The following is a 1,072,271-nucleotide window of genomic DNA, read 5'->3' on the forward strand; positions in this document are numbered from 1 at the left end:
AAGAGTCCTTTTGCAGCAGAGCAAAGGGGACCCGAATTAAGGTGGGGCAGAGGGATGAAGGTACATCAAGGTGGTGAGCTTTCCAGATGCAAGGGCTCCCAGCATGCCTAGGACCAGCAGCATCAGCCACACTTGGGATATTGTGAAACAAGCAAATTCTCTGGCTCTACCCCAGATCCACTGCGTAGGCGTCCACATGTCCTTTGACATTCAGAAGCACTTGTCTGTCAAGGAGGATTTAAAAAACACAGTGTGATGACTCCGGTCCTGTGTCCAAGCATCAAAATAGGTCCGACCTGTGGGGACGTAAGTGAGACCTTCGGTTTAGAGAGGGCTTTGCCCGTGACCTCTCCGTGGTTATGGGAAGGGCTGGCCAGTGCCACCTCCTCTACCTAAGTAGTCACAGTGGCATTGCTTGATGTTAAGGCTCTTTTTGCGTTCTGATTGTCTCTCTGTTCTTTCTCTAGGGCGCAGATGTCTTCAAGCCTCCAGGGACACTGCCCCTGCTTTTAAGAGCCCTATGGAATGGGTCTATTGTAAACGAGCCTTTTAAACCCGGACAATTCTCCCTGCTCTTTTTCGCTCCCCCAGCCCCTTCTTGTCTAATGCTTCACTGTCTCCTGGCTTGCTGAGCTACTCTGTCATTCTGGTGACTAATCACGCTCAGAAATTTTCTCTTCAAAGAAACCCTTTGGTATGAGCAGAGCCTGTCCCTGAAATTCAAAATATTAGAGACAGGGCTGTTTTGAGGATCTAGTCGCCGAGGAAACATTCAGAGGCACAAGGGTCTTCAAGACTCCCTGAACTCGGTGATGTCATCTTTCTGGCCACGGATCACTCGTGCTCCTGCATTTTTCCACCTGGGAGGAGGATGCTGCTTCCTCCCTGTGTGTTTCACCTGGAGCTCTCTCTGCCTGGAATGCTATTTCCCAGCTCCCCAGCCGCCTCCAGGCTGCTCCATGTCCCCACCTGTGTGGTCTCGGTGGGCACCCCTCCATCACCGTGTGCCATCCGGCTATATTAATTGTTGATTTACATGTCCCTCCCACCCTGGGTTCTGGCTTTTCATCTTTACACCCTCAAAGCATAACAGAGTGTCTAGCTCATACCGGAGGCACAGTAAATATTTGTTGAATGAGTCAATGAAAGAAGGTGTGGCCGGGGACGAGGCTGGCTTGGGGTTCGGAGGTGGAACGACGGCCTTTTCAGCAATGGAAGTGGGACAGGAACTCGTGACCTGCAAGTTTTACAGCCAGGTCAAGAACTGCTCTCCATGCTCAGGTGTGTTTTTGTGTGTCTCTGAATTACTAGCAACACCCCAATGAGCCCTTCTGGTAAAGTGTAAGCCAGACACCCCTCCCCGCCTTGCTTTATGGGCTAGCATTGAAACCTGCCCGGTATTATTCTGTCTAAAATGCTTGCACAACACTGACCGTAAAGTGGGCTTGGTTGCTTATTTTTCACTTTTATGGTTGTTTTATTTTTAGTTTCAAAGGCAGTTCAGTAAGCTTTATTCGCTGTCCATTGAGAGCGCAAGAAACAATAGACTCGCCCCTAGTGTGAGTGGAATCCACCTGCTTGGGTTGCCAAGGGATCCTCAGCCTTAGGAGCATGCACTCCTGTGGTCTAGCTACCCCCAACAAGTCCCATGACAATACAGGGCTGCCAAGAACACCTGAGTTTAGAGGACTCATTCCTTCCTCCCTCAGCTTAAATAGTCTATCCACACAAGGAGGAAGCAAAGACAGACCCCTGGGACCTGAGAGTCCATGACACATGTGCTTGCTGAGTGGACACTTGCAAGCGTCTTGTTGTCCTTTCCCAGTGACCTTGTTGATGCAAACAGACTATGATAGCAACCTGATTGGCAGGTGGGCTTGTGGTTGATCTATCAGTTCTCCTCCACTGAAGATCCTCTGCTTATAGTCTGCGGATCACCTTTTCCTCCTTTAAAAAAATACAAAAAAACCGCAGCAATTTAGTTCTCAGTCTTCATACCCCCAATCCACACAGTGTCATCCCTCTTCTTTATTTCCTGCCTCTATTTTGCTGCATTGACATTAAATGGTCATTGCTGTGTCTTTTTTCCTGGGATGCCTCAGTGAGATGTGATGGCGTAAAGTCACATTGTTACAGAATAGCCTTTCCTGGCTATCACCACATTTACTATATAAGAAGGTTAAACCCACAGTCCCAGCAGCTCAGGAGGCTGAGGCAAGAGGATCATGAGATCGCGTGAGATCGTGAGTTCTAAGTCAACCTCAGCAACTGAGCAAGGTCCTAAGCAAGTCAATGAGACCCAGTTTCTAAATAAAATATAAAGAGGGATGGGGATATGGCTCAGTGGTAAAGTACCCCTGGGTTCAATCTCTGGTACAAAAAAAAAAAAAATAATAAGAATGAAAGAATATCTACTAATACCTAAGAGTATCTACTTTGAAAATGAACTCAACATTTATTTCCAGCCCTTCCTTTTTCATGATATGGAAACATTGCTTGGATGATCAGAAATCTTAAGAAAGCCACACATCTGGATTAAAATCATGTTTCTTCTCTCTAAGCAGAAAGACTGTAGCCAGCCTCTCTTGCAGTGTTAGGGAGGGATGCTCTAATACCATGCTCCATTCATCAAAATGTGATAACATGCCCGCAGATAAGATGGAAATAATCTGAAGATGAGTGGAAGTCCTAGAAATGATGCTCTCTGAAAGAAGGGAGCAGTCACTATATTTTGGCTCTGAAATATCTCCAAAGGCTCATGTGTTAATAGCTTGGTCCTCAGTGTGGCACTATTGGGAGGTAGTGGGAACTTTAAGAAGTGAGGCCTCGTGGGAGGCCTTCAGGTTATTGGAGTTGTGCCCTTGACAGAGACAGGATCCTGGCCACTTCCTCTTTTTCTTTGCTTCCTTTCAGCCATGAGGTGAACTGGCTTCTTTGGTCATGTGCTTCTGCCATGATGTGGTACTTTTCCATAGGCCCAAAAGCAACAGGTCAATCAGCTGGGGCCTAAAACCTCTAAAACTGTGAACCAAAATAAACCTTCCCTTTTATAAGCTTATTATCTCAGGTATTTTGTCACAGTAACAGAAAGCTGACTAACACAAGTACCAAGCCCCACTTTGCCTCTTTCAACCTTTCCTAGGGCCAATTTCTACTTGTTGAGTTACCTTTGACTTAAGAGGTTTCACTGGATTTTTTCTGGTGTCTGCTATATTTTTGCTAATTCCCACAACACTACAACAAATTTGTTTTACCAGTTAGAATCCAAGAATGACTCACACAAGGCAAAATATTCCTGAAATTATTAATATCTTCTCAAGTTTCTATGTTGTGTGTTTTGCATTAAAGCACACTCAAAACCTGCTGTGAACTTGGGTTACCACTACCATTTAATCAATGTAATTGATCAAAGTCACTTTCTACACAGAAGCAGATGCCTGATTGCAATGAAACATGGCAAAACAACAATTTTTAACTTTATTATGTCTATGTTCTTCATTTCTTATGGGGTACTCAAGAATAAATCTGTAAATATAAAGTCAAGTTCAAATGAAAAATACATTAGTTTTGTCTTAGTGACAATAAAAAGGTTTTAAATTTTTTAACAACCACAAAATGGGAACAAATTTATATAAGAAATACAGTTTTCCTTTAGTGTCTGTGAGGCACATCAAGATCTGTGGGTGCTCAAGTCCCTTCTATAAAAGGGCATAGTGTTTGTATAGAACCTATGCACAGCTTCCCACATACTTGAAATCAACCCTACCTGATTTATAATCCTGAAGACAATGTAAACTCTATGTAAAAAGTTTTTAGACTTATTTGTTTAGAGAATAATGACAGGAAAAAATTCTAAATATGCAGACAGTATTGGCATCAGATCTGCCATTTTGCTCCCGCCAGTACTCCCCCCACACACCATTTTACAACCTAGATTGCTAGCCCTTGAACTTCCTAGTCAAGTCATTGCGCCAGATTGTTAGCCCATGAACCTCATCACCAGCCAGAGGTGCAATTGCTATTAGCCCACAAAATTCTACTATTTAAGAATAGCTCCACCACCATTTTCTCTCTCTCTCTCTCTCCCTCTCTCAGCCTGCGGGCAGACACTCTGCCTGTTCACTTAATAAAATCTCTTGCGTGAGTTCCGTGTCTGCAGTGGTTGCTGCTTACACATAGAACCAAGAGTGCAGGCTTAACTTCATTTTAGACCCAAGGTTGGTTGAATCCATAGATAAGGAAGCCACTGATAGGGAGGGCTGACTGCATTTGATTTCATTTAAAAATATCACAGGGGCAACACCATGCATTTAGTCTCACATTGCAAAGGACACCATTTCTTGCTCTAATTTGATTCAGTTCCCTTTCTGTTGTGTGCATGTGTGGTGTGTTGTTTTTCTGTCTGGAAGATGACAGTCTGCAGACTTCAGTGACATAAGTTACCTGAACAATTACCTGGAGACGTTCCTGGCAGACAGGGCTATGTTGGTCCTGCATTCCTTCCTTTACCACCATGAGAACACTATGTTCCCTTGGGAGCCCAGGAAGACCAGGTCAGGTCATATTATTTTCACATGTTCTGTCTACTACTTAGATATCTGAAGAATTGAGTTTTCCCTCCCACACTCTCCATTGAAGGGAAAACCAAGCCTTGTGATTACACCATTCAGTTCTGCTCTTCTGCCCCTCGTAAGGTTCAGGGTTTGATATTTCAAGGAAACAAGACAACCAGTTGTGAAAAACTAGTCAATTCTGAAATAAACACTGCCCATGACATGTAAGGATTTTATAAATTCTAGCCTATGACCAAATCCCACCTGAAAGAATGCAGTCTGACTGTACTGGGTTGTGCTGGTGGATCTACAAATAAGTTATAAATTCAGTTATTAATCATCAGGCAGCTTCTAAAGAGACACAATCATCTGCTGTCTAATTTTCAGTGCAGTTTGATGGGCCATTGTGGGAGGTTCTAGTTCTTTCCTTCATTGACTACAAATCAGAGATGGTCGAATGCTTGCAGACAAAGTTTCAGCCAAATATTAATGCTGCAAAGATGCTTTTTACCTAGCTGGAAAGTGGTGGGCCCACCCAAATGCATTGTCTCATTTTTCTCCTAGAGGGCAATATATAAATATAGATCTAGAAGATAATGACTGGGGGCAAGGTAGTCTCAACTAGAGTCTTGTTGATTCAAAATATCTCAGGGCAGGAAATGCAATGAAAGTAGTCACCTTTATGGTCCAGTCCTTACAGATTTGATACATTTGCTGTTGCCCAAATACCAGACATCTAACCTGCCTAGGTCAAACAGTAGTGAGTCTGAAGTGCAGTTTCTTTCCAAGATTTCCCATTTCTGAGGCTCACGCCAGCATCTGCAGCATGGTTTGGACGACCTTGAGGCTCTACCTCTTCTCTTGTTCATGGTCATGACCACCATACCTGAATCAGGAAGCAGTTCTGAGTCAGTTCACCTGCAGATAGCTTTTCTCCCTGGTCCTCCACTTAGCTGCTGGAACAAGTTTTGCAAATCGCATCCTGTAATTCAATACAAATTCAATCTCCTGCTTAAGATCTCCATTAGCTGGCTTCATAGTTGCTTCTCTCTTTCCTCTCTGTTTTCCACAGCATGATCTCTCTGTTTCCAACTCACTGTGCTTGCACTTCACTTCGCAAGTGACACTAGATGTTTGCCCTTAAATAATTTCTTGGGTCTTTCCATATATTTGCAGTGTTCTCTCCCCTACATTTATGGCATCTCCCTGAGACCCGAACAAGTCATTCAATATGTGACTTTCTTTAATTAGGCTCCCTTTTTCATTAGCTCTTCACTCTTCTTCCTTCATCCTCTAAGTTTTTAGTGTATTGAAATTTGAGTGAATATTAAATATTTTCACAACTGTGATGTTTGGTATTATAATTATTCAAAAATTTTTATCTTGTGCACTTGAAATGTATCTCAACCAAACTCCTCTCCTCTATCTATATGATAGGAAACCTCTGGAAGTCAGAGATTATGTCTTCTATTGTTTTTTATTCCCCAAATTTCATGTTTCTATTGCATTCATTCAACAAATGTGCAGAAGTACAGACGCTGCAGTAAGCTGAATGAGGGAGACCAGCCCAGCCTTTGTCCTGAGGAATAGAGTAGACTTATAGAACAAATATCCCTGTGACAGAAAGGGAGTTAGGCACATGGTTTTCAAAGGAACAAGAAAATCACACGTGATAGCTTCACAAATAGAAGCCAAAGCAAATAGTGCATGACAATTAATGGCAAGAGAAATGCGAGAATTGAATTCAATTGCATTCAATTATTTATTTTGAACAACTACAGGATGCCACAATGCATTTAGGATATACAGGAGACTGGCCATTTGCCTAACTCTGTTGACCTCCTCTATCCTCTTAAAATAGTAGGACCAGCCTTCTGGGGAGCTGGCAATGTTGTCTATCTTAATTTGACTCATGGCTGCACAGGTGGGTATGTATGCCAAAATTCATCAAGATGTACCTAGGCTATTTTTATTTTATTTTTAATTGTAAAAGAAAAATGGTAAGGAAAGTAGAAACTTGGTTTTGGGCATGTCTTGTTATTCCAAGAAATTCCCCCAAATCAGCCCTGTGCTGATGCAAGTTGGAGATGTGTGTGTGTGTGTGTGTGTGTGTGTGTGTGTGTGTGCATGTATGTGAGCATGACGCAAACATGAAACTATCCAAATGGATTCTTGTCTCCTGCTGGGCATGTAAGCCTTGGGGTAAGTGTTTCTTAGAATGCAAAAGGGTTGGTACCAAGCCTGAAGATCATGAACTGGCTGCTCCTTAGAACAAGCTGGAGCATTATAGACAAACAAACAAATAAACAAATAAATAGTGAGCATTAGCACCTGCCCGCAGAGACCCTGCTTTAATTGATACGATATGATGACAGGCACTGGTATTTTTTAAAAGTGACCCAGCTTTTTTTCATACACGGCATGAATCAGAATCTCCGGAGAGTTCCATCCCCTCTTTATAGAGTTAAGGAAATGCAATTTCACAATGTCAAAGCCATTTGCCTGGGGCAGTGTTCTTGGGTGCTCATCTCAATCACTCAGAGAGCATGTCCAGCTTACCCAGGCCTGGGAAGAACCACTGCCCTGAGGTTATGAGGGAGTAAGTGGTCAGAGCTTGGAATCAAACCCAAATGTTTTGATTCCTAACCACTAGTTTGTTCCACTTCATCTCCTCTAAATGGAGACATCGTTATTGGCAGGAGCTTTTGAAATAAAATTGGAGCCATTGCTTTAATCTAAAATTGAACTCATTAAAGCAACCCCCCTGACTGGAAACATCAGAAAGAGTCCAAGAGGGTGGAATTTATTCTTTCAACATTTTTTTTTCTTTTTGCCATGATTAAACGATGCAAAGCCCTCCCAGGCCCTATTCCCTCTTCCTCTCCTCACTAGCCTAGTCCCCTACTCCCATGGATAAAACCTGCCAGTTGGCTTGTACTCTTTTGTTTGTTTGTTTGCAATATCCACAATCTAACAGTGCTGGGGACTTGAACCCGGGTCTCGAGCTTGAGAGGCAGGCACTCTACGTGATGGGCTATATCGCCAGCACTGGCTTATACTCTTGACTTTACAGATTTTGGGGGCATTACTCTGGTACACTTACATTTTTTTAAAGAATGTATTTAAGAAACCAGTAAAATGAAGAAAAAGTTAATCAGCAAAAGACTCATGGAGACACTGGTATATCTTGAATCATCTACTTGGAAAGGGCATTAATGAGATCTTGGCATACTAATTTAAGACCTCCAGCAATGTATGAGCTGCCAACTCACATGACTTCAAGATTATCTCTAGTGGTGACTTGAAATCCAAATGGAACTATTGAAGACATTGAATACAATGTCTGTTTTTAACAGCCTCACTCCCGTTCAAAGGAAATACGTTAGTGACTTCATGATTTAGAAGCAAATGTGAATAACTTTCTCAGAAATCCATCATCCAGATGGATGAGCATAATCCATTTGCCTGCCGCTTTTTACCATTTCCTTCTTTCAAGATAATCAGGGCAATTTCACCATTCCCATGAGATGACTGCTTTTTTCTTAATTGTATCACTTGTTTCTAACAAGGTGTGCAACATATTCACAGAGAAGAGAAAGACATATCTATCAAGTTTTGTGCCGACATGGTTGGATAAGAACATGCAGGTGAGAGATGGGTTCAGGACAGTACTCACCTTATTTTGGGACTGGCAGGTGGAAATTAAATTGCACTGCAGCTTTGATGCTGAATAACTCTCTGCAAACAGCTCTGGTCTGACGTGGAGAAGAAGTGGCAGGAAGATCTTTTCTTTAGATACCCTCTTTCTTCCTTTCTGACCCGGAGGAGAGCAGTTTCACATTTCTTTCCAAGGCTAGCCTCCTTATCTTTATTCCCTACCCACTCCCATCCTCCTTCCTCCAGGGACTTGTATCTCAGTCAACTTTTTTCTTCATCTCATCAATGCCTTGCCTCCATTGAGGATTTCATCTTTACTGAAAATGTGAACAGTCCACTTTGAAGAAAAAGCGAGCAGACGCAAGCACAGACCAAACTGAACAGATAAGTCATGGTGGATCTTTAGGACCAAGCTTCCTCATTTAATCTCCTTCACTTGCTCCCAGGTGCCTGCACACTTGGAGATCTCAGTGCTGCTTGAGAAGGACTCAGCTTGAAAGTCTCTCCTCTCGCCCTCTGGACCACGTCACTTTCCGTTGGCTCAGCTTTTCCTTCACACTTGTGCATCTTCTTTCTCAGGATGTCCTGCCTCTGACTCTTGGCTTTCCTCTTGTCTTTTTGCATATCCTCTGTTCTAGAACTCCTTCGTCCTCAGGATTTCAACTGTCCTCTGGGTGGAATGACTTTTAGCACAGTCCACCCGCTACAGTCTCTTCCTAAAGGTTAATTCCATGGTTTTAATCATCTTCTAAATGATTTCACTTGAGAGTCTCTGCTTCCTACCAGAATTCACCAAACCTCGTCTAAAATACTAATATCTTGTTTTTAGTATCCTCATTTTGGTAAACGCTCTTTGACCTCTCAATTATTCACTTTCGTAAAATTTGGCTCTCATTCTCCTTTTATTTTGCCCTTCCCAGTGTGGTTAAATCCATACTCTCTTCACGTGGTGGCAATGCTTCTCCATACTGGTCCCATTCCTCCAGATTCTTACCCTTTGGGACATTTTAGACCTTTGGGACACACACTGGGGCATTTGTTTTTGTACATTGTCATCTGTATAACATTTCTTCAACTAGATAGCAAACATAGCAAAGCCTTAAGCCAAATAAGCACATTTTAGTATTCAAAAATGTTTTCTTATCCATTTATTTATTCATTCATCCAGCCAATACCATCACGTGGCACAAAGCGATGTTTTGGTCAAATGGAGACCACACGTATGATAGTGTTACCATGAGACTGCAGTGGACCTAAAAATTCCTCTCACCATAATGTCCTAGTGCAGTGCACTGCTCACATGTCTGTGGTGCTGCTGGTGAGCAAACCTACTACTCTGCCAGTCATATAAAAGTTCAGCACATGCAATTTTGTATAGTGCACGAAGTTTAATAAAGATAATAAATCACTATGTTATTGGTTTAGGTGTTTACTACTAGACTTCTTATTGTTACTGTAGATCACACTCCTACTTTTAGAAAAATGTTTACTGTAAACCAGGCACAGAGGTGCGCACCTGTAACCTCAGAGACTCAGGAAATTGCAAGTTCAAAGCCAGCCTCAGCAACTTAGTGAGACATCTAAAAACAACTTAAGGAGACTCTGTCTCAAAATGAAAAAAAATAAAAGATAGGGGCTGGGATGTAGCTTAATAGTCAAGTGCCCCTGGTTCAATCCCCATTACTAAAATAAAACAAAGCAAAAACAAAACATTTACTGTAAAACAGCCTACTGTGTGACTAGGACAGCCTCCTGCATCTCAGGTTTGCTACATCTCCTGATCGCATCGTTTCCTCTTATGCTTGATTTAATCTCGTGTTGTTTTGTTCAACATGGCCCTAGGAGCAATAGGCTACACACACACACACACACACACACACACACACACACACACACACCATATATACTAGGTGCCTAGGTGTGTAGCAGGCTACAAGATTTGTACAATGACGGAATCACCCAAGGACTCACTTCTCAGAATGCATTCCCATCAATAAGTGATGGCCATATTTATGCAGTTACCAACTGTCGGGTAAGCTCTGTTAGCTGTTGGAGTGTCCATGTGAATACAATGTGGTCAATCTGTGAGCATAATGCTCTTGTGGGTTCCTTACTATTTATTCATAGAGGAAGAAAGCAAAACAAGAGTTTAAGAGGACAGTCATATTCTATATTCTGTTCTATATTGTATGTTAGAAAAGCACGAGTTGTTTTGTTGATTTGAAACCAAGGATCACTTCTTACCAGCTCTTACCTGCTCTGGGACTGTAGTGCATCAGTCCATGAGGCTTGAGTTGAGGTCTGTTTAGAACAGAAACCAGGATTAGACATGACTGAGGGTTCCTGGAGGAAATGCCTGTGAAGGATGAAAGAGGGAGAAGGAGTGGGTAGGAGAGTCCTCACACCATGATGTAGGTCTGGATCCCATGAAGGAGAGAGGAATGAAGACGGGTTGGATACGGAGCACTTGGATTCCAGGGCATTGCATAAGTATTTGGCTGGGTTAATGGAAGTCCTCCAGCCCAAGTCAGCTGTTGGGGGAGCTGCACCCCACAGGGCTGGCATCTGTGCTCAGCCATTGGGTAGGAACAGTTGTCAGGAAGTGTGGCTCCTGAGGATGTGGATGTGGGTCCAGAGGGCAGCAGCTGGGGCCGCATTCAGCTGTGCTCCCTGCAACAGGACACCAGCACGGCACGGCCACCTTCATGCTTCTGACTGATTACAGCAGAAAACTTGGCAGCCTTTGGTTTAAATCAAGAGTTGACAAACTTAAGGGGCAGATGGCAAATGCCGTGGGCTCTGTGGGCCACATGATACCACTGCCACCTAAGAGCCGCCATAGCTGTTATGTAAATGACTAGACCTGACCGTATTCCAATAAATCTTGACCCACAAGGGAGGCAGGGCTCAGGGTTTGCTTGTCAGGCATAGTTTTCTGACATCTTATTTTAGTGAATAAGGAGATATTTTCCTTACACAATGAGATATGTAGAGGTAAGAGGACCAAGGTGACACTGGATGGTTTGGTATGATTTCTATTCTTTTTGCTTTATTTTCAGCATTTAAAAAACAGGAATGACTTTCCAAGACCTCTCCCTTACATCAGGGACCAAATGATATTCTCCAGACTCCTAGTATTAAAAAACTAAATAACTCATTAATCAAGTATTTATAGAAAAGCTGTTATATGCCAGATATTATTCGAGCTGCTCCTTTATTTAGCAAAATAGAACAAAATCTTTGTTCAAATGGAGCTTACATTCTAGTGGAGTGGGGGAGACATGTGCTAAGCAAAATAAATAAGTGAAATATGTAGAATAGATGTTAGATAGTAGAGATGAAATAAAGTTGCTCCAGGAGGTGGTAGTGGGAGAGATAGTATTTTAATTTGGGTGGGTCAGATAGAGGATTAATATCCAGAATACATAAAGAATTAAAAAAACTGAACACCATATACAAATAATCCAATTAATACATGGGCAAGTGAATTAAACAGACATGTCACAAAAGAAGAACTACAAATGGCCAATAAGTATGTGAAAAAAATGTTTAACATCATTAGCAATTAGGGAAATGCAAATCAAAACTAGATTTGCTGAGATTTCATTTCACCCCCATGAAAATGGCAGCCATTCTGCAATTATTACAAACATTAATAAATGCTGGAGAGGATGTGAAGCAAAGGAACACTTTAACACCGTTGGTGGGACTGTAAATTAGTACAACCACTGTGGAAATCAGTATGGAGATTCCTCAAAAGACTAGAACCAGCTATATGACTCCTCAGGATACTGCAGTGGTGCATGCATACCGATGTTGATAGTAATAGTACTCACAACAGCCAAACTATAAAACCAGCCTAGGTGTCCATCAGTGGATGAATGGATCAAGAAATGGTGGTATATATACACAGTGGAGTTTTATTCAGTCATAAAGAAATTATGAAAATTATGAAACTATGTCATTTGCAGGAAAATGGATGGAACTAGAGACAGTCATGTTAAGCAAAATAAGGGAAGTCAGAAGGTTGTATGTTTTCTCTCAAAAGTGGAAGCTACAGAGGAAAAGAAGATGAAGATGAGGGGTAATCCCATGTAAAACAAAGGGAGATAAGTAGAATTGAGGAAGGGGTTCAGAGGTGAGAGGAATGGAGGGAGGGAGAAGCACTGGGAAATGATATTATGTAAAGTATATTGTTACATTGTGTGCACGTACTAATATGTAACAAAAAATCTCACCATTATGCACCATTATAATGCACCAATAAAAAATAAAAAAATGGGTGGACCAGAAAAGCTGTCACTAAGAAGGTGGCACTTGAATAAAAACAGCTGGGATTAAGAGAATAAGCCATGCAGATAAGTTGGGTAAAGATGTCAGGAGAGGGAGCATCTTTCACATGCAAAGGTCTGTTGCAAGGAGATTGATGTGGCTGAGGCAGAGTGACCAGCAGAGAATGAGAGACAAGCAGTCAAGGAAGTGAGTGGCCAGGTCCTGCAGAGCCTGTGGGCTTCTGGGAGGCTTTGGCTTCTACTCTCAGCAAGGTGAGAAGGTCTGTGACTGCTGAGAGCAGAGGAGGGACATAGTCTGATTTACATTTCACGGACTCACCCTGAGTGCTGTGCTGAGGTCACATACACTGGAGGGGGCGACAGGAAGAAAGTGCTAGGAGGCTTCAAGCAAAAGATGCTGCTGAGATGGACCAGGACTGCAGCCCTGGAGCTAGCAGAGTTGGAGGACTGATTGCATATAGAGCATGAGAGGAAGAGTGGGTAAGGGGGGTAAGCGCGTGGCCTGTGCACCTGGAGCACCTGACTTGCCATGCACTTATGTGACTTGATGGTTAACCTTGGGGGTCAACTTGAGTGGATTGAGAGAGGCCTAGAAAATGAATCAAGCACACTTTTCAGTGTATCCGTGATGGTGCTTCCAGAGATGATTGACATGTGGGTCAGCAAACTGAGTAGGGAGATTCACCCTGAATGTGGATTGCATGATCCCATAAACTGGGTGCCCAGTTGGCTCAACAAGGGTAAGAAGGGAGAAGATTGCATGCATGCATCAGTGGGTGCATCTTTCATTGCTGCCATCATGCAGACTCTTCCAGATATCTGCTTCCAGACTCTTCTTTACTCATTCTCCAAGGGCCTTCCAGGTCTTTGACCCTAGACTAGGGCTTCATCATTGGTGCCTCTTGTTCTGAGGCTCCAGTTCCTTGGACTGAGCAGCTGCTGGTTTTCCTGGCTCTCTGGTCTGCAGACAGCCATTGTGGGACAAACCAGGCTCGAATTATATTGGCCAATCTAATAAATCCCCTCTCACTTGTATACATTCTATTGGTTCTATATTTCTATATATCTGGAGAACTCCAAATAATACCACAAGATACAGACTGACAGGCAGATGCAGTGAAGAAGCTCAGGAGGACAGATTTGGGTATATTAGGTTGAGGTTCCTTATTAGTGATACCATGGGGGATGCTTCTGTCTGGATTAGACTAGAAGCCCAGGCTGCAAATGTAAATTTAGATACTTTCTTCAGATGGTTGCATATCATTAGTCAGGTCACCTCTTTCTGCAAACAAGGCAGAAAAAGCAAATGTTAACCCTTTCTAACTTCTATAGAAAAAGGCAACAAGAGAGAAAAATCAATGTCAGTATGTAATTTCTCTTCAGCTCTTCACATACAAAATAAAGATTTTAAAAAGTCAACTTTCTATGATGATGGTGGAAAGGACATGAGGTAAGCTTCAGAGAGCTCCTGACATGTCATGGTTCTTTAAATATGTGTGTTGCCCTTCCTTCCCCTTCTGTGACCTGCGATGTCGTGGTCAGTCAGTCGTTAACTCAGTCCATAAAGCTTATTTTTGGACTTCCTCACTTAACAAAAATGGGGACACTGCTATTTTTAATGCTCTGTTATGGTAGAAGACAGGAACTTTTTCTTTTCCCCCAAAGCTACAGCTTTTCCACAGCCAGACAGGTCAGGTGGAGTTTTAGGTTTTGTTTTCAATTTTGCATTTCAGTTCTGTGCATTACAATGGGGGAAGGATTTCCAAGTTCTTGGTAACCATTAACCACCGCAAGATGGGCCTGACTTTCCCCCATCCTCCCTCCCAGTAGAGACTTCATTGGAGAAGGTCCAGGAAGACCATTCACAGGGGAGGGAGTCTGGTGGAAGGCCAAGTGGAGCATGTGTGTGGGCCTCTTTGTGGAACCCAACAGCCTTCCAAGGAAAGGTAACTCCAAAGAAGTTATTGTTATTCTCTGGGGAAGAGATCGCTTCACCTCCAAATCTGGCAGAAAACTCTGTGGTAGCATTGTTAAGCTCTTTCCCAGCCTTATCAGTTCACTGATATTTGCTTTACACTCCTTTCTCCCAGGGCATGGATAAGGCCAAGATGTTTGTACAAGTGTATACTTTTAGAGGGGACCATAAAGTCTGGATTCTGATATAATATTGTTATGTCACTTATTTGAAATATGTCAGGAATAAATCTTATTAAACATGTTGGTCTGTATTTCTAGACATGGTGGCCTTTGTGTGTGTGTGTGTGTGTGTGTGTGCGTGTGTGTATTAGTTGGCATGAGATGCCATAACAAAACCAAATAAACAGGGTGGTTTAGACAAAAGAAATTTTTTTCCTTACTGTTCTGGAGGAAAAAAAATTCCTCAGCAGAGCTGGTTTCTATTAAGGTCTCTTCCCTTGGCTTGAAGATGGCCTCTTTCTTGTTGTGTCCTCAGATGGTCTTCCCTCTGGGTTACTATGTCCTTATCTCCTCTTTCCATAGGGATCCCTGTCATAGAAGATTAGAACGTAGCGCATGACCTCAGTTCACCTAAGTACCTCCTAAAGTCCCTGTGGGAGGACTAGAAATAGTACTGGAAGGTAGGACTTCAACACATGAATTTTGCAAGGACATAATTCAAACCATAAAAGCACAAATATACATATATATGTATGTGTGTATGGGTACACACAAATATACATTATATGTATATTTGTATGTGTACAATGACTTACTATAACTATTGTATACTAGAGTATACAATAAATATATATAAAATGAAATAAATGTAATAAATAAATGAGACACTCTAAATTATATATATTTATATGCATCTCTTAAACACACCATACGTGCACATTCACTGCACACACAATTGAGATACTGTCCAGTGTGTACTGGAAACTTCCTTCTGTCTGTACAAATACCAGGCCGCTTACTGCCTCATGTAGTCTCCCCCAGAACTATAGACATCATGTTCTCTGCTCTGCCAGGGTTTGTTGTCTGCATTAGTTAATTTTTGCAAAATGCTCTGCAGGGCAGGCTCCCTGGGCCTTCTAGCCTCACCATGCCTGCTCAGGAGGAGGAAGTCGCTCTGCTGCCAGGGCAGCTGTGGAGTCCAGCAGCAGAATCTTCAGGCAGAAAGGCCTCCTGGGACAGGGTTGCAGAGGGTGACGGGGGCTCCAAGCTTTTGTTTCTCTGAAATTCCTTTGGTGGCGAGAGGAAAAGTGGCCACAGCAGGGATCTCTCACAGGGTGGACTTCTGTTTAGGCTGAGGAAACAGGGATCCAGCCAGAGACCAGGAAAAGCCCATGCTTCTGGGTTAAAGATAAACTAAAAAGGTATTTTAAGAGCTAGCTGTGGTCCACTGGGAACAATAGATAAGTTTAAGAACTGGGGATTAAGCCAATTCCATCTCTGACTAATTTTGTGAGGAAACTATAAATGACATAAAATTTGGCAACAGTTGTAGACTTGCAAAGAGGTTTCGGAGACAATCCTGACTTTTCCCTTGGTGCCTGGTGAAAATGGGCAGAGAGCGTATCTTTCACAAGAGTCCACACTTGACTCATTTGGGTTGACTTCTCTGTCAACGTTTGGTCAGTTTTAAAAAAATCCTATGCAGCTACCAAATTCTCTAAGTCCTTGCTCCTGTTCTATTGTTCTGTTTTCACTACCTCCACTTCTCCGCTGCATCCTTTTAGACTCAAATTTAATCTGTTTTTTTTTTTTCATCTCCAGCACTATTCTTATCAGGATCACAAGAGGTTTCTTTAACATTAGCTCTCGAGTCGATTCTCATCTTATGCAAAGCATCCAAGACACTGAAACGCATTCTTCGTTTGGCTTCTGGAAGGAACTCTTGGGTGTTTTCCTATCTTACTGGGGACTCCCAGTCTCCCTCGCTGCTTTCTTATCGGCTTCATCTTTTGATGTTGGGACAGCCCAGTCTCTTTCTCCCTGCGTACCTTCACTTCCCAGGTAATCTCTTGAGGTTCATTGCAGGACACGTCTCTGACCATCAACCTTCCACATCCTCCTCCTTACTTGACATTTCTATTTAGACTTGAGCTGGACAAACTGAACTTAATAAGTCCAAATTCAGAGGCCCAATTTTCCTCTCAAATCTTCTCTTTTTCCCAGTCTCATTTAACAATTTTTACAGTTGCCCAATACAAAGACCTGAGAATCTCATCTAACTCTTCTCTTTTCTCTCATGTCCCCAACCCATAACATCTAATTATGTAGTAAATTTCATAGGCACCATCTTAAAAAATATATCCTAAATATGTCTGACAACTTTTAACCACCTTTAACTGTGACATCCTACATTATTAAGCCTCATCATCTCTGTCCTTGATTATTTTAATCACATCCAATACCATCTATCTTCTTTGACATTTATCCCCTTATTTCTGTGCAGAAGAGTGAGAGTGATCATTTCTAAATGTGTCATCCACCTCTATTTAAAACCCTCTAGTGACTAAACTCTTTCACTGGTCAATAGGGTCCCACCCAACTTTGTGGACAGGGTCCATCACACACCAGTCTGGTCACAACCTCGGCCATGCTTCCACCTGCCCAATCGGCTCCGGCTTCAGTGACCTCCTACCTATACTTCAGACAGGCTTAACACATTCCCACCACAGGGCATTTGCACTAATTTGCCTGCTTGTCTTAAAAATTATTCCCAACCTCATCCCTGCCCCCAGGTAACTCAATAGCTTGCTACCTCTTGGCCTTCTAATGAGTTCTCAAATATTCCCTGCTCAGCAATATACCCTTTGTGAAATATCAGTTTCCACTGAGCACCTGCCTTCTCCCTCCTCGTGCTTTATATTTCCTGGTAGCTCATATCATCAGGACATATATCCCAGTTACTTACTATCTATCTACCTCCACGAGAATGTAAATTCCACACTCCTGCTGATTTATATAGCACTTAATGCAGAATCTGTGGCATAGCAGACCTATCTTGTTTGGAAGTCCTTTGAGAAGTTTTGCTCTCACGAAAACCAAAAAAGTTTAGGTGTTCAAGAGGGAGGTGGGGACAAAGGAGAATTGAACAAATGCAGTTAGGGGACATTATAGCTGGCTGCATACTGACGGGAATCATCCAGTGGACAGGGAGGATGTGATGATGTAAGAGAGGGGACTCACTCCTGGTGCCAGAAGAGGGGACAAGGTCTACCGTCTAAGAGTTGTGATTGGTCTTGATTTGCAGTCATGAGAGCTTATCCAGAGCCAAAAGAGAGGCAGCAGAATAAATGGATGGATGGGCATCGGGGCCAGCAGTTGGGTAGACATGATAGTGGAAGAATAGGAAATTTCTCTTCTAGTTGCTACTTAATAAAATAAATGAGAAGCCAGAAATTAGCTTAGGGATACGAGGAAAGGGGAGAGATCAAGCATTTCAGGAAAAATGAGGCAGGAAATAGACATCAGGATGGTGGGAGAGGAAACGGGGTCTGATCACACAGAGTCCTGGCCTGGCAGCATTACGGCCCATTGAGGCCTGTGACCATGAGTTCAGTGTGGACCCAGGCAGTGTACTGCTGTGCTTTTCTTTGGTCCCCTCGGCCTGCCTGGAAGCAGGTCTGGAATTGGCCAAGAGACGTTTCTCAGGGTTGCACTCAGGGTTGGGCACCTTGTCCCTGGGACTGGCCCTGCTAGTTCCTTGGGCGACTTACAGAACCAGCACCCCAGATATAGATGATTTAGATTAAGGAAATTCCTTTGCTTGCAAAGAATACGCTGCTTCCCTGATACTATTTCACACTAGATTCAAAGACATTTTATTGCAGGAAGAGATATAGTCTTTAGCCTCCGTGATTCTTCAACTCGGCTTAGAGGCAGGGTTTGAACATTTTCAATGACACTTAAAACATGGTACCTTCTTCACTGCCCACCCGCTGGGACGGCCAGTCCCCATCTGGAAAGTGATTTATTCTGTTGAGTCAACAGTTCATTGAAAAGCCTGAAATGGTTAATGCAGCTCTTTCTGGGGCTTGTGGCATCTTTTCTGTGCCAGGATATTGCTTACTTTATTGAGAATTGAAAACTTTTGTTTTCCCCATATGGTTGAGGAAGTCCTGAAAGACAGATTCGTGTTGCCCAAATTCCCTTTCTTGTCCCTTCTTCCCCAGTAGCAACTGAAATTATTACTCAACTTCCTGACTCTTCTTTACGTGTTACAGTCATATTTGGAAAAAAAATTAAAAAAAAACAAAAAAAACCCCTTAAAGTCAAGGGCCCAATGAGGAGGAAATGAATGAGCCTTATTCTCCTGAAAATCTTTTGCAACCTCCTTGTGGCCAGTACAGGGGTTGCTGGGTGCTTCTCTGTTGGTCCTGAGCTGCTCTTTGGCAGTGGGAAGCTACTGTGCCCGTGGTCACCGAGTGGCCCTGGACACGGGGCTGGGGTTGTGTCGTGCTCACCAGCGTACACATTCTTGGCTGTATATTTCTACGATGCCCAGGTGCAGGAATCCCCCGGGGGCTTCCCCACAGAGCCGTACTGTGCATGTCTTCCATTCGATCACATCCTGTACTCTTTCACACCTCCCCTCTCTCAAGTCTTCCCTGATAATGCCAGGCAGGGACATTCTGTTCCAAGCTCATTAGTTAAGAATGTTACCCGGCTGCCCCGAAGAGGGTTTTCTCTGTGTGGGCTCCTCCCAGTTGGGCAAGGAGATCTAAACACCGGCTGTCTACATGAGGCCAGCTCAGGACTGCATTTCCTCACCTCCGTCAAGACACTAGATAAAGGATCCCTTACATCCCCAGGGAATTCACAAAAATGTCCAGGGAAGGTTATCTGGTAGGCAGAAGAATTTGACCAGTCCCTGGGATAGCTATCTTTGGATTCATTTCTCCAAATGGATCATGATTTGGCTTCATCCCACTGGAGAGAGTAACCCTCTAGTGCATGAGTTTGGGGGAGGGTGACCTTCCTGCCTGCCCACAGTCTCCTTGCAGGAATCTCTGGGAAAGCTGAAGGGTCAAGTGTTTGACTCACAAATACTTATCAAGTGCCTACTGTGGGCCAGGTGCTGTACTTTAGATGAGTGACTCTCAAATTTTGCTGCATTTTATATAGAACTGACTGGAAGTGTGCAGAAATCCTCATTCATGTCCAAGGTACTGTTCGAACCAAATCCGTCTCTGGGAATAGGACCCAGGCATCAGGACTTTTTAAAGCTCCCCAGGGTATTCGCAGTCAAGGTTGGAGCCGGTGCTTTCTGACAGTGCTCCTCAGCTTCCCACGGGCACCTGGGGTCCCGTTCAAAATGCAGATTTGGATCCATAGGTCTGAGGTGGGGCCTGAGATTCTGCATTTTTCTAATGTTCTCAGGGAACGCAGAGGCTGCTGATCTGAGGACCACACTTCAAGCAACAAGCAATAAAATCACTTTATTCCTGCCCCAGAGTTTTCACAAAAGCAACTCTTTTTCTCCCTGGAACCACCTCCCTGGAATTTCCCATCAAGTGTGACGCCTCCTCCTTCAGTCCTTCAGGTTTCCCCTAATCGCCCCCAATGGAGGCATCTCTCTATTTTCTGTATAATTCTCCATCATTATACTCGGTTAGCTTACTTTCTAGAATTATTACAACTAACAGTTATTTATTTCCTTGTTTGTTCAATGATTTCTCCGTCATATTCCACAGAGTTCATACTTAGTGTGTAGTGAGATGTCTAACACAGAGCAGGAATTTGGGAGGAATTGGTTATGAAGGACAATAGGGGAGACTGGTCAATATGATTAATTTTTTTTTATTTTAGTGCATTATACTTATACATAATAGTGGAGTTCATTTTGACATACCTATAAATGCAAATTATATAGTTCCCTCTATTTAAATCCCCAGTAGTTCCTTTTTCCTTTCCCTTCTCCCTGCCCCCAAATGCCTTCAATTTAGTAAATAAAATCTAAAAGTTTTAGTGAGATAATAAGCAAACGTGATAGAGTAGCTTCAATTATGTCTCACCCAATCCTTCTCCTAAGGCTCACTTTGATTTATGAAATATAGTGCAGTTCCAGACACTCAGACCTCTATCCCAAAACAGAGCTTGAGGAACAGTAGGCAAACCTGTGGCATTGCCTAAGGAAGTCCTCTTATTCCTACAAAAGGATGAATCATCAGTTTCCCAGGGTTATCTTTTCAGGTCACTGCAGCTCACCAAGATAGCACTCAAGGTAAATCATCAACAGAGAAACGCCATAAACGTCTCAGAAATTGAGGTAACCTTGAAGCTGGTTCATTACTAACCTGATACCATATCAGAGGCCTTAACTTGCCAAGGGCAGCATCTTGTCCTTCTCCAGATCTGGGACTTAGATGGCAAGCACACCAATAATCTTGTTTCAACTCCTTATTTTAAGTTCGAGTTGTGAAAACACGTGCATAAAGTTGTACTGATTTTCCATGGACGGTGCAGAGGTCAGAGATATTCCCTGATATTCATCGGGGCCTAAGTGAAATAATTTAGTGGGAGTGAGAGAAGAGATGCAAAACTTAGCAAGCTGCAGGAAGATACAGAAGGGGAGGAGAAGTGATGTTGTTCTATCCCTTATTCCTAAGGAAATGAAATAACAGAAAGGCTCACTGACTTAGGTATGGGCAGTGCAGGCCGGGGTAGCGTGGGCCGGAGGAGGAGGACCAGAGCATCTCTGTTCATCTCAGACTTCAGTCCACTCAGGGGTACAGTTTCTACCTTCCTCAGTTCACTATCAGGGATTTATGTGATATGTTGCTTTAGCTCTTTCTAAATAGGGTATAACCGAATTGCAAGCTTATTTTAGTCATATGCATTCTGAAGGTAATTAATGATTGTGTTTGCCCTTAGTATTTATTTAGTTCTCATTTTGAGAAATTGGCTGTCACCACTGACTTTCTCCTGGCTGCTGAGAATACCCTGAGGGCTGTGCAGGCTGGTGGCTGTGCCTCAGTGAGGCCTCTTTTCCACATCAAAGAACAATAAACAGGGAAATGGCCAGAGGCATGGGGTGGTATGTAGGGACAAGCACACATGTCATCTGTGAACTGGGGGACTCTGCTTGGATTGGTGCAGAGACATTTGTTCTGATCCACGTGTGGAAAAGGGAACTTTCGATGAGATTATTCATCTCTTGCTCATGTTTCTAAGGCCTGGAAGTCTCTATGGTGTCTGGAGCCGAAATGTTCTGTGTAATTAAAACCTCTGGAAATTTCTAAGCATTAATACAAAAGAACATGCAGAGGAGTTCCAGGAAATGTTTTAGGATTCTTCCTTTGGCCAATCCGTTCCAATCATAAGAGATAGAAATGAAATTTATTCTATTGTGGGCTCCAGGATAATTTTTGAGGGTTAGGAATTTGATGATGTACAGTGTCTCCCCAAATTGGCAAAACTAAAGAAGCTTCTTTGAGGAAATAGAAGTCACAGCATCGCAGCTCTGGGTACCGCTGGTGTGGTCTCACCTAATGTGGTCCTCCTGAAAGAGGCATGGTGACATGTCTTGTGCAGAATGGAAAGCCCAGATCTTTAAGAAAAGTCATCCTTCATTGGTTCAGATTTTAAAATCCTTAATTTAAACCTCTGTATCACTCTGATTTCCGTACATTTGTCTTAGCTCATGTTTCTGAAGCAATGCAGATAAGACTCCTCCTTCTGTCCACTGCACGTTCCTTCTAGAAGTAAGCACAGTTTCATTTGGTGAAACCAAAGACTCCTTCCCAACAACAGCACTCTGGTCACTTGAGCAGAGATAGAAGACCTGTGTTGCTGAGTGTCCTCTCCTATACGTGGAATATAAATGATTGCTTCTTGTATGGTAATTGCAGGATAATTCCAGACACCTCCTGCCAGGTGCCCTTCATCCATCCATTTAGGCAATCACTTACTTGCACAATTGTGTATTTTCTGAAATTTGCTGAACATAAGCGAGTTCTTACCCCCTTGTCACTTCCACAAAGCGTTTGCTTCTTTAGTTACACTTGGTTTCAGGGACCTGCTTCCAGACAAGCCTCTCTTCTGCTGACTGTCAGTGGGTGAAGGACCAGGTTCACAACAGATGACCTCAGATACAGAGGAGAACTCTCTTGTAAGAGATGAAAGAAGACGTAGCAGTGGATTCCGTAGAGAAGCAGACTGACTCAGGGAACACGCAAAGGCCTCAAGTCTGAAAGAGCCAGGCAGCAAGTTGCCCTTTATTGAAATGTTTTCAGATGTGATGGAGGAACTTTCCACACTGGCAGCATGAACTTTATGATTTGATTCATTTCTTAAGGGTCTGTGGTTTTAGTGGTCCTTATGCCTTTAGAATTAAAATTTTTCCCAAATTTTTGGTCTTGTTTTCATTCAGGGTAGGGAATAAGCCCTTCTCTCTGCCATACTTTGAAATAGAGTCAACAACCCTCTGTGTTTGACCAAGGCAAGAATTTGGGCTTTACCCCGTCGCAGGCCTAAGAGCTTCACCTTACATTGAATCTTGCTCTTCTTTTAGGAATGTCACAGTTTTAGGTCATCAACTGATTTTGAATTAATTTCTGTATGTGATGTAATATAAAGTCTTACTTCTTTTTTTTTTTTTTTTTTTTACATGTGGATATCCAGTTTTCCCGACATTGATTACCAAAGAGACTATGCTGTGCTTACTGGGTGGCCGTGGTACCCTTGTCCAGCACATGGGCCATTTGGTCTATGTGACAGTTTATTTCTGGGCTCTCTACTCAGGTGCACTGGTCTATATGTGTTTGCCTTGATGACAGTCTCGTGCTATTTTCATTACTGTAGCTTTGTAGCAGATTCTGAAATCAGGTAGTGTGAGCTCTCCAACTTCTATTTTCAAGATTCTTTTCTCAACTCAAAGTCCCTTGAGCTTCCATGTGAATTTTAAGAGGAATTTTTCTGTTTCTGAAAAAAAAAATGCTATTGAGATTTTGTATTGAATCTGCAGATCACTTTGGAGGGTATTGACACCTTCTGATTTTCTTTCAGCAGGATATTGTAGATTTCGATGTACTGGTCTTTTGCCACTTTGGTGAAGCTTATTCCTAAGTATTTTATTTTATTTGTTGATGCTATTGAAAATAGAGTTGTTTTCTAATCTTGCTATTGATATTCTATTTACACATGGGGATAGCAGGTAGCGAGGCACAGAGGCACAGAGATGTTAAGGATCTTGCCTCAGTAGTTGGGTTGTGATGTTACCAAACTGCAAGACCAGAATTTGAACTTGGGCACTTGACCCCAGAACTATTCTTGAGTGACCCAGCATACTGTCATTGTGGAAGAGGACCTGTCCCTGGAGGGCCTTCAGAATGGTGAATTTTGGTTAATTGACAGTGGAAAATCAGAAATACTGTGGTTTCTGCAATCTCCTCCCTGTCCTTCCTTCACTTTTACTGATTACCTTTCCCCAACAGTTCAGTATGAAAGGGAGACAGGTTGTAAACATCAGACCTTCAGCTCTCAAACTTCAGAACCTTGACAGAGATTTATAGCCCATTCTCTTTGGAGCGACCCTTTTCCTTCCTTTCCTAACCGGACTGTGAATGGCTCTTATCTACTTTTGTTCTTTTCTATTTTTTTTACATTTTTCTTCAATTTCCTAGAATAATTTCAATAAATAATTGGAAACTGCTTTGGAGCCACAGCAATAATTTTTTTTTAAACTGAACTTTGTAATAGCGACTCTGGCATTTTCTTTATTATGGATATGTCTGGACTGTACAAGGATCCCTTTGTATAACCAACCTCCATAAACGGATGGGCCAAACAGAGACCTCCTTTATCTCTGCCACAGTAGCAGTGACCTGCCTCAGGAGCGTGACATCAGTTTAATAACCCTCGTGTGCTCAGTTATCAAAGGTTTGGAAAGGGATGTGGAAATACCCTATGTGGCATCTGTTCTATTAGACAGGCCTCTAAGGACTCAAAGAGGACCCCCAAATGAAGGCACTGGACATTCTGTTGGAGACCTAATTGAGGGCACAGTGGGAGAAACTCATGTCTCTTCTTCTCTCTCCTTCTCTTCTCCTTGGGCTCCTGAAAGTCATTACGTTTTATGGTGGGTGTTCATTGACCTCTTGTTTTCTCAGTTCACTTGTGAGATCCCTGAGAACATCCACGGATTCTGTTGCTTAGCGATGTGTTCAGCGTTTGTTGAATGGCAAGCTGATCTTGCTAATTGCCCCCTAGAAGGGTCCCAGTTTCCACTCACCATAGCAAGAGAAGTGCTTATTTTTCAAGGTCTTTATCAGACAGTGTATAAGAAAGTTGCTTGGCCCTGGTGAGCATGATATTGAGAATATGGCATCTCAGTGAAGTTTTTATTTGGTTCCTCCTACTGCAGGGTGCATATCTTATGTGTTTACGAATCCGTAGAGATGGATTCCTTTGTTGATCTTGGTCATGTTCGTTTGTAGAATTTCTTTATATGTCAAGGAAATTTTCCCTTTGCTTAGAATGGGGTGTGATTTTTTTCCCCCTTGATTTTCTGTTCATTTTGAGACTTTGCTTATGATGGTTCATCAGGCAAAATTTATTCAGACTGGTGAATATTTTCTGTTATAGTTTCTGATTCAATATGGGCTTGGGTTTATACTTGGGCATTACTTATCCTAAGGATGGAGATATAAGGAGAAGATACAAAGAATGATATATCTATCTGTCTATATCTATATCTTTGGATAGATTCATCCTTATCCATCTCTATATAGATATAGATAGATATACATATATATATTCTAATATACACACACACGCTTTTCTTCTAGACTTTTATGGTTTTATTTTTTCTTTTGTGTGTAAATATATGTGAATCTAGAATTTATTTAAAGGTAAGGTGAAAAGCTAGAAAAACCTCCTGTTTTTCAAATGTCTCTGGTCATCCCAACAAAATTCACTTTCCTTCCTGAATTGAAGTGCTAAGTTCATTACATACTCAGTGTGGGCTTCTTTCTAGGTTTATTTCTGGACATTCTCTTATCTCCCACTGATTGACCTACTGACGCAGCAGTCCCTGATGATTTAATACTTATCATGTTGAATTTTAATTACAAGATTCAGATGCCCTGGTTTAAGGAATATATGACAAATAATGAATCATAAATCATAGCAGTGAGAAAGTTTTATGTTAGTGATTCCAAACTATACCATGGAATTATCTATAGAAGTAACATAGAGGATTGCTCCTTCCAGGTTGGGTATAGTAGCCTGCTACAGGTTAATGCTTTCATTGAAATAAAAATCTGGATATAAATTTTAAAGACTTCATATTTTTAAATATATAAGAAACTGTGAACAATTAGAGTTGAATGTGCTAATTTCCAGTGAGGAAATGTTTCTGAGGGCCACTGATGACATCCAGTTGTTTTTGTTTTGCACTCTAGGGGCTGTGTTCTGGGGCCATGTGGAAAACTGGTGAATTCAGATAGAAGATTCTAAAAGGCAGAGTCAAATCTCTCACAGGCTTGTGCTTGGGAAAGAAAGTGAGCATTAATCTGAGTACAAAGCTACATTTTCCTTCAAGATCTATGGCATATGACTGGATAAAGAAACTGTGGTATATATACACAATGGAATATTATTCAGTCATAAAGAAGAATACAATTATGGCATTTGCAGGATGGAATTGGAGAATATTGTGCTAAGTGAAATAAGTCAATCCCAGAAAAGCAAAGGCTGAAAGATTTCTCTGATAAGTGGATGCTGATACATAACCAGGGGAGGGGGCAAGGGAAGAAAGGAGGAACTTTGGATTGTGTAGAGAGAAATGAGGAGAGAGGAGGGGGCAGGGAAAGGAAAGATGGTGGAATGAGACAGACATCATTATCCTATGTACATGTATGATTACACAAATGGTGTGACTCTACATCATGCACAACCATAGAAATGAAAATTTGTGCCCCATTTGTGTATGATGAATCAAAATGCAGTCTGTAAAAATAATTTAAAAGTCTTTGGCAGATTTGGAAAACACTTGGGCTGGGAGACTGCAGAGGTAGGTTGGTACCTATGGGGGGCCCAGCTGAATCTTAAATTCTTTGGCACTAAGTGCATAGAGACTCTTCAGACTCTCAATCAAAAGGCCAGAAATTCAATGCCCAAGGCTCTGAGGCAAACCACAGTTCAGTTATGACTGAATTAGCCTGATCAAAACCTCACTTTGCCTCAGAGGAAAGGAGGCACACTCTCTGTTGGAAGGAGACAGTTTCCAGAGTAGCTAAGGTTCTTGAGCATATGCCTGGAAAAATATTCAAAAATTAATAATCATAAAAAAAACAACAATGGCAGATGAACAGCCACAGTAAATGCAGACCCCCAGTTGCTCAATATATGGTACCAGGCAAGGTCTTCATTCAAATCGTGATTATTACACTTGAGAAAATGGAGCAAGAAGAACACTTGAATGTGAGTAATTCAGCTGGTGAGTCAGATTTATGAAAAAGAATTGGGGAGATACTTCAAAACTCAAGGACTTAGCAAATACCAAACAGGATAAACACAAAGGGGCAAATTATAGTCAGATTAATTAAATTCAAAAATCTTAAGATCTTTAAAGAAGCCAGAGGTGAGGGTGGGGGTATCTATTTCCTTTAGAAACAAAACAAAACAAAACAAGAGTAACACTGAGAACTTCATTCATTGGAAGTGAAGAAAGCCAAAAGGCAAATGAACAACACTTTTAAAACAATGACCAGTCCAGAGGTCTAAATCCAGTAAAGATATCCTTCAAAAATGAAGTAAGGAATTTTTTTGGAAGGACCCTCACTGAAATTCTAACTTTTGATATCTCCTCCTAGAACTCTTCCTATTGCTTCCTAATCTTGACAGATGTCACCCAGCCTACCCAAGTTATCCAAGCCAGGTAACATCCTGGTTTATTCCTTTTCTTTCAGCATTCATATCCCAGGCCATATTCTTCCTTTTTAAGCATCTTTACAATACTCATTCTACTACTAAAGATTTTTAACTCGATATTTGCAAAGTTTCCTAATGCAACTTCCTTCTTCAGTCTTAGGCTTACCAACCCATCGCACTTTCAAAAATACAAAACTGAGCATGTCTCTGCCTCACTTAAAAGTTTTTCATATACTTTCCTTACCTAAGCCCAGAGTCCTGAGAAGGATGTGGAAGATTCTTCAAGGACTAGATCTGTTTGCTCTCTTTTCTTTTCTTTACCCACTGGGCTTCAGACAGACTGAACTGTTGACATCCAAGAACTGGCTCGGCCGGTCATGTCACCATGGCTGTGCTTGTCACTCCACTTGGCAGGCTTTCTTGACCTTGTCTACCTGTAAACACACACGGTAGTCTCCCTTTTCCATGGTTTCACTTTCTGCGTTTTCGGTGCCACACAGTGACTATAGCCCAAAAATATTGAGTGGAAAATTCCAGAAGTAAACAATTCACAAGTTTAAAATTTCATGCCATTTTGGGTGGCATGATGAAATCCTTCACTGTCCTGTTTGCCAGCCCAGGGCATGAAACACCCTTTGTCCAAGATTTGCACGCTGTGACTGCTACCTGCTTATTAGTCACTTAGCAGCCCTCTTGGTCGAAAGATCAACGGCTGTGGAACTGAAGTGCTAATGTTCAAGTAACCCTTCTTTCACTTGATAGTTTCCTCAAAGGGCAAACTTTTACAGCAGTATGTTACTATAATTTTTTAGTATATTACTATAATTTTATAGTACCACTAAATTTATAATAACAAAATCACTGTGTTTTTTAAAATTACCTATTGATGTTAATCTCTTATTGAGCCTTATTTTATTCTTTTTTATTTTTTGGTACTGGGAATTGGACCTAAGGGTGCTTTACCACTGAGCCACATTCCCAGCCCTTTTTATATTTTGGAGACAGGGCCTTGCTAAGTGGCTGAGGCTGGCCTTGAACTTGCAATCCTGCTTCAGCCTCTTGAGTTGCTGGGATTACAGGCATGTGCAATTGCACCCAGCTTACTGAGTCTAATTTATTAGTTCAACTTTACTGTAGTTGTATATATATAGAAAAAGCATAGTGTACATTGGATTTGGTACTATTCAGGATTCCAGTGAATTCCTTGGAACATACCCCCCCCATAGAAAAGGAGAGGTTACTTGTAATCATTTTCAAGGCATAGCTTAAACATCACTGTATGCATCCTTTCATGAACTATTTCAAAATCATATAGAAATGATGTCACTTCTTACATTTATTACTTTAATCAGTAATTATAGATACTTAACAGCATGTCCACACACTCTTCTATCACTTAACGATACAATGCTGAACAAAACAGATAAAGTTGCTGTTCTCTTGGAGTCTGCAAACTAATAAAGAGATAAAGACAATTAGTAAAAAGTGAAATATGTAGTCTATCAGTTTGTGATTAAGACTAGGGAATCAGATGAAGCAAAATTAGAAGATTTGGGGTGATGGGGAGGGGTTGCTATTTTATATTGGATGGCCAGGAAGTCCTATTGATAAGGTGACATTTGAAGAGGGACTTAAATGAAATAAAAGAGCGAGCCACGTGGGTATTTGATAAAATGGCATGCTGGGCAGTGAGCCTGATGATTTCAAACACCTAGTAGCAAGTATGTGCTTGATGTTTTGATGGAACAGCAAGGCCATTGTGGTGGGAAGCAAGGTTAATGTGGAGACTTGGAAAATGAGAGCAGAGGGTCAGGAACTCTAACCTATTCCGGTAGTACGGGAGCCACTGGGAAAACTCGAGTAATGCTAACATGGTCTGCCTCAGGTTTTAAGAGAATCCCTCCAGCTGTGTTGAGAGTAGACTGCACCTCAGAAGAGACAGCCAAGGGCCAGCTAAGGGGCAGGTGTAGCAGTCCAGGAGACAGATGATGGAGAGGTAGCAGCGGAGGAGATGGGGGAGAGGGCTCACTCTCAGGGTATGTTTTGGAAGTAGAGCCTGCAGGTTTTGAATGTGAGATGTGAGAGAGGGACACACACACACACACACACACACACACACACACACACACACACGGAGAGAGAGTGAGAGGAGCTTAGAATGACTTGAGTACCTGGAAGCTTGGGGTGCTGATTCCTGCCATGTGGGATCCAGCAAGGGTGAAGCAGTCCAGAGACCCCCACCCAGAAGACCCTTACCGCGATGAAGCAGAAACCCTCACTATATTTGCAACACATAAGTTCCTCTTCTTCAGAAATCTTTCTATCAGCAAAAAACTTCTGCTTGCAGAGAATATTGTGGTTGGTATTTTCCTCTTTTTGTAATTGCCAGTTTTGCAGGAAAAAAACCACAAACAAAAGAAAACAAAACAAAAACCAAAAACAAACAACTTGTGAAACCGTGTCTGGTCTAGGGGGTGGAGCAGAGAGCACTTGCCATGTGAGCCTCCAAGCCCCACTGGGCATGAGGCTCAAGGAATTTCCAAAATCTTTGTTCAGAGAAGAATTCTTAGGTGAGAGCCACCTCTGAGCCCTGCAGTCCATAAGCCCGCTTCCTGAAAATTCCTCAGGTGTCCAGCCTCTTCTGTCCTCCATCAAGAGGAATGGCTTTTATTCAAAAGTTATCGATGCATTATAATCATAGATAACGGTGGGATTCGCCAGGCCCTATTTGACAGGCATAACACACAATTTGATCGACCTCATTCCCCAGGACCTTCCATGCCCCACCTGCTTCCGTTCACTCTACTGACCAGGAGGAGCAGCTTTGGGTGGGGAATGAAGTTTGGGGCATATTAAATTTGAGCTCCACACTAAATGTCTCCGAGGAGATCTCACGTAGACAGTTGAATAGATCAATCTAGAGTTCACGTTAGAGACCTGGGCTAAAGGTCTATGGTGCACAAAAATCTGGAGTTGTCTGTATGAACAGCCACGATAATTCAGTGGATTTATTTGTTTCCACATGTGGACTCCTAAGTAAACTATAAGCTCCTGAAGACTGGAAACTACACCTGTACATCTTATTTGGCTTTGTGTTCACACCAATTAAACCAACGATCAATAGATGCTTATTGACTGAGTAAATGTGTGCATGGCTCCATATGCTCCCTTCTTCCCTTTCTCCTTTGCATCTTTGTTTATTCCTCTAATTTCCCTCTTCTTCAGTAAGAAGGACACATCTATTTTTGCCACCTAGGACACCTAGTAGGTCCGCAATCTTTATTTGTTACATTGAGCTAATTCTCTCATACTATGTTCATCTCAGTTTGCATCTGTCCTTAGGATATACTTTCTGGATGGACAAGCACAACTATAATTTTGAGATGTGCTTCCTTACCGACCACATTTGCCCCCATCTCTGGGTACCTCTTAAGTAAAAGGCAAAATTCAACAAATGAGGAAAAAATAAGAGATATTTATTCAAAACCCACATGGCTAATTTCAGCATGCTCAAAAACTATCATATTACTATTTCTTCTATTTTGTGGTATCCCATAGTTTCCAAAGATCTTTTTACACACTACTTCCTACAATTTTTTAAACCAGTCTGTGACAGAGGATCAGAGAGGATATGACTTGCCAAACAGCACATGATTATTAAATGGTAGGACTTGCATTTGAACCTGGTCTTGGTGATCCTAATTCTTCACATTTTTATCTTTCTGGATATTTCCACAGTCTAGAGCAAAATGTTGAGTTTTGAAGTTCTTCTTTTGGCTGAAGACTATTAACATGTGCTCCAACTCTGAAACATGATGACTATTTAAAGCAATATAGAAAATATTTATGGTAAAATTTGGAAGTGGATTCTTCATGCCTATTGGGATGCTATTATCAACAAGAAAAACAATTAAAAGCTAAAGATAACAAGTATTGGCGAGGGTGTGGAGAGATTGGAACCCTTGTAGAGACTGGTGAGAATGTCAAGTGACACAGCCACTAGGGAAAACAGTACTTCAGTTCCTCAAAAGAAAACTAGATTAGAATTGCCATATGGCCAAACAATGCCACTTCTGGGCATTTATTCCCTAGATATGAAATAAGGATCTCAAAGAGGTATTTCCAATCCCATGCTCATTGGGGCATTATTCACAATAGCCCAGGAAACAACCTAAATGCCCACTAGCGAGTCAATAGAAGAGCAAAACGCGCACACAAACACACAGAATAGAATATGATTCAGCCTTGAAAAAGGAAGGAAATCCTGCTGTGTGCAGCAACATTGATGTACCTGGAAGAAATTACACTAACCAAGATAAGCCAGTCACAGAAGGAGAGATACTGCATGATTCTACTTATGTGAGGTCTCTGAAAGAGTCAAAGACATAGAAGCAGAGATAGGATAGTGGTATTAGGGAGCCACTACTGCAGTGGCATGAAGTTTGAGTTACTTGAGCTGCTTATATTCTAGAAACCTGCTCTACCACAGTGGGCCTGTATTTAACAACACTGTGCTGTGCACTTGAAGTTAAGAAAGTAGATCTCAAGTTTGGTGTTCTCATTACAATTCTTAAAACCCCACAGTTAAATACTACTCAGCCTTTAAGAAGGGGGAAATTCAGTAATTTGTGATGACATGGATGCATTTGGGGGATTTTATGCTAAATGAAGTAAACCAGACAAAAATAGACACTGCGTGCTCTCTCTTCCAAGTGGAATCTAATAACGCCCAACTCGCAGCAGTGGAGACTGAAGGTTGTCAGAGGCTGGGAGAGAGGGAGGGAGGGAGGGAGAGATGCAGATGGGATGGTACGAGTTTCAGCTGGACGGGAGGAATGGGCTTTGAGACCTATCACACAGCCAGGTGAGTATAGCCACAAATAAGGTACCACGGATTTCAAAATAACCACGAGAGTAGATTTCCAATATCTCACCATAAACATGATGAGTAAGTGAGGTGAAAATGTAACTTGCAGGATTAAAATCAAGCATACGTGTGCACATTTGATAATGCTCTACTGTGGGACACCATGCTGTGTCCCCTAAATGACATTATGATTTGCCAATCGCATATAAAATGCATAAATTAAAATAAGCAAATAGAGAAATGGAGGTGGTTTGCAGTCCATAAATGGGAATGCCACTTGTGTACCACCCGTGGGAAATGCCACCAATCTGCCAAACCGCTGGCAAACATTTAGCCTGGCAGTGTGGGCCTGGGCCCCAGTCCAAGCCAGGGGCCTGAGACAGCTTCGCAGGGCTCTAATCCTGCTCTCTGTCTTCACGTTTCACCTGCCATTTCTCAGACAGGCTCTGGAACAGGACGTGTCAACTTCTGCCTGCTGAGATCCATTTCCAAATTGTACAGCTGACGTCATTGTTTTCTCCTTCTGCACCAGCTAGCGTTGCTCTTTGCTCCCCGTCCCCCAAGGTGATGGCCTTCTCCCATCAATACTTCCCCTGTGTGTTTAGGGTAAAACGCTGCAGAAGAGATGGGTTTGGAATCACGCCTCTGTTCTTCCCGGGGACACTCAGAGTATTTACAGATTCTCTTAAACGCGGTGCTTGAAAACAGACTTCAAGGGGCCTCTTTGGGTTATTTGCAAGATGCAGACAACATGGTATCCGCCCACGACATGGAGAAACCAGGGTTTCAACGTCCAGACGTGCCTCCCTCTCTCTGAGGGGGTCTTCACCAGCATTTCTACTCCCTTCAGTGAGAAGACACGGCTCTATGTGCTAAGCGTGCCCCCACCGCACAGCTGGACCGCTTCCACACTCTGTGCACAGGACAGCTGGAGGGAGACCGGCGTGCCCTGGCTTTGGGCTCCCTGGCATCACAACCCACCCAGTGCAGTGTTTTCCCTGGGAGAAGAGCTGAGGTCTCTCTGCGGTGGCTGCAGGACCCATTCGGCTGATGGAGTCTGCCCCCACTGAGGCACCAGCGGGCAGTGGGCTGGGGATGGGACCCCTGGTCACCCTGGAAGCTCAAAGCTCTAATCACAGTGGAACATCCACCCAGCCTCTGTCTTTCTCTCTGTCCCCAGTTTCCTTGTAGGTGTGTCCAAACTTGGCAGGCAAACTATAAGTTTGAGAGTTATGTCATCTTCTTGGTCCTCAGTGTCACCCTCCTGTGTGACAGCTGCTGTGGGTCTCTTTTTGTGGGTTATTCAGGTCAGAGTAACTTCTCAGGCATTGAGCTAAGATAGCTCGCAAATTGCCAACCTGAAATGAGTGACAAAATGATCAACTGTCATATTAAAGGGTTTACTGGGGAGTAGCAGGGGACTTCCACCTGGGATGTGCATGCTATGGGGGAACGTGTGCATCTGAAGAGGCTGGGGCAAGGGGAAGCGTTCTTAATTTTTCTTTTTTCTTTTTTTTTTAAAGGAATCCATATACAATGGAATATTACTCAGTCTTATAGAAGAATGATATTATGGCATTTGCCAGGTAAGGGATGGAGCTGCAGAATATCATGCTAAGTGAAATAACACAATCCAAAAAAAAAAAAAAAAGTGCCAAATGTTTTCTCTGATATGCCATTTCACAATAGGGGGGTGTTGCTAAGGAAAAATAGAGTTACTTTGGATTAGGTAGAGGGGAGTAAAGGGGAGTGGAGGGGCATGTGGGTAGGAAGGATATTAGAGTGAATTGGACATTATTACCCTATGTGCATATATGACTATGTGACCAGTGTGATTCTACATCATGTACAACCGGAAAAATGAGAAATTATACTCCATTTGTATATGATGTATCAAAATGCATTCTACTGTCATGTATAACTAATTATAAAAATTTTTTAAAAAGAGTCTATATAAGTCATTTTTTTTTTTTTTTTTTTTGTACCAGGGATTGAACCCAGAGGGCTTAACCACTGAGCAACATCCCCAACCCTTTTTATTTTTTTATTTTTAGACAAGGTCTCACTGAGTTGCTTAGGGTCTCACTAGATTGCTGACGCTGACCTTGAACTTGCCATCCTCCTGCCTTAGCCTCCAGAGTCAGTAGGATTACAGGTAGGTGTCACTGCACCAGCTCAGGTAAGCTCTTTTGAAACAAAAACTATTAGTTACAATATCTTATCAGGGAGTTGACGTTCGCCTATTGGTGGAAAGAGCCACTGGTAGCCAGTGTCCCATGTAAGGGCTGACCTGGAAGACTGGAGATTTGAGTACTTCCCTGGGTAGTTCTTGTCATGGGCACGTGTGCACGAGGGCCCTTTCAACATGGCATCCTGGCTCTGTTTTGTTAGGGTTTGACATAAGTGGCTCCATTTTGGTAATGGAAACTTTTTAAATTATTAGGGAATCCTTCCATTTTCACAAAAGGCTTCCATTCAATCATGTCTTCTGGAGACATGGTCTTCAAGGTTGGAATCGCAGTGCTGTCCATTGTAAGGTGTCCGTGGTAGAGACCCAGTGGTCTTGGTTGGGACGGCCTGGGTAATTTCCTCCATGGATGTTATCAGATGCAATCACACCTCTGCAGCTACAAGTGGTTCCTTCCACAACCCAGGTGGCACATGGCATTGTGTGGCATGTGCTCTGCTGCTGTGGGTTTAGAGGGCTGGGGTTGGGTTGAGTGTGTTTGATGTTCCTTGTCTGTTCTTTATAGGGTTGTCTTATGCAGTTGTTAATCTCATAAGATTAATGGAAACCTCAAAAATCAAGTTGGCCCAATGGATTCTTATTGTCTCTAATTCCCACATAATAGCTTGGCCATTACACTGGAACCTGCTACTTACCTGAGTTTTTCTAACTAAGTGGTTTCTGCCTTCACAGGTAAACACTGGGTCTTGGTGGAGACTACTCCATATTTGTATGATCCTTGGGTGTAAGGGTATTGCTTTCCGTGATCCAGCTATCCCACTTCTGGGTGTACATCCAAAGGAAAAGAGATCAGCACACCAAAGAGATACTTTCACACCATGTCTGCTGCAACACTATTCATAATGGCTAAGATATGGAGTCAACCTAGGTGCCTATCCATGGATGAATGAATAGAGAAAATGTTGCATATATGTGCAATTGAATATTACTTGGCCATTAAAAAAAAATGAAATCCTGTCATTTGCAGCAAAATGATGCAACTGGAAAACATTGCTAAGTGAATAAGTCAGACATGGCAAGATAAACATTTAATGTTCTCATTCATAAGTAGAAGCTAAGCAAAGTTGACCTGAATGTAGCAGAAGAGTGATCATAATAGGTTGGGAAGTGAGAAATGGGATAGATCAAGGGAGGCTGCATTTGATCAATGCATGCTGAATGCATGTGTTAAAAGGTTACATGGAAACCAATTAATAGGTAGAATTAACACACGTGAATCAAAAATTTAAAACTCAATTTTCATTTAGAGATGTAATGGACTTTATCTGGAATTCTGAGCACTAATTACCCATTTACCCTTGCTTAGACTGTTTGGCATTATGTATCTTTCTCTCTACTTGCAAGATGAGTATCTATAACTCACAAGATGAGTTTTTACCAAAACTCACAAGATGTTTATGCCTTAATTTAATTTCAGCTAAAATCTTTATCACTTCTTTTTAAAATTAATTTTAAAATTTTCTTCTAATTTGTTATGCATGACAGTAGAATACATTTATGCATTTTTATAAATCATACATAATGAAGTATTATTTCTCATTTTTCTGGTTATACATGTTGTAGGATCACATCAGTCATGCAGTCATACATGTATATGAGATAATAATGTCTGTTTCACTCTACTGTCCCTCCTACCCACCATCCCTTCCCCTCCCTTCACTCCCCTCTACCTAATATAAAGTAACTCTATTCCTCCCTAGTGCCCCACCTCATTGTGAATTAGCTACTGTTCAAATGTTAACAATTTCTCAAGGAAATATCTGCTAATCTTCTACTATTTTTTTTTTTTGATCCAGAGTTGATATCAGCATCTACATTTGCCCCTTTTTCTCTATGTCTGGAGTTTTCATTTCTTACAACTGCAGTAATGTGTTTCCCTAGCTCATGTTTATTTTTGAAGAAGAACTTTGAACCACTTTATTTTGTTAAAACATCAGTAAATATTGGTCATACAGTGATAAACCAGCAACATAAATGGAGCCAGTAACTATTGATCTTAAGACTCCTGAAATATTTTCCAATGGATTTAAATTTATAAAAGAGGATATTAATTAAGAATTCTTGAATGGGAGAGAGCTGTGTGCAGTCACCATGTTTATTATTATTTTACCGAACATCAGAAAAGCAAGAGAGACCCGGGATTCAAAAACATGCCATTGCTATTTCCTCTTGAATTTTTCTTGGTAAGTAAGTTGTCTACTTGATAGGAGGTCACCTTTCTAAAAGTTTGTTTTCTTCTTGGATCTAGCTGTTCTCATCATCATTTTTCACATGTGGATTCCGCTTGTCCAAAATGATGATAGAGTTCCTTGGTGAATTTTTTCTTTTCTGTCTGGAACAGTAACTTCAGTTCTCAGCACAACCACCCCGGAGGCAGTTTTCTATTCCTTGAAATAGTTCCTCCTAATTATGAGACATTTCTCTTGGATTTCTGTGTGGGATGGTATTAGGACAATTTGTACATTCACAAAGGTTAACATTTAGGTAACACTATGGTAGTGCTTTAGTTAGCTTTTTGTCACTGTGACCAAAATAACTGACAAGAATAACTCAGAGGAGTAAACATTTATTTTGGCTCACTGTTTCAGAGGTTCAGCCCATGGTCAGCCAACTCTATAACTCTGGGCCCAAGGTGAGGCAGGACATCATGGTGGAAGGGCATGGTGGAGGAAAGCAGCTCAGGACATGGCAACTGGGAAGAAAAGAGAAAGCCCCATTCATCAAGGCACTATTAAAATATGAACCCCAGAGTCATGCCCCCTGTGACCTACTTTCTTCAACCACATCCTACCTGCCTACAGTTTTCTCCCAGTTCATTCATATCAGTGGATAAATTCACTGATTAGGCTACAACTCTCCTAACTCAATCATTTCACCCCTGAACACTCCCGCATTGCCTCCCATGAGTTTTGGGAGACTCATCATATTTAAACCATCACAGGTAAGTAGGATAAGAGTTTCCCAAAGATGTGTGCATCCTAACCCTTGAAATTTGCAAATATTTTACCTTACCTGTCCAGAAAGACTTCACAGGTGTGATAGAGTTAAAGAACTTGAGTTGGGAAGATTCTCCTGGATCACACAAGTAGGCTCAGTGTAATCATAAGGGTCCTCATAAGAGGGAGGTAGGACAGTCAGCAGGAGATATGACTTTGGAACAGAGGTTGGAAGGATACAGCCATCAGCCAAGGAATTTGGGAAACTTCTAGAAGCTGGAACAAACAAGGAACAGATTATTTCCTAGAGCCTCCAGAGGGAATCTAGCTTGCCAACTGCCTGCTTTTGGTTCTGAAGACCCACTTTGAACTTCTGACCTCCAGAACTGTAAGATAGTAAGTGTGTTATTTGATCCACTAAGTTTCTGTTCATTTGTAACCAGCAGCAGTAGGAAGTGAATGCAAGCACTCTCACCTACGCACTTTCAGCCTTTGTGAATATCACAGCGACCTTGTGTCACATTATCCCTGTCACCTATAGAGGTGAGCACATCAGAAACATGGAAGGTGAGATTGACAGGACACCTGTTGGAGCTGGAACTTGAATCCAAAGCTGCTATCGAGGAGTCCCATGGTCTTTTCATGATGATACACTGACTGGTGGAAATCCTTTTGATTTATTCAATTAACTGGTAGAAGGACATGTATTTATCAAACATCAGTTCAGGCTTACCAAACTCTAGAAATGCATATTAATAGGTGGATTTAAAATATTCATCATTTTTTTAAAAACCAGGTTCTTCTAACATGTTCCTGGAAGCAGAACATCATTCCCTTGTTAATTCCTTCTCAGTGATCTGAAACTATTCTAGACTCTCGAGTAAGGAATTGCCAGAGAAGAATCGACACAGCCTCTCTCCCAGAAAATTTGTGGCATAGCCGAGATGACAATAAATACACAGAGACTCTTAGATGCACAATATAAGAGAGTGTTAGCCTAGTAATAATATGATGAATGTTTAGATCCCTTTATGACCTTTGCGAGGATCTGGAAGGACCACAGTAAAACTTTGCTTCACATTATCTAGTTCATCCTCTGCACCAGTATCTTTCAGAGATCCCATTGTGGTCTTAGCTTTGTTTACATTTTTACAGAACATAAAACTTCTGCAGACCTGCATTTCAAATGATGTTGATCTTCTTACTTTTCATGGAGTTGCTTACCTCTCATTTTGGTCAATGTAATTCTTTGGACATAAAAAAAGAATCCATATTAAATTACAACACGAGTGGTATGTCTCTGACATTTGTTACAAAGAGTAGACTTTTATGACGCATAACAGTGGGACAGGCACTAATGAGATGTTTGGGTCCTGTCTGGGTCCCTTTGTCTAAAATTGGGCAAAAAGACATTTCTGAATTGCATATTTTTAATTTAATATGACTTTTTAATAAGCTCTCTCTTGCTTCCTTTCAGGACCTATACTTTTGTCTTGGGGGAAATTTAAGAAACACAAATTTCTGATTTTATTGGTCTGAGAATTCACAGAAAAGAAGCTAACAGGAAACGTGGGTTCCTTGTACAACAGCATCTTATACCTTTAAGAGTTCAGTGTGACTAGAAGCATTTTCCAATGGATCCCTTTTAAACTTATGTTAGCAAAGAGTGCGGAAATTTTTGCTTTTATTCCAACCTGTATGAAAGTCAAGAACCTGCTAAATTATCCTGGGGTCTGTGCAATGGCCCCTGGTTCTTTCATGCATAGTACCCCATGAGAGGATATGAAGTTCTCCAGGAAAAAAAGTTATGTTATTCCACTCTAATGAAAGAAATATATATGAAGAAATGAAGAAAATATATATATTCAGGTCAAAATACAAATGTAAATAAATTATGATAGATACATGAAAAAAAACACTACCACTTCTTGAAAGTTTAAGGACTGTACAAAGTTGACCTACAATGGGAGCTAGCTTAGATTTCGTACACCAAAGGGAATTTCTCTGTTTGCTGGTGTATTGATCCAGTGCTTGGAAATTTATAACTGTGTGAATTATGTTAACAGTTGGCCTACTTAAGAGAATTTAAAATATTCTTGTGAAGGTTAAAAGTCCCTCTTCTATTTTACCTTGGTGATAGATTAAGATTACTGGATCCCTCCAGGTATAGAAGAAGGTTATTAAAGATGGTGCTCCTGTACCCAGCCTCCTCCCCAAACACACAAGATAGATGCACCAACGTGTACCATTCAGGGACTGGCAGGGATCATTCTGTATTTCCTGTTCTATGGAAGCACCTCCCTGCTAGTGGTTCACCTGAAAGGGTTGAAAACAGCAGTGGTATTTTAGGGGACTACCCTGAAGATGATCACAAGGGACTGCCTAATGAGTGTGAACTCAGCAGACATGGTATTGGACTTCCCAACTTCCTATCTCAGTGGGTCTGCTCCACTGATTCCCTGGGGTGGCCCTTAACCCGGAAGGGAATCTGATTGCAGTAGTCAAAACTGTGCTCTTATCTGAAAGCTTCCTTTTAGACATTGGCACTCCAGACGCTCCATAGGCCTAACAGAGTAACTCTACCAGAGGCACATTATCATGTATTCCTCCTAATTATTCTAAGAGAGATATACTGTTAGGATTTCCATTCTACCCTTGAGGAACAGGGGATGATTGATGTTGCCTTAGCTTCAGTTTCAGGGCTAGTGACTGGAGTTGAACATAGGACTGCTGGACCCAAGACACATGCATCTAACCACTGGGCTTGACTGTCTCTATGGTTTCAAATGTAGCTTAGACTACAAGGTATCATCTATCCCCCACAAAATTTAAATTAAGAAGGAGAGAGACGCTCACCTACTTACTAAGTTTTTCCACTAGCTCATCCTCCAGGATAACCACAGAAACTTACTTTGTCGAATACTGTTATTCTAGAAGTTTTCGGAGCCACAAAGCCTAAAGTACAATGGGATCGAGTTAAATAGAAGCAGTAAAGCAGAAATCTGTGGCTTACACCCACCAGTACATTCCCTGGAAGCCCAGGCTCCTTAGTGAACCTTCCTGGGGGGGTGTCCGTTCTTCTTCCTGCCCTTCCTGTTGTGTCTGGCCCTTCTGCTCGCCTCTGCACTGCTCACCACAGCCAGCCCTGAGTTGGCATTCTCTTGCACCTTCTAGGCTGGTGCTTTTCTTCCCTGCTCCGTGTAGAGGATGGATGACATCCCATTCTTTTGTTCCTAAGTGAACAAAAGAGGTCCTGCTGTGAGTCCTGTGTGTTCACCACTTTGGTTTCCATTTTTTAATGGTCACAAGTTCTCCAGTCTCCAGGCTGGTTTCCTGAGGGGGAATCTGGGAAGGTAATGCCACCCAGTGCTCTGCACTGAAGTGAGAGCCCCAAACCCAGTCCTGTCACCTAGTGTCTCTCTGCCTGTTAGGAGTCAGGCCTGGGATGTTCAGGAGGGTCCCCTGTTCCAGGAGCTTTGTTCTGCTCCATGTCTGGGCTGCAACCCTCAGCCTCAGCATGTCTGGCCACCTTCTCCTTCTTAGGCTGCTTGGTCCTGCAAACGCCAGGGAAGGCCTGACTTCTGGGTGGTGACGTCACTTGGGCCCTGGGATCTTTACGTCCTTCTGTTCCTCCTCATGTTTTCCCTGCACTGACCAACTGGCTCTTCCACTGGACCCTTGCATTACTCTGAGAGCTGTTCTTTCACCCATTCATCTCCCAACTGATATGGTAGGCATGTTTTTCTTTCTTTTTTAGACAACTGATTTTTATTATCATCCTCTCCTTAGACACCGTGCTCTGTGATTACACCAAAGGAAGTGATCTCCATCCCTGTAGTGAAAGCTTTGTAGTGATCAGCTTTGTGCCTCGGGATGGTTTCTTGCTCCATGGAAAGGGCTGCAGGTGGGGTGTCTCACTCTGATTGTTGAGCAGGGTAATCCTTTAGCAGGAGAAGGGGAAAACATTGAGTACCTATTTATGCTCATTTTTCCATCCAAAGAGAAGTCATAGCTCTTTATATCTTTGTTACCCTTGGTCTGATTGAGAAATGGTGCATATCATGCAGGGTCTAGGGGGGATCCCAAGGAAAGGGCCTGCCAGAGGCTTGGCAGCCACCGGTGGCTGGTTGTCAGCATAGTGACACCTTTGTCGTTTGTGTTTGCCTAATGGAGTGTATTGCAGATTGTATTATCCGGCATTACCAAATCAAATCTCATCAAACCTTTAAGTGGCTGCAGAGAGATTGATAAGCTAACACTAATGATGCTGAGGGAAGGAGGAATGGTGGAGCTTGCTCTTCTGTACCCTTCTATGCTCCCATCAACCAATTTAGGAGGCAGAAGTGGAAATATTTAATATGATATGAGATATATAAGATGAGAAGTCTGAATAATAAAAAATTCAAAATAGTGGAAAATACTGTTTGACACATGGTTTTAAATCATTAAGAATGGCTCTCATTGGAGGATATGAATTGGTGCTTCAAGATGTCAGTCACCAGAATTAGCAAGACATTTAAAAACCAAGAATCCTAGACATCATGAAGAGCATTTTAAGTGGGAGCTAAAACCTATTTTCGTACCATTAATGAACAGAAAATAAACCATTAACAAAATAATACCCAAAAATAAGAAAAAGAAACTACTTTAAAATATATTTCACTTTTATTTTTATCCCTTTAAAATTTTGGCTTATAACACATAACATAGGTGTTATAAATATAAATATATGATTCATGTATGATGATATATATGTGCATTTTTTCAATAGTTTTGTGTCAAAAGAAACACATGATCAGACAAGATTCTGGAGTGGTAAGAATCTACATTGTGCACAAGCATAGAAAAGAAATGATGTACCCCAGTTGTGTACAATGACTCAAAACGCAGTCTGTAAAAATTAAAAAATAAACAAATAATTAAAAAAGAAAGGGCAGCATGTTCTTAAACTTGTATTCATAAAAATTTTAAATTGTTACACGAGGTGAGAAGAAATTAACTTTCTTACTGTTCCTTAATGTTTAGAAATTCTTCTAATTTCAATGATATCGTCTATTCAGGTTTTCCTCTTTAAAAATGGAAATGTAGCCGGCCAACTTCATCTGACTAATACAGTCCCCACCTTCAGGTGCTTTGACTTCTGACTTTTTACTTGAAGATGGGGTGAAAGCAATATGCATTCAGTAGAAGCAACACATGGAGTTTGGGATTTGGGTCTTTCCCCGGGCTGGTGACACGTGGCCCCACCCTCCTGGGTCAGCAGCTGCCAGGCAGCCCCGCAGTCAGGATCACAAGGGCAAACAACTGATGCTTCCCTGCTCTTTGTTGCTAAGCCAGGATATTCAGGAAGTGAGGCAATTAAATATATCATTGATTTTTGGTATTTTCAACTTACGATGGATTTATCAGGATGTAACTCCATTGTAAGTAGAGGAGCATCCACACCATGAAACTAAGTCTGGGCTTATTCTATCTGACCCTGCGCCTCCTGCTGCTCTCTGATCTCAGCATCCCAACAAAGTCCTGGAAGCCCGCCTGGCAGGGCCTGTTCCCATCCCCCTCACTCCCAACCTCCTCACCTACAATTCTCCATAACTTAGGGACTGTTTGTTCCTCCCTGGCTTCCTTCTTCTTCAAATACTCTTCAGCTACATCCAGACCACTCCTTCCTGCACAGACCTTCACAGGGTTGACCTGCTGATCTACTTGGATCTTTTCTCACTATTGTCTTCTTATCAAGCCCTTGTTTGGCCACTAGATCCACTCCTTTTCCCTTGTTTCATGCATCCCCTGGGCATTTATTTGCATCTAATATGCTATTTCATTAACCATCTTAGGCCTGTCACCTTCCAGCAGAATACAAGTTCCACAGACAATTTTGTTTATTTCTTGTGTACACTGGCTGAACTCTACCTGGCACAGCATGAGGGCTTAATAAATATTAGTTGAATAAATAAATGAATGAACAAACTAATGGCATGGTATTATAGTGCTATGCAAATTAACTATTTTAGTTTTATATAAAAAAGGGAGGTTTGATTTACCCAAGCACCAGGACTTTTTGGAAGGGTTCAATAGTATCATGCTGATGCATCTGCAACATATTTGAGTAAAGGGCAAATGATTTCAGTAGAAATATTTTGGACTTTCCACATGTAAAATATTGAATTTAAATTTTCAGAAAATGTTTTTAGTGGAATTCTCTTTTGATACATTTATTTTTTAGAATATGAAAAAGACTGTAGAATATTCTTAGAATAAGTTTGAGCATGCAGAATTAAAAATAACACATGTTCAAAGAAATGATTTTATTGGTCTTTATGGCATAGAAAAGCATTTCAGTTAGCTTTGTGTCGCTGTAATCAAAAGACCTGGCAAGAACAATATAGAGGAGGAAAAGTTTATTTTGGCTCATAGTTTCAGGGATCCAGTCTATGATTGGTTGACTGCATAGCTCTGGGTCCAAGGTGGGGAATAACATCACAGCAGAAGTATGTGGTAGACAAATGCAGCTCAGGACGTGGCAACCAGGAAACAGAGAGTGCTCTGTTCACCAGGGACAAAATGCAAACCCCAAAGTCATGCTCATAGTGACCTACTTTTTCCAGCCACACCTTAACTGCCTATGGTTACCACCCTCTTTGTTCATAGCAGTGCATTAATGCACTGATTAGGGTAAAGCTCTCATAACCCAATTGTTTCTCCTTGAGAATTATTGCATTGTTTCCCACATGAACTTTTGAGGGACTTCTCATATCTAAATTATAATATTCTGCCCCTGGCACCTAAGATCTCACATCCATCTCATAGTGCAAAATCCATTTAGTCCATGTCCAAGAGTCCCCATAGTCTTAACAGTTCCAACATTGCCCAAAAGTCCAAGTCAAAAATCTCATCTGAGACTCAAGGCATACTCTTAGATGTTTTTCCCTTACACAGATCAAAAGAAATTTATATATATATATATATATATATATATATATATATATATATATATATATATAATGTACTGGCAAAGATTAAACATTTCCATTCAACATGGGAGAAATAGGGACATAGAAAGAAGGAATGCAACCAACATAAGACCAAAATTCAGCTGGGCAAATTCCTATAGCTCCATGTCCAGCATCTGGGGCACATGGAAACTTGATGTTCCCTACAAAGGGTTTGTGTAGCTCTTCCCCTAGGACCTTGATGGCTGCAATCCACATGGCCTCTCTCTTGTTTCTGCTCAATTCCTGCAGCTTTCATAGGCAGACCTCCCACATGACTGGTATCTCTTAATCTTGGGGGTATTCACTGCATCTTAATTTCCTTCTCATGTCTTCATGCATCACCATCTCAGGGGCAGCCCACAAGGACTCTGGTCCTGCCATACTTTTCCAAGCCTTCCAGGCCTTCCTTTGAAGTCTTGGTGGAAGTCTCCATGTCCCCCTAACTCCAGCATCCTGCATTCCTACAGAACCAGCACCACATGGTTGATGTCAAGGCCCACCACCATCTCAAACAGTAGCCAAGACTCCTGAGACCCTGACTTGCAGAAACCTCTGAGTGCCTGAGCATGGTGAAATAATTGCCTAGGTCCTCCTATGCAAGCTGGGTACTCCCATGGTCTCTTCTCAAAGAAATTTTTACTTTTACTTCCTTCAGCATGATATGAGTGTGATCTTTCCAATTCCTGAGATGACCTCAAGCCTTCTTTCCTATTGTTTCTGGATAAAGTACTTAGCATTTCTTTATTGACTGTAATCTCTTTAACAACCACACCTTCCTTAGCCCCAATTTTACTTGCACTTTACTGGCTAAACTTCAAAATTTTCATATATTTCTTCTCTGTTTTCTTGTCCTTATTATCTGGGTAAATTTGACTAAAAGATGCCAGCAATATCCATTCTATTGCTTGAATGTTGTGTTGCCTTGAAACTTTCTCCACCAGATTAATTCGTATATCTCCTTTAAATTCAGACTCACAGATAGTCTCAGGACATGGGCAAAAAATGTAGCCAAATTCTTTGCCAGGACATAACATGAATGGCTTCTATTTTAATTTCCAGTAAAGGCTCACTCCTCTGAAATCTCATAAGCCCAGTTTTAACTGTTTACACTCTTGTTGGTTTTGAGAGCTCTCACCAGAATTTCCCATTAAGCTCAACTTAAAATACTCTAAAGCTTTTCAGCTTGCATCTCTAACTTTTCATACCCCACCAACCCCCACAAGGTCAGGTTAGTCATAGCAATTACCACCTCTCAGTACTAATTTCTGTTTTAGTCAGTTTTTTTACTACTCTAACCAAAAGACCTGACAAGAACAACATAAAGAAGAAAAAATTTATTTTGGCCCCTGGTTTCAAAGTTTCAGTCCATGGTTGGCAGACTCCCTGGTTCTGGATCAGAGGGGAGGCAGAACATCATGGTTGAAGGGTGTAGAGGGGGGAAGCAGCTTAGAATATGACAATCAGGAAACACAAAGAGCTCTATTTATCAGGGACAAAATATAACCTCAAAGTCATGCTCCCAGCACCTACTTCTGCCAGCCACACCCTGCTGCCTATAGTTATTGCCCAGTTAATTCATATCAGTGGACTAATGCATTGCTAGGTTAAGGCTCGTATAATCCAGTCATTTAACCTCTGCGAATTCTTACACTGTCTCACATATGAACTTTTGTGGAACTCCTTATGTCTAAACCATAACAGAAAGTAACTAGATGGAAACTCACTCAGGTAGTCCTAGAAGTCCTAGATCTTAGAAAAATTAAATTCCAGAGGTGCCATGGATGTAATCCAGTGAACAACGTGATTGAGAAAATGCACTGAAACAAGAAGATACTTTTGGGTGATTGTAGAGATACAGTCTAGGTAATGCCAATTTTAAGAAGCAGGGAACATGTGGGAACCAATTCTTACAAAATAATCTGTCCATCTTTTTGAAAGGCAAAGAACTGAGGAGGTGATTGTAGGACAGAGTTTTACCGGCAGAAGATAAAGATCTTTTATCGAAAGATAGTCAAAACAATTATAAAACATCAGAGAAAATTTTGACATTAAAATAATTAAATAGCACAGGTATTTCTTTCTCTTCTGGATCAATCTAATTCTGACCTAAAAGTAATGGAGGAAGCAAGAAGTCACAGAGATGATGGTGACTCTGTTCCTTCCTCTGCTCCATTGGGGACACTCTCATCCATAAGGAGGGCCTTCAGAAAACAGGTCATGCATTAATTATCATCAACTGACGGTACAACTTGTGGGACAGTGTTCTAAGACACAACTGAAATACTAAAAAGAAAATGGAAAAGAACCAACCAGCTTCTTTCCTTTGGCCCTAAGCAGATACACAGCATCTTATTTTCAGCAGCTCTTATAGAAAAATCGAGTTATAATGGCCTATTGAATAATTAGCATCACTTTTTTTTTTTTTTTTGGTTTTTCTCAGGTAGAATCATCAGTTATAGGATATACACTAACTTTATTTGGACAGCCTTGATGAGTTGGCATAAATTCAACTTTTATGACATTGTGCATGTATTAGGTTTTAAAAATGTATTTATGCCTTCAGGATTCTCTAAAATACCTCTAAATTCCTCTAAATTAAAAATACCTCTAAATTCTGTTTATGATGAATATGGCTTTCGATAATAATCAATAATTAGTTATCATATTTCAATGCATAATCTTTGCAGATTTTATGCCAAATAGTTTTGCAAGGAAGTGGGGTACAACCATATGTAAAAATTTTTTAATTGTGCCAGTATTACTTAAAAATTGTTTATTACTAAACTGCTTTTGGTGACTGGAGGCACAAAATGCTTTGAATACACATGAATGCAGTGGCAATGATTATATGGTAAAATATGGTATTTGAATTTATGTGGAAATTTTCTTGCTAACTTTCAGACCCTTGAAAGTAAGGGCTATGTCTAATTCATTTTCCTTCCTTGGTAACTTTGTGTTTGCACATGGTAGGTGCTCAGAAAGTATTCCTTAGTTAAAAGACTGAATCAACCAATAAATCAAAGATTGAATTAACAATGAGGATCAAAGGCATGCTCTCTGTACCTTAGAACCTTAAAATATAAGTGTGGAAACAAAACGCCACCAAGTGAAGACACGCCCATGGAATAGTGCCAAGCAGGTGGCACGGGTCAGTTCTAGGGAAGGACAGCAGAGAGGCCTCCTGGAGGAAACTCTAGTTCAATCACTGACTCTGAGTTAGAGTTCAATCACTGGAGAAGTTGAAGGCGTATTCCTAACCGGATCATTTTAGAATCCAGTTAGGAACCCTGAGAGGAAGGTGTTCAGGTGGGTTCTCAGGATAGTAGGGATCAGTTTAGCAGAGGAAAGAAAATAAAGGGCAGGACTAGGAAGCCAGAGAGGAGCCTGGAGTGAGACTAGAAGGTCTAGAATGCCAAAGAAAGGGGCTTAGCTTTATCCAGTGGGCAGCAGCGAACTGTGTAGCTATAGAATTCATTCAGTCACCAGAGGCTTGTGGATTCCAGGCAGGATGCTAGGGATCCAAGTTAGGGACACACAGGGACAGCAGTGCCTGACATGGAAGTGCCCCAGGTGTGAATGAAGGTATGGCAGTTAATTCTAGCTACGTCTACCTGGCACCCGGCGCTGCCTTTCAGATTGGACATTGCCCACTGTGCCCAGGCAGAGAAAGAAAACAATAGCAGGATGCAGAAGGGTCCCCGATACTCAGTTCTGGGCACCGCCTCCAGGCAGCTCATCTCACTTCCAATCGCCCAGCATTTTCCCATCAGCCGAAATCCTGACAAACTGGTCACCAGAAAACTACAGTGATGCCAATTAGACCTATTTTCCAAGGGCTCATCAAGAGTCATGCAGAAAATTTCTAAAATGTTCTCGAGTTCTTTAAAAACCATAAGGGAAAGTCGACCTACTCCTAATACTTCATACTTAGGACGTCAGACATCAGTGTTGCCTTTCTTTCCATCAAAATATACAGAAAATAACTATGAGCTCTTTAAATTTAGTAACTGTTAAAATGAACGAAGACCACATGCAGAAATTTTGGTAGCATCAAGAGACAATAAATAACCAATCTAATTTATGGCAATGCAGAGAATTATCAGAGCATTTTCAATGTGGATTATAAGATGCTTGCTTTCCCTAGTGTTTGAGCACAGTGTCTCAACTTTTGAGTAAGAATAAACTATTTCAATTCTACTGTGTTTGCCAAGGAGACACATTAGCCCTCACTGGAAATTTAATTTATCTTACAGTGAACTTTAGGAAGAAGAATCTGTTCAGAATTCAATGTGAGGGTAGGTGGGAGCTTTGCTTCTGCTCAGGGAGCTTGCGAGTTTTTCCCTGCTGAGTTCTTGAGCCTCATCAGCTCAGTAGAGTCATAGGATGTCATGCCCTTGGACTGAAGCCATTTAGAATAATCCAAGCTCAACATGACTCCATAGCTGAGGGGAATGGAAATGGAGGAGCCTGTCTTCATGCGAGGGCTGACAAAGGGAAGTGGCTTTCCCACTTCTGCTGAGGTCTTGTGTTTGAAGTATATTTAAAGTCAGGGGCTTTGTCCTGCTTCTGCTGGTTCAGTTGGACCATTCTGAATGGCCTCACCTGCCCATCCTAACCCAAGGCCTTCAACAAGGACATAAAACCAACTCCCAATGGTGATGGGCTCTTCTCTAAGACTCAGGTTTACAACATGGTTATCCACTCGTAGGGACTTTTATTGGTCTGTATCCTTAGCTCTCCAGCATTTGCCCTACCCAGACCTCAGATTCCACGAGTGACCTCCTGGGACCCCTTGCTCCTTCCTTGCTCTGACCCCTGGTGAAACCTGTACTGTGGGTCTTTCACCTTGACTACCTGGGCTCTCGACTGCTGGCTCAGGCTCACCTCTGGACATAGCTCTCTCCCAAACAGCTGTTGGATTTGTTAGTCTTGACCCAGACTTTGACTTCCTTGCCGGGCTGCTGTCCTCAGACGCCATACAGCTGTATGAACTTATTAAGGAGGGTTGTGAAGTCACTTCCTTGGGAAGTTTCATAAGAGAGGCTGAACAAACTTGCTTAGATAGTATGAGTCTAGCCATGGACTCACAGATTGCCTTATAGTTTTAAGATCCTTACCAACACTGTTGCTACAAACCACCCACTGCTACCCTAGAAACAAAGACTTTCTGTGAGTTACAAGAAATTTCTAAGAACCCCATCTCAGGTTCAATTTCGGACTCCCCATCACACGAGATACGTTAGGTATGTGCAGATATAGGTCTTACCAATGCTGAAAGAAACATGGATCCAAAGCAAAGCCCACAAAAATGAAGGACTTTTACTTCTCCTAGAACCATTAAATATTTCTAGTAAGTAGTCCCAGTTGGCATTCCTTTCACTCTTAGAGGGATTTCTGAACACGTGATGGTATTTTCCTTTAAGTAGTTTTGGCTTGGTTTCTGTTCAAGAGATGGGAAACAGACCTGTCTGAAGTAAGCCTTCCACATACATCCATGTGAAGGAGAGAGATGTCAAACCTTCCATAGATAAACTCTGAGGATAGAAAGATGTACAACGAGAGTTTGTTTGGAAAACAAAGGACAAGATGAATCAATGTCAGACATCAAAGATCAAAGACTGGGAAGACCAGGCCCTCGCGAGGCTGCTCCGCATCAGCCCAGTGTGGGATGCACTGATGTCCTCAAGGCGGGAAGAGGCAGGCAATGGGATCAGCTGAAGGAAGTCCTTTCCCTTTTCCAACATGTCAGCTGAGCATGCAGGGATGCCAGGCCTGAGTCCTACTTTCATGTTGGACATCTTCCATTGTGTCCCGGTAGACAGAAAAAATGGCAGCGTGGAGAAGGGTCCAGGCTCACCCCAGGAGCCATCTCCAGGCAATTCATCTTACTTCCAACTGCCCAGAGCTTTCCTATCAGAGCTGAAATCCTAACCCTGTGGCAGGCAGACAGCCTGAGCTGGGCGTTTCCTTCAGCAGCGTTCATTCCTGGTGTCTTTTCAGGGACCCTGACCCAGAAAGCCACCTCAATTGGTAAGAGGTTAAAAAAACACAAACAAACAGGGGAAACAAACTGGGAGATAAAAAATTCTTGTGCCCTGGGGAACTCAGAAAGGGTATTTGGAGCACAATTCACACTTGGGCCAGCCAGCTCTGTTCTTGCTGATAAGTGGTTTTGAGAAAAACAAATGAATTCATATCTGATAAACCAGCACATTGATAATACCAAATTCCTTTGGCCTTTCTAAAGCTCTATCAGGGAGGAGGGACAGATTAGTTCTCCCTGTGCAAAGGCCACTCGAGGCAATATTTACTGTAGATGATGGAGTGGAATGCTTTTTGGTTTAATTAGTTTCACAGGAATTGTACCAAGTGTCCCTTCCCAGGAATAATTAAGAGATGCCTTTATGTCTCTCTACCTACTGTTAGAATAGCAGTTGATTAAAATATGTCTCAAGAGAGTCCAATCACATGTGGTCTAATCATGAGTAAGAACAGCTCAGTGGATCCCAGGAGAATTTTTATAATTTTCAATGTTTTTGAGGGGCAGACCTAGGGTTGTTCCTTCCATTATGTCCTCACGCATATATACATACAAACATAAAAGCTATTCTCCTTGGTGTCCTCCTCAGGTACCTGGCAACTCAGTGACCTTGACAAAAATGGGTAATAAGAGACTGGGGCAGGATTCTGAGTGCTCTAGGTCAGAGACCAAGTTCTTCTGAATTTGCATCCAGACTGAGCATTCACCATGTCAGTTTTTCTTTGCTACATTAACAGCTAGAACATTAAAAGTCAAAAATCCCTGGAAAACCTAATGCCTATAAGCAAGGCTTACATCAAGTAGAAAGGGAGCGCAATTGAACAATTCTGCATGCCTTCAGAGCAACTGAGGATTCATTTAAACCAAAGATGATGTTTAAGTTGGATTTTAAGATGGATAGGAAACAAGGCAAGCGAAGGTTCTTTTCCAGATATGCCCAGCACAATGGAGACAAATTTAAGTGTTTGTTTACTTCTCATTCATTCATTCACCAGAAATAATTACAAAGGCACCAGAGACATAAGGATGGTTAATATTATAAACTTAGTTGCTGCCATGATACAAAAGCATGCAGTCATCTGGAGCCTTCTGAGGGCTTAACACGCATGACACAGTTTGATCAATACAGTAGAGAGCTAGGAAAGGGGCAAGGGATCGTAGCAGCATGTAGTGGACAGATATGGGAAATCAGGCTCTTCCCCTCTGCCCCTCCTTCAGCCCTTCCTCGTCAAAGGATACAAAGTGGATGTTCTGTTACTGTTTGCACAATAAGCTATTAGCTTACTTCTTAGAGTTCCTTAGAATTTTCTGGTATAATGCTAGTCAAGATATTCAGAACCAAGGTTATAGTTATCCTCCTGCTCTTTCTCTGAGTCCAAATGTATGGATCTTTCTGAAACTGCGGATTCATATTGGTTTCCATTATTCAACACGAGTCTTGGCACATGGCTCTCTCACTTCACACGGCTCTGTGCAGCTGCTTCAGCGTGGTTCTGAGTCCCGCAGAGCAGCCTGCGGGGTCCACGGGGGAATGCAAACATTGCCCCTCTCTCACCTGCGGACACTCCACTTAGGACTGTGGTGGCAGATGCCTCTCTGCATCTTGGTTTCCCTTACTTTTAAATAAGTAGTTCAGGCCAAGTGAACTCTGAGGTCCTGTTTCACCCTTTTACATTCATTATTTCCCTTTTCGTTCATTTTCTAAGAGATAAGTCTTTGAAATCAATGGTGCTTTTGCATCATTAGAGGGCAGACTTCCCTTGGAATAAGAAACGAAGGAGGGTTTTGAGAAATTAAAATATTTGATCTGAAGCACTGGGTTCCGCTCTTGGTGGGTAAGCATCAGGGTGGGGGAGGTGGAGAGGAAAGTGAAGATGATGAAGGAGTCACTCATGGACCCCAGAGCAAGTCACCAAATTCCTTATCACTAGCAGTGTGTGTTGAAGTACGGGTCACATTATGAGATCACAAATCATCTTATTGAATCATAAATTTCATTTTATAATGAAATAATATAGAACAGAATAGGAAATAGCATGCATTCTGAGTAAAATGAAGCAGTGCTTTGTGAAATTTCGTTTCATGTAAACATGAGGGGGTATGTGCACAGAGCACAACATGAAATTTATTTCTAGTAGTACACAGAGGTCGACGTGAAGAAATAGTGAGCTAAAGAACCAGATGTCATTCTTAGGGTTAAATGTTTAAAATAGCCAGGCACAGAGATGCACACCTGTAATCCTGTGGCTTGGGAGGCTGAGGCAGGAGGATCACGAGTTCAAAACCAGTCTCAGCAAAAGCGAGGCACTGAGCAACTCAAAAAGCAACTCACCGAGCATCCTGTCTCTAAATAAATTACAAAATAGGGCTGAGGATGTGGCTCAGTGGTCGAAAATGTTTAAATTATTTTTGCACTAATATAGAAATGGAGTCTAAGATCTGGTTGAAGCAGTCCAAGATATCCACACAGATAAATCAGAGGAATAAGCATTACAGACCTCTTATTCCTGAGGAAATGAAATGTAGTCAATTTCATCCAGACACCAATATCTTCTACCTGGGGACCTTTGGTCCTTTTCTCCTCTTAAGTCCCTTTAAAAATCCTAATAAACTGAACATTGCCTTTGCTGTCAGACTTGACTTCATATCAGAATTCTACCATCCTCTAATAGTGACTTTGGGAAAATTAGCCACTTTCTGTTCAGTTCTCTTATCTTTAAAGTTAGGATAATCGAAACTGGAACAGAGTTATTTTAATGACTAAGTTGGCTAATACATGTTTGGTCTACTCTCTGTCACATAGTACACTCTCAATAAATAAACAATAATTCTCAGGATGGAAAGAAATTTAAATAATTTTCTCCTCCTCCTAACCTAAAAAGTCCAAGTGCAGAACAAGTCACATGAGATCTGAAGAACTACTCTAGAGATGAATCCTGAGCAAGATACAACTTTATCCTCATCCATCCCAGAGAAAATTTTAGTAGGTGAGAACAATTAATTGATGCAGATAGGAAACACTAAAAGTTGATTTCCGCTCATATTCACTCCATCAAGCTGCCTCTTCAATCTGGTTAATGGGGCTATATCGCTTCTGGGCTTCCCAGTTGCAAAACTAAAGAACATGATGTCTCTGTACAGGGTGAGCAAGTGAGTGGTGACTTGGAATCAGTTTCTGCCCTTAAAGGGATTCTGTTTCTCACCTTGTTCTGGGTCACAACACTGAAGGATTGTGTGAAATGTCCTGTTTGCATGCAGTAACTTCCAGAGTTCCCCTGTCCAACGAGCTCCAAACAGGGCATACTGTCATTTTTAACATGAGCATTCAAAAGTCTTTGGTTATTTGTGAAAATCACCAATTGGAGGTGATAAAATTCATGTGACATTTGTGAAATATGGAACATCCCTTTTCTTGAACGTCATCTTGAGTCTTCTCTTGGGGTCAAGAAATCTGAGGGAAACTAGATTTGTTATTTTTGCAGAAACTGAGACCACAGATGGGTATGTGCCTGGTGACTGGATTGATGGATTGTCTAAAACACACAACAGAGTGGAACTTTTGAGTTGAAAGAGAGACCATCTACAATGAGTCCTTCATTTCACAGATGAGGAAACAAAGCCCATAGACATTGGATTATCTGCCCATTATTGTCATTGATTGGTGCATGGCTTAAGACTTGAACTCACACATCCAGTTTCCAAGCCCTGTACTCTTCCCACTGTATAGAGTTCCAACAATGGGTATAAAGTAAAGGCAGTCTTTATAGTTCAAGGTCATGGCAGGACTATTTGGAATTGCCTTCATAAAGCAGGCAGCTAATTCTCACTCTGATCATAGGGCAGAATTTCCAGCAGAGGCAGGAAACTGGGCTTTCTGCCACTCAACATCCTATATTTCTCTTGAAAGCACAAAAAGGTCAGATTTCCTTTCTGAAGGACGTTTGACTATATGTTTCAAATACTTGGTAAATGATCATGACCTTCAACCCAATGACTCCACTCCTAGATTTAACCATAAAAAAAGAATTTGGAAGAAGGGAAAGATTTAGTTACCAGGATGACATGACACTGTTTTTATAACAACAAGATCCTGCACCCAAGAGCATTGTTTAAATGAGCTCTGATATATTTATATGGTAGTTTATTTTATTTCGTAGCCATAAAAATGATGTTGTACGAAAATAGCATCTAATAACCTGGGGAAATGTTCTTGATATATTACTCAGGAAAAGCCTCTTAAAAAAACAGCATGTACAAAATGATTCTAATTTTATAATAAAAACTATATTTATACCTAAGTCTGTTTAAATTAAGGACTCAGATGAAATATTCCTATATATCGAAGGGGAGAGGCGAAATGACTGGCCACTAATATTTTTGTCTTTAGGTTTTGCTGGATTTTCCCAAAATTTGAACATGAGCAGACATTATTTTTGTGAGACTGAAAATATTATTTAAAGCTAAAGCCTGATTTTTTTCCCTCTCAATATTCCTCTGCAATAACCTCAAAAGATGAGGATGTGGAGTAACATTTCAGAGCTTTAGTGATGATCACAATGATAGTATCACCGGGAGGGACATAGTCAGAAGTGTCATGACACATGATAGCCAAAATCCTTGGGTCTATTTTAAGCAACATCAAGCACCAGATTTTTTAAAAATATGATCTCTTCTATGCTGATTTAAGGTTATAATCTCAGTTTTTTAAGGATAAAAGTGTTTATTCAAATAAATCTTCCAATTTTTATCCCAGTTATTTGCAGATGGACTCTATTTAGTTGAATTTTTTTTAAGAACAGGTCCCAGTTAGGTAGCAAAACACCCATGACCCACCTATCCATTCCCACTTTCCACTGGAAAAAAAAAAAAAAAAACCACTTCAGTCATATGATTGAAGAGAAGCAAAGTCAAATATGTCACATGTTTTGGCACTGCATAAAAATCCCTTATTCATTTAATTTGAAAAGCATCTGAGCTTAGACATGTGAGTTCAAGTTATGCCATGTCATGCAAACGGGAAACTAACCCTGGAGTATCTTTACATTTATTTTCCTAGTACCATGCAAGATACTTAGTGGAATGAATTAACAGCTGGCACGTGTCGCCTGGAGGGCTTGCCATTCAAATACATGTTGGGGGCTTATATCTGCTATGGCACTAAAGTCGGGGACGCAAGTTAGTTGGTGACTGGGAAGTTATAAGCCAAAAATAAATGTTATTTAAAAATGCATCACTGTATACTCTGGGACCAATCCCGTAACTACATCAAACTCAATTAGTAATAATGAAGCTAGACAAGAGTAATTTATCATCAAAAGGTAAGAATTATAGCCATCAAAACTATTCAACTGAGATAAAAGTAATAGAATTCTAAATATCTGTACATTTCCCTTTGCTATAGGGTGTGGGCACTGCTGATGAGAATCTCTAGTTTTTGTTCAATATGGGATTGGCATCCTCAGTAAGACCCAGTACAAGTCTGCTCTTGATTTACGAATAGGAAGTTTGCATTGCTTGTCATGCATTACTTAGCAGATTAGTGCTAAGTGCCTCACTGTAAAATCTGCAGACTTGGCACTCTCACCTGCCTGTAAGAATTTAGGAAATGCCTCTCCTTTTAGAACATTGTTTGAGGGTCTCCACGCTGCCAGGTTCACCCTTTCCATCACATGAGGTCAGGGGATTCTAATCCTAAGCGGGGAAAGGAGGAGTAAGAGCCTCATCCGTTGGGTCACCAGGGCCCTGAGCACCCCGGGGTGCAGGCAGACCTCTTAGGCTGCATGTGAAGAAGGTTACACAGCTACGAAGCTTTCCCTGGTTTCTCTTCGCTCTGTTCTGATTTTCCGCCTCTCTCCTGCTCAAATCTAAGCAGTGACAGAAACAGAAGAGAGCTCTGGACGCCACCCTGTTCCAGTGCTTTTGTCTCTCTGAAGGTGATTTTTCATTTGCTGGGTTCTTTTCTAACTCATCGCTTGTCTCCAGGACTGGCTTCCTCTTCACGCCCTACATAGCCCAATTCCACAGAAACAAGGGGAGCTTCAGGATTTTAAAACAGAAGTAGGTTGGAGCCTCGGAATAGCCTTCACCTTCAGGGAACTGGTGATTACAAGACAATTCCTAACTAGCCCCGGGGAGAAACCTCGGAATCCTAACCACTAGACATGATTGGAGGTTTTAAGAATCAGCTGGGCTTGATGTAATCGGGTAGAGGACGCGAATTCCAACATCTGAAGGAGCTTTGCATGGCCTTGAAGGTTAACAGTGGCTTGGCTTGTCCCATGTCATCTGACCCTGATGATTTACATGTCTCCCACCCCAGGAGAGGCTGATGGCAAAGGAGCAGTGGCCCGGAGGCCTCGTGATCCTATGGGCAACAAGAGGACAGCGGCGGAGGCCCTGTCTCCGAGCTAGTTAGGGATACCAGGCTGGAGGACGCCCCCGTCACTCCTGCATTCTGCAGGCTTCCACAATCGCCAGGGCTGCCCAGGCAGAAGGAGCTGGGCTGGCACCAGTGGATGTTGGAGAGCTTTGTCTTTTCATTTTAAATTTGTTATTTGTTCTAATTAGTTACACATGACAGTATAATGCACTTTGATACATCATATGTAATGGAGTATAATTTCTCATTCTTCTGGTTGTACGTGATGTAGAATCCCATTGGTTGTATAGTTATATATGTACACAGGATGACAATGTCTGGCTCATTCTACTATCCTTCCTATCCCCATACACCTCTCCTCCCTTCAATTTCCTCTACCTAAAATAACTATTCTTTCCTAGCCCCCATCCCCACTGTGAATTAGCATCCACAAATTGGAGAAAACATTCAGCCTTTGGTTTTGGGGAATTGGCTTATTTTGCTTAACATAATATTCTCTAGTTCCATTCATTTACCAGCAAGTGCCATAATTTCATTCTTTAAGGCTGACTAATATTCTACCGTGTATATATCACTTTTTTAAATCCATTCATCTGTTGAAGGGCACCTAGGTTGGTTCCATAATTTAGCTATTGTAAGTTGAACTGCTATAAACATGGATGTGGCTGCATCACTGTAATATGCTGATTTTAAGTCCTTTGGGTATAAACCGAGAAGTGGAGTAACTGGGTCAAATGGTGGTTCCATTCCAAGTTTTCTGAGGATTCTCCATACTGCTTTCCATAATGGTTGCACCAATTTGCATTCCCACCAGCAATGTATGAGTGGACCTTTATCCCCACATCCTCACCAACATTTATTGTTGTTTGTATTCCAGATAATTGCCAGTCTGGGGTGAGATGAAATCTTAGAGTAGTTTTGATTTGCATTTCTCTAATTGCTAGAGATGTTTTGTCCCCTTCCTCCACCTGCCTTCTCTGCTCCATGTGACCTCTTGGAGGTCCTCCAGGTTTCTCAACCCCCTTCCTGCCCGAGTGTGCTCTCAGGGAAGGTGTTGATCTTTGCCTGACATCTGAGCAGAGATGAACTGACCACTATTGTAAATGGAATTATCACTTTCATGTTTACCCCGAAGGGCACAGAGAGAGAGGTTTCTGGAGAGGCTGGAGTGAATACTTTCGGTGGAGGGGACTCCCCCAGACTCCTTGAAATCACAAGATTGCTGCTTTCTTGAATAAGGTTGACTCTAGGGCGAATGGTGGAAAGGTTGGAATATAAATTAGAAACCATCACTGGCTGTCTCCAACTGTCTGTTGAAAACTTCCAACAAAGATCTCTGTTGTTTATTTTTCCAGAGAAGAAACTGGGTTAATCCAGAATTCCTTTTGCCATATATTTACATACACTGTCCTGATGATAAGAATGTAGCTGGGTAAGTTGCCTAAATGAGCTGTTCCTCAGTTTTCCTCATCTATAAAATGGCTACAATACTAATAATATGGTCACGTGTTGCCTAATGAAGTTTAAGTCAATTAAGGACCCTGGAGAAACAGTGGGCCACAAGGTCAGAGTGGAGCTGAGGACTTCTTGCTGTACAGTGATAACATAGTCACCTTAATGTCATATGCTATGCATGACTCATGTATTTGTGGTGGTGCTAGTGCCCATCACAGAAAGCACAGTGGTCTAACTATGGGTAGTACGGGATGCCTGATAGGGTACTTCGTGACTGCCCTGGTCTATGCATTTACTGCAGCGTACTTTCTATGGTCACTCTAGAATGGACTTCATCTGAGACTGAGAATATATTTGCCGTATTTCACCAGCAGCCGCCTCACGTCTCAAGTTGACCAGGATGCCTGACTGCGTCAAGAGGCTGCACCAAAGATTGACCCAGGCCATTGGGGTTTTATAAAAGCACCGAGGGCCCTCCCACAGTGACAAAATCACCCGAAAATGCAGTTCTCACAATGCATCTCCACCGTTAGGCAGTGCCTGCCCGCCGTGCCCTCTTACAGGAGATTCTGTGTGATGGAGAGGGTAAGGCGCGCTCCATACAGTGCCTGACAACAGACATTACCCTGGAGTCTACTTACTGCTCACCTCTACAGCTTGAGGTGGAAAGAATTAGGACCCAAGTTTGGAGTGGCGCTAATAAGTGGGGTTTTAACCTTTGTTTTGGAACTAAAAGTATAAAAATTAAGTAGCAGGTCATCTGGTCTCACTTTGGGCATTTGGACACCCAACTGGTAGAGACTCATTTCTTGGAGCCCTTTGGGTTGTGAGATGGTTCTCTTACTCCAGGGGATCATGTGGGGTCATGGTTGCATTTAATTTTTTGTTTTGGTTTGGAATGTACCCATAGAGGTTATTTTGGGTTTGTACAATATTGTCCACTGTACCAAACCAATAATGAAATTTTCCCTCAGTACACAGTAGTTTATTTTTTATTTTATTTTTTAAATTTTAATTTATTTTAATTGTAAACAAATGGGATACATGTTGTTTCTGTTTGTACATGGAGTAAAGGCATACCATTTGCGTAATCATACATTTACATAGGATAATGGTGTTTGATTTATTCTGTTATTTTTTACATCCCCCCACCCCTCTCACCCCTCTTTTCCCTCTATACAGTCCCTCCTTCCTCCATTCTTGCCCCCCTCCCACCCCCTTTTAAGTGTCATCATCCACTTATCAGTGAGATCATTTGTCCTTTGGTTTTTTGAGATTGGCTTATCTCACTTAGCATGATATTCTCCAATTTCATCCATTTGCCTGCAAATGCCATAATTTTATTATTCTTTATAGCTGAGTAATATTCCATTGTGTATATACATATATATACACACACAATGTATATATATATATATATATATATATATATATATATATATATATATATCACAGTTTCTTTATCCATTCATCAATTGAAGGACATCTAGGTTGATTCCACAGTCTGGCTATTGTGAATGGAGCAGCTATGAACATTGATGTGGCTGTATCTCTGTAGTATGCTGATTTTAAGTCCTTTGGGTATAGGCCGAGGAGTGGGATAGCTGGGTCAAATGGTGGTTCCATTCCAAGTTTTCTAAGGAATCTCCACACTGCTTTCCAGAGTGGCTGCACTAATTTGCAACCCCACCAGCAATGTATGAATCTACCTTTTTCCGCACATCCTCGCCAACACCTATTGTTGCTTGCATTCTTGATAATCGCCATTCTAATTGGGGTGAGATGGAATCTTAGTGTAGTTTTGATTTGCATTTCTCTTATTACTAAAGTGGCGAACATTTTTTCGTATGTTTGCTGATTGCTTGTAGATCTTCTGTGAAGCGTCTGTTCATATTCTTAGCCCATTTGTTGATTGGGTTATTCGTATTCTTGAGTACACAGTACTTTAAAAAGAAAGGAATGGGAGGAAGAGAGGACACAAAGAAGAAGAGAGGGAGAAGACTAAGGGGAAAGATGGAGGAAAGAAAGTGAAAGGAAAACAGATGTCTGAGGACGGGCAGACCAGCCTCTGTTCATGCCGGAGACCCTGTGGGGCCTGGTCACGCTGCTTGGCTGATGGGACCCTAGCTCAGGTCACTCTTTAATGTTGCAAATATGCATTTATGTCTGTCTACCCGGCTAGGTTCAGCTTCCTGGAGTCTCTAGAATCTTCTTTCTTCCCCAGAATCCAGTGCAAGGGTTAAACAGGTATTCATCACCCTGGTAGCTAGTTACTTAAGTAACATTTGGTTACAGAGAAAGGACAGGAAGCGCAGAAGTGAGGGTTTGTTCTAGGGATATCATGTTACTAGCAGCATGAGGGTTAAGTGGCATCCTGGAGGAGCAACCAGAATGCGGGCACCTCCTGGGACTCAGGACAGCCCTGTATGCGCATGCGCGCCGATTTCTTGTGGCTGCAGCGCACAGCTCTGGTGTCTATTTTAAACAGCAAATTCCAGTGCTACCAACACCTGTCCACAGCCGTTCTTTGCTTCCTCTGACCAAGCAGGTGAAATGGGCTGCGAGGGTTGTGATGTGGTGGGAAGGGACCTGCCAGTCTATTCCACCCAGCGCTGGGAAGCCCACGATCTCGCCAGCGCTGCCCACAGAACACGTGATCAGCAGAGCTTCCGGGCCGCAGGGAGCTTTCCTGAATTGCTGGTGCCATGGGATTATACATCAAGAGAGTGAGAATATGAGACAAGGTTAAAGTAAAAATGCTCACTCCTGAAACAAAGCATGACTCGATATGGTCGTGCCTGGAACGGTGCAAGGTTGCATCTCAAAGGAGCCAGCGAATACTCCCATTCTGCAGCCCTGCTCACTCCACCTGTGGTTACAACCGGCTCTCACACCCAGTAAATCTCTAAGCAACAGAAGACTGTTACTGGTGAGGAAAGGGCAGAAATATTCACCTCAAGAGAAAAGTAGCTCCCTAAAGCACCAATCAGAGCTGGTCTGAGTCAGCTGGTTGGACCTATTTATTTTATTTTATGATTTTACATTTTATTTTATTCCTTATTTATTTATTTTGGTACTGGGAATTGAACCCAAGGGTGCTTTACCACTGAGCTACATCCCAGTCCTTTACTTTTTTTTTTGAGACAGGTTCTAAATGGCCCAGGATGGCCTCAAACTTGTGATCCTCCTGCAGAGTCATTGGGCACTGTGATTACAGGTGTGCACCACTGTGCCCTGCTTGTTATTTTATTTTATATCGGCTTTCTGGAGAGAAGAAAGCAAAAACCATCCCATAAGGGACGAGATCCCAGAGAAAGGAGGCAGGTTACAAGAGACGGATTGTGAGATGGATTCTGAAGGTAACAGCTCAGAGCTGAAGTGCTGTTTTGATGAGTAAAACAACTTCTACTTCTCCTTTGAGAATCTGTGTCCTCCTTGTCCTGGATCCTGCCTCTTTGTGAGGGAGAGAGGAGCGGTCATCACAGGAAGTCACCCTGACTGCTTACCGCCTCCTTTTACCCAGGCTACATTCTCTCTCCCCCAGCTTCCTGGGAAGTTGCTGTCCCAGCACCTGCCTCCCTGGTTAAGTCAGCTCCCTCTCATGGAAACACGTCAGTCTTCCCAAGCTTGGGACCCACTGATGCATCTTTATCCCTTCAGATCCCAGTCCCTGGTATGTTGAAGAAATATTTTTTGCAAAGGGTCATATAATTTCCTCTGATAAAGCACAGTAAAGAAAATCATTTTGCCATGTATCTGATTAGTTAAGAATCCTCAAACTAGAACTTTGTAGAACGAACTTTCTAATTTTGTGACTATTCAGTGTAAATGGCAATCCTTGATATAGACAGAACAAGAAAGACTGAAGCTTGGGCCAGGACCTGTAGTGGATGCTGTAGTCTAGATCTTCAATGTCCCTTCAAGGCTCCAGTGTTAAAGTCTTGGCTGCCAGCTTGTGGTGCTGTTGGGTGGTGGTGGGATCTTTAAGAGGTGGAGCCTACTTGGAGGAAGTGAAGTCATTAGGGGTGTGCCCTTGAACGGGATATTGAAACCTGGGTCCCTTTCTATTTATTTTTGCTTCCCAGCCTCCACAAGGTGAACGGGTTTCCCTTGCCACATGTTCCTGCTATGACATCCTGTGCTGCCACAAGTTCAAAGCAACAGGATTGCATGAGCATGAACTGAAACCTCTGAAACCACAAACCAAAATAAACCTTTCTTCCTTTTAAGCTGATTCTCTTAGGCATTTTGTCACAGTAACAGAAAGCTGACTGATAGAGTGAATATGATACACCAGAAGTCAGTGTTATTGTGGCTTAGTATATTTCTCCCTTCTTAGCATGAGGTTTGAAGTTAGTCAAAAAATCAATACTTCCTCAAAACTCCCAATAAGCTGTACTTGGCATTGACAGCTCTGGTTAGAAATGAGCTGCAAGGGAACCCAATTCTTAATAATGTCAGAGCAAAATGGGAAGTGGATGCTTTAGTAACACAGAGGTCTCAAAACCAAAATTTATCCTGGTTAAAGAGAGTTCTTTAACCTTCTGAGGATCCATTCTTCTTCATTCAGCTTTCCTGACAAGTTGTCATAAAATCATTATGGTGGGAACAAGTATTCCTATTAGCTCTTTGGTAGCCATAACAATTACAGTACCAGCAAACCTCTAGAGTGGGTCGTTTTCCTTAATACTACACCCCCAGGGTAGCTCTTGTTTCAAGTGGTTTAAAATGAATGGGGGGCGGGAAGGATGAGCACAGACAGAACGTGTCTTCCTCCCGCTCTCTCATGCTTCCTCCTGACCCCAGCACCTCTGCATCATCTTCCTGCTGGGGACCCTCCCACTGTGCATTCCTGAATTCTTCTTCTTATTGATGCCTGGAGGCCTCTGTTCTGCTGAGAATGGCATGTGAAAATGACCGCTTGGTGGGACCGCTCCCCATTGTTAGGGAGACAATAAAAGGATGTCTGATAAGCATCTCACCCCAGATTTTTCTCCAGCCAAAGCACATTGTCGGCACAATTTTCCAAATTTGCATTCTACCTGTGGCTCCACAGAGCTAACCAAGACTCCTTGCCAAGAGAGGACATTGTTCCTTCACTTGTAGGGGCCACAGGCACTTACCGGGTTGTTTAGGCATTGTCTTAGAGCTGGCTGATTCTCACACTCGTGGCAGGCAACTATAAATCTCTGGTTGTGTAAAGGACTTTTGAACTTTCTCAGTGTTTCGGGAAAACCCATTGGATTGAGAAGTATGTGGACAGGTACAATCCAGTCCCTGTTCCAGAAAGGGTTAGGCTTAAATAAACATGGAAGAAACGAGAACATTTTTTAAAAGGTAGACTGGAAATGATGCTTTATTTTATGGAAAAGTCACTAAAGGGAATTTTCTCAGGCTCTGATGTCTCAGCCACGCTCTTTCATTGGAGGTATTCGACAGAGGCTTAATGCCTATTTTCAAGAATATTTTAGAAGGTTATGTTCATGTGAGTTGGAAACTACATTAGATGGCTTTTTAAGGCCAACTGCAACATCTAAATTTTCTGTGACTCCTTTAAACTAGAGCTTCCCTCTATATTTAACAAATCTGCAAGATCTGGTGACTGAAACAAAGCTCTCATTTATAGTGCTCTGATTATTAGAAAATTAATTTTTAAATATCAAATGGGCACAGGTGATTTGGAAGTTCAGATCAAGAGAACATTCTAGATGATGAGACTAGGAAGATTCCATTAAAGAAGTGAGACTAAAGTCTTCTCTGAAAAAAAAATATTTACCCATTTTGCCTATGGCTTCTATTTAATCACATATCCCAGGATGATCAGAAATCAACCTAGAATAATAGTGCCAATTGGTGCTTCTTAAGTTTCTCAGAGAAACAGAAGTGAGCAAAAACGTGGAGGATGATCCAGAAGGCAATGTGCAGGACAGCTAGAACCTTGAAAGGGAGCCACCCTGGGGAGAGGTGGTTGATGGACAACCTGCGTCATTGAGAGTCTTGATAATGATTGACTTAATTACATTCATACCCTTTAAGCTTAAGTATTTTCAAGCTAATAGTTACCAAAGTAAGAAGAAACAGCAAGAGGAAAATTAATGCCTTAGAAATTCTACAAGGGACGGTGATGGCAACATTTTGACACTTGTTGAGAACAGCTAGTGTGGGTCTAATACATTGTGAGCAGTAAAAAAGAATTTCAGGGATTGGACTGCAAGTCTGCATTTTCTAACATTGGGTAGACATTAAATTCCTCCATTCTCTGTTCACCCTATGTACCGTATTTTTGATTAACAAAATCAATTCCAGTGACCCTTAAATAACCCAGATTCAGTGACATACATGACTCCGATTCTGTTGAAATTAAATGGATGAAAAAAAAATTCTACTCAGCCTCTTGTTTGGATTGTAAAGTGTCTTCTCTAGGTCGCTTGTAAATGTTTTTGGTAGAAGATTCCTTTTATTTAAAATGTTTGTACGAGAATACACTTTTGTTTAGAAACCAAATATCTGTTAAAATTTGGTTTTCTCATAAAATATGATTTTTACTTGAATTGCTATTCATTTTAAAATTAGAATAAAAAAGACACACTTCCCATTTTCTTTATTCCGTAAGTAACTAGGTTTTGATGGCTTTTTTTTTTTTTGTCCTGATTTGTTGTTGTTGTTGTTGAGGCAGAAGGAAGCAAAAATCAATGTATAATAAGTACCCAGCTACTTGAGGAAAATTAAGGAGTTTATAGTGATTTCAAGTGCAAGGACTCAACCTATTGCTAATGGCTCTTTTGTATATAAAGAAATGAGGCTTGGTGCAGTTCTTCTAAACACTTCCTGTCTTGCTACAGAAAAGGCTTCCACAGGTGAACCAATTAATCATTGATATCTAACTTATTAGTCAGAGTACAATATTTAGGGTAAGAGATCCATAATTGGGAACCAGGGAAATATGGGTAGTGTTCAGGAGAAGTAGGACCTAATTTGATCTTTGAGATGAGCTTCATTCTGAATAAGAGCAAGGTCAACAGATACTGGAAAAAGACTATTCATGGGCCAGTAAAACAACAGCAACAAAATAGTTGTTTGATTAAACCAAGAAACAGAAAGCGACATTAAAAGCAAGCAAGCAAAATCCCTTGCAGAGGTGCTCTTGTGGAAGAGTGGGCAGAGGGAGCTAAGGAGTGGTCAGCTGAGGGTGGGCCCTGAGATGTTGGCAGAAGACTGCACTGGAGAGGTTGGCTCTGGACTGAGGCACCCTGGGGGAAGCCCAAGTTGTCTTTATTTCTAAAAGACATTCAGAGCAAAAATGCCAGCCGGTCATCTGGAACTTGACAGCCTGCTTTCCTGACTTATGGTAAAGCAGGCTTTTGCTTTGAGCTCTCATTTTTCATTGCACATATCATGTACTTATTACTAAGATGTAGCAGCTATTTGGGATGATCACTAAGAGCAGAGGGTCAGATGGGGTTGAAGTCCAGGCTTGCCATGCATCCCCCAGAGGAATTTATTTTATTGGCCCACTTCCCAGTTTCCTCATACAAAGTGAGGATGATGGAGATAATAACACCCTCCTCATAAACTAAATGTGTAAATAGAACATATTTAGATTTGCATGTGTATTTATATCTAGCTGCTATATTTTGGATATAAAATGCCCTCTTGTTAAAGTCTTGGTCCTCAGTGTGTTGCGTTGCTATTAGGAAGTTGTGGAGCGTTTAGGAGTTTGGGGTCATGAAGCTGTGCCCTCAAAGGGAATTTTGGAACTCCACTGCCTTCCACTTTCTCCTTTCTTCATTCCTGGCAATGAGGTGACGTTGGACCCATGTGCTGCTGCCATGATGTTCTGCCTTGCCACAGGCCCAAAGGACTAAGAACAGGACCATGGACCCAAACCTCCAAAACCGTGAGTCCTAATAACCCTTTTCACTTTTTAAGTTAATTACCTCAGGTGTTTGTTACAGTAACTGAAAGCTGACTCAACACAGTAGTTTTTAGAATAATAGCATCGAAGAAGCAATCAATTGCTATCAACTATGACTATTTTATGGTAGCAAAATTGGTCCTAATTTTATGTCATAACTAAATGCTTAACATTTGTTGTATATACAAAGAACACTATAAATTGTAGGTCTTAGGTTTAAAAAAAATAGGTTTAAGAACCATTGAGCCAAAAATAGGAAGTAATTATAATTTTTGTTCAAAAAGTGTTGTGGGGAAAATGAGTTTTCAGGAACATGAGTTTGCTTTAATCTCTTTTCCATTTCTCCTCATGGTGTACATTTTACCTGAACAATCTTATCCAGCCCCATGACTTCACTTACATATAATATTTCTTATCTGCTGACCTCCCAATTCCAATACAAATCTGACCTTTGTCTCTAGTTTCTAGCCCATATATCTGGTGACCTACTAGAAATCTGCTAGTTTTTAAGGAACTTAGTTGCTTTGGTTCAAATCTATCACATGGATAATTCTAATACACTGGTTTTCTTTTATTTCCTTTCCTTTCTTTTCTTTTTCTTTTACTTTTTTTTTTTTTTTTTTTTTTTTTTTTCAGTGCTAGGGATAGAACCCAGAATCACACACATGCTAGGCAAATGATCTACCACTGAGTCTCATCCCCTGCCACTGGTTTTCAGAATGTGATCCTTTAGCAACATCACCAGAGATGTTAGAATGGAGATTCTTAAAACTTACCCCAGTCCTGTTGAGTCAGAAACTCAGAGCAAAGGAGAGCCCAACAATCTGTGTGCGGGGGGATTTTTTTTTATTGCAAGATTATTATTATTATTATTATTATTATTATTATTTATAGCAAAAGCCAAGTCATGATTATACAATAAGGACATGTGTCCATAATAAAGAGATTGATGGATTTACTGACTTTTAAAAGCATGACTCTCTTCTCTTTCATTTTTAGACTCACTCATTTTGCCCACAGACAATATCTTATCTTGGTTTTTCTGCTGTGTTTTTTCTTATTTCATAATCGACTATATTTTGGTCAGTTTTTTTAAAGTAATAGTGGCTGTGGTCTTTTGCCGCTTTCTTCTTGCTATGATACACCATTTTTCTTACGAGGATTTCAAAGGGTGTGGAAAGCCGCTCTCTAAACTGGATAGTGGAACATGTTTAACCATGATTGGGCTATTGCTGAAATAATACCTAAGGCAACTGTTTTCTGGATAAAGTGATTTAGCTGGCAGTGTGTTTGTGAAATATGAGAGTGAAAATCTTTTATATATATATATATATATTTTAACATATATTTTAATATACTTAAAATTTATTTTTAAAAGCCTTGCAGGTGATTCTGGTGCATTATGTGAGAACTACTGTTCTAAAAATAAGGCTAACCCTGGTTCTAGATGTGCTGTGTGACTCCCTCAGCTTCCCATGAAGTTTTTAAGTAGAAAACATCACTGTGGTGAACTAAAGTGAGCTTGCATGGGAAGGGACCAGACTCCTAGGACCAGGAGCACCTACCTGGTAACTGATGAACGGCGCGGATGAAGGCCTCACCCGGGGGCAGGACAGTGGGGCACATTACAGCTAAACACTGTTCACAGTCCTGTTCTCTCAAGTACATGGCCATTAGCTTCCTCTCCCTTGTATTCTTAAAGAGTTTCAATATTTTTAGTGAGATTTTTGAAAAATTATAGAATTATGATCATAAATCCTTTCAAGAGGTTGAAAAAGTTGATTTTAAAAGTTAAAATAATTTGCTTAGACTTTCTAAATCATGAGCCTTTGTGTCCCTTCAAAACAACTTTCAGTCTCCAAAAAATTGGCTGGGCAGATTAGATGAGGAGATTATTTATATAATATTTATATAATGAGGAAAACTGGAGTTTTTCCAAGTATATCTTAAAATATTTGAAAAGTAGTGTTAGATGAGAATTAGGTTGTTAGATGAAATTGGGCTTTTAAAAATATTTTTATTTTTATACTGTTAAATTAAAACTTAGGATCACAAGTATTCTGAAAGATCCTGTTTTCTGAGTCTTGATCCTTTTAGATGCCCATCTTTGCAAGTCATCTGCCAAATGATTTTCTGTTTGTAACAGAAACATAAGAACTTAAAAACTTATTTTACTTAATGCAGGTTTTAATTGGGATAGGTAGACTATCTTTTAAGATGATAGTACAGAATATGGAGAATTTGAATTAAATTATACTTTGTTTTCTGATAATTAGAGGAAAGAGGAATAATAATAATCTAATTATTTTACAATAATTAGAGGAAAGAGAAAGTTAGCTTAAGATAAATTTAGTATGATTAATTTTACAGAAGCATTAATCCTAGGACATTTAGAAATTTGAAGGAAATTATATAACTGGTTGTTTTATTTCCTCTTTTCTTTCTTTATTTTTAATTTATTTTCTTAACTGTGACTCATGTACTTTGCTTGGTATTAGCTGTAAAACTGAGTAAGACACTGTTCCTGCTTTCAAAGAATTCATCCTCAGGGTGGAGGGGGTAAGACTATAAAATAATGAATGCAACATAAAAAGTATAATTTTAGGTGTTTTTTCAGATTATTGTGGTGACAGTATTATAGAGAGCATTGATTGATTTCATAACGTGTTCACAGAGCTATTGAAAAAATGGTGTAGAAGTTTCACGTTTCTTGATATTAAAAATATATATAATCTTCATTGAAAGTATAATCAAATATGCAAGGGTCATCAGGAATTTCACGAAAACCAACAGCAAGAGTAAGTATCAATAAAAATTACTGGTACAAATGATAAATAATAGACTGAATAGAAGAAAAAATTGAATTTATTGTTCACATTCTATCCTTGGAGTGAGTGGAGATACTACTACATTTATGAAATAAAAATATAGTGCCAAGATGAAAAAGAGCATTCAGAAAAGATTTTGAATTCTTGACAAGTAAAATGTGATTATTAAATTAAAATAAAAGTTAAAAGAAGGTCTGGGAGAGAGAGGAAGATAAAGATATGCAAAATTGAGAAAAGCAATTTCAGAAATGTGTGAACTTAGAAGGATTCTATCTGTGTTGTAAAAATTACAAGAGAATGAAATTCAGAAAACAAGAGAAGACAAAGGCCTGGAATTGAAGAGAAAGGGAACTTATTCAGGTGTTCAAAAGAATTACAGGGTATCTACTATGCAGTTCACAAAGAACACATTAAATCAAATTTGACGTGATTTCTATTGCTCTGAAAAAAGTAATTTCAAAATTTAACATTTTATATTTAGCTACGTGTAATTAAGAAATTAGACTTGGACTGACTCATTCATTTAAGTGACTCTTTATTTTCTTCAAAAAAAAAAAAAAAAAAAAGACCAAAATCTTAATAAAGGAAAAAACTAAATATTTATAAACTAATAACATAAATGTGAAGCAAACAAAATTTGTATGTTTTTGAGGAATTTGTGTGTGAAAAAGTCTCATGATTCAAAAGAAAAGAGGTTTTGTTTATTCTTATTCTTTTAACATTTTTTAAAATTTCAGTGGCACAGACTTAGAGACATGGAATTTATTTTCTCTCCAATCATACTAGTTCAACTTATAGTAAACAATATTTTCAGCCATCAAAACAATCTATATGCTTTTTTTTTAATCAGTTTTCTTTTTTATGGGTCCCGCTTTTAAATAGAAACACTTAATCTTGTCTGTAAATTCTTTCAATAGATTAACAATGGTTATTTTAAAGTTGGTGTATGATAAGGGTTTCCGGATCCCTGTGGATTTGTTTCTATTGTGTTTTTCAATCTTATTACTTCTTTTCCTCCTCCTCTTCCTCCTTTCTCTCCTTTTCTTCTTTTTTTTAATTAAAAATCATAAATTTACATAGGGCAATGTTGTTTCATTCTGTTATTTTTTTCCCTTTCCCCCCCACCCCTCCCACCCCTCTTTTCCTTCCATTACATACAGTCCTTCCTTTTCCTTTTCCTTCCATACAGTCCTTCCTTCCTCCATTCTTACCACCCTCCTTATCCCTAACCCTAAACCTAACCCTAACCCTAACATTAACCCCTCCTATCCCCCATTATATGTCCTCATCCGCTTATCAGTGAGATCATTCGTCCTTTAGTTTTTTGAGATTGGCTTATCTCACTTAGCATGATATCCTCCAATTTCATCCATTTGCCTGCAAATGCCATAATTTTATCATTCTTCATGGCAGAGTAATATTCCATTGTATATATATGCCACAGTTTATCTATTCATCAACTGAAGGGCATCTAGGTTGGTTCCACAATCTGGCTATGGTGATTTGAGCAGCTATGAACATTGATGTGGCTGTGTCTCTGTAGTAAGCTGATTTTAAGTCACTTGGGTATAGGCCAAGGAGTGAACACAAGCAACAATAGGTGTTGGCGAGGATGTGGGGAAAAAGGTACACTCATACATTGCTGGTGGGGTTGCAAATTAGTACAGCCACTCTGGAAAGCAGTATGGAGATTCCTCAGAAAGCTTGGAATGGAACCACCATTTGACCCAGCTATCCCTCTCCTTTTCTTCTTGAATCATTTATTGCCTCCTCAATATCTAATTATTCTTTCTTGAGTACTGAACATTGTTTATGAAAACTTGAAGAATTAATTTGAGTCTTAGGATAATGCTGTATTTCCCAAGATAGGATTTATGTGTGTTTTTAAGGGATTGAAATCTTTCCAGTGCTGGGTTTCAGTTTCATGCGATTCCTGGGTCATTATTTTTCCTAGCATATAGCTCCTCAGAGTCCTCGAAGTATCAGTGACTTCCTAAGACCTATTCAGCTTGCAAGACCTGAGCTCTAAGTTTTATCTCAGAACTTCTTTAGACCTGAAAAATCTAGTTCATCTTCTCAGCAATCTAGGCTTGAATTAGAAGCTACCACCAAGGGCAAAGCAGGCCCAGATTCGCTCCTTGGGTCTCAATGACTAAGATGACGTTATTGGAAGTAGAGCTTCCCTTTGGGGGCTTCCAGTTAAGAGAAAATATTCTACAAAAATCATAAAATCTTATATATCTTCAGTACAAACAACAAAGCTTGATAATGTAGAAGTAATGACTTCTGTGAAAGAATTAAAAAGAGGGAGAGGGAAAAAAAAATGAATAATCATGCTTCCTCACCCCTGGGGTCTATGTGTAAAAAAAGTGGTCACTTTGAGTAGAGGGAATGGTTTGAAGGAGGACAGGGCATGTGACATGGCCTGTTTCAGAAATGGCCAACCATTCTGGAGACTGGGACAGCCCAGTGAGATGGATGTGGTAGGCAATGTGGCAGATGAGTGCGGTCAGGGCCTGAGCCGCTAGGTCTCTGGAAGTCCATCACCTAAAATGCACTAGCAAGGGCAATGTGATCTCACAAGAAGAACACAATGAAAAACAGATAATTCTTCCAACATTTGGCAAGCAGAGTCTGTAAGAGGCAGAAAGAAGCTCCTTGTTGGCGTATGAGTTAATTTCAATATGTGATTCAAATTAGATGGGGTAGAGGAATTCTGAAATGTTGATTACTTTGGCACGCGGGTCGTGGAAAGATTCAGTAAGAGTGTTATGGTTTAGGTGTGAGGTAGTCCCTGTAGCGCATATGTGACTGCGCAAGAAGACGTGGAGGTGAAGAGATTGGGTTAGGAGAGCCTTAGCCTAATCAGTGCATTCGCCACCTCATAGGGATTAACTGGGGGTAACTAGGAAGGTAGGGTGTGATTAGAGGAGGTGGGTCATCCGGGGAGTGTCTTCGCGAAGTATATATTTTGTCCCTGAAGAAAGGGGCTCATGCTCTCTGCTTCTGCATTATCAACTGCTTTCCTCTGACACACACAATTCCACCAGGATGTTCTGCCTCACCTCTGGCCCCAAGGAATGGAGTCAGCCATCTATGGATTGAGACTTCTGAAACCATGAATCCCAAAATAAACTTTTCCTCCTTAAAATTGTTGTCATCAGGTCTTTTGATGACAGCAGCAGGAAAAAAAAAAGTGACTCAAATAAGACAATTTATTTAAAGCTGCTCTTTGTACCATGTTCTTGAAGAAAAGTTTTAAGCATTTTGTCTCCATGTGTTGCATGCATTATCTATTTTCATTCAGCCTAGATTATCATTCTTGGCATTCTTTCAAAGTTAGCATACAGATCGTTTTAACTTAATACATGAAGGTCAACATCTGCACCATGTTAGCCAAAAACAATACCCAAGTTGGAACAGCTCTACTGCCCGTCATACCCAGCGTGATTGTTGCAAACTTGGTGCTAGTCTGATGAGCCCTTTAGATTATGAACAATTTCAGGTCTTTCCTCTTCTCTGGAAAACATACTAGTTTTTGTTGTTGTTGTTGTTGTTTTGTTTTTGTTTTTAATGGCTTCCTCATATGACAGTTTTTAGGTTACTAAGAGTTTCTGGCAAGTGGAAGTAAAGCCCACAACATAATGGAGGTACAGTCAAGTGTGTTTAACAGTCAAGTGTGTGTTTAAGTCCTTTTTAAAACTCTCATGTTTTAAAAAGGAGAGAGGGAATGAAGGAAAGGGAGGAGGAACAGGAATAGGAAAGACAGTAGAATGAATGGGACATAACTTCCCTTTGTGAATACACGATCAATGTAACTCCACATCATGTACAACCAGAAGAATGGGAAGTTATACTCCAAGTATGTATAATATGTCAAAATACAATCTATTGCCATGTATAACTGGCGGTAATAAGAACAAACAAAATTGTTACAAAAAATTTGTTTGTAATAAGAACAAACAAAAAACAAAATCAATAAATAATTTATTGAGAGGCGGAGGTATGGATCCTTTTCTTGATTTGTAATTAGAGTAGTTGTGTGCGTTCATTTTCTCATGCAAATGATTGATAGTTCAAAGGCTAATAAGTAAAGAGAGTACCCAAGAAACCTGCAGAGCTGCACCGCAACATGGAGACCGCATGCTTACAAGCAGAGCTGGAGATCTTTGGTAGCTAGGCTCACTGCTACCCAGATTCCTCCAGGATGATCTGCCAGGACACAAGGTGAGCGAGAACGTCTGCAGCCTACCCTGTTATTGAAACCAGAGTTTGTTTCTGCCCACAGGCAGGGTCTGCACAAGTTGCAGGTTTCTGCAGCCAAAAACCTTTCTGGGATCTTCTGTCTCTCGAATTCAAATCCACAGACCACAGTAGGATTTACTGAAGAGCAGAAATAGGAGCTCAACTCTGGCAGTGAGAGGAGGGGCCGCGAGCAGCTTACCCCCCTCTGAGTCGGTTAGCCCAGGGGTTTATACAGCACCTGGTTCACTGTTCTTCTGGGTCCAAACTTACCCTAAACAGGGTTTGCAAGTGTACTAATTTGGACCAGATTTATGCTAATGAGGGCTTGGAAACATACTGAGGCTGTTGGTCAATCCTCGAATCCCACCTTCCGTTCAAGTCCGCCCCACTTCCATTTTCTGCAGGAGGTCAGGAAGCAGGAGGTTGAGGTTGTCACATTGTAAGGGGAAACTAGCCCAAACCCAGAGGCAAAATAAACGAAGACTACTGTCTTCTGAGAATGCCCGGGAAAGGGACGGATCCCTCCCCATTTTAGTCAATTTATTGACATAAAAATTACTCTCAGGAAAAATAGTCTTTGTCAAAATTGGGCAAAGTTGCCTAAAAACCAGCACATAACAAATACTGAAGTCCCATGAATCCAAGGAACCCTTGGGTAAGGGACACTTTCAAATGAAATGGCTTCTGAATTTTGCCCATGTAGGGGTGCATTATTGTTTCCTAAGACAAAATATGTGTTGGAGAAAACAGTTCTTCTCCTGTGTTTGGTGATTGTTTTGGAGCGTAGGCTTGCAGTTAGTTGTCATGGCCAGGAGTGGCATTATACTCCTGGATCCCTGGGCTGGCTCCACTGAGCACCCTTGAATTTGAACTGCCCTAGAAGACACAGCTGTCCCTGGTGGTGCACAGCTGGAATCCCAGCAGCTCAGGAGGCTGAGGTAGGAGAATCTCAAAATCAAGGTCAGCCTCAGTATGTTAGGGAGACCCTATCCCAGGCCTTGGGAAAACTCCATTTCCCCATGTGGGTGGGGTCTCCCCTCTGCTGGTGGGTTCTCCCCTCTACCTGGAAATATCAGGAAATAAGGAGGAGCAGGGGAGAGAGGGCAGGCCTGCAGGAGGCACTACTATGTTGTAGGTGACGGGAGGAGGGAAGGAGTGGCCAAGGCTGTCAGCAGGGCTTCCTGCACACCAAGAAGGGGCTGCGGTGGCAGCTCAGGGGCCAAGGGTGGTCTTTGTGAAGAGGATGTGCTGGTGGGAGAATCAGCAGGCTGGCCAGGACTGGACAGTGACCTCAGACACTGGGGAAGGTCCTCAGGAGTCAGCATGGAATCTTCCCAAGGCTAAGACACACCTGCCCCTCATCCTGTCCCAGAGATGGGGATCCTAGCAGACCTCATGTAGAGCTGTTAAGAAACCACACCAACAGGAACAGGAAGCTGAGTGATTTACACCCATCTCTTCTACAAGCATTGAACAAACTGCACAAGTCAGCCACAGATGCCAAACCAACACAGAGCCAGGGGACTTGAGCATGCACTCACACTTCTGGGGACCAAATTCTGAGAGCCAACGTGATCAGGGTTGATACATGCTGAGTCCTCTCTGTGAGTTTGCAGATGGCCTTCCTCCCTGTGTCCTCAGCATGGCATTTCTGGGAGACTCTGCCCAGTAAGAACACTGCTCACATCTGGTCAGGACCACCAAGATGGCCTCATTGAACTTTATGACCCCCGTGAATTTTCAGCCCTGTCTCCAATGTAGGCATATGCCGAGCTACTGGTTAGGGCTTCACCATAAGGACTGTGAGGGGCGAGAAGGCAGTTCGCCAAGCACATTGTTCTCTTTCCTCTCCAAACATCAGGCCACTGGGAGAAGTTCTGGGATGCCAGCCCTCAGAAGACCCCTCACTTAACACCTGGGTAGGAAGGCCATGTTGACCTGCACCAATCCTGTGAGGAGCCTAATCAATTCCAGTCCAGTGGGGCCACTTTCATCAGTGTGATTCCATTAAGGGCCCTTGAATCTCCTCCAATCCAGTAATGTCACTTGAATGTCTAGCAAACCTGTGGGGCAAGTTCCATCAATCCCAATCCTCTGCAGCCTCTGTAATCAACACCAGTCACGTGGGGACAGTTCCTTCCCTTGAGTCCTTTCACTAAGGCAAAGGGGGAGGTCTCTGACCCTGTCCCTGGTAGTTGACCACTTCTGCTCTAGGTTCTCAGGATCAGGCCAAATTATGTCCACTTCTGAGTGACAACTAAGAAAAAATTAATTTTATCAATTCAATAAAAAAAACACTTGTGACAATAGAAAGACTTGTGGAAACCAATCTCTCCCCATGACAGGAAAGAAAATCCAGAATACAGCAGTGGCCTTGACTGCTGCCAACCTGGGAAAATTCAGAGATGGGGTCCTGGGCCTGCTCAGCTGCCAGCAGCTGATCAGAAGGTCCCTCAGTAAAGGAGGTAGATCTGGACCTACCTTGCTGGCTCCTAGCTAGTGGAGGGTGCTATGCCTGGCCAGGCCAGGCCTCCTATGCAGCCTCCTCCCTCAGCTTGGTTTCCCTGAACCAAGGGGCAGGCAGGCTGCATGGGGCTCCTTCCCAGGGAGTGCCCAGCACCCGGTGTGTTTGTGCAATGGTGGTTCCTCCCAGCCTGAGGGTCTCATCACATGTTGGTGTTTACAACATGAAAGAATTCTGTTTTCTTAAAGGAAAAGTCCTCTTTTGTTGAGGGGATCTCGCCTGGCAGAGTGGCTCTGTGTCACCGAGATGTCGGGGACGGCCCTGGAGGCCTGTGCAGGTTTCCATTCCTGCCACCTTCTTCAGCTCTTTAAGGAATTGACTTTGAGACGATCAAGAAGCTGCTTTTGTCATGTGCCACCTGTGGGAGGCCCTGGGGTTCAACATGGCCTTGGGCTACAGCTCCTTTCTCCCGGTCAGCATCAAGCTCCGTGTGGTACTGGGAGTACTGAGTCTGGCCATGGTCTCCCACGGGAGTGTCGAGTCTCTGGAGACCAGGAACCTGGTCCAGACAGAGCAGGTCCCTCCACATCAGGTTGGAATGAGAGACATGGACAGCTGAGGTGGGGATGTCCAACACCCAGGTTCAGATGAGGCGATGAAAAGCCAACAGAGCCCGTGAACAGGCAGCGGGCCTCCTGAGACTCAGAGGTATCTGCATATGCACACTGGTCTTAGGACGTGCTACGTGTCCTGATGCTCTTCATATAATAGCTCTGGCGTCACCATGGAAATGAGCAGGCATACTATGGACTAGCAAGGTCATCTGGAATGCTTCTTAGTGTGGCAGTGACAGAGGACATCGCCATGCCTGAACTGGACACACATGTGCCAGGGTGCACCTTCCTTTGCCACTCTACATCCTGGAACATGCAAGGGTTTCCCCTACTGCCTCTAAGCTATCCCTCTTGGTCCCAGTGCTGAGTGACATCACCTCTGCCCAGGCCCCTCAGTCAGGCCCGCCCTGCCCACTGGACCATCTCATCCTTCCCTGCACACAGCATCATGAAGATGATGTCATAATACACTGAGGTCACCCACGCCTTCTCAGAGGTAATTTCCCCAACAGGTGCCACCTACCCTGCCCAGTCCCTCCCCGTCCACAATTCTCAGAGAGGGATTCCTACTGGCCAAGGTCACCAATTAAAGTCATGACTACACAGACTCAAGGCATGAGACTCCCTCCACATCGTGCAGGAGAGTCTGTCTGCACGAGCTCAGAGCAAGCACATGCTCTCTACTGGCTCAAGGTCACTGAGAACCATCTCTTGTGGCTCAAGGCTGGAGAGTCTCCACTTACACAGCAGAGGCAGGACAGAGGTCCAGGCCTTGGAGACAAAGGCTTGCTGGCCCCTGCCCTCAGCCTGAGACCTCACCTTTCTCTCCATCCCTCTACATTCTAATCTTTGAACAAATAGTTCAAAGATTATTAATCTTTATAAACTGAATCTTAATAAACTGAAACCAGTTTATTAAGAAACATCTCAGGAGAACGGGGGAAGGGACAGGGGCAGGGCAGGGTGAAGTGTCCCAGGCACAACAGTCTCTGAGGTCCTCGGCACGTGGGGCGGAGGAGACAGGCCGTCAGCTGGCGGTGTGTGGCTCAGCTCTAGACTCTCGGAAGCATACTCTTCATGGCTGTGGCCCTTTTCTCTCTGTGGCACTGGGGCCACTTTGTGCTGACCCTGGGGCAGGCAGCAGCAGAGTCTTCGGACACAGGCAGCGATCCTCCTCCTCACCCACTCCCAGGCAGTTGTGTGTCCAGGGCCTTGAATGTGGATGTGTCCAGGGAGGAGCAAGTGCTGCTGTCTGTCCTGGACCACCTCACGAAGACCATGGAGGAGTTGGACAAGGGGAGGCCAGAGTCACACTGGGAGGAACTGCTGGCGGGGGTGCCCCTGTGGGTGGGCAGCACAGAGGAATGGAGGGCAGGCTGGCACCTCAGGTGGCCTTGTGCCCTGGCTGTTGGGCCTCTTCAGGCAGGGGATGCTCGCAGGGCAAGGGGAAGGTGCCAAGGACAGGCTCGCTGGCCCTTCTCCTGGGGAGGACAGGGACTTCAGAAAGGACCTCAGGGCATGGGCCAGGCCTGAGCCAGGGAGGCACAGGCTGGCCCTGGAGCGAGCACCCTAGGCCCTGGACTTGTTGGCACTTCAGGAGGAGGTGCGTCGCCATGGCCGCATCAAACTTCCTCTTGGCCAGAGACACCCAGGTTTGGTAGTGATGGAAGCCCATGTTAAACGGCATGGTCAGGATGGCAGGGTCTGGGCGTCCGGGGAAGGCCTCGCTGGAAGGATGGGGGACACAGGGCTCCCCATGCCTCAGCCACAGGTGCTGTAAGACTTGCTTGACTGTGGGCCGCTTCTTGGGCTTCACCTTCAGGATCCAGTGGAGGAGCATTCGTGCTTTGGCGGGAAAAGAGTCAGGGATGTGGAACCTTGTGGAAACGATGCTCATCAGCACGTCCTGAGCAGTGGTCCCCTGAATGGCCGGCTCCCTGTCAAAACATGAAATAGAGAAGGACACCCAGGCTCCAGATGTCCCCCGAGGGGCCCTCATACTCTTTGTGCAGGACAATTTCAGGGGCAAGGTGTGCCAGAGTACCCCAGAAATTTTTGAGCTTCTGCCCAGCCGTGAACCTTGCACTGGCGCCAAATTCGACGAGTTGGATGTGGCCCACAGCGTCCACCATGATGTTCTCTGGCCCCAGGTCTCGGTACATGACACCCTTGTCAAGGCAATAGGCCACGGCACACACCATCTCCCTGAAAATTCTCGGGCCACCTCCTACTGCATGCCACCACGAGGGATGCGCTGAAGTAGCAGCTCCCCACCTGCGTGCTCCATCAAGATGCACAGGTTCTCCTGGGTCAGGAGCACCTGAAAGACCTGGACCACGTTGGGTGTTCCAGCCTCTTCAACAGGTAGTGATCAGAGTGGACCGGCATGTCCCACGTGTCCATCTTCAAGAACTTTACCACCACCTGTGCCCCAGTCAGGCAATGGCAGGTCAGGAAGACCTGGCCAAACAGGCCATGCCTGATGGCCCTCAGGACCTCGTACTGGTCCAGGAAGACTGGCTCACCGCAGAAGCCAGGCCCCTGTGACACTACACTAGACTCACTACTCTAGCTAAACACATGCATCCTAAGCAAGAACCCCACTCAGGATGCTAGCTGAAAAAAATAACCAGCCAAAACACAAAGCAAATCAAGAAAAAACAAGACAAAACAAAAAACCCAAATCAAAAACCAATATCCACTCACCACAACCACCAACCACCAACCACCAAACCCGCTAACTATCTGGGAGTCCGACAGGTCACCACCAAGAGCTTCTTGTACTTATGGACAAAAACCCAGCCTCAGACCCCTGCTTAGATACCTGCTGTGGGAAATGTCCTCACATGGCTCGCTGTGAGGTCAGAGCATGGAATGGCCAGTCCTGCCTGGACATAACACCCAATGGTCACCTCCCATGGGGGTCTCCAGAACCTTTTCCATTTTCAGAATATGAATAACAAAGACTCCACATGTTTGTTTGCTTCGGTGGGGTATGGAGACTGATATTGACCTGTTTATACGTTAAAATGTGTCCACTAGTTCAATTGACTTGTCATTTCAAATCTCCATGTTTCTTATGACTTTGGACTGAGGAAGACCTTATCATACCTTCATTCAAGGTAATCAATTCTTCTCTCTTCAAAAAATTGTTGTCAAAAGTTTGGCAGCACCCCATTCACTTTTCATACTACAACAAGATGTGATACCAAAACAACATATACATGCACACATACATATTTTTATGCAGATATCTTCCTTCAGGTCCTTGTAAATTTAGCGTTGTGAATATGTTAATTTACTTTATAATTTCTCAGATATTTAACTTGCTTATGTTTTATCCTTTTTTCCTGTCTTTCAAACAGAGTTACACTGAACATCTTGAACATGAGTCCACTTCTTTGGCATTTAAGAATAAATATAAATGGAATTGTTGGCTCAAAGGACATTTTGTTATTATTATATTTATTTTTTGGCATGGCTTTTTAAAAATATGAGTAGCATATGTTAGCAAGGAGAGGAGGATTGGGCCCCACCCTTGGTGTGGTGGCAGTTCATTACTTGCACCTCACACATGAGGTAGGGCCTTCTTCAATGCTGTATCCCAGCCTGCGAGTAGATCTTCTGTGTTATCATTGCACATGGGCACACACCAGCTCACACACACAGACATGGGTGCACACTCATGAATGATAACTATATGAGTTGACTCTTATGGTCAGTAATTTGTGGTCATTACTTCACAATGTATACGTGTATCAAACCTCACATGGCCTATCTTCAATATATGCAATTTGTGCTTATAAATGTATTTTAGTAAATCTGGCAGATGTAGTCTCTGCTTATTTGTCTCATAAGGATTTATTTCCTCAGTTTTTATTACTTGAATACTGGGGTGGAACATCTCCCCTTAAATATTTATCAACTCTACTTTTTTCTAAGATACTTCTACTATCATTCTTCATTATTTTTCTGAAATAGAATCTTTGTATGAAATCCATTTGTTCCTTGTATATGGAGTACATGACTGTTGTTCAGTATTCTTATTTGTAATATGAAAATCTAGGCTTTAGGATTTCAGTAAGAAGTAGACATGCTGAATTTATTGCATACCATCTACTTAATAGGTTCTGAATAATGGGAACAATTCATTATAATGTCATGTGAAGCTTAAGTCAGATGCCCTGCATACATTCTCACCTGCTTTCCCACTTGGATTTGGTGGCATGATTGTGTTGACTTTTCAAATAAATCTTACTTTCATTGATGTGGCCATCTTGGTGCTTATCTTTTGCACTCCTTATGTCTTTTGTTAGGATTTTACCAAGGTGAAGGAACCCACTGACTTGGGGACTCAGCATGTGAAAAAACTCAGATGCATGTAAGCACACATGTTGTAAGGTAGGGAAGGGAAATCTACACTCAGATTGTGTGGGCTCAAATCCTGGTTCTCTGTGTTAGTAAATGTTTATGCCTCAGTTTCCCCTTTTGTAAAATGGGGAATTAATAATATTCTCTCTTAATGATTGTGAATATTAAATAAAATCTATTAGTTATCTATTGCTGCAAAAATCGGGAATTCAGGAGTGCTTTGGTGTGTAGTCCTGGTCCTGGGTCTCTCAGGAGGAAATCAAGTAGTCATCTGGAGCTGCAGTCATCCAAGACTTGAGTAGGTTTGGAGGATCCACTGTCTAAATAATCACTTGCATGGCTGGGACATCAGCACTAACTCCTGGCAGGTCTAAGTTCATGGTCACATGGATCTCTTTCCAGAACTTGAGTGTCCTACCAATATGGCAGCCGGCCTCCATGTGACCCAGGGAAGAAAGCAAGGAGGATGTGGCAATGCCTGTTTGACCTCAAAATTCTTGTGCCATCATTTCTACCAGCTCCTTATCATTGGAAACAAGTAGTTAATTCTGACCTACATTCAAGGAAAGGAGAGTAAGTCTCTGCCTGTGGAAGAGAAGAGTGCTAAAGTTTTGTGGACTTGTTTTCAAATAACTACATGACATACTGCATGTTATACACTCAGCAGAGGCAGCCTGTGGGAAGAAGTCTAGAGATGCTAGCCACTTGACATTGTAGTCATCATCATTACCCATGGCATTATCATGAAGGGACTGCAAATTGTGTTGTGGTGGTGGCTTTGGGGGTGCCTGTGAAATATGGTTAAAAATGAGTCTGCATGACAAAGTGGAGTCAGATCAAAGGGCCCAGAAGATCTTGGTGGAGTGATTTCATTTTTTTCAAAAAATTCTTGCTTTTCAAACTGGGCTATTCCCAGGGCTCTGGGCAGGGGGAGCAAGTCACTGAAGGCAACAGAATAAGCACACACCATCTCCACTGAAGTGCTGCTGTGTTTGAAAAACTTCATTTGAAAGAAAGCTAGCTGCATTAGAAAACAGATTTTTAGAGGTGCTTGGATCTTAAAAGATGAAATACGAGATTTAAATGTAATGTTGATATTCCAATGAGCTGTTTTGGATGGTGCCCACTGGTCTTAGGCAAATAATTAACTTTTCTCTCCTTCTTTCTCTTTTAAATTCCATATTCTTTCCATTAGTGGAGAAATTACATGACTCAGTTATTTTGATAAAGAAGTGCTGAAGGATCTGAGGCAGGCTAAGATTTTCATACTTCCGACTAAATTATTGACAAAACATTTTAGAAGAAAAATGACAAGTATTCAAATTTACACAATAAATACTAAAGCCCTTGCAAATACCTAATCATTATTTATAAAAGTTAGGATAAGAATAAAGAAGAAATCTATGTATGAGAGTAGTTATTCCAGAAATAGAAGATGGTATATCCCTAAAGATCAAACACTCTGTATTACTAAGAAGACCACTAATTAATGAAGGAAGGAATTATTTTAATATATATTGAGGATAAAATTGGCTCTGTGGGGAAAAAAAAATCTCATCCCTAGCTCCACCTTATATTACTTAACAAGATAAATTCCAGATTCATGAGATAAGGGTAAACTAATGAAATCATAAGAAACTTAGATGTGTATTTACTTGCTGTCTAGATTGGAAGGAATTTGTATATATAAAAGGACTGTCTAAGAAAGAGAAACCAACAGATGCATCTACGTAACTACTTACTTCTTTAAGAAGTTGCACATTAAGAAATGCAAAATAAACCACAAATACTGACAGATGATATTTATCAAGTACCAACTACATGTCAACCACCATACCTGGAGCTTTGCTGTAATATCTTACTCTTAATCCTCAGAAAACACATCAAGGGCTCAGGATTATTACCTACACTTAACAAATGAGAGAACCCAGACTGCAGAAGATTACATCAGGAGTTTACTTCTCTGGCTGCACTCTGAATCACACAGGGAGCTTTAAAAGGACGCATGCTCAGGCCATATCTCAATCGGTATTGCTAGGAGTGGCACCCGGTCATCCAGTGCTTTCCCCAAGTTACACAGCTAATAAATAGGGTTAGAGCAGAGATTTTTCTGCCTCCTAAACATTTGGACTTTTCTCTATAGCCTGTGAACATTTTCTTGAAAATATATCCTCCAGATACTTGTTTCTCAAGGTTGCAAAAACCTAAAAGAAGGCTTCACTTAAAGGAAATGAGTTAGCTTCCATGTATCAGCAAAAACATTTGACTTTCGGCTCTTTGGGACTGGCTGATTTCACTTAGCATGATACTGATATGTGGAAGCTAACCCACAATAAGGGGGAAGGGAGAAGAATAGACATTTGGACTATTAGACAAAGGGGAATGAGGGAAGGGAGGGGGAATAGGAGAAGGAAAGACAGTGGAATGAATCTGAAATACTTTTCCTATGTGCTTATATGAACACATCATAATGAATCCTACCATCATGTGCATTCATAAGAATGGGGTCTGAATTAGGATAAGATATATTCCATACTTGTGTAACTATATCAAAATGAATTCTGCTGTCATGTATAATTAAAAAGAACCAAATTGATTAATTAATTCTTAATAATTAATTCTTAATAATTATTAATTAAAATTAATTGATTGATTTTCTTTAGAAAAACAAATTAGAAAATACCAAAGAAGTCAAAAAATTTTTTTAAAAAGATGAGCTTTTGGATAGGAGGATCTATTTGTTGATTGATTTGTAGCACAATCTCTATCATTTGTGTTTTGGGGTATCAATTAAAAAGTCACAGGGCTGGTATGGATGGTGCTCTGAGAGTTCCTTCAAAGCTGGGCACTGAAAGAATAATAGAAATTATAGGATGATTTGAGAAAAGATTGCATTGTGATGGTCTCATAGTTTTGAAACAATTAGAGTGCTTAGACAAAAAAGATGTTTGCATTAATCTGCTTTCTTTGGTTTCTTATCACCTTTACAATTTCTTCTTCCTTAAGTGACAATATAGAAAAGCAACTTCACTACATAAGTTTTAGAGGCAATTTTTTTATTGGAGACAAATCACCTAATTTTGATTCCCAGATAGAATTCTTTATAGCTGTGCAATTGTAAGTAAGTTACTGGATTTCTCCTTAGCTCAGTTTCTTCCAAAGTAAAATGGAAATAATAATAGTATAGTAGTAACACTTCACAGGAAATCTCTCAAAACAGTAGTGGCTTAGGATTGTTCATGGTCTCCCTGGGTAGCTCAGGAGCGTCTTGGTCAGGCAGTTCCTGCTGAAGGGTTGACTTAAACTGGGGTTGTAGTCATCTGACGGCTTGAATAGGGCTGGAGGATCCACTTGCAAAGTTCAATCACGTGAATGAAAATAATGGTGCTGATCATGGGGAGGAAGCCTCAGTTTTTTTCACAAAGGCCTCTCTGAGGGCCTGCTTGAGAGAACACATGATGTGCCATCTGACAGAGCAAGTGACCCAAGCGACCAGTGGGGGAGTTAGAATTCACTTGTGGCTAAACGGTGAGGTTACACACCATCATTTCTGCAGCATTCCACTGGCTGCACAGAACAGCTCTCATTCAGTGTGGAAGCAGCTCCAGATAAAAGGGGTAATTGGGGATCATATTGGAGGTGGCTGTCACATTATGAGGTACATACCTAGGCATGGTTTAGTCAATAAGGAACTGCATACACAATGGTGGTCTCATAGAATCAGGATACCTTGTGACACTGTAACCTCCTTGGTTTGTGTAAGCATGCTCTCTGATGTTTGTACAATGACGAAATCACCTAAAGATACATTTCTCAGAAAGTGCCCCTGTCAGTAAGTGATACATGGCTATATATATCTTTATAGGTAATTATATATCACTGTATATAATATTATATAGCATTACCTAGATACATGTATACACACACTTCACACTTAGAACAACAACAAAAAAAACACATTTATATAACTAAATCAGAAATTCTAGGAGTGGGTTCTGGGCATTAGAATTAGTAGTTTAAATATCATCTCTGGTGATTGTATATGCAACCAGTTTTCGAGTACCACAATTCTTTCCCAATACTTACCTCATTATAAAAATCAACCTTGGAACTCTAGTTGAGAGGTTCTCAACCTTGAATACACAATACAATCAACTGAAGAGTTTTTTAAAACTCAGATGTCCAGGCTTGACCCCAGATCAATTACAACAGAATCTATGGGTCATGAGACTAGGCATTGATATTTTTTTCTCAGGCGTCTAGGCAATTCCAACACATAGCCAAGTTTCAAACTCACTGGGCCAGTTACTTAACTTAGAAGATCGCATTAAAATTCCCTACATTTCCTCAGAGAGCTGAGCACTACATAGGCATGCATGTCCTTGGACCTAAGCTTACTTGTTGAAAACAAAAAGAAGACCTTTGACTCACCCTAATGTGCTCGGAATGCTGAAGATGGGTAGGATTGTACATCATGGCGCCAGTTGCTGTCTGTCCGTGCTTCGCATCTGGCAGATTCAAGACTCCAGCATGTCAGCCAGGCTCCTTTGGCCAGGATTTGCCTTCATGCAAGAGTAGAAACCTCCAAGGCATGTGATCACAAGGCCAGGAAAATGTCACCCATCGCCAGAGAAAAACCAGCTTTCTATTCAACTAGAGTGAATGGCACACGAAACCAATTTAGCCAAAGAGGTTGGAAAGACATCAAAAGCATCTTGAGATGGCCATTCTGGAAATAAAGGATGCACCTGGTCATGTCCCTAGGCACTGTCCAGGTACAGAACATGCTCAAATTAAAGAAGATGGCATTGTCCATCAGCTGCTCCAACTCTGCTTTTGTAAAAGAGCATGAGACTGGTGTAGCTCAATTACAATTTGGGGAAAAACAAGCAATAAAGAGCAAATGGCAGCTGTATTGGGCCAGAAAAATACTAAGTGAATGACAATTTCTAGTAAACTACAGCATCAGACTAGACATAGAAAACTTGTGGTGTGTTGGAAACATCTCAAGGCTCTTTGCAAATATTTGGGATTCAGGGAAGCTCTTAACAGACTTTGCCCATAGCTTTCTCTCCACATCTAAACCTATGTTTGTTTTAAGTAAAGCTTAATCCATGTGTTTCTGATTCCTATAAACAGAGCTCATCAAAGTCTTTGTTTTGAAAAAATATATATTTAAAATTGAAGATGCCTTTGCTTTATAGCCATTTTAAACATTTCTCCCTCTTTGAAAAGTGGCTCAAATCACATGTCTGCCAAGTTTAGAGCCCACTCAGTTTTGTGAATCAAGAATTCTGACGACTGTGCAGGATTTAATTTTTTCACCCTTGCCAAAAGCAAATACATTGAGGTTTCAAGGGAAGACATTCAACTATTTTTTCTTAAGTGACAGACGAGAAAACTGTTATTGAGGTCCGTAAATACCCATGGGCCTGTCAGGCTGGACATTTCTCTTTTTACATTCTTACCCTCACATTCATTCCTTCAAACAAATCAAACTCTACATTTATTATGGAATTGTTTTTCTTTTAATGTTCAAATTCATTTTTAAAGATTGAATTTGGGGTTCTTAATGAACTCAGAATATAGGAAATTTGCCCATCCATAGATTCTCAGTGTCCCACCATCCCAATTAAGGAGCTTGTAAATGCATTTAAAATATAGTCTTTCTAACTCTTAGGGACAGTATCTGTTTGTACTTATTTTTTATTTTTTTAAAATTTGTTCTAATTAGTTATACACGACAGTGGGATACATTTACACATTTTGTTAAATCATACATAAATGGAGTATAATTTCTCACTTTTCTGATTGTACATATTGTAGGATCACATCGGTCATGCAGTCATATATGTACGTGGGGTAATAATATGTTTCACTCACTATCATTCGTTCCCCTTCCTTCATTCCCCTCTACGTAATATAAAGTAACTCTATTCTTCCCTAGCCCCAACCCCCATTGTGAATTAACACCTGCATATCAGAGAAAACATTCATCCTTTGGTTTTTAGGGTTCAGCTTATTTCACGTAGCATGATATTCTCTAACCCATTTACCTGCAAATGCTATAATGTCATTCTTCTTTAAAGCTGAGTAATATTCCATTGTATATATGTGGAATATAGATAACACATTTTCTTTATACATTCAACTGTTGAAAGACATCTAGGTTGGCTCCATAGTTTAGCTATTGTGAGTTGAAATGCTATTAACATTGATGTGGCTGTGTCACTGTTGTGTGCTGATTTTAAGTCCTTTGGGTATAAACCGAGGAGTGGGATAGCTGGGTCAAATGGTGGTTCCATTCCAAGTTTTCCACACTACTTTACATAATGGTTGCACTAATTTGCATTTCCACCTTTTTGCCCACATCTTCACCAATGCTTATTTTGCTTGTATTCTTGATAATTGCCATTCTGATTGGGGTGAGATGAAATCTTAAAGTAGTTTTGATTTCCATTTCTCTAATTGCTAGAAATGTTGAACATTTTTTCATATATTTGTTGATTGTTTATCTTCTGTGAAGTGTTTGTTCCATTCCTTAGCCCATTTATTTATTTGTTTGTTTTTTGGTGTTAAGTTTTTTGAGTTCTTTATATATCCTAGAGATTATGCTTTATCTGAGGTGCATGTGGTAAAGATTTTCTTCCAATCTGTAGACTTTCTCTTCATGTTATTGATTGTTTCTTTTTCAGAGCAGAAGCTTTTTAGTTTGAGTCCATCCCATTTATTGATTCTTAATTTAACTTCTTGAGCTTCAGGGGTCTCATTAAGGAAGTCAGATCCTTGGCCAACATGGTGAAGATTTGGGCCTACTTTTTCTTCTAGTAGGTGCAGGATCTCTGTTCTAGTGCCTAAGTCTTTGATGTACTTTGAGTTGATTTTTGTGCAGGGTGAGATAAAAGTTTAATTCCATTTTGCTACATGTAGTTTTCCAATTTTCCCAGCACTACTTTGTTGAATAGGTTATCTTTTCTCCAGTGAATGTTTTTGGCACCTTTGTCTACTATGAGATAACTGTATTTATGTGGGTTTGTCTCTGTGTCTTCTATTCTACGTGTCTGTTTTGGTGCCAATACCATGCTGTTTTTATTACTATAGCTCTGTAGTATAGTTTAAGGTCTGGTACTGTGAAGCGGCCTGCTTCACTTTTCTTGCTAAGGATTGCTTTGGCTATTCTGGGTCTCTTATTTTTCCAAATGAAATTTCATGCTTGATTTTTCTCCTTCTCTGAAGAATGTCAGTGGAATTTTAATAGGAATTGCATTAAATCCATTTAACACTTTTGGTAGTGTGGCCATTCTGACTATTAAATCTGCCTACCCAGGAGCTTGGAAGGTCTTCCCATCTTCTAAGGTCTTCTTCAATTTCTTTCTTTAATGTTCTTTTGTTTTCATTGTAGAGGTCTTTCACCTCTTTTGTTAGGTTGATTCCCAAGTACTTTATTTTATTTTATTTTTGAGGCTACTGTTAATGTGGTAGTTTCCTTAATTTCTCTTTTAGTAGTTTCATTACTGATATAAGGGGCACATTTGATTTATGGGTACTGATTTTATAGTCTGCCACATTGCTGAATTCATTTCTAGAAGTTCTAGAAGTATTTTAGTGGAACTTTTTGGATCTTCTAAATGTAGAATCATGTCATCAGCAAACAGTGATAGTTTGAGTTCTTCACCTATTTGTATACATTTAATTTCTTTCTTCTCTCTAATTACTCTGGCTAGAATTTCAAGGAAAAAGTTGAATAAAAGTGGTGAAGGAGGGTATCTTTGTTCCAGTTTGTAGAGGGAATTATTTCAATTTCTCTGCTTAGAATTATGTTAACCTTGGGTTTAGTATATATGACTTTTACAATGTTGAGGTATGTTCCTACTATCCCTAGTTTTTCTAGTGTTTTGAACATGAAGAGGTGCTGTATTTTGTCAAATGCTTTTTCTGCATCTATTGCAGTGATCATATGATTCTTGTTTTCAAGTCTATTGATGTGATGAATTGTGTTTATTGATTTCCATATGTTGAACCAACTCTGCATTCCTGGGATAAACCCCCCTTGATCATGGTGCACTATCTTTTTAATAGGTTTTGTATGTGATTTGCCAGAATTTTATTGAGAATTTTTGCATCTATGTTCATCAGGGATATTGGTCTGAAATTTTCTTTCCTTGATGTATATTTGTCTGATTTTGGTATCAGGGTGATATTAGTCTCATAGGATGAGTTCGAGAGGGTTCTCTCCTTTTCTATTTCATGGAATGATTTAAGGAGTACTGTTGTTAATTCTTCTTTGAAGGTGTTATAAATCTTGGCTGAGAATCTGTTTGGTCCTGGGCTTTTCTTAATTGGTAGGCTTTTGATGAACTTTTCTATTTCATGACTTGGAATTTTTCTGCTTAAATTGTGTATGACCTCCTGATTCGATTTAGGTAGGCCACATGTCTCCAGAAATTTGTCAATGTCTTCAACATTTTCTATTTTATTGGAGAATAAATTTTCAAAAGAGTTTCTAATTATCTTCATTGTGTCTTCAGTAATGTCCATTGTGACATTTCCTTTTTCATCACATAGTTCAGTGATTTGTCTCTTCAGTAGTGTGGCTAGGGGTTTATCAATTTTATTGATATTTTCAAAGAACCAACTTTTTGTTTTGTCAATTTTCAATTGTTTCTTTTGTTTCAATTTCTGTGTGTACTTCTTAATAACAAAAGAAAAAGAAAAATGTTTTGAGCTTGTGATCACACCTCATATGGGAAGTCCCAAAACTGACTTGCAGAGGTGGACACAGCCTTGACGTTCATCTTCATGCACACATACTAAATTTAGAACTGATTTGTTTGGAGACATAAGAACAAGAGGGGTAAGAATGTAAAAAGGAATGTCTGTGCTGAAGACCCATGGGCGTTTAGGATCCCAATAACTGTTTTCTAACTTAAGAAAAATGTCTTTGCTTCCCCACCTCAGTGTGTTAGAATGAAAGGAAAAGAGACCTGGCAGGTTAATTGGGCTGAGCCAAGGTTGTACTGAAATATTCAGTCAACGAATAGAATCTAAAGAATTGATAGATGTATTTATCTGTACATTTATGTGTCCTGCTATTTGGAATATCTTTCTTTTTCTTGATTAAATTTTTAAATTCTAGATACCTGGTTTGGGTCCTCAGAAAGTGGGAAGGACTCAAGTTCAAGACAGTTGTAATGAACTGTCTTCAAGAGTTGGAATAAATATTATTTTCCTAGGTGCTATAACTGTTTCAGAACTGACATCCAGATGAGCAATTTGGTCAACACCATTTTTTTGTTGATGATCATTCAATGGTGGTGTGGGGACATTTGTACAGGAAACAGAAGGCGTAGTTTTTGCCCTTGAAAAACTTAACAATCAGGAGAGTTTATAAAATGTCACTGTCAGACATAAAACACAACACAAAGGATTCATCCATGACAAGGACAGATGTTCAAGTGACTCAGGACTTGAGGATGTAAGAGGAAAAACATCAGTAGAGAGATTCAGTGACCAGCCACAGGTTCTACAGTGCTCTGATTAGCAGTACATTCCAGTAAACCTTGGGCATGATTTTTCACACAATATTTATTTCTGAAAACGTCATGGCCTCTAAATCCCTCAATTTTATGCAAGTAGTCCCATATTTGACACTTAAAGAGATAGCTAAGTTGAATATGGATGCAGATAAAGACATACTGTAATGCTTGTTTTTGGTACCTTGGTTTTATTTTCTATAACAAGGTTCAGTATCCACTGTATCTACTTAAATTGATTCAAAACATTTATATCTTATGGATCCATTTTTAAGTGAAACTTATGAAGTCTGTTCATTATGATGGTTTTACATTTGATGTCATATTCAAGCACATTATTTTATTTTATTCTATTTTGCCTATGTGGACGTTTTATCTCAGGGCTGGGATCTTAAACTGTCTATCATAGGTATAGTCTGTAGTTGCTTCTTGAAGAATATTCAGAAACTTTTTATTAATGAGGAAGAAAATCAGATATTTCTAAGAGAAGAGTTTGAGTACTTTCTCTGGGTGGTTGGCCTTAATTCAGTTTGCCATTTAGATTCTGTTTCTACAAAGGAGGGCTTTCATTTGCCAGAAACATGTGGAAAGGGCAAATTCTTGAAAAAAGTTATGGCATTTGCAGATAAATGGATGGAAATGGAGAATATCATGCTAAGTGAAATAAACCAAGCCCAAAAAACCAAAGACCAAATGTTTTCCCTGATAAGTGGATGATGATATATCATGGGGGTGGGGGATGGGGGTGAGAGAAGAATGGAGGAACTTTAGATTACATAGAGGGAAATGAGAGGGAAGAGGAGGCAGGGATATGAATGATGGTGGAATGAAAGACAGACATCATTACCTTAGGCACATGTATGCTTACACAAATCGTATGAATCTATATCATGCACAACCATAGATATGAAAAGATGTACCCCATTTGTGTACAATGAATCAAAATGCAGTCTGTAAAAATAAAGAAATAATAAGAAAATAAGAAAAAGAGATTGAAACTCAGTATTAAAAGTATCATTATTCCCAGTGGCCCAGGATACTGAGACAGAAGGATCAAGAGTTCAAATCCAGCCTCAACAACTTGGCAAGGCCCTAAGCAACTCCGTGAGACCTTGTCTTTAAATAAAATACGAAAACAGCTGGGGATGTGGCTCACTGGTTGAGGGCTCCTGGGTTCAATCTCCAGTACCACTCCCCCCCAAAAAATCATTATTCTCAAGGAACTAGTTATCATTGAAATTCTACTGTCAACTAGACAGACCAGGGAAGCAGGTGCACCAGACACACTCTGAGTAGTGAGCAGAGTCCCACGAAGGTACTTGATCTCCTGAGAATTTTTACATATGACCTACCACCTTCCCTTATGGCATCTGCCAGATCTTAACTGAGAACTGTTATGTCATCAGAACAGGTGAGTTGGGTCTCTACCTTGGGTGGGACAGCACACCATATTCTAGTGCTCACCATTAGTACTGCTCCAAAGGAAAAAGTAAGCGTTCATCAATAAAAGCTAGATAGTGTGCCAAAGTTGAGGTTTAAATTCATTCCAGGGATCAACAAATATTGATTCAGCACTCGCTAACCAGATGCCAAGCACCATCCTAGGTAGAGTGGGTACTTTGATGGGCAAAGTTTTGGGCTCAATGAAACTAAATGATTTACTTGGTGTTTCTTTAATTTAATATGTGTTGGAGGAATACCAAACCATGTCAAAGCCTAAAAATCACTGCAGCTAACTCCAGATCTTTTTTTATTGCTCTATTTCTCTGTAGAAATTAAATATAAGAATGCATAACAAGAGGCATGTTGCAACTCATCTTGTTCAAATGAATTATGGGTTAAAACTAAAGCTATATTTTGATCCAGGTCATGAGGTATTAACTCCCTATAGTCCAAAAATCAAGTTTCTATTGTCTAGTTTTGGTGTGGTGAGTTATTTAATGTCATTGAGCCTTCATTCAAAATAAAATGCCAATAATTCTTGCCTAGTGCAGCACTGTTGGTTTATCTCTCAGTCTTTCCCTTGCCCATGTCTTCTATAAAGTCTTCCAAAGCTGAATTTGAGAGCTGTGCCTGGTGGCACAAGACCGTGGTCCCAGATATTCTGAAGGAGGAGTATTTGAACCCAGGAATTCGAGGTCACATGAGGCAACATAACCAGATCCCATCTCTTAAAAAATATGCTAAATATGTATTTCCCAGCCAGCCTTGCCGCTAGCAGCGGCCATATTATGCAGCTTACAGATGCAAATGGAGATGTAGGTACCTGAGGAGAGATGTCAGCTGAGTGGGGTGGAGAATTCTGGGAAGCTTTGACTTTTGTGATAAAAGGGGATGCAGCTAATGGTGTCACCTCTCACTCTTTTCTCCTATCTTCCTTGAACGCAACTGTGATATCTAAGGTATGACAAAGGTGCTGATTATGTGAAGAAAAGCCGAGGACAAAATCCAGCATACTAAGAATGACTGAATGAATCCTAGGCCATGTTACTGAGCAGCTGACTTGATCAGCAATGACCCACCCTCGCTTTCCTAGTATATTGGAAATACACCACCTACCCTCTCTTTATTTAGGCTCCTGTTAGTTTCGTGCACCCAAACAGATTAGTGGGTGGTCACCATTTCTTCTTGAATTTGTTGTTAGGCTTTCACACAAAAACGACATCAAATGCATATTTCACACTCTCGATTTCATGTTCTCATTTTGTATATGAAGAACCTTGGGCTTAAAAAGGCTTAAGGAACAAAGCAAAATTATCTCAGGTCCTCCAATTGCATAGATTATGGTCATACTTTCTGACATGCTCCCTTCTGAAGCACCCAGAGTGTGTCAAAGCTCTTAGAATAACTCTAAGCATCTGTCTAATCCTTTAGTATTTAATTCATTTTCAAAAATTTCATCGATCTGATTCCCAGGGTAAGCCAGTGAAATAGATAATATTAGCATCCCTGTGTTACATACTTCACATCTTTCTCAGCCACTACCGCCACTTGGCTCAGCAAGGCTGCCGTGATGGAGTATCGGTCCCTACTTACTGTTCTTACGATAAGCTTACGCTTTTTCTTTGCTTTATGTTTCTGTCTTAGTCTCTCTCTTCTCATCCCTTATAAAATTCCATTTTAATCCAGTAGGGCACAAACCACAACATCAGAGCAGACGTCAGCTTGGCTGAACTCGAGAAGCTCTGGAAAGCTCACTACAGAGACCATCCTCATTGCCAAGGTCACTTATTAAAGAAAAAATGCTTATAGTGTTAGGCATAAGATGTTATTAGAGCCAATCCTGGCCAGGAACAACTTCTACAAGGGTGGTGACTTAGATTCTGGAGGTTCTGCAGCAGCCCATATTTTTTCTACCAAACATGCTCACTTAAAATAAATCTGTTTGCCTTTTCTGAGCTAACTCAATCACACCTGCCTCTTGCACTTTTAAGGTGGTGACTAAAGAGATAAAACTCACACTGGTTTATCAGGAATTGATTCTATGCAAAATGTAACTTACCAATTCAGTTTAGACATGGAGCTAAGAAGTCACTTACTTGAATCTATCCTATGAAGTCTTGCTACTCCACACTTGCTACCCCAAGTGTGGTCCCTGGACCAGCAGTATCAATATCAACTTGGAGTTTGTTAGAAATGCAGAGCCCCAGGCTCAACCCCTGACTACTGAATGAAAATCTGAATTTCAACAAGACCCTTGGGGATGTGAATGTGCACTGAAGTCAGAGAGGGTTGTCTGTCACGTGACTGCTGTGCTACAGCTGCCCATAATTCAGTTTATCCTAGAATATACAGCCCTGCCAACTCTTTCATACCTTCACTATGCCACCCAAGGCACTTCTCTGACCAAAGATATACTCTCCTTACCCCACTTTCTTCTTATTATTCAGAAACCTCAGTTGGTGCTTCATTCACTTTCTAGTGAATAGGCTTGCATTATTTATCCTTCCTGATAAGATTGGGATTGAAATTCAAAACAGATTTACTGAGATTGTTGGTCCTCAAGTACCACTCTGACTTATAAGGTCAATTGGAAATGTCACAGGAAAGCAGGCAGAACTGTGGCATGCCAAAGGTGGGGGCAATGTTTGTAAGTATTTTTGTTTGTCAAATTTTATGCCATTCACATTTTGGGGGTCCACATTTCAGGGTTGTTAGAAGGGGTAATATTATGGTTTAGATATGAGGTGTCCTCCAAAAGATCGTGTGTGAGGCAATACAAAAAAAAGTTCAGAGGTGCGATGATTGATTATAAGAGCCAAATCAGTGCAGTAACTGTAGGCAGGTCGGGTGTGACTGGAGGAGGTGGGTCACCAGAGGCATGCATTTGGGGTATAAGTTTTGTCCATAATGAGGAGAGTCTCTCTCTACTCCCTGATGGCAATGTCCTGATTCCCTTTCCTGTACCATACTCTTCCACTATCATATCCTGCCCGACTTTAGGCCCTGAGGAATGGAGTCAGATGGCTATGGACTGAGACCTCTGAAACTATGAGACTCTAAATAAACTATTCCTCCTCTAGTTGTTCTTGTATGGTCTTTTGGTTACAGTGACAAAAAAGCTGACCAAACAGGTGGAGAGAAAAATATGAATTAGTGCAAATTTAATAAATTTTCCTTTAACCATTGTGTAAGATCATCTCTTCAGTTCACACTTAGGCCAGGGAAATGAGGATAAAAATACAAATGAGACCCAGTCTCTGTCCTGAAGCTGCAGATGGTCGCATGGAGGCAGAGCTGCATGCAGATTGATTCCAAGGGCCATCAGTCACATCCCCACTTATGGGAATGGTGCTGGACCCCACAGCCTCCCTGGGGATGCACCACTGCTGATGAACAGTGGAACAAGGCAGAGATGCACCTAGGGACTCAGGTAGCAAAGGAGGAGGACACCTAATTTCTACTGAGTGAAGTTGGAGTGTGTGTGTGCATGTGTGAAGCATGTGGCCTGGTGTGGATGGTATATATGTCTTCATAAAGAGGTGAGCTGTGCTCAGGCCCGTGTGTGTGTGTGTGTGTGTGTGTGTGTGTGTGTGTGTGTGTGTGTGTGTGTGTGTGTGTGTATGTGTGTGTGTGCTGGAAGGATAAGTGGGAGTTAGGGGCCAGACAGGCTATTTATGCCTGAGCTCTTATATTCTGCTCCCATCCATCTTTTCTCCCCAGATTCTGCTGAAACCATACATGCCAAGTCCTGGTGTCTCCACCGGCATCAACCTCATAAGAGATTTAGTCACCCCCTACCTAGCCCTTCCCAATCCCTGTCCCAGTTGACAGTGCCTGTTTCACTTAGTAGCTCAGACTGTGAACCTAGGGATTATTTGAGACCTTCTTGCTCCAATTCTCCACCCGATCCACCCACAGAACCCGTTCCTGTGGCTTTCAGTACGCACCTAGATGCTGGCCACCTCTCCCAGCCTCTTCTCCTGTCACTGGCCCAAGGCTTTCTTCCTTCTGTCTTGACTATAAAGTCTCTCCTCCTTTCCCTCTTGTGAAGCATCCAGTTTGAGACATCTGATAAGCACTTGCAGATTTTAACCTTGGAAGTAAAGACCAGAGATTTGAGGGTTGGATGATTACAGACATTGGTTTAAGCCATGGGATAAAATGGATTCTTTCAGTAGGCTCATGAAGAATGGGAAAATAAACCGCACTCAGCTACTCCAAAGTCTTGAAAGAACATCCCTCTTGTCACTTTGTGTAGTGACTCAGTAGTATAAATTTCATTTCCAGATCATTTCAAAGGCAATGACTGTGATGAGGACCAAGTCTGTTGATGGTAGGAGCAGGTTACAGGGATTTTAGAATTAGTTTGTACCTATCGTGTCCTCTGGAATATACTCACATTTATGCTCCTGTCTACCCAGCATTTGAACCAACAGTAGTGACCCTTCATTAACACAGGGGTAACATCTCTGTTTCATTGCCACCCATTGATTTCCATAATTGCCTTAAGATATGGCTTCACATTCGATGAATAGGAAACTGATTTTTGAAAATCTTTAATAACAAACATTACTATAATTTGGATTTTAAATGTCCCTCAAAGGCCCAAAGGTTGAAGGCTTGGTCCCTAGGGTGACACTACTGGGAGGTGGAGGAACTTTTAGGAGGCGGAGACTGTTGGGTGGTGTTTAGATTATTGGGCTCATGCCCTCAAAGAAGACTGTGGGACCCTGGTCTCTTCCTCTTCCTCTCTATCTCTTTGGTGATGAGGTGAGCAAATTTGCTCTGCCATGTGCTTCTGCCATGATATGCTGTCTTGCCACAGATCCAAAAGCAGTGAGTGGGACCACTCAATCATGAACTAGAATCTTCAAACCTGTGATCCAAGATGCACCTTTTCTCTTTATCTTGGGTATTTTGTTATCGTAGCAGAAAACTTACCAACAGAGAAATACATTGATTTGATTTTTAGAGTCCAATTGCCTTTGATATTTCTGACATTTGACACTACTAATTACATCCCTTATCATGAAGCCCCCTGCTGTCTCTGGGATATTTATCCAGGTCATTCTTTCTCCTTCTGTAGTCTATGTCTTTCTCAGTGAGATCTTTCCAAATTTTAGACATTTTTTTCTTGTTTGGATTTATGTTTTCTCTCTGGGCTCTATCAAACATCTCACAATTTCACAGTCCCCAAATCTGCAGCTCCATCTCTGACTACCCTTTTCCCCTGCTGCCTCACCTTGTCTTATGGGTTTGTATTTTGCCTTCTAACAATCCTTTGGACAGTGCCATTTGAATGTCATACTTCATTGCTCTAATTCCAGCATGTTGTGAAGCTGACCACAATGTTGGCTCCTTTTCTTGACTTGTCTATTTTCATCCAGGGAGAAATCATGGCATGAATAAAGAATGAACTAGTTTTCCCTTCCTCTCCACTACTTCTCCCATTAGCCACTAAGCTCCACAGATTTGTCTTTTTAAATGCCTTTCCACTCACCTTTCTCTTTCCATTCTCTCAGGTGGGCCCAGGCCCTTGATATCCCACATTCAGTTAGGGCCCTGGACCCAAACCACATATATTTGAATTCAAGTTCTACCTTTTACTATGCGACCTTGAGCAAGTCATATAATGTCTCTGAGTTCCAGCTTCCTCACTTGTCAGGTGGAGATAATAGTGGTATCTATCTCAGTAGTTGGAGGACTAAATGAATTGGTAAATGCAAAAACTTGATAATGATTTTCCCACATTTAAGTACTGTTATCAGCATTGAGTTTTATTACTATTAGTCTTTGTGTAGTGTTTTAATATTTCTATTTGCCTCCCAATTATTCTTTACAGCCTCTCCTTACATCTCTATCATCTCCCTTAAATACTTACCACATGTTACTCTCTTACTGCAAGTCTATAATAGTTCCTTTCATTTACAGGAAAACTGCTCTATCTGCTTTTCAAGGGACCCCTAGCTTAGTGTCATCTCGAGTGGTCACCCTTAATTCTTACCCTTCCCAAATGTCTCTTTAACCTGTACCCCAAGCACGTGTGGTGCAGTGATAGGAATGACAAGGAGACAAAGGAAGCCAGGCTGAACTGCCAGAGATCCAGTTTAGTTTCAGATGCACGTGGAGGCCCATCCAGCTCAGGGTGAACTGAAGCAAATGACATCTCCCCGAGCTTCCGTTCCATCTGCAAAACCTTAAGAGTAGTAATTCTGTACAGGTTGTCATGGGTACAAAATCAAATGACCTACCTTAGCTGAAGTCCTTATGGGAAAGAGTCTGGATATAAATAAAAGGAGCTGATCAAATAGAGTAGAATGAATGGAATGTAGAAAATGAGCTTCAAGTGTGTGCAAACACGTGGAAGGTACGCAGAGGTACCTGGAATGCTTGTGAAGAACCCTGAAGCTGTGTGCGCGCCTGGCATGTCTGTGGAGAGCTGGTCTCGACCCTCTCTGCCTTCCCATATTAAAAGCCCAACTCTGACCTTGACGTTGGGGAATATCTTTTATTCATCTCAGAGTTTTCCTTCTTCCCTGGAATATCTATGTTACATATTGTCCAGACTGCTAATTTAGAAAGTATAACGAACTACCCTTCGTTATGGGTAAATTTTTATGTCTGCGTGTTTAGTCTGTCCAGCTAAATTCTATGTGCTTCTTGAGTAAAGAATCAATGTCTTCACATTCCCTCCGTATGGAGAACAGAACTTTCCAAAAAGCAGCACCCCACCCCCAGGTTTAAGTGTTTAATTTAATGCACTGTGGAAGAAAGGACCTTCACCATGCCGATTGTTATGTGATGTGAATGACATGAACCCAGGGGCACCTCTCTTCCTCTATATGGGGTTTTGCAACTGTCTGGATGGCAAATGCACCCCCGAGCCATCCCCAGCACTGAGTTCGTCCAGGTCACTCTGGGGTTGATCAATGTGGAGTGTGCAAAGTCTGGTTGTTCTATACTCTAATTACACCAGCTTTCTCTTCAATGGAAAATTGGATTTAGCAAAAGTCTCACTATGAATAATACACAAAGCTTTTTAAAAATAATCCCTAGAAACTCTTTCTTTTCTCATTGGCAACTTTGATTTGGGTTTATATGGATTTTATTAGTCTAAAATGAGAGGCACTCACAGAGCTCTACTTTGCTGTGCTATTCATTTCAAAGTGCAGGCCACATAGATTTGATGTACCATAAGTAATCCTGTTATAATGTTTAGGTGGCTCGAGCTAACCTGGGCTTTCTGTCTAAATCCATTAGGCAAGCTGCCCCCTCCTCAACAGGTTTACCTGGTGACAGTGCTCCCCCCGAGCCACACTTTGTGCATCGCCCTGGTGGGGGCGAAAGGCCATTCTTGACCTTGCCTCCGAGATATGTTCTATAATGAGCTTCAACAGTTATTTCCAGGAGCCCCGGGCTACCTGAGGGAATTTTGATCCACAGTCTGAGGAACGTGCGCAGAAAGGTTCTGACCACTTCGTCTTGGGCGTTGCTGCTCAGCTGGAATAAGATTTCTGGTACTGACGCTTTCCCTCGAGGGTGAGTTTGCACACAGATCAGTAAGTTAGAGGCTCAGCCCTTTATGCACTAGTTGGACATATGATAAGAATAACACTTACGGACCAACAACTCCATAAAGACGGTGCTCATACTAATACTAGTGACACAGACAGCATATTAGTCCTTATCCCAGCGCCACTTAGAGACCACTAGGCACCATTCATAGGCCACATCGATTGCACAAGGTCAGATTGTACCTGATTATTAGGATTATATTGTCTCCCAAGACTGTTCCTTCAAATGGTGTTTTTGAGGGCTCAGTTGTTGGCTGATCAAGGACAAATGTTTTCTAGCAGTTTCTTTACTTTGAAGGAAGTGCTTTAGTAAAAACTACTAACCATGGGTAACAGCTTCATGGGGAAATAAGTCTTTTGAAACCAATTTTAAAATCTTCGGACTCAGTACTGATTACCTTTCTATGTGTGGAGGGTTTGGGTGTTGGTTAGTAAGGGGCTTAAGGAGCTAGATGTGTTTAATCTTCTGATCTAGGCAATGTTAAATGGGTGAAAACTTACATACAGGTTCATTAAATTGTATACTTAAGACAGGAACACTATATTTAAAAGTTATCTCTCTCTAAAGACTTTTCAAATTAATAAGCCTTAAAAATGGTGACATCATTTGCTGGAAGCTTAGATTCCTGATTTAAGATCTTTCTTCTTTTCTAATATGAGTGTTTTATGCTACAAATTTCACTTAAGCACTGCATTAGTTGCAATTCCTACATTTTTCACATACTTCATCATTTCATTCTGAATACTTTCTATTTTCCTTTGTGAATTCTTCATTAACCCATCAGTCACTTAGTAGTGTTATTTAACTTAAAACTAATTGAAGATTTTTTCCAGAATTTTTTTTTTTTTTTTTTTTTTTTTTTACTTTTAATTTGTAATTTGCCTCTGTTATGGTCAGAAAATATTCTCTTTGTACTTTCCAATTGCTTTAAATGTGTTTCATGGGCCAGAATATGATTTTTGGTCCATATGTAGTGGCTAGAAAAGAATGTGTATTCTGCTGTTGTTGAGTGGAATGTTCTAGATGCTGCTTAGATCGAGGTGGTTGACAGTGTTGTTCAGGACTATTATATCCTTACTGAGTGTTTCTACCTATGGTTTTTTTCCAGTAACTTGAGAACAATTGAAGACTCCAACTGAAATTGAATATATGTCCTTTTCTCCTTGTATTTCTGTTTTTCTTCATATATTCTAAAGATCTATTCATAGGCACATAGGATTGTTATGTCTTCTTGATTAATTGACTTCGGTGTCATTAAGAAATGGCTCTTTATATCTCTGGTTGTTTGACATTAATATACACGACCCTAGCTTTCTTCTAGTTAGTATTATCTTTTTCTTCCAACTATAATCTATGTGTCCTATGTTTGAAGTGAGTTTTTTATAGGTAGTATACAGTCTGGTCTCATTTTTTAATCTAAGATGATAATCTGCTTTTTAATTGCTATTTAGACTATTTGAATTTAATGTGATTACTGATATGGCTGGGTTTAAATCTATTACTTTTATGTTTGTTTTGCAATTGTCTCAGCTCTTCTTTTTATATTTTCTCCTACATATCTGCCTGTTTTCAGGTTCAGTGTTTTTATAATTGATTTTTATCTGTATCGTTGGCTTACTATTTACAGATATTTGAAAACCAGTTGTTGCCTGAGCACCTACAGTATATGAATTTAATCCATTACAATTTACCTTCAATAACCTACAGTTGCAAATAAGGTATATAATTCTTAAACAGCACATTGCAATTCCTAACTTCTCATCTTTTGTGTCTTTGTTACCATGTATGTTATGTTCTTTGTGATATAAACCTGCAGGAAATAGTTGCTATTTTTGAGTTGGACAACAACATCTTTTACAATGATAAGAAAATTTAAAAAGTTTTAAGTATTAACTTTCATTTAAGCATTCCTAGGCTTCTTCATTTCTGTGTTTATATTTAAATTTATACCTGCTATCATATTTATTCTGCCCTAACAACATTCTTTAACGTTTCTTATAGTCCAGCATAGTTGAAAATGAATTTTCTCAGTTAGTTTTTGTGGGGTGGGAGGCCTGGAAAAAAATCTTTATTTTGTCTTCATTTTTGAGGTATATTTTCACAGAGTAAAGAAACCTAGATTAAGAGTTTTGTTTTGCTTTTACTTTCAACCATTTAAAGGTGCCACTCTGCATTTTGGAGGGCTTAGGTATTTTCTGACAAGAGTCTTTGGTGATTCTGGTCTTTGTTTCTTTGTTTGTAAAATGTCTTTTTTTTCTCTGACTGCTTTCATTTTGCTCTTTATTTTCAATTTTCAGAAGTTTTAATATGGTGTGTTTAAGTAGGTGTGTTGATGCTTGCTGTTTGTACTTGGGGTTCTCTGAGATTCTCCAATTTGTGATTTATGATTTCCTCTTATTTTTAGAATATTCTCAGCCATTTTGACTTCGGTCAACATCTATGTTCAATCTCTTAGGAGGAACTTTTCCTTAGACTTTGAGTCTTTTAGTTGCCTTTCATCTTCAGCTCCCTGAGGGGTTCAAGAAAAATTACAATTTTATGGTTTATCTAGATTTTTCGTAGAAGGGAGAAGAATTCTTGTTAATTATTATTTGAATCAGAAACTTCAAGGCAGTAACTGGCATGTAATACTCTCAAAATCGTGGAGATTCTGTGCGTTTACCCTCCTTGCAAGTTAACAAGGTAATTTGCTCCCATTTCAAGGATGTTGATCACAGGTACACAACTTCTGGGTTGCACAAGTTGAGATTGCTGGTCAGAATGATTGAAATATTTAAAGTATCATCATTTTTGTGGCCACTTTCCAAATACCAATTTCCATAATATAATAAGAAAAAGGTCAGATTACACCTGCATATGCCATGGGGTTATGTTCTAGGGGATGCCGGAAACCAAAATGTTATAATGAGCATGAGCATGTCTTCCCTGTGCTCTAGAGGGGGACACTATTTTCCTTTCTAGGAATATTTCCTGTACAAATATTCTCAAAGAGATAGTCCAGCACACAGGCAGTCACTGCCTCTGCTGTTAAGGCAGACAGAATGGGAGGGATCCACAGAATATTGTCTCCTAATAGAAACAGGATCTCCTGGGCGGATCCATTTTAGATCATGGGTGATTTCACTCTATTAGCAAGCAAATTCTGTGTTTTGCACCCTAGCATGCATTTGCATTTGTGAAATGATATTCCCTGTAGGTGTCTCATGTATAAGTGAAAGTGCCCAGTGCTGCAGCTACCATGGTGATCAAAACAGATAGGGTCTCTATTTCTCTCAGCTGACAAAGAGGATCATTGGAAGATTTCAGGAATTTACTAAGCCATACAAAGTCTTAGTGGACTGAACTGCTAGTCAGGGCAGAGTTCAGATATTCAAATCACAATACATGAATGAATTTACATCCCTTACTTTATTATAATTTCTTCTCTATTATGAATACCTCTGTATGAATTTTAATCCTTGAGTGTGAAGATTTAAGAAACAATTATTATGTGGTTTCCCCTGGTTCTTTGCTATAATTTCCTGTTGATTACTATGCAGGTAACATGAGAAGTGTGTATGTGAGTGTGAGAGTGTATTAGAGTGTGCATGTGTGTGTGTGTGCACGTGTGAATTTTCCTTTAAAGATGTTCCTTGATCCCTGTCCACTTTGCTTTGTTTGAAAATGACAGTTCATTCTAACTTTTCCATACCAAGGTAAAAAATGGCCTGATGATTTTCATCTGGATTTTTGCCACATCAAAAAGCTTCAAACCATTAGGCATAGCTTATAAATTCTGATATTTTATCACCACCAACCTTTACAGTTCATAAAATAGATACGGCGCTTCCTATTTCTGTCTATGAAGGTGAGAGATAATAACACTGAAGGAAGTTTGGATTTTCAAATGACTTGGAACCACAACCATATCCTGAACAGTTTCTCATCACATGTGCTTTTCAAAACAGACACAAAATGTAATCTTTATTTTTTAATTGCCAGGAATAGGAATATGATGATATTTCATCTCTGACAAAACATCACATGCTGAATTTGTTCTTGCACCCCCTCTAAAATAATGCCTTCCATGTTCCCCTTGATTTTCAAATTCCATGAACGTGTATACATACATATATTTATGTACATACACAACATAGAAACTGTATTTATTTAGAGTGCTCCTAAATTATATATCCCAAGTAGACATTTCTGTGCTGAATTCCAGGGTGCTCGAGCTGGGGAGGTCATTGTCAGTACTGACCTTTGACTTTGGTGTTGTGTTTTACCAGCACTCAACTGAGGAAGGGCCAGAGATCAACACTAAAATCTGTGTGTGCTGTTTGATTTAAATTTGAAACTTGGCACTTTATATCCTCCTGTGCCTGGTTATTATTCTTGGAATGCAAAAAGGTACATGTTTTGTAATTCTCGGAGGAGTTCCTCTATAGCTTTTCCAGAACCTAAGTCCGATTTCACTTCCAGGGCTGTGTTCCAAGTCCGAAAATTCATCTTTTAGCAGCTCTTAGACAGATGAGTGCTATTTTTGAAATCCATACAGGCTTTCCTGTCTACTTGGGTCTATTTAATGGTCTAGGGAGCTACTACAGAAATACACTTGATGCATTTGTTCTTCGCTTGCTGCTGAGAGGGCTCTGATTCCCATCCAAAATACTGAAGTGGTCTTGGAAAGGAAAGAGAGCTAATTCTTTCACAGGTGCATCTAGTCAGCAGTTCTGAACTTCCACAGCATCTGTTTTGGCATTTATTTGGAAACTTAGGCATTGCAAATAGCAGTAGGATGCACCAGGATACACCTATGCAGCCTGGGAGAAGGAAGAAAAAGTTAAATACCTGACTAGTCTTAATGACACATGCCTGTGGTCCTGGGGACTTAAGAGGCTGAGGCAGGAGGATCATGAGTTTGAGGTCAACTTAGGCAACTTAGCAAGGCCCTAAGCAACTTAAGTGAGACCTTGTCCCAAAACAAAAAATAAAAAAGGAGTGGGGATGTGACTCAGTGGTAAAGAGACCCTGGGTTCAATCCCTAGTACCAAAAAAAAGTCTATTCACATGATCTGATTTTGCAGCTGATATGTCCTTGAAGGAATAGAGATAGATTAAAGACTGGGAACTCTGTAATAGGAAAGCATAGCAGAACAACATTCTAGTTAAGTGAAAACCTGCTCTAAGTAATCATTTGGTTTACATCTTTTATAGCTCACTGTTTTTGAAATAATTTTAGTTACCTGAAACTCACATACCTGAGACTCCTTCTAATGAGGGCATAATTCAAAGTTGCAAAATGAACAAAAAATATTGTTGCAAGCTAAATGCAATATAAAAGTGTTCATGCCCAAGAAGTTGACTCAGAGGCAAGTCCTGTTCAAGATCTATTTATTTGCAGTTCATACACAATGCTTAAAACTAGCTATCTTCACTTGTTTGTATTAGCTAGCCTGGTTGCCATAACAAATACATAGACTAGATGGATTAAACAACAGAGCTTTATTTCCTTTTACTTCTGGAGGCGGGAAGTCCAAGATGAAGGGGGCCACAGGCTTACTTTCCTACTGAGGCCATCATCCTTGGCTTGGAGATGGCAGTCTTCTTTGGTCTGCTTGTGGTCTTTCTTCCAAGTTGTGCAACTTGTCTGCTTTCAGATTTGCTCTTCTTATAGGAACACTTATAAGAAGACACTGGTCAGGCTGTCTTTGAGCCCAATAGGTCACTGGTCATATTGAATTTGGCTCCACCCAAAAGACCTCATATTAACATAAGTAACCTCTTTAAATATCTTATCTCCAAATAAGATAAAATTCTGAGGAATTATGGGTTAGGAGTTCGACATATAAATTTGAGGACATGCGCGACACCATCTAGCCCATGATATTGTTCAGGGCGGGCTTGAAGATGAAAATAGAAACTGTGACTAAAGAAAGATAAAGCAATAATTAGGTATGTTGAGAGTAGCAATATGCAATCGTCCAAAGGAAAGAACAGAGATAGCGAATTTATTTTGAAAGCTGCTATAAGTATATTAAAAACTAAGGCTGTAAACATCCTTCTGTCAGCAAATCCTAAGATCATCTTGATGTAACTGCAAAATTATAAGTGGGACATCAAGAAAATGTGAAATGTTCACCCCAGGGAACTAGTGAGCTCTCAGAAAAACAGACAGAAATTTAAGAGCAAACACTGTCACTTGGACAAATCATTTAAACGGCCTGAGTGTTTCTCATTGATATCTTGAGAATAATAATATGTGTGCAGATTTCAGAGATAAGGAATTCATGAATGGGTAAGTGATTCATAAGCCTAAATATATTCCATAGTGAATAAGATCAGAGATCCAACCAGAGGCATGAAAATATGTATTAAATAGAATTTACAGTTACAAATCAATTGATCGAACAGGAAATAATTTAGTTTATAATAAAGTATACCCTTAGTTCTCTGGAAATTTTATTTTTTAAACTTACAGGGCTTAATGAATACTTATGGCTTCCCAAAAGGAAGAATTCATTGTAATGAACTTACTTAAGGCAGAGCATAATTGTTAAAATAACAAAATGAGATCCTTTTGCTGTATCCCCCTGTATCCAAGTCCAAGGAGAGAAGACATAGGAAGTTGCATGATACAGTGGAGAAAGTTCTGTCCTGAAATCAGAGAAATAAGATGTGGATTCAAACACTGAAACTACCTTGAATTTGGTTTTGTTTTACTGGTTCCATTTCCCTTCCTTAAAAATAGCGAGCCACCTAGTTTCCATGATGTCTGCTAATAGTAAAACTGGATGAGAACTCATTTCTCTCTCCTTTGCTCTCACTTCATAGACTTGGGGAAGATCTGAAAAAGTTATTTCTACTGATTTATCAATTCACAATATCCTTCACCAATTTGCAGAGAAGGGAAGGTGAAAACAGAGTACCAGGAAGCATGGTCTCTACCCACATGGCTTTTTGTCTTGTGGTGGTGTCCTGGCTCTTTAATTGGGTTTTAGGTATCCACTCCCTGGGTAGGGACTTCCAGGACAACATATAATTGTCATATCTAAATCCCATAATGGGTAGGTTGCCACTTGACACTGTTAATTCCTCCTCATCAAGGCACCAGATCCTGCCCTCATGTGTCAGAGACCTGTTAATCTGTGGTATTTAGAAGCAATCAAATAATCTGCCAAGTCACTGCATGCTTGCAGATTGCATCCAGAAAAACATGCCTTTAAATGCTGTTGGTATCCAGCCCATAGGGGAGGGTGAGCATCCTCGGCCTTTCTCCTTCAGGTTGAAGAAAAAAGACCTCCTTCATGTTCGAGTTACACCTAAGAATTCCTCTTTGCTTGAAGTCATTAAAAAGTTACCAGGTGTGAGAACATAAATTATTTATTCCCTTTACCCAGAGTAGCTAAGGATTTCAGGGCACACCAGAAGTGGTTAACAAACAAGGATTTATTCCCTCCGCTTCAAGCTCTAAGCACTACCAGCTTGGGTATGAGAAGACCTCAGTGAGGTGGAACTTACAATCTAAGAGTGAAAGAAGAGCATGCAGCACCAATGTCAGGAATTCAGAAAATAGGACCAGAGCATTCACAGCAGAACCTACAGCAGAACAGACTTAGAACTTTCAAAGGTGATTCAGAGTGAACACACCAGGGACCAAGCTCATTATTCCCATCTCCCCAAGACAATTTCTCTTCCAGTTCACCCAGGCCAGAAAATGTGACTTCTCCTATGAAATTGGTAAATAGGACCCTCTCCTAAATGTTTCTTCAATTCTATTCCATCCTTCTGTTTTTATTATCATAATTGTGGTTAAAGCTTTGCCTCTGGTGATACCAATCTCTGAATCATATTTTACCTACTCAACGAATTATCTAAATAAAATAAAAACTCAATCATTTTGCTCCTCTGTCTAAAACCCTTAAATAGCTTCCATTTTCAACAATGAAAGTCTAAGAAAGGCATATAAGACCATCCATTACCTGACCCCTTAAATGTGGGCACGCCACTCCCTATTTTTATCCTCTTGTTCTGGCTTTAGAACTTAAGCAGTACAAGTTCATTCGTACTTCTTTATACATTTTTGCATGTCTCATCTTAGAAAGGCATCATAAGTGATGGTCACTTTATTGCTTATTAGGTGTCTTATAATAATTTTATTCACTGTCTGGAACACACACATTCTATTTCTTTCACTTGGACATCCATTTATTAAACTGAGAATTTAGGTTCTGGGACATATATTGGACCCCAGGCTAGGAAAAAGCCAACACCAATCTTTATAAGGCAGCAAACCATTTTCTACCACTATAATCTTTTCACCACACAGGCAAAGTTGTAGTAAGATAAAATGATTCATTGAGGGTACAAATTTAGAAATAGCAGGGGAACAATGTAATAACTTTTGCTAAGCCTTATGTGATGCAAAGCATTTCCCACCAGAGACATAAACTAAACCAGTATTGGGGTGGGATGGGGGGAGGAGATGGAAGAATTGTGAGCTACTGTCCATGGTCCTGACACAGATACACACCACAACTCAGCTGTGTGGGGCCACAGGCCACCTTCCATTTCTATTATCCTCCAGCATTCAAGGATCAATACTGTATCAATACTGCTAGCCATAGTTTGTTGAGTAATCAATGGTTAGATGATTTTTGTTAGAGGTTGAATTATGTCTCCAAAAGAGATATATTTAAATCCTAAACCCTAAAAACTGTGAATATGACCTTTTTTGACCTATTTTGAATATGTAATCGAAGTTAAGAAATGATCACATTGGATTAGGATCAGCCTTAATTCAGTGATTGACTTTATTATAAAAAGAAGGAAATGTGTTCACAGACAGAGAAGACCATGGGGAACAGAAGCAGTGACTGGAGTGAGGCACCTACACGTCAGGAAGCAGAAACTAGAAGAGGCAAGGACGATCCCTTCCCAGTGCCTTGCCTCACCCCATATCTTGATTTCAGATTCCCATCCTTCAGAACCGAGAGAGAATAGATTTGTTTTAGTCTGACTGATATGTGATCATTTGTTGGAGTAGCCCCAGGAGACTAACACAACTCCATTACAAATATCCTTAGGACTTTTTATTTTTGTGTTACTTTGCAGCCCCAGATCTTAAATGATTATCCTTCTTCCAGCTCTAGGTTTTGGTGCATTCATTATTAAGCATAAAGGAGGATACTGCACTGAAATACCATAATGCCTAGGAAAGAAGGACCTAAATGAGACATTGGTTATATTTCCCTATTACTGCTTCAGTTAAGGTAGAAGAGCAGGCATATCATTCATTTAAAGGAATAAAATAGACAACTCCATATTCTTTGAATGTAGTAGTTATTTGTAGACAATTTATAGAGATCTTCCTTTTCTACTCTTTTGGATCTCACCACTTAGACAATTCTATGACTGTTAGCAGTGATTAGTGTCTGCTTATCACTGTATGAGAGTGGTAGGTAACAAGAATGGGAATTACCTTTCAAGACTGTTTTCCCAGGTGCCTCTTGTACTAGAGGAGAGCTTAGTGAAGAAATAGACAGGGAGAGAAGACAGTATGATGGACATGCCATGCTTTGCAAATTGTCAAGGTCCCTTGTGACTTGGTTCCTCTTGACTGCAGTGACAACAAGCTATTTTCTCCCCCTCATAGTCAGCAGCCAAGAAGGTTATCTTTGTTATGCTTTTGCTTATGTATACTCTTTTGTTATTTATGAGAAAACACAGAAGTCCTGCCTTTATTACCTCCTCAGCTGGGTGTGTATGTGACCAGGAGGCATGCACTCAAAGCTCTGATTACTGGTGTTGTCAAAACATCCTATAGAGGATACAGTAGAGTTTCCTGTTCCTTCAGAACAGCCAGATTGAGTTTTCAGACAATGTACTCTGGGGAGACGATCCTGATGGGCGGCACATGGACTGAGAAGAAGTCCTTTGTATGACTGACAGAGCGCTATCTAATGCTTAGTTGGTTCTTAGTCTTAATATTTTTAAGGGAGGAAGCTTTTCCCTATTGTAATCCTCCTAGAGATTTCAAAACACATTGTCTTTCCCAGAGTAAACACAGAAGATGTCTCTGGAGAACAATTTCCTGAGATGAATTTTCTGGATGGAATTTTGGAACCAGCATCTAAATCCATCATATATTCAGATTAATTCCAATGGAGTTGCTGTCAGCTAGGGGTACTAGTTTATTAGAATTTGATATGCAATTTGAACCTCCATTGTACTCATTTATTTCATGTCTATCATTTGCAAATACATATAGTGAAGCTGCAAACTTTATTTCAAGATTATTTTTTATTGTAGTTCATTGAAATAAGTAGTGATCAAAAACATTTGGCTATAATTTGTGAGAATCAGTCTAGAATTTTGCCCTTTACTTTAGGTCTCTGTACATAAGCAAAATAGTTTTTTTCTTTCCAAAAGTGTTTGTTTGTGAGGTAAACAAATTACTTGTTTAAAAAATCTTTCCTTTGGTAAGATTACTTTTTATTTGAGGATGGTGTACTCTGAACCGTGGTGGGATTGTGGCTTTTCAATGAATCCAAAAACAAGTCATAAAGATTTAAGTTCAATAAGTTCCCTTCCCATCAGTCATTTCCAAATTTGAAAACTTGCCATGACATTTTTCTGCTCAAAAGCCTTTGAATTGTCATGTCAACTACTGATCACTTAGCCACTTAGAATCTGTTTGATTGCTCCTTGTTTGATTGCTCCTGTCTATATATGCTCCTGTCTGTGTGTCAGAAAGTTCTGTCTCTTGCATTTGAAAGGCAGCTTTTCACCAAGGTGAATATGATTTGTGTGTAAGGGCATAGCTCATGTTCAAGGAGAAGACAATTAAGAAAATTAGTCTTGTCCCATACCCAGAAAGGAGCACCTTGGAAAATGGTTTGCATTTTATTTAATAAAGTTATAGCTAATAAGCTTTGTCTGGGATAAATATCTAGAAGAATCTGATGAAATTTCACTAAAAACTTAATAAATTCACCCTTATGGACAACATGCACAGTCAATCTTACAGGAATGAATTCACTTTTCTATACTAAAAGAAGTATCACATTCATAACAAGCTTCATATCAGTTCTTGCCAGATCTGCCTCAGAGCATTCTTGCTTTAAGAAGACATTGAGTCAGACAGTCCTGACTACCGTATTTCAACTTAGAATTTTTTGACTTGATGGTAGTCTAAAAACAATACATATCAGTGGAAATCACACAAGTTACTTTAAATTTGTATACCCTGCCAGGATCTGGTGTGTGGTGTGATCTGTCCCTGTGACTGCGATTCCCCATCAGCCTTGTGATCCGAGGGGAAGAGCAGGGACTATACAGCCTGCAGTGTTCCTGGGCTCTGATTAGGTATAGGTTGGGTGTATTGGATACATTTTTGACTTACAGTATTTTTACTCTACCATGGGTTTGGGGTCACATCTTCATCATTGCATCAAGGAACATCTGTTCCTGGAGTTCTGGGAGCTGAGCTTTGAGAACACATTTAGTGCCTGGAGCATACCCAGAGGAGAGAGGCCGGGGCAGTGAGAACATGCCCACTCCAGCCGTGGGAAGGAAAGCCGAGTCATTTGGCATGTTGAGTTTGGGTTGGAGAAAACACAGAAAGAACGTGGAAGCGGAGCAAGGCAGTGGGCCAGGTTGCTGCAGAAGGGTTTATCCTGTGTTACTTTCTGATTTAGAGAGGTGGCAAGGGATAGAAAGGAAAGAGTAAGAGCTGAGAAGCCAAGCACTGGATTCATCATTCTAGCACTTTCCAGTAGTGTGGAAGCAGACCATTTAACCTATCTGAATTTTAATTCCATTATCTGTAAATTAAGAACAGTTGCGTTCACATGGAGAGGATTAAAAGACAAGAATTAAAACTGCCTGCCTTCTGGCCAGGCCCCATCATTTCAAAGAATTAGAACAAATATCCAGAAGGTTCTGAGAGCTAATTTTGCTCCACTGTAAAAAGAAAAAAGAAAAAAAAAAAAAAAAAAAAAAGACCTTTCTTATACTCAAGACATTCCAGCAATAGAGCAGGAGTGAATTTGTTCTTGCTGAAGACATTTCACCCATTCAAATGACTGTAGGCCCAGAAGAGTGTTTATTTTCCTAACTTAGCAATCAGACATTATTTTAATTGCTCCGGACCAAAGGGACATTATCATCTCTTTAAAAAAAAATGAAACTGAGATGTAAGAATGCAAGTTCTATTTTTAGGAACAGATGAAAACTCATCTTTATATTCCCTTGAAAGAAAGAAATGATCCTCCGTAAAGTTCAGAGAGTCCCTGTGGAACACTGGATCTAAACCGTTGCACTGCGAAGGCCCGCGAGGGCAATTCATATGCCACTAATGCTACATATATGAATTTCATTAATATTAAAAAGTAAATTGCTGCTATCTCTCTGAGGATGAGCTATCCTTCCTTGGTGACATCGGGAAACCTTCCTGCGTGCATAATGGGAAACATCGTGAGAACCGGGATTCTACATATAAAAATAAACATGCACTGTTGGGTGCTCATCATATTGTTCAAGGCAACACATGTATTAATAAATTAAAGTAGTGTGTACATAACTAAAAGTGTTGTGGGTTTTTTAAAAAAGATTCTTAATGAACTTATTAAAATACAATAAAAAGGGAGATTCTAAAACATGACTAAAGTTACAAATCACACTTAAATTAATGTCTTGAATTTCTTTCTGGATGACAAAACTTGTTTTCCAAATTTAGTGTACACTGTAAAATCTTGGGAAACTTATCCAAGAATCAAGACAAATCCACCAGTGCTCATAAATAATATGAGATGGGGAGAGATCCAAGATGGTGAACTAGACAGAGGATGTGTTCCTTGTCGCTCCATAACTCCGGTTTCAAGCAGAGGATATCTGTTTCTTGGTGAGGCAGTTTTTGCTGTTTATTGGTCCCCTGCTGTTTACCGCATTTGTCTACTGTGATCACCTGCAGTCTGCCAGCATATCGACTACTTTTTGAGTGCAGATTGCTCACTGACTGGCGCCTACCAACCATCATTTGCCTGCCTCTTGCTTTTCCATCACTCACTGCCCAAGGTTCACCTGCCAATCATCCGACAGCGGCCAGCAGACTAACTGCAGACCGCCAGTGGAGCACCAGCTGCCTGCTGTTGCCTGGAAGTTTACTGCCACTGTTCCTGCAGGTTTGGTTACACGTGGCTGCTGCCATTTTGAGACAACAGCCAGGACCTGTAGGACCCCTGGCCAGACTGACTGATCCCCATCTCCAGGACCCCTCAGCCCAACCAACCACTCACTGCCTCCAGGGCCCTCAGACCAACTGACTGTGCCCTACCACCAGGACCCCCAGACCAACTGATGGCACCCGCCTGCAGGAACATGCAACCAGACCAGCCACAACCCACCTCCAGGACCTCCAGCTGACCACACCCACACCCCAATCTGCAGCTCCCCTTTTGCCAACACATTTGGAAGCCAGAGTGGCCATCTTGGATAATCCTGGAAACTGTATCTCCCATTTTTAGGTGGGGCAAATCTCATCCTGAGATGCCTGCTGAAGACTGGAAGTTCGTTGTCAGGTACTTCTCATGCATCAAGGCTAAGGAAGACTGGGAGGTTTGAATACTATATAACTGTTACGGTGTTTTTTTTTTTTTCCTCTCCTTATTGAAAAATTTTGCTATTAGTTCTTTACTTTCCTCACTCTCTTTTCCTTTTGTTTACCTGTTCCCTCAGAGTCTTTTTCTACCTTTTTGCATGCTAACAACCAATTTCTTTTGATTACACTCTCATTCTTTCTATGATCTAGAACTTCTATATATTCTTTTCTTACCCCATTTACAGCTACATCCTACACCCATCCCCATCCTCTTTGTCCTCCATTAGAAACCACAGACCTTATTGCAAATCTATTTGTTATACAGAAGACAATAATTGAACTCATTCTATTTATTATGACAATATTGTTTTTTTATTGTAAACAAATGGGATACATGTTGTTTCTCTGTTTGTACATGGAGTCAAGGCATACCATTTGTGTAATCATAAATTTACATAGGGTAATGTTGTTTGATTCATTCTGTTATATTTTTTCCCTTCCCCCTACCCCTCCCACCCCTCTTTTCCCTCTATACAGTCCTTCCTTCCTCCATTCTTACCACCCTCCTTATCCCTAACCCTAAACCCAACCCTAACCCTAACGCTAACCCCTCCCACCCCCCATTATATGTCCTCATCCGCTTATCAGCGAGATCATTCGTCCTTTAATTTTTTGAGATTGGCTTATCTCACTTAGCATGATATTCTCCAATTTCATCCATTTGTCTGCAAATGCCATAATTTTATCATTCTTCATGGCGGAGTAATATTCCATTGTATATATATGCCACAGTTTCTTTATCCATTCATCAACTGAAGGGCATCTAGGTCGGTTCCACAATCTGGCTATGGTGAATTGAGCAGCTATGAACATTATGTGGCTGTATCTCTGTAGTATGCTGATTTTAAGTCCTTTGGGTATAGGACTGGGGTAGCTGGGTCAAATGGTGGTTCCATTCCAAGCTTTCTGAGGAATCTCCACATTGCTTTCCAGTGTGGCTGCACTAATTTGCAACCCCACCAGCAATGTATGAGTGTACCTTTTTCCCCACATCCTCTCCAACACCTATTGTTGCTTGTGTTCTTGATAATTGCCATTCTAATTGGGGTGAGATGAAATCTTTGGGTAGTTTTGATTTGCATTTCTCTTTTATTACTAGAGATGTTGAACATTTTTTCATATATCTGTTGATTGCTTATAGTTCTTCTTCTGTGAAGTGTCTGTTATTCCTTAGCCCATTTGTTGATTGGATTATTTGTATTCTTGGTGTAGAGTTTTTTGAGTTCTTTATAGATTCTGGAAATTAGTGCTCTATCTGAAGTATGAGTTTCAAAGACTTTCTCCCACTTGGTAGGCTCTCTCTTCACATTACTGATAGTTTCCTTTGCTGAGAGAAAGCTTTTTAGTTTGAATCTATCCCAGTTGTTGATTCTTGCTTTTATTTCTTGTGCTATGGGAGTCCTGTTAAGGAAGTCTGATCCTAAGCCAACAAGTTGAAGGTTTGGACCTACTTTTTCTTCTATAAGATGCAGGGTCTCTGGTCTGATTCTGAGGTCCTTGATCCATTTTGAGTTGAGTTTTCTGCAGGGTGAGAGATAGGGGTTTAATTTCATTCTGTTGGATATGGTTTTCCAGTTTTCCCAGCACCATTTGTTGAAGAGGCTATCTTTTTTCCATTGCATATTTTTGACCCCTTTGTCTTGTATGAGAAAATTGTATTTATTTGGGTTTGTGTCCGTGTCCTCTATTCTGTACCATTGATCTACCTGTCTATTTTGGTACCAATACCATGCCGTTTTTGTTACTATTGCTTTGTAGTAGAGTTGAAGATCTGGTATTGCAATACCCCTGCTTCGCTCTTTCTACTGAGGATTGCTTTAGCTATTCTGGGTTTTTTATTCTTCCACATGAATTTCATAATTGCTTGCTCTATTTCTGTAAAAACATCATTGGGATTTTAATTGGAATTGCATTGAATTTGTATAGCATTTTAGTAGTATGACCATTTTGACAATATTAATTCTGCTTATCCAAGAACATGGGAGATCTTTCCATCTTCTAAGGTTTTCTTTAATTTCTTTCTTTAGTGTTCTGTAGTTCTCATTGTAGAGGTCTTTCACCTCTTTTGTGAGATTGATCCCCAAGTATTTTATTTTTTTCAATGCTATTGTGAATGGGGTAGTTTTCCTAATTTCTCTTTCTGAGGATTCATCACTTACGTATAAAAATGCATTGGATTTATGAGCATTGATCTTGTAACCTGCTACTGTACTGAATTCACTTATGAGTTCTAAAAGTTTTCTGGTGAAATTTCCAGGTTCCTCTAAATATACAATCATGTCATCAGTGAACACGGGTAGTTTGAGTTCTTTTCCAATTTGTATCCCTTTAATTTCTTTGGTTTGTCTAATTGCTCTGGCTCGAGTCTCAAGGACGATGTTGAATAGAAGTGGTGAAAAAGGGCATCCCTACTTTGTTCCAGTTTTTAGGGGGAATGCTTTCAGTTTTTCACCATTTAGAATGATATTGGCCATGGGCTTAGCGTAGATGGCCTTTACAATGTTAAGGAATATTCCCACTACCCCAATTTTTTCTAGTGTTTTGAGCATGAAGGGATGCTGTATTTTATCGAATGCTTTTTCTGCATCTATTGAAATAATCATGTGATTCTTAACTTTAAGTCTTTTGATATGGTGAATGACATTTATTGATTTCCAGATGTTGAACCAACCTTGCATCCCGGAGATAAAACCCACTTGATCGTGGTGCACTATCTTTTTAATATATTTTTGTATGCGATTTGCTAAAATTTTGTTCAGAATTTTTGCGTCGATGTTCATTAAGGATATTGGTCTGAAATTTTCTTTCCTTGATGTGTCTCTGTCTGCTTTGGGTATCAGGGTGATATTGGCTTCATAGAATGAGTTTGGGAGGGTTCCCTCCTCTTCTATTTTATGGAATACTTTGAGAAGTATTGGAATGAGCTCTTCTTTAAAGGTTTTGTAGAACTCGGCTGAGAACCCATCTGGTCCCGGACTTTTCTTTGTTGGTAGGCTTTTGATGACCTCTTCTATTTCATTGCTTGAAATTGATTTATTTAAGTTGTGTATATCCTCCTCATTCAGTTTAGGTAATTCATATGTCTCTAGAAACTTGTTGATGTCTTCAAGGTTTTCTGTTTTGTTGTAGTATAGATTTTCAAAATAGCTTCTAATTATGTTTTGTATTTCACTTGTGTCTCTTGTGATCTTTCCTTGTTCATTCCGAATTTTAGTAATTTGAGTTTTCTCCCTCTTTCTCTTTGTTAGTGTGGCTGAGGATTTATCAATTTTCTTTATTTTTTCAAAGAACCAACTATTCATTTTGTTAATTTTTCCGATTGTTTCTTTTGATTCAATTTCGTTGATTTCGGCTCTGATTTTAACTATTTCCTGTCTTCTACTACTTTTGGTGTTGGTCTGCTCTTCTTTTTCTAGGGCTTTTAGCTGTAGTGTTAAGTCATTTATTTGTTGATTTCTACTTCTTTTGTTGAATGCGCCCCATGAAATAAATCTTCCTCTAAGTACTGCTTTCATAGTGTCCCAGAGATTTTGATATGATGTGTCTTTGTTCTCGTTTACTTAAGAATTGTTTTATTTCCCTCCTGATGTCTTCTGTTATCCATTCATCATATAATAGCGTATTATTTAATCTCTTGGTATTGGAGAAGTTTCTGTTTTTTATTCTGTCATTTATTTCTAACTTCAATCCATTATGATCTGATAGAGTACAAGGTAGTATCTCTATCTTCCTGTATTTGCTAACAGTAGCTTTGTAGCATAAAATATGGTCTATTTTAGAGAAGGATCCATGTGCTGCTGACAAGAAAGTGTATTTGTTCTTTGTTGGATGGTATATTCTATATAAGTCGGTTAAGTCTAAATTGTTGATTGTGTTATTGAGATCTATGGTTTCTTTATTCAATTTTTGTTTGGACGATCTATCCAGTGGTGAGAGAGGTGTGTTAAAATCGCCTCGTATTATTGTGTTGTGATCTATTTGATTTCTGGAATTAAGAAGGATTTGTTTGACATACATGGATGAGCCAATGTTTGGGGCATAGATATTTATGATTGTTATGTCTTGCTGATTTATGCTTCCCTTAAGCAGTATGTAATGTCCTTCTTTATCCCTTCCTACGAGTTTTGGCTTGAAGTCCACATTATCTGAAATGAGGATGGATACTCCAGCTTTTTTGCTGTGTCCGTGTGCATGGTATGTTTTTTCCCATCCTTTCACCTTTAGTCTATGGGTATCTCTTTCCATGAGATGAATCTCTTGCAAGCAGCATATTGTTGGATTTTTTTTTTAATCCAATCTTCCAGTCTATGTCTTTTGATTGATGAGTTCGGGCCATTAATATTCACGGTTATTATTGTGATATGATTTGTATTCCCAGTCATTCGACTCATTTTTGTTTTTTGACATGATTTGGTTTCTCCTTTATTTGGCTATTCCTTTAGGCTAGTTCCTCCTGTTGCTGATTTGCATTGTTGTTTTTTATCTATTTCCTCATGGAATATTTTGCTGAGAATGTTCTGTAATGCCAGCTTTCTTTTTGTAAATTCCTTTAGCTTTTGTTTATCATGGAAGGATCTTATTTCGTCATCAAATCTGAAAGTAAGTTTTGCTGGGTATAAGATTCTTGGTTGGCATTTGTTTTCTTTCAGGGCTTGGTAAATGCTGTTCCAGGCCCTTCAGACTTTTAGGGTCTGGATTGAAAAATCTGCTGATATTCTTATTGGTTTTCCCCTGAATGTAATTTGATTCTTTTCTCTCATGGCCTTTAAAATTCCGTCTTTATTTTGTATGTTAGGTATTTTCATAATAATGTGCCTTGGTGTGGGCCTGTTGTAATTTTGTATATTTGGAGTCCTATAAGCCTCTTGTACTTGGTTTTCCACTTCATTCTTCAGATTTGGGAATTTTTCTGATATTATTTCATTGAATAGATTGTTCATTCCTTTGGTTTGTTTATCTAAGCCTTCCTCAATCCCAATAATTCTTAAATTTGGCCTTTTCATGGTATCCCATAATTCTTGTAGATTCTCTTCATGATTTCTTACCATCTTCTCTTTTTGGTCAACTTTGTTTTCAAGATTAAATATATTTTCTTCAATGTTTGAGGTTCTGTCTTCCAGGTGTTCTATCCTATTGGTTATGCTTTCTATGGAGTTTTTAACTTGGTTTATTGTTTCCTTCATTTCAAGGATTTGTTTTTTTTTTTTTTTAAGTATCTCTAACTCTTTATTGAAATGATCTCTTGCTTCCCATATTTGCTCTTTTAACTGTTGATTGGTGCGATCATTTAATGCCTGCATTTGCTCTTTCATCTCCTCGTTTGCTTCCCTGATTGTTTTAATTATGTACATTCTGAACTCCCTTTCTGACATTTCTTCTGCTGTGCTGTCATTGGGTTTTATTGATAGAGTGTCTAGGTTTGTTTGGGACATTTTTTTCCCTTGTTTTCTCATATTGGTCACATGTCAATGGGACTCTGAGATATTGCAGATTTCCTCTATTGGCTTATAGTGTCCCTGTAGATTTCCAGTGTATCACCTCCCAGCCTTCAGTAGCCTGAAGTCTTGGAGGAACTTGATAATGCAGTGCTTCCAAAGAAAGCTGCCCCTAGCCCGCTACTGGTTCCAGGGCTTGGTGCTGGCTCTGTGCGGAAAGGCTTTCACTGGGGGGCCTGCTCCAAGAAGCTGGCCATGTGGGAGGAGACCAGCACCGGAGTGATCAGGGCTACCTGGGGAAGACTCTAGCTGCCTTGCCCTGCTCTGATAAGCCACCCCTATCTGGGCCTGCCACCCAGGCTGAACTTCACCCGATGGGGGAGACTCACCCTGTGGCTCTATTTTAGTCTGAGTCTCTCAATCCCTCCACTTCTTGAATCCTGGGTTCTGGAGCAACTGGAGATGCAGTCACCCTCTAGTCCACCATCTTGGATTGCCCCGTGGAAAGAACCTGCGGCCAGAGGGGCAGGGCTGCCTGGAGAAGTCTCTGGCTGCCCTGCCCTGGTCCCAGAGGCTGCCTGTGGGTCAGAGCTCTCCACTGGCTCCAGGACATGTGGCTGGCTCTGTGTAGAAAGGCTCTCACTGGGCAGTCTGCTCCGAGAAGCTAGCCTTGAAAGGTGGCTCCCGCTGGAGGGAGCCAGGCTGCTTGGGGAAGTCCCTGGCTGCCCTGTCCTGGTCCCTGAAGCTGCCTGTGGGCCAGAGCTCACTGCGCTGGCTCCGGGACTTGCAGCTGGTTCTGTGCAGAAAGGCTCTCACTGGGGGGCCTGCTCCAAGAAGCTGGCCGTGTGGGAGGAACCCACCACCGGAGTGAGCAGGGCTACCTGGGGAAGACTTTAGCTGCCCTGCTCTGCTCTGATAAGCCGCCCCTATCTGTGCCTGCCGCCCAGGCCAAGCTTCACCCGGTGGGGGAGACTCGCCCCATTGCTCTATTTTAGTCTGAGTCTCTCAATGCCTTCCCTTCTTGAATCCTGGGTTCTGGAGCGACAGGAGATGCAGTCACCCTCTAGTCTGCCATCTTGGATCCGACAATATTGTTAATGTCCTTGTAGGAGCTATTTGGCTTAGGGTTGCATGTTGTCTGATCTCCCCTTAAAGAAAAGGTTTTGGAAACCTATAGGGCCACTATAAGCCTATAGGGGGAAATCTGCAATACCCCAGATCTGCACTGCTAGAAGGGAAGATACATGAACAACATGAAAAAACAAGGGAAGAAAATGATCCAAACAAACCTAGGTTCTATATTAATAGAATCCAGTGACAGTATGGTAGAAGAAATGTCAGAAAAGGAGTTAAGATTATACATAATTATAATGATTTGTGAAGCAAAGGATGAGAAAAGAGAGCAAATGCAGGCAATGAATTTTCACACCATTAAGCAGTTGAAAGAACAACTGCAGGAAGCAAAAGATCATTTCAACAAAGAGATAGAGATTCTCAAAAAAAAAATGCAGAAATCCTTGAAATGAAGAAAACAATAAACCAAATAAAAAACTCAATGGAAAGCATCACCAATAGACTAGACCACTTGGAAGACAGAACCTCAGACAATGAAGACAAAATATTTAATCTTGAAAATAAAGTCGCCCAAACAGAGAAGATGGTAAGAAATCATGAACAGACTCTCCAAGAACTATGGGACATCATGAAAAGACCAAATTTAAGAATTATTGGGATTGAGGAAGGCACAGAGATACAAACCAAAGGAATGAACAACCTATTCAATGAAATAATATCAGAAAATTTCCCAAACCTGAAGAATGAAATGAAAAATCAAATACAAGAGGCTTACAGAACACCAAATGCACAGAATCACAACAGATCCACACCAAGACACATTATAATGAAAATGCCTAACATTCAAAATAAAGATAGGATTTTGAAGGCCGCGAGAGAAAAGCATCAGATTACATATAGGGGGAGACCAATACAGGTAGCAGCAGACTTCTCAACCCAGACTCTAAAAGCTAGAAGGGCCTGGACCAACATATTTCAAGCTCTGAAAGAACATGGTTGCCAACCAAGAATCCTATACCCAGCAAAACTAACCTTCAGATTTGAAGATGAAATAAAATCCTTCCATGATAAACAAAAGTTAAAAGAATTTACAAATAGAAAGCCTGCACTACAGAATGTTCTCAACAAAATATTCCATGAGGAGGAAATGAAAAACAACAATGGAGGTCAGCAAAGAGAGGAACTACCTTAGAAAAAAACCACTCAAAAGAGAAACCAAGCCAACTTAAAAACCAAAAATAAGCCAAATGACTGGGAATACAAATCATTTCTCAATAATAACCCTGAACGTTAATGGCCTAAACTCATCAATCAAAAGACATAGACTGGCAGAATGGATTAAAAAGAAAGACCCAACAATATGCTGCCTGCAAGAGACTCATCTCATAGAAAAAGACATCCACAGACTAAAGGTGAAAGGATGGGAAAAAAACCTACCATGAACATGGACTCAGTAAAACAGTGGGGATTTCCATCCTTATTTCAGATAAAGTGGACTTCAAGCCAAAGTTAGTCAGAAGGGATAAAGAAGGACATTTCATACTGCTTAAGGGAACTATAAATCAGGAAGATATAATATTCATAAATATTTATGCCTCAAACAACAGTGCATCCATGTACATCAAACAAATCTTTCTCAGTTCCAGGAATCAAATAGACCACAACACAATAATTCTGGGTGAATTTAACACACCGCTGTCACCACTGGATAGATCTTCCAAACAAAAACTCAACATAGAACTCAATAACACAATCAATAACTTAGACTTAACAGACATATATAGAATATTCCATCCATCAATGAGTGAATTCATTTTCTTCTCAGCAGGATATGGAAACTTCTTGAAAATAGATCATATGTTACAACACAAAGCAACCCGTAGTAAATGAACAAAAAATAAATACTGCCTTGTGTTCTATCAGATCATAATGGAATGAAATTAGAAATCAATGACAAAACAAACAGAAATTACTCCAACAGCTGGAGACTAAATAATATGCTATTGAATGAAGCATGGATAACAGAAAACATCAGGGAAGAGATTAAAAAAAATTCTTAGAGGTAAATGAGAACAATGATATGACATATAAAAATCTCTGGGATACTATGAAAGCAGTATTAAGAGGAAAGTTCATTGCATAACCCACATTCATTAAAAGAATAAAAAGTCAACAACTAAATGACCTAACATTATAGCTCAAAGCCCTTGAAAAAGAAGAAGAGAAGAACACCACAAGTAGTAGAAGACAGGAAATAATTCAAATCACAGCTGAAATCAATGAAATTGAAACAAGAGAAACAATTCAAAAAATTGACAAAACAAAAAGTTGGTTCTTTGAGAAAGTAAACAAAATAGACAAACCCTTAGCCATACTAACAAAGAGGAGAGAGAAAACTCAAATTACTAAAATTCGTGATGAAAAAGGAAATATCATAACAGACACCATTGAAATACATAACATAATGAGAAGCTACTTTGAAAATCTATATTCCAACAAAATAGAAAATACTGAAGACATCGACAAATTTCTATAGACATGTGATCCTCCCAAACTGAAACAGGAGGACATACACAACTTAAACAGATCAATATCAAGCACCAAAATAGAAGAAGCCATCAAAAGCCTACCAACCAAGAAAAGAACAGGCAGGACCAGATGGATTCTCAGCTGAGTTCTGCAAGACCTTCAAAGAAGAACACATTCCAATACTTCTAAAAGTATTCCAGGAAATAGAAAAGGAAGGAACCCTACCAAACTCATTCTATGAAGCTAATATCACCCTCATACCAAAACCAGACAAAGACAGATCAAGGAAAGAAAATCTTTAGACCAATCTCCTTGGTGAATATGGATGCAAAAATCCTTAACAAAATCCTGGCAAACCGTATCCAAAAACATATTAAGAAGATAGTGCACCATGATCAAGTGGGGTTCATCCCGGGAAAGCAAGGTTGGTTCAACATCCATAAATCAATAAATGGAATCCATCATATCAATAGACTTAAGGATAAGAATTATATGGTATTTCAATTGACGCAGAAAAGTGTTTGACAAAATACAAAACCCCTTCATGCTCAAAACACTAGAAAAAATAGGGATAGTGGGAACTTACCTCAACATTCTAAAGGCTATATATGCTAAGCCCATGGCAACATCATTATTAATGGAGAAAAACTGAAAGCATTCCCTTTAAAAACTGGAACAAAATAGGGATGCCCTCTTTTACCACTTCTATTCAACATCGTCCTTGAAATAGTAGCCAGGGCAATTAGACAGACTAAAGAAATTAAAGGGATGTGAATAGGAAAAGAGGAACTCAAGCTGTCACTATTTGCTGATGACATGATTCTCTATTTAGAAGATCCAAAAACTCCACCAGAAAACTTTTAGACTTCATAAATGAATTCAGCAAAATAGCAGGATATAAAATCAACACACATAAATCTAAAGTATTTTTATGCATAAGCAAAGAAACATCTGAAAGGGAAATGTGGAAAACAACTCCTTTCACGATAGACTCAAAAAAATAAAATACTTGGGAATCAATCTAACAAAAGAGGTGAAAGATCTCTACAATCAAAACTACAAAACATTGGAAGAACAAAAGACCCAGAATAGCCAAAGCAATCCTGGGCAGGAAGAGTGATGCAGGAGATATCACAATATAGACCTTAAACTCTACTATAGAGCAATAGTAACAAAAATGGCATGGTATTGGCACCAAAATAGACAGACATGGAGATAGACAGGATATAAGACATGGAGACATACCCACATAAGTACAGTTATCTCATGCTAGACAAAGGTGCCAAAAACTTACAATGGAGAAAAGACAGACTCTTCAACAAATGATGCTGGCAAAACTAGAAATCCATATGCCATAAAATGAAATTAAACCCCTATCTCTTACCCTGTACAAAACTCAACTCAAAATGAAACAAGGATCTAGGAATTAGAGCTGAGACCCAAATAGAAGAAAAAGTAGGCCCAAATCTTCATCATGTTGGCTTAGGACCAGACTTCCTTAACAAGACCCCCATAGCACAAGAAATAAAAACAAGAATCAATAAATTGGATAGATTCAAACTAAAAAGTCTTTTCTCAGCACAACAAACAATCAATAATGTGAAAAGAGTGTCTACAGAGTGGGAGAAAATCTTTTCCACACACACTTTAGACAGAGCACTCATCTCCAAAGTTTATAAAGAACTTAAAAACTTCACACCCAAAATACAAAGAACCCAATCAATAAATGGGCTAAGGAAATGGGCAGACAATTCACAGAAGAAGATATACAGGTGATCAACAAATATATGAAAAAGTGCTCATCATCCCTAGTAATTAGAGAAAGGCAAATTAAACCCACCCTAAGATTTCATCTAACTCCAATTAGATTGGCTATTATCAAGAACACAAGCAATAATAAGTGTTGGTGTGGATGTGGGGGAAAAGGCCCACATACCTTGCTGGTGGAGTTGCAAATTGGTGCAGCCACTCTGGAAAGCAATGTGGAGATTTCTTAGAAAGCTTGGAATGGACCAACCATTTGAACCAGCTATCCTACTCCTCAGTTTACACTCAAAGGATTTAAAATCAGCTTACTCAGTGATGCAGCAACATCAATGTTCATAGCAGCTCAATTCACAATAGCTAGATTATGGAACCAACCTAGATGCCCTTTAATTGATGAATGGATAAAGAAACTGTGGTATATATACACAATGGAATATTACTCAGTCATAAAGAAGAATAAAATTATGGCACTTGCTGGTAAATGGATGAAGTTGGAAAATATCATGCTAAGTGAAATAGGCCAAGTCCAAAAAAACAGAAGCCGAATGTTTTCTCTCATAAGTGCATGATGACATATAATGAGACGGAGTAGCAGGGGGAAGAGAAGAATGAAGGAACTTTGGATGGTGTAGAGGAAAATAGGGTGGAAGGGGGTAGGGAACAGAAAGATAGTAGAATGAAACAGTATTACCCATGTATATGTATGATTACATGAATGGTGTGAATCTACATTGTGTACAACCATAGAAATGAAAAGTTGTACCCCGTTTGCGTACAGTGAATCAAAATGCAGTCTGTACAAATAAAAAAGATTTTAATAAAAAAAATAAGATGACTAAAATTAGGTGAATTTCCCCTCTAACAGAGAAATTTATCACATTTTCTTCCTGAAAAAGGAGTTGCTTGGAAAACCATCTTCTTGGCCAACCAGTTGGCTTTTCTGAATTAACTTGAGATTCATGACCAGGTGACATAAGAGCATCATTCTTAAGTATGAACAGAAACTCAAACTATTCATTAACCTGTTCCACCTGGTGTGAGGCATGTCAATCATAATCTTAATAAACACTGGAAAATAGGAAGAAAATTCTTGTGAACATTACATAAATCCACATATAGAAACGGATGTGGATTATTATCTCATCAGTTTCTTTACACTTTAAGAAATGTTATTTTAATGAAACCAAAAGAGAAATTTGCTCTCACTTTCATAGGTAACTTGGGGGGGGGGGATGAGTGGGTCATTTTGAGATTTTAAAATATACTTCACCAGATTCAAAAGTTAACTTGAGTTGAGAGAAGTTAAATAATTTCCCCCTTTTGCAAAGGTGATAAGTGGTAGAACTGAAACTTACTCCCAAGTGACATTGTTCAGAAACACTCTGTTTTTCTCCTCCTCTCTTTCCTGCAAACTTATCCAACCCTGTGACTAACTTCCTGTCCTCTGTTTCACTTCTAAATATCCATTTCCTGGGGGCTCTGGACTTGTGCTCTTTGGACACCACTTCCATTTCCCCAGTGTAAACACCCCCTGAGGGTCGACAGTTCCCAATTTCCATCTGTAGCAATGACATGTCTTCTGAGTTCAATCTCTGCGTTCAAACATCTTATAGACCTCACGAAAGGTTGCATAAGCCTGGTTTGTGCACAAGCTGTAACACACCCCCTCCAATATTACTGTCTTAATAAATGGCACCTCACCCTGGGTAACTGCTCAGGATATGACTGTCCCCACATCCAATCCACTTCTGTGTTTCAGAGAAAAAGGTCCTGAGTATTTTTTTAATCCACCCAATTCTGTCTCCCAGCAATGAGGATCAGCAAAGAGAATGCTGGATGGAAGTTGAATCATCTCATCTTTGAAAGATGTGATGGGTTCTATATCCTGTCCCCAGGAACTCATGTTCATGCATTTGCTAATTTCTGCTAAGAACTTGCCTTCCCTACTTTCAAAAATTAAGAACTAATTTCAAATTTATGAAGGTAAAAAATAATTTAAGGGTTTGTTTTTTCTTCCTAATCCTTTTCTTGTCCCTTTCCAAATCAGACATTTTTTGTGTTTTCGAGGCCCTTCCAAATCCTTACTGTAGTCATCTCAGCTCTTTTACTCCTGAGAAGGCCTTTTCTAGTCCTTCCTCAAATCAGAGTTCTCTAAGATGGCATTTTTTATTATTGTTCTTTAGGTATGAATGTATTTTATAAAACCCCGTACGTGAAGACATTTTGTTTCAGGGATTTCTTTATTTTAGGGAAATGTAGTTCATTGTTGGGAAATACTAAATAGCCCAGAAAAATGATAAACTGTGGTTAGAATTATGAATTAACAGGATGTTATGAGAACTTGTTATTGGGTCAATCTTATACAATCAATAGTATCTGTGATAAAATAAATCATGATCCCCCAAGATGTCCACATCCTAATCCAGAACAAGCAAGTGCTTTCTTGTACCAAAGACTCTGTAAATGTGATCCAGTAAAACATATTGAGATGAGAAGATTGTTCATATAGGGCCTACATGTATCCTCAAGCATTTTTATCAGTAGGAGATTACAGAGGAAGAGGAAAAGCCAATGTGGCTATAGAGGCAAAGTTGAAGCAACCAGTAGATGCTGAAGTGGCAAGGAAGAGATTCTCCCCCAGAACCTATGTAGGAAGTACCAGTCCTGCTAATTTCCTGATTTCTGTCCAGTAAAATTAATTTTGTTCTCCTGGCCTCCAGAATTGAGACAATACATTTCTGTTGTTTTAAGCCACTGAGTTTGTGGTCATTTGTTATAGCATCCCCAGGAAGCCCATACAGTCTGCATGTCGTAGAACATGCCAACTACAGGCCCTGAAATACAGTAAGTACTCAGTTTTTGCTTATTGTCATTATTATCTGAGCCACCCAAATTAGGGGGAATCTGTCCTACCTTTAATGGTATCCACAGGAAGAAGACGATCCTCCTCAGAAGAAGAATTCGACTAACCCTTCTGCTTATAGTCAGTAGCAGTTGATTAGAATTCATTGTGTGCCTGTGTTATGGATAGGATGTGGGGGTCCTCAGTGATTTGGTTTTATGTTTCTGGCACAGAAGGGAGTGTCTGGCACGTAGGAGGCACTGCATTGTGAATGATTAATTGACGGACTGACTGAATGCGCAGATTCAGAATTTATTATTTATCTTGTTCACATAGCAGTCCAGGATGAAAGCAATAGCCCATCAACAGAGATGGCAAGTGTCTCTTTGGAAGGGGCACTGAATTACAAGGGAAGAGACTTTAACCAAATCACTGCACAGCCTGAAAGTACTTTTTCTATGTTTTCCTCTGTAAAATAAGGGGAACACAGTGGATTCACTAGTTTGTTTTTACAAAAGGTTACTTATTGACTCCTCTGGGCCAGGCACTCTTATGGGATCTGCGAATCTAGCAATAAATAAGACAATGAAATTTAAACTCATGAAGCTTAAAACCCAGGAAGGGAAGACAGGAGAAGAAGAGCAAGTCTAGTGGAGCTCGTGGTCTGACTGGGCATGCATGGGACGATACGGCGGGAGACTTTAACTAAAATCTGGAAATAAGGAGGAGGCAGCCCGGCAATGAGCTGGGGAAAGTGCTCCAGGCAAAGGGAGAGGCCAGCGACGGGCCCTAGGGTGGAAGTTTTGAGTCTTTCATGATGGAAAGGAGGCAAGGGAGGCAGGAGAGGACAGGGCAGAGGTGAGTGTGGCCCAGGATGACAGCCCAGGAGGTTCAAGGAGCCAGATCCGGGGGGCTCTTAAAGAGCAGCGTGGAGAGACGGGCCTGGAGGGTTGGAGCAGGGAGCCGACTTCCGCTGGGATCTTTTTCAAGGTCGTTTTTCGTGAGGGTGGCTGGGACGCCAGTTGGTATGTCATACACCACTGCCGGTGTCCAGAGAAGCTGGATGACAGGCTCCAACAGGGCTGAGACGGCCACGGTGGAAAGAAGTGGACGTGACTTGATTGGATATAGGATCGTGAAAAGGGAGAGACCGAGGATGATTCCTAAATATTTCAATACCTTTATTTTATTTATTTATATTTATGCAGTGCTGAGGATGGAACCCAGTGCCTCGCATGTGCTAGGCAAGTGCTCTGTCACTGAGCCCCAGCCCCAGCCCTGATTCCTGAGTTTCTATCATCAGTAACTAGGTAAATCATGGGCTAGTTTCCTAATATGAGGGAAATAGGGAAAAGTAGGAGATAAATCAGTTTGCAGAGTGGATCCTGTTAACATTTAAAAATTGTTCAAATGGGTGGTTGGATATGCACTGAGGAGGTCAGGGTTAGACAGGGCCGGAGAGGGTATTTGGAAGTTAATTGATATATGGATATTAATGCACTATGTGATGCATTAGTTCCTTCAGGCTGCAGTAACAAAGAATGCAAAAACTGGGATGCTTAACCCAATAAAAATATATTATATCACAGTTCTGGAGGCTAGAAAATTGAAGTCAAGTTGCCCACAGGGTTAAACTCCCCTAAGAGTCTAGAGAAGAATCTGTTTCGGGTCTTTCTCTTCACTTCTTTGGCATTCCTTGACTTGTGGACATATCCCTCCAATCTCTGGCTCTGTTTTCTCCCAGTTATTTGACTAGAACCCACCCTAGTGACCTCATTATAACTCCATTACATCAACAAAGATCCTATTTCCAAATAAGGTCACATTTACAGGCACTTAGAGTTACGGCTTTGACAACTTTTGCTGGGAATGCAATTCAGCCCAGAAAAGATGATATTTAAATGCACAAAACTGGAGGAGGTTACCTGGGAGAGACTTAGGTGAACAGGTGGTCCAAAGACCTGGCCTTGGAGTGCTCTGGCATTTAGGGAGTAAACAGAGAAGGAAGCCCAGGGAGGAGAAAAACCGGGAAAGCCTGGTCTTTCAAAAGATGAGTGATGGGTATTTTAAGGGAGTAGTGGTTAAGGGACTTTTTTTAAAAAATGAGAACATTATTAGATTGTGGGATTCGGTGCTATGGGAAGTTGATTTTACAGCCGAGAAGAGTCAAGTGCAGGAGCTGCACCCTGGAGGTGGGGAGAAGGGGTGGGCTTGGAGGAGCTGACCTTTGTGTCCTCTGCGGCCCATCTCTGCTCTTGCAGCAGAAGAGAAGGCAGACTCTCCAGATCCACCGATGGGGACGAGAGATCTGCTGATGAAAAGGAGGGAGAGCTCTCTGTGTCCTCTGAGGTCCTGGCAGTAAAGCCATTCACTGAACATGAGACAGGAAGAGGGGCGTAGGTGGCACTCATGAAAGAGGCGAAGGGGCAGGGGAGGCGTTTTGGAGAGTGGGAAGGTGAAAGGACATGCACGGGACTGACCTCTGAGATGCCTTCCAGTTTGAATTCCTTGATTCCAGCCAACGATAGGGCTAGACGGGCAGAAAGAAGGGGCTATGGTCTCAATGTTTGTGTCCTCCACAGACTCATATGTTGAAATCCTAGCTCCCTGGACATCGGTATTAGGAAGTTGGGCCTTTGGAAGAAGAGTAGGTCATGAGGGTGGATCCCTCATGAATAGGATTAGTGCCTCTACAAAAGAGACACCAGAGAGCCCATTCTTCCCTTCCAGTATGGGACAGCACAGTGCAAAGATGCCATCTAAGAAGTGGGCCCTTACCAGACACTGAATATGCTGGCGCCTTGATCTTGGACGTCTCAGTCTCCAGAACTGTGAGAATACATATCTATTGTTTGTAATATATCCAGTTTATGGTATTTTGTTATAGCAACCACACCCGACTAAGATAGATAGATAGATTGATCTCTTCGATCTGTGTGTGTGTGTGTGTGTATGTCTGACTGAAAGTTCTCTTTCTCTTAAATATATAGCATATATTAGATATGTTTATATGCTGTATTACATATACAAGTATATATGCATATATATATATATATAATTGGTTGGTATAAACTCATTGGTTGGAATGATGAAATTCAATAGGTACCTTGGAAATCTCTCTCACTTGCTTTCTCCATCTATCAACCTCTGTGCTTTCACAGAGTACCTTATTAAAAACTGACTTGCAAGCCTATTTTATATATTAATGGTATTGACATTAGCTAGTTGCCATGTGGTACTTTCTTAGGTCTACTTTTAAAATGAATCCTGGCATGATTTTTGGTTCTGATTTTTATATGTAATTAAATCTCACATTGCACCGTGACTTTTCCCATGGGGTGTAGGCAGACGTGCTTCCCGTAGGGCAGCATTCGGCTTTCTTTTCCATTTCTCAGACTTGCTAGCGAACGACCTCTTGTCTCTTGCCATTCTCGCGGTGACCCTCAGCTGTGTGCGCACCTCCCTGAGAGTGGAGCAGCTGACACCTGCATGACATTGCAGAACATGGGAAGGGCACAGAGCCAGATCCACGCGAGTCGTCCAGTATTTTCTGCTCTTTATTTTTCCCATAATGCCACACTCGGCTTCCTCATCCATCCCTCAATTTTTCAGTTAAGACTGACTTTAGTGAAAAATTGACCAAACAAAGCAAAATTTAAAAAGGCAAAGCAGTAAGAGACAGAAAGCAGACCAGGGGAGTGTGTGGACAGCCATCTGTTTTTGGTGTGTGACGGCTGTCAGATGCTTGGAGCGCAGAGAGAAAAGCCCATGGAGAAGCTGAACCGTCCAGCCCAAAGCTCTCCGCCATGGTGGCAGCAGGCTTTGCGTCCAGGACCCGGAGAGGCGTTTCACTGTCTAAATTTGAAAGGCTGTCCTGTAGGGAATCTCCTGGGGCCTGAATAAGTGCCCGAAGTCCTTGTCACATTTCACTCCATCCATCCACCTAATGCAAGCTCTGCCACGCCCCCTGGGGAAGAGCAAGTCTGCCCTTGGGATGAATTTCAGTGTTCTGCTAAAGAGAGAGTGCAGAAGCAAGCAGGCATGACATGTGCGGCCTGGGCGCGTGCATTTCCATGCCTGTCTCCAGGGTGGGAATGCCTGGAACAACCCAAGTTTATTGAGCATCTACTTTTTACCAGGCACAGTTTCAGAAATGGGAACTCTTGCTCCTGTCATTGGGTTTTCCTGAATTAGGCACTTCTTCTTTCAAAAGCAAATCCAATGGCTCTCTGCTCCATAGTTTGTAGGCTAATTCCCTCAGCACTTAATTCACCCTGTCTGGTGTGCTGACATTTATGGTCTCATCATTGTATGTATCCCAAGTTCAACCACTGGTTTCCGTTCATGTATTTATTATTATTTTGATAGTTATTGCTATAATTTCCTGCTGAATGAGCAGGATGGCCTAAAGATCCTTAGTGACAATACCTCCTCTATAATGTCACCAGGATTCTGTCCCTCTTGTTTTGCTGTACCCGCTCTCTGTCCTCCTTGTCTCTCTCTCTCTCTCTCTCTCACACACACACACACACACACACACACTCACACACACTGCATAACATACCTGACTTTCACTCATCAGGCTGCTGCTCTTTACCACATTATTCAGACACAGGCCACAAAATTCCTGCCCTTTCTTTTTGCGGACTTAGCTGCTGTAGAATGCTCATGGTCTACTGTCACGTACGATTTTCTTTCTTTTGTGGAGTAATTGCAATGGAGTCATGACTCAATCCTCACTGACATACCACATTGTGAGGCTGACAGATTTGGAAAATACTGGGACTCCTACCCTTCCCAAAGTTGTCTTTCTGGTCTCTTGTTCTATTATCCCTCCCATCAGTTTCTGTCTGTGCTTGGAGACTCTTTGCCCTACTTAATCTGGTTGCATGACTAGGGGTAAGAAGGAGACCGAGCGAAAAGCCCGTTGGAGACGAGGAACACGATGCCCTCTCTTCACAACAAATTGGTGAAACACTAAGAAAATTCTTACATCAGAATCTCTGCACCCGAAACTTCAGGAGAAGTCAAACAGAGTTCGAGGAAATACAGGGACTTTGAACTTTGAATCATAATTGACCAGCGTGTGTGGGATCCGTTTTAAGTGGTTCCAGTGGAGCACAAATCTGGTGACAGAAATCACGCATCGGATTCTGCCCCTGGTTAGCTCTGATTGCTTGCGTGAGCCTTATTCCCCGGGACGCTCATTCTATGAACTGTTTCTCACACAGAAGACAAAGAGATGCCCGGGGTGACGCACAGAATGTAACTCTATGGGAGGGTGAGGTCTGGGATCGGACTGGAGAGAGTCTGAATCGTAGAACTGATAACCCCAGATCCAAGGAGGCAGCTGCTCAGGCTTCACTGGGGCCCAGCCTCCTGCCCTTTCCATGGCACCCTCAGTGGGCCTAATGGGCATGGGGCCCTCTGCCTGGGTATTTCTGTGGTCATCGTGCTTGATCTATACTCACTCATTCACGTAAATAAGGTCAGCTGGTTTCTTGTGACTTACACCCATTGCTCTTACCTGTCACTCTTCTCTCTCTGTCCACTCCCTTCCATCTTCTGCCCTCCTCTCACTAGGGAGAGGCCACTCCAGCCCTGGCACCGGCTTGCTTCTTTGGTGACGCTGCCTCGATTTCGCTTTGCTACCCCCTTGGGTACTTCTCTGCTTCTTACTGCTTTGGTGTCTGAGCCCTTCAAACCTTTGGAATTTGCTTGATATCTGCGTTTTTCAGTATAACGGTGTGTTTCCTGCCCTGAAAAGCGTCTGCTGCCCCCGGGGTTGAGCGGTGCCCACCTGCAGGCCATGTGCTCTGTTTTATCCTGATTCCACCTCACACAGCACAGCTGTCCCCTTGCACCTTTGCTTTGGTCCCTAACCTTGCAGTCCCTGGGGAATTCAGTCCTGGGCCACAGGGCCAAGGACGTCACACATCACATTCCTAGTTCTCTCTGGGCCCATCCCTATTGTTAGTTTGTTCTCTTGTCTCTGGTCACTCTGCATGACCAGAGTCCACACAGAGCAGCTTGGCCTCAGGGCCACAGCAGGTACATATTGTCTCTCAGATCTCTGTGGCCTTCCTGTGACTTCGCTGACTCCTCTCAGCAGGCTGCAGGGGCCATTTGTCTTGTCCTGTGGATTTGAGCAGAAGGAAGTAGCTTCCTGGTGGACAGGCAGCATGAGACCAGCTCTCAGTACAGCATAGATTCTCGCTCCTAGCCTTTTCTACTCTCAGCTTCAGATGCTCTTCCAACGCTACCTGTCCATCAGCCCCTTTGCTATGTCAGCCCTTCCTTGCTCACCTGAGAAATCTCAATAGCAATTCCAGACTTAGCATGCATGGGAGGTGATGCCTGTGGAACCCAGTCTGCTGGCCGGGGCTGCAGCAGAAGGCATTAGCTCTCACTTGCCTGCTAGGCGTGAAGCTCTCATGCATAGGTATTTATTTTGGTATGTTTCAATTCAGTCTAATTTGGAAAAGTCATTATTATGGGAAAAATAACATTCTCTTATTGAGTAAAATACTGTCCAAGATCCTAGGATGAGAACATGTGGTTCTTACCTTCAGGTAAATAAATCTTCTTATGAACATATATAGGCAAACATACACACAGAACATCCCGTTATCCCTGCGTATCTGTGGGGGATTAGTTCAGCAGCCCTGGTGACCAGAATCTGACTGCTCCAGTCCCTGATATAAATGGCATAAAATTTGCATGTAACCCATGTGGTTCCTTTAAAATCACCTCTAGATGACTTGGAATAATTAATGCAATATAACTGCTATGTAAACATTGTATTATTTAAGGAATAAAAACAAGAATAGTCTGTACATGTTCAATGTGAAAATTATTTTCCCCAATATCACTGATGAGGGATTGCTTGAATCCGTGCATATGGAGCCCACGGATAGAGGGCTGAGCGTGTGCCGCTATGAAGAGTTCACACACCCCGCAGCACAACTCACACTTGTGTCAGTGTGACGGCAGCTACTAGGGTGACTCAAAAGAACCACTTTGTAATCAACTGAAATTTTTAATTGAAAGGGGGATTTTAAGTTTTAAGTACTGCCCGGTGGTGCTTTCCCTCGTCGACAGATCTGTTTCCTGTCTCTAAGGTCATGTGATTCCCAGCGATTTGCTCCAGAAGTCCATCACCCCTTCGCCTACGTCAGCCCGTCCTTGCTCACCTGAGAAATCGCAATTGCCATGCCAGACTTACTGTGCAACTGGAGGTGATTTCCTAGGTTCACACCCAAAGCTTGTGGTTCTGTCCCAGAGTCACAGTGTGCTCCGTACCTTCCTCTTCGAGATTCTTTTCGGTAGCGCAGAGGCTATTGGCATGCACACCTGTCTCCACCTTCCACTGAGACTCCTCAACAGAAGGTGCTCTGGGTGGTCTCCTGTCCTAGCACTTGAATGTACTACCTGGAACTTGGCAGACAGCCCTTTTCCACTGAGTGACTGCTGAGTGAACGGCCGATCGTGGTTGATTTGTCAATCCCGTCATGCCATTAAATGGCAGCGTGGGTCAAACCCAAAAGCCATAACACCTGGCAGCTGATATAGACCCAGCCTGAGCATGTCCACAGGAAAGTCCTAGAAGGAAGATCGCCTGCCTTCCCTGCTGCATGATGGTGATTTTCCCCAGTACTGTTTCTTGATAATCCTGACATGTCCCAAGACCCATTTAGATTTGATTGATTTTCCAATCTCTGTTCTCCTTTAAGTTTCCCATAAAGTTGTCTGCGAGTGCTTAGAGGCCTGGTGTCTATGGTTTTGCTTCCTTCAACCTTTGCAGGGGAATTTTTCTTTGAATAGGCGGATCTGTCAGCGTGGCAGTTCTGGTGAGGCGACTGTTTTGTGAGGCCTGGATTAAGAACATTTAGTCATTGGTACATAAACTATGTTCTTTTCTGTCATTTCAGGGTAGGAGTCAATGAAGACATTTTAGTCTCCTTAATAAGTTACAGATAATCTCTCTCTGAGTGCCTGTTTTTCTACCTCTAACCTGGCAGCAACTCAAGCTCGCTTTGGAAAGAGTGATGGCTTGTTTGTGTTGGTATTAACTCTATTTTGATAGGCAGCACAAGTTTGTAATTCAAATTGTCGCCGCCCCCTGGACTTGGTACCACGTGTGCCTCTTCTCTCTCCCCAGTCATGGCTGTGGTTATCTTGTCTATTTCCTTGTATAACATACTCTGTGGGTCTCTGCACTGAACTCCTTGCCTTGAGCCATTGCAAAAATTGAAGTTGGGCTGCAGTCAAAGTCTGCACTAGGAATACAAGGTTTCCCAAACATAGAGTAAAAGAGTTTAAAAACATAGTAAATCCTAAAGGAAGTTTAAAGGACTTAGTCGTTTGAAATCTGTCGTAGGCCACCAACCAGGTGTCGCTACTTTGTTTTGCTTCGGTTATCAACAAAACCTCTCTCTGGCAAGAGTCTGCTAAGATAGTCTCCATTATTTCATGCATATGACCATAATAAAGATGCTTTGTAAAATTCGTCAATAATTTCTATTTTGGCTTTCATTGGTTTTACCCCTCCTATTAAGTAAAGTGAGACCTCTACATTTCTCAGAAAAGAATGAAAAGGTCAGGATATATGAATATAAGGAAACCGTCTCCACGTTAGGCTGTGAACACTCTATATAGCCATGACTTTTCTTTGAACAGAGCCCAGAGCAAAGGACCTTTCCAGGATTTGCAGTGGAGGATCCAGAGTATCCTAGGGAGTAGTCTGGCAGACTTTATGGCAAGAGGCCATAAAGAAATATTTCAGGTGTGAGGGCCACATAAAGACTCAGTCACAGCGTCTTCTTTGCTCTCCTTCCCTGCCCTACCTCCAGCAACAATTTGAAAACATAAAATGCATTCTTAGTTCATGAGATCACACGGAAACAGGGACTGGGCTGTCTCTGGCACCAAGGCAGTATGGTGACAGCCTCTGTCTTGTTCCTTGAGAGCACGTATGATCACCGATGTTGTGAACATGCACCAGAGGATGTTCGCAGGGGGCATTTAGGTGGTGACTACCAAAAACCTGGAAGTGGGTGTTTTTACTCTTACTTCTGTGAGACATTTTACCTTCTTTTGGTGCTCAAATTAGATAAATTTGTTGACCTAAAACTAGGCACTTAAACCCTTTTCTCAACAAAACAAGATATAAAAGCACACACATGTACAGGAATTGAAGTAACACATTAGTAACCTTAGAATACGCTTAGCATCTGGAAATGTGCACAGATGCAAACAGCTCTCTAATACCAACCAGCCAAAGCAAGCATATTGTAAGTTATGTTGTCCATGCTTTCTCTAGTGTTCCTGTTATATGTACAAGTCTATGTAAGTATTCACAATCTATGCATGTGTGTAGGACCAAATGTAAGCAAACCATCTTTAGATAATTTTGTATTATTTCATATCTATTTTGATTTCATCCATTTTAAATATTTTCTGATATAAGCCAGGTGCAGTGATGCATGCCTGTAATCCCATAGTTCAGGAGGCTGAGGCAGGAGGATTGAGAGTTCAAAGCCAGCCTCAGCAGATTAGCGAGGTCCTAAGCAACTTAGCAATGAACCTATCTCAAAATAAAAAATGAAAAGCTCTGGGGATGTGGCTCAGTGGTTAGGTACCCTGAGTTCAACCCTGGTACATACACACACACACACACACACACACACACACACACATCAGAAAAAATATCAGCAAAACTTTTTTCTAATATAAACATTGGTTCTTTGAAAACATGATAGTAGGCAGTATTCTGTCTTAACAAAATACCATCATGTATTGATTTTCTGTTAGTGGTTTCTACTATAATAAGTGACACTTTAAGAAACATCTTTAAATTTGCACAATCTGGAAGTTGTTTTTTTAAAAATGGGAGTTTTGTTCTCTTGAATTAAGTTCAAAGATCTCACAAATATAAAACTTGAGGAAAACATTAAAATATTCATATTAGGATTTCTTGGAAATTTATGTTAATAGGAAAAGTGGAAGAAAGTTTGGCTGCTTTTTGTAATAAGAGGTAAATAACCTTGAAAAATTAATCGTGTTTTTCTTTTTTTGTACAGTACTGGGGAATGGAACGCAGGACCTCAAGCACGCCAGGCAAGCGCTCTACCACCAGACTTCATCCCAGCCTTACTAGGTTTTTCTTACTCAATGATTTGCCAAGGTCTTCATGGAAGATTTTTATGCAGTTTTCCTTTTCCAGGTCCAGATTCCTTTTTTCCAGTTGGCTTAACCTTCCACTTCTTCTCAATGAGCCCCGTAAGCCTATATATGCTTAAGGTGCGCTAAGCAGCAAGTGCTAAGTGTGTATGTGTGCGCCCGCGCACAATCTGGATTAAGCCCGGGCCCCAGGCATGCTAGTCAAATGCTGGTTCTTAATCTCAGGTTACAATGAAATAATGGTGATTGGAAATTCAAAATTCAAATTAGTGGAAAGAGTACAACATCTGCTATTATTGTCTGTGCCAGCTAAATTTGAGTTCTACGGATACAGAAACTTCTACTAACCAAAATACCCTGGACTTAAACCTGGGCAGTAAAAAATTGATGAAAAAATGCAAAATTTGAACTCTTAGCTATTATTTGTCATGAAAGCTAAAAATACAAAATAAGTTCAAATTTCTTAAACATCATAACAAAAGCTCCAAACATTAATCTAATGTGTTATAGCCACAACAATGAGAGTATCTGAGGTTAAATGCTATCAATAAAAAGAATAAGAGAACTCGCCGTAGGCAGGAACAATTGACTCATGACCATATCCAGGAATCTAAAATCACATGCAGCCTGAATGATCAGATGGTTTTATTCCCAGGCCATTGTCAGAGAATATTTCATTTCTTGTCCAAAAAAAAAAAAATCCACCTTGTATAAAAGGAAATTGTGAGGTCCTTTGGGAATCCAGAGGGATGGAGATGATCCCTACACCAGGTGCCAATTCTGAACAAACTACCATAATCTCTCTTTCACTCATTCTTCATTCCATTTTATGTTCTGCAAAGTAATTAGAAAACTTTGGTTTCTATGACCACATGTAAGGAATCTGAGGCTCAAAGAGGTGTGTGTCTAATCCAAGGTCCTACCCCGAAAAACAAATGGACTCTAGATGCCAGATTTTTAAGAAAAAAATTAAATTAAATTAAATTAAATTAAAAATCTCTGCTATGTGGCAGAATTTGAAGCAACTGTTTGGAGCATTTCCCTGAGTGAGGACTACTCTAGTGTATGCTTCATGATTTTGTACCATTCCAACATAAGAGAGAGACTTTGGGTTAATCACTTTTTTTTGGTTTTTATTTTTACAAAGTACATTTTGATTCATTGTACAAAAATGGGGTACAACTCTTCAAATGTATGGTTGTGCTTGATGTAGATTCATACCACTTGTGTAATCATACATGTACATAGGGTAACGATGTCTATCTCATTCCACCATTTTTCATACCCCCGCACCCTCCTCCCTCTCATTTCCCTCTACGTAGTCTAAAGTTTCTCCTTTCTTCCCAACCCCATTTGTATCATCATCCACTTATCAGGGAAAACATTTGGACTTTGGTTTTTTTGGACTTGGTTTATTTCATTTAGCATGATATTCTCCAACTCCACCAATTTATCTGCAAATGCCATAATATTATTATTCTTTATGGTTGAATAATATTCCATTGTGCATATATACCAGAGTTTCTTTATCCTTTCATCTGTTGAAGGGCATCTAGGTTGGTTCCACAATCTAGCTATTGTGAATTGGGTTGCTACAAACATTGATGTGACTGCATTACTGTAGTATGTTGACTTTAAGTCCTTTGGGTGTAAACCAAGGAGTGGGATAATTGGTTCAAAAGGTGGTTCCATTCCAAATTTTCTCAGGAACCTTTTTTTTGGTTCCTCAGAAAGCCACTGCTTTCCATAGTGGCTGCACCAATTTGCAACTCCACCAGCAATGTAAAAGTGTGCCATTTTCCCCACATCCTGGCCAACATCTATTATTGTTCGTGTTCTTGAAAATAGACATTCTAATTGGAGCAAGATGAAATCTTAGAGTTGTTTTAATTTGCATTTCTCTAATTATCAGAGATGTCGAACACTTTTTCATGTATTTATTAATCACCTGTATATCTTCTTCTGTAAAGTGTCTGTCCAGTTCCTTGGCCCATTTATTGATTGGGTTCTTTGTATTTTTGTTGTAAAGTTTTGTAAGTTCTTTATAAATTTTGGAGATTAGTGCTCTATCTGAAGTGTGTGTAGAAAAGATTTTCTCCCATTCTGTGGGCTCTCTTTTTACATTATTGATTGTATCCTTTGCTGAGAAAAATCTTTTTAGTTTGAATCCATCCCATTTATTGATTCTTTCTTTGATTTCTTGTGCTTTGGGGGTCTTGTTAAGGAAGTCTGGTCCTAAGGCAACAAGATGAAGAGTCGGACCTATTTTTTTCTTCTATTTGGTGCAGGGTCTCTGGTCTAATTCCTAAGTCCTTGATCCATTTTGAGTTGAGTTTTTTGCAGTGTGGTTTAATCACTTTTAACAGTGAAAATTCTTGGAAGACCAAGAATTGATGGAATGCCCATAATGGTACTTTTGGTGTGCTGACTCCAGCCCTTCTGAAAGCTCTGCAAGATAGAGGTTCTTCTTTCCAACATGCAGTGGTTTGAGGCAGGTAAATAACTTGCCTGAGGTCCCACAGCTAGAAAAGGTACTTGGTACTTGGTATTCAAATCCAGGGCTCCGAGAACAGCCTGTTCTTACCTCTTTAGGGATGACTCCCAAATATGACTTCCCTTCCAGGAGTAAAACATTCACACCTTTAACAGAAACCACCTAACTGGCTGAAAATGCAAGATAACTGGCTATGAAAATTTGATGACCAGTGGAAGGAGAATTTAAGAAACAGGGGAAGCACATTTAAATGAACTGTGGAGATGACAGTGTTGGGGTGTGTGTGCATGTTTTTGGGGATGGCGTTGGTGGCATTGTTGATGGGCAAAAGCCCCAGCAAGTTATGAATTCTCTTTTGACATCCATAGTTTCCTCTTCTATAGAAATAATAATTCCTTCCTTCCTAGTTATTGTGAAGAAGGGAACTGAAAACCACGCTTATTGGATACCAAATAAACACTGTGGCTACCTCAGAAGGTTGCCTGTGGCCAGTCCTCTGGCTGAACAGAATCTATTTTTCACTCCCTACTGAATCACCAAATCTTTGTCATGAAAGCAAAGCAATACAACGTTTAATAACTTATTCTTCACTCCTGTGATGGGCTAAATGTTTGTGCTCTTCCCAAGTTCATATGATCAAATCCCAACCCCCAAAGTGATGACAGTGTTGGGGTGTGTGTGCATGTTTTCGGGGATGGTGTTCAGAGGTGGAGTCTTTGGAAGGTGGTGGAACCACCATAAGAGGACTTGGGCCCCAAGGCAGTCCTCCACCCTTCCACCCTGTGAAGTTGCAGTTCAAAGAAGACCACCAACGGAACAGACCCTTGCTAATCAGTCAGTGTCTTGCCCTGTTCTTGAACTCCCAGCATCCAGAACTGTTTGGAAAGCCCCTGGAAGAAGTTGTCTGTTCTCATGATCTCCAATTCCTCTCCCTGACCTCTTCTCAAACCAGCTCTAGCCAGGCTACTGTCCCATAACTTCACTGACTCTGCAACCTGAACTCCATGTTGCTAAATCCAGTGACCCGTTCTACACTGTGATTCTATTCAAGTCATCTGTGACATTGTGGGTCACACCTGCCTCCTTGATTAACTTTCTTCTTTGGTTCACAAGGCACTTCATTCTGTTGGCTTTGTTCTTATCCAACTGGTCACTCCTTCTGCAACTCTTGGGCTGGTCCCTCTTCTACCCAGATGATGGATGTTGCAGTGACCAGGGCTTCAACCATGTTTTTTCTCCCTCTACCAATTCAATCCCATGATGATCTTATTGAAAGGCCAGGATTTAAATTCCACCTAAATGCTGACAACTTCAAGAACATTGATCCATTTCACACCTTCTCCTAACCTCCAGCCTCACCCAGCCAGCAGCCTACTGGACATCCCCCCATGGACATCTAATGGGCATCTCAAGTAGAATGTATCTGCAACTAAAATTCCAATGTCCCCTGTCCCCAGAAATCTGCTTTTCTCCATTGAAGTTGATGGCCATTTATGCTTCCCATTGCTCAAAATCAAGACCTTGGAATCACCTCTGCTTGCTTCCTCACACCTTATACACAATGCTTAGGGAAATCCTGTCTTTAAAATATACTGTGATCCAACAACTTCTCAGCACCTCTATTGCTCCATTGTCTCTCACAAGAATTATTACTACATCCTCCAGATTCCACCTCTGATTCCTACACTGAAACTAGAATGATTTTTTTTTTAAAACATGGGATGGTCACTTCTCACCTCCTCTCAACCATTTGTGATGTCTTTCCGTTGTCAAGAAAATAAAAGCCAACATTCTTAAAGGATCCTATTAGGTCCTTTGCTTTGGGGCCCAGCTCCTCTGTCCCTAGTTGTTATCACTCTCTCTCCATTGCAGTCACACTGTTCTTTGCACTTTTTAAGCCCAGACACAGTTGCCTCAGGAACTTTGCTGTAGCTGCCCCTTGCCTGGAGCACTCTCACATTTATTTGGTCAACTCCCGACCTCCTTCAAGTCTTCATAGGATTGTCACCTTCTCCATGGGAATTTTATTTCTTTGAAATTGTTTCATTCACTTCAAGTTATAAGGAAGCCCTTCGGATTCAAGAAGCTCTGATCTACACACACCGCAGACGGACTCCGGATGCCCGCCCACCCATCACCTCTCACCCTCCCAACGCCACAGATGGAAGCCGGACACCCCACCTGTCAGTTCACCCCACTCCTCCATGCTGACTCATCATGCCATTGCTGAAGCTCCCCAGTTTCTTTGGATGCTGGTGCAGGCATTTTGAATTATTCCAGAAGGTGTGGCCACCATCATTGGAAGGGTGTCTCCATTCCTGAGACACATACAGGAGACTGGAGGCCCTTTGACAGGTACCTCTATTTACTCACATCCTACACCCTTCCCCATCCTCTTCATTCACCACCAGAAATACTGTAAATAATGATCAAACTCATCCTGTTTATTACAATAATGTTAAAGTCTTTATAGGGACTATCTGGTTTAGTGCTGCATTTTGTTTGTACTGGGTGCTGCTAATATTGATCTCTCTTTCAAAGGAGAGGAACTGGAAAAGTGCAGGTTCACAATAAGCCTGCAGGGTGGAAAATTCAGTACCTCAGATCTTCACTGCTAGAGGGGGAATATACAGAAACAATGTGAAAAAAACAGGGGAAGAAAGTGTCCCTAACAAACCAAGATGCTATTTTGATGGAATCCAATGACAGCACGGCAGTAGAAATGACAGAAAAAGAGTTTAGAATCTGCATAAATAAAATGTTCTGTGAAGCAAAAGATGAGATAAGAGAGTAAATGCAGGCAATGCATGATCACTCCAATAAACAGTTAACAGAATAAATGCAGGAAGCAAAAGAACACTTCAATAAAGAGATAGAGATTCTGAAAAAAAAAAAAAAAACAGAAATACTTGAAATGAAAGAAACAATAACCCAAATTAAAAACTCAATAGAAAGCATCACCAATAGAATAGATCTCATGGAAGACAGAATCTCAGACAATGAAGACAAAATATTTAATCTTGAAAATAAAGTTGAACAAACTGAGAAGATGTTAAGAAATCAGGAACAGAAACTCTAAGAATTATGGGTTATCATGAGAAGATCAAAATTAGGAACTATTGGTTTTGAGGAAGGCATAGAGATACAAACCAAAGGAATGAACAACTTGTTCAATGAAATAATATCGAAAATTTCCCAAACTTGAAAAATGAAATGGAAAATCAAATACGAGAGGCTTACAGAACACCAGGTGCACAAAATTTCAACAGATCCACACCAAGACACATTATAATGCAAATATCTCACATACAAAATAAATATAGGATTTTAAAGGCTGCTAGGTAAAAGAATCAGATTATTTATTAGGGGAAACCAAAATGGATATTAGCAGATTTCTCAGCCCAGTCCCTAAAAGCAAGAAGGGCCTGGAACACTATATTTCAAACTCTGAAAGAACATGGATGCCAACCAAGAATCCTATACCCAGCAAAACTAACCTTCAGATTTGAAGATGAAATAAAATCTTTCCATGATAAACACAAGTTAAAAGAATTTACAAATAGAAAGCCTGCACTACAGAACATTTTCAGCAAAATATTTCGTGAGGAGGAAGTGAAAAACAACAATACAAGTCAGCAAAGGAAGGAACTACTCTAAAGGAAGAGCCAATCAAAGGAGAAAGCAAGTCAAAACAAAAATAAGCCAAAATGACCAGGAATAAAAATCATATCACAATAATAACCCTGAATGTTAATGGCCTAAGCTCAATAGTCAAAAGACATAGACTGGCAGAATGGATTAAAAAGAAAGACCCAACAATATGCTGCCTGCAAGAGACTCATCTCATAGAAAAAGACATCCACAGACTAAAGGTGAAAAGATGGGGAAAAACATACCATGTACATGGACTCAGTAAAATAGCAGGGGTCTCCATCCTCAGATAAAGTGCACTTCAAACCTAAGTTAGTCAGAAGGGATAATGAAGGACATTTCATACTGCTTAAGGGAAGCATAAATCAGTAAGACATAATGATTTTAAATATTTATTCCTCAAACAATGGAGCATATATGTACATCAAACAAACCCTCTCAATTTTAAATATCAAATAGACCAAAACACAATAATAGTGGGGGACTTTAACTCTCACCACTGGGTAGATCCTCCAAATAAAAACTGAACAAAGAAACTATAGAACTAAATAATACAATCAATGATATAGACTTAATGGACATTTACAAAGTATTTCATTCATCATTGAACAAATATATTTTCTTCTCAGCAACTCATGATCCTTCTCCAAAATAGACCATATGCTATGCCACAAAGAAACCATTAGTAAATACAAAAAAATAGAAATACTACCTTGTGTACTATCAGACCATAATGGAATGCAATTAGAAATCAATGATAAAATAACAAACAAAAACTATTCCTACACATGGAGACTAAATAATATGTTACTGAATGATGCAAGGATAACAGAAAACATCAGGAAGAAATAAAAAAATTTTAGAGGTAAATGAGAACAATGACATAACATATCAAAATCTCTTGGACACTCTGAAAGCAGTGCTAAGAGGAAAGTTCATTGCATTGAGCTCATACATTAAAAAAATAAAAAGTCAAAAACTAAAGAACCTAACATTACATCTCAAAGCCTTAGAAAAAGAACAGATCAATGCCAAAAATAGTAGAAGACAGGAAATAATTCAAATCACAGCTGAAATCAATGAAATTGAAACAAGAGAAACAATTCAAAAAATTGACAAAACAAAAAGTCGGTTCTTTGAAAAAGTAAACAAAATTGATAAACCCTTAGCCACACTAATGAAGAGAAGGAGAGAGAAAACTCAAATTACTAGAATTCACAATGAAAAAGGAAAGATCAGGACAGACACCACTGAAATACATAATATAATTAGAAGCACTTTGAAAATCTATACTCCAACAAAATAGAGAACATTGAAGACAGTGACAAATTTTTAGAGACATATGATCCTCCCAAACTGAATCAGGAAAACATACTCAATTTAACACATCAATTTCAAGCACCAAAATAGAAGAAGTCATCAAAAGCCTACCAATCAAGAAAAGCCCAGGACCAGATGAATTCTCAGTCAAATTCTATAAGACCTTTAAAGAAGAACTAATACCAATACTCCTCAAAGTATTTTAGGAAATAGAAAAGGAGGGAACCCTTCCAAACTCATTCTATGAAGCTAGTATGACTCTGATACCAAAACCAGACAAAGACTCATCAAGGAAAGAGAGCTTTAGACCAAATATCCCTGATGAACAGAGATGCAAAAATCCTTAATAAAACACTGGCAAGTCACATATAAAAATATATTAAAAGGGATGCAAGTTTGGTTCAACATCTGGAAATCAAGAAATATAATTCATTACATCAATAGACAAAGTTAAGAATCATATGATTATTTCAATAGATGCTGAGAAAGCATTTGATAAAATACAGCACTTCTTCATGCTTAAAACACTAGAAAAAAATAGGAATAGTAAGAACATACCTCAACATTGTAAAGGCTATCTATGCTAAGACCACAACCAACATCATTATTAATGGAGAAAACCTGAAAGCATTCCCTTTAAAAACTGGAAGAAAACAGGAATGTCCTCTCACCAATTCTATTCAATATCGCCCTTGAAACACTAGCCAGAGCAATTAGTCAGACCGAAAAAATTAAAGGGATACAAATAGGAAAAGAACTCAAGCTGTTACTATTTGTCAATGACATGATTTTATATTTAGAGGATCCAAACAACTCCACTAGAAAACTTCTAGAACTAATAAATGAATTCAGCAAAGTAACAGGATATAAAATCAGTGTGCATAAAATCTAATGCATTTCTATTCATAAGTGATGAATCCTCTGAAAGAGAAATTAGGAAAACCACTCCATTCACAATAGCTTCAAAATAATAAAATGCTTGGGAATCAATCTAAACAAAACTGTAAAAGATCTCTGCAATAAAAACTTCAGAATGCTAAAAAAAGAAATTGAAGAAAACCTTAGAAGATGGGAAGATCTCCCATGTTCTCAGATAGGCAGAATTAATATTGGCAGTATGGCCATTCTACCAAAAGTGCAACGAATACAGATTCAATGCAATTACAATTAAAATCCCAATGACATTCCTCATCAAAATAGAGAAAGCAATCATTAACTTCATCTGGAAGAATAAGAGACCTCGAATAGCCAAAACGATCCTGAGCAGGAATAGTGAAACAGAGGTATCACAATATCAGACCTTAAACTACACTACAGAGCAAGAGTAACAAAAATGACATGGTATTGGCACGAAAATAGACAGGCAGACCAATGGTATAGAATAGAAGACACAGAGACAAACCCACATAAGTACAGTCACTTCATACTAGAAAAGGAGACAAAAACATATAATGGAGAAAAGATAGCCTGTTCAACAAATGGTGCTGGGAAAACTGGAAATCCATATGCAGTAAAAGGAAATTAAACCTCTATCTCTCACCCTGCACAAAACTCAACTCAAAATGGATCAAGGACTTAGGAATTAGACCAGAGACCCTGCACCAAATAGAAGACAAAGTAGGCCCAAATCTTCATCATGTTACCTTAGGACCAGACTTCCTCAACAAGACTCCCAAAGCACAAGAAATCAAAGCAAGAATCAATAAACGAGATGGACTCAAACTAAAAAGCTTTTTCTCAGCAAAAGATACAAGCAGTGTGAAGAGAGAGTCTACAGAGTGAGAGAAAATAGTTTTCACATGCACTTCAGATAGAGCACTTATCTCCAAAATTTATAAAGACCTTACAAAACTTTACACCAAAAATACAAAGAACCCAATCAATAAATGGGCCAAGGAACTGGACAGACACTTTACAGAAGAATACATACAGGTGATTAATAAATATCTAAAAAAGTGTTCAACATCTCTAGTAATTAGGGAAATGCAAATTAAAATGACTCTAAGATTTCATCTTACTCTAATTAGAATGGCTATTATCAAGAACACAATAATAGATGTTGGCCAGGATGTGGAGAAAAAGGCACACTCTTATATTGCTGGTGGAGTTGCAAATTGGTGCAGTCACACTGGAAAGTAGTGTGGAGGTTCCTCAGAAAACTTGGAATGGACCCACCTTTTGACCAGTTATCCCACTCCTCGGTTTATACCCAAAGGACTTAAAAATTAGCATACTACAATAAAGCAGCCACATCAATGTTTATAGAAGTTCAGTTCACAATAGCTAGATTGTGGAACCAACCTAGATGCCCTTCAACAGATGAATAGGTAAAGAAACTCTGATATATATACACAATGGAATATTATTCAGCCACAAAGAATAATAATATTAAGGCATTTGCAGATAAATGGATGGAATTGGAGAATATTATGCTAAGTGAAATAAGACAATCCCAAAAAACCAAAGTCCAAATGTTTTCCCTGATAAGTGGATGATGATACATAATGGAAGTGGGGGGGAGTGAGAGAAGAATGGAGGAACTTTAGATTATGTAGAAGGAAATGAGAAGGAGGAGGTATGAAAAATGGTGGAATGAGACTGACATCATTACCCTATGTACATGTATGATTACACGAATGGTGTGAATCTATATCATGTACAACCATAGAAACATACCCCATTTGTGTACAATGAATCAAAATGCAGTATGTAAAACATAAAAAAATAATTTAAAAAAAAACAGAACCTGGGAGTTACAACATACATCATCTTTTTTATAGTGCGAGGTTAAGATTAACAATTTTTCTAGAAAAGAAGTGTTCACTATTACATTAAGTAAGAATGCAAGAGCTGTAGTGTTAGGTCGTTTATTTGTTGAGTTTTACTTCTTTTATTGAATGCGCTCCATGAAATAAATTTTCCTCTAAGTACTGCTTTCATAGTGTCCCAGAGATTTTGATATGATGTTTCTGTTTTCTCATTTACCTCTAAGAATTTTTTAATTTCCTTCCTAATATCTTCTGTTATCCATTCATCATATAATAGCATATTGTTTAATCTCCAGGTGTTGGAGTAGTTTCTGTTTTTTACTCTTTCATTTATTTCTAATTTCAATCCATTATGATCTGATAGAATACAAGGTAGTGTCTCTATCTTTTTGTATTTGCTAACATAAGCTTTGTGGCATTATGGTCTATTTTAGAGAAGGATCCATGTGCTGCTGAGAAGAAAGTGTATTCGCTCTTGGTTGAATGGTATATTCTATAAATGTCCGTTAAGTCTAAATTATTGATTGTGTTATTGAGATCTATGGTTTCTTTGTTCAATTTTTGTTTGGAAGATCTGTCCAGTGGTGAGAGAGGCATGTTAAAATCACCTAGTATTATTGTGTTATGGTGGAATATTACTCAGCCATAAAGAATGATAAAATTATGGCATTTGCAGGCAAATGGATGAAATTGGAGAATATCATACTAAGTGAGATAAGCCAATTTCAAAAAACCAAAGGACGAATGATCTCGCTGATAAGTGGATGATGATACATAATGGGGGGAGGGAGGGGTTAGTGTTAGGGTTAGAGTTAGGGTTAGGGTTAAGGAGGGGGGCAAGAATGGAGGAAGGACTGTATAGAGGGAAAAGAGGGGTGGGAGGAGTGGGGGGAAGGGAAAAAATAACAGAATGAATCAAACAATATTACCCTATGTAAATTTATGATTACACAAATGGTATGCCTTTACGCCATGTACAAACAGAGAAGCAACATGTATCCCATTTGTTTACAATAAAAATTAAGAAAAAAAAAAGATTGAGTAAGGAAGATAGAGAAAGCTAGGTCAAAGTATGAGGGCTCCATTTTCTATGACTATTGCTTAGAATTCTCCATTTTCAGTTTCTTAACTTGTTATAAGAACCATGGTGGGTGGCCGGAGCATGTCATTTTTGTTTGAGGACTACCTACTATAAAGAATGTCAAAAGAAATTGTTTTTCTTGCTGGGCAAAGTGGTGGATGCTTGTAATCCCAGTGATTCAGGAGGCTGAAGCAGGAAAATTGCAAGTTTGAGGTCAGCTTCCACACTTAGCAAGGCCTTAAGCGACTTTGTTAAGACCCTATCTCAAAAATAAATAAAAAGGGCTGGGATAGAACTCAGTGGTAAAGCACCCCTGGGTTCAATTTCCAGTACCTCCCCCAACAACAACAAAAAAAAGTAAGAATGCAAGGACATTAATATTTTGAGAACACAAATACTCAAAATATAAGAATAAGGTTAATAGAAATTATAACAATATGTACAAAGCAATAATTTTGAGCTTTCAATTTTTGTAAAAACCTTATCTCTTCTCATTTATGTCTGTTCTTTTTCATCTAGATTTGATTGTAACTTTAGTACAGGGTAGTGACTAACTCTCACAACTGAATCTGGAAAGGCTGACTTTCATAGCGCCTGGTTTTTGATTGTAGTTAGTAATTCTCTTGAAGTGTAGGTCTCAGAGACCTCAGAGAAACAATTTTCATATTTGGTGAATATAATAGAAACTCAAATAATAGCAATTTCAATAATTATAGGAGCAGAGCTAATGAGAGAAAAAGGTCATCTTAGTTGTGGCTTATTGGAGCAATATTACTGTAATGGAACCACTCTGTTTAGTTTTGACCATAAAAAATACATAAATAAAATAAAAATATTGATCTAGAGTTGTTTTAAATAAATGAAAATTTTAAATTTAAAAAAGAAGCTCTGATCATGTATAAATTATTTTTGAGTCTTGTAGGTATCTTTTCTTAATAGGTAAATTATTCCCCATATTCTGAATGTATACTTCATAAAACATTAAAATCTTCTTAGATAAAATTAGTTCATCTCTTTTTTGTCATAAAACCCAAATGGTTAGTTGTAGAAGTTTTAGAAACTTTGCTTCCCAAACAAATCCAGTTCTGACTCAAGAAATTGTTCTTTGCCCAAATCAACTTGCTGGACTAAGTGGTATTGACCAAAGAAACTTTCATCAGAAAAATAAAGATATTCCAAATGATGTTTCAAAACCAGTTTGAAAAATCACTTTCATATGTGAATAGGAGGCATAACAGATCACGTAAGGGGGAGAAAATCTCTTTGGGATTTCCCAGGGAACTCTTAGAATACATTGGGACTGCCAAATGGTTTTCCGTTGGTATCACTGTCCAGATTTAAGGGAGGAAAAGAGACAAAGTTATATATTTAACTACAAAGAGAAGAACCCCTTGGCACTATTAATAGAGCTTTTACAAATGAGAGATCAGGATCCAGATGTGTGGAAAGTCCTAACCATCTATAGTAATCTAAGGAACTTCCTTCTTTGGTTGCCAATTAGAATATAAAATAGTAATCTTCCTAACACAACATGGTCAGCTCGAGACATTATGTGGTCTGTCCAGATTTTCCTTTCTTTGTTATATCCAGGAATATATTATCTTTGGGATGTCTTCAATGTGTGTACATTTCTGTGAAAAGGAAATAAGTATATTCAAAAAGAGTTACTAGCATACATCCTTCTTGAAGCTCTAGGTATGCCTGTATTACATTGCCTGGTTTTTCTAGTCAACATTCTTGTGTACTGAAACAGTCACTTTGAATTTCATTTAATCTAAAAGCCAAAGTCTTTGCCATGGGGAGATTATGTATAGGACGTGGACACAGCTGCATAGCTGCATAACTAACAGCAATAACCAAAGTTAAACTGTTCCTTCTTCTAGGCATTCTTACTAGAATTTCTCAGTAGTGCCTAAAACTGTGAACTTCACTGGAGGACAAATATATTTTTATCCCTTTCTTTGATTGTTAGTGAAGTTCAGTGGTTTTCCATGTTGTGAACTAGGTCCAGTTTCACCTTTAAAATTTTGTTGATACCCTATGTACATTTTCAACTGAATTTTCATTCATATTTCTTTTGGGAACTTTCTTTCAATAAGTAAATAAAAGCTTATTCTTAATTTATTTTAAAATTGATAAATGGAAATGATATTATACATAATATATGAATATATTTATGGTGTTCAACAGAAAATCTATGTATATAAATTATTTATATAATGAATAAATATGTACACATGCACACTTTATGGAATATCTAATTAATAGATGCATTTCTTCACATACTTATGTTTTTAAGATGAGAACATTTAAAATCTATTCTTAGCAATTTTCAAATTATATTATATTGTTTTTATCTACAGTCACCACAATGTACCACAGAACTCTTGAACTTACTCATCCTATGGAATTGAAATGTTGTGTCTTTGGACCAACACCTCCCTAAGCATCTGGAAGCCAGCTTGTCACTCTCTGTTTCTAAGGGATTGACTTTTTTAGATTCCACAGATGAGCAAAATCATGTAGTGTTTGTCTTTGTGTGCCTGGCTTATTTCACTTAACATAATATTCTCCAGGTTCAACCATGTTGACACAGATGGCAGATTTCCTTCCTCTCTAACACTGAACAATACCTCGCAGTGGACATAGACCACATTTTCCTTATTCATCCACTGATGGATGCTTAGGTCAACCGGTCAACTCGACACCTTGGTGATCATGAACACTGCTGCAAGGAACATGAGACTTGCAGATCTCTCTTCAACATACTGATTTTACATCTTTGGGATACAGACCCAGTAATGGGATTGTTGGACGGTGTGTTAGTTCTATTTTTAATTTTTTTAGGAAGGACCCTCCCTACTGTTTTCCTTAACAGCTGTGCTCATTTACATTCCCACCAATGGTGTGCAAGTGTGCCCTTTTCCCCATATCCTTGCCTATATTTGTTATTTTTTATCTTTTTCATAAGAGCCACATGATAGGTGTGGAGTAACATTGGGATTTTAATTTGCGTCTCCTTGATGATTAGTGATACGGAGCATTTTTTGTTTCATCTGTATTTTCTTTCAAATTTATGCAGGTTCTTTACCTCATAAAGAAACTATTTATTGAATATCTGAATTTGAAGTTCTCTGAATTTTGTTTATTTTTTGTATGAGAGTTTAAAATTGTAATATACTCCCCATTTTTTTTTTTTAGAAATCACACTTCTCTAATTCTTCCTGTTGTATCTATTCTCTGTTCATTTCCTGCCTTGCAATTTGATGAATGTAATCTCTTATTTTCTCAGACTTTAACTTATGTCTAACTTCCTAATACATCTGGGATTGTTTTGAATCCCTGTGTGAACTAAGATCGAAACTGCAGTTTTAAAATAGTAATGAATTGTCCCAGTATTTACCAAGTCTTCTTTCCTTTCTCCATTGATGAATGACTCCTGGCAAGATGGATTTCATGGGACACGGAAAGCGCATCTGGGGCCTGCGTGGTCCTGCATTCTGATCTCAGCAACTTCATCCTTCTGGACTTTGGTTTGCTCACCTGTGAAGAGAGATGCTGGGATTTCACTGTCAGAGTCTCTGTGAGGACCAAGTGGGAGAACACAGGCCGAGTGCAGAACAACGTTCTGGCAAATTCTTTTAGCACCACTGGGCAGTGTGGATAGTGATCTCATCCCCTGATGAGGCACAGTGATCCTGGATCCTTGAGTGATCCTCAGCCCTTACCTGGCGTGGCCTCCTCCCCACGTCTCCCTGCCCTGGTCACATTCTGACTCATCCTTTCCCGTAGTCGGAGGGCACCTCTTCACTGGACTATCTCTGAGACATCCAGGTTTCCTCCTGCCTCCTGCCTTTCCTCTTTCTCTTCCCTCTCCCTGGCTGTTTTCCCAGATTCACACTTGGCCTGCTTGATCACCTGTCCAAAGTCTTGGTTTGGCCGTTTCCTCCTCCGAGGCCTTCCCTGGGCGTCATATTTAAGATAGACCTCCTCAGCCTCCTCTCTCTTCCTTCTTTGTTACTTTTCTCAATAGCACAACAAAAACTTCCTAAGGGTCAGAGTCCTTGGCCTGCACTGTTCTTTGCAGGGTCCCTGGGGCTGGTGACACTGTTATGCACACATTGTACACACTCCATACAGTGCTGCTGACTGAAGGCCTTATTGAACTTTCCAGGTTTTATTGTTTGCTTTGCCTGGCTAATGATAGGGCTGGAGGTTGGGTAGCAAACCCCAGAGTAGAGGAAGTGAGAAGGGAAGTGGCAGGAGCATCTGTCACCTTCTTCAGGGCATGCTTTCCTTGGTAGCACCTTGCAAAAGCCTCAGCTACGCATAGTGCCACCTCCCTCTCACGCCTGCTCCCTGGGGAGGGGCCTGGTGAGAACCACTTGAGTGGACGCAGGCGAAGCAGCAACCTGGGCAGCAGAGGCCCGTCACCCAGTGCACGTCTTCCGAGTCTGTGTGTCGCCTGTAAGAAGAGTTAAGAAACACGCCTGCTTTGTTATGGCCCTCAGAAATGAAGCATTTGTTCTAATTTGTCAAATGTCATAAGACGAAAAACCCCTATTGCTTAATCCTTAGTAATTCTATGTAGCTTTGTTTTTAAAAGTTTTTAAGAAACAAAGATTCTTTAAGAAACAAAAACAAATGTTCTTAAAGATTTTTAAAAACAATCCTGATTCTCAGACATGGCCTGTCTTTTTCCTCAGTGTGGGACGCCACAGTGTTTGGAAACAGAGAGTCCCATTAATTTTTCTGACATCACCTGCATTTGTGATGGAAGTTCTTTGCAGGACCATTTGGAAAGCTGGATTTACTCACTGCTTCCTGTTTACACACTCACAACGGGCTCAAGAGGCGACTTCGTACTTCATTCTAGTGTCCTTCTCAGAACTGTGTTTCCCTAAGAGGACTGGAGTGCTCTCCTAAACTGTGTGAGCTGTACTATCAAAAGCCTTTCACATCAATCCTCTGACTTCTGTGGACACAGAGACACAGGTTCCCAAAGGCTCAGCCCTGGGCATGTTTCTCTCTGTGTCTGAGCCACCTGTTCCCAAGCCCATTCAACCTTGTTGAAGGGATCCTCTTTTGAGTCCATATATCTCCAAGTGATTCAGAGCAGAGCTCCTTAACTTTCTTCCTGATTCCTATCTCCATGGATGACCAGAAGAGCCTTACCATTAAAAATAGGAAGAGGAGGCTGTGTCTGCTCTTAGACTGGGAGTCTTTTATAACCCCTCTTGGACTTGATGCAGAGCAGACACGCCAACGAGAGTATTTTGCTGTTGCCTTGGCAACCCCTGACTCACTGACTTCGAATCAAGCCCAAAGTCCTTAAATCACTGACGTGAAGGTAACATCCTTCAGAATGCCCCTTTGGGCCCGTGCTTGCTGTTGGTCACCCAGGGGAAATGCATTTTTGATGAACTTGAGACAACCAGTGATCACTTGCCCGTGCATGAAGAAGCAGGCACTTCAAAACCAGCATGCCTTGCCTGGTACAAACACAGATGAGTCAGATGTCTCTTGGATTCAGAGGGTGAACACTCATTAAGATTTAATAAACCAGGCAGCAGCATGGGCCCTGTTTCACTGACTAAGAGGTTCTTGGTGTCATATTGATAAATGCAAGTTCGTTCTGTTCTCTAGAAACCATAAAGCGAGCTACAGACTTCTTGTTAACATAGCGTTTGCAGGGGCACTTTGCTTTCCATGGGTTAGATCCTGCCTCAACCTTCAATTTCTGATTGGGTTCTAGCAGGAGAGACGTTTGTCAGTGCAGATAAAGAGAAAATAGGCCTTTATCTACTGGACCTACGTTGTCTGAGACCTATTTTTCAACTCCATGATTGTTGTCGTAAAAGACATAAAAGAATCACAGGAGACAGGCTGGGGTTCCAAGGAGACTTAATTATATGATTAGCATGAAGTCACATGATGAAGTAGTGTTGGAGAAATAGCCCCACGGCCTATTTGCCTATTTGCATGGCAGGGAGGGACCTTTGAGGAAGCGATTGCACCAGAAAGCTTAGAGGTCCAGGTGAAGAACGCTGGATATGGTCACCATGTGCATGTAACCAAACCTGGCCCATGCACTAGGAGAGAGCACTCTTAAAACAGGAACTGAAGACAAAAAAAAAAAGGAAGCAAGGGTCTTTGAGAAATACAGAGGTAGCTGCAGAGCTGTTCTGAGGTCTTGGTGACAATGAAAAGCACCTACTAGGTATGGGGAAAGGAACCTTCTCTCCATGTACAAGTGAGACACAAAGATCACCATTTGGGCACCTGCAGATCTGAAGCTGAGGAGCACTTTGGACCAATGCTCTGGCAATGGACTAAGGTGCTGATGGGCACAGGCAGCAGTGGACATCTCAGGGACTAGTGAGGACAAGCAGGGTGGACTCTGGGCAAGCACATGTGAGAACCACCCAAGGAATTCCAGAATAACCGGGAGAGATTTGGGGTGTCAGGGTGAGGTCGCTGTTGTGCAAGTAGGTGCAGTGAGCCAGTAAGTTTTACCTGATTACTCAACGTTGCCTTATTTGTACCCACACATTAGAGATTTTCCTGAGCTGAGCTGAGCATGTACGAAGAAGATAGTGGTGAGGCAGTTCTTTCCAGGATATGGCTAGTCAAAGAAGGAGCAGGCTGGGTGGAGAGAGGTGAGGTCGGATGGGCAGGACAAGTGAGGTGCATACGGTGAGCCTCATTTTCCATCTCCCTGCTCTTTATCCTCATCAGAAGGTTCCAGTTACTAAAATGACTCAAGAGAGATATAAACCCCTGGACTGAAAGAGAAGGAGAACAAAAGGAAACCTCTAAATGGAAGTTAGGTAACATCAATCAAGTGGAATATTGCTCCCATGAAGTACTGTGTTGACTTGCAGCAGACACTTCCAAGTGACCTCAAGCTCTCTCCTGATTATGGTCACGCTCCCTTGCTGGCCAAGTAAGGCAGAGGTTGAGTGGCTGATTGCAGAGTTTTAAAGTGGAAACTCGGTTAATCCTGCCACTCTATTAACAGTGACATGGAGAGACTGCTTCTGCTAATCAAGAGGACACCCAGAAAAGGATTCCACCTGCTTAAATACACCCTGAAAGCTTTTTTTATCATCTGATATTCTTCTGCCCAAATCATATTTATGTGAATATAATGATCAGAGACCTGTGAGAATATGGGAATTGAGCCCTTTCCTCTCTACTGTGCATGCCACAATTGAAAAATACCTGGGTTGTTTTTTGCCAAAATGTCACTTGTTTTCAGAAGATGTATCCTTAGAAGATTAAAGTCAATGCAGGGAGGAACTTGGATAGGTTATGTCATCCTCTGATTTCCTATATTAGATCCAGAATCAGCTGTGTTTTTAGGGATATTTTACTACTGAGCTTTTGGGATGGAAAATCAATTGCTAAATTGACATATTCATTCTTCTTTGAGATATGATTGAGATAAAAGAGTAGATCTCACCTATAAATAAGAGCTCAGAGAAAGTATTTTGTTTAATTCATTATGATGAGCTTCTGCCATTCATATGAAATTATTTTACATATTCCATGTATTAAAGATAGTAAAGAAGGTAAAGATAGTAATGAGTGACTTTGACACAAATTTACTAGTGCTGGCAGAAGACACAAGACCCTGAGTTTAGTGTCCAGAATCTTCTATCACATGCACATGCATTCTTTGTGTCAGAAGGAGACAGTCTCTATTTTCAAAAGACTGTTGCCATAAAATGTCATTGTAAAGACTGTCTCAAATAAAGGCAGTCAATATGCTCATAAAATGTGCAGAATATCAATCAATATGCTCATAATAAGTGCAGAACATGAGGTTGCAATTAATAATTTTCTCCCAACCATACACATATTTACTAGGTGAGCACCCATATCAAATTGCATGAAGTAAATGTAATAAGTTCCTCAAAGTAACATTATAACATGAATTTTACTTGAAAAATAACCTTAATTCATATGTTGTTAGGGTCCTTTTCTAGTTAGTATTTTAAGACATCTAAATGTATAATGATATAAAGTAGTATTTCTCTTTCTAAAGTGACGAGTCTCTATTTGAATCGAGGTTATTAATAAACTTAGCAATCAGGTAGCAAATGAGTTGGAGAAGGGCTTTTCAGAATACAATTATAAGAAAGCCTTGAAAAGAAATAGGTAAAATGACCTTTTTAAAACACTGATGTGGATGGACAGAGAGCAGCTTAAACCAGTAATCAGATGGAAGGTTATTTGTTTTCCTTTCTGGAAAAAAAGTTGTTGGGCTGGACATTGGGCAACAGTGAGACACAGGTGAGGGTGGGAGGTTTTTTTCAAGTCCACATGATGACAAAGGATACCCCAGGAATCCAGTTGTGAACAAAAGGAATTGGTTCAATGTAGAGCTTTCCAGTGACAAATAATAGCAAGTGTGTGTGTGTGTGTGTGTGCGCGCGCGCGCAAGAGCTAGAAATAATTGGTGGCCGGAATGCGTGTTCTTATGTTCCTTTTCACTTTTCTTCCTCATGATTTCCAAATTCCAAGCCAGGAAAAATAATAATCCTAGAAACTCCTAGACATAGAATCTATTTAGATGGTTATGCTTCCAACCTCCAGAATTTGACATAATTTTAAAGACTGGGCTCTAGAAGCTAAAATGAATTTAATCTCTTCCATTTACCTGATGAGACAGATGTGTGGACCTATGGCTTTTGGTATTTGAAATGCTGAGATAATATCATTATAATCCATGATGCTGTCCATATTGACCAAGATAAATATCTTTACATGTTACATATTTAGTATGGTAGAAAGCTATTGTCAAGAGGTGGACCTCGGCTGGGTTCTGTGGGAACTCCCCTGGGGTCCCCAATAAAACTGGAGTGCAGTAGAGGTACAGTGTCCTTCTGAGAGGATCTACTTCCTCCCTCAAGAGTTGCCCCTTTCCTTTTTACTATTCCTTCGCTAAACTCATTCCTGTTACAAAAAAAGAAAAAAGAAAAGAAAAAGAAAGCTATTCCTTGCCCTTTTCTACTAAATTAATGATCACAAATAAATAAATGAATTAAAAAGTAAGATTATATGCTGGCATCAAATTACATGAGCATTTGTAAATGAGATTCCCACTCCTCCAAGGACAAAAATGTTGATTCTAGAGGCAAATCATTCAGAATGAAATCTTCACTTTACAATGCACTAGTGGCATGCATGAGCAGCTGGCTTTACCTGCCTGTGCCTCTGTTTCCTGTGTAATAGAAACAGTAATCATTTTTTCTACAGAAGGTTGATATGTGGACTGGGTTCATATGTATATCATGTTTAGAACTCTGCCTGGTGTATGGGAAACACTCAATGTAAGTTTTAATATTTCTACCTGAAAAATGGGAGTTTTTCCTTTTTTGTTTCAGGTCAGAGTAAAGTTAAACTTTGGCAAGCATAAAAATGTTTACAGCATGAATTCTGTAAACATGATGTCAGGTGACAGACACATGATATACATTTGTGATGGGCTGACAGATCTGACTCCATGAGAATGTTATAGGCCAGACTCTAAGGGAAATGACTAAACAGACTCCATTTCGCTCTGAGACTCCATGTTATGTAGGAAATAAGCTTCTCCCATGGGAACACTCCACCTCTGTGCCCATCATCAGTTACTTGGTGTGACATGTTCAATAACATACAATGGCAACTCCTATGTAATAAAGAATTGTTCTCTTTTGATTCCTATTGCTCCTAAACAATGTACCATGTGAACAGTGATTGTGTGGATGTTAGTAACCATTATTTAGTTTGTACCTAGGTAAGGGTCATTTTGACCCACTTCTCCCTCTGTCGATGATCTCATGATGTTAGTTTGTAATTTTGAATCATAGCAACAGACACTTATGATTGATGTGATTTTTGGTATAAGAACCCCTACAACCCTGTGGTCGGGGCTGTTCTCCCAATAGCCATTTTTTGGGGCATTGTGTGAGACAGTCAGCCAGCCGGCTCAATAAAGACTCTCAAATTTGAACTTCTCAGTGGTGATCGGTCCGTTCTTAAGTTGCACCCCATAACACATTCAGTCATTATTTGTTGAATGGAAGGCTACATGAGGCGGATGCGTGAATGAATGATGCTCACACTCTTGACCACATCCAATAACCGGAGTGAAAATTAAAGGGAAGAGGCCAAGAACCATTCTGTATGAACCAGTGCTGGTGGGATCTGTCGTCACCCCTGCTCCTGTCAGCCTCGACACCCTCCCTTCTTCAGACAGCCTCATGTTGTTTTGGTCTTGTGATGTTGAAGCATCACAGAGACCAGCTAGATAGAAAAGGACAGATCCATGCCCTGAGCTACTTGGTTAATTAAGGTGAAAAGGAAAATGTGCCCATTGCATAACATCTTTGACATTATAAGAGAAGGAAAGTGAAAGTCTAGATAGTATAAGTCTCTGCAGTCAGTCTCGTAGACCAGAAGGCCAAGGCATTTCGCCCATGTTCTGATGCAGAGTTCATTCCTCCTCCCCTCTGGGTGAAGTCTATTTGCCATGTCACTTGGTTGGAAGGCTCTTGAGTTAGAAAGGCCTGTCTCTGGGGTGCGTTTTATTTTTATTCCACGTCATTGCTCAAGATGTTCTCTCTCACTGCCTGATGGAGTGAAGGCTGAGGTCACCTAACAGACATTTTCTGACAAGTCTTGGCAATTGCTTGCTACCTCACCAAGGCTAAGCTCTGAATAAAAGCCATGTGCAAATAGATCCCATTTTGGAGTGGACTCTGTGCTGGGAATTAAAATGCTATGACTCCTGGGTATCAAGGAGTGGGAGGTGATGCTCAGCAGCGGAGTGAACTTAGCATGTGCAAGGCCTGGGGTTCCACCCCCAACGCCCCCAGAAAATTATATAAAAAGAAGGTGGGAGGAAAATCAGTAGAAAATAGCACGTCAGAGACCTTTTCTAAAATGAATAGCATTGCTATTTCTATTAGAAAATGAAGAACCGATTTTCTTCTTAAGGAAAATTAACCCATTGGAAAAAATTAGTTCCGACTATTGAATTAACTTGAGGCCCAACGTGCCTAGTTCATGGCTACCTTAGTAGTTTCAGAAAGATGTGACCACAGAGTAAATGGAAGAAAAATTTAAAAGGAATTGTTCTAGATGGAACGATGGGCAAAAATGATGTGTCTAAGGGAATGTCAGACACAGACAGGTACTGAGGGAAGACGGTATGAGGACATGGCGAGAAGATGGTCATCTACGAAACAGAAAGGCCTCCCAAGAAATGAGTCCTGCCAACAACTTCCTCTCAGACTTCCAGCTTCCAGAACTGCAAAGATATGAAGTTCTGCTCAAGCCCTCCAGCTCTGGAATTTGCTGTGGCATCCCTCGCAAACTAATACAGAGACAGAAACTAAAGATATTTAGAGACAGAAAATCAAGGACTCAAACTTCCATGATTAAAACTGTCCCGAGGGTCATAAAGGAGAGTAGAAAGTCCTGATAAAAAGAAATGATGCAGGCTGGGGATGTGGCTCAGTGGTGGAGCTCTTGCCTAACATGTGTGGGCACTAGGTTTGATCCTCAGCACCACATAAAAATAGACACAAATAAAATAAAGGTATTGTGTACATCTACAACTAAAAAATATTTTAAAAAAGAAAGAAGGTCATATTTTTACACTCAAATTGCTACTGTTTAGGTTTGCACAAATGCAACTTTATTAATCTTTCTGAACGTCAATTTACTACTCTCTGAAATGGACTATGAAGGCTCTGGAAGAAACTACAGAGACTTCTATTTACTATGAATCTGGTCTGCAGAAAAGATGTTCTAATGGAGGAAACAGGGATGCTAGGGAAAAGAAAAAAAAAAGCAAAGGAGTCATCCCAGCTAAAAAGGGTTTCTGACAAATGGGATCAGAACTTTTTTTTTTTTAATTTAGCTTTTAATTTTTTACAGACTGCATTTTGATTCATTGTACACAAATGGGGTACATCTTTTCGTTTCTATGGTTGTACACAATGTAGATTCACACCATTCGTGTAATCATACACGTACACAGGGTAATGATGTCTGTCTCATTCCACCATTTTTCATACCCACCTCCCTCTCATTTCCTGCTACAAATTCTAACCCTGCACCTAATAGAAGACAAAGTAGGCCCGAATCTTCATCACATTGGCTTAGGATCAGACTTCCTCAATAAGACTCCCAAAGCACAAGAAATCAAAGCAAGAAACAATAAATGGGATGGACTCAAACTAAAAAGCTTTTTCTCAGCAAAGAATACAATCAATAATGTGAAGAAAGAGCCCACAGAATGGGAGAAAATCTTTTCCACTCACACTTCAGAGGGAGCACTTATCTCCAAAATTTATAAAGAACTTACAAAACTTTACAACAAAAATACAAAGAACCCAATCAATAAATAGGCCAAGGAACTGGACAGACACTTTACAGAAGAAGATACACAGGCAATGAATAAATATATGAAAAAGGGATCAGAATGTTATTGTTCAAAGATTAAAATGTAGACTGATGAAAAGCAAGGGAAGACCTCACGCTGAAGGCAAGGGCCCTCCAGCCATCCAGTCCAAGGCCTGGACCTCTGTCCTGCCTCAGGAGTGTAAATGGAGATCACCGGCCTTGAGCCACAATAGATGGGACTCAGTGGCCTTGAGCCAGTATAGAGCATGCACTTGCTCTGAGCTAGTTCAGACAGACTCACTCGCTCTGACCTGATGTGGAGGGAGTATCTCCCCTTCAGTCAGTGTAGACATGAATTTAATTGATGACCTTGGCCAGAACTAATCCCTCCCTGAGATTTGTACACAGGGAAGGGCAGGTGGCACCTGTTGGAGAAATTACCTCCAAGAAGGCGTGGGCGACCTCAGTGTTTATGACATCATCTCCATGATACCGTGAGCAGGGAAGGATGAGATGGTCCAGTGGGCAGGGCGGGCCTGACTGAGGGGCCTGGGCAGAGGGGACAAGACTGAGTGCTGGGACCAAGAAACGCAATGTGGTGTGGAGGGAGTTGTGGAAAGTCTTGCCAGTGCCAGGAAGGAGAGCAGCAAGGGAAGGGGCACCCGGGCAACGTGCACCCAGCGCTGGCATGGCAGGACCTCAGGCACTGTCCCATTCGGAAGCATTCTAGATGACTCCCCTGGTCCATAGCATGCCTGGTCCTTCCCTTGGTGACACAAGAGCCACTGTAGGAATAGCATGAGGGCAGGGAGCAAGTCCTGAACTCACAGTGTGCACGTGCAGACACCTCTGCAGGGCTCGGGAGGCCTGCGGTCAGTCCGCATGTTCAGCTGGCTGGTCAGCGCTCCACTCGAACCTGGGTGTTGCACAACCCCCATCTCAGCTGTGCCTGTCTCTCCGTCCACTGCTCGGCTACTCTGTCTGGCACCAAGGGTCTGGACCAGGCTCCTGGTCTCCAAAGACTCAACACTCCTGTAAGTGACCACCGCCAGACTCAGGACTCCCAGCCCCAAGTGGAGCTTGATGCTGACCTAGGAAAAGGAAGACTGGCCCAAGGCCATGTCGAACCCCAGGGCCTCCCACAGGTGGTACGTGACAGAAGCAGCTTCCTGATCTTCTCAAACTCCATGGTAAGAGCTGGAAGAGGAGGCAGGAGTGGAAACCTGCACAGACCTCCAGTGCCACGCACGACGTCTCAGGGACACAGAGCCGCTCGGCCACTGCCCTGCCCCTCAACAAACAGGATTTTTCCTTTCAAGAAAACAATTCTTTTATGTTCCCAACCACACCAAGTGGAGAGACCTGCTGGCATTGTATGAATACCATTGTACGACTACACCAGGTTCCTGACCACTCCCCACGGAAGGAGCCCCATCCAGCCTGCCTGCCCTCTGCACCCTGGAATTCAAGCTGAGGGAGGGGGCTGCGTAGCAGGCCTGGCCAGGCACAGCACCCGCCACCAGCTAGGAACAGCAAGGTAGGTCCAGATCTACTTCCTTTACTTAGGGACCTTCTGATCCGCTGCTGGCAGCTGAGCAGGCCCAGGACCCCAGCGCCAAATTTCCCAGGATGGCAGCAGTCACGACCACTGCTGCTGTCTGGATTTTCTTTCCTATCCTGGGAGAAACTGGTGACCACAAGTCTTTCTATTGTCACAAGTGGTTTTTTTTTTTTTTTTTTTTTTTTTAATTCAATTGAGAACAGTATTTTGATTCTGGTCACTCAGAAGTGGACATAATTTGGCCTGATCCTGAGAACCTAGAGCAGAAGTGGTCAACTACCAGGGACAGGGTCAGAGACCTCCCCCTTTGCCTTAGTGAAAGGACTCAAGGGATGGCACCGTCCCCATGTGACTAGTGTTGATTACAGAGGCTGCAGAGGATTGGGATTGATGGAACTTGCCCCACAGGTTTGCTAGAGATTCAAGTGACATTACTGGATTGGAGGAGATTCAAGTGACATTACTGGTTTGGTAGAAATTCAAGGGCCCTTAATGGAATCACGTTGATGAAAGTGGCCCCACTGGACTGGAATTGATTAGGCTCCTCACAGGATTGGTGCGGGTCAACATGGCCTTCCTACCCAGGTATTAAGTGAGGGGTCTTTGGAGGGCTGGCATCCCAGAACTTCTCCCAGTGGCCTGATGTTTGGAGAAGAATGAACCAAATCTATGTGATGGGCCCCTCACAGTCCTTATGGTGAAGTCCTAACCCAGTAGCTTGGAATGTGACCATATTGGGAGACAGGGTCTTCACAGAGGTCATTAAGTCCAACAAGGACATCTTGGTGGTCCTAACCAGAAATGAACCATGTCCTTACTGGGCAGAGTTTCCGAAAAGTATCATGATAAGGAGTCAGGGAGGGAGGCCATTTGCAAGCTCAGAGAAAGACCTCAGCAGGTATCAACCCTACCCACACTGGCTCTCAGAATCTGGCCCCAGAATTATGAGTACACGTCCAAGTCCCCTGGGTCTGTGGTGATTTGGACACCCTGACGCAGTGGGGAAGTCGGATCAATGCTTGGAGATGAAAGTCAATCACTCAGCTTCCTGTTGCTGTTGGTCTGGTTTTTGACATCCCCACATGAGGTCTGCTAGGACCCCAGCTCTGTGAGAGAATGAGGGGCTGGTGTGTCTGGGAGGCCAGCCTTGGAAAGACTGCATGCTGACTCCTGAGGACCTTCCCCCTTGTCTCGAGGTCACTGTCCAGTCCTGGCCAGACAGCTACTTCTTCCACCAGCACACCCTCTTCACAAAGACTATCCTTGGCCCCTGAGCTACCACTGCAGACCCTCCTAGGTGTGCACGTAGCCTTGCTGACAGCCTTGACCACTTCTTCCCTCCTCCCGTTACCTAGAAACATACTAGCATCTCCTGCGGGCCTGCCTGACTCTCCCCGCTCCTATGCATTTCCTGACATTTTCAAGTAGAGGGGAGAACCCACCTGCAGGAGTCCCTGCCTGCATGGGGAAGTTGGGTCTTCCCAAACCCTAGGACAGTGTCTGGCTAACATGCTGAGGCTGGCCGTGACTTTGAGATCCTCCTTCGTAAGCCTCCTGAGCTGCTGGGACTCCAGCTGTGTGTCACCAGGGACAGCTGTGCCTTGCGGTGCAGTGCCAATTCAAGGGTTCCAGTGGAGCCAGCTCCAGGCATCCAGGAGTAGAATGCCACTCCCGGCCAAGACAATTAACCTCAAGCCTACACTCCAAAACACTCACCAAACACATGAGAAGAACTGTTTTGCCCAACGCATGTTTTGTCTTAGGAAACAGCAATGTACCCTACCTGGACAAAATGCAGAACCCATTTCATTTGAAAGTATCCCTTATCCAAGGATTTCTCATTCAAGTCATTTTGGGGACGTCAATATTTGGTATACATTGTCTCTTAGGAAATGGCCCAATTTTGACAAAGACTTTACTTGCCAGAGAGTAAGTTTTGGGTCAATAAAAGAAGGGACTTAATGCAATTGTGCATGTGTCTCAGTGAGAAAGAAAACCAGACATTCTTCTCCCAATCACATTAAACATGTAGAGAGCGATCACATGGACCGTTGTGGGGCTGTTTAGCCCAGTTCCTTTCTTGACTTGGAGTGCTTATATCCCTAGGAAGATATTCCTGCCAGGTGTGGAGGCACAGGCCTACAATCCCAGTGGCCCAGGAACCTGAATCAGGGGAACTGTAGTTTCAAAATCAGCATTAGCATCTCAGAGAGGCTGTAAGCAAGCTACTGAGACCCTGTCTCAAAATAAAGATCAAAAAGTGTCTGAGTTTCTTGGCTCAGAGCTCAAGACCCCTTGGGGTCAATCCCTGGATCCAAAACCCAAAAAGGAAAGAAAGAATGAGAGAAAATTCAGGTGAGTGTGAGAAGTGAGTTCACATTCTAGGCTATGCATTTGCAGTGTTCATTAAAATTCTGGGACTCTCAGATCGCCATGGGGGTGTTGAGGTAAGTTCTCTGGGCTGCTTGGCGGGGAAGGTGATTCTTACGTGATGCACTGTGCTGTGAACCTAGTGTCCTGGACTGTCCAGTTGAGCCAACGAGACTTTCCAGTGGTCTCCCTCTGGGCAGAGCATTTATCTTTGAAACCACATTGCGGTGCCATCTATGAATAGTTCCAGGGTGTCCACTAAGCTTGGCCTGGACTCAGATCCCCCAGATTATGTCACCAAGGCAGACACTTTCATCCCTCTGGTACAAGTTTCACCAAAACCACTCCAACTGAGGTAACAGAAGGGCCATGAGACCAGCACCCTAGTCCAGGTGCTCGGCCGGATCTCGGCAGCTTTGCTGTGAACAGGCAGCACATTGGGGTTGTGGGAAGGAAACTGCCCTGGGGATCTAATCTGAGATCGGTGGGGATTGTGCATTTGTTGACCAGGTGTAGGGAGAAAGCTCTCTCCTTCCCAACACACTGGTACGGAGCTGTTTTGTGGATTTTAATCCAGTTTCCAATCCCTGAGTGTCTCCGGGGTAAAGGTGGAACAGTGCCATCTCAAGGGAAGAGGGGCTCCTCTGTGCCATGTGTCCCCAAGGGGACATGTGATTGTTACTGCAAGATCTGCCAGACTCTGTGCTGGACTGCTTGGCTTGGACATCCTCCTTCCATGGGGTCTGTGGGCAATGCGGGCCAGAGGATTACCTGCCCTCTTCCACCACCCAGACACACAGCAGGCTCCCACCCATACCACCCACAGAACATCCTGCTTCCTGCTCTCCCAGGCCTGCCTGCGTCAGGCCCCCTCTCTGAACTCTGCAGGTTTCTCTCCTCCTCCTCCTCCTCCTCCTCCTCCTCCTCCTTCTCCTCCTCCTCCTCCTTCTCCTCCTCTTCCTCCTCCTCCTCCTCTATGTGCACATTCTGGTCTCCCAAGGGACCAGCAGTTAATGCAGGAGGTATTGCCCTGCACTGATCCTTCTTTGGCATCATGGAAGTAAAGAATGCTCAGAGAACACTCTTCAGTCCCAGAGCATGGTGGAATCCCTCACAGCCGGGCTCCCTCTCAATACCACCGTTCAAGCACCTGATTTCTGATGGAGCCTGTGACTGACTGGGGTCTGGTGAAAACACCAGTGGCTGCCACTCACCTGTCACCTGCCCAGTAGCTGAGCAAGGGGCCTGAGGCGGTGGGCCTGGACACTCACTGTCGTTCTCTTGTTCTGTGTCTGCCAGTCAGCATCCCGCGGGCCCCAGAGGCTAGAGCAGGAAGAACACTTCCATGTGGCAGGAACTTGGACACTACAGCAGGAGGGCCATGATGCAGGTGGGGTGGGCTGCTGGCTCTGGTGCAGAGGGAGGAAGTCAGGACTGGCAGCCCTGTGGGAACTCATAGCCCACCACAGAAGCCACACTGACTCCGCTGCATCCTGCTCTCCACAGTGTGAGCCAGTTGCGGGTCTACCGTGTTAGTTGGCACGTTGTGCGGCCTGCTCAGAGTTGACACTCTGGACTACACACCTGCCTGGGTGAACCTGCTCCCCTGAACTGCAGCAGCCTCTGCCTTTGACTTGAGAATGGCTTCTTATGAGGGTGAGATTAGGGCCCATGGTAAAATGTTCCTACAGGCCTCGTTGACCTTGGAGACACTTGGTGGCACCCCTGAAGTCAGTCCTCATCCCCACTCTGAGCTGGCACCCTCTTTCCACTGCAGAACCTGTGAGGGGTCCACCTAACCACATGAGGATGGCTCTCCTGCCCGTGTACTGGGACGTCTTCCCACACAACAGGCAGCAGAGCCCAGTGGCCCCAGACAGGCAGATGGTCACGTGGCCAACAAAGTGCATGCCCAGGACACAAGTGGTCAAGGACTGCAGGGAAGCACAAGGTGCCGTCAGCGTGCCCACAATCCTCTGGGGCTCGAGTCAAAGCTGCCCTGTGCTTCTGGGACCACTGGCTGTGTGACGGCAGGCGCCCTCCTTTGGTCTGGAACATTCCTGCAGCCGCAGCTCAGGAGAGCAACACTCCTGTGCGCAGGAAAATCCCCTGGGGGTCACAGTGGAAAGGGACAGTTTGGGCCACTTGTGCATGGAGTTCTCTGTGCCATGTGTCACCCCCTAGGCATTGTTTTGCAGCACTAGGAGGGACAATCTCCGCCAACCCCGTCCCTTCCCCAGGCTCTAACACAAGAGAAGATGGAGAGAGAGAGGGGACAGGCAGTAGGGGCTCAGAGTTGAGATGCTGCCCTGCCACTTGCAGGAGGTCACCAGGCGCCCTCAGCTCCACAGTGCCACTCCTGGTCAGCAACACGGCACATGCCCAGAAGAGGGGCTGGGGCGGGAGGCTGCCCACAGGGAGACGGCTGGCCGAGGCTCAGGCACATGAGAGCTCTGATGGCTTTGGGGTATCCCAGTGCCAAGTCCACTGGGCTGTCCTGGGGCCTCTTTGGTACCTTCAAGACTCTCCATGGTACTTTGAGCCTGCCCTACGTTTAGACATGCAGAATGAAGTTCACGACACCCAAACACTCCATGGGGCACGCTCATTCCTCAGAGGGTCTCGTCAGTGACCTGAAATTCAGACTGGAGGGCAGCTGCCTTTTATGGTGCTGGGTTGGCAGCTCTGCCTCGGAGGAGGGGCTGGTGGGATGAGGCAGGAGGGGCGAGCCTTGGAAGGCAAATCTGGGGGACACAGACTGGCAGGTCCAGCCTTCACTGGCCTCTGCAGCCTCCCAATGATGCCTCATGCCCAGGGTGTGCTGATGACAGGGATAGTGACTCCTACCCAGGACTTCAGAATTCCTGTCACTCAGCAGGTACTTGGGGGCTGGGATCCCGGGTCACACGTTACCCCTGGCAGGCAGTTAACACTGGGCCATTTTCACCCCGAGTCCTGGGCAGGTGGCCCTGGGACTCTCTGTGTCCCTTCAGGTGCAGATGTGGCCAGGGTAGCAGCCGTGCAGTGACTTTGTGAGCTGCTAACCTGTGTCCGTGCTGGAGAGGGATCCCTGCTGCCGTCCACGTGCATCAGCCAGGATCAGGAGGCACAGGCACTGGCCCCTAAATAGCCTGAAGGATGCCAGTAGTGTGAGTGGAAGGGTGGAGCTTCTGTCTGCACCTCGCTCTGGGACTCCCTGTCCTTAGAGGTTACAGACACATGGCTGTCAGCAGGACTGCCAGGACACCACTGGCTGAAAGGAACAGAGGGGTGGGGAGTGCAGTGTGGACAGGCCTCCTCCCCGCCCCTTCCTCCCTTTATGCAGGGTTCATCCAAACCCTTAGGCAGGTGCCGTCGGACACACCAAACCTAAACCAAGCCCGGGATCTCGATGCTGAGACACACTGACGGCACGTGTTGGTCCTGCTGAGCTTGGGACCCCAGGTTGCCACAGGGAATGGGCCAGCATTCCCCTCGCTGGCATAAGATACACCACAGTTGGCAGAGACCCCAGATGCACTCAGGGGCCAGAGCCTGGGCTCCGTTCGTCTTACCCGAATCCTTCCAGCAATGTCTACCCGCGGGAGACTTTCTCTTGTTCTTTAGGGCAGCAAGTTCCTTCAGGGTACCAGGTGCTGCACTTCTAGTTTATTTGGAAACTTTTGCCTAAATTCCTCTGGTGGGAAGGGGTTGAGTGCAGCGGATGCCATCACAGTGGCTGATGGTGCCCTGCAGGGGAAAAGACGGAACTCTACTGACCTCGACGGAAGAGGAGGCCAAGGTGAGCGACAGAGAGACAGCAAGCTGCCCAGCTTGGCGCAGAAAGTGGACCAGTTGTGCTCAGCCAGGTGGACATAGGATTGAAGTCTCTATGGGCACTAAAGTTGCTGGAGAGAGCGGCAGACTGGGCGGCTGAGGGAGAGGGCAGAGGGCACTTGAACAACATTGTTATCTGGATCCACGACAATGGGCTACCTGTGCAAAAACGGCTTTGACAAAGGACTGACCCTGCTCTCAGGGAGCAGCCTGGACTCCGGGTTGCAAGCCTCAGGATGGAGGGAGGGTCCAGCCCACGTCCTGCCCTCCCTGCCCCGCTGTCTGTGCCTCAGCTCTGCCTGGAGCCCAAACCCCTGGGGGTGCTTCTCCGCAGCCACTAGGACTCCTGGCTCGTGCTCGGCTTTCTGGCAACAGTGATGTCCCAGGAGTGGGTGGCTTGGTTCCTTTCCTCCCTCCTGGCACTGGACTCCTCCCCAGCTGGAGTATCTCAGGCCTGCCCTCCTTGAACATTGGATCTCCTGTCTCACTGAGCTTACCTGATCCATCTTCCCTATCACACAGCACAGGCTCCTCTGTGGTACCATGGGGGCAGGCGTCCTGTGTCCCTGGACCCCAGCCGCTCAGTGTCACTACATGTGTGAGGTTTTCCAAGCCAGCAGCTGTCCAGATTGCTGGCAGATGGTCAGACCTGAGCTACCAGCCTCTCAGGAAGCTCGGTCTTCCCGCGTTTGCCCCAGCGAGGTACTGCTTGACCTCCAGGAGGCGTTTCCCCTGACGACCGCGCCCGCCCTTCCATGATGAGGAGGCCGTGCTTTGAGCTCTGCAGTCATTTCAGTGTCCCCCCATCTCTTCTCCTCCCAAAACAGCTGGTTGTGCAGGGTATACAAGCCGCCAGGCATCCCTAGCTTACAGGCCCCTTCCAGTGCCACCCTATAATCTGGTAGTGTGAAGTCAGGTGGAAATCACAGGTTCTTCACTTATTTCATGAAGTAGCGTGTCATCAGCGTTTCATGGTTGAAATTGATACCTGGATTCATGGGACTGTGAAGAACCCCAGGACTCACGTGGCCATGTTCCCTTGGGCAGAGGGGCAACACTGCACAGTCTGAAATTGACAAGATGGTTGTAACAGGACTATAATGTGTGACCTCCTGGTGGTTGTCCAAAACGATTGCTCCTGTGGGGAGCTGAGCCTGCACCTCAGTACCGTAGTACTGGCCTGATAAGTGTGAGGCCTTGAGTTTGATCACTGGAATGTCCTTCCTGCAAAATATAAAAGGACAGTGTTGGGAGGGATTGAGTTCAATCACTCTTCCTCTTCCATCATGTGCAGATTGAGCAACAAACTGCTTTGACCTTGAGCTTGCCAGTCTATAGAACTGTGAGAACTTAAGTCCTGCTAATCAATCACCCAGTCTAAGGTATTTTCCTCCAGCAGCATAAGGGAACCCCATTATTGGGAAAGCCTCTCTTTTTCCCCCTTTGGGAAGCACAATTTGCTAGTTCTAGGATTCTTCTTTCACGAATTGTCCTCTATCTCTTTCAATATCTTAACCCCAGTCTTTTGCATTCCAGGGCTTCTGGGGAGAAAGCGGTGGGGACCCTGTTGGGAAATGATGATGACCCCTTCCTCCTGTCAACCCCATAGCTGTGCAGCCTGAGCTCTATAGTGTCCCAGGGAACAGAGCATTCTGTTGTAGGAAAACAAGGTGAATGAGGTGTTACCACGCCTTTGAAGCTGTTCTGTCAAGAGAATAACTTGAGTGTAGGTGTGAAGCTGTCTTCCATAGACAAAAGTCATTAGAAACGTGGAGATTTGAAATGACAAATCAATTGAACTAGTGGACACATTTTAACGTCTAAACAGGCCAATATCAGTCTCCATACCCACCAAAGCAAACAAACATGTGGAGTCTTTGTTATTCATATTCTGAAAATGGAAAAGGTTCTGGAGGCCCCCATGGGAGGTGACCATTGGGTGTTATGTCCAGGCAGGATGAGGCCATTCCATGCTCTGACCTCACAGCGAGCCATGTGAGGACATTTCCCACAGCAGGTATCTAAGCAGGGGTCTGAGGCTGGGTTTTCGTCCATAAGCACAGGACACTCTCAGTGGTGACCTGTCAGACTTCCCAGATAGTTAGTGGGTTTGGTGGTTGGCGGTCAGCAGTTGGTGGTTGGTGGTTGTGGTGAGTGGATATTGGTTTTTGATTTGGGTTTTTTGTTTTGTCTTGTTTGTTTCTTGACTTGATTTGTGTTTCTGCTGGTTATTTTTTTCAGCTAGCATCCTGAGTGGGGTTCCTGCTTAGGATGCATGTGTTTAGCTAGAGTAGTGAGTCTAGTGTAGTGTCCCACAGGCCTGGCTTCTGCGGTGAGCCAGTCTTCCTGGACCAGTACGAGGTCCTGAGGGTCATCAGGCATGGCCTGTTTGGCCAGGTCCTCCTGGCCCACCATTGTCTGACTGGGGCACAGGTGGCGGTCAAGGTCCTGAAGATGGACACGTGGGACATGCCGGTCCACTCTGATCACCACGTGTTGAAGAGGCTGCAACACCCAACGTGGTCCAGGTCTTTCAGGTGCTCCTGACCCAGGAGAACCTGTGCATCATGGTGGAGCACGCAGGTGGGGAGCCGCTACTTCAGCGCATCCCTTGTGGTGGCATGCAGCAGGAGGTGACCCGGAGAATTTTCAGGGAGATGGTGTGTGCTGTGGCCTACTGACTTGACAAGGGCGTCATGTACCGAGACCTGGAGCCAGAGAACATCGTGGTGGATGCCGTGGGCCACACCCAACTCATCGAATTTGGCACCAGTGCAAGGTTCACTGCTGGGCAGAAGCTCAACAATTTCTGGGGTACTCTGGCAAACCTTGCCCCCAAAATTGTCCTGCGTAAAGAGTATGAGGGCCCCCTGGGGGACATCTGGAGCCTGGGTGTCCTTCTCTATTTCATGTTTTGACAGGGAGCCGGCCATTCAGGGGACCACTGCTCAGGACGTGCTGATGAGCATCGTTTCCACAAGGTTCCACATCCCTGACTCTTTTCCCGCCAATCACCAACACTCCTCAGCTGGATCCTGAAGGTGAAGCCCAAGAAGCGGCCCACAGTCAAGCAAGTCTTACAGCACCTGTGGCTGAGGCATGGGGAGCCCTGTGTCCCCCCTCCTTCCAGCGAGGCCTTCCCCAGACGCCCAGACCCCGCCACCCTGACCATGCTGTTTGACATGGGCTTCCATCACTACCAAACCTGGGTGTCTCTGGCCAAGAGGAAGTTTGATGCGGCCATGGTGACGCACCTCCTCCTGAAGTGCCAACAAGTCCAGGGCCTAGGGTGCTCGCTCCAGGGCCAGCCTGTGCCTCCCTGGCTCAGGCCTGGCCCATGCCCTGAGGTCCTTTCTGAAGTCCCTGTCCTCCCCAGGAGGAAGGCCAGCGAGTCTGCCCTTGGCATCTTCCCCTTGCACTGCGAGCATCCCCTGCCTGAAGGGGCCCAACAGCCAGGGCACAAGGCCACCCGAGGTGCCAGCCTGCCCACCATTCCTCTGGGCTGCCCCCCACAGGGGCCCCCACCTCAGCAGCTACTCCCGGTGTGACTCTGGCCTCCCCTTGTCCGACTCCTCCACGGTCTTCGTGAGGTGGTCCAGGACAGACAGCAGCCCTCGCTCCTCCCTGGACACATCCACATTCAAGGCCCTGGACACACAACTGCCTGAAGCGGGTGAGGAGGAGGATCGCTGCCTGTGTCGTAGACTCTGTGGCTGCTGCTCCGGGTCAGCACAAAGTGGCCCCAGTGCCACAGAGAGAAAAGGGCCACAGCCATGAAGAGTCTGCTTCCGAGAGTCTAGAGCGGAGCCACACACCGCCGCTGACGGCCTATCTCCTCCACCCCACCTGCCGAGGACCTCAGAGACTGTTGGGACACTTCACCCTGCCCTGCCCCTCTCTCCTTCCCCCGTTATCCTGAGTTGGCTTTTTTTTTTTTTTTTTTTTTTCATAAGTTGGTTTCAGACAAGTGGGATCAGACTTTTTGTTCAAAGATTAGAATGTAGATGGGTGGAAAGAAAGGTGGGGCCTCAGGCTGAGGACAGGGGCCAGCAGCCTTCCTCTCCCTGGCCTGGACCTCTGTCCTGCCTCTGCTGTGTAAGTGGAGACTCTCCAGCCTTGAGCCACAAGAGATGGTTCTCAGTGACCTTGAGCCAGTAGAGAGCATGCGCTTGCTCTGAGCTCGTGCAGACAGACTCGCCTGTACCCGACCTGATGTGGAGGGAGTCTCTCCCCTTGAGTCAGTGTAGTCATGACTTTAACTGGTGACCTTGGCCAGAAATAATCCCTCTAAGAGAGCTGTGAGTGGGGGTGGGGAGGAGGGGAATTACCCCTGAGAAGACAAGGACGACCTCAGTGTTTCATGACAGCATCTTCCTGAAACCGTGAGCAGGAAAGGAAGAGATGGGCCAGGGGGCACAGTGGCCCTTCTGAGGGGCCTAGGTAGAGGTGACAGCACTCAGCACTGGGCAAAATAAGGACAGTGTAGAGGGAGTTGTGGAAAGTCTTGCCAGTGACGAGAAGGACAGTGGCAGGGGAAGGTGCACCCAGGCAACATATACCCAGCTCTGTCATTGCGAGGTCCTCAGTTGCTGTCCCTTCTGGAAGCATTGTAGCATGCCTGGTCTGGCATGGCAGGAAGAGCATCAGGACAGGGAGCAAGTCCTAACATCACAGTTGCACATGCAGACACCTCTGCGGGTCTCAGGAGGCCTGCTGTTCATCCACACATTCAGCTGGCTTGTCACTGCCCCACTTGAACCTGGTGTTGGACAACCCCCACCTCAGCTGTGCATGTCTCTCCATCCACCGCTTGGCTGCTGTCTGGCACCAAGGGTCTGGACCAGGCTCCTGGTCTCCAGAGACTCAGCGTTCCTGTAGGTGACCATAGCCAGACTCAGGACTCCCAGCCCCATGTAGAGCTTGAGAAAGGAGCTGTAGCCCAAGGCCATGTTGAACCCCAGGGCCTCCACAGGTGGCACGTGACAAAAGCATCTTCTTGATTGTCTCAAAGTCAATACCTTAAAGAGCTGAAGAAGGTGGCAGGAATGGAAACCTGCACAGGCCTCCAGGGCCATACCCGACATCTCAGTGACACAGAGCCACTCTGCCAAGCGAGATCCCCTCAACAAAAGAGGACTTTTCCTTTTGAGAATGCAGAAGTGTTTCATGTTGTCAACAACACCAGTGGGGAGACCTGCGGTTGGGATGAACCACCTTTGCACAAGAATACAGCGTTCCTGAGCACTCCCTTGGAAGGAGCCCCATCCAGCCAGCCTTCCCTGTGGATCAGGATTCCACCCTGAGGGAGGAGGCTGCATAGCCAGGCCTGGCCAGCACAGCACCCTCCTCCAGCCAAGAGCCAGCAATGCTGTGGGTCCAGATCTACTGACTTTACTTAGGGATCTTCTGATCGACTGCTGGCAGCTGAGCGGGCCCATGACCCCAACTCTGAGTTTTCCCTGGGTGGCAGCAGTCAAGGCCACCTTTGCTATATGGAATCTTCTTTCCTATTCTGTGGAGGAACTGTTTTCCACAAGACTTTTTTTCTTCATGTTGCAAGTGTTTTTTATTTAATAGATAATGTATTTTACCCTGCCCTGCCCTACTCCTCTCTCCTTTCCCCCATTCTATTCAGATGTCTCTGAATAAATTGGTCTGCAGGGAGTGATGCTACTCACCGGAAGCCAGAACCATCTGTCACGTAAGCACTGAGCATGAGGACGCTAGTAAGGTCCCCAGGAGAGCTTGCACGTCGTTTCCAGTTTGTTTACTTTTGAGGGAACTGTCCACTGGGATATGAAGAATTTGCACTTTAGACAAGGAAGATCACAGAAGGCTTCAAGGAGGAAGTGAAATCAATTTTTTCTCTTGCAATTTGTGCAGATAGACTAGAAAAGGAAAAAATGGTGGAGCAGATGTGTTTCAGATAATAGCAAAGATAAAGGGGTAGAAAAGGCAGTATGTGTCCCAAGGCATGGGATTTGCAATTTGGCACCCTTTACCCACAAAAGACAGCACCTTGAGGACTAGTGTGGTGGATTCATTCTTTATAAGCCATGATCCTGAAAATCAATAAGGTAATTTGGCTACTTGTTGAAGACAAACATTAATAATCAAAAGCCGTGTAATTCTACTACAGCAGGTGAAACCTTTTATCCAAGAGAAAACATTTCTTTCCACTATTTCTGACCTGGATTATGAAATCTCCCTCTTCTATTCCATCCCCATCGACACTTGTGATTATTTGCACTACATTTACCTTTGCTCAGTCTACAAAGACAATATTTGCCAAAGAAGTGAACAAAATAAATAAGACTTCAAAATGATGACTTTTAGAGTTTCAAAATACCAGTCCCATTCCAACTAGTATTCGAGGTATGAATCTTGATAATCTTTCATCAAAATAGAAATCTTGAGGCCTGTCATTTGGCATTGCCACGTAGGTCTAGTTAATCCATTCAATGTATCTTTGAAAGCAATGGCTGTATTTTCATATGCTTTTATTGTAGATTCACCTTGGCTGCAGGTATCTGTATATGAGATATTATTGTACCATCAAACTTTCACAGATTCAATCGACAGATACTCCTTGGATTTCTCCCATGTACAGGTACAGAATTAGTTCTAGGGAGAAAATAACCACAAGATAATTGATGGTGATACACATATATTTCGATTAATCTTGATAGTTCCAAAACCTGGCCAGCTGCAAAAAAAAAAAAAACACATTTTACTCAAATTGAAGAACTGGTAGAGAGGCTGGGATTTTGAAGATAATGAAGGAGAGCAAATCATATATTTATTGAAATAGCACTGCAGGAAGAAAGCAGACCTTTGACCATTAGCACTTTTACCAATGAGGGAGCAAAGAGGGAAGTGAAGCATATAAATCTCTAATTAATGCACATTTGTTACTTGTTAGCAACCTCCTTCATGAGTGAGGCTGTTGAATGTAACTTCATTGGAAAAAAGAGAGAGAGAGAGAGAGAGAGAGAGAGAGAGAGAGAGAAGAGAGGAAGGCAGCAGGAGACCAGCTCATAATCTAGAGGTTGGTTTTCCAGTTAAGGGTAATGAAGAGGCACTGGAATCCTAGGCTGTTAGTAAGATGTGAATTACATTCAGTGAAAAGTATTTTAGTAGTCATCTCCAGAATGCATTTCAGAGGAAGGGAATTAGGGAAAGCAGCGAGGCGAGGTTTTGATCATCTGAGTGTGAGCTGATTGATGGGGATGAAAGCAAGCATGGTGGAGATGTTGGCACAAAGATCAAATGGGACTGCAAAGTTTGGAGAAGAGTAAAATAGGGAGAACAAGGTGACCAGGCTGGTAACGGTGCAGCATCAGGGGGTGGGAGGCTGCCTAGGGGACAGGCTGCCTCAGTGGTCGGTTAGGTGACATCCTGGAAGGACGGGAAGCACGCTCGTCAGTGTCTTACAGCTACTGCTGCTGTTGTTTTACAGTAGTTGAAGTTCACGTGCTCTTTTGACAGGTGCGCAAATTAAAACTTGAAGCTCCTGATTCCTTGCCTACCTGCTGACAAAGAGGACTAGTTAACAGAGCTGCTAGCCTTTTTTTCTACAGCACTGTCCTGAAGGACTGTGGCTTGATCTCTCACAGTCTCCCACAGCTAAATCTTTGACCAATTCTCGCCATCAATTGAGTAAAATCGGGCCCTTCTTTTGCATTTATGAGTGATCACACTCTCTCTGCTGTGTTGAGTTCCCAACACCAGAAAACGGAACCAAGGGAAGAGCTACCTTGTGAAGCAAAAGAGTAATCATCTTGAAAAAGAAATACATGCTCAAGGAGTATGTCAACTTGGTGATATTTCCCCAGCCTTTCAAAACCACGCAAGGATCATGACAACCTGTCTCCCCTGAGTCTGATAGTCTAGGCCATGGAAAGAGGAACAAGTTAGACCCAGGAAAACCGATTTACTATCTGAGATTAGTCATCTTTCAGGATGAAGACCTAAGAAAACTAAATGAATTCCGAACATTTTCCAACTCTGTAAAATGAGATTACTTGAAATCTTATAAGAAATTATATTCTAGGGTCCTGTTCTTCTTATGTCATTGCCCTGCAGTAAACCCCGGCTACGTGACATTTTTTAAGCCATTGCCCATATGTAGGTATGTAGGTGAAAGAAGACAACATCTCAGCTTACCTTAGGTTTAGCCTAAACCCTGCTTCACCTCCAGGTCATTTTAGTTTTAAGGAAGGTTGATCAGGCAATTTTGGCTAAAGTGCTTCATAAACCATAAAATGTTTCAAATACCAAGGCTCTTAATAGGAGAATTTTGTTAGAAGTGCTGCATTTTTAATACATAAGCAGTGAATGATGTCATGCTAGGATAGCAGAAGAGTCTGCAAATGATGATTGATAGTGGCTGATAATCATTTTAATTATGATTGATCGTGACCATGATAATAATGGTCAATAAGGACAGGCTGGGATAAAAGCCTACTTAGACATCCCCATTATGGATTTGGACTAAATCAGGAAGCTGCTTCTCCAACTAGAGAGTGTGGTGTCAGTTCCTGGGCTCTCTTTCTTCAAGCAATTCAGCTTTCCAGTCTGGTCAGGGAGTCATATGTCACCCAGGGACAGCAGCTCTCTTCTCTGCAAGTGGCATTTTGAACCAAAAACTAAACTATGGGTAAGAGGTCTGATCTGCAGGATTCCTGTCTTTGCTCCTATTTGCTAACCTCACCTCCCTTCTGTGGCTGAGTCTGCATCCTCTGCTACAGTGCGTGCTTCCAGGAGAGAAGTCCTGGGCGCACTTCCGGTTCCCTCCATGGCTTTGTGACTTTAGAGGAGCAACAGAGAGAAGCACCCCTGCCTTGGAGACACGGTGCTTCCCCTTTACCTCCCTCTGACAGGCGCTGTCAGCCCTGGAAAGCTCTGGAAGCTCCTCAAAACATAGACTTTAAATAATAATTATAATTAATCACAGTAATTAACTTCCATCAGGGTGAGTCACCTATAAATTAGAGCTTCAGTGATCATTTTTTTCCAGGTTGCCCTTTAACATTTCCTTACCATAGTCTCACTTCTCTTAAGAAGTAAGTTGCATTTTAAAATATATTCTTAACTTTTGAAGAGAGCAGAGAGAAGTATTCCCATCCTGTATTTAATGCATTTGGAGGGTTGATATTGGCACAATAATTTTTTTCCTTTAGCCACAAAGAAAAAAAGCAGTACATGCTTTATAAAGTAGCCTGATATCTGTGATTATTTCAATACTGATATTTTTGCTTTTAAATTCCTTCCCAATATTCAAAAGGGCAGCTTATCTCTATAAAATGTTTCCTTTTCCCCTGTCCAATAACACATGGGTGGGAAGTCAAAACCTTTGTGTTTTTTCTTTGAAGCTACTGCCCCAAGCCAGTAAAAGCTGTTTCATCAGCTTTGACTTTAAGTATTTTTCATTTCCCCCTATCAAATTTAAGGTTTGTGCTCATGAACAAGATATCTGTCAATAATCATGTTTTCAGCAAATGGAGCCAAAGTTAATTTATTCAACACAACAAGATGTTCTCTTGGTCTTTTCCGCTGAGACTCATTGCCCAATTATTTCACATTCCTGTAGTGTAAAATAAATGTGTGAGATATTGCTGAGGTTATTTATTTTTCAAAATTTAATAAGAGGGAGGGGAAAGACCTTTCCTCCTAGGATAGGAAACAAAATTAGACTTGACAGTGATACATTATTTATCTTCTTAAGTGTGAAAACCTTCCACAGAGCAGGCAGTTGATTCTCTGTGCATTCAGGTGACTGAGTCTTTCCTGGAGCCAAATTAACTGTCCATTTCTCGCAAGGTTTCATTTACTCTGGTTTGATGACCACATATAATTATATCAGTTTTTTTCCTCACCCAATTCCACCTCTCCATATCCCAGACTTTAGGGAGCCTATCACCTGCTTGAAGCAGGTAAGGAGAAAGTGAAGAGTCGCAGACCCCAGCTGGGCTGAGGGACATACGGTGCTTCATCTGCTTCTTGAAACTGAGTCAGATAAGTTTCTTTTCCTCTCTCCCCATTTCTCACACAGCCGCAGGTGATAGATTCTCTTACCCAATAGTGTAATGCCAGGAAAACGATGATAAAGATAAAAGACAACTACATCTTCATCTAAGCACCCCCCACCAAAATTTTTTTTTCATTATTTTGGAGACACTTGAAGGCTTTCAGAATTCTTCTATTTTTCCCTTGCAGTAGTCCTGGGTTTGGTTTAAGTGGATGTATTCTTATAGCCAGAGGCATAACAATGGCCTCTGCAGGGCAATCAATTAAATTCCATTTGGAGAAAACAGAACATTATCATAATTAATATTAATTAATTAATTTATATTAACTTTATTTTTTTACAAGAAACTTAATATTATTCAGACTTAAACAAAGATATTTCTAGACCTTGTACAAATAGAAAAGTCTATGGCAAAAGGAGATAGTAATTAAACAAACGGGAAGAGACATACATCCGCTCTCCTTTGAGAGCTTGAAGAGACACACTACTCTATATCAACCCCAATAATAATCTTTAATTTTTGTCTCCACAGATCCTTAGCCTGGATCATAGTCTTTTTTGTTTTTTTCCTGTAGGGGATGGATACTGGGGAGAGGAATGGTTACTGATTACCAGAATTTTAATGAATGCAATGCAGGGCCAATTCTTTTTCTATTATTTGTTCTTCTTAGTTATAAATGACAGTAGAATGTATTTTAACATATCATACATCCATGAAGTACAACTTCCTGTTCTTCTGGTTGTACATGATGTGGGATCACACTGGCCACGTATTCATATATAAACATAGGAAAGTCATGTCCCATTCATTCTACTATCTTGCCTATTCCCATCGCCCTCCCTTCCCTTCATTTCCCCTTGTCTAATCTAAAGTACTTCTATTCTTCCCTACCCACATCCTTATTGTGAGTTAGCGTCCACATGTCAGAGAGACCTTTTCGCCTTTGGATTTTTGGGATTCGCTTATTTCACTTAGCATGATGGTCTCCAGTTCCATCCATTTACCAGCAAATGCCGTAATTTCATTTACTTTATGGCTGAGTAATATTCCATTATATGCCACATTTTCTTTATCCACTCATCTTTTGAAGGACACCTAGGCTGGTTCCACAGCTGAGTTATTGTGAATTGAGCTGCTATAAACATTGATGTGGCAGCATCATTATAGTATACTGATTTAAAGTCCTTTGGGCATGTACCAAGGGGTGGGATAGCTGGGTCAAACGGTGGTTCCATTCTGAATTTTCTTGGGAATCTCCATTCTGCTTTCCAGAGTGGTTGTATCAATTTGCAGTCCCACCAGCAATGTATGAATGTAATGCATGACCAGTTTTGATGAGAGAACCCACAGGGTCTGAATTCACCAGGTTCCTCCTCTGGGTGATGGTTTGTTGATGTGAAGATACAATCCTGTCACTACTGGTAACTCTGGGTTTTAGGAGCTGCAGCAGAATGGGATCTGCTATCGTGTGGTTAAGGAAAAACTGATCTGGAAGAAAGAAGATTGGTAAAGGAGGCAAGTACAAGATGTGGTTGATGTAGTTGAATTTCAACCTGTAAAAGCAAAGCTATGTACCTTTTAAAATGACTTTCATAACAAGTCTGGAGTTTTAAGGTCTGGGGTAAGATTTCATTCTTGGTCCCGTTTACTTAGGATATAATCCAGATAAAAGATGGTCCTGAGAGAGTCAATGAAGAGTAGACCCATCTCCAAATCAATCTAGATCTATTGTTATCACTTCCAATTTATTAGTATCATGGATTTGCATGTTAAGTAGCAGCAGCAGAGTGAATTAGGATATTTGGAGAATTTCACACTTGCAAATTTTAAATAATACTAAAATTAGCTTTTTCCTTTTAATGTCTGTATTAGTTCATTCTAGTTATACACATCTTTGGGGTTCATTTTGCCATAATCAGACATGCATGAATGTAATGTGCTCCACTTCAGTCCTCCTTTTTAATTTAGAGGTACTTTCTCTTTTCAATACTATTAAGAGTTCCATGATTTTTTCTCATTTTTCTCTAACTTCCTCTCATCCTAAGCCCTTTTCATCTCATAATGACTGATTCTTAAGCCATTTTAGATTCAATCAAATGTTTTCTTTTTGGAAGTAATAGAATGCTAGATCTCTTTGGAGGTATACATTTTATTATCAATTTTAATTTTGTATTTGTGTCTGCACTTTAGATTTTCAACATTGTAGGGTTTTTTCCTTTTCCGGTGAAGTTTTTGTCATTGCTAAAACAGTCAATACTCTTTTAAAAAATCAGCAAAAGAATTTCTACCTATTGCAACCATGAGTAAATGACTTTCCTTCTTCCCCAAGTTAGTGATTTCATCTGTCAGTCATTGAAAATTATCACATATTTCAGGTGGACACAAAGACAAAATGTCATGGTTATTAGGCTATATGGCCCACCTTTTCCTTTAAGGTGTTCATTTGCTTTGTTGGTTTTGTTTTCATTTTTGGTCTTGAACAAAGCACTCAAGAAATCCTTGATGTGGAAATAAATTTTTTTATTAAAATCCTTTTTATTTTTACAGACTGCATTTTGATTCATTGTACACAAATGGGGTACAACTTTTCATTTCATTTCATTGCACATATTGTAGATTCACACCATTCATGTGATCATACATATACATAGGGTAAATACTGTTTCATTCTACTCTCTTTCTGTCCTCCACTCCCTTCCACCCCATTTTCCTCTACACCATCCAAAGTTCTTTCATTCTTCTCTTCCGCCCATCACCTCCCCTCGTTATATATTGCCATTCACTTATCAGAGAAAACATTCAGCCTTTGGTTTTGGAGGGGGAAAGGCACACTCATACATTGCTGGTGGAGTTGCAAATTGGTGCAGCCACTCTGGAAAGCAATATGGAGATTCCTCAGAAAACTTGGAATGGACCCATCATTTGACCCAGCTATCCCACTCCTCGGTTTATACCCAAAGGACTGGAAATCAGCATACTACAGTGATGCAGCCACATTCATGTTCATAGCAGCTCAATTCACAATAGTTAGATTGTGGAACCAACCTAGATGCCCTTCAATTGATGAATAGATAAAGAAACTGTGGTATATATACACAATGGAATATTACTCAGCCATAAAGAAGAATAAAATTATGACATTTGCTGGTAAATGGATGAAGTTGGAAAATATCATGCTAAGTGAAATAGGCCAAGCTCAAAAAAACAAAGTTCAAATGTTTTCTCTGATAAGGAAATAAATTTTATTGGGGTTAAGACTTGTCATTTGTAGGGATGGAACAGCCCAGGAGGATTCGCCAGAATCCTTCCAACTCCCCAGCCAATGGTCACTGTGCTGCAGAGCCTCCCCTCTCTGCTGGCCTAAAGACAGTTGTCAGCAGGAAACGAACTACTGCAACCTCCGATTCCATGAGAACAGGGTCCTGTTCACACAATGGCTCCTTGGCCTTCCCAGGGAAATCTCCAACAGGCCAGCATGGAGCACTTCACTTGAACACTTGGCTCTCATAGAAAAGAGAGTAGCTCTGCTGTCAGTTCTTAGGGAAATAGAAACAATTCCAAAGGAGCAGAAGAAAAATATAAAAATCCATTTCTAGATTTTGTCAGTGTTTCAAAGGGCCAACGTTCAATGTGTCCTCTGAGATCCTGGCTTAATGAGGCCTTCCTTCTTGATTGAACCAGACACCAATGGAGACAGAAAGGGTGCCTGAAAAGAGACCCATTCCTCTCCCTCTGTTCCCCAAATTCTCTCCTGGTGAGTCTCAGGAGGGTAAGTATGTTAAAGGTGCAGATAAATGTAAGCTGATCTAGAATGTTCTCAGACAGACAAGATTCTCTCAGAGTTGTCTCTCATACCAAATATTACACATCCCTCAAGCATTTCAGTTGCATATGACAGAAACCCAACTCAATGTAGCTTAAGCAAAAGAAAAAAAGAAAGTACTCACTGAAAGTCTACCCGGGATTGGATTTGGAGGCCTTCCTGGCTAGTATTTATCCTTACTCTGTTCTTACATTGACAGACAGGTCTCCTGCAAAACTGAGCCTTTGTAGATCCTCAAACTTGTGATTCAGAGAAAGAAGAATTATCTCCTCCAATAACACTGGTAAAGGTAAAGAGAGATCTCTGGATAGCCTGGGCAGTATCACACACCCATCCCTCAATCGATGTTTCGACCAGCAAGATGATTAGCCAGAGTCGACTGTCCATTCTGAAGGCTGGAAAGGGGTTGGACCTGAGGATTCCCTGAGTCACTTGGACTGAAAGGTGTGATGGAAAATTGAAAGACCATAGTTCCCAAAAGGAGTATCAGCCATCTAGAAAAACAACCCCTGTGTGTGTGGAGAGACCTTGTTGGGTCATTCCAGGGAGAACAGAATGTTCTCATTTCTTAAAGAAGTAGAGTCCCAGATGAGGTTGGCGAGAATCCTAACATGAGCTGAAATGTGGACCTGCAGATTAGGCTTTGGACGCACTTGATTTCAAGCCATGCCACTGCATTATACTGAAGTTTGGGGCCATGACTCATTGGCGGGAAAATTTTATGTCACTGTACCCTCATTCCCTAGAGATAAGTAATCCTTCTCTCTATGACAACTTGGCCATGGATTCTAGAATTTGCACCCCTATAGAGCCCTTTTATCATTCAGCATAGCCTACTCTTTTCACAGAAGGGGAAATGGACTCAAGAGGTGAAGAAATTTGGCTAATGTCACATTGTGTAAGTCTATTGTGTCATCAGGCCAGAATGTTTATGAATCAGGACTCACTCTGCTGGCGTTCAGTCTGAAGGAGAGAAAAGCATATCTTTGCGTGAACCTAAGTGACTGGGCAGAGGTGGTCATGGTGCTGGGAAGGAGTCCAGACCAGCAGGCAGAGCAGTCAGCAGAAGAGAAGGCTGTCAGGGCGGACTCCCTGCCTGGCCATTAGGGAGTTTGTGCCTAGGCTTGTGGCACTGAAGAGGACTCAAACTCAAACCCAGGTCCCATGAGGTCTGAGCAAGACTGTGCTCTGGAAATGCTGAAGTAGCAAGCCGATTTTCAAATTGAGCTCTTGCAGGCCATATAGCCTAACTCGTAGAGCGGCTGCCTCACATGCTGGAGTCCCGGGTTCGAGCCCCCAGCACTGCGGGATTGCGGAAATAACAAACAAATTGAGCTCGTGCCCTATGGAGGAAAGTGCAGGGCCTGAATTCCTGGAAATGAGGGTCTGAGGTCCTGCTCCAGGTTGAAGCGGGAGCCTGACTTGCCCAGGATCAGAATGTCAGACCGCAAGCTGATTGCCATATGAAAGTTAGAGTGGTAGCTGAAGTCAGGTTTTAAATGCAAACGTGGGAACTGAAGGGAAGAAGCATGGGCAAGTATGTTTTCCCCAGTGAAATGCCAGTTGTCCCTAATGGCTCACCGTCTCTTCAGCTGTACGGCCGACTCAGTAATAACCCTCGTGTCCATTGCACTCTGATGAGGGCCGGTGGGAGGAGGAGGTGAAAAATGTAAGGCTTTTCACTAGAAAAAGAAGAAATTTGGGGGAGATCATGAAGAAAGACAAAGATGTAGAATTGCAAAGCAACTCAGGGCAGACTGGCAGGGTGGTGCCAATCCACCCATCAGAAGTCAACATTAAGCACAGACAGAGGAAGAAGGGCATTTTGGATTGGCCGATCTCAAAATGCAAAAGGTATAAACCCAAGTTGAGGTTCACACTGTACAGCTTCTTAACAGACCAGAAATCTACCAGAATCATGGAGCCTTGCCAAGCTTAATAAGAGACACCAAAGACACACTAGGTCTGAAATCAAAAGAGGTGACTGGAAACTTGGATTAGGAATGATGTATAACCTTTTTACAGATTTGAGAAACTAAAAGCGGAAGCTCAGACTGAGTTCCCAGGAAAACATATGGTGACCCAAGGGGTAGAATCCCCACCAAGAATAAAGACAATAGAGAAAAACTTAACTAAAATTCTTCAGGGCTTCAGGAGTGCTGGAATTTGCAGTTCAGGATTAATTTCACATTGTAATCAACTTTACTTATCTCGTTTCTAAACTGTTTAGTTTCATCTTCGGGGAAATGGGGTCAGAAACTGAGCTCTGCCCCCGCCCCTCTTTTTTCTGGGACAGAGCAGCCCCCTGGATATGGGAAATCTTTGGTGGAAGTATCAGCAATTGAAACAAATGAAATATCTCTGTGACATTCATAATTAAACTTTCATATCTTTTACCACAAAAACAATGCTTGGAGCACGGGCATTACTGGAAACTCACGAAATGAACCCTTTTTGTGGGGTCAGTGTTTACTATACTCCTGATTGTTTCAGAAAGAAAACTTCATGAAAGGAAATCAAGAGCATTTCTCCAACTCCACGAGTACTGCAATAACAGGAAACAAAACTCCTATTTCTGTAGTTTGCCAGATAAGAACTCAATAGTAGATTTTTTTGAAGACATGTGCTGAATGCCACTAAAGACGTATAAATTACCGTCCACTGCACGGTCTTGGCTGAATAACTTACATTATAGTTTCTATTTCTGGTGCAGAAGGCTCACATACATCTGTCATTACTCCAGAAAATGGCAAAAAGTGACAAGTTGGCAAAGAAGAACTTGTTGTTAACAATGTAGTCACAGAGTTGCTCTGCCCCCAAAACATCCAGACCTTAAGTTTAACTTACCAAGAAGTTAGAGGCAATCGCTGGTAGCCCTTTTAGAAGATCAGAGCTCAAAGGCTCCCCAAGAGCAGAAGAAATAATGGCAGAGAAGCTAGAACCTACCAAGAGTGAGGGAAGAGTGCTCTGTCTGTATGTGCCCCTGACACTTTCTGGAAACACAAGATTGAAGCAGAGATCTTAGTGAAGAACATGAAGCATTCTGACCTTGAAATTATGCTTTCCGTGAGCACTCAGCATAAAGGTCAGGTGTTAGGAGGTTGAAGTGTAATCAGTTGAAGAGTTGCCCACGGCGGTCTGCAGTCAAGACTTCTATGTAAACTCGAAGCCATCTCTCAATCAGATCTTTGATGAAAATTAGAACCCAGGGGCCTTAGATGGGATTTTTTTATTTGCACCTTAGGCAAGGAAGTGGCTTACCCAGTCTAGGGCATATTTACTTATGACAGATCTTATAACTTAAGTAAAATAGCCAGTTGGTCTATTTCAATACACTTCACCAATTTTTCACCAGTCCCGATGCACTAGCAAACATGACCAGTGAGGTATGTGTGTGTCTCATTTTAAAGTTTATATTCTTCAACAGTTTTGAAAAAGACCAGAAAAGTGAGGTCAGAAAGCCAGCAGGTCCTTTAAGACACAATTCTCTCAAAACACACCTTCTGAACACATGTTGATATTGAAAATGTATGTTGATGGATTCTTTAGGTTATAACGTGAAGGCTCTTTTGTGGTCCTGATCTTCAGCTTTTCAATCGTGAAAACTGATCATTGGCTTCCTTATTTGTTAAGACATCATTGATGTCATCCCTTGTTGACAAGGCTCAGAGAAAAGGATTTTTAATATGTACTTAAGTCAACAGTTGTGAAATGTTACTAAGACCATCCAAGTAGCAGAGGGTGAGATTAGTATCTTTGTTGACTGTGTAGTGCTACAACCTCTAAGGAAACCGTGAAAGATACACAATAATACACCAGAACCCAATCCCCAAACCCAGAGGCAGGCCCTGCTAACATTTCGATGTGTTTTGTTATACATTTTACTTCTGCTTGTTCTAGACCACATTTATCCACAATTTTGCATCCTGATTTTACTTTGCTTAACTTTATACCATCAGCAGGTTCCTGTGCTGTTAAAATTCTGTGTAAAGATCATTTTTTATGAAGGTCATACCCTTTCCCATGGGTGAATAAACCACATTGACACATCAAGATGTTTTTCAGTGTTTCTTATTACAACTAATTTTCTATAAAAATCTATGCAAATAAATCTCTTTCCTTTTTACTTGTGATTTATTGTGATGCTTTGGAATAAAATTGTAAGTTATAACTTTTATAGAATTCTTGATACCAGTTGCCAACTTGGTAAATAGAAGATTAGACTGATTTACACCCTGATAGCAGTTTTTGATTGTGCAAGAGACAATGTGCTTAGTATTCATTAATTTGGTCGTGGTCTTAGGAAAGTTCATGCTTATGCTAAATAGAGCATTTATTAATGACAAACGATTGGAATATTTTTGTTTATGATAAAATGAAGGAGCAAGCCATTTTTAATATACCAGAAAATGCTGAGAATTTAAAAATACAATCCAAATTTATGGCTGGGGAGACAGGGTAGGCAATTTTTCGAAGTTCATTTCTTGAATAATAAAAATAATTCCTTCTATTTGCAGCCAGCTTCACAGACTGCCAAATATGCTCATAAATCACCTCTTACTAATCACCATGAACTTTAACAAACTCTTCTGAAATAATTCAGGGCCTACCAGAAACCTGCACAGTCAGTCACATTCAAAAATAGATCACAAAATTGCCTTGCATTGTAAGTTTATTTCCCTCATTAGTTTTAAATTTTATATTCCCAGGAAAGAGCTCTCCTCTGGCTAAGGAATAGGTTGTGTGGCACAATGCCTTTACTCGCAGGTAGGCTAGGAAGTCAGGCCTAGGAGGTGGGCTCTCTGGTGCCTGCAAACACACACACGTCTTTGCATTACTTTCATGTCAAGGACAGGAAAGAGAACATGTTGCAGTTTCCAGAACACCAGGCACATCCCTGCCTCCGGGTCTCTCTGCTCGCTTTCCTTTAGCCTTTAACGTTCTGCCCCTGAATGATCTCCCTCCTTCTCTCCCTTCCTCTAGGTCTTTGTACAACAGGCAGCAACTGAAGTAGCACCCCCACATGGCCCTATTTGGAATTGCAACCACCAACTTTGCCCCAACAGCAGAAGTCCCTCTCTGTCCCTTCTCCTGCTTCATTTTTCTATACAACATCTATTACTATGGCATTTGATCCTTTGAGTGTTTTACTTGATTTCTTGTTTTTGTCTGTCTTCTCATATAAAAATATAAGCTACTTGAGAGACAGGATTTTTGTCTGCTGTATTCCCTGCAGAGAATCAACATCCACTTACTATACAATGAATCAAAATGCAGTCTGTAAAAATAAAAAAAATAATTAAAGGAAAAAAAAAGAACTTAAAATACTATTCCATGCAATGTCTGACCATGCTAAATATTCAATGCAAAATAGAAATAAATTTCATTTTTTATATTGGGTAAAAATTTTTAAAAAGAATCAAATTAAAATCAATTAGTTAGAAGCACACTGATACAGAGATGAAATAAGAAGTTCTTTTTTATGGCGAAAAAAGCTTGGAATTTTCAAAATATTGAATGAGAAAAGAAAAATTGCACATCAAAACATTGATGGGTCTCTGTTGTTAGTAACCCAGGTGAGCTTCATAGACAGAAAATCAATGAAGCAGGCAGCCTATTTGCAAATAGATGCCGCTTCCTTTCTTGCAGACATCCTACTTGGCTTATGAGTCAGTGCCAAATTCAAATTATGTAACTAGTCCATTTTAAAAGATGGAGAACATAATCTCAGGAGGCTGAGGCAGGAAGATTGCAAGTTCAAAGCCAGTCTCTTTAACAACATAAGCAACTTAGGGAAAACCTGTTCCAAAATATTTTTTTTAAAAAGGGGGGAGTTGGGGATGTGACTCAGTGGTTAAGTGCCTCTGGGTTCAATCCCCAGTACCATAAAATAAAGTAAAAAGTTGGAGAAACTTAGAATGTCGACGCTCTTGAACTTTATATTTTACTGGAAATGAAAGAAAAGGAATGCATAATAAATAAGGAACTCATGTTGAACTTAATGAAATGCCCATTTTCAACCCCCAAAATAAAGATTTCCAGAGAAGAAAGGACAAAAGTGAGGCGTTGACCCTGGCGAGATGAAATGCAGAGAAGTATTACAATTGAAAATTTCAGTCAGTGCCAAGAGAGATCAGCTCGATTTGGAGAAGTTAGGATCGCTTTACCTGTCTCGTCTAGACCACAATGAGATAAGAGGACAGAAAAGGCTGTCTTCATGACGTCAGGGGGTATCCGCCTAGCTCAGCTTCCTGGCGATGCTCTGTCATTGTAAGCATCCCTGAACAAGTATACCAAAAGAGGAATGAAAGCATAGCAATATTCAAGGTATCCCTTTATGCTGTTACGCCCACAGTGAGCACACTCAGGTACTTCTCCCAACCCCAGACCAGTCCACAAGGACCTTTCTTGAGACATTTTGTGTTTACTTATTGTTTGTGGTTGTTAAGACAACAGGCATGTCGGATCCAAGGACGGCTTTCTGAGCATGCTTTCATACAGTGACATGGTAGCAAAATAATTCCAAGTTATCATTAGTGGTAACACTGATTACTAGAAAGAACATGAAATTTTGCATTCACCAAGGGGTATGTCCTGAGCATAGCAGAGGGAATGGCACCCAGGTGCTTGGGGACAATTTTCTCCTTCGAAGGCAGCAAATTATCCAGGGCTTCCCACACCAAGATGAGCAGTCCTGGAGTAAGGCTGGGAGAAAGACATTCTTTCTATCTGTATGGTATGGGTAAGGGATAATCGTGTGTATATTTCTAGCACCCTACCATTTTAAAGACAATTAAAGAAATTTGTTTTGCCAAATATGCATGAGGAGAGTCTGGCAATGTCAACCAGAGATTTGGAAGATTCCAAGCATTAATGTTCGGTGCAGTTTGTACACATTTTGGACAGGGCAGAACTATTTATTTTGAACTTCCATGTCTCCAAGCAACCATACACTACAAAGCATTTTAGAAAAGCCTTCTGGCAGAGGCTAAGGAGAATTTTCCATATATATGAATACTCATGGGGAGATAATGGGCACAAAAACCCATTTCAACTTCTGCCACTTCTTGTACCTGATCTTACCTTAGAAAGAAGTAGCGGGGGTTGAGCTGCATGCACTGGCTTGCTCTGCACAACACCTTAGGAGAGTCAGATTTTTCATCTTTTGACACGTGAAGTAATTGCCACGTTATATAAACTGCAGATGCAAAGCTAAAGTCTATCTCAACGAGGGGCATTTCTGAGTACTTTTTTTTTTTTTTTTTCAGACAGTTAACCTTTTGGGAAAAGTGCCCTTTAGGCTAAGCCTTTTTATATTCTTTTCCTATATTCTTTGGACAAGTGAAAATGTCTGTTTGAGAATATCTATCAAATTCCAAACTGGTTGGGATGAATGGGGGAAGATGCTACCAGGCTTGAAACCCATGGGCTGTTTATTGGTAATTTACTTGGTCCTTGCAGGTAGATTTTCTTGGCCTTTCGGTTGACCAAGGAATGAACTGGGCAGTATTATTTCACCATTATGCAGGGTCACAAGACTAGGAAGTATAATTCATTCTTGATGTTCTGATGCTATTTGGGCAACTCTCAGTCAATTGATAGGAACTCACTTTTGAGGTAAATTTCTAGTTTGGCAGCACTTGTATTTGGACTTTTTGTCTGTCTGACCATGCATATTTTGAAAACTTTTATTTGCACCGGGATCATCCTTTCAACGAAATTGTGTCTTGGCAACATTCTATGTCTTATACTAAACAGAAAACAATTGCTACAGTTAAATGCAATTCAAGTTTTCTAGGGAGTCTTAAAAATAAAGATGCCATTAGCTGAAATCCTTGCTAAGCTCAGAGCCTCCTATGGGAAGCTTGATGTATACTAGCCCTCAGTTTATCTAACGCCTCATGTTCTGAGTCTAAGCAAATCTGGGGTGTGATTCGTCTGGGGAGATCTGACTACAGGGGGAGAATAAATCCCAATGATGGTAACATGAGCATTCTAGTTTCATGGTGTTCTACTTCTCGCTGCAATCTAACACTCTGGATGCACACGAATGACGCCTGCCTTTCCCCTTGCACTGGCAAAATCTGATTCCAGAGTCCACAGAGTTGAAAAGCAGCCTCTGAGCCATGGCAGGTCATTTCTCCAGGGCTCTGTCTCGTGGTCACACTGCTGGTCTTCTCCTCTGTGGACAATTCTCAGACAGTGCCAGGGAGACACTGTCTATTCCAAACTCCTCCAACGCTCTGTATTTTAGTTCTAGAAAGTTCAGAAGCTGTGAGACACTGAAGATGGATGTTGGGGACAGTGTGTTGATGACGGAGCGGAGGGGACACTTGCTTTGCGGACGAGTCTAGGTTAGGAAAGAGAGGTTCTATATTTTCTATAGACCGTCAGCAACATTGCTGGCATGCCAGCATGAGGGAAGGAGTAGGATTCCACGGAATGGAATGTTTGTCCAGTGATAGCCAAATTTTAGAGGATGAGGGAAATAACAGCTCCCTATCTATATTAACTTGGATTGGTCTCCACCTTATCATTAATCACTGCTCCAAACAAAGTTAATGGGAATGTTATGGCTCAATTTCTGTGGACTGGGGAAGCTTATCAATGGGCCTGCCATTTCCTAGCTACTTGTGGAATTTATCTGTGTCAAATGAGTTCACTCAGGGATGTCATGAACATGGTAAATTCTGTCCTGACAGGAGGACGAAATATTAGAAAACATTCACATAAATTTGAAGTGGGAGAAGGAAGCTCCTAAAATTCACCTTCTTCCCTCCATTCCGCCATGAACTTCTGAAGACATAAATGGACATTTGTATTTATAAACACCAATATAGTTTATATTTTTATAAACAAATAGTTTACAACATTGTTTTTTTTTTTTTTTAAATACAGGTTGCAATGATGTAAGGTCACCTCCTTTGAAGAAAAAAATTATATGAACTGTAATTTGTGATAATTTATAATTTATGATACCATACATTGTCATAATTTTATAATCATAAATTATAAACTAGAAATGCAATAAAATGTTGAATGAAAGATTAACAGGCTAAGATATTCACATATAATCATATAGATTCTCAGGGTCAGTTTAGTATGTTATCCAAATTTAGTGCATTTTTGCTGTAAAAGAACTTTTGATTCCTGCAAGGAAGGAATAAGACCACAGCAAGAACCCTGTCACTAAATTGCAAAGGAAAGCAAAATTCAGAAAACCGGTTATAGAATCAATTTTTCCAGTTGAGGATCCATTCACTAAGTTCACTAGACTGTCTATCCTGTGTTTCACTTAAATGTTTTTGAGCAATAAAAGTAAAAATCAAATAGTCGAAAGAAAGTAGTAGCGTTACTCAAAGGAACAGCCAACAGTCATGCTGTTTGTCCTCAGTAAGTTCTGTGCTGTTTACCACGTGGTTTATGGCACCGAGAGACAAGATAGCTTTAGTCATTTTACACACTACCCTGGGGTGGGGTGGGGTAGAAGGATTAGGCAAGAGGACACCTCACTAAAGAATGTCACACACCCAGCCTTCCCTTAGAGCTAGTGGGGGACTTTTGCATTTCAATTTAAAAGACCAATAAGTGACTGTTTGAGTCAGTTTTTTTGATTGCGGCTGTGACCAAAAGACCTGACGAGAACAGTTAGAGGAAAAATTTATTTGTAGGTTTGTGGTTTCAGAAATCTCGGTCCATGGACAGCTGGCTACATTCCTCCAGGCTCAAGGTGAGACATCATGGTGGAAGAGTTTGGCAGAGGGAAGCAGTTCACATGATGATCAGAAGCAGAGAGAGACTCCACTCACCAGATACAAAATATATACCAAAGGCAAGCCCCCAGGGACCTACCTCTTCCAGTCACACCCTATCCACCTTCTGTTAAGACTCAGTTAATCTCATCAGGGGATTAATTCACTGATTGTATTAAAACTCTCATAACCCAATCATTTCTCCTCTAAACCTTGTATTGTCTCACACATGAGCTTTTGGGGGACACCTCACTTCCAAACCATAATACTGTTTTAGTAAGCTTTTTTGCTGCTGTGACCAAAAGACCTGACAAGAACAGTTAACAGAAAAGCTTATTTTTGTGGCTCATGGTTTCAGAGGTCTCAGTTCATAGATAGCCAGTTGCATTGCTCTGGACCCAAGGTGAGGCAGAACATCACGGCAGAACAGTGTGATGGGGGAAAGTGACTCAGGATATGACCATCAGGAAGAGGAGAAAGAGGGAGAGCCAGCTCACCAGGCACAAAATACATACCCCAAAATCACATCCCCAATGACCCACCTCTTCCAGTTACATCCTGTCTGTATACAGTTACCACCTAATTAATCCCTATCGGGGGAATTAATGCATTGATTAGGTTAAGGCTTTCCTAACCTAATTGTTTCACCTCTAAACTTGCTAGCATTGTCTCACACAGGAGTTTTGGGGGACACCTCATACCTACACCATAACAAAACTTTCAGATTGAATCTCTTAAATAATACAAAGATCCATCAAGCTCTCTGGAGGGACTGAGTGATAAAAAGTAACTAAAGTCACTGAGGTAGCTAAATTTTCAAGTTTCTTAGGGGCTATAAAATGGTGCCTTAATCAACAACTCTAGATAAATAAATGTCTCCCTCTCCTTCATTTTGAGTCTTATTTCCCCCTTTTTATTCATAAAAGTGTGTGTGTGTGTGAATAGAATTTACTTTCTTATAATTTAAAGTTTCTTTGAGAAATGTTCTCCTGGTAAATAATATCCTAAAATATTCTTTGGTATAGGATACATTACTAATAATTTTTCTAGAATACTTAGAGAAGACTTTTTGTGTTATTTTCAAGTGCTATTTAATGATTTAAAAAAATGAATAGAAGTACTTCTATTTAAAGCTAGGTAACCGTGGGCATATTATTTCAACTCTTGAGCTTTCATGTCTTTGCATATACAAAAGAGGTTGGTGATTCCTACCATCCAGGGCTGTCATGAGGATTAAATTGGATAAACTATACACATTCTCTAGTACTTAGATTATAATAGGTGCTCAGTACTAGTTCCTTCTATAAACCATTCAATCCCAACCTATATTTTAGCTTTTGTTGATACTGTTAACCAATGTATTCATCACTAGTGAATCTACTCATCAAAGGATGAATGCAAATTGTTTATGGTAAAACATTTTTATTTATAGACATTATTAAAAGCAGTCAATTAAATGTGCCTTAATATTATTTTAATATCATAGAATACTTAATTAACACTTTATCAAATTCTAATACACATAAAACAGCATGGTCCTAAAATAAAAATAGGCACATTAACCAATGGAATAAATTAGACAGCCCCAAAATGAACCCATGTGTGTATGACAACCAAATGATTTTTAACAAAAATTCCCAAAATACACAATGAGAAAGGGACCAGTTCATCAATAAATGATGTTGGGAAAATTGGATGTCAATTGGATGAAATTTTACCCTTATCTTACACTAGAAAGATATAGTAAAAGTGTATGACATATAAGGAAAAACAAGAGATCTCAGCTATGGCCTTCAGGACTTCTGTACCTCCACATCATCATGATTTTATTCTCTACATAATATATATGCCTTTTTCCCCAAATTAACTATTTCATGGTGGAATCATCAGGTTGTAGCTTCTCGGGGTTTCAGAGTTTGCAATCTTGCTTTCATTTTGAACTTAAGCTCAAAATCTGTCTCTTTCTGTTACCATCTCTCTCTCACTCACACATGTGCACCCCCTCTACATGCTTTCACCTTTGTTCAGGCATCTTTTCCTTCCAGAATTCTGCCCACATTCCACCAAAGGCTCAAGATCCAGCTAAAACACTTTTTCCTCTGTTAATTCTTTGGTGGTGGTCTTAGTCAACAAGTGAAGGGGCTACTAGATGCAGGGTACCAAGCTATGGAGAAAAGAACTGGGTATGTGAGACCTCCAAGGAGTCTGACAGATAATCAGGAATATAGACAAGTAGGTGAATAAAAGATCACAGCTGCTGGAGTAAGATTTGGAGGCCATAGACTTGATCCAAATGATCAATTCAACTACGTCAAGGTGGTCAATCAAGGAAACATTTAAAGCCAAGGGGATCATGAACCTGGCTCTGGATACACAGATATGCTGTGGTGTACACAAGTAAGTGTCCATCGAGTAGGGAGGATGTAAATGAGTGGATGTGGATATTCCTCACAGAGAGATCTGTATGTGCAGACACACAAGCTTGAAGCTTCCTGACATGTTTGAAGCTGCAGGAAGTGGATGGGACTGGCCCAGAGGGGTAAGACAAGAGATCATTTGGGGAGGGGAAGGCATGCCAAATCCTAAAGGTTTTCTATTCATTCCATCAAGACTGGATTTTGTACTCAAGGGAATGGGGAGCTACTGGAGCTGTTTATATAAGGTAAGAAAATGAGTCGATGCACATTTTTGGAAAATGTCTGGAAGAAGGATAGAGGAAGATAAGATTGGAGGCAGTGTCCAGCTTGGAGACTGTTTCACTTCTTTGGTCTGGAAATCGCTAACTTTCTCTTCCCTGAATTTACATGGTGCTGATGGTCAGTACCTTTTATTTTACCATTTGACTGATCTCTGGTGATGATACTCCTAAGAATTCTCTCTCTACAGCTAAATTGAAAAGGGCTCTGAAACTCCTTGGATTGTCTTTTGGTACTTGCTCCACTAATCTTCTACAAAAGGCTCAAACACACACACACACACACACTCACACTCATGCACAACTCCTAGGACAGGGAGAAATACAGAGAAAACGGGTAGGAAGTGCTATTCATGGACAGATTCCATAGGTCTCCACAGTGGTTTATAGCACACAGCCACAGTGAATATTGCATACACTTATAAATAAACTCTTGAAAGACACTGAATGGCTAGAAACCACACTAGAGAGTTGTAATGTGTGCACATTGTGTTTTTTTACCCTTTGGTCATTTCTTCTATGTAACCTAATTAAATTTGTACATTTGCATATAAAACTCCCTGGTCACCAAAACTAATATTTCAATTTTGACTACATAAACTATGACTTAGCCTTAAATACATTTCCCTCCATCTTTCAAACTGAGCTTTTTTGAGCCTTATCAAACTTGGTGGTATTTGCATTTGAAAATATTTATTGTTTAGCTTGCAGAATATGGGTTTTATTCAGACCTATTATCTGCAAGGACAAATTGGTCTCCACTGGATATATCATCTTAATTTAGAAAAGATTACATTGCAGGGGTATAAAGGAAAAGGTAATATTTAGTAAAATTTTCTTGAGTGATTGGTATGTTAAAGAAAGGGAAAATTCCCCATAAGTTGTACCAGTTTTTATTTTATAAATCATGGAATTTTAAGTCAACAATGTTGATTAAGAGAAGTGGCAGATCTCTGCTTTAAAATACGTTTTTCCCTAACCTAACACTTTTTCCTAGCCTAAGGGAATTAGCCCCTAAATTCTTGGCCTAAACCTAAACATAACAAATTTTTTCACTGACCTTCAAAACATACTGCAAAACACTGTAAAATAAAATCTTGCATTGCTATGGTGATAGGTAGAGGTCTAAATATTTGTGGTTTTAAAATACATATGAATATATGTGTCTACAGGCTAGAAATTTTACCTAATTCTTTAATAATATGGCCATTTTATGAAGTTATCTGTGTTCTTCTGAAAAGGTGCATGTCTGTTATCATGAACATTTTGACAGTCTGCCAAACTATAGTTAGAGGAAAGTATGGGTCAGTATGTACATAGACAGGAAGGGAAAAATGAAGAAAGTGAAAGAGGAGGAGGAAGAGAGTGAGAAGGAGAAGAAGAAATAGCATTGGAAGAAATGTTTTTCACAAGTGAAAAAAGTGGAGCAAAGTCCTTGATCAGCAGAAGGGGAAATATCAGAGATTGAAGTATCACAGAAAGTGAAGACCTCATGGAATCCAGAGCACGGTAGCTCCCCTTCACATCTGCCCCACCAGTTCTGGTGTGTGCTCATGGACTGAAAAGTGAGAAACTGAAAACTGCCTTTCCAAGACTCCCTTGCAGCTAGGCTTTCTGGTCAAGGTCTCTGCTAGTGATCAGAGGCAACAGGGGAAACACGAACGTAGTATAAAGGAAAGTGGGAAGCCAGCAGCAACAGGTTGGGCGTCCACTCTTCTAGTGCAGGTGACTTAGGGGACACCTGGCTCTGGAGCCATCAGTCCAATGGTGACTTCATCCTTCATCCCCAGATTATGGTTCAGGCCACATGCTCTGAGAGTCACATATTAGGCAGTGACAATCTGAGTCTTGAATTGCAGATTCGTTTAGGACAATGGCTTCCTGATTCCCCAAAATTTTAATAGTGGAAGAAATAGGGCTTGCTCTTCTAGTATCTCACTTTCTGTTTTGAATCCTTTATTGAATGTAATAGGTAGAATCTTTCTGTCATCTGTAACTGAAAGCTAATAGACATCATTTTTACATTAGGGGCCCTGAAGGAGTCATGAAAAAAAATGATTGTATCTAGCTTAGGGGATAAAACCTCACCTTATCTTATCAGAGTACAGTTAGGCATGTAGGCATCAGTATTGGTAAATGTAGTCAGTTTCACTTTTCAAAAGTCAACTCCACTTCATCAGCAACTTTCCTGAATATAATTCCTAATAGTGAGTTTGAAAAAAATAAAGAAAAACTTGAGCAGAGTACCAGGTTAAAGCTCACAGGCCTTATTTACTGGGCACAGAGTGTGGTTGGCTGTAAGTTAAGAGGAAATTTGAGCAAATTTAGTTTCTTACTTTATTATTAACTTGATCAGAAGTTGGAAATATGTGCAAAATGTATTTCCACATATGGAAAACTGACAATAACAAATAAGCAGAAGGCTGAGACATCACAAAAGAGAAAAAACTCAAGCAGAAGATGCATATCATATTCCTAAATATATCATCCAAAGATAAGGCAGAAACAGCAAGAACAAATAAGTTACGCATGAAGAAAAAATTAAAATAATATTATTACTTTAGATTTCAAAGCTCATGATGCACTGAAATGAAAATACTTTATTCCACAAATGGTGTAAGAAAAATGGAGCATAGTAATTTCCTTAAAGTAGCTAAGTCACTCTGGAAGCAAATGACCACTTGCAGATATAATTAGATGTGTTCTTCACCATGTGGAATTCATAGAGAGGAGCTGGGCTAACACTAGAGGAGTGGGTAGTAATTCTCCAACTGGATGCATAGGAAATAAGGGCAGAGCTTCCAGAGTTGGCTTAGAAGAGTTAGTGGCATAGGTACACATTTGCTGAATGTGCTGCTTCTCTCAATAGCAAAGGTGATCATGCGAGGATACATTATAAGCCAAATTAAAAATTTGCACCACTTTTTCATATAGGCTACTCAGCCTGGTCACTAAATCAAAATTGTGAGCTTTAACTACCCCTCCCTTCCTGGACTTACAGCAGGGTCCAAGAAAACAGGTCCTTTCTTGAATCCAGGGGCATTGACTCTTAAGAGATCATTGCAGTTTCTCTGGTTTTAATTTAAAGCCTGCAGAGGTAGATAGGTAGATAGGAAGGAAGGAAGACAGATAACAGATAGGCTTCTCCAAGGCACTTATTAAGTGAAAATTCAAAATTCAGTTTGCAAAATAATACATAGGGGACATTCTCCATTTAGAAAAAAGAGAAAAATTGTATGTCTCTGGTGTATGGTTTTGTGTTTGTGCTAAAATGAATAGAAAATAGAATGAAAGACTACAAAAATACATAATGAACTTTTTTTTTTTTTTTGGCAGTACTGAGAATTTAACTCAGGGTACCCTACCACTGAGCCACACCCCAGTCCTTTGGTTTTCTCTCTTTTGCAAGAAAACTGGAATCATCTTTGACTCCCCATCCACCTAGATCTAATCACTCACCAAACCCTTTCTATACTGCCTTCTTCTAAACTTTAGATTTCAGGAAATGACCATCCCCACATCACCTTCTCCAGCCAAGGCAACCACACACATCACTTCAGCTTTGAGCAACCATTCTGCATGGTCTCACTGATTCTAATTGTGCTCCTCCATACCATCTTACTGCAGCTCCTGCAGGGCAGGGATTACAATTTATTCACTCTTGTAAGCTCCCTGATATAAGAAAATCAATTGACTCTTATTTGTGTATTTTTAGAAACTGGTGCAATGCCTTAAACATAGATGAAGTTAAGAGTAGGAACTTTGGAATAGGACAGACTTGACTTCAGAGTTTGGTCTGTCACTTATTAGGTCTGTGCAGGGCTGGCGACATATGAAAATGCCATCCTGGATGCAGGAGATACTGGCTATGGTCTGTGGGTCCTTTCTTCTTCTTTTTTTTTTTTTTTTTTTTTTTTTTTTTTTTTCTTTTTTGGTACCAAGGATTGAATTCAGGTGCACTCGACCACTGACCCATGTCCCCAGTCATATTTTGTATTTTATTTAGAGACCGAGTTTCACTGAGTTGCTTAGCGCCTCACTTTTACTAAGGCTGGCTTTGAACTCTTGATCCTCCTGTCTCAACCTCCTGAGCTGCTGGGGTTATAGGTGTGTGCCAGTGTGCCTGGCTTGTGGCTATGGTGTGTTTGATTTCCCCAAAGTTTCATGTGCTGTGGTCTTGGTTCCCAGGGTGGCAGTGTTTGGAGATGATGTGGACCTTTGGGAAGCAGAGTTTAATAAGAGGTCCTCATGTTAGGGGTTGTGCCTTCTGAAGGGAATGTGGGACCCTAGTCTCCGTCTTTCTGTTGTGGGATGTGGTGCTTCTCCTCCCACACATACCTCCATCATTGCATCAGCCATTAGGTGACACCACCAAGGAGGGGCCCTCCCCAGAGCCTGTGCTGTGTTATTTGAGTTTTCATCCCTCAAAACTGTAAGGTAAATAAATCTCTTTCCTTATAAAGTTTGCCTGTCTCAGGTATTTCAGTATAGTAATTAAAAGCTAAAATAGAAGTCATTTTCCCCTTCCCACAAGACTGTTGCTCCCAACCAAAGCTGACAGATGACCCCAGGGGACTACTACCCAGGGCAGAGACTAGAGCCAGGCATGTGAGTCAGAGGAATAACCACTGCTGCCTTGCTTTCCCAACCCAAGAAACCCCAGAGCACATGCCAGTCCCTCCCTCTCTCACTCTGTGTGTGTGTTAAGGTCCTGCAGAAAGCTGATGGCAATGGTTGAACGTGGATTTCCCTTTACAGGGATCATTTCCCTGGTCATAGAGTGGCCACAATTCCAGGAATGGGAGCAGAGAGAAAGGCCAGTGGCACCCAGCTAGGTGATGAGAGATAGGACCATTCTCAGGACCATTCTCATCCAAGTCTCTGGTACATGCTCCATTGTCCCCTTAGACAAAACACAAATTCAATGACAAAATAATTAAGAGTTTTGGGAGGAGACCAATCTCAGAGAATTGATCCTAAGCACAAGGTCCTTCTGAATGTGGGGCCCTGTTTAGCTGCACTGGTTATAGCCCATGAAGCTGGTCCTGACTCTCTGGCCTAAGAAAAGTTCACCTAACTTCTCAGCATCTTCACCTGTAAAAGAGTGGTGAAGAAACCTACGTCACCAGCCTTAAGAAGTCACACCCTCAAAACTCATAACGCTTAAAAACATTGACTCCGTCATTGAACCCCAAGATTTATTAGAAGATGCTTTTTGTCTGGATGTGAAGTGTAGGAAATGACCAGGGGATGAGTTCACATTTTTAGCCTATACTTCAACCATGGAACGGAAAATGGTTTCCATGCCCACCTCAAAGCTTGTGATCATCCGGAGCTTTCCGGGGCTCCACCATCAGAATATGTGGAGATAAGATCCAGGAGCACAAGCTTCTTCCAATTTCCCAGGTGATTCAAACACAATTTTTCTTTTCGACATTTTCTTCTGGTCTTCAAGACACTACTTTCCCAGTTTTGCTACCCTTGCTTGATCACATATCTGTCCATTCATCCAAACTTTCATCCATCAGTCAGTAACTCCATCTTTTATTTTTGCAAAGCATCTCAAAGTAGATTGCACACACCAATGTACTTCGTCCCTTAATACTTCAGGGTGCATACCATTGGAGTTCAGTATTGTTCACAGAGCTTCTTTTTTCTTTAGAGGTAAATTTACATATGATGAAGAGGACATATGTCAAGGACACAATTACTAAACCTGACTGATGCGTATACCTCTGAAATCTAAACTTGCATAAATAAATAGAATATTACCTTCACCCCAGAAAGTTCCTTACAATCCTTTCCAATAAATACCCATGCCCAGGCCCCCAGAAAGAACCACTTTCTGGAATTTTTCCACATAGTTTTACTTTCCTGTTTCAGAACTTCGTGGAAAGGAACCTTGTAAGGAACTACTTTCATAAAAGGTTCCTCTCATTCAGCATGTTTCTTGAGGTCCATCCATGTTGTTACATAGCAATTTGTCCCATTTATTGCTGAACAGTATCTCATTATGTGAATATTCTACCATTTATTTTTTCATTATTCTACTGATAAACCCCCGTACTTTTTCTAATTCAGAGCTATTATCAATAAATCTGCTGTGATACTTTTGTACAAGTCTTTGTGTGGACTTAGGTTTCTATCTCTTTTGGGTAAATACTTCATAGTGGATTGAAATGTTGGCTAATAAAATAGGAGTATATTTAGATTCATAGGAAAGTAGTGGCTCTTTCCCCAAAGTGGTTGTACTATTTTATACTCTCCCAACCATGTCTGAGGATGATGCTTGTGCCTCATCTTCACCAGTATTTGGTGTTGCCAGCCTTTTAAATGGAAGTTTAACCAGCCAGATAGATATTGAGTAATAACTCATTGTGGTTCTAACTTGCATTTTCCTGATAACTACTGACTCTTGACTACTGATGAAATTGGACTATTTTTGAATACTTTTTTACATGTTTGTTGGCCAATTAAATATCTTCTTTTGTGACCTCCCCATTCAGGTCTTTTGCTATTTTGAATGGAGTTCCTTGCCTCTTTAGTATTGAGTGGTGAGAGTCCCTTACATATCCAGGATGACCCTCACTAGGTACACATCTTGCATAGTCTCTCCCGGTCCAGGCTTTTCATTTCCTAATAGTAAGTATCCTTTGAAGAACAAAATTTTAAGATTTTGATGAAGTTCAGTTTTGCACTTTGTGTATCACTAGTGCTTCTTCTTATGCTGATTTTCAGGAACACTGTAATGCATTCTTTCTTCTTCTCTGAGCTTCTAGACAAACCATATTTGTGAAAACAGCAGCACAAAAGAACTTCCTCCATCCAAACCCTCCTCACTCTGTGACGGCATTCTTCCCCATGTTCTTATAAAACAACTTCCAAAAAAAAGTGGACCCAATGACCACGTGTTAAAGAAATCCCTCATACGTGTTGCCAGTATGAGGTGATCATCTAATTTAGAGAGCAGTTCCTTTACGTCTTATCATTCATATTCTTCAGAGGTACAAACTCCTTTCTATGTTTAAAATTTCCCCAAGATCAAGGCCATGGTTTAAAATCTTCATGGTTATGAAATTACTGAAGAGGAAAGTACTAGGGTGGCCACGGCCAGTTCCTTAGGCTTTCTTTTTTTAATAGACTGTATTTAGAAACAATCATCTGCAAATCTTATAACATCTGACAGAAAGTCAGGCTGTCAGGGCATTATCTGCCATGAGAAAAAGCAGACGCAAGGGAAAGACACCTTGCCTGGGGCCCCATGGGGAGCTTGGAACAGAAGCCGGTCCCCTATCAGGAGATCCCAGTTGCTCTGAAATTCCACCACCAGAACAGGCAGAACACAAAAGAGAAACCCACTGAGGAGAGGAAATGTTTTCCTACAAAAGCAATTTCCTCCTATTCGTATTTCAGCAACAAATTTGTTTCCAGTTTCAGATGCCACTATTCAAAAACGACTTGTTGCCTTTTGACTATAATAGCGCTCCTCTCATTCTTCAATGATCTGCTTGTAAATATTTATCGATTTGGCTTGGCCTGTGGCTCCCCTCTCCCTGACTTCCTCGTGGCAAGCCCCCAACCCTGCCAGCCCTGCTCAAACCTGGACGGATGGGAGGCCCTTCACGTGGCCCGTGGGTTTTCTCCTCTGGACTCTGAGGTGCTATAAACATTTACAACTGAACTGTCAACATGGATAAATAAAGTACTGTACATTTTTACAGTTCACTCACCTTTATTATGCTTTGCATATTCTTGCACAGCTTCAAAAGATTTGCTTTATCTCAAGAAACTGAAAGAATAGATTAGATGACTTTAAATGTATTATACGGTGCCAATTACACTAAAGTCCTGAAATCGTCCCATTCCTAAAGTCGTGTGTGTGTGTGTGTGTGTGTATGTTATTTTTTCTTTAGTTAGAATCTGTTTTATTAATGACAGAAACAAAACCGTGATTAAAACTTCTGTCTTCCTCTCATTGGCAACTACTGTTGTCTACAGTTTGGGTTCCAGAACTGTGACTGGGTTTGATTTTCCTGGAGAATTCATTAAAATAAAATTGGCTGGGCCCCACCCAAGAGTTTCTGATTCACAAGGTCTTAGGGTAGGGGTGGAAATTTGCATTTCTCACAGCGTCCCTGGCGATGCTGATGTTGCTTGACCCAGGAACCTAAGGCATTGATTTGGTTCTTTCTCTGGAGAACAGAGGACCTTTATTTCTCACAGTGCAGATTTCTAGCCACTAGTCCTTTTATTCCTGTCTTCTGAGCTGTGCAGAAGGCTGACACTTCGTCTTCACTGAAAGCAGGACTTGTCTGCAAAATTAGGGAATAAGTGATTCTCACACACAGACAAATACACACTTCGAGGCCCAGGGTGGGGTGGGAGGGCCAGTGGGCATCCTGTCCAATCTTGGTGGCTTCCAGTGGCATTGGGACTCTCCTCCTGTGGGACGCCTTGGGAGAACATCCCAACCCATTCTGTGTCCACATCACTCCTTCCTCCTAGCCAGACACTTTTTAAACTGCATTTGCAGGACCGTGTGGACCAGGAGGACTGACTTCTCAATCTAACTAGACCGCCGGAAGCCCCACTGCTAAACAACCTCACACCCACCTCTCCAGACTCATCCCCACCCACCCCAGAAGAGCTTTCTGCCCCTCTCTGCAGTCTGAGAACGTTCTGATCCAGCGTCCTACTTAGCACATGGTCTTGTACGCTTTTGCTTACAAATGTGAAATTCTATGCCACAAGTTTATGATCAATAAATTGAAGAACAAAGCAAGATGGGTGGGCGGAGGCAGACGAGGGAAATCTCTACTTCCGGGAACAGCAGCCCCACCTTATCTGTAGTTTCACCTTTGGGGGTTTTAGTTACTTGTAGTCAATTGTGGTCAGAAAATACTGAATGGAAAATTCCTGAAATAAGCAGTGTATACGTTTTAGATAACTTTTATGACAGTATATTGTTACACAGTTCTATTTTATTAGTAGTCATTGTTAATATCTTACTGTGCCTAGTTTATAAATTAAACTTTATCATAGTGTATATGTATAGGTAAAAGAGAGTGTGTTTGGATTCTACTGGTTACAACTTCAGGCATCCAAAGGACATGGTGGGATATGTCTTCTGTGGATAAGGGCAGATTATCGTACCCTTATTTTAAAGTTGGTCAGCGAGGTCATTGGGTGATTGGAGAAGGCACTGGAAGTTCCTCCCTACTGTGATAACCCAAAAGGTGGACACCCCCACTCCCCAGCAACAATAGCAGTGACCCTGTGAATGATTTTGCCTTAGGTCAAGGCCATGGATCCAGCCCAGGCACAGAGAAAATGTTAATACAGGTTGAGAATCAGCTGCGGGGCACTGTGACTTATTTCTCCACCTATGGGTAGAATTTGTCTAAGGTCAGACAATTCCTCAGATAAGGCACAGGGTGTGCAACGTGGCAGAGAGGCAGCATTTAAGGCAGGTGTATCGTGAGGTCAGGGAAAGGCAAGAGGAGGGGACTGACACCCTGGAGAGAGAGCACAGACCGGCGTTAGGAGACTAAATGCACCACATCAAGTTCTTTTGTTGTTGTTGTTAGGCTGGGGGTGGGGCTTGTAGTATGGGGAAACCCTGGAGTCATAGGTCACCAGGTCTCTGTGGGCCCAGTGCTTTGTGTAGCAGTTACCTGTTTGGGGGAGTTTTACACCTGAGCTGTGTGTGAAGTTAAGGGCATGCATATTTGGGTCATTTCCCCCTTTCTGGCTTAGTTTTGGGGGTGAAGCAAGGAAGGTCATATAACGGTCAACCAACCCTCCCAGAAGCTTGTGTCCCTGCATGGCCTTGGGACCTGGATGCGTGCACATAAACCTAAAGAGATAGACAGCCTCTTTCTGGAATGTGGAAGGAGACCCGTAGTGGAGTCCAGGTTGGTGGAGGCTCCCGGCTTCCCCTTCTCCCACCCCAGTTGGCCCGTAGCTAATCTGCCTACCTCACCTACCTCACGGAAGTGTAGCTCGGGAGCCCTCGAGCTTCCTGTGGCTCTGTGACGGAGGTGGCACTAGGCCATGAGAGTGGCCAGGGCCTCTTCTCTGAGGCGGAAGGACTTGGGCTCAGCAAGGAAGGTGAGCTAAGAAGGAATAGTGTTTGCGGTGGAGTTGCTCATCTTGGCTCCCGGTGCCGGCCCTGTCAGGGCTACACCAGTGAAGGTGCCCTTGGTCACAACGAGCACCAGATAATGAATTCAAGTGCAGTTGTCTCCTCATCACTTGTGAATGGGACTAGGCTATCCCATAAGCAAAAACAAAAACAAAAAGTTTATTCTTGTCTATTACCTCATTTATCTTCAATATCACACAACATGTGAATGATGGATGAATTCATCACAGGCAATCTATGCCTTTTTGCTGCTTCCAAAAGTATTTTAAAATAGGCCCTCATACAACCACTTTGGCAGACAGTGTTTCTTACAGAGCCAAACATAGTCTTACCATACAATCCAGCAGGTATCTCCCAGGTTTTTACCAAAATGAGCTGAAAATTTATGTCCACATTAAGAACCTACATGCAAATGTTTGTGGAAGCTTTATTTATAATCTCTAAAAATCAGAAGCAACCAAGATGTCCTTTAGTAGGTAAATGAGAAAACAAATATAGAACCTTCAAATAACCTTGAAACGTTTTCAGCATTAAAAAAACAATAAGTGATCAAGTCATGAAAAGACATTAAGAAATCTTAAATCAATGCTGCTACTTGAAAGGAGAAGATCTGAAAAGTTACATGCTTCGGTATTCTGACTGTATGATACTCTAGAAATGGCAAAACTAAGGAGACATTAAATAGATAAGTGGTTGTAGGGGTTCAGTGGAGAGAGGGCTGTGTCATGGGTGGGGCGCCGAGGAATTTTAGGGTAGTGAGACTACTCTGTGGTCAACTGTCATGATACAATTGTCAAAACCCAGAGAACATACACAGGGTGAACCCGAAGGTCCACTCTGGATTTTCATTAATAGTCGTGCTAATCTTTGCTTATTAACTTTAATAATGTAATGATACAAAATGTTAATAATAAAGGAGATATATGGGAACTTCCTGGACTTGCTGCTCAACTTTTCCTTAACGCTAAAACTGCTGTAAAAATTTTAAAATGTCACAGGAAAAAATACTTCCCACATTTTATGCCGTTACATTCTCAAGACATTTGGAGACCCGTATTTTCCCCTGATTCCTGTCACCTCGCTTGGTTTTGTTTTTAAGTCTTCTTTTTATTGTGTAACCATCTATTGGCAGAATGTGCCTTATTTCCCTTCCCCTAAGTCAAGGAGATAATAATGTGGATTTCATGAAATTGAGGAAGTTGATTCTATGATTAAAATATTTCTGAATTTATTACAAATGAAGAGCAGAATAAGTTGAAAAATTCACACTGCATAATATCACTCTTAAAGAATTTGATCAACATACATCCAGTTTTGGCAACTAGCCACTGGGGACTTTTGAACTGACCCAGCTTGTAAAATGTTCTCACTTCTTTTCCGGGATGAAGATGGCAGTAAAGAATATAATAGAATGATTTCTTTTCTTTAATAAGATGCCATTTGGAAAGACTTGAAAGTAGTCTCAAGGTCATTCTGAAAATGGATTTGTAAGATTGCTACTCAGATTTGTTTGTTGTAAACTTAGGTTTTCTAATACCTAAAATTGAAACAGAAACTTCTATTTATAATAGTGTATTCTATTGTATAGCCCTTTTAATTTGCACAGATACTTTTCATATATTATCTAATTTAATATTCACAGTCATCCTAGGAAGACTATAGAGCAGATGTTAACTTCTAAATAAATAATCACAGCTCTGCAAAATAAGAATACTCTCTTAAGTTTTTCTCTAGCTTCTCTCTTGTAATCATGAATTTGGTAGGTGAGTCTGTTGCCCTTAGAAATCAAACTGAGGTAGGTGATCCTGTCTATTCACAAATCTATCAAAAATAATTTCTCTAGGAACTCTTAGCCCAACATCATTATGAAGATTTCTTAAAATGAATGCATCCTATTCTTTTTCTGTCTTTTATAAAAATCAAGTGCCTGAATAGAAAAAAGACTTTATTTCTCTTAAATCATATTAGAGATGAGAATAATATTCAATAAAAGTAGAAATAATGACATCGTCAGAAACAGGCATCTCCAAAAATAAAGTGTAGACTCTTACACCGAACACAATCTTGCCCTTCGTGCTGTTTTCCGTCTTGGACATGAAGAGGAATGTGTGCTGTTCTGTATGCATCCAGGCGCTCCCGTGCTCTGATAGGGAGCCCGTGGCTCAGGAACAGATCTAACGGAGTACCATTAGTTTTCCCTAGAGGGCGCTCCCTGTAGCCTACACGTTGGGTCCACTTCTAGAAGTGAGACTGGACAATGTGTTTTCCGTTGGGCTGCCCATGAACTGGCATCAGAACTGGACAGGCAGATCTCATACCTACAGAGATGGAGTGGCCACACCATTGAGATCTGCTTTTTAAGTGACCACCAAACCTCCTGTGGCTTTGGATTTGGGTCTTCTCCACAGGGAAACTCAACCTGAGTCTTTCAGAGTGGGGCTCTCCTAGATTACATTTGTTTGGGTTTGGATTTAGGCCCTGACCAGACAGAAAGGGAGTGGATTCGCTCTTGGATATCCATCTCAGGTGTTTGTTTTTCTGATCTACTTTAGTGAGTGTGTTCCTTGTCATATTTTGGATCCTTTGATGCATAATTAGACCTACGTGTTAAAAGTACAGATTTTTAATGCAAAATATTTGCATTAAAAGTTGCATTATAAATATCAATCTTGCTCTCTTTTCTCTCTCCTGATTTATTTCAAACAGGAAGAGAAAACAAGATGTTTGGTCACTAACTCCTCTTCATAGGCAGTGTCAAATTACGTATTTCCACAAATGAAAATATTACAATGCCATAAAGTGCCATAGAGTTTAACATTTTGTTAGTCAAAATCTTCTGTGGCTTATTAAACTTGTGAAACTTCTTTCTTCCACCTTAGTCATTTACCTGTTTGTGAAGCATTGCTTTCAGTAAGCATCTCTTTAAATACCCAAGAACATTCTGTACCGTTGTTGCCCTTCCAGAAATGCTGGGGTCTCTCTCGTCATCCTAGGCCTTCCTGGCTTGAAGGGTTCATTTTTTCAAGGCCCAGGAGGACCATGGAATCCTCTGCTTGAAGACAGAGAAAGCTGCTGGTCTTTGAGAGGAAACTCTGGGACTATAGCAAGGGTGCCCGTGTATGTGAGAGGCTGGGGTGCTGCCGTCATCCCAGGGTTCCTGCTCTTAAGGTGCTGACAGGTCAGTGGAGAAGAAAGACACACTCCCCACTAAGTCCTGCACAAGGGACGCCATCATTGTCACTTCCCAAAGTGGTGTCAACATACAACGCAGAGGGGGACCTTGGGTGGGATGGAGGTGACATTTTTCATCTTGAGAAATTTGAGTCTGCCTTCTTGACAAGTAAAATCAGTGCTAGAAACGCCAATAAATAAATTCCTGTGATCAGAAAGAAGTGAGAATACAGCCCTCCACTTGTACATTCCCTAATGAATACTCCTAAGAAAGATTTCCTTTCACCATACCAATAAACAAGAGCTCATGCAACATGGCGGGCATCTGGGTGGCGCCCATATCTCTAGAGGCCCTCTTGACAGAGGACTTACCTGGGACTGAGTCGCTGCTGTGGGGAATAGAGAGGGTGAATTCCTATTACAGGTGTTTTCACATTTTGCCTTAATGATGCCATTACAGATACTGAGCTTTGGGATCACAGTTTGGGAATCCACAACTCTCTGGGGTTATTATTCAGCCCAATTTCTAAAAAGTACTGAGCAGCTATGTGTCAGGGATGTTACTCCCAAACAGCAAAGAGCAGCACACACACCCTTGGGAGATGGGGTGGTATTTGTCTCATTGCATTAGGAAAAGAAGAATGCTTTAGTTAGTCCCCATAGTCCGATTCGGAAAGATAGAATTTTCTCCAGTAACGCTAGCTATAATGAATAAAAATGGAAGCAAGGATACATTTATGGCACCTTTCCCTAGAAATGACCCTGTCTGGTGTTTATCAGAAACTCCTGCCAAGAGATTGCATCATCCATGGGAGGAGAGAGAGCATGGTGCACAGTATCTGTCTTCAAGTTAAAAATTTACTCAGAAACAGAGGCCACTTATTCGGTGCCACTCCAAAGAACCAAAATTTAGTGTAAGGAAGTCCTCTCTAAAAATCAGAGTTGCTTAAAATGGGAGGAGAGTCCCTGTGTTTGGAGGCACCACGCTGCAAGGTCTCATCTCTCCAGAATGATGGATGATAGGTAGAAGAGGCTGGTGACTTGGTTTGGATATAAATCTAGAGCAGACAGTATCTAAATTTGCTTTGAATTTTGACATCCTGAGATGCAATAGAAAAGTAACCACAGCTATAATAAACTCCACATAGAATACACTAAAAGTAGTATCATACATTTATTTCCCCAACCTAATGGTTAGAGATGGCAAGAAAAGCACATGGAACAGGTGCAATATTTCCAGGATCTTTCCCCCTACCAATTTTCCAAAGAAAATATATATAGGTAGGTGGGCATCTACACATATTAAGCGACTCAGTGCTAAGAGCCACACTCATTTTATGGTTAATGTGTTTTTGGAAACTTCCATAAGAATTCTCTATGAGACATTCTGGAAATAATAGAGCAGACACACTTGAAATAAGAGACTTTAAACTATGCATCTGTCACAAATCTGGAAAATGCTATAAATCTGTTTTCTCCCTCTATAAGAGGAAAACTACTGGCAGATTCTGTGTGCATACCCAGATAAAAACCACTTGGTCACTTATCTGTCCCTCTGTGTAAAATTCAAGAGAATTCAGAGTTTGTGTCTACAGAGGTGTTGTTTCCAAGGAATCAGAGGTTCCCATAGGGATTCAACTGAACCAAGTCCAGTGGTCCAGTTCACTGGGTCTTTTCTTTGGTCTGCAGCACACAGGAAACCCTTTATACCTAAGAAGTTATTTTCTTCATATGCATCTATTTCACACACAGATTGGTTAGCTATTCCCAAGCAGAAGACTAGAAGTGGTTGCCTGCTTATGGGTAGAAGAAAAGCAAAGGCTACAGCAGACCATTCCACCCTTGGCAATGAGCAGATCATCAAAGTGGGCCTTCTCCACTGAATGCTTCCAGTAAGGATTTGTTCAGAGATGGAGGGAGCTTTGCAACTTGTTTCTGTTAGATGTGTCTCAACTCCTGTGAGTCCATTTTGCTCTTCTGTGACTCAGGTAAATTCACTAAGGGCCACTTTGCAACAAGAATTGATACTTACCTAAATCTTTAGAATTGGGACCATCCATTTGAATTTCCTGGCCCTCAGCTTTTATTGGAAGTCTTTCAGAAACAATCTAAATTCATATTGTAATTTCTGGCTTATTCCAACCCACGTGATTCTAGAAAGTGCATAAACTGATACAGATTAGATTTGGACTGTTTCATGATTGACAATAATCCTGGGCTATTACTACTTTTCCTTTATATAATCCTGAGTCCATATGAGTATTGATTCCATGACCCAGCAGGCCCACCTTCTCTTGAAGAGAAGTGCTCAGAAAGGAGACATCTCCAGGCTTCATTTTATTGGTGAGAAGTCGTCACCTGACTTTAAAATTCACATTATAAATGTTGTAGTAAACATGCCAGTGTGCTCATCCAACAAAATTCTGAACTGTGGTTGCTTCCAAAGGGCAAAGAAGAATGTCTGATTATGGGGAATATCTGATTATGAAAGTTCATCTTATGCTCTTTGTGGTTTTTCAGTAAAATACCTTGAAGCTTAACTTAAAAAAAAAGAAAAAAAAAAAAAGATCTCGAGGCTTAACTTTCTAGAAACTTCATGTCCCTTCTCTACTCTAATTGTATTTCCTGTGTGTGATACTGAAATTTCCAGACTTTTGTACTCTCTGCTTAGTATTTATCTAAGATTCTCTATTCTTATATTTTACTTCTAATCAAGCCCCTCCAGGGTTATGATTTTTACTAATTATCCCCATTAGTTTACTTGCAAAAATTTTCAGAACATTTTTTAGACTTTTCCCTGATTATGTCTTGCTTAAAAGCAGAATATTCTCAAATTAAATCCATTTTACTTCATTAGGACTGGAGGGATATTTGCCTATCCTGATAGGCTAATTCAGGTTTAATTGGGTTACAGAGACCCATGCAATCAAAGATTTCTGGATTCTGAACTCTGAATGTTTCCCTCTTAGAACTGGGGCTGATGTTTCCCTCCTAGAGCTGCGGCTGTTTGCCAGGTCATGAAGCCACTCCAAAATGATTGTTTAAGGCAAGACAATGTGCTTCTGTGGTGGAGTGTGCAATGTGGAAAGCCCTAACCTAGAAGATTGACACGTAAAACTTGACAGAAACATTCCTTTTGCAGCAAAATAAACAGTTTTCTCTTCTCCTAGATAAGATGGAGCAATTTTTTGATGAATCCATATGGTTTGTCCTCTCCATAGGAAACGACTTAAGACAACAGTTTTCCAGATTTCTTCCTCCAAGTTTTCATTATCAATAAATGCTTGTGATATCAGCTGAGATTCTTTAGCCCACACATCCGGCTTGTATCTTAATTGCAATAACTTCATGTCACAAACAGCCGATGGAGTGATGTATGGAAAGAACTTGAGTCCTTTCCTGCTCCCTCGTGCTCCCCCGCAGCCCCAGCCCAGCCCCCTTCCCTCCTTTCTCCCTTCCCAACCTCACGGAGCCCGGAAAGTCTTTCAACATTCCTGAAAAGTTACATAAGACACCAGAAGTAGATAACATTGTGTGTTTCAAGTTTAAAATGCTGAATGTTTATGCCTGTAGGGAGAAAAGAATGAAAGAATGTGCCTTTCAGGAATCATATCGGAGGGGCTGACAAATGCTTCCCTTGCAGGAAAAATAAGGTTTAAGGCCTTTAAATGTTCTTACTACCTGGTACATAGCAAGTTCGTAATAAGCACCTAGGAGCCCATATTGCAACCAGCTAGGATGAAAGCTCCAAATTTCGTTTGAGTTTTGATAGATTCAAGAGCATCCTCTTCATCCTGAGAGCCAATCCTTTCTTAATAGAGGGAAAGACACAGGATCTGAGTCTTGGCTGTGCCTCACAGGAAGGCTGGCCAGGTTATGCTGTGGGCATGTGGTCACCCCGCGATGTCCAGCTTGCCGATGGAGAGTCAGGGGTTCAGCTCTAAGGGTTTTATCGCAGCCACCTCTCCCGTTTGGCACCGAACAAGTTTTCTCTGAGAGCAGCAGTGGCAGAGCTACAATTTCGAAAAGGAGAACATTTGGTTGGAAAATGGACACCAAGAAAGGAAGTGTCATGTGTAAACATATTTGCCCAAATCAACACACCACGCAGAATCGGTCCTTCCGGGCCTCCTGCCCTTGCCCTTCCTTCCCTTCGGCGAGGTCGGCAGAGGCGGACACGCAGCCCCGTGGCCGGTTCCAATACACTGCAATGGTCTCCAAGGCAACCCTAACTGGAGGTCACTTGAGTGCTGCCCGATTTCCAGGAAGCTTCTGTTGTATGTGGTCTGGCATCAGGACGGGACGTTTGACCTGCGCACAGGGGAGCCAGAAGGTTTCTACAGAATCCACATTCTTTTGTCTGGTGGGTTGGGTCTGTGCACAAGGATTGGCCTCTAAAGTAAATATTTTCAAAAGGCTTGCTGAATGTAGACATGACCTCTGCCCAGTGGCCTTACCACCCATCTAGATAAATAGCAGCAGGAGGGAGATGCCTGGTGTCTCTGCCCATCGCCTTGGAAAGGGGCACGACTTGAGAAACAGAATCAAGGAGGAATGGGCGGTACAAGGGGCTCCGTGGGTTTCCTCCCCCATCTCTACTGGCCTCCATTCTTATCTCTTTACCATCTTGCTGACTTCATTTATTTTACTTTTTGGTACCAGGGTTTTGCTAGGGGAAGGGCAGAAGACCATTGAGTACGACTGAAATAAATTACGGAGTTTTCCACTGCGGTTCCTCTCAGCCAGTTCTTTCTTGCACACAGACTCTTACTTGCTGTCATCCATGGTATTTGTTCTTGCAGGCATTTCTCAAAAGATGATGGAACCCTTCTAGACACCAGATCCTGGGATAAGAATTTGGACACAAACAAACAATTAAAAAAAAAAAAAAAAAAAAAGGCAATGTTAATACATCTGGAAGTCAAGAGGAAACAAGTGACCCAGTTCTATAGACAAGCCAGCATAATAGCCTGGCAGGGATGAGCTTGAGCACAAGGTCACCTGGGAGGATTTTTAACCTGGTGTCAACTCTGTAGTTCAATTTCCTCCTCTGTAACGTGGGGATGAAACTAGCATTTCCTGTCAAGGTCATCTAAGAATTGCATTCTGGCCAAAAGAGACCATGACTTCCCTTTTTTCTTTTTTTCTTTCTTTGTACCAAGGATTCCACCGATGGACATTTTATCACTGAGCTACACCCCAGACTTTTTAGTTTTTACTTTGAGACAGGATCTCACTAAAATGCTGAGGCTAGCCTCAAACTTGAGATCCTCCCGCCTCAGCCTCCTGAGTCGCTGGGATTACAGGCATGCACAATTTAAGGGTCTTCCACTTTAAACATTTGCCCAGCAGTTCAGGGAGGCTACCATGGACCCTCTGACTCACTGTCTCATTACCCTTGACTCACTGACTCCCCAGGGCTGAAGGGGCAGGTACTCTTCATAAGGACGAGAGGCAAGTTGTGTTTTCTCCATTTGTTAGAACAGATTCTCCCTGGGGTCTCTATCACTTGGTGGGATTATGATGGGCACAGGTGTGGCTCCCCTGTCCCACTACATGGGATCCAACTTCAGTGACACAGGTCCTGGGCAGTGTGGCTCAGTGAACCTCCATTTGTTCTACAGGCCATGAGAAAGTGAAAATTCATTTGGCTGGTGTTGTATATCCCAATAGACCCAAGGACAAAGAGAGCAAAAGCCAGTGTCACGTTTTCAAAGACCGTTCCTTCCCTGGTTCCATCCTGCCTTGCCACACCCCAATGGGTGTTCCCACAAAGACCCCCAATGAGGAATCTTTCAAATTCAGTTGTTTCCATACTAATGAATCAAAGAACTGCAACCAATTAAACTCTCCTGCAGACGCGATTACTATCACTTGACCAGAAGATCAACGTAGAACCGAGAGGCTGGGGAGGCAAAGCCAGCACTGATGGTGTCTCATCTCAGTGATTTCCAGCAAAGCCTACTCAAGCAGCATCCAAGTAACAGAAGCGAGAACACTAAGTGGAAAATTCCATACTTGACATTCATGACAAAGAGCTGTAAGACTAGGAAACAAGCTTCTATTAGTAAAACACACACTTTAAAACAATAATTCATAACCCTTCCAACTACCTGTGTAATAGGTGTTATTCTTCACCTTACAGATGAGGAAATCGAGGCTTAAAGAGATTAAGGGATGTGAACAAATCATCTCAAACCAAATTTGACTCACTTCAGAACCTGACAACTTGGTATTTCAATAGTATCTCGTGTCAGGGGTCACTTAAGCCACGTTATGTGTTGTTTCCAAAAAAAAAAAAAATGACATACAAAGCTCTAAAGCCTTAACCACAGGGGCTGGGGTGGTAGCTCAGTGGTATTGTACTTGCCTAGCTACCACTGAGCTAGGCATTGGCTTCAATCCTCAGCACTACATAAAAATAAATAAATAAAACAAAAGTATCGTGTCCATCTAAAACTAAGAAAAAAATTTTTAAAAAAACCTTAACTACAATGTTGTGTTATCCAATATTAAGGGGGTTTTTAAAAAGCAAATCATACTGTATAAAGAGGTTAGCAGACAACCATTCATGGCCAAATCCAGCCCTCATCCCAGGTTTGTGAATTAAACTTTATTGGAACATGCTCATTCGTTTATGCATTGTCTATGAAACAATCTGGGTATGAATGTACACAATTTGTCCAATCTCCCACTTAACCCTTATCTGTGGTTACTTCCCAACTAGAAGGGCAGAGTTGAGTAGCTGCTACAGAAATCATATATCTTGCAAATATAAAATGATCTGGCCCTTTACAGATAAACATAAGAGGATTAGTAAAGAATGAATCTATCCCTTACTCATGCAATATTTTACAATGTTTGTGATATTCACCATTAGACTCCTTGCAACATTAGGCATCATATAAATCAAAAGACTTGAGTCCATTTTATGCAGTGGTAGGGTTATGTGTATTTTATATTACTCATACTCACTTTAGTTGAACAGCACAGTTCTGTTGGCCAAAACATACTATTCCCCAAATATCCAATAAAATATTGGATGAGCTAAATAAGATATTGATATGACAATATGCTTACAATCTCCAACATAGAGTTTAAGTTACTACAGTTAAGCATGACATACTATGAAATCAGCATTTTTTTTTCATATTTAAACATAGTGTAGGTTTGGTTTTCCAATCCTCCACTTGTACAATTATAGATTTTCTTGACTTACTGTGGTTTCACAATATGCATTTTATCTCTCCCTATTAGCTAATGACATAGCTCTTCCATTCTCTCATCTGAATCTTGAAACAACCACACAAGAAGCAGAAGACCCTTTTCCCTTTGTCCAATACCATCCACTTTTCCGTCCCTGCCAGTGCATCCCCATTAGCTACAAAATGCTTTTATTCCTCTCATCTATAAACTTTTTTCTCATGATCAAATTTTCTATTGCCCGTTTTGCTTTATCACCATAAAGCAAAACTCCTTCAGAACTTTCTTCAATTTCTCTTCTTTTGTTCCCTTTTAAACTTTCCCATTCAAGTCTTCAACTTCCCCATCCCTCCTCCAACCCCTCTACTAAAACTATTCTTGGCAGTTTAAATGACCTTGTATGTACCAATGCCAAGTCCAAATTCAAGTCTCAGTACCAAGCCACGTGACCTGCTGCCAGCGGCATCTTAGGGTTTATCTGTCTGCTCTTCCAGACACATTTTCTCCCTTTGGTTTCCAGGGTACCACACTTTTTTGGGATGTTTGTTTTGTTGCAATTTACACCTGGAATGTACCTGACTCTTGGTGGGTGCTGAGTAATTGTTTAAATAAAGGAAACTGGGACAAACAACCTCATCTGTGTCACAAAGTAAAATCACACCACTGCTAACAAGATACTAAAAAAAAAAAGTTCTCTGAAGCCTTGTAAGCAAATACACTTACACTAAGTCCGAATGATGATATTTCAATGCAAAAAAATTAAGTATATTTGTCAAAACACCTGTCTCTCATCAATGTGATCTGTATACTGTCTTAAGGTGTTGAAAGAAATCTGTACTCTTTCTTCATAAAATGATCGTAATTTCATGTTCTTTCTTGGTATTCTACTGAAAATACCACCCATGGCTGAGAAAGTTACAATTTCACTAGGGTCGCTTTTTTATAAACATGGCCTGGCATCTTCGTTCTTTACTTATCATTGTATTTGACAGAAGTTGTAAGACCCTTGAGAACGTATCAATGATCAATAGGGTGCTAGATAGTTATATTAGCAACTTGTGGTCTCAGAAGAAAGTCGAAGATGAAGATGATGTAATAATTAGTGGAATCCCTTCTGGTCAGATAACAAGTGGCATATGCGTTAGACAAACCCTCAATCCACCTTCTTACTCAGTTAAACAGAGAATAAGTTCACTGCGGGTGTGCATTACTGTTTTTGAATTGAATTGTTGAGTTGATTGAGTTGAATTGAATCGAATTGAAAACCAGCCAACCAACAAACAGCCTGATAAATTTGAACTGACTTGTCTCTGATTTTTTAAAAGCATTTTAACTCAGTGTGTCTTTCTCAGATGGAAACACTATAGGTGGCAAATAGAAACCAGGAATCCAGATTTGCAAGGTTATTCAGAGAGGTCCTCAGCAGGCACAGGTCTTATGAGGAGAAAGGCACGTATCTCGACAGCTCTGTAAACACTGTGTGAGAACCAAGCTAGGGTTGTGATGCCCAAGCTTCCTCTGGGTGGATGACATGCCACCAAGACAGATGACGCTCAGGCCTCTCCGCTGGCCAGAGTCTAAGATTATTAACCAATTTCCGTCCTGCTCTCTTTTTTTATGGGCTTTAATGACCAGGCAGATTTCACTGTTTAATATTTAAACAAGCTTCATACTGAGACAATGAACCGCGGCCGAGCCTGGCTGGCTCTCCAGGAGAGCTGACTGTGACCCCGCAGGAGAAAGCAGCGTAAGCTGATTTCCACAAGCATTTTCAGAAATAAAAGCTCCCGGTTTGTTGACGCATGTGAATGGAATCTTCTTCAGTTGCACACACGGCATACCAGGTGTGTGTGGTCTGCTTCACAGGTGAGTTCCTCCATTGTCCCGCCCCTCCAAGCAGAACACAGAGATTTGGTTGGCATCACTTGTGTTGGCTAAACAGACCAGCTTGCTTCCATGGGCCTGCTCCGTAGCATTGACCCTTATCGTTGTCTTTCACAAACCCCTTCCTAATTATCCAGCATCAAAGGCAGCTTGGGGGTGGGGGTATGCTTAAATGTTCAGTATCCCTTGTTGGTAAGGTGGCCTTTGGTGCATGGCAGAGGTAAACATATTTAGCGTCAGAGCATGTGTTCCCATGAGGTTGGACATCCTCAGATCCCACGTTGACCTAATGAAATAGCTGTTACATATTATTTCCTCAACATTGGGTGTTCTGACATTTGGCTCAGGCATGAAACAAGAAAGCTAACTTAAAATGCTTCTTGTCTTCTATGTGCCTGGAAAAAAAATTGTGAGGAACAACTTTCAAACAGATCTTTAACTCCACCCCTAACGAGATACTATCTTGCCTAAGTGTGGGTCTGGGTAAAACAGGTTGCAAACTGCCAAACCTAACCCAGTGGGATTTTAGGAACTCAACCCTGTGAAACACGGAGGTATTGAATTCCACTTGTTTCCATCATGTTTTGGCTAATTTCTTTCCTGGAAAGAGTGAAGTCCAAGACAAAGGTGGCAATTGTAAAGGACAATGTAAGCCATCCAAAGGTAAACAGCAACAGTAACAGAAAAGAGCTGATGTAAACCTTAAGAAAAGTGCTTAGTTGATTTTTTTTTTTTTTTTGCTCATTTTCTTGTCTTCCTTAATCACTACTTATATGCATCTCAAAGGTTTAAAAACAAACACCTCGTAATACTGTTGTGTAATAATATGTACACATAATAAGTGAGATTAATTCCTCCAACCCAAGACCTATAGAAAATACATTACAGAACCTATTTTCTGAGAAAACATGAACAACGTAGATTCACTCTTATTTTCCTTGTCAGCCTTCTCAGATTGATATTTCAGGAGGCTTCCTGGGGTCAGGAGACCATGAAACAGCACCTGGCCACAGGAGGAAGTGTTTCTTCCCAAGCTTGTCAGAGCAGAAGGATTACTTCCACATTGTTTAAAAACATAACTTCCTAGCATCCTCACCTACGTAGACTCACGTAGACTCATAGGACGTAAGTTGAAACCCAGGAATATGGATGGTTAATAAGATGACTATGTCAGAACATGTGTGAAGTACTTCTCTAGGACACAGAATTCCCAAATCACGACCTCATCAGTGGAAGGTGTACCATTTTATGGCTTAATGTATTTATAGGATGTGAATAAGAGAAATGGAAGAAAAACTCAGATGTGAAAAGTGAGTATAAAGAAGATACAGGATGGAGAATAAAAACAAGGGTGATCATTGAAAATCATCAATGAGCAGTGACCGGAAATGCAATGTATGTGTGAGGAGAAAAAGATAGGGGAGAAGAGAAGCAAGCAGAGGAGAGAGAGGAGAGGAGCCACCCTCATGTGGACTCTGAATTCTTGTACCTACCCCAAATCAGCCTTAGACTTGGACTCAGGGAAAAGGTCCCCTGCTGTCATGGCAGTGCCCTGCTCAATAGCCCTGTCTCTTTTATGTTGCAGTGTTAGACGTCAGGAAGCTAACTAGCAATGCTTGGGGTGTATGCATGTATGTTATAGTGGAAATCAGTAAGTAGAAGGAGGAGATGTGTTGACGTCACAGCTGCCATTTCTTGAGCATCCAGCTGTGTGCCCCACACATGTCCTCATGCTGCATCATTTCTTTATTGATCTGCAGAACAACTCTCTCAGGTAGGCTTTATTATTACAAGTTTACTGATAAGAAAACAGAAGCTCAGAGAAGTGCTTTATCTAAGGTCACATTATCTATAGGTGATAGCTGGGATTTGAATCCAGATGTGCCTCCTTCTAACACCCTGTGTGCTAGGGAGCTGATGAGCCACAGATTACGAGGCAAGAAACTTGGATCTGTTTCCAGGGTTGCCCAATGGGTCATTGTGTGTGGTTAGATGGCCCTTTGGGTTCCTTGGTGCCTTTGTTTCCATAATTTCCAGTCAGCTGGCAACTCACGGTGATCTACTTTTGAACAGTTGCTAATGCAGGACCAGTTGAAGTAAATACAGGACCTCTGTTTGCAAAACTGGTGTGAAAATAAGAGGAACATTTCAGGGACCTTTTATTTGCAGCAGTCACAGGTGAGGGAGTCCATTGAAATCAACTTTGGAGCGCCATTTGCCTAACTGGGGACCACTTGATGTTACGGTTGTCTTTTGGCTGTATCTCATACTTGTACACTGTCACAAGAGGCAGGGCGGATCTACCATCTGAAACAAAGCATCATGTTCCAACTGGCAAAAGGATCTCCCAGGCACTGTTGCCTAAAAGTAAACCGCTCTCTAATGAGTGACTGTTTTTACTGAATATTTTGTGGCGCTGATTCATCCTCTTGGATTACAAGAGGCACAAACATAATATGATGTGCTTTTCCTATGAAAAGCTGTTTGCATGCTAAGTAACAAGTCCTCAGTGAATCTCTGCAAATCATTGATATTTGTACAGATTTAAAGAGGTTTGCACAAAGCTTTGAAAGAATTAAAACAAGCACATCCAACATGCTCCCTGGTGTCAAGGCGTATTCTCTGTATGAGGGAGCTGGGGGATATGAAAAAGAACATGAAATTAATGTTAAGAAAGCAGATGTCCAGAGCCTGAGGGACCAGCAATGCAATTCCTGAGCAAGAGAGCTATGAAGTATAAATGAATCCAGGAAAGACATGTGATAATGTGGGGGAGTGCTATCTTTTTGGGTAGGTCTCAGGTCTACTGGGGCTTCATTTTTTCAACATCAAGTCAATGATGGCACCAAGAATATATTTATGTCCACTATGTTAATGGAAAACCCCAGGCTGACCCAGAGGTCATTAAAATTCAGAATGCCTTTATTCAATGTGGGGAGGAACTTAGTGAAGATTTTAAGGCTGGGTTCCAGGCAGTGGACATAGACAAAAAATAACTGGTAGAAAATCAGTTGGGGTTTATAACAAACTTCACACTTCCTCTAGGTCGCCAGTGCACAGCTGTGGTAGAGTTTCTAAAGCATGTATGGTGTGCAATGTTTAGCAGGAGAGGAAGCATGTGGTGGGTTCCCTTTTCTTTAGTCAATAAAACACATGGAAGAAAAAGAGCATAGAGGTGAATTACCAAATGAGAGATTCGGATCAACCAGGAGAAAGAGATTTGTAATAATGAGACTTATTGAACATCAAAAACTATGGAACCAGCCTAGATGCCCTTCAACAGATGAATGGATAAAGAAAATATGGTGTATATACATATATATTTATATGTATATACATATGTATATACATATATACATGTATATATATATTTAAAGCTAAGTAATAGCTCATCATATAGCCCATCATATATATGTATATATGATGAGCTATTACTCAGTTTTAAAGAAGAGTGAAACTCGGGCATTTGTGGGTAAATGGATGGAGTTGGAGAATATCATGCTAAGTGAAATAAGCCAATCCCAAAAAACCCAAGACCAAATGTTTTCTCTGATATGCAGAAGTTAATTCACAATAAGGGAGTGGAGGGATAGGGAAGAATAGAGTTATCTTATATTACGTGGAGGGGAGTGAAAGGAGGGGAAGGGGTGTGGGGGAAGGAATGACTGTAGAGTAAAGCTGACATTAGTACCTCATGTGCATGTACGACTGCATGACTGATGTGATCCAGCAATATGTATAATCCGAAAAATGGAAGATTACACTCCATCTATGTATGAGCTGTCAAAATGTATAAATACATTCCACTGTCATGTACAACTAGTTAGAATACATAAAATTTAAAAATTTAAACAAAATGTATGGTGAGGAATGTAGCTAACGTTCCTGAAGTTCTCTGAAAATCAGAGTTCTCAGATATCATGGATACCACCGTGAGTACAAGCACACCTGGTTCCGGGTTCAGATGATTCTGGAAGGTTCTCCACAGCCCAGTGCTTCCATGGACTCCAGGAGAGGAGTGTTCACACCCTGCTGGCCAGCTCTCCTCTCTCCTCCCAGAGCCAGACACAGTCAAGATAACTCAGTCTTGGGTGGATTTCCTTTCCATCTCTAATCCACTTGGAATTGGGGCAGAATTCCATTTCTTCTCACTCTGTCCCCCAAAGTGGAACTGAACGAGTTCATTTTCTCCTCCTTTGAACTAACTCTGACTTAGCGGACTCAGATGAGAAGGCGAAGTAAAGGAAAAGGATACAAAGAAGGGAAAGCAGAGGTAGTACCTGGAGGATGGCTGGGGATCTCCATTTGCACATCATCTTCAGGCCCCCAACCTCAGGGAAACACTATTGTGGCCGTGCAAATGTAGCTCTCAGACCAACTTCCCAGACCCCTCTTCCAGTCGATTTACTAAAACTCTAGAAACCTGGACATGCCATTTCCTTTACATGTTCAAAATGTACTCATAGAGTCAAGGAAGGGGAATGAGGGAGGAAGGAAGGGAGGGAAAGGAAGATATCAGGGAATGAAATTGACAAGTTGTGTTATGTGCATGTTTAACCATGTCACACAAAATCCCACTATTATGCATAAGTATCATGCGCCAATAAAATAAAAAACAAAAATGAAGTACTCATTCCCTGATTTTGGAATCAAAGGCATCCTTGGAGATACATCATTTTAAAATAAACAATTTTATTTTAAAAAGGCACAACTTAGAGTCAGAGCAGAAGAATGGCCAGATCAAAACCGCCCTGCCCCAGGACAGCCGTGGAATGTTTGCCTTCAGGAATGTGGCGGGCTCCATGGGGCAAGACCTTTGTCTATTTTTTCCTGCCACATGGCAGGATTTAGCACAGTGCCAGCACATAGTAGGCACTCAGTAAATGTTGGTTGAATGAATAAACAATCATTCCTGAGGAAGCTTGCAGCATTCTTCCTGCACAAGTACGTAATATTAGGTCTCTGAAAAACACCACCAACAGCCATCTGAGGACCCATTGACCTCACGTTGCCCCACCTCAAGCCCTGAAATGACCTCATATTTTATCTTGGAATGTTCCACTGGGTTTCCAAAAATTTCTAGTATGCAGTGGTGTGGTTTGACTTAATTCTGTTTTCACAAAAATTGTCTGGTTATGTGAATCCTTCACAAAAGCTCCATTGTTATCACCAGACTCTTTTTTTTTTTTTTTTTTTTTTGCCACTGAAGAAACATCACTTTAGTCTTGATTTTTGCAGTTTTGATTCTCAAGCGTTCCCCTGAATCTTTCTTAAAAATAATTCCTTATCAATATGAAGGAACTCTTTTATCTTGGTTTGTAGTAAAAAAAAAAAAAAAAAAAGGAGGTTTAGATACCATAAACCATACACAGGCAGGTAATTCTCAATATGTATAAATTCTGATTTCAGGAAATCTGATTTTAAATCTGAGGAATTACAGGTGAGGCCAAATCTTTGTAGTTCTGGAAAATTCACCATAAGACGCCATTAAATATTGGCCTAGAGTGTAAATGTGGTTCAGATTACATGCAACTGTTAAGGAACCATTTTCTGTGCTAATGAGATAACATTTCTGAGACAACCACCAAGTAGGCAAAGAAACCAACTGTTGCAGCTTGTCATAAGAGTGACTCAGGGGCCAAGATGGCCAAGACCTCCTCTAAGAAGCTCTGGAGGTCAGGGATGACTTAAACACCCCCCTACTTCCAACCTTTTCCTATTTGTTTTCCAGCTAGTTAAATCCAAAGGTGAGGGATAAAAATGGGGATACATGATGAGAGAAGAGGGAGAGAACATTGTAACTCAAACTGGAATTTCACATGCCCTAATCCTAGCTAGCTTTGAAGGACATGTAATAAAGAGTAACAGTAGACTCTGAGATGCTCCTGTTCTATATTTTTTTAAAAAGATAAATAGTGTAAGGGAATCATCAAATACAAGATGGAGAAATCAAATATACAGATGCTTCTTAACGTAGAATGGAGTCATATCCCAATATACCCAAGGGAAATGGAAAATGTCATATATCTAAAATATATTTAATGCACCTATTACCAAACATCACATTTGCCACATGGTACATTGTAGGGTGTTCGTTTTTTTCCCTGGTGATCCCAGGGCTGACTGGGGGCTGGGGTTGCTGCTGCTGCCCAGCCTCAGGAGAAAGGAGAAGGATTGCATTCGGCCAGCTTGGGAAAAGATCCAAATTAAAAACTCCAATATGCATGAAAGTACACATATTGCTTTTACATCATTGTTAAGTAAAAAAATTGTAAGTCAAATTATCATTCAGTGAGGGGCCATCTATATATGAGAAATCAAATAGGAATCTAAATATGAGAAGCTAATACAGCAATAGAAACCTCTGTGAGAGATATTGATGTGCCTCCTTACTTTTTAGCAGTTAAGGAAGAAAAGATAAATGATCAGTTACACAATTGACTGTCTTCCTGAAGTGATTTTTATAAATTTGTTTATCTTTTTTTTTTTGGCTTTGTTTTTTTAATGCTCAAGAAAGTGTACCAAGAAGTTACTAAGAAAGTGTCTCCAATGTCCCCATGAAGATGATACTGGATAAGAAATAATATTCTTAATGATACCTCTACCGTCCACCAGTGCTTCTCAAACTTCAACAGACATCAGAACCAGCTGTAAACCTGCTAAATTGCAGACTGCCTCAGCTACCCCTAAGGGGTCTTGCAGTAAGTCTGGGATGGAGCCCTACATCCGGCTTTTAACAAACTCCCAACTGGTGCTGATGTTGCTGCTCCAGGGACCACACTCTGATGTCCAAGATGCAGACAGAGGCAGACTCCTCAGGTCTTCTTAAAGCATCCTCCCATACACAGAAATGATGGCGTAGTGGTGGAAATTGAAGAGTTCCACTGAATCAGCACAGTGGCTTCCAGGCGCATCCCTTGGGTGGCCCAACCTGCGGTGGAAGGAACCAGTACGGAGCGATCCTGGCCGTGCCATTTTTCATTCAGCATGTTTACCATATCCTTTCCTGATGCAGTCCAACCCCATTGATTTTTTCACTGTGTTCCCCAACAAACATAAAGATTCCTTCCTCACCCATCAAATTCCTCTGCAGCTCAGTCCAGAAGGAGATGTATCTCTTGGAACCCAACCATCCTTTATCAACAGTAACAGGAACAACCTTTACATTGAAGACTGCCTTTTAAATGTCACTAGAACTCTGCACTTCAAGGACGTGTTACTGACATATTCTCGTCTCATTGCATATTCATCCACTATTCATCTTTTTAAGACTAAGATACATTGCATTTCCAACCACAGTTCAAAATCTGAGTCATATCGAATACATCCTTATATCTCTAAAGGTACAAAATGAAACTTCAATTATTTGAGTGCAAAACAAAATGCTTGAGAAGAAAAATTGTCAGAAATCCAAGAAATGACCACTAATATCCACAGAAGAGACTGCCCTTGGCCATTACAGGATCTTTCTTAGGATCTTTCTCATAAAGTCAGGCTGTTTTAGGTTGACTATGTTTTATTGAGGGAAAGATTATATATTAAAAGTGTGAGTTTATGAGCAATGTAATCAAATGTGTCACATAGTTTTTCTCACTGGAATATTTTTCACATTTTAAGCTAAGGTCATTTATTAATTTAACAAATATTTACTGAGCATTTGCTATATTTAAAGTAATAGGAAAGAACACAGTCTCTTTCCTTCCTTCTCTTTTTTAATTGATGCATTAAAACTGTACATACGGATAGGATTTGTTGTTACATATTTGTACATGCACAAAGTACACAATGTAACAATATAATTTGACCAATATCCCTCCCCAGCACTTCCCTGCTCCCTCCCCACCCCACCCCATTGGTCCCTTTCCTCTACTGATCTCCTTTTCATTTTCAGGAGATCTGTCCCCATCTTTCTTATCCTTTTTCTCCTCTAGTTTCTGCATATGAGAGAAAACAAACAACCCTTGACCTTCTGAGTTTGACTTATTTGGCTTAACATAATTGTCTCCCGTTCCACCTATTTTCTTACAAATGACATAATTCTATTTTTCTTTACGGCTGAATAAAACTCCATCGGATACACATACCACATTTTCTTTATCTGTTCATTTGTTGATAGACACCTAGATTGGTTCCAGAGTTTGGCTATTGTGAACTGTGCTGCTATAAACATGGGTATGAGTGTATCGCCGCAGGAAGATGACTTGGATCCTTTAGGACAAATACCAAAAAGTGGTAAACCTGGGGTCACATGGCTTTTCCATGCCTAATCTTTTGAGGAATCTCCATATTGATTTCTGTAGTGGTTGTACTAATTTACAATCCCACCAACCGTGTAAAAGTGTTCCTATTTTTCACATCCTCTCCACCATTTATTATTATTTGTATTCTTGATGACTGCCTTTCTAACTGGTGTGAAATGAAATGTCAGTGTCATTCCGATTTGCATTTCTTCGATTGCTAATGATGTTGAACATTTTTTCATATATTTGTTGGTCATTTGTATTTCTTCTTTTGAGAAATGTCTGTTTAATTCATTTGCCCATTTATAATTGGGTTATTTGATTTTTTAATGTAAGCTTTTTGAGTTCTTTATATATTTAGATTTTCATCCTCTGTCAGAAGAGTAGCTGGCAAAGATTTTCTCCCAATCTGAGGATTCTCTCTTCACAGTCCTAATTGTTCCCTTTGCTATGCAGAAGCTTTTTAATTTGATGCTATCCCACTTATTAACAAGGAAAGAGTACATTTTTTAGGAGCTCACACTACAAAACAGAGAACAGATGCATAAACTGGGAATGTGTCCCATGTTAGACCAAAGGTACACACAAGCATGCTGGTGAGGCTGAAGTGAGGTGTTAATTTGGGGTGTCAGGGGATGGGCTCATATTTGAGGTAGCAGAACACCTATTGAGGATGGCATTGTAGAAAAGTAGAGCTCAGACTGTTGGGAATTGTCATGCCTTCTGTCACAATAAGTGAAAATGAGGAAACTCCTTCATTAATCAATGACCTACCGAGAGCAAGAGAAGCATGGTGCATATCCATGTAATGGAAGACAATGTAGGTATAAAAACAATGTATTTGTATAAAAACAAATGATGAGAAATTGCTCCCATATGAAACAATTTCCAAGAGGGTAAATAGGAAGAACAAAAGTAACCTGCAGCAAAGAATGTATAGCATGATCTCTTCCGTGTAAGAAATAGAAAATTGTGAACATGTATTTGTATATTTTTGGACTTTCATAAACAAGTTCTGGGGGCTGGGGTTGTGGCTCAGTGGTAGAGCGCTTGCCTAGAATGTGTGAAGCACTGGGTTCCATCCTCAGGAAGGATCATGCTATACATTCTTTGCTGCACCATTGTTTAGACAGCCCCCTATTGGTGAATGCTTGGTTTTTTCCAGTCCTTTGCTATTGATAGCTGAGATGATGGTTTGTACTTCAGGTGACTCACATAAGTGGATCATACAGTACTTGTCCTTTTGTGTCTGATTGACCTCCTCTGGAATACCATCCTCCAGAGTCATCCAAGCCGTAGTATATGACAGGATCTCCTTCCTTTTGCAGTCTGTGTAGTACACTATTATATCGCACATTTGTTTACCCAGTCATCCATCAATGAACATCTGGCTTGCTTCCATCTCTTGGCTGTTGCGAATAGTGTTGCTATGAACGTGCGTATGCCAATATCCCTTTGAGACCCCGCACGCGGTTCTCTGGGGTGTATACTCACGGGTGAGATTGCTAGATCGTGTGCTAATTCTATTTTTATTTTTTGAGAATTTTCCCCACTTCTTTCTGTAGCACTACCCATTTTTAAATTTCCTCTAGCATTGTAAAAGTCAAACTTGACTTTTTCGTAGTAGGAATCTTACTTAGTATTCTTCATCTTATGAAACTGATGGGATTCTGTGTGTGGAAACCGAGACATTCGTTATAGCTTTGTGCGTCATATGGGACAGCATCTGAAAATGACCCCAGATCCTCTTGACACAAATGCTACCCTGAATCGTTCCATTTTCTGCCTTAAAATTCACAGTGAAACAAAGAGTGCTAACCTGATGTTCTGTCTTCACTGAGTTTGATTGTCTCCATTTCAAGTTTCTGTAATAATTTTAGTGAATAGATTTTTGTACCCTTCGATGGCCTTAAACCTCCGTACTTTCTCAAATCCACTAATACTCCCACTAGTACCACTACCATGCTTAACATTCCAAAGATATAGATTGATACACTAGATCATTTTTTATTAATGCCAACGGATAGTCCCCCTCCACCATTCGTCAATTAATCAAAGTTTGAATATGAATATAGAATGATGCGCCATTGGGCCAGAATTGGAGAGAGTCCTATATGGTTAAAAGAATAATCTTAGGTGTGTTTGTTAACCATACAAACTGTGATCTCTGGGCCAGGCACGTGGAGTCAAAGGAAGAACAAACTTTTGGCTGCATTGTTGGATTTTTCCACCAAAGAATTATTGCAGGAAGACAGGTCACAAAGTCAAGGCATATATTACTGAGCAGGGAATACCACCAGTGGCAAAAACAAATACCAGCAGGAAAAAAGGGAAGTCTGACCCACTCTCCCTTACACGTCTCACCTCAAAGATGTTAGTAGTTGGAAGCTGTTTCAATAATGATAGCTCAAACTGTTGACAATGCTCTCTAGAACAGTCCTTGGGATCCAATTTTTTATGTGTCCTTGGTCAGGGAGCCAATGAAGCAAAGGAAGGTCATTGCCATGGGGAAGGATGCAGCTGAATGTTGTCCAGCAGAACTCATGCTTTCCTGACCTACATGCCTTAGTTTCAAAAGGTTTCTGCTCCAAATTGTCAAGAAGCTTGCTGCTAACTATAAAATAACAAGATGCACACCAACATTTCAGAAAAGAATGGCTAAGAATGAAAGAGCTGATTATTAATTAGCAAGTGTTAAAACCTGACATCAAGGCAAACTAGAATCCACTCACCTACAGAAGGAGACATTGAAGAGTTAGATGTAAGTGGGGTGTGCCTGTAATCCCAATCACTCAGGAGGCTGAGGCAAAGAACTGCAAGGTTAAGACCAGCAGCTTAGTGAGGCCCGGTCTCAAAATGAAAAGTAAAGAGGGCTGGGGTGAAGTGGTGTACCTCAATGGTAAAGCACCCCTGGGTTCAATCCCAGTATTGCCAAAAAAAAAAGGAGGAGGACTTAAGCAGGTTTGCTACCCAATTTTGCACTTCCACCAAGGCCTTGGGAAATAAGCTTTGATCCTTCAAATTCCTGTTTTTTTAACATCAACACCTGAATACAGCTGGGCACTGTGGTGCATGCCTGTAATTCCAGTGACTTGGGAGGCTGTAGCAGAAGGATCGGAGTTCAAAGGCAGTCTAAGCAATTTAGCAAGGTCCTCAGCCACTCAGTGAGACCCTGTCTCTAAATAAAATATAAAGGAGGGCTGGGGATGTGGCTCTGTGGTTAAGCATCCCTGGACTCAATTCCCAGTACCAATAAATAAATAAACCCGAATCATCATAAATTATTCTTCCATTTTATCAGTTCAGTTTCTTATGTAATATAAATACCCCCAGAAAGCAATAATGCACAAAAGCACCAATGGCCAGGTGTCTGCAGTAACTTCAGTCTCAACTATCCACATGGCCAAGTCAGTGAACTCTTCTGAATCTCGTAACTTATCAAATCCAGAAGATTGAAGCAGGTCAAGGAACCAAAGACAGGTAAAATAGACATTATGAGTCTAGTGTCAACTCTATTAAAATTATCTTTAATCCCATAAAATTCTATAGTGTGCATATTATCATTATCACTACCAATTTATAGGTGATGAAATTGAAGCACAGTGATAAAGTAACTCACCCAAAGTCAATGATAATTGCAAAGTGAGTGATAATTTTCAAGGTAGGAGTCAATGGATGATGAACCCAAAATATTGCCACACCAAGCTTCTCCACAGTCCTCACATCCTATTGTGTTGGTAAAACTTAAAAATCAGAACTTGTCTGCTGTCGTATCATTAATATGTCCTTCCTTATGTACTACACATCATTATAATTATATCCTACTATATTTAATCCCATGCATAGTAAAAGAACATCTGATTCAGAGTTGTATCGCCAAAGACTCATGAATCAATGCGAGTAAAGCATCTGAAGGCAATTGGGATTGGCTCTTGGGGGAAAGGAGAGACAGGTCTCACCCCTTTATGGATTTATTAGAAGATTTACTATGTTCTGGCATGTCTCAATGAACAACTCAAGACAAGAACATTTTTCTTAAGGTTCTTAAATTTTAATAGAAAAAATGTAAAGATAAACAAATAAAGAAATAAATGATATAATTCAAGAAAATAGTAATTACTAAAAAAAAAAAAAAAAAAAAAGTGAGTTCCAGAATCATTCAGTATCTAAAATACTACATATCAAAATAAGTCTAACACTGAAAAATCAATGTGTAGAAGGTTATGTCTAGAACCTTGATACTAGAAAGAATTTAAAGCTAAAGTCTAAAGTAATAAACACCCAATTTTGGAAGTTTCATAAAAGGCAACTAAGATGATAAAGCTAAATTTGAAATTAATAACAAAGAAAGCAAAGTTTAGATAGATTAAGGAAGCCAAAAGTTTATTCTATGCAAATGTTAATCAAATTGACAGCGGCTTCCTACAAAACCAATCAGGACCGAAAGACATATTTTTGATGTCTAAAACAGATAATATATCAAAACTGACACAAGAAACCTTGAAACCAAAACCCAAAATCAGTTATTTAAAATAATTAAAACAAACAAACAAACAATACTCTCCTGAACACATCAAAGTAAATCACGGTAGGTCCTTTTTATAAAGTCACTATAGTAGAGGAAAAAGAGTCAATAAATATTTTAGATCTTGTAGGTCATCTGTGATCTCTGTTACCTATTTTTTTGTTGTTGTTTTTTTTATTCTAGCAACCCTTTAAAAATATAAAAACCATATTTAGCTCACGAGTTACACAAAAAAAGGCCACAAATTTGTCCTGAGGACTGTGGTTTGCCAAGCCCCTACTTTCATTGAATCATTCTGGAAAGAGTCAAAAAACTCATTAAAGAAATTTCTAAAGGAGTGAGGACACTAGGAAAGAGGAAGGTAAAAGGCGATCCAACATGTGAGGGGAATGAGAGAAATCCTATGACAGAGAGAAGGAATGTTCCCAGCGGACAGTCGTATAGCAGGCCAGCAGCAACCCATGTGGGTGACAATAGGAAGAGAAAAGCTCCAGAAAAGTTGACTCCAGGAAAGAGATGAAACAGATAGTTTCAACTAATGTATTTGACTACACAAAAAGGAATTTTTCTGATTTATTGGTGGGTTTGGGAATGACCTCATGTTTGCTGCATGGAAAAATAAACAAAAAGAGAAGCGATAAATAACTCCAGGAAAAATCATCAGCTATACAAAAAGGAAAATGAACTCATAGCATCATACCTGGGTCAAATTATTAATAACTGAAGGAGCAATGGGGAAGTGCATAAGAATATTAAACCCTCATTTTCAGAGCAAAATGTCAATAAATAAATCATTTTTAAATCAAGAAATTATTGTAGAACCACATTGTTTAAAACATAGATAATCACATTATTTAAAAGTAAATTTAAGAAGATACCACAGTTTCTTTTGTTTAATTATTATTTTTATTAAGCTTTTAATTTTTTACAGACTGCATTTTGATTAATTGTACACAAATGGGGTACATAACTTCGTTTCTATGGTTGTATGCAATGCAGATTCATACCATTTGTGTAATCATACATGTACATAGGGCAATGATGTATCTCTTATTCCACCATTTTTCATACCCCCCTCCCTCTCATTTTCTTCTACATATTCTAAAGGTCCCCCATTATTCTCTCATTCCCCACCCCCACCCCCATTATATATCATCCTCCACTTATCAGGGAAAACATTCAGCCTTTGGTTTTTTGGGCTTGGCTTATTTCACTTAGCATGATATTCTCCAATTCCATCCATTTATTTGAAAATGCCATAATATTCTTCTTCTTTATGGCTGAATAGTATTCTATTGTATATATACCAGAGTTTCTTTATCCATTCATCAGTTGAAGGGCATCTAGGTTGGTTCCACAATCTAGCTATTGTGAACAGAGCTGCTATAAACATTGATGTGGCTGTGTTACTGTAGTTTGCTGATTTTATGTCCTTGGGGTATAAACGGAGGAGTGGGATAACTGGGTCAAAAGGTGGGTCCATTCCAAGTTTTCTTAGGATTCTCCATACTGCTTTCCCGAGTGGCTGCACCAATTTGCAGCTCCTCCAGCAATATAAAATTGTGCCTTTTTCCCCACATCCACTCCAACATCTATTATTGTTCGTGTTCTTGTAAAAGCCATTCTAATTGGAGTAAGATGAAATCTTAGAGTTGTTTTAATTTGCATTTCTCTAATTACTAGAGATGTTAAAACTTTTTCATATATTTATCAATCTAGATGTCCTTCAACAGATGAATGGATAAAGAAACTCTGGTATATATACACAATGGAATATTATTCAAGCATAAAGAATAATATTATGGCAATTGCAGATAAATGGGTGAAATTGGAGAATATCATACTAAGTGAAATAAGCCAATCCCAAAAAACCAAAGGCCGAATGTTTTCCCTGGTAAGTGAATGATGATATATAATGGGGGTGGCGGGGTGAGGGTGAGAGAAGAATGGAGGACCTTTAGATTACGTAGAGGGAAATGAGGAGAGGAATATGAAAAATGATGGAATGAGACAGACATCATTACCCTATGTACATGTATGATTACATGAATGGTGTGAATCTACATCATGTAAAACCATAGAAACAAAATGATGTACACCATTTGTGTACAATGAATCAAAATGCAGTCTGTAAAAAATAAATAAATAAATAAGATCGCTAATGTTCTATGATTGGATGTTCTTACCCACCAAATTTTTATCGCCTGACTCCTATTAATGACAAAACAGGCCTGATTTTTGAGGAGCCAATAATTCATTTTTGAGCCCTCAAAAATTTACTATTCATTGTCTTTTATGATATGTTAGGACAACGTATATTCTTGGAAATATGCATTTTTACTTTTTGAGACATGCTATTTTCTATTGATATTATTGTACCTGGATGTTCCTAATTCTAGAGTGTGTAGGTAGTCCTGATCTATTGTCTCTTCTTCCTGATGATAAATTCCTTTTCAAAACTCAAAAACCTGGTATCTAAATGAAAAATAAGAGCATTCTAGAAATGATTGTCTTCCTCTTGACTCAGGGCCTAACTCTGTCAGTACCTTCTAAAATATCTTTTCATTTCCTAGGAAATTATCCATAATTATAGAAATCTAGTAACAGTGGAAGGAAGTGGTTTTGTGACCACACGTGTTTTGGGTAATTTCTAACTCTTCGCTTTACTTCAGGTTCTTTAAAATTAATATCACTTTATTTTCCAACCTCAGGAAAAGTACGTTAGGGAAATAAAATGCTCTCAAACTCTCCATAGCTTTCTGAGCTACTGTCTCAGCATGAACTAAAATTGAATTGCTGGCCACCATTTTCCTATTGTTTTAATAAATAACTTTCAGCCTATTTTCCCTTCTCATATGCTGTTTTTCTGTTGGTTTACTAATATCTATGTTTATAATTTTTATTAGAAGTATGTCCATGTATCTATGTTGATATGTAGGTCTCACACATCATATCATTGTACATTCGTGTCTGATTACAGAAATACATGACTCATTTACGCTATTCCATTTTCTTATAGCAGTTGGTTCTATAGCACTTGACTGCTTAAAATTACAGTCATACACGGATTTATCACTAACTTGCACCTCAGAGTGTCTGTCCTTTATGGTTACAGCTACAAAGACATTTTGAAAAGAATGAGATACAGATTAATCCAATGCATAAAACAGAAATCATAACACCATGTAGGAAAGGTATTTATGGCATAGCGTTAGGAGGCTCACTGTGTTTGGGACAAGGGTGTGTGCTGCTGAAACCACAATGGGTGATATTTTGCTGAAATTGGGTGCTTAGATGATATGTTGGCACACAGTAATCTCGCAAACGCCAATTCCCCTTCACCGCTTTTGTTTAGAGTTATCGTGTTCTAAACGCCCTGATGCCATGGTAGTTGCAGTATATCTAGAATTTCTATTTTTATGAGAACCCCTGCATTCCATAGTTTTATGCATTTTAGTGAATATTAGTAATTTGTGTGGGGTTCAAAAAAATACCAATGGAGCTGCCAGTTGGAGACTACTGGTCTACCTCTTTGGCATATGTTCTTAGTGGCCCATTTCAAAAAATGAATTTAGGCTGCGCGTCGTGTTGAATCACAGGACACAGCTCTGAGCCCGAAACACTGTCTCACAGTGGACAAAGTCACCCGGATCCTCTCTGAGTTAGAAAAGACATGAAATGGCTTTCTTTCCCTGAGTTCTCAGCTGAAGAGAGAACAAAACAACCTGTTCGTTACCCACTATAGGAATTTGAGGCCAATCAAGGGCTGAATATTAATCATGTTTTTCCAGGAACAGCTATGTCAGGAAGCTTTTCTAGCTGAGGGGGAAAAAATGGGAATGAAAATAAAACAGTGCACTTCACAACTTTGAGAGTTCTGAAAATGAGTCACCCTGCAGTCACGTCAGGAATGCCTGAGCTGCTAGCAGCTGGCTGGCCGGCGTCAGGCTGGATTCTTGAGATCCAGGTGGAGGGAAGGAGTCTGTCCTTCAGAGCAGACCTTAGTTGAAACTTGTTGAGATCCAGGCCAATCTGGGAATGGAGACGGTGATGTTCCAGGAGACGTGGATAGCGCTGTGTCCTCCACTGTTAGTTGACCTGGGAAGGAGTGCCTTTCACACAACTTTCCGTGCTGAAACAACAGAAGCATCCCTTCCTGTCTCGGTGAGGCTTCTACTTGTGTAGCACATTTCTGGGGGTGCACATGTGTGTGGGTGTTGATTCAACTCGCAGGCATATCTGCCCGTAGGTGTGAGGCTTGCCATCTTGTCTGCTACTTTTTAAATTTCAAATATAACGTATGCTTCAAATTTAATGTATAAGACAATTTGACTGTTATGTCATTTAATTTTTCACTTAATTCTCTACCCAAACCAACTGTACGCTCGTTAAGAGAAGGGATCACACATTTTAGGCTTTTGTGCTCTCCACTCCCGTCCCCCATCATCTAGCTGGAATTAGATTCAGGCGCATTCTGAATTTCAAACGAATAAAAGCATCTGGGTGCTGTTCTTGTGAAGGAATCTCATGAGCTAAGAAAACATGGAGATGACACATTTCCCACAATCTCATCTTATTCCGCTTGGAGCTAACGGCACAGATGCGTTGAACAGGCAAAGTGACGGGTGGACTATGTGTGTTCCTCACAGGTGTGCTGGCACCAGATTCTTCTCCCCTGGGGCATAAACGTCACGATGCCTTCCTCTGACTTTGCTTTCCCATTGAGTGTTGCCACCAACCTCAAGAGCATAATCACTTAACTCATCAAAAATATAAAACAATCAATCAAAATGTACTCCATCTATGTATGATGTATCAAAGTGCATTTGTCATGGGTACCTAATTAGAACACATTTTTTTTTTTTTTAAAGAGAAAATTGTTCTTGAGTCCAGCATGCCCAAGGACTGGTTTTTTCACAAGTGATAGGTGTTACCAAGTCAAAAACGGATGCATAACACCAGAACCGGAACTTGCTGTGGTTAGAATGTGATTCAGAGTGTACCCATCTGGAGATAAGCCATAAGTGTGAGTTCTTTAGAGGGGGAACCTTACTCATTTATTTGAGATGCAAGAGTCATGCCCAAAGAATCAAGTAGGCACTTCTGAGGCTAACGACACTTCCCAAACCACCCTCTTCAGTACGACAGTTTCTGGCAAGAAGTCAGTACATACATGTTCGATGACAACAATAATCCTTGTGATTAAGTAAGTTTGGGAAATGGTAACTACTCTTATCACTCACTTGAATAATTCTCAATTCATACAATTATAGTGACAATTCTGAGAAGTGCCCTTGTTAAGAAATCTGCTTAACTTTGTTTGACTAAGTCTTTTTCAAACTCATTTGCCTGAAGGTCACCTCCCTTGTTTTTCATGATGTATTAATGTTGCAGAAAGTACCATGGTTCCCAGGAGCACAATCTGGAAAAAGCTTCCTAAGGAGTTCATTTGGGGAGGGGGGAGGGGCGGGTGCTGGGAATTGAACTCAGGGACACTCGACCACTGAGCCACATCCCCAGCCCTATTTCGTATTTTATTTAGAGACAGGGTCTCACTGAGTTGCTTAGTGCCTCACTTCTGCTGAGGCTGGCTTCGAACTTGAGACCTTCATGCCTCTGCTGAGCTGCAGGAATGTCAGGCATGCACCATGGCGCCTAGCTAAGGAGTTCATTCTTTAATTCAGCTCTTTTTTTTTTTTTTTTCACACAATTTCCTCTGCATACAAGCCTTAGTACCACAACTAGCCTTCACTTCCTGGGACACCTGCAGTCAGTGGGCTTCCAGAAGAGTTTCTATTCTGTGTAATCTTTATTTTTCCCCTCTTCTCTCTCACTTGCCTTTTTTCTTTTTTTTTTTTTTTTTTTTAGAATTTTTAAAAATTATTGTCTCATTTTACCAAATGTAGAAAAATTATGACTTCCTTCAGCTACCACAGGAATTGCTGTTGCTTATTGCTGAATCTCTTCATCTTTCCAACTTGCCTGTGTTTTCTCTGCAAGGTGATGTTTGGGAGAGAGAAATAAGACTGACTAACTGCTCTCTTGAGAGTGTTTTCCTCTGTCTTCAGGAATATTCTGTGATAATTAACTGCCCAGGTATGTCTTCAGTCCTCCTTTAACTGACTCTATTGCCTTGGTCCATAAACATCTCCAAATCTTTTCTATGCTAAACCAAACAACTTCTCTTAACTTTGCTTAATTGTAGCATGATTATTCTCACTCTCTTTTCTCCCAAATTTACAAGAAAGGTTATTTTTACTCTTTCTACTTGTCCCTCTAAATCACGATCCTACTGTTTGCACTCTGGTCGATCCTCATTCTTCCCCATCCACTCTACCAGGTTCTAGGAACATCAAAACCACCTGTCTGTTATCGCCTTGCTCCATCTCTCTGTGGTGCGGCCCATTAACCAGCACCACTGTGAACCTGTTCTCTCCTGGCCCTGGTCAGTCACCGCACATCCTCTGACAGTTCTCAATCTTGCTCACCTCACCAGATTCTTGGTGTCCATTCAACCCTAACCTGGTTGTTTCCTTGTTCACTCTTCTCACTCTCCTTGTTCTTTCTGGAGAAATCTTTAGTCTCCACTTGTTGCTGATGATGAATGATTGAGCTACAGTCCCTCTCCAGCGTGAGCTCACCCCTGTGTCTAGACTCACATGATCCAACACCTCCGAGACCCCTTCATCTGCATGCTCCATACAAAATCTCACTCAACATTCAAAATGGAACCCTTCTGCTGGGTGTGGTGGTGCACCCCATCTCTAAATAAGAGATGTGGCTCAGTGGTTCCATTCCTGGTACCAAAAAGAAGATGAAGAAGAAGAAGAAGGAGAAGAAGAAGAAAGAAAGAAAGAAAGAAACACTTCCTTCCTCCTACCTCACACAGACTCACTTTTTCAATGTTGTTCTAAGCACAGTTAGATTCATTGCCCTACATAGACATCCATGTCTTGCCTACACGTCACCTCTCCTCTCTTTTTTCCCTCACCTTCAACATGGTTGGGTGACGTGAACTTTTCAATCCTATCACCTCACCATACCAAATGTCCTCCCAACTTGTAGTCTCACTCAGTCAAGTTCATTGACCACACAGCTGCTCGAATAATCGACCTAAAACATCTCTGGCCCAGTCGTGGCTCTGTGTAATGTCTACCAGATGAAACCAGACAGGAGGCCACTGTCCATCACAGCAGTCTTTGGGTAGGCTGCAAATTCTTCACTGTTTCCACTTCTTGTCTCAGTGAGGCTGGGTAACCTTCATGTATTTCTATGAAATCCACATAAGACAATATAACACAATGCAAAACCCAGATGACTCCTACTCAGTCAGACCATAAAGGGTCTTGTGAAACCATTAAGAAATACCATTCTTTCATGAAATTTGTTACATGTTTTGGAAAATGTGGTTACTTTTCATAAAAAAAAAAAACAAAACTGTTATTTCTGTTAATGTCAAATGAATTGTTTTTATTTTTAAGTGAATGAATAAATATTTGTAAATATCTCAGTTAAAATTTCTAACATTAAATACAAATGGATATAATCTGTGTAACCTAAGTTTTTGGGGATCTTTAAGATTTCCTAAGAGTGTAAAGTGATTCTGAGGTCCAAACCCTGGAAAGTTCTGATCTACAGGATCAGGATGCATGCACTCTCCTCAGCAGGAAGGTCTTCTCTTGGGTGTTTAGTGTATTTGTTCAGTCACGACTGTGCTCGTGAGTTGACTGGAAGTCAGGGTGTGAGGAAAGCAGAAGAGTCAATAGCAAGACTATGCTCTTCAGTTAAGCAATTAGACAGATGGTGGGTTTTGGAAAACAGTAGAATTTATAAAGTAGGGGCAGTGAGACAGAAATCAAGCATTCAATAATATGTGTGCCTGTCACATAGCAAAGCCTCTGAGACATGCAAATGGAGACAGATGAATATGTATATAAGAATGAACTCAGAAGAAATGACTGACCGAAAATATTAATATGACAGTCATCAACACATAAATGGCATAAAAATAAAATAGGGTTGAAATATTTCCTATTGCCCTTCTTCCATGCATAAAAAACTGACCCTTATCCCCATCTTCATCTTTTTTCTGATGCTATAATAAAATACCTGAGCCTAAGTACTATATGAAGAAAAGAAGTTTATTTAGCTTATATTTTTGGAGAATGGATGGAAGTTTGCGATCAGGCAGCCCATCTATTTGGTCTCTAGTGGGAACCTCATGGCAAATGGTATAATAATAGCAGAAGTGCATTTGGAAGAGATCTCATGGCAAGAAAGGAAATCAGAAGAATTCTAGGCTGGCTCCACATACCAACTTACCCTTACCCTCTCAAGAATTAACACACTCTGCAAGGCCTGCATTAAACCCTTCTGAGGTGGTGCCCTCGTGACCTCATTCTACGGTGTCCAAACTATTGTACACTTATGACACAAAAAATGGATAGCAATTGGCTCCCAACTCTCTACTTTGAGAGGCTTGCTCTATCTCCTATGGTAGGTCAACTTCAATGACTGCTTTTATTGTATCTTTTAAAATATTGAATTGTCAGCAAGACTTACACTAGAGAGTTGGATTCCACAGGGTTTGAGGATAGATAACTTCCAAAAAGTTAAATTATTTTGCGAGTATATGAGTGAGTCCAGTTATTATATTAATCTCTTAGGGGAAGTGTTTATAAATTAGGAAACTTATTGTTGAAAGGTCAAGTCATGATATTTTCTTTGCAAATTTTTGATTTTAAAGCTGATATAGTTATTGTCTTTATTGCAAAAAGCCTACCAAGCCTAACTTAGGAAGCATTATTTCTTTAATTAGGGGCGTGTCCCTTTCCACTTTTAGACTTGAAACTAAAACTGAAATACTTAGGTCATTAATCTTTATACTTCTAAGTTCATGTAAGAACTCATGCCTGTGGAATTCTCTAACTGAATTAGCAATGTCAAGAATTTTGGAGACTATTCTACTAAATCTCCCTATGGTTTATTATTTCTCTAATCAGTACATGCAACACATAAACTAAAAGAAACAGCCATGATTTGCTAACAGAGACTTAGCCCTGATCCATCTTTACTATTGAATGGGGATGGAAGACATGAGCACTCCAAAACACGTCTGATCGCATTTCATACATTTCCAGGTGTTTCTAGACATCAGAATCCTAAAATAAGAATCTTAAAATTTTCATCTGGGTTTGGGATGTAGCTCAATGGTAGAGGGCTTGCCTAGCAAGTACGAGGCCTGGGGTTCCATCCTCAGCACTGAGAAAAAAAAAAAATCACCTATCCCTGGAAGATTTTGATAAGAAGGATAATATGGAGATTCTGGTTAGCAAAATATCTGTGTGTATATGTGTGCATAAATAAATAGGCATGCATATATGGCCACCTGCATCCATGATGGGTGTGAGATTAAGTTGCTGGTGACATAATCTTTGTGTCAGTGCAGACCAATAGTCACATGACAAAGTTGATTCTCAACAAATTTCTCAGAACATATCTTCGTGATTAAGTGACACATGATGACACGTGTGAGTATTTGAGTATGTGCATAGGTAATGTTTATACACTTCCATGTGGATATACCACATGGATATCAACCAGTCATATCAGCTTCCTCTGGAGAGGGGAGCAGGGGATATAGGGGTACACAAAGGGGACTTCCGCATCTATTCTATGATTGTCCATGATATTTGGAATAATACTTGGATCTTTCACCAAGTGAATGCATTAATGTTTCTTGTGTAATTTAAAAGGAAATAGAGAAAAACAAAAAAAAAACCAAATGAATCACATTTATTAAAAAGAGAAGATAGAGAGAGGAGATGAGAGGATGACCATCAAAAAGTGGAAATACAGCAAAAGTATCTCAACTTCCTTTATTGCTTTACTTTCTATTTGGAAGATGTATGCCGAGTCCTGTGGCATCTGAACTTGAACTGAGCCCAGGGTTGCCTGTAGCAATTGGCCGGTTGGGAGCAAGCAAACCCTTTCCCAGTACTTTGTGCGGAGAGAGAGGCAGGTGCAGCGTCCTTCTGCAGAATTGCTGCTCCCACCCTCCCTGCTGTCCATCATGGGCATCCCTCGGCAGATGAGTAATGGTCCACCTCATCTGCTTGTCTGTTTCCGGCTCCCACGATTTACCAGGCTGACCTTGGGTGAGATCCTTACCCACTTTGTTTTTATTAAGTTCAATTAAGAAACAAGCTTGGAAGTGCTGTTTTCCTTTTCCCTTGGGAATGGTCACCCGAGTCCTCATGAGTCATGTGTACCTGTTCAACGAGCAGCTTGTGGGAGAGAGGATGTCTCTGAGCCGCTCATCTCATTACAACAAAACCCTCTGACTTCCGGGGAGAGTTTTCTGCGTCACCTCCATCCTGCCCTCCCCATCTGCAGATCCCTTAATCAGGAAATGCATTATGGAAATGCTGGGAGAGATGTCCCGCAGGAGTCAAGCTGCCCTTGCTGCCAGGGAACGCACTGACACTTGGATAAGCAAATCCGTCATGGCTGGAATGGAAGTGACAGCTAAATGCCCTGATGGTCCTTTCTGCCTCTGGTCTTTCTTTCCTTCTCATCCCCTGGTTTCTTTCTGTCTTTCACTGCATCCTAGCTTTCAGCCTCAGGACAGGTGTGGTTTTGGGGGGAGTGAAGCCATCTGCCAATCCCAAGGCCCGAGGGCCTGCCTCCCTGACACACTGTTCCCGGTGGCCCACGCCTGCAGCAAGGGATGGCTTGCGGCCATCAGTGACCACCTGGAATGTACAGATTTGATCTGACAGGCAGCTTCAGTGACTTGAAGGAATCTGAAAGGAGAATTTTGCCCCTCCTACGTGAGTCCAAGTTCTCTTTGAAACTGCCAATCTCTCTTCTCCTTCGCTCCTTGCCCGGAGGCAGGCTGGGGACCCACACCCACACTCTTTAGAAACAAGGGTTTGAAAAGGTCTTCAAATCACTCATCATCACAGCCTTAGCTTCACACCCTTAGCTTCTCCTCATGCTTCCCCATCCCCTTCTCTCCAAAAAAGGAGAGCAGAGGAGGAAGGAAGAGAGGGCAGAACTCTCCTTTCCTTAAAGTGACACAATGTTGCACAGTGAGAACAGGCCCTGAAGAGCAATAAGTCCCGCTGGATAGTCCAGTATGGTTTTTATCCTTTGTGTGGGAGAGACAGGTTTCACTAGAGAAAGGACGTCTCACCCACTTCTCGGTTGTTTTTTGTTGTTGTTGTTGTTGTTGTTGTTTTTGGGTTTTTTTTTGGCATTTATCATTTTGTATTGGTTCTTTTTAGTTACAGATACCATTAGGATTCACTTTGACCTCATCATAAAAATAGGGGATCTAATTTGCTCTAATTCCTCCCTCTATTGATCTTTCTGCTGTTTATTTTTGGCTTTATTTCTTATGGTTAGTGTCTTGTGTTTTTAGTGTGACATTTGTTCGGGATTTCCAGCTGGTAAACCAAGTCGTGCCATTTCTTCAGGGCCACTGTGGCTGCGGTCTGTCCTCCCTAACAAGTGTGAGGTCCGTCCTCCCTAACGCTTGCAGGGTGAGGCATTCTCTGGGTTCTCTCGCCTCATCCCAGCCACCTCATCACAAGCTGTCCACCAAGTATGGGATTGAACTTCGGGGAAATGTTTTATATATTGTGAAATGTTTCATGTTTTATATATTTCTTGGAATGTACTGGCTGCTTAAAACAATAGGTGATATTTGATTCTTTAAAACGTTTGGAGGGGGCTGGGGTTGTGGCTCAGTGACAGAGTGCTTGCTTTGCACCTGTGAGACACTGGGTTTGATCCTCAGCACCACATAAAAATAAAGATAAATCTAACAAAAAAAAAAAAAAAATTGAAGGTTAAAAGCATGAGTTGCTGTGGTCCTAACTACTCAGGAGGCTGAGATGGGAGGATCCCTTGAGTTCAGGGCCATCCTAGAGAACACAGCGAGAAAAAAGTAAATTAAATTTCTCAAACTTGCATTTGTAAGATTTCGAAGACATGACTGAGGTGATTCAAGTGTCACTTAAGCCATATCCCCAAATTTCCAAGACTTCTATTGAACAAAGATGACAAAATTATCACAAATCAAGAAATGAAGTTAAAAAAAATGGATGAATGACCTTAACTCTTCTTTGGATTTAGAGAGAATGCTTTATCCTTAGGATAGCTCTCACTCTCTCTATTAAAGTAGGAGCCAGAGAGTTGTCTGTAAGCTTCAGAAAGTTATCGCCGATTTTTACTTCTTACCACCAGAAGAGTTTCATGGTGAAGGTGTTTGAAGCTCCCTTTTTAGGCACCTGTCTAGGCATTTTGAAGTGTGCTCACCTCCCCAGGCAGCCCAGCCCATAATATTTTCTCGCTGTGAGTGCTTCCTTGGCTTTGGGTTTTCTCTACACCAGCACAGAGCACCCTAACCCTGCTGATTTTCAATGACTCAACAGTTTCAGACTCAGGCAAGAATTCGAGAGCCATCGCCCAGGCCTGAATCAGCCAGCATGAAATCCAATTCATCACTTTGCAATGATATTTGTTTATTCTTGTTCCAAATGTAGTCCAAAAACAAAACCCAGGAAAGCAGGGTACAATTTGTTAGCCTGAAAAGAGCAGTTATTATAATGAAACTATGTAGAATAGACCTGGTCACCCTGCCACAGCAAAGACCCTTCTGAGTTCTACTTTTATTTGAAATGATAGAGAATGTCAGTAATGAGTCACCCTTTTTTTTTTGCTGTTGTTCTTAAAGGAGAAAAAGCAGTAATATCTAGAGCCTTTTCTAGATTCATTGTCAGGAATTATCTCAGGGAACATCGGTCTTATCTGAATATCCACCTAATTTTCTGGACCTTGACTGAGGTGTCCCTAGTCATATAATTGACAAGTTACCAAGTATTCTATTATTCAACTGCATGTCTATTTGGGGATCAATAAATCCTAAAGATTTTTAAGTGACTCTTTTCTTCTCAAAAGCCTCCAACTCACAATTTCCACCTGTATTTTGGGATCCTGCCAATGACTTCCCAAGTTCCAACCTCTTTAGAGAGCCTCATTCTGCTCTTTGATTTTGAAAAGGTGATCCTGGACAGCACTGGTGGGTAAAATCCTGGAGAAGGGGAGAAGGGGAAACAGGGAGGAGACGGCTTCTTCTCCATCCACAGCAGAAGCCCTGACTACCTCTGACATTTTTACAGTACAACAATAATATAACCAACCTGTGACTTCAAAGGGTGCCCTGCCTTTGCTCAAAAGGCAAGTTTGTAAAAGGTGTCTGTTCCCAATCTCTTGGAAAGCGCTGAGAAGCAGCAAAGTCTAAACGAAAGAGCCACAACTTGTAAAAAGCAGAAAGTTTCTACTTCTGGGTGTGTTGGGTAGGCCCGTGTTGTGGGGCAGCTGGTCACTCTTCCTCCCTGGCTATATTAGGAGAAATGCCCCTCTGAGGTCAGCTTCTCTCAAGGGCACTGGATCTGCCTCTGAGCTTAAGTCAGTTCCCACAGGAAATCGTGGATGTTGCTCTGGCTGTTTATGAGACAGCTGAAAACAACTTTTGCGAGGTATTTGTTCATAATTGACTGTCGTGGGTCAGGATCACAGCTGTACAAACGGTTCTTTAAAAACCATGACATCAGAGAGGTATTTCTGATTGTTGAAGTAAGATATTTCCTATCTTGACCTTCTGTGGGACAATGTATTTGCTACTCATGAAAACACCCAGAGCTTGTCCAGACGCACTTGGCTGGTGACATGCAATCCATTTGCCCTCAACTGGGGCAAATGGATTTCTCAGACTGTACAAAAAGCTCCATCTGCCAATAACAAATAAGGAGATAAGCCACCCTTACACTGAATTTTGGCTGCTTCTGGGAGTAGGAAATGTCTTAGGGATTCCATTCAAAATATGGATCAACGGAGCTACTGAGGGATTAAAGCACTCAGATACCTGAGATTACTCCAACTTTCAGGAGGGCCTGAATGTGCAATCAAGTCTATAAATATTTAAGCAGGTCTCTAGCACTTTAGCCATGTCCACCTCTTTCTAATTGTGTACAAGTCAAATATGTAAGTTCATGCTCTTGCCCTAACTCCTTTACCAAAGAGTAATGCCCATGTGGTCCAGATATAGGTCTCAATTAATTCCTTTATTTGTTATTACTCTAGTGAGTAATGAAACATTCTCTCCGTAAATGGATCACTAGTGAGCACAAATAGAGATTGTCCTGAGAATATTTCCTTTGTCCTACATAAAAGGTCACACAATTATACAGAGAGGAGTATGTTAATGACTAGGTAAAATATGAAGACTGAGAGTCTTTGTTCCCGCTCATGGGTAAAATGATATTTAAAGTATTTTAGGGGACAATTTCTATTATAGATCTTTCCAAACCTCCAAAACCATAGAAGGAGAGAATTAGACAGGTTGATGTTTGGAAACAGCTGGCTGTTTCTCCAATATGTGTCCTTAACTTCTGGTGCAATTGCATCAATGGCTGATATCAGACACAAACGTTCTGAAAAACCTGGGGAAATTGTAGGACCTGGACAAAACGGATCCAGAGGGGCAGAAGAGGCTGTGAGTCAGGAATGGGGCGTGAAGGACCAGTGCAGCCACTGAAGCCGCATGATTGCCACTTAACCTTCTTTCTCCACTGTCTTTTCTCACCGAGTGGCTTGTAACTTGGTCACAGCTATAGCAAGTGACTAAATTCCTGCCCATTTGGTTTCTTCATGGGAGGCAAGTGATCCCTGATTTAGAGCAACGATATGCCAGCAGTTAAAAATTTAACTTTTCCCAAGGGTGTGGGACCAATCCTTGATAGTCATACAAGAATATTGATACTTCAGTGTGTTTTCTTTTCAAAGAAAGTCAGTCACTGCTCCTCTTAAAAAACTTGTATATATACAAATATGTAACAACAAACCCTACCATTATGTACTATAAAGCACCAATAAACAAGGAAGAAAAAATAAACAAAACATCCTAGAAAGCTTATCCAAAATGCTATATACAGTTAATTATGAATGAATAGCTAATTATAGTTACTTATTACGATTAAACATTCTAGAGGATATCCAATGATAATTTGGAAACTTAAATTTTATTTATTTATTGAATTGGTCTCTTTTCTTCCAAGGTTAGTGAAATTGCCAAAAGAAAAGTAACATAAACTATCATTGCTATGACATTATAGGCAGAACTAAAACCTAAAATAATTTCTTTCTGCCCTCAAGTTCTCAAGAAGAAATGTCCTTAAAAATGCTGGAGGAACAATTCATTTTGGTCATTAAACTTCCGGGTCAACAGCACTGAACAGTTGGACAGGAATTTTTGCCCTGTTCAGACAGACACCAGGTCAAAAAGAAAAAAGTCATGCACTTTTTTGATCTAACTTGAAAAAGCATTGTCAATGTCAAGAACACAGTGGCCATGGGTTGTTTATTATGCTAGAAGGAGACTTCTGTATTACATTGTTTGCCGTGGAATGAGTCGACATTGTAAGCCCTCTGCCCCTTGGGACCCTCATAAAAAGGAGATGTGTTATCGCCCTGCCTATGCCCATAAATGAATTCTGTAAAGTAAATACATATAAAGCCAGGCTTCTTTCCAAAACCATGCTGTGTGCTTCCCTTGGCTATAGAGAAAGTTACTCCTAACTTTCAAATTTGGTTTGGGTTACCAGGTAGCAGCAGAATGACATTTGGACACCATGAAGCAATGTTAACCTCTATGTGTGCCTAGAGGCTCTGCCTTCTCTCCCTCTCAGTCAGAGTTGCATACTAACCCAGGGGCCAAGGGACACCTGTAGGTGTACAGAGAAGTCAGATCCTTTGAGAATCAGCATCAGATGGCTCATTCGTGTGGGAGGAGTTGTTAAATACATCAATTAAAACTGCATTTTCTTTTCTGTGGCACTGAAGTTTGAAGAACTAGAATGTTTTACTTTATTGCTCAACATCTATCAGGAATTACTTGCCTCCCTTGTAAAAACCAAATATGCAGGAGGACTTGAGCCCATATTGCAAGTCAAAGGGAGAGGACAATGGAGAAAGTCAAGTTCAAAGGGTAGGGCTTCTCCGCAGGGCCCGCCATTTCTCTCCAACTCCAGACCACTTCTGTTCTGCACTAGCGTGTCAGTTGTGTTCAGTTTCTCCAGGTTCTGCAGAACATGCGTGTCTGACATCGGCAGTCAGTGCAATTGCATCATTGGTGTTGAATGGCATTGCCTTGCAGCAACGAATATCAGGATTTGAATTCTGACTATGCCACCTATTAACTGTGGCTTTAGACCCAAAAGCCTTTGAGCTCTGCTTGCTTTCACAAGGCATTGCAGGTTTTATAAAAGAGCCACACAATACCTGAAACACTGTATTTTTGTGGCAAGTTGAGGATTTGAGAGCACCTCAACTCATCAAAAATACTTGTGTTTTTTATAAGACAAAATACTAAATAAACTTTTATTTTGCTTTACTATTCTTAGCCATTTAGCATTTACCATATATTATGTATTAGCATAATAGAAGATGTGATTTTTAACAAAGGCATCAAGCTGATCCTTGATCCTGAAGTAAAAAGTTTTGGCTATATATTACTGATTTTAATTTATGATTTAGAAGTAGAAATAAAGTGTCAGAAGCACTTCTGAATCTTTAAAAAAGTCAAACCAAGGTTTCTAGAAAAACATAAGAGAGTGTCTTATAAGCTCTTTTTTTCCTTATTTCTCTCACTAGGACGTCTTTCTCAGTGTAAAATGCTTTTGTATACACTTGGTTCCATAAGTACATTTTAAATTTGCTGAACATTGATGTCAATACAACCAACATTTCAATTACATATTAGACTGAAGAATCAAGATGGATTTAACAGGTTTAAATTTTATGTACTGAGGCATTTATAACAAATCTAGGAAATAGGTCTCTAGACTTTCTGTGATCTCTTTTAGCATGTCTCATTCTTTACACCATCTCAAAGCATAAATAAGAAACTGCCACACACCAAATAAAGTTGGTGTAGGATACATAGTCCAACAGGTCAAATGCCTGATGATTAATAGTTTTCAATTGAGTATTCCAAGGAGTAATATTGATGTATTTTTTCCTCCTACCGATTGAGGAAATTGAAAGACAGTCAATTAAAATTTTTCCAGTCTCCTTCGTACTGTGGAAAGAATTGTCTACTTTTCTGGTCCGTATCCACCTGCCCACTCTGTATGGATTGAGTGTGGAGAATTACACTGCAACAAAGAAAAATAACTCACTGTACCCTCAAGACTACAGGCATCTGTTTTGTTTTCTTTGGCGATTTTTAAACATATCTCGGTCTGAAGGTGTGTTTTTGAAACTGCAATTTGTCAATTTTGTTGTTGACATATGACATTTGCAGGATTTGATTTGAGCTTGTCTTTAAAAAAAAAAAAAGAGGGGGAGAGAGAGAGAGAGGGAGAGAACTTCTTGAAACTGTGTGCCTTTATCAGAAGTCGCCCCTTGACTATTTATTAGTGCCATGGTTACAGACCTGCTAGACTGATGATATTCGCATGCAGGAAACAATGCAAGGAAAACAGGATTTGCACGGCTCCAACTGCACTGGCCCAAGAATTCCAGGAAGTGATTGTACTTTATGAAAGCGTCTGTGCTCCGCTAGATTGTCTATAGCTTTTAAGGTCAAGTCCTATCACACTGAGCTTGCAATGGCCTTTGTAACAAGGCGGTGTGTTTATGAAGCCGAGTACACGCTGTATTGTTTACCAGCCCCAGCGGTTTGAAGGTGCGATATTCCAAACCGTTGTTCAGGATGGCACAGGGCATCCATCATCGGCTTTCCTGACACAAGCTTGGGATGGGTCCCAAGAGCCCCTGGCACAGTGACCGCGACTGTCCAGCGCGTGGAGAAAGTCACGAAGCCCACAATCCTGGACAGGACAGGCGGGTTCTTGCAGAAGATGAATGTGGGCAGCACTCTGAGTTTATGTTATTGGAGTGCTGTGCTTCCTGCCGTGGCCGAGCCGGCTCCTAGCAGGGAGAAAGGTGCCGCGTACAGTAAGCGCTGGTTCTGAGTACGGAAAGGAGCGTGAGACAACAATGGAATTTATTTCTTCGTGAGAGAGCTGGCAGGCAGCCAGGCATTCCAGGGCCTCGCTCTGGAATTCTTTGATTTCTCTGCAGTGCACAATGACGAGACACTCCTGGTGCCTCCGGGCTCAAGGATGCTGGAGCCAAGCAGGGGACGCCCTGCCGGCTCACGTGCAGGGACAGCGCGGCCCACTGACTGTGCTCCACCATCTGCCCACATCTCTGTAGCCACCAGACTCAGTGACTGGTCAGACCACTGCTTGCTCCCTCGCCATCATTGAGATTAGTCCCTCAAGCTAGGTTAAATAAGCTGATGGTAGCCACAACTATTGAGAATGCTAGAGATTGGACCAGCCGTGCATGCATTCTTCAACCAAAGCAACTGCAGATACCCATTCTCAGGAGAACTGACTTTCTAGAGACATTTAGGTGCTGCATCCCCAGGTCATGCACCTGGGGGACAAACATGACAGCCCTGTTTTCAAATGAATGGACTAAATGGGCCTCCTTGGATGATTACTGATACCTAATCAATCCATGTAAATTTAATGAAGTCTATTAGTTTATAAGTTAAATGACTCCCTGAGACTATTTCCTCAAGGGTGACAAAAGTAACACTTTTTGTTTTCTTTTGGTAACCAGGGATGGAACCCAGGGGTACTTAATCACTGAGCAACATCACAAACCTTTTTTATTTTGAGACAGGGTCTTGCTAAGTTGCTTAGGGTCTTGCTAAGTTGCTGAGCCTGGCTTTGAACTTGAGCTCCTCCTGCCCCAGCCAACCAAAGCACTGGGTTTATAGCCATGTTCCATCAAGCCCAGCCACACAAGTATCCTTAAGTCTTTTAATGAAACTGTTCTTTATTTCTAGTAGGCTCAAAGAGGCCGACTGTTGGTAAGCATTAACTACCTCATAAACAGTTGCTAACTACCAGACAAAGCACTAAACACTAAGTAAAAATTAAAATAGAATGTGTGACTCATTAGGTAAGGATTCTCTAGAAAACACCAGATCAGAAGTTCAGAGACATCTGTTCTGGTCTTGGCTCTGCAATTAAGTCCTAAGAAATTTCCACCATCTTTTCCTGGACCTTTGTTTTCCATCTGAAAAACAAAAACTTTGAAACATACTCTGTAAGAGGCTTTGCATCTATGAAGATAAAAACAAACATGGGGCTTCTCTCTAATGCAGAAGGCTCTTTGGAAAGGGAGAGCAAAGTCTTCTTAGGGGAAGCTGAAAAACTTTTTTTAATTTAGCATAAAAAAGTGAGGAAAAATACTGACATGGGGAAAAAATCCAATACTTTAAATTCATGAAGCACTTCAGTTTTTACAAAATGCCTCCACATTTATTAAATCCTTGGAAACATTCCAGGAGGTTAATATTATGATTTTCAATTTAGAAGTAAGGAAATTAAAGCTTGTAAACTTTAAATCGCTTACTGAAGATACATGAGGAGTAAAGGTTTAAGTGGAAAAAAAAAAAAAATCACGTTCTTGGGTTTTCTAACTAGGGCTCCTTAAAGGATCCTCCTGCAAGGGCAGAAGTGCCTGTGAAGAGGAGGATCTACTAAGAGCAGTCCATACTCGATTTTCCTAGCTCTACAGATCACATGTAGTCCTCTCCAGGCTTAGATGGCAAAAACAGACCAGCCATGGGCCCTTTGTGAGAACATCTTCTAATTTTAACTGTGCTAATTTTATTTTTCACTCTGCTAGTTCATGCATGCATAAGAAAGAAAGGGAATCATAGAGTTATTTATTTGAGGTTAACTTAGTTAAGAGAAATAAGTGCATTAGAAATGAAAATCATATTCCATGCCCTGTGCTCCCAATACATTGCTGGATCATGTCAATAAAATTTCGAGGTAATTGCTTTATGTATTCAATGATTACATCGTTAGCATTAACAAAAAGTCTATATTTAAAAGTTGAAGGATGCAACAAAGGCAAATGTGAGAAAAATATAATTTACAATTATATCGTAATTAAAATTAATTGAATCAAATAGCCTACCTACAGTGTTTGAAAATGAACAGCAGAATAAAGCCAAAGAAGGAAGGAAAAGATAAGAAAAACAAGTATAAAAATTAAATAAAATAGAAAAAAAATAATTGAAAGGATAAAAATTACTGCCTAAGGAGAAAACTCTCTCTGGTGGGATTAACCAAGAAAAAAAGAGGGAAGGAGACGTAGAATGCTCAGATAGCATTAGGCATAAACGAGAGAAGATGAATATAGTTCAACAGCTATTTAAAAACAAATAAGAGAATATTACAAAAAGGCCAGCAAGTTTGCAAACAGATGAAGTACGAGTTTGCAGAAAATGTAACATAAAAATGACTCTGGAGGAAATAGAGATCCCTAATAAAGGACAATCTTAATTGAACCTCTAATTAAAAGTCTTCTCACCCAGGAAATATCATGCTAGATTTTACTTACAAATTTACCAAACATTTCTTACATAAACTCTTACAAAGAATTTTTAGAAAAAGATGAAACACTTCTAAGCATATTTTATGAGGTTTGCATGATCTTGATGTAAAAGCTAATGGACAGAATAAAATGGGAAAGTTATAGGCCAGGATTATTGCAATTCATTACTTTAACAAGCTGAAGGAGATTAACCCATATAATTACCCTTACAGTCACAGGATAGATATCCCATAAAATTCGATAACCATTCTTGATTTAAAAAACTCTCATCAAAGTTGAATAGAAAAGAATGTTTTAATTGATCTTTTTTAAAAAGCTCCAAAACTGTGAAGTGAGCATAATACATAAAAGTAAAAGTTTGAAAGTATTCCTTCTAACATCAAGGGAAAAAGAAATGAAGGTAATTATTAGCAGAACTTTTGCATAATGTAGTAGAAATCCTAATTATCATGATACAAAGAAGACAAAGAGGAGTTTTGAGATTTTGCAAAGAAAAGAGCTATCAATCTCTCACTATTAACAAATGATATTGTTTAGATAGGATACTCAAACTATTGACTTTTTAATTAATAATAAAAATAAACAATAAATTAATTGCCAAAGTCCATTACATTTCAACATATTAAAAACATTCAGGCAGAAAATGTAATTTAAAATACTTTTTACAAAAGTAACAAGTTATATAAAGCACATAAACACAAAAGAATAAATCTAACAAAATTCATCAAAGGTACTTGTAGGGAAATGGACTTAAATCTTATAGTTCATTTAAGAGCTCAATTAATGGAAAAGTCTTGACTGAAAAGCTCTGTATCATAAAGTCCACAATTCTCCTGAAATGGGCCTAAATGATAATGTCATTACAATAACAACTCCAACTTTTGTCATAGAACATGGCAAAGCTGATTTTAAAATATGTATGAAAGAGTAAAGGATAACAGCTGATATGCCCCTAAGGAAGAAATAGAAAAAGAGTGTGGTCCATTAGATATCAATTTCCTGTAAAACTATGGTACTGACTTATTACCAGCATAAAGTTGTGATTAATAAATAAATCAACCAGAGCAACGAAAAAGAAAACTTGAAAACAAATCCACAGATATAAGGAAACTTGCTTCATGAAGATGGTGTATTTGAAATAAATGAGGAAATTTTATATTCAATACATTCTTCATCCAAAATTTAGAAACCTGCAATTATCTCCCTTTTCACACCAAGTGCAAATGTTAAATTCAAAGAGGATTTAAGATATTAGAGTCAAAACCATATAATCCCAAGGAAAAAAAAGTAAGACCTGTCTAGGAACAAAACTTAAAATGCACAAACTCTTAGGAAAAAAAGATTGAAAAATGCAATGATTTTAAAATTAAGTACAATTCTTTGTTAAAAAAGAAGGAAAAAGAAAAGGAGAAAGAAAGAAAGAAAAAAGAAAGAGAAAGAAAGAAAAGAAAGAAGAAAAAAGAAAGAACAAAAGAAAGAAAGAGTGAGAAAACAGAACTATGTCACATGTAATTTGTAAAAGTAAACAAAATTCATGTGGTTAAACTCTTTACCTATCCCTATTCCTCCCCTGAGTATTTATTGAACTCCAATTAATTATTATGAAAAAGAGACCTAACAGAACACTGGGCAAAAAGACCCCAAAGACAAGGAAGTTAATATAACTTGTTCTAAAGACAAGGAAGTTAATATAACCCATCTACACATGAAAAGAAACTCAGCTACTTCAGTAACTAGAGAAATGCAAATGCTAAATCACAGTGAGATTTCAATCCACATCCTCCAGATTGGTAAAAACAAAAAAGAATTGAACAACAGCAAGTTCATTAAGAGGATATGAGCAAAAGCAATTCCCATCTACATCTGGTGGGAGTTTCAATGAGTGTCACAACTTTGGAAAACAGGTTTCATTCCCTGGAAATTTTAACATTCCTAGCTTATGACTCAGCAATTTTAAATCTAGATTTCTAGTCTAAGAATCTTGATTATGGGCTCCAGCAGAAAAGTACCCCCAAATTCATATCAGTTTTCTTCACTGTAGTCGCTCCCTTGAAAAATTCACATCTATAAAAAGCAGAGAGAATACATTCAAATGTCTATCATAGGAAGGATAAATGAATCTGTATCACAGAATACTATACAGCAGCAAAAATTAGTCACAGACTCAGACATTCAGGTAAATGCTGTTTAACTTTCAGAATAATTGATTGGAACTCATAGGTCAAAGTAGGAAACAAAGATAGGCAAAAACTGAATTTTATTTGCTTTTACAAATTACCTGTGATATAACTGTTTTCTTTCTCCATAGCTAATTATTTAAATATAATTTTGAGCAAAAGAACAAGTCCCAGGAAGATATAACAATATCAAATTTCTTATTAAATTTCCCCCAAGGTCAAAACTAAACTATATATTATTTAGATATGTGTGCCTCTGTGTGTGTGTGTGTGTGAAATAAAAAGGAAATCAAGGAATCCATGATCACGGAATTCAGCAGAGGGGAGGCGATCTCATTTTCACAGTTGACACAAGAAGATAGAAGCTACAGATCATATTCTGCGGTGAGTCTGCTGGTGTTCTGCTTGTCGTTATTCTTTGTAGTGCAGATGTGTTTAGACCCTTTTGTGCATGTGTGAAATGCTCCACAATCTGAATAAATATATCTTACCCTTAACCTCAGCCTGCTCATGTTTGGAGATCCCTCCAGATTTCTTTATTCTTTGCCCCTGGACCATTTTGGTAGGAAATGTGTTAAAATCCCTATCTTCACCTTGATGGCTGAGCATCTTAAGATTTATGAGGTGACAGGAAGTAAGGGAGAGTGGGCATCAAGGACAAGGGGGACCGGAATCTCATGGCAGAACTGACCCGGGTTGGAAACCCCACAGCAGTCACCATTTCCTCAGTGACATGAGCTGTTGGTGTCAATTCCGGAGACTAGAAGGCTGAATTTTAATAACAAAAATAGAAGTGAAAAACAAAGAGGGAGCCCTGGTTGGTGGTGGTGCTGGGGTTTCTTCGCTGGCCTCTTCCCTGAGGCCTGGTGATGTGCCTCTCACGTAAGCATTTGGAACACAGGTCTTTCTCGTCCCATGCTAGGAAGAGTGGCAGTTCTCTTTCCTTACTCCATGACGGCTCATCTGAACACCCAAAGCAGAGAGATCCCCCCACATTTTTATGGGTGCGTTACAGCAGTGCATAACAGTGGAATCTGTTGTTACACATTTGCATGTGCACGTAACAATATAATTCAACTAATATCACTCCCCAATTTTCCCCTCCCCACCCCTTTCCTCTACCCTACTGATCCCCCCTAGATTTTCATGAGCTGCTCCCCTACACCTTTCTTTTCCTTTTTCCTCTGTTTCCACACATGAGAGAAAACATAGGCCCCTTGACCTTCTGAGTTTGGCTTATTGCGCTTAACATGATGTTCTCAAGTTAAATCCATTTTCCTGCAAATCAGAGAGACCTGAGGGATCCACACATGTAAGACTACAAAGCTGAGCTACGAATAATGAACAGAGAATGAAAAAGAGCTGCTGGCCCTGGACGGGGAAGAAGGAGGACATGAATGACGGCTGAAATTCCCTAAGTGAGAGGGTGACTTCTCACGTGCACCTGTACCCTTTACAAATTTCAGACTTTTACACATGTGTCTTTCAGAAGAGTCATTTTAAATGTGTCCTTCTGACCTGAAGAAATAAAGCATTTGCTGAGAGGAAAAGGGAAAAGGGAAGAGAGGCCACGGGTCTGCAGTCCAGTTGCACACCAAAAGCTACTCTAGGAGGATGTCCCAAACAGCATGCAAGGTGTAAAGAATGTCCACTCCATCAAATCAAGGCCTCGGCCACACGGGAGGCTGAGGCAGGAGGATGGAAAGTTTGAGGCCAGCCTCAGCAACTTAGTGAGACCCTGCAAAATCCTATCTCAAAATAAAAATAAAAGGGCTGGGGATGCAGCTCAGTGGTAAGAGGGCCTCTGGGTTCGATCCCTGGTACCACGAGAAAAGAGAAAAGAAAACCTATCCTGACAGCAGATATCTCCGTATGCCAGTTTGCCTGCAACAGCCTCTCCTCTGCCTGCCTTCTGCCCTCCTTTTCCTTCCCAAATGTGTGACAATTTGACAATAATGATGCTACCACCTTCTACATCAAGGAAAGGGTGTGATGTTTGAGGGTGGAGGAAGGCTTCTCCGAAAAGGAGAATCCGCTGCTCAGAAACTACAGCAAAAAGACGAGAGAAAACTTCTTTAAAAGAGAAATTATTAGAGAAGAAAGAGGAGGAGGAGGAGGAGGAAGCAGCAGAAACTGTCCCTGCAGAGTCCGGGCTCCCTTGCTTCGGTTCCCTTTTCATCTGAGAGGGTAAGATGTGAGGGCACTGGAAGGATGGGCGTTGATGTGGAGATGGGAGAAGGTCCATTCTGAGCCCTCCGCCCTGCCCGAGGAGGAGTGGGTGTCAGCGTCCTCCCCTCTCGCGTCACGGGCTTGTTTGTGACCCGTAAGTTTTGCTCTTTCCCAATACACATTTTTGTGGCTTTGTGAGTTAAAGGAACGCTGTGATTTATGAGCTTTCTTCCCTTTCAGCCCTTGCAGCTGACTTTATCAGCATCCTCCAATTTTATGAACAAAAGAAACGGAGCTATTTTTAGGGACAGTGATGGCATAAGGCTACACCAGACCATCCCAAGCATGTCGCAATGCCGTTCCTTCTGCACCTGGCCTCCGCTCAGAAGTCCTTGATTTTGCTCCCTTGTCTTAAAAACAGGACCGTGTGCACAGTGTGTGTTTCTTTGTTCTTTGTTTCCTTCAAAATCTCTCCTTGCATGTAACACTGTGGGGCATCACCGCTCGCTGGGGAGAGGGGAGGAGAGAGAAACGGTTCAACAGAGGAAAGAGCCAGGGGAGGAGGTAACGAACAGGCCACGCAGCAGCCAGAAATCGGACAGTAATTATGGTGGCCAGTCCCCTTTGTCTTCCTAAACCTGTTCTCTCTGAACAGTGGCTGAGTTGGGACAAGCCAGTCCGACTGAGATCCCAGAAGAAGATGTTCTGCACGAGGAGCAGAGGAGTGAGACCCTTGGGGGACAGAGGCTTCCAGTGAGCAGGTCTCCGAGTCCTTTGGGAGATCCAGTCTTAGGTACTCCTTGGCCTCCAGAGATCCTGAGAAAAACACCACGGATTCACAGAGATGAGCAGTCTGGGTATGGATATTCAGAGTACAGGGAGGTCACCAGGATCATTCAGAAAGGTTTACCTCATATCCAAGGAAGCTCCTTGACAGCCAAGAGACTCCTCTCCTCCCTCACAAGTGGAAGCAGAAGAACATCCTCCAATGGCTCGGTAAATATTTACAGTCACGTCTTCATTTTTCTTGGAATAAAGGCGGCTTTTCTTCTATACCGACACTTCGATTCTCCTTTTTGGTCTCTGCTTACGAAGAGAGAAGGGTCATCTTTTCACATGTTAGATTTGCCATGGACAGACATTTCAGACAAAAGGAAGAGTGGCCTCAAATGGACCTTACTAAACATACGGGAGAATTGCAGAGGTGCCCACCAAAAATCTCTCCCTGTTGACCCTGACTGCAGTAAAGGGACAGTGATTAAGACTGGGAAGTGACAGCTTCACCTAAGGAAGGGAATCCCAGAGTCCAGCACGGAGCGGCAAGAGGCGAGCCTGTGGGCTGGTACAGCACGCAGGTCCACCCCAGGCACGCCTGCTCAGTGCTCTCTAAGACGGTCAACCGAGGCTTTACCTTTCCCCACCTGTTTCCAAATAATGGGTGAGGTCAACTCCTTCCCAGATGGAAAGGGAAGGTGGTGACGGTGGCCTTCTCCTTGAAAAATCAGCCCAGCCCAGTAACCCAGAGGGCCAAGCAGTCGCCCAGAGAGGAGGCTTCCCAGGGTTGGGATGGGTTTCTTCTTCCAGTTCAAGCTCACCAGCTTCTCTGAACAACTTTGGTGCTTCCCAGCATTACGATCCACACCGGGGTAGGCATCTCACTGACAGCTTTGTTGACATTTGGAGTAATTGTTGCAGGGGTGTCTTAGTAGGAAATGAGAACACAGAGGAGAGAAAGGAAGGCTCTCAAAAGGTGAGGACAACTGCTGCTGTGTCCAGGGGGCAGAGGCGGAAAGAAGCAGCCAAGCCATCTGGAGACAGAAGATGACAGAAGAGAAAAGGGGCAGAGAGAAGAGGCGAAGGTCAACCTAAATGACTGAAGCTTTGATCTAGATTGACCGTGGCCATTCTTCTACTGATTGGCTCATGCTCTTCCATGCAACCCCATCCCCCTGGACAACAGGTATTGGATATTCTAGGTTCTTGACTAAAGTCTAGAGATGAAACTGAGTCAGCGGTTGGTATGGCTTCCATACCAGGGTACATGTTAGAGGACATGACATCTACACTGAGCTCGGAAAACGAAGGAAGAATTCACAAGAGGCAGTAGCACCTAGGAGGAAATCCATTCGTGATTTCTAACTCAAATGAACCCTCAAACATGTACTTTTTCCACTCTTCCCTAAAGTAACTAACTCTTCTCTTTGTCCTTCAACACTTAGCGGCAGGAGTTAAACATGTTTTCTGTATCTTGGAGGAAAGAGAGGTCACCAGTCCTGAGAATCTTCACCTCTTTCTGCATCTCCCTTCTGTATTTCCCTTCCTTTCCACCACCCTGCCTCAGGGGAGAATGCATCCACCTCTCCTCCTTGGATAAACCAAGCTTTTCTTCAGAGATCACTGAGATCTTTTCATGACTCACCAGGAGCCTGGAAGATCATCATCTCCACTCTCTCTTCTATCTCCATCTCCTTCCTTAGTTTCAGCTCAAATGAAAAAAAGTTCAAATCTTCGTCTTAAAAAGCAAACTCACACACACCACATACATGCTCACAAAATTTTATTAAAATAATTCCAATATGTTTTCTCTCTCTTTATTTCAATTGCTTTATTAACATCTTCATTGACAAGTCCATGAACTCCCTTTGACTCCAGTGCCCCTGGACATTTCTGCACCCTAAGATGTTGCTAATCATTCTCCCCTTCCTGGAAGGTTCTCACTTCTAAAATGTCAACTCCTTACCAGTTCCCTTCCTTCTAGCTATGTTCTCCTGACTTACTCTTTAGCCCTTAAATGTTCACAGATTCCAATGGTTAGACTTTGATCTGCCTCTTACTCCATTACCCAAGTAATTTTACTCCCTTTTAAGGTACTTTCTCCAATTTCTTATATCCAACCAACAGCAATGTCTGCTAGCTTTATCTTCTATCTATTCTAGCCTCTTCTCCACATCTATCTGCTACCAATTCTCAGTCTTGGCCATCCTCCCCAACCTGGTCTGGAATGGGAGTTTCCTCATGCATCTCTCTGCCTTTCTTCTGGCTACCCTCAAATTCTTCCTCCAAGCTGTGCCTGAGTGATCTTTCTAAGTGATAAATCTTATCTTTTGCAACTCTTCTTAAAACATTCCAATGGCTCCTCATTGCCTTCAGGATAAAATCCAAATCCTTATCAAAGTTCTCATTGTGGCACAGCAAATCATTTAAGATCTGTCCGCTCTACTTTTCTAAATGTCTCTTTCCTTTCTTTGTCCTCCCAGCAGATTCTGGAGAAAAATTTCATCATCCTTCAGCCATACTATGATTTCCATATATCATGACTTTGCTTCCGCTTAAACTTAACACTGGAATATCTCTCTTCAATTTCTCTACCTGGAAGAAATTATATTTATTCTTCAAAATAAAAATAAAATTTCCTCTTCTCTGAAGCATTTCCTTGGTTTTGTTATTGTTGTTTTGGGTTTTTTTGTCATTGTTTTTGCTTTTGAGGGTATTGTTGTTGTTGTTATTGTTATTGTTCTGGTACTAGGAATTCAGCTCAGGATGCTACAATATCTCTGAGCTAAATTCCCAGCCATTTCTCACTTCAAGACAGAGTCTTGCTAACTTGCTTAGGGCCTCACTAAGTTGCTGAGGCTGGCCTTGAACTTTCAATCCTCCTGCTTCAGCCTTCTGAGCTGCTGGGATTACAAGCCTGCACCACCGCACTGGGCTTCTGAAGCATTTCTTGATGATCTTCCTTCCTCCTTTCACCTTGAAAATACCTCCCAGGCAAGTTTACGTGTGGCTCCCTCTATGCTTTTACAATATTAAATTTATCCCAATAATTATAGCACCTGCCAGAGTTTTTTACGGCTCTATGATACCTGTTCTCCTTGTGGGAATGTAAGGGCCCGACCCAGTATGGCAGGGTCAGTTAATGTTACAACTGGAGCAACCATGATCTAGAGCATTCAAGCCATGAGCCATCTCCTTTGCAATGGCGCACAGCTGGTGTCATCCTGCTGGAGAGCAGGAGACAGATCTGATGACCTCTGAAGGTCCATGTGCTACAACCACAATTCTTTGAATGGCCTGTTTCGACATCGCCGCAGCACAGAATCCACGCAGCTGATGCCTTTGAAAGCAACACTGGGAAGAGCAGCAGGAAAAACAGCACCTCTCTTACCACATCACCTTCACCATCATTGAAGGTGACCTCTTGATAGTGCCCAGGCTTGTTATCATTCCCAGATGTCTGGATAAACAGTGGTGTTTCAGGGCTGCCCCAGAAAGTGGCTCATTTTGAAAGGTGCCACAGTGATCCGAATAGTTGGGCATTCTGAGGGGTGATTTACTGTGGTTTATCAAGGAGTAGAAATGAATTAATTGTGCTCAATGGGCCTGTTAGTTCAAAAGAACTTCCTGAGGATCCATCCATATTTGAAAGTGCTCCTGACATGGAAAGAACCTTTTGTTTTCTAAAATGGAAATTGAGCTGGAGGGGCAACTCAAGTCCAGTGAGCTCATATAGTTCAACCTCATTTCAAATATTGGAAAACTCGATGCAACAGTGAGCCAATGAAGCAAACTATAAGACCACACACCACTTTCTGGTTCAAATAGCACTATTTGGGGAAAAAATGGAAGTGCCTTGAATAAATCATTCTTTTAGATGACAATTTTATAATGCAGAGGGGACATTTCAGGCCTCATGTAAAAATACACGGTACATACAGAATGGTAGCAGTTCAACTTTGAAAATTTACCCTGCTCCTTTGGGGAGGCAGGGAAGTAAGGGATATTAAAATTTGGGGCCCAAAGGTAGGAAGGAGTTCAGGTCTCTTCCGACAGTTCCTTTCCAAGTGCTTACAGGCACCTTCCTTACACAGAGACTGTGGGGTAGGTCTGATAAGCGGAATGGGGTGCCTGTCCTTATAAAAAGTCACACTCTGTAAGGCCAAGGCATTTGGGGTCTCTATTGTATCATTCATTCATTAGGTCAGTCATCATTGAGCACCGATTGTTTGCCAAGAGTTATTCTGAGCTCTAGGAATTAGCAGAAAACAAGAGAAGTCCCTTCCCTTGTTTAACATTTAATAATGTAACATTTAATGGAGAAGGAGAAAAGCCACAACAAACAAACAAACAAAGAGATAAGCAAATGATGCATCAGAAGATGGAGAACAGAAAAAAGAGAGGACAGGGAAGCCTGGAACCCAGGTGGATTTCAAGTTTAAAAAGGATGTTCAGGGAATATGTCACTGAGAGCAGGGGACTGCGGATGAGGCGAGAACAGGAGCTCAACTGGAGGAAGAGCGTCCCCGGGAACCCAGGCAGGCGGGACAGACTTGAGAAAAGCCCAGGGTGGCTGGGTGGCAGAAGGAAGGTCAGAGAGCCAGCAGGAGGCCCAGGCAGGAGCCTCAGGCCCATTGCAGGGAGGCTCCCCATGCAGGGGGGCATGGGGAGCCTCCAGAGGATTTGGACATCAGAGGAAGAGGGCCTAACCTGCATCTTAAAGGTGTCCCTCTGGCTGCTGCTTTGAGAATAGGTCTGCAGGAAGCACCCAGGTGGAAGCCAGTAGGAGCCTGTCACAATGATTCAGTTGGTGCTTAGGAAGCAGAGAGCAACAGAGGCAGTACCAGGAGAACAGTCTGGTTACAGTTCATAGAGAGAGACCATCAGATTTCCTACTGGAATGAACTTGAGGGATAAGAGAATAAAAAGAGCCAAGAGTGACAGCAGGCTTTTATCCTGGCAAAGGGAAGAATACACAGGCCATTATCACCCCACTGGGGACAATAGTCCAATTTGGAGGAACTTAAAGTGAACGATAAAACATGATCTCTTGCTCAGGCATTTGTATAAATCTTTCTAAATGGCAAGACAGGAATTCTCAATTGAGAAATTTTAAAGACTGTTTGAAAGATACTCCATAATGAAAAATTTTTCTTGCATCTATAGATTACATTAAGAGGCTCACTTGATCCTATTGGAATATCTGTATTATCAAAAGTGTTTTCACAAAAGATCAATGAGAAAGGAACAAAAGGTATTATTCTAGGTTTTAAACGTGAAGAAACAAGGACCCTGAGAAAGCCATATGCACTGCAGCCTGGTTCTCCTCATTTCTTCCCCAGAGAACCTTCCCCCATGATCAGAGCCTTCTTAACCACATTGAGCTCACTGGTGGTGCTTTTATAATAAAAGTGATGATTTGGGCATGAAATGACTCTTGGGTTTTAAGTAGTGAACTCCTCGACTGGAGAACACTGATTGCTGTAGAAGATACAGCAAGTTAGAAAAACTCATTCTGCCAATTGTGTTGTTTCTTATGTATTAAAACTAAAATGCAAAGATTGACTTGAAGTGCAAATGCTCTTCTAACGTCTTTCCAGGACTGGGGAGATAGCTCAGTTGATAAAGTGCTTGCCTTACAAGCACAGGACCCTGAGTTCGATCCCCAGCACCACAAAAAAAACAAAAACAAATCTTTTCAGAAAATATTATTTCAAGTACTAGTGCTAGAGAGTGAGATAAGTAGATCGGAATTTAGGCTTTTGCTCTTCTCAACTCTCTCTACTTGCCATTCTAGAACATTCGGCAGGCTATGCAAACAGAGAAAGTTCATAACAACTTGTATTTTCTCTGCTGTGGGGCAAAGAAAACCTTGAATGTCGGTTTTGTAGTCTTCTCTACTCCCGAGGGATTTTAGGTATGCAGAGCTCTGGCTGAGATTGGAAAGGAACCACTCGGAGGTGGGAGTTGCAGCTTAAAATGCTCCTTTGTTTAATTTTTTTTCCTGTTATTGTATATGAAACTTTGAAACCATCCTGACTTTCCACCCCAAAGGCACACGCCAGCCCAGGTGCCAAGTGAGTGACTGTCTGGACCAGGGAAGATACCATCACAGGCTTTTATGGGGACCCAGAGTGCAAGCAGAGGGGGTCTCACAGAGAGGGCTTCCTTGTCAATGAAGAGGGCCACCTTGTAGGGTAGGCTGCAGTCCTCGGACCCTTGGTATCTGTGAGGAATCTCCAGGGGAGATTTCCAGATTCAGTGCAAAAAAAAGAGCAGGGAGGCCAGGATCAGGTGGAAACCCAAGAGCTGTGGATTCGGTCTGTGTGGACTTGCTTTGTAACCTAGGGCGAGTGCTTTAAACTCCCTCAGCCTCCATTTCTTCATCTGTTAAGTCAGCCATGCCACAGGCACTGGTATTATGTAAATACAGAGATACCATCGTTCCTTAAAAAAAAAAAGAAAGTGCTCTCGTTATCCAACAGGGCTCTCCGCCGCTTCGAGCAGGGTGTGAATCAGCGCTCTGGGTCTTACCCCAAATTCTGAGATGCTCTAGAAAAGTCACCTTCTTGGCTCTGAATACATTACACAACTGAAGCTTAGATCCAGTGGCATCTTTTGAATATATCGTTCTGAAATAATGGACCTTGGTGATTTTGACTATGTCTGATGGAATCCCACCTTGAACCTGCTAGATTCATTCTGCATACTACCCCCTCCCAATCGCACACGTGCCTCGAGACGTCCGCACACTGGTCATTTCCCTGACCTGCACGGTGTCATTTGAGGGATGGCAAAATGCTCCCTACTGCCACCTACACGCGCCCCCCGGGTTTCCCCCTGTGACAACGTTTAAACCCCTTATTGATGTGCAAAGCAGGAGAGTCCAACACTCTCGGTGGTTGCTAACAGCATCAGATTGGTGTCAGCAGCATGGGGGCCAGGTGGGGATCTCAGCAGGGCCACTCATGGGCTGTGTGACCCCTTCACTGTCTGTGACATGATAACATTAGAAGTACAGGTCTCTCGGACAGTAGTGACAGGTAAAGATGGCAATGATGCACAGTCCTCCAAATCCTACTGCTGCATCGCTTATGATTATTATTATGGGTGGTAAGAAAGGCACATCTCAACAGGGAAGGGAGCCAGAGCAAGCCGTGCATTTACACTGACCGTTTATGAGCGTTTAAATTCTATTTCTTCTCTCTCTCTCTCTCTCTCTGGCAAATTCCAGGGTTTCCAGAGCTGCCTTGTCCTGTAAGACAGACCAGTCCAACCACTCTGTTGCTAATAACTGCAGTGACCTCTAGCGGTACTGATTTTTTCATGGGGGTCAAGGGACAACAGTCTCATTCATACAAGTCAAAGGCCACTTCTAGCATCGACTTTTACTGTTTTGCTTTCAAACCCCAAATTCAGAAGTGGACATTAATTTGATGCTGAACTGAACGGACTGATTCAATAATTAGAACTTTACCTCTACGGGGGAGCTGGAATATCACCTGAATATTTTCCCACCTTGGCTCCATTTGGCTTTCTGTCTGATGCTACTGAGCCATGGAAGTAATTCATTAGCATTCAATTATGTGCCAAGTATTAGGCCAGACAGACAGAAAAGGACATATAAAGGTGAAAAATTACCAGACTCCAGTACAAATACAAAAAAAAAAAAAACAAATCTCCTTTAAAAATTGTACTAAAACATCTATAAAGAATTGCCACCATTTGATGTTCAATGGCTTTTGTGGTTACTTTGCTTTTTCTGATATGAGAAGAAACAGATTTCCTTAAAATATGCCGGAATAAAGCCCAGAGGCATGAGACACAAGAAAATTCTCTCCGTGAGCTGTGAAGTTTGGCTAAGTGAAGAGTCAGGTAGCAAAACAGAAGTGTACTCTGCTGTGGTTTTACAAAAGGCCAATATTAGAGAAAACAAAATTCAAAAACCTTTTAAAGAAGTCATATAATTCTTTTGTTTATCCAACAACCATATTTCACTTCTTTCCTGGGTAATTCCATCCTCAAATAAATGCACTTCCATTTTATGAAAGCAAACATTAAATAAGCAACTGAAAATGATCCTTTTTATGCTTTTTATATAATTTTTCACATAAAGAAATTCACAAGTAAGGAAAATATTTTGTCAGCGTCTATTATATCTTATAGAACACTGGCAGTGAACATCTAGACTCTGTGTTAGGAATGAAGGGACTCAAAGAGAAAATTATTATCCTACTAAAAGGCCCATATTTGATGGGTTTGGATGGCTACATGAGACTATGAAATATTTCTAACTGTTTATGCAAAACACAATTGTGCTTTGTCTTTTTCTCCACTTATACTTCATGGAGACCGTTCGTGCATGAGGGCTTGGGTTCTAGCCCCCAGTACTGAAAAACAAAGGAAGAAAGAAAAAGCTTTAGTAATGTCTAGTCGACAGGCTGGTGGCCTTACCCCAAAGGACTATTCAGACTTGGCAAAATTTAGAAATTTCTCTAGCCTAAGTCAACCAAAAGTTCTCAAAATTAATTCAGAGAACTTCACCTTCTCCCTTTGAATAACTTTGCACTCCAAATACCCTGTTTTCTAAAGGAACACTGAAAGTTTCCAAAAGCACTGCATCCTATTATTGAGTCTGTTTTAGGGTTTCTTTTAAGTGTCATTTATGTTCAGTTTATGCCCAGGTAGCACAGGTATAACCAATGAAGGACACTTAAAAGGTATGCTTTTAAAACTTATTTTTAATTTCTTCTTTAAATTCTTTATTTCTTTTTAAATTCTTGATGTCATTTCTTATGTGTCTTATTTATTCTTACTGCAATTTAAAACAAACCTTGAGACATTCCACACCCCAAAGATGCTCACTTCTCCGTGGTGAGGCTGATTCTGGTGAAGAGCTCAGACAGAAAGAAACAACGATTCATAAGGAAATGTCATAGGAAATATCTGCAGGGATAAACTGAAAATTAGAATCCCATCTGCATTTATAAAGTATGTTGGATTTTGATTTCTCATTGGCAAATTTTATCTGATTTGTATTTGTTTTATATTTAAAACAATATTAACAATCAAATGGTATGGGCAACTATCTTAGAAAACATCAAATGGTAACATAAACAGTTGACAACTCATATTTTTTAAAGCATTTTTACTTGAGTTATGGAACTGATAGTCTGTTGGTTTTAATTATCTGAACTTAAATGTTACCCCTTAAACCTGCTACAAACATAACTGAACCGAGAGATTGGTTGCCATCACAGATATAAAATAACTTTGATGATGAATTAGAAAAGCTATATAGTATCCAGATGGCTCATCTTGACTACAGAAAAGTAATAAAACTGGATATGATCTTCATCAGAAAAGTGTTAGGGCATATTAGAGGTAAGACTCTGCCCTATGGAGTCGAAGTTAAATGAATTTAGCTTCAAAGAGCCTCACATCTTTGAGGAAAAGACAATAGTTACCAATGTGCCTTTGAAACTTTACCACTGAGTGTGTTCTTTTGGACTGTTCAGTTTTATCGACCTGCCATCTGCATCTTCCTTCTGTGGGTGACCGAGTTCCAGCCCCTTGTTCCTTTGGCTACTTGTTTATCTCAGCAGTTTGCTGCCACCTAGTGTCCGGAATGGAGTGCCATCTGTTGAACCTGATTGTAGCTGAAGAAAGAACTGGACATAGCACAGAATACAGAAGCAAGCAAGGGAGCGGGTAAGATAATGGTGCCTGGATGGATCCAATCATGTCACATCATCACCTTCATCTCTTGTTAATAAGTGTCTTACAGTGGAATGGCCGGAGAATGCGGGGATTGGGGGGAGGGGCTTGAAACACTTCTGGTTTCAAACTAAATTACAAGACCACCTTGTTGTCAGGAACCTTTCAAACTTTCAAATCCCAGTAAGTCAGGATGAGAATCCTCACCGCTCCAGCTCTACCAGATGAGTTGAGTTAACACAACCACAAAGGGTTTGGTAGAATTTCAGAGGGATTTGCACTGAATTAGGTCTACCATTTTCAAGGGGTACTTTTAGATATTTGGTCCTCATATAAGGGAAATTTCCTCTGATTCTGTCTACAAAATTTGAGCCCTCTTCCACTGAAGTCTTCCATTTATATCCAGCTACAGTTAGATCACATGTTGGTTATGGAGGTCTAGTTGTTCCTGGGATATGACAAACTGTGTTTGACATCCACTTTTCTCTCTGAGCCTGTTCCACTTATAGCTGTTCTGAAGAAAAAAAAAAAAAAAAAAAAACAGATTTCATTTTGGGAATGGAACACAGTGCTGTTACATAAAGTCTGATTGATAGGAGTTAAGGTGGGCAGAAGTTATCAAAATCTGAAAATCAGGTGTTTGAAGGAGAAAAAATGCATTATCATTAAAGAGGTGGGAGTGTAGAACTGCCTGTAAGACTGGGGCATTGGTTGGTGGCACCAGCCCCCACTGTTGATCCCAAGATCTGCTCCCAGCACCCTCCAGAACAGGTGATCACTGCCTGCTTCACAATACACGAGTTGATCTGGTCACAAGGAAAGCCATGTCGGCTCTTCTCCCTGTAAGTGTCACTAGACTCGAATACTAGAACCCCCAAAGGAATGACCTCAGAGCCAAAATTGAATTAAGGGAATGAAAGAGAAGCAGAAAAGAAAGAAAAATCAGCCTCACTGCTATATCCGCTCTGACGTCTCTCTCTTCCCATCTCTCCCTTCCCCTCCCCTATTGATTTATCACAATTCTTATACGCAGTCTTTGATGTACACACACATTCATCCCTCCTCTTTATTTTCTGGAAAAAAGAAATATGCTGCAGAATCCTTCTCCTGGTAGCAGAACAATCATTAAATTAGGTTAAATCCTACAGTTGTAAAGTTTACGCATGCTCATTAAACTTCCAGATTGATTGTGACTCTCTCTTATCATTTCCTTCATGGATATGGGCTTAGAGTGCTGTGGCAAAACATAAAGGAACTGTGAATAGAAGAAATATAACGCTTATCTTTACTTCTCTAATTATGACCATTTTCATTTAAACAGCCTCATTTATCAGACATAAGCTCTTGCAAAGACTCTTCTCTGTTTTGATCATTAAGTACAATAAGTACATGGTACATGAAGGAGCTGGATTGTATGAAGAATTTATTCTGACCATATTGGCTCTGTTGTGACCTTATATGTCTGATAACATTCTTAAAGAAGACAGCTCTATAAACCTGTCCCTGATGAGAAAAAAATATCTAGATGATAATTCATTTGCAAATTGCACATACCTAAGAGTATAGAATCTCACCCTGAGGATTAAATCCATGCATACTCCAATTTCTCATATAAAATTGGGTAGGACAGCATCTACACAATCCTTCCACGTACTTTATATCATCTCTAGAGTAGTTATACCTAACACAATGCAAATGCTATGTCGATAGTTCCCAAACTGTGTTGTTTAGGAAATAAAGACAAGGGAAAATATCTGTACATGTTCAGTGTAGAAATGATCTTTTCCTCAAATATTTCCAAACTGTGACTGGTGCAGGATTTATGGATTCAGAGTGTCTACTGTATGCATAGTTCTATACACTTATGAACATACACCAGAGAGATGCTGAAGCCAGCAACAGGGATCTACATATATTAGGCAATGAAACTCCTTTTTCAGAAAAGGCATCTTGAAATATAAATTTCCAGGGCAGAACTTGAATTGTCAATGGCTAGGATTCCTAATAAACCAATGATAGTAAAACGTTGTTTTTGTTGTTCACATAAAACTGTCTACCGACGCTGTGTTACATAAAGAAGACTGAGAACACTTTTGCACATTGTTTTATCACTCTGTTTATGTAATGGAAAATATTCCTCTGTTGATGTGCTCTTCATAGAGTGTTGAGAATAATCCTTCCTGCAAAAAAAAAAAAGAAAAGAAAAGAAAAACTCAATATCTTGAGAGGTGGAAGCGTATACACGTTCCAAGAACATCGGCTAATTTCCCACATCAGAGCACAATCAGAGTGCGTGTGGGCAGTGTGTCTTGTTGTGCTTTGTGTTTAAAAAAAGAATTAAGATGCAAAGGCACCAGCATATCTTTTGGTGCCTGGATGTAAAATTCACTTAAACAGCAATTTTTTGCAACTTTGAAAAGATGGTCAGAATTGAATGCTATATTCAACAACAAAAACTTTCTCTTCATACCTCGAGCGGTCTTCCATTCTAATGGAACAGCCTCAAAATAGCCCAATGCATATTTCTGAGTTTTGATCACCCAAATTCTTCATCTGGGGATTGCTAGCCACAAAGAATCAACTTGAGAAAATAAACCAAACTAGAAGGCGTTTCTGGCTTCTTCCTACGGTCTCTGGCTCACTGAACCTTCTCTTCTCCCTTGTTCAACCAAAGATAAGCTAAACCAAGAAGAGCCAGCTGTTGGCCCAGTCTGCAATCAACCTGCATGAGTCAAATTAGAAGTGACGTTATTCCTTGTTCCACCAAAAACAGACTTAGGAACCTATCTAAACCTTCCCCTGGAGAAGAGAAGCAGGATTGACCAGAAAGATGAATTACCAACTTGTGAGTCAAGGTTGACTTCACAGAAATAACAGGAAATATCCAGCTTGTCACACTAGCTAATGTGGGACTACATGTGTGACCTACCTTGACAATAGCTCAAACTCCGGAATTTCCTTCCACTATAGTAAATTTTATGGTGCCCTTGAACCAAAGAAGCAATGTGTTGAGTCGTTGGAGAAAGAAGCAGTCTTTGCTGATAGACTATCCTAGGTGAAAGTCCTCAGAATGTCACTCACCAGCTGGATGGCTTTGGCAATTTCCTAAAGAGTGTGAACTTCTTAATTATAATATGACTATAAAAATATCCTTAGAAAACTTGGAATGGAACCACCATTTGACCCAGCTATCCCACTCCTCGGCCTGTACCCAAAGGACTTAAAATCAGCATACTACAGAGATATAGCCACATCAATGTTCATAGCTGCTCAATTCACCATAACCAGATTGTGGAACCAACCTAGATGTCCTTCAATTGATGAATGGATAAAGAAACTGTGGTATATATATACAATGGAATATTACTCAGCCATAAAGAATGATAAAATTATGGCATTTACAGGCAAATGGATACAAGTGGAGAATATCATGCTAAGTGAGATAAGCCAATCTCAAAAATACAAAGGTCGAATGATCTCTCTGATAAGCGGATGATGACACATAATGGGGGGGTGGGAGGGGTTAGTGTTAGGGTTAGAGTTAGGGTTAGGGAAGGGGGGCAAGAATGGAGGAAGGAAGGACTGTATAGAGGGAAAAGAGGGGTGGGAGGGGTGAGGGGGGGAGAAAAAATAACAGAATGAATCAAACAATATTACCCTATGTAAATTTATGATTACACAAATGGAATGCCTTGACTCCATGTACAAACAGAGAAACAACATGTATCCCATTTGTTTACAATAAAAAAAAGAAGAAAAAAAATATATGCCTGACGGTGCTGTGTGAGAAGGTAGAGGTAATATCTAAAAGTATCTGCAACACATCTTAACCCATTATTGAGAGCTTTGTACAGAGAATTCTGTATGTAATGTATATGGATTATGATGAATTATATAATGAATTATATAGAATAGGAGAAGGAGATTTCGTTGAAGGCTCAAGTAAGAAAAGGCTGGGGATTCTGATAAATCATACACTTCTACAGCAAAAGCTTTCCCTAAGATCCAGCTAGCGCCATCAAACAGCATGCAGAGGGAAGGCAGGTGACAAAGACTCTGTTGAACGTATGAGCCACCCTAAACCAGAGCTAGTCAGCTCTAACCCGTCTCCTCAGATGCATTCTCAAAGTCCCCTTTCCAACAAGCACTGTAAAGAGAGGTACTCATGGGAAAAGTATCGTTCTGTAACTGTAAATAAAATCAACCTTGCAAACTACAGTGCCATCTTAGCAGATGCTGATTTTTAGCAGCCCTTTGGCACAGGCCAGATTGACATATACAGAATTGTGTCCATCTAAAGAACTTTAGTCGATCTAAATAAATCACTTTCACTTGGAGATTGTTCCACTGCTTTATTGAATTAAGAGACTAATCATTCATCAGGAATATGCAGTTTCGGTTTTCATGGTAATTTGGCATTTCTGCCATTGATCCCAAAGTATTGTCCTTTGAAGAAGAGCTGGAATGAAGTTCCTCTCCATTTGCTGGGGCAGAATTCCCCCATCTGTGAGATTCATCTGAGTCCCCGGCCTTGGTACAGCAGTTGCACGGATCAGGGCTCCTGAATTTGTTCCAAGTATATTGCCACATAGATTTATAGCAGTAAATCAGAAATTTAAAATCCACCGGATAAGGTTTGCTAGTGGTGGGGAAATTGATTTACTTTGATAAACATATATTAGTACCTTTTCATGCAAGTCATTGAATAAATGTTATTTAATTTTCCAGCAATCTTGCTCAGAACTCCAAAAATCTGCATAGAATATTTATTTACCTCAAAAAGCATTTTGCACTGGACAAAAAGGCAACATACAAAGTTTCAAAGCTTCAAAGACAAGAAAAATATTTAAGGAACCTATAAATATACACTATGGTGTAATGAGAAGTAAATCCTGGATAGGCATAAATTTTGTGGACAAGACATAAAAAGCACTCCCATAAAAGAAAAGGAATTGATAAACTAAGTTTTATCCAAATTTAAAACTGTCTGCATACCAAGAATCCATTGAGATATTTAATAGCCATCCCAAAGACTCAGAGAAAATGTGTACCTGACCAAGAATACATATCTAGACTATATAATTATTACAAATCACTAATTTTAAAAGTGCAATCAATATTGTTGCAAGTTTTGAGTAGAGAATTCCACAAGAATATATACAAAGAGCCAGAAAGCACATAAAAGTGTTTGCTTATCATTAGTCATAAAGTAAGATGCAATTTAAAGCCTGCGAAGTATTGCTTTACACTCACTACAGTGGCCAAAATTAGAAGCGCTGACAAAACCAAGCATTAATCAAGTATATGCAGTACCCGAAATTCTCACATCGCCAGTGGTAGTTAATACAGCAAGCCACTTTGGAGAACTGACTTCCAGCAATTTCTCTCCTACATACACTCATGTGCCACTTACACCATTGTGCATTTGGAAAAAATGCATTCTCAGGCAATCGTTCGTGTGCAAATATCACAGGGTGCACTCACACAGATACGGAGAGTCTAGGTCAATCACTCCACATGACCTTGAGGCAGTCAAGAGACCTGGCAACCAGAGAAGGATGCAGCAGCTTCCAGCACCATGCAGCAGGCTGTTCAACCCTCTACTTCTGTGTCTTGGAAGTAGAAGTCCACTCTAAAACACAGTAAAACCATAGATAGCATAGTGAACGCCTAAACCAATGACAGTCAGTTGTTCTCGTTGTCAAGTATCATTGCTGTATGTAACTGTATGTACTGTGCTTTTATGTAACTGAAAGAGCAGTAGGTTTGTTTGCACCAGCGTCACTGCGAGCATGTGAGGAACGCATTGCACTGCAGAGTCACATGGCTACATAGCACTAGGTGATCAGCACTTCTTCAGCTCCATTAGACTCTTAGGGAACCACTGCTGTATACGTAGTCTATTGTTGGCCAACTTTACTGTGCCATGCATGGCATTATTCATCAGAGAGAAATGGTAGCATGTTTACAAAAGCTTGGCCTGTGCAAGCATAATCGTAGTGGTTTTATTCATAATAATTCAATGTCCCTTAACAGGAAACTGGATATATGAATTGTGGTATATTCACATTATGGAATACTATTCAGTGATGAAAAAGGAAAGGGACAACAAAACTCATAAAATCTTGAAGGAATCTCAAAAGTATCATGCTAAATGAAAGAGGTTGGGCATGAAGACTCTATTGATAAGAAATTCAAGTTCAGGCAAAGCTGACCTATGGTTATTGAAGTCAGAGAGTGATTAAAAAGAGAGCTTGACTGGAAAGAGGAGCAGCAATGGAAATGCTTTGGATCTTGTTTTGGGTGCAGGTTTGAAGAAAGTCTACCAATGTCAAAACTCAAAGACCAGAAGGGATCCACTTCTGGGAGTAGCCATGTGATCTTACCAGACCCTTCCACTCAGGCACTATTGTAAAATCTAGACAAAATGTAAAAGCAACTAACCAAAGTTCCTGGAGAGAGAGAATACCAGACAGACACTTGGATAAAGAGAACAAAACTGGGTGAATTTCATTTTTGTGTAGCTTCTAACCTTCGGGCAAGCCCTAGTCCTACCACGCAGAGCTCAGAGGCAAATGTGCTTCCATCTTAGCTTCGGGTACCACATGGCAGAAGCTGGTGGGCCTCGGCAGCTGGGGAGTGAGGAAATAACGCCAGAAAACAGGAGAGTCAGCCTCAAAAACTGTCGACTCAGCTTTAACCTTCCGCTGCCTCCAAAGTGCACACGCCCTGGGAAGATTTCTAGCAGCCCAGTGAAGGCTAAAATAATTGAACTGAAATTTCAGCTGCTTCCTGCTGCAGGGTGTTTACAGACTGTGTCCAGTCTAGTGATGTGCCTGCTAGCATGAAAAATCAGAGTCTTCAGCAACAATATAGAACCCAGTGTCGGTTCAACATACCATTTGTCCCTAATGTAACCCAAACTTCTTCAATACGGTAAAATACTCAAAACTCAAGTGATAACGCATTCAATGGAGACTGAGCCAAAGGTGACGTGGACATTGAAATCGGCAGATAATGAATTAAGAGCAGTTTTTACAGCAATGCTACAGGATGTAAAGAAAGTGCTCACGATGGAAAAAAAAAAGAGGAGGAAATGCAGTATAGACAAAAAACCTTGGGGGAGCTGGGTACAGTTGCACACTCCTGTAATCCCAGTCGTTCTGGAGGCTGAGGCAGGAGGATCACAAGTTCAAAGCCAGCCTCAGTAACTTAGCAAGGCCCTAAGCAACTTAGTGAGAACCTGTCTCGAAATAAAAACTGGGCTGGGATGTGGCTCAGTGGTTGTATGCCCCTAGGTTCAATCCCTGGTAGAAAAAAAAAAAATGAATAAATAACCGGGGTGAAAGCCAAGTGGAAATTCTATAACTGAAAAATTAAATACCTACAATTAAAAATTGAGTTCAACAGATTGGAAATTATAGAATAAAGAATTATTGACCTTTAAGACAAAGAGGCAACAATTATCCAATTTACAGAAGACTAAGGGAAAAGAGACTGAAAGTCGTGAATAGTGCCTTCGCACCAGCGGAGCAATAGCAAAAGGTCTAACATTCACAGAGTATTGGGGGCCCAAAACGAGAGAAAACAGAATAACATCCCCCAAGATATTTGAGGAAATAATGGCTGGAATTTTTCTATATTTGGTGAAAGACAAAATTTATAGATTCAAAAGTCTCAGGCAATTCTGAGTGTAGGTGCTAAGGTGTGGCTGTTAACTGTCCAAGTCACAATTCTTCTCTCTGAAATTTTTCATAATAAAATGTTGAAATATAACATAAAAACTCATCAAAATGAACACTTGGTATCTGTGTGTTCCATTGTGTTAATGATATTTAAATTGTTTCAAAAGTAACCAGTCTGTTCTCGAAGATGTTAAGTTCCTATTCCAGCTTTAAGCATTAGCGGGAAGGTACAATATGCTGCACCTTCACGCTGCCTGTTTAACGCAGGTAAACCGTAGCCCAAGGGAGGGAGATGGGCAATTGGTATTATTTTGGTTCAGTCCAAAATCATCTGTTCACCCATCAGTTCTCAACTCACTCGTCAACCCCATCTCAGTTCTTTGTTTCAGCTCCTGGATAAATGCACACATCTAAGGAAAAGCTTAAAAATGCAGAAAGTGAGGAGAGACAACACAGTACCATCATGTACCCCTTCCTTGCTGTTGTCCATTGGTCACCTGTGGTTTATCAGCAAGAGTGTGCACAAAAAGGATGTGCCTGAAAGCCCAATCCAGACCTGCGTTTGGATTGGTAAAGAATGCTCTTCAGGACCTTAGGGTGCCACTTTGTGCCATTAATGACATTAACTAGTGGCATTAAGTTGCATGCGACTGAACGCACCTATATTTACCCAGAACTCATTTTTTTTTCCCTACCATATGAATCTCAGCAAGGAAGGAACTGGTCTCCAGCCACTTTCGTGTCCAATAGCTGCTGTCTGCACTGAGCCCTCTGCAGAAGGATAATCACTCTGTAATTCTGGGAAAACCGTGATACGCAGCGAACCAAGTTCTCTTGGAACAATCTCTCTGGCCAAAGTCAAGGACAGACTTTCAGTCGGCTCCATTAGAACTCAGCAGGTTTGAACATTTTCAAAAAAGCATCACAAACTCTTAACAATTGTTCTTTTTTTTTTTTTTTTTTTTTACAAAAAGGGAGCTGACATTAACAACCAGGTGGGTTTTAAAAGACACAAAAATCCCCAAAGAAAAGGTAATATGCTGCGATTAAGTTCGTACAGAACTGACATCATGTGGGGGACAGAGAAAGAAAAAAACCACCTACAATAAAATGTTATGCCTGTCCCTGTTTTCAATTCCCGCCCACACATCTACTGCTTCTGTTGAAACTTGTTATTGCTAAAGTACTTTTTATCATAAAAAGAGCTACAGTTCTAAAAGAGACTGTTGGCATCCAAATCCAGCTGTGGTATTAGAGGCAATTAAATTGTTTGGTAATTTCTCTCTCGGGCATTTGATTTTATTACTGTTGTCAGTAATAACTGTGCCCAGCAGAGGGGTGATTTCTATTAATCACACACACAGAAACATTACAAGTATTATTAGAAACACTGGAAAATTAGAAATTTTACACTAATCTTTGATGACAAAGAGATAAATTATATCAAGCAATAGTCATAGGGGGAATAAAAAAAAAAAAAAAGCAAAGACCTATCTATTGGTAAAAAGGGATATGTGCGATTGCTAATCAAAACACACAAATCATTCCAGAAGGTTCATCTTCCAATTTGGGGTGTTTGAAATCCAGAAATTTGTTTTTGAGGTATACCCAAATATAATTTAAAAGTCTTCAGCAATAAGGCCCCAAGTCTGCAAGATCCCAAAACCATGAGACCATGAGACTAGTAGGTAGATCTACAGTCCTAGAGACATCCACCCAGAAGCCTGTGAGATCAAAGGCCATGAGAATTCAGGGTGATGGAAGGAAGAAAGGTCATCGACACCACAGGACTGCAAGACAGTGGGTCTCAAGATTGCAAAAAATCTTCGGGAGGCGAGGTCATGATTTATGATGAAATTCTCAGTCTCTGGGCCTTCTTGAAGACACCCGGCTTATATTCTACTTTGCAGCTAAATAAAAAAGAACTTGAGGATTCTGTGGATCCATTTGGAAACAGCAGTCTTGGATCTATGTCATTTTCATCGGTGCATTACAAATACACACAATAGCAGGGGTCATTATGCCACGTTCATACATGCACACAATTTGATCAATCTCACTGAAGCCAAGAAAGCAATAGAGAGAACCTGCTACTGAGACAGAAGTTAAAATTTTCTGTAACAGAATCACAGAAATGGCATCAACTCAAACATTGCTACATTCTGTGGGATACAGACCAGCTACTTGGGACAGGTTTAGATGAGGCCCTGGATACCAGGAGGCGGAGATAACTGGGGACCACCTTAGAGGTTGTGTGACATACACAGTCAAAATGACTTTCCAAGCGTTTACAGGTTGAATTCCATTTTACACATGAAACTGAAAGTGTGATAGGAGCCTACCCAGGAGATGGAGGGAGGGGAAACGTTAAAGAATTATAGTTTCTCGGCTCCCATGTATATCTAGCAGATTCGCCAAAGGCAGTGATACAACCAGGGTATTTAAAGATACAAGGGTGAATAACCAAGGAAAATCTTAGAAGGTGGGGAGAGGGTGGGGTCTGTGTGATATTTCTGGTGCTATTTTCACTATATTTTTATATAAATAAATATTAAATAAATAAAAGATACTGAGGAGCAATTATCGTCCTTTTCTAGTAGATAGATTAAGAAAGCAATCATACAGTGTGCAACTTCCCTTTGTGCAATGGTGAATAAAATCATAAAAAAAAATTAATTAATCCCAAACCAAGAATCCGGAGCAGGATATTTTTCCCCTGAGTAACATTTGCTAGAGACTTGACATTTTTCAAATAAATCTAAATGGACTGGATTTTGATTGCTAAAGGAAATCCTTAATGTTGACCATATTAATTGGATTTCAGAGTTTTAAAGGGGCTTTTTATTACACCATTCATTTATGATTTTCTTAATGTCTGTGGCATTGATTTTTACTCTCTAACGAGTAAAAAATATCGTCAGGTATTCGTAGTAATTTCTGGCTTCTCTTTTTAGGTACAACAGGCTTTATTTAAATCCTATATTTGTGAGAGTGTGTGTGTGTGTGTGTGTGTGTGTGTGTGTGTGTGCGCGCGCCCAGAAATACTGAATACTTTTTCATTTTGACTTTACCTCATGAAAGCGTGAGAGCGCTTCTGAATGGAGTTAGTTAACAATATCTGCTAGGGGTACATACTTCATCTCTAGTTGTATTCAGGAAATACTTCTTTCTCTTGTTAATTAAAAAGTAACTTCCTCTTAGACTGAAAAAAAAGAAAAAACATAGATTTGCAACTCCAATTTCAGTCTATGTCTTAGTGAAAAAGAACCTAACCGGCCTATGTTTTCTTATTATTCAGAGACATTTTTTATAAGGATGATAAGAATATTCTTTCCTTCTTCCTAGTGTAACTTTTAATTATTCCTAAAGGAAACTGCAGGTATATTTTTATTTGTTATTTTAATTTTCATATTTTATTGGATTTTTTTTCAGTTTTCCTATTGATGGGCTCTTTCTGGACTAAGGTTTACAGTTTAACTGGGCTAACTCTGCCACCATCCATCCGAGTCTTGGAAAGCACACATTGGAAGTCGACCCTCTTGTGTAAAATAAAGCCGAAGTGAGGTCCCTCACTTAAGGTGACATGGTGTGTTAGTGCCAGAATTCAGAGGATACCCCACCTCCCGGCAGATACCTATTTAATGCTATTTAGGATTATGCCTAACATTTTCCCACCATTTTGTCTTTTAAATAAATAGATATTTGGTACATATTTTTTTTCTAATTTTTTTTTAAATATGCCCTTTCCTTCCTAGGTAAGAAATTAAATGTATGTCTTTGCAAAACTAATATACAAAGATTTATAGCAACATGATTTTTAATAGTTGACAAGTGACAACAACCCGGTGTCCATCAACTGATGAAGAGAGAAGCAAAATTGTTCTATATTCATTCCATGGCCTAATATTCAACAATAAAAAGAAATGGAGTACTGAAGCAGGCTTCCACTTGGGTGAGTCTTAAAATCACCCAAAGCTAAAGGACCCAGTTGCAAAAGTCAATAGAGTGCAGCACTCCATTTATAAGAATATCCTGAACAGGCACACCTAAGAGACAGGAAATAGACTCATGGATACCTGGAGCCTGGGAGATGGGCAGGGCGGCTGGGGCAGTGGTGGCCAAGGGGTAGTCCATTTCTTGTGGGACTGATGAAAATGTTCTTCACCTGGTGGTGGCGATGGCACGTGCTGTAAATAAACTAAGATTCACTCAATTGTACAGTATAAGCGGGTGAATTTTATGGTATGTTACTTATATCTCAGTCTAGTGTTATGGTTTGGGTGTGAGGTGTCCCCCAAAAGCTCATGTGCGAGACAATACAAGGAGGTTAAGAGGAGAAATGATTGGGTTGTGAGAGTCTTAAACTAATCAGTGAATTAATCCCTGATGGGATTAACTGAGTGGCAACTGGAGGCAGGTGGGGTGTGACTGAAGGCAGTGGGTTTCTGGGAGCGTGCCTTTGGGGCAGATGTTTGATATCTGGCAAGTAGAGTCTCTCTCTCTCTCTCTCTCTCTCTGTCTCTCTGCCTCTGCCTTCTCTCTCTCCCTCACCTCTCACCCTATCTCTGTCAAGGTCAACCAGTTCTCCCAACCTGTGCGGTGCCCTCATCAAGGACTGCGCTCTGGGTATCTTTTCTTTCTCCTCTTTTCTCTGTATTTGTCACCTTTGTTCTCTTGCTCTCTCTACCCCGTCTCCATCACTCCTTCTTCCCTACATCCGAACAGGTCGACCAGTACTCCCAAAAGGATGGGCGGTCAACCAGTATTCCCAAAAGGATGGGCGGTCAACCAGTATTCCCAAAAGGATGGGCGGTTGACCAGTTGTCCCCTTGAGGACACTGGTCATCTTCTTTTCTTCTTGGGGAGGAGGTTGACTAGTTGTCCCAGCAAGACAAGGGAGCATTGTGGGACTTTCCTTGATTTCTACTGTTCTCTCTCTCTCTCTCTCTCTCTCTCTCTCTCTCTCTCTCTCTCTCTCTCTCCTGATCACCCTGTGAGCAGTTTCCCTCCACCACCCTCTCCTACCCTAATGTTCTGCCTCACTTCAAGTCCCGAAGAATGCAGTCAGCTGTCTATGGACTGAGACCCCTGAAACCGTGAGCCCCCAAAATAAACTTTTCCCCCTCTACAGTTGTTCTTGTCAAGTCTCTTAGTTGAAGCAGCAAAACAGTTGACTGAAACATCTATTAAGACTATAACTGTGTTGGTCTTTTTAAAAAATAATTTAGTTATACATCATCAATTATTAAAACAAGATGAAGGAACTGTGAAGAGATAGAGACATGAAGATGGCCAAGAGAAAGTGGATAATAACAGAGTAGCTCATAAGTAAAAGAAATTTCACCTAGTTTTGCTTTCCTGTCCTTTATCATATTTATTAGATTCTCACTCATTGGCATTAATAACTGGAACATCTGTGTACCTCTATGTGGCAGGCTTACACAGTCTGCACCTGTCATGGACCACCTACTCGAGGTCAGAAATTGCTGGACACTGGAGGTAGAACAAGAAACAAAAACAGAAAGTTCACTCAGGATGTCCACGGCAAAGAGTTCCAGTTTTTTCAGAGAACGAAAAAGAAGTTCGCATTTGCCGAACATATTCTGTGCGCCAGAATAAGTAAGATCACTCATTATCTCACTCATTACTGTTTCTCAGGAACCTATTCACCTAAAAATTATCAAAATATAGTTGGCTTGATACAAATGTGTTGAACTCTGAAAGGTAACTAATGAGTTAGCAATACATAGCCCATTGAAGTCCAAAGAGTCACTGAACGGTTTGTCTGATTGATTCCTTTATTCTCTAGTCTAAGAGAGCAGAATAAGGGAAAATATTTGCCACAGCAGAACAGGGGAAGTTGTGAGCATAGCTTGAAGCCATGCAGAAGCCAGGGTGAGTTTATGGACCGTCATGAATATTGTGGTCTGATGATTTTTTTCAAATGATTCGCAAGACTAACCACTGCTTTCTGTTTTATTTCACATGGTTCCCAAGACTCCCCTGGGGCACAGTAGTTGCTTTATTCTTTCGTACTTGAGCTTGAAAAGAGGTTTCTCTTTATTGCATGTGCTTTTGGAACATGGCATCTAAAGAGAGAAGACAGCTTGGCCAGTGGCAGCATTTGCCCTGGGTGCAGTCAAGTGCATAATACCAACTCTTTAAAGTGTGACCTTTCTTCTGAGAACAAAGTGCTCTACAAATATTATCTGACTGAGCTCAGAACCCCAGCAGAGAGGCCAGGAGATAGGGACTAGTAGTAAACTATTTCACACCTGAGAGAATCAAAGAGAAAGAGACTTTCCAACTGAGATGCAAGGGCATTTTAACTTCTTAGCTACTAGAGGCAAATGGTCCAAGAAATAATTTGAGAAGAGTTTTTCCTCCTGCATCTGGATGATGGCTAACTCAGCCCCAGATGTTGAGTGTACACTGCTTACATCTCACAGAATTTCGGAGCTACACAGAATCTGGCATTATAAATGACCCTCTGCTCTAGGAAACTGCCTGAGTGCCATACCTGAGCAGAGTGGGCTCTTGGCACTATTGTTACGTTGAGTTTGAAAACAGGGATACAGCGAATGCGCGTGGCACTGTGCGTGAGACAGGGGCTGTGATAATTGCCACTGGGACTATAAGAGGGACATGTGGAGAACAGGAAGGCACTTGCAGTGGATTTGGATTGTATCTACACCCAGAAGAGCTTGAAAACTAAATTACATATTTGTGTGCATATGTATATATGTAAATCAGCAATTGTAGAGTATACACATATACACAGCATGTATCTATAGGATATAGCTTTGTGTGTGTGTGTGTGTGTGTGTGTGTGTGTGTGTATCAGTCAAGCAGTAATGAATAAAAACTACAAAGAAGCCCCTGGAGTTTACATGCAAATAATTCTTTATCCATTGATCTCCACATGCAAACATGTTCACTACTTTACCCTTCGGAATGACAAGAGATGAGTAAATAATATGGCTGAAGGTTAAAGTGTCACAACAATGGATGTTCACTAAGGAAAATGAGAATCCCGGCCCTGTGGCTTCCTGTGCGACCTACACCAGGTGATTGAGTCTCTGTGCCTCAGTTTCATCATTTGCAAAAAGAGGGAAAGAAGAGTATTGACCTTGTGAAGTTGAGTGAGTGTGAATCAGCTTAATAGCAAAAATCAAGTGTAACGGTGTCCAGCTCCGTGCATGCTCTGTAACTGCCAGTTATCTTTGTCTCTGTCACTATTGCTGCTATCATGTCCTGCATGTGACGTTCTGAACACTGACTTTAGACACACACAGTTTATCAGTAAAACCAACATAAAGCAAGGGCTTACTGCAAAGTCATAGGATGAGGTTGAGGAAATAAAAGATGCTCATTTCTCTTGAATAAATACAACCCCCTCTCCCAAACTGCAGGTTTCCTGCTTCCTGGTGCTAGCCACTGCTTGGGGTTCAGACTCTGGGCAAGACCCAGGAGGGCTAGCTCCACCTTGAACCCCAGGCAGGCGATTTTGATTCACAGATAAAGGAGAGGTAGGTGGGAGGAGATGGAAGCAACTCCGCTCCCTTAGAGTAAAGGGAGCATTGTGAGAAGAGAAAATGCTAGAAAAAGAAAAATGCTGCAGAAAAGCCTCCTTAACAATACACGGAAAGTCATCAGCAGCACAGGAACCAGAGATGGCGACAGAAATGACAGCCAGCAAGAGCTGGCTGGTGGCCTTCACTGCCTCTGAAATTTATCGACGCCCTTCAGAAAGGGCCTGAACATCTTGAGCAGCATCACCAACTCCAGCAGGACTCTGAATGGGCCTCTGTGGCTTGAGGTCACCTCTGTCATGACGACAGAAATGAGATTCCCGCCGTGTCCAGCAAGACCTGGGTCCTGTCTCTTCAAATACCAGGCTTGTGTCAGGAGGGCCCACGGATAGGCCCCACCTTGGGGGGGATGCCATCGCCCAGGGCAGTGGGCAGAGCTCGAGGGAGAGATTTCCGCAGAGTCGAAGCAGCTGTTGGTACAATTACCACGGCATTATTTATAGCCTGCATCGCTGTTGCCAGAAAAAAAAAAAAAAAGGTGTGGTCACTTTTTTAAAAGCCCAATTCTAGGGGGGCGTGGTGATGCACACCTGTAATCCCTGTGGCTTGGGAAGCTGAGGCAGGAGGACTGCAAGTTCAAAGCCAGCCTCAGCAACTTAGCAAGGCCTTAGGTGACCTAGTGTGGCCCTGTCTCTAAACAAAAACTAAAAGAAGTTGGGGAGGTGACTGAGTGGTTAAGCACCGCTGGGTTCAATCCCCAGTACCCCACAATAAATAAATAAATAAATAAATAAATAAATAAATAAATAGTGCAATTACATATATATGGATATATACATGTATATAAAATCATAATGTTTCTAAAAACTATAAACATTAATGAAAAAAGCTGAAGAAGACACAAATAAATGGAAAGATAGCCAGTATTCTTAGATCAGAAAAATGAACATGGTCTAATGTCCATACTGCCCAAAGCAACTTTAGATTCAATGCAACCCTACCTAAACCCCATGGTGTTTTTTTATAGAAATAGACAAACAATGTTAACATTTTGTATAGAACCACACACAAAAAAAAACCCCAAATACCCAAAATCATCTAGAGTGAGAATAACAAAGCGGTATCATACTTCCTGATTTCAAATCATCTTACAAAGCTATACTAAGTAAAACAATGTCTTACAGATGCACAGACCCGTGGAAAGGAAGAGAGCCAGGGAGTGAGCCCCACACGTCAGTCAAGTCATCCTTGATGGAAAACGGCAAGAACACACCTGGGGAAGGAAGGCTTCCTCCTCAAAAGTTGGTGGGAGAACTGCAGGCACACACACTTTTAAAAAAATTAAGTTGCACTCTTACTTTACATTATACACAAAAATGAACTCCAACTGGATTAGAGATTTTAACCTAAGATCCCAAATTGTAAAATTCCTTGAAGAAAACAGGGGAAACTCCTTGACACTGGTGTGGACAGTTTTGTTTTTGTTTTGTGTTTTCGATAAGACACCAAAAAACAACAAACAAAATAATCAAGTGGGACCCATAAAACCGAAATGCTTCTTCTCGTCAAAAGAAACAGTAAACACAAAGAAAAGGCTACCCATGAAATGACAGAAAGTATTTGCCAACCATATAACCAATAAGGGATTGATATCCAAAATGTAGGTGGAACTCATGCAATCTGAAAGCAAAATCCCAACAAACGAAGCCAAATTTAATGAACTTAGAAGTAGTCAAAGGGCCTGAATAGATATTTTTCCTAAGGAAAGCAAGCAAATGGCCCACTGGCGTGTGCAAAGATGCTCAACACCACTGAGCCTCGGGATGCAAATCCAAACCACGATGAGATGTCCTCACACCTGTTAGGTCAGCTGTCATCGAAAGATCTAAAGACAGCCAGGATTGGTGAGCTTGTGGACAATGTGAATGCTTGTGCACTTTTTATGGGAATGTAGTTAACACAGCCATTAAGGAAACAGTATGGAGTTTCCTCAAAACGTTAAATTGGAACTCCCTGATGACCCACCTATCCCACACTTGGACAGGCATCCAAAGGAAACAAAATCACCATTTCATACCTGCATGCCTATGCTCAGTGCAACACTATTCCTAATATCCAAGATAGGGAACCAATCTAAATGTCTGCTGATGATAAAAAAAAATGGGATATGTGCTGCAGTGGAATACTATTCAGCCTTTAAAAAGAAGAGAATGCTGTCATCTGTGACACTACAGGGGAACTTGGAAGATGCAATGGTAAGTTCCAGGAGCCATTCATACAGAGAAATACCGCAGGGAATCATTTACACACGAATCTACAAAAGTTAAAGAAACAGAGAGCAGAAAGGTGGATGCTCGGGTTAAGACTGGGAGGAGGGGATGTTGGTCACATGGTACAAACTCTCAGTTACAAGATGAGAAAGTTCAGGAGATCCAGTGTACAACATGGTGCCCATAGTTAACCATTAGGCATTATGTAGTTGTCAGTTGCTTAGAGAGTAGAACTTAAGATTTTTCACACACCTAAAGATATGTGAGATGATAGGTATGATAATTAGCTCACTCCGTGGAAATCATTTCATAGTGAAAATTATTTCAAAACATCACATTGTGCAACTTGAATATATGAAAGTTTTGACAATTATACCTCAAAGGAAGAAAAAATTACTTATGTGTTATTCTAATCCCATGATAATGGAAAGTAATGTAAAACCCTCAAATCAGCTGTACGAAAGTTTTCTGTGGGCTTCTTATGGACACTGAGACTGTAATTGTTAAAAATGGTCTCTATGTGGTAGAATTCTGGTTTGTTTATTTGTTTTTACTTTCATAATTATTTCCAATGTGTCACCAATGACCTGTCCTTGACAAGAGAGTCTTCACAGCAAGAATGATGAAATGTGCATCCTTTGCCTCTGACACCTGTCACCACAGGTAACACAGCACACTATCTCTGTATAACCTAATGTAGAATGTTTTGGGTGCTTAAAAATACACTCTTATCTTTTCATTTCTCTTTATCAAAAGTTATTTTTGTCATAATCACATGTTTCGCTTTCTCCTGAGTCGTGCTTACTAGAGACCCACACGCAGGCTTGGTTTTAGGTAAAACTGCAAAACATTTATTTTCATGCCCCAGCTGACCTGTTGTGCTTTCTTAACCTTACCCACCCCCATCTTCCACCTCCTCTCCAACCTCCAGAGCATCTGGTCTGCCCTTATCATTTTTCTGATTTAATCCATTGAAAACTGTTTTAGAAGAAACAACGACTGAAATTAACTTGCCATCACCCCGTTCTATGTCAATGTTATTTCCTCCACAGAGAAAGAGCTGAATTTTAACCAGATATGCCTGCTCTTCTTGAACCTGGGGACCTTTGCATCCTGGGCATATATCAGGCTGCCTTAGCGTGCAAAGTCATGCGATAAACATGGTACATGTTCTTGAATATAAGTTTTAATAGTACCTTGTCTTAAATGCTTATATATTAAAAGAAAAACACAACTACATTATAAATTGGGATTGCGAAGTAGCTGAGAATTTTAAAACTAAAATGCAAACTCTAAGGAAATTTTATATTTGTGATCAACTCTCTGAGCCAAGGCTACTCATGACTCTATTTCATATCATGCATGGCAGACACCTACAGAAAAAATTTTAGTAGCACAGCCTTTACCTAAGGGGATGAAGTCGTCATGTGCAATTTCCCTACCACACAGCTGCAGAGACATCATAAGGTAGCAAGAGGCTGATGACTCTTATGTAACAGTAAACAGTCGATGTCCCAATATTTGTTGATTGTGTGATCTTAGATAAGGCACTTAGCCGCTCTGAGTTAATTTCCATACTTGTGACTAGGAATGAAGGGTACAGGGTTCTTCAGACACACTGATGGAGCTGAAGGAAGGTAAGCTTTATAAACTGAAAAATGCTACCCAAAGCTAACTTGCTCTCAATTGTTTCACTCCATCTATTGTTTTGTGGAAATGTTTGAAAGCCCTCTTGAACCCTGGAACCCCATCCCTACAACCAACATTCACCCTGCCCTATGGTGCGTGTACCCATCTGGACTTCTAAGGTCAAGTTGCAAATTGCCTGAGGCCAGGCATTAGAATTTGATCATAAATAACTATCAGTGCTCTTTATTGAAGTTTCACGTAAAACAGCAAAACATTCACATGAAGAGTCGGCCTGGTTCTTGCTCATCCCACCTCTCCCTAGAGGATCTGCAAGACCCAGGGAGGAAGTCAGGGTTTGTGCTGGAAATGCTCACTCGTGAGCTGGAAGTAACTCGAGTAATCACATTCCTTTCTTTGGGACCAAGATTATCTCTATCTTTGGCTTCTTGGCCATCTGTGCTGGGAAATCTTTGGGGGAGAGATAGAGTATAGCTCTAGATTTGAGGCTCTCAATTAACTCTTTATAAAAATAGAAAAATGCCTTCATGTGAACTTGGAATTCCTTAGTGGATGTGGATCTGGAGAACGCCAGTTCCAATGTAGAAGGGCGAGCCAGGCACCTGCACATCGCTACATCCCAGTCATGAAGTCTGCCACTCCTGAGGAGCATCCTGCATGATATTTGTGGGTTTTTTCTTACAACTTCTTGATAGAGACAACTTTCCTTTAAACTGCAACTGTCTTAACTATATAGCTGGGGAACTTGTCAGCCCTGGGGCTTAGACATTGTCATGTTGGAGAGTCACAGATGCATGATCCTTTAAAGCTGCAAGAACAAAGTAACTCTCAGGAAGGGTTTATTGACAACTAGAAATTGAAAGAGTGTTTCTCTAGAGCTTGTTCCAGACCATGGGAGCTAGTATAGTCTGCTCAAGTTGGAGTTAGCACAGTTGGCCTCTAATCCCAATGCTGTCACTGATGGTAGAACTCCTTCCCAGCTGTCATTTAAAAGGCTTGGCCCAAGATGGGACAGAATGGTGATTGTTCTAAGGGAGGAAAACAACCCAGGTCCAATCTTCCCTCAGCGTGGTGCCCATTCCTTACATTTCACAAACTCACTTTCATTTTTAGGACAAGTTGCTTATTTTTTCAGAACATTTTCTTTGACATTATTTTACAATTACATAGATAAATACATGCTCACTTCAGAGAAAAGTGATCATAAAATGTCCATTGTGAATGTGTTGAAATATTCCTTTCAAGCCTTAGCTGTGCATATTTGTGTGTTTGAAAATCAGAATCCTAACACAGAGACTCACCAACACTTGCATTTCTTCTCTGAATTGTTCATAATCTTTGCCCAAATGTTTAAGCTGGCATTCATCTTTTTCTGATTGATTTGAAAACCCTATAGTAACACTTATCAGAAATGCAGCAATTTTGCATCTGACTTGTTCTTAGTCTTTCAACTTACTATTTTTTATTTGCTTCAATAAAAGGATCATAGGTTTTGGGGTTCTTTTGTTGTTAGATTTTTCTTCTCTTTTGCTTTTTCTTTTTTTGGAGTGACAAAAAGCAAAAAGAAAAAGCTCACATTCATTGACACCCTGGGACAGCCTGGTTAATACCTAGCCTGTGTTTTTTGACATGTGCCTCCATATGTATATTTATTTCTTCTGACCATGATTGCCTGAAAATGTTGCTTTTTAAAAAATAACTTCCCTAAGTCTTTTTACTGCAGATCTGTGGATTTAATGTTCCACATAATTGGATTCTGGATTATTTTTCTCCTATTTGAGAGACTTAATAGGCATTTTTTTTTTAATAGGCATTTTAAACCATACTCTGCCAACACATTTTCCCCTTGCTATTGCTTTCTGGTTCAATCTTTTAGTAAAGAGTCTCTCTCTCTCTCTCTCTCTCTCTCTCTCTCTCTCTCTGGAATAGATCCTGTTTGTGATTAGTGATCACATTTTCTTTTATTTAACTTTATTTTTCTCAAAAATTTTAGCTCTCAATCAGGACTATGTAGCTATTATTTAATTAATTATTCATTCATTCATGTTTGTTTAAACAGTTCGTTTATTTTAGCTATAAATAGACAGAATACCTTTGCTTTATTTTATTTATTTTTATGTGGTGCTGAGGATCCAACCCAGTGCCTCACAAGTGCTAGGCTAGCGCACTACCAATGAGTCACAACTCCAGTCTCAGTCGTTCATGTTTTAATATTATATAGTCAAGAGCTTCGTTTTTTTTTTATCAAATGTGCATATTGATGTAAATTAGCTGCATCTCTAATATTCATTAGGTCCAGTCAATATGCATGCTGCCACTTCTGTTTAACCACAATCCTATTTCTGCTATTTCGATTTCTTGCTGTGAGATGACCCCCTGTTGGAGACCTGAGCACATCTTCCATCTCCTGCATGTGTGACCCAGAGTCCCTGTCACTGTTCATCAGCCCCTGGTGAGCCGCATGCATCTGAATCGGGAATCAGGAAAGCTGTTTCTCTCTCAGCGCTGCTTTAGGTCCATCAGCAACCTCCTTTGCACAGATGTGAGCTCCTGGTGATGCTGTGTATGGCTCAGCTTCCCTTCTTCCATTTTTATCTCTATCTGCTCAACCTCAGTTTCAGGAAAATTCTTGAGTTCTACTTCAGAAATTTTGTATTTTCAGTATCAAGTCTACTATTCATTGCACACATCATGATTTTTATTTGAATACTTGTGTATTTAACCCCCCATATATGCGACTCTCATTTTAGAATTTCACAACAGCTTATTTTGGATCCCATATGCAAATTCTTTTAAGGCATGTTGAAAACACAGTCAAAACCATTAATTTTTCCCCCTCCTGTTTCCTGAGGAAAATCTGAGGGACACCCTTGCCTTGATTCTTCATGTGTATTATGGTGAAGCATATAATGTCCATATTCCAAACACTATTTATGTACAAACATGGAAACTTTATATAGTTTAACTTAAAAGAAATGCCTGATCTTTTCCTAGACCTATGACTTAAGCTTTTGGAAACAAGTCAGGACTACCCAAACGGGCTCACGGTGAAGTCAAAATGAAGTGAGCTTGTGAGACTCACATCCTGGGTTCTACCTCTTCACGTCCAGGTATGTCCAGGTACTTGGGAAAGGAAGTGTTTTCCTTAAGATAAATATGCATTGTCAATTGAGCATCCCTGAATTCTGGGCAATGGAAAGGAAGCCAGAGCTACAAGTAGTTCCAACAGTGAATTTGGTCCAAATCATTTTTACACATGATTATGGCTACTGAACAGTAGAAGACTTCATATCTCCTTGGGGTTCTGAGTTGAGTAACCATTTTTATTTTCTTTCTTTTTTTTTTTTTTTTTTTGTGTGTGTGTGGGGGGGTTGTGTGTGTGTGTGTGTGTGTGTTTGTGTGTGTAACTGAGGATTAAACCCAAGGGCACGTAATCACTACGTCCCCAGCCCTTTTTTATATTTGATTTACAGACAGGGTCTAGCTGAGTTGCTTAGGACCTCACTAAGTTGCTGAAGCTGGCTTTGAACTGTGATCCTCCTCCTTTGACCTCCTGAGCCGCTGGGATTACGGGCGTGTGCCACTGTGCCTGGCTGCCATTTTTCTTGTCACTAAACGTAGAAGACAAAATCAACGGGCAGTGTGTCCTTTGTTGTCGCTCTGGGAGCTGGATCTGACAAAGAAAATGTAAGATGCTCAGTTAAGTCTGAATAAACGACAAATTAGTCTCTAGCATTTTTCTGACCTATGTAGTATTTGGGCCAAATGTATATTAAAGAAGTATTCATTGTTGATTTCAGATTCGACTCTGTCTGGGATTCCTGTATTTTATCTGGCAACCCGACTGCTCAACCTAGTCACAACATTAAATGGTGCTCAACCAACCAGGTAGTCAGTGCAAATCAGCTCGTGTGGACATATGAGTTGATGTTTCTTGGCATCCTCTAAAAAGGAGCATAATTGGTGATGTTCAAATTCCACCAAGGAAGCCACACTAAGCTCTAGCCCTTGCTTTCCTATTTTGGGGGATGTGGGTCTGCAGGATCTCCTCCCCTCCTCTCCAGGAACACTGCAGGTCACCCTCTATAGCTCCCCAATCTGGGTCCATCTCTCTGCCTCTCACATAAAGTCCCCAAATGTTACAGAAAATCAGTAGCACCTTTCCCTTATTTGCAGGTTTTCTATGGTTTATTTCAAAGCAATGTGGGATAGAAGAGTATTAAATGACCACAATATATTTGTCTTGCCATCTGATCTGGGCCATCAAAAGTTTTTTCTGTAAATTTATTTATCTATTTTTATTGGTGCATTATGATCATACATAATAATGGGAGTCAGAGTGACATATTCATACATACACATAACATAACTGGATCAATACAGTTTTCTACATTTGAAACAAAATAAATTTTTGCCCATGGTCAAATGACCTTGTTCCACCTAACTGTGATAATTATCCTCAGGATAGTCAGTATCATTGTGAGTGGACTGTTCTTCTGGTTGTAACAAAAGAGATTTCAGGAAGGGCAGTCTTAAGAGAAATTGCCTCTTGCAGCCTATTTTGAGTGTGAGGCCGAGTGCAGACACTAAGAATTGCTTGTTGACTATCATGAAAAAGAACCCTTAGAGGAACACACCAAAAAAAGTTCTGGAAACTTCACATTAATACAAATTCTTATTTTGACACACACCAACTTCAAGCTTCAAAGGAGAATTCATTGAGAATAAAATTTTTTTTAAAATTAAGCAGCTTCTGAGAAATTTTCTTACAGGGTCTCCTCCATTCTCTTCCTTCATCTCCTTCACTGCCTGATGATAACAAAACAGCAACCTTCTGTAGCATCAAATCAGATTTCATACTCTCAGTAGGATTATAGGTACAATGCTGACACATTCCCTACTCTTGCTTAAGTCATGGAGACTATGAGAAAAGCATTCCTTTGGAGAATTTTGCTTGTTTTCTGACATTTATGGATATTTCATGCAAGATAAATCAGATCTAGACCTGAATATTAAGTATTCATGCTTTCATTTGCTATTTTCAAGCAAATACAAGGAGCACTTGAGCAAACCTATTAGGAGGGTCTAAACATGATACAAAATTTCAAATTGAATTCATTTTTAGTTCAAAAGTATGTTGTTAATAGTACCCTGCTGCTCCTGTGGTAGGAAGTTTACTTTTCTTTCTTACTGTAGGAAATAATTTTCATCTTTTTAAGTTTTGGGTGAAATACATATCCAAAGTAAAAATGAAAAATAAAAAATAGCATTAAGAAAACATGAAAAGTTATCTTTAAGTCCAAACCTATGAAATAAAAATGACCATTTGAAAAAAAAAAAAAGTGTCCATTTAATTGGAATAAACACCTGGAAGTCTTTCTGCTCATAAATAGAAACACAAATGTGAATATATGTATTGACACAAGAAAAGAAGAACTGGCTCTATTTGAGGTGTAGCAAGCACCTCCAGCATTTTATTTGAATTGCTTATTAATAATGAAAGCTATCCTACTCCTTAGTTTATACCCAAAGGACTTAAAATCAGCATACTACAGTGATGCAGCCACATCAATGTTCATAGCAGCTCAATTCACAATAGCTAGATTGTGGAGCCAATCTACATGCCCTTCAATTGACAAATGGACAAAGAAAATGTGGTATATATACACAATGGAATATTACTCGGCCATAAAGAAGAATACAATTATGGCATCTGCTGGTAAACGGATGAAGTTGGAAAATACCATGCTAAGTGAAATAGACCAAGCCCAAAAAACCAAAGGCCAAATGTTTTCTCTGATAAATGCATGACAATATATAATGAGGGGGAGGGGGTGGGGGGAAGAGAAGAATGAAGGAATTTCGAATGGTATAGAGGAAAATGGGGTGGAGGGTGGGGGACAGAAAGATAGTAGAATGAAATAGACAGTATTACCCTATATATACGTATGATTATTTGAATGGTGTGAATCTACATTGTGTACAACCACAGAAATGAGAAGTTGTACCCCATTTGTGTACAGTGAATCAAAATGCAGTCTGTAAAAATAAAAAAATATTTTAATAAAAAAAATTTAAAAAAGAATGTTTGCAAAGGAAGTATAGTTATTCCCAATTTAAAATGAAGATGTTGAGGACAGAGGATGTCACCTTGTCCAAACAGGTTAGCAAGTGGTGAGTCCAGCATCTGAAGCAAGGCAGTCTAACTCCCAACCCACAGCCCATGAGATGCCCTAAAGGCTCCATGCTTTCACCTGACCATATCTCATGGACCCCCTTCCTGTGTTCACATGTATCAAATGCTTGCGTCCCTTCTCAGGCTGCAGAGATGATCCATTAGACGGCTTTACTGTGGTCTACGTAGACCATTGCTTCACAATGGACTTCAGCTTTTTAATTTTTCCCTACGTTTTTATTTTTCACTATTACAGTAATTCTCTGAAGAAGACCCTTGAGATTCATCTTGGTTAACTTTTATGATTACTTCATTTGGATCAATTCCTAAGAGTGGAATTTGGGAGTTCAGTTGAATTTTTTGATACACACTTCCAAAACGCACTTCCTAAAGATCAACTCAACCCATGGCTCCTGCAAATCATGCATGAGAATAACTTTTCTCTACGTCACACCACTTAGGAAAACCACTCTTAAAACCTTACGTTCCAAGACACTTTGGAATCTCCTTCCATAGCGAGATGTCACTTCTCTAGCTTCCATAAAGCCCAACTCCTTTAGAAACCAGGCTCCTCCCTCCGGGTACTAAAGCTTCTCTTGGACACTCTTCCCCAGGGTCAGTTTGCCCCGTGGTGACCAGTAGGCGGTGCTCACAGACAGATGAGAAGGATCTCTGGTCACACTCCCCAAGCACAGATGATCATTCAAGTGACCTCAAGTTCTTGGAAGCCACCTGCTTGCTTGAAACTGATACTATGGTTTTTCCAAGAATTCCTGAAGTTCAGGATCATGGCCATTCTTTACCTATGTCTTGGGGACAGTCATGTAAATAATGTCCAAGCGCCTTTCTGAGGGCAGAATCAACATGCCAATAGATCCCTACCCTCATCCAACATTCATTAAAATATGTCTCAGCCAATCCTCCCTCCACCCGCTATAAATATTACTTGTCTATAAGGGGCGCGTGTCAAAACATTATCTAACACTCTTCCCAGACCATATTTCACTTTTCTTTAACTATCGTGCTCTCTGATTAAAATGATGACTGAAATTTTAATCATCCAGTAAAATTTTTCCAGCATTTTCCTTTCTTGCCAGAACCCAGTTTACTTTTCTTCTAAAGAGTCCTTAACTGAAACTCTCCAGAACTATTACACTGCCTTGTGCTTAATATAGAAAGATTCCTGACTCTTTTGTAGTTTGGTTGTTAACACTTCCAAAAGCAGAATACAAATTGAAAGATGGAAAAATGGCTACACAAACATAAAAATGCCTGGACATCCGAAATATCAGGAGAAAAAGAAAAGATTTACAACAAACGTGGCTCACAATAGGTAATCTTTGAAAACTCTCCTCTATGCCTATTAAAAGTAATAAAATCCTAATTGGAAAAAAAATGGACAAGGTGCCTGAATGGAATTCATAGAGAAACAATTATGGATGTATTTTAAGAAAATATTCAATCTAATTAGCTATGAAAGAAATACAGTTGAAAATTACCTCTGCTCAAATCAGCAAAGAGTAGTTCAGTGTTAGCCATGATGGTTAGGATACCACAGAGGTCAAATCACATCTCACACATAGTAGACACACATAACCACACCAAGAAGAAAATTTACAATGTATGGCAAGAATGTAGAAAATACTGTGTCCTTTCAGTAGCAATATGCCCCCAGAAATAAATGAAAGCATAGTCAAAGGGTATATATGAGAAGTTCATTCTGGCATTGTTTAGCACAACAAAAAGTTCCATCTCACTAAATATCCAATAAAGCAAGAAAATTTATGATACACATGTATTTTTATTATGCATATAGAAAAGAGAAAGGCTGAAAATACATCCTATTGATGAGGGTTTTTTTCCCTTTAAGGTCTAGGGGAATAGTTTTTGCTTGTTATTCATACATTACTGTTTTTCATAGTTTGTATAAGACATTGCATTACTTTTATAGTTTAAAAAATAAAAATTTAAAAAGTCAACTAGGTTGAGATATAGTTCTTACACAATAAAGTGGATGCAATTTAAGTGTAAAATTTAGTGAGTTTTCACAAAATGACACCCTAATAGCACTCTCCATGTGACATTCACCATAATCAAAATATGGAATATTTGTAGCCTAATATTCCACCTCCATACCCAGCCCCCATTGTCCACATTCTATTACTATAGACCAGATTCTCTAAAATGTCATGTAAGTGGATAAAACTTATTTTATGTCCTTTCCTTCAACATAATGTTTTTGAGATTTAAATGTGATGGTATGTATATCAATTTGTTTCTTTTTATCGTTGAGGAGTATTGATTTCAAAGATGTATGATTTGTTTATCTGGTAACTAATGAAGGATAGGTGGTTGGTTGTGTTTTTTGTTTCTTGTAAGTAAAACTCTGGTCACATTTGTGCAAAAGTGTTTCTGTGAATATATGCTTTGATTTTCCTTGGGTAAACACCTTGGAGGAAACTTCTGGGTAGTATTATATAATCATTAGACATTGTAAGAAAACCCTGACAAAGTGTGTTCAATGTAATTATATCAATTTACCTTCCCAACATCAATGTGTTAAAGTTTCAGATGTAACACATCCTCATCAAAATTTGCTATTATCAACCTTTAAGTTTAACCACCACAGAAGCTCTCTCCACTTTTATCTCCCCAGTGACTAAATTTGAGCATCTTTTCATGTTCTTCTGACCATCTGTGTATCTTCCTTTGTGAAGTCTGTTCTAATCTTTCCTCACTTTCATATGAAACGTTCACAAACTTCCTACTCTGTGTGTTCTACCTAAAAGTCCTTTGTCAGATTGTGCATTGTAACTCTTTTTCCCCGTCTGTGACTTGATTTTCGTTTCCTTAAAATGTCTTTTGCGAAGCACTTTGAGAGGTTAGTGAAGTGTAATTTAGTGATTTTTCTTTTATGGTTTGTTTTCGTTGTCATATTTAAGAAATACTTTCCTCCTTCGACACAAGAAAAAATGTTGTCTTTTTAAGATATCTTACTTTTAGCTTTCATGTTTATGCCAGTGATCTGTTTCTAGTTATTTTTTGTACATATTGGGAGGTAACTGGAGATTCGTTTTTTCAAATAGAAAATTTGATTATCCTAGCATAATTCATTGAAAAGACTAATATTTCTCCAATGAATTACCCCAAAAATGTTCACAGGAATTCAACTGACTCTGAATATAAGAGTCTATTTCTTGATTTGTATTCTGTTGCACTGATCTATTTATCTCTCCATTCACCACGAATCACCAGCTCTAACATCTCTGTCATGTGCATGTGGATCTGTCATAGAAAATGAGAATTATTCACACCCATGGATGTTAGAGTCAGAAAGCAGCAGTCTTGGATCTCAGCCAGTCCTCTAGTCTGCAGGAAACATAAGCAAGTTAACCTTTCTGAATCTCAATTTCTTCATCTATAAAACAAGTAATTGGTATGTTCCTTCCAGGATTGTTCTGATACTTTGGTGTGATGGCAGTATAAAGCTTCTAGAATAACATCTGAGGCAGGGGAGGAAACCAAGGCAAGTTGATGTGTCTTGCTTATTCCTGGCTTCTTCACAGAAGCCAACAAGGAATATTTCAGAGTGCATTCACCACTGGAATTTCTAGGCCTGATTTTACATTTCTTATCATTGGATTTTAATTTTGATTCTGCCACTTAAATATTTGACAACTCTTCGGTGAGTCTCACGATGTGTCTGAGCCTCAGTCCCTTTCTCTGAAGAAGGGGTCACGCTAATCATTCTTCTGTAGTCACCCCTGCCCGCCATCTCGACCTGTAGTATCTTAAGGAAGGTACTAATTTCACAAGCTGCCAAGTTGTTTGAGTTGTGTGCAGGTCATGGCCTTCAGATCTAGACAGTTCTCAGAAGAAGAGGAGTAAACAGGAGGGCATATCAAGTGCCATTGCCAGAAGAGTGAGGGTCCAGAGATCAGAGCTCCTGGGTACTAACAGAAAAAAAGAAAAAAAAAAAGAAAAACTTGTAATGATTAACCTGGGAGAGAAAGAGAAAGATGGAGTGGATCCATGATAGTGGACCTCAGAAACATGGGAACAGTGGAGAGAATAGCTGCTGCAGAGGGTCAGACAGCGTGAGGATGGAGCATGGACTCACTGCGGGGGAGGGGCAGGTTGCTGTCATTCATTTATGCACACCTATTTATGGAACAGTCTGCTTCCCTACGGAAGCCAGATCCCCACCCACGCCAAGTGTCCAAGCCCAAGTCAGACCGTCACCTAGCAGTGGTGTTCTCTAACATCCTGCAATGGGCAATTAGCTTTTCTAGAACGCCTGTGAAATTCCCTCTAATTCTGTGATGCTGTGATTCTATGAAAAGCTTGAAAGAACTCTAGGGTACTTGAAAATTAACATCACAAAAATCTCAGTTTCTAAAGCCAAAATAGCCTGCGAATATCCATCTTTCATCACGAATTTAGGTACCAAAATAAAGGAAGGATCCAATTTTACCTCTTTTGTCATCTCTGTAAGTGAAAAACAAAGAACGATCTTTCGGTTCCAATGGTATTCAACTTTCCACCACCCACCCCAGAACAATTAAATAAAAAGACAGAATAGCTTAAAGAAAATAAGTATATCTCTTCCTCCAGCACACAAAGTAGGCCCCACAGGTTCAAGGCTAGAGAGAAATTAGGCCATGATTAAAGGAAATCAGACTACAAGTAGAAACGAAATATAAAGAACCTTAATACCATTGTACTTTTGATACCTTAGAAACTGATTAATGTGCATGAGGCTACATAATGTATCAATTGTACACAAACGTTTCAAAGGGAAGGTTCATTTTTATCATGTTTTCTTATCAATTCTGTCCTTTGAAATAGTATTTTATTAGCACTACCCCAATACTAAGTAATAATCTATTATACAATATTTCATTCATCAAAGTTTTTATTAGTGGGGGGGTACCAGGGATTGAACTCAGGAGTACTCAACCACTGAGTCACATCCACAGCTCTGTTTTGTATTTTATTTAGAAACAGGTTCTCACCGAGTTGCTTAGGTTCTCACTAAGTTGCTGAGGCTGGTTTTGACTTCCCAATCCTCCTATCTCAGCCTCCCAAGCCATTGGGATTACAGGGTGTGCCACCACGCCTGGCTTCATCAAAGATTTTTTTTAAGTGAATGTTAGTGCATCCGATTGGCATGAAACAGCCAGGTGAAGTTAATAAAATTCTTCTGAGTCATTATTTGTAACGAAGAAGAATGCTTAGTTATGAACTGTGGTAGGTTAATTGCATTATGGCTACAATTTTTTCTCCTTCTTGATACCCATATATCTTGTCAGGTGGCATTAGAGGTCCTCCGATCAAGATGGAGTATTTTTCCATCCCACATGCCTTCCTCTGACCTGTGGAATGAGTGGAAGTGGCCTGGCCATCATCTCAACATGGCAGCCTAGACCAGCCAACCTCCAACACGTGAGTGGGTACCACCAAGATCAGCAGAGACTCCTGCTGAACCCAAGTCTGACTCCACATGAGAAACACAGCTCTGTGCAATAACAGAAGTCTGTGACTGAATGTGAACATGGCAATAAACAGCAGGTAGAGCTACCTTGCGAGCTTTCTTGTAGATGAGGTAACATACCTATTATACTTTCAAACACTGTGAAAATCGTCTCTAAACTGTTTTTGTTGCCTTGCATGTCATCAGAACCTTGGGCGCCCCGACCTGCAAGCAGACCTCTTCTGCATGTGTGATCACACAACCATTCCAAATAGGTAGCACCGTCTGACAGGCTTAAGTTCCCAAACACAAAGCAGAAATGACAGCCTTCAGATACTCTCATGCTTATTTTTAGAGTCTCGAAGATCAATTTCTAAGCAAAATTCATTCATGCAATAAACCTAGATTCCATAGAGATCTGTCTAGGTCTATATGTGTGTGTATGAATCCAACATACACTTTCTTCTTAAATGTCCTTGAAGCATTATTTTAAAGGATAACACACCAGTCTGCAAAGAAAACCTCAACAAATGATAAGAAATAAAATTATACAGGCTATTTTCTCCTATCTCATATATTAACAGCCAAAAATTATAAAATATTTAAACTCAAATCAGATTACATTTTTTAAGCCTTCCTAAAATACTTTTATACAAAAAGTAATTCTCTTAAACTATTAGTTAACTAGGAATGAGTATATTTCTGGAACTTTTGGTCTGAAACCAGAAACATAATGAAATGTTTGATTTCTTATATGCCATTTACACATATAAAGTTCAATATACATAATGTATAATAAAATATGCATTTGAGTATGTTAATATACCAACATATCAATATTTTAAAATCTTTAAATAACTTCATGCATATGCATATAATAGGAAAAATAATCTATTCAAATAAATGATACATTAGCTAACCGAGAGTGGTAGTAGATGATAAACAGTAGGTACACTAGGTAGGTAGGTAGGTAGGTAGGTAGATAAATAGGTATACAGATATGAATCTTATTATAAATACAATTTTTATAAGAGGCTAACAATGCTGAGAGAATGTTGAAAATGATCATCAAAAAAATCTTGGACTACTTTAAGAGTTGATTGGGGGCTAGTTTTACCACTGATTAATGCTAGGGAGAATAGTGCATTTCTTCAGTGCATTGAACAGTGTTACGGTTTAGATATTAGGTAGTCCCCAAGGTCTCATTTGTGAGACTGCAAAAATGTTCGGAGGCGAAATGATTAGATTATTGGAAATATCACCTGAATAGTGGGTTAACCCATTGATATGGATTAACCGGGTGGTAACTGGAGGCAGGTAGAATGTGGTCAGAGGAAAGAGGTCATTGTGGATGTGCCTTTGAGGTTTACATTTGTCCCTGGTGAGCAGAGCTCTCTTTGCTTCCTGTTACCAAGCTTTCCTCCACCATGTTTTACTCATCAAAAGCCCGGGGATATGGAGTTGGCCCACCATGGAACAAATCTCTGAAACCCTGAGCCAAAATAAACTTTTTCTCCTTTAAGTTGTTCTTATCAGGTCTCTTGGACACAGCAATGCAAAGTTGAGTAAGACAAAGAGATATTATGAAGTCAAAAGTGGAGTTTTTAATTGGAATTTATTTCTAAGTGTGTTATACCATATCCTTGTAAATACCATATCCTAAGTAAATGACAACACAAAAAAAGCTATATATATATAATGGCTATCAACATTACAATTTATACTGGAAAATAACTTGTATTTGTGTTTGTAAAACTCTTGTATGATTATTTAAAATCACCAGTGGTACCAGAAAACACCACAATAAAAATAATTCTGAATTGTTTTCTGACACACCTGTAGTTATGGCAAACATTTATACACACCATTTTTGTTTACTCTGTGGAGAGGTCGCTTATTTTATTTCTGGTCTCTATTCCTTTCCCATGAGTTATACTTTGGATGCATCTAGAATCTTTTCTCAGCGAGAAGCAATCCTACCTTACACAAAGAACTCAAAAATGCTCTGGCAGTGTCTGCGAGGGAGGTAAGAATCGTGCATCAAGACTACAGATGGATAGATGGGAGTTCATCTTCTCTTCCTCCTTCAACCTACTGTCTGGTAGAGGTGTTAATGAACAGTGGAATGGCCAGATGCTTAATACAGTCAGAAACACAGAAAAAGAACCAATCTAGTCAACTCCTGAAAACTGAAGTGCTTGCTACTCCTAAAGACCACCCAAAGAAAATGAGTAACAGGTATGAATCACCAAATTCAAACAAAAATGACATAAGTATGGGGAAAGAATAACAAAAAAGTGAAAATTAAAACAGCTGGATATATTTGTCCACTAGATTGGAAAAACTGAAAAAAATCGATAATATTCAATGTCAACAACAGTGTGTGGGAACCCACACTCTCAGTAAGGACTGTTAGGTGAGCTAATTGGTACAATGCTGTAGAGGACAGTATCGTCTGTGAATCAGAAACACAACAAGCAGTGAGTAGAGAGAAGGCGTTTTGTTTTTTTTTTTTTTTAACACATAAAAATGGGAGGATAGAAGCTGCAGACGTTGGTTGGGCTGTTGTCTTCCAATGTGTCTGCTCTGCCAACTCAGAGTTTTGGCTTTTAATACCTATGCTTATTGTCCTATGCAGAAGAAATTGCTGCTGCAGCCCGGGGCTGCTGGGACAGGATACCCAGCAGGATGAAAGGCCAAAGGTTCAAAGCCCAAAGCCTGTGGTTTCCCATCTGTCTCTTTTCTTCTGGAAGGTCCACCAGCAGTCTTCTCCCAAGTCTCACTGGCCAGAGCTGAGACTCATGTTCACCCCTAGAACTGAGTGCATGTCCGTTCCTAGAAGCCCTGAAGAAGCAGGAGAGATACAGAAGGGCTAGCTCCACAGGCAGAAAAGAGCTCTTGGCTGGGACAAGCTTTGTGTCTGTCAGAAATTCCAAGGGGACAGTTTGGTAGTATCTGCCATAATTTAAATGTGTCATATTTCTTCTAGGAATTTGGGCCATAAGACACTTCCAGAAATACTGGGTAATCACATACATGCTACATCTGTATTTCTGGAAGGATTTTACATGAATATGTGTGTGTCAGTAATCATGAAGCACCAAGGTTACAGGAGCTCAGCAAAGACGAGACCAAACTATAGGTCATCGGTTATGGCTGCGTGCTGGAGTGTCCCATGGAATTCTAGCTGGGAAGCCAGTCTATCCCCAGGTAGGAGGCATGAGCTCTGAAACAGGACCCCCCCCCCCCCCAGGCAATCCTAGAAGAGAGAACAATCTTTCCTAAAGCCTGAAGCGGAAGTCTCTCCACTATTTCTCAACTCATGTACCACCCTCCAGTCCCTGCCAGCTACAGAAGAACAGATAAGGTACTACTGCCCTCAAACCCTAGGTTAAGGGGAAAGACATGTTAGTCCATCAGTTTTAGATACAGTGGGAACTGAGACAGAACCAACTGAGATGATGGCTAATGATGGGTGAACAGATAAGGAAAATGTGGCATATATACACAGTGGAATATTATTCAGCCATAAAAAGAAGAACTCCTATCATTTGTGGCAACATAGATGAAACAGAAGGACATCATGTTAAGTGACACAAATCAGGCACAGAAAGACAAATACTGCATGTCTCACTCATGGAAGCTAAACAATGTATTATTTCATTGAAATAGGGAGTAGAGACTGGGAAGAACAGAGAAGAGGATGGATAGAAAGAAGTTAGGGAACAAATATCAAAATATTATTCCCTAGAAGGAATTAATTCCAGTGTTTCACAGTGGGGTGACCATGGTCCCCCAAAACTTACTATTTATTTCAAAATAACTACGAGAGATGGGCCTAAAGTTCTCAACACAGAGAAATGATGTGTTTGAAGTGATGGAGGTACTTACTATCTTGATTTGATCATTGCACATGTATGCATGTATTAGATTATCATATTCTATCCCACAAACGTGTACAATTATTGTGGCATTACAAATAAAAAAGAATTATGGTTAATGAACATTGGTCCACAATGTGTCAGAAAATCAGGTACAAGAGCAGTCCACCTTAACTATGAACAAAAGTACAATAAAGAAAGCATAAACAAAAACAATGATTAAAAATCCCCAATGACAGCCTTATGTGATAGGAAATATTGAAATTAATATTAATTTTATAAATTAAGAACTCGAAAGTTAAAAGAAAAAGATCACATAATAAGAGGATGTGGGGAAATCCACTTCAGCCAAGGAAACAAATTGAGAATGAAAAGACTCACCCTTATTAAGATAATAAGTAAAAAAAATTAAAAACCTTAAGTAACAGATTACAGGTAGACAAATGCAATTCATCATCCAGACAGGTAGAAAATGATGAATAAGATGCAATGGAAACGGTCAGAGGTACAGTAGTCCTGGTAAGGACGGTGGTCACTACACAGGCAAATTATTTTTCTCACCCTCACACCTCTCTGTAACAGCAGTCATAATCATGGTATGTCAAAGGGAACAAAGAAGGCAGAGTGCAAGAAAATCTAGGGAACTGAAAAGCATATAAACCATCAGCCACTGAGAAGCCAAATCCAAGGACAGCCTAATCATAAGCCAGCAGTGGAGGAAGTTGAGACAGAACAGCTTGTTTCTGAGTTCTCGGAAGGTGCAGGAACTCTGCTCCTTCTGTCACTGGGGGCAAAATGGAAGAAATGCCCACACTGAGAAGATAATTGACAGGCCATTTGCAAATAAGAAAATGTAGCCATGCTTTGGATATTCCGAAGGCAAGTATCTCTAACCTTGAATTCTAGAGTTAGTCTAACTGCAAACCAAGTGCAGTAGAATTAAATACATTCCCAACAGTAAGGTCTCAAAATACTAACCTCATACACACTTTGATAAGAAGTTACCAAAGGATGTGCCCCTATGAAATGAGTGTGTAAACCAAGGAAGATGTAGGGATGCAGAAAACAGGTCATTTGATGCAGGAGGAAGAATTTTTAAGGGATTCCCAAGGAAAAGTGCAATCTCAGAATTACAGTTATGCTCTAGTTAGAAAGCAACAACCCATTCTGATGTAGTGTGTGTCAAACAATAAATATGCAGAAAGCTTTCTTCCTAGGATCCCTACAGCCAGAATCCAACCTGGAATGCCTGGGTGCACCTGCTCCAGATTCCAAGTCTTGGGTTGTTTAATGTGTCATGTGCTGCAGAAATTCCTGCTCTTCATCCACACACCTATGATCCAACACTGGGTCATTTAAGTCTCTCATTCCAAACCATGTAAGTGGACTTCAGTCACCTCCATCTGCCAGCTAAACGTGGGCCATGATGAGATGTATTTATCAGAGACTTGTAACTGCCAGACCACAGTGACCTATGACTTCCACAATGCACACCCAGGAGCTTGGGATGGAGACCCTGCTCCACAGAGTCACTGAGACTCTATGAAGAGAGCTCTCTAGTTCTCCACGTGCTGTTCCCACAAATGCTGCGACAGGTGCAAAGAGAGTTGACCTGGCACCAGCTCTTGGATCTTCCACCCAGAAGTAGCACTCCCACTACCTTGGTGAGGACAAGGAACATGGAACCCCCAATGGCCAGAGTTCCAGGAAATGTGGAGGACGCCATGAATAGACGGTGCATAATCCATGTCTCTGCTACAGACATCTAGAAGCAGAAAGTAGAGAACAGCCCAGTCTCTCTGATGACATGTTTGTCACATACCCAACTTCTGTCCCTCAGCTTGTTCCTGCCAGGTGTCCCATTCTGGCAAGCTCTGTGTTTCCCAGGGCTCAGTCATGACCTCTCCCACAGGAAGCTGCTGTTCCTTCTAAGAGAAGCTGATGCCAAGTGTGACCCTGAGGATGTCCGACTTCTGTTTCCTTCATTTAGAGTCACCCCTTCCTAGCACAGCTGGGCTCAGCCTTGCTACTCAGATTTTCAAAACTAAGGGCAGGTAGACAGGATAGAAAAAGAGCCAGTAATAGAGAGATTAGAGTTCACATGTGGGTAAAAACTACTTTGAAAAATAAGGAAAGTTTAACATAAAAATCTGAGCAGGGACTCAGAGGAGGGTATTGCACCTGGAAAAAGTACTGGTGATAGATTCACTTTCTAGGGGGCGAGGTACTGGGTACATAGGTATTTTGTTTTATTAATGTTCTGAAACATATTTATCTATCTACCTAATCTCCGTGTGTTTTTATGCTTTTTCCATCATGCAGTAAAGGATTAACCTTGCCCAAAGAAAATGTTGGTCCTTGATCAGCTCCTGGTAGGTAACCTTTAAGCCCAGAGAATGTTCTTCTTGGCACTAGTATGTTTATTTACTCTGGGACTTAGGGCCACATCAGAGAGTGTGATTATGGTACAGGGTTAGGGCTAGGGCTATCAGCTTGAGCTCTGGAGGCGCTGGAGATGGAAGTCAGCCATGTGACTCAGTCGTACCTGTGTGTCTCGCCCCAGGGAGACTCTGGACAGCAGGGCATGCTTGGGCTTTCCTGTCCAGAAATACACACATCCCTACTGGGACAGACAAGCACTGTCTGCACAGCCCCACCAGGAAAGGACAACTCAAAGCACTATAACCTTTTCTACTTAATAAACTGAATAATAACTTGGTTCAGTTCTCCGAGTCCTTCCACTGAATCATTGAGTCTGAGGGTTGTCTTGGTAGGTAGGTGAACTACATTTGTATATAAGATCTTTTGTAATTAATTTTAAAAATATATAAGAGAAGAAAATTTCTGTAAATATAGGGAGCACTGAATTAGTACAGCACATGAACATTTTGTGTTCTACAGAAGATTTGTGATAATAAAAATTTACATGAAGACATGTCATGAAGAGGTTACTGAACATGACGTGCAATGAGAGAAAAATCGTTACTCATCCAGAGGAAAAGTAATTCCCTTACAAAGAGGAAAAACTAACTGCTATTAGGTTCTGGGGAATAATATGAAAATATTATAAAATCTGAGGAAAAGTATCATGAAAGGATATAATAACCTAAATTATTACTGTTTTAAACTAACAGACAGAAATTCCTAATCAGGAAACGATCAGAATAGAGCACCCATGAGCCTTTGCTGAAAGCAGCAACTCCAAAACGAAATCCAATGCAATCAAAAGCTGAATCAAAATAAAGACATCAGAAGAAGGGACACTGAGCTAAAATGATAAGTACTCAGGATTGAATTCATTTCGGTGCACAGCCATGATTAAACAACAACAGGGATGATGGCTCTAGAGAAGAGCACCCTGGACTAAACACGAATTATAGAATAGAAGCCGGGCTGTGGATGGCAAGGCAGTGGAAGGCAGGGAGAGAATGCAGGATACTTCTCTCCACCTTGCACAGCTAAAGAAAGCTGCAGAAGGTTTTAAAACTGGACCTCACTCAAAAGCAGGACTCCTCCCTCTGGTGGTCCAAAACATTTTCTTTAAATCAAATCTATGTAATTGTTCTAATATAAAAATATCTACCATTTATGAATCACTGTCCCTTGGGTCCTGTTTTAAGTGTTTAATGTTATCTCTTGTGAATTTTTATGGCCTCTTAAGACTCTGGTACTTCAAATTCCATTTTACAGATGACAATCCTGAGGCACAGATGAAGTAAGTCATTTTTCCAAGTCCCCATAGAAAGCTTAAGTAGCAGGTCCTGGAAGAAGTATTTTTTCATGTAAAGAAACAACTTTATAAATTGACTTCCATTTTTCTCTCTCCATTATTCATTATAATTAAATTTAAAACATCTTACTTAACATAGCATATAGGGCATTATTTCATTTTTAGTAAAATTGATATATTTTATCTAGGTATTTGAAACACACACACACACACACACACTCACACACCCCAAAGTATTGCAGCAGTCTTCACCTTATATTGGAGAGTTAAAATTGGGGTTGATATTTTGCTTTATGTTTTAGAGTTTTCTGTATTGCTTGAATTTTTATGTACCATATAAAATTATAAAATAATTTTTAAGGGCACACCCTCAATTAATATATATATGTGTACATATAATATACACACACACACACACACACACACACACGAGTTCTCTTGTATAAATTCCATGAAATTTTAAGCAGCTATTTAAAGTATTGTTATTCATTAAGAATTACTGATGGGAAAACTTATTGTTATAGAAACAGACAATTTGTGATACAATATAAAATGCATTTTAATTATCTAAAATTAAATATATTGTGGGGAGTTGTCACAAGTTTAACAGACAAAGAGATATTACTTCCAACATATTAGCAGTGGTTAAGCTCAATGCTGGTATTTGAGGTGATTTTTTACTTTATTCTTCATTTTTTTCAGTTATTAACTGTAAGCACATCATTCATTTAATTAAAATCTTTATATTCACTTGGGGAACTGTAAAGGTAAGGGATGCATTTTTATTTGTCCCTTAGAGAGTTTCCCTGATTGCTCTTGATGTTAGTTAAGTGTGTGGGTATTTGGGGTTTTTCCACTATTTTTTTCCCTTTGCTGATAATTACCCTTGATTACCTACTTTGATATTTAAGCAAGCAGGAGCGTTTCAATAGTGAGTCATTTTGCCTGAGAGGGAAAGAAATGTTCCAGGGCAAGTGGAATGAGAAGAAAGGAACTGATTATATGTTGACCTGTTGCTGCTCCAGGAGCTGAATTTGCCCAGCTGTGGCTAATGAATTGGCCCAGCCTTTGTGGGAATCTCCTGCCTAGGGAACACCTTGTCCTCATCCTTCTCGAGATCCAGCCCAACCTTGCTACTCCCAGTGGTTGAGAAGAGCAGCATGTCTCCCTGGAGAACTTGTTAGAAAGGCCATCTCGGGTCCCATCTCTGCCTTGTTAACACTTATCAATGCTGCAGGAGAGACTCAGGCGCACTGAAGCAGGCAGAGCTCTGGCCTACAACACAACCTGTCCCTGTCTCCCTCTACCTACTGGGGAGTCGAGTCTGCAACTGCACTGGGGCTAGAGAGTCACAGAGTGCTCAATGGGAAAGACCCTGCCTCCCACACGGGAGCATCTGGGCTGAGATTCAGGCTGACTCAGAGGAAGAGCAACCCACGCACCTCTCCACAAACCACAGCCTGCACAGACTAATGCCCAAGAACCTATAAAACCTTTATGCCGGGTGGCGAGCTGACTGTTTTGAAGTCAGGACATCTAAAGACAGTGAGCGAGTGAACAGAAGAGAGAGCGAACTCCCCTTTTCATTGAAGTATTATTAATAATGTCAAAGATATAGAAAACCCCTAAGACAAATTAAAAACGATAAATGCTGGTGAGGGTATGGGGGATAAGTGAACCCTTATACACTGACAGTGGGCATGGAAATTAGTACAGTCACTATGGAAATGGGTTTGGAGATTCCTCAAAAAAATAAAATTAGAACAATTATCTAATCCAGGTAGAGCACTCTTTGGTACATATTCAAAAAAATTAAAGTCAGTCTACTCTAGAGATCTCTGCACATCCATGTTCTTTGTGCCACAATTTACAGTAGCCAGTTATGGAGTCAGCCTTGGTGCCTTTCCAGAGATGAATGGAAAAGAAAATGTGGTGTATATTCACAATGGAGTATTATTTAGCCATAAAGAAAAACAAAAGCATAGTTTGCAGGAAAGTAGGTGGAATTAGAGATTAACATGTTAGACAAAACATGCCAGACACAGAAAGATAAGTATTTGTATGTTTTCTCTCATATATGAAATCTAGGGAAAAAAAAAAAAAGACAGCATTAAAGTAGAAGAGAGACTACTAGTGAAGAGGAAAGGGATCAAGGGGAGGGGAGGGAAAGGTAAGGAAAGTAACAGGGATGGAAATGATCCAGGCATTTTAAATGCATGTGTCACAATCAAATGCTCTATTCTGTATAATGAATATGCACTAATGCAAAAAGAAAATATGATAGAGATACCCAGAGAAAGAAATATTATTCAGTCTTATAAAAGGGGACCCTCTCATTTACCCAAAGTGGATGGGCCTGAAGGACATTCTGCAAGTGAAATAAGCCAACACAGGAGAAGAAAAATTTGCATGATCTCACTTATATGTGGAAACTTGGGGCCAGAGGAGAGGATCATATATACAGAAACAAGAAAAAAATAGTGGCTACCAGGGATGGGGAGGAAGGAAGAAATGGGAGGTAGAGATCAATGGATACAAAGTAGCAGATATGTAGGAAGAAGAAGTCTAGAGAGCTCATGTACAGGACTGAGGCCTACAAAATTATATAAGGATTTTTGTTAAATTTTTAGCTGCTCTCTCACATAAAAAAGTAACTATGTGATTGATAGATGTGTTACTTTGCTTCATTGAAGTAACAATTTTTTATCTATATGTCCCCATAACATCACATTGTCAATCTCTAATATAAATAATAATTAGCATGTAAATATTAGTCATTATGTCCATAATGAGTCCATGTTCTGTGTTGCCTCTCTGGCGTGCTGATTTATTTCCAAGTTCATTTTCAAATTGACTTTTTTTCTGAAATGTTTCATGTGCATAATTGAGCAGAATAATTTAGCAGAGTTGGAATGGCTTTGGATCACAAAGATCAGCTGTGAATGCTTTTTTGTTAATGTTTAGAGGCAAGAATTAAAAAATGACCTCCAACTAGGACATTAGGGGAAAGGACTTAATGTTCTTTTGTTTATTTTAAACCCTCAGTTAATAAATAATAAAGATGAAACAAATAAAATTTATTTGAATTATTAGAATGGACTGAAAATAAGTTTATTAGGATTAAAGACCACCACCCAAATCAATATTTCCACATGCTTTGTTAGTGCAATAATTTAAATGTCCTAAAAGAAAAATGTGGAAGTATCCCACACTGAGCCAGTTAAGTAATTCCACCAAATTTTCCAGGAAATAAAACTCAGAATGTTTAATTAGGAAGACATGCAATCTCCAGGACTGCATCTGAACATGCTCTTGATGATTCAGTTTTCCTGATTACTACAGATAACAAGAATATTTCACTATTGTACGTTTCTTTTACAATTCCATTGAAATTTAATTTTCAATTTATTTCCTGCTTCTTTTTCTTACCTTCAAAACAGTCCTGAGATGAGTCCAGAGCTGGTGTGTGTGTGGGTGTGTGTGTGTGTGTCTACTTTGCAAATGAAGAACTGAACCCAGAGATTAGGTCTCTTCCAAAGCTGAAGTGATTCTTCATGGAATGTGAACTCCATTTGTCTAGAAAGTAGAATGAGCCTTAGATAGCTTACTTTCAAAATTAAAAAGGTTATGTAAAAATTCCTAACTACTTCAAAATAATACAAGCATACAGGAAGTCACTAAGTAGTACTTAAATTTAGGTGTAAAATCTAAGGTGAATGAAAATCTAAAGTTTTGCCTTTAAGGACAGAGATGCAGAATTGGCCTCAAATTGCACAAGGAACTTTCCGTGGGGTTGACAATATTCTAGACAGTTAGAGGCTAGGGCAGACATATGATAAGGTAAATATCAGAAAATGTTAACAATATAATCTTGGTGTATATTCAATGTTTGCTGTAAAATTCTTTCAATTTTTCTGTATGCTTAAAATTTTCTGTGTACTGTGAGATATCAAAAGTCCTATTTTATATTTAAAATATAATAAAATATGAAAAAAGGCAAATTCTTCTCAGTGGAATTTTAACTCAATATATGTCAGAAAGTCCCTGTCTAGACACACAAATCACCTACGCCTACTTCAGAGACACAGTTTGAAACAGTGCACGTAATTATTACATTCGGGGTGGTGGAGGAATAACAGGAGAAGCATTTGAAATCTCGCTGCATTTTTCTTGAGAAAATTTTGACATGTCCAAACTTCTGGACTTCTAAACTTACTAAAATAAAAGCTAAGATTATCTGCTTTTCTCTGAATATTTGAGAACTATATTTTGTGTTCAGAATAATTGATTGCTAATAAATCTCTCTACTATCCTTAAGAGCAGTAACTAAACATTTCTAAATCATTTAATTTTCAAATAATCATAGAAACTTAATTTTTCTTTCATTTTCTTTCCAGATGATCTCTCTCTTCTTTGGACAATCTTTAAAGAAAACAAAGCAAAACTATTTCCCTTTTTAGTAATTCAGCATGTCTGTGATAACCTTGCCTTCAAGATTGCTTATGTCGTCTTTTTAAACCCACTTCTTTTCAGACCAAGCCCCAGTAACAGAGGACTGTCAGTGTAAGCTGAGTTACCTTGTATCACTTTTTTCCAACACACTTGCCTTTTATTTCACAGCTTAAGGAGACTAAGGTTAAAAAAACACACAAACAAAAATCCCTTAATAACCCAAGTAAAATTCTCAAAGGAAATTATTTGCAACAATGTTCATAATAGATAGGCATCATTCAGCCTTAGGTTTTTGGGGATTGGCTTATTTCACTGAACATGATATTCTCCAGCTCTTTCCATTAACCTGCAAATGCCATAATTTCAATCTTCTTTAAGGTTGAGTAATATTCCATTGTGTATATATACCACATTTTCTTTATCCATTCATCTGTTAAAGAGCATCTAGGTTCATTCCAGTTTGGCTATTGTGAATTGAGTCAGTATACACATTGACGTGGTTGTGTCACTGTAGTATGCTCATTTTAAGTCCTTTGGGAATAAACAGAGGAGTGGGATAACTGGGTCAAATGGTGGTTCCATTCCAAGTTTGATATTCAGATGCTAATTCACACTAAAGGGGGTGGCTAGGGAAAAAATGGAGGTACTCTGGATTAGGTAGAGGGGATTGAATGAAGGGGAGGGGGTGTGGAGGTAGAAAGGAGAATAGAATGAATCAGACATTATTACCCTATGTTCATATATGACTACACCACCAGTGTGAGTCTATATCACACTATTCCAGTGTGAGTACAACCAGGAGAAAAAGAAGTTATACTCCATTCATGTATGATGTGTCAAAATGCATCCTGTATTACTAATTATAACAAATCTAAAATAAATCAGTCTACAAAAACAACAATCATCTTTTTAAATGATTCTGGTAGAGTAGCTGTTTCACTTTTCTAAGAATGATGGATTAATGAAAGACGTGTGTCCTCTCTCCTTGATTCTGTCATGCACACACATGCACAGTGTAATAAAGGCAGCCAGTTTCTATGTGGGGTGGCACACACCTGGAATCCCAGCAGCTGGGGAGGCTGAGGCAGGAGGATCACAAATTCAAAGCCAGCCTCAGCAACTTAGAGAAGCCTTTGCCAACTTAGGGAGACCCTATCTTAAAATGAAGAATAGAAAGGGTTGAGGATTGTGGCTCAGTGATTAAGTGCCCTGAGTTCAATTCCTGGTACTAAGAAAAGGCACAGTCACTGTACTCGGTTCTTCTGGAAATCTGAGCAGCCAGGAAATTCACCTTTGTTACATTTCCCCTACTGCATACCACCTCGGTGAGTTCTGCCTGCTTGTCTGCTGATATTAAAGCTCACTAACAGTTCTTTGGTAATATTTGCAGACCACTCCAAACCTTTCCCAGTTTTCAAACGCTTCACCAAGCCATCTGCCATTATGTCGCACAGTGATGGGGTCTAATCCTTGTTCATGACCCATCGATATGTTGATTCTCTTTGAGGTAATCTTATTGAATTTTTGATGACATTGAACTTCTTTGTGAAAGTCCTTCAGTAAATTATTGAATAACAGATATGAAAGATGTAGTATTGGGGTAGAGTTGATGTCCTGTGGGGGATATTTTGGTTATTGGCCCATAAGTGTGTGTGAAGGGCAGGGCTAAGGTGGAGGCTGTGGCTCCTTGCTATGAATGCCAAGAGGCCCATGCCACCAACGAGAGGGAGGTGGGTGGATCCTAGAGACTAAGAAAACACGGCCATCTCTGGGAAGAGAGGACCTGAGTCTGCTGCTGTGTGCATGGCAGAAAGGGCAAAGAAAAGTCAGGAGCAGAGGATGGGAAATGAGGAGGCACATGGGCTAACTGTGTCCTTTGTTTTTCTTCTAATTTTATTGAATGTCATTGTGGAATAGCAAATCCATAGCTCCAGTCCAGGGCCAGGCAGAAGAGTGAATAAAATCAGAGAAAGCCTGGAACCTGGGTTTGGCCCTTCACAAGCATTAGCTCAAGAGCTTGAACGAGGAGCTCACCATGGAAAGATGTGGCTACAGGAGTATTTTAGTAGTGGTGGGCAGCCGGTTGACAGGGACCACACTGGCAAAATGATAGAGGAGTCACCATGTTGCCAATGCCAGAGCAGTGATGACCCAGCCAGTGTCAAAATTAGTGGTGACGTTAGCAATGTCTCCACCTGTCTTGATTGCGGTGTGGATGCAGAGTCACCTTCTATCCGTCGTACGATCCCTGGAAATTCAGGCAGGTCTGCAGAATACATGCACGTAGTATACGTGTGCACATAGCACAGGAGGAAAGTTCTAGAGTCACGTGCATTGCACGCCACGTCCAGTCGGATCTCCCACTCTTGCTACACTGCACAGGCTAGACAACTTATTCTCTGCACTTTCCTGCTTCGAAGTCCCTGATGTTCCTGTTCCTCTTGCCTGGGCGAAATTCCCCTTTCCCTCCACGGGAGTTGAGCCATGAGGGTGTGAGCTGAGGCAGCAAGAAGACAAGCCAGTCAATTCTTTAAAGTTCAGTTGGTGGCCGGGGCGGGGGGTGGGGGGGCAAGTGAATGGTAGAGGACATCCAGGAGACAGGCGTTTGCATGAAGTCAGCTCTGCATATTGAAAACTGGCGTGTCTGCAATTTGCCTGTAGCGTCACCTGACCACAATTATCCCAGCCACCTCTCAACCCTGGGTCTTTGGCCTTTGCCCAGTTAATGGGACACAGTGAATAGCAGGTGCTTTTAAGACAGATCAAGCTGGCAAGTGGATGTGGAAGCTGAAGCAAATGTCTAGTGAAGGTGATTAAATAGCTAGACAAGCCACGTGTGCAGTTTAAGTTTTCTCTGGTCAGCATTGCTCTAAAGCTGGATCATTAGCCTAATGGCCATGGTTCTCTGCCGAGGCATATCCCAGAGTGTTCCATGAAAACCAGGCAAAGAAGCAATTAAAGAAAAGACAGGTGGTATAACAAGCCTTGGAAGCCCACATCTAGCCTCTGCTATCTTTGCCACCTTCTCAAAACCTCAGGCTAACTTCCCCTGTACCCTGGATTCCTAGTGAGTTAGTTGTTAATTTCTCCCTTGACCCATTTTGAGACACATTTAAAAATGCCCCCCCCCCACTGATGCTCCTTTCTTTGCTTCCATCGACTTTCTTTCTGACCGATATTCAATTAAATGTGAGCTTCAGTGGGGCATGGTGACCACACACCTGCAGTCCCAGTTACTCAGGAAGCTGAAGCAGAAGATCACTGCGGCCCATGAATAGTGTGCCAGCCTTGGAAACAGCAAGACCCCATCTCAAAAAAATGTCACCCTCAAGAAACCAGCGGTGGAAGATCGGTGCTGTTTTTAATTGGAACACTTGAAATATGTTAGGGTTCACAAAAAGTATATGTCATCAGCCCTTCAGGGTCAATGGCCCTCCAGGATACTGACACCCTGAGAAGAAGACTGAGACCCTCTGTAAAGAACCAGGTGGGGCAGAAACCCGGTTGTGGCAGGAGCATGCTTCCCCTCTTCCCCACCCTGAACTAGGCAGGCTTAGCATGAACTTGGAGGACAATATTCGATCATTCAATTTGGCACCTGGCCTATCACGCAGCATGCTGGGACAGCAGTGCATCTGCTGGATGCACGGACAGTTTCACAGGGTCCTTTGCTTCTGCAGCCACATGGGCTTTCTTCCTGCTTAACACACCTCTTATGTCACGCTTCATGTCTCCATTTGGTTGTGAACTTGTCTTCATTGCCTGGAGAATTGAAGTAAGTCAGGGAGAGGAGGGGGTTAATTGATTTCTAGCTGCCTAGTTCCTGTCACTCCAAAGATCTCAGGCTGGGCAAATGCCAAATGTAGATGGCCATGCTGCATTACCTGCCTGAGAAATGCAATAAATTAGTGTGCTCCAGAAATATGTCCTGTCCACTCCCACACTCAGTGCGGCAACCGTTCACAATAGCTAAGGTGTGGAAGCAAACACAGCGTTCATCATCGAACGGATGACTGAAGTCAATGTGTTATAAGTATATGTATGTGTGTATAGATGTATACTTTTGTATGGGTGTATATATGTCATGTATACATGCACATATGTCATGCACACAGTGGAACACTAGTCAGCCTTAAAAGGGAGGGGGACCTCTCCCTTTCACAAAAGAATGTGAAAAACATTGTGCTAACAGAATAAGTCACTCATAGAGAAAGACAAGTACCACATGACCCACTTACATGCAGAATCTCAAAACATTTAACTCATAGAGGTAGAGAATAGGTTGCTGGAGGTTGGGGAGATGGGTGGACAGAAATAGAGGTAATGTCAATCAAAGGGTGCAGTTGCAGAAAAGGGGAATAAGGTCCGGGGACCATTGCACAATGGAGTGACTACAGTCAGTAATAATGTGCTGTGTATTTCAAAACTGATAAAAGAGGAGATTTTAAATGACTTCACTCCAAAAATGTGAAGTAAAGGCAGGGGTTGTCCTCAGCAGTAGAGTGCTTGCCTAGCATGTACACGGTCCCAGGTTACATCCCAATACTGCAAAAGAAAAGGAAAATGAGATGATGTATTTGTTAATTAGCTTGATTTAATCATTACACATTGTAAACAGATATCAGAACATCACATTGTGATCCATAAGTACAGACATTTATCAACTAAAAAGAAAAGAAATATATATATGACTAACATACATTACGGGAGACAACACAACACTTTGCAATTTGTTGATTTCTCCCCTTTCTTGGCTCAGGTCCCTGTGTGTGTAAAGAGAAGAAGTGTCAGTCCCCCTGGTTTTCTTTGCTGGAGCCACAAAGAGCAGCAAGGTGCCCAGCAGGCACTCCTGACAGGCAAGCGCAAGCTGTGCAGAACCCCCTTGCCAGGCATCGACAGCAGGGACAGTCCTGTCAGCCAACGTGTCCCGGGCATAGATCACTCATGATCATTCTCCCCCTGACACGCCTCTTCCACCCCAAACTCAGGCCATCTTCCAACTGGGGGCAGCCCAGACTGGATGAGAAGATGGAGTTTCAACCCACAATGCCAGCAGTCACCGGATCCGGGCACCCAGTACCCAGTCTAGGCCAGGGGACAGGTCTTCTGTTCAACAAGGAATTCTGGTATGGGTCCAAGGGACCAGAACTCACTGGAATCTTGGGGGCCAATCTTGAGAACAGCAGATGAAGTGGGGGTGCATCTCAGTGTCAGCACATAGCATGTGTTATGCCCTGGGTTCCATCCCCAGCAGCACTGACAGAGAGAGAGAGAGAGAAAGAGAGAGAGAGAGAGAGAGAGGGAGGGAGGGAGGGAGGAAGGGAACAGAAGCTGAAATGAGTGTAAGAACTGATTCAAAAAAGGTTGGAACCTGGATATGCAGCTCAGTGGGGCAGAGTGCTTGCCTAGCTATGTGAAGCCCTGGCTTTGGTCCCCAGTCCTGTCATGGAAAAAAAAAAAATTGGGGAAAAACAATGTTTAGAAAACAGACCAATGAGGAAAGTAGAATAGAATGTAAGTCCTCACAAAGATGTAAGAGAATGAGTGCAATTTTTCCTTCAGCTGCAAAATTGGAAAGGTAGCCCCATTTTGAAGACCACCCCCTTACTCAGCACAGACATCTAAGGGGGCAGAGGAACACCGAGGGGCGGTGGTCCTGCATGATACCCCATGAGTGTCCCATCAGAGCAAGCAAAGGCAGCGATAGCAATGACCACAGAAATGCTCCTGACAGCAGAGGGTCGGCCCTGACTCTAGGGTGGTCGAGGAGAAACGCAACTGCTATGGAGCTTCCCTCAGGACGGCTGTCCTGCCACAGAAGGCAGGGGACAAAGTGGAGATGGACTGGGAAGGGACACTGGGGATGACAGGAAGGAGCTGTGCCCCGAGAATGTTTCTAAACCACGAGGGCAGCAGGCTCAATCCCTGGAGGTAAGCGGCACAGCAGAAGCACTTGAGCGAAGATGGAAAACACAGGGAAAAGTGTGCAGCCCGAGAGCAGAACAGAGGCAGAACGGACGTGAGGATGAAGAAAGGACAGGAAGAGGGCCCGCCACCAAGAGAGGCGAGCCCTGGCGGGCCTGCTCCAGACAGCTGGGAGAGTTGGGGGAAGCCCGGGCAGGGACAGCTTGGACCATGGTGGATGCAGCAGTGAGGGACCATAGTTAACTAATTGTAATTCTATTTTCTAAAAGCACTCAAAATTCAGAGACTACTGTCAGAAAAATACCAAATTCTATTTAGCAAAACTGATATAATAAAAGGCAATAGTGGGAAATATGCTCTTTATCTTGCTCCAAATTCTTGTGGCATGTAAGTCACCCAGTGCCCCAAGTCCACACATTTCTCTGCTTCTGTGAGTCATCAGTGTACTCAAAAAAGACTCAACCATATTTCATATACATGTAAATTGCATGTTTATAATTTATATACTCATATATGTTTGCATACATATATATCACCTTCATCAAAATAGACCTCGAAACTGACAAGTTCACTAACAAAAGCTTCTGCAGTACTCAGATTTTCATCTTGTATTATTACTTTCCATCAAAAAAAAATTGGGGGTTGCTGAGAATATGCTGGCTCTAGATCTGGGGCAGGAAGTGTACAAGACATTCCTGGCTGTGATTAACCATAGAGAAATGCAAGGAAATGAAAACTGTAAAAGTCAGGACAATGACTGAGCAAGGAAGGGCTTCTGGAACAGCAGGCACAGTTCAGTTTTAGCCTGAGTGATGTACGCCAAGATGTTCAACACACTCACCAAGCGAATTTTTCTTATATTTTATGAGTTTCTACATCTCTTTTTATTTTACAATGAAGAGGTTAAAAGAGAAAGAAAGGGGAGAAGTGGTTATCAGAAAAGAATGTTTGCAAATTCACTCAAAGACAGTACAGTCCTGTTTTGGCTTTATTGAGACAGTATTGGTGGAATGATACAGATGCAAAATAGAGTCGATCTGATGGATGGAGGGATTGGTTCCAGGACTCCCTGCAGATAGCAAAATTCAAGGATGTTCAAGTCCCTAATGTAAAATGATGTAGTATCTGCATATTAACCTATGCACAGCCTCTGTGCAGTTTACAGCGTCCCTACATGACTTATAATACCTCATGCAACACAAATGCTGTGTAAGTCATTTGTCACCCTATATTGTTTAGGAAACAAGATGAGGAAAACTTTGTGCATGCTCAGTGCTGATGCAACTTGTTTTTTTTTTTTTTTTTTTTTTTTTACCCTGACTACTGTGTTCAATCGTGGTTGGTGAAGTCTGCAGATGTAGAACCTGTGAATGCAGAGGGCTGACTGCAGACAAAGCAGGGCGGAGAGTGAGTGGGCGCGGGGGAAGTGCAGACTCTCAGGAAGTCGAGCCGCAAAGTGCAAAGAAGAGAGATGGCACTAGAGAAGGGAGATGTCTAGAAAGGAGAGATGAGGATGTTGAAATGCTGGGGAAAGCAGCCAGCAGAGAGAGAAGTTGAACAGAGAGGTGAGAGACTCTCAGTATCCAAATCTCCAGCAATTTGTCACCAAATTAGATAGATCATTATGGAACCACACAACCCATTTTGAGAAAAATAATGGCCACAAGTCCATGGCAATTTCATTCATGCATGCATTCAATGGCAGCAGAGAATGGGAAGCTCTTCTTTACAGAAAAAAGTCAACCCATAGACACACAAGGAAGATTGAAAATTATCAATGGGTGCTAAAATTAGTGAAAGATCAAACAATAGGATTTTCTAAAAAATTGAATATGTTAATTGTACATGTTAACATACATGTTAATGGGGTCAGTGTGACAGTTCCATACTTAAGTCCAACCACCCTTTTTACACCCTCTCCCCATCCTCCCTGCCCTTCCCAATCCCTGGTAAACACTATTTTATTTTCAGGTTGATTTTTTTTTTTTTTTAGAACAAGTGTCTTTGGTATATTTGTCTTTTTGTCTGGCTTATTTCACACAATATAATAGAATGCCCCCATTCCAATCCCATTGCTGCGACTGATGGAATTTCATTGTTATTGTTTTTTGTATGGCTAATAATATCCTGCTGTGTACATGTACCACATTTTCTTTATCCATTGACCTGTTGTTGAGCACCTGGGCTGATTCCATACTTTGACTTGTGAATATTACTGCAGTGAATTTAGGAGTCTGTTTTCAGCACACCAATTGCATTTCATCAATGCATTTTGGGTGCATTTCTACACCCAAAAGTGGGATAGCTGAATCATAGGGTAGATCTATTTTTAGTTTTGTGAGGAATCTCAATACTCTTCTTCATATTCGTTGGGCTAATTTGTATTTCCATTGTGTTTATGGGTTCCTTTTTCTCCACATCCTGCCAACATCTGTCTGTTTGTTTTTCTAAATAGCAACCATTGGGATGACAGGATATCCCATTGTAGAGTCTGATTTTCATTTTCCTGATGGTTAATAATATTGAGCATCTTCTATATATACGTTGGCCATTTGGATTTCTTCAGACCACTTGCCCATTTTAATTGATTACTTTTAATTGTGAAATTTTTGAGTTCTTTATACATCCTGGATGCTAACTCTCTGTCAGATGAATAGCTAGCAAATATTTTCTCCCATTTTTTTAGGTGGTCTCTTCACTCTCTTGATTGTTTCCTTTGCTGTGCAGAAGCTTTTTAGTGTGATATAAACCCATTTGCCAATTTTTTGCTTTGATTTCCTGAGTTTTGGGGGTACTATGAAAACCATTGTACCAACATCTTGAAGTATTTCCTCCTGAATTTTCTTCTAGTAAGTTCAGAGTTTGGGGGCTTATTTTTGTACAGGATAAGATATTTCAGTAGAGTGGAAAGATAGGGAGTCAAGTTTCAATCTTTTCCATGATGATACCCAGTTTTCCCAGTAACATTGTTGAAGAGACTGTTCTTTGTCCAATATATGTTTTTAGGGCCTTTGTCCAGAATCAGTTGGCTGAAGATGCACAGATTTGTTTCTGGATTATCTATTCTGTTCCATTGGTCTTTGCATCCATTTTTATGCCAATATCATGCTGTTCTGGTTACTAAGGCTCTGTATTATGTTCTTTTTTTTTTTTTTTTTCTGTTTTATGTTTTAAAATCAGGTATTGCAATACCTCCAGTTCTGTTGTTTTCACTCATGACTCCTTTGGCTCTTTAGGGTCTTTTGCACTTCCATATAAATTTTAGCATTACTTTCTCAATTCTGGGAAGAACATCACTGGTCTTTTGATGGAGACTACATTGAATTTGTACATCACTTTGGATCGTATGGACATTTAAACAATATTAATTCTCCCAATCAGAATATGTGAGGAATTTCCATCTTTTAGTGTCTTTAATGTCTTTCATCACTGTTTTATAATTTTCAATGTGAACGATTTTACTTTCTTGGGAAGTTTATTCCTAGGGTTGTTTTTTGTTTGTAGGGTTTTTTTTTTGTTTTTGTTTTTGTTTTTGTTTTTGTTTTTTTTGGTGTGTGCATGAGTGGCTATTGCAAATGGGATTTATTTCATGATCTATTTTTCAACAAGCTCATTATTGGTGTATTGAAAAACAACTGGGTTTTGTGTGTTGATTGTGTTTCCTTATACTTTATTGCATTTATCAGTTCTAAAAATCATTTGATGGAATCTTTAGATTTTCTAAGTGTCATCTACAAACAGCCGTCATTTGACACTCTCCCTTCCTGTTTGTATGTCTTTTATTTCTGTTTTTGCCTAACTGTTCTGATTAAAACTTCAAGTAGTGCAATGAATAGATGCAGAGAGTGGAAACCGGCTCTTGTTCCTGCTCTGGGAGAAAATGCGTTCATCTTTTCCCCCATTGAGGACCATGTGGACATTGTTATAGACAGACTTTATTTTGTTGCGATATGATAATTGAACATCTAATTTTTTTAGGATTTTTATCAAGAAAGGATGATAAACTTTATCAAATGCTTTTTATGCATTTATTGAGAAGATCATATGATCTTTTTTCTTCATTTGGTTGATGTTGTGTATCTTCACATTTATGGGTTTGCATATATCAAAACATCGCTGTGTCCCTGGAATGAAAGCAATTTATCAGGGTATATGACTTTTTGGATGAATTCAATTTGCAAACATTTGTTGAGGACATTCACATCTATGTTCATTAGGGATATTGGTTTCTGGTTTTCTCTTTTTGTTGTCTTTGTCAGGTTTTGGAAATAGGGTAACACTGACTTTATAAACGTGATTTTTCAAATCTTTTTCATTTGTTCTAATTAGTTAAACATGGTGGTAGAATGCACTTATGCATTTTGATAAATCATACATAAGTGGAGTATAATCTCTCATTTTTCTGATTGTACATGTTGTGGGATCATGTCGGTCATGCAGTCCCACATGTACAGGAGGTGACGATGTCTGTTCCACTCTACTCTCCTTCCTGCCCCCACACCCCTTCCCCACCGTCACTCCCTTCTACCTCATGTAAAGTAACTCTACTCTTCTCTAGAGCCTGACTAGCAACAGGACCTCCTGCCTCCCACCCCCCAATGTGCACCCAGGGATGGGGTGATGGCTAGGGCTTCTCTCCTCTGATTCCTTCAGCTGTAGTGATCCCCAGAGAAACAAGTGGAGGCAGGACACTGCCAGTGTCCAGCAGTGCCCCTCTCTGGGCCTTGTTTGGCCATGTGCCTGGGATCAGGCCTTGCATTGCCTCCACAGGTCCCTGTGGGTGGGCAGCAGTGGAACTCCGGTCCTCTGTTTCCTCGCCCTCAGTAGCAGCCACCTGTGTGTCAGAGGGAGAGGCAGTGGGGACCACAGGGCAGCCTGCCTCCAGTCCTGGCACTGGGACTGATCCACACATGGCTGGCCATGCCCCTGGCCTGAGATGGAAAGTTCCCTGATCTCCCAGTTCTTGAGGGCAGTGCCCGGTATGCCCCTTCATGTTGCAACTCCTTTCCCCTGCAGAGCAGAGCGCCCAGAGGGTTGAGTCAGAACCACTCTGCTGGGCCAAGCTGGGTTCATGAGGCAGCTACTGAATCTGTGCAGTGGGATGTCTGTGCGATCCAGTGTGGTTTTCAACATAAATAGAGGAGGTTTTAATTGGCTGGACATAGCACCTGCTCCAGTTTATGAGGAGGGCAGAGACTGGAAGAAAAAGAAAAAGATACTTACAATGCAAACGAATCTCCCGCTACCATTGGTGAGAGGGGACAGAAGACTGTAAAAACTTAACATCTATGAATGGCTGAGAAGGGAGCTGAGTTCTGGTCCTTCCTTTGATTTTTTTTCCTGAAGCCAGTTTTCATAGAATGTGGCTTTGGACTATTTTTAGACTAAGGCATAAAATGTGTTTCACCTGCAAAGCATTCCTAAAACTGTTTGCCCTGGTCATTCATTGAATTTAAAATTTATTTGAGGCAAGATGAAATCCTTTAGCCCAAGGTGAAATATGCAAATTGTAAACACAGTCTATACGTACAGAACATTCCTTTCATGGTTTTCTATTAAAATGTCCCAAAGAGACCAATAGCCAGAGAAGATGCAATGTACTTTCCTTGAAAAGTCAACTTTTCTTCCTTTCTTATGACTCAAGATTTTACCACTATCCCTTTCCTGTTCATTATAGCAATAATTTGATCAATTGAAAGATACACTATAAGGGCTTAAAGATAAATTTTACAAGTGGCCTCCAAATACATCTTTATCCTTTTGGTGCTAAGACCGTTCAGACACAAAGTGTCAATAAAGTGTTTTTTATACGTGGGAAAATATAATGTCATCAGAATTTTTTTAAAAATAAATGCGAGCATCTGGTCATTCCAATGAAGGAAAAGCCTATTTAGATAATTTACGAAATTGGAGAAATTATTGAATGGATGTCTCTAGGTCCTGCTTCTCTCAAACAATTTACTGAAACAAAGGTGCAGATTCATTTTGAATTCTACAGAGAAAGAAGTTCACAAAATAGGGTTTTACCTGATGTTCTCAAAATTGCTCATTTTGTCTTTCTGAAGGGAAAATAGAGTGACCTTCTCTTATGAAGATAATAATTGCTCTGTTGTTCAAAGAATTACTATACTGTTTGTTTATGAGATAAACCTTTGGAGCAAAGTCAATGCGTAGAAAACTGTGTGTGTCCCAACTCAGCACAGACCTGAACCAGAAAATTAAGATGCCGTTGGTTCGTGAAGCACCAAATAGTCATGGTTACTCATGGAATAAGACTCACAGAATCTTATTTTAAATTTTCAAATATAAAATCATTGATTCATACATTTTTATTTATAAATAAAAATTAAAAGTACAATAAAAGAAAACTTTCACCAATAGTTTATCATTTTCCTGCTAAGTTTTCATAATACTTTTGAATGCATTTTTCCCCTTCTTATGACTTAAAATATCTGTGAAAAAAAATGGTTGTATCATGAAGGTTAAATCTCTCATTACCATGCCCTCCAGGGAGAAATTTTACTCTCTGATTTTTTTTTTTTTTTAATTGCTGTACAGCTTGGTTAGGTCTGGGACAAAAGGTGAGAGGGGATTGTCCTTAGCCAGCACCAGAAGGAGGCAGGCTATAGCTCTCCTCTTAGAAGCTCAAGTTGATTACCAGATACTACAACTGTGAGTAATTTTCTTGCTTTCTATTAAAAGTTAAAAAAAAAAAAAAAACAGCTTTAAAAATTGTCTTGCCAGGCAAGGTGTGGCATGCCTATAATCCCAGCAATGCTGGAGGTAGAGGCAGGAAGATCACAAGTTCAATGCCAGCCCAGGAAGCATAGCAAGACCCTGTCTCAAAATTAAAAATAAAAAGGGCTGGGGATGTAGCTCTGTGGCAGAGCAGCCCTGGATTCTATGCCCATTTCTATAAAGAATAATAATAAAGATGATGATGATGATGATGATAATAATAATATAGTTTTTACAGTAATTTTTGAATAACATAACTCCATCATCACAGTAGAGCTATTTTCCTCTATACTTTACGAAAATATATTTTCCATACAGCTATAATAGTATTTTATGCATTGACAGGTTTCTATTTTTTTTTTTTCTGATTATGTAAGTCATATTGGGACAGAGGAGTCTAGGAATCTGGACACAGATGGTAGTCCATGTGTCCTTCTTATTTCAAGTCCTCTGGTGAGATTACTCAGAGTTGAATAAATGATATCTACTTCTAAGAGAACCTCCCAGCTGGGCCCTGGACTCCCCAAGGATGGGGCAGGCTGCAGAGGGAAAGGCGTATGTAGATCCCCCGTGCACCGCACTGGGGGAGTTGAAGAAGGAGAAGCCCACCACAGGAAAGCTGAAGAGGCTGAAGAGCACACGTTGATATTTGATATAAGGTTAAGATAAGTGGGTTCAGACACTCAGTCACTGAGATCTCACTGGAAAGGGAAGGAGGGAAGCTTTGTGTTGGTTAAGTGCAAATACTCCTACATGCCTATGTGTATGAACCATTTGTATTCTTATTTATTTCATGCCCTCTGTCAGTTTTACTATCGTGCTACAATTGTTATATAGGAGGGCTGTTAATCCTGTGTTCCACACTGTGATGTTTCCTATTTATAGAAATTTCCATTTTTATCTAGCCGCATATTCCAGTATATTGTCATTTATTATTAGATCTGTTGCTTTAATGTCTCAAACATTTTCTCCACCTAAGGATTTATCAAATATCCACATAAAAATTTCTGTTGTGTGCAGTGATTTCATTTTTTACCTTTATTTTCAATTTTTTTTTTTGTTGTTGGTTCTCTTTAGTTACATATAACATTAAGATTCTCATTTTGACCTAATTCTAAAAGCATGGGAAACAGTTTGCTCTACTTCAGTCCCCAGTACTTCCCTCCCCCTGTTCCCTCCCCCTCTGCTCTGAGGATCTTTCTGATATTTATTTGTAGTTCTTTTTTTTTTTTTTTAACTAGTGCCTTTGGATGTTCCTGATGGCGAGATTCACTGAGGTATGTCCATATAGCACATAGGAAAGTTCTGTCAGATCCATTCCACGGTTCTTCACTCTTCCGTCCCTCCTCCCTCCCCCTCAATCCCCTTCCTCAACTCCGCTGATCTCACTGATCTTTTATTTTGATGGAATTCACCTCCTTTTCATCTTGTCTCCCCTACCCACCTTACTTTGGATTAGCTTCCTCATATCAAAGAAAACATTCAAACTTTGACTTTCTAGTTCTGGCTTATTTCACTGAGCATGATGGCCTTTCTGTCTTTATTTTTGAAGTTGATGTGGAATTTATTCGTTATATAACATAAAGATATAAATATCAGCCTCAGTATAAATACTACAGCAATGAAGATCATTAATATATTTTTGTTAGTTTGAATTATGTCCTTTTGGCAAATTCGTCATAGTACCAGTCCAAGGGTGTCTGGCTCTTAGTTACATTCCTTTCTGGAAGAATTTGCATTCACTTAAATATGACTAATAATGAATGCAATTCAGGAAAGCTTTGTTTTGTGTGTGTGTTCACATTCCCAAAGTTCTGTAATGTCTTGCTAGAAATAAATATGATGTGATTTTGGGGAACCAGGACTGTTTAGTTACGGTCTTGGTGTTACATGTGATAGTCTGGATGTCAGTTTCCTGATGAGAGTCACACAAAACTAACAGAAAGCAAGAACTCATCTCTCCAGGAGCTCTACAAATGCTACATGAATCAATGTTGTGGTCATAACAGTGGTAACAAAAAAAGTTACCCAGTAAAATGAGCCGAATATTGAAAATACTAAGACTAAATTTAGAAAAAGAAGATGCTGATTAAAACACATTGATAGACATTTTTAAAAGAGATGTTAGTCAGCTTTTTATTGCTATGACAAAATACATGATAAAATCAGCTTATAAAGATGAAAGGTTTATTCTGGCCCATGGTTTCAGAGGTTTTTGTCCATGGTCACTTGGCTCTGTTGCCTTTGATCCTATGATGAGGACAAATATCATGGTGGGGAGTGCACGGTGCAGGAAGCTTCTTGCCTCATGGTGACATGTAGGCACAAAAACAAAAAGGGAAGAAAGGACTGGGGTCCCAATATCCCTTTCCAGAACCCACCCCAAAGACCTACTTCCTTTTACGAGGTCCCACCTACTACAGGTTCCACCACCTCTCAATAGCTCACTCAGCTGGCAACCAAGCCTTCCACACATGAGCTTTGGGGGACATTTAAGGAAACCATGACAGATAGCAAGGTAAGAAGGCCACCGTGGACAGCTGCAGAGGGCTCCGTCCCTTTGAGTTCTGTATAAATGGTGCACCTTGGTGCTGCTGGTGCTGCAACAGAACCAGAATAAAACAGTGCTTTTGTGATAGGATTGAGAGTTATTTTTGTTCTTTCCATAGACTTCTGTATTTTCAACTACATCTAAAAACAAATTTCTGGGCTTTAAAAATATGTTTGAAAACCACCAACATAATTACACAGCATCTTATAATCCCCCAAAGTATGAACAGAGAATATTTGAACTGAAAAATAGATCTAAGCTACTTATTGTATTTGATAATTAAATCTGGAATTAAAACAAAATAGAGATTGGATAAATTAACTTAGCCACTGGGTTTATGAATTGATCAATTCAGTTGTTCACCTAACATACTGAATGCCTGTGTTTCAAGAACTGAACCTGGGGAACAAAAGCACAGCTTCACTCTACACACTAACACTACAAAATAACACCACATAATCAGGTGTCAGACAACAGGCAAAAGAGCACAACTGATTTTAAAATAGACCTTTTCACATAGTAAATGCCCAATAAATATGTATGAATGAATAGTGGATGATGAATAAATGGATATTATACCAAAGCAGATGTCAAAGTAAAAACGACATGGAGAGTCCACATGTAGTTCATTTTATCCATCAGGAATCAGTTTGAAGGAGGAGAATGATATGAGGTTTATTCAAATGCTGAAATCAAGCACAAATTGCAGATGACTGATACAAAATATTGTCAGGCATCCTGAAGGCATATTTGGGTTATGGTGATTGTAAGTAGACCACTCTTCAAGTCATCCATACATTTATTTTATAGACAGTCCTTTTTAGGAGTTACCTCATAGTCAAATATCTAGCCAACACTGTGGTGATTTACTTATTTCTCCTATATAGATAGTTCCTACTGGGAGCCAACTAAAAGCTAACCAGCAAATACTGTGATTCTTTATTCATTCGATTTATAGTCAGTATTATGCTTAAGGCCCTGTGTTAGAAACTGGGGAAAAAGAAAAGAAGTAGTTTTTATCTCAAGCATCTCAGGGTTTACAAGTAAATACACATCATCATCATCATTGTCATCAACATCAGTAACATTATCACCAACAACACCATCATTGACATAGTCAACATCATCACCACCATCATCATCAATACCATCATCATTGACATCACCAACACCATCACCATCACCACCAACATCATCACCATCAATACCATCATCATCATCAACATCATCATCATCATCAACATCAATATTACCATCAACATCACCACCATCACCATCAACAACACCATCATTGACATAGTCAACATCATCACCACCATCATCATCAATACCATCACCATCATCATCATCATCAACATCAATATTACCACCAACATCACCATCATCACCATCAACAACACCATCATTGACATAGTCAACATCATCACCACCATCATCATCAATACCATCATCATCATCATCATCAATATTACCATCAACATCACCATCATCACCATCAACACCACCACCATCATCATTGACATCACCACCATCATCATCAACCTCACCATCATCATCAATACCATCATCATCATCAACACCATCATCATTGACATTACCAACACTGTCAACACCACCATCATCATCATCACCATCATCATCATCATCATCATCATCAACCTCACCATCATCATAAAAACCATCATCATCATCAACACCATCATCATTGACATCATCAACACCATCACCATCATCATCATCATCAACATCATCATTGACATCACCAACACCATCACCATCATCATCATCATCAACAACATCATCATCATCAACATCGTCATCAATATCACCATCAATACCATCATCATCATCATCAACATCATCATCAACATCACCATCATCATCATCAACACCACCATCATCATCAGCAGCAGCAGCAGCAGCAGCAGCACCATTACAATACAGTGGATATGTACAATAGGAATATGGACCTGGTTATAGTGTGTCAGGAAGGTAAACGTAAGAACAATGTTAATCCGGGCTTTAAGAACTGGTGCCAGAGTGTCGAAGACTTACACAGGGAAAGAAGAGCACCCTGGGAGGAGGCAGAGCTTGTACACAGGAAGGGAGGCACCAGGAAGCACCAGGTCATTTGAGGCCAACCAGTCTCTGACTAGAGAAGGCATTGCTTATGGAGGTAGGACATGATATGGTTTGGATATGGAGTGGCCCCAAAGGCTCATGTGTTAAAGGCTTGGTCCCCAACCCATGGTGCTCTTGGAAGGTGGTGGAAACTTGAGGAGCTCTGGCCTCGTGAGAGGTCTTGGGCCATTAGAGATGTATCTTTAAGGGGATGGTGGGGCCCCTGTCTGTTCCTTTATTTTTTTCACATCATCACCAGCCATGAGATAAGCAGTTTGGCTCCACCAGATGCTCCCCCCATGATGAGCTGCCTGCTTCCCACCTCAAACACACACACCAGAGGCCTAAAAGCAATAGGTTCACCTGATTATGGACTAAACTCTCCAAAACTTTGAACCAAATAAACATTTTCTCTTTATAAGATGATTATCTCAGGTTTGTTGCAATACTGAAAGCTACTGACACAGAGTGATGTAGTGCAATTACTGAAAGGGAAAATTCTGGGAACCCTGGATATCCTACTAGACAATTTGAACAGCATCACAGAGAATTAAGGAATTACCAAAGGCAATTGTTGCCAGGCAGAACAAAGCTCTTCCTGTTTTGAAGGTTTTAGACTGACTTCTCAATATAGAAGATTCTAACAGAAAACATATTTTGAATGACCTAAGTTTATATTTGCAAGTTCTATGTAAAAGGCAGTCAGCTTGACCCGGGGAAGATGACCTGTTATTAAATTCTGTGCATGCAAAATATTTATCTCAACCACTTATCAAAATGCTTAGAACTTTATGTCTTCCTTGAAACTGTTGGCATACTGATTTTTTCCTGATTCCAAAACAATTTTCATTTTTCTGATGATGTGTAACTGTCATTTTTCTTAATAGCCCTCAGGAAAAAAAAATCCAAATGGTCCCCACCCAGCTACCAGGGGATAATTTCCCAATTGACCTGGTGCACAAAAGTTTTTGTAGCTTGAAACAATGCCAGCAAGCCCTGTAAAGGCTGACCCAAACTTCTGCAAGACACTCAGGCCTTAGAGAGACTGACCCATTTTAATTACACACAAATCTCTCTTCTTTGCCATGGTGGAAGCACCAGTAATGTTTAAAGTTTCACTTTGTCTTTGGTACAATAATTTCTTGAGAAAGAAACTTTGTCAGATTATAGTTTTTCTCAGCATCTGACAGATTATACTAGATTCTGCTCAAAAAGCTGTTAGAAAAAGTATTTCTGGCCTAACAACTTCTCAAAGGTTTTCTGCTGAGAATCCTATGCATTCAGTTTTGGCACATCTTTAGCCCCAAAAGGATGATTGTGTTTAATTTAATTTCATGTAATTGAAATTTTAAATGTGTCCAAATAATCACTGTGTTTGTCAACCTGTTTGATGAAGATGTTGCCTTACAGAAATGGGGAAAGTCCATTTAGGGTTTGAAAACAACATATATAGTGGCCCTGAGTAACGGTAGTGTACAGAATGTTTCAGAACACCATTGTGGTAACATCATGTACATCCGACAGGTAAAGTCCAGGCAGGTCTTGTTCACCATGGTAAGAAAGGCATGAGAAATTCATCATGAGATCTAAAGGATGAGTGAAGGATCTCGGTCAAGTCAATAAAGTGTTCAGTGTCTATGATGTGCTCAGTTTGAATGATCAGGATCCAATCCTACATGTTTGATGGAGGTGAACCGAGGAGAGTCATGCCTTGTATCCAAGTGACTCCTGGAAGATTAGTAAAATCATAGGACCCAAAAATGATGAAGTGGTGGGAACAAGAAGTTATAAAAGAAATTTAAAGGATGAAATAATGGACTGGATTTTGTGATTGGCTAAATTTTGCTGGATCGAGAAAATGCAGAAATTTAAGATACTCCCAGCATTCTGAATTGGGTTACCTGGATGATGATGTGCCTTCTACAAAGAAAGAATACAGGAAAAAAGATAGTTTTGAAATACAGAATGGTAGCTAAAATGCATAGGATTTCACTCACTACTCACTGTACCAAACTCTTCATGTCTTATCCAAAGGGCATGATGAGTTTGGGAGGTCCATGACTATCCAAGTCAGTAACCTGACTACCAGCACCAAGAGGATATGTATGAGTCTGCAGTAAAGAAGAGCTAGTTGGTTTGGAGAGGAAAATTTTTTAAATTTATAAGAATATATAAAAGCTAACTTTAAGTACTAATCACATGTGAGGCACTATTCTAAGGATATTATGTGATTCACCCATATATTCACACAACCGTCATATGTGGTAGGGACTGTTATTGATTCTTTTCATAAAAGAGGAAAAAGAAGTCCAATAAGAAATGTTAGTTGACTTGCCCAAGGTCCCCAAACTGGTTAATAGCTCAGTCAAAATTCAAATCAAGGACCAGGTTCTTAATTCCTGTGCCCTGAGATTGAAAAACCCAAAGAAAACAACTGTGAGAAGCCTGCACCACACGGGGGTTCCTTTGAAAGTAGATCCCTTTTGCATCTTCAATCAAGAGGTGATGTTCTACAATCTGGAGAGCAAATGCCAAGTCCTATAAGGAACTTAGGTTAAAAAAAAAAAAAAAGAGAGTTTGAAATACCCTTTGTGTGATTTTAGGCAAGTAACTTTCTCTCAGTGAGTATCAATTTTTTTTTCCTTCAGCTGTCAACAGTGTATAATACCACCCAAAAGGACTTTTCCAAGAATGAAATAAAATGAGTTTACTTGAAAGTGCAGCACACAGAGAATACTTTGTAAAAGTCTATCATTGTGCTACTTGCTTCAGTTTACAATAACTCATTCACTTCTAAAAGTAACCATGATCACAAAATACCAAGGACAAGAAGAGGGAGAAGAGATAAGAAATGGTCTTTCTCCACATCGCCTTTGCAAACTTAACGCGTTCAGGTGAGAAAGACAAGGAAGCAATGATTGTATCTACCCTTTTTCAAGAACTGGAGTGAGCAGTTAATTATATCTATATTCTAGGGAAAGGAGAATCATGGGGTATAACCATTTCTCAAGCCAGTGCTCTGTACTACAGCTGACATAATGATGTCTTTAAAATGCTGAACTAGATATTAAAACATCTGCAGCTCTTCTGCATTCCCATATCATTGGGAATATTAGTGCTGTCATAAAACTTTCAAAACCTTGAGCTTTATGACTTTACAAGTTTCCTCAATTTTAAGTGTATTTTTATGCTCTCTTGAAAATACAGTATTTTCCCAAAATGCGTAACTCTAATTGTTTTTACTGAACAAATATTTATGTCCATCAAGGACAAGAGAGTGACTTCCAGTTCATACCATCCATCAGTATCCAGGAAAGTTAAGGAACTTAGCAAGTAGCTATTGAGTACAGAAATACATTCTATAAAATGTTTCATAAAGAATCATCATTCTGCTAGTAGGTCATTTTGGAAATGACCTTAGTATTTTAATTGTAGCATGGGCACTTGGGGAAAATCTTACTAGATCAGTAGGTAACATATCCTGGGATAATCAGGAAATCCAAACTTTTTGAGATCATATTTTACATAAAATTGGCCTACCAAGAAATAAACAATATGCTTGAAAAATTTTGCAGAATTCCATAAAAATACATGACCTAAGACTTCTCCCATCTTGGAACCAGACAAAATCCATCTGCTTAATTTAGAACCCAATATAAGTGGTACTGTAGAATCAGTACATTCCTCCTTCTTTCCGACTTGATTTCTAAGACTGGGGCATAAAATTCCCATTTCACAGTCTATAATTTAGATATTAATCTTTGACTCATCCCTGACATTCTATTTACACCTACACAAAGCCTTTCAGTCTTACAAAATGCCACCATTTCACAGTTTAGCAAATTTAGGCATACAGATCTTTATTACTAAGAGAAAAATAACCTCTCCCGTTCCGGACTCCTTACTCCCTCCCTCTTCCTCCAACTACTTAAACATGAGACAAGTTTTTCATCCTGGTGCTATCTCTCCTAACTTTTAAAAACTGTTGTTATGAGTGTTCTAAGTTAATTGAAACTCTTGCAAGAGCTTAATAAGAACTCAAAGTTTCCTAAAGAATAGGCCATCCTTTATGTCAAGGATACCTTCCAAAATTGCCTTCACACCACCCTGTAGCACAGCGACTGAGACTTCTATTATTAATACCTGCTTGGCGTTATGCTTCTCATTATATTTAAAAAAATTCTATTATACTCAAATTGAATTTATTTTTCCACTTTTCCTTGGCACATCTCAGCCCAATGAATCTTTTACTATGTACTAGAATTCCCTGAGGAACTTTTAAAATACTAATGCCTCTCCCAGGAAGGTGCTGTCCAATCTGAGCTTCAATGTTTTCTTAATGGTGGGAAGATGCTTTCAAGGTGCAACCTGGGTTTAAACCATGGTTTTGCCACTCAGAGTACACTGAAATGGGATTTGACCCGGTCTGCCCAGTTAAGTTCAAAGAATGGTCCTTGACCAATGCAATGGCAAGACCCTAGTCACCTGCAACATATAACACTTAATGTTTACATCTCATTGAAATTCAGATTCTGATCCATGAGGTCAGGAATGAGGCCTGAGATTCAGCGTTTCTGACAAGCCTCCAGGTGATACCTGTGGACTGTTTTGAGTACCAAGGATATAAAGCATCTGAGTAGTCCATTTGGTGGTTTAGAACTCTATCTATAAATTGAGATCTTAAAAAGTAATGATGGCTTGGCTGAAGCCCTGTGGAAAATGAACTGGACCCAGTAGAGGAAATCAGCACTCAAGGCAGGCCCAGGGAATCATGTTTTCAAAGAGATCCTCAGGTAAGTCTGCCGGATACTTGGGTGAGTATCCTTAGGATTCCATTTCTGATTAAAAGCTGGGAGACATTCCAGAAGAAAACATTGGAGAATGATGCTTTGCTGGCTGCAGAAGAGGTTAATTGTCATCAAAAGAAAAATCATCGGTCAAGACATATATGTTGGCACAGGCCTGTGATCCAGTGACTCTGGAGGCTGAGGCAGGAGGATTACAAGTTTGAGGCCAGCTTCAGCAATTTAATGAGACCCTGCCTCAAAATTGTAAAAACTTGGGGTGGGAGTGGGGGTGTAGTTTGGTGGTAAAACTATGGGTTCAATCCCCAGCATAGGAAGAAAGAAAGAGAGAAAGCAAGAGAGAGAGAGAGAGAGAGAGAGAGAGAGAGAGAGAGAAAGAGGGAGGAAGGAGAAAGGAAGGAAGGAAGGAAGGAAGGAAGGAAGGAAGGAAGGAAGGAAGGAAGGAAGGAAGGAAGGAAGGGAGGGAGGGAGGGAGAAAAATAGTGAAAGCATTTGTAGACGGGGGATAACTAGTTACTAATGCAGTTCTACCAATCTAAGACCCCACCAAGGGCCTTTGAATTAGTAGGCTAAGAGTTACGGACTGGTTTATCTGTGGCTGCTCTGACCATCTCTGCTCCTAATTTCCTAGCACAATGGAGATCTGTGACTGTGTACTCTCCTCTTGGCATCTTCCTTGGCTTTTGGAACAACCTCCTTCTCCCAGCCCCTCTCATTCTCTAGTCCTCCTCTGTCCACTGTGTCATTCCCCGAACACTCTGTTTATTCTGATCACTGTCCCCAGAATGGTCCCATCCATTCTCATTGCTTCAACTTCCAAAGATGCCGACGGACAGCCCATCTGCACAGTGTGGCCGCTCCCTCGACATCTGCGATTCCTACACTTTTAAATATCTCCAAATGAAATTCAAAGTGAGCCAGACTGAATTGCACCGTCTCAAGTCAAATCCTCCTTCTGTTTTGCCTGGACTCTGTCAATGCTTCTTCGGACTCTCTGCCTCCAGTTTTAACCCTGGAGAAGAAAGTCAGGACATGATACTTGTCAGTGTGGCACATTTTCAACTTGTCTGGGCCTGTCCTTCCTCAGAGTCCCTCAACACCTTATTCTTCCTGAGATATCAGAGGCTTTTCCTGCTTGCCTGTGTATTCCCCTGCCAGAGTCTCCTCCCCACTGAACAACTAAGCTGCTCCTCAGCTCTGCAGAACTTAGGTCAAATGCACCTGTTCTTACTCTGTACCCACAAGATGACTTGGTCAAGTTCCCTCCCGAAAATGCAGTTCAATCACTCTAAACTTTACATTGCAATTTTTTTGTTTTGTTTTACAATTTTCTCTTTCAACAAACCTAGGGCCATGGTCTTCCCCCACCCCCAGGGGAGGAACCCTAGAACTTCAGGGTGGTGGTTGTGTTTTTTTGGCATAACTAGAACTGCAAAACAAGTATGTTGAGCTAAGTGGTCACTAATGTCGCTTTGACTCTCTGTAAGAATTCCACCTTTGTCTGCTTCATGCTTTTGTTCAATAAACATTCATTTGTTTAAGCTCCAATTGATTGCTTAGCTTCCCGAGAGATGTCAATGTAGCAAAGAGGAAAGAAACATGTAGTCATGTATTAGGGCAAATTCAAATGTACAAATAGTGGTTTTTGTTAGGTAAGTGGGTAGCTTGTCTCTGTATCCTTATTCTACCATTTAGTCTTAGAAAAAGCCTTGGGCTCTCCATTATAAAACCAACTCAAGATCTGACCAGAAAAGGTGAGGAAATTTCAGCGTATTTTTATTACATCATTCTTTACATGACTTCGCGGCTATTGAAGTTTGAACAAAGCCAAATTTCCAAAGTGCAATTCTCCAAGTGGGAATCAGAGACTATGGTTAAGTGAATAAAAATAGAAGACAACCTAAATGCATCAACATCCACAAAAAGTGACATCAACGGGTTTGGTGGGCTATTATATTTTTTGGTTGTTTTTAAAGATGAGTAGGTGTTTTCAAAACTTTAAAAAATCTAAATGCTTGTGGCTTTTAAATGTATTTTTTTTTAAACATGAGAAGATCTTTACAAGAATTAGGAGACGTGTTAGAGCCAACTAATTTAAACTTGTGTTTATGGCTAAAAACATAATATTAAGGAAAGACAGCTATCTCCTGAGAGATACTATAATTTGGGGATATTCCCGAGTACTTAGAAGGTGACCCTGGAGTGTGGATCTGAGGCGACTATCAGCAGAACTTCCTGTCAGAGAACTCATCACAGCTGGGTTCTATAGGAGCCATTGCATGACAGTCCCCTGACTGATATTCAAAGGACTTCCACTGGGACTGAAAAGAAGAGAAGAGCTCAGTGTAAAGTCATTGAGCACAAAAGGATGAAACCATTCTCAGGTAATTTTCTGCCATTGTTCTGCGTAAGGCTGTTAGTGATGCTGCCTTCCAAATGAACCGGGAAAGAAAATGCAGATTATTCTGTGGAAATATTTGACCTCTGCTGGTGAAGGGCAGTCAGTAAAATTCCCGCTGAAGCAAACCGGTTCTCCCATCTTCTCTGCCCTCAAGGAACTATGCATGCCATTCCAGAATGTTCACGTTTATCACATGTTCTGTTTGTCTGCTTCAGTGGCCCATGGCTTCTTGGAAGGTGGGAATTTTATTTTTAATCATTTTGAAATGTTTAGTGCCTCACAGGACCCTGCTATTGTTTGTAGGTCAAAAGAGGTTCAAATCAAGAATTTCATATTGCTCCATCTAGTCAGCACGGGACTTATTTATTTATTTATTTATTTTACAGTGTTGGGGATCTAACCCAGAGCACGGTGCATGCTGGGAAAGCCCTGTACCACGGAGTCACATCTCCAGCCCTTCTGTTCAATAGCTAATGACTGAATAATGAGTTACTTCATGGTATTTACCAGAGTGGAAGTTTTTTCATGAGGAAAGTCAGTATCTATTCCATGACTTTCATGTTAAATGTTTGTGGAATGATAGGAAATATCCATTACTCAATTACTAGTTTGATATCATAGGGAGTTCATGTTTATGTCACGAGCAACTCAGCCCTTATAGACAGCAAATAACCCATGTCTCACTTCTTCTGATAAAGAAATTATCAGAAGAAAATTTAAATTTTTAATTTTTAAATATGAGAATGTTTGTTACTAAGAACAGATTTTCATTGTGTGTACGTGTTTGTGTGTGTGTGTGTGTTTCTTTCTCTCTCTCTCTCTCTCTCTCTCTCTCAGTTGTGGCTTTTCCCAGTATTTCTAAAGGGTAGACAAGAAATTGAAATGGAGAAAGTGCCACTCTGGTAATTACTGGGAGATAAGAGATTTTCTTCCATGTTAAGTGAATTTTGAAAGAAAGATAATTTTTTTTCTAAAAGGCAGAGAACTCCAGACCAACTGGTAAGCTAAAGGAAACCAAAGTCAAAGTCAAAATGGATCCAGTCATATTTTTGTTAATCACATTGTTCAAGGGGTGATATGAGAATTCTTTAATACCGTTTAAAAATCTGTTTCAACAATACAAGAAAGCCATCTAACCATTCCAAAGAAACATTTCCACTTTCTAATGTATATTTTTACGTCGTTTCAAAGATATTTCAGCCTTGAAACCTGTATAATTTAGTTTAAAATCTCAAAAATGTGCTTTTTGGAATTCATAATAGGCAAAATATGAAATCAACCCAGATGCCCTTCAGTAGATGAATGGATCAAGAAAATTTGTATATATACACAATGGAGTTTTATTCAGTCATAAAAAAATGAAACAATGGTATTTGCCAGTAAATGGATGGAAATGGAGAAAATCGTGCTAAGTGAAATAAGCCAGACTCAGAAAATCAAGAGTCAAATGTTTTCTCTCACATGTAGAAACTAAAAGGAAAATAAGGGGGGAAAGGCTGTTGGAAAGGGATTGTCCATCATAAAGATTCAGGGAGGGTCAGTGGAGCAGAAGGAGAGGGAGAGGGCAGGAGGCAGGAGGCAGGAGGGGAAGGTACGTGGAATGAACAAAATCACACTCTATTCACATGCAAAGGTGCCAAAGGGAGTTTCAGCTTTAGGTATACATAAAAAGGACCATCAAAAAATAAATAAACAAAGGAGCAAAAGGAAGATTAGTAAGGTTGAGGAGGGAGAATAGGGGGAGGGAGTAGGGAGGGAAAAGATAGGAGATTGGAATTGAAATCAAATTCCTTGGGTGTGTGGTTTTTGTCAAAATTGTCCCTCATGTGGTGCATGTCTCTAATCCAGTGGCTCAAGAGGCTGAGGCAGGAGAATCAGGAGTTCAAAGCCAGCCTTGGCAACCTAGTGAGGCCCTAAGCAACTTAGCGAGACTCCATCTCTAAATAAAATGTAAAAAAGGGCTGGGGATGTGGCTCAGTGGTTAAGTGCCCCAGGTTCAATCCCTGGCACCCCCTCTCTAATGGATGAAAATACTCTGTATGATTATAATGTTCTAATAAAAATGTTTTAAATGTGTTTTGGGGACTGGGGGTGTATTTTGGGAGTAGAGCGCTTGCTTAGCATGCCTGAGGTCGTGGGTTCCATTCCCAGCACTGATACAAAGATGTGAGAGAGAAAGAGAGAAAAAAAAGAGGAGGAGGAAGAGGGAGGAGAAGGAAGTGGAAGAGGAAAGAGATCGGGAAGAGGAAGAAGTCACGCAGACGAACTTCCCATAGTATATTTACCTCTTCTCTGAGCAACTAGTTGTTTCAGTTTGCTGGAGCTAAGCCACTCTTGGGCGTATTATTTGAGCTCAAATGCTACACTAAGAACAGTTGACTTCTAGCATTAGTGTTCAAAATGGCTTGCTGCTATGAAAAAAATAATTACAGCAAGATTTGCTGCCGGACAAAGGCAGAAGTCTCACAACGAGTTATACAAACCCAGCAGCAAAATGCACCTAGCATCACCCTTTCCAAGGGAAGAAAACACTACCGAGTGGCTCACATCTCCAGCAGTCGACGTTCCAATCTCTCAGAAAAATAAAAGGAGTAAGACAGAAAAGCAGACATTAAATCAATTTGGTATTACTTGTTCCTTCAATTGTAACAATAACTTTTTAGAAGTGTAATTGACTCACAGTAAAAAATATAAGTATATTTAAAGAGTGTAATTTCATTTGTTCACTCTGAACTATATACACTCTGGAACGATATGTGCTCTGTAACCATCCTCACAATCCGGGTCATGAACAGGCCTGTCACCCCTCAATTTTTCTTATGTCCTTTATATTCTCATCTCTCCTGCCCTACCCAATTAGACACTAGGCTACAGCCCATCTTCCTTCTGTCTGTATATATTAGTTTGCATTTTTGGTAAACTGAATCAAACACTGTGTACTTTCTGGTCTTGCTTCTTTCAATTGGCATAATGATTTTGAGACCCATCTGTTGTCCCACTTATCAGTGGTTCCTTCTCTTTCATTGCTGAGCAGCAACTCATCGGGTGAGTAAACCTCAACGTGGTGTCCATCCTCCTTTGAGTGACATGTGGCTTGTTTGCTGCTCGGGGCTTGTTAACAATACAGCAGCGATGAATACTCATGTGTCAACCCTTTCACAAACATAGGCCTTCGTTTCTTGGGTGTTTGATAGGAGCTGAAGGGCTGGATCATATGGTAGGTGACTATTTATTGAAGAAACTGTCAAAGCGTTTTGCAAATATTTGTAAGAATTTCACCTCTCACCAGCAGCGTAGGAATGCTGGTTTTGCCACAGTGTTCGTTCATCTCACCTGGGCTTCTCAGTCTTTTTCACTTTAGACATTCTGATGAGCGTCAACCCGCCTTTCCCATGACCAATGGTGTTGAACATCTTTTGATGTTCTTGGTTTTCATCCAGGTATTTTCTCTGGCAATATATTCAAATCTCCTGCCCATCTTTATGGTTTTGTGTCCTTGTTAGCAAGGTTTGAGACTTTTTCTTAGTGAAGATGAGTCTTTTATCAAATATATGGCTTGCAAATTTTCTCTCCCTGTTTGTGATTTGTCTTCTTATTCTCTTAGCAGCATGATTACCATCTTGGCTCTATAACAAGTGCAAATCAAAGTCATTTGGCCTCTATGTCAGACACCTATTGAGTTAGTCGGTCTGTGAGCCCAAGAACTTTTTTATATCTATTAGGATAGTTTCTATCAGAAGAAGAGAAAATAATAAGCATTGGAAAAGATGTAGATACTATGCAACCCTTGTGCATTGTTGGTGGAAATGTAAAACGGTAAACTGCTTGGCAAACAACTTAGTGGTCCCTCAAAAAATTAAAAATACAATTACTATATTCATCAGCAATTCCACTTCTGGATATATTCCAAAACGGATGGAAAACAGGGTCTCGGAGAGATACTTGTATGCTCATGTTCTTAGCATTTATCACTGTGGCCAATGGGTAGAAGCAACTCAAGTATTTATTGATGGACAGATGAATAAACAAAATTTAAGGCATACATAGAGTGGAATATTATTCAGCCCTAAAGGAAGGAAACTGACATATGCTACAACCTGAAACCTTAAAATATGACATTGTGTGAAACAAGCCAGTCACAGAGGGATCAATACTCTATGATCTCACTTACACAAAATACTTAAATTCATAGAATCAGAAAAGAGAACAGCATCTATCAGGGGCTGAAAGGAGGAAGGAATCGGAGGAGCCATTGTTTAATGAGCATAGAGTCTCCGTTTGGCAAGATGAGAAGGGTTCTGGATGTGAATAGCGTTGACGCTGCACAGCAACATGCATCTGTCCAATACCAATAAGTGGTTAAGTAGCAATTTTTATGTGTATTTTGCCACTATAAAATATTTTTAATTTAAACGTCACCCACAAGGCACCCCTCCCCATCTTTCTGGCCTTCGAGGTCCAGATGGACACAGAACAGCCGGGTCCTGCAGCATGGTGGACACCCTGACTCAGGCACAATGTGGAGGCCCCAAGGTGATCAGAGCTTGCCACCCAAACACCTGGGCTTTAGCTTGTGCTCCTTCAGTTCCTGCTCACGAGGGTTGTCTCTATGCCTGACCTCTTCTGTGGAATGAAGTAGAACAGAGGTCAGAGGACCCCCACCCCAGTTCTCAAGTGAGGTTGTCATGAAAGTCAAGCGATTTTGGAAGTACTGCGTCAAGTTGGAGGAGAGGTGAGGAGGGACTTCTGTGCCTGGAAACCCTGTCCCTTAACCAAAAAGGGAAGTTGAAGGTGGACCATCTGAAGAAGACTGGTTCCTTCCCCCTCTTAGCTGACTTGTCACATGGGGAAGTCAGCCTTAAGTTGAACCCACCAAGGCCACTTAATCACCCATGATGTGACTTGACTCTAGGAAAGTCACCTAATCTCTGCACTTCCAGTTTGTCACCTGTTAAATAGGAGTGATAACCAATAGTAACCTCACAGGGGTGGGGTAAGGTAGCCTGGAACAGTCGACCAATCAAGATTTGGCACAGTGTGGATTCTGAAGCAGGTGGTCTGGGGTGAGGCCCAAGGCTCTGTGGTTCCAACTCCTGGGCAATATTGATGCTGCTCACATAGTGACACATTCTGAGTCACAAGACAGTATAGCACAGGTCTCACAGTGTGTCCACCTGCAAGTATCTTCAGCTGCTTTGATGAAAAGAAAGTTTGACCAGGCCCCAGTTCTGCTGGCTTCCATTCTGACAAGTTGAGACTTTCTTCACACTGGTTTGCACGTGGTTTGTCTCCCAGGGAGTCACCTGTTGGGGGCTTGGTCTCCAGTATGGTGATGCTAAGAGGGAATGGGACCTTCAAGAGGTGACTCCTAGCAGAAGTCACCTGATACTGATACTGTGTTTATGGAACCCTGTTTAGTTCGCATGACAGGGTTGTTATCAAGAGCAAGCCTGGCTACCAGAGTTTAGATCTTGGCTACCCAAATTTTACCTCCAGGAAAAATTGTGGCCCCACAACTTATTTTTGTGAATCCTGCTCTCCTATCACTAGTGGATAGTGTTGTACAGGTCAATGTTTAGCAATCAAATCTGGGAAAAGAAAGAGAGAGAGAAACAACTGAGATTCATAGTGTTAGCAATTCCCATGATTAAAATATTCCCAATATGACCCACTTCAAGTTCCTAATGTAACCTCAGGGAACACAGGGTTGGGAAAAACATACAGCAGCGTACCATTATGCCATTTTTATCATCCATACACATCAGGTATGATATACTGCTACATTTTTCTCCTCAATGCTTAGTGCCTCATATTGCCTAAAGTAGAACTTTCTTCTAAGCACTTTCCATGTGATAGACCTAATAATGGGAAGTTTTTAAATTTTTTTTTAGTTTACGTACCATTTTCCACATATTGTGTTATTTGATACAACAACCCTAGAGGTTTTATACTCTAATTGGTCACATTTTATAGATGAAGAAATTAAGCCACAGAATAAGTTTCTTATGATCTCATAGAGAACAAGGACTAGAGCCAGGATTTGGACCCAGATAAATCCAAGATTCAAACTCCATCCTTTTAACTATGTGCTATCTTCCTCCTAGAATGAATAACTATGGTAGAGATGTTTGTTCTTTAAGCTCCATGGGATTTAAGGGGGAAAACAATCATTCAAATATTTGCTACTTGCTCGAGGAAATTTCAAGGGATCCACCCTAAGTCACAAATAAGACTTGCATGGAATCTGACAGCAAGGTTTCAACTGGGCTGGGTCACAAACAAAAGGACAGGAACGTTAGTTCCACGCTTAGGGCACAACAGTACAGCTGACTCTAGTCATAGGAAACCATCAGTTATACCCCAACCAAGGGATATTCTAGCAAACAACTGGCCTGTTTTCTTAAAAAATGTCAATTAAGTACAAAGAAAGATGAGGAGACAGTTCCATATGAAGGAAGACTAAAGGGATGTGACAATGGGAGGCAACCCATGACTTCCAGTTCTCTTTTGCTATGAAAGGCTTTATGGAGACTACTGGTGAAACTGGAATAAGGTCTATAGATTAGACCTTGGAATATGATCACACCAAGGTTAATTTCTTGATTTGGGGAATTATGCTGGGGTTAGGTAAAATAATTCTTTATTTATAGAAAAGAGACCCTAAAGTGTTTAAGGATAGAGAGATATTGCAAATCAACTTGCTCTTAAATACAGATAAAAGCAACATATAAATATAAAGAATATGTATATATAGATAGATATAGATATATACATACAAATATATATACCTATGTAGACAATGCATATACATACAAACAGAGAAAGAAAGACAAAATAAATGTGGTAAAATGCTATGTTTGGGAAACATGAGTCAAAAAGGTATCTGCTACTCTTGAAATTTTTCCTGTAAGTCTAAAAGAATGTCTAAATAAAAGATGAAAAACAATCCAAAAAAAAAGAGCAAGGCTGTCCCCTTCCCATGCTCTGGCTTCCTGTTCTACCATGTGACCTCTTCTTCCTGTGTGAATTCTCACCAGGATGCCATCTGCCATGTGTTGCAGCCAGGAGGCCCTCCCCAGAGCTGGTGCCATGCTGTTGGGACTTTCTGCTTCCCAAACATAAGCTGAATAAACCTCTTTTCTTTATAAATTATCCACTCTTGAGTCTTTCATTATAGTAATGGAAAACAGGCTAATATAACACCTTGAAGGCTAAATAATTTAACATGGCCATCTTACAAGTGAAAAGAAAAACTCAGAGGTGGAGAACACTGTGCCTAACGTCAAAAAGCAACAGTTGCCTCAATCCTTAAATTTACCACTAACACAGTGACTGAGGATTTACCTTAATTTGGATCCTCCCTAAATAAAGATCCTAATTGAAAAGCACAGGAACAGAGGGGAAATGGCTGGACTGGAGGGGGAAGCACGTGGGGATATCATCTTTTCTCAAACCCAGAACATTCCTCTGACCCTTTTCCAAAGGAGTGAGTGGCTGGTCCACATTTTGTCAATATCTCGGAGTCTAAGAGAGATTTTTTTATGCAAAGCAACCCAGGCAGTCTTCATTCCCCCACTTCTTTTTTCCCTTGGAAATGTAGAAAACATTCAGCTAGCATTTGTGCATGTCTTTCCCTGGTTTTGGAGTTTTCGAATCTCAGGTTTCAACTTCTCATTCTTAAAAAAAAAAAAAAAAAAAAAAATTGGAGCCCCCCAGGAGCACATCGAGCCCCCTCATCCTCCTGGAAGAGCAGGCAGTGATGATAACACGCAGCCCCACCACCCAGGAGCCAGTCACCTGGGAGGGATCTCTCCACGCCCATGACTAACTCCAGCTTCCTGGGATGTGTTATAAATGTTCCCAGCGCTGCGCTGCAGCCCAGCGGGTGATTTTTGGCTGTGTCTCACCACATATGTTACCTCCATGGTAGCTGCTCCTAAAATGGGTTGTAACTCAAGGGAATCTCTTCACAGATTTGTGTCTGGCTTTAAAACAAGGAGCTCTCAAACATGTCAACTCGGGGAAGCAGACAGTGTCTCTATTTTGAGGTGCACGGTCCCTCTGGATTGGTGAAGCTGTCCTCGGGGAGAACTCTTCTCTGGTCTGGTTGGTGGCAGGTTGGAAACCAGCCTGCGCTCGGAAAGGAGCTTTGTTCAAGGTGCACAGTTGGGCTAGGTTCAGGCTGGATCCAGAGGGAGCTGGCAGCAGAAGGCGGGGAGGACCCACACGCTTAATGTACACAGCATGGAGCCTCAGTTGGATACTTCTGCTGGTTGCCATAGGAATGAGAAGACTTTTGATTTTAAACCACAGTTCCTCTGGAGCTATGTTTAAAATGTGATGTAGATTCTTGCTGTTTACCGCTACCAGCTTTTTAAATCAAGGGCTCTTTAAAAAAATGCTGTCCAGGTGTCTCCCCTGCCAGAGGAGGTCATGCTAACCTGAAAAAATGCCCCTCCCGAGGCCCTAACAGCTCAAGAGCATGGATTTCTCCCAATTCCCTTGGATCCTGCAATCCCCCGGCTAGAGAAATACAATGCCGTTCTGTTATTTCTCCTTCCAGGAGGGACCTGTGAAATACACAAAGGAGCTGGGACACATGGTAACTCACTCAAGGCAACTGTCATTATTGTGTTGTGAAAGCACATTTAAAAATCAAACAATTGGTGTGAAACCAATAGCTCTCAATGTGTTTTAAAGATTATTTGTTTAAAACCTGGTGGCACATGTTTTTCTTTTTTTTATCAGTCAGCCTCTAATCCTTTTTATAAAATGCTAATTCAAGTGTGGAGAATCCTCAGAAAACTTGGAATGGACCCACCTTTTGACCCAGCTATCCCACTCTTCAGTTTATACCCACAGGACTTAAAATCAGCATACTACAGTAACACAGCCACATCAAAGTTTATAGCAGTTCAATTCACAATAGCTAGATTGTGGAATCAACCTAGATGCCCTTCAACAGATGAATGGATAGAGAAACTGTGATTGATATATATATGTATACATATATATAATGGAATATTATTCAGTCATAAAGAAGAATAATATCATGGCACTTGCAAATAAATGGATGGAACTGGAGAATATCATGCTAATCATGCTAAGTGAAATAAGCCAATCCCAAAAAACCAAAGGCCAAATGTTTTCCCTGATAAGTGGATGATGATATATAATGGAGATGGGGGCATGGGGAGTGAGAGAAGAATGGAGGGACTTTAGATTATGTAGAAAGAAATGAGAGGGAGGAGGTATGAAAAATGGTGGAATGAGACAAACATCATTACCCTATGTACATATATGATTTCATGAATGGTATTAATCTACATCCTGTACACCCATAGAAGTGAAATGATGTACCCCATTTGTGTACAATGAATCAAAATGCAGTCTGTAAAAAATTTAAAAAATAAATAAATAATTTTTAAAAATAAGAGACTAATTCAAAGTTTGGGCATGAGGATACCAGCCTGCGAGTTTTAACATTAGACACAACATCAAGTGTAACAATGTCTACTCCTTTATTTACCCATGACCAACGAGGTACCAGACTATTCACCTAATTTGGAAAGTCATGGAGAATTCAAACACACTCAAGATTGAGCATGGTACCTAAGGCTTCCCACTCACCTGCCAAGATGCTGCCCCATGGTTCTGACTGCCTATGTATGCATCCGCTCCATTATAAATATGATCGCTTTCAATGTATGTCTTAACACGAAAACACGTGGAAGAATCTAAATTCAGTTACTTCATAATCTCCCAAGGAAAGGAGTTGCTCCAGCAGATTGTTTGTATTCCCAGCAACAGGACAGTACCTGGCACTGTTAATCATGTGTCAATCAAATTGTAACAAATAAACAAGGAGTGACTGAACATTCCTACTGGATAACATCTGTGGAACCATCCCTGGGAGACCAGAAACATCAGATGTCCAGCCATTGCTCAATGTGTAAAGTTCCTGCTCTGTTATGAGCATCGACACATCTTATGCCATTCAATTTGGCCCAGGATAAAGAAGGTGAACTTGTGAAAATTCTGCCAGTTTTTAACTCACTGTTGCAAACTTTTCTCAGGAAAGCAAGGTAGTAAAAAGAGACAGATGTCCTTCGGGTGAGTATATTTTGGCATAAATTGTTGATGCTCCCGAAATTTGCACAGTCCTCCCGAATGAAGAATGGACTTTTAAGAGCTCTCTATGAGGGAAAATAACGACAATAACTAAATCTTCCTAGGTACATGCTACAAACCCAGCACCATACCAGATGCTTGGCTCATATTAACTCATTTAATATTTGCACATTCATAATTAACTACCACATGGGCTAGAGACACACACAAATGATTGAGGTACTGTTTCCAAAGATGTATTATTTGGATATGGTTTGGATGGATGGGACAGGGTGTCTTATTTCTACAACTCCTTGTGTATGTAGACTGTCCAAAAAATATTTCTAAATAATACTAACCTCAATACTTTCTGTATTTTGGGTTCTGTTGTGGTCTACCTGTATTATCTTGCTTGCCCTTGATTTTTTTTTAAATATTTTTTTTTTGTAGTCAATGGATCTTTATTTATTTATTTATATGTGGTGCAGAGGATCAAACCCAGGGACTCACACACGCCAGGCAAGCACTCTACCACTGAGCCACATCTCTAGCCCCTTGCCCTTGATTTTAATCGGATATCACAGAAATGGAAACAAAGACAGGGGTTAACCAGCTCAGCGAATTTGCACCAGAATCTAGATTTCCATGCCAACATTTCTAACTATTTCACCACGTTGTCTCCCGAATGACTTAGTGACCTTTCTTTAGTGCTAATTGCCCAGCAATGAGTATTTGGTGGCTAAGTGACAGATTCTTGTTTTTCTGTTTTCATGTAATAATCAGGTTTATGAGAAATTAGAAAGTGGTGAATAGAAATAAGGTCCCCTTTATTTCAGAAACAAGTCCCACTGCCATCATCTGCTCTTAGCATCTTGAGCTGGGTCTTCTGTTACCTCCAATCCACTGGGCGTGCAGGGTTAAAATTTGGAAACCTGATATTTGTGATGTGATATGAGTCTCTCCAGTGGCTTAAGGTGACACATCCTAAAGGTTTTTAGCTCGGAAAAAAAACAAAGCAGGAACTGTGTCATGAATAATAAAAATAATATTTGTCACACAAACATGCATCAATTATCCTTGCACATATACATAGGAAAATGTTAAGCATTAATATTTAAGTACAAGGAACTTGCAGTTGAGTCTGACAGTGTATTTAGAACCTGAAAAGATTGAAACAGCCTGCAGATTCCCTTGGACATACTATTCTGATAGAACTCACACTCTTTCTCCTGTGAGTTCTCATCGCTATGTTCTGTCTTATTTGCCTAATGTACTTTGGAAGCTCAGGGGTCCTCTGATTGGCGTAGTATGCATTAGACTTGTGGCCCCTAGATATCACAATTCTTTCTTTCTTCAACATGTCTTTGGATATCTTCAGGTTGCTATCTGGACTTTTAGGACTAGGGAAATGCTATTGAACTTGTGGATAATTTTTAGCCCCCTCCAGGAGAGTTGAAAATAAATGACACAAACACACATGCAAAGAATTGGGGACAACATTATTTCCTTGCCAGAGAGAGTGAAGTCAAATGTCATCATCTGCCATAAAGCCAGAGTGAAGGGCACTGGACCACTGAGTCCCATCCCTAGCCCTATTTTGTATTTTATTTAGAGACAGGGTCTCACTGAGTTGCTTAGCGCCTTGCTGTTGCTGAGACTGGCTTTGAACTTGTGATCCTCCTGCCTCAGCCTCCTGAGCTGCTGGGCTTACAGGTGTGCACCACCGCCCCCCTCAGCTTTTAATGCTTTTTTCTTTGAGCAGAATATGACATCATATACATAGGTAGGCCCCCGAAACATGACAACAGGCTTATGTGGAATGGAACTAAGCTCCTCCTCCCTATAAAACTTTTTTCCTTACCTTTTCAGCCTTCTTTGTCTTTCCAACTATTATCAAAACTTTCTTAAAGAAAAGAGACTGAAAATTCATTACAAGTGAAAATAACTGCGGATGCCTGACAGTATCTTCTCACAGGGAGAATTTAGTATGAACAAAGTCTGAGAGAAAACCTTTGCAGTACCCCTACTATTTGCTGACAAGTTTTCAGAGCAAGGGGAGGATATATTTCCAATGAATGAGAGGTTGGTAGATAAAAGAAGGTCTTGCCAAACGGAGGAACCATTTCTCTGAAACAAATCTATTTTGGGACCAACTATTCATAAAAAATAAATTAATATTGCTTTCTATACAGAAACCATGGGTTTCACACCCATAGACTCACCCATATTGGATCAAAATATTTAGTCAAAGAAAACTGCGGCTATCCTGAACATGGACAGACTTTTTCCTTGTCAGTATTCCCTGAACAATAGAGTATAGCATTTACATTGTATTAGGTATTACAAGTAATCTAGAAATGATTTAAGGGATACAGGAGGAGGATTGTGTAGGTTCTATGCCAATATTATGCCATAGTACATAAGGAGCTTGGGCATCCTGGATTTTGGTATTCATGGGGGCTCCTGGAACAATCCCCACAGAGACCCAGGGAGCAACAACTGTGCTTGTGCAGCAAGCTGGCACGTCACCCAAGGTCATCAACAGAGGTACCCACAAGAGATCCAAGGTGACATTAGCCTTTAAGAGAGCTTCTGATATTTTACACTTGGTTGGGTTTATTAGGAAAAAGAGAAACTTCCCCAAGATTCCAGGCAGGTTGAAGGCAGAACATCACATGATCTAACACAAATATAAAATGTAGTCTTCTAAAGAGCTCCGGAATATAAAAAGGCAATCAAACAAGAAAAAATTCATTGTAAAATTGTAAATTACAAGAACCTTAAGCAAACAGATTAAGCCCAGACTGATTCCACTGGAAGTTGATCAGATGGTATAAAAAGAGCAAGTTATCTAATTACAAATCATCTCATCTTCTCTCTCAGAATGCTTGAATCTGTGCCATTCCATAGAATAAAAAAATATGCCCCAAAGATAAATTAATACAAGTTGATAGCTTTATATGTCTCTAGATCCCTCCATGAAATATGCTTCTATGCTTAATTTATTCAGTACTTCTTCCTCCCATCTATAGAACACTCGCGCACATGTCCTCTTCACACCAAACCAGAAACAGAAAAGTCTACACTACTAGATTCCAGATTCTACCCTAGAGTTCTGGTGCCATCAATGTAAAAGACATGAGTCTACTTTAGAATTTTCAAAAACAATGTTTAATTTCTGGGACACAGAGATGTTAATGCCATCTCTTCTGTTAACTTTCACAGAGCTGACGTCTCAAGTGTTTTGAGGTGAATTGTTCATTGCTATGTAAACATCAGTCTGAATATTTGGACAAACCTTGCCACCTTCTCTGATATTATCATATCTGCTTTGGAACAGATTCAAGTTACAAAACAGCTGAGCTATTTTGACATTGCCTTTTGAACATTACTTTCTTTCCCTACCTTCAAAAATAATGTCCTCACATATATATTCCTAGATGAAATCTATAGCTCTGTTCTGCAGAGAATGAAATCGTTTTTTGAAAAATCTATTTCAGATGCTAGTTACATAACATTAAAGAATCTAGTAATTAAGTACTTGGTAAAATGAAGCCCCTTTTGGCAAGAGAATTACCATCCCCTTCCCAAATACATGTCTTTTCTTAAGATGAAATTTTTTCCCTGTGAATTTTCTTAAATTGTGGCCTTTTTATATGACTTGTTCACTTTGTAAGGTCTTCCAAATTTTCCTCTCTTGGTCAACTCTCCAGAAATGCCTGGCTTCCAAACCTAGTCCCAACTCTGGAAATCAACTATGTTTTTCAAATGACCTATTTAGTGTTCTCTTCTTTAATCACCACACGCATTTCAGCTCACCTAAGTGTTTGGTGTTTGTCACCAGCAGTAGACTTGTGCAAATTCCCTCTCTCTCTCCCTCTCTCTCTCTCTCTCTCTCTCTCTCTCTCTCTCTCTCTCTCTCTCTCTCTTACTTATGAGTCATTACAATTTCCGTGGAATCACAATAGAGAGTTCAGAACCTGTCGCCCACACCTGACTGTAAGCGAAAGGATCTAGAAGACAGCTTTCTCCTCTTGTAAATGTCAAGTGTTCAGCATGTCTCCATTGCGGGCTGAATAGAAATTTAACCTTAGAGAGTGAGTCCTTGGGGCTGAGCAAAGCTCTGAGCATCAGAGTCCAAGCTGACTTCCCTACAGAGGCTTACGCTGGGTGCTTTCGCCTTCTCCCAACAGGTTTCAACTATCTGCAGTACCAGTGGGGACTGATTCGTTCTGGTTGGGTAGGAGAGCCCACAACAGACTATTTCCTTGTTTGTGTCCAGGGCGACTGACAGAAGTGCATACACAGGGGAGGGGAGGCCCATGATCTTCCCTCCAGGTCTCCCCAGATGTTGCTTCTCCCTTCTCAACAACCCAATACGCTGCATACCACACCACACTGATAAACAAATCTGGTTCGTCTGCAAAAGAGGCAAGAGGGTTGTGCAAAGTCCACAATAGGTCTTACGTAGCTGTCAATCTGCTTTTCACAAACAGAGCTCAAAGACGTGCACCTCCATGTCCTTACTGAGGTTTGGGAGGGAGGATCTCAGCTCAGAATAACCTCAGGGACCTAACCAAAGTTCTCTTTTTGTTGTTGGGATTATTTTGTTGCATTCACACAAGGAGGAATGTCTTGAGGTGGTGTTGAGATCTGACCAGGCTGTCAGAAGCAGGAAGAGGAAGAAAACCCAAGGAAGAGGGAGGGAGCAAAACCAAACGTGCCCTCTGTATCTCTCTCCAGAAAACAGCTCACATTTATAATTACCCACCTTGTTTTGCAGCTCAGAATAAAAGTGGTGTTGCACCAAACCCTACCGGAGCAGCCTTCGTGATTAGAAAGTGCTCCGCACCTTGGAGAGCTGTGGAGACATGAGAATAATTTTAAATGCAAATTAAATTGAGGGGGTTGCAGAGAAGAATATATAAATGACAGTAAAACAAAACCTTTCAATTTTCTTAAATTAGCAGTTTAATGTGCTCTTTAGAGCAGCCTCGCTCAGATCTCTTCTTAGGGGTTGCATTTCATCACAATATAAAATGGGCAAATCCGTCACTTTCCTCCACTCAGGGCTCTTGACTCAAGATTGAAGGGAAAATTAGGAGCTGCTCATTTGGGCTTGCGGGCTCGGCGGCGCTGCCCAGCTTCATTTTCTGTTCTCCGGCGTCCTGTTGAAAGGGGTCAACAAGTGCAGGTGAGTATCTGCTAACCTGCAGAATCTTCCTTTCCTGTGTCTTTCCGGCTACCTTTCCTTTTCAGAGGTTGGGGGGAATTTCCTTTAAGATCTGTGTTCTAATGCGTCTTTCAAAATCTGGGCAGTTTCAGACAGCTTTTAAAGCTGCTTCCAGTGACTGATGCACAGAAGGAAAGAGTTATTTTCAGCCTCAATGCCAGTGACTGTTCTGTGTATTAATTATAACCGGCGATGCTGAACATATGCTGGCACCCATGGCCTTTCCTCACCAGCTCGTATCCCTGCCCCCCTGAGGTCAGCAACAGAGTGGGAAGGGATACCCCAGGACAGTGTGCAGACAACTTTCTCATGTGCATTGTTTCATTGTTTCATCTGCTATTCTGTTGTGGTTACAAATCAAACAGGGACTTGGGGTTATGCAAATGAATGATCACACCACAAATCTGATTCTTAGTGACTATGGCATTTCTCTGAATAAAACCCAGGGAGACTGGTAAGGAATGACCCTAAACGATGTAAAATCTACATGTGGATGTTGATGGTTTGCTGCCAAAGTTTTGCATGGGAAACTGGTAATTTTCTTCCTTCACAGGGGAGGGTACAGAGAGGCTGCGGCTGGCGTCACCTTCTGTTGCTAAGGTAACGCTCTCTGGCCATTTTATCTGATAGAGGAAGTCCAATGAACAGAATGCATTATTCATCTCTGATCTAATCAAACTATCAAAATCGTTTACTTCCACCGGGAATATTTAGTGAGATCAAAGACATCTGACTGAAACTGCTCTTGTTTGCTGGCAGTCCTCGATTTTTTTTTTTGCAGTAAGTATGATTTGCTGTTGGGTACCTTTGGGTATTTTTAAAAAGTTTACTCCTACCAGACTTGGGTTCTTAAATTAAAACATGTACCGGTAGCAGGAGAGACCTAATGAATTTGCCTTCTGAGCTTCATTGTAATGACTTTGTCTTGTTCATTTCTTTCTAAAGCACATCCTGCCCAAATAGATACTTCGTTTGTGCAATTATCAGGGAAAGGCTGCATGGGCTTGCAAAAAGAGGATGGATTTTTTTTTTTTTTTTTTTTTTTTTTTGGATGAAGCATATTTACTTCCTGACGGGCAAGTGCATGATACTGCTGTGGGAATCACTGCAAGGCTGCAGTAATTTTTGCTGCTCTGAGAACCACAATTCTTTCTCATATGCAGCCTGTGTCGGGTGCAGGCAGGTGAGGATCCTACAGCACTTTATAAAATGTGCCAGAGGGAATCGCTGCAAAGGAAGGAATTTTAGGCATTTCTGTAGCAAACAAGTCAGTGTGTCATAAACTCAGGGACTCTGTGAATGGAGTCACATTTCTAGGCAGTTCTCCCTGGTGGAGGGGAATCCAAAAGTCCCTAGATCAATTGACGATCAACCTTTCCAATGGCTGACGCTAAATGATGCCATTCATCAGGCATTACAACTGAGAGCCTGTGAATTTAACAGCGTATTTTCCAATTAATATACAGCAGGGACAGACTGGTATGTTACCTCTCGTTAGCTTGGATCATCTGTTTTTCCTGAGTAGAATATATGACTTTAAATGAATGTTAGCTAACGGTTATATTTTCTCATACAACCAGAAAGTACTGTTGGATGGGGGGGGGGGGGGGGCTTAGAATTGGAAATGTCAGTCAAATAATGGGATATTATAATGGAATATTCTTATTCAAGAATTTTAAAGTATATACATATTTTAATCTTGACAGTCTAAAATATTGTGGATTATCTTCTCTTTATAGGCATCCAGGTGAACATTTTCTCTCTAAACTCGGCGACTGGAAGGTCAAGGATGGATTATCCCAAAATGGATTATTTTCTGGATGTTGAGTCTGCTCACAGACTCTTGGATGTTGAGTCGGCTCAAAGGTTCTTCTACAGTCAAGGAGCTCAAGGTAATGACACAGGGAGGAAAGAGCAATGTCTTCTCATTCGTGCTGGTTTAATATTAACAGTGCAGGCTAGATTGAAACTTAGGCTCTGGCTCTGAGGTTCAGCGTTGGGCATTTCTAAGTTAACAACCTGTACCAAGCTGCTGCTGGAACTGGAGCAGGTATAGAGTAGATAAACAAATCCACACCTGTTGAATGTGGCAAAAACAACATATCTGACTTCTGGTACAAATGCTCCTCTGAAAGTTGTGCTGGAAAATGATTTTCCCTTCTCCTGGGGTCCAAAGCCTATGTTGGAAAGGAATCAGGGATGCTTTTACCCTCTCTGAAAATTTCAAATTTGCAGCCACTGCAGTTGATGAGATTTAGGGCACCTTGACAGAGCTCAGTGCAGTCGGCTGGGCTAGGGGCTCTTAAGATCAGCACAGCTTCTAAGCTGCCTTAGCTATTTTAGATGATTTTAGTTAGTGCTTTGGAGAATTAACAGTGCACATTCAAGGAGCCGTCAGCAACACCCCTGTGGGGAGTGTGGCTGATGTGCACGTTCTCATTTCCTATTTCAAGGTGATCAGTTAGGCTCCGTTTGTTTGCTCTTCTGTTCTAAGATGCATTTAGAATGTTCTACCACCAGGTTAGAGTAACCAAACAAGCTAGAGTGTTTTATAGAATCAAGTGATAGGAGATTTTTTAAAAAGCATAGTTTTTATTTCCCTTGGAATATTTTAAGTGCTCAATCAAAGCAACCTGGTGATGATAGGCATGTCCCAGATGGTACAGGTGATAAATTGAGAAGGAAGAAAATGGACCTATATTTGAATAGAAAAGTCATTGAATTCTTGGAAGTCACAAAGAGAGCTGAACTGAGCAGAAAATACCCTTTTTATAATCCTGGCATCTTTCACTGTTACATGAAGGGGACTTTGTACCAGGCACTGATAATATGCTGTGCTGGCTTTCCTAAGTGCATTGTTTTTAACTCATTCTCAAGCCAAATGCTTATTATGGAGACCCTGAGGGTATGCAAACCTCCTTCTTACCTGCTTCCATTTCTCCAGGGCGTGGGCTAAACTTCTTGCAGTCAAGAGGGGTTGGGAATGATTTGGTTGATTTGCTTAGGTCAGTGTGCTCATCAGCAGAGCTTAAATTAGCAAAAGTGATACAATATCTGATTTTCCTCCTTCCAACTAGAAGGAACCAGCATTGCTACTCACTGCCTCTTAGACACAGAAGTGTAGGTGGAGAAGGAAAGGGACAGAGACTGAGAGGATCCAGTGTGGCCTGCAGTTATAAAGATGCTGGAAGGAGCTGCAGAGCAGAGGCTGGAAGGGGTAGAAGATGAGGTGAGGGTCTGTCTGTCCCACAGTCTGAAGTGAATCTATACATGACTCCATTCCATCTGAATGGGAGAATCACATTCTGTGATGGGGTCATATGCCTGAGGGGGCTCAATAGTTGGCACAGCAAGAAAGGGAACAGCAGTTAGTTATAGAGAATAAAGATGTCCACTTCCTCCTGAAGTGGAGATGGATTAAACCTTGAAGATGATGATGAGCTTCTGGATTTTATGGAAGGGAAGCGGGCAGGGTGTAGGAGGCTCAGAGAATTCAAGGCAGCCTGGTGGCTGACAGCAGATGGAGCTGGGGGCGGAGTGGTCAGATTGTCACCGTCAGTGACTGTGGCTTAGACTTAGACACCAGAGCTGGAATGACTGGAGAATGCATGGGAGGTGGTAGCATAAGCTACTGCTGCTCCCTGGGCTTATGTTCCTTTGAGGGTAATCAGGATGATGTTCCAAAGGAGGAATCCTGGATTTTCAGGAAGTGTGGGAACTGTCCAAATGTCATCTAGGCCAGTGTTTCAAAATCTCCAAAATTCCAGAATCAGAAGTCCAGGTGTTCTGGAGGTCTTGGAGGTTTCCCCTTAGTCAGGAGCACCAACACTGGTCACCACACCAGTCCATCAGTGGTCACCAAGTCAGTCCATCAGACTAGGGATCCACATTTAAGAAGCAATCCAGCCCATCCAATTACTCTCCTGCCACCCCAGGACCGAAACACTGTCCTCAGCATTCAAGGCAGACCTCTGCAAAATGAAGACCTGAATAATGCCTAATCCACACGTCGTTAAGAGCATTAATGAGGCAAGATTCGAAAGTGTTTAAGGCAGTGTCTTCCATGTGAGGCATGCTACACATCCACAAATCAATGGCGTACACATCCCTGGCCAAAGGCCATCCTTCTCTGAGGCTCCATAAGCAGCCACTTCCTTGAAACCAAGACATGGGATCTGACAGGAGTTTCACCCCTGATTTCTAGCAAACACACACACACACACACACACACACACACACACACACACACACACAAAACAGTTTGTTTTTTTGTTTTTTCGTTTTGTTAGAAGTTTTCAGTAAATGTAAAAATACACTGATTCTTCCCTTGTCCCATCAAAACTTAACTCAGGGCAAAACTGAAAGTCAGCAAAGGTTTGTCTTGGTGCCCCCCCCCCCCCCCAATCCACCTAGTCCTCCATTTGATCTTGAAGGTGAGAGTGACACCTTCCCAGAGCCCCATGCCTGAGACCTGTCATCCCAGGGATCTCCTCCAGCCTGGAGCTCTGCCTCCACCTTGCCCTGGGGCCTATCTCTGCAGAGCACCGGCCCTACTCAGTCTTCCTTCCGCTTCATGGGGCGAGTACTCTGACCTTTGCTAATGTGATGCTCATGTTTTAGAGGACAACACTAAAGCCCATGCCTAAACAATGGCAAGGCCCTGAGACCAGGGAGGAGCAGAGCAGGGTGGCCACCTCTTGAGAAGGGTATTCTGGGTAATTAGGGGGAACCTCAGCTCGTGGCTGCTCTCCGCTCAGCCAGTCTGGCCCAGGTGCAGAGGGATATCAGGAAAGCCAAGTAGGCCCCATGGAATACCCTCTTCTTCAAAGGTCCCGCTGGGACCCCAGGAGCACAGTGCAGAGTTGAGTACCTGGAGTGTGGGTGGCCAAAGACCTGGTGTGTTCACTGAGTTTTCGGTCGTCTCTCTCCCTGTCACACAGCTATTTCCATAGACTGGTCAAATGTTCTTAAAGATATAAATACTTCCAAAGGGGAAGCAAGAAAATCTGGGCATTGTTCTCTTTCATTCCCACATGATTGCCCTTACCTCGCTTTACTGCATTTAAAAATTCATGATGTTCTAGGAAAACAGCACCCTTCATATGTTTATCCAAAGCAATAATTTCAGAATCACGCTTTCACTGCCTCATAGTTGTTTTAGAACTTTTCTTGGAAAGTGGCAAAAGCCTTCCCCTAAATAGAGGACATGCTAGCTCACTAGCATGAAAGGAATCTAGAAGAGTAAAAAGAAAAAAAGGAAGAAATCATCTGTCACCAGGCAAATTCTTTGGGAAGTCCTTGAGATTTTCAAAGGTCAGTGATCCATCCTGCTGAATAAGCAGCTTATTCTTTACTCCCAACTCCTTGTTTCCTTGGTTTGAACCCAAGGTTGGGAAGACCAGCTGTCTCTCTGGGATTCTGCTTCCAAAAAGCATGATGTGTCATGGAGAGCAGAGAAAAATCCAGGGGCATCCTGTTTGTCTCCTGTCAGGGAGGGATACTCTCCTTATTAATTTGTGGGTAGTTCAGCAACAGTCAATCCTGCTAACCCAGAGGAATTCTGCCAAAGTCCCCTTTAACTCAAAAGGAGAATTCTGGAGTTTGGAGATGTATGTGATTTCAAAGATCGGCCATGTCTTCCCATCACATGAACTGAGTTCACCCATCTTTCATGTTTCTGGCAGTGATAGCTCATACATGCAACTTTAGACTTAAGAGTCTGGTAGTGAACAATTGATCTGGGACAGAGGTCCTATTATAAAATCGCAAAATTAGCATCATGGGATTGGGGGTTGAACATTATCCATCACTGATGCTCTTGGGCCCCTCCCTAAATTAAGGGAAACAGAACTTTGAAGGCCAGATCCAGGCCCCAGGGCTGTGTTTTCAATAAGCTCCTGGGTTATTCTAGTAAACACTGAAGGTTGAGAAAAATATCATGGGTCATTAGCCACTTGCCATTCAGATTGCTGGGAAGCCTACCTTCTTCCGGCTGCTTATCAGCAGTGAAATCATCTCAGGCCCCATCCCCAGTCTGGAGACTCAAAATCTGCATTTTAACAAGTTCTCCAGGTCATTAATGTTGAAGTTTGCAAAGCAACAAGTGTCTTCAATGCACATCAGAAACAAAGGGAGCTTTTACAACATCAAGACCAGAGTCCCACCGCAGTCCTGTTGAAGCGCATCTCTGGAGTTGAGGGCCAGGATGAGGATTGTTTAATTACCCCCTGGTGGTTCCAATGGACAGCCAGGCTGGAGAACTAGGGGCCTCCCGTTTTATAACAAAAGAGGCCTCATCACATCATATGGCTGTCCTAGTCCTTCTCCATCCAGATTTTCCCTTTTAAATGAATCCAAACCATTAGAAAGGGACAAATGAACTTTAAAAAAAGAAGAAAAAGTACTTGCATTAGGGGCTATAATTACATATCCATTGTATTTGTCACTCTTCAAAGAAATGTGGGGAAATAGGATTATAGTATTATGTGCATGTTACAGATTAGAAAAGCCTAAGATTGACAGCTTGAAAAATCTTGAAAAGGTCTACACCTCTGGACAGCAGCAAAGCTGGGATTTGAATTCAACCATGTCTGACCCCAAAACCCAAGCTAAGTTATACAAATACCTCATGCTGCTTGCTGGGTGGAAGCACCTTCTCAGCCAGTCAGATTGATAAAACAACTCTGTAGGCCAGGGAAGTAACAATGGTGACCCTGTCACACTTCCCAAGATGGAGGTGCTGAGGCTCACGGTGGTACCTCTTTGTACTCGTACCCAAATCACGCAGCTTAGACAGAAAGGACAGAAGCAAAACCCTGATCTCATCTTACCACACCCCTGCTCTTTCCAGTGTGCTAGGTTATTTTTCCCCCTCTAAGACCATCAATAACCTTGGACATTTAAATTACCTCCTAAAAGGAAAATACATTAAAAGACAGTCAATTGACTAAAGTCCCTAAGCATCAAATTTATAGCTCCTGACAACACCACCCTCCCCTGCTTTTTTAAAAAAATCATTTACATAACTCGTGGCATTAGAACCAGGCACCCTAGTCATTGTTACTTGTCAGAATGTGCCTTTTCTCTCCTCTACATTGTCTCGTTCAACAAAGAGAAGTGCCAGTTTTGACAACTGATGAATGTGCAGTGAGCAACTCAGATGCTCTCTGGGTTGTTTTTGGAAGTGGAGAGGAACTCATCAAAAACCCCTCTCCTACCATTTCTCCCAACCCCTCCCACCTCCACCCTTTGCCTAACCTGTGAAATCTGTCAGAACAGCTGGCTTTGGAATCTTCAGCTGTGAGCTAAATGAACTCTAATCCTAAATTCTACATCCCTGGGACTTCTTCATGTGGCCCCAAGAAACAAAGACATTTAGTAGTACTCAAGTAGTTGCAAATCATTAATAGCAGTCACAGGAACAGGATTGCTCCTGTTCTTTCCTTTCCTATGTTGAACGCAAGACCCAGCCCCAATATCACCTCCTCTGTGAGGTCACCTGACGCTTCTCCCATAGTGTTCTGTTCACACCTACATCATAGCCCTGCATGTCACAGTGTACAAAGCCACTTGTAATCCATTTTGTCTCCACCACTGACTAGATGTGTGAGCTCCCACAAATAGCTGCATCTCTGTAAGCCTCAGGTTCCCATTAAAACAGGTGCCATGCCTGCTAGCTCCAAGTCCACAGAAGCTTTTGAGAATTAAATGAGGCAAGCCTGTGAAGTGCTTGCTACTTATCTGTCCTTATTGATTGGTCATCGAGACTGTTGTTTTATTGCTACTTAAGTATCTGTCACCTACTTATCCATGGTAACCTCTTTGCACCATTTGCTGGGGCACCAGTGTTACCCTGGTGTACACGGAAGCACACTGAGATTCATTACATGTCTCTGCTGAAGGCTGGGATGAAAGTTTAACCTGCTTTAAGAGAAACTTTGGATTCAGAAAAAGGACTTCAGGATTCATGATTTGGGAAACAGAATCTCTGAATACATTTAGCGAATTAAAAATCTTCAGCTGAAAATGGAGACTGCATAAGGCTGAAGGGAGGGATATATATAAAAATGAGGTTCAAATACATAGCGATGGACGAATGGATGGAAGTCATCAGCGGCTTCATTGCCTATTAAACAGAAGAAAATCCTTTAAAAATCCAAAGGGAAAATAAAATACAACAAGGGGAATCTTGGAACACTACTGAAAAAATTTAACCTTCTAGGGTCTGAGAAGTCTCCTTAATATCCAATAGTCTGTGATGGCTGAGTTTTTATTCTGCCTAAAAATGCAGTCATGGAATAAATGGCCACACAACTTCCACTGTGGTGAACTTAAGGGAGATCAGTTCAAAAGCTGCTCTGAATATGCTCTGGAGACCAGCTCTGAGCTGTACCTTGAGCGTCTCTTCCTTCTGTCTTTAGACCTTTCTTCCTAGCCCAGTCCTTTCACTCTGTGACCAATTGATCCCCAAATCAGCCACCACACACTCTCCTGTTTCTAGCCAGACTCAGTGGAGGAGCCTGTAGATACCACCTAGTTCCTTCACTGGCAACACCATGAGTGGTCCCTGAAGCCCACTCTCTCCCTGCCCCCTGACACCTCATGTCGTGGCCTCAGGAATGGCTCATATCGGACCTGCAGGCCTGATTTGATGCAAAAAGACTGAGCTGGGACCAGGGATCACAAGGCAGCCCAGTCTTGATTTGGGGTTTGACTGCCAATTGGTTATAACCTTTTCCATTCATGAGTCTAATATCCTTCCAATCCTTCCACAGCCTCTCACTCAGATTTCTGCTAAGAGGGGCAGAGCAAAGTTGGCCACATCTCCTCTGTCCCTCAGAGTGATGTGCTTCCTTTATTTTTGTGGGCTCATTAGCCAATTAGTTTGCATGTGATCATACAATTTTCTAGACCCTTCTCTAAGAAGAGCTTGAAGTGACAATTTTGAAAAATAGATCCCAGTCTTATTTTTATGATACCTCTGCCATTGTCCTCAACAAATTCTTGGTGTTTGGTTTTTAGGTGTTCTTTTTTCTTTTTTCTTTTTTCTTCTATAGCTCTAGCCCGGAAGCTCCGTGCTGTGGCTTCACTTATGGATGACAAAGTAACTACAAGCCCCCTCCTACCCTTCCTAACTTCCCACACATTCCATTTTAGACCTCAAATTGCTCCTCCCAGGCTCTCCAAACCTGTGTTTAATACCAGGAACACTGTGTGTGAAGGAGAGAATGAAAGCAGACCCAGAGGGAAAATGTCATAGATGGCCAGCCTCCCCATTCCATGAACCTGTAGAGGACCATAAACTCCAAGCCCTACTTCCACAGAGCACCCAGGGACAGGGACAGTTCTCTGCACACCCAGGGGCACTCCTGGTTCTTATGACGTTGGTGCCTTGGCTTCCATCTGCCTGGTTAGGTATTGGGATCCAGGGGTTCTATGGAAAGAAGGCCATGAGGGTAAAAGGAAGCGAAAAATTAGAGGATGACAGACAGAGAGGAAGAAAAGGATTTGAAAATACAATGAAACAATTCCAATCAATTAATAACTCCTACTCCTCCAGGAGACATGGGGTAGAGGCTTAGAACGCAGCCCACACTGCCACCAGCCCTGACCCAATTAGCATAAACAATTCACAGGTGCTCCGAAGAATCCTCACTCCTCATCTGCCCAAACAAATCTGTTTTTGAAAAAAAGAAAAAACAAGTTCCAATACCACCTTCTGTGCCTATATTAGCAGAGGCATCAAAATTCACTGGTGGCCAATGCCATTTTTAATTTAAGAATTTCTCAATAAGCCATGAGATGCACACACTTATACAAAGCCCCTGAATGAAAATCCATTTTGAATTGGAATGCTATTTTGAATTGAATGCCATTTTGAATTGAAGTCCTAGGATTGAACAGAGAGATTATCTTCAAGATCCACATATATTTTTCCAATTACAAAACAAAACCAGGATACTTGTGAAGGCTTTGGAGGGTGAAGCCAATCCTACATGCCTATTTATATTTTTTAATAGTTACTTTCCATTCCTTTCAAAATACATTTGAAATTTTACAAAGTAACAGTTATGGCACCTACAAATCGGAGGTAGGAATGAAATAGTAGTCTGCCTTGGCTGAAAAATGTCACAGTGTTTTGCAATTTCAGTTGCAGAGTCCCATAGCTCTGAGTTCAAACTGTGATTTCTACTTCCTAATTTGCAAGGTTATGCATGGTAATCTCCTTTTGCCTCATTTTTCACATTGAAATGCAAATGATGAAGAGTTCCTAACCCAATGTTGAGGATTCAATGAAACAAAATAGCATTTCACACACTAAGGTATAATACATGATTCTCAGATAATACATGAACTCATTTTAATAATGTATTTTTGTTTTAAGAAAGTAGAAATAGAAAATATGTAATTGATAAATTAAAATAATAGCTAGCGCCAGACTTATGCAATACAGCTTAACACTAACAGTACTCGAAAAAGTAGGCTGATCAAGTTCATTTAAATAAAAACATTAGGTAAATAACATTGTAGATGTCAGTTATGCACAAAAGTGACAGGAGAATGTCTAAAGTTTGGAAACACTAAACAAATAAACATAAAGTACTAAGCAAATATCAAGCCCTTACTGGACATTTAATAAATGCTAATGCCTAACTTAATCATGCTTAAATTTTTTTCAAGCCTCAGAGGAAAACAGCAGGGAATCAGTTTCCCCAAGAGAGAATTTCACCCTATCCAATCTCTTCTCTGATGCCATTCAAAGTTCTAGGCCCCTGGAGAAAAGAAAACAATCTTAAAACCCAAGAACAAGAAAAAGCACCAAAATTTTTATGTTAAAATTAAATCACCAACAAACCCCAGATTCTATTCCTGGGTAACATTAGCTAAACCATGCTGATGTCTTATGAATGTTGAGCGAACTGTAGTCTATCAGAGACAGAGGTGTTTCTACGTTGGTATCCAGGAAGGATGGCAATTACCTTGCATTTCAGTTTTATTTAGAGAGTTAGAGAAAAAATCTCCTGGGCAGCATGAAATGGTACGTGACAAGGCATGGATTAGGAGGAACATGATAAATTGGGGAACTGGACGTGCTGCGTGCACTATGAGCAGACTGAGAAGGGGCACTTTAAGGACGAGAGATTGGGCCCATTGCACAGCTGCCCTGCTAAACCCAGGTATTCCACACCGAGACTGGTTCCACTGAAGAGTCTAAGACTGAGAGCTGTGGTTGGGTCTGTTGCTAGGGAGGTCACAGATATGGAGGATACCTGGGGGCAGGCGGGTAAGATGAGAGCCAGGAGAACTGTTAGCAAGCAAGAGATAAATGGAGCTTGGAAATGCAGGGTGAATTCAGAAGGGGAGAGGTCCTGGAAATACTAAGTAGATACTTTCCAGGTGATAATATGTAGTGAATTGGCGGGTCCTTCAAATGATCCTGAGATGTTATGTATAGTCCCACTGGAAAAAAAAAGATAAAGCTGTTCACTGAGAGAGGAAATCTAGGAAGAGAATCAAGATGGGGAGGATTCAATATAGATCCTGCCAAATTTAGAGACCCTACAGAATATGTACAGACCACCAGCATGGAGTAAGTTCTTTGGGTCCGAACCTTGGTATAGACACCATGGAAAATCATCCAGAATGTCCTATATGCCTCAGTGATTACTAAAATGATATCACTAAGATGTTTTAAATTTGCTTCTGGATAAATAGTTCCATTGGGCTTTTAATTTTTCTTTCATGTTATTTAGAGGACTGGGAGATTGTTTAAAGGAAATACTTTCTAAATTAAACTTTTTTCCTATAAATTCAATATTTTCTCCCTAGCACTGGTACTTAAAATTAATAGTCCATTTTAAATGTTTACATGAACTGAATGTTTGCAGTTACCAAGATTATTTGAAATTTGGGCTCAGGTTTTCTATCAGCAGCAACATTCTGAATTATTACTTACAAACTCATCTAAGAAACCAAGTTTTCCAAAACCTTGGTGCAACTCCATCACAGCATAGGACTATACTTGGTCACAGAATGTTACAAAGGAGGGGGAAACGAGATCTGGTCATAGCTTGTTAAAACTAGACCTCTGTTCCCTCTAGTGGATTAGATATTTTTTGGTGACCAAACTTGATAGGTGACAGGCAGAAAAGAAACCACTTGGCTTGGCCCAGTTATATTATCATTTTTGGAAAGTGAGAACACATTCAAACATCATCCTGCTGTTTGACATTGACCCCACATCTGATGCTAGCCCAACAATCAAACATGGACGCTGGGGCTGCAGAAGGTAATTAGGGTGACAACAGGCCCTGCATGTATCAGGGGCTTCGGATTGTTTCACTTGATCCACAAAATGGAAATTTATGGACTCCATGTTATTTTCCCCATTTACACACATTCCAGCAATCAAGTAACTTCCCAAGGTCACACAGCTTACCAGGTGGGCCACAAGTAGGGCCCTGAACTTTTAAGTTCTCTCTACATCTTAGAGTTCCATATTCTATTGGAGACATTGCAATACTAGCAAAGATGCCATATGGGACATATGGAGATACACAGGTGTTCATGTATCTCCACATGTTCAAAGGTAGAGTATTCCAATGTTATGAGATAAAAATGTGGCCAAAGAATCATTTTCTGTATTCATGCTCTTGGGATAATCTTCTTAAAGAGGTATTTTGCCTTTTACCTGGGAAACCACCAGGATGGAGTGGTGGGGCCTCTATCTCCCTTGGCTTAAATTGCAGGGCATGTGAACCGATTTCAAAGGCACTCTGCCTTAGTCCCCATCGCGATACTCATACTTGATTTTTCCTTATTGCTACCAGTGTAACACAAGATCATTACAGAAAATTTTAAAAATACGGGCAAACAGCAAAGCAAAACAAAACTCAACTAGTCCCGTTGTCCAAAAATAGATACTTTTTATAACCTGGTGAATAATCTCACATTCCTTTTTTATACATATGGACACACATATGCATATTTTTAACTCGATTAAAGCTCCTTAGATTTATTATCTTTAGTTTTTTTCTGTCCTTATTTTAGAAACAATAAATAATAAAAATTCTTCTTACTTTGGGGCTGTTGATTCTAACTAATATATGAAAGAATCAAAGAGAGAGGTCAACCTGGCTTTGTTTTTGTCCGAAGGGTGACTTTGCCAGCTGGGTTGATGTCCCTGGATCTGTTCTGGTGTTGCTCATGAGACAGAGTCTCTAACACCCTGTGATCTGACTACTATCACCTGTCTACACAGTAGAACACAAATAAAATGTCCACCTCATCTACATCAGCAGGTCTTCCCTCTCCGACTCATACATTGGGGAATTCTCATGTCTCCCTCTCCACAGCCACAATATGCTTTTATTCTTGTTTTAGACAGATATGGTATTTCATTACCTGCCACAAGCAAGTTTCTAGGTCTTTCTCATATTTCATTGAACAGTATAATTAAAACAATAATAGAACATTAGTACCAGAAGGTACTTAATTCAATGGGCTCATCTTATAGATGATAAAACTGAGCTTCAGGAATGGTTGGAAAAGCAAATATTGTTTATTAGATGCCTAACATACGAAGCTATGCATGTTTGCTTCATTTGAAACCACAAGCTTATGAGTTAGATATCACGGCCCCCAATTCATATGGTACTAATGCTCAGAAGGATCAGGAAACTGAAGAGGCGGAGCTAGGATTCAGACATCTGTTTTTCTGATGTAGCAGCTTTCCTTAGATGATCCTACCTTTGTGGGGTAGGGGAGGGTGACTTACTAAATCAGACAGCTAGATGGTGGCAGGGTAGGAGTCAGAAGGAACTGGGTCTCCTGCTGTCTGATTTCCCGCTCACGTCTCCACCCCCTGTAGCCTTCCTGTACTTAGGACTCACATGGTACTCAAGTCCACCACCTTTACCTCTGCCATCAACCAAGTCCAGCAGATTGCCACCCAAAGATATTTCCAAGTATATGCCATCTTCATGTACATCAAACATGAATTGGAAACGTTAGAACCTTTAGTTGTTGAACTATGTTAGCTGATTAACATCTCTATGGAAAATCAACCATGTAGAAAATTATACAAAATTGAAACAAATAATTTTATTATTATCTATACTGTTAAAGGAGGCTGGAAAAATGCCTTGTATATCTTAACCAGGCATGTTCGACATTTGAATAATAGAAAGTGGCTTGGGTTTACATCTAACTTAATTCAACATGCAAAGCTTGAAGCACAGTTTCCTATTCTGCATCTAGCATGTTTTAGCAACCAGCCTCCAGTCACTCTGCACAGCATCTACTTTAAGAAACTGGGAAGAAAGGAAGCAATGAACATTTGCTGCCCGCCCACAATTTGTCAGGGTCTGTGTTAGGTGTTTTACATTTATTATATAACGTTTTATTCGCCTAAAGCCCAGTGAGAGAGTTCATTTTATTTCTAGTTTGCATAGAACTAAACCAAAGCTTAGAGAGCTAACTTTTTTTTTTAACAAGGGATAATAAGTATTAAGTTTGGGAATTATGCCAATGGTTAATTTCACAGTCACAGAGTTACTTGAAACTGGCTAATAATAGCAGTTTTAATACAGTAAATGTCTAGCAAGTATTTCCATTGCCAAAAACTTCATATGGATTATGTATTTAAATTCTTAGAGTAACCCTAGGTTCTGTGTTAGCTACATCGTACAGATGCAAAAGAATTAAGTAGCTTCATGAAATTATACAACTATGGACTTTGGATACCAACTCAGGAGGGCTGGTCTTAGCCTGTGCTTCTAACCAGTAGTTTATATTATCTAGAAGGAATATAATATCCTCATTATCTTGCTTATACATTCATACAAAGTGGAAATTACTAAGTGACACAGGTTGGCAGAGGTAAAGAAAGAGGAAGATACTAATTCTCCAAGTGGTCCTGGAGCAGCATTTCAGCCCTAGAGGTGGGCACAGTTTGGACATGGAAAGAGGAGGAGAAGAAGAAAAATAAAGGTTTTGCACTGGGGGAAAAAGGAACTCCCCTCTCACTTTAGTTTTCCCTAGCATCTTTTCTGTCTCAAAATTTGTCAGTTGATCCATCAAACTAGTGAAGATTTGGGTTTTCTAGTTCATATGGATAACACCTAAGGATTTATTAGTGATGCTCTGAGTTCATTGAGAACCCATAGATATTACTTATTTATTGCTGCCTATCATATTACCCCCAAAGTTAGTGGCTTAAAACAGTCAACACTAATTATCTCACACCTTCTGTGAGTCAGAAATTTGGGAGTGTCTTAGGTAGGCTGTTCTAGCTTAGAGTCTGAGATTATAATCAGGATGTTGGTTTGGGCTGCAGTGACTTGCAGGCTTGACCAGGAATCCCAAGGTGGCTTGTGCACATGGCACATGGAGGTGCACCAGGAACCAGAAGGCCTTGGTTCCTTGCTATATGAGCCTCTCTGTAGGCTGCCTAGGGGTCCCACGACATTGCAACTGGCTCTCCCGGAGCAAGTGACCGAAAGGGAGAGCAAGGCACAAGCTACAGCCTTTGTGTGACCTAATTTTGAAAGTTGTATACCATCACTTATGCCATATTCTAGTGGTCACAGAGACCAATGTAGGAGGGGGCTTCACAAGAGTTGGGGATCCCAAGAGTTGGGGATCACTGGGGGCCATTTTGAAGGCCTTTAGAGAGTACGCAAGTCTTTTAGGAAGCAGAAAATTTTCCAAAAGACAGAGAAAACACAATTTCTATACTTTAACAGGGTCCGATAATATCTCTCATATCAACAAGCAGTTTTTAAATTAGGCACAATGGTGCATAGGTCAAAATGTAGGCCATATGGGAGAGGATAACCGTGCCAACATTGGTATAGCCATTGATTAGTCTTGCATCCATCTATATCAGGAATCATTTCAAGGAAAGCTAGGTAGTTGAGCCTTAAAGGAGAGTCAGAGCAAAGTCACCACTAGATCCACATCTTGTTATAGGAAACATGGCTGGTCTGAATCTCCAGATACAGAACTGTCCCTTTGAGAAGGTCCCTTCTTCTGTGTGATTTTGCACAAACTCTACTGCTGCTTGTTCTACTCACATAGACTGGGATGTGAATTGTGCAGCCCTGAGTTGTGCAACAGGGAAGACTGGAATTGGGCCCAGCAGGAACACTGCAACTGGGATCCAGGCAGCAATGATAAAAGCAAGGAAGCTACCTCCTCTCCTTTATGGACTCCCACGAAATTAGCCAGATGTAAGAGGAAAATAATATCAGAACTTTTTTAAGTGGACAGCTCCTTTAATGATAAATTAAGCACAGAGAACAAAGATATATCAAAAGCAGTTCCTTGGATTTTTGGTTCTCTAGCAAAATATGCATATGAATAGACAAGAAAAACATTCCAGGATCTGTGCACTAAATTTAGTTGTGATTAAAAAGACAGTCAAAAAGCATTTTTGGTATATTTTTGTTAAACCTATTTTAGATCTGCAAGTTACTAATGTAGGTTGAGTTGATATTTTACTTAATAGCATTCATCCTCATCATTTACATTTTTATATTTTCTATGTGAATGATTTTCAACATCATCACTGTGATTAGTGACAGCCTACTGGGCTTAATTGCAAGGTGTAAAAGTTCTTATATTTCTAATTCATGTCAGATATGCAAAATCATGAAATATGCTTCATCTGTATAGCCCAGATTTTTAATCTGTTTCATCAAAAAACACCTGAATCAAGTTTTCTTTCCTTTTCTTGTTTTTCTTCTTCATCTTCTTCTTTTTTTTTTTTTTTTTTTTTTTTTTTTTGTGGTGCCAGGAATTGAACTCAGGGCTGCTTAACCACTGAACCACATCCCAAACCCCATCCCCTCTTTTTTATTTGTTTTGTTTTGAGAAAGGGTCTTGCTAAGTTGCTGAGGCTGGCTTTGAACTTACGATCATCCTGCCTCAGCCTCCTGAGCTGTTGGAATAACAGGTGGGTACCACCACACCTGGAAGAATCAATTTTTAAAGAAAAATTCCAAGTCCTGGAAATACATCCAGGACAGACTCCTCTAATATCAGCATTATATTTTTCAATGTGTGTCGTACTGAATACCTGATGATGACAAGTTTTCAAAAACTAAGAGTAGAACATCCTCTCTAACCTTTGGAAAACCTCTTAAATAGAGAGGAATAAACAGGTTTTTACTAGTGCTTTTTAACTTTTAATGGAAATCATTTAAAATTTACAGAAAAGTTATAAAAATAGAATACTATGAAAAACACCTAAATGACCTTCCCTCATATTCACCTGTCGATGACATTTCACCTGATCTGTTCTCTCTTGTTTCTCCCTATCATTTCTATCATCTCTATTCTCTAGAGAGGAAAGTAAAAATGAGTGTGCGTGTGCGTGCGTGTTTGTGTGTGTGCGTGTGTGTGTGTGTTTGTGTGTGTGTGCATGTGTGTGTTTCTGAACTATTGTGGCCCTCGATTCCTAACTTGAATGTGCATTCCCTAAGAATTTGGATAGACTTTTCCATAACTGCAGCATATCTATTACCTGCAGTGAATTTAACATTTCTATTTTAATTTGGTCTGCTCTTTGCATTTCATTTTGCAATTTAGTCCAGTCATGTCTTTTAGAGTAAATCCAGGAGCAAATCCAGTCTAAGGTTCGTCCAGTCTAAGGTCCAGTAGAGTCCAGTCTAGTTCAGGTTGGTTTGGTCTTTGCCTTCTTTAATCTGGAACACCTTCACACCCTTCACTTGTCTTTGGCATTGGGACCAAATATAGTTCTTCTCCCCATTTTATAGACCACTCCTAACTTATCTAATAATTTATCATGATTAGACTCAAGTTCAGGCATTCTAGGCTGGAATAGTCCTAAGATGACATTATTTCTTCTCGAGATATCACATCTGGCAATGCCTATCATCCATCTGTCCTTCACTGGAGATCACTTTCATTGTCCAGGTGAGATGCTGTCCAATTTCTACTTTGAAACTAATAAGGGTGTGGGAGAAAATTTAAGGCCATTAAAGTGTCCTGGTCATCATCAAATTTCCCCCTAGGTTTAGCACCTGTATTGGTTCTTGCTTCCTCTTTACTGTGATGGGTGCACAGTGATGATCCTTCCACCTCCTGCACTACCTCCACGTTGAAGAGTTGACTCTCAACATTCCACTGTGAGCCAGAGTCCCACTTCTGTCCTGCATATATTTATTTATGTATCCATTTTTTCTTTACCAGTTTTTATCCATTCATTATCTGGTCTGATAAGTGCCTATTTTAATAATTTGTCTTTCATTAGCAGACTCCATTAGATTGTGTTCAAATTGTCCCAGATTTGGTCAATGCAAGCCTGTGTTCTCATGACCCTTAACAAGTCATTCTTCTCTCTTTATTCCTTGCATCACCACCAATCCAGTTATGTTATTATATAATTAGTAAATTGGTAATGAAACTTGGACTATTTAAAAATCATGGTTATCTGAGATAGGTGTGAGGATAGCCTAAAAATAAATTAGAAAAAAAAAAGAAACCTCACAGAATTTTGGCATAGTGGAATATTGGTAATCCAAAGATGGCTCAAGTCACTAATAAATTATTTTCATTAATTAAATTTGTTATGGATGTTATGATTTTATAAATATTTGGTGCTCATTTTAAATGCAGTAATTCTTAAGCTGATCTGGGTATCTTAGCAAGCTGGAAGTTTTTTTATTTTTAGTGGTGTATATCATACGTACAACATTCAGATATGTAAATACAAAATATGACATTTGAACTTTCACAAAAGTAATCAGCCTTTCTAAAAATTACAACCACCACCCAGATCAAGATAACAGAATATGTCCCAAATCCCTCCCTGGTTCTTTGTGTTCCTTTCAAAACAATCTCTCTCCTATCAACCTTCCATCACACCATATTAGCTTTGCTTATTCTTCAACTTCATACAACATATCATATTTCATGCAACATATAATATTTTAGAAATGGCTTATTTCATTCATGATTATGCCTATGAAGACTCACCCATGTTGTCTCTTGGAGCAGTAGGTTTTTTTTTTAATTTTTATGTAGTATGACACTGAGTATATTATGATTATTTTTATATGCTTCTCCTGAAGAAAGAATTATTTTCAATTTGGGGCCATGATAAGTAAATCCTCTGTCAACATGCTTGACCACATCATAGGATATATATAGGTTTATTCATGTTTATGTAAACATAAATTTTTCCAAAGTGATGTTGCAAGATCATATTCCCATGGGCAATGTCTGAATGTTCCAGTTCTTCCACAGCCTCACCAATACTTGGAACTGATTTTCAAATTTTAGCCATTGAGGTTATATTATCAATTTATCTATAAGGAATGATGCTGGTCATCTTTCCATATGTTTTTTGGATACCTGTATTTCCTCTACTTAGGAAGTCCTCTGCTAGAGAGAGAGAGAGAGAGAGAGGAATAAAAAAAAATGGAAATCTCATGAAAATTGAAGGAAGATCAGGAGAATAGAAGCAGGGTATCAAAGGGGAGGGGGACATAACTAGGAAATAAACTCGACCAAATTATTCTATGTCCTCGTATGAATATATCACAATTTGTTCCAATGTTATATATAGTTGTAATGCATCAATTTGAATAAATAAAAAAATAACCAATGGAGTAGAGGAAATAAAAAGTACAAGGGATTGAAATGGAGAAAACCATCTTATATACATTTATGAATATATCAAAATAAACCACACTATCATCTGTTATAATAATGCACTAATAAAAATATTGAGTTGAATTGTAGAGCTTTTCAGTGTCATTTAAGGAGCTTTTGTGTGTTCTGGTTACAAATTTTTTACTATATATCTGTTGAAAATATCTTCTCCAGGTCTGCAGTTTTCTTTTCCACTCTCATAATGTTCTCATTTTCAAAAAAAGAGTGCATATATGAGCAAAAAGCTATTTTCAGTATTCTCCTATTATCTTTTTAATGGTTATACCATCCACAGTGATAACCCCTACTTGATCCTCTGATTTTGGTGAGCTGTAGCTTCTTCTTTTATTTTCACTAGTCTTACTAAAGGCTAATCAATTTTACTAATTTTTTAAAGATATGAGCTTTTTACTTTATTTATTTTCTACTGTTTTTCTGTTTTCAATGTCATTGACGTCTGCATTTATCTTTATTAATTCCTTCCTTCTACTTGTTGTGGATTTTTTTTTTCTACTCTTTTTCTAAATTCCTGAGATAGGAACTTAAATTATTGAGTTAGGACCTTTCCTTTCCTCTAATTAAGTATTTAATGTTATAAATTTCCTTACCAGATCTGTTTTAGTTGTATCCCACATATTTCAACATTTCACATTTCTAGTGGGGTCTTCTGAAAAACAGAATTTTTTTAGTTTTAATGATATCAACATGTCTACCTATTTCTTTATGGTTAGTGTTTTTTTCCCCATTAAAGAAGAATGTAATTATGGCATTTGCTGGAAAGTGGATGGAGCTAGAGAATATCATGCTAAGTGAAATAAGCCAAACTCCAAAACCCAAAGGCAGAATATTTTCTTGGATATGTGGATACTAACTTACAATAAGGGGAGTGGATAAGAAAGAATAGTGTTACTTCAGTTTGGGTAGAGGGGAATAAAGGGAGAGGAAGGGGTATGGGGTAGGAATGATAGTAGAGTGAAACAGAGTCATATATGTACCTGTATGACTGCATGACTGATGTGGTACTACCATATGTACAATAAGAAAAATGAGAAATTACACTCCATTCATTTACGATCTATGAAAATGGATAAATGCATTCTAATTTCATGTACAACTAATTTTGTTGTGTTATCCTTCACATGTATGCCCTTGATACATTTGAAACTGAACTTTGTATGTGGTGTGAGGTTGGGATCAAGGTTGAATTTCTTCCTCCATATGAGTATCCAAGTGACTGAGCACTATATATGAAGATCACATTCCTTCCCCAGTACATTGCAGGTAGACTCTTGTCAAAATCAAGTAACTATTGGTATATGAGTCTTCTTTTAGGGTTTTCTCTCTCTTCCATTGTTCTATTTATCTTACATTCTTTTTGCATTCTATGCCTTTATAACAAGTCTTAATAGCCTCTACTGTGAATCCTACAAGCTTATTCCTATTTGTCAAGATTGCAATGGTTAGTCTTCTCCCTTTGCATTTTCATATGCATTTTAGACTCAGCTTTTCCAATTAAAAAATGTGAGATCTGAGGAATTGCATTGAATCTGAAAGTCAATTTGAAGAGACTGATGACTTAAAAATATTGTGTCTTTTAATCTGTGACCACATGGTACATTTATCCCATTCCCCATTTTTTAGGTCTCCTTAATTTTTTTCAGCAATGTTTTATAGTTTTCCATGCAGAGGTATTGCTCATTTTTTGCTTATTTGTAGGTATTTCATGGTTTTGATCCTATGTAAGTGGTTCTTCTTAAACTTTATTTTCTGTTTTTGTTAGTATGTAAAAACAAAAGTGACATTTTATCCAGTGACATTGTGAAATTTGCTTAATATTTCTCATAGTCTATGCATTATTTTCTTTTTTTTTAGTCTGTGCATTCTTGAGGATTCTGTAAGTGCATAGTCATAACCCATACAACTAATAACAATTTTATTCTTGCTTTCCAATCATTTTATCTGTTATATTCCTTTTACTTGCATTATCTCTCTGTTTCATAGAAATGGTAAGCATGGCCATTGTTGGGAGACTTGAAAATCTGAATGTACAGGTGTCATCCCTCAAATTCTGATTCAGTAGGTTCAGGTTGGGGGCCTAGAAAATCCACACTTTATAAGTACCCATGTGAGTCTGACGTAAGGGTGTCCTAGAAACACACTTAGAGCAATATTTTTAAAGGATAAGCTTTACTCATCTGAAGAATTTTCTTAATAAGAATGAAGTATTGCACTCTTACTGTTTTCTTATATTCTCATCTCTGTGCTCTTCCAAGTCAATGATGGATGTACAAAATATTACTTTTTTCAAGTACTCTTCTGTGCTACTTCTCTTTCCTTTGCTGTATCTCTGAAAATAAAGTGCGTGTAAGAAGTTGGAGTTTTAAAATGTTGACTGACTTTAGAAAAGGGGAAAAATGTCTTTTTCCTAGGCCAGCAATCATATTTCAGAAAGAAAAAAATAATTAAAAAAAAACTACATCTGGAAGTTGTTGAGATCATTGAATTCTATCCTTTCAATATACACATTAACATCCATACCAGCAGGCATAAAATCATAGCTGCAGTCACATGATGGGAACAGTCTGTGGGGATAGAGTAGATTCTAAAGGATTCAGTTACATAAAATAGACCTGAAAAATAGGAGATCACATGTGATAAGTATAGATACCATGTGGTTTCCTAAATATGATCATTTACAAATTAAAGGAAAAATTTGTTTTCTTAGATGGACAAAGTATTCCACAGGTATTTACAAAAAGGAATGGAGATATGAGAACAGTTACACATGATTAGAGTATTGAAACTCGGAAGAACCTGTAAAGTTGTATTATTTGACCCTTGCATTTTCAAAAGTGAGGTTCCTGAGACCATACTGGCAGAGTGACTTGTAGTGTTTACTTGATGAGGTTGTGGTAACGCTGGGACCCACCATCCCTGATTCCTACCCCAGAGTTCTTCCCCTGATGTCACCAAATATTTGATAACAAGAAATCATGAATGTGACAGGAATGGCAGAGGATAAAGAATGTGGACACATATAGATAAGCCCCCAAAGGGGAGTCTTTCATATGAGATATAAGGGAGAGGAACGACTCTATATAGGAATTGTTAGAAAGAACTAGGAGAAGATGTGAGGAAAGGGGGCAAAGTGAAAAGAAAATATAGTGAAAGACAGAAAAAAAATAAATTAAGGAATCCAAGAAATGGAAGATATAATCAGAAAGGAAACTGTGATAAATGAATTCCAAAGCATGAAGAAAGATATAGTATTACATGCTATTGTCAAAAGCATATTAATCTGGAATTACTTCAATAATGCAATAATTTATAGTGCCATAAAATTAAAGTGCCTTTAAACTCCTCTGAAGAGGGGTTAACAAAGTGGTAGTAATATCAACGTCCTAATTCTCTCAACTGTTAAATGAATGAGGATCAGAAAATCAAAGGTGTACCTCACTATATTAAGAACCACTAATTTATAAAATCCAAGAAACACTGGAAAATCTAAGGCTAATTAGTCCTTCAGATGACTATCATTTTTCTAAAGACCGACTAGTAAATGAAAATCCAAGATGCCAGAGAATTCCAAACATTTTGAACAAGCAAATTAACACTGTACTAATTCAGAGGTAAGATTAATACAGTCTTCAGAATTGGTTGAGTTTATTTCCTTACTTTTTATACTTGCTTAAAAACATAAGCCTAAATGCTGTAATTACAATTTGGATTTATAACCTTATTAGTGATCTAAAAATATTAACTTGCATATTTTATTTGAGTTGATAAGACAATGATCCTTCTTGTTGCCTCTTGGAATTGGAGGCATTCGTTTTCAATTTGTGTTTAACAAAGAATAAATGTGATGATGTCTGTCTCATTCCACCATTTTTATACCCCCCCTCCTCCCTCTCATTTCCCTCTACATAATCTAAAGTTCCTCCATTCTTCTCTCACCCCCCGCATCCATCCCCATTATATATCATCTTCCACTTATCAGGGAAAACATGTATGATTACATGAATGGTATGAATCTACATCGTGCATAACCATAGAAATGAAAAGATGTAACCCACTTGTGTACAATGAATCAAAATGCAGTCTGTAAAAATAAATTATAAAAAATTTTTAAAAAAGAATAAATGTGATATAACAATGAGGTAGATGTCACACTTAAAAATATGGCTAGTACACCAAATATACATACTTAGAAAATCAGTGTACACTCAGCCCTCTACACCCATGGGTTCCTGTTTCAGTTAGCTTTTTGCCACTATAACCAAAATACCTGATAAGAACAATTTAGGGGGGAGAAAATTTATCTTGGCTTACAGTTTCAAAGGTTCAGTTCATAGTTTGCTAACTCCTAGCTCTGGGTTCAAGGTAAAGCAGTATATCATGGTGGACGGGTATGGCACAGGAAAGCAGCTCAGGAAATTATAGCCAGGAAGGGAGAGCTCTGCTCACCAGGGACAAAATATAAACCCCAAAAGTACACCCCTCACGACCTAGTACCTCTCACTACATGCAGCCTATGGTTACCATCCAGTTAATCCACATCAGTGGGTTAATCCACTGATTAGGTTATAGCTCTCATGATCGAATCATTTCACCTTTTTATTATCTCACACATGAACTTTTGGGGGACACCTCATATCTAAACTATAACAGTTCCACATCCATGAGTTCAACCAACAGTAGATCAAAAAGATTGGGGGGAGGCAAAGTACATCTGTACTGAGCATGTACAGACTCATTTTTCTTGTCATTATTCCCTAAATGATAGAGTGTAACAACTATGTGTAAAATATTTTCATAGTATGAGGTATTATAAGTAATCTAGAGATGAGTTAAAGCATATGGGAAGAAGTATATAGATTCTATGCAAATACGTCAACATTTATATAAGGGACTTGAACATCTGATAATTTGGGGGTCTGGAATCATTAAGGTGATGGGATTTGAAATCAGGAAGACATGGATTTGATTCCCAAATTTAACTGCTCGTTAAGTAATCTGCCTTCACTCTCCTTTTCTTTTTCTCTCCTTCTCCTCTTCCTCTCTTTCAGAATTACTTTTTAAGTATTCACTCTGTGGTAGATTCATGTCTTAAATACATTCCTAAGGAAAACATGGAAAGTTTTTAGGGAAGGAACTGTGGTGTGCCATAGGAACACAGGTGCTGATGCAGAAGGAGGCAGACTTGGGGCAATTCCCAGCAGATTAGAAGCAAGTGTGGGAGATGAGGATGGAAAGACAGGTCGAAGTCAGGTTGGAGGAAGGCCCGAATACCAGGATGAACCTTTTCAATTAACATGCAGAGAACTGTCCAACAATTAGAAATCAAGTGGTTAGGAACTAGTCCAGTACTGGAAGGCCATGGGAGGGGAAACTCCTGAGAGGGATAGATTACTGGATGCTTCAAAGAAACCAAGAAAGTGATGGATTGGAAAGACAGATGCTGATGATCTTCTAAATGAATCTTGGTTGAGAGACAAGGATGGACCTATGGTAAGGATGAAACTTGCCATTGGAAATGGGAGTAAGAAATGGAATGTGGGGGGGCAAGAATTCTATGGCAGGGTTAAACAGAATAGCAAGGAAATAGTATGGTAGGGGAGTAGTAGCAAGGTCAAGGGCAGATATATTTTTCCAAAGATGAAGGGTTACTATACATAGGTGAGGACAGAGACCAGTGAAGAGAGAGGGAATACAAGATGAGGGTGAACTGACAGCTGAAGTGGAGAGGGAAGGCTTGCTGAACCAGAGGGGCACTTCTTTCTCTGGGACTGAAGGGCAGGACTCCACACTGAGGTTTCCTTTGTATCAGGGAGGGAACCACAGACGGGGAGCTGTGCACTCCAAGTGTGCACTTACTAGATAGAAAAGAGCAACATCACAGGGTCAAGAAACAGAAGTTACAGAAAGATGAACATAAAAGAGCTTTCGGACCATCAATAGGTTCAGCGGGAGCATCACAGGGTTCTTCCCAGAAAACCTTTCTGGTTCTCTTGTGCTGTGGGGCAGTTCAAAGGAATGTAAAGTCCCTTTGATCCCCACTCTCCTTAAGAAACAATGGCACAGGGTTGTAGAGACTAAGGGTCCATCCCAGAAACTAGGGTCTGTCTGTATGTGACCAAGTAAAGAGAAGGTTGAAGGTTAAAATGAATGGGTTTTTATGGACAGATAAATGCATCCTGGAGTTAAGTAGCTGAGTAAGAGACCACTCCATTCTGCGTGAGTATGGCTAGCCCACAAAGTACCAATTCTAGAAACTTTACTGCTCCCAAACTTGTGTACTTCTCCTCCCGCCCACACCTGTAAGTTATAAGGGGCAGAAAAGAGTTGCTGAGGATTTCAGATCTTCTCTCCCTTTGAGCTCCTGGTCTGGAGCACTGGAGCAGAGGGCAGCCCTGGTCACAATGCCCTCCTCCACGACCAAGGGACCAGGGCTTGCACCCCAGGAGTGACAACTGCACGCGAGCAGCGCCAAAGCTGGGCCCAGAGGCCCGCATGCCCACACTAGAGAATCCTGAGGGTTAATGAGACCACAGTGTGCGCTTGCAAAGCAGAGTAAGTGCGTTTGGCGGGAGAGGGCACAGTGCTGACTGGGCAGCTTTGCTTTAGAGTCTTCCCTTTCGCATTAGCCTGTCCGTGCCAACGGCTGAAACTGGGGCTGCGGGCAAGAGGCGGGTGTGGGTCCTGACTCCTGACCCCTCGGTCGGGTGCTGGGAGGGGAGTCGGGGGATGCCCTGCGCAAGCCAGGGATAGCCTGGGCTCTGCTCCAGTCCACAGATCCTTAACGGATTTTCCTTCTCTCCCTTCACCCTTTCTCTCCTTCGCTCTCCTTCTTTCTCTCTCCCTCTTCTTTCCTTTTCCCTCTCTTTTCCCCTCCCTCCCCGTCCCCTTCCCCTCCTCTCCTTCCCCCTCCCCTCCCCCTCCCCGTGCGCGAGCCTCTTCCTCTCCCCTCCTCCCCTTTTCCGCCTGTCTCCCTCTCTCCATCTCCTTCTCCTCTCAGCTCGCCGGGCGACCCTGCTCCTGCCTCCCACATTAATGGCGGCATCTTCGGAGGATGACATAGACCGGCGGCCCATCAGAAGAGTCCGCTCCAAGAGCGACACTCCGTACCTCGCGGAGGCCAGGATCTCCTTCAACCTAGGGGCAGGTAAGGACGCCCCTCCTGCCGGGCCTCGCTCGCCGCCCGCTCCCTGGCTCCCGCCTCCCGCCGCCGGCTCGGCCCCCCGCCCCGCGCGGTGTCCCCTCCCGGCGGGCCCTGCCCCGCCCCCGCCTGCCCGCCGGGCGCCGCTCTCCCGCTCCCTTTGTGTCGCCGGTGTGCGGAGGGCGTGTGCGCGGGTGTGCGCTGGGGTGGTGCAGGGTGGGGGAGGGGAGCGCGTGGAGCCCTCCGGCCGCCCGGGACGCGCACGCGGGCTTCCCCCTGCCAGGAGGAAGAGAAAGTGTTGTCAGTGCGGACAATGCGGCTCCCCAGCCCCGGGAGCTCAGTGGGGTGCCGGGGCGCCGGCTGTGGGCGGAGGGTTTGGAGGGTTTGGAGGGTTTGGCAGGGCTCGCTGGCGGGGCCACTACCGGTAGGAACTTGTTGGTGACATTCAGACTCTGGTGATTTTGACGGGTGGATGCCACTGCTGCGGTGCTGGAGTAGGGAGAGGGGGCGGGGCCGAGCGCTGGGAAGGGAAGCTTCTCCTTGCACCAGGCAACTGGAGAGCAACGTGGTGGCAGGAAAGCGTGGGCTACAGGATGCACGCTGCGTGATTTGAGGCTGTCGTTGGAACTGGTGTTCAAAGTGGCCCAGGTGGAATTCAGTGAAAAGCGTCACTGGGGTAGAGGAGGGAGAGAAGGTAGGGAGGGAGGGAGAAGGCAGGCAGAAGGTAAGGAGAGAGGAAGGAAGAGAGGAGGAAGGGAAGAACAGAAGGAAGGCAAGAGGGAGGGAGAGAGGGCAGCAGAGAGGGGAACCAGGGGTTCCCAGAGTCAAGACTGCCTCAGCTGAGTCCACTCAGGGTCACCTAATAGGAAACTCCACCGTCTGCTGCTCCCACTTCCATTGCTGTTCCAACTCACCTCCTCAGTTAGTTATTCAGGACTGGGAAGAAGTTACTCACCACTAACTTCACAGCGCTGCCTATTGCTAACTCCTAAGCCTCAACCCTAGCTTGCGTCTCTCCCTCTTCAGGGTCTCCCCTTAATTTAGCAACTCCAGAGCCAAAAGAGTGAGAGCTTTTTCCTGAAGACTCACTTTCAACCTAACTTTTGAAAACAGGCAATACTTTTTTTTTTTTTCTTTAAGAAACTAAACCGTTGGAAAAAGAATTAAACACTGTGTGTGTGTGTGTGTGTGTGTGTGTGTGTGTGTGAGTTTATTCCTTGTTGAGAAGTGTGGGCAAAAGAGAACACTCTGCCTGGAGAAGGAAGATTCATTGACTAAGCCACCACATCTTTGTGGTTGGAAGAATGGGGACTGCTTGTGCCAAAGTTGCTTGGATTTTGATTTTCCTGTCTCAGTGATTTGGTTTTTTAATCATAGAAATCCAGTCATTCCTAAATGGTTGCCTCTGGCTTTGGGGCTGGAGAAAAGGGGACTTCATCAAGGAAGCTCTGGTCTTTTGTGGTGTGTGGTGTAGCTTGTGGTGTTCATCTGGAAGTTGGTGATCCCTTGCTTGTATATTCTAGATTTAACATATGGTTATAGGGGTGTTTTAAAGGACTGAGAAGAGCTTTTTAGGACCAAGTTTGTTTTTCCAAACCAGTGACATCAGGAGTTATTCCATTGACCCTTTAGTGTAGGAGAAGGGCTGATGCAGCAGATCTGTTAAGCAGTAAAGGTGCTTAACCTTCTACTGGTACTGTCATTCAAACAAATAAACAAACAGTAAAATAAAGCACTGAAAATGGGTTTCAAGTTTCAACTTCTACTCAATGACTTGGAGCCACTTTGCCAACAAATTAAACCCAGTGACTTGCAATCTTTTATTCTGGTTAAATTGCTGTGGGGTCCAATTAAAAGATTGGCTCAGGCAGGACTTTTCTCTCTTTGATCTAGAAATAAACAAACTAGACAAGTACTTGGTCCCTTCTGTATGTCCCTTAAAATACCCCAAATGCAAAACGTCAAGAAAGATACCAGTGAGAAAGAAACGCTGTGGAAAGCAGGCTGGTGAAGGTGAAGGAGGAAGGCCCTCAGCGCTCTGGTGCTGCGGACTGGCGGAGCTGTCCTCTCATGGTGGTGCTGAAGTGAAGGACGAGAAGGCAGAGACGTGCCTGTGAGGCAGACAGCGGAGGGAGGGGTGCTCAGGTCTTCTCTGTGATGGGATCTTAGGGGAAATGCAGATCTGGCCACAGAAACTTTTCTGTCCCTGCCCACCTACATTTGCCGCCTGTTTACTATGCCTCACGCCTACTGCTCCACTGCTTAAATTGGGTGGTTTTTTTTTTTTTTTTTCTCTAATTTTGCACCGGCTGCTCACTCCTGGGGCTTTGTTTATCTTCCAGCTGGTTTCTGGTTGCTTTCCTAACAAAGTAAGATGTACTCACAGATGTGTCTTTCCCCCGCATTTAAAAGTAATTGTAACCCCTGATTTTAAAAAGCAAGCAGCCTTGTTTATCTCCTTGAGCAGCAAGTTGTAATTAAACTATTAGTGTCATTATCAGCGTGACTGAACAGAGAATCTTGCACACTCCCCATAAATTACATAATCTGGGCATAGCAAGAATTTTGTTTGTCTCTGAACAATTCATAAACAACAATGCAAGCACACATTCCCGTACTCTTTCTTCCCATCTGTCATGCCCCCGAACACTCACTCACCGTTTATACTTTCCAGATAAATCCTTTATTGTTTTAAACTACTTGTGTTAAATATTTGCTTTCCTACACCCACTCATTTGTGTATAAATTCATCTTCAATATTTTAGAGGTTTAGCAATGCTTCAAGGAAATAAATATACACATATTTATTTAATTTGGCTATCCTTAAATCATTGTGGGTACAAACTTGCTTCCACTAATCTGTAAAGTTGCCAAATAAAGTGGACTGGGCATTTTGAATACAAATTAAATACTTAAGCATTCCTTCAACTACATTCTGTCCCTGAAAATACTTAATATCATTTTGAAAATAACCCCAGAGATTGAAAAGGATATATGCCCTCGTCTTCTTTCCCAAGTCAGTCAAAGAATAACCCCCAAATGTGGATCTTTCATCACTTATATGAAAATGTTAATTTCAAGGTTCAGCCTAGCTTGAGAGATAGAGAACAGAAATTTTCTGAATCATGTCTTTTATTTGTCCCAAAGAGACCATATTCTAGGTTTTAAACTTCTTTGAGCATTTAGAAGATGCAAATTGTGATTGATGGTCATTTGCTGATGATAGTATAAATGCTAGTGAAAATTGTCAATGTATTTGCTGAGAGTCAGATACATCAGACTTCATTTAAAACATTGAAAGTAGGGTTTTTTTTTCCAGATATATTAAAATGTGTTAAAAGGACATTCTGTAACAGAAGAGTAGTATGTTCACACTGTTAGTAGCAAGTGTTCTAATTGTGTTCTCACTTAGTGATAAACACCGCTGACATTTAGCTTGAGAGCTCACCCTGCCTTCTGAAGTCATTCATTTGCTACATCAGAGTGGATGCAATGAAGAGTTATAGCTCCTCTGGCAGGTACTTCCATGTGGTCTAATGTATTCTATTTATCTTTATTTTGACAGTATATAGGAGGGTATCCAATATGTAGATGATAAAACTGAAAAGTTATCTATAACTGAGTGAATAAATGTGTTATGGTAAGGAGAAGAATTATACCCATCTAAAACTTCTTAAAGGGATGAAGGAAGAATGACTAGTCATCCTGATGATTTCAGACTTTTAAAACACAAAAATATTGGGATCTATTGAAAGAGTTCTCAAGGTTTTCCTAACTTGATACTTTTCTAGTCATCAGATGGTTTACTCTTTCCTGACAGTTCAGAACTATTTCGTATGGGGGAGATTTTAAATGAATGGCATGGTTAACTCCAACATGTATCCTTTTTTGGAGCTGGGATCTGTTTTGGTTTCTGACATCACCCAGGGATAGCTGTTTCTGACTCCCACTGGTCTCTTCTACCCTTTCAGGCCCAGAGAATGAAGGCAGTCAAAATTGGTTTGTTCTGGCTACCTCTAAGAATCAGCTAGGTGAAGAGGGAAAAGTGGGTCTCAGGAGATCCTTTCCTACCCTTCTTGATAAGGAAGACATTTATCCCTTAGCCACATGTTGAAAGTCCATGAACTTGAGAAGTGACAGCTCAGAACCTGCTGTTATCACCTGTTATCACAAAGCATTGAGTACCATCCCCGGGCAAATTGGGGAAATTGTGCTGCACTGAGATCATTTTCTCCTACCTAAATTTCTTAGTAATTATTCTCAGCTACTCTTTCCCTGAAGAAGGCCAATGTATACCTCACACTACTTTTTTTTATTAATGACTTCAGATTGAGTCTAATCTTTTTGGTCTGGCTTTCATTGGGTGATCCTATCTCTCTTTTTAGGTGTTGCTTCTCATAATAGCTAAAATTCAAGTAGCCATCCACATTGCTGACCAGAGGTCTCTACTGTGGGGGACTTTACTCCTTCTGTGCCATAGTTAAGTCAGCTAACTTAACCTCATTATGCCATGCACTGAGGTGGTGCTAATGAAGATCACCCACATAATGTAAATGATGTAAACAAGGTACAGGAAAGCAAATAATTAGCACTATGAATAAATGGGAAGTCTTTTCTACAATTATTTAATGTAGCTATTTATGATATCATTGTTTCCACAACAATTTAGACATTTATGAGACAATTGAAACACAAAATCTGTGTTGAGTAATTAAATGCCCTTCTAATCTATGGTCTGGGTATTCTTAATTTCTTAAACCATGTAAGTATTGTATTTGTTATTATTCTATGGCTAATGGTAAACTACTTCTTCAGTTTGTCTATACATCTCCATGTAATTTAACTCTGTGGAATCCCAGAGGTGTGTTTTAGATAAAATACGTGAGATAAGAGTCAGAAGAACTTGATTCTAATGTCCTCTATACTAAGACATGGGCAAGTCATTTAAACTTTCTGGGTTTTCTTCATTTGGCTCTAACATGAAAGATTTGGATTTAAAATATCTAAAGTCCCAATCTCTAAAGTGTAAAAACAATTAGTGCTTCTAACTGTAACTGTATTATTGAGTATATGCTATACCACTAATTTTACATGTAGTTTTATTTGTGGTACAAAACATACAGAAAAAGATAATTACAGTAAGAATGAAATATTTGATTAGAGCAAAGTTATTGAAATGTGTTGAATTAAAAAAAGAACAAATACACATTATATAGGCACATCTCTATGCACCATATTAGTTAAAATATTTTAAATATGGACATTCAGGGATTAGTCTTTAGCTCATTTTATGCTGTTTAAATATTTATTGTGTGATTGCATAAGATATTGGAGAAATTTACACAATAAAAGGAGAGTAGGTAAACTAAATGTTAATCCAGTTTCTAATTGGTATTTCAAGTCTTTTAACCTGTCCTCCTTTATGTTAAAATGGCATGGGTATGAAAGATCTACAGGTTCCTCTTATTCTTTTAGGCTGCCAATGTATGTAAACGTATGGAGACCAGTGAAATGGCAGGACTCAGCACAAGTGCAGCGTACCCTGTGGTTCACAAAGAGTAATCCTAACCTCTAGGCACTGAGCTGGCCATGAACTGCAAAGAACTTGTATTCTTTGTTCTTTGTAGACGTATAAGCTGGCAGGAGCAAATAAGTTACTTGTTGTATTAAGTGCAACAGTTGCATATGAATATTTTTATACATTTATTTTAGTACCAAAGCAAACATTTTAAAAATTACTTATGAAGTTACTCTTTGATGTATGCAACTTCAATTCATGATAATTACTTAGTGTACAAGTAAAAAAATGGGAACAGAGAGAAATTTATTGAGCTTACCTTTTCTCCTTAACTTAATGAAGTAAAAAAAAAAAGTGGGGGGGGTCATCAAGTACAGCTAGTGTGTTATGTGAGCAGGAGAGAGCCCGAAAAAATACCTGATACAATGTGGTTTTCACAAACTTTGCATTTTCCTATTCATTTTATCAATGGTAGGTACTAAGGTGGATGTGATTTCCAGGGGAGAAAGTGGACTATGTTAACAATTTAAATGCTTTAATTTGTAAATCTTTCCTATAATGAAAGATAGTTAAATAGAAGATGAAATCAATTTTATGGCCTTACTGAGTGATGATGGACTCATGACTTTCCACACGGGTTGCTGAAGGACAGCAGGGGTGACCTCACACTAGCAATTATTTAACATTTATGAATGTAGTGCTGGGTAAAAGCTTGTAGGTTTCCTATTGATCTTTTCTGCCATGTTTGTGTACCCTAAACTAATAATTTAGTAGCAGAATCTCTGATAGTAAATACTTGACTATGACTGAAGACATGAGAATTTATTATATGTCTGGGTTTCGAACCTATTCTGAATTTTATCAATATGATCATTTGCCATTTATGGTCACAGAAAGTCCTATTATTGCTGAATTACTACCAACTAAACCACAGTTAGTTTAACATTAAGTCATGGCTTAATGCAAGGTACAGAAAGAGCTTTATCACTCTTGAGTTCCTCCTTTATTCTACCTGGGCCCTTTATTTTTGGGGAGAGGTTAGGAGAAGAAATAGTAATGTAAAATATTCAATTAACCAAGATTAGTTGAGCAGTTAATTTATGTAGCTGGCCATTTTAGACACTTTGTCTAAACAAATAGCATCTTCTTGGGGGCATTATTAGGAGCATGTAACCACTGACCCACATCCCCAGCCCTTTTTATGTTTTATTTAGAGACAGCGTCTTATTGAGTTGCTTAGGTCCTTGCTAAGTTTCTGAGTATGGCTTTGAATTTGTGATCCTCCTGTCTCAACCTCCCAAGCCACTGGGATTGCAGGCATATGCTACAAATAGCATCTTAATCTCATGAATTTTAACTTCTAAAAATGAATTATGGACGATGAAGAACATACAGGTGGAATATCCCTTATCCAAAATGAGTAGGATTCAAAAATGTTACATATTTTGGATTTTTTTGCGTTTTGGATATTTATATGGACTTTATCATTTGGGTATCTCTAAACCAAAAAAATCTGAAATCCAAAATACTCTATAAAATTGATCACACACAAAGAGTTTTAGATTTTGGAGCATTTTGGATTTGGAAATTTTCAGGTTAAGGATGCTTAACCTGCATATACAAGTAAATTGTATAGTATGCTATAAATTAATATATCTTAAGGCCAAGGAATAAAGCAGGAGAAAGCTTCATCCAAGTTCTTCAATGTGGAAGAAAGATGAACAACTGGGGTTGGGCTGTGGAAGGACTAAGGGAGGACAAAGATAAAGACTCCCACCCAGCGTTCAAGGTGTGGCAAGGAGCCCAGGCTGGTTGGAGAAGAGCAGGTGAAGCAAGAGAGGAGAGTGGACAGGGAGCAAGGACCAGACCATGCAGGGTCAAGTAGGCCATTGCAAAGCCCCTGACCTCACTTGGTGAAGCACGTGCTGAGCAGTATAGCGGCTTGAGCATAGGAGGGACGCCATCTGACAGGTTTTAAGGGATCCCTGGGCTGCTGTGTTAAGAATTGGCTATGGGGGGCAGTGAGGAAGCAGGGAAGCCAGTTTAGAGGTTGTTCTAGAAAACCAGAGAACCAGTGGGCTTCTCAGCATGGTCCTGCAGCAGCAGCTTAAGTTGTCAGGGTCCATGTATATTTGAAGGTCTGGCCAGTAGGCTTCATGACGTCGCCTGTGAGAGATGATGAGCAAGGAGTACTTCAGAGGCTTGACCTGAGCAACTGGAAGGACAGAGGGTCATTTGGAGTCTGGTGGAATGGTCAGGAGTTCCAGAACCTACATGCCAAGTATGGTTTGTGCACCAGACATTTAGCGGAGGGTTCAGATGAGCTGCTTCAACCAGATGTGAGTTAAAAATCAGGTCTGTCCTAGAAATAAATATTCGAATTGCTCTTTAGAGAGAACACTTAGCGATAGAGAGTGTTTACTAACATTTACTGTGCCAAGGGCATTTTAAGCCTTTGTCCCTTTATTTCTTAAAATGACCGTAGGAGACTGGAGTTACTATTATTGTCCACCTTATTTTATCCACATGTAAACTGAGTTGTAGAGAAGTTAAATCATTTAGCAAGTACAACTAAGAGGAAGAACTGTAATTTGGACTAGGTTTTCTATGACTTCAAAGCCTATGTTCTTGGTGGCCATGATTTACCCCAAGAGAGCAGGATTACTATTACTGGCTTTGCCCTGAGATCACAATTAAATCTGAACATAGCTGAAGGAAAGGAAAAGATGGGAATAGGAATATGTCCTAACAGTATTTTAAAAAATAGGGAACTGGGACTCACTGTAAGGAATACACTTTTTATCACAACACATAACAAACATTTGTATTTATAATTGGAATGGAAGTTTCCCCAGAATACTCTCAAGGGGTGCAAATAGGCTCTGGTGTCTTGTATTATCCCATCCCATCAGTTCCCACTCCAGGCCCTCTAATACATTTTAATTGTGAATGATTTTACAACCCACAGTCTGAAAAACATTACCTAATTGGTGATTTTCTAGGGGTTATTTCTGAATTCAGAAAATTTGCAAGAAATTTGCAAGAAATTCCTACTTGACTCTTCTGTGTGGATGAATGTGGCAAATCCATTCTCTCATCTGGACACAGTCAAGGTGAAAGAGAAGAATCCCAGAGAGTCAGAATCTACTTACCCAGGCATCATAGGCACAGAGCCCTGTTTGGGCTATGTCTAGAAGCCCACAAAACATTTTAATTTCTTTTAAAGTTGAAAGGAAAAAATAATATAAAAGAGGCTGTGGATCGTATTTGTCATTATACTAACACCTAACCTCCCCCTGCGTCAGTGTTCTCTCCTGTGAAAAGGGATTAATGGTGGTGACCATCCTGGAGGGCTTTTAAAAAAAATTTTTTTTTGGAAGAGTAAATAATTCAGTAAACACGAAACCCAGACTAGCGCCTGGTATAGTGTGAGGGTGTACTCCCTAGCACGAAGCAATGAGTGAGGTCCACTGTTTCTCTTTTCTGTTTCATCTTTGTTCTGTTCTTCCAAGATGTTTTTACAAAATGATGGCTTTTGGGTGGATACATTTTTGTCCTAGAAGCAGAAGATCTCATGAGTATAGATCAGAAATGCTCACCTAAGGAGTCAATTTTCCTGGGGTTAAAATTTACCCTTGCTTAATCCTTCTTGCTTGGACTAGAGGATAAATATACATAGAACAAAGTGAGGAATTAATTTATGCTTGGACTCTGAAAATTAAAGAAATTTTCATGAAGAACAGTTTATCCTGTAAAGTTGAGCAGGTCAACCTTGAGATACATTTTGCAAAAGTCACATGGAAATGTGGAAATTCCAACAACCCTCTGAATTTGGTGGAGATTGTTGAGTTGCAAGAGGACAAAAGAGCAGAGTCAGACACACAGGGAGAAGAGGAGAGGGAGACCAAGAAGGAAGCAGGTGAGAGAGAGAACACGTCTTTCTGTTCAAGAGGCCATTTATAAAGGTCACGTGAGCACATCCCAAACCACAGCATCTTACCTTTGCAAAGGTAACAGGAGCATCTTCTGTTCTCTAAGTAACAGACACAGTGTTGTGATGGGTCTGGAGATTTGCTGCTTCCAGAACCCAGTCTACCACATCAGAAATGAATCATTTCCCTGAAATGCCAAGCCAGTAGCTTGTGGGTATCACTCTGCCTAAGCACCACTGTTTCTTTGAGAACCGAGTGTGGAAACACTTGGCCAAAATTCAGTGCTGTACAAAGGCCAGAAACATGTGTGATGTGGGTAATGGGACAGCTTTCAATGTCTAACACTGGAGAAAAGAAGATGGAAGAATGAACACGTGAAAAATAGACTCATTCTCCCCAAAGCGTTGCCTTTGCCGTGGCCCCAAACTCAACACAATCTAGTAAATCAAACAGGCTGAACACAGCACTTGCTGATTTATAAACTGAGGCCACGTGCATGCCTCTGCTACCAGTTTTCATCATCATACATAATATGGTCTCCTTAGGATATTATTAGTGCCAGAGACCAAGTGCTTGAATTTTGCAAGTGTTTTTGAGTTGCACAAATTTTTAACATCTCAGTGCATGCAGGCCCGGCCTCACTCCAGCTTGCCACTTGATAAGAGTCCTCAAGAAAAAGTCTGTCATTTTGAAGCCAAAACCAACTATACCCCATTCGAGAACCATGTGGAGGGGTTAGTCCAATTTGGCACCAAACAGACACTCAACCTAATAACCAGGTGGTACTCTTGGTCCACTCTCCTCTCGCCTTTCTTTCCCTCTCCCCACAAATGAATGCCCTAATTATTTGTTTTGACCTCACAAAAACAACCAGATGTTTCAAGGCAAAACCTTCATTTCTGAGGAGAGACTCAAATGTCCCCCGTGGATCTGCGGAGGTCTGGGGCTGTTCATTACCTCTCAAGCCGTCCAGTACAGTTGGCACAGCTGTGGAGCCAGCTGCCCTGGGTTTGCTCTGCCTGGCACCATGCCACCTGCCAGCAACATCCTTGCTGCGTCTGATCTCAAGGCTGCTGTAATCAGCTAAGAAGCAACGCTTTCAATTAGATAGTGACTTCTGCAGCAAGTTTGCATAGGGCTTATGCTGCCTCGCACATGAGAAACAGTTCTAGAAATCATTTCTCCATGTTAAAGTTGTTGGGTTGAAACAGAACCGGCAGAAACAAAATGATGAGTGACTGGGATTTTACTTATTTATTTTCTTACCTTGTCTTTGGGTTTTACAGCTTAGAGTCTCCTACACTGTGAATTCCATTCATAAAACAAACACAAAATTTCAACTTATTGTCTGGGCCTGGAGCTGTGATAAATAACACAGACCACACCGAATTCTGGTTCATCACTGGTTCCCTATGATAAAAATCTTATGTTCTGTGATTCTCATGCATGCATTTTACTGTAGTTGACATAGAAGACACTTGATTAATGGATTTTAGGCAAATTAGGTGCTCAATGCTTTATTAAAATTGTGCAGAATTTCACAATGACTAAATATTTTTGCAAGTAGTAAAATGCCCAAGATAGTTTTCCTTTAACTTCCCATGAAAAAAAAGTTTATTTTATATACACAGGAATAAATCATTAGTGTGGTTTCTGAGGTTTAGCCAAAGGTGGTCTCTGCACTCCACGTACGGATCAATCCTCACCACAAAAATCCTGCCCGTGTTATGAAGCAACCAGACAGCATTGCCGACAATCACTGTCAAGCTTGGTTTGCTGTTTACTTGATTTGAAAAATCTTTGTTTTTCAAATTTGATTTATATGTTTGCATCTGTAGGTCAGGTAGTAACTTTTGGGTAAGTTGAAAAAATTTTTTATTGATAGAAATAAAATATTTGTTTTTATTTTTCTTGTCTACCAAAGTCTGAGTCAAACCGTGCCATCACTTAGCTTAAGGAATAGCGAGAGAGTAAATGCAGTGTGTGTGTCAAGTCCTGCTGGAACCATCCCTAAAGATAATTCTAGGTCAAGCCAGAGTAAGCTCAAGTCAGCCTTGAACTCACTGCATTGGCCTCTGGGTTACAGCTCATACAATATGGTCTGTATGAACAAATTCTGTTGCAAAGCTACCTCATAAAGAAATACATCATCTGCAGAGTGCTTTCATAGACCCAATTAGAACAATTCAGCAGAGTTATAGCCACTGGGATCTGTGTCCTATAGCTGCCTGATTCCACATATTATAGACAGTGAAGAGGAAATATTGAGGACAATAACTGGATTTAGCCAACACAAAATAGGCTAGGATAATCACTCTATCAGGTATAACTGCAGTTCTCTCTTATTGCTATGTTGCTAACTTCCTTCATGATAGGTGACCTGTCCCAAAAATAAACCTCCAAGCCAGTACTTTGTATGCAAACAAGAATATACTGTCAATATCTCATTGACTTACTTGCACAAAAATGTATGTGATTCAGCTAAAAATATTAGTTGGTGATTAAATTCAGTCATCGCAGTACTTTGTTAACTGAGCCCTTTGGTGGCAAGGGGCAGAAAGGAGACTAAGAAAACAACAAAAACACATTGTTTGGTAGTAATTAATAAAATAAATTATTGGGGGGAAAGTCCAAGTGTGAAAGATAGAATATCTTTGAGTTTTATACCAAAACTCTGATGAGAAGGTATTATTTCTAATGTGTTATCCCACATAGGTTGAAATGGAAATACTGTTTTTGTGATCACATAATAAAATTATAATAAAAAAGCAAAGAAGACAAAATATAGAATAGATCTTAATGGTTGAAGGAAAGCTTTCTCGAAACCAAGGCCTGTCATTCAGAACTGGAGGAAAGTGAGAAGCATGTATAGCTACTGGCATAGATTGACTGTTCAGTGTGCTCTCCATAATTGAGCAAGCACACCCAACCACACTGGGGTGCATTATGGCTAGTTTCATTTTCTTTCCTGTTTCTGCCTCTTAAAGGACTTTATTTTCTGTCACTCTCTGGAAAGCTCAAATATGATACTGGAGCCACAATGAAGCTTGTGCTCAATCTAGTGTCTTTTCTAAATTATAACTGGGTTCATTTCTTTCATGCTTGCTCTTTGGTGACTTAAGGAAAAACAGTTATTTATGTGGGTCCATAAAAACATGAATGTTCCCCTTAAATTCATAGTTTTGTTTCTGTAAATCTCTTGCTGAGGTTCAATTGGTTTTCTGTCCAGAATCACAAAACACTGGACAAGGTTAGTTTCTATCGTTTCTCTTACCATGCTCCTGGCTCTGCTGTGTGTTGGAATAAAGTGCTTCCCCATGGTGAAGGTCTAGAGGCTGTCCGGCAAGGGCAGATGCAGAAAGCAGGTCAGAGGGACAAAGTAGAGCTGTAGTCTTCCTCGGGAAGTGGGGCTCCCACTGATTTTCAGCATACCATCATGCCTAGGCGTAGGAAATGTCTGGGATCACCAGTCCATCTGTGAGGTGCTCTGGTCTGATAAAGGTGAAATGATTGTCTGATCCTTTGGTGGCACAGGGAAGCTATGTGGTATGCAAAAAGGTAAAGGTGGATTTGTATCACAGACCTGTATGAATTCAGACTCTATCCAGCCATTTTAGGGCAAGTTTATTATCTTTTTTTTTTTTTTTTTTTTGGAAAAGGGATTGACCCCTGATCCACATCCTAATCACTTAACCACTGAGTCACATCCTAATCACTGCCCACCCCTTAAATATTTTATTTAGAGATATAATCTTGTTGAGTTGCTTAGGCCTTGGATAAGTTGCTGAGATGCCCTTGTAACTCATAATCCTCCTGTCTTGGCCTCCCAAACTCCTGGGATTACAGGTGTGCACCATGGCACCTGGCAAGTTTCTTTTCCTTATGAACTTCAGCTTACATGCCTATAAAATGAATATGCTTATATCTCAGACTCAAGAGAACTGCATAAAAAGGGGATATAAAGCAAAATACCTGGTGTAGTAGATGCTCAGTAAGTACCTTTCCAACAACTCAAGCAAGAAAGAGACTCAGTTTGGTTTGTTAATCTAAAATCTTGATATTATATCACAGTGATAATTATTTAATTAGACTACCAAGTCTGTTATAAAAAACTGGACAAATTTTTAGGAAAAGATGACTTGCTATCTTTATTGTGACTCATGGCATTGTCAATCTAAAAAACATTCATCAAAGACCTGCAGTATACTGACACAATTTAATGGTTTCACCAATAACTAAATCCATCAGTCGACACAATATCCACAAGAGGAATGATTTCTTTACCAAGAGAAGGAGCCAGATCTGCTTTGTTCACCCCTTCCTCTTTGCTGGTACAGAGCATGGCCTATATCGACTCTTGAGTAGAACTTGTTGAGTGAAAGAATGAGCAAGAGCCATGACCATTTGTCTCTCATTCCCTCCTTGTACCAGACTTGATGGAGCTCTTTCTCATCATCTAGTGAAGTCCGCAGACATCCAGGTGTCCGGTGCTTACTTCCTTCAGACACTATTCACATGCAGAAGTTTGGAGCTGTCTACACACTGATCAGGCCTCTCAGCATTGCTGAATCCACGTTTTTAGCCCTCTCTTAACTAAGAAAGCATTTGGAGACCTGATGTTCTCATGGAATTTTTGTTCAGGTCCTAAGGAATGTGGAAAGGCTGGTGTTGATATTTACTCGTGTTACATTGTAGCTGCCCTGTCACTTGCAATGATGCTATTAGCTGTTCTACATTTATTCAGCTCATGCTCCCCTCCCAAGCAATTCCTTGGGTGTGAAGAAAGATTTAGAGTGCAGTTCTTGCAAAGAAGACCAGATGTCACATCTTCTATGCTTTGGAAATAGCAACAGTTTTGATTTTACCCATTTTGAAAATGCAGAAATGAAAATGAAGCAGGTATGATGTGAAATAATCACAGTGTGCTTCTCTTCATTGACCTGGAGTGTTCTCTTTTTGAAATGAACCATGAGAACTGACACCACAGTGACAAAAATCATGGGAAACTCCCATTTGCTATATCTCTGAAAATCATACCTAAATTATATAAAATAAATTTACTACAATTGGAATAATGGACTGCACACCAGAACTCTTCCTTCATCTCCAAATCATTAGACTGTAAACTTGAACCAAATAGAATTTTTCTTTAATTCTGCTGACAGACTCAGGCTGCCTTAAGATTAAGAGTAGGGACATTTTTTCAATGTTTAAAGAATCGAACTAAAAGAAAGCTTAGAGATGATCGATTTTAATGAACACATCTTGCAAATGAGGTCATTATGACCTACAGAGCTAAGTGATCCCTAAAGAAGATAAAAAGAAAATAAAAGGGAAAGCTTCTTAGAATTCAATGCTTACTAGTACCTCAATTCTGGGGTGTGCTGGAGCAAACTCATAGGCATTCACAGGAGCCCTCTGGATACATTCTTTCCAACTTCATGATGGGAAACATCACCTTGGTAGCTTGAAATGGGTCATGGAGAGAATTTTTACAGCATGGGAATCAGCATACACTACTATCAATCAGCCAGTTGTGAAACACTTACCAGCACACCACGGTGTAGCTCACAGCTGAGACTGATATATGATAGACATACTATAAGCACCAAGTACATATGTAAGTACTTCAGTCATTTTTTCTTTCCTTGTTTTGTTTTGCTGCTTCAAATATTGAAGAAAAAGCATCAGAATGGTTTTACTTGGCCAATTTAATTTAACAACTTAACATTCAAATGTTTATTGACTTCAAATCATCTAAGAATGCATTGACAGGTCAATTCATGATTGCTTTTCTATTATTTTAAATAGAAACATCAATATGGCTGGGGCGAAGGACTGTAAGCCCATCTATTGAAAATGTTTCCATCTTGAGAACAGATATAAATTTATATGACCCGGAGATGGCTAAACATTTTTTACAGAAAATGTTTTATCACCTTACATAGTATTTGGGACACTTATGAAGATAAAGTGAATTGCTTTCTGCAGTCCATTCAATAATAAGTTCAAGGTGGTCAGCGTTCCAAAGTATTATGCAGCGTTGCCACATATTCCAACTAATGCTGCTGTAATACATCAACTCTGTTTAGAATACAGTTTCAATCAAGTAGATGGGGAGTCATTTACAAGGTCACTGTGCCAGCCTTGCCAGCTGTACAGATGCATCTTGAAGCAAGAAGTCAAGAATTGTTTAGAATCCTTCCTGCATTTTCTCCTCAGCACAATTGTTTAACTGTATCAGAACTTAGAGTTCTGACATGTGGCCCTTCCAAAGGGAGTTTCTTAAATTACATTCATTTTCCACATATCACATGAGCTTTTAAAATTTTTGTATAATATTTTAATGTGCCTGTATTTTATATTTTTAGTGAATTGTAGTTTTACATAATTTTGGGGTTCATTTGGACATGCCCATGAGTGAATATATCATAACTGGCTCCATGTTAATCCCCAGTACTATCCGTTTCCCCCTCCTTCCTCCTCTGATCCCCTGCCTCTATTCTGTTGGTCTTCTTTCTATTAATTTACTTTTTAATTGGTGAATTATCATTCTCCATAAGACTGAAACTCATCATGATGCATTCATACATGCACATAGCATAATTTGGTCGATTTTATTCTATGTGTGTTTTTAAAGCAATGTAGAAAAAGATTTTAACTTCTGAACAGTTGCTGACTCATTGTTAATGCAGCTACAGATGAAATTAAGGTTCCAGATGAGTGCTAGACATGCCACAGGAGATGAGAACAAGCCCCTTTGCATTCTTTTCTTTCTCTTTAAAAATGTGACTGAGGGACAGTCATGAAGGGTTAATTGTTCATGCGTGGAGAAACCAAATCTGAATTTTGCATTTATGCACAGGGGTTTTAAGGATAATGAATGATAAAAAATATTTGCCTTGTTGATGTGGTCAAAACTCTTCAAGTTATTTCTAGGCATTCTGACATGACAGAAAACAAATAGATTTAGAATTAGAGATTAATTAAGAAAATGGCCTAAGGATGGCGAATTCCAAGAAAAGTGACAAACTTTAAAGGCATAAATAAACCCTGTTTGGGTTACTTAAGCATATTCTGTCTAAACACACAAATCACAAGTGGAGTTTTTAGAGGTTTTTAGTTCAAATATTCTTGCATAATGGGCCTGGCATTATTCTCAGATATAGAAAGTGACACCTGGCACATTGAGACAATTGGATTTTTTTTTTTTTTTTTTTTTTTTGTGGTGCTGGGGATTGAACTCAGGGCTTCACATGTGCAGGGCAAGTGCTTTCACCACTGAGTCACATCCCCAGCCTGAGACAAGTGGCTTTGTTAATTGAGAACTAGAATTGTTTGATTTTGACCAAGTGGTTGTGTTGTGACTAGGTACACCAGTATCCTTTCCTTGAAACAATTCATTTGAATACCATCCAACCCTTTTTAGGGAACAGAACCTAGGATCTATGAAACCCCCGTGGGGCAACAGATCCTGGAAGGAGAGTCCAGATTTTACCTCCTGTAAGGTCATGGTAGAATGAATTAGTATGAAGGAGCAAAAAATTATTTTTCCATTTTCTTTTTCTTTTTGGAGAAAGACATGAGTTCCAGTCTCGGTCTGGGCTGGGGTCTGTGGTTAGATGCAGAGCTTTGGAGTGCAGCCCTCAGGTCTTGAAGCACCCCACTGCACCTTCACTAAGTGGACTTTGTCAAAAGTCCCTCTGTCTCACTTCCTCCTGCGTGAACTGGGGCTCATGGTCAAGTCTGATTCATGGTTGCAAGGATTAGATAAGACGATATGTTGTAAAGTTCTCAGCTTAGTTTGGGGTAGACAGTGGGCGCTCTGGAATGTTCACTGGTGTTATTAGAAGGGAGGGCTGGCCCAGTCAGCCCATGACGCTAATAAGCTGCAGAGACTCTGCACCTGCTGAGAAAAGAACTGCAGACAGACTCGGGTGATAAGAGCCAGCTGGCTCAGCCACAAGATCCCTCCATGAGTCCATGTTTTCTCTTTGGTCCCCCTTTGACACAAGTCTGCTTAGAAGCTCAGAGCAAAACCTCTTTAGTTCCCTGGGTCGAAACTTGGCTGAAGTAACCTGTCCCACGCATCATTCAGGCTGTGACTAGGCAGATTCAAGTTGTTCTTAGGCAATTCAGCTTATGGGGTAAAGTATTTAACTCAGTAGGCAGGTAAAAGATGTGATATGCCAGTGTTTAGTCACTTATAATTCTAACTGCTTGGGATGATTATGCAATTTGAAATGTCAAAAGACGTGGGAAGCAGGGTATGAGTCAGTAAAGACTCCAGGTCCTCTTGCCCTTTCATTTGGAAAGCCTGCTTGCTGTGTCCTCTCATTGTGGGGATATTAAAGTGTCACCCCCAAGTGCTGACAGTGGGACCAGGTGCAAGTTCATCTATTTTACAACACACATCTACTTAGCATCTCCTGTGCTCACACCGTGTGCTAGCTCCTGTGGAAACAAAGAGATAAACATGGCCCTTGTCCTTAGGACCTGATCCTGGTTGGGCAGAGGGATTACAAATAGATGGTAACATAGTCAGTATTGATGAAGCACCAGTGGACACAGAAGGAAGAGACCAGCCCTGCCTGGGAGAGTTGGCGACTATAGAAAGGAGGACCCTTGGGCTGATTTTCCAAGGATGGGTAGCTATTTCCCCAGGATCTGTCATGTCTGGAGGGACGTGGGGGAAGGGTTTCAGGAACTGAAGGCTTTGTCATCAGAGGAAACGGTGCACACAAAGGCAATTGGCATTTGGGGTTCCCCTGGTTCTGCAGATTTCATATGTAGTTCTTTAAAAATATCTGCAGATGATCTGCAGATCACCAAAGTGGCCATGGAGATACAAAGATATCTCTACCTTGGGGTGCACAGATGGGGAGGAGGATGCTATGGAAGGGGAATGTGATGCAGCACCCCAGTTCTAGCAGCTCTCTGCGCTTGAGGGTAGAACACAATGGGGGGGTGCCACCCAGCAGAGTCTCAGCACCCAGTGGTGGCTTCAGGTGAAGGTGGTGCTGGGGTCGAGCTTCAAGAATGGGGGAGCCCCAGGAAGGCAGACCGTGTGCGTGCGAAGGTGGGAAGGCAGATCCCAGCACACGAAAAACAGCAAGAAAACTGGTAGAACGCAAGCACGTTGCAGGAGCAGGAAAATAATACAGACGAGGCTGGAGAGGGAACTGGACAATGCAGAGACTCCTGGTGTTGGTTTCAAGAAGCTCACGATGGCAGTATGAGAAAGATGGAGGATAACTGCCTTATCATAGAGGCGGAGAAATGTGAGTTTATCTTCAGCATTTGGCGGGACATGATGAAGGCCTGAGGGAGGCAAGTCATAGTGGGGTGGGAAACTGATTGAAGTTAGGCTATTTAAGAAGTAGAACAGCCAGGACCTCATAATGCACTGACTGAAGGACGAGGAAGAGGAATGGCTCACCGGCCAGTTTCCACCTTGGCCAACTGGGTAGATGGAGGGTTCGTTCTACTTACCAGTTCAGGGAACGGAGGATGAGACATACACTCACCACACAGGTAGGTGAACTTGGGGGTGACATCCTAGTGAAGGATGCAGTAGGTCCCGAACACATGGGTTAGGAACTTTCGGTAAATGTTTCTGTTTACTGATATCACAGATGGGCAAGATCTCCTGGTCAACGATTCTTGTCTCATATCATCAGGGGATTTCACTGTGCCAAAGTGTGGATCCCTTTACCACCTCAGAATGGCCCAATAAGGCCAGCTCAGGTTCCCAGCTGGGCTACCCCAGGTATCATTTTACGCTACTGTACCTTAAAATACCATTCTTTTCTATATTGGCCAGGTCCTGACAGTGTCAGGAAATCTAGTGCTGGGGAAACAATGTGGAGAGATGGAGGAGAATTGGCAGGGACTCCCAGAGGAACGTCCCTAGCAGAGGGCCACAGAGAGGTGGAGCCAGGTGACAGCTGAGGGGAAAGAGAGACAGCAGGGAGAGAAGAACCAGGCAAGGGAGACGGAAGGACCAGCAGGGCCGAACAAAAGACAGACCAGGGAGGACGAAAGCATGTTGCTTTTATCTGGCAGAGAGAGAACAGTGACTATATCATGGATTCTTTTAGGCAAGGGGTAGAAGCTCAGTCACAGCAAGTAGAGGAATGAATGGAGGTGAGAAAACAGAGGGCTTGAGATGTAGCTCAGTGGCAGAGTGCTTACCTTGCGTGCAGGAGGCCCTGAGTGCTAGCCCCAGCACCAAAATATCATTCAAAGACACTGGCTTTCAAGGTGGAAGGTCCCACTTTCCCTAACTAGAGTGGGACCCGCGTTAGGAAGGTTTTGCACAGATGTATGGCTAATCTGATTTCCCTGCTTAGTTTACATGCTCTCTGAACAAGAGGCCCTGCTCTCAGAGAACTGGGCATATTCCAGAGGCCAGCTCCGGGCATGCAGGTCCACATGTTGATTTTTGTCATGGAATTATTCAAACAACATGACTTGTGTGTGTGCCAGTTCCAAATGTCTATTGCATTTACAAATATGTGCATGGGCACATTTCATAAGAAGAGAAAATGGATCTTGTTAAGTTAGCTAGCAGTGATGGCTCTATCAAAACTGTTGGGCTTCAGTGGACAACTCTCCTCTTTCCCTGGGGATTTTCTTTTATGGAGATTTATTTTCAAGTGTTACAAGACATTTTATGTCCACTTCTGCACAGTGACTTTCTCTGAGATTCGTCTGTTATGTCACATCTTCTCTACCGTAGTATTTGGACCATATGTTCCCCTTCTGTTGGTTTTTTAATTTAATTTTATTTTTACTTTGGGGCAGGGGTAAATGGTGCTTGGAGGTGGGTTCTATCATTCTTGAACACCAAGAAAATAAACTAATGGGACTTAAGTATGAAATCAACTCTTCCCAGACAATGATTTACTGCTAAAAAAAAAAAAAAATTACCCCCCTTGCCATTGCTCTTAAATCGAAAGCTCTATGTTCATTCATACTGGGTAAAGCATGACAAAGAAAACTCAATAGTCCATGTTTAAAATTTCTGTTTGCCCGAGGATGTGCTGTTTAAACTCTGAAAAAGTGTTAGAAATGATTACAGATCACAGCAAATGGATTCTATTTTCAATTCCAGTTTTAATTTTAACTTTCACCAAATCCACTGGGATCTCCAGACGTTTATATATAAAAATTCAACATGGATGTGGGATAATGACGAAACCTTTACATAAGAAAATATGCCCTTTAAAATAATGAAAAGAATAAGACAGTTTTGGTGAACCGATTAAACACACAGCAGACATCTCTTTAACTAGAAGTGTGGAAACTGTCCATTGTGTGCAGTGGTTTTTGTTTACATTTTTTCTGAATTAAGAGATGTTTAGGGTTGGTAGTGTAGCTCACTGGCAGAGCACTTGCCTGGCATGTACCCAGCGCTGCAAAGAAAAACTTTCAGTCTCCACCTATAAAAAGGCTGGTTATTTCAGCCAAAACTCCATTTCATGCTAAGGTTTCTTAAAGGGTGTGCAGCAACTGAAATTTCACATTTGGTGGGTGGTCCTCTGGATGTTCTGCTCTGCATCAGCTCAGTCTCTTAAGAGCCTTGTGACAAATGGTTATATTTTTCCCCAGTTAACTTGCAACTGCTAACATTTGTACCTTCTATCCTCGCCTCATTCACTAGTGTGTTTTTGAGACTTAGAACTATTTATCACTTTCCTAAAGGGATAGAATGTGCAATTTTGTCACTTTGTTTTAGATCAGGTACTTGAAAAACACCTCATTTCAAACTAGCCCCCAGAACCACATGCAACAGACCAGGAGGCTGTCAGTTAAAGTCCCCTCTCAATTCCAATATAAAACCTCCCATTTCACAAATCTCATAATATCTGAGCTGTGAATATTTCCTTCAGGCATCAATTTGGCTTTAAAAAAAAAACCTTTAAAACCACACGGACATTTCACTTTGCCAGAATATCTTCTTCTCATATAATGCTTAAAAATATCAAATTTTAACAAAAATATCCAATATTCTCCCATTCTAAGAGTCAGAAATGGAAATCTCTTTGTTTCATGAGTTCATCATTCCTTTTTTGTCTTTGTTGCTTCTAAGCTTGGATGGACCCTGCACAGTGATTGGCTAATTGATTAGATCATTAAATTTACGGACCAGAAAAATGTAATCTGCGTGCACACAAAGAAACAATTGCCTCTAAGAATTTGTGCCTTGGGTCTTTCATGGTGGAATCTGCTTTGTACAGCTGGAAGTCCAAGGCAAGAGAAAGGTATAGTGGGTGAAAAGAAAAGTCTTTGAATAGAAGGTCAAAGAGTTAACACAGTTTAAAATACAAGGCAATAGTGTTTGATCCACCCGAGGCAGATATGTATTTTTATATTGCAAATACTCTTTCTTGCACCCTTACATCTGTTTTTGGTATGATTAGCTATCTTTCTACATCATATTCATGAGCGATGGTTGTAGAGTCCCCCCATGGTGTGCAGATGTTATGTTCCCAACTGTATTGTAAACTCCTCGAGACCCAGAGGCCCACATTGCACTTCCCTGATGCTTCATAGCAAATATAGTTGAACAATAATTCAGATACATTTGAATATATTCAAGCCAATACATCTTTGAGCCTTGAAGTTTCTAGAGTGTTTCAATCCACACCACACCCACAAACACAGACCTAGCACCCTAGACAGCTTCCACCAGAGGTTATTGGCAGGAGATGGAGCTCTTGGTGTCCAATCCACTTTAGTCCCTAAGAGGCAAAGCCATTTCCAATTAAAGTCACGCACCACGTGATGACATTTTGGTCAATGACAGACCACATATCAGACGGTGTTCCCGTAAGATCGTGATGAAGCTCAAAAATTCCCGTTGCCTTGTGACATTGTAGCCATCACAACATCATAGTACCCTGCACTGCTCAAGTGTCCATGGTGATACAGGAGTAAACCCACCTATGGGGCTGCCAGTCATTTATAAACTAGAGCACGTGCATGCATGGACAGTACATAATACTTGTGTGGTGACAAATGACTATGTTACGACTTACAGAGTTACTTACTATACTTTTAGTCATTGGAGTGAGCTTCTTTTACTTATAAGAAAATTTTACGTAAAACAATGTACCAGGTTATGCAGGCAGCAGCCTCCTAGGTCTCAGGCTGACCATGACCCTTGGTTGCAGCAGTTTTTCTTCTGCTTGATTGAATCCCATGCTGTTTGCTTATCATGGTCTCAGCAGCAACAGGCTGCACCATCAAGCATTGGCGTGTAGTAGGATGGACCTTCTAGGTTTGTGTATTCCAGGATGTTTGCACAATAACAAAATCACCTAGTGAAGTACTTCTCAAAATAAGTCCCTGTCATTAGTGGTGCATGACTGTTCCTAAACAGTTCCCAAGTCACTTCTGCAGCCTGTGGGACCAGGACTCTTTATTGTCTTTGCAAGATGGCGTCCCACGTGCGGAGTGCAGAGGAGGGGCCTGCCAGCAGCTGCCTCTCAGAGACTCACTAGCCAGAGGAGCCTGTCTAAGGGGAGGATGAGCAAGAAGAGTGTTCAGGGCCTCCCTGTCTGCCCTTACCAAGACTGACCTAGACTTCCTTAATCTTCTTCACACATTAATCAGCTACCCAGTATTTCAGTAATCTTTTTGTCACTGTGACCAAGATGCCTGAGAAGAACAGCTTAGAGGAGGATGTTTATTTTGGCTCATGGTTTCAGAGGTTCCATCCACAGTTGGCCAACTCCAGAGCTCTAGGCCAGAGGTGAGCAGGACATCATGGTGGAAGGGTGAGGCAGCAGAAGGTCCCTCAGGACATGGGCAGCAGGAAGCAGAGAGACAGCTCCTCTCACCAGGGACAAAATACATACCCCAAAGTAGTGCCCCCAGGGACCCCCTCCAGCCACACACTCTCTGCCTTCAGTTACTACCTACTTGATCCCTGGCAGTGGATTAATCCACCAGTTAGGTCACAGCTCTGGCAATCAAATCATTTCCCCTCTGAACATTCCTGCACCGTCTCTCTCATGAGCCTGTGGAGGACATCTCATCTCTAAACCATAAAACCCAGGGACACATGCTCCTTATCACACTTCAATGAACATTTCAAATAAAGATGTTCTCATTGTTGTAACCCTATAATAAATCAATGTTCTACTCCTGAAAAACACCCCTGACGAATAACACTTCCCATGGAAAAAAAGGTTAAAATAAATACCTTCGCTGTTTTTAAAAAACATTGTTTGGAGAAAGTTGGATCTGGCCATCTGTTGCCACACAGTTAACTAGTCATGTAGTAAATACAATCTGAGGACACAAATCTGTTTCCATTCACCGAACTCATTAATCACGGGCCTAATGTGATGGCACGGCACTGTTCCCATTCTAAATTTGTATTATGATGATAAAGACTAATCCTGGGATACTTTATTTATTTTTGATTGCCAAGTGACAAAATAAAATTTAACATCATTTTTTTTTGTAAAAAATTTATTGTGGTGGAGAAAATATGCAAATTTACATGAGATGCAAAATGGAATGAAATAGTTTGTACATATGGGAATCTAGGAGCAGGTGGTTTTCTTTTCCTTTAACTTGGGTAAATTTTTTAGAAGCTTGGTATTTGAGGATCTGAGAGTCCAAGTTTCCTTCCTGCCAATAGTTCTGACTAGAACAAACTGTACTGTTAGGTCCACCTACCTCCATATCTGATCGAAGACATTACCAGCGATCTTCATAGATTCCACAGGCAAGAAACCATTTGTTAATTATATATGTAAAAACTGTTACAGCTAATTAGCTAAAAATAATTACCTTGTTCAACAATCACTTGTTAAATGCTTACTCTCTGCCAGACATTGTGCCTGAAGACAGAAAGATGGTGATCAGCAACATAATCATCTTCTCTGTACTGATAGTTCTTACAGTTTTAAGAGTTACCTTAGCTGGAACATACAGGTGATATTTTAAACTTAAAAAAGAAAATACTCTCTGAAGATCTGTTCTCTTTATAATGCGAACAATACCTTAACCAAACATGATGTTTTTCTATATCTTTTGGCAATCAGTGAAATTCTTTTTAATTGTATGTAATTGGATTTCTAAAAAAATTATACATATTCTCATCAACTTGGAAAATCTTGGTTCTGTAGCCAACACCGACCAGCTTTATTTATCTTTTCCTTGTTTACTTGAAGAATGAAGAAAAAAGTGAGAATTTCCTCTGTTGTCTTAACACACTTCTCATTATCATTTACAAATTTAAGGTTGTCCAAGATAAGAAAACAATCTTTCTGCTTCTACTGAATAAGCTGATTCTGTGAAGTTGGGATCAGAATAAACTAGGTACTAAATGACATCACAGCTCACACTCCTGTTCCTGGTGATAAGTATTTCACCATCCCACAGAGGTTTCCACTTGGCTTTGCAAAATACCACATGGCCTTTGTCACTGGGCAGAGGTGGGCTCCATTCCCAGGGACAAATCAGAAGTGTCTCATGTCTGTTGGAATCAGACAATTGCAGGGGTCTGGTGTGTGTGTGTGTGTGTGTGTGTGTGTGTACTTTCAGTGTGGATATTAGGGATTGAACCCAGGGGTGCTTTACCACTAAGCTACAAAGCTAATTCCCCAGATCTATTTATTTATGTATGTATTTGCTTATTTATAGATAGGATTTCACTAAGTTGCTGAGTCTGGCCTCAAACTTGTGATCCTCCTGCCTCAGCCTTCTGAGTTGGATATATATATATATATATATATATATATATAAAACACACATAAATATGCATATATATATTTTATATGTATATGTATACATATTATATATAATATTATATAATATATATTAACATGGTGTTCCATGTTAACATGTGCAGTTGTATATATCCAAGTCAACTCTGCCCACCTATTAGAGTTATTTAAACAAAATGAGTGTATTATTTTGAAGTTTGTTTTTATTTTTATCCATCATTCATACTCACCATCCCTAACTTAATGACAAATATTAGTTACATTACCAATATTTATTTTTTTCATCCTGCTCACTCATAGATTAAAGATGTTTAATGGTTAAAAACATTGAAATAAATTCTTGGATCATTTTAAAAGACGACGACTAGTTAGGGGTCTTACATGATATAGCATATAACTAAAAACCATCTTAAATACACAGAAAATAAGAAGTTTGGACCTATACTTTCCCAGAGCCAGAGCCACAATGGCCACAGAGGCTTCTGGAGCAGTTGTTCCCATTCCTAGTTAAGTCAAAACCTTCATTTTAAGGTTAGACATTTTCCGGTGTCCCCATAAGAACATGCCGGGCAATCCCATGGCATTTTTCCTTAAAATCCATTCTGATAGAAACAATGAAGAATTCAGTAACATCAAAACATTTGTCTTCTTCATTCAATACCATATTTCCATGCATTTGCCGAGTAATAGCATTGACATGGTTAAGATTCACTGAGCCTTCAGGTAATAACTGGTGTACACATAGGGAAGGGATGTGTTTTCACTTGAGTTCTGTGGTCTCAGTTCCTAGGGAATGGGTGTGGTGTGAGGGTTCTGGGGGAATTCTCAAGATTGAGTCATGTGTGCATCCAAAATTTTTGAAGACCAACAGGGCTGATATGGCTTGGTGGTACAGCACATGTTTAGTGTGCTCAAGTCCTTGGGTTTGATCTCTAGCACTGCAAAAAAAAAGACAAAAAATATATATTATTATCCAACTCAGAAGGTCAAGGTAGGAAAATCACAAGTTTGAGGCCAGACTCAGCAACTTAGTGAGGCCCTAAGCAACTCAGTGAAATCTTATCTATAAATAAGCAAATACATAAATAAATAAAGAGGTCTGGGGATGTAGCTTTGTAGCTTAGTGGTAAAGCACCCCTGGCTTAAATCCCCAATACCCATCCCTAAAAGTACACACACACACACACACACACACACACACACACACACACAATTAGACCCCCGGAATTGACTTCGGTTAGTTTTTCTATATGTGTAAGGCAAAACACAAACATATTAAATGTGTCCATATGCAAACCAGGTTCAAACCTTGCTCTCAGAGCCCTTGGACAACCAGAAAATCCAAAGAAATTAACAATCAAATGCAAGCTACAGAGGCAATTAAAATCAGGTTAACAAAACTAACTTAATGTGGCAAAACATGTCATTTGGACAAGATTAAATTACCACTCAGAAAGTGAGTGTGGTATGTTCTCCCATGGCAACCGGGCTCTGTATTGCAGCATGCCTGTGTATGTGAGAGTAAAGCCTTCAGTTATTCTTGGGCTTTATCATCAAACATTTGAATGTACAGTTTGATTTTGTTACATAGTATATTTCAGAGCCATTAAAGATCCACATTGTATCTTTGTGCAAATTAGAAAAGGGCCTTCCTCCCAGCAGAGGTGGCTCCAAGCCAGGGCTCAGGGCTGAGCCACTGGGTCCAGATGGGACCTAAGCCTTATTTGCCCCTTGGCTCAGTGCCCTGCTGCTATGACAACCTGCTCAACCGTACATGGCAGACCCAGTATATGAAAAAGTGAACAAAGCAAACTTCCTCTCCTTCATTTCACTTTTTAAGGAAAGAAAATCTGACTCTCAACTTGACTCATTAGCTCAGTTAAACCTCTGTGTGGTGTCATATTTACTCCACTTAATTAAAGCAGTTGCACTGGGAGATGCTCCTTGCAGTTTCCCTTGGGCACTTATTCTTGGTGACCTCTTATTAAATAAAAGACACCTTCTACCCACGAGTTTCATTGCCACTTATTTCCCAATTTCTTCTCATTCTTCCCATTTTCTTTCCTTTGATATGATTGATCAAATGGTCAAACTCCAAGTTCTCTGACCCTTTCTTGATCAGTTTATATTGTTCAAGAGACCCTTTCCTTATGTGATAGGGGCTAGAAAGAAATGCTTTCCCTACCTGCTGTGGCTGTGTTTCTCAGCAGCAGTACAGATACACATGAGAGACTTTCTATATATGCATACATATATGCATATATATTCTTATTCTAGCTTAATTTGAATAAAGTTCTTTCATATATAGAAAGTGTCTCAAATAGAAATACATCATGGAAAATTATGTAATGCTGTTAACTTAAATATCACTTCATACAGGTTATTTCTAAATCTGCAAGTCCTTGATAAAGTCCACCAGTATTCACACGTCACTGTAGCCCAGAGGGAAAGTGACAAATTTATCCAGAAGCTGTGGCAGGGAACACTGAAGGATGCTTGCAGGTTGAAACCAGGACATTAGGAAAATGTAGGATCTCTAGAACCCGGCTGTAATTTACTGTGATTGCTGTTGTTGCTTAAATATTTTAAACCTTTGACAGGTGTGTGGCTAATAAAAGCCCATCTAGAAGGTGAAGCAGTGAAAGCATTCATGTATGTGTGTGTATGTGGGGTGTGTGTGTGTGTGTATGCGTGTGCGTGTGTCTGACAGAGAGACAGAGAAGCCATTTCGTTTCATGTGTGTGCATAGCCAAGCATTCTGTAGAGACAGCTCCGTACATGAGTACCGGGCCTGACATACAGAAACAGATAATTGCTGTTATGCGATTGTGAGCTTAAATAGTAAATCCTCTCTCTTCTAAGCTCCATACCCAGCAGAATTATTCATAGGCAATTTTACTTAGTGGATTATGGTCATTTTTCACACAGTAAATCTTTTGCCAGATTCCTGCGAAAGCAAGAGAGACTAGAAGCTGTCTTACCTAAAGAGTCCCAGGCGTGTCGACAGTCCACATATCCCTCTCTGTGTGCTGGCTTAACAGTCTCCTCTGCACCAGCCCTTCAGGTGCTCTGTGAGCAGCCTGCCTGGGATTTGAGTGCCTTCTTTCAAGCTGCCTATGGGTCAGCCGGAAGAAGAAGCTAAGCGCAGCTTCAGAAAGTCATCCCCAAACTCAAAATGCACGTGCGACCCTCAAATGAATGATCTCTGAAATCCTGGAGCACAAGCCAACCCCACATGTCTTTGCTGTCTGGGGCAAAGGCTGAGGGGAGAGAGTTCTGCTCTTTCCTCGAAACTACAGGAAGAGCCACTGGAGAACCCTCTGCGCAGTTGGGCACTCGGGCTGTGGATGGTGGTGCCTTGTGAGGAACTGAAATTCTTCCCCATGCAGGGATTGCTCATCCATGTCACTCTCCACTCTGGGGATCTTGAGGATGAAAATGAGTGAATTCTTCAAATAGGCTCATGGTGTTGGGCATCCCCAGCTCTTCCGCTGTGTTTTGGATCTGGGATGATTCTGGGTTCACTGTGAGTCCCTGTTCTATGAAAACTTTAAGACAGAGAGCGCAGAAGGCTGTGTGCCTACTCTCAGTGGTATGGTCTTGGATTATTTCCAATCACCAGATATTCCCTCCATCCTGCTATGACTTGGATATGGTTTGAGTGTGTACTCCAGTGTGGCAGCGTTGAAGTGGTGGAACGCGTAAGAGGTTGGGCCTGGAATGCAATTAGGACTCGGGGAACTGCAGCTGGAAGGGGCTCCTGTTGGTCTTGTAGGGCAGGTTGAACTCACAAGAGCAGGTCATTAGGACATGAAAACACCTCCTTGCTTGACCACTCTGTACCCGGTTAGTTCCCTTTTCTTTTTCCCTCCATGCTGTGATGCAGCCAGTTTTCCCTCACCAGAGATCAAGCAGATAGGGCTGCCTGGTCTTGGACTGTCAGTCTCTAAAACTATGAGTGAAATAAACCTGTTTTTCTTATAAAGTTTGTAGCCTCTGGCATTTGTTATAGCAACAGAAAAATTGGACTAATATACATCCCATACATGAGTCTCGTGGGACAAAGCCATTTTCAAATCAGTACCCACTGTAATGAGGAAGGGTTTGCTGTCCTCAAATGGCAGGCAAGCTATTTTCCAAGCAGGCCTGCAAGTGTTCTATGGTTTTCCTATTTCAAAGAACATTTTCATTACGAATGTCTACTGTTCCCAAATGACTTTAAATCAACATACTACAGTGATGCAGCCACATCAATGTTTATAGCAGCTCAACTCACAATAGTTAAACTATGGAACCAACCTAGGTGTCCTCACCAGATGAATGGATATATAAAATGTGGCATATATACACAACGGAATATTACTCAGCCTTCAAGAAGGATGAAATTATAGCGTTTGCTGGTAAATGGATGGAACTGGAGACTGTCATGCTAAGTGAAATAAGCCAATCCCAAAAAACCAAAGTCTGAATGTTCTCACTGATATGCAGATACTAACACAAACTAAGTAGGGTGAAGGAGGAATAGAAGTTCATTGGATTAGACAAAGGGGAATGAAGGGACAGCAGGGGAGATGAAAACAGGAAAGACAGTAGAATGACTCAGGCATAACTCTCCTCTGTTTGTATATGAAATACAACTATTGAAACACCACATGTTCAACCACAAGAATGGGAAGTCATACTCTGTGTATGTATAATATGTCAAAATACAGTCTACTGTCATGTATATCTAAAAAGAATAGCAAATAAAGAATGTCCACTGTTAGCTTGGCTTATTTGGAAGGAATAGCGTTTACCTTGGTCTTCTACTGCATAGGGGCTCATTTTAATGAAAAGCATGGCCCCAGAGAGGCAGATACCACACAGTGTCCAAGGCCACTGTTCCTAAGCCTCAGCCCTTATGGCAGGTGGCAGGACCCGTTCCTGCTTTCCCATCTCATTGCCACTTCCGCAGCAGGGCGAGTCTTTCCTCTAGTGCTCCAATGCTGTGATCCCTACTTCTTCCTGGAGGGAGGGAGATAGAGTGGTGAATTCTTATTCTTCTCTCACTGATAACCATTTATTTCAAAGTCGTCTTTTCAAAATCCCAAGTGAAAGAAGGCATTTGTCCTAACAAACTTATACTGACTGTACCAGGGCCAAGCATCTCTACTGCACTGTCATCCCCTAGGTTTCCGGGCACCCTCGGCTCCCCTTCCAGGTCCAATCCTTAGTTCTGGAGGTTCGAACATGGCCCAGAATGCATGCTTTTAGACAAGGTCCTGGCTGGGGCTGCTTTCTTCAGCAAGCATGCGGGTGGGACGCCACCCTGAGAGGGCACACCAGGTGGGCAAGTACCATGATTGACACTCCCAGTATCATAGCAGGCTGTGGGAAGCCGGACTTCTCAGGGGCGAGGCGTGGTCATCTTGTGTTTCTCTTACTGTGAAGCTTACAGATAGATTTGTAATACTGAGGCTGGGGCTAGGGAATTTCAAAAAAAATGTTGACAAAACGCATGAATCGCTGCACATTAATCTTTAAATCAAGCATTTAACCTTTCATGAGCTTGAATTATGAGGGCACATGGAGTAATTATGAGAAAAGTAGTAATGCCCACCAACAAGAACTAAAAGGAAGCACGTCCACCCTTTAGGGATCCCAGGAGGGTCTAGACAGTGGCCAGCAGTAGAATTTAAAAACAAGACGAGTATTAATTAGAGTATCAGAGAAATAGGAAGCAAGCATTCTGGGTGGGACCCTAGTGTTAGGAAATGAGAGGCCATGTATGTCTCAAAAGGAAGAATTATTCAGTTCACATGGTAATCATTTTAGTGCCTGTTCTTTTATGAAATATGCATTCAGCTGCAAACTCAGAGTGCTGGGAGATTGAGAGGGGGAAAAGATGACTTGTTCTCAACTGGTATCATTTCTGAGCCAGGTATTTACAGAGCTCAGCTGGGAACCCTCCTTGTGAACTCTGGCCCTGGCTTTAGCTTGGCCATGACTTAGGCAAGTCAAGTTAAATGCTTCCAGTTCACACGACTTCAGTGAATGTCTGAACCCATGAAGGAAAAGGAAGGCCCCTAACAGCCGGATGCTCTCCTGGTGAGGTACTTATTTAGTGTCAGAACTGGGTGTCAGTCAGGAGCCATCGTGGGTGGGTCTCCTCCATTCGCTGCCCAGGGGGACTGCAGCAAGGGCAGAGCTTTCTTTGTCGTTGTGCATCCTGGCAGGTCACTAGGAACCTACTGAATCTGGAAGAGGGTCAAGTGGTTCATGTAAAAAAAAAAAAGATCCATCTGGGATTAGCACTGCCTGCAAGTATAAAAATTATAATTATTAAGTTGCTTATTTCAAGACATATTTCTTTTGCGCCTTTTGGGCAGGGCAACATGTGGACCCAGTGACAGCTGATATTAGGTGACTAAGGCAAAGGGAATATGCTCTTAGGACAGCGAGATGACCATTTAACTTGCCTTTAAACTTCATTAGCTACAGTCCAAGCCACATGGGCTTTCTCAATGGCGGATTTACAGAGTGCCAGGCTCTGCTCTCGGCTCGGTGGATTCCACATTCAGCCTTAAGGAGCTTTTAGCCGAGTTGTGAAGAAAAGCAATAAGTCACAACAACTTAACAGTTTGTTGCATCTGAGACGCTTTGCATGTATTCCTGTTACCAAGATCTTAAAAATCATTGTCTTCTTTGCAGAAAGGAAGAAATAAAGGAAAAATGGGTTACTTGCGATGAACCCAAGTAACAAGATATAGGATTCCAATTCAGATTGTCTGAATTCCAATCCAACTTTTGTACTATAGCATGTTAAATAATTAAAACGATGAAATAATAGCAGTAGGGTAGATTATCACTCTAGAAATTAAGAGGAAGAGAAGATAAACATAAGAAGTCAAATTAGTTTTGTATGTATTTGTTAGTCCTTATAGAAGGTAGTGCCAGAATACATACACACAGATGATGATATACACACTCGTATATGCTCATATGCACATGCACGATGAGGTACAAACATATTCACACACATGTATGCATGATGGTACACACATTTATATGTATGTACAACTACAGATATGTATTAATACTCATTCTGTGTGTCTGCACACCCACACATGAATAAACATGTATAAAAGAGAAGGAAGAGAGAAAAATTAAGCTGCTTCTGGAATTTGATGCTCTAAGGAGAAATGTAGGATATACCTATGACAAAATAGGAATTCATTTAACTGACACACATACAGACCCTCACTATCTACAGTTGCTTAAACTGTCATTGCATAGAAAGGTGACTGTGCCCACCTGCCCTTTGTCTCCCTCCTACCCCACAGCAGAGCTGTTAGGGGAAACTAGAAAGGTATGTAGAGATCAACACAGAAGAACAGGAAGTGATTTTTCCATCTTGCTCAGGAAGGAAAGCAAAGGCTCTCCTGCGTGCAAAGAGTCTCCTGTGTGGATGTCTTTGTAGCAGGATATTGAAGTGATTCAAGGGTTAACTTGGTGCTGCAGACAGGCCAGCCTGGCTGCTGAATGGAGCGGACGTACAGACTCAGATTTCTTCTTCTGTGTTGAAACAAAGGTATTTTTGCAATATGTTGAGTCAAGTCTTTCTGGCAAAACAAAACTAAGAAGTGTGTTAGGAACTGGATGTTGTACAGAATAGATTCTTAGAGCAGGCCTGGCTCCCAGGCCCCAGCCACCCTCTAACACACATTCTTAAGAATAAACTGTTTTTTCTTTGCCAGTATGGTTTTATTCATTTGTTTTCATTACATTACATTATTACATACACTATACTACAGATATTACAAATGCTATGTTATTCCATATAATATGCCAATATAGTATGCTGTGCTAATATAGTATATGTAATATATAGTATTATATGTAGTATATAGTATGATACATAGCATGTACTACAATATAGATACTAAATATATACTATATACTTATAGTATATCTATAGTGTATATATATATATACTGTATATACTATATAGTATAGTAATAGTGTATTACATATATTATTCTAATATTGTATGCTATTATTTCTGGACATATACATACATATAGTATACATAATATAATATTATATTCTTTACATTACATTGTATTAGTGATCCAAGTCTTTTTAAATTTATTCATTCATTCAAAAAATATTTATTAGGGGTTTGGGGCTGTAGCTCAGTGGTAGAGCCCCATGCATGAGGCACTGGGTTGACTCCTCAGCATCACATAAATGTAAACAAATAAAATGAAGGTACAAAAAATACATTAACATTATAAAAAAATACTTATTGGGTGTCTACTTAATGTGCAGTAGTGGAGTGTATTCACAATTGGACTCCCCATTGCTGACATCTCTTCTGGCACTCCTAAAGGGAATTCTTTCTTGACAAACCGCTGGTCAAAGGTCAAGCACTGTGTGGTGCTCATAACGCCATAGTCATTTCGAGACTTAGGGCCACAAGTCAAGGAATGTGAACACTTTTCTTCATCCTGCCATCTCTACCTCTGCCTGCTGCTGCTCAAATATATCAACATGGTGACTGGAGAGACTCCTTCTCCTAGAAGCAGGGGCTCTGTGGTCATTGTCTACAGGGCCTATGTGTCTTTATTAGACTACAACATCCAATTGAAAAGAAAGTGGCTGGGTCTCTTTTCTTTTTTAGGTAACACATTTTAATGGCAGAAATTAATGGCGTTGAGTGTCGCGTTTTCTTAACGTGTGTGGCACGTATGGATCACATCTAACCAGTCTTCTTCCTTCCACACACCACCCCTGCCCCCACATCTTCCCAGACCTGGTTTCTCATCTTTTCCTTTTTTGTTCTTTTTATTGATACATGGTAGTAGGACCTATTTTGAATATTTATGCAAATATGGAGTGTATCTTATTCTGATTAAGATCCCAGTCATGTGGACGTGCAGAATGGTAAGATTGGGGTGTATTCATATGTGTACATAGGAAAGTCATGTCAGATTGGGGGAGGGGAGCATAGAAGGTCCGTGGATGAGACAAAGGGGAAGGGAGGAGAGGGGGATGGGACTAGGAGAGAGAGCGGACTGAATCCAACATAACTTTCCCAGGGTGGGGTTCTCACGCTACTCATAAACTGATGGCAAACAAAACCAGGGGCTTTGCTGCTCCGTGTGTGTGTGTGTGTGTGTGTGTGTGTGTGTATGTGTGTGTCCAGCATAATTATTAATTTTTATCCTTTGTATAGGAAGATAATTCAAATTCAAATTCTGCTGTTTGTTAACCACCATTTCAAAGCATCCAATATGGATTAATACTGTCTAGACTATAGTGTCTTCCCCAGATTCAGAAGTCAGTACCTCTTTGAGAAGAGGAAGTAAAAGGAAAACAACTGAGCTCCTCCTTCCTGGAAAGTGGTTTTTGAGTGTCTGGGCAGAGGTTCTGCTTCTTTCAGGATGAAAAATAGCTGCCAGGCTCCCCTCCCGTGCTACGTGAAGTGCCCAAGTCTCAGGGAAGCTGCACATCCAGAAATTGCTGTTCTTTTTATTTATTTATTTATTTATTTATTTTTTATTGTAAACAAATGGGATACAATTTCTCTGTTTGTACATGGCGTAAAGGCATACCATTTGTGTATTCATAAATTTACATAGAGTAATGTTGTTTGATTCATTCTGTTATTTTTTCCCTTCCCCCCACCCCTCCCACCCCTCTTTACCCTCTATACAGTACTTTCTTCCTCCATACTTGCCCCCCTCCCTAACCCTAACTCTAACCCTAACATTAACCCTTCCCTCCTCCCCTTTATGTGTCATCCTCCACTTATTAGCGATATCATTCGTCCTTTGGCTTTTTGAAATTGGCTTATCTCACTTAGCATGATATTCTCCAATTTCATCCATTTGCCTGCAAATGCCATAATTTTGTCATTCTTTATGGCTGAGTAATATTCCATTGTGTATATATACCACAGTTTCTTTATCCACTCATCAATTGAAGGGCATCTAGGTTGGTTCCATAGTCTGGCTATTGTGAATTGAGCAGCTATGAACATTGATGTGGCTGTATCTCTGTAGTATGCTGATTTTAAGTCCTTTGGGTATAGGCCAAGGAGTGGGATAGCTGGGTCAAATGGAGGGTCCATTCCAAGTTTTCTAAGGAATCTCCACACTGCTTTCCAGAGTGGCTGCACTAATTTGCAGCCCCACCAGCAATGTATGAGTGTACCTTTCTCCCCACATCCTCGCCAACACCTGTTGCTTGTATTTTTGATAATCGCCATTCTAATTGGGGTGAGATGGAATCTTAGGGTGGTTTTGATTTGCATTTCTCTTATTACTAGAGATGTTGAACATTTTTTCATATGTTTATTGATTGCTTGTACCTCTTCTTCTGTGAAGTGTCTGTTCATTTCCTTAGCCCATTTGTCGACTGGATTATTTGAATTCTTGGAGTAGAGTTTTTTGAGTTCTTTATAGATTCTGGAGATTAGTGCTCTATCTGAAGTATGATTGGCAAAGATATTCTCCCACTCTGTAGGCTCTTTCTTCACATTACTGATAGTTCGGAAATTGCTGTTCTGAGTTGAGTTTGAAATGATAGCTGCTTCCGGGGCACAAGAGCAAATCTCTTCAGTGCCCAGGTCTTCCTTCTCGGTACCAAGGTCATTCTGTTTGTTTCTTCTAAGTTAGAACCACTTGACTGAGCCCCAATGACCACCATGGAAACCTTCCACCTGCAAAACTACATGTGTGTGACGCCCCCACTAAATCATCCACTGTAGAAAGTTTTGGGAAGCAGATACCATGCCTTAAGTTCTTTTATGAGAGGGAAACTACCAAGTTTTACATAAATTCAGAGAAGCCAAGACATAAATTGTTGCGACATGAGCAAGACCCAGATGCTCCTTGGCATATAATGAGGTTGGTCCTGATAAACCCGTTGTAAGTTTAAAATATTGCATTAAGAATGCTTTTACTTAATTAAATAAAGGTCTATTGACAACTAAAAAATTATTAAAGAAAAAAGAATGCTTTTACACCTCTAACCCGTGGAACATTCTTGCTTGGTGGTGCTGCATGCTGTAGCGTGCGGTGGTTTCCCTGGTGATCACTCAGTCGAGTGGGGGCCCAGCATTACTAGAGAGGACCAGACCGCGTATTGCCAGCATGGGGAAGCTCCAAATGCAAAATCTGAAGTCGCATTTCTCCTCGATTTGCTCCAGTTTTACATCATGATAAAGATGGTAAGTCAAACCATCCATCGCAAGTAAAGGTCTTCTTGTACTTTGAAGAGAAACTTTTAAATTAATAAGGCAATTGACGGGAGCATTTTCCAACTGACTGAGAAAAAGCGATGATTTGAATGTACTGCTCTTACAGAACATGGAAGAGAAGGGAGCTTAGACCTCCCTTCCTCCTTTACAACTGATGACATTGTGACCAGGACAGAATGTGAGGTGGAGTGGGTTGATGCTAACCTTTGGTGCAGCTCCATGCCTGCCAGTTCCGTTCTATCCATAGGATATCCCTTTTTTAAGATACAATGTATCATTATCATTATCATTATTATTATTATTGGTTAGGAATAAGCAGGTACGAGATTAACATTAGGCATAAAGCATGAGAATTTTGAATACTTACTTCAGTGTTACCCATAGCATTGACAAGTACTTCATAGCAAGTACTTCCTTAGAAAAAGACACCAAAATCTTCCCTTGACTTGAATGTGCAAGGCAGAAGGGTTTATGGTGTCACAAGTCTCAGACAGTGGTCCCCTTAACTGTGATTACAGTTAGTTATCCTTAGTCAATCATGATCCAAATATATTAAATGGAAAATCAGAAACGTGATGTTTTAAACAATTTTTCTTACAGTATATTGTTATAACTCTTCTATTTTATTATTAGCTGACATTAATCATATCCTGTGCCTAATTTATAAACTAAACTTTGTCATAGGTGTATGTGCAGAGTACTACACACACAGTCATTTGCTTAACAATGGGTTCATTTAGGATTTTTCATCTTTACAATGGTGCGGAAATGTACGTAACAGTTGGTGGGTTGAGTGTGTTAAATGCACTTTCATCTTACAATGAATTCATGGGGATGTGACCCCATCAGAAGTCGAGAAGCATCTGTGTAGGGCTCAGTACCATTCCTGATTTCAGGCATCCACTGGAGATCTTAGATTGCATCCCTGTGGATAAGGAGGGGTCGGGGCTTCTGAATATTCAAGGCCAAGACTGGAGAAATTCCCATGTGCCCTGAGCAATGGCTTCCAAGAAAACGGATCAAAGGAACAATTGGAAATCCATTCTGGGAGTTTATCCAACTTTCCTTTATACAAAAGTTGGGAAGGTCCTGGAGAACAGCTCAGTTTGGTCTCCGATTTATAGCCAGGCTCCCCTAACAGGCTGACAGATGCTGCCCAGAATCAACTGCTGTGTCAGGTTGGGTCAAAAGTAAAATCATAGCCCTGCTCCTGGGAAGATTCTGGCAACCTGAAGCTAGCTAGTGTCTTGACCCTATGGGGTCCCATGGCCCTTACAAACTGTGACATTCTCCCCAGAGTGACCACCTAGGCTAGAATTAGCATATAAGGTTGAACAAGGGAGCTGACTGCAGACCATGACAGCAATCTCTCCTGGCCTGAGCATGGGGATGCAAGGGGGCAACTGATCCCACCAACAGTGGACTCAGGCAAGCCAAGCAACGGAAGCTGAGCCTGAAAGGTCCACTGCGCCCTCCTGAGATCCCTAGGACATCAACCCATATAACTCGTAGTGATATTTCCAATTGGCATGCTTAGAAGCTAAGGTCTCGGCTTTGCAGAAATGAAAATCTAGAGGCCCCCGACAAGAGAGGAATATCACCTTATCAGAGTAATTTCTAGGGCTTTTGAATGAACTAGCAATGATATGTGAAGTCACCTGTTTTTAATGAGGATCTTGTGGGTGCTGGGGAGGAAAGAAACACAATAAATGAGAATAAATCATCAGGACACTAAGAATATATTGGACTCTAATTTTTGAAGTCTATTTCACCTTGGTACAGTGTTCTGACTTTTAGATGGCATAAGATCCCAATATGAATTTCATAATAGTTATTATTATTCTTACCTTTCAAGATATTAATAAAGTGAGAAATGAGTTAAATTATCCGACAATATGAATTAATCTGACAGAGAGCAGCGGCCAAGCAAGGCCTTAGTGGCTGCCCATTGTACGCATAATATTCTAGTAGCCACTTTCGAGAATAGAAATCTACAACATTGTGTCTGCCTTCCAGAAGCTAATAATTTGGGGGGAGATAAGACACACAAGAGGAGAGAAACAATGAAAGACACAGTTTGATTAAGTGCAGAACTGCAGGCCTAGAGGAAAAGCACAAAGCAAATAGAGGCAAGAGAGATAATATGAGTTGGACTTTGAAAGGGAGAGAGGAACTGGAGAAGCAAGGATATTTGGAAGAGAAAGGAAGAAGTCATGCGAGGAGAATGAGCATCTGTCTGGCCTGCTGCCTGCTGAGTCCTTTGGAGGATTCTGACCACCTCTTTGCTCTTCGTTAGAGCTTGCTGTTTTTGGTTTCTCTTGTACTTCTTCTCAAGTCACCTTGCTATGTCTTCACGTGGCTTTTTCACGTTGGCTGAGACCACTAATGGCTTCCATGCTATTAACTCTGAAGGTCAACTGCCAACCCTCACCTTACTTGGCCTGTCAGCGATATTTGGCCCCATAGACACGCCCCCCCACCACCACACTGGCTGATTTCCTCCCTGTCTGGCTCTATGGAGAGCACCTTTTCTTGGTTTCCCTTCAGAGCCACTGATGTCTTTCCCTAGTCTTTTTCAAAGCTCCTGTCCTGACTCTGATCGGTTAACACCGGGGTATCTCGGGTCTAGGTTCTTTGCCTCTCTTCTCTTCTATCCCCACCAACGCCCTTGGTGATCTCTGCTATCATGATTTTAAGCATCATATATGCAAAGATAACTCCCCAATTTATACTTTGGTCCAGATCTCTGTCCCAGACTCTGTGCTCGTATCTGCCTCAATGGCATCCCTACTTACTGCCCAGTTTACATCCACAACTGTGTACCTTGCCTCCCCACCAGCACTTCCTCCATCCTCAGCCTTTCCCATCCCAGTTGGTGGCTGCTGCATCCTTCTGGTGGCTTAGGCTAAAGCTGTTGAGTCATTCCTGACTCCTCACCGCTGACATCTGGAAGTCCTGTTGAGCTGTTCCTTCATATTTCTCACATCTTGCCACTTCCATTTCCTCCACCCTGGTTCATACCATCAGATTCACCTGATTTATCCAATAACCTCTGAATACGTCCCTGTTTCTGTGTTTTCCCAGTAAAAACTATTCTCAAACAGAAACCAGAAGGTCCTTCTTAAGGAAAGGCCTGTCATATGACTCCTCTGTGTAAATCCTTTTACCAGTTCCCAGTTTCACTGGGGAATAAAAACCCAAATCCTGACAATGACCTGCAAGGCCATTCATGATCTGGAATCCTGACTGACCTCTCTGATGGCATTTCCTAGAATTGTCCTACCTGCTCTCTCTGATGTCATGACCATGAGCTCCTCTTTCAGAACACGACATCCAGGCTGCTCACTGACTGTCCCCTGTGCGTGGAGAGCTTGGCCCCGGGATCGCCTGCCTCACTCCCTCTTCCCTCAAGTTCTTGCTTAACTGTCACCTCGGTCAGGCCTCCTCTGCTCACCCTGTTCACAGGGTACCAACCCAGCACCCTGCACCCTTCATTTTATTTCTCCACATGTGTCTCTCTGATAAAATATGAGCCATAAGACCAAGATCAATTTTGTTTTATTCAGTGATAAACACTATAGAGTATGTGCTTAGTAAATATTTCCAAAAGGAGTGAACAGAGACCAACTGCAGCTGACTTATGGAAAACAAGGTATTATTGGAAGTACATGGGATGAATCTGAAAATCCAGAAATGTGAAAAACTTGGTTTTGGAAAAAATATAGGAATCCATCTCCTTCAGAGCCTACCATCAGATTAAATCATGAGTTCTTGAGCTCAAGTTTGAAATTTTATGCTTGAGAGCTGCTGACTGGTCTAGCTGGGTCACCTGTCTGACCCTTGGCCAGGAGAGAGTAGAGCAACTTGATTGACAGTTCTATCAAAGCTAGATCAAATAGGGAAAGATTAAGTCTTCCCTTTAAAACCCGTGTGCTGGTATCAAAAGAAGGGGGAATAAATAATGACTAGGCAAACACTACAGATATCTTATTCAAGAATCTTCCAACACATGTTTAGTGAACACTATCTATGTCTTGCACTGGGCTGCACAGAGGGGTTTGGGATAGGGACAAAGAGTGATGTAAGCAAATCTGTGCCACATAATATGCAAAGTGCTATGGGAACACAGAAAAGCAAATGACTGCTCCTCCATGTAGAGAGAGAAGGGAATGGAGGAAGCCTTTAGAGGATGTGTAGCTGTTCTGTGGGACAGGACCTCAACCACCTCATCTTCCAGCCTGTCACCTGAGATGCTGAGTTGGAACCCTCTTGGGAGGTACTTGAGATACTAGCTCCGGTTTACTCCATAGAAAGAAGGAATATATTTAAGGAACTAAAGCAACTCAAATATCCCAGTGCAAGACCCCAGCAAAGCATCGCTGATCTTGTTCTACCAATGAAGTGACCCAAGCAGAGCTGCACAGAGAGGTCTGAGCATGGTGTCTTCCATGGCAGAGAAGAAACCAGATTTTCAGCAAAAGAAGGTGCACAGCCAGTAATCTGAGCAAAGGGTCAGAGGGAGGAGGCGGCAGGGGAAGGCTGAGTACACAAGCAGGTTGCTCTGGAAGCCTCCTCTAGTCTAAGACTCCATGCTGCATGGGAGAGGATAATGCACCAGAGTCACAACCTTTATTCAAAGATTAAAGGAAACCATGAAATGGATTGTGTAGATAACCAGCACATCTCACTCCACACAACACAACAGCTGCTAAAGGTCTGTCCTCTCAAGGAATGTCTGTTGACCACCTCTGTCCAGATTCTGCTCCAGGTGTGGCAAAGAACAAGGCAGAAGAAATGTCCCTCCTTGTTCAGGGCTTACATCGTAGTGGACAAGAGAGACAGTAAATATATATTATGGCTCATAATATGCAGGTGGTGTAAGCACCATGGATTAAAATAGAGCAACGCAAGAGAGAAAATAGTGGATGGAGGTGGATAGAGACTATTTAATAAAGGGTTGACCCAGGAAGACGTCTCTGATATGCAGCATTGAAGCCAAGACCCAAAGGGGGGTGTTAATATACGTGCATGCATTGACATACATGTATGAAAGTAGAGATGGATGTGTCTCTGTGTGTATGTTCACATATGTGTATGCTTAACTATTAGTGTAATTGATAGATGGTGCTTAGAATTAAGACACTTAGAATTAGAATCAGGACACTGTCCTGAGAAAGAAAAGTTAAACAGAATAGTTTTCATTACTGAAAAATTCCCAATGCTATAAACATCCTATTCATGTCTGCATCCTGGACCATCCATGGTTCTGAAAATTCCATTGTTGTTTGTGTCTTAGGAAAAAAGCCCCATTTATTGTGATCATGATTTCCAAATTTTTGTTTAGAATCCTGAAAATGTAATTTGGCTAGGAATTCCTTTGGACTCAGAGGCATCTTCAATTCCATTAAAATGGAAGTCAGGGTTTAGTGATGTTAAATAGAGCCGGGGATTCTTGAAGGGTTATATTCCCTCTATGCTGGTGCTTTAAATAAAGCCCTTTTTAAAGAGTGCTCATCAAAGGAATTCTGAAGTGTTTCCATCTTGACTACACCTACGTGCTTGCTATTTAGAGCATGTTTCTCTTAGTCAAAGACATTGCTTAGATTTTGGAATCTGCTTGCTCTCAGGCAAGTTGGTTGAGATTCATCATTTTAATTTTATCTTCAAAGCTGTATTTTTCCCCCTAAGGTCATCATCAGTCCCCACCTCATGTGGGAAAAGAAAATGAAAGGACAATCACCAGGTAGTAGTCACACTAATGGTTTCATTCTTTGCTGCTGTATTTCTCCTGTGCTCAGATAGGAGATTATTAAGCCTGTATTTCATGAATGTTTCAGAATCAAAATTGAACATATGGTGAGCGTTTCCTTATGTGAGAGCTGGCAACCATTCCCACAAGGTCTGATCCTTGAGTTTTATTGGGTTATAAAATCTTGCAACGGCACAATTTTTATATCATGTTTTATATCATATTTCCTTCATTCAGATTTGTTATGTTATTTTTTCCTCATTGTGTTCTTTGAAGAAGAAAGCTATTTGGGAAACAGGGTATTGCAGGATTTCTGCCCTCGTATCTTTTTCTATACCCTTTTTGTATGTCAAGTGAACCAAAGGAAAATCTAATAAATGACATCTCTTTATGCTTCATGATTTGAAAGGCAGAGCAAAACACAGAGAAAACAAAATGTTTGTGAATCTTCCAGCTGGGCGATACCTAATGCTTCAAACTCTGATTATAATGAAGAAACCAAAACTCTAAAAAGAAGAGAGACTTTTAAAAGTGAACTTAGTGGTAGAGAACCCAAGATTTACGCACACTCAGTGGTGTCTCAACCATCAACACTATTTTCCAAAGGTGAGGAGAAAATCAGACTCCCCGAGATCTGCCTATGCTTCCAATTTCTTTGATAAGAAATTGAAATTTCCAATTCATCATTATCACTTTCCCAAAGCCTCCTCCAAAAGTGCCAGATGGCAGTTAGTAATTTGAGGAAGAGTATAAAGTAGAAATTCATGTGAACTGGAAATAAATTTAATCCAAAGAGCCATTTATTATGAACCAACAAAATGCTGGGCACCCTGCTAAATTCTCAAACTATAAAAAGAAAGAAGATGGAAAGGGTACGGTTTGATGTCAGAGAGATTTGAGATTAAATCCTAGTTCAATCACTTAGCAGCTGTGTGACCTTAGAAAAGTAAGTTAGTCTCTCTGAGCCTCAACCCACTTGGCCTACCCATGAAAACAAAAATACAACATGACATTTAGTAAAATGCTTAACCCACTTCACACGTAGTAGACTTTAAAATGTGAGGGTCTTCTCCTTTAACATATAAATTAATCAGTCTGGTGATAGACCAAACTTAACAGATGACGATGATACTGTTTGATAACCATGCAGTGCACTGTTGAGGCCACCCTGGTTTGTCCTGTAGGAAGTGCCTGTGAACAGGATTTGCAAGTGGATAGGGTCAGGGGGGTCATTTCAAACCAGGGAACCACCCACACAGATTGCGAGCCTGCAAGTTCTGGACACAGAGAGGCCCTGTCCAATAGAAATAGACACAGCTCTCAGTTTTCTGGAAGTCATACTTTAGAAAGCAGAAAGGAGCAGCTGAGATTAATTTTGATACTCTATTTTACTCAGCCAGATATATATCTAAACCAGGATCTTTCAAATGTGTCATCAGTATAAAAACTTAGGAGACACTTGGTCTCCTTTTCCCCTGGGAAGCCCAGTGTGTCTTTCCCATTCAGGGCACATCCCAGCCCACCAGGGCCCCAGGGGGAACCAGACGGCACAGCACCGTTGGTCACCGGGGGCACTGGGTGTGCCGGAGAACAGGGATTGGAGGGGAGAGGAGCAGGGGTAGAGGGCAGTGGGCGGATGACAAGTCCCTGTTGGCCATGTCATCAAAAGGGACTTTGCATTTTTAATTAGGAGACTTATGTGACCAGATCTGTTTTACCGGGGCCACTCTGGGGGCTAGGGAAGGAGCACGGCGTCACCGAGGGTCCCGTGGCTCTGGGTCTAGAGGGACTCTTGCTTCTCCGTTTCATTGTGCACATCACTAATCTGAGAAGCTTGCTAAAGGGACGGTTCTGGTTTTCTACCTGGGACGGCGGAGAGTCTACATTTCAAACCAGCGCCAGGGAGGCTGGTGCCAGGGTTGAGGAACCACACTCAGGATAGCAAGGATCTAGAACGAAAGGAAGGCATTTCAAAGATGCTTCCACCTAGAGAGAACGGAGAAAGCAGTTCAAAATGAAGTGGAGAACAAAGAACACAAAGACTCAAGTCTAGAACCTTCTCTTAGCACTGAACCCTCTGATGAAGCTGCCTTTCCCATGTACCTACAGTGTCAACTAAGGATGTGAATGACAACCATGAACTTGGAATTTAATCACTTTAAAATTTTCCAGGAAACTCATTATTTCCTATTAAAGGTTAAAGACATTTCAAGTACAAACTGCATGTGATTTTTTTTCTTTTTTCTTTTTTTTTTTTTTGGTACCAGGGATTGACCCAGGGGTACTTAGGCACTGAGCCACGTCCCCAGCTCTTTTTTGTATTTTATTTACAGACAGGGCCTCACTAAGTTGCTGAAGGCCTTGCTAAGTAGCTGAGGCTGCCTTTGCACTTGGAATCCTCTTGCCTCAGCCTCCTGAGCCTCTGAGATCACAGGTATGCGCCAGCACACCCAGCTCCGTGTGTGACTTAATGTTCCAGTTTACATGTGGGTGGAGAACCACAGACTGTAACTGCAGTGCCTACCTCAAGGCTGGGTGTGTGATTAATGGATCCTGATGTTGACTTATGTAGCAGGGATCCAAGGGATGGGAAGGGGGAGGGGGAGGACTGAAGCCGTAAAATCAACGAATTCCTCATTGTGCCTGTGCAGGTTGAACGATTCGAGAGAGGTCAGTTGATCTAGATGAGGAGGAGCATCAGGACTGTGGGGTTTATCATTTTACTCTTCCACTTTTAAAATAGTAAATTGGCCAGTTAGATTACCTCTTTTTTTCAGTAGAGTGAAACTTGCTTCAGGGGGCCATTCTGGGTGGAATACTGTCTTCTCCTAACCAGAAGGTACATTTTAGGAAAATGAATCTTGAGGTTCAAGGAGGAACATTAATCGTTATTCTTGAAATTTATTAAAGACTCCCATGTGATGACTCCTGGCCATCCAGTGAATTTAATTAAATAAAGAATGAGTATTTTAAATGAGAAGAATTCCAACATGCACATCTGTGTTCCTTTGGCATCCAAAGATTTAAACCATGTAGGTTACTTAAACAAGGTCCACAATGCTGATTTCTTTCTTTCTTGATTATGTTGAAAGGATTTGGGAAAGAAGGAAAAAGCAACGTTTGGGAGTGCATGGCTAGGGAGATTCAACGGCTGTCACTTCTATTCTTAACACGTATTTCTTTTTACAATATTTGCATCCCCTCTGACTTAAGCACGCTGTTTGTTTTATAGCAGTTACTATGAATCCCAGTTTGATTCAAAACAATATTTTTCCCAGGACATGCTACTTGGAATATCGTGCAATGCTACAGACTGTTATTTTGATATTTCATGTGACCTAGTTCCCAGCACAGACTTGGGAAGACTTGGCAGATTTTCTCTCTGTCCTGTTGGGCCGGGTACAAGCACAGTTCTCTGATAGTGACAGGATGGACAGCAGACCACTTCTACACAGTGAACCCCAAGTTGGGATGACCTCATTTGCAGACACACAGTCTTCAGTAGATAATGCGGACGCCCAAGGAGGGGAAAGGAGTGGGAGTCCTTGTTTGCAAAAACTCTCCTGGGCCTGATGGCAGAGGGGCAGCGGGGCACTCCAAAGCTAGAGTCCACGGCAAAGGAAAAGCAGGAGCAGGAAGTGCAGCCAGCATCTGTCTCTGCCCATTGCACTCCAGATGCCAGGTAGACAGTGGAGCAGCTCCTGGGGACTCTGCACAGCACCGCTGAAGAGCGCTTACCAACACCCCTCTTGTTAGGGAAAAACTTGAGACTCAGGTACGCTAACTAACTCCCTACAGAACACAAAGTTTGTCAGTGGAAGGGTCAGACCTTAGTCCTGGTGTGTCAAGCCTCGAAGCCCAGAAACGTGTGTGGGTGTGGGTGTGGGGGTGTGTATGCATGTGTGAAACAGAAAGATGGACTGACAAAGAGAGGTGATCAATGCAGGACTCCAGTTGGAGAGAGAAGAGTTGATCCTCCGGGTCTGGAGGCTCTCCAGGTGTAGTGAGGATGCCTAGTCTAAGCTGTGCATGCTAGGAGAGGCAGGTAGGTTCATGGCATGGGCAATCCCCTGCAGGTCCTGCAGCAGCAGTTTGCAAGCAGCTAAGGGGCAGCTGAGCATTTCCAGTGGCCCCTGGGCAAGGGTTCTGTAACAGTCAGCGGTGGAAACATACAGTCATGACCGAGTGTTGGAGAGGGTCCGAGGGCAAGTGCTTTTACTGAGTTTTCAATATGTCAGTGTGTACACCAGTTAGGCTCAGTCTGACAAGTGGCCATTGGACAGGATAGTGGACTGGTGACTTGTTCAGGCCTTAACAAATAATTCTTTGAACACCTCCTTCATAATATTCTGGAGTTTACAGACCAGTAGGAAAAGGAAGTCAGCAACGATAATGCAAGAGAATAACTGTTGGGATGGAAGAGAGGTCAGGTGCAGCAGGAGCTGGGGTCGGGGGAAGCACGGGTGAGCCTCCCTCTCTCATGGACAGACCTGATCTCACCCCATAGTGTCACCACTTCCATCCTCGACCCCCCTCCCTCCCTCACTGCATTCCAGTCACACTGGCCTTTGTGTCTGTCAACCTGTGAAGCTCATTCTTACCTTGGGGGTTGCCACCACCTGTTTCCTCCATCTAGAACACTTCCTTTCTTGGATGGTCATAGGACCTACTCCATTCTGTTATTTAGGTCTCAGCTTAAATGTCACTTCTTCACAAAGATCATTCCAGAGCACTGTGTTTAAAGTATCTTCCCTCTAGCCTCAGTCTCTACCATGCCTTCATGGAACTGGCTACTATCTAACCTGATTCATTTCAGTTTGTTTCCAAGTTTATTTTCATGGGCTTTCCTTTCCTCTCTTCACACACACACACACATGTGCACACACACACACACATGTGCACACATGCTCCTGCACTGTGCTTAACAGAGTTGCCCATCAATACATATTCACTGAATGAATGACAGAGGAGAGAGGAAAGAAGGGAGGGATAGAAGGAAGAAGGGAAGAAGGGGGAAATGTCACTGAAGAGAGCCGAGAGGTGTGAGCGCGCGTGTGTTCAATCAGACCAGCAAGGGGACCTGTGTGTGACAGTGGTCATGACGTAGGTGGAAATGAAGTGTCAGAGTCCCACACCTGAGGCACAGGAAAAACCCAGGGCAAGAGGTAGGCGTGCTTTCACATTTCAAAGAGTTCATTTGATTCCATAAAGGATCCAACCCATCCCCAAATGAATCCGATCTATTCCGAAAAGGATTCAATCCATTCCAAAAGGAGTCAACTTGGGACAATATTCCAGACTCGGAGAACACCCTTAAGGTCACTACTTAATTCTTAAATAAATAAAGCGCTAGAGCAGGACTGACTGTGATTAATACATGACAAGTTAAAGTCAGTGCTTACGTGGCACCACCGATAGCATGTCCTGTGGGGACCTGCCGGTGTGCTTCAGATGGTCCCCTCAGAGGTTCCATTGAGGAAGCTGTTTTAATGCTGTGTTGTCTTTCAGTCCACACTTTCCTCTTGGCTTTTAGCCTTGGTGAACAGTCAGCATGTGTCCTTGGCACAGTATTTACATATCCACATGGTTTCCAAGGGTAACATGTCCGTGGTCCTTCCGGAATCTATGTCCTGGCAGGGAACGTACTTACACTCCATGATTCCACTCTAGTTGATTGCTTTTCTTCCAAAAACAAATCCTGCCAGTTCCACTGAAAAGAATATCCAGATTATTTCTGTTCTTCAATTGCTCCCTTTTCTTTCCTTTGTTAAGATCTCCAGGTAGCAAATGGAAGCATTTCACTGACTTAAGATCATGTCAGATTCTGAAAGGGCTGAGTGACATGTTCTAAATGTCACATGTTCTCACAGGTACTTTCAGGAAAAGCAATATCCAGTTTTTAATGTGCCCTTTCTCTGGGGCACTTTTGGTACACGTGAATCACTTCAGGTTTCCTCAAGTGTTAAGATTTAGAAAAGGACCTTCATCCAGGTGATATTGCATCCTAATCTCCAGAAAGGGTAGAAGGAAGATGAAAATGTACACCCAGCTGGGGTCACACTAAGGGTTCACCAATAAGCTAGGGTCATGCTCACTTGGGGAAAATTCACCTGTGAATCTCATAATGTTAATACCTGCATAATACTACCAAAATCAAAATGCATGTATCAATGTGATATTGTTAGCTTTCAAAGGTAGAGTCAGTTATTAGATTCAAAATATTAGATTTTTCTCATACTCTTCCAGATTAAAAAAAAATGCTATATTGGCTTCCTGTTAAAATTTTTAAAAACACCACACACTACCACGTGATCTTATACTGTCTAACATTTGGAGTGATTCCTCAGTGTTAGATTTCTGTCACTATAGTAAAATACCTGAGATATGCAACTTATAAACAAAAAAGGTTTAATTAGGCTCATGGATTTAGAAATTTTAGTTCATGGTTAGTTGGCTCTACTGCTTTGGACCTGTGGTGAGGCAGCAGCACATCCTGGCAGGAACATGTGGCAGAGCAAAACCACTGACCTTGTGGCAGGGCTCAGGTCCCCACAATCTCCTTCAGGGGCACACCTCCAATGATCTAAAGATCGTCCACTAGATCCCTCCTCTTAAAGGTTCTATCACCTCCCAATGCCTTTAGCCTGGGTACTGAGCCTTTAACACATGGACCTTTAGGAGCAATTGAACATCCAAATGATAGTGCACAGTGCTACAAAAATTAGTTCTATTTTTTGTACCACCTGTTCCTTCTGTCTAGAACACTCCTTGCTTGGATGGTCCCAGGACTTGCTCAAGAGGAAGGCACCCCCTGCCTCCCCCAACTCAGACACCATTGCTGGAAACCAACATGCTACGAATCTCTGTTGTGGTGCTAATCCTGGTAGTCCTCACCAACCTGCCCAGCCCTGTAGGCTGTGTCCCTGACGATCATGTCAGTAACGTTCACATCGTTAATTAACCTGAATTGAGTATGACCTTGAAAATAATAAGGGAAAAATAGATTTTCTATAGTAATTCATAGGCAAAGTTTGATTCAAGTGAATCGACATACACAAAGGTGCTGGTGGCGGTAGTGTGACTCAGAGCTCTGAGTTGTACTGACGAGTAGCTCATATTGCTTTCCAAGTATAAATCATTTTTGCATAGATTATTCACTTTAATCTCTCTACCAACAGAGTCATGGTTTTAAACTAGTCTTACAATTCCCATTTTATTAATGAAAATGTTGATCTCAGAATACATAAAGGACAGACATCTTCGACCTCACACCCCGGTCCAACCCATTGCCCTGTCCAGAAGGAGCAAGGGACAGTCAAATATGCCAGAAATGGAGACCAAGAAAATCTTTGACCTCCTTAATTTCTTCGGCTGGATATTTATTCTTTAATTTGATTAGAATGAGCTTCAGAGGGCAAAAATCCCTGGAGTTAATTATTTAAATTCAGGGATTATCCTTCCATATGTGCAAGAGAAAGATCTCAAAGTCTGGGCCTCTCACCAAAAGACTGCAGCCCGAGAATAAGACAAGGGTGTGGGCGACACACGCAGGGAGACTAACTTTATCCTTCTGGAATATTCTGCCTTTTATACTTCCCCCGGCCTCACATTCAACCAATTGATTTACGCCCCATTGGGCACAGTTGATTTTTCTCTTAAAGTCAGCTGGGTGAGTCCGACTGTTAATGTGTCTTTCATGGCGAAACTTACTAACCAAGAATTTTGTAGCCAGGAGAGTGAGTTGTTCTATCTAGAAAATATTGAGTTAAAAAATTCCAAGTCAACAAGACTAGTTTTTTTTTCCCTTCCAGCTCTTAGCATCTAAGTGGTGAATTGTACCAACCGAGTATAATTTTTTAATACCTTTATTTTGTTTATTTAGTTTTTTTTATGTGGTGCTGCTGGGATCAAACCCAGTACCTCACATGTGCTAGGCATGCACTCTACCACTAAGCCGCAACCCCAGCCCATAATTTTTCCGAAATAAGATGGAGCTACTGAGAAGATAGCAGGTGCTAATTATCTACTAGGTTTCACTAGTGTCTTTGATTTTTGTATTTGAGATGCTAACGCAAAAGATACCTGTATCAGTGTGCCTTAATTTAGTATTTTGTATTGATAAAGTAATTTAGACTGAGATTTAGAGCATGTGAATATAGGTTGATAATATTTGGGAGGGGAGAGTGTGTATGAAAGACTAAAAACCTTTGTACAAATGCATCCCGAGAAATTGCACTCTCATTTGGCATTGACCCTCGTTTTGTGAAATGATTGAGAAGGTTAACAGATACCATGTGACCTGGGGTCCAACCAGCAGGGTCAGGCCATCGACCCTCTGGGACCAGGTGTGGGCAGCACTTCACCTGCCCAGCCGTGTGTGCCTTGGACATCTCACAATTAACAGAAATGTAGGCCAACGAAAACAAGTTCAGAGAAGGCCTTGAAAATAATTATAAGGTTCATGCATAAGAATAAAAATAAAAAAGAACAGAGTATCCTCACTGCTGGCTGAAAGCCAAGCCAGGGCAGGGATGCAGGAGGAGGAGGAATTAATTGCAAAGAAGGAGCTAAAAAGTCTGTCGATGTTCAGGAAGAAAGAATTTAGCAGAATCTTGGGATTTCAAAGCTGTAAGGCATCCAGAGATCATCTGGAGACTTGGTTGGAATTAATGAGGCTAAATTAAGCTGGGGAAACTTGAGATAAAACGCCAAAATTTTTTTAAAAAACCATCTGCAAATGAGAACTATTTAATAAAGCTTTATTCAGCAAAGAAACTATTTCACTTCTTGCCCAAGATGTTAAATCCCAGAATATGGTGCCCTTTTGCCACTTACAAGCCTTTACTTACATGAAACGGGAATTAAACTCCTGAGAAGTCACTAAATAAATTGTTGGCTAATCCAATCATTTGCTATTCTAGTTTGGCTTTATTAATACCATTATTAGTGTCCTCATCTAATTCAGATTTGTTGAATTACATGCAGAAAATAAAATTTCTGGGTTCTAGGTTGATACATGATCTTCATGGAACTCTTTTAATTTATTTCATAGGTTTCTCCTCTGCTTTGTGATTGAGTGATATATTATTTTATATACTTAGAGTAAAACTTAAAAGCCAGTGAATGTCAAGCACAATGAACAGATTCTAACTTGTACCTATGCTCCTTTCCCCCCAACTTTATAACTTATTTGTTAGAATAAATATTTTTAGTCCTCATAAGTTTATAGTCATCATTAGCAATTCATGATTAACATAAAAGAAAAAGGAACAGTCTTAGGAACAAAGAGATATTCCCCAAATTAATCATTTTATATGCTGGCACATAGAATAGATAATTAGGCTAAAATAGAAACTGAACAGGAACAAATTTTAAAAACTGATGTATATACAGTCTTCAAAAATAAAAAAGAAGGAGCAATTAGAGTTGACCTCCCGGTTGAAGTGACTCTGAGAAATATGGAAAGCATTCCCTTTATTTTACTGAAGCTAAAATGCCATCAATTACAGAATGTACCATTATTTTATCTGTCAGTGAAAGAGAAAGCCAATTAAACTATGACACAGTTGCTTTTTATCACATCAATTATAAGATGCATTTTCCGTTTTTAAATGTTAGAATGTTTCTTACAGTTGGGCTTCTTCAAATCTTTGAAATACGATATTTTAAGCTTCACGACAGAGACGTCAATGGCCTCTCTAAACTCAGCGTTGACAGTCTTCCCATTGGAAAGCCCTGGGCACCCAAGAGCCTCACAATTCTCATTAATTCCAAGAGGAGGAATTTTTAAAGTGACCACAAGGTTTGAGTTTTGTTTACCTGTTTTTTTTTTTTTTAAATAAATTGATTCAATTAGCTCCCTGCTTATGGATGTCAAACGTAGCAAAATAAAAACCTTAATGGAGGTCGCATATAGGTGGCAGCACAGGGAGGAGCCAAAGCAGCCGCATGATATGATGAAGGTGAACGTGTGTGGAAGCGATCAGGCGGCTCTGACGTTCACCCTTTGAAAGGGTTGTGTTCAGCCCTGACCCTGAAAGATGAGGGATCCTGGAGCTAGGCCTGCTGAAAGAAGAAGAGGAAATTAAAGACAATGAAAATGTGCTAAATAGTGTCACTGCCAACAACCCACCTTGAACTATGCATCTTTAAAAAAAAATGTATTAGTTCTTTTTAGTTATACATGATAGCAGAATCCATTTTGGTATAATCATACAAGCACAGAATATATCTTGCTCTAGTTAGGATCCTGTTCTTACAGATGCACATGATGGTGGGATTCACTGTGTTATTTTCTTATCTGTACATAGGAAAACTGTCCGATTCATTCTACTGTCTTTCCTATTCCTATCTCCTCTCCCTTTCCTCCATTCCCCATTGTCCCATCTACTGAACTTCTATTCTTCCCCTCTCTACCCCCCTTATTGTGGGTTACCTTCCACATATCAGAGAAAACATTCAACATTTGGTTTTTGGGGACTGGCTTATTTCACTTATGACAGTCTCCAGTTCCATCCATTTACCTGCAAATGCCATAATTTCATTCTTCTTCATGGCTGAGTAATATTCCATTGTGTGTGTGTATATATATATATATATATATATATATATATATATATATATCACATTTTCTTTATCCATTCAACTGTTTGAGGGGCACCTAGGTTGGTTCCTCAGCTTAGCTACTATGAATTGTGCTGCTGTAAATGTTGATGTGGCTGTGTCTCTGTGGTATGCTGATTTTAAATCCTTTGGATAGATACCAAGGTGAATGTATTTTAGTAAATAGGAAAAAGAAAAAAATCCTGTCTTTTCATACTAAGGAATGCTAACAGCATCAGAAATACAACCATATTCTTTTATACATTCCTTTGAACTGTGGGTAATCCAGGGTTTTTCAACATTGCCACTAGTGACATTTGAGTAGGACCACTGTTTTCTGGAGGGGCTGGGAACTGTCCTGGGCATCACAAGCTGTTAGCAGCATCACTGCCCCTACATGCTAGATGCCAGCAGCAGCTCCTTCACAGTGTGAGAACCAAAAGTCCCTCCAGGCATTGACAAGTGTTCCCTGGAAAGTTAAAATTGTTCCCCATCCCAACCTGTTGGAGAACCTCTGTTCTAACCTCTTCCAAAAGAAAATCTTCAGGAAATGGAACAAAATTCCAAATAGTAAAAAATTATTGATTGATTTTCCACAAAGAGCTGCTAAGGGTCCTTTTTCTAGAATTTGCCAGTAACATGCAGAGAGAGAAACGGGGACAGAGCTGTTTGACGCTGCTCATCTGACCTTAGCGCCACTGAATGTGTGGCGATTTCATTTGTTAATGAAGGTGATCCACACTGAGCCAAAATGTTTTCTGGAAGGACCTTGTGGCTAGTTTGACTTCTTTTTGCCTTTTCAGTTTAAAACCAAACGCTCATTGAATTATCAGCAGACTGGATTGTCTGATGATCCTGACTTTTAGATCAAAGAACACAGCTCTGAGTCTTATTCCATGACCTCTGTTGACTTATATGGCTTTGAAAATTCTTTTGTCCCACATTTCTCTGTGTTCTTCCCATATGCCCTATCTTGCTGGGAATAATAGTCTAAGAAGAATAATTAATAATTGTGCCTGAGTTTGTCTGAAAAGCAACAATTCCCTGAAATCAAATTTATTTCAAAAAAAGATGGTTGGTTCCATTGCAGAATGATTCTTTGCTGCATAAAGTAATCTTAGAGGAATTTTATTAAATTTTATTTTATCAAATATTTTTAGCAGATATAGTCTGAGCATAATAGCAAGAATTAAACATGAATTTCCTCAACAATTTAATTGTAATGGTTATTCCTACGGATTTTACAAGAACAGCAATCAACACTTCATATGCTGTTTAGACTCTCACCTCTCTTTAATCTTTGGTGTGTGTATTGCAAAGGAATTTTGCTTTTTGATTACTTTTGGGCTGTTTGGGATTTGTCCCTTTAACACTTTTTGGTAAAGTTTGGAGCAAAGGAAAAAAAAAAAACTATCAAGTTATCTTGTTAGTTAAGTTAGAAATTCTTATCATGAGGGAAATGACTCATCTGCTCTTGACAAACATCACACTTGGAATTCATCAATTAACACATTATATGGAATTTATTTAACAATACTCTTTTAGGTGCCAAACACTTCTGCTTCTCCAAAATAAACCTCTTAAGTAATCTGGTTTACCTGAGGGCACAGTGCCTCCAGTCTTTGCTAGAACTCTGGCTCACTTTTCTAGAAGTGCAAACCTCCCCTCGTTTCCCATTCGGACCTCAGTCCTCGACCTTTGCTCCACAATGCTCCTTTGAGTGACATTCTCTAATGACCAATGACCTACCAACTTGCAACTTAAATGGCATCTTACTTGTTTCTCCTCCATGTTGGTAGCATTTAGCAGAGTTGAACAGGGTTTGCATCACCAAATGTCCCTCCTTTGGCTTCGTAAGGCCACATTCTTCTCGTCTTCCAAGGCCCCCTCCCCGTTTCCCACCTCCTCTCCTCCTTGCCCGTCAGTCTCCAGGTTCTGAAATCGGTCCATTCTCCCTCTGCCCTGCTCTTCTACACCACTGGAGCTTCCTGTGTGCACGGCATCACCTCCGCAGGGCTCCATCTTCCGCGCTCCAGAGAGTCTGTCCTCCTCTCACTGAAGCGGCCTCTCGTCCCTCTATTTTGTCTCAGGATGGCAGCACCAACTTGGCCATCGCCTCACTTTAAATGTGGAAGAAAGGCTTCACTTATCTTTTTCTGTCCTGCCACACCCATCGTGTCAGGTGCCAACCGGGTAGAAAGCACTTTGGGGATGTTTCCGATGAGCCCCGCTCCCTTTTAGCCTCAAAATCTGGATTGGAGGTCAGGCGGCTGTTCCCTGTCTTATGGCCTGAGCACCTCCCTGATTCTCCCTTCCATCTGTCCCATGGGCTGTTGCTAAATCTGATCTGTTTACAAAGAAGGGCTCTTTCTAAAGAAATGGTGGTGTCTTCCCCTCGCTCAGAAACTTCCAGTGGTTTTCCCAGGCACAGTGGTGTGCGCCTTAATCCCGGTGGCTCTGGAGGTTGAGGTGGGAGGAGAATGAGTTCAAAGCCAGCCTCAGCAAAAGCGAGGTGCTAAGCAACTCAGTGAAACCCTGTCTCTAAATCAAATACAAAATAGGACTGGGGATGTGGCTCAGTGGATGTGCCCGAGTTCAATCCCCAGTATCTCCCACCCACCAGCAAAAAAGAAAGAAAAGAAATACAAATCCTTCGGCCAACCTTAGCCCTGCTGATCTAGAAATTCTGAAGTCCAACAATCTGTTATAAGCAGCCCTCTAGAGATTTTGATGAATTCTGCATTTGCCAGAATGGAATGCTTTTTCCTATTCTGTTATATTTTTCTTCATCTTTCAAAACATACTTTAAATATTGTCCCTCCTGAGGTTGTCTAATTCTCTTCTCTGCTCCTATGACTCTGCTCTCTTTGGTGTCTTAAGATGTCATTTCTGAAGTCCTGTTTTGTTTTTCAGTTACATGCACATGTTGGCTCTCCCCTGATAGATTCCAAGCTCAAGGATGGGGAGCGCGTATGTGTGTGGGCACACATGTGTGATATACTTTACTGGACATCTTGTCCTGATATTTTGTCATTTGTTTTCTATTTTTAAAAATACTGAAAGAAATAAGTTAAATTTTCCTAACTTGTGTGTGATGTAGTTCATGAGCATCTAGACAGCTATCAGGGGAAACGAAATAGCGCGAATCGCCAGGCAGAGTGGCTTTGTGTCTCTGGTGATCTAAATCTCTTATTTGGGCTGTGTGTTTGTCCCATGGTGAAGGACCGTGCGGGGACTGTGATATGTACTTCAGATCACTTTGACTGTCTTATCTCTTGAAAAAAAAAAAAAATCCCCAGGCAATGGCATCATAGAGATGGAGCTGTGTTTCCAGAATGTGTCTTGCTCCCTACGAAGTTCATGGCTACCATTGCTTTTCCTATCATTCAAAGGGTGACCAGAAGCAAAGAAGAAAACTCTTCCGGATGTGCCTGAAGTTTAAGGATTGGAATCAATATATCTAAATCCATCTAATCCATCATCCTGTATTCAAGATTTGAACTCATTCCATTTTGTTTTGTTAATTTTATTAACTGGTTTAAGGAATTATTTGGTTATAAGATAAGATCGAGTAACCATGCATAAATACTTAGTATATTCTCATGTATGAAGCAGAATCTGGGGGTAAAGGTAGCGGAGGAGGGGATGATACAAGAGAGGAAGCTCTAGGTGCATCACAGTGTGGTCTACCCAACCTACAATTTCAAATGTCCCATTAACTGCAGAGAGCCTCAGTTTCATCTGTTACTTTTGGGGTTGGGTGGGCCATTGAAGTTGTAATTAGTTCACTCTCAACTAACCCAAAAGAATGTAAGGTAATGATTTATAAATTGGGAAAGGCATAGAGTGCCTTATACTTCATAAGTGACACTTTAATTCTGGAAGCTTCCAAAAGGAGAGAGAGACCCTCCCCATATGCCTAGCTGGTTCAGCAAGGGAAGGTGAAGACACTTGTCCAAGGGCCTGCAGGTCACACAATGAAACTCGTCCAGACTTCAACCTGAACACTACCGGGTTCCCTCCAAAGATTAACTTCAACAAGGCTCAGCAAGGCATCTATGTGTTTAAGTTCTTGGCAGTGCACTTGAAGGAATCAAAGCAATTCAAGTCAGCACCAAGCCCAGCATGCACCTGCTCCAGAGCCCATAGCTCAGGGTCCACACAGGTCATTCCTCTCCTGCTGATATCCACAGGCCACACCCCTCTGTGTCACATGGGCCATGAGCAGAGCTATGAGTGTCTCCAGCTGCACCCCCAGAGTCTCAGGAGGCCAGTTTCTCACTGTGCAATGGGGAGAATTTTCTCAACTGCAGCTTGAAGTTGGCCATGCATTTTGCCTCTGCACCTTGTTATGGGTCCTCTCAGTGACTCCACCTGAAGTCATTGTGGTGTATTCAGGTATAACAAAAAGCAAGTTTTACACTTGTAAACACTTGACCGTAAATAAGTGATAGGACCGCCATACTCTGAGGACCCCTAGAACATATTCTGTTACATCGTGTAATGGAATACAGAGATACTGACTGTTAGGTGCCAAAATTGTGACTAGTGGAAGGGTAAGACAGTTCTAGTTGGATTTTTAAAATCTTTTTAAAGGAACGTGACCACTGCCATTGCTAGCATGTTTTAGTGCTAGGGAATTTCCTTCTATAGGAAACAAGCTAGTAAAAATATTAATTTTTATGTACTGGATCTGCATTATTCATTTCAATGTAAAGTATTTTAATCATCCTAAAGATGGAATCTATAGCTATCACTAGTGAAAAATGTAATGATTAAAATAGTTACATTGAAATTCTGGGCAAAATGTCTGTCCTTAAAAAAACCTAGCTAGGAGGACATATATTTTCAGAATTGTGAATTTGTTTGCATGATCGCTGCAATTACAAATCTGGAGTTTTTAATCTAGCAATCAGATGACAAGTTGAGCAATTACCATTCCATGCTTCACTATTTTTATGATGACATTTTTTGAAAGCAGCTGTTGTGGTTCAAACTACAAAGATTCTTATTTTTTTATTTCCATGCTACAGTATTTTGGCAAACAAATCTCTGTTTCCCAAAACATAAAGAGTCTGATTCTGAAAGATGATGTTGTAACACATGTGTGCTTTCATAGATTTTCTAGTACTTAATTATCTTATAGAGCTGGGATTTATTTTAAATCTCACCCAGTGCTTAATACAGAGCAGATAGCTAAGGCATAGTCCATGAACAGTTGAGTGAATGAATATTATTTAGATTATTTCATCATATTTTTCTAAAAAGGGTATTTTGTATAAGTGAGCAACTGTGAAAGAAAAAGAATATATTTACTGATTCCATTTTCTTTTCTTCCCCAATCGACTGATGGCAATGAATTGATAGTTTTTTTGTTTTGTGTTGTTTTTTTGGAGAATTTCACAACACGAGGGATGTTATGCAATGGAGAGTTTGCTTCTCATTATATATTCTGTCAACCCTCAGAAATCTTTTTTTTTTTAATGTCTATATTGATCATTATATTTACACAGAATATTGGGGTTCATTTTGACAGAATCATTCATACATGGAGTATAATTTCATTTCAGTTCCCAGTACTTCTTTCTTTCCTCTCCATCTCCCTTCCCTGTTCTCTTTCCTCTGTGGGTCTTCTTTCTATTTATTTGTTATTTTTTCACTTGGTGCTCTGTAGATATATATGAAGGTGGAATTCACTTGGTATATTCATATATGTACATAGCATGATTTAGTCCATTTCATTCTGCAGTTCCTCCCTTTCTCTGTCCCTTCTCTCCCCCTCAACCCCTTCTGGTACTCCATTGATCTCCCTTTTATTTTCATAGGATCCCCCCCCCACACACACACACACTTTTCCCCTCATTTTGCTTTAACTTCCACATATGAGAGAAAACATTTGACCCTTTACTTTCTGAATCTGACTTATTTCACTTAGCATAATATTTTCCAGTTCCATCCATTTATCATCAAATGCCATAATTTCAGTCTTCTTTATAACTGGGTAAAATTCAGTTGTGTGTGTGTGTGTGTGTGTAGACCCCTGGGCTGGGTTCATAACTTGATTATTGTGAGCTGTGCTGCTATAAACACTGATGTGCCTATAGCATGCTATAGTCTGCTGATTTTAGTTCTTTAGGATAAACACCAAAGAATAGAATAACTGGGACATAGGGTGGTTCCATTCCTAGCTTTTTGAGGAATCTCCATGCTGTTTCCAAAGTGGTTGTACTAATTTGCAGTTCCACATCCTCACTAGTGTTTATTATTCGTTTTTTTTTTTTTTTTTTTTTTTTTTTTTTTTTTTTTTTTTTTTTTTTTTTTTTTTTTTTTAGCGGTGCTGGGGATCAAACCCAGGGCCTTGTGCTTGCAAGGCAAGCACTCTACCAACTGAGCTATCTTCCCAGCCCTATTCGTATTCTTGATGAGTGCCATTCTAGCTAGATTGAGATGAAATCTCAGTGTAGTTTTGCCCTTATGAGCTGAGAAAGTTAGAATGGGTAATGAGTGGATGGACAGAGACTGCTGCTGATTTCAGATATTTTAATTTGCCAGTGGACAGTTTAGGTAGAACAGAGCCATGTGAAATCCTTACAAAGAGCCAACCTAGTCTCCCCAATGAATCCATCCTAAGTAGTTCTTCCTTTGTAAACCTTCGCTGATGGTTTGTGCTTGAACTTGTTCCTGGGGTCTTGGATTTGTTTCACCTGTTCAAGTGCTTGTTACCCTTATCCCTCAATAGACTTGCTACAGATCCAAAGGATGGCCATGTTTTAATAATCATTGCATCTTCTGTGTGGATTCACTGCAAAATGTGGTTGCCCAATGAAGTTTGCTGAATTCCATTTGGAGAGGGTAAACTCATTCAATACTCGCACCTCAGTCTCGTTGTTTTAAACAGATTTGCAGTCTATGAGTAAAATCTTCAGAGACCCAATTTTCCATTTAGGATGCAGGATCATTTCCATAATTTTAACTAGTCTGGTTTGATTTTAATTTATACACCAGGCTATGCTGGAAAGCAGGATAACAATTTAGAACTTTGGCCTTCCTATTTATTGGCACTTTTTCTTATTTTCTCTAATATATCTCAAAGTAGAGTTCACTGTGGAATCCTGACCTATCTAATGACTCAAACATTCCTGACAAGCAGGTAACTTTTCCATTATATCTCTGTGTTTAAAAAAGCATTTTTCCACCCACATAGTGCCAAATATGTCATTAATATGATTCATCATAATCACATGTACAGAAACCATTTTTGGGAAAGCTAATTGCTAATCTATATAATAGAATTCTTTATTAGTCTCTTACTTCTTATTCAGTCTTTGGGCACATGTCAAGTATTGATTTCAACTTTTAAAATTTTGAGGAAATAAGTTTTTACAACATTTCAGTAGAGCTATTTATCAATACACATACAAAGTAATTTATGATCACTTAGTTTCAGCAATTTCACCCATAAAAATGTACCTTAGTAAAATAAATGATTTGGCTATAAAAGTCTCATGGAATTGGAATAATTAAAATAGTAAAAATTAGGAATCATGATAATATGTAAGAACAGTGATAAAGCTACATAAAATTGGCTTAAGGGGGCTGGGGCTGTCGCTCAGTGTCAGCACTTGCCTGGCTTGTGTGAGGCACTGGGTTTGATCCTTAGCACTGCATAAAAATAAATAAAGGCATTCTGTCCATCTACAACTACAATTTTTTTTAAACCGGCTTAAAGGAATGCAAGGAAGATATTTTAAGTAATAAATGAAGACTTCTATGAGATATGATCAAGGTTCAAAAAATAGATGGATATCCATTTTTAGAAAATTATCTGGTAGCAGATAGAGAATATTTATCAATGTTATTGCTGCATCTGTAGGTGATATATGGTAGTGATTTCTACTGTCTTATTTTGAGCTCTGTTTTCTAACTTTGTACAGAGTGCACAGATTGGTTTGGCAGTAGGGAAAATAAAAGCTATTGTTGATATTTACATAGAAGCTTTCACTGTGGCATGGAAAGGAGCCAACCCCTGGAGCTCAGGAATAGCATCTGCTCCACACCAGACCCACTTCTGTGCCCACCCCTGACCTCATCTGCATCCCAGCACCCTGCTCTGAGGCCTCCGTGAACCTCTTATCCTCAGCCATTGCCCCTTCATCCAAGTTGGCCTGAGAGACAAAACCTGTTTGCCAACTCTACACACAAACACACACACACACACACACAAGCAAAACAAAGCTCTGTTCCTGAGAATTTAGATTTAAATATATCTTTGCATTCAGATCTTCTCATGGTGTTTATTTTTCTCTTTATAAAAAACTTTCATTTGCCTGCAGGGAATACTATATCCACAAATAAAATATTGAAGTCTTTCTTGAAGAAAATGATGCTTTAAGTAAGCTTCATAGTTCTCCTGCATGGAAGTGGGGATGGAATCCAGGGCCTTGAGCATGCTGGGCAAGTATGCTACCTGTGAATCACACCCCTAGGCTGCAGTTCAATTGTTCTTACAAGAATGGACACAGGTGGAAAGACCTATGGGTTGGAACTTAATCTCCAGCCCCCCCCCCAAAAAAAATTGTATTAAAAATTGTCTTTTGTAGATAACAAAACTTCTGATTCTTGTATTCTTCTGACTAGTGGTTAAAACAATTCATTTTACAAGAATTCTTATCATCTTCAAATTAATATCCAAGACCTTACTCTTGGAAGGAAAGTATCTACGGCCCTAATACTAGAGATGAAAATATGGAATAAACAAACTGAATTTATTGAAAATCTGTCTACAGCCTATTCCATTGCCAGGCTGATCACCTGTGCTTCTTGAGAAGTGTTGTAGGAGCTGGGGATGTGAAGGGGTAGAAGGCTTGCCCAGCATGCAGGAGACCCTAGGCTTCACCCCTAGCACGGTAAACAATAAAAAATAAAATGAGACTTTTAGGTCTTAGGTCTTCTGCACATTCAGTTTCAGCTGGTATGAAACAGATATCATCAAATGAAATCGACTTGAGTGGAAAATGAAATAACCCTTCAAAAGGTATGCAAATTTCAAAATGTAGGTGGTTTTCCTCTTTTCTCACCCTGTTATTAGTAAACGAAGAGACCAAAATTGCTCCTTGGTTCCTGCTCTTTTGTTCTTTTGCTGCATCATGGGTGTTTTCCCCCCTTAAAGAATTCACATGGCCCTTCCTGTAGACAAGACCTGTGTGCCCCCTCCCCCGGCCCCTGGTGACTACAGAAACACTCTCACTGAATTGCATCTGAGAGAATTTGTGTGAAGCACTTCCAGTTTCGCCACACAGAGATGCACTGGCTTCTCTCATTGGATGGGATTTCTGAGAGGTCTCAGCAACTGCAGGACAGGAAGACTGCTCCCTTTGGCAGGAGGTGACAAGGACTTGTGTTTCAAGAGGTACTCCTTACTGACCCAACCTGGTCTCTGCCATGGACATCATCTATGTGTCTCACCTTCTCTCTTCTAACAGAGGAGCATGCTTGACCAGCCAGCCACCCACAACCTGCAGGCAGAACATGGGGAAGCAGCAGGGTTGGCAGGCTGCTGTCCTGACTGTGATCAGCTGGCCTTGTGACTATCTTCCACCCTCATTCCTGTGAGATGCTCCTTTGCCTCAGGAATGGCTGTGGGTTGGGCAGGTGTCAGAGGACTTCTTCTGCAGCATGTCCAGAGTGAGATTGACATCCTAGATTATTTTGTGAGCTTTCTGGTGACTGGGATTTAGTGTGATTGAGGAAGCCTCATTTGGTTGTTTTATTGTCAGTCAGAAATTACATCAGGGAATTCAGAACGCAGAGAAGGAAAGAAATGTAATAGATTGGAGAAAATGTTGGGAAAATGTAGTGGATTACACTTTGCCTAGTCACATAAACCTTCAAAATAAAGGAAATTGAGCTTGGACAAGATCTAGCACTGGGTTTCCCATTAAAATCATCTCATAAAATGTGTCTCTGTATCTGGCTATGCAGCAGCATAGAATTTCATTGCCCTAAATCACTGTGGCTTTAATAATTTGACTTGTTGAAAGCAAACATGATTTCTCACTGGAAAAGTTCTGTAACTCCCATAGGTGGTTATGAGGCTATGCACTTACAACAGCATTGAGTTATGTATTTGCCATTAGTGTACTGGATGCACTTGATTTTATGTTTGTTGTCCTTTGCTTTAGAAAGTATGGTGTGATTTCTTTCTCACTTTCTATTCCTATCTTGCCCAAAACCCCAGCTTCTGGCTGTAGCCTAAATATCTCCCACTCTGCACCAGTGCTACCTGCTGCTCCTCCTTTGGTGCCACCCAACCCGCCTCACCTCTGCAGCAGCTCTGTCTTCATCAGGTACTGGCATGCAAATAACTCTCCCTACCTACTTAGCCACACATTTTCTGAAGGCAAGCATTGTATTTTATTCTTCCATTATGACTCTATGACAGCCCACACAGGACTTAACTCAACTGGGTTTTCATTAACGAGTCAGAGAGTGTCAGAATTGCAAAGAACCACAGCAATCCACAGCCTTTCATCTTCTCTGAAAGAGAAAGCTGATCCATGGGTACTTGGGGAAAGGACAGATAAGCACTAATGTTGTTTTCTATTCTGGCGAAATGCATGCAACATGAAATTAACCATACTAACGTTTACAATTCAGTGGTAATTAGTGCTCCACTTTTATCTTGTTTTGAAACATTTTCATCACACTCCCCCCCAAAAAAAATCCTCATGTGGATTAAGCAGTCACATCCTATTCAGTGACCAATCTGTTTTCCATCCCTGTGGATTTACCTATTCTGGATATTTCATTCAAATGGAATTACATAATACGGTTCTCTTTTTTTCCTTTGGCTTCTATCATTTGGTATTATGTATTTGAGGTTCACCATATTGTAGCATTCCTTTTTGCAGCTAAAGCATTAACATTTGTAAGCACTAACATACAACATAAAACATATATAACATAAACATATAACATACAACACGTGTGTAACATACAACACACAACAGACACGGTCTTATTTTATATGTGTAATCTGATAGAGTCCTATTAATAGCCCTGAAATATAGATATTATGATCCCTATTTTACAGATCTGAAAATTAAGATTTGAAGAAGTGGAGTGTCTAGCCTGAGTTTACAGAGCAACCAAATCATGCAGCTGAGTCTAGGATCCTCATTCCTGATCTAAGCACAGGGTTCCTCCGCCGCACCCCTCCTGCCAAGCTCCCAAATGACTGCACCCGTCCAGCCCCAACATCTGTAGGGTTCTGCTTCACATCTGCATTTGCAGACATGAGTGATGCAGGGCATTTCAGACTGGGCCTGACAGACCCTTGCTCCTGAATTCTCCGGTGTGACATCACACGTGTTAGGTCTCAAAACACACATCCCAAGCACGGCAGAGATCCCAGTTGCACGTTGGTGTTGTGTAATTGGAGTCAAAACAAATTAAGGCCTAAAAGCGCTTTCCTTTCGTCCCCTGGTGCTCATCAGAAAGACGGCCTCTCTGTGTGTGTGGACTGTTGCGGGGGAGGGGGTGGGGTGCTTTGAATATGCATGAGCATCAAGGAGGCAGCGACTGCAGAGGCGGATTTTTAATAATTAAGTCATTAGGCCAATTTATTTCTCTAATTGAGAATTTTATGAACTAGGGGATAGTGAAACAATTAAAAATTTAAAATTTTTGAAAAACTTTGTTGAGTTTGGGTATTAAGTATGCACAGAGAGATGGGAAACAGGGCGCCCTAATTATTTCTTGAGTATTTAAATATTTACAAATTGCACTTCAATTCAAATCATTTTTACTTTTATAGACGCGTGCTGTCTCTATTTATGCTGGAATATTGGTTCCAACACAGGTTCGGAGAGACCTATTGGGGTTGGAAGGCCTTGTTTTTAAAGATTGGGTTCGTGGCCTGGCTTCAGGGGTCTACGAACACCTGCAGATTATCTGGAGAATGCTACACGAGTGAGCATTTTGGGGATATAAAAGCACAGGGTTTTTGCCCAATTCTCATGGTTTGGGATCCACTATTCCACTCTCTGGGTCATCAGAAAACAGTAGTCAGTAGTCTAAAATTCCCTCTGCAGTTTAGTGTGCGAGGGCCCTTCTGCCATCTGAGTAGACCATGACTGGCCGGCTGCTTAGCAGGGGCTCAGGGCCCTTCCAGTGAGTACAACCTTGGGAAAGTCACTCTGCACTTTCCACCGACCCTGTCTTACTAGTAAAACAAACTAGATCAGAGACTGCAGCAAAAACTGGAGGAGCAAGATGGAGGCCAAAGTAGAAGGCCACCAGCAGCATCTTCCTCCCCGAGAGCTTGTCAGACACGCGGACTCCCAGGCCTACAGAATCAGAAATTGCGTCTTAAGAGCGTGTCCGCGGAATCCGGGCAGTACAGTGTGAGGAGCGCCCGGTTCTGAGCATCGCTCTTTGTTCTCAGCCCAGTCCCTTCTCTTCTGTCTCCCATGTGAAGCCACATCCCTCCTCCAGCTCTGCGCTGATTCTGGACCCTCAGTGTCAGGCGGGAGGTCTAGTGTCCTCATGTCACCTAAGGAAGCAGCAGTTTCCAGGGTCTGTTTCCAGCCATGTCACCTGTGGCCTGGGCTCTGGTCCCTTTCTGGAGCCCGAACCCCTCTGACTTCATGACCTTGATTGTGCTCTGGTAAGAGGAGAGTACGGAACCATCAGATCAGGTTCTCCAGTCACCTTCTGCATGAGCCACATGGATATGAGATGTCACTGCCCGCCTCCTGTGCCTGTTTCCTCATCTTCATAGGGGCATGGCGAGGACTAGACAGATACTTAGGGAATGAACTTTGTGCCTGGCACAGAGCACAGGTTCCAGAAACATCTCTGCCATTACACAGTCCTCACTATGGGGGGCACGTTCCTAGACCCCCAGCCATGCCTGAAACCATGGCTACTGCTGACCCCTCTATATTCTGCTTTTTCCTATGCAAACATACCTATGATAAAGTTTAATTCATAACTTAGGCACAGAAAAACATTAACAACCATAATTGATAATGAAATTAAACAAGTATAAAAATATACTCCATTTATGTATGAGTTACCAAAATGTATAAATGCAATCTACTGTCATGTACAACTAATTAGAACAAATAAAAAGTTAATAAAAGAACGTACTCCCTATCCCCCCTCTCCTTCTGACCTTTCCCTTTTTTTTCCACCTATTTCCTTCTCTCTTTCACCCCTCTCTCTTCTAAGTATCCCATTGTGCTTCCATGTTTTCACAGAAGGAAATGCTTATGGCTCCTCTTCAGCATATCCAAATCTCAGTATCCTTACCTTGTGCTGTGGGTTATTGTTAAGTAAACTAAGGGTACTTGGCAGCTTGATTCTGTGATAGATGGTCTGATAACCAGGATGGCTTAGGTGACCCAGTTACATACAGTGGACTGATGGTGGACCCAGTGACCCTCTGCATCCACAGTGGGATGGGGCCAGATGTCATCACGCCACAATTTTAAACTTATGAATTGATCATTTCTGGGTTTTCTCACTTAATATTTTCAGACAGCACTTGATCCCAGGAAGCTGGAACCAGCGATTAGGGGGGATAACCGTACCGTTTCAGAGAAAGGCCACAGCTACTCTCTGGAAAGGCACTGAGTTGGGACCTAGCACATCTGTTCTCCTCATGCCTGATCAGGCTTTGACTAGTTGTGTGTGAATTTGGGGAAGTCTCTTCCTCTTGGCTTCCTGGCCTATATAAAAAGAGGCTTTGACCACTGTGCCCTCTGTGGTCATCTCTGATTCTGTCACATTCTCATAGGAAGCGTTTGCCCACCAGATGTTCTACAAATGGTGAGAAAAGCTGTCCTCGGTGGGTGCGCGGTGTAAGATTTGGAGGATCTCCCTGGGTCCATCTGTTTTCGTGACTCCACCTCCCTGGACATTAGTCCTCCTCCGTTAGTGATTCTGAGTCGCTATGAGTGCTTAATGCAACCTAGAGCCCAAATCTTTGTTCCTTTGTGAAGCATCCATCAATATACTGGCCTCAAAGCACAACATACTTCATGTGAATTAAGCACAGTTGCAAATTCCTCTGTGACAAAATGAAAAGATTAATTTTGAGCTTCAGTACTCATGTTTATCCATCATGGTGCCAGCTGTCATTGTGATAATCTAGTCTCTGATGCAGACAATTAAAAATCAAGCTCAAGGAGTCTGTTCTAGTTGCTTTGCTTTGAATTATAATTCAGTGTGGAAACATCCCCCATGCAGCAAGGAGGACCACCACACTTCTTCTGCGGTTTCAGAAATTTATTAATAACCTGTAGCTACTGCTTTTCTCTCCCAAGCATTTCAAGGAGTCCTCTAAAAGCTGTAGACATACAAGGAGTGGCTTTGGTAGTTCCTGTAATTCTTCTTCCTTTGATTCTTAGGTTCCAAGTCTGCCTCTTTCCCCACCTGGCTACCCAAGATTCCCTTCTCCCTTGACAGACTCACACTCTGGAATTTTCACTACCTCTCTACCCAAATTTATGTGTTTTGATCATTCCTTCTGGAGCCAGATCATTGCTATGACATAGCAACTATGACAAATTAATCTATTTGGTGGGAGCTAATGAAGCTATGCTTGTGTGTGTGTATTTTTTTTTTTTTTTTGTACTTTGGAAATGGAAAGGGAGAAAATAATCTGCTTCCCCTTTTGCCAAGTGTGGGTTGGCAGGTGCATGGGGTGGGGGGAGGTATGAAACACATACTCAACTCCTTCACCTTCTTCCAAATTATGTCAGGTCTGTGAAATCCCAGCTTACATCCAAAGCAGAGAATCAAATGCAGGTCTCTGGGGAATGCAGTAAAAGAGGGATCTGTTTATTGTCCTTCAGGTATTTTTTTTTCTATATAAACCCTTGGTCTTTTGTTCTGGGCCAGTGTGTTCTAGTACATTAGAGCCTTTCTATAAGAGACTGCAGATTTTGGTGGAATAAAATCAGTTCCCTTCTCTTCATGTATCTGTACCTTCTGTGGAACAGGGCAGGTGGTCCCAGGCCTGTGTTCAGCTTCCAAGGGAAAGAATCAATATTTCCTGGGACTCAGTTTTCAAAGAACAGAATCTCTCCAATATGGACAAGATAAAAGAAAGTTAACTCAGCCCACCTCTTATCCAGAGAGGGAAACAGTATGAGGAAAGGGAGCACAGGCATACATAAATATCATTAGATTCTGGAAACTTCTACCAATGCCACCTCAAGTGGTTCCGTGTCAACACAGAGTTGGAACTGCATAAATGATTCTTAGAGATTCATGAATGTTCACAGTAACATAAAGAAGCCATCAACTTATCTTGTGAATATACCTCATGACACCTGATACAGTCAAAGAGGCAAGAGTCACTCATTTATGGAAGATCTTTTATCAGAACCATTCTTTTTGAGTTTCAAAGACTGGATGTCATTTCTGAAACATTTTATCCTTCTCTTAATCTGAAGCTCTCTCTAAGGTAAATGCAGTCATTCCCTTCAGTCTTCTAGATGTAGGTAATTAAACTCTGTGGGTGTACATCTTGGGTTTCATGACAGGGAGAGATAAAGCCTGATTAGGTTTGCTCCCTGGGGGGAAAATCCTTACTCTGAGACATGGTGTCTTTTGTTCCTGAGGGATTTGCATTATATTACATCATAGCTGGGAGACATTTGTCAGAGTGTCATTCAATGTCCGGAGAAATCCTAGCTGCAACTCTGAGAGTATCACACGCTTCTTCAGAAGTGATAAATCTCATTTTTATCTACATAAGTTGCAAGAGCCACAGCCTAGAAGACAGACTTTGATTTTTTTTCTCTTGTGAAAATAGTCTTGCATATCCTGTTAACAAGCTGGGTTGGTCAGAAGGTTGCGTTGACAAGTATCAAAAGACTTTAGGAGTTCTATCTTTTAAAAGAAGACCAAAATATCAGGACAATATTTAGATTGGAGCAAGATGTGCAATGGAATTATAACTTGTCTTAACTATGAGCATCCCCACTGGGTTTAGTCATGAAAAACGAAAAATACCACTTTGCCAATCTAGAATGATGCCTCTAATTTATATCGCAGAGAAAAAGAAGGAAATGTGGCTGCGTATGTGTGTGTGTGCGTACAGAGCACGCGTTAAGTTCTCTTGAGGAACAGACCTATAGAATGTATATATAAAGTTATCGTAAGAGATATTCTGTATATAATTAAAAGAGGGAATTTATTTAGGTTGACTTATTCAAAGGCTGGATAGTCCAACAAGGGTCATCTGCAGGCTGAAGAGACAGAGAAGTCACTAGCTGCTTAGTCCAGGAAGCTGGAAGCCCCAGAATAAGAGGGACCAGTCTCAGGAGAAAGGACTGGAAACCCTCTGGAGAGTCGGTGTGAGTCCACACTGAAGGGCTGAGGAGGCTGCAGTTTATGTTCACGGGTAGTGACAAGAGGAGAAATCTCACTCAATCTTGAAGAATCCAGTTTGCTTGAACTGAGAGGCTTTTTCCTTCCACTTCTGTTCCATCCAGAGCCCCCAGACTGTTGACAAGTGGGTCTCATCCCCTCAGTCCACCGACCTATGTTCCAAGAGTCTCTGGAAACATCTTCATAGAGACACATTTCCTGGGCATCTCTTAATCAAGTTTCCCATCAACATTAACCACCGCAATGTACATATGTATGAAGGGACATGTGTGTCTTCATGGTTTATGCCATGTGTGTGTGTGCACATGTAGTGACAGAAACTTTAGGATGGTAATATGGCTGCTTTGATTTGCAGGGAAGGAGCATGTGGGTTCCACTTATGTAGGATCTAAAGGTGATGATCACCCATAAGGCTTTGTTACCTTTGGGTATTTTTAGTGGTGGGAGAACACACTTCTGCAAGGGGGACCCTAATCAAGAAAACAGGTGAAATTATGAAGCAGGCAAAGTTTATCATCACATCCTACATCTCCTACTTCTAGAAACTTTTTATTCTCCTTTCTACCCCTTCTGGCCATCCCAGGAGGTGTGGTTCTGATGATCCAATGAAACTGTATGAGACAGTGATTCGTAAACTTTAAAAAAAAATCTATACAGAGATGAAATTATTGTCATCATTATTCCTGTTAGCTTCAGAAACGCCATGTCCCTGATCACTGCAGGGGTAGTAGGTCTGCTTCACCATTTTGAGATCAAAATAAATAACATGGAGTGAGGAGGTCAGGTTTCCTCCATTCCAGCTCAGCCATCACCCTCGTTCTGGGTAACCTTGGTATCAAGGTGCCAGGGCCTCGTGATGTCCAGGGGAATTCCCCAAGGCGTGGCTTCTGCCCAGGTTGCAGCAACTCATTTCCTGGATAGCCACTCCACATAGCAGCCCCCATGCAGGCACAGGAGGCAGGGGAGCAGGTGAAAGCTGAGAACTGAACTGTTTTGGGACTTGGTGTGGGGCGAGCATTTCCTGCAAGTATGCATCACTTCGTAGGTCCCAACCTCTGTGGCAGGTGTGTTGTGTGTTCACTTTGCCATCAGCAAACAGGTATTTTTAAAGACAGGGAAGACTTGCTGGAGGGCAAAGAGATGCATTGTACAATCCCCGCAGCTCCCCTCTTGTGTTTTTCCTCCTCCGTTCCCTTCTCTACTTCCTTCTCGCATCCCATCTTATCTTGGAGTACACTTCTTGACAGAGGGGCCACTGAACAGGCAGATTCATGAGGGCCCAGCTTCCACTTGGCAAAGGAAAATGGAAATCAATTTGAAATCAAAGAACTAGCCATTAACATGAAACATTTAACTTAAATTCTGAATTCTGCATTTTTTCAAACTCAAAAATATATTCCAATGCACTTCTTTTGATTAAGAATAGAAACTGAAATGCTGAAATATGAGGGCTATTTATACAAACTCTGAAAAAAATTGTCATTATCATCACCAAAATCAAGCCAAAAAAAAAAAAATATATATATATATATACACAAAAAGAAAGCTTCCCTCTCTGCTGTTGATAGATGAAGACGATACTAATGCCTGATTTTGTCTCTTTTGTCTTCTCAAAACACTCCCAAATATTTTCTTTTTGGAAAACCTAGCACAGAGATCTAGGATTTTCAGGAAAGAAGACTGGTTTCTGAGCATGTGTGTGCGTTAGATGCTCGATCTTCCTCAGGGCTCCAATGGGGTCATGCAGGGGGTTGTCTTGGATACGCCAGAGCCAAGGGGACAAGGGCCTGGAAGCTGATCATGGATGAATGAATGTGGCTTGCATCCCCCGGCCGGGAACCCCAGGGCATTTATCATCTCTAACCTCCTGAACTCCAAACAGTAGCCAATCACTTGGTATTTTAATGACTATATAGAAATGAAGATGATTCATTAGACATTTTGTTAAAAAAAAAGACTTTATGATTATACCTACCATTTATTATTTACTCTGTCAGGATATTGAGTTAAGTTCTTTTGTTTGTTCTAATAAAACTTTATGTAAATTGAGATTTGAATTTCACAGTTAGTTTTAATCTAGTACTTAAGAGTCTTTTTTAGTACAGTTTTAGATTTACAGAATAATTGAGTGATTGGTACATAGAGTTCTTCCCTACTCCATAGAATTTTCCTATTGGTTAAATCTGGCATTAGTTTGGTACTTTTTGCTACAATTGATAAAATAGTATTGATACATTATTAAATTAAAGTCCATAAGTTAAGATTCAGTGTGTGTGTGTGTGTTTTTACTGGTTTCACTCTTAATGTAAACCTTAATGTAAGGTTTTGACAGTGTTAATTATTTGAGTTTTGATGGCCAAGGAAATGTATCCGTCATTATAGTATCATACACAATAAGTTCTTCCTTAGTGCTTTTGTCAACTTTTAAAGCTTTGCCAGGTATTTTTAGCCCTTGAATTTACAAATGTGGAAGAGATGTCAAATAAGTTGCCAAAAGTCACACAAACTGGGTCAGATTTAAAGCCAGTTTTACCAGCAAATGAGTTTAAGTAGCAGATTTTACTGTCAACATTGTTTCATATTCTGAAAATTTCTTGAAAGGAAACTTTTGGGGAGAATCATTCAAAATATTATGAAGAAACCATAATTCAGATATATTGCCCTGGGCCCAAGCCAAGTATGAGCAACTTGAAGAAAGCCACAGAAGAGTCTGGCATGTGTCCTGTGATGCTTGGAACCCTTGATGGGCTGTTGCTGTCTGACACAGATCTGAGAAATAGGAAGGACAAGAAACCAGCTATGATCACAGAATGGGGGTCTGTAGTTTTGGAAGTCACTGGACTTGGGTTGGCTAAATGACAAAGGTATGTGGCTTCCAAAGGAGACAGAGACAGAGAGCTGGCCTGCAATGGATATTGCCTTAGACAGTCATTTGGAGGGACAGCAAGACCCCATCAGGGAGAAGTTGTATGACCATGGACTCCTGAGACCCAGAGACCCCCAGGGGTGCCACAAGGAACCAGCTGCTGCCCTAGTCAGGTAGCCACTAGGGCAGATATGAAGTGAGGGGGGTTCTGGGACAGCTGATGGCAGGGGCCTCCTGCTATCCACGAAGATCTTCTGGGTACAGAGTTGACTATAAACATCTGCAGACCCTAAGAGAGGCTCACAACGGTTCTGTCATGGAGACATTCCTTGCTCCTGATGTCTTCTCCTTTCCTGCTGTCCAAAGCCTGCAAGGAGCAAGGGCATCTGGCACATGGATGGCAGAAGGTGAAGGGCAAGCTCAAGTCCAGAAAGAAAGGACATGGGCCGGCTCCCTTTCCAGGGTGGACCTCTAACCTGCAGCAGGCCTAGCCCACACATCTACCTTCAGATAACATCCAGCATGTGAATAAACCAAACCGGACATAGTAAATACTAAATTGAGTCTCTTTCAAGATCTAAAGTAAGAAAAAGTTTATTGTTTCATCATTTCTGAGAAGGCAGAGGTGCATAAAATTACAGAGAGAGTTTGCAAGAGAGTTGAAGGTAATAAATAAATGCCTTTTGATTTTTTTTCTTCAAGTTAACAATAGCATCTGGGCTAGGGCTATGAGTGACAATAAGCCTGGGGTGATTTGCTAATAGATTTACTGAACCAGATGGCGGTAATGGGCATCTTGGCATCAGATTCAAGAAAGGTTGTATATTAAGGCAAAATAGCAAAACCTGACCAACTGCAGACACCACTCAGCTGTGGAGATGCTGCGTCCATCACCCCTCCCCCAACCTGGGGCAATCGACTTGCATTATCTGTGTTTAACTTTCTGCATCTGCAAAATGGGAAGAACAATGTCACTTTTTCATAAGATTTTGAGAGGGAAGTCAATAAATCAATATATTTAAAGTGCTTAGAAGAATGAAAGACACATGGGAAACACTTAATTTGATATTTTAAATGAACTTTATTAAAATCAACACAGTGAATCCAAGCAGTTAATTTGAAAGCAGTCACACATTAAATGAGCAGTGATTCTAAGCACAATAACATAACAAATGTTCTGAGTGTTCAAAACCTGTAAGAGTCATGGAATTTTCTGAGCGATGGGGATAAAAGTGCTAACTCTTCTTTCTTCATCATTAAGCAAGCCCATCTCTGGGCCTGGGGACCTGTCTGGTTGGTTTCATATCAACTGGGGACCCATATGGAATGTGGAGATTCTGGAGGCAAATGACCCACTTCCACGTTCAGAACTGAAAGACACGAGTGGATCTGTATATAGTTCCTTTGTCAGTTGGAGCCTCAGGTTCATTCTCTATTTTGGTTCTGTCTGTGGTTTGGTCTGTTTCATAACAGGACAGAAGTCATTTCCTGCCATTTTAGAAGCATCTACTCGGTGTTCATTCATCACGTCCATTTCCCCCTTACTTTGCAAACAAAGAGAAGCTCTCGTTCATCACCTCTTAGGGATCATTTGCTGCCTCATTGGGATGTGACTACACACTGACTTGATGTACTTCTAAGTTTCCTTTTTCATGATTTTCCTTTCAAGAGAAGGAAAATGGTATTGCTGTCTGATGTCCCTTGTGGGATTATCTATCTGCATACTATCAAGGAAGAGTTAAGCTACATAAATACTTTCCATTCTCAGTCCACCGCTCTGGAAGAAGACTACTTTAGGATGGAAAGTTTGGAAGGGACGGTGAAGGAAGGTTGGAGCCTGGAAAGGAAAATCATAATGTTCTCCAATCCTGGCTCTGCTGTCACGGCACACGCCATCTCTTTTCAGCCATGGGATAAGAGAACCTAGGTGGACTTGGGTCCTGAAGTTTCAGAAGAGTAATGTGAGTGTACGTGGCTCTGACGATGTGTGTTTGGGTCTCACGCTCATGTGATGGCTAAAAGCAAGGGTTTGCAACCAGAGTCCCTGGGCTTAAATCCAGCTCCATCTCCCTTACCACCATGGTGACCTTGGGCTCTGTGCTTGATTAGGCTTCTACATCTGTGAAAGGGACATTAAGTAATAATATTTAAAGTGCCTAGAAGAGTGAGTGGCATAGGTAACCTTAACATGACTGGTAACATAGGTGCAATTAATAAATTTTAACCATTATTATTTATTTTGTTTCTCTGCTCTTGTTTCTGAACTAATTATTCAATGTTGTTTCTCCTTGTTATTATAAGCGCATTACAAATGGAACAAAATAAAATTATTAAAATGCCTAAGTTTATATTAATATACCTATTTGTATTTTTAAGACTTTTGAAAAGTTATGTGCTGGATGTGATAATTCTGTCATTCTTGTTTTTGCAAGTGGATTGCAGAAGTGGCGTGCAGAGAAGCAGTAAATCCCAAAGACCTGTAGTCACTTCCCACAATCTTATTTCTCTTTTGTAACTTCTTTCTAGAATCTTCTTCTGTCTCCATTTTTTCTTTGTGTGTTCAGCGGTATCCTTCTGATCTTCTAGGATCCTGTCTTCCTTATCTCCATCTCATGAAATTAAAGTCTCCCAAACTCACCTTTATTCCTGATAACCTCTCTATTCATAATAGGTAAGCAACAAAAGTAAGGAATGAGAAGAGAAGAGAAAAAGGAGGAAAGAAAAGATTGGTTTCCAGAGACTTCATAACTGCATTTTTTTCTAGATTCAAGTTTCATATAATTATTATTATTATTATTTTTCTTTTTTGCAGTACTGGGGATAGAACCCAGGACCCTGTGCTTGTAAGGCAGGCACTTTACCAACTGAGCTATCTCCCCAACCCTCATATAAATTTTAATTAATAATTCTAAGCAATTGGGAGTGTTTCTCAATATCAATTTGTGCATTCACATAGATTACAAGGCTCTGTAATGTTGGGAGTGAAGTCATTTTCGTCCATGACTAACTCCAAAATTCCAAACATTACACCAATGAACTTAGAAACCAGAAAGTGGATAGAGTATACATTTATTACAATATTTCCATTTCTATATTTGCCATTTTATCAAAAGGAATTGAGTACCATACAAGAATATATATTCTCCAGCAGGATAACATGAATTCAAAGTTGTGACCCCCCCCCCCATACACATACAGACAAAAAGAGAACAAGACTAAACTTAAAATTATGGACAAAGTGGAAAGAGGGGCTAAACCTACATATTGTGTTCAAAACATAATTTAACGTGTATATCATAATCCAAAATTCTTTGAAGATACCCCTTAATTAACCAGAAAAAAGGAAAAACTTGAACAAACCTGGTCATAATTCCCAATGTTTTCCTGACATTACCTTAGGGACAGATGGCTTTTGCCTGTGAGATAGACTCTTCTGAGGGGACCCAATTATAGTCAGTTTGCCACTTGTTTTTTCATCTTTCTGCCACCAGAGAAAAAGTATTTGAGAATTCAAAAGACTGTGACATAATTATAGAATATACTGGAGTCTTTGCTGCTTTATAAATTATGAACTTCATCACTTTAATATTAATAATAAAAATCACTTGCTAGGCTTCTTAAATTTACCTAGAATTTCTAGGCTTCACAATTCACATTGTGCATCAGTATAAAGGGAAATAATAACTCAGGTTAAGGACAATTAATCTTGCTATGAAAAGCAAGTGGGGATTTCTCTTGGGAGTCCTCATGAGCACAGTTCATGCAATGAATGCTTCCTCTGTGACACCCTGACAGTAAAAGCACTGGGGAGTTCCATTGGACCAATTATTCTAACAGCCTTGGAAATGGGCTGCTGATAGCACCCTAACAGTCACCAATTATGGCCAGTGGGACACCGGCTTTTCTCCTTGTCTTTCTTCTTTCTGTGCATAAAACTAATTGTCATAGCACTAGTGATCATTTAGACAGACAGTCCATACTGAAGTAATAATGCTATTGGCTATAATCCCTGGAGTTTTCTTGCAAGAACTTTCCTGTCTTTTGCTTCATCACTTTAGATATAAGGATTCTTCAAATAGCTGCTGCAAGTTCAGTGCATAACTATGAAAGCAAACACACTCAATTGGATCTCTGTAGGGCTTGGGTTCTTGGATATTTTAGGGTCACCAACTGATAAAATTGCAAAAGCTAATGACCCCTTCCCCAGGGGAAGATTTATAACATTCTTTTTTTTTTTTATTATTGTTTTGGTTTGGTTTTTGTTTGTTTGTATGGTACTGGGGATTGAACCCAGGGATGCTTTACCACTGAGCTACAACCTCAGCCCATTTTACTTTTTATTTTCAGAGACAGGGTCTCCCTAAGTTGCTTAGACTGGCCTGGAACTTACGATCCTTCTGCCTCAGCACCCCTGGTTGCTGGGATTATAGGTGTGCGCCACCATGCTCACCATAACATTAGATTTTATGTATCATTTCAGAAATGTTATAGACCTCCTAGAAACTATGCAAAGGTCATTTATTTTAACTAAAATAGGGTGTCTTAAGGTAGATACCTCTAAATGAAAATCTGTATATGGAAAATCTAGCTCTGGGACTTAATTTGAAATGCCTACCACATCAGTGTCAATACTGTAAATAAAAGGTGTTTTATTCATTTAAAAGCAACACAAATCCCCGCATAGATGCAGACACAATTTGCTAGGATTGGCAGAAACTGATGTTTATGACTGAGATATTCTTAGAACTTACAGAATTTAATATTTTCATGGAAGTGAAAGGCAGCTTTAAATTGTCCACCCTTCCTAAGAAGACTGGCACTCGGCTAGCACATTGGTGATATAAAGAAAGCTGGGGTGGATTCTAACGTAACCATCTGCCAGCTACATCCCAGGATAGCATAGAGATCACAAGAGCTTTGTCTTCTGTCTTATGTGAGGTAATGGGTCTGCAATACACAGAATACTGAGGTCTATTATGACCTGGGAGTTGGAACTTTTTGATTTTCATGACTCACTTTGATTTCTAGCAAGTGTTTAATGTCCCTCTTTTCTGGTAGAAAACTTAATTTGGAATGTGATTGTCAGGTTAATCAGAACTAGAATTATCTCTACAAAGAAGTAGCTGTGGGTTTTGATTACCTACCCAAAACTTACCCAGTCCACGTGGACTGAGTGGGAAGGTAATGGAGCTATCGCCCTCTGCATGTGATGCCAGTGCGTCAAAAGGATTTATTTATAGAAGATCATGAAATTCTCAGCTTAAAGTGGAACATTGTGCTTCTCTATTCTCCACCTAATTAGGAATTGTCACTGACTTTTGCAGTTACCTACTTAAATAGTAGCGGTTCTTCTGTGGTACATTTTCTATAGCATATTTATATGCATAGAGTATAAAAACATTACATATGAAAACCTAGAAATTAAAGTGAATTTAGATGCTATAAAAGGATGTAAAATTATGGGAAAATGTTCTTTTTTATAAGAAAATAACTATGAGAAGCAAATAATTGAGTACATGCTCTGGTAGAGTTTCTATGCATTTTTAATTCTTTTATTTGCAATAATTGGCATCTTAGTATTACTTTAAGTCTGCCTTTGAGAACTTTTAAAAAGTGTAACATTCTTGCACAGGAAGAGACATGAGAATTTAGCTGTAGTTGTGGCTGCATTGGATAGGATTATGGATGATTCCTGTTTCCCTCTGTTTCTTTATCCCCATTTTCCAATTTTGCTATAATGAAAATGTATTGCTTTTGTAATGAGCAAAGGAATCAACAAAAGAAATTTCATTTTGGGAAAAAGAATAATAATGCTTTGTTGTAAAAGATGCAAGCTCTTTTAAAAGCAATTTGGGGGAGAGGCGAGTCATCTGTCATAGCTCCTGACCAGGGAAGTCATTGCAGACACCAGGCGAGGCCTGATTTGAGGGCACATGAGGGGGATTGCTTAAAAGAAAAGAAAGTGGGAAACAAGAGTTTAGAAGCTAAAAAAAATGCTGCATTCAGTAGCAGAAAGAGCTTTTTACGCCTAGTGTAGCCTTTAAGGACTCAAAGAGGTTGGGTAGAAGAGTGGATTGGGAGCAAATTACCGCCTTCAGTATAAGACTAAGGACTTTTGTGTTTGATTTAGGAAGTGATGGGGATTCCTTTGAAATTTCTTTGACTAGGTGAGTGATGAGGTTAGTGCTATGCTTTAGAAAAATTAATCTGTGACCCTGGGTAAGTGACCTGAGGATGGAATCATAGCAGAATGAGTTTAAAGGATGGAGATTCTTCAGATTAGTCCAGATGTTGATGCACTTGCTTAGCATGCGTAAGGTCATGGGTTCAATCCCCAGTATCAGGGCTGCGGGGTGAAGGTCGGGAAGAAGCCCAGGTGAGATCTTGAATCAGGCTCCAGTTTTAGAAATGAAAAGGGTAAGATGCGTACAAGATTATGAAAGGAAGGGAAAATGTCTGTGCTTACTTAATGCACAATGACTGAAGTTCAATACTGAAATGATCTAAAAACTCCAATCAAGTTTGATACCCAGCTGACCTGATTTCCAGAATCTTCTCTATTCTCTTAGTCAATTGCTCTTGAGATTCAAGGGTCCTATAAAAAAGAATCTGAAAATGCATTGATGTAAGGTATTTGCTCTTTAAACCCCTGCTTTATGAAATCAACGTCTTTAAAGCTCACACGGATCACTTCTGTATTGAACATGTTTATCAAAATGGTGAATGTAGGAAGAGAGAGAGAGAGAGGAGGTGGACAGGGAAAGAGAAAGGGGGAAGACACAGAAGAACATGGATGTGTTTATCATCATCTAGGGGCAGAATATGCTAATTGAAGGCTCATTTCTTCTGAGTCACAAATAAACAATTTTAAAAGTCAAATTATGCAAACCTAAACATATAAACAAAGAACTCTCATTCTATTTGAGTTTCTCCCAGAAAGAGAAATTAAAGAAAATAAAATCAAAAATTTCTCCATGTTTTCTTATTAAAAATCCATTGCCCTGGCACATAATAGAGGCTCAATAGACACACACCACTGTGTAGATAAAAAAATGAACAAGTAAATGAATAAACAATGAAGTTATGCTGCATTTTTAAAGCTATGGGAATGCTTGAGGACAGTCTTTGTCGCTTAAAGACACGAGGATTGTCACAAAGTAGAAACTGCCACGGGACCCAGATGAGGAAAGTCATCCAGAAAAGAACCCTTTTGCTCAGGGCCTCAGGCACATGTTTATTGTAGTTTGAACTTCGTTGGCCTAAGAGCAGTTGATGGACCCTTTAAACAGAAGAAAAGTCCATGTACGACTTCATGATGAAGTCTCAGCATGTGGAGCATCCTGGGACTGGAAGACGCACAGCAGGGATCGCAGGCTACTCCCTTGTTCAAATCAGTGCCTCAGGATTGTGCACACCTGGGTGGCTTACTTTGAAGCATTTCTTAATGCCCAGGGGACTTTTGGCAGTCTGAGACTATTCGGTGTTCTGTCACGTTCTCTGACAGACATAACAAGAATGGCAACCAGGACGCGGTTTAGAACTGTGGGTGGTCACCAATGTCCCAGTCATGACGTTACTTACTCCTCTTGGCTAATGGTAGAAATAAGTCCAGCTCAAGGCTAACAACTGAAAACCATGCTTCTCATGAACATGGTGTGGTCTTTTCAGGGCACACGAAAACGAGTTCTTAAAGAGCTGGGCTGAATCTTTTAAGCTTTTAATTTGGTAAAAGAGAGGAAAAGACCTTAGACTATCTCACCTGGAAACCCTTCTCATTTGCAGAGGAAACAAAAACCAAAAGTTTCCAAGGAAGAAATCTTGAGACAATTTAATGAAGAAGCCGACTAGGGTGAGGCCCATTTCTGTCAGAACTACGGTGAAACTGGGCATTCTCTGCCAGATGCCCTTAAGAAACAGTCTGAAATGGCCTTGTGGAACATTTGGTATGAGCTAGAAGTTTGAAATGCAATTCATTCCATACAACCTTTACATGAGCTGGATACTCTTACACATTTGGTTTTAAGTGGGTGGCCTCCTTGCCAGGTCAATACATTTGTCACACTCTAGCATGAATAGGAAGAAGCTAGTCATTGTCCAGTAATAGATGTAGAACCATAAACACACAAAAAATAACTCATGGCTGTGACATGTCTCAAATAAACATTTCATCTCTCCGCAACAGGAAGCACTTCTGGGCTCTTTCAATCTGGCTTTGGTAATTGGGATGCAAATAAACTCTTTAGGGACACAAGAACTTCTCACATGAAAGCTAATGAACTCTCAGAGCAGGCAAAATTGAAATACTTTTATTAAATTTAGTGCAATGCAAAGAGTTCATTTACCCAATTGCTTATTTCAGAGTTCTCTGCCTGAAGAAATAATTTGGTTTCAGATCTCTAAACTGTTATTTGGAAGTGAAAAATTCCTCCATCTTTGTTCTTTGTGTTGTCAGGCACGCCAAAATAATGGTGCTGGAGCCAGGAATGTGGAAGGACATTCTAAATGCCAAAATGCCTCCCCTCTCTGAGCCCAGGACATGTGACTTCTTTTCCATCACATTCAGTCAGTGTCTTAGAACATTCCTGGTACAGTCAGCCCACCCCCTGGATGGGTTCAGCATCTGTGGTCAGCCAGCACAGATAGAAAATATATGGAGAAAATCATTGCTCCATACTGAACATGCCTAGATTTTTTTTCTTGTCAATATTCTCTAAATAATACAGTACAACAGCTATTTACATTACCTTTCTATTGTATTTGGTTGTATAAATAAGCTAGAGATGATTTAAAGTATTCAGGAGCATGTGTGTAGGTTCTATGCAAATACTGCACTATTTTATGTAAGGACTTGAGTATCTGTGGATTTCGATACCTGCAGAGGACCCTGGAACTCATCCCCCTGTGGACATGGAGTGACAGCTATACCTCTATGAAAGAAGTCTTTCTTGGATGTTCTTCAGGCAGCCTGCAGTTTCAGACCACAGTGTAATCCAAGGGTAAATTACAAATAGCATTGAGCCTGAACACAGGGAGGAGACAGACAAAACAGGGGCCTTGATCCGGGTACTGGAGTCAGCCAACTGTGCATCCTGAGGAAGCTGTTTTACCTTTAAGGCTCACTGTCTTGCCCCGCCCCCATTAAACTGACCTCTGAGACCCCCGCACCCCAAAAGTGCTTTGCCGTAAAGTAACCATCATGTGTGGTTCATCTTTTGCTTCCCATTTGTGTTGAAGCTGTCTCCACCTGAAGTCCCTCCAACATGGGAAATGATCACTGCTCTACAATGTTCTGAAGCTAAATGACATACGGGGAATCTGTCCTCTCTCACCTTCACTGCTACCCCACTTGCACATACCATCTCTCTGAGCTACTGGGTGGTGTCCTGCCTTCCTTCTTGTACCTGAGGACACACCCACACCCACACACACGCACGCTCTTCACACACAGTCTTTGTTCCATGTGATAGCGAGAGTGAACACTAGTGGTCTCCCACTTACTTGGAATACACCCGCCCAGCCTGCCCTGGTCAGCCTGCGGGACGGGGCCCCACCTCCTCTCAGCCTCCTCCTGCCCTTGCTCCATGCTGGTCCCTCCCAGGGTCTCCTCTGCTCCTCACCCCACCTTGGAGCTTTGTGCTAGCCGCTCCCTCCTCCTGAAATGGTCTTCCTCCCTCCTCACATGGCACGGCCCTCCCTGTCACTCAGGATCTCAGTTTGGGGGCTGTCCCCTTCCAGAGACCTTCCTGGACCGCATCCTGACAGTAGGCCAGTCATCCTTCGTTCTGACCACTCTGATTTAGCTCACACTAGCACTCACCATTAACAGGAATCATATTATTTTTGTACTCATTCACTTCTTCATCCTCCCTCCCCATGCCTACAATGCCTGAGGAGACTTCGCTTATTTTTCCATTGACCTATGGCTAGAACGATACCTAGTTAACAGCAGGTGCTCAACTATCTTTCAAAAGACTCTAGAAAAGAACAGAAACATGTTATTTTTGACAGGAGTAATTTAGTTTCATCAACTCTGGGGCCCAAATGGCCTATAGATAGTAGTAGAAATGTCTCTGTCTTGCTCTCTGGGATTGGAGCCTATGAAGTTCGGCTCTACTGGTTGAAATTCAAGTACATAGGGTGGAGTTAAATGGTTTCAATCATCCTGGTAAAATGGTGTGTTAACCAAGAAACTAAAATAGAGGGTGCAAGGTGTGATTGTGTGACTTATACCTTTAAGTTATATGGTTGTACTATATGCAAAATAAGCACCCAAGTACAAAATCCATACAGATCTAGGTACAGTCAGGTGTAACACATGTCCAGTGGGTGGAAACAAAACATTAGTAATGTAAGCGAAACATAATACCAGAACATTTTGCCATTATTTTACAGGTGTGGCAATCATAGTTATTAGGTGAGGAGATTACAAAAACAGGTCAGAATGTATACTTCCAAATGAAAGTTTTCTCTTAGTATGATCTTCTGCTGCAATCCGGTGCATTCTATTGGACTAGGCATACAGAACGATTCAAGCTCCTGACAGTGACTTGTAAGTTGCCAGAACAACTAGGAACATTCTAGAACATCCTAGAACAAAATGGCTATCAGCAGTAGAAGGAAGCATCTGCACCTCTCCACATACCCTCTTCCTAAAGATGTACGCCCAATCCCCAGAACAGTGAAATGGGGTTGCTGGTCTCTCACAATCGATTACCAATGAGGGGAATTCAGAAGGAGGGAGGGATGAGCGTAGGGTGGAAAGCTTGGCAGGAGGTGAAAGGAGACCCCCAGAGGGGTGAACAGGGACTAGGGAGTGGCAGGTCTCTCCAGAGAGACTCTGTGGACAGGAGAGACTCTGCACCTGAGAAAGAGCGTTAAACCTGGAGTAAAAGCGTGCCTGCAGGAAGAGGCGGGAGGTCCACGGGATACCTTGGACAGGTAAATTCCAGAGACATCTCTTCCTTTCCAGCCCTCAGAGTTTCTGGGCAACCTGTGTCTGAGTGAGGCTCTGGGGACAGGTGTGTAGGATGGAACTGCCTTGACTGCTCCTTCTCCAGTCCTTCACCTGAGAGATGGCCTTTGGGTGTGCCAGGCCTAATGATCTGAGCTTGAAGAGAAAGGCCAGATGTAGGGAACACTTTCACACATTATTGGCTTAAAATTCATTTATTTATTTTTAACAAACCCCATATGATCATTTCAAAATTTCAGTAGTAAAAGGCTATAGAAGAGAAAAAATGTCCTTCTTACCAACTGTTAGACATTTCTTCTACCCCTTCTGAGAGACATTTTGAAGAAGTAAGTGTAGGATGAGGATAGATTGAATATTAAGTTTACATATTGACTTAGTCATTACCATAGTTTTATTGTATCCTGTCAAAATTAATAAGGTAGATAAGACTGATATTATTGTTTATATTCTACTGTTGAGAAAACAGACTCAGAAAATTTAAGTAACATAACGAAGATTTAGTGGCATTTTAGTGGAAATATCTAGATTAAGACTCAGGTCTTTTGGACACAAAGGAAAGAAAATAGTTAAAGATAACTGCAAATGAAATTTCACATTTACTAATTTCATCCGTGGTTTTTTTGAATAGCTGCTGAGCAGAAAGTTTTAGATTCCTTTTGAAGCAAAAGAAGAGAAAAGCCTCAGTATGTCTATATTGTTCCTTTATAAAATCCAATGGAACATAATGGTCTTTTATTTAATGCCACAATAGCAATGCTAATAATGGTCCTGGTGCTTATGAATTAAGTACAGGGGCCTTTGTTTCTGCTTGAATTACTTTCTGAAGCCTATCAAGAAGCCATCAGACTACCTGACTTCCGCAGGCATCAGGAAGTGCACCCACAGAAAGAAGACGTGGAGGGTGAGCCTGGCTCTCCATCTCAACTGCCATCTTTCTCTTTCACCTGCCAACTCTGTTTCATTTTTCAGTTTCAGTGTCAGGATAAATGAAGGAACAAGATATTATATTTTCCACTGGTTGATCAATTTATCTGAATTCATTTGGTAGCACAGTTTAGTGAGTCTAAAAAACATCAACTTATTGGTTATCAGGATTGTCCCTTTTTTCAGCCCCTTTATTGGACGCCAAGAGCATCTGTCTGGAATGGAGGATATTGGGCTGAACATAGGCATGGGAAGTCTCCAGCAATATTTGAAAAACTGAAAGGTGAAGAGGCATCTTCCAGTACTTGAAGAGCTGTCCTCTGTGCAGATTTTCCAGAACAAATCCAATAAAGGATTCTGTAAGGATTACAAATCCCAGAAAGAGACTCATTCAACTTTGGAGTCCATTTCTAGCAATGATCGTTGAAATAACTCTCTATAATATTGCTAAAGAGGTAAATTATACACTTTTAAAATCACTGTCTTTTAGTTACGAGAAAGGAAGAATTGTTCTCAGAAAGCAAGCACTTCCTCAGTAATTTTCATTTATAATTTAGAATTTGTAAAATTATTTCAAATATTAACTGCATTAACAAATCTTTCTCCAGGGAGTGAAGAATTTCTTAAAGGCATTATCTCATCAATTCTATTAGTTCTGATGTAATGAAAAAATGAAGAGATATTTAGCATCTTTTTCATACTGCTTATGAAAATAAAAGATAAGCAAGAATGCTATTTGTCCAACTTAACACAGCTTGCCAAAGCAAGGGATTAAACCAAACACAAAACCTCTCTCTATGAATCAAAGCCCTACCCCAAGGTAGCTGTATGGTGTAGGGTAAGTTACTTTCATGAACATCAGCTTTCTCTCTTTAAATGTGGATAAAACCTCTTCACAGAATCATTAGAAGTGTTGTAGAGATACAGAGGGGAAAATAAAAAGCCAGTAACTGCCAATAACAACATAGTATTAGCTATCTAGCGCTGCCTGATGAGATGGTCCCCAACCTAGTGGCTCAAAACAACACACATTCATTATCTCACTATGGTCAGGGTCCTAAGCATGGCTTATCTGGGTCCTCTACTTCAGAGTCACACAAAGATGGAGTTGGCTATGGTCACATTCTCATCTGAAGGTTCAACTGGAGAAGGGTCCACCTCCAAGCCCATGTGGTTGTTGGCAGAACTCAGTTCCCTGGAATTGTGGAATTGAGGTTCTTGACTTCTTACTGGGTGTCACCTAAGGGACCCTCAGATCCTAGAGGTTGTCCTCAGTCCCTTGCCATGTAGACCACCCATATATGGCCACTTGCTGCATAAATGAGATAGTAGCCACAGAAGCGACAGCCTCCCTGGCTCTATCTATTGAGTGGAAAGCAAGTCACAGTCCCTGCCCACACTCAGGAAGAAGGGGTCACCTGGGCTGTGAAAACAAGGAGGCGGTGGTCATGGGGTTGCCCACTGGAGTATCTGACTGGTTCCTCCTTTCCTGCCCTACCGTCCTTCCCTTCTTTGACTCCCAGGTCAGAGGATGATAGCCCCTGCTGTCCATCAGATCATCTTCATCTATTCAGTTCCTGACCACACTTTAGAATTCCATAGAGATAAGGTAGAAAAAGACAACTCGATGGCAAATATCAAAATTTGTGACTTATAACAAGTAAATTCGGCCTCAGGAAAGTGAACAGTTAAGTGAAATTTCATAAAATAAGAAGCTTTTGTTTTCTCCTGTGTTTTGCTGCTTTGGAGGTCACTTTGTCGGCATACATTGGGGAAATGATTTTGAATCTGAATCAGTGAGTACAAAGCACTCCTGAAGCAGGCACCACAAAATGATTTTACTAAGTGGCCTTCAAATCGTTATGGATTCTATCTTCCTAAGTGTAGTTCAAAGGCCAGAAGCCCCAACGTGAGGCAGAATAATATCAATGCAGGGATTAGTCACCCTGGGCAGTCTGGCCATTTGATATGCCCTGTGTCTCAGGTCCCTGGAGTCTCTGAACTGAGGTCTTCTTCAAAGGCTGCTGCTGCTGCTGCTGCTGCTGCTGCTGCTGCTGGCGATGGCAGTGGTGATGGTGGTGACTCATGTTTACAGTGCACTTATTACATGCCAGTTATTCTAGGTGGCTCATATGTGCAATTAATACAACCCTGTGGGGAAGGAAGCTTTTTATTTCAACTTCACAGATGCAGAAAGTGAACCTGAGATTCAGGTCACATGGCTGGCAAGTGACAGGGCCTGGATTCTAACCACCAAGTGCTTCAACCTGAGAACTTGCTACGATGCACTGGGGACTTTAAGGCACAAGGTAGTGGGGCAGATTGTTGAAGATAGGTGTGTTACACCTGTGGCCAGGGATGGTGTCAGGCTCTCCCACACTCACCCCATCATGCAGCTGAGTGTGCCAGGCAAGAGCAAGTTATTATCCCTGCTCTCCAAGCCAATCAGCAGGGAACAGGCAGGGGGTTTCACAGACTCCTCCAACCCACACAAAGTCTTTCCTGGGATTCATTAAAAGTCATGCTGTACAGTGTAGAAGGCAGAACAACCAGGCCACTTGAAGGTCAACTGCCTCTTGTCAATACTTCACAGGTCCTGGGGACTGGCTCCTTCCACTGAGTTCTGTTGACCCATTGCATGGGTACCAGGATTGTCTTTGTTCTGTCAGACCTCAGCCTCTCAACTTGAACTCACAGTCAGATGCAGTTAATAGAAGCAGAACATCTGTCACAAACAGATCAAGACATACACACTGGACAGTAAGGCCACCCTTAGCCATGACACATATCTCCTTAAGCTATAATGAAAGAAGTGAGACCAACTCTCTGTGGCGTGCCGCTGCTGGGTAACATCACAGATGCTTCGTCTCCATCAGATGTGGCAAGGGTGGGCAGGCTGTGCAGAAGGAGGAAGCAGTGTCTGTAACAGGAAGGCAAAAAAATAGGTGGAACACAGCTAGAGCACAAGAATAAACCATCGTTGCTTTCCATCCAGAGTCCGCACCCATGGCTTCAACCAAATGTGTCCAAATATTTGACAAACAAAAATTTACATCTGTGCTTAGCATGTTCAGACTGTTTTGGTCATTAATTCCTAACTAAGACAACATAACCACTATTCGTATAGCATTTGTGTTGTAGTATGAAGTACATGAGTCATCTAGAGATGATTTTAAAGTATATGGGAGGATGTGCATGAGTTACATGCAAATACCATGTGATTTGACACAAAGAACTTGAGCATCCACACATTTTGGTATCCCCTGGAGGCCCTGGAACCAATCCCCCATGGATATCAAAGGACTTTTTATATATTAGAGATTATCCCCAGTCCCATGGGGTGGGGAGATATTGATGACTGGGAGACTTAAAAAAGATTCAGTTATCTATCACCAGCTTCAAAAATTATTTGCAAAATATAAATTATCTGTGTTGTTCTTTGTCGATGCTAATTCTATCAAGAATTCATGATAAGGATCTTTATAGAAATTAGAGTAAAAAAGGCAGAATAATTTATTTTAGTCAAGTCGAACTGTGATACATCTACACTCTGGCCATGCATTCCATTAACCTGCTTCATCACACTTACAAACTTCACCTAACAGAGAAAAAGCATTTATTCATGAGGAAGGGGTTAGTGGGGTCTATGCCCAAGGATTGTCTTGGAGAGATTCCAGACAGGAAAGTATGCAAGGAGACTCTGTTAGCCAGCTTTCTGTCACTGGAATGAAATATTTGAAATATTTAACTTGTAAAGAGAAAAGTTTTAGTTTGGCACACAGTTTAAGAGATTCCAGTCCATGATCAGGTGGACCCATAGCTTTTAGGCCTCTGGTGGGAGAGCCGTAACAATGCAGGGGAACACGTGGCAGAGCAGCCTGCTCCTCTCGTGGGCAGGAAACAGAAGGGAACACAGAGGGGTTGGGGTCCCAGAATCCCCATCAAGGGCAGCATGCAGCAATCTGTGGTCCTCCCACAAGGTCCTGCCTCTTGAGGTTCTACCGCCTCCCAGGAGCATCAGCCTTGGGACCAAGTCTTTAACCATGGCCATTTTGTGAAACTATAGCAGAGAACTGTTCCACGCTGCTGTTCAGATATGCTTCCTCATCTGCGTAGAGAAGCAGCAGGGCATCCCAGAACTGGAAATTTCTGGAGCTTATAAAGCAGTTCTAAATGCAGTCTTAGCTATGAACAGGCAATTTAGAGATAGGCATTCTACAAACACACATCGGCAACTTCTCAGCCTTTCAACCCAAAAGTACATTGGTGTCTATCTCCACCCCCAAATTTATAAGTCATCAAAGGTAATGACAATTGCTCTTTCCTTTAAAATAAAGATTCCACTGTAAAGAAGTTTCCTATGTGTAAGAGAAGCATTTAATACAGGCTCGTTGCAATGAGCTGATAAGGAGTTAATACTACAGACTCCAGCTGGTGAGTTGACTTGGTGGAAAGCACAATGACTCTCAGCCGTGCTCAGACAAGACCTTGTACAGGCGACTGGGAGGGAACATGGCACTCATGAAAGTGACCCTCTATGGAAGAGGATGCCCCAGATACATCTGAGGGAGTTATAGTGAAAAATATAAGCTCCAACTTTGGTTCTTCACCATCTCTTGCAGAATAGGTATTGCTCCTCACATACTGTTACTTCATTTAATCTTCTTTGTATTAGTCAATTTTCCACCACTATAGCAAGTGTATAAGATGATCAACTTATCAAGAGGGAAGGTTTATTTTGGCTCACAGTTTTGGAGATTTCAGCCCGTGATCAGTTGGCCTTGTTGCTTTGGCCTCTGGTGATACAGGCATGGTAGTAAGAGCAGGTGGTTGAGCAAGAGCATTCCCCTCTTGGCCAGGATGTGGGAGAGACAGAGAGAGGGGGGGAGAGGGAGAGACTGGAATCCCACAATCCCCTTCAAGGGCACGCCCCCTATGACCCAAAGACTCCCAAAGGCCCCACCTCTTAAAGGTTCCACCACCTGCCAGTAGCACCACACTGGGGACCAAGCCATCCACACTGACCCTTGGAGGACATTCCAGTTCCACTTTACAGCAATCGCTTTATTTACTCTTCTCAACAAATGTTGAAGGTGTAAGATAAGGAGACTGAGATGTGGAGAAGTTAAGTGACTCATCTAAGGTCATGCACTGAATATGTTCAGACCCCAGGACCACGATCTCTCTACTAGACCAATGTGTTATCTGCTTCTTTTTCCCATTTGTGACACAGAGTCACATCATTCTACTTGAAGAGCATGTCTCCACAATATTTTCATTCCAGTAATTTGAAAGGACACCACCCTGAAGTTCTGGAAGACTCTGATTAAGTTTAAAAGGGAGGAATTTCACAGTGTCTCAGCTCTATGCACTTATAGTACCGGGGTGAAGGACATGATGTGTGTGAATTGAGAATCAGATATCAAGATTTTCTATTTTTTATATAGCTAAGAAAATGAGAATTTTTTTAACTATCAGTTAAGATCAAGTATCCATCATGCTTGGGAGGAAATGTTAGCCAAAGAGAATAATTTAGCATTTCAGTGTTTACGGTAGCTATCCAGCCATCAAAATGTGGAAACGATAGTTATAAAAATAAATAAATGGCTCTGACCAAGAAAGAGTGCTGTAAAAATTTTAATTTTAGACCAAACTTCATTTTGGTAATTATCTTGCTTTATCTGGTATCTCTCTTGTGGGAATGATTAGCCTATGAAAATGTTCCTTTCTATTGATATTATCACTTAATTAAGCAGCTTATTTCAGTTGTCTGAGGAATTCTCACACCTTTATTTTAAAAATGAAAGAGTATCTTTTGAAACTTTTGATAATATCTTGAATCTTACTTCAGGTTTCTGAACCTCAGCATTAATGTACTGTACTTACTGATTATTAAGGAATCTCAATGTCCCATTAGGTAGACAACGAGTACATAATTATAAATACCCTCTGGACAACAGTGCGACTCTTCTCCTTTTATATGCTTTCTAAATTAAACATTTTCTTAAAATTTCTTCTTGTCATTGGAATGTAGAAGGACTTCAGGTTAGTGTTTTAAAGTCCCATGTATCTTGACTTTGGAACTGACACTCTTCTCTTGTTTAATTTCCCTATAGATAGGAGAATATTCAAAATGTTCCCATTAATAGCTAACAGCAGTAATTGACTTGAGTCAATCTTTGAGAACATTAAAATAAAAGTCATTTCTGCAGCTCCGATAAGGGCTAGCTCTGGGAGTTTAAATAGCAGGCACCTCAAGTGTCTAGTCTTTCAAGTTTTCTTCTTGTTCCCCATTTCAGTGACAATTTACAGAGCCTAGAAGAAAGGAGGAGACAGAAATTATGAGCCATGGAATCTGGTGGCAAGATGGCAGATGGGAAGAACAGAGTCAGGAGAATGAGAAAATAGCAGTTATATACATATGTACGCGCGCACATACGTGTGTGTGTGTGTGTGTGTGAGAGTGTTGATGGATGGATGGATGATAGATATGCAGACAGATGAGAAGACTGATTTACCTAGAAATATCTATTTCTTTGGAAGCCGATGAGTAAGCCAGTTGCTTGGAAACCATTGATCCCTTATAAGTGATATATTAGATCATGCATCATAAAACACCAACTTCTTCCCAGGCTGGTGTTCAAGAACTTCAGACCTACATAGGCAACCAAATTTTGAGACATTAAAAAATGGTTAATAAATTGATGTTTAATGAAAGTTATAATATGGGTAAAAGGCCCCTTGTTGGGAGTTGATCAATATGGTTTCTTTTGTCCTGCATTGAAAATAGATCAAGTTGATATTTGTTTTAGTGTAAAAATGTTTTATGTGATCATCAATGACTTTTCTTCCCTTGCATCAGTGGAGTAGAGCAGAAATGAATTGCATTTTAAAATCAAAGAGATCTGGATCGGAATTTCAGCTGAATCCTCACCACCTTCGTGACCTTGTGCAAATCAATTGGTATCTCTGAATCTCCATTTCCTCTGTAAAATGAGACTTCGAATTCAATGCTAAGGATCACCTATCTCACTGTGAGGCTCAGAGGTAGCACAGGTTAAGGCACACAGCTCCTGGTACACTTTGTCATGTGCTGTCATTGTTCTTCACATAGGGGACACCAAGGTACAGTGTAGACAGTTCCTGGACGTTAGGAGTTCACACGTTGGCAAGAAGGTGTTCTGTAAGTGATAGAAATTTAATAATTCAAGCGAAACACTACTGTGGAATGCAGAGAAATATTAGGTGGAGGTGCCGATTTTTCTATTGTTGTCAGAACTATTTGAGGATGTGAAGATGAGAGAGAAAAAAAAAAAAGAAAGAAAGAAAGAAACAGCAAAAGATCCCTCTAAGAAGGAAAACACTCGCCTCCATGCCCAGCCTTCTAGTGGTCAGAGTAAGTAATGGCAATCAATGCCGGGGCCACAAAGGGAACCCCAAGTGGCTACAGAAAAGACCACCTATGTTGTTTCAATTTGATCAAAGAACGTGTGACATGAGTGTTCTTGTGTATATTTACATACAACTGCGTCAGGATGTGGAACCTGTTTTTCACCCTGGTGGCTTTTTAATTTACAGTGCGATTATGTGCTGGTTGTGCTTGTAAATCTTTGCGTGATTTAGGAGAGGGAAAGTGAAGAAATGCCCTGAGTTATTTTGGTCTCTTCCCCTCCCCCAGATCCCACGACGCATAGGCCCACCACGTCACATCTGCCTGCAGATTTTTGTGACTCCTTTCCCACTCACTCCTTTGCATCCCAGTCTCTACTGCCAGCTGCCGGCTCATGCTTTTGCAGGGAGAGAGGATAAGAGTGCAGAGATGTCATTGTGAAAGCCCCCACCCCCAGTGCTGAGCATTCGCTCTCCTGCTCGGCAGCATCAGATGGCAGGATTATAGTCCCTGGCACAGAGAAACTTCCCCCAGGGGTTACTATTTCTGTTGAGCTCTGAGACAGTCTAATGGGGTGAAATCATGATCATATGTACTGCTTTTGTGTACTATTTACGAAAAATAGCCCTGAAAGGAAGATAACTATTGGGGTTAATGCATCTCCTTGTGGGTTTCCCCATGTCTGTGTATCAGATTCCTGCACAATTAAATTCCTTTCGTAGGCTCTGATGTGGAATCTACACACGCATCTCTGCAGTATGTATTATCTTATTCCTTTTAAAAGACAATTTGTCTCACTAGAAGGCAGTGATCTCTCAGGTTCTATAAGAGTAACTTTGGCTTCTTTATTTAAATGAGCTCTTTTATCATCCTTAACATTTCAAGCAATTACCTGTGGGCAGAGCCCGTGCATCTACTGAAAGTATGTGTCTCTTCTCTATTCCTAACTCAAGCCAGGAAGGTGAATAGTTTAATTTACTTACAGATGGCAAAGGAGAGGAATGTGAAGAGAAGGGAAATGATAACATTTTGAAAGGATTTCTTGAATGAAAGAATGGAGGAGAGAGAGAAAGAGAGAAGTAAACTGATCCCCAAACACTGTATAAGAACTTCATTCTCCTCTGGGAAGGATGATCCTACCCTATGTAATTTGTCTACTGCTTTCTGTGCTCAGTGTACAGCCTGACACATAGTGAGAGCTTCATAAATATCTGTGCAGCAAATCAGTTAATAATGTCCACGACTGAGGCAGAGAATGTAATCTTTAACATTATGAAAATGGGAAATTCGAATGTGCTACCACATATCATAGTCTCCCCTTGAGATTATATTGCAGATTTCCTTCAAAATAGTGGCAGTTTTAAGGACTCTGTGCTCTAATAAATCCAGTTTCCTTTCACCATTTTAAGGGGTCCTACGGCTAGGCAATGAACTCTACAGGCAGGTGTTCCTCATCTAGTAAAGCCTTGTGTAGACCCTGAGTTTAAGATTCTGAGCTTCAGGGCATACAGGGATGTTGTTGACTAAGAAAAATCAGATTTCTTATGTGCAAGAAGTGGCGGGAACTTCTGGATCCTTATTGGGCTTTTTAATCAGACATTTGCTTGTTAACTTTTGAGATGATACTAACCTTGCAAAAATTTTGGAAATATGTGAAAATACAGAAATTTGTGATACCATCACCCTTCACTCAACAGTGAGAGGCCCCTTTCAGCCTTTGGTTCATAGCTGCAGAGAGGATGTGATGGTTGTGGATGTAGTTTGTGCACCCTTTAGCATCCTGTTCTTTGGGGTGATGTTTCATTATAGGCATTGTGTGTTGCAACGTGGTTTTACATTTGTAGGTGATTCCACCACCCCTGGCCTGGTTGCAGTCAATGATGTCATTTTTAACAGCAGCTATATATACAGATGCCTATGTGCAGGTGTAGACAGGTAGATCTGAATAAGTCATAGCTCCTCTACTATCCATAAACCTTACACTTAGCAACCTCATCTATGACCGAAGAGATGAATCAAATACCAAGGAAAAGCAAACCAAAAAGATGTCTCAGTTGCCAGAGTCAGTGACACAAAGCTATTGAATGTCAGCCATAGTGAAAACTTCCCTGTTCTCACTGAAAATCTATAAATCTTATTTCCTATGCAATTCCAACACATTTGGCTAGCTATTGATTGTTTGTATTAGGATTGATAATGGCAATCGGTAGGAACTGTTAGCCCAAAGAGCAATAGTGAAGCTGTGGAAACTCAGAGAACAGCAGCCAGAGGCCACACAACCGAAGAGAAAAACAATTGAACACATCTCCAGGTGTTTCAGTGGGACAGTATCCTAATTTAAGATTCATGCTAACAAACTATTTTAAAAGTACTACTTTATATTTAGGATGCTGTGTTTCCAAAAGCAGGGAAATAGCTAATCATTATGAGATACTTCCATTCAAAATTAATTTTGAAAAGTTAATGTGAAGATTTTAAAGGAACCAAGCAAACACCAAAATTTACCTCTTTAAAGCAATTTATGTACCTTTGATACCATTTAACTGAGGTTTGAAAAATCTTGGCTATTTCCTAAAACACTATCTGTCATTTGAACTTCTTTGTATCTCACCATCTTAATGTGCTTAGAACAGTGTTTATAGCAGATCCCTGGGCAATGCTAGCATGGAGCATTTTATCCATAAGAAAGGAGAAATGGAACCAGTGACCCACAATAATTCAATGTCAGCCTTGCTGCAACTCACCTGGGCTTAAATCTACCCACATCCTCAGCTATCCCAATGGCACATATTAGTGGGAGACAGAGTAAGCTAACCACCCCACAGAGAGATCAGGTCTATATGTTGACACCTTTATCTTTAGCATTGGAAATGATCACCCATTGATGGAGGATTAAAATACATCAATTTTCTCTGTTTATACTTATACAAATACGCATATATACATATACCAAATAGATAAGATTTTTACATAAGCACAAATATTCATAAAGGGTAATTGGTTCATTTTTTCTTCTATCTTCTTTCCCCAAGCTTCTTGAGGCTCCACTGGACTGAATCAAGATGCCAATCTGATTTCTATTAAAGACCCAATGCAACTGTGGAGAACTTCTATTTGGAAATTTAATAGCAGTTCACTTAGAACAGGGAGGAGGGCTGTTTGAGAAAAGGTTTCTCAAGATAATTGGCTTGCAACATGCCTGAGATGATCTCACTTTAAATGACATTTAATAGCTTTTTCTTCCACATCACTGATAAACATTTCAGTGTTACCGATCACTCTGAAAACAAGACAAGAGAACTTGAGAAGAAATGAGGAAAACAGCTGGGTTTCTTGTTCTGAATGTATTTTCAAATGACTTTCGGCTGTCAGAGAACAGGAAAGGAACTCCCCTGAGATAGAAATCTACCTCCCTCTATATCTCTCTCTCTCTCTCTCTCTCTCTCTCTCTCTCTCTCTCTCTCTCTGTCTCTTTCTGTGTGATTTCTGGATTCACAGATTGCACTGATTCATTTTTTCACAGTGTGACTCTCAGAAGGTGAGGCAGAGGCCCCCTCCAGCAGGAAGTCTCCCATGTGGCCTGTGTTGGTGAGAAGACTCCAGCATATGAGCAATAACAGAAGCTCCCCAGGAGCGTGTGAGAGAATGAGCCAATTAGGAAGGCTTTACCACATCCACAGGTGGCTCTGAAAGACAACACAGCCAAGTGAGGAATTGCCCAGAGGGGTAGGGCTATGAAGAGGATGCTGAGTGGTCTGCCATCCCCTATTTAGAGGGGCTGTAGGCAGAGCTCTATGGAGCACGGTGATGGATCAGATCTACAGAGTGGGGAAGAGTAGGCAGTACACAGTAATGGTGGCCAACAGAAGGAACTGTGAGTATTAAGTTCAGGCAGCTGGAGAAGCTTAGGAGGGCAGAGACTCCACGGAAGCAGGAGAAACAAGGGCCCTAGGACTGACATTACGATTCCATCTGCCTGCTGGGCTCAGAACCTGGAAAACAGATTCAGGATCCCACCAGGTGAAAGAAGATGTGAGGCTCAGTGAGGATAGTAGACATGCTGTATTTGGAGGCTGCAGCAGCAGCCCCTCACCCCACCAACTCTGAGTCTTTCCATGGAACTTTTTTATGTGCAGGCCAAACAAAGAAGACACAGTGCCAACAGGTTACTTAAGTGAGCATGTGCTCACAAGCAGATATTTGTAACCTCGAGTATGCATGCTGAATCAGGGTGTTTATGACCTTGACTACATACTGAAACACGGCAGGTCAGAAGTCTTGTTGAGGGGATACAGCCATAGCCATTTTGAGCTTGCCCTATACCACCACTGTGCAGAACTGGGATACTTCCGGTTTCACCAACTAGGACATTAGCAGGAATATTCATCAACCATCACATTCCCTAACAATGGATCCCCACCTTCCAGTCAGACAGTAATGGAGAAAAAGTCTTCCTTCCCCTTTCTCCAGAGCTTCTCAGATATTTCAAAATATCAAAAAAAAATCCATAATTCTAGCCTACAAAATTATGTTAAGAGGTTTAAATTTCCAGAAAATAAATTAAGGAACATTTATTCAAAAAATAAAGAGGGTAGACTGCTGAGTTACAGAGGTTTCCTGAGTGACTGCATTCAACAAAATCAATGCCTGCCTCTTTCTGCCTGGCCTGGTTGTGTGCTCCTGGGCGTCACTGTCTTTTATACCCTTTCTCCTGGCACGCTGTAAGATTTGACTGCATGCCTGGACTGAAGCTTGGGGCAGTCAGGGATTCCTTTCCCCCCCATTGGATCTGTCAGATTTCACCTTCTCGTCACCATTTCCTGTTCTTAGTCTTGAGAATAAGACTACACCATGATGAATCTCCTTCCTCCTTCACAATTTCCAGGAAGCCTTCAGAACAATAGTTGTTTCTGCCTGAAGCTAATATGGACTCCTCCACCCCCGTCTGTACACATTCACTGCAGTTATGGTGACTGCCCACACCCTTTCCCACCGAGCCCACAAACTCATGCAAAGTCCTGTGCGTCAGGCAGCCATCACCAGCTAATCGGCCCTACACACAAAATGAACTCTGTCGCCGTCTCTCCAACAGGAGCTTTGCTTCATCATTCGTCTTCACTTGGGCAGAGAATCACTGTCTTTCCCACTTGTATCTCCCAGTGGCTCTCAGCCTCAATCGGTTTCCAAGGACTGAGGGGAAAATTTCCCAAAACTTAGTGGTTTAAAATAATAGAAGTCTACTCTCTCATAGTTCTGATGATTAGAAGTCTAAAATTGAGGTGGCAGCATGGTCTTGCTCTCTCTGAGGACTCCAGGGGAGAATTCATGCTTGCCTATTCCAGCTCCAGCTCCCTGCTTCACTCTTGTGTTCCTTGGCTTGCAGACACACTGCTTAAGTCATGTGACTGTCATCTCCCATGTGTGTCCTTACATCCTCTTCCTTCTGCCCAGGCGTCTTTGTGTCTCTTTGTTAAGGACACCAATCATATTGGAATAAGGCTCACTCTCCTGAACCCAGTCGTTTGATTGCCTTTATAAAGACCCTATCTCCAAAGAACACATCTTCGTGTTCTGGAACTTAGGACTTCAACATATCCTCTCTTGGGGTACACAATTAAGTCCACAATGATACCCTAATGCCCTGTTTTAATATATCCATGTATCTTATTCTTCCTAATTTCAAGAGAATTTGTGTGTTTGCATCTGAAAAATTCTGTCTCATCAAATTTCATAAATTGGACATGATTATTCAAAACTCATACAATACCAATAGATTTAGTAAATCCAACATGCCCCTGAATAGACTGATCAACAAGAATACATATGGTGTATCAGGGAAGTGGGTGCTGAGTGGGAGATGCCAGGAGTATAAGATGAGACTTTAGATCTCAACAGTGTACTTCCAGGAACTTAGGGACTGTCTAGATGAATCAATAATGACTGAAGGAATTAGTGAGTTCATGCAAGGAAATTCAGTACTGTGAAGAACAGCACTGGGTTTGATGGCACTAGAAGACATAGCTAGAAAGGGAATCCAAGAATGGCCAAAATATGCCTTTCAATCAACCAACGGCTTACAAGATTCCTTAGGGAAAGGGATATAAGGAATAACAGTCCAATGCAATAAAATATACCACTTAGCCATTAAGTACCCAAGCAACCAATAACTCACGATGCAGAGTAACAGTAAAGCCAGGTTGGAACAAATTTTAGCATCTGAGTAAGAGCATATATTTCACTTGCCTCTGCTTTGATTTTCCAAATTCTTAATAATCTGATAGATTCCAAGTACTTACTCTAAAGCAGTTTGAAAGTTAAGCTCTAAATTTTCTATTTTAAAAAAATGGAAATCTTAAATGAATATTTATTGCAGAGCTGAAGGGTTTCCTCTCTTGGCAGGTGTTTCATGAGCTTTGGTACAGCTATGGAAGAGCAGCAACCTTTATTACATTCCAATATACAGTAGAAAGTATTGGAGTCAGTCCTAAGAGAAATTCTTGAGGAGTGAATTTAAAATAGCAATAACCTGACTACGGCCAGGTGATGGCCCAGAGCTGAACTGAGGCCTGCCTTTCTTCTTTCGTATACTCTGCCCAACAAAAACTAACCCAACCAAAGGAAACGAGAATCTTAAAAAGGCAAGTCCTAGGCTCCATCACAAGAGTCTGATTGAAGGAATAATAATACCAGAAATGGGAGCATCAGAGGTGGCAGAGGGGACAGTCAGAAAAGAGATCAGGAGCCAGGTTCTAAATAGGCCATCACCCAATATGGCAGAACTGCTTAAGACAGTCTTCCGGGCTTGTTGTCTGGCACGACCAAATGACTGAGTCAGACCAGATGGTTTCTAAGAATTCTTTAGAGTTACCTTTACTGATATAGTTCTAGGAAGCATACACAATCCCTAGAAAGTCCTTTAAATATGTGACCTAAGGTCTCCAAATACCTCAGAAAGCTTTCTCCACTAGATACTTTCTCACTGGATCATGAAGGTGTGCAGTTATTCTGGTAGGAGATGAAAAGGGTAAACCTTCTTAAAACATATTCAAAGGAGCCACTTAGTTTACCAAAAAAATAAAAATCATTATTCTGATAGTTTATAATAGCAAAACTTACAGCACTTGCTTTTAGAATGCAAACTCCTTATACATCCATGCTGACAGAACAACAATCTCCAGAAATCATTGACTCTTGGATCTGAAGAGAAATGACTAAATCGACCACCTTCCTCTGTCAGCCCTGGACACAATACACCCTACATGGAGGGGATGTAACCCCTTCCTGGAGTCTCTGGGCAGGAAGCCCTTGGCCCCAGTCAGATCTTTACTATCTTGCACAACCAGAAGAACCAATAATCCACCTTACAACCTGAGCATAGCCAACTCCAACTTATTCAAAGGACATATACAAAGCACCTACTGTCGTGAAGCTCAGCACTGTGGAATGCATAAAATTGAGTAAGAAATAATCCCAACCCCCAAAACCCTTGAATCTAAGCCAGAAATTGCCAACATGGCACATGTGCTATTGCGGCCCTATTCGGTGTCCCTGCAGACCTTTATTTCTTCCTGATGATGGATGCAGCTTCAGTCTTCAACAAAACATGTGGAAAGGCAAAAGAAGGTGATCAGATTTGGCACAGGCAATAAGATCTGCCTGTTAACTCTGGTTGGTCCATCACCAGTAATGAATCAAGACAGGTTCTGTTTCTAAATGCTAAGCAGGGATTCAAATAACGTGCTGAGAGAGGGACAGTGGAGGACAATCTGTTCTGAATGAAAGGAGCAAGGAGGGCTTCACAGGGAAGGTGTTTAAATGAAACCTTACCCAATGAATCTGATGTCAATGGGGGGATGTTTGGACGATGAGCACTTCCCACTGTGACAATGGCAGAGACAAAGGCATAGATGGCAGGAGGGTAGAAGTGAATTGGCAGCTCCATCGGATGGGGTGTACTTAAGGATGTAGTGGGAACCAGGAAGTGGCTTAGATTTTGCCATGGGAGATCTCAATGTCTTAGGGAATTCAACTTCTTTTCCCTTGTGATGATGGAAATGTTCTTGAGGGAAAGCAACTTATTACTTTAATCAGTTCATTTAAAATAGAGTCAAATACATCAAAAGTACCCAGTTCTCCACAGAACTACCAGGCACACGGGTCCTCCATAATCTCCTTACAGTTCTGTTATGGAAATGTGTATGTTCCTTTCTCGTAGCGTTTCCTCGATGTAGGGTAGTAGGCCAGGCTAATAGGGTGTATTTTTGGTTGAACTGCTTGTCTCAGAGGGTATTTGTGCCTCGCTAGCACTTTCCTCGTTTCTGTCAGATGCTGATGGAATGCTTTGCTCTGTGCCCCTGGAAGTGTGTGATGGACAATTAGGTCCAGAGATTTCCTGAATACCTAATTTTTTTAAAAATTTGGCTCAGAATCTGAAAATGACATGAGATCTAGCTGGCATGAGAAGAGAAACACAAGTTAAGAAGTTATCCCTTTGGTTACATCCTGGCAGAGTGGCTGGCGGTGAATTCCTGATTCTCTCATAATTCTGGAGCCTTCTAGCCCAGGGCATATCAACAGTGAAATTAATAGTCTCAGTCAAAGGCTGTTAAAATGGAAAACAAGTGTGACTGTGGGTAATCGATATGCTCAATGATGACGGTTTTAAAAGAGGTTGCCAATGGAACAGCTCAGCGGATCTGAAGCCACGGGCAGCATCGGGTCTCCAGGGAGAAGAATCATTCAGTCTTTTCAACCCATTAAGTCACTGTCTACTTAAGCTTAATTTCAAAAGTTCATTCTTTCTAGAATTGTCTAAAAAGACACCGTGCAACCAAATGCAAGTCTTCTTTAATGCTCGATCACATACACGAGAGCCTTGTGATCACAGAGACACTGCTTTCTACTGCGTTTGTTTTATAATGACGGCTGGGACCGATGGCCAGCAAGGTGCTGGAGTCCTTTTGCTTTGGCTGTTTGCCTTGCTCCATTCTCAGCAGATCCAGGGAGAGAGCAGCAATGAGTCCCTGTCCTTCTACCAGCAAAACACCGGGGCTCACTTGAGAAACATGTCAGAAGCCTCCCTCCTGAGTATGGTCTCTTCACTGATGGCCCGAGGCAGAGATCTAGTTTTCCCCGGACCCTGTGACCATGTAAAAGGCAGTGGCATTGTGACTGCCGTGAAACCTCAGCCTGTGAAAACGGAAGCCCTGGTCATTCTCACCCTCTCTCAAGGTGGCAGGAATGTCATGTTTCCAACAGATCTAAGCAGCCAACTAAGAAAAGTACGACTGCAAACAGGGCAGCTGGAAAACAATTTCCTGTTCTCAAAAAATGGGTCTGGATGTGTCGTTCATCAAATGCTCGTTTATCGACAGGGTGGTTTGTGTTTATTTTTCTTATTAGCTATTTCCTGCCTATGGGCTGAAGTTACATGGGAATTCATTGCTTAGATAAAAATTAGGTCAAACCTTATGCTAGGGAAAAACCTAAAATTTACACTTAAAGTGAGACTAATATACTTACATGACTTACTTTTTTAAAGAAATCAACATTCTTCTAGGTAGGAATGGTACTCAATTGGTGATTTAAAACAAAATCTTTCTGAATGAATTAGCAATATGAGTTTGGGTAGTTTTGCTTTGGTTGGGGGTTTGTCTTGTTGTTTTCTTGGTACTAGGAATGGAACCCATGGCCTTACACACCCAGGGCTAAGCACGTGCTCCAGACCCTGAATCACATCCCCAGATTTTGGGTTTGGTGGATTTTGGAGTTGTTTTAACATCATTAGAGCCTTAGGCTCTGTTCTCAGCACTTCATCAAGATTCACGTCTCTCAGGACTAATTAAGATTCCCCTAACATAAGTAAAATGTTGAGATTCCATCACCTTGCTTTGAAAAATCTTTAGAAACAAAATAAGGGGTTTGCCGTCACATGGCCTTGTTCTCAAGTACTGAGTGTGCCATTTATCCATGGTAATCTTGGTGAGGTCATGTCAGTACACATGTACTGAAAAGCTCCATATGCCACATACTGTTCCAGGCATGTGGGAGGCAAAGATTAAAAGATGAGCCTGTTCTCACTAAGTCTACAGTAGAGTTTAGAAATAAATGTGCAATGATGTGAGTTAGAGTGTAAGGCACAGAGAAAGTGTGGTGGAAATCCAGGAAGGCCTTTGAAAGGGACTTCACAAAGTGACATTTATATTGTTAAATTCTCACATGTGATCCTTATTATTATAAGCTTAGAAACTCTGTTTGGTCAGAGTCCCAGTGCCATCGGACTTGGGAAAGTAGACATGTGTTGGTCATACTCTGAGAAGGCCAAAGAACATAAATCATAAAATAACTTGTCAATTTAGAGACAGATATAAATTCCCAAGGCATTGGACTTCATCTCCCATCTGTCAACATAGCAATGACGATATGGGCAAATCATTCCCCATATACTTGATAAGTACATGGCTAAGTTTGCAGATGAGATTCTAGCAAAGTATCCACTATTCACTGAGCATTTAAGCCGGCCACTGTAGCAATGCTTCAAAACATTCTTTTTTGTAGTCCTTTCTCAATGTTAAGTTATAGGTAGTATTATGCCAATTTCAAAAAGGAGGAAAATAGAGCTTAAAGAATTTAAATAGCTCATGAAGATTAGTAATATTCATAGCTACAATTTGAATCCGATGTTTCCAAAATCTGTGGTATTAGTATGTGAATCAACTTTCCATTACTACAACAAAACACCTGAGATAATCAACTTATAAAGGAAGAAAGTTTTTTTGGAAATCACAGTTGTAGAGGTTCCAGCCCATGATCAGGTGGATGCATTGATTTGGGGCCTCTGGTAAGGGTGCTGAATGACTGTGGCAAGGACTACATGGTGGAACAAAACTGTTCACCTTATGACCAGAGAGCACAAAAAGAGAGAGGAAGAGACAGGGGTCTGACTTGTTTCACTTAATGAAATATTAGACCCTGATTCCTTGAGAGAAAAGTCCCATGAGGGATTGCAGCAACAGGAACCCAACACTCCTATTCAGAGGTGAAAGAGGGAATGCTGTATGGTCCGCCACTCCAGATTTCATTTAGACGACACACCGATCCTGTCAAACAGAAAAGCATAAGAACAGCAGATCCATCGTCTGTTGGACTAGGACATGATACGCACGAGCCCAGCTAGAGACCCTAATGAAGCAGACATTGAGCTGAAAATCAAGCAGAGAAGCTGGGTGAGCACCCCTTTACGAGTGATGGCCTGTCCCCGAGCGGTCCCTGTTGGAGGGGTAGGCATGTCCAAGCAGGGCGGGGCTCTGTGCTGTAAGCAAAGGGGCTGGTCCTCTTTGTTTTACTTAAGTCAGTTATGAAGGTGCAACTTATGAGTTTTTCTTTTCAGTTCTTGTCTTTAAACTGTAATTAACCAATGTACAAATAGTAAGTGTGAGAGCTGGCCTCGTCCTTCCTGGAAAGATAGAAAACAGGCCCTGTGCCAGAATAGCTAGTTTGAATACTGGAATCAGTTCATGTTTTTTAAAAATTAATATTTTTCAGCCAACATTGGATATACATACAAAAATACATGCATATGTACATGTAAATGCACATATGTGTGTATAAACATGGAAATGTGTATCCATGTGACATATACATATATATACAGAGAGAAAGAGAGAGACAAAGAAAGAGAGACAGAGACCCAGGGACCGAGAGTACCAGGCATGAGGCACACATCTTTAATTCCAGCTACTCCAGAGTCTGAGACAGGAGGATCACAAACTCAAAACCAGCCTTGGCAAGTTATTTTGAGGTCCTTTCTTAAAATAAAAAATAAAAAAGTTGGGAGTGTACCTCAGTAGTAGAGTGCTTCTGGGTTCCATCCCCAGAGAAAATAAGATAAAATAATAAAAGTATATATGAATGGGTATATATGCATACATATACATACATGTCATGTGAAAAGCACTGTGTATATATGTGTGAGGTAGGTATATGTGTAACTGTGGTCACTGTGTGGAGGCACTATGCCAAGGACATCCATGTTGGTGGAGGTGAAGGGAAAGGGCTCTAGGATGAATCCAGCGCTGTCTGTGCCTTTAAGGAAGTGCGTGTCCTAGTAAGTGACTGCAGCCTGAAGTCCAGAAGGACAGGGACGCCACCGCAGGAGGAGGAGCCAGACTTGTGTGCAGACAGTGCCAATCCAATCTCAGGATTCCAGACTCACACATGGGGGCTGGGGTGCAGGCAGCTGTCAGTTCAGCCCACATTACACACCTGGCTAGTGTTGGACAGCCCTGTGGAGATCCAAGGTCAATGGCGTGCCCTTGAGGACAAGATGTCCCACTGAGACTTCAGAAGAAATGACACCCCTGGGGCCATAGCCCAGGTCAACTGGAAAGCACCTGAGCTGGGAGACCCTGAGGAAGGAGAAAGTCTCCTCTGCTGTCCTAGGGTTTGTGCACACACAGAGGGATGGGTCTCATCATGGCGGTACTTCCTGTGAAGAGCCACACCTGCATCCCTCCCTTTCAAACCTGAGACAGGAGTGTGGTCAGTGATCAGTTATCACCCACTCAGCCATGGGGAGTCCAACGGAATGAGACCAACATTTCTTTATCATCACATGCCACAGGGACTGACACACACTGTGCTTTTTGCTGCCAGCAGGGCCTAGGACAAGGAAGAAAGGAAACGAGAAGGTCAGTCTTGTCTGAGAGTCTGGACAACTGAAAGACCTCTGGGTACCTTCTACAGCAACTAGAGCAACTCCAGAAATACAAATGACCTTGTGCCAGATTCCACACAGCAGAGGCTAGAAGTGGCCAGGGGCTTCTGTGCAATTGAAACAGGCGTGTCATTGACAGAACAGTGTCCTCTGCTTGGAAAGACCAGGATACCATGCTGAGCTACCTCTTACCAGCTATGTCCTTGAGCAAGTCATTAAAACTCTCAGAACTTCAGTTTTTCACCTTTAAATGGGGACTCTGTTAGGTAAATTCACAGCAATCCATAAAACCCTGAAGTATTATCAGGGTTATTTACTAACATGTAGAATAACAGATGAAAAGTCATGAAGTTGGAATCTTTACTGGATGCATTAGTCAGTTCAGGCTGGCATAACAAAATGTCCCAGATTGGGTAGCTCAAACAACAGACATTTATTTCCCATGGTTTTGGAGGATGGAAGTCCAAAATCAAGGTGCTGGTCCTCTTGAAGGCCCGCTTCCTCCCTTGCAGACAGCGCCTTTCCTCTGTATCTTCATATGGTAGAGAGAAGGAGCTGCGGTATCTTTCTTTTTCTACAGGGGCACTAATCTCATTGTGGAGGTTCCATCCTTATGACTTTATTAAACCTAACTACCTCCCCAAAGCCCAGTTTCCAAATACTGAGACATTGATGGTTAGGATTCCAGCATACAAATTTAGGGGGAACACAAACATTCAGTGCATAACACTCTAATATTGAAATGACCACTGCTTTCATTTGCCCATCAGAAGGCAATGACTTGAAATGACATAAAATGTCCTGAATGAGTTTTTCGCATTTGAAGGCCAAGAGCCCCAAGCAGGATCTGATCACAGTAGGACAGTCCTCGCACTTCCTTTTAGGAAGCTAAAAAAAAAGAAAAAGATGTTAAGGATACCGACTTTGCGTGATGAGGATTTCATTTTATGACAGAACCATAATTGTATGGTGCTTTCCTTCTTCACAGAATTTATTTGTTGTGTTTTCCCTGCTTTTAAAGGATTAAAAGGTCTTCATTATGACGCTAAAATAAATGGAAAGCCCACTTGACTGTTTGCAGAATTACAGGTGCAAACAGTGGCAGGGGTCAGTTTAGCAAAGGTGAATGTCGAAGCAATTTCTGAGTGATGGTATTAGCTGGTGAGCAGACAGGGGAGGGTGACCAGGGAGCAGAGAGGCTGCCCATGTTTGAGTTTGACACACTGATACTGAGGCTTGTGAGTCAGATACCGTGTGAGATACTTACTGTTGATTGTGAGATCCAAGATCCTTAATTGCCTCAGCTACATAGAATGATAAAAAAGCTGGACACGACAACTGAATCCTAATATATTAATAATAACTCATTGAGTAGCAGTTATGAATAAGACAGAGAGAATGTGAAGCACTAATTCAGTGCTTCTCAGACTTCTGCTGTGTGTACTAGAATCATGTGGTGGAGATGAACAAGCAGAGATGGCTGAGCTACCTCCACAGAGTCTCTGAGAACATTGTCCTGATGAGGCTGAGATTTTTCTTTTCTAACAAATTCTCAGGTGATATTGGTGCTGCTGGTTCAGAAGGGTGATGTGCTTTGCAGAATCCATGCAATCAAGAGAGAGATCACACCCCAGTATGAAGACTTATATTCTAAGAAATAGTGTTTTTTGGGTTTTTTTGTTTTGTTTTTGTTTTTGTTTTTGGCTAATCTGTCCTTTTGAACAGATCAGATTTTAAAAACCATGAGATAAACATGGAGATCTCTGCAGACTAGCCCAGAGGGCTTAGTGTCCACTGTGGGTTATCCCAGTTGCTTAAAGGATTTCACGGTTGACTTACGCAGCCTGGCATTCATAATCAACCCCACTATTTGTTCTTGATTTTCTTTTCTGGCATCGAATGTTTTCATCTCTGTCTGCACTGCTGATTTTGGCATAGTAGTGCTAGTTAGTACAAGGAAAGGGCAAGAAGTAGCAGGCAGGGAAAGAATAGGCAGGAGGTACCTTGACCAACTCTTTCCAGGTTTTCTGGAACTATCCCAGCTTTTAAAACTGAAAGTTCCCATCCATGGAAATCTCTCAGTCATTGGAAAATCAGGATAGTTGGTCACCTTTGGGGAAGGATAGCTTACCAGTGACCTTAGAGGGCAGTGATTATTAATAATGTCATTTATACTAATACTGCTGTTTCCGATTGGCAATATCCATTGACAAGGAAAATATCATGGGACCAGAAAAATATCCTTCAATACTAATGAATTAATTTGACAAATATCATTAAGGTTGTACCTACTACTCTGACTAATTTCCAGCTTGAACTTGTTGCTAAGATTCTGTGTTAATTGCTTAATGTGGTAGTTTTTTATGACTGTGATCAAAATACCTGATGCAAACAACACAGAAGAAAATGATTTATTTTGGCTCACAGTTTCAGAGAATTCAGTTCATGGTCAGCCGGTTCCATTGATCTGGGCCCTGGGTGAGGCAGAATATCTTGGCAGAGGAAAGCTATTCAGCTCAGGGCAGCCAGGAAGGTGGGAGGTGGAGAGGGGGGGGGGGGGAGGGAGAGGGAGAGAGAGAGGGAGAGGGGGAGAGAAATAGACTGGGACAAGATAAACACTACTCAGTAAGCAACTAGGCCCCCCCTCCAGTAGTCCATTCAAATTATGAATCAGTCAAAGGAATTAATCCACTGATGAGATTAAGCCCTCAGGATCCATTTACTCCCTAAAACTCTCTGGACGTTGCTGCATTGGGGATGAATCCTTTAAGTACAGGGGCTTTGGGGGACATTTCAGGTCCAAACCATAACAATTAATAAACACATGCTTTTACCCAAGCTCTTTCGATCTTCAACTCCTTGGTCGTTCTTACCCTCTTCAATGGGCACCTTGTAGATGATCCCCACAGGCTGTAGTACCCGCGGTGCCGCTATGAAGGCTTCTCATTCTCTGCTTATCAGTACTACTCACATGCTGAGAGTTGCAAAGCTGTCAAATGATAGATCTCTACGTCTTGGTGTTCCAGGACAGTCCCACTTCTAGATATCTGCTGCATGATTCCCACAAGTATCTTGGTCTTGTTGAATTTAGGAAATGGGGGTCTTGCAGTACTCAATATTAAGTTTTCTTCCAGGTATAAATCCTTGTGGTTCTATTCCCCAAGGAATGCAAAAGTCCCCAAAATAAAGCTCAGTGGAAGGACAGTTTGGGTCCCTGGTCCCATTCTTTACATGTCGCTTTTCTGTCCTTTTTTCTCACTGTATGAAAGGTACTTTTCTCTAACGGAAAGGACTGAAGGAGTCTCTGAGTCTTTCTGCTTGAAAGCATGATCTTGGGAGGAGATTTACAATTCTTTGAATTATGTTTTGTATCATCTGTGAACAGGCACAGCACTCAGCAAATTTCAGTGGAAACAACAGTCTTGGTGAACAACCATCGCGATAGAGAATGCCAGGGTTTCTTCTCCACCGTGCCTGAGTGATTCAAGCTGATGGTGATGTTTGCAATTGTAGGCTTATAGGTTTTCACATCCTCCCATCCAGAACAAATGGTACCTCCAGTGAGCAGATGGCATATATCCTAGGACCTGAGCATTTTCCCACAAAGGAAGGGAGTTAGAAATATTTGGACTGCATTTAGAACTTCACTTATGGTCCCTGGTAAGCCCTCCCTCTGCCCCGCCCCTTCCACCCACGTTCTTGGGGAAGGAGCTGAAGGACGTGTTGCAGGCAACTCTGGATCTTTATCAGTCCCTCTCTCCCCAAAAGGAACATGGAAAAGTTTCAAAAACTGCCCCCCTGCCACTCAGAGCTGCTGTTCTTTCTGTCAGTCAGAATTGCTACCTAAAAGGCTCAGCCTGCTCAGGCTTCTTTCCTCCCACACACATCTCCACATCTTTGCAGCCTGAGATGGGGGTCATTGAGAAGCCATATTCAAAATGTACCATTCATGTTCGCGAAGGTTAAAGAGCCTCGACAGGGCGCCCAACTTCCCTCTGCAAATAAAATGTTATGCAAGTCGCCTTGCTGAGAAAAGACTCCATGCTCTGGCAGCAGAAAAGAAATAATCAACAATGGCTGGGAGGGGTTTCCAGCAGGGTGGGATGCTGGGGAACGGAGGCGCCTGCAGGTGCGAAACTAGTTTTTCTGTTCCTCACTTCCGCTGGGCTGAAGCAAACTTTCAAAGGAAGTGCACCGACCCTTATGCGTTGCTGGGCTGAAGTCCCAGTGTGCAGAATGCTTTTCTTTTCCCTCCTCTCCTCTCCGCACAGCCACCTGCTGTGCTTGCTGAGTTTTTAACTTAGCCAGTGGTTTAGAACTAGTAGAGAGAAAGAGAGAAGCAGAGAAAGAGAGTGAGCAGTGAGAGACAGAGAGATACCGAGAGACACGGATAGAGCGATTGAGAAAGAAGAGTTAGAGATACAGGGAGAGAAAAACAGAAAGAGGGAAGGGGAAGTCAGAGAGGGAAAAGGAGAGAGAAACAGGCCTAAGATTTCCCACTGTGGGGATGAGGCCTGGCCTCTCTGGGAATAGTGGTCTGAGTCCAGTTGGGCAGGAGATAAACCAGAGGAGGCCCTGACCCTGATTTATGTAAATCCTAAACCAGAAACCACAGAATTTAAAAGATGGATAATCTAGTTTAACCACCAGCTGTTAGAAATGAAATGAGAGGAAAATCCCAGAGAGATTTCTTAATTTGTCTGGGGTCATCTAGTTAATTGCTGGTAATGCAGTTTGTACTGCTCCTAAGCTGCTTCAGGCACAAGATGGCGGGCCCCCAGCAGAGAAGGGTCTGGCCCCAGATTTAGACAAAGGCTACTCCCAGACCTCTGGCTTGGTAATTTGTACCCATGTGCCCTTAGTCTTTCTAGTTCAGAGGTCAAAACCAAAACCAGGGTCTCACCCAGTCTGAATGCACCAGCCAGCATAGCAGGCTTTACCTCATGCACTGGCTGGGCTTCTGGGCTGGTGTTTCAAGGAGCCAAAGGAGAGCTGAACCTCTCTGAGCTCATCGCAAACTAGAAATTGTGATCCCTAAGTGTCAAGTTCTTCTGTCAATCAAATCAGGTAATTATGAAAGTTATTTCCTGCTGGGCACAGTGGCCCACTCCTGTCATCCCAGTGACTTGAGAGGCTGAGGCAGAAGGATCACAAGTTCGAGGCCAACCTCAGAAACTGTCTCAAAAAAAAAAAAAAATTTTTTTTTTTTAAAAAGGACTGAAGATATTGCTCACTCCTTGTAAAGTACCTCTGGGTTCAATCCCTAGCACGTGTGCATGTGTACACACACACACACAAGAAGGAAGAAAGAGAGTTATTTCCTATTTGACAGGCTCTCTTTTAAGTCCTTACCATGGGCCAATTTATCTATTCATACATTATAATGATTTCAGTCTGTTCTTCCCATTTCATCCATGAGGAGATTAAGGCACAGACAAGGCAAGTGACTTGCCTTAAACACTAATTAATTCAGTGTTTGACAAGATGCTGGTAAATGGAGGAGTTACAACTTCAACCCCAGAAACGCGGCTGGAGAAGTTCAGCCCATTATCACAGCCCACATTGATGCCTGGCATAAAATGGTACTTCACAAAATACAAAATGTCAATATTGATTTAAGAATCTGAGCTTCATGGTGGCTCAGATTACAAAATAGGAAAAGATAGATCTAGAGGTCAGTCAGCCTGTTCCCTCCTTTTGTGTCGGGCTCAACTGACCTAGATTGTTGGGAGAGCGAAGGCAGATGGGAGGCAGGAACTGGTCCTCGGTTGGCATGCCTGTCCAGGCCTGGGCCACACATGACCACTCGCCCACACCTCTAAAGCTCCCATTTCAATGGACCTGATGGACATCTTTGCTGGGTATAGGAATGAGCATGTTGACCAGTGCACCAGACGACCCCTCTGACGCTTCCCTGAAGGATAATGACCATCCTTTCCCCGTGCTTTTCATGTTACTGCACCCACACTCTCAAGATGCATTTGGTATGGAAAGACATTCTGGAGATGGCACGCCACGTCCAGAAGCGGAAGGGACCACGTGAAGGAGGGAGGGCATGGGAGACTTCTGGATTGAGACTTTCTTATCAATTGTCCCCAAAACAGCACCAGGGCAGATGACAGATTCACCACACAGCAACACAGAATGGAAGAGAGAGAAGAAAGGATGGCGGGAAAGGATGAGGAGAGGGAACACATAGAAAACGCCAGGATCTTCCTTAAGAGAGCAAGCATCCTATGTCCTGGTCTTTACCCAGAGAATTGTGAGCAGAGTTTAGCAATGGTTTATAAAATGTAAGGACAGTTTAACACATGCCCAGGATCTGGACCCAGGCCAGCATTCTAGGGGCATTCAGTTAGGACAACAAGAAACTAGTACCTTATTGATTGACTGATTGATTGGTATTGGGGTCTGAACCCACATGTGATTTACCACTGAGCCACATGCCCAGCCTTGTTTTTTTTAAGGGGTCTTTTAAGTTGTTTAGGGCCTCACTCAGCTGCTGAGGCTGGCCTCAAACTTGTAGTGCTCCTAAGCCACTGGATTACAAGTGTGCACCACCACACCCAGCAAGAAATTAACACCTTCTAATGGCCCTTTCACCAAATGCCCCCAAAATGCCCCAAGAAATGCAATTTCATCCATAAACTCCACTTCATAAAACACCTTCCCGATGAGAGTAGCCTAAAACTTTCCCAGTATTAGGTTCAGGTGTTGGGTAACCCACACTCATGAACTCTGTTTTGCCACCAGTAGCAGGTTCTGCACACTTTGGCCTTCTTCCAAGCCCCTCCCACTGCCACCCACATCCTCCTAATCAGCAAGCATTTCAGGCTATGACTGGACTTCAGGTTTAATAACCCTGGGTCCTGAGAGCATTTCAGAGAGCACAGATCCTTCTTAGCCTGCAACTGACGGAGGTTCCGCGAGGCATGCAGAGCAAGGAACAAATTTATGTGACTTTCAGGTACCTGATCATCTGCCTCCCCTAAGGGCTGGACCTTTCTCCCCACCCCTGCATCACCCAGCTGGAATCCAGTCTTTCTCGTGTTCCCTGCCCCTCTGCCCACTAGTCTAACCGATCCATCTCCTGCTGCCTGCACTTCCACCTGATGGCTCAACATGATCTCTAACTCCCTCCTCCACCTAGTGGTGTAGACATTCCTCCACCTACATCCTCAACCTATTGGTCTAGGCTAGAAACCCTGTCAGCACTTGATGGTCAAGTATATCACCCACCCCTCATTTGTTCCTTGAGTCCAGAGTATCTCCCACCCTGCACCTACTCCCCTAGTCCAATGTATCTCCGACCCTCAAACCTGTTCCTGAGAGCCCACTGTCTCCCACCCCTGCACATGTACCTGATAGACCTTCCTTGTGCCCTGATATTGCAATTAAACTGGGCTCTTCACTGAATATAGAGCCCAGCCCCACCCTCCTCCCAACTATGGTGTTTCTGTTAATAATGCCCACTGTCTGTGAATGTCCTGTGAATGTTCTCTTCTTGAAATTTTTCACTCATGTGAGATCCACATGGATCAGAACATCTCTTTCTCTCTTCTCTCTTCTTGGTTCATTTTATTTCCCTTACTCAGTACTTAGCACACTCTATTGTATTGCAATATGCCTCCAAGTCTATCTCTCCCACACACATGCACAAGATTGAGATGGTGCAGTGCCTCAGATCCTTTGAACAAATGGTCCCCAGGCCCCTCCTCTGTGTCAGGCTTCATTCTAGGTGTGGGGTTCTAAGGTGACTAAGCCTGTCTTTACAGGACCTTTTGTATAGTCTGATTATTTATATGTTCAACAGCATCTGGAAAAGTGCCTGTAGCAGCTCATTGGTACATTTTGTTGAATCTAATGAGAAGAGGAAGGCAAATTAGCTGGCTGAATGATCACTGCAGCTGAATAGGGACATGGTTAGGAAAAAAAAAAAAAAAAAAGCAACACAAAAACTCCTGTGCTTCCCCTGTATCAACAGCATCCCTAATTGGCTTAAAGCAAACATGCACATTTTCCTCAATAAGGTGTCAGAGAATGCGGTAGTACATGTAGGTGTAATAACACAGTGCTGTGTCAACTCAAAGAAATTCTTTGTCACTTTCATTTCAGGCATAGATTATTCACCAGAAATGTGCTTCTTGTTGGGGATGTTTTCCTTTCTCCTCCCTCTTTTTTTCAGATGGTGGCTATATAACCTAAGTCAGTTTTTGTAAAGAGAAGACTGGTTAATGTATGATTACATGTTTCATCAAGGAGATTTTACCAACTCCCCTTTGGAATGATATTTGGAAGAATGATTTTTATTAGAAAATGCAAGCTTTGGGAAAGTTTAATATTCCATCACGCAGGCTGACTGCATAGGATTTTATTTGACAGATCTGCGCTAGGTGCATCCGTAATGGTCCATGTACAGAGCATACACACCTGCACCCACACACGCTCTTTCCTTTCTCCTCCTTTGCACACTGAAGTACAATCAGTCTCCCCCTCTGAGGACTTGAGCCCCTCCTCCTGCCTCCACTTCCATCTGAGAGTGATCAGCCACATTTGCTCACTCCACAACGGGTATCCTGGGACTGGCAAAAGCTTAGAAGCTTTGACCAGCTCCCAAAAGATCTTCATCATAGTGCTTTATTTTTGTTCTTATTTTTTATTGTTGTTGCATTGATTCCACTCACTCTAAAAATCCAATACCCATATTAGTATATGGGGAAAGTAGTTACTATTATGCCCAGTATTTATTAAGGTCATGAGAGCTTGGGTTCGTTTTAAAATACCCCAACTCAAAAGCAAAAGTGGAAGGATAGATAAAAAGAAGCATGGAAATTGTTGTTCAAGGTAAATGATGGATTCATGGGAGTTTGTTCCCTATCAACTGTGCTCTTAATGAATTTTTAAAAAGCACCCTGATAAAAAGTTAATAAAGGGGTGATCGCTCTTTCACACACATGCCTGCGTGCACACACACACACGCACACACACCCCTGTCTTTTCACTTTCTGGTTTCATGTACATAGAACAACCACTTAATTCCTCAACTCTCTGTGTTTGTTGATCTGAGGAAGAAGGTTGGGGAATACAGGACATAAGTATTTTAGTCCCCCAAAAGGAGAATCCCCTATAACACATTAATGAATTGTGAGCCTGGTGTGATTCAGTCTCATGACTTCCTTGTCAGTCTCCTTCCCCAGTCATCAGAACGACCCTGCAATGCTGGGTCCTCTTGCTCTCCAATGTGGTCCTTCAGTCACACTGCATCTGGGTACTGCCTCCTCAAGGGGAGCAAGGACCTACTCTTTGCATCTTCAAGTGCCTGTTGCTCCCACACTTATGACATTTTTCTTGGTCCATTTTTCTCTTTCATTCAAAATATGTTCTTAAGGTTAGACCAGTTTAGTTCAGAGATGAAAAGAGTAATAAATGTTTATCCAAAAATAGTATGTCATTGTGCCGGTCACCAGATGTGCAAACATAAATAAAACTCAGAGCCTGCTCTGGAGCGTGTGTTTTAGTGGGAGAGAAAGACAAGCAAACTAGTAAGTTCATTACAGAGACTTTAAGCAGCTCAGAAGTTGGTGGGAGAGGAAAACATTTCCATGCATTAGATTCCTCCAAAGGGCATTTGAGGCACAAAGAAGGTCTAATCAATACCGAGGAAGCCCAAAAGAGGAAGCCTAGAAAAAAGAGGTGTCATGTGGATCCCCAGACATGAAGGGGATTAGAACCATGAGAAGGGATAAAAAATATTTGGGGACAGGATGTGAGTGTCCAAAGGCAGAGGAATATGAATGGGCAGAGGATATAAGGGAAGGCTTGGTTTTCTGCTTTATACAGTACCAACATACACATACACCTCCACCTGGCCTTTTGTAAATAACATTTATTAGAACCCTGTTGTGCATATTTGTCTACAGGTTATTCATGGCCACTAGTGAACTTAAAGACAAAGCTGAGTCATCATAAAAGGAAGTTTCTTAGTCTGAAAACACTGATATATTCACTATCTGGCCCTTCACAGAAAAGCTTCCTGGTCCCTGCTATACAGCAATATTGCTCAAACTTTGATGTGCATGTGAAGTACTTGGGAATTTTACCTACATGCAGATTGTGACTCAGTAAATCTGGGTGGGCCTGAAATCCTGAATTTCTAAGAAACTCCCAGTGATGCTAATGCCACTAACTGCTCAACACATTTGGAATAGCAGGCTCTAGAGAAAGTCTGGATCCTCAGGGTTTGTTCTTCCAGAATGCCAGTCCATCAGAGGGCATCTGGGAGTTGAGCATAGGAAGAGGGAATTCGTTGCTAAATACAACCTGACTTACTAAACTAAGATGAAAAGTCTTGTTCCTGGGACTGTAGTTTGAACTTTTGGAAGAACAGTTTTACAAATCCCAAGTGCCTATTAATCACATCTTTCTTCTTCCTTGACACAAGGCTTATTCCACAGTCGCCATGGGATCTGCACTCGTTCCTGCTTCTCCATTTCTATTCCTTGAGCTAAAGGAGGCCCCGTAAAGCTCTAACACGCACCTGGTCCCCGTGGAGCCACCTCCTTCTCTATCCTTCTGCTATCTGCAATTATTTGGTGATCAAACACATTTCCAAATGCAGTCTCAAACTGAAAGAACCTCTCATAAAACATAAAAAGGGCAAACTCCTTGAATCTCTAACTTGAACTGTAACAACTACAATAATAATGCTATTCCCACCCACCCCTTTTCAAAATCTTTATAACATTGCAGTCAAATAAGAAACTGCTCACTCTGCTGACTTGAGGTACGCTTTGCACATTTCAACTTGTCATTATGAAGGTTGGAGCTGGGAATGCCCCACCCCCAGCTCCCTTTATTTTAAAAGAAGGGATTAGAACAAATTTGGATTTGGCAGACATTGTATTCGAGAGAAAATTTAAAGTCCTCTGGTATTCAAATGTGTTTATTCTTGGGAAAGAACTTCCCAATTCTGCACCAAATAAATAAATAGATGAATACATAAATATGTATGTCAAAAGGCAAACTTTAAAGGACACTTTGGACATCAAATAGTTCTCAAAAGAATAACATTTAGATGCGTTAATGCCAAATGACTCAGAAATGTAAGGATTAAATCCCACATGGACTTTCTACTTAACATATTCCATAGAGTGTATGTTACAGTTTATATGGAAGAATAGTTTATTCTTCATCCTGACTCCAGAGGGTTCCTGGTTCTCTAAGATCTCCAGGCCAGGAATTAGGGCTGAGAAGAAAGTCCCTGTTAGGCTAAATGGAAGTAGAATCTGGCACCAAGGTCACTCAGAGCTGAGAGTCAACCTTGGTTTTCTGATCACAAATCAAGGCCTTTCTTCAACATTCTGTGCTGCCCCTCTGAATAAAAATCATCCCGTCATTCCCTTAGTCTGGAAAGACCAATAATGAAAGCTGCCCGGTGCAATTTGACCAGGATGTGCCCTCCAGCATCCTTTGGTGGCTCCTGTTTCCTGAGCTGACACTAGAGATGTGTGTGGGCTCCATACAGTGATGGAGGGTGGAATCCATGCCCATGAATGGATCTGCTGGAGGAGCTTGGCTAGAGCTTGGCCTTCCTGAGAGGCTGGAGAAACTGCACGTGACTGCACAATACCACACGCCTGTGTGTTGCTTACTAAGCTCCAGGTGCATAAGAGATGGACCAGAGATGCTACGTGGGATACTCAGGAGCTGCCTCACAACGTACTTCTTGGGCAAAAGTTAAAATACAGCTGGGGAGGTTGGAAACACGGGTGGGAAGATTGGGGCACCAGTCACCAAAAGCAGCTTCTCTATGTTCCTGTTTCATGGATATTTCTCTAACCACACAGAAGAAAGAGAACCAAGTGTCATGAGTGGATAAGGACGAGCAAGGCTGCTGCTGGCCTATCAAGTGCCCATGTGCCCACTGGGGAGGGTGCCTCTGCAGGGCACGGGCCTAGTGAGCAGAGCAGAGCCTGGATCTCTGTTCCACCTTCTGTGCAGCCTCGTGATACGAGGAAAACCGTGTACATGCTGCTTATGATGCATCTGGCCCTGTTCTAAACATAAACGTGTATTAACTGTGTCCTCTTAAAATAATCCAACCATGTAAAAGAAGGTCCTCCAGACAGATGAATAGAACAGAGAGATTTTGCCATAGATACAGGTGGTTAGATTACAGATAGGTTAATTATGAGGAATTTGCTCTGAGGATTATGGAGGTTAAGTCCCATAATCTGGCATCTGCAGGCTGGAGAGCCAGGAAAAATGGTATAATTTGGACCAATTCCAAACACCTGGGTACCTGGGGCACCAATGGTATAAATCCTCGTCAGGAGGCAGGTGATGTGAAATGTAGCTCAAGTAGCCAGGCAGGGAAAAGATGAAGTGAGGTGAACCCCTCCATCCTTTACCCCTGGTCTCTCCATCCAGGCCCTGTGCTGACTGGTCATTGCCCATGGGCACAGGGAGAGCCCTCCACTCTTCCTGCTCCACTGATTGTCCTTATACACCCTCGAGACACAACAGGAACAGTTTCATCTGGGGACCCTAGGACCCCAAGGTGCCATGGCTTATATGAACACTCGTAAAATTCTACGTCAACACATAGATTAGTCAGAAAGTTTCACCACAAGGCCAAGTTTTCAGGGTGACTGCTGAGAGGGTCGCAGTCAAATGACTTGTGCTGGGTGCGTGATCGCCATAGCTGCTGGGTGTGTATGTGTCGGGGGTGCAGAAGCTATTCCTTCTTGAGTTCTGTGTATGATCGCTGAAGGCTAAATTGGCCATTTAGTGTGAAGATGGAGTTTTTTTCGAGATAATTCATCACCTGAAAGAAAATATTGGCAATCACTGTAACTGAACAATGCACACCCCTGGTCCAAATCAGCTGAGAGCCGAGACCACACACTGTATACCAGAGAATCCAGTCTGCGGAGGAACTGGCAGGTGCTGAATGAGCCTGGTCCTCTGTTCACCCCTCAGCCTGTTCCCTTCCCATCACCTGGCTCTCACGTGAGGAATTCTGGGCATTCTCTGGTGTGACCTGGGACACTTAAGTGGCTTGGCATTGGCTCTCACTTCCTGGACTGATCGTCTGCCTTGTCCACCCCGCAAGCTGCTCCTCATCCCTCAGAAGACTCACATCCTCTTTCTCTGGCTCCACCAAGTCCTTCCCTCCAAGGCAAGCTCCCCACTGCCCGCAAGCTTCCCTTCCTCACAACGACATTGATTTAGGGTCAAAAATGCAGGCCTTGAAGTCAGATGGAATTTTCTTCCACCTGGGCTTATTCACATTCATGGCTGCCGTTTCCTCCAGTGCGCATGGCCAGAGTGGAGAGAGACCAGGATGTACTCCAGTGAAACTTGGAACATCTCTGGTGTGGTTTTCCCACGCGGATAATGCTGGCTTGTAGTGGTCTGTGTGTTGTTGCTCTTTGAGGCTGACATCATGCCTTCTCAGATTCTGGTGCGCTAGTGAGGAATGTCGGGCAAGGAGAAGTCCTCTTAAACATGTACTTAACAGGAGATCAATGAACATCAGAGCAATCAAGAACCTTAGATTGGATCTTATCTAATGTTTTACCAGGTGTATAAGGATGCCTTTTCTTAAATCCAAATGTCATGGTCCCCACAGAATCATAGATATTTAGCATATCTGCAGATGGAGAAAATACTTAGCTGCTAGGATTTGGATGGACAGTTGCAAAAACTCTGTTTCCCACCAGGGGCTGGTAAGCCCTAGTTTGGGACCAAATTTGGGACCACAGATCAAATTCAACTACTGCATTTTCAAGATAAGGTCAAGATAGAAAACAAATTATTTCTAGATTCTTAGAATCAACTGGCGATGGAGCCTGAACAAGGAAGTGTCTCTTGAGACCGAGTCCTTGCCCTCAGGAAACTGGCCTTCTTCTGGGAGAAGCCTAGCTAACTTGCATACCAAATCCTTGAAACAGATACAAAGCTGTGTATTACCAAGAACCCATGGTAGAGCCCAAATTTCCAAGTGCAGTGGGAAGTCAGCCTGGTAATAGTGTTTGTTCTGGGGATTTTAGAGCAGACCTCTGAGAACTGAATTGCTTTTGAAATATTGAGAGCATTTCTGAGCTGTTCAGCATTATTAACTTGCTTTGTCTCCCTTTTAACTTCCCTGGGTCCTGAAAGTGTTATATATTACCCTTTGGAACTGTTGTCTAAATAGGGAGGAGGGGGATAAAGAGGCATGAGACAGATTTAGATGCCCCATTTTCAAAGGGCTTGTTTAGAATTTACGGCTCCACGCAATCAATCTTTCACCCGTTCTAAACCTCATGCCTGCCTTTGTGTGCATCAACTGCACAGAGACGGCACATGTAGCAGCCGAGTGCTGTTCACAGCCTGGAGTGCTGTGGCTCCTGGTTTCAACACGGGAACACAGTTCCTGCTTGCAGTCATGATTTTCAAGCAGGTTAACTTTGCTCAAGTGTAGAGCAGACTACAGCGGCTGGGGGGCTGTGGACATCGGGTGGGATGTTACGACTGTTGTCTGGGTAAGGAAGGTGAACGAGAAGTGTGAACCCGGGCGGAGCAGAGGGGAAGACGGAGAGGACAGGCCTGACGGAGGAAGCCCACTGAGGAAACAGCACGGGGCTCTTCTGCCAGTTGAATGTGGAAATTAAGAAAGAGGGTGGAAGAGAAAATAATGCCCTGGCCTGAGGCCTCTCAGTGCACCTCAGTAGGAGAGCCTCGTGAATCAGGCACCGGGGGACCCTGGGAGCCTCTTGGCTTTTTTCTGCTTCCTAACTTCACTTCCCTTGGGTGCTTGGAATCTTCCAGAAGCCTCCAGGAGCTTCAGGGCTTGTGTTTTTATCCTTTTCTTTCTTCTGGCTTCATTTAAACCTGATCTGCCTTCTTTCCCTGGGGACCTCTGTGTCCCCATCGGAGATTGATATGGGGCTAGATTAACAACCACACATAGTATCAACAGCCAACATTTACTGAGTGCCCAGTATTTCCCACTTATTATCTTATTTGGTCCTCCTGGGATTCTCTGAAGCAGATAATATTATCCCCATTTTTCAGATGATAAAATCAAGCAACACAGAGAAAAAGTGTCAGGATCTGAACCCAGCCATTGGATTCCCCAAACCTCATTCCAGTACCACACCTCTCCAAAAGCAGTAGTTACTGATGAATCTACTCCACTGTGGCACTTCTACTCTTACAGGGTACCACCCTCTGTCCTGTGTTGTAGCCTGAAGACTGTGATGCATGTGTTTAATGATGTGAATAGATCAATATGGAAAGGATGTTCCCTGAAACCACACTATTCCCAAAATACCCTGCTAGGTCAGGATTCAAAGTGCTAACATTTATTGAATGTTTCCTATGTTCCTGCATGCTTATGCACACTTACCCATGTAAATCCCAGCAGGAAGCTAGGTTCTGTGGTGCATGCCTATAACCCCAGCAACCTGGGGGACTGAGGCAGGATCACAAGTTCAAGGCCAGCATCAGCAACTTAGTGAGACCCTATCTCAAATTTTAAAAAAATAAATTAAAAAAGGGCTGAGGATGCAGCTCAGTGATAGAGTGCCCCCAGTTTCAATACCCAGTATCCCCCCCAAAATGGTTATAGACATTAGAAGGTAGGTACTGATACCATCAACTCTCTTTTATAGATGAGGAAATGAAGTCCTAGAAATCACGTGGCCACTCAGGGACATATTTGAGATTCAAACTTGATGTTGTCTCCAGAATTCATATTTTTTATCTGCCATGCTCTGCTGCAAAACAGGTATGCCCCCATGGAGCTCATGATTGTGTTGGAAACATTGATGCCTGATTAAGAGCCAAAGAGAATGGATCCTAAAATGTGTAATATGGGTTTTCATAACCTAAGCAACTAGGAGCACATCACTGAGGAGCAAAGCTCAGGCAAGATCCGAACAGATGAAAGCCTTCAAGTACGGTCGTATAGACGTCAGCACGAGTCAGTGTGACACTTGGTGAAAGCCAAGTGCTCTTACTCATCTGCAGGGTCCGAGAATTCTACGGGGAAACAGGTGAGTTGCAGTTCAAAAGGAAATGTGAGCCCTTTCATTAGCAGGTTAGGAAATGTGATTTTTTTTTTCATGGTAATTTTTTGTAAAGAAAAGGCACAGCACAGGCCACGTTCTGGGGGACATCAAGCCTTTGTTTCTTCATCTGAAAAACAACAGAGCTATTAATAGCACCTTGCAGAGATTGTCAGCTAGTGTGTGGAAAGTGCCAGGCAGGCACCTGGAGTGGTGTCGTGTGCAACCAATGGCAGGTATTCCTCTGGCTGTGGGTCAATTGTGTAGGTAAGAACTTGGCAGCCAAGCCCGAATTAAAGAGCAGAAGATGTAGGAAGAGGAAGGATGGTATGGATTCATTAACACACTGCATGCTGGGGCAGGAGGGAACATGATACATGCCAGGTGGCTCTAATTTGATTGGAAAGGAAAAAGGTAAAGGAGCCAAAGCCAGGAAAGACAGAGAACAGCGTCTTAGTCTGTTTCCTGTTGCTATATCAGAATACCTGAGACCAGGTAATTGATAAAGAAAAGAAGTATATTTGGGCTCATAGATTTGGAGGCTGGAAATTCCAAGAACAAAGCTCTGGTGAAGGCTGGAGGCTGCTTCAGATCATGGCAGAAAGAATTAAGAACATGGGGGGCAACCTTGCTTTATATCACCCTACTCTTGTGGTAACTGACCCAGTCCCAGGAGAGTGACAACCCAGTCACTCCCACAAGATGGCCTCAGTCCTTCATGAGGGCAGATCTCTCAGGATTGGAACACCTCCTGAAGGTCCTGCCACCTCTCAACATGGCTCCCCTAAGGACTGGTCCTCAACATGAGTTTTGATGGTGACAAGCCATATTGGAACCATAGCAACCAGGTTTGTGACAACATGGAGCTTGGTTTCAGAAGCTCTGAACCGTGGTAATAGTGAGGAGGAAGCTGAGGGGGAGACCGAGAGCTCTTTAAGAAATCACCATGCGTGGTCCTGATTCTGGAGATGTCTGTGACATACGTGTCTTCCTCCTGTCCCCTCACACGTGCCATGGCTGTCTCTTTCTTATCATTCAGGGCTCAGCTCAAATGTCACCGCCTCCAAGGAGCCTTCTCTGACCACCTTAAGATGGGGGCGACTCCCTTCCCTCTGCCTTCCATCACCCTCTCTGTTTACTGTAAACTTATCACTCTGCCTCCCCAGGAAAGATTGATTGCGCTCCAAGTCAATAGGGGTGTGGTCCTGTTCCCCATTGTATCTCCAGGGCCCCGAAAATTGTGACACAGCAAGACTCAGTATATTCTAGTAAATGGAGTTAAGCACTGCTAGATTTAGTAAATATGAACCATTTGCATATGTAAATGAAGGTATAGCTTTGGATGTGGGCAGAGGATGGATATAGAGACGAGCAGAAGGTTAAGATTTGACCTCTGGAAAACTCTGCGATGAGGAGGCAGGAATGAGATAAAGAAAGAGTAGAAATGAGATCCAGAGGTGGGGAGAGACTGAGGGATGGATGTACCCCACAGAGCAATGACAGAAGGTGCTACAGTTTGATGTGGTTAGTTCCCCTAGGCTCAGGTGCTGGGAACTCGGTCCCCAAGGTAATGGTCCTGAATGGGGGTGGAACCTTTAAGAGTTGGGACTTCATGGGAGGTGTCAAGTCGTGGGCTCCCCCCTCAGAAGGTGTTGGTACAGCTGCAGGTTGGTTCTCACCTGAGCGAGTTACTACAAAGAAGGCCACTGTACTGTGGGTGGCTTCTCTACACATGGCCATTTCCCTTTCTGTTGTGACACAGTCAGGGTACCCCTGTCACATGCCAGCACCATGCCGTATGAACCTTCCAACTACTAGAATCTTGAGCCAACTAAACCTCTTTTCTTTATGAAAAACCCAACCTCAGGTGTTTTGTTATAACAACACAAAATGGACTAAGACACATGGCATGTTAAAAAATGTTTGATATGATCAAATGCTGAAGATAAATTAAGGAAAGTGAAATATAAGAGCAGAGCACTTGCTGGGGGCTGGAACACCCTGCAGTGAGAAGGGTAGGCATGACAAGGGAAGCAGAACTCTACCTGCACATGACCCACCTCTAGGAATCTCTGGAGGAAAACGGGTTTGAAAAGGATTGTGACTGAAGGAGACAAGAATGGAGAAGCAAAGGGTTTCTAGAGAGGACAGAACGGAAGTCAGTGAAGAAATAGGGAGGCACCAGCAAGAGAAGAACTTCTGCTCCAAGAGGAGCAGGACAGACTGAACGGATCCATGCAGTTGACTCCCGAGTGCACATAAAGCTTTTTGTGTGACTTGTGGAAAGGGGTCTTATCACCATGTGGTCACGACCTCCAACCTATGGGAAAGAATGTGGAAAACTACATGAAGACAAGTGCCAGTCAGGCCTTTGCTGGGTAGAAGGAATGCTTTCTTCCGCTCTGAATCAATGGATGGGCCACATACGAGCATCCAAGCAGAATGCAGCAATAATGAGAACAAGATGGAAACAATTTTGATTTTTAAAAAGGAGAGAGGCATCAGGACTCATCATCGCTCCCCTTCTGGATGGCGGCTGTCCTCTCTGAACTACGCAACGGTTCCCAGCCTCTTGCTCTTACCTTGTGCGACTTTGGGGGTCAATAAAAAATAATGCCTGTAAAGCACCCAGAAGAAGGTATGCGTGGGTGTGGCCGGTGCAGGGTGCTCCGGTGTCTGCACTGTCCCGGATGTCACAGGACGCCCGTGCACATCCGTGCTGGGATGATCAATGGGCGCCTGCAGCCTCCGGCAAAGGCTCTGCAAAGTCCTGTTTGGAGGTGTTGGCTCAGCAGGAGGCTGAATGGAGGGCTGCCCTGACCTGTCATCAGCTCTGCCAGCAGCCGGGTCCCCACAACTTACCCACAGAGTAAGTCAGAGCAAGAGATCAAAGCTCAAGAGGATGCACTGCCTGGGGACAGGCACCAGGGCGGCACGTGTTCTCAGACACATCCAAGCAGGAACCTCAAACACACTCTAATGGAGCGTTAGTAGCAGATTAAAAGAGGTGCCCCAACCCCAGGCCCCACGAGTTTGGAGCCCTCTGCACCCCACATTCTCTGACATGGCCAGGCCCCTGGAGCCCCCCTTCTATAGACCTCTGAGCTGGGACAGGTTGAGGACAGGTATGTGCATTTCTAAATTAGCACAAGGTATCATGTACACATAGAGTTAAGCATCATGATTCATACCAGAAAGTGACAGAAGTAGATTGTTGAATTCTTGGAATTTCTTGTACATCAGAATCATCATTGGTGCCAATACATCATTCATAAGTCATTTATTCATTCATCGACAGAACACCACTGGGTGCTTGTGATTGACACTGTGCACACTACACACACACACACCTGCTCTCTAGGAATGCAGTTATGAGAAAGATAAGTTGATCATAAATAAATAAGTACAGGATGACTTAACTGTAGGCATGCCAGGTAAAGGAGCTATAAGCAGGGGTTCTAGGAGAGTACGTCCCAGTGATGAGTAGGAGCGTCCTTCCTCTTGGAGAGCCCTCTGTCTTTCTACCTTCCCTCCATTTCGCCCACCCAGAGCACCACTGTGTTCCCATCCATCCAGTTGGAGTGGGGCTGTAGACTGCAGAATCCTCTAGAATCTCTGTATTGGCTGCAGGCAGCCCCATGATCCAGACCCACTCTCATCTGGCTCCCGAGTGACCTCTCCTCATGTCTCCCGTGTCTCTTCAGAAAGCTCTGTTGGTAGACCTGCCCTCAAGCATCTGTCTGAAGCCCTTGCAGGTTCTCATAATGCTGACGACTTTATTAACTTGGGTGTTCATGTGGGCAACTATCATTTGACCTATTTAAGGGGAAATGCTTGCCTGTCTTTGATCAGAGAATTCCTATTATCTGGAAAATCGTTTTCCTAGTAAGCTGAGGAAGGGGACATTTGAGGCTTTGCCTCTGGATTTCACTTTGAAGTGTGGAACGGTAGTCTGGCTTTAGAAATGAAGAAGCTGGATTATCTTGCTGTCTCTTCTTGCCTCCCCCTTAACAAGGTTTTGTGTAGTGAATCATCTGACCAGAGGATTATTGTTTGAAAGTTTTTCTTACAAGAATACAGCCCTTTGTGGGTGGCTTTATTCCTAGAGAAGAGACTGTTCTCATCTGCACGTGTTCAGGAGTGGAAGATGGAAAGCAGTTCTTATCTGACAGCAGGGACAGCAGACCTGGAGAACATGGGCCTGGTGACAACTGGTCACATGGACCCTGTCCAAGGATCCCTCGCACGTGATCTGCCCTGACTTCGAGATGTTGTTTTACAATCAACGTATGTAAGAGTAGATCACAGGAGCATAGATTGTCGGGTTGACATTTTTGTTAATTGCTAAAAAATTGACATTTTTTTGTTAATTGCTAAAAAATCCAAACATCTCAGCTTTACTCCTAAGAATCAAAGAAAATGTGGCTTAAAGTTAGAAGGTCGCTCTCAATGCTGTTGGTGCCCATTTCAGAGATCAGTGCTTCGGTAATAACTCTAGAATCACAAAATTCTTCCTGAACGCTGTTTGTGCTAACCACTTTAAATACTTAATGTTCAGTGTTCTGAACAACTCTTTGGAGAGGAGGAGAATGCCCATTTTCCCATGAGCACCTTGAGAAAAGTCGTTGAGGTCACTTCTCCAAGGCCTTGCAACCAGAGGAACAGCTCAATGTCAACTCCTGAATGGCACATCTGCTATTCCCATACCAGTGACTTTCTCCCCAGAAAAGAGGCAGGGCCTGCTAGCCAGGCTTCCTACATCAACTGAAATCCAACCTTTAGAGGTGGGTTATTTATCACCACCAAATGACATAGACAATATAGGATTTGGATCGCTAGATCAGATCCCAGACAACAGGCTCAGAGAACCCCACTCCAAGGAAGCCCATCAGCAGGTCTGGTGATGTGTACTGAGTCGCAGTGGGGGGAGGGCTGGTCCTTCAGTACCGTCATGTCCCATATAACAAGGGTGTGGTCAAGGAAGGGCTGCATGGACCTCAGGGATCATAGGATGCCATGGCCTAGTGACATGTTGGTGGTTATAGTCGGTGGTGTTGACACGGTGATGAAATCACCTAGCGACCCAGTCCTTGAGCAGCGCAGGACTGATCATTCCCTCTGCAGAGACTGTCCAGATCCGGAGGAAGGTGGTGGACCCATAAGGAATGCATATTTTAAAAAAATATAACTGTCATTTCTAAAAATAGTAGTGGGAGGCTGCAGAGCGTGAGGCAAGAAAGTTGAGTCCAAGCTGGTCTCTGATCAGTGTGCCGCTCCCGAAGCTTCGTGCCCTCCTCCTCCCCCCGCCCCTCCTTGTTTCCTGATGAGCTTCCCCCGCCAGCCCGGGGCTGTTCCATGCAGCCTCGTTTCCCTTTCCTTCCTCCAGTCCCCCTCAACTTTGGGGAAACCAAGACCTCCAAGCTTTACCTAGGTTAGCATTTTATAACTACTAATAAATTTTAAAAACCTCAAGTCATCAAAAAGGAATTTTATTTAACCCTTAAAAATCTATGAATTGAAAGGCATAATTTTAATTTTTTTGAAGGGTGGGACTATTTAATTAGTCTTAGGTTCTAAGAAAGGAACCATTCAGTTACTTAGAAAATCCATCCTTCCAGAATAACTCCTTATTGGTTAGCTTTGCCATAGTTTACAAACAACTCTGAAATCTGAGTGACTTGCCACATGTCACAATATGTTATCTCTAGTTACTGCCCTGTGCAACAGAAATCAGAATTATTCCTCCAGCTTTACCATAACTTTGTGTACTTCCTGTTTACCATCTCCTTCCCCTGCTGGCATAGCTGATGGCACCAGGTGTCTTTGAGTGTTCTGTTCACTGACAATGTTTGGCACAATGTAGATGCTCAGTAATTACTACGTGAATGACCAATTAAGCCCCAATCTTTATCTCTCGAAAAATTGTAAAGAATTTTTTAAAGATCCCTAGGCTACTTCCTTTCTTGTTTCACTTACTTTTCAAATAAGAGTTGCAAAAAATTTTGGTTTTTTGTTCCAAATATTCCAATGTCTGGGTAAACAGTAGTATCCAAAGTAGTATCAGTTTTCCCTGGGAACAAAAAAAATCAGCATTTTCAGCAGCATCATGTAACAGCGGGTGACCAATGTGAAAAAAATAGTGTCAGTTCTCCCATTTACAGGTCATGCTATTGCGTTGAAGTGAGTTCTATGTTGTTCCCTTATAGTTTAATATATATCTTTACCCCAGTATTTTTAATCACCTGTTTCCACAGGGCTATTAATTGAATGTCAAATAGAAGAGGAAAACTTTAGTTTGGCTCATGGTTTCAGAGGTTCAGCTCATGGCAGGCCGACTCCATTGCTCTGGGCTGAGGTGAGGCCCAACATCATGGCAGAAGGTATGGCGGAGCAGAGCTGCCCCATTCATGGCGGCCAGGACTCAGAGAGGAAAAGGAAGGGGCACTTAGCATTTCCTCCCCAATGCTTTGACTTCATTACAAAATGACGCTGTTACTATGTAGATTAAGAAATGCATGATTTATCATGAGGAAGCAAAGAACTGAAGTTTGAGGATGCTGGGTAGCTCAGAGCCTCCATGAGGACAGTCCTCACCAGTGGCTGCTCCGAAGCCCTCCTGTTTTTCATAACCATGCCGCCGTCAAAAAGCCTTCCTGATCCTCCTCACACTCTGGCAAAGTTCCACGCGGCTTGGTGCTTCTGCCAGAGCACTGCACCTCCATGACAGCAGCTTTCAGAGTCTGCATTTTATAGTCATGCAACCTACCTTTGCTTGCATTATCAATAGAAAGGACCAGGTTTCACTGAGAGACTTGTAAGGTTTGCACACAGTCACAGTTCATGCCGGGACCAGACTGGGCTTGAAATCTAGTCACCTGCTAGCAGTTAGTGTATTTCTTGCTCAGCAAGCCATTTAAATGTTCAAGCCTCAGTTTCTTTATCTGTAAAATGGGGATAATAACAGGGCCTACCTTACAGGGCTATTGGAAGACTGAGTAATGTAACACTTGACGGGCTGCTGTTAGCAATCCTATCAATGCCTCATAAGGAGAATGAAAAGACTCTACATGAGAGACACATTTTCCCTCGGGAGTTACTAGCTTACCATTACATGGATATGCTAAAAGTCAACATTTAATTCATGAACAATATTGCACCCCTGTGAACCCCCAAATGTTAGAATAAAGTGCTGAGCACACCCGGCTCCTCCTAAGTTGCAAAGTCCCGTGACGTGTGATGTGGGAGGAGAAGCAGCTGTGCTCAGTTTGAACTTTCTCCTCACAACTGGTCGTCTTTGCCAAAGGATCACATTTGAGAAAATTGACTTCTGTTCACATGGAAAGGCCCAGGACAGGGTCCTGCTCATTTATCACATGATGCATGTAGTGAGGCTTTACTTGATGTGAAGAATAGACCACACATGCACGATTTCTTTGGATGGAGGGTCTTCAGATCTGGGTCCAATTAGGACCACGCTGTACCAAAGGGAAGTGGTGGAAGATACCACTTGGGTTTTTGGCAACTTGGGTGTATTTTGGACTTAGTTGCAAGATCTTCAAGTGTAGGGCTGGTTTGGTTGTTAGAGTAACAGAGTCTATCAGAACGCTCCCCGCTCACTGACTAGCTCTGGAGTTCATGGTCAAGCAGAGCAGAAACGGTGGCAGCTGCTGTTTCAGACACATGTGTAGACAGGTTTTTCCTTCCCCTGGAGATGGGGCACAATGAGAAACCTGAAGTTCAACTTCCGCTTATTTAAGGGGATATGAGGATGTGTAAGAAGTTGTCATGCGTCTGGTCAAGGGACACAGTGTCAGGGAGAGAGAAGGCAGATGTGCAAACTGTCACCCCTGAGGAACAGGACAGCTTCCCAGAGGACATGGACTATGCCAGCAAGGAGGACATGCTTCTTTGAGACACCGCTTGGGGTTGGAGTGGTGGGCGCCAAAGAAGAGCCAGATTCGCTTACCCTGACCTTGAAGTAATGCTGGGATTTCTCAAGGCAAAGGAAGGAGACAGAGGCTTCCAGAAGGAGACGGGAGAGAAAGTACAGGCTTGACAGAGGAGTGTGCAGGCAGAACCGGAAGCCAGAAACACGGTGGACTGCTGTGCTTGAGTCCCTACTGTGTGCTGGACTACACCTGGCTCTGTGTGAATGTGATCCTGACTCCTTTGCTAAGCTGCATTTTACAGGTGAGGGAACCTGACCTGGAGCTGTTGAGAGGATTTCGTAGCCAGTCAGGTACAAAGCCTAGGTCAATAGTGTCTGTGAACTCCGGAGCCTGCTCACTTTGCAACATACATGCCAATGCCACTGAGGCTGGGGAAACTGAAATTTAATTTTGTAACTGCCTTATAACATGCGGTGCCCCTAGTCTCTGCACACTGATCATGTCATTGTTATTTTCCAACCAATCCATCAGCCTCTACTTTCCAGCCCTTAGATTGACAAAGGCGAGACGCAGTTCACTTTCATCTTCCTCTTCTCCCAACACTACCCCAGATCCGGCTTCCCCCTCAGGACAATGTCAAGGTCCTCTCCACACAGGCAGCTCGCTCATGGCCAAACCCTTTGCTAAGTCAGGAGTCACAGGGCCTCCAGATTCAATAAAGCAGCCTAGGTGTTCAAGGAAGAAGAGATTCTAGAAGCCTCGTTTGTGTTTACTTGAGGTCAGTTTTACCCTCTGCTGAGCAGTGGCAAGGGAGTGCAGGCACCCCAGGACGATGGCAACATGTCTGTCCATTAGCTCGCAGTAAGGAGAATTTGCAGGGGGACCCATATTCCTCAGGGATCTGTGGGATTCCTATGGAAGCCCTTCCCTTTCACTTTTTAATATCTATCGCCATCTTGTGGCTGCTTCCAATATTGCAGTTATGTGGCCAGGAAATTCACTCCTTGCTCACTCTTGTAACAATTACTGATATCGCTGACACAGACACAGGAAAACAAGTTGCTAACAGAATAAGGAAAGCCTAGGAGTGTTATTGTAATTATTATTTACAGCACTTTAAACCTCAGCAGCCAGACACATTGTTGCCAGTATCAAGAGGTGTGGAGTTTTTGCACCAATAGTTGTACTTCCTGCCCAGCCACACTGTCACCCCAAGCACATACAGTCCTGCTATGTGACAATCAGTTAACATGTTTTCTTTAGAGTTGTGAGACACCTGAGAAACAAAATCAAATATATATTCTCCCATATTTTAGATTACATAACAATCACCCATCATTAGGGGAAAAAAAATCCAAAAAAAAGTAAAGAAAATTCAAAATTATATTTAAAACTATCATTCAAAGATAACCATCTTAATTAAAATTTTCATGTACATCCTTCCCTATTTTATGCATATAAGTTAGAAAACCAGTATAATATGCATGGTATTGTTAGAAAAAAATAGTGTATTTTATAATATACTTGTTGGGTGTTTGTGTATTTGTTTGGTACTTGGAATTGAACCCAGGGGTGCTTTATCACTGAGTGACATACACACCCCTTTGCGGTTTTTATTTTGTTTGTTTTGTTTTTTTCAAGACAGGGTCTCACTAAGTTGCTGAGGCTGGCTCAAACTTGCAGTCCTCCTGCCTCAGCCTCCCAAGTTGCTAGAACTACAGGTGTGACCACCACACGAGTGCATGCTGTCTTTAAAACACTTGTTTGTTGACTTCTATATCCCAAAAGCTTGTGTAACACACAAGAGGCTCTTTATAAGTACTTCTTAAATGAATATAAATAACCCAATCTCTAGAGTTGCTTTGAATATCTGTATAATATTTCATTCTTAGGGTATTCGTTGTGTATTTCACTAATCTACTCTTGTCTGATATTATGATTCTTTCAACCTTTTTATGAGCAGAACTATAATAAGCAAAGGCAGTGGAGTTTTATGAGTTTCAAAAGATGGCAGTATGGGAAAGGGTCCCTCGGCCCCCTTGTGTTTGTGAGACCAGCCGCAAGAATGGCAGCCACCGCTTTCTAAATCAAATACAAGCTATGCCACTGAGGAGTGCCGTGTTCCTCAGATTTTATCCCTCAAAGTGAGGCAAAGGTGGTATCTTCTTCATCAGAACTTTGAATCCAGGATCCTCAGGCCTGTCTGCAAATTAGAACTTCCTGGGGGAATTTTAGAAGTAGGGTTGCCTGGCTCCTGTGACCCAGAGATTCTGACCTAATTGGTCTGGGTGGATCTCAGCTGGGGGTAGTTTCCAGAACTTCTAAGAACAGCAGATCCCATTTTATCCTCAGTTTTACTTACCGTGGTTTCACTTACCCAGGGTCTACTGCAGTCCAAAAATATTAAATGGAAAATTCCAGAACAAACAATTTATTATTTATAAATTATGTGCTTTTCTGAGTGGTGTGATGAAATCTCATCCCATCCCACTCCATCCTGCCTGGTAGCTGAATCATCCCTCTTCTTTCCAGCGTATCCACACTGTGTATGCTACCTACCCATCAATCACTTAGTATCCCTCTCGCCTATCAGGTTGACTGTCACGTCTCAAGGCTTGTGTTCAAATAACACTTGTTTTACTTGATAATGGCTCAAAGTGCAAGAGTAGTAATGCTGGCAATTTTAGCATATTATTGTAATTGTTCTATTTTATTATTAGTTATTATTAATCTCTTATGTTCCTAACTCATGAATTATTTTACCCACATATGTTTAGGAAAAACTAACATATAAGATTCAGTATCTCTGCAGTTTCAGGCATTTACTGCATGTCTTGAAACATATCCCCATGAACGAAGGCTGTCACAACTGTACTGTGCGGCCAGGACTGAGAAACCCAACTTCAGGTGGAATTACCCACAGAGTTCATGTCAGGGAGACCTCACAGGAGTCCTGTGTGTGGCTGGAGATAAACACAGTGCTGCATGCATCCTAGATTCTCAGATGCAATGGTGCAAGTTCTGCATCCTAATTAAATTAAATCCTAATTAAAACCCCTCCCACGTATTTTAAGTAATAACAGCCGTGTTCCTGAAACCAGAACAATGCTTATTAGATACCACGTCAATACCACAACAGCTTGCACACATATTGGCCATAACCTTGCACACAGAACCCGTCGCTGTTGTAATGTAGTAACCCCCCAGGAGGCATTAGCCTATACTCAGCCTGAGGACCAAAATAGGCTTCAATTGTGGGGTAAGAGAAATTAACTTGTAGACTACACACTTAGGTTGGTTTAACACAGTTTAGGAGATTCGCTGGGGAGTTTCTTCCCTGGACTCTTTAGAAAGCCGGACCACATGTTCCCTTGACCACCCCCTGGCCCCCGCACCATGTGCTCCTGTTTTATGTTTACCAGACTTGCAAGCAGTCCCCTCTGAACTGACACACCCTGATCACTCACCCCCACCCACTCCAGGGCACAAGTCACTGCTCCAGGGGACGGGCATGACAGACAGCCCCATGGGATGGAGAACGCAGTAATGGCATTGGATGTGGTCCCCACTCCCTGGGGGATTCTAGTTAAAAACAAAAGTAAGCCACAGAGGCAGGTCCCTCAGTGCTGAAAAGAGCTCTCAGGTATCGCTTTAGGGAATGAAACGTCTGGCTTAGAAAACCACAGTGAACAGGCGACTCCTTAAGTTTTTCTTCCTGTACTGTTGGTTTTGATCTGGGTGGTTCTTTCTTATCTTTGAAGTCACGTTCCTGCGTTTTCATCTTACTTTTTAGGAGGGTGAGCAGGTCTCTCTAGACAACGGAAAGGTCGTTCTCCATCTGCAATGTGCGAAGGGTAGAATTCAAAGTAGGTCCTGGATCTTCCGTGGGCGCCCTCTGGATACTGCAGTTGAGGTCCCCAGCACACCCAAGCGTGCCAGGAGAGGCTCCTCCTGAACTGGATTCAGTCGTAAGTTTCCAAGTCAGGAAGATCACACACTCTTTTTTAAAAAGTCCTTTCTGAAAATAACACCTACTTGAATTAAATAACAAGTGAAAGTCATTGCCAGCATTGGTTTCTGTGTCCTGTCAGCATGCAGTGGACATGGAAAATGATCCCGTAGAAAATATTCATTCCTGTGTTGCCAAAGGTTCATCCTCCTGTTAAAACTCCTGCCACTGTGTCCCGCCTCTTCTGGGGCTCTGTCCTGTCCCCCCTCCTCTAGCTCCGTCTATCCATATTACCCCTGCTTCATGCTGCCTGTGCTGATAGAGCCTCCATCAATCTCATGTGCCCACTGACCTTCCCTCAGAGCACCCATGTTTCCTCACATCCTTCCTCCACGGAAATTGCCCGTTCACCTGTGTCCTCCCCTTTAAAAGACTGTGCCCTCCTGACAGGCACCGCCTGGATCTTATTCCTGGTGTGCCTGCAGCGTATCTCCAGGTAAAAGACCAACAGATACTAAGTGAATAAATGTGGCCTGCTTTCACTTTCCTCATGCAGCAATGTCATGAGGAATAGTGATGGAAATAACCATTTTAAAGGCACGAAAGCAATAAAAACACCTTCAGAAGGTGACATATCAGCTCTTAATCTGTTACCCCGGTTAATGTAATTTTTAGATAAGTCTGTAAGCCGTAAACTGTTAAAATAGCCCAGCTAATAGGCTTCATTTTCCAAGTGAATATAACTGTCACGACAAGTGCACTGCCATGCAGATACCGGCAAGTGTTCGTAAACTTCAGGCGCTAAAGTAAGCAAGCCACGGGGTGAAAAAGGGGCCAGCGAGCCAGTCCTAGTCCTGGGTACGGGGTGTGCTCGCCTGCGCCCTCTTCTGGACCAACTGAGAATAGCATGTATTAAAAAGACCCTAAAGCGTGGTTCTAAGGGCGACCCCAGCTGCGAGGTTCTAGGTTCTGATGACTCAGACCAGTATGTATGCAGTAGCTGAGAACCCAGGGAAGGGAGTGTGTGGCCATAGTATCAGAAAATGCCGTTCTCAGGTGACAGCTTCCTGGGGGAGGCTGCCAGAGGCTGTGCTCTCTGCTCTGTGCTCTGTCAAACGCCCTTTGTCCCTCGCTGCTGAGAAGGGCGGGCTCCAGATGTCCCATGGGGTTGTTGCCCCTGGAAACATAGTCTGTCCCCTTCCACTGTGCCTCTATCCTGACAGCAAGAACACCACGTCTGCCCGGCAGACCCTCTCTGCAGCCCTGGTTTGCAGATGCTGGGCAAATATTTTATCTGGCCACCCCACTGTGGCCACTTCTGCTCTCCTGGGCTGACCTGCTCCACCTTCTCCACTCGCTTGATTTTTCCTCTGAAAGTTGACTTGAACTTGAGAGTGTTTGTCTTTGTTATTTTTAACTTTGTCCTTCTCGGCAGCGGTTGTTTTCCTTTCTATTATTTTTAGCTTTCTTTTTTTCTCATTTTCCCCCCAAACTGAATTTATCTTGTGATTTGAACTTATCTTTCTTCCCTCTCATAGTGAACCTGACACAATTTCAATTCCCTGAGCCACTTTATTTGTTCATTTGCATTGTCTTTGCTTATTTTCATATTGTGGTACTTTTTCTATTTAAGGTCCTGGTTCAGTGTCTGACTCCAGTATAGGAATTGTTCAGTGTCTCGTTTTAACTTTCTCTACTTTCCACTAATCATTTCTAACTCTAGCGTGTGTTTTCATTTAATATGAAACTTTACTTGACATTTAAGCCTCTTTTACTTTGTTTTTCTTTTATTGTTTAAACAAATATAATCTTGTATTTATATGCTTAAATTTTTTTTTTCCTCTTATTTTACAAAGGGCAATTCAGGAAACATGGTAAAGAGCACAGTTCCCTGCACCCTGGGGGACACAATGTATGTGGACTTTTGTTTGTTTTTGGTTTGGGGGGGTTTTCTTATTTTGCTTTTGCATGTTTTATTTCTTATTTTTGGGGGTGGGCAGTTGTTCTTGTCCTGGGTAACGAGGCCAGGTCTCATGCGTGGAGGCAAGTGCTCTATCACCGAGCTACACCCCAGCCCTGACAATGTGCTTTTCCTTGTCTTTGGGAAGAGGCTAGGGAGAGTAGGACTCCAATTCTAATTGCTTTCCTTCCCTGAGTGTCTTTGTGAGTAAAGATCTAATGAGGGCTGAGGGTGTCGCTCAGCAGCAAGGTGCATGCTGAGCATGTTCAAGGCCCTGGATTCAAACCCCATCTCCAAAAATAAGAAATAAGCCAAGGTGGAATCAGAAGCAAGTGAAGTCATGGGATCTTGGGCTGCTGGCTAAGGAGGATTCTCTTTTCTGCTTGTGAGCCTGATTTTGCCACAGTACCTGCACATTAGTACTGAAAAGGCATGATGGTCACTTCCAGTGTGAAGTGGCTGCTTGGCCTCCATCCTGAGTGAAGAAAGTCAGGAAGACCCTATACCAAGAGGCTTCTGCTACAGTCCTGCCCAAGAGGCAGCGATGAGTCCAAAAAAGAAAAGGAAAGGAAGGATCGAGGTGGGAACGGGGGGAGGAAAAGGAAAGAAAAGGAAATTTCTAGAGCGTTCATATCCACCTTGTTATTGTAAGGCCCAAGGGAGTCAGCCGCCCTCACAGGGCTCAGATCCTGAGAAACAAGCCCGTTGTTTATGCTTGAACACAGTTTCTCAGCACAGGGTTGGGTGGGAGCTTTTGGCATCCAGGGGATATTCGGCAGTGTCTGGGGACATTTTTGATTGTCACAGCCTGGGAGGAGGGGAGGGGAATGCTACTGGCCTCCGATGGCTAGCCTCTGGGTGCTGCTAAGCCCTCCACGGTCACAGGACAAGCGCACACAGTGGCCACGGTCCAGCGCGGATGCTGGACCTGTCCGGATGCTGTCTTCCTAACGCCTTCCTCTCCTTCAGTGCTTTTATTTCCCTTCCACCTGCTGACCTCGTCCCCAGACCCCTCTGGGTAGCCTAGCATCAGCATCAGGCAGCAGTATCACAGGGCGTCTCTGCCGGGTTTTTCTCCTCCACGTCTTTCCCAGATGTGGGACCTCCCCCCCAAGCAGCCCCTCTTTCTCTCGAGCCGTAGTCCAGGGGACCCACTGCCACGGAGAGTGCACATCCAACCTGGGGACCGTGCAGACTCACCACGCAGGACGGATAGGTGCACTCTGACCAGACCTGAAGCTACCATCGCCTCGATCCTTAGCCAGCAGCCCTGACCCCAGGGACCCGGCGACTCTCCTTCCTAGACTCTGAATGTCCCTGCTGGTCCAAGGGGCAAGCTTGAGGGGGAGGAGGACAAGGGACTGTGGGGAGGGGAAGCAGGCATCCACATGAGAGGTGATGGAGCGTGGTGGGTCCTGGAGTGGACACTGCGTTCAGTCCCCAACCCTGTCACGCGCCACTTAGGTCACGTGGTCACCCTCCTCAACCTCTATGCCTCAGTCTCCTCATTCACAAGGTGGGGACGCTGTCCTGAGGTCAGCGAGTAAGGACAAGGAAAGCCCTCAGACCAGGGTGAGGCGCAGAGCAACCGCATGGTCAAGGGCAGATTTGATGGATCTGATTAAAAGGGAAACATGCCCCGAAGTCGTAGCCAAGGAGGGGACGCTGCCATCACAAACACCACCCTTACGTAGCATTCCTGAAATGTAGCAACCCCAGGGTCAGGGTAGTGCAGGTCGCCTCCTGCCAGGGTGAAGTCAAAGCCAATAAACAATTTCACTTCCTTACAAGGGCAACAGGACAAGGCCACCGTACCTCGTGGATTCCGTTCCCTCCTTGCTATTTGAGGACAAGCACACCATGCCCCACTCTCCCGGGCTCCCTCCTCCTCCGGCCCCTGAGGGGTTTCCAGCCTTCTGCCTGAAACTCGGTGCACAGTTATTATGAAGCGCCAGTCAAGTGGAATTTTGCTTATTTTATTAAAGATGAGAAATAGGGTTAGGCTCCTGAGGTCATATGGAATAAAACAAATTAGCTTTTAAATCTTTGTTTATAGTTACATTTTACCACCAGCTGAGTTTCAAAAGATGTGTAAAGCCCGGAGTAAATTAAGAGAGATTTCAGCTTATTAACATTCCCAAATAGTTCTAAATGGGTCAAGAATTCAGTGATAATATCTGTGGGTTTGGGGGTTCTTATGTCCTGATAATGCCACAGGTTTTATAATTTGACATATTTTTTCAGGAGGTAGCAGCCTTAAAATATTTTAAAGCAAATCTTGTTTTTAACTTTCAAAAACATATTTTGAAATGCAGAGTTTTCTTGTTATTTGAACAGAATGTTTATCCATTCCAAGACTTAGGGGACTGTCAAGCTATTTTTTTTTTTTTTTTTTTTTTTCCGTAGCCTAGCACATAATACAGCATTGGGAACACAATATTTCATTTATATTCATTTAATTTAGTGACTGAAACAGACCTATAAATCCACAAATGAACTATAATTAAAAGCCACAGCTAGGGTTTTATTTGGGTGTTTTGTTCTGTTGTTTAACCAGTGTCTTTTATGGAAACTACTTATTCCAATGGTTGACCTGACCTGAGAATCACATGGAACATAAACCTTCCATCTTCATGTTCCTGTCACCTCTTTGACCTGGGGAAAGATAAAGGACTCATTACCTACAGCATGAACCAATTATGCACCCTGAGGCCACTAGTTGGGTCACAGTGGGGCATAATCGCCACCACTGGCCAGCCTGATATACAGTACTCTGCAGGACACAGCCTGGCTTCTGAAGGGCACATTAACATTGTGTCTTTGCAGCCTCTTAACCCCTGGGGCCTCAATCTCCTCATGTATAAAAGGGGGACCAAGCGATTTTGTTTATATGATGTAGATAAACTGCTTGATTGGCAGAGAGCACACACTACGACTGCTGATCACAAAGTCAATACCCCAACTACTTCCACAGAACTAGCAGGGAATCCACGTGGATGGTAAGGAGCCCTCGTACCGATGAACTACTTCAGTGAACCACTGGCAAAATGTTATAATTCTGAGGCTGGTACCTACCTCCAGGGAGCCCAGGTTAAATGGAGGCATGTTATCTGTATGTTTATCAGGACAGAAGCATATTTTCACCATGAAATCCATTTGTTCCTTAAGTCAATTTAGCTTAAGGTGTTGGGTATCTTTAAAATTCTTAGCACTGATTCTGGGGCCTGCCTGTCTCCTATATTGTGTCTAATCAGTCATCAGAAATTCATTTAAGCCTATAATGTCTAGAATGCCACCCAAGTGCCAGGAATAGTTGGCTCTCTTAGAACCCAGAGTGGAAGCTACGGCAGTCTTTGCCTCAAATCACTCCCATGTTAGTGGATTAGACAGAGGACAGTGACAGTTGTATGTGACAGATAGTAAAGGGTCACTAACCCAGGATCAGGAAGGAGGTGACTATGCACCCGAAGAAGGGATGACAAGGCCGACTAGGAGTTAAGTAGGCAGAGAAGAGAGGTTCGAAGACAGGATTTTGGTGGTGTACACCAAGAGGAGAATTGAACAGTTTCTAGAACAATGATGAATTATCCTGAAATGATCATTTTGGGGTTTGTAGGTATCTATCATCCATTTAAGATAATAGGGGCTTAGAAAAGTCCTATAGGGCTACATCCCTTTAATAAAATTCCCTGAAAAATATATGTGACAATATCCTTCCTTAGTATCTGAAAGAGGTTGAATAAATTACTCCTAATATTGCAACTAATTGTTTTAAGTTCTAGAACAGAGGTGGGATTATTTTAAAACCTACCTTTCTCTTGCTTAATTCCTGCACTTCTTTTTCTCCAATAGGCTAATTAAGACAGATTTTGTGTACTTGCCATTGTCTGTGTAAGAGAAAGAATGGTGGAAACATCAGTGTGTTTTCAGTATAAAATTGATTACTGGATATTTGGCCTGTTGACAACTCTGATTTTAACTATTTAGTCAAAATGATTTAAAAAAATATACTATGTCTAATGTTCACTAGCATTCAACTATGTATTACTGCAGTGCAGGAACTGAGAGAGACATTAAAGCATTACCGAATTGATACTTTTCTTAAAATACACATAAATCCTGTTTTTCCACTTTTTATACTTCCTATTATCATAGAGCTAGACTACCAAAGGACGTCTTTTGTCCCGTCTAAAAAATCTCATATTTAAAGATACTTCCAGATCTTTAAATGAAAAGTGCTATTGCTAGTAAACTAAAATATTTGCTTCCCTCAGATATCTGTATATTTTTAGCCTTGAAAGCTAAAAAGCACCATCTCATGCAGGATATAAAATTAGTATTCTTTCATTGGAAATCCAAATGACTGAAATGGAAGGAAGGAAGAAAGGAAAGAAGGAAGGAAGGAAGCAGGGAGGGAGGGACAGGGGAGGGAAGGGGAATTGTCTGGGAATACTACTTAAGGCAAGGATGAATGCAGACCCTCAAATGATGTCATCACATCTGTCTTTGGGTGTCTCCTCTCATTTATGTTACCTGTCTTCTCCACAAGGGCAGAGGATGAAGATTTTCATATAGGTTTTCTCTGTACAGAGGAAAATCTGGGCCTGGGAAGTCCAAGGTCCCAAGATGAATACAGTTCTTGATCTCTGAGAGTGATACCCTCTCTCAGAGAAGCTGTCTAACCCCTAAAGAACTCTGATTGGCCCTGGTTAGGTCATGTGCCCACTCTGAACCAATCACAACGTTTAGGTAAATGAGGTTTTCTGATTGATGTTTGGCTGCACAACTGTGATGGGAGAGCACCCTTGAGGAACAAACCCACCAGAAACACATAGAAGGGGAAAGAAAAGTTCCCATAGGGAAAAATTTAGACAGCAGTCAAGAGAGGGCCACCACTGGTCACCTCATTAGTGTAGTGTTTCTCTTGTTCCTCCTGCAACACTTTAATACTTCCACTATATAAAAATGAAAATCTAATGGAAAAAAATTAATGAAATTCTCTAGTTGGCACTTCTCTTTTGAACGTTCTTGCAGCTATTCACACATTCCAATTTTGTTTGTCACACAATTCTCTTTGGTTGTTCAGTTGTCTGAGAGAACTCTTAGTAGTTCATGTAACTAGTACATCAGAAGAATTATGGTTTTATAAAATAAAAATAAGTTAGCCATGCCCAATCAGCTCAAATGTGTTATATCTTCAGAGAAGCAGATGGGGGTTGGAGCAGAATGGCAGAACATTTAAAATTATAATTTTTAGCTACTATCTCATTTCTGTGTCCTTCATTCTGTAAGTTTTTCTGATGAAAAGCAGCTGTTGTACTTCTGTCTAGCTACTGCAGTTTGAAAGGCATTGTTTTCTACTCCAGGTTTCTATTCCACCCCAGCATTTGGATAGAATCAAACAGTGTGGAATGACCTTGGTGAGGTTATTTTGGTTTATTGCTGCATTTCATCTTTGAAGATCCAGAAAATTGATTATTTTCTCCCCAGTTCATCCAAACATAATCAGTATATCCATGTCTGGCTAGCAAACTGAAAATATTTCTTGAAACCTCCCTTTATTTCAACAGAGGTCAAGCCCCGAGATTCTAACTTCTTAACACCTTCCATTTGGATCCTCTGTTTTTTTTTTAGCCTCTCTGCCTCTGACATGCAAGGCCCTCGTAACCTCCAACCTTGACTATGGTTCTCCTCTTCTGACACCCTGACTTACTCTTCCTCCCTGCTCAATCCATTATTCAACTGAGGTCAGTGTGCACATTCATGATGCAAATCTGATGTGAACATCCTAGCATGGAACCCTGAGGCATAATAGGTAGGTCCCTAACTAATATTTAAAATGAAACTATATGAAATAGTGTTTCAAATGGAGAAGGTGGTCAGTGAATTCTCTCCATGAGAGAATTTCTAGGAGAAGCCAAATTTTAATCTCGAAGTTGCTTCAAGAACATGAAGTATTAGCAAGGTCTCTTACTGGAATAATGTCAATGGGTAGTGGCATCCAGCTATGCCAATTTGATGTGTTCGTATTTATTTATAGTTTAAATTAGACCAGTTAGCTATAGCATCCTATTTTGAGAGATAAGAAAGCTCTCAATTTTTCCGAATTCTGCTTTTGTAAAGACTTTAGTTTTTTAGAACAGTTTTAGATTCACAGCAAAATTGAGAGGAAGCTACATTGCATGTGTCCCCAATCCACACGTGCCCCACCTCCAGTTATCCACATCCCCAAACAGAGTAGTCCATTGGGAACACTGGGTACGAGAAAGACGTGGAGGAAACTTAAATGCTTGTTACTAAGTTAAAAAGCCACCTGGAAAAGGCTGCATATCATATGATTCTATGACTTTCTGGAAAAAAGAGAAATTATAAAGACAGAAAAAAGATCAGTGGTTGCCAGGGGTTGGTGGGAGGGAGGGAGGGAGACACAGGTGGAACACAGGCGTTTCAGGACAGTGAAACTACACCCTATGGTGCTATAATGGGGGCACATGTCATTACACGTTTGTCCAGTCCCACAGAGTGTGCAATACCAAGTATGCCCTGGCATAAGCTCTGGATGACAATGAGATGCCAGTGTAGGTCACCAATTGTAATAAGTACTCCACTCTGGATTCTGCTTGTTAGTGTCCTGGTTACCATGTACCTGCTGCTGATATATTCTTTCTTTAGAAATTATGATGAATCTGACAGGTTTTTTTTTTTTTGAATATTGTTTTACAACTTTAGGCTTAAAAGGTCATTTTTAAGGAGATTGGATAATATATTAGATTAGATGGACTAGTAGGTAGGTATCTAGATAACATAAAAATTTATGTATCCAGGAAAAAAAAGTATATGTGTTTGTGTGTTATGTGTATATATTGTGTATACACACATATATATACATACACACTGTATATATATATATATACTACAACACACACACACACACACACTCGTAATTCCATTCTTTGTGGATTTTAACTACTTTGACTAGTTGATCCAATGAGACATTGACATCATACTACCTGAAATAGTGTCTGGACTCTGCTGTGGGTACTCCATAAACATTCTCCCATGATGGTATAATGAAGCATGCAGAACTATCAATCACAACATAAGCAAATATGTTTACTTGAGTTATGTAGAACCATATAGAAATTGGGCACCAGGGGGACATGGCCTAGCATTTCAAACACCTTCCCAAATCAGACCTGTCCACCTGCACTGATAATAGCTCCCAAGGAAAGCTGTGTGTGCTATCACTTCTCCAGACGTTTCCATGACTTGGCTTCTCTGAGCACTAGGTGGACATCTCTGGCTGGCGAGGCGACGCTGGCAGCACAAAAGGTCCGTGTGTTCCTGGATGTCAGCAAGCGTGAAGTGAACACAGCCCCTGACTAGTGGCGGCTTTGTGACCAGGCATGCCCAGGATCTTGGGGGAAGTTTCTCTGGTTCCACAGGACTGACTGGAAGGATGGGAAAACATGGTTGGCGTTCTGTTCAATAGTGAAACAGACTTCAGTCAGAGGGTCGGTTTCTCTGCCCTTGGCCTAACTGGCAGGACTACCTGATTTGCAGCCAAAGTGGTTTTTCAGCACATCACATTTCAAATAACCATAGTTCTCTGTGAGAGGATACTTTACGACTACTGGGAATCAAATTTCCTCTGAGGCTTTATTTAGATAATAGAAAACTGTACTTATGAGGTTGTATAACATAAAGAGGCTGGGCAAGGTTTGGCTGCTGCAATAAAACTGGAGTTCATTAAGAGGAAAAATAAAACTGGAGTTTTTTAAGAGAGGAAAAATGATCAATTAGCCTTGTGCTACCATAAAGGTCCAGCATCTCAGATTCTCCATAAGCACTTTTTCTACCCCATAATGCTGCAGTAAGGGGGAAAAGTTACCATAAAATGATATAGTGTAAGAAATCTTCAGTAGTGATGGATTTGTTTGTAACTGTAAATGGAAAAGTCACATTTTGAATTACAATTATTTCTCAAAATATACCACTAACTCTTGGCAAAAACAAAAAGATTCAACTAGACATTTAAATAAATTAAAACTGTTAATCGAAAAGAAAGACTGTGACAATAACCTTGATGTCGCCTTAGGCTTAAGTTAGTAAATTGGAAGCTTGACTTTGAATTCCATCTTCGGGAGTCATTACTGGGCACTCCAATAAAAATGAGACAAAAATCAGAATCTCAAGTGTAAATTAAATTGTGTTATAAACCTTCCTAGAACTACATCACAATTCAACAATTGAAGATACCTGTAATTTTCAATAATTAATATCAAACCTCTGAGGATACCAAAGTAGATAAATCTAGGTTCTGACAATTTCATTTATGGGTTTTTTAGGATGAGATATGCAGAGCTAGGGTAATGGGACATTAACAAGCCACAAAAGAGAAAGAGCGTGGTCATCAAATAGTACTCAGATCATTTCTACAAAATCTGCAACTTGGCCTCTATCACTCAGTTGGCGAATACTCAGCTATCTCAAGGGGAAGTATGAACAACTGACATTTAAGATGTTCTTCTTTATGTTGATGCAATATTGATCTCACTGTATCTTCCACTTATTGCCCAAGCTTCACTCCCAGGGCCAAGCAGAGCAGGCACAAACTCTGGCCACATGACACACCAAGACAGCTATCAAGTCCCCCTGCATCTTCTCTTATCCAGGACAAACATTTTGTGTGTCAAAAACAGAACTGGACAGTTATGTAGAGACTACTTATTATAGGTACAGCAGGCAGAATCAAGGAAGATGTAACAAAAGAGGGTGATATTTAAGTTTCAAAGAGCAGATTACAACTCTGGATGGTGTAGAGGAAAATGGGGCAGAGGAGGTGGAGGAAGGACACAGAGCACTGAGACAGACAGTATCACCCTATGTACATGGATGACTACATGAATGGTGTGAATCTACATTGTGTGCAACCATAGAAATGAAAAGTTGTACCCCATTTGTGTACAATGAATCAAAATGCAGTCTGTACAAATAATTTTTTAAAAAAGGCAGATTATGATTGGGCAGGTGACTGACATAGAGACCAGCAAGAAAAAGGGACTCTGCTGCCCAGGTAGATGCAAATACACCAGCTGAGTGTGCACGGAATTGCAGCCCCCTGGCCCTGGGAGCCAGTCGGAGCAGCAGGAGAGAGAGGTGGGTTCCTGGGAGGTAGAAGCAGCCCATTTCAAAGGTCCTTGTAGGTTTCCTTGACAACATGGGAACCGCTTATCCTGATGGTCAGAAAGAGCCCTTGGATGATTTTCAGCAGAGAAGGGACATCGTCAGATGTGCGTTCTAGTAAAATGTGTCAGGGGGCTGTACAGAGAAGAGAAGTCGGAAGGCTGGGGCAAGGGGAAAGGCAAAAAGGGAGGGAACATCGGGACATCGAGGCAAGGGACGTGGGGAGGCAGGCTGGGGGCCCAAATGGTCACCAGGAAATTCTTCCAGACGCCTCAATACTTGAAAAGAGGCCAGTGAAAGGGGTGGTCAGAAAGTTTGGGGTCTTTTAAATGTATTTACCCAAAGATTCCAACTTTGTCGTCCGTTCCATGTTCTACTATTTCCTGTCTTCTTCCAACTTTGGCGACTTGTTTGATACTGACGGGAGCTGGTGGCCCTTCTGCCACAGTTTGCATGTCTTCTTCCTTACAGTGCAGCGATCCTGAAATAACAGCAATGGCATGATGTACATTCCAGTGCCAACTTAAGCATCAGTTAAGTCACAGGCTATTAGGAACTGTTGCCCTCATAGCTATGGTGCCTTGGTCTGCAGATGCCGAGTGGTGAGATATATAATTATAGGCAGGAGTAATTCGTTTTAGACTTGTTTTTGTAATTATATTAATTGAACATGGAAGTAAATTTAAAAATAGGAAGGGCATGGCATGGAGCCTGATGCCATCTCTCCAGAATAAGTAGATTAAAGGAATGGTGATCATCAGTGGCTGAAAACAGACCTTCTCATTTGTGATAATGCAGCACAAATAAAGTCACCCATGAGCTCCTCCAAGCACAATGACTGTTCAGTACATTTGCCACGTAGATTCTGCTCCAGGGTCCACTTGAAAATGGACCAATGCCCAAAGCAAGCAGAAAACATCCTGGTTTTCCTTGTGGTCTAGGATCTGCAGTCAATACTTGGAATGTTCTGGAAGCCACGCTCAGTAGCACCTAAGCTCACCATTCCTCTGCGTCTGCAGCCTCCCCATCTTCCAACAACCACTGTGATCTCTCCAAGTCCTGCTTCCTAAGATCCTAGTTGCCCTCCGTATCCATCCAGCTCCACCCTGGCAAGCCCTGTGGTCCTTCAACTCGTCATGGCAGTGAGTTCTGAGGAATAAGGCTGCTGTCTCACTTGGCCCTGCTCCTTTACGTGGGCCCATCTGCTCTTCAATGCTGCATAGGCGAGAGCCAAGTCCAGTGCTGGTAGGAAACACCTCCAGGGCCCAGGCCAGCCAAAAGGGAGGACTGGGCAGGTTTTCCTCTGCACATCTTCCTAGATGGCCTCTGCAATACGAGCTGACTGAACCAAAGGTTCTAGTTGGCCTTCAAGCACGTCTATCAGCAGTTGAATGGCATATACCTTTGAATCTTTAAAAAAAAGCCCCCTCAGGATATGTTTGATTTTCACTTGCCTGTCCATGTCTTATAAAGCCTCGGGTATCTAGTGAGGCACCTAAAAGTGATCATGGAGGAGAACGGGCCAATGAAAATCAGCTGACTCTTGTGCTAACCAAATGAATAAGTACTTGTTTTGAAAAATAGGGTAAGAAAACCTCCTTGGCCAAGTTTTGTTTATTTCTGAGAAAATGTATTACATTGGGTGTTGGTAACAAGAACAAACATAGTCTTTACCCAGTGGAAGTGAACACCTTCAACTTATCTGTTTTCTAGTAGGTTAGGAGACAATAGCCAACGTTCCAAATTCAGCTCCATTCATTTGCACCATGAATAAATATGGAAACTCCATTATGTCCGATAATAATTTCCATTATCTACTGGGTACCCACGGGAAGCAGGTCATACTCTAATTTTCCTAGTAGTCATGAAGATAGGCATTTTCCCATTTTACAGATGAGAAAACTGAAGTCCCAGGGAAGATAAAGTGGCAAAGCACAAATCTGAACCAGGTCTGTTTGACTCCACTATCCTACGGCAGTTCAGCAAGTGAGGAGCCTCTGAGAACCTCTCGGGGAGTTTGAACCAAGGGAAAACAGAAGTACGCATCTAGCTGTGGTTCCAGATAAAGCATGGCAGACATCTCAAGAGTGGCAGAATGCTAAAGCAGCTCAGAGGGCAGAAAAGTTGTGACCAGCATCACAGTCCAGTTGAGCTGGAAGGGGCAGGCATGGGGAGAAAGTCCCTCTGGCATCCAGTCACAACCTAATGACCTGTGACCAAATCCCCCTCCACGCATGGCACAGGGTTGAGCACGGCAGGTGCTCCAGAAATCCCCACTGGTGCGTCGGCCTCGCTGCCTCTGTTTTTCACTACCTGCCTCCATGTCATGTGGGCCCACCCCAGTTGTGAATATTGTGACCGTGTGTTCTTTCCAGGCTCTTCGTAGCCTCCTTTTAACTTTTTATTTCTTTTCTAGTCTCTATATAAACCAGTGTTTGGTGCTTTGTGTGCCTCTTTTAAAGCCAGAGAATTAGGGTATATATCATTGTGTCTTGCTTTGGGAAAGACTCTGCAAAGGAAAACACACTCTCGTTTTGGCATCATATTGCTGAGTTGATGGGTCAGTCTGCTTTCTTTCAGTGTAACAAATACCTGAGAGAACTTACAAAGGGAGAGGTCTGTTTGGGCTCACCGTTTTGAAGATGCCAGGCTATGATCCGTTGGCCCTGTTGCTTTGGGCCTGTGGCAGGGAAGTACATGATGGTGGGAGCTGATGAGGGTGCACACTGCTCACTTCTTGACTCGGAAGTTAAATAGAGTGAGGAGAGGGTCAGGGTTCCACAATCTCCTTCAAGCACCTTCCTTCATCACCACAAAAACCTCCTTGAGGCCCCACCTTTTAAAGGCCCCACCACCTCCTGACAGCACCAACCTGGGGACCAAGTTTTTAACACACAGGGCTTTGGGCACATTTGAGATCCAACTATAGCAGTTAATGGGAAAGTCTAGCTTCTCTGTGAACTTTTGAGGGAGCTGGGAAGAGCTGTTTCTAAATGCAACGCTTGCAATACTGAGGCATCTGCTAGGGGGCAACATATGTTAAATGATAATTCAGTGCGATAACTCAAGTCTTAGTCCAAAAGCAAGGCCTCGAGCTTATGACATTGCCAAATACTTCTTTGGTTTAGGAGGGAAAAAGTCCACAATGACCACAGGTATCCAGTTGAAAAACAGCAGCCTTGAGTTTGTGCTGTTTTTTTCAAGGGTCTTATCATAGACACCTTTATGATTGCTTTTGTCCCCTTTCCAAACAGCTTCACAGAATGACCTGAGTGATTTAAGGCAGCTGACCTTTCCTACCATCAGCTGTGAAACGCTCACCTGAGAGAGCAGTGAACTCAACTAGCTGAAAACAAACAGGAGAGAGGAAGGAAGGGACAGCGTGGAGGACAGAGGGACAGCGTGGAGGACAGACACACTTGACGAGCTTCGCCTCTCCACAACGCATTCAACCTCTGGAGTTGATGAGGGCAGGCTTCCAGGGGACCCTGCTTCTAAAATGAACCTACCAGGGTCCACGCTGGGGCTTTTATCTCATTCTCTGTAGAGCACAGACTGTGTTATCCAAAGACAATCGGTGCTTTGGTTTTGAAAAGCTTTGGTAGTCGGTAATATTTATGCATATCTATAAAGCTAGGATATACCCCGTGTGGGGCATAGATATTTCCATGCGGGCCACCTCCATCCCTCTCCCTCCCCCTCCTGATTAGCCTGCCTTCTTTAATAAATGCTTTGATTTGTCCTTGTGCATCAAAGAAACTGGCATTTAGAGTCATCATAAATATATTTAGTATGAGGTATTCATCATGCTTGAAAAAGCTTCATACCTGGTCTCCCAGACCCTAAGAGGCAGAATTCAGCACATCAGATTAGATACCAAGTTTCCTAGAGAAAAACCCAGTGAATACATGTGATTAAAATTCAGATGGCCCCACCTGATAGGTACACACAAAGGATGCTTAACCAGGTCTCCGTGGAAAGAGACCATGCAGAATACAGAACAGCACTGGGTCCCCAGGTTTGTCAAGTCGCTAGTCGATGAAGCCAGGTTGCCAGGCAATTCGGCCGTGAGCACTGCTTGTCTCCCAAGAGCACTTAAAATGTCAAAAACTTCATGCAAATTTTAGCACTTCCAGTCCCAAGACCTTATTGCTGCAAACCCAATGCAGTGCGGAGAAGCTAGGCTCTGGGCAGCTTAAAACTGATTAGGATCGATCAAAAACACACAGCTTCCAACCGAGACCACATCTCCGCAGAAAGAGCCTGAAGGAATGAGACGGTCCTCAAATCACTCCAGGGCCTCCCAGGTAATTCCAGAGATCCATTCTGCATGCCCTTCAGTCCAAGAGAATTCTAAAAGATAGCGTTATTTTTCTGGAATCCTTACATGACTCCAGCTCTGGGGAATCAAAATGCACCACGTTGGTGTGCACGCCTGTAATCCCAGCTGCTCGGGTGGCTGAAGCAAGGGGATCCCAAGTTCAAAGCCAGCCTCAGCAACTCAGCAAGACCCTGTCTCTAAATAAAATATGTTTTAAAGGGCTGCGGATGTGACTCAGTGGTTGAATATGCCCGGGTTCAACCCCTGATGCAAAAAAAAGAAAATGCATGACAAACTTTCCCACTTATCCCAGCCCCTGTCAAAGTCAGAGTGTTGGGGTCTTTAGCCCCCTTGCTCTCCTCAACCAGCGACAAGGGAAGGGAGCACTCCCCAGCAAGGCCAGACCGGGATAGGTAGGGCCAGGTAGGGCCAGGTGACCGCCGCACCCAGCCCTCCGGGTGGAGGACAATCAGAGCGTCAGGGAGACCAGTCACAGCAGGAACTCGTTTATTGAGGAAGTCACACAGCTTTTATGTAGGGTGGGAGCTAGGCGGAACCAATCAGCTTAAAGGTCAGCAAGGCACGGGGGTCACGCAGTGCATAGAACTATATGGCAAGCATGAGCTGATAACATTCATGAAACTGTTGTTAACCAATCCCTGATGGTGGTCCGATTTATCGTCATTAACCATTGAAACCGCCTTTGAGGCCTTGATCTTGCTCACTCGCCAGGGAGTAAGGAGTCAGCCTGAGTTAGTTAACGTGTCATTAGTCCCAACAAGAGAGGAAGTCAGGGCCACAGATTCTGAGACGTCTGAGTGATTTCCATAACCCAGAGGCACCAGCAACAGAGCTGCAAACCTGTGGACAGAATTCACCATGGGAAAGCAGCAGCAGTGACTGGGTATCCCTTCATAACACGTTGCTGTTGGCAAACAAACACTCGGTGCTCACAGAGGTGTTGTGTCGGTATCCTCCTGTCCTGGTGCTTTTGCAAACGTCGTTTCTCAGACCATCCTGAACTTGCAAGTAAACTCTGAAGACAACACAGTTCTATTGAAGGATCTGACAAGCTCCTTCCTTGTTCTATAATGAAATACCTGAGACGGGCTAACTTTATAAAGATGAAGATGTTCATTTAGCCTGCAGCTTGAGGAATTCAAGGGCGTGGTGCTGGCACTGGCTGAGCTGCAGCAGGACCCTGTCAGCTGCACTGTCACAGTAGAAGCAGGTGTCTCTGTCAGGGCATGCATGTCTCTTCGGGTCTCTCTGCCTCTCTCACCAGGTTTAATCATGGGCTCCACCCCAATGACCTTATCTAATGCTGAAGGCCCCACCTCTAAACACCAGAGTAGGATCAAGTCTCCGCCCCTCACTGCCCCACAGTGGGATGGGAATGTCAGCACACACAGCCTTGGCCGCCTCCAGACCACATCTAAACAACACCACTCAGCATCTCCTGGCTCCCTGCTGCCTCTGGGGTGCTCCCTCTTGCCTCATTTGCTGAATCAATCATTCTCCCTCCTCCTTAAACTTTGCAAAGCCTAAGGATTCCATTCCAGGCCTTTCCTACCTCTGGGACTCTATGCATCCTCCCTGGAGCATTTCATTCAACTACTTCATAGGTGTTCAAGGAATCTGGCCACGTCCCCCATTCTAGATCCTTGTCCTCATCACCAGTTAGATTCCTTAGCCTGGAGGCACACCGGCACATGAGTTGTGGCAACGGCAAATATGAATTCGTTATCTTCACCACCAAAAGGTGTTCATCCTCCTTGGTTTCTGTCAGGATCACATCTGTCCAGATGCTCATCAGCAGATCCAATCAGAAGACAGAAACCAGGCAGCATATTGAACAAAGGATGTTCAAAACAGTCGTGTCACTTAACAGTGGGAATACGTTCTGAGGAATGCATTTCTAGGCAATGTGTGTTGTGCAAGCAAATATAGTTCAGCAAACCTAAGGGGTGCAGGCCAGTAGCTCAACATGGGCTCTGGATGCAATCAAAAATAGGTACCCAGGAGACGCCAGAAGGAGGCTGCTGCAGGTGAAGGCGGCAGACTGTTTTATAGTGAACTGGTGCTTGCAAATGTCGTTATGTAAGCGGAAGGAGTACACCCTAAAGTGAGTATACAAAATGTAGTATCGTCCATACATACTTCAGTTCCCTGTTCATTTATTTTTAAATATTCTATACTGTCAAATAATAGGCAGCGTTTGTTACACCAGCGTCACCACAAACCTGCACTGCAGGTTTTGCACTGTTTTGCACTGCAGCATTACGAAAGCTATGACATCATCAGGTGAGAGGAATCTTTCAGCTTCATTATAATCCGATGGGACCACAATCTTACATGTGTCTGTCACTGACCAGAGCATCATTATGCAGCAAATGGCTGCATGATTATTAAATTTTCACAGGAGAGTAACTGTAAAGATAAAGGACTCTAAAGGGCAGCCTGAGGCCCAGGGAACGTACTCAAGGAAGACAAATGTGGAATTGGGTCTCTGGGACTGGGGTTCTGAGCCCACTGGAGAGGTGTGGTTGCAGCCCACTGGATGAGGGAGATGTTGGCTGTGTGGTCTTCTGAGTTGGTAGAAGTCACTGGGCATAGGAACGGACCCTTTAGGGTGCAGGTGAGCTCAGGCTAGTGGTTGATGGGCAGGTCACAGAGGAAACTGGGACGCCACTAGAACCTGGGGCCTGGGATACATCATGTCTGCATAGAGAGAGCTGCAGTGATGTCGTGCTAGGTCTAGACAAAGTGGTGAGGGGACAGAGGACTGCACCTTCTGGAGATACAGCTGGGGCAGGCAGCTTTTGAATGTCCCCATACACATTGGTACCACGACCAAGAGCCAGAAAAAGCAAAACTCAGCACACCCAAACCGGAAAGAGTCCTTCCAGTGCCCTCTACTAATGTGGTGGAGAAATGTTTCAAGAGTCCACTTCATTGGCGCAGAGCAGGTGATGAAGGGTGAACGTGGAGCGGAGCAGTAATGAATCCACCGCTGGTACCCAAACCAACCCTGCCTCCTTCCCACGAGCAGATGGACATCTAGACCGGAATCCACCTCTCTCACCCACCACCTCTGCCTTTCTTTATCCTCTTCTCAGCTGACATGTGAGCTTTAGCCACAGCCTGGAGGCCAGGTTTCCTGCCACTGTCACATCCTGACATCATTTAGGTCCCTGCACTTCTAAAATAAGAAAATCCCTGCTTAAAAACCTCTGGCAACTCGTCGGCTAGTGCCAGATCTTACCAGGAGAAACCGAGGAGGGAAGGGCTTACATGGGTGGTTCCTGACCTTGTGTCCCGGCTGCATGCCTCTCCATTCTCCTCAGGCTGAATGTTACCTACCAAGCCCTGAATGTCCACAGCTCTGCTCCGAAACAACTCAACTCCCTCGTGTGAAACACTCTTCCTTGCTCTCCGTCCCCAGAAAATTTCTAGGTATCCTTTCACAGAAACCTTCCCAGAGAGCGGGTTCTTTCCAGCTGTGTTATCACCTAACATGCAGTATCTGCAATGACCTGTTCCCATGTCAGGCTTCGTCATGTGTGTGTGTAAGCTAGAGGGCAGGGGCTGTTTCTTTGGCAACTATTTATCCACTGCAACTAACACAGTGCCTGGTATTATGCCTCACATAGTGCACTGGTTCCAACATGTCGGTGCCCACATTTGTTGAGTGATGAATGAATGAATAGTCACCAGAGGACCTGCAGCCTGTGCCATCAGTTTCTAGCAATGTCTCTGGGAGAGCAATATCATTTACATAGTCAGGATGCCTATCTTGAAAGAGAAAAAGAAAAGATCAAAATTAGAGGTCAGACCTTCTAAGATGTACACCCTTAACATGAAGTGCAATGTGGACACACAGTAAATTTTCAATTGCTAACTCAAAATGATTAAGAACTAAGAAATCTAAATGGCATAAAGAACTAAGAAAACTAAATTGCATACTTTTGGGTCTGGGCTCCTGAGTAGAACAACACTTGTCCAAGTGATGAATGATTAAAGTTATTTTACTTCCAACATATCACCCAGGCTGATTCAGAGTTCCAAACAACTTCTGGGTGGAAGGGTACTGTTAACATTTTCAGGTTGGTTGGAAAATGAGTAACTGACGTGAGCAGGTGCACATCTGTGATTATAATTCTGGCTTCCACTAATAGTAAATGTCCCAGCTCCGCATTTAGCACTGCACTTGGATGTAATTCTCAGGCTGGTTCAATCAATTCCTTTTACCATGGCCAGGAACAGTTTTCTGAGCAGGATGCCAGTTTATCCTTTTCAAATCAGTTCTCACTAGTTCAGGTGCTCAAAAGAGATGTTGAGTAAATTTGTCACCAGGAGACCATTAGCAGAGCCTGGGCTTCTCTCTGGCCAGCTGACATCACTGGATGCCTTGCACAGAACAGGCTGGGGTCCAGCTTCTCAGCCACAGCTGAGTCACTCAATCAGGTTAACCTCAGGTTAAGAATTCTCCAAACCTGAACACTAAAATAAACTGCCAAGGAGTCTGGATTTGCAAAGGTGTCAATGAATGCTTTCCATTATCTCCTCATTAATGGTAATCCATCCATTATCAGGTTTTTGCTTTCTTCCTGTTTCTGTGGTCCTTGCCAGATACCATACAGAACCAGGAAGAATGCAACACGAAGTAAATTTTTATCTACACTATAATAAGTTGCAGAATTTGGGCTGGGGTTGAGGCTCAGTGGTAAAGCGTTTGCCTGGCATGACACTGGGTTCGATCCTCAGCACCACATATAAATAAGAATATAAAATAAAGGTCCATTAACAACTAATAAACATACTTAAAAAATAAATAAATAAGTTACAGAATTCTAGGGAAAAGAAAAAGGACTGTCCCTGAGAACAAGGCTCAAGTTGGGCCACAGTGAATTAGGAACAAAATAAAGGAAAAGGAAAGTAGTGAAAGGTGTATATTTCCATGTTGAGTGACTTTTGGGGACAAAGGGTTCCTGCCATGAAGTCCAGGGGACCTGAAAACAGAACCCTAATAATAACGGCTACCAATTGTGAGTTGAAACCAGGTTTCAGCCACTGTGCTAAACATCTCATTTAACCTTGAAAGAGTCTTTCAAGTTTGATATTGAGTTTGGCATTGAATTTGATACTTTGAGTTTAGTTGAACACAAGAAGCTTAGAGAAATTAAGAACCTGTTCAACCGTTCAGAGCTAGGACCAGAGGAGGACAAATGAGGCGATTAGGTTACAGAACTTAAGGAAGTGCCTGTTCTGGGGTTGGCACAAATATATATCCCAGAACAAGTGCCTCCTTAGATTTTGCATCCCAAGTTCCTTAGTTACTTCTCCCTAGTCCCCACCTGACCATGATCACACAACTAAAATGAAATGTTTTTTGTATTTTTTTTAAAAAAGACAGATGAGGTCCAAAGTTCAAGTTCAAGGCCACTTTGGTGACCATTAGTTCATGCAATCACACTCAGCTTTCTGGAGAACAAGTTCAATAAATCACAAGCAACTACTGGTGCAAGGCTTAGGGCTAGGCGTGCAGGACAGGGGAGATGGGAAAGGCTCTCCCTGTCTTCGAGACTAAAATGCTGGTGTGCTGTGAATCAGGACTTCCCGGTCAGGCTGAGAGGGATGAAGGCAGGCAGGCGGCTGCCCCAGGTGGCTGCCCCAGGCACAGCTCAGGGCCCCAGGGCAGGCAGGCATCATGGAAAGGGCTCGTCCCCACTCTGGGACTCACTCTCCACCTCTGCAGATGGGACCAATGGCGCCACACAGTCACAGCAATGGCAAGTGTCAGAGCCGAGGGTGCACCAGACTAGGAACAAATAAGAGCCACCATAGCACAGGGAACAATTAAGAGCTACTTTTAAAAACAATGCCAAGTCTAATGGGGGGCTGGGGTTGTGGCTCAGTGGTGGAGCCCTTGTCTAGCATGCGTGAGGCACTGGGTTCGAGTCTCAGCACTGCATATCAATAAATGAATAAAATAAAGGTCCGTCAACAACTAAAAAAAATTTTGAATTTTTTTTTTTTAAAAGAAGAGCAATGCCAAGTCTAATGGGCAAGACAGGGAATTTGGAGTTGGGATCACTGGATTCCAGTTTCTGGCTTTGCCTCTTCTCAGCAGTACAACCTTGGGAAGCACTCTCCTCCCTGTGAGATCGTGCTTCCTCCTGTACTCAAAGAGAAAGCGAGATTAAAATTGACCCTAAGACTTCATAATTGTGACTGAAACATTGAGGGAAATATGTAATTTTGTAAAATTATTCTGCAATTCTGTCTTATTGTGCATAGTTCAGTACACATTCCAATAACACTGGCTTTATAGACTCGTAAATGTGTATTAATGGTGCCCCTTAGGGTAATGAATGAAAATGTTAATAAATTTTGGCTAAGCATAAGGAACAGCATTGTAACTATTCATTTAGTCAAAAAATAATTATGGATCGCCATGATATGGGAAGAGTGGAATGTGCATCTTCAGAGCCTTGGTTCTCTCTACTTTGCGACACTGTCTCTAAAGGCAGTAAGCGACCAAATGGTATAGTTCAGAGTCCTGACTCTGCCCCTTCCGGGCTCCGTGGCAGCTACTGGGTATGTAGCCTCTTTGAGTCCAAATATCCCTGAGTGTCAGTGGAGCTAAAGGTACTTCCGAGGGATTTCATGGGGATTCAGTTATGTGTGTTCATAAAGATCCTTACAGACAGTAGGTGCTCAGTAAACCCATAGGTAGGTGGCTAGTATGAGTCAGAAACAGCAGCAGAACTGGTGTCCGTCAGAGCTGGCTATAGACAGATATGTAGGTTCTGTTTTTCTCCATCTCAACTACACCCTCTTGAAGGGTCTCACATGCAGCGCAGTCTTCAGGTGGAAAGTCTCACGTAGGCGTTTTACTCATATAAAAGGAAAGGGGCCTTTTCAACCTTCCCAAAGACAAACTCCCAAACATACCTGAAGGTGACCCCTGCTATGTCAGTCCCTCCTCCCAAGTCCTCTGATATGCATCCACTGTCCCAACTCAGCCAGGCAGGAAGTACAAAAGTTATGCTTGGCATGCAGAGGAAGAGGGTCGATTCAAAGCTTACCCCTTGAGCTTTCTTTCTTCATTGTCAAGTGAGAATAACGACATCCTTTTACTTTGCAAAGTTTGGAAAATCAAGTAAGAAGTGCTTTTAGAACACATAAGAGAAGACAGGGTAGGACAGACATAAAGACCTATTGGGGTACATGGTGCTGGGTCCCCAGGGAAGGAAGCAAGGGCTCGGGAGCTAAGCTCTGCTGAGCCATCTGCCCAGGAAGCAAAGTAGAGTTCACACCCTCAAACCAGTGGCCTGGACGGTGGTTAGAATAGGCACAGAACAGCTAGATGGTGCTTAGCGGTTGTACCCAGAAATGTGGTGATGCAAACAGGAGCAACTCCCAGTTGGTGCTCCCTCCGTACACTGGCTTCCATCTCTCATCGGCTCCCACCAACCTTTATCCTTCCATTGACAAGGTCGTGCACGCTTGAACAAAGCTGCCCTATCACTGGGTGGCAAGAGGGAGTGTAAAGGACATCCTAAGGGGATCTGATCCACTTGCTAGTTGCTTACTCATTCATAAATCCCATAAAGTGGTTTTTCCGTAGCTGGGATGAGTTATGCTGCCCACTAAGAGCAAAAACTGAAAGGAGCGTCAAGCTTGGCATTGCCCTTGGAGTCGGGCCCACAGTCATTAAAGCCCTTGACTCACACCCTCATCCCCAGATAAATTCCTTCCCCTAAGTATCTAGCTGACTCACACAGGGCTGAGGGTCACCTCACAGGACTTCTGGACTGAAGAGCGGCCCCTTCTGCGTGCAGCATTCCAGGCTCTCCCCATGCTGGGCCACCTATATTTTCAGCCTGGGAAGTCACCAGTCCTTTCCATGCCTCTGCGCCTTTGTTTGGCTCTTGTGTCTGCAGGCCTGGTTCAACCTTGCTGTTGCCTAAGACCCAGTTCAAACGTCACCTGCTCTGTAAAGATTTGCTCTCTTTTTCTATGACCCCAAACACTGTCATCACAATTATGTTCATGCTGCTGGGACAGCACGTATCACCTGTGGTCATTATGCATAGTGGTCCAGATTGTTCACTGAGCAAGGACACCTGGCCAAAAGGGCAAGGGTCTAATTTTTCAAAGCATCTTGAAATTATTATCTTTCACATAAAGGTGAAATTCAGGGTAGTGAATAAAGTCCCAGTATAAAAAGGGACTTTAATTCTGTAACTCCCTGAGGACATCTACCTTTCCCATGACTACAAACTTTGTAGTTTGTTTGAAGTCCAGGTCTCCCTTCTCTTTATACCTTCAAGACCTGGGGCAGTCTCTTGCATGGGTTTGCAGAGAATGTCAGTTTTGGAAGATTGGCAACAACAATATCAACCTTTTAAAAATTCTCTATGTTGTCAGGGTAAATCTTAATACTTTTGCATGACAATCTCAGTTATCACAGAAGGACTGTGCAAAAGGTATCAGTGTTATTTCCATTTTGCGTATCACAAAACTGGAGCTCGAAGAAGCAGTTACTTGGTTGAAAACACACAGTCAGGATTTGAATCCAGGCCTGTCTCATTCCAGAGTTCGGCCCCTTGAGCACTGTGGCCATCAGAACGGGGGCCTGTGTGCCCATCGCCCCACACACACTAAAAGAGATGTGCATGCTGGGGATGGAAAAGTCTGGCTCAGGACCGTCCGAGAATCTGAAGTGTTTTCTAGAATGTAGTCTGATGAGGAGGAAACCTAGAGGCATCCTGACCTCCACCTGGAAAAATATAGACGTAATTTCTGCACAGGAACAGGGTGAGAGTGTCCCGTGGCCTCTTGGGAGTCTCAGAAGCCTTGCTCTCCTGGCAGGTGAGCTTCTCTCAGAGCTCAGAGGGCGAAGCCTGCGACCGCCCCCTGTCAGCCTCTCTTGCTCTGCCGCTTGCTGTTGGCATCATTCTCTCGTACTGGCTTTGAACCTCGGCCAGGTCATTGGCTCGTGGTCAATTCCCAGTCACAGTCAGGCACTGTGGAAGGCTCTGGAGCCCCTCTGACATCTCAGATGAAGAGGAGCAGGGGAGTCATCCATCACTGCCGGATGATGTGACAGTCCTACTGTGTGCTGCTGCTTCTCCTGGTTCATGAAGGTGTTGAGTGGGAGACTCAGCAGATGCCACCTTAGAGGAAGGCCTGCTAATGGGTGACAGACATCTTCCAGCTGCGCAGAAGGGCAAAGGTTCCTTTGCAGAACTGCATCTACTACATGGGTCCAAAACCACAGTTAATCCCTATGCAATGCTGCCTGGTTTGCCCAGCCTGTGTCCTGCTATCCACTAACAAAACTGCTTGAAATTAACCCCCAGGAGTCTAGATAGGTCTAAAGCCTAGGGCATGACCGGGTTTTGTCTTTGTTTTTCCTTCAGAATCCAGGTTTAATTTCTGCTTTAAAGTCTGATACTAAAGAGTTACATCCTCCTCAGAGCTCATGGAATGTTTGCATCTAACTACTCATTGGGAAAATTGCAGTACCATCCACCCATCCATCCATCCATCCACCCATTGATCCATCCATCCATCCATCCATCCATCCATCCATCCATCCATCCATCCATCCAGTTAATCATGAAATGAACCCTGAAGCTGTCCTATGTGTCAGGCAGTGCAGTAGGGCCAGGACAGATAACAAATTAAAGTTCTTCCCATTTCCTCAAGGGAGAGCCCAATGCATTGGGCAAGGCAGGTGGTTGACAGAAAACTTCCACAGAGTGATGGATCCCATCACCCAGACAAAGGCGCTTGGAGAGAGCTGTGATGTGCTAACCCCCAAAGGTGGGACTAAAGAAGGTGACAGTGAGTGACACAAATCTTGAAGGAGAAGAGGACAAAGTCAGGGGACTTCAGGCAAAAGTCTCTTAAATCAGAATATTGACAGAGGCGAGGCAATGTCTTTTCGAAGACTTCCAGGTAATTCCGATGTGCAGCAAAGTTTGCGCAGCATTCCTCCTGAGAGCTGCTCTCCTCCACTCAGGAGCTGCTCATCCGGGAGATGGTGCGCCTCCTGTTGCAGCCCAGCCCCCTCCCGCAGATCCCAGCCAGTGAATGACCAACTGACGGGAACAAAGGGCAGGCCTCAGGGGCATGCAGGCTTCAGAGCTTCCCCAGGGCCAGGTTGGTCTCCAGCCAAGACCCCGTCCTTGGCCAGCCCCTTCTCCTGCTCACCCCTTCCTGTTGAGAGCATGCAGTCAGTAGGTCACATGCCTGGGATTCCCCATCTGGGCTCTGCTCTGCGGCACCTGACCCCAGCGCCCAGTCACTCGACTATCCATTATAGGAACTCAGTGTGCATTTACTGGTAGTGTCGGTGGAAAAACTTCCCAGATAGGGAAAGTATGGACTCTAATATCTTGTCCTGAACTGACTCACTGGCCTGTTATGGGAAGGACTTGAAGGACAGTGTCTTAAACCAAGAAGTGGAGGTGGCGGGGGCGGGGGCGGGGGCGGGGGGGAGAGTCTCAGGCTTGAAATGGAGGAAACTGGAGAACAAATGACTCTTTGTTCTCCAGTCCCATCACCTCTTCTGAGGACTGTTATTCACAGCCCCCACTGTTAGTCCCTATGTTATCTTGGTTTCCAAGCACACATCTGGGTCCCCGGGTGATATTCTTGAATAGTTTCTAACTGATCAGCCTCAACTGGCTCTCTCCTTCATTTCAGCTTGTCAGAACTAATCATTTAACATTCTGTAGGTAGTTTCCTGGCTCTTCTTGGCTCAGCAATCATTATCTTAAGATGCCAATGCATACCTTTCTCTAGCAAGTGATAAATAAATAGCCTCTGTTTAAAAAATAAAAAAAGATGATGCAAATGACAATGTCTTTTGAGTCACCAACATAACTGTTGTCTCTTCTTGATTTTGTTTGCCTCTTCCTTTTAAATCAATTATTTTACCCCTGATATAGGGCAAATAAAAGACTTCCTATTCAGTTGGCTAAACCTCCCAACACACCAAAAGTTCTTGTGTGCTTGAAGAACCTCTGTGGGGACTATCTATAAAGAAAGAGAAATGCCAAAGAGTTGAGGAAAGGTCCTCAATTGCCCAAGCGTCAGATGACCACTGCCTTTATTTGTGCCGTTAAAGCGCCCTGTGTGCATCTGCATCGCCAGCCACATCCGTCTTCAGCATCAGCTGTCATCTTTGTCCTGGGTGGGAAATCACTGCAGAGGAGGGCACAGGGGCTGGACAGGAGTCTCAGACCAGTTAGAAGAGGTGGAAACAAATATCATTTCAAGATCAGTTAGCAAGTCGTCAGCCCTTCGTATCCATGGGTTCTGTACCCATGGATTCAACCAACCCTGGACTGAAACTATCCTGAGGAACACAACTGTATCTGTGTTGCACCTGTACAGATGGTTTTTGTTGTCAGTATTCTCTAAACAGAATGGTACCACTGCTTTTTACATAGCAGTTACATTGACTAAAGTATTATAAGAAATCTAGGAATGATTTGAGGTATGCTGGAGGATCTGTGTAAATACTGCACCATTTTATGTAAGTGACTTGAGCATCTGTGGATTTTTGGTATCCTCAGGGCATCCTGAAATCGACCCCTGCAGATGCCGAGGGAAAGTCGTCACTGGAATTGAATGGGGATGTATCAGTACCATTAGCCTGGAAGTCTGAGTTGAATCTCGAATCCAGAAAGAAACAGATGTAAAGGACAGCCTTGTAGACGATTGTAGTAGTCAGGGTAAAGGCTGAGCTTCTTTAACAAAAGGGCCCCCTTAAACAGATAGAAATTGACTTTTCTCTTCCATAATCATCTAGAAGGGGTGGGGCAGGGCTGCCCTCCACGCTGACTCCCAAGGTTTCTCCAGTTATTAAGAATGGGAAGGGGAAGAAGAAATTTGGGGAATCATCGTCCTCTTCACAGTCAATCAAATGACTTTGTTTCATCTCCTGATGAATTTGAGGCAATCATTTCCCGGCTCCATAACACCGGGCCAGTTGTTTAACTTATTGAACTGTTGTCTCCGTATGTGCCAAACAGCTTCTGTTATTCAGGTGAATGATATAATATGCATAAAGGCTTAGGAGACTACCTGGATCACTGAGAATTAAAAGATATCATTATTTAAGGACTCAAATTTATTTACCTTAAAATATAGAATAATAAACAGTGTTTTAATGAATGTTTTGTGTATGCAAACAGTAACTAGAATTATTAAGATTGGGTACCTCTTCAAGAATAAATGAACCAGGCATGATGGCACACGCCTGAAATCCCAGCAGCTCGGGAGGTTGAGGCAGGAGGATTGAGAGTTCAAAACCAGCCTCAGCAACTCAGTGAGGCCCTGTCTCTAAATAAAATATTTCAAAAAGGGCTGGTTTGTGGTTCAGTGGTAAAGTATCCCTGGGTTCAATCCCTGGTACCAAAAAGTAAATAAATAAAAGAGTTTACATCATGAGGAGATCATGATGAGGGAGTTTGGATACACACATACAAACACAGTTAAGAGGTCTATATGCTGATTAAAATTGGAACACATGATCTCCATCCTGGAGGTATTTGGGAACAGTGTTGACCACAAATGTTGGCCACGATCTTAGGCAGCTTAGGTATTCACTTGTAGAGACATAGGCAGATGAATTAAGGAATGTTTCAAAATTCCTTCCTAGCCAGGGATTCTAAAACAGGATTTACCACTCTCTTCTTGTGAGATCCAAGTCAAATCAAGGTGCATCTCTTGGCTCCATTGGTTCTGTCTGAAGACAGGAAGCAGTAATGGCTGCAGAAACAGGCAGGGAAACAGGGTACTGGAGGGAAGTCAGTGTAAAATGGAATTGACTCTAGCACCTTCTTATAGGGCTGTTAGGAATGAGATAATAGATACTGTGCAGGCCATACCAAAAGCTTAATAAACACTACCAGTTCAATTCAATGTGTGAACAAAACATCTCCATGGTTTGGAGAATAAATAAAAACCCAAAGTGTTACAGAAACTAAACTGATCTTACATCACAGAAGTTCAGAGAAAGGAAAGGATGCACCTCAGATATTAATTTATTGTGTTATTTATGGCAAGTGTGTGTGAGTGTGTTTGAATTTGGGATAGTTTGGTAAAGGAGATGCATCTCTTTCCTGAACTGATAAAGAACGTATTTCATTTGTCCCTCACTTTATTTCTGCCCAACTAGACATGGTGTGCAGATCCTTGGGAACTAGCTTAGTTGTCCTCTGCCTTTGTGCGGAGCCTCCCATTAGACCTGTGCACTGACCTGGGAGGTCAGCCCTCGGCAGTGAAATAGATATGTCTTCTTAGTTTGCCTAGAACCTCTTGTCCTCAAACACACTCAAACTCCTTACTCAGAACCTGTGCACAAAGCCACTGCCTTGTAATTTCATATTTGCAATAAATAGCTAGTGTTGATATGATGGCAGAACAGATGATGTATTAGTCACCTTTTTGTTACTACAATGAAATACCCAAGACAACCAACTTTACAAAGAGAAAAGGTTTACGGAGCTCACAATTTGCGAGGTTTGAAATTTGATAGTGTAGGCACAGGCTTGACAAGGTCTGTCCCTAGGCTGCATCGCCTCTGGTGAATGGTAGATAGCGATGGCAGAAGCGTTTCAGAGAAGCCGTCACATCTCAAACCAGAACAAAAAGAGAAAACTCTGGGTCCTACAATCTGATTTAAGGGCACACCTGTGATGACCTAAGGATTTCCAGTAATTCTTACCCTTAGGGATGACATCATCTCCAAGTAGTGCCACCCTGTGGACCAAGCCTTTAATCAGGGACACTCAAACCAACATCCAAACTGTAACACCACCCAGACCCTTTATGTGTCTGTAAGATTTTAGAAAGTGTCCCGATTTTTCATTTCCCAGGAGTCTAAAAGAATTTTTCACAGCCAGGTTCTCTTAATTCAGAATTAAAGTCATGGATCTGGAGCGATGTTAGCCACCTACCTACTTATATTTATGTTAGTGTAGTAATGATTAGAATATTAATTGATCAGTCTAGCCCAAGGCACCCAAATGTCTACACACAAAATTAGAATGTAATTGCAACAATAAAAGAGATCAAATGAGATAATTAAGACATAAAAGATGACAATTGCCAAATCTCAGGGAGTCTTTTGTATGTACTGAAATGTTTGTTATTTATTTATAAGTCATGGTCTGCCCTCTGAAGATGGGGTTCAAGGCAGGATAATTTAGGTGATCTGTTTACACACAGATTTTTTTTTAAAAGAGAGAAGAAAAAAACTAGACCAGCTAGGGTGAGCCTTGAGTTACCTAAAACAGCAAATTGGTTGCAGTTTTGAGGACCACAGAGGACTAGAGTGATGTTTTGATTTGGATTCAATTTTTCCATTCTTTTTCTTATTGACTATTAAAAAAAAATGAGTCTGAGGACTGATTAGTTCAGAGCTAGCATGTCCACATGTTTCTAAAATGTCAGATTTCTATTCTTCTCATTGAGGCAATAGTCCCAGGCCCTGATCCTCTATCTTCAAATACCTTAGTCAGCCTATGTCATCTGTCCCTCCTGCAGAGCCAGCGATGACATGAGCTTAGGACTGGGCTGATCTAACCATCCCAGCCTCCTTCTGCCCAACTGTCTGTATTAGGCAAGCAGCACAGAATCACAAGGAGACACAAACACTGGGACACAAAGACAGAAGCAACAATGACATTGCACACTTCTGCCACACGGCCACCGTCACAAAGGAAGGTCCTTGGAGAGACGCAGGCACTCCTGGATTCTCAACACTCAGCTCTTGTTTATTGAGTGACTTTTACAGTGAGTCAAAGTCTCTGATCTCCGGGAGCTTACGTTCCCCGGGGAGGCAGACAGAGAGTAAACAAGGAAAAAAGCCCATACACAAGGTAAGTCAGATGGCCACGGGTGTCATAAGGAAAATAAGGAAGCGACTGGGAAAGGGGTGCTGTTTATTTTAGAGAGTCAGCCAGGAAGAAGCTCTCCAGAGAAAGTGCTGGGCAGACACCTGATTGCTATGTGGATTAATCCACTCGAGTATGCGTTAAGTAGACTAAGGAGCTTAGCTTTTGTAGGAACAACGCAAAAGATAAGACAGAGTCCTTTCTCAGTACCCTGAGAAAATGTTGGGTTAATTTTTATTAAGTACCCCCAGGTCTTCACTTACCCATGCCTGTGGCAATCTGTGAGGTAGGGATTATCATTGACTACACCCCATGTGCAGAATTGGTTGGTGACTCACTGAAGGTTAGTAGACGGTTAGTGGACAGTCATTGGGGCTTCGAGTATGGAGCTCTTTCAACTCCAAGCCCCCCTGGGGTTTTTTGTTGTTGTTGTTTTGTTTTTTGCTTTTATCTTTTGGCCCACTTGTATTAGGCAACACTGATATGCACGTGGCTCAGACTTCAGGTGTGCAATTGGAGAGATTTTGACATATACACCATGGAGCCCCTGCCACCACATCCCTCATTTCCCTAATTTCCTCATGCCTCCTCGGCCCCTGCCTCACATCCTTTCCCACACTCCTGCCTCTGAGCAACTGCAGGTCTGTTTTGTCACTGTAGACTAGCCTGAAGTTTTCTGATGGTATGTAAATGGAATCCTACAGGATGGGTGAGGGGGCGGGCTCTGGCTTCAGTGCTCAACAGAACTGCTTTCTGATTCAGCCACGTTGTTGCAGATACAAGGGTGCGTTTCCTTCCTAGCACTGAGTAGCGTTGTCCTATGGATATACCACCATCTCTGTGTCCATTCATTCCCAGGTTAATGGACATGGGACTCTTTCCAGTTTTTGACTGGTACAAATTAAGCTGCTGTGCACACTCAGATACAAAGCTTTGCAACAGGCTCACATTCTTAATCATCACCCAGTATGTTTTCTCTAAAGAGAGGTAAGAATAGGATGCATAGCCTGGCCCAGAGCTGCATGCCTGTAATCCCAGCAGCTCGGGAGGCTAAGGCAGGAGAATCACGAGTGCGAAGCCAGCCTCAGCAACAGAGAGAAACTAAGCAACTCAGTGAAACCCTGTCTCTAAATAAAAGAATACAAAACGGGGTTGGGCATGTGGCTGAGTTGTTGAGTGCCCCTGAGTTCCATCCCTGGTACAAAAGAAAAGAAAAGAAAAGAAAAAGAATAGGATGCATAGACGCTGAATTGTGTAGCAAAATCATACGCGACCAGAAACAAGAATGCCAGGTTCCAAAGGCACTGGTCCCACCCTCCCTAAGGATAAGTAGTAGCCCCTGAAAAGTACAGTAGGAAGCCCTTTAATTAGATGCAGATTGGTTTCTCAGTGACGGAGGGTTGGCCTTAGATAACCTAGCCAAGAAATCCCTGCTTTGCGTTCTCTCTCCCACGTTTACTAGTGGCTGACGGTTGACAAGCCACTCTGCTCCCCAGTCTCAGCGGCAGCCAGCTCTCAGGCTGAGTCACGGCTCCTGCTGATGGGGAGGAGTGGATCACCCACCTGGTGACCTAGGCATCGTTCCCACTCCTCTCTATTTCTGGGTCCTCCTGCTCATGAGAACGCCAGCTCCTCAGAGCTACACACCACCTAAGAGCACATAGGTAAACCGAGGGAGCTAGGGTGTACCCACGACACCCCCTCCCCAGCAGTCACTGGCACGGGTGGCCTCAAACCCACCTTTGCTGACATCTAGTCCAGAACTTTCCCCCCTACACCATACAGCTTCCTGTTGACTATTCAAGTTGTATCTCGGGCACATACACTGAATGGAGTGCATATTTTTCCATTTTATAAGGAGGTAGAGTGGCCATCACCCTGTCTCAGAATATTTACTAGACAATTCGTGATCAAACCCAGATGCTTCAGTCGCCAGGACCCAGAGTAACACCTCGCTAGCTAGGTAAATGCCGCAAGAAGGGAAACACTTTGTGGGGAGAGGAACTGTAATAAGGGAGACAAACAGATGATTCATCCCCCCTGCTGTTGGTTGAAGTTATAATTACCCAAACTTTAAAAATAAAACCTGAACAGCATCGCTGTCTCCACCACACAGCAGCAAAAGCACAGCCCGATGCATCAGCTCAAATCACACATTTAACAACTGCTGTTTTAGGTTGAGACTAATTAAGGGACGATTCTTGGTACATGTATTCCTACCGCAATTAAATAACTCTCAGTGTAGGAGGGGATTGTGAAGACATCTGAAAATCTTCTTCTCACCCTGCGGTGTTAAGAAATGAATTTTTCATATGTACCACAGTTGTGAGAGGTTTGTGTTTAACTCAGGAGGGCCTCGATCTGTTGGTCTGGAGTGACTCTTCTTTAGAACGACTTCTACCTGGGGTCTCAGGCTGGGAGAGTTTCCATTTAGGCTGCTAAAATAGTCAGTGGCCATCAAAGGCTTTGTGGTGGTTGACCAGAAGTCAGGTTGGGATCCACAAGACCTGGAAAGCCTCAAAGAGAGCAGGTGGGAGTCTCGTGGAGCCTGGGAGCCTTGTGATGCCAAGAAATGGCCAAAATGTTCTTCTGTGCCTTTTCCTGTGTCACGTCCTGCCTATAGCTCATCCTGGCTTTGACACACAGAAAGCAAGTAGGAGAGAGATGTCTGTGTCACTCTTTGACTCTTTTTGGGACATGGTGGGCAGGGAGTACCAGGTTAAACTCAGGGGCACTCAACCACTAAGCCACATACCCAGCATTATTTTGTGTTTTATTTAGAGTTGTTTAGCTCCTGAGGCTGCCCTAACTCTGGATCCTCCTGCCTCAGCCTCCCAAGAGTCTGGGATTACAGGTGTGTGCCACCATGCCCAGCTGTCTTTGGTTTTTAATGATGTGCTTTGTGCTCATTTGTACAATCTAGGAGTCTCAGTCTCCCATCAACAGAACAATCCTAAGGTTCTCAAGTACCTGTTTCTCAATGTATATCTTTGGGGCAGAAGACATTTGCTATCTGCTCATGACAGATGCTGAGACAGGGAAATTGGGACCAACTGAAATGATTCTCATTATGCTCATCTAAGACAGTCAGTGATGACTTCAAAATGTCTAGGAGCTGGGAGGTAGCTCCGTGGTGGAGCATGTGCTTAGCATGCATGAGGCTCTGTGTTCAGTCGCCAACACCAGGAGGAAATGTCTATATTGATTAGCTCTCTGGATTACAATGTGATTAAAGTAGAGAGTGGGGTTTAGCTTCTAAGAAGTGTTTACACAGCAAGCATACGATTTTTACTTGGATCTTCTGCTTAGCTTCCTAGAGAGCCTGTGCCACGTGAGCAGTCTGTTGCTGCTGATGAGGTTCGTGGCCAAGGCCAGTCACCCTTGCTAGTTCACCTACAGAAAATCCCTGGGCCCCAGTACATTTTGGTAAATGTTATTCAGTCAGTGCCAGGCTAAACCAAACCGGAAATAAAGGACCTTTTAAAAAGTACCTCCAGAGAAGAATCCAGTTACTGACAGATCCATGCATCTAGCCCCCATCATGCATCCTGTATGGTATCTGTTGCTTGGTGACTTGCAGTGACGGTGCTCTTGGCAACCATTTGCCATGACATAAATCACCCACGGAGAAGATGAAGGGTCTTTCTTGCAAATCACAACCACAGAGAGAGGCGAGCAGAAACCAGGGCAGGAGCAGGCCGACTGAAGAAAGGAAGAGCGGAGAGGTCTCCTCGGCCAGCCCTTGGCTGCAGGACCTGTCCTCAGAGTGCAGGAGTGTGGTGTCATTACCTCTCACTCACCACGGCCCCCCTCTCGGCTTGAATACGCTTTCGTGAGTGGGAAAGGCCCAAGCCCTGTAAGGGGAACTCTGGGTTTCTGGGAAGCTGCAGAAGTGTGAGTTAGGGGTGTGTCGGACAGGGGAGCCACCGTCAGCATGAGTAGGGACACAGCAAGATCAGAATCCCGGGTGGACTACAACCCAGGAGCAGGTCTAGGAGCAAAGGGCCACACAGCCTGGCATTTGTAGAGCTGAAGGCAGGCACGGAGAAATGACGTAAAGTGGAATGAGGTCAGCACGTTGGTCTTTGGATCCACATACCAGGAGGGGACCTCAGTTCATTAAAATAAACTGTCGAATGCAGACAGAGAGCTCCTAGACCTTCCTTCAGAAGCTCTTCCCCAAGGTCTGAACACCTTTGAGCAAGCAACAGGGAGCTCACAGATTCCCCATCCTGCCAGCAACTGTCTCTATCCCCAGAAGAATAACACGAAGGTACCCCTGTGGGATCTGTGCCCAAGTTCATTGATGTTGACTTTCAAATGCCAAATCTCATTCTCATCCACCCTTCAGGAAACAAAATGTTTCACACACAAGCCACCACAAAGGGAAGGGAAGGAAGGAGGGGAGGGAGGAAAGAAGGAGGGAAGGAAGGAAAGGAGGGAGGGAAGGAAAGGAGGGAGGGAAGGAAGGAAGGAGGGAGGGAGGAAAGAAGAAGGGAAGGAAAGGAGGGAGGGAAGGAAGGAAGGAAGGAAGGAAGGGAGGGAGGAAGGGAGGAAGGAAGGAAGGAAGGAAAGGAGGGAGGGAAGGAAGGAAGGAGGGAGGGAGGAAAGAAGAAGGGAAGGAAAGGAGGGAGGGAAGGAAGGAAGGAAGGAAGGGAGGGAGGGAGGGAGGAAGGAAGGAAGGAAGGAAGGGAGGGAGGAAGGAAGGAAGGAAGGCCCATAAACCTCAAAATGATCCAAGACATTTCCATTAAACACGTCACTTACTGTAATGGGATTAAGAGTCTTTTGTGTGCCTCGTTCTGTGCTGCTTCAATACCAGAAAGATGGTAAGAACTATAAACACAACCCAGGCTTACATTTTGGGTACTTAGAAGCTAGCTGATCCACTGAATACCTAAAATTCTCTGCTGTATTTAAAGCATCTATGGCTCTGTGTTGTCATCAGTTCCCACGAGTGATGCAACTAAGTGGTAGAGGTTAGGAAAGGTCACAGACTGATACATGCCAGACCTGGGATTGTAATTCACTAGACCAACTGCAGTGCAGTGTGTTTGGCAACAACTTAACTGAAGAAAGTAGTGTGTGGGCTATTGGAGAAATGAGTCATCACACTCATCTCTTGATCCAGTGTGATATGAGCACAGGTGCCCATGAATGTTCATAGTAGCATTATTCACAACAGCCAAAAGGTAGAAACACCCCAAATGCCCTTCAACAAACCAAGTGTAGGTAAACAAAATGTGGTAGATCCATGAGGTGGAATAGTATTCAGCCATGAATAACAACGAATCATTGATCCATGCTATACTGTTGATAAATCTTGAAAACACTATAAAAGGCCACACACCATATAATTTCATGTATATGAAATGTCAGGTTAGACAAATCCACAGAGATAGGTGGTTGCCAGGACCTGGGGCACAATGAAGGAGTGGGGAATGATTGCTTTTTGGTTAATGAAGATGCTAAGAGGACTGAGGTGAGGGCCAGTGGTGAAGCCACTGCCTAGCAGGCAGAAGGGTCGGATCCCCAGCAGCACAAAACGAGAAGAAAATGTTATGTAACTAAATAGTGGTAACAGTTGCAGAACAACGTCCAAGTGCTAAATGGCACTTTTAAATGGTTAAAATGGTGAATTTTATGTTATGTGTATGTTGTTCCCCCAAAAAAGCATGTAATGTCCCTGGGATAAAATGTTCCTTGTGACATTTGAGGGGTTCATAGATGTTTAAGGTACATTCTGTATGGAAAAATCTAGAAATGCACCAGTGGTGAAATCCCTCCTGCTTGTATATGAATGTGAAGGTGTCTTGACTTTGGTGACAAAGGGTGTATCTGAGTCAGTAACTGATTGACAGCTGTCAAAGTGTGATGATTTATAGAAACTGTAAAGCATTTGAGAATTCATAATATCTGAATGGCATGTGTAATTTCTTTTATATTTGAGGTTATATTTAAGAATTTACGAGGGGCTGGGGTTGTGGCTCAGTGGTAGAGCACGGGCCTAGCACCTGTGAGGCACTGGGTTCGATCCTCAGCACCACATGAGAATAAAATAAAGGTATTGTGTCCACCTACAAATAAAAATATATATGCAAAAAAAGAATTTATGAGACCGTAAATCTGTAGGTTTTCTATGCATTGTCTCTGAGTTTTCTCGCTTTTGCTGGAATAATGGAAATGACTAATAAAGGATGAGTGTTCTGTATATCTAAATCCCAGGTCATTTTATGGGTTATTAACTATGCCGGACGGCACGTGGGATTAATCAGAGCCATTGCAGAGTTCGCACTACATTGCACCACTTCTTTTGGCTAATTAAGAGACATCACCCTCTGTCGGACTGGGGGCCAAAGGGTGGGTCTTCCCTTATTAACAGACAGCAGGCTTGGAAGGAAGGGCTGGAAGTACAGCGTGTCTGAGGATCAAGGCAGCGCGAGAGGACAGGGCTCACAGCAAGGTGGCTAGAGATGGAGGTCCAGACCAGCCGCTAGCCCCTAGGGACACTCGGTCCTAAGGGTCTCCTTCAATCTGCCCAGTTAGACTGGCCTCGGTCTGTTTGCTAGTTGACAAAGACAAGCTGCCTAAGAATGGAAAATATGTTAAGGAGGATTAAAAAAACATTGGAATTAATTAAGAAAATCCCTCCCCATTCACAGTGACATATCTGCATTTAATTCTTTGATTCAAAAAGTGAGTTGGAAAGAAAATTAATATGTCTACACACATTTTTAACACTAAAGCTCTTTCAAAATCAAATTTCTTCTTTCGACTTTTTTAAGTGTGTTGGAGATGAGGGCACGTGACTCTGTGCTTCGGAAGATCATATTTGTCCCCCTAAAATAATTCCAAAGAGACCACTATAATGTGTCAACATTCGACCTTTGCCTTGCCAGCATTTGTTGATAGGTTAGGAGAACAGAGGAAGATGCTGGAAGTGGGGATGAAGGAATATTGAAGAATCGATGGTCACCTCTGGGCTGAGACTTCCTTTAGTTCTCTGACACCACCATGCTCTCTGGTTTCAGTATCTCCCCACAGGTGCCTACACCACTTTCCCTTCTGCCCTTAACTTCCACTAACTCAGGCCTCTGTATTAAACCACTTCCTCCAGGAAGCCCTCCCTAACCACTGGCCCAGACCGATCAAGTCCACCTGCTATGCACTCCCCCACCCCATTTTCCCTAGGATAGCTCTTACCAATACCTTCTGGTCATGGCATGCTAATTTATCTGCCATTCAGGAAAAACCTAGAAGGTCCATGAGAGCTCAGTCTATATTCATCTGGCTTTCAAGAGAATATTCCCTCAGTCATGGTGCTAAGTAAATATTTGCCAAGCCAACAGATAATGGACAAATGAAGTATGAAGTATGAATGAAGATTTGAATAGGTCAGTATTTCACCAAAGTGCAGGAATTAAATCCTAGTTCCTAAGGTTTTTTGAAAAAATGGACTCTGATATTTGGGAAATAATGGGTTAAGAACAACTAACCCAGTTGATTAGTTGCAGGACTTCCCAGAAAATTCAAAATGCTAAAGTTCATGAAATACCCAAGGGATGGGGAGATCTGGTATACTCAATGGTATTACCTAGAACCCATTACCCATAGATTCCTTTTCTTCAGTAAAGCATTTCATAAGACCAGTATCCTGAGGAGCATATCGTGGGCAGTGCCACAGAAGGAAAGGGAAATACCTTGCCTGACGAGAAGGTAGGCAGAGAAAGATAAAAATTGAGTAGAATACTGAGCAGACTTTTATAGCAGAAAATTTGGCACCGAGAAGAAATGCAGTGAGAGGCAAGCAGGGATATAGTGCAAATTCGGGAAGGACATCAGCACCATGCTGATGCACGCTATGCTGCCGGGAAGTAATATCAACCTTTGAGAAAGAGTGTCAGGTCCTAGCTTGGTTTCTGGGAAGGTGATTCTGGTGGCAGTATGAATAGCAAAGCAGAGGGATGAGCAGTTTGCAAACAGAAGACCACTTGGGTAATTCTGACATTTCTACTGAAAGAAGCTAAGGATATAGAGAAATGGCCCTTGGTAGAGGGAGGGGAGGCTCTGGATCAGGAGATTCCAATATCAGATGTGAGATCAGTCAGGAAAGAGGAAGGCCGGGAGACGGCTCAGGAGAGAACCAACATTGAAGAAGTAAGTAGAAAAAAGAGAAAGAGATAAGAAGTATGGTTAGTGCAAACAAACAAAAGTAGCTTAGAATAAGTGGGGTTGTGGAAGCTCAGAGGAGAACTACAATGGGTATTCAATATGGTGGAGGGCTCCGAGTTCTAAGTGAGCTTCACACACCCCGGGCAGGAATGGTGGTGGATTTCTCATGGGACCCCGTGAAACATTAATGTGATTTTATAAATTTTCCAACTTCTTGATAAAGGGAGGCTTCTCCGTAAATTACTGCATGCCCAGCTCAGCTCTTCCTGCCTGGCTGTTGCTGTGGCTCTTTCTAAGGCACTATTTAAATAAGTCTTCTGATAACCCAGCACTTCACTCTGGCTTCTGAAAATATAACCTATTCCTCTCATTTTTTTTCTATGCCTAGCCACCTTATGATTTTCATTTCAATTAATGTACAGAGGAGTGGTTTATTACAAAAGGTTCAGTGGGGTTAACAAAAAGGATGGGGAAACCCCATTTTATTTTCGAATGGTCTTGAATTCAAAACAAGTCTAAAAAGTAGGGAGGACAAAAATGCTCCTTAGAAAATTCCTTTGAAAGCACCAGTGTGGGAGTCAGACAACTCTGGGTTTGTATCCTCTCTCTAATAGCTACAAGCCTTGTGGTCGCTGGGGAAAGAAAGGTGCTACCAGGTATTGTGGTGAACAGGACACTTGCGCTAATTCACGTCATCCTCACAATGACCTCCCCAAAAAAGATGAGATTCGAGAAGGTTCGCGCAATTTCAATACACAGTGAGCGACACAGATTCAAGCCCAGGGCTATTTGATGACAGAGCAGTTATTTTCCACCAGTCTGAAACTGTCATGGGAGCAGAAATCAGATCTCTTCCTGCCTGCATATCCAGGGCCTACAAACTTATAGTAATCAGTTTATAACTTTTGGTTGAATAACCAAATGAATATCCGATGGAATAGGTGAATGAATGGCGGAACTGTAATGCTGTTTCCCATCTCCTTTGTCTTGTTTATCATTGATGTTCTCCTCTGTTGCTCAGTGACCCTTTCCAGTTGCTGAAGGGAAGACTGAGCTTAGAGGCTGGGTAGTTCTCTATCCTTAGTCCAAGCAGAATTCCTGCTCTAGAATAACTCGATCAGTAAATGATGACTTAGAGATTTGGAAATCTCAGGGTCACACGATGTTTGATGGTAGGTGATGTATACGAAGCAGCTAAGATCAACTGGATTGTTTGAACTAATTCCTCACCATCATGACATCAGCATGAAGGATGGAAATGTAGTTATGCAGAGTCTGGGTCAAAGGGAAAGTGTTCAAATGAAAGAAAGTGTGATTAAAAGAAAGATAGGGCTGTATTCTGCTCTTTTGTGAGGCCTCCGCAAAATCATCACAGCAATTGGAACAGGGTCATTGCTGGAGGTCATGGTGGTGGTGGTCACAAGCAATGTCCAAGATGTGTGTCCACTCTGTGCTGGCCATGATGATAAGTCCTTTAGAGAAACCACCTGGTTTATCTGATGAAAATGCTAAGACCCAGGCGTTCATTTTATTTCCTTTTTAAACATGTGGACTAGTCTGAAGTCATACAGCCAAGATAATAATGACCATAGCTGCTCAATTCACAATAGCCAGACTGTGGAACCAACCTAAATGTCCTTCAATTGATGAATGGATAAAGAAACTGTGGTATATATATACAATGGAATATTACTCAGCCATAAAGAATAATAAAATTATGGCATTTGTAGGCAACTGGATGAAATTGGAGAATATCATGCTAAGTTGAGATAAGCCAATCTCGAAAATCCAAAAGGCGAATGATCTCATTGATAAGTGGATGATGACACATAATGGGCGGTGGGAGGGGGGCAAGAATGGAGGAAGGAGGGACTGTATAGAGGGAAAAGAGAGATGGGAGGGGGGGAAGGAAAAAATAACAGAATGAATCAAACATTATTACCCTATGTAAATGTATGATTATGCAAATGGTATGCTGTTACTCCATGCACAAACAGAAACAACATGTATCCCATTTGTTTACAATAAAAATAAATTAAAATAAAATTTTAAAAAAAGACATTTTCAAAAAGAAAAAAAAAAAAAGAAAAGATAATAATGACCAAGATTTAAATGCCAGTCCTGCCTGGTTCCAGGGCCTGAACTCTGTTCTTTTCCTCTAGGAGGGTATCGTAAAGGTCACATTTCTCTTTCTGGGTTTGTTGTGCAGTCTTCCTCTATACTTCTTTGATGTGTACAGATTGCTCTCACACTCTTAAATATTTGAATATTTGATAATTTAGCAATATATTCAGTTTTACTTCCATGAAATTTCTGTCTGTTTCCTTGTTGGTGTGCCAAGTCCCCCAATCATTTTGAAATAAAGTGGAACAGATTTGTTTGAGGAACTGACCAGAGTCCTAAAATAGTCAAGTGCAAGGAATTCTGAAGAGAAAGGGCTGGAAGGAAACAGAAAAACTGGTCCCCATTTTCCAGAAACTTTCACCACTGGAGATAAAATCTAAGCTAAGGAAGACCCCAGGAATGCCCAGCAAGACACCTGTGACCCAGAGCAATTATAGTCCAAGCATGGCATCTTCTAGCACAGGCATTATTCTCCTGGTGCTCTGCGGAAAGGGAGGCCAAGGAAATGGCCAAAGCCACTGAGGTTACTTAGAGAGCTTCCCAGGGGCCGTGAGCCTCCGGTAGGACCTTTAAACAGGACACAGACCCAAACCGACCAAAAATCCACGTGAGTTGAAGAGGGTATTGCAATCCGGAAGGGGTCTGAATATCACAGCTCTGGTGATTCTATTTAAAATAAGCTTGAAGAATAAATAAACGCCAATATAAAACAACTTGAAAAACACTTAGTATTAACATCTTCTAAAACCAAAGTGGCTTGATGACTTTAAGATTTAGTATTAAAAAAAAGATAAACACCAGCTTCTATGATCTGAAAATAATCACTAAGCCTGTTGGGATCAATGATTGGGTCTTCTCTTGCCACCATGCACAAAAGAATGGCACTCCAGGGTCAGGAAGTTCTCCTGAAGAAGGAGAGGGATTACTACCTGGGATCCAGGGACAGGAAGTTCTCCTGAAGAAGGAGAGGGATTACCACCTGGGATCCAGGGACAGGAAGTTCTCCTGGAAAAGGAGAGGGATCACCCCCTGGGAATGGAGCACCTGCCCCATGGCTGAGCCTCAGGGACAGGGCTTCTCACATCTCACAGTCCCCTCTTTCCATCTGGGCTACTCAGGGTCTTTAGTAAGCAGCTAATGGAGTGTTGAGATTCCTTTGCACTGCATAACACTCCAAACAACCATCATTTTATTATCTCCATGGGTCAGAGATCAGGAAGGACTCAGTCAAGTGCCTCTGGTCTCAGTATCTCATGAGGTTGTGGTCCAGACAGTGAAGCTGGGGATAAGAGTGGAACATCTGGAAGTCCTCTCTGATCTCTCCACTCAGTTGGGCTTTCTCCAACATAGTGGCTTCAGAGCTGCCGACTGCGGCTTTGAAAGCAAAAACTCAAAGACTCACTGAGCTGAGGGTACAGCTCAGTGGCAGGATGTGTGCTTAGCGTGTACAAAGCCCTGGATTCGATCCCCAGCACCACGAAGAAAAGCCAGCTAGTTAGGCGCCAGCCACGTTGCTTTTCACGACAGATCCCATATGTGAGGAAATCTAAGCCCACCTGGATTCAGAAAGAGAAGGAATTGGGTCCCACTGCTTCATAGGGAAACAGCCTGGCACTAGAACAAGTGGGATGAGAGACGTGTTATGTCCATCCTCAGAAGATAAAATCTGCAACACAGAGGTCGAGGGGTGACACACGCGTGTGGTAGCTCCCATTTGCTGGAGGACTCATTTAATTTCACCAAAGAACTCTACTAAAGGGCCATCATAGTCTCTTTCCATTTTATGCATGAGGACATGAAGGCCAGGGTCAATAGCAGGACCCTGATGGATGCTTCACAGGCATCACCTCAGACCCCACCACCTCGTTCACTCAACTGAGACTCAACAACCTGCCCCAGTGAGCAGGTGGCAGCACCAGAACACAGTCCCTGTGTTCAGACCTCTGCAGTCGCTTCCTTGCACGAGGAAAATGAACTTCACACGTTCACCGCATTCTAAGCGCCGTGGATTCTCCCTTTTCCTCTCTTGGGTATCCGTCCGACCTTAGTCCTATTTGGACCCAAGTCATAACATAAATCCACACAGTGCTTTCAAGGGAGCTAAAGGGAGCCATGAGGCTGCCGCCCCTGTGGGAAGCTGCCTTTTCCTGTTGCTCTCTCCCAGTGAAGCTGTCAAAGAGATATTATGCTGAGCTGGCTAAAAAGCGGGGTGAAAAATGGCTTCTGAGATTGGCAGTGGCATCGACTTGGCAGGGAGTGAGGTAATAAATGCTCTGTTATGGATTATGCCGGAGTCCTCACATCTTTTCCTGTCAGCCTCTGCCTTCGTTATGGGAAGCCCTGTGTGAAGCAGCCCTGTTTGCGCTGAACAAGAATCCTTGGCCTACACCTCTCTTGTTCATAGCATTGGAGACCTCGCATGGCTGAGCAGAAACAGGCTGGTCGAGGTTCCGCAGCTGGGGAGCTTAATAGGGCTTTGGCAAGAAACTTTCAGTACAAAGAGGCTTAGTTAGTTGGCCAAGAATAGCAAGGGACAGAATTAACTTGTTTTAAAAATAATAAGTGGAAAGGGGAGTGCTGAAGAGAAAAGGGGTAATAAAGAAGGCAGAAGAGAGAGAATGGAAAAAGCAAAGGAAGGGAAGAAGACAGAGGTCGTGGAAATCAAAAATTCACCATCTTCATAGCCACCAAGAGCACGTTGGGTAGAAAGCAGGTGAAGTGAGATCAAAGAGATGTTCCCTCCACTGTCACCATCTCATGAGCTCCCAAACCACCATCTCCAACACCGTTAGGATCCTGGAATATTTAATAACGTTCAATCTTAAGAAGAGACATTTTCCATTCATTGACACTCATGATAGCCAATCACTCTACCAAACACCGTAGACATGAGCTCATGCAGTGCCCACAAGAATCCGCAGGATGCTCATCCCTAGGCTGGGGCTGTAGCTCAGTGTAGAGCACTTGCCCAGCATGCATGACGCCCTGGGCTCAATCCCGGGCACTGCAAAAAAAAGAAGAAAAAAAAAGTCTCCATCCCCTTTGTCCAGATTAGGAAACTAAGGCTCACAGAAGTTAAGAACCTTCCACTGGCATCCAGTGCACCGTAAAGGCAGGCAGTGGTGGCCAAGAGCTCATAACCGGCACACTGGGCACAAAGCCTCTTCCTGGAGCACGCCCACGAGGGTGTCCTGCTATCCCAAGTTTCAGCTCCTCTGCGAACCCCAGCCAGGCAGGGCTCCGGGGACTGCAGTCCTTTGTCCCAGTCTGAGATTTCCCAGGCTCCAGAGTCTCCAAGAACCCCATTGGTAATAGTCTTCTGCCAATGTTAAGGCCATTATGTTGCCTCTGTAGGTCAAAATACGTATTTATGATGTGAATTTTCGAGTGTAATTTCTCTTCATTTCCTTTGAACAGGATTTGTTAAGGCCGTAGTGCACACACTCCCGTTCATCCCGTCTGGCTCCACTTTGTGAAACGGGGAAGCAGGAAATACTTGAGTACCTGACAACTCAGTGGGAAAACGATTAGTAGACTCCACTAGAACCTGCGAGAAGAACCCCAGGCCCCCTGGGACAAGGCATTCTCTGGTCCCTTCATTTTGTTTTCACAGACTTTCTGTTTTAGAGCAGTTTTAGATTCGCAGCACAATTGAGAGGAAGGCGCAGAGATTTTCCATATCCTACTCACCTCCCAGCTTCCCCATTATTGACATCCCCCACCAGACGACAGCATTTGTTACCTTCGATGACCCTGCAGTGACATCAGAGTCATCCAGAGTCCATAGCTGACATTAGGCCCACGTTCCTTGGGTTTGACCAGTGTTCCAACACATGTGTCCACATAATAGAATCATACAGAGTAGTTTCACTGCCCCCCAAGTCCCCTTGTTCCACCTACTAAACCCTCCCTGCCCCTAACCCACAATTTTTCACTGTCCCTACAGTTTGTGCCTTTTCCAGAATACCATAGAGTTGGACTCCAATAGTCTGTGCCCTTTTCGGATTTTCTCAGTCATATGCACATAAGTTTCCTCCACTTGCCACGGCTCCACCTGCTATTAATGCTCAATTGCATTCCATTGAATGGTTGTGCCAGTATATCCACTCACCTGCCGAAGGGCATCTTGATGGCATGCAGGTTTTGGCAATTATGAATACAGCTGCTGTTTGTGGGTAAGGTTTTGCTTGGGTGTGAGGTTTGCAGCTCCTTTGGGTAAATACCGAGAAGCAGGAGTTCTAAATGGTCTGGTAAGACTGTTTAGTTTTGTAAGAAACTGCCAGATCATCTTCCCAAGTGTGCTGTCTGTGTCTCCACCAGCAACAAATGAGCTTTCCTGACACCTGACAGCCTCACCCCAGTTGTTGTTGGTTTCTCCACTTTTTAAAGCCCCGATAAATGGAATTATGCAGAAACTGCTGGAGAGCCAGAAATAAAGTCAAAAAATGACTCTGAGCAATGAGATAAAAAGTCACCTCCCCTGATGTCTCATGATAGGCCTCTTCATGCCCTTACTCAAAGCCACCACGCTCTTAGTCTGCACAAATACTAGCAAGCTAAGTTTTCCTTTTTCCTAGATCTCTAAGAATTCAACACTTTAAAGAGATAGAGACACTAAAAATATAAAACAGAAGCTGTGCATTAGCTTGTTTGCAAATAAGTTCACACCTAAAGATATAATCCTGCCCTCTTTGGAAGTCTGAGGGCACGTCCATCTACCATAACTGGTGTTTATAACAGTGACCCTAACACACTTACTTGTTAAAGAACAAAACTGTATTCAAGATGCCACATATAATAAAAATTAATATCTATCTTATTGTTTTGTTGTTGGAATTAAATAAACCTTGTGTAGAATTCTCAGGGTGGTGTCTGGCACATAGTAAGTGATAATAAATATCAGCTAGTTTATAATAATGATGATGATATGTCAGGTTATTAGAGAATTGGGAGAGGAGAAACGGGAAGGAAAGAGTATTGGGGGTTCCTTAAGCATTTTTCACTTCTGTGATTGCACAGGGAGACTCCTTTGGCCCAAGGTGAATTCCAAGGTGAATGGTACTTGGCTCCTGGTCTTGAAGATGTCCTTATCTTGAAGATGTCCTATATCATATAGCCGTAATGAATGTGATAAACATTATAATACATCTACTTATAATAGTGGCGCTATAGCCGATGAGAAGACTGAAAGCTACAGTAAGTAGGTGAGCAAGGCTTGAAGGATTTCGCTATTTGGTGGGGGGTAGCCATTTTAAGGACACTCCAGGCAGGGAAACAGACTTTAGACAAAAGGCTCCAAGTGATGGAAATCATGCCACGTTCGAGCATGCAGACCAGGTAAAATCAAAGACCACGTAGCACTAAGGTGAGCTGGAAAGGCCCCTGACGACAGTTTGTGATTGATTAGCATATAAGGGCAAGGAGTGTGGCTTTTATTCAAAAAGCAGTAGGCTGCTGTTAAAGTCCTTAAGCTAAAAAGTGATATGGTTAAGTGTCTGCTTTTGACATACGCTCACACTGCAGGGGTATAAAAAATGAACTTGAAGGGTGGAAAGTGGGGTCCGAAGAGCAGGCAGAGGTTCTTGTGTCAGGTTATGAGTGGCATCCTTGAGAGAGGTTGCAGGTGTATTAAATAAGATTGTCTATAACAGGGGCTGCAGGAATTGGGCAGAGAGTGGGGGGTAGTGAGTAAAACCAAGTGTGACCCTGAAGGCCTTGACCTGAACAATTGGGGCGACCCAAGAAAGGAACTTTCTACAAACCGAAGATTTTTTTCTGTAATCTTTGTATCTCCTGGTGGCATGATGTTTTTTTGTCAGAGGGGAGTACTGGGGATTGATCCCAGGGACATTTACCACTGAGCTAATCCCAGGATCCTTTTTACTTTTCAAGACAAGGTCTTGCTAAGTTGCTGAGGTTCTAAGTTGCTGAGGCTGGCCTGGTACTTGTGATCCTTCTGCCTCAGCCTCCCAAGTGCCTGGGATTACAGGCGTGCACCATCAAGCCTGGCAAGAAACTGAATCTTTAATGCTATTTAAATTCTAAGGTATTTTCCTGCTCTACCCAAGAGAGTATCACTTGAGTTATGCCATAGCACTAGAACTGAATGAATGTAATTTTCTAAAAACTCTAAGGAGGGATAGATAGATATGTTCTCACAGAACATATTCTAATTCGAAAAATGGTCAAATATAATCCAGAGCTGAGTCATCTTATGTGACTACTGAGCTAGTCCTAGTTGTGATGTAAGATGCATATTAGACTTATGAGATTAATATGAAAAAAAGAATACAAAATATTTTGGTAATTTTTACTTATCACTTGTTGATAATATTTGGAATATATTAGATTAAATAAGCTAATGTTACAAAAATAATTCCACAAGTTTTGTTTCAAATATGGCTATTAGAAAATTCAGGATTACATATATGGCTTACATTCCCTCTCAGCTGGTCCATGCTAGTCTAGGAAACTTGAGTTTTGTAGTGCCAATATTTAATAACTATATATAGACCAATGATATATTTTCTACTATTGCTCCTCTGAAGAAGGTCTTAGTACCTGATGTTTTCTTATATCTTCTGATGTGTTTTCTCATAGCTTCTAATTCTTATTAAGAAAGTAGTTACCATAGCAACTGCCACAACACCTTGTATCTTATTTACTATGCTTGGAGCATGAGGTGTGAATACCCATCTGTCATTCAGGTTTATGCACTTAATATTTTTCTCCTGTATATGTGGCTCTTCCGTGGCAAACCAAGCACTGAGAGTAGACCCACTGCAACTAAAAGATATGATCAGACCAACTGTAGTGGAGGAAAAGTTTTATTTGAGGGTTCATGTTTCAGAGGTCCTGGGGCTCAAGGTGAGGCAGGACATCATGGCAGAAGAGCGTGGCAGAGGGAAACAGTTCACATGATGATCAGGAAGCAGAAAGAAAGACTCCACTTGGTAGATACAAATATATACCCCCAAAACCAGGCCCCCAATTCCCACCTCCTCCAGCCACACCCACCACTTCAGTTACTGCTCAGTTAATCCCATCAGGGGATTAATTCACTGATTGGGTTAAGACTCTCACAACCCATTCATTTCTTCTCTGAACTTTCTTGCATTGTCTCACACATGAGCTTTTGGGGGACACCTCATATTTAAGCCATACAAGACCTGATTTCTAATTCCTTCCTATGTCAATGGCTTCTCTGGTTTGGATAAGGGGAATGGTAATTTCCCCATGCCCACCTCAGAGGGATATGTGACTAGTTATAAAGTATTTCAGAAGTGATTCTTAGGATACAAATCCACCTAACAACACACATTTTAATATGATAGTAAGATCTACTATTCCTTCCAGTGCTGGGGACAGGCAGCAAAGAGAAAGCAGTTTCTTTTGAGGATATGGGTGAGGGATGCAGAAGGGAGAAAAGGAGATGGAAGGGAAAACAAAAGAAGGTTGAGCAACATTAGCATTTGTTCTCCATGTGTAAACAGTCCTCTTCAGGTCTTTTCTAGATTTAGCAGCCAGGCCTCACTGGCTTGGAGGAGACTGGGGGACCCAGAACCCTTAATGCCTATGTCCTGATGTTGACATAGAACCAATGAACAGGATTGAGTTTATGAATTTTGATCATGAGGTTTCGTGAACCTTTAAGTGAATTATGTTCCTGTTTCACTCTCAGTTTCTCAAAGCGCCTCCCATTCGTGGGCCAATGCCATGAACATGCTGGCTGCTCAACTGGTGTCATTGGAACAGGGAAATTGAGACAGACTGAAATGACTGTTAACACATTCACTGAAGACATTGTTGTAGATTGACCTTGGGGATTACGCTATAGTTGGAAGAAGCAGCTGGGGGCTTGGTCTTAAGAGATGTCTCCGTAGCAAGCAAGAGTGTTCACTTGCACATCATGTTGATTTGAAGTGGCTGAGGGAGGTTTTATGAGGACGAAGGTTGGGGCACAGGTTCTGGCTAAAGACCCCTTTGACATCTCACAGAATTTAGATTAGTGGCCACACAATAAATAGTGTAGGTTTTAGGCTTTGTTCACACGTGTGCAATAATTCCATATGAGGCTTTTCGACTCGTGGTGCACTCTATCATTTGAAAATGCTTTCAGCAGCTTATGGAATCTAGACAGTGCCACCCCAAAAGAAAAAGAAGAAAGCTGCTATAGGAATCTGGAGAAATCCCTGAGAACTCAGCGCTGGTATTTAGGCGGTCTCCACCCAAGAGGAAGGGAACCGAAGGAAAATGGAAAATAGGAGCACACTGCAAAAAGACAGCCCCCTAGGGAAGGTTCCAGAAAGGTTAATTGTCATTGTTTGGTGTTTTGCGTGTCTGCCCTTTGTTTCTCCCTCGCTCCTCTGGGGGGCAGTGGATGATGCGGGTGGGCGAGCATGGCTTCTGATCAGAACTCAGCACAGTTTGAATTACATAATGAAGCTTCCTTGAGTCAGGTGACAGGATCACAGAGTAATTCCCTGCAGGAGACAAACTGCATGTTAAAAGTCCACCAAACACCAAAAAAACAACAACAACAAAAAAAAAAAAAAAAAAAAAAGAAAAAGAAAAAAAAAAAACACTCAGGCCGCAAGTTCCAGACTTGCGAACTGCAGTTTCCTGGGAATCCTACTGGCAGAATCTGCTGGGCGGGCAGGCTGAGTCGCACCGGACTCGCAGAGCTGGGGGGCGACCAAGTGCAAGCCGAGGGTCTGGTTTGGATCCCGGGTTACTTTCTGTTTCATTTCGAAATGTCCCCTGCTTCCGAAATCGGTGGCCTGCCGGGTCAGGTAGAACGCAGGACTTCTTGGAGGCTGCAGCCAAGCTTGTAGGAGCAGGGCTCAGTGAAGGTAAGAGGCGACCCGCGACCCGCCTGCTGGGCGGCCACCGGCAGCGGCGCTGGCTGCGTGCGGGGCACGCCCACCACCAGTCGCGGTGTCCGGCGGGTGTGCCGGGTGCAGCGGAGGCTCCAGAAACCATGCGGGCGGGGGGCTGAGGTTTTGAAAAGGGATAAAATGGACCAGTCCTGCAGAGAAGCGTGGCCACCTGGTCCAGGGTGAACTCCCAGCTCCGTCGGCTCCTTTCTGGGCACCATTGCATCCCGCCATGGGGCTGGTCAGCGGCCAAAGCGTTGGCACCGCCGGGAAGGAGGACCAAGGGGCCGCCTGGCACGGCGAGGCTGTGTGTGTGTAGCATGTGTATTTGCAGAGCACGACACTCCAGAAGACTGTTGCTCAGTTTCAGAAAGCACAGCTACTGGAGAGCCAGAAAACAGACTCAGACAGGAATCGGATACATGAGTGAGCCCAGAGCTCTGGGCTATCTTTAAGGTAAGCATTGCGGTCTGAAATGATTTTATTGCTTTTTGTTTATTTGTTGGGTGAATTTTGGACTGGTTTTGTGCTTTGTTCGGTTCAGACACTTTTCCAGTTGTGGAACTGCCAGTGGAAATTGATTTGGTTTTGCAATCTCAGACCTGGTTCATTAGGATGTTTTGGAACCCCTGGATGCCTCCAAGTCAGACGTGGTGGATCCAGATCTGGTGATGTTTTTCAGATTCCCTTGCAAACATCACTGCAGTGGAGATGCTAGGAGCAGGCTGTTAGGAACCTCAGGAAGTTTCAGACTTAAAGAGACAGGAAAGGAAAAAAAAATCCAGATCTGCAGCTGTCATTTTGGGAAAGGTGGACTTGGGGAGAAGTTGTCGACGATAAAAAGGAAAGATGACTTGAAAATAAAAGGATAATTAAGGAATAGGTGTTGGTGGGATGTCATTTTGGGCTCTGGCATTTTGAGGCTTGCTGCATGGAGGTAAAAATCAATACAGGAATTGGTAACGGTTCACTCTGCATAAGAATTGCTCTGGTGGATTCTTTTTTTTCCTCTGACTTCTGGAGGACCTGAGAAACAGACTTAATTTGGTAGAGTTCCTTTCTAATGTTATTCTTTTGGGGCCACATGCAGTGCTGTAAACAAAATATGGTGATGTTGGAACCAATGAAAAATGTCCTTCTAATAGTATCTATAAAGAGATTCAAGTTTTTGCTCTCTTGAATCCTTTCTCACCTTATTCCATTTAGGGATAAATTATATGAATTGAACGTGTCTAATTTAAACCACTCGAGAGTGGTACAGTTATTCCTCTGAAAGGATATCTGCATATTCAAAGAAAAATGATCTTGAATCTGTGGTTCATAGTCTCTAAGTCCATGGACCACATTTGGGAATTGAAGACTTCATGGGTCATGAATTTCTATCATCTTCCCTCTGCCAGGGTTCCATTACCTCCATCTACTCTCACGCTCAACAGACAAAGAAAAAAGGCATCATGAGGTTTTTCATTAAAACCCACATTTTGAAATACAGATACTATCATATCATTATAACTATTCATAATATGTAGGAACAGTTCATGAACTCTGTGTGTTAAGACTTTGGTGGTCCCACAAGAAAGCATTGCCTTAATAATTAATGGAAACTCAGTGAGTTCCTTTGGTCCACATTTCCATCAGTTGAAATGTGCAGAAAACCTGCACTTCTGTACTAAAGACTGAGATTCATAAGGTCTGAGATTCCAGATACTGCAAGACCCTTGATGTCGTTCAAATCAAAGAAGATAACACGATTCAGAATAGTTTCCATTTTGGGCATTTTGCTTTGTACTCCAATTCCCTAAAATTTGGTAATCTGTCTGAATTTTGGTGTCCACATTTTCTGTGTCAAAATTGGACTTATGGTTTTGCAGAGGGTTTAATGTTACATTCAGTATAAGGACAGCCTGGGAAATGCAATTTGGAGGTCAAGTTTTGTCCTTTTGGGGGATAGTTCAATAGTTGATGGAACAACTGTTCAGAAGACATGATGTGGAGTGGATTTTGAAAGTCCGGTCCTTATGGTAATAGAGGTGCTTTGGTTAAGATCATAGCTTTTTGAATCAGATTTTTTTGGGTTCCTTTTCCAATGCTGCCTCCCGATCAGTGAGTTATATTAGGCTGGCTTTTCGACCTTTCTAAGGCTCAGTCTCTCATCTGTAAAATCAGATAGTAACAGGTTTTAAGAAAATAAGTGAAATAACGCATGAATGGAGCAACACGTGTTGTCATGCCTGGCATAGGTGGAACCTTCAACAGTACCTGCTGTTACTGTTGTCATTTATGGTATCTGCTGACCCCAAAATACTTGAAAAACCAGATCATTTTTCCCCCTTTAATGTGCCAGAGAATAGAGAATGTATACAAAACTTTTAATATAACATCTGTGATCCTCAAGATGCTTTCAAATTAATTTACTAATGTGAATTAATTCACTCCAGTGTACAAGGAGGCATCTTTGTCACTGTTTTGGATAGAAGAGTCCATCAAACTGGTTTAAGCCACAGAGGACATCGGTGGCAGCACCAGACGAGCAATATTTGTCTCCAGATGCCCCAGACTTTCCCCACTGGGCCACACCACCCTGATGATCCAGGCTAGGGGAGCCACCCCAGCAGTGGCCCAACGAAAGGCAAAGCAGCCCTCGTCTCTGTAGTGGTGTGCACACCTCCCACTGGGTGCAGTTGGGTGCAGCAGGTTTGATTTTGCTCTTGCTTATGTGATCCTGCCCCTGTCTCATCCTGGATCTGCGCAGCTCAGAGCTCCCAGAGGTTTGCACCTCATGCAGTCAGACCACAGTGATCCATAATGACATAGTCCAAGGCTCCGCTAGGGAGCCATTGTCGAAGTCTGGAAGGACTGATTTCTTTCTCTCTTTGCAGTCTCCTAACAGAGAGGCAGAAACTCCTGAATGTATAGTGTAAAGTCCCAGGTATTGGTATCAATAAGTACCAGGAGGCCTTGACTTTTGCACTCTGTGTGTATGCAGCCTCCTGTGAAGTTCAGGATCCACAGTTGCAGGGGAGGGGCTCAGAGAAGGGATGTTATTAAGGTTCCTCCAGGTTGAGCCTGGGTTTCTCCAGAAATTAGCTGAATAAAGATTTCCCCTTGGAAAATGCCATAAAGAAGTCAGAATAAGAGTTACATAGCTGCTTGCTTTTAAGAATTCACCACAGTGATAACAACAGTGCCAAAGATGGAGAGAAACAAAGAATAGTCAGAAAAAGACAGAGTTTCAAAAACAAAGAAGCAAATGTTGAGATGTGAAAACATTCCAAACTTGGAAATACTGTCACACTTAGGAAAAAGAAAGCAGAGTAGACTAGAGAAGCAGCTGGGGAGAGAGGTCTGGGTTGTAAGTTCAGTGTTACGTCCTGCATCATTCAGCTGGGTCTATTTCCTCACTCCCACAACCATAAAAATATTCCCACCCTCCTCCCAGAGAGCACATGTCAAGACTAAAGGGACGGTTAGAACCTGCAGTATTCCTGTTAGTAATGCTGGGAATTTGAACTCCATCTGGGCCTCTCCAACAGGTATTAAGAACTATTTAGGATGAAAGAAAATTGACCCAAAAGGAAGGAATCTGTGTGTGTATGTATGTGTGTGTGTGTGTGTGTGTGTCTCACTGAAAACTAGAATTTTCTTACTGGTAATAAAGAAGAAAATCACTCTGGATAATCCATAACTGAAGAGTGACCCATAGCTATTGAATAAATCTGTCAGGGCTGCCACAACAAAGCACCACCTACTGGGCGGCGTAAACAGCAGGGGTTTGTTTTCCTGCAGTGCTGGAGGCCTGAAGGTCCAGGTCAAGGTGTCAGCAGGGCTGCCTTCTCCTGAGGTCCTTTGGCTTCCCACTGCATCCTGGCCTGGCTGTTCTTGGTCTCCATATTGTGTTTCCTAGTCCCTTCTTATAAGGGTACCACTGGCACTGGATTCGGTCCACCCTCATGATCTCCTTGAACCACATGTACTTCTGTAAAGACCTGATGGCCAAGGGGAGTGGCCTTCTGAAGAACGGGGGCTAGGGCTTCAGCATGCAAATTGGAGGTGGGGGCACAGTTCAGTCCCTGACAACTATCAAGTTAAGAAAATCATTTTTAAAGTGTGCTGTTCTTGTTTTTGGAGTTAATTTGATCCATAAAGAAACAGTGTTTTTATAGAGGAAAATGGTGTCTCCAAACTGCTGTGGGGAACCCCCCAGAGGGCAGCCTGGTAAGCCTGGCCTGAGTTTGCAGAGCAGCCTGAGCGGCCAGGTGTTGTAACTCGGGGACAGCGAGGACCAGGTCTTACTGACTTCCACTAGGTGTTCTGTCAGACAGCTGGTAGGTTGACCTGAGCAAGGTTGCGTTTTGGTGGTGACAGTCATTCCTGAAGGATGGACTGAGCAATGCAGTGCTCCTTTGAGGTCAAAAGGATTATGACATCTCTCTGGACAGTTCTCCACGTCTGTTCTCTGTGCTGTCTCTTAAAGTCGAAGAGCGACCTCGTCATTCTGTGTCCTGCCATGTTGGACGTGGCCATGTGTGCTCACCATTTCTTCAAGCAGTCCCCAACCCTCCCTGGCCCCCCTTCAGCATGAGCAGTGGTAGTCAAGGACATAATTGCTTAAAATACACACAGCATGCATTCTCTCTCTCTCTCTCTCTCTCTCTCTCTCTCTCTCATTTCCAGAAACAGAATTTGTGAATAGAGAAGATGGTTTGCACGTGACATTTGTAAACCCTTTCTGTTCTAAATTTCTCATTGATTTCAGAAAAGGAAACAAGAGGTCCATCTCAATGCAGAGATGCCCTCACCACTGGGCACCTACTGTGTGCGCAAACACGCAAGGGCCCACACAGGAACGTGGTGCCAGCAGCAGAGCGGGTGATTCACAGGTGTACACAGGTGAGCTGGAGACTGCTCCTGCTTCCTCCTCCCTCTCTCCAGGGACGAGCAGGTGCACCTGGGGCAGGACTTGGTGCCCTCTGGGAGGCACAGCCCCGTCCCTGTGGACAGTCTGCAGGGTCTATGCAAGCAGAGAAATGAAACCTAAAGGGGGAATCCATGCAGGAAAGAAAGACATGTACCTTAGTTTTCTTTTTAATTCCACTGGTGGTGGTGAAAATTTATATCGAAAGGAGCAAAGGAGTACTTATTTAGTGACTTATAAAAGCACCATGTTGTGTCCCTTTTCATTAACAATAAGGCATGCCCTCCGTACCCAAGGGGACGATGGGTTCCCTGAGTCACGTTCATGCCTCCTGATTCTTCTCCAGCTCTCGGCACAGAGCGGAGCGCACTGGATCATCTGGGGAAGACTGGCCTGATACCAGCTGCGCTGCAGGGCAGGGAACGTGATGGGCAGGCCTCACACTGGTTTGCCCATGCCTCCAGCTATTTGGGTACCATGTCCTCACCCAGTGTCAAGTGCTCTGTTTGGGTTTTTGGAATGAGGCTGTTGAAAGAAACTCTGATGTAATTCGGAATATGTTGGTGCTTAAATATTTAGCCCTGATATCAAGGTTTAGGACTTGCCCAAAAAAGGGCCTAGGATTTGAAAACGATAAGGACGTGCACTCGGGAACAAGTTGCCAAACTTTAAGAACTTGCCATTGGCTCCCTTTGGCTTATATTTTAAATTAAGAGCTCAGTTTTGTTTTGCTTTTTTTCAGTTGGTTTGTTCACATGTAGAATTTCTCAAAAAAAAAAAAATGTGTTTTTGGAAATATCACGTCTCTTTCAATGAAGCAAAGCTAACCACCTTGTGGGTTTTGGTGGTAGTTGTTGTTATTGTGTTTATTCAGTAAGCACTTATTATCTGCCATACCAAGGACAAGGCATCGTGCTCAGAGTTGTGCAGTGTATGAAAAGATGAATCAGAGTGACCCGTACCTATTCAGAGAAAGAAAACGTGCCTAAAAGTTTTAGCAAAACTGTAGAAAACGACAGCTTCCCTGGGAACAGAGAAATGTAGTTACTGAGGTTGGTAAAAGGGATATATTGATTCCAGCTAGAAGAGGCTTTGGAGTTGTTTTAACCTGAGAATCTTGAATATTTCTATAGAGGGGGAAGGGGAGGAAGAGGGGCAAGAGGAGGAGAGAGGGGACAGGGGACGTGGGGTTGTGACAGCCAAGTGGGGAGATGAGTGGGAAGCAGGTTCCTACAGGAAGGTTCGTCTGGGGTGTTCGTGAGGCAGGGGACCAGGCCCCCTTCGTGGAGGAGAGGGGAGAAAAAAAGACAACCAGTCATTAGTTCCCCTGGACAGAACTCGAGCTCCCAGCCAGAAGTGGCGTGGCCAGACTCAGCCGTGTGCTCCTCATCAGCTGCAGTGCTGTTGTGGTGATGGCAGGTCATGGCATTGAACTGCTAATAAGGGAGTGGCCCTCACCGTCAAGTGCCATGGCATTGCTCTGATTATCTTCTTTATTCTGCACAATGGACTTGCAGGGTGGGCACCGTACAGTGGATCCTCGTCTTCCCCGATTCCGCTTTTGCAAACTGCGCCTGCTCACTGGAATGTAGTGTTCGTGAGGTCCCTTCATGGTCATCTTGGGGCAAATGCAGAGCAGCAAAAACCCAACTGAGGTGAAGCTCTGCTTCCTGTTTCATCTCTCACGCTGCAGACCTGTGTCCTTTCTGCAGTGTAACTAGTGGTGTATTATGGTTTTTGCACCTTGGTGCTCCTCATGGGTGATTTTGCTGTGCAGAGTAGCCCAGATGGAGTGCTAGAGAGCCAGGCAGTGTTCCCAACTGCAGAAAAGCCATGATGTGTCTCGTGGACAGCAGACTGTGTTCTGCAAGCTTCATTCAGGTCCTGAGTTATAGTGCTGCAGGCCATGACCGTCAGTTCAATTTTAACAAATCAACGATGTATATTAATAAGATGTATTTAAACAGAAACGCACATAAGACCAGGGTATACATTGATGTGTTAAGATAGTTGTGCTTTCATAAGCATAACCCTGCATCTCCCCTGGTAGCAATGGCTCAGTATTCACTAATCCCGTGTTCACGGTGACTCTATAGAACAGAACCGCTGAGAATAATGAGAATCAACTAGCATTTTCCTTTTCAAAGAGAAGTAAATTATCCTGGGGCTACGTGGCTAGCGTGAATCAAATCTGTATTATGCCATCATGTAATGGCATATCTTTGTAAAGATGAGATCAAAGGCTTTGGCTTGGGGGTGGCAGTGAGGAGCGGAGGGGAGGAGGCAAATGGTTTACGGAGTGGTATCAGTAGGGCAGGGCTGCTGTGTGCCCGTGGAGGGCAGCAGGGAGAAGATCTGGGTTCAGGAGGGCCCTGAGGTCGGGTGGAGATGCAGACTCTTGGCAACTTGAGGATCAGGGCTACAGGGAGGGTCATCGGTGGGGACAGCAGGGACTGAGGACAGGGGCTTGAGAAAAAAATTGCCAGGCTTTGCTTTCTGAGCACTTACTGTATTCCGGTGCTGTCGGGAAGCCCCTACTAAATGATCTCACCATATCCTCAGAGTAACCCTACAAGGCGGGGATTCTTATTCCCATTTCACAGAGCAGGAGAGTGAGGCTCAGAGAAGTCCAATAACCTGCCCAGAACATGCTGCTCATCAACCAGAGAAGAGGGGGTGCGCACCCAGGCAGGGGCCACCGAGGCTGTCAGCACAAGACACAGAGATTCATGTTTTGGAGGAAGAGAAGCATTGGTGGCAGCCTCTCTTGCTCTCTAATTTCCTGTTTTCAGTTCTGCTTTTTCAACTACTAACACCTCGTATTTTTCTACCTGTGTGTTTTTGTTGAAATTCTTCGCTGCCAGAGGAATGTTGTTCTCCTATCCTTTGGGTTTCCTGTTGTTCTCCTTTTTTGATGTTGCAAAGGGGCGGTCGAAATGCCTAGTAGCTGCAGAAATTGTGCATGTTAGGTGATGTTTTATTATGTCGTGTTGCTTAATAAAGAAAAGTTTGAATGTCGCAGCGTTTCCTAGAAGGTAATACATGTTCCTGAGAAGAACTGCTCTTTTTTTCGATCACTCTTGCATTTCACATTCCTAGAGCTACAGTCGATTTACAGATGCACTCATTAACAGAGGGGAGTCACGGTTATGCTATTTATCTGTTGAATTTCCATAGCCTGGTGTAAAAGGACATGGTCTTCGTTTTGCATTTCATCTCAGATATCAGTGATCTCTGAATATTTTTAAAAAATTATGAAGCAGTCCCTCTTCAAATTGCCCAAATAGGTAGCGCTCGCTGAGATTTATTTGTCTGTGTTCCTGAGATATTAAGAGATTAAATATCCCCTGACCAGTATTCCCGCAGCACTCCTAGTAGTACTGCACCATAGATGAAATGGTTTCCAAGTAGTACAGAGGGTGTTTCATCTAAAAAGGCTCAGATCTGTTTATTATATTCAAAATCATGTTAATAATACATAACAAAGGGAAAGAACTCTGATCAGACATGTGGGCTCCTTCCTGCTTTCTAAGCTGCCCCTCCATGATGTCCTAGAAGGCCAGCTTTCTCCTGGCCACAGGGCAGTGTCCTCCCCAGAGCCAGGACACTCAACTCCATCAAAACGTCTCTGCCCACAGAGTTCAATGCCTGAGCTGCAAGAAGAGCAGTAAGCTGCAGTCTCTGAAGGCAAGTGGAAGGGAGTTCACCTAAAGGGAGTCTCTGTTCTTTGAAATAATCAAAGTCCTAAACCCATCATTTATAAATTAAAGAGAGAGAAAGTTTGCCATGGAGTTGGCAGCTGAGCTCTGTACTCAGCGAACTGTAACTCCTAGGTGGATGAATTCTGCATTTGTGTAAGGATCTGGTGGTCAGAACAGAGACTCTGAAACCTTCCTCTTCTCCTAAGACTGCCATAGCCTAAAAGAAAAGGGGGCCAGTGAAAGCATGTTCCATTCAGAGAGCACTGGAAACCGTCTTTCAAATATCCTGGGCAGTGTGTTTGCCAAACCCAAGGGAAATTCACTCCATGTGTTTCTGATTCATTTAGAGTTTAATCATCAAAATATTGCCTTGCAAGGACTGGTTATGTCCAAGAAACCCTTTATGAGCCAGTTGAAAACATTGTCTTAAAAACGGGAAGTTCTGTTTTGCCAAGAGCTTGCAGATGCCCAAGCAGAGGCCCTGGATAGGGTTGTGGGGGCAGAAGCCCTGGAGACCGAGCTTTCCAAACCTGGCAGGACCGACCGTCTAATCCCTTTAGAGAATCGGGGCTGTGTGTCTGTCTTTACTCTCTAGAAGTATAGAGATTCCTCAGGGCAAAAGAAATCACCTGAGGGCAAGAGGACCCCCTGGCTTCCCTGATCTCCGTCCAGACTCACGCCCTTTCATGCCATTTTATGTCCCCTGTGCCACCTCCCTATATGAAAATTCAGGAGAAAACTCCTCTATTGAAGTCACAATGTTAGCATCACAGCCTTTAAAAACCTAGGTAGAATTTCATAAATGGGCTTGGAAACAGCACTTTCATTGGGTCCATGAATTCTAGGAGAAAGGGGAAAAAATCTTTTTATTTTGAAATTTTAAAAAATCATGGTGAAATATACACAACAAAAATTAGCCTCCTAGTTCTGTCGAAGTGTGCAGGCCAGTGACATTTACTGCATTCACATGGTTGTGTGGCCAGCACCGCTATCCATCTCCAGAACTCTTACATCTTGCAGAACTGAAACCCTGTGCCCTCTAAACAAGAACTGCCCACTGTCCTGCCTCCCAGGCTTGGCTGCCACCATTCTCCTTGCTGTTTGAGTTGAAGAGTAGCTACATTCCCCTGGTGGTACAAGCTGGTTCTGTCACTAAAATGCAAAAGGACTTCCGGTGCGTGGAGGCTTGCATGAGAATGCGGGCATGTGACGGGAAAACGTCTTCCGTGGGGATTGTAAAATGGACACAGAGACCACCCTGACCCTCGGGCAGATCAGGAGACACGAGTTCAGTGAAGGCGTTTCTCCAGGGGTTCTGCTGCTGTCCTGCTTTTCGATGATCTGATAATACTAGTAAAAGAAGTATAACGGACCTTCTTAAAAAAATGGTTCTCAAGTTTCCCCCAGGATCCTGGAAATCTTGTTAGTATGAAGATTCTGTCTGAGGACGTCTGGGTGGGACTTGAGGTTTTGCATCTCTAATAACCCTCCAGGTGATGCTCATGCAGCTGGTCCATGGGCCACATTTCAAAAAATAAGGTTCTAGAACAGTGTTTGATGATGTGGAAGTCCTTAAAAAAAAAAATTCTAAATCAAGTGTTCTGGGCATAGTTGTTTTTTTTTTTTTTTTTTTTTTTTTTTTTTTTGATACTGGGACTTGAACCCAGGAATTCTTATCCCCAGCCCTTTTTATTTATTTTTTTTTTAAATTTGAAACAGGCTCTCACTAAGCAGGCGGCTTTTTTGTTGTTCTCATTGTTTGTTTTGTTTGGTTTTGTTTTGCTTTTTGGTACCAGGGATTGGACTCAGGGGCACTTAACTGCTGAGCCACATCCCCAGCCCTGTCTATATTTTATTCACAGAAAGGGTCTCACTGAGTTGCTTAGGGCCTCACTAAGTTGCTGAGGCTGGTCTGGAGCTTGCAATACTCCTGCTTCAGCCTCCCAAGTTGCTGGGATTATAGGCCTGCACCACCATGCCTGGTTTAGACATAAATAATTTCTTTTAAGTACCCCTAGTTATCCTGATGCAGAACTAGCGCTAAGAACCTCTGACCTGGAGACATAGTTAATATTTCTAGGATGCTTCTCTCAAAATCAAATACCTCATCTGAATTTTTTTGTTGAGTATTAGATTGCAGTGAATTCATACTTGGCTTTTCTAACAAGAGCCTTAAGTGACTATTTCTATGTTGCTGATAAAACGAAGAGCCAAATGCTTTAGATTCCAGATGTGCTGACTGCAGAGTTGACATTCAACTATAATAATCTAGCAACCTCTCTGCAGTCTCACCCCTACAGAAGCTTCCCTGTGTGCTCATGTCAGCGAACTATAGTCCTCGTTATAGGTAGAACCAATGGTGATCCTTAAAAAAAAAAAAAAAAAAAAAGTGTTTAATATGCTGAAATACTTCTACATGTATTTGAGAACTCAGAATCCTGCACCAAAGAACATCAAAAAATTTGCCTGAAAAAATGTTAAGAACAGATGTTACAATCCACTTGTCTCTATCATAAAATAAACGTGATTCTGTTTATGCTGCCTACTGATGGATCTTCTTGGAGGAGTTTGCCCTCAAGAAGCAGAATGTGCTAGAGGTGGTTGGTGTGATTAAATATTTTGCACTTAAACATTAGCAATGCCTACCAGATCCAGTTATATCAGTTTTAGCTCTATTGAGACTCAACTTCTCTTTCACACAGTAATTAGCCAACAGTAGTGGTGTTTCCTTAGTTATCATTCTAATTTCTGTTAATAAAACTATGGCAACATAGGAAAGGCTGAGTCTCTGTTGTGCAGATGGATGCAGACCCTCTTTATCAAATAACTATATCTAGTTATTTAAATTTCAGACCCAAAATAAGGGGACCTTTAGTGCACAGTACTTTTTTAGATCTTAAACTGCCCCAAGGGCTGGGGAGATAGCTCAGTTGGTAGAGTGCTTGCCTTGCAAGCACAAGGCCATGAGTTCAATCCCCAGCACCGCAAAAAACAAATAAAGAAATAAAAAATAAAAAAATAAACTGCCCCAAACCATTTTTTAACCTCTACCACCTTCACTATTTATTTTTTGGCCAATAACACTGAGGTGGTGAGCTTTGAAGAATTCGGGAATTTTGATACCCTGCCTACATTTTTTCAGTTTATTCTCTAGATGGTTCCAAAGACTGATGAGAACACACATTGAATCACCAGAGTCTTCCCGAGTTGACACTCTCCAGTAATGACCTGCTAGAGAAGACATGACCAGGGCAGTCACAAGGAGGTGTTTTTGCTCTCTGCTGCAATACAGTGTTTTGCAACCTGGGTGCTCTGACTCAGCCCTTTGACTTAACGTATCCACTCAGTACCAGGAGTGAGCAGCACAAACCAGCCAAATCTGGAGGAAATCATTTTGGATCCTTCTTGCGTTTTTCTTGTCTGGTTCTACCCAAGCCTGGCACCAGGAGCTAAAGCTGCTCTCTTGGTCCTTTTGCCCCTCAGACTTATCTTCATTCTCAGTTAGCCTTGGAGGATTGGTTCCAGGAACCCTCACAGACACCAAAATCCAGAGATGCTCATTCCTATAAAATGGCTTAGTACTTTTGTAGAACCTCTGCATATCTTCCTATATACTGTAAATCATCTCTTGATTACTTATAATTCCTTATACAATGCAAATTGCTATGGGAAATAGTTGTTCTTCCTGTATCATTTAGGGAATAATTGCCAACGGGAAAAAAAAAGTGTACACGTTCAATACTGATGTGCTTTTTTATATCCCCAAACATGTTCAGTCTGTAGTTGGTTGACTCCATGGATTGAATAGTTGTGTTGTTTTAAAAATCTCTATTTGAAAATGCACCTTTTAAATTTTGCTTCCCTGAAATACTGGAAACTGACTAATATAACTCAGTTCCCTCAAAGGATATTTTCATATAGACCCAGTTTTTCATTTTTAAGAAAGGGAAAAAAAGCTGATAAGGAATTTTGAAGTGATGGCTAATAAGCTCATACCTGTCAGTTTGCTTAGACAGGACAATTTTCTTCTGGAAGCAAAAGTGAGCTGCATTTGGATTCCATCTAAAGGAGCAACACCCGAGATCCCATCTATGGTAATCCCTGGGATATAACCTTTAATTTTCATAGTTAGAAATGGTTTTCAGCTTTTGGTTACATATCAGATTTTTTTTTTTCTTGTGCTGGGGTTGGAACTCAGGTCTCCCACCTGCTAGGCCAGTGATCTTTGGCAGAGCTACAACCTGGTCCAGATCAGATGGTTTAAGTGGATATGTTTTCATTGAGGAAGCAGACCAACACGAGAAAGTAGAAAGTTGATATAAACATTGAAAACAAACAATAATAAAGGACAGGCAGCTGCAGAACCAGGCAGAAACAATACCAGGAACCAAGGCAAGAAGATGGGGAGGAGAGAAGAAATAGCAACCAGATGATCATCTCCAGAGCCCAAAACACAAGACCTCTGAGATGGTCAGGAATAGCCAAGAGTGCTCCAAGGGGAGGCAAATTCCAAAAGCCTAAAAATGATGCTGGAGAGAAAAAAGCATGGTCTGGGGTGGAGTTCAGCATGGAGTGCTTGCCCAGCATGCAGGAGGCCCTGGGTCTGACCCCCAATACCACAAAAGAAAAGAAGAGCAAAAAAGGAAAGAAAGGAGGGAGGAAGGAAGGGAGGGAGGGAGGGAGGAAGGAAGGGAGGGACGGAGGGAGGGAGGAACGAACCCCAAATCAATTCTAAAACAGCAGCAGTAAAACAAACCTAAGCGATTGAGGCCAGCTCTTCCAGTAGGTTCTCACTTGAATGTCCTGGAAGCAAGTCTCAGAACGCTGATTACAGGGTTCATCCCGCTCCATTGACTCAAAATCTGTAGCCATCAGACACTCCAATTGGAACTTTCATAACATAATCCCAGGTAATTCAGTCGCACACTAAGAGCTGAGAACCACTGGACTATCCCAACCCAAAGCCTCCCTTGTGCTCCCTTGGAACAATCCTGGGAGTGGACGTTCTGTGGCTGTCCTGTCCAACTGCCACCAGCCAGCCCTGTGCGGCCAACGAGCAGTTGAAGTGTGCCCAGCACAAAGTGTGATGTGCAGTGCTGAGCCTGCCCTGGATCTTGACGACTTAGCCTGAAAGAAGTAGACACAAAACTTCCATGAGAAATTTTTTATATTGCTTACATGTAGAAATAATATTTTGTATGTGGTAGGTTAAGTAAAAATATTCTTTAAAAAATTCATTTCACCAGTTATTTTTTTAAATGGACACCTACCTTTATTTTACTTACTTATCTTTTGTTTAATGTGGTACCGAGGCTTGAACCCAGGCAATTGCTCCACCACTAAGCCACCAGCCCAGCCCCTCTTCTTACTTTTTTAATATGGCTACCAGGTATCTCTCTTTTCCTTTTTTTTTTTTTTTTTTTAATCTTTTGCAGCCCTGGGGGTCCAACCCAGGTCAAGTGCTCAGCTACACCCCCAGCCCTAGAATACTTGACATTACATTTGTGGTTTCTTCTATATTTCTGTCACACGGTCTGGAGCCTGTGGGTAAAACCACTGTGTTCTACCAGGGCGACCATGGAAGAAAGAACTTTCCATACTGATTTAGAACTTTGCTTTTGTATTCAGAATTTTGGTTTAAAATTAACTTCATTTTTAAGCCGTAAATCTTGCATTTCTTTAGTAGATATCCTCTGCACAAAGGTTCGGTCCACAGAGATTTAGGAATGAAAGAACTTCCCAAGCCTACTCCAAAGGAAATGTTTCCTAAGTTAAGTAGATTACTGCTCTGCAAATCATTTAGCTATGTTTTCTCCAGAAATTAGATGAGGGAAATAAAATGCTAGATAATGCCCTATATTTCTTGATATCTAACAAACAGATTATCCTAAGCACATACACCTTAATCAAATATTCATTAGTACTATGTGGGTGACAGTAGGATTTGGATAAATTTTTGAAGTTTCAGCTTCAGTTAACTCCTCTGAATGTACCAGAAGCATGCAACTTGTTCAGATTGGAACCATTTTTCATCCTTTCCATTAATAAATATCTGGAGTACAAAATCCCAGGCGAGGTGCAGAGGGGACAGTAGTGAATTAGATAGAGTACCTGCTTTCTCAGGACTTACAGAGAACCCAAACCAGCAATTACAATACACCACAAGGACTTGTGTAAGGGGCTAACAAAACCAGTCACAGAAGCACCTGATGAACACTTGCTGAAACACAACGCTAGCTTAAGATCCGCAGGAGGTGGAAGAGGTTCCAAAGGGGTATGTGCAGAAACAGGGTCAGAGACAGGAGAGTGCAAGTCACGAATCCCATTCCCTTTGACTTTCATGTCAGGTGCAGGGAGAGGGGAAGAGAAATAGGTTAGATAAGCCCACAAGGTGAACAGAAGCCTGGGCAAAAGCCCACATATGGTGTCTGATTCCATCTCTATGAAATGTCCAAAAAGGCAGATCTAGAGAGGGACATGGACTTGTGGTTGCCTAGGAAGGGGTGATGGTAAATTGCCACCAGGTTTCTTTTTAGGACAGTAGACCTGTTCTAGAATTAGGTTATGGTGATGGAGACTGTGATAGATGTACTGAAACCCTGTATCACTGGGATTCTTACAGTTTGAAAACTATGTCCTAATAAAGCTGCTAAAATTAAAAAGCATCTCATGAACCTAGCTGAGGTGTTTTCATGCTATCCACTGAGGCAGGGGGGCACACATCTCTGCATCTGCTTTTTAGAAAAAGCTCCTGTCATGTTATGCACTACCCCTGCCCATGTGCACAAGAGTGAGGCCAGATGAGCAAAACTGACCTCCATTGAGCGCTTACTGTATAACAAGCACTTTGCAGAGGTCTTTACCCATACCCACATCATCTCATTTAAACTTCACAATGACCTCCTGATACCTTTCTTCTTCTGGATGGCTTATTGCTGTCGCAGAGGGGGTGAACCCATTGGATCTGAAATAGGAACAGCGGCGGCTTTCCCCATGGGGGTGAGGGCTCTGAGAGGTGGCAGAACCAGCAGAATTTAGGGGATATGTGATCTAAAGCCCCACCCTCTCCACTGCACCCTGATGCTCTGAGGTGGATGAGTGGAAGTGCCCGGCGAGAGGACCGGCCACGTGGTGGACCGACCAGAGGTGACGCTCACACAGTCTCATTGCATTTCTGCTGCCACAAGAAAATAATATCCTTAATGGCACATGATCAAGTATCTTATTTATTTTATTCATCTCAAGTTTCAAGTGGAGGACATTTAAAATGAAAGGCAAATAAACCACAGTATTATTTGACTCTAGCCTTGATTTTGTTCCTCATTTCTGCTGTCACACATCGCCACCCATTTTGTGGCTTAAAGCCACACAAATGTACCCTTTCACAGTTCTGGAGAGCAGAAGCCAGAATCAGTTTCACCATGATAAAGTCAAGGTGTAGGCATCCAGCTTGGTCCTCATGGGGCCCTGGGCAGAAGCCCCCTCCTCACAACAGCATCTGCCTCCCTCCCCACATCTCCCCCTCTGACTTACACTCTCCTGCTTCCCTCTTCTGAGGACCCTTGCAATCACACTGAGCCCTCTGGATTGGTGGAGGATAATCTTGCCTTCTTAAGAGCCTTAATTTGATCACATCTGCAAAGACCCTTCTGCCCTGTAAGGTAACAGACATACAGGCATGGGGAGCAAGTTATATGCATAAGGGAGCGTGTCACTGTGAGCCCCTCTGTGATGGATGATTATAATGCACTGATAAAGACATTGAAAAAGTAGCCTTCCATATTTTGACCATGAACATCAGCTCCAATCTTTTTTTTTTTTTTCCCCAACAACAAAATCAAGGCTAGAGTCAAATAATACTGTGGTTTATTTGCCTTTCATTTTAAATGTCCTCCACTTGAAACTTGAGATGAATAAAATAAATAAGATACTTGATCATGTGCCATTAAGGATATTATTTTCTTTTGAAAGTATTTTTATTATCTGTTGACAAATTACAGAATACCATTAGCACGTCAAGCCCTCGGAGAGGTCACTTGCCAAGGGAATGTAGAAGTTTGGATAAACCAGAACAAACACACGTAGAATAATATTTATATTGCACTGTAGACTGTTTAGGGGCACACTTTTTCTTCTACAATTTCATTTAAAACAAATAGGAGTGTCATGAAGCCCTTTTTGTGGGGACAGGGGACAGGGGCTTGAACTCAGGGGCACTCTACCACTGAGCCACATCCCCAGCCCTATTTCGTATTTCATTTAGAGGCAGGGTCTCACTGAGTTGCTTAGTGCCTTGCTAAGCTGTTGAGGCTGGCTTTGAACTCACGATCCTCCTGCCTCAGCCTCCTGAGCCCCTGGTGCCCCTGGCATAAAGCACTTTTTAAGTAGGCCTGTAGCGTGGGCCTCCAGCTTTCTGTGGTGTCTCCTTTGCTCTGGGTTTACATCCTTGTGCAGCAGCTGTGGCTTGTCAGTCAGGACTCACAAGGTACCAAGTTTCAATCAGAGGTGAAAGCAAAACCAGGGCCAGGAGATGACCTTGACTCCTGACCAAAGGCTCAACAGAGAGGAGAGGGCTTGACTACTGTTACTCTACGGGGTTATTGTTCCAAAGGTTCCAAAGGGAGACCTTACTATATTTTTTAAACTATATATACTCAAGATATTGGATAGTAAGAGCTTGGTGTCGGAAAGACTGGATGTGACTTTAGTTCAGAGTGTTCCTCCCTCTTCTCTTTTCTTCTTGACTAATGATGACATCGCCTTTCCTGTAACTCACGTCCACTTCACTTATGATCCTTTTGATTTTTTTCTTCTCTTATATTCAGCATATCACCATGGACTTTTTCTGTTCTGCAGTCTAAATCCCATGCCTGATTTCTGCTGCAAGTAGTGTGTTCGTTCAGAAGTGTCCCAGACCATTCGCCTGGCCCCTCCCACTCTCTGAGAACCCAGGGGACTCAGGATACCTGCTGTCTCCCATTAACTCTTAGGTGGTCACCTAAGGCCAGTCTGTTTGGATCTCACTTTTTCCAATGGAAAATCTAACGCCCTAGAGTTGTCTGATAGGACTGTGGTGCCTTTCAAGGTGAATATAATCTCAGGACATTTGGTGGATATGGGAAGTGTGCTGGATCTTGGTTGGGGATTTCCACAAGGCTGACCCAGGGATAAGAATGTGAGTACTATACTCAGGAAATACCAGCAGAGGTTTGGGGAAATAAGAAAGGAGAAGGGAGGCAGTTAAGAGTATATTGTCAGCTGTGCGCTGGTGTGCACACCTGTAATCCCAGTGGCTCTGGAGGCTGAGGCAGGAGGATCACAAGTTCAAGGTCAACCTCAGCAACTCAGTGAGGCGCTAAGCAAATTAGCGAGACTCTGTCTTGAAACAAAAAGTAAAAAGGGCTCAGTGGCTAAGCACCTCTGAGTTCAATCCCTGGTACCAAAAAAAAAAAAAAAAAAAGTGTTTTATCAAATCAGTGACCATTGTGCAAGGCACTCCACCAAGTTATGCCAACTCGTGGGCATGGAAACCAGGGTGCTTATCCATGCATTCCCTCCTTATTACTAGTTGAGCACCACTTGCTCTGGTGGGCTTTGTTTGTCTCATCATTGTTCTCGCATACCATGATCAGGAAATAAAGGCCTTTATAGAGGCGCAGGTGTTCTTGGTGAGCTTTCTAAGTATGGAATCAGTGCCCTTGGGTTCCAGCGGGATGCCAGCAACATCTGCTACGAAGCGTGGGAGAGGCGTCGGGGAAACAGAGTGAATGGTCAGTTAGGGGATGAGAAGGCAGTGATGAGGCGCCAGGGTCTTTGAAGCTCGCTGTGAGTGTGTCAGAGGTTCCGAGTCATGGTTCCGTGACATTTAGCAACCCGTCCGTGCTACCCCCGTGGTGGACATGGATGGGAAAATTAATCTGTAGCTCAACATAGTGTCAGAGTTCACAAAACTCTTGATCAGAGTGAAAAGGATAATATGTTAACTTTTTTGCTGCTGTGACTAAATGATCTGACCAGCACAATTGTAGAGGAGGAAGAGTTTATTTGAGGGCTCACGGTTTCAGAGGTCTCAGTCCATAGAAGGCCGGCTCCATTCCTCGGGGCTCCAGGTGAGGCTGAACATCATGGCGGAAGAGCGTGGCAGAGGGAGACAGCTCACATCATCAGGAAGCAGAGAGACTCCACTCTCTAGACACAAATATATACCCCAAAGCCACATTCCAATTCCAGTCTCCTCCAGCCACACCCCACCACTTCAATTAATTCTATCAGGGATTAATTCATTGATTGGGTTAAGACTCTTACAACCCAATCATTTCTCCTCTGAACCTTCCTACCTTGTCTCACATGTGAGCTTCTGGGGGACACCTCACATCCAAACCATAACAGGTGTGCTGTATTTTTTATATGGAAATACTCTTTTAAACAGGCAACACAATTTTCTCTTTTTATCCATTCTTCAGAAATAACATTAAAATGTTAGCGTGCTGTGGCATTTGAACTAACAGGGAGACATTTCCAGTTGCTTGGCATAGAAGTCGAGTTTGGCCCAGTGTGTTCCCTTGTGTGTTTGGGGTCTTTTCTTCAGTGCATGGCCAGTGCCGAGTGTAAAATGGACCAGTTGGTTTTGTGATCACTCACTGAAAAGATTTGGCATTCGTAGATGCTTTTGGAAATATGTGGGGTGGAGGAATGGGGTAATTTGATTCCTCTTCCCCTTCCTGAACTCTTTCTGAGAACCCAGCTTGCCAGCCCGTAAGACGACAGAAGAGCTCAGCAGTCACTCACTGGAGGGGCAGGAGACAACCAACGAAGGAATTGTAAACTTCAGTCATTTTGCATTTCAGAATAAGAGAGCAGGAGGGCTGACTTTTAGATTTCCTTGGAGAGGCGGTGTGTGAACGGCATGTTGAATATTTGAATAAAGAGCCAAGTATAGGTGTAACTCCTTTAGCAGACAATCTGCTAACAATTGAACCTCCTTGGGTGAATTTTAAATAAGATTTGACTTATCTGCAACTTAGAATGAGAAGGGAATGTATACAGCATCTTATTTAACCTTCCCTTGTGACTCAGGAAGAAACCAAAACCTTGAAAATTTCAGAAAGCACTGTGGATTCAAGAATCCTGGTACCCCACCCAGTGTTCCTTCTGCTGCTGGACTATGCTTTATCAGTGCCGCTGCCTTTCTCCCTCTCTCTCTCTCTCTCTCTCTCTCTCTCTCTCTCTCTCTCACACACACACACACACACACACAATACACACAATATTATCAAGTCTCCCTCGGCTATGATGCTAGAAGTAAAATGGACATTCTCAGGTCAAATGAGTTCTGGAAGGAAGTGCGCTGTGGTTATTTATTGAACGCTGAGAGCAAAATAATCCATTACCATGCAAGAATGGAAGTTGCGGGAGCCTGCCCCTGGTGAGAAAAGAGGATGTTTTCACAGAAACAGTCATTCTAGACCTTGACTCCATTTGACCTCTGTTTTGAGAAACACCGTAGGCCATTTTGGTTGACCGGGAGAAGGGCGCTGTTCCCAGGGCTCCACCCCGAGCCTCTCAGGTCCCCTTCACCAGATGCACTTCAGTGTCCTCAGTTATGGTCTCTGAACCTCAGTCTCTCTGGTTTAAGTAACACCTTTTGGCAAGGGTAGGTCTGGTTTAGAAGATGCTCCCAAAAAATATATACAATATTCAACTTTGGAAATTTAAGGACAACATAATTCCACGTGAGTCTGTTGCTAGATCCCTGCCCCCTGGGACCTGGGAAGGGGTCCAGAGCGCCTATTATCTCTGTCAGCTTCCAGGTTCTGCTGAATGCCCCAGTGCCCGGGCCGTCTTCCTCCCCTGCCCGGGAGTCTGAGCATATCTGCCTGGCCCATTCGACGGCAGCGCCCTTGGCAAGGCCGTGGCCACTGCTCCTTGTCCCAAAGTCTTGAAATCTCAGCCTCACCGGCTCCCCCGTGGGCAAGCCCTCCTGATTCCTCATGTCTTTAGATGAGCCCCCAAGTCCTCTGAAAGACATCCACAGTCCCCCAGGAGGAGCCAGTCCTTATTCCTACAATATCTGCCCTTGCGATGCCCTCAGGGTTGCCCCCACACCAGTCACCCATGCCATCTGCCAAGCAGAGTGGGTCTCTCCTGCCTCCAGTGAAAAGACCAGGGGTTGCTCCCAGCCCTGTTTAGTTCATAAGATGCTCACAACAATTGCTGCCTTAAAAACCCTTTCTCTAGAAGAAGCTGAGAAAGGTGGAAGCCCCTGATCACGGCCTGCCCCCCTCCAGCCCAGCCATGGAGCACAGTGTCCCTGGTGGACCAGGGACTGTGTTAGCCAGAGACCGGTGGATTTGCCTTTCACCAGGTGGAGAAGGAAAGAGACTGAGCCTTACTCTCTGTTTGATCCTTTCTCCCTTTGGAGTGACTCCCTCTAAGCATCTGTGTAATCACTGAGCGTGTCTCTGAATTCATTAACGTCACAGAACTCACAGAACGTGGCAGTGCTGTGCTGGTCACTGAGTTGGGTGTGCAAATTAGCCCCCAGACCTTGCCTTCAGCTGTCCATAGTGCAGACTGGCTGCGAGAGAGATCATGGAGGCTGGACTAGAGCAGTGGTCTTCCGAGGGCGACCCTCCTGCCTGCCCCCCACAGTGGTGAGACACGGGGCCTGGACACCCTGCATGTGCTGTTTCTCTGTAACTTGGCTGCATCGTGAGCCTGTGTGGCTATTGTCGCTCAGGGAAACACTTCCTGTTTCTGTGCATGGAGGGTCTCCAAGGCAGTGAGTTTGCCTTTAAAACAAATGACCCCTCCCCCAAAGAAAAAGTACACAGTGAATTTTTCAGCATGTTCTGGAAAGTCTTCAAAACATTCTGATTCCTTCTAAAACGAATCGAACGATGAATGTTCTCTCACTCTTTGGCGGTCAGATACTTGCTAAGTAACGCAGCTGATTTAGAACAGCGTTCAGAGGGTCTGCTTCTCGGTCAGTTGATGGCTCTTGGAATCGTTGTTGAGGGATGAAATCACTTTCACAGTTGGCGTGACTTAGGGGACACAGGTAGAGAGTTCTCTTCACAGCGGACAGAAGTGTTGCGTCTACTGATGGTAAAGTTGGTGCCCAGTCAGGAGATCCTGGTAAGTCATGGAGAGCTGCTCTGTGTCGTAGAAAAGGGAGGTGGCCTAGGTCCTCGACGTCACCTAGAAAATGCTGCTTACTCTAATAGTTGCAGAAAAAAAGAAAGCCATATACATCATCTGTGCATGTGACAGTTGAAAAATGCTAAATGATTTATTGTTTGGTCACTTTCATCCATTTTGTCCCTGTACCTCTGTCCTCTCGGTGGCCTCAAAGTAGGAGGATGAGAAGGAGTCTTTGTTTCCCACCTGGGTCCCTCCCAGCCCTGGGCCTCAGGGCAGCAGGGTCCGGCCGTCAGCCACACTCTGTGAAGGGCGATAGCCTGCCCCCGGGAGCGGGCTCTGTCGTCCTGGCCACCTCTCTGCCTCTGCTCATGCAGTTCCCCAGGCCTGGAATGTGTTTCCTTCTTCTGTTCCTCCGCGCGTGCGCATCCAGGTGTGACCTTCCCCAGCATCCTGTGCCCGCCCTCAAGGCAGACGTCCCTGCTCGCGCCCGGCGCTCTGGCCATCTCCTGGAGTTATTCCTCACGTCGCTGTTACTCTGGTGTCTGCGATGCCCTCAGCTCCTCCGGGGCGTGTGCTCAACAGCAGAGTGCAGGATGTCCTGGCTTCTGGTGCCCAGTAAACGTTAGATCGGATACACAGGAGAGTCACGAGTTAAAATTGCGGTGGGTTTGGATTCTCATTTTTAAGCCACAAACAGAATGATTTTCAAATTTGTGGCAAAGAAGGAAAGATAAAGTGGGCACGTTTTTTTTGTTTGTTTGTTTCGTTTTGTTTGGTCTGGTACCAGGGATTGAACTCAGGGGCACTTAACCACTGAGCCACATCCCAGCCCTGTCTATATTTTATTTAGAGACTGGGTCTCACTGAGTTGCTTAGGGCCTTGCTAAGTTGCTGAGGCTGGTTTTGAACTCGTGATCCTCCTGCCTCAGCCTCCCAAGCCACCATGCGCACTGTGAAAGTGATTTTATCCCTCTGAGGTGAGGTGGGCAGTTTTTCAAAAAAGCAATTATATCTGTGAAAACTATTTAGATGGTCTCTAATACACACACACACACACAAACTTGAATCTGTGTTGTTGAGACTCTCATCTCCTGAGTCTTATACAAATTCTTTTCATTCGATCTTAGAGTCATGGTGCAGAACAGAAACAAAGCATTCTAGAAGGTAGAGAGCCTTGCCCATCTTTATGTAGTTTTATAAAAATCTTTCCTTTGTCCTATTTTCATTTTTCAGAAATTCCTAAGTAGGACCGAACCTGCCTACACCATTCCTTTAAAATTAAACGTGTGCCTCCGTATTCGTAGCTCCACCTTCTCTTCCTCCCATTTTTGAGCTCTGTGCAGGTGATACTAATGTCTGGGATGAGGTTCCATTCCACTTGAATAAACCTGGCCAGCTTCCCTCAGGTTCACTGGCGGGAATTTTTGCCCGACAAGATTTGGAATCTGAAGTCCTGGGCCTTGCAGCCTGTGATGGGCAGGTCCTCCCAGCAGCCTTGCTTTTTATCTGTTCTGACACATCAGCACTACAGTTTAGGAAATGGTGCTCACCTTGTCCTTTGCAATAGCTTTGGAGTTGCCAAGACTTTAGGATTTTTTTTCAAAGCAGATTTCATAAATAGAATAGCATAAATACTACTGAGAAAAGAAAACCAAAAAGGCATAAAAACTATTCCCCCTTGCAAAGCAAATAATAAATTGTCTAGTCAGATCTCTGATTATCATTCTGTGCCTTGGTCCCAACTATGGGCGGGAAGTCTTTGAACTGAAAGTAATAGACTGTATTTTCCATTTCTCCTGTTAGAATGTGAGCAGTCTGAATAAACCCGGTGTTGGAAAGATTTCTCTCATTAGGTAGGGAGAATCCCACAGAGCACACCCAAAGATAGGCACTTTCTTTAGGCATTGTGCAAGTGTCTAGACCTTGTTGCTGTGGTCAGGAGGGTAGGCGTTCCCCTGTTCAGAATCTTACCGCAGGGTCCCTTTCTGTCCTGTGTTCATTTCTCTCTCTCACTCATGCATCCTGTGACCAGATAACTGAGAGAACCATAAAATCCCTGAACTTGCAGGGAGGAAAACTTCCAGGCACCAAACATAGTCCAGTGGACGGTTTATAGTAGACAGCTTAACCATGTGCCTCAACCTATCTTGACATATAATTTCATATATATTTTCAGTCTTTGGAACTTTATTCCCAGAGTCCAGATCAGGTCAAAATGAGCTGGCAGTTATTTGAGCCCCATCAAACTGTTGGCGTCCCCTGGGCTTGGTCCAAGCTTCTCCTCCACCCAGCTGATTGCTGTTAGACATTCCTCTGTTTTGCCTTGTCTCTCTTCCCAAGTCTCAGTAAGCCTCTTTTCTTAATGATCTTTGAGAGGAGATTAAATATTTGCCTACTGACTTAAAATTCCAGAACTGGAACTGAGTTAAATTGTAGAGCCACATTTCATCTAAATGACAGTTCCCAGCATCCCTGTTCTTAAGACTTTGCTTCCCAGGACTTCCCCAGGTACACTGATCTCTCTTGCTGTACACGGCTCTTTGTAACACCCCATAAACCCAAGTACTTCTCCCCCGGAACAACCCAGGTTCCAGAACCCGAAGCTACTGCTTAACTCCACAATTGGTCCCTCCTCTGTGGCATGCATGATGACTTTTCTACTTCCTGTCTCATTTTTTTACCCATTATAAGAATTAAACTATGTAAAACTCCCTTCCCAGACTTGCTCTCAAGAGTTGGTGTCCTTCCATAATGTCACTCATCTTGAAATGAGCTAACCTGAGGTACAAACTCCAGTTTCTATCACTTTTATAACCTCTCTCCAGTTTCTTACCCTCAAAATATGTTCTTCCTTCCTGGCCACATGAATGAGAGGTATATTCAAAATAACTTCATAATTGGAGATGTTACGCTCAGTGTAAATGAGAGGGTTTTTAAATTTCTTATCATTAAGTCTAAGACCCCTAAAGATATGAAGACCAATTTATGTACGGTGCAGATGTCTGAACCTCGTTGCTGTGCTCAAGAGGTTAGTTTTCTGGTTCAGAATCTTACCCTGTCTGTCCCATGTTCATTTCTCTTGCACAAGGCTAAGGATGTGGCTTAGTATGTATGGGACCTGTGTTTTAATTAGCTTTTTGGCTGCTGTGACTAGAGAGGGAAAGGTTTATTTGAGGGCTCACGGTTTCAGAGGTCTCAGTCCATAGAAGGCTGACTCCATTTCTCAGGGCTCAAGGTGAGGCTGAACATCATGGCAGAAGAGTGGGGCAGAGGGAAGCAGCTGGCATCAGCAGGAAGCAGAGAGAGAGAGAGAGAGACTCCACTCTCCAAATCAAAATATATACCTTATAGCCATGCCTGTTCCCACCTCTTCCAGCCACTTTAATTAATCCCATCCATCAGGGATTAATTCACTGATTGGGTCAAGACTCTTACAACCCAATCATTTCTTCTCTGAACCTTACTGCATTGTCTCACATGTGAGCTTTTGGGGGACACCTCACATCCAAACCATAACACCCTGGGTTCCATCCCAGCACTGAAAGCAAGAATAAAAACAAAAACTAAAACAAACAAAAAAAAATAAAACCTTGCCTAAGATTTCTAGTTCATCGAGGATTTTTGTCTATGTGTCTCCTATGTGACATTCTGAATTTGCAGACCCAAATAAATACAAGTTAATTTAGTGCTTGCTGTAAAGAACTGTGTTCAGCACTGAAAATTCAAAAAGAAAGCCTAATTTCTTCTCTCTCAAAAAAAAAATATGAATAAGTGCAGAAGAAAAGTATGTCACCAATTCCCTGCAGTTTGAGCATCCCCAATCCAAAAATCTAACGTTGGGGAGATTCTAAAAGCCAAAACCTTTTGAACACCAACACGATGCCACAAGTAGAAAATTCTACATCATGAATCTTTGTTTCATGCACAAAATTATTTACAATATTGTATGAAATCACCTGCAGGCTGTGTGTATCAGGTATATAGGAAACATAAATGAATTTCATGTTCAGTCTTGGGTCTCAAGCCCAAGATTTCTTATTATACTTATGCAAATATTCCCAAATTCAAAGATATCCAAAACCTGAAACATTTCTTGTCTCCAACAGTGCAGAAAAGGGTACTCAATGTGAAATACAGTGCTGAATAAAGTCAGTGCTAAATAAAGTCAAAATCTGTTAGGAATTTCTCTGATACGAAGAGGAGGTAGCATTTGACCCAACTTCCTCCCCTTAAGCCCCACCTCTTAAAGACCACACCAATCAAAATTCTGATAAGACTACCTCAGAGTGCTCAATTTGTAAGTCATTTTTCTTATTTTATAAACTGTCACTTATGCATTTTCCACAATAAAAATGCCCTGTATTCACAATTAGAAATATGCATGATAAATATTTGTGTATCTGTGTGTGTGTGTGTGTGTGTGTGTGTGAATGAGTTTTAAAAGGAAGGTAATTGGGAACATTATGGTCATACCCATAATCTATTGTGTCTAGGTTAAGAAAGATCTGTAATACTAAGGATTTTAATCTTGTATGGGTGAATGAGAGGTCAGAAAGTCCTTTTTACAGCAGAGTTACGTTATCAACTGAAACACTTGGAGAACAATTTAGAACAGGATTTGATTCAGCTCCAAAACATGTTACATCAACACATGCAACAAGTGGAGCTGAAAAATAGCCCCGTGGACTGGAATGTTAATGGGGTCAGAGCTGAGCTTGGAAAGATTTGTAATATTTATATGCAGGGAAGAGCAGGGGAGAGGACGTTTTCGGCTGAAGCAGAGTGTGAGCAAAAGCACTATTACGAGGACCAAAGCTTCTGTTTTTAAGTAATGAGACCTGCGGATGCAGAGGGTAAACCAGGGCAGGGTAAGGCAGCGTCTAGGTCCAGCAGGAAGGTTTTGATTCTGTCAGCCAGTGGAGATTCTGAAGCTGGAGAATGACGGGGTAAAAGTAGCTCATCCTGCAGCAGGGTGGAGAGAGAAGGAGGGGGCCAGGTGCTCCCACCTTCCACGTGGGGCGCTGGCAGGAGAAGCAGCGGAGGTACCCATGTTACCATGTAAAGCTCCTTAGAATGGGGGAAGATTGGCTGGAGGCTGAGGGAGAGAAAAGAGAGTTAACCGGGCTTCCACTGTAGAACAGAGTTGTAAAGTCCCGAAGAGAACTGTAATGTGCCGTAGAATCCCACTCACATGCACAGGCATGGCAGCACGCTTGCCTGGGTGCCACCATGAGAGTTCGAATGTTGTGCATTTCTCCAGGAATTATGCTAGCCACTCACACTCACCTGATGGACCCTCCTGGGCCCCTGGTGCATACTGACAACAGGATCTGTCAGCCTGTGGCCATGGGAACGAGCAAACCTAGCCAGTGATGGAGGTGGACTGTCAGCTCTACTCTTACGCACACCAAGTGACAGCCGATTGAGGTCATCACTGTGCATTAATAATAGAAATTAAATGCTCTGGGCTCCGGGTACAGTGCACCTTGGCAGGCAAAAGACAGGAATGAAAGTACCATTTCTTTCCAAGCTTTTTAAAAGATGGAGGGATTGTCATACGCAATTATAAATTAGATAGTCTTCATCCAGGCTGATGGCTGTGGATGACCTAGAAATCATCTCAAAGTTTTATGTGCCACAGAGCCACATCATGCTAATCACCGATTACCACGGGTGGTAGCAAAAGGGGACGGAAAGTGCTCGATGCTGCATTAAATATTCATAATGAAGTGTTGCAGTGGAAGGATCACCTTTGATCTTCGGCTACAAAATTATCACTGGTGTTGGTAGAGGTGATGTATTATGAATAAAGATATGTCCATCCATCACAGAAAGTCACCAAGATGCAAAATGATAATGTTTGCAACGCACCTAAGCATCCTTTTAATTTCTTAATCTCACCTCACCCACTGTGTGGAGGACATTATTCCCCCTGTTACCTAAGAAAACTGAAGCTGGGAGCTTAAACAATTTAGCCAGCATCACAGTGGCAAATGCATGGTGGGAAAATCCTGGTCAATCAAGAGAGCCATTTTGAAATCTCAACACCACCCTGTTTTGTGGGACCTGAGATGTATCACTTAACCAGTCTACTTTGCTGTCCTTTGCTGTGGAATGGTGATAACAATGGCAGCCTATGAAGTTTCTGAAAGGATCAAAGTGATAATGGATGCGAAGGTGGGATTCAAGTGCAAGGTACCATCAGTGTGACTAGAACAGAAAGCCCCATATATTTTTGAAGTGGGCAGAGCCATGTGATTCTTGTTCAACCTACTGCTGAAACAAAGTTCGAGAAGGAAACTCCTGTCCTAAACCACCCAGTAGCTACTGAGGCATCTTAGTGCCTGTCACAGAGCTTTGTGTCCTAGACATGGTACCCAGCCATCTGCACACAGAATACCACTTGACTTCTGGGTAGACAGGCCGGCCATTTATTCCTTCATTTTTCAAACCATCACTGCTAGGCTGTGTACCTGGGTTCTGAGAACACAAGGACACACAAGATATGACTGTTTTCCACAGAGTCTCAAATTCTGTAGGGGAGGCAAAGGTGCAGAGATTCACAAAGTCATAGAAAGGTGAGGCAAGAGAATGCTCGAAGAGCACAGAGGACAGAAAAGAACTCTGCCTGGGTCAAGAAAGTTTCATCTGTGAGGTGGCATCTGAGTTGAGGGCCAACTAGTTGGGATATTGGGCTTGTGGGCTGCTTAGACCAGTAGAACCAGTGGAACCAATGGGTTCCTGATGGGGCCTTAGCCCCTCACCCCTCCAACACCCACATTGAAGAATCTTCTGTAAGTTTTCTAAGTCTTCATTGGGTGCCTGGGTTGGTAGTGAGCAGCTTTCTGAGTTTGGAGCCCTGAGCCCAGACCAAACTTGTGGACCTTGGGCTCCCATTTCTCCCTTTTGGAATATTCTTCAACGTTCTAATTCCTTCCCACCCCATCCCTGGCACGTAGGGTGGATCAGCTGCTTCGAGGAGATAACTGCTCCCCACTGTGGGTTGGTCTTGGGTCCTGTGACCTGTTCCTTGTTCCAGGGGAATGGCCTGTTGAGCAGATTGCTCCTGCCGCCTGGGATGCCCTTTCTTCTGCACATCAGGTGAGATGGCTGTAGCAAACTGATCCAGGGCATGCTGAATGTTTCTATAGACGAGGACTCCGACATCCCGGGTGGCCCTGGTTTGCAGGATAGGGTAGGTAAGTTTAGCTTGTACCTTCACAGAGTGGCCCCACGCTGGGAAATTTTCCACTTATGAAGCTGAGCAATAAGTCAGTGCTCAGTGATTACACAGCTCATTCGATTCCAGCAAGAAGACCTGCCCAACAGAGCTTTGGGAAGGGCCCACCATGCAGAAAAACCATCTTCTGCAGGTCTCTGGATTGCATTTAAAACGCTCCCTTCTTTGATCCCTAGCATACACCCCGACCCCATGCGCATACACATCCCTTCTGCTGCTTGATTTATTCTTGTCTGACCAAGATTTGTCCTACATCTTTTTCTTCCTTGGACAAAAACAAAAACAAAAAAAACTGTAAGTGAAGAACTCAAACTCCCTGATCAGCATTTTGCTGCCATATGGAGCTGGCTGGCCTCTAAGGAATAAGCTGGAATTGGATGACAAGGCACATTAAGAATAGAGGCCAGCACTCTTATGGAGAGCTCCAGGACGGAATGGGCTCTGTTTAATGAGATTAAGCTATAATGTCTTTTTGTTGGAGTGGGTGAAGAATCACATGCACAATATTTTCTGTACACACTTTATTTAAAGCTTGATCAGGATTTCAGATAATGAAAATATCAAGTACTTAATGCAATAAGCCTACAAATTTTGAATCAGACTGTGTGACCCAACTTCATTATGTCATTGAAGTGCTGTTTCTGTGCCTTTGAAAAAAATATTAGGAAAGGTCTTTCAAAATCCTAATTAGTATCTGCAGTCTTCTTTTTCTTTTCTTTTTATGGTGCTGGGGATTGAATTTGGAGCCTCGTACCTGCCAGGTGACTGCTCTACCCCGAGCCACATCTCCAGACCTAGCAGCTGCTCTTTTCTCGCACCCACTAGCACGGATTGTTATTTACCATGTTCAGAAGGTAAACAGCTGGTTAAAGTAAGAGAAGGAGAAGGATGTCCAGGTTAATTAAAGACCAGACCTCTCTCTCCTTCCTCCAAACCCTCCCCCAAATCCCCCAGAGATAGATCTTAAAGGAGAAACTCAGAATACCTTCCTTTTGTAATCTAAACAAATTGAACATGAAGTCGCCTGGATTTTTAAGAAATTGAAGATCTACAACGATGTTAATGAAATTGTCAAAAAGCTTCTTGCCTCGTTTCAATGTGTTGCATAACTAGGTAGCCAGAGGCTATTCATAGCATCTGAGTGCTATTCTTAGGTCTCCATACGGTTTTAATCATTCAAACAAACTTTCAAATGGTGAGGAAGAAAACTAGCGGAAGATGGGGTCAGGCCCCCTCGACATCTCCTCAGCATCTCTCTCTCATCCTCTTTGTCCTCCGACACGTCGTCTCTTCCCCGTGACTTAGACACACTCTGCATCATGTTGCAAGTGACAGATGGCAGGGAACTTCTTCGTAGATGTCAGATCCACCTAAATTCAGTTCATTCATTCATCAAATATTTACCGAGCTCCTGTCGATGACAGGCCAGGTGCTGCTCTAGAGCCTGGGAAAGCAGAGGGAAGACAGAAGTGATGGTGGCAAAGGAGTTCTTGCCTTTGAGATGCTCATGGACCATGTGGGGGAGAAACATGTAAAGAAATAACCAGAAGAACCCTCAGCAGCAGAGAGGACTAAAGCGACATTGCTGGAGGGTACCTCACCTACATAGACTCTCAAAATACAGCGGGTTTCACCCTCAGTGCCCCCTTCCAGGACAAGAGGTGGGGTCTGGGGCCTGCTAAGGCCATGAGCCAAGACCCTCCTTAAGGGAAACCTCCTCAAGGAACTACCCCCTGATCAACTTGTAAGTGGGGAAACAACACAGAACAGAAACTTTGCCTGTAAGGACTGGCAGGCTCAAAGGCCTTAAGCCCTGGGGGTAGAGGTCTGGGTAGAGGCAGGAAGGGCCCTGGGAACAGGTGACACTGGAAGCCTGTGGGATTCCAATTCCTGGGAGAGGACTCAGGAATTCCAGGGCTAGAAGTGAAGACAAGACACTGGAATCACCAGGACATTGATAGAAGCAAATTGAAAGTTACCGATAATGAAAGAGCATATTAGATATATTCCATGCTTGTATAATTAGATCCAAAGGGATCCTACTGTTATGTATAACTAAAAGGAACCAGCGAAAAAAGAAAAAGAAGGAGCATCCCATTGAGCATGAACTCATAATGAGAAAAATGCATATCAAGGGGAGAAACAGACCACAGTAAGGAGAGTCGGCAGATATGACAGAAGAAAAACTAGAAATAAGAGAAAAATCTAAAAATTACTACCTAATATATGTGCTTACAGTAAAAAAAAGGAATTAATAATAGAGTAGGGTTTTCTATTATTATTAATAATAGAAAAATAGAAAAGAAGAGGCCACCATGAAAAACAATAACTAAGTAAAGATAGACAAGAAAAAGAAAGAAACAAAACATCTAGAAATAAAAAAACACAGTCTTCGAAATTAAATTGCTTGGATTAATGAACAGAATGGACACAATCAAAGAGAAAATTAATAAATTGGAAGATCTAAGGAGATCACTCAAAATGAAGCCAAGAGAAATAAGAAAATGAATAACAGGCTCTATAATGGAATATGGAATATAATAGCAATAATGGTATCTGACACTCAAGTTCTTCTGTGTACCAAACACTGTTGCTGTTTCTGGATTTTAATCCAGTCGAGCCTTGTCATGACCCACTGAGTACTAGCACCAGTTTTACAGAAAGAAAACTCATGTGTAGAGAAGTCAGGAGATAGGACATAGGTCTAGGGAGGGAACTGAGAAAATTGTTCCTTCTTTCCCCTGAACTTCTCCATGGCTCTATTTTGCCAGCCCCACCTGTGGACCCCTGTGGTGTCTCTTTCCCTGTCTCTCTCTCAACACCCCCTTGCCTCCTGCACTCCTTTGGCTTGCTGGGAAGCAGTAACCAGTGCAGTTGCATTATTTTTATCACTCTTGGGGCACTGGCCTCGCGCCTTTGGAATAAATCTTTAGTAGTTGGTGCCTCAAGGCCTACTTCTGCCAAATGAGGCAAAGCTACTTCTCTGTCGCTTCCTCAGGAGATGGGAGTTTTTTCCTGCTTGGCGGGGTGAAATTTGAAAGTGCCTGGATTTAAACACACAAGCACAGCTCAGGAATGAGGAAGGAGGCGTGGCTGCGTGAGGGTTGTAATGAACACCTGTTTCTACCTGGTGTAGAAAAAAAAAAAAAAAGTGTTAGAGATTTGTTTAAAGAAGTCTCAGAAAAATAATTTTAAAATTAGTTTTAAATTAATTTTTTTTAATTATTTTTTATTTTTTACAGATCTCATTTTGACTCATAAATGGGGTACATCTTTTCATTTCTATGGTTGTACACAATGTAGATTCACACCATTTGTGTAATCATATATGTACATAGGGTAATGATGTCTGTCTCAGTCCACCATTTTTCATATCCACACCCCCTCTTTCTATCATTTCCCTCTATATAATTGAAAGTTCCTCCATTCTTCTCTCACCCCTCACTCCCCCAACCCCATTATATATCATCATCCATTTATCAGGGAAAACATTCGGCCTTTGTTTTTTTGGAATTGACTTAATTTCACTTAGCATGATATTCTCCAATTCCATCCATTTATCTGCAAATGCCATAATATTATTCTTCTTTATGGTTTAATAATATTCCATTGTGTATATATACCACAGTTTCTTTGTCCATTCATCTGTTGAAGGGCATCTAGGTTGTTTCCACAATCTAGCTATTATGAATTAAGGTGCTATAAACATTGATGTGGCTGCGTCACTGTAGTATGCTGATTTTAAGTCCTGTGGGTATAAACCAAGGAGTGGGATAACTGGGTCAAATGGTGGGCCCATTCCAAGTTTTCAGAAAAATAATTTTAAGTCATTATTATTAAATCCAGGAAACATGAAAAGTTGTTTTGAATGGGAAGTATCATCATAGAATTCCAGTGAACCATTTTAGCAAAGTCAAAATAATAGACACATGGAATGTTGAACAAAAATATGATATAAAAATGGAAGAGGGAAAGGGAAGCAGGAAGGTGTAACTCAATCCTACTGTAATATATAGTTAGTAAGTAATACTGTAAATTAGTGAATTAAGAGAATGGTAGGAGCACACTATTTGGAAACTTGGAGATGAATACCATAAAGAATAGCTCAAAAAGAAAGAAAGAGGTGGAAAACAGTAATCGCTGAGGAAGTCAGGGATGGGAGACTACTGTGTTTAGCACTAATTAAAGTTTCTAAGTACTTACATAGTTTCTTGGATAATAACCATTAACTATATAAACACTGATGCCAGTAAGCTCAGGCAGACTGAGTTTGCTGTTGATGGTCCTCACAAAATGAACTAGTCACATATTTGTAAAGAAAGGATGACCTAAGAAGAAAAGAGTGAGATTCAAGGGGCAGATGTCAAGCTGAGGAAGATGTTCGTAAAGGCTAAATAAAAATTTTATATGATGGATTTGTTTTCCTAAAAGAGGAATTATGCTAGAATTTAAAGCAGGGCTATGATCATGTGAAGAGAGAGTGGGTAAAATAGATCCGAGCATCCCAGGGTTGTTGAGAATCTAGCCAGGCGTATTAAGACCAACACATGTTAAAGCTTTAATGACTACTGAAAACAGAAAGAAAACACATCCCTTCCAAACCAGAGGAAGGCAAAGAAAGAGAAGTAAAGAATACTCTATCAATCAGAGCCCAAGAGGAACAAAGGCAATAGAAACAAAAATAATATGTTACAAGGGGGTCACAATAATTGTAAATAGATTAAATCTTTCAGCTCAAAGTCAGAGGGAAAAGACGATGCACCAATAAAACAATAGCAAATATTAACCAAAGAAAACTAGCACACCAGTTTACTCTCACGTAAAGTGGATGTTAAAGTTAATGGTCTCATTAAAGATAAGGAAAATTGTTAATGATAGTCATTAATGCTTAACGATAATGATTAATACTTAATGATTATCATTAATACTTAATGATAAGGAGAATCTTTCATAGGAAGATATAAAAATCTAACAGAATAGCCTCCAAATATAAAACATGCCAATGATAAGAATTACAAGGAAAAATTATGTATCCTAAATGGGTTCTTTTTTTTTTCAAAATATTTTTCTCAGCAATGGGTAGCTCCGTAATTTAAGTATTGTGGAATTGGAACAACTCATCTGAACCAGTTTTCTTTTTTTAAATATTTTTTCGTTGTAGATGGACATAATACCTTTGTTTTATTTATTTATTTTTATGTGGTACTGAGGATCGAACCCAGTGCCTCACGCATGCTCTACCACTGAACCACCACCCCAGCCCCCTAACATGTTTTCCTTAATGTGTACATTCAAAAATCAAAAACTACATATTATTTTAATACATGGGCCATTTAAAAATTAATTCCAAGCTAGATCATAAAAATTCAACAGTTTCCAAACATTAATACTATACAAAATGTCTTTTCTAAAGGGAAATAATGACATCATTCAGTACTAAAATATTGATGAAAATATGTTTAGAATTAAACACCTAATAAATGTATATATCACAATAAATTATAATTAAATTATGAAAGATTTAGAACTAAATGATAATTTGCAAGTACTTAAAAATACATGGGATTTGCAAGTGGTGTTTAAGGGAAATTTATAACTTTAAATAGATAAACTATATTAGGAAATAATTAATATTTACTATTCATGAGCCACACAATCAACTCAAGAAATAAAAAAACAAAACAGTAACACTAACACAGGCACTGAAGAAAGAAAATATGTAAATAAGAGAAGAACTTAATGGGAAGGAAATCCAAGATTATAATAGAAGACTGCAAAAAAGAAAATAAAATCTAATGTTTAAAAAATATTAATAAAATAGGCAGATCTCTGGCAAAATTCATTAAGAACCTGACAGGAAAAGGTACATATAAAGAATTGAGGGTCCTGCTTAACAGGTAATTTTTAAACATTTTAAGGAAATATGATCTTTATGGAAGTCAATTTGAACAAATAAAATTGAGACTTTTCTAGATAAACTACAAATTTCCAGTATTGACTGAAGCAACAGTAGAAAACTGAAATCTTTGTAGTCAGTGAAATCTTTGAACCCACAATTAAAAAAAAAAAAAAAAAAAACCAAAACTCTGCCAATTAAAAATCACTGGGTGCCAAAAAGTTTTGCTGGTGAATTTTAATAAACATACAAGAAGCATCACCCTTATGCGTTGGGTGTGGTGATTCATGCCTGTAATCCCAGCTACCGGGGAGGTTAAGGCAGGAGGATTGCAAGTTTGAGGCCAGCCTCAGCAACTTAGGAAGAACCTGGCTCAAAAAAAAATTTTAAAAGAGCTGGGTGTGTGGCTCAGTGGAAGAGCAGCCCTGGGTTCAATCTCTAGTGTCCCCCCTCCAAAAAAAAGAAAAAGAAATAATTACCCTTAAATTACATAGTATTCTTAGAGACAAAATATGTGGCCTCTCTCTTATCTATATTGTTCAAGAAAGATGAGGGTAGTAGATCCTTTTTTAAAACTCAAGTACCATATGAGAGAGAAAATTTATAGATCAATCTAACTAATGAACATAGATGTAAAAAAACTGTACATATGTTTTCAACCAAAGCCCACAAGATATTTAAAAGAAAATACCATGACCAATTAGAATAATTCTAATTCTTAGTTGGCTTAACCAAGAAAGTATATTTAGGATTTTACTACATTAATACAGCATAGAGGGGAAAAACTCAATAATTATCTTAATAGATACATAAAATATGTTAAATATAACTCAGTTGACATGAGAAAAGAGCTTTATAAATCAAAGAGGAAGGAATGTGCTATTCAATAAAGGGACCCAGGAAAAAATGACTCTCCATAGTATAAAAACTAAAATAGTCATTTTTAACTCACCTCATAATTTTAAAAAATTGGATGGATTAATGGTAAATATTGGATGGATTATTGATATGTATACTTTTAAAAGGAAATGTAGGTGAAGATTGTATAACCTCATCATAAGAAAGAATTTCTTTGAAAGTCAGAAACTTAAGAAATTAACCATATAGACATTTGCTAGTTTGACTTTTTTTAAAAAAAATTATTTTATATGACAAAGAACTCATAATAAAAGTATTAATAAAGGGCTTATCCTAAACGCAGAGCTTATAAACATTTGTTACAAGAAGAAAAAGGAATCTATGCAAAACATTGAGAAAAACAAAAAAAACCCAGGAAACAAATGGACAAAAACATAAAAAAGCAATTTGCCAAAGGAGAAATCTTAATAGGGAATCAGAATATAGCAATTAAATCACCCAGGATACCAAAAAAAATTAAAATATTGGTAATGCCAAGTGATGAAGAGATGGAAAGGAACTTTTCATACCCTGGTGCTAATCAACAATAACTCTGGGAGACCACTTTCCATAACTAGGTAAGCTAGAGATGTGCATGTCGTGTGATAGAGTTGTTCCAATTCCACTTATATCCTTTGGAGAAACTATTGCACAGAGTACAAAGGAGAATTTATCAGGCTCCTCACTGTAGGATTGTTTGTAATTGCCAAATTTGGATACCAACTAAATAACCCTGCATAAGAGTTATTAAAAAAAGAAAAAAAGCAAGCTGTGGTCTAATCATATATTGGAATACTAATACAGCAGGAAATATGAATGAAGTGAATTTACATGAAGCTTACATGAATCAAAATGCAATTATCTTAAAATCTAGTGTTAAGTTAAATGGGGAAGGTTACAAAATGATTCTTAAAACGTGATACTGTTTATGTGCATTTGAAACCCACAAAGCAATATTAAGCTAATGCTTGCAAATGCACACATATGTAGGAAAAGTACAAAGACTACAGATGGGTCACACAAACACCAGCTTCAGGACAGTAAGTAAGTGCCTCTTGGAAAGCACGTGGAACAGGGAAGATAGGTGATCTTTGTCTGCATCTGTAATTTGTATTCATTTATGTTCTTCTTAAAGCTCTAAAGCCATCAAGATGCAATGTTAATATTTTAAAATCTAAATGCACATGTGGGTAGGACTGCATTCTCCGTCTTTTTCTTGTCTTTAAAATATTTCATAAAGAAAAGCTTAAATGCATACAGGGTGTTACAGTCAATGTTGCAATTAATGCAGGCAGTATGTTCCAAGAGGACACCTAGGACTGAACAGGTAGCTGTCTGCCAAAGCATGCTGAGGAGCCTTCCCACATGTCATGCTTAATGCTGTGATACAGTGAAGGAGAAAAAGGATCCCAGGGGCGGTGAGGAGATGGCATGCTGGAAGCCACAGCAAGGCGTGATGTCACTGGGGAACTGAGTCCCCTGGAGGAGGCTTCCATGAAATGGTAGGAGGTACCAAGGTGGTGAAAGATGCAGTGACAGAGGAAGAGGATTAAGCCTGTCTTGGCTGTCGCTCAAGACTGGATGTCTCAGAAAGGTTAAATGGCTGTTGCCAGCTCTCATTCTGTCCAGCGTGTCACTTTGCACTCCACACCATCAGGTCTTTCTCACGACACACTTCCAATAGGTGCCATTTAACATCTGTGACAGGCAAAGAATTGTGTTTCTGGAAAGAGCTAAACAATCGCCTCCTGGTCCAGTACCCTCTTTCTATCAATCAAAAAATGTATTGATCATTTTGAGGGGGAACCCCTCTAACAGTTTTTAATCTTTGTAATCCAGGTTAACTTGCATTGGTTTTCCAGAAGAATGGTTCCTCAGGAAAGGTTTATGAAGGAATCAAGGGCAGACTTTCTCAGGGAAAATGTTTCCTGGTAGAAAATTCTATGAAAATCATATTGAGGTGCATATGGACAGGTGCTAAATATATTATAAATGATGTTGGTACATCTTTATGGAAATGAATAATAGAAGAAGTCTATTAATTCACATTTCTTAAGAATGAGATGGGGGTGCTCTCTTAGCCCACGCCCAAACTTAAGGAAGGAATTAGAAGGAGCTCAGCTGTGTGTTCAGATGAAGGAGCGGTCATAGGGCTGAGGGTTCAAGCCCATGTGATGGGAGGAAAGGGTGACCTTGGAAGGAGGACGGCTTGCACAGGAGGACAGTGATCTGGGCTGCACTGTTGAATTTCCCAACATGGCTCTACATTCCAAATCGATTTGATTCATCACCCTGCCCAGCACCACCTGCAGTTGCCGATAAACATAATCATCTTTTTCAAGGTTTCTCTGTAATGTTCTGAAATACGGTTTCCCCCACAAAAGGACACTCTCTCTCTCTCTCTCTCTCTCTCTCCTCACTCTCTCTCTCTCCTCTCTCTCTCTCTCTCCTCCCTCTCTCTCTCTCTCACTCTCTCTCTCTCCTCTCTCTCTCTCTCTCTCTCTCTCTCTCTCTCTCCTCTCTCTCTCTCTCACTCTCTCCTCTCTCTCTCTCTCTCTCTCTCTCTCTCTCCTCTCTGACACCATTCTACCTTTCAACAGAATCTGGCATCCTAGGAAGTAGAATTCAGGCTGGGGATATATCTCAGTGGCAGAATGCTTGCCCAGCATCTGTGGGTTTGAGCCCCAACACTACAAAAAAGGAGAACAAGAGTGAAATCCAACCAGAAGGGTATCCCCACTTTGGAGGAGGACTCTTGTCTCCTGTCTTCTCACTTTGATTTCCTGGTCCTCCATGTCTTCCTTTAGGAGCCGTGATGTAATCATATACATTAGCCCTGGGTAGACCAGTTGTCCATGAAGGATTCTTCTCCCCTCCCCCTGCCCCAGTCTGTAAGGTGGTCGTAAGTGTAGCTGTCAGCCCAGGTGACACTGACAGGTGCCCAATGTGAAGGTATTATGGATAGTAGTATTAATCTACATTCAAATGGATCTGGAGTTGAAGAGGAGGGTTTTACTCTGGTGATCACTGTTCTAGAAGCGCTGTGCAGTTCCTGCCTGTATTAAATACATACTGGTATTTACAACATCCCTGACTGTACATTTGCAGGTAACAGACCCTCTCCTTCCTTGGCCATCCATCTTTTTCCTCTTTTATGCAGTTTTGAGCTAAAGTCGTTTTGGAGAATACAGTGACACATTGCTCATCACCTTTAGCAAACAATTCAGCATGTCAGGTAAAGACAAAGCTGTCAGCTGTATTAGCTCAGTGGTTCAGTGTCTCTCCTGACCTGGCAGGATGCCACCGTATGCTACAAAGCATTATATGCAATTAAATGCACTTCCTTTTTTTGTTGTTAGCAGTTACAAATATTTACTTACAGAAAAGCAGCCCAACACTCTTTTTTCTTAGAGTTTTTTAAAATTAGTTCATTATAGTCATGTAATGTTGGGGTTCATTTTGACATAATTATACAAGCATGGAATATTATTTGTGCCAATTCCGCTGTTAATCCTCTTTCCCTCCCCTTTTTTCTCCCCCTGTTCCCTTTTTTCTATTCTATTGATTTTTCTTCTATTTATTAATAGTTTCTCAAAATTAGTTCAGCTCCCTTTTTAGTCCATGCAGAAATCTCTCTTTCTCTCATTATTAAGACTTTAATGAAACTTGGGGAAAATTTTAAGCAGACATTATTTGCTATGATTCTCCTGTGTCTCCTGCATTATCCTCATGCTTTAAAGCACAGGGATGCAAGTCACAAAGCCTGTCTCTTTTGGAAAATGTACTTTAAGTTGAAGCAGTGTCAGTAACTGTTGGATAGTGTGCACTGTCTCACACCAAGCTTAGCACTGCCAATGCCCACCTTGGGGGCTCATGCTAAATGAATGTAATGATTGGTAATAGTTCCCACCTGTGCACAAAATGTTCTCAAAAAACTCACAGCTAAATGTGTGCCATTTAAGAAAAATTAGAAGACCCTAATATGCAAATGTGCTAATAGGTGTGAATGGGCTCATGAATATATTGTTGGGAAAGCTTTCGGTGTGAGTCTTGTAAGTCACGTGCGTAAGTGCTTTAAGGACAGCATGCAAGAGCTGTGACTTCTGCATACCAGGCTCAGGGTGTTGAGCAATGTCTGGGCCTTTCCTTATAAGCAAACAGGAGTGTTATGTTTTTAAGATTGGGATTGTGATGAGTTAATTAAAGGGCTTCTTTGCCTTTAAAAGAAATGACAGCTTTGGGAGGCAGGAGACTGGGAGGGTGTGGTTTGCCCTCTTGCAGTCAGGGGACCTCAACCGAGTGGGCTCCAGGTCTCCCTGGAATATTGCCAATTTGGGGAAAGGACGAGAAAGGGAACTTCCCAGGTTTAACACTTTTGCAAGATTTCCTTTAAACAGCTTCTACACTGGAATTGGCAAAGTGTAAAGACATGTTGATCAATGTCAATACAGTCAGAATGTTTCTTTCATTTTTATCATAACTTACACTTTCTAAGGATCTTTATCTTCTTTATCAATTTCCTTTTTTTTGGACAGGCTTTGGCCTTGAATTCTTGGGCTTAAGCAAACCTCTTGCCTCAGCCTGAGAATGGACAAGCTGGGACAACACAGGGTGCATAGTTCCACCCCTTTGGTCCTTTTTGTTGATTCTTTTATAAAATAAATGATAAGATTTGGGGTAGAAAGATTATTCATTTCAGCACTTCAAAAAAAAATCTATAAAATGAAAAATTAGATTTATATCCAGTGTAAGCAAGTAGATTTATTTTAACAAATATCACAGCCTTGCTCTTCATCTTTAGAAAGTCCTTGAGAATTTTCTGCTAGGCTAGCTTGGAAAGATATCTCTGCCTTCACTGTGGCCTCTTTCCTGTGTGCAAGTTCTTGGATCCTTCTTGGGTGGAGGTGGACATGTCTGCCCTGAATGCACTTCATACCTGGGCTCTGCTGCGTCCACTTGGGGCAGTTTTTTTGCAATTTTGTCTCTGTGGCTTCTTCTCTGTGAGGTGGTGGTCAGACACCTCAAAGCTTAGAATGATCTTGAGGATTAAATGATAAAATTCTTAGTTAAAGCTGTAAAGTTCTTGCAACGTACATAATGTAACATTTAATTTTACTATCTATTGAGCACATTTGCTATTATTCAAATGTATTTTATAAATGAACATATAATGAATATGTTTAGTTTTTTCTTAGTGCAAAGCCCAGCGGAATTTCTCAAATACCCAGGAAGCTCACTGAATAACACATCTCTCCCCATCTCCCCGTTCCCTTCACAGTGCCCTGTTTCCCGTAAGCTTGTCACTGTCACCCTGAATCAGTGCTGTAACTATTGTCGTCATTTGTTTGGATACAATATGCATGACAGAGGAAAGGCTCTTTTGAAATATAATTTATCAAAATAAATATCATTTCTCTCCAGCCTGACTCCTCTGCTGTTTAAAAAAAACAAAAAACCATTTGGAAGCTCACCAGATCACAGGCCCCCGGAGCTTTGGGAAGAGGATGCAACCTAGCTGTTAGAAGCAGAGCTGTTCCTCTGATCATTCGCTTCACAAGTCTTAGGGCACCTTTTAATGTTTTCCTCAGTGAATTAGACCCTCTTATTTGGAAGATGTCATTTTGCATGTCACCCTTTCATGTACCTCTCTTAAAATCTTAAATATCCCCACCACTGGCTGCCCAGAGTGGCATGCACACCCAGTTCAGTTTTGGTGTAAATGAGGTCCTTACACTTAGAAAAAGGGCCAATCTCGGTGGCTTGTCAATGTGACATTGTCCTGTTGCCTTATTGCACCTGCTCAGGACCAGCAATTATAATTCTGTCCTAATGGCCTGTTCTCATGAGCTGGCCATAATCTTTTGTCCAGTAGTCCTGAGAGGCTCACCCCACCTTAGACACAACCCCACCCCTGAAAGGATCACACTGGTGAGTGTACAACTGCAGCCTGTTTTAAAGACTGAAAGGGTAGGAATCTGCCAATATAGATAATAGATAAGAAACTGTGCATCCTATTTTTATCCCTGTCCCCTTTACCACCAGCAGCTTTGCTCCATGTGGCAGCCAAGGTTTTTGTGTCCTGTGCCTGTATTCTGATAACCTTTTTTGGTTGTGTTTTATGATGCCATATGCTTCTGTCCTAAAATAGTGCTGAGGGTCCTCTGATGGAAAACACCTACCGGCTCTCTGGATGTCAGGGGATGTTTGGGGAAGGCAAGGTGTGCGTGGCTGTTAAACATATTTCAGCTCCTATTTCTGCTTGGCAAGATGCTTATTTGTGGCACCTGGAAAAAGTATTGAATCCCATTGAGTTGCTGTTTCCTGAAGTGTGAAAGGAAAATAGTAATTCCATCTTAGGGTGTTGGTATGATGATTAAATAAGGTCTTGCACATGCACACACATACACACACATGTACATCATTGCTGTGTTCATCCTGATAGGATAGATTATCCTGCAGTAAAAACAACTCCAAAATTTCAATAGCTTGTAACAATACAAGTTTGTTTCTCATTAGTATGACCATTGTTATGGCTCTTGTTTTAGTCAGCTTTCTGTTACTGTGACAAAACACTTGAGATAAGTAATATGGAATGGGTGTATGTTGGCTCACAGCTTTAAAGGTTTCAGTCCATGGTTGCTTAGCCCTGTTACTTTGGGCCTGTGGTGAGACCATGTGGCAGAGGAGGCTTCACTCCTCCCAGTGGCCAGGAAGTGTGGAAGGAAAGGGAGGGCCCCTGGCCAGAGTCCTGATATCCCCTTCACGGGTACGCCCTCAATGACCTCACTTCCTTCCACCAGGCCCCGTCTCTCAAAGGTTCCCTTACCTGCTAATAGCACCACCTTGGAACAAAGCCTCGAACACACAGGACTTTGGGGGACATTCAAAATTCTATCAGCTCATCACCACCTCAGTCCAGGATCCCAGTGGAAGCAACAGCCACCATCTTGAACTTTAGCTCCTCACTTATAGGTTGGAACGGGTGACCTGGCTCTGCTCACCTACGGGGGAATTTCTCTTTACAAACTGCAGTCCTATTTTGTACCTCAAGACAGTACATCAGACATATTTGGAGAACAGTAGTAATGTCCACAATATTTATTTTATAAAAATAAGATCTAGGTATAGTCAGTTCTCTGAATTTTAATTTTTCATTTAATAATATATTGTGGAAATTCTTCCAAGACAACTTGTTTATATTCAGCTCATTATTTTTAGTGACACCATGCTGTAAATATACCACAATGTATGCAGTCATTTCTTTACTGGTGGCTTCATTAATTTATTTTATTGCAATATAAACACATTTAATAGCACCTCTGTTTTGGTGCTTTTATTTCCACAAAATAAATAATTGGAAGTGTTTAAATCTAAAATGAAAGGAAGACAGGAAGAAAGAAAGAAAGAAAAAAAGAAAGAAAGAAGAAAGAAAGAGAAAGAAAGAAAGAAAGAAAGAAAGAAAGAAAGAAAGAAAGAAAGAAAGAAAGAAAGAAAGAAATTAAGAAATTAAGCTCGGTTCTAAAAAGGAAACATAAGGTATAAGTCTTTTTAAAAATAGGATTTATAATTTGGAGCAAAGTAGAACAAAACTAAATACTTTGTAACAACTGCAATTCTCACTTATTAATCTTTGACAATTTTGATCGCCTACCTCATCTGTCCTGTTTTTCCCCAAACAAGAGCAGCCATAGCTGATACCAATTTGTTAAACTTAGAAGGAGGACCTTCCTTGGATATTGTTAATAAGGACTTTAAAAAGGCTGCAACATCTTGCAGAAAATTTCCCACTTGACTTGATCTTTTTTTCTGTCACAGTTGCAAAAATGACATTTGCTTTGACAACACGGCTTGTCCTGGGGAAGATCCTATCATTTGGGCTCAAGAGCTAGGCTGTTCCAGTGCACTTCTCATCTGGGTAATTGAGAAAGATAAAGAAGCCTTTCAAAATAATGCTGCAATCAAGGAACTACAGGAAGCCAGCTCCTGGTGGTTCTCCCTTTGAGGGACCTCTTTCTCCAACTCTTTTGTCTAAATGAATCTAATCTCCTCTCTTATCCTGTTGCTGTCTGCTGGGTGTTTGCAGAGTAATTTGCACAGAACAGTCCCTTAGTAAGCATAATTGTCATGAGCCTAGAAGTGAATTTTCTTTCTATTCAAAGTTTTAGGGGGAAAATCTTTCAACTGAAAGAAACAACAAACAAGCAAAAAAAAAAAAAAAAAAAAAAAAACACAAAAATGAAAAAAAAAATACACCACTTAGATGTTTCAACTCTATTTTTAAAATCCCCAGTTCTAAAAGCAGACATTTGAACTATTTCTGCATACCTGCTATCCTCAGACTTCTCCCTGGAGGTCACACCAGAATGGGAAAAGTAAAGTCAAAGTGTGTTGTTTTAGGCTCCAAAACATAGGTTGAAGAAAAATGCAGAGATAGAAAACCTTTCTTGTGGGAGAATAAAAGCATGTATGGCTTCTTTCTAAGCTTTATCTACAGAATTGACATACAAAATATTTAATAACTGGACTTGCATGAGTCACAAAGGACATTGAACCAATTAGAAGAGCTGCCAGTCATAAACAATCCATGCAGCTGGGCCAGCACACCAGGACTCAAGATGAGCTCCACTTGCACATCACTGAATTGCCTGCAGAATTTTTGCCAGCCTCCCACATTAAGTCCTGGTCATATCTCCTTACTCAGAATATAAATGTATCGTCCAGAAGTCCCCCTTACTTGTCGCTTCTCTTTGCCCAGTGTTAGTGACTGGTGGTCAACCACAGGCCAAAAATATTAAATGGAAAATTCCACAAACAATTCCTACTTTTGAAATTGCATGCCATTCTGAATAGCATGATGAACTCCTATGCCATCTTGCTGTGTCCTACACTGGACAGGACTCATCCCTTGGTCCAGTGTATCCGTGTTGTATATGCTACCTGCCCTGTGGTCTTTTAGCAGTTGATCTGTCTGTCAGATCAGCTGATTCAGTATCATGGTTCTTGTGTTCAGATAATCCTTATTTTACATAGTGATTGTCCCAAAGGACAAGAGTACTGATGTTGGCAATTTGTATATGCAAAAAAAAAGGAAAGAAAGAAAAGAAAAGAAAAATGCTGTTAAGTGCTTACATTAAGTGAAAAAGTAAGGAAAGAAAATGATCCTGTGCTGAACTTACAGAGTTCTACAGTAAGAAGAAAGTGTAGTATACGTATGGTTCCGTATACTCTGCAGGTTCAGGCATCCACTGACAGTTTTGGAAGGTATCCCTGGTGGGAAGAAGTGAACTGCTATACTACCTCCGAGGCGATCTGGGAGCTGTATCTCCACGGAATGACAGCCTGCTTCCATTCCATTCCACACTCTCATTCCATTATCTGCCAAAACAACAGAATACATACCACCAACATCATATTACACACACACACACACTCTCAGACTCACACAATCACACCCGCACAACTGCAGCACTACACATGAGAAGCAGTTTTTCACCGTTTTCTTAATTTCCACTTTGTAGATTCCCTTACAGTTCTGCTTTTAACAACAGTGCCCATTTATATCAAACCTGGAAAGAGCTAGATGCTATTCTTATATTAGGATCATAATAGAGTGTTCATGTTCAGAGAGTGGCTTACTAGGGCTGATTAACAAACGGTCACAACAAAGTTGGGGGCTTGAAGCAACCAATCTCTTATTGTCTCACAGTTCTGGAAGCCGGAAGTCTAAGTGTCAAGTGATGCCTTCAGAGGTTCTTGGGGAGATTCCGCTCCTGGCCTTCTTCCAGCTTCTGGTGACCGTTGGCATTGCCTGGGCTGCGTCACTCCAGTCTCTGAGTCCCACTTCACATGCTGCCGCCTCTTTTTTTTCTGTGTCTCTCCCAGTATCTTTTATACGAACACTTGCTGTCAGATGCAGGGACCACCCAGATAATCTGGGATGATCTCCTCATTTTAAAATCCTTAATTACATCTGCAAAGACCCTTTTTCTAAATGAGGTCACATTCACATGTTCCAAAGATTTGACATTCAATCTGCTGCAGAGAGGATAGGAACAAGAAAGGAGGCGCAGAAACAGGAGGAAAATGGAATGGATAACTGGAGTTTAAATTTCAAAAAATTTAAACGGAGGGGAAAAAAAGGATTTTTAAAAAACATTTTCTTACCTCCACTAGGTATAAGTCATTTTTATCTAGGTCCATCTCTCTGAACGGGTCCATTGCTTTGTCCCGTGTTGACCTTAATAGGTTGTATTTCCCACTTTTTCATAAGAGTTCAAGAACTTCATCAGGATTTCCAAATCTCTATCCTTAATTTTGATTATGTCTCTTTTAAGCTAAGAATTATTGGGTTCAAAATGAATCACACGCTGCTTCTTACATTCAGCTTTTGGGGATTTCAAGGTCCACAGCGTCTTCACGTCACTCTGATGGTGGGATCTTCTGGGAAGTCCAGTTTTCAGTCACTGCCTTGCTGGATGTCACAGGTACTTCCAGACCAGTGGCTGCCTGCCCTGGACCAACTCCAACCCCACCACAGTCTCCTCCTTGTCTAGGAGCTTGTGTTCTGCCCGCCCTGGCCACCACCGCGGCCTTCCTTCTGCCCCAGTTGCTACAGATCCACTTTCCGAGGGAATTCCTCCACGAGCTCCCTCTTTTCCACATTAATCACCGCAGAACTCCCTTTGACGTGGCCTCCACTCTACACATGGAGAATGATTAAATGCATTGTTCTCCACAGCTTCCTGTTATGAACTTGCACACATTTTCAGTTTGGTGTGTTCTGTTATTCTTCTATGCCCTTTCATTGAGTGCACCCTCTTTCCCATTAATTTTAAGTGCCAAGAGATCAGGAGTCCTATTTATGATTTACTTTGGAACCAAAACATGCATTCCTCTGGTAGGCAATTAATAACAATTATTGGGCTGATTCCTAGGGAGATTCCAAACTAGGGTGTGCTTCTCAAGCCTCAGTGTGCATCCAGATCACCTGGAGTCCTTGTGAAAGTTCAGATTCTGAGGCAGAGCTTGAAATCTGCATTTCTAATAAGCTACCAGGTCACTGAGATCTGCTGGCCCCTGGGATCACTTTTAAAGTAACAAGGCTCAGATCAAATAAGTTTCCAGGAGGTTATCTCCAGGTTAAGTGTATCCTGAAGACAGGATGAAGAGACTGGCATGCAGCTCAGAGACACTGAGAGTGATAACAGGATTCCTCCCACCCCCATTTAAATCATCTAGGTAAGAATTCCGTGCAAGCTACGCAGGCTTGGTGTTGAGTTGCGAAGTGTACTGGCTCTCCTTCCCTTTAATATTTTCTCCTTTCCTTTTCAAAATGAAAATAAGAGCCTATAATTTTTTTTCTGGAACACTATAGGATGACCAGTTTTCTTACATTATCAACTTGGGAAGGTAACTATCAACAATAGCAATCACATTCAGCCATAATTGCAAGGTTCATAAGTTTGTCTGATGGAAGGAGACAAAGGACATCTCTAGGCATCGAGAACTATGAGGGAATTATAATAGTGGACATCAGAAGAAGGCTTCACTGAGGTGGCATTCAGTGGCCAGAGAAGGTCAAAATAAAATGCTGGACATGAGTCACATGTACCCCGAAGCTGGTTGAGGCAAGGTGCTTCCTGAAGCCACCAGGTGCAGCCACCACCTTCCAAACTGCCACCAGTGCTAGGGCACATTGCAGCTTGGTCCCTTCTCTACCCACCTGCCATAACGGAAGGCAGCACTTTTCTGCTTCTGAAACTTCATCTATGTCCCCGAATTCAGCCCAAGTCGCCATAACGCATACATCTTCTAAGACCACCATGTTTTAAGAGAAGTTTCCATGATGATGGAAATGTTCTATCAGCTTCCCCAGTGAATACATGTGGCTCCAGATGCTTGTGGCTACTGAGCACTTGAATTGGGTCCAGTGCAGTGAATTTGAATTTTATTGAATTGGAATTAACTTAAATGTACCTAGGGCAAGTGGGTACCCCATTGGACATCACTGCTTAGAGGTTGTAAACCCAGGGAGTACAGTTGAGGTAGACGGTGCACCAAACAAGAAACATAGCTCTCCAAGGCCTTTTACACACTTAACTTGTGAATAAGGAGCGCATATACTTCAGGGCATATCCTTCGATATCTGAGTCTGAGCTGGCGGCTGTGTGGTTTGCTGGTGGTTTGCTGTGCTACAATCACAGTACCACTGGGCCACTTAAGATAGGGACACACAGAGCCCTTAAGTTTGGCTTAGGATACAGCGAGTGAATAAAAGATTGCTTTGGGCTTGGTTGTTTTAATAAGGCCAGATGGGGTTCATGCAGGTCTTGTGTTCTGACCTCTGGGGCAGAGAGTAAAGTGGCTTTCCACTTTACTGGTAATTTTAAAAAGACAGTTCTGAAAAGATGTAATATGCTGTCAATACATAGACTCCTCTTTTCCAAAGGGTGTTAGGTGATGCAGTGTATTAGAAAAAGAGAATGACAAATGTTTGCCCATGACAGTGCAATACCTGCCCAGTATTACAAGTGGATCCTTGGTCACTTCTAAGATAAGGCTTATAATTAGCCAGGGACCCAGGGATAAGAATTGGGCATGAGCAGGTTTAGTGGCATTTATCTGTGACTAGTCTGACTTGTGATCCAGGGAGAAGGAAGAGGTTACTGAAGCCCTTGGTGGACAGGCAGGGAAAGGGATCTAATTAATGAGGGCACAACTCAAACACTTGCCTTCCTCTTCTGTCCCTGACATCTCCTCTGATGCAGACAATGGCAACTGGATCCCTGACTTTCCTAACAACCAAGTGAAAGTGAAACTCTTACCATGCTGATTTGGACAGAATGTTTTGTAGATGAGAAGAAATGTAAATGACAGAATGGTAGAATTGAACATGCAGAAGAATATTATAATACAGTAATTTAACCTTCCTAGTAGATGTTGACTCTTTTACCTGTGAGGTGAACTGTCCATGTCAGATTTTCCCAGTTAGAAGAGAGACTAGCAATGACCTGCCTTTTGCAGAAGTTCCAGTTCCAGGAAATTGTGAATTAGCTCTTCAGAAGTTCCTGGAAATGAGTGGTAGTGATAGTAGGTTCTTTAACCGACACTATTTTGGTAGATTGGAAAAGAGGGCAAGATTGTGGCCCAGAGAGAATGCAGTGCAATGGGAAGAAAACAAGTTTGCAGTCACACACCTGGCTGTGAACACGTTTCTCAGTTTATGCTTTGCATCGGAATGAACTGGGCAGCTTGAAAAGCTACAGATTCCTGGACCCCTCATGGACCCACTAAATCAAAATCCCAGAACTTCGGGCCCCAAAATCTCTAAATTTGTTGAACAGAGCACTCAAGGGGATTGTGGTGTGGGGTTTTCTCTAAAAGGTGATTGACCACCGACTCAGGAAGGTTGAGTGAATTGGTGGTTATTGGATGTATCGTGATTTAAAACGAAAAACGAAATAAGTCAAGGTTCAATTACTTGTAGCTGTTATTGCTGCTAAGCCATGGATTTGTCTTCTTTAAGACACTGCCCTCTCTTGCAAAATCTCTGTAGATGTCACTTGCCTTGCTAAGTCTTATTCACTCTGCTAGGACATCTGGAGGATTCCGAACAATTAACGAGTGTCCCAAAGTTGCAAGTTGTTGTTTTTGAGCCTGGATAGTGTTAATGATCCTGGTGTAAGGTCCCCTTTATTCCGGGGGAGTGGGGTGCATTTCGGCTGGAGGTGAAAACATCAATTATCCATTAACAGGTTGTCTGCTCCCGGGAAAGTCAGGGGACAGGGATGGGCCCCACCAGAGGATGGTAATTTGTTCTGGCCCGAGAATCGCTTCCACCCCAGGGCTCTGGGCGCAGCTGCCTTGTGTGTGGTACATCTTGCTTTCATTTGGCAGCGTTTAGGCTTGAAGAAGGGGGTGGGGGTGCTGGCACTCTGCCCTGGCGCTCAAGAGTGGCGGTAGCTGCAAAGCCAGCAGGCTCCGAATTGCTGGGGCCGAGATTACCTAGGGGTGGGGCGGCCAGAGGAGGATGTGCACGTGAGACCCCGAGCGTGGAGCGAGTGGAGCGCCTCAGGTAGGACCGAGGAGCGCCTTCCGCAGTCCCTCCTCGGGCCTCGGGATTTGGATTGGCTCGGGCAGCGAGGTCGGCGAGGTCAAGACCCCTTCGGCGCCTTTCCCGAGCCGCCCCGCCGCGGTGGCGTTGGTGTCGCGCGGCGGGGGCGGGGCGGAGCGGGGGCATGCTGACCCGGCGGAGGGGCGCGAGCGGCAGCGCGCGGGGGCCCGAGCAGCGCCCGGCCCGGGGCTCCCGGGGGCCGGATGGCGGAGCCCACGCGCGCCGCGAAGCCGGGGAGGTTTGCGCTCCGCTCGCCGCGCTGCAGGGAGGGCGCGGTGCCAGGCGCGAGCGCCGAGAAACCCAAAAAGAAAGCTTTTTATTTGCTGAGAATGAAGCCCCTGAAGGAGCCCGCCCCCAACAACAACAACAACGTGTCCTTTGTGATCCACTGTCAACTAGGCAAGGAGATCAAACACATTTGCAGCAACTGCAGCCGGGGGGAGGACGCCCGGGACGGTGAGTGCCGGGGCCCGTCGGGGCGGTGGCGGTGGCGGGAGGTGGCACTGCCGGTCCCCAGTTTGGGCGCAGCGGGAGTCTGCTGCCTGGAGAACTGCGGGGACATCCGCCCTCTACCCAGGCATGACACCCGCCCGCCTGGCACTTTGCAGAGTGCCATCCAAAGCCAATCCGGCTCTCAGCCCTGCGTCTCCCACGGATGTGTATGCTCCTCAAAATGAGGGTTTTGAAGCAGTTAAAGGAGCAACTCTGGGATTTTTATACAGGAAGATGGGGTGTACGGGGGATTTGTCTGCAGCAACATTATTCACTTAAAAAAAAAATGTGACACCTGCTTTCCCCCTCCGTGGGCTCCTTAACTGTTTCCCCATCTTTGCGTTGTGATCGGCTGTAGCATTTGCTGGGCTGCATTACGGTCGTGGGCTTCCTTGGGGTGGGTTCACTTGGGAGAGGTGACTTGGCCTTGGCCACCGTGGCGCCCAGCGCCCTAGAGACTTGTGGAGTTGTGGAATGATGTCTGTTCAGAGTAAAATATGGCTGTGGTTTTTGGAGTGCTGCTGGTCCCTCTTGGAATGAAGCCTAATGGCCAAATGTGGGGAGGTGGGGGAGGGGGCGAGCAGCAGCATCTTCTAGGTGAGCCTGGGCGTGTGCAAGCCAAAGAGCTCCCCCAAATCCCGTGTGAAGCAAGGCAGCGAAGGGGTGCTGGGCTGCTAGCAACTCTGGGTAGAGGGAGCCAGGAAAGGGGAACAGCTGGCGCGAGCAGGCAGAGAAGCCTCTGCAGATGTGGACGCGCCCTCTGTGGCGGTGCATTCGCGGGAGCCTCCAGGCTGTTCCCCAGCAGCTCCCAGAGCAGACTCCAGGGCCACTGAAGGTCACAGAAAAGTTTTAGACAGCAGATTTTACCGGGAGAGCATTAGCTGCCGCCAGCCTGAAGCTCATCTTCTTTCTTGATAAGCACACCTGCTTGGGCAGGCAGATTTTCCTCTCAGCCAGGCGGTTTCCCTTGTTCCCTTTGGAAGAACAAATATTACTTAGGATTCCTCCAGTTCTTTGTAGACCTCAGAAGTGCAGAGTAATGAAGTGACTGGCTTGGCTAATGTCTTTTCAAAATGAGAGTCGTTCTAGCGCAATTATAGTTTTCTTTGATTAAACTGCAAGAGAGGCTGTGAAGCACTGGCCAGAGACTGGGGAGAGGAAAACAGGGACCAGGCTGGAGGAAGGCGGACAGGAACACTAGCTACTCCTGTTTATTTGGGGGAGAGGTATTGGTTTCCGAGAAGCACACGCTTACTTGCACATGTTTGATTCTTAGGATTGCTGTAGAAGCTGAGGACACCAGAACCTGAGAATGCAAACAGATTTATCAGATGATCCGAGCCAGACCTCTCCCATAGAGTGCAACAGAGCACAGGATGCAAGCCAAGATGCTTATTAAGTGTCAGTCACTGTGTTGATTGAACTGCACCCCAAATAGGCTACTTCCCCAACCTTAGGAGTTTATTTAATAAATTAGTATCTCTAAATACTGCTACAGTAAGGAAAGACCTATGTGTACACTCAAGGATGTATGTCTCTATGTCTCTATGAACCCATCACTGGTAAATGCATGGTGTATGGCAGGTGTATATTTTAACATACAGCACATATTTCTTCTTATAACATGTAGCTTCAAACACTTCAGCCATCTATGGATGTTTATTTATACCTGATAGGATTAAAGTATTTAATTTCAAGAGAACCATATACAGAAAAGACTGTAGTGTTGTAGTGCCAAATTCTTGCCTAAGTCTACACTGTTCACCCTCCTACCAAATGTGTGGTATGCTCATTTACTAATGGAAATAGTGTATGGTCAGTTTAATCCTCTTTTCTTTTTGCCAGAACCCAAAGCAGCACCACCCAATGCAAAAGGGAAAGAAGTTCAAAGTTGTAGTGAGGGGCCACTCCACTAGATAAATTCTCTAGAAGCAATTTGAAATTTGAGTCTTTTTTTTTTTTTTTTTTTGTATGTCCAGAACACCAGCTGTTTTAAAGGAAATGAATGGTCAGGTTTGCAACAATGCAAACAGATTTCCCCAACATACCCGTTGGGTAGGACTCACTGAAGGAAGATGTTTCTTAAGGTGGGGTGCACCTCTGTTGTGTCCATACCCCAAATGTGCCTGGTTTCTCATTCACCACTGAGGAGGTCATTTAGTGACAGTGGTCTAAGTTTCTGGTCTCAATGGAAATCACTAGAAATTTTATGGTCACTGAACTTCCTCCATTCTTAGCTTCTTTTCATATCAAATGTCAGCTTTGTAAAACGTATTTGAAGAACATGTAAATACTTTCCATTTAAAAATAATTTATAACTAAATGTGTTCAGGTGACATAGAATTAACACTGAAAGAAAAATTAATTCTGGCCAGTTGAGCAGCATGCGAAAGGAGAAATTACATTTTAGCAATTATCTCTTTTACGCAAGTGTTTAAAAAAAGTACTTGGTATCCATGAACTAATACTACAGATGTTTTGTTGACTTTTCAGAGTAATTCTCTTTTTAAAAGAAGCTGGAGGGTACGACTCACCACCCATTAATGGCCAAGAGAGTTTGTGTTTCTGTTCCTCTTGGCCATTTGGGTTCAACACTGGAGTTATTTTTAGATGAGGAAACAAGTTTTTGTAAAATTTCAATGCTAAAGGCCATGGAGCCAGTACAGGATAAAACCGAATAATAGTGTTTCCCACAGTGCCACCAAGTTGATTTAAAGAAAAAAAAAAAAAATGACATTGTGTCTTTGACCTACACCAGATGTAGAAAATTAAGTATTTGATGTGTGCTCATACCTGTGTGTATGTGCGTATGTTGTATACATGTATGTCTCAATAAGCTAAGTTTATTAAGGTAAGGAATTAGAAAGAATCGTAATTTCCTGGGATATTTATTTCATTTTTATTACTCCTTTACTTAGTGGATAGAGAGTCTACCTAGTAGGAATAGAGGGAAATAAATTCATAGCTAAATGGAAGTTACATATACTATAAAGCTATAAAAAAAAACTAAGTCATCACCAAAATTCTGTATTAGAAGTGAATAGGAGAATATGATTTAATTTGCAAATGGATAAATAGCAAGTTTAGAGGAAAATCTAGAAAGCAATGTATTTCTGTATATAATTTCATACACATTTTCTATTCTCATTTGATTCCTTTCAAGGATAATAGTGAAGAATTACTTTAGGAAACACAGATTCATTAATAATTAACATGTGGGCTAGAGGTGTATCTCCATGGTAGAATGCATGCTTAGTATGCTTGAGGCCCTGGGTTTGATCTCCAGCAACACACACGCATACATATACTCGTTATCATTATAAAAATGTAAGCTCAACAGAAATAAAACATTTTAACAGTTTTTAGAAATATTTGGGAGTTTTTCTACTGTGACATTTAACAAATAATAAAATAGTGCATTGAGAGACAGGCATATTGATCGTAACTGTGGCCCCAGGGCCTTTTACATGTGATTGATCAATAGTTCAAGGATGTGTTCATGTCTTTTAAATACTGATTGCTGTTCTGTAAACATTCACATACAGATTCCCAAATCCACTCATGGGCTGGATACATCTCCAAGTTTTGTTTTAGGGATTAGAAATATTTAACACGTTCCTAGTGGGTTCCTATATGAACTTCTGTAACAAGGGCAGTTTGTCGTGGTACCTCTCTGTCAAGCTGACTGGAGGAGTCTTTCAGCAGGACGGCGTTTTAGGGGACAATGCCTCGCGAGTGTCCAAGGGTCACATCCCTCTTCTGCAGGCAAGAAATGTGGGGAGCATCAGGGATCCCCCCAGGTCAGACCACCACCTGGTGTCAGGGCTGCCAGTAGAACTGACCTTGAAGAGGGAAGCCATTTCCAGAGCTGGATCCTGGAACCCCTGCCTGTTTTTACATAAAGCCTCTTCCACTTGCTAGCTGAGTAGCTTTGATAGATCCTAATGTTATTTACTGCATGGAGTCATGAGGATTAAATGAGATAATTGGTACGAAGCACTTAGCATGGTGCCTGGCAGGCAAAGGTGCTTAAGGAATATTAGCTGCGATTGCTATCATTTGCATTGTTGCCGCCAAGTTCTCTTTGGCCTTGGGTTTTTCCCTTGCTGTACCACCCTGCTGGGCCCCTTCTGTAATTAAATTACTTGGGTTGGGTCCAAGATGAAAGCACCCAATTCTTCTGTATATCTCGCAGTTAAGATACATATTCTTAGGTTCTAGGTGGAAGAACTTACATATGTACCTGAATGTATAATGAGAAAGCATTTTTTCATCAGTTGAATCCCCAAAGCAGACAAATTGAGGTCTAGCTGTCTCCCAGGGAGGAAGACACAGTAAGGAAGAGAGATGCAGAGGACTTAGGGTCTGGGGTACAGGTCTGTCCGTGGTAGAGCCCAGCATGTGCAAGGCCTGGGTTCTATCAGCACCACAGACAAGTAAATAAATAAACAAAAGAGAGGTTAGAAGAATGTTAGAGAGTAGAGGAATTGTCATCAAGATTGACTCTGAATTTTAATGAGTATCCTCCACAGCTGAACTGTCACCCAGTTCTCCTGCATCTGTTGGTAAAGTTAGCAGCCTGTGTGTGCAGGTCCCCCTTAGCTTAGGGACATGAAGCAGCTGTTACTTTTAGGAGTTTGGACTTTAGTACCAACAGCAAGAAGCACTGAACTGGATGACCAGAGGAAGCTGTTATCTGTTTGAGGAAGGCAGGAGGGCCTCCAGGGGAGGGCACATTAGTACCAGGAGGAGTATTCCAGGTAAAAGAGGAAGGGCATTTCAGGAAGGGAAAGAAATACAAAAATGGCTGGAACCATTGTGCCCAGGAAGAGGGTAGGATATGTGCGATGTGGCGGAAAATGACGTGTTACTCTGGAACACTTGATGGAGCGATTCCATTATTTTTCAGCAAGTCTATTTGTAAACCATTTTTGATGTGCTAAGCACTGAGAAAATAAAATCAATAAGACAGAATCATAGAGGGAGATTAAAAGTCAGACACATACATGCACAGAAGTTTGAAGAAAATACCTAAGAGAGAGTTATCACTTTTTGGAGGCAGAAGGCGATAGGTCCCACCCTGGGCAAGAAGGTTAGGAGAAGCCTAGAACAGTTATTGAAAAGTTTAGATTTCATCCACTAAGTACCAAGGACCAGACAGGGGTTTTTCATAAAGGTGATGTATTGGAGCTAACTGTTCTTTTAAAAAAGTCTGAAAAATTGTAGATACTCTAGAATAACAAACCCCCATAGATTCATCACCCAGATTCCCCTCTCCTGAATTATTCTGAGTGCATGTGAGGGGGTTTTTAGGATAGCGTTGCTGGGAGTGACCAGATAAAGGAAAACAAAAAAATACCCAGCTTCTATGGCCACCCATAGCTCAGGAGAGGGTGTCCTCTGACCTGGAGCAGTAACTGTCAAAAGGCAGATTCTACAGCTGGTACAGACAGACTCCAAGTGTGTTCAGTACAATTTCAAGCACCAGAAAATTCAAAATTAACTGCTCTTATTTATAGCATAGGTTTCATCTCATATAATTTTAGTGATCATTTTCCATTCTATTCTAACATCCTTCTGATGATTTTTACACACATCTGAAACACTTCGCTTAGTTTAGGAGAAAGATATTTTAAATATTTTTTAAATCACTAGCATAAAATAGGCCTGTATATCTAAAGGAGATAAGATCAAACTGGAAAGTTTACTAGGTACTACATATGCATTGCCTTTTATTGGGGAGAGAGAGAAGGATCAGTACTTGTTGACTTAGCCCAGAGACATTCCTTTCTGTAGTTTGCTAACTGAAATGAAAGATGTTTGAAGTTTCAAGAAGCGTCTGAGGACTGGGGATGTGGTTCAGTGGTAGAGTGCTTGCCTAGCATGTGCAAGGCCCTGGGTTCACTCCCGGGACCTCAAAAAAAAAAAAAAAAAAAAATGTAGAAAAATCAGCCTGCAGGGACCCTAGGGCATGTTGAGCCAACGGAGAGCTGTGTAATCTAGTATGCAGGGGACGGCCACCTGTGCTGGGTGGGTAGTTGTCATGGCAACAGGGACAGGGATGGGAGCCTTGGAAGTCCCCATAGTACAGAGGGGAAAGGTCATCCAGACCTCAAGAGGGAGACTGTGATGGTGGTTTCCTTAGGGTCATGCGATTTCTATATCCAAGGCCAGAGGAAGGGTAGACAGGGTCACTGGTTATATTCGTATATCAAGGGTTGCTTTGTACAGTGAACTTGAAGCTCAACTCGAGAGGTGAGGATGACTTCCCATCCCAGGAGGAACTGAGAGTCCAGGGAGGGGCGCAACTGTGACAGAGATATGCCCCGGATGCTGTGGGCACAAAGGTGGCGGACCCATCTCCCTCCCGGGGGAAGTGGCCAGTGAGATGGCCCCAGAGCTGTTTGTGTTGGGCGAGTGGGACTCGGCTGGCAAAGATGCCTGAAGGGAGGAGTCCCGTTGGGATCCCATGAGCAAGTGCAGAGTTGCTCAGGAGGCCCAAGGGGCCGGGGGCCGGGTGGTCTACAGACCCTTCTGTCTCTCTCCTCTGCTGCTCCGTCTCCAGAGCCTGGAACAGCGCGTGGCTCTCAGGCCCTAGATCAAGATGCATTTCCTCCACAAATGCTTGTGTTAACTTATCAGTCATACATCTGGCTCACGATTATTAAAGTGACTGGAAGGACACAGGCTGGTAGACCATGGCAGCTGGGAAGTGAGGAGAAGGGAGCCCCGGAAGTGGGAAGAGTCCAAATTCCAGGGCTTGGGCCTCCCAGCAGAGCTGCTGGGACCTACTGTACAGCAGGGTGCAAGATTCCCTGGGGGATTTTTTTGAGCAGCTTAATTGAGATATAATCCACACACCATACAAGTCATTCATTCAAAGCATATAGCTCAGTGGCTTTTAGTGTATTCATAGAATTGTGCATTTATCATCACAGTTAATTTTAGACCATTTTCATTATCCCATCTCCCCAAAATCCTTCGTTCCCTTTGCCTATCCATCTAATCCTCCTACAACCCACCCCTCCCCTCCCAGGCAACCACTAATCTACTTCTTGTGTCCGTAGATTTCCCTCTCCTGGGCATTCCATCTCAATAGAATCGTGTGGTGTATAGTCTCTGGTGCCTGGCTTTTCTCACTTGGGGTGATGTTTTCGGGGTTCACCCATGCTGGGGCATGTGTCAGAACTTCATTTGTTTATGGCCGACTGTGTTCCTTGGTATGGATGGGTTGTGTTTCTTCATCCGTTCATCAGCTGATGGATACATGTTTTCTCCTCTGGGCTAATATAAATAGGGCGCTGTGAACACTGACAGCCAAGTGTTAGTGTAGACATGACCCGAGTTTCCATTTCTCCGGGGTATAGACAGAGGTGTAGAATGACTGGATCGTACGCCACCTTTATGCTTAGCCACCTTAGGAATGGCCAGACTGTTTCCCAAAGTGATTGTACCATTTTACTTTTATTCCTGCCAGTAATGAATGTTCAAAAGACCAGTTTTTCTCTGTCCTTTCCAATACTTGTTACTATCTGTGTTTTGAATTATAGCCACCTTGGGGGAGTTTTAAGAAGAAAGTTAGCTGGGTGTGGGCGTGGTGGCGCTCACCTGTAATCCCAGCGGTTTGGGAGGCTGAGGCAGGAGACGCGTTCAAAGCCAGCCTCAGCAACCTAGTGAGGCCCTGTCTCTAAATGAAATATAAAATAGGGCTGGAGATGTGGCTTAGTGGTTAAGTGCCCCTGAGCTTAATCCCTGGTACAAAAAAAAAAAAAAAAAAAGTGAAAAGGTTCTGAGCAGGTAGTCAAGAAGAGTGAATTCAGTCCACTTAAGAAAACCAGTAAGTTTAGAAAACCTAGATAAAACATTTGCTTAAGTATATTTACATTTTATAGTTTACCTCTTATTTCCTTGCATACATTCAGAACAGCCTTTAAGGTCGTAGTTATTACTGTGACCATCTTAGAGAACCAAATTCAGACAGAATTGCCACCATGTCCCCAGATCACCTGCCGATGCTGCTGTGACCAGGCTGCTCCTTTGGCTCCATCTGCCACCTTCTCGGCCAAGTTCAGTTGCCTCTGAGGGTCGCGCTTCACAAGACCCCTAGGAAGGGATTAGTTGCGTTGAGCACTGAAATTTAACTTCTTAAAATGGTGAATTAAATTTAAAAAAAAAAAAAGTGAAAATGATTCATTCAGGCAAATTTGGGCAAAAACAAACCCCAAAGCAAAGAGTTAACTCATGAAAAACAGAAAAAATGATCTGATGAAGAGGTGTCTGGTTAGGATTCGGAGGCCCTGGGGACCTGGCTACCCTTTACCTGCCCTTGAATCACTTCTGCCCTGAGATTCTTCCACCTGGAAAACAAGTTTTACTGAGGTGCCTAGTACTCATCTAGGTTAGGAGTGGGTCAACTCTGGCCCAGGAGACCTCCCCTGGGGTTGGTAGGGTGAGAATTTTTTTTTATAGGTTCAAATGATTTTAAAAAATCAAAATAATATTGTGTGACACAAGGCACAGGAAATTCAAATGTCAGTGTCCATAAATCATTGGTGTTGGATCACAGCTGTGCACATTGGTCACACAAGTTCTGTGACAGCCCTCAGGCCACAACTGCAGAGTTGACCTGCAAAGTCTCCAATGGTTGCTCTCTGACCTTTTATGGAAAAGTGTGCTGACCCCGGACACATGGAACTTCTTATAATTAGAAAATACCACTCCTGTCTTTTTGGCACCATATCTGAAACTTAGAATTGAAAAAGACCTGTAGATTATCCAGTATCAAATTACATCTGTATCTCTGTCACTCATGCGAATTGCAGCCTTTTTCTTTTTTTTCTGAGGAAGGCGGGGTCTTGCAGCATTGCCCAGGCCACCTGCAACTCCTGGGCTCCAGTGATCTTCCTGCCTCCCGAGCAGCTTTGACCACCAGAGGGCAGCACCACGTCTGTCACCCCCTTTGGTCATTAAGGGACTGTTAGATGTCTGAGTGTACTCAGAGGGACAGGTTTAAAATGAAAACCAGCCTAAAAAGTCCGAACCCCCCTGAGTTCAGTTTGCTCAGTGTCTTTAGGAACCCCACCTCCACCTGACCTTTATGTGGGCTGCAGGCTGGCATGCTTCACAAAGGGGGCCGGACTTTCTGCACCCCACCTCAGAGCTAACCATCATGACTCTGTTGTTTCGCCGTGAACTTTAGAACAATCGTCTCTGCTATTTTGGCACATGGAGATGTGCCGCACAGTAATTATTTTGCAACCCACAAAAGTAATTATAAAATCAAATAATTATCTTCTAAACAAGCTGTAACCCGGCAGAAGCTCTTGGGGGAGAACAAGACGGTTCCCATTCTTTAAGTCGCATCTCGAGGGCTGTAACATTCTGCTCCTCTCGTCCCCCTTACCTCAGTTCTGCTGTTATTTCAAGGACAATAGCAATCTCTAATGAAGCCCCAGCAGCCTTCTCAACCCAGTAGCTCTGCTCCAAGTTCCTGAGCAGAAAGAGAAAGGAGCAAGCAGAAAGGGGGAAAGAACACCAAGTGGAATTCTGATGAGAGTGGGAAACAAAAGAGAGAAAGGGAACACGGCTTCCGGGACCTGGTCACCAGCTAGCTGGCATGGCTGAGCGGCGCGGGGCCCAGGCCTCTGGATTCTGAAGGTGCTCTCAGCAAGAGTTGGCACCGGTATTTCCTGGCACAGTTTGAGGAGTGAAATCTGCTGCACATTTAGCAACCATCCTTCTCGGACAGACTGGACGTAGAGCAGAATTCAGTTCTTCCCTGAGAGACATAAAATCTGTCAATGGGCATGTGTTTGTCTGACAAGTGAGGCAGATACCGGACACAGGGCTTATTGATATGTTTGGAAACTGTTGTTGGTCCGATCAGCTCATAAACAGGACGTATGTGGAAGCAGATCTTGGTCACTGGCATGGTCAAGGCCTTGCTGCACCTGCAAGAGAGGCACTCTGCAAATTTCAGCCTCGGTAAAGTCAAACACTCGGTAAAGTCAGACCCGAGCTCCTCAGTTCCCAGATGAACACGCCCTTAGCCTTGCTGCCTGCCCAGAGCCCTAGCCTGTTCCCATCCAGAACAAATGTGACGCCACAGTTTACCATTAGTCGTGATGGAATTGTTCACACGCCGTTAAGCAGCCTATGGCCAGAACACCAGTACCCCAAGTACTGGAATATCCAAAGCTGAAGGAGCCCTTTGCAAGGGCAGGAGACAGGATGGGCTGCAGGTCCCTCCATCCTCGCCCCTGGGCTTTGAGGTGGAATCTGTGCACACGGAAATTGCTTGGAATGCTTGGTGAATGTGGGCTATGTTGGGCTGCAGGCCTAGGTTAATTATTTCGGCTCTTCTAGAAGGTAGAAAGGGGGACATGCATGAAGAAGAGGATCTGTATTCAAGAAAGAAAAGACAAGGAACATATAACAGAAGAGTTATTCCTTAGAAAATAAAACCTTAGGAGCATCTTAGAAGACACCCATGTATAAATGGGATGAGAGGGAAATCTGACTGGGACTGTCTTGGCAGGGCCTGTCCTGACACATCCCATCCCATTCCATCCATGACTGAAGCTTTGAGACACCATAGTTCACGGCAGCCCTCTGCTCACCCCAGTGAAGGACATGGGTGCATCATAGGGTGATCCCTCCACCTCTAGAATAGGAACATTACCCAGTGACAGGGGATTTATACCCCAGATTTTAACTCAGTGAAGATGATGAAGCATGTAATAGAGCAGCTTGTGGCATAAATAAGGAATAACCAAATAAATTCTGTGGGGCGTATGAGTGTAGGGCATCCCAGGCAGAGTTAGTTTCAGGGAAGTGTATCGATTAGCTAGAGAATTGCATTACGTCCTACATAAAGGCATAGGAATATGGCATTTTTAGACTCAGATTGTTTCCGGTGGAATCTTTCATCTCATGCCAACATCACCAGCCGCCTCTCTTGAAAAGGCAACTGCTTCACACGAAGTTGGATCAGTCGTTCAGTTACTGTGCTCTCCTCTTAACAATGTGGATGGTTCTGGAATTCACCTCCGGATTTATAAACAAGTGGAGGAACAAACAGGAGTGACATTGAGCACGTAAGCCGGGTCAGCATGCATTTCTCGCCCGACTACATAATTAGCCGTGAATGAAACAGGACAAATTTACTTGGAAGATGTCATAGCCTAAGTCACAGCAAGATTTAACCGGGAAGATTTCCACCACGGTTTGAGAAAGCAAACACAGCTTATTTTTATTGCATAATCCTAAGAGTGCAATTCCTGGCAGTGTTTACCAGAGAGAAGGAATTAGCAGCCTCCGGGGGAGGGTTAGGGAAAGAAAGCACCCCTGGGCCTGGAGCTCCTGAAGTTGGGTCCAACAGCCTCAGTGCCAGCTGGACCCAGGCAACCCAGACTCCCCACCTCGAAATTCCTTCCTGCAAAAGGGGGCACGGGATGGGAGGATCAGGCGCCTTTGCAAGAGGGTCCTGAAAGGATGCAGGCAGCAGTTGTCTGGAGATCTTTCAAAAATAAACACCACGGGGGCTTTGTGCTTTTATTTCCGTGGCGCTGCCTGGAACGTTCCAGAAGGAGGGGGGAGATGAGTGTCTCTGCTCTCTTGGTATTCTGCTCTCCATTTGTGGGGATGGGTGGAGCCAGGATGGCACTGAGCAAGCTGTGTGACTCACAGGGCCAGGAGGACGAGAGTCATGTCATCTCAAGGTGAAAGTGCACAGGGATCCCCTGAGCAGGAGGAGCAGATGGCGGCACCCTGACTGCTGCCCTGCTTCCGGTCGAGCCTGTCCTCACTGCACCTGGCTGGGCCCTTTCCATGTCACAGAGCTCCAAAATGCAATCTCCTGGAGGCCATTCTGCACCCTGGAGTAGTAGCTGTTTCTCTGCCTGAAGGTGAAGACTTCACACTTAAATGGGGCAGCTGGCTGAGGTCTTCTAGGACGCGCAGATCCTTTTCAGGAAAAACAGTCCTCTGCTGTTCAGCTAAATCGTAGATATCACAGCTTTCAGCAGGAACACCGGGGCCCAGGACTTAGGGTTAAAATATGTTGGAGAGGATTAGGGACTAGTTGAGAAGTAGGTAGGAAGACTGATGTATTGGGAACCTTCTCCTTAGGTCTTATACAAATGTCCTCCTACTTTTCTCCCTTTTGAGTACTCAGGATCACTGTTTGTTGGGATGTTTGGTGTTGTTTCCTCCTGCAAAACTTTAAATTAGCCTTATCGTTTGGAGGATAATAATAGTTTGATGCCTAGCATCTAAATATGTGGAGCTCAATATTGCTCTGTTCAGTCTAAGGCAATGAGGCAGAAAAGACAGATTTTCCCATTGGGTTTTTAAATGCCAAATGGAAATACAGTCTGGTCCTGTTGCACCAGAGGCCAGCAGACGCGTTGCTGTTCCTGCCAGAGACTTCTGAGTCGAGGGGGGCTATGCTATGCTTCTTTGCTCATTAGGGCCCCACAGCTGCTCTGGTTAGTGGGAAACTTCATTCTAAAGTTCAGTGTGAGGGTTTTGTCAACTTTTGTGAAACATCTCGCAAAACGTATTCGCCATGACCCTTGATCCATGGGATAGGAATGGATGTGAAATTTTCAAGGTCAAACTAGGAGGAGAACTCAGCTAACCAAAGTCAAGCAGATTGTTTTAATCTCAGAAATGCTGTTGTGCTTTGTAAATCTCCAAAACCCAGGGATTTTATGCTTTTCTGTTGTTGTTGTTGTTTTACTGAGGATTGAACCCAGGACCATTTAACCACTGAGCCACATTCCCAGCCCTTTTTATATTTTATTTTGAGACAGGTCTTCCTAAGTTGCTCAGGATCTCTCTAATTGCTGAGGCTGGCTTTGAACTCATGATCCTCCTTTCTCAGCCTCCCAAGCTGCTGGGTTTACAGGCATATGTGCTTCTTTACCCAAATTTATTTTATCATATACTTCCCCTTTTGTGGGGGTGATTGGGTTCTTGCTACCTTGCCCAGGCTAGCATGTAACTGTTGGACTCAAGAGACCCTCCTGCCTCAGCCCCCTTGAGTAACTGAGACAATAGGGGTGCACCCCAAACCTGTTCTTATCTTGTACTTCTTGGTTTTTGTTTGTTGTTTTTTCCTTTTGGCAGAGTCTCACAGGTAACTAATGTCCTATAAAATAAATTAATGTGCTACATCACAGTTCTCTCATAGAAAGTGTAATCCTATATGATCGAATGTGTTCCCACTTGTGAGCAATTATAGAAACAGAACAATAGGTTCCTTCATGAATTTTTCTTTCCTTGAAAATGCTATTAGCCTAAACTAGAACTAGTAATTGAGAAGAAATGCTCCCACTTTAGCTGAGCATATTTAGTCAATGATTTTTCTGGTAATGGAATTATGAATGCACATTAAAATATCTTATTGATCGTGAGTTTGTTTTACCTGGTCCAGGAATCAGAAACTTCCTCTCTGTCATACCAGGCATTGGGATGGATCCAGGGTCAGGGCTTCCAGAGACCCGTGAACTCAAGGCCTGGAAGAGTTTGGGCAGGATGCCTCGGGCTCAGGACTACTGGGGACAGACCTTTGCTTTGTGGGAGGCGTCCTGTGCATTGCCGAGCCTCCCTGGCCTCTGCCCTTAGAGGCTGTTGCCACCTCCTGTCTGTGACATCCAGAAGTGTCTGCAGGTAGAGTCCGATGTCCCCCTGGAAGATGAGACTGCCCCACGTTGAGGACCACTGGTGGGGGCTCAGGGGGGTAGAGCAGAGCTCCAGTGAGTTCACCCAGCAGCAGGTGCTGGGGAACCACACCCGGGAGCGGCCCTGGGGGAGGGGGCCAGTGTGAACAGTGATCAGGACAGAAGGAATCCTAAGCGGGAGTAGTGTGAGCACAGGCAAAGGCCGGAAGGAGCAAGGAGGCTGCTGGTGTCTGGGATTACAGCAGCCACCCAGCTTTTATCCCCCGACTGCGAGCTAAACGCCATGTCGGGTGTGGGACTTTTCTACCTGATCTTCTGGAGATTGGCACTGTTGAATCCCATTGGGCAGGTAAGGAAACCGAGGCTGGAGGCAGTGAACCATCTGCCCAAGTGTCCCCAGGAGCAGGTGTCCAGGTTAGGATCTGAAATCTGGTGCAGGAGCACCTGCTCAGGTGAAGGGTGTGGTCACAGGTGGAGGCTCCCGGGCTGGGCGGCAGAGTGCGAGGGTGGAGGCTGAGTGGGTGACGTCGGCCCTGCCCTCAGAGGTGGGGTGGCAGTGCTGGGGTGGCCTGAGCAAGCCGTGTGGAGGGTCCCTCGGCTTGGCCAGGGGCGGTCACCGCAGGATCAGAGAGGAGGAGGCGGTCAGAGGGCTGTTTGCTCACAGTAGGGAAAGGTGGACCAAGGCCTGGAGGAAGAGCAGTGTCCTGGGTGGGAAGGGCCTAGAGGTGACAGGGAGGCTGGCGGATCCAGGTGGCTGGAGGTGTCTGTGGAGTGCAGCTGGAGGTGGCCTCACTGAGGCCTCGAGTTTTAGTTTATTTCTGTGACTCACATTTTATTTTCTGTGTGTATTTGTGTATGTGAGTGTGTGTGTTGCTGGGGATGGACCTCTGGGCCTAGTGAGGCCAGTGCTCTACTGCTCACCTACACCCGCCCCCTACACACCTGGGGTATAGGTATGTGTCTTCTTTGGGGCCCAAAGCTCACTTTTAATTTCTTAATCACAAACACTGACATTATATACTTCTTGTGAGCCAGCCGATGCCCTCTGCCATGTTCATAAAGGAATTCCTATTACTCATAAGGACTTGTGGATGTCATCCCCATTTTGCAGAAGAGGAAACTGAGGGTCAGAGAGGTTCAGTAACTTGCCCTGGATCTGGCTCCAGAGCCAAGTCCTTCATACCCTGCTCTGCAGCCTACTGAGCACCTTACTAATGCTCAGCTGCCGGGCACTGTTGGCAGCTTTCTCTTCTGTGTTTGCTGGTGACCTTGGATATGTCCTGGTTCTCTTATCTATGAATTGAAGGGGCTGAGTTTATAAATTCATTTTAGCTCCACCTTTCTGTTCTGTGAATAATGAATTCTCCCCGTTGAATAAGTCAGACACAATTCGGGTATTTATTTTAGTATAATGGAGGCTTTTTTCTTGAAAGAGAGATGGGTTTTCAGATGTCTTGGTTGGGAAAAGACAGTCCTCTGAGGTTGGCAGGGCCCTGAACAGAGCTCAGAGAAAGCTGTTCTGCTGTGTGTGACTCAGTTTACTCGCTCATCCGTGAACTACTTGAGGGTAAGACTGGGTTATGCATTTTTGTGCTTCTGACTTCACTTTTTACCAATGGAAAATCAGTCTTTTGGCTTGTTTGTTTCATTCTGGTTTTTGCTAATTTCTCACTGTGAGGAAATCAGATTTAATAAGCTTCACTTGTACAACATTGCTATCCTTCATGTAGAACCTTTCCAGAAAGAAAAGTAGTGGTCACCAGACTGGGAGAGTGGGTAGGAGGGATGGGCAAGGCTGACCAAAGGGTTAGATGGAACAGGAAGTTCTGGTATGCAGTTGCCCACAAGGGTGACTAGGTAACAGCAAGGTACTGTGCCTTTCAAAAAGGTGAGTGTGTTTCCACCATAGGAACTGATAAATGAGAAGGTAGATGTCTCACCCAATTGATGCATTGTATGGTGTGCATATGTGAAACACACTCACACCCATTGGTATGTACAGTGGTATGTCTTCATGAAATCAGTTAAATTCAGTTTAAATTTTGAAAAGAAAGGGTATTATTAACCCTTAAGATGACTACAAGAAATAGGGGTGGGGGGATCATGCCTCATGGAAACGAAGCTGCTTAGCTGGGTGCCTTGTCAAGTTGACATGACTTACTACAGAGGGGCTCAGACCCATGTTGGTTAAGCTTTCTCTGTGAAGGGCTAGACAATAAATGTTTTAGGTCCTCCATATGGTCTCCAACTTAGCTCTGCGGTTATCATGCAAATGTAGCCATTAGCAACACATAAATGAATGAGCATGGCTGTGTTCCAATAAAACTTTATTTACAAAGAGAGGCAGTGGATCAGATTGGAAATGAGGGTCAGAGTTTGTCCAGCCCTTGTGTGCTCTCGGGTGTGACAGAGTGGGGCCCAGACCCCCGCCCTTCCACTTGCTAACTGTGTGACCTTCATCCCATGAAGCCTCAGTTTTGGTCTCTGTAAAATCGGGAGCCTGACAGCATCTTTAGGGCTGGTGGTGGGATTAAACAAGATTATTATGTAAAGCACATGGCGCTGGCCTAAGCATGTAGTAAGTGCTCAATAATTAGTAGCTGTTGTTATCTTCAATGTTATATCTTTGTTCTTGTTTTCCTTCCTCCTTTTCATGTATTGAATCCACCTTGAATTCCTTGTTCTGAGTGCTATAGTGAGCTGCGCATTTAGGCCCTCTTCCTGTCTTCAGATTCCTTGTATCTGATGGACACTAAGGAAATCTCTATGGCTCCTCCCAGCTAGGATCGTTCTGAGTGTGGAATTCCTATGAAGACAGGCAGGCAGTGTCTGGCACACAGCCCTCTTTGCGTTGTGCTCAGATGGCTATTAGGAGGAGGGAGAAAAGAAGTTGGAAACACATTTCTGCAATGAAGAATGTAAAATAAATGATCTAATTACTTAGAAACTTCACGGAATTTTAGTTAAATCACAATTCTGATGGAGCAGATTTTAGCATCTAGTGTACAAAAGCAGGTTGGTTTTTTACATGTGGAATCCATGAATCACTTGCCTCTGTTCATTAGGGATTCCCTAATGTGGAATGCGTTGCCCATAAACTAGCAAACTGGGCAGCAGGCAGAACTCGCCACCCGGGTCCAGCTTCTTTCTGGAACTGTGTTCTCAGCACAGGGGACAGACTTTCTCCACTTCTCTCCTCCTGGCATTTTGAGATGGAGGATTCTGCACTGTGGGAGATGGTCCTGGGCATTGCTGGACATTAGCAGCATCCTGGCCTGCCCCGGCTGGATGCCAGCAGCCACACCCCACTCCACTGTGTGGTATCTCCAGACATTGCCAAATGTCCTTTGGGAGATAAAATTGTCCCTAAAGAACACCATCGGTACAGATGGAGGATCGAATGGAGCTGGCAGACATTATGTTCCAGTGCACACACCCGGTAATTTATTCCTGCTGTCAGACACATCGGATAGCTCAGGACAGTCTTAATTCCACAGATTCTGCCCACTGACCTCTCAGGTATTCCTAAACCTGGATATCCATGTGTCCCAAGTTTTTCATTAGAAACTATGGTCACCATCCTTAAGCAGAGTTTTGTCCTGTTTCGGCCATCAAGTTTGAATACATTTATTTTTGTTTTTTTATTTATTTTTGGTGCCCAAAGACTATTCCACGTTCATTCAAGTTTTCAAAATACACCTGCAAAAATACAGTTCTGAATTTTACTTTGAAGATGTTCTCATCCTTTTTCTTTTCTCTATTTTTTAATCTAAAAAATTTTTTTTAATTATTTTTTTTTATTTTTTACAGTGCATTTTGATTCATTGTACGCAAATGGGGTACATCATTTCGTTTCTATGGTCGAATACGTTTATTTTACCACTGTTCATGTTTAGTCTTTATAAATTTCTCTTAAGCAAATGGTTAGTGCACTTCATGCTGGTTAATGATATTGGGTGTAATTATATCCACTACTGAGTGATGTAAATCCACTACTAGTTGAATTGAAAATGATTTCATTTGAAACTTTTAACAGCATGATGTTAGTTTTTGGTCTGATTTTTTCCCCTATCAGTACTAAGGGAAAAAGTACCAGTGCTTTTTGGTGGTGTTCACAGGTTGCCTGTTTTAGCAACGGGTCCCGTCTCTTGTGGCTGGGAAGGGATGACCTTTTGTAATTCTACCTGTCTGCCAAGGTCTCAGTCCAGGTAAATTCTGTCTCATTGGCTCTGTTACCTGAATCTGGTTCATTAACTTTAGTGTACATATGATTTATAAAATAAGGTTGATAGTACTCAGATCTTTTTGAAAAAAGCATCAAAATTTACCACTTTCCCTTTTTTCACTTTTTATTTACTTATTTTTTATTGTTATTATTTTGAGATGGAGTCTCACTGGGTAGTTCAGACTGGCCTCAAACTTGCCTGTGATCCTCCAGCCTCAGCCCCCTCCCTCCATCCCTCCCAGGTAGCTGCGATTACAGGTGAATGCCACCACACACCCAGCCACCGCTTCTCTTTTCAACTTATCTTTGCCCGAGGAATAGGCGAGAAGTAATAAAAGGAAACCCAAGTCTGCACTCCTAACTCGACCTTAAACCAAGTGCAGATGGCAATGTGACCCTTTGACTTGGAATCGGCTGACCAAGTTACAGGGAATGTGGAGAAAGGCGATCGCATTTCAATCACGTCTTGACAGCGTTTATGGTAGAACATAGTTTTCCATATCACTATCCTGAGACTTAAGACACTTACGAGTCTAATAAAAGATCAAATTTTCAGTATCAGGAAGAGCAATTCAGGAAGCTAATGTTTCAGCTAATGCTGTAGAATAGTTAGCTACCTAGGGAGATTTCTTCTGCTCATACCGAGCCTGGGAATAATTTTGCAAAATCATTCCTAGGGTTCTTTTTTTTTTCCTTGTCTTTATCATTTATTAAAGAGATCTATTTTACACTGAACACCAGTACCTTGAAAAATAATTGTAGCCTGTAGTATCTGAAATATTGGTTTTCCTAAAACACAGAAGCGCAACCTGTTTCTTTCCCCTGAATTCGTATATATGTACGAATATATATATATATTCGAATATATATATATATATATATTTGCCTTCTTTTTCCTCCCCGATTTTATCACGTCAGACTATAGAGGAGGACCTGTGTACGTGAGTGACAGAGCATCTCTGTTGTGTTTGAGCTGTCAGTCCTCCTGAGGTCTTGACTCTGCAGTTGAATAAATGCCACTGTGGCTGTGTTTACAGCGGTGTTTTTCTAGATCCTAATTGGTGTGTAGAGAATACGTCCTGTGCCATTGCATTTATCTGATACTCATTAACCTTGTTGTGACATAGTTATTGTTTGAGAATATGGATGATGTTATCATATTTTTTGTTGTGGTTCATCTTTGTTATTATTTTGGAGTTAAGGTCAAAGTTTTAACCTTGTGAAACTTCAAAAAACAATTGTTTGACTTTTATTCCTGAATTTCATGGAAAGGGACCAGATTTTTCTGTTTTTCCTCTTGCACTTTCCCTTCTTTGGTCTTAAGGCATGGATTTGAACTTGCCACTACATATAAAAAGAGAATAATCAGTGGGGAGCAGCAGCTTATTATCAAATACGTTAGCTGAAGTTAAACTGTGTACAATGGGACAGACACAGAATGGACAGACAGTCTCACCAGGGCAAGGTCCTGCGGTTCTGGTTCTTAATGCTTTCCCCAGCCAGACTCCAAAAAACTGGGGGTACCACAAAATTACCTTCAAACTCTCAAACATTACATTTTACTATCAATAGAATCCTATCATTGATTTTTGGCAGGATCCTGATTTGAAAAAATAAGATGAAGGTATCCTTCCCTCTTTCTAGTCCTGACTAAATTGGAGCTGTGACTGTTTGGTTACTTTTCATTTTCATTGTGCAATAACTGCAAATCCCTGACACAGTCTAACTGCTATTATCATGAGAGTACTGCACATAAAAGTATTATTGCCAGTTTTATGGACAGGTTGTCTTGTATGAGCACTCTGTTAAAATGTACCATTATATCATTGATTTCTTTGACAAACAGCCATGTGCAACAGTTATTGGCAATTAGATAAAGAAAAAAAGAATTTTTAAGACAACCATATAATGCCATTTGTTTCTAGCTATTTATGCTAGTCAGCCAGCCTCAGAACCAGAAAGAAACGCTGTCCACGGTATTGACTCAGTCTGCCCCAGAATCTTGAAACCTCATTCATGCAAACATGATACCAGCATCAAAATTGCTTCAACCTTTGTGATATCAATTGTTCTTGAAAATATGGTGCTGCAAAGATCGAGTGACTCACCTTTTCCTGCCTCACAGAGGACCCTAAACAAAAAGCTAGTTTATGGCTTTTAATAAAATTGTCCATACTTGATGTCAAATTTAATAAAGCAACATGATCTCAAGAAATAGTTCTAAAATCCGTGCATGAGCTTATCTTTAAGACAGTCTGAAAATTTTTTTCTTCATCTCTCATCTAAGCCATGATTGTGCATGTGTGCATGTGTGTGTGTCCCATGGTGTTCCCATACTTCTGAAGGACAGGCTCTTACTTTTGTCTAGTCCACAAGGCTGGCCACATAGCCAGATTCTCAGTAAATGTTTATTGAACTGAATTCATAAAAGGTGGTTTGTTGGAGAAACCAACTTTTGTTAAAGTACTTACTATAGATTTTTTTTCCTTCCAAAACACTTCCTCTTGTGTTTTATCTTAGAAGTAGGGCATTGGTCTCTTGGTGACCTGGCAAGGACCTCAAAATGGACAAATACTGTTTTTTCCAAATGGATGTGTGGCTGATTTCTGCAAATAATTAAAAAGAAAAATTTCATTTTCCAGTTCTGGGGCTGAGGTTCTAGAGAAGCCTTGTTTATCAGACTTAAATTTTCTGAGCATAGCTTCCCCTTTTGCAAATGAAGAATTCTCACACTGGCTCCTCCTGAGTGGAATCTTTCTCAAATCAACTCAATTTTGTAAGTGCATTTAATTTTTATAAGTACCAAAGGGAATAATTACATCTGCATTTGGGTCATATGAATGCATTTTCTTTTCTTTTTTTGGGTCACAAAAGCTAAGAAATAAGCCAGGTGTGGTGGCACATGCCTGTAATCCCAGCACCCCTGGGGGCTAAGGCAGGAGGATCACAGGTTAGAGGCCAGCCTCAGGAATTTAGCAAGCCTGTAAGCAACCTAGAGAGATCCTGTCTCAAAATAAAAATAAACATACACCTCTCTCTCCTTGCTTTCATGCTTTCTCTCTCCTCCTGGCTTTTCACTCTCTCTTGCACTACTCTTTCTCCTTTCCTCTCATTTTCTCTCTTACCCTGCAGGGAGACACTCTGTTTGCTTAATAAACTCTTATGTGAGTCCCGCGTCTGGAGTGGTTTCTGGGTTCTTACATTGGTGCCGTGACTTGGATGGGCTCTTCTACGGCCACTTAGGTGGATGGAATCCCATCCGTCACCCCAGCCCCCCAGATGCTGGTCTCACCTTCCATTCGCCTGGGCGCTCTCCACATCCACCACTGGCCTCCAGATTGGTGAGTTTTCCCCTAGGTTAGCTTAAACACTCCTCTGCTGACCTGAGACGTGACCGTGGATAGTCCGGTTCCCTCAAGGCAATTGAGGAATGGGGGCTCTCCCATCCACGACTTTTGCAGTCACAGCTGCCCCCTTAGTTGACCTTATCTGATGGTGGGGCCCTGATCTTTATGGTGGAGATTCTCTCTCAGGGTTGAGGCTCCTCTTTGCGCTTGTTCTAGCTCTCGAAATCCTGACGTCAGGTCCTCAACTCTCTCGGCTTTTGCTTGGCCCACATTGATGCTTGTGTGACCACCCCATCACTGTGCTGCCTTCTCATCTTCAGCCGACTACTCTGACCTCGGGATACCCTGGACACTGACTCGGCTGTATCAGTCTCCACCATGGGATCTGGGTCCTCTATTCCAGCAGATTCACCACTGGGATGTCTATTCGACAACTTTAGAACCCTTCGCCTAACCCCCGGCTTAAAGTCATCAAAACTTATTCGTTTGTGTACCCTTTAGATAATCAATCCAAAATGGCATGTAATGGCACACAGCTTCTGTGAGCGAGCGGGCAGTTGGAAAGGGAGTCCTTATCTTCAAGTCTTTTCTTTCTTGTGCTTCTTTGCTCTTCCTGCAAACTCGAACCCCTCCTTTTGGCTGCTTCTCCCCCTCTTAATCCCTCCTCCTTCTCCAACTTTGACTCAGCTAACAAACCACCCCCATACCCTTCACTGCAGCAGAGGCCCTTCTGGCCACTGCTTCTCTATCTCCTTTGCCCGGTTCTGTTTCTGCTTCCATTCCCCTGCCCAGCCCACCCAGTCCTCCTGCCACGAGGTCCCTTGTACATATTCTAGTCCCCCTACGGGAGATGGCCGGTGTGGAGGGAGTAACTAGCCCAACAGTCAGTGGCATGTCACAGTAAGGAGTATGATATAGCAGCCCCATTCCTCAAAAGTAGTGGGAGATAAATGTTTCATAATTTTTTGCATCCAAACCTGAGTTGATCACTAACCAGGAAAAAGGGTTAAAATGCCCTCGGCATCAAGTTTCTGCTAGAACCTGTTAGCTCAGCTCCTTTCAGATCTCAGTAAAGGCTTACATTGAAATGTAAATGGAGGAAGCCAGAAGGCTTAGTGGGAGACCAGTCTCAAACCCAAGGGGGAAAAAAGTGCAAAAAGTTTCACCTGAACTCCAGCAAAAGAAATTATGTGATGCTTTACCAAAACGATTAACGGCATATCATTTTTCCAGGACTCTTGTTTTTTTTCTTCTTAAATTCTATATTTTTTTGAGCTCATGATACTAATGTCTTAAATTTACTCTTAATATTATGTCTATTGAGTTCTATTCTTTAGAACAACTAGTCTTAAAAATTGGGGTTTATATAATAATGATTAGACGACTGTTAAGAGTATTGTACTACGTTACAGAGTCTAAATTTTTCTTTAAAAACCAAATTTGATAATTTAAAGATATCAAAGTAATTGTGGAATGGTCATTCTTTGTATATTAAATGTGTTCATATTTTCCAGATATACAAACCTTTAAAGCAGAAAATTTATCAAGCTGCTATTCTCCAAATTAAACTTGTCTGTAATGGTAATTTTAAACTAATAAGAAAAGTAAATGTTATTGGGGATTTATTTCTATCATTTAATGTTCTATTATAGGACCTGTCATCAATAGGGTATATGTAAAATTTGTTACTTTTTACACTGAGATAAAAAAAAATTTAAATGTAAATGTATTTCTAAAAGTTAGGGAGAGCCTGATTTGTTTAAAGGTTAATATCGTGAAACATGAAAGCATTTTGCCACTATGCCACACAAAAGGAAAGTTAAAAGCTCTCTCAGCCTTTCTTGAATTCATGTTTTAGATATAAACTAATGTTCATGTAGACTCAGGAATCAATATATGTAAACTTCTTAAAATGACATTTAAGAAACAAGGAAAGATCAACATCAGAATTAAAACACTTCACTTCAGATTTGTAAAGAGCCATGCCTTACCTGAGATAAGGCTCTGCCTCCCCTCCCACCAACTGCATGTTAGAGTGGCTCCAAAACAAGCCAGACTCCAGCTTCTTTAAAGTTATATTCAAAAGATTGGTTCTTGTTGTAAAATTACTGTGATCTCAAACGGGAACATAGAGCTGATCCAAAATTCAAGATAGGTATTATACAAGCTGAATATATTTTTACTCTTGATAATTTCATCTTGTAAAACTGTTACCTGTTTTGCTGAGGTACTGCTTCAAGAACACAGAACCTAGGGTAACGTGATAATAAGCCATCACTTACAGAACAGATTATATGTAATGGTAACTTCCAGTACTAATGCAGACTACAGTTAAATAAAAGGGTAAATAACTGTAAAGATTTCTGTCATATATAAAAAGTTTATACAAATAAAAATATTGAATAAATCAATAGAAAAACAGGCAATAAATATGACTAAAAAAAAGAAAAAAAGTAAATAAATAAAGTGTTGGGGATGTGGCTCAGTGGTTAAGTGGCATTGGGTTCAATCCCTGGTACCAAAAAAAAAAAAACAGAGAGAGAGAGAGAGAAAAGCTGGGACATAGATCAGGAAATCACTTTCCATGGATCTTGAAGGACAGTTCAACAAAAATCAAATCCTGTTAGAAACCCATGAAAATACTGACTTCATGGAGCCTAATTTCTTTCTGCTCAGTACACCTCCACCAAATTCACTAGTGGCAATTTCCATTTAAATAAATGCCTCTGGAACCTTCAAAGTATTCACAGTGGCTGCTTTGTTACTTTTTGCCTTTCTAGTCAAGTTAGCTGTAAGATTAAAACCCAAATTATTTTGTTTTCCCAAGGTAAAAATTAATTGTAGATATGTCTTGTTAGCCCAGCTAATGGGCTCTGTGTTTTTTATTAGTCTATAAATACTATGCTTCATTTTTCATGAGAGCACTATTTTCACATAAATTAAGTCCTCGAGGATAAAGATGAATTTGGCATCCAATTAAACTTGAATTCATTTCATTATAGTCTTTCCTCCAGAATCCTTTTTTTTGCCTTTCCCCCACCCAACTTTAAGACAGTTTAACATCTTTCAAAATACAAATATTACAGACAAGTTCTGCGATTGATTTCTTTTGAACCCAGCAGGGCATTTCTGTGCATTGTTCTAGTTTCTATTTAATGAGTCCCACTGATCTCTTTTAAAATTCAATTAATTCAAGGTAAAAATTATAGTTAGCAGAAAATCATGGTGAATCTTTTATATTAAAAATATATTTTATGGTGAATTTATTTATTTGTCTTCATGGTGCTGGGGATTGAACCCAGGGCCTCACATATGCTAGACAAGCGTATGATGTGTTTACAATAATTCTAATTCTTGTTGAACTCTTTACTGTGACCAGGAGCTGGGCTTATAGTATATGATTCGCGCATTTAAATGTACTGTCACATGCGTTCCACAGCCCCATAAGGAAAACATGATTATTCCCATTTTAAAATGAAGAAGTTTGCCTTAACTCATGAACCTAGGTCTGTCCACTCCAAAGCTTTGCCATTAAACACCACATCGCAGGGACCTCTGCCACGCTCTGGTGAGGGAGAGAACATTTAGGGTCATCAGTAATTCCCTCACGCCTGGTGCACTTGACCATGAGTTCCACCAAGTATCATCTGTAGATTTGTTAGACTTCAAAACAAAGCAGTATTCAAACAGATTGAGCAGCCCTCATCCAAAATCTGAAATGCTCCAAAATCTAGAACTTTCTGAGCACTGATAGGAGGCCACAAGCAAAAACTTCCATATCATGAAAGGCTGCTTCATGCACAAAAGTATTTATGTATGATCCATCAAAGTGTATACATGCATTCTACTGCCATGTGCTACTGATTAGAACGAATGAAAGAAAGGTGTAAAATGACCTTCAGGCTAGGTGTTTAAGGGATATGAGACATAAATGAATTTTGTGTTTGGTCTCAGGTCCCAACCCCATGACACCTCACTATGTATATGCAGGTATTTCAAAATCCAATATCCAAAGCATTTAATAAAAGGGACATCCACCTACACTGCAGTAGTGACAGTTTACTTTTCTAGTATAATAATGGCAGTAGTTAACATTTGTTAGTACCTACCATTTGCAGCTAAACCACCCCTACAGGTTTACCTGTCTTCATCCCCATGACAACTTCAGAGAGATGGTTTCTTGCTTTCATTGTGGTACAAAGGTGGCTACTGAGGTTTGGCACGTGGCAGGTGAATGTCAGAGATGGGATTAAATCTGCCTCCTGCTTCCTGAAAAAAAAAAAAAAAAAAGGCAGAAAAACATCATAGAGAAACTCTAGTTCATTAGAATTTTTTTTTTTTTTTTTTTCGGTGTAGGGGATTGAACCCAGGGCCTTTTGCTTGCGAGGCAAGCACTCTACCAACTGAGCTACATCCCAGCCAGTAGCCAGTTTTACCAGCCATGGAGAACCACTCTTATCTGAGTTTCTTCTAAATCCTGTGCCTGTCGTGGATAGATGTATACATAGGTACATTACTCTCTTAGAAAGCTAGAATGATACTATACATAACATTTGGTGATTTGTTTTTCACTGAGAAATGAACAGTGGCAATTTTTGAAGCTGATAGAGTCATCCATCATAATCCATCATCTTTTTTTTTTTTTTTTTTTGTACCAGGAATTGAACCCAGGGGTGCTTAAACAGTGAGCCTCATCCCCAGACCTTTTTGTTTTTTTGAGACAGGATCTTGCTAAGCTACTTAGGGCCTCACTAAGTTGCTGAGGCTGGCTGTGAATCTGTGATCCTCCTGCCTCAGCCTCCCAAGCTGCTGGGATTACGGGTGTGCTACCCTGCCTGGCCTCTGTCATCATTTTTAATGGCCGCATAGTCACATCAGTTCCTTAATTTAGTTAATCACCCAGGATTGATTACTTGGGTTATTGCTTTTATATACTGATGGAATTTAGTTTGTGATGTCACCCTTCAATAATAGATCTAGTGGCCCAAATCAGCAAATTTCCTTGTGTCATGTGGGATGAACTTGTGTGAAAAGCCAGTGATCAAGTTCAAGCAAAAACGTTGATTTGGTCAGAGCAGGGATAACGCTTAGAACCAAGGCATCTTTTTACAGAATCATGTCAGTGGCTTAGGAGGCTGAAGCAGGAGGATCAGGAGTTCAAAGCCAGCCTCAGCAATGGTGGGGCGCTAAGCAACTCCATGAGACCCTGTCTCTAAATAAAATACAAATAGGGCTGAGGATGTGGCTCAGTAGTCAAGTGCCCCTGAGTTCAATTCCTGGTAGTAAAAAATAAAATAAAAGAAGCATGTCGGCTGCTTTTATTTTCCCCTGGGGTGTGAGCTGGTTCTCAGGTGCCATTCCTTACCTGTGGTTTGGAGGTAGACCCCGTCTCCTGTTCTGCCGTAGAAGTAGCTACGGGATGAATCTTCACTGTGCTCACTATGGGCAAACGTTCCAGAAGATGGGAAATCTTGGGTGTGTGCGAGCCAGAGCTCATCCTGCCTCTCCTGAGGAAATACTCGTTCACTTTTCATTCAAGCAGTATTCACCGAATGGAGCCTTGGTCATCTTCCCCCCAGGGTGAGCCGGGTAGTAGTGGCATGTCAGTCAGGGTAATTTTGACTGTGGTCACACAGGTCCTTGTACGCACTGGCCTAGATAAGGTCGTTGGTTATCTCACACAGCGGATCTGTCCCCGCGGCCAGGTTCTCTGCTCTGTCCTTGCTTTAGGACTCCGGCCTCCTATGTGCAGGACAGCTGCGATAGCTCAGTCCTGGCATCCCGCACCACAGCGAGTGGGGGCAGGAAGGGGTTGTTTCTCGAAGTCTCTCTCTGAGAGTCAGGAGGCCTGTCTCAGAAGCCACCTGCAGGCCCCCTGCAGGTCTCACTGCTGGATCTGGGTGTCTTGCTCACATTTCACTGGTCACTAGCCAGAGATCCGCCTGCTAGCCAGCAAGGGGTCAGCCTCTGGGCAGGACTGGACTTCAGAGCACTGTTTGGGTCCTACTAAGAAGGATGAGGGACGGAAGGGGTGTGGCCTTGTCTGTTACAGAGGAAACTGGCAAGCAGCTGTGACACACATAATTAATTAGCCAGGCAGCAGGAGCAGCAGGTGTAAGGGCCTGGAGGCAGAAGTGAGGTTTCTTGTATTGGAAGAAAGAAGAGCAGACAAGCAGGAGTCAGGGCCCCTGGGTGGTTGGCAATGGGGCTGGTCATGTCCCCTGAGTTGGTGTGAAGGCTTCCCCTGTCCTAGGAGTGAGGAGGACCCACGGGGGCTTGGGGAAGAGCAGGGGCGCACCTGGATCAGGCTGTGCCCGGCTGCTGCATGGCAGACCTGGGGTGAACAGCCAGAGCAGAGCCCAGAAACTGACAGTGTGGGTAACTGGACTCCCAGAAGAGGGGCCGCGAGAGCGGGAAGCGCGTCGGGTTCCTTTAGACCAGGCTCGGGAGCACTGGACCTGGTGCAGGGAGGGAGGAGGTGGAGTGAGGCAAGCACCGGCCGCTGTCTGAGCAGGTAGGTGGCCGGCTTGGCCATTCCTGGAAAACGGTGAAGGAGAAAAGCAGTGCACTTCAGGTGAAGTGAATTTGAGGTCCCGTGACACAATTGGAGACAAAGCACAGCATAATTCTAGTTGTGACAGAGAAACTGGCCCGAAGCATTTATTTACAGGAAATTATTCCGTTTTTCACAATAACCGCCCCCAAGGTGGATGCTGTTCTCTTCCCTGTTTTATACATAAGGGTAACTGAGACCCAGAGAGATTAATTTACTTGGCCAGGGTCACACAGCGAGTATTGTGTCACTTAGGAGAGTCCTCTGGGCTAAAGCTCCACCTTTAGAAATATTCAGGTTATCAAGGCTAATTAAAGCCAGGGGAGCCAATGGAATTATCTGGGGAAAGCCAAGTCCTGGGAGACTGAAATCAAGGCCTGAGAGAGAAAGAAAAGTACTAGCATGGAGAGAGGGAAGAGAAGAAGAGAACCTTCTGGGCTTCTCTTAAATGAATATTCAAGTGTTAAAAATCATGAAAGGATTTGGCTCCTTTTCAGACTGAGAAGCAGCCTTTCGAAAGTTCTTTCTGAAGTTCTGCCAGCAAGAGTGTCAGCTAGGAACATACATGTCAGCACTGATATCCTGCCATTTGCCAACCGTATAGTTTGTATAAACTCAGGGAAGTTTCTGCTTTGCATTAGGCTTAGGTTCAGAGGCATGAAGCACGTAAAATGGAAATATTATAAGCAGATAAGGGTTGATTTCTCTCTCATATAAAATAAGTACAGAGGCAGCAGTTCCAGGATGCTGTGTTCTTTAAGACCAAGGTACCACCCAGCTCCTGCTTCGTCCCAACTATGAGATGACCCTTGTCTCCACAATGGCTGCTCCGTACCAGGCATTTCTGTGCTCTACAACCTGGAGGTGAAGGGGAAAGCAAAGAAACAGCCCATCTCTCCCTGTTAAGCAGACTTCCCGGAAGTTCTTCACAATGCCTCAGCTTACATCTTATTGACCCAAAGCTTGATAATACAGCCACCCCTACAGAGAGAGGAGACTGGGAAGCAGTCTTCTAGCAGGACAAAAATCAATTTGCATTCACTGAAGAGGAAGGGAAGAATGGATTTGGCAGGGAACCAGCCCTCCCTGCCATTGTCAATTTGCTCTTTCGTAAAAGAGGGTCTAAGATACTCTCACCTCCTTGTTGGTGTTTTGGAGGGATCCAGTGATAAAATAACTAGGCAAATGCTTGATAAATGATAAAGCACTATTCAAATGGTTGCTGTGAGATACTCATTGATTCCTCTCTCACTGAAGGCCCTGAATGTGTTTCAAATCAGAGAGTCTTAAATTCATACATTTTGCTAATTTGTAGGGTCAAAAGCAGGCAACGTGAATTGGTGAGAGAATATTTTTCTGCAAGCTTTGCATTTCAATGGGAAAACCTTCCTCTGCTTTCAGAATCCATTGCAGAAGAGTTTCGAGAGATGTGTGATAAGCTGTGCAGGAAAACTTGCCTGCTCTGCTGACCTCTGCACCGTCCAAGGAACATTTTCTGGTAGATAAACTGGAAGAATGATGTGAAGATAGCAGCTCATGTCATTAACGCCCCTGGCGTTAGCAAGGATCCCAGACCTAGGTCCCTCCGGGAGACAGCATTGAAGGGAGTGGTTCTGTCACTCAGAAGCTGGTTGTGGGGATTATGAAGGAACAGAATGCTGAGATGGCAGGGCATTTGAATACTGAGCTTTAGGAGGCTCTGACGTTCCCAGGCATGGGGAGAGTAGATGAAGTTTCTTCTCCTGTTGAAATCAATTCAGGGCATTCAGGAAGTATCTGTGAATATTGGCATTCTTTCTTAAATTTTGAATCTGAATTCGGAAGCATGTGATGCTTTAAATTAATTAAATTAATGCAAATTATTTTGCATTAAATAATAAGCTTTAAAATTATTCCATCACACAGGGCCACAAGTGTCTATGTCATCTTTCATTATGTGTGCTTTATAGGTTGGTATCAGGTTCAAATGCGGCTACAATGAAATGTAGTGTTTGCTCTAGTCCGGTTGATACTTTTCATTTTAGGATTTTAAAGAATGGAACATAGGCTGAGGCAGAAGGATCACAAGTTCAAAACCAGCCTCTGCAACTCAGTGAGGCCCTAAGCACTTTAGTGAGACCCTGTCTCAAAATAAAATAATGAAAAATCTGGGGATCTGGCTCGGTGGTCAAGCACCCCTGGATTCAGTCCCCAGTACCAAGAAAAAAAAGAGAGAATAAGAACGTCCTCTTTTCTCACTACCTCTGGCCCATAATTTGAGTTTACTGTAAATGAAGTGTGTGCTGAGTCAGCATATCATAACCCAGTGCCCTCAGGGACCTTGATACAAAAAGAGGCCCTCAGTATCCAAGGGGGGTAGGTTCCAGGACACCTGGGGATACCCAGACTCAAGTCCCTTATATAATGTGGTGTGGTGTTTGCAGAGAACCTACACATATCTTCCTCCCTGCTGAAAATCATCTCTACCTGACACAAGGTAAATGCTCTGTAAGTAGCTGTTATGTAGGGAATAAAGACAATTTGGAAGGCCAGTAGTGTTCAGGAGAGGTGCACTCTTGTTTAATAGTTCCAATCCAAGGTCAGCTGCCTCTGCAGATGCAGAAGAACCTGCACATGTGGAGGTTCCCCAGTGTTTTCTAAAAGTACCCGAAGAGACAGATATGAGGCCAGGAGCTAGCCTTGACATTGCTTACTCCTGTGACTCCTTGGTTTTCCTTCCCTTGATGTGATGCCTTATCCTTTAAGGCTTAGGAATTTTGGAAAGGAGGGCTGGGGCCACAGCTCAGGGCTGGAGCGCTTGCCCAGCAAGTGTGAGGTAGGTCCTGGGTCCACCTCCAGCACCACCCCCAGCTAGCCCCCAGCCAAGAAGAAGAGGACCAGCTCAAAGAGAGCTATTTAGTCAAGACGAGCCTCCCTGTGTGACCCACAGGAAAACTGCAAAGACACTCTACGAATTAAAATACCACATTGCAAGTAAAACAGGAACAGATCATTGCAGATGGTCAGCCCAGAGTCGAGCCAGCAATTGCACTTGAGCCACTTAGGGTCCCACCTGGGATTGGGGCAGCCCAGTTGTTTCTTCTGTGCTCTGGGGAGTGGATCCTAGTGGACAATCTTTAATTGCACTTTCTTATACCTCAGCTGAGACAGAGCAGCCCCCACAGGTCAGATGTGACTGGGGAGGAAGTCAGGGTGAATATAGGCAGGGGAACAGGCATAAGCAATCGATAACCTACATTTGGAGTCTGCCACTATTGAATGAGCACCCACTAAATGCTGCTTACACTAGTTTTGTCATGCAAATATAGTGATTATACCCTCTGTCCGAGAAGTTGATATCACTATCCCCATTTTGCAGGTAAGCAAATACAGTAGTTGTGAGAGGTTCATCCATTTTCCCATGGTGACAGAGTTCCATATTGGTGGGCACTTAGACCTTGACGTTCAGAGTCCAGCTCTAGGTTCTAAGGTCATGAGACCAAAAGAATTTTTAAAATAAGCACTCAGTTGAAGGTGATTTTGGAACTTTTTTTTTTTTTTTTTTTTTCAGTGCAGGGGACAGACCCCTGGGCCTCAGACATGCTAGGGAGAGCTCGCTCACCACTGGGCTACACCCCAACCCTGTTCGGCACTTCTTATGGGGCAAAATTGACCTTGAATTTCCCTATGGAGGCGACGTTAAAATTTTAACATCTTTCTTGCAAAATATTAAAGGTCCCTAAAGCAATTAATAGGAGAAAGAGAATAGGACATTCGCCTCTGGAGAAAGGGACGAATGGAACTCAGTTTCTGTGTTCCGAGACAAAAAAATGGAGAGTTTCCTCGTGAAAATCTCAACAGGTAGTCTAAGGAGGGTTTTTCCTTTCTGCCTAATCGAGTGGCCTTAGTCGAGCTATTGACGGTAATTAAAATAAAAGGAGAAAAGAAAACAAGGATATTTTAGCAAAGTCCAACACCCTTGCAAAAACATCCTTCCCAGAAGTACTATTTGGATTTTCACATGTCGCTTCACAAACGAGAAAGGACACTTGAAAACCTGGTCTGGGAGCTAACGGCAGCTACAGAAGGACACTGTGATGTCACGGGAGGGAGACAATGAGAACTCTGGGCTTAAGGGGACATAGACGCAAGAAATGGTGTCGAAGTGGAGTAAAAGCGCCTTGGGGTTCCCCGTCATCCTACCGTGGGCAGCTGAGTGGCTGCCATCTGAAATCCTGGAGGAAAACCGCCGAGAAGTGTTCAAACCGCGACAGGATTAACGGAGGGAAAGACGGTGTGCAAGGACTGAATCAGAAGTCCTGCTCAGCGTTCTGGAGTCATCCACAAGACTTGGAGTGCAACTCGGGAATCCCGGGTCACCTCGATTCCTTGTCTGATGTGGCACATTCTGGAGCAAGGCACTTACCTCTTCTGTGTCTTCCTGCAACTCTAGGATGGGACAAGAGAAGACATGAAGGCAGCAGTTGGCCAACTGAGTTCCATGGAGCCCGTCTGTGAGGCCTTCATGATGTCCCAAAGGGAAACACCAACCAAGCACATCTGTGATCAAACTGGGGAAATAAAGGGCTAAACAAAGTTTAAAGGTGATATTGCAGACCTTCTCAGAGCCTTGGAAGGGCTCGATTGTCATGTGGACCTTTGAGAAAATAGTACAGAGAGAAGGAATTTGGGAAATGTTATGGCGATGCTTTGAAGATCTAATGAGACTGAGGAAAGAATAAAGCCCTGTGTGAACGTGACACTTTTTAAAAGAATTCCCAGAAACATGGGGCGGACAGACACACAGAATCAAAATAAATGGCTTTATTTTCCACACTAGGACCTTCCTCCTTGGCCAGCTGCCCTAAGGCCATGGACACGTGGTGTTGGGAAGAAGGGAGGAGGATTCTCGACCGGATCAGGAATGCCACAGGGTTTCTCAAGGTGTGATTCCCAGACGCTGGCAGAGTGTTACCTGGACTGTGCATTAGGCACTTCAGTTGCTTGTTCTGTCGCTCAGAGATGGGGATGAGGAGTCACAAATTTTAAGAGGGACTTTGGTGGATATTCTTATGTACACTCAAGTTTGAGATGCACTGACCAGGAGAGTCTCAGCTCAGTTCAGACCCACTAAAACCTCTTAATTCATGCAATTGCCTAAGGAAGAGTACATGTTAAAGAGATAAGGAACCTCACCCCCAGGGAACCCCTATGGGCCAGGAGGTCAGCCTAGTACCAGAGAAGGCGTGCCAGTTTTAGGTCACTCTTATTGAGCTCCATGCCCCAGTGAGTATATATCTCTTGTTATTCTGTTGCTGTGAGAAAAGGTCTGAGGAAATCAACTTAAAGGAGAAAAAATTTCTTTTGGCTTATGGTTTTAGAGTCCATGGTTACAATGCTCTGTGGTTGCTGGGCCTGTGTGAGGCAGAACCCTGTGGTAGGGAATGTGTGGTAAACAAAGCTGCTCATCTCACAGTGGTCAGAAAGGAGAGGGAGTGAGGGAGGGAAGGAGGGAGTGGGGGAGGAAGGGAGGGGGAGGAGGAAGAGAGGGAAAGGAGGGGCAAGGCTCCCAACATCCCCTTTAAGGACACTCCCCTCAATGACCTAACTTCCTCCCAGTAGGCTCCATCTCTTAAAGGTTCCACCACCTCCAAATAGCCCCACAGACTGTGGCCCCAAGCCTTGGACATGGCTTTTGGGGGACATTTTAAGATCCAAACCATGACTTAGCCTGTTAGTCCTCACAATTCAGTATCATCCCTGTTTTACCGAGAGGAACTTCTAGACCTTTTCTAAGCTCATGCAGTGCATTGTTGGAAACATTTTGATTGCAAGAAGAGAGAACCTAATCCAACCTAACTTTGGTTAAAAAAAAAAGAGAAAGAAAGAGAATTTATTGGCTCATGTAAGGGAAACATCCAGGGGTTTGATGGTTTCAGGCATAGCTGGATCCAGGGCTCCAAATGGTATAGTGAGGTTTCAGTCTCACATGAGTGAGTCCTCCTCAGCTCTTTCTTTTCTCTTCTGGCTTAATTTTCAGGCAAGTCTGTCCCTTTGAAGTGGCAGGAAGATTACCAACAGCAATATGTTGTAGGACAAGGTTGGCAAACTTTGGGCCTGAGGGCCCACTGCCTGTTTTTGTGAGTAAAGCTTTACTGGAACAGTCATGCCCGCTGGTATATGTTGGTCTAAGACTGTGTTCACGGTGTGATGGGCAGTTGGGCATTTATAAGGATGATCATGGTCCTTCAAGCCACAGTATTTACTAGGTGGCTTAATAGAAAGAATTTGCTGACCCCTGCAGGAGAAAGCAGTGTTTGTTGAGGTTTGGTTTGAATCTGAAAGGCATTGTTTATTGAACTGCAAGCACATGAGACCCTAGGGTCTGAGGTTTTTAGATGAACAAAGAGCCGGCATTATGGAGCAATTGTTGCTTTGGATTAACACAAGACTTTACAACAATTCAGATAAACAAATTCCTTTCCGAATTACAAATATATTGTGTAGGTTAAATGAGTAAGAAAATGCTTTGTAAGCTTTTGTAGTCATTACGTGTGTGATTGAAGGTAGAGTCCCGGGTGACCAAACAGGAATTTTGTATGGAGGATCTCAGAAAGAACTTTGCTGATGACATCCAGTGTCCCAATAAATATAACACAAAGCCTGTGTGATTTTACATTTAAATAGGACCTCTTCCCCCGCCGTCTGGTCTATTCGCAGTGCTCTTTGCTCATTGAGTGCTAAGGGTCATGGCACAGAAATAGCCTCATTGAAATATCCTCATCCTTCCGATGCAGCAGTTAGAAAATATAAACCAGTTGACACGATAGGATTGCTTCTTCTTCAAAGCTTATGGATGGTTGTCATGACCTGGAGATTCTTTTAATATCACCGAGGGTTGAATGAAGGCTTTGTAAAAAGCTGGCAGCCTCTACTTCGACTAGGCTTAGAGTTGAAACAGTGTGTCTGTCAGTATTCCCAGTGAAACGCACAGTGGAGTCTCCTTGCCTGGCCAGGCTCAGTTGCTCATCCCTGAACGAATCCCTGGGGTGAAGGGAAGAGAATACAAAGCTGTGATTGGCCAACACAGGGCACCTCTAGTGTCAGAACTGAGATCATTGCTTCCTGAACCCCTATGGGGAGGAGAGGAGGGCTGACTCCTGACTTGGAGGAAAATCAGGAAGCCCTCGTCCCCTGCTGGGAGGCTCCAGAAAACTCAGATCCACCAGCAGCCACAAGTCGATCGATGTGAACCCACTTCCACCTGGTTTCAAAATCGGCGTTCTCCTCACCCTGCCACGTAAAGCTGTCTGAGTGAAGCAGATCCGAGGGTGTTCCGGTCACAGCTGCCACTCACTGAGATCCTGCTTGTAGCCTGTGGCATAGGTGCTTAGTAGAAAATCTCCGCCTGGTCCCTAATGTCCTAGCGATCTAGGATGGGCATCCTCCAGGGCATCTGCGAACAGGTGTGCACAACTATTTGGCGTTTCAGGGTAAGACAGCACCTGTTAGTGGACTCAGTTGATATTGTCATCTCTTGTAATCTTTTCAAATCAGAGCCCGTTTCCTCCCTCATCTCTGAAGCTCTCCTGTCACTTGGTCAGTCACAGAGAGAGCTGAAGAGCAGACGTTCACACAGCAGGGAGGTGTTCATGAGACGGACAGGTCTTAATTAAAAGCATGCACTTCTTCTGAGAAATTACTTCTTCCTAATCACTAGCTTCTCCTCCATTTCCCCAACTATAAAATGGGCAGTATACACCGGCTCATAAGAGGAACATGAGGATTCCATGGTGTGATTTTTTTTGGGGGGAGGCGGGGGCGTACTGGGGATTGAACTCAGGGGCCCTCGGCCACTGAACCACATCCCCAGCCCTATTTTGTATTTTATCTAGAGACAGGGTCTCCCTGGGTTGCTTAGCTCCTCGCCATTGCTGAGGCTGGCTTTGAACTCTCGATCCTCCTGCCTCAGCCTCCTGAGCTGCTGGGGTTGCAACACTGCTCCGGGCTACGTGGTATGTTTTTAAGTGCTCAGGTTAATGCCAGGCACAGACCTGGGGACTGAATATTGTTACCTTCATCATCCTACCTCGCTGTCATTGGGTCAGCTTTCCATCGCTGTGACAAATACTTAAAACAGATCGACTTTTCTGGAAGAAGGGTTTATTTTGGCTCATGTTACAGGGTTTCTGTCCATGGTTTCCTTGCCATTTCTTTGGGCCTCTGGTGGCCGTAGGTGGAGGTCCAAGGAGGCAGGAACCTGTTCACTTCCTGGCAGATGGGAAGCAAAGAGAACAGCAAAGGAAGCCAGGTCCCAACATCCCTTCAAGGACACGCCCCCATGACCTGACTTCCTCCAAGGAGACCCCACCTCTTAAAGGTCCTACCGCCTCCCAGCAGCACTGCAGGCTGGCCATGAAGCTTTTACTTATGTGCCTTTAAGATACCTTCCAGGTCTGAACCATGAAGTCATCATCACGGTTTTAGTGAGCTTTTCCGTCACTGTGATCAGAAGACCTGACAAGAACAACACAGAGAAAGAAAAGTTTATTTGGGGGTCACAGTTTCAGAGGTTCAGTCCATGGTCAGCTGACTCCATTGCCCTGGGCCTGAGATGAGGCAGACCATCATGGCAGAAGGGCGTGGTGGAGGAAAGCAGCTCAGGACCCCGCAGTCAGGAAGCAGAGAGAGCTCCTCTCTCCAGGGACAAAGCATAAACCCCCAGTGACCTGCTTCCTCCCGCCACACCCTGCCTGCCTACAGTTACCACCCTGTTAATCCATATCAGGGGATCAATTCAGAGAATTAATAGAGATTCAAAGAGCCAGATGTTCACACAGTAGGTCGGTGTTCTTGAGAGTAGGTAAACCGTCATTTAGAGCTCAGGCCTTCTGAGAAGCCACTTTAAATCTTCATCGCTTCAGCACTTCACCTCCGAGTGTTCTCGCATTGCTCTTGTGAGACACCTCCATCTAACACTAACGGTCACCATCAGGGGCACTGCTGTCATCGTCATCAGCCTTGGTTCCTAAGGAAGCGCTGTCCTGTGCACAACGTCCCTTTCTGAACACACGGGTCAGATTCGGGTTCAGGTCCCCCAATGTCCTAGGAGCTGTGGGCCGGTGGATCTGCTGCCATCAGAGCCGCAGCTGCCCGGCTCCTCCTGTCCATGTGGTTGACTCCAGCCAGGCACGGGGCGCAGGGCCACCAACCTGCCTTCTTTCCAGCAGCTCAGAGACACTGTAGGACGACCTTCCTAGGCCAGCGGAAGGCCGCGGTTGGCGCTTTCCTTGGACCAGTGGCCTGAGAGCCAGCCAAGCCACCCGCTGGGGGGCCCTTGCCTACCTCCTGTCACCACATGTCCTCAGAGCCCCAGGGAGCAATGCCAGGATGCATGAGGGAGGACAGTCAGAGGACCAGCAGGCATGGGTCCTTTGGTTCCTGGTGATCAAAAGCACGCCCAAGTCAATGGTCCCTTGCCTGCATATCTGCGGAGAAAGAAAAGGCACCCCTAGCTGCTTTCGTCCTACAGATAAAACCAAACCCAGCTGTGTCATAAGGGAGCCCCAACTGTCTAAAGAGCATTCCTGGGTCACTGGTGCGGGAAGCCCCAGGAGATGTTGGGCCCGGCCTCCTGCTGTCCCTCAGCTGCCTGCATCAGCTCAGCGGCCAGCTGCCTGCCTTGGGTCCTGCATGGTGTGGGCATTGGAGCTGGCTCATGTCTAAGTGGACATTTTATCCAGGCAGCCTCTCCCCTCTCCACAGCACACAGAGTCCACCTTTGAGACTGAGAACAGAGGGCCTGAGCAAAGCAGCCTTGATGTGACCTACGGCCAAAAGTCTGGTGATCCTGCTCTGGACAACCTTGATTCTGAGCCTGTCTGTTTTCCTTGCTTTCCAAGCCGTATCCACAGCTGGCCTCCCGGGCCTCTCAGTCTCTTCCTCTGGTCGCAGAGCATTCAGTTGGAGAGCTAGCCCCTGTCCTCAGATGAATGAGCGGGGAACGTAATACGGAGATTAAAACGTAAATCACTTAAACCTAATGCCGTCCGGTCTGCTCAGTAATCTACCGCACTTAGGGGCTCAACATCTTGAATTTAATAATACCCTTATTAAGGATTCATTTCACCAGAGGTATAATTACATCTTTACAGTGCTTTCCTGCGCCTTGCCGCTCTAGTTGTTCAAAGGCTCTCCTAATTGATTATAATTATTTTAATGTGGCTATTTTGGAATAATTTTTATTCATTTCTTAAATACATTCTTGGGAAACAGTCTTTGGTCCTATGGGTGTGTTTTTCTTGAAATGAAGAGTGGTATTTATTTCCGCATCTCTGGAGACGTAGGTGACCGAGTTGACTCAGAGTGCCAGGGCTGCACTGCCTGGGCCCTGGTTTATATGGTGACAGTGGCCTTCTTACTGTTTTCTCTGTCACCTGTTCCTTTATGATCCAATTCAACTTGGATCAGTGTTTCAGTGGTATTCCTAAGAAACAGATCTGGTTGCTTGCTGATCATGTCCCTTCTCCAAGAAATGGCCCCACTAATCAGAATGGACCCCCTTTACCAGATCCTACTTTTCTAACTCCCCGCCAATCACGTATCTTCCAGTATGCTCTGTACTTAGTGTCAGTATTTGTTTCTGCCCTGCTTCGGGGTAAGCTCCGTGAGTCTGTATTCTTACCTGTTTTGTGTGCTGATGTCGCCTAGGTGTCTGTTACAAAGTGAGCACTCAGAACACATTCATGGAACGTAATATTGTCAACTTCCCATTCTCAAATTCTCATCCTCTTCCCTCAGCTGATGGAATCAAGCTCAGAGGCTTGGGAGACCTGTCAGAAGCTCTGGTGGCTGCTTCAGACCTCACTCACCAGCTCCCCAGCTCCCCACTTGACTTAATGCAGCTGACACGCTGATTCCCTGGGTCCCTGAAGCTCCTGGACCCCCTGGGTTTGTTTTTCCTGCCAGGATGCAATTCTCCCTCTTCCCCATATAGGGAGGAGACCCCTTCCTCTTTCAAACCTAAGCAAACGGGACCCCCCACGCACACATCGGGCCTTCTGCAGCCCTGGGAGGCAGAATGAGTCACTGTCTCCACTTTACTTTCTTGGGTTATTTTTCTTTTTTTATTTCCACCTTCTTTTTGTTTGTTTGGTTATACATACATTTAGGACTCATTTTGACGTTATTATAAAAGCATGGAATATAATTTGTTCTCATTCAGTCCCCAATACTCCCCCTTTCCCTCCTCCTCCCTCCCCCATTCCTACTGATCTTTCTGTTATTTACTTGTAGTTTTTTGAAAATAATTTTTAGTTGTCAATGGACCTTTATTTTATTTATTTATTGACTTCTATGTGGTGCCAAGGATCGAACCCAGGGCCTCACATATGCCAGGCAAGTGCTCTACCACTGAGCCACATCTCCAGCCCCTTATAGAGATTGTTTATTTGAAACAACAACTATGTGTGGATGCACGTGCTGGTGAGCGTACTCCTGCTCGTGCACAGGAAAGTCCGGTCATACTCACTCCACCGTCTTCCCTTCTCCCGTGCCTCCTCCCTCCCGAATCCCCTCTGCTGGCTCACTGATCCTTCTTCCCTTGGGTTTTGCCTCCTTGCCCTGTTGAAGCTTGTGTGCTATGAACCTGTGGGTCCCTTCTGTTTGTCTTTCCCAGAAATGATCACAACATCTGGTGCAGAAGGAAGCGGTCGCTTAATCAGTGATGGAAAAGAGGAACTATTTCTCAAATTTCAGACTCAGGTCTTTTCCGGGGCTAGTGAGATGTGATCAGGTCCTCCCTCGAGATGCTGGGCAGCTGCAGCGATCCCAGCTCCCAGAGAGCCCCACTTGCCCCATGGGAAGTGACCCATGCTCTACAGTGCGCGGTGTTGAGGGGCCAGGAAGCTCAGTGGGGTGGGTGTGGTCGGTGGTGCAGTTTCACCTTAGGATGTTTTGCGTCCACAGTGTGTTTGTCAGGAAGTAACTCCATCCTGGGTCAAGGAACCTCTGGAGTCAAGGGTTTCAGTGTCACCTCCTTGCACCATGTCCAAATCACCGCCACACTCACCCCAAACCTGAGCCCCCCTACCGTGTTCCCTGCCTCGGGATGAAGGGTGCTATTCTGCTGATATGCATCCCGGAACTGGGAATGATCTGCTTCCTGTCCTGCAGGTCACTCTGTCCTAAGTCACATGGATGGACTTTGCTTCTGTCCCTCCTCCAAGACCTTCTACTTCCTTTCAAACCCGCTGTCCAGAGCCTTTGTCAACTTGTCACCAACACAACTGCCACCGCACGCTGCCTGGCTCGTGGTCACAGTTCCATATAGATTGGTAGGATGAAGGAATCTCCCAAGTTAAAAGTATTTTGTATAATAATAGGCAAACCTCAGGTCACAGATTGAGCTTTCAAGGACTGTATATATTGCTTTACTCCAGATTTTTCTGAAGGACAGGATCTGAGGCCAGACATGGTGGTTTTTGAGTTTGCCACAGCTTTAGATATAATTTTGCTTTCTGGAAAGTTGGGTTCTTTCCACCTCCTTGATTTTGCCAAGGAAATTATTTTCTCTGATTATTCTTGCCTTAGAAATTCAAGTCAGGGTATATTTAGCTCACTGCAATATGCAAATACTCATGAAAGAGTTGTTTTATTTTATGTTGTAAGAAGGGTTGGGGTGATAGTGACCTTTAAGGAAGGGTCTACAATGTTTCCTTAAGAAATATTGAAAATCTTAAATATCATTGTGTTAGTTTTCTGTTCCTATAACAAAATACCAGAGATAATCAACTTATGAATAGCAAAGGTTTCTTTTGGCTCAGAGTTTTGAAAGTTTCCATGACTGATTGGGCCTGTTGCTTTGGGCTTGTAGTGAGGCAGCACATTATGGTGGGAGTGCATGGTGGAGCAAACTCTTCACCTCATGGGAGGGAAGCAAAAGGAACAGAGCAGGAGACCAGGGTCTCATCCTGCTCTTTAAGGCCACACCCCCAGTGACTTCGGACCTTTCATTAGGCCCTACCTCTTAAAGGGTCCACCCCCTCCCAGTAGTGCAAAGGGCTGTGGACTAAGCCCTTTACTCATGGTTCCTTGGGGGACATTCTAGATCCAAACTACAGCACTCAGCAAGTGGTGTTATTGAGAACAGTCTTGATGTTCCCAAAGATACTCCCAGCTCTCAATTTCTTAGAAGTTTTTGAAAGCAAATCTCCAGCGGGGGGAAAAAAGAAGACCTAGAGGAAGTAGTAAAATCTGGTGGAAGCATGAGTGATCCTAAAATTGGTCAGTTACCTGAAGATAGAGACACTTGCTGTGCAGGCCTCAGCGCTCCTCAGGGTCTTGGTAGAGTGGGTGGAGGGAAGTGGCGAGCCGTGGGTGGTGGAAACGGAGCATCCTTTTAATCGACCGTTGAGAACATGACCTCCCTCCTTTTTGTCTCACCAATGCTGCAGTGATCACATCTGCCAAGTCTTAGCTAAGAAATTGCCGGCTCTCATTTGACTTTTGGGATGGTCTTTCTTGCCTTCTGGGTGGGGTCTCTTACTTATCAAGAGAACGGCTGCCCCTCTCCTCCTCCACTTCCCCTCCCCCTAAGTGAAGGCTGGGCAAACTTGGTTGGGGTAGCAGGTGCAGTGACACACACCCATAATCCCAGTTGCTTTGGAGGCTGAGACAGGTAGATCAAGGAGTCCCACTTAAAATCAGGAGTCCACTGCCAGCCTGTGTAACATAATGAGACCCTCCCTGTCTCGAATGAATGAATGGATGGATGGGTGGATGGATGAATTGGCTTGAGCCAGCCTGAGTAACATAATGAGACCCCATCTCTTATTTACTAATGAATGAATGAATGGATGGGTGGATGAATGAATTGGCTTGGGCCAGCCTGAGTAACATAATGAGACCCCATCTCTTATTTACTAATGAATGAATGAATGGATGGGTGGATGAATGAATTGGCTTGGGCCAGCCTGTGTAACATAATGAGACCCCATCTCTTGTTTACTAAGGCATGAATGAATGGATGAATGAATGAATGAATGAATGAATTGTTTTGGACCAGCCTGAGTAACATAATGAGACCCCATCTCTTATTTACTAATAATGAATGAATGGATGGATGGATGAATGAATGAATGAATTGTTTTGGACCAGCCTGAGTAACATAATGAGACCCCATCTCTTATTTACTAATAATGAATGAATGGATGGATGGATGAATGAATGAATTGGCTTGGGCCAACCTGAGTAACATAATGAGACCCCATCTCTTATTTACTAATGAATGGATGAATGAATGAATGAATGGATGGATGGATGAATGGATGATGGGTGGATTTGGTTGGCATGCTCTGCATCTCTCGAGTTTGGCTCGTTGTCCCCAGCCGTTCGAACACAGTGATATGACTTCCATTCCAAAAGGCACATGGAGCCAGAGCCACGTGGTTCCTGTTATCTGTAACCATGGAAAATGCTGGCCATCTGTGAGGCTCCCATTTTAACACTTTGTCTCCTCTCTGTGTTTCCATCTCTTCCTTGGGAAAACAAGCTGAGGAAGTGGAGAGGCTGGCGGCCATGCGTTCTGACTCCCTAGTCCCAGGCACCCACACCCCACCCATCCGGAGGAGAAGTAAGTTTGCCAACCTGGGCAGGATTTTCAAGCCTTGGAAGTGGAGGAAGAAGAAAAGCGAGAAGTTCAAACACACATCAGCAGGTAAGGTGATCGCTTCCTCCGTTTCCACTGGGTGTCCGCTGGATTCGAGTCTGCATCTTAATTGGTAGAATTTAATTACCAGAAGCTGAACCAAGAGAAAATTTAAGCCTTGGAATTGTTCTGGTCTTTGCTAATCCTCAGGATGGTTGAGAATGGCTTTTCTAACCTACGTCTTCTTAGATCTCAAAGGACATTTTTTGTTATTGTCTTTTAATTTAAAAATCATCATTTTATTTGATCTCTGAATAATCTGAACGTAGATCTCCACCTTTTCTAGAATCAAACACCTTCTGGCATTCTCCCACTGACAATCCATTTCTTATCATTCATTCTATTTTCGGGGTTCTAGTGTAAGTCAGCACACAGTGGAAAATGAGTTATGTTTGCTCGTTGGCAGATGAGAGTAAGTTATTTCATGGAGGAAAAATCTTGAATAAGTGATTCCTGGGCAAGGCAGGAGAACAAAGAATGGAAGGGAATCATCACTGGAGTGATCAGGGCCACTGTACAGTTCTCAGCATGGTGACCAGCATGGAAGTGTAGAGGGCCACACACTGAGGGCTGGTCAGTCCTGGGGTCAGACTGCCCGGGTTTGAACCCCAGCTCTGACACCTGCTAGTGAGATCATTTGTACAATTTACATAACTCTGCATCTCAGTTTCTCATCTCTAAAACACAGCTGAGAATTACTACTTACACGAGTTAATATTTGTGGAGATTTTATGTGGCACAGTAAGTGGGTAGTTTTAAATAAGTAACAGTGTTCAGAGGGGAATCTGTAAGGAATAGAAAAGAAAGTTTTTATTTCACCGTCTTGGGTTTGAGATGAGATGGTAGAAAAGCTCCATAAAGTCTTTCTGGTTTGGGCTTTAGTCTGCTTGGGCTGGTGTAACAATATACCACTGGGCAACTTTAACAGGATAAATATATTTATCATGGTTCTCAAGGCCAGAAGTCCAAAATCAAGGTGCAGATAAGGTAGGCTTCATTCTCCTCTCCTCCTGTTGACTGGTAGGTGGCCGCCATTTTGCTCAGTAGTCACATGGCCTCATTTTGTATAGAGAGAGACACCGAGAGAGGATAATCTCTCTAGAGCTCCTCCTGATATCTGCACCAATCCCATCATTAGGGTTCCACCCTCTTGGCCTCATCTAACCTCATTACCTTTCTAAGGACCCACCTCCAAATACCATCACATTGGCGCTTACGGTTTCACCACATGAGCTTAGACCAGACACTAGGTAGTCTGAGGCATTGTGCTTCAACTATGTGCCAGTCCGTCCCCAGGACTAGTTTAAGACCTTCATTTCTTTCAATCCCAATCGGCTATCTCTCCCAAGAATCGTCACCTCCCGTTTCTAGGGTTTATTCCCCCTTTGCCTGGTCCCCAAACTAACTTTGACACAGGAGATGACCTGTTCTTGCACCTGAACCTCAGTCCACAGATCTGAGAATCTTTACGCCAATCACTTTGGGAAAAGAAAGAGAATAGCAGACATAGAAAAGTTGCAGGGAGTCTTGAAATCTTAAAAGTTCTCATGATGGACACCCCTACTTCCTGTTTTATGACTCTCTTTCTTAGATGAGAACCCAGACACCCTACTGGTATAATTGTTTTAGTCCCAAAATAAGAATGAACCTCTGATTTCACAAATCTCTTAAATTGTAGCCCTTCCGTGTATTCTCCACCCTCTCTGTCCTGGTGCGGATTGCTTAAGGTATAATACAGGTTGTTTGTATCCTGAAAACCACTGAGTGATTGACAAGTGAGCGAAACTCCAAATGAGTGTCCTTCACTGAGGGAGAGAGAAAAGGATCCGAGGTTGTTGGGTCCAAGACGCTGTTGTACCAAAAGGATGAATTCTAGTTCCCGGCAGCACAATAGAGTGATCAGAGTTTACAGCAGCATATGATCTGTTTTATAAAGAACTAAAAAGAGTTCAGAGCTCCCCAGCACGAAGAAATGACAAGCACTTAAGGAGAAAGAAATGGGAATGACCCTGATTTGATCATGACACATTGTATGCATGTGTTGAATTATCACACTTGGCCCCACCAATCTATAATTACAATGTGGCCTTTAAAAATGAAAAGTAAAAGAAGAGGAAATCTAATTGAAATAGACTCTGCAGGCATCATCAGGCACAAGACACAGGAATGGGAAGAAAATGGGAGTGTTCTGTAAGCACTGAGAAAAATAGCAACCCAGATCCCAGGACATCCCCTTCCGACTTTGCTATGCAGCATTGTTTGTAATAATATAAACACGCATTTAAATCACTGCCATTTGTCAGCGTGAATCCCAGAGTGATGGAATGGGAGCTGCATTTCCTCCCGGCAGGCCGACGCCTTTGTTTAATGCCTTTGATGAGGACGTAAGGAAAGCCCCAGTCCTTCTCCTGGGATCGATGGCGCTGACTTCTTCCAGACATTGGAAAACTTGTCCCTGTGACGCAGGCTAATACAATGGTGTCAAGTGACTCACAGATCATTAAAAATCTGAAAGCTTTTCATGGAAAGCGGTTTGGGGAGTAAGAATCACAACACGTGACGGTTGCTGAATCATTCTTATCGTGAACCGTTCTCAGCAAGTTTCTGTAATCCCCACAGCCAAACCCATTAATTTGTCAGCTGGACCTGATATTTTTATGTAGTTTTGGATTTTTTTTAAGAAAAACATGTACTCCCAAATTAGAGAAGGTAGAGGATACATTATAGAATATCTTTATATCATGATTAATGGATGAGTATATCATACGCCTGCAGCTATTCTAGTTAAAACAAACAAAAAAAAAATCAGAGCATCTTTCTTCTTAGCCACATCCCAGAATATTGTTTATTATTTTTTGCAAAGGAGGGACTTTCTGGACTTGTTTGTATCCCAGATGAAAAATTTGACAACATAAGATTGTTCAACATCATATTTTGTTTAGAGGTTCTAATAATAATTGAAAGCACAAACTTTGCTACGTGTGGATAAGAGTCCTACACTAAATAAATATACAAGAGGATTTTTTTTTTTTTTTTTGTGGGACTCTTATTGGTTGGTCAGTGTTAGGTAGTCTGCCCAGATTTGCAGGTGGGTGGTAGTAATAAGAAATCACTCGGTGAGCCTGGCCGACGAGGGTAGTGCAGACTTCTTCAGGACCACTGAAGCAGGTGGAGGGCCTTTCCATGGGGTCCTGCAGCCGGGAAGGGAGTTGGGACTCAATTCTGAACTCTGAGACCTGAGCACGTGGGGATCTACAGCCAAGGAATGGAGTGAGGGTCCATAGGTGGAAAATCACTACAAGGAAGCATCAGCAGTAAGGGGATTCTGGATAAACTAGCTTAACCAGAATTTTGCTGAAAACAGGTCAGGATAACCAGACACCATCTGGGGATGGTAGCAGATGAGGAATCTGATTAGATAATCAAAGATGATCAGAGGGCGGGATTCTGGCGAACATGCAGGCTCCATGCTAAACTTGGACATTGCAGAGAGGAGCACGGAAGTTCAAAGTCAGGCCAAGTGGAAAAGGAGTTCAGAGGAACCTGAGAACAGTTTGGCTAATGAGAAAGTCTTCGTTATCATATGTAATATCATGTCATAGGGTCAATACGGACCACAATTTTAAATACAAAGAATTAGTCCACGTTAGGTTTAGGTCATATATTTATATTTTAAATTATATACCTTTTTAATACAAAAAAGCTACTGTCACACTGATTTTCACATTGGCCATAATGAACTGCAACCTAGTTTCACTGTGGACCTGAGTTCCGGGGGCACGTGAGTCTGTGCAGCCTACCCCTCAGAGGTTCACCCAGAAACGTCACTTCTCATCAGAGAGCAATCAGAAAACCGCATCAGGAAATTAGGTCTCGACGTTTTCCGCCCTTTGGGCATCCGTGGTTTGGGGAACCTTTTGAAGACCGATCCCTGCATCTCACGCTGACCGTACGTCCTGCACATTCTGGGCTGCGGGCTCCAGTCCTTAAACAGCCTTGAGCATTCGGACCGAGAGGCTGGGTCCCACAGGGTGGGCAGCGGGTAAGACAGGACCTACCTCAGCAGCTGGCTGTCTGGGCACAGGAGGGGGCGCACAGCCATAGATGGACCTGACATAACGGATCCTTGGGGAGCAGGAACTGCTTGCTCCTCCACCTGCTCTCGCCCCGGCGGGGCCTGCAGAGCAGTCAGCCAGACTCACTGTTCCTTGGGGGCGTATCTACACCAGGGACCGAAGGCAGACGCGCATCTCCTCTGAAATACAGCGGACGGCGTCTTCCCACATACTCAGCTCTGGCAGTCTTTTCCACATTCCGGGAAAATGAAGACTGTATTGACAGAAAAGTGGGACTGGCAGGAATAAACGGCGAGGATGCCTCTGGTTTTTACTTTTTTTCCTCTTGATAGAAAATCAGAAATGGGGCCTGGAAATCTATGGACTAACTTCCTGTGTGCTTCCAGGATCTTCTGCATACCCAGGACCTTGAGGGGGAAACTTACTGAGGTCTACCCTGTGGCCCTGGGAATGTGACTGAGGCCTGGACCAGACCTTGTGGCATGCACAATGTAGAGGGACAGGCAGAAGTCAAGTGAGTTCGTGCCTATAGGCAGGGCAGTGAAGGAAGGGTGCTTGTAGCCCAGTGGGAAGGGAACTTCACTTGGTCTGAGAGTCGGAAGGATTTTATTACGAAAGAAAGGTTTGAACTGGAATCTGGGGGAAAATGAGCACTCCAGGTGCAAGAAACAGCATGTGCCAAGGCCCTGTGGTAGTAAAAACAGGGATGACTAGTAAGAAAGACCAGTGTCTGCAGAGTGGAGAGCTCAAAGTGTGGTGTGTGTTGACCCTAGAAGCTAACCAAAGGTGGGGTCCTCAGTGTGCCTGCATCATGTAGAACAAATGAGACCAGAGAGTGAGTGGCTGAGGCCACACCAGAGAGGAGGCCATTATGCAAGGGGAGTAGCTTGAACTAATGTCGGTGGAGGAAAGGGTTGGGTTTAGGAGATGTTCTAAGAAATAAATGAGTCAGACACAGGAAGGAGAAAGAGAAGTAGTGTCACCTTTGGAATGGAATATTCCATCTTGGCATTTGGGTGTGATGTTATTCAGTGTGAGGAAAGAATCCCATTTGTGATAATATGGGTGAACCTAAACAGCATTACGCTAACAGACACAGCCAGTCACAGAAGGGCAGATACTGCAGGAGGCCACTCAGGTTTCTAAGTAGTCAGACTTACAGAAGCAGAGGAGGGAAGTGGTTGCCCTAGGAGGGGGACAGGAAGGGCTGCCCAATGGGTATACAAGTTCAGTTGCACAAGAGGAATACATTCCAGGTATCTGCTGTACTGTGGTGCCCATAGCTAACAGTGCAGGATTGTATGCTTAGAATTTAAGATGGTAGATCTCAGGTTAAATGGTCCACACACACACACACACACACACACACACACACAGCCCTCGAAGGGACACAAGGAAACTTTGCTGGAGATAAATGTTCATCACCTTGATGGACACGTATCACCAGGTGTATAGGAATATATGTATGCATCTGTCCAGACCCATCAACTAATATATATTAAACATGCAGTTTGGGTTTTGTATACCTCAAAAAAATTTCTTTTAAGGAAGGATCAAGTTTTGCACCTAGTGTGGGTTTAAGGTATGTGGAGGTGGCCCTACCTGAATCTGCTCCCCCTCTCATACCTGCTGGTGGTTGCTGGCGATGCTTGGCATTCTTTGACTTGTAGATGCCCAGATCCAGTCTCTGCCTGCACCTACATGTAGCTTTCCCTCTGTGTCTTTTTCTCCTCTTTCCTTTCTCATATAAGGATCCCAGATACTCAATTTAGGACCCAGTGTGTATTCGGGTAATCTCCTTCAGCGATCCCTAACTTTATTTATATCTGCAAGGACCTTTTTGCTATATAAGGTCACATTCATGGGCACCAGGGGTTAGAACTGGGACTTGTCTTTTGGGAGGACAGGGTTCAACCTGCTTTGGTATCAAACTTTAAATTGGTTAAGACAGGAGAGCTCCAGTGGGTTGAAAGGCATTAGAAAAATCAATACACGTTAAGTTTCAGAGAGAGCCATCTCAGAGGCACCCTGGAAAGGAAGCTGCATTCTCGAATTAGCGGTTCTCAGGAGGTGCACCCTGAAGCCACAGAAGGACACCTGGATGGAGGAGGGAGCCAGGAGACAGGCTCATCTTCTATGAGTCGTGGTGAATGACCCTGCCTACGACTAGACAGATACTCAGATATTTCACTTATAAATGTTTGTGCTGACTTAATTTGCTGTTTTTAATTGCATGAAAAGGAACTTTGCTCTTTGGTATTAATAGTCACTTAATGGTTGAATTGATGGTTTCTTGGAACGATTCTCTGTGCTTTCTTTTTCCAAGTTGAGATGTTTTAGTCCGCCATACTTTGAAGCTCCTGAAGTACTGCAGTTGAATGGATTGATAGGAAATCAAAGGTCGCTTTTTAATCTTTTGCTCCAGCAATTAGCCCACCTACCTAGTGTGGGCAATAGTATAACAAGACAGCACCTTCCAGGAAGGAGACATTGTTAGCCTGTTCCCCTCCCCCATGGAGTCCGTCTTGCTGTCCCACCGCCACCCAACTGACAGCAATAATGAAGAGCTGGGCCTGAAACTTTGGAAACTCCAGTGGTACTTGTGGCGAGGTCCAGAGACAGCCTCTTGCCTTGGCCTGGTGTTTCCTGTGCAGCACAGCACTGACGTGACCGAGTTTGTGGAGAGGGGTCTTAGAGCTTGGAGTGTCAGCTTCTCGTGAAGCCCCCCTGCCTGGTAGTCATTCTGCCATGGGGTCTGCTGATCCTGAAATCCTGCAGGGGAACAAGTGAACCCTTCACTCTGGCCTAGTACTTCTCCCAACTCCCTGGCTGCCCCTTTCCCTCAGGGATCCTGCTTCCTTTATTTCTTCCAGCCAGTCACCCAGAATTGCTGTTGACATTGGCCACCACCAAGTCCCAGGAATTCCGTCCCAGAAAGCCCCTGAATCTAGCATTGTTCCTCTCTAAGTAAAACTCCTTGAATAAAGAAGAGTCTAGGTTGGATTCTGCTTTTGGACCTCGTGAGATAGGCTTCTGGACTCTTTAGGAAGAGTCCGTCTCTGATACTTGATACGCTTGGCCCCTATGATAACCCAGATCAGTTTTCCCACTGTAAGTTCCTAACACCCTGTGTGATTGGAGGAATGCGTTTGCAATTTTGGGGCCAGAGAAACTCCAGGATGGCATCAGAGCTGATCTTGACCTCTTTTTGGAGTGTGGGATTGAAGACGGCTCAGTAAACGAAAGCATTACCTCTTCTCCAGCCTGAGTCCAGCTGAACGGAAGTCTGCCTTGAAAGCTCTGTGGAGCGTCCCTGGCACAGCTGTGAGCTGCAAGTGTATGTTCTTCCAGCTCAGGGAAGAAGGAAACTGGTAGACTGGAAAAGGTAATGAGGATGAACAAGCGTTTGTGCTCTTGAAAGAGAGTGAGCTACAGGTCTTTGTATCCTAAACTTAGGTTCCCTGGATGCCCCCATCTTTCTTGATGCTACATACTTGTTCAGAGCCCCAGTTTTAGACTTCTGTCAACCACAGGAAGTTCACAAAGGAAAGCAGCTTAGTGTAGTGCAGGTATTGATGCCAGACACTGCCGTGACCCATAAAATTACAACAGTGGGGAGGGGCACGGCCCCTACCTGCCCACGGTTATGGTATTAAAGGAAAACCAGATTATTGGGCCAACAGTTATAATGAAGAATTGATGATATGATCAGAGAGGCACACAGGGCCTCTGAGAACACACAGGAGAGCAGCCCCATGGACTTACGAGTTGCCAGGAAGGTTTTCTAGAGACACAGGTGTTGAACCAAGAGATGGAGCCACCAGCAGGAGGATGTCTTCTCTCCCCGGGGACAGAACAGAATGTCGCGGAGCCTGGAGGAGAGAGAAGCTGGTCCTAGAAAGAGCTGCTGAGGCAGGAGCAGGGAGCATAGAGAGAGGAAATGGAGAGGTGGGCAGGTGTCTGCTCCTGAAATATCTTCCTGGGCGAGCCGAGGAGTTTGGACGCTGTCCTCACACAACAGGAAACTCTCAGAGGAGCACATTTTAGAAATACTCTCTAAACGTGGGAGAAGCTTGGAGTGGCACCAAATGTTGATTTCAAGTCTGTAACGTGACATCTACATGTTTGTGTCTGTGATGAGAGAAACTCGCTTGTGATAGAATTAAGACACCTCATTAACGTCACATCAAGTGGAACGTTCCATGTCCCTATTGATTCTAGTAGCAAAGAAGCTGGGTAGCAGGTGGCTGATCACAAGGCGGGGTGTCAGGAAGACAGGCTAGACTCAGAGTGACATCACGAACTGAAGACTGCGGACAGACCGAGAGACACTTAGGAGACTCGTGAGTAAGACCCAATCACACTTGGGCTGGAAGAGGAGGGAAGAGGACAGAGCCGTCCTTGGATTTCCCACTGAGCAGTCGGGTGAAGGGAGGTCCTATTCCCTAGGTCAGGAACACAGGAGTGGAGCAGGTTTTAGGGGAAATGAGCCACTGCTCTGGGGGAGTGTGGGCTTCCACGTGTTTTGAAGACATCACAGGGAGCAGACACTGGGGAGAGAGAAGGAGCAGAAGAGCTGAGGCTGGAGATGCAGCGTGGGCCTCACGGGCACCTGAAGAGCAGTTGAAACCGGGATTGGAACTCACTGAGCCCAGTCAGAGCAGGAGGGAGCCCAGAAAGGAGGTCCACTCTGGGAGGGACTGAGAAGTGTCCAGAGCATTTGGTGACAACTGGTCACCCGTGTGTCTTTGGGGATGAGGGTCCATATGGCTGGGATTGAGGTAGCGTAAGGGCTGAGGAGTCAGAGCAAGGAGAAGAAGCAGACTTTGCTTAAGAAGCTTGGCTGAGAGGAAGGAGACAAAATATAGTCGTCTCCCAAAGAGGATGTGAGCTTGAGGAAAGTGTGTTTCTGTTTTGTTTTCTTTTGTTGAAGATGGATTGGATTGTCAAGTTACGAAATTTATCTTCACATGGCTTTGACGTCCCAAGGGAAATGGAAACATCAGCAGAGCGACTGGGAAGCCAAAGAAATGTATTTCCACACATTTGTCAGAAATGACAATTCTCGCAGCTAGAAAAAAACAAACATGCAAATAACCAGTATTATTTAGCATATGATTTTAATAAAAAGTCATCACACCAAATTGACTAGATTTCAGCATCTGGCTGGATCACACATTCTCTTTTGGCAGTTGTTTGGAGTATTCCATCTGGATTCAATCCCTAGCACCAAACACTAAATAAAAATGTAAGTGTAAAAATGAGTAAAACAAGGTCAAGGGCTGGGGAGATAGCTCAGTTGGTAGAGTACAAGCCCTGGGTTCAATCCCCAGCACCTCAAAAAAAAAAAAAAAAAAAAAAGGTCAAGTATGGGCAGACTAAGAATATCTTTACTTGTACGTCCATTTTGACCCACAAAGGGACCTCTAGGGAATAGAAGGCAGAGTAGACTTCCTAGTCCTGTTGTTAAAATAAAAAAAAATAAATCTGTAGTACTGGTAGTCTAAAGACTATGGAAATCAGTACCCTCTAGTATGAGGTTGTTGAAGATGTAATTGTTTCCTTCCAAAGTAAACTTTGTCCAGCACTCTTTGCTTTTAAGTGGTTTTAGTCAACCTTTCATCACTGTGATCAAAATACCCACCAAGCACAACTTAGAAAGGGAGAAGTTTATTTGGGGCTCCTGGTTTCCGAGGTCTCAGCCTATGGTTGACCAACTCCATTGCTATGGGCCTGAGGTGAGGCAGCACATCAAAGTGAAAGGACTCAGTGGGGAAAAGCTGCTCAGCTCATGGCAGCCAGGAAGCAGAGGGGAAGGGCCCCAGGGCAGATGCACCCCTCCAGGGCACATCCCCAGTGACCCACCTCCTCCAGGCATGCCCCCTCTGCCTACGGTCACCACCCATCAGTCCATTCAAACTGGGATGGACTGATTATGCTACAGCTCCCACAATCTAATCACTCCACCTCCAGATCCTCTTGCAATAAGACAGGGGCTTTGAGGGGGACCTCTCATATTCAAACCATAAAACGATAAAATGGCTCTTTCCTTTATCTCCCAGCATGGACCAGAGCATGTGGTAGAGAGCAGGTGCCCAGCAAGTACAGATGGAATCGAGTTGGTCACGTGGCCAGGCAACTATCTTTTTAGACATTAACCAAAATCTGAAAGAGGAGAGAAGGTTGTTACTGCAGTGTAAGATGAAGATCCTAGCCTTTGAAGAAGTTGCCATCACTCATCATTATGTGTCTGTTTATCAGAGTTACACACAGGTTAGGCTACATCGTGACACAGGCTGAAGCTCAGGTTATCGGACAGGATGGTTATTTGGGTTATTTATTGCCGTGTAACAAAGTATTACAAAAATTTAGTGGCTTAACACAGCAACCGTTGTATTATTTGTTATGTCCTGGGGATTGATCGGGCTCAAGAGGCGCTTCTTCCCCTGGTCTCTTCTGGGGTCTCTCATGCATTTGGAAGCAGATGAGCTTGGAGGTATCTGCAGACTCACTGGGGGTGCAGGGAAAGCTGGGCCTCTCCATGTATTCCCAGGGCATTTCTATATAGTCTTTTCCTGGGGTGTCTCCAGGCAACCCAGGGCCCCCAAAAGTGCAAAATTGGAAGCTGCCAGACCTTTTAAAGGCAGGTCCAGAATTGACCCAGAACAGCATTCACAGTATTCTCATGGTGAAAGCCATTCACGGCACCAGCCCACACTCGTTATTGGAGGGGACTGTGGGGCCATCCTAGAAGCCAGCTACCACTGTTGTTCAAGGTGTTCAAATTACAGCTGCTGCTTGTTCCCTTCTTCCCAGGCAGAATGCACCTCCACAGCTTTACCTGGACAATAGCAGTAACACCTTTAGCATGTGATGTGGAGTGCACATGACCCTGTCTATGCCTCGTGGATGTTAATCTCACAAGGCACCTCAGGGTATCATAAGCCCCCTTCAGAAGGTAAAGAAACTGAGTCTTGGAGAGGCTGGATGATTTGCCAGCTACAACTTGCAGAGCTGGGATTTGAACTTGGCTTACAGTCTTGCAAACGAAATTGCCTGGGAACTCGTGGTTGAGATGGTTCAAACCAGGCTGTCTGTCCTCTCTGTGCCTCAGCTCTCTGACCTTTAAAATAGGGGTAAGTAGGGTGCCTTACAAAGTTGTGAGAACTTAAAAAGAAGTAATAGAACACTCAGAATAGTACATGCATAGAAGAAGTTTTATTTACCGTTATTTTTTGTTTTAGACATGCATTTTAAAAAAACACAACATTTAAGAATAAGAAAAGGCTTCTTTTGTTGTATTTTCAGTCTGTGGCTGGTGTGTATAAAGATGATGATGTTCCTCTGTGTGTTTGGGGGCTGGGCATAAAAGTCTGCCGAATTCCACGGAGCTGGGACTTCACCCTCGTTCTCTTAGTTTCCAACGAGTTAGTTCGCTGAAGTATTTCCTTTTTTCTCTGAATATACAATGAAGTGAACAAGCCTTGGAGGAAGTACTCCACCCCACTTCTACTTCATCACACGTACAAATGCACATCCTAGAGGAAGCCACGGTCCTGGAGGGGAACTTAGCCACAGCCTCCTTCTGAAACTCTACCGCAGGTCCAGAGGCTCAAATACAGAAGGTGCATGAGCAGAGGGACCACAGACTCTAGTTTCCAAACCTGGACGTTTCCGAGAGAGTAAAATGGACCAGGACAGTGAATATAAACCAGACCTGTGCCAGGCCAGGCTGGGAGTGTCTGAAGTCCGGAACTGAGGTCAGCTCTGATTTACAAACAAAAGAAGAGCCCATTGTTCCCATGAGAAAATAGAAGGGGCGGGGAACCTCGTGCAAAAGGATTTGGGAAGGGCCCTCTGCGGGCCATTTGGGTTCAATGATCTAATGAAGTCCTCGAATCCCTTGGCTTCTTTAGGGAATTAAACTGCTGCATTTCCAGCCCCCGGGGTGTTTCCGCCTCCTCCTGGCACCTCTTCTGCTGTAGGTGTTGCCTGGAGATTCTGTCCTCGCCCATTTTCCTCCACCAGGAGCTTCTGCTCTCTTCCTCCAGCGTGTCTCTTGCTCTCCAAAGCTCTGGACTGCATCTGGCCTCAGCCTCCACCCCAGCACCTGGACCTCTGTCCCCCCTTCATGCCTCTCCCAGACCCTCCAGGCACGCACGGCAGGCCTGACTGCCGCCTCTCCCCGGACCAGACCGGGGAGTCACCTCTGAACCTCCCTGAAGACTTGTCCCCTATGTGACAAAGCACACACTAGCTGTGGTGTGGCCCTCACTGCCTCAGCCACCCTGTGAGTCGGGTCTCCTGATGTGTTTGGTGCATGAAGAGAGTGAGACTTGGGAAGGACCAGTAACCTGCTGAGGATCACGGGTCAGGTGGGCGGACAGCCCTGGATTCTCGTGCAAGCCTGTCTCACCCCATGATCTCCGGGGCTTCACCTGGAAATACCACCATTGCACGTGACTTGAAAACGTAGGCGGTGGGAAGGTCAAGGCGTGTGTCTGTCAGGTGAGTTCGTTTTCCACCCACTGGAATTCAGCAGATTCATTAGGAAAACAGAAGAGATTATTAGAAACAGGACTTGGAGATTTGGGTGACCAAAGCTGGGATTACTGAGCAGATACCCACATGCTGTATTTTCACTTGCCTCTTTTTAAAAAGTGGTGTTTCATGGTCGATTGTTTTAGTTTCCTTGTTAAGTTGTAGGTGATGGCAGGCACGACATTAAGCAATGGATCAATTGTGAGTTGGGGCTTGTGGACTAAAGCAAATATTTAGTGACCTTCACACGGAGAAAAATAGACTGTGAGGCCTGATGTGACTCAGGATAGTTCTTGAAGGTCAGTTTTAAGGTCTGCCTTCTTTTTTTGTGAGCCCAAAGGAGAGTTGCAGATATTAAAGAAATCACAAGAATGAGAAAGGACTGCGCATCCAGAGCCTACCCTAGTGGGGCGGACCTGGGAGAGGAGAGGAGGCCCTAGGAGTGATAACCACGCACGTCCCCAGGACTTTTCCTGTGTAGTCATCAGCAGGTATCATGAAGCACAGCCCTGGGAGAGGCTCTGAGACGGGGAAGTCAGAGGAGTGAGTTTGGAATTCAGACTGAGTGGAATCTGGGCGCAGGAGAGGGTTGTAATGCTGCATGTCATTTTGTCCTCAGGTTAAGAGAGAGCTTCTCTTCTGTGGAATACTGACATTTTTGTGCACTCACAAAAGCCATTCAATCCATCTTGTTGGGGTTTACATTCTCTGGCGTGTTGGGAGCCAGGAAAGGTTTCCATGCAGGAAGCTGCTGGCTACCGCTGTGCATTGCAGTCAAGAAGGGCCTTTACCTGCTTTCCAGCAGACAGGAAGAGTTGCTTAACTCATAATGTGAATATCCTGCTAATTCCATTTCCAGAGGTTTCTAGGAAGACTAAATGAAGCAACTGCCAACTATAGTTCTGCAGCATTGCTTTTCAAGAATATATTCCTATGCAAAAAAAAAAAAAAAAAAAGTCAGACAATTTATCCATCGTCGCACAAAACTCTATTTCATGCATGGACAACTGGAAAGATTCATTATAAGAAAATTTGCTATTATAACGAGGTTGATCTTCGTCTGCTTAATGAATGGCTGAAGCATCACTTGATAGATCTGGGCCAGATATTTACAGAGATGCTCAGAATACTGTGTCCTTCCCCCATGGCCACTGTCACATCAGCTTCTGGTGGCTCTGAAAAGGCCAGTGAACTCTTGTGTGTTGAATTCTAATTGTAGATATAGAAAAAAATATCTTTTGAAAAGTCCCTTAACTAGTTCATCACCACCTGCATGTCCATTGCGGATGTAATTTTGTATGTAGGTTCTAAGTGGGAAACTTGAGCCTTAAAAATAAAAAAGATCCGTTTCATCAGGGTTTGAAAGTAGAGAATCTACCCTTCATGCTGACATCCTTACCAATTATGATAATTTGCACATACTTGCTTCCATTCTTTTATAATAACTTCATGTAATTGAAATCAAAATAGAAATATAACTTTATCTCTTATTTTGCTTTTATAATAGGAACTCTTGCTGGTAGTCAGCAGTTACCCTTATCATTATAAGACATTCCACTGGGTATGAGTTATTGTAAATAACCCTACCACAAATATTGACGCCTGCAGCATTTTTTTGGATTTTTTTTTTTTCCCCTTTGCTATAGAGACCTGATTCCAAGGTGTATTGAGTGTGAATGGTTTTATGGCCTTTGCTTTTCCAAAAAGGTTGTAATAATTTTCGCCACCTGTGATGTGGAGAGTAATGACTTCACGCTCGGCGGGGTGGAAATATAGAGATGTGCAGTGGTGTAAAGTGAAAGTAGTTAGTGACAAATCAAGTAGGGAAGATTGGGCTGTTTCCCTGGATAGTCCCACACCACTGGGCGGTGTGTCCAGAGCGGCCACAGGAAGCCGGGGTCGCTGGCCTCCATTTGGACTGATTTCTTCTTTCACGCTTTATTATAAACCCCTGGTGTGAATGTTGCATAGGACCAGGCTACTGGAATCTATTTCCCCACCAGAATAACAACTCCAGCAAGTGAGAATTTTCATAAGAACTAGCTGGAAGAGGCCTGGAGATCTCTACCAAACTCGCCAAAGCCATAAAAGATGTATCATTTACAAATGGTCTCTGGTAATAGGACTCATAAGAAAAGGAAAACGCTGAAGGAAATAAATTGAACATTTCATGTTCGAGGTGAGGCACAAGGAAAAGTGGTATTTCTTTTGTGACAGAACCAGGCATGATGCTGGGTGGGGACACAGGCCACCAAGCACGACCCTGCCATCAAGTGTGGGGCAAGGGGAGGTACTGCTTGAGAGAAGAGGCATGGAAGGGACCAGATTACAGGCCCTTTGCCATCAAATTTGGGATTCCAGACTTTATCTTAGAGTTCGCTAGGAAAGGTTTTAAGCAGGGCAGTTGGAGAGTTCACGTTTTCAATTCAAAGGAGGTGAATTAGCAAGTCAAAGAAAAATGCAAATGTCCCTTAAATATAAAAAAAAAAGTCTCACTCTCCCTCCTAATTAAAGGAACGTAATTTGAAATAAATGAGATGCCACTTTCACTTATGCTTTTGGCAAAGATAAAATCAATCCACCATTGTCGGCTGGTGTGGGAATAGGCTGGGGCAGCTGCTGCTTTCCTGTTGCCGGTGTGGCAAGAGGGATCCAGGCGAGCTTTCTGAAGAGTGTGGCAAGAGTACTCAAAACTGTAAATGCATTTTCTTTTGATCTTGCAATTTACCAACCTGGCAAAGGATGGTAATGTAAGGAAGAATATTCCAGAAATAGGAAAAAAAATATTCTGCTCAGCTCCAAACTTAAGGAAGGGCTTGTCCAGAAGAATTATAAATTGTCAGCAACTTGGTCTACATGTATGTTGCAGAAATGTAGCAAGATGGATGTGCAAGGGTGTTCATTACAGATGGTTTATAATAGCAAAATCCCGGGAACAAGATGAATGCCGTCAGTGAAGGGCTGGTCTATAAATCACGGTCTTTCTACACAGTGAAGAACCGGGGAGCCACAGGAAAGTCTGAGGAAGATTTATATCTCCAGATGCAGAGAGAACTATAAGATGCACAGTTAAGTGGAAATAGCAAGATGAGGTATGAAACAGAACATACTTTATGATCCTGTTGATGTCAACATTAAAGAATGGTTTATATATGTGCATGTCGGTTTCTGAATAAATTTTTTGCTGCAGAAATAAGGAACATTTAAGAGTGTCGTGATCTTTGGGGTATAAAACTGGGTATCTTAGATTAGAATCACTTGAATTATTGCCATATGTATGGGTTACTTTTATGCAAAATAATTTTCAAAAATGTATTCAAAGATATCACTTAGTTGTGATTAAACAATTAAATTAATGAAACATATACTCCACTAATTATGGTTCATCAAAACGTGTTATTTATTGCCATTCACCCTTTTAAGCTCTTTACGTTTAATGACTCATTTAGCCATTACAGACCCATAGGAGACAGGGAATATTTTATTCCCATTTTGATGATGAGGGAACTGAGGCACAGAGAAGTTAGGTAACTTGCTTCAAAGTCACACAGCTTTTAAAGAGGAGAGGCAGGGTTTGAACGCTTAGTCAGCTGGCACCCAAGTCCACTGTCCTTTGCTCAATCATTTTTTATTTTCCAGCATTAAAATAGGAAGCTTTTCCCCAAAGCCTTGGTAATGAACCATGTACTATGACTTGCTACCCATTGAGATTCTGCCAGTGAATAGTTTTATTATTAAGAGGCTTCAGTTGTTTCCAACCCTGTCCAATGGGTGCTCTTTCCAAGGTGCAGAATGTATTTAGGGTTCATCTGAAGATAGGGAGGCCATTTCGTAAAGGAGAGAACCGTCCTGCTTTAGTTCAGATAAGTGTTCCCCAAAGGTCCGTGGTGAAAGATCTGGTCCCAGGCTGAAGCTGGACTGGAAGGAGGAGGGACTTTTTGGAGGTGGAGTCTTGTGGGAGGAAGCTAGGTCATTGGGGTGTGCCTTGAAAGGGGTATTGGGAACCCTGCCCTCTCCTGCCTTGCTTTGCTTCCCACCCATGAGGCGAGAAGCTTCCTGCATGTGCTCCCACGTGGTGCACTGGGCTTCCATAGTCCCCAGAACAACAGGGCCAACATCCATGGACTAAAAATACCAAAACGGTGAACCAAAATAATCCTTTCCTCTTTTTTAAGTTAATTTATCTCAGGTATTTTGTCACAGTGATGGAAAGCAGACTACACATGGCCCTGGCAGCCCCTCCTCCTTTATGAACCCGGGTTTTGCCTTTGATGAGAAAATGCACCGTTATCCTTACCAGCCATGCTGTAAGGCCCAGGACCAGCCATTGGCCAGGACACGTTCTGTCATCCAAAGCTGTAGGCTTCCAGCCTATGCTGCCTGAATACCCCAGTAGAAACTGCAGAGCAGTTTATAGCTCAAGGTCATATGCCAATGGATCTTTCCGGCCTCTGAGTCGGTACATTAGCTGGAAAAACAAAATACCACAAGTCAAGCTAGATCCAAGCTGGGTGATTAGATGAATACAGCTAAGAATGTTACTCTTTGTGGTAGATTGTGTCATAGAAATAAACAATAAACAGTATATATAAATAAACAATAGTATTTGATCAGAAGAAACTTCTTAGCAAAGAATTATTTGGGGGAAAAAAAAAGCATCTTTCTTTTTTTTTTCCCAACTGGCTGAGGCTTCTGATGGATTCCATTGCCCCATCATTTGCTGTGAGTGTCTCTGGCAAATTTCTTTGTTCAACAAGAACTTACCCAAGATCTCCTAAATGTCAGGCACAGAAAATTGAGAGCTAAAGAAGACAGGGTCGCCCACACCGAGCCCATAGTATGGAAGAAATAGAACTGGCAGTCAGTAATTACAAGGCTGTCTGAGAGGTGATCCGGAGATACCCACAGTGTGCTCTGGAAGCACAGAAGTTGTTCCTGGATTGCTTTACGTGAGCCCAGTTGGCAGTTCTGCTTGGGGAAATGACTGGAAACACTAACGCCTCAGGTCCTTCAGCCCTTTGCCTGTTTATGCACACATGTGACAAACACATAACATGTGGCAGGCAGGCCCGGGCAACTGCGTGGGGAATGGTAACGCAGAGTTCCTGTCCATGGGGACATCCTGCCCCTTGGGTGTTCACGTCCAGTTTCCCATTTGTTTCATGAGCATTTACTTTGTACTTACCAGGTGTTAAGTGCTAGGTCAGGAGCTTGCCTGCACAGCCGAGAAAGATCATTCCTTACCTTGGGACAAGCATGGCCCACTCAGAGCGGAAGTAGAGATGGCAGCCAGAGACTGAGAGCCAAAGGAGACAGAGTGAGTTTCCGAGGGGACTTTGGAACAGGTGTTCAAGGCCGACAAGAGAAAGGACATTCCAGACTTCAGAAGAAACACTGCACTGTCTGGCCTCCAGGAAGGGCATGTCCAAAAGGGCGGGTAAAAGGGACTTGGGCAGCATGGAAGCAGGCCGGCGGGGACATGGCGAGGGTCCGGAGACTGCCTTTACTCCACCAGCAGCAGCTCAAGTCAGTGGACCGAGCGCCCGGCCGTCCGGAGTGTGGGCCGTCCATTTGCTCATCTGCTCCTCGCTGTGGTCCCTGAGGTGACACGCCCCTCGCGTACTGTGGAAGCTGACGCGCAGGGTCATGTGGCAGTGCCAGTGCCTCTCTCAGAGCCAGACCCAGGCGGTTCAGGGACTCCAGAGCCTGCAGACCTCACCCAGCTACAGGCCAGGGTTCCGCCTGGCAGTCAGGGGAGAGGACGTTCTGAACTCAGCCAGCGGGGGACACGAGGGCACGAGGTGGGGCATCAGAAGTGCGTTCCGGAAGTCTGACTTGGTTGGGAAATGGGGATGATGGGAAGGGCCGGGAGGGGCGAGTCAGGCTTGGATCTCGGGAAGTCATAGAGACTGCAGAGGTGGGCTCTCGTTCCACTGGGGGCTTTTGAGCAAGGGGGTGACGTAACCACAGCTGGCCTTGGGTGACTCACTGGCAGTTACAGATCTACCCAAGGATGGAACCAGCGGGGAGTCTGGCAGGCTCCTGTTAAGCGGCGGTGGTAACATCTAGGCGAGAGATAATTGGAGCCTTCCATGAGGTGCTGGCACCAAAATTTAAAAAGAAGAAGAGAGAGGAGAGACATGGAGGAGGTAGAAATCGCAGGGCCCAGGAGATGCGATGTGGGAGTGAGGGGAAGGAGAAATCAAAGACAGCTCGGAGGTTTTGACCCTGCTGACTCATGATTGGCAGTGCTTTTTTAATAGGACTGGCTAAGAGTTGAATTAAGGAGATTAGAAAGGGTCATTCTGTTCTTGACACAGAGCCTGGACATGGTGTGGATAACGTCCCCCACAGGCTTGGTCACCAGTCTGTGTTGCCATTGGGAGGTGGTGGAACCTTTAGGGGGTGGGGCCTAGTGGGAGGAAGTTAGGTCACTGGGGGCCCCTTCTTCTTTCTCTCTTTTTACATCCCTGCTACCATGAGGTGAACAGCCCTCCTCTGCCACATGCCCACCACGTTGTACTGTGCCACCACAGGCCAAAAATGTAAGGCCAAATGACCATGACTGCAGCCTCTGAAACTAATTATTGGAGCCCAAATCAACCTTGCCTCCTTTGGAGTTGATTACCTCAGGCATTACGTCACAGTGACAAAAAGCTGACTAACGTAAGCCCTTGTGGCCTGAGAAGATCCAGGAGCCGCCACCACATAATGAAAGAGAGACTGTCTACTAGGAGGGTAGAGCACCATGGGTCAAAAGGAGAGGGAGCATTCTGACCCCAGAGGCAGTTGTGTTAGTCTCCTCAGGCTGGTTTCTTCCAGGCTGTGGAGGGAGTGTGCTCCAGGCCTTTCCCCGGGCTTGGGTGGTTTGCCGACTGTGTGTCACTTCTTGCTCATAGAAGCATCTCCCTATCACTGGAACTTTCTCTTCACCTGGAATTCCCCCTGCTGCAAGTTTCCACTTTTTCTAAGGAGACCAGTTACATTATATCAGGGGTTGTGTTCTTCCAATCTAATTTAACATCTTCAACAACCCCATCTACAAATGAGTCATATACTGAGACATGTGGGATTAGGACATTGTGTTAGTCAGCTCTTCGTTGATGGAACAAAGAACCTGAGGAAAACAACTCAATTTTTTTAAATGTAATCAGACATATACAGAGGGTCATACTGTTTGTTTCATTCTACTATCTTTCCATCCCCCACCCCTCCCACCCCATTTTCCTCTACACCATCCAAAGTTTCTTCATTCTTCTCCCCCCCGACCCCTGCTCTTTATTTATCGTCATCCACTTATCAGAGAAACATTTAGCCTTTGGTGTTTTGGGCTTGGCCTATTTCACTTAGCATGATATTTTTCCAACTCCATCCATTTACCAGCAAGTGCCATAATTTTATTCTTCTTTATGACTGAGTAATATTTCATTGTATATATATATATACCACAGTTTCTTTATCCATTCTTCAATTGAAGGGCATCTTGGTTGGTTCCACAATCTAGCTATTGTAAATTGATGTGGCTGCAACACTGTAGTATGCTGATTTTAAGTCCTTTGGGTATAAACTGAGGGTTGGGATTATTGGGTCCAATGATGGGTTCATTCCAAGTTTTCTGAGGAATCTCCATACTGCTTTCCAGAGTGGAAAGATTTATTTTGACTCACATTTCAGAGGTTTCAGTTCATGGTCGACTGGCTCCATGGCTCTGGGTTTGAGATGAGGCAGAACATCATGGCAGAAGTATGTGGTGCAGGGAGACTGCTCAGCTCATGGCAACTGAGAAGGAGAGAGAGGGAGAACTGAAGCATGGAAGGGTCCTGAACCAAACAGACCCTTCCTGCACCCAGACCCTGCCTTCTGTGCTCCACTCATACCATGAAAGTGTTAATCCACAGGCCAGGTCAGAGCCCTGTGATGCTGTCCCTCTGCAGGAGGCTCGCCCTGCACACTGCTGTGCTGGGGACCAAGCCTTCAACACAGGAGCCTTTGGGGGTCCTTCCAGATCCAAGCCACAGCAGACGTCCACGCATGAATTTGGGGTAAACCGTTCAACCCCTCACAGCTGTGAACGAGATGAAGTCCAGTTGCTCTCAGCACATAACCAGAATTCCTGTTGTCCTTAGGCATCTTCTAGAGGTTTATGAGCAATTTATTATTGACTTAAAAAATTATTACCTAGTCCACTGGAGCTGAAGCCTGTTGACAGCTCATTATTGAACCTGCAAATATTTTTAATCAGCCAGAGAAGGTCAGGGCATGAATTATTCCTGAGATCAGTGCATCCTCCTGGTTTCCAGCTCAAGAGCACTAGTAATCCTTCCCCCAAATACCATCTTGAGAAAAAATAACCCCCTAGCCAGGAGCACATGCCTGCCAGCTAGTTAGCTCTCCCTTAGGGAGAAGCTGCTTGAGAGAGAAGAGGTGAAGGTCAGGGCCACAGCAGGGAGCACCCAAGGTGTGGAAGACCTGGTCAGGTTCCACTTTCAGTGCACATTTGGAAATAATTGTGTCCATTTTGATCTGGATTGGACATCATTTGCCAATAAAATAGCTTACAGTTTTTAACTCAAACACAGGTTTTTCTTTCTTGGAAATGAATGATATCTCCTTGTCAAAAAGAAACCACATCTTCCCCAAAAATATTTTTAAGGTATTTTGAGGGTTTTTTTGTTTGTTTGTTTGTTTTTTTCTCAATTGGTTTTTATCTTTCGAGCAGGCTTATAGACTATTGTGGCTCAACAGAATCAGGAAATAACACATCTAGATCAAGGTACAAGATCCTTCCTCATTAAAAAAAAAGAAAAGCCAACTCCAGGAGACCTGGACTGCCTGGGATACTCCGATGGCTGGGGGTTTGGGCATCACAGGGATGGAATGGCACCCAGCACTAGTTGGCAGGGAGCCCTGCCCTGGGTATTTATAATTCAGATCCAGTCCTTCCCTAAATAGCTCATTGGTGGTATTGCATTTTCTTGTGGGGATATTTACATTTACACCCCATTTATATGATTTGGCAGAGCTCGAGGCTGATAGCTTAAAACCTTTTCCTTCACTTCCAGTCTTCCACCGCCCGCCCAATCTCTATAGCCTTGGAAATGAGCTTTTCTGAGCTCCTCATTAATTTTTCACTCTTCTCGCTGCGGGAGACTCACAGATAGACAGCTCTAGGATTCCCAGCCAAAGAACACTTGGCAAGCCACCACTGTATCTAGCCATAAGTCTCCGAAGCACGTCTCAAGGGATTTTGCCAGGTAACATGCCCAGGACCTGCTTGCACGCTAATTGTGGGTTTCCCGTGAGACCTTGAGAAAGTCGCATAATGTTCCAATATTTCTTTTTTTTTTTAATTGGACATTAAAGAGTAGCAGTGAGATACACTAGCGGGATCACTGGTCTCACTGTAACCAGCTGTATGACCTTGATCATCTGAGTTCACCTCTCTGCACATCTTGGCTTCATCTTCAAAACGTGTGTCTTAGACTCGACCATCTCCAGGACTCCGTTACATCTTCCCTTCCTCACATGTGGACAGTGGCCAGGCGTTCTTCTCTCTGGGTTTTAAAGAAATGTCACCTTAATGAGTCTTCTGTGGTGTCACTGTTTTTCCAGCCACAAACAGGATCTGTGTGTTGAAGACTAAAAAGTTCACCTGCACCCAGCTTTATGTAAGAAATATGCCACATGAAAATCTTCACTTGAAACAGCCCTGTTTCCAACTCTGCCATGACTTTGGGGTTCCATACTCTCCTGCACAGCCATTGCTCCTGATTTAGAAGACTTGAATGTGTTTCTTTAGGGACCTTTACAAAAAGTTATTTCAAATGCTGGAGTTTAGGGTTTTGTAGGGCAAGAGCTGGCCAGATAAATTCGTAATGAGACTAGAGTCTCTGCAAGCCACGAACATGCTCAGCTGGCAAATTAACCCTATTAAAATTTTTACCCAGCTGGCTTAATTGGAACTGGGTCAAAATGAATAAGACTTACATTGATTTAGTTCATTTACTAACCAAATCAATGGTGCACGTGATTTCTTTCTACAAAGTCTTCTCAGATGAAATCGAGTATATAGAGGGTCTTCCAAGAACTGATAATTCAAGTGCTCAGTGAACAATATAGGAAAAGAGCTGCTTCTCATTACTTGGTACTGCCTGGATCTGCGGTCTCGGAGTAATGATCTTGGGAATGAACTCTTGATCAGGAGCCAGGAATGCTCTATGTGACAAATTCCCTTACACTGTCCTTGAAGATAGTAAACAGTGTCATAAGAAGGAAAACATAACAAGAAAACACAGTGGAAAAGAAAAGAAGCAGGTCGTAGGGATTCAGTGAGACTGTAATGGTGGGACTTTTCCCCACCTAAATTTGACATCATCCTTGGTGAGAATTTCTTGTAAAAGAAAAAAAAAAAAAATAAGTTTTTAATGTCTTGCTTCTAGAACTAATAAAAAGCAAAGGATTTTTCAGGCTGAGCTAAAGTGAGACTTTTTTTTAGGCAACTATAGCAAGCAGAGTGCAGGCAATTGGTCATCTCAGCATTAGCTCAGGATGTCTTGAAAAACAAACGCGTTATTGTAGGAGCAGAGACCAGGACGCCGTAGGGCATTTAAAATGCTGGGTACGAAAACCCTAAGGGTGTCACTTTCTTCATGTACCCAACAAGTTGGAAAATAAACAGTGGTCAAAGCTGTGATTTTATGAGCGGATCTCCTCCAGTATTTCAGTCCTTGGTGTAACCCCAGCGTTCCTCCCAAACCGGGTTCTCCTTGTAGATGAGGACACACTCCCCGGAGCTCGGTTTCTTCACGTAGGAAATGAAGGGGTCAGAAGAGATAGTCTCTGAGGCCCCTGCCAGCCCTAATATTCTTTGGTTTTATATCAACACATTCGGGAAAAAACATGTCCGATTCCATTAAGCACTTCTGCAGCTGCATTCAAATATAGTCGCAGCCGAAATGATAGAGGCAGCATTCACCCTTGTGTTCGCAAAATAGCTTTTGTGCAGTGCCCTCCGCAGCCCCTGCTCCTGGTGACAGCCATCTGAAAGTGGTGCATGATGTTACCCAAAAGTTTATTTAAGTAAGAAGCCGAAGGAGAGGTGGCTTTCCCGCTAGAGGCGACAGCAGTAGGCTTCCCTAACAGGAGCGAGGGGATCCGGCAGCAGATGATTGCTTCTCACCACTGCTAGTTTTTTTCTGGTTTTACTCACAGGTGACTAACGGGCCACACTTTCTTTGCCACAAGGGCAGGGCTTCATACCAACCAGGAAAGAGCAATCTGAGCCGCGGCAGCCAGGTGGAGGCAGATTCCTGGGCTTGCACCTGTGGCCATCTCTCACCTCTCCGTGGTAGTCTACATCTTCTGGCTCTCATGACACCTTGTTCCTTTTTCTTCTGCTTGTATGTTTCCCTTCCCCTCCACTGCATCATCAGGGGCTCTCGGGGGTACCAGTTTGCTCAAAGTCAGTTCATGGAGATGGCGGATCATGTCCCTGTGTCTCCCGTGTGCTGAGGGTAAATATATGAACCAGCAATTTTTGTGCCCAGGTAAACTGTCATTCAGGTGAGATGAAGAAACGCTTAGCCTTAAAAATCCAAAAGAGTTTGCACCAAGAGAAATTCCCCAAAAGAAATGTGAAAGGTAATTCAGGAAGAATCTGGAATCCCTAATAAAGTGGGGGGATGTAGGAAGTCATGAGGAGTAAAGAGCTTCTGTAAGGGTGAGCGAGTGCCCATTGTTCAAAGTTAATACAAGTCGTTTTGAGCAATTCAGAGATTTGTTTTTTCAAAGAGGCAAAAAGAGTGCAAGATAACAGCATATAAAACAGGAGGGGTGGTCCGAATAAAAGATGTATTAGGCTCACTGTGTAATTCTGGAGGAGGGAGGAGATTCATTCTGAGCTTTCTTAGTAAGCCCTGAACATGGAAGGGTAGAAGGTATAACTTAAACCCGAGGGAAGAGGGGGAAGGGGGACAAAGGGAACATCCACATTCTAACCAAAGATAATAAAGGGAGAGAAACGGTAGGAAAATCATGGTGATTCACGTAGACCAAAGAGGTAAAAATAAATCCAAATACATCCGTAATTGCAATGCAGTTAGATCTGCTGTATGTACCAGCTAAGTGATCGATGTTGTTTCAACATATACATCAACATCCAGATGCTTGCTACTTATAAAATATACCAAAAGGCTAAGGATAGAGAAATATTTTTTCAAGAGAATTGAACTTTATTAAATATTAAAGTTTTTCTGATGCCTAGGACACAATTAGGAAAGTGAATGGACATAAATTCAGATCATGTAACTAAAAAAATGCCTCGTATTAGAATATATTTGTAACAAAGCTTCTAAGACTCAGTAGTGAAAAGACCAAGAGCCCAAATGTAAAAATCAGGCAAAGGATTTAAACATACATTTCTCAAAAGAAAACAAATGGCAAATAAGCAAATAAAAATATGCTCAATTTTACTGTAGAAATACAATTATGTCATTGCACAAACAGATTAACCTATGTAAAATTGAATAATGTGAAATATGCTACACAAGGAAGAACAAACAGCAGGTTCTGATGTGTAAAATAAAAAGAAATTCATCTCATTTAGGGAAAGAGTCTCCCAAGTGTGGAGAGTGGAGAAAAGACATGTGCAGGTAAAGATAGACACAAATGGGAAAAGCAAGTTTTGTGGCTCTATTATATACGAGCAAGACTGTAACTAACTGTAACTATTGATGATGTTCTACGTATTCCAAGAGAACTAGAAGAAAGTATTAAACTGCTTACCACAGCAATGAGAATGTTTCACGTGTAGCATATGCAATGTACTGGTTTGATTACAAAATGTATACATAAATTGAAACTTCACTCTGTACCCCCAAATTATAATTTTCCGAGTAAATTTTTAAAAATTTAAAATTAAGATACTTCCCCCAAATTCTCAAAATATACTAGATATTTTCTTTAATAAAATGTCAATCCATTCATGAAAACATAACAAAAATAAAAAGAAGGAAATAAAGGTTAAACAAAAACCCTGTAAGAAGACATAGATTGACCAAAGTGGAGAGGGTAAAGTCATAAAACTAGCCATAAAGAATAGTTGTGATGTTTGCATAGCGAAAAATGGAATATTCAATGAGAAAATGGAGATAAGAAATAAAACTTTCTACTAAATTCACAGTAGAAATATTTTTAATAAAAGGAGATCAAGAGATACATCAACTATTTTTTTAAAAAAATACTGGTTTATCTACATTAATATCATGCAAAATGTATTTTAAAGCAAGAGGGTTTATGGAGTAGAGTCATGTATGGATCAAATAGTTCACCAGGAAGCTATAACGATTCAAAATATGTATGTATACCGAACCTCATAGTCTCACAATATACAAAAGCAGGCAGAAGATGAGAGTAGATGGGCAAATCTCTTAATGTTTCCCCCTCAGGATTGACAGATCAGGCAGACAAAAAGAAGGATCTGGAAGTGCTTGATTGTAAAGCTTATCAAAGGCCAAACCCATCCTAAGTTTAGAAGCGTAAAGGTGAGTATCTAAATGTTTTGTGAACCAAAGAATAAATTAGACTCAATCTTTAATATTTACAACTGATTGAAGACAAATATCTTACCTGTCAAACACATCTGAGATGTAGCTAAAGCTGTATAGAGAGGAAAAGTTATAACCTTAAATGCCTGCTTTAGAAAAGAAGATTGAAAGGAGCCAAAGTTAATGAATCAGAGAACAATGAAACAATAAATAAGTCCATAAAATCTAAAAACAGGCCTTTGAAAGGCCTCTAAAATAGATCTTAAAAATCTAACCAAATAACCTAAAATTAATGAAGGCACAATTTTTTTAAATACTAGAAAGCTAGGGTTTTTTAATTGAAAGGAGAAACTGAGGACAACTTTATGTCAGAATTTGAAAATCTAAGTTAAAATGACAATTTTTCTAGGAAATCATAAAAACTGCCTAAATGGGCTCTGGTAGAAATAGAACTTTAACTTTGTGACCAATGTAAAGTTAAAACAACAGTGTAAAAATCTTCCTTTCTGAAACTTTTTTTTTACTGAGATATAATTTATATACAGTAAAATTCACCTATTTTTATATCCAGCTCTTTGAGTTTTGACAAATATACAGAGATGAAACCACCACAATCAATATATACATCAGTTTTGTTGTTCTAAAAAAATTCACTCATTCCTCTTTGAAGCTGCTCTTTCTCTTACTCCAGACCCTAGTAGCTATTGATCTGATCTGTTTTTATGCCCCTGTAATTTTGTTTGTTCTAGAACTTGATATAACTAGAATCACATAATACATAGCCTTTTGATAATGGATTTCAGATTCATCCATGTTATGATGTATATCTAATTTATTCCTTTTTCTTGCCAAGTAATATTCTGTTGCATGAATATACCACAGTTTATCCATTCAACCAGTGAAAGACAGGGTTTTGTAGTTTGGCCTATTATGTACAAATGGGTTTTCATTTAATCTGGGTAAATAACTGGGACTGAGATTGCTGGATTATGATAAGGACATATTTAACTTTCTAAAGAATTGCTACCCTATTTTCAAGTGACAGTACAATTTTGCATTCCTATCAACAATGTGATTGGGTTTCAGTTGCTTTGCATTCTTGTCAACACTTATGATTATCTATTCTTTTATCTCAGTTTTTCTATTAGGTGTAAGTGGCTACCTCATCGTGGTTTAAATTTATCTCTTTAATGATTAATGAACATTATTCATGTGCCTATTGCCATTTTTATGTCTTTATTCTCATCTTTTGGCCATTTTCCCTCTTAACTGAGTTTTCAATTTATTCTGGATAAAAATTCCTCACAATAGTTTAAAATCGTCCTTCTCATGATAGTTTAAAATTTCTTTCTTAAAGAAAAAGAAGTAGGCTTATGTGATTGTTTAGCCAAATCCTACCCAAACCATTCAGAAACAACTGCCCATTGTGCCAGAAAATAGAAAATGAGAGAAAGCTTCCCTTTTATATCATAACCAGGATACCAGAACAGTTGGTGAGAGAAAGGAAGATGTGTTGAACAGTTTTACTGACATTGATTAAATCTTATCAAACCTAATTCAGTCTCTAGGGGAAAGGAGTCATTTCCAAAAGAGGTTCATCCACCCAAGGATGGATTAGCATTAGAAATGTATTAATATAACTTACCACATGCCCACATAATGGGGAAAATCATACCATTATCTCAAAAGAGAAGAAAAAAAGCATTTGATGAAATTTGACGTCCATTCGTGATATTAAAGGAAGAAAAAAAATCTTAGCAGATGGCAAATAAAAGCAGACATTTATAACCTCGTAACGCAAAGTGTACCTCCAAAAAGTGACACATCGATTGTGAACCTGAGAAATCCTTTATTTGATGACAGTAAAAACAGGAGAACGTTCCTTCTCGCCATGCTATTTCAGGTAGGGTTTGTGGTGGTTGTTTTTTGAGGGGACGTCGGGGGTTGGGGGGGTACTGGGGATTGAATCCAGGGGTGCTTCTACCATTGAGCTATACTCCCCACCCTTTTTATTTTAAATTTTGAGACAGGGTCTTGCTGAACTGCTGAGGCTGGCCTCAAACTTGAGATCCTCCTGCCTCAGCCTCCGCAGTCACCAGGATTAGAGGCATGCCCCAGCAGGACTTCCCAGAGTTCTGAAGGTCCTACAGTAAGATGAGACACAAAGCCTACCTAGAGAGCAAATGAGAGTCTGTCCAGAAACTTGACATTAGCCTGCAGGGTCTAGCAACTTTTCAGTGAATGCAAGCATAGTATATGTCTAAAAGGAGGATTCATATGTAGTAGCTAAGAGTGATAAGAAAACTGTTTTCTAGGGATTCTAGTCTTGACATCCAACAGACAGAAGCACCCAGGACCCAGACCTATGATTCGGTTTCTGTAGTTGACCCTCCGTTTCACCCACCAAGGACCTGGCTCTTTATCCTGATGCCTAGGGACAATCTGACCCTCTGTCTTCCTGCTTTTTCACAAATCGTCTGTACCCGGTGAGTCTGTCCTCCGTGTGCACGGAGATTGCTCCACTTCATCTTATTGCCAGACCTTGGCTGCCTACTCTGTTTTGGCCACTTCCTTTCGTGTCTCATCTATTTAGTCCGTTTGCTTGTTTTAGGTTTAGGGAAGCCCCTTCCCCAGCGGCTCCCCAGAGCCCCCTCAGCACAGAGCAGCTGGCCTTCGGTCTGACCCCAGGTTGTGCCTGACACCTTCCCGCCTTCTCTCTACCCACCTCTGACTCAGCCTTGGGATGTCCCCATGCTCACCCTGGGAAGGGCCCCTCTGCAGCCAGCCCATCTGGTCTGCAGGAGAACAGGGAGCGCAGCGCGCGTTGCTCAAGAGCAGGGCAGCCTGCTGTCCACTCTGTGTCCCCCTCCCGACAGTCTTGCAGAAAGAGGCGCTGACTCTGTTCTGAAGCGGTTTATCAGACTCAAACCCCAGGAAGCAATTTGTGGCAGATGTTCCAGGAGCAGGGGGAAGGGGTGCTGTGCCACCTCTGCCTCCTCGCCTTCCTCTGTCACTGCAGGCATTGAGGGACGTCCCAGAGGTCCCCAACCAGAGGACACGGGAAGTTCTGAAGGAAGAGCGGCAGCGTCCTGTCATTCACCCTTCTTTATCTCCGGCGTAGACTGTGTCCCCCCCAGATTCCTAGGGCAAACTCCTTCCCACCCCTGGATGGGGCAGTATTTGGAGGTGGACCCTCTAAGGAAGCAGTAGAGGTAAAACGGTGGGTGGGGTGGGGCTCTGATCTGACGGAACCGATGCCTCGCAAGAAGGCAGAATGGAGGCATGGCACCATGGCACGCGCCTGAAGTCCCAGTCACTCTGGAGACTGAGGCGGGAGGACTGCAAGTTGGAGGCCAGCCTGGGCAGCTTAGCAAAACCTGTTTCAAAATATAAAAGTAAAAAGGGCTGGGGATGCAGCTCAGGGGTGGAGTGCCTCTGTGTTCAATTCCCAGTACAGGGGAAAAAACAAATCCAAGCAAACAACAACAAAACAAAACAGGCAGGAGCCGGAGCTCGCTTGCATTGTCTCTCTCCAACCACAGAGAGGTCATGTGAGCACACAGCAAGAGGGTCGCCACCTACAGTCCAGGAGAAGCCTCAGAATGAAACCTGCCTTGCCCCCACGCCTCGATCTTGGACTTCCCAGCCACCCAGGCCCTGCTGCTTTGTTCCGGCAGCCTAAGCAGACTCAGGACACTCTGCTTCCAACAGTCCCGGGCGCGGGGCCCGGTGGGGATGTGCAGCTGGCCTGTTCATCCTTAAGCGGACGGAGAGCAGAGCGTCTGGTCTCAGCGGCGGTTCACCGTGTCCGTGGTGGTCGCTCCCCCGTGCTCAGCACGCACTTTGGTTCACTTCTGTGCGAGGCTCTGCCGGGTCACAGGATGGAAGCAAAACGGACACCGTCTCGGTTTTGTTTTGATTTGTCAATTGCATTCCAGGTTGAGTTTCAGTTTTAACCAAAAAGGAAGAGTGCGTGTGTGTGTGTGTGTGTTGTGGGTCCCCAGAAGCCCCCGCCATGTGCTGTGTCATGCTGGCATTCCTATGCAGGAATGGGCAGCCTGCAGAAACGCACACACAGCAGCCCACCTTCCTGCGACTGCAAGGTCACCCCAAGATCGAGGTGCGTGGGGGTGGGTGGACATGACCTTGAACCGAGTCTGGAGATGATTCGTGGATGCCGAACTTGAACAACCCCAGGAGTGGTTTTGATGTTTCCTGTTGGTTCAAAGTCTTGTAAGAAGAGGAGTTGATCAGGATCCGTGAGCTTCCATGCTCCACCTTCTGTGTCGAGTTGTGTAGGCACAAGAAAGCACGTGGAGAGAACGGTCAGGACTCGGGTGTGGTTTGTATTTATTTTTATGTTTCATGAGTGCATCATAGTCGGACATACTCTTGGGGCTCATGTCTCTCTCTCTGTCCACTGGTGCACAGAGGTCATGTGAGCACACAGCAAGAGGGTCGCCTCCTACCGTCCAGGAGAAGAAGCCTCAGAGTGAAACCTGCCTTGCCCCCACACCTTGATCTTGGACTTTTTGACAATTTGACAATCATAAGAGAATTGAGTCCCCAGGACTTTCCTTTTCCCTCCTCTCCTCCCTCTCCCTGGTCTCCTTCCTCTATTCTACTGGTTTTCCTTCTATTTATATGTGTGTGTGTATATACATATATTTTTTTAAATGGTGCTTTATGGAGACACATAAAGGGGAAATTCACTGTCGTCTCTTCACATATGGACATAGCGTAATTCTGTCAACTTCATCCCATCGAGACGGTGTGGCATTTGGACCTAGAAGGCAGAAGGGAGTTCTCCTGTTTATGTGGCATTTCTTTTAACTGTGTACTTCCCAGCAGCCTGGCAGCTGGGCCTGCTGTTTACATAGTGCTGCTGACATCCTCAGTTTTTATGCCGCTCCCCACCAGTACATTCAGGCAGCCTACCCCAGGAGGTTATTAAAACACGGATCGTTCCAATCCACACTCTTTTCTTTTTTTTTTTTAATTCCTTTCTCAACATGCTTTCCTGGATAGAAATCAAGTTGATAAATAAAGAGAATCAGTTGGATCATTTCTCTTCCACTCCCTGGCGTTCGTTCTGGTTTCCTAGGAGCCAATCACAGGACTCTCCATAAGTAAAAGAGAACGTCCTCTTCTGATGAGAGATTCCGCTAATGCTCCAGATCCTACAAACAGGTGGGCTGATTGGAAACAGCTGGGCAGCCCTCCGAGGGCTACAGGTTTCTTCCATAGAGGTCGTTTTCACACTTTAAACCTAGGGAAGCAGTCCTGCAGAGCTTCTCCGGGAAGTGGATCGAATCTTGGCAGCAGAGGGAGTGCGAACTGGAGAGGCCAGTGAAGAAGCCGTGGGGAAGAGCCAGGACTTAATGAAACCAAGGGGTCGAAGCCGTGGGGAAAGGTGGGCTTCCCTGCCTCTTTCAAAACCTTCTGACTTGGGCCACCAGTCAGTATTGTGACAGGCGGGTTCAGGAAGCATTTTGCAAGCGTTACTTTTAGCACCAGCCCCCGTGTGGAGGGGCTGGGAGGAATACCCAGGAAAGACTGGGTCTGTGGGGTGAGTAGCTTCAAGAGGCAACGGGGATTTCAGACAGGTCTCTTCCTGCATCTGTGCCGCATAGGAAAGAGCAGAGTGCTGTTAAAAGGCAAGGTGGTGGAAGTTCTCTCTCTCCTTCCTTTTCTCTCTCCTTCCTTCTTTTCTGTGTGTGGTGCTGGAGATCGAACCCTGGGCCTCCGTCATGCTAAGCATGTGCCGTATCCCTGAGCTTTCGCCACCCACTGCCAAAAAGGCCAAAGTTCTAAATACACAGGGAAGGACCAATCTGTTATTTAAAACAGAAGAGACTCAGACTGGGCACCGTGGCACACACCTGTAATTGCAGCAGCTCAGGAGGCTGAGGCAGGAGGATCACAAGTTCAAAGCCAGTCTCAGCAACCGAGTGAGGCTTTAGACAGCTTAGCGAGACCCTGTCCCAAAATTTTAAAAAAGATGGGGGTGGGGGTGCAGCCTGGGGCTCAGAGGTTAAGCATCCCTGGGTTGAATCCCTGGTCCAAAAAACAAAAAAAGTCACACTCTTTGTTACCATAAATATTAATAAGGTGGAATAAAAATGTCTGGACCCTGAATTTCATATAAATACCAGTTCTGACAGGTCAGGCTTACACTGTTCTTCCAGAACAAAGTTAACTCTTCACAGACCACCCAAGGCGTCCTCTGCTGGTGTTCCAGCTAAGGAATGTTGGCTCTAAGGCTTCAGATGGTCTCCAGAGTTTCTTTTCATGCCGCTGTGGACAATGGAAACATCTCACTTACTGAAGATGGATTTATTTCTAAGAACATCTTATCCATGTTGATGCAAATTAACCCACACCAGGGTTTCCTAGTGCTTTCCCCACCCTCCCCTTGTCCCCAAAGAGGTGTTTGTACTCTGAAATGGTTCACTGGAGTGATTTTTTATTTTTATACCTAACAGTGAGGTATTTGTAGCAGCAGTATTCTGGGATTTCATTTTCTCCTTGGTGAGAGCAGAGAGCAGCGACTGCCCTTTGACCCTTCCAAGACCGTTTGGCTTCGTCCTGGGAAGCCGGCTGAAAGCTGGAGTCCCGAGTGGGAATCTGAAAGCAACACCCAGATTCCCTACCGGGGGCAGTGGCCCCGCTGTCCACCGGCAGCCCCCGCGGGCCTGGTTCCACTCTAGCCGTCCTGCGTTTCTGGACACTGTTCTCTTTCCCCTGGTCCCGGGACTGGTCCTCCCTCCCTCCCAAGGTGTCCCCACTGCCCACTCCTTTGCCCACCACAGGATTTCACAGTAGGAAACGAAGGCAGGACATAACAGCCCTGGGGCAGGAGTGCCCTGACTTCCTGCCACCCAGCCACTGGAAAGGAAGAAGTGCCCCCTGCCCTTCAAAGAGCAGCCGGGTCCCACGCCCTGGCGCCTCCCTGCCGATCCCAGCTTTCCCTCCTTGCTGGACCGCCCCCTCCCCGCTGTGCTTCCTCCTGCTGGAGCAGAGTCATTGCAGCTCGCGCTCCCAGTGGCCACCGTCCTTCTCTCTCTTGGTGGAGCTGCATCGGCCCCTGCTGTATTGAAGCTGCTCTTTTAAGACCCTCTACGTTGCTGCTTCCAAGTGTCCCTCGCGGTTAACATCGTGAGGACCCTGGCCAGTTCCTTTCCTCTTTAACGTCCTCTTCTCTTGGCTTGTGCCATGCATTCTCTGGCTTGGCCTCCTCTGTCTGTGGCCCTTGCCCCATGTCCATCTGTTAAGAGCCCCTGGGGCTGGGTCCTGAGCCCTTCTCTCTGGACACCTCTATGGAGGGTTCTGATCACACGAGGCTGCAGGCATCCTCTCCCTGCTGACAGAACCCGAGCTCATATGTCCACCCCATTCCCTTCCAAGCGCCAGGCCATGCTCGTCCCTCCCCTCTGCCTCTCCAGGACCTCACGTTCACATGGCCAGGGTCAAAGTCCACCTGCTGAGATCCCATCCCTTTTCTGTCTGTCCTCTCTGGAAATGGCCTTGCATCCCTCCTCAGGGAGGGCAGAGAAGCAGAACACCACCGACTGCCACCTTTCCCATTCAGTGGCCTCTGAACCCTGCGGTCTCAGCTTCATTTTGGCACAATGCATTCAGTTTTCTAACTTGTTTGGTGAGTTCTTCCTGGGAAAACCACTAACTCTCTGCCTGGACTGTCACAGTAGCCTCCTGCCATCTTCCTACATCCACCTGACAACCTGCCACCCAGTCTCAGCCCTGTATCCATGGCGATAGTGTGATGGAAGACCATGGTCAGGGTGTTCCCTCTCCAGGACATTTCAGAAGCTGACGAACGTGTGAAGCAGAGTCCTGTAGCCCTGCTGGCAAGTCCTCGGCCTTCCCCGCCCCTCCCTGGCCTGCTGCTCCAGCCATGCCACTCTCTCCACGCAGTGTGTCTTTCCTGCCCCCGGGCCTTTGCACATGACCTCCCAGGCTTCACCTGGATGCTCTGACTTATCCCGCAGGTCTCTATTCCTTGTTCAGACATCCTTCAGCTAAATACCAGTGCCATTGTCACAGCTGTTTGTCAAACTGTATTGTTTCCAAGGGCTTTTCTTAGGCCATCATCACGTGTGTCCTCTTCTGATGAGCTAGTGCTTGTCACCTTCAGCACACGAGAAACTATTGCTCCCAGGTATCCCTGGCACATGGCGGGTGAGGGAGAGGAGCATTGTCTGGAACCAACCTTGTCTCTGGTGACTCGAACTGGCTCCTCTAGGGCTGCTAGTGATGTCACAGGCCACTCCCATGACACAGCTCGCTTCTGAGGCATAGTGAAGGGTCTTCCTGTCACAGAGCAATCCTAAGGGAGAGCTGTGTGTGTGTGTGCGTGTGTGTACACATTCCTCCGTCTGCTCAGAAGAATGTTTAATCTCTTAAGAATTTCTAAATAGACACAAGAGATAACCTGTCTACTAACATCCAAACTTCTATTGACCCAATAAAACAAAAAGAACTTAGGCTCTTTCAGCAAGACCTGCTCATGCTTATACACATTTTTTCAGCTTTCTCTTTGCTGTGGTACTTTCGAGTTGGTTAGCTTATGTTTTAATTGGGAAAAGAAACAAAATACTTATTTTAAAATGACCCACTGCCTCAGCGAACATCCTCTGTAATTTCTTTTTCTTTCTGTACCAGGATTGAAACCCACTTAAGCACTGAGCCCCATCCCCAGCCCTTTTTATTTTGAGACAGAGTCTTGCTAAGTTGCTCAGGGTCTCACTAAATTGCTGAGGCTGGCTTTGAACTTGTGATCCTTCTGCCTTAACCTCCCGAGTCTTTGGGATAACAGGTATGCACCACGGCACCCAGCAGAGTCCTCTGTAATTTCTAGGCCTCATGGATGATGGGAAAGCAGAACACAGGCTGCCTTGGTGGGGCCCACTTGCTCCACTCGACTGTAGGATCATAGCTGTTGCAAACATGCAAATAATGAGCATTAGAAAATCCTGGTGGTGAAGGATTCATAAGGGGCTGTGGTCATAAAACTGGAAAAGGAAGCTCCATATATATGATAGGGGAGAAAAAAAATCATCTTTTCCTCCCTGATGTTAGGTTCACGGCTGAGGCCGTGTAACTAAAGATATCCATGGAGAAAAGCATAGAAGTCTGTCTACTCTATGTGACTCAGGAGCCTCAGAGATAAAGAACCAAAAATCAACAACAAAACATACACAATAAGATCAGGGATGTAGCGGAGAGAGAAAAGGAACCATTAAACTTGTCGGTTTTTATGCTTAGGCTTAATGAGGAAGTGGATAATCATAAAGAAACGTGTTTGGAGAATAAAAGCGTCTTATTTAATGGTCATAAATTTTTTCTAGTATTTGCAAAAGAGAATTAGTGGGCGTCAAACACCTGGCCAACAGATGTTTTCTGCACAGGTATATAATGCGCAGCATTTAAACTTGATGGATTCTCTGCTTGTAGTAGGTATATCTCAAACGGCGGAGACCTTCTGTTCTGTGAAGGCTTAGAGGGGAAACGTTCTACTGGGGCCTCAACCTTGCCTCCAGAGTGCCTGTCCCCCCATTGCAGCCCCACCTTGATGCCCTTGGTGTTTATTCACGTATTCCTCTCACCCACCCCAGAGTGGGCGTTCTGGGTGTTCTTGTCTTTTACCTTCTTAAATTTCCACGTTGGTTGGCTAGTGTTCTACTGCCTGCCTTCCCCAAGCTGACTGCCAACCTCAGAGCCTCCGGCCTCTGTCTGTGGAATCAAACTCATCAATCGGCAAGCATGCACTGTGCAGCTGGGAATTGGAAAGAAGGCTCCAGAGAAGATCAGAAGATTGATCTCGAGCTCTCGTCAAACCTTCGCAGTTACTTAACAAGGCTGGGATAATGAGGATAAAGGAGATGGTCAGGAGAGAAGATAAAGAAATGATCCCATCATAGTTGTAGTGACCTAGTATAGTCCCTTAGTTCTTCCCAAATTTCAGTGTACACCAGAATCTCTTGAAGGTCTGGTTAGACTCACGTTCCTTGTTTCTGTCTTTCAACAGAGATTCAGATACAGTAAGTCTTGGACAGGCTCCTGCATTTTGATTTGTATAAGCTCCCAGGTGCTGCTGCTGTTGCTCATCTGAATGTACTCTGGGCAGAACTGGTTTAGTGTAGACCACAGCCAGAGCAGCTGACTCACAGATTTCTCTTTCTCTTCTCCTTTGTCACTTTTACAGTAAACCTATATTAAAAGAGATTGGGAAGCTGGGCCTGGTGGCACATACCTGTAATCTCAGCTACTCAGGAGGCTGAGGCAGGAAGGTGGGAAGTTTGAGGCCAGCCTGGTCAACTTAGGTGAGACTCTATCTCAAGATAAAAATTTAAAAGGACTGGGGTGTAGCTCAGTGATGGAGCACTTGCCTAGCATGCAGGAGGCCCTGAGTTCCATCCCCAGCACTGCAAACAAAGAAACAAATGTCCATTCCAGAGCAATATAACATGGAAAGGGGAGTGTGGAAGAATGTCATTTTGCCATGCAATATCCATTCACCCATCTATATTAAGAAAAAAAAAAAAAAAACACTTTGAATTCTGGGAAGTAATACCCACCCTTCTGTCCTCTAAGACCATGTGGACTGGATAAGCTGAGCCTCACAAAGATGGGTCCTCAGTGGCCCAAGCTAACAGGTCTCTCTGTATTATCTGCAAACCCTTTATAATTCCCAAAATATCCCTACAAAGCTGAAGCAAGAGATGTTATTGGCCTTTGTGATGTGCTGATATATGCCCGAGGGCAGGAAATCAAAGATAGATAAGACCACTAGTGATTTAGTACAGGCAAGCTGCTCGTATCCATTACCTTCTTACTGCCGTGCACACACATTAAATACAACGTCAGTGGCACTAAGAATATATCCTTTTTAAAATGTTTTTAGTTGTCAATGAACCTTTATTTTTATTTTACTTTATTTTATTTATATGCGGTGCTGAGAATCAAACCCAGTGCCTCACACATGCTAGGCAAACACTCTACCACTGAGTTCCAGCCCCAGCCCAAGAATATTCTAGATAAAGCATTAAGGATCATTGTATCAAATCCCAGCCCGTGAGGACACATCTCTGTATTAGTCTCTGAAGACACGTAGACCTTTTCTTCCCACGCCAAGTACAAGGGTTCCAAATCTGCAAAAGGAACATTCGTGCAGGGTATTTTGAGTTGTGAGCTTAAACTAATCACATTTTTCATGGGTCACCATTTTTACTTGAAAGCAAGACTGAGAGAAAGCATGGTTATTAAGACTTGGGTCTCTAGTAGTTGTTTTCTCTAAAATGAAAGAAGTACAGGCTGTAGCTTCAAGAAAGCCACCGATAACAATTTGTTGCCAATGGTAAAATTGAGCTTTTAAGCAAAAATTAGAATTTTCCAAGATTTGTATCCACCACCATGAAGTTTGACAGCCTCCTATTACCTGTGCTAAGACCAATGGGGATATCAAGGAATTTTTTGATACTGTAAAATGAAATCTGTCAACATTTGAGAGACCTACAACACTCAGTAAACCAGTATTTTCCAAATGATTCATTCATGGTGTGACAAAAATCCTGCATGGAAAAAGATCCAAAGTGGGAGACAGACCAATGAATTCTAATACATCAAAGTATGAAAAATTCATTCATATGGTTCCAGATTCCACATGGCAGATAGCTTTTAACTATCACTTGTACAGTTTTTTGGAATCAAAGTGAAATATCTACAATTTTCTGAAGAGACTACTAAAATCATCCTCCTGGTAACAGCTATGTGTCTTTGAGGCCAGACATTCATGTTATATGTTGGCCAAAACAATATACTTCAACAGCCTGAATTCAGAGGTAGATGTGGGGACCTAGGTGACCTAATTGACTTCCACTGTGACAGAAGTTAACTATGTCCCCAGATCTGGCAGGTTACAGTATTCCAGGACACTGAAGTGGCAGGTTTGGCCAAATTAAAAGTTTATTCATGAAGCAGCCAAACTGGAGACTCAGGTCCCAAATCCCCCTCCCTAAGGATGGAGTTTCAGGGTATTTGTAGCATAAAGAAGGGCGATCTGAGGTGTGCGGAAAAGTGATTGGAGGTGAGGAAACCTGAAGCCAACCGTTGTCTGCACATGCGTAATCAAACTTCATGACTGCATAGGATGCATGCTTGAAAAATGGCGGTGTTCACGTGCTATGATGGTGGATGGCAGAAGGTCCCCCATCAGACACTTGCACAGGCCCAGGTGAAGAATCCGTGGCTTCAGCCACTTTGAGATAGACATAAAGCCACCTCTGAGTCCTAAAAATTATCTTAGGCCACTGCTACCATCCTGACCCATGTGTCAGAGTTGTTAGTGGGAGGCCATTGCTTGGGTAGGTGACCCCTGAAATTGGTGGTAGAGGCCAATAGCTAAAAACAAGTGAAACTACAAATTTTCCCTCAGTTGCAAAAAATAAAATAAAATAAAAACCAATATCACTCTTTTTACTATTTTGGAAAATACAGTATTTTTAATAAAATTGAGTTATTTGTGGGGAGAAAAGACGGTGGAATAACAGAAAGTAGACAAACCTCGAATTATGTACTTGAGGGTCAGAACACGGCGGGCATGAGACTCCATGTTGACTGTCTCCATCACTGGTCCAAGCAGACATGGGTTGACCCTGGGAGAAACTTGTAGAAACTAGCCTGTGTATTCAGATATGGAAAGGATTGTGTCAGAGTCTGAATAAGAGGAAAGGACAAGACAACTCTTAAGACATCTCTTAACAACAAACAAACGAACAACTTCACAGTTTGAATACCAGTCTCAAACTCCATGGTATGGCTCAGCAATGCTGCTTATGTTCAATGAATTGCTCCTGAGCCAGGGGACACCCACCTCTGGGTACATCCAGATGCTCAGAACCCTGGTTTCCCTGGGTTGTGTTAATGTCACCAGGTTTCAAACGGGTCTTGCTTACACATCTGTTCTCTAGATATCCCAGAAAGCCTCTGAAAAGATTTTCCCCGCTGGCTGAGGATGCTTGTCAAAATCTGGCCAACTTAGGTTGCTCAGTGACCCAGTGTCTCGCCTCTGCAATTAGTAGCACTTTCTTTGTTTCCCCTGAGGGCAAAGCAGTTGCCAAGTATTTAGCAATCAGCTTCTAACAAGCCTATCCAAGGAGCTATTGGTTGGGCTGGAGGAAGAACAAGTAACAGTGATGTTTAGAAGAATCATCAGGATTCAGCATTGACCAAGTTCTAGAGAGTCATGGAAGCCCCTCTCCTTGGCTCAGAGGAAGGGAGTTTCCGGGTTTGGAACAACAGCATGAGAAATCATGCTTGTGCAATTTGGAATATTTTTGTACCCTTGAGGGACCAAAATCACAATGAATAAAACTTGTAAATCCCCACAGTAAGTTCTGTAATTAGAAATGAAAAGCAAGGAGAATTTTTAGCCTTTAACAGCATAACCCATTCGTTCAGGGCAATTACATTATGAATTATGTATAGTTTTTTGAGCAAACTTTTTTTCTTTCTTTGTTTTTGGCCTTGGGAGCATTGCAGAGCAACCAAAAGCTGTTGCCAAATCTTTTGGAGGTGCCTTAGGATGAGTAGCATCACCTTGGGAAAAAACAAGGTTTCCAAGAGTCTCTGCATTTAGCAGCAAAAACCCTTCTTGTTTTGAAGAGCGTTCAAAAACATGCTGGTGTGACAGCCGGGTGTTCCACCTTGACAGTGTAGTTGGTGTTGCACTGTGTGTTATTCTATGCAAATCATGTGGACTTTTTTTTTTTTTTTAAATGAATCTCTAAAGTGGCAGACAGACAGACGGACAGACCCACTTGCTTCCTTTGTGACCCGTTCACCTCTAAGCTGGCAAGTTGTAAAAGCTGCTCTCGGCCTTGCCCTGGGTTCTCTGCCGCAGAAGGCCCTCCCAGCTCTGCTGTGCTGCTGCTTCATGGAAGTTAGCCCGCTCAGCCCGCCTGGCTCCAGTCTGATTGGAATTCATTTCATGATACCATCAAAACAAAAGAGATAAATTTCCACTTATTTCTACCTATTAAGGTTTGTCATAAATATGGTTTGGAAAACGTTCTAAGGAAATTACTTTGGCCCGTTGGAAGAAAAGTACCATGCTGTTAATTTTATTGCTTTTTTGGCAAACATGTTCGTGTTAAGCAGTAGATATAATTGGAGGCATATTATAAATTAGACATGACTGCTGCTAAGCACCAGATCTATACCAGCTTTAGATAAAGAACATCTGAACTCTTTTCCAAGGAGAAACCAGAGAGATGCTGACAGAAATGCCAACAGGGTTTGTTGTTGTGAAAATTTTCAGATTTTTGACAAGGTTTGAATGATTATGCTTGCTTCATAATAAAAAGGATACTAAAAATAACAGGTGTTAACGATGTGTGGTACCGCTGTTATTTCCTTGACATCCCAGTACCTGCAGTAGCTTCTTGAGATGAGCTTTTTTTCCTGGTATAAATTATAATTTTAAAAGAATGTGAAAATGTTCATGTGGGGTAAACATGTTTCTTTGTTTTGAACTTCAATATTAAATGAATTTTTGACTTCTAAAAATGTGAGGATAGCACACTGTGTGCTTAAATAACATGTATCAAAGGACACAATCATAGCAGTGTCCTTTAGAGATCTTAACTGGCTTTATTTTTGATTCTAGAATCAGGCCACACCTCCATTCCATAAAATGGAATAAAGGTTCTGAGGAGCTGAGCAGAGAAGGGTGATTTTATAGACAGAAAAGGTGGAAGAAAGGAGGCACAGGAGAACCAGCAGCAGATTGGTCGGTCATGTGAAAGTTACCTTCCATAACTTTCAGGGACACAGAAAGTAGGAAATACTTCACATCAGTTTCTTCAGGTCACCTTCTGGCTGATTGACAGGTGAAGGCAGAGGGAACTTCACTATCATGTGGATTGAAAGGGGCTTCCTTAGGAAATTTCTGTTGTCTCTCTAAACATGATTTCTCAGAAAGCCAGGTAATAATTTAGTTTCAACCTGGGGCCTCCATTTTGAATTTTAGCCTCTTCTGCCCAGGAGCTTGGCCCAAACAGTGGCCTCTTGTAATTTTTATTTAACCTTTGCTTTCCCAGCATTGGCATTTTCCAGAACCACAGAATATGCTCGGGAACAGGATACTATTATTAACTAAACTACAACCCTACAGACCTTAATTGAATGTCACCTATTTTTCTGTCAATGTTCTTTGCATTTTCTGCATCCTACCCAGGACCTCAAATCGAATTTAATTGATACTTCTCTTCAGTATCCTATAGTCTGTAATAATCCATCAGTTTTTCCTAATTAGAATAAGTTCTACTCCATCTATGTATAATATCTTAAAATACACTCTGCTGTCAGTCTCTCTATAAAGAACAAATAAAAAAGAAAAAGAATCCATCAGTTATTTTTTCACATTTCTTAAAGCAAAGGTATAGTGTATTCGTTGAAATATAAATGCAAGACCATGTGTATGTGTGCATGTGTGTGAGTATGTGTTTGCGTGCACGCGTGTGTGTTTGGGGCTTGGGCATAGCAATTAAACAGGAAACACTTAACTCCTTGATTTCTTGAAGAGAAATACTACAGAGACCTCTCTAATGTCCTACTCCTACATGACAGCTTGGACTTATTCAGCAAGCTTCATAAATTTAGATTAACTGAAAAACAATTGGAGGTTTTGAAAAGTCTGGAAGCTGTGGATGTAGCTCAGTGATAAAGCTCAGGCTTAACGTGCTCCAGGCCTGGGTTCTACTCCAGCACTGCTGCAGAAGGGACCTGCCCATGGAGCCCAGGTGGCTGGGGGCATCCATAGCCTCTGGTTCCCATTGTCCTGCAGGAAGAATTTCAAATGCATGACACAGGGTGTAGACCGGAGGTTACTAGGAGCATGGGAAGTGAGCATAGCTGGGTAACCACAGGACAGGCCCTGCAGGGACCGCCTCAGGAAGAAGTGCACAGTCTGTACAGAGCCTGGGGGTCTTAAGGGTTGGGGGTTCCTGTGTTCATGCCTTTGTTCCCCTCCCCCACCTCGTGCACTTGGTCACCCTTGTACAGCCCTCAGCAGACTTCCTCTGTGAGAGTCTCGAGGACTGGTCACAAGGGGTGGTGTGACATGATCTCAAGACACTAGTTCCCTTCAGGGGGAGGTCTGACAAACCGGTCCCGTTCTTCAGAGGTTTGTTTTGACAAGGTTCCTGTGGCTCCCTGGCCTGTGCCTGTGGACTCTGGTGGACGTGTGCCAGGTCCTCCCTATAGGGCTCCACCCTTCAGTGTGCTTCCCCAAGCAACAAACACCACACACACACACACAGAAGTAATATGTACCTGCGTATTTTTCCCAACTATTTTTAGTATGTAGAAGTGCGAGTAATTTTTGTTTTCTCTATCTTGTCCTTAGGATAGCAGACATATACAGCCATAAAGATTTAGCTCTTTCTTTTCCAATCTGTATTTTATCCTCAGGTCTTGCTTGATGGTGCTAGTTACCTAGGATATAGCACTTTATAATACAGCACAACGTTAGACAGGAATAGAGTTGACACACTTGCCTTGGTCCTGGTCCTCGAAGAGAAGCGTTCCGTGTTTCACCGTTGAGTGTAATGTTAGCAGCAGATTATTCGGAGGTACCTTTAAATTAGGGAAGTTGCCTTCCATTCAGTTTTCTTTAAAAATCATGAACAGATAATGAATATTATGAATTATTTTTAATCTCTGAGATGATTGTTTCAATTTTCTACTCTCTTAATACAATGGATTGCAATTGAATGACTCTGGAATGATTCACCAAACTTGTTTCCTGGGAGAAGCATCATTTGATCATGCTGTATTATACTCTAGATATTTCTGGATGGAATTTGCTAATATTTTGTTAAGGATTTTCATGTTTATGTTCGTGAGAGATACCAGGCTATAGTTTTCCTGTGTCTTTGTTTTGTTTAATCAGGGTAAAGCTGACCTTCTCAAATAAGCCACAAAATGTTTCCTTATCCTCTTTTATTCTGAATACATTAGTATGAAATTATTATTTCTTCTTTAAGTGTAGAATTCAGCAGCAAATCTGTCTGCCCTTGGTGGGCAGAGTTTCAGTTTCAAAGTTCCTATTTTTAATAGAGACAGGACTCTGCACATTTTTTCTTCTTGTATCAGTTTTGATCATGTGTCTTTCAAGCCTTCCGTTCATTTTGTGGACATCATTTAATTGATTGGCCTGAGTTGTTACACGTTTCCTTATTATCCTTTCAGTGTCTGTAGGATCTCTACAGTTCTTTGATTCCCAGAACTGATAATTCCAAAATTGTCTCTTTTATTCATGATCCGTTTTCCTAGAGATTTATCAATTTTACTGATCTTTTCAAAGAACCAGTATTTAGTATTGTTGATTTTTTTTTTTATTGTTTGTTTATTTTCCTTCTTGCTGACTTCCAGTCCTCTTTAATCCCTTTGCTCTCCTTTGGGTTCAATTTGATTTTTCTTGCCCAGTGCCATTGAAGTGCAAAGCATATGCCCTTAATGTGTCTATAACATAACTGTTTAAAGTCTTCGATTTTACTTTTTTTTTTTTTTTTTTTTTGCTGTGGATTGAATCCAGGACCTTCAGCATACTAAATACACTCTTTCCCCCTGAGCTATACCCCCAGAACCCACAAATTTGATAGATGACATTTTTTCCCTATTACCTACTTTCAAAAGTTTTCTGATTTCCTATATGAGTTCTTTTGGACCCATTAGTTAAAGATGCTGTTATTGCTTAGTTTTGTAATATATAACTACCGGCCAAGTCATTTGGGTTTGATTTCTGATTTCTCATAGTCACTGGACATACTGTGTGTGATCACGACCATCTTCAATCCAATGAGACTTATTTTATGAACCGAGAGCAACTTGGTGAATGTTTCATGTGTCTCCCAAAATAATATGTATTTTGCAGTTGGGGTCGAAGGATCCTATAAATGTCAGTCAAACTGGTTGGTAGTGTTATCTAAGTTTTCTACACCCTCACTATGTCTTTGTCTACTTTTACAGCAAATACTACAAATTTCCCAGTATAATCATAGGTTTATCTCTTTCTCTTTTTCATATAGTCGGTTTTTGATGAATTTATTTTCAAATTGTTATTTAGGATTGTTACATGTGTATTCTTCAAAAATTGACGTATATCACTATGTAATGGCAGTCCGTACACCTTATACATTAGCGTGCAGATTATTTTAACTGAAGTTAATATGGCATTCTGCTTTCTCCCATTTGTGTCTGAGAATGTATCTTTCCTCCCTTCTTTTACTTTTAACCATTCTTTAAAGTAAGTGTGATTTGTAGTAGGTAACATATAGTGGGTCTCTGTATTGTAATTAGGACTTTATTTTAATAAAACCATAAACATGGTTGGATTTAACCTCCCATTCTTGCTACCTGTTTCCCATTTTTCCATGTATTCTTCATTTTTCTTCCCTCATTTCATGCTGTCCTTTGAGTTGGTTTTGTCATTTTTTTCAAATTTCATTTTATGTGCTCTGTTTGCTTATTAACTATATTTCCTGACTTAATTGCTCTGGGACTTTCTGTATTCATCCTTATTTTATCCCAATCTTCCTCCAGATGGTATTTTATTGGCTTTTGCATAATATGACTGCCTTAAAACAATACACTTCCATTTCCTTGCTCAGTTCTTGAGCTATTGTGGAAATATATTTTATTTTGACAAATATCATAAACCTCACAATGCATCATTATTGCTTTTATGTTATGACTAATTATCTTTCAAATAAATTAAAAGCTGAGAAAACTTCATTTTACTGCTCTTTATTCTTTTTGTGTAAATCGGAGTGTTATCTGAAAAAAAATGTCTAACACACAGGTGAATAGTTCTCTGACTGCTCTTCAGATTTTATCTTTACAGATCACCTTGGCTCTGATCAACTCTTTTAAGTCTTTTTCCCTTTTTATTTCAGTTAGCATAGCTTCTGTTCCTGTTTCTCTGAGTTCAATGGCCTTTCCTGTTGCATGCCTACTCTGCTAATCTCATCTGGTCAAAGCTTTGGTTCAGATATCCTGTTCTTTTCTTTTCTGTAGGTCTTTGTTGTTTGCTTTTTATAGCTCAGACTTCTCTCTTTTAGAATGATTACTTTTAAATCCTTGGGCATCTATAACAGCTGTTTTTAATTCTTATGTGCAAATTCCATTATTTCTGTTATTTCTGGGTCTGCTTATATTAACTGATTTTCCTCCTGGTTGTGAATCACATTTTCCTGCTTTTCCATGTACCTAGTAATTTTTTATTAAATTCTGAACATTGTGGGGTCATATAGTTGACTCTATCTCTGAACTCTCTGGGGTGGGCAGGGGACAACAACTTTTTTGAGGTTTTGTCCAGATTTTAATATTTTACGTTGAAGGTCAATTGTTGAAATTGACCTTCAATGCCTTCAAGGCTGACAACTGAAATTTCATCCTTCCTGTAGAGCGTTGTATGCTATTTTCATTTTCTCTCTTTTTTAAAATAAGTTTTTTCCTTGAACTTCAAGAATTCTCATTTTAATGACTTTGTCCTTTGTAAATATCCCATAATTTACATATGACTCCTCCATAATTTAAATAAAACATAGGCCCCAGTTGATGCACATTAATATTAATGTACATTTTTTATTATCTCCATGGGACAAAATGAAATTACCATGTCAAAAGTAGCAGACATTTGATTGGCATCTTTCACAGGTTACCAGAGTAACATCTAGAAAGATTATTTTACCTTAAACTCAGCATCATTCCATGAGAGCATGCATACTACCATGGCCTCACTAGTATTAGATATTAAAATATTTTTTTAAATCTTCAATTTAAGTAAAAATAGGTATCTTAATATGGGAACTTTATGTTTGCAACTTCATTTATTTTATTATTGTACTTGAATGTTCAAAATGTCTTTGTTCATTTACATTTGTTTATTTAAAATTCTATCAAGTTAAATATCTGTGTGTTTTAAAATATCAAAAAATAGAGAAAATCTTACATTGAAAACAGCCATTTCCTGGCCCACACATCATTGTTCTAGTCATGTTGTTCAATGGAAATGAACTCAGCACTTTTAGATTTCCAGATTAGATCTTAATACTGCTGCTGCTTTTGTTGCCTATTTGAGATGTTTACTCTTTACTTCCTGCTCTCGAGACTGGATTCTCACTCCAGTCCCCAACTGCTCCCAACATGTGACGTAGTTCACTTAGTGAAGAATACTCACAATGTTGGATCTGTGCAATGATGTTCTCTACAGAGGCAAAATGATATTACAGTTCTTGTGTAGCTTTTTTCTTTCTTTCGGGGGGCATTGAATTGTTTTAAATTATTCTTCTTTTATCCCTGCAATATCTTCTTTACAATAGTAATATTTTTAACAGTAACAGTTATAGCAACAGTGTATGTGTGACGTGCCATTTTCCTGTGAAACCACCTCACTTTTATCTTCCTCTTCAAGAATAGGACCTGCTGTGTGTCACTGAATTTGCAAATGAATTTGCTGAACTTCTTCCCACATGCCACCCATGAATTTCTGGATCCCACAACTTTATTAGCATTTTTCTATGATTTTGCCTGAGTAACTAAATAATCTCAATTGCCTTGTTGAATATAGAATTCAAGGTTTAAAATAATTTTCACAGAAATTTGAGGATAGAGTTATAGCACTATTTGTGAGAAGTCAAATGAGTTCTGATTCTTTTGCAGATATAACCTTTTATTCTTCAGAATATTTTATTTATTTTGGATATTCTCTGTATCCCTGATGTTCTAGAACATATTTGTGTACCTTTAATATTCACTGTTCTTGTCATCTGGTTGACATTTTCAATCAAAAGGCTCTTTTCCTTCAGCTCTGGCTAACTTTCTTTTAAAATTCTACTCCTTTTGCTTTTCTCTGCTTCCTCATTCTGGAACTTTATTGAGTGAGCCCCTGATCTTTATTCCCTTATTTTTCATTTTTTGTCTTGATCTTTTGTTTCTGATTTCTGGAATACTTTGTATTCCAGCCTGTGTATCTAGGACTTTATCTACTTTGGTGATCACTTTTTTACTTTCAAGTGTTCTTACTTTCTGTTCCTTTTTCATAGCATACTGTTCACCTTTATTGAAAGTTCTCTCTATATGTGTTTCTGTTCTTTGTATTTATTTCTACTAGAACCAAAAAAAAAATTTTGTCCATGCCATCCCTCTTTAATATTAGTTTTCCCTCAAATTCCAGGTGTCGTTTGTGATTTATATTTAAGAGGAAGCCTTGAGACTTTTAACCCCAGCAATATTTTGGACTAGATTCTCAGAAGGGCCCTCCTACTACAAATAAATTTGATCTTGGATACAACATATTATAATGCATTGCTGATTTTTCAGAAAGTGATGAAATTTTTCAAGCTCCCTTCCCCCATAAAGCAGTCACTATAATAAAAAGGTAAAATCAAAATGCCTTATGGGGATACCTGATTAGATGTGTTCCTATAGGCAAAGAACAAAATTCATTGTCAGAAACTGAGCAAGAGAACCAAAGAATAAATCCAAAGAAAGTAGAAGGAAAGTGATAGCAGAGACAGGGGCAGAGATTAATAAAACAGAAAAGATACCATACAGAAGATCAACAAGTAGAATTCCTGGTAAAATCCATAAAAAAGGTGAAAACACATAAAATATATGACAAATGAAGATGACAGCGTTTAAAAAGGTAATAAGAGGATGTGAGATGTGACCTTACGCAGATAGATTTTAAAATTTAGATGAAATAAATCCTTCGAAAAAGGTACCTAATCAGAATGGATCCAAGAAGAAATAGAAATCCAAATTAATCTGTAGCCACTAAGTAAATTGAATAATAAATAAAGTTATCTTTTCATCAAAGAAGACATCAGAGGTTTTGCCAGGCTCTCGGAAAGCAGAAGCATTACCATTTTAGCCAGCCTGTTCCAGAGAAGGGAGAAGCAGAGGGTGCACCTGACCTTACACCCCTGGACTTGGCTCATCATTCATATTAACAAAATAAAGAAGAAAACACACACTTCAGGGGTCTCAGAAAGATCATAGTACAAAACTCAGCACCTGCCCATGAGCTAAAAGAAAAACATTAGAAATAGGAAGTATCCTCCTCTTAATAAACAGTACTGATACTCACAAGAGACCCCCAAAACAGAATGAGCCTCATTTTACTGCTAAAGTATTAAAAAGCATTTAAAATCAGAAACAAAAATGCCCACTTCTCAGGTTTCTGTTTCACCTCTGCGCCCATGACCTGGCCATGAGATACATCAGGAGAAGTCTGTTAACCCTATGAAGATCGGAAAGAGAGAAGCCAAGTCATTATCTGTGGATCCTGTGACAATGGAGCGGGAGACGCTTAAGAACTTAAGGACTGGTAGAAAGAATGAAAATCCTGAGCAAGGTGAGCTAAGTATCCAAAACCAGGTTCCAAATGGATACAAGGCAGTGAAACTACATTAAAATACAACCACAGCAAGAAAATCCAAACAGGAAATATAAATATCTGCAAAAAGAGTTTTCCAACAGCACCCATGTGGGATCAGAACCCCCCAGCAAGCTTGGTGTGCCACAGACTTTCTTCTTGACTCACTGGTTTTCCACCTTTTTCTTCCAAAGTGATTATCTCATTTTTTTACAAAAGTTCTGGACCGGGGGGCTGGAGTTTGAACTCAGAGACAAAATGCTCGCCTAGCCTGTGTGAGACCCTGTGGTCTATCCTGGGCAGTGGGACAAAAGTGGTTCTGGACAAATCCAATCAACAAGAGGTAGTTGTTAAGCCTGAGTTTGACAAGGCCAGTAATAAACAGCTGACCAATCTGAGACTGGAGAGCGAGCCAGTGTTCCTAACCCGTCATGCTGTGAAGTGCCCAGCCACATTCTGAGAGGTAGCTGCAGTCTGTGTGTGGCCTGGGATGGCCTAGAGTAAAAGGTGTCACCATGTGCAGTTACGTTGAGATCAATGTGACCTGAGACAGAGGAAGCTGCTTGACTGGAGCTTTTATTTCTAAAAAAATAAGTAAAACAACAAACCAACATTTACTGAGCACTCACCAGGCATTAAGCCTTGAAAGAATATTAAGGTATATTAGAAGACAGAACCATGCTTTTTTCAGGAAGAATGGAGGAGAGAGACGGGGAAAACCACAGGGGGTTCTTCTGGGCGGCTGCCAAAGTTTCATTTCCTATTTCCAGGTGGTGTCTAAGTATGCTCTTTTGGATAAGCAATACATTCCTCTGTGGTCATCTTTTTGGTGAAAGCATGATGGTTTATAATTTAAGGAATGTTAAAAAGTTGGTTAATAACTTCTTAGGAGAGAATGATAGAGGCTAAACTTCCCTAATCTGAAGTCCAGGCTGTTTCAAAATTCAAAACTTTTTGAGTGCTGACAAGACACCACAACTAGAAAATTCAACGCCTGACCTCACGTGAGGGGCCCTGGTCAAAATGCAGGTGCCCTGAAAGTATTATATGAAGCAATCTTCAGTTTACATATGTAATTTGTATCTGAAGCATGACCAAATTCTGTGTGTGGACTTGAATCCCAACCCGTTGACCTCTCGTTGTGTGTATGCAAATGTTCCAAGATCTAAAAGCATCCCAAATCTGGAGCATTCCTGGACCCACACATTTCAGATGAAGAACACTCAATCTCTATTGGAAACTTTTAAGCCTTCTTCTAGTATTATCTCACTCACCCCCACAACACCTTGTGAAGTAGGTGAAGACAGTATTATCCTTGTTGTCAGATGAAGAAATTGAGACACACACAGATCAAATTCCACATCCCAGCTCATATTGCCGGTAGATGGTTAAGTTTTTCTATGTAGGCATAGTATTACTTTTTAAAGTGTCAGAACTGGTCCATGAATTTATTCAATACCTGAGTGAGGTCTGCACTGGCTCAGTCACTCACAGACTGATTTAGACCCACAGTGTCTGAAGCCCAGACACTGCCAGAGGCAAAGTGCATTCTGGGTAGAAGTTGTCCACCATATTGTTTCCGAGCCACTGACATTTTCCTGTGGAAACTTGCCACTTTCCCCACTCTCTTGGTTTTCCCGTTAAATTAAAAGTCACTGGTTATTTGTAGCAGCAAAGGTAAGTGAACGCTTGCAGACTTAACCCAGGCAGGATGCCACATTTAAAGGGTTTTGAGTTTGGTTGGTTGTTGAATCTTGTGTTCTTCTTCAGGACTTACATCATGTGGATGTGTTTGGGAAATGGATGTCTATTCAGAATCTCAGAAAAGTGTTAATAAAGGGCACTAAATATCAAATTAAAAATATACCCTTAGCTCTTTAAAAGGCTAAAATTTGAATCTCAGTCACCATCTGATGCTGGAGTCCATCAAACAACTTTTTATTTGACACCTGTTCTGCAACTAGCTAAAACATATAAGTTTCACAAAAATGGAGACTTTGGTCAGGAAGATGGGATATATACAAATGTGTGTGTATTTTAAATCCCACTGAGCTTGCCTTTTAAATGTATCACATAACTGACAGTAATTCACCTTGTAATTTTGGCCCACAGAGATCACATTGTCTTCCTCCTCCATTATGTTTGCTAGTAAGGTTGGCGCTGTGTCCATCACCCCAGCAACTATAACCTCCTTTCTTAGTCACCTCTTTTCTATAGTTTTTATTCAGCCCTATGCTGCCTAGCATAGAGTTCTGCACATGGCAAGATCTTGCCAGATATTCCTAATGCCAACCATAACTTCTCCACCCAACTCTTGACTTTTATGATCAGAAGGATAATTTCAAAAATTCCTGTCCAATGCAGAATGTCATCTGACTCTCCTCCTTCAATCAATATATAGTCCTTGGTGCTGGTTCTGGAAGATAGATGAAAAATTAAAATTCAGCATTCAGAGTGTTTCTACCAATGAATTAAAACTTCAGAGAAATATGTGAAATGTTTTGGAACTGTGAAAGTGTAAATGTGTTATAGCTTCTCTGCTTCCTCCATTTTTACTCCCCAGGGGTGCCTGGGCTTCACAGATGTGGGTTAAGTATGACACCAGCTACCTTTTGTGCTTGGGGACTGTGGCTTCCATCACAACTTTCAGAGAGGACAGAACTGTCTTGGCCTCACGGAAGCAAGGAAGGAAGAAGCCACTTTCCTGGGAGATTTGCCAAGTCCAGGTGGCTTATTAAAACCTTTCTCAGGAACTCCATGATGATCACCCAGCCAGGTGGCATGGCATGAAGGAAAGAGCCCCACTGTGGCACTGGCCTCCCGCAGCTGGGGCTAATCCTGCAATACTGAGCCTCAGTTGTTTCACCTGCAAAATGGGAACTGCTATAATGGTAGGTAGTAGTGAGGGTGTCTGTTAATGAAGAGCTCCCCACTCATGGCAGGCCCTGAGCAAATACTTCTCCCCTTATCAGAAGATTTACAAGGAACTCTCTCTCCTCCCTGTCTTCTTGCTTTTCAGGCTTTCTCTTTGTTTCTTCTACCTTATAAGGAACAGAGTAAGATTTAAAAAAAAAAAAAAAAAACATCTTTTTCTCCCCAAGCATATTTTTTAAATGGCAAACGTGATAAATTAGGCCTTGTGGAAAGTAAGAAAATCTTAGCTTTCAGTAGAATATGCAGAGACTGGTATCATGTAATGCATTTATGAAAATCCATCAAAATTAATTGAATCTTCTAACACTTGATGGAAAGCACCATTTGACTTCAGAACTGACTTGAGATTCTTCACTTATGAAGTAAACCAGTTGCATGATGAATTGGTCCCTTGTTATAACACTGTCCTGCACCTACTGTCCCTGCTAATGCATGCTGTGGTTCTGATGTGGTCCGTTCCCACAGAGGTTCACGAGCTGGAAGCTTGGTCCTCAGTGTACTGGTGTTAAGAGGATAGAAGCTTTAAGTGGGTAGGTCACTGGGTGAACTACCTGCAGAAGGGAGTAATGCTGGCATGGTGCAATGCATTCCCAAGAGACTGGACTATAAGGAAGGAGCTGACTCCTGACTCTCTGGCTTCCTGTCTCACCATCTGACCTCCCCCAGGCCTGCTTTCACCCCTGTGATGCCGTCCACTAGGGCTGAGCGGATGTCAGTGCCATCTTGATTTACCCTCTTGATCACCTTACTTGCTAATGAAGACCCAAGAAGAAAGCAATCTTAAACTGCTTTTCCCTATACCAAAAACATGAAAATGCTCTTATTAACGGACCCAAATATACTGTCTTTTTATAGAAGGCAAGTGTACTTGGTTTTATATTTAGCAATTGATACTTGAATATTTGAACTGACTTAGAAATGACTCAGATGTTTATCTCTCACATAGCCTTCAGACTTCAAATTACATGAAGAGTGCACTTATAAACAGTTATTCCACGTAGAGCTTCCTAATATATTTATTTTTAACACTTATTCTTAGATTACCCATAAAATCTGAGATATCAGACCAAGCATCCATCATCATTTTAAGCTATTTCTTTAATCAAAGAAAAATCCTAAAATTTGCTCTACTTGAAACATAGGCCTTGCATAATTTTAGTCATGAGACAAAGCAATAGAGTAATATAAATTCACCAGTTTATTAAAAGATAGTTGAATCCAAATCATGTCTCTGAAAAAATGGAACAAGCGAAGGTCACTTTGAAGGTTTTCATTTGCAGTCTTAGACTGTGGACTGGAACTTTCAGGCAAGGTGACTTCAGGTAGCAGCGTGGACAGATAGAGCCAACAGACTTTACCATATAAAAGCTTTACCTTTTCCTTCCTTTTCTGAGTCTCATATGAGTTTAGGAGATAACTCTTGGATGTTTGCATTCCAGCCAGAACTGGCTGAAATAACAAACCTCTAAGGGACCCTGAATAACAAAATTATCTTAACATAAGCAAAAGGCCAACAGATTTAGAGTGGAGAGATAGACAGAGAGGGAGAAGCCCTTACATGTTGACTCTGTATGAAGTCTCTTAAAGGTCTGTACAAGAAAATTTTCAAGTTTACCCTGCCAAAATATTTTTAACAAAAATATGAAATTGGGTGTGCAGAACCAAGAGTGAATTCACTAGGGAAAAACCACACACACACACAAAACAAAAATGTTATCATGAGCTTGATAATGTTAGAAAGTACAGGGGAAGACTACCAAGAGTGGTGTCTGCAGGCCCCCGCCAGAGCTGTGTCTAGGAATTCCAGGGTCAGTCTTCTTATCATTGGTAAAGAGTCAGAACCCTGCCCTGGCAGCGGGAGAGGGGCTCTCCTCAGGGATGGTTGCCTGTTGTCCATACCAGCTTCCTAAGGCCTGGAAAGCAATGGCTAGTCAAAATGCACATTCCCTGATTCTTTACCCAGGTATGGATTTCAAATTTGGTCTCTGGTCAGAGAATTTTAGAGCATTGAAAACCATAAAATCGGGCTGGTAGAGTGGTAGAGGGCTTGCCTGACATGTGTGAGGCACTGGGTTCGAGTCTCAACACTGCACATAAATAAAAAATAAAGGTCCGTTGACAGCTAAAAACATTTAAAAAAAATAGCAAACCACAAAATTACACATCTGGGGATTCTAGAAAAAAGAAAACAGAACATATACTTCCCTCTGGAACTCCTTTACCTTCATGCACATCTGCAGGATGGACTGTCTTCCAGTCTCCCAAACCTTAAATTGCCAGCAGCTGAGGCAGATTTCTCTGAATCTCCCGGATCTCCCCTGGCTTTCTGTAGCCAGGCTTCCCTGATCAACCTCCCCTTCAGGACGGAGATTTCTTTGCATCTCCTGGGCCTCTGCATTCTGGACAGAGGTTGCTTTCAGCCTCCCCGGCTCGTTGCAGAGACGTGATCCTCCTCCCCGGTATCATGGTACTCTAGTAGCCAACTCAGGGCTCCTACACTACTGGCACGGCCAGGAACACTTCCAGACAAAAGTTTCAGAGCAAGCAACATTTGCCCAGGACAACAGCAGTGCAGCCAGTGAGTCAGACCCCAAGATGGAACTTTATCTGTTCCATAGTAAGGGGTCACCTCCCCTGATCTGCTCAGGACCCGCTTCTGGCAACATGGAGAGCCACACTGTGTCAGGCTGCTACTCACTATGCCTATGGGGCATAAGCTCAGCAGTCTTCCAGGGAAAAGTTCCCTCTGTGTCACTTGTTTTGTGACAGAACATCATGAATTTGCCTCTTGGTGAGCGCAAAGCCAATAAACGCAACCAAGAGGAAAAGGAGTGGAGAGAGGTTTGTGATTTGTAGCAAATTAGGACAGCGCTGGGACAGCTCACAAACAGGCTGTCCCCAAACAAAGCAAGCAAGGAGCCTTTATGGGGTAAACTCATGCATATTCATGTAGGAGAAGACGCATCACAGGTAGAGCAGGCTCAGCTTGAGGTCACCCATTACATGTTCAAAACAAAAATGACAGATGGGAAAGTCTCTGGGAGAAGAATTTAGTATTATAATGAGCAAGGTTTACTCTAAGTCACCTAAAAGAATGAGTCTGAGTCACTAGGCTTTCAGGCTGGTTCCTCGTCAGTTTCTCTGAAGAAATTATCTCAAACAAACAAACAAAAATTTGAAGGCACATTAAGAGTCATTTAAAGGGCAGCAGGCTCTTCCCCCATGGTACAGGAGCTTGACCCTGTTAGTGCCTGCCTGGTGGCCGTCACCTCTGCCAGGACCTCCAGGTAATAAAGAGCCTACTCCCTGAAGAAGATAGTGCTGGGGTCATCACACAGGTGGACAGCCGGCAGCCACAGGAGGCAGAACCAGCTACGTACATCAAGGAGTCTGGGTGGCCTCGGTGGGCACAGGTGGTGGTAACTGGTCTCAGGAGGTCTGGAGAAAGAATTTTTCCTAGCTCGAGATGGGTGCTTTCCAGGCAACAGAAGCAGTATCAGCAAAGGAGCACAGTGCACCACAGGACATCACTAGAATGCCAAAGTGGATTAGGGGTGGAGGTACCTGGAGGGAGGTCTGGCACGGGGCACAGACTCCAGAGCCAGATTGCCTGGGTTCTATCACCTCACAGCTGCGTGACCTTGGGATACTTACTTAACCACTTCGTGCTTCTGTTTCCTCGTCTCTAAAATGGGAACAATGGCACTGTGATTGAACAAAACACATGGAGGCCAATAGTACTGGTGTTTGCAAAAAGAAAAGGTTTCATTCTACAGACAACAAACTTAAAAGAAACTCCGATTTACCTCTCTGATCAGTTGGTAGCGCCATTTCTAGGGAGGGAGAGGGAGATTTTCCCTGTTGGTTGGACAGCTTGGGGGACAGGTGGGGCTCTTTTGCGTGTCAGTGGTCATCTTGGTTCTTCCCAGGGGTGTTTCTTTTGGGGGTTGGAGAGTTATCATGTACTGCTAGGGGATCTTGAACTTATGATGCCAAAAGGCTTTTGACAGGACAAGCTGGCTTTCGTGGCACACTTCCATTCTTGAAAAGCTGGTTCCTAACTCTTCTGGAGTGGATTCTGCAAGCTTTTCCTGGAAAACAACTCATGCACTTTGTTGTTTAAGGAGTACATCCAGAGCTGATGTCAGTCCCTCCTTCACAGGTTCCTTGTATAGTAAACTATTATAAAATAGCATATGTCTGACTCTATTATGATCGTATATGTCTTCGTTCATTTTCTGTTGCTGTAACAAAATACCTGATACTCAATAATTTATAAAGAATAGGGGTTTAGTGTTGCAGCACTTTTAGAATTGGTCTAGTAAGCTTTCTGAACTTTTGCTGGAAGCAACCCCTACCCCACCCTAAAGAAAAAGAATAGAGGTTTATTTAGCTCATGGCTTAGAGGCTGGGAAGTCTGAGAAGCTGGTATCCACAACTGCTGGGCATCTGGTGAGGGCCTTCAAGCTGTATCCTGACATGGCAGAAGGCATCACGTGGTGAGACAGACCAAGTTCCTAGCCCAGGCCTCTCTTCCTTTTCCTGTAAAGCCACTAATACCCCCATAGGCCCACCCTCATGACCTCATCCAAACCTAACCAACCTCCCAAAGGGCCCTCCTCAGACACCATCAACATATAAAATTGGGGTATGTTTCCAACACATGAGCTTTTGGAGGACGAATATAACTTCTTAAAAATAGCTGTGTTAGCAGGGTGAATTTGGGTGGGGACCATAAGAGTGGCCGCAGGGAGATAGCAGAGGCCTCCCTCAGTCCCGTCAGGGTCTCCTCTGGGCCTGCAGCAGTCTGTGTTAAAGGGCCAGGTATGAAGTGATGATCTGGTACAAGGGCGCCAGTGACTAGATGAGAGAAGCGAAAGGAGAGAACGTGCTGGATTTAGGTCATACATCTGCAAGTGAGGGGCAGCACCTCGCCGAGCTCTCAGGACCCATGTACGTACATGCACGTATAGATGCGTGTGTGTACACGCACACGTGGTCTTGTAAGAACTATAGGCGTTATCACGGCCTGCTGAATGCTTATGACATATGTGATGGCTTTTGCCTGAGTGTGATATCAGAGCAATCTGCTCCTAAGTCCTGCAGCCCCCCGCCTTCAGCCAGGGCTCATCCTCCATGTAGGAATACTCACCAGCATGTTCTCTGTGGTAAATAAGCCAATAGAAATTAAAATCAGTTAAAGAGAGAAAAAAAAAAAAAAAACTCTTAAGAATTTCTGAAAGGGGTGTTCTCCACCTTGGTGTCTTGTGTTTTCAAGTTATTTTTAATTAGGGTTGCATAAGCAGCTACTGATGAAACCTCCTACTCCTGCAGCGCATGTCTGTAATTGGATGAAGTTGAACTCTCCCGAAGGAGAAGGTGGGGTGAGCTTCCTGCGAGTCTCATCTCGCCAGACTTCACGATTACCACGAGAAGTAAAGCTTCCAAAACACACGTGCACATCAGCACCGGCATGAGGGGTTAGGAAGGACATCAAATAGTGCCAGTCTATGGATGATAATGTCTGACCCCTGTACGGAACTTCCCTGCTAGAGACATGCTAGCTTCCTTATCAAACATGTAAGAGTTGTGACGATTGATGTTGAAATGTCATGGGTAGGCAGGTTCATTGCTCCAATCTTTCTACTTTTAGATACTTTTCAAAATTCAGGGCTGGGGAGATAGCTCAGTTGGTAGAGTGCTTGCCTCGCAAGCACAAGGCTCTGGGTTCCATCCCCAGCACCGCAGGGGAAAAAAAAGTCATGTTCTTCTTAAACTTTAAAGAGAATTAATTTTTGAAAATTGAAGGATGTGTCTAGGAACCACTGCCCAGAGAGCCAGAGAGTACGTGGTTATTTTGAATTAGGTTTGCATAATCAGCATCCCTAATTGTGATTTGAGGGCCACTGGAAGGACCACTTAATCTCGTCTGCTGTTGCCAGCATTAGATTGACAGTTAACGTCACTGCCTTTAGTCCTTTTAGATATGAGCACAAGTTACTACCTGAGAGTTTGCATAGATCTTCATCAGATGGCAGTACACCTTGGTGGTTTGGGTATCTTTTATTTTGTTAATTAGCAAACTTCTTAGAAACCAGGAGGAAGTGTTTCTGAAATGGCTCCGAAGATGAACTTGGAGTCATCATTTAAGAAGGGAGCAGACTTCTTAAGGACCACGGCTCCCGGAACTCAGGAGGAGAAAAGGATCCTAAAATAGTGTAAGAGTAAGCAGCTGGACTGTATCCAACTCCTGGTGGGGGGAACGAAGAGCGCCTCACTGTCATTGTCCTCTCTGAGTGACTGGATCTCAGCTGGGCTCCCTGGGACCAGATTTTGGAGTGGAAACATTGAATTTCTTTATTTTTTTTAGGAAATCCATTCCATGTCCTTACACTTGGGAGAGTAGTTAGCACTGAATGAGACAGTCACAGGAATCTAAATGAAGGACAAAAAGAGCAAGAAGCTTTCCAATACGGTCCTTCCTCTCACCCAGGTGCAAAGCATTAAACATGTAAAGGCTTATAATGTGCATTTGTGTCTGGAAATGCAAATCAAAAGACCACTTAAATTTAGATCCTACAGCCAGCTCTGTTGAGAAAAAAATTAAAGTCATTAATATCCCCCGTGAAATTAGTTAGGTGTCCTTTAATCCTTGCCAATTTGAGGTGAGGGATTTGAGTGGGTGTTTGATTCTTGTGAATTCCGGAAATTTTGACAAGAGTGCAAATGTTGATAACCATTTCTCTACAACAGACAAAACAATAGCAAGTTGAAATCAAGAAAGTGATGATGAATCCTGTTTGTATCATGTTGCTCTAATACCAGAGGCCTCTGTCCCATCCCTTTCTTTACCTGTGTCCCATGGAAGGCAGGAATCACTGCATTCAGGTTCTCAGGGTGGTGTGTGGTGTGAGGCAGGAATTGTGGGTTCAGTCAGTCCTGAGGGGCATGTGTTTGTCAGTTTTCCATCATTGTAACAAATACCTAAGAGAATCAACTTATAAAGAGAAAAGGTTTGTTTCAGCTCACACTTTTGGAGGTTCCAATCCATGATTAGTTGAGAGCATGTGGCAGAGCAAAACCACTCACCTCACAAGACAGGCGGCAACGAAAAGAAGAGGAGGGGACTGGGATCCACCATCCTCTTTAAGGGTGCACCCCTAAAAACCTTCTACAAGGCCCTACACTTCAGCGATTCCACTTGTGCCACCCTGGAGACTGAGCCTGTTACACGTGGGCCTTTGGAGACATTCAAGATCCAAACCATTACAGAACACTATTTTTAATTGCTGACTTAAGGATGAAGACCCCTGAACCCAAAGTCAGACAGCCCAAGTCTCTGAGGGGCCAGGGAGTTTGCCTTTTTTAACCAAATGAGGGTTGATCTTCCCAGACCCAGTGACCCAGGAACCAGAAGGCTCCCAGTGTGCAGAGGCTGGGTCCAGGTCCTCCCCAAAAGAACTCGGAGAGGCTGGAACTGTGGAGCTCATTTGTGGCGCAGCGCTCCCGATTCTGTGCCTGTCTCCTTCCCTGCAGGCCATTCGCCAGAAGCACATCACTGGGACCACCTGTGTTGACACTGCCAAAGGGCCCCATCTCCAACTGCCTTGCAAGAGCCACAGAACCAAGCTTCCCATACCCTGGGCTTCCCCAGTAAATGGCATTCCCTGAGGTTCATATCATCCAGAGCAGTAATACCATCTGTTTCTGTTTATATTCTTAAATAGATCAATAAAATAATGAGATGAGTATGTTCCTTAAAATACAAAACCATTTGAGCGCACTCAGATGCTGTGTCCACCGTTGTCCAGTCAGTTTGTTGTTCACTGGTACCCCACTTCGCCCTGGAGAATTTGATCACTAATAAAGTCCAAAATTGTTTTTGTCACCCAGTGGGTTTGGTTTGATTTTGCGTTTGTCTTCTGTTTGTTTGTTTGTTTTTGAGTTGGGGCCTTTCTGTGTGGCCTGGGCCAGCTATGAACTCCAGACTCAAGCAATTCTCCCACCTGAGCCTCTTGAGCTGCTGGGGCTACAGGTGTGCACCACCACACCTGGTCTATTGATATTAGTAAATATTGTTTCATTTATGTCTATAAAGGCTTTTTTTTTTTTTTTTTTTTTTGCTTGTTGGTGCTGGGAATTGAACCCAGGGCCTCATGCATGCTGAGCACGTAGTCTACCCAGAGCTATATTCCCAGCCCCTCTGTAAAGGCATTTTGACCACAGAGACAGACCTGTCATGGTGAGCTTGGGCTGCCATAACAGAGCAGCCTAAACTGGGTGGCTTAAACAGCAGACACTTCTTCTTCATGGTTCTAGAAGCTGGAAGTCCAAGATCCAGGTGGGTTCTAATGATGCTCCTCCTGGTTTACTGACAGCAGCCTGCTCCCTGTACATTGTCTTGGCAGGAAGAGAGCTCCCTGGTATCTCTTGTGAATATCTGACATCTCTTATGGTGTGTCTGTATAATCCAACAGATGCCCACCCCCAGTGTCACCTCATCTAACCCCAACTACATCCCATCTCCACAGACCATCACATGGGGGTCAGGTCTTGAATCTGTGGATTTGGGGAGGGTGTATATAATCCATACAAGTCCTAAGGTTTCTAATGCAAGCTAAGAAATTAGAAAGCACACAGACCGTCTCTATCCGCAACTGAAACACCAGTAAGATGATATTAAAGGGGTAGATGTCCCATGTAACCAACTGGGACAAAGCAACACAGGAGAGACAGAAGCATAGAGAAACTCCAGCAAACCTTCAAAGTGGGGAAGCAGAGGGATCGACTGAGCTGACTGCACAAGTTGAAAACTAACTGCAGACAGTCATAAAGCCCAGGGCAGGAAGGAGCTCATCCTGATCTACTGAGTTGTTTCCTGCTTTGCTTGTGGCTCTGCGTGCTTCGAGAAGGGATTTTCTTGAAAATTCTTGCATAACTGCTCTTCTAATTTGGTGTTCAAGATTATAACTTGTAAGTACAATGATAGTCCTTCTATTATTTTCTTTTTGTAATCTTGATTTTCTGTTTTTAAGACCGGTGTGTTTTTGTTTTTGTTTTTGAATTTTTTCTAATTAGTTATACACCCAGTAGAGTGCATTTTGACACATTGTACACAAATGGAGCATAACTTGTTATTCCTCTGGCTGTCCATCTTACAGTCACACTGTTTGTGTAATCATGCATGTTTACAGGGTAATGATGTCTCTTTCTACCTTCCTTCCCATCCTCACTGCCCCACCCCTCCCCTTACTCCCTTCTTCACAATCCAGAGTTCCTTCATTCTTCCCTACACCCCACACTATGGATCAGCATCCACTTATCAGAGAAAATATTTGACCTTTGGTTTTTTGGGATTGGCTTATTTCACTTAGCATGATATTCTCTAACTCCATCCATTTACCAGCAAATGCCATAATTTTATTCTTCTTTAAAGGTGAATAATATTCCATCATCTATATATATACACCACATTTTCTTTATCCATTCATCTGTGAAGGGCATCTAGGTTGGTTCCATAGTTTAGCTGTTGTGAATTGAGCTGCTATGAACATTGTTGTGGCTGTGTTACTGCAGGATGCTGATTTTAATTACTGTGAGTATAAACTGAGGATTGCTGGGTCAAATGGTGGGTCCATTCCAAGTTTTCTAAGGACTCTCCGTACTGTTTTCCAGAGTGGTTGCACCAATCTGCAGTCCCACCAGCAGTATATGAGTGTGCCTTTTCCCCCACATCCTCACCAACACTTACTATTGCTTGTATTCTTGATAATTGCCATTCTGACTAGACCAGTGTCTTTTTGAGGTTGTTCTAAATTGCCTTTTGTGGAAGAAGCCCACTGAAATGTCATGTATCATTGTTTCTCCCAGGACTTCACCTTCTATCTCCCCCAACAGAGAAATAAATATATTATTTCTAAAAATCCATGAAAGTTTCAGTCTGTATTAAAGGATTTAAATTAAAATTTCCCAATATTTAGTGCCATATTTCTTGGGCTTTAAAAAATATGATGCTGAACATGGTCCAGCTTTAATCCAGGCCCTTCGTGTGAAGATTTTTTCCATGTGGAAGGTGTCCAGGTGTGCATCTATACCTGGTTAGATTTTTGCATTAATATTGAAAATTTAATAATACTTAAAAACATTTATCTTATTCAAGTAAGATTTCCTTTTTGCAACCCAGACCAAATAGCCATGCAAGAAGAATGGAAGAAATGATTCAGCTGATGTGACTGAATCCCTATGTATGTGAACTAGGATTTACCAATGCTCTTTTTTGTTTTTATATGTAAGTAATAATAAACATTATTTGTTAATGTTTTGGAGGAACAGAAAGAAAGAGAATGGGAAGGAAGGAAAGAGGAAGGAACTTGGCTGCTTATTTCTTAAAATGTGCAAGAAATACAGGCAATAGTTATGTACTGTATGTACTGCTCAAAAAGCTAAAAAGGAGGATTTTGAGTTTTCATTATGAAGAAATGGTAGATGTTTGAGGAGATAGACATGCATAGCCTGATTTAAACGTTCCATGCTGTATACCTATATTATGTATCAGAAATTTTTAACTATTGTTTTAAACGTGCAGTAAAAAATGAAACCATAGATGCCCGTACTGTATTAGTTGCTAATGGAAACGTGCTAAGTGCCGGATCAACCTCTGCTGGGCAGCCAAATGAGCAGCTCATTCATACCAAGAGAGACTGAGCCCTCCCAGTAAAGAAAGGAATGGCCTTGAACAAGAACAAGCAAGCCTTCTGGCCCTACAGCTGAGAAATATAACCCACCAGCTGAACGGCCAAGTGTAAAGTGTGCCTCTGCTCTCTTGGACTCATCCCAGCCCGCCTGTGTGGTAGATACCATTATTTCTAACCTACAAGCAAGGGACCTGAGGTGCAGGCGGTTCAGAGACTTGTCCAGAGTCACCTGGCTAGTAGGTGGTGGGTATGGAATTTGAGCTCAGGTCTGTTGGATGCCCAGATCAGCGCTCCTAACACTTCCTGCATTGTGCTGGAGGCAAGATTTCACCTTTTAAGGTTTGTTAGCTGGGCCTGAAAATTAAAGAGGCATAAGAAGGTCAACAGAAGAAAAGCATTGCTTGCACACTTACTTAAAGCATGTTTTACCTGGCAGGAGAACCTGGATAAGGAAATGAGGACCAAAGACATATTCAAGATGAACACTGGCAGACTGAGTTGGACAAGGAGTAGCAGCTTAAGAAAAGGCGGTGAGGCAGAGTGGCTTCAGCTATCCAGGTGTAGAGGTGGCCTGGAAGATGAGAGTTAGTGTAACCAGGCTGGCTGTGTCCCCAGCATCAACTTCTTGTCCCTGATGAGAATGTTACTTTCCTTCTGGTACAGGAAGGACATTTTGCACATCCCCTGCTTTTGAAATCAGGAAGGTCTGAGTGATCATCATGAAGTTCTTTAATTTAAAATAGTCAATGTGGGGAGGTGGAGATGTAGCTCAGTTGTAGAGCACTTGCCTAGCATGCACAAGGCCCTGGGTATGCACACGCACACACACACGTGCACGTACACGCACACACTCACACACACCAAGTCAAGATGCCAGAGCAGGCATGTTCTTAACTCCTAAAGCCTTGACCCCTTTTTTCTGGATGCCCATTTGATTCTGGGAAATCCACTTCAGTATTCTTCTTCATCACATTTTCTGTCCATAACAGGGACTAAAGTCAGGGATGTAAATTTTTTTTCAATTATTCTTTCCATATGCAAATAATCGAAACCGTTTCTAAAGAATCCTATGGAAGTTGGCTGTAGTATTGTTGGTATTTTTTTTTACAAGACTTTCCCTTCTTTGAGTGTGTGGTTGAATGGCATTTGGAATGGGAAGCCACGTGACCAAACAAAAAAATCTAATTTGTAACCAAAATTAAACCAGCTTGGAGTGGAGTCTGGGGAACTCTCCCGGTGACTTGACGGTGTCCGTTTTCATGCATGGACTTTTGCTACCCGTTCCAGTGGCTCCATGTCTCTGCGGCTCAGATGGAGTCACATTTACACTCTTTCATATTTAACCAAAGAAAATATTACTCGTAAGAGTTCAGAGACTGTGTGGGACTTCCAGAGTGTCCTCTTACTCTAAATGGTGGATGACTTCAGTGCCAGCTGCCAGAAATCTTAACCGCCATGGATTTTTAGGAATCTGGATTTAAATAAAATAGACTTGAAGATCCTAAGGTGCAGTTAGGAAAACTGTTCCGGCTTTGCCACTTTGAAAAAGTTGTTCTGAACTTCAGGAATAGGTGTTAAAATTGCTGAAGTATTTAGAAAACACTAACATCAATGTACGTTTTTTGAATGGATTCCTTGATTCATATTTTTGATCAGGCACCATATTATGTAATTTCATAATCATGTCTCCGTGCAATTTATGTCAGTTGACATTGTTATGGAAATAACACAGTACTTCATTCACCATTAGGAAATTAGGTGTTGTGTTTTAATCCAAAAAAATTACGTGTGTATGTGTTTATAGATATTTTTTGCAATGTTAAACTTTTTAAATCGATTTTCAATAATCCTTTCTTTAAAATATGTATTTTCCATTTTTTCTTAAAGTACAGTAAGCCTGCTTTGACACTGGTGTTTCGGGGTCCCTACTAAAATACTTCTTACTGCCCCCTGAATAATGGTGCTCACATAGGTTGCCTTGCCAAGGGGTGAAGGAAGATTCAGGTTTGGTTTTCTTTTTTTTTTTTTTTGCTTTAAGATCCCCTTCCCATCTCTATCTCTGTGAGCTGAGATTTCTATCAGCTAGCTTCTCACTTTCTAATTTATGTTTCTAAGGGAATATGAAATAGGAAGCCAAGTGACAAAAAAAAAAAAAAACTATCTAAATTGCAACCTGAATTAAAGTCACCTAGCTTGGAACGCGAGTTTAGGAACCGTCCCAGGGATTGGACTGCGTGAGTTTTAAAGGGTGAACTTGTGCTACCCGGACCAGTGGCTCCATCCTTCTCTAGCTTCCTGCTCTCTAGCAATTTGATCCAGATAAGCAAATGCCATGGTGACTTAAAAATCCAGAAAGTGCTCTGGAGGGATTCCTGGATTCACAGAAAGAAAACTTGTCAAATATATTTCAGATCATTAATAAGGGTGAAATACCTCTAATTTAAAATAATTCACAATACAAAGAAAAAAAGGTGAAGTGCCTTTCAGCATCATTCTCTAAGGTAATTGGATTCCTTGCTATTCTGGTGGTTTCTTTAATTTACAATAAAACAAATATAAAGAAAAATGATGGACTGAGTTTCCGCATCATTCTCTAATTGGATCACTTGCTATTCTGGTGGTTTCTTTGAACTGGAAAAAGTTGACAGAAGATGGAAGAGTTTTTCTTCCATTAACCTCGCCCCATGATCTGGAGGACTTTGTATTTCTCTTGCATATTTTTGCTTAGCAACCATGAGCTCAATATAAATTTTGTAGTTCCATGAAGGCAAATTAAAATTTTCACTGAACTTCTCAGAAACCAATAATGTGAGGCTCGAAAATAGTTTAATGACCTCATTAGAGAGCTCATCCAACCTTTAGTTTTGTAGGGGTTCATTTAAAAATATCCTTTAGGTGGGTTCAAAAATTTTTAAAAGCCTGTTATGCTTTAAACAAAGCCAATTCTGTCCAATTCTCGCTTCAAACCCATAAGCTGAGACTTAGAATTTTCTTAATTCTTTTTTTTTCTCTGCAAATCTATTTCTTATATTTGGAGTCTTGGTAGTCGAAGAAAATTCTGCATTTCCCCAATATCCAAATAAGTCAGTCGTAGGCAGTTTTTACAAATGCAATCTTCATATAAGTTTTTGAATGTCTAATTCCCTTATTTGCAAAATTTGTATCTACACAAATGAAGAAATGAAAGCGACATTAAAATGAATATTTAAAAATATAAAAATCATACTTTTACTGATGATAGAGTAAATCCCATTCAAGATGCTTTCAAAAATAATAACAGGACCCTTGTATGCAGTATTTTATTAGTACTCCTTACATAGAATATTCTCACCCAGCATTTGTAAAGGCAGACCTCAACTGTCTTCTCTGCTTCACATCAGTGTGTGGATTTTGAATAAATCTTTAGATTTCATGCTTTCTTTTTTTCCAGTTTTGTTTTTTTTTTTTATCACATTCTATGTTCAAGGCAGGCGTTTTGTGTGACCATCGTTTTGCCTTGTAACTTCTACTGCCTGCCTTTTCTTCTGTCCCCATCCCTGTGGGTGTCTGTACGGGTCATTGCCCTGTGTTCTATCTAATTTCCTTTCCCTGGGAAGCCTATTCCCTGCCGGAACTCTGGTCATCTCTTTGTTTCTGAGTTGCCATTTCTCCAGATATATTCAGTCGACCATAAGATGTTTTCATTTGGATATTTCAGCTCATTCCATCGCAGCCCCAGCACAAAGCAGGCCCTTCCCAACCTCCAGACCGGGATCCTAATATCACTCAAGTTCATTCAAAAGGGGATTTAATATATAGGCATAGATGCTGAAATGGCTAGGGAATGGGAAAATGATAGAGTTGCTTAAATATAAGCAGTTAAAGCACAGGAGAAGTGGGTGGGTGGTCAGCAGAGACTCAGCCACAGGCCTGAAGATTCAAATACACAATGGCATCTCTTAGCAAATCCGTGGGGCAGGGGGGAATCCCTGGCAAAAGTATAACAGGAGGACCCTAGTCCCTAATAATAAAGGGTTTAAGGATGAAACTAAGAAAAGGATTGAGTTACTGAAATGGAGGTACCAGAATCAGAATACACTGACAAAGCAATGTGAGCCTGGACAGGCCCTGCCTTGTCAATCACTTATCTCCAACGCCTGGTTCTGGGCCTTGACACAGGATGTGTAGCACTAAAAACGCAACCTGTACAATGAATGAGATCCCCATAACTTACTCAAAATGTGCTCTTTTATTTGAAGCAGATAGTCAGGGTGTGGTTATTCTTCCTGAGTGATGTGAAATCCCATCCTGAAAGTTAGGGCATGGGATCCAGAGCATCATTTGCTCATTCATTCATTCATTCATTCATTCATTCATCCATTCATTCATCTTGCAGTGCTGGAGATCAGACCCAGACCTTATACTTCTACCACTGAGCTACATCCCCAGACCCATTTTAAATTCCTTCCATTAAAATCTCCTTGTTTCAAAATCCTGTTCAACTTTCAAGGAACTTTTACCTTTGTTTCATTTGATAATGTGCAACATTCCACTTTGAAAATAATAATTAAAACATTTTGAAAGCTTCCTCAAATGCTTGGGTAGACCTGCTTAATATTTTAAGGGTATAGTTGATTGGTTTTATTGAACCTCAAACACAAACATAACCTTCCCTTCATTCTCTTGTGTTCTTTTTATAAAGTAGAAAGGGGCTTTGGCAAAGCCAGAAGTAATTTAGAAGTAACTTAAATTCAGCTGTCATTCAAAATTTGGCCTTTATGATATTTCCTAATCTTTTTTCTTTCAATATCCTTTCCTAGAACCATTTTAAGTAAAATAGTGCATTAGATCCCCTTCTGAGAAAAGAAATTCAGATGGCTCTTCTCCACAAGCTGGGAAAGTTGTGATATTTTGAATCCATATCCAAGCAACGGCGTTGTGCTCTGACGTAGAGGTTCAGGCACTAACCCACTCAAAGGAACCTTCCAGAATTAGTAACTCACAGTGGATTACAATGACTTGGTAGGAGAACTGGTGGACAGTCTTCTGGTTCTGATTAGCTTTGGAGCTTTCTAGCTCAAATATCACTGGCTCAACCTCTGCCTTTCCTTCCAGTCCCCCTCAAGCCCCATCTGGAGGAACCTGTGGATGGGGGTCCACTCCATCTTCTAAATCCATGGCAGCCCTACTCCCTCCTCATCCCTTAGCCCTGAGCTTTTCAGCCTTCTCAATAGACATGTGCCATGTTCTGCAAACCCCCAAGGCTTCTGCCATCCACTGTATCCTCACCATGGCAAAAACCTAGCAGGTGTCTGTTCATAATGTGTGGGTGACATAGTGATGGCAGTTACTATTTATGTCATTATGAGGTAAAACTACATTTGGAAAGCATTAGGGGGAAAATAGCCATTCAGGCTGCTGAGGTAAACAGTGGACTCTCTACTCAGGATGCACAAGGTTCTTTGCAAAGCCCAGAAACATCAGGCATTTGAGTTTGGTTCAATTTGGTTCTTTTCCATTTTTCTTTTCATTTAGTAAGTACAGAAGGAAAAGAGTAATTTTTCAAGAGGAACCTTGAACTCAAGTTAATGGAATATGCCTAGGACCTAAAGCTAATCCTGCATCATAATTTTAGAGATGCTCAGTGTTTGGTGCCTGAATAGATAAATCACTGACAAGGTGAACTGTTTGGACAGAAGCCATCTTAATTCAGAGATTCTACATGAAAAATGGTACTTGTGGAAGCTACTTCACTGGTAGGTTCAAACTATGTGGATTAGGTCATCTGCAAAACTTTTTCCACCCCTTTTTATCCAAAATAAAAATGGGATAAAGCTCAGGTTTGTGCATTTGGTAATTCCTCTTGTGAACCACAGGCTGTGTGTGCTACTGTGTGAGCGTATTGCACGGAGCCCCCGCACGTGTGTGCTGGGAACGGGAAATCATTCTCCTGGGCTCAGAGTCCTGACTCTCCAGAAATTCAAACCTGAGAGGGCGGGCTCCAGGTGAGGGAGGAAAACCTGCATCTCTTGGACTCACCAGTGAAACGGCAGCCGCAAAGCCTTGTCCTCCTGGGCTGGGGAGGTGGCAGGACTCAAGAAGGGGTCAGGAAAGTAGAAGGGGGGCTTCGGACCCTCTTGGGGCAACATGGAGCAGTGACAGAGAGACAAAGTCAGACACGAGTTGAAGGAGCTAAGACAGACTTTTATCCAGTTCTTCTGCGGTAGGGATAAAACTGAGCTCAGCAAGGTGGCAGCAAAACACAGAGGCCTTTGAAACACTGGGTTAAGCTAAAGGAAAAGGACGGAGGCCCGCAGTGGGGTCACCAGGGCTCCCGTCTGCTGACTGGCGCTCAGGGAAGTTAGGTTCCTATCTTCCCAAGAGACCAGGAGCTAGGACTCTATCCTGGATGGTTCCATTTCAAAGAGATGGCTCCAGGTCCTTGAGGAAGACCTTCCTGGGTCCTAGAGGATACATACACACTTCAGAGGGACGGTAAAGAAGAGCTTCACGATTTTAAGTTTTCTAGGATACATGCTGTAAGAGAAGGAAGTTGAGGGGCCCCTCATCAGATGTTGGCTAGGACAAACAGCAAATTCTCTGGCTGCTTGGAGCTTTCTCAGGCAGGTACTTTAAGGGAATCGTGACTGTTTCTCTAGGGACATAGCTTGAAGCTATGCTGAAAGTTGAAGTCCTCTCTGGGAAAGGTGGAGGCCTGGGGAGAAGGCAGCTCAGGGGTGCCTGACTAGGGTTTGGTCAAGGAGCCCGTCTTTATGCACACCTTGGGAGGAACTCCAAGGCACAGTGAGATGGAGGTCAGGGGACCTCACTCAGCCACCTCCCCAGAGCTTGTCCTTCCAGGGTGACCTTGGAGCCCATATGTTGATGAGGACTATGTCATTGGACCAAAAGCCAGCCTTTGTTACTTAACTTGTTTCCAAGGATGCAATTCTTGGCTGTCCTCTGAGATTTTCTTCTCTGTAAAGTCAAAGTCGTGTGAGGAAGAGTTAGGATTTCAAGGTTCCACATCCAAAGTTATGTTGAATTTTATTCATCTGGCGCTTCATTAAATGGAGGAGCAGAAGCCTGAACATGGCTTGGAGCCACGAAATGTATTTTGCTTGTACATGAAAGCCACAGTTTTATACTTAGGTTGTTGTTTTTTTTTTTTTTTTTTTTTTTTTAAGAAATCACATCAAGCATTTAATTCACCATTTGTCTTCTTTTCTTTTTTTCTGCAAAGCTTGAAAGTTTGTTCCTCTTCCTTCTGGTTAGGAGGAAACTAATTTTCAAAGTCCTTCTCCCTGAGACTTCTACAAGGATTAGAAAATTATGACCTGTGGCCAACTCCATCCCACTGCCTGTTTTGTTAATAAAGCTTTATTGGAAGGAACAGTGGTGTTTGTTCATGGGTGGCTGCTGTGGCTGCTTGGAGCAATTTTCCTCAGGGACAGTGTGACTGCAGAGTCTGAAGCACTACAGAATGACTTTACAGACCCGCGCTCTGCACGCTCAGGAGTGCGGGCTTCCATGATACTCGGCTTTTCTCTCCATTTGCATCATGGTACTAGAAAGCTTATGGAGTCCATCGTGCTGCCTTTTATTCTCAAAATAACTTTCATTTGAGGAATTCATCCTGAAAGGACAGCAGTGTTTTAAGCCCCATGAAGCTGCAGAGAAAGAGACCAAGTACATACAGGGAGCCAGGTCTCCTCAAACTAGCAATATTTATTGGCTGGAGTCCTTAAAGACCTTCATACAGACTTGCAGTAAACCCCTGTCCATCCTTCACTAATTATGAAGAAACGTGGAGAAGTCTCTCTTCTAAACGTAAAAATAAAACAAAAAAAAACCTTTCTTTCTCTGAAAACATGTAGCCTTGCCTTTTCATTATTCATTTTTTTCCTTGAAATCCATCCCCACTTGCCCTCTGTCAAGAAATCAGGTCTCATCCTAAAGGATCAAAGGAGGCCTCTAACTTGTGATATTATTGATGCTGTGTCCTGTGGTGAAGAAATAGTGACTTTTAAATCCATTTAAGCTCACAACCAAATATTATAACTCTTTAGATTCTCATAATTTTCTTCTCCCTGAGTTTTGACATACTATGACTAAGCTACTCACCTTGTATCCATTAGGAGAGCTAAACAAAACAAAACAAAAGAAACAGAGCTTACCTAGTGCTGGCGAGGATGTGGAGAAGTCCGAGCCCTGCCCACCGCTGGTGGGAATGTAAAATGGTACCCTGGCTGTGGAAAACAAGGTGGTGGTTCTTGGAAAAACTGGCAATGGAATTCCTATGTGATCCAACAGTTCCACTTCTGGGTATATAGCCAAAAGAATTGAAAGCAGAATCTCATAGAAATATTTACACATAAATATTTATGTTCTGAGCAGCTTTATTCACAAAAGTCAAGAGCTGGAAACAACCCAACTGTCTATCAACAGATGATGGATAAACAAAATGTGGCATGTGAGACAATGGAAAATTATTCAGCCTCAAAAAGAAAATCACAACACATCACACAACATGGATGAACCTTGAGGGCATTAGACAGATAGTAAAAAAAGAAAAGAAACGAAAAGAAATCAGATACTATAGGATCCCACCCATAAGGAGTACCTAGACTAATCACATTCATAGAGACAGGAAGTAGAATGGAAGTTACCAGGAGCTGGGAAACTGTGAGGTTTGGGGAGTTTGTGTTTGGTGAGTAGAGAATTTCAGTTTTGCAAGGTGAAAAAGTTGTGGAGATGGTTCTACTGCAATGCAAATATATTTAACCTTACTAAACTACATTATAAATGTTAAGATGATAGCGATTATATGTATTTCACCACAATTTTTAAAAAAATAAATTAAGCTGGTGGTGTCATTGAGCTTCTAATTTTGGTGCAATGTGTAACAAAACCCAGGCCAAGTGTCTATTTAACCCCTGTCTGCATGGTTTCATAGCAATTAGTTTCTTGTTAGCTTTGCCAGGTGATGGAATAAAAATCAGATCAAGTTGATGAATCTGTTTGCATCACTTGTTCTAATATTATTGTGAGGATATAACCTCAGGCAAGCTTTTCCATTAACCTGGTGCTGAGAACCAGCACAGCCCCTGATATGAGTTTGCCAGGAGGAACAGGATGGGTCCAGGGTTTGCACTGACCTTTCTCTCCATTGAGATCATCTCGGTCCTCATCAGAACCAGATACGTTCTTCCCTCACCCACTCAGCCACAATTGCACAGAGAATTTGAATCTGAATTCTAAATCACCATGTTGGCCCAGACCTTTCCTCACACCCACCCAACTCAGCTCAACAGGAACAAAGCTCCATGTGTGAGGTCATAATAACTCAGCCCAAGCAAATGAAAGGAATGAGTTCCGTCGTTTTTATTTGTGTTGCATGTTGGCCAGCTTCCACTAGACAAGCTACATTTACTCAGAAATTGTATTCACGAAAGGGCAGGAGTGCAGAAGTCTTGAATATTTTTTTAGGGGGCGATGGTCTGCCTAATCTTATGCCTTGTCATGACGGTGAAGACAGGTGGCATCTGTGTGAAAAACTTGTGCCTCTAGGAGAGCTTTAGGTAGCACTTTGCTTCTAGACCTTTCTTTCCATTGCACACATGATAAGACTTCTGCTTTCTGTGTTTGCATTGTTTGAGTTTTTTGGTTTTCTCAATAGCAGTTTGGGTAAATGTGTGATTCACAATTTAAATAATCTGGAATTGTTTTTTTTTCAGGGATGGGAGGCAAGTACCAAACATTGATTTTTTTCCCCTAATGCAAATTAATAATTCAGTTCTCCTGTTAGGAGATCATGGGTATTCAGCCATACTGTTTTTATTGCCTGCTGAGGAATGCTTGCACAAAGTACAGACAAACCCAGACCCCATTTCAGGTTTTTTTGTTTGTTTTTGTTGTTTTGGTGCATTACAATATACATAATAGTTGGATGCATGGTCCAGTTTCTGTCTGAAGCATTTTGTCATGCAAGATGGAAAGGCTGAGACAGAAAAAGCAGAAACCAAACAAAATATATTTATTGTGAAGAACAGGAAGAGAGATTTCTAAATTACCTGGACTTTCTCTTAGATTTGGAAGTTTTGTTATCCAATTAAAATATAACTTAGAACAAATTAAAAAAAAAATAGAGAGCATAATAAATACTGTATGCTTTGAACAAATTGTGTTGTTAGTTTAAAAAACCTCCCCCTAAAGAGAATTTTAGGCCCAGATGGCTTCACTAATGAATTCTTTCAAATATTTAAGAAAGAAATAATACCAGTCTTACACAAACGGACTCCAAGCACTGGAAGAAGGCAACAGATTTTTCAACTTATTTTAGAAAGGCAGTGTAAACTAGGAAGCACAACACAATGAAGATATTATAAGACAGGAAAGTTACAGGCCAATATCTCACATTGTATAAAGGTAAAATTTTACATATAGTCTTAGGAAATTGATTCCAATAAGATATTTAAAATAATATATCACAGGTTGGCTTGGTAAGGCAAAGTTGTTTAATATTCAAAATCAATATTCTTCATACTACTAGCAGAAGAAAGGGGAAAATCTTGTGACCAACTCATAAATGCAGATAAAAATTTAAAAAGTTCAATATCCTTTTAAACTTTAAGCAAGGTAGAAAGAGGAAAGAACTTCTAAACTTAAGTATAAGGTACTGCTAATAAATAAAACACAAAAACCTCATAGCAGATATCAGAATTACTTGTGAGGTAGTGAAAGATTTTCTCCTGATATGAGAAGAAAAGTAGAGATTAACCAATTCTCTTGGCACTAGATGACCTCGCCAACATTATAAAGAAAGAAAAGTTAATAAGAGCTGTGAATTCTAGGGACACAGTTATGTACCTAGAATATTCAATAAAATCTGATAACTAGGAGAAGAGAGTTTTAGCAAGTCCATGTGTATAAAGTAAGTATAACCAGCCCTCCATATCTGTGAGTTCCTTGGCCATGAATTCAACCAACCACTGTGAGAAAATTTAAGTGAATAAATAGTATCTGTACTGAAAATGTACAGACTCCTTTCCTTGTCATTATTCCCTAAGCAATATAGTATACAATTACTTACAAGGCATTTACATTGTATCGAGTATTATAAGTAATCCATAGATGACTTAAGGCATATGGTAGGTTACGTGCAAATATGGTACCATATGTGCAAACACTTCTATAAGGAACTTGATATCTATGCAGAGGCCTGCAAACAACCCCTCAGAGATGCTGATGGATCACTGTGTATAAAAATATATTTCTGTATGTCAGCAACAGATATTGACAAATAATTTTAAGTAGCATTTATAATAACATCAAAAAACATGAAAAGATGTGCAATAACAGCAAAGGCAATGGAAAAACTAAGTTAAGGAGATGTACTATTAGATGTCAAGAATAATCATGAGGCTATGGGGATTTAAATAATGTGGTATAGGTGAAGACACCGTGGAACAGAAGAAAGGGTCTAGATGTAGATCTGTGCATACCTAATCAGTTAATTTACGGCAGATTTTTCTACCACAGTGAAACTGGGCCTGTAAAATAAATGATGTTTAATAAATCCATTATTTTTAAAAAGCAGTTATTCTATGTTTGCCCCTCCTGAGCTTTTCTATTCTGCTTTGGAGTGAAAGTCTTGCTGTACTCAGTATTTCAAGCTTAGGCATCAGAATCAACAGCTTAGGCATCAGAATCTGCATCTGGTTCTTGCCTCCTGCGATGGCTGTTAAGGAATAACTGGACAGATGTTCACATTTCTAAGGGATATTACTTTACCATATACTTATAAAAGAAGAGAGTGAAATTTTATTTCACTTGGACAGCTTAATGTTTCCCTAAAGGGAGAGAATGCTAATGCAGATTGAGAATTCCTAATCCAAAACTCCAAAATCCGAAGTGTTCAAAAGTTCTAAACTTTTGTGTGCCAACATGATGTCACAAGTGGAGAATTCCACACCTTAGTCTCATGGGTTGGACAGCAGTCAAGACATAGGTCCTTCAAAATACCATTTAACATTGCCTTCAGGCTATAGGTGTAAGGTGTGTATAAAACATAAGTGAATTTCATATGTACACTTGGACCCCATCCCTTCAAGAACTCTTTGCATATGTATATATTTAAAAATCTGGGGGGAAAAAATCCCAAATCTAAAGTATTTCTGGTTCCAAGCATTTTGGATAAAGGATCTTCAACCTTTAATAACAATCAGAGTTTACGAGTTTTATGTGCGAGGCAATGTGCTTGGTCTTCATGTGAAATCTCATTCAGTGACAGCTGCACAGCTTAATGATTTAAGAAGTGATCACCATTTAGAAGTGTTATGGAATGAATGCTTATCGCACCCCTAAATATGTATGTCGAAGCCCTAACCCACAGTATGACCATGTAAGGACATCAAGTTAAGTTAGACTATAAGGGCAAGGCCCTGATCTGTTAAGATTAGTGTTCTTAGAAGGAAAGACACCAAAGAGGTGCTCTTTCTGAACACTGCACTAGGGAAAGGCCATGTGAGCACATAGAGTATCTGCAAACCAGGAAGGAGGCCCTAATCAGAAACCAAAAGGCCAGCACCTTGACCTTGGACTTCTGGCCTCTAGAACTATAAGAATATGGATTTCTATTGTTCAAGCCAAAGAGTCTGTGAAATTTGTTACAGCAGCCCCAGCAGACTAATACATCAAGGGCATAAAATTCTGCCTGAGCGCTAAGAATTATATATTTAGTTCTTCTGTGTATACACTGTGACCTGTTTGTACACACTTGCTCACTTGTAGATAAGCTTGACAGACCATGTGGCATATCCTGGTGTGAAGGGCCAAGGAGCCCAGTACAACACCAGCTTAGGTGTTCACACACAGGAATTGTGTGGCCTAAGTTCAAGTTCAGCTCTATTCCTTGGGCATCATCTTACTTTGACAAATAGAGGTCATAGTGCCAACCTCCCGAAGTTGTGACAGTCATATAAAGTACCACCCAAAGAGCACACAGCACATGGTCCCTAATACACAGTGAATGTTACCATGGCGATGACAGGGAGAAATGACATCTTCACATGAAATGTACCATTCAAGCAGAATATCCGTCTGGGTAGGCACCTGACATAACACTCATATTTATGATTTTAAAAAACTGTAGTTTACTACTATTAGCTGACTTTAATTCTGGTTATAGATAAGACGACATAAAACCCCTCAATCAGAGTCAGTGGTAGGGTACACAGGTTCCAACCCAGCACCAAAAAAGAACCCAACCACCAAAACCCCTCAATCTAGAGCAGCTGTCTTTTCTGTGTCTTTAAAGAGTCAGAGAAGTCAGATTTCAAAACCCTTCCTAGATCTTAACCCTGTCTTCCCAGCTTCAGTGCAGCAGGTTGAATTCCTAACCCGAGAAGAAAGGCAGGCAGCAAAGCAGACCAGCTTATTTCCATGAACTTGGCACCACAAGACACTTTGAACAAGGGCGCTATTATTTTTGAGGTAACAGGTGGTAGCTAGGGTATTAAGCGGTTCTGGGCAGAATTTCAGATTTCCATTCTTTAGTGCTTGAGGCAGTGCACTTCTGTCACAAAGCAATCAATAACAATTAGGTGTCTGGAATGAAATAGTACACCATTATGCTTCCTGCATCTGGAGGGATAAACGCACTTAACCAGCCCTAAATCAATGAATTTTCCTTTTATTCCTGGGGGGCGTGTTCGAGGCAGCAGAAAACACAGTGGAAGTATGAATTGTGGATCGGAGCACAATCACAAAAAAATTAGATGTTTTGACGCACCCTCTTCCAAGTGAAAGAAGCAAGCCCCAAAGCACACGCCTGGAGTTCTAACGTTGACGCTCCTTCTTGCTCCCTGCAGGGTCACTTTGTTTCACATCCAATGAAAAAGTCTGTCTAGGTGAGAGATAGGTGAGAGAACCAAGTGAGGATTGTAAATGGAGCTTCCCGCAAATTATTCTTCAGATCTTGGTTTTATTAAATCATGTTATACCGTGTTCCTATAAAAGCAGCCAATAAATGGAGAAGAGATGAGTTCTTTTCTGTCTTGTAAATCTCCGATGAGACAGCTGATATTAGGCAGTTAGAATTTGGTTTCAAGTTTCCTGTGCAGATTAGAATAGAGAGAAGATGGAAATCAGCAAATTAGATCATAAGCTTTCCTGTGTGCTTTTGGACAGGTGTGCCACCTGTCCCCTCTCCCTTGCCTCTGATGGGTCACTTTAAGGAAGTTCTCTAAGAATTCTGAAGCCTGACTTCTGTAGAATTACTTGCTTCTCAAACTTTCTGTTACCCCTTAAACCCAATTCTTCAGGCCCCTTCTTGTTCTCTGGAAACTTGGAAGAAGCCTAGGTCGATGTTAAGACCCACCCTTCTGTGCTTTTGCCTGACCTACTGGAAGAAGTGACCAAGAAAAGGTGCATTGTGGAATTTATGGCCTTAGAATCGCCCTTGCTTTCACCAGCAGGAGCCAGGGCACTGGCCACACTGTATGACTTCATTATATGGCAACTGAGGTTTGTCATCCCCTTTGGAGGCAATTGCAGTCTACAGAGAGAAGCAGAGCTAGTGAGAACGTCCTCTGAATGTCTTTGTTTGGGGAAGTAAAACATACACTGAAAAACCAGGTTAAGTACCGATGTGCAGTTTAGCAGACAAGCCAAGTAACCAGGGCCCAAGTCAAAAAAGTAAAGCATGGCCTGTGCCCAAGTCCTGTAATGTACCTTTCTGGTTGCAGTTGCTCCTCCCCACCACAAGGAGACACTGCCCTGATTTTTATTGTAAATAAAATGGGTCACTTTAAGGAAGTTCTCCAAGAATTCTGAAGCCTGACTTCTGTAGAATGAATTACTTGCTTCTCAAACTTTCTTTGCTTGCTTTTCTTTTCTTTGTGGTTCTAAAACTTAGAGATGCCCATCTCTAAATGATGTATTTAGTTTTGCCCAATTTTGAAGTTGACATAAGTAGAACCACGGTATATGTGTTCATCTTGCTTTTTTTCACTCAAGATTTCTTGTAAGATAATTCATTTGTATATTTACTTTTTAGTTTTAAAACTGTCAACATAGAAGTCAAGAAGATTGTATGAGGGCATAACCACCACCGAAGAGTTACTAAGCTTTGTTCATACCAGTTGCTTTTTTCTGAAATGTTTTAAAGTGAATCACAGACCTCTCTAATCATATATCTCTGAAAAATAAGGAAAGTATCTTCTATAACCATATACTATATTTTCAATTTTTATTTTATTTTTATTGGTTCTTTTTAGTTGTATGCATGACTGTAGAATTCATTTTAATATAATTGTACAAGCACAGAATATATCTTATTTTAGTTAGGACCCCATTCTTATGGATGTACACAATGGTGGGATTCACTCTGGTGTATTCATATAAGTACATACAAAAAGTATTTCAGATTCATTCCACTGTCTTTCCTTTTCCTATCCCCACCTCTCTGCCCTTCCTTCCCCTGTTTCTAATCTACTGAATATCTATTTTTTCCTCTTCCCCCTTTTTGTGGGTTAGTTTCCACATATCTGTGAACACATTCGACTTTGGTTTTTGGGGACTGGTTTATTTCACTTAGCTTGAGAGTCTCCAGTCTGAAGAATTCCCTAACATGATCTGATTCCCAGTCCATATTTACATAGTTGACCCCAAAGGGCTTTTCCAGCTGGTTCGTTTCAAACCAGGATGTAGTCAAGATCCTTGAGGAAAGTTCTCTTTAACAGCACAACTTACAGCTCTCTCTGAGCCTGTGTCCTTCCTTTTCACAGTCGTTTATCAGCTAATAGGACTGCTATGGGACCTGGCAAAGAGGTGAATAGACAGTTGACCCAGTATTAGTCACATGTTTTACTCTCCTAGTCTGCCACTCCAGAGGAACTATACTGTCTCAATTGCAGTCATAAGACACACTTATAATCAGTTATATCAAAACCAGAATCATCCCATGGGACAGGTACTCATTGTTGGGCTCCGTGGGGTCAAACAAGTCTGTGCCTTTACTTATGGGGAGTACACATGAGGCTGACCCACCATGGGGCTCATGGGCGTGCAGGGCTCTACTGACTGATGTTCCCCAGGACCAGAGGAGGACAAGGAGGTGGATGGCTGATCATCTTGCACCCTGAGGACCGTCCAGGCCAGTCAAGACTTCTTCACTTGATATTACAGGACTTGAGGGTTTCAGTTGTGTTTGATTCATTTATCAGAAAATTCTCTATAAGAGAATTTAACCCCTTAACTAGAGTCCTCCTTTGATCTCTATGGGGGATTAATTCCAGGACTCCCTCCCCACAGATACCCCCAAATTCACGGAGCCTCGAGTCCCTTGTATAAATGGCACAGTATTTACATAGACCACAACATCATCCCGTGTACTTCAAATCACCTCTAGGTCACTTGGAATACTTAATACCACGTAAATGCAACATACAAAGACAGCTGCTACATGGTACTGTTTTGGGAATGATAACCTGGTTAAAAAGTCTGCGTGTGGTCAGAACAGACCCAAGTTTGTTTTTCCTGAATATTTGTTATCTGCAGTTCTATAGGTTGAACTTACTAAGGTGGAACCTGATACAAAGGTCCAATTGTGTACCCCAGCTGATACTCCATTAAAGGATCCTGGGGTTCAAGGAATTGAGGAGGAGGGCCGGGTTAACCAAATCAAGCTGCTTTCTTTACTTGGAGTCTTCCTGGAGCCTCCAGTGTGCTGTGAACGCTGTGGTTGTCCCCTGGAGTACCTGGCACTTCCCCACATCACTTGTCCTCAGAGTGCTTTCCTCCAGACCTCTACAGAACAGGTTCTGGGCAGTGCTGACCTGGGTGGCTTGGGCCTCTTTATAACAAACAGCACTACATAAGCATCTCATCTTCAGCCTCATGGGCCGTGAAGAGCTTGCCCAAGCTCAATACTTAGCACCAAACAGCTTCCATGGTTGGGTTGCCATGTTGAACATGAGGAATTTTGTTCATGTGCCTGAACTTCATCTGCCAAACCTGCACTGGTGTCACCCTAATATCAGATACTTGCTTCAGTGTCGGGGATATTCAGGCCTGCTGGGGAAACCTGCATCTGGGTCCCAGAGCTGGTGAGGCCTCTGTCTTCTTGGTCAGAGGGACGGATTACTGGGCTTTTGCTGAAGTTCCTATTGTAGCAGTACAGAGGGGACTGTTAGGTCAGGGCAGAGACCAGGACTTGGGCTTCTTGTCAGGTGATAGGGACATTCACACCTCAGATTCTTGTTGGTAGAATTTGGTTCAGATTTTTAGAAAGGGTAAAACACAAGATTCTAAACTTCTCTTTTCATCTTTTGAGGATCATTTGGTCTTAATTGCCAAATAAAAGATTTTCATTTTGAATTAGCAATTCAATAAACTTTCCTTGGATAAGCAAATAATTGAAAACCTCCTTACCTAGTTCATACCTTGGCTATTGGCAGAAGGTTTAGATATTCATAGCACTCTTGAACATCTGAGTAAAAGATGCAATATTTGGTGCTCATCAAATCTTTCTTTGATTAATATGACTTTTTCTGGAATGTGTCTGTCATACCATGCTGTCTAAAACTAGACATTCGGAGTTGCGTTCTGTTTTGACTTTCTTTTCCTTCTTCGATAGCAATTGACAACAGTGTTTTTTTTTTTTTTTCTCATTAATTTCCTTATGAAATAAAAGATCAATTGGTGTTTGCCATCTGGTCTTTCAGAAGGTCAGATCACCCATTTTTTTATGTTCTCCAAATCCTTGGACCTCTTTCCCTTCTTCTTTCCTGTATTGTGTGTATTAATGTAATTTCAAAATAGTCTCTTCATCTTCAAAAAATGAAAGCATTTTCTCTATAGTTGGCATTGATGTGGGTGGATTGCTTCATTCTGGCTGCCTTTGCCGTCTATTAGCACCTGGGTTGGTTGTTTTGTTTGGGGTCTTTCTAGGTCATGGGTTATTTGCATCCTGTGAACATTATTCATGAAGCCAGATGGGAAGTGGAGGCATGTTCTAGGTCCTGGAGGCTCATTCCATTTGTCTCTTGTAGATTTCTAGCCTAAAATTTCCTTTCACTGGAGCTGTGAAATTTGAAAGGGTTTGTAAAAGCTTCAGATTTTACTTGCAAGTTGACTATTTGAAGGATGGGAGGTGGAAGACTCTGTAGTAAGTGACTGCACATTTCATCATTTCTCAATTGCTTTTCCCTTTCAAACTTTCATTCCCTTCAGAAGGTAATTTAAAGTCAGTTGAGCAGGGAATTCAACAGAGATAGATTATTCTGGAGAAAAATCTAAACAAGTCTCTTCTGTGGTGCTCTTAGCAGGACCAAATGACTTTCTCCAACATCAATATTGGTTTTTTTTTTCTTTTTTCTTTTTTCTCATCTTTTTTTAAAATAAAAAGCAGTACTTAAAAGTTATGAAACATAAGTTTCTTTCTTCCATCAGGACTGGAAACACACACAGAAAATGCTGGGCCCCCAAATTACACACATAGCTAGATAGTTCACAAAAATCTTTGTATGTGTTCCCATCAGTACCTGAACAAGTAGTTTTATAGCACCAACATTTATGCCCAAAACATAGAAACTTAAATTTCATTCAGTTTCAGTCTAATTAAATAAATCATGTTGCATCCATCCCATGAAATGGTGTGGAATATTCAGAAAGAATGAGGTTGTCCTATACGGACGGAGAAGATCCCTAAAACCAACTAATGAGTTAGAAAAAGGAAAAGAAAACTCATAGGACATGTGTAGAATAATTCCATTTATGGTTTTGTTGGAGATGATGGTGGTGCTGGGGACTGAACCCAGGACCTTGCACATTCAAGGCAAATGCTCTACCACTGGGCTACACCTCCAGTCCTTCCATTTAAGTCTTATGAAACTACTTAAGTGTGATGTGGGTGGGGTGAGCATTGGGGGCAGAAGATGGTGAGTTTACCAAAGGAGAGCAGTGGGGGCATTTGGGTCATAAATGGAAAAAGGACTTTGTTTTTTCTGTATTTCTTGTATTTTTTACAGTGAAATATCTTCGTGTATTGTTTCCATCAATAAAAAGGTACATATATGAAAGAATTTTTAAAAATGCCTTAGTCATTTAAACAATTCACCCAACCTAGGCATTCACTAAGGAGAATGAGCCCATCTCAGATGCTTATTTTATTTATTTATTTTATTATATTTGTGGTGCCAGGGTTTAAACCCAAAGCCTCGTGCATCCTAGACAATTGCTCCACCCCGAGCTGTACCCCAGCTCAAGATGTTTATTTTTAAATTCATTAATGTCAAAGAAGCATGGCAGCTCTTTTCCTGGCTGGGACCATGGAGGGTGCCAAAGAGAAGAAAAAGAAGTTTCCAGAAACCCTTAAGAAAAAGCAAAGGAATTTCACAGAGCTGAAGGTAGAGTGCCTGAGAAAGAAGATGGCCCAAAAGATGCTTCAAAGACCAGGAGGAAGCTTATCTATGAAAAAGGCGCGCATTACTACAAGGCATACGGGCAGATGTACAGAATGGAGATTTGAATGGCAAGGAGGGCAAGAAAAGCTGGCACCTTCTAAGTACCTGGAGAATCCAAACTGGCACTTGTCATCAGTATCAGAGTACCGAATGTTCATAAGGTGTTACAACTTCTTCACCTTTGTCAGATCTTCGATGACACCTTCATTAAACCTTCAGCAGATCTAATTCATTCAACAAGGCTTTGATTAGCAAGCTGAGGAGCGTGGAACCATACACTGCGTGGGGTACCCAAACCCGGAGTCACTGAATGAACTAGTCTACAAGCATGGCTACGGCAAAATCAACAAGAAACTAGTTGCCACGATAGATAACGCTTAGGTTGCTCCATCTCTTGGTAAATATGGCTTCATCTGCATGGAAGATCTGATTCCTGAGATCTGCACTGCTGGAAAACATCTCAAAGAAGCAAATAACTTCCTGTGGCCCTTCAAATTATCTTCTCCAAGAGATGGAATGAAGAAAAAGACCACCCATTTTGTAGAGGGTAGAAATGCTAGATCAGATCAACAGGCTTATTAGAAGGATGAACTAAGGTATCTACCATGGTATTTTTAAAATCTGGTCAGTTAAAAAAAACAGTGCCTGCTCTCAATGTGAAAGAAAAAGAAAAGAAGGAGAGCATTCCTTGACTTATTGCAAACCTGTGTGGATGGAGAGACTGGGAAGAATAAATGGAGGAGAGATGATGGGGAGCTGACTTTTCGTGGCTATGCCATAGGGGCTTGGAGGAGGGGTTTATAAAAATAATCAGACTAAGGCAGAGGCAGGAGGATTGCAAGTTCAAAGCCAGCCTCAGCAAAAGCAAGGCACTAAGCAACTCAGTGTGACCCTGTCTCTAAATAAAATACAAAATAGGGCTGGAATGTGGCTCCATCGTCGAGTGCCTCTGAGTTCGATCCCCGGTGCCCCCCTGAAAAAATCAGACTAGAATTCTGGCACTCCACCAGTGGAGGACAGCCTGGGCTGTTCTCCCCGGATCCCCTGTCTCAAGCCCCTGTCCACCTGTCACAGATAAACCTGTGGCCATGCCCCCAGCTTCCCTTCCTATACAAACTGACACAAGTTGGGTGTGCTTTTAAGTGTGGGCTTTATTATTATTCAGTGTGACTAGGCCAGCAGGGGAGGGAAGGGCTTCAGATCCCAAGAGGAGGGGGCACCCCATGCTACACAGGGAAGCATCAGGGCTGACTAGGAGGCCGACAGAGCAGGAGGAAGTGTAGGCAGGCACCTGTATGGTGGCTTCTGTGGGAAGGAGTGGGCAAGGCCAGGTAGGCAGGTTTGGATTGGCCAGTGGGACCTGGGACCTCGGGGCTGTCTACAGTCCTCTGGTACCCACCCGCCACCCCCGCGGGGTGATTAGGGTGCACTATGGCTTGTTTGTGTATGAAAGGCAAAGGCAAATCCTTTGGTACCTCTCAGAACTGGGGGCAGTGGGCCACCCAGATTCAGCGAGGAGCCCCACAGAAAACGAAGATGCCCCATTAATACTTCGTGGTGCCAAGGCAAGAATAACTCGGTCTTCTGAGGCTTCCTGCCTAGTTCTTATATTAGGCAGTTTGATGGCGAGCTTCGGGAATCTTCCCTGGATATGCCAACCTCTGAAGCTGGTTGTTTGGGGACATTGAGGGTCACTTTAGCTACAGAAATTGAGAAAGCATTCTCCCACGCCTGTTTCGGGTGAAAGGATCTGTGAAGCCTCCTCTCACAGGTTTGGATCAACCCCTTTGAGTCTCAGGTGTGTAAAGGCAGATTGGAATTCGGTTCCCTTTCCCTCTTCGCACTACTCAGGGGTTGGCTTAGAATTTGAGGCTGGGCGTCCCTGGAAGTCGCCTTTACATGTTTACAGTTTTTGTTTTGAGATTTTAGTCGCCACGGTGCATCATAACCCTCCATGCTGCTGGAAATTCGGTTAATTTCTAAAGATCAGGGACTTGCATCGACTCCTGGCCAAGGTGCGTGCTTGTTCTCCTGAGAACCAAATCCCTGATTTTTACATTTTGGTTCAACTGATTGACAAGGTGTTAGGGATTTTAAAATTGCTTTTTAAGGGATTGGCCTGTATTTCTGATTCTTTCATTTTAACGTCAGCTTCTTTGCTTTCTGTGGCCTAAAGCTTATTAAATATCTTAATGATCTGCTTAGATGTGCTTTTTTCATATTTTGAATCAATGCTTTTGCCATTTGGAGAACTCCTCTCCATTTTAACAGCTTTATTGAGATGCCATTTCCCTACCGTCAGTTAACCTGATGTCAGTGTACAACCCCATGGTGTTAGTACATTTAGAGGGCTGTGCAGGGCTGGGGTTGTAGCTCAGTGGTAGAGAGCTTGCCTAGCATGTGCGAGGCCCTGGGTTCAGTCCCCAATCGTGGGGAAAAAATCCCTAAAGAGCGGTGCCAGTGTCACCACAATCCCAATTTTTATTACACCCAGGTATCCCCACGCGTGGTCACTCAGATCCTTCGCTGCCCTGGCTTTAATAAGTGAGTTCTGTTATAGTGAGCCTCACATTTACAGATAGGTTTCCTTGTTTACTGGCTTTTTCTTTTATATAAAAATAATACCTGCTTGCATAGTCTTGCCAAGCCCACTAATACCAACTCTGGGGTATTTTTAAGGGATAGATAGTTTCTTTCTGTTCATTTCCATTTGCTACCTCACGAAGACTGCTCACTTGCTGGGGGCCAGCTCACCACCAAGCCCGATGTCGTTACCTGACTTACCTTGTGCCTGTTCTCATTTGGGCAGTTGGGGTGCTCGTCACACCTCTCTTTGCAGGCCTTGCTCCTCTTCTCTAGATTCTTTAGCTTTTAGGGTTTCAACTCATCTTTTGTTTCTTGGCTCTACCCAAAGCCAAATTACTGGGGAGGGACAGCTGAACCTTGACTTTGGTTGGTGGAAAGCAAACCGGTCTTTCTTTCTTTTCTTCTGTACATTAACCATGGGTCCACACTCTCTTACGGTTCAGGAGGAAACCAGGTTCAGTGGCCTGAGGTCCCTGTGTGTTTGGATCACTTTCTGGAGTGGTGGTGAACTTGACCTTGGTTAAACCTAGCACTGGCTTTGGAAGGGCAGCTGAAAGCAGAGTTAAGAGAGAGGCGTCGTGCACACCTTATTAAAAGAAATAGTCAGAAAACAGTGCCTTTGAAAGAGCAAGTGTCTAAGAATAAAGTAATGGTCATTTTCCTGGAATACTCAACACCCAGTAAATTATTAATAAGGTCACCTTGCCTTGTGGGAGACTGAGTGTTCTCAAGCTCATTAGGTGGACCTCACGACCAATATGACAGCACCAGGGGAAAGGAAGAGGGATTTGGTGGGGTGAGTGTTCTTTTATATTGTTGTTTTGATCTTCTGCTCTCTGCTACATGATTCCGAATAATTCAATTTTTCTGGACCCGGGGTACCTCATGTAGAATGGTAATGATGATTCTTGACAGGATGGTGGGGAGGATCAAGTTAAACAACACAAATTTCTACACTTCTCAACTAATGTGCAAGTTCCCTCTGGGCACAGGGTTCTGTACCCAGAAATGGAAAAAGCCTTAAGATAAAGCCACCTCTTTCCAGAGTGCTGATTTGATATGAAAATTGGTGGGAGGCAGGTTTTCTCATTTAAATTAGAATGGATATATTGTATGGGGTCCACCTAATTTTTTTCTTTTGGTTCTGGGAAAAGAACCCAGAACCTCACACATACCAGGCAGATGTTGTACCACTGAACTACACCCCCAACCCATCCATCTTAATTTTGAAAAAAAAAAAAAAAACAATGCAAATGGCAAGTTCAGGGCAGAAGACTTCACATCATACTTTTGGAGTTCCTAGCATTCCTTCTTTTTTTTTTTCCTTTGCTTTAATTATTTTTTTATTTTTACAGACTGCATTTTGATTCATTGTACACAAATGTGGTACATCTTTTTATTTCTGTGGTTGTGCACGATGTAGATTCACACCATTCGTGTAATCATACATGTACAGAGGGTCATGATGTCTGTCTCATTCCACCATTTTTCATACCCCCCCTCTCATTTCCCTCTACATAATCTAAAGTTCCTCCATTCTTCTCTCACCCCGACCCTCCACCCCCATTATATATCATCATCCACTTATCAAGGAAAACATTCAGCCTTTGTTTTTTTGGGATTGGCTTATTTCACTTAGCGTAATATTCTCCAATTCCATCCATTTATCTGCAAATGTCATAATATCATTCTTCTTTATGGCTGAATAATATTCCATTGTGTGTATATATATATCATAGTTTCTTTATCCATTCATCTGCTGAAGGGCATCTAGGTTGGTTCCACTATCTAGCAATTGTGAATTGAACTGCTATAAACATTAACGTGGCTGCTCTACTGTAGTAAGCTGATTTTAAGTCCTTTGGGTATAAACTGAGGAGTGGGATAACGGGTCAAAAGATGGGTCTATTCCAAGTTTTCTGAGGATTCTCCACACTGCTTTCCAGAGTGGCTGCACCAATTTGCAACTCCACCAGCAATGAAAAAGTATGCCTTTTCCCCCACATCCATGCCAACACGTATTATTGTTTCTGTTCTTGAGAATAGCCATTCTACTTTATAATGAGGAGTGTTCTTGGGAAGTTTGAGATCATGCTATGTGACAGAGTCTAGCATAGCCCAGGCCACATGCACAGTCTCATTTCTCTTCTTCTGGCTTCATGAAGTTTCCAGCTGCCTTTCCTTGCACATACTCGATACCTCCTCTGGACCATCCACCCTCCGAACCCAGTCCTCATCTTGCACGCTCTACCTTCGTGATTGACAGCACCTTCCGTTCAGTTACTCAGGATGGGAAGGAACCAAGTTGTCCTTGACCCCCTTCTCTGCATGTCGCTTGTCCAGTCCTTAACTTGAGGTCCTGCCAACATTGCCGCCTCACATGTCTTGAACTCTGTGTCGCCCGTGTCTTTGTCCAAGCGCCACCCTTCCCTGCCGCGATGTCCGGAATCATGCCGTGCCTAGTCTCCCACCTGTTCTCCGCACTGAAGTGACTGTTTGCCTTTCCAAAACTCCCACCTGACTGCTTCTTCCATGACTCCTAGGATAGCACGTGCTCGGTGCAGCCCCGTGTGACGCAGCCCTGCCCTCAGTCCTCACCTCACCTGGGCTGCTGGCTGCAGCCAGAGGCGCTTCTGTGTCCTGCGGTGCCATGATTCGCACCTGGGCCCAGCCGGCTCTCTCCGAGTTCCCCTCAGCCCTACCCGACTGCTCTTTGCATTCCTCTTTCAAATGTCAACTCAAGGCTCTCCTTCCAGAAAAGCCCCTGACACCCCAACAAGGGCCATTATCTCAGTATGTAATCTCACATTGGACGATGCCGTTGTTTAATGACAGTCTGAAGCTCACGTTAATCTGTAAACTCTTTGAGGGCAGAGACTGTCCCTTGGTCACCATCATCTCCAGCCCCTAGCAGGTGACATTCATCTGGAGGTGACATTCTCTGTCATGATTGGCTGAGTGAGGGGTGACAGCTGGGGTCTGGGTGACAGAGTGGAGCTGGACCCCATCCACGTTCTTCCAGCAGCTTCGGATCTCGGACCCGCAAGCCCAGCACCTGTGGGGCAGATTCCTGCTGTGGAGCAGACCCATCCATCCCAGGCTGCTCTTGAAAAGCCCTGGGAAGCCTCAGTGTTTAAGAGAAGTCCATTCCGCTCGTGTGGTTAAGTACAGGATGACGAAGCACCTTGTTCCATGACATGACTTTATGTCCCCTAAAAGATCTGTCACCGACCCCTTGCTTCAACTCCTGGCTTCCCCTGACCTGCCCAGTCTTCACCCTGGTGACACCAGGCAGATCTTCTCCAGGCCAGAGCACTGGATCCTAACCTGGAGTCTTCTTCCCCTCTCCAGCCATCCCCACCACCCCCTGCACGGAGAGCACCCTTCTGTCCCCCTGCACCCTCTCCCTCATTGGATGCGGGTTGGAAAGCGCTTTCACCACCAAAACACACCCACCCCAGAGTTTGCCACACCCACCTTTACCCCTCGCCCTACCTGTGGTGCCCCTCCTGTCCTCCCCTCCCTGGGTCTGCACGTATGTGTCACTCTGACTGGTGAAGTTCTCAGTAAGCTACGGGCGAGTGCATCTTGACCTTGCATTTGTTTTTTTTTTTTTTTCTCCTGCCACTTAATTCATCATAATATAAGAAAGGAAGTTAGGATGTGATTGTAAAAAATAGTAAGTTCCAGATTTTCTCCTCAGTGATCCTTAGCCCAGCTCTGCCTAGGAATGACTCAGGGAGCTGTTTCTCAGGATCCGGGTCTTCCGACCCCACCCTGGACCTGTGAAACTGGAATTGCTGGGCTGAGGCATCTGTTTTCCCGGACCAGCAAGTGACTCACCTGAGGTCCCACAGCTAGTGGGTGTCAGAAATAGAACCACAGCCCGGGTTCTCTGCTCATTTCTAGTCCTTGGTCATATTCTCTGGACTAGATTCTATTGAGGTGCATGCATCTAATTAATCTGTATATGAATTTGCATTAAAAGCTTCTCTACTTTTTATTTATCTTTTACCCTGAATAACTATGCCTCTAAAGGACAGTAAGAGCCTAGGGGTGACAAAGCCACTGAGAACTGTCACCACCCTCTGCACAGTGTTTACCAGAGACTGGGCACTGCTGCCGTCCCTTTATAGGCTCCTCCTGACCCCCCTGCATGCCCTTCTTGCTGTCACTCACTCCTCTACCCCCAGGCTCCGCTGCCACTCAAATGTCCCTCCAGGTGCCCACTGCTCTTGGCTCCTCCAGCCCCAGCTGCTGAGCATCTGGCTCAGGTGCCTGACCGGAGACACATCTGGAACTGTGGAGTCTGTTGCTCATTGAGCTGCCGCCATATGCAGCCTGAGAGAGGCGGGTGTGGGGGTCCTGCCAGGGAGGTCACCTGCCACCTCTGGGGTAATCCACTGGGGACCCTGGGGTGCCAAGTAGAGTGTTTGCAGGAGATAGTTTCCTACTTTAGTATTTCTTGATAATGACAGCTCAGTGAATCACCATCTGTGAAGTGGAGCTGGAGGGGTCCCACACTCTGGGAAGTGCCTCAGACTTTGAGGCAGAGCCCAGATGGGAGATCAGATGTCCAGCTTGGAGTCCTGGTCCCTCTACCCGGTGCCTGTGTGACGGACACAACATGGAGCTTGTCCATGCTACAGCTTCCTTGACTGTAAATCAAAGTCAATAAAATGCCTACCATATAGGTAATGTAGAGACTGGAAGATTTAGACAAATCATCTGATTAAGAGGTTTATCATTGTAGCAAAAAACTATTAACTGGCATGCAGGGTTGGCTTCCGGAGGAGAGCGGAACGCACATAAGCCCTTCACTCATCGCACGGCGGTTCGGTTAACAGAGATCCGTGGGGAAGACATAGTGCCACTCTCCCCTGCTCACGCCTGCTTCTCTCTCTCTCTTGCCTGTAGCCCTGGAAAGGAAGATCTCCATGAGGCAAAGCAGAGAGGAGCTGATAAAGCGAGGGGTCCTGAAGGAGATCTATGATAAAGGTAAGAGGACCCGTCCCCTGCCCGCGGGCTCCCGGGCCCACACACCGTCCGTCTGGCCCATTTCTGGCATTGCACTGAATTTTCTGCATCACTCTATGAAGTGAGTGGAAGATCGGAACCCTTAAAACTCCAGACAGTTCTGCAGAGAATAGACTACAGGGACACTTACGATATTGATAGTATGACGGGGAATAAAAGCTCCCACTCTGTCTGCTGAGAATCAAACCACAGGTTGCTAAGAAAGATGTGCACTCCCGAAATGATGTGGGTCCAGGCTGTGGGCCTGGGGGTGCGAGAGGCCACATCCCCAGAGCTTAGGCTCTTCCCACACCGGGGCTTCCCAGGATCGATGCCGAGAACCACAGGCGTCTCCGGTTTTCTTAACAGTTTATTTTTTTTTGGGGGGGTAGCTTGTTCTCCCAGCCCACTCCTGCAGTGAGTCTCCTCACAACAGAAAAAAATAAAGTGGAAAAAATTATGACTATACACGCAAGACATCTTAAATGACGATATTTGCAGAGACCGAGGTGCTCTGTGAATGTGTCCCCAAGTGCTCACCAGGGGCCACTGCATCTTTTGCGTACTGAATTCTTCTCTTTAAATATGAACGTTGGCAGTGATTTACAGGTTATGTTAACTAACATTCAGTCCTCTATCCTGAGATGGTCGCTGTTTCAAATGGCACTCGTGTGTGTCTCCTCTGCCCTGCCCCCTTGCATCTTCTGCTTCCCTTCCTCCCACTCTGAGGAACGCATTCTCCTCTTTGGTCTTTAAGTGAACTAACAGACTGTCGCTTCTGATCCCATCACAGCCGGGAATAGCAGTCGTGTGTCAGGCCCTCTTACTGTTTCACCCTGGCGTGATGTGACGGACCAGATGATTAAATATTCTACTTTAAACATTCACCCTGGCTGTCCAGGCCCTCTGGTAGTTCTGGTGACACATCCTGTGCTTCTGTCGGGTTCTGTGTGCGCAGTTTGGTCCTCATACCAGAAGGTAGGCTGTTCCCAGGTCCTGGTGTGTCTCTGATTCCGCTCTCTGGGATGGTCCCGATCCCTCTGGTGCATCCCATCTCACCCGTTACTGCCACGGGGCTTCCTGGAGGTGCGTTTGAAGTGTTCTCTACGCACAGATTGCCAGCCTGCAGAGCCAGTCAGCTGCAGCACACTCTCGCCCCGCCCTGGTGGTGAGGGACCCTGAGGTAGATTCTGGAGCTGCCCTATTCCAGTCTCCATCCCATAATCATTGGCACCTCCTCAGCTCACGAGTCCCTCTGGTGAGCCCCTCTGGCCTTTCTATCTAGGGAATCCCATAGCAGAACACAACTTCTTTGGTTGATTCAGCTCGCCAGGGGGAAGAAAAATCCATAATTTTGTGACTTCCTCTGCAGCATCTGGCTTTCTGTTCAATCCCCCAACCCTCCCCTGCATTGACCTTCATCTCCGTCCTTTCTGATAAGCTCCTTTCTCTGTATCTGCCCCCAGGAGAGAAGGAAGATGGTGACTGCAGGTATAATGTCATATAATAAGCACCCAAATGCTTAAATAAATATTGTCACAGCCAAAGCCTGTTGGGGTTCAGCGGAACAGTCCTTCCCCTCCTTCCCTCCTTACTGAGCTCTGCAGATCCTCAGGCATGCTCCAAAACAGAGGCTGCCTTTTACTGTAGCATTCATTATTTTCATTGCATCTAAATAACTGGGTTAAGGTGAGCATCGCCCAGGTGGCTTCCCGGGTTAAGTCCCAGGTTGTTGGAGTAAAAGCTACATTTTGTAAGGAAAGAATTGGAGGGCTGTGTGTCTGGGGCTTGCCAAGGCCACACAAGCAGTCGGAGTCCCTGAGAGTGACAGGTGCCTGGGGCAGTGTTTCTCCATCGACAGGCACTGAGCTGGCCCCTGATCTGCTCTCAGTGGCTCTGGAGGAAAGGCCCAGTCTAGTCCCCTCTGTCACTGGTCACTGCGGCTTCCTATTTTATTTCATCTTAGCACTATGACTGTAGGCCCATTTCTGTTTGTTGAATGGCTATCTGTACTAGCCCTTAAGCACCAGGAGAGCAGGGGTCCCGGAGGGTTACAGCTAGATCCCCCAACTGCAAATAATGTCGAACAGAGATCAGACTCTCAAAAATATTTACCATCTGGGTGATGGAAAAGGAAAGGAAGAGAGGGACTCAAATTAAGACTGCACAGGCTTGTGTTCGCACTGTGGACTCTAATCTCATCACCTTATATTACATCACATTGTGAGGTGAGCAGCACGAGCCCCAGGATTAGATTACTTGGATTCAATTCCAGTTCTACTAAGTAGCTGTGCAACTTTAGTCAAGTTGCTTAACTTCTCTGTGCTTCTGCTTCTTTTTCTCAAAGCGTGGATGATATTATGGTGATGAGGATCACAGGAGCTAACTCATGCCATCTTGAGGATCCATTTTTCAAGAAACGTTAGCATGCCACCGCTGTTACTAGTTTTGTTATCATCATCATCATTCTTTATGATTTTTCAATCAATTTATGTGCCTCACCCTTCATGATCTTATCAACAAGCCCAAGAATTAGGAAGGGTGGACATCACTGCCCTCTTTTGTCTCAAAATTGCAAAGGGACAAAGATCTACAGCCCCCTGGCAATGGTGTCAGGGAAGTCTGTCAGTGAGAACCCTGCTTTCCGCAGCCTCGTTCCGCTCCCAAGAGGGAGGTCCTGGCCTCCCTCTTGGCCTCCATATGAGCCATTTTCCTCCCTTGCCTTCTTTCCTCTTTGCGGCCTCTTTCTCCTTGCAGTATCTGAGATTCTGGTGGGTAAAAGAAAAAAAAAAAAAAAGCTCACTACCACAGTCTAATGGACTGTGACAGAAGAATTTCAGCACGTTCTTCAGGTTGTTAGTGTCCGGGGAGAATTTCAGACCTGGAGAGACCCTCACCCATTGCCTGGCTGGTGGTTCCTCCTGGTGTCAGCAGGCAGGACTGGAGCTAGTTACCTGGCAGTAAGACCATTTCCACCCAAGGTGCACGGTCCCTGACCACTGCCTGCTGTCGGGTAGCTGCTGGGTCAGCCCTCAGCCCCGGCACAGCCCTCTGGGTCCAGCCTCTGTTCATGCTGTGCCTACACCGTTGGGCTGCATGTTAGTAGCATTAATGTGGCAGAAAGCAGTCTGTCCTCTTTATTCAGCAGGAAAGATTTTCTTTTCCAATCTGCACTGCATTTTTAAATTTTTCTTAATAACACCCCATTCCTCCTTAGAAAGTACAAAAGAAGGCTGCCATAGGGGTCTGAAAGTCACAGCTGTGGGCACGAGTGGACTCAAGATGGAGTGAAGTGTTGTTGCTCTCCGCATTTCTTTGTATTTTTTCTGAGGGGGTTGAAATCTCAAATGTTCCATGAATTCAGATCAAGACAAACGAGAACTTGGATCTACAAGAAAAAACTCAAATGTCTCTAGAAATTCCTCATTTAGTGGAATCTGGTAGAAGTGAAAAGCATAATTATTCCATGACTTGTATTTTTTGTTCATTTTCATATAGAATCACGTAATTTTAGAGTTCAGAAGCGCTTTAGATAAGAGTTTAAAAATTAGAGCAATTTGTTGGATCCCTAGATGTATCTAAACCACATAAGAATGCAGTGAACTCTAAAAACTTTGAAACTTTGAAAATAAGGGAGGATTTTTTTAAAAAAAAATTTTTTTAGATGTTGATAGGCCATTATTTTATTCATTTATTTCTATGTGGTGCTAAGAGTCAAACCCAGTGGGTGACAATACTAGGCAAAGTGCTCTGCCACTGAGCCACAACTGAGTCGGGGGTTACATTTCATTAGTTGCAGTGATAGTGAGGATGTAAAATGATTAAGATGTAAAATGATTAAGTTGTTTTTCTACCATTTTCCAAATTTTCTTCAATCTGATACTCCTCGTTTTATGAAGTATGCACTGTGAACATCCATACGAACGATCAACTCTCTAAATGGCAAAAATGGGAAGCCGATCAGTGGTAGGACATCATCTGTAATTTGACAGCTTATTTTATTTATTCCCCATCCGCCTGGCCTGTTTGTTTAAATTAGACTGGATTTAAGCAAACTAAACCAAAGTTTAATTAAATGAAGTTTTCCTAGACTCCCCGAACATCTATTCATTCATTCATTCATTCAGTGAATCAGTACCTCGTGCCAGGTAGCTGCCTTCCGGTTGAGCTGTAGCAACGATGGAATAAATAAGCCCTAACCCTCTGCGAGCTTCCATTGCACTGAAGGAAACGGGAAATGATGCGACACTGTATATTCTCAGACAGCAATTAGCAGTCTGAGAGAAGCCAGTAGCTGAAGCAAAGGCACGGGGGCCCAGAATCTTAAACTCGGTCCACCTATCACGTAAAAGAACTCGTAACCTAATTCCCCAGTCCTTCCGTTCTTTCGGTCCACTCAGTAAGTCTCTGTGAAATTTAAGTCCTTCGTGTTGCATTTGCCTTCCTCTCTCGGTTCTCTGTAAATCAGAGTCCGATACCTGCTGCTCTGAGCCTGCAGTGTCTCCTCACCTCACTCAGGGAACTCCAAACTCCTACGCAGCCTACAAAGCCCTACGCAATCTACCTTCCCACCCTGACTTTTCCTTCAGCTCTCTGTGCACGTCCTACTCATCGCCGCTCCTTGACCTCCCTCCAGCCCTGCTTTCTGGCCCTGGAGGATTGCATGGGCCACTCCGTCCTCTAGAACTCTCTTCCTGCAGGTATGCACCTGCCAGCTCCTCATTCAAGTCATGTCTTGAAAAACTTGATTGATGTCACCTTCTCGACAGAGCTGACCCTAGGACCACCGGATTTGCAATTGCTGTCCCCTTCCCTCAGTTTCGTTTCCTTCCCTGTGACCTGTTTTCTTTCTTTTTACCTCGCAGACTTTGTAAATGGCTTATTTATCAGGTCAGTGTTTTCTGGTCCCTCTCCCCTAATAGTAAGCTGCACCAGGCAGGGTGGAGCCAAGTCCCTCCCGCAGTGCCTGGGACGGGGCCGGTGCCCAGTAAGCGTGTATTGGAAGAGCAACACAGGCAGACAGGCCACTTCTACGTGCTCACGTGAATCGGTTTTATCACCCACACTGGCAAAAGCCAGAACGCAAGTCCTCCTTAGTATTCAGTTTCATGGTTCATGAAACTGTATTTCAATGGGCAATTTTCTGTTCGGTGCACATTTATGTGTATGAATTCCAAACGCATGAGATAGTGTCCTTGAGTGTTATGGGGGAAATGCATACCAAAACCTTATGTTTGGCCTTTAGTAAAATAGGGACGCTATTTCTCCTATTTAGCAAGGACCTAAGAAGTCCCCTAGCCTGACTGCTGTTGTCATTGCCATGTGGGACCAAGCAGCTGAAGCCTAAGGAGGTGATTGACTTGCCTCTTCACGGCCAACGAGCGGGACTCTGAGAGTCCTGAGCAGCCCCAGCTCCCTCATTAGAATTCCGAGGAGAGGACAGCTTTGCCTGTGGGTAGTCGGCGTTCCTCCGTGAACATTGCAACCTGTGGTTTAATAATCCTACAAACAAACACCCTGCTGTGTGTATGAAATTGACGGGGTGACAGTGGCGATTGAGCTTCCGTCTGTGTCACCAGATTCCCCTGTGAAACCTCAGTTCTGTCACAGTGTCCTGTGCTTCTTAGAGTCCAGGTGCATCGAGGCCACATGACTGTTTCCTGAGTGGCCTGATGTGGGCCTGTGTGGTCAGCGCCCCTCACAGCCTGCAGTGTGGGGAGAGACTGTCCTGGGGAAAGCAGGTCGAGGGACAAGCCCGCTGCCAGGAGAGGGCAGACCTTCCTGTACCTGCTGCAGTGAGAGGGGACATGTCACAGCAGATGATAAAGTGCATCCAGGTGTGTTTTCCTCCTTAATCGGGTTAGCGCGACCTTTTGGAAGGTGTTATTTTTAATTATAAACACAAACAGCAGCTCCGTGAAATGGACATCTCTTTCCCGTTTCCCCTCCTCTGGCGTTCAAGAGGGAAAGTCTGATATTTAAATGAAAAGGTCATCCGTTGAAAGTAAAAATTCCTCCCTCTATTGGAGGAGAAGCACGTGGCCTTGAGCCTTCCCAGAGCCCCTCATGTACCTGGGATCCCAGGTGCACAGACATTTGAAGTCTGCAGGGTTCTGGGAAATGCTTTCAGCAGCCTTACTGGCTTGTCACAGTCTGAGCTGATCCAGTGTCCCCCCGGAAGTGGCGTCTTGGGAAAGCTGGGATTTCTGGCACTGTCTGGAGGGGAAGCGGCTTTACTGTCAGCACTGGAACAGGTCATCGTCTGGGTGGCCCTCTGAGCCGAAGACAGTGGATTCACCTAGACCCGTAAGTTTAGGATTGTAAAACAAAATGCCTTTAATAAGGTAAAGGAGAGAGATGGAAAGTGGTTTAAACCATCAGGAGGACAGAGAGAAATTGCAATAAATGTTCTCTTAAGCAACTGAATTCTTAGGAAAGCACTGCCCAGCCAGGAGAACGCCCTGGGTCACGACCGTAGCAGGTGAGTACCCGTCGCCCAGGGAACTTACTCACTCATTGCATTTAGACAAAGCACGGGTTACGTCACAGGTCCCGTTCTGGGCACTGGAAATAAAATAGCAGGAAGGATAAGAGAGTGTCACTTGTTGTCCTGGTGGTGGGCGTAGGTGGCTTGGCAGTTATGATGGGATGATATAGGACTTTCAGGTGGCACTTGGAAGTCTCACCCACCTGGGCCCCGGGACTTAGGCAAGGCAGCTTGGAAGGAGAAGTGCCTTAGAGGAAATCCGAAGCATGAGTAAGAACTAACCTAGAGGGGGGGGGGGGGGGGTAAGAGAATGTCACAGGCCCACACAGTCACAGGCACCGAGTTGGGAGCAGGTGCAGATGGTGCAGGCTGGAAAACTGCCCGTGCTTTACTCCTTATCCAGAGAACAGAGGGGAGCATGGGAGGGTCTTCTACATGATCCCACTTACAGCCTGCCCCCCTGCCTACAGGGGCAGTGACTTGGAGGGAATCCCAGACACCAATCAGGGAGACCAGTTGGCCAGACATGGCCAGGATACCAATGGTGTGGGGGTGGTAAAGGAATCAGGGTACCAGGTGTAGTGGGGAGGGGGGACAGATTGGAAATTTATAGGAGCTGAGGTCAGAGTGGTCATGTGACAGCTCAGATTTGGAGGAGGAAAGAAATTGGAAGGGCTGGTACCTAGGCTGTGTGCCTGGGTGACTGGGTAGGAAATCAGAGGAGCCATTCATTAAGCTGGGAACCCAAGGGAAGTGGATTTAGACCACAGAATATTGTGATGATCTGGCCCCGCTGATTTTGAGGGCGCGAGGCTCAAGAGGGAGGTCGGCCCTCGTGAAGTTGTGTAAATTGATGATATCTCCCAGGGAGAAGGTGTTGTGAGGGGGGAAAAAGAACCCTGATAGAAAATCTGTGAACCCTAACATTTACCATTTGGAAAATAAAAAGAAAGTAATCTGGAAGTGAGAAAAAACCCTCACAGCCTGAGAAATGGTCAAAGAAACAGGAAGTAGGTCAGAAGGGCACAGGGTTCTGGAAGCCTTGGCAGGAGACGAGCGGCTTGCAGGGTCGGTCGGGAAATGGTTCACACACCCAGTGCATGGGAGAAGGATCAGGAACAGGAAGTGCCCTTTCTGTTATCTTTATGCTCTGCAATTTTACCATCAGTTTTTTCCTGCGAAGTCAATATGCAGTCAGCAGGGCGTAAGTTAAGATCCTGCACTGCGGACAACGACCAAAAATTAACTCAGAGAGGCTGAAACAGTAAGCATATTTGGAACGACCTCAAGGCCAACAGCTTTTGTGTGTTTGTCCTCTAAAGTATCCCAAGTGCTTCAACAGTGCCGAGTTTGTTGGTGCACACTTAATATTTATTGCCTGACTGAATGAATGAAAGACTCACTTCATCAAATCCAGCGGGCACCCTGACCAATGCAATGGGCCAGCGATGGACAGAAACCTCTGAAACCCACTCGCTGTGATAGTTCACATTTCTTTTGTGTGTATTAAGAACACTTGAGGAGATATAATGTGTACCCGAGTCACCAGAAAACATTTGGACTGTGACAGTTCTGCCTGAACCTTCCTCCATCCTTATCAATAACAAAGGAGCAAGCAGACCCAGGGAGCTTTCCAGGGAAAAGCCCGGTCACCGGCGAGGTGAGCGCTTGCCCCCAAGTGGAACAGGAATGCTCTCAAGCCTCCAGAGCTAGCTTCTTCCCCTTGCAAAAATCTCAGAGAAGCCAAGTGAAGCCACATCTCCAGGCCAGCCCTGACCATGGACCACTGTAGTTCCTGCAGCAAGTGAATAGTACCCAAAACCACAAAGGCCACTCAGGAGCTCTGACAGACAAGCAAACACACCACGAGGATGCTGGATTCTTTGAGTAAAATGACATTCTAAAGGCAACTGAGGAATACGATTATGCACTGAGAGGGAAATAACATTAAGGAAGTATTGTTAATTTTTTGTGGTGATATTACGGTTGCTTAAGAAAATTTTTTTCAGAGATGTGTATTTTAGTGCAGAGGAATAAAATGACATGAAATCTGGGAGGTATTATGACATCTCTAAGAAAAAGAAAGAATTCAGGCAAGTGTTCCCAACAGTTTGACAGTTATTAAATCTGATGATCATTATGTGGGATCCACAGCATTGCTGTCTGCTTATGAGTGTGTTTGAACATTTTCATAATTTCAACTTTTTAAAAAATATGTGAAAAACCCCAATAGTGGAAAAAAGCTCTAGAAATTCATATTGTCAGAGAAACTTGTTACTAAATATAATTTTTTAAAAGACATTTAACTTGCCATTCCCAGAACCTGTAAACTCCTTTAGCATATGTTGTGAAATTGTGAAATTGAGTATGTGAACCGGACAAGGTACCTGAACAGAAAGAAGCCTGATCTCCATTTTAAGAAAATATTAATAATAATAATAATAAAGTCTGAGAGTAGGGCAGCACCGGGGTTGGTTAACTCATCACCTACTTAATGTAGTTCAGGGAGGCATCCTCAGGCTGCAGATCCTCACGGTAACGATCTGGAGGCTGTAATTCCAGCATCACGTGGACACGCCGCCGTCTCCAGAGGAACAAGAGGATTCTCTTTTCAGTATCTCCTAAGAGCAAGAAAAGCTTGCCCCAGAGGCTCCTCACTCTCACATCGTGAATTAAATGTCCACGTACCCTGGGATCCCAGACGAACAAGGGCGTCCCAGGAGGCTCTGCATTCATGTCCTGTCTATTGAGAACATAGATTGAGCTAACCTCTGGATAGCTGCTCCCTGCTTTTAACATGTTTCCACAGTAAGTTTTGCCATGTCCGGTGACCTCCCTGGGTGCTGCTGTCTGGTGCGGGTCTTCTCCAGAGGGCCCACTCCGGGAGCACCCTTTCCTATCTGGATCCCTCCTATGAAGTTAGGCAGGACGGGGTCCTTGGGCACATGGAGCATTGCTGTCACTCACATGTCCCCTGCTGTCTGACGCTCCATCACTCCATAGCCACTGACCTACACTGGCCTAATGAGAGGTCCAGCCAGACTTTGGAAGGCTCACAGCCATTAAAAGGAAACTGCCCATAGCTTAGAAGAACTTTCCTGACTTCCTTCCCCAGGGTGCGTAGAGCTGGGCGAGTCAATGGGGCACTCAGCTCCACCTCACCCAAGAGTCTGTTCAGCAGCAAGGCTCTCGGAGGAGTCCTGAGCCTGGGCTTCGGGTCCCCGCTCTCGTTTCCTGTCTATAGGAGGCACAGGACGCCTGTCCGTCTCTGGATTCTGCTTTCTGATTGGATGTAAATGCAGGATCCCAGACGCTCCCAGCAAGGCCATGAGTTTCCTGGCCCCCAGCCTGCTGACTGAAGGCACTCTGCCACCAGTGGCGGTCCTGCTGTCTCTGGGCATGGCTTGGAGCCATGAATTCTTCAACTCCACGCAGGCCCTTGCTCGTCCTCTCGTAGGGTTGTTGGGGGATTGGGACATAATCCAGCTGGGCTCTGAGGCCATCGCCTGCCTGGAGTAAGTCTCCTGGAGACATGAGCCCTGTCTGGATCGTGGGTCCCCTTTGATAGACCAACCCTTCCCAGTTCCTCTTCACCCCACCCAAGTCCACCCAGGGGAGCTGAGATTCCACCCCAAGGGCATTTCCAAAGGCCACCTCCACCTGTGTGGTTTTGTGTTGCTCAGCAGCCACCCTGTCCACACGTCCTGTCTCTCTCCAGGCTTCACCACGGCACTTTCTCTACAGGAGACCCTCTCCAGGGAGCAGACCATCCACTGTGCTGGGGACCTGGTGAGCAGCCTCTCTCCACTGCAAAATGGACTTGCTTTTGCACATGCCTCGGGCCCATCGTTGTGATTTCCAGAAACGTCTTGTCTCGTGTGCTGGCCCACAGAGTAGCCACTCGCCGCGTGCAGTTGTAGAACATTTAAAGCAGGGCCAGTCTGACAAATGCATTTTAAACTTTAGCTGCGTGAATAACCACCCCATGTGGCTAGGGGGCGCCCTGTGTGAGAACCCAGCTAGAGAGACGGCTGCTTAAATTTGGAAATGGTCTGGGGCTTCCCTCCCCCAACTCCAGCCATTAAGGAACTCTTACAGTCTTGGAATCCTGTCTCACTGGGCTTCCCTTTAATGATGAAAGGCCCGTGGCACAGATTTGATGTGACTGAGATGCAGACCGTCATTGCACAGGAGAGAAGCCATGACATCCCATTCATTTTCTGCTCAGTCCCTGTCCTGGTTGCATCTTTGATATCCAAACGCCCAAGAATAGCAAGAAGGTTTCCTCTTTCAGCTACAAACCTTGAAGCCAGAGTCATGGTTTGGCAACAGTGGTCAGAGTCGTCACAGTTCATCAGGATGGACAAGGTTTGAACTAGTGCACCTGGAGTGAAGATTGCTGGGGAGGTATCGGTCCCTAGGCGACTTCTGTGTGAAGCCACAGTTTGGCTCCATGACGTCAGCAGGTCGCCAGCAGGCTCCAAGTCAGAGAAGCAGCCCAGACCACATGAGCAACTTTGAGCAGCGGTTTTGTTGACCATGCACTGCCACCAAAGGCAGCAAAGGACCTGTAAGTTCGGCAGGAAACAGCAGCAGGAGAGTTCACCCCAGACAAGCTACCCAAGGTCAGTGTCTTTGCCACTTCTGTGACAGGAGGTCATTGCCGCTCACACAGTTAACATTTTGGGCAGAGGTCTCTGAAAAATAAAGAAAAGCCTAAGACTATACTTTCAGGGATCATTTCTATCGTATGTTACTAGAGAGGTTTCTCTGATTGTGTAGAGTACCGGAAACCAAAAGAAGTTGAGAGAAGATGGTAAGAAATCATGAACAGAACCTCCAAGAACTATGGAACATCATGAAAAGACCAAATTTAAGAATGATCAGGATTGAGGAAGGCACAGAGATACAAACCAAAGGAATGAACAACCTATTCAATGACAAAACATCAGAAAATTTCCCAGACCTGAAGAATGAAATGGAAAATCAACTACAAGAGGCTTACAGAACACCAAATGTACAAATTTACATATTATAATGAAAATGCGTAATATCCAAAATAAAGATAGAATTTTAAAGGCTGTGAGAGAAAAGCATCAGATTACATATAGAGGGAAACCAATATAAATATCAGCGGGTTTCTCAGCCCAGACCCTAAAAGCTAGAAGGGCCTGGACCAACATATTTCAAGCTCTGAAAGAACATGGTTGTCAACCAAGAATCTTATACCCAGCAAAACTAATCTTCAGATTTGAAGACGAAATGAAATCCTTCCATGATAAAGAAAAGTTAAAAGAATTTGCAAATAGAAAGCCTGTGCTGTTAGAACAGTCTCAGCAGAATATTCCATGAGGAGGAAATGAAAAACAACAATATAGGTCAGCAAAGGGAGGAACTATCCTAAAGGAAAAACCAATCAAAGGAGAAACCAAATCAAGTTAAAAACCAAAAATAAGCCAAAATAACTGGGAATATAAAGCATATCACAATAATAATCCTGAATGTTAATGACTTAAATTCATCGATCAAAAGACATAGACTGGCAGATTGGATTAAAAAGAAAGACCCAACAGTATGCTGCCTTCAAGAGACTCATCTCATAGGAAAAGACATCCACAGACTAAAGGTGAAAGGATGGGGAAAAACATACCCATGCACACAGACTCAGTGAAAAAGTCAGAGTATCCATCCTCATATCAGACAATGTGAACTTCAAGCCAAAGTTAGTCAGAAAGGATAAAGAAGGACATTTCATACTGCTTAAGGGAAGCATAAATCAGGAAGACATAATGATCATAAATATTTATGCCCCAAACAAAAGCACATCCATGTACGTCAAACAAATCCTTCTCAATTCCAGGAATCAAATAGACCACAACACAATAATTCTGGGTGACTTTAACACACCTTTGTCAGAATGCATGAGAAAATGCTCTCCCCTCCAGAGTCCTATCCATAGAGTATGTTAGCTAACTTTGGATTTTTGCCAATGGAGAGAGAGAAAACAGTCTTTCATCTGCAGTTTTAATTTACATTTCTCTTTTTTAATGAGAAGTTAATGTTTATTAATAGCAAATTCTATTTCCCTTTTCTATGTTTCCAAAGGGTTATAATTTTGTCAATTTACATGTCAGGAAGGATAGCTCTTTGTGATATGAGCTATAAATAGCTCCCTTAGTTGTCTTTTTTAAAAAAGTTTGTTTATGATGCTTCTTTCCATAAAAAAATGATTTTTATGTAACAAAAAGTACCAGTGAAATAATTTATGACTTGGGGATTTTGAGTCATAAAAGGTTAAATAGTTCTTGCTAACTCCAGGTTTGAAAAGAAAATTTTTTCAAGTTCTTCTTATTATTTAGTGGTTGTTTTATTTTAAAAATATCTTTGGTACATATGGAATTTATCATGGTATATGAGGTAAGGCAGGGATATCACTGTACTTATCCCTATAACATTTATTGACTACTTCTTTTCCCCAGATGATGTCCTCTTTATACATTCAATTTCTATATGTATTGAGTATACTTACTTCTGGGCATTCCGTTTTACTAATAGACAAGTATGAGACTCTTAAATTATTTAGGCTTTTAAAAATGTCTTAATGTGTTTTAGTTCTGATCCCACTTCTGTGTTTATTTTTTCACTAAATTTAACATCAGGTGATATAACTTAAAACTGTTATGTTTACATTGAGATTTTGTTAAATTTACAAATTAATTTACACAATAATATGGTCCTACTATTTGTAGAAAGGCTATTTTTTTGGCTTTAGTAGTATTTTAATTTTAATTTTTAATAGGCCTCACACTTGTATTGAAAAACATATTAATATATTTTTCTTACTGTTATATATGAAATCTTCTCTTCCATTAAAATCTTCCAAAAAATTGTTGGAATATATGTAAGCTACTGATTTTTGTATGTTGATTCTGTACTTGGTACTCTAATTGAGCTGGCTTACTGTTTGTAGTAGCTGTTAATAAAATATCTTGAATCTAAAAATTTTTAAAAATTAGTAAATTAAAAAAATAAATAAATACATAGCAGGACAACCAGTAGAATAGAGGAAGGGGAATAGGGGGAGGAAGAAGGGAAGGGAAAGGGGAAGTACCATGAACTGAATTGGAGCAAATATATTCTATGCCAAAACGAACCTAAATATTATGTATAACTATAATGCACTAAGAAAAATATGAAAGAATACAAAGTATGTGTCCTGGCGCTCTAGTCTAAAAGACTCCTTATCAACATATTGTCATGCCATGTCTATGAAGTGTATGTGAATAAAAGGGGACTGATTTATATGAAAAAAAAAAAAAAGAAAGAAAAGCCTATTAAAATCAAAAGAAGATAGTAACGCCAGAACAATAGCCATCATAACAAAGCAAAGTGATTCTCTGAGCACAAAAACATGTACGGTCCCATCCCACGTAGGAAATCGCCTGAGCAGAACATCACAGAATCAACCACATTCTGAGACTGGAATACATTTTGCGCAAAGTTTCAAGGTAGTTGGTTCAAAAGGTTCTGTGAGTCAGAACGATGGCTGTAGCCGACAGAAAGGAACCATGTGGCTCTCGGAAGTTTTGTCTTATACTGTGTGCTGGTCAGAATAATCCAAAGACTTCTGAGAGCAGATGGAGACCAAAGAGAAACTGGAAGATTCTCTGACTTGCGGATTCTGGAATATAAGTTCCCTGGTCCTACAGAATCTTGCAGTCTCTGCCTTAAATCCCGGTGGTACCCAGATACTTTGAATCAGACACACGTGCATGCACACACAGACACACACCGGTGGCTCTTCTTCCCTGGGAAAGAAAAATGTGCCAAAGAGCTACTGATTTTTTGGTTTGTCCATTTTTTTTCTTTTTCAAGTAGTATTTCCAAGTGTTTTAAAAATGCTCGAGAATCAAATGACAATAACATTCACTAATAGGCAGTATTTCCTAGGAATGTGTTGCTTTCTGTGCTGTGTGTATATTTAAATTTTTATGAAGTCTCTATAACCTCATTCAGTTTCACACCAGCTCCCTAACCTCAGGCAAAGTGAAGGAAATATATTCATCGAAGATGACATGCCAGGGCCATGGCCCACTTCTTGGCTTTAAAGCATTTAATCCATCAATGAAATCCTTAGATCATTCATTTCTTAATTAACTGTTTTCAGCGCATCAGTTTACTGGCGATGGGAGTAGCTAGTGGCTTTAATTGCAATGATTTGAAAGGTTACTGGGATTAATAAGCTTTTTCAAAGCTCTGTATCTTGTTGCTAAAATAATACCTTTGTGGGTTCCAGAAAGATGGCCCTGCCCTCTTTTTTTTTTTTTTTTTTTTTTGGGGGGGGTGCCAGGGATTAGAACTCAGGGCCTTGTGCATGTGAGGCAAGCACTCCACCCACTGAGCTATATCTCCAGCCCACCCTGCCCTTTTAATGGGTGGGGTTTTGTTCTTACTCCAGTAGTAAAAATACATCGATGTCAGGCCAAGTCTCTGTGTCATGGCCCCCTGAAAGTCCCCACTAATATCAGGACCACCACTGCCTGCCCGTCATCTCCACAGAACTGTCTGCAACTCTTCAGCCACCTCTGGGAAGATGCCCTTTTTGACCACAGAGCATGTCTAAGAAGCCAAAATGAGAACAGAGCTCTCATCTCAGAGGGGAAAAGCCATTAGCAAATACTTGCATCAGGCTCCTCTTACCGTCTTGGCAAAGGTAATTATTTGCTTTCCTCTAGGAGGATCCACTTCTTTATTTAGCTTTCAGCATAGCCTGTGGTGATCATCCACAAAGTAAAACGTGTTTGAATTAGACACGAGTGCCTGTGAATTCTACACATCTGCATCACCAGCAAAGGTGCAGCCAGCTGGCATGCCCTGATGTGTTCGGTCTAAAATTGTCACCTGTCACTGTACAAAAGTTTTCTTGACAGTGGAAGCATGAACGCGGCCATGGTTGCATGATCTTGGCTGCTGTTTTCTGCTACAAGGACTAGCAGTTATCAGAACTTGAATCTTACCTGTGACAGCTGCATGTCTTATTTATCAAGGACTGTGGTGTGGCTCTTTTGCCATAACCTTAAGGAATTAGAATTTGGAGATAGATCATTTTAAATGAGACCGCAGGCACACACTTACTGTGGACTAACTCAGCACCTAGTGGCTGTGTGACTAAATGCAGCTCACTTAAATACCCAGCGTTCGCTTTCCTCTGTACATTGAGATGATCTGGGTACCAACATCCGTGGATGGATGAATAGGTAGGTAGATAGGGAGCGGGATGATAAGGAGATGGTGGCTGGATGGGTGGAGCCTGGCACGTAGTAAATTTCTGACATACTATTTCAGGGTTGTCACCACAATCATAAATCAAATGTCCAACATAATACTTGGCATTAAAGATGCTCCAAAACGTTTCTCTCTCCTTTCCTTTCTTCCTGTTTGTCGTTCTGCTGTGTATTGAGGCATTTTATATAAGGAATACAAACCTTTAGATCTACGCTGAAACTTTATTTACCAATGTTTTTAAAATGAAAATATAAAACTTTATTGAGCTGTAATAACCCAGTAATCCATCCATTTTACTTCTCAGGGTTGTGATACGTCCAAACAGAGTTAAGTCAGACAAGAAAAAGAAAACCTAAATTTGTGTGTGTATGTGAGTATGTGAGGGACCCTGGGGACTGTGTGTGTGTGTGTGTGTGTGTGTGTGTGTGTGTGTGTGTGTATGTCCCTGGGGACTGTGTGTGTGTGTGTGTGTGTGTGTGTGTGTGTCCCTGGGGACTGTGTGTGTGTGTGTGTGTGTGTGTGTGTATGTCCCTGGGGACTGTGTGTGTGTGTGTGTGTGTGTGTGTCCGTCCCTGGGGACTGTGTGTGTGTATGTGTGTGTCCCTGGGGACCGTATCCAGGGCCCTGTGCGTGCAGTGAGAGTGCTCTCCCACTGAGCTGCATCCCCAGCTGTTATCTCAGGCTGATTTGCAAGTGTTGGGTGCGGCCTTACTTTCCTTCTCTCCCAGCACCTTCTGCAGAAAATATGTTGATCTGGAAGGAAGTTGGGCCTGTCAGATGTGGTTCTTTTTTTTTCAAAGGACAATTCCAGTGTCCCCAGAACTTAAGTAACTTGTCCTAAGTTAATGGTAGCAAGGACACTAGGCGTCCCCAGCTCCCAGTCGGGGCTCCTCCCACTGTACGACCTGCCACTTCTCTCTCCCGCCCGTCTCTCTGGGAATAGAGCAGGGTGCTGTTGTGGTTTGGATGTGAGGTGTTCCCCATAAGCTCACCTGTGAGACATGCAAGAAGGTTCAGAGGAGAAATGACTGGGTTGAATTAATCCCCTGGTAACAGTGGGAACTGCCGTGATGAGGCCTGGCTGAAGGAAGTGGCTTTTGGGGTCGCGACTGTGGGGTGTGTATTTTGGAGTGGAGTCTCTCCCTCCCTCTCTGCTTCCTGATCACCAGGTGAGCTGCTTCCCTCCACCACATTCTCCTGCCATGATGTTCAGCCCTGAGGAATGGGGCCACCTTCTGTGGACTGAGACCTCTGAAAACAAGCCCTCAAATAAACTCCTCCTCCTCTACAGTTGTGCCGGTCGGGTCTTTTAGTCACCGCAGCGGCGGTAGAGCTGACTCCAGCAGGTGCTCAGCGGCACACCTCTTTGCTGAGAAGCAGGCTGCCCGGGAGAGCAGAATGCCATTCTTCCCGTCCCCCACCGATGGCTCCTTCCCCTTCTTGTCACCTGAGATAGGAGAAGTGTTCTCTTCTCTCGAGTCCCCAGATGGCTGGGGATTGGAGGGGCCCACTCTGAGCACGCTGGCTCTGTTTCTTGAGTTACTGAACCATTTGAGAAATAAGTCGGAGACCAAAGTAGGTTCTCCCCTTTGTTGCTGATGAAGACTGGCCTGGAGGAGGTCAGGGATGAGCCCGATGGTTCTCCTACTCCCAATCCTTGACACCAAATCAGCCAGCAGGCCGGAAAATGAGTTTCTAGTCCACACTGGCCCAGCGAGGAGGGTACGGGATAGATGAAAGCTCCTCCCAGGACAGAAACAGGGACCAATGGTTGCATGTTAGCCATGAGCTCTGTCCACGGAGAAGGTAGAAACGAGGCAAAGACCAGGAGCAGGGAAACTCCTCCCTGGAGCCAGAGGAGTGGAAAGGGACTTTCCCCTCTAATAAAAACCTTTATACTTTTTTCATATCACTTAATAAGGTCCAATTTCTTCTGTATTTTTAAAAGTAAATGTTAGCATCTTTCGAAGGGGAGAAAGTTAATGATCTGATGATCATCAGCTCTGCTTGTGCCCAGTCCCTTCAGACCTCTGCCAGCCCCCACGCACGTTTCCCTGGGTGTCACCTCTTCCTCTGTTCCCGCTGCCGTCCTTGACGTTGTCCCAAACACATTGCCATGGATCCTCAGTACCCACACGGATGTTTCATTTGCGTTACCCTCGTTCCCAGCAAGGTTATCCATTGAGCAAGCGGCACCTGGGGCTCAATTTTTATTTACCTGGACACACGCTCAGCCTTTGGGGAATGGTTTGTTCTTCTGTTAGCTATGTTTAGCTCCTGATTTTCCACCACGTTGCTTTCTTCTTCTCCTCCTCCTCCTCCTCCTCCTCCTCCTCCTCCTCCTCCTCCTCCTCTTTCTTCTTTCTTCTTCTTCTTTCTTCTTCCTTTCTAACTGTCCATCTGGCTTCCCTCTGTGCAACCTGAAGAAAAAAATATGTAATTATTTCTACTCTTCTCTCTTTCCTGTATTTTATTCTAGTTTTGAAATTTTGTTTTTGGATTTTTGAGCCATGTGAAATGTACCACAGTAATGATTCCATATATGTGAATAAAGTAATTCTTTATACTCACATGCAGCTGTTATTTATTAAGGATTTCTTATTCCATTAATTATTTTTACACAAACCATAATTCATAGTCTAGAAAATCAGATTCAGCAGCAAGCTTAAGTTTTTTAAAGGTACTTTTGCTTTTCAGAAAATGGATTGACCTTTTTTTAATCTTATGACCCAAAGGGTCATAAACCATGCATCTTCTTAAAATGAAAGGTCCATCTTGAAATCTGAAGTTGTTGTTATGTGTCCAGGAGAACCTGAAAGAATACCCATTCTCTGGGTGACTTTCATCTATAAATAACAACTTCAGTTAACTGTTAGCTTTAAGGAAGTTGAATCTCTCATAATCAAGTTGAAGTTAATCACTCTAAACTAGGGGGTATAACTGTGTTAATCAATTTCCTATTACTATAACAAAATACATGGGATAATCAACTTGTAAAGAAAAAAGGTTTGTTTTGCCTCATGATTTTGGCAGTTCCAGCCCAAGATGGGTAGACCCATTGCTTTGGGTGAGCATGGTGGCAATGGCAGGAGCATGTGGCAAAGCAAAGAATCCTGAGCCATGAAGCAAAGAAAAAGGAAGAGTCCCCTGTGGGGACACACTCCCAAAGACCTCGGGACCTCCCTCTAGGCCCCAATCTTCTAAAGTCCACAGCACCTTCCCGTCAGTAGTGCCACCCTGGGGACGAAGCCTTGAGTATGTGGGCCTTTGGGGGCCATTCAACATCCAAAGCCTAGTCAGCCCCAAAGCAAAACAAATGACAACAAAGCAAGAAGAAATATTTTTTAAAAAACAAATACAGCAGCACAGGCCCAGGGGCGAGGTAGCAGGAGAGGTAGCCGCAATCACTAAAGAAAATAAGACATGCTTTTAAAACGTGTCTTCTGAGCCAAGCCTCTGAATCAAAACTTGAGCATAGATTTTCCTTTTAGGGCCTTGAGCCAGCCGGTGCAGGACGAGGACCTGCCCCTGTGTGGCCCCCCATGCTCTGAGCACACATCTGCCTGCCTTCACCTCCTCTCTGCTTCTCGGGACTGAGCTCCTCCCCGGCCTTCCCAGCTCTCCAGCTGCCTCGGCTCAGGTCTGCAGGTCTGCACTGCTGGGGGACACCCGCCCCCCGCTTCTCGCCCAAGGCATGTCTGTAGTCTGCCCTGTGCCTGCACTTCCGGGAGGAGAGGCAGGGTGGGGTGGTGGGTGGGGTCAAGGCCAGGGCTCTGGAAGCAGCCCGTGGGGCCCTGGTTTTCCCGTGGCTGGCGAAGAGGCAGCCTGGCCGTCCTCCCGAGGTCGAGGCCTTCGCGGGGCGGTGGGTTCAGGTTACACGCGTGTTGTCACACAGGCTGTCCACGGGTGCGCATCACCTGCACGAATTCATCCACTCTCGCCTCCCCCTCCCTCTCCTCTCTGGGTGTCCGCCTGACTCTACCAACACCTTGCCTCCCAGGGGAAGAGAAAGGCTGGTCCTTGGCTCCTCCGTCTCACCTGAGAGCCGTTGCTTCCCAGGCCTCACTGGTCATTTGAAATTCCCAGCATTCACCTGCGCTGGCTTCTGCGTGCAGTCTTCGGCCACTTCTGTGGCCTGATTCTATCTTGTTAGACACGTCTGCCTCTGGACACTTCTTTTCCACTTCACCTGACTGCCTTCTCCAGCCTGCTTGTCCTTTGTGACAACTGTGTATCTGTGGTTCGTGGTTAGATGACGTACCGTCCTCCTCTCTTCTCCTTTCCAAGGCTTAAACCAGCCCTCTCTGCTCCGTGTTAGCCACGCGGTCACCTCCTGCCCTGAACCTCCTCATGACGAGGCACCATTGCCATCCCAGGCTCTCCTGCCTCCCGACTCCTCAGTTCTTAACCCAGTGAGTCTCAGAGTTTAGAACCCTGACCAGTAAATGCAGCAGCAACATCTCTCCCCAGCCCTTGGTAAAAATAAATTCTTTGGTCCCAGCCTGGACCTACTGGGTCAGAGACACCGGGGTGAGATCCAGCAAACTGGGCTCCAGCAGCCCTCTGGACACTTGGTGCTTGCCAGAGTTTGAGAACTAGTGCCTCAACCCATCTGGCTACTTCTCCTACCTTCCACCTGCCTTCTGTTTGCACTGTACTAATTTTAGTAGGAAACAAGATTTTAGGTCATCGTGCGCCATTTTGACCGATAAACATAATTTTTATAGGCAATATAAAACATCAAAATAATTTCCAGTGCTCAGTGAGCTGTCTTATCTGTGATAAAATGAGATGTAATGAGTGGCTGGATAGAGGGATAAATAACCCATCAACTCATCTTAATCAGGAGGGTTACACTCTCCCTGGGGATGGGGATAGGACAGGAGGAAGTTTTTCTGATAAAACAAATTTCCAAATGCTGGTAGAGATACAAACAGTACTTAAAAATAGTAAAAAGACTTGGAGAACCTAGTTTTCCAGTTAATCATGCTTGGGATTACCAAGGATTAGGTATCCCCAGCTAATTCCTTAGATTGATGATGGACACATGGAGTCCATTACATCATTGTTTCTACTTTTGTGTCTATGTTTGAAAAGATCATGAAAAAACAATTTAATCTTGAAAGTGGTAGCATTGACCTGTGATAGGCAACCAGTTCAAATGGTCTCACTTTTATCACTACCCGTCTTGGTCACAAAGTAGATTAGTAATGAATTTGTTGTGCCTATTAAATAATTTTCATTTTTTTATTGTACATATGTGTATGTATTATGTCTATGTAGATAGAAGGACATGTAGGTGGATGGATGGATGGATTAGAGATAGGTAGATAGATAATTAGATAAGCCATAGTTATTAATGTCAATGTTGAAGAAATTGCCAAAAGCCGAGATACATGTGTGGTATCTACATTGTTGCTAACTATCGGTTGGAAAATCTGTTAGAAAATTGATTTTACAAGATCCTTTTACAGTATCACTGTATGTTAGAATATTTGTACACATAGGGCTGAGGATGTGGCTTAGTAGTAGAGCACTTGCCTAGCAGTGTGCAATGCCCTGGGTCTAATCCCCAGGACCACAAAGAAAAAAAAATATTTGTACAAATATAAAAATATGAAAATCGATTTGTTGGAATTTATCCTAAAAGGGGATAATTCTAATTTCAGAAAAAGATTCTGTATAGGGAGATGGTCCTCCAGGCCTTCTTTCAAAGTCACATAAAGCCCTGGAAATCCCTTTGTGACTGGTTACATGGGGGATAACTAAGTCAACGTCCTGATGTTCATCCAGTATGATCATTAAGATGATGATCGTGCAAAGTATGCTTATAATAGGAAGAAATAAAACACCACAAATTTGATACATGATAGGATTTACAACATAAAAAATACATACAGAAAAAAGAAACTCTTTCTGTTAGGTAGGGTGATGTGATTGGTATCCAATTTCCTTTTTCTCCCATTTTAATCTTTTCAATGGAAATGTGCATTTAGCAGTTACAACCGTGGAATTTCCAGAGTCATTGTTCTCCAAAGCCATTTGGGCCTTTGTGACCTGAAAAAGGTCCTTAGAATCCATAAGGGACCTAATATTTTGAGAGTGGCCACATCCTGAGAGGAGTGGGCAGCGTCACCTCTCAGTATCAGCAAAGCTTCTCACCCTAAACCAGCCGCCTTCAGGAAAGCCAGAGTCACAGGCCGGTCCCAGGAAACCAGCTCCAGTTGCGTCTCTCTTCCCAATGTTGTTGCTGTGGTCATTGAACTGTTAAGAGGGATGCTGATCATCCGACCGAGTCCTTGCCCCCAGGAAGCAGAACCCGGCACTAGCACTGAGACCCCTCCCCCTCAGGCCATCCTGTCCAGGACTTTGAATATATTTGGAACATCAAGAATCACTGTGGTCTCCCAGAGATGCATTGAATGGAATGGCAGCTATGTCATTGTTCCACCAACTGGGAATTTGAAGCAGAGCTGCTTCCCAGAACCTCAGCTTGCACATGCCTAGTAAATCCATGTTCAGAGAACGGGGGGCCATCCCGTGATGCTGCGTTATCACCGCCCACCCTTGCCATCTGAAGACTCCCGTTTTGGCTGGGTGATTTCCATGGCAGGGACCTTGGCCTCTGCACCCCTCCTGTGTTCTTACCGATTACCAGTAACGGTATTGTTAATCCCAGTGGCAGTAGCATCTACTCTCATCTGGGACATTGAATTAAGAGGCTCAATCCCCGCAAAAAAAAGGCTGAATGTTTCCTCTGAGAAGCGGATGCTGATCCATAGTGGGGGTGGATAGGGAAGAATGAAGGAACTTTGGATTATGCAGAGAGCGGTAAGGGAGTGGGGCTGGGAAGGATAGTAGAATGAGATAGACATAATTATCCTATATACATGTCTAAAAAATTTTTTAATAAATAAAAAAATTAAGCAATAATAATAATAATTAATAATAATAAGAGGCTGAATAAAAAGAAAGGAAAACAACCCAGTCTTCAAGTGCCAGGGCTTTCTATTGTCTGCTTCAGATTGATTTTATGAGTATTTGTTATTATTTTATTCATGTTTAGAGAAGATTCAGGTCCAGCACCAAGTGTCCTGAAGTCCTAAGCTGTCTAAAGCCTGTCAGTTTGCAGACCACCCTGCTGGACATATATTCCTTTGGCCGGTTCTAATGGGGTCCTGTGCCACCATATATCACTGATGTGTAAAATCAGAACTCTGGGAGGAACGTAGTATTGTAGTATTAAGCAAAGGTGTAACTCTGGAGTCTCCTTGCTTCCATTTCTGAGTTGTCTTTCTTCTGGTGTTAGATCAGGTGATTACTTGCCTGGTCCCCCTCTGCTGAGCAGAATGACTTTGTCTTGCATCTGTGTGTATTCACTGAGTAGCTTTTAGTCCTCTTTAAAAATTAATTGTACTTTAATGTCTCGTTATCTAAGACTCCCCCAGGCTAATGTGAATCACACTGGGGGAATTCTGATCTGACAAATGGCCATCACGTGGAGCCTTGATCCTCTGCAGTGGTGTTAACCTGCCATCCCACAGGATGCTGTGTTGTAAACAAGACCAAGTTGTTGTGATTGGTGGTCAGCATGGGAGAACCCTGGCGCTTCCAGCATCTTGGGCTGCTGCAGCCTGCCTGGTCAGCTCAGCGCTTCCCTAAATGTTTATCCACCTGGAGATCCCACGGCAGAGGTGAACAGGAGGTAGATGAGATTTTCCCTGGGGCCTTGCAGTACACGTACTGTGCCCTTGTTGAGTGGCATGAAGCCCTTCTTCCTCAATCCTGGTTTTCCAGTCTCTGAGGACTGATGAGTTCTTCCAGCTTTTTAAAAATTAGAAGGGCTGGGGATGTAGCTCAGTGGTAGAGCATTTGCCTAGCATGTGTGAGAACTGGGTTGAATCCCCAGCACCACGTGCAAACACACACAAACATACACACTAAAGAAAGGAAACAATTTTAATTCACTTCAATTAAAAAAAAAAAAAAAAACATAGAACATCATATTGGTTATGAGAAAAATGGAGAAGAACCAGAAAAGTTGCTGAGGATTGTTGGACCGTGTTGTCCTGATGGTTAGACAGCCTGTCTCTAAAGATAAAACGAAAGTTTTAAAAGCCAAAGAGTGGATGTCGACTTTCAACACTGACCTTGGTAAAAATGGTTCACACACATGGGGACTTGGTCGGTGAGGCCTTCCCTGGAAGGGATGTCTAACTCTGCGATCTTTTCTCTGGCAGATGGGGAGCTCTCCATATCCAATGAAGAAGACTCCCTGGAAAACGGGCAGTCCCTCAGCTCCAGCCAGCTGTCCTTGCCCGCCCTGTCCGAAATGGAGCCAGTCCCCATGCCGAGGGACCCCTGCTCGTATGAGGTGCTCCAAGCTTCAGACATCATGGATGGACCAGGTAATGCACCCGCAGAGTCACAGGGCAGGACCCCAGAGGTCACTGCAGGGGGCCTGTGCCCTGGCTGGACCTCGGGTTCTATTCTGGGCCCCCTAAGCATAAAGATCTGGGTAATTAGATCAAACTGTCCTCATGTGAGTTCTTCCTACATACCAAACATAAGAACATGTGGAGGAGGTCTCTACACATTGTTCTCCAGTTTTAAAAAACATTTTTATAACTGTAATCATTTTAAAGGCGATGTGTCTGGTTTCTGTAATATTGACAATTTAAAATGCCATTGTCTCGTTTTCTGACACTCATCTCTGTTAAGATGAAGGTAAAGAATCCCACATTTCTATGTAAATTAGTGCTTATCTAATTTGCCTGTTCACAAGGCCTGGCCACACCCCTGAATCTCTAGTCCCAGTGTACCAATTAACAGTTGGATCAATTTATTAGATACAATTAATTTAATTGTTAATGAAATGGATGCAGTTTCATGGTTAAGTCTGAGCCTGCTGATAGGTGGATTTTGATGCCCTCTGACCACTGCCTCCCTTGTTGGTCCACAGTCAGCCAAGTGACCAATTCTCATCTCTCAGGGGGTTTGCATAGTGATCCTGATCAGCCCCAAGCCAGGGTCTCCCAACAGATACTGGTACGTGTTGTCAGGAGACCCATCTAGGCAAAGGAACCTCTTGGAATATCTGGATATGGGCAGAAAGGCCACATCCTTTCCTGCTTACCAGATGCAGATTCTGTATCCATGGATGGAAGGATGGGAGAGATGGGGTTTCACAGAGTTAATTCCCAAGCTTTGCTGTGGGACCTGGCAAGTCCTGGCCACATCAGCATGCTCATCACTGGTAATAAGAATGTCCCTTGAGATAGGGAGAATTTAGAGCTTGTGGGGATTGTTTGCAAAGTGTTTCTGCTATGCAGAACACTGGTCTCAGAGAAAGGAAGAAAAGCAGGAGAGGATAGGGGAGGAGTCATTTATAAGCTTTCTCATGGGGTCAGTGATAGAAGGCAAGAGGATATGCAATTGAGTTTATTTTCCCCTCCCGGGAGTGTTCCAAGAGAGCAGTGAATTATGATCATTTTTTAATCCCAGTTTCCTTGTGATGTGGCAATCAGGTGGATCTGATTGTTTTAGTGAAGTCTGACATCCCAGGAAAGTTGTAGAATTTCACTCTGTCAACTCCCAGGCTGCCAACTTGGTAGGAAGGTATGTTCTACCCCTCACCCTCCATGACAGCTCCCAATTAGAGCCCGTCCCAGGGTCCCCATGGAGAAAGAAAGAGTCGGGTCCAATGCAGAGGAAAGAGAAATGGCGGAAATTGAAACAAGTCCACAGGAGTTCTGGCGACAAGAGGAGAGAAGAAAGGGGAGAAGAAGATGTGTCCTTGAGCATCTTGGGCCCATCCATTCATAGGAACGGGCTGGCCAGAGGGCACGTGGGCCCTGCGTGGGGCCAGCCTTTGGTTCTGCATGTGTTGGGCAGGGTTCTTTATCCCTGATCTGCTGCGCTTACCGTCCTGTTAGGGTGTCACACCACAGAGCATCCACAGACCGGGATAAATGCTGAGTTTGAAATGGTGACGTTCTTGATGAGCACATGTCCTCCCTCCTCCTCTCTCCCCCTGCCGCTCCTTCCTCACTTCCTCTGCATCCCTCCACCACTCTACCACCTTATCAGATTCCCAGTGTCCTCGCTTTAGCCTTCCACGTGCGTGTGACAACCCAAGGCAATTGGTGTTCTGCTATCTTGCTAGGCAGCCCGCGTCCCTGTCCTGTGTTCCTGGCTGACCCCCGCCACCCCTGTCCCCCGCACTGCGTTTGTGTAATGTCTCCTGTGTATCATGTGGTTGTCCCCTCAGTGTCTGAAGAGAGTCCCTCTGCCAGTGAGTCTGGAGTCCTCCTGTCCCAAGATCCTACAGCCAAACCAGTCCTGCTACTGCCCCCCAAAAAACCTGCTGCTTTCTCTGGAGACCATGAGGAGACCCCAGTGAAGCAGCTGTCCCTTCTCAAGCAGCCCCCGGCCCTGCCTCCCAAACCCACTACCCGGATTGCCAACCACTTAACAGGTGAGTGGAGACACCCCCTGGGGACACCCAGCCCCTCCTTCCCTTTAAGGGATAACTTGGTTCTCTTGCTGTTTTGATCCGAGGCCTGGATGCCCATCTCTGGGGTGGCTGTCTTGTGGGATGTTTGGGTGTTTCTCTGTGTGTCTTGGTACATGCAGCCATGACCAGGATTTGTGTCTGTGTCAAAAAGCATTTGATATGCACCTGCCAGCCATCTGCCAAGAGCCTTCAGTCATGTGTATCTGTAAATATGTGCATTGCATCGATGTGACTAATTCAAGATGATTTACCTGGGCAAATAGATTCAGCATCAAATGTTTGCAGAGATAAAGAATAGTGCCTGGTTTCCTTCATAATGAGTTTGTCAGGCTTTAACTTTGCATTAAACTTTGCATCTTTAACTTATTGATCTAAATAGTTCTTCTATTTAAATTCATTTCCAGGATTGGGGGAGTAGCTCAGTGGTACGGCACTTGCCTAACAGGGCACGGCCCCAGGTTTGATCCCCAGCAGTGCACACAATTAAAAATCAAAAATTTCATTTCAGTACTGTTATCTTTTAAAAGGAAGAAAGGAAACCAGAGTCAATAATCTGTAAAGTATGTGAGAATTGCTTTCAGAGGAAGAATAAGCTAGCAATATTGTCCTGATATGATTCTGGGTTTTCCATTCCTGAAGGGTTAATGAATAACCCATGGTTATTAAGCTGGGTACCCAGTGAAACTGCATTTCACTGCGCATTGACACCTGAGTCAGCTAACACCTTGTGACCAGATGTTATGGTATAATCAGATATTCAAAGATTTCAGAGAAGCTTGATCGTAATCCTAGCTACTTCCAGTCAACTGCCTTTACATCATGTGTTTGGCATTTTTACAAAGAATTTCTAATTGATCTCTCCAGCATTCTGTAGTATGCAGTGAGGTTGGTGGTAGGTTTATTCTATATGAACTTTTCTTGTAATAGAAAACTGATGTCCAAGAAAAAATAAGCCCTTCTTCAAGCTGACAGGTATTCTTCAGTAGCAGCATGATGAGCCCCTGAGTTTCACACCTCCTGGGGTGACAGATGTTGTTCCTGCCCTAGCCAGGTGTCTCTCACCTGGTGACAGACAGGTCTTATCAGAGTCCAGCACAGAATTGCTCCAGACTGTTCTGCTAATACATAGTCCATCCCAGTTGTGTTTGTGACTTGAAAGAGCAAATGTCCCTCTAAAGGAACCGTTTGGGCTGAGGATATAGCTCAGTTGGTAGAGTGCTTGCCTCGCAAGCACAAGGCCCTGGGTTTAAATCCCCAGCACCGCGTGGAAAAAAAAAAAAAAGGGCAGATAAAGGAACTGTTCGACACATTAGTGGCCCTCTAGTTCAGTGCCCAGAAATTTAATTTCACAGAATATCATAAAGGGGAAATAGCCCCAAAGGTCTCCATCTGAGAGATGCCCACTCCCCATCTGTCTATAGAATAAAAATTGAATTTTGCCTACATGTTATCTTACTACCTGCTTTTTGTGCTCAATGGTACATTGTGAGCTGATTCTCAGGTTAGTAAATATTCCACAACATGATTGTATTAGGTGTTTGGCATAGGTCTAGATTTACTTGATTGGCCCCTTCCAGCTTCTCTGCCTTCTCTATTGTAGAAAACCTAACAGTGAACATCTCCATGTATCTTTATCAGCATGTCCAGGTCTTCCCTAATTTATCTCTAGGATTAGAATTGCCACGTCAGAGCTTATATGTCTTTTAAACCTCTGATACCAGATTTCTCTTAAGAAAGATTAATCACAAAACAAACAAACCCATACATGACAGGTAGCACATTTTGATCCAGCATCCTTCCCGCAGGTAGAATCCTACACTGGGTATCAAAGTGAATTCAGCTCCATGACAGGTTAATGAAGACATGTACCGTGAGCCTCCACGGGCCTGGCTTCTGCATCCGTGATTCAACCAACCACAGATCAAAAACGTTTGGGAAAAAAATCATTTCTGTTCTGGAATGAGTACCGGCTTTTTTTCCTTATCATTATTCCCTAAGTAACACAATGTAACTCTTCACAGAATACATTGCATTAGGTGTTATAAGTCATGGAGAGATGATTTAAAGTGCGTGGGAGAATATGTGTGGGTTCTCTCCAAATGCTGCATCATTTTGTGTCATTTTATATAAGGGACTTGAACATCTGTGGGTTTGGTATCCATGGGGGTACTGGAAGCAGTGCCCCACAGGTACCAAGGAACAGCTGAATTACCTAGACACAGCAAGAGCTCCAGTACCTCCGTTTAGAGTAGCACCTGTGATTGAGGTCAGCCTCACAAAGGGGCTACTGGAGAAGGCTGTTCATTTTTGAACCATGAAAGACATTGAAAGAGAATGAGAGAAAATATTCCAGGAAAGAAGACCCTGGGCAAAGGCTCAGAGGTGACAGTGTTTGGGGTCATTGAAGAGTCGCCTTATGTGGGGTACATGGGGTGTACTGAGAGTCACTAGGTAAGGGCCTGTGAAGATTTCCATCTCATCCCCTGGGCAGTGGGAAAGCCTGTGGCCACATATGATACCAGCTGATAGGACAGAAGCTATCCTTTGCTGGGTCACTGTGTAGAAGGAGCAGAAAGAGGAGAAGGTGAAGACCTGTTAGAGAAGTGACAGAGGCCAGCTCTGGGCTGTGTGCTCCAGGACTGCTGGTAGGATGTAGTGGCATGACTTGAGCCAGGGAGGCCGCTGCCTCCAGTCACTGCAGTGTGCGCTGACAGGCCTCTGAGGGCAGCAGGAAGGGCGTGGGCCGTGGGGGAGACATTTCAAAAGGGTTACAGAATCCCGTAACACGCAGCACCCTCTGACTTACCTAGTTCTCTAATGTGTGGAGCTTCAGCCTTGAGACTGGAGCTGGAGTGACTGGTATCCACGGGACTCTGTGTTTATGAGAGATGGAAAAGATCTAAATTAGCCCAGTCTCTCTGGCTTCCCTTGACCTGTCCCAAGGGAGTGGACTGGACTATTCTCTCTGAATATCAACTCCATATAGCTTTTATCACATGCACAAAAATACACTGTATCTTTGCTGTGTACCTGGTAGTCTCTTAAATATGATAAAAAAACAAGACCAATAGAGAGATCTATGATCTGGGAGTATATTACTATCCTTTTGGGTCTAAACTCATTCAACTTGTTTAATTTTTATAAGTGAGCAATCCATCATAGTGAATCTGCATCACCATGAGGCAGCTCCATTAGCCCTGTTGTTACTAATTTCTCTGGAGACATCTGGGCCATGTCAGAAGCAATTAATAAACTAGGAATTCCGGAGCCGTAAATGGAGACCTGTGAGTGTTCGCATGTCCTCGGTGTCTTGTTCTGTTGACATACTTGAAAGGAAACACAGGATGATTGAAAGACACCAGAGGTGATTAAGAGAGGGTGACAGTGGTCAGTGATCTGGATGGATGCTGGAGGAAATAGGAGCCTGGGCCCGAACTGCTCCCAAGTTCACGATCAAGGAATGGCATTGGAATTATCCCTACCTTGGCATTTGCTTCCACTCTCCCAGGAAGACACAATGGGCTTGCCGAATATTTGTCTTGCCATTTTTCTCTGCTCTTCAGCCAGGCCGAGAGAGGCTCTCTCAGACCATCTTCTCTTGTCATCCTCTCCCCTCTCATCTTCTCCATCACCAGTTGCACAGTGACACGTAATACAGGGTCAGGAGTTTTGGGGTATCAAATTCCTACCTTTCCAGAAGGATATTCTGCAGCAAAGCCAGTTGTATTGTGAATTTGATCTGAGGTGAATGAATCTCAAAACAATTCTTATTGGCATGATAGATGACCCCAAAAGAAAAGGCGGAGACCCCTGTCTCCTGCCTAAGTGTTCATCCGTCACCTCTCCAGGCATCCTGACCCCAGAAGCCCAAGGTTAAACAATGCAAGAACAACCTACGCCTTCTACAGAAGATACCCATAACTACAGTCAAATGGAGAAGAATCCCACCAGGGACGGTGGTACACACCTATAACCCCAGCTACTCAGAAGGCTGAAGCAGAGGATCACAAGTTCAATTCCAGTCTGAGCAAATTAGGGAGACGGTTTCAAAATAATTTTTTTAAAGGGCTGAAGATGTAGCTCAGTGGTAGAGTGCTTTCCTACTATGCACGAGGCCCTGGGTTCAATCCCTTGCCAAGAATAATGAATGTAGGCCAGGCACAGGGGCCCATTATCCCAGGGGCTCGAGAGGCTGAGGCAGGAGGATCACAAGTTCAAAGCCAGTCTCAGCAACTTAGGGAGGCCCTAAGTAACTCAGCAAGACCCTGTCTCAAAATAAAATATAAAAAAGGGCTGGGATGTTAAGTACCCTGGGTTCAATACCTGGTACCAAAAACAAACCAACAAAAATCTTATGTAATAGCTTGACATTCACAATTGTGTTAGTAATGGCAGCTAAAAATTTAAGAACTTTCTATGCACCATTCAGTCCTGTGAGGTAGAACCTCATCCTTACCTCCTTACACCAAAGATGAAAGCAAATTAGGAGAAGTTAAATGACTTAACCATGATTACACAGAGATGGATCCCTAATCCATTCTGTTCAATTCCAGATTCTCATTTATAACCATTAGTTTATACCAAGATGCTTATTCCAAAAATTTTTTTAAATTATCAACCTTCTTTGCTTTTTCAGCTTTGTATGTTTTAATCTAATTAAGAAATGAGAAAATCTGCTTCTTTATTTTAATAACTTATATTAGTCTCCTTTAGCTACCCTAAAAAGTAACACAGACTGGGTGGATTATACAACAGAAGTTTATTTTCTTGCTGTCCCAGAGGCTGGAAGTCCAAGATCAAGGCCTGGTGAATTTCACTTCCAACAGGACTCTCTGCCTGGTTTATAGACTGCTGCTTTCTTGTTTTTTCCTCACAGGGCAGGAAGAAGAGAGAGAGAGATCTCTGGTGTCTCTTCTTATAAAGACACTAATTCTATCAAGTTAGGGCCCCATCCTTAAGACCTTGCTTAATTAGTTACTTACTCCAAATATTGTCACTTTGGGGTTAAGGCTTCCACACATGAATCTGGGGCGAGGTGGGGACACAGTTCAGTCCACAATTCACAAATATTATCTAGTCTTTTAGAAATAAGGGATGAATGAAGCACTTGGTTATCATGAGGAGGACCTGAGTTCAGTTCGATTGTATTTCAAAGAATAGACCAGAAGGAGACCTCCCTTAAGAGTCAGGAACAGAGTGAATCGCCTGGACAGTATTTGGCCACAGCCAGAGACAGTTCAGTAAAGAAAGGGGATTGCCATCGATCCCCAAAGCTAGTCCTTCTGATAACACAAACCTGCCCAGGGCTTGCTTGCACCTGGAACACAGGTGACTTTCTATAGTCTGCCCTCAGTATCTGTGGGTTTCGCATTTTTCAGATCCAACCAACTGCAGTCAAAAATATTTAGGGAAAAAAATTTTTATAAAGTACAATAAAAAAAATATATATTTTTTTTTTAAATATGGTATAACCACTACTATAGTCATCTAGCATTTACACCGTATTAGGTCTAGAGGTGATTGAAGTATTCAGAAAGATTGCGAAGGGTCTGAGCTGTCATTAGCCATTTTATGTAAGGGACTTGTGCATCCACTGATTTGGGGATTCCAGGATACCAAGGGGTGACTGTATATTCTCAGATCTTAGGCAATTGCAGATTTCAGCATTGCTAAAGTTTTCACAGCTCTCATTTTGCCTGACAAATGGCATCTGTGCCACGTGAGATTGTCAGCCCTCGAGCTCACCAGTGTCTAATGAGAATAGAAACCAGTACCCGTCACGCCAAGACCAACATTCCTGGGTAGGCTGTCCCTCTGGTTTGGTGGGCATTGTCAGGTCCCACAGTTGCATTCCGATGTGTAATTTCGTTTTGTCTCTCTGTTGGTCTCTGATTCTCTTCAAGTTTCTCCTCAACATCCCACCTGCCCGCCACCTCTTCAGCCCCGCACAGCCATGTACTGCTGCCTCTGTCCCTGCCTTCCTTCCTGGTGTTCTTCTCTGACAGGGCAAGAAAACCAGATTAGAGTGCCGTGAACTTGGACTTCACTTGTTCCTGTAACTGGGAACAGAGAATTGTAACCTGGAAGCCGCAGAGAGAGGTTCAAGGTCAACGCTCCCTTGGTGATTGGGGTTTTCCAAGGTGTTCTGGCTCTTTAGATGATGCTCAGTTGAGTGCAGCTGTGTGGACACTTAGAAGAGAGAGGAGAAAGCCAGTTCATTATCTCTGCAGGTCCCGCAGACAGCAGCACCCACGGCACGCCGTGCAGGGATGCCTTGGGGCAGTCGGGAACAGAAAGGAGGAGCCAAGGGAAGCTGGGCCAGAGCCCCTCCTGGGGTTTCTGCAGGAAAGCAAGGCAGGGCAAACCTTGTAGGATTCGCTACTTTGAAGCATTTCAACCAGCTTTGCACCATGGGGCGGTCTCGAGTGGCCTGGTGCCTGGCCATGGTAGAGGAGGGGTCTGGCTCTCCTAGGATGTTAAAGGCATGCTGGGGGCTGAGCCCTGCTGTCTCTAAGGGTCGGCCCAGCCAGAAGTGTTTCTAACATGTCAAAACTCAGAATATACAGAAAATTTAAAGTGCGAATGGAAGGAACTGACTTTTTATAGCAGTTTTTCCAATCTTGGTTTTCTTTTCTCAAAATGCAAACTTTTTTTTTTCCTGTAGGGACTATTTATTGATTAAAACATTTTAAAAGGGTGCTTTCTGCTCTGAATTCTACAACCAGAGCAAAGATTGAGCAAAATGCAGAATTTTTTTTTTTTTGGTAGCGCTGTTTGGCTGGAGATTTAATTGACTCAGCAGTTACATTTGGAGGGCCTGCTCTGTGCAGGTGTTTTGCTAAGCCCTGATAGAACCAATGTGCCCACGTTGCTAAGGCAGCTGCAGGCAGTAATTAGCTACAGAAAATGTTCATTGTATGGAGGGTGAGAAGGGCCCCTGAAGAAATTCAAATAGTAAGAGGTCAAACCCTTTTGGAGGAATCAAAAAGAGCGTCACAATGGGGATGTATTTAAGACAAACCTTAAAGATGGTAAAATTTTGACAGGTCGGTGTTGAGAAAGAAGCAGTTCTTAAACAAGAAGCAGAAGAGACAGAGGTATCTAAGTACGAGGCATGTCATCCTCCAGAAATAACAAACAGTCTTTGGTGGCAGGGATGTGGGATTCTCGTAGCGTGGTAATGACATTGGGGGTGGAAGGGGGTTGAAGGGCAGCTGTGGGGGCCTTGGGTGTGTGGTGGGTGGGGGTTTTAGCTTGGTAGGAGAAAGTGGGCCTCTTGTGTGGACTTTGAGCAACAACTGCCAGATTTCAGCACCTCTCCTTGATCTTCCTGGGAACAAGGTGGACATTGGTACTCTTGGGTGGGTTTGTAGCTGGAGAGAGAACTGTAACCAGAGGGATATTCATCATCAACCTGAAGTCACAAAGGGTGTCCACCCATTGCCATTGTTTATTTCTCTTTGACGTTTAAAAATGTCCAGGGAAGTTTCATGGGACAGGGATTCAGGGTGCCTTGTTTCTTGCTGAGTTCTTAGTCGACGCGGCCCAGCAGAGCGTAGGAGGCCTTAGGAAGAGAGAGGCCCCTGCAGCTGAAGGCCCTTCTGGCTGAGTTGGGAGTTTGCCCAAGAGTTCAAAGCAGGGTATTTGCTGCTTCTCTTTTTTATTTTTAATAGACGGTAGAAGTTTATTTATTTTTTGATTCGTTGTACACAAATGGAGTACAACTATTGTTTCTCTGGTTGTACCCGAAGTAGAGTCGCACCATTTGCATAATCATACATGTACATAGGTAATGATGTTTGCCTCATTCTGTTATTTTTCCTTCCCCCACTCCCTCCACACCCCTCATTTTCCTCTATACAATCCATCCTTCCTCCATTCTTGCCTCCCTCCCACCCCCCTTATGTATCATCATCCACTTATCAGAGAAATCATTTGGCCTTTGGTTTTTTGGGATTGGTTTATCTCTGTCCATTTACCTGCAAATGCCATAATTTTATTCTCCTTTATGGCTGAATAATATTCCATCATGTATATATACCACAGTTTTTTTATCCATTCATCTACTGAAGGGTATCTAGGTTGGTTCCACAATCTAGCTATTATGAATTGAGCTGCTATAAACATTGATATGGCTATGTCACTGTAGTAAGTTGATTGAAAGTCCTTTGTGTATAAACCTAGGAGTGGGATAGCTGGGTCAAATGGTGGTTCCATTCTAAGTTTTCTAAGGAATCTCCACGCTGCTTTCCAGAGTGGCTGCACCCATTTGCAACCCCACCAGCAATGTAGGAGTGTACCTTTTTCCCCACGTCCTTGCCAACACCTATTGTTGCTTCTTTAGGGAAAGTAAGCAAGATGTTCTCCAGTTCGGAATCCTGCCTTAAATGAAATCAGACTCCTCCGCATTCTGTAGTGTTCAGAGGAAACATGACAACCTTCGTGGGAATAAGTTATAAGGTTATCAGTTAGAATGTGACGAACTCTCAGTCCAGCCCCGGGTCCCAGGGAGTGCCCCAGGAATTTCCAGGGAAGTGGGCGTGCCTTCCAGACACCACTTCAGGTGGCCTGGGCAGCCACCGCGGTCACTATCCATGCAGGGTTTGACCTCCAATGACAAATAAACACCCTGCATCGGAGAGATTCGAGGTGAGGGATGAGCTGCGTCCATCTTGCTTTTCTTTAAAACCCTTCTGTGGATTGAGCTTGAACCAGTTCATCCCTTGGCCATGAACCTTCTCCCTCCCAGCCATCCTCCAGTGCCGTCTACAGTGTTTTCTTGCCCCTGATCTAAACCTAGATCTTTGAACTCCACGGCCCCATCCCTCACGCCAGTGTTCCGGAGGAACATGAACATCTCAACGCTCACCCTCCCAACTATGGTTTTGGTTGGCTTCCCTCTCAGCTCTTGGCTGACTCACAGACAGCAGCCAACCTGGGCTTGCCCTGTTGTGGGCACTGCGGGATCTGGCCTCCTTTCAGCTGGCCGTCCCTGGACCTCTCAGCTTGTGGATGTCTGTCCTACCGAAGGCTCAGATGTCACAGCTCAGTGACCAGTTGTGTGGCAATCTCCTGTCCTGCTCCGCCTGGTGGGGATAGCACTAGTCCATTGCTACAAAAATACACAATATATTATTTTTCTTTTTACATAGGTGACGTGTAAAGTCTAACAAAATAAGTACTGGGCTTATCAACAGGACCTTGATTATAGGTGCTTGTCCCAGTGGTGCATCTCAGAGTGTAGTTCCCTGACTGTGAATAACATGTAACGGTACTAAAAAGACCCTAACTGAATCACATGTCCTGTGAGGGTGACATGCCCACGTGGCTCTGCTGGTGAGAGACCCTCATCTACTACCCAGCTCCTCTTCCTTGATGAAGCCCGGTTCTCCCTGCCCACTGACTTCCTCCCAGCTGGCCTTGAGAAAAGTTCATTGAAAAGCAAAAATATTGACCTGGGCAAGTGACTCAAAACAAAGTCACCTGCAGATGCTGGTGGTGTACACTGCCGTGACCCTTGATTTTAGGATCTCAAAGGGTCTCAGGACATGGTTTTCACAAATGCCAGGTTCTGTTATAGCTGCGACATGCCAGCCTGGCCTGGGGGAGAAAGGCAGGTCTGAAGCATTGGACGTGAGCTCCCTTTCTGTACCCTCATTTCCTTCTGCACCGACCCTCCATGCCAGCCAACACATTTTGCCTCTGATGGAAGCAAAATGGCACGCCACTTAATAGTCCTTTGGGTGTCCTGTGTGCTGAAGGGATGGCCATAGCTCCTCTGAGCTCCCTTGTGCAGACCAGGAGGGATCTCATTCAGCGATGCTGCACTCTGATTTCAAAGTTCTAAGTACGTTTCCGATTGCCCTCTGCTTTCAGGTAGAATGCCTGTACCAATGTGAGAGGAGATCAAAGCGTCTAAAACACTGAAATCGGGTGGCAAATGACTGAGAAATTCTTGCAACACCTTTGTCCATTAGGCACTAAGCGCTACTATCATTGACAGGTATTGGTGATACATTAGCAGTTATAAAGGGATCCTACAGCAGGCGCCAATTTAAAAGTTCACTTGTGGTGGTGAGAAGAGAGGCCAGAGGCATAAAATTCTTGGAAGTAGAAGTCTTTCAGATGCTGGAATTTTTTTTTAGATTTTGTATTATTTGCATATATACAATAAGATATCTTGGACAGGGGACCCAAGTCTATACACAAAATTCAATGACCAGCACACCATAGGACCTCACAGGACTTCCTCCTGGGCAGTCGGGCCCAGGACACGCCTGAGGGAGGAGAAATGGGGGATGACAGCACCAGCAGCTGTCAGTCTGTGATCCTAGCCAGCCATTGGTCTGCTCATCAGCCTGGGCTGGCCGGCCATTGGCCCTAATCCCTAGCCCGCAAATTTTAATTACTCAGCAATTGGCCCGATCTCTCTCTCTCTCTCTCTCTCTCTCTCTCTCTCTCTCTCTCTCTCTCTCGGCAGACACTGTTCATCTGCCTAATAAAATCTCCTGAGTGAGTTCCCGTGTCCAGAGTGGTTATTCTGAGCACTTCTCACTTTTCACTCTGCACTTTCTATTTTATTTTGAGACAGGGTTTCACTAAGTTGCTGAGGCTGGCCTCAAACTTGTGATCCTCCTGCCTCAGCTTTCCAAGTCACCAGGACTACAGGTGTGCACCACCTTCTCCGACTCCTGATAGTAATTTTATTTATACAGTATTTTTACGGCACCTGCCTTTTCACTGCAACCTGTCGCATGAGGCCGGGTGAGGGATTGTCCACTCAAGGCATCATGTGAGCGCACAGAAGTTTCAGATGTGGGGGCATTTCCGAATTTCAGATTGGCAGGGTTCAACTTGTATTCACTTATCTCACGCCCTTCTCATTCATAGCCCGCGGTCCCCTGGCATGAGACCTGATTGTAGAAGTAATTCTGGGCTTTCGTGTCCTTATCTGAAGTCATAAGCCATGTTTAGAAATATGTCGTGTTTAGAAATAAGGACATCTTGGGTTTTATGGATCTGTGACCTTCACAGTTTGGGTTTATTTTCCTTGATCCGTGCAAATGTTCTTTTTTGGCTGCTTCACTCCATCGACTGAGAGAGCTTTATGAATATCCCACATCCCCATCGATCAGGCTGCAGGAAGTCGCAGTCCCCAACACCATCGGCACTATCCATGTAAGAGGCCCAGTGTCCTCCCACGATGGGGAAATGGCCGTACCGTGTAGATACAAAGCATTTTGTTCAGCAAGGTGCTCTCCAGGGTAAAGGAAGTATTTTCATCCCTGAATTTTTACAGGTAAAGAGACTGAATTCTAAAAAGGTTAGCTCCCTTTCCCAGCTAGTTCACAGCAAGGAATCTGGGTTTTCTGATTCCGGGTTCCATGCTCTGTCCCACTGGCTCTCAGGACCAGCGGTGAGTGCAGTGTGCGTCAGAGAAACTGAAATGTGGACCCCCCAGTCCTCTTCCTGTCGGGTCTTGTTGCAAATACTGAGAACTGAGAAGACGCCTGTGAGCTCAACTGCTTGCCCCACTCACCTGTCACCGCTGGGTTTTGACACCTGCTTTCTTAAGAAAGTGTGATTTAACCTGACAAGCAAAATCAGCAACAAGTCAAGAAAAATGACCTGTTTTGAATTGACTCCATAGGAAAGACTGGGACAGAAGGAGGTTTGGGACCTGTGAGGGTCCTAAGCCAACCTGGGGGAGGGTGGGCTTCCTGAAGGAAATATTCAGTAAGGATCACAGTGACAGCAACAAGAATTGTAGCTAGCATGTATTGAGTCACTGAGTGCCCGACACAGACTACCCTCTTTATGTACTTTATCTCATTTTCTTAAGAGCCCTGTGAAATATCAGTTGAACCCATTTTACAGATTGAAAAGCTGAACATCAAAGAGACTACGCAACCTAGTAAAGTGAATCAAGCTGAAAGAGCCTGTGATTTTATAGTTCGTCTTGTACTTCTAGTCTGATAAACCTTGGCAGTGATTTTGTCCTTCTTGGCCCTATAATTCATGGCACCTTCTCAGAGTGTCATCTCTACCAAGTTCAGAGCTGTTTCCAAACCACCCCTGGGGTCCACAGTGGACCCACCAACTCTGAATCCCTCCCACTAAGGAGCCTGGTGAAGCATAATTTTGAGAAGTTGGCTTTTTTTTTTTTTTTTTTTGCGGGGGGGGGGCAAAGGGGCCAGGATTGAACTCAAGAGTACTTGACCACTGAGCCACGTGCCCAGCCCTATTTTGTGTTTTATTTAGAGACAAGGTCTCGCTGAGTTGCTCAGTGCCTCACTTTTGCTGAGGCTGGCTTTGAATTCGCGATCCTCCTGCCTCAGCCTCCCAAGCCCCTAGGATTCCAGGTGTGCACCACAACACTCAGCTAGAAGTTGGCATCTTGAAAGAAAAGGAGGGAGTCCTGCAGCTCTGCGTGAGCCACGCATCTCACTCTGTCATCCAGAGCAGGAGAATATCAGCACCTTACTGAACAAAAGAATTGGGTACATGCTTCTTCATCTAATAATTGCACAAATGACACATAGCAAAAAGGGAACAAGAATAATGCATTGCATAGATTCTGTAGGAACATCTAAGCATCTGATTAAGTAGTTACTACTTGAGACAGCACTTTGAACAAAGGCCCCCTGGCACTGTGGTACCCGCCTGTAATCCCAGCTACTTGGGAGTCTCGGGAGGATCACAAACTCAAGGCCACTTGGCAACTTAGTAAGCCCCTGTCTCAAAATAAGAAATAAAAGAGCTAGAGATATAGCTCAGTGGTAGAGCACCCCTGGGTTCAGTCCCCACTACTGCAAAAAATAAATAAATAAAAAATAAAAGGCTTTTTAGGTAAACGTAACTAAAATGTCCTTAATGCATTTTAAAGTAAGTAAAATTGAGAACTCTGCCCACAAGACATGACATAACTCACAAAATACTCCATGATAAATGATTTTTATAAATATAAAATTCAATTAGAACTGCCAGTAGACAAATCGGTTTAAAAAATACCTTTTAATTACACATTCTAAATTTTTAAGGAAGTAACTATTAGGTGAATTTATTTGATACAAATTAACTTTTAGTAAACTGGCTTTGGGGCAGGCTGGTCTTTGACAGTTCTACACGGAGGGCATAGGAATAGAACTTGGACACCATGCCAATGTTCTCAGGGTGGACATTGGTCCCGATGCTGGATGGAACTGATACTGACCTGGCCATCACGTGCTGGCATGTCCCTGCCTTGGGCAGCATCCTGCTGCAAGCAGTACAGTAACCCTCAGTGGCTTTCAGCTCCTTATACTTGACAAGCCCCCGGGAAACATTTTAAATCCAAATGCCTGGCCCAGAGATTCTGGTTCAGTTGGCCATCATGGTGACTGTCCCACATGGTCTGTATTAGTCAGGGCTCTTTAGAGGAATAGAATCAGCAGGAAGTATGATCATAAAAAAGAAACCTATTAGATTGGCTTACATGACCGAAGCTGGATAGTCCACAATGGCCGTCTGCAGGTGGAAGAACCAGAGGAACCAGCAGCTGTGCAGTCCAAGACACTGACCCTCAGAACAAGAGGGATCAATGGTGCGTCCCCAGTCTGAGACCAAAGGCTTCTGAAAACTCCCTGGGGAATCACTGGTAGAGTCCACTTTGGAAGAGTGAAGGAGCAGAGTCTGATTTCCTTAGGCAATTGCAGCAGCAATCAAGAACCTGTTCAAAGAGAACGTTCTGGCATCTGCTGCTGCTACCTTTTTCTTCCAGCTTTTATTCCATCCAAGCCACCATCCTATTGGATGGCGCTTGCCCACTCTTAGGGAGGGGCTCCACTTCAGTTCTCTATCCCATGTGCCAATCATTCCTAGACACGCCCTCATGGACACACCCAGAAGCCTCTTAATCCCTGGCAGCTCTTAACCCGGTCAAGTTGACAATTCAAATTAACCATCACATGGTCTAAGCACTCTGCTCTAAGAATTAGTGCCCTTTTCTTCAGAGAGAGGGACAAGAGTGGTTTGCAACCTGTCCCATTAAAAAGCAATGCTTGGCCCTCCCATAGAACCCCCGGGGAGGAGGGGCAGCCTCAGTGCAATTCTGACATGCTACCCGCCAGGTGGCACTGCCCTGCCCCAGTGTCATTCAACACTTAGGAGAAGCCATGGAGCCAGTTAGGAGGACAGGCCTGACTCAAGTGGGGCTGACAGTGACCAGCACAAAATAGAGAAGATCTCCATGGGGCTACTGACCATGAGGGTGGCCAGGGTTCTGGGAGGAAAGGTCTCCAGTTGGGCCTCAGAGGGCACTGGCAGTTTTGATCCTCAGGCAGGAACAGGGACAGTGTTTGGGAAGTAGGAGTAGGTTCAGCAAGCACGTGAAGAAGGGATGAGTCAGTGTGGGGACTGGGCTGGCTGAGAAATGGGGCAGAGCAAGAGACAACCACAGACCCTGAGGCTTGTCGCACTTGGACTTGGACCCCAAGCATGGCCAGCAGGTGCTTAAGGAGATGTCTGGGTGGGGATGGACTAGAGGGCTAGGACCTGTATCCACACAAGAAAAGATGCCACCCCAGGCTGGCATAGTGGTCCAGAGGGCAGAGAACACAAAATGAATAGACAGGAGGGATAGCATGATAAAGGAGTGGACAGAAATTTGGAATGACAGATTGTGTGCAGCTGGTTCCAGATCTTGCCTCCAGATCAGTTATGGAGAATGATTTGGCATGAAGATATTATGGAAATATAAAAATAGGCATTGCCCTGTTTACTGAAATCTGAGTGACACAGGTACTCCTCAGCTGTGTGGTGTTGGGGAAAGATAGAGACCACAGAGAATTTGCAGAAAGCACAGTTTCACCTGGTTTTAGTCTTTTTCTTCATTTCTTCCCTTTTTACCAAATCCACTAAGCCATAAAGAAAAGTAATTTTAAGTGATTCACTTTCATCCTCTGCCCTTATTTAATCTGTAACAAAACAACCAGAAAGGAGATGCAGGGAGGAAATGGGGGGGCTTCCACACAGCCCAGCCCACTCTAGACCAGTAAGAGTGCCCATCTCCACTAACTGGGTCCAGCTGGTGGCTTCTTCTTGCCCTTCTTTGATAGAATTCCTAGGGCCTGTGTGTCCAATTTTCTGATAGTGAAGCCAAGCAAGTTTTGCTGTGGAGATAGTGATAAGAAATACCATGGTGGATTGGAGCATGTACAAGAAACTGTCACTTGTCAAGAGTCAGAGCCCTGTGTCCCTACTGGGTAGCAAATTCCACTCTGCCCTCCTGGCTGTACGTTTTCCTGACCAAATGAAGGATGGTAGGCAAAGGCCTCTGGAGGATCACCCTAACACTTCCAAAAATATGGCACTTGCTGTGCTTGTGCTCAAGGTCCCAGGAGCCACAGGAGTGGACCTGTGAGCAACAGGAATTGGCAGAGATGTGCACTTCCTGTGTCTCAGGGCTTTAGAACCAGCAGCACCTGTCATGTCCCTGCACGAGGTTACCTTGTGTAGTTCCAGTAGGATCACAGTGATCAGGATGGGCCTTTGGGGACGAGCATGCTGGAGCCTTGTGGTCATGCTGGTGTGCATCTGGTGTTAGGGGACCAATCTCATCAGGCCCTCTGGAACTGTTAGCTTTTTTGTTTTTGTATCTTAGCCATAGGATCAGCCAGTTGGTATCCATCCACTCAAAGCTGCATGATCCTAAGACTGTGGTCCACTTCATGCCCGCACCTCCCTTCTGGAGTGTCTGTTATGGGGAAGGTGTGGCCTCATCCAGCAGCAGATCATAGTTTCAGCTCCATCTGCAAACATGGTTTGTGCCTCTTGCCATGTAAGTCGGGCGCTGAACACGATGGTGAGGGTCCTGTGATAAGTCACAGCCACAGTGGCACAGGTGAGGAGGCAGTTATGCAAACAGGAAGTGCAGTGTAGTGTCCTCAGAATCTGTTTCCTGTCTGGAAAAGTTGGATAGTAAAGGCGTCTACCTCTCAGGCTGGTTGGGAGGATTAAATTGTTTGATGCATGAAAAGCACTTGGGACAGAATCTGGCCCAGAGTAAACAGGGTACAGGTTAAACATCCCTAATCTGAGAATCCAGAATTACAGATGCTCCAAAGTTCAGCACTCTAAGCCTCTACAAGTTTCTGGTGGTTCAAAGTGTGCACTCTTTGGTGTACAAAGTTATTAAAAATATTACGTAAAATCACCTTCAAGGTATGAGTATAATGAAACATAAATGAGATTCGTGTTCATACTTGGGTCCCCAAGATACCTCATATGTGTAGGCAAATGCTCCAAAATGCAGAAAGATCTGAACTCTGGTCCCAAGCATTTTGGATAAGGGACTCCATCTGCCTAGGTCTTGGCTGTAACAGTGACTGTCACCATCATTACTGCCATTATTATTAACCCTGACATAGTGCACATCCCCAGTACAGAGTGGATAATGACATGAAAGCCAAGGAAGGTTTTCAGGGGTGCTTGATTGTGAACTGGATCTGAAAGAAAGAGTGGGAGTAGACCAAGAAGACAGAATAGAGAAGCTTTTCCACACCAAACCAGAGGAAAGTGACATTCGAAGACCTGGAGGCTCAGGAAACATCAAGCAGTTCAGGGCACTCAGTGACCAGGAGCGTGGTGCTTGCTTGGGGCTGGATCCCTGGCGGAGGATAGGGCTCTTGAACTCTCACCTCCAGTTTCTCAGTGGATGGGGGAGCAGGATCCGGGAGGTGGCCAGGGAGCACTGCAGCAGCTCTCCTGGAGAACATGGCTGAGCACAAAGCCCACCCGGTGGACTTCCTTAAGGGTGAACACTGAATCTGTGGGAGTCCAGTTCACAGGGACAGTCTTCTCAAGACTTTCCAGAAAGGATTATTTTCAACTGGGGGAACCAAAGTAACTTGATACAGTGTGAGCCTAAAGAGATGACCCAAATAGCACACAGCCATAGAAGGTGCCGGGCAGCTTTAGTCTGTGAATGTGGTCAGATTTATGCTCTAGGAATGTCATTTGGCAGGACTGTGGAGTTAGAGGCCACACCCAAGACAGACGGGCGAGTGGAGAAGTCTAAGGCCTCAGAGATCAAGAGGCAAACCTTGTTATGTTCCACAAGTGGAACACAAGGCGTGACGTCCAGGCGCCCTGCTCCCCCCGTCCACGCCCCTCCAGGCCATGCTTTCCCCACAGAAACCTGCAGCCCACAGGGCTCAGCCACTCGGGCTCCAGTGCTGGGTGATCTCCAGGAATGTGGGGTACAGAGGACTGCAGGGTCTCCCCCAGAATGCCCTGGGGGCTGCTCTGACTCCCAAGCCCCCTGAAATGTGGCACATCTCTGGGGAGCTTTGGTGGCACTTGTCACGGAACCAACCTTTGGGTTCTGCTTCAAAAACCAAAGAATTTTGAGTGCCACCTGGCACAGTGACACTTCTCATATTCCAACAAGCACAAGTTTCGTTTCATGCACAAAATATTGCATGACGTTACCTTCAGTCCAGCGCGTAAGGAATGCAGGAGGCGTACACCCCAGGGTGCCCTCAGGGAGCCTGCTTGCTTTGAACAGCCCACCATGGATGGCAGTGAGTGAGCCTGCCACCCAGTCGCCAGGTGTCTGCCCACGCTCTGCCACCACCTGCAGTGGGATGGTCATCTCCAGGTGGCAGATGAGGGAATTAAGGTTGGCAATGTTAAAGTCCCTCGTGGAGGGACACACTGTTAGCGGACTTGAGCCTCATGCTGGCTTCTGACCCTCGCCTTTTGGAAGGCATTGGCTGAAAAGATGTGATTTAATAATGGGACCTCTATAGACATCATGGCAGGTCCTAGAGCAAGTTTCCGGGACAGTCCATGGGCTTCCATGAGCAGAAAGACATCCCGAACCCCCTTCCTGGTGTGCTTATGAGCAGCCACTGCACTTGGGGAAGGAACAAGCTGGTGGATGCCATCTGAACAGCTTCAGTTGACACCTTATAGCCCCGGGACCCCGTGGGCATGGCTCCAAGGTGAGCGCACGTAGCCCTTGAGTTTCTTCCGATGCCCCCATCTCACATCTTTCTCTCACCCTCCTTCTGCCACAGATCCTGGCGCCCCTGTGAAATTGCCTTGTCTGCCAGTGAAACTGTCGCCTCCGCTACCTCCAAAGAAAGTCATGATCTGTATGCCTGTAGGGGGCCCAGAGCTCTCCCTGGCGTCCTACGCAGCCCAGAAGAGCAGCCAGCAGGGTGTGGCCCAGCATCACCACACTGTCCTGCCGTCCCAGATCCAGCACCAGCTGCAGTATGGCAGCCACGGCCAGCACCTCCCCTCCTCCACCGGCACCCTCCCCATGCACCCCTCGGGCTGCAGGATGATAGACGAGCTGAACAAAACGCTGGCCATGACCATGCAGAGGCTGGAAAGGTAATGGGTGAGTGGGCGTGGGGTGGGGGAGTGGGAGGAGCAGGGACAGCAGCTTAGCCCTGCTGCAGGGAAAAAAAAAAAGGCTTGAAAGTAAAATAAGACCAAAAGCTGAATGGCAAAGAGAGTATGGAAGAAAAAAAATTTATATTGTTCTTGTCAAACTATAATCACAATTACTGAAAAGAAATAGTAACATACATATCAACACACATTATGTTTCTCTAAACAGGAACATTTTGTCAAAGGATGTACTTGTGATTATGAATGGAGGTTACCCTGGGACAGAGAAATGGGGAGAAGATGCTTTTCTATTTCATATCTTCTGGTACTGCTTCCTTTTAATTGTGTGACTATTACTTTTGTGATATTCGAAAGCCAATGCAAATGTAAAGTAGGAAAAGAGTAGAGCCAGCTGGGTGTTGGAGGGAGGCAGAGTGCGGGAAGGGTGGAGAGCGACGCCCTGTTCTTGCCCTTTGTTCTTGTTGATGGACGAAGCAGAGTACCAGAGCTGGTTTAGATGCACTTGAGCCTCGAATATTTGGCAGCCAGAATCTGGGACACCTGCATGGAGGATCCCCACTGCCAGGCCTGCAGCAGAGACTCCAGCTGTCCCCAACTCAGGGAGACCTCTCATCTCTCATTCTGTCTGGTTCTGAGTCCATCGTGTGTGTGCGCACCCCAATGTATGTATGAACATGCGCACGTGTGTGTTCAGATACCGCCATCACCATCCCGCCTTATGCCTAGGAAATGCCTGGGATCTCCAACGTGGTGTCAGGCACGTTGCTGGACCAAGTTGCCTAACAACAAAGAAACAGTGTTTCCTTCTGTTGTGAGGGGTGTGTCCGAATGGGACCCTGGAAGCACGTCCCAAGGTGGTGCCTGCTGTCTACTGGGTCCTACAGATGGGGACATTGGAAGGGTCCATAGATTGCCAAAGCAGAGAGCCAAAGAGGCAGGATGCTCACAGGTGGGGGCTCTGCATGTGGTTTCCTGCCCCCCAGCCAAGAATTGTGCGTTTGGGAAATGACTGACTTGGAGGGAAGCTGCCGTCTTAGGAATTCTGACTTGATGACTTTATGTTCATACCGACCCTTCCTGCCAAAGGAAAAGCAAAATTTAGTTTGGCACCTTGCCATCGTTTTCAAGTATTTTTATCATTACTGAGAACAACAGTAAGGTAGCATTGGGGCGGCACCTTTTAACCTATTACACACACACACCGAAGTCATCGTCACATCCTCATCATCTTAGCTAATCATCACACCACCTAGGGAGCCTGAGTCACTGGAGAACCAAGGAAGGTGGAGGAAGTCCCCTTGTCACCACCTACTCAAGGAATGTTCCACAAATTGCCTGGTCCACATCTGTAACCACCTGAGCAGGGAAATCCAGAACACACTCTTACTTTTATGGGACTTTGACTGAATAATTTTACATCTGTTGCATCTTCTGATTAAAAAGCATTTCCCTCTTTGAACATTTTTATTACGTTTGACAAAAGCATTGGTTTATGATGGATTGAAAATTAAGAGGGATCCACAGTAAGGATGGCGACATCTGCTTAGATCTTTGAAACATGCCACCCTAGGCAGTGAGCTGAGGGGCTGAGCCAGGCGCCTGGGTCTCTCCACCCCAAGGACATCGCTCTCTCGACCGCAGCACAGCGCTCTCCGAACACAACTCTCAGTCACTGTTATTTCATACCCTGGGTCTAATCTGCACCTAGCAAGGTTTTATGTCTCTCCTGAGCTTTAGATATCTGAAGAAGACATTCACAACACCATATTAGTAGGATATTGCTAAATCTGTTGTCACTTAAAACTTGCCATTTGGTCATACCCGTGATGGTATTTGTGGAATATTACAGTTGAGTTTAGGCCAAGTGGTGGGTCGGTCAGACCTGCACTAGGTCAGGCTCTGGATTGAAATGAAACAGAGAAGAAACTGGGAAGAGATGAAAGGATTTAGGAAAGAAGGTGCCACGCGATCTGGGCAGCTGAGCCAGGGTGTCTCCTCACCTCAGGCCACCTGTTACCTCCTTCCATGTCCCTCCCCTGCTGCCCCAGGTCAGGACATAGGCTCCTCCTGGTGGGCCAGCGGGAGCTTAGGGAACTTTGGCAGATCGCCCATGCTAAGAAAAGCCTTCCTCCCAAAGCTAAGGATTAGAGAGGAGCATCCTGTGGTCTCCCAGGACACCAGGACAAGGTCACAGGCCACTTTCTTGTGTGGTGAGAGAACGGTCACTGTCTCGGGATGCCGCCCTTCCATTCACTAACCTAAAAACGTGCTTCCTGTTCCCTGTCAACATAATTTCATTCTTGATCTTACCAAGTTTCATACCGAAAGAATGATTTCTCTATCCCTCTGGCAATTTCCGGTCACCCCCAAAATGCTGGAGAAGGAAGATGCTTGACTGAACATCTATCTTGGTGGTCTGCCTGTAGAGATCCTCAGACTTTCCACATGTGTGCTGTCACTGGCTGTGAAATCTCACAGGATGTCACCTGCAGCCCAGACACAAACTAACAGTAATAACACCAGACTTTAGGCCATGCATTTGATAAGTAGTCATCTTATCCTTGAAAGGGACTTTGAAGACCATCATGGCAACCAACTCCTGCCTGTACTTGGTCTCCATTGGAGTGGGCTCCTCCCTAGCCTCCAGGATGGCCTTCTGTACTGGAAAAAGTTCTGATAGGTATAGTTCCTGCCTTAAGAAACAAGCTCTATCTATTGCATCTTATTATTTCCCTCATCTTATTTCTCATCTCCCTTTCTTATAAGGCTTTCAGATGTTTGAAGACAGTTATCATATCCTTGATCTAAGAATTCTTCTAGACCTTTACCATCTTGTGGCTGTTCCCAGAGATTATGCTAAATCTGTTCTGATTTGTATGAAGTGTGTAATCATTACCCCAACGAAGCCTGCTTGGTGGCTGTAAAAACACCATATTGTTATTTACATCTTTGGCTAACCTGATTTTGGTGGGTGGCAGCGGGTATAGAATCAGGGAACCAGAGACCAGCTGGAGCCAACTGAAAGGGTGTATATTTATCCGAAGGCAGGGAGACTGAGCTGGAGGCAGCCCCTGCTTGTGATCAAGTGCATGGGTTCCAGAATCCACAGCAGGATTTCCGTCTCAGACACACTGCTTATTAGCTCTGTAACCCAAAGCATGCTACCTGAACCTTTAGCATTTCATTCCTCATCTGCAGATCAAGGACAATAATAATGCCACCAACCTCATTAGGGTTATTTGTGAGGTTCAAATGATTTAATCCATCCAAGTCAGTCCGATCCTTGCTTGGCACATCGTAAATGTCCAGTAAACAGCAGTGAGCATTAAGCAGAATTACATAGCACATAAAATCTGTCCTCAGTGCCCCTAAAAGGCACATTGCAAATAGGTTTGAGCCAGTCTTATTGGAGATTTTGTTTGTGTCTGTTTCCCCAAATTGGATCATCTTCGTTTCCCTCCATTGGTGATTCATATCTTTTTGGAAAGCAAGGTTTTATTTCAATTATGCAATTTTTTAATTTTTAATATCTGCCATGAACTCTGTAGTCTAGTTGGCTTCCCTCCCGGAACGCAGACTTTCAGTCCTGATCAGCCACTCGTTTCCCCTCTGGTGTTAATTCATTTAGGCAATTCTTTGTGCTCTCACTTCCTCTTGGTAAGAGGAAGTGAGATCTGGACCCTGTTTAACCCTCAAGGATTTTCAGGGAGATTCTCAAGGGACTGCATGTGGATGAATTCCTTTGCAGTAGAAGGTGGCTATTGGCATCAGATCTGCCATTTTGCTGCCACCAGTATTCTGCCCCCCCACATGCACACACATCCCATTTTACAACCAACCGTCAGTCTGCGAACATCCTAGCCAGCCACTGGCCCACTTGTCAGCCTGCGAACATTCTCAGCAGTCATTGGTCCAGATTGTTAGCCCACTGAGTTTCCTAGACAGTCATTGGTCCGTTGTTATTAGCCCACGAAATTCCACTACTTAAGAATAGCTCCACCGCCATTCTTTCTCTCTCTCTCTCTCTCTCTCTGTCACCCTGCGGGCAGACACTCTGCCTGTCCACTTAATAAAATCTCTCATGTGAGTTCCCGCATCTGGAGTGGTTTCTGGGTACTTTCGGTGGCTTCATATCTAGGTGCCCCTGGACCCCTTTCTTTTTCCTGTGTCTGATTGTCAGCAATTGTTATTTGGCCTCCAGTGGGAAGAGGTCTGGATCAGCCACTTCCCTCTCCTCCGGCTGCCCCTGTCCTAAACTGCCATTGTGCTCATCTGACTTGCTTCATTCCCTCTTACCTTCTGCCCTGCCCCGAGTCCATCCCAAGCACACAGTCCCAGAGACCATCGCATGCACATTAGATAATGACTCTTTGTTTTCTCAGGCTACCATAACAAAGTACCACAGTGTAGGTGGCTTAAACACCAGAAATATATTCTCTCATAGTGCTGGCAGCCGGAAGTCCAAAATCATGACGTCACAGGGTTGGATTCTTCTGAGGCCTCTCTCCGTGGCTTGCTGGTGGCCATCTTCTTGTTGTGTCCTCATGTGGTCCTCCCTCTGTGCGTCTTTCCCGATCAATTCTTACAAAGACGCCAGCCATACTGGATTGGCCCTACCCTGACAGTCTCATTTTAAGCTAATTACCCCCTCGAAAGAGCCTACTTTTAAATGCAATCACATTCTGAGTTGCTGGGGGTTAGGACTTGGATGTACCGGCTTGGCAGGGACACACTCTTCAGCTCAAAACACTCCAGTGGCCGTCCATCCACCAAGAGGGCAAAGCAGAATTCTCACCCTGGTCCTGGCCCTGCCCTGGCCCTGGTCTTCTCCTTCTTCACTCCTGTCTCACCACCTCAGCCTTCTCACCGTCTGCACACCCTTGGACCTGCCCTCAATCCATCATCGCACCTGTCATGGAGGAGGTATTCTGGAAACACTTATTGAGCCTCTTCCTGATCCCCCCTTTGAACCTTTCCTAACTAGTCCAATTTATTTTTTCCAATATGAGGAGCATGGTAAAAAGTTGCTCCCTCATTAAATTCTCTTGGAGCAAATCTACCATCAAGGATAAAATGGGAGGAAAAGATCATCTGTGGCTCATCCAGCAGATGGGTGAGGTGTAGGGACTCAGAATTGATAGTCCAGCTGTATGCAGTGTCCTTGAGTTTAAAACTGAAAGTTAGGTGCACGCCTGTAACCCCAGCGGCTCAGGAGGCTGAGGCAGAAGGATCATGAGTTCAAAGCCAGCCTCAGCAATGGTGAGGAGCTAAGCAACTCAGTGAGACCCTGTCTCTAAATACAAAAAAATAAAGCTGGGGATGTGGCTCCGTGGTTAAGTGCCCCTGATTTCAATTCCCTGTACCTCACCCCCCCCCAAAAAAAAAAACCTGAAAGTTAACGTTCAGAATTTTACACTGAAACCTGAAAGGAAAAACCTTGTAGAAAAGGAGAAGATGAATGAGGTACATCCTAGGCAGATGAGAGGAAGGTACTCACTTGGGCACCAGGGCATTTAAATGAAGAAAATACTTGAAATTTGTGAGGCAAAATACATTAATGAGTTTGTGTTACCATGATCATTCTTATATTTCAATAGTCAATTGATATTCCTAATGATGCTTTCTTTTCAAAAACCCAATGAATCTTACTGTAAGAAATTTTAGGTAGGATACATCTGCGTCTCCTAGGATAGATTTGCTACCTGTTGTCCTTAGAAGTAAACATGGCTAATAAATTCATTCTTCATCTATCTTTTCCTCTCCATCAGCAGATCAGGAAAGCTCTGCCATTTGCTGGGGGGCGGGGGGGGGGGGAATCTCAGTCACTTGTAAACCTCAAGTAAAAACAGTTTCTGCCGAGAGAGGAAGGTTCTTGTGTTTCCCAAGTGTCTTAGTTCATTTCATGCTCCTGTAACAGAATACTGCAGGCTGGGTAATTTACAAAGAAAAGAAATTTATTTCTCACGGTTCTGGAGGCCAGGAAGTCCCAGGGGTTGGCAGCTGGTGAGAACCTTGCTGCGTCATCCCATGGTCAAAGGTGAGAGGTGAGAAAGGGCGAGGGTGAGAGATGGGGCCAAATCTCCTTTTGTATAAACTACTCCCGTGATAAGGAGGCCCACATGATAAGGACATGAACCCACTCACGAGGGCAGAGTGCTCATGGCCTTTGAAGGTCCCTCCTCTAATGCCGTTGTAACAAGGGCTTCAGTTTCTGTTGGCCCTCAACCGCAGCACTTAGTGACCAGAAGACCCCTAACAGTTCTTTACTGAATACCCTTTCAGGATCAGGCTCCGTGAACCAGCGCCGCGTCCCCTGGCCAGGAGACCAAGCAGGCCTGTGCTGGTGGGGGGCAGGGTGGGAGGAGAGCAGCAACTGGCCTGGGGTTCGGGTGGCCTTCTTTGGGAAGCAGCATGTGAGCTGACAGCTAAGAGGAATGAACGACCAGATGAAGAGGGAGAGAGGGAATCTGGTCAGATCAAAGGAAGGAGTGGCGCCGTCTCCAAATGGGTGAATGAGCTTTTCAATAAGAAAAGAGAGGACATCGGAAGTTATTCTCCAGGTTTTTAGAAGACCAGTCATAGAGAACGAGAGTAATGACAAAGATTGTAACCAGACTTGAGGATGAACCTCCATTGGAAGGAACCCTGGAGATCTTCCAGAAAGATTGGGCTGGCAGCAGTCCCAGGGGTATACTTCCATAGGGAAAAGCCGAGAGGTGGGACCATCTGTCAAGAACCTGTCCAACCCTGTACCTCTACTTAGATGTTGTTGACTCTAATGTGACAGTTTTTAGAAATAGAATGGCAGTTACTTCTGTTAGGACATGAGGTGTACACCCGTATTAATGCAGGTAGGCTTGTACAATGGTGGTCAGCCAGACCCAGGAAGGTTCCAGAACCTTCTCAGACTCGTAGCAACACTATCAAGCACTGCAGTGTCAAACTTTGTGATAGATGCACAAAAAACAGTCTTTTAAAATAACATTAATGAATCCTGGTATAGAAATGGTAATTGTTTATCATATCTCCTTTTTATATTTATATATTAGCTAGGGATGAAGTTATTACTTGTCAAGAATATTGCAGAAGGAATCGTTTTATATCAGGCAGAAGAAATTGAAATCAGTAGCCGAAAAAGAAAAATAAATTCCCTTCAATCTCTAAAATTCTGTTATCCCATGATTATTTTCAAAGCTTTCAAAGAGTACAATGACAGTTTATAATCCTAGGATAAATCCATCACACGGTGACAATTACTTCTCACATTGTCTCCAGGGTTACAGGAAATTCTAAAGAGTAATACTGGTCCTGAGCCGGGCCATCCCCAGGGTTTCTTTTCACATTATTACCTTGACTAACATTTATAATGGTTCACCTGCAAATCAATTCCTCCAAAATAATAGCCAGACGAGAGTTGGTGCCCCAGCACCTGAAACTCTGGAGACCTAGACATTATTTGCTTATGAGCTGGCATTGATTTGAAGTTGGGTGTTCTGTTCATCGTAGAGCAGACGACAGACATTACTAAACGAAGTGTGTTTCCAGGAAAAAGTTCTCTTCTGTTGAACACCATCTCTTCAACAGCTCATGCAATTCTGGTGAGACACTTGTCTCTACTTCTTAGAAGCCAGAGGTATCAACCACTTACTTTAGGTTTTGTTCTTTAATTTTCAGACATCTCTTTATCATCGTTTAGCTGTTCTAAGAGGTGGTAGGATTTCATTCATCGTCCTCTACGAGGCTGGCAAGCAAATTAGTTAGCAAAAAGTAAAAATGAGACTATCGAAACCCTTATTCTTTGAAGTCTTGAGAGGATTAGAAAGGAAGTGTATTTTCAAAAGAGAGAATCTGCTCTTGAACTCCTACGTTCACGTCAGTAGAAATCCTGTCCTTTCCCAATGCAAAAATATGGATTCTTTGGTTTTCTTGGAAACCACTGTCCAGAAAGTTTATATATATATATATATATATATATATATATATATATATATATATATATATATATATTTTATTTTCACAAAACTGCATTTTGATTCATTGTACACAAATGGGGTACAACTTTTCATTTCCATGGTCATATACAATGTAGATTCACACCATCCATGGACTCATACTTTTACACAGGGTGATAATGTCTGTCTCAGTCCACTATCTTTCCTTCCCCCAACCCCTCCCACCCCATTTCCCTCTACACATTCAAAGGTCCTCCATTCTTCTCATACCCTACCCCGCCACTCCCCGTTATTTTGTATCATCATTCACTTATCAGAGAAAATATTTGGCCTTTGGTTTTTTTTTCCATTTTTTAATTAAAAATCATAAATTTACATAGGGCAATGTTGTTTGATTCATTCTGTTATTTTTTCCCTTCCCCCCACCCCTCCCATCCCTCTTTTCCCTCTATACAGTCCTTCCTTCCTCCATTCTTACCACCCTCCTTATCCCTAACCCTAAACCTAACCCTAACCCTAACGCTAACCCCTCCTACCCCCCATTATATGTCCTCATCCGCTTATCAGCAAGATCATTCGTCCTTTAGTTTTTTGAGATTGGCTTATCTCACTTAGCATGATATCCTCCAATTTCATCCATTTGCCTGCAAATGCCATAATTTTATCATTCTTCATGGCGGAGTAATATTCCATTGTATATATATATGCCACAGTTTCTTTATCCATTCATCAACTGAAGGGCATCTAGGTTGGTTCCACAATCTGGCTATGGTGAATTGAGCAGCTATGAACATTGATGTGGCTATATCTCTGTAGTATGCTGATTTTAACTCGTTTGGGTATAGGCCAAGGAGTGAGATAGCTGGGTCAAATGGTGGTTCTATTCCAAGCTTTCTGAGGAATCTCCACACTGCTTTCCAGAGTGGCTGCACTAATTTGCAGCCCCACCAGCAATGAATGAGTGTACCTTTCTCCCCACATCCTCGCCAACACCTGTTGTTGCTTGTATTCTTGATAATCACCATTCTAATTGGGGTGAGATGGAATCTTAGGGTGATTTTGATTTGCATTTCCCTTATTACTAGAGATGTTGAACATTTTTCCATATGTTTGTTGATTGCTTGTACATCTTCTTCTGTGAAGTGTCTATTCATTTCCTTAGCCCATTTGTCGATTGGATTATTTGTATTCTTGGTGTAGAGTTTTTTGAGTTCTTTATAGATTCTGGAAATTAGCGCTCTATCTGAAGTATGAGTGGCAAAGATATTCTCCCACTCTGTAGGCTCTCTCTCCACATTACTGATAGTTTCCTTTGCTGAGAGAAAGCTTTTTAGTTTGAATCTATCCCAGTTGTTGATTCTTGCTTTTATTTCTTGTGCTATGGGAGTCCTGTTAAGGAAGTCTGATCCTAAGCCAACAAGTTGAAGGTTTGGACCTACTTTTTCTTCTATAAGATGCAGGGTCTCTGGTCTGATTCCGAGGTCCTTGATCCATTTTGAGTTGAGTTTTGTGCAGGGTGAGAGATAGGGGTTTAGTTTCATTCTGTTGCATATGGTTTTCCAGTTTTCCCAGCACCATTTGTTGAAGAGGCTATCTTTTCTCCATTGCATATTTTTGGAACCTTTGTCTAGTATGAGAAAATTGTATTTATTTGAGTTTGTGTCCATGTCCTCTATTCTGTACCATTGATCTACCTGTCTATTTTGGTACTAATACCATGCTGTTTTTGTTACTATTGCTTTGTAATAGAGTTGAAGATCTGGTATTGCGATACCCCCTGCTTCGCTCTTTCTACTGAGGATTGCTTTAGCTATTCTGGGTTTCTTATTCTTCCAGATGAATTGCATAATTGCTCGCTCTATTTCTGTAAGGTACATCATTGGGATTTTAATTGGAATTGCATTGAATCTGTATAGCACTTTTGGTAGTATGTCCATTTTGACAATATTAATTCTTCCTATCCATGAACATGGGAGATCTTTCCATCTTCTAAGGTTTTCTTTAATTTCTTTCTTTAGTGTTCTGTAGTTCTCAATGTAGAGGTCTTTCACCTCTTTTGTGAGATTGATTCCCAAGTATTTTATTTTTTTTGAGGCTATTGTGAATGGGGTAGTTTTCCTAATTTCTCTTTCTGAAGATTCATCACGTATGTATAAAAATGCATTGGATTTATGAGCATTGATCTTGTAACCTGCTACTTTACTGAATTCACTTATGAGTTCTAAGAGTTTTCTGGTGGAATTTCCAGGTTCCTCTAAATATATAATCATGTCACCAGCGAACAGGGATAGTTTGAGTTCTTCTTTTCCAATTTGTATCCCTTTAATTTCTTTGGTTTGTCTAATTGCTCTGGCTGGAGTCTCAAGAATGATGTTGAATAGAAGTGGTGAAAGAGGGCATCCCTGCCTTGTTCCAGTTTTTAGGGGGAATGCTTTCAGTTTTTCACCATTTAGAATGATATTGGCCATGGGCTTAGCATAGATGGCCTTTACAATGTTAAGGAATGTTCCCACTACCCCGATTTTTTCTAGTGTTTTGAGCATGAAGGAATGCTGTATTTTATCGAATGCTTTTTCTGCATCTATTGAAATAATCATGTGATTCTTAACTTTTAGTCTGTTGATATGGTGAATGCCATTTATTGATTTCCTGATGTTGAACCAACCTTGCATCCCTGGGATAAAACCCACTGGATCGTGGTGCACTATCTTTTTAATATATTTTTGTATGCGATTTGCTAAAATTTTGTTGAGAATTTTTGTGTCGATGTCCATTAAGGATATTGGTCTGAAATTTTCTTTCCTCAAAGTGTCTCTGTCTGGTTTAGGTATCAGTGTGATATTGGCTTCATAGAATGAGTTTGGGAGGGTTCCCTCCTCTTCTATTTTATGGAATACTTTGAGAAGTATTGGAATGAGCTCTTCTTTAAAGGTTTTGTAGAATTCGGCTGAGAACCCATCTGGTCCCGTACTTTTCTTTGTTGATAGGCTTTTGATGACCTCTTCTATTTCATTGCTTGAAATTGATTTATTTAAGTTGTGTATGTCCTCCTCGTTCAGTTTAGGTAATTCATATGTCTCTAGAAACTTGTCGATGTCCTCGAGGTTTTCTGTTTTGTTGGAGTATAGATTTTCAAAATAGCTTCTAATTATGTTTTGAATTTCAATCCTGTCTGTTGTGATATTTCCTTGTTCATTCCGAATTTTAGTACTTTGAGTTTTCTCCCTCTTTCTCTTTGTTAGTGTGGCTAAGGGTTTATCAATTTTGTTTATTTTTTCAAAAAACCAACTATTTATTTTGTTAATTTTTCCGATTGTTTCTTTTGTTTCAATTTCGTTGATTTCGGCTCTGATTTTAACTATTTCCTGTCTTCTACTTTTGGTGTTGGTCTGCTCTTCTTTTTCTAGGGCTTTGAGCTGTAGTGTTAAGTCATTTATTTGTTGATTTCTACTTCTTTTGTTGAATGCGCCCCATGAAATAAATCTTCCTCTAAGTACTGCTTTCATAGTGTCCCAGAGATTTTGATATGATGTGACTTTGTTCTCATTTACTTCTAAGAATTTTTTAATTTCCCTCCTGATGTCTTCTGTTATCCATTCATTGTATAATAGTGTATTATTTAATCTCCAAGTATTGGATAAGTTTCTGTTTTTTATTCTGTCATTTATTTCTAATTTCAATCCATTATGATCTGATAGAGTACAAGGTAGTATCTCTATCTTCTTGTATTTGCTAACAGTAGCTTTGTGGCATAAAACATGGTCTATTTTAGAGAAGGATCCATGTGCTGCTGAGAAGAAAGTGTATTCATTCTTCGTTGGATGGTATATTCTATATGAGTCGGTTAAGTCTAAATTGTTGATTGTGTTATTGAGATCTATGGTTTCTTTATTCAATTTTTGTTTGGACGATCTATCCAGTGGTGAGAGAGGTGTGTTAAAATCACCTTGTATTATTGTGTTGTGGTCTATTTGATTTCTGGAATTGAGAAGGATTTGTTTGACATACATGGATGAGCCAATGTTCGGGGCATAGATATTTATGATTGTTATGTCTTGCTGATTCATGCTTCCCTTAAGCAGTATATAATGTCCTTCTTTATCCCTTCTGACTAGTTTTGGCTTGAAGTCCACATTATCTGAAATGAGGATGGATACTCCAGCTTTTTTGCTGTGTCCGTGTGCATGGTATGTTTTTTCCCATCTTTTCACCTTTAGTCTATGGGTATGTCTTTCTATGAGATGAGTCTCTTGCAGGCAGCATATTGTTGGATTTTTTTTTTTAATCGAATCTGCCAGTCTATGTCTTTTGATTGATGAGTTCAGACCATTAACATTCAGGGTTATTATTGTGATATGATTTGTATTCCCAGTCATTTGACTCATTTTTGTTTTTTGACATGATTTGGTTTCTCCTTTATTTGGCTATTCCTTTAGGCTAGTTCCTCCAGTTGCTGATTTGCATCGTTGTTTTTCATCTCTTCCTCATGGAATATTTTGCTGAGAATGTTCTGTAATGCCGGCTTTCTTTTTGTAAATTCCTTTAGCTTTTGTTTATCATGGAAGGATCTTATCTCATCATCAAATTTGAAGGTAAGTTTTGCTGGGTATAAGATTCTTGGTTGGCATCCATTTTCTTTCAGGGCTTGGTAAATGTTGTTCCAGGCCCTTCTAGCTTTTAGGGTCTGGATTGAAAAATCTTCTGATATTCTTATTGGTTTCCCCCTGAATGTAATCTGATTCTTTTCTCTCGCAGCCTTTAAAATTCTGTCTTTATTTTGTATGTTAGGTATTTTCATAATAATGTGCCTTGGTGTGGGTCTGTTGTAATTTTGTATATTTGGAGTCCTATAAGCCTCTTGTACTTGGTTTTCCATTTCATTCTTCAGATTTGGGAAATTTTCTGATATTATTTCATTGAATAGGTTATTCATTCCTTTGGTTTGTTTCTCTAAGCCTTCCTCAATCCCAATAATTCTTAAATTTGGCCTCTTCATGATATCCCATAATTCTTGTAGATTCTGTTCATGATTTCTTACCATCTTTTCTGTTTAGTCAACCTTTGTTTTCAAGATTAAATATTTTTTCTTCAATATCTGAGGTTCTGTTTTCCAGGTGTTCTATCCTATTGGTTATGCTTTCTATGGAGTTTTTAACTTGGTTTATTGTTTCTTTCATTTCAAGGATTTCTGTTTGGTTTTTTTTTCAGTATCTCTAACTCTTTATTGAAATGCTCTTTTGCTTCCCGTATTTGCTCTTTTAACTGTTGATTGGTGCGATCATTTAATGCCTGCATTTGCTCTTTCATCTCCTCGTTTGCTTCCCTGATTGTTTTAATTATGTACATTCTGAACTCCCTTTCTGACATTTCTTCTGCTGTGCTGTCATTGGGTTTTATTGATATAGTATCTAGGTTTGTTTGGGACATTTTCCTCCCTTGTTTTCTCATATTGGTCAGATGTCAGTGGGACTCTGTGATATTGCAGATTTCCTCTATTGGCTTATAGTGTCCCTGTAGATTTCCAGTGTATCACCTACCAGCCTTCAGTAGCCTGAAGTCTTGGGGTAACTTTATAATGCAGTGCTTCTGAAGAACGCTTCCCCTAGCCCACTACTGGTTCCAGGGAGAGAGACCTGGAGAGGTCTCTGGCTGCCCTACCCTGGTCCCAGAGGCTGTTTGCGGGTCAGAGGTCTCCGCTGGCTTGGGGACTTGTGGCTGGCTCTGTGTAGAAAGGCTCTCACTGGGCGGTCTGCTCCGAGAAGCTAGCCTAAGAAGGCGCTTCCCACCGGAGGGAGCCGGGCTGCTTGGGGAAGTCCCTGGCTGCCCTGTCCTGGTCTCTGAAGCAACCTGCGGGCGGGCCGGCTCCAGAAAGTTTTAAAGATATAAAAATATAAAAATAGCATCAAAGATATAAAAATAGTACAGGAAGTGTTTAATGAATTAGTGGACAGTATCTGTCCTTCAGTGGATAATTAGTGATTGTATCATAATGACGGGTTTACGATGAATTGCCAGTTCTCAAGGCAATCTGTTTATAACAGCAACTACCAACGTGGACGCGTACACAGCAGCCTGCACCGTGTTTCCTTCTGACCTCCCTGTGAGGTCGGCAGGTGCATGGCTGCATTTAACTGCGGAGGAACCAGAGACTAGGAGACACAGCTGATGAATGGACCCCTTCATTTCATGTCCTGCCCTTCTGGCCCCATGTGACCTAGGACAGTCACAGATGTCCAGAGACAAAGATAAAGTCAAGCAGAAAAGCCACCATGGTTTGACTTGTTCTTCAGAAATGGAGAATGCTGGAGGGGCGGCCTGCTGCGTGGACTGTATGCCTTAGGAGATGTTTCAGAAATATGGGTCACCGGTCCCCAGAAGGACAGAGAATGGGTTGGAAACGAATTAATTGAAACCCGCTATCGCTTCTGGAAGAAAAAACTCAAAATACACTCTCTGCTCAGGAAGGCTCAGAATCCTGGTCTATATTTAGAATAGCACGGCTTTCACCGCCTGAAGTCCAACAGAAAAACAAAAACTCTAATGGCCCCTTATCTTGGAAGGCTAATCCCAGGCCGTGATAAACCACACAATGTCTGCCTGCTTTCTTAAAATGAAGCTGATTAACTATTTTCTTGGGCTTCAGTGGTTATTTCTGTCATTTTTCAGCCTTAGGCACTGTAATTTGGAGCATAATTTCTCACACATTCTTGGTCTCCGAGAGGAAAACGGCTGATTGTTCTCTCTCCCCTCTGAAAACCCTCCTCGTAACGCATGCAGGAGAGATGACAAAAGCTGTTCCTGTTGAAGCTAAATTTCATTTTCAGTGTCATATTTGTAGATAATAAATTTTCTCTGTCCTTGGAGGCGATTCATACCCCCATTTCTGTTTCATTTTAACAATCTATGCATTTGAAACCAGAGGCCAGAAAGCAGTATCCCTTTATTACACGTTTTTCTTTAGAAATGATGGTAAAGTGGGTCCCAAGTATTTTTGAGGAAGATTTAAGGATTTTTAAAAAGACAGTGATTTGTAATTTTGAAACTTGCCCCTGAGCCCTACAAGATTTTCAAAGGTGTTTGATAACCAGTGAGGACGGGTCACAATGATCTCTGCGTGGCAGGGAGCAAATGACAGCGTCAACTCCCTGGAGAGGAGGACCCGCTGATGGCATGACCTCAACATCTTGTCGCTGTCTTGGCATTCATTTCCTTATGAATTATTTAAAATGAGATCTGTGCCTTGCCCTCACCCAGCATGAACAAGGAAGCTCAGTCAGCCTTTCACCTCTCAGTCTAGAGAGTTTTTAGAAACACGCAACCCAGTACAGAGCAGGGAAATGAATAGTGGAGGGCACCCTTGCTCTCCGTCTGTTTCCTACTTGGATGAGCAGAGTCAAAGAAGAGAGTTGGGTTCTCAAAAAGAAGACTTTTTAAAATGTCCTTCTTGATGAAGATGGAACCATGGGAAAAAGATAAAGCTTTTTCTTCCCTGTGTCGTGGGGACATGAGGAAGGAGAGGTGTTAAGTGCATGCCTTATATCAACCTAGGACCGCCATCTTGTTCTCAAGCATTCCACAAGCTTCTGTGTTTAGTGTTTCTTCTGTGAATAGCAGACCTCCTGTTTTAGGTAGACTTTTATCCATTCCTCTCTGTTCATTCACTTCTAGGAAGGAGGGTAGTCAGGCTGTTCCATGCTCTAGGGAGACAACAAGGACAGAACAAAGTCATCATCCTTGTGGCGAGCTTAGTTTTTAGTGAGGGAACCAGATGATAAACCAATAAAGATGTAATATGTAAAAGAGGGAAGGGGCACTGAAGAAAAATAAATCAGGGTAGTGGGAGGAGACAGATGTTGGTGGCTTTCTGTACTCGAGGACATATGTCATCAAAGTGGCCACAGTAGACACCAAACCTGTCGAATGGCCCCTTCCTATTGAGGATACTCCATTATCTGGCATGCCAATTACTCTTTCCTCCGTCCTGTAGCCTGCACACCTACTCACACTAAAGCAATTGCACCCCCATCTAGAATTCAAACCCACCTGTGTGTTCCATAATAGCCTCTCATCAAGGGGCCCAGCAAGAGTCATTGCAAAAGAGTAGGTGGGTTGGGTGAACAGCTGCTATCCTTGCTTTTCATTATAAAAATTATTACACTCCATTTTTAAGATTTTGTAGTGTGAATTGCTTTTCATCGTCGGGTATATGTATTGGGGATAATAAAGGGCATCGCTGGTTCTCTGAGAAGGCAGACAGCATAGTTATTGGAAAGAGCACAGGCCCTGGGGTGAGAAGACTCAAGTTCATGTTCCCTGCTGTGATCACAGCCAAGTGATCACTGATGTTATCAGAGACTTATGTCCTCAACCATGAAATCAAGATGGTAATAATGGCCTTCCTTAACTCTGCAAGTGTATATGGAAATTAAATGAGATGATGAATATTTATAGTGCGTTTTCATAGGACACATCAAGGACCATCGGCGTTAGCCATTGAGGCTCTTCCGAAAGATGCTCCTCCTCCTTCATCGTGAGGTATGGGTCGCCTTGGTGTATTTAAGCAGTAGCATTAAAATATTCCAAAGTGGTGCACCTGTCCAACGTCTGGTGAGCATCCTGGGTGCTCTGCATCCCTAGTATGTTTGTCACGAGCAGCACATTATTTGGAGCTGCCTAGATAGTAGAGAACAAAAGCTTATATGAATTTCCCCCCTGGAGAATAAGGCCTTTGGGGTTCATTTCAATTCATTATATGATGTTAGCCTAAGAGAAAACATGTAGATCTCTTCTAGCCCAGCAGCCTCACCTTCCAGAGCAGCCTAAACTCTGGACAGTAATAATTGGAATGAACTGACACCTGGGAGTGAAGAAATAGAAAATGCTGTAACTTTAGGCTCTCTGTTACCTCTTCTGTGCACATGTAGTCTTGGAGTGGAAAGCACATAGGTACCAGTGCTTTCTTGCTGCATAAATCTCTGTACCTGAGCCCTTTGGATTATCTTAGGAAAGAGAACACTGGATCACTCTTCCTCAGACCCTTAATATGCCTTTTACTAGGCAAATTCCCTAAAAGAGCATGACTCTAAGGGTCATAAGTAGTTGTTTTAGTGAATTAAATGGTGGAAATTGCATTAGACAGCATTCCATTACTGTAACAAAACCTGATATAATTCACTTATGAAGATAAAAGGTTTATTTTGGCTCAGAGTTTTAGTAGTTTCAATCCATGACCAGTTCACTGCATTGCTCTGAGTGAGACACCACATGATGACAGGAGGACATGATGAAGCACAAGTTCTCACTTCATGGCCAGGGAGAGAGACCAGGGTCTCACAATCCCCTTCAAGGACATAACCCCAGTTCATGACCTAAAGATCCCCTGGCTGGGCACCTCCACAGATGCCCCCACCACCCAATTGCACCTCCCTGGGAGCAAGCCTTTACCACATTGACTCTGGGGAACACTTAAGATCCAAACTATAGCAGAATGCAAAATGGCCTCCTCTGATCTGAGCTGCTTGAATTCAAATTTTGATTGACTTTTCCATCAGTTTCAAAAGCATGCTCAATAACGAGCCTGGTGTATGAAGATAATTAATAATTAGCCTCTGTCTTTGGGAGACTGGCAGTCCTTCTAGGCAGGGGAGTAGCTGCTTAGCCATGTGATCATAACATCATGTGACAGGTGCCCTCGCAGAGATGGGAGCAGAGGCTGTGGATGCTTTCCTCTGGGGAAGGAAATCAGAAAGGGCTGCTCACAAGACATGGCACCTGAGCAGGCCCTGCAGGACGGAGAGGTTGCTCCCCAGGGGAGAAGATGAAGGCAGAGTGACACAGGAGCTCAGAGAGAAAGCAGGGAGCCCACAATGTACTCGGGCAGCGGTGAGTGGCCTGATGAGGCTGGAGCACTTGGAACATGGTGAACGATGATAGAGATGAAGATGGAGGGAGTGGTGTGAACCGGTGGGGACTAAGTGGCAGTTAGATGATGTGTTCAGCACAGTAGGTGACCACAGGGGACCATCGGTATATTCAGAAAGCTGGAAGAAAGGACCTTGAATGTTGCCATAAAGAAAAGGGTGCTGGGGCTTGGGGGTGTAACTCAGTGGTAGAGGGCTTGTCTGGCATGCCCAAGGCCCTGGGTTCAAATCCCCTGGCTTGGAAAGAAGGGAGGGAGGGGGGAAGGGAGTGAAGGAGGGAAGGAGGAAGGGAGCGAGGGAGGGAGGGAGGAAGGAGAGGGGAACAGGAAAAGTGTTTTGTTTCCTTTGTTTTGTTTTGTTTGAAGACAGGGTCTTACTCTGTTGTGGAGGTTGGTCTCAAACTTGCAATTCTCCCGCCCCCACCTTCTGAGTAGCTGGGATTACAGCAAAAGCCACTATGCTCCGCATATTTTTTTTAACCATAAAAACGTGATAAACATTTGAGGAGATAGATAGGCTTGCCCTGTTTCAACATTACACAAAGTGTACCTGTATGAAAACATCACACGCTGCCCCATAAATATGCTCCATTTTTATGTTTTTAGGTATCAACTAAAATTTGTAAACATAGAAAGGAGTTGGGGGGTCAGATCGTGAGGCACCTCCTGCTCCATGCCAATGAGGATGGGGCCCGTCCAGTTTCAGTGGGGCCCTTCCCAACTCTTTCTGTTGAGAGAATTACAAGATCAGACCCATGTGAGGGCAGTGTCCAGGGTGGGTGGAGTGGTGTTGAAAGAGGGTAGGTTCTGGAAGGAGAGTAGGTCTCAGGAGCATGGCAGGACCACTGCTTTTGCACGAGGAGCCGCAGAGACATCCAGAAGAGATGGGGAGCTATAGTTGACTGCCTGAATTCAGGAGCAGCTGCTCCTGTCCAGGTGTGTGACCTTGGCCATATGCCTTGGGATTTTCCTCCTCGAAGTGGGAGATCACAAGAGTCTCTCACTCAGGACAGTTTTGTGAGGCTTACCTGGATGCATTTGAAAGGTTGATTTTATGATTATCTGTAGTAATCCAGTAAAAATGAACACGGGCTCCATCCAGGCAGTCAGGATGGGATGCTCTGTTTAATTGTGGTTTTAGTGATGAGTCAGCCCTGGGAAGAGGACCAGTAAACAAACCCAGGTGGAATGAAGGCCATTTGAGTTCAAAACAAAACAAATGCTTCATGCAAAGAATTTTGATGGGAACAGCCTAGAATAGATGTGATTGTGCGAATCTGCGCCTCCTCAAGGAGCTGAGCAGGTACTCTGGGTGACGTGGTGACTCCTCCACTAGAGTGTTGTTGAGGAAACTGCTGAGGACAAAATAATGAGAGAGGGCCGTTCCCTCAAGAGGCAGTTTCCAGATCTTTCGTCAGTGGGGTGACTGCTTCAGAGACCACTCACTAAAGTGGGACCATGGTAACAGCAAAGTGTCAGTACAGCCCCCGGAATGCCACCAGAGGCACTGTAAGTCAGGAACCTATCTCACAGGAGCTGGATGATTCTCCATCTTTCAGTGAATGGTGCACATTCCTGGCCGTCAACACCGAAGTTGCTTTTAAAAAGACTTAGGTGGTGTAACCCCGAAAATGCCTCCTGTAGCAAAGCCATTGTGAATGCTCTATGCCTGTCGTTGCCATTTTGACCCCAGAGGACAATTGGCAATGTCTAGATACACAATTGGAGGAAATGCTCCTGGCATCCAGTCAGAGGGAATGTTACACACACCACAACGCTCAGGACAGCCCCCGAAGTGGACTTGTCTGGTCCAGATGGCCATTATGCTGATGTTGGAAAAGCCATCCTTTATCCAAACCACGATGTCATCCGTGACTCCTAAAATGAGTTTAAAACAACCTTTTATAAAAGTTGTAATATTTCTTTTAACTATGCATATTTATGTGAATAATACAAAATATTCTAAAATACACATATTCTAAAATGAAAAGATGCATTTTACCCTAAGTTATAAACACATATAAAACCAATGATAACAAAGATTATCATAGGTTTTAATAATGTTAATTTTTAAGGAAAAAAGATTAAAAAGGCTGTAACAGGGTTTAAATTCTTGAAAAATATTGATTTAAAGAAAAATATAAGGTAAGACTATTATAAATGGACTTCAAAGATGGCTTATGTAAAATTACTGGGGTGTGAGTGTGATTCAGGCTTAGGAAACATTGGTGTGGGTCAGTGTCAGGAAAACTTCTACAAAGAACGGGCTAGTAAGCGTCTAAGTCTCTGCTGCCACAGCTCCTCCACGTTAGCACAGGAGCAGCCCTGGCGAGGTGCATGGATGAGTGCCTCGCCATCTGACTTGGAACCCAGTGTCTGAGGTGAATCCATTCATCTCTGTGCCCCGGGAGCGGTTGACTATGACAGGGTAGAGCACTGTTGACCCTGGCTCGTAAGACTTAAAGTATTTGTAATGTAATGTGTTTCATTTGTGTTGTTGGCAAGGCGTGGTGTTTCCTCCATCTCTCTTGGGTGGGGATAGTTGGGGTTGTGTCCAAAGGACACAGTCTCATAAGTATCACAGTTCAGTCGCTGGATTCTGAATATTGTAACCAAGTGAGTTCAAACCCAAACCCTTTCCCTTATCACCTGTATTTGTGGATTGGTCAATGATCCTCTCAGGACCTCCACTTCTGGCTTCACAAAATGGGGATAATAGCACCTCCCCTGACGGGTTATTACAAAGATGAAATGGAATGCTGAGTGTGGAAGTTTCTAGAATGGTGGACAATGCATTGAGGAAATGTTCCCTTTCCCACTCTCCCCTTTTCTCTTCCTTGCCTCTGTTCTGTGCATTTGATAAAAATGCCCATTTGGACACAATCTAAGCCAATGATAAAAATGCTAACTAATCTCAGGTACCCAGAGCCCTGTAATACATCACGAGATGCCCCCAAAAATTTTTTTAAAATCCCTTAATTATTACCTTTTGAATATGCTTTTCAATCATTTATAAATCTACCTAAATATCAGTCATTCTGGCCCAAATTTCTTTCATTCTGCAAAAACAATAAGCAATTACTGAGTGTCCACTTTGTGTCCGAGACAGTACTAGCCACCAGATACAAACAGAAAAGAGACATAGCCGCTGCCCACCACGGAGCCGACAGACTTGGTGGGGAGGGGAAGGTGGTAAGCAAAGAGGTGCCCACACTTTTCACAGAATTTTGAAGGCACCGGTGAGCACAGGCCAGGAGTTACCTGGACATGTGTTAAAAGATCAGTAGCAGCGATTGAAGTGAAGATGGAGGGGGAGCACGTTTCAGGTCAAGAGCGTCAGAGGCACAGCTGTTGGCGACTGAGGGGTGAGCTGATGGAGACAGAGGCTAGGAGGGGAAATGAGCTTAGTTAACAATTTAGGCCAAACTGCATAAGGTGCAGAATATCTCTCCAGGTTTAACCCATGGTGCTCGTGGGCTGATGGTATGGCTTCTCGTTAGCAGGGACAATCTTGTCGTGTCTTCTGCTCGACAACTCTGTTATATGAGTCCAGCATTCCTGAGACCAACGTCCTCCGGGTGTCCCCTTCCTGCCCACCAACACCAGGAATGGAGGCCACCCGAGATCAGACACTGACCTTGAGGGGGCTGGGTGCTTGGCCTTGAGTAGCACAGCTCGGGCCAGGCTGACTGGATTCCCATGCCACTCTTGGAGCGTGGCTTCAGTAGACTGGAGAGACGTCCAGAGTTCTCACAGCAGGGGCGACTAGATTCCAAGTTTAGAAAGTGGCCCTGACGATAGTGTGGAGAATGGACTGACTGAGCTTCTGAAGGCCATTTCTATAACTAAGTGAGGATCCCATAGGCCACACACCAGCCCTGTTAAAAAGGCATGATTCACCCAGTTATGCCCAATTGTGCAATTGAGGAAGTTGAGTCTCAGAGAGGCAGAATGAATTTGCCTAATGTCAAGAATTTCATGAATGGCAAAACGTGGACTTGCCTCTCTCTGACTCCTCCAGCTGAGATTCCGTCAGGACCTTCCCAGCCTCGTTCTCAGCCCACCCCTCCACCGTCTCTTGCTCTCCTGTGGTTCTCCATAATTACAGTGCAGATGGGTTTATCTGGGGATGGTCTTCCTCTCAGCATCTTTCCTGACACATACTTGCCATTCAATGAATATGGATTAATAAAATATCGTAAAACCCTTCTGACGGATTCACTTAGATTCCTGGGAAACACCCATCTTTCTCCCAAAGAAAAATGAGGACTTCTAGCACTGCTGGATTCACACCCCAGGGAGAGGACCTGATTGGCCAGAGGTCTCAGGCTGTTTCTCTCGTGCCCCCACCAGGGGGGTTTTGACCTCCATGACTGATCCCTGTGTCACAAGGCTGGTAGCATGTTCTTTGGGGGCCCACAATGAGCTGGTTCCTCCAAACAATCTGTTCAAGACAGCCTCACGTTTCCCCTGTTTTAAAAGAATTTGCCTTTATTTATTTTTATTATACATGTAAATAATTGGAATACAAGCTTTTGTAACTCATATTAATAGTACAGGTGCATCCATGTCACCGTGACATTTTCGCACATGCATATTTCCACAGCCTCTCCTTTACCACTGACCACCCAGGAGGCTGCATGACATCGCTCTTTTGTTTGGGATCAGTTTGGAGCTTTCTGCCTTAAGGGACTCACACTTAAGGTTACCTACATCCAAATTTTTTTTCCCCTCAAAAGATTCTTCCCACCCGTTTTTCATTCCCAGCTCCCCACCTTTATATTGGAAGATCTGTGCCTTTATAGGAGCCACCGCTAATTCAGCTGTGAAGAGGGCAGGGGAGAAGACAGGGATGGGGCAGAACACCAACCAAGCATTCATTTCTGCCCCTTCCTTCCCACCTCCTCAAGGCCCAATGTGAGAATCCAAGTGTGGCTGGAACACAGAGAGCAACTGTCCTTTCTTGATAGAACGGCCACCTTGTGAGGCAGGTCGAAAGTCCCCAGTGAGTCCTGTAAGCCCATGGCCCACAAATGATGGAAAGCAGGCCTTGGATCAGCAAGCTTTCCTTTATTCTACAGTGAAGTTGATCCATCAGGCACAGGAGGGCTCATTTTCTGGGTGTGGAGATGGCCCCTGGGTTACTGAAGGAGTCTGGGTTTTATAGTGTCATTGGAGGCTGTGGACGTGCAGTATGGACAGTCAGGGGCTAGTTGTGCAGGTTAAAATTTTAACTCCGGAAAGTAGTTATAAAAAGTCCAAAACTCATGGACACTGGGCCAAGCTCCCAACTCGGTGTTCCCTGCTGCTCTTCCTTCCTCTGGGACCCATTGTTACCTAGAGCTTCACTATTTGCTTTTCTTCTTCCAGGACTCATCTGCAGTGGGAAGGGGAAAAGACCAGGGCCCAACATTTTCAGTATTTGCCTCCTTCCTTCAAGATGCTCTGGGGTTGGGAAGGGGTAAATGTTTGCTTTTGGTGGTGATGCTGGGGATGAGCGTGGGAAGGGATGAGATTTGGCTTTTCCCCTCAGGGCCATTGAGGCACTGGGAGAGGTTTAATGTTTGGCTGATTTCCCTCCCTCCTCCCGAGCCACACTGTCCCTCCATTTTTCTTGGGGCGCTGTCTTGGAGGAATATTATTTTCCATAACTCTTCAAGTCCAACTTAGGAGTCAGGTACTCATTTGTCACCTGGGAGAACGTCTCTCAGGTACTCACTTTTCTGCTCCCATTGCCCTTGCTGTGAAGTTATCTGGGGAATGACCCCCGCCAGCCACGACTGTCTAATGAGATGCTGCTGTTTTTTCACCAAATATGCCATTTAATCCTCTTCCGTGGTTGAAGGTTTGATGTGTTCACGTTGATTTAGTTTACTGCCTCGAACATCAGAGCGCATAATGCGTTAACTGGATTTTCTATTTGTGTCATGGCAGAGTTATGTGAAGAATAAAAAGAGAACAGCAACAATGTTTAGAAACAATGAAAGGAAGAAAGTTAATTGAATTTAAAGCAGACGTCGCAGTAATATAAAGCGTCATTGAAAGCTTCAAAGAAAACTTGCTTGTGTACATACATCCTAAGATTTCTTTTGGATAAAATATTTGAATGTAAAATTTACTGAAATATAGTATAACCTCAAAGTCCATTTATTTTTGAGTGTCAGATGCTGGGATGGTAAGATACATTGGGTTGACTGTGTTCTACAAGTCTTTAAATGGAGGATAGAAATTCCACTTCCAGTGAATCTGAGCTACAACTGGAGTCCAGTTCAATGATAGAATGTTAACTGGCATGTATGAGTCCCTGGGTTCAATCCCCAGAACTGAAAAAAAAGCAAAAAGAAAAAAAACTGTGTTTCTGTCTCCCTATTCTCATTATTCTTGCTGAACTTCAGGCAAAGCCTGTCATTAAAAGGATTCTAAATTGCTGTAGGATCCTGAGATAGAAGCTATGTAGAAAAGATCTGTTTTCCTCATTTTCAATGATATGCGTTTCCTAATTTTCTAAAGAGTGAATATATCATGCTTTTTTTTCCTGATATTGGGGATTGAACCCAGAGGCACTTGACCACTGAGCCACATCCCCAGCTCTCTTTTGTATTTTATTTAGGGAGAGGGTCTCACTGAGTTGCTGAGGCTGGCTTTGAACTCATGATCCTTCTGCCTCAGCCTCCGGAGCCACTGGGTTTACAGGTGTGCCCCGCTGAGCCTGGTTGTCACCTGTTTTAAATTAAAAAATACATGTGATCTGAGTTGGCTTTGAGAAGATCACACTCCGTCTTAGAAAACTGGCCTACAAAAGCAAACAGACAAATAAAAAACAGTTCGGTGCTACCCGCTGCCACCGATGGCGTCCTTGGGAGCGAACATTCCCCGGGTGGTCCCTGATCACCTGCCCTGGTGTCACAAATGGGTCTCCAGGCTTCCGGCCCTGCACGCGCTTTCTTGCTCTGCATCCGCATCCACAGCATTTCACACGACCTTTCCCACACTCGGTCCCACCCATCGCCCTGCAGAGCTTTTGAAAACTAGACCCTCACTCGTGGCCTCTCTGTTCTGGAACTCTGCACCAGGGAGGAGCCCTTTACCCCCCACCCCAGGAGACACGCAGCCTGCAAGTAAACCCGCTCTGGGTCTTGGGAACTATCAATCTGAAATCAGAAATATTTGCAGAATTAGATTTCCTTTTTTAAAAATCTGAAATTGTGGTCAGTACTCATCAGATCTGCCATCTTAACCACTGGCAAGTGTGCGGGTCAGTGGAGTAAGTTCGTCCACGTTGTTGTCCCACCATGACCATCATCCATGCACAGGGAACTTGGGATTCTCATTTCCCATTCCGTGCCACTACGGCGATGGTGATCAGGGAACCATACTCTCGTGAAACGATGACCGGTAAGGTGAGAAACAGATCCCGTTGCCTGGTGGACCCTGGGCTGGCCAGCTGGACTTTGAAACGGCGCCAAGGCATTTACTCGACCTTTCAGCTAAAATGCATTTCCTCCTCCCTCCTTCTCTTCCCACAGCTCTGAGCAGCGAGTCCCCTGTTCCACTTCTTACCACAGCTCTGGTTTGCACTCGAGTGACGGCGTCACAAAAGCAGGACCTATGGGCCTCCCGGAAATCAGACAAGTGCCAACTGTTGTGATCGAATGTGATGACAATAAAGAAAACGTGCCTCATGAGTCGGACTACGAAGACTCGCCCTGCCTGTACACCAGAGAGGAGGAGGAGGAGGAGGACGACGACGACGACGACAGCTCCCTCTACACCAGTACGTGCGTCTCGACCCTCCGCCAGGAGCAGGGCAGCATGGGGCTGGGGGGCTGGCCCCGCTGCCCGGCGGTCCTGGGGCTACTCTGGTCTGCTGTTCACTGACCCTGACCGTAGGGAGCTCAGTTAGCCTCAGGGGGCCTCCCTTGCTTCAGCAGTAACAGGAGGGGACACAGGGCCTCCAGGTGCCGTGGCAGCTCTAAATATCGCAACACCACGCCGCCACCTCCTGCCTCTTTAGATGGGATTCTTGGTGCATCCCTGGGATGCCACCCTTCCCTCAGAGTGAAAGGGGAAGGCTTCGAAGTCTCTTCTCACCTAGAAAAGACACAAATACTTACCATGGTGGATGCAGCAGATAGAAACCTGTGTAAGCAAACCTCAGCAACCTTAAAGGCCAACATTTAAACCTGTCCTTTAAGACCTGTAAGTATGCTAAGAGACAAGAGGAGAAACAGCAAAAGCAGGATCCCAAAGTCTATTGCTCTGGCCGTGAATAATAAATTTCAGTGATGTGGGTACAATCTTGTCATTTGGCCAACTTTTTAATAAATGAATTTGTGACACTAGCAAACATTTACTGAACAGGTACTGTGTGCCTGAAAACTTGCTAAGATTGTATCCTCTTGTGGACACTTCACAACAGCTTTAGAGCCTAGATACTTTTGGCCCCCATTTTACATATAAGAAAATGATAGGAAGGAATTTGCTCAGATCCTGGGATTTGATTCCAAATCCCTTGAAAACTAAACCAGTGGAGGAAGAAAAAAGAAAAGCACTAGTACATAAAATCCAAAAGAATCTGCAAGCTTGTCAGGCATGGTGTGCACGTGTGATCCCAGTGATTTGGGAGGCTGAAGCAGAAGGATCACAAGTGTGAGGCCAGCCTCAGCAACTTAGAGAGACCCTCAGCAACTTAGAGGAACTTGCTAGTACTATTTTTCTGGCTTGCTAATTAGCTAGCTTCATTTGAGACTGGGTAAGAGACCTGGTGAGCTATGAAATGATCCAAGTCATGTTACAGAGAAGACCGTCCAGAGATAGCCAAAGACCCCAGTGATCTATGAACAGAAGCAGCTGCTCAGCCTGTTTGCCTTGTGGTGTCCAGAGAATGGACAGCTTTATACATAGGGTTTCTCACCTTGCCCTCCTGGCCATTGGGACCAGATCATACTTTGTGGTGGAGGGCTCTGCTGTGCTCTGCCCTGGAGGATGATTAGCAGCTTTCCTACCACCAACATTATTCTAGACTTTGCCAGATGTCCCCTGGGAACCAAATTCACACTGAGTTCAGAACCACAGATTTAGCCCAGATTTAAGGAAGCCCCACCCTGGCCGCTCAGGAACCCATGTGTTAAAAAAAAAAAAAAAAAAAAAAATGCCAGAGTATTGCCAGTTTTGCTGTCCTCACCTCCACCCTGACCCCGCAGAAGTCACGCACCATCCACCCCACTTGTCTTTCTTCACAGCCCCAGTGCCAGGGTAGCTGACCCTTCCACCTGCCGGGAGCTCCTGGCTTACATGTCGCCCCAGTGCCAGCTGCCTAGTGGGATCTCACCCTCTCTCCCATGTCAGTGACTCCTCCATGAATCTTGCCCTAGTTACTAGCGGCCTCTGTCCCCTCTCCTCCTCTGTGGCCTTCCTGCTGGGCATTTCCGGAGGACAGAGATCCAGTCCCAGGCCCCTATGGCTCACCACGCTCAGCCACCGTGCTAGGTGCAGAGCGTGGGGAGGGCAGGAACCCCGAGAGCTGAGGCCCCGGGCCTCCCAGGTGTCGTGCCCTCCTGTCTTTCTACCTGCCTTTGGCTGACCGAATGGCCCCAGGAATTGACTCACTTTTTCCTCCTGCAGGCTCCCTGGCCATGAAGGTCTGCAGGAAGGACTCCTTAGCCATCAAACTCAGCAACAGGCCCTCCAAGCGAGAACTGGAAGAAAAGAACATCCTCCCCAGGCAGACAGATGAGGAGAGGCTGGAGCTGAGGCAGCAGATCGGCACCAAGCTCACCAGGTAAGGCAGCAGCACCTTCTGCCCTCCGCAGCAGGACCCTGGGGCTACACGGATGTTTGCAGAAGCATATAGTCTCAGTCACCAATGCAGTCCTTGTGCCTCTTAATAACTTCCTGCTTTAAAAAGTCAATGGAAAGCCTCCCATTTTGTCCCCAGGGGTGCTTTTATTGTCCCTCTTCTTCACGCAGCTAAGTAATGGAAATTTTATAAGAGTCGTGGTTTGCTAAACATGAAACAATCAAACAAGCAGACTCTGCTGTAGTGCCATGTGGCTGGTAGTGATGCCTCCTTCCTCCTCTGGACTCTTCCTGAGTGATTCTCTTTATGTAAGGACATTAAAGACTGTAGACATAGCTTTCATCATATGAATGTCATAAACACCCATGCGTGTGCTTGCAGTCTAGGTTGTGTTTATGTGGCTTTAGGTAACATTTGCTGAGAACTTCTTATCTGCCAGGCATTCTTCTAAACATTTTTCATGTATTGAATCATTTAATCTTTGAGCCTCCCCAGGAGTTAGACATTTGCATGCCCAATTTACAGAGGAGAACACCAGGCACTTTAGTGACCCTGCTTGCTGTCACCAGACCAACTCCAGAGCTCTCCCTCTTAACCGCCACTCCGTTACCTTGCCTCTCTACGTAACGGTTAACACGCGGAACGTTTGCTTTGTACCAGGCGCTGTGCTGGGTGTTTGGATGGACTGTGCAGAAGTCTACAAGAGTCTGACCTTGACTCTCCCTCTTGCTAACAGCATAGCCCTGAGTGGGTCATGTACCCTCTGTGCCTACGACTGTAAGACTGTGCATTGTGAAAACAACACGTTCACAGAAGCGTCTAAACAGTGCCTGGCCCGTCGCGAGCTCTCAGTGATCTGCTGTCATTTCCCTCCCTCCTCTGGTCAACCCTGACTGTCGGTTGTCATTGTCATTGTCACACTGTACAAGTGAGGAAAGTGGCACAGGCGGAGGTCATGCAGGCAGCGGTGCTGGCGTTCTTCCCTCCTCCGATTCACTGTGTTGCCCCTGTGTGACCCTGGTTTCCTCCTGGAGGATGGTGTGGTGCTGATCCTGCTGTGTAAGATGGCCCTTGTCTTTGGATGATTTGGCCATGTGTCACGTAGTATTTAGAGGCCAAAAATAAAAATACCTAACCACCTACCGCACTAAACACACACACACACACACACACACACACACACACACGCTTTCAGTCTTTGAATGCAGTAACATGACTGTGATGTGGAAGTACAGATCTCTCTTCATACCTCAGTGATAGTTACAGGAAGCCCAACCCATGATCAGAGCCGGATTGCTACACGTTCTTCCTTCCGTTGAACTGGAATTCCCATGAACACCCACCTTTTGGTCTTGTTCTCTTCCTCCTGCAGCTGCTGACAGCCTCACCCCTCCTCCCGTGGCTTCAGAGCGCGAGCAGACAGTGGTCCTGGCCTCCCTAGCTCTCTTCTCCCAGGCAGCATATGACCAGATCTTATTCTGGGTGGGACGGGTGGCTGGGTATGGTCCTGGGCTGCTTCCTGACCCAGCTTATTCAAGTTCACACAAAATGCAATCGGAGCTATCCTTAGGGGGTAGGGGAAGAGAAGGGGTAGGGCCTTGACCCAGCCCCTCTTCCTGGAGCTCAGCTCCACCGTTTATTATAGTCCCTTCCCTCCACTCGCATCTCCTGCTTTCGCTGCAGTACGTGCAAAGCCCCAGGCGTATGAGAGGCAAATGGAAGACTTCTTGGCAATTGGAGTGAGATGCCAGCACGTCTGGATGCCCAGTGTAGCTTCACGGGTGGAGAGAGAGAGCAGAAGAGAGGTGGGCGACAGAGCAGACGTGGGAGGTTGGCCACACGCTTGTCCTCCGTAGGCCCTTCCACCTGGTATTGACTGACAGAGTAGAAAGGGGCATTGTTCCAGAGCATACTCCAAAGAGATGCAGCCCCCAGCCTCTCGCGCCTGAACACAGATCCACATGTTACCACCATGACGGGCCAGCAGGCATGGCCACAAACCCAGAGGCGGCAGAGATACAGACCCATCCACGACCGCAAAACTTTCTCTGTCTTCAAAACTTTGTCCTGTAAATCAACACCCTCTCGACCCTCCCTCTTTTAAAGCAGAAAGACTGCTTGGAATTCATAAACTCCTCTGACGGCTCACTTCCCAGCTTTCTTTCACTGTGGTGGGTAGCAGAAGACGTGCCAACTGGGGAGAGAAAGTCAGGGCTGGGAAGGCCGCTCGGGGTGTTCCAAGCACTGAGTTGGCCTCCCTGCTCCGAATCCATACCATCTGTGTTCACTCTTTGGACTGGAGTTCCTTTCCTGTGGTCAGACCTTTGGCAGCTGCAGCCGGATTACAGGAGCCACAACTGAGGGAGATGTCCAAGTGCGTAGCGGTTGAGGTTGGGTGGAGTGCAGTGAATCAGGTGAACAGACCAAATCCCACCTCAGAGTCATTTTTGATTCACATCCAAAGAGTTTTATGGGTGATTCCATTTAGAATGAAGTCTCCACTCTGTGCTTCCAGCAGCTGACGCCCATCCCAAACCCAGGGCAGATTGAAGGAGAAGGGAAAGAGCCAGGGACCAGGGACCAGAGCTGTTCTGGAATCAGCAGCTTGGCTTCTAGAAGCTCTTTGCCTTTCTTGGGCCTTAAGCTAGGTCATCTGAGCACCATGTGCAAATGTGTGCTTCATTCGTACAAAAAGTAACTCAGAGAATGTAGATGTCTGTTGTAGGGTTTGCATTTCTGAAGCGACCAGATTGTGGTGTTCTTTGACCCTGTGCGGCAGCAGCAAAGTACAGAAATCTTCAGCTCTTTGCAGAGCATGAGCCGAGTCTGCGTCCTTGTGGAGGAAGCAAGACAGGAATCACAACTTCAGCCTGACAGTTTTAATGGCATAAGAAAAGAGAAAAAAATATCATAGCATTCCACCAAGAATCCCAAGGTAGGAGAGGGAACAGAAACACCAAGAAAAATGACAGCTTCTGCATAACCTTCCAGTGTTAAGGCAGAGTTTTGACATCAAAATGCAAGAATTTTTGCTCTTCCAAAAATATTTGCTTGTTGATGTTATTGGACAGATTCTCCTAAATCTCTATCAGGAGGTCACTTGGGTTTTTTTTAATAACAAATACCTATTTCATACAGTCACTGTTGGAGAGGTGGGGACTGCATTAGAGATGTGAGGGCGACCAGGAGGATATGCACTGCTTCTGCCCCTTATGTATACACACTCCAGGATAGCATGGAGAACCAAGGACTGTCTCCTGAGGATGAAAGTCGTTGAATTTCTATTTAAGGCTGGTCTCTGTCATTCTTTGTAATCTGGTTGTGTGTGTTATAATGTACCTGGTACATCAAGGCAGTACTGCTTGTCTCTTTCTTATAAACAAAGAAGTGGCACATGCTTACCCTTTTATGGTGGAATTCTCAAAACACTTTGAGTCCACTGGTCTGAGGGCCACTTTCATGGCTGTGTGAGCAGGACTTTCCACTCCCATGTCCATCTAGTCAGTGGAAATGAAGAGACCTTGGGGTAGTCGGTCACCCCAGCAGAGCCCATTGTGGAGTTGGCTTGGAAGTCTAAGATCCAGGTGTTGGTAGGGTCGGTGGCTTCTGGAGACTATGGGAGAGAATCTGTTCTCTCTCCCAGCTGCTGGTTTGCTGGAAATCTTTGGCATGCTTGGCTTTGTATGTGCATCACCCCAATCTCTGCCTTTGGTTCCACGTAGCAGACTCCCATGTTGGTATCTTGGGTCCACATTGCCCCTTCTAATAAGGATAACATTTATATTGAATTAGAGCCCCCCATAATGTCCTCATTTTAACTTGATTAGCACTATAAAGACCCTATCTCCACATTCTGTAGTACCAGGGTTTATGATCTCAACATATAAAATTTGTGGGAGACAGAATTCAACCTGTAATTCTTGGATAAACATAAAGTAGGTCTACCAAGGAAAAGAACCAGGACCTTAAATGCATAGGGGACTGACAGACATGGCATAAAAGTGAAGAAGGCAGTAAGAAGGTTATAAATGGTGAATGCAGGGAGTTGAAGTGATATGAAAACCCCTATATAAAAGGAAACATCACTATTCAGCTTCAACCCTCCCCCAACTTATTGTTTTGAAGAAATGAAGGACCAATTTGTCAGCAATTCTGAAAAATATCTGAATTTTTAAAATGAGAATTCCAATTTTAAAAAAATATTATTGTGTTAGTCAGCTTTCCATTGCTATAACAAAATACCTGAGATAATCAGCTTATAAAGAAGAAAGGTTTATTTTGGTTCACATTTTGGAGGTTTTAGACTATGCTTTATTAACCCCATTGCCGTCAGGCCTGTGTGAGGCAGCACATCATGGAAGGGAGGATGAGGTCAAGCAGAGCTGCTCATCTCACAGTATCCAGGAAGCAAAAAGAGAGAAGAGAACCACATCCCACAGTCTCTCTAAGTATACACCCCCAGTGACCTAAAGGCCTCCCACAAGACTCCACCTCTTAAAAGTTCCACCATCTTGCAATTGTTCCTTGGGCTGCAGACTAGTCTTTAACACCCGAGCCCCTGGGGACACTTATCCAAATCATAGCAATTACATCAAACAATGTATTTATAGACTTAATTTAGCCCAGGGCCCCCCCTCAGGCCTGAGCCCCATGGTTTCAATCTCAGACCTGATAACCATGGTTCATCCTATTTACTGTGTTCATGAGTCTCTGTGAATGCACAGCCCACGTTAGTGAGGCTGTGAGACAGGAATATTCTGCATTTTGGAGTATAAATGTGAGCATGCCTATGGGTGTATCTGTGGCAATTTGAAATTAACATCTGTAGGATCCAGATTATTTTGAGAGTGCTTATGTGTCTGGATTGATCTTGAAAACAATACACCTTACTCCTAAAACAGAATCTGGTCCAGCTCGCTGCGCCTGAGGGCGGTTCTCAGTGCACATGAGGCCGGTTGGATGGAGACTTTGATTGACATGGCTCCACGGCTACCTTCTCCTTGGCTTTCCCCAGCCTGGGACTCAGGAGCTGGGGTGAAAGCACCTGGCAGGGTTGATGTGGAAATCTGTCCCAAAGCCACGGATAATCACGGAGCTCCCAGGGGTAGACTGGATGAGGTCCCTCCTTCAGAAAGTGTCACTTCCTGCCTCTCTTCTTCCTCACTGCTTATCCTCACCACCACTTAAGAAGCCGCCCCAGTCTTGTGTTTACACAGGCAGGTGACAGATGAGGTCAGGAAGGTGGACAGATAATGGCCAGAACCTCGCCCCGTGAAACCTAGCCTGATAACTCTCTTTCACTGAGGATTTAATAGTAATTCTAGAAAGAAAAAAAAAAGTCTCCTAAATGTGTGTTTTATGTCCCTAAGTAGTATACACTGTCATCACTCTAGTGACATAGGAAATAATATGTACAGAGGATCATGTGCTGCTTTAAATCATAATGCAACATTCGGGGAGAAAATTGAAACCTGTTTTTTAGGTTCATAGCACAGGCAATAAAATACGGTGACTCCAAATGTGGCTTGCGTGGTGTCTGTGGCTTGGGAAGATGGGTGCCGTGCAGCCTGACACACCAGCACCTAGCTCCGAGGTGGCAGTCAGCAACTCCCCCCGGAATCTGAGGAGGGAAGCCAAGTGTGAGCTGGCATCTCCCCGGGCTGGGTAATTTGTTCTGCTGCGAAAACACTTTCTAAAAATAGGAATACCAATCAAAGGCTCTATGAATTCAATTCAGCTCGGACTGACTTAGTGTCCCTGGATACACATCACTGTGACTTTACCACTTGAAGAGGGAAAGGAGGAAAAGAGACTCGAGTAAAAGTTTTGGAGTAGCTTCCTCGGACACCGACCTGGTCCTTCCAGTCTGTCCCCCATCATCGTTGTCATCCCCGTCATCGTGGTCACCATTATTATTTTGACTGTGAAATGGGACACAGCTAGAGGGACAAGAGGAGTGGAAAGAGGACACTGGTATCTGCTGGGGTGGGAGAGGCTCAGGTTGGGGGGACTTCTTCCAGGGATTCTGATGCCTCCAATGAAAAGGTACCAGTCGCCTAATGGGAAAGTGCTGGGCAGGGTTGATGTAGGAATCTTCCCGAAGCCACCGATAATCGCGGAGCTCCCAGGGGTAGATCGGATGAGGTCCCTCCTTCGGAAAGTGTCACATCCTGCCTCTCTTCTTCCTCACGGCTCATCCTCGCCACCACTTAAGAAGCCGCCCCAGTCTTGTGTTTACACAGGCGGGTGACGAAGGAGGTCACAGAGATGGACAGGTAGTGGCCAGAACCTCGCCCCCGTGAAACCTGTGCAGGCACGTCTGCAGCCTCCTGTCCTCTCCGCAGCTGTGAAGAACGCAGTCGAGGCCCAACTCTCGACGTCCTGCCGTCGGGATGGGGGTCCTGAGCCCTGACTGCATGTGTGCCCGCCTGTCTGTCCGTCTCTGGAGGAGAGGACTCGTGGTGTGCAGGCAGCATCCAGGACATCGATGGACATCAAGGCCACATCTTGCGAGTGTTTCCGCTGTTTGCATTGGTGGCTCCCAGCTGCTCGGGAGCTTTTTTTATTTCGATGATACAGTCAGCATGGCGGACAAGGTGCTGCCTCTTACCTCGTGGGAACAGAATCAGTCTCTGTGTTTAAAACTGGGGAAGAGTTTTCAAAAAAGAAAGTGCCCGTCCATTGGGGATTGTGGATCTTCTGTTTTGTATTTCATAGCTTTTTTTAAATGATTCGTTTTTCTCATAGCATTTCATATTTTTATTTTTTGGGTGAAGAGCCATGTTGAACTCTAGACCACACAAGGAAGGGACAAATCCTTGGACTTCTGTTACGGTCATATTTGAAATTAGAAGGGGAGACTTCAAAGACTCTCCTAATGCTCACATCCTCCTGGTTCTCAGTGATTTTTGCCTTATTATCTGTAACATTCTTATTTATTATTTATCTTAACATGTGGCAGAAAGGAACGCTCTGGTTCATGTGCTTTGTGGTAGTGAAAGTAGAATCTGCCTGTCCGCACTTAGAGATAGTCTCTTGGGATGACGGTCCCTCTGCTGTTGATAAAATCCTTTCCCATCCGTACCTCATCTAATGACCTTCGCTGAAACATGACAAGGCTGCTGCTGTTGGGACTTGCACTTGATGGTGAAGAAGCTCAGTTCATCATCTTAGAGATCATCGGTGACAAAGAGGAGCATGTCTTCTAAATCTGGGGCTTTCCTATTTCCTGACAAACCTACTGAGAAAAATGTTAGATGCCTTTAGAGTTGTTACGGTGAGCCGAATCTCCCTCCAGGTCCCTGTGGTTCGGTAGGTATCCCGTGAGATGGTGGAATTCGAACTCAGTGGCTCAAGCAGATCTCTTCAGGGGAGAAAGATAAGTGCAGAACCAAGAGGAAACAGGAGGTTTTCTTCCACTTTGGACCTCACTGGACTTTTTATTGCCCTTCAGTAACACTGTCCGTGATAAACAGGATATCTGAAGCCCTGCTTTTGGGGCTTGGTTCTCAAGTCTCTTGTGGCCACACAGCATGGGGACCCGTGGTTCGTCCAGCGTGGTACCTGGGTCAGTGTCATCAGTGTTCCCTGGGAACTTCCTAGAAACGCAGATTCTCAGGCCCACCCTAGACCCAGAATCAGACACTGAAGATGGAACCAAAGTATGCATTTTAACAAACGTAACTCTGGTGCACACTAAGGTCTGAGAGGTCTAGTAGGAAGAACTGTCAAAAACCTCTGGAGTTGGACTTGGACTTGCAAGCTGTCTGCCATTACCAATGAGGCTTCCGTGGAGCCTGACTTTGCACATCGGTAAGATGCACCTCCCACCCAAGGCCATCCAGGGACTGAGTGAGTCATTCTCCCAATTGCAGTCGCTGATGAGGGCTAGTTCCTTCCCCCCATTGTGAATTTGAATGCCATATTATACTAGACCCTTCTTAGGATAAGTAACCACCCTAAAAGGCAAATCTGAAATCCAGGTGGCATATAGGTTTCTTTAAGCCTAATATGGACCTGGTGGCCCTCTCTTATTATGTTGTCATTGCAAACTTCTGGAACACGTGGCTCTCACATCTGGGTAGCCAGGGAAGATGGGGTGAGGAGGCATGCGCATCATTTCTCAGGGTCCAGTCACCAGAACAGGGCTCATGGCCCCAATCTAACTGCCAGAGAGACTGGAAAACATAGTGGAACACATGGAATATTCAGTGGACAGGAAGTGTCTTCATACCTCACTGCCCCTACAGTTGCCGTGGGTCTTCTTTACTTAATGGTTCATGCAGCCATATGAAAGAGACCATAACAAGTAAAAGAGACTTGATTAAGCAACTTTTCACATTGGCGGTTGGAACACAGCATGTGTTTACTCTTAGTGGAAGCAGATCATGTGGATTGTCAGAAGAGTCTGTCCGGGGGCCATTGCATGGGTATCAAATGAATTTGCTCCTGAGGTCCAGTTTAGTAAAGTGATTGATTGATGGAAATCAGAATTCCCTCATTTAGAGGGAAAAAAAAAAAATGAGCATTGCTTCTTTTTCAAGGAAAAAACTAGCTGTACCGTAGCTGGAAAAATCCCTAAAAAGAATAGTGGACTTTGAGCTAACTGAGTTTATTTTATGTGAGTATAAGGTTACTTCTCTACAGATACAAGTTACTAGGGGAGACCATGGACCTCAGGTTCAACCAACTGATGGTATCTGAAGGCATCAGTAAGCACCTAGTGTATGCACAACGCTGTACCAGGTGTCATTTAAACGGCTCCTGCACAGATATCCCAGCTGCTCAGGATGTTCTTATGTTCCCTGATCTAGTCCAAGGATGCTAATGGTGAGTTTGTGAGGTACACACAGGTTCTTCTAGAGCATATTCTTTTAAGGGGGCTGAATTTAATTTAGATTGTTTCTCTCTTCATTTTTTTTTTCCTGTGAAATATTTCCAGAAGAATGGGTGCAAGGCAGGGTCCTGGGTAATTTAAATACTGACTATCTAAACATTTAGTTCTGAGTTTAATTTCTCAAACCTCTGCAGTCATACGAGCAACTTCAGCCTGAGTCATTGGGTCACTTGTTTTGCAATAAAATCAACCTTTTGACCCACTTGCAAACTAAAACAGTCACAAGCATGTTATTTCTATCCTTTTTGTTGGTGGGCGGGGTACCAGGGATTGAACTCAAGGGCACTCGACCACTGAGCCACATATCCAGCCCTGTTTTGTATTTTATTTAGAGACAGGGTCTCAATGAGTTGCTTAGCACCTCGCTCTTGCTCAGGCTGGCTTTGAACTTGAGATCCTCCTGCCTCAGACTCCCAAGCTGCTGGCATTACAGTTGTATGCCACCATGCCCGGCCACCTGATCCTATTTTAATCTGTGGATCTCTCAGTCACTTATGAACTTACCAAGGGGCAATGAATGACTGTGAGTTAACTCATTCTAGGAAGTGTCTGAAGAGTGGCCCCTACTTTGGTTGACAAGCCATTTTGTCACATAGGACATTACTTCAAATGCCTGCTTTAAACCTCCACATTGGCTCATTCAGAAATTCTTGTCACTCCGAGGTTGTACCTGTGCCCACAGGAGACCACGGATGAATTTCCTGGCCTACTTCACAGCTGTACCTGCAGAATCTGAAAGGGCAATAGAACATTTTAGAACTTAAGTGACAACTTATCGTCACAGTGTCTGATACTCTCAATTTTATGGATAAGGAAACTGAGGCCGATAATGTTATGCTGCTAGCCAAGTCCACATAACTTGTGGCTGAACTAGATTTAAAACCAACTTCTCCGACGCCAGCCACTGTTAAAAATCAGTATCCCTCCAAAAAAGGAAGAAAAGCATTTACTTCTCGCTGGAAGAAACAGGCCAATTATTTGCTAGAAAGCATTGCAAATCACATTTCTTAGTTGATTTTTTTTCCATTTGGAAAGAACCAAGAAAATTGATTTCAGAAAGCAAAACAAATGACTTTAAGTGGAGGTTTTGAATTAAGTCTTTAGGAAACATTTTTGGGAATGAAAAAGCCCATGAAAAAGGAATCTTTAGATTCTGCCATTCTTAGGTTTTCTTCATGGACGTGGTCATTCTCCCATTTGGGGGTTAAAAAAACATTTCAGTTACATGCGCAATTGAGAGCAAGAGATGTCGCCTCATCTAGATCTCTGATGGGTCCTCCTTCTCAGTAAGGCGCCATTAATAATTTTGAAAGTTCAGTGGTAGAGCATTTGCCTGGCACGTGCGAGGCCCTGGGTTTGATCCCCAGCACCCACCAAAAATAACAATAATTATTATTCTCTTGAAGACTGAGCAGGTATTTTTGGAGGAACCCGTAAATGGTGCCCTCCTGTGGAGTTGACCTGTTCTAGTGATTCTGTCTCTTAAATGACAAATGGATCTATAATCATCTGTATTTGTTAAGAATCAGTTCTTTGTTTCGGTGGTGAGGTTGGCATTTCCAGTCTCCAGAGTCATTTCCGTGGGATAGACTGCGTTTCTCCCTCATGCTCCAATTTGGCTTCAGGTTTGATTGGATGTGATTTTGCTGCAGCTCCTACACAGAGCTTGCACATGGTCCTGAATGTTTAAGCAGCAGAACAGGATTACAACTGAAAATCTGCAACGCGGCTGTTTCCCCTGCATCCCTGGACATTTTTGTTTACTGGCAAAATACCTCAAATCTCATGCAAAATGCTAATAGGAATAATCCATTTTATTTGTCTTCATTCTGTTCATTCCACTCCTCTTAGAATGCCAAGATTTTTATAATAGCCTCAAAAATTATATATATGCCTAACTAAACCATAATTTTCAGATAGAATATAAACAGGAGAAACCATCCAAAGATACAACTGCTGGAAAACCTTTTTCCCTGCGATTCTAAAAGCAATTCCTTTGAAATATAAGTGAATACACTTCTATTTTAGGAAGTGTGATCATGAAAATTTGATGCGCTGTGCCCACTGAATCATTAAAACAATAGTGTTTCAAAATGGGCAGTCGTTTTGGTTCCTTTGAAAAGATTTCGGCAGACAGCTCCAACAGCGGGTGCCATCAGGTAATCGGCGTAGTGAAAAGAGGTTTGTTTGCCTGCCATACATTCAGCCCTTCTTTTGACGGTTATGATTTTCATCTTCATATTGTACTTATCAAATTCTCTCTTAAAAGATGCCAAGATGTAATTTCATCTTCCTGTGCATTAAAAGGCCACGTGAGGCACTGCCCTCTGCAAATGTGATTGAACCTGTGAATCTGCCACCTGCACATGCTACCCACTGGAAGTCCTGTCGATGTCCCATTCCAGTGAAGACCCAGCATGCCCTGCTTGGGTGTATTGGCACCGCCATTGTACCTGGGGACCCCAGGAGGCAGCTTCTCTCTGAAGCCTGCCATTTGAGTGCAGCATGACCTTGGCACCTTCCCTGACCAGCCTGTCCCAGATTGCTCTATCTTGGATGTCAGTCAAGTTACCCTCTCTGCACAGCCAGCCCTTCATCAACAGAGCCATGAGGGGCCGTGGCCCGTGAAATCTGATTCTCATCACACAGTCAAGCAAACAGTGCAGCCGCCCCAAAGGAAAAGATAGATGAATCCACGTGATCCAGGCAAAAATAAAATAAGCCCATTCATCCCAAACCCCCAAAAAGAAGCCACTGCATAATGTCAGCTTTAGGCCACTGAAGAAATTAGTTAAAATGTACCATAAACTTACATCATGGATTATGTGGGTATCTATTTAATTTGTTTGAGGTATTTGTAAAACTATGCGGAACATTTTTTGAACCATAAAATTCTTGACTTTTCCCCAGTTTCTCAAACTGCCTGTTGGACAGGTCATTTCAGGGTATATCAGAGTCATCCTCATGACGAGCGGATTAGCAGAACCCTGAGGCTAAGGACCCTGACAGAGGAGATAAAACGTCATCGTGAGGCCACCTGGAAGATGGGGCCAGCAGTCCTTCCCAAAGGAGCGAGCTTTCGGGTTCCTTGACTGGAGGAGCCCATGCCTGCCGCTCTCCTGCCTGCAGAGCCTCCAAAAGTCCAGTCCTGATGTGGCCGTCGCGCTCACACAGGACTACAGCCACAGGGGAGGACGGGACTCGGCACAGGGTGGAAGCAAAACACACGCAGTCACCAAAGCAGCGTGCCAGTACGAAAAGCCAGGGAGACAGGACGTCCTCAGGCGCTTCAGTCATGATGACGAAGATGAGGGGCAGGGGGTGAGAAGTTAGGCCATTGCCACCCCCAGCCCACAGTCCACTGTGCGGGCTCAGGTTTGCAGGCAGTGGCCGCACTCTGCCGCCTTTGGCCATCCTGGGCTTCTCCATCTACTGTGTTGAAGGACCCCGCAGACTGCATCTTTCTGAGCAGGGTTAAGGACGGGCAGCGTCGGAGTCCCCCAGTTCATTTTGTACTGGGGACCAAAACCATTTGAGTCTAGTAAGCTGTGACCACTTTTGGTTGGAGTTACAAGGAGGCAGTTTTCAGGCATGAGTGACACTCTTTGATGGGAGCCCCCAATCCACAGCCTTGGGGCCAACTTAGTGAGTCTTCCACCTGTCATAGTGAGTCTGAGAACATTGCAGTGGTTTGGATGTGAGGTGTCCCCCAAAGCTCATGTGAGATGATGCAAGAACAATAGGCGGTGAAATGACTGGGTCATGAGAGCCACCAGTGAATCAATCCCCTAATGGGGATGAACTGAAGGCAGGCAGAGTGTAGCTGAAGGAGGTGGGCATTGGGGGCATGCCTTTGGGGTACATATTTTGTATCTGGCTAGCAGAGTCTCTCTACTTCCTGACCATCATGAGAGCTGCTTCCCTCTGCCACACTTTTCTGCTATGATGTTCTACCTCACCTCGAGCCCCAAGGGGTGGAGACAGCTGTCTGTGGACAGAGACCTCTGAAACCCTGAGCCCAAGTAAACTTTTCTTCCTCTAAAATAGTCTTTTAGTCACAGCAGTGAAAAAGCTGACCAAACCAAACTCCTTACCACTGAGCTACATTGCCATTTCTTTTACTTTTTGGTTTTTTGTTTCTTTCTTTTTGATTTTGAGAGAGGATCTTGCTAAGTCACCAACTAACCTTGAACTTGCTCCTCCTGCCTCAGCCTCCTGAGTTGTTGGGATGACAGGTGTGCACCACCACACCAGACATGCCACCTGTCTGTGTCAATAAAGTTTTATTGGAACACAGTCAACACTCTTTGATTTCCACACCATCTGTGACTCCTTCTAACATAATGGCAGGTCGAGAAGTTGCAACATAGGGACTGTGACCCTGAAGTATTTACTGCCTGGTCCTTTGAGGAGGAAAGTAATGACACCTTGAAGGACCGAGGATGAGGACGTGGAGAGAAGGTATCAACCCTATCACAGGGTTGACTGGATCCATTGAGGAAATGCATCTGCTTAAACTATCTCCATTAGAGGGGAAATTATAGTCATCTTCACACACACATGGTTTTTCTTTGTGCTTACTTCTCTAATCATCAAAATGATTCCATTCACTTTGACTTATAGTCCAGATCTACCCGTGAAGCACCACATACCCTACAAATTATGCTAGGGATACAGTCCAGTTTTAAAATTTTGATTTATTACCTGAGTAATTAGAAAAGCTACTCCAAGGACAACCAGGTACCATGGAAAGCAGCTCAGCCATTTGCCAGCTATGAAGGGACTGAGAATCCGGATGGATGGGAAGAGAGGGAATCTAATCGAACAGCAGATGTGTGTTGTCCTTAACAAAGGTAAGCACCAAGCTATGCCAGGCAGGCTGCTTCTGAAAATAAGTAACAAGAATAACAGGTGTCACCTTGGTTTTGCAGCTGAACTGGGTTCCAAGTCCGCAGGAGGTGGGAATGGAGGGAGCAAGGTCAGTGAGCGAAAGGCAGACACTGAGACCAAATCCTTGAATTTCAGACCTCTAACCTTGACAGGTGGCAGAACACTTGTGTCAAAAGGCTATGAAGACAGTGTGGCGACACATAGAGTATGCTTGAGATGGGTACAAAACTGTGGGGATGAGATGCCACAAAACCTCTACTTGTTTCTTGCAGGGGAAAAAAAAAAACCTATTGCCAGGCACAGTAGCACATCCCTACAATCCCAGCTACTCAGGAGGCCAAGACAGGAGGATCACAAGATGGAGGCCAGCCTCAGCAAGACTCTGTCTCAAAATAAAATATTAAAAGGCTGTACAGCTTACTGGTAGAGTGTCCCTGGGTTCGATCTCCAGTATGGAAGGAAGGAAGGGGTTCAAGCTCCAGTATGGAAGGAAGGAAGGAAGGAAGGAGGGAGGGAGGGAGTGAAGGAAGGAAGGAAGGAAGGGGAAAAAATTGTTTTACATTCGTACCTAAAGCAGACACTGAGAACATTCTGCATTTCTGTGGGTCATCGCCCTTTCCAGTGCATATGCCTCTCCCAGAAGGGGTGGCCTGGGCGCTTAGTGGCCCAGTGTTCTGCCAACTGTGTGTAGGATTCCACTTGCTGGACGGGCCCAGCCTGGCAGTGGCCTCTTGTTAGAGACAGGTCAGGGCCGCACACAGGGTATGGGAGGGATGCCCCCTGCCTGATGGGAGTGTCACCCACCCCGGGCTTCCTCCAGGAAGAGGACAGGTGTTGGTGTCACCCCTGGAGGGAGCTTTGCTAGTGCAGCCACGGGCACAGGGCTGCTGATGGAATCTGCCCACGTGTTCCCTCACTGTGGTCTTTGAGCTCAGTCTGCCTGTGCATCAGAGTAGGTGTGGGAGTGGAGGCGGGAGGGCGTGTGGGATGGAGGTGCAACTCGCATCGATGTGACCAGAGGTGAGGAATCAAACCACAGGAGAGGTGAGAGCACGGCTCTGATGTTTACCAGCTGCTGTCCTGTGGCAGATGTGTCCGAGCGCCGTCTCTTCTGGGGTCTCCTGTTTGAGAAGTGGCCTCTCTACTCTCGAGGAATCTCTCAAGCTGCTGGACAGATAAACTGAAGGAATTAGAAAGAAATCGCTTGCATTTATTTTCTGCATAATCAGGATAAAGTGTCTTTCACTCCTCCTATCTCTCTTCATTTTTCCATTCTTGTTCCTCCTTCCCTTTACCATATAAAAAGATTCTTTCCCAATCTGAATAAATAAGCCCATTCCAGTATTAAAACTTCTTCTCTCCAGATCGCAGTAGAATTAAGAAATTTCCAAAACTTGCAAGAATGCAAATCCAGACTGGTTAGAAATTTGTCAAACCTATCGTGTTGCTGAAAAAATTGAGTAGAGGGTCTTTTTGTTATATGTAGAAAAAAATGTGTTCCATGAAAGAGTACCAGGGCACAGGAAAGCAAAGAAATTAGTAACTGTGTTTATACAAGCCCTTTGGCCTACTGGGCTATCGATTTAAAAATGGAAGTTTGAAATCTTCTTTGGCAAGCAAGACCCTTCCTGCCGTGATCAACATTCCCACAGGAAAGATGGTTCACTCGTCGTGGGAGCCGAAGGAGGGCTTGCACACGACTCATTACAGAGGGTGGGCGGCTTCAGGGTCCTCAGCACAGGGCTGCAAGCAGCCTCCCCCGGAAAACCAGGGGAGCCCATGACATGAATGAGCCCCTAGTCCATTTGAGGCCTGTATTTAGTTGTATCTTCCATGACAACCAAGGAAGTGAGAAAGGTCTGCTTGTGTGTTTTTATGTGAAGAGGCTTCGGATGTGTGTCAGACTGTCATAGGCAAGAGACTAAAGAGAAGGCAGGTGCTGAGCTGAGCAAGACCCACCTCTGAGATGCCAAGGCCAGGAGGCTGCCCCAACTGTCACTCCAGCTGTACCTTTTTTTAATTCTGACCCACCCAGCAACTTGACCAGAAAACAGTCAACAGTTATCTCTCACATCATACTGAATGGAATTAAATTGTTTTTAATTGAATAAATCAACTTGAAATAAAATGAATACTAAATATGAAAGTGAATGTTAAACCCATTCATCTAAACTATGGCTCATATCTCCAGAACCTTCTCATTTCCAGAAGGTTGGAAACAAATCTCACTTTTCCCAGATCAGCCGACACTGTTCCTTCCCTGACGCTCATGCCCCCCTCATTACAGTGGACGATGACTCAGCCCCTTGCGGGACACCCAAGCTATCTTCGGCTCCTCACCTTCTCTCTAGTCTGCCCTCTTGCCTCTTCCCCACCCACCTATTGAAGCAGCCTCTTCCAGGGTTTTATACTATCTACAGCCAGTTTTTCTCAAACTTCCCAGTGTGCGGATCTCCAGAGGAGCCCTTGGAACAGCACCGGCTGCTTGGCCCCACTCCCAGGGCTTCTGAGGAAGCAAGTCAGAAGCCCAGGATTTTCATGGTTAACAATTCCTGGATGGTCCTGATGCTACTGGCTCTGGGACAAAGTTCTGACTTAAAGAGATGCCTACGATCTTCAGTGCATGTGTGCATCACCTGGGAAGCTCTCAAATGCCTCTGTTGGGCTGGGGATGTAAGTCGGTGGTAAAGCATGGGCTTCGCATGTGCAAGGCCCTGAGTTCCATCCCCAGCACTGCACAAAATAAAACAAGAAATGAAAACTGGCCTGAGCTCTGCCCTCATATATTCTGATCTAATTGGTCAGGAATGTGACCCACCTGTGGGTACTTTTTAAAGTCAAGTGGGTGATTCTCATGTGCTATCGGATTGAGAACCATGGGATCAGGAAATGGGAAGTAAGAGATATCAGGAAAACAGACAAAATGCTGTAGGAAGACTGTCAAGAGAAGCTTGAAGTTAACACTGGGGCCTGTTTCTCCTCCACCCTAGGCTGATGAGGAGTGGTGATTGGGGGCAGTTCAGGTGCATTGACTTTGCCTCAGTGTTAGTCTTACCTTGACTTTGACCTTGACCTTGACCTCTCCCTAGATCATAGTAAAGTTGTTGCAGACTCCAATGTGAGGTGTTGAAAAGCTGCCTGTCCTCTTGGGGGAAAGTGTAAACTTTCACCCTGGGTACCCAGAAAAGCTGTCTGTTAGAAGTAAGGAGGACAAAACAAAAGCTAAATTCTGGATTTTAAGGTTTGGGAAGGGCTAATGACGACTGGTAAAAACCCAGTGTATCTTTGATGGCAGAACCTTGTCAGATCGTCTGTGCAGTCGATCTTGCTGATATTGCTCCAACTCACAGCTCTCGTGGAAGGCCCAAGCTAAGGTCTGTCACATGGAGCATGTTGGACGGATGGATCAATTGACAAACGCTGAGTTAAGCCGGGTGGCCAGATCTCCTCGGTCACTTTGAAGTGTAGACTGTTGGACGTTTTTTCCCCTATATTCTTTAGCTTTTGGCAGCACCTTATTGTGGCATCCATTATGATTACTCTCTTCAGAAACAGCCTTATGGCAATGAGCACATTTGGTTATCCGAACACCTCAGATATTAATCTTTACCATCCGTCGATGTGGGGCTCACGTCCGGGAGTCCTGATCGTATTGAAAGTGTTCACCACGCTGCTTTCAGGCCTCTTACTGTCTCACTCTCTCATGGGTCTGAGGCCTAGTAACACACACAGGCCTGTCGTTACTCCAAAACCAATGTCCATGCAACACAGCCAGAATTATTACAGGCTTTCCCTGGTCGTCATCTCACAGTACCCTATTTTAGCCAGAGGGCCTGGCGCTGGGGCCATGGCCTCTGGAGAATAAGGCCAAAAATATTCTCTTAAGCGTAACCTATTTATCTACTGAGGTAAGGGACTTTTTTCAAGTTACCAAGAATATTCCGTGCTTTCTAGTTATTTTTACAAGGGACTTTCTAGTCTCATCTCAACTGTGCTCCAGCACAGCAGGCGGGTTCCATGCTGTTAGGACCATTTGTTGTAGAGACACCCTGGTGTGGAGAAGGAAAGCAATGGACTGTCCTGCCTTCTGGTCAGCGGAGACAGGCAGGTATGGGACTCGGGGTTCCTGTCCATCTTCCCCTCCATACTCTCTGCAGAAGCCAGGCTGGTTCTTCATAACCTGGGGGAATGACAGTGGAAGAGGAAACTGACAATTATTGATAGAAATTGCTGGACAGAATTGGGACGTGCATCAACAGTATTGAATTGTTCTGCCTGGTTTGCAGAGAGAAGAGGCCGAAGGCCATAGTCTGAGGTCTGAAAGCAAGACTACTGTTCAGTCTTCCCAGAGGAGCTTCTTTCTGTGGCCAGAATACCTCCACAGAAGGCCCAGAGTTCCCTTTCATCTCCATAAGCACAACTCACAGGGTTGAGGTAGTTTTGTTGTTGTTTGGTTGGTTGGTTTTTATACCAGGGATTGAACCCAGGGGTGTGTTAGTAACCACTGACCACATTCCTAGTCCTGTTTATTTTTTTTTTTTTTTTTTTTTTTTTTTTGAGACAGGGCCTCACTAAGTTGCTGAGGCTGGCCTTGAACTCATGGTCTTCCTGCCTCAGCCTCCTGAGTTGCTGATTATAGGCGTGCACCACCGTGCCTGGTGTTTAGGTAGTATTCATTTATTTAATCTTTGAAAGTCTCCTGAGCCGCACCTGTGTGCCAGGCACTATGCTAGGTGCCAGGAACACAGAAATAAATGTGACTCGTGCCCTGGAGGAGGTCACAGTGCAACTGGGAAGCTCCTCCTGTACCTGGTACCCTCCATGTGATGGAGGAGGCCATCACCCAGATGAGGAGCTGCCCGTACAGTCTGGTGAACTTGGTGGCATCTTGGCTTCCCTCAACCACCAGTGTGTGACCAGTTACCTAACCGTGAATCAGGGGCGGAGGTGAACAAGGAGCTGGGGTCTCGTTGCACCGGCATTGGGGCATGATGGGAAGTGAGTTAGAGCGTTGATCTCAGTGCAGTGTGCAACCACGGAAGGCTGTTATCAGAGGAGGGGTCCCTTGAGCTGCTGCCTCCCCGCCCCCTCCTCCTCTGCACATTTTCAACACAGAAATTCTAAGAAATCTGATCCAGATGGGAATTGAAGGATTCCCTCTCCTCCATTGCACAGAGATGGAAAGGTGAGGCTCCCGGAGGAACCCTGGCTCATCCGAGGTCACGCCTGTTGAGTACTGGTCACAGGTGGTCACTGGCATGCACTGTGCTGCCCCGAAGCCACCCTGAGGGATAGGACACCTCTGGGCTTCCCTCATGCCTGAGATCTGGTGAGGAGCAGGAACTGGGAGGTAGAAGGAGAAGACTTTCGAAAGCCCTAGCGAAGAAAGCAGAGTAAGAAGTCTCTGTGAGTCAGAGGTGTCATGTGAGAGCAAAAGACGGGATGAAGTGAGGCCCCTGGGCCAGGCAGCGACGTCACCCATGGCCTTGACAAGCACTGACTCAACAGAGCAGGGTCTTGAGCTGGCACTGCGAGGCTTTGGGACGGATAACGCTTGGCGGGGGGCCTGTCCTGCGACCGTAAGGGTCTAGCTGCAGCCTGGCCCCTAACCGCTAGGTGCCAGTGGCACGTGCCCAATCACAGTGACCCAAAATGACTCCTGACCTTACTCATGGAGCAGGGGGCAGAGGCCAGATGGTGAAGGTCATGGAGGCCACACTTTCAGGAAGTCTGGCCGCCAGGAGCAGAAGGTGGCGGGAGTTGGAGGTGGAGCTGGGGCGAGGACAGGTCGGTTGTTGTGGTTGTTGTTGTTGGTTTGCTGTTTTATTCCTAATGGACACTACGGTTATTTTCCACAGGGAAGAAGCTAGAAAAGAGAGAAAGATGCAGGATAGGCATGGAACAGCCTCCCCGTCATTATGTCACAAACATTAAGCATCCCTGATTGCCAGACTCTGCCAGGCTCCGGGGACACCAGGCTGAACACAGGATAAGTTCTTTACTCAAAAACTATTAGAAATTTCAAAATGACAGCAAAGCATTAAACCCCAGGCGTGGGGCCCTGCTAAGCCTGGTGGTGAGTGAGGCAGACGGGGCCCCTGCCTTGGGACCCAGTGGGCAAGACGGGCAGTGACAGGTAGCAAGCACCAGAGCACAGGAGGCACAGGCCGTGAGGAGGCACCTTGACCGGGAGCAGAGGAGGCGGTGCCCGAGGCTTCAGCTGCCATATCAGGATGGCCATCAATCACCCAGACCAAGAGGAGGGGCAGGAATGAGATGGCCACAGGCAAGGCCTGCACACCTGGAAGGAATCCCGAGGAGCCGGTTATACGTGAGGACCGGATGGGGAACGTTCTTGGCAGAAGCCAGATGGTGAAGGATCTTACAGAACGTGAGCTGTTCTGACCATCCTGTGGTCACTGGGAAGGCCTGCTTAGTTTTCAGGCAGGGAGTGGTGATCAGATTCACCCTCTCACAAGGACTGCTCTGCCCGGGCCGAGGAGGACAGGAGCGGATAGGCCGGCAGCAACCAGGAGAGGTGCTGTGTGGGTGGCCTGCTTTCCCCGGGTGCTGGAGGTGGGATAGGAGAGATGGTTCAGATGGAGGACTTAGGGGTTGTTTGGCTCTTGCTATGGTCTGAATGTCCCCTCCAAACTAAATCCCCAAAGGTTCATGTTGATGGTATTTAGAGGTGAATCCTTAGGGAAGTAATTAGATTAGGAGACTGGGACCCCATGATGGCATTAGTGGCTTTGCAAGAGGACGAAGAGAGGCCCATTAGCAGGCTTGCTGTCTCACCATGCAATGTCCTCTGCTGTGCAAGGCCCAGCAAGAAGCCCTCACCAGATGCCAAGCAGATGCTGGTGTGATGCTCCAGAACCATGAGCTAAGCAAACGTCTATTCTTTATAAATTACCCAGTCTGTGGTATTTTGTTATAGCAACAGAAAACAAACTAAGGCAGCTGTTGAGAGGGAAGTTCAGAGAGAGTGATTCTGTTTTCCAGCTGGGGCAGTTCACTGGGGGAGGGGTGCAGAACTACTTGGAAAGGAATATGTCTAAAGGGAAAGGGAAGAATTCATTTGCTTAGGACCTTTAGGTTTGATAATCTGTAGGCAGTTGGAAAGGGCATTAGGGACTCAAAAATATGACCTGGAGGCTTTGATTTTAGAATCATTAGCACATTGATGCCAACTGTAGTCATGAGTGTTTTTGAGACCATCCTGGAGCATTCACAGCATTGGAACTGACCTAGATTAAATAGTTATATGTGGAACTGTATTAAATGGATCCAAAACTGAGCTACATAAACCTCTTTGCTTTATAAAGTAGCAAGAATCTAGTATTTTGTTATAGCAAGATACCCCTGTAGGGTACCAATTAGCAAACCCCATCACCTCCTGCCTTAGGAGGACCTCCTCATCTGTCATCTTCAGTATGACTGACATGGCAGTTACCTCTCCTTGGTCCTCTCCTTGGTCCTGAGATGCAGAAAACCAAAGTTAACTCTGCTTGTCCTCCTCCTGAAGTGCAGGTACAGCTTCAAAGACACAGGCTCTAAAACCAAGGCCCGCAAGACAATAAGCATTGTAAAGGCTAATGAACACTGTGACCTGGGTGTCCTGTGGCTGGCAGAAGGCTCATTAGCTCTGTGCAGTAGAACTAATCCTCAATGAGTCAGACCAGCAAAACCTACAAGGGTTTGTCACCTCCCTGGAGAGATGCTGTGATGCACAAAGCTAGTGTCCCCTGCTCTGCATGTGTTAAAGCGTCCTGCTTTTACATTCTACAGCAGGCTTCCTTCCCCTAAGGCCAAAACCCAGCACCATTTATTTATTTGAGGTTTTGCTTTTGCTTTTGTTTTCAGTCTTAGCATGCAAAAAAGGAAAGCTTCTGGGTGTTGGAATGTTTTTTATGGTCACTCATATCTCATATGGACAGCACTGTTCATGCTGGAGGAAAATGCAAGATCCATTCTTAAGTTTTGAGTGAAAACAGAAGGTTCACATATGGCAGCTGGTGGCATGTGACATTTGTGCAAGAACCTAGTGACTTCAGCTCACCATAAATGAGGAATCATTTAGCTGTGGTCTGTGATAAGGAAGAAATCATTCGAGCCAGGGAAACGATTTTCTGCTTTCACATTTTATCCGCCAGGGTCACATGTTACAGCAAAGCTATTTAAGATCACTTGAAAGCACTGAGCATGTAATTCTGGATAATTTGCTGTGTATAAAATTTTAACTCTGGAAACGATTTCCCTTGCCACCCAGCATATAAATATCTAGATACAGAGCCAGGAAATTTCTTTTCAAATCAGTGTTAGTCTAAATCAGACATAATGAGTCAAGTCTACTAGCCAGGTGGGGGTAGGGCAGATGCATTCAGAAAATATCTCAACCTGGAGCCTTAGGATTATCAGCTCTGTGGGATCACACTAGTCCCCCGTGGCCACGGTTTCTAGTACAACAGTGGTCAAAAAATACTGCACAGTACAATAAGGTGTTTTGAGAGATAGAAAGGAACCACCTTTACATCACTTTTATTATAATGTATTGTTGTAGTTCTATGATGTCATTAACCTTTGACGGTACCTAATGTATACATTGACCTTTTCCATAAGTATGTGTGTCGGCTTTCGTACTGTGCAGTTTCAGGCATCCACCCACCAGGGGGTCCTGGAACACATTCTCCAGGAGATGAAGGGGAACTGCTGTAAATAGCACCCATTCCTAAGACCACATCTTAACAGCAATGAGTAAGAGTGGCAGCCTAATTGGGGGGCTTGCAAGCAGAGCTGTGGAGGAAGTAGAGTCAGGACAGAAGCTTCATCCCCTGCACATTCTCCTGGCCCCGGCCCCACTTCCCCCTGCCTACTGGGTGGGTGTGGCCTGGCCCAACTCTGCAGGGTCAAACCAAGATGCTGCAGGAATCCGCAGTGGGCAGTGAAGTTGAAACCCTGCCCATCTTGCTTATTGTTTTAAGGACATTTCCTTCTCTCCCAGCTCCTTGGAAACAGTCCTTCCGTTTTCTGCATGCAAATCTTAACCACTGCTGTGCACCTGCCCGCGGCTGTGCGCTCCTTAGGAATGTGCCTGGCCCTCAGGTAGATGAGTGGATGGAAGAGTCAGGAAAACAAAACAGGATTCTTATGACCTGACGGCGTCACCCAGAGGCCTCAGACTCAAGCCTGGGGAGGGTGGGCTGGAGGGATGGGAAAGGTGGGCAGTGGGAGGCACGTGGGTGTTCTCATAGGCCTGATCTGAGTGGGCGCTGGGGCTGGGCTCTGAGCAGTGCGCATGCCCTTTCTGACGGCATTCGGCCTCAAGAACATTGCAGCCTCTGAGTCTGCCGAAGAGAGCTGCAGAGTCAAGTGCACGGGGCGACGTCAGCTTGCAGCATCTGTCGAGGGAGAGGTACTGCAGCTGTGATAGACAGACTACTGCCATCGTCCCCTCCCAGAGTCCACGTCCTAACCCCCAGGTCAGTGAATACATAACTGCACACGGCAAAGGGGGTTTCACAGCTGTGGTTAAGTTAAGGCTCTTGAGATGGAACTGAAGTGAATGTATAGGCACAGTGTTTGGAACGGTGCCCATGTGTCATAGGCATTAAGCCAGCGTTAGCTTATTAAATTATTATTTACTGTTTGCGGAAAAAAGATCGTAGACCTCAGCAGAGTTCACCTTGTCCGAGGCTAGTAGTACCAGAAGAGCTAGCACCCCTAAGTCCTGAGATTTTTACTGCTTTGCCATCAAAAAATGCCACGGTATCATTTTCCTACCAAATCTCACTTTTGGAGTCAAAACAACTAGTTCTATAGCACGTGCCGGTGTGGAGACCTATAGAGGCCGCACTTTAGAACTCAGATTAGCCTTCATATCCTCAGACCCTTGGAGAGAAATGAAAACTGAATCATTTTTATGTTGCAACCACTTGCGTTTGACTGGAAGTCTACCTCGTTAGTGACGGAATTTTCTCAGGTTCTAGTTTACTCACTCGTAGTTCTGCACTCTCCAAAGAGGGGTCCTAAGATTAAAAAAAGACCAGCACAGAATCAGGCAATGTGTCTGGTCATGGGCTCGACGGGCTTCTCAGCAGAACCCAGTGAGGGAACGTTTTGTAGACACTCCTTAGTGTAAGACTCCAAAATATGAGCTTGATTTCCAAGATGCATGGTCCTCTTGAGTCTGCAGGGCTTGTTCAGAACATACCGCCTCTCCAACCCAGGCCTGCTGGGGAGCCTGGGCATTCCCATGACATCCCGTAAAGGTGATGTGCACAGGCTTTCTGAGGGAGAAGCGGCTGACCGGTGACAAGAGCGTCTGAGTGGAGTCGGTAGGCTGCATTCCAGCTTGCTGAGTTGTGTGCTCTCCAGGTTCCTCTGCGGTGTGGTGTGAGAAAGCCATCTATCTTGTGAATTTCCACATGCACAGCTGGCCTTTGGCCATGGGGATAAAGAATGCCTTAAAGGGATTGTAATAGAAAAAACTGTTTTCCCTCTACTGTCACGCTCAGCAGGGTGTATTCCCAGGACCAGATGGATGGGCTTCTCCCCACACACCAAGCAGTTCTCCAGGGGACACCAACTGGGCACCCTGTAATTCAATTTGACTCTGACATTTAGGGTCAGATCCTCAGGTTGTCCCCGAAGAATGTCTGCATTGCAAATTCTAAAGGTGACGAGCTGACACCTCCGCTTCTTACCAGCTTGCTGTAAATCTGGGGTTCCAGTAACCCTGGTTGAAGAGACAGAGGAGAAAGTTCTTGGGGCCAGGGGACAGAGCTTCCTCGCCCCTGTGGGCACACCAGCCTCCCAGCATCACCAGGTATTCAGCAGCCTGGAAGCTCATCAAATCTCATTGTTCAAGAATTTTTATAGCGTTTATCTCCAGTCCCTTGTCAGTCTTTCTGGTGACCAGCCCCACCCTGAGGCTATCTCAGGGCATCTCCCGAACTCACCCCAGTAAACCCGAGTGTGATCCTAAGGGACTTGATGATCCTTGTGTCATCAGCAATAACACAAGATCCTCCTGTCACTTGGGAAATCTCAAGGGCTTTAAGTGTTCTGCAGGAGGAACCTGGGACAAAGACCAGGTATATTCCATGCAGTGCCACAGAGATGTTTTTAGGAGAAAAGGAATAATAAATGTGAAAAATATTCATACAAATCTAAACACACTTGGGAATACAATTTCCACCTGTTCCAAGTTGCCACAGATTTTTCAAGTGACAAGAAGCCCTGAACTTAAAATGGTTACTTGGAGACACTATGAACTGTATTTTCATTCATCAACCTAAATGACAATCAGAGGGAGAGATTCTCCAAAGAATAATGACATTTATTTGGAAATAGCAGAGCCCTGCAGTGAGAATGTGTCATCGTATGCTGTGAACACATGCAAGGAAGTTGGGGTGGGGGGATTTTTAAAGGTAAAATGAAGAGGGTCACATAAGTTGTGTGGAACAACAGTCCTTGGTGAGGGATCAGTAACCAGGGTGGTGCTGGTCCAAGATTGGAGAGCCAGTTGTCGGGCAGATGTCCTCGCAGAAGCGCTTTTGGTGTGTCGTGAGTGAGCTGCGTCACTAACATAGACCAAAGGTGTGTGTGTCTTTCCACAACGTCAGAATGTATTGAAGAACAATAAACTCACAAGCAACACCACTGCCGTCAACCAGGCAATGGCTGGTTCTTTTATTCCCATCTCAGTATCTAAGATCCATAAGACTCAAGTCACACGTCCCACTTCACGCAAGTTTATATTTATTACAGAAGGCTAGGGAGGGGTTAGGGCAGCCACAGGGCTCAGGAGACTGACCTGAGAGCAAAGGTAGAGAGCAGATAAGAATGCAAAGAGTCACTGTAGGGGGCCAGATAGGATGAAGAACCAAGGCCAGGGCCTGGTGGTGCTCACCCATCCCAGCATCCCAGCAATGAGGAGGCTGAGGCAGGAGGATTGCAAGTTCAAAGCCAGCCTCAGCAACTTAGCAAGACCCTGTCTCTAAATAAAATATATAAAAGAACTGGGGATCTGGCTCAGGGGGTAAGCACCTCTGGATTCAATCCCTGGTACCAGTAAGTTAATTATTAAAAAAAAAAAAAAAAAAAAAAAAAAGATTAGGACCAGCAAAGAACTTGTTCAGGGTTCAGAGCTGTTGAAGTGCAGGAACTTATTCTAGGCCAGGGTTCAGACAGATGGCAGTTGGACAGTGTCAGCCTGAGATGTCACCTTGGAGTGGGACTTAGGGGGTTACCACAGGCAGGAGAAGCTGCACTCTGCTAAAGTCCAAGGACAGAGATGTGGACGTTTGTCACTACGGCAGTTTTCCTGGGCGAGGCTCGTGATGAGTGACGAGGTCACTGGGTCAGGGTGCCACAGTGTCCAGTCTCGGGTGCTCCTCCTTTTATGGCCCTTGATGAGAGGGTCACTTCTTTTGGCAGCCTGATGGGTTCGTCGGCCTAGTTTTGCCTGAGTGTGATGCACCCCTGCATCCATGTGCTCCTAATAAATTTGATGAGTTCACAGGTGGTCATTCTTATTAGCGTGATTAATTTACTTATCAGTTTGTGCCTTGGGGTAATTCCAGGCAGATGGTGGTCATTTACTTGTAAACAAGTAACAAGGTGTAGTGTCCTTTCACCTCACCACTTAAGCTCAAAACGGAGTCACTCATGGCACATTCCTGCTTAAATGCAGTCACAAAGGCTCAGGCACGGCCTGAACTCTGCTCTTCTGCACATCGTGGAGTAAGTCTTGGCAGAACAGGCCAGCTCTCCACAGCGAGGCTCTGGTGACCTCTCAGCAGGGTTGTGGTTTTAGCAGAATCTCCTATGACTACTTTTTACTGTCAAACACAACATACACCGGAGCCTCTCCCTCATAACACCTGGGTTTATCTTGACTTAACTATTATTTGTGGTGCAGGCTTGACCACAGTGACTCCATTTTGATTCTGAGAACTTTCTTACATTCTGATCTCTCTTCAGATTCCATGATATAAACATGCCGCCAACTCTCCACACTAGTCTCTGACTTGAGGGGGGGGACAGCAACTTCTCCCGACCCCTCAGAACCCAGTAGACTTAAATATTCCTTCCCCAATGTTCTCCTCTCACACTCACCTCATCCCAATGGGCGAAGTAGGAACGTTGAGTAATTGCTGGGTTGTTTGGCCCCCACGGGCAGCTTCAGAGGTAACAGTTCGTCCAAGCTCAGGCCCACTGTGTTTGTGCCGATCATTCCTGGAACTTATACAGGGGAACCAAAATGTAGTTCTCCCCCATATGCCCTTCCCATTCCTGGCCACTGTGTCCCCTACACACCACCCGCCTGTGGTCAGCCCCATTGCATCACCGCCGGCCCCGCCCCCTCCCGGAGTACCTCTAGCTGTGGCTAAATTACATGCCCGGCAACAGGAGTGTCATTTCTGTGCCTGTCCATCTGTCATTCCACGTCTAGTAAGGCCCTGGTGGGGAGGGTGGGGGCGAGGAGAAGAGCAGCTATTGTTCTGTGCAGACAGGCAGCTCTTTGACGTGCCCCTGGGGCCATGTGCCTCTTTATGTTCTGAGTCTGCCCAACATGGCAAGAAGCAAGCTCTGGCCCGGAGGGAGGGGACAAAGGCAAGAGGCCACGGTCCTGAAGTTAAGAGGCCACCAGGAAAAGAAAGGGACTTCTGTGGAGAGGAGAGTCGCGTCTAAGTTTCGGTCTCCTGGCCTGGGGCAGGCCGGGGAGGGGCTGGTGGAGGGAGGAAGGCGGCGGGTCAGCTCTGCGTGACGTGTCGCAGGGCACCCTTCCTGGGGTTGAAATTGAGGAACCGAGGAGGCGTTGGTGGCAGGAGGCAGCGCTTCAGAGCACAGGATGGAACAAGAGCGTCAGCCACCAGCTCTGCCTCATGTACCTACAAGGGCCGAGGAGATTCATCACCCAAGGGGGATGTGATATGGTCCAAAAACTTTTCCTGGATTTTTTCCGTAGGCGGCTGAGCCAGAGGCCGACTGCCGAAGAATTGGAGCAGAGGAACATTTTGAAACGTAAGTGACTAAGCCCAGGGCGATCACAGATTCTCCGGGGCGACTTTCCTTATAACTGAACGGGGGTCACCAGGTTTCTACCAGGTGCCGGTGGAGAAATGATTGAAAGCCCGTCCCTTGATTGAGGCTCTGTCCCTGTGCGTTAGAACACCAAAGATGACCTCCCACGGGGAAGGCAGGTGAGGCCACTCAGCTCCACTCTGTTGGCTGGAAGCTGGCAGACTGCTAGCAGAACTTCCCACGGTGCCTTGTGGAGCCAGAGGGAAGCTGAAAAATTAGAGTGCTTACTGTTAAGTGGTGGAGAGGAGAGTTCAGGTCACCTTTAAATCAAAATGGGCTTCAAAACAGTGAAGGGGGTCTGGAAAGCTAACAAAGGAGAGAGCCATTGGAAAACTGGGACCACAAAGTGGGACTTTGCAGGCAGCTGGCCACTGTGGATAAAGTTCCTCAGCCCTTCCAAACATTGATTCTACAGTCTAAGAAAGCATTTCCAAGTGACCACGCTTCATGTCCAGCCCTCAGGATCCCACTGGCCTGCGGTAAGCCCGTGTGACATACTCATTCTGGAGAAGCCAGCTGTCACTGAGACCCTGGACAGAAAAAATAAGTGAGCTCCTTGTTTGACCTAGGACACAGAAGATATTTGTGGGTGCTAAAGAATTAAAGAATACAAAATATTAAAAGAAAACAAGCATGTCACAGACACCAATCTACCTTAGTTTGGTGGTAGATGTTAAGGATTTTTAAAAATCCCACCACCCCGTTTACATCTACTGGGTCCCTTCTACCGTGGTCACTAACACTTTCCTCAGCATAACTGACAAATATTTTTAGTTTAATTCATGAGGCTTTCTAGCCCCGCCCACAAACACTCTTCTAATTTCTTCCCAGGAAAGAGAAACGTATACAAGGCAGAAGTTGTTTGTTTGGTTTGGTTTGGGGTTTTTGGTACCCAGCGGCACTTGAACACTGAGCCACATCCCCAACCCTTTTTATTTTTTGTCTTGAGACTGGGTCTCCCTAAGTTGCTGAGGGTCTTGCTAAATTGCCGAGGCGGGCCTTGAACTTGTGACCCTCCTGTCTTAGCCTCCCACGTTGCAGGGACGACAGACATGAGCCATTGCACCCAGCCTACGCAGAATTTAGTAGACATTCTGTATTGCACGCATACACATGCACGTGCATGCGTGCACACACACACACACACCTTTCAAACACTAGTTTTACAGTCTAAGAAAGTGCCAGTCAATCATGGAAGACCACGCCCTGGATGCCTGGGTACTTTCACTTACAGTGTTATTAATTTCGCTTTTCTCCCAGTGGTCTTGTGACTTGATCCACATTAAATGGTTTGCCGAGGGAGAGTATTGAATCTCACCCACCCCAGAAGCCACTGGCATGCGGGCTCCTGTAGCGCCCATCTGCTTCATGGTGGCCTGTCTCCACATCCGGCCCCCCTTCTTCCTGGCCACCACCTCTTCCCCAAAACCCAGTACAAGCCATTTCAGGATGGACCTTCCTCAGTCTCCACTGTACCAGTCACATCTCCTAGTCTCTAGGAATTTGTGGCTATGATTTTTCTAATCAACGAATGCCCTTTAAGGCCTCTAAGGTTACCATGCTGGCCAGTGGAGTTGGGACTCCCACAGGCAGTGCCCCAGGGGGAAGCTTTGGCCTGCGTGTCTCCCTTGGGTCCCAGTCTGCTATCTGATCCATTATGAACTTCCCATTGCGGCAGAGAAAGAAAAACAAAAAGGCAAACCTCGATTCCTAAAATCAGAAATCAGATAACCTGCTTCCTCCTCTCTTCCGCCTTACCCCACGCGCGTGGCTAATCTGGATCTACTGTCCTCCCAGGAATCTCTGTTCAGCTCACTTGGGGGACCCAGTGGGACTTGTGGCCTCCAATCTGATACCTACTCTAAGAGAGGGAAAACCTCTGGGGATCGTTAGGGGTTTAGAAAAGAGTGCTCTATCTCAGCAGCAGCCAGGCTGACAGAAACGGAAGGTCTGGGGTCCCCAGCTCTCACCTCTGGCTCCCCAAAGGCATCAGCCCCGCCTCTGGTTTTCCCAGAGCCAGGGAGATCGCAGCAGATCCCTGGTGATTGGTGTTGACTGCCATTCACTTGTGCTAGTAAGCCTTGGAGATCCAAAATGGGGAGTCCAAAGATTGCTACCATGACTTTCTTTAATTCTGAATCCTCTTCCTTCTTCTCCTGGTCAAATAGCTACAAACTAAAAGCACAGCTTGACCTACATCAAACAAGTCCATCTTTTCCCAATTTCAGAACTTTGCAGAAATGAACTTATTTTCCCCCCACAGGTTCATATTTTCTCCTGCATACTGAAACTTTTGTTTTTCTAAATCTGTTGTCTTTTTAATATATTCATTAATCTACTTTGATTGCTAAACAAGAAAAGTCTACGGTGGCATTTAAAAAAAAACATGCTAAAATTAAAAAAAAAAAAAAGATGCTCAGACAGTTTCTTCTAAAATTATTTTCTAGCTTTAAATGGCTAAAGGGGCCACTTGGTCAGCGGTCAGCTCAGCACTCAGCTTCTGGTTGGGTTTGCAGCCCCTCCGCCCTGCCTGGCCCCAGGAGCAGCCCTTGCTCTGTCCAGCCAATGAGCCCCTGTGCACACCTGAGCACATAATGGACACCTCTGACGGGCACCCTGACTCATGACATCACAGACTTTTCCTGGCCTCTTTTCCAGTTGCCTCACGGGGTTGTCTTAGCAGCTTCTGCCTGAGAATTCATGACACTGGGTTTGTAAATGGCTTTGAACTAAAGGTATAGATTCCGGAGGTGGTAGCTGGGGACCCTGCCCCTCAGAGGGACCTAAGGAAGGCATGTAGGAGATGCAGGTCCATGCCGTGTCAGCTCCGGCACAGAGTGCCTGCCTTCGTGGCTCAGTAGGGACGTGTAGGGTCAGAAGTGTGAGGCCAGTCACAGGTAATGAGGAGGGCTGGCCCCAAGCAAAATGCGACCCCAGGAAAAGGCAGAAAGTTGAAGTGTGTGTCTGACTACCTAACCCTGTGGGGTGTGACGTGTGACGTGCCTCCCGGGGGCTTTCATGTCTTCATTTGTAAACCAAGATGGCAGCCTAGTAGCTTCTGTTCGTGTTAACCAGGCATCCGGGGCTCCCTCCAGGGTGGAGTCTCAGGCTACTTTCCTTTCTTTCTCCCACCTACAAACGTAGCTAACTGGGGTCTCCCATCTGGTTCTCGTTGTCTGCCTCCCAACCTCTTCTCCAACAGGTCCATTCATTCTGAGGTACCAATGGCTGACTAGTCTCATAGATTCTATCTCTGGAAAGCTTGCACCTTCACAGATCTACTCTCTGGGGAGCTCTCCTCTCCTGGGTCCTACGGTCTGCCTGCCAATTTATATCTGATAGATGCATTCATATGATGCTATTAGTGGCTGACTAGTTAAATTGTATTTTATCTAAAAGAAATTTGCATTGTTAGAGAAAACTCTGGGAGGGAGATAGGCTCTTTGAATCTAAAGGAAGGAGCAGCAGTGGTGGAGGATTCCAGGCTTCTGTGGCCCTCCAGTGACCTGTCCCACAGCAGACTGGGGGCATTTCTTGGCTTGCCCCTATAGAAGGCTCTGATCCCCAAAGCCTGTCAAGGCTGCACAGTCATGCCCCTGGGGGGTCACGCAGGGCCTGAACTCTGCTCGGACTTCTCTTTTGTTCCAGTGGGCAGTGTCACCTTCAGTGTGAGCTGGCTCTGCCTGAGGCTGTGGTTGCTGACTTCCCGGGATGGCAAGAAGCAGGGCGGGGTGGGACGACTTCTCGTCTGTCCCCACCCCCATTCCTATGCACAGGGCTTTCCCTCTGTTGAAGATCTGTCCATATGAGACAGTGAGAAGCCACAGGTGCATGCAGTGTGCACCAAAATAGCCAGCTAATTCACCGATCAAAACGTGACTTCATAATTGTGATTGCAAAATGAGACAAAAACAAATATCCTTAATACCAAATATTAATACCAAATCAACTTCTGGTCGCCTTACACCAATGTCATCCTAAACCCGGTGGGGAGGCTCCCAGGCCTACTGTGACATGAGTTGTCATGGCATGAATTTTTCTTCCAAGTCCAACAATACTGTGTTGATACATATGCCTCTGTAGATACCAAGGACTTCTTCCAAAGCCAGAGGGAAGTGATGATCTACCCAAGGTCACTGGTTAGCTGAAAAGAAGAAATAAGCCCACACTCTCCGCCCCTAGGATATCTGCTCCCTTCCCCAGACGCTCCTTAAAATTCTCAGTCAGTTGCCCACATTTTAAACCGAAAAACGGTTTAAGTTCTGAAGTCTGCTCCTAAGACACCCCTCACAAGCCTAAATGCAGGCAATTGTACCCCACACTCTGGCCTCACACATGTTCTGTGGACTTCTTGGAAGATTCAAAGAATTAATGGAATCAGGGTTTGTGAAAGGTGAGCGGTTTGAAATCCCCCCCAGCACGGCCAGCTGGCGCTGTCTTCTCTTTGCATCAGGTGCAGCCTGACTTCCGGTCCACCCCACAGCACACCAGACACTAGGGCCACATCCTGGTGAGCCCTTCAGTCTGCAGAGGCGCGGGGGGCCATGAGTGAGTCCCACATTCTTGTCCAGAGAAGGGAGCCTACCTGCTCCGCAGAGGCCCCACGTCACTAACACTCCCACTTTTCAATTTCCTTGCTTTGTGACCAAATTTCTCAGCCCAACATCTCGGCCTGGGGACCCAGAACCCATCTGGTATAAAAACAGAATGAAAAGGTCAACCTGCTCCCTACAGGTTTGAAGCAGTGCAGGTAGTTTGGAAGTGTCCCCGGAGGCAGAAGGGTGGCCGGAGAAGGTGACAGTGTCCTCTTCCCCTTTTCAAATGGAGGTCCTTGGACTAGATCAGCTACAGTTCAGAGGAAGCACCTGTGTGTGACACTCTGCACCGACATCAAAAGCCTCTTTACTGTTTCTTTCAGCTCGGAATGAACAAGAAGAACAAGAAGAGAAAAGAGAGATCAAGAGGCGATTAACTCGAAAGGTGAGACCCTTCTCCCAGCTGATCGCAGGGACAGAACAGAGCAGGCTGCTCAGAGGTCCTCTTCCTCTGTGGGCCTCTGGGCCTCAAAGACACGAAGCCCCTCCCTGGATGTCAGAGTGCCCAGCAATGCCTCCACGAGACCTCTCCAGGGACGGTGGTCAGCTCAGCTTCCTGACCCTCAGTCTTTTTGACTGGTGACGTTCAACCCTGCTCCATTTATCATGCACACCCAACCCCCAAACTTCCTGAGGTCTGTTGCATTATATTATCAGTTACACTAAATATTTTGTTTTTAAACTTTCATTATAAAGACTGGAAGCTGTAGCTAAGTGATAGATGCTTGGAATTCATGAGGTTCCAGGTTTAATCCCCAGCACCCGGAAGAAAAAAATAAAATAAAGTAACCCCATCAGGCCATCTGAAATTCATTATCAAAATTAGTCATCCAAATGTAACCTCGGTATTTGCTAGGATCTTGGGAAGGTGTGAATTTTTCTTGCCTCTGGACACTATCCCTTTCTCATTAGTACTTAAGAACTCTTTGACTTCATTATGCTAAATACAATTTGCATTATTGGATTAGGAAAATGCCAAAAGTCTGGTGAATTTAATGAAGATGTTTGAAAAGCACTTAGACAAAAGTCATAAAACTCAAATTTTTATTTATTTTTAACCTCCAGAATAGATGGTTTGACACTGCAGTGTAGACCCCCACATAGATCTCGCACAACACGAGTAGCCTCTTGAATAATAAACCTGAATAATTAACTTGCGGCTATTCTTGGATGCTGTTGAAAAGTTTAATTAATTGGTGACGCACAGGATACAACACTACCTCTGTCTGGCTAAAGTGTTTTCAATCAGCCTCCTACAGTGACCATCTTGAGAGAGAGGCACTCCACTCTTGAAGATGGTGAAGAGACCCATTAAAATTAATTTTTAAAAAGCTTATTAGTGGATTTTTATCCCTAGAAGTATTATGCAAAAGAAGAGACTCAGGGGTCCTGAAACATAGCAATTATGAAGGGGAGATCTTGACTTTGTCAACACTTTGCCTGGAAGCATCCCACATATCTGGTGACAAGCCTAATACCTAACACTAATTAAAAAGGAATAAGACAAAACTAGGGCCTGAAGGGTCAGGTGACTGGCTGCAGCTACCTTGGGGGTGCGGGGGACATCACTTGGACCAGTGATTGTCACCTGTCAAGGTCTGACCCCTTCAGATGTCCTGTTCTTTGCACACATGGTGCATTTATTCCTGAGGTTGAGTGGTAAGAAGGACAGAAGAAATATATCCGGTTTCTTCTAAGTGTGTCCTTGAACAGAAAGGGGTATGAAAAAGAGACTGGTTATAACCCCTCATTTCTGATAATAAAACATCTAGAAAATCTGGAAAAAAAATAAGTTTAAATCTGAGCAAGTCCCTTGAAGTTGATTACTGGAACCCCCAAATTCTCCAAAACTTTAAGGTTGCTTGCTAAAAAAGGGGGTCGTGGAAAATTGATTACATCTCTTCAGTTCTTATCTCTTAAAAAAAAAAGATTGTTATGACTTTGCAGAGAGAAATTTGACTAATTGTATAATTTCATGGTGGACAAGAGAAGAAGCAGCCTGCTTCCCACACCCATCTTCCTAGAGTGGGTAATACGGAGGGATCCATTATTCCCAAATATCCACTGGCTTTCAAAAGTCCCCAAATAATTGCTTTTTCCCCTCGACCCCCCTCTCCCTTCCCCCAGGGAGCTGGCCTTTAATTCCCTCCCCCAGGACGGGCTTGGGGATGAGAAACAGAGAGACTGAGCTAAGGGTGACTGCTGAGACTGGGTGAAGGGGGAAGCAGCTTTCCCATCTGGGTGTCCACAGAGACCTGATCCCACCAGCAGGTGGGACCCACATCCTCTCCCGACTCTGGGCACTTTCTTCTCTCCTAAGCCTTTGTCACACCAGGACCAGATACCAAGAATGGTGGTTGCTTTCCCTTGCCCTGCCCTGAGCCCAGGGATTTCCTCAATAAAAATGAATTTTAATGTATGAGTGAGAAATGTGAAACCCAGTGTCTAAGGCTGATGACAGCAAGAGACCAGGTCATTTCCATCCTCCAAATTGAGAATCACCTAAAAATTACATACTTAAAAAAAATGACTCGTTCCAAAAAAAGAGAGGAAAGTTAGCTAAGTGGATGGATAGAGGGATGAGTGGATGGAAGGAGGGAAGACAGGAAGGAGAGAAGGAAAGGGACGCAGGAGGCGTTAGCTTGTGTGGACAGAGGAATCCGAGGCTGTCATTTCTTTCCTGTTTGCTTCCACACATAAACACAGCTGCTGCCGACTGCTGCCCCACCCTTCTCCCAGCCCATCATCCCAGAACACCTGACATTGGCCACAAGGATTGTTTCCTTAGCATCCAATGCAGGACCTCAGGGGGCACATCCTCTGCACTCCTTGTGGTCACAGAGGAGAGCCTGCTGGCCTCAGCGTCCACACTCCACCCGAGGCCAGGACGCAGCAGTTGGAGCTGTCCTCACTGCTTTGCCCACAGCCCTGGGGCACAGCACCTTGCTGATCACGTGTGTGTGTGGGGGGTGAGCCCCCAAAGGACCCCAGCCCAACACTGAGCTTCCAGATCCCTCCAGACTCTGCCAGAGACAAACTATTAGTAAAACCAAGGTCATAATTTCCAGGCAGATAAGTTCCAAAATCAGGACTTTTTGAGTCACATATACAAAATACTACTGTTTGTCCAGGGCCCTGGGGTAGACCCTGACAGTCCCGAGGAATGCGAACTGAGCAGGGGATTGTGCGGCAGCCTGTTCCCTGGGTTATAGATGGTAAACATTAAGTGTTTCATATGTGTTTTAATTATAATGCAAAATCTCCCTGATGGCACATTGGCGTCAGGATGTAGGCCTTATTTGTCTACAGCAACCCGAGCCGCATGGCCCGGCAAGCCTCCAGTTTCCTTGTGCCATCCCAGCACTAATGCCAAAATGTCCTGCCCTGGGAAAACCACAGCTTTCCATGTAGGGGTGGCAATATGCGGTCGAGCAAGGGGGCCAGCTCCCCAGCGCTAGGTGTCTGGTCCCCAGAACTGCCCACTCTGGCCAACAGGAACTTGCAGGCTGTTTTGGTCCCATCCAGAGCCCAGTGGAACCCACCACCACTCCGTCCAATAACAGCAGGCCATCATGGCATTGTGTTCTGACAATGTGGCAGCAAATTGGAACATTCCAGCACCAGCCAAGAGTGTCAGGTGGAGTCAGAGCAGCCAGGGTAGTGTGTGTGTGAGTGAGATAGGTAAAACTCCATCTGACCACATCTGATATTAATAGCATTGAGCACAGTCTCAGGCTTGGAGGGAAGAGCGTTCTTAAATACCATTGGTTGGATGTGAATTGACAACATCCTCAAGGGGGTGACTGTGTCTCCCCAGAAGAACTAAGCCTGTGACAGGAAAAGATAATAGAAATGTCAACCCTGTGTTGTTCAAGGACAAAGGAAGAGTGATGGGGGTCATTTCAGGAGGCGACTAAGTGAAGATGGTGTGTTCCTCCCCCTGCAGTCCTTCCTCAGAGCCCCAGGGGCCCGGCCGGGATCTTCCTCGGCATAAGCATGGCCAGCTCTGCCCCCACTCGCTCTGGGGTTGCTCACGGGCCTTTCCTCTGCACTTCTCGAGGAGGCTGTGAGCAGTGTTTGCTCTGAAAACTCTTCCCTCATCGTGTGCCCATCCTGGCCTCCCCTGGAGTTTGCACGGAGACTTCTTTGTGTCTAAGACACACGATCATGCACACACATATATACACGTGCATCTAGGAAACGTACTGCAACCCCATCTTGAACTCAATTCGTCACCTGGATGTGGATTCACACTTTCAAAATAAGACAAAATGATTGTATAAGGTGACTGCCACCTGGTGGGTGAAGGACACAGAATAGTCCAGAACAGGCATCCACAGCCCCACAAAAAGACAACCTCTGATGAAGACCAGGACACAGCAGAGCTGTGACGGAAGAGATGGGCTGGCTGTCAAGCTTTACGGGCCTGGAGGTATTGAGAAGTGAGAAAGCCCCAGACACCGGGGGTCGTCCAGCTCCAGGGTGGGGCCATGCCTGTACCTGCAGTGGGCTGTCAGTTTCTTCTCTCGACCTCATTTCCCACTCCTACAAGTTCATGGTTGCAACTCTGTGGTCTCAGCTCCTCTGGTTGACCAGGCCCCTCTGTCTTCCCCTCTGCAGCTCAGTCAAAGGCCCACGGTGGAAGAACTTCGAGAAAGGAAGATCCTCATCCGCTTCAGTGACTACGTGGAGGTGGCTGACGCTCAGGACTATGACCGCAGGGCAGACAAGCCGTGGACCCGCCTCACAGCTGCTGACAAGGTAAGCAGAGTGGGTGTGGAGCAGGGAGGGGCGTCCCTGGAGGGAGATGGTCGCAGGGCCTGTGCGGGGCTTCTCCCTTGCCACGGGGAACCTGTAAGACCTGCAGTCAAATCTTCACCCTAGTCCACGATGGGCACTAAGAGCTGGGTTCTCAGAGTACGGCTTCCTAGATGCCTTTTCCCAGGGGCTCTGTGTGATCTGCGGGGAGGTCCCTGGACATGTGCTTCACCACTCACAAGACAGTGATGCTGCTGGTTTACAGGAAGAGGAAGGGCACTGTCTCAGTCCGTTTTCTGCTGCTTTGACAGAATACCCGAGACTGGGCGATGTTAAAAAGAAAGAAGTTTATTTGGACATAGTCCTGGAGGTTGGGAAGTCCAAGATTGGGTAGCCACACCTGGTGAGGGCCTCATGCTGTTCCGTTTTATGGTAGAAGTTGGAAAGGGAAGCAGGTGCATGTTAGAGACAAAACACAGGAGGTAGCTTTGCTTATGACAGTCCACTCTGGCAGTAGCTAGTCCAGTTCCTGGAGAAAGGCATCAGCCCCTCTTAATGACCTACGCACCTCTTAAAGAGCCCACCACATCTTGATACCATTGCATTGGAAATTAAGGTTCTGGCATGTGAACTTCTGGGGGACACATTCACACCGTAGCAGGTAGCCCGGGAGGCAGCGCCCAGAGGGATAAAATGACACAGGCCTAGGCACAGAACAGTTTGAGAGCATGAGGCCGCAGGCTCATCACAGATCTTCATGTGAAGGGTCCTCTGCACCCAGCGGGGGATTTGCAAAGCTGAGGAAGGCGCGGTCGCTGTGTCTGCCATTCCTGTAGCCTGATGGGAACAACAGGGCCCAGATCTTAGACACATCAAAAGCAGGACCTCGCTGCACTAGCCCTCATCGACTCCCCTAAGAAAGGCAATCTTGGAAGGTTCTAAAGGACCTCTCAGGTGATTTTTCCCCCTTCCGATGAAAGAACCCATTTCACCCACTCGTTTGGCTTTGTGGAAGAAGGAAGTGTTGGAGGCGGAAAGGGAGGCCCTCCCCCGCCTCCTGACGGCTGCTCTTCCTTCCAGGCTGCCATTCGGAAAGAACTCAACGAATTTAAAAGCACTGAAATGGAAGTTCATGAATTGAGTAGACACTTAACAAGGTGAGCACCAAAGGGTTTCCGTTTGGGTTTTTCCCCCTTTGAAACTGCAAAACTGACTTCCAAACAAATGTCTCTCTGTCTGCTTCCGGGTCACAGGTGATTTGGTAAGTGCCGGGGTGATGACAGATGACAGGGAGGTCAACCTACTTTAAGTTGCCGAAACTAGCACAAGGACCATCGAAGGCCCAGCAAGCCCGCTTCTTCCTTCATTCGGATGAAAAATCTGACAAATCTCAGATTACCAAGAACCCCAAAGGGGGCTTTATAAAACAAAAGAGGAGAAAAGATCCCTGCAGTTTACAGCTGGTCACTCCCTGGGCGGCATACCAGACGGAAGGGGCCTTCCATTGCAGATTCGCTTCTGCTGCTCTGTGCTGTTCTCCAAGACAGCCCTGTGTGATATTGCTTGGGGAAACTGAGGCACAGAGACATTAAGTTCGCGTGGCTAGTTAGACAAAGCCATTGACTTGATCCTCTACCTGATCTCCTTTGGCGGTCATTGAGAGAAAGAGGACTTAGCCTCTTAGAGAAAGAGGTCGAGCCCGGCCTCAGAGTCACCAGCTAGGGTCCTCCCACCAGGGCTGCTCACTTTGGTCCCCAGGAGGTCCCAAAACCAGGGTGAATTCGGTGAAGTTCCAAGTCCTAGGGGGAGGGTGCGGGAGGTCCCTACCTCCCGTCACTTTGCAAGCTGGGCGTCTGAGGATGGAGGGTGCTGGCGGGTGCCAGGGCTCGGCAGCGCCCGGTCTTGATGAAGCTGTTTGTCTCCTAGGTTCCACCGACCTTAACAGTTGATTTCCTCTTGAGTGCTATGCTGTCTTCAAAACATAAATTTATAAGAACCATAAGTGCTGGTATTTATTCACTTCCCCATTACGATGTAAATCTTCTGAACTGCCTTTTTTTAAAAGAAGAAGAAGAAAAATAAAAGGAAACGCAATCAGGATTCTCTGTGCGAAAACGTGGTGGTGACCACTGCACGGTCAGAGCTGCTGGCGCCACTGAGGGCACCGAAACGCGTCCCACCGCGGCAGGGCTCTGATGGAAGACCTCCCCGAGGCGGAGCCGTCCTGGTCCTCACCACGCGAGCCCGGCAGGCACCCCGTGTTCACCCGGTCTGCAGCGAAATCCTTCCTCACCAGGGTCTGTCACCTGAGTGGAAAGAGGGCCGCGGCAGCAAGCTTGTCTTGAGAGACTGTGCACAGCTGTCAATCCGGTTGGCCTTCTAGATTTGGCCAGATGCAGCCTGTGGTCTGGGGGTCCCTGAGGAGGGAGGTGCTGAGGGCCAGGGAGTGCTTCTCCGTGGCCGGGTCCTTTCTCTTCGCCATTGTCCACGCGGTGAACAGAATGGAAGGGCCTTTCCCCCGGGGGGACCCTGGGGGTGTCTGTGGTCGTCTGTGGGTCCTCAGGCGTGTGCTGTGGGGGGTGGAAGGCTGGCACGCAGTGCCCATCCTGCCTCCTCAGCCTGAGCTGAGCCACCTTGCAGGAGACTCTGGTTCAGAAAGCAAGAGTTGTCATCTGCTCATTTCTAATTAATTGACCCTCCCAGTGTCACACAAATGCCATTGCCAAGGTCCTCCCCTGGTGTCCAGGCATCTGAGGGTGCAGACTGTGTAGGGCCATGGAGGCTGGGGTCCACCCTCGCTCAGGCAGCACCTGTACTTAGCGGAACAAGACAGAGAGGTCTAGCAAGGCTGGGGTCAGACACCCTGCTTGACCAGGGCTCATTTTTCCTGCGCACCCTGGGCCCGTGGTGGTGTGACTTGGAAGTCAATGGCTTCTGAGCACAGGACAAGTCCTGGAGGCCAGAAGCCCTTCCTGTAGGCCTGGCTCTCCAGCCACTGAGGGACCAGTGTGTTCCAGTGCCCTCGACGGCCTCCTGTCTCCTTTCTTTGCACTGAAAAGCTTCTATGGAGAAGCCCAGACTTCAGCACGTGCCAGATTCGGGCAAATGCCAGGCATGCCTGCCTGGAGTGTCCCTCTCTTCCTGCCCCATTTATTCAGAGAGGATCCTTTCTCTCTTGTGATACTGGGGTGATTGGAGATGAGTCTCCAACTGTCCTGCACACTGAGACCTCAGAGAGGCAATGCTCTGTTGACAGGGACACCAGGGTTGGGTGTGTGGTGAAGGAAGGACACCCACAGACCCTACCAGGTATCCCGGGGAGGCCCACCTTGGCCGCTTTACTCTTCCTTCCTAACGGAGTTCGCAGGCCCTCTGCAGAGTCACTGTGGTCATTCCCGGTGACAACTCGCTCTCCACCACACATACCCAGGGTGTAGAAGGATGCCAGCCTGCCAGCCTGGCCATCCCCCCAAAGAGTCAACTAGTCCCCACCCAAACTCGGGGGGACCCAGTAACTCTTAGGAGGCAACAACCGTCTCTGGGGCTGTGGAATTTTCTACAGGCTTACTGGCTCCATGGGCAGCACAGTAGGAGCCAGGCGTGGGGGAGAGCTCAGGGCAGCTCTGCAGGCCGTGCCCCCAGCCGCTGCTCTCTTACACCATCTGGAGAGCACGCCCCTGCCCAGCCCAAGGGCAGACACCATCACCATCACTAGACACCATCACTCGATCTTTCTTTTTTTCTTTGAATGTTGAATCTGAATAGTTCCTGCAGTCGGGAGAGGTATTCAGGGAAAACGTGGTCGGGATTTTAATGTGACTGTAAACAGTCTTCCCGAAAGGCTTACTGACAGTTTGAATGTTCAAATGGAATGACAGAAGACGCTTGGCTCTTGTTGAACTTCTCTGGGGCAGGCGGGGCAGGCACACATTCATGGCAGAAGTGCCTGCCTGCCAGGGCTCGAGGCCCGCACTCCCTCTAACCAGCAGCTGAGCTTCATGTGGCACGTGGTGCCCTGTGGCCTGACGTCGGGCCTTCCCCTGGCCAGGAGTGAGTCCTAAGGGAACACATTCCCTTGATTGGACTCCTCCTCCAAAGGCCCATGGCATCCTGCTGGCCTTGGGTCTTGGGTCCTACAAATTCCCTGGGAACAGAGAGACCAAATCCATCCCCTGCAGCCGGCCAGCAGCCCGGGTGGCCTGCCCAAGTGCCCTGCCCAAGTGCCCTGGGGCTGCAGCCCACTTCATGCATGGAAGAAATTGAACCCAACATCCACTCCTCCTCCTGCAGGGCACCCTTTCCCAGAAGTCACTTTCTCAGACTGAGGGGTATGCAGCCCATGTCCCTGGTAGGTCCCCCACCTCCAGGATCAGCTATCTCAAGCCCAGTGTAGGTGGTTCTTACCAGGTTCAGCAACCCAAGAGGCCTGCAGGATGGGGCCTCTGCTGTCTCTCTTTAAAACCTTCAGGTCTTCAGAGAGATCCACCCACATTTTTTTGGCTACATTTTTAGGACACAGAAGCAACTGTGTTACCTTCCAGGATGACAATTTGACACGAACTGGGGGGAGGGGGAAGCGAGATGCCTTAAAATGCATCACTTTTCTGGAAAAACTGCAGTTTTGGAGTTGGTAAGAGCGTGTCCATTCGCAATTGAGCAGCGTGTCATCAGGATTAGCGGGTGAGGGAAGCGTGATGTAGTATCTCAAATCCCGTTTCCCTCTCAAAATTGGACATGGCTCCATACTCCACCCCAACCCCGCCTTAATGGCAGAAGAGACTGCCATTGGCAGACCTCCTTTCTCAGACTTCCTGATCACCTCTTCCCCAGAGGCCCTGGGGCCCCGTGAGACCTTTAAAACTCCAGCCTTGCTGTCTGATTCGAGAAACCAAACAACGCGGCGGTGAGCGAGACGAAAGCTCTGGGTTTATTTTTCTCCCACTTTATGAACACGTGTTTATAGTTGCCGAATGAACATCGTGGTGTGTTGCTTCGATGAATGGAGTTGCAGGCGCCTCGTGCTTGGCCCGGTGGGCAGAGGTCGCCTGCACTGACTTTTTCTTCCCATTGGTCTGTTCATCCCCAAGCCGGTTGCTTTTTCCAGTTGCTTCCTGGGTGTGTGTACATAGTTTGTCTTTGTATAGGAGTGAGTGTGGCGACCGTCAATCCCGTGCTCTCCTGGGTTCCCACCTAACAGACGACGCTGTACAAGGGAGACGTGTACATAGGATACAAATTAAACTGGATCTCTATGGCCTAGGTTTTGTACATACAGAAACTGCATGGTATTTAAATTATTGTTTGTCTCTGATGATGTATGCAGTTTCTCTAAAAACAAACCAAAAGAAAAAAAAATTCCCAAAAAAAAACCAGTGACTCCTGTGTGTTTTATCATCCGCTGGAAGGAAACCCCAAAGAGAGCGAGTCACCTGGGGAAGGTGGATGACTCCTCATCTGCTGCATAGTGCCGTCAGGGGAGACGGGCTACCTCCCGTACCAGGAAATACTGGGAAGGAAGTTTCGTTGCACATAAATTTTCTGGAAGACTTCTTGTACACAGGGCTTTGCCCTTAATATTTGTAATACCTAAAATGTCTTGCCCAACTGGGTCCTTGAACAACCCGGGGATAGTGAATTGAGATGAGCGTTTTGCTGATGAGCGTTTGTTCATCTCAGTAGTATTAGGTATCAGATAGTCTTTAGCCATCATGCCTTGGGAAGCTTTGGGGAGTCGCTGCCCCTAAACCAATGCCCTGTCACTCCATCTGTGTCTGTGGATTCCACCAAACATGGATCATAAATGATCTATAATGAACATGCAGACTTTTTTTCCTATCATTATTCCCTTAAAAGTACTGTGTAACAACCACCTACCTAGTACCTAGCATCTACGTGACACTAGGTAGTAGAAGTCACCTAGAGAAGGTTCAAGCACAGGGGAGGGGATGTGTGTGGCGGTGGGAGGAGGGTTAATTCAAACTCTATCCATTTTATTTAAGGGACTTGAGTGCTGGTGGATTTGGGAATCCACAGGGGCAGGGTCTGCTGGTGGATTTGGGTATCCACAGGGGCAGGGTCGTCCAGGAACCAACTCCCCCAAGCATAGAAGCTGGACTTCTATCTCTTGAGAAGCCTGGTGTTTATCCTGCAAAGCAAAGAGTTCTTTTGCATAACTATGGTTGCTAAATTGCCTTTTTGAAGATTTGGGGAAAAACAGGAGAAGTAGCCTGGGGAGAGGCATGAAGTTGCCCGGTTGACATGTCCTTGTCCCAGCAGTGGGGAAAGTTGTTCTGGGGAGGGGAGCAGAGCAGAGGCTACATGAGAATCCCCTGGGGGGTCTTCTTAAGGTGCAGGTGCCCATCAGCAGGGTGGGTGGGCCGCGTCTTCAGGCTTCCAGGGCTGCTGGTCCTGCTGGGCCAGGGATCAACCTCCTGAGTTGCAAGCACGTGGGAGGGCAGTCCAAAGACGGCCACTTGTCCCTTGCCTGGACTCCGAGTGACCACAGGCACTGCCTGTTTCTTTGCTGAGGAGCAGCAGCAAAGCCCTTGCTGGTTCCAAGTCCTGTGGGATTCCCAGCAGATCTGTGCAGAGAGCGAGCACTAGAGCTGGGGAGGCTGGAGCTGGGGAGGCTGGAGCTGGGGAGGCCGGAGCTGGGGAGGCTGTAGTAGCAGGGCGTGTTTTACGAGGAGCCTCGAGCTCCTGGTCTGCGTTTCTCCCTCACTCCGCCTTTTGGTTTGTGAATGGCAGAACCTGCCCGCGCTTTCCAGCAAAAGCTGAGAAGCCCCCAAAGGCAGAGCCAGGCAAGAGGGGAGGAAATGGCCGGGAAGGGGAGGAAGGGTGTGATCCCACAGTCTCCCCCGACAGATGGCCTGCTGTGATGTGGCAGTGGTGGCTCTGTTGCCATGTCACTATTTCTCCGGGACTCAGTTTCCTCATCAGGAAGTTGGGCATCACATTAGATGTTCTCCAACATCCTTCAGCTTGTCAGCTCAAGGTTTAGGGGGTGTTTAAAACACGAGGCCGAGTCCTCGGAGAGAGGCAGCTGTGAGCGGCCCCGCTGGGCCAGCCTCCTGGAGAGCCACTGGACTCCTCTGTGTCGTCTGCAGGGGCTGCCAGGTGGCCTGCTGAGGAGCTGCTCCTTCCCAGCTCCTCCTGAGGCCTCACCCGGAAGCTGCCGTCTTCGGACAGCACCAGCCTCCTGCCTGGGCAGCCCACCCTGCAGGGCTCACGGCTTCAACCAGCCATGCTTGAGACCAGCCCCGTGTCCCCAGGGCGCTCCACATTTGAGGGTGCTTCCCAGATGGGGTCACTTACCCAGAGATCAAGCTGGACACCACACACACTCCCTGGCTTCCTCTCCGCAGGTCCCAAGCCATCGCCCTCACAATCTGGCTTCCGTTGTCTGTCTATTGCTGTAGCTCAGGTTTGTCCTGAGCTCTGGACCCACGTTCCCCAGCGTCACAAAGCAGCAGTGTAGCATAGCGTCAGGAGTGTGTGGCCCCCAAAGGCTCGGGGCAAGTCCTGGCTCCAGCCCTTTCTGGCTGTGCAACGTGGGGCACGTTACTTGCTGACCTTGCCCCCGCCTTCTCGTGGTAAGGGACCCACAGCTCCCAGCGCCTGCAGTGCTACGAGGGTCGACCGTGAGTCTGTGTCTGACCCAAGGTGTGCCTCCCTCCCCGTGAGCTCTTCTGTGGATATTCCTGTGTCCCAGCAGTGCTTCCAGTTCACTATGCCCCCTTCCAGATCCCACGTCCCACCTCCGCTTCCTCCTCTCATGTCCTTCTGCAGTGAGTGCCATTTCCTAGAGGTCACCTTCTCCTCCACTCCCAGCTGACCACAAGCACCTGCCAATGAGTTCTAGAAGCTGATCCTCCCTAAGCAGCCTCCTGCTCTCTAATTAGGCCCTCCTCTCCACCTGGGCGACGGCAGCCGCCAGCTCCTTTCCTGTGGCCTCGCTGCTGCCAGTGGCCAGGGCCACAGAGACCTGCTCACCCCTTGGTGTCTTTGGCAGCCACACTCTCTCTGGTGAAATCCCAGCTCTGCAGTGTGGTCCTTACCCATCGCCCCAGCCCCACTTCCCATCCCTTTCTATGCCCCCTGCACTGGGGTCCCCGAGCAGACCCTTCTGATAAGTGACCGTAGAGGTTTGCAAGGGGGACTGTTGATGTGGCCCTGCTGAGGGAGCCACTGCAGGGGTAACCAGGGTTTAACCAGGGACTTTGGGGACTGAGCACCTAAGTTACTCTGAAGGAATCCAAGAGGGGCCTCATTTAACTGATCTCAAAATGCTAATGGGGAGCCAGGGTATTCGTGGAATGCCCCCCCAACCCAGTATGAACAACAGTTGTCACCTGGCACCTTGGCACCCCAGATTTCTGACTCCAGCAGCCTGGACCCCTGATCCCTATTAACACTGCCCCTAGCTGCTCCCACACTGTAGGCCGGGCACTGGGCTATGTACCATTCGCACCTTACTACAAAACCCAGTCCCCCATAGAGTGACTTAGACAAAGACACACAGTGGGTGGAGTGGCTTCCAAACCCAGATCCCTAAGATTCTGAGGCGACGCCCTTGGCGTGCCAGCGAGGCCCAGGTGCACAGTGCTTTGCGCCCTGTATAGGGTTCATGCCCTCTGGCATCCATTCAGTTACCCCTGCTGCCTGGTCCTGAGGCATCTTCCTCCGACGCCAGGGACCAGGCAAGACACCAGGTCTCCAGCCTGGCCCTCCCATGTGCTGCCCACCTGTGATTAGGCTGAGTCTCCCGCCATGGGGACCTCCTGCGGCCACTGGACACCAGTCAATATTTATGAGTTCCTGCGAGGCAAATGGTGTTGAACGAGGCCCTGGCGCTGCGGGGTCCTACCTAGAGCTGACAGGACGAGCAGCGTGCTGCGATGGCAGAGAACGTGCCAGGCGCCATTCACGCATGAGCATCCAGTCCCTTTCCTGTTTACCAGCTGTTTTCTGGTAAAAAAGGGGTTCTGCTCTTAACCAAGGAATGTTCTCCATATTTCATCAAGGGAAGCATGACCGTCCAGTATTTCTGGGGGTGACATCCCAGATGAAGGCAGAGGGACCTTTTTAAATGAATTCGTTTGCAGCAGAGAACAGACGAGTGAGCCACAGACCCGGAATTCGCAGCCCTCTTCCCGGGGTCGACAGCCAGCTAGCGTGCACCCTTCACTGAGCGGGGTTCCCACCCCATTTCGCCGCCTCCTTCCTGGTGGATGGAGACTGCCTGTCGTGAGGTCTCTGAGGCACAGCCTTTCCTGCCAGGTGACATTGCCGCTGCTGTTCCTGTAATGAAAAATGAGCAACGGCAGCCATGGCAGCGGGGGAGGGAAAGGTTCTGTCCCTCCACAGCCAACTTGGAGGGGACATCGTCACCGCCACCTTGTCCTGTGGGGTCTCAGGTCCACGCAAGGCCGCCTCTTCATAAGACCTGTGTTCGGAGTCTCCAGAAGACAAGCAGTGCCTGTGGCCACATAGACGGGCCTGCTGGCCACATAGACAAGCTAAGCTTGTCGCCACAACGCACACCACCCCCTGCCCTGCTGTGGTGGAATTGGGGCAGAGGCCCATGGCCTGACCAGCATCCTGGTGACCCGCCAGCTGCGCCAATGAAGGGCACATCTGGGATCTGTTCTCAACACCTGAGCCTCCCGGAAGCCTCAGCCCTGTCACAAAGCCCCAGTGTGCTGGCTCTGCAGGGCCCCAGGGTTAGGACAGCGAAGGTGCCATCTGGCAAGGGGCTGGCCTCTTCCAGACTGTGTGCTGCCTTGTTGTTGGGTGGTGGGGACTCTTTCCCAAGCCGCTGTTAAAATGCCAACCATCACCCCTGCTGGCCCCGCAGGCCCTCACCCGGCGGGCGCACCACATCCTCCCGTGAAGGGAACAAAAGCGCCTGTTGTGGGCCAGCTCCCCGGGCTCTCCAGCTCCGCTCCCCGGCTTGGTGACTTCAGCCCCAAAGCAGAGAGGACAAGCCCCTTCATTCTTCCTAGAAAAATGCAGTAACTGGCTCACTGTTTGGCTGGTAGAAGTTGTCTCCGAGGAAGGGGACTTGGGGGCTGGCGTGTGGACAGCCACTGGTCATTGCAGACCCTGATCTCCTGGCTGCCTTTGATCCTCCATGAGCATATCCTCCCTTTTCCATTAAAAAGGGACATAATTATTAAAAAACCAAAAAGGAGAACGAGAATGTGCACCCAGTGCTGTGAGCTTCTATGTACACGATCAAGGAAAGAGACCTGTGTGTGACAAGCGCACCACACAGGCCTTCATTTCAAACAAACTGAACTTTAAAATCTAGGAAAGACCACAGTAAGGCAAGCGGCACATTTCAGACCGTCTAGCAGCTGGGCAGGAAAATAACCCCTGAGAGGTTCAGATGGCGTCTTCCTATTTCGGAGCCGGAGCCGGCTCAGGGTGTGGCTCGTCCCTTCCTATTTTCAGTTCCCTGTACAGTTGTGGGTTTTGCCCTCCAGGAACTAGCTAGCCACGCATGAGCAGTGTGTGCAGGTGCCGAACCAGCTGACTGGGGTGGTGGAGGGGAAGGGCAAGCAGTGGTGGCCCCGGGTTTGGAGGATGGTTGAGAGAAATGGAGGGTCTCTGGTTTGGACAGGTGGGGTGCCGATGGTTCTGCTGGGTTGAAAGCATCTTCCCGGGCAGGCCCGTGAGCAGGAGAGCCAGTTCTCCCTGACGATCCTTTGGCCAACTTGGAGCACACAGCTGGGGAACAGTCATTTGGATTCAGCAGCAGGGCAATGGGGGCAGCTGGCAGGTCCACTAGGCTGCCCCCCAGCCTGGCACTGAGCTCAGGAGCTGGAGAGGCGGGTTTCTCAAGGCCCCTCTCAAAGCTGCTTGTGCTGCCCCAGACAACCCGTAGGACACTGATACCAGAAGGGACACTCAGCCCAGCCCCCATGGCACTGGAGGCAGCGTGCTCTGCAGCCCTCAGCGCATCAAGGTGAGCACACCAAAAGAAAGTGCCAGAAGGTGTGTCACTCGGGCCTGAGCATCCCCTCCCTGCCCTCGGCTCCATCTGCGCTGTCCACCGCTGCCACCTCATCCAGAGACACACCCACTCAACACCAGGGGAATGCTGTGCACGGGGACACTGTGCCTGTCACTCCAGGGGAGGGGACAGAGGCTCACAAGGAGCACAGTGCCACAGGAGATAACAGAATTGAGAACTCCAATCCGGTTCTCTTGTCCCCAGATTGCTAACACACCCTACGAAGAGAGGTCAGAAGGATGAGAGCTGTAGGCGGGCTGAACCGTGTCCGCTCTGCCAACTCTCTGCTGCGGTGGCGTTGGCTAGCATGAGGTCCAGCAGCGCTGGACACTCACCTACGGCAATAGAAAGAAATTGTGCTTCGGGTATTTTTATTTATTTAAAAGGAGTCCAGAGTTAGGGAAGAGCTTATGTGGTGACTCTGACACCACTGATGTCACGGATCTAATCTGCCCCTCTGTTCTAGAGTCCTTTGGTGAAGGTCCCAACCCAGGAGTCCCAGCAAACCAGGCTCAGCCACCCATCCCAATATGCCAATCAAAGAGGAGCAGTGTGAAGGACAGGAGAGGCGCTCTAATCCGTGTGGCCACGTGGGAAGAAGAGCTGGCGGGCCCAGTGGCCAGCGGAGCTCTGTCTCTGATAACCACAGAAACGCTGAGGTTTTAGAGAAGGGGGACAAAGGCAAGGGCTGGGGCTCGTGTGGCTGGGCGCTCAGAGCTGGCAGCGTGGGGCACCCCGGGCAGGCTGGTCTGCTTCGCCCTCACCTTGGGACCGTTCCGTGAAGCTCCCGTGCCCATCGTGAGGTGATTGCTGCTGCTCAGGGGGCAGCCTCGGTGCTGTCTTGGGCTAACGGCTCCCATTCAGGGCCCTGTCTCTTCATGCGGCGATCTGTTCTGGGAGGCTCACCATTGCTTGGGGTTAGTTTCAGTCCCTGTCATATAGATGTTTATCAATCAGAGCTGCTGTTCCTGGAATCCAAGGTAACTACAGAACAAAGTGGCTCAGAAGGGAAAAAAAAGAAGGGGGAGGGAGCGGGGAGTCAGAGAGAGGGACAAAATGGAGCTGTTTAGGTCAGTGACTGGCCCCCCTATAACCACCAATCTTATTTTATCATGGAAGTTGCCTCATGTTCCAACATAGCTGCTAAAGTGCCAGTCACTATGTATGTGTTCCAGGCAGGAGGCTGGAAAGATTACCTGACAACTGAGCAAATCCTCTTTAAGAAACTTCTCTTGAAGTTCTGCCTAATAACTTTGCCTTCCTCCTTGAATTCTCCTTCTTTTTTTTTTTTTAAGTCTCATAAATATATTGTTTTTATTTATTTATTTATTTTGATTCATTATACACAAATGGGGTACAACTCGTTTTTCTGGTAGTTCAAAAAGTAGAGTCACACCATTTGTCTAATCTCCTTCAACTAAGGAATCTGGGTGATAGTTTCACTAGCATACACCTGCCTCAAATAAAGGTGGGGCCTAGTTAGTAAGAAAAAAAGGGGAAGGTGGGTAATGGGTAAGTGACTATAAGGTGGGTGGTGGGTGGTTACCTGGGTAAGAGGGTGATCTGTGATAAGGTCAAGCAAAGCCACTTCCAGTGGCCCAGTGGGGGAGAGAACAATGCCTAAGGACACCCCTTCTCAGTGCTGAGCTGATATCCTGGGCTTCATGAAGTGCTGTACAACCTTCTAGCACTGCCTTAGAAATGAAGTCACGTTAGTCATTTTAAAATGGAGGAGGGCACCGGCAGGTGGCATTTCCTTTTAGCATCCAGGGTCGCATCTTGGATTAGATGGAGTTTACATTCTCTAGGTCTTGTGGCCCCCAGGGACCAGCAGCAACAGCATCCTCGGAAGCTCGTTAGAAAGGCAGCCCAGCTGACTCAGATCTGCTGTTCACCAAGATCCCCAGGGGCTCCTACCAACAGCAACACGGGGCGCCCTGCCCCTGTGTGCTGTCCTGTGGGAGTGGACCTCTACTCCCTAGACACCTTGGGGAGCGATCTGCTTGAAGACTCCTATTGTCTGGCGAGGCTGAGTCACAATGCCACGCTCTGGGGAGTTCCCTATTAAACCCTTGTAGGACAAGAGCACCCAAACTTGCTGAGCACGGGTTCTGTGCCAGGCACTGATCTGAGGACTCGTGTCTCTGCACTTGTTATTCTGTGGGATGCGGCCTCCCCTGGTGTGCAGCGAAGGACCCAGCAGAGCCTGTGGGTCCACTCTGAAGTGGCCCACCAGATGAAGGGAGTCTAAGGTTCAGAGAAGGAGGGGCAGTGTTTCCGGATGGGACGGCCCTGATGAGACACCCTCTAGATGGCAGCTGGGGTGCTAGGTCCTAGTGTCTGCCCAGCTACCAACCATGACCTCACCAAACCCACTGTGCGCCTGGAACCTTCTCTCACGTATGCCTTGGCTGGTCTGCGGCTCCTCTCCAGCTCCTCGATCCTAGGCGCGTCTTCCATATGACCCTGTGATCAGTCACCCAACTGCCACTGGACTGGCCAGACCCAGCTGTTGGACTCCCTGGGGGGGGCTGTGTCCCTTTCAGAGCAATCAGAGGCCAATGCGCACCCGCCACCATCACTGGACACCAAGCCCTCATGCGAGCCAGGCGGGGTGAGGAGCAGGGCCAAGCCAACACTCACAGCCTTCAGGAACGAATTAGACTTGGTATGGGTGCTCCAAAAGGACACACCTGGCCATGTTGGCCAAGGCTGCCATCGGGTACCCCACCCGTGGGCCCCCTCTGAAAGGGTCTGCTGTCACCTACAGTGGTGGCAGAAATCAGCAAGCAATGGTATGGAAATGGCCACTCAGATGGGGTCAAGGTGGGAGGCTCCTCGTCCCCTGCTCCCTGCTGGGCATGAGTCTGGTTGACAGAGCTTCTGAGGGTCTCCCAGTCCACATGGACCTTTAGCAATGCCTCTCCCTGGCCACCCCTACCTGCTGCAGGCCCGGGGCTCCCAGTGGTCTGCCTGCTGCGTGACCCCCCACCCCTCGGGCTGCGCAGGTGTTGCACCAAAGCCCGACTGTACCCTGGCTCTTCCCAGACTGGGGAACTGGTACTGGCTCCAGTGGCAGGACCTGTGACATGGGAGCTCAGTGTCTCCGGGTAAGGGACGCTCCACCATGGCAACCCAGACTGCAGAGAGGAGAGCAGGCCACAGACCCCATGAGGGCCCTGGGTCTCCTCTGTCCTGTCCCAGCTCCTCCCCTTCCTCTGGGTTCTCCGTCTCACCCTGTGCTCTAGAGTGAGGACTCCTTGAAGCCAGCTCGGGGACAGCTCTATGGCGTGTACTGAGCCATCTTGACTCATGGTGAGCCACGGGGCTAGGCGATGTGCTCAGCAGCGGAGGAAGAAAAGCAGACATGACCTCTGCTCATGCCCAGGCAGAGTGGGATAAGGAGCTCTGCTCAAATCCGAGTGTCCTGGGAGGAAACAGGCAGTGAGAAGCAAGAGGCCAGGGGCTGGAAGCTCCAGAGAAGGGGATACGCGGGCTGACGGAGTCTCCGGGGGCAGAGGATGCTCCTGGCCAGGATGACAGCTCGCCCCACAGTGGGGGTGGAGAGCCAAGTGGCGGGAGGAGACCACGCACAGCTGTGGGCTGGATGGAGGAACAGGGAACCAGACCTCAAGAAGCTTGTGTCCTAAGGAGGAAACCACGTGGGAAATTTAATCCCAGGCACAGCAAGCCACACGGAAACCTCAAGACAAGGGGACGAGGAGTGGGGCTTGGAGAGAGGGTGCAGTGGGGCAGGAGGGGTCACTGCTGACCTTCCGTGGCACGGTAGTATAACTGGTGATGACGACAACTGAATCTTTCCAAATAGCTAATAGTGAGGATTCTGAATGTTCCCAGCACCAAGAAATGAGAAATGCTGTACCAATGGTACAGCCACGACCCTGATCTGGTCAATACACGCTGTGTCCACTTGCTAAAAGGTCATGCTGTACCCCGTTAGCATGTTCGATTACTGTCCATTCAAAGCACCTCTTTTTAAAAAGTGTGGTCTGGGCTGTAGCTCAGGGGCAGAGCACTTGCCTCACGAGTGGCAGGTCTGGACTCCATCCCAACACCAAAGAAAGAGGAGAAACAAGTTCAAGACGCCCAAGCGAGGCTTCCAACAGCGCTGGCCCTGCCAGTGGTGTCCGAGGCATCACAGAAGCTCTGAGGGGGACGGCCTCCTCGCGGCTCAGACGTCAACAGGGCCTTGTAGGAGCGGGCGGGGCTGTTAGGCCTTGAGGACAGGGTACATTGCCCCCGCCGTACTCCCGCTGAGGTGCTGGGAAACGCGGCGTGCCACGGAGCGCCATGTTTGTTAAGAAGGCCTCGCAGCCACCCGGCCTGGTGTGGCCAGCGCTGAGGGACAAGGGCTGGACAGAGCCAGGCTGGAGGCTTGGGACACTGAGCTGAGAGGTGCTAGGCAAGGGAGGCAGAACCAGTGAGTGGGGCGTAGGCTCCCCGTCCAGGGCGCCTGTCACCTCTTCCATTAATCAGAGAGGGGGACAAAACCCACCCATCTCAGAGTAACTCCAACCTCCCTGGGGCTCCCAGGCTGGCTCAGGTCACCCTCTCCCTTGGGCAGAAGCTGCAGGTGGGCAGACGTCTCCTCCAGAAGTTCACAACTGCAGGGTGACGCACACTTAGGTCGTGACTCAGTGAAACCGAGAAGGAACAAAGGAGCCGGACCCCCCAGGAAGCGGGGAACGGGAAGGGCAGGTGGGCTCGGGGCGGCGTGCGTCCTGGACCTGGGAGCGGCTGATCCGAGTCTTGCCTCCCGCCCGTGCCCGGCTCTGGGCTCCTGGGCTCTGCTCAGAGGACAGGCGCAGGGACAGAGGACGCTGGAATTGCCTAGGTCGGCACTCAGGGCAGGAGGGATGAGGTGTGTGGTCTAAGTCCTCGGTCACACCGAGAGGCACCTACGTGCCAGGCACAACTCGAGGTCTGAGCACCGAGCGCTGCTGGGGCGGGGGGTCCCTCAGCCAGGAGGGCTGGGGAAGGATTCCCGCAGGCCCCTGAGCACACTCTCCAACAGTGGGAATAAACGCAGTCCCCAGCAGTGGGAAGGGGCAAAGCCTTGCCTCCCCTCACGAGTGTCCACTAAACCTCCCCAGGGCCAGGCTGGACAGGGGCCAGCAGCAAAGGCCACCCCCACCTCCTCTCCCAGCCTCCTTCCCACTCAAGTTCCAGGGCCTGTGCCAAGAGCCACGAGCAGTTTCATTTGGCACAGCCTTAAGGAGAACCGGCTCTCTAAAGAGCGGAGGGAACGCCACCTAATCCTGCTACAAATCCCCACCCCGCCCCGCCCTCCCCAGAGCTGCTCCCTGTGCCCGCTGTGCCACCTGAGAGCCTGCCCACAGCCGCCACACCCACGCCCCGCGGCAGCCTGAGGGCTGGGCTCAGGGGCTGGCTCTGCTCAGTGCTGGTGCCACAGCCGCACTGCCACGCGGGGCATCCAAGCAAGGCCAATGTGGGGTCCAGCCTGGGCGTCTGCTCTGCTGTCACCCTCCTCGTCCCCACACGCTGCCTTCACCTACTCCACAGTCAGTGAGGACAAGGAAGGTCACAGCAAGGAGGTGACCATCACGAGAGGGGACCCGAGCCAGAGCACGAGGCAGGCCAGCAGGGCCCCGGGCCCAGGTGGACCTCCCATCAACAAGGAAGGCTCTCCCGGGACCAGGCACAGCCAGGACGCGACTGCCACTCCACCATCCTCAGCAAAACCACACGGCGTACGCGCACAGGTCCACACAGACACACCAACACACCACACAGAACACGCACAAACACCCCCACATACACACACCCACACAGGACACCCTCACACACACACCGCATAACACACACACACACACACACACCACAGAACACAAACACACCCGCTATACCAGTCCACACACCACAGAACACACACACACACACCACACGGAACACAAACACACCCACTATACCAGTCCACACACAACACACACACACACACACACACACCACACGGAACACAAACACACCCACTATACCAGTCCACACACAACACACACACACACACACACACACACACACACACCATGCTGAACACACACAAACATCCCCCACGTATACACACCCCACACAGGACACCCTCACACACACACCACATACACACACACACACACATCACAGAACACACACAAACACACCCGCTATACCAGTCCACACACCACAGAACACACACACACACACCACACGGAATACACACAAACATCCCCCACGTATACACACCCCACACAGAACACCCTCATACACACCACACAAAACACGCACACCCACCATGTACACACGCCCCACACAGAACACCCTCACACACACCCACTATGCCAGTCCACACACACATACCCACTTACACACCACAGAACACACACAGCTCCCACGAATATATACCACACAGAACCCCCTCACATACACACCCGCTATACCAGTCCACACATACCCCATAACACACACATACCCACACACACACACACAACACATACAACATGTGCAAACAGCCCTCATGCATATACACCCCACACAGAACACCCTCAGACACATACCCACTATATCAGTCCACACACACATACCCACCCACACACACCACACAGAACACACATAAACAGCCTCCACGAATACACACCCCACACAGAACACCCTCACATACACACTGGTATACCACAGTCCACACCCACACCCACACACATACACACCACATAACACACAAATACCCCCTATGCATATACACCCCACACATACCCTCACACACACTCCCCATAGTAGTCCATACAAACCCCCTCACACACCTGCTATACCACACAGTCCACACAAACCCACACACATGCTCCACACCTATACCCCTCCACATACCTGCTATACCACACACAGTCCACACACACAAACCCACTCCACACCTACTCCCCCACATACCCAACACATATTACATACCTCACACCCCCCCCCCCCACATAATACCCCCTGTCCCCAACACACACTATATAACCCCTACACATATACCTCCCCCCTACACACATATACACATTCCCACCCACATATACACCATATACCTCACACACACTCTAAAACCCACACCTACATATGCACATTCCAGTCTCACGCACTCCACACACACAAAGCATACACTTCCCCCCAACATGCACACACATTTCTCATATCTGCCCTACATAGACACTTCCCACACACGTCAAACACACCCCCACACGTCTAACACACCCCCACACACGTCAAACACACCCCCACACGTCTAACACACCCCACACACGTCTAACACACCCCACACACGTCAAACACACCCCCACACGTCAAACACACCCCCACACACGTCTAACACACCCCCACACGTCTAACACACCCCCACACACGTCAAACACACCCACACACGTCAAACACACCCCACACACATCTAACACACCCCACACACGTCTAACACACCCCCACACACGTCTAACACACTCCACACACGTCTAACACACCCACACATATCTAACATACCCCCACATGTCTAACACACCCCACACACGTCTAACACACCCCACACACGTCTAACACACCCCACACACGTCTAACACACCCACACACGTCTAACACACCCCACACACGTCTAACACACCCACACACGTCTAACACACCCCACACACGTCTAACACACCACACACGTCTAACACACCCCCACACGTCTAACACACTCCAACCTCCCTTGGTCCTCAGGGCTGTGAGCCTAACGGATGTACAGCTTCCCTCATCGGCATTTAAGAAACTCTAGAGGAAAAGAGTAGATACTGAAGTTAAACCCAGTTTCCTGAGATAGAGGGAGAATGCACACTTCAGCCGTAAGAGCCGGGGCTGTGGCGCACTCTGGGATTTAACACAGGAGCCCTGCCACAGCATCCTGACGGAATGTTCTGGAGGGAGGCGATATGGAGGTATTTGTATTAGGAACTGTGCTCCTCCCACGGGCAGCAGGCAGAACTACATACTGACCTCTGGGCAAAGTAAAATTCTGCTATTAAATGAAACGGGGTCCTCGCTTACTCTACAGTGGGCTTTTTAAAATCCTCAAATTCTCATGGTGGACTTTTAAAAATCCTTCTGATGTTAAGTTTTTTAATAAGGAAAACTTTCTGATGGTATCAGATTGACTCAAGGGTTCGCCCCACCGCATCTGACAGACAACACCTGCACTGGTTTCTGGACCCCGAGCAGTTTAGCAGCAGCCCTCCACTTTAGCTCCTCTGGACCTCAGCCAGAGGGCGAGGCGAGAAGACCTTCAGCCCCAGCCTCCTCCCCAAGCCCAGGGCCCTGCGGCTACCACACTGCTCCCAGCCCCCAGCCGTCCCTGCTACTAGCCCTTTCTTTTCTGGAACTGGAACCCACTACCTCACTGGACGTCATCACTTATGTTTCACTACAGACTCATGCAAATGACACGTGGCTCTTAAAGGAAGGAACACGATTTCTGCTTTACCACCACCTGTGAACGTCCCACCGCCCCCGGAGCCCTAGACGGCAGACACTGGGGCAGGGGTTCCTGTGTGCTCTTTGCGTCCCCACGGTTCTTCAGAGGCAGAGGTGACTGGACGGATGGGGGCGGCCAGTCCTTTTCCAGAGGTCTGCACTGTGCAGAAGCACAGCTGGGTCGATGGCTCCGTTTTCTCTGAACTCTTTCCCAGCAGGTATTTCACCCACTAGAGGGACACAGCACTCAGATTACGACTGTCCGTGATTTCATCCCCTCCCTCCCGGTTAAGGGTGGGGCGCGCTGGAGACCACTCCGATTCACCACTCGGGCTCTTGCAGGTCAGACAGCTGAGTAAATCTGAAACAAAGGGCCCCATTTCCCTCCCCCGTCTCAAAGGCGGCAACTGTCCAGGGAACAGTGGCCACTGTGTGGCACCATGTGGCCCAAGGTCACTGGCTATTAATCTTCACCTGCCATCCCTCTCACTCCTTCTGTGGGCAGCACAGATTCCCTCAAGTCCCCCCGGCGTTCAGTGACCAGTCAGGAGAAAGCAGAGTCCAGCAAACTCCCAAACAAGCCCTCGCTCTGAGCTGGCGCATTCAGACATATTTTGTTCAATAAAGGCTTTGTTCAGCTGTCACAAAGGAAAAAGGGGGAAGGACTAGTAAAGCCTAGTTAGCAAGACGAGGCCTGAGAGGGAAGCTTGGACTTAAACAAATTCTGCATCCACAAAGTCAATCTGAGGTGTCAACCACAGGAAGCTGCTCTTTCCAGAGTAGAGGTTCAAAGCGTCCAGCTAACTGGAGAGATGCGGGCGGGCTGCCCTCTGCTCCCGAGCACCCGATGCCGCAACAGGACTGCTTCAAGAACTGGGAGCCGTTTCCTAACAACCCTCTGAAAACACTTTTCTGAAGTGCACTTCGCACTTCAGGAACCTGACGATGCTGCTCCACAACACAGCCACGCCAGGTATTTTCATTAAATTATTTTACTGGGGGCAAAAATGACACTTTGAGCAACACAGCAAGACGACCCTTCCAGTCAGTGCAGTAGACTGGGTGACAGGACCAAGTGCCCAGGGGGCAGACTGTCCACAGCCGTCAGGAGCGCTCAGGCTGAGTGTACCGGGGTCCCACAGTGCTTGTGCCACAAGTCGATGGCCTTGCTCACGATGGCATCTGAGCTGTCCTGGGGAATCTATGAAGAGCAACCAGTCTTGGTGAGACGTCTGTGCCTGTAACTCGGGATCTCCTCTTAGGCACTGGTCACTGATAAAACTGATTTCCATGGGAGCTTGTACTATCGTTCAGAGAGTGTAGCATAAAAGGACTGTTTTCAAGCCACCTGAGAACATCCCAAGCAGGGAGCCAGGTTCGAATCCTGTACTGCCCACTGACTGTGGGACTCAGGGTGGGCTCAGAGCCCCTAAAGTGGGGGAAAGGACAGCCCGACTTCACAGAGCTGTTCACAGGCTGGCAGGAATCATGAGAAGTCTCAGCACGGATCCTGGCTGTCAGCCTCTGTTTATGATAATGCTGATGATTCCTTTGCTGAACGCAATTCCTCAGTACTAATTATTCTCCAGGCCACTATTCAAAAGTTAATATTAATTTTTTTAAAGGAGGCTGGATTTTGGGTCCTATCTATGAGTATTCATGCAGGCCTAACTCTCCTTACTGCTGCTTCTCACACAGGAGAAGATATCCTAAGATACTTAGAGAGGGCAAAGCTGATTCACTTGGGTCTTTTTTCAACATGCACTAGGTAACGCTTTGGCACACTGACTAACCCTCCTGGGATCACACCAGAGACAGTAACAGAAAATGAAAGGGTGCACAAAATCAAAGACTCCAGGGTTCTTTTATCATTGATAAAAATTACAGCTAGATCTCACTTCTCCCTTCTCCAGACATGTTGCTGGCAGTCACTCAGGGAAGGGGCTCTGGTACCCAGTGGGCACACCTGAGCAATGGCCTTGCTGCTGGGGCCGTATCCCCCAGAGAGGGGCATGCAAATCATAATCTAAAGGCTAACTTTGAAAGGACATGTTTCAAGGGAAAAAAATGTTTCATTTGGTATAAAAAGATACTCTATTATTTCTCTGAAGTAATTTAATGCAATGGGAAATCTGCCTTGCTAACCCGACTTCATTTCTAGATTCAAAACTGAATCCAGGTGCTGGGGTGTGGCTCGGTGGTAGAGCACTTGATTCCCACGTGGGAGGCCCTGGGTTCAGTCCCTAGTACCAAAACCAAACCAACAAATGGCCCCCCAAAACAAAAAAACTGAATCAAATAAAGAACACTTACATTTTCCAGGAATTTGGTTATCTTCTCCGCACTGTTCAGAGCCATTACTTTTATTTTAAAAGTTAATAAAATTTCCACAGCTACAAAAACTAGGATTTTACAGGATCCACTTACAACTTTATCCCAAACCCTACAAAAATAAGGAGATAAAATCAAATTACATGAATTTGAAATTTATGTTCACCTAGACATCTCAAATTACAAAATAAGATCACATCACTCCTATTCTAAGTATAAGCTTCAGATAGGAACTACTGCAAAATAATCATCAAAAACAACAACACAAAAACAACAACACAGATGGACCACTGAAATCTATTCTAGACGTAATCAGCAGAAGGAAAATGGGAAGTTCACTGAAAATTCCTGCTCTGCTAGGGATCTGCCAAAGGCCCACTCCCTCCTGTTATAAGCCCAACATCCTCATGGAAGAAAAGAAGGTCCTAAACCAAAGGCCTTGTTTTGCTAACACCCCATGCTACATACAGGCCAAGGGACAACAAAAGCAGCACAAGAAATGAGATTAAAGTCAGCTTCACTGCCATCTGGGGACAGATTCCTTGAACAGATTCCAAGGGCTTAGGGGTCAGTTATTGATCATTACCAATCTAACACGATTATTCTGATAGTTCCTAAAACTGAAGGCTGGTATTCCACTCTGCACGCTTAGCTGCGTACTCCAAGAGTCTCTGTGCACGGCCTTTCTTCTCAATTATGTCCTCAGGGGTAGGGCTGGGGCTCAGAAATACCTGTAACATGTGCCTAACACTGACTTGGAAGAGCGGCTTAGCCTCACATCTCTGCCTTCACCTCCTTCAAAGATGTCATGATGAAACTAGGAAAGACCAAGACTTCTGCTAGGTTAGGACTGCCGACTTCTGGAAAAGAGGAGCGCACACTTATGTGAACTCCTAGAGACGTTTCAGGCGTGACTCTTGCACAGCTACACACAGGCACCCTCCGTTTTTCTAAATGTCTATTCAATAATAAGCCGAATCATGTGCAGACAGCACCTGCTAGAGAATGCAGCTTCAACCTCCCTCTCGTTCTAAAGCAAATCTACATGCCGAGGGATGAGCATCTGAAAGCCAGGATCCTTCTCAGAATCCAGGTCTTTAGTCTGTCTGAAAAAAATACTTGCCTCTGTAAACTGGATTCAGGCAGGCATCCTGCGAAGCACCTCTTGAACCAGAGTTCATAAGGAAGTCTGGACACTGCAGAACATGTCCTCAGATGACTCAGCAGTCTGCTATCTTCCAGATTCAAGTACTGTTCAAAAGCCTTTGGCTAGAGATTCAACAGGAAGACAGATTACTCATTTCCCGTGACATGATGTCCAACAGTATGCATGCTGAATGCACGGAAGTGCTAGAAAGTGGAACCTCAGAATCTCCCTGTCCCGGGACATGTGACAAAGCGGTGCCCAGGACAGCACCAGATAAGAGTAACCTACTTCTAGGAATGAGGGCTTCTGGGGATGCAAGACTCTCGGTACTACACCTGGGACAGTTACAGGCAAAACAGAAGAGCTGGTCACCCCAATATTGCATTAAGTCAACTCAACAGCCTAACGCTAAGTCCCAAAGCAAAGCTCAATTGTTCTGGGAGTTAAGAAAGGCCATGATATCAATGGCAGGTCTGCAGCAGTCAACTGCACAAACAGATGAGAAGGGGTAAGGGAGAGGTAAGGCCAAAGAAACGGGGATGAAGGTGTGAAGGAGGAAAAGTGAGACAAAAGAAGGTGCCCATCAGCCTGTGATCTAAGCACACTGTGCACCAGCGCCAGGCAGGCTCGGCCAACGGGACTTCCAGAGGGTGAGCACTGTACCCACACATGCCTGCTCAGGAATTTCTTGGAAGAGAAATAACTCAAGGCCCCTGGAGTATTTGGTAACAAACACTTCCATTTGCTTTGGTGATATGCGATCTGGTATATTTTTCACGACAGAGAGTATGGACCTTGGGGTTTGCCCCTCAGTTGTCCGTTCTGAGCCAATGGACTCAAATCCAGAGCAGGTCTGAATAGCTGGATCCGTTGGCTCCCCAAGTCTTGCAGAGTTGGCCCAGGTGTGGGAGGCTACCAGACAGAATCCAGGGGCAATGTCCAAGAAGCCAATCATGGGCTGGGGGTGTGGCTCCAAGGGAGAGCTCTTGCCTAGCATGTGTGAGGCACTGGGTTTGATCCTCAGCACCACATATAGATAAATAAAAAAGTAAAGGTATTGTGTTCATCTAAACTAAAAAACTTCAAAAGAAGCAGCCATTCATAACCTTTCCAGTGTCCACTGAAGCAGACGTGCTACGTACGGGAATCAGGTAAAAGACAAGCTCAAGTACCAGCCTTCAAGGAGTGGCAGGCTGACCACAACAGACCAGAGATGCAGCTACACACAGCATGATGCGCGGCGCTGCGATGGGCAAGCGTGAGATGCGGGGCCCCTCAGGAGAACCCTCGCCCAGAAGAATGGACAGGAGCCAGCCAAGGAGGGACCCCCTATTAACAGCTGGCCCACCTGGCCCCTCTTCCAGAGTTTCTCCAACTACTTTTTGTCTCTGCAACTTCCCCACACCTTGACATTTTCCACCGTGACAGTCCCCAAGCTCCTCAAGAGTACTAAACCCACCTCTCAACAGGAGTTCCCAGAAGACAGGCCGAAAGGGCAGGCTGACGCTAGAAAGTGGGCTGGCCTGGGGCAGGGTGGAAACACACCATGATGGAATTCTGTGGGGCTGGGGACGGAGGCCCAGGCCCGCACTAGCCGGCCAGTGCTGCCACGAGCCAGGCTGGCTGGCAGCGTCTCGTGGACACGTTAGGCCTCACTGTGAGGAGAGTTCCACCCACAAGTCAGCACACACGGGAGACAGGCACCAATCAAGCGGAGTTTTCGATCATATTCTTTGGTCTTTTCTAGAAGCTCGTCGAGGGCAGGGGCATGTCCACCTTGTCCGCTCGGGACCTCCAGGACTCAGAACTTTACTTGGCATGGAAAACACCAGACAGATTGTTATCTGAGGAAGTGAATGTCATGGATTCATATGAAGTTTGGAAGTGCACTGGTGATCACTCAGGGTTCATCTCTTTGCTGGTATTTTATGAACATTTCTTGCTGACTTGTAATATGCTATTGTAAGAAATCTTGAAAATAAAGAAAAGAATAAAGAAGGATATAAAGGTCACTTCTAATCACACTACCCCATGACAGCCACAGGTCATGGGGTCTGCATCCACTGGTCCTGAGTATGCACGCATACATCCACTCATCCCCTCAACACACACACACACATCCACTCATCCCCTCAACACACACACACACATCCACTCGTCCCCTAAACACAAACACACACATCTACTCGTCCCCTAAACACAAACACACATCCATTTGTCCCCTGCACACACAAACACATACACACTTGTCCCCTGCACACACACACACACATCCACTTATACCAGCACACACACACACTTGTTCCCGGCATACACACAAACATCCACTTGTACCCGGCACACACACACACACACAATCCACTTGTCCCCTGCACACACACACACATCCACTTGTACCCAGCACACACACACACCACACATCCACTTGTTCCCTGCACACACACACACACACATATCCACTTGTCCCCCGTACACACACACACACACACACACATCCACTTGTCCTCTGCACACACAAACACACATCTACTTGTCCCCTACACACAACACACACATCCACTTGTTCCCTACACACACACATATCCACTTATTCCCCGTACACACACAAACACACACATCCACTTATCCCCTGTACACACACACACACACACAAACATCCACTCATCCCCTGCACGCACACACACACACACACTTCTGTGTGTCACTAGTTGGGGTTGTACTGAATACACATTTTAAGATTCTGCTTTTTGTATTCAACAAATTGTAGCTTTTTCACAGGTTAATAAGTACCTAAAGGGTTACTGTCCCTACACAGAGCTTGTAAACACAGGAAGAGAGACAAGCACTGTACAGAGGACAACACACACTGCCTCCTCCCACATGGGACGGGTCTCTGGGTATCTAAGGAAACAACCTGTCTGCGCTGAGGTGCGGTTCACCTCAAGGGTGGCAGAACTCCAAAGACTGAGCACATCCACCAAGGGAGCTGCTGTATGGATCGTCATGAGGATGCTGAGGACTGTGAGCTCTGTGAGGGGGAACTGGAAGGAATATATGCATTTACCCGTAGATCCAGTCAATCCGCTTCTAGGAAATTTATACCAAAACTATACTGGCAAACGTGAGGAGATGTAGGCACGAAACTGCTCATCTATAACACTGTATACAAGTGAAAGATTGGAAACACCCCAAGTGGCCAACAGAGGTCAGGCCGAATAAACCAGGGAATTTATACACAATGGAGTAGTACACAACCTTGAAAAGAAATGTGGAGTATCTCTACCACCTACTATGGCAGGATCGCCAGCACACACCAGGCTAAACAGCAGGAGGGGAAAGAATACATATTGTATGCTACCGCTTAAGCTGAGAAAGCAGGTGAATTCAAATACAAATGTATATATTTTTAATGGGAGGAGATAATATTTATATTGCCTGATATTTTTGCACTCAGCAAATGATAGATGTAATCAATTATAATCATAATTCTGTTACCACTGAACCTTTAGGTTCTAAATTTTTCCATTAAATTTTTTCCAATATTTCTATGCCCCCAAATTCTTAACTTGGAGAAGACATTTAAAGCACCCATCAGCAACAGAAGGTGAACCCGACAAAAGAGAAACTTACCTAGCCTGAGAGGAATTCAGACTAAACTGAGGAGAGGCTGCCCCTGCTCCTCTGAACACCTCCGGTCTGGCTGCTGTAAGGCGGGGTGACGGCAGCGGTGAAGACTGCTCACGCGCTCTGGGGACTGAACGTAACTGAGTCTGGGTGAAGAGCCCCTGCCACGTGACTCAGGCTGGCCTCCACTCTCCGTGCCCACGAGAGGCCTTGCCAAAGAGCAACCCCGGAGGCCTGTGGGAAGGAAGCCATGATGCCATCCCAGGGACGAGAACACCGCCGCGCAACAAGTGAGTCACTGCTGGCCACCCTTGCATTTCCCCAGAACTGGAAAGCAGCCTGCACCTTGTGAGCACAAATTTCTTTGGTCAAACTACGAAAATAGAAGAGAGCAGACCAGGGCAGAAACCCTGCTTTGAGAAGAGCACGAGGGAGAGACGCACTGCGACACGGTGGGGAATTTTGAGATGCAGTCGGCACAGCTGGAACAAGAGTTTAATAGGCAGATCACTGCGGCCCGAATCAAGCAGCAACAGGAGGAAGTTGAGCTTTTCTTACACGGTCCAAAGACCTCTTTAAGAAAACTGTGCCAGGCACCATATTGCACGTACTAAAATAAACTCCTTTTTTACCAACGAGGAAATCAAGGTTTATGGGACATTAGCACTTTTCCTATTCTAAAATTCATTTCTGAAACAAAAGTTCAAGAATAACCAAGGTATTTTTGAAAAAGAAGGAGGGAACTTTTCCTACCAGCTATTGAAATATGCTAGAAAGCTGTATTAAATAACTATGTGGTATTGGCCCAGGAAAAAATAACTCAATGGAAAAGAGAACTCAAAGGAAAGAGGTACAAATGCTGAACATAGTAAAGATGGCGTTTTGAATCTGTGAGAAAAAAAAAGATGAACTGTTAAGTAGTGTGTTCTGCCAGTTACTGTGTGACCCTGGGCAAATGGCTGATTCCTCTGTGCTTCAGTCTCCTCATCTGTAAACAGAGAAGACATGCTAATGAGGGAAGCTTAGCACTTCCTGCTATGAAGATCACTCTGAGTGCACTACCGCAGGCGAGGGCTGAGCAGGTGGTGCACTGGGAGGACCGTGGTGCGGCCATGGCTGCCTGACACCAGCAGAGAGGAACCCTGGCTGAGGGAGACTGAGTTGAAACTGTTAAGCATTTTTAAAATGTTAGGAGAAAACAAAATATACTTTTTAAATCACGGGGTTGGGAAGGTTGTTTTAAGATATAAAACAAGCAAAAGAATACCGACAAACCCCACTGTATCAGAACTTAAGATCCTAGGCAGCAGGTGGTGAGGACTCCAACATCTGCAGTAGGTGAAGGATAGACATCCAGACAACGCTGGTAATTCTTGAGAGGAAAGAATAAATAGAAATATGCAAAGCTGCTCATCTTCTCTCCAAACTGCAGGTACGCAACTGAAAATGAGACGGCACTTCACTACCAGAGGGACGAACGTTTCAGAGAGTGACACTACCAGGTGCGGGCACTGACGTGGAAAACAGGGCACCTCAATCTGTTTGAGGGAGCATAACTGACATGAAGTTTAAGATGTTAACAAGTCAAAAACAGATTTTAACCATGCCTCCCTTCACTCCACCCTGGCTTGCAAGTCCCACCTAGAGGAGACACAGGGAACTCACAGGGGAAGGTGCCTGTAGTGCAGGTCTGTCCTGCTGACTGTCCCAACTCACACAGGAAACGCTGAGCCAGCCAGAAGGACACGGGGCTCTACGGGAAGGGCTCTCACTTCAGAACTGCCTCTGGCCTTTAAAAAGTTAGAATCCCAGGGTCCCAGCCCTAGAGATTCTGATTTAACTGGTCTGGGTGGAGAAAAGGTGGCAGAAATTTTTAAAAGCTTCCGGGTAAACTGAAAGGAAGGCCTGAAAACTAGTGATTTAACTATACCAACTTGGAAACAGAGTTCTCTAAGTATTAAGTTAAAAAAAAAAACAAAAAACAAAAAAAAAGAACTATAGGGCCACACATACGTGAGTGATGCTACTTACATGCTTTTTAAAGTAACTTTATATGTGTGTGTGCCTGGCAGTCTGGAGGAACACTCACTGGTAACAGCAAGGTTACTGCTTAGACCTGACGGGGTGGGGGGTGGTACAGACCTAGGGAATCGATGATTCATCTCGACTATTTAACTTCTTTTAAGAATGTATCATATACTACTTATGTCCCTAAAAAAAATTACTAAAATACAGCATAAAGTACCAAAATACCATTGACTCGAATACTAAACCAGAAAAGCTAATTAAATCTTGTATATTGAGACCTCCTGATTTCATTAGGCAACTAGCATACTCACATCTGCTCCCATCCTAAGCTTCAATTACTTTTACTGAAATCAACCAGTGGATCAAATTTTAGAACTCTAAAAATCAAATTTTACTTAATTGAAATACATAATAACTGTTCTCATAAAAGCTCCGTGAAGCTGAAGGGTCCCGCCCATGGCCCTGAGTCAGCACTGGACTCAAGCAGGGATCCCCAGGGCTCACCTGCCTCCACCACTGCCCCTCATGTCCCCTGTCCCCATAGCACAGTCACCACATCCAGTACAGTCTTCAAATGAACAACTCAGTGACTGAAGAAAAAAGACAGATTCATTCCTACACGCAAGGTAACTAAGAGAGAAACAACAGCGAGGATGGCAGAGGGAGACGCTTACCCCTCAAGCCAGTGCCCTTTTGTTGTCAGGATTCCCAAGCCAGGGCACAGCCCAGAGAGCTGGGGCCTGCCCCGCACCACACTCCTCTCCTCACTAACTGCACCCAGTTTTAACAGGAGACCAGAATGTGCCAGGCTTTTAAAAACCATGTTTCCCAGACTCCACAGGTAAGACTCCACAGCAGTTGGAGGCCAGCAACAGAGATTCTCCCTGATTTATGATGGCTTAAGATATTTCCACTTTATGATGCTATGAAAATGGTTTGCGTCTAGTGGAAACTGTCCTTCAAACTCTGAATGTGACCATTTCCCAGGCTATCAGTACATGGTCCGATGGTCCCTCACCCAGACACCCCAGGATCCCAAAGGTAAGCCTCCACACTCCGTGCACTAGGCTGTGGAGCTCTGATGTCCAGCAGGTTCAGTGTATGAAACGCCTCCTGACTTAGGATGGTCTCATCTTCCATGGGTTTACTGCCCCACCATATACAGAAGACTCCCTGCTCCGTGGGTTTATGGGATGCACCCCCACCATATGTAGAAGACTCCCTGCAAAAATGCAGAAGGAAATCCTGCTTAAGGGTGGCTGGCTGGACAGGCTTGTCCCTCGTCCTCCTCTGCCTTTCCTTCCTCTTCCATTCTAGGCTTGAACCCAGGCATGCTCTACCACTGGGCTACATCCCAGCCCTTTTATTCTGACACACAGTCTTGACAAGTTGCTCAGTCTGGCCTTGAACTTGCAATCCTCCTGCCCTGGCCTCCCAAGTGGCTGGGATGACAGGCTCCACCACTATGCCCGGTTCCTCCTGTGTTTCTGTCTTTTCCCTTCCCTTCCTTCCTGCCCAGAACATGGACGGCACAGCTGTCATCCAACAGCCACACTGTGAGCAGGAGAGGAAGAATTCTGGAGCAAAACAACAGGAGCAGGAGTCCTGTCTACCCCATGGTGCTACAGCCCGGCTCTGGTCTACCTCACCTCTTAACTCCCGATTACATGAGAGAAACCGAGCTTCTGTTACTTAGACTTTCCATTATACACAGGCAAATGTACGCCTTAACTAATACAAAGATCCTTCTCAATAAATTCTGTGGATTCTGGAACAGGGCAGGGAACACCACAGAGCAGGGGTGGCAAACTCTGGCCTGCAGCAGGGCACACCCAGCCCTGACCACTCTCCAGGGCGCTGTTTGCTTTTGTGATCCAACAGCAGAGCTGCCTGATTACGACAGAGACCATCTGGCCCACCAAGCTGGAAATATTTACCATCTGCCTTTTACAGAAAACATTTGCTGAGTCCTACAATAGAGGCTTCACTCCTAATTGTAGCAAAACCAGGAGGTAATAGTATTCACTGATGACCCCAGGGCCCCTGCTCACCCCGCAAAAGCCCCAAATAAAACAAAACAACCCCTCACCAGGTGGGGTAAAGAATCTCGGTACTTGTTGTTTAACTGGTTCACGAAGCATCGGATGATCCAGTAACAGTCGACACTGTCTTCCACCATCTCTTCCATGGCTTTAGCAATGGCAAGAAATGCTTCATCCTCTGGCTCCTGCAAGATTAGTAATAAATCTCAAGAGTGAGGCAGGAGAAGGAAGGAAGACATGTTTCTTTAAGAAAAAAAAAAAAAAAAAAGGAAACTTTGCCTCCTAAATTTTGAAGAGAGTGCATTAATAAAGCAAAGTGGGATCAAAAAGCAGAGTCCATCAGTAAAGAGCAGAGCACGGGGGGATAAGCACAGGTAACCAGAGGAATCCATTTTGATCAGTGTTGCACATCAACAGCTAGTTTTCAGGTTGAGCACACAGATTCTGCAACTGCCTACACTAAACCATCACAAAGTTAATGTAAATTATGAGCAAGGCACTGACTCTCCATCCAAAAATATTCTCAGAGCTGGATGGAAATTCTTCAAACAGCTGTGATAAACAGGCAGTACCCAGAGAGATTGGCAGTAGAGTAATTCTCTGCAGGACCCAAGAGACTGATTAAGGTTTTACTGTATTTCATAGCATCCATACGTGCCTTGAGAATTTTGTTAGACCTTTAAGCATCTAAAAAGTTAATGTCCTTAGAATCAGAACTTTAGGAATCAAAAGAATGGCATTTCTCAAACTAAGCATCAACACTCAGATCTGAAAGTAAACCCTCAAGTAAATTTCAACAGAGTAATTTTATAAAACTAGAACCTTATTTGGAAATGTATTTTGTTTTAAAATATCATTATCTACAAAAAGTTTTACCTTTTCACCGCAGATTTCACGGATGAAGGATCTTAAAAAGAAACTACTAAGTATCACTCTACTCCCCTGAAAAGTCCCATTTTAATAAAATTCTCATTTTTAGGGCTTCTTCCAACTTGTTAATATTCTATAAAATGTCAAGAGTTAGGATTATAGAGAATCAATTTCCCTAAGCGGTTTTTAAAATGTGTCCAAGGACAGAAAAAAAGGGAGAAAAGTCTCCTTTCTGAGATTCCCAGGCAGTCCTGGGCACAGTGCTAGGTGGCCCCCGACTGGGCATGTCCCTGACTGCTCCCTCTTCAAGGGAAGAGGACCAATGTCCTTCAGCCAACCACATTCCTGGTCAAGCATCATTACATTCGTTTTAATCACACAGATTAAAAAATAAAATGAGTGGGGTTCTATGCCAGGGCACCCATGTGGTGGCACAGTCGGAAAAGTACACTCCAGTAGCACGTGTGCCCGAGACTGCAATGAAGGTGTCGGGTCGGAGGCTGACGGTGGGGTGGGAGCTGCGACCCCTCACTCACGTAGGTTTCTTGAGCTGACAGATTAACAGATTAACCTACTTTCATGTGCACTAGGTGCTAGCGATCCCACTGAAGCAGTGGGAGAGAAACTTCAGGAGCCTGTGCGAGTTCTAATTATTTTTTAGGGACTTTGTCTCTTGGCAAACTTAATGAAAGTGGATGACCTTTACTAGCTCTGTCCATGCGTTCCACGTCATTAACTAGAGAAATGCAAACAAGTCAAAGCCCAATCTACAATAAAAATGAACATTGTAGAGAATAGCCAAGCTCATAAACAAATCCCTGCTTGGACAGTTCAGTCTGTTAGCCAAACACATAAAACCTTTGTTAAAATACCTAGCGGGGACTGTGACACAACAGTCAGAGTTTGAAATCTATGGTTATTCCTTCCTCTGCCCTCTTTCCTAATAGTAAAGTAGTCCAAGTAACTAGAGGAAAGGGTTTGCGACAGATGAGGTTAAATAGCGGTTGTGGCCACCGGGGCTGAAGAGAGGAAGCAGTTAAGGCCAAAGAGGTTTAAGGGGTGACAAAAGGTCAGGGCCAAGGAGGTGGTAAAGCATCCAGGACCACGTGCACCCAGAGGGCCAGGGCCAAGGAGCCCAAGGGGCCTGTGGGCCAGGGCCAGAGCGGGCGGTAGTGTTGGTTACATACAGGGAAGTGAGCAAAGAAGCAGACGTGCTGAGGGTCCTGGGAGCCTTTCCAGGTCGAAACCAGCAAAGGGAGCTGTGAGCCTGGAAGGGGTGACGGCCAGACGAACCCGAGATACTGGGACTAGACCGGCAGGCGAACTCAGGGTTTTTAAGATAGATAGATAGATACATACATACATACGTATATACATACATACATACATGTGAGAGAGAGAGAGAGAGAGAGAGAGAGAGACGGGCAGGGGCCACAGCAGAGTGCGGGGCAGAGCACGGGCACAGCATGTGTGAGGCACTGCGTTTAGTCCCCAGCACGCATACAAAACCACCTCTCCATCCCCCGACGAGCGAGTGTGAGTATCAGTGAGTGTGTGTGTGCACAGACATGCATCTCCCAGCTGTCTGCTCAGAGGCCTAGACACAATGAGAGCCCAGGAGAAAAGGAGCACATTTAGTGCCAGGTTCATGGTCTCTAAATATCACATTCCCCCCAAAAAGAGATGGCTGGCGCCAGAACGGCAGCACAGAAAGCTCAAGAAAGTCCTGGAGCATCTTGTGCCAGAAAGTCAGGAAACACACAACTGATGGAATGTGTCAAAGTGAAACAGATGTTGGATGCAAGGCCCTTCCATTGGCCGAATCTGGGACATTCTGAGCACAAAAATAAGGGCAATAACAGATTATAGGCCATCGAATAACAAAAGATCCATAAATCCACACTGACATCTATAAATAAGAGAGGAGAGTCCTCCTAAAAGAAGAAAACCAACTAATAAGTGCAGAAGGAATGAGGGAATTAGAAAACCACCATTTGGCAATCAGAGGACTAAAAACTATTTCAGGCAAAAAATTATCAGTTGGTGAGTATGTACAAGCAACCTGGCCACAAGTTACATATTAATTACAAGGAAGGAACCAGTAACATGGCAGTGAAGCTGGCAGACACCACCCTCACCAAGTGATCAAAGCCATCACAGGACAGCATCCCACTTGTGTGACATTCTTGAACAATGCACAACATGATTTTTTATTTTATTTTATTTTTTTTGCGGTACTGGGGATCGAACTCAGGGCCTTGTGCTTTTGAGGCAAGCACTCTACCAGCTGAGCTATCTCCCCAGCCCTTCACAACATGATTTTAATCATGAGGGCACATCAGAAAAACTCGGATATTTTTAGAAAAGCTCTCCTGGCCAGCACTCTTCAAAAGTTTTAAGATCATAAAAGAGCAAGAGACTGTGGAAACTTCTGGATTAAAGAAGACCACAACATGGCATGAGTGGACAACGAGGTCTACAGGGCAGACCTAGAGTAGTGCTGTAGCCAACTTCTGGGTTTGATCACCAAACCAAGGTGATGAAAGGCACGTTTGAGGATGCGGGGTGAGGACATATGGGGATGCTGTAAGACTTTTCTATGTCCAAAAGTATTTAAAAATGAAATGTTAAAACATAAAAATTTCCTGAAATCATTAACAAGTAGGTAAAAGTTTAATAAGAAATAATTATGAAGTAGTTTTATAGTCTCTCAACAAAGGGAAATAATAATTACAAAGGGAACAATAACTTTCCAGTGGAAAACCCAGCAGGCACACCATCACCAGGTGATCAAAGCTAGCGTCACCTCTCATGGGACAAACCCACATCCTGTGCCTCCCGATATGCTACATTGAGAAGGACACAGCAGGACCCGTGTGGCATTTCCACCAGAAGTGAACAACCTGGATCTAGTCTGGAGGAAGCACCAGTCAGACCCAAAGTGAGGGGCTTTCTACAAAAATGACCTACACCCCTCAAAATGTCAAGGGAATGAATGAGAAGAAAAATTGAAGAAACTGTCCCATAAGGAAGGTAATAAAGAAACATGACAACTCAATGCATCATAATCCAAGATCCATCCTCAACCAGAACTTTGTTTATTTGTGATAAGGGGAGTTACTGGGACAATTGTCAAATTTGAATGGAGTCTGTAGATTAGATGTAAATATTCTATCAGTGTTAACTTCTTGGTTATGACTGTACTATGGTTATTTTATAAGGGTGTCTTTGTCTTTAAGAAGTATACAGTGAAGAAATCTGAGGTCATGGTGCATCATGTCCACATCTTACTCTCAAATGGTTTAATCAAAGAGTATCGGTAGACACACAGGAAACATGACAAAGCAGATGTCACGAAATGTTAACAATTGGGAATCAGGATAAAAGGTATCCAGAATTCTTGACAGTATTTTCACAACTTTTCTATAGGTTTGTAATTACATTCACGTGCCACATAATCACATTTCCATCAACAAGGGACCCAATACATGATGGTGGGCCCATAAGATTAAACTGCCTAGGAAGGTCACAGCAGTCTTTGAGTAAATACGCTTGGTAATGTTTGCATAATGACAAGATTGCCTTACAACACATTTCTCAGAATGCATCCCTGCTGATAAGCAATATATGAATATATGACTATATTTAAAAATAAACTGTATTTTAAAAAAGGCAGACAAGGTCAGAACGTGTAGGATCATGGACGCTAGGTAAAGATGTGTTGTTCATTCTACTCCCAAAGGGCAGCCAGTGAAAGCTGCTAAAGCTGGCCAGACGGGACACTCAAGAGTTGAGCTAGGTGTTGAGCAAAAGTGACCACTAACCAGTGGGAAAGAGGGGCTTCGAGGCAACTTCCCACACTCCAGCTGATACATGCGGAGATAGACTTCAACCTGAGGCGTGGCGTCACTGACGAAGCGAACGACTTTCAGAGCGTGAAGGACATCAGAGTACTGTTCCTTGCGGTACATCATCACCTGGGCATGGGACTCATGGTGTGGAGGCAGGATCCCTACACAGAGACCCAACGAAAACAAAGGCCAAACCCTGAGACACCACTTCAGAGCTCTCCTGTATTAAAAGAACTGTATATGAAGCAGTCCATCACAACCACACTAAACCACACAAACGTTTAAATACCTTACAGGGTCTTTATAATTTCACTGTAACAATCTGAAATGTTAAATGCTATCAACATTTGAATGATACGCATCACTGGCATTAAAGAGAAATGAAATGACATCACCAAAGCTTTTGAATAAGTATGCCACATGATTTCAAGATAATAACCACATCAATTATAATAATGGTTTAACTCAATTTAGGCTGTCAGCTGGAACCACCTTTAGCTTTAAAGGCCTCCGTCCAGATTTGGCCCTTGGCCTCCTGTACGCCAGAAACACCAACAGTTTGCCCAATCCTTCTTTTTCCCAGTAGCTAAACTTGTTCACAAAGTATCAAATGTTCAGGGTCACAGAAGTCCCTGAGTTTTATTGACGAGGTCACCTTATACTGCATCGTCATGGCATTTTATGCTCATTACCCCATTAAACATGGGATCTGCTTATTAGCTTTGGCACAAGAACCACATCATCCCCCACCCCAAGCAAATGGTAGGAAAAAACATGGAGGAAGCGCTGGACAGGCCCTCAGAACACCAGGGTCTTCTTCAGATCTGCTAACAGCAGGGCTCTCGCAACCATGTCAGTCCCCTGCATGTGTCTCCTCATGGATCAGAGGCAGGAAGTGGGACAAACACTTAACTGAACATTCTGTGCAGAATCGGCACCCCAAAAGTCATCATAAGAACAGGGTACCACTGTTAAGTACATTTGAGGACAATGAATTGTCAAGGCTTTCAGTTTTGCTATAAAGAAAAACAGTTACTTATTCCAGCCTCACTAAATGAACCAGGCTGTATAGCAGCACTGACTACGGAGCCGAAGTTCCTGGGTTTAATTTCTTGCTGTACAATTAACCGAGTGGGGGACTACAGCAACTTCCTCCATCTCCCTGTGCCTTAGCTTCCCCGTCTGAACGATGGGAACAGTACACCTAATTCTATACAACTGCTGTGATGAATGCACAGATCAGTATACATGAGGCTTGCAGAGAGTAGTTGCACAGGCTAAGCTAGGAAAAGTATTTTGACTATGGCTTCCTCTTCAAAGCACCCCAGATCCAATATTCCAAAGAACATTCTGGAAACAACAGTAAGATGAGCTCAAAAGTAGCTAAAAAAACCTGCTTAAATGTCCCTTTTCCTGACATAAACCTGTACTCACCACAGCTGCAGGGCTCCAGGCCAGGCTTTCTGAGAAGCGGGGATACACTGAAGAGCCCTACACGTCTGGGCTAACACAGATGAGATGCTGCAGCTGAAGCTTCCTTTCACTACTAGCAGTAGCACAATGTTTCCCATGTTAAATCTGAAACCTCTTTTCTAAGAGTTGGTTCTAAAATGTCTTTTTCTAACATTTACCTAAAATGCTACCAGGACACCAGCATTCAAAGATCCTTGAGCAATCAAAAATCTGTGCTAAGAAAAGTTCTTCACAATGGACAGTTCTAAATTCCTCCAGCTCCAAACAGAGCAATGGCTTACATGATAAAGGTAAGAAAAACAGGATAAGCCAGACAGGCCCTGGTGCTCAGGAATGCTGCAGAGCACAAGGGCACCACCCCCACTAATCCACTGGAGTCACTAAAAAGACACGTGGTCCTTCCCAGCAGAACGCAACCCTGCCAACATTGCCACCTAAAACCCACTCTTAGAAGGCATTTATTTTGATGGCCATTGGACACACCAAGATTTAAGAAAAAACACCCTGACAAAACTCAAATAGCTGTCCTCACATCTGTAGATCATAACTGCATAGTGATCTACCTGACATACAGGTGCACAAAGGTTGCCAAGGTGCACAACAAAAATGTCATCATGTTATTTTCTAGACGGTGTTCTTTTGCTGCCTCCATATTACACAACCACACTTAAGGCTGCGGGTTTCTCAAGTCCTGAAAATATACATCTTAAAAAGAAAGTGAGGTTCGTAATCTAATGAGTTCTTCAAATGAGTTCTACAAACAAGCTTGAACCCTAGCTCTACTCACTTACAGGGGCTGTAAAGCATTAGGCAAGTCATTTTCTGCACACTTAAAATTGGGATATAGAGGCCTACCTCAGGGGAATTCTAGGATTACTCTGTATAGTGTATGTACACTACTCAGCTTAGTGACAGGCACACAGGGATGCCTAGCAACAGTTCATATTCCTTATAAAGCACTGCCATCTCAGAGCTGACAAACTGGAATTTTTTTTTAAGAAAAAATGGAAGGTGGTTATGAATGTAGATTATACTTCAGCGGGCTCAGTAATGACAAGGAAAAAAATCTTGGGCTCCAAGGGATGTTGCCAGCTAGCTTTCGTACCTTTTCTTCCAGAGAAACTAAGCAAATCAGTTCTCTTCATTCAGTCACTCATCACTGAAAGTGGTTCACTCACACTTCGAGCAGAGTGACTCCTTTTGACCCCAATAGCACTCAGTAGGGAAGTTACACCTCCACTACTGAGAATCACAGAACCTAACAGATTTAAAGGTGAAATTCAGAAGTAATAGGTCAATATCTAACTGAGGCCCAGGGAGGTCTTTCTCCAAGGTTCCTGGCTGACAGCAAAGACCAGTTCTCTTTTCTCCTACTCCAATGTTCTTTCCACTTCTTATCTCAGGAACATACATTACTTTATTTGGACTATTAATAAACTGATACTCAAGAGTAATACTTAATGTACTGCTACTAAAGTCAACATCGTAAAGGGTTTTACCTTCTGAGAAAGACCCAAGATACAGCAAAAGGCCCAAACAAATCCTCCTTTTTCTGACTGCAGGATGACAAATGATCCTAATACTCGATAATTTTAGATACATTTCCCAACTCCTGGGTTTCATACCTAGAAGCACTTTCCATACCAACGCTCGGTACATGGATGGGAGAGGGAACCTCTGGCTGAAAGTACAAAGTTTCTCAGTATCTAGAGGAAAAATAAAACAAGTAGTAAGATGCTTTTTATGCTCATCACAGTATGTAAAGTGCATTTCACTTTTTAAATCTGAAAGTAGTTATTTCTTCATGGGAAGTTGACCATATCGTAGGCAAATTTAGGAAAGGCAATATTGGTTTGGTTTCTAGACCAGATCTTCCAACAACTAAGCAATTCAAAACGATTACAAGTAATGGCGTAAGAGATGCATTCGGGATATATTACTACACTCCCTGTAATACTGGTAGTAGTTAAAATCATAGATTTATTTCATTTAATTCATACTACAAGTATGTTGAGTAGTAATGATTCTGAAGATGCAGAAACTGACTCTCAAGGTAGTTAAGTGACTTCACCATGTTAATATAGCTAGTAGTGGCATAGAAAGCCTCAAATCCCAATAAATTACACTTAGCAGCATGGCCCTCTATTCCTCTACTTATGAAAGAAGATTAATGCCAGCCATACTTAAAACACAGACTATATAGTGAGGATTAATGACCAGATGGTAAAAATTTTTGAAACTTTAAAAGCATTCTAGATGGGCTAAGGATGTAACTCAGTGGTGGCCTGCCTACCTACCATGCACAAGGATCTTGATTTAATCTAGCCCTACAAAACAAACAAAAACTACTCTATGCAAATAAAGTATTATTTTTAACTATGGTTCAGCTTGTTCCTCTTTGATCAACAATGGGCTTTATTATTACTATCCTAAAATAAACTGTCAATATATAACGTAGCCTTAATATTTCCATAAAAGAATATCATGACTGGAGTTGTTGTAAAAGTTTATCTAGAAGTTATGATGACATATCTGAAATTCAAGAAAATATGCAGGCTTAATAAGAAAAAAGAGTCTTGACTTTTTAAGAGGGCTTGCAAAAACTTCTGGCTCTCAGGGAAATATAAATCTGAAAAATTTCAAAATATACCATTCTGTCATCATATCACTAACAAAAACACCAAGCAACACCCTGGATGTCGTTTTTGTTTTTGTTTTTGTTTTTGTGGTAATGGTAGTGGTACTGGGATTGAGCCCTGGGCTTTGTGCTCCTGGATGTCCTTTAAGGTATATTTACTTCAGAATACCCAGAATGACTGAGAACCAATAAGCTTGATTGAACATGCAAAACTCACCCAGACGATCATCTTTTAGAAGGATTTCCAGTGATTTCTTTTCTTCAACTCCTCGAAACCCCACTTTCTCATAATATACTGAACGAAAGTTTCTCTGAGAGTCCTCAGTCATGTTTCATTCTTGGAGGAGAGAAAGAGACAGAGATTGGGGTGGGGGGGAGTAAGCCAAGAAACAAAGAATGAAAAATTAGACAATTTTTCAATGATTTTCTCTACCTTTTCAATTAGGTGTATAAACTGCCTGCCTTTGCACAGGACTCAATATTAAATCTTTCCACTCACACAATTCTAATACCATTTCGTCTATGCACCTTGATCAAAAACCAAGATAAAAGTCAACAATCCTCTGCTTAAATAGATGGCACAAGGTTTATGCACTAGGGTTCCTATTTTACTTATTAGAGCTCCTAGCACAATGGAATAGTCTACATCTATTATAAATGTGCCAAGAAAAAACATTAGTAAAGTGGGAAGACCATATAAGATGTTATCAGAAGGGGTTACCAAACAGTATATACTATAAATCTGGTTTTGTTTTTGCAAAAGATTGAATTTTTAAAATTAAGATTATTTTTCAAAATGTTAGCAATGGCTATCCTAGCTAAGATTCCTTAGCTGTGCTTCTAAAATAGGCCTTTTGCAAATGAGATATTATGTAAAAGTAAAAAGTCCTTCCCTTATTTCTCAGTTCTATCAAATGTAATTATCAAAATTCAAAACCTACAACAGATAAACAGCATTAGATTATAACCAGAAAAGGGTAAGGAATCTAGGCGGTTAACAAGTGATACCAGAGTTAGAGGCAGAAAAAAGGATTTAAAATCTGGCATGAGAATTCAAACCGCTCAGTGGTCTCCAGTTCTTTCAAAACAGACTTCACAATATTGATGGTAAATCAAGAAAATATGGAAGTAAGTTGTTTCAAGAAGAGTAAAATTGTAATGCACTTTCCAAAAACGTAATCCACTACCTCACCCAATTGCTTAAAATGCTGGTACAAAAAAGAGTAAGTCTTCAGAAATTAAAGTCTTTAGACGTCCCCAATGACCAGGAAGGGGTTTCTTCGTTGCAGAACAGATATCCTCTGAACCGATTCGGATACAAAAAGATTAGGATCCGTTTAGGAAAAGCAATTCTAAAGATCTCTGAGCTTTGACGACCGATCAGATGTTTAAAAATCAAAAACGACTAACTCACTGACATGCAAAATGAGTATGAAGATTTATTTTTTAAAAGCATTCAAACAGCTGCACATCCAGAAGGTCCTGGTGCCTGAGGACAGCCATTCTCAGACTGCACTACTAAGGCAAAGGCCCTTTTGGAGGAAGTACTGTCCATTACACCTCCCGCCGCGAGAGTCCGCCCGACGGGAAAGGTAAAGCCTTTGGGCCCGAGACCGCCGGTCCCGCTGTCCCCACCAGGTATGCTTCACCTCCAGGAGTGGGAGCATACACGGGTTGACACTGAGAGGTCCGGGGAGGCAGCGGAAACCCGGCCGGGCGCGCTGACTGGCCGGCGGGCACCGCGGGGGCCAGCGAGCGAGGGGCGCGGCCCACCCGGCACCGGGAGGCAGCTGGGAAACCTGCCCGCACCCGGCCAGCCCCGAAACCCCGACCCCTCGCTGCCGCCACCCCGGCCGCCGGACGTGACGTCGGGGCCCGACGCGCGCGTGCGCAGTGGGCGTGCACAGGAAGCTCCGCCCACCCGGCGCTTCCGCCGAGACGCTAGACTGCCCCCCGCTGCCTCCGACTCGCTTCTCCAGAGAGTTGCGCGGTGCCCGCGTGCGATGCGGTCTCCGGCTCCCCGGGTTCCTGCCCGGAGGGGACCCCGGGGCGGGGGTCCCAGGGCAGTGCTTCCCCAGCTCCCTGCGGCGGAGGCCCGGGTTTTGTCTTGTCTGGTGTAGGATGTGGATCTAAGCGAGGGCCACCCAGGGAGAGCAGCGGAGCTACTCGTCCAGAGCTCCCTAGAGGCGGAGATCACCGTCGCTCGTCCTTGGGCACCACTGGAGGAGTGGGGGGCTCAGGTGTGCGCCGGGCGGGGCTGGCCGGAGGGGTCGTTCCGGGAGTCCTCGGGGTATGTTGGGCTTTTTGGTCCTAAACTGGAAACGGGGTCAAAATTAGGAAAACTCAGTTATTAATGAAATCCGGGCCATTCGGGGCTGGCTTTGCATAAGTTCCTGTTTAGCTTCTGGGATTTAGATTCTGTCCCTAAAGACAGCAATCTGGCCTCCTGCAGGTGTGACTTGACCGCAGACCCGCTTGTAGACAAGGAGTTCTCTGTGCAGGTTGCTGCAGGTTGTGGGTCAGAATTGTTTTTATTTATGGTCTGGCCATTGTTATATATGCAACCTCTCAAATACCGTAAAAATAGAAGTTATACTAAATACAAACCCAAGTGTGTTATTCGATTCAACTGACATAAAGTTATTCTTTAAAATAGCTTTTGAAGTTTTACTTACCTCATTGGTTCTCAGGCATGATTGCAGCCCCTACCCACTTGGTTTTGAAAGTATGGTGGTCTAAAAGAAAGCCCTTAGGGAAAAAGCGGGTTCCGTAGTGGGTACTATCTCTTTTAAAACCTCCAGTCTTTACAGAACAGGCCACAGGGACGCCACACTCTTAAGAAGAAACAGAAATCAGTCTAGTTTCAGTGCGGGTGAGTCTGAAGTGTAGTGTCTAGACGGGACTTAAAAATGAAGAAGTGTTTGCTGGTTGAACTCAAACAGGTGCACTTCATTTGAATGCATAACTTCCTGTCCTTTTGTGGCTCCCATTATGCCTTACTGCCTGGTAATCATACTGCCCTCTGGTGGTCAACTGTTTTCACTAAATTACGGAAATAATTATACCGGTAGTCAGAACAAAGTCTCAAAATCCTAAGGGCCCATCCAAGAGCATGGTAGATCTTTCCATCTTCTAAGGTCTTCTTTGGTTTCTTTCTTTAGTGTTCTGTAGTTTTCATTGCAGAGGTCTTTCACTTCTTTTGTTAGATTGATTCCAAATATTTTTTTTGAGGCTATTGTGAATTGGGTAGTTTTCCTGATTTCTCTTTTCAGTGGATTCATCACTGATGTATAGGAACACATTTGATTTATGGGTGTTAGTTTTATATCTTGCTACTTTGCTGAATTCATTTATTAGTTCTAGAACATTCTAGAACGTTTATGGTGGAATTTTTAAAGGCTCTGTCCTCTATTTGGTGCTATCACAGGTGGTGGAAACCTTTGGTTGTTAAATGAACAATTGCCCATGCATTTGAGAGGTGGGGTCTGGGGCGAGGTTTTAGGTCACTGAGAACATGCCCTCAAAGAGGTGTGTGGGATGCTGCTCTCTTCCTTCCTCTTAGGGATCCTCTATGCCTGGCCTAAGCTGTAGGATGGTTAGATTCATGGGATTATATGCACTCTACTATGTTCTGCCTGTAAATTTTTCTCTAATAATCTGTTTTTATACCTTTTGAACCTAATGGTGTGTCTTCACAAATCCCTTCTTAGGATGCATAATTGTATCCAGGAGAGTCTTGTTAAAGGGAGGCAGCATTGGTTTGCCTGTCCAAGCTGGTGGCAAATGTGTTATGTATGTGTGGTTATAGATGTCCCATATGATCCCGGTGGATAGAACCTCTGGTTAGGGCCATAGCTAGCCTAGTGCACATGGGGCCATTTAACAAGGAAGTGTTCCATTTATCAGTGGTGATTGTTCCACCTTATCCCCGTCTTATATTTGCGTGAATCCTCACAGTTCTAGTGTCAAGACAAAGAATAAAGGTAGCAGGATAGATATGCAAGCTTTATTTCAGTGAAGTTTCTAAAAGTGGAGATCAAGCAGGACACGCATCTCAGAGACAAGGGGCTTACCTTGAGAGGAAAAACCTAAATTTGCTGTTTTTAATAGAACAGAACAAACAGACGGGTGACAGAACCATCTCAACCCAGCATGAAGCTGTGGTGCAAAAGAGGGGCAACTGTCCTGCAGATAGCCGATACAAAATTTGGACAACTGTATACACATGCACATGTGTACATGCACGTGCACACGTATTCCTTGAAGGCACTGGGGTACAACCAAGAGCAAGTGGACTGTCATGGCAAGTTGACCTGTGCGACAGTGGACCAGCCCTGCATGAGTTTCTTGTCTTCAAAGCTATGGGTGTGCCCACCCTTTTCCTGAGGAGAGGCAGTTTGCAGGGGCTGTGCCTAAAGCTCGAACCTGCACTCTAGGAAATCTCTCCCCTTGCACATGAAGTGGGGGTGCGTGGAAGGAGAAGGTAGGTTGTGGAACTGGTGAACAGGAAATTGGTTCTGGATGCAGTTCAGGAGGTCAGCTTGGTCACCTTTTCTGGCCTCCATCATGAGATGACATGCACGGAGACGAGGAAGGACTGTGGTTTCATTCTGGACAGAGTGAAGTAAAGGCACTTTTGAGTTGACTGAGGAATTGTTCAATCAGCAATTGCCCATGTGGATGTAGAACTTAGAATCAAAGACTAGTCCAGAGATGTTGTAGAAACTTCCAGGGTACTCGTGGTACTGGAGGCCGTGGGTTTGGACGAAAATAAGATGGAAGGCACGGCAACTGGCAGCAAAGAGCACCTAGGATGGAAACGTGGGGTAAAAGACTAGCCAAGAGAGTGGGTGTCACAGAGGCCAAGAAAGCCATTCCAAGTGGAAGTGGTCAACATCAGATCCCCTTAGCAGGGACAACAAATATGTCTCCCACTCCTGACTGCTGTGAATACTCCAGACTTTCTGCCTCATGCTTTTGCATGATGCTTCCACTTCCACCTGAAATGTTCTGCCACCATTTCTGGACATGCCAATCTCACCTATCTTTGAGGCTCAGATAAAATGCCAGCTCCCCTGGAAAGTTTCTAGAGGGATTGTGCTGGGTTTATCATTCCTAGGTCTCATTCTCCATTCTCCTGTGACCAGCTGGTGGGAGCCTCCAAGAAGCTGGAAAGGGCAGCATCATGCAGGGCCCCTTTGCCCTCTGGTTTTCAGTTGGATTCCATGTGTTGGGGGCAGAGGCAGGAAATTGGAGATGGGATGGAGGGCAAGGCTAGAATATTTCTCCCCTACGTCCTTCCTGCTTTGGTGCCATGGTCCTACAATGGTTCCATCTTCCTATGACTTCATGGTATCAGACTGTGGGGGCATTATTTCCTCCTCTTGGCCATTCAGGCCCAAGGGGGCAGATGGCAGTAGCTTCCACCATCATTAAGCGTTTGATGCTCACACTTCCTTTGGAGGTCGTATCAACTCCACTCCTCCCTCTATCCATGACCCCACGTTATCTCCAGTCAGCTCTTTGAGGAGTTGTGTTTTCTGCCACAGTCTGAATTCTTAAGCTTTGTACTACTGTAAGTGGACATTCTTCCCTCTTCTAAAGTTCAACAGTCCATTGTTTTCTTCTTCTAATATTTTTATTGTGCATTATGAAGGTTATGCACCTGCTTTGTCTCTTTTATTGCATATTAAATTGCTCAAGGAGAGATTTTACAGCCTGCTTATCTCAGAACATAAACTATACCAGACTTCGATATAAGCTTTTCTATTGAAAAAAGGTCCTCATTCAGTAAGCATTTACTGAGTGTCTGATCTATTCAGATCTCTTCATAATGCACAGCAAGAAGTCAAAGATCGGAGAATAATAGAATTGTCAGCTAACAGGAATTTGGAGAGGAAGAAGTGTAACTGCCCCATTTTATGGAGCAAAACTTGTTGCTGGCTCTTTGCAGTACCAAATCCACGGATATTTGTCACCACCTGCATCAACAATTTGCGTGGGTCTTTATGGGTGGTGGACTGGAAACGAACTACTTTTACTATCTTTCTTTAGTGGGCTGCTTGCTCGCTTATTCGCTTATTCACTTGTTCCCTGGGCTATAGAGGAAGAAAGGCTTTTCTTAGGGACAGAGAGAGAGAGAGAGACTTTGCATAAGAAAGAATCTTTGAGGGGAGAGAGACTGAGAGAAAGAAAGAGAAAGAAAGGCTTCTATGCTTATCAGAGATCTATTCTTAGGCTTCTGCAGCTTTTTCTTAAAGGTGCATCCTGCATCCTGTGAACTAAAGGTGCGTGCTAAAGGTGCGCTGCTTCTCTCTGCTTGCCGCTGCCCCTACTCGCTGCTTCTCTTTCAGCTTGCCGCTTTTCTCTGCTTGCTGCTGCTCCTCACTGTTGCGCCCCTCCTACTGCCCGCTTATATCACCTCCAGGAGGCGGAGGACGGGGCCACACCAATTGCGATCAGGCGGGGAGCCAGCTGCCCTGTCACGGCAAGGGTTAAAACGATCAGTCCCCAGCAGGAGCTCGGGAACATCTGTGCAAGCGTTGTGCGAGTGGACTTAACTGAATTCGGCCAGTGATAAATCACCTGAGTGTGCTTATGTTAATTAACCTCCTCACTGCCAATGTGATTAGGCGCCGTTCTGGTGCCGACCGCATGGCACAGTCCCCAACAAAAAATTGTAGCCCAGAGAAATGCAATGAGGTGCTCAAGCTCACTTCTTGGTTTGCTTGCAGGATCCTGAATCTCCACCGAGTGCTCTTTACCAACCCAGTGAGCTTGCTGCCCTCAGAGAGCTTGCAGTCAAGTGAAGGGATTGCCAGAAATGATACTGCAGGTGAATATTCAGTGATGAGATGTATTTTAGGTGAACTAACAGCTTAACAACTAGTGTGTTCGACCTGCTCCTATTTATAGTGAAATTAAGCAAACAGAAATATGTACAAGTTTTTAAAATATTTTTAAAGTTCAGAAAACTGTGCCAATATGCTATCTCATCAAACTCTTTCCAGGGTTACAAACAGTAAAGTTAAGATTAAAATGTTTTTTTAAATTAGTCTTAATGAGGTATCATTAACATACACAAAATTGCACATATTCAAAAATACAGTTGAACAAGTTTTGGCATGTGTGTACATGTGAAACTATAACCACAATCAAAGTGGTAATCATGTATATAACCCCCAAAGTTTCCTTGGGCCTTTTTGTAATCCCTCTGCCTTGAGTTCCTCACCTGTTTTCCTGTCCCACAGAACCATCGCCCTGCTATCTGTCAGTATAAATCAGTTTGCATTTTCTAGATTATTACATAAATGGAAATATATTGTATATATTCTTTTAATGTGTGGTTTCTTTAACTCAACAGCATAATTATTTTGAGTTTACTGCATATTGTTGCATGTGTCAGTAGATTGTTCCTTTTTATTGCTGAGTAGTATTCCATTATATCAATATACTACAGTTTTTATCCACGCATCCACTTAAAGGACATTTCCAGCTATTGACTATTATAAATTAAGCTGCTATGAATATTCTTATAAAAATCTTTGTAGAGACTTGTATTTTAATTTCTCTTGGTAAATGTCTAGGAGTGGAATGGCTGAATCACATGGTAGATGTGTAACTTCTTGAAGAAATTACCAAACTGTGTTCCAAATTGGTTATCATTTTTTACTCCCACCTGTCAGGATATGAGAGTCCGATGTCTCTGTACTTTTGTCAGCACATGGAATAGTCAGTTTTTTAAATTTTAGCTCTTTGAGTAGATGTGTAGTGACATTTCATTGTGGCATTCATTTTCTTTCTTCTAACACCTAATATTCATCATTCTTATGGTTTAGATATGAGGTGCGCCTCAAAAGCTCGTGTGTGAGACAATGCAAGAGAGTGTAGAGGTGAAGTGACTGGGTTATGGGAACTTTAACCTGGTCAGTGCATTAATCCCTTGATGGGGATTAACTTAGTGGTAACTACAGCAGGTTGGTGTGGCTGGGGGTTCACTGGGGGTGTGCCTTTGGGGTATATATTTTGTTTGTGGTGAGGAGAGTGCCCTCCCCCCTCCTTCCTGGTGCCGAGTCCCCAGCTGCTTTCTTCTACCACACCCTTCTGCCATGGTGTCCTGGACTAAGCCTGGATCCTGGGAAGTGGAAGGGCGACTCATGTCAGAAACTTCTGAATGGTGGCCTTAAACACAAGTAGAGGGCAGGGACTTGGAGGCAAGAGGCAGAGGTGTGCCAAGCCCCTGAAGAAGGTGGAAAGGGTTAGCCTGGGCAATGAAGAAGATATGAAAGAAGAGGAGCTCACAGCTAACTCGGAACTCATGTTGACATTTTATGGGTGCACAAAAAACTAAAAGGAGCAAGTTAGGAGCAGGTTTGAAAGTTGGCCATGTTCAGTTTCCCATAGGTTGAGGTCAAGGTGCCAAGGAACAGCATCAGTAGCAGTGTCCAAAAGTGGTGGTCGATGGTATGCCCACATAAAACTAACTAATCCTGAACTCAGTGCACATCAGCCCCTTCTGCTCTGCTCGGTCCTGGATTTTGCCAGTCTTGCAGCTGCAGGAACTCTGCCCCATGCAGTTCTCCATGTCAGCAGCAGAGGGCAGCAGCAGTAGCCGATTGGACTGTCCAGTTGGGAGCCAAGGGAAACTTCATTCTGAAGGGGAGCTGGGGATTTTGCCTCCACCAACCAACAGTGGATGTTGCCAGGTGCGGAGAAACGGAAGACTGTCCTTGATTTGCCCAGTCAACTGCAGATCCATCTTCATCTCACAGATGGAAATGCTGAGCAAAGCAGCAGGGACTTCTTTATTCCCCCAAGCAAAAATCATAATAGACTGCATGTATCCAGTGCCTACTCTTCTAAGGGCTGTAAGCATGTTGTCATTCATTGTCTAGCAAGAAGGAGTCGCTCTTATAATTACCAGCCACATTTTATCGTAAATTAGCTCAAGAGGACATGACTTACACATGTCAATATAAGTATGTAGCAGAATCCATGCATTTAATCATGACGCTGTATGGTTGCTCCTTGTGAAGTGGTAGTGTTCTTGGAGTATGCACATGTATGTGTATGTGTGTGCACACTTGCTCTTTTGTGCACAGAGGGTTTTGTTGGTTTGTTAAAATATGAGGTGAAATGGAAAACTTGTAGGTGTTTTGATCTTTTCTTTTGATCCAAAACACTCTACGGAAGAAACAAGGTACAGTTATGCACTGCTTAACAACTGGGGTACATTATGAGGAATCATTTATCGGCCACAATTTTGAGGTTGTGAAAGCATCACAGTGTTCTTAAACAAGTGAAGGAAATTACGATGTCACGGGCCATGTAATCCTATGGGACCACTGTCGTATATGCTGTCCATCATTGACCTTAATGTTGCTAATAGCAATTAACAAATACAATAGTGCTTAAAGTGTGGTCCGTGGACAGTGCTAACCTTCAAACTGTTGGTTCCTGACTGGTTTGTTAGGTAAGTATGGAAATTGAGAGTAAGCATTTAAATACTTTTATAACAATTTGAGAGAGTAATTTTATGTCTATTGAATCTAATGATAAGAATCAGGGGCTTGTATTTCTTGTCTTTTTTATTTCATTTTGTTGTAATTCCTTGTTTGTCCTTTGTCATAGGATTGTTCAAGAAGGACTGTCATAAAAATTATGACACAGATGTAGAATCTGTACAGGTTTTAGGTATGTTCCCTTGACAGGGGAAATGAAACCCAGCAGTACTGCTATTATTACTACTACCACTACTGCAGTGCTGGGAAGGGAGCGCAGAGCCTGGTGCATGCTAGACACACACTCTACCTGAGCAACAGCCCCAGCCCAGCAGTTTTTCCAACTGGAAGGAGCTGCTCCTCTGAATCTTGGGGCAGCTCCACGGATCCTTGAGATTAAATTGCCATGAAGAAAAAGGAGGAGGGACAATCTTTTGGAGGTTTTGGTGTGTTGATTTTGAGATGGGGGTCTGCCAGTGTTGCCCAGGCTGGTCTTGAACTCCCACCTCAGCCTCCTGCGTGCTGAGACTTCAGGTGCATGGCCGTGCCCACCAAGGGGAATCGGGAGACTCTCCCGGAAGAGGATCCATTTCACTTCTTAGCTTTGGGCCAAATCACTAAAAAGAGAACAGAGAACGAGAAAAGGACACATTAAGAAGAAGAAAATGAGGAATTGTTTTTAAAAACAACACACTCTTAGAGATCACTGACGTCCCTTTTGCATGTACATTTGATAAATCAAAGGCCCCTGAGGCACCAGAGCAAACCAAGTTTTCACATTAATTTATTTCTATTCACTTAACTCAAAAATCAATGTCTGATTTTCAGCTGAAAGATGAGCTTTTGGCCTCATGCCAGCTGTGCCTTCAAAAGTTGCTATTTAAGAATATGGAAGAAAATTCCTTTTCTTCTAGGAGTAGTGGAGTTTCCTAGGGGGGTCAGCAAAAATAAAAATAAAGCGGGAACTTGTCAAAACACAAGTAAAATTTTGAGAAAAGATGATAGTTGTTAACAGAGGGCAAATACACCAGTCTTTGTTCACTCACTGGTGTTTTCTTTTTCTAGAAAATAAGCTGAAAAATGATTGGAGAACCAAGTAAATGTCCACCATGCAACATGGTTTGCCAGGAGCAATTCCCCACTTGCTGCAGCTTGCTTCTCCCCCGCCTCTGTTTTCAAGAAAACTTTAGCACAGTTCTTTTCACTTTTAAAACAAAAACACAAACAAAAGAACAAGTAGTTCTGGAAAGATCAATACATTCTACTCAATTGATCACTCACGTATGAGTTTGTCAGGTCCTTTCCAGAAAGCCTGATTTATAGGACAGATGGGGTTGGAGGGGGCTGCTGGCATGTGTTCTTCAACTCACCTGATTCCCTATGATGTTCCACGCACTGGGAAGCCAGGCTCTACCCTAAAGGAGCTTAGAGGCAGCTGAAGGGGACATACGTTGCTATGGTTTGGATGTCCCCACCAACACTCATGTTAAAATTTAATCCCCATTGTGAGGTATGAGTAGGGTAGAAACAATCCAAGTAAGGTGTTTGGGGTGGGACCACTGGGAGGTAATTAAGTTTAAATGAAGCCATAGGATGAGTGGAACCCTAATCCATTGGAACTGTGGCTTTATAAGGACAGGAGAAGAGACCACAGTGAGATGTCCAGTCCCTTCCGTGCTGCCTCAGGACTCTGCAGAGTCCAAGAAAACAGGTGGTTATATTGGGGTCAGAGAATCATTCTTCAGATTGGGAAGGGCCACAGGAAATGAGGAGGAGCTAATTTGCTGATGTAATATGGGTAATTTGTTTAAGGGCAGCTGAAAGCCATGGAAGGAGGTGGCACACCTGGGGTAAGACTGGGGAATAGACACCCCACAGCAGTCCTGGGCCAAGCTTGTGGAGCCCCGTGTGATGGCACGCTGTCGTGACGGCACGCTGTCGTGACTTGGTTCCACCATGGACTTAATAAGAAGCCAGGTAAGGGTGGTTACCAGCTTTGCAAAGGCATATGTTGACTTCCACCTTCTATAATCCAGCTCAAACCCAATTTTTAAAAAAAATTTAATTTCTTATATTATTTGTTCTAATTAGTTGTACATGACAGTAGAATGCATTTATATATCTTGATAGATCATATGTAAATGGAGTGTACGTTCTCATTTTTCTGATTGTACCTATTGCAGGATCACATCGGCCGTTGAGTCATACATGTACTTGAGGTAATAATGACTGTTTCACTCTACTATCATTCCCTCCCCTACCCCTTCCCCTCCCTTCATTCCCCTCTACCTAATATAATTCTTCCCTATACCTGCCCTTATTGTGAATTAGCTTCTGCATTTCAGAGAAAACATTTGGCCTTTGTTTTTTTGGGATTGGCTTATTTTACTTAGCATGATATTCTTTAACTCTATCCATTTACTAACAAATACCAGAATTTCATTCTTCTTTAAAGCTGAGTAATATTCCATCATACACACACACACACACACACATACACACACACCACATTTTCTTTATCCATTCATCTGTTGAAGGGCATCTAGGTTGGTTCCATAATCTAGCTATTGTTAATTGAGCTGCTATAAACATTGATGTGGCTGCGTTACTGTAGTATGCTGATTTTAAGTCCTTTGGGTATAAACCAAGAAGGGGGATAACTGGGTCAAAAGGTGGGTTCATTCCAAGTTTTCTGAGGAATCTCTATACTGCTTTCCAGAGTGGCTGCACCAATTTGCAACTCCACCCGCAATGTACAAGTGTGCCTTTTTCCCCACATCCATGCCAATACCTATTGCTTGTGTAATAATGATAATAGCCATTCTAATTGGAGTAAGATGAAATTTTAGGGTGGTGTTAATTTGCATTTCTCTAATTACTAGAGATGTTGAACACTTTTTCATATATTTGTTAATTGCCTGTATATCTTCTGTAAAGTGTTCAGTTCTTTAGCCCATTTATTGATTGGGTTATTTGTTTTTATGGTGTTAAGTTTTTTGAGTTACTTATATATCCTGGAGATTAATGCTTTATCTGAGATGGATGTGGCAAATATTTTCTCCCAATCTGTAGGCTGTCTCTTCACATTATTGTTTCTTTTGCTGAGAAGAAGCTTTTTAGTTTGAATCCATCCCCATTTATTGATTCTTGATTTAACTTCTTGCACTTTAGGGATCTTGTTAAGGAAGTTAGATCCTAGGCCAACATGGTGAAGGGTTGGGCCTGTCGCTGGCTCTTTGCGGTTCCAAAATCCGTGGATATTTGTCACCGACTGCAGCAACAACTTGAACGGGTCTTATGGGTGTTGGAGTGGAAACCGAGGCACTTCTATCTTTCTCTTTAGTGCGCTGCTTTCTTGCTTGTTTGTTTATAGAGGATAGAGGAAATGAGGTTTACTTGCTTTGAGAGGAGAGAGAGAGACTTTGCTTAAGAGAGACTTTGAGAGAAGGACAGGCTTTGCTTAGAGCTTAGAGGAAGAGACTTGCTACACCTTAAAGTCCTGCATCCTGTGAACTAAGGGTGTGTCTACCTAAGGTGCCCTAGTGATGCGTCTCAGTTCTCCGTTCTGCGATCTGCCTTCCACCGCTGCCCCTACTAGCTACTGCCGCGTGTTTTTCCCTCTGGCTGCTGCCCCGCGTCTAGCTGCTTTTTTGCTAATGGCTGCTGTCGGTGTTTCTGTCTCACTCCGTCTACACTTATATCACCTCCAGGAGACAGAGAGCAGGGCCACGCCTCTTACGCAAAGATTAGGCGAGACTCTTCAAGCAGGCAATTAGTGCTCGGGAACACATGCGCATACATTGTGTGCATGGACGAGAAAATCACCTGAGTGTGCTTATGTCAATCAACCTCCTCGCTGCCGATATGATCAGGTGCCATCCCGGCGCCGCCAACATGGCACAGCCCCCAACAGGGCCTACTTTTTCTTCTACTAGGCACAGTCTCTGTTCTAGTTCCTAAGTCTTTGATCCATAGTGAGTTGGGTTTCGTGAAGGGTGAGAGATAAAGGTTTAATTTCATTTTGCTACATGTCTTTCCAGTTTTCCCAGCACCATTTGTTGAATAAGCTATCTTTTCTCCTGTGTCTGTTTTTGGCACCTTTGTCTAGTATGAGATACCTTTGTTTATGTGGGTTTGTCTTGTGTCTTCTATTCTTTACCATTGGTCTGCCTGTCTATTTTGGTGCCAATACCATGCTGTTTTTATTACTATAGCTCTGCAGTATAGTTTGACATCTGGTATTGTGATGCCTCCTGCTTCACTCTTCTTGTTAAGGATTGCTTTGGCTATTCTGGGTCTCTTATTTTTCCAAATTAATTTCATGATAGCCTTTTCTAGTTCTATGAAGAATGTCTTTGGAATTTTAATAGGGATGGAATTAAATTTGTATAACACTTTTTGGTAGAATGGTCATTTTGACAATATTAATTCTGCCTATCCAGGAGCATGGGAGGTCTTTCCATCTTCTAAGATCTTCAATATCTTTTTTTAGTGTTCTGTAGTTCTCATTGTAGAGGTCTTTCACCTCTTTTGTTAGATTGATTCCCAAGTCTTTTTTTTTTTTTTTTTTCAGGCAGGTGTGAATGGAGTAGTGTTCTTTATTTCTCTTTCAGTGGATTCATTACTGTTGTATAGGAAACCCAATTTTTAACTTAATCAAGTCAGATTTAGCTCTCTCCAAATTATTCATTGCTATTTTCATGACATAAAACTCTTTTCTGGCAACAGGACACAGACACATTCTGGATCCTCAGATTGCTAGTTAGGCAAAGTACTTAAATTCTCAATGCCTCATTTGACTCTTCTGTAAAACAGGCATAAGGCATTATTTATGCACTGGATTATGAGGATTAAAAGAAATAAACATGTAAAGCACTTTTGGTTACTTTGGTATCTAGAGATCATGCCTACACTCAGTATTTGGATTAGCAAGGGGCTGGGGGAGGGCCCTCTTTTCTTATCTACATAAGAGTTCCAGGGTTCAGGAAGAGGTGGTTAGGTTAGAAGAGTTAGCAGCTGGGCATGGTGGCACTTGCCAAGGAAACAGCTAGAAAACAGAGTGAGACCTCCACTTGCCAGGGAGAAAATATAAACCCCAAACACACCCCCTAGTAACCTACTTCCTGACTCTAGCTGCCTAGAGTTTCTACCCAGTTACCCATTCAAGTGGATTAATCCACTGCTTAGGTTAAGGCTCTCATAATCTAACCATTTCACCTGTGAACATTCTTGCATTGTCTCAAACGTGAGCTTTGGGGGACACCTTACATCTAAACCATGACAATTGGTCAAAAGCCTGGAGTGTAGTAGTTACCATTCCATTGCCTCCAGCTCCCAATCCGCCTTGCATTTTCTGCGCTGCAGGAATACAGCTGGACCCTGTAAATATTTTTTCTCTGCCCTCTGGCATGATGTGAGGCACTCTGCAGCGTACAGAGGGGAAGGGTCTCTGGACTGCAGGACATGATTCTTGGTAGGTTCCGCGGTGTGCAGTGTCTGCAGTGCCCAGCTCAGGCAGTGGGCCACAGCCAGCGGCACGAGGCAACTGCAGGTGGGTGGCCTCCCCAGCTACCCTTCTGTGTGACTCCATAGCACAAACCAACAGGCGACCTTCCCCAGGCCCAAGGAGGCAGACTCTCAAGGAACCTCCTCAGCCCAGCCGACTTCATCCTGTGAGCCCCAGCTGCACCCTCTCCAGCCAGCTGTGGAGCTCAGCCCTGGGCCCTGGGCCCTCCTCCAGGTTTGTCCTGTGGGTCATCTATCTCAGCCCTAGGGTGCTGGCTGCTTGCTGCATCTGCTAGTCCTACATATATATTTTTTTTATTAGAGCATTATAGTTACACGTAGTCGTTGGGCTTACTCTGACAAAGGCATACTCATGGAATTTGATTCCACTTCAGCTCCCAGTCCCTGCCTCTCCCTCCCTCCACCATCTTTCACTCATTTCTTTAGGAGACTTTCACATGGCATTGTGGCTATGATGTCAACGTGAAACCACCTCCCAGCTTCTCTCGGCCTCCCAACCTTGGTACTCTGCGTTGGGGAGATGGAAGAGAGAGGAGCCGACCCGCTCTGTTTTCAGGGAAGAAGAAAATTAAAATTGAACACACGCCATTGACTAGTCCCCTCCTCCTTCCTGGAACCGAGGCTTGTCCACGGGAGTCCACCTCCTCATGGACAGGAGGGACGAGCCACGTGAAGAGGAACTGCAGGCGACTGTCCTGAGGCGTCTGCAGGAGAAGTAGAAGGACAGGTGGTGGATGGAAGTGGAAAGCAGATCAGCGGACGTCGGTGGACATGGAGGAGCCCGGTTGGACCTGGAGGTGTCTCCTGGGAGGGACTGCTAGGTGCCCACTGGAACAGGTTAGGGCTTGGAATAAAAATTGCCATTGTTTCCTGTTGGACCTCTGTTTGCCTGGGTCCAGCTTCTTTAAGGCACAGCCGCTATTTGTAAATACTAGAAAAACACAAAACTGATCAGCTCACAATATTTTCTGAAGGAGAAAAATCACTTATTATCAATATTAGGCTTTGAAAAGCTCCTAGGCTCAAAGATTTCTTTCTTTAGCTAAAAAGACCTTAAGAGACCATTCACTCACTGACTTGGGAAGAGAAAGGAATGGTTAGTATAATTCCCATTTTACAGGTGAGGCAACTGAGGCATAGAAGCAAAATTTAATTTTCCCAGTCCTGCAGCCACCAAGGGGGGGGCAGTTAGAAATCCCAGTTTCCCCTCCTGGGATGCTGTCCTATCCAGCTGATGAGTGATCCTGAGGAATTATAAAGAATAAACCACCCGTGTGCTGGGAGGAGGAGGTAGAAGACAGGCAGGTAGTTACAAGGCTGCCAAACTCTGCAAGCACTCACGGTGGGTGAATCTAAGCACCTGTCTGTGCACCTGGTAGATGAGTTAATCAGAACCGTGGGTGCACGTTGGAAAAGCTCCCCACGTGAGTCTAAGAAGCAGCCAGGGCTGGGAGCCACTTTCTAGAATAGTGATTCTTTTTTGGGGGTAGGGGTACTGGGCATTTAACTCAAGGGCACTTGACTACTGAGCCACATCCCCAGCCCTATTTTGTACTTTATTTAGAGACAGGGTCTCACTGAGTTGCTTAGTGCCTTGCTTTTGCTGAACCTGGCTTTGAACATGAGATCCTCCTGCCTCAGCCTCCAGAGCAGCTGGGATTACAGGTGTGCGCCAAGTGGTGATTCTTAACAAGAGATAGGTGGAGGGCAAATGGAGCTTGGCCCAGAGCTGTACCTGGCCCAGGCGTGTCTGAGACTCATCTGGAGGGCTTGCTGGAACCACCCGTGTTTCCTAGGTCTGGGGTGGGGCTGAGGCTTTATGTTTTAACAATTCCCTGTGTGTTGCTGCTGCTGCTGAGCCAGGAGCCTCAGGCTGAGAACCGTTGACCTGGAGGTAACTTTTCCAATTACACTTGTCTGGTTGCCTGCCTTTAAGTCTGTCGTGCTGCCAGGGTGGACTTGGGGTGTGCGTGGGGAAGAGGGTAGTTCTGATTAAGCATTTAAGCAAAAAAGAACTACAGAATCTGCAACTCTGACTGTGAGACCTGGGCCATCTCTTGGGGAACCTCAGTGCAGGGAAGAGTTGCAAGCCAACCACCCAGAACATAAAAGCAAGAACTGAACATTGTTAGGTGGGCTTCCTGTGCCGGCAGTAAAGCCTCTTGAAACTCATCCTGGAATTAGTTAATTTTGGGAAAACGGGTTCAGAAAAACTCCAGGTGGGCTCTGATCAGGCTCCCGAGAAGCGCAGCAGTCAGAACAAGACCTGTCCTCGAGAAATCAGCCAGCCAGACTGGGCCTGTTTCTCCCTCTGCAGGCTCGTCCCTGACCTCCTTACCTCACTTCGTGGAACAACTGCCAGGACTTCAGTTGCAGGATGAGGTCTGAGAGAAGGGAAAAGAAAGAACGGGAGCACATGGCGGCCCCACGTCCTCTGAGTACGACAGCCAGGTGTTGCCACTGGTGGATTCCACTTAGTGAAGAGGAACCATGCCTGGAATGATGTGTGGACAGGCAAAAATCCAGCGGAGGAACAGCCGAGTGTGGTCTTTTGAATGCGTGGGCAGGCAGCGCTGGTCAGGTAGTGGGCAGGGGAACGATGAGATGCCAGAGAAGTGGCAGTTAGTATAAGGCCTGCTGTGCAGGAAGGAAGAACTGGAAAGAATCCCAGATGACTTGATAAGCTCAGAGCCGCACCTCACCAAACCTCAGAATGCTCTGATGAAATGGCATAACACTCCGGGAAGTGACAAACATTGGAACATTCTAGATCTCGCCAGCAGAGCCCTACTCATGAGACTTGGACAATCTGCTTGAATGTGACAAGTATTGAGATCCATCCTGAAAGATTTTTAGTTGGAGCTGGAGTTGTAGCTCAGAGGTAGAGTGCTTGCCTGGCATGTGTGAGGCCCTGGATTCAATCCTTAGCACCCCATAGAAATAAATAAATAAAATTAAAAGTTCCATTGACAACTAGAAAATATTTTTTTAAAGGAGTTTTTGCTGTTGTTGTTTTTTTTTTTTTTTTTTTTTAAGATTTTCAGTTATTCCTCGACAAGCAGAGGCATGAATTTGGGTACTGCAGTGGCTTGTCCAGGTCACTGAGAGCCCAGTTGGCAAGTGTCTAACTGTGTGGTCTTTGTCTGCCAGGAGCAAGAGCTTCTTTGTGGGACTCAGGTTGACTGAGGACTAGAGAACCTGCCTGGAGATTGGATTTCAGTGATAGCCTGGCCCTGTCCTTGTTTACGCAGACCCCAGCTGCTCTGGAGTCTGTGGGTCAACAGAACTCCACTAAACCCTACAGATCTAGCCCCACGGCGCTAGATCTCAGAGGATTTAGCTTATCTGAACATGTCACTTGTGAAAGGACTTCATTCTAAGCCTTTTAGCTGGCTTAAGAATGCAGAAACGCCCTTCAGGAAAGTACAAGGAGGCCTTCGCAGGTATGGGAGGGACGGTAGGTACCACAGACCTTGGGCTTTGCGACCGGGCTTGAACGGCTTCCAGCTCTGACCTGATTTTCTCAAAGCTTTCAGCACAGGATGAAAGACATTCCAGAGCTGAAAAGGATTCTGTCCTCAGAGTGTGAGGGCTGTCAGGGGTGACCGTCGCTGCCTGCCACGGCTGGCTGGCTTAGAAAAGATCCTTTCATGCCGCACACTCTTCTAACTGACACCTGTGGGAAGGAGAGAATTCCGGGCCTTCCAGAGATACACAAATCACCTTTTTGCTTTTACGGTCTGCAGAATGCGGGGGGCTCAGGATGATGGCAAAATGAGAGTCGTTGTCCCCCGAATATCAGGCTGGTTGACATGGCCAGGAGGGGGAGCTGCGGTTCAATTACTTGAGGAGTTTGGAAAAAAAATTTTATTGTGGTAACATACATGTCTATGGGGCATAATGTGACATTTCGGTATATACATGCAACGTATAATGCTAAGATCAGGGTGATTGGTATGTCTACCATCACCAGCACTTCGTATTTCTTTGTGTTGGGGACATTTAAAATACTCTCTTTTGAAATAGTTAATCATTGTCAGCCATAGTTATGCGACAGTGGTTATCCTCCATCAGGAGTCTTCCTCTTACCCAACTGCGTCACTATACCCATAACCATCCTCGCTCCACCCGCCCTCCTCCACACCCTTCCCAGGCTCAGGTACACTGTTCTCGTCTCTGCTTCTTCAAGATCAACTTTTTAGCTTTCACACAGAAGTAAGAGCATGTTTTTATTTGTCTTTTTGTGCCTAATTTCATTTAACATAACGTCCTCTAGTTTCATCCATGTCGCTGTCGACATGGCTGGATAATACTCCGTGTGTGTGTGTACCACACTCTCCTTATCCATTCCTCTGTCAATGGCCACCTTAGTTGATTCCATATTTTGTGTATTGCAAATAATGCTGCAATACAGATGTAAGTGTAGGTGTTCCCTCAACATACTGATTGCCCTGGTTTGGCTCCAGAATGTCCCCAAATGACCCATGTGTTAAAGACTTGGTTCTCAGTCCATGATGCTATTGAGAGGTGGTGAAACTGATGCCGTTGTTTACTAGTGACGAGTTCTGCTTCCTCAAATGTTGAAGTTTGAACATTAGAGAAGCACGCCAAGGCAAGCATACAGACTTCTCCTGGGAGGGAGAAGGGGGCCATGGCTGATGTTCTAGAATCCCAAGAAGTGAGCACACCCTACATCTTTTATAGGTTAGGGTTTCTTTTGTTCTCCAGTTCTCTCCCCCCTTATCTCTCCTTCCTGCCTACGTGATTAGGCCCAGGAGTTGCTGGTAACCTAGCAAAAAAGGTGAGCAGCAGATGGCAGGGGGGAGGGCCAAAGTGATTCAGGCAGGTAAGCAGGGAGCATTAATTAGCAGCTCCCTGCCCACAGTCCTTGATAAGGGCAGGTAAATTTGGTAATCAGTGGGCTCTAGTCATCCTTGGTATTCCGTTCTCCCAGGGGTAGTCTCCAACTTCCAGAGGCAGATGGCTTTCATGGCCTCCATTTCCTTGATTTGACCCAATCTCCTATTTCTACACTAGCTGCCTATCCCCACTTCTGGCTTCAGAAACTTGAGGAGGTGGAACTCACTAGATCTTCAAGTCTTTGGTGTCATACCCTTGCAGTGGATGTTGCTGGATCTTATGGCAGTTCTGTTTGTTTGTTGAGGAACCTCCATATTGTTTTCTATAACGACTGTACTAATTAACATTCCCACCAACAGCATGTAAGGGCTGCCCTTACTCCCATACCCATTGTTATGGTTTGGATGTGAGATGTCTCCCAAAAGCTCATGTGTGAGACAGTGCAAGAGGTTCAGAGGAGAAATGATTGGGTTGTAAGAGTCTTGACCCAATCAGTGAATTATTCCCTGGTGGGGTGTGGCTGGAGGAGGTGGGAACTGGAGCATGACTTTGGGTTGTATATTCTGTACCTGGAGAGTGGAGTCTCTCGCTCTGCTTCCTGATGATGCCAGCTGCTTCCCTCTGCCACTTTCTTCCACCATGATGTTCAGCCTCACGTTGAGCCCCGAGGAATGGAGCCAGCCTTCTATGAACTAAGACCTCTGAAACCGTGAGCCCTTAAATGAACTCTTCCTCCTCTACATTTATGCTGTTTGGGTCATTTAGTCAAGCAGTGAGAAAGCTGATTAAAACCCTCATTGATTTTTTTTTTTTTTTTTTTTTTTTTTTTTTTTTGGCCTTTGTGATGGTAGCCATTCTTTGTGTGGTGAATTTGTTTATTTAAAAAATTTAAAAGACATTTTCAAATACATGTAAATATCAAGTAGTGTGTTGAACCCCTGGGTACCTATTACTCAGCTTCAACAATTATCAGCATTTTGCCAACCCCATTTCATCTGTTCTTTCCACCACATCTCCATGAGGTACATTTAAAATATAGCCAAAAGTGATTTTCTTTTTTAAATTAATTTTTATTGGAGCAGTATTATTATGTATAATAATGGGTTTCATCGGGACATATTTATTACCTGCAAATAACATAATTTGGTCAATTTCATTCTGCAGTTCCTCCACTTTCCTTCCTCTCCTCTCTCCCCCTGGTCCCCTTCCTCGACTTTACTTGTCTTCCTTCCATTTCATGAGATCCCCACTCCCTTTTTTCTCTCTTGCTTCCACATATGAGAGAAAACATCTGACTCTTAACTCTCCAAGTCTGACTAATTTCACTTCACATAATGCTCACAAGTTTCATCCATTTTTTCTGCAAATGACATAGCCTCATTCTTCTTTACGGCTGAATGAAACTCCATGATGTATACGTGCTACATTTTCTTTATTCGTTCATCCATTGACAGACACTTAGGCTGTTTCCATAATTTGGCTGTTGTGAATTGTACTGCCATACATACGGGTATGCATGCACCACTATCGTACGCTGACTTTAATTCTTTAGTGTAAATACTGAAAGGGGTATAGCTGGACCATATGCTGGTTCCATGCCCAGTCTTTTGAGGAACCTCAATACTTATTTCCACAGAGGCTGTACTAATTTACATTTCCACCAACTGTGTAAAAGTTCACTAGCACTTATTATTACCTGTATTCTTTATGGCTACCATTGTACCGGGAGTGAGATGAAATCTCAGTATAGTTTTGTTTGCATTTCCCCGATTACTAAAGATGTTGAACACTTTTTCATATATTTTTTGGCCATTTGTATTTCTTTTGAGAAGTGTCTGTTTAGTTCATTTGCTCATTTATTGATTGGGTTATTCATTTTTTCAGTGGTGATTTTTGAGTTCGTTATGTATTCTGAATATTAATTTTCTGTCAGAAGAGTAACGGGCAAAGATTTTCTCCCATCCTTTAAGCTAGCTCTTCACACTCTTCTTAATTGTTTCCCTTGCCACGCAGAAGCTTTTTGTTTTGATGCCATCCCATTTATTAATTCTTGGTATTATTTCAAGAGCTTTAGGAGTCCTAGTGAGGAAGCCATTGCCTGCGTCTATATAGTAGGTTGTTGACTCCGTTCCAGCAGTTTCAGTGTTTCTTGTCTAATTTCTAGGTCTTTGATCCATTTTGAGTTGAGCACTGCACAAGGTGAGAGGGATCTAGTTTAATTCTTCTATACATAAATATTCCGTTTTCACAACAATGTTTGTTTAAAAGGCTACCTTTTCTCCAAAGTATGTTTTTGGCACCTTTGTCAAGAATCAGATGACTATCAATATGGGTTTGTCTGTGACTTCTGTTCTGTTCCATTGGTCTATGTGTCTGTGTTTCTGCCAATACCATGCTGTTTTTGTTACTATAGCTCTGTGGTATAATTTGAAGTCAGGTATTGTGATGTCTCCAAAATCACTCTTCATGCCTTGTATTGCTTTGGCTATTCAGAGCCTTCTATCTTTCAAATGAATTTTAGGGCTTTTTTCTAGTTTTGTGGAGAATGTCATTGGTATTTTGATGGAGATTACATAAATCTTGTACATTGCTTTTGGTTGTATGGCCATTTTAATAATATTCTGCCCATTCATGAACACAGGAGGACTTTTCATCTTCTGGTGTCTTTTTCCGATTCTTTCTTCAGAGTTCTGTAATTCTCATTGTACAGCACAAAAGAATTTAACCTCACCTTGTTAGGTTCATTCCTAAGGTTTTGGTTTTGTTTGTTTGTTTTTGAGGTTATTTTGAATGAAATTGTTTTTCTGGGCTGTTGGTTTTTTCCCCCCATCAGATTCATTACTGGTGCATAGAAAAGCTACTGGTTTTTATGTTTTGTGTCCTACTACTTTGCTGAATTTGTTTCTTAGCTCTAAAAGTCTTGGTGGAATCTTTTGGATCTTCTAAGTATAGGATCATGTCATCAGCAAACAGTGATAATTTGATTGTTTCCTATTTGTATCCCTCTTATTTCCTTCTCTTACCTACTTGCTCTGGCTCAGATTTCAACTTCTATTGAATAGAAGTTGTGAGAGTGGATATATTTCTGATTTTAGAGGAAATGTATCCTGTTTTCCCCCATTTACTGATGTTGACTTTGGTTTGTCATATGTACCTTTTGTGGTGTTAAGTTCCCTCTCTCCTTAGTTCCTTCAATGTTTTTTATGATGAATGGGTGCTGAATTTGTTAAAGGGCTTTTCTCCATCAAACAAGATGATTCTGATTTTTGTCCTTAATTCCATTTATGAAGCAAATTACACTTGTTGATTTGCACACGTTCAACCATCCTTGGGTCCCCGGAAATAGAGTAACTTGATCATGAGGTACAGTTTTCTTCATGTGTTGTTGAACATGATTTATTGATATTTTATTAATGATTTTTACATCTATAGTCATCAGGGATATTGACCTGTAATTTCCTTTTCTTGATGTGTCTTTACCTGGTTTTGGTAGCAGGGTGATAATGGCTCCATAGAATGAATTTGGAAGCATTCTCCATTTCTATTTCATGGAATAATTTAAGGAGCATTGGCATTTCTTCTTCTTTAAATGTCTGGTAGAATTCAGTTGAGAATCCATCTGGTCCTGGGCTTTTCTTTTTTGGAAGGTTTTTTTAATCACTGATTCAATCCCATTGCTTGTTACTTGTCTGCTCAGCTTTTCTATATCCTCTTGGCTCAACTTTGGTAGATCATTAGTGTCAAGAATTTATCCAATTCTTCTAGATTTTCCTATTTATTGGAATATAAGTTTTCAAAATAGTTCCTAATGATCTCCCAGATTTCTGTAACTCTGTGGTGTTATCTCTTTTTTTCATCTCCAATTTTATTAATTTGGGTCCTTGCTCTCTTTTAGTTACTTTGGCCAAGGGTTTATCAATATTGTTTATCTTTTCAAAAAATCAGTTGTTTCACTGATCTTTGAACCTTTTTAATTCTTCATTTCATTAATTTCAACTCTGATCTTATTTCCTTCCTCCTATTGATTTTGGAATTGGTTTGTTCTTATTTTTCCAGGACCTTGAGATGCATTATTAGATTGGGTTGTAGTGGGTTTTTTATTTTTTTGTATTTTTTATAAATGTAGGCACTCACATCTATAAACTTTCCTCATAGAACCATGTTTGTAATGTTCCAGATTCTGATATATTCTATCTCTAGTCTCATTTGATTCTAAGAATTTAAAAATTTCTCCTGATTTCTTCTATTACCAATTCACCATTCTTTCTATTATGATCTGATAAGGTGCAAGGAACTATACTGATTTTTTTTTTTATTTGCTAAGACATGCTTCATGGCCTAACACAGCTGTCATTGGATGAAATATTTTACAGATATCTGTTAGGTCTATTTGATTTATAATGTTTTACTGAAGAATCTTTACTGATCTTTTCTTTATCTAGATTACCTATTTATGAGAGAGGTGGGTTGAAATAGCTTAGTATAACTGATGATGGTGGTGCATGCCTATAATCCCAGTAAATCAGAAGGCTGAGGCAGGAGGATCACAAGTTCAAGGCCAATCTTAGCAACTTAGACCTTGTCTCAAAATAAAAATTTAAAGGAGGATTTCCAGAAATGTAGCTTAGTGATAGAGAACCCTAAATTAAGTCCTCTAAACAGAAGGAGGAGGAAAAGAAATAATGTAGTTTTAATTGTAATTATTGTATTCAGGTTTATGTGAGTCTTATTGAGTGGTGTTTGTTTTATGTAATCAGGTACACCAATATTTGGGGCATAAATACACACTATGAGTATGTTTTTTATGAGATTGTTCCATTAACCAGTATAAAGCAACATTCTTTGTCTCTTCTGATTAATTTTGACTTGAAATCTGCTTTGTCAGATGTGAGAGTAGCTGCTCCTGCTTGTTTTCAGGCTTCATTTTCATGGAATATCATTTTCCATCCTTTCACTTTCAGCCTGTGGCAGTCTTTGTAGGATGAGTTTCTTGCAAACATATAGTTGGGTCTTGTTTTTAAATACTTTCTGCCAGCTTATGCCTCCTTTGAATTGGAGACTTGAGGCCATTTACAGTTGGTGTTATTACAGAGAGATATTGAGCAATTCCTGTCATTTTGATTCATTCGTAATGTTTAATTTGGTCCTATTTCTCATTTGCTTAGCTGCTCTTCTACTGACCACTGTTCACTCACATGTGGAGTTTGTATTTGTTTTTTTCTGTGCAGAATATTTTTAGTCTTTAGTTTTTATTGGTCCTTTTTAGTTATACAAGACAATGGAATTTATTTTGACATAATTATGAAAGCATGGAATATAATTTGTTCTAATTCAGTCCCCAGTACCACCTCTTCCCTTCCTTCCCCCCTTCCTCCCCCCCCCCCGCTCCCTTCCCTCTATTCCCTTGATCTTTCTGCTGCTTACTTATAATTATTTTTAAAATTAGTGTTTTACTGTGATATATTCATATATATGTACATAGAAAAGTTAGGTCAGATTCATACCCTATCCCATCCTTCCTCCTTTTCTTCATTCCCCTTTGTCTCCTCTACTGATCTTTCGTCTATTATTTTTTGTCTCCCCCCTTATTTTTTATTTTATTTTTATTGGTTCTTTTTAGTTCTACATGATAGTAGAATCCATTTTGATACAATTATACAAATGTGGAATGTATCCTGTTCTAATTAGCACCCCATTCTCGTGGATGTACACGATGGTGAGATTCACGGTGGTATAGTCATACATGTACATAGGAAAATTATGTCAGATTCATTCCACTGTCTTTCCTATTCTCATTCCCCCTCACATTCTTTCATTTCTCTCTTTCTAATATACTGAACTTCTATTCCCACTGTGGTTTAGTTTCCACATATCAGGAAAAAAAAATCAACCTTTTGTTTTGGAGAATTGACTTACTTCCCTTATCATGATAGTCTCCAGATCCATCTATTTACTGGAAAATGTCATAAAGTCACACTTATTAATGACTGAGTAATACCCCATTAGGTATATATACATTTTCTTTATCCATTCATCTGTTTAAGGGTATCCAGGTTATCTCCATAGCTTAGCTATTGTGCTATAAACATTGATATGACAGTGTCACTGTACTATTTAAATCCTTTGGATATATACCAAGGAGTGGGATAGCTGGGTCAAATGGTGGTTCCATTCCTAGTTTTGGGGGGGGGGGGGATTTCCATACTACTTTCCAGAGTGGTTGCACCAACTTGAAGTCCCACCAACAATGTATGAGTTTGCCCTTTTCCCCACATCTTCTCCAATCTTTATTGTTACTTGTATTCTTGATAATTGCCATTCTGACTGGAGTGAGATTAAATTTCAATGTAGTTTTAATTTGCATTTCTCTAATTACTAGAGATGTTGAACATTTTTTCATATATTTATTGAACATTCACATTTCTTCTTTTGAGAAGTATATGTTTAGTTCCTTTGTCTGTTTGTTTTTGTTTGTTTGTTTTGGTGTTTTTTAGTTCTTTATATATCCTGGATATTAATGCCCTATTTGGGGAGCAGGTGGCAAAGATTTTCTCCCATTCTGTAGACTCTCTTCATACTCTTGTCTCCTTTGCTCTGAAGATGCTTTTAAATTTGATGCCATTCCACTTACTGATTTTTAATTTTACTTCTTTTGCTTTAGGAATCTTGTTAAGGAAGTCAATTCCTGAGCCAATATGTTGGAATGTTGGGCCTACATTTTCTTCTAGCAGCTACCATAGTTTTTGTTCTAATTCCTAGGCCTTTTATCCACTTCAATTTGAGTTTTGTGCAGGGTGACAGATAGGGGTTACATTTCAATCTACTACATATAAATAGCCAGTTTTCCTAGAACCATCTGTTAAAAAGGCTATCCTTTCTCCAATACATGTTTTTGGTAACTTTGTCTAGTATGAGATAACTGTATTTATGTGGGTTTGTCTCTGTGTCTTCCATTCCACTGGGCTTCATGCCTGTTTTGGTGCCAGTACCATGCTGTTTTTGTTCCTGTAGCTCTGTGGTATAATTTGAGGTCCAGTATTGTGGTGCCTCCCGCTTTGCTTTGCTTGCTAAGAATTGCTTTAGCTCTTCTGGGTCTCTTATTTTTACAAACAAATTTCATGACTACCTTTTCTATTTCTGAGAAGAATGTTGTTGGAATTTTGATGGGAATTACTTTGAATCTATATAGTACTTTTGGTAATATGGCCATTTTGACAGTATTAATTCTGCCTATCCAAAAATATGGGAGGTGTTTCCATCTTCTAAAGACTTCTTCAATTTCTTTCTTTTAGTATTCCATAGTTTTCATTGTAGATGTCCTTTACCTCTTTTGTTAGATTGATTCCCATGTGGTTTTTTTTTTAATATATTTTTTAACGTTATTATGTATGGGATCATTGTCGTACTTTCTTTTTCAGCAGATACATCACTGATGTATGAGAACACAATTGATTTATGGGTGTTGATTTTGTATTCTGCTACTTTGCTGAATTCATTTATGAGTTTTAAAAGTTTTCTGGTAGAGTTTTGGGTTCTTCTAAATATAGGATCATGTGATTGGCAAACAGATAATTTGAGCTCTTCCTTCCAATTCATATACCTTTAATTTCCTTCTATTGCCTAATTGTTAAAAGGACTATTGAATTGGACTGGTCAAAGTGGATATTCTTGTCTTTTTTCTGTTTTTAAAAGAAATGCTTTGAGTTTTTCTCCATTCAGAATAATGTTGGCCTTGGTTGTTTTTGTTTTTTTTTTTTTTTGTTTTGTTTTGTTTTGTTTTTTATAGCCTTTACAATGTTGAGGTATGTTCCTTCGATCCCTAGTTTTTCTAGTATTTTCAACATGAATAGGTACCATTCTTTGTCAAATGCTTTTTCTACATCTATTGAGATGACCATGTGATTCTCATCTTTAAGTCTATTGATGTGATGATTTACATTATTGATTTCCTTATGTTGAACCAACCTTGCATTCCTGGGAAGAACCCCATTTGATAATGGTGCACTATCTTTTAAATGTGTTTTTTGTATTTGGTTTGCCAATTTTATTAAGAATTTTTGCATTATGCTCATCAAGAATATTGGTCTGAAGTTTTCTTTCCTTGATGTGTCTTTGTCTGGGCTTGTTATCAGGGTGATACTGGATTTGTAGAATGAGTTTGGAAGAATTCCCTCCTTTTCTCTGGAATAATTTGAGGAGGATTGGTATTATTTCTTCTTTAAAGGTCTGTTAAAACTTGGCTGAGAATCCATTCAGTTCTGTACTTTCTTTTTTGGAAGACTTTTGATGGATGCTTCAATTTCATTACTTGAAATTGATCTGTTTCAGTTTTCTATATCCTCTTGGTTCAATTTATGTAGATCACACATCTTTAGGAATTTGTCTATATCTTCAAGATTTTCTAGCTTACGAAGTATAAACTTTCAAAATAGCTTCAGATGATCCTCCAGATTTCAGTAGTGTCTGTGATGATATTAACTTTTTCATCTCAGAGTTTGATAATTTGACTTTTTCCTCTTTCTTTTGGTTAGTTTAGCTAAGGGTTTATCAATTTTGTCTATCCTTTCAAAAAAAAAACAATTATTTGTTTTGTTGACCTTTTATATTTTTATCTCAATTTAATTGATTTTTGGCTCTGATTTTGATTATTTCCTGTCTTTTACTGTTTTTGATGTTGGTTTGTTGTTCTTTTCCTTGGGCCTTCAGATGTAATGTTAGATTATTTATTTGGTATCTTTTATTCTTTTAAGTACTATGAACTTTCCTCTTAGAACCACCCTCATACTGCCCCAGAGATTTTGAAATGTCATATCACTATTCTCATTAGCCTCTAAGTAATTTTTTTAAATTTCTCTCTTTTTCTTCTGTTATGCATTCATCATACAAAGGTGTATCATTTAATCTTCAGGTGTCAGAGTAGTTTCTTTTTTTATTGTTGATTTCTAATTTCATTTCATTATAATCTGATAGAATGCAAGGTATTATTTCTATTTTTTGTATTTGCAAAGATTTGCTTTGTGGCCTAAAATATGGTCTATTTTAGAAAATGTTCCATGTGTTGCTGAGAAGAAAGTGAATTCAGCCATTGGTGAATGAAATATTCTGTTGGTGTCTGTTAGGTCCAAATTATGAATCATATTTTTTAGTTCTCTAGAATCTTAGTTTTTGTTTTGACGAGAGAGATGTGTTAACATCACCCAATATTTTTGTATTGTGGTCTGTTTGATTCTTAATATTGAGAAGGGTTTGTTTGATGTACATAGATGCTCCATTGTTTGGAGCATAAATATTTATAATCTTTATCTCATGTTGATATATGATTCCCTTAAGTTCCATATGAAGTGACCTTTGTCTCTTCTGATTAATTTTGGCTTGAAATCCACTTTATCTGATATGAGAATAGTAACCCCTGCTTGTTTATGAAATCCATATGAATGGGATGTTCTTTTCCCTATTGTTTCACCTTCAGTCTGTGGATTTCTTTGCCTGTGAGATGAATCTCTTGCAGATAATGTATAGTCGGGTCTTGTTTTTTTTTAATCCAATCTGCCAACCTATGTCTTTTGATCGAAGAGTTTAGGCCATTTACAGTCAATGTTATTACAGAGGGAATGATTTTTATTTCCTGCCATTTTATTTCTAGTGTTTAAATTGAATTTGATTCTTCTTTGATTGACAATTCTAATCTTATTTCTTCCTGAGCTAGTTTTTTATTTTTCATATCTTCATGAAATATTTTATTGATTATGTTTTGTAGTATAGGATTTCTAGTTATGAATTCTTTTAGCTTTTGTTTATCATGGGAGGTTTTTATTTCATCTTCAATTATGAAGCTTAATTTTGCATTCTTGGTTGGCCTCCATTTTCTTTCAGAGGTTGGTAGAGTCTGGGTTTAGAAATCAGTTAAAATGCAGATTGGTTTACCGCTAAATGTGACCAGTCTCCTGCAGCTTTCTCCTGCAGCTTTTAACATTCTATCCTCATTCTACATATTAGGCATTTTCATAATAAGATGCCTTGGAGTGGCTCTATTGTGATTTGTATATTTGGAGTCCTGTATACCTCCTGTGCTTGAGTTTCCATTTCATTCTTAAGGTTTGGAATTTTTTCTGATATTATTTCATTGAAAAGATTGTGCATTCCTTTAGTTAGCCTTCATCTTTCCTAATGACTCCTAAATTTGGCTTTTTAGTGTTATCCCAGATTTCTTGAATATTCTTTTCATGGTCTCTTAACATCTTTTCTCTATGGTCAACTTTATTTTCAAGATCACATACTTTGTCTTCATGGCCTGAAGATCTATCCTCAAAGTGGTCTAATCTATGGTGATGCTTCTCAATGAATTTTTAATTTGGTTTATTGATTCATTTTGAGGATTTCTGTTTGGTTCTTTTTGAGAATCTCTCTTTATTGATCTTTCATTTCCTGTAATTTTTTTTTTTCTGATTTCATGCTTTACATGGTCATTTAGTTCATAGAACAGTTCAACTATGAACATTCTAAATTCCTTTTCTGGACATTTCCTCCACTGTGGTGTCCATGATGTCTGTTGGTGAAACATTTTGGATTGTTTGGAATGGTTTGTTCCCCTGCTTTTTCATATTGTTCGTATGTCTACCCATCTATTGGAATGGTTCTGATTTATTTTAGGTAAAAAACTATTTTGTAAGTTATGTTTCTAAGAGCCCTGGGTCATGACCTGGGCTGGTAGTTCAGTTGTAGAGTACTTGCCTAGCATGTGAGAGGCACTGGGTTTGATTCTCAGCACCAAATATAAATAAATGAATAAAGGTCCATCAACATCTAAAAAATATATTTTAAAAAGAGCCCTGGGTCAGTGCATATCAAGATAATGATATTTTAATTCAATGTATAACCTCTGTTGCTCCCAATATGAGCACCACCTTGAGATGCCACTGAATTTTGTTTACTATAATCACTTTTGAGTCAAGCCTCGTCCTAGTCAACCTCTATAAGAACAAAATCTGTTACAATTGTTCTCTGCAGTTCCTCAAATTCAGGTATATACCTATAATAAAGTTGTGGAACAGGTAAAAGAAAATTAGTTGTTAAATTTAGTAAACTATACCCTTAAGTAAGGGCCAAAAGAAGAAAAAAATTGGGGCAAATAGGAGAGGGAGAATATGTATATGTATATGGAGAGAGGGAGAAAGAGAGAGAGAGAGAGAGAGAGAGAGAGAGAAGCTTTAAAAGGGTCATTTATACCAAGGTAGAAAGGAGAGATAGATGAATGGGCGCTATTTGAGGTTGTAGCAGATGTGCAGGAGGATGAGTATGGGGTAAGAGGAGCATGTGTAAACTAGAGCTAGGAAAACAAAGATATGAAGACTGGTTCCAATTAATGCTTTAAACAGATAAAACACATTCAAATGGGTTGAAGGTACAATGTTAGCTGTTGGGTTAACAATTATTCGAGGGGTTATTTATATAATCAAAGTTATCTAGGTGAAGAAAATTCTTGTTGAATCTTGATTTGGATTATTGGAGTTTGGACATCTAGCAAATGTCCATTAGTCTTTGGCTGTGGATCTCTCCTGAGTTTCAGGGACACAGGAGTCAATTTCTTAGTTGCTATGAATCTCCTACTAGCTATTGGCTCAGAGGCCTGCAGCTGACTACTCAGAGGATGCAGTGTTGCAGATTGATTGTTTCTATTGTGTGCAGTAGTTCAGGATGCAGGTTCTGGAGTGTCCCTGTGATTGCTGTGGGTCACTGTGTACCTGTTTCTCTCTACTGGATCCTTTTCATAGTAGTGAGGATCCTGGTGGCTCTCTATAAGTGTAGGAACTCTGGTTGTGGATTTTCCATGGTGTTCTGTGGTGCAGAAGTATTCCTCCCACCCCTGACTGATGCCACTCTCTGAGGTACTATAGCAAAGGGTCTCCAGTGGTTCACCTGGACTCTAGTTTCCACTGCCCAGGTTGTGAATGGTATGCGTCAATTCCCTCTGTTTACTCTGATGCAAGGTGCCATAAGTAGTTGAACAATGCCCTGTCACTTGCCAGTTGTAATCACGGCTCAGGCTGTGGACCTGTTAAGGCTGGTATCAGCCCCTTTCTTCTTCATAGCCTCCAGCAATTCCCTGGTAGGTTCCTACATCACTGGATATACAGGCACCTTCCCTCTGATACAGCCCTGTAATTCTGGCCCTGTGATTCAGATCCCAGGACTGTCTAGTCTTCCTACAGTACCTCTCCCCAATGTCAGTGATTGGTTTCTCGTGAATCTACTTTCCTTTGTCTGAGGCCAAAGCTGCTTTGTTGTTGTCTGAGTTGAGTAAATGAGCAGATGCTGTGCAGAGCCTTTTGTCTTTGCCTTGATTGCAGAGGATGAGTGAGGCCAGATGCACACTTCCCCAGAACAGGTCTCTCCAACCCACTTCATTCCCCTTGTTCACTGTGAGGAGGAGGAGCGAGGAGGTTTTGGTAATTCTCGACTAGTAGTGACCCTTCTAGAAGTTCTTTCTGGCCATATTCTTAAGAGGTTCCACTGCAGGGATCTCTCTGGTTTAATTTTTGCTGTCTGGATATGGAACAATGCTGAGCTGACTTAAGGGGGGTGACTGGTCAGCTATAGCTCCCCGAGATGACTGTGAATCCCTGACTCAGCTTTCTTTTCATTATTTGGTTTTAAGCTATTTGCACTGTTTTAAGGACCCTTTTGTTACTGTTGTGCTTTATGTTTTGTCTGTCTTTCCAACTGTTTTTTAATCTTACCCCCCCCATTGCCCCTCTCCTCTTCTCATCCACAGTTTGGGGTTCAGATTATAGCACTATGAGTTTGTTTTCTACTTTACTGACTTATCTTCCAGTCTCTCCAGATCTCTGTGTAATATTGAGTCTTAGAGCATTTATTTTGTCACTCACCTCACAATTCTGCTTTTCCTTCACTGCCTCCTTTTTGTGTTGTGAGGCAAATGGGATTCACTGCCTCGCTCCCTTCTGCCGTCTTCCATTCCCTTCTGTGTGGAATATTTCTTTAAGTACTTTCTGTAGGTCTGGCTTAGTAGTAATGGATTCCTTTAGTTCATGCTTATCTTGGAAGTTTTTTATTTCTTTGATCCTGAAGGCCAGTTTTCCTGTAGATAGCAATCTTGGTTGACAGTTATTTTCAAGGTTTGGTAAAATTCAGCAGTGAAGCCTGCCAGCCCTGGACTTTGATTTGTTGGGAGACTTACTCCTGATTCAATCTTTTTACTTGTTAGCAGTCTCTTCAGGTTTTCCAGATTTGAGTTTCAGTTTTGGTGGATGGTATTTGTCTAGAAGTGTACCCTTTTGGTCAGTATCTCCCAGTTCCTTGGTACATAGTTGCTCACTATGCTCCCTGGTCACTCTGTCTGCCCATGGGGTCCATTGCAGTGTCTCTGCTTCTATTTGTGATTTTATTTGATTAGGTCTCCTCCCTTTTTCCTTGGTTAGCCTAACTAGAGCTTTGTCAGTTTTGTTGATCTTTTCAACAAAATGACTCTACATTGATCCTTTGTAAATTTTTAGTCTATTTTATTTATTCATGCTCTGATCTTATTTCTTTCCTTCTACTAATTTTTGGTTTGCTCTTGCTTTTCTGTTTCCTTGAGTTGCATCACTACCTTGTCCATTTGAAATCTTTTTATTTCTCATGTAAGTACTTATTGCTGTAAACTTCCTTCTTAATACTCTCTTGATTGTATCCCATAGGTTTGCATTAGGTTATATTTTCATTTTCTTTTGTTTCCAGAAATTTTTAGAAATTTCCTTTTGATTTCTTCATTGAAGAGAGTTGTTTAGATATTTTTACAATTCCTAAAGTTCCTCTTGTTGTTTTCTATTATTATTCCATTGTGATCAGAGAAGGCACATGCTAAAATTTCAAATTTTTTGCCTTTGTTGAAATTTGTTGAAACCATAAATATGATCTATCCTGTAGAATGTTCCCAGGTGCTGATGGGGACAATATGTGGTCCACAGCTGGTGGACAAAACGTTCTGTACATGTCTGTTCAGTCCAATAGGAAGGGGTTTTAACTTTCATTGTGTACTTCTTTGTATTATATTTCCTGTGTTGTTTGAACTTGAAATTTTTCCACTCATTTAATCATTCTATTTGGCCTTCTTACTGGGTGATAATAATTAGAGTTCGGATACTGTTTGAATTTCATTTCTTCCTGAATATTGATTCAGATTGTGTGGTTTAGTTCCCCAGGCCTGCCTGTATTGAGACTGTCCTTTTTGATTCTGATACACAGCTGTGTTTGGGAAACATGGCTTCCTATAGAAGATCTTTGAGGGTTTGAGTGATCAGAGAGGTCTTTGTATGTCAGAGTATTCATTTTAAAGTGATTGTGTTTTTATTTAAATCATATTCGGTAAACATGGGAAACTGTACAGTCTGGATTATGGTTTAGGCAAAGACTATTTTTGCCATATTTGGGGTCTGAACTGTTTTTGGTGCCATGATTACCTGTAATCTGATGAAAATTATTAATAGAGCAATGTATCAGTTATCAAAATATTAAATGATAAAATCTGTTTGTAGTCTAGTGATTTCCATAATTTCAGAGAAGTGATGAATGTAACTGATATTTCAAGAAATCTGCAAAACCAATAATGAAATCTGAAAATATGTATGAGTTTGGTTGGTGATACACCTCACAGATAGTGTCTTTTTGTGATTTTTTTATTTTTTGGCTATGCTCAAAGGAAACGCTAAATTTCATTAGTGTTAGTGAAAATCAAAATGCATTTTCCCCATCTAACTTCAAAGACTCCTGAATTCAGGCTGCGGGCCGGGAATCTCACTGAAGGATGGAGGGGAAAGGGCAGGAAAGGAGAGCAGGCTGGGAAGGAGGAAGAGTCAGCAGGAGGGAAGGCTGCCTCTGACTTGGTTTCCCCACTTGGGGATGAGGAAGGGGGTGGATTCAGCATATATCAGGTAATTGGGAAATGGGAAAAAGGCTTTTCTTGGATGGCTTCAGATTGGACGAATGGATGAATGAAAGAAGAGGTGTTGTTTGCAGATAGCGGGAAACCTGCACATCACAGGAAACTCAATGAGGAGAAGATCCAGAACAGATCTGAGGACTTTGTCAGCGTCCAAAGCAGCAGAGGCCAGGGTCTCGATGGGGCTGGCCAGGCCTTCTCTGCTGCTGGAGGAGAAAGCAGATCTCAGTGACGGCCTAGAGGGGAGGCTGTCTGAAAGCCCCAGAGGTCATGTGGTTGCGGGGCCACCAAGCGGAAGACTTCCGAGTGGAGAGTGTGTCCAAGGGGCCCAGGAGGGGACCAACAGCCTGGGAAAAAAGGCAGATGTTGAATTCATGAAGATGTCAGGTTTGGAGGATTTGCAAATAGGAGAAGGAATAAAAATGGAGGCGGGGTCCCAGGTGCCCTGGGGGTCTTGGCGATGGTGCTTCTTTAACACAGTGGTGGGCACACTGGAACATTCCAGCAAATGCCAGCAGTTTGATAGCTTTGAACAGCACAGGAAGTGAATCAGCCGGCCGCTTTCAAACCCCTGTAAGAATTCTTCCCTCCTTCCTTATCTGCTATCCTCCTCCTCCGACAAGCTGTTCCCAGAGCACAGCTGCAGGCCTGCCAACCACCGAGGACACAGATTTCAGGCATGATCTCCACGACCTTCCGCATCTTAAATGCACGGCTCTGTGGCCTTTCATCTGTTGCTTCCCTGTTATCTATTTTCCTCCTCCCCTGGCAGCACAAGACTACCAGCTCCTTCCTCTTTTCTCCCTGCAGCATCTCATCTCCCTCCTGCTCCTGCTTCTTCACGCGCTGTATAATTCTAGCACTCCAATGCTGGATTCATGCTCAGCTGCTCTTCCGGGCTTAGCTGTCTTCTGCTTCCTGGTGGAAACCTGAACATCACACTCAGACCCTCAGCTAGCTCCCTGAAGAGCTGGCTCAGAAGACAGAGTGGGCCCTGGCTTCTGCCTTCCCTCGGGTTTCAGTAGCCACGTGGTCTGCTTGGATTTTGCTTGTGAGAAGTCGGAAGCAATTCGCCTGTTTCCAAAGGAGACTCAAAAATCCTTCGTCCACCTTAGACCCGATTGAGACTCCTTACGTGGGTCGAGAGAGAGTTAGTGACCTGGGGGGTCCTGAGAGGAGCCTGACCTGTGGGCTGGGCACACATGGTCTGCATGGTCACTGCAGCCACACGAGACCCCATCTCACTGTTCCTCCTTCCCTGGGCACTGTAGGCCCACAGCACATGGGTCGGAGATGATGGGGTCCACATACAGTGCATTTCAGATGGTGATTCTAGGACGAACCCCATCAGCAACCAAGGAATGAGTTCATCTATACAGTTGGCCCTCCACATCTTTGGGCTGGTTGGCTGCCGATTCAACCAACCATGGGTCAAAAATCTGCACCCCCCCCAAATCACATATCTCCTAAACACCTAGGCTTTTTTCCTATCATTATTCCCTAACCAATATAAACTAACATCTATTTCCATGGCATTTACATTGGGTATGATAAGTAATTATGAGATTACTTAAAGGATGTGCATAAGTCATAGGCAAATACTAAGCCAGTTATGTAAGGGACTTGAGCATTCATGGATTTTGGTATCCATGGGGAGTCCTGGAACCAACCCCCGCTCAGATACTACGGGACAACTCTAACTGCCCCAGAAAGGCTCCAAAAAGTGGTTTACTTTTATTGTCACACATGGCTAAAGGGAAAGTTTGGTTCCATCCAGGGGATCAAAACTTGGGTAAAATTAGGAGAGAAAGGTATTTCTATACTCAGTTTGATATTTTAAAATAAACCTAACAGCTAGGTTAGATATGGTGGGGTTCGTCTTGCAGAGCTGAGGTCAGACCTCAGCAATGCTACAGAAGCTGACCTCGCTCAAGTCGTCTCTCCAGAACTCACCCAGCAGATGTAGACTCAGAGATAAGATTTGAAAGCCTGATTAAATGAATGAGGCAAAGGATTGTGAATGGTTTAACTTGCATCAGTTTTTTTGTTTGTTTTGTAGTTTTGGGTCAAGTACGTGTAACGCTGTCTCTCTGGTTGTGACTTGGCTCATCTCTATGCATTGATGCGTGTTTTTCATCTCTGTTGTCTAGACTTGTTGGACAACCTTCAAGCAAAAGTTGGGGCAAAGCCTAGGGGGATCCAGGCAGAGGGATCTTTTCTGCTTAGGAAAGAAAAAGGTGACTGTAGGCCCATAAAACAGGAGCCTGCTACTTAAGGTGAGGCGAGCTTTGTGTTTTCATTTCTGCACAGATTTCTGCAGACTTTGTACATACGTAATTCATTCTCATAACAATCACAGGAGTTGGTTTATTTTTCAAATAGAATCACCCAGACTTATCACAACAGGTGCTAAAAATACATGAGCTAAAAGCAGCAGGCAGTGAAACTGGAGAATGGCTGTGTTTCTGCAGGTGGGGGACAGACAGCGAGGGACACACAGAGCTCTCATTTGACCAGTAAAGAACACCTTGAAAGATCTGCTGTGCAACTGGCTGTGCATTTCAGGCAACAGTTTGGGGATAGTGAAAGCTGTGCTGACCCTAGTGTGCAATTTAGTAGTCCCTATCCAAGTTGAGTAGTCCCTATCCAAGACGTTTGGGACCAAATGTGTTTCAGATTTCAGACTTTTTTTAGATTTTTGAATATTTGTAAATTGTTGAGCATCCCTCATCTGCAAATCTGGGAAATATACAAAATCCAAAATATTTTGAGCATGATGCTCAAAAGATTTCAGATTTCAGAGTATTTTGGGTTTCAGATATTCAGATTAGGGTGTTCGACCTGTATACTCTCTGGTTTACAAAGTAGGAAATAGGCCTTAATTGGGAGAAATCAATATCATGGAGAATCCAAAACCTGTGAAGGAACAATGAGTTCTTACCATGAACACTTATATAAATGCTTAGGAGACATGGACCTGTTGAGGATTGGTTGGTTCCTCACTCTGATGGAAGAAACGTAGGGAACTTGACCCTGGATCCCATCTCAGTGATCCCCCGCATCAGGGCGGATGGTGCTTCCATCTTTGACAGCGTTCATCCTCCCTGCCATGAGCAGAACCGTTCCGAGAGTCCCTACTGACTGTGCACAGCACAGAACGTTCTCAAACTTTGTAATCTACGTGGATGCAGGGTTTTGCAGCAATCTTAACAGAGAGACTGAGTCCTGAATGTCTTAGATTAGGCCTGCTCATGAAGGAGTAATGAGATTTCAGGTCTTGCAGTATTTTAACTGTTGACGTAAAGGGAAAACATTGACCAGAAGAGGCACTTGTGCATACTCTGTAAGACTCAGCGGAGTGTGGAAAGGAAGGGCCTGCACATCTGTGAGACCCCATGGCATGAATTCTTCAAATTAGGCTGAGCTTGATCCACAATGGAAGCCCTTAAACCCTGATGTAAAAGCAAGCAAAGATGCTCTTTGAAATAGTCAGGTGACCCTGTTAGCAGTGTCTTTCAGAGCTTGGATGTGTGAACTTAAGGTATAATATTAAAATAAGCATTTTTAAAATTTACTCCTGTCTGGTCTAGCCTTTGGCACATGCATGTTCACATACACACCAAGAGTTCTAGCAAGCTTACCTCCTCTCCATTTCCACATTTCTAAAATGAGGGTTCGAAGCAGCTGGCTGTCAAATGCCTCCCATTCTCCCATTCAGTGACTCCTGATCCAAAGTGGAAGGTCAGTTGGCTCCCATTGCTCGGCTTCCTGGGTGCTGACACATGACAGCCACCTCCAGCACACACCCCTCCTGATGCACCGATTCGTGCTTCAGATCCCCCAAATCCTGCAGGGACCTAAATCATGAGCACCTGAGCCTAGAAAATAAGAAAGAACTGGAATTGCCTCTTCTTTTAGATCTTTATTTGACACTTTCATTCTTTATCCCACCAATGCAAATTGTGGAGAACAGCCAGGAGCCGCGCTGGGAGAGTGCTGTGAACCCCTCCCTGGCCCCCTATCACGTAAGTCACGACAGGGATCTGCTGGGAGGTGGAGGGTAACAGCAGACACGAGACTGCTGGAGGCCCAGCAGGGAAGGCTGCCTCCAACTCCCACAGTAATTTGACTTTTAAAACACTAGGAACAGTTGCATTCATTGTCTGTTTTTTTTTTTTTCTTTAATAATAAAAAAGAAAACCCAAAACCTTCTATAATTTATAAGCTATTTTTGCTATCTACATTATATATAAAATATAGACTCTGTTTACTTTATAACACACATCTTTTTCCCTTGATAAATAACTCTTTAAAATATCTAGTATACATGCCTTGACTTTATATATATGTTTGCTTTTATACATATACATACATATATACTCATGTTTGTAAAACACAATAAATACATACTTGACGATGACGACCAAACCAATGCAAATTTTGTTTAAAAAAAAAAAAACCGCATACACACAGAACAAATGAAGTACAATAAAAGCACCAGGCAGCAAATAAAGTCATAATTGCTAGAAACTTCTCCCTCCCCTGGACAAGGCACAGGGAAGACTAAGGAGCAGGTCAGGTCACAAGCTTTTGTTTCTTAACCTGGGATTAGACTCAGCATCACAAATAAATCACTGCGTTTATAAGGAGGAACCAAGGGGCTCATTCAATGACTTAGCCCATGAGGTGGCTGCAGAGGACAACAGAGACTGGACAGAGAAGAGGGGAGACAGAGACAACAAGACTCCATGGCTCTTGTGAACTTCCTGCCAACACCTGCCCAGGTGAGCTCGGATGGCTGCGCTAATCATCAGGCCGAGCGTTGAACAGGTTCTTTTTGTTGTTCTGTTCACTGCTGGTGGAAACAGAGCATGTAGCAGAACGCAGAGTATTCAGTAACGCAACCCTTGAGGCGGCTGAAGGAGAGCCAGCCTCTTCGCCACCCTCTCAAGGGCTCCAGCAGACGGGCTCCGTGTCAGGCTACTGCCTTGCACTCCTGACTCTTGTGGTCACTCAGCTCTGGCACTGGCTTTACGGCCAGACTCCAGTGGGAACACCAAACCCGTCATTTATTTAGAGAAGCACGGGGGTCTCGATTCCTCTGGAGAGACGTCCTGGAAGTTCCAGTCCATCCGAACTATCCCTACTGGTGGAGTCTCTGGGCTCACGATTTAGACCTGTATGACTTATCTTTGATCACTCTCCTCCCTCTCCCCATAATGGAATTGAAATGTAGGGTTCTGATAGTTGATCTCCTATCACCCCACAAGCTACCCAGTGTCATGACTTCTTCCCTGTAAACTTCAGGGCTTTACAGGTAGTGGGTGGAAAAAGACTTCTAAGCTAGTTGGGGTGGACCTCAGGAAACCCCAAAGGTGAAAATCCGAATGAACGTCCCCATCCTTACCAAATAAAATACGAATTAGAGATTATTCATATTACAGTCACAATGGAAAGATTTTAAAAGCTAGTTTTCTGAGTATATTTGAGACATAACTGAGTTTGTGAAAAGTGAATTCACCTGTAAGAGCTCAGGGAATACAGTCCAAGGGAGGCCCAACCTCTTTACCAAAGAGGGAAGCTCAGACACGTCACTTCACCTCCCTGAGCACCCTTCCCCATTCTATCTCTGAGGGTGCTGTGTAAGGCAGGGTGGGACTCAGTCAGGAAACTGGGCTTCTTGTCCAGCCCTACTACTAAAAAATTGGGGTGACGTTAGCCATCATTCATTCTCTCTGCATACAAAATGAGGGGACAAAATGCATTAGATGTTGAAGTTCCGTCACATGGACTGGATTTACTTTGTCCCCAGGATATCGTTAGCAAAGCTGATTTCCTCCTACGCCCGTGAGAAGAAGAGAAATCAGATCAGAAGCCCCATTTGTAACCACCGATCAAAATCCAGTAGCTGCAACTATAAGATGAGATGTAGAGAGTAAAAGAACACAAAGGAACAAATGCTCAGCTCAAATCTCAGTCACAAAAAATCACCTTGAAAGCCCCACTCCCTGAGATAAGCTATTTTCCTATGTTATACTCAGCTCCCCACCCCCGGACCAAAATCTAAGGCCATCTCTGATAGTCAACAAGGTTTTGAAAATTGCCAACTCTGAGGTTTTTCCATGTCACCTACAACCAAAGATCAAACTAGGAAGTTCCTTTTAAAAGAAGCTGAGTGCTATTTCCATTTGGGGAGGGGAAGAAAAATTGACTACTTCTATTTGCAGCTCTGATAATGAACCTCTGGCAACACACCAAATGTTGCATCCTGCTGGACAGGAGGACGGGGCAGCGGTGGACCAGAGCTCCAGGTTTAGCCCACTCAGCCCAGGGTGAGGGCAGACCCTTTCCAGGGCCTGAACAGCAGAACAGAATTGTGGTTTGGGGAAGAAAGGTTTTGGATTCAAGTGAGCCCCCTTCTGCTTACTGGCTGGGTGATTTTGGACAAGTCACTTTCTAGTGTGTCAACAGGGGTGTTAACACCCCATAGGGCTGTTCTTATGGACTGAATGAGATGCTCTGCACACAGTGGTATTCACTGCCAGGTAGGCTAAGCTAGATCTGAGGTGTCCCAGGATGCAGTCTTCCCAGCAAGGGGAGAAGTCCTAGAGAAACAGTGGTCACAGACTCCAGAGTTTCCAAACCAGCCCCGGGCATTCCCTTAACACCTGGGCCTGCCTACCTCCTCTCTGAGAACTTGGAATTTAGGACTTTTGTAGAGGTGATCAGTGGCATCCACACAATGAAGGGTACCAGAGAGGCAAAGGGAAACTGAACGGAGGACCTTAAGGGGCTGCCTCCAGCACAGCAGAACACCAAAGTATTTTAAATTCATTTGCTGTCATTTTTTTTTTTGTACTAAAAAATGGACTACCTAGGTCTTTTCTTCCTCTCATTTCTGTAGCTACCTACTACATGCATATCAGTAGATAAAGTCTGAGTACACTTACTAAAAATATTTTTCATGCTTCTTTAAAGAATATATATTCCTTCTCTATCCCCTGGCCTCAAATGCGAATTTTTTTTTTTTTTTTAAAATCACAGAGCTCTGAGGCCTTTGCAGGGGTAGGGGAATCTCTCAAGTATTATGGTTAAGTACAGAAACACAAAATTGAAACACCAAGACTATCTACTTAAGACTATAAATGATGTCAAAAAATGAAACCTGTAGAGTCATCTAGTTTTATTTCCCTTCATCCTTAATCACAGTCTTTCAGGCAAGCTAGGAAAAAAAAAATTCTTTCTACTGTTTCCACAAAAACTACTTCTCCAGAGGGCAGTTTAGAACAGAAACCCAAACAATCCACAAATGGGGCCTTTCGCTCCAACCTGCACCTGCAATCCACCACGTCTGCCCTTCTGAAGTGTGTCAGCCCCTCAGGGAGCATGACCATGTCACGGACAGCTTCCACTAACTAACCCCACCATGTGGCAGGAGGACCCTGGGGAGCAGGGTGATTCTTCCCAGGAGAGCAAGACCTGGAAGATGAACAATGTCCCCGGGTGCTTGGACACATCCAGGACTATTCCTGTGAGTAGGAGCAGCCTGGGAGCTTTGAAGCGCATTGACCCCAGGGAGAAGGATGGAGGACACCTCTAAGAAGACTGTTCCTTTTCAAATGTTGCCCTTTGAGAGGCTGGGGGTGGGCTCTAGGGCCTTTATAGGCCCTCTGAGTTCTACTGCCACTTATGGGAAAGGAAGTCTACTCCTCGATTGTACACCGAAGACAGCTGTTCAACTCCAGTCAGTCTGTGAACCAAAGCCATGCAGACTTACAAGGACTAGTCCCCACACCCAGCCTCACGAATGTATTACGGGGCCAGTGGGGGGCGGTGCAAAGGGTTAGCAAAGATGATAATTCCACGTTTCAAAATGTACTTGACTCGGTCTCTCAAGATCAGACCTGAGTTTTTTAGACTGATTTTGGTGATGTTTGATGATGGTAAGCGTTTATGAATGTGTGCGTGCCATGCCACTGGATGCTCCCTTTTGGCACTGCCCACTCGGAGCTCGCAGTTGGCTGTCGCTATGAAAGCTCAGTAAAGTGGGTGAAAATACAAGAGAGCCAGGGGCAAGCAGAGGATGTTTTTTCAAACGTCAGCCTTCTCCACCCCACGTACATCCCACTGAGGGCTCCAAACCCCCGTTTTAGAAATACTGAAAATCATGTTCCTTATTATCGTTGTTTAATAGGTATTCAAAAGTTTTCAGGTGTCAGAATTCTGGAAGCTAAGGCCAAAGCTAAGGGGAAAAGGCTGTCTCCCCTTCTTAAGGAAATAGGATTCTGTGTGGAACTGAAGGCTTCCCTTTTACATCCACCAAGCTGGCTTTCCCAGCTGGGTGTCAGAGCCCAAAGCAACTCCCAGCTACACTCATTTGCCCTGTTTGGGGACTCACACTGCAACACTGGGGCACATGGCTGACCCAGCTCTGGAGAACTCAGTCAAACCCACTCTTGGTGTGGTGTTTGCTGTGCTGCCTGGAGAGCCAGGTGGCAGACCACCAGGCCACTCCAGAGATGAATGGCTCTCACACTCGCTCTGCCCTTACTGGAAAAGGCACAAGGTGGCCTCTCGAAGCCATTGTTGACAAGCTCAGAAGGATGGTTTACTTTCTGCCTCCCCTGCTCCCATGCAGTGCATACCCTCGCTTACCCCTTCCAGTTTAAGGGAACCCTGCTCTCTGCTGCCAGTCCTGATCTTTTTTCCAACCTCAGCCAAGGGAGGAGGCTCCCTTACCCCACCAGGAGAAGGGTAAGGAACTAGACAAGCCCTTCCATGAGGAAGGCCAGTCAAGGAAACTAAACCCTTTCTAAGTACTTTCCCTTCAGACACTTCAAGTGGAATACAAAGCGGCCTCTTGGAATCTGAACGTTCTCACTAGCTAACCCATTTCCAACTCTCTAGACTGATGGGCTTGTGAGGACAGGAGATGATGTGCCACCTCCTGCCCATGGCAGGGGTCCGGGCGCCTGGTTCCCATGGCCTTGCCTCCATTTGTCTTGCAAAGGAGGCCAAGGTGTGTGGGTGGATGAGGTAGGGAGGGATATCCCCTCCTTGCTTCTCACAGTCAAGGGCAGCAGAGGCAGCCAAGCCTCCTCCCTCTCATGCAAAACCCAGAGAAAACCTGTGAGGGATGGCAGGCCCTCCCCAGTGGTCCCTAGCTCTGAGCTCAGCCCACCAACGCTCTTGACTGGGGGCCCTTACCTGGCCTGGGGCTCACCTTCTCAGATGCATCTACTCATGCTCTCTCCCCAGCTCCCACGATCCCCATGACCACCCGCACCCCTCTGCGTTCCCCCTTCTCTGCCCCCGCACAAAAGGTCAAGTCCCACGGGTCCTCAGTCTCCGCTAACAGTAGAGGGACATCCTGCTTCGTCGCATGGCCTCGCTGATCAGGTAGGCGGGACTCAGCTCCGGCTCCTCGGTCATGATGGCAATGTTCTGCCACTCGCCGGTCTGGCTGGACCTCTTGATGGTGTCCACCACACAGAGCGCATACAGGCAGTCGTCGAAGGTGGCGGCCATGGTGAGGGGCCGTCCGTCCCACGTGCGCCGGTCGTCCTGGTCCTGGAAGGCCTGGCGCACGGCCTGCATCATCTTCATGGTGCCGCGCAGGTAGGGCGAGGGGATGTCGCTGAAGGCCTTCTCGGGCAGCAGCGAGTTGCTCACGGGCGTGGCGTCCTGCACCAGCAGCTCCTGCTCTGGGGCGCTGTTGCGCTGCCCGTACAAGTCGGTGCCCACGGCCAGCAGGCGCCCGGCCGAGCCCACCACCGTCACGTCCTGCTTGAACTCGCCGGGCACGTTGAAGTTGAGGGTGACGGTGCAGCACACCCCGCCCTCCAGCACCATCTGGAAGGTGCAGAAGTCGTCACTGGTGATCTGGCGGATGCCCTTGATGTGGTCCGTCTGCTTGACGAAGGTCTTGAGCAGCCCGTGGACCTTGACGGCTTTCTGGCCCGTGAGGAAGGTGAGCAGGTCAATGATGTAGGTGCCCACCGAGTGCAGGCCGCCGCCGCCCATCAGGTCGTCGCAGCTCCAATTGTACTTCTTGCCCAGCAGGCTGCCGCTGTGGACCTGCACCTCGCACACCAACAGCTCGCCCACGTAGCCCTCCTCGATCAGCTGCTTCATCCGCACAAAGGCCGGCAGGAAGCGCAGCACGTTGCCCATGATGCTCATGAGCTTGGGGTAGTAGTGTGCGGCTGACATCATGCGGAAGGCGTCCAGCGGCGTGGCTGTGCGGTCGCAGATGACGTTCTTGCCGATGCCTGCGGACGGGAGCAAGAAGAGCAGGTCAGCGCTCGTCGCCGCGTGAGCGGTAGGGGGCGCTGTGGCCGGAGAGCGGAGCCGCCCCTGAGCCCAGCGCCCCAGGCCAGTCTTCAAAAAAATCTAACACCTTTCATTTATATAAAAAATACATCCTACATATTTCAGTATTAATTTGGGGGGGTACTAGGGATTGAACCCAGGGCGCTTTACCACTGAGCCACATCCCCAGCCCCTTTTATTTTTGAGACACGGTTTCAATACTATTTTAAATAAGTACTTAATTTTAATATGAAGTCATGAGATCGATTTAAATAGCAAGTTTTACTTTAATATACTTATATAACCTGTATTTTTAGAAATATTTTAAGCATCTGGCATAAAATGTTCTAATACTTATATAAATCTATATACATTTTACATGTATAAAATATATTTCATTTATATTTTAAATATTTTAATATTTACATATAAAGTATAGTTTTATTAAAGTATCTTTACAAAATATTTTGCTAAAACTATATGAAATGGTATTTTTTTTTTTGTTTTTTGTTTTTTTGTTTTTGCAGTGCTGGGGATTGAATCCAGGCCTTGTATTTGCAAGGCAAGCACTCTACCAACTGAGCTATATTCCCCAGCCCATGAAATGTTTTATATGTACAATATAATTTTTACTAAAGATGTATTATTTAAAAATTTCTATATATTATAGTATCTGGATAGAAACAGGACATAAGTAAATCCTAGCCCAGGGAATGATTGACACCCTTTGAAGGTCTAAGCTTTGGGTGTTCTCTTCCATTCCTCTCCCACGGCCCCCAGGATGGTATCTGGAATGTTATCTTGTTTATTTTTACATTCTGGATTAAGGCTGGCCTGGTCATGGATGTGTTTGTTTAATGTTTCTCCCTTCCCATAAAGAGCAGATATTCATTACATCTGAGGGGTGGGCAGTGCCTGATTCCTCCGCATCCTCATCTGCCTCAGGGTGGTGCTTGTTGCTTTTGGCCAGTGGTGTACTGGCCAAATAAGAATTAGTCTTGTGGGATGTCTGTAATGGGTTATAAATTACATGAAGCTGCAAGATGCCTCTCTGAGCCCTTTAGGAGACTAAGTGGTTCTGGGTCTGGAGACAACAAAGGATCAAAGAAAAGGAGAGTGACAGGGAGTGAGCAAGGGATTTATTCTGCAGAAACGGAGTCAGGGAAGAAGAAAAACAACGCTGCTAGACCTGGGAAACAGCCAACTGGAACAACAACAGAAAAATAAAATTGCACAGGTGTGTTAGTAAGCCAGATAAGATGGATGCCAGGTGAAAGGGCTTGAGGGGAGGGGGCATCGGGTCAAGGTGCTGCCTGCCCTGCCTGGGGCAGTTCTCTGTGGTGTGGAGACCTGGGCCCTTCAGCCGCAGATGAGGGAGAGACCCTAAGGAAAGTGGGGTGATGAGACACATCCCCCAGTCCCATTGATTTGTCCTAATGATTGACAAAATTGGTAAACTCTTGAAACAAGTCGAGCTGAGATGGGGTTCTGCTGGAGTCCAGCAGTTATGGATGTCTGGCCAGTGGGGGCACCACGACAAGGGTGCAGGCTGGCACTTGGCACCCCTCTTTTCTCCAAGGAAGAATCAGCTGAACAGCAGAAGTGAGCCGCGCAAATTGGAGAAAAAACATGCAAACGAGAGTCATCAACTTCCACATGCACACCTAGTTCTGGCCCTGCATAGCAGTCTGAGCCTGGAGAACGAGCAAGTACTCTTTTAACTTCTAGCAGCCAGGTGCAGGCTGAGGCACCGGCAGAGGCAGGAGACAGCACTGGTTTGTATCACTGAAAGTGCCGTGTACTGACATGACAGAATGTTCCAGCAAATATGACCATGTAGGCATCAAGCTCGTGTTTCCAGGAACAGAGTTCTATGTAAACAGGTTGGTAGGTCACTGAAGGGTCAGGTAAAAATACTGCCAATACCTGCCTCACATCTGTTGGGTGTAGACTCTAGCCCTCTGCTACACCCAGACCAGGACACCTGACTGCCATCTCCTTAGTTTACTGGTCACATAAATGACACTTAAAGGAGTTTTTTGTTTTTTGTTTTTTTCTACTGTAAAAACTATAAAATAATAAAATAAAAGGAGAAAAGAACAAGTGGAGAAAAATAATTCACCTTCCTCTTCACACCCACCCCAAACGATCATTGAATGGGTATCAGTGAATTCTTGGCCACTGTATAGATGAAAAGATTCTACTGAAAGTTCCAGAAAATGCAAGAGGAACATACAAAATTCTGCTTCATCCTGAAATTTGTGAATGGATTCCCATGAATACAGACATCTCTCTCTTTGGACTCTGTGTATGTTGTGGTTTCAAACTACCCAGCAAGTTCCTTGAGGATAAAGACCAGGTTTGTCATTCCTTAAGTCTTTCCTATGTCCACAGTCCTAGCAGCGTGTCCTGCATGTGGCAGAGACACAGCAAATGTTGTCACTTGATCCCACCTCTCTGCCTGCCATCTTTTGTGACATCTGTGCTTTATAGATGGGTCTTGGCAACACCTTTACATACAGAAGTCTCAACAATTGGAAGAAATGTCTAGGACTCCACCTAAGCTTTGTGCCTGAAGATGCTTTCACTTAAGTGACAATCTTGGAACAAAGCAACTGCTCAGCAATACAGGAATGGGTAAGAACACTGGAGACCAGCCACATAATAGACTATTGTGCAGTCACAGAATATGATGCCTAGGAATACTGTCCAGTGGCAAGCAAGATGACTGTGATGTCATGGCCCATGGAAAGGGTTCTATTCATAAACTACGATGATCTCAACTCTCCTTAAAGAGACAGAAAAAGAAGAAGAAACCACGGGTAAAGGAATACCTCGAAATGCTTGTAGTGATGAATGCTGATCGTAGGATTAAGACTGATTTCTCTTTCTCTTACTTTTGGAGCTGGGGATGGACTCACCCAGGTCCTTATGCATGCTGGCAGGCGCTCCACCGCTGAGCTGTGCCCCCGGCACCAATATAGTTTCTAATGTTAGGAGAAAAAATATTACTAGTCTTTTTTTTTTTTTTTTTTTTTTTTTTTTTTTTTTTTTTTTGCTGATGAGATGGTACCTTTGAAGGAAGGTGCTCACAATGACAGCAAGAAGACCCTCCAGAGTCTCTGGTGGACGGGGAGGTCCAGTTCTCACAGTCCTGAGCCCTGTTAGTCAGTTCATGGACCTGAACCTCCTTAGCTTCAGTGGCTCAGGCTCTGTTGCCGGTTTGGGGGCTCTAATGGCTCAGAACCTCTTTACGAGGGGGAAAAAGGAGGTCCTGGTCTCACCTGGCACAGCCAAGGGCAGTATGCTTCCTCACTCCCAGTGAACAACTTTAGCAAAGGGACAGGAAGGCCATCCCGCCGACCTGCCCTCACTCGCCTGCGAGGAACCACACCAGAAACGCGAGCTTTAGGTTTCCGTTTAAGTCCTCTTGTGGCAAAATGCGGTGCCGTCCTGCCAAGACAAAAGATCAAGACCTCCGGGGCTTCAGAGGCTCTTACAGAAAGCCATGCGGGGAGAATGCAGCAGAATCTCCTGAACCAGGTGGAGTCCGTTTCACTCCGAATACCGCAGCGCTGGGGAAAGGAGAAGAGCCCGGAGAAGGCGTTCTGTGCTTTGCCACGCCCGGGACGCTTCGGAGCACGGGCAGTCGTAGCTAAGCCCACTGGTATCCCAGCTTTCTGGGCACGCTGGTGACAAGTGTCAGTCACCCGGCTGCTTCCAACCAGATCTCACCACTCTGTGCTCAGCTTGCTCCACTTAGGGGCCTGCCCCTGTGTCCAAAAATGCGATTCCATTTGTCCCTGTGGTGCAGTGTGGTTTGGGTGGGAGGCGGAGACATCTGCATAGCCCTCCTCTGCGTAGACCATCACCCCGTTGCCTGAGGACAGAGGGCATAAGCCAGGTTTGGGGGAGCCTTGGATTTGAACCGACCTTATTTTTCAAGACAAGACCCCTTCGTCCACAAATAAAGTGAGAGCCACGTGCCATCAAACAGAGAGATGGATGACTTCCCATCTGCGCGGAGCTGAGGCCGGAACACGTGAGATGGCCGGGAAACCTGCGGAAGGCCCAAGCGCTCCCAGCAAGGCAGGGTGCCTGCGCTCTGTCAGAAGCTTTTAAATTCAGTGATTTCAGAAGCAGCTTCACTGCCTTCCCAGGGGAAAGGGGAACGTGGCTTCCTCCAGGCTGCTCAGCCTGCTTTCTGTAACCGAGCTGAAGTACCCATGGCTAGAGGGAAGGCACCAGAAGCCACTGCAAGCAGCCACTCCTTCACCCTCTGAGCTCACACACTGCCGGTCAGAGCCCGGTCCTGGCTCGCCTCTCTGTGTCTCTTGATGCAAACCTTGCCCCTGGGAGCCCAGGCCAGGGGTTTCCCCCTGACACCTCTAGGCAAAGACCCAGGTTGTCTGCTCTCCCACAGAGCAGGTGTCCTTTGCTGATCAGGTGGGCTACTGCAACCCAGAGACAGAGCCGTTCCCCACCCTAATCAGCCTGGAGCTTCAAAGCATGTCTCCCTGCCAGCGCATTTCCCATTGCACACTCCCTTATCTAATCACGCTGGAAATCTTTGAAGCCAGTGCTACTTTCCCACCAGTTCCTCCTGATTATTCCACTTGTGTTGACAGCCCCTTATCTTCTGGAAGCCAACACGGATGCTGGCCCTAGAGGCCAGCTTGCAACAGTCCCAGCAGACTAGCTGAACCCTCCAAGGAAGTCCCCCAAATTAGGGCTTCCTAATATTTCCTCCCATTTGCAGAGAGCACTCCTGCTCTGCATTTGAAGCAGGGAAGTCTAGCTCCATGATACCGGCTCCTTCAGCATTTCTGGGCACTGGGACCAGCAAATGAAGATGAAGGCTGATCAAGAGTCACAACCTAGTAGAGAAGACCAACCAGGAAGTGAGCAAATAGAGATGCAGATCTAAGACAGGAAGAACAATGAGAAAGAACAGGAAGTAGGGGCTACCCAGCTGATTTGGGCAGGGAAAGCTGCTCTGCAGGAGAGGTGACATTTCCGCAGGGTTCTGAAGCACGTGTAGGAGTTTGCCTGTTTATCAGATGTTCAAGACATCCTTCAGATATTGTTCTGTTTAGAAAGTGGTCAAAACAGGGGAGCTAAAGCTGGGATCTGAGGAATCCCTACAACTGGACTGTTGACAAAGATTGTGTTTGTCCTGATGTGCAATTTTCTGAGGAAAGGGCCATTGGATTCTTGAGCATCTGATTCAAAAAAAGATTAAGCAGAACTGGAGTTCAGAGTGAGGAGTAGGAAGGCAGGTCAAAGACCAGACTCTGGTTTTAGCAGAACCAAGCACTGTATAGGAACAGCCAAGGTCATGGTGATCACTCCATCCTGCACCCCAGACCTGGGACCTTCGGTGAGCTTTGCTTGCTCACCGCAGCACTTCAATTAGTCCAACTCTGTCCCCTTTCCTTGCTCCAACAGATGCACACACACATCTTTTTTTCCAATTACAAAGTGCAGGAGCGTGGCCGTGTCGTCAGCAGAGATGACTCATCTACTCCCACGCTGCCAGGCCCCTCCTCCGTGTAAACTAGAGAAGAGCCCCACGCGGAGATGAAATCCCTGAGCTTTAATCCCCACGAGAGTTCCTGACAAATACAACATCCCAGCTCAAACGATTAGTCTGATCTGCTCAGAGTAATAATGACACACAATAGCCAACCGCTTAGTGAGCGCTTTGTGCATGGGGGGGAGCCGAGTGTCTCACGTATGTTTGCATTTTTCAGTCTACAACCCCGTGAGATGGCACAGTTCCTGTGCCCGCCCTCCAGAGGTGGGAACTGAGCCTGAGGAGGTGGACATCTGGCCCAGATCCTCCACTCAGTGGAGCTGGGGCTGAACCTGGGTCATCTGGCTCCAGAGCCAGACGGGTCTTGTCTTCTGCACCCTGTGACATCTGACTAGCCTGTCTTAAGGCTGGCGAGGTCTATCTATGTACCCAAGGCAGCTGGAGACATGGGCCATCCCTCCAGCTTTACATGCCCGTGCACACAGGCACAGCATCTGTGGCTCATGGCGTAGGAGGGCTCGAGATGGAGCCGAGTGACTGACTGCTGAGATCAGCAGAAACCAGGGCACACAGGGTGGGGGACTAATGCTCAGCTGGGGACAGCTGAAGTACCGGAGCAACTTAAGTTTCCATCCTAATTTTGAACTTGAGATGGAAATGGGTCAGGGTGACCCACATTCAGTTCCTTTATCAAGGCCCCAGTGTCATCAATGGACTCTAAAAGAGGGTCACCACCAGTGAAATGAAGCAGCCCGCTGAGTGACAGGCTTAAGGCTGCACTGAGTTGGATGCCCGAGTGCTTTTCTACCTCGAACCTGCCCCGAGGGCCAGCCCTCACCCACCGACCCTTCCATGCAAGCCTGTGGCCCACGCCCTCTTTTTGCACAAGAATCCATATCAGTTCTTGAATGTCCTCAAGCTGCCTCCTCTGCGTTAGTGCCACCTCGCCACTGAGCCTCTCACATCCATCAGAGGGACAGTGCCGGGATGCCACTCATCTCCATCACTGCAGGTTCTAGGCGGTGCCAGGGGTGAGAGCGAAGAGAAGATGTTGGGACGTCGCCAGCTGCTTCTGGCTGAGCATTCCCAGGAGGGAGAGGAGCAGCCCAGGGGAGACGGAGGGAAGCATCAGCAGGTAGATGTGCAGGAGGCAGAGCCCCTGCCGGCTGCTGGCCAGCTCCCCAGGTGGGCAGGCCTGGACATCCTTCCCTGTCTGTAGGTGACACACACCCACCGGAGTGGAGGGGGCACTGAGATGGTAGGAGGGCCCATGGGAGGACAGAGGCCTGGGGTTGGATGCAATGATGACAGGGTTCAGCAACTTGGGGACAGAGGACTGTGAATTCCAAAAGCTGAGTCCTACTGTTTTGGTCTTGAATAGCCAAATAACACCCACTGGACTTCAGTGGTCAGTATTCTAGGGAGCAGCCTGGAGCAGACACTCTTGAGCCCGTACCACCATTCCACACCTGGACAGGATGAAGGGCACCAGCTGGATCCAAGGAACAGAGCTAGAGCCACCTAAGCCACCCTTTCCCCACAGAAAGTAGCCACCTCTGGGGAGGAGGGTACAACAGCGGAATGCAGAGCCAGAGTCACCAAGAAAGTGAGCTACTCAAAACAAATGACACCGTTGGATGACATTACAGGATTGGATCATAGTTAAAAGAGAAATGTTGGGTTTCTTCCCCAGAGAAGAAAACTAGCATGGCAACAACCAGCCGCGCTGAGTCGTTTCTTTAGTTAGATGGCAGATGCATCTTCTGTCCCTGGCGCGTGGCTGCGACAGTTCTCTAGTGCCGCCATATTCAACTACCACGACAAACAGCACACACAACACCCATTTGCTATCTGTCAGCTCACTAGGTCAGAAGTCCAGGTGGGTCCCTGATTAGAGTTTCAGAAAACCATTCTGGCAAAGAACCTGCTTCCATGCTCATTCAGGGTATTGGCCAAATTGGGTTTCTTGGGGTTGTGGAACTCAGGTCCGTTTCCTTCACCAACAGTCCAGCTGTAGCTGGTGACCACATTTCTGCCCTTTGCCCTGCATCTTCCAGTCAGCAAGAGAATGTGGACATTGAATCCTTCTTCCACTTGGCATTTCTCTGACATCCCTTGAGCCACTAGCTACAGAGAACTTCCTGCCTTTCAAGCCCTCCTGTGAGTCGATTCGGCCCACCCAGATGGCCTCCTTTTTGAGGCCAGAGAACTAGTCACAGGGGTTACACCAGAAGGTGAAGGTCATGTGCCAACCAGTGATTCTGGCCCAGCCTGCTCATTCGTATTACCTGTTACAAGCTCTAGAAACTCCCCCAGAGGAAGTCTCCAGAATCGGGCGAACACAGAGCACCTCAAACATGTGTCCGATTGCTTTCAAACCTTCCTCTGTTTCTGGATCTTTCAGTAGCTTTTGCTCCATCCAAAAGAAAGTCTCGGTGAGGTGCTCTGGAGTTTAAAGATTCTTTTAGCAGTTTTGTTACCTAGGAGATTGTGTCCCCAACACCAGGCTCTCTACAGGCTGTAGGAACAGGTGCAGGGAGTGACGGGGAGGGGATGATACTGTGACATACCCACTAGGTGTCAGGGGTTCCCATGGCCTCATATACACACCACAAGGGCACCATTAACCCCAATTATTCAGAATGGGGAAACGGAGGCTTAGAGACTGTGGTTGCCTGAGGTCAGCTCTATGTGGGAGGCCCTGGCTGCACAGTCTGTGCTATGATCCCCAGTTCTTTGTGCCCCAGCTGGAGAACGTCTCCCTGCAAAGGATCCGAGCAGATTAAGTGACGGAGCCTTGGCGCTCTCGGCAGAATTAATAAAAGAAACCCTAAGCCCCAGACTTGTTGAGAAATGACTATGGATGGCCGTGGAGCAGGAAGCATGGGGAGCAGGAAGAACCAGGGGCTGGACATCGGGGAACACAAGCATTGTCCCCCGACAGCAGCTCTTGAGTTGCTCCATATCCGGGGCAGCACACGGGCCAGAGCAACTGGACGACCATCATTAGGAGGGATGGTAGCTGGGGAAACTGGTCTTTGTGGTGACAGGGCTGCCGGAGCAGAGCAAAGGAAGCCTGCCAGAGCTCTGCAAGTGGGCACCTGCCATCTTGGCCAGAAGAACTGGCCTTGCACCTACTTCTCCTCCACCAAAGTGGGGTGGCAGGAGGAAAGGCACCCAGACGGCCTGGGAATCACAGGCGGCTGGGGGCATTAAAATACCTCAGGGTGGCAAAACCTGCCCAAATGCAGCCCATGCTCCTGGCTTCCAACCAAAGACAATGGCGCCTCCTCCTTCAGCCAGAGGGGAAAGAAGGATGTCAGGTGAGAACTCTGTTCCTTCACCATCTTCAGCCCGAGCAGCATGAGCCCTCCAACAGCCTGAGGCAAACATCCAGGGTCCACCCGTGACTGTCAACATGCAGTTCCCAGAGTGCCTTCACCAAGTCACCACCACAGTGTCCCCCAAGTCAGAGACCAGGCTTGGGGAGTGCTGAAAAGGTGCAGATGCCTGGAAACTGACCGTAACCTACTGGGCCATGGGTGTCTGGGAACTCTGGGGACTGAGCGTGTCAGCTGGGGAGTGGACATCTGCCATCTGGGGAAGCTTCCCAGCCTCTGAATCTCCTTGCTGTGTGTGGTTGGGAAATTTCCCACCTGAGGGTCTTGGTGGAAGGCACAGCTTCTGCCCCCTGCCCCCGCCGAGCCAGCAGCTTGTTTTCCCAGCAGCCTCTGCAGCAAAGGCATGGGCATACAGCTGGATTTGCCTGACCAGGGACAGCACCTGGGCCTGGCACACAAGGAGGGAAGAAGATGGAGATGGCTGGCTGTGGGGAGCAGCCTCTGGTTTCTAGGCTGGGGTGGCAGCCATGCCCACAGTGGCTTCTGTCACCCAGCACCAGTATCACCAATTTCTACCATGTAACCAATTCCGACCAAGCCGATGGGGTCCCTGGTCCATCTGGATGTGGTTCCAGATGCCAAGCCTCTCTTTGTTCCTCTAGTTTTCAAAGCCTACTTCCTCAGCCTCCAGGATGTATCTGTGAGGATCTCATGTCCTTTCCAAAAATTCCATTCTGCTCAAATCAACCCCGTAGTGAGTTTGCTGGCAATTGAAATGTTTCTGGAGTAGCACAGGTTTCCAAGCTTTCTGGACCTTGTCTGAAAAGATTGATTTGGGCTTGGTGGAATCACTGAGTGCCTATTAACAAAGGAGCCTGGGATCTAGAGCAATTTATTAGACAGGGAGGGGAAAACGGGGCCCCGGGGTGGGGGGTGGACTGATTTCCTGATTCCTGCATTTGCAACATCTGTGACCTGAGCCATTTGACATTGAAACTCAGTTTCCACATCTATAAAAATCAGAACAACACCTGCTTCAAATGGCTACTTTGAGGATGGATCGCCATAGGCACCGTCCTGACGCATGAAAATGGCCATAACCTTCTACCAGAGTCAATAATAGATCCAAAACACAACTGCACAGGTCAGCTCTTGGCGTGGCAGGAATTCAGAACAAACCAGAGGGAGGAGGTGCGTGCATGACAGCAGGGGGTGGGGAAGGTACAGACCCCCCATCTAAGCAGCCCCAGGCCTGTCCTGGTGCAAAAGCCGTCTGTGACACGGAGCTGATATCCGGCCTGCCAGCTTCCTAAGAAGCAATGAGTCTGGAACGAGCAGGGCATCCTATAGGAAGATACCCTGGAAGGAAAAAACCTCTCACCAGGACTGTCACCGCAGAACACGGCTGCAAATGAGCATGCCTCCCAGGGACCCGTGGGCTGAAGCCTGGATGCCCTTGTGAATGAGAACCCAAGGAAGAGCCGCAGCCATGGATTCTGCCTGGGTCAGCACCGAGGTGGGGACTGGCAGGAGCACTTCAGGCAATGTCAAGTTCACTCTGTGCCATGCACAGCCTCACAGAGACTTGTGCTGGCATTACTGGCTGTCTGGGGTCGACAGAGGGAAGCAAGGCTGGGCCACTGTAGGGCAAAGGCCACCTGAGCATTTAACAAAGCACCTTATTAGCTGCTCCTCATAAACAAAGTTCAGCTAGACACGGGAGCTGCCGGTTACAACCTCTGCTGCCAGAGGACAAAACCTCACTCTGGGTTACAGCTGCTGTTTTGATAGGTCTGTGTTACCAACCTCCCTGGGCCTGGGTTTCTTGGGAAATACTCATGTCCTGCCAACAGTGCTCAGAACCTTAAATCTCAAACTGGGAACAAGAAGTGAATGACTGGAGAGGAGGTGTTGAAAAGCCTGACCCCTGATCCAAGATCCAGGCTTCCCTCTGCAACCTCAGCCAGCGGATTTTTTTTTTTTTTTTTTTTTAAACCTCCTGTGTCCTCTTCTCTTAAAGGAATGGTGCTTAATTTTCTACTTCAGGACCAGATGACAACAGCCTGCACTGAGTGAGACAGGGTTTTGGCCAGCCCAGCCACTCGAGGCTGAAAAACTGCTTACTGGGAATGGAGACCAGTCACACAGCCCTAGGCACCAGCTGGGGTGAGTCCAAGCACTTTGTTTTCTTTTGCAAACAGTACAGACTGGTGTGTGTGTGAGAAAGAGAAAGAGAGAGAGAGAGAGAGAGAGAGAGAGAGAGAGAGAGAGAGAGAGAGAGAGAGAGAGAGAGAAAGTATATCTGGGATTGAACCCGGGGCACTTTGCCACTGAGCCACATCCCCAGTCTTTTTATTTTTTACGTTGAGACGGGTTTCACTAAGTTGCTGAGGCTGGCTTTGAACTTACAATCCTACTGCTTCTGCCTCTGGAGTTACCGGGATTACAGGTGTGCACCACCATGCCCAGCTACCAACTGTTTTTAAAGGCAGAAACCTAGTTGGCAGGAACTCCCAGAAAACTGGATACAAATGAATCTGAATTGGCCAAACCCTCCTTCAAAGTCTGAAGAGCTGGAACCTGCAAGGCTTGCGTGGTGATGTCAGGTAGCTGCAGCTCCCTCTGACAGATGAGGAAATGGGCTGGGAATTAAGGTTTAACTCTTTCTTTCCACAAAATACTGTAAGACCCCAGAAGAGGCTGGGCTACAGGACAAGAGAGGCCTCAGCCCCTGGGAACTGGGTCCCAGCAGGGCTGTCATGGTTGCCTGTACATCTGGGCACGCATCCATGAGATCCCAGGAAGAGGGCTCTGCAGGGGATTGTGCCGGAACAGGTCTGGCTGGGCCTCCTCAGACTTGCGCAGGACTTTGTCAAGCATGTGGGAAGATGTCTGATGTCTCGGCACCAGAGATTCCCTTGTTCCTTGTATTTGTGCCAAATACAGAGAGCCAGGATGGGGGCCCAGCCCGATCGGCTCCACCAGTGGAAGCGAGTGTCCCTCACCCACCCTCCTCTCATTGATGATTCTTCCCGATAGATGAAGCCTCGTCATGCACATCAATTGACATCTGACAGCCCACCCTGGGGGAAAATAACAAACACTGCACGTTGATTGAAGCACTTAACTCCCACCAAGCACCAGGCAAGCGCGGGGCCCAACCGTCTCACCGAATCCTCCCGACGAGCTGCAGAGGCGGCTGTCCTGCCCGCATCACACCCTGTGAACTGAAGCCAGGCCCTCACCAGTCCAGGCCCAAACTGACACCCCAGAAAGTGGTGGGACCAGGTGCAAACGCTTCATACCAGCTCTGTGTGCTGCGCCGGTGTGACTGCGACACATGGCAGCTTCAGATGCAGTTTGAGAAGTGGTAAAAGACGACCGTGAAGGAATAAAGGGGTAGAGTTGTAATTGTGCATTCTTTTTCCTTTTTCTGGGCTGGGAGTTGAACACAGGGTCACTCTACCACTGAGCCACATCCCCAGCCCTATTTATTTTATTTTGAGACAGGGTCTGGCTCTGTTGCTGAGGTTGGCCTCAGAGTTGCGATCCTCAGCCTCAGGCTCCCGAATCGCTGGGGTCACAGGTGTGCACCGCCGTGGCTGGTGTACGGGGTCGCAATCACATCAACTGAGCAGTTGACCTAGACCAGCTACCTAGGTTTGTGTAGGCACACTCGGTGACGTTCGCACAAATCACCTAAGGATGCAGTTCTCAGAGCAAATCCCTGTCGTTAAGTAACCCTGACTGTATTTTAACTTTCTGGGAAAAGCACTGCGATACTCCACATCTGCTGGGTGCTGTAGCAACCACTCACTCGAGGCAGTTCAGCTGCAACCTCAGACGACACTTAGGGTCCTTTCAGGAACATTCCTCACTTGGCTTTGTGGATCTCATGGCCAGGATCCATCTTTAATTGTAAATTGCCAACAAGTATTAAGTCTCTACAAAAAAGCCAAAGTACTACATTGAGTGTTGATGGACATAAGATGATTCCCCCCTTTAAATAACTTATAATTGGTGGGGGGCAAGGGATGCTCAGAATGTTCTAGAACACAGGTTTCCAAACATTCTCTGAATTTTTGGCCGTTGCTGTGATTGGAAACGACACACCAGGCAAAAATCAAGGTGGGAAAGAAATGAGGGAGGTGGGGATCTAAAGTAATGCCACGTTTGAGAAACTGTTCAGCGGTTAACAGGAGCATGTGTACCGTTTTTAAGTCATTGTTATTACTTAACAGTGAAATAGAAATCTTTTTGCTCTCAAATTATGTGTTTTCCCCCCAAGTACTGCAAAGTTGTTAAGACACAAACACTTATTAAGTTGCTTGCACCTAATTGCTTACTAAATTGAATTGCCATGTCTTTCTTTTGACCCAAGAACACTTAAAAAAAAAAAAAATCATTGAGATGATAAAGGCGCTGTGAACAGGTTGGGAATCTGTGTTCTAGAACATTCTGGGAGTCTCCTGTTCCCCAACCACAGACACACGGGCTTAGGGGCCAACACATTTTGAAGGAAAGAGGGTGGGAAAAGAAATCTAAAGGAGAAGTGAGCTGAGTGACCTCCAGGATAGGTGTAATTTTCTGAGCTCTCTGATGCAAAATAAAAAAATCCACAGCCTCTTCTGAATGCTGGGGCAGCTCTGCCAGGGCTTTCCAACGGGGGTGGACCGATGAGATGTCCCAAAACAAACTTCCTCGCTCATTTCTTGAGTCTGGTGACACCAGAACTTAACTGAAGTAGAACAGGGCCCTTTATTCAGGCTTCCCCTTCCACGGCTTCAATTACCCATGGTCTACCACAATCTGAAAATACTCAATAGAAAGTTCCAGAAAATAAATGATAAGTTTGAAGTTGTGTGCTGTTCTGAGGTCCATGATGAAATCTCGAGCCGTCCTGCCCAGGATATGAAGCCCAGTATGTTAGCCAAATAAATTGTTTTCTTTATATAGTCCCACACCCAGGTATTTTGTTATAGCAACAGAAAGAGTCTAAGACAGGGCCTACGTTTGGAAGGGAAGGTCAAGATAGATTAAGCACACCCATCCACAGGATGACCTTGGACTTTGGCACAACCCTCTCCCAAGAGGAACTGGATCTGCAATAAAGAGCCTGTAAACCACAGCCTGATAAAACTCATGCATCACGGCCCTGCCTCTGATAGGGGACTCTTGTTCCTCCTTTCTTGTAGCACGCTAGAGATTCACGCAATAGCCACAAATTCAGGTACAGCAGGGTCACAAGTTGGTCAGTTTAGAAGCTGGACAGAGGCCAGCCTTGCCCCTTACTGGCTGCGTGAACTCAGATAGAGCAACTCTCTCAGGGTTCTAGCTTCCTCTTGGTTAAAGTGCGACCGTGACATCGTAATGATCAGATAACATATGACTGCCAGGTCTCACTCACAAATGTTATCCCCCTTCCACTTAGATAAAGAGCCCTGGGTGGAGGCTTCATGATGGCCCTGGGCTTCCTTCCACTGAAGACACTTCCTGGGCATAACTGCCAAGTCTCTCCCACCCCGTACCAGAGTTAGTTCCCAGCCATGAGCAAGGAAAGCCAAGAATCTTCCCCTGAGACTCTACTCAGGCTGCACCACCCCTGGTCCAGAGGCACAGGGGCAAATCCAGGTTGAACTGGGGTTTGTCCACCCAGGGCTGACCTGAGCCTGGGGTGAGTAGCAGGCTGGCAGAAGGGAATGCAGGAATGTCCTCTTAGGGTTGTGACCACCTGCTCTTTCTCGAATTGCAGTGGTGGATTTTAAGAATTTGGAAGTCTGGGGAACCGCCTTTATATTTTTGTTTATTTTTAATAACCATAGAAACACTCACAAAGGCTCCATCCAATGTGCAAACAAAGCTGAGGAACGAATCTCCTCCAAATAATCATGAGACGCCACTTATTGAGCACCCACTGTTTGCCAGCTACAGTGCTAAATGCTTCTTCTCATTTCTCAGAGTCAGCTTAGTGCCATTTTATAGATGGGGAAAGGGAGGCTCGGAGGTAACCAGTTTAACCTCCCCAGACCACAGAGCCAACAGCTGGGTCAGGAGTTGGACTTTTGCCTAATGCCCATGGACTTCCGTCTGATGCCCATGGACTTCTAAATGTACCCACCTCTCAGAGCAAGCACCATGCTGGGTGACAGCTGTACCCACAGCATCAGCGCATGCAGGACAGGTGGCCTTTCCCAGAACTTGGTGACAAAGCTGAATCCTGCGGGGGCTCAGAAAATGATCCCCCAAAGACTACTGCTTTGGTACAGGCAGAGGCCTTAGAACCTGCCTCAGAATCTAGGTCCCTGGGACCTTCCCTGGCGTCTCCCCTCTCTGGCAGCTTTCTGTGATGTCCCTTGATCTACCTGAAGACTGGACCCACCAAAAGACCACCACCAAATTTGGTCTTCTTACTGAAATTTCATTAACCACAAAGACCCAGGCAGAATGTTGTCTCACACCGTGTTGTCCACAGAGAATCATTTACAAACCATTGTCCATTTTGTGGACCAAGGGACTGTCCCACCCTATGTTCTCCAAACCCTTGAGTTCCCCTAAAAATCATTTACCATTCCCCTAAACACAGTCTAGGCTTCCCATGCTCCCTTTCTCCTAGGAAAGGGGTAGGCAGGCCTCTGCACCTTGTTGAGCCTGTTGCCGGTGATCGGCCCCCTGCAGGTAACCAAAGTGAGTGCTTTTTCCTATTAATCGCTACCTGCAGAGGGCGGAAGGAAATTTCCCCTTTGTCCCTTCTGGTATGACAGGTGGACTGTCAACTTTCTAATCCCTCAAGCCTGTGTCTGTCCCCTTACATGGCAAGGAGACTTTGCAGATGTATTTAAGTTAAGGATCACGAACGGGGATTATCCCGGATTACCCAGGTAGGCCGGGTATCTCACAATGCTCCCGTGAGGAGGAGGCCAGAGATCAGCATGGGTAACGCCACATGTGTTGTGGAAGCAAGAGGCAGAAATGAGCTGAGACAGGCAAGAGCCCAGACACGCAGGCAGCTTCTAGAAGCTGGGAAAGGTAAGGGAATAGCCGAAGATTCTGGAAGGAACGCAGCCCGTACCTTCAGTTTAGACTTCTCGCCTCCAGAAGTGCTTCAAGAATAAATCTGTACTGTTTTAAGCCACTAACCCTGTGACAGCAGCCAAGAGGAAACTCGTGTACCTGGGGAGGTTGCATGTCAGGGGGAGGGACAGGTCTCCCCAGGAGGAAGGGAGGGGTCCTGAGTGGAGGTGACCACAGGCACACAGTGACTCTCTCGAAGACCTGAGCCTGCAGGGCCTCCTGGAGGCAGGTGCTGGAGAAAGTGCTTGCAGAGGGAGAAGAGAGCCCACAGCTGTCCCTCAGAGAGCTAGAGCAACAGGCGGGGACTGGGGTGGGGGCATGAGCAGATCCACGGGGGACCCTGCAGAAGCCGGTCCTCAAAGGGACATCAGCTTTAGGCTTCTGGCCTCTCGGTCAGAGGACAGGTGAGAAATGGGCCAGAACCTGCATCGCGTGGCTTGTGGCTTTCGGCTTCCAGCCCTGAATGGTCTCGGGCAGCCTGTGCCTCATCCTGACAGTGTGGGACTGTGCTGTGTCAGAAAGCCCAGAGCTGGGTCCCCAGGAGGCCTGGGCTCTGTCGGCACCTGGTAGGGAAACGTCTGGCCTTGTCTGCTTCCATGTTCAGGAGCCAGCACAAAACAGGAAAGTGGGGTGGGCCAGGGGACACACATCTGGCCAAATACCAACTCAGTCTTAGGAATCCACTGTGGGTGAGTCGGAGATGACACACGGACTGCGTGGCCTCTCTGGAGCGTTGTCCTTTGACTTGATGATTTGAGGAGGGATTGGGGGCAAATATTTGTAAATTAAACATTTTATATGAAAATAAACAGGTTCACTTGGAACCAAAAATTTCATTCATGAAATTTTTTAAAATGAAGTTTGCATTCATTTTTAAAAGCAGAAATTTCTGAGTACAAGTTATGTCCCCAAATACTGAGTCCTCTGCATCCCAAAGGATGCATTCCCGTTCTGTCTTTGACAGGAGGAAGTCTGAGAAGCTGACTGTTACCTCCTGGGGCTGTTCTTAGGATGAAACCGGATCAGGTACAGGCATGCTTGAGAGGCATATAAGGATTCCCGGTTTCACTGTGCTTGGCTTTTTCACCCCTTCAAAGCTATTGCCCTGTCCTGTGTTAAAGGTCTGTGGTAACCCTGCATGGAGCAAATCTATGGGCGCCATCTTTCCAACAGATCAGACGGTCATTAGCATTTTCTTTTAGCAATAAAGGAATTTGAAATAAAATATGTGCATTTTTTAGACATAATGCTATCACATAATGGCCTATAGTGTAGCATAAACATAACTTCCATATGCACTGGGAATCCAAACTTCTGTGAGACCTGCTATATTATTGCCACTTTGACTTAATCGCAGAGATCTGGAGCTGAACCCCCAACATCTCTGAGGTCTAACTGTTTCATGCTAATGGCCCTAATAGAAACCTGGTTTGAATCTATTACAGGACTCATTTCTTACTAAGTCCTGGGCTGGGTGGGGGTCAGGGTACCACTTGGCCTTATACAAGTCCAGGTGGGCAGGTGATCCAGGTGGAACCTCCTTTTCAAGTCTATCCCTTTTAAATATTTATCAAGATTCATTATACACTTACTACCTACACCACATGTCACTGCATATAAATTTACCTCAATAAAAAATTATTATTTAAAAAAATTGTCCCTTCATCCTCAAACATGCCTCCTGTGTATTTAACCCAGAATGTCCATGTCCGTCATAAAAGCCTATCCAAGGTGCTCACGTCGGGCATCTAGTTTTGATGAATGGGCACCACTGGACTCATGAAGGAGATAATTTGGATTCCAACGCCTGGAGGCAGAATTCAGTTTTGTTGAGCATTCACCCCCCTCACGTCCTGCTCAGCCATTGGATATCCCAATAATGGCACGTCTCTGCCCTGCTGGGCAGGGCTCACACCAGCCAGAAGCAGCACCCAGCAGGGACAACAGGGACTCAGGGCTATTTTGGAAACCTCTTCATTGATGAAGAAACCACACACAACCGTCAAATCTTCTTTTTCTTATTCCTTCTAGCGCACACCCTGAGCTGGTTCCAGTAGACCGGGCATTCAGAAGAGAGGTGGTACACCAGCACTTTAGGAAACGGGCAGATTACACAGATGTATTGGGGTAAGAGTAAAAACTCTGTAGGAGCGTGGACACTCTGGAATGGACTCAGTCCAAGATAATACAAAACACACACAACAAATGGGTGGAGCCTCAACCTGCACACAGTGACAATCTCATTGGAAGTTGGAAAACGAAATATATATTTATCTTTTGGCAAACAGCCACTGACTGCCCTGGGATTCTCGAATATCTCCCACACCTGGGACTCCGCCCAAGTCCAGCACCTTGAACCCTGGCAACTGCCACAGCAGGAGCCACCCAGACCCTACTCCAGCTCCCAGGCTGTTTCTGTGCTGATGGGCCATGTCTGGGCACGCTGGATAAGGAAATATTTTCAATGTCCCCTTTCCCCCAGAACATGGTTACGAGCAATCCACAGCAGATGGTGATCGAGAGAGCACACATTTTGTAAGAATGAGGTGCTGCCAATGTGGGGGATGGGGGAGCAACACATAGGTGGGAGACACATCACGTGAAAACTCTTCATCAGATTTCCCCAAGTCTAAGCCTTGCATCAACCCTAATTGCAGACATGTGTCTCTCTTCCAGGTCCACATTTTAAATGGAGGGAAGAAGGAAAAGTCTTGGAGGACCCAAGAGAAGACCACATCTGGGACTGTAGGACAGGAAGCATGTGGGCAATAGGCTCTGAACCACCAGCCCCTCATGGGGCCGGGGAGTCTGGTCCTGACTCCACCCTACCACAGTATGTGAAATGAGTGGTGGCCCCCTCCATCGCTCTGTGTAACAACTGTCACTGAAGCTTGAACGTTAGGTGTGGGGAGGAACCTGGTGTTCTGTCCAGTGTCTTCGCCAAGGATGAGTCCTCCCCAGCAGGTGTCTGGAGAGCCAACAGCAGCATCATGCTCTCGCGTGGACCAGTGGCCTTACTGCTCCAGAAAACCGTTGTCTGTTTCAAATTTCTTTCTATAAAATGAAATGGGAAGAAGCTGAGATCCATTTAATGAGGATCATCTGAGTAGACATTGCCCAGTGTGAGGTTATAGACCAGCTCTGCCTGAAAAATATAAAACTTAAACCTTCCAAGCATGAAAGAGAAACAAGAAGGAAGGGTGGGAGGGGAAAAGAAGAGAACAAAGAAGGGAGAGAAAAGACAAGACCAACTGTTAGAAAATGGAGGAAAACTGTAAAGCGTAATTGCCAAGTATAAGGTGTGGGTTTGTTTGGATCCTGACTTGGGAAGGCCAACCATGAGAAGCCATTTTAGAGATAATCAGAGAAATCCAAAGCTGGACCACACAGGAGATGACAGCAGGGAATCTGTGTGAGTTGTTTTCGGTGCAGTAGTGGTGAGGTGGTTATAGGGAAGGTGGGGAGGGAGGAGCTTATCAGTTAGAGACGCTAGCTTTGGTATTGACGGATAGAATGTATGATGCTGTTTACTTAAAATTTTTTGCAGGGAGATGAACAATCTGAAAATTTAATTAGGAAAACAAGTTTATTTACAACAGTATCAAGAAGAATAAAATACTTGGAAATAAATTTAAGAAGTGCAAAATTTGTATTCTGAAAATTAAAAGACATAGTGGAAAGCAATCAAAGATGCCAATAACTGAAATGATCCTCCATGTCCATGGATCAGAAGGCTTAATGTGGTTAGGATGGCAACATTCCCAGACTGACACACAGATCCCATGCAATTCCAAGTTGCCTTATGTAAAAATTGACAAGCAGAAAACATGGGCCCAGAATAGTGAGAACAATTTGAACAAGAACAAAGTAGGAAGACTTATACTTCATGATTGCAAAACTTATTACAGTCAGGCTTGGTGGCATAGGCCTGTAATGCCAGCAGCTCTGAAGGCTGGAACCAGGAATTCAAAGCCAGCCTGAACAACTTAGCTAGGCCCTAAGCAACTTAGCAAGACCCTGTCTCAAAATAAAACATAAAAAGGGCGGGGGGTCAGGTGGGGTTGTGACTCAGTGGTAGAGCTTGCCTAGCATATGTGAGACCCTGGGTTCAATCCTCAGCACCACATAAAAATAAATAAAGATATTGTGTCCATCTACAACTAAAAACTTTTTTTTTTTTTTTTAAAAAAAAGGGTTAAGGATGTGGCTCAGTGATTAAGCGCCCCTGGGTTCGATCCCTGGTACAAAAACAAATCAACAACAACAACAAAAAATTTACTATAAAGATACGGAAATAAAGATGGTGTGCTGGCACAGATATGAACAAATGAATCTAATGAAATAGAATTAAGAGTCTGCAAATAAGTCCTTATTCCAATAATCAATTGATTTTCAACAAGGGTGCCAAGATAATTCAATGAAAAAACAGTCTTTTCAACAAGAGGTGCTGGGATAATGGGATACCCACATCTAAAGAATGAAACTAGACCTTTTCTCCCGCCATATGCAAAAGTTAATTCAGTGTGAATTAAGGACCTAACTGTAAAAGCTAAAAACTATAAAAACTAGAACAAAACAGAAAAGTAGAAAGTTGAGACCTGGGGTTAAGCAAAGCCTTTTCAGAAATGACACCCAAAACCAGGAACCAAAAATTTAAAGAGAGAGAAAAACGAGTGAGATAAATTGGACTTTCTCAAAAATAAAGTCCTTGTCCTCTAAAGGACATCATCAAGGAAGTATTAAACAACCCAGAGAATGGGAGAAAATGTTTGCAAACCCGGTATCTGAGAAGGAAACTATACCCATAATAGATGAATAACGTTGACAATTCAATAATAAAAAGATAAATGAAATTAAAATGAGCTAAGATCTGAATAGACATCTCCCCAAGGAAGACATAAAACAGTCCATAAACTTGTGAAGATACTCAACATCATTAGGTGTTAAGGAAAGTCGAATCAAAACCACAATGAGCTATCAATTCACTTAGACTAACAGTGACTACAGTCAAAAAGAGAATAAGGAACGTTAGTAGAGATGTAATTAGAATGCTGCTGGTTGGAACAGAGAATGGCATCACCATTTTGGAAAACATTCTGGAAGTACCTCGAAAAGTTAATCATAAAGTGACCACATGACCCAGCAATTCCAATCCAGGTGTAGACCCAAAGGAACTGAAACAGGTATTCTAACTTATACATGTGTGTAACTATTCATGGCAGCACTATTAACTACAGCCACAGACAGAAACAACCCGAATGTCTATCATCTAGTGAATGAACAGGTAAACAAAAGGTAGAACATCCATACAAGGGAGTATTTCAGCCACAAAAAAGAATGAAGTTCTGATATAGGCTACAGTGTGGATGAATTTTGGAGGTTTTATGACGTGGAAAAAACCTCACAGAAAAACCACACATGATTTCTCTGATATGAAATTTTCAAAATGGGCAAACCTATAGAAACAAATATTATGGGTTGCCTGAGGTTGCAGCAGAGGGAGGGGATTGGGAGAGTAATTGCCAATGGTTTCTTTTGGGGGTAATTTCTGGAACGTTCTAAGGTTTATGGTGGCAATGGTGGCAACAACTCATGAATACTTGATTTTTTTTGCAGGGAAAAAAGTGGAGAGACTGGGTGTTTCCATATTTTAAAAAGTTAAAAAATGATAAATGATTCTATATTTAGAGGATCCAAAAAACTCCTCCAGAAAACTTCTAGACCTCATCAATGAATTCAGCAAAATAGCAGGCTATAAAATCAACACACATAAATCTAAAGTATTTTTATACGCAAGCGACAAAACAGCTGAAAGGGAAATGAGGAAAACAACTCCATTTGCAATAGCCTCAAAAAAATAAAATATTCGGGAATCAATCTAACCAAAGAGGTAAAAGATTTCTACAATGAAAACTACAAAACGCTGAAGAAAGAAATTGAGGAAGACCTTAGAAGATGGAAAGATCTCCCATGTTCTTGGATAGGCAGAATTAATATTGTCAAAATGGCCATACTACCAAAAGTGTTATACAGATTCAATGCAATTCCAATTAAAATCCCAATGATGTACCTTACAGAAATAGAGCAAGCAATCATGAAATTCATCTGGAAGAATAAGAAACCCAGAATAGCTAAAGCAATCCTTAGCAGGAAGAATGAAACAGGGGGTATCGCAATACCAGAACTTCAACTATACTACAAAACAATAGTAACAAAAACGGCATGGTATTGGCACCAAAATAGACAGGTAGATCAATGGTACAGAATAGAGAACATGGATACAAACCCAAATAAATACAATTTTCTCATACTAGACAAAGGTGCCAAAAATATGCAATGGAGAAAAGATAGCCTCTTCAACAAACGGTGCTGGGAAAACTGGAAATCCATATGCAACAGAATGAAACTAAACCCCTATCTCTCACTCTGCACAAAACTCAACTCACAATGGATCAAGGACCTTGAAATCAGACCAGAGACCCTGCATCTTATAGAAGAAAAAGTAGGTCCAAATCTTCACCTTGTTGGCTTAGGATCAGACTTCCTTAACAGGACTCCCATAGCACAAGAAATAAAAGCAAGAATCAATAACTGGGATAGATTCAAACTAAATACCTTTCTCTCAGCAAAGGAAACCATCAGCAATGCGAAGAGAGAGCCTACAGAGTGGGAGAAAATCTTTGCCACTCATACTTCAGATAGAGCACTAATTTCCAGAATCTATAAAGAACTCAAAAAACTCTACACCAAGAATACAAATAACCCAATCAACAAATGGGCTAAGGATATGGACACTTCACAGAAGAAGATCTACAAGCAATCAACAGATATATGAAAAAATGTTCACCATCTTTAGTAATAAGAGAAATGCAAATCAAAACTACACTAAGATTCCATCTCACCTCAATTAGAAGGGCGATTATCAAGAATACAAGCAACAATCGGTGTTGGCGAGGATGTGGGGAGAAAGGTACACTCATACGTTGCTGGTGGGGCTGCAAATTAGTGCAGCCACTCTGGAAAGCAGTGTGGAGATGCCTTAGAAAACTTGGAATGGACTCACCATTTGACCCAGCTATCCCACTCCTTGGCCTATACCCAAAGGACTTAAAATCAGCATACTACGGAGATACAGCCACATCAATGTTCATAGCTGCTCAATTCACAATAGCCAGACTGTGGAACCAACCTAGATGTCCTTCAATTGATGAATGGATAAAGAAACTGTGGTATATATATACAATGGAATATTACTCAGCTATAAAGAATAATAGAATTATGGCATTTTCAGGCAAATGGATGAAATTGGAGAATATCATGCTAAGTGAGATAAGCCAATCTCAAAAAACCAAAGGACGAATGATCTCACTTATAAGCGGATGATGACACATAATGGGGGGTGTGAAGGGGGCAAGAATGGAGGAAAGAGGGACTGTATAGAGGGAAAAGAGGGGTGGGAGGGGTGGGGGGAGGAAACAATAACAGAATGAATCAGACATCATTACCCTGTGTAAATGTATGATTACGCAAATGGTATGCTGTTACTCCATGTACAAACAGAAACAACATGTATCCCGTTTGTTTACAATAAAAATAAATTTAAAAAAATGATAAATGATGACAGTTTGAAATCAAAGTGTGATTTTAAATGAGACCCGAAATAAATTCCTAGGATGTCAAAAATATTGACTTATCATTTAATGCACGTAGGTGACGTCTGGAAAAAACTGTGCAAAATGTTGTAAGATAGAGAGCCAGTGAAGGAGTCCTGCGGGGAAAGTCTAATCCAGGCTCGGCCCTTTCTTGTGCCTAGGAAGTCACAAAGACAAGGACTCACAGAACGGTCACCTAGTCCAGCCCCTTCTCAGAATTGAGGGAAATTGCAACCAATCAGCAAAGCCGAGGGATTTGCCCAAGTTTCCTGCCTTTCACAAGAGTTTTGTAAGGATCCAAAGAGACAAAAATAAAACTTTAAAAATCCTTGGAATTCAGCCAATCCGGGTAGCACATGCCAGCTACCAGGGAGGGTGAGGCAGGAGGGTGACAAGTTCCAGGCCAGCCTGGGCAACTTAGTGAGTCCTGTCTGAAAACACAAAAAATAAAAATGACTGGCGATTTAGCTCAGTGGTGGCATGCCCCTGGGTTCCATCCCAAGCAGAAAAAAAAAAAAAAAAAGTATACCTCCTTGTCATTGCAACTGTGGCATCTAAAATATGTGAACTTGAACAACAGTTCTACTTTCTTGCTATGGCCAAGTAGGAGGCTTGATTTTCCTGAACCTCATTTAAAAAGGCAAAAAGAAGCAGGTGTAATTAATTTTAATTGTACATTTCTCTTAACCCAGTCTATCCAAAATTTTATTAACATGTCATCAGTATAAACATGAGACATTTTGCATAGATTTTTAAACTGAGTTTTGGAAATCAGTGTGTATTTTACATTTACAGCACCTCTCAATGGGGTAGTGGCTCACGTGGGCTAAGTCACCAATGATGAGATAAGCAACGACCAACCGTGCTATATGGGGCCTTGAAGGAAGAGATGAAGTTGTACAGGAAAATGAACATTTACGTTAGAAAGTGTTTAAGTGGTGGATTCCAGGGCATCGGTGGTCACGGTGGTGACGATGGACATGGTGGGGCTGGAGATGGAGCAAAACTTAGATTGCATTATTCTTCTGTGTGTGTGTGTGTGAGAGAGTGTGTGTGTAGGGGGCAAGTGTTCAGGGCTTCAGTTTGCTGTGGAGTCCTCTCTTTCCTATTCTAGGTGCATAGGGGGTGGGAGAGGACAGGGTTAAAGACAAAGAAGCATAGAAGTGTATCTCTGCTTCAAGCCCCAATCATCAGAGGCCTGGAACATTTTCCCTGCCAGTCCTAGCTGCCCCTCCTCAAATTCAGAGGCAACATTCTCTATCTCTAAAGAACAGGCCTCCTGCCCCTGCTATTCAGGAAATATTCTGTTCTCCCAACTGTGATATTTTGGGTCTTTTTGGCAGAAGGCAGAGATGGGCAGGGATGGAAAGAACTCACCGATGTTCTCTGAATAAGGAACCAGTCAAGTACAGACATCTGGCCTTAGGATTTTGCTGGCTCCAGGGACATCATGTAAACCCACTAACACTAATTGCTTTCACGTCTGCTCCCATTTCTAGTGGAAATAAAATGCCTCTCTGGCTAATGGAAAATGAAACGCCCCTTTGCTATTTGTTTACCACATTACATAAGGAGCTCTCTGTGCTACCTCTGCTCCCTGCAGCCCCTGCCCTGAAACCCTTTGAAGGACATCTTGTGTAAAGCCTGCGAGAGTGCCGTGTGGACAGGGTAGGAAGGCCCCAGAACCTAGCAGGTTCCTGCTAGGCCTGTGGAACTCCTGCATCCTAACCCAAATGGATGGGAAAGGAAGGCAGAGAGAAAGTGGGGACATAAAACAAAAGGAGTCCTACCTGTTTCAAATCCATGCTTTCTGGAGTATTCTGTACATCCGTACTGGATGTTAAGTACAAATGCCTAGAGAGCGGCTCCTTGACACTCAACTTCCAAATAAAGCTTCCCTAACCAACAAAGGGACATGCAGGTCAGCTGGAATTGAGATTTTTAGAAAATGAACTCCGAACCCATAGGGCCTAATACAGTGGTATTTACTTTAAAATGTTTTACAGCAGGTCACTGGGAAGCTTTCTTTGGGAGTCCTGTTCTAGTTGCTGCCTGTGCCCACCCCTGGGTCAGTCTTACTTATTACACAGGGTGGTGATGAGTAGAGAAACCCTTGCTTGTCCCTCTTCTCCTTCCGATCAGTCTCCCCCCACTTCTCCAGTACCATAAATTTTTAGCTGGACCCATGGATTCCAAGAATAGAAACTACATTTCCCAGTCCGCTCTGCAATCAAGGGTGGCCATGTGACTAAGTTCTAGTCAATGGGATAAGAGAAGGGACATGTAAACTTCCCATGGTGCACCTCTCCATTCCCTTACCTTCCTGTGTGAATACCAACAGTGGTGAGGCCATATTGAACCGCACAGTCAAGAAGAGTCAGGCAACAAGAGAGGATCCTGTGTCCCAGATACTGTGAAGCAACCAGACCACTTACAGAGGGAAACAGGGAAGAGATCATCTCTATAGACGAGCTATGTGAGAAAGAAACTGTATTTTTGAATCTGGGATACAGTAGTTGAAATTGTATGCTTGGGATTTATCTGCAAAGAGAAGGAGGATATCCCCCTTAAAATAGATGATGCCACCACTGGCCTTCCTCTTGGAAAGCCAACCTCTAGCTCCTCCTGCCTTTCTCTTGAATAAAGAATCTTACCTTGCTAGCTCCGGCTACAGAGGCTGTATCTTCCCAGTTTCCTTCTTTATCTCACCTCCCTCCATATGTTATCTACTTCAAGAGAACCACCCCTGACCAGACTGGCTCAGCCTCCCAGAATAAAGGCTCATATTTAAACCCAGCCTCAACGTCTCTGGAATGCCTTTCGGACACCCTGTTAAAATGGCCAAGAAAACTGCCCAAGATAGCCAAATTCAAAGAGCTTCTCCTAGAATCGAAAACCTCTTCAAAGCAGAGATTGGGTTTTTGAGGAAACATCACTTTCTGCCCAGCTCTGAGGCTCTGTGGAGCAAACCTGGGGACGGGGAGACTGAGATCAAAGGAGCCCAGAGGATCAGCCATCACAACAGGACCCGGTCACCCGGCTTTTCCTGTCACTGGATTTCATCATCAGGGAATTGCAAACACAAACCCTTTGTTTAACGTAGACAGTGATGAAATAAATAGGGTGACTCTAGCTCCACCACGCCCTTGCCTGGGCTCACCCAACTGACTTTGGAGATTGCCCAACCAGAGAGCAGAAGTTCACACAGTTCTCTTGTAGGGTCAGTTCCCAAAGCATGGGAGCACTTGGCTTAGCTCCCAGAGAAACTCTAATCTGGTGAAGGTATGTGAGACATGTACCCTTCCCTATGGAATGAGCAGGAGAGAGTGGCAGGGCCCTGCTACTCAGAAGCCCTTGGCCAAGCAACACATGTGCTCCCAGCTCCGGAAACAGCCCCCGACCAGAACACAACTGAATGCGACCTTAGGCCAGGCTGTGGCAGGCAGGGTTTAATTTCTTTTCCTTGTAAGGCCAGGTCTCAGTCCCAAGTGGCTTGTTTTGCCTAATGAAATTTGCCACACAATAGAGCAAGCCTCTTATCTTGGGCAGCATGGCAAAAGCTTCCCAGCAAGTGAAGGTTTGATGAGGGGTGTTTTGTTTACAAACAACATGAATTGTGAGGGGGTGGGTATAGCTTTCCTACTGATGGCTGCTGTTCTAGTGAACACTTGTATTGGGCTCTGAGGACCTCCTCAAGTGACCTTGCAGGGAGACAAGACACAGCAACCCGATAAAGAGCTCAGGTGAGCCACTCAGGACTTGCAGGAAAGTAGGTCACTGGGTCGAAGTAAGACCCAGCCCCCAGCAAACAACAGATTTGATAGGAGATAATCTGAGGCCCAGGGCAGACCTGGGGCCCTCTACCTCAGTGATTTTATGACTGACAGTGCTCAGGGCTCACCTGGTTCACACAATTCTGTTAAAGGAATCGCTGGGATACTGTTTGTTTACTTCTCTCTTCTTTTCTCTTGGAATGACTCCATGGATTTTAGAAAAACAAAAACAACAAAAAAAAGACACACGTTCAAGTTTTAAAAACTAAGTAACACAGGTACATCTGAAGAAGAAAATGCAACCAGTCCCCAAATCCTAACACCCATCAAGTTCCTATCTTTAGGTTAGGGGACTAATCTCAGTGACCTTGTTACACACAGACACAGCCAGGAAGATGGAAAGATTTACAGGTGGAAATGATTTCCAAGGAAGTATGCCACATTCTTTTCTTTAATAGAGGAGTCTGTTGTTTGAACTTAGATAAGAAAGGAACTGAAAGGAAATGGAATCTGCTGAATTTATAAAATGATATAGATGTTCAGCTTTTTTAGAACTGGGGGGATTCTGAAGGCAGGGCCAACCCAGGTCAATAACATCAGAAAGGCAGGCAAGATGGGGAAATCAAGTCCCAAACCCCAAGAGATTTGAAAATGTTTTCCTTGGACTTCTGGAAAGATGCCTTGACTTCAGATAAGGGTAGTAAGCTACTCTGGAATCTGTATTCTGGAAGGCCAGGGTCCTGGGTCAGTGCCACCGGCCCAGTCCTGTGTTTGGATGGGTTATTGGACCATTTCAGGAAAGAGTGTCCTTCTAGGGCCCAGGAAATCTGTACCATGACAACTGGAAAGAAAGAGCACTCATCACCCAACATGCTGGCGGGAGGAAAGTGGAGAACAATTTTAAAGCTCAGATCAGTGTCAGGGGACTCCCAGGAGAGACCCAGGTAGGTCTGAAGAGACTGGTTGGAAGAAGAGAAAGAGGAGAGAAGACGGGGGAGAGGGGGAGAGACCCAAGTCATGATGGTGATGCTGAGTACGCAAGCCGTCCCTGCCCGACCCCTACCCTGGGCCTCAGCTATGACAGCCGAGTGGCGTGGAGCTTCCAGGAGACGGTGGGAAAGTCTTCGGACTCACAAGGAATACCTGTGGGATTGTACGGTGAAGCCCTAAGCTCTCGAGAGAAGAGTCCAGGCCCCTGCAAACTGCCAAGCACGAGCGTAGCCCCGTGAGGAAGCTGTTGTTGCTTCACAGGACGCAGAGACTGTCCGAGGGAAGAATGAAAAGGCTGCATCTCAAGGAACCCCTGGAACGAGAGGCCCTGGTGAGAGCAGCCAGCTCCACACCGGTCGGGCTCAGCCTGGGTGGTGGGGCCTGCCGCCTTTGCTCTGCGTGACCGTCCACAAAGACATCCACTGTCCATTTTCATCCAGCTGTAACTCGCAACCTGCTTTCCTCAGTTGTAGGAACAGCATCACCAGAAAGACACTTGGAGGGTGGCTGGCCACCAAGACGAAGGCCTGTCATTCCAAGGCTGAGGGGAACCAGGTGGGAGCATGTGAGAGCAGCTCCGTATTTCCTTCTCTCCCATGAGTTGGGATGAGCCCATTCTGTAGCCTGCACTGACAGCTGTTCCAGGAGAGACCTGGGCAAGACCTCAGCAGCTGCATGGAGACTTGGGATCAGAGCGCCTGCTTCAAGTCTTGCTCTATCATCTTCTAGAAGCATGGCACTGAACTCTTTTGGTGTCTGAGAGATGAGGAGGATAAGGATAGCTCCCTGCATAGTCCAAGCTCAGATATTAGCCCTGATGATTATTCTACCACGTCACACATGGTAAGAGTTCTGGGCTAACGTGTCCCTCTGAAATTCACATGTTGAAGTCTCAACCCCCAGTCCTACGGAATGTGCTGTACTTGGTGCCCAAGTTAAGATGAAGTTGCTGGGGTAGCCCTAATCCAATCCCACTGATGTCCTTAGAGGAGATTAGGACACAGACACACACAGAGGGAAGCCCACATCAGGACACAAGAAGATGCCATCTGCAAGCCAAGGAGAGGCCTCAACAGAAACCAACCCTGCTGCTACCTTGATCTCAGTCTTCCAACCTCCAGAAGTTTGAGAAAATTCATTCTGGTATTTAAACCAGTCTGGTACTTTTTGTTATGGCAGCCAAAGCAAACTGATACAAACAAAGATCGACTGTAATTTTAGGGGGGCTGATATTCAGGTAACAGGAACTGGTGCAGAAGCAGAGTCAGTGTGACTTCTGATAGGTGTTAGCAGTTGAATTTCCATTATTTTTAATGTCTGCCCCTCCTCCCACGTGTTAGTCTTATTCCAGTGGCGTGGACTCTTCCAGCCAGAGAACTGGCCTTGGGCTGCAGAAATCAGCGAGGACACGTCTGCTTTCAGCTCCCATTTTCTTGCCTTCCCCCCTGGGCTCTGAGCCCTCCCCCCCTCCTGTGAGGCTGTGATGACCAAGTACACGGAAGGGATGCTCCTCTCAGCAAAGCCATTATCAAACCCTCATCTGAGAAGCCCTTGGGGATGCCGTCCGCTTCAGAGAGCGCGTGCTTCTGAAGACTGACACGGTTGCTATGACAATGAGCACAATCGTGTTTGCTCAGCACTGTTCACAGTCTCTCAGGCGGTCTCGGTGGCACCCACTGTATACATAAGAAGCCCAAATACACCTGAACTGGGAATGAAGTTTTCCCAGAGCATCCAAGCAGCCCAGGCAGATGGTCAATCCCCTTGGCTCTGCCCCGCGTCAGCCTTTGTCAACACGTTTCCCTAGAATGTCTACCTGAGACCTGTGTGCCACTTGTGCCTGATAGTCTCCCTCATTTTTCAAAATACCAGCCACACGATTTGGTGAAGCCATGCCCTGATCCTTCATGCTCTCTTGGTCGCAGGAAGAAAGAACAATGGAGGTGACCTGCCCATCTTAAAAAAAGTCTGCTTGGGGCTGCGCATGGTGGTGCGTGCCTATAATCCCAGAAGCTCAAGAATCTGAGGTGAGAGGATCCCAAATTTGAGGCCAGCCTCAGCAACTTAGTGAGGCCCTTAGCAACTTAGTGAGACCCTAAGCAACTTAACAGGACCCTGTCCCAAAATAAAAATTAAAAGGACTGGGTATGTGGCTCAGTGGTTAAGCACCCCTGGGTTCCAACCCCAGTACCAAAAAGAAGGGAAAAAGTCTGCCTGGGAACAGACACCATGGGGACTAGGCTGCCTGCTTGCCAGGGGTTCTTTAGCCTGCTGCTGGTCCACGCTCTCTCCTGCCACCAAGGCACATGAGCACAGCCAGAGTCGGCCTCCACAATGGCAGGCACTAAGCACGCATTTCTTGTCCAAAGAGTAATCCAAAGAACAGGTCTGATCCAAGAAAAACCAGCAAAACCCTGGCTAATGAGCAGCACCCTGGTGACATTCAGCTGCAGCAGGGTAGGCCGCTCCAGCTGGGTACAGGGTCGCCCTTCACTCTCCTGACCTCAGGGAGGCCCAGGATGAGCAGGTTGAAAACAATGAGCATCTCTAGCCAACACAGGGAGAACACCCTCTGAAGCACATGCAGTCCCTCAGTTCCCAGGCTGTCACCCCTCGACTGTCTGACAGCCTGGACTGCCTTCTAAGACATGCCCGGGTGCAAAGTAGCCCACTGCAGAGCTGAACAAACAGCCTGGAGAGATGACCCTGGGGCCCAGCCAAGCAGACCACGTTCATCACAGAGCTCAGCTGGGTCTGAACTTTGTACAGAGGAATGGGAACAGCAGCCCCTTAGGAATTATAAGGTGCAGAGATGCCTGATAGTAAGAGGCCAATACGACAGGCACACAGTGGCTGAGGCCCTGAACCTCTTCCAGACAACAGACTCTAGATGCCACATGTGATGTTTTCCGTCTCCTGAGCAGCTGCCAAAGCAAACCACATTCGTTCTAAAAAGAGATAAGGGCTTGTTCGTACCGCCTATTCCAGGCAGGTCTTTACCTACCACTAGAAGGCCACCACCCTGCAGAGACTGTTCTGTTCCCCGGTCAGGCTAAGTGACACGAAACCACTTCTACATGCCATTCCAGGTGTTCTGGGTAAACTGGAGAACAAACACAAAGCTCGAGTCCTGTTCCTCAGCGTCTTGCAACCTAGATGGGGAAGAAAGATGTGCATATTTGGAAATGACTCACGATGGCAGCGCAGTCACACGGGAGGGAGAGCCAGGTCTGTGACGCAGGTCTGCGAGTGCTGGGAGAACTTGGCAGAGACAGCCAGCCCCACTGCACAGCCAACCAGCGGAGTGAGACCAGCCAGCAGAGGCCTGAGAGGCTAGGAGCTGGGCTGCTTGTCCCGCAGAGAGTGTGACCCTTTCCTCCGGCCAGAATGCGTGCGGCTGTCTCTGGCAGGACCTGCAGCAGGACAAGTCCAAGAACCACTCTGCTTGGGTTCAACTGCAGCACCGCCACCTGGGACCCTCATATGATTTTTGTGCCATCGATTTCTCCTCTGGAAAATGAAGACCAAAAACTGGTGCTCTCATCCCAGGGTGGCTGTGGGAAGCACGCCAGTGCCTGGCCCTCAGGAAGTGCTGGACAAATGCTGGTCACCAGTGTCCTGGGCCTGAAGTTCAAGAGGGATCCCCTTAGTTCATATTCACAGGAGGGATCAGTTCTATCAGATAGAGACATAGGACAAAGTAATTTAAATTCCTAACTAGATTTCCCTGGGTAGCTCCCATCATTTGGACCCAAATGTCCCCCAAAGACCCCTTTTATCAAAAATGTGACCTCAGCCTGTGGTGCTATTGCGAGGTGGTGGAACTCTTACTAAGGAGGACCTGCAGGAGGGAAGGTAGGTCACTGGGGGTGTGCCCTGGAAGGGGACACTGGGATGCTGGCTCCTTCCCTTCTCCCTCTTGCCTCCTGGCTGCCACGAGGTGAACAGGCTCTGGGCCACACGCACAGCCATGATGTAGCATGCCACCACAGGCCCAGAGCAGCAGGGCCAAGTGGCCAAGCACTGAAACCTCCAAAGCTGTGAGCCAAAATAAACCTCTCCTCCTTTTAGGTGGATCATCTCAGGTATCCTGATTTCTGTTTATTCATCCGACAACCACTGACCAGGTTCTTCCAGCCTCAACCGTGTGCCAAGCACGCCGTGATAAAAGGCAGACCGGGTCCCAGCAGTCAGAAATTTCACGTCCCAGACAATAAACAACAACGGGAGAGAGACCACCGCAGGTGGCAGAATGTTCTGAGGGAGACGATGTGACAGAGTAACAAGAGGGAACTTTAGACAGGCCGTCAGCAGAAGCCTCCCTCAGAGGTGGCACTTAGGCCAAGGAGGAAAAGACAAGGAACAGCTCACCATGGGGGGAGGAGGGGCTTGGCGGGTCCAGGAGAAGCCAGGGCGTCAGGGGCTGCGCACCAGCGCAGAAGGGAGGTGCCGCTGGGGGAGGCGGGAGCCCCGGGCGGGGTGGGAAGCTCGCATTTCCTCCCCCAGCAAGTGAGGAGGCTCCGAGGGGTTTGATCAGAGAGGGCAGCTCAGTGGACACGCCCCACTTGCTTGGCTATTCCCAATAAAAGCTTGGTATCTGGCTCTTACTCAGCGCCCACTTGTGCCAGGTGAATTTTACATGAAACGTTTTTTTGCATGAATCATTCAAGCATGAGTGGGCAGTGACCAGGCCCCAGGTAGGCGAGATGGACAGAGGCGGGGACAGAGAGGAAAGGCACATAAGGGAGGTCCAGCTCTGCCGAGAGGGTGAACAGGACTAGGGAAGAGCCAGGTCAGACGCTGCCACCAGCTTCTCAAACCTCCCCTGCATCGTCACCGTCTCCCAGACGGGATCATCGCTTACCTATGAACGAGATCAAATCAATTATTCGACTTCCTTATAAAGCACCTACTATGACACCGCACAATGTGTTCAAGAAGAAACACATGCTAGGATGCTCTGTACAGAAGTAGCCCCTCATCCAAGGGGGATATGTTCCAAGACCCCAGGGGATGCCCGAAACAGTGGGTGGTACTGAACCCTAACAGTACCATATATTTTTCCTGCACGTACACACCTTTGATAAAGTTAAATTCATCAATTAGGCATTACACAGTGTGGCTACCCGAGACAAAGGGATGATTCACATCCTAGGTGGGACAGACCAAGGGTGGTGTGAGATTTCGTCATGCTACTCAGAAAGGCGTGCAATTTAAAAACTTCCAAATTGTTTATTTCTGGAATGTGCCACGTAATAGTTTTGGACCACAGTTGACCCTCAGTAACTGAAAGTTCAGGAAGTGAAACTGGACAAGGGGACCAATGTCCTCTAAAGCATTCCATTACTCTTCACTTTGCTACTTCGTTTTTACCTACGTCCAATGACTGAGTCTAGCAGTACCAGTACTTTTATGCCATTTGCTGTTTACCAACTAGCGGTGCTGCTAGGACAGTGTGCTGAGCAAGGAGGGCTTCTTACTGCTTCACTCAGCCTGTCAGGCAAGACCCAGGACAACATCAAGTTCAAAACAGCAAGGAAGCCCTGAGCCCAGGGGCACTTCTCATAAAGGCAAAGGGAAAAGAATACACAGAATATGGGTTCTTTCCACCACAGTTCAGGTAACAGTATCAGCTGCCACCTTATCATCACAACAATAATGCACATCTGGATTTGGAACCTGCTGGGAAAAGTTGAAAGAGTCTAACCCACGCCTCAGTATAGCACCCACGCACATTCGCTTGAATAACAATGCAACAAGATATATCCCCTGCTTTTATAATTCCATCAAAATGGATTCTGCTGTCATGTAAAACCAAAGAGAACCAATAAAAAAAATAACGATGTGATGTGGAAAGCACTGGCCACGCCCACTGATGCACAGCCTAATTTTACAATATGCAGCAAAGTAAGAAAACAGAGGAGAAAGACTTTCTAAAGGCGATCACCCTGCTGCTCCTGGGAAAGACATTTTAATTTGCAGGAAGAAGAGGGACAGGGATCGGGCTAACCTGACCTGGCTTCGGCCCCAGACCTGGACTGAGATTGTCATTCACCTGCTGGCTCAAAATTCGCACCAAAGCCTCTGCATGAGGCAGGCAGAACTAGAACTCATGACAAAAGGAGGGAAAGATCAAAATAGGTCAAAGGAGGGCTGGGTCCGGAGGAAGCAGAGCTGTGTTGGGTGGGTGACTGTCCTGCTTGCAGTAATTACTCTCCTGAGATGCAAAACTCCAACCCAGACAGAGCCAGGCTGATGCGTGACGGATCCTTTTGCAGAATATACAGACATCAGGGATGATTCTCCTTGAGTGCAAGTTTTATCTTCTTATCCTAGCTTCAGTTTGCTCACGTCTCCTTCAACAGAATGAATCCAGCCATGCAGCCTTGATGTCCTAAATAAAACAAACGTGGAGGACTAAAGAGTGCCACGGAGGAGACGACCCTGAATCCTAACCTGGGACGCCACCGGAAGGATCTCCCAAGGCCCCAGGCGTTGCTTTCCTGTTACCTCTGCTCCTTATCTCCTGCTCATTCTTTCAGCCTAGGATTTCTAAGATGTCACTTTCAACTTCTTAGAAAGCAAGCCGTCAAAGACGTGGTCCAAATATCTGGCCAATGGCAGAGCGGGAATGAAAACTCCGGTCCCCTGAGCAGTGGTTGGCTGAGTGAGGGCCACCCTGTCACCCTGGGAAATGTCTCGCAGCCCTTTTCACTAACCCTGTCAATAATGCAAAGGTCTAGAAGGAAGTTGGGCAGTGCTGGGCCGGGTGGGCATTCAAAAGGCATCCTGCCGATTGTCCGCCTCGTGTTTCCTGGTCAGATGGTGCAGTTGGCGGGCCTCGGCAGGTGGTTCCTGGCTTTGTGTTCCAAGTTCCCAGCCAGCAGAAGCCTGGCATGGAGGAAAAGGAGCAGATGGTTCTTGCGCAAGTCCAGGTTGCCATGTTGGACTTCGACCACGCTTCCTGTTGAAGAAAGAACTTGGCGAGGAAGATGATGCGTGCCCAGGAGAGGCGTGCCTCCTTCCCACAGGAGAGGGATGCAGGGATCGCCAAAAGCTGTGACTGAGACCTGGAAGGCAAGATTCCGAAAAGGGCAAGGTCCACTGGAAAGTTGCTGCTTGTCCCCAGGGGAGGAAGGATGCCAGACCTCCACCGAGTGGAAGCAAATAACATCTGATGTCCCTGCGGTGTGTGTCCCCAAAGGGGCCACCTCTCTCTGGACTCAGTGACCACCCTCCCTCTCATCGGCACCATAGCAGGAGCCGCTGGCGTCCCTGCTTCCAGCCCTGCGATTGCTAAGTCAGAGCCTGGCCCAGCCTTCGCGGGCAGCGACCAGGTCTTGCCCCTTTCCTGGGTCCTCCCAGGGCCTGCCGTCCACACAACACGGAGGCCCGAGGCCTTGCTGTGGCTCCGTGGGACCACCCTTGGCCTCCACCTTCCACAGCTCCACGCCTCCGCTCTTCTGCCTCCCCCTTGGTCACCCCTCGGTCACCGCCCTCCTCCTGGAGGACCCTGCAGACACACTTGCAGCCCTGCGGGGCTTGCCAAGCCTCCACCTGCAGCCTGCCGTCTGCAAACATCTGCGGGTCTCCCTTGCTTGCTGCCTTCAGATCCCTACTGAAGTGTCCGTCTTCAGAGCGCACCTCTCTTCCGCCTGTGGAAGCCAGTGCCATCCTCTCCCCCTTCTCCATCGCTCTCGATGTTCCTGCTCAGCGTTTGGTCAGGAGCCTCACCCCTGCCCAGGGCATGCAATGGTCTCTTCAGTGTTACTCTTTCCCCTACCAAAAGGTGCCCGAGCTGTGTATGGCAGGACCCGGTCTGTTTGCCTCTGGGGTGGTTGGTGCTCAGTACAGGCTTGTTGGCTCTCAGGGAACCAACTCCATCCCTTTAAACTGGAGTGCAGGGGCAGAACACGACTTCCCCTGGTTTCTTGGCATACGCAGGTTTCTGTCTGCGTGGATGAACATCCTCCTGTCTGTGCCTGCGGTCCTGTTCCGAAAGAGTGACAACAGAGCTTCAGGACACGCTGCACAGGGCCTGCAGGGAACCAAGAACAAGGACAGTGTGCACAACTTCTAGAGACAGAGGACCTCCTACGCTCAGGTCCCAAGAGCAGCCCAGAAGTGAAAACCTCTTTCTGGAGAGCAGCCCATGGCCTCTGCCACCTAGACGCAGCCACCTAGACGCAGGTGAGGGTGGGATGCTGTGGGATTTGGGGTGAAGGAGGGAGCTGAGCAGAGCAGAGCTAAAGCTATTGTGAGCCAGAAAGATGCACTTTCTCTTCCCTGGATTTGCATCTGATGGAAACCCAAAGGCTCTAGAATAAACTTTGCCAGGTATTTACCTTGAATGATCAGGAGCCTAGCTGAAGCTCAGGTCCCTGCCTCTATTTGAGCAAAGGACTGATCTCCCCAAGCCTTTGAGAGTGAGGGGTGTAGACCCGCTCCCTCCCGTGGGCGTGCGTCACAGCACTAAAGCTGGAGAGTGACTCAGGGGCGCCTTAAAGAATTCCATGCCCAGCAATTTTCCTTAGGAGAATCTACTTTAAATAGGATGTCATAAATCAGACAAGAAGTTACTCACAAAGATATTCACCCAGGCGCTATTTATAATGAGGGAAAAATGGAAAACAACCAAAATGTCTAAAAATAAGAAGGCTAAGATTCTTATCCCCGGGTCTGGACACAGTGAGTATTCCATAAGGGGTAGGTGTAGCATTTTCATTTTGATGAAATTAAATGAAGTAGAGTACATCTGCAAGATGGTATCCACCTGTGCCGTCAGAAAAGCCCCATCAATCTTTTCCCACTACTCCAACCTCGTACTTGACAACAGCACATGGGCAAGAGCCACCCAGCACGTCTATTCTCTGCACTCCAACCCTGGCTTTATCAGCCTCCCCTCTCAGAGGCAGCGGGTGGGGGAAGCCTCCTGTAATTGAATTGGTGTTTTAAACGTCTATGATGTTCTGAGCCCAGTCGAGGAGGGACATCTCAGGAGTGATACTTGGACTCTTGGGCTCAGACTGTTGAAGCCGACTTAAGACACATCTCTAATGAGGGTCCAGAAGGCTTTGCTGGGAAAGCATGACCTTTCCCCAGGACCATCAACCAAGTACATGCAGCTGGTACAGGGTTAGGGCCTTCTGGGAAACTGAGGCAGCGTGAAGAGCCCCTTCAAACCCCAATTCTTGTGATCAAGTCAGAAAGATTTCAGACATGTCGCTCAAAGTAGCAGGAATGAGTTTATTGAAGGGATAGGAAAAGGGAAAGGGGACACTCTCAGGGGAGGGAGTGGATCCTCTCAGAGGAGAGGGACACTATGCCTCTCCTGCACTCCAGCTTTATTGAGATCCCAGGGAAGTTTCCAGAGAGTCCCACCCAGGTCCACCTCTGGACTTTTGACTGACTGTGAGATGACATCAGATTTTAAAGTCCCCACTGACGTGACAACTCTAGGTCACCTTGGTCCATGCTGACCAGTTCTAATTGGAATCTTGACCATAAAATTCTTACAGATTTTATGGTTAGGAGGAATTACCTATATGTCGCTGAGTTTCAGGATCTGGTCACAAAAGCCTTCCCCTTCAGGGTCACTTGGGTTCCTCTTACAGACATTATTTTGGGCCTGCATCTCTCCTGCAGTTTACAGGTACTTTGCTGAGGAATGTGACAGAGCCTGTCCACTTTGGCCAGGCAGAGCTACAAGTAAACTGCTTCTTGGAAAAGAAAGTATGTGGGGGTCAGTGCAGTGGGCCCACTTTATCACCCCCTTGACCTCTGCTCCCACCACTCACGTGGGTCTGTCCCCCCACACAGCAACTTGCGATAAAGCAAGGGCTGGCTCCTTCCTCCGGGAAGCACAAGGGGCTCCAATCTGAAGTCATGAGCTATAATTTCTTTAAGGAAATATAACCAGGGAAGGAGGAAGAGAAATCAACAGGTCCTCAGGAAACTGGAGATTGGGCGGGACCCCTTCCCCTTTATACCTGAACACACACACCCCTAAACGCACACTCTGTTTCCTCTGATTTAGCTTGTCACCCACTTCTCAGGCTCTGGTGACAACAAAATGAACAAGAAGCTCACTCGTGTGGGTTGTGATGTTATGAAATTCCCAAGTGGAACCACAGGTCTGTGGATCTCAAGTTGCCCAGCAACTGGGTTCTCAGGAGAAAAAAACCAGCCCCCAATGCAGAGAAAGAAGGAGCTGGAGGGGGTGTGAGGGCCCACACACCCCGCGAGGAGGAAACTGGGGTTTACCAAGTGACGCACTGTGTCCAGGGTGCCGCGCAAGAGCCGCCATTCCCTCCCCGATTCTGCCCCCACCCACCCATCCTCCGGCTGCTCCCACTTCTGAGCTTCCTCATGATTCATTTGGAAGAGTGCCTCAACAGGACAGGGGCAGGCACTTCCCCAAAGCCAGGGTGCCTGCTGTCCTCACTCCGACCCTTTGCCAGTGAGCTGCTAGCCCTTTCAGGTGGGCAAGAGGAAGGAAAAGAGAAAAAAGCAGCCCTGTTCCTTCTGGTTCAGATCATTCCATCTCGGTAGGAAGCCTGCGTTCACCCCGATACCAGGGCTGGTTCCTTTGTTTAAACAAAAGGCTTTCCTGAAGCTGCAGGAACCAGGGGGCAGGCGTTCTTGCAAGAAACTTCCCCTGGTGAACAGGGAGGCGCCCTGGGAAACCCTGGCCTGGTCTGACAACTCTGGAAAGCCAGGGAAGCCGGGTGGGCTGGGCAAGAAGGTAAATGGCACAGCAAGTGTCACTGGAGGAGCTGCTTTAAACCCAGCCTGCTCTAACTGGCTGCTGCTTCTGTGTCCAGTGCCATGTTAGACCCACCCTCTGGGTGGAAGAGCAGGGCCAGGAATCCAGATGGCATTCAGAAAGCACGTCAGAAGGGCTGGAGATGCCCCTATGTCTAGTTTACTGGGCACTTTCTTGAAAACCACCAAGGGCGTACCTTTGAAAATCTGTCTTGCTTCCAAGATAAAATAAGGGACAGAAACCCCAGGGAGTGTCACCTTTAAGATAAAATATAAGGTGTATACCCATACATTGCTGATGGGGCTGCAAATTAGTGCAGTCACTCTGGAAAGCAGTGTGGAGATTCCTTAGAAAACTTGGAATGGACCCACCATTTGACCCAGCTATCCCACTCCTTGGTCTATACCCAAAGGACTTAAAATCAGCATACTACAGAGATACAGCCACATCAATGTTCATAGTGGCTCAATTCACCATAGCCAGATTGTGGAACCAACCTAGATGTCCTTCAATTGATGAATGGATAAAGAAACTGTGGTATATATATACAATGGAATATTACTCTGCCATAAAGAACGATAAAATTATGGCATTTTCAGGCAAATGGATGAAATTGGAGAATATCATGCTAAGTGAGATAAGCCAATCTCAAAAAACTAAAGGACAAATGATCTCGCTGATAAGTGGATGATGACACATAAGGGGGAGGGTGGGAGGAGTTAGTGTTAGGGTTAGGGTTAGGGTTAGGGAGGGGGGCACGAATGGAGGAAGAAAGTACTGTTTAGAGGGAAAAGAAGGGTGGGAGGGGTGGGGGGGGAAGGGAAAAAATAATAGAATGAATCAAACAACATTACCATATGTAAATTTATGATTATACAAATGGTATGCCTTTAACCCATGTACAAACAGACGAACAACATGTATCCCATTTGTTTACAATAAAAAAATATTAAAAAAAAAATATATATATATATAAGGTGTATAGAGGAGTACTTGGCACAGGATGACAGTATATAAATAATAGAACCAGGTCGGGATGCAGCTCAGAGCTAGAGAACGTGCCCAGCATGCACAGGGCCCTGGGTTCAATGCCTAGTACTGCAAAAAACAAACAAGCAAACAACAACAAACCCAGAACCCTTACTCCAGCCCTGGGACCAGATGACAGCTGAAACTCACACCATTACTCGGACACAGACCCTCCTGAGAAAGAGGGTCACTTGCCGAGAGCAAAACACAGGGCTAGCTGCTTTCCATCGGTGTCATATGCCTCCTGAGGATGTGCCCAGACACCCTGGGCCACGGCGAGCCAAGACCGCACAGCAAGGCAGGAGCAGAAGCAGGGCCAGACCTGCCTGGATCCAGAAGGCACCTTCCACTTGCCTGCCTCGCAGGAAGACGCTGCTTCCTTTGAAATCCCTGGTGACCGACCTCCCCCGAAGCAGGAGCATCTCCAACACGTGGCCGTTCACCCTTTCCTGAAATAACCACGGTGACCCTGGGCTGGGGAGTGGCCACTCCCCCAACCTCCCCTAACTTTGATCAGCTCGTTTCTGTGGGAGGCGTTGAGAATGTAAAGAGGATGATGCTGCTGAGGACATTACGGTCGATTTCAAATTTGTCACGGAAGAGTCCTATCAAGGGTTCCCTTGAATCCTGTGCCCCATCAAGTACATCTTGGAACAAAAGAGAATACCTAAATACACACCATCACAATGATGGAGTACCCCAAAGCTATGCACCTGTATCATGAGGAAACACAGCTGTTAGCTTCTGTGTCGTGGAGGGCGTGGATTCGACCACTGTGGACTGAAAACACTCAGGAAAATACCTGCGACCATGCCAAGTAGGTTAGACGGTTTCCTTGTTACACTGTATTTTTAAGGGCATAGTGACAACAGTGTATACAATATTTATATTGTGTTAGGTGTAAGTCACCTAGAGAGGAGGATGTATGTAGGTTATATGCAAATACTACACCATTTGCTGGTAGGCATCTGTGGATTTTGGCATGGGAAACGGAGGTGGAAGGTCATGGTGCCAATCCCCTGCGGAGACCGAAGGATGACTGCGACCATTCTTATGTTAAAAATAAAACAACACGCACACAAAAATGTATAAGAGAAAAATCAAAAACCAGACATAGCAGGTGTTATGGTTTGGATATGGTTTATGCTCCCCAAAGGTCCAGGTGCTAGAAGCTTAGTCTCCAATATCGTGATGCTGAGAGAGTGGGACCGCTCTCTTAAAGGTAGGAGGTAGGAGGTAGGTCTTTAAGAAGGAGTGACGCTTTTCTTATGGGGATGTGTTCTTGCTCTCACAGGAAGTTCCTTGAGAGTGGTTGATTATAGGTGAACCCTGAATCTCTTTTGCTCCCTTATTCACACAGGTGTCCTTTTGCACATGACTGTTTCCCCTTCTAGTTCTCTGCCAGGCTGTCATGCAACCGGGTGGCAGTTCCATGTCGTTTGAACTTTCCTACCACCAGCCTAATAAACCTTTTTTCTTTATATAGTACACAAATGGCAGGTATTTTGTTATAGCAACAGATATAGGAGTAAGAAAGTGATTTTCTTTGATTAAAGCAAAAGGCTTTTAGAAATGTCCTCTTAGTCTTCCATCAAAGCTTTGCAATCTATAGCACAATCCACAAAAGAACACTCCATATAAAGATAATAACAACAAATGTATATATATATTTAAAAAAAAAGCATAGCAGCTCCAAAACATAAAAGGCAGCTACCATGTGCCAAGCATCTTCTTCGGGCTGTTACATATTCACACATTTGATTCTTACCGCGGACCCTAGAGTTAGGAGCTATCATTGTCAACACTTCACAGGTAAGAAAACGGAGGACAAAAAAAATTAAGTCAATCATCCAAGATCCCAGAACTAGCAAGAAGTAGAGGCAAGACTTAAATGTGACAGTCTGGCCCCACAGCTCTTGCCTGTAGACGCTACCCCAGAACTACCCTAGGACTCACGTTCCCCAGGCCAGAGTCAGAACAGGTGGGACTCAGAAGAGCAGGAAATGGCTCTGGAGCCATCTGGGGATTGAGAGCTTGTTAAGTCCCTCTGGTGTTGCTCTGGGAGACAAACCAGTCAGCAGTCCGCATGCAGATCCCGAAGCTTCGTGGTCTGCCCTCTGTGCTCCTCCTGGCAAGTGTTCGTGGTCTGCCCTCGTCCAGTTTCAGCAGAGGCTAGTCTCCACGTGGCTCTGATAGAAATCAGAATTCAAATGGCAGCCGGGTGTGGCAGCACACACCTGCAACACCAGCGACTCAGGAGGCTGAAGCAGGAGGATCACGAGTTCAAAGCCAGTCTCAGCAACTGAGCAAGGCCTTACATAGTGCAGGGAGACCCTGTCTCTAAATAAAATATAAAACGGGGCTGGCAATGTGGCTCAGGGGCTAAGCACCCCTGGGTTCAATCCCTGCACCGAAAAAAAAAAAAAAATTCAGATGATAGGCACATTCCAGAAGGCGGGAGAGGCCTGGCCAGCCTGCTCACACAACAGCAGGCTCAGGATAGGGACAACTGCTTGGGTCTCCCCTCCCGCTAAGTGGCCGCACCTCAAAGTCTGCAGGGCACGTGATGCCGACGTGGGAAGCAGGTGAGTTGGGCTGAGACTCGGTGGCTTGGACTCTCCTCCCTCACACCTGTTTCCTAGGGAGCACGTTCTGGGCCAGGCAGGCCACAAACACTCCGAGAGAGACCATGGGCCAGCCTGCCGGTCCTAACAAAGCAGCCATCCCCAGGGCTTGGTGTCCCACACGTGAGCCTGGACTTATTCCACTGCAGACTTCACTGTGTCATCTGGGTGACAAGGTGACTGGAAAGCGGCAAAGTGGCCTCCTGCTGAGCGTGGCACAGACCTGCCCTATCCCACCAGTTCTCCTTCACTTCTCCCAGTCTGCCAAGGACCCCGGCCTAGTCTCCAAAAAGCCTGGGGTGTCACCTCTGCTCCCCAGGGAGGTGAAGGAGACCCCGCTGGTGTTCTGCAGGCATGCATGGTGGGTCAGGTCACAAGAAGACCCTGGGACAGGCAGAAGGAACAACTCCCAAGAACCCAGAAGCAGAGTCTGAGTGGACAGCAAGGTGCTCGTGAGCAAGGGACCACCCTGTGCCTTCTGAGCAGAATGGGGACCAGGAACCAAGGCCAGAGGACAGAGCCAGTGCCAGTGTGTCCACTTCTCCCAGCTTGCGCTGGCTATGGCGATGGCTGCCTGTGTCCACTGCAAAGAGGACATGGCCTCCGTTCCACCAGGCCAGACTGGACCGCAGCCCTCCCCTCCTCCCCTGTGTCCCGGAGCATGTGACACGACTTCTCTGTGTTCCTTCGCTTTTTCCTCAGTCGAGCAGGGATGTCACAGTGTTTGCTCTGCAGTGGCTGCGACGATCGTAAGCAAGGCAAAACATGTCTTGTGCGCCTGAGGGAGTCGGCAATGGCCCTGCTGCCCTGTGCTGTGGGAAGCAGGGGACTCATGAGAGGTGACGGGCCCCCAGCGTGCCCAGTGTTTTCAGCTGGACATGGTCATCTTGAAATCACACTGTCAAGGTCATACAGAGTCTCCAGAACCCCAGGCCCGTGTACTGTACGCACCTCAAGCCTTGGAAGAGAGAATGTGCAAGCAGAAGGTTTAGCGTTCAGAAAATCCGGTCACTGTGCAAAACATCAAATGACAGGCGGGAGGCTCAGGTGAGGTGCGGGGTGAGTGACCTTCAAGAAAGCACGGAAGCTTTTCTGAGGTCCCTTAGCCTCCAGTTAGACGCCTACCTTCCTCAGCTGCATCTCCCATGTGACAACCGGGGAAGGTCTGTGCTCCCCTCTGTCTGCAGCTTTGGACCTGCAAGTTCAGAACGCCCAGGGCACCTGACCGGCACCTCTCCACCCTGGAGGACAGCGGGCAGGCCGGGTGCGCCAGGCCGAGAGCCTTGAGACACTGGCCACCCACGTGGGAAGGGACTGCTACAGTCTGAGGCCGACAAGACCAAAAGAGAAAGCTGGCAAGTCCCAGCTGACCCAGCTGAGGCCCAGCGGCCCAGATGACATTACAAGGGCGCGAATCGAATCTAATCGCAGGCAGCTCCAGACGGAACCAGACGGCCTCTCCGTCCAGCAGGCTCCAGGCTGAGCTACTTTCCTCCTCAGTGTCAGAGGGAAGACAGTCGCTCCCTGCCGGCCTCTGCGCATGCTTAGAGTCCAGGTCCTCTCGAGCCTCTCAGGCCTGTGCTGAACTAACGCCCCCCACTTTCCCAGGCTCTTCTGACAACTGGGAGGACACCAGTCACCTGGGGTGTGAGGACTGGGGGCCGGCAGGAAGTGGGAGGGGGTGTGTGCCCCGGAGGAGGCCGGTGGAAACGCAGACTGACATTTTCACTTTCTGAAACCTTCTGATCTGAGGCACCCAGTGTGACTGCACCCTGGCTCCTCATTTCCACTGCCTTTCACACCCAGAGTGTTGAAGAACGTTTCGAGAGCGTGAAGAGGGAGCGGGGAGGCTCGAGGTTTTAGATCGGGACGCCTGGGGGCCCGGGGTGGGCAAATCCAGTGCAGATTTCATTCCACTTCCTTTACCCAAGGGTCCCGGGCCCCCCAGGCAAGGAGAAGGAATACGACTTCCTTATCTGTTATCATTTTATTTTTATTTCTATTATTATTTATTTGCTACTTATGTTCTTACCTCATTTATCCTAGTTTTTCCTACTTAAATTCACTTTCATGAATTTCTATTTATCCCATTGACTCGCATTAGTTACTGATCTTGTATTTCATCACATGCTTATGTTTGCTGTTCCCTCATCTGTTATCTTTGTATTATTTATGACCTCCACTTCCAGAGCACCCTTTCCCCCCCTCAACACCAAAGCCAGGCTGTCAGCAGAAAGGGTTCTCCTGGGTCCTCTCTCAGGAGCTGAGAACTTTCCAATCATGCAGGAATGCCAGTCAGAAGCTCCACTAAGGATCATAAAACATACGGCTGGCTTCCAGGCTGCCTGTTCTCTGACCTGGTTGAAAGGTACCACATCCTCTTTACCACGTGAAAAGCAGCACTAACTATCTTAATTGGTACCAAAGACCCCGAACATGTTAAGTTATCCCACTAGAAACTCATCCAATACCTAAGAACATGGCCAGGGCATCTACCTATCACTCCAAAGGGCCCCAAACAAAACACGGAGGAAAGACCCAGTGGAAGTCGGGGGGGCAGGGATCTGTCTGATTCATGAGGGGGAAAAAAAAAACAGTTTCCTTTTGTTGTTGTTCTCTCTGTAGGCCAAGAGGCCACCTTCTGGTCACCTGCCTTGCTGTGGCCACAAGAAGCCAGTCCCCATCAAGGGACAAACTGGTCCTGTGGGTGAAAGACGCTGGCTCTGTAAAAGGTTCATGTTGTCCTCACACCAATTGGCCACTGAGCCCACGAGTTGCTTCTTTTGCATACTATCAACCCGCTTGGGGTCCTCAAGAGCCGCCCCCCCCAGCTAACACTGAGATCACAGGGGGACATGGAGATTGTGAGGAGGGAGGTCCCTGCTCCTCTCAGGGTGCAAGGCTTGCATGTCCTGCTAGCCAAGAATAAGGAGTTGATCAGGATCCGCTTGACATAAAAGGCTTGGCCGGAAACACAGTCAGGGGTGTCCTGGACCTCTGAGCACAGCCTGGACCCTGGGGAGCTTAGAAATAGCCCTTTGCACAGAGCCGTCTAGAAGACCAGACCACGCACAAGACACAGCATCAGGAGAGGCAGGCAAGAGCATCGTTCTCAACAGGAAACGGAGCGCATCACGGGTGACGAGGGAAGTACTAGTTTGTAAAACTTTCATTTTTTATATATCCAAATGTGTGAATATCATACAGATATGTCTGTGATGTGTAATTATACAAATACGTATAGACGTGCTTTACACACGTGTGTACTGATGTGACAGATTGTGTTTTTCAAAAGTAAAGTGGTCCTGATACTCCTCATCTCAGGTGTGTTCCAGAACCCTGGCACTTCCTGGTGAGGAGGTGGCATCTGGGTCCTTCCCCTTGAATTTGGGTGGAACTGTGTGACCTGCTTAAAAGGAAATGGCACCATGTGACTTCCAAGGGGCGGCTATCAAAGGTGCTTCCAGCTTCTGAGTCACCTGCACTTCTCTAAGGATGCTTGCTCATCGAATCCAGCCACCACACTGTGAGAAAGACTGGCCCTGGGCAGGTGCTCCTGCTTATGGCTTAGGCCGAGGTCCCAGGGAAGAGCCAGGATCTACTGCCAGACGAGTGAGCAGGGCAGTGAGCCTTAGCAGGGTCCTAGCTCCTGCCCGGGATGGTACAAGGTGGAGCAGCATGAGCTGTCCCAACCACCCTGCCTAAGTTACAGACCTGAGACCTAAACACGTGAGTATGATCATTTAAGCAACCAAGTTTTAGACTAGTTCATCACTCAGAGACAACTATGCAGATACAATGTAAAATGCCTTTCTGAGGTTCACACCCAAGACATCTGGGAACACAGAACCAGACCATCTGCACAAGCAAGAAGGCCATCCATTCGTTTTCTATTAATTCACTCACCTATTTATTCTGTAAATATTTACAGAGTCTGGTACCATGCTAGCCAAAGCACACGTCTGTCACTGTCACCCCAGCGTCCCTGAAAGGGCTGACCACGTTACCATTCCTATTTTACGGAGGAGAGAACAAGGTAAATCCTGTGGCCCCAGATAACAGGTCAATTCTCAGCCCTGCTCAGGGTAGCATAAAGCAAAGGGGAGAGGTGAAGGTGGGCAGGAGAGGAGGAGGAGGGAGAGAGCAGCTCGGGCATCAGACGAGCTTTAAGAACTCACATCACTTAAAAAACGAGAGCCAGAAAACAGCAACTCACGTAACGCAGCATTTACGCAGGATCTGCAGAGTCACCTAACCCAAACCCCGCTCTGCACGCGAGAGGGCAGACACGGGAGAGCAGAACTGACCTCCACGTCTGCAAAGCCACTACGCAGCCGAGCGGGAACCCAGCTTCAGACATCCTGGTGCCCTCGCTGGTTCTCTTCACCCCCAGCACACGGTGGGGCGCTGCCTGGGATTTGGTGCACAGACACAAGCCATTTTCTTGCAAAAGTCACAGGCAACCCCCATGGGGACGTTGGCCATTGAGAATAAACTCAGGAAGGGGATTTGCCATGTCATCATCCAATGTCCCCAAACCCATCATCCTAACCTTCTTCTCCTGCTTCTCCAAACAGAACCCCTCTCCCCATAGGATCCCCACCCTGAGGACTCTCAATCTCGAATTTTTCATGTATCCCTTGATTTTCTTCCCCTATGTTCCACTCATTGTGCAAAAATCTGATATGGAATTCATGTCATTTAATAGTCACAGTCTTATTTATTCTTAGGGAAACTGAGGCACAGGCAAGGAGGGTAAGACGCTTGCTCCAGGGCCGTTTGGCTCTGCAGGGGTCCTTTCGCATCACATTGCTGGACTCTGGAGAAAACTGAGCTGGAGAAGGAAACCTGAAATGGGTGGCAGCCGTGACGGCAGCCCCCGTTCTGCCAGGGTTTCCCACTTCCCCAACCTAGACAAGCGGCATTGATATTATTCCCTAAGTTGCACATGAGGAAACTCAAGATCAGAAATGATAAGCCACTATTTCAAGGTCAAGTGCCAAGACTGAACCCCAGACCTCCTTCCTGTTCTTCCCAAGTACAGTCTCTCCTCACGCAGAAGAGCACAGAGGGCCCCCTACCCTGACTAGCTACGTGCACATGACTAGTGCAGACCCTCATTTTCTCTGTGCTCTCTCTTTAAAGCCAAGGTCTCAGGCCCTCCCTGCCTTCCTCTAGCTGCCGCACCTCTAAATCACACAGGGGATGCCCCTGCGCCAGCCTGACTCCAGACTTCCTGCATCCCAGTCCTAGCTGGAGGAGTATTCCAACACTCACCAGTAAGGCCCAGGGCTCTTTTAGCTACAGAGCTCGTGGCACTTTTCAAATTAAAAACCTGTACCTACTGTCTTCTGCGTATGGCCCTATTCTAAAAAGCACCATGCAAATTGCATTTCAAGGAAAAAAAAAAAAAAAAAAAAAAAAAAGCTTTTAATAATGATGAGAAAAATCCAAAAGCAAGAATCTGGCACCTCAGTACAAATTTTAATGACCATTTACACTTAGCTCCCAGGTCGCCACCAAGTGTGAACACATCACCAGCTAAGAACATCTAATGAAAGTTCTCCCTGCAAATTTTCCTCCTCCTTCCCTTCCCACTTCACCTGCCTCCAAAACCCACAGCTTGGTAGGAATATGTGTTGTTCACAGCCTCTGCTTCTGAAGGCATCTTCCATTCCAAAAGCAACCCTCTCCACCCTCCAAATCAAATTCACTAAGACAAAGGCTGTCCCTGCCACCCCCAGCATCTCAATGACTGGGTCCCAGCCTGCTCTACTCCGCACGCCAGATGACCTCTGTGACCTCTGACCCTGCTGAACAACCAGACATCAAAACAAGCTCCAGGCGCAACTTCCTGGGTCAGTCAAGGGTTGTTGGGCAGCCTTGTCACAGAACAAGTCACCAGAAAGCACCCCGGTTACACCACGTTCCGAAGAGGTAAGAGTCTTAACAAGAAAACAACAAAAGAGAAGAGGCAAAACTGCCATCTCCACCTCAAACAACGGGAACACTTCTGCTCAGGTGAGACCTCGGGAAGGTAGAGTCAAAAAAAAAAAAGGTCACCCCCGCATCCAGTTCTCTCGCCCTCTGCGTGCTTTCTCCAGGGCCCAGCTGTCCAAGGCCTGTGCAGGTCCCCCCAGGCCACCCGCCATGGTTGTTCTGGGAGTGGGCCTCACAGAGGAGACCTCAGCCACTACTTCCCACACCTCAACCACAGATCCACCAAACCCAGGCCACGTGGTGAGAGAAGGCAGGAGGCGTCCATAAGCAGAGAAGCAACTCTGCCCCAAACCCACTTCCTCTCCTGCATCTCCGGTCATAAAACGCTCCTCCAGGGTGACGTCCGTCAGCCACTTGTGCAGACTGATCAGAAGCACTCTGCACACGCGCAGGCGAAGCTGTCTGCCCGGGTTGTTCTGGAACCTCCCCCCAGGCCCACGTTGTTGGAGGCGTGGTCGACAGCACAGTGCTAAGGGAAGTGGTGAAACTTTAAGAGGGGAGGCCAGTGGAAGGTCTCCTGGTCACTGGGGCTGTGCCCCGGAAGGGGACTATAGCACCCAGGCTTCTTCCTTCCACTCATGTTGCAGCCGTGAGGGGAACAGTTTGCTCCACCATGCATTCCCATGGTAATGTCCTGCCCATTTCCCAAGGACTTAAAATCAGCACCTGACAGCGAAGCAGCCACATCAATGTTTATAGCAGCTCAATTCACAGTAGCTAAGCTATGGAACCAACGTAGGTGCCCTTCAACAGATGAATGGATAAAGAAAATGTGGTGTATATACAGAATGGAGTATTACTCAGCCATAAAGAAGAATGAAATTATGGCATTTGCCAGTAAACGGATGGAATTGGAGAATATCATGCTAAGTGAAATAAACCAATACCAAAAAACCCAAAGGCCTAATGTTCTCTCTGATACGAGGATGCTAGCACACAATGTGGGGGTTGGGTGGAGAACAGAAGTTCACTGGATTGGAATGAAGGGAAGGCAGGGGAGATGGGAAGAGGAAAGGAAGTAGAATGAATCGGACAGAACTTTCCTATGTCCATATATGAATATACGACCAGTGAAACTCCACATCATGTACGACCACAAGCATAGGATCCTAATTAGAATACGTTATACTCCATGTATGTATAATATGTCAAAATACACTCTACTGTCATGTATTTCTAAAAAGAACAAATAAAAAATAATAACAACATCCTGCCCAGGCCACCACCACCACCAGAGGCCTAAAAGCAAGGGGTCCACCCAACCACGGTTTGAAACCTCTAACACCATGAGCCAAAATAAACCTTTCCTCTTTATAAATTGACTTCTCTCAGGCATGTGCTACAGTAATGGAAAACTGACTAATATACCATGGTCCACTTAACTTAGGATTTTTCAATAGCAGCATGAGTGATATTTTGTGCTGGGTCATTTTTTGATGTAGGGAACTGACTGTCCTGTGAATTGCAGCATATTTAGCCTCTACCCACGAGATGATTGTAGCTCCCCAAATGGAACAACCAAAAATGTTGCCAGGCATTGCCAAGTGTTTCCTGGGGCCAAGATCTCCACCAGTTGAAAACCACTAGCTTAACTGGAAGGAGGGCTGCCAGGGGAAGACATCACAGGGCACTTTTCACAAGCTGCACACACTCTTGACCCCCACCACCTTAGGGACATGTTGTCTTTCTTCAGCGCAATTTCTACCACCTTTGCCCAGAACACCTATCACTTCCTCTCTACTCTCTTCGTCCCACAAAGGTCAGCCAGAGAACAGACTCCTCTGAGCAGGCTTCATGAGCTCTCCCAGCCACGGAGATCACCTGCTCCAATTCCCAAAGGCATTTACCTGCAGACCACTGCAGACATTTTCCGTCTTCATGTACAGGCTATGCCAGGCCCCTGAACTCCAAAAGGAAGCAAGCACAGTCCTGAGAAGCACCAAGACTGGCGTGAGCACCAGAGTTAGGAACAGTGTATATATAGCCTGGTGCGGGATGAGAGCAGGGCCTTATGGGAACTCAGAAATCAAGTGCAAAGCATTATGGGAACTCGAGTCAAGTGCAAGGTACTATGGGAACAGAATTCAAATGCAAGGCATTATAGGAATAGAGAAGTCCAGCTCCAAACCCTCACACTGGAGGGCGGGGGGGAAGGAGAAAACATCCAGAGAAGCGACTGTTCAGGTCAAATCTTAAAAGATCCGTGGCAATCAGCCAGGCAGATGGAGTAGGGAGGGCACTCCTTGGAGACAGGGTAAAGGAGACATCAGGTTCTCAGAACAACAGCAGGCCAAAGGCCAGAGGGCAGCAGAAGAACCAAAATGAACCGCAAGGTCAAATGCTGGGAAGATTCGCCACATGCTCAACCAACGTCTGAATCCCTCCAACCGGTCACTTGTGGCCCCAGAGCCACTGCCAAAACTCACAATCCATAGAGCTACCTCTTTCTAGAGCTTTCTCTTTCTGGGCCTCTCCAAGGACACACTGTGCTGGACTCAAGACCACTCCACACATAGGTCCTCGCAGAAGGGGCTCCGGTCTGCAGCCTCAGGCCACAGCTGCAATTTCCATCCACCAAGCTGGAAGAGAGTGCTGATCAAGAAAAAAAGCAAGCAACTGAACTCAGAGAGACAGAGAGCCCTTGAAAAGTGTGTCTCCTGCCCTCGCTCATCCAGGTAACTTCCTGCTCAGAACCTCCTCTCACACAAGACTCCCTTTACTCCCGAGCCACTTGAGACCCTGATCCATGCCTGCTCTTTTCCTTCCTCTGTCTCGTTACAACTGTAATGAAATAACTGTTCACCTCCACTAGACCGTAAGCTCCTAAGGAACACAGCCCTCGTGTGCTAAGCAACACATCTCCAGGGGACTCTGCCCCAGAATGACCCCCAATGCATGAAGCAGTTTGCTAAGTGGTTAGGATACTACTAGACAGGCTGGTCAACAGCACACCTTCCCCACAGGACAGACTCAGTCTGAACTGTGCAATGTTTGTTTGTTGTCTGTTTTTCTTTCTTTCTTTCTTTCTTTTTTTTTTTTTTTTTTTTTTTTTTAACAGTTCTAGGGACTGAACTGAGGGCCTTGCTCGTGCTATGCAGGAGCTCTCCCACTGAGCCAGCGTGCCTTTTCATGGTAGGGTCTCATTGTATTCCCTGGAAACCGTGCAGGCTCTGGGTAATGGGCTAACCCGGGACTTTGATCCTGCCTTCTGTCTAGCACTAATAGCCTTGGGAAAGTTGGGTTTCTTCCTTGACTAGCTTTATTTTTAAAAACCTAATATTGGGGCTGGAGACTGTTAGCTCAATGGGAAAGCACATGCTCAGCATGCACAAGGGTCTGGATTTGAGCATTTAAAAAAAACAATATTATAAATACAGGAGTGGGGGATGAGGATCAAAGTGGGGGGATCAAAGGGGGCTTCAGTATGATGTACGTTTACATGTATAATTAGAAATAGTTTAGGAAACTTTTGTTTTCATATATATGCAAAATACATCTGGAAGCACATGCAAGATATACTGGTGCCCCCAACAAGGGAAATTGAGAGACCAGAGGAGGGAGGGAAGGAGATGAACATTTTGATGTTTCCTCTTTTGTATCTTTCAGTTTTGAATCACATGTGGGTCTTACCTGTGCTAAGGACATTAAACAAGTTTAAGACAAGTTTAAAAATTAAAATTTAAAAGTACGTAAATAAGAGGCTGGGGCTGTAGCTCAGTGGCAGAGCGCTAACCTAACGTGTGTGAGGCACTGGGTTTGGTCCTCAGCACTGCATAAAAATAAACAAATAACATAAAGACCTTCTGTTCACCTATAAGTACAAAAAAAATTTTAAGTGTGTAAAGAAAACAATTTAAAAACAAAAGTAAAACCTGAATGTGTTCTTTTAAAGACATATAACACTACAGTAGGAAATAAAACTAAGTTTTTCCTGTCACAACCCTGTATATTCCCCAGATAAAATGCTTGTGAACCGTTTCTGGCATATTCTCCTGGAATAGAGTCTTCGTAAAGTAATCACCCCAAACAGGTCATGCTATACATTTGATTTCATTTTTAAAATTTTTTATTTAGTATATCTTGGAAATCTTTCCATAGCAAGACATGCAAATCTGAATTATGGTTTTACAGACTGCATAATGTTGTCTTAATATGACACAGTTCATTGAACCTTCTCCCCGGTACAGGGAGACAGGGGATAACTGTTTCCTGTTATTCAATACTATAACTAATGCTGCAATAAACAGTTGTGCTAATGTGGCTAAATAAATTCCCAGAAGCCCATCTGCAGGGGTGAAGGGTGGTGTGATTTCCAACTTCCACAGTTATTGCTGAAGGGCCAGGCACATATTTAATCATCCTATGGCTTTATTTTCTCCATTTGTAAAGTAGGAAAATATTGATGGGCTATCAGGTTACTCCTATAAAAGTCTTGGCTAGCCTGAGAAACACGAGGCAAGATCATTTTATGGGACATTCCGTCAAAGACACCGTGTTTGTACAAGACTCCAAGTCAGAGCTATGACTGGGGCCAGCTTACACAGATGGCCTCTGGCCAGGCTGCTGGTCCAACAGCATCAGGCCCAGAAGCCCCGGGAGAGCAGGGTGTGCAGGTCCTGCAGCCAAGGAACAGGCCTGCTGTTTACCTCTTCAAGTCACTTTAGAGGAAAAAAAAAAAAAAAACTACGCAGGAATAAGAGAAAGGGATCAGGCCCACTCAAAGGTCATGGCAGAAATGGAAGGTCAAGTCATTCAGCCCCAAAGACCTAAATTGGTTCTGGATTTCTGCTGCTTTTCTCTTTCCCTGCTCCAACGTGTTTCCACAATGACACACGCCTCGCTGAAGATTTTATCTTTTGAAAGGGTTCTTCCTCTAACCATGGCAAATGCAGAAGGCAGAACTTTCTTCCTCTAAAAGTCATTCTGAAATCTCTTCACACCCAAGGGCAGCATTGTCCCACGGAAGCTTCCGTGACACTGGAATTGCTCTCTGTCTGCTCCGTCCACCTCGGGAGCCACCAGCCACAGGCGATCTTTGTGAGCCTGGAATGTGGCTGAGAAATGGAAATGTTCACCGTATTTTCTTGTCATTAATTTAGTGTAAATAGTTCCATGTGGCTGGCGGCTAACACTGGGCAGAGAAGCCATTACAGTTTGGATCTGGAGTGGCCCTCGAAGGCGCATGTGGAGGCTTGGTCCCCCTGCAGCGATGTTCAGAGGTGGGGCTTTGAGCTATGAGGGGTTCATGAGGACTCTGACCTCATCAGTGGATTAATCCACTGGTGGATTCATAGAGGTGATGGAAACAGTAGGAGGTGGAACCTAGCTGGAGGGAGTGGGTCCTTGACGGTGTGCCCTTGGGGACTACATCTTGTCCCCGGGCCCTCTCTTCTCTCTCTTTCTGCTTTCCACCTGACATGAGGTGGACAGCTGTGCTCCACCATGTCCTCTCTGCATGACATTCTGCCTCAACACAGGCCCATAGCAATGGAACTGGCCAACTATGAACTGAAACCATGATCCAAAATAAACCTTTCCTCATTTAAGTTGATTTTTCTCAGGTATTTTGTCACAGAGTCAGACAGCTAACACAGCAACTGAAATGGTTCCTAAAGTACAGGTGCCTTTTGAGTCCAAATCTCTCTCAATCAGCCTATCTAAAAAGACAAGCCAACTCTCCAGCTGTCACACAATAAATGGTTGCATATGGATGTACAGCAATGAGCAGGCCACAGGCCAACGTCTCAACTGTGACCTTTGGCAGTCCCTGCTTCCTTCTGGCCACACGTCGCTGTACACCAGACCAGAATACACCACTGGTCCACTTGGGTCTGTGGAAGAAGATGCCCTCGCTCATCCTTCATTCCACCAATATCAGGTACAGGTGTGCCCTGCAGGACCCTGGTGCCACAGGGAAATAAGATCCTGAGGGACAAGTGGGCAGGGGGCGGGGGGAGGAATGAACACACACACACACACACACACACACACACACACACACACACACGGAGAAAGGAGCAAGAGAAACCACAAACCGTGTGCTGAGCATCCTGTGGCATTGTGCCCGGTTGCTCCATTTCTTTAGTTGAGTCCATAGGACACAAACTGCCAAATGGCAACGTGGCATGAAGTGAGCAGGCATGTTCAGAGGACTCAGGAACTGCCAAGGGCCTGCACCGAGCTGAGCCTCCACTCCCATCTCAAAGCGCAGATTTGCAGATTTAATGCTATGACCATTAATTTAATGCTGTGACCACTCTGTTGAAACCCTGCACAAAGAAACTGTGTAGATCACTCTCATATAAAACCAAGAAGAAAAGAAAGTTCTAGAAGGCAAGAAGTCAACGAAGTACTGAGGAGGCGATCACCTTATCAACAAGGAAACCCGCTTGTGACCACACACAGACTTCTGCCATATCATCATCACTGAGCGCCAGTTCCCTGGCCCCAGAGAGAATTCAGTGCCACCAATGTGAGATGGCACCCTCTCACAAATGGATGGGAAGTTTACATTTTAAAACACGAATGGCTGGTCTTTCAATGAATAATACTTTATCCAAACTGCTTGGGACCATAAATTCAGCAGATTTTGGATTTTTAAAAATATTTACATAGACTTTTCTGGCTGAGCATCCTAACTCAAAAATCTAGAATGCTTCAAAACTCCATAGCATTCAAAAAGTTGTGGATTTTAGAGCATTTTGGATTTTGGGTTTTTGAATGAGTGATGTTTAACCTATATTTTAATATTAATCCACATTAATCTATATCACTGAGCACTTAAAGCAGAACTGATATGTATTATTTATATTATTCCCAATCTTCCTCATTACCCTATAAAATGAGCATGGCAGACACTATCTTATAGGTGGATAAACTGAGGCTCAGTGACCAATTACCAACCCAGGATTCTAATCCAGACCTTCTGGGGTCTGATGTCCATACTCCAACCCATGACGAACCATGTTGTTTGATGCCAACAAAACCCTCTGAGTGAGTTTGGGTGGGAACTGGCTCTGAGGTTAAGGCCTAGCCGGTAATGTTCAGACAGCAGAATTGTTCCCCCAGACACAATGTGTTTTATAATTATTTACAGAAGTAAGAGAGATGGAAATTAACATCCCCCAAGGAAACATGATTTTATATCATTGAATGAGGACAGAACACAGAAAAGAAAGCCCATTTGCATTTTTTACTTCTGGAAAAATCCATCTCTATAATGAGGGTACCTGGGAATTTACTGTCCCAGATATGCCAGGTAGAAAATCAGAGATGCATCTACCCAGATTCCCCTTGTATTTGATTTTCTTGAGACTGCCTTTTGTCAAACCCTGTAACTGGACATTGTTGCTGCTGTTATGCTGGGTATGCAAATCGGGACCTTGCACTTGCTGAATGCGCACCCCGCAACTCAGCCCCAACAGAGGCATTTTTTGAATGCTTATCACAATGCCTTGTGAGGAGAGGGAGAATCAGAGAGTAAACCATTGAAATGAAAGAAGATCATGTGTAATATCAAACAGATATGGCTACAGGCACCTGCAGGTCTGAGAAAGTCAGATGCTGGCAGTGCGGCTGCACAAGGCCCAGCTCAGAAGGGGCTCTGACTCTCAGCCTCCCCTTCAACCCTCTTTACCACACCACTGCAGGCTTAGGGTCTATCCGAATCTCTCACATAAATGCCAGAATGGTGCTCCCCTGCCTTCCAAGAGATGTGCATTTCAGGAGTTCTGTTTGCACGTGGAGAAGCTGAGCTGGTGATGTAGGTTGGAATTTACTGAGCATTTACTATGTGCTGGGCAGTAAACCAAAGAGCATGCATATACTGTCTTAATCTTCACGGGAACTATATATGCCATATAACATTATCCCCACTTTCCAGAAAAAGAAACACAGCTACTGAGCTTTGGAATATCTCCATAGTATTACTTACCCAGTGGTTCTCAACATGTTTATCCAAAGAAGAGGGGAACACTTTTAAAAACATCAGTGCCTGTGTTCTAACCCCAGAGGTTCTTAAACCCCTTGCTTTAGAATGCAGCCTGTCCACCCAGAGTTTTAAGAGCTCTTTGGGTGATTCCAATGTGCATTCAAGATTGAAAATCGGTTTGGGGTGTGGCTCAGTGGTGGAGCACTTGCCTAGCATGCGTGAGGCCCTGGTTCCATCCTCAGCACCGGGGGACAAAAGATCGAGAACCACTGCACAAAAGCAAGTCGCTGGAGGAGGCAGAAGGTAGACCAGACCCCTCAAATCCCAGAACCTGAAACTTAACTGCTTACCCTACTCTGCCCTCCACACTGAAATAAAGAACATCAGGTGACAGGTGACAGTGATCAGTAACAGGAAATCAAAGCGAGACCAATTCCACCATCCAGGTTGCCCAGGGCTCCCACACAGTTCTAGGCCTTTCCACACAAGGGTTAACAGGAGTTGTGTGTGTGAACCAGGCCCACTGCCTGGAATGCAGCCTGCCAATCTTCCGGTGAAGCCATCAGAGGCCCGCAGCCCTGGACAGAGCGCCTCATCGGCAGCAGACCGGGAGTGCAGACTCCCTCTCCTTCCAGGGCTGGCTTGGTCCCCTGGCAGCAATTTTTGCTAACAAATCTTTTCAGAAATCAAACCCAGGCATGTTTCCTATTAGATCAGAGAACAGCTTTCAATGTAAACAGTACGCGGGTGATTACCCAAACAGCCCGAGTTCATTTCCAGAAAGGCAGAGCCCCGTATGTACTTAAAAGTAAGTGCTTATGGGTTCTCGTCTGCCTGGCTGCTCCGGATGCCTCCGCCATGGCGCTCTTCTCCGCTCTTCCTCCCCTCAGCAGACCGGAACCGCGGCCCTGATCTGCCTGAGATGGACAGGAGTGAACAGAAGAGGGCTGGGCCGGACGCACCAGTTCCCTCATCTGCTCGTCCAAAAGCAACTAGATCATAGCGAGGAAGCCATTCCCTGGGCTGCATCTGTGAGGGTTGATATAACTAAGTGAATCGTAAACGTTTAACACTAAACTCTCCTCCTCCAGCCCTCCCCACGGAGCCTGGCAGAGTGGCTAAGCCCACAGTGGGCCCAAGTTTTATTTTTTAAATGGATTCTGAGACACACACACATATACACCTTAGCGCCAAAGGTCCAGGAGGTCCACCATGGACACCTGCTCCTCTTTGTCCTCTCCCACCTATGCTATCATTCTAGATCCACAGATTTTGACTTCCCTTATTTCAGAAATGGTTGGATTTGGGATGAAAGGTTCCCTTGAAAACAACAAATCTAAGATTATTGCAAATGACAGATCCATTTCAAATTAAATTCAGCACTCAAAACTGACCCCACCCACAGATACACCCTTAGCCAACAGAAAAGGAGAAAAAATCTCTGAATTTAGAGTTCTCTCCAATCTCATATTTCGTGTTAAAAAAGTATCCTTTTGTGAAATTTTCCAAAGGTGTAGATTTTAAGCGTTCTCATCACACACGAAAAGATAAACATGTGAGGTGACATAATGCATATGTTTATTAGCTTGACTTAGCTGCTCCACAATGTACGCATGTCTCAAAACAGCACACTGTGACCCAGCAATCCAGCTTCTGGTTATGATCAAAGAAACCAAAATCAGTAAGCTGAAGAGACATCCACACTCCCAAGTTCATCTCAGCATTGTTCACAATTGCCAAGATGGGAAGCAGCCCAAATGTCCATCAAAGGAGGGATGGAGAGAACACCGTGGAATAAGATGTGGACAGACTGGAGGACAGCGTGCTAAGTGAAATGAGCCAGGCACACAAAGACAAGTACCGCATGATCATCCTTCTACGTGGAATCCACACCAGTCAGTATCATAGAACGAGAGCACAAAGGTGGTTACCAGAGTCTGGGGGACCAGAGTGGGGCTGGGGAGAGAGACATTGGCAGAGCCCTGGGTTTCATTTAGCCTGGAGAAATAATGTCAGATGCTCCATTACACGGCATGGAGATCACAGTCAATAATAATTATTGTGTACCTCAAAATTGCTAAGAGATTTTTTAACATTCTCACCACTATAAAAGGATAAGTTGGAAAGGCAATGGATGTATTAACTAGCTTGACAACCTTTTCCTATAAGGTATACTTGGATCAAAATATCACATTGCATCCCATAAGAATACACAATATGATTTGTCAATGAAAATTAAATTTTTACAATTATGCATAATTGTATCTGATCTTTATTTGTCTATTTTAAAAAATCAAATAAGGCGCTGGCTCAGGAATGTAGCTCTGTGGAAGAGTGTCTGCCCAGCCTGTACCAGGCCCTGGGTTTGATCTCCGGCACTACAAAATAAAACAATGTCTTTTTTCATCTTCTTAGTTTTACTATACAAACCAAGCCCCTGTGGTTATTAAACAAATCTTCCCCAGAAAAGAACTTGATAATATGCAAAGCAGTCTTGCCGCAAGAGCACATGGATGGTCAATCCCATGTGACATCCCAGCAGACACTACACACGGCAAAGGGAAGGAGCCCAGCAGCCAGCAGCAGGCGACTCCGGTCAACCGTGAGCAGGAAGCAGTTAGCATTCTATGATGTGCCGGCTGGCAGCCGTTCTGACTTAGAGATGCTCAGCAACCCTATCCTCGTCAGTGGACAGGAGGCCAGCACCGCTTCTCAGGTTTATATTTGAGCAAGGAGGAAATAATAAGCATCAAAATGAGACCTGGGGCTGCCCTGGATCATGGCAATCATGCCCTGCCCTTGCACTGTGCCCTTAACCTAAAGAAATCAAAATCCACCTTTTCCTACATCAGGAGAGCGAGATGTAGAGTGAGAATGATTTAGAGAAACAGCTCTTACTCCATATTTTCCAGAGCAAAAGAAAACAGTTTGTCCTTCTGCAATGCCTGCCCTCTGTCTCTGCAAAGTCACAGTTCCTTCCATGAAATAGAAGAGTCCTTTGGCCAATGAGCCTGGAGGGAAGCAGGCCAGCCCTGGCACCTCTGCTCTTCCTAACAGGTTTGCTGCCCAAAGAAAGGCATTATTTCCCTGGATCCTGCAGGATCCAGGGGTTTCTCTGTAACAAGGGATCTTAAGAGCCCAGTAGCCCCAGGTCATGTGGGACTCTGGCTTGTCCTGCTGGGTGGCACAGTCTATATGCCTGACCATTGACTGTCCTAAGCCGCTGGGGCTGGACACCACAGTGCAGGTCTGACCTCTTAATGTAGCATCCCACCAAGGAGCCGTGTGGCCTTGATTAGAAGAGGAGCATCAGAGTGACCACAGGAAGGCTGGAGAATGTCCATTTGCTCAACCACAAAAGGAAGGGACAAAAAGAAGAGCAGAGGGAGAGGGGACGAGAAAGCCACCTTGCTGGGGTTGGACCGACCATGCTGGCCACTTTGCTAACACATGCAGCCCCGTTCCTGGCCTACTAAGGCAAGAACTAGAGGTCCACAAAGCCGCAGCCTGGGGACCCCAACAGGGCAGGGGCAAGCTCAGAGACAGACATGTCATTAAGTGCATTTCATTTCAAATCACCTTTCAAACCCTCAAACACAGCTCGATTGGCCTGCAACTCCCCAGATTGAACCTTAAGGACCAGCATTCCTGACCACCCCGGGGCATGAGGACAAAGCATCCAAGCAGAGAAGAGCATTTGTTAGCTCCCTGGGTGGGGTGGTGGGTGAACCTATCCCCTGGGGACCCTGATCTCTAAGCTGGAGAGAAGGCTCAGAACAGGGTGAAGTCAGGAGAGGCGGATGAAGGCCCAGGGTCACACCTGATGTGGCCACCTGCTAATCCCACAGTGACCTTGCCCAGCAGCATCCGGACACACATCCCCGACATCGGCAGCAAATCACACGTGTAGGCCACACCGGCTCCCTTGATGTGTGCAGGTGGCAGCCAGATGCAGCATGGGAAACCTCGAGAAATGGGGGTCTTGAGAAAGATGGCGAAGGCCGACAGGATCCCATGGTCCACCCTGCTGCCCCTTAGCCTCACCACTCTCTCCTCTACTATTTTCTAGGTGCCCAAAACAGAGGTGGCTTCCCAAATTCTGGGTCCACCTGGCTCTAGGTGTCACAGATTATTGGCAAACATTTGCTAACATGTATGAGAAACCAATGTGCTAAAACTTGAAACCTAAATGTTAAAATAAGCAAATCACTGATTTTGACATCATTACACAGGTCAGAAAAGATTCAAGCCAGAAGAGGTATTAGTGTATAAAGGCTGCTGTAACAAAACACTGCAAACTGGAAGTTCAAACAACAGAGTTACTGTCTCACAGCTCTAGAGTGTGGAGATCCAAGATCCAGGTAAGGGCAGGGTTGGATCCTCTGCAGGGCTGTGCGGGAGAATCTGTTCCAAGCACTGCCCCTAGCTTCTGGTGCTTGCTGTCCATGTTTGACACTCCTCGGCTCATAGATGCACCGCTCAAGCTCTGCCTGGTGTCCACGGGGTATTTCCTCTGTGTGCATGACTGTCTAAATTCTCCCATTTGATAAAAACACCAGTCATATTGAATGAAAGGCCCTCCTAGTGAACTCAATTTAACTCAATGATATTCCAAGTTCCTGGAGTTTAGGACTCTCAGGTATCATTTGTTTAAGGAGGGGCACACTTCAATCCATAACAGAAGGAAATCTCAGAGATCCAGGATTGCCAAACTGTGTTTTAGAGAGCACCCCCTTTTATAAATGCTCTTCAAGTAGAGAACCCTCCATTCTGCAGGTCTGAGCACATGTGTTCATTTGTGGTAAGGCTATGTTGCTATGGTACTTGGAAACTTTTGTTTTCTTTTCAAAATTGTTCACAATATCCTTATTTGGTGGAAAACCAGGAGGCACCCTTGTTCCTCCTCAGTGACTGGCAGGCGTGGGTGGTGGACTCAGCATAGATCTGTTGGACAAAATGATGCTTCACATCCTGGCTAGGTTGTATTTTATTTTTGATGGACAGGTAGTAGCTGTACATATTGTACATATTTACAGGGTTCAGTGTGACATTTCAATAGGTAATGTGTTCCATAGGTAATGATTGGATCAGGGTAACTGGTATACCAATCATCTCAATGTTGTGTAGGTAATATTCAAAAATCCCAACTAACCACTAGTGGTCTATATTCAGTTAGTTGCCGTCAGCTACAGATATCCACAGTTAGCCCACTGTGCCCAGAGCATTAGAAGTTATTCCTCCTCTCCAACTCCACCCTCTCTCCAGTGCTCCCTCCCCTGCAGCCCTCCAGTCTCTGGCAACCACTATTGCACTCTCTGCTGTTATAAGAGCGACTTTTTTAGTTTCCCCACATAAGTGAGATCATGCGGTACTTGTCTGCATCTGGCTTATTTCATTTAACATAATGTCCTCCAGTTCCATCTGGGTTGCTGCAAATGACAGACTCCATTCTTTTTTTTTTTTTTTATGGCTGAACGGGTTTTAAAAGCGCATGGGAGTTTTCCAGGCAAAGTCACTGGGGAAAGGGCATCGCCATCAAGAAGGCCAGGGGCGGAGCGGCATAAGACAGCGTGCATCTAAGGCCACGTCACGAGCAAGAGACAGCTCGATGATGGGGGGACGAGGCCAGTGGGGTGGGAGGGGCAGCTGAAGAGGCGATGAGGCATCCACAGTAGTCTTTCCAATCTGCAAAAATTTCCCAATTTTGGTTTCTGCAGTTTCGATTACCCATGGTCAACGGCAGTCCAAAAATATATTACATGGAAAATTCCAGGAATAAACAATTCTTAAGTGTTAAATTGCATGCCATGATGAAATCTCACACCCCCTGCTCCATCCCACCCGGGACGTGACTCATCCCTTTGTCCAGGGTACCCAGGCTGTGCACACCACCCACACCTGTCAGTCACTTAGGAGGAACGGGGTGCCTGTGATCTCCAGCCCCCTCACTGTTCGTGCTTATTGGTCTTCCACCAAATAAGGACATCATGAACAATTCTGAAAAGAAAATGAAAGTTTCCCTATACCATAGCAACACTCAGCCTCCCTGACAAACACCCAGCAGGGCAGGAGACCTGCCTACTCTGGCGTGTGGCCCATGGCGGCTCCCTGTGACATTCAACACACTGTCCCCACTCTCCCAGGGTAACGAGAAGTGTGCTTAAGATACACACAGGTCAAGTCAGTGTCTCACGCCACCAAATTGCCATGGAATTTGCAAACTCTCTTAAAACAGCCTCCAAGGGTGACACTTCCAGCAGCCCCGTGTAAGGACACAGCTGTGCTTCCTGACAGGCTCTGCTCCTAAAGCTGCTGATGTCCAGCCCTGGGGACTCAGCCAGAGCCTCTCCGAGGTAGCATTTTTTAAATGCTGGAATACAACCACCAGGACCACCGGGGCCAGAAGCAAGCAGAAGAGAGGAATGAACACAGAATCAAATACAGACGCCCCTCCAATCACCACGGGGCTAATCCCCAATAAAGCCATCACGAGTTGAAAACTTGCACATGGAAATTGCATTTAATACTCTTCACCTAACAACCATCCAACTGAGCACCCTGGAGAGTCCCTCAGGATTGCAGGGTCAACCGGGAGCTGTGGTCACTGCCACCCAGCACCGAGAGAGAGAATTGAACAGGATGCCCAAGAAAAGAGACGAATTCAAACTTCCAAGGATGGCTTCTACTGAGTGTCTACTGCTTTTGCAAGGTGATCAAGCCACAAAATCAAACTGAACTGTGGCAAGCCAGGGACCGTCTGTACTGGATGTGGGTTCTCACAATCCACAAAAGGCATAGCGACCAACAAGACAGCTCATACCCCTCTCTGCTCCCTTACGCACTCATAGCTCCTGACACAGAATGCAAAGCTCTACCTGCCCAGGACAGAACTGTGGGTACCTAAAGCACCCAGGAGGCAGTGTGTGATTTCTAGTCCACGTTCACAGAAACTATAAGTATGCCAGGAAAAGACCCTACACTTCCTCACAAATAAGTTTTCCTTCAGGGGTAATTTCTCCTGACTTACACGAGGCAGGCTGGCTTTCCTGACTGGGCCCTGCAGAAATGTGTGACCAGCAACTGATTAGAGGGTTCTGGCCCTGTTCTTCCCAAAGCATCTTGCCACCGCCGCCCAGCGGGGAAGCACAGCAGCCAACTTAGTTCAAGGGGTTTTCCTCCATATTCTAGAATGTCAAGATGAGCCACCATCTCCTTGCTGATTTTCTACACCTGGGCCAGGAATGGTCTTGCTTCTTACTGGACAGCATGACATTTGGATTCAGTGCAGAGTCATTAATGTTCATTCCACTGAAGCTCTGACTGAAAAGGCACAGGGGCCCCACTCTCTGTCCCAGGGATGGGTGCTAGGGAATTGCACAGGGGTGGGGAGTTTTCTTACTCTGAAGACACTTGGAAAGGGGTCCCCAAAACCACACCTAAGTTGGTCAGAAGTGATCAGCCAGCGTGACCCCGAGTTCTCTCTTCTGGTGGATTTACACAGAACGCGCTCTGTTCCCCAGCACACAGTTGTGATCACAGGTGTGAAGTGCTTCTACCAGGGACTCTTGTTAGAAACTTACACCCACGGATTTTATTGTGGGACTGCTTGTGTAAGCAAGTGGCCATGTCCCCAGATTCCAGACTCCCAGATGGAAAGCAAGTGTCTGGCAGAAATCACACTGTTTGCACAAAGGTCCCTGCACAGTGAACCCTCTTGTCACCTACAGCAAGTTTTACATCAGTGTAGAGAACTGTTTAGCGGTCAGCTGCCCTGAAGAGCCAGCCAAGGGTCAGCTTACAAGCAGGCCCTGTTAAGGACACAGTCTTGGACCTCTGCAAGGGGACCAAGGCTCAGGCAAGGCACGTGAACCTGAGCAAGCCACCTTGTGGTCCTCCTGCCACACTGTGGTGGGACGGTGACTCTCGCCCAGGGACTGGCCCGACTAATGTGCGCTGTGGTGCTTGTTCTCGGTACACTCCTAACAACGCTGGCCAGAGTTCTTAGTGAACATCACGGGACTCAGCCGGAAGGGTCCTTTGGTCCCTTCCCCTCAGGAGACAGATGAGGAGAGAGACCTGTAGAGAGGCCGAGTGTAGGTCTGTCCTACAAACCTCCTCCTCTCCCAGGCTCTTCTGCCCAGAACTGGAAGGGTTTTTGACATGGACCAGGCCCTAATCCACAGCCCTCCACCATGACCTGCAGGCCTGGGGGCAGCTCAGAGGCCTCACTCTAGGGATCAGCCTGGCTATGTAATTGGTATGGTCAGGGAGGAGTAGCCTGAAGCTCAGTCTCGAGGCCAGGCCACCTATACACAGAGCCCCCGGCAGCATCTTGAGGTACAGCAGCAAAGCCCTCCGAGAGGCTGTCGGCAGGTGGTGTTGTGGAACCTCCGGGGGGCCCTCGATTCAAAGCCATGAGCTTTGGGGATGGGAATAACCAAAGGCCACGCAGCTGGCTTTGGGCCCAAGCAAATGTGCTCCATTGTCACCTCAGGAAGGAGGACAGATCACCAACAGAAAGAGAGGCATCAGATGGAGAATAAAGAATCAAGACTGGGGCACATGTTCACCCCAAAGACGGGCTGGGCACTGGACTAAGGTCAGCAGAAACAATGATCCTGGATTAAGTCACCCCTGGAGCGAGGGTTCTTCTGATGTGACGTGTTGTCTGTTCTCACCTAGACCCCACCACCACACAGAAGCAGACGAGGAGACTGAGGTGGGATTTAAGACACTCTGGCTGAGTCCGGCACCGTCGTCAACGGAGCATATATGAAGCCAGGTTTTGATGGTGTAGCTGAGTTCTGACATGGACTTGGAGCAGAAAAATTAAATAATCAAAGAAAGAAGCTCAGATGGGAGACAGAAGAAGTCCCAAATCCTTGTCCAGGGTCCCACTTCTTTGAGGCTGAGCCACAGCTCTGCCTAGGGCTCTGTGAGATACCCTCGTGTCCTAGTATGTTTGGATTTTTCCAACTAAATAGCATAAAGCAGGTGGTTTATTAAAAATCAACATTAAGTCTCACAGTTCTGGAGCTGGAAAGTCCAAAATCAAGAGGCCAGCAGATTCCGTCTGGTGATGGCCTGCTGTCCCATAGACGGAGTCTTCCACCGGGTGGAAGAGGCAGGGCACTCTCTGGGACCTCTTTCATACGGGCACTAATCCTGTTCATGAGGCTCCACCCCATGACCTGATTGCCCCCCAAAGCCCCAGCTCCTGACACCATCCCCTTAGTGGGTAGGGGGACACCAAAATCCCGACCATAGCACCCTGCATCCTAACCATACCTCACCCCACCGTCTCCCTTCTGTCCACACCTTGAGCCGGTTCCCGTTGTCAGGGGACTTTGGGGTTCATTTAAAATTCAGAGTAGTGAAGAAACTATCCCTTCCATTGGGGAAATTTGAAGATCACAGGGGCCATCCAGATGTGGCGCTCTGCAGAAGGCCCCCTTACTTTTCTGTCTCTCCCTCCAGCCCAGGGACCCCAGCCGAGTCATTCTGTATCCACCTGAGCACCTCATCACGGGCTTTGTGCATAGCAAGCCCCGAATAAAAGATTTTTATTTCAGCATTCTGCACGAATTCCCTGAAGGGGATGATTATTTAGTTGTTTGAAGATAAATAAATCTAGAGATTCAGGCAATAAGGTCCTTACTCCTCTCCCCTTCATTCATTCATTCAGGTTCTCACTATGTTGCCCAGACTGGTCTCCGACTCCCGAGCTCAAATGCTCCTCCTGTCTCAGCCTCCCTCACCTGGGAATCCAGACATGGAGGCTCACTCCACTCACTGCTTCTAAGTGTCCTTAAGAATACGACGTTTTCATAACTTGAAGCAAACAAGCGAACTAGTAGAGACAGCAGCAGCAGCTCAGATCTAGTGAGAACTACACTAGACCAAAGTATTAGTTGAACTTTAAAGTTTTACATATAAACAAAGACACGTACCTGTATAGATATAGGTAATGGGTGACAGCTCTCCATCCCAGGCCATTATACCCTGTAACCTGTTTCCATGGCCTCCCACATAAGGAGAGCACAAAACCCCCTTTTGCTCTCATTATGGACTGAATTGTCTCTCTCCAAAAGACACTGATGTCCCAACCCCTGGTACCTGCAAACGTCACCTTATTTGGGAAGAGGCTTGCTGCAGACGTAATTAGTTAAGATGAGGTCATTAAGGTGGAACCTTCTCCAAACTGACTGATGTGCTTATACAAAGGGGAAATTTGGATGCAGACAGACAGACACACAGTGAGATCATTGTTAAACATGAAAGCAGAGACCAGGTGATGCGTCTATAAGCCAAGAGCATCGGAAGTGGACATCAAACCCCAGAAGCTATGGGAGGCCTGGACAGACTCCCTTGTAGCCCTCAGAAGGAACCAGCCTTCCCAACACTTTGATATCTTGGGCATCTGGCCTCCAAAACCAAGAGAATCCCTCTCTATTGTTTAAGCCACTCAGTAAGTGGCTTGTTACGTCAGCTCCTGGAAGCAAATATGACTCCATCCAATGGCTACAAAAATTGGCTGGAACCAGCAACACCCATAAATCATTGCACAGAGGCCCATGCATAAGGCAGTCATTGTGCCCTTGTTGGACTGAAGAGAAAAGATATGGGCATTAATGGGACTTTTACTCACTGGCACACCCCCAAATCCTACTTCCGGGCCTCTCCATGACTACTTCTTTTAAAATAAACCAAAAAGAAACCAAAGAGGAGACACATTTCCAGACTACCCATCAGCTCTTCTGAATGAGCAACGCCACCACGCCTGTCAGTGAGCACACACGCCTCCACCCGCACACGTCACCCACGGAGTGGATGCTTCACTCTCCTCTGTGCAGATCCACTGATCGTGTTCACCTCCCCACAGGCTGCTCAGGACACAGAGAGGACAGCCAGCAGCCAGGGACAGTGTCAATGCTTCCCAGCTGCAGGGGGGAGAGAGAGGTGGCCCCACAGAGGATCCGAGAGCAGGAGTGCTCTTCAGACCCCAGGACCTTGGCTTCACCCTCTGGCTATCACAACAAAGCTATGGTTTCCCTGGTATGAGAAACCTCAAATAGACAATAAATGCATTTAGATGCGACTTGCTGTCCTCTGATGCTGCAGCGGTCACTAGAACTTGGGTTTGCTCTTCTGCAGCCTCTGATTGGAATCCCTCAGCACATGAGCCTGACACACTGGGTCTCTGCACATACGTGCATGCTCAGCTCCTGTCCTGTCCTTGCAGGCATCTAATCAGAAGCACAACAGCTCCTGGAAGACTCCAGAAGCTTGGCAGCGAGCAGATGCACCCCTAGAGGTGTGGGGTGGGTCAAGTTTCTGACCCAGTCTGAATTGTTTTACACTCAGGGTTGGCTGTTTCAGAAGTCCCTATCGCAACATCTCCTTGGTAATTCCAGATGCCCTTCCTGGGTTTTGTTTCTTGAAAGGGAAGCCAACGCCGGCTCACAGACACCAAGAGAATGGTCCTCGGCAGGGAGGCTGCTGGGACGGAAAAGCCACCGGTCACTGGCTTGTGGAAACCAAGGACATGAACAGGTGTCGGAGAGGGGATCCGATGCTAGCTCACCAAAGGGTGGCAGCTTGGCAGGGCAGCAGCCAGGACGGCAGGACTGCGGCAACCAGAGGTCCAGCTACTGCCCACCAGCAGCACCCACCACGGGCCACCCGACACCCTGCAAGCCTGGGAAGCCAACTCAGAAAAGAAACGCACAGACACCCACACCAAGAGCCACATTCAACTGTGAAAGGCACCAAAGGTCACTTCACCATGGGACCCAGCTGCACGTAGGTGTCGTGGTATCTCCTACTGGAACCCCGCTGAGAGGGAGGGAAGCCCACGAGTTGCCCAAGCATCCTCTCCTGAACCCCCAGGTGGTATTTAACAGCTGCCTGGTTGTCCCTTCCAAGGACACAGAGAAAAAGCCAGACTCCGTTTCTCCTGTGTTCCCTCAACAGCTTCCGACCCCAGGTTTGTGTGGGCTCCCTGCCCGTGAGCAACAGCTGCAGAGACAGACACCAGCTGTGCCCTCTGACTTAATTTCATGTTGACACTAGAATCCTGGAGTTGGTGTCACTCCCAGGGTTGAGCACTCAGTCCCTAAGACTGCGCCCCCACATGCTTTGGATGCCAATCACGGCCCCAAACTGTTCAACCTGGGCTTCTCGAGACCTACTATAAACCAGGGTTCCCACGGCCTCCTCCTCAGGTTCAATTAGCTTGTGTCCCTCACAGACCTCAGGGTCACTTTCCCTTGCTGGCTTACTCTAAAGGACACGACAAAGGAGATGTAAGACCAGGTGCAGAGGGCGGGGCATGGGGGAGTGGGCATGGAGCTCCTGCCCCCTCCACGTCTTCAGCCATCCAAAAGCTCTCCATCTCTGTCCTCTTTGGGGTTTTCATTACAAAGCCATGACAATTCAAACCGAGGGCCGTTGGTGATCAGCTGAGCCTCCAGCCTCCCCTCCCTGGAGGTTGGAGGCTGGACTGAAAGTCCCAAACCCCTCGTCCTGTCTCCATCTTTCCTGTGACTGTCCTCACACAGACTTCCGTCAACTCGTTCACTTACAAAAATACTTATTTCAGAGCTAACGAGGATGTTAGGAGTTATGCCAGGAAATGGAGAGGAAGATCAAACGCACGCTTCACTGACCTCTTTGGACAGTATTTTTGAATAGGAAGGGAGCTTAGTAGGACCACTCCTGCAGCTTGACTACTCTGCTTGTCCTGGACATATTGCTGGACGTGACTTTGACAGAGCAGGCCTGAGGCTGGGGTCCCTCTGCCTATTCAGCCAGCTGCCAGCCAGGGAAGCTGTTGTCACGAGGTACCTCACCGGCTCTCAGGGTGGCACGAACTGCCACCTCCCAATCTCACAGCGAGATCCCGAAAGGCTGAAAGAAGGAAGTGAAGTTTCTTAGAGGTTTGGTTGAGTTTTTTGTTTTTTGTTTTGTTTTTGCTTTGTTTTGGGGATTGAACCTTGCGGTGCTTTACCACTGAGCTATGCTCCCAGCCCTTTTTATTTTGAGACAAAATCTCACCAAGTTGCTTAGAGCTTCACTAAGTTGCTGAGGCTGGCCTCAAATTTGCAATTGTCCTGCCTCAGCCTCCTGAGTCACTGGGATTATGGGCCTGCACCAATGCATCCGGCTAAGATGGCTTAAGCTTTCTAAAAAATTGTCACTAGTACTGTCATGAATACAGGTGCAGACTGATTCCACTTGCTTTCATCTATTAAATATAGGTCCATTGCAGCTGCCTCTAATCATTTCTCGTTTAAAGCAAGGCTCTAAATAAATATATCTGCTGATCTCAACGGCTCTTTTGTTCCAGAAGATGAATGCTGAGCAGATGTTCAGTCCTGACGCAAAGCCTACTAGAGCTGTGCTCCCAGGCCAGGATACCCTTGCACACTCCACAGATGTGTCTTAGGGACCACAATGTACCGTAGCCTCCTGGAAATAAAGGCTTTTCATATTCAGACAATCCCAGGGACATTGTTGAGCAGAAGAAAAGTTCACATGAATTTTCCAAGAATGAGAGGCCTCAAGGAGACTTGGCTGTCCCTGTGGGCAGCTTTGATCTGTGCCCCAACTCCAGGTACCTGAGCATGGCAGTTGGGGAGCACCGTTCAGAGCACCCCTTTTGCTGACGCCTGGGGGCACCTTCCTGCTCTCCCTGTTCCCGTAATCCACAGGTCCCATTGGTGGCCCACATAGGAAAATCAAAGATGGGGCTTTTCTCTCATCACCGAGGAGTGAACGGACGGTGCCGTGTCCAGCAGAGCAAAGCCGCCTGTGCCCGGCTCGGAAAACAGAAAAGGCTGCGAGGGGAGGATCGCCTTCCCAGCCACACTCCCTCCCTCGGATCCTGGGTCAGACTTTGCCAGAAGCAAATGGGCACCTGCCAGGGATGTGAACTGTGACCTGGACTGTGGAATTTTCCAGAGTTTAAAGCAGAAGCATGGCATCTGGAAAGTTCTGCCACATCCGAAACTGTGCCCCACAGACATCGGGCGCCTAACAAACAATTGGTGATGTTGATAAATCAGCCCGCTGATCACAGAGCCAACCAAGGAACTTGTCCCAAGGCCCCGGTGGCACCTGATATCCCGGGGTAGGGCCCACGAGCCTCCATCCCTCCAGGGTCCTCATGAAGTGGTCCTCAGACACGTCGGAAAGCTCGGATCCAGAGATGAAGTCGCACGCCTGGGGAACGAGGGAGCTGGGCCCGGAGCCTGGTCTGCATCACGCCCCACACGGCGCCTGCTCTCCTGGGCCACAAACCTTGTTGGTTACTGATGGAGGCCAGGTGTCTCCCTCTCGGCACTGGTGACCATCTGTGACGAGTCCCTGTAGATGGCTGAGATTCAGACCTGCAAGCGATCCTCGTGCCCTTTGACGTGGCCCAGGGCTGGCTCTTGCAAGGGCCTTGCTAAGGTGCTGAGGCTGGCTTTGAACTTGTGATCCTCCTGCCTCAGCCTCCTGAGCTGCTGGGTGTTCCACCACTCCTGGCAGAGCGGAGGTTTCCCACAGGATTCCGGGGACTCCACCTGGAATATTGGCTCAAAAGGATTATCTCACTCCTTCCCATCAACCTGTCCCATCCTTGGAATCTAGAAGTTTCAGCTGATCCAAAAGGGCATTTGAACTCAGGACAATTAAAATCTAAACGTAATTTATTGTGCCCCAGTCCTTCTCCATGTTTTTTAAATCCTCTGTTTTATTTATACATTGACTTATAAGCCATCTCAAACTCTTTGAAATAATGACGCCACAATAACAGTTCACAGAATTTGCCAGGTGTGCTGGAGGAGTCAGACTGAACTTGACTTCCGTCTGAGGGCCTGGCCTTCACTAGCTGTGTGAACTTCCACAACTGTCCGGCACTCTCTGAGCTCCATTTCTTCGTCCGCAAAATTGTATTAACACCTGCGTTATAGGATGGTTGCAAGGATAAAAATGAGATGCTATAAAAGTGCTTTGTGAGGCTGTGGTAATTATCATCATTAAGGCAGCCAGGAAAACGACCCCATTTCCCTTCAGGCAAAGAAATAAGAAGGAAATGGAAGCACTTTTGCCCGGTTTCTTGTAAGAATGATGATGGAATAGTGGGAAGAACACCCAGGTTTGCCATGTTGGTCACCAGGCCAGGCCAATGCTCTGCTTCTCAAAGGCAGGGTGGAACGGAGGAGTGGGGCACGCAGAGAGGATCCAGAGATTCGGTCCTATCTTGCTATGGTCCGAACGTTCTTATCCCCTCTAAAACTCATGTGTTGGAAACTTAATCCCCAGCACCACAGTCTTGGGACATGGGACCTGGAGTGAGTTGGGTCACAGCGGCTCTGCCTGTCAGAGGAACTACACTGCTACGGGAGAGCAGGCCTGGCTCTCCTCTGCCACCGAGGACACAGTGCTCATCAAACTTGCCCTTCCACTGGACGCAGCGAGAAGGCCCCACCACTCACCAGACGCCGTGCCTTGATCGTGGACCTCCAGCCTCCAGAACCGTGGGAAATAAATTTCTGTCCTGTATAGATCACCCAGGCTGTGCCACTCTGTTGTAGCAGCACAGAACTGACTGAGACATACCATCACCCTTCAGCCTGGGTTGGGAGTTGTGTGTAGGGTCCATCTTTATCTCCCATTTGGACTCCTTGGGAGCAGGAAGTCCATCTTGCCTTAAAAGTGGGGAGGTTTTTGACTTGTTTGTGTCTTGTTGTGTTCCTCAGTGCTGGGGACGGAACGGGCGCCTTGTGCGTGCCTGGCTAGTGCTCTACCACTGAGCTACGCTCCCAGCCCCTGGCAGGGTGCCTGTAGATTGCGGGACCTCTGTGAGGGCCGCTCTCATGATGACCAAGAACGGCTCCCTCTGTTTCACGTCACTGAGCAGGAAGAGCGGGGGAGGCGGGAGGATTCCAGTGCACAGGGAATGGGCGCCTGTCCTTCGCGGGCCCAGCCCTGTGTGGACCCTGGCTAGCATGCCACCTGAGCCGTGCTGGGCCTCTGGAGCCAACTCCATGGCTGTGACCCTCCGGTGAAGATTTTGGAGGGATGCAGTTATTCCGCTTGCTTTTACAGCCACCATTAGCTCGTGCCTCCCACCCCAGGAGCAGGGCAGGACCACTCTGTCCCCACACTGTCTCCTTCAGCAGCTGTTTCCTGTCCACTAAGTCTGCAGGCCGTGTGCTACACTCTCTCCCCCCCACAGCCTCTCCCTCCAGCCTCAACACCAACGAGCCCCCTGCAGTCCTCCACCTTGCCCAGGCTCGGGTCTCCCCAGGAGACACCGGAGCCAGCCTCAGCCTCCGTCGAGCGAGCCGTGGCTCAGAGGACCAGCTCCCACCTCCCCGAGTGAGGGGCACCAGGGATGGTGCTGCGTGTCCCCACCGGCTGGCCAGGCCTCCAGCCGAGGGGCAGCACGGCCGTGTAAATGCTCCAGTGGCAGATTTGGGTCTGGACTCCACCAGTTCCTGTGTAACACAGGACAAGACTCTGAGAGAGCAAGGAAACGCCCCCCTAAGCAGGTTGCAGTCTGCTTGATAAACTGGCAATGGATAGAAAAAAATAAGAAAAGACCCACAGCTTCACTGACAGGCCCCGGGGCATGGCGGGAAGGAGCGCCCCATAACCAGGCAAATCAGGAACTTACGTGCCATTTTCCAGGCAGAGAGGGAAAACTTCAAGGGGCAGTAAATGATGTTTAGGGAAATCAAACGGGCATTAAGAACGGTCACCAGCTTAGTGACTCTCTCTGGAAACAGTGGGGTCAGGGAGCAGAGAGGAGCTGTGACAGTCTGCCCAGGGCTGGTGACATTCCTGTGCACCTTCCTGTATGTGGGCTACTATTTCCAGGTCAACAGGGTGTCGGTGAGGGGGTTCAGGGAAATGGCATTTACTTTAGACGAGTCTCCTTCTATCCTGGGGGAGCAAGGGGAGACGGCTGTCCCTCCAGCGGGGTGTGTCAGAGCAACACACTTTGGGGGATCGCTTTCTGAGCCCCAAACAACACCTTGCCTCTCGATTTCTCCATCTGGAAATGAAGACAGCCACTTCCTCCGCCTGTCATGGGAAGATGGAAGTCGGGCGCCTGGCCCTCGGCAAACGCCCTGCTTACAGTCACAACATGGCTCATCTTGAATGCTACAACAGCACTATTTTCACAAACGCTGCCCTTATCGTCGATGGCAGAGAAAACAGGAGTTCACAGGGATAACGCTCCTGCAGCCCTGGGCCACCTCAGCCCATCAGGGGCCGGCTATTTGGGTTCCCAACCTCAACATCAATGAATCAAGAGTCTTCCTAGAATTTCTGTCCCTCTTTTTACGCTTCCTGTCAGAGCCAGCAGGAATCCTCAGCCATCTCAGGTCACCTCTGGGCTGGGCACAAATCAGTAGGCTGTGAGCTTCACGTCCACTGTGGCTCACCTTCCTGGGGCCAGCCCCTCTCGACACCGCCAACTACGTCGAGTTTACAGCCCCTCGGCCAAGGCTGACGGTCGCTACTGGAACGCTTTTTAAAATTAGTAAAAAACTGCCCCTCCCTTGGCCTTTCCTGGGCCCCTTAATTTTCCCAACAGGGTCCTGAGGTCAGTGAAATAGTGAGTCTTTTCTGGTTCCAACTGCTGGAATCTAAACAAACGATGTCCACCACATCTCAAACGGAATTGCAAGCTTTATAAACAACATATAAAACAAATAAACCAAAGATGGCCTGAGCTGCCCCTGGCGGCACACGCCTGTAACCCCAGCGACTCAGGAAGCTGAGGCAGGAGGATCACAAGTTTGAGGCCAGCCTCAGCAACTTAGCGAGGCCCTAAGCAACTTAATGAGACTCTATCTCAAAATTTTTAAAAATTAAAAGGGCTAGGATATGGCTCAGTGGTTAAGCAGCCTGGGTTCAACTCCCAGTACAAAAAAAAAAAAAAAAAAAAAAAAAAAACCCAAAGGCAGCCTGATGGCTTAACCTATGTCCCCAAATGTCCACTGTCATCTTCATTTGGACCAGTCCACCCATCTGGCCAGAGGTTTCCTCTCCTTGAGAAGAAAGCAACTGACAAAAGCAAAACATCTCATATTCAGGTTGCACATGCCACCCCAGAGCTCAGTGGCCCAGGAAAGATGAGCTGCTAAGATTTCACTCGGCAGAGAGCATCTCTTTTCAAACTCAAGTCACACAGGTGAGCAATTAAGGAACTGAAAGGGAAGAAGGAAAGGTTTCTCCAGGAGCATTTAAAAATGCAAAGCGTGTTATCTGTAACACCGCCCGGGGCATTTAATCAAAGGTATCCCCACAAAAGCATCCAGCCTGGTTTTCCAGACCCCCAAACTGCAGAAAGGTGGAGCCGGTAGCTTCGGTAGAGAGCCCTGCTTACAGCTGCTGCGTGGAGGATGGGGTTGGCTGGCATTGAGCTGGTAGGGGTGCGGTGCTATGTGACACAGGAGCCACGAATGAACGGAAGTGAAGTAGAACTGAAAGCCAGCACCCCGTTCACACTGGCCCCATTTTCCATGCTTGGTACCACAAGGGGTCGGCGCCCCTCAGGCCGGACAGGGCAGATCAAACATTTGCATGGTCATATAAATGTCCCCTGGGCGGTGCTGCTCCGGATCCCAAGACCTGGCAAGACCTTTCACTCTTCCATCCACCAAGACTCCGGGCTCTTATGTGCTCACAGTGCCATCCATTTAGAATCACAAAATTGGTTCACTCGGTCATGTTCAGCTTTCCTCCTTCTTTTTAATGACATGGAAAACAGAGAAAATACCACGGGCATCCTGTGCCAAAGTAACAAGGGAAATGTCATGTCCTAACACCCACATTCAGTTTTACTTCTGTGCATCTGCGTGTTTCCATGTGCACCTACAGGTGGCCTGTTTTTACACATGTGTAGTTACTAACTGGGTCCCAATGTAAAATGTGTTTCTTCCCAGGCTTCAGGGTCAGAAAAAGTGAGGTTCGGCACATCAGCACGCAGACGCCTGGGTGATCCTGTCCCTGCTCATGTTCCCCTTTTCTGGTTGACTCAGATCACGAGGGAATGAGGCACGGTGTCTGATTCATGGGACCACACGCGGGTTTTCCTCCAGAGGTGACTTTCCATGTGCTTTTCCTTGTGAATCCATTTCCTCTGGGCACACAGCCAGGCAACTAGATGGACGGCTCTGAATGCCCAGCTGGAATCACACGGTCCACAAGGGCAGACAGGAGGTGGATGGACCCACCCACGACCGGGCCCATGCCCGCTCTGGGTGAAAAGCCTGTGAAGTCCAGCTCTTCTGTACTTAGCAGAACAAAGGCTTGCCAGAACACCAACAGCAGAGACTAAAAGCGCCCCTAAGTCATCCTGGCTCCCTTGGACCTCAAGCTCTGGCCTCTCAGCTACTGCTCTGCGGTTTGCAGAGCCCAGAAGAAACTGGAGCACCTTGCCCTCATCATGATGGTGAATTCTGTATGTCAACGGGTCAAGGCCAGGAAGCCAGGTGTTGGGTCAACAGGTTTTCCTGTCTAGGTGAAAGTAAGTGTTCTGCTGACAGCATTTTTTAGATGAGATTAGCATTAAATCAGTAACCTAAGTAAAGCAGATTACCTGCAGCATGTGGGTGGGCCTCATCCAATCAGTTGAAGATTTTATAAAAAAAAAAAAAAAAAAAATGACTGCTCTCCCTTAAAGAGGTGTTCTACCAGCCACCTGCTGTGGACTTGAATGACGTTATCAACCCTGCCCTGGTCTCGAGCCCACTGAGCTAGGGTGCCACTCATTTGTGAGCATGCACAGTCTTCCTATCTAGTGTGCACACTCAGTGCATGTATGTGCATGTGCATGTGTCTAATAGTCAAGGAGACACGTTTCCCTGGAGAAGCATGAGACCACTAACCCTTGACTAATAACCCTCCTCATTCTGGAACGCTACCTCCTCTGTGCAGCCACCCTGATTTCCTCTGCTCCGTCCTCTCTGCTTATCCCTGAGGGATGCCGTTTGTGCTGCTTTTCTGCAAACATAACGACTGGGCCCATACTGTGGCTCATTGGCCAACCAACGCTTTGATTCTAAACCAGATCCTTTAAAGCTGAGTCCAGCAGCAGCCCCTGGAAGCTTATTAGAAACAAAATCCCAAGCCCCACAGAACCAGAATCTACATTTCAGCCAAGACTCCCAGGGGACTCCTGGGTGTGTTAAAGTTTGAGACGCGCTGCTGGAACAAGAGGTTTCTAACTCTGAGAAACTTAAAGAAAAAATGCCTATGCTCTCTCGTAGTCCCAGAGACCCTGACGTCACTGGCCTGGGTACAGCCTATGCACGCCAACCCCAGGAGCCTCCTCAGGGCTCCTGATAGACAACAAGCTCAGGAACCATCACAAGGAAGCTCTCGTTTTATAAGAGGAATCAAGGACGGCAAGGTTGGGGGATCTGCAGGAGGCCACAGGTGAGTCAATGCGAGGAATGACTCTTCCTACCAAGGTGTCACATCTCCCTAAAACAATGTGTTAAAGAGAGAGAAAAAAAGATACAGATGCCCCGTCAGCAAGTTTAAAATGAAACCGGGATCATCCAACTCACTGCTGATGGGTCGCTGTCAGCACCCCACGTCGTCTGCTCTGCAGGGAAGAGCCAACAGGACCCTCTCCAAATAGGGAGCTACACATGTAGGTTGAATCTTAGGAAACCCTCTCATTGATAATGACTGGCGAACGCTGAAACCGAGTGCAAAATCAGTGCTAGGAAAGACACGTGTCATCCCCAGGCTGGGGAGACCCCAAAATGTCCCGAGCTGATGCAGGGAAGGCTCGTGGGCTCCGTCATTCTCTGTGGATCCTGAGATGCTCTGGTTATGTAACTTCTTGGGAAGGTACAAGAAGATGACACTGTGTCTTCTGGTGCCCATATGGTGTGGATTTTTAATCTGAGGAGCCAGCAGGAAGGAGAGAGGAGAGAAGTAAAAGGATTTCTCTTCCTTTCAAGGTCCTCCCTGGGTTTTATCTTTATACTGGTTTGGTGAGGTTGACTAATTCCCCTGCCTGGGTCATGATCAGTCACAACAGACTTTCCACCCACAGAGCTCATCAAGGCCACGTAGAAAGGGTGACTCTACGCCACGGGAGCCCATCTGCAACCAGCACCCACGTAGAAACCACTGCACCTGCCGCTGACTCATACACAACAGGGTGACGTTCTCCGTCACCTCCCTGCCAGTGGCCTCCTAAAAACCCACCGAGACACCATTTCTGACCTGGAGTCGGCTGGAGTGAATATTCCTTGATCTGCTCAGGGCCACACAGTATTTCTTCTTTGGCAAACCACATCTTTCCTTGGTGCAATGGAGAACAACTTATTCAGTGAAACACCTGCAGAAGAAGCTAACCACAAACGCCCACCACGCTTATAAAATTTGTGCCCAGAATCGGGCAGCACCCCCACCGAACTTGACGGTGGCGAAAGCACCTTCCCATACAGATGAATTCTCAGCACCGTCATTAAACATTTCAGGGGTGGGGAACCACCATCATGGGCACAACAGACCTGGACGGGTGCACACGCTACACACGCGCATCTCCACCCGCAAGCACGCTTGCTGGCTCTCCCGCCGCTAGGCGGCCCGCCCACTGAGCCTCACAGCCACGCCCCTTTGCCCCTGGACCACATGCACCCCACCCCCAAGATAAAGGGAAGAGCGCTTCCTGGTCGGGAGCAGAATAGGGGATGTCTGTGCAGCTGATCAGGACAAGTGAATCCACTGCCTCCTGAACCAACGTACCACCGCGACAGCACTAAAACGGCACCTAAGATACTGACCACACCAACAATCCGGCCTCTTGGTGCTAAGCTCTTAAAGCGAGTTACTAGCACACAGGGTGGGAACTAGAAGGATCTCTTAAAGACCGACTCTGGCGTCTGCGTTCTACAGGAAGAGAGAGTCTAGGCAGGTGAGGTCACTCGCCCAAGGTGGCACGGCTAATTGGTGGTGGTGTTGGGACAAGAACCACCCAGCCAGGTTTCCAGGCCCACGCCCTGTTGGCTGTGTGACCCCACAGGCAGGAGGTGACGGGTTTTCTCAGGGTCAGGGTTCTGAAGCTGCAGGAGCTGATGCCAACGTGGGCTCGGCTAGGCCACAGCTTTCTGCCAGAGGGAACAGAACCTGGAAGCACGGCCTAGCACCGTTCCTCCGGGCCTGGAGCAGGCTAAAGCCAGCGAGAGGCCTCCTCCTGCCCAGGGCAAGTTTAGGAGCCCCAGGGAACCCTCGGGTGTTCTCAGCAGTGTCCCAGCCTTGGCCACGGGGTTAGGATATAAACAAGCCACCCTGCCACCAAGCACCTGCGGTGGCGACTCTCCAGACCCAGAGACTCCTCTGCTGATTCACCCGAGCATCAGGAAGGCCCCTGGACACACATTTGGCCCCTTCCGCTTCCCAGAAGGGACCGCCTTTCCCTAGGGACAAGGTGGGACTCGTTTTTCCTCCACCAAACATGCATAAACACTTGGGGACAGTTCCCAGGCCCAAAGGACCACAGATGAAAGAACTGGAGGGAGAGTCGCCCAGTCAGACTGTGTTATCTTGTCTCTTTGGTGGTGCTGAGGATGGAACCCAGGGCCTGGCACAGGCTCAACACTGAGCTACATGCCCAGCCCTTTCTCTTTCTTTTGAAAAATAAATTTATTTTTCCCACTATGACCATAACTTGTGTGTGTGTGTGTTACTAGGGATTAAACTCAAGGGTGCGCTACCACTTAGCCACATCCCCAGTCCTCTTTATTATGAGGCAAGGTCTAAGTTACCCAGGCTGACCTAAAAATCATGATCCTCCTGCCTCAGTCTCCCAAACCACCGGGATTACAGGCATGCGCCACCATCCTGGGTCCTTATGACCATATTGTTAAAAGATTGAAAATGTAGACAAGAGAAACAAATCCGTAATTCTACAACTTGGTAATAACCACCATTAGGATTTGGTCTTATTACCTACCAGACTCTTCTGGGCAAGGGCGAGTGTTGTGTTCCACGAGGCTACCATCCTAAACACACAAATGCTTCTGCATCCTTTTTTTCTTCCTCTAATTATATCATAAGGACATTTTCCATTTTGCTGCAGACTTCCTGTGCATAATTCCAACAGCTATTTAGTATTTAACCAACTATATTTCCCAAATTTGCCTAACTGCTCTGATACTGCATAAAATTTATTTGTTTGCAGCATTTTGTTAATTACAAATAAGGCATTGGTGAACACTACTGATTTGGAGGTCTTTTTGTCATCATTATTTCCTTAGAAGAGCTTCCTAGAAGTCATCCTCCTCATTGTTGGGAAAGCAGAAGCCCCAAGTGATTAAATGATTCAACAGGGTAAGAAACACACTCTCCAGAGACCTGGGTTTGGTCTCAACTTGGCTTTCCAGTGATCAGCATAAGAACACTGGCAAGTCACTCCTCTCCCCTGTAACTTGGTTTCTCTCTGGCATTGGGAGACAGGTCCCCCTGACCTAACAGGTATCCCGATGGCCAGGAACGTTCTCTTTCCACTATTCTCTGCAACCTCCCGTCTGAGATACCAAATTCCCCGACCAGTCTCTCTTCTCTGCTTTTCATGTTAGCTGCTCAGAAAAGTGACGTAGTCTAAGCCCCTGGAGGGACGGTGTTAATCTAAGCACGCGGGGGCCAGGCCGATGGAGCCAACGGACTGCAAACCCAGCAGCAGAACACTCACTCCTCCTACAGAACCCTTGCCACCGCTGTCTGAATCCAGGTCAACCATGGAACTCAACAGACCTTGCTTCTTGCCTGCCGTGTTGGCCACAGGGCGTTGTGATAAGGAACAGACAGGCCTGCCCTTGGGGACTTCTCAGAATTGAGTTGTGCACCGGCAAGAGCCACCTTTGTCTCCTAGGATGGCTCTCCAGGACAGGAAAGCAGCCACTGGTCACATCCCTAAGGACCTCTGCAAGCAAATCACACCCTTGCCCCAGAAAACAGGTATACCAATGCAGGCACACAGCCCACCCCTCGGGTCCACCTTCGCATACACTCGTTGGTCATTTAACTTCTCTTCATTTTTGAAAAATGAATTATATAATAATTCAGCTGAGAGCAGTGGCACAGGCCTGTAATGACAGAGACTCAGGAGGCTGAAGCAGGAGGATCACAAGTTCAAAGCCAGCCTCAGCAACCCAGCAAGAGCCTGTGACGCACCTACATTTTAGACGTTAAAATGTGAAAAGAATCCACCACTTAGAATACATGATGAAATATTTAACTTCCCTGTGGCTAAATTTCTTACTAGTAAAAAGGAAAGAGATGCTAAACGTCTCTGTTTGGTGGTGCTGAGGATGGAACCCAGGGCCTGGCACAGGCTCAACACCTGGGAGCTGGCTGAGCAATGGAAAGCAGTCACTCCAGACCTGCTCCTCAGAAAGTGCTCTGTAACTCTTCAAAATATTAATTTCCCTAAGAGAAGAGGGATCCGTGGGGTAGAGGAAGGGGATTGAGGGGGAAGGAAGAGGGGTGGGTAAAGGGAGGAACGCTGGAATGGATCTGACCCAACGTCCTGCATCCATATATGAATATACCACAGTGAGTTTCACGCTTCTGTACATCCATAATGCACAAATTAAAAAAAAAAACTATATGCAAATAGAAGAAAGGTCAGAGTAGAAGAAAGGGAACAGGAAAGAGAGGAGGGAAAGGGAGGAGGGACCTGTTACAGTCGATGCTTGTGAAATTGTCAAAAGGAATCCCAAAATTGTGTCTCTATAGTGAACTAATTTTAAAAAAATATTAATTTCTCTTCTCATTTCAAAGGTGATGGGGAAGTCCCGGGTGGATCGCAAGCCCCTTCAGAGTAGAGATCTTTTATACTTTGACCGTTCTTAACTCCCATGACCCAGATGTTTCCTTACACCACGTAGGTACTCAATGAATGAGTGGGGATGCAAATGTCAAACTAGTCTGAAAACTGTGAGGTACCTAAGCCAGGGAATCCTGTCTGAGGACACAGCCACGTGTCCCACCGGCTTCCCCAGGGCCTGAATGTGAGGGCACATGTCAGGACCATCCTGCCTGGGTCTGGGGGCGGGAAACAGGAGAGCCATCTCAGCTCTGGAGGCACATCCCGACTGCCAGGCCCTGGGACCTCCCCCACACACAGGCTGCAGACGGAGGCAGCTGCATTCAGGCAAGAAGGACCCGCTAAGTCTTATTCTACAGACAAACGTGGCATTGTGGTACCCGCGGGCCTCCCAGAGAAGGCCAGGCTGCCTCTGTGCCCTGTGAGCGGTGGTGCGTATTAAGTCAGAGGAGCTGCATCCCCTGGGGCTGGGAACCTGTCCCCCAGGACTCTCTGGGAGCAGCAGCGTGAGGTGTAAACAGTCGTCCCACGTGAGTGGAGCTGCAGGGAGGAGCAGGCCTCACACAAACAGAGCCACGTGGTGCTCCCCCCATGTCTGAATGCCCGCTGCTTTTCCTCCTCTGACGCCCCAGCTCCTCTGGAGAGGGAAGGAGACAGAGCAAAGCAACAAATCTCATTTTCACCTCCCACTTTTGATTATTTATATTCATGTAGGAGTGAGCGGAGCTTCCAGGGACACGTTTAAATAGCGAGTCATCTCAGATCAAGGCTTTGCCCTTGACTGGCAGCGTCATTCCGGCGGAAGTGCGCTCCTGGGTGTGCAGGCTCACACCTTCACACATGCACACCCACCCGCCCCAGCCCAGCTTCCTGCAAGCTGGGGTTCACAGTCCCAGTCCCCGAAGGAACGCTTGTACACATGGATATGGCTCTCACCGCGCTGATGGGACTCCAGGAAGAAAAAAGCAAGCAACGGTAATTAGCAAAATAGTAATTACCTATTAGTTGAGGCGTCATGCTCTAGTATGTATTTAGCTTCTCCCCTTAGATGATGAGAAGGACAGGGGTACAGGAAGAGACGAGGAATAAGTCAGGGCCCCCGTGTCCCCCAGTGTCACGCAGAAGTAGAAAACCATCTTACTGGGAAATCAGAATTCTTCCCCTCAACCCAATCCTCAGGAACCTGCTGCTACATGTTCTCACAGGTTCTTGCAAGATTAACAGTTCTGGCCTCTAGAAACTTCCCTCACCACACTCCTGGGTATTCTATTAAGTCCCTTTGCTTCTCTGTGCTTCCATTGCTATGTTGACCAAAAGCCATCCCTCATGGGATAGCTGAGGGGGCAGACAGAGGACCTGCCATGGCCCTGCTCTGCCTGGTCTGTGCCACTTGCTGCCTAAAGTCCTGTGGTAAGACTGAGGTAAGTGGGGAGGGGCAGAGTCATTTATTTGACTGATCATTTCCAACTTCTCATGGAGAATTTAGGAAGCTTTCCATACCTCACGCCCTTCTTATTAATAAGAGTCCTTACTAATAAATCCAGAAGAACGTGCCTGGGCCTTGTGAAACACCTACTAATTAGTTCTGAGACACCAACACCCCAATGTGTAGATGCCCTATTATCCCATTCTTTGGAGAAAATGAAACATATTCAAAAGTTTGGATTTCTCAAAAAATCATGGTAAGATTAAACACAAGCAGCAGCTCTGCTCACAGCTATACCCCCAATCTCAGAATTAGTGCTGCCCAGTATAACTTTCTTCAGTGACAGAAATGCTCCATGCTACACCATCCAATATGGTAGCTACCTGTGGCCTTCTGGCACTTGAAATGTGGCTACAGCAACAGAAGAACTGAATTTTTCCTCTTGTTTAGTTTTAGCTGACGTAAATTTGAAGAGTCACACGTGGCTAACGGCTACTACTTTGCATAGCACAGACCTAGAGTGTTAAGGAAAGGATGAATGGACCTCGGCTCACCATACTATGTCCTGATTAAGTCGGATCTCCATGTTTACTGAGCATTCGTGTTGAACGGAGCCCTGTTTAGGTTGACAACCTCAGGAGCTAGTACTTTTATTATCTCTGCTTACAGATGAAGAAACAGACTCATTAAGTGAAGAGTCAACAGCCACGTAGCTCATGGCAAGGCCAGAATCCAGTGCTGGCCGTGGGACTCCCACACCCGCATGGCTACAGTCCCCCAGGCTTTCTGGGATCTGGTGGGACCGCCTCTTAAAACTGGCCGACTTTTCCACTGATGAAAAATATCGAGGTGCCTCACTTTCAACAGAGGACTATCAAGTTCGACAAGGAACTTTCCCTTTGGACATGGAGCAAAATAGATACGTGACGGGTCTCATCTGGGGATCTTCTAAAAATCTAGCCACAGGGGTCGCCCCACAAGGTTCTGGTGACTGACTCCCAGGTCCCAAGTCGAGACTTAACTCCTCCTTCTACCTCTGTGGCCTCTTCCTACAGCCACCTCCTGTGATGGCAGCTATGCCGAGATGGCCCAGTCTCCATGAGCTCTCACGACCGAGAGGCAGGTCCGAATGCCACACGTGAACGTCCTCCAAGGGTGTGAGTTACCGCCACCACCCGACAGCAGCACAAACCAGGAGCAAGACCCTACCCGCCCGCCTGTCCCCAGCCGCCCCGACTCCATCACACACAGGACTTTGGTCCTCGGGGCGTTTCCAGCAGCTCTTCCCACACCCTCTAGGGCAGCCATTCCTGCCCCTCTCAGCCGAGTTCTCTCCAGGGCTCTACAGGCTGATTCCTTCGCCAACCCCGGAGCGTGGTCATTTGTGACTGTCACTGCGTGGGATCCGAGGGCAGAGGACCACGCAAGTGGCACTGACTGCTGCTGAGGAAAACTGGTTTTAGGCTAGGGGGCATTCTTTTCCTAATGTTGAAATTGGTCTATGACATTTGTACTTATTCATGTTGAACTGATGGGATGCTTCCAGACTCGTCTCGGGTGTGCAATGATCCAATCAGGGCAGTCGGATCTCCACGGCCTCTGAGACTATCCGTCCTGTATTGGGGACCTGCAAACTCTTCTCTGGTTATTCTGAAACGTAGAGTGAACTGCTGAGGATTTACGACAACCTCAGATCACTCTAACGTCGTTCCAGGTGGCCAACTGTGAGAAACACCGGGAAGCTCCCCAGGCAGCCACAAAAGACTCCAGAACATTCTACATCTTCCCTTTAAATTATTTAAGCCCTACCCTTCTTCTTGCTCCATTGAAGCCACAGCTCCTCACAAAGGTCTTCCAGATCATTCCAGCTCTCAGCTCCTCAGCCTGCAGCAGCCGCGATGGCAGAGCCACCTCCTCCGGGACCCACAGCTGCCTGAGGGGAAGGACACTGGGGACAGGGAGGCCTTTCCTCACAGCTCCTGAACATTTTATCTCTAAACTCAAACTCAAGTTCCTCTCTTGAGCTTGGCAGTGAAGGGAAAGGAATGATTCACCAGCAATCCGCAGATGCCCCTTCCAGGTCCCACCCGCGGTGCACCTCCCACCTCCTCTCTCTGTCACTCACACACACACAGCACTTTTACCAGCAGGGTTCTGTTACAGCGTTTCCTCCTCCCTTTGTTCTAGTGCCCTCCGCAGACTGGCCCTGGGAAGCTCCCCTGGTGGCCGACCCTTCACCCAGGGCCGACTGGGAGTGGGGAGTGTTCACTTGCCTCAGGTGAACCCTTCCTGGTACCACGCTGTCGCCGAGCACGCTGCTCCTTGCCACACACCCCATCGCCTCCCTGTGTCTGCCTGTGTTTATCTTTTCCCAAGGACAAAGCCTGTGTCTTACTCTCCGGGCTGTTTCCCACCACAGCCATCTGCGAGCGCTACAGGCATCCAAAAGACATTTACTGAATAAAAATAAATGGAAGAGAAAGAGAGACAGAACAGAGAGAGAACAGAGAGAGAGAGAGAGAGAGAGAGAGAGAGAGAGAGAGAGAGAGAGAGAGAGGAAGGAAAGAGGGAGAAATAATCTCCAGACACTGAGAAAAATAGGGGATTAGGAGACCATGGGGACCGCAGATAATCTGCAAATTGCAAACGTCCCCAGCAGAGTGGCATGCCTTTATCAGGGCCCCAGGCAAGGCTGCAGCCCCAGACCAGCCCCACCTGCTGCATAATGAGCCATTTTAGCAAATATTTGCAAAGCTCTTTTACTTGGGTTAGAGAATTAGTTCAACTGTACTAGTTCCAGAAATCAAAAACAAAGGACAGGGATGAGGGGGTGGCTCTACCCCTGCCCCACATGGAGCCTACTACTGCCACAAACTAAGAAAATCACCAAACCAGCGCTTACAACTCAATTCAAGACCACAAAACCCTATTTAAAAACGGACAAGAGATTTGAATAGACACTTCACCAGAGACAAGGCATGACTGGATGAAACGCACAAGAAAAGACACCGATGTCATTAGTCGGTAGGAATATGCAAATCAAATTCATGAGATACCGCCAGGCGCCAACTCTAATGGCTCTTATCAAAAAGACTGACAATACCAAGTGCTGGGGATGACGTGGAGACATCAGAACCCTCCTGCGTCACTCGTGGGAATGCGAAAGCATGCGGCTTCTTTGGAAAAACAGTGTCACAGTTTCTGAAAAACTGAAATATAAACATTCCATATGATCAACAATTCCAGTCCCAGGTGTCTGATCAAGAGAATGCAAATGCAGATCTACAAAAGACGTGCACGCAGGTGTTCCCTGCAGCGTTACTCAACAGCCAAACCTGCAAACAATGCGAAGACCCCTTAGATGGTGGATGGAGACGCAAAAAGTGCTATATTCATACCACAGATTATTCCTCGGCAGTAACCAGAAATGAACTTCAAACACACGCAACAACATAGATGAACATCAAAATCATGATGCACCATGAAAGAACCAGACACGAGACTACTCATTAGGAGACTGCATTTCTATGGCATTTCGAGGAAAAGCAAACTATAGAGACAGAAAGCAGATCAGAGGCTAGTGGCGGGAACGGGTCAGCTGTACACAGGCATGGGGAACCCAGGGTGTTGGGAATGTTCTAAATGTTCTTTTGGTCATGATGGCTATACAGCTAGATACATTTGCTAAAAATCTCTGGAACACATAGGTGAATTTCATGGTATAAAGCTAGCTAGCTAAAACCTTCCTGAAACAAAGGGCTAAAGCTGCAAACCGACTTGATGGGGGCTTCAGCATCCTCCAGTTTTCGCTGATGGCTACGATGCTAACCAGAAGAGCGGCGGAATGTTCCACGGGCTGCCACGATTAGAAAGGGCATTTTTAAGAATTGTATCATTTTCATGTAAAGTTATTTTTCTGCATTTTTAAAAACTACACAGCTGGACATCAAATATTCTCAAGGAACATCTAACCCCAAGACATCTCAGACTTGATCAAACCCCTGTAGGAAGGTACAGACCCTGTCAGGGTGAAGCGTCAAGCTGGCTGTTTTAGTCAGCTTTTTCGCTGCTGTGACTAAAAGATCTGACCAGAACAATTTTAGAGGCGGAAGAGTTTATTTGAGGGCTCACGGTTTCAGAGGTCTCAGTCCATAGAAGGCCGGCTCCATTCCTCAGGGCTCGAGGTGAGGCTGAACATCATGGCGGAAGAGCGTGGCAGAGGGAAGCAGCTGGCATCATCAGGAAGCAGAGAGAGAGAGAGAGACTCCATTCTCCAGATACAAATATACACCACCAAAGCCACACCCTGCCGCTTCGGTTACCACTCAGTTAATCCCTACTGGGGATGAAATCACTGATTGGGCTGAGACTCTCACAACCCAATCATCTCTCCTCTGAACCTTCTTGCATTGTCTCACACATGAGCTTTTGGGGGACACCTGACATTCAAACCACAGCAGTGGCTCTCAGCAGTGACTGACGGCATTTCCCCAACGTTCCCTTGGCCTAAGTCTGAACTAGACAGGACCTTCACCTACAGGGCCTCAGAGGCTCACAGTCGAACCGGCCAGAGCAGTTTCTGCAGCATGTCTTTCTGCACCTACACTTGTGGGATTCGACTTTCTGGTGCATCATGACAAAGTTTGCCTGGCCAGGTGACCTCAAACTAGGCAAAAGCTGTTTAAGTTGGGGTCCTCCAGAGAAACAGGGCCCATGGGACATGTGTGCATACATACAAAGGGTTTTGTCTCCACAGACCAATCATGAGTTGAAAACCTCATCAGTAGAAAATGCACTGACTGCCAAGCCCAGTGGTGTAAGCCTATGATCCCCTGTTGTCATCTGCCATGCTGTGATGTAGCCAGGAGGGCCTCATCAGAGCTAAGCAGAAACCAGTGCCATGCTCTTAGACCTCCAGAACCCTGAGCTAAACCTCTGTTCTTTACAAATTTCCCAGCCTCAGGCATTTCGTTACAGCTATGGGAAACAGACCGACACATCCCCCGAGAGACGTCCTCGTCACCACACTCCGCATCTGACATACACGTGGTTTGAGTGGGTCCCCCCAAGTTTCATATGTTGAAATTCAGTCCCAATTGTGAGATATTAAGAAGTGGAAATTTGCCAGGCACAGTGATGCACACCCCTAATCCCAGTGGCTCAGGAGACAGAAGCAGGATTGAAAGCTTGAGGCCAGCCTCAACAACTTTGCAAGGCCCTAAGCAACTTAGTGAGACCCCGTCTTAAACTAAAAATAAAAAGGGTTGGAGAGGTAGCTCAGTGGTAAAGTGTGCCTGAGTTCAATTCCCAGTAGCAAAAGGAAAAAAGAAAAAAAAAATTAAAAAGGAAATTCCCTGAGTACACCTAACTTACTGACCTTCATAGCTTAGCAACATGGTACACTGTAGGGTGACGGTTGCAGAGGCACGAGGATCACAAGTTCAAGTCCAGCCCCAGCAACTTAATGAGACCCTGTCTTAAAATAAAAAATAAAAAAGGCAGGGGATGTGGCTTAGTGGTAGAGTATCCCTAGGTCCAATCCTCAGTACCACCCTCCCTAAAAGATTTGGAAGGAGGATATACTCACATAACTGTTGTTCCAGTATACTGTTGTAACTGTCCCATTGTTATTGTTGCTAATCTCTTGTTGAGCCTAATTTATGAACTGGATTTTACCATAGATATATACACAGGAAAAACGAAACATACAGAGCTCGGCACAATCCAGTTTCAAGCATCCACAGGGAGTACTGGAATATATCCCCCGAGAATAAGAGGACCACCGTGCTTTAAAAACATCTACATCTTATATTTAATAATAATGGGATTGGTATCACTGGGTCATCACATATATAATTTCTGTCTACTGCTTTCCTATGGTCATTAAAAAGCAATGAAACTCCAGATGTGCATTTCATCCAGTAAAGACTTGACACCATCAAGAATCATCTACATCTGTAAAAATGGCCCCCAAGCCTGTGTTCTCACAGCAGCGCAGTGCCGCTCGGCCCGGAATGACCACTCAGTCCCTCCTCCACCTGCTGCTGTCCAGCTGAGTGGGCCCGGCAGCATTTCTGATGTGTCCCTAGTTTGTGAGTGACCACAGAAAACACTGAGCCAGGAGTGCAGGGGACACAAGCAGGGACAGCTGGGAAGACGGGCGCCAGTGATTCGTGTATCTGGGAGCTGGTGCAGACGATTGTTTTGCCCACCACGTGGGCAGAGCAGGCTGGCGTGAAGAGGGGTGGCCGAGGAAGCTGACAGAGGGGAGCAGAATGAACTCCGGGGGTTTACAGCAAGGTACCCAACCCCTGGCTCCCTTCCTGCTCCTGGGTTCATCCTCATCACAAGTGACCAATCGTGAGGACCTGACAGTAGCATCAGCATCTCTACTGATCACCTATCTGCGAAGCGAGAGCTGTTGTCCCTTGGTATCTGCCAGGGGTTGGTTTCAGGAACCCCCAAGGATACCCAACTCCAAGGATAAATCCCTTGTATAAAACAGCAGAGTATTTGCATATAATCTACACAAGTCCTCATGTATACTTTAAATCATTTCCAGATGACTTATAATACCTAATACAATGTAAGCAGTTGTTCTGCTATATTGTTTAGGGAATAACAAGAAAAAAAGTCTGTACATGTTCAATGCAGATGCGATTTCTCTTTTCAAATATTTTCAACCTGTAGTTGGTTCAATCCAATCTTGAAAATCTCACAGACACAGGGAGCCAACTGTACTGGATTTGCAGTAATCCCAGCATCTCAGGAGGCAGAGGCAGGAGGATTGCAAGTTCAAAGCCAGCCTCAGCAACTTAGCAAGGCCCTAAACAACTCAATGAGATCCTGTCTCTAAATAAAATATAAAAAAGGGCCAGGGATGTGACTCAGTGGTTAAGTGCCCCTAGGTTCAATTCCTGGTACCAAAAAAAATGGGGTGGGGGGTGGGGAGGTGAGACTGCAAAGCACCATTTGAAACAGGCTACAGAACTGAACGCATTAGGGAGAAGTAAAACATGAATGTCTGTTGAGCTGATGCAGATAACTGAGTGGGAACAAAACCCAAGCCTTTATATACCCCTCCTTTTAATTGCCACACCATATGGTATTGTCATTTCCTCCTTTTTATTGATAAGAAAACTGAGACTTAGGAAGGACAGGTACCTCTCCCAAAGTCACATGCTAGCAACCTGGCAGTCTTTCCTATCATTGTTTAGCTTCTGAAACACACATCCAATAATATTACGATGCTCTCTGCTGGGCTGTGATTGCCCTGGATCAAAACATATAATGAACTGCCTGTGTCTTTCTTAGTGAAACCCTCAAAACATGCTATTTACCTCTACTTTTTTGTTGATGCTCTCGTTCTTCCTCAGTTTTAGCTACCAAAACATTCAACATTTTACCTTCTTCTCACTCCAATTTAAACTTCTGCAGAACTGTCTGTTTTCAAAGTCAGGTATCACCCACAAAGGAATCCTTCAACTGCACCTAATTTCAGTGAGATGAAGGGAGACTGGTGGTGCTTGACTTTTCCTAACCGTAAACAGGGTAATTTCTTTCATTTACATACTGCCCAGGGGCTTCCTCAACTCTTCACCAAATTGATGGACTAAAATCATTTCCTGCAGCGCACAGGGGCAGGAACCCAGCAAGAAAAAATGCCATCACCCCTTTCGGGCAGCATTAAGATAGGAACAGATCCAAAAGAAACCTCAAGGATGAACTGGAAACGCAGGGTTGGCTAGAATTTCGGAGTGGCAAGCAAGTCCAAGTACACCCTCGTCATCACCCGCAGCCATGCCTCTGCTGGTGTGGTCACGGTGGCCTGCAAGCCTCAGCCCTGTTTCCTCCTGTCTCACCTCTGTCCCCTCAGCATTAAGCAACTGCTGCAGCCGTGAAGTGGGACAGGGAGGGGCGGAACGCTCAGGTCCTCGGCTAGTGACGCCAAGCAGGTTGGGGCAAGATCGACCTGTGGAAGAGCAGAGCTCAGTGAAAACCTTACTCACTGCCCCAAGGGAGCCTTCCCTCCCCATGGGGAGCCCTTCCCAGGAGAATCTGCACCACCGTCTCCAAAAACGAGGACAGGGATTGTGAAAACGGATGTCATCACATTCCACACAAGGCGGCAGGTATTTCTGGCACAGTTTCCCTGCCAGGGAAACGATATCAGGAGAGGTCCTCGGTCCCCAAAGGCAGAGGGCCGGCTCATCTCAGACACCTGCCTATTCCAGTGTCTGCAAGAACAGTGAACTGGACAGAAACTGTGACTCAGGTCCCCCCCCAGGTGTCTGCACCTTGAAGGGATCCCTAGAGAGGGGGGCTATGTTAAAGTTGGAAAGGCAGAAACTACTGAGCACAGGACCAATCTGCTGCCCGTTGAGGGGCACCTCGTGTCTGTGACCCCTTGCCTTCCCCCAGGGATACACTCACGCCCTGGAAATGGGTTCTGCACACTTCAACAAATATTTATAGTGCGTCTACGAGGTGACAAGGCAGCTGGCACCAGGAGGCACAAGACAGAGGAAGGCCCAACCCCCCAAGAACTCACCTTCTAGCTGGAGACAGAACTCTAAGACAACAACCGTACAAGCGAAAGGGATGGTCACAAACTGACAGCGCCACCAAGAAGAGAAAGAGGATGGCAGAAGCAGTACCGGGAGGCCAGAGTCCAGCAAGGCCTTGCTCCCCAAGGAACATTTTCACTGGAGCTGGAGAGTGAGGATGAGCTGCCCACCGGCAACAGCAAGGGGACAGCCTTCCAGGCAAAGCACAGAGCCAGGGCAGAGCCTGCCATCAGGGAAGGGATGCGGCTGTGGAGGAACAGGAGAGGGGCCCAGAGGCTGGAGGGCAGTGAGTCCCAGGTGCGGGGAGGTGCAGCCACTGATGAAGGAGAGCAGATGTGGGGAGGCAGGGCTATTTTAGGCTGGGTAGATCACTGTCAGGCACCTGGGTGTTATTCCAGGTGCCAAGGGAACCCGGGGAAACAAAGAGCGAGCCAGAGTGTAGGTGTGCAAGCACATGCACCATCTACGTACGGCCTCACACACCCACTTTGTCCACCTCTAGAGAACAGGCTGGACAAGAGACGGGGCTGGGCCAACACGGCGGCTAGACAGCTTACTGTGTGAGTCCAGGGAGACTGGGCACTGCCAGGCAGTGCTGAGCCCACAGGCTGGCTGGGGCATGGTACCAGCCCTGAGCCCCACTGCTCTGGGCACAAAGGTGAGTGAATCCATCTTTCCTGCCTGCAGGCACCCGGCAGTCAAGGGCCTAGAGGTGCCAGGGAAATTGACAAGGCACAGTGTCATCTCGGGCGCCAGTTCATCTGGCAACACCTTTGCTAAATGAAATGAGCAGAAGCCCACGGACCAGCTCTCAGTTCCCAGTTATCCTACAAAGAAACTGACGTGTACAAAACAACACATGCTCAGGATTATTCACGTCATGTTTGCATAAGCAAAAGATTGGAAACAACCTGAATGTTGAGTAATAGGGAACTGGTTAAAGAAAATTTAATTTTGCCATACAATGAGATACTATACAGCCAAAAAAGGAACAAGGATACTTTCACACTCTGAGTTTTATATGTGTATATAATATAAATATATACATGTGTATACAGTTGTTCTGCAGAATCTGTGGGCAGTTGGTTCCAGGAACCCCTCAGATACCAAAATCCATGGATGCTCAAGTCCTTCATAGAAAATGGCATGTCTTCCCATAAACTTTAAATCACCTTTAATTATTTAGAATACCTAATACAACATAATGCTTTGTAAGTAGTTGTCCTGCTGTATTGTTTCACATATGTCCAGCCACATAAAATTATATGACCAGTCTCATTTTCCAGGACCTTATTCACACATGTGGAATCCAGGGAGATGAAGGGTCAATTGTATGTGTAAATATTTGTATATTTTATACATATGAATAAATATATTTATATATCATAAACATTTATACGTGTATAAATATGTGCTTATATATTTATGTGCTTTATATATATTTATAAAACATATATAATGCATCTAAATTTTATATAACATTAAATTAAGATGTTACTCTTTTTTCTGGGATTGAACCCAGGGGTGCTTAACCACTGAGCCACATCCCCCGCCCTTTTATATTTTATTTAGGGACAGTCTCACTGAGTTGCTCAGGGCCTGGCTAAGTTGCTGAGGCTGGCTTTGAACTTGCAATCCTCCTACCCCGATCTCCCGAGCTGCTGGGATTATAGATGTGCACCACCATAGCTATTACATTTTTAATATACATAAATTTTCATAATAACACTGTATAATAATAGCAAAGTATATAACAGTGTGAACTGGATGTTATCAATTGTGTCGAGAGGATTTAAAAATTCTCACACATGTATTTTTCAGTATATCCCTAGAAAAATCTTGAACAGGAGCTCTAAAAAAGTAAATAATAACACTGATGGTCTCTGATGGAGGACAGCAACTGGGGGACGTTTACTCTTCACTGTGTACTTTCATAGCATTTGAATTTTGTATCATGTGAATACAGAACCTATTCAAACTAACTAAACAAAATTTAAATTTTTAACAAATGTATGCAAAGAAGTGCTAGAAAAGAGATGGGTCACACCATGCTGAGGACTCCGAAGGGGACACGGGGCGGGACTGATCTAAAGGAAGGATTCCTGGAGGCGCTAATGCACCTAGTCTTGAAGGACGGAGATCATCAATCATGACCACAGGGACAAGGGTGTTCCTGAGAGAGGCAGGGACTTGTGAGCCACTAAAGCAGCAGTCGCGTGTCTGTGCTGCAATCTCGGGGCTCCCGCTCGGCCTGCAGGACAGCTGGTCTTCCTGGGGAGTGACAGGGAGCCTTTGAAAGGGGAAGCAGGGACAGAGGCAGGCAGGGGTGGGCTGGGACGGTCTGGAACCCAATTCAGAAATTAGGTAAGGGCCTAGCTTCTGTGGGGGAAGCGATGGCACAGAGGAGGAAGATAGAGAGGTTCAGGAGACGGTGTGGGAACCGATTCCATGGGTGGGGTCAGGAGGAACCCAGGACATCTCCAACAAATCCTGTTGCAATGGCATTAACTGACAGAAGGAACTGCAGGGAAGGAGGACGAGGTGGTGAGAGGGGAAGAAATGACCAACGAGAAAGCTGGGTGCCAGTCTCTAGCTGTGTGTCCTTGGGCAACTCAACTCATGTCTCTGAATCTCAGTGGCCTCCTTGGGGCTAGTATCTATCTGAGAGGATTACTTTCATCACAAAACAAGACACTATACACAGCTCCTACCACACTTCCTGGTACACAGCAAATACTCAGGAGACTCCTTGGGCAGTGTAGAGACTGTACATGGTAGAAACGTCTCCACAACAGAAGGTCACAGGTCTGTCTATCACTCTCACTGCACAAGCAACTCGAAGCCCAGGATTCTGCTAAAAGAATTCACCAGGACTAGGGAAAGGGTGGCTGGTTTCAATTCCAGGCAAACACTAAACATCTGTAAACCCCCAAGCAGGGCAGCCTGATAACCGTTTGGGGTTTTTCACTTCCTGTACGGAACTGAACATCTAGCCCTGACTGTGAAGCCAGCCAAGACGACCACCGCATAGGTACTCACAGGCACAACCCAGAGAACCTCATCTGGGGGTCTTCCAGGAAAGATGAGGCTGCGCACAAAGTCCAGCCACACATCATCCCAGGGTCCCCACGTTTTCCATAAACATGGGCTGCCTTGGATTGCCTGCAAAAGAGGGCTTAAAAAAGAGCCCCCCCAATCTACCTCAAAAACATGAACGAAATCCTATTCCTTAGTTATACTTACTAAACCAAGTCAATGATGCCTTCCACATTTGGTTCTGAAGAGATGACTCACATTAGTCTTATCAATGAAGAAGTTATGGGGATTTTTTTTTTCCAGTTCTGGGGATCAAACTCAGGGCCTTACACATGCTAGTCACTCCACCACTAAGCTGCATCCCCAGTCCTCATAGGGATGTTTAAAAATAAGCACAGAAGTATCCAGAAACAAATAATCTGGACCAGACCCCCCCAGGGCCACAGTGCTAGAGATGTTCAGAACACAAGAACATCCTTGTTACCCAAACTGACACTCTCCTGCTCTGGGGTTGCTCTGTGGGCCTGTCTGTCCTGCACAGGGTAAAGCCACATTCCAATAGGGCCTTTCTGATAGATGCGGCTCAACAGGGACCAGTTTTATACAAATAGCCCCATGGATCCGTACTACAGCTTGGTTGTAATCTATCCGACATGCACAGATCTGATGTAAATAAGGGAGTTTCCTACCCAACATAAATGTTCCATCCAAGAGAGAAGAAATATTGGCCAGAACTCAATGGCATTCAATTCAAGGCCAAAGAAACAAGGCTACAAAGGCCAGAGGCTTAATAAAGTTAGCGTTAAAATCGCCAAACTTGAGCACATCCTTAATAGACATCCATCCCATCTCCTCTTGTTAGAAGCTTTGGTGCTTTCCTCACCAATAAAAACTCCAGCTCTCCAGGATGGGCTATTAAATTGCTTGGGATAGAAAGGAGTGAGCAACCTCCCTGGGATGGCTCGAGGTCTGTGTGGGAGCTGCTGATGGACAAAACACTTGCACTTCTCTGTCCTCCGCACAGCAGAGAGGTTGATAATGCAGTTGAGAGACTGTTCAGAGGCCTGGAGGGAGTTGGGGGACCAGATGAAGAAGGGGGGGGGGGGGGTGACAGTCTGCTTGTCAACGCCAAACCTCTGAATGATTCCTGAAGGAAGTGAAAGAGATACTATCACATGCTTTCAAAAGAAACTGGCAGCTCGGGGCCTTTTCCAACACAAATTATCCATGCTGCAGAAACTAGAGTATCCACCCGCTAAAAGTAAAAGATTCTTCCAAATCGGTGCAGAAGGTACCTGCGGGGCGGCTGCACACAAAGGTTAAATTACTCCGGTTTTACCTATATTTAGTACCGATGACATCTCTTCAAATATTCTAATAGTCACCCAACCAACACCTCTCGCCATCCTTCCCTCCTCCCGGAAGGAAATGGGTCCAGCCGATTGTCACATCTCTAATCTCACACTAAACTAACTCACAGTGGAGAGAAACAAACCACCCCAGCAGGGCGCCACAGCTGCTGAAAAGCAGGTACTCTGTCGCCCCCAGGAAAACCCAGACACGTGTGCGGCCCTTTATTCAGGCCCTTTCGGGCTGCCTGCTCGCCTCTCCCAGGTGCCTACGCTCCCACACTCGGCACTACACACACAGCTAAGGGCAAAGTTTCCTCTCCGGGAGTAGCAACCGACCTCCTGCTCTCGGCATCCACCTGATTCACATCTCCCGTCTCCACGCCACGCACATGGAGAAGCGCGTTCAGGTGCTGCCGGGAGAAAAGGGGAGAGGCGCGCAGGTGGCGAGGGCCAGGCACCAGGGCGGGGGAGCTCCGAGTGGGATGTGGGGTCACAGATCACCGGGTTGGTTCAGACGCTGTGTAAGCCTCTGGGATGTGGAAAGGACAAGAAGAGAAAGGCAGCGGGGCGGCGGAAAAAAACGAGAGAAGGCAGGAGAGCCGGGGGGGGGGGGGGGGGGGGGGGGGGGGGGCGGTTCGCTCACCCAGGGTCTTGACAGCGATCTGCCTGGTGAGCGGCGGCGGCAGGTTGATGCACACTAAGTCCACGTCCTGATGCAGCAGCACCTCGTCAATGCGGCTAGTGTAGAAGGGGACGCTCATCTCCTTGGCCAGCTCCTCCGCTTCTTCTTGCGTACGGCCCCACAGCGCCTTCACCGCAAAGCCCTCGTCTTTGAGTAGCGGGATGATGACACGGGCCGTGAGGCTGGTGCCGAACACGCCCACCCCGGGCAGCATGGCTGCTCAGGTCGCCCGGTTCTGCTCCTGCCCCGATCGCCAGTCCAACGCGCGCGCACACACCTCTCGAGCCAATCCTGCACCCGGCTCCTGCAGCCGACCACGCCGCGGTGCGCCAGCCGCCCAGCACCGGGCAAGGCGCCCGGGTGCCGACAGCGCACCGAGATGCGGACGGAGCAGGCTCTGGGCTCCTCAGTGCGGTGACTCCTGCAGTGTCCCCCACGCAGGACTCCCGTCCTTCACGGAGGCAGCGTCTGGGACCCCCCCAGTGCGCCCGAGGCCCCGAAGCCCGGCGGCGCCCGGGCTTAAGCAGCGCTCCCGCAGCGGCGCCGGCCGGCTCCGTGCGCCCCGCCGAGGCCGCTCCATGGCCGGCTCATCCCCGCGTGCGCGCCGCCGCAGCCCGGACCGGTTCTCTGCCGCGTCGCTTCAGCAGCCGGCGGGTCGCACACACGATTCGACACCCAAAGCACTGACTGGCTCCGCTGCGGGGACTTCTTTCTCCGCCGCCCTGGTTCCCAATGAAAGAAGCCAGCGGCCACCGGGAGGCCGACTAAGGGTGCGACTCGGAGCGCGCCGGGCGCGGATCTGGAGCTGCAGCGCGGCAACCAAGGCCACCAACCGGCGCCAGCCTCCTCATTCTGCTGCCATGTTCGCTCGAAGCGCGGCTCGGGCGGCCTCGGCCCCAGGCGGGCTCGGGCTCCGGGATCCCGCGGGGCCGAGGGCGGAGTTGGCGAGTTTGGCTGTCAGCGGCCGGGGTTCCTGCACCGCCCTCGCCGCAGCGCCGCGCGCCATTGGCCGCCGCGCCCGCGCCCGCCCCCGCCCGGTCCGGGTGCGCACTGCGCCGGGCCTGGGAGCCCAGCCTGACTCCGCCCCGGCCCCGCCTCGCTCGCCTCCGGCCCCTCCGCTTCTTGCCTTTCTTTGCTCTCACCTCCTCCTTCTCCGGGTAGCTCCGCTCCAAGCCCCGCCCCAAGCAAGCAAATAAATCTATCAAAGCAGGGCGCACCCCAATAACCTTAAGAAGAGAGCAGCGGGCGCCCCAGCCCTGGGGAGGCCAGGGCATCCGGCGAGGTGTGAGCGGCTGGCGATTACAACCTCCGCCCCGGGAGTGTTTCCTACGTGCGGGGCACCACGCTGGAAGAGCTTCCTAGGCATTCTCCCTTTTAATCCCCGCACTAACCCTAAGGTTGTTGGAAACCCATTTTACCGATGATGAAAATGAGCCCCAGGAGGCTGAGGGGTTTGCTCAAGATGACACACGTAAGCAACAGGCCTGGGATTGGAGTCCAGCCTCCGAGGTCTAGGCGCTGCGTCCTGGATTCCGTCTCCTTCTAAACAGTCCTACTCCACGCGCGAGTCACACACGCCGCCCCCTCCGCCCCGCGTCGCCACGCACCGTCCAGCCGCCTTTCTAGCAGTTTAGTCTGAGTAGGCTGAGCTTTTCCCCGCATCCTAGGCCCGGGGCCCACTTAGAACCTGAAGCAAGGAAAGCTGCAGCTGGGCCAGGGTCTCTAAAGCGGCGGTGGCACGTGAGTATAACGTCTGATTTGCCAGACTGATGTGCAGCCCTGGCCAGATGCCACGCCCGCCTCTCCGCCTCTGCTTCAGCTCCTAGCTCTCAGCCTCCTGCGGCCTTTACTGTACCCAGCTTGTCCCCCACCTCCCGGGGATGAGAGGGATTCTGGGGGCAGGTTGAGACTCGCCCCAGCCCCTGGAGCCACAGGGCCCCTGCGCCTCTGATTTCCCCCCATATCCTCAGCAACTACCACACCAGTCGCCTGGTAGGTAGTAGGCGCTCAATAAACGAATGGCTATTCTTTGAATGCCAGCTTTACGCCCACTTGGTGCTGGGAGTGGGGCCTAAGGCTGAAAGGCTCGGGAGCCTGTCCTCTAACTCAATTTCTCTGGAAAGGTCAAGGGTCACGTCATATTTATCTCTCGCCTTCAGCATTCAGCTCGTTTTGGCACATGGTCTGCTTCCACACAGGAGTGAAAAGGTGACATTTGCAAGAGTTTAAAGCAATTGTAACAATTGGCAGCTAGGCGGGGCACTTGGAGAAAACAGGACACCAAAAAAAGCTTGTATGTGGCAATGCTGGGAGGAGTCTGACCTCAGGACATTAGAAGAGAGGACACTGAGTGCTCTGGGTGGCTGGCAGTGGCCTGGGGAGGGCTGGGCGGCAGGGGTTGTCCCACTGACAGGCTGCTTTTGAGCAGAGGTTTGGTAAAACCAAGACAGGGCGGTGCCTGGGACAGGGGTGCCAGAGCCAGGTCGGAAGCAAGCCTGTGCGGTCACATCCGAGCCGCCACTCGCCCAGAGCCTGGGATGAGCTGCTTGGCACAGAGGGCAGGAGCAGAGCCAGAGCAGTGGGTGGCCTCCCCACCCCCATTTACAGCTGTGGCACCTGGAACCATTTCTCTGTGCCACCCGTTTCATCTGAAAATGGGGGATGGTACGTACTACAAAGGCCGATGCGAACCAGCAGGGAGTCTGGGAACAGGACCTGGTCTACCTGTGGGGACGCTCTAGTTAAATGTCTGTGACCTATATTTTAATTATTTATCATTTATAGTATTTATTACACATCACCTATTTAAATGCCCTATATAGAAATGTTATATAACCTAACCTACAGAAATGCTCTGTTATAAATGTTAAATAAATATGGAGAGTGGGCCTATTAACAACATCATTCTTTCTTTACCGTTTTTTGTTTTTTGTTTTTTTGTTTTGTTTTGTTTTGTTTTGTTTTGTTTTTTTGTACTAGGGGTTGAACCTGGGGTGCTTTACCACTGAACATATCCCCAAATCTTTTTATTTTTAATTTTGAGACCAGATCTCACTTAAGTTACTGAAGGCCTCATTAAGTTGCTGAGGCTGGTCTTGAACTTGCGATCCTCCTGGCTCAGCTTCCTGAGTGGCTGGAATTACAGGCATGCATCGTTGTGCTAGGCCCAACATCATTTTTTTAAATTTTATTTTATTTGGGGGGTTTGGTTACAGGGGATTGAACTCAGAAGCTCTTGACCACTGAGCCACATCTCCAGCCCTGTTTTGTATTTTATTTAGAGACAGGGTCTCACTGAGTTGCTGAGCACCTTGCTTTTGCTGAGGCTGGCTTTGAACTTGTGATCCTCCTATCTCAGCCTCCCGAGCCACTGGGATTACAGGCCTGTGCCACCGCACCTGGCTCCAATATCATTTCTTGACATGAAAGACAAGTGTACAATGTGCAGGAGCATCTAAGTAATAAGAGGGGAGTTTCCTCCTGTTAGAGGGAACTCTCTCCTAGCTTCATTGTAACAAAAAAATGGACCTTCTATCTTTATAGCATCAAAAGAAAATGATCACTACCACCTGGGTAGTGACACACATCTGAAATCCCAGCGACTGGGGAGGCTGAGGCAGGAGGATGGCAAGTTCTAAACCAGCCCCAGCAACTTAGTGAGACCCTGTCTCAAAATAAAAAATCAAAACGACTGTACTGAGATGTAGCTCAGTGATAAAGTGCCCCTAGGTTCAAGCCCTAGTAACACACGCAGGCTCACAAGAAATGATCCCATTTGCTTCTCATTAAAAATAAGTAAAATAAATATTATATCCCTATTTCATAGAAGACAAAACTAAATCCTGGCAGCAACTCAAACATACAGATCTAAAATAGAATGCCTCATTTCCAACCCTACCCCCAAACTGCTCCTCCCTTATCAACAAATGGCATCGCCAGCTCACCAGTTGGCTCTAAGCCTTGACGCCATCTACGTCTCCTGTGTCTCTCATGCATCCTACAGCAGAGCATCAGCAAATCCTGCCTGCTCTGCTTGCAAAACACATGCCCTGGCGGGGCATCCAGGCCACCAACGTCTGTATGGGAACCACTGAGCTCTCTGGTCTATCTCCTTCTAACACTGCTCCTCACTCACCAGCCCTCTGCTCAGCAGCCAGAGCGATCCTTTAAAAGGTAAAAGCAGATCGTGTCCCACCAGGATCCAGACCTACCAGTGAATGCCCACCACACTTAAGCTCCAAAGTCCTCAGGGTACCTAAGTCCCCACCTGACCTAACCCTGACCTGCTTATGTCACTACCACTTAGGACCATGGGGCCTGCATTCCATCATGCTGGCCTCCTCCCTGTGCACTGTGTGGGCTGAGTCCACCCTGTCCCAGGGCCTTTGCACTGCCTTTGCAGCCTTGCCTGACCCTGTCCCGCTTTACATACACATCCCTGCTTATGGTACTCAGGCCTCTGCTCAAACACCCCATCTCAGATTCACCTTGCCTGACTATCTCATCTGAAATGGCATCCCTGTCACATTTTGTTCCTTTATCCAGTATTTCATTTCTCCAGAGCTGGGGGTCAAACCCAGGGTCTCACACATGCTCGCTGGGTGCTCTGCCTGAGCTCCAGCTCAGCCCTTTTCCCTGTAGCTCCGATCACTGCTTCACATTATATTAGACATTTGTTTATCATCTTCTGATCCCACAGATGACAGACTCACTGCCGTCAGAAACATTCATGTCACTTCTGACTGCCCTGCACCTAAAACTGTATGCGGCACCTCCTAGGCACTAGAGAGGTGTCTGTCGAATGAATGCTTGCCCACTCTTCTAACAGCCTCGTATTGTTATGGGGATTGTAAGAGTTGATGGTTTGAGTGTGGCCCCCAGAGTTTCATGTGTTCACATTGAGTCCCCATTGTGAGATATTAAGAAGTGGAAATTTTCCAGGAACCGTGGTACATGGCCTATAATCCCAGCAACTCAGGAGGCTGAGGCAGGAGGATCCCTAGTTTGAGGCTAGCCTCAACAATGAGGTGAGGCCCTAAGCAACTTAGCAAGACCCCATTTCAAAATGTAAAAAAAATATATATATATAAAGGTCTGGGGATGTGAATCGGTGGTAAAGACCCCTGCGTTCAATCCCAAGAACAACCACCAAAAAACCAAAAACCAAAAAGTGGAAATTTAATCTCTGATGTTGAGAGGTGGGCCTTCAGAGGAGATTGGGATTAGATAGGGGCCTCCCATTATTGAGTCCTGGTGGCTTTATAAATAGAAGAGAGATGGAGGAGGCACACAAATATCTCTCGCCACGTGTCACCTTGCATGGCCTTGGGACTCTGCCAGCAAGAAAGCCATCTCCAGATGTGTGCCCTTGACCTTGGACCAGAACTGGGAGCAAAAATAACCCTCTTTTCTTTACGTCTACCCACTCTGTAGTATTGTGCTATTAACAACAAAAGCAGGCAAATACTGTTAATATTTAAAGTCTTCAAAACTGTGCCAAGTGCCACGGGCATGGATGATTTTGGCACTAGAAGTGCCAGGCAGAGAAGGGAACGGCCTCCGGTCACAAATGCTTGGAGGCCCGTTGGTTGGGGACGTGAGACAATCCCAGGACACATCTACCCCAGGGGGGTACAGGGGGATTTGGGAGCAGAGGAGGCCTCTGAATTCAGAAGGGGGAGCCCGTGATGGTGACAAAGAGGCAACCTGGCCCCAGGTGTCCGACCTGGCCCCTAGTGTTCACCAGAAGGAAAGAGATTTCCTAGCTCGGGAGAGGCAACCGTCGGGATAAGTCAAGGAGGACGTCCTGGCGGAGGCAGCCGGTTCCGGTGGGATCACGGCAGGCGCTCCTGCGGGGTCTGAGAACCAGAGGGAACTTCGGGGCCTCCATGGCTCAGCCTCTAGGGCGGAGGTGGCCGTGAGGGACTCCAGGTGCAGCGCTGTGGAGAGACCCCTGCAGTCGCCCCGGAGACGGGGCAGGGGGCTGAACGGAGGCTGGAGGATGAAGACGTGGGCGCGGATCCGTGGAGCAGGCGCTGCGGGGAGACGGAGGCTCCGGGGCGGGCAGGTGGGCAGCTGGGGCGCTTCGTGTCCGGGGGGCTGGCGACCTCTGAGCCTGATCTGCCTGCAGCCCCCGTTGCAGCAGAGCTGCGACCCGCAGTGCTTGTGCGAGGCGGGACCCTCAGAGTGGACGGCCCTTACTCCTGGGGTGCTGGTGAGAAGCCTCGGAACCCGGCTCCTGCCTCCCACCCAGTACCCCAGTTCCAAAACTGAGCCTGAGGTTTTCTTTCCCCTGCTTTGGTTTGGAAGTGGAATGACCCCCAAGGTCCAGGTACCGAAGGCTTGGTCCCCAGGATGGCACTATTGGAAGGTGGCAGAAACTTCAGGGGGCAGGCCCAGTGGGAGAGGTCCTTAGGTCATTGGGGGCTTATGCTTTAAGGGGACAGTGGAACCCCACCCTCTCTCTTTGCTTCCTGTCATGGGATGAGCAGTTTGCCCTGCCAGGACCTGTGGTTGCTCCACCGGAGGTCCAAAGCAACAGTTCTGCCCCATCTTGTACTGGAAGCTCCCAAACTGTAAGCCATAATAAACCTTTTGTCTTTATAATTTAACTGCCTTAGATACTTGTTATAGTGATGGGAAACCATCACATCCCTCTATTCATGATTCAGCCCGACCTCCATTTACATTGAGGTGAAGATTTTAGGCACATTTGAATGTCATTTAAAATAATTACCTTGTGGTTCCAAAGTTTAGGACCTTCTAAGTCTTTCAGAAGTAAAAATAGAAGGATTGGATTTTTTGGGTTTTTTTTTAATTCCCATATCTAGGATGATGCTAAAATGGAATTTGTTAATTTAGTTTGGTGATAATTGAAAATGTTTTCACCGTAAAAGTCATTTGTGCATATTATAGAAGTTTCAGAAACTCAGATGAAATCAGCCTTAATCCCTCCATCCTGACATCTACAGTAAACAATCTGGTTTGCTTCCACAGTTTTAGGGACTATGTTAATATTTTAATGAAACATAAAAGAAAAAGTCTCACTATGTTTGTTTTTTGTTCCTTTCGACACGAAGTGGAAACAGTGTTTGGTTATTTTTAGCCAGGTTCCCATAAATACCCGAGACCCTTATAAATCTTAGGATCTGCAGAAAGACATACTCTGGCCATTCGCAGGACGACGTCTTTGCCAAGTTGGAAGCGTGGAGGCTTGGGTGGGCCCAAGGTCCCAGAGCAGCGGGAGCCGACAGTCGGAATGCCGGCCGTCCTGGATGGAGTCCTGAGCCCCTGTGCACGGCAGGGTTTCTAAGACACCTGGCTTTCTGGTGGCCCACAGGAGCTGCCCGGGTGGGGCACGAGCTAGGCCTCTGTGCCTTCTTCCGCTGCTTTCTCAGGTAGGGGCCGGTGCCCAGGGCAAACAAAACCTGATTTAAGAAAGTCCAGTCGCTCCCTGACGTCCTCAAGGCAAGCATTTGACCTAAATCAGCTGACCGAGACCAGTACGAGAGCTGCCCTTGAACTTTGCTGGACAGTGAAGTCCCTATTCTCCATCTGCACTGCCACCCCCCCTCCCCGGCATGCAGGCTCCCATCCCTCTGGGAAGGGAAGCACACTTGTTTCCCCTGTGGCCACGAGAATGGCCATCTGGGACTAGAAAAGCAGTGCCGGGCTTGTGCGGCTGCTCCATGGAGACAGAAGCACGGGACAGCAGTGGCCACTGCCTCCTTACCTGGTCTCCTCACCCTTGTACCTCCTCCAAACTGTAAGTTCTCCAGAGCCTCTGGAAGCATGGGTCATGTCTCTGGCTTGCCTAAAGCCTGCCGGGCTTTCCCGGTCGCCCTGGAGGTAATTCCTTGCTGCTATGCTGGGGGCTCTGCCCTCTGCTAGCTGCTTGCTCTAGTTCCACTCACCTTTGACTCAAAGCCCCCTTGGCTACAGTCACACTTGCTTCCTCCTGATTCCTGGGACTAGTCTGGTTCTTTTCTGCCTCAGGACATTTGCACTTCCTGTTCCCTCCCCTGGGGATGTCCTTCCCTCTGCTTGTCCTCCTGGCTGGCTCACTTTGGGCCACTTGGGCTCATTCAGATGCTGCATCCTTCCTGCCCTATTGAGGTGGCAACCCTCCCCAAATCCCCAGGATTGCTTTCCAGCAACACCCTGTTTAATTGCACTCGCCGCACTTACCACCATCTCTGAGTCTGCTTCCATAGTTGTTCTCCTCTGGCGACTTGGGGCAAGGGGTTTTATCAGTTCACTTACAGCTATATCCCGGAGCCTAAAATAGTACTTGTCACTTCACTGATAGCCAACAAAAACTTGTTGAATGAATAAATTAGCCACACAGGCATTAAAGCATTTTCCACTGTTGCGCAATAGCATGGGAAAATGCTTATAGAATAATGTTGGATTTAAAAGACCAAAACCATATCGTATGCATAATATTATTACAACTACACAGTCTCCAGCACAGGGTGGCTCGGCTTAATGAGTTTTTGACATTACAATGGTACAAAACCAATATGCACTCAGTAGAAACTACTTGGAATTTGGAATCTGGACCTTTTCCTGGGCCAGTGATCTGCTGTCTGATCCTCTCTGGAGACCTGGCCATGGCAGCCAGCGGGCCATGATCACCAGGAGAAACAGCCCCTTCTACACACACTGTGCTGCCAGCATTTTGGGGTACAAGTATTCAGGAAGCGGTACGGCATACTGGACTCTTTAGCATAAACAGGCTTTGTGTGAGACGGTTTTCCTCAACTGGAGGCTGATGTGTGTCCTGAGCAGGTCGAAGGCGGGTGATGTTCTGGTGGGTCCCGGGGAGGACTTAGCAGCATCCTCCACTCACGGTGCATGGTTCGGGATGTGACCCTGCCAGCAGCGGGGACCATCGTCCTTAGTCTTGGCCTTTTTATCCTAGTAAAATGTGCCTAACCACAAAGTCGCCATTTTAGCTGACAATTCATCATCACTAAGCGAACTCATGTTGATGTGCGGACGACGACACACCTGTACTTTTAAGAAGAAATAGCCTAAAAATGGAAAGTGACACACCTGTCGATATTCCTGCTCTGCCCTTTCTTTATTTTTTTTTCGATTCATAATGAAGAAAAATTCATTTAAAAGCATGGGTGGACTGAGTTCTGGTCCCACGACTGGAAACAGCTTTCATCCGCAGTCCCTCATCTGGGCACTGAGTGTGAACTCATCAACGGAAGGAACGTAGATGGTTCTTGCTGGTCACTCACGAAGCCTCTGAAATACCCATCTCCACGGGTCACAGGCCGCGGGGTTCTGGCTTTTGCACGCCCTGGGCCGAGAAGAACATGCTCTCTGAAGCCCCTTCCCTGGCCAGGGGCTCTGGGAAGGTGGCGATGGGATCTAACAGCAGTAGCTCCCCTGATCCTTGGGGGTATGTTTCAAAATGTTCCATGGAGGCCTCAAACCTCCATGGTACTGAATCCCATAATGTCCTGAAGATGAAATCCAGGGCCCTGTCCAGGCTAGGCAAGTATCTACCACTGAACTACATCCTCAGTCCCCGTGCATATATAGACTTATGATAAAGATCAATGTACAAATTAGGCACAGTAACAAAATAACAACTAATAATTGTAACAATTACAACAAGCTGCTGTAATGAAAGTTACTTAAAACTTAAGAATCGTTTTGTTTTATAGTACTGGGGGATTGAGCCCAGGGGCACTTGACCACTGAGCTGCATCCCCAGCCCTTCCTATATTTTACTTTGAGACAGGGTCTCACTACGTTGCTGAGGCTGGCCTCAAACTTGCAATCCTCCTGCCTTAGCCTCCAGAGTCACTGGGATTACAGTGTGTGCTACTGTGCCCAGCTGATTTGCTTATGTCTAGAACTTTTTGTCTCAGATTTTCAGACGGAGGTTGGACACGGGTATGTGGAACCACAGAAAGTGAACCTGTGGGTAGGGAAGGCCCTGGTGAAGGCCCAGGGACCTGAGCTCCACAGAAACTTGTGTGCAAAACAGAGCGTCTCTCTTGATGTGTGAGAGTCCTCAGGGAGCTTGTCCTCTCCTGTACGTGATTTCTCTGCAGAGATGCTGGTCAGCGTGACTTTCCTCTGCCTCAGTGGGTCAGAGAGGAGTATGGTGGCAGGTGATATAACTGCTCCATAAATAAAAAGGAAGAAAATTCCTACTCTTTCTGGGCAGATCAGTAAGTACCTAGGAAAACTATTTAGTATCCCAAATCCCTAACATGCCAGCTGCCTGTACACACAGACTGAGCACGCCAGAAAAAATATATATATAAAGGGGAAATAAAAAAAAAACCTTTATAACAGTCTGGCAGAAAGTAAATACTATCTAAATTTCAATTCGTAATTGAGAAAAGGTGATATGGCCTTTGCAAGTCAAATTAAGAGCACTTCATCACACTGTACCCATAAATATATATCATTATTATGTGGCAATTAAAATTTTAAAAATTTTTAAATAAAATAAAAAAAAAATTAAGAGCATTCTCCTGATCCCTCAGTTACTGGTTTAAAGCATAGTCATAATAAAATGAAACATGTTCCATCTTAAACAGGTACCTACTGAAGATCAGTCACTTGCACTGTGCATTTCTAGGTAGTAAAGCCATCCGTAGGTTGTGGCCCTGTATTTAGACATTTGAAGGAGGCTGCTCAAAAGCTGGGAGACTCAGGCTGGTCTTAGCTAGAGGTAAACTGTCCAAAATGTGGCCCAGGAGAATAATGGCAATCAGAAACTGTCATGCAGCCCAGCATGATGAAGGTCATTCATTCATTCCTTCAACCTGGGATGATAGTAAGAACACTTAACGTCCTGGCTTGGGGAGAGGGCAGTTCGTTTGTTTGTTTTGGCTTTTTTTTTTTTCTGTACCTTAACCCTGGGCCACATCCCCAGCCCTTCTTATTTTGAGGCTGGGTCTCCCTAAGTTGCTTAAGGCCTTGCTAAGTTGCTGAGGCTGGCCTTGAACGGGCAATCCTCCTGCCTCAGCCTCCTGAGCCGCTGAGACACAGGCATGCACCACCGCATCATTTTACACAAGCATCAGCCAAGCAGAGCAAACGTCCGTTTCCCTGGGGCAGGGATGTGCCTGGGGGATCCTCTGCTCGATCAAGCATCAGCACTTAAGTTGCTGGATCGTGCTTGGGTCTGGCAGGCCTGGGGAGTGGGCAAGGCAGGACCCTCAAAGCTTAGATTAACAGCACGAACTTCTCAGCAAACAGCACAGTCTCGCCGGGTCTGAGCTACTGGTTGACCAGCAGCCCTGTGATCAATTTCTGCTCATTCGTCACCTGCTCTGTCCCGGTCCCTGAGCTGCTCACAGGGAATACAAAGCTAAGAGCCACCATCTTGAGCAGCTTCTGGCCCTCAGCATCCGACAACGACCCACTCATAACGATGTGTCCAAGATGGCATTAGTTTTCAGATCCCAGCTGGCTTTTCTTGCGATGCTAGAATCAGGCAACTTCTCATTCTGTAAACTGGAATGCCTTCCAGAAAGTTCAGCAGGGGAGTTTGGCTCCATAGACAGATAAGGGAGGAGGAAAGCAGCAGAACGAAGCAGAGCAATGGGTTCAGCTGTCTTCCTGTGCAGGTCAAAGCAGAGGGGACTCCTCCTCACGGTGGCCAACATGAGCCTGTTGGGGGATTTGGCGTCTCTCTGTTCGTTTCTTGGAAGAAACAACTTAGTTTGGGCTTGTGGCAGGAGCTGGAGCGTGAGAGACTCCATTCTGGTTTGCTCAGTGGGGCTGGGGCAGGAGCTCAGTCCAGACCAGTGGCTGCCTCTCCATGTAGTTCAAGGGTGGTGTGTGAGAAGCACGATCGGAGGCGAGCTGGGATCTGTGGCAGTCTCCCTCCCTCCCCCTCTCCCTCCCTCTTTCTCTCTCATGTTCACCCCCTTCCCACCCCCCAACTAAGTTCCACCAACCCCTAATTCCCTTGGTTTCCCAGATTCTTCTTCCAAACCCATCCTGCCTTTCTGAGGAGGTGAGTTTCCTAAAAGTTAAACTCTTTTCCCTTCTCTTTTCCAAACAAAGGATTTGTTTATTATGAAATGAGTAAATAAATAAATAAATTAGAGAGAGTCTTCACCAAACAAATAAGCATCTTACTTGGCGTGTATGTATGGGTGGTTCTGGGGCTTGAACCCAGGAACTTGCTCATGCTAAGCACACGCTCCACCACCGACCCACAGCCCTGGCCCTGACAACGTCAGCTCCTCCAGAAACTCACACACTGGACCCTTTAATAGGCCCAAGGAAATCACAAGAAATTCCAAAGGAATGATGTCGTCAGATCATGTTCTTTCACCACGAGGCACTGAAAATAGAAACCAGCAGTAGAAACATGTTCTCCCACTTCACGAATCCAACAATTAAAAATATCATCCCAAGCAATCTCCGGATTAAAAAAGAAACCATGACGAAAATGAAAAATATTTAGAAATGAAACACAATGAAATCATGCATGTAGAAATGTCTCAGGTTCAGCTAAAACTGCACACTGGAGATTTAGAGCCAAATATGTTCTTTAGATAAAAGAGATTTGAGACGTAATGAACTAAGCATTCCACTAAATCTAGAAAGATAAAATGGTAAAAAGTCTAGGAAAGAAGAAAATCTAGAAAAAAGGAGAAGCAAATATAAAAGCAAAAATACTAGAAATGAAAATCGAAAATAAAAAAGTATTGATAAAACCAAAATGTTGATCATTAGAAGGCTAATAAAACAGTAAAATTTATGGGAAGACTGGTTAGAAATAAAAGAAAAGGCAAAATAAATAGTATCAGAGCTCAAAAGAGTTATAATTCTTGCCTATAATTTTGAAAACTTCCATAAAAATGAACGTCATAGAAATACAGACATTATAAAAGTGACCCAAGAAGAAATAGAAAATCTGAATATGATAATAATCATTAAAATAATTGAGTGACTAGTCAAATAGCTCCCCTCAAGAAAGACAATAGGGCCAGACAGCCTTGCACACAAATTAAACCAAACCTTCAAGAAACAGACAAACGCCATCTTAGCCAAGTGGCTCCAGGTAGTAGAAAAAAAGGGGAACAGAACCTAATTTAAGTTGAAAGAGGTGGCATTTACTTAAAGCAACAAAAGAAAATCATAGGCCAATATCACCTATGAATATAAATGCAACAATTCTGAATTTGAAACTAGCAAATCCAATTTAGCAATATATATTTTTTTTATTGTAAACAAATGGGATACATGTTGGTTCTCTGTTTGTACATGGCGTAAAGGCATACCATTTGTGTAATCATAAATTTACATAGAGTAATGTTGTTTGATTCATTCTGTTATTTTTTCCCTTCCCCCCACCCCTCCCACCCCTCTTTACCCTCTATACAGTACTTCCTTCCTCCATACTGCCCCCCTCCCTAACCCTAACTCTAACCCTAACACTAACCCTTCCCTCCCCCCCATTATGTGTCATCCTCCACTTATTAGCAATATCATTCGTCCTTTGGCTTTTTGAGATTGGCTTATCTCACTTAGCATGATATTCTCCAATTTCATCCATTTGCCTGCAAATGCCATAATTTTATCATTCTTTACGGCTGAGTAATATTCCATTGTATATATATATACCACAGTTTCTTTATCCATTCATCAATTGAAGGGCATCTAGGTTGGTTCCACAGTCTGGCTATTGTGAATTGAGCAGCTATGAACATTGATGTGGCTGTATCTCTGTAGTATGCTGATTTGAAGTCCTTTGGGTATAGGCCAAGGAGTGGGATAGCTGGGTCAAATGGAGGGTCCATTCCAAGTTTTCTAAGGAATCTCCACACTGCTTTCCAGAGTGGCTGCACTAATTTGCAGCCCCACCAGCAATGTATGAGTGTACCTTTCTCCCCACATCCTCGCCAACACCTGTTGTTGCTCGTATTCTTGATAATCGCCATTCTAATTGGGGTGAGATGGAATCTTAGGGTGGTTTTGATTTGCATTTCTCTTATTACTAGAGATGTTGAACATTTTTCCATATGTTTGTTGATTGCTTGTAGATCTTCTTCTGTGAAGTGTCTATTCATTTCCTTAGCCCATTTGTCGACTGGATTATTTGAATTCTTGGAGTAAAGTTTTTTGAGTTCTTTATAGATTCTGGAGATTAGTGCTCTATCTGAAGTATGATTGGCAAAGATATTCTCCCATTCTGTAGGCTCTTTCTTCGCATTGCTGATAGTTTCCTTTGCTGAGAGAAAGCTTTTTAGTTTGAATCTATCCCAGTGGTTGATTCTAGCTTCTATTTCTTGTGCTATGGGAGTCCTGTTAAGGAAGTCTGATCCTAGACCAACAAGGTGAAGATTTGGACCTACTTTTTCTTCTATAATCTGCAGGGTCTCTGGTCTGATTCCGAGGTCCTTAATCCATTTTGAGTTTAGTTCCGTGCATGGTGAGAGATATGGGTTTAGTTTCATTCTGTTGCATATGGATTTCCAATTCTCCCAACACCATTTGTTGAAGAGGCTATCTTTTCTCCATTGCATATTTTTGGAACCTTTGTCTACTATGAGAAAATTGTATTTATTTGGATTTGTGTCCGTGTCCTCTATTCTGTACCATTGATCTACCTTTCTATTTTGGTACCAATACCATGCCGTTTTTGTTACTATTGCTTTGTAGTAGAGTTGAAGATCTGGTATTGCAATACCCCCTGTTTCACTCTTCCTGCTAAGGATTGCTTTAGCTATTCTGGGTTTCTTATTCTTCCAGATGAATTTCATAATTGCTTGCTCTATTTCTGTAAGGTACGTCATTGGGATTTTAATTGGAATTGCATTGAATTTGTATAGCACTTTAGGTAGTATGGCCATTTTGACAATATTAATTCTTCCTATCCAAGAACATGGAAGATCTTTCCATCTTCTAAGGTGTTCTTTAATTTCTTTCTTTAGTGTTGTATAGTTCTCAATGTAGAGGTCTTTCACCTCTTTTGTGAGATTGATTCCCAAGTATTTTATTTTTTTTTTGAGGCTATAGTGAATGGGGTAGTTTTCCTAATTTCTCTTCCTGAAGATTCATCACTTATGTATAAAAATGTGTTGGATTTATGGGCATTGATCTTGTAACCTGCCACTTTACTGAATTCACTTATGAGTTCTAAGAGTTTTCTGGTGGAATTTCCAGGTTCCTCTAAATATATAATCATGTCATCAGCGAACAGGGATAGTTTGAGTTCTTCTTTTCCAATTCGTATCCCTTTAATTTCTTTGGTTTGTCTAATTGCTCTGGCCAGAGTCTCAAGAACGATGTTGAATAGAAGTGGTGAAAGAGGGCATCCCTGCCTTGTTCCAGTTTTTAGGGGGAATGCTTTCAGTTTTTCACCATTCAGAATGATATTAGCCATGGGCTTAGCATAAATGGCCTTTACAATGTTAAGGAATGTTCCCACTATCCCTATTTTTTCTAGTCTTTTGAGCATGAAGGGGTGCTGTATTTCATCAAATGCTTTTTCTGCATCTATTGAAATAATCATGTGATTCTTGACTTTAAGTCTATTAATATGGTGAATTACGTTTTTTGATTTCCTGATGTTGAACCAACCTTGCATCCCTGGGATGAAACCAACTTGATCATGGTGCACTATCTTTTTAATATTTTTTGTATGCGATTTGCTAAAATTTTGTTGAGAATTTTTGCATCGATGTTCATTAAGGATATTGGTCTGAAATTTTCTTTCTTTGATGAGTCTCTGTCTGGTTTAGGTATCAGGGTGATATTGGCTTCATAGAATGAGTTTGGGAGGGTTCCCTCCTCTTCTATTTTATGGAATACTTTAAGAAGTATTGGAATGAGCTCTTCTTTAAAGGTTTTGTAGAACTCGGCTGAGAACCCATCTGGTCCCGGACTTTTCTTTGTTGGAAGGCTTTTGATGACTTCTTCTATTTCAGTACTTGAAATTGGTCTATTTAAATTGTTTATGTCCTCCTCGTTCAGTTTAGGCAATTCATATGTCTCTAGAAACCTGTTGATGCCTTCAAAATTTTCTATTTTGTTGGAGTATAGATTTTCAAAATAGCCTCTAATTATGTTTTGTATTTCAATCCTGTCTGTTGTGATATTTCCTTGTTCATTCCGAATTTTAGTGATTTGGGTTTTATCTCGTCTTCTCTTTGTTATTGTGGCTAAAGGTTTATCAATTTTGTTTATTTTTTCCAAGAAACTATTTATTCTGTCAATTTTTTGTATTGTTTCTTTTGTTTCAATTTCATTAATTTCAGCTCTGAGTTTAACTATTTCCTGTCTTCTACTACTTTTGGTGCTGTTCTGTTCTTCTTTTTCTAGGGCTTTGAGCTCTAGTGTTAGGTCGTTTATTTGTTGAGTTTTACTTCTTTTATTAAATGCGCTCCATGAAATAAATTTCCCTCTAAGTACTGCTTTCATAGTATCCCAGAGATTTTGATATGATGTTTCTTTGTTCTCATTTACCTCTAAGAATTTTTTTAATTTCCTTCCTAATATCTTCTGTTATCCATTCATCATATAATAGCATATTGTTTAATCTCCAGATGTTGGAATAGTTTCTGTGTTTTACTCTTTCATTTATTTCTAACTTCAATCCATTATGATCTGATAGAATACATGCTAGTGTCTCTATCTTCTTGTATTTGCTAACATTAGCTTTGTGGCATAATATATGGTCTATTTTAGAGAAGGATCCATGTGCTGCTGAGAAGAAAGTGTATTCGCTCTTGGTTGGATGGTATATTCTATAAATGTCCGTTAAGTCTAAATTATTGATTGTGTTATTGAGATCTATGGTTTCTTTGTTCAATTTTTGTCTGGAAGATCTGTCCAGTGGAGAGAGAGGCGTGTTAAAATCACCTAGTATTATTGTGTTATGGTCTATTTGGTTTCTGAAATTGAGAAGGATTTGTTTGACATACATGGATGAGCCACTGTTTGGGGCATAGATGTTCATGATTGTTATATCTTGCTGATTTATGCTTCCCTTAAGCAGTATGAAATGACCTTCTTTATCCCTTCTGACTAACTTTGGCTTGAAGTCCACATTATCGGAAATGAGGATGGATACTCCAGCTTTTTTGCTGAGTCCATGTGCATGGTATGTTTTTCCCCATCCTTTCACCTTTAGTCTATGGGTATCTTTTTCTATGAGGTGAGTCTCTTGCAGGCAACATATTGTTGGATCTTTCTTTTTAATCCAGTCTGCCAGTCTATGTCTTTTGATTGATGAATTCAGGCCACTAACATTCAGGGTTATTTTAGAGAAATGATTTGGTTTCCCGGTCATTTGGTTCATTTTTAAAATTTTATTCATTTATTTGTTTGACACAACTTGTTTCCTCCTTTATTTGACAATTCCTTTAGGATAATTCCTCCCTTTGCTGATTTGCTTCTTTGTTTTTCATCTCTTCCTCATGGAATATTTTGCTGAGAATGTTCTGTAATGCTGGCTTTCTTTTTGTAAATTCTTTTAGCTTTTGTTTATCATGGAAGGATTTTATTTCATCGTCAAATTTGAAGGTAAGTTTTGCTGGGTATAAGATTCTTGGTTGGCATCCATTTTCTTTCAGGGCTTGAAAAATGTTGTTCCAGGCCCTTCTAGCTTTTAGGGTCTGGATTGAAAAATCTGCTGATATCCGTATTGGTTTCCCCCTGAATGTAATTTGGTTCTTTTCTCTCACAGCCTTTAAAATTCTGTCTTTATTTTGTATGTTAGGTATTTTCATTATAATGTGCCTTGGTGTGGGTCTGTTGTAATTTTGTGTATTTGGAGTCCTATAAGCCTCTTGATTTTCCATTTCATTCTTCAGATTTGGGAAATTTTCTGATATTATTTCATTGAATAGGTTGTTCATTCCTTTGGCTTGTTTCTCTAGGCCTTCCTCAATCCCAATAATTCTTAAATTTGGCCTTTTCATGATATCCCATAGTTCTTGTAGATTCTGTTCATGATTTCTTACCATCTTCTCTGTTTGTTCAACTTTGTTTTCAAGGTTAAATATTTTGTCTTCAATGTCTGAGGTTTTGTCTTCCAGGTGTTCTATCCTATTGGATATGCTTTCTATGGAGGTCTTAATTTGGTTTATTGTTTCCTTCATGTCAAGGATTTCTGTTTGGTTTTTTTTCAATATCTCTAACTCTTTATTGAAATGACCTTTTGCTTCCTGTATTTGCTCTTTTAACTGTCGATTGGTGCGATCATTCAATGCTTGCATTTGCTCTTTCATCTCATCGTTTGCTTCTCTGATCATTTTAATTATGTACATTCTGAACTCCTTTTCTGTCATTTCTTCTGCCATGCTGTCATTGGGTTTTATTGATGTAACATCTAGATTTGTTTGCAGCATTTTCTTTCCTTGTTTTCTCATACTGTTCAGGTATCAGTGGACCGCTGAGATATTGCAGATTTCCTCTATTGACTTACAGTTTCCCTGAAGATTTCTATATATATCCCCTCTTAGCCTTCAGTAGGCTGAAGTCTTGGAGGCAGTTGATAATGCGGTGCTCCACAAGGAAGCTGCCTCTCTAGGAGTGGTGGCCTTCAGGTGGGGTATAATCCCTGCTAGTGGGCAGAGGTGCCTCCACTTGTTGACCAATGGTCATCCAAAGGGGACCTAGGCTGCGGGCTGAGGCAAGGCCTGTTTGGGCCTGAGTCTCTGGTTTTACCGTCCTTGTGGGGAAACCTCACCCAGCAGGGAAGACTTACCCGGTGGGGAGGTGTTGCTGGTCAATTCCCTCCTAGAGGTTCCCCTCAATTTACAGCTACCACCTGGGCTGGGCTGCCTTCCTCTGCAAAGTTCCCAGGGGCCCGGCCCTACCTCCTGGGCCTGGGAGCCTCACCCTTCGCAGATGAATCTCCTTAGGCTGCCCCTCCTCAGAGAATCTGCCCGCAGGCCTGGAACCTTCACTCCGCCCTAAGCCTGTCTCTGTGCGGCTCTTCCACCAAGAAGCCTCCTAGATCCTGGGACCCTGCTCTGCACCTAATCGCCTGGCTATGCGGCCCCCTCCTCTGAGCAGCCACCTGGGGCCCTGTACAATTGCTCTGAGTCCCAGAGACCCGCCACATGCCTCTTCCTCCAGACAGCCGCCCAGTATTCCAGTGCGGTCACTAGGAGTCCAAGAAACTCACTGCGTGCCTCCACCTCCCACCAACCACCCGTAGCCCTGGGCAATCAATCACTCCGAGTCGAAGTGACCCTCCCCGTTCCTCCTCCTTCTCCAGATAACCCCCCGGGTGTTCAGGAGCGTTCGCTCTGAGTGGCTCTGAATCCACATGACCCGCTGCACGGGTCCTCTGGGCAACCACCCGGAGCTCTGGTGCGGCCACTCAAGACCAAGCGACCCACCACGCTTCTCCTCCAGGCAGCCCCCCTGTGTTCAGGAGCTGTCACTTTAAGTCCAAACAACTCACCACTCGCCTTCTCCTCTGAGCAGCCGCCTGGGGCGCTAATGCAGTCACTGTGAGTCCAAACGACCCGCCGTGCTCCTCCTCCTCCTCCTCCTACTCCTCCTCCGGGCAGGCCCCGGGGTTCAGAAGTGGTCTGAGTTCAAACAGCTCGCCACGCAGCCCCTCCTCTGGCAACCGCCTGTAGCTCTGGTGCAGTCACTCCAAATCCAAGCGGCCGCGCTCCTCTTCCTCCTCCTCGTCCTCAGGGCAGGCCCCGGTGTCCTGAGTCCACACAGCTCTCCTCGCAGCTCCTCCCCTGGGCAGCCGCTGAAGCCCCAGTGGTTGCTCCGAGTCCCAGCGCTGTGCCGAGCGGCCTCCTTTACGGGCTCCCAGTTGTCCGAGTTCACTGCTCCAGCGGGGGGAGGGGCGTCTCGCCGGCAGCTCTACTTCACAAAGTTTCCTGTGTTCCGGGACCACTGTCCCATCCGGGATGCCTTCCCAACGGGTGAGAGTTACCCGGCTGCTTTGAGTTGGTCCCAAGTGTCTCAATATCTCCTCTTTTGAATCCTGAGTCCTGGAGCAACATGAAATGCAGCCACCCTCTAGGCCGCCATCTTGAAAACCTCTTAGCAATATATTAAAGTGGACATAACTCATTAAGGTTTATCCAGCAAAATGTATTTGGTTCAATGTTAGAAAAACAACCAAGTTACTTTCGAATATGAGGATGTTGAAAAGAGAACGACAAATCATCTCAACAATATGGGAAAAGGTAGGGGATAAAATTCAACTCTTGGGGCTGGGGTTATGGCTCAGTGGTAGAGCGCTTGCCTTGCATGTGAGGGGCACTAGGTTTGATTCTCAGCACCACATAAAAAAATAAATAAAGATATTGCGTCCATCTACAACTAAAAATATATTTTTAAAAAATATATATTTTATATATAAATATATGAAATATATATTTTAAATACTTAGAAATATTTAATTTAATTTAATTTAAATATATATTTTAAAAAATATATTTTTAAAAAATTCAACTCGTTTGTTTAAAAGTGAATACAAGTTAACAAACTTAGAATAGACAGAAACTTTAACTTGACAACAGCATTTCAAAGTCACCTAAATGAGGCTGAAACTATTGAAAGTTTAAATACATTCGTAATTATGGCTACTACACCATTTTGGGGGGCGGTTATCAATGACAAGGGACAAAAAAGGAAGAGATGAAAGAATTAGAGGGAAAGAGATAGCTTGGTTGTCATTTGCTTGAAATCTGAAAATTTTCAGGCAGGCTATGGGCAATCTCATCAAGGATGCTGCGTACAGATTGAAACCCAGTAACATTTATTGTACCAGCAATAACCAATTGGGTGGTGGTGCACCCCTGTAATCCCAGCAGTTTGGGAGGCTGAAGCAGGAGGATTGTGAGTTCAAAGTCAGCCTCAGCAACTTAGCAATGAGACCCTGCCTCAAAATAAAATCTAAAAATAAAAAAGGACTAGGGATGCAGTTTGGTGGTTAAGCACCCCTGGGTTCAACCCCTGGTACAAAAAAAAAAAAAAATTAGAAAATGTAGCAAAGAAAATATTCTCATTCAAAATAGCAACAGAATAGGTATTGATCCTATGTCTGAAGTGATAGACGTGCCCGTTACCCTTACCTAATCATGACTATACATATACTGAAATATCATATTGTACTACCGCTGTGTGCCAATTAAAAATTAAAACATACTTTGAAAAGTAATTTTTTTAAAGAAAGAATTTATATTGATTCTGAAAATAAGGTGAGCAAATGATGTTCAGAGCTTTTTAGAGGGAAAATATACAACGTTGTCGAAGAAGGAAAGAGAAAAGTCCAATACCTGGACACAAAAAGCAAAACTCAATGTTCTTTCCTCAGATGAAAGTTTAAGTTCCACAAAAGCTAATCTTGGAAAAGGAGTACAGGGGTGGGGAAGGAGCCCCTGCTCTGCTCCGCTGGACTCGCCTGTCACTGTCTTCCTCTAGGAAGCCTCCCCGAGGTGCCTCTGTGAGCCTCACCAGAGGAAAGCCAGGCTGCTCGCATGGTGGCTCAGCACACCAAGAGAACAAAAGCAGAAGTTCTCAGGCCTGAGGTTTAGGCCTCTCTCTCATCCTAACTGTAAAGCAAGTCCCAAGGCCAGCCTGGACGGAAGGGGGTGCAGGAGGGTTTGGAGACGGGAGGGTGGGCTCACAGGCCTCTACAGAGCCCTCTCCAACGTCAAAATGTGTACAGTGCAGTCTTGGTACAGGACTAGATAGATCAATCAACAGAGAGCCCCCAAAGAGATGTCTGCTCATGAGGGAACCTGATAAAAGATAAAAGTGCCATTATACATCAGCACTGAAAGGGTAGACCTTTGGAGGAAAGCTGGTAGGGAGGGAACGAATGAGTTTTTGTACCTAGGGGAGATTTTAGGAGCAGAGTTCTTTGATACTCCCCCCTGTAAGATGTGGAATGGCGTTCCCCTCCCACGGAGCACGGCTGGACTTAGGGACTCACTTCCCATGAATAGAATAATGCGGAAGTGACAGTGTGTGACTTTAGAAGCGATGTCATAAAAGGCCCTCCGCTTCCTGCTTCCTCACACATGCTCTGTCTTGTGTGGATGGCTCATTCTGGGGGAAGCCAGCTCCCACGTCACCAGGTCTCCAGGGCAGCCTGCAGCGAGGCCGCGTGGGAGGAGCAGAGACTTCCAGCGGAGAGCCACTGAGTGCGCCATTGTGGGAGCAGAGTCCCCTGGGGGGACTTCAGATGTGTCCTGGCCCTCTCTCCAGCTGCCAAAACAAAATACCACAGACCCAGCGACTGAAACGACAGTTATTTCTCAGTTCTGGAGGCTGAAAGGCCAAGATCAAGGTGGTGGTAGAGCCAGTCTCTGGTGAAGGCCCCTTTCCTGACTTGCTGTGTGGTTCTGTGTGTGTGTGGGGGGGTATTGGCGGGTCTGATCTCTGCCCCTTCTTATTAGGGCACTAAACTCATCATTAGGGCTCCACTCTCATGATTCCATCTAACCCTGATTACCTCCCAAAGACCCTCCTTGGGAATACCATCACGCTAGGGGTTGGAGCTACATGGATTTGGGCAGGCTCACTAAACCATCTTCCAGGTGAGCAGAGCAATGCAAACTAAACCGGGATGAGAGTCCATTTCCCAGCCATCAGACTGACAAAAATCAGCAAATCTAGAAATACCAAGAGCTGACCAGGCTGTGACCAAATAGGAATTCTCCTACATTACTAACAGGTGAACACATCATTACAGACATCACGGAAGCACTGAGCATGCGTCGTAAAACTGAATATAGACACACGCTGTGATCTGGTAACTCCACGTTTAGCAGTTCCAGGGGTTCCACTGAGAATTTATGGCTTAGTTACACAAGAGGACCCATACAAAGACAGCTACCGCTGAATTGATGTAATCAATATGGAAACAACATAAATGTCCATTAATAGAATGGATAAATACAAAGATAGCAGGTTAAAGCCAGTGCTATACCAAAATAAAGGAATAAGCTAGAGTTACAGATATCAGTATAGATTGGTCTCAGGAACGTAACTTTTCCCCAGATTTATTGAGGTATAATTGACAAAAATCGTACATAATATTGATTAGAATTAAAATATGACTTCTACATTGATTTTTAAAAACCATATGCAAACAATTCTGTTCTTACGGTTATGTGAGTGATTTGTGTGTGTCTAAAATAAATTCAAAGAACTCACAGACCTATGCTTTAAAACTGTATGTAGGGGCTGGGGTTGTAGCTCAGTGGCGGAGCTCTTGACTAGCATGTGTGAGGCACTAGGTTCGATTCTCAGCATTGCATAAAAATAAATAAAATAAAGACCCATTAACAACTAAAAATTTTTTTTTAAAAAAGACTACGTAAATCACTGGGCACAGGGATGCCTGCCTATAATACCAGCTACTGGGAAAACTGAGGCAGAAGCTTCACTTGAGCTCAGGAATTCAAAGCCAAGCTTGAACTGGATCCTTCCTCAAAAAAAGGAAGGAAGGAAGGAAAGAAGGGAGAAAAAAAGAAGGAAGGAAGGAAGGAAGGATGGAAGGGAGGAAGAAAGAAAGAAGAAAAGAAAGCTATGCATAAATTCAGCCTCCATGTGTGCCTTAAAAAATAGATGGAAAAAATAGACTGCGGACGCAGCTCAGTGTTAGCGCGCTTGGCGAGCATGCACAAGCCCCTAGGTTCAATCCCCAGCACCCCTCCGCACACACACAGATTGGGAGCGCTCTAGGACCACTCCCTGGGAGCACTCTGCATATTCACATACCCCCTCCACTTTATTAAAGTAAATCCGTCCTGTTTTATGGTCTGCTTTTCTCCCATTATTTTTAATGGGCCCTTCTCAGCATCAGTGTCTTTAAAGACTGAGTGACGTTTCAGGGAATGGCTGAAGTCTAATTTATTTAACCCACCTCTTGTTCATAGATCTTTAAGTCCTTTCCTCTTCCTGTGCTGGATTTTTACAAAAGATAGCATTGAGAAGAAAGTCCTCGTACCTACACATGCTTGTCTTTTTAGTCCCTTAAGCATAAGCCCTGAGGTGAAATGGCTTCATCAAAGGACAGCTACATTTTAATAACTTGAAACACACGCCGAGCTGCCCTTCCCCTGGAAAGGTTATGCCAATCTCCACTTTCCCACAACCTCACGGACCCTGAAAGCTAGCCCTTGAAGACTACCTCGACAGACATCTTCTGTGTTTACTGTTAAACACACATTTAACCAATAACAGAGAGTTTTTGTTTGTACAAACTCCAAACTGCCTTCAAGAATGGATGGCTGTGTGTCTGAGTTAACATATCCATTCATGGATGGTCCTAAGGTCCCATTTCCACAGAGACTAACGGTATTTCCCTATTTGGGGTCATATATTTTCATTTCAAACACTCTTTGAAAGCACCCAGAATTGCTAACCAAACTTCAGCTCCTTTCCAGAATGAGTCCTTGGTTCAAACAGGTCATAGGTGTCCAAGGGGCCCACGCCAGCTCCTTTGTGAGCCACCAGGAAGCCTGCCAGGTCTGAGGAACCGTGACCACCAAGCCCCCAGGCTAGAGGCAGAGGCTCACCCAGGGGCAGTGCTGCCAGGCTACCCAAGGGGCTCAGGAAGCAGAAGCTGCAGTTGCATTTTTAATTAGTTGGTTCTTCACTGGCTCAGGATTCCTTCCTTCTCCGGGTAACTTTTGTTTTCAGACATATCGAACTCGCAAAGGGCTCTGCCTTGGCTGAGTGTCAAGCAGGTGACCTGTCTCTGATTACCGAGGTTGCAGAAACATAAACAAAGCTTTGTTTTTATTGTATGTGGCAAGAAAACACAGTAGAATAGTTCAGTGTAGCAACTCAAGCCCCTCGGGGTGTGCCCAATGCTGAGGGGGTACACCCTGGAGTGGGGTGGGGACACAGTCAGAGGGTGATCACAGCATCTCCTGAAAACAGGTGTAGGAATTTTATTGGCAACATCTGAGATTGTGAATTCAAAGCCAAGCTTTGAAAATAGAGGCTCTAGTTAGATCCCCCACTGGTAAGACCAAATGCAGAGGCTTTGAAAGGCAGCACATCACATCCAGGTGGCAGGGGGTGGCAAGGACTGAGGAACACCTGGACTGTGGACTCAGCCGGTTAGAACACAGTCCTTAAACTCACCTGAATGTGTTACTCAAGTGTTTACTGAGAACCTACTGTGAGCTGGGCTGTGTGCTCAGCGCCAGGGGACAGGAGCCTGGTTCCTGGATCAGCCTCCCTACCCCGCAGTTCAGCCCAGTGGGCAGCAGACATCCCCGACTCTGCCAGCCAGAGCGGGTGGAGAACCAGGCAAGACGAAGGGGAACCATCAGCCTCTCTCCATCTCTGTGGTCGGCCACCGTCAGCTGTCCTGGCTTGTAGATCCCTTATCTGGAAAATGCGAGGACTGAGCCAGGGGCCGTCCAAGGCCCCAGCCAGCTTTCTCCAACTGGAAACCATTTAGTCTGCGAACAGAAAATGCCTGCCTGGCACGTGCGGACCGTTCTGGAACTCCAAGCCCAGGTCTTAGGGAAAAAGAGAAACTGGAAAAGTCACTGAGTCAATGGACTTAAAAAAAAAAAAGTGCACACACACACACACACACACACACACACACACACACACACACCAGTCCACGGCGCAAGTCCAGATCAGTCCAGACCTGGATCAGGAGGTGGAAGGCTGGCACTTCTTTCTTCCCTCTGACTTGCTCTGTCACATCTGCCTCACATCTGTGTGTGCACAGGTCTACTGTCTAACAGTTGGCTCCAAGAGTCAGTAACCACATCTTTTCTCTGAGAACCCTGGGAGCGCTTATTTCTAAGTCCACTTCATGGAGATCTAACTACCCCCAAACACCCACGGTGGACGGGATTAATTAACATGCATGAGCGCGTTAATATTCATGGTGACCAAAGACTTCAGGACTTGGAATGAAAACTTGGGCAGTTAATTCTCTTCCTCCAAGAACTCAATACCTAGTTACGCTCAGAAGCAGCGTGTAGGTCATCGGTAAGCAAAGGAAACGCAGGGAATGGAGAGTCGGTGGTGGCTTGGCCTTGCTGGGGCGTTGGTTCTGGGAATTCCCAGAGACAACAAAATTCACAGCTGCTCGGGTTTCTTCTACCAAAGAGCAGTGTTTGCATAGAACTTGGGCACATCCTCGTGTGTGCTCTACGCTGCTTATAATACCTGGCGATGTGGAGGCTGTGGTAATGGTTGTTACGCTGCATTATTTAGGGAATAATGATAAGGCAAAAAAACTCATGCACGTGCTGTGCAGACGCAACCAGCAGCCATCGCAGGCCTGACGACTCCAGGGCGGAGGAATGAGGCGGCAGGCTGGAGAGAGACAGAGGGCCCCTCACAGCAGGGGACATGGGAGGCGCCACTTGGCTCCCATGGATTCCACGTAGCGCCCAGTGGGCAGCAAATTCAAGTTTTGCTTTTTAGAAATTTCTGGAAGTTTTTTTTCCAGAAATATTTTGGGCCCCCAGTTAGCTGAGTCTGTGACTGTGGAACATGTAAATCTGGACAGCAGACCGCATCTTAACATAGGAAGACTTAGCAATTTCTACACATGTATTTGAGTTCCAATCCTGTGTCCAAATTGTGTTACGATTCAGAAGACTACATTGCACTAGAAAAGAGATGAGCTGCGAAGATTAGTTCTTGTCACTAACAGGCGTGAGTGTTTTTGTGAATTACAACAAAACTGCTGTCTATCTGCAGAGACAGCTCCAAGAACACCCATCTACTCTAACTGGGTGACCAGCTAGTTAACTATTTTTACTGTGACCTAAACTGCTAGACTGTTGTTCATTGTGAGCATTCCAGATGTTTGAGGCGCACAAGTACATGCGTGCTTCACAGTGGAGGCCACCTTTGAGCTAGATGACTCAGATTACTCTTGTAAAATATTAAAACTCAAGATGTTTAATGCATTTATTCTTTTTTTTTACTTGAAAATTTTGTTTGTTAAAAGACAACTGAGCCAGAGTGGGTAGCTCAATGGTAGAGCACAAGGCCCTGGGTTTGAGCCTCAGCACCAAAAAAAGAAAAAGAAAAGCAGGTGGTGAATTATCACAAAGGGCTCACATCTGTGTAATCACCTCTCAGACCAAGAAACAGAACATTCCTAGCCCCCCAACAAGACTCCCTTAAGTTCCTTCTATTGATATCATCTTCTGTTTCTTCAAAGGTAAATCCCTATTCTCACCTCTAACAACAAAAAGGTTGTTTGTTTGCTTGTTTGTTTGTTTTTAAGTTATCTAAATGGGGAGATAGCTCAGTGGCAGAGCACTTGCCTAGCATGCACAAGGCCCTGGGTTCCAGCCCCAGTACTACAAAAACAAAACAAAATAAGACCAAAACAAAATCTGCAAAACTAGAATAATATATATTTTTGTTTTCTCTTTTCTAAGATTTCCTTCATTCACCATTGCATTTTGGAGATTCTCCCAGGGCCTAGTAGTTCTGAGTAGTAGTTCTTCCTTTTGATGGCTCTACAATATTCCATTCTAGGGCTGTGTTGCCATTTGTCCTCCAGGGAATATCCGAGTTTGTTTCAAATTTGGAATTGTTACAAATCATGCTGGCGTGAGCCTCCCAGTAGGTATTTTTTGGTGCCTAGCTCTACCGTGACTTCTGTTGGCGGTATGTGTACTTGGGAATGAAATTACTGGGTCAAAGGTTGTGCGAACGTTGCATTTTGAGAAATAATGCCAAATGGTTTCTCAAAGTGGTTGTGGAGCTGTGTTTATTCCTGGAAGCCACTTCTTCTATTTCTCAAGAGCGAGTAGAGTGAATAGGATTTCTAATGTCTTGCAAGTTTCTTGGAACAAAGTATCTTTTTACAAGCATTATTGGAATGAGTCGTTTAAAGTAATTAAGGGTCTAGGGATTAAATTCCTAAACTACCTAAAAAAAAAAAAAAAAGAAAAGAAAGAAAAAGTAAGTGTAAAGTGCTGGCAGCAAATTACATTGTGATCTCCTAGTTGCCAAAAGATCTGAAAAGTAATTCCAGAGGCTCAGTTCACACAGCTGTGCAGACCAGCCTCTGACCCAATATTATCCTGGGGTTTTCAATAAAGTCAACAAACAAAATACAGAGAGAAGCTAGAATTGCCAGTATCAAAGCAGTGTCACTCACGCGGACTTAAGTAACTATGCAAAATTTCAATGTAACCATAATTTTGCCAAGAAGTGAGGTAAATTTGAACTTTATTTTTTTACTGGGGCTTGAACCCAGGGGCAGTTGACACTGAGCCACATCCCCAACCCTTTTTATTTTTTATTTTTTAGACAGGGCCTTGCTAAATTGCTGAGGCGGACTTTCAATTTGTGATCCCCCTGCCTCAGCCTCCCCAGCCCCTGGAATTACAGTAAGCACCACTGCCCCTGGCTGACCATTTTTTAAAAAGGATTGGACTGGGGATGTAGCTCGGGGACAGAGCAAGTGCCCAAGCCTGTCCTGGATACGATTCCCAGCACTGCAAAAACAAATAATTAAAAAATACCTAAGGGGAAGCTTCCTTCTTCATTGTAGGGGACACAGAAAGCTAGAAATGATTGTTGGAAATAAAGAAGGAAGAAAGGACTAATGTGCCAATGTGCCAATGGGACTCCCCCTAAGAAACTTGGTTTGATTTTTCCATGTGAAGCTTGCTTGCTTTATATTAGTGCATTTTTGATACAGAGAATAATGGGGTCTCACCATGGTGTATTCTTACATGCAATAACATACTTTGACTCTGTCTACCCCACCCCCACCCAATTACTGTCCATACCCGCTTCCCTGTGATCCCCTCTTCTGAAATAGTCCCCCTGCTACTTTCATGTCCGTTTCCCGGACTGGATTCCACAGATGAGGGAGAACACACTTGGAGTTGTCTTTCTTATTTTTCAAGGAGGCTTGGAATCCGCAGGACTGTGTGAGAGTGTGCTCACCAGTGCCCCCTAGGTTCTGTAACAGATTTCTTGCCAAGATGAATAAGGTTCCAACTTAAGAAATTAACTTCTGGGTGTGTACAAGAATATAAAGGCTAGGTAGCCAGTTAAGAAAATTGTCCAGCTCTCCCACAGTAAAACTCGGAGTTAAGAGTTTTCAATCAAAAGCATTCATGCCATGAACAGTGAATACCTGCAAACAGATTGCAGTATATCCGCACGGTGGAATACAGCACAGTATTGCGACTGAATGAGCTACGGCACAAAGAATAAAGTGGACAGACCTGAAAATTCAGAGAATGAAAGGGGTCAGACACAAAAGAGAACATACTGTATGATTTAATATGTAGGACGTTCAAAAACAGGCAACACTGATTTATGGTGATGGAAGAAGAGCGTGCTGGGGTGGGGACTCTGGGGAGTCTGTGCAAGGCAGGGACTGATTCTGGTCAGGTCCTGCTTCCTGATTTGGGTATTGATCACACAGGTGTGTTCATTTTGTAAAAATCTGAAAAAACGAGTACTTACGGTTTGTGAATTTTCTGTTACACAAGTTATACTTCAATTTAAAACAAAAGATTTCCACTGAGTTCAAGGGTGGGCTGACTTTCATTGTGATTTATTTTTTAACAGTCCAGCAGCTTAGGGTCATTTTAAGTAGCCAATCCTTGCTGAGGAGCACAAATCCTCCCTAAATCTTCCGCAGTAATATTTTTACAGCATAATAGATATGTATGAGGCTTTTTATGAGGTCCTATACATGTGTTATCTTTAAAACATCTGTTGTCTTTAAAACAGACATTCAAACTCGGTAACATTGTCCCAGTTCACAGACAGGAAAGTCAAGTTCAAAGATGTCTAACGATTTTCCCCAAGTCATGCAGTTGGTGGGCACCTGTGCACAGCCCAGACTCCCTCCTGCAGTGCCAACCGGGCCAACCCCTCTGTGGGAAGGCAGCCTGCTCCATTCTCCATGAGGGGTGGGAACCTGGACAAGCTAAGATCCAGAAGGCATGCTCAGGGGGCGCTGTGCAGTCTGAACAGGTGTAGTGGAGCACACCTCTAGTGCTGGCCAACTGCAGGAAACTTGGTGTGTGTGTGTGAGTGGTGTGTGTGTGTGTGTGTGTGTGTGTGTGTGTGTCTTTCGTACAGCCAACAATTTGATATCTTCTTCCTCATCATCATCCAGGGATTGAAGAAGTCCTTGAGCATGAGCTTGAAGCAAAATCCAGATGCTGCCCAAGCATGAGCTGACCCCTGGCAGACCACGTCGGTTCATAAGGGGTCACCCAGCTCCCGATGCCCTTCAGCCATCAGTCTCGAGGGACCTCAACCCCCTTCTGCATACGTTGTTGACTTCATCTTCACAAGTCGCCAGTGGGTGCTACCTGGCCACTCCTCCTTTTCTTCTTCTTTTTAGTGCTGGGACTTGGACCCAGGGCCTCCACTCACGCTCAGCGCATGCCCCCAGCAACTGTCCCCTTTTTTCAGATGAGGGAACCAAAGCTGGGAGAAGGTAAACGGTCTGCTCCTGGCCAGGGCACTGTGAGAGCTTGGTCTCCTTGCCCCTCCCTCCCACTCTGACCTAAATCTCCTTCAGCTTTACCCCAGGGCTCCCTGCGGGTCTCCATCTTTGAGTCTGTCATGTGAGCCCACAGTCACTGACTTCCATGCTTGCCTCTCTGACGAGATGGTGAGGGAACTTGATGGCTTAGCCCCCATCCTTAGCAAAGTCCCTGATACACAGTAAGTGCGTACTCAGAAAGGTTCTGGGTGAGGGTGAGTCAGCGCGCGCCATCCCGCATCCCTCTTAGCTAGACCCGAGGGAGCCTGCGCCCTCTCCCACCCTCAGTTTGCATATTTATAAAAGGAAATAATTGTCCCTGTTTCCTCCCTGTCTTATTTGGATTGGGCTGCTCTAACAAAATCCCACAGACTGGGGGCCTTAAAAAGAAACTATAATCTCATAGTTCTACAGGCTGGAAGTCTGAGCTCCAGGTGCTGCAGATTTGGTGTTGGATGAGGACCTGTGTCCTGGCCTGCAGATGGCCACCTTCTTGCATAGCAGAGAGAGAAAGTTCTGGTGTCTTTCTCTTCTTCTATGGACACTAATCTCAACATCAGACCTCCACCCTGATAACCTCAGGAGCCTAATTACTTCCCAAAGTTCCCACCTCCCATACCCTCACATCAGAGATGAATTGGGGTGGGGGCAGGGGACACACTCAGACTGAAGCAGCTGTTAGAATTACATGGGTTATAACATGCTGAGAACCTGGGGTGGTGCCCGGTACCTGGTAAAACTGGACCGACCCAGTACAGGGCAACATGAGCCAAGTACCTCTGCAGCTTACAATCAAAGCCCCTGGGGTGCACAGAAAGGATTGCCCCCCTTTCCTGGGTGTACAATAGGTGCCAGATGCCATGATCTACACCCGTGGTGATAAAGGATTAGTCGGCTTTTTGTTGCTGTGACCATAGGACCTAGCAAGAACAACTTAGAGGAAGAGAAGTTTATCTGGGGATCATGGTTTCAGAGGTTCAGTCCGACATTGCCCTGGGCCTGAGGGGTGGCAGAGCATCATGGCGGAGGGGCGTGGTGGAGGTGCACTGCTCAGCTCATGGCGTCCTGGAAGCAAAGAGAAAGTGTATAATATCCCTGAGGGCATGTTCCCCAGGGAGCTGCCTACTCCACCTCGCCCCACCGGCCTGCAGTGACCACCCAGTAGTCCATTCAGATTATTAATCCACCGACTGGATTAACCCACTGGTGAAGCTGCAGCTCATAAGCCAATCATTTTGTCTGCATTGGCACAGGACTCTGCAGGGACATCTCATCTCCACGCCACCAGGGCCCCTCAGCACTGTGATGGGGGTTGTTATCTCGTATGGATGAGAAAGCAGAGGCTCATGGAGGCCCTGAGAGGAGCCCCAAGCCCCCAGCCAATCGCCATGCAGCCAGGTGTCCCTCCTCTGCGGCCAGGCTCTTCAGTCGTGCGCTCTGGGGAGGCCGACAGGGGGCCCAGCTAATACGTGAGATGATTTGAAGGAATGGAATCGTCCACCAGTCACCTTCATTTTGCACCAAACGCCGGTCGATACCGTGTCATTAGCTAATTGCTTTGGCTGCACGGGGCTCTCAGCAAACATGTGGCGTTTGTCTCGGAGGCCGTCCTGTGTGCTGTGGGCTGGTTGGTGGCATCACTGGCCTGTGCCCAGGAGATGCTAAGGGTACCCTGTCCCCCACAATGACAGCCCACATGTCCCACGTCCCCCCTTGGGGAGCAACATCCCCTTGGTTGAGAATTGCCAATGAATGGATTAATGGATATCAGTGAGCATCAGTGGCCTCAGCAAGTCAGTCGTCTCTGAATGAAGCCAGTGGGCCCTTTTTTTTTTCCCTCCAAATTGACTAAAACCCACTTCTAGGAACAGAAATTGCTCCATGAAATGCCTGTCAAAATACACTACCATCACGACCCCCTTTTAGAGTGCCTCCTATTTGTCCTTCAGATGTCACCTCAAATGTCACACGTGGTGCTTTCCCCAGAGCTGGGCTGATCAGGTTCCCTTCCTCAGCTTGCGGTGAGGGAAGTGCAGTGCTCTGGACTGTCTGCGAGCCCCGAGCAGCCTGGCAGGAGAAGAGCGAGCTAACGGTTCTGCATTTTAATTAAGGAAACTAAGACTCAAAGAGCCGGTGTGGCAAACAAGTGACAGACTAAAGCCCACGTCCCACAGCAGTGGATCAAGCCCCCAGAGGGACAGAACGGTGCATACTGAGCAGAGAATCATGTAAGCTGGTACCAAGGACAAGGGCCAACACAGAGAAAAGTGGAGTGGAACTTGCTCAGAAACCAAGGGGCCAAAGTAGGAGAAGCGAGAGTGAGGATGGGTGTCCCCAGATCACACTGGTGCCAGCCGACAGCCCAGGCTGGACCCAGGGCGAAGGTCACAGCCCACAGGCAAGTCAGCTGTGAATCGGAGCATGCAGAGGAACTCTGGCCTAGAACAGGTGGAGGGACGGAAGGGACGTCTGGGTGAGGCAGTCTCCCCACCACGTGGCCCCAGGAGTCAGTTTCTGGGTGCACTGACCTCTCGTGGGGAGATGTCAGTCATCCATTTAGTTCAGACATCACTCATCAGCAAGTGCTCCTGTGCCCAGTCCTGCGACAGACGCAGCTGGTACAGAGGTGGCCCCTCTCTCAACCATAGTTATCACACAAGAAAATACTGAATCACAAACTGGGACAGGTGCTGGGAAGGACAGGGCCAGCACCACAAGACCATCTGGCAGAAGGAGGTCACCCAGTCTGAGGGGTGCAGAAGGGACATCTGAGAAGGCGATAATGGAGCTGAGCTCTGAAGAATGACGAGTGTGTGTCACAGCTGGAGGATGGCTTCAGGCTGAAGAAGGAGCAAGACGAAGACTGGCAGAGCCATGGAGGAGGAGTTCAAGACAGCAGGGCCATCGAAGTGCAGTGGAGATGAAGGTGATTAAACCAAGACAAGGAAGCCAGTTCTCCACCCAGTGTTCTGGACGGGACTGGTATCCACTTCCAAAAGGACAAAAATGACATGCCACCTCTCAGAGAGGAAGGCTGACTTTGGGGCAGGACCGTCCATCATGGTGGAATCTTGTTGGGATTGTCAGCCCAGAGTTTGATTTGAGCATGTTCAGAAATTAGTTTTTCCAGTTCGATCAATCATAATCAGAAGACTGACTCACATTGACCAAAGTCACAGAAAACAGATATATAAGTCAAAATGTCTCTATATAATTTTGTTGTAAGAAATGTTACTGCCCAGAAGATTTAAATATCTGTTTCTGCAGCTCAGTGGATCCCCTTCCTTCTAAACTTCCATAGGGAAATGCAAATGATGTAAGTGTGATGGGCTGACAGATCTGGCTCCATGAGAATGTTGTAGGCCAGACTCTAAGGGAAATGACTAAACAGCCTCCATTTTGCTCTGAGACTCCATGTTATGTAGGAAATAAGTTTCTCCCATGGGAACACCCCAACTCTGTGTTCATCATCAGTTACTTGGTATGACGTGTTTAATAATATACAATGGCAACTTCTGTGTAGTAAAGAATTGCTCTCTTCGGATTCCTATTACTCCTAAACAATGTACCATGTGAACAGTGATTGTGTGGATGTTAGCAACCATTCTTTAGTTTGTACCTAGGTAAGGGTCATTTTGACCCACTTCCCCCCTCTGTCGATGATCTCATGATGTTAATGTGTAATTTCGAATCATAGCAACAGACACTTATGATTAATGAAATTTTTGGTATAAGAATCCCTACAACCCTGTGGTGGGGGCTTTTCTCCCAATAGCCATTTTTGGGGCATTGTGTGAGACAGTCAGCTGGCCAGCTTAATAAAGACTCTCAAATTTGGACTTCCCAGTGGTGATCGGTCGTTCTTAAGTTGCACCCCAGAACAGTAAGGCTGATGGGTGAACAGAGGATTGGAACCAGAGTCGCTGGCTACACAGTCCAGCTGTGATCACTTGCTATCCCTTCTCCACCTGAGGTGAGTATCTCTGAGCCCCAGATCAGAACACAGGGCCTAGGGAAGGACCCTAACCAGGGTTATGAATGCCATCCGTTCATTTTGCTGTCTCTTGTGGGCCTTTATTATCAAGTTTAAATACTCGAATAATATTTTGCAACATATTAAGCCACCATTATGAGAAAGAATAAAACAAGATGAAAGGAAATAGACTGCCCAGAAATATATATATTTAATTCAAAATTTTGTCATCATTTTTACTTACCTGTCCAAGTTGATAGTTTGATTTTCTACTAATTCTCAGTTTTCTCAATTTTTCTCTGAATTATAAAAGAAGTATTTCTTAACAGGTCTTTGAGTAATTGAGTTCCTAAGAGCTAGTAACAGTTTCATGCATTGTTGAAGATAATTCTGAGCCCGTAACACTCAGACCTGGAAGCATGGGAATTCAGGGGCAATGAATGACCAGAGCACCAAATGTGGTTTCTAAAAATCATTTCTCACTAAAAGAAACCAAGAACTGTTGGAGAGGTAAACCAATTTCAGACCGAGAACAGGATCATAGAATGTGCAGTGGAGATCAAAGTGATCGAACAAAGATTATGAATCATTCCAAATCAGACTAGAATGTGTTGTTATGCCCCAAAGCAAAGGCACAACCAAAGACCCCTAGAGTCGTGGCAAGAGCAGGCAGAAAGATGTTAACTCAAAGGGGTTCTTCTCCCTGGTCATCATTGGGTTAGTTTAAACATAAAAAGACAATAATCATAATAGATTGAAACGCATCAAATGTACAATAATTCAATTGCTCCCATAATGATAAAACAAACCAGTGATCATCTGCGGAGGTGGCCAGGGCACCAACTCTCAACAGATCAGTAAAAAGACTTTATTCTTTTTCTGTACAAACTGTATTTCAAAGTATATTAGTTTGCTTTCTGTTGCTATAGCAAAGTACCCAAGGCTGGGTAGTTCATATAGAAACAAGGTTTGTTGAGCTCACAGTTTTGGAGGCGGAAAGCCCAAGATTGGATAGCCCCCTTAGTTTGCACTCTGGTGAAGACCTCAAGGCAGATGGCATCCCCGTAGTTGGAGTGTACAAGAGAGATCACAGGGCAAGACAGGAAGCCAGAGCAGATCAGGGGTCAGGCTTAGTCGACGGGAAATACAGGAACAGAGAAACGTGCTGAGTGACGCCAGGAGAACACAAGCAGCCAAATCTGGAATGTGGGAGTTTCCTCAGGACAAATAACCCAGGTTCCGTGACAAATGGCAAACAAAGGTCGTGACAGTGGGAGAATGTCAGAAACTTAAGACTAGTGTGTTTGCTTGGGCTGCCCTGATAGAATGCCATTTTTACTTCTCACGGTTCTGGAGGCTGGAAGTCTGAGATCAAGGCCCCGGCGAGGTTGAGTCCTGGTGAGGGCTCTCTTCCTGGACTTCCTCTTTCTTTCTCTCTCTTTTCCTTTCCCTCCCCTCCCCTCCCCTCCCCTCCCCTTTCTTTTCTTTTCTTTTCTTTTCTTTTCTTTTCTTTTCAGTGCTGGGGATCAAACCCAGGACCTCAGACTTGCTAAGCACGTGCTCTACTGCTGAGCTGCACCCCACTTCCTCTTAAAGGCCACCAGTTCTTTATGGATAGGAGCCCACTTTTTGAACCTTAATACAAGCCCCATCTCCAAATACTGTCACGTCGGGGGTTAAAACTTCAACGTATGCATTTCATGAGGACTCAATTCAGTCCACAGCACATGTCAACTAAATACCACGTGTGGACCTTGTTTGAATCCTGATTGCAAGACAGCAACTGTAAAGAGACTTTGGGGACAATCAGGGAAGTTTCAACATCATCTGTCAGACACTAGATGATAGTAAGAAATCATTAATTTTTGTAGATGTGACAAAGACATTGTGGTTTTTGTTTGTTCTGGTACTGGGAATTGAAGCCAGGGGCATTTTACCACAGAGCTACATCCCCAGCCTTTTCTATCTTTTATTTTGAGATAAGGTCTTTCTAAGTTGCTGAGGCTGGCCTTGAACTTGTGATCCTCCTGCCCCAGCCTCCTGAGTTACTGGTATTACAGGCGTGCACCACTGTGCCTGGCAAGGTGGCTGTTATGGTTTAGATATAAGTTGGCCCCCAGAGGTCATGTGTGAGACAACACAAGAGAGTTCACAGGTGACTTGATTGGGTCATGAGAGTCTTAACCTAATCAGTGCTTTGATCCACTTGAAGGGATTAACTGGGTGGTAGCTGTTGGCAGGTAGGGTGTGGCTGAGGGAGGTGGGTCACGGGGGGGGGGGTACCTTTTGGATTTATATTTTGTCCCTGTTGGGCAGAGCTGAATCTTCCTGCCTCTCTGTTGCTATGTCCTGAGCTGCTTGGCTCCGCCATGGCCTTCTGCATCAATGGACAGCCTCATCTTGGGCCCAGAGGAATGGAGTTGGTCAACTATGAACTGAGGCCTCCGAAACCGTGAGCCTCAGATAAACTTCCTCCTCTACACCTTTTGGGGTTTTTTTCATTTTTTTTTTTTTTTGTTTGTTTGTTTTCTTTTTTTTAACTTCTTGCAGACACAAACAGAAGTATTTACCTCTGAAATTACATAAGGTCTAAGATTTGTTTTAAAATCATCTACTGGGAATAGGAGTGAAGGTGGGGACCGGGGTATAGAGGAAACAAGGTCATCCCACACTCAGGTGACATTTGATGCCAGCTGATGGGCGCCGATGTCTCTGTAAGTTTGAAATCTTTTTAAATAATAAAACGATTTTTTAAATTTTTTTTATTAAAAAAAACTGCATTTTGATTCATTGTACACAAATGGGGTGTAACTTTTCGTTTCTATGGTTGTGCACAATGTAGATTCACACCATTCATGTACTCATACATATACATAGGGTACTACTGTCTGTTTCATTCTACTGTCTTCCTGTCCTCCACCCCCTTCCACCCCTTTCTCCTCTACACCATCCAAAGTTCCTCCATTCTTCTCTTCCCCCCATCACCCCCCTCATTATACATTGTCATGCACTTATCAGAAAAAAACATGGATGAAGTTGGAAAATATCATGCTAAGTGAAATAGGCCAAGCCCAAAAACCCAAAGACCGAATGTTTTCTCTGATAAGTGCATGACAATAAAACGATTTTAACACTAAAGAAAAGGAGGGGGAGAGACTCAAAAAACATATCAACTCTACACGACCTGTAGGTCTTGTTGGATCCTGATTAGAAGCCACCAACTGATTAAAAAAAAAAAAAAAAAAAAAGACATTCTTGAGACAATGGAAGCAAACTGACCCTGAACTGTGCTAGAGGCTGATGCAAACTGCTCTTAATTTCCTTGAGGGTTTTCTGCTGTTTGGGTGTTTTTCTGGTCCTTATCTATTAGAGATACATATTGAAACATTTAAAGGCTTTTAGATTATTTGGGATCTGCTTTAAAATACAACAAAAAAATTACCAGGAAGGTGGATGAAATATGATTGGCAGAATGTAGACAATTATTAAAATTGGTCAATGGCTCAGTGGCATTTCTTTACATTATCATATGAAAGTTCCTACCAGAAAGCATTTAAGAGAACTGTTCCTGAGAGTGTAGTGCTCCCATCCAACAATCGCTGGAAGAATTCCCACGTCTGCCTCTCACCCAAACTCCAAGGATACTTGGAAGACAAACGCTTTAATAAGGACAAAGTTCAAATACTTTCTCTGAGCTCTGATTGTAGCTTCCATTCTCCTCTTCAGCAAGGGAGTTCTCCTTAGATGTGATTCAAGGACACAAAGGTCACTGTGTGACCATCATATCACACAGCTGGAAGAACACCAGCCAGAAACCTCCCTGTCCGCAGCAGAGCACGTCACGCAAGGATTTCTGCAACGTAAACCAGTGACTGTTGGGGAATTTGAGATTCCCGTACAAAGATCTAGACAACAAACCACATTATCATATACATCCCTGAATCAAAATTAAATAAAATAAGTGTTATCAGTGAAAACCAACCAGAACCAAAGTTGCTATTTTAGATCTTTGAATATATTTTCCCCTGAGAATAATGGGAATCCTTTTATCTAATGATACATACTCTCTGGACTTCTGAAGCTTTTATATTGTTTTAAGAATAGGCATTTTCAAGCTGGGTCCTGTGGTGCACACCTGTAATCCCACTGGCTCAGCGGACTGAGGCAGGAGGATTGCAAGTTCAAGGGCAGCCTCAACAGCTTAGTGAGACCCTAAACGACTTAGCAAGACCATTTTCAAAATAAAAAAAAAAAAAGAAGGCAAGAATGTGGCTCAGTGGTTCAGCACCACTGGCTTCAATCCCTGGCACAAAAAAATAATAATAATAAAGAAAGAAAGAAAGAAAAATAGGCATTTTGAGAAACATCCTTTGCATTGAAATTTGCAAATTAAAAATTATCATTAATAAAATTTTCAACACAGGCAGAGCTGGCTCAGAGAACTTGTTAAAGTGGACAGAAAAGGAACATATGCATCTGCTCTGTCCCTGGAATAACCCAAGTGGGCTTGAAAGATGGAGTAAGCTGGGTGCACTGGCATACGCCTGTCACTCCAGTGGCTTGGGAGGTTGAGGTGGGAGGATCCCAAGTTCAAGGTCAGCCTCAGCAACTTAGTGAGACTGTATCTCAAAATAAAAGGGCTGGGAATATAACACCAAGTGGTAAAATGCCCCTGGGTTCTATCCCCAGCAGGAAAGGAAGGAAGGGAGGGAGGAAGGAAGGAAGGAAGGAAGGAAGGAAGGAAGGAAGGAAGGAAGGAAGGAAGGAAGGAAGGAAGGAAGGAAGGAGGGAGGGAGGACAGACAAGATGTTTCTAAGTGAAAGTGGGACTCTGGGTGGGGATGTGGTCTGTGCAGAGTCTCCTGGTGCTTTGACGGAACACTTCAGTCCCTTCTTCCCATCTCTGACTGTCCTCTGTCCTGGAGGTGTGGGCTGGCCAAGGAGAGAGCCTGTGTCCCACGTCACCCGGGCTGGGCTGCCTGCACCCTGGGCCCTCCGGTGCCCTCCAGCCCTGACAGCAGCCAGTCTCAAGTGGTGCTTGAGAACGGACTGTGTGACAGGCCAGACCACAGACACCGCAGGTGTCCGCCCATTGAAAAAAAAATCAGGGAAGGGGGCGTAGCAACTTCTAAAAATACCCACAGAGGGGCCTGGAAACGTCCGTTGCCCAGGGCAGTCCAGAGACAGGCAGAAGAACGCATTTGCCAGAAAGGGAGAGAGGCAAGAGGAGTCCAGAGACAAAGAAAATATGTATCTGGGTCACTCAAACGCTGGCACGGTGGCCCTGAGGAGACAGACGCTCGGAGAGCCTGGTAAATAGCCTTTGGTCCTTTGCCAGTGGGAGCATTTGCGTCAGGCCACCGAGGCCCGGCCGCCAGCCAGCCAGGCTCCGGGAGCCCAGACAGGCACTGGGAGTCCCCAGGGCCACAGCGGGAGTCAGTGCCACCACAGAAGAGCTGAGGCAGGAGAGTTTTCCAGAAATCCCCGGGGCAGGGAGGATGGGCACATGCCGCCCGGGTGCACCTGGGTGTCACTGCCGTGATCCTTCGTCGCCTGTGGATCTTCTGCTCACATCCCACGGGCCAGCTTGTGTGGAGAGAGGCCCTCTTAAGAGGAAATGCCGACAGGCACCACGTGACTTGGCCCAAAGCCCCCATCGGCCCAGCCGCCCCATTTCTGGCTGGGCCCTTCGGATAACCAGCCCGGCTCTGCAGCCCCCTGCTTCCCATCCATTGCCCAGGATGCACTCTCTCTCCTCTCTCCAAACGTTCCAGGTCTCCTCTGGACCTCGCCGTTCCCTGCCACCAGGGTTCTGGCTCACCCACAGTCCCAGCCAGGCAGTGTCAGCCTCCGGCTCCGAAGCCTCCAGAAAGCCAGAACCTCACCTCACCTGCCCATCCCCCTGCACCTCACCCCAAACTCCCTAGAGACCCACCCACCACCCACCTTTGTCTTCTCTTCCCTAGAGAAACCAGGCGAGAACCCAGGCAGACAAAAGCAAACTTGCACCAATAGGTGAGTTAGACTAGCTCCCGTTTATATAGGGCTTTGAAGTGTAAAAGCCCTTTGCTGTGCATTCATCTGACAAGCTTTAAATGAGGCAAGGATTATCAATCCCACTATAAACATAAAAACTTACACTTGAAAGAGCTTAAGCAATAGTTCCAAGGTCACCTGGCTACTCAAGGTCAAGGCTGCAATCCAAACCTTAATCCCAAGTAAAATCCTTTTGCAAATAAAATTCATAATAATAGCTACTGTTTATTGAGCACCTAGTATGTGCCATGCCTGTGCTCTGTGCCTTACACTCTTCAACGCAGTTAACCTTGATGAAAACCCTGAAAGATAAGGTGATCTATTATTGTGTCCACTTTAGGAATGAGGAAACTGAGGTACAAGGAGCTCAAGCCATTGCCTTGGGATCACACAGAGACATCCCACTATAGCTTGCCTAAATTTTTGCTATTTCTATGTTACTACAAATTTTGAACTTGGGCTAAGAAACATATTAACAAATAAATGAGGAGCTCAGTAGAAAGATAAAAAAATTAAAAAAAAAAAAGAGTAGATAATGAAGAGGTGTTCATTTAAAAGCTCAGCCCACAAGCAGGAAACTAGAGGCCTGGCTACCAAATCTGGGAAGACAGGCAACCCCAATTTATTTTAAGCCTAAATGGAAAGAAGGGTTAGTGAAGGTATTCCCAGAGCCTGGCCAGGAAACAGATGGCCCACGCCAAAGTGTTCAACCGAAAAACATGTCACGAACAGACTACTGACAGAAGCATAGGCAGGAATAAAGGAGGTGGTAGGCAGTGGAGGAGTGGTGAGGTAGCACGAGGTACAAGTGCTGGCGGATGTTTCCCCTCTGGCCGGAAGGGGCTGTGCTCGTCAGTTTTCCATCACTGTGACAAAACTCCTGAGATAATCAACTTACAAAGAGAAAAGGTTTGTTTGGGTCATGGTTTCAGAGGCTTCAGTGCTCGGTTGCTTGGTCCCATTGCTTTGGGGCCTGTGATGAGGCAGCACATCATGGTTGGGGAGCCAGAGAGCAAAGTCAGAAAGAGACCAGAGTCACAAAATCTCTTTCAAGGTCACAGTCCTCAGTGACCTTAAACTTCCTGTGAAGACCCCCCTCTTAAAGGTTCCACCACCTCCCAAGAGTGCCACGCCAAGGACCCCATCTTCCACACCTGGGCCCTTGAGTGACATACCAGGGCCACACTTATAGTAGCAGGGGCAAAGGCAGGGGCCAGGCCAGTGGAGCCCGGGCACTGCTGCGGCTGGGAGAGGGACGGCTTTGTGGGGCTGCAGGGCACACGCCTCCCGTGCTGCTTTCGTCCCTCTGTCACCTGCAGGTGCTCCCAGCAGCAGGAAGGGCAGCTTTGCAAAGCCATCCAGACAGGTGCACATCCTGGGCCACTGTCAGGGCCAGCAGACATACAAGGCGGGGGGTGGCAAATGGAAACAACCAGAACGGGGCTGCCCCTCTCAGGCGGACCCTGCGCCCAGAGCAGCTGTTTTAGTCAGCTTTGTGTCGCTGTGACCCAAAGGTCCAGCAGGAACAATGGAGAGGAGGAGCCTGACCGTGACCCACCTCCTCCAGCCACATCTCCCTGCCTGCCGCTCCTGCCGGGCACTCCTTCAGTGGACGTCGGGGATCCGGCCACGGCCCTCACAGACCAGTGGGCATGCCTCTGAGCTTTCTTGCATTGTTTCACACGCGCGCTTTCGGGGGACACTCACATCCGAACCGTGACGACGGCTTAGCTGAAGCCAGACGGTGCTGAGCACCACCCGCCTCCTCGGCACAGAAGGCGCGCCCAGCTGGTGTCTTCTTGAAGATGCAGCTGTTTCCAGCGTGTGACTCGTTTGTTTTGGCCTCGGGCACGCCAGGCAAGTGCCCGACCACTTGGCTACACCCCAGTTCTAAGTACACAAAACATTACAGGGAGCCCCAAAGCCTCTGGTATTTGTTTTCCAGGGGCCACACGGCCTGCCCCTTCCTGGGGGACTCAGCAGAGCTCCCAGGCCCTCCAGCCCAGCCCCACACGACAAAGGGGACTTCTTTCCCCTCCCCAACGTCCACATCTATGGTCCAGCTGTCCCACTTCTGGGCACACAGATGCTCCTCCACTAAGGACAGGTCAGGTTCAAAGCCACGGTAAGCTGCAGACGCCCCGAACCCGCTGCCCTGCTGCACATCCCCGCTCAGCAGCCCAGCACGCTGCCCCACTCCTGCCCGCGGGCTGACCAGGAGCTGTGGTTACTGCCGCTGCCCAGCATCACCAGGGAGTATCAGACCCAAGATCGCCAGCCTGGGAAAAGAGGCAAATTCTCCAAAGAACAATTTCTCCTGGATGCCTGTGACTTTCACCCCATTGTAAAATTGAGAAAACCTTCAATTTAACCATGGAGACTTCGGGGACTTTTTGTATATTCAAAGGGAATGAAATCAATATCGCAAGAAATATCTAGACCCCCAGGTTCACTGCAGCATTATACACAGTAGCCCAGATATGGACTCAACTGGAGTGTCCACTGGCAGAGAAATGGACAAGGGGAGGCGGTACATACACACACACATACACACAATGGACTATTATTCAATCAAGAAAAAGAAGGAAATCCTGTCATTTGTAACAACACAGATAAACCTGGAGGACAATATGCAAAATGAAATAAGCTAGACAGAGAAAGAGAAATACCACAGGGTCTCACATACAGTGGGACCGA

At 43.7% G+C, this 1,072,271-nt stretch overlaps 3 protein-coding genes and 3 long non-coding RNA genes across 19 annotated transcripts; 3 read left to right on the forward strand and 3 right to left on the reverse strand.

The window, feature by feature from the left end:
- Positions 1 to 14,166: 14,166 nt before the first annotated feature.
- Positions 14,167 to 56,837, forward strand: LOC306664985. Its single transcript, XR_013764883.1, has 3 exons — positions 14,167 to 14,448; positions 15,002 to 15,099; positions 56,752 to 56,837. It is a non-coding gene; the product is annotated as an uncharacterized lncRNA (long non-coding RNA).
- Positions 56,838 to 349,460: 292,623 nt separating this feature from the next.
- Positions 349,461 to 852,224, forward strand: PHACTR1 (phosphatase and actin regulator 1). 7 transcript variants are annotated; one of them, XM_079147312.1, is made up of 14 exons: positions 349,462 to 349,607; positions 374,411 to 374,557; positions 648,808 to 648,972; positions 738,163 to 738,243; positions 762,274 to 762,441; positions 764,304 to 764,510; positions 782,609 to 782,930; positions 808,349 to 808,596; positions 810,447 to 810,603; positions 838,383 to 838,438; positions 843,417 to 843,478; positions 847,714 to 847,854; positions 848,932 to 849,008; positions 849,778 to 852,224. In XM_079147312.1, exons 1-14 carry the CDS (start codon positions 349,505 to 349,507, stop codon positions 849,791 to 849,793), a joined length of 1,950 nt encoding a protein of 649 aa, XP_079003438.1. In that variant the 5' UTR covers positions 349,462 to 349,504; the 3' UTR covers positions 849,794 to 852,224. The 7 variants fall into 7 exon arrangements, with proteins under 7 accessions (XP_079003440.1, XP_079003438.1, XP_079003443.1 ...); XM_079147314.1 differs by lacking the exon at positions 764,304 to 764,510 and having other exon boundaries at positions 349,461 to 349,607; XM_079147317.1 differs by lacking the exons at positions 349,462 to 349,607; positions 374,411 to 374,557 and adding an exon at positions 555,857 to 556,046.
- LOC306665641 lies at positions 748,086 to 753,229 on the forward strand. The gene is made up of 2 exons (XR_013765100.1): positions 748,086 to 749,441; positions 749,483 to 753,229. It is a non-coding gene; the product is annotated as an uncharacterized lncRNA (long non-coding RNA).
- LOC306665639 lies at positions 764,899 to 769,964 on the reverse strand. The gene is made up of 2 exons (XR_013765098.1): positions 767,337 to 769,964; positions 764,899 to 766,836 (listed from the first exon to the last, which is right to left on the reverse strand). It is a non-coding gene; the product is annotated as an uncharacterized lncRNA (long non-coding RNA).
- A 16,101-nt stretch (positions 852,225 to 868,325) lies between the features above and the next one.
- TBC1D7 (TBC1 domain family member 7) lies at positions 868,326 to 889,233 on the reverse strand. 5 transcript variants are annotated; one of them, XM_079147328.1, is made up of 9 exons: positions 889,003 to 889,233; positions 887,787 to 887,881; positions 887,571 to 887,690; positions 886,341 to 886,421; positions 883,216 to 883,403; positions 878,569 to 878,706; positions 870,804 to 870,949; positions 869,663 to 869,792; positions 868,326 to 868,550 (listed from the first exon to the last, which is right to left on the reverse strand). In XM_079147328.1, exons 3-9 carry the CDS (start codon positions 887,680 to 887,682, stop codon positions 868,464 to 868,466), a joined length of 882 nt encoding a protein of 293 aa, XP_079003454.1. In that variant the 5' UTR covers positions 887,683 to 887,690; positions 887,787 to 887,881; positions 889,003 to 889,233; the 3' UTR covers positions 868,326 to 868,463. The 5 variants fall into 5 exon arrangements, with proteins under 5 accessions (XP_079003454.1, XP_079003451.1, XP_079003453.1 ...); XM_079147325.1 differs by having other exon boundaries at positions 888,546 to 889,233; XM_079147327.1 differs by lacking the exon at positions 887,787 to 887,881.
- Positions 889,234 to 929,214: 39,981 nt separating this feature from the next.
- On the reverse strand, positions 929,215 to 1,030,133 carry GFOD1 (Gfo/Idh/MocA-like oxidoreductase domain containing 1). Of its 4 annotated transcripts, none has more exons than XM_079147318.1 (2): positions 1,029,077 to 1,030,133; positions 929,215 to 932,448 (listed from the first exon to the last, which is right to left on the reverse strand). In XM_079147318.1, the coding sequence occupies exons 1-2, from the start codon at positions 1,029,327 to 1,029,329 to the stop codon at positions 931,529 to 931,531; spliced, it is 1,173 nt and encodes a 390-aa protein (XP_079003444.1). In that variant the 5' UTR covers positions 1,029,330 to 1,030,133; the 3' UTR covers positions 929,215 to 931,528. The 4 variants fall into 4 exon arrangements, with proteins under 4 accessions (XP_079003444.1, XP_079003446.1, XP_079003445.1 ...); XM_079147320.1 differs by lacking the exon at positions 1,029,077 to 1,030,133 and adding an exon at positions 963,856 to 964,654; XM_079147319.1 differs by lacking the exon at positions 1,029,077 to 1,030,133 and adding an exon at positions 951,353 to 952,455.
- Between the last annotated feature and the right edge of the window lie 42,138 nt (positions 1,030,134 to 1,072,271).

Source organism: Sciurus vulgaris (genome assembly GCF_902686455.1).
Source record: "Sciurus vulgaris genome assembly, chromosome: 7".
Taxonomy (NCBI): domain Eukaryota; kingdom Metazoa; phylum Chordata; class Mammalia; order Rodentia; family Sciuridae; genus Sciurus; species Sciurus vulgaris.

Excerpts from the sequence above, each read along its gene's own strand:
- PHACTR1 (XM_079147311.1), top strand. The coding sequence starts at position 606,179 with ATGGCGGAGCCCACGCGCGCCGCGAAGCCGGGGAGGTTTGCGCTCCGC. Across the intron at positions 762,442-764,303 it reads AGACATCATGGATGGACCAG|TGTCTGAAGAGAGTCCCTCT; the intron begins GTAATGCACCCG and ends TTGTCCCCTCAG. Across the intron at positions 808,597-810,446 it reads CGACAGCTCCCTCTACACCA|GCTCCCTGGCCATGAAGGTC; the intron begins GTACGTGCGTCT and ends TTCCTCCTGCAG.
- TBC1D7 (XM_079147327.1), bottom strand. The coding sequence starts at position 887,682 with ATGACTGAGGACTCTCAGAGAAACTTTCGTTCAGTATATTATGAGAAA. Across the intron at positions 870,950-878,568 it reads GAGATTCTTTACCCCACCTG|CCAAAGGCTTTTGAACAGTA; the intron begins GTGAGGGGTTGT and ends TTGAATCTCTAG. Across the intron at positions 868,551-869,662 it reads TAACCAAATTCCTGGAAAAT|ATTCCCCAGGACAGCTCAGA; the intron begins GTAAGTGTTCTT and ends TGCTCTTCATAG.
- GFOD1 (XM_079147318.1), bottom strand. The coding sequence starts at position 1,029,329 with ATGCTGCCCGGGGTGGGCGTGTTCGGCACCAGCCTCACGGCCCGTGTC. Across the intron at positions 932,449-1,029,076 it reads GATCGCTGTCAAGACCCTGG|GCATCGGCAAGAACGTCATC; the intron begins GTGAGCGAACCG and ends TCCCGTCCGCAG.